The following is a 1,153,433-nucleotide window of genomic DNA, read 5'->3' on the forward strand; positions in this document are numbered from 1 at the left end:
GTAAGCCACATTGAGCCTACAAATCAGGGGCATATCCAGACTTCAGTGGTAGGGGGGGTCCAGAGCCGAGGTGAGGGGGCACATTTTAGCCCCCCCCCCCCCCCCCCCCCCGCCACCATTGCCGACACCTTCAACAAATTTGACCCCCCCCCCCCCCCCCCGCCGCCGACCCTCTCGACCCCCTGCCCACCGTCGCCTACCTTTGCTGGCGGGGATTGGGGTCCCCCGCCAGCTAAGGTAGTTGGCGGCAGTAGGGGGGATAAGAGAGTCACCGGCAGGGGGGTCTAGGGCCAAATCTATGGGGCCCCAGGCCCCCATGGCCCCATAGCAGCTACGCCCCTGCTACAAATAGGTGAGAGAATGTGGGATACAAATGTAACAAATAAATAAATATATACCCATGAGCACTTTGAAGAAATAATCATTGGTTATTCTACAGGTGGTAAATAGAGATAAGGCAGAGCAACATGGATCAATAGTTCCCATTTGTTTTCTACCAGTGATCTTACAAATGCAGAAGAGACAGGGGGTGATGGATGTTCTTTAGGCTTTCCTTTGAGGCAAGATAGCAATCTTTTGCTGTGTTCCATGCATCTGTATTGACAAGAAATGGTTTTGAGAGCTCCTGGTCTCTTCTGTCCAGAGTTGCCAGTGCAACAGCTGTAGTTCAGTACAGCCAGCTTTCAGTTGGCAGCTAAATCCATGCATCAGTCCACTAAACTATCCAGTCCCTCCTCCATCAATAGACTTAATTAAAAGGACATCTTCACTCATTCATATCACTTCCATGCAACCAGCTCAGAATGCATCTCTGCCATGCTTTACCGTATCTCAGATTCTAAAAATGGCGCTCAGATTAGCGCACAAACCTGAGATTTGAATGCAAATAAGCTGTTAATCAGTTTTGTTGTTAATTGGCATCGATTTGGATTTGTACCCAAATCCTCTCATTAGCAACCCAGAAAGGGGCATGGCCATGGGAGATGCGTGGGTGGGTCAGGGGCATTTCACAGGTGATGCGGGCAGCGTGCCAGGATTTACGCCAGGTTTCACTTGGTGTGTAAGCCCTTCTGCCCAGAGTTTGGTGCGCAGATTCCCATGAGGCCCTGTTCTGTAAAGGATGCTCATCCCAAGTCGTCCTGGTGCTGTTTACTGAATCCAGCCCTTAGGACTTTGCTGTGGAGGAGTAGCCTAGTGGTTAGTGCAGTGGACTTTGATCCTGGGGAACTGTGTTCGATTCCCACTTCAGCTCCTTGTGACTCTGGGCAAGTCACTTAACCCTCCATTGCCCCTGGTACAAAACAAGTACCTGAATATATGTAAACCGCTTTGAATGTAGTTGCAAAAACCTCAGAAAGGCAGTATATCAAGTCCCATTTCCCTTTCCCTATTTGAGACTCTACATGGAATGTTGCTACTATTGAGATTCTGTGGCTACTATTGGAGATTCTACATGGAATGTTGCTGTTGTTACTATTTGAGATTCTGGAATGTTGCTACTATTTGAAGATTCTACATGGAATGTTGCTACTATTTCAGATTCTAGATGGAATGTTGCTACTATATGCAGGACTTCAGACTCACAGAAACAGAAGCCTGTGCGGCCGCATTGCTGATCTGCAAGGGCAGGCTTCTACATGGAATGTTGCTAGTGGAGGAGTAGCCTAGTGGTTAGTGCAGTGGACTTTGATCCTGGAGAAGTGAGTTAGATTCCCACTGCTGCTCCTTGTGACTCTGGGCAAGTCACTTAACCCTCCGTTGCCCCAGGTACAAATAAGAACCTGTATATAATATGTAAATCCACTTTGAATGTAGTTGCGAAAACCTCAGAAAGGCAGTATATCAAGTCCCATTTCTCCTTTCCCCTTTTTGTATTTTACTATGTACTGTGTTATTTTAAGCTATAACATAAAACATCAAAAATAAGTTCGGAGTGGATTACAGTTCGAAATAAAAACCAGTCTACAAAACTGGGAACTCGCAATATAATAGTTGGATTAATATAAAGAAAAACATAGCATCAACATTTAGTTAGCACATATTTTCTAAACAAAGTTTCAGAGGCTTGATATGAGACTAGGGCTGTAAAATATTTCTTGGAATGTTAGCCCTGATGTTGGTACAGGCGTCCCTGGCACCTTCAGCGATTCTCACTGCTTATACCGACCCCGCAGGCTTACATCTGCCAGTGTCCCACCCTCACTGACGTCATTACCTGTTTCCTGTGTGATGGAACGCAAGCAGCGAGAATGAATCACAGCTGGGGACTCCTGTACCGACACCAGGGAGAGAAGGGGGTTCAGAAAAAGGAGTGCAGATGCCGTGGAGGAGAAGGGGGGAAGAGAGCAGAATGGCACTACGCCACTGCTTCTTATATCGTTATTCACTGCTGATTACAACTGGGGGGCTGAATTATGCAGGACTGGTGCTAAGGTTTCTGGCACCCCCTTTATCCTATAGATTCATTGCTCTCTCAGCACACCCCCCAATTCAGCATCTCCATTTTATCTTCTCTTCCCTCCCCTCCTCTCCCCTAGTCCAGCATCTCTTTCCTCTTCACCCCCCCCCCCCCCAGTCCAGCATTTTCCCCTCAAGCCTACTTCCCTCCCTTCTGCTGCCATCTCTGGACTTGTGTCAGCAATGCACAAAGCAAAACAATAAGCACTGAGGAGTCTTCGAGCCCTTGTGTTGACAAGGTCCCTGCTGGACCTGCCCCCTCTGATGTAATGGAATGTCAGAGGAGGCGGGACCAGCAGATCTTCGAATGTATAGGCGTGAAGGCTCTTCCCAGTGATTGTAGTTGCTTCATGCATGGCTGCCATGGACTTAGAGGCAGCAGCCAAAGGGGGGAGGGGGATTGACCTATGCCCTGTGATTTTTTTTTTATAGCTTCTCTTATCACCCCTCAGCGCTAGCACAAAAGGTGTGAGTGAGCTTTGCAGCATTTGGCACCGCCAGGCCCGCTCTTACCAGGTAGCACCGGTCATGGAATTATGGGGAAGGAAATTATTTGCTCCCTGTGCTAATGAATGTGTCAGAGATTCTAGGTTCTGACCCTTCAGTCCTTGTCATGTCTCCTAGATTGATCTAGAAAACCCTCTCTTTCCTTCCCCTCCTATTTGGTGAGAGAGCAAATGAGGCATATTTTCAAAGCACTTAGCCTTCCAAAGTTCCATAGGTTTCCATAGGTGCTTTGAAAATATACCTAAATGTAATTCAGAGAGGACATACACTCCTCCTCCTCCCTTAGGAAGCTGTAATCCATGGGGTGGGTGGATGGATACGAAATAATGTCATACACTAAGATAAACAGAATTAACCTCGCACTTAGCTCATCTCAACAAAAAACATATCAACAACCAGGTGAGCATGAGATCATAAAAATGCCTCAGGTTTACAACTCTGTGTTGCACATCAAAGGCTCAGTGGGGGGGGGGGTGGGTTTCTTTGCTTGCACTCTGCACGGTACACCTGGATTCTTATACATTTTTATTTGGATCAAAGCTATTGCTGTACCTGGGCTTTGAAGGCCACACAGATCAGATATGTGTAATCTTGAAGGTCTCTTGTAACATGTCTAAATGAAGTCCTGAAAAAAAAAAAAACATTTGAATCGCTCACACCCCTGCCTACCTACTCATACACACAAATAACCTAACTGAAAAAGTACAGCCTCCGTTCCATACAGTAGCCCTAGTCCTTAATTAGATTTAGCAAGCTGAAGACATTTAAAAGTGAAAACTACTACTACTTAACATTTCTAGAGCGCTACTAGGGTTACGCAGCGCTGTACAATTTAACAAAGAGAGACAGTCCCTGCTCAAAGAGTTTACAATCTAATAGACAAGTGAACGGTCGGTCCAATAGGGGCAGTCAAATTGGGGCAGTCTGGATTCACTGAATGGTAAAGATTAGGTGCCGAATGCAGCATTGAAGAGGAGGGCTTTAAGCAAAGACTTGAAGATGGGCAGGGAGGGGGCTTGGCGTAAGGGCTCAGGAAGGTTGTTCCAGGCATAGGGTGAGGCGAGGCAGAATGAGCGGAGCCTGGAGTTGGCGGTGGTGGAGAAGGGTACTGAGAGGAGGAATTTATCCTGTGAACGGAGGTTACGGGCGGGAACGTAAGGGGAGATGAGGGTAGAAAGATAGTGAGGGGCAGCAGACTGAGTGCATTTGTAGGTAAGAAGGAGAAGCTTGAATTGATATGTGATATGCAATAGTTACTGCTTCACTTTATTGTGGTTAATTACGGTGGTCTTTCTAACATGCAGGAGAGGGTTGGGCTGCACTGGTTCAGACTACCCAGATAATGACCATAAGCGTAGCCATACTGGGTCAGACCAGTGGTCCATCTAGCTCTGTATCCTGTTTCCAACAGTGGCCAATCCAGGTCATAAGTACCTGGCAGAAACCCAACGAGTAGCAAGATTCTAGAATCCCAAACAATAGCAAGATTCCAAAACCCCGAAGAGTGGTAAGATTCCAGAATCCCAAATAGTAACAAGATTCCGGAATCCCAAGGAGTAGCAGCGTTCCATGCTACCAATCCCAGGATAAGCGGTAGCTTCCCCATGTCTATCTCAATAGCAGACATAGTAGATGACGATGACGGCAGAAAAAGACCTGCACGGTCCATCCAGTCTGCCCAACAAGATAAACTCATATGTGCTACTTTTTGTGTATACCTTATCTTGATTTGTACCTGTCCTCTTCAGGGCACAGACTGTATAAGTCTGGCCAGCACTATCCCCGCCTCCCAACCACCAGTCCCGCCTCCCACCACCGGCTCTGGCACAGACTGTATAAGTCTGCCCAGCACTATCCCCGCCTCCCAACCACCAGCCCCACCTCCCACCACCGGCTCTGGCACAGACTGTATAAGTCTGCCCAGCACTATCCCCGCCTCCCAACCACCAGCCCCACCTCCCACCACCGGCTCTGCCACCCAATCTCAGCTAAGCTCCTCAGGATCCATTCCTTCTGAACAGGATTCCTTTATGTTTATCCCACGCATGTTTGAATTCCGTTACCGTTTTCATTTCCACCACCTCCCGCGGGAGGGGCATTCCAAGCATCCACCACTCTCTCCGTGGTTACACCTTTGAGTGTCCAGTATTATCAAGGGTAAGGAAATGAGGGGAGGGAAAGTACTGCATGGACGAGAAGGGGCTCTTTGGGTTGGGGTACTAATAAAGATAATTCATGAGGAGATATGTTACTGGTTGGGATAGAACAGATAGAAAGGGGTTGGGAACCATTCAAGGGAATTTCAATGGAGGGGAGGGTTGGGGGATGGGATGACCCATCCTTAGAACATTGATATTATATTTTATTAGAATGCCTAAAATTGAGTGTCACACACAGTTAAAATCTCAATAGCAGACTATGGACTTGGGAACTTGTCCAAGAGGAAAAGTCCATAGTCTGCTATTCAGATAGACATGAGAAAGCTACCACTTATCCTGGGACTGGTAGCATGGAATGTTGCCACAATTTGGGTTTCTGCCAGGTACTTGTGATCTGGTTTGGCCACTGTTGGAAACAGGATACTGAGCTAGATGGACCATTGGTCTGACCCAGTATGGCTACTCTTATGTTCATTATCTGGGTAGTCTGAACTAGAGTGGCCCAACCCTCTCCTGCAGGCCCCACCTAACCAGCTGAAAACATTTTCAGGATTACCCAAGTGAGTATTCATAAAAGAGGAAATCCAGTGTATGCAACTCTATCTTATGCATTTTCACTGTATGGAGGAAGGGGATTTGGAAACAGTAGTCTAAATAACAGTTGCATGAGGATCTCTTCGCCTCTGTATTAATTAGAAGGGATTTGCTTTTATTCCAGGCTGATTTTGTTTAAGCTTTCACAATACTCGCCTTGCTCGATAATGGGCAGGTTCATCATAGTCTTTGCTTTGCCTCCACCTGCAGAAATGTGGGCTGTGTGAATTTCTATGAGAGACAGGTAACCCTCCTGTATGATATCCAGACCCTCGTATGAAGAGAGACAAGAAATTCCATTTCTAAATCTAATTTTCCTCTTTCAGGTGAGAAGAAAGCTCGGTCCCTTGCAGAAAGCGTGAGAAGCTGTTGCAGGGTAGAGAGATGGGACCACGAGTGGAAGTTGGCCAAGAGGGTCTAAGCGATGGCAAACGCAACTGTATAAAATGTCTACAAGCAAAACGGACATGTTTCTGTATTTATAGCAAATCTTCGCAATGGGCATGTCTTGTATGCACTCTTGTTGGTGCTGCAGAATTGTTCCTGTGATACAGCTGCACTTTGGCAGTGCATTCCGGGAAAGAAAAAGGAGCAATTGGATGTTTTCTGTGTCATACTGTACATGTTTCCTGCAGCAAGTGGGGACTAGGGAATGGGTGGAAACAGCCCTTTAAGCATGAACATCCCTAGAGCTGAAACTCCTACAGATAGTAAGTAATGCCAAACTAGTCCCTGCTTCATTAGAAGTCTGTGGGGTTTCTATTTTCTTAACTGGGGGAAATGTTCAGAAGTCGTCTTAACACACAGCACGATGCTCGTGTGCATGTACATATTGAGGTCATTGATTTATGTATATAGCAAGGGCTCTATGGGATAGCAGTAAGTGACCTATTCTTTCCGCTCTGACATTAATCCATTTTGTCCTCTTTCTGCTCATGGTAGAACTGGACACACGCTGATATCCTACTGGAAGAGAGCTTGATAAGTCTCCTCCCAGTCTGGACCCCTCAGCATTGCAGGGTTTGCGTGTGAAGAACGTGGTCCTACAGATTTAATGTGGAGCCAGAACTTCACTGGCCCTGCAAAGGTCAAAGATCCAAACCAGGTTCTTCTGGACAAACTTTCCGTTCCCATCTAACTGCATACTGCTATATGAACCAGAAAGATTGGGATGGTAACATCCTCCAAAGCCTTGTGAGATGTTCATTTCTGTGGTGCTACATTTTAATATGGACTGGTGCTACAATTTAACAAGATAAAGCTACTCTGTGAAGGGAAAGGAGCATATTTTGTGGAGGGCTAAGAAATTAAAAAAAAAAATGCTCTATTTTCCTTCCTTCCTCTCTTTCCATGAATGAAGAAGCCTTGGCTTGTGCCCGACAATCCTCGTGTCCCAGAGAGCGCTGGAAAGCAATCATAATCACAGTGCAAACATTAAGGAATGAGAGAGAGCATGTAACTGCTTAGAGGTTTGTCCATAAAAGCTCTTTCCAGTGAGTCACTCAGATTTTCCATAAATCTCAGTGCCGGTAGTCTAGGGATAACCATGTTCTCAGTGAATGCTATCCAAGAGGGCGGCCATGTGTGTAGCATCTCAGCCACAGTGTGATGTCATGGTAGGTAAGTGATGTGACGGAGGCTAAGCGTGCATTCCTTATTGTGACGTCCTTTCTGTCTCAAGAATTGGTAGCAAGGTTTTCTGCATACGCTCAGTGTGCACGTTGGAAGCCGGAGGGCTTTTCCTTAGGGAGTCTGTGATATAGGAGTTCTAGATTTAATGCACCCTACAAATGTTTGCTTATAAGAATTCCTCGGGGTGTATTTTTTTCAGACCGGGGATACCTTACTGGGTCTCTGGGTATAGCCGTTTAAAGTAAGTGTTTTGATTAAATCATGTACAGTTTCTTTTAACATTTACCACTTAAGGCCTGGCATTCGCGTGGGTATCTATAAAGGACAAAACTGCAGAAAGCAGGGAGTACCGACCTTGTCATATTTACAGAGCTTTACAGCCTGGACTCTTGCTACGTTATAAGCTATGCGTTTTCCTGCACACCTCCAATTTTGTTTTTTTTGAGCACAGGCATTATTTTGTTTATATGGGCATTAGTAGCCGGGAAAAGAACTGACACTGCTGTGCGTTGCATTCATTCTCGCCACACTACAGCAGCGGTAGGAGCTTGCTTAATCGGACCTGATGAACAACAGCCCCCTTCTGTTTGCAGTCAATGAGAAGGTTTAGAAGAAGCCTAAGCACAGCAGAGTGAGATCAGACCATTACACAATGGCACAGAAAGAAAAGCCCCCTAGTAACCAGTGAGGCAGTTTCTGTGCTTCCAGGAGACCAAATGCTGACCTCCTGTTATTGGGGTTAAAGAAACAATGATTGGAGACCACTGGGAGAAAGTGTTCCCAGGTGGCTTTTGATTTTTTTAAATTTTTTATTTTATATTTTTTTTGTACTATGTTGCCTTCGCTCCCGATGCATGCTTGGATCTGTAGTCCTAACGTTCTGTTGGTCCACAACATCTGCAATTTAGATGGAATGTTAAGCCTAATTTTGAAAGTCACGCCTGAGTAAATGAAGGACTTGACTTTTATAGTATACAGACTCTTTATTTATTATGGGATTAATTTATGATCTAGCCTTGATGTTTAGGGGGATTATTGGTTTTAATTTTATATGCGATGTTGACGCATTTGTTACTGTTGTATTTTAGCTTTGCTGTACTTCAGATTTGGGCCAATAGAAAGGCAGTGTAGAAATGTTCCCAATTCTAATCGAATCAGATTTAAAAAAAAACCCCACAAGATTTAGTTCAGTTCTCTTTAACCTGAATTACCTGATAACCTAAGCATTACAATATCTTCTCTCATTTTATGATTTATTTATTGCATTATAGCTTATAGTTTATTTAAAATTTCCTAGACACGCTTCTAGCTGTCAAGACAGAACAGAGCAGCGTAAAGACCCAGTGGGTTCCTGAGCAAAGTACAACTTAATGGGTCATCTTGAACATCGTCAATTTTTGTACCATTTCGTGGACACATCCATTCAAAATGCTGCACAGCATAATTAAACAAATCAGAAAAATAACAAAATACAGCCAGAAAAATGTCTATTATAAGAGTATTTATCCAATACCTTAGGATTAAAACCTTTAAATAACACTGGGAGGGAGGGAGAGAGTGGGGGCAATGACCCTGGAACTGGGTGGGTGGGAAGGGAGCCGGGCGGACCCTGAAACTGGGAGGGAGGGGGGCCGACCCTGAACTTGGAGGGGGGGCCGGGACCATGAACTGGGTGGGAGGGGGCCCCGGCGCACACTCTCATTCTCACACACATTCACTCTCTGTCACACACACTCACACATTCACTCTGTATCACACACTCACTCTCACACACACTCTGTAAAACACACACTCCGAGGAAAACCTTGCTAGCGCCCGTTTCATTGTGTCCTAGTTAAATAATATCCTTTCTCCAAATGTTAGCGAGAGAGAGAAACCCCTTTCTAAAAGAGGTTTCCATCTTGTGCTAATCTGTCAGTGATTTATTCCACTCAGTGGCGTACCAAGGGTGGGGCAGTGGGGGGCGGACCGCCCCGGGTGCAAACCAGTAAGGGGGTGTCCCATCTTCTGCTCCGTCCATTGGTTCTTCCGCCTGCCTTCCCCAAGTTCCCCTAACTTGTTCCACAGCACCGATGCGCGCCTTCCACCTCCACCCAGTCCTCCGTGTGCCGTTCACTGCATCTCCGCCCAGTGGCTCCTCTCGTCCCGCCCATCTGAACTACATACGTCACGACGCCTTCCTCCCCCTGCGGCACCCTGTGCGCCAGTCACACCAGTTTCGCCTTGAGGCCTTCCTGCAGCTGCTGTACATCTCCGAGTGGCTGCCTGGCTCCTCTGTCCGTCTCGTTCTCACAACCACCCATCCGCCGTCTTCACTCCAAACTGTGAGCCTTTGCCACCTTCTTCCAGCTGCACTATCAGTGCACTCCACCCCCGCAGCACCGGGGGGGGGAAGGGGTGTCACAAAATGTGAAAAGGAAGCACGGGGAGGGGGGGCCAAGAACACTAGCCTGGATGGGAGAGAAAGAGGGTGTGCTGGATGGATGGAGGGGAATGGGGACAGACAAAGGGGCGGACGGCGCTGGAAATGAGAGAAGAAAGGGCAGACCAGACATTAGGTGGAAAGGTCCAGAGAGAGAGGCGGATGCTGGATGGAAAGGGGCAAAAGAGAGAGGGGAGGGGGAGGGGCAACGCTGGATGAAAGGCCAGGGAGAGAGGCAGCAGACTCACATGGGCTGGAAGGAAGGGACAGAGTTTCAATAAAAGAAAATGTTCACTGTCTAATTCTTTTCTGACCATTTATCTCATTTCATGATTACTGCTAAAAAATAATTTTTTCATGGGGGGGGGGGGGGGGGGTTTAAAAAAAAAAAGTCGGCCCTGGGTGTCTAGTATGGTAGGTACGCCACTGATTCCACTAGCCAGGTCCAGTAACACTGCAAACTCTCTTTTCTCCATCTACAAGGGCAGAGGATTTGAGTTTAAAATACTAAAATACACAATCCCTTTAATTAAGCAGAGAAGATGCTCAGCAATATGACTGACTTATTCTCTCCCTGGAGAACTCCAGCTGCTATAGTTTGGATTAATTGCAATTGTTTAAGGTCCCAAATACAAACACTGCAATAATCCAATAAGCTTATCAAGAGTTTCCGCATCATCATCTGTAACGTTCTGTGTCTCCAGAAAAGGTTGCAATTATTAATTTTAAACTTTTAAAAATGCAGCTTTGGTCACATTTTTGTCCCAACCCATCTTTTTCTAACATAATTCCTAACACCAGAACCTCTTCCACTTACGAGAGATTTTTTTTTCCCCATTTCCTGTCTCTAACCTCATCTAAGGTACCCAATCTAAACCTGTAGGGGTCCTTTCACTAAGCTGTGGTTAAAAAAGTGGCCTGCAGTATCAGTAGCGTGGCCTTCCCTGTGTGCTGAGGCCACTTTTAGTGCAGCTGTAAAATGGCCTGCATTTCCTCTTTCTCCATTAATGACCACGTCCTAATTTCCCAGTTAGTGCATAAGGCCATGGTTGGATAAGGACTTGGCAAATGGGGTCATCATTAAGTTGAACAGGATCGGTGATAGCGGTGATCCTTGCGGTACTCCACAGTCTGCATTCCACGGTAATATGTTTGAATTTGATTTTACTTGATATGTTCTTGTGCACAAAGAAATCAGACTATCGTAGGCGGGCTAGTTTCTTTCTCTTGATCCGATGTTTCCAGACCATGAGAAGACACCAGTCGATGATAATGGCTTTCGTGCTACTGATACTAGCTCCAGAAAAACACAATCTGAACTTCCAGTTTCCTTTTGAAATGCAGAAATCATAACATGGGGGTCGAGTAATATAGTAGATGGAAGATTAAAAGACCCGGTGGTCCATTCAGTCTGCCTTACAAGAGCTAACGGTATACTTGATCTTGATCTGTCCTTGCTATTTTCAGGGCACAGACCATAGAAGTCTGCCTGGCGTTGGCTTGATTTTTCAACCTAAAGGAGGTGCTGTTGAAACCTGCTCCAGCTCAACTAGATAGATCTGGCCGTAACTGGGCCACAGACGGTAGAAGTCTGCCTGGTACCTTCCTTACTTCCCAGCTACTGGATTTGACACTTAGAACATGGCTAAAATTGTTTTGATTTCTTTCTCCTCTCATATAGGGTTCCTTTGTGTTTATTCCACACATTCTTGAATTCTGTTACTGTTTTCCCTGTGGGAGGTCATTTCAGGTATTCCCCCACCCTCTTGCTGATATTACAGTGTACTTACATGGCCCTATTTGTATGTATTCTTTCATTTACGTTTTAGACCACTCTTGTAGCAATAGCTCAATGCGGATTACAGTTTCTGCCCTGTGATTTTTCTCGCTGGAAGCCTGGTTAAGCCCCTAAGCTCTCCTTTCCACACTTAACCATACAAATAACTGGCATAGTCACGTGCTTGCTTAGTTTCAGAGCCTTATGTACCTGTACTTTTGGCCATTCCTAGCAGTTGGATTTCTCTGTTGTGTTATAGAAAGGGCAGCAGGAAGAGAATGTAGACTTTTGCCCTCTTAAAAACAGTTTCAAGGGCAATGTTATAAAGTAATTTTCACACAGATGTGGCCTCTTGTAATAGTTGACCGCTGTGGAAGTACAGGCTGTTCCACAGGGCAGAGTTCGCCAGTAAGGTGTGTATTTACACAGGTACTTGAATAATCTAGGAGATGGTCGTTTATATCAATGAAACCTACAAGTGAGGCGGTTTCTGCTGCTTACGCTACTTTTTTTCATAAAGACAGAGTGGTGCCTGTTGTCTTTATTTTCTGTGTAAAAATAGCAGCCAAGTTGATGCGTACTTGCACTCTTCAATAGAGTAACTGTGTAACAGGGAACCTGGTTTTAAGAGGGCATGGACTTAGGTACTATTTTCTAAAGAGACATAACTAAAGAGGCATCTATCTTTATTAAATAGCAGCATGAGCAGCTGAATTAGTGCCTGCCTTGTAGGGGGCAGATATTTAACACCTCTTCTTCGGCCTGACCATGGCTGGATAGATAAGCACATATTTGCAATCTCTGCCCCATGCACACCTACTGCAAGATCTTGCACCATAATGTCTTAGAGCATTTTATAATGGGTTAATAAAGCTGCAGATACGTATGCTCTTCTATTCATAAAGACATCTACAGCTGCAACATTTGTAATAAAGTGCAAGTCCCCCCTCCCCCCCCCCCCCCCCCCCCCCCCCCCCCCCCCCCCCCGGTGAGCCGCACAGACACATCCCTCAAGTACATCTACTTGCATCACGTAATCTTCAACATGACATCATTTCATAAGAAGCACTTTACAAGTAATGTCTTTTTAAATAAATTAGCCCTTAATGACAGTACTAGTCCCTATGGATAGAGCGTTGACTGGCAGGTAATGCCATGGGCCTTTTTTTATACCCTGGCCAGGGCCACTATGGGTTGTGGCTCTGTTACCCAGTATCTGGTGAATAGGTTAGTTTTTTCACTTTGGGTATGCAGTATATATCTGTGGTAAGTACAGAATACAATATCTCTGAACGGTGGGTGCAGAATGCTTTGTAGCATGGGTCCTGTGTACTACAGTGTACAACATGACCTGTCCAATAAGGGAAGGCTGAATACAACTCCTTTTCACATAGGAACCCTTCCAAAGCGTAAGCTAGTGTCTTGCAGAGTCTGCATAAAAAATATTTGCCGTTACACAGCAGTGACTTCGTTAAAAGGAGTGAATGCTTCTGTAACATCTTCCGTTGGGGCCAAGAATGATTTTGTAAAAATAAATAAAGGTCGAGTGCACACACTAGAAAATGTGTAAAGTAAGTAAATGCTTCTGTAACAGATTTGTTAGTCTAGAGCTGCAACTTTATAAACGGAGCAGCCCCCGGCTCTGTGCACCGAGATTACAGGGTCCCCCATCCTTCTTCCCTTTCCCAGCCTCTGCTCCTGCCCCTTGTTGCTGCATACAAGGCTATTTTATAATTTCAGGATATATAGAGCAGTTGATATTTTAACAAATAACTAAAACTGTATCATGAATGTGGTTCATTTTATAATAAAGAACAGGAGCCTCAGGCCTAATGTTCAAAGGATGTATGACAGGAGCTTAAACTATAAGAGTCTTTTGTAAGAAATCTGATCCCAAACATTTTGTATGTTTGAAGATGGAGGGTCTCCCAGTACATACCTGCAACAAAAGTTAGGGAAAGTCTTGTCTTTTGTCATGCTTCCAGCCTTGCATGATCCTCATTCTCACATCAATGAAATACCCTATTTTTAGCTTCCACCCCTAAGGCTAGTAAGCTCCGGTCAGTCATCTCATTTAATAACTGAGGAATGCAGTGCTTTGCAGGCCTGTAAGCGGAGACAAAGGTCTTCCCTGACTCCAGAATACTAGCCATGTACTCCATTATCCCTCTACTGAAACTGCAATAACAAAAACCTGTTGCCTAAAACTGAACCATCATCTCTGCAATGTAGACAAACAGTGCAGTAGCAGGCTGTAGTGGAAGAAAATCCCTAGAATTTAAGAAAGCCTGGCATAAGCACTGAGGATTGGACAGGACATGAGTGTAAATCCAGGGATCAAGTTGGAGGTCTCTTTTTTGAAACTGTCAAATTTTTTTAGTGAAAGCATAGTGTAAATCCTCAACCAGCAAGTGTAAAACGAGACTTACTACGTTCCTGACCAATATCTTTAACAATGTATTGTAATAAGCTATAGCTCCTGTTTTGAACTGAGCATCTGTTTTTTTTTCTGCATATTTTGTAACAGTGTCATACTTTGGAGATTCTCTGTAAATATTATAAAGTTTTATTAAAGAAAATTATCTGCTGTTTACAGGTCAATAAAGTCTTTATTTTTCTGTTCTGTATATTTTTGAGGAGAAGGGTTAGTCTCACTAGCCTCTTCTAACTTCTGAACCTTTCACCCTCGTGGAGCCTACTGCAGCCCCCTTCTTTGATGTTCATAACGAAGGTAGGGGAGAAAAGAGTTCATTAACATCGTCAATTAATCCTATCATCTTAGCATTTTTCCCAGATACATGGATCATGGTTCTAATAAAAGTCTGGTATGTCTGTGCCCTTAAGTTGGTCACCATGTGTTTCCCGTAGTGTCATGTGTAGGAGAACCTTGTTTCCTGAGGTTCTGCATGTTGTCTGCAGTGCTCCCAGTCCTCATGACACACCTACCCTGTCAGGTTTTCAAGATACCCAAGATGAATGTACATGAGACAGATCTGCGTACAACGGAGGTAGTGCATTCAGATTTCTCGCATTCATTTCCAGAGCTGCCAAGTTACCCATTTTAGGAGGGAGACTTTCTGGCCAGTCCTAATTTTAAAATTAACATACCAAAGCAGTGCGGTATTTGTTGTACACGATTCTATTCAGTCCTGCAGGTCCCATAATGCACCAGGATGAGGTTGGCAAAAATCCGGGACTGTCTCAAAATCTCCAGCCTGGAGCTGGTTAACTTGGCATCTCCGATATTCATTGTGGATATCCTTAAAAGCTGACTGGTTGAGTGCAGCCAGAGGACTGGGTTCAGCAACCCTACCTTAGGATACATTTAGATCTTTTAAGTCTGTATTCAGATGCTCTACGATGAAGAAAATCATCAGCCAGTTTATTTGCCATCTTCTAGACAACAGTTTATATCTGTCTTAATTTTTTACATTCAACATTATACACCATATCGAGAATTATTTTAATAAGAACCTGTTGAAAAGTGAACTGTAGTAGCATGGCGTTTCCCCATCCTCCATCTGCAAACAGTTCAGAGGGGGCTATAGGAGGTGCCTTTCTTTGACTTTGTTTAAGTGTTTGGATGTTAGTACCTTTGTGCCACTGCGTACAGACAGATGGAGCCTCTGTCGTAGGAGCTATGGCTTGGATGAAAAGTACCCAAAAAACAGGAATAAGTAAGTAAAATCATGGTTAACACAACCCCATCTGACCTGAAATAGAAAAGAACCCCAAACCAAGCACGAGGGAGCTGATGATACAAACACAATGTATAAATAAATGAAATTATACAACAGGAATCACAGAAGTTGATCATTAATCACTATTTACAATTCTGTCTTAAAATATGAATGTATAATTTTCCCTTTTAAATTGCATACACATTTTTTGTTACATTTGTAATCCCACATTTTCTCACCTATTTGTAGGCTCAATGTGGCTTACATAGTTCGGAGAAGCATTTGCAGACTCCGGTGTAAACAAACACAAAGTGATGTGGTAAGATAAAGTTCATGTGGCACAGCCACACTAGGGAATCATACAACGGAAGAGTTGTGTTATGTCCATTACGTTCTTTTCTTGTGTTGGAGAGATCGGGCATATTATGTTGGATCAGTAGGGTATGCCTTTTTAAACAGGTTAGTTTTTAGTGTTTTCCGGAAGTTTAGGTGGCTCGGTCGTATTTTTCAAGGCTTTTGGTAATGCATTCACAGTTGTGTGCTTATGTAGGAAAAACTGGACGCTTAAGTTGATTTGTATTTGAGTCCTTTGCAACTTGGGTTGTGCAGATTTAGGTAAGTTTGTGTTGATTCGGATGTGTTTCAAGTTGGTAGGTGTTTAATTGGCTCCCTTTTTATAGACCCCTTCTGGACTCCTCCACACGGAGGGGTAAAGAGATTTAGTTCATCCAAAAGTTTCTGAATTGTTTCCCTGACCTCCAGTGGTCACCCAGTCCCATGGGGGTCATGTTCTGGGGAGCCATCAGAAGCCGCAGTGCGAATCTAATTCCCATGACCACAGCTTTCTGTCTTTCGGATCTAGGTGTATCTTGGGCCATTTATGTTCCCACAATATATATGTATAAAATCTACCCTAATTAGTTGGGGGGGAGTGAGTGTCACCTGTGTGTGGATTATTTAGAGCAAATGATAGATAAACAGTAGAAATAAAGGACAAAGATAGTTTTCAGAAATAGGATTTTGTTTATTCTTACCAAAATAAAGTCTTCTATTCAATACATTCATCAGACAGGTTCTGGATTCAATTGCACAGAGCTTCTGCCCTCCGAGACAAGTTGGGGAATGTTCCAACTATCTGCCAAAATCTCATCTCTTTTATAGGCACAGATCTCAATACAAGTCAATGGCAAGACCCTGTTTTTTTCTTAATATTGCCCAACCTCTGAACCATTTCCGGCAGGTGTCCATCTGTACCCTCGCCTTTCCGTTCTAGCTATTGCAAGACATTTTGCAATTTCCATTAATATAAACAAGTTGTTTTTCTTGTTACAAAAATATCTGTTTTAGCTATTGCAGATGATTGTGACATTTCCGCTTTTGTCAACATCTTGCTTTTTTCCTCTTGATACAAAAATATCCTAATTGCCATCTCAGTTTCATATCTACTTTCATATGATCTTATGATCTGTGTGCCATGTTATAGAAACACAAACTTCATTTTAAAAACCAAATTTTATCCATTTTAGTCCATTATTCAATCATCATATGTGCTATATTCAATTTGTAAGTTGTACCAGGTTTTCTTAATACTCATCATGCAGTCCTGCTTTTGCAGGTTCTCAACTATAGGCCATCAGTGGGTTTATCAGGCCTAATCAGGGCTTCTCAAGCTGGTTAAAGCCTTGTAACTTGGCCCATCACCATTCCAGTGGATAGGCCTCAAGCTAAACACATATTAACATTTCCCTCTTTCACCCTATCCCATAGGGTGACACCAGGGTTAACGTACCTGGTACCATCCATTCCAGAAGGTATTTTTATCGGTTTACTGCATTTTGGTGAGTTAATCAAATACCTGTATAGTCCAACTTGTTTGAATTACATTTGCCACGCAGGCACTACTTCCGTTTATTTCAATCCCTGTTGGAACTACTCTTATCTGCAGTTGACTGGAAATTACAATAATTATATTTTTCAACCTTATTATATGCAGGCTCTATCTTACTTTTACCTATACATGTATATACTGCTAACAATCATAAATTCTTTGATTATATACTGATTATATCTTAGATATATATATAGATTATATCTTGAGTATACACTCGCATGGATTACACAATCATATTGATTATTGATTACATCATTTCATAAAGCTATACGTCGTTATATTGTATCCCTGTGGCTGTTTTTGATTATACAGTTGCAGGACATTTCTACAGTGTCTCTAACATTTGCATAGCGATTGGTCCATCTCATAGGGAGATAGTCCAATGTGTTACTCCAGTGGTGTTAGGAAGGAGATTTTCGTACAGGGCATATTGTCCTGCTGGTGTCCTTTTTGTTATTGCTGTTTCAATTAAGCGTTCTACTAAGCCTCTAGCACAAGGGATTATGCAACATCCTACTAATACAAAAATTGCTACCACTATGATTATGGTGGTGGCCGCTGAAATGATAAATGTCTTCCATTTACCAAAAGCTTTATCCATCCAACCATCCAAGATGTGTCGACACCAGAGTTCTCTGCCAATTCTTGTGACAATGAGGTAAGACCTTTCAAAGCTCTGGTGATCGATCCATCTGGAGCGGTGTTGTTGGGGATAAAAGTGCAACACTGTGTACCTATTTTGTGGCACACTCCGCATCTGCTGCCAGAATCTGGTCAAGCACTAATCGATTTTCTAGCGTCATTCTGCTGGTGGCGTCTAATTGTGCTGCAATTCCTTGAACCGCCATCTCTGGTGTAATTTACAACTCTCTGCTGGTTGTAATATATATAGTTTGATCCAGTCTACATTTTTATTATAGTAGCCCACCAAAAGAAGGCGGATTCGAACCCTGCAGCAATCTGGTTTCTTCTGGCTTGAACTCATCAGGTACCCCTCTGGGTACTCCAATTGCATCTATATATACCCGATCATCAAATGATCCAGGCATTGCGTCTCTCTTCACTCGTGAGGAAGAGCTGCCATGAGGAGGGATCAAAGATGCTATAATATTGGGATTACCAATTTGACTAGGGCACATCTGCCTGTCCAACTTCTGTGAAGTGTATGGTGGATGGCGTTGGTCCACAATACCACCATAATCGGCTCTAGCCTGTGAGAAGTCCGTAAGGTTGAGACCCCTCAGGGCTCCCTTTGCTAGGGAACTATTGCAATTGGTCAAGTTTCCCAAAACCGTGAATTTTCACTCCATATCTTTCCAGACATGTATGATATCTGGTACCAGGATCTGGAATCCTGAATGCAGGAGGCACCCTCAGCCGAGGGGGTAAGTAGGGGTGGTGTTTGTCAAGATGCTGACACGACTGGTTAACTTCAGTTGTTACCTGTAGTAACTCTAACATGCACCAACAAACCATCTGGATCATTGTAAAGATCTAGCGGAAAGGGAACTACTGTTGGTTCTGCTCTTGCATGGGCACAAAAATAACAATTAGAAACATTCAACTCTTTGTAGTATATGTACCCATTCGAGCCACAAATTGGTGTCTCCAAATCCTGTTTCTAATACCATTAAATCTTTGGAATTATTAATTGACACAACTTGGTAAGGAATTTTTACTTCTGGGATCAAGTCCAATCATGTATCCCGGGGCTTCACCGTGCATAATTTTGTGAACCAGAATGCAGATTTTGAAAATGCGTTCTTTGATTGGGAGCCAGTGTTTTTTGCAAAGGGGTGTTGCGCTTTCAAATCACATTTTTCCAAAGATAAGCCTAGCTGCTGTGTTTTGAGCGGTCTGAAGTTTCTTTAAGGTTTGTTCTTTGCATCCCACATAGATTCCATTGCAGTAGTCTGCATGGCTTAGTACCATTGATTGTATCAGGTTGCAAAATGTTCCCCTCGGGAAGAATTGTTTCACATGTTTGAGTTTCCACATTGTGTGGAACATTTTCTTTGTTGTTGTCACGTGGCTCTCTAGTGTTAAGTTGCGGTCCATTGTAATGCCGAGGATTTTCAGGTTGTTTGAGATAGGGAGGGTGTAATCTGGGGTATTGATAGTTGTGGGGTGGGCCGTGCTGTGTTCGGATGAGAGAATGAGTGTGTGTTTTTTCTTTATTGAGTTTTATTTGAAATGCATTTGCCCAAGAGTCCATGATGATCAAGCTGATCTTGATTTCGTACGATTTGGAGGTATTTTCCTCCTTAGGCATTATGCAAATTCTTGGTTTAGATACAGCACTTCAGTTATGTTGAGTCAAATATTTTAATGGTGGGTTCTGTATATGTTTTAAGTATAAGTAACATTCCCCTCTCCCTTTTGCACAGTTTCAGTAGCACGTTCATATTCTAGCGCAAAGGAAGCAAAATGCTCTGAATTTCCTCATTCAAGGAGCTTTGTCAAATTTAACCTGTTCACAGACATTTGTTTGCTCTGACCTCTAATGTCTCTGTTATCCCAAACTCGGTCTTCCTTTGATGTAGATAACAAATTCTTGTAATAGGAGTAAGAGATTCTATGGATACCTTTAATACCAACAAAACAAAGAAGCAGGTGGAAAGAAGTGAACACCACCAACCAAAGGCTCCTAGATACGGTTCCAAAGCTTAATTGAAAAAAAAAAGAAAAACACCCAATGTGGCCATATTTCACCTAAATAGGCTGCATCAGGGATGAATAAAGTGGTGAATCATCATCAATAATAATGGAGCAATGACCTTCAAACACAGAAGCTAATCTAAATCACTTTTCCCATGCTCTTCTCGTGGTTTGGAAGAGGAGACATGCAAAGGGACGGTGATTCAGATAGCTTCTGTGTTTGAAGATCATCACTGCAGTCAGTATTATTGTGCCTTACGATTCTCCTGAAGCGGCATGCGCTAAGTAAATAAAAAAAGAAATCCTCTAGCTATAAGAATTATTGCAGTTGTGACAGTAGTGTTGTACTTTTGCACTGGGATTCACTCCGAGGGTGAACTACTGCCATCCAGCACCTACTTTTCTCAGTCTGCACTTTCTAAGAGCACAGACGGCACATTGCATTCCTCTTGCCCAGGGGTTCAATCTCAACCCACTGCTTGGGACACACTTAGCCAGTCAGGTTTTCAGGATACCCACAGTGAATAGGCATGAGATACATTTGCATTCCCTACCTCCACAGTATGCAAATTTATCTCATGTATATTCATTGTGGTATCCTGAAACCCTTAGACTTAGGAAAAGGAACGCTTATTATTGAGTATGTCATTGAATAACTGAGCTCCAACGGCCCAAGGCTGTTTCTCAAGTATATATACTTGAAACACACTCTACAGCTCACATCGGGCTTCTCTCTCAGGCTCCGTGTGATGAAGTGCAAAAACTTCAGTGGAAAACAACTCCTGACAATCAGAAGGAAAAAAAAATGCATTCATTACACGTGCCTGTGGAGAAGCCCGATGTGAGCTGTAACAGCGTGTTCAGTAGATACTCGAGAAGCAGCCTTGGCAGTTGAGGCGCAGTTGTTCAATTACATACTAAATAATAAGTGTCTCTGGTGCAATTTTCAAAAATTTAATTGTGGATATTTGCCATTCAATATTTATCCTGAAACCCTGGCCTGGCGCAGGTATTGTTCCAAGGATGAGGTTTGAGCACCCCTGCTCTAGCCCCAGGGCAAGTGGATGCTGGTACATAAAAAGAGATGCAGCCTGGCTTGAACAGGAAAAAACTAACCATTGCGTCTGACCCTGGATAGTGAGGTTTACCTTGAGTCTGGGAGTGGACTATACGAGGGATATGAGAAATTAGTCAAGTGGCAGGATTCTGAATGTAGGCGATGGGATGGAGACTGGTTCGGTGGGGGGTGTTGGAGTCATGTCCGTGAAGGGGCTGAGGGAGTTTTGGGAGTCATGGCCCGTGGAGGGCTGGGGGAGTTTGGGAGTCATGTCCATGAAGACTTGGGGAGTTTAGGAATCATGTCCGTGAAGGGCTGAGGGAGTTTGGGAGTCATATCCATGAAGATTGAGGGAGTTCAGGAGTCTTATCTGTGGATGGCTGGGGCAGTTTAGGAGGTCATGTCGCATAAGATTGGGGGAGTTTAGAAATCATGTCCATGAAGACTGGGGCAGCTTAGAAATCATGTCCGTGAAGGGCTGAGGGAGTTTGGGAGTCATATCCATGAAGATTGGGAGGAGTTCAGGAGTCATATCCGTGAATGGCTGGGGGAGTTTAGGAGTCATGTCCATGAAGACTGGGGGAGCTTAGGAGTCATGTCCATGAAGACTGGGGGAGCTTAGAAATCATGTCCGTGAAGACTGGGGGTGTTTGGGAGTCATATCCGTGAATGGCTGGGGGAGTTTAGGAGTCATGTCCATGAAGACTTGGGGAGCTTAGAAATCATGTCCGTGAAGGGCTGGGGGAGTTTGGGAGTCATGTCCATGAAGACTGGGGGAGTTCAGGAGTCATATCCGTGAATGGCTGGGGGAGTTTGGGAGTCATATCCATGAAGACTGGGGGAGTTTAGGAATCATGTCCGTGAAGGGCTGAGGGAGTTTGGGAGACATATCCGTGAATGGCTGGGGGTAGTTTAGGAGTCAGGTCCATGAAGATTGGGGGAGTTTAGAAATCATGTCCGTGAAGGGCTGGAGGAGTTTAGGAGTCATGTCCGTGAAAGTTTGGGAGTGACATAAGTCCTGTCCATGCGTTCACAAGACTTGCTGTCTTGGTGTTTCCTGGAATTTTTTGATTGACTTTCCTACTAGTAAATAAATAAAAACCATATACCTACTCCATATGGCATCACTTTATTAAAGGATGATTCTTCAATATAACAGTAGTTATTGGTACAGTTTTCTGTGTATGAAGGCAAAAATCAGAAAAGGAAGCCAAGACATACTTTGCAAAATCAGCTGTGTCTGTCTGAAGTAATAACATTTTTTGCACTGATGAAAGGTGCAACATGCCCAAGGTACGTGAACCACCAAATATCCCTCGTCAGGGGTCCTCTCTCTGTTAACAGTTCAGCTCAGATTCCTTATTTGTCACCGAAAAGCCCATGGCTCAAGTCTTGAAGTGGCGGTGAAAGGGAGGACTATGGCCAGCCCCTCCCTCCTCCAATACTGAGGAAAAAAGAAAGGAATAACTGAAAGGCTTCTTTGACAGCTCGTAACCCGCCCTCTCTCTTCCCTTCACAGCTGTGTGTTTGGGATGCTAATAGATCTGGAAGTGAGCTGAGGTGGTACCATCCCTCCAGAGGCACAATGATCCATAGCGACGGCACGGCAGAGTGGACAGGTCCTCTCCCTGTCGAACCACAGGCATAAGCACTCTTCACAGAACCGTGCTGTGGAGACAAGCAACAGTCTGGTTTATGCCACGAGCAGTTAGCGTAGCTGTGTGTTTAAACAAGGTTTGGACAAGTTCATAACAAGTCGTCCCCAATCCGTCCTGGAGGTCCCCAGCCAGTCAGGTTTCAGGAGATATCGACAATGAATGCTCATGAGAGCGATTTTGCTTGCACTGGCTCCAGGGAATGCAGATCTCGTTATGATTTTTTTTGGTGCATGCTTGTATACGATCTTTCCTGTCTTAAATGCAATACCTTTCTGCTCCTGAGTTCTTGACCGCTTTGACCTTTTATTAGCAAAAAGCGGTATGCATCAGATTCCAAATAGACATAAACATGTAAGGAAATCCACTGCTTGCTCCTGGGGTGAACTATTTATTTAGTAGGATTTATTTACCCGCCTTTTTGAAGGAATTCACTCAAGGCGTTGTATAGTAAGATAGATCAAACATGAGCAATAGACAGTTAAAGCAGTAAAAAGTTCAAAAACAATACAAACTATGGCATATATACTTACAATAGTCAACACAATACGTAATAGAACATTTTAAACTGATCGCGAAGGGTAAAGCAAAGATGTAGAATGGATGGGTCAGCTTCTGGGGATCCTGCCGGGTACTTGGGGAGTTGAATCCCCACTGGAATCTCCTCCATCCCCTTTACTAAAATAACCCGACGGGTAAAAATAGCAAATAACAGTAGCCCACGTTCATACTTCCACTCTCAGTTCTTATGGGGATTTCAATGCTATTAACTATATCTATTCATTTTTTAATGCTATGAGCTACTATAATAATTTGCACCTCCAACGTTCTGAAGCTGACTCCGTGGCAGACTGCAGTGAAGGGTTCGTAACTCTGTAACCAATCTCTCTCTGTCCGCGCCCTCGGCGTCAAAACGTGATGACGTCAAGGGCGGAAACAGTGAGAGGGAAGGGAATGCTGCAGAGCTGCCAGGCAAAGGGAACATGTCACATGCATGAGAGTGTCGTCCGTCCCTCCCTCCCAGTTCCAGGCCCCCTCCCTCCGATTTTTAGAAGTCATCTTCACTTACCAAGTCGGGATTACGGCGGCCGGCAGCAGCGGTAAAAGGTGTGCAGGCTCGGCCCTTCTCTCTCTCTCAGCTCTGGTCCCGCCCTTGCGGAAACAGGAAATAAGGGCGGGACCAGAGCTGAGAGATAGAGAAGGGCCAAGCCTGCACACCTTTTACCGCTGCTGCCGTAACCCCGACGAGGTAAGTCAAGATGACTTCTAAAATTCATAGGGAGGGGTGCTGGAACTGGGAGGAAGGGAGGGACGACGACCCTGGAACTGGGAGAGAGGGGGCACTCTGAACCTGGGAGGGCGGGAGGGAGGGGGGGACCCTGGAACTCGGAGGAGGGAGGGGATGACCCTGGAACTCGGAGAGAGGGGGGACCCCTGGCACACACTCTCATTCTCCCACACACATTCTGTCTCTCACACACACACAGTAGCACACCCAGTCTCACCGCACATTCACTCTCTCTCCTCTCCTATCAAACACACTCTCCAAACTTACACACTCCGAGGAAAACCTTGCTAGCGCCCGTTTCATTTGTGTCAGAACGGGCCTTTTTTACTAGTAATAAAAAATTACCACTGTGAGTGAACGGCCCAAATGACTGAAGTGCAATATTCATCCATTAGTGGTCGTCAGTGACTACCACCATGGGTGTAATACATTTTTAAGGGCGCTCCTCCTTACTATATATATATGGTACTTTCTCCTGGTTTGGATGTTACAATTAATTACCATACACCAAAGTACAATTCCCCCACTGATACTCTGGTAAAATTATTACATTAATTACCATGGCCAAGCAAAGGATAGGTAGGGCTGGGCCTGGTTTCTGCAGAACCCCCCCCCCCCCCCCCCCCCGCAGGACCTGCAATCTATCCCCACAGGAGTGCTGTGAACCTGGAGGGGATTCCCGCCAGAGTTCCACGGGTCAGTGGGAGTTCCTGCTATCCCAGGTCCCTGTGCACTCTCTACGTGGGATCTGGATTAGCCTTATGGAAACAGAACACCGGACTTGGGAGACCTTGCTATGGCCTAGTATATTATTTGTTAATTTTCATATGTTCAACATCAGTAGCAGAACATGGCATATTTCTCCTCTACTTTCCCTGAACAGACAGTACATAAAGCTGCTTCAACTAATAAACCATGATATTTGTTTGCAAAGGTTTTTGAACAGCCACACACAGACCACCAAAGGTTTATCTAGCAAACAGTTTTTCCTTTGCTTAAATTCCTTTTACTTTGAGAAAGCTTCTAATGACCAGAACAAAGGATACTATACTATCGGTACCGAAAAAGTACACTAGATTGCATCCATCCTAATGCAGACACAAGATAAATTCCTCGGGTGCATATATTTGTCCCCTGGTTGGAATTTTAAGTGACAGGCAGACGTTTGTTATGGATACTGTCCGCTCCTGGGGGCTTGTAGGGCCTGAGGCGGAGATTAGCAGAGGGAATGGCAGACATCCTAAACCCACTGCCTCCCTTGTTAAGAAATTCATTTCTGAGCAGCCACACCAGTGTTTTCTTCACAGGTGCAGTGCACACAGTTACAAACCAGAAAGAGCTGATCAGACCATGGCTCAGCAGTGGTTACACCGTATTACAATTTAGATATTTGAGAGATCTCTCCATTCTGTGGATAATTCTATAACAGGTGCCAACATTAGAAAGTGCATATATTATAAGGTCAGTCTATGCAGAAGCCCACTATCAATCTAATCTAGCTGTTTCGATTCCATTTTACCCAAGTAGGCTCTAGGCAAATCACCACGAAATAAAAGAAAAAAAGGACAGATCCCATGAAATTACAAACAATTTACTGTATAAAACAACCAGTAAAAAAAGGCCTGTTTCTGGAAGAAATGAAACGGGCGCTAGCAAGGGTTTCCTCGGAGTGTGTATGTTTGAGAGAATGTGTGTGAGAGTGACTGTGTGAGAGAGAGAGTGGTGAGTGTGTGAGAGAGAAGGAGTGTGGGTGCAAATGTGTCTATGAGAGACAGAGTGTGTGTGTGAGATTGAGAGTGTGTGCCAGGGGGCTACCCCCTTCCCTCCAAGTTCCAGAGTCCCCCCTACCTCCGAGTTTCACGGATCCAGCCCTCCCTCCCGCCGAGTTTCAGGGTCCCCCCCCCTCCGTCTGAGTTCCAGGCCCCCCCTCTGTCTCTCCCTCCCTCCCAGTTTCCAGGGTCCCCCCTCCCCTCCCAGTTCCAGGTTCGTCGTCCCTCCCTTCCTCCCTTTCAGTTCAGGGCCCCTCCCTACGAATTTTAAAAAGTCATCTTCACTTACCTCGTTGGGTTACGTCACCGCCAGCAGCGGTAAAAGGCGTGCAGGCTCTGCCCTTCTCTCTCTCTCAGCTGTGGTCCCACCCTCATGTCCTGTTTCCGCAAGGGCGGGACCACAGCTGAGAGAGAGAGAAGGGCAGAGCCTGCAACGCCTTTTACCGCTGCTAGCCGTCCACCGTACCCTGACTTGTAAGTGAAGATGACTTTTAAAAATCGAGGGAGGGGGCATGGAACTGGAAGGGAGGGGAGGGAGGAAGGGAGGGACGATGACACCCTCATGTGTGTGGCATCGCGTGTGACGACCAGGAAGTCGCTACCATCACAACAGGAGATGGATACAGCGTTACAGGCAGCACGAACCCTACAACCCGTTCACTGCCACGGAGTCAGCTTCAGAACATTGGATGTGCTGTTTCATCATATGTAGATTCCTCCTCACTCCATACTCAAGGGCCCGTCAAATATTGGGGAAACAAGTAAACCTGAACTGCCCTTCTAAATATGGATAACAGGCAATATGTTGTATACCTTTCGGTAAATTTGTTCCAAAGCTCTGGACCTCTTCCTACTAATATCTATGTCCTACTAACAGGCCTTTTGACACCCGAAACTGGAGGTATGTTCACCTCCTTCCTGATAGATGAAGTGTTTCTAGTTGCCGAGAAAGAGAGACCATATTTTGGAGACAGTCCGGAGCCATGCCATGTAAAATGTTTGAAAACAACAACATAGCTTAAACTGGATTCTCTGCTTGGACCAGCATCCAGTGCAATTTAAGCAAAAGTGGGTGGTAAATCAGTAGATTTGCACCCCCCCCCCCCCCCCCAAAAAATAAGTTTAGCCACTGCATTTTCCACATGCTGTAAATGTTCAATGTCTGAGTCAGGTAAACCCAACAAAGAACAATGTTGCAATAGTCTAACTGACTTACAATTACTGCTTGTAGCCAGTTAGACAAACACAGCAAAGGTGACACCAAAAATGAAAGCTAGATAATACGTAAAATCATGCGTTAATAGTATTCAACTTCCAAAGACTCGTCATGAATCGTGTTTCGGGCCTGTCTCAGGAGTCTTTAAATTGGATGGTTTCAAACACACTCCTTAGCTTTCACTTCAAGCACCAGGTAACATGCACCTTAAATCATCATACTATCTCATAGGGCAAAGGTAACGTCTTGCTCACTCGGAGTATTTAAGAGTGTTTTGAGAACATCCAATTTAAAGACTCCTGAGGCAGGCCATCATGACCAAAACACGATTGTGCCGATCGTTGGATGTTGAATAATTTTCCGCATGATTTACACTGATTTTAAAACCGGCGCCCTTGGTATGGAACCTGAAGTGACTGACTGGGTCAAAAACTGTTAAGTGAAAGGAGGCAGAGGGTAGTGGAAAGGGTTGTTATCATGGTGTATCGCAGGGTTCGGGTCCCCGGGCCGGCTCTTTTAACATCTTCATGATGTGATATTACGTGAAGGACTGTCTGGTAGGTTTGTCTCTTTGCGGATGATACCAAACTCTGTAATAGGGTGGACACCCCGGAGGGTGAGGATGGTATGAAGAAGGATCTAGCAAAGTCTGAGAATGGTTCCGATGATTGGCAACTATGATTTAATGCTAAGAAATGCAGGATCCATGCACTTGGTTACAAGAATCCAGGAGAACGATACAATATAGGGGGTGAAGTGCTTCTGTAGAGGAAAGAAGAAAGCATGGGACAGGCATGTTGGGGTCCCTTAGGAAAAGAAGAGTTAGTGGTTACTGAGGATGGGCAGATTGGATGGGCCATTTGGCCCTTATCTGCCATCATGTTTCTATGTTTCTACATGATCTAGCTTCATTTTTGGTGTCAACTTCGCTGTGTTTGTCCAACTTGCATACTGTGAGGGGCTTTGCTCTGTTTTTCGCTGTTGTAGCACAGTTCTCAAATGGGAAATATCCAAAAAAGGCTTTATTCTATGAAGTAGCTTAAGTTTAAAAATGCTTTCCAAACTATTTTATTTGTATGTCTCTCCATACTCAGAGTAGAATCTAAAGTTACGCCTATAATGCTATTTTGAAAAGAGATCTCAGCGGACGCCAACCTTATTGTTGAACATGGCATCACTGTATACTTTCCTCTTACCCATAAGATGTTCGTTTACTAGGATAAGCATTCCAGTGGGAGATTCTATCAATATGAGATAAAATATAAACTGTACTCGTATAAACATATAAACAACTTCGAGCCTTGCAGCTGAGAATGGTCTGACAGAAATAGGATGTGTGGGAGTTGGAGGATACTGGAGTGACTTCAATGTGCTGGATATTTTCAAGTAAATAGCTAAAGTTTAGATAGCTTTTCCATTAAGTGATAATCTGAAGATCTATTTTGAGAAAGGAGTAATGTGGGATTTTTGAGAGTTTTGCTGCTCAAAGATGCAATTTTTCAGACTTTCTTCTGACGGGGTCCTTACTCTTATTTTAGCAGGGCTGGAGGTTGTCATTATGAGTCTATTCAATTATATTTTATAAAGGCAAAACAGGTACTAATGTGCTTTTATAAACTAGCCTCCCAGAACCAGTGACAATAGAATGCACATCCCTTGCTCTGAATACAGGGAAATGTGTCCGACAGTCTTATAAAATAAGCAGGTCGCGTTAAAGTACCTGCCTCCTTGCATACATTTACATGTGTGACCCTAGGGTAATTTCTAAAAAAGCCTTTTTACATGGAAAGACCCAACTGACAAATTACCTCCTCAGTGTCTACAGGAGGAAGATCAGTACAGCACAAAACCGCAGTTGGAAATTTTATGCTAAGTCACCTGGAAGGCAATTCCAGCAGGGGGAAGAGAAGGAAGAGGCCCATCCATCATTATTTTGGCTACTTCAGTAGAAATGGGAGTTCCAGTGGTTCTCCTCTCTTACTGTAGATGATGGAGGATCCCCATGATAAATTGGACATACTGTCTGATTTGTGTAGCTGAATGCATCACTCTGATTACAGGACCAGCCCCTTAGCTCTTTCCCAGTGCCTCGCTAGCTGATGAACTCATTCTGCATCCTGGGCATTACCAGTGCAGGGCTAGCCTAATTGGTGCTTTCTTCTAACGATCCTCTTTTGTGACGACCATTAGGCCGCCTGAGGCGGGGGAGCCGCTTCGTGGCATTTTACCTTTCACGGTGATGTCAAACCCGGCAGCGGCAGAGATTCCCATATGCTGCCCTGCCGCCACCCGCCTCTTTCCTTTACTGCGGCCGACTAAGATAACTTCCTGTTTCACTCAGGCAGGCCGCAGTAAAGGGAAGAGGCAGGTGCCAGCAGCGGCGGGCCAGCGTATGGGAATCTCTGCCGCTGCCGGGTTTGGGAATGTCAATGATGAGGTAAAACACCCCGGGGGTTGTGGGGGGGGCTGCGGCATGCAAGCTCCACCTGAGGCGGCATCTTGCCTTGGGCCAGCCCTGGTGACAACATTAAAGATGATGGGATGGGGCCTCTGCTTTTCATGACCCTGAACACCAACAGAATGCTTTCGAAGAGAGAAGAATATGGACTTTTGGAAACTCTTAGGTATCATCAGCTGTTATCTCAGATCTCAAGTAATTATGTTCACTTAGGCTTCCGTAGCTGGTGTCATGAACATTGCAACTCTCTGGGTTGTGTCATGTTCAGCTAAGGGAAAGCAACAGGGAGGTGTGAAGTCTGCAAGGTTGGCTTTACATACTGGGTCCTCAAACCTGATTGTCTGTGGTTTAAGGTGGGTGGTTTCATTGGAGCACTTTTGATTCTGGAAGGTGGGAAGACTCAGTGATACAGTTTAAACACTGGAAGGTGGGAAAGTTTTGATGGGAAAGTTCTCTGGATACAAATTCAAATTTTGGCAGGAAAATAGAGACACGACAAAGTTCAGGAGTCACAAATTTAAATTTTGCCGGGAGAATTCAGTCTCTAGAGGGAGGGAAATTCTGTAGGTGACATTGTTAAAACTCTGTGAGGTGGGGGGGGGGGGATACATTTATTTATTTTATATTTATTTATTAGATTTTGCTCACAGCTTTTTCAGTAGTAGCTCAAGGTGAGTTACATTCAGGTACTCTGGATATTTACTCTGTCCCAGGAGGGCTCACATCTAAGTTTGTCCCTGAGGCAATGGAGAGTTAAGTGACTTGCCCAAGATCACAAGGAGCAACAGTGGGATTTGAACAGCCGACCACCTCTGGATTGCAAGACCGGTGCTCTAACCAGCAGTCCTGTGTGTGCTAAACTTCCTATGATTGAGTGTGTTGTCACGCTTCCAGAGTTTAAATTGTATCAATGAATCTTCCCACCTTCCAGAATCAAAACTTCTGCAATGAAACTGCCCACTTCCAACAATAGCCAATCAAGCTTGAGGACCCACTGTATAAAACCTTTCTTCCCAAGGGACACTTTTCGCAACCTGGTACAAGCAATGATGCTAAGTCATCTAGATTACTGTAATGAACTTTATGCTGGCTGTAAAAAGCAAATCATCAAGAAACTTCAAACAGCCCAAAACACTGCAGCCAGACTAATATTTGGAAAAACAAAATACGACTGTGCCAATCCCCTAAGAGAAAAGCTACACTGGCTTCCACATAAAGAACGTATCGCGTTCAAGGTCTGCACTCTGGTTCATAAAATCATTCATGGAGATGGTGCTGGGCAGACTTATACGGTCTGTGCCAGAGCCGGTGGTGGGAGACGGGACTGGTGGTTGGGAGGCGGGGAATAGTGCTGGGCAGACTTATACGGTCTGTGCCAGAGCCGGTGGCGGGAGGCGGGGCTGGTGGTTGGGAGGCGGGGATAGTGCAGGCCAGACTTATACGGTCTGTGCCAGAGCCGGTGGTGGGAGGCAGGGATAGTGCTGGCCAGACTTATACGGTCTGTGCCAGAGCCGGTGGCAGCTGGTGGTTGGGAGGCGGGGATAGTGCTGGGCAGACTTATATGGTCTGTGCCAGAGCCGGTGGTGGGAGACAGGGATAGTGCTGGCCAGACTTACACGGTCTGTGCCAGAGCCGGTGGCGGGAGGCGGGGCTGGTGGTTGGGAGGCAGGGATAGTGCTGGCCAGACTTATACGGTCTGTGCCAGAGCCGGTGGCGGCTGGTGGTTGGGAGGCGGGGCAGGTGGTTGGGAGGCGGGGATAGTGCTGGGCAGACTTATACGGTCTGTGCCAGAGCCGGTGGTGGGAGGCAGGGATACTGCTGGCCAGACTTATACGGTCTGTGCCAGAGCCAGTGGTGGGAGACGGAACTGGTGGTTGAGAGGCAGGGATAGTGCTGGGCAGACTTATACGGTCTGTGTCAGAGCTGGTGGTTGGGAGGCGGGGCAGGTGGTTGGGAGGCGGGGATAGTGCTGGGCAGACTTATACGGACTGTGCCCTGAAAAGGACAGGTACAAATCAAGGTAAGGTATACACAAAAAGCAGCACATATGAGTTGTGTTGTTGGGCAGACTGGATGGACCGTGCAGGTCTTTTTCTGCCGTCATCTACTATGTTACTATGCCCCGGCCTACATGCTAGACCTTATTGACTTGCCACCCAGAAATGCTAAAAAATCAGCAGGCACATTCCTAAATCTTCACTTCCCCAGCTATAAAGGTCTAAAATACAGACTAACACATGCGTCCAGCTTTTGCTACATGAGCACACGGCTGTGGAACGCATTGCCACTGGACCTGAAAACAATATATGACCTATTCAACTGAAGACATATTTCTTCAACAAGGCATACCACAATGATCCATAATTAAAAACTGTATCACGTCACCACTCACCAGATGTTCTGCATGTTTTCTCTCTATACCTGATTGTTTAATTCCATTATATCATCCTTGTTCTTTATGTAATACCAACTGTATCTTTTACTCTGGAACGGCAAATGCCATGATGGAGCATTGTAAGCCACATTGAGCCTGCAAATAGGTGGGAAAATGTGGGATACGAATGCAACAAATAAATAAATAAAGACAGCCTTTCGGCCTTCACACTGCCCTGAGGAGAGCCACAGCACGATGGCTGAAATGTCGCTCTCACTTACCTGGATGCAGCACAACCCAGTAAATGTCTCCTGTCGTCCCCCTTCTCCCCCACTGCTAACTCCCGGCTCCGTTCCTTCTATCTCGCTGCTCCCTATGCCTGGAATAGACTCCCTGAGCCAGTACGTCAGGCTCAGTCTCTGGCTGTCTTCAAGTCTAGGCTTAAAGCCCACCTCCTAACCATGACTCTCTTACTCAACACCCTCACTTATCACCCCTACCACGGCAATTTCCCCACCCCTAGCTGTCTGTTCGTCTGTCCAATTTAGATTGTAAGCTCTGTTGAGCAGGGACTGTCTTTTTCATGTTAATTTGTACAGCACTGCGTAAGTCTAGTAGCGCTATAGAAATGTTTAATAGTAGTAGTAGTAACCCAGGAAGTTGTAATGATTAAGTAATTATGTTGCAAACGCATTTTTGTATTTAAAAAAAGGCATGCATGTGCTTCTTCTTGACTACTATTCTCTTAAGTCAAAATTAAAATTTGTGGTAACTGGTAAACTTGCTGCTCTTTATCCCCAGTGACAAGTGTGCGGTTGCGAATTCATTGCAGCACTTTCCTTCTGTCTTCATGTCCTCCCCCTTTGAGATCCATCTTCCAACATAGCTCTTACCTGGCACATCAGGGACAGAGGCTCCTTGAACGCTGCCTGGCATATGGCACAGATGTCACCTGCTTCAGCGCACTGCTGGCTGGTAGCACGGACGCCATAACTCTATCCGGAAGCAGAGGGAAAGATGAAAAAAAAAAAAACATTACAAGCGAATCGAGAATGAGAAACTGCAACAAGTTACAGAGACATTTCCATTCTTATGGTAAAAAACAATGTCTGCATTTCCGCTCCAATTTCATTACGTCCAGAGTTTGATTTTGACAAAAATGCAGTAAGGCTCTTCAAATAATCCAGAAAGCTGCAGCAAGGTTGATAACAGAGCTGACTTAAGTTTGAGCGTATCACTCCATTTTTGAAAAGACCTGCACTGGCTATCAGTGATCTGTACAATTAGATTCAACGCTTTGATTCTTATTCATCAGACAATATATAGAATATCTCCTTTTTATTTCAGCCAGCTGTTGCAATTGTCTTAGTTCGTCAGTTAAGATCAGGTAGTACAAGGCAATTATCGATGATACATTACGTGGAGTTTACGCTTTCCAAAAATACTAGGACTAGGGGGCATGCGATGAAGCTACAATGTAGTAAATTTAAAACAAGTCGGAGAAACTTTTTCTTCACTCAACGTGTAATTCAACTCTGGAATTCGTTGCCAGAAAATGTGGTAAAGGCGGTTAAGCTTAGCAGAGTTTAAAAAAGGTTTGGACGGCTTCCTAAACGAAAAGTCCATAGACCAGTATTAAAATGGACTTGGGGAAAACCCACTGCTTATTTCTGGTATACTAAAATATACTTGCAGGAGAAAATCATTCAAAGTATTCGCAATTGGCAACCAGGTGGAGTCTCATATCTTTTGCACGAATATTCACATCACTCCCTTAAGGGACTGTGTCAAGACACGATTCAGCTAAATGGTGTGGGTTCCCCCAGAAGAAGCATAGCGAAACAGGCACTGTCGGGGCCTCTACACACCCAGTCTGAATAAGGGAGTTTAACTGCTCCGCAAGCTAAGTGTCTTTTGTACATTTTTATATATATTCACATAAGTTTGCATTTTTGGTACGTTATGTTTAAGGCATTATAACATTAGGGTGGAGGTGGTTTCAGTCGATGATTAAAACCTATGCACGGTAATAGAGTCACCAAGGGAGTGATGTGAATATTCGTGCAAAAGATATGAGACTCCACCTGGTTGCCAACTGCGAATACTTTGAATGATTTTCTCCTGCAAGTATATTTTAGTAGCCTAGATTTCATTAGGAGTTAGTCAAGCCATTAAGTTTTTTTTTTTTTTCTGGTATAAGCAGCATAAAATGTTTTGTACTTTTTTGGGATCTTGCCAGGTATTTGTGACCTGGATTGGCCACTGTTGGAAACAGGATGCTGGGCTCGATGGACCTTTGGTCTTTCCCAGTGTGGCAATACTCATGTACTTATGAGACCAGAAAGGCTGCCTTTTCTGTTGCTGGCCTGTTAATGTGGAATAAGTTATCTGTAAACTTATGATTGTGTAGTGATTCTTTCTCAGTTTAGAAAACATCTGAAGACATAGCTCTTTTTTGCAAGCCCTATTGATAGGGGCAGAGATATTAATTTAAGAGGATGTGAGTTATGTAACTATTAGTTTAATATTTTGTATGTTTTTATTGTAATCTGTCTAGAATTTGGGTGGACTGTAACCCCAAGATTCCATATATCACGGACACATTTCAGCACGCGCAAGATTTGTGTTGAAAGATGGGCGTCCTTGTCTTTCGAAAATAAGTCTGACTGTCACCCACTTCCATTCTCCTTCTTCCATTCTCCTTACAATGTTCAGAAAACCAGAGGGAAGATACAGAATGCAGAACCAGTGTGACAGTAACAAAGCACGTTTCATCTCCTGTCAGTCTCCATCCTCTGCTTGCTCGATTCCTGCGTATTCGGGTTGGCTGAGGATTCATGTCCAACTCACCTGAGAACTGCAGAGGATCTTCAGAGCTTTCCTCACACCCCCAATGCGACTACAAATATCGAAGGCCTGCATGAGAAAACAGAATTAATGCGTTCCCATCATCGAAAAGTCACACAAGGGAATCCCAAGGACCATTCATGTAACAGAATTGTCGCTAGTTCTTGAAGTGACAGAGGCTTTGGTGATGTTACACAATACAAGCAATCAGAGGAACCCTTCTGAAAATATTTCTAACATTTATTTAAAAGATTTACATCCAAAATTCTATGCAGAGTATATCATTTTTCAAGTAGGTTTTTTAATGGCTTCTCAGTCTTGGAGACTTTCAGTGCAATAATCAGCCATAAGCTGTCCTTCAGAGAGTCACTTTCTGATGTTTTGTTTTTTTAACAGCCCTTTACCCTTTATAAATGAATTCCATATAACCTGCACACTACAAACGTTGAAGAAAAGTATTCCATATGTGTCTCCTGAACCTCAGTCTGAGAATTGTGACCTAAACATGATATAAACATGGTGTTAACAACCACTTGCTTTGTAAAAGAGGCAATTCAGATGGGGAAGCTGATTTCCGGTCAATTCTTTCTCTTCTCTGTCTTTTTTCAGTTATGGGCCCCAAAAAACATAGCAATAACATATAGTAACATAGTAGATGACGGCAGAAAAAGACCTGCACGGTCCATCCAGTCTGCCCAACAAGACAATTCATGTGTGCTACTTTTTGTGTATACCCTACTTTGATTTGTACCTGTGCTCTTCAGGGCACAGACCGTATAAGTCTGCCCAGCACTATCCCCGCCTCCCAACCACCGGCTCTGGCACAGACCGTATAAGTCTGCCCAGCACTATCCCTGCCTCCCACCACCGGCTCTGGCACAGACCGTATAAGTCTGCCCAGCATTATCCCCGCCTCCCACCACCGGCTCTGGCACAGACCGTATAAGTCTGCCCAGCACTATTCCCGCCTCCCAACTACCAGCCCCGCCTTCCACCACTGGCTCTGGCACAGACCGTATAAGTCTGCCCAGCACTATCCCCGCCTCCGGCACAGACCGTATAAGTCTGCCCAGCACTATCCCCGCCTCCCAACCTCCAGCCCCGCCTCCCACTACCGGCTCTGCTATCCAATCTCGGTTAAGCTCCTGAGGATCCATTCCTTCTGAACAGGATTCCTTTATGTTTATCCCACGCATGTTTGAATTCCGTTACCGTTTTCATCTCCACCACCTCCCATGGAAGGGCATTCCAATGAAAACAAAAAAGTGAGGACAAGTTGTGAAGGAAATCCAAAAAATGATAGCTTTATTGGTGATCAAATAACGACCCGGCAGTGTTTCGGCATCAAAGCCTGCATCAGGGGTCAAATAAATCTTCTTGGGTTGTCGCTTGATAATATTATTGACGTCATTTCTGTGTATTGCCACACAGGCGCTCCATAGTTGGCTTCACAATTCTTGCGTTTTAAGGAAGTTCCTATGCTATATTTTCTTTGTTTTTTTTTATCAAGCGACAACCCAAGAAGATTTATTTGACCCCTGATGCAGGCTTTGATGCCGAAACATGGCCGTGTCGGCTCGTTATTTGATCACCAATAAAGTTATCATTTTTTGGATTTCCTTCACAACTTGTCCTCACTTTTTTGTTTTCATTGCTGTTGTTTTTCGTGAGGACTTTCCTCCCCGCTTTTTGTTTCTTGTTTGATCTTCCCCAAAAAACACAGCCAATATGGAAGGTTAGTCGTAATGTGCAACAGAGGAGCAAAACCTCCAAAATTAAAAGCCAATTTTATTTGAAAAAGACCCAACACAGCCATGTTTCGCCGGCACGCTGCATCAGGCACAAAAATCAATGATACGTAAAATATTAGTTTAACAAACACATACAAAGATCATAAATAATAAATAAAAAACTTACATAATACTGTATTTAACACTATTAATTCTTATTCATATATTAATTTTTATTCACTCCTTTCTGTACCCTTCTCCACCACCGCTAACTCCAGACTCCGCCCCTTCTGCCTCGCATCACCTTATGCCTGGAACAGACTTCCTGAACCCATACGCCATGCGCCCTCCCTGCCCATTTTCAAGTCCTTACTCAAGGCCCATCTCTTCTCCCTTGCTTTTGGTGCCTAACCACCTTCCCATTCCTGATACCTACACTGACTACATAGTTTGTTACCTTTAGATTGTAAGCTCTCTTGAGCAGGGACTGTCCTTCCCCATGTTTAAACTTGTACAGCGCTGCGTAACCCTGGCAGCGCTATAGAAATGCTAAGTAGTAGTAGTAGTAGTAGTAGTATAGGAGGAAATTCTAAAAAAAATCAGCAGCTCATAAATCATATGTAGAATATGGCTTTTAGTTGTGGACTATATTGTAGAAAATGATCCCCTTAAAGGACAAAGGTCATGAAATGAAGTCGGAGGGAGGAAACACTAGGAAAACCATGATAAAAATTCCTTATTTTTTTATGGTTTATGGCAGTGGTTCCCACTGGACCTGTGGTAGGGAAAAGGAAAAGGAAAGAGATGCTGGACCCCAAGGGGGTGATGGAAATTCGCTTCTCACTACGCTATTTTTTTCAGCGTTAAGGTAGCTTTGTTTTGCGCACTGTTCTCTGAGCATTGCAAGGGAATAGGAAATGACCTCAATAATATCCGTTTGACTGCATTAGCATGCTACGGGGTCCTTTTCCTAAGCCGCGTAAGCAACGCACGTCAATTCTGAGTTACCGACCGCTACTGCATATGGCCTGTGGTGGTAATTCATTTTTGGATTTGCGTCCCATATGCGTGTCAGAAAGTATTTTTATTTCTGGCGCGTGGGCAGTAATCGGCATTTTGACACGCGTTCACCGTTACTGCCGGGTTAATGCATGAGATTTTACCACTAAGTCAATGGCTGGATGTAAGGTCTCAGATCCAAAATGGACGAGTGGCAGTTTTCATTTTGCCGCATGTCCATTTTCGGCGCCCCCCCCCCCCCCCCCCCCCCCCCCCCCCCAAAAAGGCATTTTTTACAAGTGTGCTAAAAAAATTAAGGAACCCTCCTATCTGTCCATCCTAATTACATCCTCATGCTGAATATTATATCTTGTCCTGATATCGTTAGTTATGTTGATCTTTCAATCCACTTCCAATCAATATGGTTTACTTCTGCACTCTTATTTGTAATAATTGTAAAATTATTTATCATTAATATGATTGCTTTGATATTCTATTACCCATCTGTATCTATATTTGAAATTCTTATCCTATAATGTGTACATGTTGCTATACCTTTGTAAGCCACATTGGAAGCCTGCCAAATAGGTGGGAAAATGTGGATACAAGTGCAGCAATAATAAATAAATAAAATGATCCTGTGTGCGGCCAAAACCCGCGTCTACACTACCGCAGGACATTTTTCCAGCGCAGCTTAGTAAAAGGACCTCTATTTGCGCTAATCTTAGCGCACATCGTTGTCTCCTGCGCTACAGCCTCTGAGCATTCTACGCTCATGGGGGTTCCTTTTACAAACATGCGCTGAAAAATGGCTTGCGGTAGTGTAGACGCAGGTTTTGGGAGCGCGCAGAATCATTTTTCAGCGCACCTGTAAAAAAAGGCCTTTTTAAAACTTTTTGCCGAAAACCGGACGTGCGGCAAAATCAAATTGCTGTGCGTTCATTTTAGGTCTGAGACATTACCGCCGGTCATTGACCTAGCAGTAAAATATCACGCAGTAACCAGGCGGTAACGACCTATGCGTGCCAAATTGCACTTGGTGTGCATCCAATAATTTATTTTATTTATTTGTTACATTTGTATCCCACATTTTCCCACCTATTTGCAGGCTCAATCGTGGCTTACGTAATACGTAAAGGCCCAGTCGGTTAATAACAAATACGAGGTTATGTTGTGGGTCGAATGAGGTAGTTGGTATCAGGTACCATGAAGGTCGAGGGAGTGAAGATTGTGTATTGTCCAGTACGATCATTGGTTATGCTGTGTTGCTGGGTGTGGGATTTACGTTGGATCGGTGAGATAAGGCCTTTTTGAAGAGGTTGGTTTTAGTGATTTCCTGAGTTTAGATGGTCATGGATTATTTTCACAGCTTTTGGGAGTCCATTCCATAGTTGTGCGCTTACGTAGGAGAAGCTGGATGCGTAAGTTGTTTTGTACTTAAGTCCTTTGCAATTTGGGTGTAATAGGGTGTCGTCCGTCGTCGTCGATGATACGCTGAAACCTTCTGCTCAGTGTGCTGCTGCGGCTAGGAAAGCGAATAGAATGTTGGGTGTTATTAGGAAGGGTATGGAGTCCAGGTGTGCGGATGTTATAATGCCGTTGTATCGCTCCATGGTGCGACCGCACCTGGAGTATTGTGTTCAGTACTGGTCTCCGTATCTCAAAAAAGATATAGTAGAATTGGAAAAGGTACAGCGAAGGGCGACGAAAATGATAGTGGGGATGGGGACGACTTTCCTATGAAGAGGGCTGAGAAGGCTAGGGCTTTTCAGCTTGGAGAAGAGACGGCTGAGGGGAGATATGATAGAAGTGTATAAAATAATGAGTGGAATGGATCGGTGGATGTGAAGCGACTGTTGCACGCTATCCAAAAATACTAGGACTAGAGGGCATGAGTTGAAGCTACAGTGGTGTAAATTTAAAACGAATCGGAGAAAATTTTTCTCTCACCCAACGTGTAATTAGACTCTGGAATTCGTTGCCGGAGAACGTGGTACGGGCGGTTAGCTGACGGAGTTTAAAAAGGGGTTAGATAGATTCCTAAAGGACAAGTCCATAGACCGCTATTAAATAGACTTGGAAAAATTCCGCATTTTTAGGGTATACTTGTCTGGACTGTTTTTACGTTTGGGGAGCGTGCCAGGTGCCCTTGACCTGGATTGGCCATGTCGGTGACAGGATGCTGGGCTAGATGGACCTTTGGTCTTTCCCAGTATGGTCACTACTTATGTACTTATTACTTATGTAGTATGATCGTGATGATCGATTCTGTTTCTGGTTGGTAGATCTATGAGGTCTGTCATGTATTTTCGGATCACACCAAAATGAAATTACCACAAGAGCCACACGGTAGCTGTGCGGTAACCTCCATTTTGGCACGCGTCAGGAGCGCGTAGACGCTTACGCGGCTTAGTAAAAGGCGGCCCTTAATGTGGGGCAGTAATTGCTTCTAGCACCCACGTTTAGATCACCATGATATTAAGGGAAGAAAGCTTAGGGTGGGCTCAACACGGTTCTCACTGTACAAGGTAAATATTGCTATGTTGGTGTCGCCGTGCTTCCTCCACCATCCTGAAGCTGGGTGGCTCACCTTACACAGACTGTAGAGTATGATCAGAATCCCTCCCAGAAAGTAACTGCTGGAGGGGTCGTTGCCCACGATGTACTTATACCACAGCTGAACTGGGACAAGGGTGCGGAACAGCTGGCTCAGCTCTTCAATTATGCAGGTAAAATTTTCCCTGTAAAACACAAAATCACTGTCAGAAACATTTTCCAGTACACAGACTGTTATTTAAAGGAGGTAAAACTGAAGTGCATTCAATATCGAGGCCCAATAACCTTAGTTTCCCTGTCTTTTATTCTGCCCCCGATTTACAACTGTGTGCAATCTTTGTTGTGAGACAAAGTGAACCTGAGAGAGCAATTTTGCAATGATTTTACCCAAGTAACCAGTTTTGTTTTTTTTAACAGAGAACTGTTGATGGGTTATTGGCCCTCCCATTTTGTAGGTAAAAGTACCCATGAACAGAGAAGCACAGCCAAGACATTTCAGGGGTCCTTTTACTACGGTGTGCTGAATGATGGCTTGCAATAGTGTAGGCGTGGGTTTTGGGCGCGCGTCGATCCATTTTTCAGCACGCCTGTAAAAAAAAGGCCTTTTTAAACTTTTTGCTGAAAATGGACATGCGGCAAAATCGAAATGCCGCGAATCCATTTGGGTCTGCGACCTTACCGACAGCCACTGACCTAGCGGTAAAGTCGAATATAAAACTTATTTTTCAGCCGCGCACCAAAAAGGAATCACCGAAAGAGCCCCACGGTAATGAGCGTAATCCATTTTTTGGAATGCGGCGGGCCACGCGTAGATGCGTGCCGTCAATTTGAAATTCCCAGGCATTACTCTACAGCACAGACTTTAGCTGTCTTGTCAAGTCTGTGGTACGATAGCCCAAGAATTTGCCAAAGGAAACTCTGTGCTGGGTTTCCCTTGAAACTCACTGAAGATCACAAGGACAAAGGATCCACTTATAGGCAACATGTATATTTTCAAAAATTACCCCCTCATTATATTGTTTCCAATTTGTCCTGTGCTGAATTGCATTGCACTGCATTTGGTAATGAGGAGTAGCCTAGTGGTTAGTGCACTGGACTTTGATCTTGGGAACTGGGTTCAGTTCCCACTGCCAGCTCCCTTGCTGACTCTGGGGCAATGGTCACTTAACCCTCCTTGCCCCTGGGTACAAAATAAGTACCTGAATATATGTAAACCGCCTTTTGAATGATTTTCCCCAAAACCGCATAGACAGGCAGTATAAAGTACCCATTTCCCTTTCCCTTATGACATCACAATATCAGATGGAGCCCCAGTCTCGGGCAAATCAGCCACATTGTGACATCACTTGATGAGTGTTGGGCTCTATTTGGTGGAATGATGTGCAGGAGTAGCCTAGTGGTTAGTGCGTGGACTTTGATCCTGGGGAACTGAGTTCAATTCCCACTGCAGCTCCTTGTGACTCTGGCAAGTCACTTAACCCTCCATTGCCCTGGTACAAAATAAGTACCTGAATACATGTAAGCCGCTTTGAATGTAGTTGCAAAAAGCTCAGAAAGGCAGTAGATCAAGTCCCATTTCCCTTTCCCCCTTTCCCTTATGACATCACAATATCAGAAGTGAGCCAAGTATTGAGCAATCAAGCCATTGTGACATCACTGATGAGATTGGCTCTTATTGGTGGAATGAGTGTAGGAGTAGCCTAGTGGTTAGTGCAATGGACTTTAAGCCATTGTGACATCACTGATGAGGTTGGCTCTTATTGGTGGAATGAGTGGAGGAGTAGCCTAGTGGTTAGTGCAGTGGACTTTGATCCTGGGGAACAGAGTTCAATTCCCACTGCAGCTCCTTGTGACCTTGGGCAAGTCACTTAACCCTCCATTGCCCCTGGTACAAAATAAGTACCTGAATATATGTAAACCACTGAATGTAGTTGCAAAAACCACAGAAAGGCAGTATATCAAGTCCCATTTCCTTTCCCCCACCTGCTTCTTTATTTATTTTCATTTGTAACCCATTTTCCAAAAACCTGCTAAGGGCAGTGAACAACTTCATAGAACTGTATGTTTACAAAAGTAACAGACAATGCAAAAGAATTTACTTAACCTACCAAATACACAAAAGAAATTAAAAAAAAAAAAAAATTCATCTCAAATCTCCTCTCCTAGATCTCGTCCCACCCACCATCACTGATATACAGAAAAAAAACACCCATCTGCCAAAGGAACACATCCAGCATGATAATGAAAACTGAACTCTCTCTCTCCTGATTACTTAAAATACTCTTATCATCTATGAACATTAACACTTGACCACTCTGTATTTCTCCTACCGGAATTGGCGATCGTCACCACGGTACTATGTAAGCCACATTGAGCCTGCAAATAGGTGGGAAAATGTGGGATACAAATGTAACAAATAAATAAATAAATAAATAATCTACGAACAATCATCTAGCATTCCGAAAAAAAACTCTAAAAACTCACCTGTTCAAGAAGGCAAACCCCACAGTATCTGACATAAACACCGAATAATGAAATGTGGCATTTTAATCAGGAAATGGACAGTTTTCAACCCCGACGCATGATCACACCCTAACATTTTGTCTGAATCACCCCAACCTATTTACAGATACGTCTTTACTGTGCTTGTCACCGTAATAGTAACTCTATACTGTATTTGTCACACCGGAGTCTGTAACCACCTCTCCGGAACGATGTAAGCCACTTTGAGCCTACTAATGAGTGGGAAAAGGTGGGATACAAATGTAATAAATAAATAAATAAAATTACAAATGTGCTGATTTATCAAAGGGTAAATACAGAGGGCTGGGGCTGGTAGTGAGGAAAGAAACTGTTCTCTCTTTTTACTTTGTCTCGGGCAGGTGCGGTTGCTCTCAACATTAAAACCCTTGAAATACAGAAAAAATAAACAGAATTGTGTCCAAGGAATCTTTTTCTCGCAGACTTTCAGCCTGGGAAGGAGATTAATTCTGCCTGAAGCACCCTTAGCCTGGATAAGGAAACCTCTCTATAAGGTCCATTAAAACTGAGCCCCCTGCTCAATAAATTAGCCCTAAGTACAGACGTGTGTGCCCTGAATAATCTGAGAAAACCCTCGATAGTCAAGTAGCGCATTTAACTCGGTAATGTTCAGTGATGCTATCTCAGACCGTGCTCACTAATCGCCTCTGGCCAGGAGTCGGACATGGGCCCTTCTCAGTCACCCAGGACAATCTCTGAGCAGGTGCCTTCCTCCTCCTCCCCCACCCCACATTTCAGCCCTGCGGGGATGAGATCATTCCGCAGGCTCTCGTGCCTCTATTCCGCCTGCCTGATAGGGGAAAAAAAAAAAAAACCTAATCGTTCAGAGCTTTGGCATTCTTATGATCTCATGTTCCCCTTGGGACAGGGAGTGAGGTCACACTTCTTACTGCTAGAAGGCCTGTTTTTCTTTTTTTTTTTTTTTATTTGTATCTCTGTCTCTCCCCTCCCTCCTCCCATTTAATCCCTTGTGGCAGCACATCACAAAAACTGTAGCAGCAAACAATCTAGAAAGCTAAATGCAGGCAATTTACTAAATCAGCATCTCTGCCTCTGAAGCACAGAGCCACGATTCATTACAATAAAAACCTGATTCTAGTATCAGATCCGTAGGTTTAAGGCTTGCTAAAAAATGGGCTGTCACTTATTTTTCTAAAGCAACCCAACCCCCGGTCTCGTACTGCTCTTCATCCCAAAAATGTCTTATATATAAGCAAAAGCTTGACTACAGTTTCTATTAATGTCTGTGGTCAAAAGATTTCTGCAACAAAGAAGCAGACAAACAGGACAGACACCCTGCTCTGTCCCTGCTCGTGGTCATCGCTGTCCCCATTTGTAACCCCCTTCCCTGGCCCAAAAATAACATCTGCTCTCAAATCTGCTGAAAACCTCAAGAATCAAAACCAGGTTTCCTATCCACGATTTTATGACACCCCCCCCCCCCCTTCAGAAATGTATGCCAGCTACATACAAAAATCATGCATGTCACATCCTCTCTGTGCTGCCTGCATATGGCACACACACATTCTACTACTACTACTAATAGCATTTATATAGCGCTACCAGACGCACGCAGCGCTGAACACCTGACACAGAGAGACAGTTCCTGCTCAAAGAGCTTACAATCTAGGTAAAACAGACAGACAAGACATTACGGGCAAGGGAATTACAGGGTAAAGAGGAACAGGGAGGAGGAGGGGCAAATGAGCAGTGGTTAGGAGCCAAAGGCAGTAGTGAAAAGGTGGGTTTTCAGCATAGATTTAAAAACAGGTAGAGATGGAACTAGACGTACAGGCTCAGGAAGTCTAGTCCAGGCATAAGGTGCCGCAAGACAAAAGGAACGAAGTCTGGAGTTAGCGGTGGAGGAGAAGGGGGACGACAAGAGAGATTTGTTCAGAGAGCGGAGTTCACGGGGAGGAATGTAGGCAGAGATGAGAGAGGAGAGGTAGTGAGGGGTCATAGAGTGGATGCATTTAAAGGTCAGCAAGAGGAGTTTGAACTGTATACGGAAGCGGACAGGGAGCCAGTGAAGAGATTTGAGAAGTGGGCTAGTGTAGGCATAGCGATTCTGGCGGAAAATAAGTTGAGCTGCAGAATTCTGGACAGATTGGAGAGGAGAAAGATGATTGAGCGGAAGACCAGTGAGAAGTAAATTGCAATAGTCCAAGCAAGAAGTAACAAGGGTGTGAATAAGGGTTTTGGTGGCGTGTTCAGAAAGGAAGGGGCGAATTTTGCTAATGTTGAAGATAAAAAAGCGACAGGTTTTGGCGATTTGTTGAATATGAGCAGAGAAGGAGAGAGAGGAGTCGAAGATAACTCTTCCCCATTGACTCACAATTGCATAGTCCTCCCATTAAACCCCCTGACTAAGAAAGATGAAGAAGAGAAACCTTGTCCAAGACAGACTCCTCCAACATCTTAGAGGTCAATCACCGGAGGAACGATGGTAGACACAGTCTCAGGCTAGTAACATAGTAACATAGTAGATGACGGCAGATAAAGACCTGCATGGTCCATCCAGTCTGCCCATGACAAACTCATATGTGTATACCTTACCTTGAATTTGTACCTGTCCTTTTCAGGGCACAGACCATATAAGTCTGCCCAGCAGTAATTCTCGCCTCCCAACCACCAGTCCCGCCTCCCATCACCGGCTCTGGTACAGACCGTATGAGTCTGCCCTCCCCTATCCTCGCCTCCCAACCACCACCCCCTCTTCCCCCCAACTGCTCCGCCACCCAATTTCAGCTAAGCTTCTGAGGATCCATTCCTTCTGCACAGGATTCCTCTATGCATATCCCACGCATGTTTGAACTCCGTTACCGTTTTCATCTCCACCACCTCCCGCGGGAGGGCATTCCAAGCGTCCACCACCCTCGTCCGTGAAAAATACTTCCTGACATCTTTCCTGAGTCTGCCCCCTTCAATCTCATTTCATGTCCTCTCGTTCTACCGCCTTCCCATCTCCGGAAAAGGTGCGTTTGCGGATTTATACCTTTCAAATATTTGAACGTCTGTATCATATCACCCCTGTTCCTCCTTTCCTCCAGGGTGTACATGTTCAGGTCAGCAAGCCTTTCTTTATATGTCTTGGAACGTAAATCCCATACCATCCTCGTAGCTTTTCTTTGCACCGCTTCCATTTTTTTAACATCCTTCGCAAGATACGGCCTCCAAAACTGAACACAATACTCCAGGTGGGGCCTCACCAACGTCTTATACAGGGGGATTAAAACCTCCTTTCTTCTGCTGGTCACTCCTCTCTCTATACAGCCTAGCAATCTTCTAGCTACTGCCACCGCCTTGTCGCACTGTTTCGTCGCCTTCAGGTCCTCATATACTATCACCCCAAGATCCCTCTCCCCGTCCGTGCCTATCAGACTCTCCCCGCCTAACACATACGTCTCCCTTGGATTTCTACTCCCCAAGTGCATCACTTTGCATTTCTTCGCATTGAATTTTAATTGCCAAACGTTAGACCATTCTTCTAGCTTCTTCAGATCTTTTTTCATGTTTTCCACACCCTCCGGGGTGTCCACTCTGTTGGAAATCTTGGTGTCATCCGCAAAAAGGCAAACCTTACCTTGTAACCCCTCGGCAATGTCACTCACAAATATATTGAACAGAATCGGCCCCAGCACCGATCCCTGAGGCACTCCACTACTCACCTTTCCCTCCTCCGAGTGAACTCCATTCACCACTACCCTCTGGCGTCTGTCCGTCAACCAGTTCCTAATCCAGTTCACCACTTCGGGTCCTATCTTCAGGCCGTCTAGTTTATTTAAGAGCCTCCTGTGGGGAACCGTGTCAAAAACCTTGCTGAAATCTAAGTAGGCTGCAGTACTCAGAACATCAACAGAATCCCTGTACTCTAGAGCCAAACATAAAATGGTAACATAGGGGGTCCTTTTACCAAGATGAGGTAAAAAGGGGGCCTGCAGCATGTGTTTTTGATGAGTGTTGAGCAGGGGCATAGCCAGACCTTGACGGAGGGGGGGGGGGGGGGGCAGAGCCCAAGGTGGGTGGGCACATTTTGGCATGCCTCCCCGCCACAGCCGCTACCGCCGCCGCTGTGAAAGTATCTTGCCTCTCAGCCATTTTTTTTGGGGGGGGGGGGGCACTTACTGCCACTCATTGAGTGTCCGATTACCGCCGGGTAAACACTGGCACTATAAAAATAAACATTTTTTGTAGCGCCAGAAGTGGCACGTGCTGGGGGGGGGGGGGGGGGGGAAAACTACCACCAGGGTGCTGCGGTAGCCTGGCGGTAGTTCTGGATTAGCGAGTGGTAAGCTCGCGTTGGGCTTACCACCGCTTCGTAAAAGACCCCCCCCCCCCCCCCGAAGTGAATGTCGGCAGAGCACACAGTCCATCCAGTCTGCCCAACAATGAGTGAGTCTGACGTCGGTGCCGGGCAAGATGGTGGAGGCTATTATTAAGAATAAAATTGCAGAGCATATACAAAAACATGGACTGATGAGACAAAGTCAGCACGGATTTAGTGAAGGGAAGTCTTGCCTCACCAATCTAATGCATTTTTTTGAGGGGGTAAGCAAACATGTGGACAATGGGGAGCCGGTTGATATTGTATATCTGGATTTAAAGAAGGCGTTTGACAAAGTGCCGCACGAAAGACTCCTGAAGAAATTGCAGAGTCATGGAATCGGAGGTAGGGTATTATTATGGATTAAGAACTGGTTGAAAGATAGGAAGCAGAGAGTAGGATTGCGTGGCCAGTATTCTCAGTGGAGGAGGGTAGTTAGTGGGGTCCCGCAGGGGTCTGTGCTGGGTCCGTTGCTTTTTAATGTATGTTATAAATGACCTAGAGATGGAAATAACTAGTGAGGTAATTAAATTCGCCGATGACACAAAATTATTCAGGGTCGTCAAGTCGCAGGAGGAAATGTGAACGATTACAGGAGGACCTTGCGAGACTGGGAGAATGGGCGTGCAAGTGGCAGATGAAGTTCAATGTTGACAAGTGCAAAGTGATGCATGTGGGTAAGAGGAACCCGAATTATAGCTACGTCTTGCAAGGTTCCGCGTTAGGAGTTACGGATCAAGAAAGGGATCTGGGTGTCGTCGTCGATGATACGCTGAAACCTTCTGCTCAGTGTGCTGCTGCGGCTAGGAAAGCGAATAGAATGTTGGGTGTTATTAGGAAGGGTATGGAGTCCAGGTGTGCGGATGTTATAATGCCGTTGTATCGCTCCATGGTGCGACCGCACCTGGAGTATTGTGTTCAGTACTGGTCTCCGTATCTCAAAAAAGATATAGTAGAATTGGAAAAGGTACAGCGAAGGGCGACGAAAATGATAGTGGGGATGGGACGACTTTCCTACGAAGAGAGGCTGAGAAGGCTAGGGCTTTTCAGCTTGGAGAAGAGACGGCTGAGGGGAGATATGATAGAAGTGTATAAAATAATGAGTGGAATGGATCGGGTGGATGTGAAGCGACTGTTCACGCTATCCAAAAATACTAGGACTAGAGGGCATGAGTTGAAGCTACAGTGTGGTAAATTTAAAACGAATCGGAGAAAATGTTTCTTCACCCAACGTGTAATTAGACTCTGGAATTCGTTGCCGGAGAACGTGGTACGGGCGGTTAGCTTGACGGAGTTTAAAAAGGGGTTAGATAGATTCCTAAAGGACAAGTCCATAGACCGCTATTAAATGGACTTGGAAAAATTCCGCATTTTTAGGTATAACTTGTCTGGAATGTTTTTACGTTTGGGGAGCGTGCCAGGTGCCCTTGACCTGGATTGGCCACTGTCGGTGACAGGATGCTGGGCTAGATGGACCTTTGGTCTTTCCCAGTATGGCACTACTTATGTACTTATGTACTTATGTACTTATGTACTAATGTGACCGGAGTTGAATCTGGCAACTCTGCACAGGTTCCACTTCTTCAAGATTAAATACTGGTAGACTTTATCTCCGTCTTTCTCTGCCAATTTTGGGGCACAGACCCTAGAAGTCTGCCCGGCACTGGTCCTACTTCCCAATTACTGGCGTTGTTGTTGAAGCCCCAGCTAATCCAGCAATCGAGGTTTTATTCCACCAGCTACAATTTTTAAATTATTCAGATTTCTTTATCGCTTATTCTCACCCATAGCTGGGAAGTTGGGATTTAGCTCACACCATTCTCAGCAGTAACTAAAGACGAGTTACAATCAGGTACTGTATGTATTTCTCTATTACTGGAGGATTTACAATCCAACGCCTATGTTTACTAAAGGTGCATTATGGGCACGCTAGCGTTTTTAACGCGCATTAAACGGTAACACGCCCATAGAAATGTATAGGCGCATTAGCGTTTAATGCGCCTTAAATTTAAGGGTGCGTTAGAAACGCTAACACACCTTAGAGTAAACACACCTCTAAGTTTTATACCCCAAATTATCTTTATCAAACTGACAAAAGCTTAAAAATGAGAAAAGTGGTGGTCAAGTTAGTGCCAATATTCATGACACAGACGCTTAACTTGTTAAATGTTATAAAAACAATGCAAGACCTAACAATCTTCCGAAAACTACTGAAAACCAACCTGTTCAAAAAAGCATACCACAATGACCCATCCTAAATACTAGAAACAAAACTTCACCAAAACTAGACAAACGGAACTCTCTACGCTTGACTGCTTCATTTACGCAGCCACTAATGAACGCTACGAACTACTCAATACCACTCTACTTCTTATGCAGGATATGAACTTTCTATATTTGATTGTCTAACTTACTCTATAATCTACTCTATAATTTATGAACTTTAATGCAAAGCTACTTTGTCATTTACCTTATCATTTATTTATTTATTTATTTATTGCATTTGTATCCCACATTTTCCCACCTCTTTGCAGGCGCAATGTGGCTTACAATACATCATGGATAATGGAAATGAGAAGAGAATAGACAATTGGTGTTACAGAAGGATGTTGGATTGCATGGTAATTGAATACATGATAGTAATATAATAGAGGGCATTATTAACATTCCTGGATATAAGTGGGAGTTTCACATGATTTGATCTTTGTGGTATATCTTGTCGAAGAGATGGGTCTTTAGTAGTTTACGGAAGTTGGTCAGTTCATAGGTCGTTCTTAGGTTGCGTGGCAGTGCGTTCCAGAATTGCGTACTCATATAGGAAAAGGTTGATGCGTGCATTCATTTATATTTTAGACCTTTACAGTTGGGAAAATGAAGATTGAGGAATGTGCGAGATGATCTTCTAGCATTCCTGGGTGGTAGGTCTATCAAGTCTGACATGTAGGCTGGGGCATCGCCATGGATGATTTTATGTACTAGGGTACATATTTTGAACGTGATGCGCTCTTTGAGTGGGAGCCAGTGTAGTTTCTCTCGTAGGGGTCCTGCAATATCTAATGCAATATCACTATGTATTTCTCAACCCGGAAACGGCGATCGCCACTCCGGCACAATGTAAGCCACATTGAGCCTGCAAATAGGTGGGAAAATGTGGGATACAAATGCAACAAATAAATCAATAAACTTAAAGGAGTTTGGCACCTATACATTTCACCTTTTCAAGCACCTCTGGGGGACACTCAACAAAATTACATGGAAATACTTTTAAAACAAATAGGAAGAACATTTTTGTTTTCACTACAGGTAGCCCTATCCAGGTTCATCTACCCAGCCTCTCCCCCTGTTTCTAGCACTGCCCTCCATGTATGCTCCACGGACTGGTCTCCACACTGGTAGGTTATTCCTACATCATCCCAAGCTGTAGAAGCCAGGAAAATACAAGGAACACAGCAGACATGCAATAGACGAGCCCAGAAGTAAAATATATACCTAAGTATATATATAAAAAGTCTTTAAGAACCGTTACATCTGCTCTTTGCATTATAGCCAGGTAAGAAAAAAAATACATTTAAAAATAAACCGGACTCAAAGGATGATATTCCCTGAGTCCCAGTGGAGCAGAAAATGTGGCACAAGTATTTTATATGATAATGAGCGGAATAGAGCGGACAGATGTGAAGCGTTTGTTTACACTTTCAAACAATAATAGAACCAGGGGACACAAGATGAAGCTAGAATGTGGTAGATTTAAAACAAATAGGAGAAAGTTTTTCTTTACTCAGCGTGTAGTTGGACTCTGGAACTCGTTGCCGGAAAATGTAGTGACAGCAGCTGGACTTACGGAGTTTAAGGGGGTTTGGACAGATTTCTGAGGGAAAAGTCCATTGAACATTATTTAAAAAAAAAATTTTTTAATGGGTTTAGCCGGGTTCTTGAAGCCTGGATTGGCCGCTGTCGGAGACAGGATGCTGGGCTTGATGGACCCTTGGTCTTTTCCCAGTATGTACTTATGTACAAGTATTTTATAGTCCGCCAACTCCCAATAAATTTGGTTCAAAATGCATTACAACACTTTTAAAAGATCATATTACAATTCTGTGAGAAAAAAAAAATCAATAAACTTCAGAGAAAAAAAATGAGTTTTCAATTTTTTTTGAAAAAAGAAATATGTGGGCATTATTTTAAGCTCAAGAGATAAGGATTTCCAGTTCTGAACCACTTGAAATAAAAGAAAACCGTAAAGGCTTTTTATATTTTATTCCAGATATAGAGGGAAAGTCAAGGAGGCGTGAATCACCGGCTCTGGAAGTAGATGGAGTTATGTAATCTGGGCATAATCCATCAAATAATTTGTATACCCAGCATGCCAATTTAAACAATATTCGAGCTTGCACAGGCAACCAGTGCAGACTCAAAAGACACAGAGCAGCCTGGTCAGATCTTTTCTTGCCAAATATCAACTTTACCGTAAAATTCTGCACCACCTGTAGACAGGACAGTGCCTGGATTGATAATAAGCAATATAATCCATCGCAATAATCCAAATACAAGAGAACCACAGACTGAACAAGGATAGAAAAATGCTTTTCAGTAAACAAAGAGTGGATACTTGGCGAGGCCCCACCTGGAGTATTGTGTTCAGTTTTGGAGGCCGTATCTTGCTAAGGATGTAAAAAGAATTGAAGCGGTGCAAAGAAAAGCTACAAGAATGGTATGGGATTTGCGTTACAAGACGTATGAGGAGAGACTTGCTGAACTAAACATGTATACCCTGGAGGAAAGGAGAAACAGGGGTGATATGATACAGATGTTCAGATATTTGAAAGGTATTAATCCACAAACAGATCTTTTCCGGAGATGGGAAGGCGGTAGAAGTAGAGGACATGAAATGAGATTGAAGGGGGGCAGACTCAAGAAAAATGTCAGGAAGTATTTTTTCACGGAGAGAGTAGTGGATGCTTGGAATGCCCTCCCGCGGGAGGTGGTGGAGAGGAAAACGGTAACGGAATTCAAACATGCGTGGGATAAGCATAAAGGAATCCTGTGCAGAAGGAATGGATCCTCAGGAGCTTAGTCGAGATCGGGAGGCGGGGCTGGTGGTTGGGAGGCGGGGATAGTGCTGGGCAGACTTCTACGGTCTGTGCCAGAGCCGGTGGTGGGAGGCTGGGATAGTGCTGGGCAGACTTATACGGTCTGTGCCAGAGCCGGTGGTGGGAGGCGGGGCTAGTGGTTTGGAGGCGGGGCTAGTGCTGGGCAGACTTCTACGGTCTATGCCCTGGAAATGGCAGAAAATGGCAGATACAAATCAAAGTCAGGTATACACATAAAGCAACACATATGAGTTTATCTTGTGGGCAGACTGGATGGACCGTACAGGTCTTTCTCTGCCGTCATCTACTATGTTCTAATGTAATTTGAAAAATACTGATTTGCATTGACCTGAGGTGTCAAGGACAGGGTAGTGTCGAAAGAATCCAAGAACTCAATAAATCTCCACTTTCAATACCATATTGTTAGCGAATGGTAATTCCACTGGAGTGGTAGAATTGGTGTGGCTAAACCATAATACTTTGCTTTTATTGTTATTCAATTTAAAGCGATAGGGCTTTGACTAAGGTGCGCTGAAAAATGGCCTGCGCTGGTATAGACGTGTGTATTGGACATACGCAGGTCCATTTTTCAGCGTACCTGCAAAAAATGCCTTTTTTTTTGGCCGGAAATGGACGTGTGGCAAAATAAGTACATAAGTATTGCCATGCTGGGACAGAACAAAGGTCCATCAAGCCCAGCATCCTGTTTCCAACAGTGGCCAATCCAGGTCACAAATACCTGGCAAGATCCCAAAAATGTACAAAACATTCTATACTGCTTATCCCAGAAATAGTGGATTTTCCCCAAGTCTATTTAATAATGGTCTATGGACTTTTCCTTTAGGAAGCCGTCCAAACTTTTTTAAAACTCCGCTAAGCTAACCACCTTTACCACATTCTCTGGCAATGAATTCCAGAGTTTAATTACACGTTCAGTGAAGAAAAATTCTCTCCGATTAGTTTTAAATTTACTACATTGTAGCTTCATCGCATGCCCCCTAGTCCTAGTATTTTTGGAAAGCGTAAACAGACTGTACTCATTATTTTATAGACTTCTATCATATCTCCTCTCAGCCACCTTTTCTCCAAGCTGAAGAGCCCTAGCCGCTTTAGCCTTTCCTCATAGGGAAGTCGTCCCATCCCCTTTATCATTTTCATCGCCCTTCTCTGCACCTTTTTTAATTCCATTATATCTTTTTTTGAGAAACGGTGACCAGAATTGAACACAATATTGGAGGTGCGGTCGCACCATGGAGCGATACAAAGGCATTATAACATCTTCATTTTTGTTTTCCATTCCTTTCCTAATAATACCTAACATTCTATTTGCTTTCTTAGCCGCCGCAGCAGCACACTGAGCAGAAGGTTTCAACGTATCATCAACGACGACACCTAGATCCCTTTCTTGGTCAGTGACTCCTAACGTGGAACCTTGCATGACGTAGCTATAATTCGGGTTCCTCTTTCCCACATGCATCACTTTGCACTTGCTCACACTAAATGTCATCTGCCATTTAGGCGCCTAGTCTCCCAATCTTGTAAGGTCCTCTTGTAATTTTTCACAATCCTCCCGCGATTTAACGGCCTGAGACCGAACGTAGAATGAAGATTACCGCCCCGGTTTCCGCCGCACGCACGCCGGAAAATAAAAATTATTTTCCGGCACACGCAGTGGACACACGTAAAAAATCAAAATTACCACCCAGGCGGTAACTCCAAATTGACGCATGTTGAGCCCACGTAGGTACCTATGCAGCTTAGTAAAAGGGCCCCCATAAACATGAAAGAGAGGGAGAAAGTAGGGAGCCCTGGGGCACCCCAGACTGTGAAATTCACTCAGTGGAGAATTTATTAAGCATTTTAACTTTATAGTGCCTATGAGTCAAAAATTCACTCATCCAATTCAATACCTTGCCTGATAATCTGTGAAGCAGAATCCGATGGTCAACTGTATCAAAGTCTGCAGTAAGATCGAATTCTACAAGAGCAGCTGCTCTACCTCGAGAAATAAAGGCTTTGCCTCCGATACAATTGCCAGCACCTAAACCCAAAGTGTAGTGGATGCAAACACTCAAACCTGATTACATAATGTGACAATATTTACTCACCAATGTAACCTTCCAGCGCTTTACCTAAGAGTGGAATGATTGCTACTGGTCTACAGTTAGATGGTGATATCCAATTTGGCATTTTTAAGGAGGGGGTGTTAGAATTACACCCCCTAGCTGAGACGGAAAAGTACCCGAAAGCAGAAAAATCATTTTAAAAATAAGGACAACTATCTAATATGCAGCTAGATTTAGATTATTTATATAATAGCATTTTAACTTTAAAAAGACATAAGAGGTGAAAATTCAACAGGGCAAACCACAGGATTAAATTGATCCTGAAAGTCCACGACGAAATCTAAAGTGGGTGGAACTGCAGTTCTGATTTTTACATTTTACCTACAAAGCAGGCAGCCAGATGGGCAAATTTTCAAAGAACTCAGACTTACAAAGTTCCATCGGTTTCTAAGTAGCTTTGTCAGTCTAAGTGCTTTGAAAGTGAGCCCCACTGTATCATTATTTGAACTTTAAGTCAGTGGCGTACCAAGGGGGGGGGGGGGGGGGGCGGTCCACCCCGGGTGCACGCTGCTGTGGGGGTGCCGCGTGCCTGTCATCTCCGTGGTTCCCTGCTCTCTCTCTGCCCCGGAACAGGTTACTTCCTGTTCCGGGGCAGAGGGAGCAGGGCCAACGGAGACGACAGACGCGCAGCACCCCCCCCCCCCCCAGCAGCCAAGAAGGCATCTGGGGGGGGGGGGTTGTGCGCCGAGGGGGTGAGTTGATGCGCTGGAAGGGGGGGTTGATTCGCTAGGGGGGGTGTTGATGCGCCGGAAGGGGGAGGGTTGATTCGCCAGGGGGGGGGTGTTGATGCGCTGAGGGGAGGGGGAGTTCATGCACCGGAAGGGGGAGGGTTGATTCGCCGGGGGGAGTTCATGCGCCGGAAGGGGTGGCGTTGATTCACCCGGGGGGTGCGCAGCAGCGATCAGCCCCGGGTGTCAGCCGACCTAGGATCGCCACTGCTTTAAGTTGTCAATTTACAAAATACCTGAAAGAGCTTCTTTTGATCTAAAGCATATTCTTCAATTTGAGCAGAATAATATGCTTGTTTAGCAGACTGTAATGCTATTTTATACTGCTAAAAAGCTGATTTACAGTTTTGCCTTGCAGTTTGATCCCCGTTTCTCCTCCATGAATGTTCTAACCTACAACACAAGTCTCTTTAAATCGGCCAGTTCTTTTATTATAACAGTGTGATCTTCATTTTCTCTTGGTGGGAGGACAGGGGTGGCAGGGGTGAGTTACATTTTCCTCATTCTACTGCACAAACAGAAGAATCCGTTTCCATGGAAAGTGAATCAAGATAAATTAACGCACAGCAGGCATGTGGCACTCCAGAGGCCGTCAGCATCTCCCAGCCCAGCGCTGGCAGGTTCCTATCTTTCCCGAGGTAACAGCTTGGTAGGTGTGGAATTCAAAAGCACAAAAATAAACACATACCCACATTAAGAAACTGCGGCTTGGGAGGTCCTCGGGGGTAAGCTAGGCCACCACGGTGGAACTTGCTAGGGAGAGTAAATGAGAAAAACAAAACAAGGGTAAAAAAAAAAAAAGAAAGAAAGTTCTGCCAGAGCCCTGGGATAAGAGCTAGGGGACTGTGCCAGAGTCTGGAGACAAATGCCAGGCACGAATATTGAAAACAAAAGCTGTGGAGGGAATTCTCTGCTATGCATGAATGTTACTGGCCTGGAGGTCTTGCTAGGATAAGATCCTAATATGGCAGAGGTGTGGTGTATAGCTTAGGACACTGCTTCCCAAACCTGGTCCATGAAGCACCCCAGCCAGTCAGGTTTATGGCTCTCTCCTCTTCAATCAGTCCAAAACTCTGCTGCGCGACTCATTTTCCGCCAGAGTCGCTATGCTCACATTAGTCCTCTCCTCAAGTCACTTCACTGGCTCCCTATCCGTTTCCGCGTTCAATTCAAACTTCTCTTACTGACCTATAAGTGCATTCGCTCTACCGCTCCCCAGTACCTCGCCACTCGTCTCTCCCTATGCCCCCCCTCGGGTACTCTGTTCTGCAGATAAATCTCTCTTCTCTGTCCCCTTCTCCTCTACTGCTAATTCCAGACTCCGTTCCTTTTATCTCGTTGCACCTCACGCCTGGAATAAACTTCCCGAGCCTTTACGTTTAGCCCAGTCTTTGGCCGTTTTCAAATCCAGGCTACAAGCCCACCTCTTTAACGCTGCTTTTGACTCCTAACCACTACTCACTTGCCCTGTACCCTTTTATCCCCCCTCTTTAATTCCCTTACCTCTTAGTTGTTCTGTCTGTTTGTCTGTCCTATTTAGATTGTGAGCTCTTTCAGCAGGGACTGTCTTTTCATGTATGGTGTACAGCGCTGCGTATGCCTAGTAGCGCTACAGAAGTGATAAGTAGTAATAATGTAGAAGCCTGCCCTTGCAAATCAGCAACGCGGCCGCACAGGCTTCTGTTTCTGAGTCTGACAGACGTCAGACTCACAGAAACAGAAGCCTGCGCGGCCGCATTGCTGATCTGCAAGGGCAGGCTTCTACATGGAATGTTGCTAGTGGAGAAGTAGCCTAGTGGTTAGTGCAGTGGAACATGGAATGTTGTTACTATTTGAGATTCTGGAATGTTGCTATTACTTGAGATTCTACATGGAATGTTGCTACTATTGAGATTCTGTTGCTACTATTTGAGATTCTACATGGAATGTTGCTACTATTGAGATTCTGTTGCTACTATTTGTAGATTCAACATGGAATGTTGCTACTATTGAGATTCTGTTGTTACTATTTGAGATTCTACATGGAATGTTGCTACTTTTGAGATTCTGTTGCTACTATTTGTAGATTCAACATGGAATGTTGCTACTATTGAGATTCTGTTGCTACTATTTGTAGATTCAACATGGAATGTTGCTACTATTGAGATTCTGTTGCTACTATTTGAGATTCTACATGGAATGTTGCTACTATTGGAGATTCTACATGGAATGTTGCTATTCCACTAGCAACATTCCATTTTTAGACAGTGAGCTCTTTGAGCAGGGACTGTCTTTTCATGTATGGTGTACAGCGCTGCGTATGCCTTGTAGCACTATAGAAGTGATAAGTAGTAGTAGTAGTTTATGAATATTCATGAGAGAGATGTGCATGCACTGCCTCCACTGCATGCAGATCTCTCTCATGAACATTCATTGTGCGTATCCTGAAAACCTGACTGGCTGAGGTGCCTCCAGGACAGGGTTTGGGAACCACTGGCTTAGGAAACTTATCGGACCCTAATACTGAAGGAGAGCGTTTTCATTTTAGCATATGTGCGGAGGAACAAATACTGTCGCTGCTGCAACCTCTGTGACCCCTGACGCAGGCGCTGTGCGCCGAAACACAGCCCGTGTCGGTTCATTTTTGAAGATTGTACTCCAAAGGTGTATGATTAAAGAAACTGTGTTCCTATTTTGAAGGCTCTTGGTGTTGTCTTTTGCTGGTAGGAAACAGAGAACAATTAGGCAGGAATTAAACGAGGTGCACGACCAGAGGTGAATACGGAAAATACGGCCTACATTTCTCTATGACAATTTATTTATTTAGCACAGCATTTTTTTTTTTGTTCATGCAGGTGAACATATATAAGGGTAAATTCTGTAAATGGCCCTAAAAAAAATCAGCACAGCAAAAACCCCACTTAAACGGTATTCTATAACATAGAGGGGCATAATCGAATGAAAACGTCTATCTCCATGGGCGTTTATCTCCGAGAACATGTCCGTGAAGGGGCGGACCGAACCGTATTTTCAAAAAAAATAGACGTCCATGTTTTATTCGACAATTTGTGAGCTGGGCGTTTTTGTTTTTCAGCGATAATGGAAAATGAAAGCGCCCAGCTCAAAAACGAATAAATCCAAGGCATTTGTTCGTGGGAGGGGCCAGGATTCGTAGTGCACTGGTCCCCCTCACATGCCAGGACACCAACCGGGCACCCTAGGGGGCACTTTTACAAAAACAAAAAAAAAGGTAAAAGAGCTCCCAGGTGCATAGCACCCTTCTCTTGTGTGTTGAGCCCCCCAAATCCCCCTCAAAACCCACTGCCCACAAGTCTACACCATTACTATAGCCCTAAAGGGTGAAGGGGGGCACCTACATGTGGGTACAGTGGGTTTGGGGGGGGGGGGGGGTTGAATGACTAATAAGCATTAAGCAGCACAATTGTAACAGGTAGGGGGGATGGACCTGGGTCCACCTGCCTGAAGTCCACTGCACCCCCTAACAACTGCTCCAGGGACCTGCATACTGCTGCCAGGGAGGTGGGTATGACATTTGAGGGTGAAAATAAAAAGTTGTGAAACATCATGTTTTGTGGTGGGAGGGGGTTAGTGACCACTGGGGGAATCAGGGGAGGTCATCCCCGATTCCCTCTGGTGGTAATCTGGTCATTTAGGGCACTTTTTGGGGCCTTATTCGTGAAAAAACAGGGTCCAGGAAAAGTGCCCTAAATTCTCGCTAAGAACGCATATTTTTTTTTCCATTATCGGCGAAAGGCGCCCATCTCTGATCGGCCGATAACCACGCCCCAGTTCCGCCTTCACCACGCCTTCGATACGCCCCCATCAACTTTGTCCGCATCTGCGACGGAGTGCAGTTGAAAACGTCCAAATTCGGCTTTCGATTATACAGCTTTATTCGCTTTTGTGAGATAAACATCTATCTCCCGATTTGGGTCACAATATAGGCGTTTTTCTATTTCAATTATAAGCAGGATAGTAATATAGTAGATGACGGCAGAGAAAGACCTATACGGTCCATCCAGTCTGCCCAACAAGATAAACTCATATGTGCTACTTTTTGTGTATACCTTACCTTGATTTGTATCTGCCATTTTCAGGTCACAGACCGTAGAAGTCTGCCCAGCACTAGCCCCACCTCCCAACCACCAGCCCCACCTCCCACCACCAGCTCTGCCACTGAATCTCCGCTAAGCTTCTGAGGATCCATTCCTTCTGAACAGGATTCCTTTATGTTTATCCCACGCATGTTTGAATTCCGTTACCGTTTTCCTCCCCACCACCTCCCGCGGGAGGGCATTCCAAGCATCCACTACTCTCTCCGTGAAAAAAATACTTCCTGACATTTTTCTTGAGTCTGCCCCCCTTCAATCTCATTTCATGTCCTCTCGTTCTACCACCTTCCCATCTCCGGAAAAGATTTGTTTGCGGATTAATACCTTTCAAATATTTGAACGTCTGTATCATATCACCCCTGTTTCTCCTTTCCTCCAGAGTATACATGTTCAGGTCATCAAGTCTCTCCTCATATGTCTTGTAACGCAAATCCCTTACCATTCTCGTACCTTTTCTTTGCACCGCTTCAATTCTTTTTACATCCTTAGTAAGATACGGCCTCCAAAACTGTAAGCCGCGCCTAAAGTTGGGCATGGTTTATAGAATACACGCTTAAGTGGAGATATGCTCATAAATTTAGGCATTGCCATTTGCACCAAGAAAAACGAGGCGCCAACGCCTAAATTTACACGCGGAGCACCATTATTCTGTAATTACCAGCACAACACAAAGCCCTGCCTGAAAATTCCCATGACCCCTCCCATTTTCCTGCCACTTTTTTTGGAACGAGCGTAAAGTTTAAGCGCGGATCGTGCACCTAACTGTACTCGCATTGCTCCCATACTAATTAGATTACTATTCAATTAAATTGCATACGGAAATCTGGAATGCACCTAAATTTGTGCGTGCAACTTTTGGCGACCTTTACAGCATGAGGGGGATAGGGTACAATATTCAGTCAACAACAATCACTGTTTTGCTGGTGTTAAACTCACAAATTCAATGTTGGGCCTATGTCCAGGCTCCAGGCATTCAGTTTCCGAGTATGGAGAGACGGCAAAAACAGAGCCAGCTAAGTGTGATATTTGGCATTTAACTGGCCATGAAGAACCACATTAAAAATACTAGGACTAGGGGGCATGTGATGAAACTACAGTGTAGTACATTTAAAACAAATAAGAGAAAAGTTTTCTTCACCCAACGCGTAATTAAACTGAGGAATTTGTTGCCGGAGAACGTGGTGAAGGCGGTTAGCTTAGCAGAGTTTAAAAAGGGGTTAGACGGTTTCCTAAAGGACAAGTCCATAAGCCACTACTAAATGAGAAAAATCCACAATTCCAGGAATAACATGTATAGAATGTTTGTACGTTTGGGAAGCTTGCCAGGTGCCCTTGGCCTGGATTGGCCGCTGTCGTGGACAGGATGCTGGGCTCGATGGACCCTTGGTCTTTTCCCAGTGTGGCATTACTTATGTACTTATTTATGGGCCTCTTTTACTAAGGTATCTATGCAGGCTGCAAAGAACAACTAATCAAGAAACTTCAGAGCGCACAGAACACAGCAGCGAGACTGATCTTTGGAAAATCTAAATTCGAATCTGCCAAGCCCCTTTGAGAAAAATTAGCTTGGCTTCCCATCAAGGAACGTATTGCCTTTAAAATTTGCACCTTGATTCATAGGATCATTTATGGAGAAGTTCCTGAATACATGTTAAATCTTATAGATCTACCACCCAGAAATAGTTCCAGTCTTTCCCGATCCTATTTCATTTTACATTATCCAGATTGCAATGGCCTCAAATACAAAATCTACCTACACATCAAGCTTCTCCTTCATAGGAGCTCAGCTATGGAATGCACTGCCTAAACTCCTAAAATCAACTCAGAATCATCTAAACTTCAGCAAATTATTGAAGACCACCCTGTTCAAGAAGGCCTACCATCCAGACGTTACTTAGTTTCTTTCTTATCTGTTCAGCAAAATTTATGGTCCCTAATGTTTTTCCATTATCTTTTATTATCTTTGCTGTCTTAGACGATACGTTTACGATTAATTTTTTACTATGACATTCTTTAATGATATTATACTGAACTGTAGCCTACCCATTGAGCCACATTGAGCCTGCAACTAGTGGGAAAATGTGGGGTATAAATAAATAAGGTGTGCTAGCGTTTTTAGTGCGTGCTAAACATTAGCGACGTCCACATGGCAGCAATGTTCAGCAAAGTTTAAACAAATCACATGACCCTGTACACCAATGAAAGTACAAAGGTCCAAGAAAACAACAGGGTAACCGATCTGCAAACTCCAAGATGGAACAGACAAAGCAGATACGTATATGAAAAAAAAACACAACAGTATTTAATAGAAATTCGATGAAAATAAAATTAGAAAGCCCGACACAGGCCGTGTTTCACCCAACTGGGCTGCATCAGGGGGCAAAACACGGCCTGTGTCGGGCTTTCTAATTTTATTTTCATCGAAGTTCTATTAAATACTGTGTTTTTTTTCATATACGTATCTGCTTTGTCTGTTTTCCACCAATGAAAGTACTGCAACATAATGGCATAATTCAATCAATTTACATAGCTGCGGTCCAATCTATTTCCAAGTTCAAATCTCCTGGAAATACAGTTTCCCCCTTTGCTGAACATTGATGCGCTGGCAATAGGAATGCGGCAGGCACTGATGCCGTATGTGTGAGCCTTCAAATACAAGGTATGTAAAGTTTATTATATTTAGTCACTTTAGATACACTTATTGTTCTGATTGACGGTTTTAATTTTCAGTTTTAGCAGACCACACCCTGAGGCATCAATTTGCGAAACAATGCCGCATGTCGGTGGAGGCGTTCGTGCACTGCAAAATATGAAAAAAAAGTGTTGTCAGAGGATTACAATCTGGAAAAGTTTTAAAACGTCTTTACATGTTGAAGAATGCTTGCACACAAGTTGAGAATGTGTATTGGATTTTGTAATAATAAATATCTGAATTTTCTAGTGAAGTTATCACGTTGGTTAGAACCGATTTGGAACTGATTTTGGACTTTAAAAGAATTAACAAAGAGAAAGTAACTATTGAGGGCAGCTGGATTTACTTAACTGATAATTTATGTTTTTGGACCATTCAAATTGATTTAACCAGTTTTTTTCCAGGCAGTATTTTCTGAACTGAAACATTTTCTAAGCAGAAATCACCAATAAAATCAAGCTCAGTTTAAACATCATGAACTCATGGGCAAACACTTTCCAACTAAAACTCAACACAGAAAAAACACACAGTCTCATTATCTCATCCCAATACAACGCATACAAACCCACAAACATTAACACCCCAGGATACACCTTCCCTATTTCTGACAGCCTGATAATCCTCGGAGTAACAATCGACCGCAACCTCTAACTAGAGTCCCAAGCTAAACTCATCATAAAGAAAATGTTTCTCTCAATGTGGAAACTAAAACGTGTGAAACCACTCTTCCTGAGGAAAATATTTTGCAACCTTGTACAATCAATGGTGCTAAGCCACGCAGACTACTGTAACGGAATCTATGCGGGATGCAAAGAACAAATCATAAAGAAACTTCAAACCGCCCAAAACACAGCAGCACGGCTTATATATGGAAAAACACGTTTTGACAGCGCCAAACCACTCCGAGAAAAACTGCACTGGCTTCCAATTAAGGAACGTATCACATTCAAAATCTGTACGACAGTTCACAAAATCATCTACGGTGAGGCATTGGGATGCATGACAGACCTCATCGACCTACCACTCAGAAACACCATAAAATCAGCAAGATCATACCTAAATGTCCATTACTCAAGCAGCAAAGGACTCAAATACAAATCCACCTATGCTTCCAGCTTTTCCTACCTGAGCGCACAATTGTGGAACGCACTACCAAAAGTAGTAAAAACTACACTCGACCACATGAATTTCCAGAAAGCACTAAAAACAGAACTGTTCAGAAGGGCATACCCCACCGACCCAACATAAAAAACTTGGACATCTGCGACACAACTTAACCAAAGATCGTAACGGACATATCCTAACTCTTCCTTTCCCTCTCTAAGCTCTCCCCAATTGTCTTTATCTTACATGTCTCTTACTCTACCATATCACCTTGATATTAATCGCAACTTGTATTTGTTCATACCGAAATCGGTTAACGCTGATTACGGTTCCATGTAAGCAACATTGAACCTGCAAAAAGGTGGGAAAACGTGGGATACAAACGCAATAAATAAATAAATAAAGATAACATAGTACTACTACTACTATTTAGCATTTCTATAGCGCTACAAGGCTTACGCAGCGCTGCACAAACATAGAAGAAAGACAGTCCCTGCTCAAAGAGCTTACAATCTAATAGACAAGAAATAAAGTAAGCAAATCAAATCAATTAATGTGTACAGGAAGGAGGAGAGGAGGGTAGGTGGAGGTGAGTGGTTACAAGTCAAAGAGGTGGGCTTTCAGTCTAGATTTAAAGGTGGCCAAGGATGGGGCAAGACATAGGGGCTCAGGAACATAGCTTGCAGAGTTCACCACAATATGGAATATTCAATTTATATAGCAATGAGCTCTTCTGCATGCTTTGCATCTCATCATTATGTATCCCATGGTACCTGCTATTAATGTGCGTTTCGGTAACATAACATACAATATTGCCCTTAATATGTGATAAGGGGCAAACAGTGCGCTTTAAGGATGTAATGCACCTTAATAACTACCCTCCTCCCTTAGCCAGAGGAAAGGTGCTCACTCTCCCCTCCCTCCCTCCTAATCAGCACGTGATGGATGCGCAGAAAAGAACAGACAGACATAGTGAAAGCAGCAGACACATTTGCTTGGTTAGCAAACAGGCCAAAAAAAAACCCCTATAATATATCATTCAATAATCAAATACATTTCTATAGCGGCATTCAAGAAGCCCTGAAACTTCAGCGTTAGATTAGCAGAGGCATACAGGGATTTACAAATTCAATAATTTAATGATTATTAATTCCCAACTTGTATACTGCTCTGTGTATACTACACTTATATTTAGATCAATCATTTTTAATTACAGATATTTTTTTATCCTATTAAACGAGTGCATTGTGATACTATCATTAATCAGTAGTTTATGCTGCTTTGCACAAGGGTAAAACAAATTATTATCAGTAAATGCCTCTCAAAATAAATAATTTTGTATTATATCTGGGGTTTTTTTGTTGTTTATTTTTTTTTTTTAAATACTGCATTTTCCTGGAGCTGGGATAAAAGATGATTTTGCTATGAAATAGTTTCTTCCTACATAACGTAACAACTCACTCATTGGGGCTGTGTTCATTTAGACTTTGAGAAGGTTTTTTTTTATTTTTTTTAATAAGTTTAAAAAAATGTCAAATGTTGCCCCTTCCAACCAGTCCATTGGGATGTGCACATGGCTTGCTAGGACAGAAATAGAGGAGTGTGGTAGCCGTGTTAGTCCACTCTTAAGGTTATCAATAGAAATCAAACAAAATAAAACATGGAAAAGAAAATAAGATGATACCTTTTTTATTGGACATAACTTAATACATTTCTTGATTAGCTTTCGAAGGTTGCCCTTCTTCCTCAGATCGGAAATAAGCAAATGTGCTAGCTGACAGTGTATATAAGTGAAAACATTCAAGCATTACTATGACAGTCTGACAGGGTGGGAGGATGGGGGTGGGTCGGAGGTATGCATGGGGACATCAAATCTGAGGAAGAAGGGCAACCTTCGAAAGCTAATCAAGAAATGTATTAAGTTATGTCCAATAAAAAAAGGTATCATCTTATTTTCTTTTCCATGTTTTATTTTGTTTGATTTCTATTGCTAGGACAGAAATGAAATTCTGATCAGCAGAAAAGCTTTTGTTAGATGTACTTTCCTTTCGTACAATTCGGTAAGAAGAATATTGGACTTCTAGGGGGTCTTTTACTAAAGCTTAGCTCGATTTATCTGCAGCAAGGCCCAAAGGAATAAATGGACCCTGCTGCAGATAACTTAGGGAAAAAAAAACCCTGTATAGTATAGAGGCCATGAAAAGGTGCCAGAAACAGAACGAAGCCTTCACGGGAAGAAGAGGACCTTGGCTGGCAGGGATTGGGGTCCCCCGCCAGCAAAGGTAGCCCACAGCGACAACGACGGCGGCGGGGGAGGGTCGGCGGCGGGGGAGGGTTGGCGGCAGGAGGGGGGTTGAGAGGGTCGTCGGCAGGGGTCATCAAAGTTGCTGGTGGTGGCGGGGGGGGGGGGGTAAAATGTGCCCCCTCACCTCGGGCTCTGGACCCCCCTCCCGCTGAAGTCTGGCTATGCCCCTGGTATCCAGATAAACAATCAGAAGGAGAAGTGAGTGGGTGTGGGTAAAACTATAAGGGTGAAGGGGGCTGGCATGATGACTGGGCATCCCAAGGACATAGGTCAACCCATATCAAATGAAAACTTATGCTTATATGCATGAGAGACCCTTACTGCCAATATAATAAGAGAATAAATGATAGAATTTGATGGATGACTCATAAGAGGAAACAGAATATTCTGGAAAGATGCATATTCATTAGGTAGGAAGAGTAATTATAATTAAGATAATGAAGAAAGGAAGAAAAAAGTATTTAACAGGAAACAGAACTAGGGATGGAGAGCCTCAGATTGTCCACCAGGAGGTGGACATATTGCCAGGTCCCAGGGAAAACTCTGTTTTTATTTGCTACATATTATACTGTATTTGTTACTATTTCAATAATTACTGATTAGCTTCTTTGACAAGTTGAATAAACATTTATTACGTCTAATATTTATTTAGTAGCTAGAGTTTTTCTTGCCTGGAATTCTGTCTGGGGGAGTAAAGATTTACTCCTTCAGAAGGTTACTTCTGTCCCAGAGGCAAGACAGAAGGTGACCCCCCCCCCCCCCCCCCCCCCCCATTTACTATATTGTAGGAGCAAAATTGTGGACTGCACCTGCCTTTGAAATTGAGATCTATGCAAAGTATGGAGAAATTTAACAAAGAGCTAATAACGGTGCTTGTTCTCCCAGGCATTTGAATTTTAGAAGCCTGATAATTAGTGGAGTTCCATGGAAACAAGATGAAAGTGGATTTAGATTATTAATGTAAAAAATGTTATATTGTGTTGTTCTGTATGTCTTAATTTTCTCTATCTAGGTCAATTTTGTAATCCGCTGAGAATGTTAAGATCTTGAGGGTAAGAATTGCTTTTTTTTTTATATATATTTTTTATTCAGAATCTGCCAGTAACAATGTACAAAGACAGTACGAATAACAAAGAATCAGACAGAGAACAGGAACAGTGCAATACACAAACCATCTCAAAACAAGGGCAGATTAAAAAAAAATAGGAATATACTCCCACCCCCTAGGGTAAGACATTTTTAAGAATAACTAAATAGAGAGGATGATGCACTAAAGTACAGAGTGACTTCGCAAAAACACGAGAAATGCAAAAATGCCAACATTTCAGCATTTCATACTACGTTCCACTACGGAGAGCTTTACATTAGTAAACTTTCATGCAAAATCTGCTACGCACAATTATGCAAACTGCCAGTAAAGGAGCCGCTGGGATGCAAATGCAAGGTATACAAAGCAACTTACTAACAAAAACGTTAAAGCCCTTCCCTTACCGATTCCTTAGCAAATCGGTAAGAAACGGGCATGCATCAAGGAAATCGCATGCAAATGAGCTGCTCACTGCTCATTTGCATGCGATTTCCTCCCAGCGGAAAAGCACCCCCGCCCCCGACAGGTACAGGCTCGTTACAAGCACGGTGGAAGAAGGAAGAAGCCGGGTCTGTGCTGTCACCAGCGCGCGCGTGGGAACGGAAGGGCTCGTGGCTGGGGAACTTTTCTTTCTGGAACTCTTAAGCGCTCATGCTCATTTGTCTCCCGTCACCCGTGTCGTCTGTCGTGCCAGGGTAGACCCAGAGCTTGAATCGAAGATGCCGTTGTTGCACAAGGAGCCGTTCACCAGGCTGGAACCTCCCGTGGATTTACGACCTGACGAAGAAGTCTTTTACTGCCGAGTGACCAAAGAGATCTTCAGGGATTATGAGTAAGGACCTATTCATACTTGGGAAAGGAAGGGAGAGAGGGAGGGAGGCGGCGGCAGCCTCCTTTTCACCGGCTCTTCGCCAACCCCCTACAGTCATTGAGCCCTGGGAGTTTTTTTGTTTTTTTTGTTACATTTGTACCCTGCGCTTTCCCACTCATGGCAGGCTCAATGCGGCTTACATGGGGCAATGGAGGGTTAAGTGACTTGCCCAGAGTCACAAGGAGCTGCCTGTGCCGGGAATCGAACAGACCAAATAGCAGTCCCCGGCACCCTCCTTGCCCTTTACTCATTGAAATTAAAAAGTTTATGAGGAAAGCGGCCATGGGGTTTGGTGTGGCAGTTAGATGAGTTTTTAAGTGGGTGTGCAGGGGAACGGTGGTGGGTATATTTGCTGCTCTCTTCTTCCCCGAAGCTCCAGTGCTGCAAAGAGCTTTTCATGAACTGTTAGGCCTAAAACTGGGGAAAGTCTCGCTCAGATTGTCGTCCTTCTCAGACGTTTCTGGAGCTCGCTATAGGTGTTGTTCAGCTCTGCAAGAATTTTTTTTCCTTCCAATTCCCTCACAGCAGCCCAACGAGAGGTGCAGACCTCCCGCTAGGTTTTCCACGGTGAGGGGATCGGAAAACGGTAGTGCATCTCATTACAATACGAATTATACACATTATAATACAAATTTGCTCAGCTGCATTCCGTTTTCGTTAGCTGCTACCCTGATAGGAAAATGCTATTTTGTGCATGTCCTGGTTTACTAAGTGCACGTTAAACTGGCTAGAACCAGTTTAAAACCCACGTTAATGGCTTAATTAGTTTAGTGCATCTAGCCCTATATCTGTGGAAACAGGTACTCCGAAAGGACTTTGTGAGCTTGCTTTTACAAAAAGAAACATGGATGAGATGTAGTTATTGGGGGGGGGGGGGGGTTGTCCTCCCTTTGGATGGCAGTGACATGTGTGTAAAGGGGGTCACTGGCCTTGTGTCAAAGCCCCTCCCCCTCAAACCCCAGATGTATATAAAATCAATAAATCCAATCCATGCCAGCAGCTTGCTAATAGCTCTGGTCTGGGGCTGCAAGTGCCAAAAGTCCACTCCTCTCCAAAAAAACCCTGCCCCTTCAAAGACAACCTACCTCCACTATAGGTCAGGCACCAGGGCAGAAGTGAGTGCTGATCACAGCCCCCTTTAAACACAAAACGTATTTATATACTGCCCAACTCAGGAGATCTGAACAGTTTACAATGACTTAAAAATCATAAAAACAGTAACAATCAACATATTTCTGAAATAACAAAAGTTTTCCAAAGCTTTCAACAGTGCAACAAATCAGTTTGTAAAGCCAAAATGACAAAAGACCAAAGTAATCCCATTGTAAAACCAAATGAGGAAAAACACAACGAAAAGGGGAACAACCAAAGAGAAAACCAAGGGATGTTCATTAAAAATGTCACAAAGATCAACTAAAATGACATACAGTCCTGATATCATTTTTATAGATCCCTATGGACCATATGACTTTTTAGTTGACCTTTGTTTGTGACCATTTTAATAAAATAACCCTTGGTCGGCACTTCTTTGGACATTCCCTTTTCGTTTTGTTTTTTTCCTCAATAGAAATCAAACAAAATAAAACATGGAAAAGAAAATAAGATACCACCTTTTTTATTGGACATAACTTAATACATTTCTTGATTAGCTTTCGAAGGTTGCCCTTCTTCCTCAGATCAGAAATAAGCAAATGTGGTAGCAGATAGTATATATATAAGAGAAACATCAAAGCATTACTTTGACAGTCTGACAGAATGGGTGTTGGTAGGTGAGAGGAGGGTAATAATCAGTTTGTATCATGTCCTCAAATGAAGTTTGGACTCGTAGGCCCTCACAACATAATCGCCTCATAATTCCTTTATTTAGGCAGACCTGCTTTGATAAAAAGAGATAAGTGTGGTAAACCAGCTGAACAAAAATTACGATCCCACAGTCAATCTCTGGTAAAAATCACAATATCAGATATCCAAAGAACCAGAGAGTCATAAAAACGGAGTAAAATATAGACAGAAAAGAGGATCAACCCGACTCACTCACAATTTATAACAAAAGAAATTTTTTTTGTGTGGATGGAGAGTTCTCAGAGTGTAAACTCACCCAAACGAGACCACACCGAAGCGATTTATGTCTCTAAGGGTGGACAAGCTTCTCGATCATAGAACTTCTCCGTGGTTTAATTTTTCGTGTATAAACAAAACCACGTAACTGTGCTCTCTTCAACCAAAAAGTGAATAACTTGATTTGAAAAATGTTTTTAAACATTATCCAAAAGTGTCTAAGTTGATCGATTCCATCTATAACTCCATTTCTCCTCCTATATATTTTTCAAAGATTTGAGGCCACCTTTAAGCCTTCAATGTTTGTAATAGCAATAAGGCACTTATCGTTTTGTAGCAAACCGTTCCCCTTCTGGGTGTTCAATAAATCCAATATGGTCTTCAATATTACACTCCAGTGGGGCAAGATGTAACAGTTGCTTAATCCTTATCCTTTCCGAATACTATAATTCCTTGACTCGTAACCACTTGTATCCACTCGCCTCCACCTACCCTCCTCTCCTCCTTCCTGTACACATTAATTGATTTGCTTACTTTATTTTTTGTCTATTAGATTGTAAGCTCTTTGAGCAGGGACTGTCTTTCTTCTATGTTTGTGCAGCGCTGCGTACGCCTTGTAGTGCTATAGAAGTGATAAATAGTAGGTTAGTAGTCTCTTGTAACCAGAGCTAATGTTGTGATGTCATAATGCCTCAGGCCACCAATAAGAGCCAACCTCATCAGTGATGTCACAATGGCTTGATTGTCCTATACTTGGCTCACTTTTATTACATAGCTCTTTGAGCAGGGACTGTCTTTTTTCTATGTTTGTGCAGCGCTGCGTACGCCTTGTAGCGCTATACAAATGCTAAATAGTAGTAGTAGTAAATGGCCCTTCTCCACTACTGCCAGCTCCAGACTTCGCGCCTTCTGTCTCGCTGCACCCTACGCCTGGAATAAACTTCCTGAGCCGCTACGTCTTGCCCCATCCTTGGCCACCTTTAAATCTAGACTGAAAGCCCACCTCTTTAACATTGCTTTTGACTCGTAACCACTTGTAACCACTCGCCTCCACCTACCCTCCTCTCTTCCTTCCCGTTCACATTAATTGATTTGATTTGCTTACTTTATTTATTTTTTGTCTATTAGATTGTAAGCTCTTTGAGCAGGGACTGTCTTTCTTCTATGTTTGTGCAGCGCTGCGTACGCCTTGTAACACTATAGAAATGCTAAATAGTAGTAGTAGTAGTAGACTCCTCCAAAAATTTAGTTGTCCTCACTTCAAAGCGCTGCCTGCGTTCTGATTAAATCATAGAGAGTCCGACACTGCAGGGTTTCGTGAAAACTTCCTCAGGAACTCAAATATGATATAAACAAGAATATGATATAAATATGATATAAAAAAAGAATAAAGAAAAGGAACGTTGCCTCTGCCACAATGCCAATTTCTACGCAGATGTGGAATGCATTACCAAAGAGAGTGAAAACGATACATGACCATCAAGAACTCAGGCGATCTTTAAAGACCTATTTGTTTCGCAAGGCCTACCCTGCTGATTCTACTTAAAAGTCTCAACTCTACAATGATTCAAAGGACAATTTTATTTCTTCTTTCTTTGTCACTTATTATATCCACTTACCCCTACCTTACCTGACCCTATTTTTAATTGTATTTGTTTAACCCCTACCGTACTTGGCGTTCGCCAATGCGGTTATTGTAAGCCACACTGAACCTGCTAGCGTGTGGGAAAATGTGGGATATAAATGCTGCAAATAAATAAAAAGGAATAAGATGGGCATCATAAAGGTAAATGGGTTTCCCCGTGTTAAAAACATGGTGGGATAACATTAGCATTTACATTTTAGGTGAAAAGGAATAGGATATAGACTTCAATGCCAATCGTTACTGGCACATACATGAAGAAAGTGACTCCTGCCTTGAAGCAGGACTAAACTGTGCGGCAGCTTTCAGAGAGGAAGGTTTATAAAGGTGCATAGGTTTCCTTCGTGAGCTCAGTGCGACATATTCATGTACTTACATATCTTCCCTACTACTACTTAACATTTCTAAAGCGCTACTAGGGTTACGCAGCGCTGTACAATTTAACATAGAGGGACGGTCCCTGCTCAAGGAGCTTACAATCTAAGAGACAAGTGATTCCCTAAGTCACCTCTTACAGAATTATCCTCCACAAGTTTAAAAGCAATCAGAACATTTTAGAAATCTAAAGACTGGGTGAAAGGGTCCCATCAGCCAGGAAAAAATCTCACAGGACAGATTTCCTGCTGTTTAGAGGAATCTTAGTTTAGGGATTCTTCACTCACTCTGCTGCTCCCCAGTATCTCTCCACACTCGTCCTTCCCTACACCCCTTCCTGTGCACTCCGCTCCATGGATAAATCCTTCTTATCTGTTCCCTTCTCCACTACTGCCAACTCCAGACTTCGCGCCTTCTGTCTCGCTGCACCCTACGCCTGGAATAAACTTCCTGAGCCCCTACGTCTTGCCCCATCCTTGGCCACCTTTAAATCTAGACTGAAAGCCCACCTCTTTAATAGTGCTTTTGACTCGTAACCACTCGCCTCCACCTACCCTCCTGTTCACATTAATTGATTTGTTTTGCTTACTTTATTTTTTGTCTATTAGACTGTAAGCTCTTTGAGCAGGGACTGTCTTTCTTCTATGTTTGTGCAGCGCTGCGTAAGCCTTGTAGCGCTATAGAAATGCTAAATAGTAGTAGTAGTTTATAGAAATTGAAATTACTTTGACGTCTGTTAGAAGAAGAGTTACTATTTTTCTTTTAAGATTTCAGCCCCTTCCTTCCATCATTGGGGGGGGGGGGGTCACATACTAAAGGTACGACTCTAATTTAGTATCTTTAGCAGTAATACTCAGTACATTTAACCATATATTTCAGAAGATTTGCTTTATCATCTCCCTAATACACTCACCCCCCCCCCCCAACTAGTTTATTCCCCAGTGTCCTTAATATAAATTTCATCTATCAAGTCTAGTACATCACATGAAAAAAGGGATGGATAAAACCGAGCCCTCATCCAAAAAAAAAAAAAAAGTCAAAGATGATGATGAGATACCCTGCCCTCAAAAGCAGGGAAAACACATCCCTGTGCACCAATGCAGCTACAACAGGAGCCATTACTGTTCCCCCGACAACGCCAAGCCCTACCGCCTCCCACCTACCTAAAAATAAAGATGGATTTTGCCTCCCCTCCTCTTCTTTCCTAACCCAGACAAGGATTAATGACCCACTCCACAGAGCTCCCAGACATGCGGAGAAGGCTAGGCACCTCTTCCACAGCTGCAATTTATCTTGGGAAGACGGTCCCTCTACCTTGGAGTGAGCTGAGTGTGCTCTGCCCCCTGGCAAATTAATCTCCCCAAAGATAAATAAATAAATAAAGTAGATATCAAAGACTTGGAAGTATGCCAGAAAGGAATGAATAACTCTCCCGTGAACGCTCTCTATCTGATGAGGTCCAAATGTGAGAACCAAGCTTTTTTTCAAAGGCAAGTCTTGAGCTTAGTGGCATCAGGCCACCTAATAAATGTAACCAAGAGAGGAAGTTATCAACATGGGCTACTGTTAAGATGGGTTACTTCACCAAACCACTAACTGGTGCTGTTTTAGACGAGGTTCCATTTTATGCAATGAGACCTAATCCTATGTCAGAGGGCGGATCAGTGAGAGGGAAGGGAAGCCAGCACCAGCCAGCCACAGAACGTTGGAGGTGAGGATAGAATCGCAGGAGACTCACCCCCCTCCCTCCCCCTCTCTCCGAGTTCCAGGCCCCCCTCCCTCTGAGTTCCAGGCCCCCCACCCGCCCTCTCCTCCGAGTGCTAGCCCGACCTGCGTTGCCCGCCCTCTTCTCCCAGTCCTCTGCCTGCCCCTCGCCTTCCTGCGTGCCGCCCAGAATTTAAAAGTTCTCACTTCGGGGTCTGGCGGCAGCAGTGAAAGGCGAGCAGGTACAGCGCTTCAGCCTGCCTTTCCTTCTGTCTCAGCTCTGCCTCTGGTCCCGCCCTTCCGGAAACAGGAAATGAGGGCGGGACCAGAGGCAGAGCTGAGACAGAAGGGAAGGCAGGCTGAAGCGCCGTACCTGCTCGCCTTTCACTGCTGCCGCCGGACCCCGAGGTAAGAATTTTTAAATTCTGGGCAGCACGCAGGAAGGCGAGGGGCAAGCGGAGGACTGGGAGAAGAGGGCGGGCAACACAGGTTGGGCTTGCACTCGGAGGGGAGAGAGAAGGAGGGAGAGAGGCGCGGGGGTCTGGAACTCGGAGGAGAGGGGAGGAGAGGGAGGGAGGGGGCCTGGACCTCGGAGGGAGGGAGGGGGCCTGGAACTCGGAGGGGAGGGAGGGAGGGAGGGGAGCCTGGAACTCGGAGGGGAGGGGGCCTGGAACTCGGAGGAGAGAGTGGGAGGGAGGGAGGGGGGCCTGGAACTCAGATGAGAGTGGGGGAGGGAGGGGGCCAAGCTGGAACTTGAAGGATAACCTTGCTAGCGCCCGTTTCATTTGTGTGAGAAACAGGCATGTTTTACTAGTTACTACATAAGTACATAAGTATTGCCTAAGAGCCAACCTCATCAGTGATGTCACAATGGCTTGCTTTGTCCTATACTTGACTCACTTTTATTCCATATAACGATGCTTTTGATTTCTAGAGACTTTTTTTCTCTTTAATTAAAGGAGGAAGTTATCAATGCGGCTACCATTAAGAAGTGTTGTTTTACTGTTAACCCCAGTTATGGAATTCATTGTCAGAGAATGAAGTAAAAGCAGTTAGCTTAGAGGGGTTTAAAAAAGGTTTGGATGACTTCCTAAAGGAAACGTCCATAGACCGTTATTAAAATGGACTTGGGGAAAATCCATTGCTTATTTCTAGGATAAGCAGCATAAAAATGTATTGTACTGTTTTGGGATCATGCCAGGAACTTGTGACCTGGATTGGCCACTGTTAGAAACAGGATGCTGGGCCTGATGGACCTTCGGTCTGCCCCTGTATGGCAATACTTAAGTACTTATGTACTCCATTACAATAGCCCTAATGTCTGCAGGTGTCATCTACATGTGGGTACAGTAAGTATTTTGGTGGGTTTTGGCAGGCTTACACTTTTCACCACAAGTGTAACGGTTAGAGAGGGATATGGGCCTGGGCCCCCTTCTTTACAGTCCACGGCACTTCAAGGACCTGCTTGCTGCTCCGACAGGACTGGCCATAACATCTGAACCGTCACAGAGGCTGGTATGTACTGTTTCTTTCACATCTTTGGGGGGGTGTGAGGGGGTTCAGAGACCACTGGGGGAGTAAGGGTGGTCATGCCTTAATATCTCCAGTGACCATTTAGTCATCTAGGGCACCTTTTTGCGACTTGACTAGTAACTGAAACAGGTCTAGACCAAACCGTCTAACTTTCAGCTCTAGACCTTTTTGTTTTGTTCTATTATGGTAGAAAAATGTCCGCACCCAACACGCCCCCTTGTGATCTGTTACCAATCCCGGGACAACCAATGGCTTCCCCCATGTCCATCTCAGTAACAGACTATGGACTTTTCCTCCAGGAACTTGTCCAAACCTTTTTTAAAACTAGATACACTGACTGTTTTTACCACATCCTCCAGTGGCGAGTTCCACAGCTTAACTATTCTTTGAGTGAAAAATTATTTCCTGCTACTTGTTTTAAAAGTACAACATGTAATTTCATTGAGTGTCCCCTGGTCTTTGTACTTTTTGAAAGAGTAAAAAAAAAAAAAAAATTAACTTTTACCCATTCTACATCACTCAGGATTTTGTAGACCTCAATCTACAAAATCTCCCCTCAGCCATCTCTTTTCCAAGCTGAACAGCCCTAACCTCTTTAGCCTTTCTACTACTACTACTACTTAGCATTTCTATAGCGCTGCCAGGGTTACGCAGCGCTGTACAAGTTTAAACATGGGGAAGGACAGTCCCTGCTCAAGACAGCTTACAATCTAAAGGTAAAAACTATGTAGTCAGTGTAGGTATCAGGAATGGGAAGGTGGTTAGGCACCAAAAGCAAGGGAGAAGAGATGGGCCTTGAGTAAGGACTTGAAAATGGGCAGGGAGGGCGCATGGCATATGGGCTCAGGAAGTCTGTTCCAGGCATAAGGTGATGCGAGACAGAAGGGGCGGAGTCTGGAGTTAGCGGTGGTGGAGAAGGGTACAAAAAGGAGTGATTTGTCCTGAGAGCGGAGGTTACGGGTGGGAACATATGGGGAGAGGAGGGTAGAGAGGTAATGGGGGGCTGCAGATTGAGTGCACTTGAAGGTCAATAGGAGAAGCTTGAACTGTATACGGTAGCGGATCGGGAGCCAGTGAAGCGACTTGAGGAGAGGGGTGATATGAAAATATCGGTTCACGCGGTAGATAAGACGTGCGGCGGAATTTTGGACAGATTGAAGGGGGGATAGGTGGCTAAGCGGGAGGCCAGCGAGGAGAAGGTTGCAATAGTCAAGACGAGAGGTAACGAGCGAGTGGACGAGGGTTCGGGTGGTCTGTTCAGAGAGGAATGGGCGAATTTTGCTAATATTATAGAGGAAGAAGCGACAGGTCATATGAGAGGAGTTCCATCCCCCTTTATCATTTTGGTTGCTCTTCTTTGAACCTTTTCTAATTCCGCTATATCTTTTTTGAGATACGGTGATCAGAACTGAATCCAACACCCAAGGTGAGGTCACACCATGGAGGGATATAGAGGCATTATAATATTCTTGGTCTTATTTTGCATCCTTCTCCTAATAATTCCTAGCATCCTGTTTGCTTTTTTAGCCACTGCTGCACACTGGGCAGAAGATTTCAGTGTACTGTCTACAATGACACCCAGATCTTTTTTTGAGTACCGACTGCTAAGGTGGACCCTAACATCAGGTAACTATGATTTGGATTATTCTTCCCAATGTGCATCACTTTGTATTTGTCCACATTAATTTCATCTGCCATTTGAATGTCCAGTCTTCCAGTTTCCTAAAGCCTTCCTGCAATTTTTCACAATCCGCATGCGTTTTGACAACTTTGAATAGTTTTATATCATTTGCAAATGTAATCACCTCTCTAGTCATTCCAATTTCCAGATCATTTATAAATATGTTAAACAGCACCGGTCCCAGTACAGATCCCTGTGGCACTCCACTGAGAAAAATAGCCATTTAGTTCTAACCTGTGTTTTATATCCCATGACTTTTTAACATATTTATAAATGACCTAGAGATGGGAGTAACTAGTGAGGTAATTAAATTTGCTGTTGACACAAGTTATTCAAAATCGTTAAATCGCAGAAGGATTGTGAAAAATTACAAGAGGACCTTACGAGACTGGGCGTCTAAATGGCAGATGACGTTTAATGTGAGCAAGTGCAAAGTGATGCATGTGGGAAAGAGGAACCCGAATTATAGCTACGTCATGCAAGGTTCCATGTTAGGAGTCACGGACCAAGAAAGGGATCTAGGTGTCATCGTTGATGATACGTTGAAACCTTCTGCTCAGTGTGCTGCTGCGGCTAAGAAAGCAAATAGAATGCTAGGTATTATTAGGAAAGGAATGGAAAACAAAAATCAGAAAAGACCAAGTTTAGGGACGACCACATCTAGGAACGACCACATTTCAAGATTTGGACGTTCCTGACCATATTATTGAAACGAAATAGGAACGTCCATCTAGTTTTGAAAATATGGGTTTCCCCATCCCTGGATCTGGACGTTTTGCGAGGACGTCCTCATCAAAACTTAGACGTCCCTTTCGAAAATGCCTCTCCACGAGGCGTATTTTCAAAGCACTTAGACTTACAAAGTTCCATAAGTTTGTATAATCTGCTTTGTGGAGTAGCCTAGTGGTTAGTGCACCGGACTTTGATCCTGGGGAACTGGGTTCAATTCCCACTGCAGCTCCTTGTGACCTTGGGCAAGTCACTTAACCCTCCATTGCCCCTGGTACAAAATAAGTACCTGAATATATGTAAACCGCTTTGATTGTAGTTGCAAAATACCACAGAAAGGCGGTATATCAAGTCCCAGTTCCCTTTACAGCAGGGCAAGTCCAGGAAATGTTTTACCTTTGATTTGACAGCCAGGACAATCCTAGGCAAGGCAAGGATCAGGCACTTTACTGCCACAGTGATATACTTCAACACAAAGTCTGCAATGCTCACGATCCACATCAGCTGGAAGAAATCCAGGCTCTTCAGTTTGGGTTTCAGGAATATGAGGCTGGAGAAGCACCAGTAGATCAGATAGGAAAGAAAGATAAAATGCAGCATGTAAGAAAACAATTCCCAAGAGCATAAACAAGTGAAGATTCAGCACATCAAGGCAGTCTGTACAAAACGTATCTACAAAGGAAATGAATAATGAAAATGATTTTCAAAACTCCAGGAACACTTAGAACTTGGACAGTATTGCTTTGTCTTTCGGAGGGGACCTCATTTATAATGGTGATGATGGCTGGAATATTCTTTATGGGGAATGTGCAGTGCCAGTTCCCATGTGTCGGGAATCAAGCAAACTTTCAGTTTTAAAGAAAGCCTCGACACTTGTGTCCTCTTTTGGAGCACTGCAGGATGCACAACAGATTGTGAGCTATAAGAACAGTGGAGTGGAGGAGTAGCCTAATGGTTAGTGCAGGGGGCTTTGATCCTGGCAACCGGGGTTCAATTCCCACTGCAGCTCTTTGTGATCTTGGGCAAGTCACTTAACCCTCCAATGCCCCAGGTACAAAAACTTTGATTGTGAGCCCTCTAGGGACAGAGAAAGCAATGTGTATAGCTAGTAGCACTATAGAAATGATTATTATTTTATTTATTTGTTACATTTGTATCCGGTTTATCTTTAATCATCTGTCTTCACCCAACCCAACCTTCTCACTGATGTGGAAAAATATTTTTTTCAAAGAATTTTTTATAGAAATATGCTAAATCCACTTTGTGTACCAAAACTTTAAGGACATCAAGTGCAAAAAAAAAAACCTACTTAGCTGAAAGCAATATCGTGTATGAGCCTTCCCTACCCAACGGACCCGTTTCGCCGGAGGGCTTCTTCAGGGGAAAAGGATGCCCAGCTGAGGATCACTGCTCAAGTGGCTGATCATTAAGTCAAATGGCCCCATTTTTGAGCCTCTAGTCAGGCCGGCCATTTGACTTGTGCTAGTTTAAAATAAAGAGGATTTTTTTAATCAATGTTTTTTTTTCTCTCATTAGTTTTTTTCACATTGATTCTTTCCCCCCCCCCCCCCCCCCCCCCCCGCCATGATAGTGGAACCAATGATAGGAATGGACTCCTGATAATAGTATAGGATTATATACTCAATAAGAATTCCCCTATTGGCAGTTTGAGGTTCCTTTTGTTAAATTTATAATATGCACAGCACTCAGATTGAATGTATGCATTGAACAAACATTGAGGCCCTTTTTCTAAGCTGCGTAGGTGCCCTACGCACGCCAATGCGTGCCAATTCGCATGGCCTGGCCGGTTATTTTGTTTTATACGTGCGTCCACAATGTGTGCCGGAAAATAATTTTTTATTTTATAGTGCGAGGCGGAAACTGGGCGGTAATTGTCATTCTACGTGCCTAGAACATTACCGCGCGGTTACCGCAGGAGACCTTACCGCTAAGTCAATGGGTGGCGGTAAGGTCTCAGACCCAAAATGGATGCGCTCCAATTTTTATTTTGCTGCACATCCATTTTCGGCAAAGATAAAGCCTTTTTTTTTTTTTACAGGTGCGCTGAAAAATTAGAAACATAGAAACATGACAGCAGATAAAGGCCAAATGACCCATCCAGTCTGCCCATCCTCTGTAACCCTCAATTCCCCCTGTTCCTAAGCGATCCCACATGCTTATCCCATGCCTTTTTAAATTCTGGAACAGTCCTCGACTCCACCACCCTTTCTGTGAAATAATACTTCCTTAGGTTACTCCTAAGACTATTCCCTCTTATCTTTGTCATATGCCCCCTCATTCCAGAACTCTCCTTCATTTGAAACAGGCTCTCTTCCTGTACATAAATGCCCTTGAGATATTTAAACGTTTCTATCATGTCTCCTCTCTCCCTCCTCTCTTCCAGCGTATACATATTGAGGTTCATAAGCCTGTCCCTATAATTTTTGCATTCAAGACCGCTTACTAATTTCGTAGCCGCCCTCTGGACCGACTCCATCCTGTTTATATCTTTCCGTAGGTGCGGTCTCCAGAACTGCACACAGTACTCCAAATGGGGCCTCACCAGAGACTTATACAACGGCACTATCACCTCCTTTTTCCTGCTGGTCATGCCTCTCTTTACGCACCCAAGCATCCTTCTGGCTTTGGCCGTCGCTTTTTCTACCTGTTTGAAAGCTTTAAGGTCGTCAGACACAATCACCCCCAAGTCCCGCTCTTCCTTCGCACAATGAAGCACTACACCCCTTATATTGTACCGTTTCCTCGGATTTTTGCGACCCAAGTGCATGATTTGCACGCGCCCAAAACACGCAGCTACCGTGGCGTAGCCCATTTTTCAGCGCACCTTAGTAAAAGGATCCCTTTATTTACTTATAGAATATCCTTATTTCTGTCATTCTAGTTTGAAGTCTGTGCTTACTTTTTTTTTTTGTTTTGTTACATTTGTACCCCGCGCTTTCCCACTCATGGCAGGCTCAATGCGGCTTACATGGGGCAATGGAGGGTTAAGTGACTTGCCCAGAGTCACAAGGAGCTGCCTGTGCCTGAAGTGGGAATCGAACTCAGTTCCTCAGGACCAAAGTTCACTCCTCCACTGTTGCTACTATTGGAGATTCTACATGGAATGTTGCTATTCCACTAGCAACATTCCATGTAGAAGTCGGCCCTTGCAGATCACCAATGTGGCCGCGCAGGCTTCTACATGGAATGTTGCTAGTGGAATAGCAACATTCCATATAGAATCTCCAATAGTAGCAACATTCCATGTAGAATCTCCAATAGTATCTATTTTATTTTTGTTACATTTGTACCCCGCGCTTTCCCACTCATGGCAGGCTCAATGCGGCTTACATGGGGCAATGGAGGGTTAAGTGACTTGCCCAGAGTCACAAGGAGCTGCCTGTGCCTGAAGTGGGAATCGAATTCAGTTCCTCAGTTCCCCAGGACCAAAGTCCACCACCCTAACCACTAGGCCACTCCTCCCCACTTTCTGATGGTCCTTTAAAATTTCAGAGCAGAGCTATCTTATTGCATGTGCCTATAGTTCTGGGGTAATCTGACAGTTCAATATTGCTGACCACATTTAATAAAATGCAAACATTTGTTTTAAATCAATTCAGTATACGCTGGGTGGTTTATAGCAGAAACTTTAATCTTTTACTCCATATCTCATTTTATGTCTGCTTGACATTTGCAGCTTTAGCCTTTTATCTGTAATGACCAGGTACGTCTTTCTCTGATGATACTTTGAATATGTATTTACTCACGTGTATTTTACAATTAATTGCCTTTGAAGGCTTCTTATTGTATTTAGATTATTCTTTCTGGTTATGAAACACGGTGATTTTATATTAATTTATATGATTTTCCATACAGCATTTTACTCAGATAAGTGGATGTTGTTTTAATAATTTTGTTAGCATTTTTAATGCTTGCTGTAGTGAGTTTGTTTTATACATATATACATACTGGAGAGCTCTTCATCTTTGATTCATTCCATTCTGGCTACATTATCTATGGTTATTTTATATGAATTTTACATTTTATAGTATTTTATAGTATTCAAGTCTTTGCTTAAAGCCCACCAATGCTGCGTTCGGCACCTAACCCTTACAGTTCGGTGAATCCAGACTGCTCCAATTTGACTGCCCCTATCGGACCGACCGTTCACTTGTCTATTAGATTGTAAGCTCTTTGAGCAGGGACTGTCTCTCTTTGTTAAATTGTACAGCGCTGCGTAACCCTAGTAGCGCTCTAGAAATGTTAAGTAGAAGTAGAAGAAGAATTTATGTTACCGCCGATAGCTTTGCGAGACATTTCTACACATTAAGGTCCCCGTTTACTAAGATGGGCTAGCTTTTTTAGCGCATGCTCACAGTGTAGACGCCCATAGGAACATTATGAGCGTCTACTTGGTTAGCAACATGCTAAAAACGCTAGTGTGCCTCTAGCACAGCTTAGTAAACAGGGCCTTAAGAGCATGTGTCGCTGTATTCAGTCTGTTAATCACGAAATACATATTTTTTTGTATTAATCTGTGGAATTTTGCTATTCTTTTAGCTACTTTCCTGTACTTATTTGTTCAAACTTGTTTTTTTTTTTTTTGTTCTTGTTCAACTGTGTTTAAATATTGGGACCCCTGAAGCAGGCATCCACGCCAAGATCTCTGGATACAATTGTAATATCCTCTGGCGGACACTGATAGTCTTTTTTACTGCATATTTATTTATTTATTAGTAAAAAAGGCCTGTTTCTGACACAAATGAAACAGGCGCTAGCAAGGTTTTCCTCGGAGTGTGTATGTTTGACAGATTGTATGTGAGAGTGACTGTGTGTGACAGAGAGAGAGAGAGAGAGTGAGTCTGGGTGCGAGTGTGTCTGTGAGAGAGAGAGAGTGTGTGTGTGTGAGAATGAGAGTGTGTGCAAGTGCCTATGTGAGACACAGTGAGAGAGAGAGAGAGAGAGAGTGTGTTTCACACAGATACAGTGTGTGCGAGAGAGTGTGTATGAGACACAGACTCTCTGTGAGACTGAGTGTATGAGACCAAGAGAGTGTGTGACCGTGTGTGAGAGTGAGAGAAAGACATTGACTGTGAGAGAGAGTGTGTGTGTGACAGAGATACCTCCCCCCTCTGGTGTCAGGCCCCCCCTCCCTCCCTCTCTCTGGTGTCAGCCCCCCTCCCCTCTCTCTCTGGTGTCTGAGCGTTACTGTGCAGGATGCTGAGCTCTGGCTGTGCTTCAAGGAACTGACCAATCCTATTTAATAGAATGCACCTCCAACATTCTGAAGCCCAGAAACCTCGTGTGATTGGTCACTTCTGCTTGTGACAAACCCGGAAGTACGTGATGTCAATTCAGGAGATGGATACAGAGAGCAGAAATGCCTCAGCCATGCAGTCAGCTTCAGAATGCTGGAGGTGCCTTTTATTATATAGGAAAGGAACTGACCAATCCTATTTAATAGAATGCACCTCCAACATTCTGAAGCCGAGAAACCTCGTGTGATTGGTCACTTCTGCTTGTGACAAACCCGGAAGTACGTGATGTCAATTCAGGAGATGGATACAGAGAGCAGGAATGCCTCAGCCATGCAGTCAGCTTCAGAATGTTGGAGGTGCGTTTTATTATATAGGATTTGTAGCATTTGTATCCCACATTTTCCCACCTATTTGCAGGCTCAATGTGGCTTACATTGTTCCGTAATGGTGATCACCAATTCCGGAAAGAGAAATACATAGTTATAATGGAGATAACAAGTGAATTAGGTAATCAGGTACAGAGAGTTAATTTTCGTAATAAGAAATAAAAGGTATTGGGTTAAAATACAATCGTGATAGATTAGCTGGACATCAACTCTCACATTTTAATTCTTCCATTTCTCCCTTCCTGGAGCATTTCACTTCAACCCTGAGCAACCCTTCTGACTCTTATGCCTCAAAGCTTCTTGCATTAACCTCATTTGACCTTCATCTATGATCCATCACCCCCACAGGTGGGCCCGAGTACTGTGCCTTTCAACTGCTCTTTGTGGCTTCTCCCTCATCTGATAACCACCTTCCCCTCCGCAGTCTTATTCAGTCATCACCACCACTTTTAGGAAACTCCAGACGAATGGATATCAGACACTGGACTTTTGTTCTTATTATGATTAATTCTATTAAAGATTTATGATTGACTACCTCTAGTTCTCCTCTTTGTGGAAATCCTTGGTCCACCCCTACTTTGCGATTTGGTGTCTGACATAAGAAGCTGTGGAAGAAGTCAGACAGCAAATCATCCCCCTCCACCCTGCTCCTTAATTCCGAGGGGACAACTGGATAGGACGGGCCTGCTGGCTCCTAGATCCAAAGATAACTTGTTATATACATACTGTGATACACACACATGACAGTTACTACAATGCCCTTGCGTGGCAGTGAGATTAGGTTGCAATTAACCACAAAACTATGCCCTGTGCTATTGGTCAGAGACATTATGAGGGACATTTTCAAAAGAAACATCCAAGTCAGGATTTGGACGTCTTTGTGAAAACGTCCAAATCAAGGGGGCGGGGAAAACCGTATTTTTGAAAAAAAGATGGACGTCCATCTTTCATTTCGAAAATACCAAGGACATCCTGGAATTTGGATGTCCTTAGAGATGGACATCCTTAGATTTGGACATCTTTGACTTTCGGCGATTTTCGAAACCAAAGACGTCCATGTCAAAGATGTCCAAATGCAAGCCATTTGGACGTGGGAGGAGCCAGCATTTCTAGTGAACTGGTCCCCCTGACATGCCAGGACAGCAACCGGGCACCCTAGGGGGCACTGTAGTGGACTTCATAAAATGCTCCCTGGAACATAGCTCCCTTACCTTGTGTGCTGAGCCACCCAAAACCCACTACCCACAACTGTATACCACTATCATAGCCCTTATGGGTGAAGGGGGGCACCTTTATATGGGTACAGTTTCCTCCACAAACATAACAGGTAGGGGAGGTGGGCCTGGGTCCACCTGTTTGAAGTGCACTGCACCCACTAAAACTGCTCCAGGGACCTGCATGCGCTGTCATGGACCGGAGTATGACATCTGAGGCTGGCATAGAGGATGGCACAAAATATTTTTGAGGGTGGGAGAGGGTTAGTGACCACTGGGGGAGTAACAGGAAGTCATCCCAGATTCCCTCCGGTGGTCATCTGGTAATTTCGGGCACCTTTTTGTGCCTTATTTGTTAAAAAAAAAAAAACACATCCGGGTGAAAACGCCCGTTTTACTTTAGGACGTTCCTGCTTTTTTCGATTATGGCTCAAAGACATTCAAGTGTTACGCACGCCCAAGTCCCACCTTGACCACACCTCCGACACGCCCCCTTGAAATTTGGACGTCCTTCCTTGCGACGGATTTCAGTTATAGCCATCCAAAATCGGGTTTCGATTATACCGATTTGGACGTCTCTGGGACATGGACGTCCATGTTCCGATTTATGTCGAAAGATGGACATCCATCTCTTTCGAAAATAAGCCTCTATATGACACATACCTCAGTGTGGCTGAGAAGGGGACAACAATAGTCACTGATGTGTTGTAATGAAAAACAGATATGTTGAAATTACAACAAAATCAAAATAATAAATCATGAATGAAAAGAAAAATACTCACACAACATAACTCAAGGAGACAAATCAAAACCTAAAAACAGAAAAAGGAACTTATAAGTTCTATTTATTTAACGACCAGAAATAAATTAAAAAAGTGAAAATAAATTCCAAAATAAACACAATGAATTAATACATTTCTGTTATCCTTGCTTCTTTTGTTGTACCAAACCTTTTCTTTTTCAAAACAGCAAACTGAAACAGTCCTTCACAGTGCAAAGCTTACTGCTGCAGCAAGACATGATGGTACGTGAGCTACAGGGTGTGTTATAGACGAGATCAGATATCCTCAACATTCAGAAGATGAACTGAAAACCTTTATTAAAAAAAAAAAGAGAGCTGGGAAGCTTCCTGACTCTCTCTGCACAATGGAGAAATTATGTCTTACCTGATAATTTTCTTTTCTTTTTAGTCAGTGACTCTGTTCTGAACCAATGGGTGTTCTCTCTTATTACCAGCAGGTGGAGGTAGAAAAAACTGAATTCTGCCAGTGATATCACCAGCATAAGCAGAGGTGGTCCCTGGAATAATCCAGTACGCATCTGCCTAAGCAGCAGAAGGTCCCTTCGTAATGTGCCCATGCCCCATCGACCACTGCAGCTGCAATGATAATCAAGCGAGCAAAACACCACAGACTTAGTCACCTCTCCCCTCTCCAGTCGGTTCAAAACTCTGCTGCCCGTCTCATCTTCCGCCAGGGTCGCTTTACTCATACCACCCCTCTCCTTAAGACCCTTCACTGGCTCCCTATCCGTTTTCGCATCCTGTTCAAACTTCTTCTACTAACCTATAAATGTATTCACTCTGCTGCTCCCCAGTATCTCTCCACACTCGTCCTTCCCTACACCCCTTCCCGTGCACTCCGCTCCATGGATAAATCCTTCTTATCTGTTCCCTTCTCCACTACTGCCAACTCCAGACTTCGCGCCTTCTGTCTCGCTGCACCCTACGCCTGGAATAAACTTCCTGAGCCCCTACGTCTTGCCCCATCCTTGGCCACCTTTAAATCTAGACTGAAAGCCCACCTCTTTAACATTGCTTTTGACTCGTAACCACTTGTAACCACTCGCCTCCACCTACCCTCCTCTCTTCCTTCCCGTTCACATTAATTGATTTGATTTGCTTACTTTATTTATTTTTTGTCTATTAGATTGTAAGCTCTTTGAGCAGGGACTGTCTTTCTTCTATGTTTGTGCAGCGCTGCGTATGCCTTGTAGCGCTATAGAAATGCTAAATAGTAGTAGTAGTAGACTGGCACTCACTCCCCTGCTCGAAGCAGCACTTGTTAGAGCATGTAGCCTAGTGCTTCTGGAACAGTGATTGACAGCTCTCTCTGGCGACTGAACGGATGACAATTGAAGGCCTGTTTGGCTATTACGATTGACAATATTGTTCTGTTAAAGTTTTTGATGTAATGATTTTATATGTTTGCTTGTAATCTGCCCTGGATAAAGGCATAATATACATTTTAATAAATTAAATGACAAAAATGAAAATAAAATATACCAGGATATAGCCATTTCATGGGAACCCGTATGGCTGCCAAACGCAAAATGAATTTCTCTCCTTTTTTTTTTTTTTTTGAAGCACTGAAAGGGCGGGACTTCAGAACAGTGTCGCTTACTAAAGAAAAGAAAATTATCAGGAAATTACATTATTTCTCCTTTCTTAGTGTCAGTTCCACTGTTCTGAACCAATGGGATGTACTGAAGCACATTTATTGGGTGGGGGAAGACAAGGCACCCAAATGACAGCTCTGCCAAAGTCCGAGCGGGCAAGGGCTTAGCAAAGGAATGAAGCAGCGACAAAGTTGCCGCCCTGCAGATCTCAGGGAATATCGTCCAGGCCTCTGCCCAGAAAGCAGCCTGAGCCCTAGTACATGGGGCTTAGGGCCTCCTGAGGCACCTGACGATTCTTGTCGATGTAAGCAGACTCAATAGCCGCCTTAATCCACCTCGTAATGGAGGCCTTTGAGGCCGCCTGGTCCTTCGGATGGCCATGGAAAGGTACAAAGAGTTGGTCCCAGAGACAAAACTCGTTTGTCTCCTTGAGGTACCTGAGCAGTGCCACCGGATGTCCAGTTTGTGAAGCCTCCGATCCTCCGGTGACAGTCCCTGTTCACAAAGGAGGGCAAACAAACCTACACAGTAACACAGTAAGTGACGGCACCTGTACGGTCCATCCAGTCTGCCCAACAAGATACATTCATAAGCACTACTTTATATGTATACCTGACCTTGATATGTATCTACCATTCGTAGAAGTCTGCCCAGTACAAGCCCTGCCTCCCAACCACTAGCCCCACCTCCTAACCACCGGTGCTGCCACCCAATCTCTGCTAAGCTTCTGAGGATCCATTTCTTCTGAACAGGATTCCTTTATGTTTATCCCACACATTTTTTAATTCTGTTACCGTTTTCATCTCCACCACCTCCCTCAGGAGGGCATTCCAAGTATCCACCACCCTCTCCGTGAAAAAATACTTCCTGACATTAGTCCTGAGTCTGCCCACCTTCAACCTCTTCGTGTCCTCTAGTTCTACCGCCTTCCCGTCTCCGGAAAAGGTTCGTTTGAGACACCACCTTCAAAAGAAAGGACGGTATGGTACAATGTACAAGAACAAGGAATCCTCCAAGAAGGAGAAAGAGAGATCCCAACACAATAGGGCCTGCAATTCTGAAACCCTCCCAGCAGAAGTGACAGCCACCAAAAATACCGTCTTGAGGGTAAGATTCTTGATGAAAGCCAAGCGCAGGGGCTCGAACGGAGCCTCACAGTGCCCGGAGGAACAGATTAAGGTCCCAAGAAAGAAAGGAAGAAGTGGGCATATGCGCCACCCCCTTCAGAAACAGAACTACCACTCTATGCAAAACCGGAGAGATGCGCTTCACCTTCCCCTGAAAACCGGACAATACAGCCTCCTGGACTCTCAGAGAGCTCAAGGTCAACTCCTGTTCCTGGCCCTGCTACAGAAAAGCAAAAGTAGAGGCTGACAAATGTGCAAACCAATAGGGAGATAATATCAAAAAACAGTTTATTCAGAATATTCATATCAAGGACCCGACACGGTCCGTGTTTTGGCACCAAAGCGCCTGCCTCAGGGGCACAATCAACCTTCTCTGAGAAGAAGCTGATAGGCTTGAATAATTCCTTTATGTATGCAAGTTAATCCACAGAGAGAACAAAAGAACAGCCAACTGATCAGCAAACACCATGCTTTGGCGCTGAAACACGAACCGTGTCGGGTCCTTGATATGAATATTCTGAATAAACTGGTTTTTGATATTATCTCCCTATTGGTTTGCGCATTTGTCAGCCTCTACATTTGCTGTTTTGCTTTGACTTTCCGTGGAGGCTTCTCCTGTCTTCTTGGGCCTGCTACAGAAAACCCATATCCTCAGGAACCTGAGCCCTCCAGGGAAATAGGACTGCTCCTAGCACCAGGATACAAACACAAGTCAAATCCTGACATATGCCAGGGATGCAGAGGACTTCCTGGAGCGAAGCAAGATTGAAGTCACTGCAGGGGAAAACACCAGGGTCTCTAACCGTCGCCGCTCAATGTCCATACCATAAGCCGAAAGAGTCCAGATCTTCCATCTCTATCGGCTATTGCCAGAGCAGACTCCGACCCTTGGGCAGCAGAAGCGGGTCCTCCACCAGCAGACGCCAGAGATCCGCATACCAAGGGCCGATCTGACACCACCAGCAAGATCAGATGAGAATGACACGCAATCCTGAGCAACAAGCGGCCAATGACAGACCATGGAAGAAAGATATAGGGATGCTGTACTACTGGCCAAGGATGTACCAGAGCATCTATCCCCTGAGAGGCTGGTCCCTCTGGCGACAAAAGGCACTCTGCCTTCGCATTGACTCTGGACGCCATCAAGTCGAACTGAGAAGGCCCCCAGCAGTCCATAATAAGCTGGAAGGCCTAATGCCCCAGCTCCCGTTCTCCTGGATCCAGAAGAGAGCGACTGAGAAAGTCCGCCTGCACATTGCTCGCAATATGGACCACTGAAAGAGCCTGCAGATGCATCTCCACCCACCAACAGACTTGCCACATCCTGGGCTACTGCCAGACTCCTGGTTCTGCCCTGCTTGTTGATGTACACCACCGTCATGGCGATGTCTGACATTATTCTGACTGCTTCCCTTCCAAGAACAGTTGAAACTCCTATACAGTCAGACAGACCGCCTGGGTCTCAAGGCTTGACCAAGGTGCCCTATGCCACGTGCCGAAGACATCAGCCATAGCATTAGCCCCTGACAAAGGTCATAAAGCTAGCCAGGCCAATTGAATTTTTTATTTATTTTTGGTATATGTGTTGCTGAAGCAAGTACTTCTGGAAAGACTGGGAGCTGAAGGGGGAGCACACCCAAACAGGATGAACAGGCAAGAGGAGAAGGGGGGATGGGGACTCGCTCCCCTCAGGCAAGACCCCACAGGACCGACCCAAAACATCACACAGTGGTTCTAAGAAGTGCAACTGGGGGTTTTGGAGCCAAGCTCCTAGCTCAACCAGGTATGGTCCTGAGACTGTGGCCTGGGAGCAGCCATTAGGCTCGACCACGCTGAACTGCCACAGTCAGCAGAGCAGGGAGCTTGGCCAGGGACAGGAACACCATCAGCACGATCTACCACCTGCAGAAGGTACAGAAAAATACTGGATTGTTTCCGGGAGCACCTTAAGCTTATGCTGGTGATGTCACCAGCAGAATTCCGTTCTCTCTACCTCCACCTGCTGGTAGGAAGGGATAAAACCCACTAGTTCAGAACAGTGGAGCTGACGCTAAGAAAAAAAATCATTACATTTAATCACCATTCCATATCATTTACAGCAAATACACACAAATGAGGATGAGAAGTCTGTGGCATCATAATATATGTACTATGATATATGGATTGTGATGTCACAGGTGAAGAACTATGAAATTCCTGAAGGAGACCTGAATAGAAAGGAGCTTCAGTTACACAAATCTGCAGTATACTGGACTCTGACAGAATATCAATCAATCAGAATTTTATTTTAAACTAAGGATGGTTCTGTAACAGGACAACTCACAAGGAAGTGAAGGGGAAAAGGTGAAAGGGACTACCCACCTGTTGTACAGCTGTTGGGAACTGAAGGTGTAAAACAAATACAGTGTGTTCCCAGTCAGGAAAGCCAAAATCCAGAGTACAGCCAGCACAGACCGTTTCTCCTGACAAGAGAAAGAAAAGAAAAGAGATACACAGAATTACAGAGAACAGACGAAAATATGAGATGCCAACGCTGGTTCAGACCAATGGTTCATCAAGCCCAGCAGCCATTTTCCAACGGTAGCCACTTCAAGTCTCCTGGAAGTCCATGGCAGATGCCATTCCCTACTGAGATCCATAAGTTCACTCTTAATGAACCGATCCCCAAGAAAGAGGTCCAAATAGTCAGAAACACCCAGGGCTCTGCCACCTGCCCAAAAAACAGCAACAGCTAATAAAAATCCCCAGGGCACTTAATTTAAGAAGGCAGCAGGTATTTTTTTTTTTTTTTAGTTACATTTGTACCCCGCGCTTTCCCACTCATGGCAGGCTCAATGCGGCAGGCAATGAGGGTTAAGTGACTTGCCCAGAGTCACAAGGAGCTGCCTATGCCGGGAATCGAACTCAGTTCCCCAGGACCAAAGTCCACCACCCTAACCACTAGGCCACTCCTCCACTGTTGCTACTATTTGAGATTCTACATGGAATGTTGCTATTCCACTAGCAACATTCCATGTAGAAGTCGGCCCTTGCAGATCACCAATGTGGCCGCGCAGGCTTCTACATGGAACGTTGCTAGTGGAATAGCAACATTCCATGTAGAATCTCAAATAGTAGCAACATTCCATGTAGAATCTCCAATAGTATCTATTTTATTTTTGTTACATTTGTACCCTGCGCTTTCCCACTCATGGCAGGCTCAATGCGGCTTACATGGGGCAATGGAGGGTTAAGTGACTTGCCCAGAGTCACAAGGAGCTGCCTGTGCCTGAAGTGGGAATCGAACTCAGTTCCCCAGGACCAAAGTCCACCACGCTAACCACTAGGCCCTTGCAGATCACCAATGTGGCCGCGCAGGCTTCTGCTACTGTGAGTCTGACGTCCTGCACGTAACATAGTAACATAGTAGATGACGGCAGAAAAAGACCTGCACGGTCCATCTAGTCTGCCCACGATAAACTCATATGTGTATACCTTACCTTGATTTGTACCTGTCTTTTTCAGGGCACAGACCGTATAAGTCTGTGCAGCAGTATTTCCCGCCTCCCTTCACCGGCTCCGGCACAGACCCCATATAAGTCTGCCCTCCCCCATCCTAGCCTCTCAACCACCAACCCCTCTTCCCCCCGCCACCCAATTTCAGCTAAACTTCTGTGGATCCATTCCTTCTGCACAGGATTCCTTTATGCCTGTCCCACGCATGCTTGAATTCCGTTACCGTTTTCATCTCGGTACGTGCAAGACGTCAGACTCACAGAAACAGAAGCCTGCGCAGCCTTCTACATGGAATGTTGCTAGTGGAATAGCAACATTCCATGTAGAATCTCCAATAGTAGCAACATTCCATGTAGAATCTCCAATAGTATCTATTTTATTTTTGTTACATTTGTACCCTGCGCTTTCCCACTCATGGCAGGCTCAATGTGGCTTACATGGGGCAATGGAGGGTTAAGTGACTTGCCCAGAGTCACAAGGAGCTGCCTGTGCCTGAAGTGGGAATCGAACTCAGTTCCTCAGGACCAAAGTCCACCACCCTAACCACTAGGCCACTCCTCCATTCCTATAAATGTCCATTCCTATAATGTGTAGGCTAGTGTATTTTCTCATTGTGAACTCTGTCCCTGTGCACACCTGTGGGTAAAATGCACACCTTCATTTCATGGCATATACCTTTATATGAGCCAGTAAAAACTTGTAAGAATCCACATACGCACATAAAGGTTCTACAGTTCTGCAATGAAAATCAAAAATATGACGAAAACCTACTAGCAAGTTTTGCATTTTAGAGAAATTAAAGAAATGGAAAAATGCGGGCATGACGTCCAAAGAAAATGCATAAAGAAAACTGCAAGAGCACATCAGCATCTCATTATGGGAACTGAACGTGGTAAAAGGGTACATCTACCACCCCCACACCTGAGAGGGGATGAGCTATTTTGTACATTTTCAGAACTTTCTGCTGTTGCTGAGAACATAACAGAACCTTAAACAGGGAGAGACTCTGCCAAGTCAATGCTGAATGGCAGACTGACCCTGTCCCTTCTCACGGCCTCCTGAGGGATCTGCATAAAAGAAACATTGCAAAGGTCTGGAAGCCCTGTGCTCACCTTCAGAGAAACCTGCTGTTTCAGAGTCGAATTTGCATAGGCAAATGTGGTGGTCAGGCCCAGACAAACAGCAATACCTGCAGGGGAAAAAAAAAAAATCACAAAAACCCTGAAATGAGGCAGCTGGATCCATGAAGAGATTCCCCTGTTGGGAGCATGCAATTCTGCTGAGACTGAAGTTATTACTCATACACGCAAATACCCCACCAGTGCAAAGCCAAGCAAGGAATGCACAATGGACCTGCAAGAGTGGGCTGGCATTGAAACTTCAATGAGAGATCTGACACTGGACATGTTTCAGTGGAATGCCTGCATCAGGAGTCTATTAAAAGCAATATAAAAATATTACACATACAAACTAGTACAATGAAAAAACTGAAATAAAACAGAATACATTTAAATAAAAAATGGCAAACAACATAAAAATTAAAAGCAAACGGATGTGAGTTGGATGCAGAAATAAAATGACATCTTGAGAAAACTTTGGCAAACATATGACTGATGAATAATGTATATACTACCAATCACACCGGCAATTCTCATAAATATTTACTTGTGGAACCACAATATTCTACCCTAGGTTCCCAATTCTTCTGTTTATACACAATCCAAGTTCATACTCTCCTGTATGTTTTAACCAAACTAATAGTGAACTCAGCGGTGCTCATTACTAAATACTGAAGACAGTAATGGATCCAGCACCCACCTCTTCATCGGTTCACTCCGCTACTCTATGTTCTGCCTTATACATTATTTTTACTGCTTCAATTAATAGATACTCATCTCTTAAATGTGTCAGACTGGGGGTTAACGGCGTCCGACATGCATGTTTCGCCCATAAAATGGGCTGTCTCAAGGACTCTCCCCTAGAAAACAAGAAAAATATATCCCCCCCAAACCCACCTCCCCGCTCCCCCCGTTTTCTATTTCTGTTGATGGCTCTCTCATTCTCCCTGTCTCCTCAGCTCGAAACCTTGGGGTCATCTTTGACTCTTCTCTCTCCTTCTCTGCTCATATCCAGCAGATTGCCAAGACCTGTCATTTAGCGAATGCTACATACCTGTAGAAGGTATTCTCCGAGGACAGCAGGCTGATTGTTCTCACTGATGGGTGACGTCCACGGCAGCCCCTCCAATCGGAATCTTCACTAGCAAAGTCCTTTGCTAGCCCTCGCGCGCCCGCGCGCACCGCGCATGCGCGGCCGTCTTCCCGCCCGAAACCGGCTCGAGCCGGCCAGTCCAGTATGTAGCAAGACAATACTCTTAAGGGAAGACACAACTCCAAAGGGGAGGCGGGCGGGTTTGTGAGAACAATCAGCCTGCTGTCCTCGGAGAATACCTTCTACAGGTATGTAGCATTCGCTTTCTCCGAGGACAAGCAGGCTGCTTGTTCTCACTGATGGGGTATCCCTAGCCCCCAGGCTCACTCAAAACAACAACCATGGTCAATTGGGCCTCGCAACGGCGAGGACATAACAGAGATTGACCTAAAAAAATTTTACCAACTAACTGAGAGTGTAGCCTGGAACAGAACAAACAGGGCCCTCGGGGGTGGAGTTGGATCCTAAAGCCCAAACAGGTTCTGAAGAACTGACTGCCCGAACCGACTGTCGCGTCGGGTATCCTGCTGCAGGCAGTAATGGGATGTGAATGTGTGGACAGAAGCCCACGTCGCAGCTTTGCAAATTTCTTCAATGGAGGCTGACTTCAAGTGGGCTACCGACGCAGCCATGGCTCTAACATTATGAGCCGTGACATGACCCTCAAGAGCCAGCCCCGCCTGGGCGTAAGTGAAGGAAATGCAATCTGCTAGCCAATTGGATATGGTGCGTTTCCCTACAGCCACTCCCCTCCTATTGGGATCAAAAGAAACAAACAATTGGGCGGACTGTCTGTGGGGCTGTGTCCGCTCCAAGTAGAAGGCCAATGCTCTCTTGCAGTCCAATGTGTGCAGCTGACGTTCAGCAGGGCAGGAATGAGGACGGGAAAGAATGTTGGCAAGACAATTGACTGGTTCAGATGGAACTCCGACACGACCTTTGGCAAGAACTTAGGGTGAGTGCGGAGGACTACTCTGTTATGATGAAATTTGGTGTAAGGGGCCTGGGCTACCAGGGCCTGAAGCTCACTGACTCTACGAGCTGAAGTAACTGCCACCAAGAAAATGACCTTCCAGGTCAAGTACTTCGGATGGCAGGAATTCAGTGGCTCAAACGGAGGTTTCATCAGCTGGGTGAGAACGACATTGAGATCCCATGACACTGTAGGAGGCTTGACAGGGGGCTTTGACAAAAGCAAACCTCTCATGAAGCGAACAACTAAAGGCTGTCCTGAGATCGGCTTACCTTCCACATGGTAATGGTATGCACTGATTGCACTAAGATGAACTCTTACAGAGTTGGTCTTGAGACCAGACTCAGACAAGTGCAGAAGGTATTCAAGCAGGGTCTGTGTAGGACAAGAGCGAGGATCTAGGGCCTTGCTGTCACACCAGACGGCAAACCTCCGCCAATGAAAGAAGTAACTTCTCTTAGTGGAGTCTTTCCTGGAAGCAAGCAAGATGCGGGAGACACCCTCTGGCAGACCCAAAGAGGCAAAATCTACGCCCTCAACATCCAGGCCGTGAGAGCCAGAGACTGGAGGTTGGGATGCAGAAGAGCCCCTTCGTCCTGCGTGATGAGGGTCGGAAAACACTCCAATCTCCACGGTTCTTCGGAGGATAACTCCAGAAGAAGAGGGAACCAGATCTGACGCGGCCAAAAAGGAGCAATCAGGATCATGGTGCCTCGGTCTTGCTTGAGTTTCAACAAAGTCTTCCCCACCAGAGAATGGGAGGATAAGCATACAGCAGACCCTCCCCCCAGTCCAGGAGGAAGGCATCCGATGCCAGTCTGCCGTGGGCCTGAAGCCTGGAACAGAACTGAGGGACTTTGTGGTTCACTCGAGATGCGAAGAGATCCACCAAGGGGGTGCCCCACGCTTGGAAGATCTGGCGCACCACTTTGGAATTGAGCGACCACTCGTGAGGTTGCATAATCCTGCTCAGTCTGTCGGCCAGACTGTTGTTTACGCCTGCCAGATATGTGGCTTGGAGCACCATGCCGTTCCGGCGAGCCCAGGTCCACATGCTGACGGCTTCCTGACACAGGGGGCGAGATCCGGTGCCCCCCTGCTTGTTTACATAATACATGGCAACCTGGTTGTCTGTCTGAATTTGGATAATTTGGTGGGACAGCCGATCTCTGAAAGCCTTCAGAGCGTTCCAGATCGCTCCTAACTCCAGAAGATTGATCTGTAGATCGCGTTCTTGGAGGGACCAGCTTCCTTGGGTGTGAAGCCCATCGACATGAGCTCCCCATCCCAGGAGAGACGCATCCGTGGTCAGCACTTTTTGTGGCTGAGGAATTTGGAAGGGACGTCCCAGAGTCAAATTGGTCCAAATCGTCCACCAATACAGGGATTCGAGAAAACTCGTGGACAGGTGGATCACGTCCTCTAGTCCCCCAGCGGCCTGATACCACTGGGAGGCTAGGGTCCATTGAGCAGATCTCATGTGAAGGCGGGCCATGGGAGTCACATGAACTGTGGAGGCCATGTGGCCCAGCAATCTCAACATCTGCCGAGCTGTGATCTGCTGGGACGCCCGCACCCGGGAGACGAGGGACAACAAGTTGTTGGCCCTCGTCTCTGGGAGATAGGCGCGAGCCGTCCGAGAATCCAGCAGGGCTCCTATGAATTCGAGGTTCTGCACTGGAAGAAGATGGGACTTTGGGTAATTTATCACAAACCCCAGTAGCTCCAGAAGGCGAATAGTCATCTGCATGGACTGCAGGGCTCCTGCCTCGGATGTGTTCTTCACCAGCCAATCGTCGAGATATGGGAACACGTGCACTCCCAGCCTGCGAAGTGCCGCTGCTACCACAGCTAGGCACTTTGTGAACACCCTGGGCGCAGAGGCGAGCCCAAAGGGTAGCACACAGTACTGGAAGTGGCGGGTGCCCAACTGAAATCGCAGATACTGTCTGTGAGCTGGCAGTATCGGGATGTGTGTATAGGCATCCTTCAAGTCCAGAGAGCATAGCCAATCGTTTTGCTGAATCATGGGGAGAAGGGTGCCCAGGGAAAGCATCCTGAACTTTTCTTTTACGAGATATTTGTTCAGGGCCCTTAGGTCTAGGATGGGACGCATCCCCCCTGTTTTCTTTTCCACAAGGAAGTACCTGGAATAGAATCCCAGCCCTTCTTGCCCGGATGGCACGGGCTCGACCGCATTGGCGCTGAGAAGGGCGGAGAGTTCCTCTGCAAGTACCCTCTTGTGCTGGAAGCTGTAAGACTGAGCTCCCGGTGGACAATTTGGAGGGTTTGATGCCAAATTGAGGGTGTATCCTTGCCGGACTATTTGCAGAACCCACTGATCGGAGGTTATGAGAGGCCACCTTTGGTGAAAAGCTTTCAACCTCCCTCCGACTGGCAGGTCGCCCGGCACGGACACTTGGATATCGGCTATGCTCTGCTGGAGCCAGTCAAAAGCTCGCCCCTTGCTTTTGCTGGGGAGCCGCGGGGCCTTGCTGAGTCGCACGCTGCTGACGAGAGCGAGCGCGCTGGGGCTTAGCCTGGGCCGCAGGCTGTCGGGAAGGAGGATTGTACCTACGCCTGCCAGAAGAGTAGGGAACAGTCTTCCTTCCCCCGAAAATCGTCTACCTGTAGAGGTAGAAGCTGAAGGCTGCCGGCGGGCGAATTTGTCGAATGCGGTGTCCCGCTGGTGGAGAGACTCTACCACCTGTTCGACTTTTTCGCCAAAAATGTTGTCCGCACGGCAAGGCGAGTCCGCAATCCGCTGCTGGATTCTATTCTCCAGGTCGGCGGCGCGCAGCCATGAGAGCCTGCGCATCACCACACCTTGAGCAGCGGCCCTGGACGCAACATCAAAAGTGTCATAAACTCCTCTGGCCAGGAATTTTCTGCACGCCTTCAGCTGCCTGACCACCTCCTGAAAAGGCTTGGCTTGCTCAGGGGGAAGAGCATCAACCAAGCCCGCCAACTGCCGCACATTGTTCCGCATGTGCATGCTCGTGTAGAGCTGGTAAGACTGGATCTTGGACACGAGCATAGAGGAATGGTAGGCCTTCCTCCCAAAGGAGTCTAAGGTTCTAGCGTCCTTGCCCGGGGGCGCCGAAGCATGTTCCCTAGAACTCTTAGCCTTCTTTAGGGCCAAATCCACAACTCCAGAGTCGTGAGGCAACTGAGTGCGCATCAGCTCTGGGTCCCCATGGATCCGGTACTGGGACTCGATCTTCTTGGGAATGTGGGGATTACTTAATGGCTTGGTCCAGTTCGCAAGCAACGTCTTTTTCAGGACATGGTGCAAGGGAACAGTGGACGCTTCCTTAGGTGGAGAAGGATAGTCCAGGAGCTCAAACATTTCAGCCCTGGGCTCGTCCTCCACAACCACCGGGAAGGGGATGGCCGTAGACATCTCCCGGACAAAGGAAGCAAAAGACAGACTCTCGGGAGGAGAAAGCTGTCTTTCAGGAGAGGGAGTGGGATCAGAAGGAAGACCCTCAGACTCCTCGTCAGAGAAATATCGAGGATCTTCCTCTTCCTCCCACGAGGCCTCACCCTCGGTGTCAGACACAAGTTCACGAACCTGTGTCTGCAACCTCGCCCTGCTCAACTCAGTGGAGCCACGTCCACGATGGGGGCGTCGAGAGGTAGACTCCCTCGCCCGCATCGGCGAAGCTCCCTCCGCCGACGTAGTCGGGGAGCCTTCCTGGGAGGTGGCCGCGGTCGGTACCGCACGCGGTACCGACGTCGGGGACCTCAACCTGGGCGATGGGCCAGCCGGCGCCACGCTCGACGGTACCGGAGGCGCAAGCACCGCCGGTACCGGAGGGGTAGGGCGCAACAGCTCTCCCAGAATCTCTGGGAGAACGGCCCGGAGGCTCTCGTTTAGAGCGGCTGTAGAGAAAGGCTGTGAGGTCGATGCAGGCGTCGACGTCAGTACCTGTTCCGGGCGTGGAGGCTGTACCGGGCTGTCCAGAGCGGAGCGCATCGACACCTCCTGAACAGAGGGTGAGCGGTCCTCTCGGTGCCGATGCCTGCTGGGTGCCGAATCCCTCGGCGAACCAGAGCTCTCGGTGCCGACATGGGGAGGAGACCGGTGTCGATGCTTCTTCGATTTCTTCCGAAGCATGTCACCGGAGCTCCCCTGCACCGACGAGGAGGACGTCGAATCCATCCGTCGCTTCCTCGGGGCCGAGACTGAAGAAGGTCGATCTCGGGGGGGCTGTACCGCAGGAGCCCTCAGGGTAGGAGGAGACCCACCCGAGGGCTCACCGCCACCAGCAGGGGAATGGACAGCCCTCACCTGCACTCCACCCGATGCACCACCGTCCGACGACATCAGCAGACGAGGTCCTGGTACCACCAACGTCGATGCAGCTATCCGATGTCTCGGCGCCGATGCAGAGGCCCGATGCCTCGATGCACTCGATGCAGGGGCGGCCGAGGAAGATGGTCTGGACGCTGACGACGTCGATGCACTCGAAGATCCCGGTGCCGATGCCGACGAAGAGCCCGAGAACAACACGTTCCACTGGGCTAGTCTCGCTACCTGAGTCCGCCTTTGAAGAAGGGAACACAGACTACAGTTCTGAGGGCGGTGCTCGGCCCCCAGACACTGAAGACACGACGAGTGTCGATCAGTGAGCGAGATAACCCGGGCGCACTGGGTGCACTTCTTGAAGCCGCTGGAAGGCTTCGATGTCATGGGCGGAAAAATCACGCCGGCGAAATCAAAAGCCGAAATGGCGAAAATGGAAGCACCAAAAATTTAGAGGGAGAAAAAATCTCGACCGAGGCCGAAAAGAGGCCTACCCCGACGACGAAAGAAAACTTACCGGGGCAAAAAGCTGGAAGTACGGGGAGGATTGACACGAAACCCGGTCGAAGGGTTTCCGGAGCACTTCCCGACTAACAAAGCTTTCCCGAAGGAAAAAAAAAAAAAAAACACGCTCAAACAGAATTTGGACGCGCGAGGTCGACTTTCCGGGGCTCGACACGGCGAAAACACGACCGTACCGAGTGCGGACAAAAGAAGACTGGCCGGCTCGAGCCGGTTTCGGGCGGGAAGACGGCCGCGCATGCGCGGTGCTAGCAAAGGACTTTGCTAGTGAAGATTCCGATTGGAGGGGCTGCCGTGGACGTCACCCATCAGTGAGAACAAGCAGCCTGCTTGTCCTCGGAGAACTTTCTTTACAACATCTGTAAAATCCGCCCCTTTCTTTCCGAGCACTCTACCAAAACCCTCATCCACACCCTTGTCACCTCTCGTTTAGACTACTGCAATCTGCTTCTTGCTGGCCTCCCACTTAGTCACCTCTCCCCTCTCCAGTCGGTTCAAAACTCTGCTGCCCGTCTCGTCTTCCGCCAGGGTCGCTTTACTCATACTACCCCTCTCCTCAAGACCCTTCACTGGCTCCCTATCCGTTTTCACATCCTGTTCAAACTTCTTCTACTAACCTATAAATGTACTCACTCTGCTGCTCCCCAGTATCTCTCCACACTCGTCCTTCCCTACACCCCTTCCCGTGCACTCCGCTCCATGGATAAATCCTTCTTATCTGTTCCCTTCTCCACTACTGCCAACTCCAGACTTCGCGCCTTCTGTGTCGCTGCACCCTACGCCTGGAATAAACTTCCTGAGCCCCTACGTCTTGCCCCATCCTTGGCCACCTTTAAATCTAGACTGAAAGCCCACCTCTTTAACATTGCTTTTGACTTGTAACCACTCGCCTCCACCTACCCTCCTCTCTTCCTTCCCGTTCACATTAATTGATTTGATTTGCTTACTTTATTTATTTTTTGTCTATTAGATTGTAAGCTCTTTGAGCAGGGACTGTCTTTCTTCTATGTTTGTGCAGCGCTGCGTACGCCTTGTAGTGCTATAGAAGTGATAAATAGTAGGTTAGTAGTCTCTTGTAACCAGAGCTAATGTTGTGATGTCATAATGCCTCAGGCCACCAATAAGAGCCAACCTCATCAGTGATGTCACAATGGCTTGATTGTCCTATACTTGGCTCACTTTTATTACATAGCTCTTTGAGCAGGGACTGTCTTTCTTCTATGTTTGTGCAGCGCTGCGTACGCCTTGTAGCGCTATAGAAATGCTAAATAGTAGTAGTAGTAAATGGCCCTTCTCCACTACTGCCAGCTCCAGACTTCGCACCTTCTGTCTCGCTGCACCCTACGCCTGGAATAAACTTCCTGAGCCCCTACGTCTTGCCCCATCCTTGGCCACCTTTAAATCTAGACTGAAAGCCCACCTCTTTAACATTGCTTTTGACTCGTAACCACTCGCCTTCACCTACCCTCCCGTTCACATTAATTGATTTGTTTTGCTTACTTTATTTTTTGTCTATTAGACTGTAAGCTCTTTGAGCAGGGACTGTCTTTCTTCTATGTTTGTGCAGCGCTGCGTACGCCTTGTAGCGCTATAGAAATGCTAAATAGTAGTAGTAGTAAATGGCCCTTCTCCACTACTGCCAGCTCCAGACTTCGCGCCTTCTGTCTCGCTGCACCCTACGCCTGGAATAAACTTCCTGAGCCCCTACGTCTTGCCCCATCCTTGGCCACCTTTAAATCTAGACTGAAAGCCCACCTCTTTAACATTGCTTTTGACTCGTAACCACTTGTAACCACTCGCCTCCACCTACCCTCCTCTCTTCCTTCCCGTTCACATTAATTGATTTGATTTGCTTACTTTATTTATTTTTTGTCTATTAGATTGTAAGCTCTTTGAGCAGGGACTGTCTTTCTTCTATGTTTGTGCAGCGCTGCGTACGCCTTGTAGCGCTATAGAAATGCTAAATAGTAGTAGTAGTAGTAGGGTCACTACACAAGCACCAGACTTTCCTAATCTCATGCAGTGATCCATGTCCCCTACCGGACTTGGTGAATGCCATTACGGTACTATGTAAGCCACACTGAGCCTGCAAATAGGTGGGAAAATGTGGGATACAAATGTAACAAATAAATAAATAAAATTATACGTTCAGAACTACTTTTCTTACCCTTAGCCGTCTTCAGCGCCAGCTCTGCTATAGTTTTTATGGGGTAATCCCTTGCAAAGATGGCGGCGGTGGCGTCTCTCTATCTATTTGTAGTTAGTAATGTCGTCATGCTCCCTCCCCCTGGCTCCTATAGGATGAATGGAGTCACTGATTCATATGAGCGACGCCCACTCCAGCTCCGCATTTAAGCCACCTGGTGTCACTGTTTCTACTGTGAATATATACCACTGTTCTCTGAAATTTAATAAACGATTTATTGAGCCCTCTTCCTTGCCCCCACCTGTACATGTTCCACTATTCTCCATCTAGTATCTTCCACAGTATTCTGATTCTGCGTCCAGTGTTCCACTAAAGGGGCCTGGATGTTACTTGTGGTCATACGAGATTTATGCTCCGTTAAACGTGTCTTGATAGAGCGGGTACTCCTCCCCACGTAAGTTAATCTGCAGGGGCACTCTATCGTATAAATCACATTACTAGTGTCACAATTAGTGATATCTCTAGCCCTCAGCGTCCTGCCTACCCCATTCAGGTCCTGTCATTGCTAGTCTACACCACTGACATCTACCGCATACGCGATGTTCCCCATTTCTCTGTTTCTCACGAGGTTTGTAGAATATGTTTAATGCCAACCGCTCTCCTAACGTTTTACCCCTGGTATACGATATCATTGGGGACTCTTGGAAACACGGGTACAGCTGAACTAAGTGCCAGTGGGACTTCATAATTTGAACCACCCTCTGACCGATCTCTGTAAACGGAAGGATACACGTTAATCTATCGTTCTCTTTTTTACAGTCATTGAGTAGCAGAGGGCGTTGGGCAAAATGAGCTCTTAAACAGGCTTTCCTAATAGCTCATTCCATCTTTATAGACCCATATATCCAAAAACTCAATGGCCTGCTTGCTAGCAGTCTTAGTGAAGGTTATGTTGGTATCCATTTCGGGGGGGGGGGGGGGGGGGGGGGGCCCTTACCGCCACCCATTGAGGTGGCAGTCAAGGCTCCTGCATTAACCCTTCGGTAACCAGGCAGCGCTGGTTACCGTCGGCGGTACTTCCTGTATAGCAAGTGGTAAGCCTGCATTGGGCTTACTGCTGCCCAGGGGCGTAGCTATGGGTGGGCCACAGGGGCCTGGGCCCCTGCAAATGTCATCCAGGCTTTTGGTTTGGCTGGCAGGTGTCCCCAACCCCCGCCAGCTAAGTCTTCTTCAGCGCCGGCCCCGGCCTCAGCACGCACAGGAGGAGCAAGAAAGAAGAGCAGGGCAGTGAACGCGGCTGCACCGAGGGCCGGCGCTGAAGAAGGCTTCAACTACAGGGGGTTAGGGACCCCCGCCAGCAAAGGTATTTGTTCCTGCAGGGGGAAGCGGCAAGGAAGCGAGGTGAAGCAGTGGGGGGGGGGGGGGGGGGGGGCGAGGCATGGCAGGCGGCACTCAAAATGTGCTCCCAACCTCGGGTTCTGGCCCCCTCCCGCTATGAGGTCAGGCTACGCCCCTGCCGCTGCCAAGTAAAAGGAGCCCTAAGTTTCTCAGTATTACTGGCGTTAATTGGGAACAGTTTGTATTTGCGCACGCCATCATGCTATGCGCTATTCAATAAAGATGCGCAGCGTGTAACTGAAAAGGTCACGGGAGAGGCACGGGAGGACGGGGCATTCACTAACGTAATGCAGTATTATAGAATTCAGGGGCTTTAAGCCTAATTTAGACCAGGTTTCAGTTGGTGTAAATCCTCAGAACAAAATTTGGGCGCGGATCCCAGCGCTCTAAACGGCGCATAATTCGGAGTGCCGTTTATAGAATAGCACTCAGCGTGCATTTTTTTTGGCATTTGCTGAATCTAGTCCTATATCTTGTCTATTTTCATTCATTTTTCCACAACTAAGCTTTTATATATAACTAGTAAAAAAAGGCCCGTTTCTGCCGCTGATGAAACAGGCCCTAACCGGCACCGGACTCCCTTCCCCTCCCCTTACGCTTGTCTCCCTGGTGGTCTAGAGGTACCTGTTCAGTCGGGGCAGGAAAGAAAGAGCCCCCTCTTTCCTACCCGTAGCCAGGGGTGTGCTGGTAAATTTTTAACAACAGGCTCTCTCTCTCTCTGGGTGTAACTACTACTACTACTACTATTTAGCATTTCTATAGCGCTACAAGGCGTTCGCAGCGCTGCACAAACATAGAAGAAAGACAGTCCCTGCTCAAAGAGCTTACAATCTAATAGCCCTGCAATTGGGGGAGGGGGGCATGTGTGGACTGGGGAGACATTCTCTCCCTCCTCGTGCAAGCACGCTATGCATACCTTTCCTAGCAGGGATGCTGGGCTCCAGCGGCCTATAAATGGACTGCCACCATTCCCACTGCTTGTTTCTGGCTCTGAGCAGCATTCTGGGACTTCTTGCGCATACATGAGAAATCTTAGCCTGCTGCTCAGAGCTGAAAACAAGTAGCAGCAACAGTCTATTTACTTGGCATCTCCACCAGCAAAGTAAAAGAAAATTCAGGAGGGGGCCCAAGTCCACAATTTGGGAGCCAGTTGTTAAAGTAGCCATGAGGGGTCTACTTTAACAACCGGCTCCCCAAATTCTTAAAAAACTTAACAAACGGCTCTCGCAAGCCCATGAGAGCCCGCCCCAGCACACCACTGCCCGTAGCGGTGCTGCTAGCTTCCTTGCTGCATCGTGTGGGAGTCCGGCCGTCGGCGTTTCAAAATGGCTGGCGAGAGTTGAAGTCTCGCGAGGCAGCTTCAACTCTCGGCGGCCATTTTGATTCGCTGAGAGCCGGACTCAGACACGATGCAGCCGGGCAGCTAGCAGCAGCGCTCCGGGCAGGAAAGCGGGGTTTCGTTCGTTCCTGCCCGAGCGAACAGGTACCGCTAGACCACCAAGGATAGTGGCGTAAGGGGATGGGAGGTGACAGGGGGGAGGGAAGGTGATGAGGGGAAGAGTGTGGTACCGGGGGCGGGCCGGTACCTTGAAAGGGGCGTGGCGATGTGGTGAAAGGGGCCGGGGTGATGGGCACGTCGGCGTTTGCGGCTGGGATTTGTTGGAAGGGGAGGAGTAGGTACTGCTCCCCGTGCGTTGATTTGCCTTGTTTTCCTGTTCCGCCCTCGACGTCATCACGTGTGACGCGAGGGCAGGGCATGCCGACATGGTGAGTGTTGTGGCTTCACCACCATGAACTTACGAACCGGTGTGTGAGTGCCTGCAGTGAAGTAAGTCCTCAGAACGTTGAGGGTGCATTTTATTATAGTAGATGTGGATTTCATTATCATCATTCATTATTAAAGTTTCACATAAATTTGATTTATAATTGTTGACATCATTCTTCAACACGCTGAAACCTTCTGCTCAGTGTGCTGCTGCGGCTAGGAAAGCGAATAGAATGTTGGGTATAATTAGGAAAGGTATGGAAAACAGGTGTGAGGATTTTATAATGCCATTGTATCGCTCCATGGTCCGACCGCACCTTGAGTATTGTGTTCAATTCTGATCGCCGCATCTCAAGAAAGATATAGTAGAATTGGAAAAGGTGCAGCGAAGGGCGACTAAAATGATAGCGGGGATGGGACAACTTCCCTATGAAGAAAGACTAAGGAGACTAGGGCTATTCAGCTTGGAGAAGAGACGGCTGAGGGGAGACATGATAGAGGTATATAAAATAATGAGTGGAGTGGAACAGGTGGATGTGAAGCGTCTGTTCACGCTTTCCAAAAATACTAGGACTAGGGGGCATGCGATTAAACTACAGTGTAGTAAATTTAAAACAAATCGGATAAAAGTTTTCTTCACCCAACGTGTAATTAAACTCTGGAATTCATTGCCGGAAAATGTGGTGAAGGCGGTTAGCTTAGCAGAGTTTAAAAAGGGGTTGGACGGTTTCCTAAAGGACAAGTCCATAAACCGCTACTAAACGGACTTGGAAAACTCCAAAATTCCAGGAATAACATGTATAGAATGTTTGTACGTTTGGGAAGCTCGTCAGGTGCCCTTGGCCTGGATTGGCCGCTGTCGTGGACAAGATGCTGGGCTCGATGGACCCTTGGTCTTTTCCCAGTATGGCATTACTTATGTACACTATTATCCCCATTTTCACCAATCAGCTTCCACCTCTCAACTGAAACTTTTCTTCATGTTCGTCAGCAATATATGTGTCGGCAGTGCCTACTGAGATTGAAAGAACCGAGGATATTATCCAGACTGTATTGCCAAGATTTTTTTGACATATGTTCACATGGAGTGGAGCAGTAGCCTAGTGGTTAATGCAGCGGACTCTAATTCTGGGGAACTGGGTTCGATTCCCACTGCAGCTCCTTGTGACTCTGGGCAAGTCACTTGCCCCTGGTACAAAATAAGTACCTGAATATATGTAAACCGCTTTGAATGTAGTTGCAAAAACCTCATAAAGGCGGTATATCAAGTCCCAATTCCCTTTCCCTTATGACATCACAATATCAGAAGTGAGCCAAGTATCGGGCAATCAAGCCATTGTGACATCACTGATGAGGTTGGCTCTTATTGGTGGAATGAGTGGAGGAGTAGCCTAGTGGTTAGTGCAGTGGACTTTGATCCTGGGGAACTGTATTGGGCAATCAAGCCATTGTGACATCACTGATGAGGTTGGCTCTTATTGGTGGAATGAGTGGAGGAGTAGCCTAGTGGTTAGTGCAGTGGACTTTGATCCTGGGGAACTGAGTTCGATTCCCACTGCAGCTCCTTGTGACTCTGGGCAAGTCACTTAACCCTCCATTGCCCCTGGTACAAAATAAGTACCTGTATACTTGTAAACCGCTTTGAATGTAGTTGCAAAAACCTCAGAAAGGCGGTATATCAAGTCCCATTTCCCTTCCCTTTCCCACTGTTTACCAGTTTATCAGTGATTCTTTAAGATGGCCACCGTTATTAATTTTCAGATAGACACAGGGAAGTCACTGCATGCCATGGAATTGGTAGCGTTGAATGATGCTACTATTTGGGTTTCTGCCAGGTACTTGTGACCTGACTTGGCCACTGTTGGAAACAAGATACTGGGCTAGATGGACCATTGTTGGTCTGACCCAGTAAGGCTATTCTTATGTTTCTAATTCACATCCATATGGTTACATTATTCCTCAATCATATGTTTGCCAAAAGTTTTCTCAAGATGTCATTTTATTTCTACATCTAAGCCACATCTGTATGCTTTTAATTTTTATGCTGTTTGACTGCCATTTTTTCCTTAAATGTATTATGCTTATTTCAATTTTTTAGCTATATTACTTCGTATGTGTAACATTATTTTTAATAGACCCTGACAAAGGCGTTTCGCCGAAACATTAAAGTTTGGATGCCAACCCGCTCTCGGAGGCCCATTGTGCTTTCTTCACTTGGCTTGGTTCCCAGTGCTTTGCATTTCCTCTCCTCTGTTACCGTATGGTGGGGCCATCAATGCAAATGTAAAAATTAAATAATTGTGTAATTAAAATGAAAGCATAAGCACAAACTGTAGACCCACGCATTGGTGTTCACTGATGCCCAACAGTTGGCCTGGGTCCACATCTCTATGAAGGGATGTCGAAGGAGAAATTAGATCTTACCTGCTAATTTGCTTTCCTTTAGTCCCTCCGGACCGGACCAGGATTGGACTGATGGGTTGTGCTCGCCTACCAGCAGGTGGAGACTGAGAAAAAACTCTGACTCTAGAGAGCCAATAGGAGCCCTGGCCATGTGACCTTAGCCTCAGTATTTGAATAACAAAGCAGGAAAGAAAGAAAGACCTTCTGTGCCGTATGGAATCCTAGCAGCCACAAAGCACTCGGCAATGCCAAGTATCAGAGCTCACCAGCAACTCTCACCAGAGAAGTGGTATGGCCCAATATGTATTACAGCTCACCAGCAACTCTCACTAGAGAAGTGGTATGGCTCACTTGTACTATAGCTCACCAGCAACTCTCACCAGAGAAGCGATATGGCTCACATGTAATATAGCTCACCAGCAACTCTCCCCAGAGAAGTGGTATGGCTCACGTATAATATAGCTCACCCGCAACTCTCACCAGAGAAGTGGTATGGCTCACTTGTCTTATAGCTCACCAGCAACTCTCACCAGAGAAGTGGTATGGCCCACTTAAGATTTTATATATATTCCATCAACTGAGCTTACCAGCAACTCTCACCAGAAAAGTGGTAAATCATATTTAAGGTTTTATAGATTTTCCAGCAACTGAGCTCAGCCACAACTCTCACCAGAGAAGTGGTATGGCGTATTTAAGGTTTTATAGATAGATTCCAGCAATTGAGCTCACCAGCAACCACCAGAGAAGTGGTATAGACCACGTAAAGTTCTGTATATATATATAGTATTGTTCCACGAATCGTAAAGGAATGAATACACTTCCTACTGAATACACTTCCTACTTAATAAAAGAAGCTAAAGAGTAGAGAGAACATGGGAGGGGCCTGGTCCGGTCCGGAGGGACTAAAGGAAAGCAAATTAGCAGGTAAGATCTAATTTCTCCTTCCTTAGCATCCCTCCGGACCGGACCAGGATTGGACTGATGGGAAGTACCAAAGCAGTAATCTGAAGGGAGGGACCCTATGAAAACTGCAGAGAAATGTTCATGCTGCATAGGCCACCTGGCGACAACTAACATGTAGTGTGTCCCAATGAGCAAAATAAAATGAAACTAGGACTAAGTTGCCAACTTACCAATGTGCACCGAGAGCACCAAAATCGCCATAGTAAGAATAGAGCCCGCTTCTGAAGTTGTGGAATATGTTGTAATACGCTGTGGAACTGCCCTCTCAGCGAGAAGAGAAATAGACATTCTCATTTCCTTGATCCTTCGCGATATAGCGGGTTAGAAACAATGAAAAACTTTTACGCCTACTGGCTAGAAGGACAAAACCAATAAGAAAAAACCGATTGGGAAAGGTGAAAACTTTAAACTACAGCAGACCGAAAAGAAGTTACCAACCGTAGAAGTATTCCACACATAGATCTACTTGCTGCAATGGCTACTGGGAAACACTGCTTGAAGAGGAAAACTTTATAGAAAAAGTTATGGCTACTAGAAAACAGAACTTTAAGAGTCTGTTCACCTAGTTCACCTAGTTCACCTAGCTGGTGGACGAAGCGGGAGGTACAGGTGCAGGACTCCTTTAAGAAACCGCTTTGACAGTGGATGCTGCATAAGCGTGCGGTTGTCAACAGTATCATGCATCACTGATAGAGCTGCCAAATGAACTCTAATGGATGAGTAAGACAGACAAGATTTCGCAAGATGCAGAAGATATTCCAAAACATGCAAAATGGATACTGTTTGTGGAATGAAGTGGCGAGAGGAGTACCACAGAGTGAACCGTCGCCACTTTGATTCATAGGACTTTAATGTAGATTTCTGTCTGGAAGCAATTAAAACTTGAAGTACTTCCTGCGAAAATATCAAAGATGTTGCAGACCCAGTAACCACGCCATAAGTTTGAGTGACTGGGGGTCCGGATGTAGAAGGGTGCCTTGGTTCTGCGTAAACACCTAGTGAGATGATGGAAGAAACGCATAAAGAAGGCTGAAAAACCCCTGCTGGACGTTGGCATCTGTCCCTGTCTCCGTCAAGACTGTTGCTGAACAGAAGAAGCAAGAAATGTTCGTGAGCCTGAAGGCAAAAAGAGATAGCCCTGAAGTGTCGCAGTGAGGAAGTAAGGCTGAAAAAATGAGAGTCCATTCACCTAAATGCAGGGTGACACAACTAAGAAAAAATGAGTACAAACTCAAGAGTATACTCTTAACTCCTCCTTGGCGTATGACATAACCCATTGCCATGGCAAGGACCAACATAGCTCTCTCCGCCTTGTTTGTCAGTAGGGAAAACAAAATTCACCCGAAGGTAAAACGAATTGCTGAGGTCCCCCAGAAAAAAAATATATACAAACAAGCTTCTGCCAAAAAGTGTACTGCACGAAGCATCCCAATGACAGAACTAAGGTTCTTGAGATAACTAGATGACACTTAAATAGTGCGATTGATGACCCTGAGATTCGCAATAGGATGAAGGAAAATTCCTTCTTGGGCATTAGAAAGTAAAATTGCATTCTGCAGAATAGAGCGAGGAAATGGCCGAAGGCCCAAGGTCACCAAGAAAAATATAAACTGGGATGTTTGCAGAGGAGACAAAAGACTGTGCGCCAACCTGACTAAACAAAGAGAAAATCAGAGATATCTGATGAGAGATCAAATGAGAGGCCTGGCTACAATCACCACCCAACCTAGAGACTGTAAGAAATGCAACACCCGGTGCGTGACCTGAGAACTCTGCTGATAAGACTTTCTCCAATTAGGCAGTCGTCTAGGTAAGAATGAAATGACCCTAAGAGCGCAATGAACATCCTCTTAGATCTATAAAAGAACGGAAGAGAGAGTACTGCTGAAAATGACCGGTTAATGCATAAGCAAAAAACTAGCCATTCTCTGGATCCTGAGGAGAAGAGGAAGGGTGACCAAGGACACCAGTTAAATAGGGCTACAAACTCCAACCCTATCTCTATGGCGTTCCATAGTTGGGTAAGTTCTGAATATAGAAAGTTCTGAATATAGGAGTCCACCAGCTATGGTAGTACGCTCCGGAGAGAAAAAAATTGTCCCAGTATGAACGTCTGATTCACTGGCCTGTAATTTCTTGGATCTCCCTAATCCACATACCACTAATCCACGTACCACGGTCATGCGTCCTCCCTCACTGAGAGGTAGATTGTAAGCTCCTTTGAGCAGGGAACGTCCTTCTTTGTTAATTTGTACAGCACTGCGTAACCCTAGTAGCGCTCTAGAAATGTTAAGTAGTAGTAGTAGTACCAGACTCACACCCAATAGATATGAATGTTGAGCTTGTTTCAGGTTAAAACACCGAACCTAGGCCCAGGGTCCCCGGTGTTTCTAGTGGTGAACAGCCATGGCAAATATTGTATGCGTTAGTTTGCAGAATTACTGCAAAGCCTTGCTTTTGGAGCAGAGATTTCTGTTCGATACTCTCGTGAGAGGTTTTTTTTTTTGTTTTTTTGTTTTTTCTTTTCTTTAATGCTGTTCTGGCTGTAGAAAGGTGGACATTTGAGCTTCCCCAGAATGGCAAAACTTATGTACCTATGCCCATTAGATATGAATGCTGGACTTGATGGACTTTAGGCCTTACCCAGCATAACCATACTTATGTACCTATGGTATAAATACACAGGAAGTGAGTGAATCCCCTTCCAATTGAAAGAACACTCTGGAGTGAAGGCGCATAGAATGAAAATGAAAAAGGACAAACTTGGAAATTACCTGTAACGAAAAAAGTGAAGTTGTGCCACAGCCACTTGGTGAAGGCAGTGTAGACAAGACTGTATCTGAATTCAAGAAAGCTTGATATAACATCAGGTCTCTAAGGAAGAGGAAGACATAGCAGATGGTATGTATAGGCATACTGGACCAAACCAGGATGTTTATAATCTGCCAATGCTGAACTGATAGAGTAGTGACAAACACGAGTAGATGGTTTGAGGACCGTCCACTATCTTTAAGTGAAAGGATGACTTTATTCTCTAAGTGACCATATGTCCTGTAAAAACCAGAAGAAAGCTAAAATGAAAAATGAGAGGCTTCAAGGCAGTTGGAAAAGAAGGGAAGACATGAATAAAGCATGCCTGCTAAGGCAGCTGAGTGACTGGGAGCTTGGTAGACAGGACTGTCCCTCAGAGAATATGAAAGAGCTGATATATCCCCATGGCATCTGAACAATATACTGTATGCCTCTAGAGAAGGCTTCTTAAAGTCGGAAAAAGAAAACACTGTGTAACACTACAGCCATTGAGAGTGTCTGTTAAGTTCTTAAAACACTATATAACATCATACGCATGGAGTAAAATGCTTGAAAGGAACTAAGATATTATGGTCAGAATTGCAAAGTACCAATCAATTGACTCTTAGACAATGTAGTCCTATTCACCAGGGAATGAGAAAGACAGAAATTTACTCTATGCCTATAGAGAAAGTTTCTAAAGTTCTTAAAACACTGTATAATACTACAGCTATTGAGGAAAATGCTTGAAATGAATTATGATATTATGATAAGATGCAGATTTTCCACCAGGCAATGAAAAATGACTGAGCACCAGAAAAAACTAGTGTTAACAGCCCCATGATACATAGAAATTTAAAAGAAGAAAAGCTTGTTATATATCCATATATGAAAGGAGCCCCCTTTCAACCAAATATTGCCTGCTGATGTGAAGAGCATTTTAGAATACGCCGTTCAGCACATACAAAAGTGTACACATCTTGGAGCCGAACTGCTCTATGAACTGCAGCCTTACCTTCAGCAGAGAGATCCCCGACTGATAAGATGGAGGGAGAAACAAAATGGCCGCCGTTCGCTCCACTGGCCCTGTGGCGATTGTCGACAGCGCGCCCGACACCTCCGAACAAGCGGAGCCCAGTGGAACGGCGAAGAAACAACAGCCGGCGAAAAAGGCCCCGAAAAAACTGGAGGCAGCACCGGACCCGAAGAAACCTTGAAGGGAGAGCAAAATTTACATGTTCCGGCTGCGTGAACTGCGCGACGCTGACCGACAGCAGCTGTTTGAACTTTTAAGCCATATCGGAAAAAACAGGTGGCCGCGCTTACGCGGTTCGCACCTTTCTTTTTTTTTTTTTTTTCATTTGTTTAAACTGCCGCCACCAAAACGCAAGAAAATGGAGGAAATTAAATCTGACGAGAAAAATCGCAGTTTAAAGTCACAGATACTGAATTATTTTCTTTTGTTTGTTTTTTTTTTTTTGTTTTTTTTTATAACCCCTCAATCATAATAAAACACTGGAGCTGCCTGCTCGTTAGAAGTCTGGGGAAAGAAAGGCTGCTTCTTTGAATTTACTTTTATTTGATTTAATTCTTTTAAAGCAGCTACCTGTTAAAAGTGGCTGCCTCTCCCAAAGACGGTACACCTTTCCAGAGAAAGGGACGGCCCTTCCCTGCTAAGCCAGGGAGATGGGGAGGAAGGGGGGTGGACTCGAGACACCCGAGTTTAACACCCCCGAGGCTGTCAAAGAAAGAAGAGAAAGGAAACCCTGTCAAGCCTCTAAATAAGATTCCAGGCACAGAAGAATTATCACAAATATCTGTAATATCTAAAGAGAAAAGGAGAGAGACTAATGGGCTCACTTCCTACCTGCTGGGAGACTGAGAAAATACTGAGGCTAAGGTCACATGGCCAGGGCTCCTATTGGCTCTCTAGAGTCAGAGTTTTTTCTCAGTCTCCACCTGCTGGTAGGCGAGCACAACCCATCAGTCCAATCCTGGTCCGGTCCGGAGGGATGCTAAGGAAACAGTATTTACCAGCCCTGCAGTGAAGGCACAGCAAACAGTACTCTTACAGTGACACCTAGTGAGTGGAGCAGTAGCCTAGTGGTTAATGCAGCGGACTCTAATTCTGGGGAACTGGGTTCGATTCCCACTGCAGCTCCTTGTGACTCTGGGCAAGTCACTTGCCCCTGGTACAAAATAAGTACCTGAATATATGTAAACCGCTTTGAATGTAGTTGCAAAAACCTCATAAAGGCGGTATATCAAGTCCCAATTCCCTTTCCCTTATGACATCACAATATCAGAAGTGAGCCAAGTATCGGGCAATCAAGCCATTGTGACATCACTGATGAGGTTGGCTCTTATTGGTGGAATGAGTGGAGGAGTAGCCTAGTGGTTAGTGCAGTGGACTTTGATCCTGGGGAACTGTATTGGGCAATCAAGCCATTGTGACATCACTGATGAGGTTGGCTCTTATTGGTGGAATGAGTGGAGGAGTAGCCTAGTGGTTAGTGCAGTGGACTTTGATCCTGGGGAACTGAGTTCGATTCCCACTGCAGCTCCTTGTGACTCTGGGCAAGTCACTTAACCCTCCATTGCCCCTGGTACAAAATAAGTACCTGTATACTTGTAAACCGCTTTGAATGTAGTTGCAAAAACCTCAGAAAGGCGGTATATCAAGTCCCATTTCCCTTCCCTTTCCCACTGTTTACCAGTTTATCAGTGATTCTTTAAGATGGCCACCGTTATTAATTTTCAGATAGACACAGGGAAGTCACTGCATGCCATGGAATTGGTAGCGTTGAATGATGCTACTATTTGGGTTTCTGCCAGGTACTTGTGACCTGACTTGGCCACTGTTGGAAACAAGATACTGGGCTAGATGGACCATTGTTGGTCTGACCCAGTAAGGCTATTCTTATGTTTCTAATTCACATCCATATGGTTACATTATTCCTCAATCATATGTTTGCCAAAAGTTTTCTCAAGATGTCATTTTATTTCTACATCTAAGCCACATCTGTATGCTTTTAATTTTTATGCTGTTTGACTGCCATTTTTTCCTTAAATGTATTATGCTTATTTCAATTTTTTAGCTATATTACTTCGTATGTGTAACATTATTTTTAATAGACCCTGACAAAGGCGTTTCGCCGAAACATTAAAGTTTGGATGCCAACCCGCTCTCGGAGGCCCATTGTGCTTTCTTCACTTGGCTTGGTTCCCAGTGCTTTGCATTTCCTCTCCTCTGTTACCGTATGGTGGGGCCATCAATGCAAATGTAAAAATTAAATAATTGTGTAATTAAAATGAAAGCATAAGCACAAACTGTAGACCCACGCATTGGTGTTCACTGATGCCCAACAGTTGGCCTGGGTCCACATCTCTATGAAGGGATGTCGAAACAGTATTTACCAGCCCTGCAGTGAAGGCACAGCAAACAGTACTCTTACAGTGACACCTAGTGACAGACCTAAGAACAGCAAATATCAACTGGAACTAGAAATGGCTCAAAGATGTTGCATCCTTCTCTCTCTTCCCCCCTCTCTACCTCCCACCAACAGAACCTTACCACAGTGCTTATGGCGGGGGGGGGGGGGGAAGAGATGGGATAAAATAAAGATGTTATTGCAGGCTGCAACTGAGATCCCCTAAGGATGAAGAAGGAAAGAGGAGGTCAGGAAAAACTTACACACATTCTTGAAAGGAAGACGTCCAGCAGCTTCTTACCAAGCTTATGCTGGAAGCATACTTTTGCCAAAAGGATCAGAATGAACGGCAATCCCTTCTGCAGCCAAGTGATGACTGCCCTGAGTTCCGACAGAGCCGGGGCCGGAGTCCCTGGCTCTTCGCTGCTTTCCTCGGTGTGGCTGTGATGCTCCCCAGCCACATGCAGTAGACTTGAGCGATGGTGACCGTGGTGAAAATGCTGGTGCTGTGGCTGCTGCTGCCGATGATTATGGTGATGGTGGTAAGTCCCCCCTTCGGAGCAGTGGGTCCCTTCCTCCCTCGGGGCTGACATCTGAATGAACACCTCTCCAGCAGCGGCTGAGGATCCCAGGACCAAACTGGACTGGAAAGGTATGATGGTGATGGGGCCTGGCTGCAGCCCTGCCAGGCTGGAAAGGATCTGCTGCGGGGAGGGCACGTCAGATTTCAAGACATCAAACACAGCGCCTTCATCAACGCTGGTCTCAGAGCTAAGTGTCTGGCTTCTGCTTCTAAAGCCAAGAAAAACAAAGCCCGGGAACTTACAATACAATAAAGACTCATATTGCCACAAGTACCAAATATGGATCAATGTGGCTCACAATCTATAAAACCTTTTTTTTTTTTTTAAATGGGGACATTTTCCCATAAGTTACAACTTCAATAACCAAAGAAACTAAAAAACAATTATCTTAAAAATTTGTTAAACAGCCAAGTTTTTAAGTTTGTTTATCTAACTTCCTTTATAATTTATTTTAACATTTATGAACTTTAAATGTAATACTACTTTGTATTTCTCTTTCCGGAAATGGCGATCGCCATTACGGCATAATGTAAGTCACATTGAGCCTGCAAAAAGGTGGGAAAATGTGGGAAACAAATGCAACAAATAAATAAACAAGTAAGTTAGTTTGACAGCGAACATTGGAGGGAAGTATATTCCACCATTTGGCTATTTGATAAGAGAAAGTCGATTCCAATTCAGCTTTATAAACCACCCTTATAAGGGGAGGGAAATTGAAACCACAAATAAGATTTTTTTTTCCATGAATTATAATTAACTAGTAAAAAAGGCCCATTTCTGAAGGCAAGGAAACGGGCCCTAGGCAGGCAATTTCTCCCCCCCCCCCCCCGTGCTACGGCCCCCTCGACCCCCCCCCCCCCGTGCCAGCGAAAAACGCCCCCCCCCCCCCCCGCCGCGGCACCGCTGTTGTGGACTACCTGTGCTGACGGGGGACCCAAACCCCTGACAGCTGAAGTGCTGTTGTGTCCGTGTTGTTCATCTTCTCTGGAAGTTCCTCTGCGTGCGTCTGCATGCGTCTGACGTCAGACGCACGCAGAGAAACTTGCAGAGAAGATGAACTATGCGAAGGGCACAACAGCACTTCGGCTGTCGGGGGTTTGGGTCCCCCGTCAGCATAGGTAGTCCACAACGGCGGCGGGGGGTGGTTTTCGGCGGGCCGGGGGGGGTCAAGGGGGCCGTAGCGCGGGGGGGTGACAGATGATTCCGAGGCAGGGGGAGGAGTAGGGAAACATGCTGCGCGTGTTTCCCTACTTCTCCCCTTGCCTTCGAATCAGCTGTCCTGACGTCAGTGCGTGTCTGCCTAGCAGACCACCACCTCCAGGGAGCCACGGTCCCAAGCACAGAATGTTGGAGGTGAGAATTATTATATAGGATGGGGTCAAATATTCTGGAGCCATTGGCAACAGGAAAATCAGATTAAGACAGGATGCTTATTCTGCCACTTTCCCCAAATCACCTGGCAACAAACTTCATCCATAACCTGCCCTAACCCCAACTCCACAGCACACTGAGGAGTCCTTTTACTAAGGTGCGCTAAAAAAAATGGGTGCGCGCCGATCCATTTTTCAGCGCACCTGTAAAAAAAAACCCTTAAAAAAAAAAAAACTTTTGCCGAAAATAGATGGGCAGCAAAATCAAAATTACCTCGCGTCCATTTTGGGTCTGTGACCTTACTACTGCCAGCCATTGACCTAGCGGTAAAGTCTCACGCGATAACCGGGTGGTAATGACCTACGCGTGCCAAATGCCACTTGGCGCGTGTCCGATACGCACGTCCCAAAATAAAATTATTTTTCAGACGTGCGTATCGGACATGCGCCAAAAATGAAACTACCGCAAGAGCCACGCAGCAGCCGGGCAGTAACTCCATTTTGGTGCGTGTAGAGGCTTACGCGGCTTAGTAAAAGGGCCCCTGAGTATGCAAAAAGAATTTCAATTCGCACCTCATGGCTTCCGCCACATTCACAGTTCAAAATTATCTATCAGATCCCATCACACCTGCATCCAGGATCTTCCCAAATAAGATTCAGATTTCAGCAGTTTGTCAGTATAACCCAAAATCTGTGACAAAGCCAGAACTAAAACCCACTCTGTGCTCTAACTCAGTATGAACTCAAGAGATGTTTGCTTCGCTTTTACATAAAGCTGACTTTTACAGGGGAAATCATGAAGAATTACTTAAATTTGTGAGGAATTAAATAAAGGTAACTAGAAACATAGAAACATGACGGCAGATAAAGGCCATATGACCCATCCAGTCTGCCCATCCTCTGTAACCCCTGTTCCTAAACGATCCCACATGCTTATCCCGTGCCTTTTTAAATTCTGGAACAGTCCTCGACTCCACCACCTCCACCGGGAGGCCATTCCACGCCTCCACCACCCTTTCTGTGAAATAATACTTCCTTAGATTACTCCTAAGCCTATTCCCTCTTAACTTCATCGTATGCTCCCTTGTCCCAGTGTTGTCCTTCAGCTGAAAAAGGCTGTCTTCCAGTACATAAATGCCCTTGAGATATTTAAACGTTTCTATCATGTCTCTTCTCTCCCTCCTCTCCCAGCGTATACATGTTGAGGTTCATAAGCCTGTCCCTATAATTTTTGCATTCAAGACCGCTTACTAATTTCGTAGCTGCCCTCTGGAGCGACTCCATCCTGTTTATATCTTTCCGTAGGTGCGGTCTTCACAACTGCACGCAGTACTCCAAATGAGGCGTCACCAGAGAACTTAGAGAACGGCACTATCACCTCCTTTTTCCTGCTGGTCATGCCTCTCTTTATGCAACTGATCACTTAAGAACACTGTGGAAAACAAGGGCAGGGCACACCTCGTGGGAAGCTTACCTTTCAGGGGGAAGGCTGTCTGTGTTGCTACTGTGGCGTCTTTGCATCTTCCTCAAAACCTTAAAGAAATTGAAAAGCAGAATTTCATTAACAGGAATGAGAGAGGCCTAGCAATTAAGGGGAAAGTGTTCGTCCATTACTTTGCTGCCTTCACAGTCCCTTACTGTAACACTAGAGGAGTTCCCATACGTATAACCTCCTGGGTTCTTTATTTCATTAACAGGAACGGGAGAAGCCTAGCAATATCAAAGAACCCAGGAGGTTATACGTATGGGAACTCCTCTAGTGTTACAGTAAGGGACTGTGAAGGCAGCAAAGTAATGGACGAACACTTTCCCCTTCTATAAACTTGTGCACCCATTTTCATGCTTGGGGGGGGGTGTCTTTTACAAAGGTGAGGTAGCATTTTTAGCACACTAATGATTAGGGCACACTAAACACTAGAGACACCTATAGGAATACATGGGCGTCTCTAGCGTTTAGCACATGCTTACTTTTAGAATGTGCTAAAAATGCTACTGCGCCTTTGTAAAAGTCCCACTTACAGGCAGATGATCAAAAGCAAACGCCGGCGCTAGAGGCTGCTAGCACCACACTAGCGCCGGCGTTTGCTACCACCCCATGATGAGAGCCCTCGAGCGCGTGAAACAACGCGCTCGAGGGCTCTTTGCGCAAGTAGCATGCTAATGCATGCTAAACAGGGCTTAGTGCATTTGCCAATGATCAGCAGTCAGCGCGCCAAAATTTGGGTCGCTGGCCGCGGCAAACCCTACACCAGCTCCGAGCTGGCGTTAGGGTTTGCAGATCATTGGGGAGGAATGGTGAGCCCTGTCCAGCATGCAGTTGCATGCTGGCAGGCCCCCGTTCCCCCCCCCCCCACCCAAAGCAAACCTGCCAACAGGGGGCCCCCCCGACAATCCCATCCCCCCAAGTTCAGGGTGGGTCTCCAGCTCCCCCCCCAAACCCCCAGATAATGGTCCCTGGTGGTCCAGTGGCCGTTAAAAAGAACCTACTCTCGGCCCCCCTACCTTAGTTGGAGGAGGGAGGTAGCCTGCCTCCCTCCTCTTCCTTGGGTTGACGCCGTCGCCACAAAATGGTGGCACCCAGCCCCTCCCAGTGCATCCTGGGATGCACTGGGTGGGGCTACAGACCATATAAGGGTTTGGGGGGGCTAGAGACTCACCAGATCTCCAGCCCTCCCTGAACCTGGGGGGATGGGATCGTCAGGGGGACCAGAGGTCCGCCGGACCTCCAGCCCCTGTGTTTGACAGGTTTGGGCTTTTGACAGCCCAGACCTGTCAAAGAAGTGCGAGAGGATTGTGCTGAGCGCATACTCGGCATAATTCGCCCGCACTTCTACCCCATGATCAGAGATAACTGCGCTGCTTAAATCTGCATGCATTATCTCTGATCATAGGTCTAATAGCGCCCCGCGCTGCTCCAGCGCTAGTTTAGAACAGTGCGGGGCTTTTGATCATCTGCCTGTCAGTGCGAAAAATTGAACAAGCAGGTTCTAGAATGCTGCCAGTAATGCGTATAACTTAATTGTTAAATTAGGTGCTAATGGGCTAGAATTGGAGTAAACTGTTGTTAATCGGCTCTAATTTGCAGTTACCCAAGTAACTACACTAGTCAGTATTCTATAACCATTGTGCGTAATTTCTTTAGTTTGCAACTGCTGGGGGGGGGGGGTGAATGTGGGAGGGGCAGCTCAGGGCCATTATAAGGTTATAAATACTGAAAATTATGCACGTAACTGACAGCAGTTAGACACCCTTGAACTAGCGTTAAGTGCTCGCACCTAAAATTAGACATGCAACTCCCGACTTATGCTAGTTCTCTATAACAGCAATTACATATGTAATTGTCATGATAGAATCTGCGCTTAGCACATACGCTTCAGGCGCTTGACTTTTGGAGAATTATCCCCTATTGAGCATTAAATCAATAATTAAGTATTGTTTTAAAAAAAATTAGTCATTAAACTACTGAAATTCAGAAGGTTAGAAGTTTAAATGATAAATACTCTCTTCATCCTAACCTCATTCTTCCCCTCTCTGATATGCTCCCATCCCTTCAGCCTCCCTCCTCATGTCACAATTTCCAGAGCTGCTGGCACCAACCATTGCTCAAACTTCAACTCTTAACTGTCTTTCACACAGACTGTGGAGGAGTAGCCTAGTTCCTTGTGACCTTGGGAAAGTCACTTAACCCGCCATTGCCCAGGTACAAAAACTCAGATTGTGAGCCCTCTAGGGACAGAGAAAATACCTGCATATAATATGTACAACACGGCATACACCTAGTAGCACTATAGAAATGATTAGCAGTAGTAGTAGCACTAAGTTGGCCAACCTGAGCCCTTCTGCCCACATGCTCTCATTCCTACCACATGCTGTATGCTTCCCAGACTGGTCAATAGTGGGCCCTGCAGTTTACCTCAATATGGGTAGCCACAATGCACTACTACTACTACTATTTAGCATTTCTATAGCGCTACAAAGCATATGCAGCGCTGCACACCAGAAGGGGGAAACCAGAAAGTCAGCCTCTAGTTGACATGGGTTTTTTCCTAGCCCTAACACAGTTATCATGTTACCTAAGCATTGCCACACTGGGACAAACCAAAGGTCCATCAAGCCCAATACCCTGTTCCCAACAGTGGACAATCCAGGTCACAAGTACCTGTCAAGATCCCAGAACAGTAAAACAAATTTTATGCTGCTTATTCTAGAAATAAGCAGTGGATTTTCCCAAGTCCATTTTAATAATGGCTTATAGACTTTTCTTTTCGGAAATTATCTAAACCTTTTTTAAACCCTGCTAAGCTAAATGCTTTTACCACATTCTCTGGTAACAAATTCCAGTTTACTTACACATTGAGTAAAGAAATATTTTCCCTGGTTTGTTGTAAATTTACTACTTAGCAGCTTCATTACGTGCCTCCTAGTATTTCTGGAAAGAGTAAACAAGCGATTCACATCTACCCGCTCCACTCCATTCAGTACATTATAGACTTCTATCATATCACCACCAGGTTCCAGGTGGGAGATTTGAGGCCAGTCCTGGATTTTTGATGTTCATACTTTTCATGCACTCTTAATCCTATTAGAATTCCTTTTGCTTTCCTATAGAAAAACAGGTTACTTCAGTTGAAATCTCAGGAATGTCACAGTACATTGTGACCTCACCAACCATTTTTAAAGTTGCCCTGCCATTGGTTGGTGCCTGCAGTCACCAGCTGACTCCATTCTTGCCTACTTTCCTATTAGGAAAAATATTCCCTGTACAAATCCTTCTACTAAATAAAGAAACTAGGTGTCATGAAATACTCATACATTGCCACTGTTTGAGCTACTCAGCTTTTGATGTTTAGTGCGAAGGACAATTAGCTAAGACTACTTTGCCATCAAGATTTTTTGTATGCTGTGCATTACTATAGTAACATAGTAGATGACGGCAGAAAAAGACCTGCACGGTCCATCCAGTCTGCCCAACAAGATAACTCATATTTGCTGCTTTTTGTGTATACCCTACTTTGATTTGTACCTGTGCTCTTTAGGGCACAGACCGTATAAGTCTGCCCAGCACTATCCCCGCCTCCCAACCACCAGCCTCTCCTCCCAACCACCGGCTCTGGCACAGACCGTACAAGTCTGCCCAGCCCTATCCCCGCCTCCCAACCACCAGCCCGCCTCCCAATCTTGACTAAGCTCCTGAGGATCCATTCCTTCGGCACAGGATTCCTTTATGCTTATCCCACGCATGTTTGAAATATGGCAGGTATCGGGAGACCCGAAATTAAACTCCTGGAACTTTTTGCAGGTATGTAGAGAGGAGCCAATTCTGTAGTTCATGGAGGCTGGGAACAGAAATGTATTTAGTGGGATTTCTTAACTGCCTTTATGAAGAGATTCACCTAGAGCAGTGTACAGAAATTAAGGTGAGAAAAGGCTGAAAGGAGAGAGAATGAAGAGGAAGAAAAAGCATTCTTTTTGAGAGTTGAGTTTTTGATTTCCTTTTCCCAACCATTGTGGCAAAAGGATAACTAACCAAAAAAGAAGCCCAAGAATAAAAGAGTGTAAAAAGTATATTTATAAGCAGAAGCATAAATGGCTTTCCTTGATTGGAACTCAAGTTTTCACATACTTTCCAAACCTGCATCCATACATAATCTTATTGTTTATATTTATTATATACTCACATATATACACACATATGTATAAACTCTGTCGTATTATAACACAGTCAGTATAACTTAATATATTGCATGTATGCATATATTTGTAATATAGGGGACCTTTTACCAAACCGGTAAAAAGTGACCTTAACACATCCTTACATGGATCATTCCTGCACACTGGCCATTTTTTCCGCCAGGGTTAAATGGCCGAATTTTTTATTTTCCCACTAATGGTCACATGACCATTAGCTCATGATCCTCTACTGCCACTCATTATGCAGTGGACCTTGATCCTGGGGAACTGGGTTCGATTCCCAGTGCAACTTCTTGTGACTCTAGGCAAGCCACTTAACCCTTGTTTAAATGCCCCCCCTTGTAGACCTCCTTCTGACTCTTTCCCACGGGGGGCTAAAGGTACTTATTTCATATAACAGGTTCTGTATAGTTTCTCTGACCTCCATTGTCACCCAATCACAAGGGGGTCTGTTCTGGGGTGGCATTAGGAGCCGTAATTGAAAACTAATTCCCATAACTACTGCTTTCTGTCTTTCTGGATCTAGGTATACTCTGGGCCATTTATGTTCCCATATAAGACCTATTAAAAATCTGTCTAAGTTTCTCCAAAGACTGAGTGTCACTTGTATGTGATCTGCCTTGTAGGCTAAATGTAAAGTAAAGAAAAGATAGAATCCATAAAAATAAAGACAGAGATAGGTTTAGATAGATAGGTACATTTTATTTCTTACCCAAAGACAAGTCTTCAAGTTGGTACAAATACAGACATCAAACAGATTCTGGGTTCATCTGCACAGGGCCCTGCCGTCTGAGAGAAGACTCCGACACTAAGGCAAAATCTCCCCTCTTTTATACACAAACCTCTCCATAGAAGTAAATGGTGAGATACCTTGCTCTCAATTTCTGAGATGATACTTTCCCACGCGGTCTTATCAGCATGTTTTGGGAACAAGTTCTTTTTCTCATCTCACGGTCGAGATGCCAGTTTCACATCTCCCTGTCGCAATACTTTTCACACCATCTTATGAACTCTGTATGACCTCTGTATTATTTTATACAAAAATTATAAGCTCCATTTTATTCATCTGATCCATCATTCTTTCATTACAAGTGCTGTATTTGATTTAAAAATTATACCAATTTGTGGCAGGACTCATTGTTCAGACCTGCTTTTTGCAGATTCTCAAATATTAAATCATTTACTTGTTGTTTGGCCTAGTCAGTACTTTTTCAGTTGTTTTAGGCTGCATAGCTTTGGCCATCACTATTCCAGTGGTAGCCTTAAAGCTAGGCCATATATTAACACCCTCCATTGCCCCAGGTACAAATATGTACCCATATATAATGGGCTTTTTTGAGGGGGTACTTGGGAGGTACTGAGTACCGGCACCTTTTCCACTGTCTGCTAAAATTGACCCATGGAACCCGTTTTTATGATAGAGCTCAGGCTCTACGCCTTCGTCGACCTTCCTCTCCCACCCTTCTCCGCACTGTCTTGCTCCTTCTCCTGCTATCCGCGGGAGACATCAATCCCAACCCAGGTCCCCCACACTTGTCCTCGCCCTCACCTCATCTAAGCAACCGTTCCCGCGATAGCTCCAATCTCATCTCTATCCCCCTCCTCCCTCCCCTTCTCGTGCGCCCTGTGGAACGCCCACTCCATCTGCAACAAGCTTCCCTTTACCCACGATCTCTTCATCTCCCATTCCCTTCAACTGCTTGCCCTAACTGAAACCTGGCTCACCCCTGACAATTCTGCCTCAATCGCAGCCCTATGCCACGGTGGATATCTTTTCTCCCATTCTCCCCGTCCAGCTGGCCGCGGTGGCGGCGTCGGGCTACTACTTTCGCCCTCCTGCAGTTTTCAACCTCTCCCCCTACCTCAGTCTCACTGCTTCTCATCCTTTGAAGTTCACTCCATCCGTCTATTCCACCCACTGCCACTCAGAGTTGCAGTCATTTACCACCCCCTCGATAAATCCCTCCATTCCTTCCTTACCGACTTCGATGCCTGGCTCACCGTTTTTCTCGAGCCCTCATCCCCATCCCTCATTCTTGGTGACTTCAATATTCACACTGATAACCCATCCAACTCATATGTTTCTCAGTTCCTCACTCTTACCTCCTCCTTCAACCTCCAACTGAGCCCCACCACCCCTACTCATAAATCTGGCCACTGTCTTGATCTCGTCCTCTCTTCCACTTGCTCTCCCTCCAATTTCTGCGTTTCAACTCTTCCTCTCTCTGACCATCACCTACTACTACTACTACTATTTAACATTTCTAGAGCGCTACAAAGTGTACGCAGCGCTGTACAAACACAGAAGAAAGACAGTCCCTGCTCAAAGAGCTTACAATCTAATAGACAAAAAGTAAAGCATTTAAATTTAAAATATTTAAGCAGTCAAGCACAAGAGAACAGTCACAGAAGGACAGAAGATGTTGAAGGGTGGTCAGTGTGATTAGGTGTAACTCTGGTTGGAGTAGTGGGAGAAGGTGATAGGAGATATACTATAGGATGTCATTCTGAGGCCAGGCTAAGTCTAAAGCAGGAGAAGGTATTCTCTGCAGCCTATCTGTGAGATGGAAAATGCTCTCTGAAGCTGCTGCTATAAGTTGTTAGTTTTCTCTCCCTGAAAGAGATCCAAGCCACACCCACGAAGTTCAAACTGTCAGTGGGGAGGGTGAGGGGAGGAAATGGCAGTGCTTGATGAAAAAGAGAGCTCAGTTTGATAGGAGATATACTATAGGATGTCATTCTGAGGCCAGGCTAAGTCTAAAGCAGGAGAAGGTATTCTCTGCAGCCTATCTGTGAGATGGAAAATGCTCTCTGAAGCTGCTGCTATAAGTTGTTAGTTTTCTCTCCCTGAAAGAGATCCAAGCCACACCCACGAAGTTCAAACTGTCAGTGGGGAGGGTGAGGGGAGGAAATGGCACCTAATCACCTAATCACCTAATCACCTAATCACATTCACACTTCAGCACCCTCCCCCTCAATCTCGCCCCACACTAACTACTACGTCCAGAAATCTCCAGGCTGTTGACCCCCCCACCTTATCCTCTTGTATCTCTGACCTCCTCCCTTCCATCTTGTCCTCCAAATCTGTTGGCAAAGCTGTCTCCACTTACAATGCCACTCTCTCCTCTGCTCTTGACACCCTTGCGCTGCCCATCTCCCGTCCCACAAGGCGTACCAATCCCCAGCCCTGGCTGACCCCTTGCACCCGATACCTTCGCTCCTGCGCCCGTTCGGCTGAACGCCACTGGAGGAAATCTCGCGCCCATAATGACTTCATTCATTTCAAATTCATGCTATCCTCCTTCCAATCCTCCCTATTCCTCGCTAAACAGGACTATTACACCCAATTGACTAATTCCCTCAGCTCTAACCCTCGTCGTCTCTTTGCCACCCTCAACTCCCTCCTCAAAGTGCCCTCCGCTCCCACTCCCCCCTCACTTTCTCCGCAATCTCTGGCCGACTACTTCCGTGACAAGGTCCAGAAGATCAACCTTGAATTCACCACTAAACCTTCTCCTCCTCCTATAACCCACTCTCTCAACCAACCTACCCAGGCCTCCTTCTCCTCTTTTCCTGCTATCACCGAAGAGGAAACCGCCCATCTCCTCTCCTCCTCGAAATCCACCACCTGTTCCTCAGACCCCATCCCCACCAACTTACTTAACACCGTCACTCCTACTATCACCCCCACCATCTGTCATATCCTCAACCTCTCTCTCTCCACTGCAACTGTCCCAGACACCTTCAAACATGCCGTGGTTACACCACTCCTCAAAAAACCATCACTTGACCCTACCTGTCCCTCCAACTACCGCCCCATTTCCCTCCTACCCTTCCTCTCCAAGATACTTGAACGCGCCATTCACAGCCGCTGCATTGATTTCCTCTCCTCTCATGCCATCCTCGATCCGCTTCAATCCGGCTTTCGCCCCCTACACTCGACAGAAACAGCACTATCTAAAGTCTGCAATGACCTGTTCCTCGCCAAATCTAAAGGTCACTATTCAATCCTCATCCTCCTCGACCTATCCACCGCTTTTGACACTGTCAATCACAACCTACTTCTCGACACACTGTCCTCCTTTGGGTTCCAGGGCTCTGTCCTCTCCTGGTTCTCCTCTTATCTCTCCCATCGTACCTTCAGAGCGCACTCTCATGGCTCATCCTCCTCCCCTATCCCGCTCTCTGTTGGAGTTCCCCAGGGTTCTGTCCTTGGGCCCCTTCTTTTTTCAATCTACACCTCTTCCTTAGGCTCCCTAATCTCTTCTCATGGTTTCCACTATCATCTTTATGCTGACGACACCCAGCTTTATCTCTCCACACCAGAAATCACTGCGGAAACCCAGGCCAAAGTACTGGCCTGCCTATCCGACATTGCTGCCTGGATGTCCAACCGTCACCTGAAACTAAACATGGCCAAGACGGAACTTATTGTTTTCCCACCCAAACCCACTTCTCCTCTCCCTTCACTCTCTATCTCAATTGATAACACCCTCATCGTCCCTGTCTCATCTGCCCGCAACCTTGGTGTCATCTTCGACTCCTCCCTCTCCTTCTCTGCGCATATCCAGCAGATAGCCAAGACCTGTCGCTTCTTCCTCTATAACATTAGCAAAATTCGCCCCCTCCTCTCCAAGCACACCACTCAAACTCTCATCCACTCTCTCATTACCTCTCGCCTTGACTACTGCAACCTACTCCTCACCGGCCTCCCACTTAGCCATCTATCCCCCCTTCAGTCCATCCAGAACTCGGCCGCATGTCTTATCTTCCGCCTCAACCGATATACTCATATCACCCCTCTCCTCAAGTCACTTCACTGGCTTCCGATCAGATACCGAATACAGTTCAAGCTTCTCCTACTCACCTACAAATGCACTCGATCTGCAGCCCCTCCTTATCTCTCTACTCTCATCTCCCCTTATGTCCCCACCTGTAACCTCCGCTCTCTTGACAAATCCCTCCTTTCAGTACCCTTCTCCACCACCTCCAACTCCAGGCTCCGCCCTTTCTGTCTCGCCTCACCCCATGCCTGGAACAAACTCCATGAGCCCATACGCCATGCCCCCTCCCTACCCATCTTCAAATCAATGCTCAAAGCCCACCTCTTCAATGTCGCCTTCGGCACCTAATCACTACACCTTTTCTCAGGAAATCTTAACTACCCCAACTTGACATTTCGTCCTTTAGATTATAAGCTCTTCTGAGCAGGGACTGTCCTTATTTGTTAATTTGTACAGCGCTGCGTAACCCTAGTAGCGCTCTAGAAATGTTAAGTAGTAGTAGTACACACCAATTCTGCCTCTTCATAGATTCTGTGACTGGTTGCAGGGGGCCTGGCTATTGTGGGGTGGGTCCCTCAGTGATCATCTCACCCCTGAAGGGTGGTCTGGCATTTGAGTACTGGCACCTTTTTCGCTAGAAAAAAAACACACTGCTCTTTAGGATTCCAGAATCTTGCTATTCTTCGGGTTTCTACCTGGAATGTTGCTACTCTTTGAAATTACTACTACTACTACTTAACATTTCTAGAGCGCTACTAGGGTTACGCAGCGCTGTACAAATTAACAATTAAGGACGGTCCCTGCTCAGAAGAGCTTACAATCTAAAGGACGAAATGTCAAATTGGGGTAGTTAAGATTTCCTGAGAAGAGGTGTAGTGATTAGGTGCCGAAGGCGACATTGAAGAGGTGGGCTTTGAGCATTGATTTGAAGATGGGTAGGGAGGGGGCACGGCGTATGGGCTCAGGGAGTTTGTTCCAGGCATGGGGTGAGGCGAGACAGAAAGGGCGGAGCCTGGAGTTGGAGGTGGTGGAGAAGGGTACTGAAAGGAGGGATTTGTCTTGAGAGCGGAGGTTACGGGTAGGGACGTAAGGGGAGATGAGGGTAGAGAGGTAAGGAGGGGCCGCAGATCGAGTGCATGGAATCTTGTCACTTTTTAGCAGGGCTTTTTTTTGAGGGGGTACTTGGGGGTACTGGCACCTTTTCCATTGTCTGCTAAAATTGACACATGGACCCTAAGCTTTAATGAAAGAGCTCAGGCTCTACACACCAATTCTGCCTTGTCATAGATTCTGTGACTGGTTGCAGGGGGCCTGGCTATTGTGGGGTGGGTCCCTCAGTGATCATCTCACCCCTGAAGGGTGGTCTGGCATTTGAGTACCGGCACCTTTTTTGCTAGAAACCGCTATGAATGTAGTTGCAAAAACAAAACAACCCCCCCCCCCCAACAGAAAAGTGGTATATCAAGTGCCATTCCCCCTCCCCTTATATGTATATTACCCATCAAAACAGGTACTATGCATGATGCACGCAATATGGCAATGCACAAACATTCTGCTCTTTGCAACATACGCATTATATTGGTTTGATGGGATTGTCATTTACTATATTACAAGTCCATGGTCAGCACTATAAACACCTCATTCTGTTACAATAAAACTTAAGCGCATTTCTGTGCTTTTTATACGATATATATAAGCAATTCAGTGTTGACCGGTGTTACCACAGTTAAATACCTTCCGTGCAGTCCTTCAAACCAGTGCTTCAGTTCACATCCCCCTCGGTGCTACGTCGAGACGTCATCTCGTTGACCCCGGCGCAGGACGACAGACGTAAGCCGCGTCCTCCCGCGTGACTTCCCTCCGACCAATGGGAGTCACTCCTCCTGCTGTAAGTGGGGCGGGTGCGCGAGCCTAACTTTTTTTTTTTTTTTTTTTGATGGGCAGGGCAGTGTGTATTATTTTCCTTCAACGCTGTTGGCGGCTTTTCTGTTGACTCCTCCCCTCGCCTGGGTCGCGCGCTCATTGCGGCGGCTGTGATTGGGTGGAGAGAGAGAGACAGTTTCCGCGCTGCCGCTCGCTCGCGCTCTTCGAGGAGGAGGTCACGTCACGCGCTGTTGGCGGCTTTTCTCTTTACTCCTCCCCTCGCCTGGGTCGCGCGCCGGTGCGGCGGCTGTGATTGGATTTGGGTGGAGAGAGAGAGAGAGAGAGAGACAGTTTCCGCGCTGCCGCTCGCTCGCGCTTCGAGGAGGAGGAGGTCACGTCACGCGCTGTTGGCGGGCGACTGACTGACTGACTGGGTGGCCTGCACGCGAGGGCCCGCTCTGTTTACAGCCGGCGTTGGGGGCATTGGCGGAGGGGGGAGGGAATGGTGTCTCCTCAGGAAGGACTGACGTAGCGCTGGTGGTGGTGGTGGGGGGGGATAATCCCGGAAGGAAGCGTCGTCGTCTCTGTCGCTGCTCCGGGTATGGCCGACTCCTCCTCCGAGGATCCGCAGCGCGGGCAAAGGACGTTCCGTTGAGTGTCCGCGGAGGAGATGCTGAGCCTCGTGGCCCTGATATGGCGCCGAATTCTCCGGAAACGCTGGGTCCTGGGGGTGGTCTTCGGCTTGTCCCTCATCTACTTTCTCGTCAGTACCTTAAAACAGGTAAAGGGCGGCTCTTCCTCCTCTTGGAAGGGTGGACAGTGACTGGTTGGGGGCTCCCATGACTTCCCTCACCCGTAGCTGTCTTGTCTGTATTATTTTAGATTGTAAGCTCTATTGAGCAGGGACTGTCTCTCTGTGTCAGCTGTTGAGCGCTGTACAAATAATGCTGAAAACAATGGAATTGGCTTAGGAGAGGAAAGAAAAGGGGGGGAGGGGTGTTGGATTCCACTGTTCATGCTATCCAAAAATAATAGGACTAGAGGGCATGAGTTGAAGCTACAGTGTGGTAAATTTAAAACGAATCGGAGAAAATTTTTCTTCACCCAACGTGTAATTAGACTCTGGAATTCGTTGCCGGAGAACGTGGTACGGGCGGTTAGCTTGACGGAGTTTAAAAAGGGGTTAGATAGATTCCTAAAGGACAAGTCCATAGACCGCTATTAAATGGACTTGGAAAAATTCTGCATTTTTAGGTATAACTTGTCTGGAATGTTTTTACGTTTGGGGAGCGTGCCAGGTGCCCTTGACCTGGATTGGCCACTGTCGGTGACAGGATGCTGGGCTAGATGGACCTTTGGTCTTTCCCAGTATGGCACTACCTATGTACTTATGTACTTATGTCATCGTAGTGGTTACTGCAGTGGGCTCAGAACCAGCGTGGGCAGATGGGAAAAATTTTCCCCACCCAAAATCGTCCCTAAACCAGACCAAAATCCACCCAAAAAAACCCCGCCCCCAACGTCACCTCTGCCGTCGTTATCCCCGCCCCGACATTACCTCTGATGTCATTAACCCCGCCCCTGACGTCAACCCTACCCCGGAAAAGCTTCTATTGGACCAATAGAAGACCCGAAAAAAGCGCAAACCCCGCACAGCTGCAATGAAAAAGAAGCCCAATTTCTCGCAGCCTTCGAAAATTTCCAGCATCCTGGCTTAAAAACCAGCCCAATTGGGTGGGAAACCCAACCCATCTGGCAACGCTGCTCAGAACCAGGGTTGCCAGGTGGAAAATTTTTTCCCCACCCAAACCAGCCCAAAACCCGCCCAAAGTCAATCCTCGCCCCTGACACCCCCACCCCGCGTCACCCCCACCGTCATTGGCCCTGCCCAGAACATCACTAACCCTGCCCAAAACGCCACTAGCCCCGCCCCCCGCGGCCGAAAAAAACACTTAAAAAACCGCCCAAAAAACCGCAACCCGCCGCGGGCAAACATTTCCTGTGGCGGGTTGCGGAAAACCGCCCAATTGGGCGGTAAAACCGCCCACTTGGCAACACTGCTCAGAACCTGCACCTCCTGTCTTAACCCTTCATTGCCCCTGGTACAGTACTGAGGTTGTGAGCCCTGATTAGAGTCAGAAAAGGGTACATCAAATCCCCAGTGTTATTTCAGTGGCAGGAGGAACAGTTCAGCTTCTCTACTACCTAAAAGTTAATGCAATGACACAATGTGATAAAATGTGCATGTAGGGGGGGGGAACAGTAAAAAGACACAGTTCAAAAGGACCTCCAGAGAAATGACCCCCCCCTCCCAACACAAATAAACACACACACTATTCTGTGTGGATTATATTTATTTATTGCATTTGTATCCCACATTTTCCCACCTATTTGCAGGCTCAGTGTGGCTTACAATACATTGTGAATGATGGAAATACAATTTGTTGCAGTTCGATTATGGGTTACATTATGAAGAGTTATGGGGAGACAAGGTCAAAAGATCATTAGGGGAATAGAGCAGTGGAATGTAACAATGGGAAAATGATAGGGCGAAAGAACATTCGGGTATAACAATTTCATCTGTGGGTAGAGTTTTAAGTGTGGTGAAAATACAGGGGAAGAGAATTCAGAAGAGAGTGTATTGATGCATTTCTATTAGTGTGTATGGACTTCATGTGTTTTGATCCTTGTGATAAGTTTTATCAAAGAGATGAGTCTTCAATAGTTTGCGGAAGTCGGTTAATTTGTAGATCGTTTTCAGGTAGTCATTCATGCTTAATCACGGGTTGGCAATTTGCCATCATGCCAACCATATATGGACAATTAAGTATGATGGCGTCTTGGGGCAATATATGGTATAACCAAAGTATTGTTAACTTGCTATTTAAGGTGTCTTCTCCTCCCTCTTCAGTTGCACAGCACCTTCACTCACAGCACATGATGATAAAGTGATACACAGTACTGGAGTTGCCAAATGTTCATCTGTTTGTGGGTCACACAACATATAAGTCTGGCATTGGCCTTGGTTCCCCAAGGGTATGTGAGCTTTGGGTGCAGCTATTTTGGTGTTGCCATTTCAGCACCACTGTTAGGGCACAGATTTAAGCAGGCAAGAAATTGGGTCACTGGAATGTTGAATACCAAAACAGCAGAGTCCAAAATTCCTCTACTCCCCCCCCCCCCCCCCCCCCAGCACTGATCTCTGCTAGTGCCAGAAGCAGGGCCAGTGTCTTCTGAAGCCTGGGGTCCTTGAAAACAAAGATGACATAGGCAGTGAGCAGCCTTCACACAAGGTGTGTGTGTTTTGTTAGTTTTTTTTTTTGTTGTTGTTTTTAAACTTTAGGTATCCCCTTTTTTAATCCCACACACTTTTTATTTCCCTCACTTTTAGAAGGGCATCCCAGGCTGCTGTTGTGTCCTCTCATCTGCTCAGTCCTGTCCTATTGAGGACATTCTTCTCATGTCTTTTTTTTTTTTTTTTGTTAGGTATTCGCCTTATGCACCTACTCATTAGGTAAAAACAAAAAAAGGCGGAAGCTGTCCAGAAAGACCAGACTGAATCCACAAGTATAAAAGCCACTTGTGGATTCAGTCTGGTCTTTCTGGACAGCTTCCGCCTTTTTTTGTTTTTACTTGTCTTTTTGCGGGAGACTTTGGACTCTCCTTTGTGTTTGTTCCCTACTCATTAGGTAGCATATTAAATACTCCAAAAACATGCTGGCACAGAGCATGCAAATATTAACCAGTGGAGCCAACATCTGGCCATGACCCAGATGAACTTTCATATATTTTTTTTTCCATCTGGGAGCAGCAGTACTACTGATGTGGTAGTGTAGCATGTTGAGCTGGATTAAAACAAATAGCCAAAAATGTTGAAATTTCATTTTACCAACTTAAGCGTTATTTAGAGCTCATATTAATCCAGGAGCTGGGCATAGTGACAATACTCTCAATATTGCTATGTGGTAGAGAGTTGCACAGGAACAGAAATCTAACCCGTTCCCACCGCAAATAATCTCCATCCCAGCTCCTGCCCCCTGCTTTGCCACAGTCACCTTGCTCCCCACCACCAAGAAAGAGATCTGCATGAAATACATATTTTTATTATTTTGACTTATGAAAACCACTTGTCCTGAAACATGCTCCAAACAAAATCATCCATTTTTATAAAAGAGATAAGGTGAAGATGTGATTCCTTGTACCCCAATGAACGGAAAGTTTAATTTTACTTCCAGTCTTTATAACACCAGGCTTCCCAAGGCAGATTACAACAGTTAAGAAGAACCCATTAGTAAATAGAATATTCTCAGTGAAATTTGGCCATGTATTACCATATTGTATAGAACTGTAGAAAAATGAGCATAAAACACAGCCTTTATTAGTGCTGTTTCTACCAATTGACTATCTGCTCTTCTTCTAACCTCCACAAATGTTTAGCTAGATCACCTCCTCTTTAAAAAAAAAAAAAACACAGAACTTTCACCTCCACAAACTTTAAATCTTCTAATGCATGCTGGTACTGTGTCCAGTGTTTTACTAAGGGCACCTCACTATAACCACTTCATTTACAACTCGGATGTTCAACGATCCGTGTGTGGATCAGTCTTGTTGTGTGCCCTACATAAAGGGCAAGTTACCAAATATACTACACTTTTTAGTGGAACAATCCATTCAATTTAATGTAACACTCAGCTGTAATGTTGGACGGGATACCTCATGAACCTTCATCGCATTAGGATATACATTACACTGGCCACAGGCACTATGGCCACCTATTCTAGTATCAGTGCGCTTAACTTCAAAAAATGTGACCTGGATAGCTCATCTTTCAGGTTTTTCCCTCATGCAAACACAAAACACGGGCACTGTTGAAATACATCATATCTCTGCAATACATTCTAATGTTGCTGAATAATATTCTTGATTTTAAATGCCTTGTCAGAGTACGGGAGCACACAAACTAATCTAAAATCGGATTTCCTGCTTACTGTTTGTAGTAACAGTTCTTTGTTGGCGTACAACTCTCGTTTATAAGCTTTATTTTTTTTAATTGTCCCAAAAGGATATCCTCTTCCACTAAATTGAGAGAACATTTCTTCTGCTATGGAGCACAGTCGCTGCAAATTGTTCCTGAATGTTTAGTTTGGAAACTTTCATAATGATAGGTTTCCTTTCTGTAAAGTGTAGTGATGAAAAGTGATCCTTCCAATTTAATCATAATATCCAAAAAAGGAAGAGTGTAATCAGTAGCAGCAATAACACAGATGGAAAGATTTATTTGTTGGGTACCTTGAAACAGCGGCATGTGAAACATGGTCCATGTCGGGACCCAAGAACAGTTTCAAAGATAATTCACCTGGTATTTTGAACATTTTATATTCATTTTGGAGTGTAAAAATGAGCACACCTACGAAAAAGATAAAGAATATCAATTTGTAAACGGTGTGCAATGATTGGAAGTGTAAGGACTGAAGAAAAAAATACCTTATTGGTTGGTTTTAGTCCTTCAAGTGGTAGGAGTAGGTTATATACACAAATATTTTTTGTTTATTTGTACTGATGTTAGTTGAGTGTTAGCTCTGTGAATATGCATGAGGCATTTACATGCACTACTTCCATTGTATGCAAATCTGTCTCATGCATATTCATTGTGGGTATCCTGAAACCTGACTGGTTGGTTATGTCCAGAGACTGGGTTGAGAATCCCTGTCTTTAGAGGCTTCTTGTACTTTTTTTGGCTCTCCAGCTGGGTATGCTTTGTAGTTTTCATAGAGGAAAGGAAGAACAGGGGAGATAACTATGCAGATGCTTAATACATGAAACATTATACCATCAACTTTTTTCAGAGCTGAAGTGGTAAAACTAGTGGACGTGAATTGAAGTTGGAAGGAGGTCATTTAAGAGTAATATCGATAAATACTTTTTCATGGAAATGATGGTTGATGTTTGAAATGTCTTCCTGGTGGAGATGGTAGGGACAAAAACGGTGACAGTTCAAAAAGGCATGGCATAGAGAATGACACGGGGACAAAGTACCTGTGGATTCTATCTTTCCCCATCTCCGTGGGCTCTGTCCTTTATCTGTAGAAGCCTTGAACACTTGTGATTTTATATTTAAATCTTTTTATTAAAAGTATAAAAAGAAACAATATGCTGTGCAACTGTTTATAAATCACAAATAACAACTATAATACCCCACCACCACCCTCTACCCCTCCAACCCCAATAATAGTTGACTTCTGCTAACCTAAGGAATTCTAATCCGCCCTGTTAAAATGCCCAGGGGTACAAAATACAACCAGTTCTGTATGCCCTAGCAGGAAAGAAATATGCCCTGTTATGAATGTCATCAACAGCCTTAGGATTCAGTCTAGCTCTCCTGTCTTCTATAATCCATAAGATGTCTTCTCAGGAGTGCTGGTAGCAGGAATGTACCGGATCCCCTATGCAAATTTTGCCAGTTGTGGCCAGTATGTTTGCTTGTTTTTCCCCAAAAATGAAAATTATCGTCTGCATCACTCAAACATAAATAAGTCCAGTTCATTAACAGACTTTAAAGAAGAGTAACATGGGGACAAAGTTTGTCTCCGTCCTCGCGGTTACCGTGGGTCCCCGTGTCATTCTCTAGATGGGGATAAACACAGAGGATCTCTATAGAAAGAGGATGCAATCATAAAAGCTTAAATGACTTTTACATTTCAAATAAGGCATAGAGGGGCATAACCTGCATGGAGGAACGGCAGGTACAATTGTAGCCTACCTTACTGAGCAGGACTGTAGCTGCAGTGGCTGGGGAAAAGAGCAAAGTATTGAAAATATATTGCTTGTGTTTCCCTTAATTTCTTTGATAAAACTCCTATAGGTAGGTAGAATTAGGCGTACCGTCAGGAAATAGTTTTTCATGAAGAGAGTGGTAGATGCGTGAAATACCTCTTGGTGGGGGTGGTGCAGACAAAAGCAATGATGGCATTAAAAAAATGTGTTGGATAAACACAGGATCTCTATATAGAAAGAGGTTGGACTCTAAACAAAACTTAAATGACCTTCACTTTTTAAACAAGGCATAGCTGTGTAACATGCATGGATTGGCAAGTAGAATTCTGGCCACCTGTTGGGCATACTGAATGAATCAGACAGGTCAGTCTGCCATAATTTACTATATCACTGTGCTTGTATCATAAAGAAGTCCACAGTGCTGTAGATTGTTTTTTGTCTTTGAATAATTCTCATGTGTCTCTGCATTAATTGGATTGAATTATAAACTGCTTAAATACCATTTTGATAGGCAGGATATAAAAATAAAAGTTGAAAGACATGAAATTTTGGAGTCCAAACACAGGAAGGCTCTTGGTGTGTATTAGTTAAAATAGATGAATCTAAAGTAGGAACCAGATGACCTTGTCAGTTAATTAACACATTTTCTTAAATAGCTAATGTGTTCAGAACCACTTCTGATAATGACCAAAAGGCTGCAGGGTAATAAAAATCTACTTGTATGAGTGGGACAACACCAAGAGCAGGAGGTGATGGTGTATTCTGGCTGGGTGGCCACTGTAGCATTTTCAGCCCCGATTTTGGTCTGTGAGGCAGGGTCTGGAAGGTTTCGGCCTGCTTATCCGACATTGCTGCCTGGATGTCCAACCGCCACCTGAAGCTGAACATGTCCGAAACCGAGCTCCTCGTCTTTCCACCTAAACCCACCTCTCCTCTTCCTCCACTCTCTATCTCAGTTGATAATGCCTGCAACCTCAGAGTCATCTTCGATTCCTCCCTCTCCTTCTCTGCGCATATCCAACAGACTGCCAAGACCTGTCGCTTCTTCCTCTTCAACATCAGCCCTTTCCTATCTGAGCAAACCACACGAACTCTCGTCCACGCTCTCATTACCTCTCGCCTTGACTACTGCAACTTACTCCTCACCGGCCTCCCACTTAGCCATCTATCCCCCCTTCAATCCGTTCAGAACGCTGCCGCACGTCTTATATTCCGCCAGAACCAATATACTCGTATCACCCCTCAAGTCACTTCACTGGCTTCCGATCAGATACCGCATACAATTCAAGATTCTCCTCCTTACCTACAAATGCACCCAGTCTGCGGCTCCTCACTACCTCTCTACCCTCATCTCCCCCTATGTTCCCGCCCGTAACCTCCGCTCAGAGGACAAATCCCTCCTTTCAGTTCCCTTCTCCACCACTGCCAACTCCAGGCTCCGCTCATTCTGCCTTGCCTCACCCTATACTTGGAACAATCTTCCTCAACCCCTACGCCAAGCCCCCTCCCTACCCATCTTCAAATCTCTGCTTAAAACTCACCTCTTCAATGCTGCTTTCGGCACCTAACCTTTTCGTGAAATATAGTATGCCCTATCAGACGGACTCTACACTTGTCTTTAGATTGTTTAGATTGTCTTTAGATTGTACACCTGTCTTTTAGATTGTAAGCTACTTGAGCAGGGACTGTCCTACCATGTTAAATTGTACAGCGCTGCGTAACCCTAGTAGCGCTTTAGAAATGTTAAGTAGTAGTAAGGTGAAGGCATAGGAGGAAGAGTCTAGCACAGCAGTAGAGAGAAGGTTGGGGTGGAAGCATGCACTTCCTAGAGAAAAAGGGAACTCATATTCTTGCTACCTACCCTAAAATAAATTAGAAAATGGGGGGCAGGAGCTAGACTGGAAAAAGAATCCTATTTACCTGATGGAGAAGACACTGGTGGAGTGCTGTAGCAGCAGAAACAGGTATTCACCCAGTTTTTTCCCCCCCTCATAGGAAGAGAGAACAGTGAGAGATCGAACACTTCTTCAGTCCCAGGATCACGAGCAGCCTATCATGTGGAGAGTGCGGTTTAATCTAGGAAACAGCAGCAGGCCCAGCAACCGGTGTCGGAACTCTGTGCAGGGCAAACTCCTGATCACTGATGATCTTGGTAAGGCTGCAAGCTGATGCTTCTACTAGTCTTTAAAAGGAAAAGTTATTACATGTCATCCTATCACAGTCCTGATCCTAGGAGAGAGGAAGGAACTATTAATGGTGGGTAAGGTTCCTAACTTCCAGAAATCAGAAACAGCCACAGCTTGCCAGGGACCATTCAGTGGGAAATCCCTTTGATCAAAATATACCATGGGCTATATGGATGTACTTATTCTATATTTATCCACAGGGCATGAAAACCATTGTGTCCTTTAACCTGTGACTAGTGGTCTGTGGTTTCGGAGGGATATCTGTAGTAGTGGCATAGCCCATTCACACGTAACGTAAGTGAGCTGCTGTCATTCAGTGACTAATGGACCGGTGTGCTTGCATACTCAGTTGCAGAGAGGAGTTGGGGTCACACCATGACATTTCTGGTACTTTGGGTTCATCATTGATTTCAGAAGCCTTTAAAGGACACACTTACTCCCATAGAAAACTACAGGCAGTTGAGGTGTGCTGCTGTTTGAAGAGCCTTTAATGGGAGAAGAGGAAGGGCTGTTTCAGCCAATTTCAAAACTGTGACCCATTCAACGTATAGGATTGAACTTCAGAAATAGTGGGGAGGGAGGGAGAGACAGATATCAGACATTGGGATCATATCCCTAGATGTGCAGGCTTGTCTGTTGAATTGAAATATGTCTATAATTACCGCCCCCCCCCCTCCCCCCAAAGTCATGAATGAGTCTGTGTGGGTAGAGGATGATGGTGCTGGGGAGTGTTGAGAGTGAGCAAGGTTGGGGAAAGATGCTAGTGGCACTCTGTGCAAACACCAGAAAGAAGCATCTGTGTCTGTTGGGGAAAATGCTTAGTAAATAGGGCCCATGTTTATGAAAACAGTTTGTATTCACTTCGTGTTAATTATGTGTACCTGGTAATAATATGCTATTTATACCAGAGTTGAGTGAAGGAAAATGTTCTGTCTGCCAAAATAAACTCCAGTATTTACCTGGAGAAAGTCATTTTTCCCCTCTCATTTTCTCCCAGTTCTGCTGTTCTTGAATAAAGACCAAGATTCTCAGGAAAAGTAAACTAGTATAAAGAGTAAAAATAGTGGTCTCTATAGTGAGCATGATGTCCCCTTAGCCAGATTGGAGTTTTTCATGTTTGGTCATATTGATTCTAGACAAGTCTGTGTTGTAACTTTTTGTTTTCCCATTATTGCTGTATTGGTTACCTTCTAGCTTGTTAGGTTCTTGCGAGAATGTATCTTGTGTTTTGGTTTCTTTTCCCGTTTACTTCATTATAGAGTTGTTTGCTATTTTTCCTTTAGCCTGTAAAGGTGCCTCATCTTGCTTCAAATCAGGTGGAATAACAAGTATAGAAAAATAAAATTAATAAAATATTTTCACACTTTTGTTGGTTATAGTTCCTGTTAGAAGATTTAAAAAAAATAAAACAAAAAGAAACCTTATAGTTGGATGGGCATCAGGCACCTAGAGAAGTGAGGCATTTGCCTTCTTAGTTTAGGCCAGTGATTCCCAAACCTGTTCTGGGGGAACCCCAGTCAATCATGTTTCCAGGATATCCTCAATGAATATTCATGAGAAAGATCCGCATGCAGTAGAGGCAGTGTATGCAAATCTCTCATTGCAAATATTCTGAACACCTGACTGGCTGAGGGGCCCCCAGAGCACGTTTGGGAACCGTTGGGTATTATTGCACGTTTTTCTAGAAGCTTCACACGTTATAAAGGCTGGTGCCACCATGTTTGCATTTGAAACTGATGAAAAGAAATGATCCTGTATTTCAAAGCAAAAAGGATGTTACTTTTCTGACTCTCAAAACACAGGTTGTAGTGCTGTACTCGAATAGATTTCCTTAGCTACTCAGTTTACTTGGGAAGTTTCATGTAAACGTTTTATGTTTCAACGGTTTTTATTAGACATTCCCAAACAAAAATTCTCATCCACATTTTGAATATACAATATCTCAAACGTGTAGGCGAGCAATCAATATATTTCACACAATAACATTACAACAACGAACTATCCCATTTAGAGTCACATAAGTTGTCTATCACCTGCTCTTCTCTGTGGGTATATTTTCAAACTGTCATCAATTTTTATATATAAATCACTTTCTCCCCACCCCCCCCCTCCCCTTACCCTTCCCTCCTCTCCCTACTAGTGTGAGAATGGTCTATTAAAATTCTTAGTTTTAAAAATACCAATCTATATAAATAAAATCCCCCCTCAGAGTTCTGAAGCTCACTCCATCTGTGGCAGTGAAGCCCTGAACTCCTGTCCTCCTGGTAGGCTAGGCAACTATTGGGACTACTCACCCTCAGTACTCAGCCACGCCCATCTGCTCCCTATAAAACTCACCCTCAACGTTCTATTGGCTTCTGACGTCACTGAAGCCAAGGTTCGTATGTTCGAAGCTCTGAAGCCTCGAAAAACACAGTCTCTGGGCCCCGCCCTCGCGTCAAACGTTATGACGTTGAGGGCGGAGGCGGACCAATTCACCAACATCGACGACGGGTCGAAAAACACAGTCTCTGGGCCCCGCCCTCGTGTCAAACGTTATGACGTTGAGGGCGGAGGCGGAGCAATTCACCGCCCTCGCGTCAAACGTTATGACGTTGAGGGCGGAGGTGGACCAATTGACCAACATCGACGACGGGTCGAAAAACACAGTCTCTGGGCCCCGCCCTCGCGTCAAACGTTATGACGTTGAGGGCGGAGGCGGACCAATTCACCAACATCGACGACGGGTGGGGGAGGGCGGGGGGGTCCACAGGAAAGCCTTGCTAGCGCCCGTTTCATTGGCTCCAGAAACGGGCCTTTTTTTCTAGTTCTATATATTTTCCTAAGCCCCATGTAAATGTTTTAAATGTCAGAGGCATAGTTACACGCTCGTAGCCTAGAGCAGTTGGTGGCTTTTGGTCTGCAGTGTAGGGAATTGCAAATATTGCCATCTTGTCATCAGCTTTATTATGTGGATATGTTCCTATTATCCTGATTTAGCAATCTATATATAATTGTTTCAGCCAGTGTTACTCTGTCTTCCTTTTTTTAATATTCTGTTGGATATTTTGTTTATGGACAAACTTTTTTTTTTCTTTTATATCTGATAGTAATTTTTCTTTTCTGTATTATCTCTGAATTTTTGTTTAATTTTTTTGAAATTTTTAAAATAAAACAAAAATACCATCTGGTCTTTTGTCCAATGGGCAAGCAAATTTCTATACTTAAATCACACTATTTCTGATCTTATGCAAGAAGTGGTTCTTTCTATTTATACCTTTTTTTCCCCATTTCCCTGTGAATATGTTCTTGTACCAAAAAGCACAGTAGAGAGTAAGTATTTATGGTTTTGTAACTGGGATGCATTAAAATCCATTTCTGAGCACACAAGCAGACATGCTTGTTCTCATTCATTAAGCAGGCTCTAGTCATGATAATTCTGATGTTAATATTTTGAACTAAAGTGCTTGGTAGACCTAGGATGTGATTCATTTTATAAATGTGCATTTTCTTTTTATTTCAGGCTACATCTGTGAGCGGAAGGAGTTGCTTGCAAATGGTTGCTGTAACACCAATGCAGCCAGTTCAAAGCTATACAGCTGTGAGAGCTGCCTGACAAATGGTTGCTGTAGCATATATGAATATTGTGTCTCCTGCTGCCTGCAGCCAAACAAGGTGCGTGCATGGCACACAGGTGGGAACTGTGCAGGCTGTTGCAGATTTGCATTGCAAGGAAACTTCAAAAGTCTTGGTAAAAAATGCACGCTTGCACAAAAGTACTGGAGCAGGTGGGAGTGCTCTTCTAGGACTTTCAGCTGCGCTGAAGGTTTTGAGAAGATCTCTTGATCTTGCTATGGTCTTTTCCTAATAGATGGATTGTAACATGCTGAATGTGTGCAGGCTGCTAAATTCTGCAATATTTGTTACTATTATGGCATGAGTACATAATGATAATGGACAACTTAACCAGCTTTCGCAAATCTTTGAAGACATATCTCTTCAACAAAGCCTACAAAAGAAATCCTAATGAAACTAACCACTCCTAAACTATCCAAGTGCTTCAAAAACCTCTCACACGACCTTACCCATCACCTTTCCATTTAAATCCTCATCTACCTTCAGCTCATTACCGACTATTTAAAATCATGTAATGACTATATCATAACAACTCTCTGTAAGCCACATTGAGCCTGCAAAAAGGTGGGATAATGTGGGGTACAAATGCAATAAATAATAATGATAATTATATGCCATGTGTACTTTTATGCCCTTGAGGACAAAAATCATTATCATAAAATAGAGGAAGCAGAAGTAAGGAGCATCTTGGGAAGTGCAGGCCAGTTAATCTGACCTCCTTTTTTAATACAGAATAGTGAGGTTTCTGGAATCCAGTGGACTGCAGGACCTAAGGCAGTATGGTTTCACTAGAGGCGGGTCTTGTCAGACACATCTGATTAATTGTTTCAACTAGTGACCAGAGTTGGATCGAGGGAGAGCATTGGATTTAGATTTTAGCAAAGCCTTTGATACAATTCTGCATAGTCTCCTTATAAATAAACTGAGTGTCTTCGGTAGGGGCTCTAAAGGAACTGTTTTAGTGGAAGATAGGGTGCTGATAAATGGAGCTCAGTCTGGGGAACGAGTTGTCACCAGTAGTGTGCTGTTAAGTTTCAGTTCTCTTTAACATAGAGCAAGAAGGACTGTCTGATTAAGGTGTTCCTTTTTTTGCAGATGATACCAAAATCTGCAATAAGGTAGACACCCCTGTTTGGGTTGGATAACATGAGTTAAAAATAATGATCCAGAATTTGGCTGGTAATATTTTAGGGTTCCTCTTACTAAGCTGCTGTAGTGATTCTTGTGCGGCAAATGTGGCAGAGCCCATAGGAATCGAATGGGCTATGTCAAATTTGCCGTTCTGGGAATCACTTACAGCAGCTTAGTAAAAGGAGCCCTTGGTGCTAAAAAATGCAGAATCCTGCCTTTTAGCTACAAAAAGGGAGTAGTACGGTTTAGAGCGGTGAAGTGCTTTTGTGCATGTTGGGGGTAAAGTGGCCACCTGAGGCACAAGGAGACAATGAGGGGCATTTAAGTCTGTCAGACTTTGGACATTTTGCTCAAAATGTCCAGAATCCAAAAAATTGTTCAAAAATGGCCACTTGCTAGATGTTTTTGTGCTTGCATTTCTTTTTGGTCTATTTAAAAAAAAAAAAAAAAAAGTCAAAGGGAAAAACACATAAAATCAAGCCATGGGGGGGGATGTAGGAGAAGTCAGCATTCATAGTAGACTGGCCTCATAGACATCCCAGCAGAGCAGTGGGGCACCCTAGGGACCACTACAGTGGACTTCACCTAAAAGCTCCCAGGTACACATCTCACCGTTGCTGCCTTATATTGTATAATGAGCCCTCCAAAACTCATCAGAAACCTACTGTACACCACAATAGCCCTTAAGGCTGCAGGTGTCACCTACATGTGGGTACAGTAGGTTTTTGATGGGTTTTGGAGGGCTAACACTTTCCACCACAAGTGGAAACAGAATGCTGGGCTCGATGGACCTTTGGTCTTTCCCAGTATGGCAGTACTTTTGTACTTGTGTAACAGTTAGTGGATTATGGGCCTGTACACTGCACAGACCACTAGGCTACTTCAGGGACCTGCTTGCTGTTCTAATAGGACTGGCCATAACATCTGAAGTTGTCATACAGGCTGTTATGTACTGTTTTTCTACATTTGATTTGGGGGGGGGGGGGGGGTCATTCCTTTAATCCTCCAGTGGTCATCTGGGTCGCTTTACTCATACTACCCCTCTCCTCAAGACCCTTCGCTGGCTCCCTATCCGTTTTCGCATCCTGTTCAAACTTCTTCTACTAACCTATAAATGTACTCACTCTGCTGCTCCCCAGTATCTCTCCACACTTGTCCTTCCCTACACCCCTTCCCGTGCACTCCGCTCCATGGATAAATCCTTCTTATCTGTTCCCTTCTCCACTACTGCCAACTCCAGACTTCGCGCCTTCTGTCTCGCTGCACCCTACGCCTGGAATAAACTTCCTGAGCCCCTACGTCTTGCCCCATCCTTGGCCACCTTTAAATCTAGACTGAAAGCCCACCTCTTTAACATTGCTTTTGACTCGTAACCACTCGCCTCCACCTACCCTCCTCTCTTCCTTCCCGTTGATTTGATTTGCTTACTTTATTTATTTTTTGTCTATTAGATTGTAAGCTCTTTGAGCAGGGACTGTCTTTCTTCTATGTTTGTGCAGCACTGCGTACGCCTTGTAGCTCTATAGAAATGCTAAATAGTAGTAGTAGTAATTTAGGACACTTTTTTATGGCTTACTTATTAAAACAGATCTAGCTCAAAACGTCTAGTCCTGGACATTTTCGTTTTGTTCCATTGTGGCTGAAAAAGGTCCAGTAAGCTCTTTGAGCAGGGACCATCCCTCTATGTTAAATTGTACAGGGCTGTGTAACTCTAGTAGCGCTTTAGAAATGTTAAGTAGTAGTAGTAGGTCATAGGAATGCCTGTATCAAGCCCTTAACATGCCCCCTTGAGATTTGGATGAACTGCATAGAAAAATGACTGGAAAATGGGTTTTGAAAATAACTGATTTGGTGAGAAAAACAAATGCTGCTTTGACAATTTTTAGCCAGTGTAACTTATGCAGGGTCACAGAGGAAGGAAGGGGAATTTAAACACAAGATTGGTAATTCCCAGTCTCAGTCTAACCATTAGTCCCTTACATCCCTCTTCTAAAATTCAGCTGCTTTTCTGATTTCTCTTTTTTGCTCTTGGAAATTGTCATTCTGGGAAGTTGCAATGCAAACGTATGACCATGTCTGGGTGCTGCTACAGGTTTTCATGGATCGATATGGCGAACAGAGCTTCAGTACAATTTGGGTCATGGGTAAAAGTTTCTAGAAAACACCTGATTAAACTAAAATTAATATGTGAAAAGGAGAAATTCTCAGAGTGATGACTCATCCAAGCGGAATTCCTCCTTAAGGTCAAAGGCTATTCCTAGAGGGTGGATAAGTTTCTCTATCATTGAAATCTCCAATATGTGAATATGAGCAAACTTTAGCGCTCCCAAACCAATATGAAAGCAATATCAATTCAAGTTTTTCTTTCTTAAGCTGAATCTGGGCTGCCATAAACCAAATACTACAAACTTTGTACCCATGACCTCTTAAATTGTATTGAAACCCTGGTTTTCTGTATCAATTGATGGCTTATGTACCAGTGGTATAGGTGGAAATTACATTTCTAGTATACAGCTTTTCATGGAGCATTTCTTGTTGTGCCTGCAGCAGCTTCTATTGGAACGGTTTCTGAATCGGGCAGCCGCAGGCTTCCAGAATCTCTTCTTGGCAGTGGAGGATCATTTTGAGCTGTGTTTGGCCAAATGCAGAACCTCATCACAGGTCAGGAACTGTGTAACTATATGACCTATATGATATCTGGAGGGCATTCTATATAAGTAGACCTGATTTTTTTTTTTTTTAAACTGTTACTCATTATCTATTAAACACTTTTTTTAATGCCAGAAAAACACCACTTCTCCTAATACTCTCACCCCTTCCCTTCGCTTATCTTGTCTTCCACTCAGTTTTTGTGCATTTTCTGTGCTATTGATTCCTAAGAGACCAAGCAATAGTACCAGTAGTATGAAAACACTGAAACATTTGTCTGTACCATCAAACAATCCTAATTAGCTGGTATATAAATACCTAAAGCCCTAAATGTAAGCAGAGGTAAAGACTGGGGCGATTACTGTTGTAGTTTAATCTTTTTCTACTTTTAATTGTAATTTTATAACTATTTCTGTTAGTTTCAAGTTAACTATATGTCAAATGGCAGTGATCTTCATGATTAATTACTAAAATACCAAATGAGGAAAAAATCTAAGACTGAATATGCACAGTAGAGGAGCCATGATAAACAAAATACGACAATACAAGAACAAAAACAAAATACTGCTGGCATGGAAACCAGTGTGTGATGTAGTCTGTTTGCATTTGCTAGGCATGTTTGTAACCTTTTTTTTTTTTTTTTTTTTTTACTTTTCTAAAATGTGCATTTAATAAAATGGATCAAATGTTCTTCCTCAACACAATTTTTTTTATTCAGAAATTTTTAATAATTACAAAGTAATTATCAGGAAAAATGCTAGCAAATTACAACAACAATAAAGAACCTTTTCACATCACAGGAAATTGTAAGAGCCTTGTGAAGACTAACAGAAATCAAATCTAAAAAAGGAAATTTAAGGATACTGCAGGAGAAGCAAATGCATAGAAAAAAAACCCACTACGTAGAACCTGCCTTTTGGAAAATTATCCAACTGCAGTTAGTCCAAAAATATATAGGAATTGCCACCATGTGTTACCAGGCATTAATAGGGAAATTTAAGGGAAAAAAGTCCTCCCCCCCCCCCCCTAAAGTTTAAACCTTAGGTCTCTGCTTCAGGAAGGCTTTACGCTTTAAATGAGAAGGCCTGGCAACATCAATACAGTCTGACCACAAAATGGTACTAATGTTTTAGGAAAATATGCCTTGATATTTAATTTGTACTCCATAGAGCCCAAAACAACTAACTACTACTAATCATTTCTATAGCGCAGCAGCGCTGTACACTTGAACATGAAGAGACAGTCCCTGCTCAACAGAGCTTACACTCTAATTAGGACAGACAAACAGGACAAATAAGAGATAAGGGAATTACTAAGTTGGGGATGATAAAATAAGGGTACTGAACAAGTGAGTAAGGGTTAGGAGTTAAAAGCAGCATCAAAAAGGTGGGCTTTTAGCTTAGATTTGAAGACGGCCAAAGATGGAGCTTATTTATTTTTTTATTTCTTGCACTTGTATCCCACATTTTCCCACCTTTTTGCAGGCTCAATGTGGCTTACAAAGAACTGTTATGGCATTGCCATACCAGAGTAAAGAATACAATTGGTGTTACCATGAGTGGGAAAGCGCGGGGTACAAATGTAACAAAAAAAAAGAAAAGAGGATCTGGTCAAGCAGTTATTGAAAGATACATTCTGGATACATGTGGAGAGGTTTTGTGTTAGTTAGTTAAGGGTTCTCGAGGTATGCCTTGTTAAAGAGAGAGGTTTTCTGAGATTTACGGAAATTAGTTAATTCTTTGATCATTTTCAAGTGGGTGGGGAGTGCATTCCATAATTGCGTACTCATGTAGGAGAAGCTGGTCGCGTGTGCTAGTTTGTATTTCAATCCTTTACAGCTGGGGAAGTGTAGGTTGATGAACTGGCTCAGGAAGTTTATTCCAGGCATATGATGCAGCAAGATAAAAGGAATGGAGTCTGGAGTTAGCGGTGGAGGAGTTGCTCTCTTAGTTATATTATCTTGAGAAGCCACAGGAAAGGGAATGAGACTTGATATTCTGTACAGGTACTTGTTTTGTACCTGGGGCAACGGAGGGTTGTGACTTGCTAGAGCTGCAGTGGGAATTAAACCCAGTTCACCAGGATCAAAGGCCACTGTACTAACTACTAGGTTATTCCTACACTACTTTGTCAAATCTATACTATCTGGAGAGTTTAACATATCAAATTCACCTTCCTGATTTCCCCCACTAATAATCCTAGGTAAATAATACAACTGCTTAATCTCAAAGGCATCTGGACTAAGCTACAGAACATCCTCTAAGAACATTTTAAAACAGTTTCATAGCTGTCAAATGGTGGGTTACTGGGAAGTCTCCAGTGCCTCCAATTGCATATGTAAAAGCGAATTGTCCTTGGTTGAAGCAGCAATAGCTGATTGTCCCAAAGTAATTTGAGACACCATTCCAGGCTCCCTTCATGAGACAAGCTCAGGTCTTCATATCCTATGAATAGGCTTTACCTTTAAGCTGTATAAGCAGTGCAAGGCACAATAAAAGGTCTCACTTGCTCCAATGTTTTAGAGTTGCAGTGCTTTTTTTTTAGTTTACTTTTTTAATCCTTCTCTCAACAGAGTGTTCAACATGAAAATACTTATCGTAACCCCATTGCCAAGTACTGCTATGGTGAGAATCCTCCGGAACTGCTCCCACTATGAACATTTTTGACAAACTGGGAATATGGGAAAGGACAGCAAGAATACAGAGGACCAGAAATTCAGCTCCACTTCAGACGAGTGATTTGCAGTGCTGTGATCATGTTTTCTTTTTCTTTTTTTAAAGACAGTCATTCACTTTTGTGTTCTTTTCGGTAACAGAATTGAACCCACCTGTTTTATTTATTGACAGTTTTCCATCCCATGTAATTTGTTTTTTATTGGACAGTGATCTACATGAATGTTTTTAAATCAACTAATAAAACTCCTATCATGCTCTATACAGTATTGCTAAAACTACAGAATAGGAATTATTCAGAGAAAGAACAGCCATGTAAAACCCACAAAATTAAAATAAAGGAACCAATATTCTTGCCTACTGACTTTGAACTTGGAGACTACCATCTCTCTGCTCCTTTTGCAGTTAGTAAAAGCTTATGGTGGTTGCCTGTTTTGTACAAGATGTGAAAATGTTTTAATTTATTCAAAGAATTTTGCTATACTGTCTTTAATAACATATTAGATGACGGCAGAGAAAGACATGTACGGTCCATCCAGTCTGCCCAACAAGATAAACTCATATGTGCTACTTTGTGTATACCTGACTTTGATTTGTATCTGCCATTTTCAGGGCACAGACTGCAGAAGTCTGCCCAGCACTAGCCCTGCCTCCCCCCACCGGCTCTGCTACCCAATCTCCGTTAATTATAGCAAGACAGTCTACAATTGAAAAACAAAAGGGAGAGAAGGGTGAGCGGGAAAGAAAGATGATGCTAGAGGCAAAAACTGATAGTGAAAAATTTTTTAGATACATTTAAAAGCAGGAAGCCAGCAAAAGAATCGGTTGGCCCGCTGTATGACTGGGGTGTAAAAGGGGCGATCAAGGAAGACAAAGAAATAGCAGAAAAACTAAATGAGTTCTTTGCCTCGGTCTTCACTGAGGAAGATTTGTTAGGGATACCGGTGCCGGACAAGGTATTCGAGGCTGACGAGTTGGAAAAACTTAATGAAATATCTGTAAACCTGGAAGAAGTAATGGAGCAGTTGTGCAAACTGAAGAGTAGCAAATCTCCTGGACCGGATGGTATTCACCCCAAGGTATTGATGTCTGTCACTGGCTCCTGGATCGTGAGCCCTTGAGCCCAGGCCAAAACCAGGAAGGGAATCTAGGGAAGGCCTGGGATGGACCGAACCACCACTGTAACAGACTATAGGGTACTCACCCTGGACTCCAGGCTCCTGAGAAGAGGTGCAGAACCCCTCAAAGGATAGGGAACTTCAGGACACGTAGGGCCTGCACTCAATGACCAGGCTGCACCCAGCTACCAGCTACACAGTTGATGCAGGAACACAGATACTGGAACAGCTTCGCCAGTCTTCACCTGCACTCAGCCATTGTCCCCCAGAAGTTGAGCCCCTGGGTTAAAGCGGCCGGCAGGACTTGAGGTTAGCAGCAGAAGTATCCGGCAAAGCTGCACCAGACTGACAGGTGGGGCAGGACCCACCCAGCCGGGCAAAGAAGGAGTACAAGCCAGAACACAGACTACTAAGCACAGAAACCCACATACAGCAGACACAGAGACCGAGGGGTTAACACAGCCCACTAACCCCAGAGCAAGAGGAAAACCTCAACAAGCAGAACTAAAACAAATTAACTAAACAAACAAGTTGACATAACACAGAAGGCACGCACTAACCTCAACCAGAGAACACGCTCAGCTGCAGGAGAAAGACAACCACAAACAATGAACACAGAAGAAATGCCGACAGCCAGCACTTCAAGACACAGAGAGAGAACAGATCCCTCCCACACACAGAACAAGTTCACAGGAAAAAAGGCAGGCGAGAAGCTACAGTGGGGAAAAAAAATCCTTAAACGCTAAGCCCTGTTTACCTGAAACTGCAGGTAAAAATAGCTCCTGGATGCTGACGTTAGTAGCTGCAGACTTCAGCTACAATCCAGCTGACCAATAGCAAGCAAGTCCCACCTAGCTATCCTAGCAGGGAGATCCTAGCCCCTCCCTAGCCCTAGCAGAGTGGATACCAGCCTCCCTCAGCCTGCTAGCAAACATAGCAGAAATATAACAATTGATAGAACTAAAAAATGAGCTGGCAGAGCTACTGTTAGAGATTTGTAATTTATCCTTAAGATCGAGCATGGTACTGGAAGATTGGTGGGTGGCCAATGTAACGCCGATATTTAAAAAAGGTTCCAGACAAGATCCGGGAAATTATAGACCGGTGAGTCTGACGTCGGTGCCGGGCAACATGGTAGAGACTATTATCAAGAACAAAATTACAGAGCACATTCAAAAGCATGGACTAATGGGACAAAGTCAATAAGATCCTTCTGTTACACTAAATGTCTATTTTCTAATATATTTCCACCATTCATGATGTATTGTAAGCCACATTGAGCCTGCAAAGATGTGGGAAAATGTGGGATACAAATGCAATAAATAAATAAAACATGGATTTATTATTTATTTATTTGTTGCATTTGTATCCCACATTTTCTCACCTTTTTGCAGGTTCAATGTGGCTTACAGTATGCCATAGTGGCGATCGCCATTTCTGGATTGAGAAATACAAAGTGGTATTGCATTAAGATCATAAATGGTAGAGTAAATTATAGAGTAAATTAGATAATCAGTTCATTTCCAGCGTCCAGCGTGAGAAATAAGGTGGTAATGTGTTAACGTTCGTTAGTGACAGAGTGATTGAGCAGTCAGGTATAGAGAGTTTTGTTTTGTCTAGTTATGGAAGAGTTTCGTTGTCTGGTGTTTAGGATGGATCATTGTGGTATGCCTTTTTGAACAGATTGGTTTTTAGTAATTTTCGGAAGATTGTTAGGTCGTGCGTTGTTTTTATGGCATTTGGTAGTGCGTTCCATAGTTGCGTGCTAATGTAGGAAAATCTGGATGCATATGTTGATTTATATTTAAGTCCTTTGCAACTGGGGTAGTGGAGATTCAGGAATGTGCGTGCTGACCTTTTTGTGTTCCTGGTTGGTAAGTCTATGAGGTCTGACATATATGCTGGGGCCTCACCGTGAATGATTTTATGGACCAGGGTACAGATTTTGAATGCAATTCGTTCTTTTAGTGAGAGCCAGTGTAGTTTTTCTCTTAGGGGTTTGGCGCTTTCGTATTTCTGTTTTCCAAATATGAGTCTGGCTGCTGTGTTTTGGGCGGTTTGGAGTTTCTTAATGATTTGTTCTTTGCAACCAGCGTAGATGGCATTACAGTAATCTAGGTGGCTTAGCACCATTGATTGTACCAGGCTGCGGAATATTTCTCTTGGGAAGAAAGGTTTTACTCTTTTGAGTTTCCACATTGCGTGGAACATTTTCTTTGTTTTTTCGCGTGGCTTTCTAGTGTGAGATTTCTGTCAATTGTAACTCCGAAGGGAAGTCTTGCCTCACCAATCTGCTGCATTTCTTTGAAGAGGTAAACAAACGTGGACAAAGGTGAGCCGGTTGATATTGTGTATCTAGATTTTCAGAAGGCGTTTGATAAAGTCCCTCATGAAAGACTACAGAGGAAATTAGAGGGACAGGGGATCGGAGGTAGTGTCTTACTGTGGATTAAAAACTGGTTGAAAGATAGGAAACCGAGAGTAGGTCAATTAAAAGGTCAATATTCACAATGGAGACGGGTAGTTATTGGGGTCCCTCAGGGATCTGTGCGGGGACCTCTGCTTTTTAACATATTCAAAAATTACCTAGAGATGGGGGTAACTAGTGAGGTAATGAAATTTGCTAGTAACACAAAGTTATTCAAAGTTGTCAAATTGTGGGAAGATTGTGAAAAATTACAAGATGACCTTACGAGACTGGGAGACTGGGTGTCTAAATGGCAGATGACGTTTAATGTGAACAAGTGCAAAGTGATGCATGTGGGAAAGAGGAACCCAAACTATAACTACGTCTTGCAGGGTTCAGCATTAGGAGTCACGGACCAAGAAAGGGATCTAGGTGTCATCGTTGAAACCTTCTTCTCAATGTGCTGCTGCGGCTAGGAAAGCAAATAGAATGCTGGGTATTATTAGGAAAAGGATGGAAAAAAAATTAGGATATTATTCTGACATTGTATTGCTCCATGGTGCGACCACATGTCGAGTATTGTGTTCAATTCTGGTCGCTGCACCTAAAAAAAAAAAAAAAGATAGAGTGGAATTAGAAAAGGTGCAGAGAAGGGTGACAAAGATGATACAGGGGGAAAGGCTGAAGAGGCTGGAGAAAAGGTGACTGAGGGGAGATATGATAGAGGTCTATAATATAATGAGTGGAATGGAACGGGTCGATGTGAAGCGTCTGTTTATGCTTTCCAAAAGTATTAGGACAAGGGCGCATGCGCTGAAGCTGCAGTGTAGTAAATTTAAAACGAATTGGAGGAAATTTAGGATTGGACGGCTTCCTGGAGGAAAAGGCCATAGAATGTTATTAAATGGACGTGGGAATAATCCACTATTTCTGGGATGGGTGGGACAAATTGTTCTTTTGTCCGCTGTCGGAGACAGGGTGCTGGGCTCAATGGACCTTTGGTCTGTCCCGGCATGGCAATGCTTATGTACTTATGCTTAGATGGCAACTCTGGCTGCATCAACTAAGGCCAGTGCCGGCCTAGCTTGTACAGTCTGAGTTCTGCATATGGCGATCCAGTGGGCTGGAGAGAGCTTCGATGGAAACCCCAGTGATATAGAATGTGAAGACAGGACCGGGCAGACTTTTACGGTCTTTGTCCCACAAATGACAAGACAGATTTGGATAGGCTAGAGTGGGCTTTGATGGCAACTCCAGTAGTTGGATTATAAGGACAGAGCTGGGCAGTTTCTACGGTCTATGTCCCAAAAATGCCAAAGCAAGACCATGAACAATTAAATAATATCACGTTCATTGTTGATTTAATCTTGAATTGATAATGAATGTGACTGTTGGGGCAGGTGTTTATCTGCTGTCACTTACTATCTAAAATACACTTTTTTATGTATATGTAACCCAAAAGCAGGCACAGGCCCTCTGAAAACTTGGAATGCTGGCACTCCGGGTTGATCCAGGTTCATAAATCCTGGCAGCACTTAGATGAAGCTCTGTGCAAACAAGAATTCTTGGGGGGGGGGGGGGGGAAGTCTTCTTTTCAATGGGTGATATAAAGAGGATCAAAAAGTAAAATAAAAGCTGCTAAACTGAAATGATGGTGTAAGTATAATTGCCAAACAGCATATTCTAATTCAAAATCAAAAGGTGCCCATCAAAAGGAACACCACAACAGCCAGTTACCCCTTAAAACAACAGGAAAACCCAGATGTGTTTAACAGAAGTGGGGTTATGTTACCAGCCTGCCCAGATCATGCAGTGCATTGGAGCCGTTAACACTGCAGGGATTGCTTTCAGTTGCACCCCTGCATTCTAGAAGTGGCATCAAAACTTGGGCACAATCCTGAGATATGCTTGCATGTTAATTGGTTAATGAGCCAATTAACTGCAATAATTATTGATGTTAATTGGCACCAATTAGCATTTGAACGTGCACAACCCAAAAGAGGAGGTGGCCAGGGTCATTCTGAAAATTTGGTATAATGAAATTTGTTATAGAATACTGGAGATCCATGCCTAAATTGGGTGCCAGGAATTACACCAGTCCTGGCACCCAAATCTGTGCTCGGGAATCGAAGCTCAGCCCGAGCACCATTTACTGAATTTGGTCCAGTGTGTGTATGAATGATCTTTTATAAATTCACAACCAGTGTAAAAGGAATTTACATTGCTCAAGGGTGTGCAAGTGGGTGGAATTTGAGCACAGCAGAGATGAAGCGCATAAGTACTTATTTAAATTATGCTCTAATTTACACACATAGAAACATGATGGCAGATAAGGGCCAAATGGCCTGTCCTCAGCAACCACCATCTCCCTCTTTCCCCAAGAGATCCCACTTGTCTGTCCCACACTTTCTTAAATTCAGACACAGTCCTCATCTCCGGGAGGCTATTCCACATGTCCACCAACATTTCCAGGAAAAAGTATTTACTTCTGAGTCTGTTTCCTCTTAACGTCATTCTATGCCCTCTCATTCCAGAGTTTTCCTTCATTTGAAAAAGGCTCACCTGTATGTTAAACGTCTGTTATCATATCCCCTCTCTTCTGCCTTCCAGAGAATACATATTGAGGTCTATAAGTCTGTCTCCTTACTCTTTACAGCAGAGATCACTGGCCAGTTTTGTAGCCTGCCCTCTGGACCAACTCCATCCTGTTTATATTTTCTTATAGGCGCTGTCTCCAGATTTGCACAAAATATTCTCAACAGAGACTTATATGAGGGCACTATCACCTCTTTTTTTTTTTTTCCTGCAGGCCATTCCTCCCTTTGCACCTGAGCATCCTTCTGGTTTTGACCGTCTCCTTTTCTAACTGGACACCTTGAGATCATCAGGCACAATCATCCCTAAGTCCTGCTCTTCTTTCATGCACAGAAGTACTTCACCCCTTATGTTATACCGTTCCCTTGGATTTTTGTAACCCAAATGCATGACCCTGCATTTTTCTGCATTAAATCTTAGTTGCCAATTTCTGGACCATGCTTCAAGCTTCGCTAGATTTCTCCTCATGCTATCCACACCCTCCAGGGTGTCATCCACAAAGAGATAAACCTTACCGGACAGTCACAAAGATGTTAAAAAGAGCCAGCCCAAGGACAGATCCCTGAGGCACACCACTGATGACATTCTTTTCCTCGGAGCAAACTCCATTTACCACTACCCTCTGTCTCCTATTTAACCAGTTCCTAATCCAGTCAGTCACTTTAGGTCCCATACTGAGGGCACTCAGTTTATTTATCAGTCGCCTGTGTGGAACCGTGCCAAACGCTTTGCTAAAATCCAAGTACAGCACATCTAGCGCCCTAGGCAGAAGTTTTTACACCAGCTTATTGACCTATAAGTGTATTCACTCTGTCGCTCCCCAATACCTCTCCACTCTCGTCTCTCCCTAAGCCCCCCCCCCTCGGGTACTCCGTTCTGTAGATAAATCTCTCTTATCTGTCCCCCCCTTCTCTACTGCTAATTCTAGACTCTGTTCCTTTTATCTTGCTGCATCTCACGCTTGGAATAGACTTTCCGAGCCTGTGCGTCTAGCCCCATCTTTGGTCTTTTTCAAGTCCAAACTTAAAGCCCACTTCTTTACCACTGCTTTTGACTCCTAACCACTACTCACTTGCCCTGTCCTTTTATCCTCACCTCTTTATTCCCTTACCTTATTATTCTGACTGTTTACCTGTCTTATCTAGATTGTAAGCTCTTTGAACAGGGACTGTCTTTTTGTGTTTGGTGTACAGCGCTGCATATGCCTTGTAGCGCTACAGAAATGATAAATAGTAGTAGTAGCTGTAGCACCTTGCTGTGGTTAATACTTTATAAAAGAAATGGAGGTGCTTACTTTATAGAATACTCATATCAAATTACCCTCCACAGAACCAGGGGTCAGTCCCTTTTTTTTTTCCTATGCTTTGCTTTTCCCAGCTGATGGTCCTGATTTCCAAGTACCTTTGAAGACCTCCATGTAATTTGAGGGTCAACCATGTACTCTGGGGTCAGGCACATTTCTAATGTATCATGTTATAATGATACTAGGATCCTGTTTGCATGAAACACAGAATAAATTACTGCTCTGACTTCACATATAGCTTCAGTTTTTAAACATATTTTTACCTGCAAACTCCTTAAGCATCATATTTCCTTTCCTGAAGTTCCCTAGTCAGAAAAGATTGAGTGCTTTTCTGAGCACACATAATTGACTAATTTTTTTCCTTTCTCCTGAGCCCAGCAGGCGTTCTCATTCTGAGCTGATTAATGTTTTAGGCAGATTGTCAGGTTCATCCTGTTTGATCTCTCTCACTATTTCCACCCATTGTTAAAGTAATCTTCCCAGCACACTGGCACTATTCATTATACTTCGGGAATAAGTGGAGCAACCCTCACGCTGACCGACTGCAATTAGTTTAGGAAGGGAAGGGGAGGAGCAGGTGTTCAAATGGGGTTATACTTTTGCAACTTGCAGATGTAATATACAAGATCTTAGCGTTCCCTCCACCCTCTGCCCCTTTTCTCTAACACTTCAAATATGTAACTCTTTTTTTGTATGTGAAGTACCAAAAATAAATCATAAGTTATCATATTGTCAGGTAAGTCCTAAATGAGATTTTTTATTTGGGGGGGGGGGGGGGGGAGCTTCCTCTGCTACAGCAGGTCTGCTTTTAAGCCCCTGTAGAACATATAGAGAGACCCCAATTTTTACATAAGTATTGCCACACTGGGACAGACCAAGGGTCCATCAAGCCCAGCATCCTGTTTCCAACAGTGGCCAATCCAGGTCACAAATACCTGGCAAGATCCTGAGAAGTTCAATACATTTTATGCTGCTTATCCCAGAAATAAGCAGTGGATTTTCCCCAAGTCAGTTTAATAATGGTCTATGGACTTTTCCTTTAGGAATCTGTCCAGACCTTTTTTAAACCCCGCTAAGCTAACTGCCTTTACCACATTCTCTGGCAACAAATTCCAGAGTTTAATTACACGTTGAGTGTCTGGTGAGATCTTCAGAGGTCATTGTGACCAGCAGCTGTTTCATCATGGAAAATTTCAGCCCCTTTCCTTGCTCCTAGGTCTTAGACCTAGTACAAAAAGCCTCTAGAACAGCGATATTCACTGAGGCCCCGATGCTCAAAACTCTGATACTGTACGGAACAGCATCGGAAAATACCACCACAACAGTGCCCAGAAATAACTCCCTAATGCTCAACACTAATAGTAGGCAAATGATATCTGCGCTGTTAGGGTCGAGCATTAGGAAGTTAAGCTGCAGAATTGTGCCAGGGGCATGTGCACAAGAGCTGTGTGTTAGCAAAGCTCTTGTGCTCATGCCCAGTCCAATGGGGCATGAGGCAGAGGGAACTGGGCCGCAGAGTGAGGGGCAGTGGAACAGGAGCTGGAGACTGCAGCAGCCTGCATGTCCTTGCTCCTCTCGCACGGCCCCCCTCACGTTCTTCGGTTGCCATGGGGGAAGACTATTCCCTTGCCTCCTTCAAAAGAAAGGCATGAATGTAAAACCTGAACTGGTTGACGCAAGGAGATTAACTCTGAACAGGGGGCTTCTGACCTTGAAGAATCCAAAGCATTCAAACTCCTTGAAAAGTGAAGAAACTAAAATCTGTACAGAAAAAAGACCAGCTACATGGGAAGGAAGGGGACTTCCACCCTGTCACGTTGCTGAACAAGTGAGTTACGCCATCTCCAAGCTGGCAATGGGTTTTGTGCAGTAAAGACGCCCTTCTTAAGGGTGCTGTTTTCTGTGCATCGGAGAGAATGCGAAACGACTTTATTATAATCTTTTGCCTACCTTCACTGGTGAGCTCTTGTTTGCTGTGTTAAGGGCTTTCTGAACATTATGTGCTGGCAAATGTGGCCGCTAGTCTGGCGCTAATGCCCTCTAGTGCCCTCAATTGCTTCTGTGCATCGGGGCCTGATAGCCTTTGAGGGCCTCTAACAGGTTTTCATGATACCCCTAATGAATATGCATGAGGTAGATTTGCATCAATACTACCTCTATCATATGCAAATCTCTAACACAGCTATAAGATTACTAGACCGAGCCCATCCCCCTTACTAAGACAACATCATTAGCTACCCGTTCAGTATTGGATCACTACAAAATTGCTCTGTTGACATTTAAGACTTTCAGGATGGGTATCTCTGATTACCTCTTGCGTCTTACTATTCCCTATGCACCTGCTAGGGTGCTCCACTCCTTGAATGACCACTACCAAGCCCTAAATTTGCCCACTTAGAAACAACTAGATACTGTGCTTTCTTTCTCCTTGCCCTCCATATCTGGAATAATCCCCCACTTTCCCTTCGCAGTGATCTGTCCAGAATTTCAAAGCCATTTAATTTGGGTTGACCAGGGATCTCTGCCCAAATGTAGGGTCAAATAAAACGTAGCAATTTTTTCTCCCTCTCTCTGTGTATTTCTGCTCCTTCTTTCAGTGACTGCCTTTCTTTCCTATCATTAAATGGCGTTCCTTTTCCCTTTCCATTATATTATTAGTTTTGCACACTGCTCTGCCCTGCCCTGGCAGCTAGCGAGGTTTCGTAAGTCCAATAAACTATACTGCAACTTCACTGGGAATATTTTGAAAACGCATCCTGTTTGCAGCCCTTGAGGACTAGAAGTAAATATCTCTGCTCTAGGGAGAACATGCAGACCACTTTTTAATTCATTCATTTACATATTGCTTAGACCTAAGTGGTTTACAGTTTCATTTTACAGGTACTGGGTCTGTCCCTAGTGGGCTCACAATCTAAATAGTATATTGTACTACTGTTGTACCTGGGACAACGGAGGGTTAAGTGACTTGCCCAGGGTCACATGGAGCTGCAGAGGGAATTGAACTTGGTTCCCCAGGATCTCAACCCACTGCCAACCATCAGGCAGCAGCAGGAACCAAACCCAGTTCCCCAGGTCCACAACCCACTGCATTAGACCATCTTCCCTCAAGCAGTTGCAGCATGCAACATACCTTTAAAGAAAAGTTCTGAACTTTTATGTTAATTGCTGTGACATAGAAGAGAAAATAAAAGACTTTTCACCATGTTATAAAACATTGATCAGCCCAGCCAGCTGTAGTTTCTCCTAGCTTTGAGGTGAGTCTAACCTCTAATATATATCAACCCTGTGAATTGCTACGAAGAAGGCTACTGGACTAGGTGGAATGGGTGACTCAAAAATTTGGAGCTTCACACTCTCGGCCCAATAAAACGGAAATATTTCACTCTTCTCCCAAATATTCACTTGTGCAAATTAAGTTTACTTCAATGTCAGTGTCTATATACCATTAACATGATATTCAAACAAAATTACTGCCACCACTTAGCTTTATAATATCATAGCTCCACTGAAGCAACCCTAAAAATCCAACTTATCTTGAAGTGCTGAAACCAAAACTCCACCATGCCCAACTATGAGACCTTATTTCGTTGAAAACTTCAACTTCCTCAGGAGCTGTACACAAAACCAGTTATCAACTCAGTTTACAAAGGCTTCTTATATATGGAGGAAGACTCTGCCGGAAACATAAATGGAAACGTACTGAGGTCACCTGTGATCCACATATCCAGCTCTCATATTTCATTTTTGTTAAGATCATAAAAAGCTGAACCTACTTAATTTCTTCATTAATATCCTGAGGGCTTAAAATCCATTCTGTTCCAACCGAGCCAGAAGTAAATTTCTATCCCTACTTCTGTCCCCCAGAACATGGTCAAGTGGGCAGGTTGAGGATGAAGTAAAAGGAGTTGTGTTTGGGGAAATAAGGTCTTTGGTTGCCTGCCCCCACCGAGACCCTGAGCACCGAGGGAGAAGTCCTGGAACAATCTGTGATGCCTGGTGGATGGAATCCCCTGCCCAAGAGCAGAGGGTGCATTGATGTGGGGAGCCTTAATGGAAGGACACCACAGGCAGGAGCGGAGGAGCCTCATTCCTAGCGGCATTACTTTACTTTACTTACTTTCACTTTACTTTCTTATTTATTTATTTATTTGGATCTTGCTCACACCTTTTCAGTAGTAGCTCAAGGTGAGTCGCCAATATTCCCATAAGGAGTTCAATGCGACTTACATCAAGACATGAAGTACATCCATCAGAAATACATAGTAAAATTGAGACAAAAAGAAGAGAACTTAAATATCTCTCTATATAAAAAGCAACACCAACGTTCTATGAAGCCTCCAGCCGGAAGTGTGAAGGGGGCGAGATATCCGGTTTCCCTATGAGTGTCTGCCCCGCCCTCTCTGTAACACAGTCAGTGAAGGAAAACAGCAGAGCACGAAATCAAATCGCTGGCTCTGTAACAGTGAAGGACTCAGAGGGGGGAGGGGAGAGAGGCCAGAGGGCAGGGACACACACACTCCCACATACACACAGAAGAAAACATTGCTAGCCCCCGTTTCATTTGCATCAGAAACAGGGCTTTTTTACTAGTTACCTAATAAATAAAATGCCAACGCTCATTGATTCTTATACATTCCATGAGACATATCTTTTAAATAGATAAGCTTTTAAAAGTTTGTGGAACAGAATTGTAGCCCTTACCTGAATCAGTAAATCATTCCAACATTGTGTGGATAAATATAGTAATGTTGGTACATGTAATGACCTGAATCTAATACCTTTGGGGGAAGGGAATGACAGATCCAAAAAATTGCCTGTTAATCTCCTATTCCTAATATTAGGTAATCATATCCCTTGATTTAAATATTCAGGCAAATTTCCATACAAAATCAGGTAAATTATTGCACAAAGTTTTATAATTCCTTTAGCCTCCACTGGGAGCTAATGCAGTGCGTCATACAGTGGGGTAACTCTTTCACATTTAGGCTTAGAATGCTGCCTCTGCATAGTAATGACCCTAAACTGGGATGGCCAAAAGAAAAATGGAACCTTATCTGACGTTGACTTGAGACGTCTATATGCACCTGGATTGTACAGATTAGACTGTGGTTTTTTAATGAAAATGTTTTGAGTTAGTTGTTCAGTAAAGAAAAGTTGAAGTTACTTACCAAGACTCCTGGTCATCTTTTCTGAGAGTGAACTTTTGAATATCTCAGGTGGAAAGAGCCCTTCGGTCTACCGGGATTTAGCCCGGCCACAGCCTGCGCCCAGCTCAAATAGTAACATAGTAGATGAGGGCAGAAAAAGACCTGCACGGTCCATCCAGTCTGCCCAAGAAGATAAATTCATATGTGCTACTTTTTTATTTGTACTGTCCTCTTCAGTGCACAGACCGTATAAGTCTGGCCAGCCCTATCCCCACCTCCCAACCACCAGCCCCGGCACAAACCGTATAAGTCTGCGTTCACAATCTGTTTTGAGAACTCTGGTCCCAGGTACCTGCCCCAGGGAGCTTAGCCAGGAGCTCTGACGGAGGAGCAAGCCAGGGTTACATTAAAAAAAGTACTCTCCATTGAAAGCTGCACCAACAAAGGTAACCAAGTTGCTGTGGTATAGCTGATCTAGATTTATGCTCACCCATAGTTTCACGTATAATTCAGTGGGGTTACGGGGGCCTGGGCCTCCCCAAATTTGCTCTGGGCCCCTGGTTGGCTGGCTACACCAAGTCCCCAAACCCCCACCAGCTGAATGCCCTGTTCTCTCGTCCCCTCACGTCAGGCACGCTCCTTTTAGTGAAATAGCTCAGTTTCACTAAAAAGGAGTGTGCCAGACATGAGGGGAAGAGAGAGCAGGGCAGGCAATGTGGCGGCGCTGGAGACCAGCGCTGGATGAAGTCTTCAGCTAGCGGGAGTTGGGGACCCCTGCAAGTCAAGGTATTTGCGGCAGTAGTGCTTCAGCTGGTGGGGATTGGGGACCCCTGCCAGCCAAGATGTACAGCGGCGGTGGGGCGGCGACCAAAATGTGCCCCCCCACCTCGGGTTCTGGCCCCCTCCCATCTCAGGCTCTGGCTACGCCCCAGGTATAATTTTACACAAGGCCGTTGTATCAGATAAATCAGATATGAAGTCTGACAGCTGGATTGAGGTGGAGCTTGAATGAAGATGTTTGTGAATAATATACACGATTCACATGTCTGATGACTCCCAGCACCCCGAGTATGATTTGCCTGATGTTTAAAATCTGAATGCATCAATTTATCTAATTTATCTAACCCCTAATATAAGCAAAAGTAAATCTGATGAGTCATAGAACTGTCTTCCTGATGAAAAGATGCCCTTCTTTCAGGGACTGTCCCCTATTTCTTAACCCAGTCTCCAAATGAGTCCTGTTTTTAGTCTTGCCCGCAACTCCTATCTCCTCCCTCCTGCTGAGATTCTAGGATCAATGTCCTGCCTTGGAGTCCTTTGCTCTCCTACTTCTTCCTTCTCAGCCCCTCGGGTGATGTGCTTGTCACAACACATGCCAATAAAAAGGACCTGAGTTAAATCATTCTTGCACTGGTATTGCAATCGCTTAGGTCTATCATATTTGTAAAAAAGTAATTCACACATACATCATGATTTTCTTTTGGGCTCAATTCAGTTAACATTTGTGTTAATCCATTATTTTTGATTGTGTGTATGAGTATTTTTATACATATATCTTATTTATTTAGATTTACTCACCTTTTTCAGTAGTAGCTCAAGGTGAGTTACATTCAGGTAGACTGGATATTTCTCTGTCCCAGGAGGGCTCACAATCTAAGTTTGTACCTGAGGCAATGGAGGGTTAAGTGACTTAGCCAAGATCACAAGGAGCAGCAGTGGGATTTGAACCAGCCACCTCTGGATTGCAAGACCAGTGCTCTAACCACTAGGCCACTCCTCCACTCCGTAACTCTCACAATGTAAAATTATATCCACAGTATTGTATAGATTGTATTCAGCAAACAATAAAGTTCAATTAAGTGAATTTACTAATTCTTGGTGACCTCAGCAGTGCCACTTGCCTGTGAAATCACACTAGCAAGATAATCAGCACGCACCTCTTCATTGCTTCTCCTGATTAAACAAATTCTATACGATCCTTATTCTATTTTGAAATAAGATAACTATTTAGTACTCATCTTAAATATTGCTGGACTGGGAGTGCTATGTCCAACATGCATATTTTGCCTCCACGGTCTTTCTCAAGGACTGTCCTCTGAAAAAAAATATATCTATCACTGCGTGAGAATAATCCCTCACTATTCCCAAACAGATATAACGTACAAATCTACAGCTCTTACCATTAGCCATCTGTAGCGAAGTGGCGTAGCCAAGGGTGGGCCTAGGTGGGCCTGGGGCACACCCACTTTGGGCTCAGGCCCACCCAGTAGCAGCACATCTATGATAGGGTTGGCAGGGATTCCGAAGCCCCACTAGCTGAAAACTCCCAACAACTGTCCCTCCTGCATACCTTGCAAATAGCAGATCTTCACCTGCAGCAAGCAGCGACTGATACATACTGCTCTCACCGGCCCCATAGCCTTCCCTCTGACGTATTTCCGCCTATGTGGAAACAGGAAGTTGCAGCAGTGGGAAGCTTGTAGGGCCAACATGACCAGTGTTTATTAGTTGCTTCTCACTGCCAGTGAAAATCTGCTATTTAAAAGGTATGCGGGAGAGGGGGGATGTTTGAGACCATATGGCATGCAGGCGAGAGAAGGAGAGACCAAATCACCTGTAGGACTGGGTGGGGTTCTTCTGCCCACCCATCTTGGGCCCAGGCCCACCCAAAACTGGGTGTCTGGCTATGCCCCTAGCGTCAGCTCAGCTTATACCTGTGGGAAAACCCCTACTAAGATGGCGACAGCGTCTTACTGACAAATTTAAATAGTACTTCCTAGAAATGATGTAATTTCCCCTCCCATTCTATGTGGTCAACCAGAGTGCAATATCTTACTAATGATCTATAGTAATGACATCCATTCTAACTTCAAATAGTTTGGAGCTGATCGATTAATAGTTGTTCTCTATAATTTAACAGTATTTTTTTAATTACAGGTCCCATTTTATGCAGTGGGATCTATTCATTAATGATGCATATTAAGGACAGTAGCAACACTTTAGTAAAACTAGCTCTTCCGGGGACATAACTTTCTTCATAGGGAAGTCGTCCCATCCCCGCTATCATTTTAGTCGCCCTTCCCTACACCTTTTCCAATTCCATTATATCTTTCTTGAGATGCGGTGACCAGAATTGAACACAATACTCAAGGTGCAGTCGCACCATGGAACGATATAACGGCATTATAACTTCCTCACACCTGCTTTCCATACCTTTCCTAATAATACCCAACATTCTATTCGCTTTCCGAGTCGCAGCAGCACACTGAGCAGAAGGTTTCAACGTATCATCAACGACGACACATAGATCCCTTTCTTGGTCCGTGACTCCTAACGTGGAACCTTGCATGACGTAGCTATAATTCGGGTTCTTTTTTCCCACATGCATCACCTTGCGCTTGCTCACGTATGATTTTATATTTAAATATTTTTATTAGAGTAAATAGAAAATAATAAAAACAGTGAGCAACTATAATAACCCTCTCCACCTCTACCCTTCCGACCCCAACAATAGCTGACTTCTACTACCCCAAGGAACTGTAATCCACTTTGTACTTCCACTACTCATGATGTATTGTAAGCCACATTGAGTCTGCAAAGAGGTGGGAAAATGTGGGATACAAATGCAACAAATAAGTAAATAAATAAAACTCACCTTGAACTACTACTGAAAAGGCCTGAGCTAAGTCAAAATACATAAATAAGGCAAACGAATTAGTGATTTAATTCTGTCAAGCAGATCCAGAGTCTTGGTGCCCCATGGGCGCTGGTGAAAGTTGCCACCTCTTTTTCCCTGCATACTGCTTTCTCCTGATAGTGAAATGAGTTGGTTTTCTTTTGAAATTAATTTCCTCCAGATGAGGTGATTAACAATATGGAGCTTGATTTCATGATATGGAAGCAGCTAGTAGAGATCCTGCATCAGCGATTTCACACCAAGACATCCATCACTGTGACAGGGACCCTGTTGCCAAAAGGCAGCCCGATGCCAGTTCAGCCTGGAAACGTCTGGGTAGATGGCAAGGACCCAACTGCTGTGATGATAGACTGATCCTACAAGGTGAAGGGGTAAAAGCACATGGTCTCTTAACAAATTGTGTTTCTTTCAAATCTTGTACAGTAAAGAATTGGCGTTAGAACCTAAAAACATAAGTATAGCCATGCTGGGTCAGACCAATGGTCCATCTAGCCAGGTATCCTGTTTCCAACAGTAGCCAATCCAGGTCACAAGTACCTGGCAGAAACCCAAATAGTAGAAAGATTCCATGCTACCAATCCCAGGGCAAGCAGTGGCTTCCCCCATGTCCAGCTCAATAACAGACTATAGACTTTTCCTCCAGGAACTTGTCCAAACCTTTTTTAAACCCAGACACGCTAACCACTGTTACCATATCCTCCAGCAAAGAGTTCCAGAGCTCAACTATTTTTGAGTGAAAAAAAGTTTCCTCCAATTTATTTTAAAAGTATTTCCATGCAATTTCATTGAGTGTCCCCTGGTCTTTGTACTTTGAGTAAAAAGTCGATTCACCTCCACCTGCTCCACGCCACTCAGGATTTTGTAGACCTCAATTATATCTGCTCCCCCCCCCCCAGCCATCTAAGTTGAAGAGCCCCAACCTCTTTAGCCTTTCCTCATATAGGAGTTCCATTCCTTCTATCATTTTGGTCGCTCTTCTTTGAACCTTTTCTAATTCCACTATATCTTGTTGAGATATGGTGACCAGAATTTAACACAATATTCAACAAATCAAGGTAAGGTATACACAAAAAGTAGCACATGTGAGTTTATCTTGTTGGGCAGACTGGATGGTCCGTGCAGGTCTTTTTCTGCCGTCATCTACTATGTTACTATGTTACTATGTAAGGTTACACCATAGAGCCATACAGAGGCATTATAATATTTTTGGTCTTATTTTGCATCCCTCTCCTAATAATTCCTAGCATCCTGTTTGCTTTTTTGGCTGCCACCGCACATGTGTATTGTCTACAATGACACCTAGGTCTTTTTCTTGAGTGCTAACTCCTAAAATGGATCCTAGCATCAAATGATTCAAATTATTCTTCCCAATGTGCATCACTTTGAATTTGTCTACATTAAATTTAATCTGCCATTTGGATGCCCAGTCTCCCTGTTTCCAAAGATCTTCCTGCAATTTTGCACAATCCACATGTGTTTTGACAACTTTGAATAGCTTTGTGTCACCATCTACTATAATAAAACTCACCCTCAACGTTCTGAAGACAATGTTCTGCAGTCACTCAGTCACTCCCTGAAGGGTTCATGGATTCATGGTGGTGAAGCCACAACACTGACCATGTCTCTCTGCCCCGCCCTCGCATGACGGACCAATCAGAAAAAACACCCTCAACATTCTGAAACACAAAGGACCATCACAACACCGTTCCCAGGCAACACTAGGCAACGTAAGACAGACCAATCAGAGGAAACTACGTGACAATAAGGGAGGAGCATTCCCCAGCAGAATGGCTCATTATCTGTGCAGCACGGAGAGCACAGAAACACCGCAGGAACGAGAGAAGAATATTCCTGCTGTGGGTATGTGCAAAAATAGACCGGGGGGGGGGGGAAGAAATTTTTAAATGCCTAATGCCAGTACTGAAGAGTGCCAGAGGGCCTATAGCACAGACTATATTTGGGATCGCTTGACATGGAGTCGGAGGAGCCGGAAAACAACGTGCCCATCACCATCTGGGACGTGGGCGAACAGGACAAGCTGCGGCCCAGCTGGAAGGATTACCCGCGACCCAGCCAGCGGCAAACAGCGACCAAGGAAGGGGGAGGAGTACTCCTTCCCTGCCTAGGAATCGCTGGAGACTGGCTGCCAAACTAACGAAACAACCGCACACCAACGCACCACCTCCATCATTCGAAAGGCATCCACTCTTTCTTCAACAGAAATGCAAACTAATAATACAAAACAAACAAAGAATACATGGTTTTTCAGGCGGCTGCAGGTAACTCCCCACCCCCTTCCTCTTCCCCTTTTGCCGAAGCGGCCAAGGACGCGCCCAACCATCCCCAGCCTCAGGCAAGCTGTCTCCCACCTTGGGGATTCCCCGAGCACCCGGAAAAAGACGGCGCTGATTCCTGCAGTGCATAAATGTTGCAGCATTCCCCTGCAGCCGGCCTGAAATGAACCAAACATACCGGATCACCCTCCGACGGCCCAAGACCGTGCTCTTCTCCCTTCCGCCAACTTAAAACAACCATCCCCATCCTCAGGCAAGCCGTCACCCACTTCCAGGATGCCCAGAACCCCAGCCCAATGGAAAAAGATGGCGCTGCTTCCAACAGCACATTTCTCTTCCAGCATTCCCCTACAGCAGCCCTGAAACGGCCAAAAAATACCGACAGACAAAGAACGTGCTCCTCTACCTTCCACCCATCTAAAACAACACTGCTGCCTCAGCACAACACAAAAAAAAAAAAAAAACAACACTCAACAAAGGCTGACCCCCCTACAACCACATTTACATTTCACCAACAGAAAGACCCCCCTCCACAAACCTCCTTGACAGACAAAACCACACACACACACAATACAACAGAAACACACCCTCAAAGCCACACACCAATCCAACCCACTTTGCCAGCACAGCACAGCACATCCCCCAACCCTCAAGCAAAAAAACAAAACAAAACAAAAAAAGACACACATCAACAACCTGCACACACACCGCACCCTCACACACTCACAAACACACACACACAAAATAACTCTGTGACACATACACACACACACACACAAAAAAACCACATGCTAGCGCCCGTTTCATTGGTTTCGGAAACGGGCCTTTTTTACTAGTCTTTTATAAACATGTTAAATAGCACCAGTCCCAGTAGAGATCCCTGTGGCACTCCACTATTCACCCTCCTCCATTGAGAAAAATGGCCATTTAACTCTACCCTCTGTTTTTTGTCCAATAACCATATCTTAATCCACAGAAGGACATTGCCTCCTATCCCATGACTCCTTAATTTTCTCAGGAATCAGTCATGCGGTACTTTGTCGAAAGCTTTCAGAAAATCTAGATACACATTAACCAACTCACCATTTTCGACATGTTTATTCATGCCTTCAAAGAAATGAAGGAAATTGGTGAGGCAAGACCTGTCTTGGCTGAATCCATGCTGACTCTGTCCCATTAAACCATGTTTGTCTATGAGTTCTGTAATTTTATTCTTTAAAATAGTTTCCACTATTTTGTCTGGCACTGAAGTCAGGCTTACTAGTCTGTAATTTCCCAGATCACCCCTGGAACCCTTTTTAAAAATCGGTGTCACATTGGCCACCCTCCAGTGTTCAGGTACTACAGATTATTTTAATGACAGATTTCAGATCACTAGCAGCACACCAGCAATTTCATGTTTGAGTTCTTTCAATACCCTGGGGTGTATGCCATCCTGTCCAGGTGATTTATCACTCTCTAACTTGTCAATTTGGCTCAGTACATCATCCAAGTTCACCAAGATTTCTTTAAGTTCCTCCGCACTGTCACCCCTAAAAAAACATTTCTGGTATAGGTAGATCTCTTACATCTTGTTCCTTAAAGACCGAAGCAAAGAATTCATTCAATCTTTCTGGTATGGCCTTGTCCTCCCTGAGTGCTGCTTTTGCTCCTTCCTGATCTAACGGTCCCACAGATTCCCTTGCAGACTTTCTGCTTCTGATCTGATATATCTGAAAAATGTGTTACTATGAGTTTTCGTCTCTGAGGCAAGTTTTCTTCATATTTTCTTTTAGCCTTCTTTATCAATGTTTTACATCTGGCTTGACAATGCTTATGCTGCTTCTTATTTTCTTCATTTCGATACTTTTTCCATTTTTTGAAGGATGTTCTTTTGGCTCTAATAGCCTCTTTTACCTCACCTTTTAACCATGCTGTCTATCGTTTGCTCTTTTTTACACCTTTGTTAATATGTGGAATACATCTAGTCTGGGCTTCCACAATGGTATTTTTAAACAATGTCCATGCTTGATTTAAAGTCCTAACTTTTGTGGCTGATCCTTTCAGCTTCTTTTTAACCATTTTCCTAATTTTGTCATAGTGACCCTTTCGAAAATTAAAAGCTGCTATAGTAGATTTCCTTAGTGACTTCACTCCAGATATCAGCTCAGATTTGATCATGTTATGATCACTGTTTCCCAGCGGATCCAACACCATTACCCCTCATACTATGCCCCGCATTCCACTAAGGATTAGATCCAAAATAGCTCCACCTCTCATTGGTTCTTGGACCAGTTGCTCTAAGAATCAGACATTTATTACATCTAGAAATTTTGCTTCCCTAGCATTCCCTGAAAATATTTGGAAGGCACACTCTTTTACTATAGCTGCACCTCTCTCTCCTGTGCCCTAAATTCACTGTTCTGTTAAATTTGTGCTTTACATGGCTGCATTGGGTTCTGATCTGGTTTAGAAGAGCTGTACCCCTGGTTCTACTCAGACCCGTGATGTTGGGTGTGCTTGAGTAGACGTGCCCGCTTTCAAAACTTTCACATACAAATGTCTCCTTCAGAAATACAGTAAAGTGAAAGCAAGATTAGGGGCGCTTATCTGGATGATCGGAACTATATTATTGTCCTCCAACAACCCAATTACTCATCTGCCACATGGGTTAGATTCTGCAGCTGAGGTTCTGCTTTTTTTGACCAATCATGGTGGGGAAAGTGGGTCTCCAACTTCCAGTCAAAGCACAACAGTGACACCTAGTGGTCAGAGTCAGGTTGCACACAGAGGCAACAACGAGCCAGAGGAGTGTCACTATGGATTAGATAAAATAGGAAGAGAGTTAAAATGGGAGACATCCATTGTGAAAGAAGGTTCATGATGCTTTAACCCTGCTAGGTCTCGTTCCAACTGAGCTTGAAGTCCAGATATGTAGGTGAAAAGTGCTCAGTCAAACATTATAAGAATCAATACAGCAATCTTTTTGTTCTAAAGCAGAATAGCCTAAATAACCTGGGGAAAAGAAATCAAATGCTTCTCAATGTGACTTGATTCTCTTTTGACAGCCTTGGTTATTGAGCCCCCTGGGGGCTTCAGGGCTCTCATTTTCCAAAGAGCTTTTCCTATTACTGTTAGTAGTCATTTTTCATTGCTATTGGGCTGCTAGATGCAGACGGTACCATCCCATTCCCTGCTTAAGGTGATCAGATGGCTTCATGTCAGAAGGAACTGATCGGGCCAGTCTTGGTTTTGCTCACTGCATCTGTGGTACTGTAACCCTGTTCCCCCGCTAAGAAATGAGAATAGTAACTCCTTAGATGCAATGAGGTAAACCTGGGACTCACTCAGCCTGTTCCTTAGGACACTGAGCTTTCCACTCATTTTTATAGCATATGATTGTCAATTCAGTTCAGTTTTCAGAGCTGCCATTTACATTATGTTTAGTATCTGTTTTGATTGTAATAGTAAATTATGGCAGATTAAGACCAACATGGTCCATCCAGACAGCCAGAAAGATGGTCAGAGTTGAACTTGCTGCTCTATGCAGGTTACCCTTCCCTCTTTGTTAGGGTTCTAGTCCCCCTCCCCCAGTGATGTGTGTGTGTGTGTGAGTTATGTGTACTTGAGTGGAAATGCTCTACAATTTTATTCTATTCTTTTGCCATATATGGATCCTCTGTTTATGCCTTTCTTAAAGAAACGTTTTGTTTATATCATATCTTCCCTCTCCTCCAGGATATGTATATTCAATTCTTCAAGTCCCTTCTCATACATGTTCAGGCTTGGACCACATACATTTTGGTCACTTTACTCTGAACTGCTTTGAGTCTTTTATGTCTTTGGCAAAATATGGCCTCCAAAACTGAACAGAGGATTCTAAGTGCGGTTTCACCAATGACTTGTACAGGAACATTATCACCTTTTTTTCTGCTGGTTATGGTCCTCTCTATGCAGCCACACATCCTTCCGGCCTTGGCTGATTTTCAAGGTGGCAAAACAATTACTCCAAGGTCCCTTTCCTGGTCTGTGGACATCGGCCCTCTCAACTACTATCATATAGAGCTCCTTTGGGTTTCTGCACCCCAAATTTTATCAAAGATAATTGAAAAAGTAATTTATGATCAATTGTTGGAATTTCTTGATTTGCACAATAGTTTGGATATTAATCAGTTTGATTTTAGGACACAACACGATACAGAAACTTTTAAAATTTTCATCTTTGACTTGGTAAGAGCAGGTTTCAACAAAGGAAGCACTTGGATAGCTCATCTGCCTTTGACACCTAGATCATAGAATATTCATCAATCATTTATAGTTCATAGGCCCGAATGGCTTAGTCTTCGATTGGCTTTGTCCATTTATATCAGATAGAAAATTCTGTGTGTTGAAGGATTTGGTAAAATCTACAGAAATGGATTGGCCAACTGAGGTCCCGCAGGGATCTTCTTTATCAGATCATGTTACTTAATATCTTTTTGTTACTATTATTCCAACTGCTCAATTGTTGGAATTTGCAATTCAGACTCTTCGCTGATGATATTCAATTTTTGCTTAATATTGATGAGTCAGTTGATGATACTCTCAGTATGTTACATCTTTGCTTCTAATCTGTCAACCAATGGATAAAAGGAAATAAGTTGGAACTGAATATGTCTCTATAGCCAGATCTCAGAGGGGTCGTAGGTGTCCAGCAATGGTCCTTCTAAGCCGCACTGCTGTCCACTACTCATGATCCTAGTGTTATGGAACTTCCTGTGGCCTCACCTGCCCCATGTCATTCAAACCCCAACACTATTACACCATCCTTGATAGCAGGAATACAGGCAACAGACTCCTGCACACTTTAGAGGGACTGTAGGGTCCAGACAGAAATAATACCAAAGAAGACATGATGGAGTATGAGCACAGTGTGGACAACGATAAACCTCAATGGTGTAGGCATGGGGAACCAAGAAGCTGTTGTCAACAAGATTATATCACCATATACTACTGTAGTTACACACAACATGCAATTAATGGTTGACATGAACACGGCCTACTCGCACATGAGACAGGTGGAATTTATCATGGATTGGTTCAGGTATTATTGTGGACAGTGCGATTGCCACACGATGCAAAGAAGAGAATGAAAAGCCTTTATAATGGGGGGGGGGGGGGGGGGAGAGGGTCACCTTTGAGATTGGGGGAGGTGGGAGATTTTTCAAAATGAGCAAGAGATGCCAGAAGCAGATAAAGAGATCTGAGTGATGACAGATAAATCTCCATAGTAACCCTTCTGTCACTTGAAACTCCAAGCAATCCATCAGCGAAGGGGTTGACAACACTTAAAGGGATGGGCTCCTGATTAATGCGTGGGGATTTTATTTCTGAAGCCGCCTGAACTCAACTTAGACAATTAACTTTTTCTCCTTCCTTTTTTTTTTTCTTCACTTCTTTCCACTCTGAATGGACTTTTTTTTTTTTTTTAATTCTATCCATGATGAAAGCTGATTTGCAGTCAGGTGGAGCGAGGCTCTGGGGACAGTACCACAGATTAATTAAATCACTCCAACAGCTAAGTACTGACACTTTGATTTATAGCACTGCAGATCCAGACAAGACAGTGGGGTCCTTTTTCTGTCTAAAAGGGGAAAAACAAACATGATCGGGGGAGGGATGTTCTTTGATTTTTTTTTCTTTTCTTTTTAAATATACTTTACAAATTTTCACTGCACTAGAACTGGATAACTTTAGAAGACAAGCTAAGAGGCAAATGCCATTTATTGAACATTCATGTACGTGAAAACAAAACCAAATCAGACAACCTATAACTGAAGAGTAGAAAGCGAGTAAACTGAAGCCAGGGGAAAGTATTCAGTCAGACAGTGAGAGTCCAGGACCAGCTGCCTCACCCCCCCCAAACAATCCCCTCTCCACCACTATCCATCCAATGTGCCTCTGACCTGCTCTGGAGCTCAGGGACCATATTGAAGAGTGAGTGGATAGTTTGGTTTCTCTGTTCTCTCAATTTTTGGGCTTCTGCTGAGATTAACTGGCAGTGTGGCACACCCGTTTTGCCAATTCCAACTGTGAAAGTCATTTTGGTAATGTGGACACCTGTCTGTCGACTGGGTATTGGTCTGGAAACAGCACGGCATGTCATGGGATGACTCCAAATCCACTCTAGAGGCCTAGAGTTAATACAGCCTGTTACAAGTCACTGATTTATCAAAGCTTATACAGCACTTCATTTTTTATTCAAAAGGAAAGCAATTATTAAATATGAGTATTTATTTTCAGAATAAAGATGAGAGGTCATGTGGTATATTTACATGTGAAACTGGAGGAATGCCTAAAGTGTACCTTAGATAAATGGAGTCATGCATTTGATATAGTATTGTGGTAACATAGTAAATGACGGCAGATAAAGACCTTGTACGGTCCATCCAGTCTGCCCAACAAGATAAGCTCATTTTACATGGTATGTGGTACTTTATATGTATACCTGAGTTTGATTTGTCCTTGCCTTTCTCAGGGCACAGACCATAGAAGTCTGCCCAGCACTGTTCTTGTACTAAGTTCTGAAGCTAACATCGAAACCCCTTAAAATTTACACTCTAGCCCATCCCTATCTATTCAGTCACGATCAGGGCGTAGACTGTAGAAGTCTGCCCAGCACCGGTTTTGTTTCCCAATTACCACCTAATCTCCGCTAAGATTCCGTGGATCCATTCCTTCAAAACCGTATTCTTTTGTGTTTATCCCACGTACATTTGAATTCCATTACTGTTTTCATCTCCACCACCTCCCGTGGAAGGGCATTCCACATATCCACCACCCTCTTTGTGAAAAAATACTTCCTGACATTACTCCTGAGTCTGCCCCCCTTCAACCCAGTGGCGTTCCTAGGCTGCCTGACACCTGGGGCGGGTCGCCAATGCGCCCCCCCCGGGGGGGGGGGGGGGGGAGTCAGAATGATTGAATATTTTAACACCCAACAGAAAGGACTTAACAAGGATCTGGGGTTCCTAGCCCATTATAAACCATAAAGCTGTATTTCTCTGTTGATCACCCTCCCCTCACCTATCCACACCCACCCTGTTAGAATATCAATGATATGCTTTGATGTCCCCATGCATACCTCCGACCCACCCCCCTCCTCCCACCCTGTCAGACTGTCACAGTAATGCTTGAATGTTTTCACTTATATATACTGTCAGCTACCACATTTGCTTATTTCCGATCTGAGGAAGAAGGGCAATCTTTGAAAGCTAATCAAGAAATGTATTAAGTTATGGCCAATAAAAAAGGTATCATCTTATTTTCTTTTCCATGTTTTATTTGGTTTGATTTCTATAGATTCTACATGGAATGTTGCTATTCCACTAACAACATTCCATGTAGAAGTCGGCCCCTGCAGATCACCAATGTGGCCGTGCAGGCTTCTGCTTCTGTGAGTCTGACGTCCTGCACGTACGTGCAGGATGTCAGACTCACAGAAACAGAAGCCTGCGCAGCCTTCTACATGGAATGTTGCTAGTGGAATAGCAACATTCCATCCATGTAGAATCTCCAATAGTAGCAACATTCCATGTAGAATCTCCAGTACTAGCAACATTCCATGTAGAATCTCCAATAGTAGCAACATTCCATGTAGAATTCGGCCCTTGCAGATCACAAATGTGGCCGCGCAGGCTTCTGCTTCTGTGAGTCTGACGTCCTGCACGTACGTGCAGGACGTCAGACTCACAGAAACAGAAGCCTGCGCAGCCTTCTACATGGAATGTTGCTAGTGGAATAGCAACATTCCATCCATGTAGAATCTCCAGTAGTAGCAACATTCCATGTAGAATCGCCAATAGTAGCAACATTCCATGTAGAATCTCCAATGGTAGCAACATTCCATGTAGAATCTCCAATGGTATCTATTTTACTGTCATAGTAATGCTTGAATGTTTTCACTTATATACATTGTCAGCTAGCACATTTGCTTATTTCCGATCTGAGGAAGAAGGGCAACCTTCGAAAGCTAATCAAGAAATGTATTAAGTTATGTCCAATAAAAAAGGTATCATCTTATTTTCTTTTCCATGTTTTATTTGGTTTGATTTCTATAGATTCTACATGGAATGTTGCTATTCCACTAACAACATTCCATGTAGAAGTCGGCCCCTGCAGATCACCAATGTGGCCGTGCAGGCTTCTGCTTCTGTGAGTCTGACGTCCTGCACGTACGTGCAGGATGTCAGACTCACAGAAACAGAAGCCTGCGCAGCCTTCTACATGGAATGTTGCTAGTGGAATAGCAACATTCCATCCATGTAGAATCTCCAATAGTAGCAACATTCCATGTAGAATCTCCAGTACTAGCAACATTCCATGTAGAATCTCCAATAGTAGCAACATTCCATGTAGAATTCGGCCCTTGCAGATCACCAATGTGGCCGCGCAGGCTTCTGCTTCTGTGAGTCTGACGTCCTGCACGTACGTGCAGGACGTCAGACTCACAGAAACAGAAGCCTGCGCAGCCTTCTACATGGAATGTTGCTAGTGGAATAGCAACATTCCATCCATGTAGAATCTCCAGTAGTAGCAACATTCCATGTAGAATCGCCAATAGTAGCAACATTCCATGTAGAATCTCCAATGGTAGCAACATTCCATGTAGAATCTCCAATGGTATCTATTTTACTGTCATAGTAATGCTTGAATGTTTTCACTTATATACATTGTCAGCTAGCACATTTGCTTATTTCCGATCTGAGGAAGAAGGGCAACCTTCGAAAGCTAATCAAGAAATGTATGAAGTTATGTCCAATAAAAAAAGGTATCATCTTATTTTCTTTTCCATGTTTTATTTTGTTTGATTTCTATTGATAACCAAGGAGATGAAAGGTAACTTTAAAACCATACAAGAACGTAAGACCTTTGAAGTCAGAATGATTGAATATTTTAACACCCAACAGAAAGGACTTAACAAGGATCTGGGGTTCCTAGCCCATTATAAACCATAAAGCTGTATGTCTCTGTTGATCACCCCACCCCTCACCTATCCACACCCATCCTGTTAGAATATCAATGATATGCTTTGATGTCCCCATGCATACCTCCGACCCACCCCCATCCTCCCACCCTGTCAGACTGTCATAGTAATGCTTGAATGTTTTCACTTATATACACTGTCAGCTAGCACATTTGCTTATTTCCCATCTGAGGAAGAAGGGCGACCTTCGAAAGCTAATCAAGAAATGTATTAAGTTATGTCCAATAAAAAAGGTATCATCTTATTTTCTTTTCCATGTTTTATTTTGTTTGATTTTTATTGATAATGTTGAGTGAAGAAATATTTTCCTCGATTCATTTTAAAATTTACAACTTTGTAGCTTCATTGCATGCCCCCTAGTCCTAGTACGTTTGGAAAGAGTAAACAAGCGTTTCACGTCTACCTGTTCCACTCGTTATTATTGCACTCATTAGTTTATAGACCTCTATCATATCCACATCATCAGGAGTATCTGCCCTACTGCAGATTTTGGTATCATCCACAAAGAGCAAACCTTAACAGACAGCCCTTCAGCAATATCACTTACAAAAATGTTAAAAAGAACCAGCTCAAGAGCCGAATCTTGCGACACACCACTGGTAACATTCTTTTCCTCAGAATGAGCTCCATTTACCACTACCCTGTGTCGCCTTGCACTCAACCAGTTCCTAATCCAGTTGGTCACTTTATGGCCCATACCAAGGGCACTCAGTTCAGTGGCGTAGCCACAGGTGGGCCTGGGTGGGCAAAGGCCCACCCACTTAGGGCTCAGGCCCACCCAACAGTAGCACACGTTTAGTGGTAGCTGTGGGATCCCAAGCTCGGCCAGCTGAAGACTTCCTCCAGATGGTAACGAAAACGCTACTCTCCATGATACCAGCACCTGCATATGGTCAGTTTTCAGCACATGCCTGCTGCAGACTGCCAAGGTGGAAAGAAGCATTTTCCCACCGGGGCGGGGGGGGGGGGGGGAGAACAATTGGTGCCCACCCACTTCTTCCCTAGGCCCACCCAAAATCTGTTGTCTGGCTATGCCCCTGACTCAGTTTATTAATTAGTCATCTAAGCGGCTTTGCTAAAATCTAAATATACCACATCTAGCGCTCTCCCTTGATTCAACTCTCTGGCCACCCAGTAAAAGAAATTAATCAGATTTGTCTGACAACACCTGCCTCTAGAAAAACCATGTTGCTTTGGGTCCTGTAATCCATTGGATTGCAAGAACTTTACTATTCTCTGTTTTAAAAGTGTTCTATTAATTAATTGACTTACCACAGAAGTCAGTCTTACTGGCCTGTAGTTCCCAACCTCTTTTTCACTTCCGCTTTTGTGGAGAGGGACCACAACTGCTCTTCTCCAGTCCTCCAGGACCACTCCCGACTCTAAAGAAGCATTGAAAAGGGCAGCCAGCAGAGCTGCTAGAACATGCCTAAGTTCCTTCAGTACCTTCAGATGTATGCCATCTGGCCCCATCGCTTTGTCCGCCTTTAGTTTATCCAGCTCCTCATGAACACAGTCCTCTGAAAACCATGCAAGGACTACCACCCCTCTATTCCTATTTGTGTTTGGCTTCTGAAGCCTGCTCCCGGCCCTTCAGCTTGAACATAGAGCAGAAATATTTGTTAAGCAATTCTGCCTTATTTTTTATCAGCCTCTACATATTCCTCCCCTTCACCTATGAGTCTGACAATGCCACTTTTGCACTTCCTCCTACCAATAACATATCTAATAAAATGTATTGTTCCCCTCATTTTACTGTATTGACTATTTTTTTCTTCCATTTGCATCTTTGCTTTCCTGAGTACTCTACCAGCTTCTCTTAGCTTTTCCAGATATTGTCGCCTGTCTTCCTTTTTCTTCCATCTCTTGTCATATATAAAGGCCAACCTCTTTTTCCTTATCTTTACAGCTACTACTTTTGAGAACCACAGTGGCCTCCTTTTCCTCTTACTTTTATTTACTTTCCTTACAAAAGGTTTTGTTGCCCTTATAATAGCTCCTTTTAGTTTTGCTCACTGCTTTCCAACTTTTTCCAGATGTTCCCATCCAGTCTAGGGATGACCATCTCTAAGGAGAACCTAAATGTCAAGATTTGGGCGTCCCCGACCGTATTATTGAAACGAAAGATGGATGTCCATCTTGTTTCGATAATACGGGTTTCCCTGCCCCTCCACCGGGATGTTTTGCGAGGACGTCCTTAGGAAAACTTGGGCGTCCCTTTCGATTATGCCCCTCCGCAGGTCTCAAACGACACTAACACTAGGTGGGTTAGAAGTGGTTTAAATAAATATCATTAGTAAGGTAAGTATCAGATGTAATATGTATTCCCCTTATCCTTAGATCCAAGCCCACTGCACCAAAATAATAGAAAGAACTAACTCCACACCCAAGTATTATAAAAATGCGTTTACTTACAATAGCATCAAATATAAGGAAGACAGGAATAAAGACAATCCCAAATCTTGACATTTAGGTTGTCCTTAGAGATGGTCATCCCTAGACTTGGTCGTTTCTGATTTTCGGCGATAATGGAAACTAAGGACGCCCATCTCAGAAACGACCAAATGCAAGCCCTTTGGCTGTGGGAGGAGCCAGCATTCGTAGTGCACTGGTCCCCCTGACATGCCAGGACACCAACCAGGCACCCTAGGGGGCACTGCAGTGGACTTCATAAATTGCTCCCAGGTACATAGCTCCCTTAATTTGTGTGCTGAGCCCCAACCCCCCCCCCCAAAACCCACTACCCACAAATGTACACCACTACCATAGCCCTTACTGGTGAAGGGAGGCACCTAGATGTGGGTACAGTGGGTTTCTGGTGGGTTTTGGAGGGCTCACATTTACCACCACAAGTGTAACAGGTGGGGGGGGGGGAGGGGGGGATGGGCCTGGGTCCACCTGCCTGAAGTGCACTGCACCCACTAAAACTGCTCCAGGGACCTGCATACTGCTGTGATGGACTTTTGACATTTGAGGCTGGCACAAAATATTTTGAAAGATGTTTTTTGAGGGTGGGAGGGGGTTAGTGATCACAGGGGAAGTAAGGGGAAGTGATCCCCGATTCTCTCCGGTGGTCATCTGGTCAGTTTGGGCACCTTTTTGTGGCTTAGTCATAAGAAAAACAGGACCAGGTAAAGTAGTCCAAGTGCTCGTCAAGGACACCCTTTTTTTTCCATTATGGGTCGAGGACGCCCATGTGTTAAGCATGCCCCTGTCCCGCCTTCGCTACGCCTCCGACACGCCCCCGCGAACTTTGGTCATCCCCGTGACGGAAAGCAGTTGGGGACGTCCAAAATTGGTTTTCGATTATGCCGATTTGGTCGACCCTGTGAGGGCGCCCATCTTCCGATTTGTGTTGAAAGATGGGCGTCCTTCTCTTTGGAAAATGAGCCTGATAGTATACTGTGCCATACTTTGTATTGTTATTTGAATATTTTTACTGTTGTAATTGTCTATTGCTCATGTTTGATTTATTCATACTGTGCACCGCCTTGAGTGCATTCCTTCAAAGAGGTGGTAAATAAATCCTAATAAATAAATAATTTCTTTATGAATTTACAGCAAGTGTCAGGTACTCCAGTAACACCCCAAAAATAGTGTATCTATATTGCGCCCACAAGGAGCAGCTGAGTTCTGGTTAACTTTATGTAGCTGTGCTTGTAAAGTGATGTCAGCTAACACCTCCTTGATGAAAGACGCTACCATAGCCAATAGAACATCTGTCAAAAGAATGGAAAAAGGTTCCACATGAAGAAAACAGGAAACAGCCTAAGCACTGGCAAGCTAGATGGAAAGCAGTGCTAGGGAAGGTGACAAAAGAAAATTATCCACAAGGTTATGAAGAACCCCTGGCCATCTCAAGATCTGCAGGCCTCTCTCGTTGTGGCTGATGTGAGGATTCATTCATCAATCATCAGGAAAAAAGTAAATGAGAGGACAGCTAGGAAGAAACATCTAGAACCCTTATCGAAATATCTTGCCTTGATATATATATATATATTATTTACATTATGAAACTACAAAGACCAGAAAACGTAGCAAAGTTGGAGGTCGATATTCAATGTGATTTATCCGGCTAGAAATGGTTCCTGGCCGCTTAAATTGCCTGTGCAGAGCTATCTGCTGATATTTGGCGGGATTTAACTGGTTAGTTGCCTCTGATTATCTCCACAGAACACTAAAGTGAAAGCCGCTATTTTGTGAGCTGTCCAGGGGCAGAGTCGGCACTTATGCAGTTAACTGATGATATTCAGCATTTCACCGCCTACGATAAGTGGCCATATTGGACCTCACAAAAGTCAGTCCAATCTTTATTCCATGTCTAGTAGGCGGTGAAGTGTTGAATATTGCAGTTAACTGCATAAGAGAGAGCCAGCCAAACAGACCCAAATATTTATTTTATTTTGTTACATTTGTATCCCACATTTTCCCACCTATTTGCAGGCTCAATGTGGCTTACATAGCACAGTTGAGGCGATCGCCAATTCCGGTATGAACAAAATACAGAGTGATGTCGTAGTAGGGTAAAGTTCATGTATGACAAACACATTGGGGATCGTAAGGAGGAGGAAGAGTTTAGTTATGTCCAGTATGGTTTTGGCTTCGTTGTGTTGCAGGGCTCATGCATTTAGGTTGTATCTTTAGGGTATGCCTTTTTGAACAGGTTAGTTTTCAATGGTCCGGCATTGAACATCCAGGAATAACACCGACAGCAGCTATAAAAGTGCTCACCATGGCCGGCTGAATATTTACTCCATTGTTTTATTAAGGTATGTCATTAAACTCGATGGAAGAATCTGATTATACAGCACAGAGCTTTGTTGTCTCTAATGGTTGACCAAGACACTTAAATCTTAGCTTTCACATGGTGGTGACTAGGATTTTTGTGTGCAACCAATACTAAGGGCCCTTTTTTGCATTTTTTTGTTTCATTTTGCACATACTTTGGCTTAGGAGTGAACTTTATTTCTATTTTATTTAAGCTTCACTCATTTTTCAGTAGTAGTTCAAGGTGAGCTACATTCAGGAATTTCCCATTCCATGGAGGGCTCATATCTAAGTTTCTTTGTTTGTTTTTTGTAACAATATATGTTTATTGAAAAGAAAAGACAATGAATTCACAGTGTGCAAAGCAACCGCAATAAAGAACACAGTAACATAGTAAATGACGGCAGATAAAGACCCGTATGGTCCATCCAGTCTGCCCAACAAGATCAACTCATTTTACATGGTATGTGATACTTTATATGTATATCTGAGTTTGATTTGTCCTTGCCTTTCTCAGGGCACAGACCGTAAAAGTCTGCCCAGCACTCTTCTTGTACTAAGTTCTGAAGCTAACGTTGAAACCCCTTAAAATTTAAACTCCAGCCCATCCCTTATCTATTCAGTCACGATCAGGGCGTAGACCGTAGAAGTCTGCCCAGCTCCCATTTTTTTTCCAGTTACCGGCGTCACTAAGATTCCACGGAACCATTCCACGGAACAAGCAGAGACAACTCAACTAGGGTATGAACAATATAGGGAAAAGATTAGTACCCATTATTCACCCTATCCCTCAACACCCCCTACCCAACCAACCCCACCCCTACCCAGCAACACTTCCCCCACTTTCTGCTGAACACCGTGTTGCTCTTCAAGTTCACAAGAAGCCACAGTGGCACAAACTGGGCTTTTGGTTCTCAGCCTGCGGCTCTAATCATTAGGTTACTTATTAATCTCTGAAAGGTTTCGCTAATGCTTACTTTAGTATTTACATTGTGCACACAGAACCCGTCTTTCAAGCCCCACACCCCTGTGCCACTCACTCTCTTTCCCAAGCAGTCTCTATTTCAACCCTTGTCCCCTCCCTATCCTTGAGCAGGACGGGTGTAAAATGGGAGTAGATTTTCTTGCAGAAATTGTGTCAATTGACTGTTCTGACTAAATTATTAATAACATGTCAGGACCCTGATCTGTAGTTCATTAAGATCTGTGAGCGGCTGTACTGTCTCCCACAGTAAGCTACATAAGTATTGCCATACTGGGAAAGACCAAAGGTCCATCAAGCCCAGCATCCTGTTTCCAACAGTGGCCAATCCAGGTCACAAATACCTGGCAAGATCCCAAAAAAGTACAAAACATTTTATACTGCTTATCCCAGAAATAGTGGATTTTTCCCAAGTCCATTTAATAACGGTCTATGGACTTTTCCTTTAGGAAGCCGTCCAAACCTTTTTAAACTCCGCTAAGCTAACCGCCTTTACCACATTCTCTGGCAACGAATTCCAGAGTTTAATTATATATTGAGTGAAGAAAAATTTTCTCCGATTCGTTTTAAATTTACTATATTGTAGCTTCATCACATGCCCCTAGTCCTAGTATTTTTGGAAAACGTGAACAGACGCTTCACATCCACCCGTTCAACTCCACTCATTATTTTATAGACCTCTATCATATCTCCCCTCAGCCGCCTTTTCTCCAAGCTGAAGAGCCCTAGCTGCTTTAGCCTTTCCTCATAGGGAAGTCGTCCTATCCCCTTTATCATTTTCGTCGCCCTTCTCTGCACCTTTTCTAATTCCACCAGATCTTTTTTGAGATACGGTGACCAGAACTGAACACAGTATTCGAGGTGCGGCTGCACCATGGAGCGATACAAAGGCATTATAAAATCCTCATTTTTGTTTTCCATTCCTTTCCTCCCAGAGCAATTTTTCAGTAGGGTCTTGAATCTTTTCTGTTTCTTGCCTAGCCCAATAGATGGCGCTGTGGTATCTTCCTTCTATCTGCAGAAAGGAAAATATTCAAGGCACTGGTTTATTTTAGACACGAGCAGTAGGGGTGAGAATGTCCCTGGAGCAAGCTGCTTACATATACACTGCTCTCCTATGAGTCTGAGCATGGAGGACTTCTGTTACACTCATACAGTGAAAACACAAGCACACAACACTGAAGTAGCAGGGAAGGATTACAACAACCTGAAATTGAAATGTATGAACGAACATATTTAGCTACACACACAGCCTCAGCCATGCAGACATCTTGCACCACCAAATCTTTCACAGCTGGATCTCAGGGCTGAAGTACTTGTCCGGGCCCTCCTCAAGGTACCAGCATGTCCTTCAGTGGAAATGATCCTCTTTCTGCTGTCTCAGAAGGAGGAGATTCCAGAATTTGTCCCAGTTTAGGAGCAGTGTTGTACTTATTTATCTACATTCATAGCTTGCTGATTCCAAACAGGGCAGACAAGACAAATCATAAATAACAATGCAACACAAATTTACAATGTAAGTCAACTTAAAAATGTGGCAAAATAATCAAAAAGTGAAATGTAATACAAAAGATATTCAGAGCAGACCACAGCAAGTGAAATAACACAGACCACAGCTCCTCAAGTCACTTCACTGGCTTCCGATCAGATACCGCATACAGTTCAAGCTTCTCCTACTCACCTACAAATGCACTCGATCTGCAGCCCCTCCTTATCTCTCTACTCTCATCTCCCCTTATGTCCCCACCCGTAACCTCCACTCTCTAGACAAATCCCTCCTTTCAGTACCCTTCTCCACCACCGCCAACTCTAGGCTTCGCCCTTTCTGCCTCGCTTCACCCCATGCTTGGAACAAACTCCCTGAGCCCATACACCGGGCCCCCTCCCTACCCATCTTCAAATCATTGCTCAAAGCCCACCTCTTCAATGTCGCCTTCGGCACCTAATCACTACACTTCGTCTCAGGAAATCTTAACTACCCCAACTTGACATTTCGTCCTTTAGATTGTAAGCTCTTCTGAGCAGGGACTGCCCTTATTTGTTAATTTGTACAGCGCTGCGTAACCCTAGTAGCGCTCTAGAAATGTTAAGTAGTAGTAGTAGTAGTAGTAGTATTACATATAGCAGTGATTTAACCAGAGCTGAGATTGTGATGTCATAATGCCTCATTCCACCAATGCCTAAGAGCCAACCTCATCAGTGATGTCACAATGGCTTGATTGTCCTATATTTGTCTCACTCTTATCTATTAGTTTGTAAGCTCTTCTGAGCAGGGACTGCCCTTATTTGTTAATTTGTACAGCGCTGCGTAACCCTAGTAGCGCTCTAGAAATGTTAAGTAGTAGTAGTAGTATTGCCCAAACTTTTTAATTTAGGCCTGAAGCATAAGCACAGCAAATCAGCAAAGTCTTAAAGGCCCTGCAGAATGATAACTAATGGTACAGCAGGCAGAAGTTCCAGGGCTTTGAATGCCACAGTCTGGGGCCAGCAAACCAGAAGGCCCGTTTCTGATGGGCCGATTGTCAGAACTCCCGAGCTATAGGGAACAGTGCCTGACCCATACCGTGGGAACAGTGCCAAAATGTAGCTCTCCAATGCTCAACACTAATAGTATGCAAATGGTATGTGCACTGTGAGACCAAAAGTGAGCGGGAAGAACGTGCCATATGCACAGAAGGGTTTTGTGGTAAACCCAGGCAAACCAGGAAGTGAAGCAAACATTGGCGCCATTCTTCTGCACTTTTAAACACAAGCTTTTCACTTGAAAGCAGGGGCGTAGCTACGGGTGGGCCTGGCTGGGCCCAGGCCCACCCAATTTCAGCCCAGGCCCGCCCAGCGCCAGCACCCATTGCCGGCCACTGCTGCTTTTCCTGTTGAGCAGCAGGGCCGGCGCTACAAAAAGAAGAAGCGCTAACGGCACTAAGGACGAGAAATGTTTAAAAAAAAAAAGCGCGGCACCGGCAGGCACTGTCTAGGCAGCCTTGAGGCATTGGCTGCTGGCTCGCAGGCTCCTCCCGTCTCCTACGTCACTGCCCCTGGAGCGACGCAGGGGCAGTAACGTAAGAGACGGGAGGAGCCTGCACGAGCCAGCAGCCAATGCCTCAAGGCTGCCTAGACAGTGCCTGCCGGTGCCGCGCTTTTTTTTAAAAAAACATTTCTTGTCCTTAGCGCCGTTAGCGCTTCTTCTTTTTGTAGCGCCGGCCCTGCTGCTCAACAGGAAAAGCAGCAGTGGCCGGCAATGGGAGCTGGGGCTGGCATGCAGGGCGGGCCTCGTCGAAGAAAAGAGGGAAAACATGGAAGGATGGGGAGAAAAGAAGGAAAACAGATGGAAGAATGGGAAGAAAAAAAGAGGGAAAACATGGAAGGATGGGGAGAGAATGAGGGAAAACATGGAAGGATGGGGAGAGAAAGAGGGAAAATGGATGGATGGGGAGAGAGACTCTGGATGGAAGGATGGGGAGAGAAAGGGGAGAGGCTGGAAGGATGTGGAGAGAGAAGGGACACTGAACAGAAAAGGGTAGAGTGATACAGAGACACTGGTTAGAAAGAGGGAGAGAGAGAGACATTAGATGGAAGGATGGGGAGAGAAAGAGGGAAGACGCTGGATGGAAGGGTAGGGAGAAAGAGATGACACTGGACGGAAGGATGCAGAAAGAAAGAGGGGAGACTACTGGAAGGATGGGGAGAGAAAGAGGAGAGCTGCTGGATGGAAAAGGGGAGTAGTGAAAGACTGGAGAATAAGAGGAAGGGGCATGGGGAGAACAAGGGTGAGAAAAAGATGAAAAGCCATAAGTAGATGAAGGAAATTAAAGAATGGATAGTAAGAATGAATTAAATCAGGACAGAGAGAGAGAGAGGCAGAAAAATATTGAAGAAAGCAAAGAAAAAGGAGAGAAAAATGAGAAATGGCCAGGAAACCGTGGCAGAAGAGTTAAGCGAAAACGAAGGAAAGCAGAATCTAGAGACTGGGAGCGACACAATGAGAAAAAGTAAATGGCCATACAACAAAGGTAAAGAAAATAATTTTATTTTTAATTTAGGATAAAGTAATATGGTACCTGTGTTAATGAAGTTTCAGAGACCAATACTTCCTTCCTTAGGTCAGGAGAGGATACCGTAACAGCATTATACTGACCTGAGGCAGGAGGTTTTGGCCTCTGAAATAGAGAGTTGCACGGGGACAGAAATCCTACCCATCCCCGCCCGTCCCTGCTGGAATCTTACCCGTCCCCACCCATCCCCGCTGGAATCTTACCCGTCCCCACCCATCCCCGCAAAAATTAAAACCATCCCAACCCGTCCCCACCCGTCCCCGCAAGAATTTAACCCATCCCCACCCATCCCCGTAAGAATTTAAAAGTTCCAGTCAGCTCCCTTTCTGGATTTGAGCCACAGCACTGTAGGCAAGGAAGGAATAGAAGTTGGAACTTGGAACACTCTGGTGCGCACATGTAAGATTTGTCTCTGATTCACTGGCAGTGTGTGCTGAGGATGAGTCCATTCACGCCACATGCACGCGCCAGTAGGTCAGGTGACATCTGATTCTCGTGCCTGTGTCAGAGCTGAGGTCTGTGCACCAGCCTGGGAGCAAAGAGGATTAACAGTAACATAGTAAGTGACAGCAAATAGACCTGAACGGTCCATCCACTCTGCCCAATAGTCACACTCATGATCAATTCATCATTAAATCAACGAGTGTGATATTATATACTTGATTATGGTCTTTCTTTCGTGTTTCTGGAACAAAGACCACAGGAGTCTATCTGGCCCCATCCTTATGTTCCAACTGCTGGAGTTGCCATCGAAGCCCACTCCAGCCTATTCATGTTCTCATTTGTGGGACACAGACCGTAAAAGTCTGTCCAGCACTGTCCTTATGTTCCAGCCACTGAAGTTGCTGTCTAAGCCCTTTCCAGCCCATCGTACACCAGATTGCCATGTATGAGACACAGACCATACAAGTCTGCCAGGTATCAGCTCTAGTTCACCACAGCCAGAGTCGCCATCTAAGTGTCACTTGACATATCCACACACATGCAGCCATTTAAGGTTAGCTTTTATATAACTTCCATTTTCTAATTAGAGATCCTCTGTGTTCATCCCACGCCTTTTTGAATTCCGTCATCATTTGTGACTCTACCACCTCCTTAATGGAAGACTTTCCACATTTATGCTGTTAAAGCAAGGAAGAAGAGGAGGAAGAGACAACACTCAAATAAATTGGTATTCAGTAGATGAGAGGCTGGTGCAGGTGCAGCTTACACTTCCACGGGAAGCCCACAGAACTGGTTCCATCCCCGCAGGAACCCCGCAGGAACTGCCTCCGTCCCCGCGGGAACCCCGCAGAACTGCTTCCATCCCCGCGGGAACCCCGCAGGAACTGCCTCCGTCCCCGCGGGAATCCCGCGGGTTCCGCGGGATTCCCGCGGGGACGGAAGCCGTGCAGCTCTCTACTCTGAAAGCTCACTGAAAAGGGTGTTAGGCTATTAAATAAATTGTCTGAAATCTGATGCACTGAAAAGCAGCACTTTACCCTGTGTGACAAATGCATCTGATTAGCGTGACTAAATTTTGCTGGGGGAGGGGGGTAGAGAGAAAATTTTGTGCCCACCCACTTTGGGTTCAGGCCCATCCAAAATTGGCAGTCTGGCTACGCCACTGCTTGAAAGTCTTATATTTAAGTGCAGAAAACAGGTGCACTTAAGAGGCTTGCACAGGCTTCCTTCTGCTTCTGAAACAAATCAAAACTGGGAGATTTTAAGCTTGAAAAAAATGAGAAATCCTCTCTTCAAACACCCCAACGCCAGCTCTGAGCTGGCATGGGTTTGTTTGTGGGCTGCTCTCTGAGCATTGGGAGGCCAGAGCAAATGACCTCATTTGCATCTGTTTGACATTTAAATACAAGTTGTGCTAATCTTTGGTGTGGCCCTCAGAACATTCCGCACAAATTAACACCAGCGTTAATTGGCTTTAGCACCAGCCTTAGGTTCTGAGCACAGGCCCATGACTTCTGTAAAAGAAGATTTAGCTTCCTGTGCAGCTCAGAGCTGTGACTAGATACTTCAGACAAGTAAATATATTTACAGCTGATCCCATCCCTAATCTCTGCGCTCCTCTCCTTAATCCCCTCTACTCTGATCCCTATTCCCTTGCCTCCCTCCCTTTCCACTCAGCCTCAGCTCTCTACAACACTGTCTCAAGAATGGCTCCTTCTTAGTAGAGGCCCAGGCTGGGTACAGCAGGCCCTTGGTCCTTCCTCCCAAAATAACCCAACTAGCAGAGACTTTGATCGGTGGAGTGTAAGTGTCCAAACACCCAGGCCCCGATATTCACTGGCACTCACTGGGTGGGAGCAGCTCCTACCCAGATAATACGGAGTTCACTGGGTTTATACCCAGGTGAGGCAGCACTGGCTCATGGCTGGCTGCAGGGCCTCATGAAAATGTGGCACACACACACACAGAGGTTGCAGGTAAAACTCAAAAGTACTTCACTTATCTTCACAAAAGGGGTTACATAGAGGGGCATAATAGAAAGGGGTGCCCAAGTTTTCCTGAGGACGTCCTTGCAGAACGTCCTGGCGAAGGGGCGGGGAAACCCGTATTATTGAAACAAGATGGGCGTCCATCTTTCGTTTCGATAATACGGTCAGGGACGCCCAAATCGTGAAATTTAGGTCGACCTTAGAGATGGTCAACCTAAATGTTGAGATCACCGGCCTTAGAGATGGCCAACCTCGGTTTTCACCGATAATGGAAACAGAGGACGGCCATCTCAAAAACGGCCAAATCCAAGCCATTTGGTCATGGGAGGAGCCAGCATTCGTAGTGCACTGATCCCCCTCACATGCCAGGACACCAACTGGGCACCCTAGGAAGCACTACAGTGGACTTCACAAATTACTCCCAGGTGTTTAGCTCCCTTACCTTGTGTGCTGAGCCCCCCCCCCCCCAAAACCCACTCCCCACAATTGTACACCACTACCATAGCCCTAAGGAGTGAAGGGGGGCACCTACATGTGGGTAAAGTGGGTTTTGGGTGGGTTTTGGAGGGCTCCCATTTACCACCTCAAGTGTAACAGGTAGGGGAGGGATGGGCCTGGGTCCGCCTGCTGAAGTGCACTGCACCCACTAAACCTGCTCCAGGAACCTGCATACTGCTGTCATGAAGCTGGATATCAACAACATGAGGAAGGCTACCGTGGCTCTAACTCAGATAATCCAACAACAACAAGTGAAGAGGCCATTATAAATGCTTAATCAGATAATCAACATATTTAAAAAAAATTTTTTTAGGGTGGGAAGCGGTTGGTGACCACTGGGGGAGTAAGGGGAGGTCATCCCCGATTCCCTCCGGTGGTCATCTGTTCGGGCACCTTTTTGAGGCTTGGTCGTAAAAAAAATGGACCAAGTAAAGTCGCCCAAGTGCTCGTCAGGGACGCCCTTCTTTTTTCCATTATGGGTCGAGGACGCCCATGTGTTAGGCACGCCCCAGTCCCGCCTTCACTATGCTTCCAACACGCCCCCAAGAACTTTGGTCGTCCCCGCGACGGAAAGCAGTTGGGGACCCCCAAAATCTGCTTTCGATTATACCAATTTGGGCGACCCTGGGAGAAGGACGCCCATCTCCCGATTTGTGTCGAAAGATGGGCGCCCTTCTCTTTCGAAAATAAGCCTGATAGTAACATAGTAAATGAGGGCAGATAAAGACCTGTACGGTCCATCCAGTCTGCCCATCAAGATAAACTCATTTTACATGGTATGCGATACCCGAGTTTGATTTGTCCTTCCATTCTCAGGGCACAGACCGTAGAAGTCTGCCCAGCACTGTTCTTGTACTTAAAGTTCTGAATCTAACGTTGAAGCCCCTTAAAATTTACACTCCAGCCCATCCATATCTATTCAGTCATGATCAGGGCACAGACCGTAGAAGTCTACCCAGCATTGGTTTTACTCTCCAATTACCGGCGTTGCCACCCAATCTCCGCTAAGATTCCGTGGATCCATTCCTTCTAAACAGGATTCCTTTGTGTTTATCCCACGCATGTTTGAATTTCATTATCGTTTTCCTCCAGGGCATCAACTCTGCTACTTCACAGGCTTAGTCCTTTTCCTTGGTTGGCTGGCTGGTACCTGGGGCAGATCATCACTGCACACCCTCCCTGATGCAGTGTCATTCCCCCCCCCCCCCCTCCAGGTGCAGCATCACCTCCCCCCCCCCCCCCCCCGGTGCATTGCTCTTACCTCCTGGGGTGCTGGGAGCAGCCGCACAGCTGTTGGCTTCACAGGTCCCCTGCTCCCTCTGCCCCTGATCAGGAACTAACATCAGGGGTGCAGCGGCTGCTACCTTCTGCAGCATGCACCCGGGGAGGACCACCCCCACCACCCCACCCTCGGTATGTCGCTGCTCTCTCTCTCAATACAGTCCCAGTAAATACTCTTCATGGCCCAAACACTCTGACAACTAACGCCACTAATGTCCCTTCTGGACACATATCAAGTTTATACAGTTTAGGAATATTCTGCAAGGTTCTCTGCTACCTTGGCAGTCTTCTGCCATATATCATTAGGGTTACCATATGTCTGGATTTACCTGGACATGTCCTCTTTTTCAGGACATGTCCGGGCGTCCGGACAGGTTTTGCCAGTCCGCCCGTTTGTCCGGATTTCTGGACAAACGGGCGTGCCGGCAGCAGGCCTATCCTAGCCTCCCCTTCCCTTACTTACTATCTACTGCCCTGGCCTCGCGAGACTTCAACTCTCGGCGGCCATTTTGAATCCCGAGACCGACACAGCAACAGGATGCAGGGCAAGGACAGAGCTCCGGGCAGGAAAGAGGGGGCTCTTTCCTTCCCCGAAGAGGTCACTAGACCACCAGGGCAGTAGATAGTAAGTAAGGGGAGGGGAGGTGACGGGGGGCAGGGGAGGGGAATATGTGACCCGGGGGGAGGTGAATATGTGACGGGGGGGGGGGGGCGAGGATGCAAAAGGGGTGGGGTGGGGCGGGGCGGGACATGTGTCCTTTTGTTGAGAGGACAAAATATGGTAACCCTATATATTACTACTACTACTACTATTTAGCATTTCTATAGCGCTACAAGGCATACGCAGCGCTGCACAAACATAGAAGAAAGACAGTCCCTGCTCAAAGAGCTTACAATCTAATAGACAAAAAATAAATAAAGTAAGCAAATCAAATCAATTAATGTGAACGGGAAGGAAGAGAGGAGGGTAGGTGGAGGCGAGTGGTTACAAGTGGTTACGAGTCAAAAGCAATGTTAAAGAGGTGGGCTTTCAGTCTAGATTTAAAGGTGGCCAAGGATGGGGCAAGACGTAGGGGCTCAGGAAGTTTATTCCAGGCGTAGGGTGCAGTGAGACAGAAGGCGCGAAGTCTGGAGTTGGCAGTAGTGGAGAAGGGAACAGATAAGAAGGATTTATCCATGGAGCGGAGTGCACGGGAAGGGGTGTAGGGAAGGACGAGTGTGGAGAGATACTGGGGAGCAGCAGAGTGAGTACATTTATAGGTTAGTAGAAGAAGTTTGAACAGGATGCGAAAACGGATAGGGAGCCAGTGAAGGGTCTTGAGGAGAGGGGTAGTATGAGTAAAGCGACCCTGGCGGAAGATGAGACGGGCAGCAGAGTTTTGAACCGACTGGAGAGGGGAGAGGTGACTAAGTGGGAGGCCAGCAAGAAGCAGATTGCAGTAGTCTAAACGAGAGGTGACAAGGGTGTGGATGAGGGTTTTGGTAGAGTGCTCGGAAAGAAAGGGGCGGATTTTACGGATATTGTAAAGAAAGAAACGACAGGTCTTGGCAATCTGCTAGATATGAGCAGAGAAGGAGAGAGAAGAGTCAAAGATGACCCCAAGGTTTCGAACTGAGGAGACAGGGAGAATGAGAGAGCCATCAACAGAAATAGAAAACGGGGGGAGCGGGGAGGTGGGTTTGGGGGGGAAAATGAGAAGCTCGGTTTTGGTCATATTTAATTTCAGCTGGACTTGACTGCTTACACTTCCCACCCCCAGGGAAACATTCAGCTCTGGCTACTTCTCTTCCCTGGCATTCCCCTCAGGTACTGTAACCTCAGTGGCAACTCCCTAAGAGACCTCTTGCTCCTCCCCAAACAGTTCTGCTTTAGGGCATTTAACCACCTCTCTGCCTGAACCCCGCCCCTCTGACTCAGCAGGTTCAACTTCAGCCTCAGTGGGGAGTGAACCTATGGAAACCCAGCCATGTACCACCCACTCCCTTTCACCAGGTTTTCAAGGGCATTCTCCAGAGAGTGCCAGTGACCGCACTGGCATTACAGGGTTAGAACCAGGGCTTTCCACAGTGGAGTGGGAAGTTATCTGAGTACCTGCAGGGATTTATGCCCGGAGCTAAATGACTATATTTATTTATTAGGATATATTTACCGCCTTTTTGAAGGAATTCACTCAAGGCGGTGTACAGTAAGAATAAATCAAACATGAGCAATAGACAATTACAGCAGTAAAAACATTCAAATAACAATACAAAGTACAGCATAGTATACAACTTACAATGTCAACACAATACTTAAGACTGGACACAATTTATTTTTTATTTATTGGAATTTATTAATCGCCTTTATGAAGAGATTCACCCAAGGCAGGTACAGTTTAACATAAAACTTACAATTTTGTTAACAGAATGACAATAGTAAAATGACCAAATATAAACATCGCTCTATATAAAAGGCAACCCCAACGTTCTGAAGCCTCCACGGAAGTTGAGGCGCCCGAGATATCCAGTGTGCACTGGAGTGTCTGCACCGCCCTCGCGTCAAAACATCATAACGTCGAGGGTGGAGCTATGACACTCGATGAGGGCCGAAACGGAAACGCCACAGCGAACAAGGCAAGTAGCTCCGAGGGACGGAGGGAGGGGGCCCCTTGCTAGCGCCCGTTTCATTCCGCTCAGAAACGGGCATTTTTTCCTAGTAAATACAATAAATCGGGTAAACTTGAAAACAGCAAGATGAAACCTAATAATAGGGCAACCATGAAACAGGATCAAATTCAGACTTTTGGATCATCCAGGACCATAAGAGGGTCCACATATGAAATACTGATGTTCATGTATAAAATGAAAGCATATAAAGTACATAAGTACATAAGATTTGCATACTAGGACAGACCGAAGGTCCATCAAGCCCAGTACCCTGTTTCCAACAGTGGCTAATCCAGGTTACAAATACCTGACAAGATCCTAAAACAGTACAAAATATTTTATGCTGCTTACTCTAGAAATAAGCGGTGGATTTTCCCCAAGTCCATTTTAATAATGGCTTATGGACTTTTATTTTAGGAAGCTATCCAAATCTTTTTAAAACCCTGCTAAGCTAACTGCTTTTACCACATTCTCTGGCAATGAATTCCAGAGTTTAATTACATGTTGAGTGAAGAAATATTTTCTCTGATTTGTTTTAAGTTTGCTACTTTGTAGCTTCATTGCGTAGCCCCTAGACCTAGTATTTTTGGAAAGAGTAAACAAATGATTCACATCTACCCGTTCCACTCCACTCATTATTTTATAGACCTCTATCATATCTCCCCTCAGCCATCATTTCTCCAAGCTGAGGAGCCCTAGCCACTTTAGCCTTTCCTCATAGGGAAGTCATCCCATCACTTTTATCATTTTTGTCGCCCTTCTCTAATTCCACTATATCTTTTTGAGATGCGGTGACCAGAATTGCACAGAGTATTCAAGGTGTGGTCGTACCATGGTGCGATAAAAAGGCATTATAACATCCTCGTTTTTATTTTCCATTCCTTTCCTAATAATACCTAACTTCTATATGCTTTTTTCTGCCGCAGCACACTGAGCACAGGGTTTCAAAGTATTGTCAACGATGACTCCTAGATCCTTTTCCTGGTCGGTGACTCCTAACGCTGAACCTTGCATCACGTAGCTATAGTTCAGGTTCCTCTTTCCTACCTGCATCACTTTGCACTTGCTCACATTAAACATCATCTGCCATTTAAATGCCTAGTCTCCCAGTCTCGTAAGGTTGTCTTGCAATTTTTCACAATCCTCTTGCGATTTAACAACTTTGAATAATTTTGTGTCGTTGGCAAATTTAATTACCTCACTAGTTATTCCCATATCTAGATCATTTATAAATATGTTAAAAACGAGTGATCTCAACACAGACCCCTGCGGAACCCCACTATCTACCTTTCTCTATTGAGAATACTGGCCATTTAACCCTACTCTCTGTTTTCTATCCTTTAACCAGTTTTTAATCCACAATAGTACACTACTTCCTATCCCATGACTTTCCAATTTCCTCTGGAGTCTTTCATGAGGTACTTTGTCAAATACCTTTTGAAAATCCAGATACACAATATCGAACTGGCTCACCTTTATCCAGATGTTTGTTCACCCCTTCAAAGAAATGTAGTAGATTGGTGAGGCAAGACTTCCCTTCACTAAATCCGTGTTGGCTTTGTCTCATTAATCCATGCTTTTGAACGTGCTCTGTAATTTTGTTCTTTATAATAGTTTCTACCATTTTGCCCGGCACTGTCATCAAGCTTACCAGTCTGTAATTTCCCAGATCACCTCTGGAATCCTTATTAAAAATGGGGGTTACATTGGCCATCCTCCAATCTTCTGGTACCATGCTTGATTTTAAAGATAAATTTCATATTATTAACAATAGTTCTGCAAGTTCATTTTCAATTCTATCAATACTCTGGGATGTATACCATCTGGTCCTGGCAATTTACTACTGTTCAATTTATCAAATGTCCCATTACATCTTCCAAGTTTACAGAGATTTAATTCAGTTTCTCTAATTTGTCAGAATTGAATACCATTTCTGGCACTGGAATCCCTCGTGAAGATCGAAGCAAAGAATTCATTTAAACTCTCCGCTATAGTCTTGTCTTTCCTGTGTGCCCCTTTTACCCCTCGGTCATCTAGCGGTCCAACCGATTTTGCCGGCTTTTTGCTTTTAATATACCTAAGAAAGTTTTTACTATATGTTTTTGCCTCCTACACAACCTTCTTTTCAAAGTCTCTCTTTGCCTTCCTTATCAGTGCTTTGCATTTGACTTGCCATTCTTTATGTAGTTTTCTATTATTTTCAGTCTGATCCTTCTTCCATGTTTTGAAGGACTTTATTTTAGCTCTAATAGCTTCCTTCACCTCACTTTTTAACCATGCCGGCTGTCATTTGGTCTTCCTCCCTCCTTTTTTAATACACGGAATATATTTTCCAGGATGGTATTTTTGACCTTCACAGCTGCTCCTCTAAGTTTTTTATTCATAAGTACATAAGTACATAAGTAGTGCCATACTGGGAAAGACCAAAGGTCCATCTAGCCCAGCATCCTGTCACTGACAGTGGCCAATCCAGGTCAAGGGCACCTGGCACGCTCCCCAAACGTAAAAACATTCCAGACAAGTTATACCTAAAAATGCGGAATTTTTCCAAGTCCATTTAATAGCGGTCTATGGACTTGTCCTTTAGGAATCTATCTAACCCCTTTTTAAACTCTGTCAAGCTAACCGCCCGTACCACGTTCTCCGGCAACGAATTCCAGAGTCTAATTACACGTTGGGTGAAGAAAAATTTTCTCCGATTCATTTTAAATTTACCACACTGTAGCTTCAACTCATGCCCTCTAGTCCTAGTATTTTTGGATAGCGTGAACAGTCGCTTCACATCCACCCGATCCATTCCACTCATTATTTTATACACTTCTATCATATCTCCCCTCAGCCGTCTCTTCTCCAAGCTGAAAAGCCCTAGCCTTCTCAGCCTCTCTTCATAGGAAAGTCGTCCCATCCCCACTATCATTTTCGTCGCCCTTCGCTGTACCTTTTCCAATTCTACTATATCTTTTTTGAGATACGGAGACCAGTACTGAACACAATACTCCAGGTGCGGTCGCACCATGGAGCGATACAACGGCATTATAACATCCGCACACCTGGACTCCATACCCTTCCTAATAACACCCAACATTCTATTCGCTTTCCTAGCCGCAGCAGCACACTGAGCAGAAGGTTTCAGCGTATCATCGACGACGACACCCAGATCCCTTTCTTGATCCGTAACTCCTAACGCGGAACCTTGCAAGACGTAGCTATAATTCGGGTTCCTCTTACCCACATGCATCACTTTGCACTTGTCAACATTGAACTTCATCTGCCACTTGCACGCCCATTCTCCCGTTCTCATTTTATTATAGTCTCCTTTTTGAAAGTTAAATGCTAACGCATTGGATTTCCTGTGTGTACTTACTCCAAAGCCAATATCAAATCTGATCATATTATGATCACTGTTATCAAGTGGCCCCAGCTCCATTACCTCCTGTACCAGATCATGTGGTTCACTAAGGGCTAGATCTAAAATTTTTCCTTCTCTTGTCAGAGAGTGGAACAGTGAGAGGGAAGGGAATGCTGGAGGCGTCAGGAGGGATGTTACAAATGGAACAGAAGCCAGCGCTAGCCTGCCAGAGAACATTCAGGTACAAATCGAGGGGAGGAGAGAATCGCGGGACATCGAGGGGAGGGAGGGAGGAAGGGCAGGGCAGAGGAGAATTGATGGACATGGATGGGATGGGAGGACAGTAGAGGAGAGAATCGCGGGACATGGATGGGAGGGCAGGGAAGAGGAGAATCGCTGGACATGGAGGGGAGGGCAGGGGAGAGAGAAAAAAAAGCTTACATGACAGCCTTCCTAGAGCCCATTTCATTGTTGAGGAACCGGGCATGGTTCCACTAGTATAATGTAATGTGTAATTTATTTAGTGTTTGCTTCCCAGAAACTAATTAAATGTAATTAAAACTAATGAAAATGTAATTAAAACTAATGAAAACACTCTTCTTGTTATCCTAATTAGAATAATGACTATAAATAGAGTTGTGCTAGGGGTGGGTGAGAGTTGGGGAGGGGGTGGGAATGAAGAGTGAACTAGGTCCTGCTGTGCCTGTTAGAGGCTATCTGTTAATGCTGAAGTACAACGTTCAAGTTTTAAAACTAGGGGGAAAGGATATAGAGACTAGTTGATAAAGTTTACTTTTTCTTTTTCTTTTTCTTTTTTATTCTGCCTACCAATAACCTACAATTCCTCCTTTAAACCCCAATTTTTAAGTTCCCAAAGCACAGAGCAAAATAATGTTCCCTTACCAGAGAAATGTCTTCTTCTCTCAGAACTTCTCAGAAAGAAAGTAAAGTGGGACTTTTCCTCTCTATATACTTTTGATTCTAAGGGGACTGCTTCAAACAAACCCTTTGAAGATAACTCAGTAATCAGATTTCCCTTAGTAACCTTTGCAGCTATTTTACTTCCGCACACCTTAATTAACACCTAATTCAGGTTAGTAGCAGTGCTACCTCTCCAGCAGCCAAAGAACAGAAAATAACTGTCTTTTAGGACAGAATATGAGCCTTGCTACTATTCTTTTGGCTGTTAAGTTCCTACCTCTAGAAAAGTTTCAGTTTAAAACTATGGGAAAAGTTTCTACCTCTAGAAAAAGTTTCAGTTTAAAACTATAGGAAAAAGGTTGCACATTATGAAAACTAGTTAATAATGCTTGCTTCTATCTCTCTCTCTCTTTTTTTTAATTTCCCTAAGACTGAACTAGGTCCTGCTGTGCCTACTAGAGGCTATCTGTTAATACTGTGGTACAAAGTTCAAGTTTTAAAACTAGGGGGGAAAGGTTATAGACACTAGTTGATAAAGTTTGCTTTTTCTTTATTCTATCAAGTTCCTCCTTTAAACCCCAATTTTTAAGTTCACAAAGCACAGAGCAAAATAATATTCCCTTACCAGAGAAATGTCTTCTTCTCTCAGAACTTCTCAGAAAGAAAGTTAAGTGAGACTTTTCCTCTCTATATACTTTTGATTCTAAGGGGACTGCTTCAAACAAACCCTTTGAAGATAACTCAGTAATCAGATTTCCCTTAGAAACCTTTGCAGCTATTTTACTTCTGCACACCTTGATTAACACCTAATTCAGGTTAGTAGCAGTGCTACCTCTCCAGCAGCCAAAGAACAGAAAATAACTGTCTTTTAGGACAGAATCTGAGCCTTGCTACTATTCTTTTGGCTGTTAAGTTCCTACCTCTAGAAAAGTTTCAGTTTAAAACTATGGGAAAAGTTTCTACCTCTAGAAAAAGTTTCAGTTTAAAACTATAGGAAAAAGGTTGCACATTATGAAAACTAGTTAATAATGCTTGCTTCTCTCTCTCTCTCTCTCTCTCTCTCTCTCTCTCTCTCTCTCTCTTTTTTTTTTTTTAAATTTCCCTAAGACTGAACTAGGTCCTGCTGTGCCTACTAGAGGCTATCTGTTAATACTGTGGTACAAAGTTCAAGTTTTAAAACTAGGGGGGAAAGGTTATAGACACTAGTTGATAAAGTTTGCTTTTTCTTTATTCTATCAAGTTCCTCCTTTAAACCCCAATCTTCAAGTTCCCAAAGCAGAGAGCAAAATAATGTTCTTTTAGCAGAGAAATGTCCTCTTCTCTCAGAACTTCTCAGAAAAGGTGCAAGCCACACACACCTTTATACAGTAAACACACACAGTGGAAGATGGGCTGAGTCATGATTGTATAGAATATGTACAGTCACATAAAATATCTGTGTCCTTAACTGATATGCAATTTCTGCAGGATATGGGGGTGCCCTAAAATAGTCACCTTCCTGCCCTCTTAACCTGGGGGCCTGTTATTAGATGACCCTATAAAGGGAAACTCTATAAACCAGGCGTTAACGTTTACACTCACTGTATATATGAATAGAACTAGCACATATGAACAAAAGAGCACAGTACATGTATATATGCCTGTATGCCACTGAAGCGCTATCCTGCAAATGCCCAAATAACTTGCACACAGCATATCTGCAGGGTGCATTCACAGGGGCGGAGCATGGGCGGGACATAAGTGGAGCTCCCACATATACATGTAACTTGCAGAATAGTATAATTTACGTTGCTCCTGCTGTGTTCAGGCTCCTGCACTTACACCAACATAAATGTTAGCTATGCCAATGCAGGGCTGTGCCCCTACTGCCCACCCCTAAAAGGAGGTGCTCAGTTATACAATTAGCCCCTAATTGTTCAAACTAGACTCTCCGGCTGTGGAACCAGGGCCGGCTTAACCATTGGATCAGGTGAGGCACTGGGTAAGGGTGCCAAAATCCCAGCCTCTGATGCCATCTGGTCTAATGATTAAGCCTTCTCTTCCCCCTCCTCCCTTCTGGTCTGGCATCTCTCCGTCCCTCCCTCCCTCCCTCAGTCCAGCATCTCTCCCCTTTTCTCCCCATCCCCTCAGCCTCATCTCTCTCTCTCTCTCTCTATCCACTCTGCCCACAGGTTTAGCATCACTCCTCTTCTCTTCTCTGTCTCTCTCTTCCTCCCCGCTCCTCCTTCTGAGAACTGTGTGTGACTTACCAGCAGCAGCGGCCTGAAGACAGACCACCTTTCGTCTTTTCTCTACCACATCCCACCTCCTCTGATGCAATTTCTTGTGGGCAAGATGCAGCAGAGGGAAGACCCATGACCTGGCCAAACGGAAAGAAGGGAGAGATGCTGGACTGAGGGAGGGAGAAATGCTGGACTCATAGGAGGATGTACCAAAGCAAGTGGGCTTATAGTGTCATAATTCCTCCAGTTGGCCCTGCGTGGAGTTGAATCCTTTTAATAGTTTCACCAAGAGATTAATCTTGTCCGAGCACAGCCTTATTGTTGTTATAAACAAGACTCTGGCAGGTTATGCAAGATCAGCACAGTGAAAATTTCCAAGTTACAGGCTTGCTTCAGTCAGAAGCACTACCTACTTCAGCTATGCAAACTTTCTTATCGGCTTTCGGAGGTCTTTGGCTCAGGTTCTCCCTCTCTTCCTGGCTTCGTGCCACTAGGAAACCTTTAACCAGTAACCCTGGCTTTTGTCAACCACAGGGAACTCTTAAAATAACATTTCTGGCTTCCCATCATGAGAAAAGGTTTAACAGAAAACAGCCACAGGGAACTATTTACAACCACACTACACACAGACCAGCCTCAAGCGTACAAGCTGAACTGGGGGGGGGGGGGGGGGGGGGGGGAGGACTAACTCCTTAGAGTTCCCAGTCTTTGGCTGGCTTCATCCTGTTCCTGATGTCTGCAGGACTCTGCCCTGCCCTCAGTTCCTTCCTCTCACCATTCTTCTCTGCCTTCCAAGCCATGCCAGGGTGCAGCTCCCTGACTATACACTTTTCCCTGCCCAGGTATGAGTTTTCCAAAGTTTGTTGGATTTTATGTTTCAGATGTCCTAGTCCTGCGGCAGGGCACAAACAAGTTTCCAAGTTTCTTTATTGATAGATGTATATAAAATAATGAGTGGAGTGGAACAGGTGGATGTGAAGCGTCTGTTCACGCTTTCCAAAAATACTAGGACTAGGGGGCATGCGATGAAACTACAGTGTAGTACATTTAAAACAAATCAGAGAAACATTTTCTTCACCCAATGCATAATTAAACTCTGGAATTCATTGCCGGAGAACATGGTGAAGGCGGTTAGCTTGGCAGAGTTTAAAAAGGGTTTGGACGGTTTTCTAAAGAACAAGTCCATAGACTGCTACTAAATGGACTTGGGAAAAATCCACAATTCCGGGAATAACATGTATAGAATGTTTCTACGTTTGGGAAGCTTGCCAGGTGCCCTTGACCTGGATTGGCTGCTGTCAAGGACAGGATGCTGGGCTTGATGGGCCTTTGGTCTTTTCCCAGTATGGCATTACTTATGTACTTATGTTATAGCGCCCATCGAGTTCCATCTGAGCGGTTTACACAGATAAAAATTAAAGTCCACATGGAGTTGTAATTCCATGTGACAATCATTAAAGCTGAGACTTTTTCATCCCCCTAATAAAGATGATTTGACATGAAGCATATGGGAGCATTTCGTTATTCATCAACAGAGTGGGACAAGGAAAAGAGTGAGGTGAAAGGAGGGGTGGTATGACAAGAATCAAAAGGTGTGGCATTCTACTACTACTACTACTACTTAACATTTCTAGAGCACTACTAGGGTTACGCAGCGCTGCACAATTTAACAAAGAGAGACAGTCCCTGCTCAAAGAGCTTACAATCTAATAGACAAGTGAACGGTCGGTCCGATAGGGGCAGTCAAATTGGGGCAGTCTGGATTTACTGAACGGTAAGGGTTAGGTGCCGAACGCAGCATTGAAGAGGTGGGCTTTAAGCAAAGACTTGAGTTAATGTTGAGTTAATGCAGTTAATGTTTCTATAACTCAAATTTTCTTGCTACTAAAAAAGTAGGGACGGGCAGTCAGAGGCTTTTTGTTTTGTGTTGCTTCCGGGAATGTGCATTCAATCATTTCCATTGGTCATTTTTTTCTTCTCGGAAGCAAATTCAATGCGTGTCCACTCTTTTGAAAAGGGCAATAGTGAACATTATTATCAGTACATGAAAAACACATATTTTTATGGGGGGGGGGGGGGTTCTGCTCCTTTTCTGGTTTTAACTACAAGGAACAAGAGGTATTTTGCTGGCATATCCCATGTCATTACAAATGGCAGCCCATCCCTAAAGCTATCTCTAAAGCAGAAACCTATATAATATTAATCAGCGGCATCATATTATCTTTTAATCACAACATTTATGGTAGTCAGGAACAGAAGAGAGAGAGACCATCTGCTTTAATGCAAAATTTGATGCCTCTGATGTTCAGTGATCCAGCTCCTGTTCGCTCACATTCTTGCCATCCTTTTTCTTTTCTTATTCTGACCTGTTTTCCTCCAGCTCTTTTCCCCTTCTCGCCTCTGTGTGTGTGTGTGTCTCTCTCTCCTTCCTTGTATGCGTCTTTCTCCCTTCTGTGAATCAAGCTGAGCTTTCCCTGCTGTGATGGTGTCACCATGATAAATCACTCCTTGGCACTGTTGTACTTTCCCAGACAGAAGCTGCCAGCAAAACGGATTCTCTATTACAGACACAAGTGGCCAAGCACAGCCCAGCTTCCCCAAACAAACACTTTTCCCCTCAAACAGGAGGACAAACTAGAAACATAGAAACATGAGGGCAGATAAGGGCCAAATGGCCCATCCAGTCTACCCTTCCTCAGTAACCGCTAACTCCTCCTTTCCCTAAGAGATCCCACTTGCGTGTCCCGTGCTTTTTAAAATTCTGACAAAGTCTTTGTCTCCATGACCTCAACCGGGAGGCCATTCCATACATCCACCACCCTTTCCATGAAAGAGTATTCTCTTAGATTCCTCCTAAGCCTATTTCCTCCTAACTTCATCCTATGCCCTCTCATTCCAGAGTTATCATTCATTTGAAAAAGGCTCACCTCCTGTACATTAATGCCACGGAGGTATTTAAATGTCTCTATCATATCCCCTCTCTCCCACCTTTCTTCCAGCATATACATATTAAGGTTCATAAGCCTGTCCTTATATGTTTTACGAAGGAGACCACTTACCAATTTTGTAGCCACCCTCTGGACTTACTCCATCCTGTTTATAAGTACATAAGTAATGCCATTCTAGGAAAAGACCAAAGATCCATCAAGCCCAGCATCCTGTCCCCGACAGTGGCCAATCCAGGTCAAGGGCACCTGGCAAGCTTCCCAAACGTACAAACATTTTATACAAGTTATTCCCAAAATTGTGGATTTTTTTCCAAGTCCATTTAGTAGCGGTCTATGGACTTGTCTTTTAGGAAACCGTCCAACCCCTTTTTAAACTCTGCCAAGCTAACTGCCTTTCTGTAGGTGCGGTCTTCAGAATTACACACAGTACTCTACATGGGGCCTCACCAGAGACTTATACAAGGGCACTATCACCTCTTTTTTTCCCAGCAGATCATCCCTCTCCTTATGCACTCAAGCATCCTTCTGGCTTTGACTGTCACCCTTTCTACCTGTTTGGCCACTTTAAGGTCATCAGAAACAATCACAAGTCTCATGCTTCTTCTGTACACAAAAGCATTTCAAGCCCTATATTGTACCTTTCCCTTGGATTCTTGTAACCCACGTGCATGACCCTGCATTTCTTATCATTAAATTGCCATTTATCGAACCATTCTTCAAGCTTCACTAGATTCTTCCTCATGGCAACTACGCCCTCCGGGGTGTCCACCCTATTACAGAGTTTGGTATCATGCGCCAAGAGACAAACCTTACCAGACAACCCTTCTGCAATATTGCTCACAAAGATGTTAAAGAGAGCTGGCCTAAGGATCGATCCCTGCGGTACACCACTGATAACATCCCTTTTCTCAGAGCAAGCTCCATTTACCACTACCCTCTGTTTCCTCCCACTTAATCAGTTTTTGACCCAGTCAGTCACTTTCAGGCTTATTTTCGAAAGAGAAGGACGCCCATCTTTCGACACAAATCGCAAGATAGACGTCCTTCTCACAGGGTTGCCCAAATCAGCATAATCGAAAGCTGATTTTGGGCGTCCCCAACTGCTTTCCGTCGCGAGGATGACCAAAGTTCACGGGGGCGTGTCGGAGGCATAGTGAAGGTGGGACTTGGGTGTGCCTAACACATGGGCGCCATCGACCCATAATGGAAAAAAAAGGGCTTCCCTGATGAGCACTTGGACGACTTTACCTGGTCCTGTTTTTCTTACAAACAAGCCATAAAAAGGTGCCCGAACTGACCAGATGACCACCGGAGAGAATTGGGGATGACCTCCCCTTACTCCCCCAGTGGTCACTAACCCCCTCCCACCCTCAAAAAATATCTTCAAAAATCTTTTGTGCCAGCCTCTATGCCAGCCTCAAATGTCATACTTAGGTCCATTGCAGCAGTGTGCAGGTCCCTGGAGCAGTTTTAGTGGGTGCAGTGCACTTCAGGCAGGCGGACCCAGGCCCATCCCCCCCCTCTACCTGTTACACTTGTGGTGGTAAATGTGAGCCCTCCAAAACCCACCAGAAACCCACTGTACCCACATCTAGGTGCCCCCCTTCACCCATAAGGGCTATGGTAGTGGTGTGCAGTTGTGGGTAGTGGGTTTGGGGGGGGGGGGGGCTCAGCACACAAGGTAAGGGAGCTATGTTACCTCCTGTTGTGCTACTGAGCTTCTGTCAGAACTGTAATTGTAGAATATCTGACTTGTTTTTTCTCTTTATACTGTCTGGGGTGGGGTGGCAGTGAGCAGGTGTGAGGAAGTTTGTGGGGGGGTGGGGGTTTGTTACATTTGTACCCCGCGCTTTCCCACTCATGGCAGGCTCAATGCGGCTTACATGGGGCAATGGAGGGTTAAGTGACTTGCCCAGAGTCACAAGGAGCTGCCTGTGCCTGAAGTGGGAATCGAACTCAGTTCCTCAGGATCAAAGTCCACCACCCTAACCACTAGGCCACTCCTCCACTGTTGCTACTATTTGAGATTCTACATGGAATGTTGCTATTCCACTAGCAACATTCCATGTAGAAGTCGGCCCTTGCAGATCACCAATGTGGCCACGCAGGCATCAGACTCACAGAAACAGAAGCCTGCACAGCCTTCTACATGGAATGTTGCTACTGGAATAGCAACATTCCGTGTAGAATCTCCAAAAGTAGCAACATTCCATGTAGAATCTCCAATAGTATCTATTTTATTTTTGTTACATTTGTACCCTGCGCTTTCCCACTCATGGCAGGCTCAATGCGGCTTACATGGGGCAATGGAGGGTTAAGTGACTTGCCCAGAGTCACAAGGAGCTGCCTGTGCCTGAAGTGGGAATCGAATTCAGTTCCCCAAGACCAAAGTCCACCACCCTAACCACTAGGCCACTCCTCCACACACTTAATCACAGATTGTAGTTGGGGGAGGGGGTATCCTGAATAAAAATGCTCTGGTGCTTCCCATTTTTTCTGTACCTGTCAGTCTTTGAGGTGTTGGGTTGCTTGTGTTTGAGGATGGCTGCAGCTTTTTAGGCCTTCTCAGTACCTTATTCACCTTCCCTTTGGACCAAGAAATCCAACTGCTTCCAGCAAACATAAAGCCGACGCTGAAGGCAGGAGTGAGAGAAAATTTAATTTAATTAAAAAGGGTGATAACAGTTCCTACAGAACCAAGAAGTGGACTGCTGTTCTTGCCTTAAGTGTGATTAAATCAAGTCTTGGTAAAGTAAAAAGTAGGTTATTAATAGAGGTAAACACGTTTATAGAGTTATCTGTTTTTGATGTTGTGTAACAGAGAGGAGGATTATTGCACGCGTTCTATTGCTGGTGAGGTTTGGGAATATTTTTTCATTCAACTAATACTTAAGCTCTGGAACTCTTTGCTGGAGGATGCAGTAACAGCAGTTAGTGTATCTGGGTTTAAAAAAGGTTTGCACCAGTTCCTGGAGGAAAAGTCCATAGTCTGTTATTAAGATGGACATGGGGAAGGCACTGCTTGCCCTGGGATTGGTAGCCTGGAATGTTGCTACTCTTTGGGATTCCACATGGAATGTTGCCACAATTTGGGTTTCTGCCAGGTACTTGTGACCTGGATTGGTCACTGTTGGAAGCAAGATACTGGGCTAGATGGACCATTGGTCTGACCCGGTATGGCTACTCTTATGTTCTTATGAATCACGCGGAGAGAGAGAGAAAATTCTGGAGTCCCAAAGAAATGCAGTCCCAAACTAAGAAAATAAGACAGAAAGATACAAATATTTCCCATCATTTTGGGTGCCACGACTTAATCAAAAAGAATTTCCAAGGACATCTGGATAAGTTGCCTGTACACGTTGACATCTTATGAACTCCAGAGGGAAGCTCTCTTTGGCACAATGCAAGTTTCACCACAAGTGTTAGCAGTACGTTTGAGAGACTGAGATCATAGTCCACATATTTTGGCTTAGGAGTGAGGTTCATCCCTGTCATGGTATGCGTAAAACTCACCCATTTGGAAAAATTGCCCCTAAGAGACGAACTAAGATATAGAGACACATAGATGTGATACAGAGTGCATACACAGTGTCAGCCTTGCTTTTAACGCCCCTCCTATGAAGTTTATGGTCCAGACTTCACATCTCTGCTTATGCAGCCTAAAGCTTTTGAATGCAATCAAATAACAGCTGAAGTGCAGAGCTGCAGGGGAGGGAAAGCCTAATCCAGGGCTGAGCAACCGCGGTCCTCGAGGGTCGTAACCAGGTCAGGTTTTCAGGATTTCCCCAATGAATATGTGCTAGATCTATTTGCATGCACTGCCTTCATTTTATGCAAAAGGATTTCATGCATATTCACTGTCACAACAATTTAACTTAGGTATCACCAAATTCCAATAGAGTTACAAATCAATATAATACCATAATCTAGTAACTATTACACTCAGAAAAAATATATATTTCACTCAATTATACTAAAACACACTGCTCACATTACTCTACATTTCGCACTTAAAACTTGTAATGTTTCTGAACCAAAAGTCTTCTGAGCCCACTAGTGAAAATTACTATCAATGAAAACAAATAGAATGTTAGGTATTATTAGGAAAGGAATGGAAAACAAAAATGAGGATGTTATAATGCCTTTGGATCGCTCCATGGTGCGACCGTACCTCGAATATTGAGTTCAATTCTGATCGCCGCATCTCAAAAAAGATATAGTGGAATTAGAAAAGGTGCAGAGAAGGGTGACAAAAATGATAAAGGGGATGGGACGACTTCCCTATGAGGAAAGGCTAAAGCGGCTAGGGCTCTTCAGCTTGGAGAAAAGGCAGCTGAGGGGAGATATGATAGAGGTTTATAAAATAATGAGTGCAGTTGAATGGGTAGATGTGAAGCGTCGGTTTACGCTTTCCAAAAATACTAGGACTAGGGGCATGCGATGAAGCTACAAAATAGTAAATTTAAAACGAATTGGAGAAAAGTTTTCTTCACTCAACATGTAATTAAACTCTGGAATTCGTTGCCAGAGAATGTGGTAAAGGTGGTTAGCTTAGCGGAGTTTAAGAAAGGTTTGGACGGCTTCCTAAAGAAAAAGTCCATAGACCGTTATTAATGGACTTGGGGAAAATCCACTATTTCTGGGATAAGCAGTATAAAATGTTTTGTACTTTTTTGGGATCTTGCCAAGTATTTGTGACCTAGATTGGCCACTGTTGGAAACAGGATGCTGGGCTCGATGGACCTTTGGTCTTTCCCAGTATGGCAATACTTATGTACTAACTGTAGCACTGGAACACTCTGAACTTGTCAATATTGTAAATGTAGATGTAGGAAAATTTCTGTGGTCTTCAATCTGTTACGTGACATACTCCTTAATTTCCACTACACATAAGAAAGAGACAACTATCAAAGAGCCACTGGAATTAGTTAAATCACGGCATTGTCTACCATTGCGATGCAGCCCAAATCCAGATGTGGGCTCAATCCAGAAACATTTGCACAAATGATCAGTGCTTTCTTGACATAACTTGGCTGTCTTTACATCTATTCATGCCTGTGGGCCCAAGATGGTCCCATGTTTCGCAAACAAGCATTGTCAGGGGTCAAACCATAAGATCTAACAAACACTATAGTACAAACTTAAGAACGTAAGAGTAGCCATACTGGGTCAGACCCAAATTGATCCCAAAAAAAGAAAAAAAAATCTCAGATCTGAGTACATTAACTGTCATTACACACTTATCTGAAGGGCCTGGGTGTATGCAGAAACCTGTAAGAGAAAATTTAGACTTGGGGACAAAGGGTCGGGTCCCTGGGGAACAGAATTGAAGTTACATTAAGGGGAAAGGAGTCACTGGGTATATTTGTCTAATGCTTATTGCTGAGTAACTGTGAATATTTATCTTTAATAATTGGTACCAACTTAAAGAAACATATCCAAGTGTTTCTATTTACTTTACTATTTAATAAAATATTTAATATTTTTCTTGCCAAATCCCTTGGTTGGGTGGAGTTTATTTGGGAACCCTATTTGAAACCGTGTGATTTTTATTAATTTATTTATTTATTTATTTGTTGCAATTACCCACTAGGGGATTTACACTAGTCTTTGTACTTTTGGAATGAGTAAAAAATCGATTTACTTCTACTCGTTCTACACCATTCAGGATTTTGTAGACCTCAATCATATCTCCCTTCATCCGTCTCTTTTCCAAGCTGAAGAGCCCTAACCTCCTTAGCCTTTCCTCATACAAAAAGAGTTCCATCCTCTTTATCATTTTGGTCGTTCTTCTCTGAACCCTTCCAATTCCACAATATCTTTTTTGAGATACGGCGACCAGAACTGAACGCAATACTCAAGATGCAGTCATACCATGGAGTGATACAGAGGCATTATAGTATTTTTGGTCTTATTCACCATCCCTTTCCTAATAATTCCTAGCATCCTGTATGCCCACCAGGGGATGAACTATCCTCTTGCACTGAGGATATGTCTCTAAGAACTTCTGTCCAGGCAGGAAGGGGTAGGACATCTGTTATAGTTGGTGATTCGAACATTAGGCATGTAGATAGCTGGGTGTGGTGGACGTGAAGATCGCCTGGTCACTTGCCTGCCTGGTGTGAAGGTGGTGGACCTCACGCGTCACCTAGATAGGATTTTAGATAGTGCTGGGGCGGAACCAGCTGTCTTGGTAGATGTAGGTACCAATGACATAGGAAAATGTGGGAGGGAGGTTTTGGAAGTCAAATTTAGGCTTTTAGGTAGAAAGCTCAAGTCCAGATCCTCAAGGGTAGCATTTTCATAGATGCTCCCCATTCCACATACAGGACCCAAAAGGCAAGCAGAACTCCAAAGTCTCAATGCGTTGTTGAGACGATGGTGCAGGGATGAGGGATTTAGATTTGTTAGGAACTGGGCAACATTCTGGGAAAGGGGGCGACTGTTCTGAAAGGATGGGCTCCACCTTAACCGGGATGGAACCAGGCTGCTGGCGCTAACTTTAAAAAAGCAGATAGAGCAGCTTTTAATGAGGGGGGAAAGCTGACAGTTGCTCTGGAGCGCATGGTTTGGTGTGGAGTATCCTTGAAGGATACTATTGAAACAAGACATTTAGGGAATCCCAGTAGAGAGGTTTCAACAATGCTGAAAGTAAGCTGGGTGTTCTTAATGAGAGAGCAGGATAAAGGATAAACATTATCCCCTTTAACTTCTAAGCAGCTTGTAGATCAAAGGAAAAAGCACAATTTCAAGTGCCTGGATACAAATGCTAGAAGCCTAAAAAATAAGATGGCAGAGTTAGAATATATAGCACTAAATGATGAGGTAGATATAATGGGCATCTCAGAGACTTGGTGGATCAATGAGACACTGTATTAACCGGGTAAAAATTGCATTGCAATGATAGAGAGGATCAAATTGAAGGGGGTTGCACTATATGTTAAAGAGGGAATTGAGTCAAATAAAATAAACATTCCACATGAAACAGATAGCAGTGTGGAATCATTATGGATAGAAATTCCATGTGTGAAGGAAAGGAATATTCTTGTAGGGCTGAACTACCATTCGCTGGGACAGAACAAACAGACAGATGAAGAAATGTTTAAAGAGATTAGAAAAGCTTGCAAATAGGGCAACGCTATAATAATGGGTGATTTCAATTACCCCAATATTGACTGGATAAATGTTACATCAGGGAGTGCCAGAGAGATAACATTTCTAGACGTAATAAACGACTGCTTCTTGGAGCAACTGGTGCAGGAACACACAAGAAGGGGAGCCATTTTGGAAGATGTAAGAGATCTGCCTGTACCAGAAATGGTTTTCAAGGGTGATGATGCGGAGGAACTGAAAGAAATTTTGGTGAACCTGGAAGATGTACTAAGCCAAATTGACAAATTAAAGAGTAGTAAATTGCCTGCACCAGATGGCATACATCCAAGGGTACTCAAAGAACTCAAGCATGAAATTGCTGATCTGCTGTTAGTAATATGTAACCTGTCATTAAAACTGTCCATAGTACCTGAAGATTGGAGGGTGGCCAATGTGACACCAATTTTTAAAAAGGGTTGTAGAGGTGGTCTGGGAAATTATAGATCGGTAAGTCTGATGTCAGTTCTGGGCAAAATAGTGGAAACTATTATAAAGAATAAAATTACAGAACACGTAGACAAACATGGTTTAATGGGACAGAGTCAGCATGAGTTCTGCCGAGGGAAGTCTTGCCTCACCAATTTGCTTCATTTCTGTATTTGTTCATACCGCAACTGTCGAATGCCGTTGCGGTACCATGTAAGCCACATTGAGCCTGCAAATAGGTGGGAAAATGTGGGATACAAATGAAACAAATAAATAAAATAAATATTGAGCCTGTGATGTAGTATATCTAGATTTTCAGAAAGCTTTTGATAAAGCTCCTCATGAAAGATTCCTGAGAAAACTAAAGAGTCATGTGATAGGAGGAAAGGTTCTGGTGTAGATTAGGAATTGGTTAATTGGACAGAGAACAGAGGGTAGGGTTAAATGGTAATTTCTCTCAGTGGAAGAGAGTGAACAATGGAGTGCCACAGGGATCAGTACTGGGACCGATGCTGTTTAACATAACCAGCTTAAATAAATTAATGATCGCCAAAAGGAGCCCATGCACTAATGACGCTGGAATCCAACATTAGACTCCGGTGCACGTGCAATAAAACACCACAAATATCAATGTTGATTGGTTGAATACTAGAAGAAAAAAGTAGAGGCTGACCAAAGACGATTCACCACTGGAGACTTAAAGCCCACCTCTTTGCTACTGCTTTCGACTCCTAACCATGACTCTCTTACTCAACACCCTCACTTATCACCCCTACCACTGCAATTTCCCCACCCCTAGCTGTCTGTTCGTCTGTCCAATTTAGATTGTAAGCTCTGTTGAGCAGGGACTGTCTTTTCATGTTAATTTGTACAGTGCTGCGTAAGTCTAGTAGCGCTATAGAAATGTTTAATAGTAGTAGTAGTAGTAGTAGAGACTTGAATCCAACAGTCTTGCAAGTTCTGTTCCCGCAGTCGTTGCAAGTGTTGATCCATTTAAGTTTTTAGTGTTAACACGTTTCGAAAGGTGACAGCTTCGCATTCCTGCAGAGCAGTGGCTCCGTGCTTTCATCCGGAGTATATCATTTGAACCCTGATGTAGGCACTTGTAAGCGCTGAAACACGGCCCGTGTCAGGTCCTTCTCTTACTTATATCAATAAAGACTGTTGGATTCAAGTCTCCAGTGGTGAATCGTCTTTGGTCAGCCTCTACTTTTTTCTTCTGTGATTCGTCATCGTAGAGGATTCCCCTGTTATGAACTTTGGATTGGTTGAATACTGTCATGTGAATTAAACACAGGCCCATTCAACTTCCTTATTTAATCCCATAGGAAAAACAGTTTTCCAAGTAAGGCTAAGGATATGAAAAGGAGGTTTATAAAAGGGCATATAACATTCATGGTCTAGTCTACTATCACCTTTCTCTTATCCCCTTCATTCTCTGTCTCCAGGATTTGTTTATTTGGATTTAGCTTGCATCTTTCTCACAAGTTCAAGGTGAATTACATTCAGGTACAGGAGGTATTTTCCTCTCTCTAGAGGGTTTGTAATCTAACCCCCCCCCCCCCCCTGTTTACTAAGCCATGCTAGCAGCTGTCGTGCGCTAATGCCAACACAGTCCGTTCACATTGAATGGGCTCTGTCGTCATTGCCCTGTGGCAGCCGCTAGCATGGCTTAGTAAACAGGGGGGGTAAGTTTGTTCCTGAGGCAATGGAGGGTTAAGTGATTTGCCCAATATCACAAGGAGCCAAAACCGAAACCGAAATTTGGTTGACCTCTACCAAGAATTTTAAACTTGACTCTAGTAAGCCGCAAGCAAATGGTGATGCTCCATCAACAGGGAAGACACGTGATCTGTCCTCTTTGCCTGGTTTACTAATTTTCCAATATCTGACTATTGCCAGACCTCCAAATTTAGTAGAAGTGAGGCCAGATGAAATGATGGCTTGATAATAACTTGCATTAACTATCGTTTGACTGTTTCCTTTTAATAATGGGGCCAGAACTGGTTATCTTGAATAACATAGAGGGGAATAATCGAACGTCGCCGGCGAAATAGGTCGCCAGAGATCTATTTTGGCGGCGGCGCAACAGCTGGCCGGAACCGTATTTTCAAAAAAGATGGCCGGCCATCTTTTTTTTCGATAATACGGTGTGGGCCGGCGAAATGCCTTGGAGTTCACCAGGTATGAGATCGCCAGTTTTGTTTTTCCGCGATAATGGAAAAAACTGCCGGCGATCTCAAACCCGGCGAAATCCAAGGCATTTGGCCGTGGGAGGAGCCAGCATTTGTAGTGCAATGGTCCCCCTCACATGCCAGGACACCAACCGGGCACCCTAGGGGGCACTTCAAACATCTTTTATAAACAACCAAATTAGCTTCCAGGTGCATAGCACCCTTCCCCTTGTGTGCTGAGTCCCCCAAATCTCCCCCAAAACCTACTGCCCACAAGTGTGCACCATTACCCTAGCCGTAAGGGCTGAAGGGGGGCACCTACATGTGGGTACAGTGGGTTTGGGGGGGTTTGGGAGGGCTCAACATTACCCACCACAAGTGGAACAGGTGGGGGGGGGGGGGGGGGGGACGGGCCTGGCTCTGCCTTTCTGCAGTCCTGCAACCAACAACAACTGTTCCAGGGACCTGCATACTGCTGTCTGGGTGCTGGGTATGACATTTGAGGCTGGCATACAGGCTGGCAAAAAAGGTTTGTATTTTAATAATTTTAGTGTGGGAGGGGGTTGGCGACCACTGGGGGAGTAAGGGGAGGTCATCCCCCATTCCCTCCAGTGGTCATCTGGTCAGTTGGGGCACCTTTTTGAGGCTTGGTCGTGAAAATAAAAGGACCAAGTAAACCCGGCGAAATACTGCTTATCGCCGGGTTTTATTTTTCCATTATCCGCGAAAGCCGGCCATCTGGTAGCCACGCCCAAGCCTGCCCATGTCCCGCCTTCGCTTCGCCGCCAACACGCCCCTTTGAACTTTCGCCGGCGAGGCGAAGGGAAAGCGGCGAAGCAATCACAAATGTAGCTTTCCATTATACGCTTTTCGCCACTTTTGCGAAATCGCCGGCCATATCCCGATTTGTGTCGGGAAATAGCCGGCGATTACTTTCGATTATAAGCTGGATGGTAACATAGTAGATGACGGCAGAAAAAGACCTGCACGGTCCATCCAGTCTGCCCAACAAGACAACTCATGTGTGCTACTTTTTGTGTATACCCTACTTTGATTTGTACCGATGCTCTTCAGGGCACAGACCGTATAAGTCAGGTTGGAGAAGAGACGGCTGAGGGGAGACATGATAGAGGTATATAAAATAATGAGTGGAGTGGAACAGGTGGATGTGAAGCGTCTGTTCACGCTTTCCAAAAATACTAGGACTAGGGGGCATGCGATGAAACTACAGTGTAGTAAATTTAAAACAAATCGGAGAAAATTTTTCTTCACCCAACGTGTAATTAAACTCTGGAATTCATTGCCGGAAAATGTGGTGAAGGCGGTTAGCTTAGCAGAGTTTAAAAAGGGGTTGGACGGTTTCCTAAAGGACAAGCCCATAAACCGCTACTAAACGGACTTGGAAAAATCCAAAATCCCAGGAATAACATGTATAGAATGTTTGTACGTTTGGGAAGCTTGCCAGGTGCCCTTGGCCTGGATTGGCCGCTGTCGTGGACAAGATGCTGGGCTCGATGGACCCTTGGTCTTTTCCTAGTATGGCATTACTTATGTACTTATGTACCCAGCACTAGCCCCGCCTCCCAACCACCGGCTCTGGCACAGACCGTATAAGTCTGCCCAGCACTATCCCCCGCCTCCCACCACCGGCTCTGGCACAGACCGTATAAGTCTGCCCAGCACTATCCCTGCCTCCCAACCACCAGTCCCGCCTCCCACCACCGGCTCTGGCACAGACCGTATAAGTCTGCCCAGCACTATCCCCCGCCTCCCACCACCGGCTCTGGCACAGACCGTATAAGTCTGCCCCGCACTATCCCCGCCTCCCAACCTCCAGCCCCGCCTCCCACTACCGGCTCTGCTATCCAATCTCGGTTAAGCTCCTGAGGATCCTTTCCTTCTGAACAGGATTCCTTTATGTTTATTCCACGCATGTTTGAATTCCGTTACCGTTTTCCTCTCCACCACCTCCCGCGGGAGGGCATTCCAAGCATCCACTACTCTCTCTGTGAAAAAATACTTCCACATTTTTCTTGAGTCTGCCCCCCTTCACTCTCATTTCATGTCCTCTCGTTCTACCGCCTTCCCATCTCCGGAAAAGGTTCGTTTGCGGATTAATACCTTTCAAATATTTGAACGTCTGTATCATATCACCCCTGTTTCTCCTTTCCTCCAGGGTATACATGTTCAGGTCAGCAAGTTTCTCCTCATACGTCTTGTAACGCAAATCCCATACCATTCTTGTAGCTTTTCTTTGCACCGCTTCAATTCTTTTTACATCCTTAGCAAGAAAGGCAGAGAAGACCTGATTAAAACCTGACAGGATGGCCAAGTTCATCAGAAGAAACAGCAGGAAGAAGTGAAGCAGGATTATTACATATGATTATATATATAAATATGGAATGGTCCATCTGTGTGTCCAGCATTTGGAGTACTTGCTCCAAATGTTGAAAACCAGCCTCAGTAACAGGACAGCAAATAAAATCTACAGTGAATGGTGGTGAACTGGAATTAGGTGTAGGGCAGAGGTTCTCAACCCAGTCCTCAGCATACACCCAGTCAGTCAAGATTGTAGGATACTCACAATGAACCGATATACTCATATCACCCCTCTCCTCAGGTCACTTCACTGGCTTCCGATCAGATACCGCATTCAATTCAAGCTTCTCCTTCTTACCTACAAATGCACTCAGTCTGCTGCCCCTCACTACCTCTCTACCCTCATCTCCCCTTACGTTCCCGCCCGTAACCTCCGTTCACAGGATAAATCCCTCCTCTCAGTACCCTTCTCCACCACCGCCAACTCCAGGCTCCGCTCATTCTGCCTCGCCTCACCCTATGCTTGGAACAACCTTCCTGAGCCCTTACGCCAAGCCCCCTCCCTGCCCATCTTCAAGTCTTTGCTTAAAGCCCACCTCTTCAATGCTGCGTTCGGCACCTAACCCTTACCGTTCAGTGAATCCAGACTGCCCCAATTTGACTGCCCCGATCGGACCGACCGTTCACTTGTCTATTAGATTGTAAGCTCTTTGAGCAGGGACTGTCTCTCTTTGTTAAATTGTACAGCGCTGCGTAACCCTAGTAGCGCTCTAGAAATGTTAAGTAGTAGTAGTAGTAGTAGTATTAGATAGATTTGCATATAACAGGGAGTTGCATACAATCTCATGCATATTCATTGTGGGCATCCTGAAATCTTGGCTGACTGGGTATACTCTGAGGACATGCAGAGCTGCCAAAGGGTCCCGATTTTTGAGAGGGAGATTTTAGTACATGCCTCAGCCCCACCCACTCTGCTTTGGCTCCGCCGACTCTAAATGGGCTCCACCCACTCTACCTCATGTCATCTTTTTCTTTTGATGTAGGCATTAGAAAAAAAAAAAAGATTTTAAATGTTCCCAGGTTTCAACCCAAATCATGTTTAATGTGGGATATAAATGATATAAATAAGTAAATAAATAAATAAATAGAAACTCTGAATGTTGAGCACCTGATTCTCACACCATGATGTCTGTTTTAGAGGCCCTTTACCTTGAGAAAAATAAAATCTTTGCACAAATATAACAGTGTTACGGTGTCCCCATAACCAGCCCCTGCAAATGACACACTGATTACAATTTCTAACAAATTACTACTCTACCTATGAAAAATTATTCCCTTATTATACTTCCTTTATTTACATCTTATACTGCACAAGCCACCATGTTTGAAAATATAAGTGAGATTAAATTTTAAAATGCTACCAACAATAAAGAATGACAACGTGGATACAGCAGCTCATAGGTTTGCTTGCTTTGTTTTGAAGGGGAAACAGAGAAAAAAAACTAACCTATTGGTTTCAACTTTCATTTTATCTCGTCTCCCTCCTGTTTTCATGCAACTTCTGCAGCAGCTGCGATGAAAAAAAAAAAAGCACGGGGCCGCAGCAGCCTTCAGGCACGCGCTGTCCGCTCTGCTGGTCCTGTGCCCCCACTGACGTCAACTTCGAATTCCGGGGGCAGAGGACCAACGGAACTGACAGCACAATGTCTGAAAACTATTGGAGCCCTGCGCTTGCTTTTTTCTTGTTGTTATTATTCTGTCGCCGCTGCTGCATTGGGAGAAGCAGCAGCGGGGGTGAAAAAAAAACAGCGATTCCTCATCTCAACAGGAGACTGTCCCGCTTTGGCAGGAGATGACCCACCAAAGCGGGAGTCTCCCGCTGAATATGGGAGACTTGGCAGGTCTGGACTTGAGGACTTGTGGCACATCCTGTTTCCTGTAACTCTTATCTCAGGGCATTCTGGAAGTTGTAGTTCTGCAGTTCTGATTGGTACTTCAATGCAGAGAGTACTAGAATGTTCATTAGAAAAGCCAGGACTGGGTTTAGCATCATACAGGAACAATAATATTTACTCCCTTGATTATAGAAATGGTTTCTCTACGAAAATCAGTTAATCTGGTAATGAAGGACAGCCATGTTTCTTGTAAAAAAATTGGAATTTCTGGAGAACCAATTAAGGAAAAATAACTTGAATGATAAATTTTCCTAAAATATCCTATATATAGAGTTATATTATTAGTGACTTTCGGCTTTGATTTAGATAGGAACAATATTTTGAAATTGTATTTCCGACACATGGTTGATAGCTTTTTGGGTTCAAAGATAAATATATTTCCTGACTTATCAAGGGAATCGCAGACTGGGAGGCGTGAATTCTTGGCTTTTAAGCCAGGAATCATTGCTCTAGGTGGGATCTCCCTAGAGCGATTCCCTTGTAAGTTTTTTTATTTCCTTATTACTTATTTGTTGAACCTAAGAAATTACAAGAGTTTGTGGAGTTGAAAGAACAGATGAAGAACCCTCTGCAGTAACTTCCTTTAGTTACCACTGTACTGGCTGAAATTACCGATTAACTTTCCTCCCTCAGAAAATATGAATTGTAAGATTAACCATTCTGTGTTTTTCTTATTTTCTTTGAGATTGCTTTCCTGATCTTGGATCTCCCAATTGTGGACAATTATATAATATATATTGATGAGAGAAAATGTCTTCTTTTTCCTTTATATTAATTTCTGTTTTTCCTTACATTTATGTGATAAATGTGAATGTAATTAAGTAAAATGATAAATTAAAATTTTTTAAAAAAATATTTACTCCCTTTTCGGTATTTCCATCCTTCCTCTACAATGCACCAGTCAAGAAAAACATAACACTTACCCCCTTGTTTAGTAGTGTGCTTATTCCAACACAGCCCATTCACAGAGGGGTTAGAGTTTAAACACAAAGCTTAAGAGGAGATGATTGGAAGAAGTGGCAGGCTGGATCTGCTCTAAGCACCAGAAGATGTAGCAGTCCCTGTAATGCCCAGCAGGTGGCACTATGGGCCCTGCTAAGAGGATGGAAATATTGAAAGTTGAGCAGGCTACACTAGAAAGGGGAAAACATGACATTCCAAGGAGGGCTGTTTGCTCAGAAGCATCTTTCCAGGGATTTCCTGTTTTTTTTTTTTTTTTCAGGGTGCAGCAAAGAATCTGCTCACTGAAATGTAAAGAAAAAAACAGAAAAGAAAGCTCCCTGCAGCTCTTTGCATGGGGCTTTCCAGAGGAAACACTGCCGAACTCCATGTATGTAGTTCACTTCCACAGTCCTTAAATACACTCACCTCACAGGCAGTTGCCATGTGAACAGAGATGATGTCAAAAGTGAATGACTCACCAGAAAATACTTGTACAAGCAAGCAACTCTCAGTGTTACAGGAGCAAAGCACTCCAAGGGTGGGAAGAGGAGTGGCCTAGTGGTTAGTGTGGTGGACCTTGATCCTGGAGAACTGGGTTCGATTCCCACTGCAGGCACAGGCAGCTCCTTGTGACTCTGGGCAAGTCACTTAACCCTCCATTGCCCCAGGTACTAATAAGTACCTGTATATAATATGTAAGCCACATTAAACCTGATATGAGTGGGAAAGTGTGGCATACAAATATAACAACAACAAAAAAGGCACAAGTCTTTTGCCAGTTTACAAGAAAGCAACAGTGGGACTGGGACCCTCCCAGAAACTCCCTTATATGGTGTATAGCCCTGCCCAGCGTATCCCAGGATACACTGGGCAGGGCTGGGCATTCCAGGAAGAGGAGGGAGGCAGGCTACCCTCCCTCCTCCAACCCACAAGGCAGGGGGGACTGGACCACCAGGGACCCTTCACTGGGGGACTAGGGAGGGCTGGAGACCCACCGGATCTCCAGCCCTCCCTGAACCTGGGGAGGGATTGTCGGGGGGACCAGAGGTCCAGCGGACCTCCAGCCCCCCTGTCGCTGGGGGGGGGGTTGGTTGGTTGCCCACTAGGCCACCAGGGTCTGTTTGTTGAGGGGAGGTAGGGGGGGGCTGGAAACCCACCGGATCTCCAGTCCTCCCTGAACCTGGGGGGGGGGGGGGATTGTCAGGGGGACCAGAGGTCCAGCAGACCTCCAGCCCCCCTGTCGCTGGGGGAGGGGGTTGGTTGGTCGCCCACTAGGCCACCAGGGACTGTTTGTTCAGGGGAGGTAGGGGGGGTTGGAAACCCACCGGATCTCCAGCCCTCCCTGAACCTGGGGGGGGGGGGGATTGTCGGGGGGACCAGAGGCCCAGCAGACCTCCAGCCCCCCTGTCGCTGGGGGAGGGGGTTGGTTGGTCGCCCACTAGGCCACCAGGGACTGTTTGTTCAGGGGAGGTAGGGGGGGGTTGGAAACCCACCGGATCTCCAGCCCTCCCTGAACCTGGGGGGGGGGGGGATTGTCGGGGGGACCAGAGGTCCAGCAGACCTCCAGCCCCCCTGTCGCTGGGGGAGGGGGTTGGTTGGTCGCCCACTAGGCCACCAGGGACTGTTTTGTTCAGGGGAGGTAGGGGGGGGGGCTGGAAACCCACCGGATCTCCAGCCCTCCCTGAACCTGGGGGGGGGGGGTTGTCGGGGGGGCCAGAGGTCCAGCAGACCTCCAGCCCCCCCTGTCGCTGGGGGGGGGGGTTGGTTGGTCGCCCACTAGGCCACCAGGGACTGTTTTGTTCAGGGGAGGTAGGGGGGGGGGCTGGAAACCCACCGGATCTCCAGCCCTCCCTGAACCTGGGGGGGGGGGATTGTCGGGGGGACCAGAGGTCCAGCAGACCTCCAGCCCCCCTGTCGCTGGGGGAGGGGGTTGGTTGGTCGCCCACTAGGCCACCAGGGACTGTTTTGTTCAGGGGAGGTAGGGGGGGGCTGGAAACCCACCGGATCTCCAGCCCTCCCTGAACCTGGGGAGGGATTGTCGGGGGGACCAGAGGTCCAGCAGACCTCCAGCCCCCCTGTCGCTGGGGGGGGGTTGGTTGGTCACCCACTAGGCCACCAGGGTCTGTTTGTTGAGGGGAGGTAGGGGGGGCTGGAAACCCACCGGATCTCCAGCCCTCCCTGAACCTGGGGGGGGGGGGGATTGTCGGGGGGACCAGAGGTCCAGCAGACCTCCAGCCCCCCTGTCGCTGGGGGAGGGGGTTGGTTGGTCGCCCACTAGGCCACCAGGGTCTGTTTGTTGAGGGGAGGTAGGGGGGGCTGGAAACCCACCGGATCTCCAGCCCTCCCTGAACCTGGGGGAGGGATCGTCGGGGGGACCAGAGGTCCACTGGACCTCCAGCCCCCTGTCGCTGGCAGGTTTGCTGTTGGGGGGAATGGGAGCCTGCCAGCATGCAAATGCATGGTGGACAGGGCTCGCATTTCCTCCCCAATGATCTGCAAACCCTAACGCCAGCTCGAAGCTGGCGTAGGGTTTGCCACGGCCAGCGACCCAATCTTTGGCACGCTGGCCACTGATCATTGGGGATGAATATGTTTAGCCCTGTTAAGCACACATTTGAATGCTAGTTGCATTCAGAACCCTTGAGCGCATTGTTTTACGTGCTCGAGGGCTCTGATCACGGGGCGGTAGCAACGCCGGTGCTAGTATGGCGCTAAGCCTCTAGCGCCGGCATTTGCTTCTGATCATCCCCCTCTAAGGGAGACTGACTCTGTGACTCATTGGAGAAGGCTGTGGCAACAAGTTAGCAAGGAGCTGGTAGTGCAGTATCTCCATATGTATCCAATGAACGTGTAAATGTTACTCCTGGTCTTCATTGTTGACAATTGCAACCTGTACAAGAATGGAGACTGCAATGCCTTCTGGGCTTTATTTTCTGACTAGGAACCCATGTGGATCACTTTCTGGTGACCCATTCTCTTGGACGACCAACCTTTTGGTGCCCCATCCCCTGTGGGTTCCTGTTGCTTGTAGAAAGGGTACGGAATCAAAGGGGTCTCTTCTGTGCCCTCCTACTCTTTCTGCCCTCAGTGTCAGAAACAGCTGTTTCCTCTATGTCCTTGGGATGAGGACTCCAGACACTGTCTGACCCCCTCTGCTTTCACCATTCTTTCACCTGTGTTAGTGAGCCAGGGGGAATTACAGCATTTTTTTTCTGCCAACTACAACCCCCCCCCCCTCTCCCGGGAGTGAATATATTGCTTTACCTGAGGGCGTGCTACAGATATGTAGGGATCTAGGGTACTGAAGTAGGAATTACCTGGCTGTGTCTCACAGCTCACAGATCCCTTGACTCAGCCAGTATTTGTAATTAATGAATGGTTCTTGGGTTTCACTACTTACAAACAGGCAAAAGGATTTTAGATTTAGCTCATGTTGTTTTTGGTTGTAGATCAAAGCCAGTTTACATTCAGCTACAGTGTGCATTTTCTTGTTTTGAGGGAGCTTACAGTCCTCACCACCAGGTCCTACAAGTAGCAACGAACAATGACAGATAACCAACCTGGACACCGGAGTGTGGAGTTCCTCAGGGATCCCCCCTCTCGCCAACTATTTTCAACCTGATGATGACACCACTGGCCAAATTACTAGCAAATCAGAACCTAAACCCCTATATATATGCGGACGACGTGACGATCTATATCCCATTCAAAAATAACCTAAACGAAATAACCAACGAGATCAATCAGAGCCTCCATATCATGCACTCTTGGGCGGACTCATTCAAGTTAAAACTGAACGCAGAAAAAACTCAATGTCTGGTTCTCACATCCCAATACAACACAAGCAACTATTCTACCATAACCACACCTTACAGCACACTTCCCATCTCAGAAAATCTGAAAATTCTGGGAGTCACTATTGATCGAAACCTCACACTCGATACCCATGTGAAGAACACAACGAAAAAAATGTTCTACTCAATGTGGAAACTCAAAAGAATAAAACCTTTTTTCCCTAGATACGTCTTCCGCACCCTGGTACAATCACTAGTGATAAGTCACCTGGACTATTGCAATGCTCTGTATGTAGGATGTAAAGAACAAACCATTAAAAAACTCCAAACAGCCCAGAACACCGCAGCCCGTCTTATTTTTGGAAAACCCAAATACGAAAGTGCAAAACACCTAAGAGAGAAACTACACTGGCTCCCGCTCAAGGAACGAATTGAGTTCAAGATCTGCACGACCGTATACAAAATCATTCACGCAGAGGCCCCAATCTACATGCTGAACCTAATAGACTTACCACCCAGAAATGCCAGAAGATCAGCCCGTAAGTTCCTCAACTTGAACTTCCCCAGCTGTAAAGGAACCAAATACAAACAGGCATACGTTACTACCTTTGCGTACAAAAGCACACAGCTATGGAACGCACTACCCAAGACCCTGAAAACCACGGACAACTTAACCAACTTTCGCAAATCTTTGAAGACATTTCTCTTCAACAAAGCCTACAAAAATAATCCTCAATGAATCATACCACAAAGCTTTGAAGACATTTCTCTTCAACATAGCCTACAAAAACAATCCTTGATGAATCATACTACTCAGTACATCACCCAAACGCTCTAAAACACTTCGACACGACCTTACCCATTACCTTCTAATTAATTCCTCTTCTACTTCCAATTTATTACCGATTGTATCTAACACTATGTAACGATCATACCAAATTAACACCCTGTAAGCCACATTGAGCCTGCAAAAAGGTGGGATAATGTGGGGTACAAATGCAATAAATAAATAAATAAATAACCCCCCTTGTTTACAAAGCTGTGCTGGCTGCCTGTGCAGTAATGCTGACACATGAATGGGCTGTGGCAGCCACTGGTGCTTTGTAAAAATGGGGGGTAAGTTTCTATTTAAGGTAACAGAGGGTTAAGTCACTTGCCCAGTGTCACAAAGAGCAGCAGTAGGATTTGAACCCTGAGCTTCCCTGGTTCTCAGCCTGCTGTTCTAACCATTACACTATTCTTCCACAGGAAGCCACAAGCATTGAAGCTTAAGGGAGAACTTGGTAAATGCTCTCAGTCTCCTCCCCCTGCTAACATGTCTGTGAAGAGTATGGTGTCAAGAATATGTTTCACCTTACTAAGTACTATGGAGAAACAGTGGCTCATTCGATATTTCCTGGATCTTCTGATTGTAGGAGACACCTCCGTTCCCCAAATCTGGAGAAGAAAACAGTATGTTAGAGTGCTGCCCCAGTGGCGTAGCCAAGGGTGGGCCCAGGCCCACCCACTTTGGGCTCAGGCCCACATAGTAGCAGTACACCTTTGATGTAGCTGGCAGGGATCCCCAAGCCCCACCAGCCAAAAACTCCCTACAACTGCCACTCCTGCATACTAGCCTTCCCTCTGATGTATTCCTGCATCAGAGGGAAGGCTGTGGGGCCAACATGAGCAGTGTGTATTAGTTGCTGCTCGCCACCAGGGAAAATCTGCTATTTAAAAGGTATGTGGGGGAGAGGGATGTTTGAGAGACCATATGGCATGCAGGCAAGAGAGGGAGAGACCAAATCACTTGTAGGACAGGGCAGAGTTCTTCTGCCCACCTGTCTTGGGACCAGGCCCACCCAAAATTGGGTGTCTGGCTACGCCCCTGCCCTCTCCTGCCTCTGTTCAGCTGCTTTTGACATGTTTTTGGGATTAGACATGTGTTTGGAAACTAGATTAATCACAAGTAGGTCCCTTGTTACTGATGCTGAGTGGCAGTCCGTGGGGAAAGGCAGTCCTCAGATTTAAGCCACAATAAAATTAATGGTTTATTGTATTATGTAACATGGTAACGTAGTAGATGACGGCATATAAAGACCTGTGTGCTCCATCCAGTCTGCCCAACAAGATAAACTCATAGCATAAGGAAGGATGTGATACTATATTAACATACTTGATCTTGATTTGCCCCTGCCAATATCAGGGCACAGACCATAGACGTCTGCCCGGCATTGGCCCTGTTCTCCAAAGAATCATGTGGCAGCTCTATACTACTACTACTATAAATCACTTCTATAGCGCTACCAGCTCTATACACAGCTATTTGATAATGGGGACGTAAAATGCATGATCAGTGCCAAAGAGATGTAGAGAAGGAAAGGAAGAAGACAAGAGGCGAGAGAAGAAATGGAAAGGCCAACCTGGAAAAGAATTTGTAAGGCTGACTCATGGAACATGGAAAAAAAGTCTGGGACCAGCCAAATTCCCAGACAACAAAGGTAGAAATTTTTATTCAATACTTTGTAAGGACTGAGATGTACCTGCTTTGTAAAATGAACAGGAGAAAATTGCATTTCAGTCTCTTTTTTACCAGAATTGCACTGTTTATAGAGTCTGGCTTCCTTGGACAAAGAGTTGGGGGGGGGGGTCTCTATTTCAATTCTGTTATTGTTGTTGGGTTTTTTTGTGGCTCCCTATTCTGTATTAGATTGGTAGAATGGAATGTTGTCACAATTTGGGTTTCTGCCAGGTGCTTGTGAACTGGGTTGGTCACTGTTGGAAACAGGATACTGGGCTAGATGGACCATTGGTCTGACCCAGTATGCCTAATCTTATGTATGGCTAATCTTATGTATGGCTAATCTTATGTTTATCTTAGCATTGATTAAGTGGCAACACCAGTAATTGGGAAGCAAAGACAGTGCTGGGCAGACTGCTACAGTCTGTGCCCTGATCCTGGCTGGACAGATTTGGATGGGCTGCTGTGGGGGGTGGGGGGGTGGGGCTTCGATGACAACTTCAGAAGTTGGAAAACAAGGCCACTGCCAGGCACACGTCTATGGTTTGTGCCCTTAAAATGGCAAGGACAAATCAAGGTCAAATATAACATATGTAGTATCATATAATACCTTATGCTATGAGTTTATCTATTTTGGCGGAAGAAGATTTTAGATCAGTGGCTCAAGCTGTCTTGTTGCCCCAATTGGATTATTCTAATTATCTATATATGTGCATAGGAGCCAACTTTTCAAAATTATTGGGGGTGCTAAGCCCAAAGAAAATAACCCCTCCCTGGACACATACAAGGAATTTTCTCAATATTGGGGGTGCTCAAGCACCCACAGCACCCACAGAGTCGGCTCCAATGTATATGTGTATTTCAGCTAAACAAATGAGACGGTTGATGCTAATGCAGAATACAGCTATTAGATTAATTAGTAGGACTCGGCGATTTGATAGCGTTTCTAATATATATTGTACTTTCTATTGGTTAACAGTAATTTCTTAGGACATGGAATCCTAGCTTTCCTTTTTTACAAAATATCTGGTTTAAATCTTTTTTGGAAGTTTCCTTTATTTTTTTCAGGAGTTAGGTTATAGAATAAGCTTCCTCTGAATATAAGGCAAGCATCTTCTTATTTTCTTTTTAGGAAAATCTTAAAAACATATTTGTTTGAAAGAAGCTTTTAATTATATTTACTATTCCTTCATTAATTTTGAAGTTCTATTAAATGTGTTAACTACTTTGCATTCAGTTGGATTAAAGTGGTATAGAAGATCTTGATAGAATAGAATAGAATAATCTTGTTGGGCAGACTAGCAAACAGGTCTTTCTCTGCAGTCATCTACTATATTACTATGTTACAATGTAACTACTGAAGCTTTTGTCAAAGCCCCACTCCAGCCCATCCAGATCTGTCCAACCATGATCAGGGCACAGACCGTAGAAGTCTGCCCAGCACTGGTTCTGCTTCCCAGTTACTGGAGGTAACATCTACACACTAAATTTATTTATTTATTGCATTTGTACCCCACATTTTCCCACCTATTTGCAGACTCAATGTGGCTTACATAGTACCATCAAGGGCATTTTCCTAGTCAGTGGATAACAAATACAAAGTTGCATAGTGATTGTATGAGGCATAAGTGGAGGATCAGGATGGATCAAGATTGCTTGTTGTCCTGTTCGATCATAGTCATGCTGTGTTGGTAGGTGAAGAGGGTTACGTGGAGATGGGAAGGCGGTAGAACGAGAGGACATGAAATGAGATTGAAGGGGGGCAGACTCAAAAAAGATGTCAGGAAGTATTTTTTCACGGAGAGGGTGGTGGATGCTTGGAATGCCCTCCCGCGGGAGGTGGTGGAGATGAAAACGGTAACGGAATTCAAACATGCGTGGGATGTGCATAAAGGAATCCTGTGCAGTAGGAATGGATCCTCAGAAGCTTAGCCAAAATTGGGTGGCGGAGCAGGTGGGGGAAGAGAGGTTGGTAGTTGGGAGGCGAGGATAGTGGAGGGCAGACTTATACGGTCTGCCAGAGCCGGAGATGGGAGGTGGGACTGGTGGTTGGGAGGCGGGAAATACTGCTGGGCAGACTTGTACGGTCTGTGCCCTGAAAAAGGCAGGTACAAATCAAGGTAAGGTATACACATATGAGTTTATCTTGTTGGGCAGACTGGATGGACCGTGCAGGTCTTTTTCTGCCGTCATCTACTATGTTACTATGGAAGGTGGCCAATGTAACGCCCATTTTTAAAAAAGGCTCCAGGGGAGATCCGGGAAATTATAGACCGGTGAGTCTGACGTCGGTGCCGGGGAAAATGGTAGAGGCTATTATTAAAAACAAAATTACAGAGCACATCCGAGGACATGGATTACTGAGACCAAGTCAGCATTGCTTTTGTGTGGGGAAATCTTGCCTGACCAATTTACTTCAATTCTTTGAAGGAGTGAACAAACATGTGGACAAAGGGGAGTCGGTTGATATTGTGTATCTGGATTTTCAAAAGGTGTTTGACAAGGTACCTCATGAAAGGCTACAGAGGAAATTGGAGGGTCATGGGATAGGAGGAAATGTCCTATTGTGGATTAAAAACGTTGAAGGATAGGAAACAGAGAGTGGGGTTAAATGGGCAGTATTCACAATGGAGAAGGGTAGTTAGTGGGGTTCCTCAGGGGTCCGTGCTAGGACCGCTGCTTTTTAATATATTTATAAATGATTTAGAGATGGGAGTAACTAGCGAGGTAATTAAATTTGCTGATGACACAAAGTTATTCAAAGTCGTTAAATCGCGACAGGATTGTGAAAAATTACAAGAGGACCTTACGAGACTAGGAGACTGGGCGGCTAAATGGCAGATGATGTTTAATGTGAGCAAGTGCAAGGTGATGCATGTGGGAAAAAAGAACCCGAATTATAGCTACTTCATGCAAGGTTCCACGTTAGGAGTTACAGACCAAGAAAGGGATCTGGGTGTCGTCGTCGATAACACACTGAAACCTTCTGCTCAGTGTGCTGCTGCGGCTAAGAAAGCGAATAGAATGTTGGGTATTATTAGGAAAGGTATGGAAAACAGGTGTGAGGATGTTATAATGCCGTTGTATCGCTCCATGGTGCGACCGCACCTTGAGTATTGTGTTCAATTCTGGTCGCCGCATCTCAAGAAAGATATAGTAGCTGGAAAAGGTGCAGCGAAGGGCGACTAAAATGATAGCGGGGATGGGACGACTTCCCTATGAAGAAAGACTAAGGAGGCTAGGGCTATACAGCTTGGAGAAGAGACGGCTGAGGGGAGACATGATAGAGGTATATAAAATAATGAGTGGAGTGGAACAGGTGGATGTGAAGCGTCTGTTCACGCTTTCCAAAAATACTAGGACTAGGGGGCATGCGATGAAACTACAGTGTAGTAAATTTAAAACAAATCGGAGAAAATTTTTCTTCACCCAACGTGTAATTAAACTCTGGAATTCGTTGCCGGAGAAAGTGGTGAAGGCGGTTAGCTTAGCAGAGTTTAAAAAGGGGTTGGACGGATTCCTAAAGGACAAGTCCATAAACCGCTACTAAACGGACTTGGAAAAATCCAAAATTCCAGGAATAACATGTATAGAATGTTTGTACGTTTGGGAAGCTTGCCAGGTGCCCTTGGCCTGGATTGGCCGCTGTCGTGGACAGGATGCTGGGCTCGATGGACCCTTGGTCTTTTCCCAGTATGGCATTACTTATGTACTTATGTACTTATGTATGTTACTATGTCATTGGGGTAGGCCTTTTTGAAGAGGTTGTTTTTTAGTGATTTCCTGAAGTTCAAGTGGTCGTGGATTGTTTTCACAGCTTTTGGGAGCCCATTCCATAGTTGTGTGGTTTGGTTCCATTCTTTCCACCGGATTCCTTTGTGTTTATCCCACACATTTTTGATTTCCATTACGTTTTTCATCTCCACCACATCCTGCTGGAGGAGTAGCCTCATGGTTAGAGCAGTGGGCTGAGAACCTGGGGAACTGGGATCAATTCCCACTGCAGCTCCTTGAGACCCTGGACAAGTCACTTAACCCTCCATTGCCCCAGGGACAAATTTAGATTGTGAGTCTACTAGGGACAGGAAAAGGTACCTACATATAACTGCTTTGGTTGTGCCCATAGAATGGCTGTATATCATGACCCTTCACCCTTCACATTCTACCACCCTATCTACGAAAAAGTACTTCCTAACATTATTCCTGAGTCAGCCCCTCTGCAACCTAAATTTGTGTCCTTTAATTCTACCGCCTTCTGTCTCTGCAAAAAGGTTTGTTTGTAGATTAATACCTGTCAAATATTTGAATGTCTGTACCATATCACCTCTGTCTCTCTTTTCCTCCAGGGTAAGATCATCAAATCTCTCCTCATACATCTTGTGACGCAAACCCCATACCATTTTCATCACTTTTCTCTGAACTGCTTCAAGTCTTTTTATGTCCTTAGCAAGATACGGCCTCCAAACCTAAACACAATACTCCAAGTGAAGCCTCACCAATGACTTGTACAGGGGCAGTAAACACCTCCTTTCTTCTGCTGGTTATATCCTTCTCCAAACAGCCCAGCATCCTTCTGGCCATGGCAACTGCCTTGTCACGTTATTTTGTCAACTTGAGATCCTCAGACATCGTCACCAGAAGGACCCTCTCCTGAGCTGAGCTTACCAATCTCTCCCCTCTTATCTGGTACATCTCCTTTGGATTTCTGCACCCCATGCATCACTCTGCACTTATTAAATTTTAACTGCCAGACCTTTGACCATTCTTAGTTTTGGAGCTTTCTTCTCATGGTTTGTACTCCCTCTGGGGTATCCATTCTGTTTGCAATCTTCATGTCATCTTCAAAAAGGTAAACCTTTCCTTCTAACTCTTCAGCAATGTCTCTCACAAATATATTAATCAGATTCGGCCCCAGTACCAACCCCTGAGGCACTCCGCTGCTCACCTTCCTTTATTCTGAGCGAATTTCATTTACCACCACCTTCTGTCACCTGTCGGTCAACCAGTTTCCAAACCAGTTCACCACTTAGGGTCCTAAGTTCAGCCTTCTTACAGTGCTGAGTATGTAGACATGTATTTTTCTGATTTGATTTGATATTGCATTATGATGTATCATTGTTGAATCATTTTTATGTGTATTTATCAACATATAAAAATGCAGAGCAGAGCGGTGTACAGGCTACAACAAAAGAATAGGAAAGGAACTCCATTAAAAATAGTAAAGTATAACATTCATACCAAGAAGTAAACTAAAAGGAGAGGTAAAAAAAAGTGAAAGGATCAGCGCATGGAAATTTTGAGTATCAAATAGATAATGGATTACCCTCTATTGACGGAACACCATAAAACTAACCTGAAGAGTTATGCTAGCCCTTGCTCTCAGTAAAATACAGGCCAATGGCTCATAATAAGAGCTAGGCTTCTTAAAATCAAAACCATCTCTGATATAAAAGAGAGCTAGTTTGTAAAAATCAGAGATCACCTTTGACACAGTTACATTTCACTGTGGCAAGTACTGAGATGAGGTAATTGAGAGCTGGCAAGGGTGGGGGCAATCTACTCTATAAACAACCCTGAGACTGGCACCTGCAAGACGTCATGAGCAAGAGTTGCTATGGTTATGTAGAGAAAATACTGGGCCAGCTGCACCCCAGGTGAGAACATCCAAAGGGGGGGGCTAGAGGAAGGTTTGGGAACATGTGAAGTCATTCTGATCAACTGATAAGAACCAAGAGCCTTGGTGAGAGAGACTGGGGTCCATTGAAACCAATGAAGCCAAAATGGTATATAAGGACCAGTCTGGAGAGTATTAGACCAGACAAGAGGAGAAGAAGAACAGAGAAGGAAGACTCCAGAAGGCTAGAGAGAGAGGACGTGCCATGATATGCTGCTCCATTATGTGAATGCTTAACTTGCCTGTACTACCATTGGTAAGATTGTAATAAACTATCTTATTATATCTACTACATACTGGGTTCCTTTCTAATTACAAGGGTCTATACTGCCTTGATGGTGTAAGCCCATCATGAGCAGATTTAAGGTTGGGCGTAATTAAGGATCTAGAGGGGATATGAAGTTCTTTCCAGGATAGTACAGAGAGCCCATGGCTTCCGTTGCCCAAATGGGTGAGGCAGATCTAATTATTTACAAACCTTAGTTAAGTAAGACACTTGTGATAGAAACGAAAGGGTAGAATCAAGAATTATGCCCAAATATCAAAAACTAGATACTGGAATGACTGATGTCCCAAAGAGAGTGACCGGAGGTGGAGAAGGTAAGGGTGTACCGGAAAACCAACATGCAATGGTTTTTATCAGTGTTGAGTATTAATTGATGTTCCTTGAGCCAGCTAGCAACTGTCTCAAGACAGGCATGAAGCGGAGCAAAAGAGGGTGAAGAGGGGAAATGGGGTACAAAAGTAGGATGTCATCTATGTAGAAATAAGTCGAAACCCTGAAAGATTGGATGAGCGCAGAAAGAGAGCTCAGAAGAAGATTAAAGGGAAGAGGTGAGAGTATTGAACCCTGAGGTACCCCTCTGCACAAAACCTTGTGTTCAGAAACAGAAAACACTACGTGGAAAGAACTGTGAGATAAAAAAAGAGGTGAACCATTGTAAAACTGTACCAGAAATACCAAGAGAAGACAAGAGTGTACGTAAAAGAGAATGTATTATGTTTTTATCATATGTTATATAACATGAGGTGAGTACCGGTTTGCCAGTAGAAAGGTGTGACTCAAACTGAAATTACATTTATATTACAAGCTATTTAGGGTAATAGGCAGGCAGAGATGCCATTCCTGATTCCATGCATTTCTGACTTGATTATTTGAGCACTTATTGTAATCTGACAGGGTGTAGGCCTTTTGCTATTGCATTTTTTGGATTCACTCTACGATTTCGGCTATTGTATATTGTAATAACCAGAGGGGTGACTTCCTGAGTAGGGAGTGCATTACTTTGCCCCAAACACAGGCCAATATGCAAGAAAGATCAGAATACTAGCTTTGCCCTTAGGGAAAGATTCTGGGATAGCAAGACAGGACTCCAAGGAAGCATAGCCGTCAGTCTTCTAGAAGGGGGTGGAGTTCAGATGAGTCCCAGTTTCCCTGGGTTACCAAGCAATATCTGCTAGAACCAAAGTGAGGCTGGAAGGGGGAGGGACGCCCATATGCACCTTGGGAAAAAGCCTTCTAGGGTGTAGAGGGGAAGTCTGGAGCTATCTTCTCTGAACAGCCTGAAGAGAATATGGAAATAGCAATGCTTTGGGGAACCTGGGGATCAGCTGTTGTCTGATTCTGAATACATGGACTGCACTGATGCATGAGCTCTAGTGGAACCACAAGGTAAGGAAATTTGAAGGGACTAGACTGGATAAGGACTTACTAGCTACTTTGTTGGTGACAGTTATGTGAGCAGGGATTAGTGCCTAATGGGTGAGGAAAACTATTCTAAGGGAAGGTGCTGTCAGGGGTCTTAGGACTACTCAGAGTGCGAAAGACCCCAAACCACGATAAGGACTGAGAAGAGTATAATGTGCCCCACCAGAGTAAAACAACAATAAGGACTTTATTTCTTTATGTTGGGATGAGAATGGCAGAGCTCTGGGAAGCCCTGGACTGAGCTGGACACCAGAAGATTGGATTGCATTTTCCCTAATGCCTCATTTGCATATACTATGTGTGTTTCAAGCCCTTAGATTATAAGTATTGTTGAGAGTAATCCAGACCAGAGTTGACATTATAGACTAATGCAAACTTCATCCATGAATCCATAGTGTGTCTGGTACTCTAATTTATATGCCTATCCGTTCACCCTGAGTGAGAAGGGTACCAAGAATCAGAATCTTGCAGGAAAGGAAGTGGGTTTTTGTCATAGGACCAACAAGGCCACCAGTGGTTGAGGACTAATCCTGTAAAAAAGGAGAACTCTCTACTTGTTCCAGAGTACTGAAACAGTGGCGTACCAAGGGGGGGGCGGTCCACCCCGGGTGCACGCCGCTGGGGGGGTGCCCTGCACCAGACAGCTTCATTTGTTTCCATGTTCCCTCTGCCCCGGAACAGGTTACTTCCTGTTCCGGGGCAGAGGGAACATGGAAACAAACGAAGCTGAGCGGCGCGCGGCACCCCCCCCCCCCCCCAGTGGTGGGCACTCGGGGGGGGGGGGTTCTTTTGCCAGTGTGGGGGAGGGGGTGCTCTTTCGCCGGGGGGGGTCGTGCTGCACGGGGGGGGGGGGCGGGGCGCTGCACCCAGGGGGGGCGGGGCGCATCGGCGAGCCGCCCCTGGCGTCAGCCCCCCTAGGAACGCCACTGTGCTGAAACAACCCAAGAGACTACTGTGCAGACCCTTCCTGTTGTGGATGACCCCCAACCTGTATTTTTGTGTTACGTATCCACTTTGAACTAAACTGGTGAAATGAATAATACATATCCCCAATGGTTAGTGCAGTAGCTTGAGAACCAGAAGAACTGGGTTAAATTCCCACTACAGCTCCTTGTAAGTCACTTAACCCTCCCATGTCCCAGGTACAAAATAAGTACCTGTATATAATATGCAAACCGCTTTGATTCTAACCACAGAAAGGCAGCATATCAAATCCCATCCACTTTCCCTATGATTTCAATCCCTAAACCATCACTGCTAGAAATTGGAAGTTTATGACAGCCAATAGACTATCAGAGGACAATGAGTGGGAAATTAACTGTGGACTCCAGAAATGAGATGGACAATCTTGATGGTTTAAAGAAGATTTATTGATAAAAAGACGACACAGCACTGTGTTTCGGCCTATGGCCTGCTTCAGGAATCTAAAAACAAGTATATAATAAAAACATATATTAAAAAAACAATATCTAATCAAATATAAATAATATTTAAAAATTACAATAACATATATATCTCTCTCAAAAAGACATAGTGAAAATGGAAAATATATAAATATGAACAGAACAAAATGTGCATATATAAAGAAGAATGCAAAAATTCAATATAAAACACATAATGAAAGAAATGTATATGGATCAACCTGTTGCTGACAACAAGATGACAAAATCTTCAATATAGTATCTTTTCAATGCAAAAAACACTGAGGAAGGGTCTACAAAAAATACACCATAAAATTCAGGAATACAAATACATGTGCAATGAACAAAGCAGATGAGTAACATAAATAATAGAGACAAAGGCAATAGATCCATATTGTGAAATCTAACCTATGTAACATTTTATATATATATATATATATATATATATATATATATATATATATATATATATTGTAATAACTGTAATCCTGGCAGCAAACCCTCAGGGGAATGGTAGGCTCCCTTCAGCAGTCCAAAAACAAAGTCCCTCCAGACGACACAGTTTTAGTTCAAAGCAGTTTATTTCCCCTCCTCCACAAATTTCAGTTCAAAGGAGTTAGGGTCTCAATCAGTTTCAAAACAAAGCAAAAAAGGAAAAACCCTCCCTTTAAATCCAAGTTCTCCCAAGTCCAACCACCTGGGTTTCAGTTTTAAAAGTCTTTCCGCTTGGGTGGTTGCAGAATGGCAGTACACCTCCCACAACACAGCTACTTGACTCCTGTGACCACCCACTGCCTTCAGTGCCTGCAACTCTGCCCCAGAGTACAATTATAGTCCGTGTCAACCGGTTCCTCCAAACCTGGTGCTGGGCCCTCCAGCCTTTCCTTCCTCCAAGCACTCCATTAATTCTGCTTCTCTGCTAGGCTGTTGGTTAGAGACCTCCTCCCCTTCCCAGGTGGAAGGAATCCTGTACTGATTTCTGACCCAAGGGAATTGAGCTTTGTCATCACGGCTCCCCCTTCTGGCCCTCGTCTGCCATAGCAGCTGCTCTTTCCAGTCCTTTTCCTCCTCCCTTCCCCGTGGTGTTCCTACCGGGTTTTGGGCCCTACCCCACCGATTCCTTCTCCCAGGGCCTTGTGGGGAATATAGTCTGGCCCCATACCTCCTCCTGACCTGCTTAGACCCTCCAACCTCCTTACAATATATATATACACACACACACACACACACACACACACACACACACACGTCAAAGTATATATGTTTGCTATCCTCAATGTAATTAAGCAAATCTGCACTCAAAAATATTAGTAAATATATAATAGAGACATAGATAACCTGGTAGGTTATAAATTTGTTCTCAAAAAATATCAAACCCGGCAACTACTGATACAGATAACTATACCATTATGATTTTAAAAAGGGTGTCCGATTACAAGCTAGGCCACAAACATAAAACTTCGATATTCCCTCTTCTCCAATTCTGTTTAAAGGTTTTAAATACAAGAAATTTCAGGTCTGCAATGGTATGTTTCGCTTCATACCAATGACTAACTAAAGATGTGGAGTGGAGGAGTAGTCTAGTGGTTATTGCAGCAAACTTTGATCCTAGGGAACTGGGTTTAATTCCCACTGCGGCTCCTTGTGACACTGCGCAAGTCACTTAACCCTCCATTGCCCCAAGTACAAATAACTACCTGCATATATTTTGTAAACTGCTTTGAATATAGTTGCAAAAACCACAGAAAGGTGGTATATCAAGTCCCATTTCCCTTTCCCTCTTTCTATTTTTCTGTTGATGCAACTGATGCTTAATGATCCTTGTTTTTATGATTCTTATTGTTTTACCAATATAGAGCAGTGAACAGGGACATTGAATGATGTAAATAACAGAAGAAGTATTACAGTCCGAGGTATGCTGCAAATAATATTTTTTATGTGTCTTGGGATGAATGAAGACAGATGTTTCTAGGCAAAGGCTGCAAACACTGCATCGGACACATCAATGATAGTTTAGAATGGGATCGGAGGATGGTGTGATAGCTTCAGATAATGTAGATGGAACCAAATATTCCTTCAGGTTCTTGTTCCTTGATAGGCAACGACTAATTTCTTATTTTTGAAGCATTCCAAACTTTCTAAGATATGCCAGTGACGCCGAATAGAACATTGTATGTGTTTAGCAAGAAAAGAATATCTCAAAGTGCCTGTAATGGTAGCTTGCTGAAGTAATGTGTCTCTTTCTTCCTCCAAGGCCTTAATATATCCTGCTTGAACATGTTTGGATGGATAACCCCTTGCAAGACATTTTTCACTCATGATCTTACCTTGATCATTGAAGTGATCAAAATTGGAACATATACGGCGTAATCGAAGAAACTGACATAGTGGCAAATTGCTTTTCAAACTCAGATTATGGTAGCTTAAATAATGTAAAAATGCGTTCCTATCTGTTGGTTTTCTGTATATAGTTGTTTTTTAAAAAAATAGTTGTTCTTGGTAATGGTGAGATCCAAAAAATGAACTTTTCTGCGCTATATTCAATCTGAAACTTCAAATTGGAGTCTCTTGTGTTTAGCCACTCATGAAATAGTATAAGAGTGTCAGAAACTCCTTGCCATAAGATGAAAATATCATCACTGTATCTCCGATAGATCTTTATATGGCCAGAAAATGGGTTGCTCAAAATTCCCAACATATAAATTAGCCAGATCTGGAGCCATTGTTGCCCCCATGGCCATACCCTTCACTTGCTGATAATAACTATTTTGGAACCTGAAATGATTTTTTGTTGGAGCAAGTGGATGCACAGATTAAAATCAAGTGGTTTTGAATGTGTCTGTGCATGGTTCGTCCTTGTAATATTTTCTCAAATATGGCGAGAGCCTCCAGTTGAGGGTTATTAGTATACAAAGATCCAGTGTCCAAGGTGACCATAACGGTATCTGATAATAGCCCTTCGTAGTCCTGTAAGATATTGATAATTTGTGTAGTGTCCTGAACATATGATGGAATAAGTGCAACAAAAGGTCTTAGAAAAAAATCAACAAAGATGGACAATGGTTCTAGAATAGACCCATTACCTGAGACAATAGGCTTACCTGGTGTTTTTTTGGAGATTTGTGTATTTTAGGCAACACATAGATGGTAGGGATTACCGAATGTTTCACTTGTAAAATTCTCTTTCTTTGTTGGTTATGAAACCCATCTTGGATCCAATATCAATCAACTCAGTGATATATTTCTGTATTTCTTCTGTGGGATCTTTCGTCAAAGGTATATAAAATTCATGATCGTCCAGTTGTCTATGAATCTCATTGGTAAAATCAGTGCGGTTCATGATGACAATTCCACCGCCTTAATCTGCGGGTTTGATGACTATTTGATGGTTATGGGCCATATCTTTAATTGTGTTGCACTCATACTGGTTATATTGTAGAACCGAAGTAGTTGTTCTTTTCCAATTTCTTCAGGTCTCTCTCAATTCTCTCAATACAAGAGTTGAAAGCTTGTATTAAAGGGTTGACAGGTCCTGGGGGAATCCATGATGAAGGTCTCTTGATGACCGAAATGTCCATATGTGTGGCATCGTTCTTGGAAAAAGCATGTATAATGTTCAATTTGCGATTGAACAAAAAGATCCATTCTGGTTTGGAAGGCATTATATCTTACGGTAGGAACAAAAGATAAACCTTGTAATTCCTCTATATCTTTATTGAGATACGGCGACCAGAACTGAACGCAATACTCAAGGTGCGGACGCACCATGGAGTGATACAGAGGCATTATAGTATTCTAGGTCTTATTTACCATCTCTGTCCCAATAATTCCTAGCATCCTGTTCACTTTTTTGGCCGCTGCCACACACTGAGCAGAAGATTTCAGCATATTATCTACAACTACATCTAGACCTTTTTCTTAGGTGCTGACCCCAAGGGTGGACCCTAGCATCAGTTAACTATGATTTGGATTATTCTTTCCAATGTGCATCACTTTGCATTTGTCCACATTAAATTTCATCTGCCATTTGGATGCCCAATCTTCCAGTTTCCTAGGTCTTCCTGCAATTTTTCACAGTCTGCATGTGTTTTAACAACCTTGAATAGTCTCGTCATCTGCAAATTTAATCACCTCACTTGTCGTTCTGATTTCCATATCATTTATAAATATGTTACACAGCACCTGTGGCACTCCACTATTCACCTTCCTCCATTGAGAAAAATGGCCATTTAACTCTACCCTCTGTTTTCTGTCCAATAACCAATTCCTAATCCACAACAGAACATTGCCTCCTATCCCATGACTCTTTAATTTTCACAGGAGTCTCTCATGAGGAACTTTGTGAAAAGCTTTCTGGAAATCTAGATACACTACATCAACAGGCTCACCTTTATCCACATAGTAAACATTTGGTGTTTGGGAAAGTTTGTGCAGATTCATTAATAATGATCCACTGCGATACAAAAGCATATTGAGCAGCTCATTATTTCTGAATGTTTTCAAAACCAGGGCCTGAAATCATTTTCACATATCTGTTTGAGGTGTCATTAATTTTTTTTTTTTTTTTTTTAGCAAAGTTGACCATAAATTTCTGTGTGTTTTTACTGGGCTCATTGACTTATGAGCTCCAATAATAAACTTACACATGGGAGAGCACAGCTTTTGCCTAAGATTCTGCACTCTTTAATATATCAGCTTGTCCCTCTACTTCCTCTTTAACTCCAGGTGCTTTCTGGAATAGGACAGAAACGTTCCAGCACCTGTTCAATGAATGAATTTATCTCCTGAAGCTCTTTGAGACTTGCCTGTCCTTGTGTCAGTGCTCTCACGAGCTCCTTGATGAAAAAGCAGTGCAGACACCATTTCCACATCACTGTGGTTGTCCTTTACAAAGCTTAGCGTTACCTGGATAAAATCACGTGCAGATCTCTGTGTCTTACTTTGCAAGGGTCTATGAAAATAGCTGAAACTGGTGCCATCATACAGTACCTACCTACATGCTAGATCTCGTGGACCTCCCACCTAGAAATGCCAAACGATCCTCCCGCACCTTTCTCAACCTACACTTCCCCAGCTGTAAAGGGGTCAAATACAAACTAACACACACGTCCAGCTTCTCCTACATGAGCACGAAGATGTGGAACGCACTACCAACTCACTTGAAAACGATTAACGAATTAAATAGCTTCCGCAAAGCTTTGAAAACCTCTCTCTTTAACAAAGCCTATCACGAAAACCCATAATGACTAGAACACAACCCTTACACTCCTTTACTCAGAATGTCTCACTGTATAACTGCATAACCTGATCCTCTTGTCTTCTTTTATCCCTTTGTAACACCAACCACCTTATAATCGAAAGAGAAAAACGCCTAGATTTCGACCCAAATCGGGAGATAGACGTTTATCTCACAAAAACGAATAAATCGGTATAATCGAAAGCCGATTTTGGACGTTTTCAACTGCACTCCATCGCGGATGTGGACAAAGTTGATGGGGGCGTGTCAGAGGTGTGGCGAAGGTGTGGCGAAGGTGGAACTGGGGCGTGGTTATCGGCCGAGGAGAGATGTACGCGTTAGGGCGATAATCGAAAAAATAAAGGCGTTTTTAGCGAACATTTACGCCACTTTTGTTGGACCCTTTTTTCACACGAACAGGTCCCAAAAAAGTGCTCTAAATGACCAGATGACCATCGGAGGGAATCGGGGATGACCTCCCCTGACTCCCCCAGTGGTCACTAACCCCCTCCCACCACAAAAAAATGATGTTTCACAACTTTTTATTTTCACCCTCAAATGTCATACCCACCTCCCTGGCAGCAGTATGCAGGTCCCTGGAGCAGTTGTTAGGGGGTACAGTGGACTTCAGGCAGGTGGACCCAGGCCCATCCCCCCCTACCTGTTACAATTGTGCTGCTTAATGCTTATTAGTCGTCCAACCCCCACAAACCCACTGTACCCACATGTAGGTGCCCCCCTTCACCCCTTAGGGCTATAATAATGGTGTAGACTTGTGGGCAGTGGGTTTTGAGGGGGATTTGGGGGGCTCAACACCCAAGGGAAGGGTGCTATGCACCTGGGAGCTCTTTTACCTTTTTTTTTTGTTATTGTAAAAGTGCCCCCTAGGGTGCCCGGTTGGTGTCCTGGCATGTGAGGGGGGACCAGTGCACTACGAATCCTGGCCCCTCCCATGAACAAATGCCTTGGATTTATTCGTTTTTGAGCTGGGCGCTTTCATTTTCCATTATCGCTGAAAAGCAAAAACGCCCAGCTCACAAATTGTCGAATAAAACATGGACGTCTATTTTTTGTGAAAATACGGTTCGGTCCGCCCCTTCACGGACCCGTTCTCGGAGATAAACGCCCATGGAGATAGACGTTTTCGTTCGATTATGCCCCTCCAAGTGTACTCCTTTTCTGTTACGGCGATGCCATAACAGATCTCTGTAAGCCACATTGAGCCTGCAAATAGGTGGGAAAATGTGGGAGACAAGTGCAATAAATAAAATAATAATAATACCTGATATGGCTTATTTCATCTTGTATGAGATTTAACCATTTCTGTGAAATACTGACAAATTACAGGACCTCACAAACAATTAGGGGCATTCAGATCATTAAAAAAAATTTTTTTGCTTTCTTTTGAAGGCTTTGGATTTTCATTTTGTTATTGTTGTTGTTGTTTGAATTCTGTGATGTCATGCAATAGTATATAAGCTAATAATAGTGAGTTGCTAAATGCATTACAAAACAAAACAAGGGAAACAAAATTACACACCCTTGCAGATGATATGAATCAGTGCTTAATTGAAAGCCTTGTTAACCATCATTGACCTCTTTGTGTTCATGTTGTGATGGGCTGTAAGACTCTTAAGGCCTGATTTATTTGGGATTCTGTCTACAGGGAAAAGCTTAGTGAATTAAACACTTTAATGAAATCATCATACTTGTTACATAAAACACCAGGACCAAGCGTGTTTTCAAGATTCTGGTTCACCTGCATTTCTCAAGCGGCCTTGATAAACAGGTTGTACGAGTTTTCCTATCTAATTACTGTTAGCATAATTTCTACCTAAGTGAGGAGCTGATCATGCCAGGATTTTAGGATGAGTGGCTTCAGTTTACTCAGATCCACTTTGCACTTTGGGCCCATCCCTGTAGTCCACCATCACTATAATAACACAACATCAGAATTGCCAAGTACATAGTCCTGCCCTGAGAATTACAATTCTACCTTCTCTGGAGTATTGTGTTCAGTACTGGTCTCCGTATCTCAAAAAAGATATAGTAGAATTAGAAAAGGTACAGCGAAGGGCGACGAAAATGATAGTGGGGATGGGACGACTTTCCTACGAAGAGAGGCTGAGAAGGCTAGGGCTTTTCAGCTTGGAGAAGAGACGGCTGAGGGGAGATATGATAGAAGTGTATAAAATAATGAGTGGAATGGATCGGGTGGATGTGAAGCGACTGTTCACGCTATCCAAAAATACTAGGACTAGAGGGCATGAGTTGAAGCTACAGTGTGGTAAATTTAAAACGAATCGGAGAAAATTTTTCTTCACCCAACGTGTAATTAGACTCTGGAATTCGTTGCCGGAGAACGTGGTACGGGCGGTTAGCTTGACGGAGTTTAAAAAGGGGTTAGATAGATTCCTAAAGGACAAGTCCATAGACCGCTATTAAATGGACTTGGAAAAATTCCGCATTTTTAGGTATAACTTGTCTGGAATGTTTTTACGTTTGGGGAGCGTGCCAGGTGCCCTTGACCTGGATTGGCCACTGTCGGTGACAGGATGCTGGGCTAGATGGACCTTTGGTCTTTCCCAGTATGGCACTACTTATGTACTTATGTACTTATGTACTGTTTTGGTTATTTATAACTTGCGTAATCTTCATGGATTCGAGGTGCAGTAACAGAAAAGAAGTCAACGTACAAAGCTGAGAATTACAAATAACCGATACAAAGATACAGTAACAATAATCATTACCTATATCCTGATAAAATATACAAAACAGAAAACTTTTCAAATATTTACAAAGAAGCAAATGAGATCTGATCTGTAATGGGAAGTCCATTGCAAATTGTACTCACTAGATGGTGCTGGGCAGACTTATATGGTCTGTGCCAGAGATGGTGGTGGGAGGTGGGACTGGTGGTTGGGAGGCGGGGATAGTGCTGGGCAGACTTATACGGTCTGTGCTAGAGCCGGTGGTGGGAGGCGGGACTGGTGGTTGGGAGGCGGGGATAGTGCTGGGCAGACTTATACGGTCTGTGCCAGAGCCGGTGGTGGGAGGCGTGGCTGGTGGTTGGGAGGAGGGGATAGTGCTGGGCAGACTTACACGGTCTGTGCCCTAAAAAGGACAGGTACAAATCAAGGTAAGGTATACACAAAAAGTAGCACATATGAGTTTATCTTGTTGGGCAGACTGGATGGACCGTGCAGGTCTTTTTCTGCCATCATCTACTATGTTACTATGTTACTATATATGAGCTGTCCAAAATTAATTTAAACATCATGTATATGTTTAATTGAGGGAAAATGCAATGTAAGAGAGACAGGGAAACAGGATGAGCTCCTAGCTGCAAGGTAAGTAATAAAATGAGAAAAATATTCCAAATCAAAACCATTCGAAGTTCTGTGTTGAACTCAATGTGTGCCTAAGATAAGTAGCCAGTTCAACTGAATCAATGTTTTGCAGCAATTGAAGCTTATAATACAATTCGGCTATAATCCCTAAATATAACAAATTGCAATGACCAAGCTGTGATAGATTTTATCTTGATAAAGAACAATAAAATGGTTGGTATCATAAAAAGTCCTAAAAGAAGGCAGTTGTTGAAGTCTAAAAAATCTTCTACCAAGATAGTTCACCTGAGGCTCAAATGATAAACTTGACTCTAGTACCTTAGATCTCTCAATTGAGAAGGATGTACTTGAGTTTAAGGTGGAATTGGAGCTGTTGAATTGCTGAACCATAAAACTTTAGTTTTTAATTTGCTAAGGGGCACTTTTACTAAGCCCTGGTAAAAAGTGGCCTTAGCATGTGTTTATACATGTCATTTCCAGGGGTGTAGCCAGACTTCGGCGGGAGGGGGTCCAGAGCTCGAGGTGAAGGGGCACATTTTAGCCCCCCCCCCCCCCCGCCATTGCCGACCCCCCGCCCCGCCCGCTGCCGCCACCACCAAATACGACGACCCTCTCGACCCGCCTCCCGCCGCCAACCCTCCCCCACCATCGCCTACCTTTGCTGGCGAGGGACCCCAATCCCCGCCAGTCGAAGACCTCTTCTTCCCGCAAAGGCTTCGTTCTGTTTCTTTGAGTCTGACATCCTGCATGTACAACTTGCAGGACATCAGACTCATAGAAACAGAACGAAAACTTGCAGATCAGCCAGCGAGGTCCTCTTCTTCCAGCGCAAGGCTTCGTTCTGCTTCTGTGAGTCTGACGTCCTGCACGTACAACGTGCAGGACATCAGAAACAGAACAAAGCCTTTGCAGGAAGACGAGGACCTCCTCGGGTGGCGGGGATTGGGGTACCCCGCTAGCAAAGGTAGGTGATGGCGGGGGAAGGTTGGCAGTGGGAGGGGGGTCAAGAGGGTCATCGGCAGGGGGGTCCAGGGCCAAATCTATGGGGGCCCAGGCCCCCCTGGCCCCATGTAGCTACACCACTGGTCATTTCCCCACACATGGGTAAAATGGACGATTTTTCTATTTCCAGTATTAATGGCCACGTGTCAATTTTCCCATTAGTGTGTGGTGATTAGCGCGTGAACACTTAAACTACACCTATTTTGTGGGAGGCACTAAGGATGTGTTAACAGGATAATGCACGGCAATGTAGTTGCACTAACCTATTACTCTCTGCCCCCAGCCCACCCCCAATGCTAAAAAATAACATTTATTTTTTTAGTGCTTGGCAAGTGTGCGCACATGCAAAAATGATCATGTGACGTCTGAGCGCACCCTGCTGTAAGCACGTTTTTGCTGTGTTAAGCACGTTATTGCTTTCCGTAGCTTAATAAAAAGGGTCCCTAAGATTCAAAAGATGTCCCCGAGTCAAATGCTCCACTAAATCAAGGCGATTCTTGATTTTATCAAATGACTGGGAAAGAACATCCAATACAGAAATCATCACAAAAATATCTTCTACAGAAGAAAACAGATCCTATTGCTTACCCAGACAAGATAAAAGCTCAATGATCTTAGATAAACTGTTAAACAGCAATGGGGAAAACGGTGACCCCTACGGGACACCACAACTGGGAGTGCCAGAAGAAGGAAAAAGTATCAGGTTTTTGACAACCAGTAAACCAGTTTCGTAAATCCCTGAAATACCCAAGTCACTCAGCCTTGATAATCATAAAAAGAAATCAACTGTGTCAAATGCAGATAACATAGTAACATAGTAGATGATGGCAGAAAAAGACCTGCACGGTCCATCCAGTCTGCCCAACAAGATACACTCATATGTGCTACTTTTTGTGTATACTCTACCTTGATTTGTATCTGCCATTTTCAGGGCACAGACCGTATAAGTCTGCCCAGCACTATCCCCGCCTCCCAACCACCAGTCCCGCCTCCCACCACCAGCTCTGGCATAGACCATATAAGTCTGCCCAGCACTATCCCCGCCTCCCAACCACCAGTCCCGCCTCCCACCACCGGCTCTGGCACAAACCGTATAAGTCTGCCCAGCACTATCCCCACCTCCCAACCACCAGTCCCGCCTCCCACCACCAGTTCTGGCACAGACCATATAAGTCTGCCCAGCACCATCCCCGCCTCCCAACCACCAGTCTCGCCTCCCACCACCGGCTCTGGCACAGACCGTATAAGTCTGCCCAGCACCATCCCCGCCTCCCGCCACCGGCTCTGCCACCCAATCTCGACTAAGCTCCTTAGGATCCATTCCTTCTGAATGGATGAAATATCAAACTGCAGAAGATCACTTGACTACCTCGAGTCAACACTCGCTTAGCTTTGGATACCAAAACATGAAGAAACGATTCTATGCTATTAAGGATCTAAATCCAAACTGAGAAGAATGTGAACTATCAAAAAGATATAAATAATTTGAGATTTGATGAGTCACTATAGTTTTCAACAGATTAGCGTGTCAAGGAATATTTGCTATAGCTCTAAAATTAGTTAGAATGGTCAAAATAGCCCCTTCAGACTTGGAACGAGAATCAGGATAATAACTTGCGTCTAAAGTGCTGTTAGCAAAAAATAAAGGTCTTCAGTCCTTTAAGAAATTATTTTACTTATATTACTATTTCTGAGAATCCTGTAGTTTCTGATAGGAAAGATAGATGTGGTGGACGTTGATCTTAGCAAAGCCTTTCACACAGTTCCACATAGGCAACTGATAAATAAACCGAGAGGTCTCGGTATGAGATCTAAACTGAATGATAGAGATAAGTACATAAGTATTGCCATACTGGGAAAGACCAAAGGTCCATCAAGCCCAGCATCCTGTTCCCAACAGTGGCCAATCCAGGTCACAAATACCTGGCAAGATCCCCAAAAAGTACAGAAAGTATAGAAACTGGTTAAGTGGAAGGAGGCAGAGGGTACTGGTAAATAGGGCTCAGTCTGAGGAAAAGGATGTTATCAGTGGTATACCCAGGGATCGGTCCTTGGCCCAGCTCTTTTTAACATCTTTGTGAGTGATACTGCATAAGGGCTGTCTGGCAAGATTTGTTTCTTTGTGGATGAGGGTCTGGAAAACATGAGGAGACATCTAGTGATGCTTGAAGAACGGTCCAGAAATTGGAAACTCTGGTGTCCTTTAACCAAGCTGCGGCAAAAGGGGGCCTGTGCTGGTGTCAGCATGGGTTTTTGGCATGCGCTGAGAAGGTAGGTCTTTCTTTATTTAAAGAAATGGCCATGCAGCCAATTAAGCACTTGCCGCATGGCCATTTCGGCTGGGAGCCCTTACCGCCACCTCAATCGGTGGCGGTAAGGGCTCCCGCTCTAACCCAGCGGTAACCAGGCAGGACACGGCACTGCCCTATTACCGCCGGGTACACACCGGTGCGCTAGAGGTGAAGAAATCTTGTCTCTGATTCATATTAAATTTACTACTTGTAGCTTCATTGCATGCCCCCTAGTCGTAGTATTTTTGAACAGAGTAAACAAGAGATTCACGTCCACCTGTTCCACTCCACTCAGTAATTTTATACCTCTATCATATCTCCCCTCAGCTGTCTTTTCTCCAATCTTAACAGCCCAAGCCGTTTCAGCCTTTCCTCATAGGGAACTTGTCCCATCCCCTTTATCATTTTCGTCGCCCTTCTCTGCAGCTTTTCTAATTCCACTATATGATTTTTGAGATGCAGTGATCAGAATTGAACACAATATTCGAGGTGCGGTCGCACCATGGAGTGATACAATATAACATCCTCGATTTTATTTTATATTCCTTTCCTAATAATACCTAACTTTCTATTTAATTTCTTTGCTGCCGCAGCACACTGAACAAAGGGTTTCAAAGTATCGTCAGCGATGACAGCTAGATCCTTTTCCTGGTTGATGACTCCTAACGTGGAACCTTGCATGACGTGAGCTATAATTCGGGTTCCTCTTTCCCACATGCATCACTTTGCACTTGCTCACATTAAACGTCATCTGCCATTTAGATGCCCAGTTTCCCAGTCTCTTAAGGTCGTCTTGCAATTTTTCACAATCCTCTTGCAATTTAACAACTTTGAATAACTTTGTGTCGTCAGCAAATTTAATTACGTCACTACTTATTCTCATATCTAGATCATTCATAAATATGTTAAAAAGCAGTGGTCCCAGCAGAGACCCCTGGGGAACTCCACTAACTACCCTTCTCCATTGAGAATACTGACCATTTAACCCTACTCTCTGTTTTCTATCTTTTAACCAGTTTTTAATCCACAATAGGACACCACCTCCTATCCCATGACTCTCCAATTTCCTCTGGAGTCTTTCATGAGATACTTTGTCAAACGCCTTCTGAAAATCCAGATACACAATATCAACCGGCTCACCTTTATCCACATGTTTGTTCACCCCTTCAAACAAATGTAGTAGATTGGAGAGGCAAGATTTCCCTTCACTAAATCCGTGTTGGCTTTGTCTCATTAATCCATGCTTTTGAACGTGCTCTGTAATTTTGTTCTTTATAATAGTCTCCACCATTTTGCCCAGCACTGACATCAGGATCACTGGTCTGTAATTTTCCAGATCATCTCTGGAACCCTTTTTAAAAATCGGGGTTACATTGGCCACCCTCCAACCTTCCAGTACCATGCTTGATTTAAAGATAAATCACATATTATTAACAATAGTTCTGTAAATTAATTTTTGAATTCTATCAGTACTCTGGGATGTATACCATTCGGTCCTGGTGATTTGCTACTCTTCAATTTGTCAGACTGCCCCATTACATCTTCCAGGTTTACAGAGATTTGATTCAGTCTCTCTGATTCATCAGCATTGAATACCATTTCTGGAACCGGTATTTCTCCCACATCTTCCTCGGTGAAGACCGAAGCATGGAATTCATTTAATCTCTCCGCTATGGCCTTGTCTTCCCTGAGTGCCCCTTTTACCCCTCTGTCATCTAACAGTCCAACTGATTCTTTTGCTGGCTTCTCACTTTTAATATACCTAAAAAAGTTTTTACTATGCGTTTTTACCTCCAACGCAATCTTTTTTCAAAGTCTCTCTTTGCATTCCTTATCAGCGCTTTGCATTTGACTTGCCCTTGTTTATGTAATTTTCTATTATTTTCAGCTGGATCCTTCCTCCATTTTCTGAATGATTTTCCTTTAGCTCCAATAGCTTCCTTCACCTCACTTTTTAATCATGCCGACTGTCATTTGGTCTTCCTTCCTCCTTTTTTAATACACAGAATATATTTGGCCTGGGCTCCCAGGAAGGTATTTTTGAACAGCATCCACGCCTGATGTAAATTTTTGACCTTTCCAGCTGCTCCTCTAAATTTTTTTTTTTCATCGTTCTTCTCATTTTATCATAGTCTCCCAAGAAGAAACTCTGAGGGGACTCTGCCATTGTAGCTGAAGCCTGGCTTGTTGCTGTTCATTTGTAAAAAAAAATATTTGCTTTCATTGAACATCAACTCTGTGGTTATTTTGTTTGGTTTTTGCATAATAGCTCTGCTTCCTGCCTGAAACCTTCTTCACTCCGCAGAGCTGCACTAAATGTCAACAGGACAGCAGAGAAAATTATTTTTTTTCTCTACCCTGGAGAGCTCAGTGACACCAGGGAAAGGAAGGGCCAACAGTTTGTGGCCAGATGTATTAAGCAATTTCTCCGTAGACGCAGAATGAGACAAACCCCTCATTAAATCTAACTGTGTACTATTACAGGAATAAGGGTGAGGCCTACATACCTCCACTAAGTGGAATATTTGAGAACCACTTGTGTAAACATTAGAACAGTTCTCCTTAGCTCTAACCTGTCTCTCTTTTCTATTTATTTATTTGTTACATTTGTACCCTGCACTTTCCCACTCATGGCAGGCCAATGCAGCTTACATGGGGCAATGGAGGGTTAAGTGACTTGGCCAGAGTCACAAGGAGCTGCCTGTGCCTGAAGTGGGAATCCAACTCAGTTCCTCAGTTCCCCAGGACTAGAGTCCACCACCCTAACCCCTAGGCCACTCCTCCACTGTTGCTACTATTTGAGATTCTACATGGAATGTTGCTGCTATTCCACTAGCAACATTCCATGTAGAAGTCGGCCCTTGCAGATCACCAATGTGGCCGCGCAGGCTTCTGCTTCTGTGAGTCTGACGTCCTGCACGTACGTGCAGGACGTCAGACTCACAGAAACAGAAGCCTGCGCAGCCTTCTACATGGAATGTTGCTAGTGGAATAGCAACATTCCATGTAGAATCTCCAATAGTATCTATTTTATTTTTGTTACATTTGTACCCCGCGCTTTCCCACTCATGGCAGGCTCAATGCGGCTTACATGGGGCAATGGAGGGTTAAGTGACTTGCCCAGAGTCACAAGGAGCTGCCTGTGTCTGAAGTGGGAATCAAACTCAGTTCCTTCCTCAGTTCCCGAGGACCAAAGTCCACCACCCTAACCACTAGGCCACTCCTCCACTCCTATTCCCCAGAACTCGAAGACTTTTAAATAATGTTGTGCTTGTAACCCTTCTTCTGCCTTTTTGTTATGAAGTGAAGTCCAGGTGTGGTTCTTTCCTGAGCAAGGGGTGAGCTTCATTTCTAGACTCTTAGGGTACGATGAGTTGGACATAAAGGGGTCCTTTTACAAAGCTGCATTAGGTGCTGCTTTACATTTAACACAGCAAAAATAGCTTCACGCAGGACGTGCTCCACACTAAGCATGTAAGAGATTTTTTTTTTTTGGTAATTGTTTTTGAGGGGACGTGCCAGGGGTTGAGCATGCGCTTCTCTGTGTTAACCAATTTAGCACATTACATTTACATTACTGTGTGGTTAGCGCATGGTTAACTCTGGAGCCTTTAGTGCCTACTAAAAAGGTGATGGATCCTGCAATAATTTCTTCAAATGGCCACATGCTAATGATAATTCAAAAGTCAGATTCACTGATAGATACAGTTGTGAAACAAAAGAATGACATGAAGCGGAGCGGGTGGGGGAAGAGGGGTTGGTGGTTGGGAGGCGAGGATAGTGGAGGGCAGACTTATACGGTCTGTGCCAGAGCCGGTGACGGGAGGCGGGACTGGTGGTTGGGAGGCGGGAAATACTGCTGGGCAGACTTGTACGGTCTGTGCCCTGAATAAGGCAGGTACAAATCAAGGTAAGGTATACACATATGAGTATATCTTGTTGGGCAGACTGGATGGACCATGCCGTCATCTACTATGTTACTATCCAGCTTATAATCGAAAGTAATTGCCAGCTATTTCCCGACACAAATCGGGATATGGCCGGCGATTTCGCAAAAGCGGCGAAAAGCGTATAATCGAAAGCTACATTTGTGATAGCTTCGCCGCTTTCCCTTCGCCTCACCGGCGAAAGTTCAAAGGGGCGTGTTGGCGGCGAAGTGAAGGCGGGACATGGGTAGGCTTGGGTGTGACTACCAGATGGCCGGCTTTAGCGGATAATGGAAAAATAAAACCCGGCGATAAGCAGTATTTCGCCGGGTTTACTTGGTCCTTTTATTTTCACGACCAAGTCTCAAAAAGGTGCCCCAACTGACCTATGTTACTATGAATCCTACAAAAACATCGATAGACCACTTCTAAACCTTGTATGAAAAAGAGAGGAAAAGCTTAATTCCACCGTTGCTCAACTCGGTATATTAACCGGAATTCTTTATGAAGGAAGAGCACTACGGCAAAAAAGTAATCGTAAGATGAAAATCCTCTCAAAAGGCTGCCGGTTTTACATGCCGGAAGACTACAGCCCTTAAGGGATAGTAGTGAGGACTCTTGAAGAAGCCTGCGCGAAACGGGTCCGTCGGGACGTCACCCCCGTAAGAGAGCAGCACTACAATTAGCCGGTGCAACACAACTTCACACAGCACAGATGAGTAATTCTTGAACTGTTCTGTGTCTTTGCCAACAACTTTTGAGAGGTTTTTCAGTTTATGATTACTTTTTGGCCATAGTGCTCTTCCTTCATAAAGAATTCCGGTTAATATACTGAGTTGAGCAATGGTGGAATTAAGCTTTTCCTCTCTTTTTTTCATACAAACTTTAGAAGTGGTTTATCAATGGTTTTGTAGGATTCATGTCATTCTTTTGTTTCACATGCTAATGATAACAGCCATGTATTGAAAAAAAAATTGAAAATAGCCCTTTCTCACGTCTTCATTAAAAATGGCATCAGTATGTAGAAAAGACCCACGTAAAGGTGCGTTAAGGCCATTTCTTACCACAGCTTAGTAAAAGGAGCCCCAAAATTGTATCTTATCTCCTCCCCGTTTTAGGGCTCATGTCTTGGGGGAAGTGAAGGAGGCTGAGGTGTGATTGTATGTGATGATCTTAAGGTGGCCAAACAGATAGATAAGGTGAAGGCAAAAGCCAGAAGAATGCTTGGTTGCATAGGGAGAGGAATGGTCAGCGGGAGAAAGAAGTGATGGTGTCTTTGTATAAATCTCTGGTGAGATCTCATTTAGAATATTGTGTACAATTCTGGAGACCCGCACCTTCAAAAAGACATAAACAGGATGTGTCAGTGCAGAGAGTGGCTACTAAAATGGTCAGTGGTCTTAATTATAAAACACATGGGGACCAATGTTCCCTCTAAGGACTGAGCTGATGTGAGCAAAAATGTTTCTTCATGAGCAAAGGACTGAGTTACGATGAGCACAGAAGAAAGCAAGCCTCCGCAATGGGAAATCCAAGAGAAGAGCATGGCGAAGGTGACAAAGTAGATGATGCCCAACAATTATCAATAATTTTTTTAATTTATTTTATTTTTTTTATTTACAATTTTCAAATAATACAAACCATGTATATTTATACAAAGAATGTTAGAAAATAATATTACAGAATATCTCCAAAACTCTAACACAATAAGGTAATAATTCTTCTTACTTTGACCACAATAAATCAGACAAGATACTAGGAATTAAACTAAGGAATTATTTTCTTAATAATTAATTGAGAGGAAAAGACACATAAACCAACTAGCTGATATTACTAGCATATCAAACTGTGTGATGATTCAGGTAGATCCAATACCACCACTTTCCTCTTTGGCAACCACCCATACCTGGAATTTCTCATGGTCAAGAAACACATAGTTAACATCATTTAAAGAAACAAAACATCTACATAAATATTTCAGTACAAAAGATCCACCTAGTGCGAGTACTCGTGGCTTTAACGCCAGAAACTCTCGCCTTCTTTTCTGCGTTTCTTTATTCAGATCAGGAAAAACTTGTATCTTGGCCCCCAGGAATAATGCTTTCATATGTTTAAAATATAAACGAAAAATGTTATTCCTATCCGGCTCCAGTGCAAAGGTCACAAGGAGAGTGGTACGGTGAGTTATCACCTCCAGAGAACTTTCCAGAAATTCTGTAAGGTTAAGTCCAGGTTGAGAGCCTTGGGAAGGAGTTCTGATTCCTGAAATATATTGAGCTCTGGTAATTGGTGGAAAACCCTCTACCGGAACTCCCAAAACTTCACCGAAGTACTTTTTTAACATGTCTCTTGCTGGAATCAATGGAGACTTTGGAAAATTTAAAAATCTTAAATTGTTTCTCCTTCCTCGGTTATCAAGAAATTCTACCTTCCTAGCTAGAATTTCCCTTTCTTTAACCATTACTCCTGTTAAGTTCTGCAGTTTTTGTGTCTCTTCTCCTAGTGTCTCAATTTTTCTCTCATTTTCTTGTAGTCTCCCGGATAGGGCACTTTGTTCATGCTTTAAATCTAGGTATTCTGTTTTAATGGAGTTTGTTACCTGGGTTAGGGTGGTATTAATTCCCTGGATAGCGTCCCACAGTGTCTCCATCGTTATAACAGCTGGTCTTATTTCCACTCGACTTCTCTCAGGAGCAGCCTCCAGAATCAGGGGAGATATCAGGCTTTCAGCCCTTACACTACCAGCAGTGTTCCGTTCTGGGGTTGAGGTAGCGGCAGGGCCCCCTTCTGCAGCTCGAGATCGGAAGGGTCATCGAACTGCTTCCCTGCCGGCACTAAGCTGCTTCCGGGTCGAGGAGGAGCTGTAATCTGAGGCGGGCTTAACGAAGCCGCCTCAATGCTTCGGTCCGTCTGACCAGCATCGGGTCCCGTCAGCGTTGGCGTCTGCGTCTTCAACACCTGGACTCCGAATTGTTCCAGCGTCTTTTGCTGGGAAGCCGGTTTCGCGGGGTCGGAGGAGGCTGAAACCCCAGTCTTGCCCTTCCTCTTCCCCATAATATCAACGGGGAAGAGTGCTGCGTCCCAGGTATGTCCGCTGAGAAATCAGGAGCTCCCAGACGTACGTCCTCTCACAGCGCCATCTTGTCCTTCTCCACAGGGTTCCTATCAATAATTTTTATTCATAACTTTTATTTCATTAGTTTATGTCTTTTATTATTAAACTTTTTAATACATATTTTTTATATATATTCTTTTTTTATTACTATTGATGTTGAGTTATGTTGATCTACTGCATATTATTCATGTTAAGTCATGTTGACTTATTGTATACCATTGTAGGGACTCCTGAGGCAGGCCTGAGTGGCTGAAACACGATTCGTGTCGAGTCCAGGTTTTAATAATAAACTCTTGCTGTGAACTTTTTCTGAGTCCGGTAGAAGTGTGTTGGGCATCATCTACTTTGTCATCTTCGCTGTGCTCTTCTCAAAGGACTGAGTTAGCATGAGCAAAACGTTTCCATTACATTACCTTGTGAGCACTTCTTATGGACACAAATATACACACACACACACATAAAAACAGGGAGGTTGGGAAGAATTCCATGAACCATACTCTGCATGCTTTCTCTACTTGTTCACCTGTAGTTTATAGCTACTCCGAATTTTACTCAGATATTCCCCCAGTATGAGCACCACTCTTTTAAAAAAAGGAAGAGTAGGGACACTTTGGAACACAACAGAGAAGTATTTATTTTATTTCTGCATTTATACCCCACATTTTCCAACCTAATGGTAGGTTCAATGTGGCTTACAGTGAACTTAAAGTATGCTGGTTACAGGGTATGAAACTGTTTGATGTATTGAATGCTTAGTTCCGTTATGATCATGATCTTCATTGAGGAGTTTTGGCCAGTGGTCTGCTTGACTAAGTAGCATTCTCGAGAAGGAATATTGTAAACAAGAGACTTTAATGTGTTTACGAAATGTTAAGTAATTGTTCAAGAATTTTAGATCTTTCGGTAGCAAGTTCTAGAGTTTGGTGCAGATGTATGCGAAACTGGACAAGTATGTAGATTTGTATTTCAGGACTTGACATCTGGGAAAGTGGAGGGTAAAATAGGATCTCACACTTTTGGTGGTGTTGCATATTGGTAGATCTATTAATCCTGTCATATATTCTGGCATGAGGCCAAAGATTACTCTTTAGGCCAATGAGTAGATCTTGACGGATATGCATGCTTTAATGGGTAGCCAATGAAGGTTTTGGAGGTGTTGTGCTATGGAATCAGTTTTTGCCATATATAAGTCTTGTCGATATGTTTTGTGCCGTTTGCATTTTCTTCAAGGTTTGTTCCTTACATCCTGCATAAAGTCTGTTGCAGTAGTCTGCATGGGCAAGGACCAAGTTTTATGCAAGCGGGCAGAATACATCTCTTGGAAAGTAGTTTTTTATACGTTTGAGTTTCCACATTGTGTGGAACATTTTCTTTGTAATGTTTCCTATTTGGGTGGTGACTCCTAGGATTTTTAATTTGTCAGCTATTGGGATGGATGTTCCCATAGCATTGATAGTTGAGAAGCGTTCGGTATTGTGTAGTGATGTAAGTATCAGGCAATGTGTTTTTTACCTATTCAGTTTTAATTTGAGAGCTGTTGCCCATGATTCCATGCTGTTAATGCTGTCTGTGATACTAATAGATTGTTATTGAATGGGATAAACATTGACATTCATTGGCATATAAGGACATAGGTATTGCCATACTGGGACAGTGAAAGATCCATCAAGCCCAGTATCCTGTTTCAAAGAGTGGCCAATCCAGGTTACAAGTACCTGGCAAGATCCCAAAACAGTACAATACATTTTATGCTGCTTATCCTAGAAATAAGCAGCAGATTTTCCCCAAGTCCATTTTAATAATGGCTTATGGACTTTTATTTTAGGAAGCTATCCAAACCTTTTTTAAACCCTGCTAAGCTAACTGCTTGTACTACACTCTCTGGCAACAAATTCCAGAGTTTAATTAGACGTTGAGTGAAGAAATATTTTCTCCGATTCGTTTAAAATTTACATATATGTAGGGGTTGAAGCCTTGTTTGGATAATGACCGGGCTAGGGGGACTATCGTTAAGTTGAATAGTATTGGTGAGAGTGGTGAGCCCTGGGGGCTCCGCATTCTACTTTCCTTGGGGAGGAGATTAATGAGTTTGTGTTCACTTGGTAAGACCTGGTGGTAAGAAATCCACTGAACCATTCAAGCACTTTCCCTCTGATTCCCATATTATCGAGTATTTATTTGTAGAATTTAGTGGTCATGTTGAATGCACTAGACATGTTGAACTAAAGTAGGAGAATGTTTTTTCCAACTGAAATTTCCTGTTTGAATTTAGCCAAAAATGTAATCAGCACTGTTTCTGTGCTGTGATAAGGCCTGAATCCTGATTGGGATCCGTGTAATATAGAGAATTTATTGAGGTAGTTAGTCAGCTGGCTGTCTGCTATTCCTTCCATTATCTTGGTCGTTAGATGTATGGATGCTACTGGTCTGTAATTTGATGTAACTTTGATGTTTTTCTTGGTGTCTTTTGGGATTGGTATGAGTATTATGTTGCCCTTTTCCGATAGAAATCAACCTTCCCGAAACAAAGTTCAGATGGCAGGTGAGTTGGTCAATGAACTGATTAGGAGATGCTTTCATAATGTAATTGGGGCATGTGTCTAGCATACAGTATGCGGTGGAGAATTTCTTATCACTTGTGCTACTATCTCGTTGGTGAGCTGTGTGTAGGTTGTCTATATCCTGTCTGCTGGGGATTCCTCTGGTGGATAGTCAGTTCATCTATGAAAGTTTCAAGGTTGGTGTCGACTTGTGGTAGACTTTTCCTTAGGTGACGATCTTTTCTTTGAAGTATTTGGCCAGTTCGTTTGCTGGTGTGTGGGGGGGGGGGGGGGGGTCTTCATTTGCTGTTAACAATGGTTTGTGGTTTAGTAGGTTGTTTACCAGCTTATTATTCACGTCTTTATACTCTGAGCCTACCTGCTCTTTGTAAAATTTCCTTTTAGCCTGTCTTATTTTGATCTTGTACCTATTTTTTGCTTCCCTCCACGAGCTAATAGTGGTTTCACTTTTGTTTTTCCTCCATATTTGTTTTTAATTCTTTCAGTTCCTCATCGTACCATGGGACTGTTTGGGGTTTTTGTGTGGATTTAGTTACATGGGGGCTATTTCATCTAGTATTTTAGTGCATCTTTTGTCCCACTCTAATTGGAATTCTGGGTAATCTGTTGGTGGTGACCACTGAGTTTCGTAAATGGAGGACCAGAATTTAGTCGCATCCACCTTTCCTCTTGATTTGTATAAAGTTCATATCTGTTGATGTGGTCTCCTGTTCTTACCAGTAGAGGTAATAATACTTATGTGTACTACTAATCTCAATCAGGAGATTTGAATCGAACCAGATATATTATTACCTCCTGTCTATTGTATGTGTAATCACTGGCCTCAAAACTGCTACTTACTGAATAAAATTTCAAATCAGTGAGCTTTACGCATCCACCTCCTCATTGGTCAGCGATGTATTTTCTAAATGTTTTCTTTTCTTTTATATTCTTTCTGTCTTTCTTTTATCTATTTTAGTGGCCACAAAATGTACTTATCACCATTCACAATTATACTTTTAAAATCAAGTACTCACCTTTAGGTGATTGTGAAGGCTCTCTATCAGCGGATTCTGTGATCTGACATAGGTTTTGTTTCGCCATAGGTTGATTCAAGGAACTCCCCCTGAAATAATAAACAGTCAAATTAAGCAATTGTCACCTCCCGATGCTCATAATGTTATCAATTCTATAATGTAAATCTTATTTACTAATACCTAGTTTAGACGGCGTCAACATTTGTAGCCTTCATTGTTTAATGCAGCAAAATGGTGACGGCGTTTGCATTGCTGATTTTATTCCTCCTACTCTCATCATGTGATGGTGTTAGCTGTCCAATCACAGAGTTTAGAACTACACCAATGATATTTAATTGAAATATCCAACTCTGTTCTCGATAGTTGAGCATTCTTTCCATGTTGAAAGAATGCTCAACTATCGAGAACAGAGTTGGATATTTCAGTTAAATACAGTAGCGCCTGAGGGGTTAAATTTGTAATTATGTGTTTAATCCACAATAGGATATTGTTTCCTATCCCATGACTTTCTAATTTCTTCAGGAGTCTTTAATGAGGTGCTTTGTCAAATTTCTTTTTGAAAATCTAGATACGCAATATAGACCGGCTCACTTTTTTAATCAACATATTTATTCAACCCTTCAAAGAAATATGGTAGATTGGTAAGGCAAGATTTCCCTTGACTAAATCCATTTTGCCTTTCACTCATTAATCCATGCTTATGTATATGGTATTTTGCCCAGCACCGAAGTGAGGCTTGCCGGTTTATAATTTTCCAGATAACCTTTGGAACTCTTTTTAAAAATTGGTATTACATTGGCCAATCTCCAATCTTCTGGTACCATGCTTGATTTTAAAGTTCAATTACATATTACTAACAATAGCTCTGTAAGTTCATTTTTCAATTCTATCAGTACTCTGGGATGTATTCAATCTGGTCCAGGTGATTTGCTACTCTCCAATTTATCAAATTGCCCCATTACATCTTCCAGGTTTACAGAGATTTGTTTCAGTTTCTCTGCCTCATTAGCAATGAAAACCAGGAAAAGTCAAGCTTCAGATCCTGCCTCTGTCTTTAACTGACACTTCTTGTGACCTTGAGTAAGTCACTTCACATCTCTCATTGCTTCAGGTAATCATGAATATTGTAAGCTTTTCAGGGAAGGGATATATCTTACAGTATCTGTACACCAGACTACATTTTGGGGCTCATTTTCGAAAAAGGAAGAGTCTAAAAAATAGCATAAAGCAGCATTTGGGCATTTTTCTCACAAAAAAATGTCCAAATCAGTATTTTCAACACCTATTTTTTCAAAAGTTTTTCTATGCTGTTCGTTGTGTCCAAATCTCAATGGGGAGTGTCAGGGGCAGGTTAAGGGTGGGATCTGGATGTTTCTTAGACGTTTTTCAGCAACAATGAAACAAACAAAAAAAAAACCCCATCCAGGACTAAAACTAAGATGTTTTGAGCTAGACCTGTTTTTAGAAGAATAAGGCACCAAAAGATGCCCTGAATGACCAAATGATCACTGGAGGGAATCAGGGATGACCTTCCCCTACTCCCCCAGTGGTCCTCCCCCCCCCCCCCCCATTATTTACCAGCCTCTATCCCACCCTCAGATGTTATACTCAGGTCCATTAGAGCAGCATGCAGGTCCCTGGAGTAATGTAGTTGTGGGTGCAATGCATTGTAGACAGGTGGATCCAGGCCCATACCTCCCCCTACCTGTTACACTTGTGGTGGAAACTGTGAGCCTCCAAAACTCACCCGAACCCTACTGTTCCCATATATAGGTGCTCCCTTCACCCATAAGGGCTATTGTAGTTGTATACAGTTGGGGTAGTGGGCTTTTGGGGGGGAGGGGGCTCAGCAGACAAGATATGGGAGCAACGGTGAGATGTGATCTGGGATCATTTATTTGAAGTCCACAGCAGTGCCCCCAGGGGGGCCCCATTGCAGTCCTGGGATGTCTGGGGGACCAGTCTGCTAAAAATGCTGGCCCCTCTTACATCCCAACGGCTTGATTTTCTGTTTTTCACTTGGATGGTTTTTTTTTTTTTTTTTTTAAATGGTTAAAAAAAACACGTACAAGTCACAAAATCTTGTTCGAAACAGTATTTTTTTTTTTTTTAAGATAGACGTTTTACTTTTTTTTGACCATGACCTTATTTCCTATTCGGGTTTTGGACGTTTTGTGCAAAACGTTCAAAGTGGGACTTGGACGTCATATCGAAAATGCCCCTCTATGTTCATCTAGCAGCACCATTACAATGAGCTTCTCTGCGCTGTCACTTTTGTTAATGTGCACCATATAGCAGGGGCGTAGCCAGACTTTGGCGGGAGGGGGTGCAGAGCCCGAGGTGAGGGGCAAATTTTAGCCCCCCCCCCCAGTGCCACCGACCCCCCCCCCCCCCGGCGCCAACCCTAAAACAGATGAAAGAAAGGTTGAGACCAATATCAAAGGAGGCAAATTTTATTGAGGACCCCCAACACAGCCTGTGTCGGCATATAGCCTGCGACAGGGATCTAAAATATATAAGAACACGTGCAGGACGTCAGACTCACAGAAACAGAAGCCTGCCCTTGCAGATCAGCAACGCGGCCGTGCCAGAGATCAGGACCTCGGCCGGTGGGGGTTGGGGACCCCCGCCAGCAAAGGTACCCGATGGCGGCGGCGACAGGGGAGGGTTGGCGGCGGAAGGGGGGGGTCGAAGGGGTTGGCAGCAGGGGGGCAAGTGCCAAATCTACAGGGGCCCATGTCCCCGTGGCCCCACGTAGCTACGCCCTTGCCATATAGTAATCATTGGAGTTCTCACTGACCATCTACCTGGACATTAGAAACACTTTCTCCATTTGTAAATACCAGGTCTAGTCTTATCCCTTCCTTCGTGGGTTCCAGTAGCCATTTTTCTAAGAGCGATTTCTCAGGCTCAGAGATCCATGTGGGTAAGAGGAACCCGAATTATAGCTACGTCTTGCAAGGTTCCGCGTTAGGAGTTACGGATCAAGAAAGGGATCTGGGTGTCGTCGTCGATGATACGCTGAAACCTTCTGCTCAGTGTGCTGCTGCAGCTAGGAAAGCGAATAGAATGTTGGGTGTTATTAAGAAGGGTATGGAGTCCAGGTGTGCGGATGTTATAATGCCGTTGTATCGCTCCATGGTGCGACCGCACCTGGAGTATTGTGTTCAGTACTGGTCTCCGTATCTCAAAAAAGATATAGTAGAATTGGAAAAGGTACAGCGAAGGGCGACGAAAATGATAGTGGGGATGGGACGACTTTCCTATGAAGAGAGGCTGAGAAGGCTAGGGCTTTTCAGCTTGGAGAAGAGACGGCTGAGGGGAGATATGATAGAAGTGTATAAAATAATGAGTGGAATGGATCGGGTGGATGTGAAGCGACTGTTCACGCTATCCAAAAATACTAGGACTAGAGGGCATGAGTTGAAGCTACAGTGTGGTAAATTTAAAACGAATCGGAGAAAATTTTTCTTCACCCAACGTGTAATTAGACTCTGGAATTCGTTGCCGGAGAACGTGGTACGGGCGGTTAGCTTGACGGAGTTTAAAAAGGGGTTAGATAGATTCCTAAAGGACAAGTCCATAGACCGCTATTAAATGGACTTGGAAAAATTCCGCATTTTTAGGTATAACTTGTCTGGAATGTTTTTACGTTTGGGGAGCGTGCCAGGTGCCCTTGACCTGGATTGGCCACTGTCGGTGACAGGATGCTGGGCTAGATGGACCTTTGGTCTTTCCCAGTATGGCACTACCTATGTACTTATGTAGGACATGAACAGCTGCCTGGATATGTCAGACCCTGTAGTGTATCTTAATCATAGTGAGTATTGTATAACTCCTTTATTTCGTGGCATCATCCTTTAGCAAAGGTGTTTGATTCATCTGGGTTTGATATACATATATCAAATACTTAGCTGGAGCCTGAGGCCTCCTGCTTAAAACATAGTAACTGCAGCTCTTGAGCTAAAAGAGAATCTCCATTTGTGGCAGGAATTACAAGAAACATCAGTTTTCTCTTTTTCAAGGTTCATCTGTTACACGAGGCCAGTTCTGCCAAATCAGGACAGGCATTTTACTGATCAAACCACTGCAATCAAGAAGCGAGCTGAAGGTGGAGGGGGGATGACCACGTGCCTTTGGACGGTACTTTATTCAGAGATTAAGTGAGGAGTATCAAGGACAAGACCAAAAGAACTGGTGTTTTAGTTGGCCCTTAATATCCCGTGCTCTTTGTCCTTTTCAAGCCTGGGCCTCAATAGAACCCAATAAATAATGTATCAGAGCAAAGTGACCCAGGCCTGGCAATAACAGATGACACTGTCACAGGTACCAGAAGAGGAACAAGCACAGAAGTGTAATAAGCTTCTGCAGAAGAGACATTTGCTAAATGAGATTCCATTTTCACATCGGTTTGTGCAGAGCATGTAAATTTCCAGTGGGACAGCGGACATTAGAGATGTGTAATTGATTGTCTGAATTACAATAAACAAGCTGTGACAGGTGATCATCCATCATATTCCCACAGAGCATTCCAGCACAACAGAGAGAGAGATAGGAAGACGCAGGAGGCATGGTGGACGGAGACAGAGGAAGGGAGGGACAAGAGGAAGAGGAGACACTGAGGAAAAGAGACAGACGGAAAAGGAGAACATGAAAGGGAAGAGAACAAAGAGATAAAGGAAAGCAGGGGAAATGAGGGAGAAGGCAGAACAAAAGAGAAGAGGAAAGGAGATGTGGAAGAAAAAAAAGGAATAAAGAAATCAGGATACAGAGAGCAGACAAAATAGACCTTTATTTATGGCAAGGGTTCTCTCAACCCAGTCCTCAGGACACCTTCAGCCAATCAAAGTTTTCAGGATACAGACAATGAATATGCATGAGAGAGAGATTTGCACATAATGGAGGCAGTGCATACAATTTTATCTCATGCATATTCATTGTGGATATCTTGAATAGCTGGGTGTGGCCTGAAGACTGGGATGAGAAACTCCTGGGGAACTGAGTTGGATTCCCACTTCAGGCACAGGCAGCTCCTTGTGACTCTGGGCAAGTCACTTAACTCTCCATTGCCCCATGTAAGCCACATTGAGCCTGCCATGAGTGGGAAAGCGCAGGGTACAAATGTAACAAAAATAAAATAGATACTATTGGAGATTCTACGTGGAATGTTACTATTCCACTAGCAACATTCCATGTAGAAGGCTGCGCAGGCTTCTGTTTCTGTGAGTCTGACGTCCTGCACGTATGTGCAGGACGTCAGACTCACAGAAGCAGAAGCCTGAGCGGCCACATTGGTGATCTGCAAGGGCCGACTTCTACATGGAATGTTGCTAGTGAAATAGCAACATTCCATGTAGAATCTCAAATAGTAGCAACAGTGGAGGAGTGGCCTAGTGGTTAGGGTGGTGGACTTTGGTCCTGGGGAACTGAGTTGGATTCCCACTTCAGGCACAGGCAGCTCCTTGTGACTCTGGGCAAGTCACTTAATCCTCCATTGCCCCATGTAAGCCGCATTGAGCCTGCCATGAGTGGGAAAGCGCGGGGTACAAATGTAACAAAAATAAAATAGATACTATTGGAGATTCTACATGGAATGTTGCTACTGTTGGAGATTCTACGTGGAATGTTGCTACTATTGGAGATTCTACATGGAATGTTGCTATTCCACTAGCAACATTCCATATAGAAGGCTGCGCAGGCTTCTGTTTCTGTGAGTCTGACGTCCTGCACGTACGTGCAGGATGTCAGACTCACAGAAGCAGAAGCCTGTGCGGCCACATTGGTGATCTGCAAGGGCCGACTTCTAGTGGAATAGCAACATTCCATGTAGAATCTCAAATAGTAGCAACAGTGGAGGAGTGGCCTAGTGGCTAGGGTGGTGGACATTGGTCCTGGGGAACTGGGTTTGATTCCCACTGCAGGCACAGGCAGCTCCTTGTGACTCTGGGCAAGTCACCTAACCCTTCATTGCCCCAGGTACAAATAAGCACCTAATCCCTGCCATGAGTGGGAAAGCGTGGGGTACCCTGTTAATACAGGTGAAAATCTAGACAGTAGGGAGATCTCAGAAATGAAGCATACAAAAGTCTGAATTCATACAGAGGAAAGGCCTCAAGAAGCCCCTGTAGCGAATCTAAATAGTGTTATCGATTCAGTTACACCACTTGAAATAACATAATTCACATCGGGTTTTACTTAACTTAATCAGGTATTATATCGTACGAGTTCTTCCTATGCCTTGACCACGACCAACAATGGCCGCCGTTTCGTGGACCTGCCTCAGGGTTCAGTGGTCCGCGTGTGTTCTAGGAAAAATTATAAAGAGAGTGAAAAAACGCCATAGTACCCCCGCATCGATAGTCATTCAAAAGACAAGTGAAGGCAAAAAAATGGCCGAGACGCCATGCTTAGAGATGGCCAATCAACAAGGAAGATTAAAGGGGCAGATACCTACGTCACACAGCTACCTAACGTAGTGGGGTTTTTTGAATAGTTTATAACATGGAGGTTCAATCATCCAACTTTGGCAATGGTTGTGCAGAAATTGTCTCCTCAATGGGATAAGCATAAAGGAATCCTGTGCCGAAGGAATGGATCCTCAGGAGCTTAGTCAAGATCGGGAGGCAGGGCTGGTGGTTGGGAGGCGGGGATAGTGCTGGGCAGACTTATACGGTCTGTGCCAGAGCCGGTGCTGGAAAGCGGGACTGGTGGTTGGGAGGCGGGGATAGTGCTGGACAGACTTGTACGGTCTGTGCCAGAGCCGGTGGTTGGGAGGCAGGGCTGGTGGTTGGGAGGCAGGGATAGTGCTGGGCAGACTTATACGGTCTGTGCCTGTGCCTGTGCCAGAGCCGGTGGTGGGAAGTGGGACTGGTGGTTGGGAGGCAGGGATAGTGCTGGACAGACTTGTACGGTCTGTGCCAGAGCCGGTGGTTGGGAGGCAGGGATGGTGGTTGGGAGGTGGGGATAGTGCTGGGCAGACTTGTACGGTCTGTGCCTGTGCCAGAGCCGGTGGTTGGGAGGTGGGGCTGGTGGTTGGGAGGTGGGGCTGGTGGTTGGGAGGCGGGGCTGGTGGTTGGGAGGCGAGGATAGTGCTGGGCAGACTTATACAGTCTGTGCCTGTGCCAGAGCCGGTGGTGGGAAGTGGGACTGGTGGTTGGGAGGCAGGGATAGTGCTGGACAGACTTGTACGGTCTGTGCCAGAGCCGGTGGTTGGGAGGCAGGGCTGGTGGTTGAGAGGCGGGGATAGTGCTGGGCAGACTTATACGGTCTGTGCCAGAGCCAGTGGTTGGGAGGTGGGGCTGGTGGTTGGGAGGTGGGGCTGGTGGTTGAGAGGTGGGGCTGGTGGTTGGGAGGCGGGGATAGTGCTGGGCAGACTTGTACGGTCTGTGCCAGAGCCAGTGGTTGGGAGGAGGGGCTGGTGGTTGGGAGGTGAGGATAGTGCTGGGCAGACTTATACGGTCTGTGCCAGAGCCAGTGGTTGGGAGGTGGGGCTGGTGGTTGGGAGGTGAGGATAGTGCTGGGCAGACTTATACAGTCTGTGCCAGAGCCGGTGGTTGGGAGGCGGGGCAAGTGCTGGGCAGACTTATACGGTCTGTGCCCTGAAGAGCACAGGTACAAATCAAAGTAGGGTATACACAAAGAGCTGCAAATATGAGTTATCTTGTTGGGCAGACTGGATGGACCGTGCAGGTCTTTTTCTGCCGTCATCTACTATGTTACTATGTTACATTAGGGTTGGCCTGCAGAATATAAATACTCCATAATATAGAGATACTTCATCTCAGTAGAAAGGCCAACAAGATGTAAGCCCTGACCTTTGAGGTCACCCTAGGCAGCTGCCTATTGTGCGCTCTGGAGAATGAGATCTGGTCGGGTACACAATATTTTATTTTTAGGGCTGGGCCTGGAGAAAACCCCAGGAGGCCAAATAAGGCTACTACGTTCCACACAGTTACAGTCACTCCGTTCTGAAAAATAAAAGCAGAAACCACAATAATAAGTTTACTTCAAAAATAAACAGGATGAAACAATCAGAGGCTTAATTCTCCTTTGCACTGTTTCACTTTACTCCCAGTAGAGGAAGCTCCGTGAAGAGTCCCTCTGTCTCTCTCTAAAACTTCTCTTCACAACGAAAGGTCTTTTTCAAGACCACTTTTGTAATACAGCCAATCACATCATGTTTGGTCCGACACACAGACCAATCGCGTTCCAGGCATCTCAGATTTATATTCACTACGTCATAGCTGTAGACTCCTGATGCAGGCTTCTTCAAGAGTCCTCACTACTATCCCTTAAGGGCTGTAGTCTTCCAGCATGTAAAACCGACAGCCTTTTGAGAGGTTCTATGCCGCGCTCCTAGTGACCCGCTATGGACAAGCTTCACAACGAAAGGTCTTTTTCAAGACCACTTTTGTAATACAGCCAATCACATCATGTTTGGTCCGACACACAGACCAATCGCGTTCCAGGCATCTCAGATTTATATTCACTACGTCATAGCTGTAGACTCCTGATGCAGGCTTCTTCAAGAGTCCGCACTACTATCCCTTAAGGGCTGTAGTCTTCCGGCATGTAAAACCGACAGCCTTTTGAGAGGTTCTATGCCGCGCTCCTAGTGACCCGCTATGGACAAGCTTCACAACGAAAGGTCTTTTTCAAGACCACTTTTGTAATACAGCCAATCACATCATATTTGGTCCGACACACAGACCAATCGCGTTCCAGGCATCTCAGATTTATATTCACTACGTCATAGCTGTAGAATCCTGATGCAGGCTTCTTCAAGAGTCCTCACTACTATCCCCTAAGGGCTGTAGTCTTCCGGCATGTAAAACCGACAGCCTTTTGAGAGGTTCTATGCCGCGCTCCTAGTGACCCGCTATGGACAAGCTTCACAACGAAAGGTCTTTTTCAAGACCACTTTTGTAATACAGCCAATCACATCATGTTTGGTCCGACACACAGACCAATCGCGTTCCAGGCATCTCAGATTTATATTCGCTACATCATAGCGGTAGACTCTTGATGCAGGCCTGTTGGCCGAAACACAACAGTTGTGTCAAGTCTTTTCACCAATAAAGACATTTCTAAGATATTGTTTCCAGGATTGGTATTTCTGTGGTCAATCATCCCACTTTGTACCCATATTTGCATTTGTATCCCACATTTTCCCACCTATTTGCAGGCTCAATGTGGCTTACAGAGTTTGTTATGACATAGTCTTTCCATGATATCAGATACACTTAGTATTGTATAGAGATTAAATAAGAGAAGAGAAAAGGAAGGTGTTAGGCAGGATAGTATGGAAGGTGGACTATAATAATTAGAAGGATTGGTGAGGTAGTTTGTGAGGTTATGGGTTCTCTTTGTAGGCCTTGTTGAAGAGATGTGTCTTCAAAGATTTGCGGAAGTTGGTTATTTCGCCAATAGCTTTCAGGGCTGTAGCTAGTGCATTCCACAGCTGCGTGCTCATGTAAGAGAAGGTGGTGGCGTGTATCAGCTTGTATTTTAGTCCTTTACAGCTGGGGAAGTGCAGGTTGAGAAATTTGCGGGATGATCTTATGGCGTTCCTGGGGGGCAAGTCCACGAGGTTTAGCATGTAGATCGCGGCGTCTGCATGAATGATTTTGTGTACAATCGTGCAGATCTTGAACGCAATGCGTTCCTTGAGTGGGAGCCAGTGAAGTTTCTTTCTTAGGGGTTTTGCACTTCTGTATTTGGTTTTTCCAAATATGAGTCTGGCGGCGGTATTCTGGGCTGTTTGGAGTTTTTTGATAGTCTGTTCTTTGCAGCCAGCGTACAGTGCGTTGCAGTAGTCCAGATGACTTATTACCATTGACTGTACTAGGGTACGGAATATGTATCTCGGGAAGAAAGATTTTACTCTTTTGAGTTTCCACATGGAGTGGAACATCTTTTTCATTGTGTTCTTCACGTGAGCATCGAGTGTGAGGTTTCGGTCAATGGTAACTCCAAGAATTTTCAGATTTTGTGCAAAGGGGAGAGAGCAGTATGGTGTGGTTATGGTGGAGTAGTTGTTTTTGTTGTGTTGTGAGGTAAGTACAAGACACTGTGTTTTTCCTGCGTTGAGTTTCAGCTGGAATGCATCCGCCCAGGAATGCATGATTTGGAGGCTTTGGTTGATTTCGTTGGTGATTTCATTTAGATCATGTTTGAACGGGATGTAAATCGTGACATCGTCTATGTATATGTAGGGATTAAGGTTTTGATTGGCTAGAAGTTTGGCTAAAGGTGTCGTCATTAGGTTGAAGAGAGTTGGTGATAGGGGGATCCCTGGGGAACTCCACATTCAGGTATCCATGGGGGTGATATGTCTGCGTTCGTTGTTACTTGGTAAGATCTTGTGGTCAGGAATCCTTTGAACCATTTGAGAACTGTACCTCCTACTCAGAAGTATTCTAGTATATGTAGTAATATTCCATTATTAACCACGTCGAAGGTGCTGGACATGTCGAATTGTAGGAGGAGTATGTTGTTACCAGTTGCAATTGCTTGTTTGAATGAGTTCATTGCAGATACTAGTACAGTTTCGGTGCTGTGATTGGACCGAAATCCTGATTGAGATTCATGTAAAATTGAGTTTTTATTTAGGTAGTCAGAGAGTTGTTTCGTCACTATGCCCTCCATGAGTTTGGTTATGAGCGGGATAGATGCTACTGGGCGATAATTGGTTAGGTCCATTATGCTTTTCTTAGCATCTTTTGGCAGCGGAGTAAGTAAGATGTTTCCTTTCTCCACGGGAAAGAGACCATTTTGAAGCCTGTGGTTTACATGATTCATGAGGTCTTTTTTGAATTGTTTGGGGGTGGATCTTATTAGGCTATTGGGGCAAATATCTAATTTGCATTGTGACGGCGTATTTTCCAAGCCATTGCGAGATTTCATCTGGCGATATCGTGTCAAACTTGGTCCATGATCGATCTGCTGGGCTTTCCTCAGGTTTTGGATTTAGACATTCAAGGATGCTTGTGTACTCAGTTGTGTTGGTGGGTATCATGAGTCGGAGCTTTATAATTTTTTCACTGAAGTAGTTTGCAAGATTGGTTGCGGATGGGGTCTCTATGTTGTTAGAGGTAACCGGTGTAGTATTTAGGAGTTTGTTTACGATAATTCACTGATAAATCACTGGGTCACATTTTTGCAGGAGAAGGTTAAGGATTCTGACCCATTTGCTTTTTTAAATTGCTGGTAGGGAAAGAAAAAAAATAGATTTCTCTCCAACTCACCTTCGCTAACTTCTCCATCACCAGACAAGAGGACCTTTGTCTAGTTCTTGAAATTCAAAGAGGAAAGCCAGCTGCCTCTCTAAATCCTCATCGGAAGGAGCCAGGTGTTCACTGCCTCTCCCCTCAGAGCTCCTTCTAATGACTCTGAGTAAGCGCTTTATAAAACCAGAAAAAAACCCTCCCAGGCTTTTGGAAGTAGCATGCTTTTTTGTGGTTCCCACAATTGTGAGGAATGAAATTTATTTTTATCTTATTCTGCAGAAGATTTAGGGGGAAAATTAATAAGCCGCCATAAAATTTATGCTTTTAGATTGTAAGCTCTTTGAGCAGGGACTGAATTTCTTCTATGTTTGTACAGTGCTGTGTATGCCTTGTAGCGCTATAGAAATGCTAAATAGTAGTAGTAGTAGTAGTTCAATAAGAGTCTCTTCCCTCCCAAAGGCACTTCCTCAATCCATAGAACAGTCTTCCTCACCCTCATCCCCAAAGATATTTCTGGACCTCCCTCCCCCAGAGAACACTCACCCCACAAAAGACACTCTCTCGATGCTCCACCTCCACAGAAGAGATCCCTACCCACGAAGACCCCCCAGTACATATTGGGAATTTCTCTGGTGTTTAGTGGGTGGGCAGGAGCAATCCCCAGTCACTCCTTCCCCATTAAGCATTGAATTTAAAATGGCACCACTGAGCCCTAGCAGAAGTCTCATGGTAGTAATGCTTGAGGTCTAGCTACCAAATAATGGTGCTTTCAGAATGGAAGGGAATGTTCAGGGGGACGGGAGCTTTTCTAGGAGTCAAAAAGTGCCTTCATAGGGGTAGGGGCACCTTGCAAAAGTGAACATTAGGGTCCATTGGGAGGACCTTGCTGGTGATTCCATAGGTGGGGTGCTTTACTGGTTATGGGGGCTCCTTCTGCCAGATAGGGGCAAGGGATCTTATTGATGTGCCAGCCCCTTTTAGAATGGTCCCAGGAACATTGGGCATTGTGTTAACAGCCCTGATGCTAGTCCTGGGGAGAAAATTAGTGCCAGTTCAACCTAACATTATTTTCCACAAATGACATAGTTCGATGCATAATAATGAGGTAATTTGTATGAATTGAATGCTTTACATTTCATTAGATAGCATGTTTTATAGTAAACTCATGCGCCAACACTTCAAAATGATTGGGGGTGCCAAACACAATACAAATGACCCCACCCTGGACATAAGGAAGGAACTTGCTCAATTTGGAGGTGCTCACCTCAACAAAACTGGGAATCTTCCTAATTTCCTAGGAAATTGGTTCCAAACTGAAGAAAAAAGGATGGGGAGGGGAGCCAATATCAGTAAACAGTTCTCCACTGAAGACTCTAGGAAAAAAAGGCTTTAACCCTTTCATGTGCCTTGTTTCCATACAGCAACTGAAATGTTAAGCATTTGTATGCACAGAAATATGTGCATGAAAGGGTTATAACAGGGTCTTAAAACTTCTGACTCCAGGACCTGCTAAAAGAGTAGATGCCTGAGTTCCCACCTTAGCTCTGCCATGAACTCTCTTTCTGACCTTTTGCAAACTCACCTTATAAATACCCACACTCTGCAACACAGAAAAATCAAAGCTTGTAATGGACTCTTTATAACCTTCCCTATCCTCGACCCCCCTCTGTATCTGAAACACAATATCTTACTCGACCACAATATCAACTTATATTTGTTTCTTTACCGGACTGGCGCACGGCCACATTGAGCCTGCAAATAGGTGGGAAAATGTGGGATACAAATGTAACAAATAATAATTATATTGTCTTTCTTCAAATTACTGCAGGAAATGGGGAATTGTGTCTCTACGGAAGAATCTAATCCATCACTGACAGGACAGTCTCAGTTGAACCCAATTCAGCAGCACTCCAGTGCGTTCTGCCAATCTATATTCTATATCCTTTCCACTCTGTACAGCCTTTGCCTGACACCTTCCTTCTGCAATCTCAAGGGAGTAGAACGAGAGGACATGAAATGAGATTGAAGGGGGGCAGACTCAAGAAAAATGTCAGGAAGTATTTTTTCACGGAGAGAGTGGTAGATTCTTGGAATGCCCTCCCGCGGGAGGTGGTGGAGATGAAAACGGTAGCGGAGTTCAAGTATACATGGGATAAACATAAAGGAATCCTGTGCAGAAGGAATGGATCCTCAGAAGCTTAGCCGAGATTGGGAGGCGGGGCTGGTATTTGGGTGGTGGGGCTAGTTCTGGGCAAGACTTCTACGGTCTGTGTCCTGAAAATAGCAGATACAAATCAAGGTAAGGTATACACAAGAAGTAGCACATATGAGTTTATCTTGTTGGGCAGACTAGATGGACCGTGCAGGTCTTTGTCTGCCGTCATCTACTATGTTACTATGTTACTATGAGTGTTTAAACTATTTGAAGGAACAGCTAGCGCCAATGAGGCTACTGTGTTGTTTTAAACGGCCACTAAGGAACCAAATCCAAATATTTTGCAACCATTCAATCCAAAACTCAAAACAAAAAGGAAAATCATTGTCTGTGGTGACTTAACTACAAATGTAATTAAGAAACTAGATTTAATTTCTAAACAGGAGAGTAACCACATATTTTAGGACAATATAGCTTACTACATTATCTTGGAATAGCACAGGAAAGGCTGTGTTAGTGCAATTACAATAAAGGATACAAGAGTTATAAATCTACGTAAGGCTATGTATAATTTTCAGAAGACTATGTTCATGAGGAGTTATACAAACTAACAGTAGACAAAGCCATGGAACTGGATGGAATATATACAATGGTATCAAGGCAACTATTAAAGACATTCACAGGATTGCAATGAGAGGAGAAGTGATATTAATAGGTGATTTCAACATGACAGATGTAGAGTGGGGCGTCTATGTTGTGAGCTCATCTACCTCAAGCCACTAGCCGAGCTGATTAGGTCAATGGACACTCAGTTCTACATCTATGCGGATGATGTGCAGCTACTCATACCCATTGAACCTGACTTACCTACAGCCTTGAATAAACTGATCACTTGTCTAACATCAATTCAAGAATGGGCTAAACACAACAAACTTTGCCTGAACCCAAGTAAAACTGAGCTTCTCTGGGTCCCTAACAGAAGTGGATATATACCTGACATCAAAATCCCTTTTGGGAAATACAAACTCCCCCTCAAATCACAAATCAGGAACCTTGGAATACAGTTTAGATTCAACACTTACTCTAATTCTCTAAATCCAAGCAACCTTCAAGAGCTGCTTCTACTATTTGCGACACCTACGCTGCCTCTCTTCTTACATCGAGAAGGTAAATCTTATCCCAGTTGTGCATGCCATGGTAACATCAAGACTGGACTACTGTAATGTACCCTACAATGGTCTGACTACAAAGGGCCTGCACCAGCTTCAGTTGATACAGAATGCAGTAGCAAGACTCATAGAAGGTTACAAGCGACGTGACCATATCACGCCATTTTTGCAAAACTTTCATTGGCTACCAGTACAATACAGGGCTAAATTTAAAATTCTATATCTGATCTTCAAGGCCCTTAGGGGAAATGGCCCCCAGTACTTGAAGAACAGGATGACCCTCTACACACCTCCAAGGACACCAAAGTCCTCCAAAGGGGTATCCCTAACCACACCCTCTCCAAAAGACATAACACGATGTGATACCCGCAAGCGAGCCTTCTCCGGAGTAGCCCCCACACTCTGCAATGCACTGCCTGAAAGGTTCTGCTTAACTCAAGACTATCTTGTACTTCAGGAAGCAGGTGAAAGGTTGGCTCTTCAACCAAGCCTTTAACGGAAGAAGTAACTAACTTGTTAGTCTCACTCATAAGTACATAAGTATTGCCATACTGGGAAAGACCAAAGGTCCAGCGAGCCCAGCATCCTGTTTCCAACAGTGGCCAATCCAGGTCACAAATACCCGGCAAGATCCCAAAAATGTACAAAATATTTTATACTGCTTATCCCAGAAACAGTGGATTTTCCCCAAGTCCATTTAATAACGGTCTATGGACTTTTCCTTTAGGAAGCCGTCCAAACCTTTTTAAAACTCCGCTAAGCTAACTGCGGGCTGCACATACTGCAGCAGGACATGTTTATCCACTCCTACCCTAGCTGAGATAATATTTAACCGTCTCTCCGACCTCATGTGCAACTTTCTTTAAATTAATCACTTTATTTTCTAACTCCTCTTACTCTCTTACCCATAGGAGCCAACTTTTCAAAATTATTGGGGGTGCTAAGCCCAATGAATATAACCCCTCTCTGGACATATACAAGGAATTTTCTCAATATTGGGGGTGCTCAAGCACCCACAGCACCCACAGAGTCGGCTCCAATGCTCTTACCTATCTATATGTTCTATCTTTGCTTATGCCCTACGCTATTAAAATGTTCCATTACATATTGTGTTGACATTGTAAGTAATATACTATGCCATACTTTGTGTTATTATTTGAATATATTTACTGCTGTAATTGTCTATTGCTCATGTTTGATTTAATCTTACCGTACACCGCCTTGAGTGAATTCCTTCAAAAAGGCAGTAAATAAATCCTAATAAATAAATAAATTTAGAAGAAAAAAGATCTTGGATTCTCTACAGGCAGACCTGTTCCAGCAGTTAGTCATGGAACCCACACAATGTGGGGGCCATACTGGACCTGATGTTCACAAGTGGGGAGAGTGTGTCTGATGTTACAGTGGCTGATAGTTTGGCATGTAGTGATCACCAGATGGTATGGCTCACAATTAAGATATGTGTTGAGAGTAGCCTAGTGGTTAGTGCAGTGGACTTTGATCCTGGGGAACTGAGTTCGATTCCCACTGCAGCTCCTTGTGACTCTGGGCAAGTCACTTAACCCTCCATTGCCCCTGGTACAAAATAAGTACCTGAATATATGTAAACCACTTTGAATATAGTTGCAAAAACCTCAGAAAGGTGGTATATCAAGTTGCATTTCCCTTTCCGTATTTGAGATTCTACAGGGAATGTTGCTACTATTGAGATTCTGTTGCTACTATTTAAGGTTCTACACGGAATGTTAATGTTGCTATTCCACTAGCAACATTCCATGTAGAAGCCTGCCCTTGCAGATCAGCAATGTGGCTGCACAGGCTTCTGTTTCTGTGAGTCTGACGTCCTGCACATAGGTGTCTGATAAATAAACTGAGCGCCCTCAGTCTGGACCAAAAAGTCACTAACTGGGTTAAAAACTGGTTAAGTGGAAGAAGACAGAAGGTGGTGGTAAATGAAATTCACTAAGATGCAAAGGATGTTACCAATGGTAAACCGCAAGGATTGGTCCTTGGCCAGTTCTTTTTAACATCTTTGTGAGTGATATTGCGGAAGGGTTGTCAGGTAAAATTTGCCTCTTTGTGGATGATACAAAACTCTGAAATAGGGTATACACCCCTGCTGTTGTGGATATCATGAGGAGGGATCTAGCTAAGCAAGAAGCATGGTCCAGAAATTGGCAACTAAAATTTAATGCTAAAAAATGTAGAGTCGTGCACTTGGGCTACAGAAGCCCAAGGGAGCAGTACCATTTAGGAGGAGAAGTACTTTTGTGCTCAAAAGAAGAACAAGACTTGGGGGTGATCATCTTAAGGTGGCCAAAACAGGTAGAAAGAGAGACGACCAAAGTCAGAAGAATGCTTGGGTGCATAGGAAGAGGAATGTCCAGCAGGAAAAAGGTGACAGTGCCTCTATATAAGTCTCTGGTGAGGCCTCGTGCAGTTCTGGAGACCACACCTTCAAAAAGATTTAACCAGGGCCGGTGCTAGGGTCTCTGGTGCCCCTCTGCAAACTATCAATTGGCACCTCCCCCTGGGGTCCAACATCTCCTTTCTCTCTTCTCCCTCCTCCCTTCTACCACCCCGCCACCTTTTTCAGCCCAGTGCCTTAAAAGGTGAAGAACAAAAGTTGTTCTTTTTACTCGACAGCCATTTTTAAAATATGTTAGGGCCATCCGCGGCACAGAAGACAAAAGTGGAGAGCGCCGGAGACGGAATAGCAACAGTGGATAGAAAACAGTGGGATTCTTTGCTGCCCCCGCAGCAGCAGAGACCACTACACCACCACGGCGAACAGCAAGGTAGCAGTACACAGGAGGGGGATAGCGGCATAGCTGTGGGGGAAGGGTAAGCAAGGGTAAGCATGGCAGTCTCTGGCACCCCCCAAATGTTGGCACCCCCTGCCATCCATACCCTGCTTACCGCGTTCTGCCGGCCCTGGATATAACCAGGATAAAGTTGGTCCAGAGGGAGGCTACTAAATGGTCAGTGGTCATCATAAAGAGATCCCTCATGCCTGTCCCATGCTTTCTTGAATGCAGATACAGTCCTCATCTCCACCAGGAGTTCGTTCCACGCATCCACCAACTTTCCACTGTGATAAAGTCACATCCAGGATAGTTGGGTTAAGGCAGTGTCAGTTTGAAATACAAGTCCCAGAAAGCATTGCAGGCAAGGAGCCAGGGGGTGAGATGAGGAACCCGGACTGGACTCCTAGCTGCAATGGGGGAAGACATGGGTGTAAGCTGGCAGGACGTGTAGATGGACTGTCACTAGGGGGAAAGAGAGTTAGGAAACCCTGTGTGCAGGAGCTCATCATTAGTTTAATGCTTAACTCAGCTGGTATGGGTGTGGGGGAAGCTAATGGAAGGAGAATGATTGGTTGTGAGAGCAGAAGCCAGGGATTGATTAGGCAGGTAGGAAGGAGTCCCAGGGAATAGAGAAGCAGAAGGAGAGAAGAGGGTAGAGAGAAGCAGATGCAGGGTGAAATCCCTTGGGTAAGAGAGGTCCCTAAAGTACTGAAGAAGGCTGAAATCCCTTGGGTGTGAGGAAGTCCAAAAAGTATTTGCAGGCTGAAAATCCTTGGGTAAGGGAGGTCCCTAAAATATTGAATTTACCAGTGAAGCTGATGCAGGGTGAAATCCCTTGCGTATGAGGAGTCCCTAAAGTCTTGAACTCTCTTGAAGGTAAAGAGAGTAGAAGGTAGAAACTGCTGCTTTGTGATTTAACTGTGATGATGAACTGAAAGAACTGCTTCTATTTGGAATTGAACTACTGTTTATTGTGCACTGGATAAAGAGCCCAGACTGGAGCTGACTGTGAGCCTATATTGAATCCTGGTATGTGCTGATAGCCTATTGCTTAAAGGGGACTATTTGCCACACACTTTCAGGTGACTCATATGTGCTTAAAATTGAAGGTGAATGCTGCAGTTGGAACTGTGTATCAGGTCTACTAGAACCCTGCATGGAATAAAGTCTTTAAGATTGAAGTTGCGAGTGGACATTTATTTCTTGACTGTACTGGCAGCCTGTGGCTGAAGGAGATTGTTCTATCCTTGGCTGCACCTAGAGGTACCTGGTTACACCCCAGCATCTGCCTTTCCTTAATACCATCCCATGGTACATCCCCACCACCACCACCACCACCGCCATGGTATCCAGCATGCCTGTCCTTCCCTACCTCTCAACCCTCCCCTGTGGTGTCCTGTACCCAGGGCCAGCATTAGGGGTGGGAAAACAGGGCAATTGCCCTGGGCCCCCCATGTCACTGGGAACCCCAAACATGCCTGAAGTTGAAAGAGGGACAATCTGCAAGCAATCTCTAGGGTCCCCTCTCTAGAGTCTACCCTGGGCCCCTTCATATCTAGCACCGGCCCTCCCTGTACCTTTCTCCTTCCCTCCCTCCACCACTTCAGCATCTCTCTCTTCCCTTCCACCTCCCCCCTCCCCTGTGAGGTGTTTCGTTTCTTACCCCCTCCCTTGGGGTGGTGATGCTACAATCTGCATAGCAGAACAGGAATCATGGACGGCTGGTGTGGGGCCTTGACCGTCTGTGAAGGCTCAAGCCTGCTGGCTCCCACTGTCTTTCCTAGTTCTTATTTTGGAGGGGGCAGAAGCCGGCAGGCTTTGAGCATGTGCAGAGGATCAAGGTCCCCGCTGGCCAATTGTAGTGTTTGCCACCCTGGGAAAGGAAAGTAAGAAAAGAAACACCTTGAGAGGAGAGAGAGGAAGGAAAAGTTTGGTGGTGCCATGATACCTGGGCTCCCCTGAACCCAGAGGAATGACCAGCAGGAAAAAGCAGGTGATGGTTCTTCTGTGTATAAATCAAAGTCCAAAGCCAGAATCCCTAATAAAGATTACTATGTTGTAACGTTTCTATTGATTCACAGAAAATAAGTTATCAAAACCTTTTCCATAAAATAGGAGAAAGGTGCGCTCATAATTTGGATGTGAATAGCTCCAGGAAGAAATTTCAGGCTACCTCAGATACTTTTCTTCCAAACACTACACAAACCAACAAACCTTTATAGAAAGTCTCAAAAACAGCAGGTCCAAATTGTATGTCAATGTAAACCCATAAATTATACTTCAATAACTTAGCACTCTTTAATCTTAATCAACCTCCTGCAACAATCTCAAGCTAGAACTCATACATAATCCTGGCATGAATCAATATTATATCCACAATAGTATCACTACAAAAAGTAGAAGATTTATCAGCTTATCTTTGACAGAGTCTGTGTTTCACCCTAGAGGGCTGCTTCAGGGAGACTAATTTTTCAAACAGCAGCAGAGGAAGACAACTATAAACAAACTCCAAAAACAGTCAATGAGCAGCTTCTCCTAAAAATACGTTAGAAAAAAATATGTGATAAAATTTGAATGAAATCTACAACTATTTTAATTACAACAGTATTCATTACATGAGGAATATTGGGACTATTTATTTATTTATTGCACTTGTATCCCACATTTTCCCACCTATTTGCAGGCTCAATGTGGCTTACAAAGCCCTGTTATGGCATCGCCATTCCAGGGTATAGAATACAATTGGTGTTATACAGAAGTCAAGGAAAACAAGAGGATCTGGTCAAGTAGTTATAGAAAGATATTTTCTGAATATAGGTAGATAGGTGTAGTGTCATAGTTAGTTATGGGTTCTCCTGGTAAGCCTTGTTAAAGAGGTAAGTTTTCAAAGATTTGTGGAAGTTACTTAGTTCGTTGATCATTTTCAGGGGAGTGCATTCCACAGCTGCGTACTTATGTAAGAAAAGCTGGTCGCGTGCATTAGTTTGTATTTTACTCCTTTGCAGGTGAGGAAGTGTAGATTAAGAAATGTTCGGGCAGATCTTTTAGCATTTCTGGGAGGCAGGTCAACGAGGTCCATCATGTACGATGGGGCATCTCCATAAATGATTTTATGAACAATTGTGCAGATCTTGAATGTGGTCCTTTCTTTAAGTGGTAGCCAGTGTAGTTTCTTTCTTAGTGGTTTTGCACTTTCATATTTTGTTTTTCTGAAAATGAGCCTAGCTGCGGTATTCTGGGCTGTCTGGAGTTTCTTGATGGTCTGTTCTTTACAGCCGGTGTAAAGTGTGTTGCAATAGTCCAGGTGGCTTAGTACCATTGATTGTACTAGTTGGTGAAAAATGGCCCTTGGGAAGAAAGGTTTAACTCTTTTGAGTTTCCACATGGAGTGGAACATCTTCTTAGTTGTGTTTTTCACGTGGTTTTCGAGTGTAAGATTTCGGTCAATGGTGACTCCGAGAATTTTCAGAGTATTTGAAACGGGGAGGGAAAAGTTTGGTGTAGTAATGGTAGTGAATTTATTTGTGTTATGTTGGGAGGTGAGTATAAGGCATTGTGTTTTTTCTGCGTTAAGTTTTAGCTGAAACGCATCCGCCCAGGAGTGCATAGTTTGGAAGCTTTGGTTGATATCATTCTTGAACGGGATGTAGATCGTGACATCATCTGCATATATGTATGGATTAAGATTTTGGTTGGCTAGTAGCTTGGCGAGGGAAATCATCATTTGGTTGAAGAGGGTTGGCGAGAGGGGGGATCCTTGGGGGACTCTACACTCAGGTGTCCACGGGGCTGAAATAGTTGCATTAGCAGTTACTTGGTATGATCTTGTGGTCAGGAATCCTTTAAACCATAAGTACAATTAAGAACATCACCTCCTATTCCAAAGTATTCTAGGATATGTAAAAGTATTCCGTGGTTGACCATGTCAAAGGCACTGGATATGTCAAATTGTAGGAGAAGTATGTTATTGCCGGTTGCGATAGTTTGTTTGAATTTATTCATTAGAGTCACTAATACCGTTTCAGTGCTGTGTTCCGTCCGAAATCCTGATTGAGAATCGTGAAGAATTGAGTGTTTATTTAGGTAATTAGTGAGCTGTTTCGTCACTACGCCTTCCATGAGTTTAGTTATCAGTGGGATGGATGCCACTGAACGGTAATTGGTTATGTCACTTGTAGTTTTCTTTGTGTCTTTAGGTATAGGGGTGAGTAGAATGTTTCCTTTATCCTTTGGGAAGAGACCATTTTGTAGCAAGTGGTTCAGATGGTTCGTGGGGTCTATTTTGAGTTGTTTTGGAGCAAATCTTATAAGATTGTTAGGACAGATGTCTAATTTGCATAATAAACTAAAACCATTCACCAAGTCATGGGTTTAAACTTACCTACTGCCACCCCTCACTCAATCAGAATACAGCACTCAACTGAGTAACCAGTTACAGAGCTAGAATGGAATGGCTCAGTTGACCCTCTAAACTCATAACCCTTTGAGCTTCAGGCTACAAATAAATAACACAATAACACTCAATCAGACGCCAAACGTTTAAAGTCATACCCTGAGCTTTCATTAAGGGTTCCTTTTACTAAGGTGCGCTGAAAAATGGCCTGTGGTAGTGTAGAAGCGTGTTTTGGGTGTGCGCAGAATTATTTTTTAGCACACCTACAAAAAAATATCTCTTTATTTTTTGCCAAAAATGGACGTGCGGCAAAATGAAAATTGCTGCACGTCCATTTCGGGTCTGAGACCTTACCGCAAGCCATTGACCTAGCGATAAGGTCTCTCACGGTAATCGGGCGGTAATGGTCTATGTGCGTCAAATGCCACTTGATGCGCATAGCTGCCATGCGCCAGAAAATAAAAAATATTTTTAGACGCACGTAGAGGATGCACGCCAAAATTTAAATTACTGCAAGGGCCACGCAGTAACCGGGCAGTAACTCCAATTTGGCATGCGTAGGCGCCTATGCAGCTTAGTAAAAGGGCCCCTAAATGAGCACTTACTTACCCAGCCATATTTCAGTCCAAACAATAGTGCAGCGGTTCCCCAATCTGTCCTGGGGGAACCCCAGCTAATCAGATTTTCTGGATATCCACACTGAATATGCACAAGAGAAATTTGCTTGCAATGGAAGTATTGTATACAAATCATCCTATATAATAAAACGCACCTCCAACATTCTGAAGCTGACTGCATGGCTGAGGCATTCCTGCTCTCTGTATCCATCTGCTGAATTGACATCACGTACTTCCGGGTTTGTCACAAGCAGAAGTGACCAACCACACGAGGTTTCTCGGCTTCAGAATGTTGGAGGTGCATTCTATGAAATAGGATTGGTCAGTTCCTTGAAGCACAGCCATAGCTCAGCGTCCTGCACAGTAACGCTCATACACCAGAGAGAGAGAGAGGAGGGGCCTGACACCAGAGGGAGGGAGGGAGGGGGGCCTGACACCAGAGAGGGGGGGAGGTATCTCTGTCACACACACACACTCTCTCTCTCATAGTCAATGTCTTTCTCTCTCTCACTCTCACACACTGTCTCTCACACACTCTATGTCTCACACTAAGTACATAAGTACATAAGTAATGCCATACTGGGAAAAGACCAAGGGTCCATCGAGCCCAGCATCCTGTCCACGACAGCGGCCAATCCAGGCCAAGGGCACCTGACGAGCTTCCCAAACGTACAAACATTCTATACATGTTATTCCTGGAATTTTGGAGTTTTCCAAGTCCGTTTAGTAGCGGTTTATGGACTTGTCCTTTAGGAAACCGTCCAACCCCTTTTTAAACTCTGCTAAGCTAACCGCCTTCACCACTTTCTCCGGCAACGAATTCCAGAGTTTAATTACACGTTGGGTGAAGAAAAATTTTCTCCGATTTGTTTTAAATTTACTACACTGTAGTTTCATCGCATGCCCCCTAGTCCTAGTATTTTTGGAAAGCGTGAACAGATGCTTCACATCCACCTGTTCCACTCCACTCATTATTTTATATACCTCTATCATGTCTCCCCTCAGCTGTCTCTTCTCCAAGCTGTATAGCCCTAGCCTCCTTAGTCTTTCTTCATAGGGAAGTCGTCCCAACCCCGCTATCATTTTAGTCGCCCTTCGCTGCACCTTTTCCAATTCTACTATATCTTTCTTGAGATGCGGTGACCAGAATTGAACACAATACTCAAGGTGCGGTCGCACCATGGAGCGATACAACGGCATTATAACATCCTCACACCTGTTTTCCATACCTTTCCATACCCAACATTCTATTCGCTTTCTTAGCCGCAGCAGCACACTGAGCAGAAGGTTTCAGTGAGTTATCGACGACGACACCCAGATCCCTTTCTTGGTCCGTAACTCCTAACGTGGAACCTTGCATGACGTAGCTATAATTCGGGTTCTTTTTTCCCACATGCATCACCTTGCACTTGCTCACATTAAACATCATCTGCCATTTAGCCGCCCAGTCTCCCAGTCTCGTAAGGTCCTCTTGTAATTTTTCACAATCCTGTCGCGATTTAACGACTTTGAATAACTTTGTGTCATCCGCAAATTTAATTACCTCGCTATGTATCACATTCACTCGCTATGTGTCACAAAGTCACTCACACACTCTCTTGACACTTAGTCTCACAGAGCGTCTGTGTCTCACACACACTCTCTCACTCGCACACACTGTATCTGTGTGAAACACACACTCTCTCTCACACTGTGTCTCACATACGCACTTGCACACACTCTCATTCTCACACACACACACACACTCTCTCTCTCTCACAGACACACTCGCACCCAGACTCACTCTCTCTCTCACACACACACTCGCACATTCACTCTCTCATACACAGTCACTCTCACATACACTCTCTCAAACATACACACTCCAAGGAAAACCTTGCTAGCGCCCATTTCATTTGTGTCAGAAACAGGCCTTTTTTACTAGTAAGTACATAACTGTTGCCATTCTGGGACAGACCAAAGGTCCATCAAGCTCAACATCTTGTTTCCAACAGTGGCCAATCCCAGTTACAAGTACCTGGCAAGATCCCAAAACAGTACAATGCATTTTATGCTGCTTATCCTAGAAATAAGCAGTGGATTTTCCTAAAGTCTTGGCTTATGACACTTTTCTTTTAGGAAGCTATCCAAACCTTTTACCACATTCTCTGGCAATGAATTCCAGAGTTTAATTACAAGATGAGTGAAGAAATATTTTCTCTGATTCGTTTTAAATTTACTACTTTGTAGCGTCATTGTGTGCCCCCTAGTCCTAGTATTTTTGGAAAGAGTAAACGAGCGATTCACATCTACTCCACTCATTATTTTATAGACCTCTAGCAACTGTCTCTTCTCCAAGCTGAAGAGCCCTAGACGCTTCAGCCTTTCCTCATAGGGAAGTCATCTCATCCCCTTGTTCGTAGCCCTTCTCTGTAACTTTTTCTAATTCCACTATATCTTTCTTGAGATGCAGAGACTAGAACTGCACACAGTATTCAAGATGCGGTTGCACCATGAAGCAATACAAAGGCATTACAACGTCCTCATTTTTGTTTTCCATTCCTTTCCTAATAATACCTAACATTCTATTTCCTTTCTTAGCTGCTGTCACACACTAAGCAGAGAGTTTCAATGTAACATCAACGATGACGCCTAGATGCCTTTCCTGGTCGGTGACTCCTAATGTGGAATCTTGCATGATGTAGCTATAATTAGGGTTCCTCTTTCCCACATGCATCACTTTGCACTTCCTCACGTTAAAAGTCATCTACCATTTGAATGCCCAGTCGTCCAGTCGCCCTTTCTCGTAAGGTCCTCTTGTAATTTTTCACAATCCTTTTGCTATTTAACTAATTTGAATAGCGAGTTCTCTGCCTCTGAATGCTAACAAAGGCCATTAATATTCCTCCCCAATGCACAGCGGGCAGTAGGCCAAACAAGGACGCTACTCCCGCAGCTCGGAGCTGGCAACAGGGTCTGCAGGGCATTGGGCAGGAATGGGGAGACCCTGTTTAGCATGCATTGGCATATTTCCATACCCCCTACCCCCTAAACAAGGGCCTGGAGGGCCGGTGGACTTCCAGACCCCCCCCCCCCCAACTGCAAATACAGAACCTGGTAATTCAGTGGGACCGTTGCCTGGCCCAGCCCAGCCTGGCCTCCCCCACTGAAAGCTAGACCTGGGGGGTCTAGTATCCACCTTCAAGCCCCAAGGCCCCCTCATACCTTAAAAAATGTAACCAGCTCAAACAGGAGGAGGGACTAGGGCTCCCTCCCTTCTCCTGCAGGCACCGCCTCAAAGTGGCGTCGCCCTGCCCAGTTCATCTTGGGATACGCTGGACGTGGCTTAAGTACCGTATAAGGGAGAAACTCCCTTGTATGGTAAGCCCCACCCAGCACATCCCAGGATGCACTGGGCAGGACGCTGCCATTTTGAGGTGACAATTACAGGAGGAGGGAGGGAGCCCTAATCACTCCTCCTGTTTGAGCTGGTTACATTTTTTAAGGTATGAGGGGGCTTTGGGGCTTGAAGGGGGATGCTAGACCACCAGGTCTAGCTTTCAGGGGGGTGGGGGTCTGGAGTACATGCCCAGGCACAATCCTCCTGCAGAAGTTCTCCTATGATCAGTGTAATAACGTGCATAAATTTGCATGTTATTAGCATTGATCACTGGGGAGTTAATTCCCCACGCTGTTCGGAGCAGTGCGGGGAATTGATCATCGGTACCTATGTATACATAGCAACCATTTAGGAAAGCTTTCACAGAAAAATTTATAACGAAAACATGAAATATCTGAATTACTGAAAGCCAGCCTAGGAGAGATAAGGAATTGGCAGGACGGGTGGGGATACATGATAGGGACAGTATGCAGAGTATTCCTCATAGAATTATTTCCAGTCCCTGTGCGTGTGTTGTGTATGTATATATATTTTTGCATGCGTTTTTGATTTTTGTGTGTGTATCTGTGCTTTTGTGTATTTGCATGCATGGATGTCTGTTGGTATATCTGTGTGTGTGGTTTTGTTTGCGTGCTTGTGTCTGTTGCCTTTGTGTGTGCCTGCAAACGAGAGAGGAGAGTGCTGGGCAGACTTACACGGTCTGTGCCCTGAAAAGGACAGGTACAAATCAAGGTAAGGTATACACAAAAAGTAGCACTTATGAGTTTATCTTGTTGGGCAGACTGGATGGACCGTGCAGGTCTTTTTCTGCCGTCATCTACTGTGCTACTATGTTACATATCTGGATCTCTAAGAGCCACCCAACAGTGGGGTGAGTCAGCAGTAGGGCACAATGTGGTGAGGAAAAGCATGCAAATCATGCCTCATGGATTTATGTCCAACCCCTCTGAATTCTGGTGTCTATTTGTGTATGTGCATGCAGATGCGTGTGTTATGTGTTGCATGTGCTTCTGACCAGGACAGTAGAGAAGAGGCAGCTCAAAAAAACTGCTGTGTTTTACTGTATCAGGATTTCTATGCTGCAGAAGCTGGAGTTCCTTCTCCCATAGAAATGCTTTGGGTCTATTTGGAGGGGGGGGGGGACTTTAATTCTCTGGAACTTCTAAATTAATCAGCTACAGATGATCAAAAACCCTGCGCTGGAACTGTGAAGGGCTTTATCGCCCCTATGATCACAGATAATAGCATTCAAATTTAAGCACACTGTTATCTCTGATCATAGGTAAAAGCCCAGGCCTGTCAAACATAGGGGCTGGGGCTCGGTGGGACCTCCAGACCAGAACCCTCTAAAATGCAAGGCTCTGGTGGCCTAATGCCCCCCGAACCCCCACCCCAAGACAGCAACATAAGCCAACACAAGTTCAAGGTGGATCTCCAGCCTCTCTAACACCCCCATTTTCAAGGTGGCGCTGGAAGAGAAGGGAGTGTACTACTCCCTTGTCTGCCACTCAGGTACAGGGGCGCAGGGAAGGGGGCCACTAGACCACCAGGTTGGGGGGGCTTCTGTTTGCGGCCCACTGGGCCACAAGGGCTTTCTTTTAATTGGGATGCGAAGGGGGGGTTAGGGGGGCTGGAGATCCAATGGATCTCCAGCCCCCTATGAACTTGTGTCGGGGGGGGGGGATCAGGGGGAATGGAGGTCTGCCGGACCTCCAGCCTTCTTGTCGTTGGCATGGGGTGGGGCTCGGGAGCTCCTACGGGTGGGTTATATACAATTTTCTTTCCGTGGCGTTGGAAAACATAAAAAGGAAGCATCTGAACGATTATTTTGAAACGGAAGTGTGTCACTATGCATACGGTGACAGTGGGATTGACAGAGCTAGCGTGTGGGCCTTGCCAATAAATGACACACAGTGACAGTGAATTCAATTATTTCAATCCACTCCACCCTTGCCTCCAGGCAAATCTTCCCAGAGAAAGTCATTTCATGGAGAGAAAGCTGTTAGTAATAAGCAGAATTAGGGCTTAATGGGAACCTGTACAGACAGAAGAGAAATCAAATCAGAGCTTAATTGGCCTGCAGCAGACAGGGAGGAAAGCAGGAGCCCTTAGCTGGGAGCTTGTGCCAAATTTCAGGCAGTACGTCTCAGGCAGCCGGGCTCCATTAAGCCTTTATCAATAATAAATAAGACTGAGAAACCAAGTGATTTTTCTCCTTGGGGAGGAGGATGTCCAAGGAAATGAGGGCAGGCCGAGGTCTGGAGATTCCAGCACATGACTATTTATAAAGTGACAGAGAAAAGGCTTCTCTGGCAGGATTTTCATAATACACCGAACGGTACAGATATGGGGCAGGTCAGCAGTATTTCAAGAGCTATATAAGGAAGCAAGATGTCACAGAGACAGTGGCAGCTCCCACTGGCAAATAAACCCAGCATCCCACTGTTTTGTTTTGCTTTGCAAAAGGAAAGATTGGCTTATATATTTACCTTGTGCTTGTGATTCCCTGAATTATATTCAACTTACAGCAACCAGATTTTCAGGACACGTATGTAACTGCATGGAGAAGCTGGGTGATAAGCAGCAGTGATGAGGGAGTTTCCCCTGAGGATTACTAAGGTTGAAGCCTGTTGCAGAAGGCAGAGAGGAGGAGATAGAGGGAATGCCAGGCTGCTGGAGGGTAGACCCAGATGACAAGTGCAACCCTACCGTGTGGGTGGAGATGGGTGACTGATACAGTTGTGGATGTTATGAAAAGATGATTGATGGGAGTTTTATGCATTGTGGGCCTGGGTCTCCTTTCCCATTGCACCAACCACTAGGCCACTCTAGGGACCTGCTTGCTGCTCCAATAGTACATAAGTACATAAGTGTTGCCATACTGGGACAGACTAAAGGTCCATCAAGCCCAGCATCCTGTCTCCAACAGTGGCCAATCCAGGTCACAAATACCTGGCAGAAACCCAAAGAGAAGCAACATTCCATGTAGAATTGCAAAGAATAGCAAGATTCTAGAATTCTAAAGAATAACAAGATTCCATGCAGAATTTCAAAGTGTAGCAAGATTCCATTCAGAATCCCAAGTACATAAGTATTGCCATACTGGGAAAGACCAAAGGTCCATCGAGCCCAGCATCCTGTTTCCAATAGTGGCCAATCCAGGTCACAAATACCTGGTAAGATCCCCAAAAAAGTACTAAACATTGTATACTGCTTATCCCAGAGTACTGGCCATAACATCTGAAGCTGTCATAGAGGCCAGTGTGTACTGTTTCATTCACATTTTTTGGGGTGTGAGGGGGGTCGTTTCTTTATTCCTCCAGTGGTCATCTGGTCATTTAGGGCACTTTTTTGTGGCTTAGTCATTAATAAAAGAGGTCTAGATCAAAACATTCAACTTTTAGTCCTGGACGTAACGTCCAAATGTTAGGAATGCCCGAATTCCACTCTTAAACAGCCCTTGTGATTTGGACGTACCGCAGACAAACGACATAGAAAATGTCTAATGGGTTTCAAAAATAAGACTGTGGACATTTTTGTGAGGAAAGACGTCTATCTGCCGGTTTATGCCACTTTCTGGATGTTTTTCTCTTTAAAAATGAGCCCCGTAGCCACCCATCCATTCCATATATTCCATCTGGGCAGCTGCCTTTGCACTATGCTGTTAGGGATAGACGTTCAGAAGGCATTTGATAGGTTTAATTGGGTCTTCATGCTTTCTGTGTTAACCAACATAGGGCTGGGGGTTAAATTTGTACAGTGGATAAAAAGTCTCTATACTTCACCCCAGGCTGCAATCAACATGAATGGGGAATACTCAGAGGCTTTTACTTTACAGCGGGGCACTAGACAGGGGTGCCCTCTCTTACCCCTGCTATTTGCACTAGTCATGGAACCTCTAGCCCAGCGCATTAGGGATAACCCAGACATTGGAAGGGGGTTGTATTTTTTTGAGGGGGGGGGGAGATTACAAAATGTCTTGCTGATGTTATTGCACCCGCTTATCACTATCCCAAATCTTCTTAGGGAGTTAGAGAAATAAGGAGCAATTTCAGAGTTTAAAATTAATCTTTATAATATGAAAGGTTTGAATTACTAATTTAGTGAAGGAAGAACTTGCTCAAATAAAACATGGTAGCCAGGCAGTAGATCCAATTTGATGTGCATTGGACGCACGCAGGCACCCACGTGCCTTAGCAAAAGGGCCCCTCAATGTGTAATTAAACTCTGGAATTTGTTGCCAGAGAATGTGGTAAAAGCAGTTAGCTTAGCAGGGTTTAAAAAAGGGTTGGATTCTTTCCTAAAAGAAAAGTCCATAAGTCATTATTACTACTTACTACTATTTATCATTTCTAAAGCGCTACTAGACGTATGCAGCGCTGTGCACTTGAACATGAAGAGACAGTCCCTGCTCGACAGAGCTTACAATCTAATTAGGACAGACAAACAGGACAAACAAGAGATAAGGGAATATTAAAGTGAGGATGATAAAATAAGGGTTCTGAACAAGTGAATAAGGGTTAGGAGTTAAAAGCAGCATCAAAAAGGTGGGCTTTTAGCTTAGATTTGAAGACGGCCAGAGATGGAGCTTGATGTACTGGCTCAGGAAGTCTATTCCAGGCATATGGTGCAGCAAGATAAAAGGAAGGGAGTCTGGAGTAGAGAGCTGCGCGGGAACGAGGTTCGCGGGAATCCCGTGGAACCCGTGGGATTCCCGCGGGGACGGAAGCAGGTCCTACGGGGTTCCTGCGGGGACGGAAGCAGGTCCTATGGTGTTCCCGCGGGGACGGAAGCAGTTCTGCAGGGTTCCCGCGGGGACGGAAGCAGGTCCTGCAGGGTTCCCGTGGGGATGGAAGCAGTTCTGCGGGGTTCCTGTGGAAGTGTAAGCTGCACTGCATCAGCCTCTCATCTACCGAGTACCTTGAGTGCTGTCTCCTCTTCCTCCTTTTCCTCCTTGCTTTAACAGCACAAATGTGGAAAGTCTTCCGTTAAGGAGGTGGTAGAGACACAAATGATGATGGAATTCAAAAAGGCTTGGGATGAACACAGAGGATCTCTAATTAGAAAATGGAAGTTATAAAAATCCTAACCTTAAATGGCTGCATGTGTGTGGATGTGTCAAGTGACGCTTAGATGGCGACTCTGGCTGTGATTAACTAGGGCCGATACCGGGCAGACTTGTATGGTCTGTGTCTAATATATGGCAGTCTGGTTTAGGATGGGCTAGAAAGGGCTTAGACAGCAACTTCAGTGGCTTGAACATAAGGACAGTGCTGGACAGATTTTTACGGTCTGTATCCCACAAATGAGAAGACGAATAGACTGGAGTGGGCTTCAGTGAGAACTCCAGCAGATGGAACATAGGTATAGGGCCAGATAGACTTCTATGGTCTATGTTCCAGAAACACGAAAGGAAGTATATAATATCACACTCGTTGATTTAATCATGAATTGATAATGAGTGTGATTATTGGGCAGACTGGATGGACCGTTCAGGTCTTTATTTGCTGTCACTTACTATGTTACAATTAATCCTCTTTGCTCCAGGGCTGATGCGCAGACCTCAGCTCTGACACAGGCAAGAGCATCGGATGTCACCTGACCTACTGGCACGTGCATGTGGTGACCTCTCAGCACACAGTGCCAGAAATCAGAGACAAATCTTTCATGTGCACACCAGAGTGTTCTAAGTTTCAGCTTCCATTCCTTCCTTGCCTACAGTGATGTGGCTCAAATCCAGAGAGAGACTGAGGGAGCTGACCAGAATTTTCTTTTATGTACCATTAAATTCTTGCGGGGATGGGTGGGGATGGGTTAAATTATTGCGGGGACGGGTGGGGATGGATTAAATTTTTGTGGGGATGGGTGGGGATGGGTAAGATTCCAGTGGGGACGGGTGGGGATGGGTGAGATTCTAGCAGGGACTGGCGGGGATGGGTAAGATTTCTGTCCCCGTGCAACTCTCTAGTAGTGGAGGAGAAGGGTGCAGATAAAAGAGATTTAACCAGTGAACGGAGTTCCCGGGGAGGTATGTAGGGAGAGATGAGAGTGGAGAGGTACTAAGGAGCTGCAGAGTGAATGCACTTATAGGTCAATAAGAGGAGTTTGAACTGTATGTGGAAATGGATAGGAAGCCAGTGAAGTGACTTGGGGAGAGGGCTAATATGAGCATAACGACACTGGCGGAATATTAGTCGTGCAGCAGAATTTTGAACAGATTGAAGAGGAGAGAGATGGCTAAGTGGGAGACCTGTGAGAAGCAAGTTGCAATAGTCTAAGCGAGAGGTGATAAGAGTGTGGATGAGGGTTCTGGTAGTGTGCTCAGAAAGGAAAGGGCAAATTTTGCTGATATAGAGAAAGAAACGACAGGTTTTAGCAGTCTGCTGAATATGTGCAGAGAAGGAGAGGGAGGAGATGGACTTGGAAAATCCACTGCATAAAATCTGCTTTACTGTTCTGGGTACCTGTTCTTGCCAGATACTTGTGACCTGGATTGGCCACAGATGGAAACTGGATACTGGGCTTGCTGGACCTTTGATCTGTCCCAGTATGGTAATGTTTATATTCTTATTAAGACTGATGCTCAGGGTGTTGCTCCAGCTAGGGGCCTGATCCTACAATGTAAGTTCCGAGAACTTGTGTAGAAAGGGATGGCATTTTAAAGCTAGCTCATCTAAATTCATCTTATTCAGTTCCCTGTAAGACTTTTCCTGAGATAGTACCCTTCAAAGGGAGAATATCTTTCTTGTTCCCCTAGCTTTCTTCATACAGACGATAGGGCTCTCCTTTTTCACGTATGCTGATGACATTCAGCTACTGGTAGCTGTTGACTCATATTCATCTTTCTTCCCTCACTTTTTGCTTCATCTTGTGGTTAACTGAATTGCCAACAATAGCTGGAAGCTAAACCCAGCAAAGAGAGTACGTCGTCTCTTCTCCTGGCACACACCCCAGAAAGGTGTGTTTACATTCACTATTCAAGGGAGCCCTAGACGCCTTAAAGAGTCTATGAAAGTACTGGATGTTATCTAGAATGATCTCCAGTCTCATACAAAAATCTTTTAGTACATTCAAACACAAAGTGGCTCTTTCTCGAGCCACTTTTCTCATTGCCTTCTGCTCCATTCCCTGGTTTTTACCACATCTCGACTACTATAACTCCAGAGTAACTGATTGGGTTAAAAATTGGTAGAATGGAAGGAGACAGAGGGTGGTGGTAAATGGAGCTTGCTCTGAAGAAAAGGATGTCGTCAGTGGAGTACCGCAGGGATCGGCCTTTGGGTCGGCTCTTTTTAACGTCTTTGTGAGCGATATTGCAGAAGGGCTGTCTGGTAAGGTTTGTCTCTTTGCAGATGATACCAAACTCTGCAACAAGGTGGACAACCTGGAGGGTGTGAATGAGATGAGCAAGGACCTAGTGAAGCTGGAGGAATGGACTGATATTTAGCAACTAAGATTTAATCTTAAAAAAATGCAGGGTCATGCATTTGGGTTGCAAGAATCCGAGGGAACGGTACAGTATACGGGGTGTAGTGCTTCAGTGTACGAAGGAAGAGCGGGACTTGAGGGTGATTGTGTCTGATGACCTTCCAAACAGGTAGAAAAAGTGATGGTCAAAGCCAGAAGGATGCTTGGGTGCATAAAGAGGGATGACCAGCAGGAAAAAGGAGGTGTATAAGTCTCTGGTGAGGCCCCATTTGGAGTACTGTGTGCAGTTCTGGAGACCGCACCTAAAAAAAGATATAAACAGGATGGAGTCGGTCCAGAGGGTGGCTACAAAATTAGTAAGCGGGGTTGAACACAAAAAATATAGGGACAGGCTTATGATCCTCAAAATGTATACGCTGGAAGAGAGGAGGGAGAGAGGAGACATGATAGAGACGTTTAAATTTCTCAAGGGCATTTATGTACAGGAAGAGAGCCTTTTTCAACTGAAGGAGCGCTCTGAAATGAGGGGGCATACGAAGAAGTTAAGAGGGAATAGGCTTAGGAGTAACCTAAGAAAGTATTATTTTGCAGAAAAGGTGGTGGAGGCATGGAGTGGCCTCCTGGTGGAGGTTGTGGAGTCGAGGACTGTGTAAAAATTCAAAAAGACATGGGATAAGCATGTGGATCGCTTAGGAAAAAAGAGTTAGGGGCTACAGAGGATGGGCAGACTGGATGGGTCATATGGCCTTTATCTGCTGTCACGTTTCTATATTTCTAAGGCTTACCCCATAGCCAAATCAGGTGGCTTCCATGTATCCAGAATTTCAGCAAAATTTCTCTATGACGCCAAAAAATTCAACAGTCATGCCCCTCCTTACAACTACTACTACTACTACTACTACTTAACATTTCTAAAGCACTACTAGGGTTACGCAGCGCTGTACAATTTAACATAAAAGGACAGGCCCTGCTCAAAGAGCTTACAATCTAAAGGACAAGTGAGTAGTCAAATCTAAAGGACAAGTGAGTAGTCAATTCGATAGGGGCAGTCAAATTGGGGCAGTCTGGATATCCTGAAGGTAAGAGTTAGGTGCCGAAGGCAGCATTGAAGAGGTGGGCTTTAAGCAGAGACTTGAAGATGGGTAGGGAGGGGGGCTTGACGTAAGGGCTCAGGAAGGTTGTTCCAGGCATAGGGTGAGGCGAGGCAGAATGGGCGGAGCCTGGAGTTGGCAGTGGTGGAGAAGGGTACTGAGAGGAGGGATTTGTCCTGTGAACGGAGGTTTCGGGTGGGAACATAAGGGGAGATGAGGGTAGAGAGGTAGTGAGGGGCAGCAGATTGAGAACATTTGTAGGTAAGAAGGAGGAGCTTGAACTGAATGCGGTAACGGATTGGAAGCCAGTGAAGTGACCTGAGAAGAGGGGTGATATGAGTATATCGGTTCTGGCGGAATATAAGACGTGCAGCAGAGTTCTGAACAGATTGAAGGGGGGATAGATGGCTAACTGAACACTGGCTCCCCATTGATTATCTGCCTTTTAAGATTCTTACTTTGTCCAACCAGGTCCTTCTATTCTTGACGCCATCCTTTCTTTTCAATCTGTTGATCTCTTATAAACCTTCTTGTCGTCTTTGCTCTGCTCAACAGAATATTTTGGCTAATCCGTTTCATTTCCAGGTTCATCCCAATGAGGCATGACGACGCTGCTTTAGTGCGGTGGCTCCAACCCTATGGAATGGTCTTCCACTTTATGTCTACGACTATTACTACTACTTATCATTTCTGCAGTGCTACTTGATGTACGCAATGCCGTACACAAAAACATAAGAGATAGTCCCTGTGTGCTCAGTCTCTGCTGAAACCATTTTTCCTTAGTCTTCTCACCTGACTAACTGCTGAGTCATTTTTCTCTCTCTCTCTGCTCTCGCCCTGTTTGTCTTCACTTTATCACTTTCCCTACCCTCCTTTTGTGTCTTATGGTAATTTTACTTCTTGTTTAATAGGAATGTGCTGTAACCTCGGCCTCCTTTTTATTCTTTTATTGTATGTCGCTTGTGTAAACTTTTCTTTTATAGGCAGTAAATCAAATAAATGAACCATAGCATAACCCTAGATTGGATTGTTGATATTTGAGTTTAGGGAAAATTCCACCATCATATTTTACATGAAAAAGGAGAATATGCTATCTGAATATTTAAAAACAGAAAACACAAATAAAAAGAGAAAGTCAAAGAGTAGACGGCAAGGATAGACAGACTTAATAGGCCACATGGTCTTTATCTGCCTACTCTTGCTATCCTGCCAACCAAAACAATTATGCAAAATCCTGGCACTTCATCTTTTAGGTCAGGGGTCCTCAAATCCAGTCCTCGAGGTTCACAACCCAGCTGGTTTTCAGGATGAATATGTATGAAATGATTTGCATTCACATACATATTCATTGTGGAAATCCTGAAAACCAGGCTGGGTTGTGGACCTCATGGACTGGATTGAGGTCCCCTGTTTCCCTGTCCCCTGGAATTTGTTGCCAGAGAATGTGGTAAAGGCAGTTAGCTTAGCAGGGTTTTAAAAGGGTCTGGATGGCTTCCTAAAGGAAAAGTCCATCAACCATTATTAAATTGACTTGGGGAAAATCCACTGCTTATTTCTGGGATAAGCAGCATAAAATGTATTGTACTTTTTTGGGATCTTGCCAGGTATCTGTGACCTGGATTGGCCACTGTTGGAGACAGGATGCTGGGCTTGATGGACCTTTGGTCTGTCCCAGTGTGGCAATACTTACGTACTTATGTACTTATGGTCAAAACTTCTGAAGCTGGCATAGATGCTGGTATGTACTGTTTCTTTCACGTCTTTGGATGGGTGGAAGGGGGTCAGTGACCCCTGGAGGAGTAAGGGGGGATCATGCCTTAATCCATCCAGTGGTCATCTGGTCATTTTGGAAACCTTTTTGTGACTTAGTCAGGACTGAAACAGATCTAGACCAAAACATCTAACTTTTAGCCCTGGACGTTTTTGCTTTGTTCCATTATGGCAGAAAATTGTCCATGTTCTGGGAATGCCCAAATCTGCCCCCTTGTGATTTGGATGCACTGCTGATGAACTGCATAGAAAAACACCTTAAAAACGTGTTTTGAAAATAGTGATTTGGATGTTTTGGACAGAAAAAAAGGTTCATTTGCCACTTTGTGGAGTTTTTCTGTTTCGAAAATGAGCCTCAAATGTGTTAACCTTTTTTTCTGTGTAAAATATTTATTATGAGTCAAAATCAAACATATCATCACCGTGGAAAGCAGACTGCGGAGTACCACAAGGAACACCGTTATCTTTTTTTTTTTAATTTTTAATTTATAAATTTATATTCTTTACAAGCATTACAACTTGAACAGGAAAAAAATCAGACAAGCGTAATATTAAGAAGCAAATCTCAATCTTATATTAGACCACCTTAATGGGAGTGGGCAGCCGTTATAAACTCAAGAGATGAGATTTAAACATACATTTTATATATATAAGAAAAGGCCTAACACATTATCCACCAAAATACATATTTATTTATTGCATTTGTATCCCACATTTTCCCACCTATTTGCAGGCTCAATGTGGCTTACATTATGCCGTAATGGCAATCGCCATATTCGGGATGAGAAATACAACGTGATATTGCTTTAAAGTTCATAAGAGACAGAGTAGAATAAGCATTCAAGTATAAAGAGTTCAATTCCGGAATAAGAAATAAAGTGGAATTGCGTTAAAGATTCCCTGGTGTCAGAGGAAGTGAAGCAGTCAAGTGTAGAGAGTTCAGTTTAGTCCAGTTCCGGTGTAGTTTCGTTGTCTGGTATTTAGGTAGGGTCAGTGTGGTATACCTTTTTGTACAGGTATATATATATATAATTTTATTCCTCTTTCATAGATCATCATCATGTTGTTCCTGTAGGTCTCAAGATTTTTTTTTGATCAATACAAACTGTCATAGTAACATAGTAGATGACGGCAGAAAAAGACCTGCACGGTCCATCCAGTCTGCCCAACAAGATAACTCATATTTGCTGCTTTTTGTGTATATCCTACTTTGATTTGTACCTGTCCTCTTCAGGGCACAGACCGTATAAGTCTGCCCAGCACTATCCCCGCCTCCCAACCACCAGTCCCGTCTCCCACCACTGGCTCTGGCACAGACCGTATAAGTCTGGCCAGCACTATCCCCGCCTCCCAACCACCAGCCCCGCCTCCCGCCACCGGCTCTGGCACAGACTGTATAAGTCTGGCCAGCACTATCTCCGCCTCCCAACCACCAGCCCCGCCTCCCGATCTAAGTGCTCTGGCATAAGAAAAACATACTTTGTTCCCATAAATGTAATATTACATTTACAGGGGTAATTTAAATTAAATAGTGCTCCAAGAGCTATTGTCTCAGTCCTTAATGCCAATAAAGCTTTTCTTCTCTCTTGCGTTTGCTTTGTGACATCAGGAAAGACCCATATTTTCCCTCCATAAAATAATGTTCGTAAATTTTTTAAAGCTAATCTTCTCACAGCCTCTTGGTCTTGTTGAAACATAAATGAAACAAGTAAAGTTTGTCTCTCAGTCACTGAGATGTGAAAGATGTTTCAAGAATATCTGAAATATTTAACTCTCCTTTTTTTTGTGTTAAAGTCTGTAGATTCTCTTTATTAGGCAGATTATATACAGGCATTTGAGGAAAGTTAAGTAGACGGAGATTCAAGGATCACCGTTATCACCGACCCTCTTCAACGTATTGATGATCCCACTAGCCAAGTCCCTTTCCAACAATGGCCTTAACCCTTTCATCTACGCAGATGATGTCATAATTTACATTCCTTACAAAACCAAATTGACAGAAATCGCCAACAAAACTGAGCTAAGTTTGAACATCATGGACTCATGGGCCAACGCATTTCAACTAAAACTCAATAAAGAAAAAAAACACACTGTCTTGTCCTCTCATCCCACTACAACACGGACAACCCCACAAGCATCGACACCCCAGGTCATACTCTCCCTATTTCAGACAGCCTGAAAATCCTCGGCGTCATAATAGACCGCAACCTTACACTGGAGAGCCAAGCAAAATCCACCACAAAGAAAATGTTCCACTCAATGTGGAAGCTCAAATGCGTGAAACAATACTTCTCGAGGGATACCTTTCACAACTTGATTCAATCAATGGTAATAAGCCTCCTTGACTACTGCAATGGAATCTATGCAGGATGCAAAGAACAAACCTTAAAGAAACTGCAGACTGCTCAAAACACGGCAGCCAGGCTCATATTTGGAAAAACGCAATTTGAAAGTGCAAAACCCCTCCACGAAAAACAAGAACGCATTGCCTTTAAAATCTGCGTCATGGTCCACAAAATTCTCTATGGCGAAGCGCCTGGGTACATGACAGACTTAATCGACCTACCAACCAGAAACGCCTCCGATTCAACACGATCATATCTAAACCTACACTACTCAAGCTGTAAAGGTCTAAAATACAAATCTACCTATGCATCCAGCTTTTCCTACATAAGCACACAATTGTGGAACGCACTACCAAAAGTCTTAAAAGCGACCTACAACCACCTAAACTTCCGGAAAATCCTAAAAACCACCCTGTTCAAAAAAGCATACCCTCCCGATCCAACCTAAAGAACTGACCTTGGCTACACAAGAAGACCGAAGCATGTATGAACACAACGCTACTCTCCCACCTTATGACTATTACTGTGACTTTTGCCATTTAAATTACATCTTATCACAACATCACATTGTATTTGTTCACACCGGAAACAGCAAACGCCTTTCCGGTACTATGTACATAAGTACATAAGTAATGCCATACTGGGAAAAGACCAAGGGTCCATCGAGCCCAGCATCTTGTCCACGACAGCGGCCAATCCAGGCCAAGGGCACCTGGCAAGCTTCCCAATCGTACAAACATTCTATACATGTTATTCCTGGGATTTTGGATTTTTCCAAGTCCGTTTAGTAGCGGTTTATGGACTTGTCCTTTAGGAAACCGTCCAACCCCTTTTTAAACTCTGCTAAGCTAACCGCCTTCACCACATTTTCCGGCAATGAATTCCAGAGTTTAATTACACGTTGGGTGAAGAAAAATTTTCTCCGATTTGTTTTAAATTTACTACACTGTAGTTTAATCGCATGCCCCCTAGTCCTAGTATTTTTGGAAAGCGTGAACAGACGCTTCACATCCACCTGTAAGCCACATTGAGCCTGCAAATAGGTGGGGAAAATGTGGGATACAAATGTAACAACTAAATAAATAAATATTCAGTCCAGAGCAGTAAGCGGTCAGCAAGCTGCTTCCGGCTGAACTAACCTGGATATTCAATGCTGGGACATGAGCAGCTCCCAGCACTGAATATTTGGAAATGTCCGCCAAACCAGAAGTTAACCAGGCACCAGCTGCATAAAAGGGATCTTTTACTAAAGCTTAGCCCATTTATTCCTATGGACCCTGCTGCAGATAACTCAAGCTAATCTTTCGTAAAAGACTCCTAAAGTTAGCACAGCATTTGTGAACCGAAAATCACCACTAAGTGACTAAATTGCCACTCTGTCCACCCCTAACCTATCCTAGCCTCTCCTGCCCAGTTCAACCCTTTTGAATATCAAGACCTAAGAGAGCACAAGGACCTTACACTTGGGAGGATAAAAATCTAACTGTGATCTGTCTTATCTTATTTGCCAGCATTGTGTCTTCTAGCCATGCTGCTGTAGATTCCTGGTTTTTGCAAGGCAGAGGTGCTGCACTTATGGGGTCAGAATAGAACATAGTAACACAGTAAATGACAGCAGATAAAGACGTAAGAACATAAGCATTGCCATACTGGGACAGACCATCAAGCCCAGTCTGTTGTTTCCAACAGTGGCCAATCCAGGTCACAAGTACTTGGCAAGATCCCAAAACAGATTTTATGCTGCTTATCCTAGAATATGTGGTGGATTTTCCTAAGTCCATCTTAATAATGGCTTATAGACTTTTCTTTTAGGACATTATCGAAACTTTTTTTAAATCCCGCTAAGCTAACTGCTTTTACCACATTCTCTGGCAACGAATTCCAGAGTTTAATTACTTGTTGAATGAAGAAATATTTTCTCCAATTCATTTTAAATTTGCTACTTAGTAGCTTATTTGTGTGACCCATATGGTCCATCCAGTCTGCCCAACCAGAGGCCAGATATGTACTTAAGGTGGCTGTCTCAGTCAGACCCTTGGTTTTGTTACACAGCAATGTTAAATGTTTGGGACTCTTGCAAACATTTCTGTGATGAATTTAACTGCACAATTATTGTATGCTAAATACCAATGGATATTCTGAGAAAATTACTTAACAACTGTACTCACTATAAACCTCAAATCAATGGTTTGTAGCAATCTCCTTGCAGTTAATTTTGAACAGCAGAGCAGAGTGTGCATTACAGGAGTCGGGAATGAGGCACAAAGTCAAAGGCTGAGAGACTTCCATGGCTAAGAAGTTCCGTACCTGGGAAATGCTTCAGTGTCAGCCATGGAATGTGTTATTGCATTCCACAGATTCCTGCTTTCCAACAGTTTTCCTCCCTTATCTCTTTCTTTAAACTCCCCTCTCTGGACTACTAACCCTAGGCAGCTTTGTCCTTTTAGTGAACAGGTCAACAGAGAAATCTGAATCTCTCTGGGGGCTGCTTATGCAGTAAGAGTTGCCTTTTTCTGTTTCCTTCCCCCACTGCAGTGGAAGCACACAAACCCAGGACACATCACCCAAGACCAGCAATCCTGACTCGAACTTGAATCTTTCAGCCATTTTCCAGCCTTTCACAAATTTAGCTTCAACATAAAATAAGTAGGAAAAGTATGCAAAGGCCAGGCCTCAGGAATGGTTTGTGATATGTGTGTGTGATTGTGGGTATGGAGAAAGTTTGTTGTGGATTTGTACTTGGGAGATGTAGGTGTGCGGTGCATTATTGTGTGAATATTGGATGGGTGGTTTGTGCATTTCTGGCAGGTGTGTAGGAATGAATGAGAGGTTATGCAGAAAGGCATGGCATTTTAAAGTCAGCTCATCTAAACTACTACTACTACTTAGCATTTCTATAGCGCTGCCAGGGTTAAGCAGCGCTGTACAATTTTAGCATGGGGAAGGACAGTCCCTGCTCAAGAGAGCTTACAATCTAAAGGTTACAAACTATGTAGTCCCCTGGAAAACCTGTATACTTTTCCTGAGATAGTGCCCATCAATGGGAGGTAGAGGAGGTGTAGGGATACGCAAATCGTGGTTGGTTTAACCATAAGGGCAGACTAGGCATCACATAGGACAGCAACATCTTTGGGGTGGAAAAGAGCACCTGCAAAGTAAAACAATAACTCAAAGAAGCTGTAGAGAGGGGTGGGATACTTTCAAGCAGGAGAACGAATGCAGAGTGGAAGAAAATCCAATCCAAGAAACCAGTAAAAACTCACAAAATGAAAACTCCAAGCAGACTTTATTAGGACCCTACACGGTCCGTGTTTTGGCTATAGAGCCTTCATCAGGGGTCAATATGCTGATGTTCTGTTGAGCATATGATACTACTGAAGCACTGAAAATAACACAAAGTCAAACTCAGAGACAAAAAAGGTCACTAGCAATCACTGTGAACAAATACTTGCCATGCCTCCGATACGCCCCCTTGAACTTTGGCCGTCCCTGCGACAGAAAGCAGTTGGGGATGCCCAAAATTGGCTTTCGATTATACCAATTTGGACGACCCTGTGAGGAGGACGCCCATCTTCTGATTTTTGTTGAAAGATGGGCGTTCTTCTCTTTCGAAAATGAGCCCATAAGTTATTAGTAATGGAGGAGGAAGGTTGATGTTGTAGGTGCAAATACAGTAACAGAAAATTACTCAGATAGTAATTACTCTGGACTCACTTGCAAGAACTATGACTGTACCTAAGGTGGCCCTTAGGTTCTGGTAGTGATGTCTCCCAAGAAGGTCTGTAGCTTTGGCATCAGCTGAGTGATGAACTGGTTCCTCTTCAGGGCTCCAACTGTCCACAGCAAACCCACTGATCAGTATCAGATGTAGTCCGAGGAGTCCTTGCCTTCTACAGGCAGCTGGATTCTTTGTCTGGTAGAAGCTATAAATAGTCAGCTCCTGAATTCTTCCTTGTACTGAACTTAGCACAGGAAAGATACAGTTCATAGGAATTACGGACAATTCAGTTCCTCTCCTCTGAGAGATGCATACTCCATCAGGTCTTCTTCTCTTCTTCCTCCTAACCAAAACTCTTTCTCCTAACCAAAACTCTTTCTCAAGCCCGGTGTTGGCTCTGCCCCAATGGTCCACAGCTGACAGTCTGGGACCAATCAGAAACCATATACATCTGTGATATACAGTCCAAAATAATGAGGGGCCATTGGGCTTCCAGATGGTCCACCTTATCAGGAGTGGTACAGAATTGCCTTGCTAATGTATTTATTTGGATTTTGCTCCCAGCTTTTTCAGTAGTAGCTGAAGGTGAGTTACATTCAGGTACTCTGGATATTTCTCTGTCCCAGGAGGGCTCACAATCTAAGTTTGTACCTGAGGTAATGGAGGGTTAAGTGACTTGCCCAAGATCACAAGCAGCAGCAGTGGGATTTGAACCGGCCACCTCTGGATTGCAAGAGCAGTGCTCTAACCACTAGGCTACTCCTCCTCCTGAGGTGAGTAACAAGGATTACCTCATTCTCGTGTTTCTGTGAAACTCTCCCCTCCTCAGCTTCACACAAGACAGACTGGAGGGCTAGTGCAGGTGGACAGTATGTCCTTGGATAATATCAGCTAGCACAGTGCATCCAGGAAGTCATGCAGAATCCATGATGGTATTATTTAGAAAAGGTGGTTCATGGCCTACCCAGGCCACAGGCCTACAAAAGGTGAGTTACAGGGGATACCCCTATGGAATAACGTTTTATTAATAAAGCTGTGCACAAAGAATGGGTGCCAAGTGTGGAGATGTGTGAAACACAGCCCTATAGAGTCAGTCTGTGAATCTGCAAATATGCAAGCCTGAATGAAAAGGGGAGGGCAAGGAGCACCCAAAACAATCCTTGCTCTGGGTGCTGTTTTGTTTAGCGACCCGTGCTGGCTTCAAAAGGTTGGGAAACACTGGCTTGGAGGGTGCTCGTTCCAAAAATAGCTGGTATGGAGGCTCCTGCTCACCGATTCAGGCTCTCTGAGCGGTCAAATATCACACATGTAAATCCAAAGACACATCAGATTTCAGACTCCAGCAGCCAGAACTGGGTTTTTTTTAATAAGCAACCAAGCCACAGAGAAGGGAGGCCCCTGATTCCTGCCACAATGCTGTTGCAATGTAACTGCAGGAAAAGAAACACCCAGGCCAAAGTCAGACTGCTTTCTCATTGCGTCATACAAAAGTAGACATTAATGCATTTTATTCATTGTTTATGTTTAAGGTCATGCTCTAAGTTTAAGACAATTCAGATGTATAGCTAGTTCATTCTTAGAGTTATAGATAAAATGGAAAGAGCATACAATTTATAAATATTTGTAGACGATTACAAGAGTTTGTATGGTTAAATCCCATTACATAGTGCTACAACAGAAGCTATTTATAAGACACTGTCTTGCCTATGATTTTATTAATTTATTTATTACATTTATTCCCCGCACTTTCCCACACATTGCAGGCTCAATGCGGCTTACATAGTAAATTACAAATTACAATCACAGTTTTTAAAGAGAATATTATGAACTGTAGTAAATGTAGTGAGAGTGGGGTTTTGGGGAATAAGTGAATTGAGCGTGTCGGGGCAAACAAGGTAGGAAAAGCAAAAGGAGAAGGGAGTTGGGAGGGGTGAAGAGATGGAGGATGGAGAGGAAAGATAAAGGGCAAAGGATGGATAGGAAAAGATAAGGGAAGAAGAGATTGGGAAATATAGTCAAGGTGTAAAAATCATGGACCGAAGTTAGGAGGAAGAGTTTAAAGTTAAGTGGGGTCAGGCGGGTAGGCTGTCTTGAAGAGACGGGTCTTGAGCATTTTCCTAAAGGGTTATGACTTACTAGTTGCCTATTAGCCACATGGAAACTGATATTGTACAGGACATTTGCATTATTAAATAAATACATTTACAAATGAGTACAGGTGCCCTGTTTTTAATACTTACGTTGAGCCCTGAGGCGCCGTCTCACTGCCCTGATTATGTGGTTACTCCAAGGGCTGCAAAATTCAGTCCTTCCCATACAATTTCCCAATTTTCATGGAACCCTGGCAGGCAACTGAGCCTTTGGAGAACTGAAAATGACAACAACATGATCCCTCGTATCTCTCCATCTGCTCCCCATTCTGCATCCCAGCTTCATAAGGAAACAGCAGCTGCTTCAAGCTCATCCTCATCCCTCTGCTCCTAGGTCCTGAGTGTTGCACTTTTAACCACACAACTCTATGGTATCCCCTGAGTCCAAATAGACCACAGCCATCAGCAGTAGAAGGTTAGGCACAGATGCGGCCATTGTCCTCCTAAGCTAGTCAAGCTAGGATGGAAGATGTGAAGGGATCAGCTGAGAGAAAGTAAGAAAGTGAATTAGGGGATGGGGTAAACGAGTGAAGCAGGAATTGGAGGGAATCAGGGGAAAGAGTGAGTCAGTGGTTAAGAGATGCAGATGGGAGGAGGCTGCTCATTAGAGGATTACAGGGGACAGTATGGGGAAAGAGTGAGTGAGGTTTGAAAAAGATGTGAGGCAAAGAGTGACAGGATAAATGTGAGTGTGGGAAGAAAGTGTGTAAGTGGATCATCCCTCATTTTCCTTGATCCCAGATCCACCATTTCTACTTTTCCTCCTTTACGAAGCCATTTTCCTCCTCCACGCAACCCTTTTTACTCTCTCCCTTATGGACTCTAATTCTCCTTATCCTTCCCTTTACCTTCCCCTTAATTTGCCCTCCATTTCTTATTCCTCTATCCCTCCTGCTTGCAAACCATTCTCTCTTTCTCTCTTCTAAAATCTCCCGATTCTCTCCCTTATGTTCTAGCACTCTCCTCCCTCACAGCACTAATGAGTCAATATTCAAAAGCTCTTATCCAAATAACAGCACCTGCTATCTGGATAAGTGTTGCTGACTGGGATGCATACAAGTACTATCCAGACCAGGGGCACAGCTACCGTTGAGCAAGCCCAGAGACATCCAAGGGTAGGGGTTGCCTGCTATTGAACTCAAGTGCTAAGAGATTGACTTCCTTCCAGCTTTCTGTCCCCACCGTACAGCAGGGGCGTAGCCAGACAACAGATTTTGGGTGGGCCTAGGCAAGAATTGGGTGGGCACCAAGTGTTCTCCCTCCCTCCAAAAAAAAAAATTATCTCAGCTAGTGGGAAAACGCTTCTTTCCACCTTGGCAGCAGGAATGCACTGAAAGCTGAGCGTGCGCAGGTGCCGGTGTTGTGGAGAGTAGCGTTTTTGTTACCATCAGGGGGAAATCTTCAGCTGGCGGAGCTTGGGATTTCCACCAGTTACCACTACTGGTGGGTGGGCCTGAGCCATAAATGGGTGGGCCCTGGCCCACCCAAGCCCACCTGTGGCTACGCCACTGCCGTACAGCATCTCTCCCCTCTCCTTTTCTTCCCCCCTCCCCTACGAAATCCAGCAGCTCTCTCTAGCCCTTCTCCCCATGGTCCTTCAAATTTGCAGTGGGTCACTGGCAGCAGCAGTGATAAAAACAGCCAGGGCCTTTCCTCTTCTCTGTCCTGCCTTCTGTTTAAAAATGTCTATTCTGCCTGAAAACTAAGAGGAATACAAATAATACACACAGATAAAACCAGAGTACAAGTAAACTTTCTGTATGCTATTCCAGTTCACACAAAAGGGAGACGACTTTAACAAAACTCCTTAACAAAGAAATTAATTTTCAAACTCTTTCTGAACTGTGTCACTCTATGACATAATCGTAGAGATCCACAACAGAAAAATCTGTTGCATACGTTTGAGGATATCTTGACCTCATCATGCTCTCAGTACAGAGCCTCATAGCTGTTTCAGATCTTAAATGTCTTGCTGTTCCAGATAATGTGTCCAGATAGCAGACTGAATTTTGTGATTATCTGAATAAGTTCCAGCAGTGTCTGACTTATCTGAATATTCTGTACTGGCCGCTATCTGGATGGCGACACTGAATATCTGGATATTTTTTGCCCACTGCTGCTGGTGTTTAAAACATATGTTGAGTGCAGCAATTGAATACTGACCTGTAAAATCCCTTTTTCCGCCTCTGAACAAAAAAATAAAATACAAAATAAATCAACAGGACAAAAATAAGTGGGGAAAACATGGCTCATGGAATCTTTCCAATCCCACTATATATGTATATGTGTGCATGTATGTCCGTGTTGCTTTTAGGCTAGTGGGTATGGGGATATGTATGTGTTTGTTATTTATATGTATGTAAGGGAGATGGGGTAGTTTGGAGATAGTGGGTCAGTTAAAGTAGTTTTGGGGAGTGGGGCAGTTGCAGGGGTAGTTTTGGAGGATGAGGTGATTAGGGATGATGAGGCAGTTGTGGGGATAATTTAGGGGGTGGGGTCAGTTGGGGGTTGGGACAGTTTGGAGGTAGTGGGACAGTTGTGGAGTTTTGGGATGAAGGCAATTTAGGGAGATTGGAAAGTTGTGGGGGTATTTTGGGGGGGTTTGAGTCAGTTGGGGTTGGGACAATTTTGGGGCTGGGGTAATTTGAAGATACAATTGCAGGGAGCTAGATTTGGGGTGGTGTAGCAGGTTAGTTTTGGGGGTGAGGGTAGTTTGGGTGAGTTGAGGCATTTTGCTGAGGGGTATTTTAAGAGGGTGGGAGCAATCTGACATAAGAACCTTACTAACCCCCTTTATGTACAACTTCAGGAATATGTACAAATTTTCATGGCAATAACGTTTCCTGAACCTAAGAAAAGTAGCAGTAGGGGAGGCAGAGGAGAGACAATGAAGAATAGAGCTAGGGTGGGGGGGTGGGGGGGGGGGGTTGAAGGACAGACAGCAAAGCATCCCTGATGCTTTTTTCTCTCTCAACCATCCCCCCATCACTGTAGCTTTCTTTATGTCATAACAATGACAGAGTTGGCACCAACAGATAATACCAGCAGGAGGAAGAATTGGAAAGGAAGAGATTCCACCATGATCGAGCTCTACAGCTGGTTGCAAGGACTGGAAGAACTAGTTCAACTCTTACATGAAGTAGGTAGTCGCCTACAGTGGCGTAGCCAGACCTGACTTTTTGGGTGGGCCCAGAGCTAATATGGGTGGGCACTATGTGTATGCTGGCTGGTAGTGGGCTCTTCACTGCCTAGGACGAAAAAAAGGTATATTTTAATCATTAAATATACCTTTTTTGCTCTAGGCAGTGAAGTGCTTACCCCACCCAGAAGCCCACCACCACCAGCATTTTGAGTACAAAATAGTAAAATTACTACTACATGACGACATGTAAAAAAATTTTTAAAAATATATTTAATTTAATTTATTTTATTTCTTATGAATTGCAACATCCCCAAAGGAGTTCAGTGCGATTTACATAGTAAAAGAAGCTGGACATACCAGTTTCTTAGTTTCAAATACAGTTTGAAACTAAGAAGCAAAAAAAAAACCTCTTCCTCAGACTTTACCCAGAACCTATGTTTCACACAAGTACATTTCCAAAGTCTTACGAAACATCATATAACAAGGGATAATCTTTATCTCAATTGATATAGATGCATTTATTACCTGGCTTCTGAAGCTGAGTGGTGCCACGGGGGAGTGCTACTGTGATTGAACAAACTGACTGAAAACAATCACAGACCCGGCTGGCAGGGAACAAGCAGGCACAGTGTGGATTTGGAGCCGCGCCATGACCTTTCCCATGCGGCACTGCATGCGGCGCAGCCGCAGCGCCATCATGCCGTGCGGGGCGGGATCCAGCCGGACCCGAGGAGGAGGGAGACGGCAGAGAGTGCAGCGTGGTGGGGTGACGCGCGTGTGCAGCAGAGGTTGCTAACAGCAACCGTGAATCTGCGACTCCGCGAAACTGTGTGTTTAGCTGCACACAGCACAAGATAATAAGAGGCCGCACTGACCGACGAGGAGGAGGAGCTCTCGTGCTGCCGATAAAAGCAGGTGGGAGGTGGCTGAGCGGGCCGTGCCGTGCTGCTGACCAACAGAATAAAATAAGTCTGTGACAACACTGTGGCTGGCTACTCAGCTGCTGTAAACTGGGTGGGCCTCAGTCGAGATTGGGTGGGCCTGGGCCCACCCAGGCCCACCCGTAGCTACGCCCCTGGTCGCCTAGGGCTACAGCTTCTAGGAGCTTCAAGATGCTGCTTCATTCAAGACAAAAAAAAAAAAAGCCCAAACAACCACACAAATACAAATAACCAACAGCATGTAATTTTACCCACAAAGAGAGTGGGCTATTTTCAGAAAGTCCATTTACATGGTTAAATTATTACTATTACTACTACTTATCATTTCTATAGTGCTACTAGACATATGCAGCTTTTGAAAATTGTTCTCATTATGTACTTATTAACAAAAAAAGAGCATGTTCCATCTTGTGGTGCTCTAGGCACCTGCCTAGTTCAACTAGTGTCTCCACTCGCCCTTCATATAATAATTTATTAAATATAGATGCACTGGGGTAAAATCAAAACTGGACCACCCCATCCAAGTGATATGAATCCTGTTTTCTACATTTATGACTATTTTTATGTGACTTGTCGTCTCCCATCCACAGATGAATCCTATTGTAAGGTAGCACTATACATCTTTGTTACCTTTCTTAAAGATTGGCGGATTATAAATGGTTTTAAGTAAAACAAATAAAAGCATTTTCTTTATGAAAACTCTGTCTGCTCCTCAAGCCACAAAATTCAGCATTAGAGGGCTAAGTGAAGGAATGCAGTTTTATTACTGCTCGAGGCTGCTCTAAGCCTAATATGGCACCATTTATACTGCTGATAGAATTAATTATGCAAACGGATAAGAAATACTCTTCAGTCATCATTCAGCCTGGGGCATGTAATCTGGGAAAACCCGTTGATCTGCTCTTGATTTCCAGAAGAAGAATTTGGTGCTACCCTTGTGAGCCTTCTCATAAATTGTCCTAATTCATAGATTTGCCTCAGTGTGAACTCCAGTGCTGAGGGCCTGTTCATACTGTTGGAGTAGCAGGAATACCACTCACCACAGCACGGGAGTGGGCAACCACATCCCTCGAGAGCCACAACCCAGCTGGGTTTTCAAGAGCTCCACAATGAAAATGCATGATATTGATTTGCATGTACTGCTTTTCCATTGTATGCAAATCTCATGCATATTTGTTAGGGAAATGTTGGAAGTCCAACTGGTTTGTGGCCTTTAAGGACCATAATTGCTCAGCCCTGCACTAGCATATATGTGAAAGGATAATGAGGGTGTGATTTTTGCAGGCTTTTCTCACTGGTACTGTGCAAGGGAAGGAGTGACATTTTATTTATTTATTAGGATTTATTTATCGCCTTTTTGAAGGAATTCACTCAAGGTGGTGTACGGTAAGAATAGATCAAACATGAGCAACAGATAATTACAACAGTAAAAATATTCAAAAACAACACAAAGTATGGCATGGTATACTAATTACAATGTCAACACAATACGTAATAGAACATTATAACTGATAGCAAAGGGTAATGCAAAGATGTAACATATAGAAAGGTAAGAAAGTAGGAAGAGTTAGAAAGTAAGGCGAATGATTTAAAGAAAGTTGCACATGAGGTTGTGTTTGCCTTCTTTCTACCAAGCTGCCAGCAGCAAACAGAGTTACTGAAGAAGGTGGGCCCTGAGTGCTGGTCTAGGCTCTGGACAAGGGAAAACCTGAAGGCTTATGAAGAAAGTTGATGGGTTCGATGGAGTCCTATGACCAGTGGTGGTTGGAGTCCACTTGGGAAGAGAACATGCACTCAAAGAATTGTATTCCTTCATCACTGGATGGGATGTGCCTTACATACCAGAAGGTGCAATTCCTGGTGCTAAACCAAGAAAACTATTTTGGAGATTGCTCATTCAGCAACAAATTTCTGCCTAAGTGTATTCTATAAGCGGTGACTAGATTTAGGTGTGATATATAGAATACACTTAGTTGATATCCCAGCGCCTAGAACTATGTGCATCTATTTACACCAAAGAAAAACTGGTGTAAATACCAACATGTAGATTTAGACTCTGTCAGACCTGTGAGTTCTTGTACCAAGTAGAGCGTTGCTGAGACTGGTACTCGGACTAGGTTCTGCTTGGTAGCCGGACAACCCCGGGTTTCACCTGCGCTGACCGCCGTTCCCCAGAGGTTGAGCCCCTAGGTGCGGGCGGCCTGCAGGGCTTACAAGATGGAGCAGGACGCGGGGTGATGAACGTGACGGCCAGACTGGCAGCAGACACAAGAGTAATCCAGGTACAGGCGAGGTCAGTAGGCAGGCAGCAGACACAAGAGTAATCCAGGTACAGGCAGAGTCAGTAAGCAGGCAGCAGACATGAGAGTAATCCAGGTACAGGCAAGGTCAGTAGGCAGGCAGCAGACATGAGACTAATCTAGGTACAGGCAGAGTCAGTAGGCAGGCAGCAGACACGAGAGTAATCCAGGTACAGGCAAGGTCAGTAGGCAGGCAGTAGACACCAAGAATAATCCAGGTACAGGCAGAGTCAGTAGAGTACAGGCAGCAGACACGAGAGTAATCCAGGTACAGGCAAGGTCAGTAATGAAGAACAAAGTAGAGGAGAAGCACCCTACTGAGCAAGTAACACCTACCAAAGTAGAAGCCGAAGCAAGAAGTCTAGGGAGAGCTCAGCTGATGGCAGTCTGACATCAACAGGGAGAAGGGGCACAGCCATAGGACAAGAGCATGGGAAGGAGGAACCGGAAAACCAATAGGAGAGAAGCAAGGGAAGCCAGGCAGAGGAAGAGCAGACCCAAGTGGGTGGAAGCAAAGCAATCAAGGAGCCTGGAAGCCAAGCAGAGAGAGAGCAGACACAGGTGAATGGAAGCAAAGCAATCAAGGAGCCTGCAGCCAGAGAAGAACTACACACACATGGCTCAAGGCTGTGCCAGACAAGTGTGTGTGTCGACGGGACCCTGCACAGCCCGAGGACGCCGCTTGCATTGAGATAGGGGACATGACAGGCACAGAAATGATAAGTAGTAGTAGTAGAAAGGAATATTCAATAACAAGTGCGTGTAAATTTTGGAATGCCTACGAAACGACCATTTTCCCACCTATAACCACATCCCTTTTTGGCTGGGCACATTAGAATTTATAGGCTCTATGCTACAGAATATGCTTAGCGAGTTCTGGACGTAAATTCTAATTATTGCCAATTAGTGCTCATTATTGCTTGTTAAGTGCTGTTAAAAATGCTGATTGGCTTGTTAAGTCAATTAAGTTACATGTGTTGTTATAAAATACACGTGGATTTCAGCACAGAACGCTAGATGCAATATATAGAATCTGGCAGTCAGTGTCCTCTTCAGGTTAAAGTAGAAAGATTAGTGGGTTCTTTGATAAAGATTGATTTATCCATAAAACTAAGGGATTAGAGAATGTAATTAGATGCACACTTTGAGATTTATAAATGCTCTCAAGATCTCTTTTCGTTTCACCTTTTGCAATGCTCTGAAGATATTTTTCATATCTTAAACAATCCTTTCCTCCTGTTTCAAAAGCTCGCTATCTTTGCACCTTGGTTACAAAGGGGGCAGAACAAACATTGCAAAGTGAACCATTTTCTTTTGATTCTTTGGATTAAATGCAGACCCTCAAAGGGATAGAGTATGAGAAGTTTTCACCAGCTGCTATGTAAATTTTGTTTTTCATCTGAATAGGGTGGGGGTCTTTAATCTTCATAAGGTCCAGTTCCTAAATTGTAATGTAAGAGTGTTTCCAGATGAAGCTAAGAAAGCACAAGCAGTTTCTTTTGTTAAGACCTCGAGATTTCCAGATTGAGAGTTTATTTTGGCTTCATTTTCCCTGCAAATCTGTGATTAAATATTTGTTTGTAAAGTATATATTCTATGAACCCTCTTAGTTGGTAGCTTATCTTAGTAAGAATTCAGTACCTAGTCTAGATGCTGCCTTGTCTCCTATTCAATCTTCATCTAAGGGTTCTTAAATGTAACATGTTAGTCTGGCCAGATAATCCTTCTTTGCTTACCTTTATTACTATGCCGAAGGCCTGATTTCCTTGAAAAGGCTACTATCCTTCTCAAAACATATGGCCTGGTAGATCCAGTACAGAGAATGACACGGGGATGGGGACAGAGCCCACTAGAACACGGACAACCTTTGTCACTATGTCATTTTCTACTTTGAAGCCTGTTAATGAACTGGACTGTTATTTATGTTTGAGTGATGCAGACAATATTTTGATTTTTTGGAAAAACAAGCAAACATGCTGGCCACAACTAGCAAAATTTGCATGGGGGATGCTGTACATTCTGCTAAGAAGACATCTTCTATTGAAGGAAGGATTGTGGAAAACAGGAGAGCTACAGAGTGCTTCATAGGGCATATTTCTTCCCTCTAGGGCATACAGAATGGGTTGTATTTTGCACCCTTGGACATTTTAACAGGGTGGATTAGGATTACTTGGGGTAGTAGAAATCAGCTATTGCTGGGATTGGGGACGGGTAGAGGGTGGTGGTGAGGAGGGTTATTATAGTTGCTCACTGTTATTATTGTTTTCTATTTGTAATTTATACTCAATAGTTGCACAGCATATTGTTCCTTTTATACGTTAATAAAAAGATATTGTTTGAGGCTTCTGCAGATGAGGGCAGAATATATATATATATATATATATATATATATATACTAGTAAAAAAGGCCCGTGTCCAAAACCAATGAAATGGGCGCTAGCATGTGGTTATTTTTTTGTGTGTGTATGTGTCATAGAGTTATTTTGTGTGAGTGTGTGTGAGGGTGGTGTGTGTGTGCAGGTTGTTGATGTGTGTCTTTTTTTTTGTTTTGTTTTTTGGGTGGGGGGTTGGGGGATGTGCTGTGCTGTGCTGGCAAAGTGGGATGGATTGGTGTGTAGCTGTTGTATTGTGTGTGTGTGGTTTTGTCTGTCAAGGAGGTTTGTGGAGGGGGGTCTTTCTGTTGGTGAAATGTGAATGTGGTTGTAGGGGGGTCAGCCTTTGCTGAGTGGTGGATTGTTTTTTCCGGGGGGTTTTTTGTGTTGCGCTGAGGCAGCAGTGTTGTTTTAGATGGGCGGAAGGTAGAGGAGCACGTTCTTGGTCTGTCAGCATTTTTTGGACGTTTCAGGGCTGCTGTAGGGGAACGCTGGAAGAGAAATGTGCTGTGGGAAGCAGCGCTGTCTTTTTCCGTTGGGCTGGGGTTCTGGGCATCCTGGAGGTGGGAGACGGCTGGCCTGAGGACGGGGATGGTTGTTTTAAGTTGGCGGGACAGGAGCACGGTCTCGGGTCGTCGGGGGGTGATCCGGTATGTTCGGTCCATTTCAGGCCGGCTGCAGGGAAATGCTGGAACATTTATGCGCTGCGGGAAGCAGCGCCATCTTTTTCCGGGTGCTCGGGGAATCCCCGAGTTGGGAGACGGCTTGCTTGAAGCTGGGGATGGTTGGGCACGTCCTTGGCCGCTTCGGCAAAAGGGGAAGAGGAAGGGGGTGGGGAGTTACCTGCAGCCGCCTGAGAAACCATGTATTCTTTGTTTGTTTTGTATTATTAGTTTGCATTTCTGTTGAAGAAAGAGTGGATGCCTTTCGAATGATGGAGGTGGTGCGTCGGTGTGCGGTTGTTTCGTTAGTTTGGCAGCCAGTCTCCAGCGATTCCTAGGCAGGGAAGGAGTAGGGAAACACACTCTGCATGTTTCCCCACTCCTCCCCCTTCCTTGGTCGCTGTTTGCTGCTGGCTGGGTCGCGGGTAGTCCTTCCAGCTGGGCCGCAGCTTCTCCTGTTTGCCCATGTCCCAGATGGTGAGGAGCACGCTGTTCTCCGGCTCCACCGACTCCACGTAAAGCGAACCCAAATATAGTCTGTGCTATAGGCCCTCCGGCACTCTTCAGTACTGGCATTAGGCATTTAAAATTTTCTCCCCCCCCCCCCCCCCCCCCCGGTCTATTTTTGCACATACCCACAGCAAGAATATTCTTCTCTCGTTCCAGCGGTGGTTCTGTGCTCTCTGTGCTGCACAGATAATGAGCCGTTCTGCTGGGGAATGCTCCTCCCTTATTGCCATGTAGTTTCCTCTGATAGGTCCGTTTTACGTCACCTAGCGTTGCCTGGGAACGGTTTTTTGATGGTCCTTTGTGTTTCAGAACGTTGAGGGTGTTTTTTCTGATTGGTCCGTCATGCGAGGGCGGGGCAGAGAGACATAGTCAGTGTTGTGGCTTCACCACCATAAATCCATGAACCCTTCAGTGAGTGACTTCAGAACGTTGTCTTCAGAACGTTGAGGGTGAGTTTTATTATAGTAGAGATATATATATATACCACATTCTCTAAAGTGGTATATATATATTTTTTTTTTCTTCCTTCTATCCTGTTTTGGGAATCTTATTTTCTTAATTGTGATATTTTGCAGATTTTTTCCACAACAGTATGTTCTTGGCTTGTTTATTATGAAAATTTAACAAATCCTATATAATAATTCTCACCACCAACGTTCTGAGTGACTGCCTGTGTCCGTGGCTCCTGGAGTTGCTGAGCTAGGCTCTGTAGCCAGGCTGATGTCACTCACAGCTGATTCCCAGGCACGGGGAGGAGTAGGGAAACACGCGGAGCAAGTGGCAGGGAGCGGCACATCAAACAACAACAAGCACGGCACCGCAGACAGACATCAGACAACCCCCCCCCCCCTCGGCGAATCACCCAAGCCCCCCCGGCACATCAAACACCCCCCTCCCCCTCGAAGCACAAACTGCCTCACCCATATTTCACACACCTTCCCAGTATCTCCCTCCCTCACTCCGAGTGTCAGGGTCTCCCTCCCAGTTCCAGGATCCCCCCTCACTCACAGTTCCAGGGTCATCGTGCCTCCCTTCCTCCCGTCCACTGCCAGCCCCCCTCCTTATGAATTTTTGAAGTCTCAGTTACCTGGTCGGGGTTACAGCGGACGGTGGCAGCAGCATCGGTAAACGGCGTACAGGCTCCGGCAGTCTCTGTCTTTCAGCTCTGGTCCCACCCTTGCGGAAACAGGAAATGAGGGCGGGACCAGAGCTGAGAGACAGAGACGGCCCGAGCCTGTACGCCATTTACCAATGCTGCAGCCGTCCACCGTAACCCTGACTGGGTATGACTTCAAAAATTCATAAGGAGGGGCCTGGCAGTGGACGGGAGGGAGGGAGGGAGGCACGATGACCCTGGAACTGTGAGCGAGGGAGAATCCTGGAACTGGGAGGGAGACCATGACATTCGGAGGGAGGGAGGGAGGGAGATACTGGGAAGGTGTGTGAAATATGCACGAGGCAGTTGGGGGGGGGGGCTGTTGGATCACCTCGGGGGGGGGGGGGTGAAGGGGGGGAGTGGTGGCGACCTCGAGGGTGGTGGAGAAGGAAGCAGCGGCGATCTGGGAGAAAACCTTGCTAGCGCCCGTTTCATTTCTGTCAGAAACGGGCCTTTTTTTTACTAGTATAAAATAAAATACAAATAAAGCTTAAAAGGAAGGGTGAACAAACGTTACCTTGATCACTAGTAGATTGAGAGCAATTCCATCCTCAAGTATTCCAGCTCTTCAGGTGGCTCCAAAGGGGCAGAATCTACCCCTTTGGTCATGCCCCTTCAGGCACGTGTCTGCAGCCTGCGTTCCATAGTGGTAGCACATTTTTAAAAAGCAAGAGCTCTAATTGATGACATCACCCTTGCAATGATTACACTATATATATATAGTTGGTTTTCAGTGTGTGGAGGAGCAGGGAATAAGTTCCTGTACACAATATGTAAGCGCATTGAGCCTGCCATGAGTGGGAAAGCGCGGGGTACAAATGTAACAAAAATAAATAAATATTCTCCAATAAAACTGCACCCTAACCAAGGAAGCATTAGTGGCTTCTAAAGATTTTATCCCTTTCAGATTGATCTCTCAATAATGCACTATGTCCCACTACTTCTGTTTCCAATGTTGTCATTTAACAGTCATTTCCCCATCTTTTGGGCATTTCTGCTGTTAGAAGTTGGATCTTCAGTGTGATTGGTCCCTATTATTTGATGTTCTCTCCAGTAGCTGAAAATTAAGCCAGGGATGGGCAGATTTTTACGGTCTGTGCCCTAAACATGGCAAAGACAGCTCAAGACTAGCATGCATATGTTGGGCAGATTGGATGGACCATGTAGGTCTTTATCTGTCGTCATGTACTCTGTTACTACATTACAACTAGAGGCTGACCAAATTTCAGTTTTGGCACTGAAACTGACCTGAAATTCTGGAGTGGCCCCACCTCCGCAAGACTGCCCCCCCCCCCCCCCCCAAGACAGCCTCCCACTGGTCTGCCCATCATCTTCACCTGTCCTCCCCCTCTTGTTCATGCTATTCTTAATTCAAAATAGCAGTTGTGAGACTGCCATGAGAAGTTGTGACTGCTATTTTGAACATGGAACCACTGGGGTAGGAACAACGAGGGATGCTCCTGCCTTGAAGAAGCCACTAGACTACCAGGGCCTTTAGAAGGCAGGCACAGGGAGGGGGTGGGCAGGTGGAGCTGGTGAGCAGACCGGTGGGGGGAGGGGTGTTTCTCTCAGGGGGAACTTGCAGCAGCGGGAATGGGACTACGTTTTCAGTTTTTGTTTTGGTTCCAGCCAAAATCAAGCCATGAATTCAGTTTCGATCGGCCTCTAGTTACAGCAGAAATATAATAATCTAATATAATAAAACGCACCGTGAACATTCTGAGGACAAAGATTCTGAAGTCACAGCACACGATAAAGGGTTCATGGTTTCATGGTGGTGAAGCCATCCGACATAACACGGACCTATCAGAAGGGACCTATCAGAAGGGGTTTGCCCACTAACAAAGCCGAACTGTTACCAGGCAACAGAATGCAACATAGAACTCACCTATCAGAAGAAAAAAAACAAAAGAAGGGAGGAGCATTCAGCTGTAGAATGCCTCATTGTCTGAGCAGCACAGAGAGCAGACGAACGCCCCTGGAAACAGAGAATATCCCAGCACTGGGTATGTACACAAATATTGTTGTTGGATCCGGGGAAACAGGAGTACAGCGTGCCCCTCGCCATCTGCAACGTGCGCCACCACCTGCAAAAATTAAACCCGACCTAGCCTGCATCACAGACTGACCCAGGCGGGGGGAGGAGTAGGGAAACACGCGGAGCGTGTTTTCCTACTCCTCCCCAGCCTAGGATTCGGTAGAGACTGGCTGGCAAACTGCTTGAATATACAAAACCGCTAACTCCTTCAATATACAAAACCGGAGGCAACAAAGAAAAAAAAAAACATTATCACGCAAGTGCACATAACTGGAACACCTCCCCCCCTTCACCTTCTCACGAACCAAGCAACCCAGGATGTGCAAAACCATCCCCCGCCTCAAAAAACCCGTCACCCACCTCGAGGATGCACACACCGCGCTGCTTCCCGCTGCGCATTCGTCCTGCATTCCTCCTGCATCGTTCCTACACTGCTGCCCTATAATGAACCGAAAAAGTGGCGTACTCTCCCTTCCGCAAACCACACCACCCAAAACAAGATGCCGCTGCTTGCCACAAGGACCAAAAATACCGTTAAAACCGACGGCCACAGACAGTGCTGCTCTCCCGCCAACCAACAAAAAACATCCCCGGCATAAGGCAATCCCTAACCCACCTCAAGGATTCCCCGACCTCAATCACCCCGGGAAAAGACAGCGCCGCTTCATACAGTGCTTTTCTCTTCAAAGGAAAAACTACAGGAGAAAAAAAAAAACTACATGCTAGCGCCCGTTTCATTTGTTTCGGAAACGGGCCTTTTTTAATAGTAATAATAATAAAATATAGATATTAAGTGGATATTCTTCATCTAGATACCTCCTTTCTCTCACAAATTCTTAAATTGCATTATATTTCTTCTGTTAAATATATTGTGTTCAGTACTGGTCTCCGTATCTCAAAAAAGATATAGTAGAATTGGAAAAGGTACAGCGAAGGGCGACGAAAATGATAGTGGGGATGGGACGACTTTCCTATGAAGAGAGGCTGAGAAGGCTAGGGCTTTTCAGCTTGGAGAAGAGACGGCTGAGGGGAGATATGATAGAAGTGTATAAAATAATGAGTGGAATGGATCGGGTGGATGTGAAGCGACTGTTCACGCTATCCAAAAATACTAGGACTAGAGGGCATGAGTTGAAGCTACAGTGTGGTAAATTTAAAACGAATCAGAGAAAATTTTTCTTCACCCAACGTGTAATTAGACTCTGGAATTCGTTGCCGGAGAACGTGGTACGGGCGGTTAGCTTGACGGAGTTTAAAAAGGGGTTGGATAGATTCCTAAAGGACAAGTCCATAGACCGCTATTAAATGGACTTGGAAAAATTCCGCATTTTTAGGTATAACTTGTCTGGAATGTTTTTACGTTTGGGGAGCGTGCCAGGTGCCCTTGACCTGGATTGGCCACTGTCGGTGACAGGATGCTGGGCTAGATGGACCTTTGGTCTTTCCCAGTATGGCACTACTTATGTACTTATGTACTTATCCTTTAGATGTAGATTTGATGACCTTATTGAAGACTTTATTCAAGAATCAGATTTAAGAGGCACCATGGTGACTATGTTTTCAAGTTTCTCTGAGTGGAATTTAGTATTGGTTAATTTCTATAGAAACAGGTTGGTTTCTTTCCATGGTATGTTGATTTGTGCAATTCTTGATGTATCCCTTAGGATGTAAGTAGTCCATAGGGAATTTCTGAAATTAAAACCTAGAGCTTTGTCTCTGCTTATGTCATTCTTGATGAAGCTTCCCAGGCAAAGCCATATGAAACTTCAAGGGAAGGACTATATATTTCTTCTTCCTTTCCAGCTGGAAGAGCCAATTATGGCTCAGGAGGGTTTGGCTAAAGCTCAGAATAATACCACTTGAGAGTTGGGTTGCTGTGATGAATTGCAGTTTTTATATATAACTGGCATTTAGTTGGGGGTTTTATTTATTAATAGGGTCCAATCTAGGCTTTTTAGGATTGCCTGGCTTTTCTTCTTTTAATATTGGTTCTTTGTGATATCCTTCCTTCCTTTTTCATTATTTAAAGTGGTAAAGTTTGTTTATTCCTTTGAATGATCCTGTTTCTTTCTCAAATGTATATTCCCAGTTTATGATTATCAAATATATTTGTTTACATGTTATTATTTAACAAGAAAAAAAAAGACAAAATATAAATAAAACAGTTGTCACACCCCCTTGAGTGTGGCCCTAGGTCAGGAGTTCCCTTCAAGTAAGCTCCATCAGTCCCCGAATGCTTGGCACCTGGTGCCCCCACCTGAGGAAGAAGAGCGTTAGTGGGTGGGATTTCCCTCCCTTCCTTCCTTTCAGGAAAAGCCAAAAACTTGTGATTGTGAACAAGGCTGTTTGATGATATTCAAGATTTTGTTCAAACTTATACAGCTATAAATTCATAAGAAGTAACAACAGGCACTTAAACATTTGCGGTATTAACTCCTTGGAGCATAACCACCCAAAGAACAGCAAGAATCTCTTATGCATCAGATAAGCATTTAGAATAGATAATTTAAGATACTAATCCCAATACAGTAGTATTAGTCAAATAAGAAAAACTTTGAATCTCCCCCGGGTTCCACCGCTAACTATCCTCCTCTTTTTCTTGCGCACTGTTCCCAAAGTCTCAGGGGGCTTCTGGAAGTCCTGGGAGGGACTGTAGTGTCTAGCCTAGCTCTTTTGTTCTGCTGTCTGGACCCAGAATTCCAGCTCTGTGGCTAGCTACACCCTCCTTCCCACCTGGAAAAGTCACTGCCCTGCTGTGAGACCTCCCTGCCGCTGTCCTCCGCCTCCCACTCCTCTTTCTCACAAGATGGATGGATTGGCAGTAGGGTGAGACCGAACCAGGATGACCTCTGTGGCTGTTGCTGATGGTGACTCATGATCTAACTCGCCTTCCATTCTCTGGCCTGTCTCCTGCAGCAGTTCCACAGGGATTGGAGAATTCCATGGAAAGGACTGGATTTTCAGCTCCTTCCACAGCCCTGAAATCATGGGAGAATTGGGCCTTTAATAATATGCAAGTGTGGTATCACAAAGATTGCCTTGATAGGAGATCGGTGGTCAATCACACGGTGTAGTGGATCGTGAGTGGAATATTATTCATCGCAAAGGATAAGAAATTATTTGCAATAACTTATAAACTTCTTTCTCAGACTGTAGGCTATCTGCATGTTTCTGGTGAGGTTGCCAAGTGAGCTGACTTTATGTAAAAGGAAAATTTATGTACAAGCTGCATTCCAAAGGAAACAGTCAGTGTATATAGTTCTTGGTATCTATACAGAGTGGTGAAACTAAAATTCCCAAACTTCAACAGACCATTATTTGCCATGGTCTGTGCCAGTCTCAGATCTCCACAGAAATATCCAAGAAACCCCAGCATGAAACAGAGTCCCTGTCTACATGAACTGATACCCCCACTCCTTTGTAGGTGGATAAAAAGAACTATCTTTACCCCCAGCTTTACCCAACAATTGTATCACTCTATTTTAAATGGTAAAAGAGTTAATTACTCATAAATCTGGGAGCTGTTCCAGCAGAAATCCTCTTGGAGAGAGATTTCAAACATGAGTTCTGCGTGAACCTCCCTAGAACACAGAGTTGCTTAACTAGGAAGCTGGACAGAGGTTATCTATTCCCTGCTATAGCCTGGCTCTATGCAGGGCCAGTGGAAGCATTAGTTGAACTAGGCAGCTGCCTGGAGCACCACTATTTGAGAGGTAGCAGTAGGGAAGGACCTACCTACTGCAGTGCTTCCACTGACTCTTCCTCACATTTCACTGTGACCCAGGACTCAGAACCATAAAACCCATTACTACTACTGCTGCTGCTGCTCTCTCCAAAGTTATGCTGTGTCTCTGGCTGGAAGCCGGATCCCACCGCAGCTACAAAAGTGGAATATAGGAGATGCTCACATCCACTGTGCTGTCTGTGGCTGTGGTTGTTCGTAAGTGGGGTGGCACATGGGGGGGGGGGGTGGAGGCACATGACTGAAGTTTTGCTTACAGTGACCAAATACCTTTGCACTGACCCTGGCTCTAAAATATTCCTATTCCATCAGTTCCTCTCAAAAGCACAGAGGGGTCAATGCAGAAAAACATATGGTACGGTGAAATACTTGAGATAAAAAAGTTTAATAAGGGTTTATCTGAACAAACTCAAGAACAGAACGTGAAAATTATTAAAATGTCAGGAGAAATTGAAGAACTAAAAAACTTAACCACGACTTTGATTAAAGAAAGAGAAATCCAAGAAAGAAAATTGGAATATCTGGAAAACAATGGATGCAGGGACAATTTAAGGTTCCTGAATTTCCCTAAGTCACCTCTTATTTCCTCTCTGGACATGCTTAAGAAATATTTTTCTGATGTACTGGGAATACCCGTTGAGGGATACCCCCCCATAACGAGGGCCCAGTACATAACTGGGATAATCAAGGAGCCTAAAGAACAACCTCAGCCTGCTCCTAGTTCTGATCTAAATTTGACAGAATTCTTGGAGAGTTCTCTTGAATTAATAACCGAAAGAACAACATTACTAGTCACCTTCGCTCTTGAACCTGATAGAAACAATATTCTTCGCTCATACTTTCGCCATATTAACGATTCTTTCTTGGGACAAAAGATACAGGTTTTTCCTGATATGGCGCGAAACACACAAAAAAGGAGAAAAGAATTCTTGATGTATAAATCAAGAGTTCTTAAACTAGGTGGAACTTTCATTTTAAAATTTCCTTGTAAATGTTATGTCTCCTTTGCAAAAGTGAATTTTGTGTTTTTTACACCCAAGAAATTATTGGAGCTCATTGAATTAAAAGAAAAAGATGTGTCACCTGTAGAGACTCCCATAGTTAATGTTGTTTAAGCCGGCTGTGATCATCCGTTTTTCCCTTCCATTTGTAATAGTTATACTATGTTATTGTATTACTCAGTAGACATTTCTTAGTATCTTGATCTGTGAGAGTGGTGGATGCTTGGAATGCCCTCCCGCGGGAGGTGGTGGAGAGGAAAACGGTAACGGAATTCAAACATGCGTGGGATAAACATAAAGGAATCCTGTTCAGAAGGAAAGGATCCTCAGGAGCTTAACCGAGATTGGATAGCAGAGCTGGTAGTGGGAGGCGGGGCTGGAGGTTGGGAGGCGGGGATAGTGCGGGGCAGACTTATACGGTCTGTGCCAGAGCCAGTGGTGGGAGGCAGGACTGGAGGTTGGGAGGCAGGGATAGCGCTGGGCAGACTTATACGGTCTGTGCCAGAGCCGGTGGTGGGAGGCGGGGATAGTGCTGGGCAGACTTATACGGTCTGTGCCAGGGCTGGTGGTTGGGCAGCGGGGATAGTGTTGGGCAGACTTATACAGTCTGTGCCAGAGCTGGTGATGGGAGGCGGGGCTGGTGGTTGGGAGGCGGGGATAGTGCTGGGCAGACTTATACGGTCTGTGCCAGAGCCGGTGGTGGGTGACGGGGATAGTGCTGGGCAGACTTATATACGGTCTGTGCCAGAGCCGGTGGTGGGAGGCGGGGATAGTGCTGGGCAGACTTATAGGGTCTGTGCCAGAGCCATTGGTGGGAGGCGGGGCAGGTGGTTGGGAGGTGGGGATAGTGCTGGCCAGACTTATACGGTCTGTGCCCTGAAGAACACAGGTACAAATCAAAGTAGGGTATACACAAAAGTAGCACACATGAGTTGTCTTGTTGGGCAGACTGGATGGACTGTGCAGGTCTTTTTCTGCCGTCATTTACTATGTTACTATTTCTTCTTATTGTGGACAAATTATAATGTTTATGTCAAAATTATATCAGTTTGATATAATGTATTATACTGCTATTATAATTTCTGATATTTCCAATACATTTATGTTGGTGGATATAAATGTAAAACATTTAATAAATAAAAAATAAAAAAAAAATAAAAACATATGGTAGAGTAGGTAGAGTAGGCTCAGTGCACCGATTCTACTGTACAATTAATGCAAAAAAAAAAAATCCTGCCTCTATAGCAATAAGCATACAAAGATGCAAAGTAATCTGCAACTCATTGTGAAAGGTCAACTTTCCTGTCAGTGGCTGAGCAGTGATTGGCTCAATCAATGACAGGAAGGGTGACTTAAAAAAAAACCTGCAAGCAAAAGAGCATTCCTGTCAGCATTCTGCATCACTTCACAAACTGATGCCCCAACAAACCACTCCCACCCCTAAAAAATATCCCTTGTTACTACTGGCACCTCCCCCTGCCCTGATATGATCAGCTCCCCACCCCCCCCAAGTGCTGATTCCTGAAAAAATATCCCTGGTGTCTAGTGGCACCCCTTTCCACCTCCCCAACCCAAGCTGACTGGACTTAAATTAAAGTCCCTGGTGTCTACTGGGACTCCTTGACCCTATGCCTTAAATGCACACTTGATCCTGCCTCCGATGTTGTTATCTTCAAAAATGGCGACACCCAGCCCTGCACAGGGTATCCTGGGTTACACCAGGAAAGGGTAGTCTGCAATAGACAGACTGCCTCAATTAATGTACTGGGTCTGGAGGACCTGGTGAGGCTGCTAGACACCAGTTATGCTTTTTCAGAGTCAGACAGGGAGATGGGGGGCACTAGAATATCAGGAACAGTAGTCAGGTTCAGGGGAGCCACTAGATTCCTTCTCCTCTCAACCAGCCCTTATACACTGCCCAAGACCTGGCACAATTTCCTGCATTGTAAGCATTTTGTTTTTTGCATGGTCATGGAACTGGTGATGACTGCATTGTTATTAATTTTAATACAGTGTGAAGTTGTGGTTTTTGTACAAGTTAACACCTGCATTAAGTAGATTACGTGTTAGCGGAGACTGGGTGGCAGAGCCGGTGGAGGGAGGCCAGGCTAGTGCTGGGCAGACATCTACGGTCTATGCCCTGAAAATGGCAGATACAAATCAGTCAGCTATACACATAAAGTAGCACATATGAGTTTATCTTGTTGGGCAGACTGGATGGACCGTAGAGGTCTTTCTCTGCCATCATCTACTATGTTACTACGAAACCGTTTCTGCATTTCTCAGCCATGGTAACCACATGGTTAGCCTCCAGATACTTTTCTGCACTGGCCCCTGAGTCAGTGCTTGGGTATTGGATAATTGGATGCCCTAGATAAAATCTTCAGCCATGTGCCCCCACCTCCCCCCCATACATACAAAACAAAAAAGTTTGGGGGAAAAAAACATCTTAAGGGGCCCTTTTACTAAAGTGGTGGTAAGCACCAACATGTGCTTCTGCACGCTAGGGGCATAGCTAGACCTCGTGGTGGAAGGGGGACAGAGCCCGAGGTGGGGGGGCACATTTTAGTCTGCTGCCTCGCCCCCTCCCCCACCTCCTCGCTGCTCCTCCAACCGCACCCCACCATAGCAAATACCTTTGCTGGCAGAAGTCCCCAATCCCTGCCAACTGAAGCCTTCTTCAGCGCCAGTCGCGTTCGCTGCCCTGCTCTTTCTTCTTGCTGATGTCCTGAGCATGCTCAGTTTCACTTAAAGGAACACGCAGGAAGAGGGCAGGGAACGCAGCGTGCCGGAGACCGGTGCTGAAGAAGGCTTCAGCAGGCAGGGGTTGGGGGACCCCCGCCAGCAAAACCGAGGGCCCGGACAAAATTTGCGGGGGCCAAGGCCTCCGTGGCCCGACCTGGCTATGCCATTGCTGCACACTAAAAGCGTGCTCAGGCATCCAGCGGTGGTTCTGGGATCAGCCATGCCAATCTCGGGCTAAAAATATTAAATATTTTTTAACACAGGGGGCGTGTTTGGGAGTGGAGAGTAGGTGTGCCCTGCAATAATCAGCAAATCATCACGTGCTGCCGATTAGTTTGGAAGCCCTTATCGCCTAGTAAATAGGTGGCATTTTAGTAAATCCTAAAAAAATCTTCAGACTGCCCAGAACACGGCGATTAGACTCATTTTTGGTAAATCACGATTTGAGAGTGCAACACCCCTTCGTGAACGGCTTCACTGGCTCCCTATTAGAGAACGAATAAACTTCAAAGTCCACACATTGATTCACAGGATCATCCATCGTGTTTCCCCGAGCTACATGACCGGCTTGATCGACTTACGCACCAGAAACACTTCAGTATCCTCTCGAAACTACCTCGACCTGCACTATCCCAGCTGTAAAGGTCTCAAGTACAAATCTTTCTTTGATTCCAACTTCTCCTTCAAAGGTAGTCAACTCTGGAATGCACTACCCAGACCCATCCGCTCTATCAAAGCCTATCTACCCTTCAGGAAATCTCTGAAAACCCATCTATTCAAGGACGCTTACCCAAACGCCACGACCTAACTCTATTAACCTGTCTATTCATCACATGATCCTGCAACAATGGCTATGACTCAGACCACACCTTCTTTCATTTTCTCTCTATACTCACCCCGACCTTTCCCCTTATTTCTCTATTTAACCTAAAACTAGCACCTCCTCCTACCTCCTTTACCCCTTCTCATAATATTATCTATCTACACATCTCCATTACTCTGCACTCCATCACTCTGCTAAGATTAGCCTGTTTTCTCTACACTTTACTTTGTAATCCTATTACTATGTAAGCCGCATTGAGCCTGCTATGAGTGGGAAAGTGCGGGGTACAAATGTAACAAATAAATAAATAATAGCCATGTGCTAATTGAGAAATTAGCATGTGGCCATTAAAGGGAAAAAAAAAAGAAATTATGGCTATTTTACCGCTGCGCTAAAAGTGGCCTCAGCGCGCAGGAAACCCACGCAATAAAAAACAGCGCAGGCCACTTTATAGCACGGCTTAGTAAAAGGGCCCCTCAATATGAACACAAAATTCTGTATTTTTGTGTAAACAAATTTGTTTGCACTAATTTAACCAGATGGCACTCAATATGATGTTATATAACTTAAAATTTATTCATCTGCCTTCTAGCCATACCCCCTTTTTGTCTGAGTAATTTAGTTCACACAGCAATTTTATATAGCTACAAAGAAGATATTTTTGCAATCCAAAAATTATATGGTGTATAATTATAGTACAGCAAGAGGCCCTCACTGGATGCCCACCGGAAGGGTGGAAGGCCAGATTTTAGGACTCAGGCTGTAAAAATACCAGCTAGGTTTAAAAATCTATGACTGGCTGAGCAAGGACTTGCTTTTCCAGCAAGTTAATATGTGTCCCAGCTTGAGACCCATCCACTGGAATAGTGGTGGGCCGAGTTATATAGCTTAAACTGCTGAAAAGCACTGACTAGGCCTAAAAATCTGATGATGGCCTTGTTGCTGTGCACCTGCAGAAGCAGGGCTGCTTGATAAGCCTTATTAGAATTTAGTGTGACATTCAAAAGCAGTGCAAAAGCCAAGATCAAGGAATTGATGGCTAAAATCCTAAAAAGTTTGGTTCAGAACATGGAGTCTGTTGCAGTTAAAATGGCAGCCAGAGTCACAAGATATGGAACTGATCTCTTCATCTTGCACAAGATGAGGAACAACAGTCCATGTTAGGAGTTGACCATATTTTATATTTGAAGATGTATATATTTATTCATTTCTGTGCTGATTTGAATGTTTTTGAAGGTTTATGATATTATCAGTGTAATGTTTGAAATTTATTGTATATTTTAAAATGTTTTAAAAAATTATTTTTGACCTGTTAGTTTAAGCTTTTATGAATATGAAATTTAGTTATAGCCAGTATTATATAATATGACCTTTTTATAAAATATATTATAAATAATTAAAATAAGCGTTTTAAACATATAATATTAATATATGAAAAATTTTTTGTCCAAAAGTAAGGAATAATATATTGTAGAGGAATATATTCGAGTTATTCCCCAAGTTTTCCACGTCATCACTGTGGTGAGTTACCATTTTTGTTTTGATTAATTATCCATTTATTTTTAAATTACTATATAATAATATATGAGAATGTTAAAATATTAAATGCAATGTTAAAATATTAAATGCTTTAGGTGTTTATATAGGCTTATATATGTATGCTTGATGAGTCTAAATATTAATCTTTGGTTTTACTCATATTTTAAAAAATTTTTAAAAATATATTATTTCTATGTTTTGTATTCTATGTAGACCCCTGACGCAGGTGCTAGTCACCGAAACACGGCCCGTGTCGGGTCTTTTTGTCAAGGCTCATTCATTAAAGAACTGTGTTCCATTTTTAAAGGCCCGTGGTGCTGTTTTTTTTGTTTGGACTTTAGTTTGTACTTTGTTCCCTCTCTTATGCACAAGATTAGGAACAGTCCATATTAGGAGTTGGCCATATTAGGAGTTAGTTGCAAGACAGGAAAAAGATTGAGAAACAGGTGGACACCTGACCTGTGGTTAAGATAAAAAAAAGTCCCTCTCCATAGACTTGTATGGGGACCAAATACTATATAAGAAATGCAAATCTGAGCTAAAATCGGACTCTTTCCCCACCAAATCTCAGAAGGCGAAGCTCTGGCCGGTTGAACCCAGAATCTGACTGATGTATGTACTAACTTGAAGTCCTGATTGGGTGAGAATAAAAGACTTTCTTTCACTAAACTTTTCCAGTCTCAGTTTCAATCTCTTCTCTTTAAACTGTTTCACAGAAATTCTCTCTCACTATTCTCTAGTCTCTGTGTTAATTTCTCTGTTTCATTTCACACCTTATATCACATAAATAGACTATCTTTTAAACTCTAGTACATCATGTGGGAGAATAGATGCCCTAGGATGTCCTTGGAAATTAGGAGCCAGAAAACAGAGGTCATATTTAGGAGACTTATTATGAGCCTTCTGAAACCCTCTCTCCACCTCCGTGGGCAAGGGTCCTGCGGGGGTCTACAGAGGGATAATTAAAAACAATGGGTAAAAGTCAATTTTGCCCACATAAATGTGATCATCAATCGCAATATACAATATCAGCATAAACAGCACATCATAAAATCAAAACAATATAGATATATAAACCCCACTAAATAAGCAAAACACATAAAACTTTATTCAGAAAAGTATGTTCTTGGGTTGTTTATTATGAAAATTTAATATAAAATAAATACAAATAAAGCTTAAAAGAAAGGGTGAACAAACATTACCTTGATTACCAGGCAGCAACTCTAACATATCACGTCCTCCCTGGGTTGTGAAAGTTCTGTCACAGCTCTCATATTCTCTCCCCTCACCTCTCTCTCTCCTCTGTATCCTCTCTCCTCCCACCCCAGAGCCCTAGCAAACCTCTCAGCTCCTCAGCAAACCCCTCTCTCTCTTTCTACCACCTCATCCCCAGCAACTCCTTTCTTTCTTAATCTCTCCACCCACTGAACCAACAACATTTTTCTCTAATCCCTCCCTTTCCATGCCTCTGCCCTGCTAGCTAACTCTTATCTAACGGTTATGCTGGAATCTACCCCTGCTTTTCTGGGGCATAAGCTGCGATGTTGATAGGTGATTTATTCAAGCTGCTCAAACCATAGAGCTAGATTCAGTAAATTGCACCTAAATATGGGTGTAAAAAAAAAGGTCTAGCACTATTCTCTAAAGAGCACTCTGGGATGAATTCTTTAGAGAATAGTGTTGGGCACGGTATTCTATAATAGCACGCACAATTTTCTAGAACTTCTCTCCCATGGGAATGTTCCCTCCGCAGTTCAACATGGATATTTATTTATTTCCATACACTTGATATACCGCAAATAAAGCCCTATATAGGCAATTAGGCAGTTTACAACAATTAAAAACAAATGCATTCTGTGGTTACTATTGGGCTGGAAAAGAAAAAGAAAAAAAAACTCTGAGGAGGTAGGGAAGCTTCAGAAAAAAAGAATTTTTTAAGAAGAGCTTTAAATTTATTTATTTATTGCACTTGTATCCCACATTTTCCCACCTCTTTGCAGGCTCAATGTGGCTTACAATAAATCATGAATGGTGGAAATATATAAGAAAATAGACACATAGTATTACAAAGGATCTTGGGTCACATTATAACGGTGAAACATGACAGTAGTATGACAAGCAGGTATTATAAGGTAATTCTGGATGTATGTGGAGGAGTTCACATTTGTTGATCTTTTTGGTATACCTTGTTAAAGAGATGGGTCTTCACTCTGTTTCAAAAAGTACATAGACCAGGAGACACTCAATGAAATTACATGGAAATATGTTTAAAACAAATAGGAGGAAATATTTTTTCACTTAAAGAATAATTAAGTTCTAGGAACTTAAGCAAGTTATGCACTAATATGTAAAGTAGGCACTAATCATTCTGGAACAACAATACACAACACAACCTCTAACTAAGACATATCTTCTCAAGAAACCCAATGACTATTCCATATGCAGTAATTATCTTGCCAACCACTGTAAATCACAGCATCATACAACCTTGTAAATGTAATTAAATTAATGTAAGTTAAACTATTAAATGTAAGCCACATTGAACCGAAACTCGTTTTTGGATAATTGCAGGATACAAGTATGAATAAATAAATAGTCTTGTTGCCAGAGGATGTGGGAACAGTGGTTAACATATCTGTGTTTAAAAAAAGGTTTGGACAAGTTCCTGGAAGAAAAGTCCATAGTCTGTTAATGAGATGGACATGGGGGGAAAGCCACTGCTTGGCCTGAGATTGGTAGCATGGAATGTTGTTACTAATTGGATTTCTGCCAGGTACATGTGACGTGGATTGGCTACTGTTGTAAGCTAGATAGCCCATTGGTCTGACCCAGTATGGCTATTCTTACGTTCTTAACGAATTCCAGAGTTTAATTAAATTTGCTACTTAGTAACGTCATTGTGTGCTCCCTAGTCCTAGTGTTTTTGGAAAGAGTAAACTAGCTCTACCTGTTACACTCCATTCAATATTTTATAGGCCTCTATCATATTTCTCCTTAGCAGTCTCTGCCAGGCAGACTTCTATGGACTGTCACCTGAAAATGGCAAAGACAAATGAAGATCAATTATACAGATGTAGTATCACATCATTCCTTATGCCATGAGTTATCTTGTTGGGCAGAATGGATGGACTGTACAGGTCTTTATCTGCCATCATCTACTATGCTACTATGTATATTCTGCTCCTTCTTCATCCACCTCCTCCTCCTCTTGTGTTTCCATTTCTTCCTCCTCTTCTCCCTTGCTAGGGGCCGCTGGGCCCAGACCTGGAGCAGCAGGTCCAGTGGGGGGGGGGGGGGGGGGGGGGGGGGGGGGGGGCTGCAGCTGGTTGTTGAGCTACAAAGGTGGGATATATAGACATTGGTTACTTTCATGCTCTCCATCAAATGCACATTTGACCATTATATATTCCAAGGTGAGCATTGTAGTTCAGGACTTAATCATACTATATGAGGGTTAGGGGTCATCCTTTGCGTACAGGTTAGATGTTGCTACCTCCTGTTTACAGCAACCCTGTTAGAGTGTTCAGGTAGGACAACAGCTCATTAAGCAGCAAGTTTCCTCTAGGATGAGCGAGAGGTAAAGAGGGAGCTCATGTTATGTGCATTTGGAACTGCAGTATTTCTTACCTGCCTGCACCTCCAGGTGGCATCTCTCCCCCGGAGGTAGATCTTCTGTCTGTATGGAGACAAGGGGTGGAGAAGGAGAGGAAGACAAAGGGTGGGGAAGGAGAGGGAGATTGAGTGGCAGGTACATGACAGATGTTTTTATAGTGCTACCTTGCAAGTCACAGTGTTACATCACTCCTCCTGTGTCCACCTCCACATGCTACTACTACTATTACTTATCATTTCTATAGCGCTACTAGATGTACACAGCGCTGTACACTTGAATATGAAGAGACAGTCCCTGCTCGACAGAGCTTACAATCTAATTAGGACAGACAAACAGGACAAATAAGGGATAAGGACAAAGAGTAGCAAGATTCCGGAACCCCAAAGACTACTACTACTTATCATTTCTATAGTGCTACTAGATGTATGCAGCGCTGTACACTGAACATGTAAGAGACAGTCCTTGCTTGAAAGATCTTACAATCTAATTAGGACAGACAAACAGAACAAACAAGAGATAAGGTGGCCTAGTGGTTAGGGTGGTCGACTTTGGTCCTGGGGAACTGAGGAACTGAGTTCGATTCCCACTTCAGAAACAGCTCCTTGTGACTCTGGGCAAGTCACTTAACCCTCCATTGCCCCAGGTACAAATAAGTACCTGTATACAATATGTAAGCCGCATTGAGCCTGCCATGAGTGGGGAAGCACGGGGTACAAATGTAACAAAAAAAAATTTAAAGTGAGGATGATAAAATAAGGGTTGTGAATAAGGGTTAGGAGTTGAAAGCAGCATCGAAAAGGTGGATGCCTAATGCTGCAGTGTAGATTACCATGCTGATGTCTGCATATTTGCCTCATGCCATGGAGAGACCATGGAGAAATAGGCTTTTGTATAGGCTTATTTCCAGGACATGAAATATTTGGAAATAGCAATTTTATATTCTGACACGAATATGATAACTTCCAAATTAATCAATACAGATAACTGACAAGTTAGGGAAGAACAGAGGTGAGGTTGTGGAGGAGGCAGGCTAGTGGATAGAACAGATGACTTGATATACAGGGGTGGCCAGTTCAAATCTCACAAGAGGTACCCATCAACTTGAGTTGTTCACATCACCCTCAGTCACCACCAGTATATAATCAGCACGAAAACAGTGCCTGGTGCTGCAGTGAGGAGTTTTACTGTGGACTGAACCCTGCTTGCATTTTGCACTTAAGAGCTGGGACCCTAGCAGTTCACTGTAGCCCTGTTGTTATGCTTGATAGCAATTATTATAATTTCCATTGCCTACAAAGCATTGTGTTTAGTGTTAATAGTATATGAGAAGCTATATTTGAAAGGAAGCCTCTGCACCTCCTTGCATCTCATTACCACATGCTGCCACTCAAAACCTCTCGTAAAAGCCACTACTGACAACTTAGACCACAAGTTCCTGGTCATGTTTACAGCAGAGTTTGTTACTGAACTCTCTTCTGAACTATGGCTATTTTTAGCATCAGAGATGCAAACCAACCACTTCCCTTTGCTTGAAAAACTGAATGGACTGGGAAAAAAAAAAGCCCTCGAGTTTGCCCTGATTAGCAACAGTCACAATACCTGCAGTTCGCATGCCCACACTGTGGCCCTTTGCAAGAAGCTAGTGGTTGCTCACCACAGCAGCTTCTGCAGATGCACTGAACAGAGCCAGAACCACTAGAATGCCAAGGGGCAGGGCGATGCGGTGTGGGACGGTTGCTAAGATCGCAGACATCCAAACAGCTCTGCTTGCCTTCTCCAGAAATGTTATCATCCTGTGGATACAAAGATGTGAGCATTTTCGATTGCTGATCCTTTGCTATGGAATGGTTTGCCTAGGCATTTAAAACATTTTAAACGATTTTTGAAGACTTATAGGGCCAATATTCAGATGGCAGTTGTTAGAACAGCTAACTCCTGCGGTAAGCCTTGGATATTCAATGTCAACCGATAGAATTGACTATCTACTAGCTACTAACTGGGGATATTCAGCGGATAGCCGGTTAAGCGCTATTAAACCGGTCAGCAGCTATTCTGACTGGTTAAATAGTGCTGAATATTGGGGGGGGGGGGGGGAACTATTTTTTGAAGGCCTTTCTAGAAGAATGAAGTATACTAAAATAAACTAACTAGGTTGATATATTAATTGCTGTTGATTTTTGTTGTTTGTAATGTTTTAATGGGTTTTTTTGATTGTATGTATTTTTTTTCTGTCACTCGCTTTGAGGAAAGGCAGGATACAAATAAAATAAATAAATAAATAAGGGAGTGAGCTGGGCAGTCATGTGGCTGTCAATTCTGCTGATCCCCTGCCCCAGAACAGAAAGTTGACATCAGAGGCGGGCAGGGGGCTGGCAGAACCAACAACTGCGTGACTGTCCAGCTCACTTCCTAGTCCAGAGAAGGGAGGGTGGTGGGAAACGCTTGGAGGAGGGAGTGCTCCATCCTGGGTGGCAACCAAGGTATGTACATCACTGACCAGAGCCAATCTGAACAGCAAACAGTGCCTACCACAAACTGCACTCTCCATGCTTCAATTGCTCCCCTCGCAGAAATGCAAGCAGCAGGTATGAGTCGCTGCTCGCTGCCGATGAAGAACTGAATGATTTAAAATGTACCGAGGGTTAGGAAACTGCAGTTAAAAGACCCCTGATCACCTGAGCGGGGAAGGGAGGATGATATGCTGGCAGGGCTTGGGAATCCACCTGGGCCCACTCATGGCTATCCCACTGATAGGGGGACAATATTCATGATGAGTGCTGTTAACTGCATATATGTATCCTGTTACTATTCTAGTGCTCCCCTCCCCCTATATATTCAATAGCATGCCACATATCTAGCTTACGACCAAAGTTATTCAGTTGTATCCCATTAAGCTGAAGCTGTGCCCCCAGAACATCCAGATCACTGTGGATATTCAGTGCCTCCCAAGGAGGTTTTATGACAGGAGACAGCATGACGTGAAAAAGTTGAAGCCGTCTCCCCCGCACAGCCGCCATATTGTGTGACCCCCAAATTCTCAGACGCTATTGAAAATAGGAAACTTGTGAGGTTTATAACATAGTAACATAGTAGATGACGGCAGAAAAAGACCTGCATGGTCCATCCAGTCTGCCCAAGACAAACTCATATGTGTATACCTTACCTTGAATTGAATTTGTACCTGTCCTTTTCAGGGCACAGACCGTACAAGTCTGCCCAGCAGTATTTCCCGCCTCCCAACCACCAGTCCCGCCTCCCATCACCGGCTCTGGTACAGACCGTATAAGTCTGCCCTCCACTATCCTCGCCTCCCAACCACCAACCTCTCTTCCCCCACCTGCTCCGCCACCCAATTTCGGCTAAGCTTCCGAAATTGGGTGGCGGAGCAGGTGTGACCCCCAAATTCTCAGACGCTATTGAAAATAGGAAACTTGTGAGGTTTATGACTGCCTATGTGTGTTTTTATTTTTATTTGAAAGCTTCCCATATGTAACCCAAGGTTTTTTTTTTTTTTACCTCTGGGGGGGGGGGGGCCTTGCTTAAAGCTTCCCCCTACAATAACCAAACCTCCTGCAGCTCCAAAAACAAGTCTACCACTCCAGACCGCCCACACCCGCAGCTCACACTCCTGGACCCCCCCCCCCCCCCAGATAAAAAACCTCCAATATTCAGTGCTGGTGCCCAGATAGATAACTGGGCAAACATAGGACTACTTTTAATGTGCTACATGAGGAACTTGAGAAGGATCAGGTCTTCTTTTGATCCAACGGATTTTAGACTGCTCGTTCAATCACGTATTTTGTCTTAGCATGATTACTGCAAGTGAGAATCTGATTAAAAATTCGAAACGCTGCAAAATTCAGATGCAGTTTCATTTTCAGTTCTTCTAAGTATGTACCTGTTTCTCTACTGATGATGAAATTACATTGGCTTCTGCTCAGTGGGCAGCAGTGGCCAAAAAAGCAAACAGGATGCTAGGAATTATTAGGAAAGAGTTGCTGAAAATACTATAATGCTTTTGTATCGCTCCATGGTGCGACTGCAACTTGAGTACTGTGTTAAGTTCTGGTTGCCGTATCTCAAAAATGATATAGTGGAATTAGAAAAGGTTGAAAGAAGAGCGACCAAATGATAAAGGGGATGAAACTCCTCTCGTATGAGGAAAGGCTAAAGAGGTTAGGGCTCTTCAGCTTGGAAAAGAGACGGATGAGGGGAGATATATGATTGAGGTCTACAAAATCCTCAGTGGTGTAGAATAAGCAAAAGTAAATCGATTTTTTACTCATTCCAAAATACAAAGACTAGGGGACACTCAAGGAAGTTACATGGAAATACTTTTAAAACAAATAGGAGGAAATATTTTTTTCACTCAACAAATAGTTAAGCTCTAAAATTCTTTGCCAGAGGAGGTGGTAACAGTGAGCTGCATGGAACTCATGGGCTCTTGTGGGTTAGAAGTACACACTGTATTGTATTGCCAGGTTAGCTATCCCGGCACTGGCACCAAATATCACCAGTGACTGGATAAATGCCAACTTTGCACAGGCTCCGATCCTGGATTGCTCCAGTACTATTCGGATTAAGTGGAGGCAATTGGTGCTGATATTCAGGGGCACAATCAATGCCACTGAATGATAGATGGGAAGAAGTGATTTAACTGGGAGGGAGTCTCTCCTGTCCAGTAAAATCACTTTAAATATTGGGCAAAGGATTGAAATTAAATACTAGTAAGGCTGTTTTTGTTTTGCCTCTGATTGATCCATCTATTTTGCCACGTTCCCTTATTATCCATTGCGTATTGATTTCTCTAAAAGACAAGAGTAAACTCTTCTTTTACGAAGCTGTACTAGTGGTTCCTGTGTGGCAAGTGAGAGGAAGCCCATGCTTCCTCTCATTTACCGTGCAGGAATTGCTAGCGTGGCTTTGTAAAAGAAGGCCCTAAAATTCTTACTCCCCCCCCCCTCCGTTTACTAAGCTGAGCGGCAATGGCGACACAGTCCATTCAAAGTGAACAGGTGGTGTTGGCATTATCACACAGTTGAGCTCCAATTAACAGTCATCTTACATTTTCAGAACATATTTCATGTCTAGTTATAACATCCCTATTCACATTGAGACAGATTTGAGTAGCTCGCTCATTCTTCGATACCAAATCTTTTCTCCTACTAATTCCTTCTTTAGTCATTTCACAATTGGATTATTATAACTCTGTTCTTTATGGTTTACCACAATATCAAGTTATTCAAAATACTGTAGTTGAACTAATTTATGGGGCACAAAAATATGACCGTGTTACTCCTACCCTTATAACGAAACATTGGCTTCCTCTTCATTGCTTTCAAAATTCTAGCTTTGACTATCAGATTTTTCATTCTGGACTACCATAATTCCTTTATACATCCCTTATTTTGTATTCTCTAATTCACACTCTCAATTTAACCCAGCAGCATCTACCCATCTTGCTTTTGGATAGAATATCTTGCTTTTTGGTTATACCTCCAACCTGGAGGAATAGCCTAGTGGTTAGTGCAGTGGACTTTGATCCTGGGGAACTGGGTTCGATTCCCACTGCAGCTCCTTGTGACTCTGGGCAAGTCACTTAACCCTCCATTGCCCCTGGTACAAAATAAGTACCTGAATATATGTAAACCGCTTTGAATGTAGTTACAAAAACCTTAGAAAGGTGGTATATCAAGTCCCATTTCCTTTCCCTCCTTTCCCTTATGACATCACAATATCAGAAGTGAGCTAAGTATCAGGCAATCAAGCCATTGTGACATCACTGATGAGGTTGGCTCTTATTGGTGGAATGAGTGGAGGAGTAGCCTAGTGATTAGTGCAGTGGAGTTTGATCCTGGGGAACTGAGTTCGATTCCCACTGCAGCTCCTTGTGACTCTGGGCAAGTCACTTAACCCTCCATTGCCCCTAGTACAAAATAAGTACCTGAATTATGTAAACCGCTTTGAATGAAGTTGCAAAAACCTCAGAAAGGCAGTATATCAAGTCCCATTTCCATTTCTGGAATATAATTTCTCTTGAACTTCAATTAGAATTGCCATTTAGAAAGCTCAATTAAACTTATTTCTTTACCAAGGCATTCTTTTCCAGGACTGAATGACATGAATCATTATCTGGACCATTTTGTTGGGATTGAGTGGTTCATAAGCTTTATATTGTATTGTACAGTCCAGTGGTTCCCAAACCTGGCCCTGGAGGTCCCCCTGCCAGTCAGGTTTTCAGGATACCCACAATGAATATTCATGAGATTTCATTCACTGCCTCAAATGCATGCAAATCTCATACATAAATATTCATTGTGGGTATCCTAAAAACCTGACTGGCTGGGGGACCTCCAGGACCAGGTTTGCGAACCACTGGTATAGTTTGCAAACATGGCCCTGAGCAATAAAACATACTTATATCTGTGTCTACTTCTTTGCACAGCCTCCCTTCGTTGTGTCTTCTAGAGTAATTCTGTCCTCTAATCCCTTCCCTACTTACACGATAAAGTTATATTCTATTGTATCCTATTATTTTGTGTAAACCGCTTACACATTCTATTTGTGATATGTTAAATGAATGTGAAATTATCTATCTTTGCTGCTTTCAGGGAAGTTCCACCCTTGGAATAACATAGAAAGAGCATCTCCGATATCAACTGCAGAACTGTTAGCAACACCTGGGTTATATAATGTAGAGGAAGTGAAGAAAGCCCTTGTTAATTTTTGTGGTAGCCTCAGAGATTGATGACATATTTTCTAGGGCAACTTCAGAGATGCTATTATATCTGAAGGCAGAGAGCAGAGTGGGAGTGTTTATGTAAAATAGGTTCCCCATTTAGAATATGGGAGGCAATATTCAGATGTCTTGACAATGTCATCTTGGGAGGGAAAATGTTTAGTTTTTTTTTTTTTTTTTATCTTTCTTGCTTGGGTTCTTTCTGCCCTGGTAGTAGGAGCAGTAGAGGCTCAGTGAATGTTTGCTACACTATGAGTAAGTGGGTTTCTAGACTAGCGACAAAAGAAGTCAATTTATCCTCTTCCATGTGAACTGCAGGTGCTGCTGGAATCCTTTGAGTGTAGTTCTTGGGCCAAGAGGCCTATGATTTGAAGAAAATACCCATTTCATTCTGAGAATATGTTTACCTACCTCTAAACACCTTCCTGTGAAGAGTTAGGGCTCAGAAAAGGAGTGCCTAGACTTACAGGAGAGGGTTCCGAGATCCTAGGGTAGCAAAAAAGGAAGAACGTCAGGGTTCACGCTATCCAAAAATACTAGGACTAGAGGGCATGAGTTGAAGCTACAGTGTGGTAAATTTAAAACGAATCGGAGAAAATTTTTCTTCACCCAACGTGTAATTAGACTCTGGAATTCGTTGCCGGAGAACGTGGTACGGGCGGTTAGCTTGACGGAGTTTAAAAAGGGGTTAGATAGATTCCTAAAGGACAAGTCCATAGACCGCTATTAAATGGACTTGGAAAAATTCCGCATTTTTAGGTATAACTTGTCTGGAATGTTTTTACGTTTAGGGAGCGTGCCAGGTGCCCTTGACCTGGATTGGCCACTGTCGGTGACAGGATGCTGGGCTAGATGGACCTTTGGTCTTTCCCAGTATGGCACTACTTATGTACTTATGTTACTCCCACATCCCAAAGGACTCTGTGAGCCTAGGAAGAGTAGATTGTTTTGGGGGTCTGTCCACATGGATTCCCAATTGACTTTGTGAGTCTAAGGTGAAGAGATTAGAATATGTGTGTTTTGGGAAGCTGCCTTTGCAGGTCCCTGAAAGTTCCAAAAGCCTAGATGTGAAGGATGGATTCAGCAAGGTTTTCTATCATAGGTGGTCATTGATAGGAAAGAGGAAAAGAAGATTCTGCTCTAGAGAAGAGCCAGCAAAGTTGTTCGTTTATGTTAGATCCACTTGCTTAATTGTCTACCTCTGCTCTGCCTGGCATTGGACTTCTTGGCGTGAGTGATGTGCGAGCCTGTGAGAATCCAGCATTCATGGAGACAGGGCCCTGAAGGTAATCTTCCCCCTGCTCCTACACAGCTCCAAAGGTAAAGGAAGAGAGCAGAGATCTTTTCCCATGCAGTGAAAGAGATACCCAAGCTCTACATTAGAATTAAATTCTTAACAAGCATTTTATTTCCCTATTAGCTCACTGAATATCTAGAGCCAGAACATATCATGGGCTTGTTGTTTAGCTTTTCATAGTCTTTGCCATTAGTTTAGGGGTCAGAAGTATTGTTCCCCATTAATCCAGTCCAAGATCATTTTTCACATATGTCCTATCTGACTCACAGCACTTATTATCATTCCCTACTTTGCATCTTTTCAATGCGATTGCTTTCTTGTCAGCCCTGAATGTCAAGGACCTAATTTCTGCACTGTGTGGAAGCCTGGAAAGTGAGGAATTGAAATGCAGATGTGCACCCCTGTGACTGACACAATGATGCTGCCGTAAAGAGCTGGATGTCAGCCAGAGCCTGAGGTGTCTTCTCATCTCCATGTGGAACATTCAGATTGACAGATTCCAGCTTTCCAGAAAAAAATATGTAAAGGGACAATTTGTTTCAGCCTTTCTCCTCCAGAATAACAGGTATATCAGTCATATTTCCTGTAGCAGAGTAGGGTGGAGAAAACACGTGCGAAACAGCAGGGAATTGGAAATTAGCAGTACTTGAACCCTGGAAGAGCTTGGTTTAACTGAGTGGATACTTATAAAGCACTGAGTCTGAACAAATTCCCGGCAGGTGGAGTCATAGAGAGCGTGTGTGTGTGTGTGTGTGGGGGGGGGGGTGACACTCCAGGATGCCGTACCACCTGAATGCAGGTGGGACTAATTGTCAGGACAGTGTAAAACCAACTGAAGACTGAGTGAACTTGTCCGAGCCTAAAAAGAGACAAGCTGTTGGAAGGAAGTTGTCCAGACCTGCAGCATAACCTCTAGAGCTAAGGCAGAGAAAAGTCTGAACTAGATAAGAGGTATTAAGGCAGCAGGGAGAAATACTGCTTAATACTTTATCCTACAGAGGGTTAGAACAAGGATGTATTTGATTTTTTTCATATTTATCATTTATTTAAACTTGCTATACCACCTGGCTTTCAGTGATCACTGTGGTTTAGAACATAATGAGTACTTTAAAAAAACGGAAAGGATTACCACTTAAAAATACAATAGCCTAGAACAAGCACACAAGGAAAAAATACACACACCTTCCCTCTCATCTTAAAGAGACCTGAATAGTGAGCCACCCCCATCAGGTCTCGGGTAAGCCAAAGGCCTGCACAAAGAAGTAAGTCTTCAACAGTCTTTTAAACTTTTTCAAGGACTCTTCAGCATGAAGGAAGCCGATTCCAGAGTGAAGGTACCAACCAAAAAGTGAAGATACTTACCTGAAGCTGGCATGTTCCCGAGGACAGCAGGTCTTATATTCTCACAAGTGGGTAACGCTATCTTGTGCTGCCATCCAGAGCTTTTAACAAGCTTAACAGAGCTTTGTGGAGCGTGAGACATGCTCCACCGCACATGTGCAAGTGCCTTCCTGCCCGCCACGAGAGTGCGGTTACTGCAGTTAAACACTACAGCAAGAAAAAGCAAAAACAGAAGACAACTCCAGGAGGAGGAGGGAGGGATTGTGAGAATATAAGGCCTGCTGTCCTCAGAGAATACCTGCCACAGGTAAGTATCTTTGCCTTCTTCGAGGACAAGCAGGCCATTAATTCTCACAAGTGGGGTATCCCTAACATCCAGGATCACTGAAAACAATAAACATTGGTCAACAAGGCCTCACGACGATGAGTACATAATACAGATTAACCTGAAACTGTATACAAAATGAGTGAGAATGCAGCCTGGAACAGAATAAAACAGGCAGGGGGGGAGGGCGATGACTTGGATTCTAGACTGGAAACAGATTCTGCAGCACTATCTGCCCGAACCAACCGTCATATCGGGTATCCTGGTCCAGGCAGTAATGAGATGTGAATGTGTGGACTGAAGACCACGCCGTAGCCTTGCAAATTTCTTCAATGGAGGCTGACCGCAAGTGGGCTACCAATGCAGCCATGGCTCTGACGTTGTGAGCCTTGACATGACTCTCCAGAGTCAGCCCAGCCTGGGCATAAATGAAAAAAATGCAATCTGCTAGCCAATTAGAGATTGTGCGTTTCACGATGGCGACCCCTATCCTGTTAGGATCAAAAGAAACAAAAACCTGGGCGGACTGTCTGTGGGGCCTGTTCTACTCCATGTAATAGGCCAATAATCGCTTGCAGTCCAAGGTATGCAAGGTGCTCTCACCAGGATGGGCATGAGGTCAGGGGAAGAATGTTGGCAAGACACTCGACTAGTTCAGAAGCAACACGACCTTCGGCAGGAATTAAGGGTGCATGTGAAGGACTACTCTGTTGTAGTGAAACTTAGTATAAGGTGCATCCATTACTAGAGCCAGAAGTTCACCGACTATGAGCTGAAGTAACAGCCACCAAGAAAATGATCTTCCAAGCCAAATGCTTCAGATGGTAAGCAAGTCAGTGGTTTGAAAGGAGTCAGCTGGGTGAGGACGTTGAGGTCCCATGACACAGGCGGAGGTTTGACAGGGGGCTTTGACAAAAGCAAACCTCTCATGAGGTGAGCTTGAGGCTATGCAGATATGGGCTTACCCTCTACAGGTTGAGGATGAGCACTAATTGCACTGAGATGAACCCTTATGGAGTTGGTCTTAAGGCCAGACTCAGAGAGGTATAGATGTTATTCAAGCAGGTCTGTGTAGGGCAGGGAACAGGATCTAGGGCTTTGCCCTCACACCAGACACAAAATCTACTCCATTTGAAAGAATAACACCTCTTAGTGGAATCTTTACTAGAAGCTAGCAAGACCCAGAAGACACCCTCTAACAGACCCAAGGAAGCAAATTCTAGGCTCTCAATATCCAGACTGTGAGGACAGAGACTGAAGGTTGGGATGCAGAAGAGATCCTTTGTTCTGCATGATGAGGGTTGGAAAACAGTCCAATCTCCATGGTTCTTTGGAGGACAACTCCAGAAGAAAAGAGAACCAGATCTGTCGAGGCCAGTAAGGTATGATAACCATGCTCAGCTTGTCAGCCAGACTGTTTCTGCCTGCCAGATAAGTGGCCCAAAGGTACATGCTGTGTTGGAGAGCCCAGCGCCACATCCGAATGACTTCCTGACATAGACGGCGTGATCCGGTGACCCCCTGCTTGTTGGTGCCACATGTTGCAACCTGGTTGTCTGTTTGAATGAGCACAATTTGATGAGACAGCTGATCTGTGAAAGCTTTTAAAGCATTCCAGATCACCCGGCGCTCCAGAAGGTTGATCTGAAGACCTGTTTCCTGGATGGACCAGGCTCCTTCAGTGTGAAGCCCATCCACATGAGCTCCCAAAACAAAGAGAGAGATGCATCCATCAACAGCACCTTTTGAGGCTGAAGAATTTGGAATGGGAGTCCCAGAGTGAACTGGATTGACTGGTCCACCAGAAAAGAGAGTGAACAAGCTCTGAAGACACTTGGATACATCTTCTAGATATTACGTAGCTTGGCACCACTGGGAGGCTAGGGTCCACTGGGTTGATCTCATGTGAAGGCATGTCTTGTGTGTCACAAACTATGGAAGCAATGTGGCCTAACAGCCTCAACATCTGCTGAGCTGTGAACTGCCGAGTGGCTCGAACCTGAAAAGCCAAAGCGAGTAGAGTGTCTGCTCTCAGTTCTTAGAGAAAGGCTTGAACCTTCTGTGTATCAAGCAGGGCTCCAATGAACTCCAATCGCTGGGCAGGGTGGAGATGGGACTTGGGGCAGTTTAAAATAAACCCTAGTATCTCTAGCTCCTGAATAGTCATCCAAATGGAATCCCAAGCACCGTCCTCCGATTTGTTCTTTACCAACCAATCATCGAGGTAGGGGAACATATGCACCCCCAGTCTGCGTAGAAATGCTGCGACTACTGCTAGGCATTTGGTAAAGACCCTGGTGCTGACGCAAGGCCAAAAGGCAACACGTGGCAGTGGAAGTGGTGTGTTCCCAGCTGAAACCAAAGATACTTCCAGTGGGCTGGAATTATTGGGATGCTCCCTGGACTTAAATGACACATCTCAATCATGTTTCTGAATCATGGGGAGGAGGGTGCCCAGCGAAACCATCCTGAACCTTTCTTTGACCAGGAATTTGTTCAGGGCCCTTAGGTCTAGGATGGGACGCATCCCCCCCCCATATTCTTTTGCACAAGGAATCCCTGCCCTTCTTCCCCTGGTGGAACGGGTTCGACTGCATGGGCCTTCATAAAGACGGAGAGCACCTCTGCAAACACTTACTCATGCTGAGACCTTAAGTAATGAGCCCTCGGTGGGCAATAAGTATTGCCATACTGGGAAAGACCAAAGGTCCATCAAGCCTAGCATCCTGTTTCCAACAGTGGCCAATCCAGGTCACAAATACCTGGCAAGATCCCAAAACGTACAAAACATTTTATTCTGTTTATCCCAGAAATAGTGAATTTTCCCCAAGTCCATTTAATAACGGTCTATGGACTTTTCCTTTAGAAAGCCATCCAAACCTTTTTTAAAATCCGCTAAGCTAACCACATTTACCACATTCTCTGGCAACAAATTCCAGAGTTTAATTACACGTTGAGTGAAGAAACATTTTCTCCGATTTGTTTTAAATTTACTACATTGTAGCTTCATCACATGCCCCCTAGTCCTAGTATTTTTGGAAAGCATAAACAGATGCTTCACATCTACCCGTTGCACTCATTATTTTATAGACCTCTATCATATCTCCCCTCAGCCGCCTTTTCTCCAAGCTGAAGAGCCCTAGCCGCTTTAGACTTTCCTCATAGGGAAGTCGTCCCATCCCCTTTATCATTTGGAGGTGTCTGGAGCCAATTTTCCATCTCACAGATAGGCTGCAGAGAATACCTTCTCCTGCTTTAGACTTAGCCTGGCCTCAGAATGACATCCTATAGTATATCTCCTATCAAACTGAGCTCTCTTTTTCATCAAGCACTGCCATTTCCTCCCCTCACCCTCCCCACTGACAGTTTGAACTTCGTGGGTGTGGCTTGGATCTCTTTCAGGGAGAGAAAACTAACAACTTATAGCAGCAGCTTCAGAGAGCATTTTCCATCTCACAGATAGGCTGCAGAGAATACCTTCTCCTGCTTTAGACTTAGCCTGGCCTCAGAATGACATCCTATAGTATATCTCCTATCAAACTGAGCTCTCTTTTTCATCAAGCACTGCCATTTCCTCCCCTCACCCTCCCCACTGCCAGTTTGAACTTCGTGGGTGTGGCTTGGATCTCTTTCAGGGAGAGAAAACTAACAACTTATAGCAGCAGCTTCAGAGAGCATTTTCCATCTCACAGATAGGCTGCAGAGAATACCTTCTCCTGCTTTAGACTTAGCCTGGCCTCAGAATGACATCCTATAGTATATCTCCTATCAAACTGAGCTCTCTTTTTCATCAAGCACTGCCATTTCCTCCCCTCACCCTCCCCACTGACAGTTTGAACTTCGTGGGTGTGGCTTGGATCTCTTTCAGGGAGAGAAAACTAACAACTTATAGCAGCAGCTTCAGAGAGCATTTTCCATCTCACAGATAGGCTGCAGAGAATACCTTCTCCTGCTTTAGACTTAATCCTACCCACCCTACCCCTCTACCCACCCACCCCTAGAGTGAAATGTCTTATATAACCTCCCTATCAACCCACTCATTACTTTACCTCACCCATTTCTATTCTTCTATCACCTTCTCCCACTACTCCAACCAGAGTTACACCTAATCACACTGACCACCCTTCAACATCTTCTGTCCTTCTGTGACTGTTCTCTTGTGCTTGACTGCTTAAATATTTTAAATTTAAATGCTTTACTTTTTGTCTATTAGATTGTAAGCTCTTTGAGCAGGGACTGTCTTTCTTCTGTGTTTGTACAGCGCTGCGTACACTTTGTAGCGCTCTAGAAATGTTAAATAGTAGTAGTAGTAGTAGTAATTTAGGGTGTATCCAAAGCAGACTATCTGAAGAACCCACCGGTCAGAGGTTATAAGGGGCCACCTTTCGTAGAAACACTTCAGCCTCCCCCGACCAGCAAGTCATCCAGTATGGACACTTTGACAGTGAATATGCTCTGCTGGAGCCAGTAAAAAACTCGTTCCTTGCTTTGACTGGGGTGCAGCAAGGGCCTTAGGTGCACATGGTTGACGAGAAAAAGCGAGCTGAGGTTGAGCATAAATAGGCTGGTGAGAACAGGTGGCATACCTATGTCTCTGGGAGTAGTAGGCACTCCTCCTCGACTTGCCAAATGACCTCCTAGCTGAGGAAGCTGATGCAGAAAGCGCCTGGCGGGAGAGAGAAGAGATGGTATCAGTGTGCTTTTTGATTTGGTCAGCGACCTCCTCAACCTTCTCTCCAAAAAGATTATCTCCCTGGCAAGGGGCATCCCCCATCCTCTGCTGAACTGACTGTTTCAAGTCAGAAACACACAGCCATGAGAGTCTGCGCATTGCTATACTTTGAGCAGAGATCCTGGATGCTGAGTCAAAGGTGTCATAGGCGCTCCTGGCCAATAATTTATGGCATGCCTTCTGCTGCTTGGTCAACTGGCGTACAGACTTGGCCTGCTCTGGTGGGAAAGTGTCGGCCAAGTCTAGCAACTTGTGCACATAATCCCGCAAGTACATGCTTGTGAAGAGCTGGTAAGATTGTATATGGACATGAGCATTGAGGCCTGGAATATCTTCCTCCCAAAAAGAGTCCAAGAATCTAGCTTCTCTGCCTGGGGGCATAGAGTCATAGTCCCTAGAAACTCCTGGCTCTCCTGAGAGTGGATTCCACCACCACGGAATTGTGATGCAACTGGGGTCTATCAAATCCAGGTGTACTGTGGATCCAATATATCGTGTCAATCTTCTTGGGACAAGACAGAGACTGACAGAGAGGACTCCCAATTTCTATCGAGGACTTCTTTGATTACCTTATGTTGAAGGACAGTCACAGCCTCCTTAACAGGAGACTCAAAGTACAGGACCTTGAGCATCTTAGCCCTGGGCTTGTCCTCCACCTCCAAACAAAATGGAATAGCCTCAGCCATTTCCTTCATAAAAGAAAGGAAGGAAAGGCTCTCTGGAGGAGACTTTCTTTTTTCCAGTGGTGGGAAGGGTTCAGAGGGGATGCCATAGGACTCATCCTCCGAAAAGTAACTTGGATCCTCCTTTGACTCCCATGAGAGTTCCTCATCGGTGTCAGTCACCAGACAGGTCCTTGAGAGGGGTGTCTAGGAGTCAGCTGCCACCTCGACTCCAGCGAAACTTCCTACACTGATGTTGAGGGCGTACCGGTTCGGATGGCAGTTGACACCTGGGCCGCATGTGGCACAGAAGGCCACACCTCAGGCTGAGGGCCAAGCGGGGCTGCAATGGGTGGCAGGGTAGGCACAAGCACCCCTGATACTGATGCACACCATTGCAGTAGACCATCCAGCAGCTCAGGGAGAGAGGCCTGGATACGCTCATTGAGGGCCGACACTGGGAAAGACTGGGGTGCTGGCTCTGAGGCAGGCTACAGAATTGATGGGGCCGAGACAGGAGTTGGATCTTGGCTGCTAGGGGTCTGACACAGTGGTACCTCCTGAATAGAGGGGGAGTGATCCTCCCAGCACCAACACTTCTCGGGTGCCAAAAACCTTGATGCCCTGGAGCTGCCGGCACCTTGCGTCAAGGATGACCGACGCCGATGCTTCTTGACCTTCGCCTGAAGCTTGGCATCAAGGCTCCTTGGTGCCGAGGAGGATGTTGAAACCTCACGTCGCGTTGTGGTTGGGTCCAACACAGGCTGGTCTCGGGGGCCCTGTCCAGCAGTCAGTGTCAAGACAGGCGGAAACCCACTCAACACACTACTGCTCCCAGTGTCCATGGGCCTCAAAACAGCCATGTGGACCGATGCTCCTGATGCCGATGCAGTCTTCGACATCAATGCCGATGTCAAGAATTCTGGCTCCAAAAATCTTTTCACGTTGAGCCGTGGAGTGTTTCTTGCGCTCCACAAAGCTCTGTTAAGCTTGTTAAAAGCTATGGACCATGCAACATGGGATTGCATTACCCACTTGTGAGAATTAATGACCTGCTTGTCCTCGGAGAAGTAGTCTTCCTCTTGAGTAGATGCCCAATGTGCACAGGATCGGCAGGGGAACATCATCCCATGATGTGGTAATAATTATAATGTTTTGGCTGGAGTATAGGGGATAACCAGTGACCTCAGGTAGGAAGGTACTTTTTCACAAAATGTCCAATGAGCCAAAATCAACACTTTAAATCTAATCTGATAAGAAACTGGCAACCAATGGAAATGTAGAAATAATGGAAGTTGTTTTATCAGAATATTTGAGCCAACTCTGCTGACTTTCCATAGAAACCTCTGGAAAATTGGTAAAAACATAAGAACATAAACATTGCCATACTGAGAAACGATACAGTCCAGTATCCTGTTTCCAACAGTGGCCAATCCAGGTCACACGTACCTGGCAAGATCCCAACAGAGTAAAACAGATTTTATGTTGCATATTCTAGAAATAAACAGTGGATTTTCCCAAGTCCATCTTAATAATGGCTTATGAACCGTTCTTTTAGGAAATTATCCAACCCTTTTTAAAACCCTGCTGTTTTTACCGCATTATTTGGCAATGAATTTCAGTATTTAATTACACATTGAGTGAAGAAATATTTTCTCCAATTTGTTTTAAATGTACTACTTTGTAGCTTCATTGCATGCCCCTCATGTCCTTGTATTTTAGGAAAGAGTAAAGAAGTGAAGGGCGACTAAAATGATAGCGGGGATGGGACGACTTCCCTATGAAGAAAGACTAAGGAGGCTAGGGCTATTCAGCTTGGAGAAGAGACGGCTGAGGGGAGACATGATAGAGGTATATAAAATAATGAGTGGAACAGGTGGATGTGAAGCGTCTGTTCACGCTTTCCAAAAATACTAGGACTAGGGGGCATGCGATTAAACTACAGTGTAGTAAATTTAAAACAAATCGGAGAAAATTTTTCTTCACCCAACGTGTAATTAAACTCTGGAATTCATTGCCGGAATATGTGGTGAAGGCGGTTAGCTTAGCAGAGTTTAAAAAGGGGTTGGACGGTTTCCTAAAGGACAAGTCCATAAACCGCTACTAAACGGACTTGGAAAAATCCAAAATTCCAGGAATAACATGTATAGAATGTTTGTACGTTTGGGAAGCTTGCCAGGTGCCCTTGGCCTGGATTGGCCGCTGTCGTGGACAAGATGCTGGGCTCGATGGACCCTTGGTCTTTTCCCAGTATGGCATTACTTATGTACTTATATATCTACCCGTTCTGCTCCACTCAGTATTTTATATCTCCCCTCAGCCATGTCTTCTCCAAGCTGAAGAGCCCTAGCTGCTTTAGCCTTTCCTCATAGAAAAGTCGTTCTAACCTCTTTATCATTTTTGTCACCCTTCTCTGTACCTTATCTAATTCCCCTATATCTTTTTTGAGATGTGGTGACCAGAATTGCACATAGTATTCGAAGTGCAGTCATACCATGGAGTGATACCAGGGGCGTAGCTACGGGTGGGCCTGGGTGGGCCCAGGCCCGCCCAATCTCAGCTCAGGCCCACCCAGTTTAAAAGCAGCAGCCACTGTCTTTCTGCCTTGCAGCAGCGCCGGCCCACTTAGCCACCTCCCACCTGCGTTTTAGTCTCAGGCGGCACTGGCATCTCTTCTTCTTAGTGTGGACTTCAATTGCCATCCCGCGTTGTCTCGTCCATTGCGTCTGCGCCGCTCTAATTTGTTAAAAAGGGCTACTCGGCCTTCCTCCTATGATGCAACCCGCGGCGCCTCCTCCTCTTGACTGCTTGCTTCGGTTCCGTGAGGGTGGGACGCCGACGTGTCACAGGAAGATGACTTCTGAATCCCCGAGGTAGGCCTGCTGTAATCAGTAAGATGGAGACCGCTACCAGCAGCACTTTATGCTCCAGACTAATCTACATCGTAGAAACGAAGCGAAGCAAGTATCCGGCGAGTCCGATTGCTTCTTTGGGGGAGGGGTTGGGGAGGAGCGGGACAGAGGGAGAGATTGGAGCCAAGGAGGGAGGAAGGAGCAAGGAGTGGGACTGGTAGCATCCCACTTATATTTTTAAACGTGCCAGCCAGCTTGTGTAGCATGAGGATGTACATAGAGGAAGTATTGGTTTTATCTGTAGAGTACGCAATTTGTTCTAAATTTTAATTCATTGTGTCATTTGGAGGTGCTGCTGGCTATAGGGACTCCTTGTATTTATGCAGAGATGTTTTCACTCAATAAAAGGCCTCCGAAACAGATATCATGTTATGAGAATCAGATGCTTAACAGTCAGGCTATTTGAGTATAATTTTAAAAAATATTAACTAGGTTGAAGGTCCCTACATCAAAAGAAAAAGATGGCATTTGGGAACCTGCTCCTTTTGTTTTGTGGATTTTTTTGTTTTGTAGATTGCCATGGTATATTATAAAAATTCACTTGCCTTTTTTATTACTACTGTTTCACAAAGAGGTATTGAATAATGAGGGAAGGGCTTCCGTCATGCGGAACGTCTGTCGAGTCAGTCTAAATGTGCCAACATTGTTCAGTTTAGCACACTATTATTAGCTGCCAAGTTCATTCAAAGTTAATTATGTTCAATGGAAAATAAATCTGTTGGCTCAGGCAGCTTGCTATGTGAATATTCCATCACTGTTTCATTACTGCTATCAAGTATTATATATTAAGGGCATTTGCTTTAAACTTAGTTTTAATTTGTTTATCCAGTCCTTACATGCACATGGTTTTGCTTTTTAAACCTAAAGGTGAAGCCTAAGGTTGGTTAAGCAATGAGGTGTAAACTATGCCATTTCTGATTTTACTTGTTTTGGACTGCTTTGGGTCCTGCTCTGTACATCTGTTGTCTAGAATTTTGGAAGATAGAAATGAGAAAATAAAAATTAGTTATGGATGTAAGCCCCACCTCTGACCCTGCCCCCATTAGCCTCCCCAAACAGCTGGGCTACCGACCGCCTTCTGCCTACTCCCTGCAGTGCGCATGGCACAATGGCGCCACGGCCACATGCAGTGCCGCATGGGAAATGGTGCTGCCGGCCCAGCTGTGCTGAAGGCTCACCTCCTCCACAGTGCCTGCCTGCCGGCCAGTTCTAGATTTAGTCTCTCAGTGCTGGTGCAGTTCTCCAGTTGATCATCACACATCATCACAGCAGCAGCAACAACACTCCCCCGCCCAGTCCCACTCAACACTGGTACAGGACTGGAGCCAGGGTGCTCTGCAGTCGGCACCACGTGCAACTACAAGCAGCTGCCTAGCAGGTAACATATATTTATTTTTAAAAAATTTTTAACGTGTAATTGTACTCAAAATGCTGGCTGATGGTGGTGGGCTTCTGGGTGGAGTAAGCAAGTCACTGCCTACAGGGCAAAAACATGTATATTTATATACAAGAGTAATCAAAATGATGGCTCTGGTGGTGGGTTTCTGGGTGGGGAGTGGACTCTTCATTGCCTAGGGCAAAAAAGAAAAAGATATATTTAATCACTAAATATATCTCTTTTGCTCTAGGCAATGAAGAGCCCATCCCCACCCAGAAATTCACCAACAATAAATGTTAATAGTGCCAAAGCTGTCTATTTCTCATGTTGGTGGGTTTTTGGGTGGGGATGGTCTCTGTAGTGCCTAGGTTAAATTAAAAAAAAAAAAAAAGTGTAGGCAGTTTTCCCTGGGTGGACTGATGCGGTGGAGGTGGGTTCTGCAGTGCCCAGGACATTAAAAAACGTCTTATATTTAATGCCATGGGGGGAGGATAGGGAAGGCTGATGGTAGGCTACAGGGAGGAGTGGGGTGGTAGGATAGAGCTGGTGCTTAGCTATGGGATGGATGGTGGGGAAGGGAAGGATTGATACTGGACTACAGGGATGGATGGGATTGAGGGGGTAAGGCAGGGAAGGGTGTGCCAGGCTGCTGGGATGGATTGGGGGGGGGGTAGGGAAGAGAAGGTCTTTATGTTTTATATGTTTTAAAATTATGTGTGTTGAATTGTGATAGAACTGCAGAGATAGTGTGGCATAGAAATTTAGAAAATCAATAAATTTCTAATTTTTGGTCCTGTATTCTGTAATTGATAGAAAATCAATAAATTTCTAATTTTTGGTCCTGTATTCTGTAATTGATGAGGGTTGGTCTGTGGTCTGCATGTGACTGAGCAGGGGAGAGTTTCTGCTGGCATGTGGTTTGTATGGGGATCTATGAGTCTGACTTGTCTGGCTTTTCCAATGGGATGCGTATTACTGTTGTGTATATTCACTGCTGCCTTTTTAAAGGTACTGTTATTGGAACTGGTGTTATGGTTTGCAATATAGGCTCTAAGAAGCCTCTTTGAAGGACTTAGTGTTACTTCACAAAGTAATAGTGCTGGGCAGACTTATATGGTCTGTGCCAGAGCCAGTGGTGGGAGGAGGGGCTGGTGGTTGGGAGGCGGGGATAGTGCTGGACAGACTTATATGGTCTGTGCCAGAGCCAGTGGTGGGAGGAGGGGCTGGTGGTTGGGCGGTGAGGATAGTGCTGGGCAGACTTATACGGTCTGAGCCGGTGGCGGGAGGCGGAGCTGGTGGTTGGGAGGTGGGGACAGTGCTGGGCAGACTTATACGGTCTGTGCCCTGAAGAGGACAGGTACAAATCAAAGTAGGGTATACACAAAAAGTAGCACATATGAGTTATCTTGTTGGGCAGACTGGATGGACCATGCAGGTCTTTTTATGCCGTCATTTACTATGTTACTATGTTACCTAGCAGTGACAGGATTTTGTTGCTATTAATGAGGTGCTACCAGAATTTGCATACATGGTTATATGTCATTGCTGTAATTATAATGCAGGATCCTGTCATGTGTGTTGAGATGTTTGCCATTATAGTAGACTTATGTCTGGTGAAGTTTGATATGGCATAATGTAGCTATATTTACAAATATCGATTTTTTAAGTATGTATGTGGTTTATATTGATGCACGGCAGCATTCTAAGGCATTATTTTGTAGTATCCCAAGAAACACTACTCATACCTATATACATAGTGCCCACCCATATTAGCTCTGGGCCCACCCAAAAAGTCAGGTCTGGCTACGCCACTAAGTGATATAAAGGCATTATAATATTCTCAGTTTAGTTTTCCATTCCAGCTGGGCCGCATGGTATATTGATTGCGTATCCAGGGGAACTGAGCTTCTTCCCTCCGCCTCCCCCTAGTGGGTGATGAAATCATAGGCTCAACCTGGCCATCCCCCTGGCTCCCTCTGCTGGAGCTGGGAATCCATTCCCTTGTCTCCAGACTACTCTCTGCCTCTGTCCTTGCAATGGCTTCTGGTACTTGTATTTCAGGGTCTAAATGCTTCATCCCAGCCACCCTGGCAGTAGCCTTGTCACACACTATAGAAATGATAAGTAGAATTAGTAGTGTAAGTGCCAATCCTGCCCCCACTCCTCCTATCCTCCACCTCAAGCAGACACCAAATTATCTCAATGCCTAATTTTATGTTATATGAACTGGGGTAAATTTATATGTGCCTACTTGAAAGTGTAAAATGCTATTCTTCTGTGTGACTAGTTCCTCCCCCCATATATAGTTGCACCTTCTCTTGACTCGCTTTTGAAGGACAACACATTCTTCCTCAGGTCTGAACAGAATGAGCAAATCGATGATTATAATGCAATTAAAGTTTCTGGTAATATCTTTCACGCATTCTGTTTTGACCTAAGGAAGGGAATATTGAGCCACACAGAGACTGGAATTCAGACATTCAGGTTGGGACTTGCTCAGTTCCGATGGTATGTTAAAAAAAAAAAAAAAAGATCTGCCAATGTAGAACCTTTTCTAAGATACATGCAGGAGTGTGTGTGTGTATTCGCTGGCACAAGCTACTACTACTACTACTATTTAGCATTTCTATAGCGCTACAAGGCATACGCAGCGCTGCACAAACATAGAAGAAAGACAGTCCCTGCTCAAAGAGCTTACAATCTAATAGACAAAAAATAAATAAAGTAAGCAAATCAAATCAATTAATGTGAACGGGAAGGAAGAGAGGAGGGTAGGTGGAGGCGAGTGGTAACAAGTGGTTACGAGTCAAAAGCAATGTTAAAGAGGTGGGCTTTCAGTCTAGATTTAAAGGTGGCCAAGGATGGGGCAAGACGTAGGGGCTCAGGAAGTTTATTCCAGGCGTAGGGTGCAGCGAGAGAGAAGGCGCGAAGTCTGGAGTTGGCAGTAGTGGAGAAGGGAACAGATAAGAAGGATTTATCCATGGAGCGGAGTGCACGGGAAGGGGTGTAGGGAAGGACGAGTGTGGAGAGATACTGGGGAGCAGCAGAGTGAATACATTTATAGGTTAGTAGAAGAAGTTTGAACAGGATGCGAAAACGGATAGGGAGCCAGTGAAGGGTCTTGAGGAGAGGGGTAGTATGAGTAAAGCGACCCTGGCGGAAGATGAGACGGGCAGCAGAGATTTGAACCAACTGGAGAGGGGAGAGGTGACTAAGTGGGAGGCCAACAAGAAGCAGATTGCAGTAGTCTAAACGAGAGGTGACAAGGGTGTGGATGAGGGTTTTGGTAGAGTGCTCGGAAAGAAAGGGGCGGATTTTACGGATGTTGTAAAGAAAGAAACGACAGGTCTTGGCGGTCTGCTGGATATGAGCAGAGAAGGAGAGAGAAGAGTCAAAGATGACCCCAAGGTTTCGAGCTGAGGAGACAGGGAGAATGAGAGAGCCATCAACAGAAATAGAAAACGGGGGGAGCGGGGAGGTGGGTTTGGGGGGGAAAATGAGAAGCTCGGTTTTGGTCATATTTAATTTCAGGTGGCGTTGAGACATCCAGGCAGCAATGTCAGACAAGCACGCTGAAACTTTGCTTTGGATGCAAGGTGAGATATCAGGGGTAGAAAGGTAGATTTGGGAGTCATCAGCATAGAGATGGTAGGAAAAGCCATGGGATTAGATTAATGAACCAAGGGAAGAAGTGTAGATAGAAAAGAGGAGGGGACCAAGAACAGAACCCTGAGGTACGCCGACAGGCAGAGGGATAGAAGTAGAAGAGGATCCACCAGAGTGAACACTAAAGGTGCGGAGGAGGGAGAGGTAGGAAGAGAACCAGGAAAGGACAGAGCCCTGGAATCCAAGTGAGGACAGGGTATCGAGAAGTATGCTGTGATCGACAGTGTCAAAAGCAGCGGAAAGCTCAAGAAGAATGAGGATGGAATATTGACCTCTGGATTATGCAGTAATAGGTCATTGGAGACTTTAGTAAGCGCAGTTTCGGTTGAGTGGAGAGGGCGAAAACCAGATTGTAATGGGTCAAGAATAGCATGTGAGGAGAGCAGCCCTTTTATAAATATACAGTACGCATTAAAAGAATGAACTGCACAAGCCTGGCAGCATCTACACACGCATGTTACAATGGCGCCACTTACACATGTAGGCAGCCCCAGTTTACAAACCTACATGTGTAGGTGCCACGTTAACTAGGTTTCATTCTGGAGGTGGAAATAAATTACATGGGATAAAATAAATGACTCCCTTAAGCCCTCGTCTAAAGCCCTGGCTAAAACACACGTTTTAAAAAACAATGTGGGCCTTGGAGCTGGTGCAAAATCCAATGTGAATATATTTTTCCTATACATGTGTATTCCCCATTTCAAATAGAAAATGCACAAGTACATTTTAGTCCCACCGAAACCACACCTGAACCATGCCCCCTTCATCTCTGCATAGTGTAGGTCTTCATGTGTTAAATAGCAGCTTTCTGAAAATAATATTTTTATCTTTTTGGTTTTTATTCTTTATTTTTAAGTGAACTGACATGGCAATCACACTGCATTAGCCAAAATGGAAGAAAATGCACACAGTTGCATGGGAAAACAACTGAGCAAATCCACTGAAAAGTAAATGAAACTGAACAGCTATCTTTTCTTTCTCACACACTCAAGAAGATCATCGTCATTCCTAAAGAACTTACAATCAAAAATCCTCTAGCAACAACATAAAACTATGCAGAAAAAAAAATCTGCAGATACACTAGTCAGAAACTGAAGTGTGAACTTATGTCTCAACTACACACGAAGAAACTGGTATAAACCTAGAAGGAAATAAGAACCATGCAGGAGCAAAATCCTGACTGTACAGACCAGCATGAGAAAGAACTGTGAGAAACCCAAGCAAAAAAGACATTATTTATCCATAGTCAAATAGAGAACATCTCGTCAGGCCACCAGCACAACACCTGATGTAGAAGAGTAAACTAACTGGAACAAATCTTTCAGTACTTTGAACTCATTGGATGAATATGAAAATCAAAACGTGAACCCACAGGCAACAGAACATAAAAGTCACCAGATGCCCTACAGGCAAATACTCAATGATCACACTGAAGGAAAGTAGAAATTAAATGGGAATTCTTAACCTCTTTAATTACCACTTATCACAGCATAAGATCTCAGTACTGTCTAAGGAATTTTCATTTTGCCTTCTTGTGAACTAGACAAAATTCAACTATATTCAGATCTAGAATAATTTTTTTTAAATTAGAAAACTCTACCTTAAAGTAAATTTCTGCATGAGAGAGACCATGCCAAATACACTCTATTACGATAAAAACTTATAAATATAAATAAAATAAAACAAAGAAAAGAAAAAGATGCCTTTTTATTTTTGATTAGCTTTCAAAGGCCAGAACTAGGCAATTACCTTTTATTGGGTAAAGAGGGCTGTGAATTAAGCAGAATAAAAGTTCTGCAGGAAACAAAATACATCTTGGAATCCTTATGGATAGAAATTCCATGTGTAAATGAGAAAAGAATAGTGATAGGGGTAGACTACCATCCACTTGGTCAGAATGAACAAATGATATAAGTACATAAGTAATGCCACACGTCTAACCCCTTTTAAAACTCTGCCAAGCTAACCGCCTTCACCACGTTCTCTGGCAACGAATTCCAGAGTTTAATTACGCGTTGGGTGAACAAAAATTTTCTCCAATTTGTTTTAAATTTACTACACTTTAGTTTCATCGCATGCCCCTTAGTCCTAGTATTTTTGGAAAGCGTGAACCAGACGCTTCACATCCACCTGTTCCACTCCACTCATTATTTATTTTTTTTTTCCAATTTAAAGTTTTTATTGAGAGCTTAACAAGCATAACACCTCAAAATACTGAACACGTATTACATTCCTTGTTGAACATTATTCCTCCAAAGTCAACATTTACATATATGAGTGCATAGTTCTCTTTTCAACCTACCCACTCTCCGTTTTTATCCCCCCCTCCTCCCTTCCTTGATCTGTTTATTCCCCTCCCCCCTCCCTCCTTTTCCCACCCAAACTAACTCCCTTCCCTTCCCCTGAACATAGTAACTTAAACTTTACATTTCACCCAGTATGTTATCCAAATGTACCCACTCCTCAGCATCTAATTTTAATCGCCCCAGTCTGCGATCTGTTAATTTCTCCATCTCGATCCACTCATTATTTTATATACGTCTATCATGTCTCCCCTCAGCCGTCTCTTCTCCAAGCTGAAAAGCCCTAGCCTCCTTAGTCTTTCTTCATAAAATGTCAGTAGAAATTACGGAAGCTCCTCATGGAGGAGTGCACTCGTATGTTCCGGCACGTGCAACTGGAGATGCTGAAAAAAATTAATGGCACGAACTTGGCAACTTCCATGTGGAGACGTAAGAAATTTAAAATACAAGACAGTAAAAATCCTCTACGGCAACGAAACACAGAAGGCAAAAGTAGAGGCTGACTAAAGACGAATCACCACTGGAGAAAAGAATCCAACAGTCTTTACTGTTATACTTAAAAGAAGGACCCGACACGGGTCGTGTTTTGATACGCACAAGCGTCTACATCAAGGGTCATACAGTAAACTCGAGAACGAAGCACAGGACCGCAGCCCTGCTAGTGTTTAAAGCTGTAGACCTTACACAAAAACTTGTGTTGTCAAAGCAAACAAAAAAAACTTCTTGCAAGGACTGTAGGAGCAAAACCTTTGGGATTCTTTTCTTCAGTGGTGATTCGTCTTTAGTCAGCCTCTACTTTTGCCTTCCATGTAAGAAATTTTGCATCTTCCATGTGCAGCTGCCTCATGTCACAAATCAAAACAGCAAAAGTAGAGGCTGACAAATGCGCAAACTAATAGGGAGATAATATCAAAAACCAGTTTATTCAGAATATTCATATCAAGGACCCGACACGGTCCGTGTTTCGGCGCCAAAGCACCTGCCTCAGGGGTCACAAACAACTTTCTACAAAAAACACAGGACAAATTGAAAAAAGTTTAAAAAACATAATATTAAGAGATATCATATAAAATATTTCTACCTTAATAAACATGTAGCCAAACATGTATAGACATTCATACATTTGTAAATATATAATGATAAATTATGTTTAAAAAATTATATATTATAATTATGTGAGCAGATATTATGGACAGAGAAACACCAAACAATGAAAAGTGATAACTGTAAAACAATGACTGATAAATGAAAGACATAGGTCAGGCTGATGAAACATCGACATATCGACATATATATTTATCCTGATCTGATGGTAAAAAATACATTTATACAACTTGAACAAGTAAAATACTTTAAGACATCATGATCCGACACATTCCATTAGTTTACTTAGGCATTTGCCTGATTAGACATATCTGTTTTACACCTATGTTTTGTATAAAGATGATGATCTTGCTCTCTCTCTATATGTATATATATATATATATATATATATATATACACATACAGAATGGCCCATTTTAACTGATTCACTTTTTTTATGAAATAACAGGAATTTTATCCCTTTGTAGTATCTTAAAAATGTTTTTATCCTTTTACAGTGGATTAACTTTTTTATAACCACGTGCATACATAAAGGAATTATTCAAGCCAATCAGCTTCTTCTCAGAGGTTTGACATTTCATTGAATTATATTTATAATTAATATGTAAATATAATGTAGTTTTAAATGGTGTCGGATCATGATGTCTTAAAGTATTTTACTTGTTCAAGTTGTATAAATGTATTTTTTACCATCAGATCAGGATAAATATATATGTCGATATGTCGATGTTTCATCAGCCTGACCTATGTCTTTCATTTATCAGTCATTGTTTTACAGTTATCACTTTTCATTGTTTGGTGTTTCTCTGTCCATAATATCTGCTCACATAATTATAATATATAATTTTTTAAACATAATTTATCATTATATATTTACAAATGTATGAATGTCTATACATGTTTGGCTACATGTTTATTAAGGTAGAAATATTTTATATGATATCTCTTAATATTATGTTTTTTAAACTTTTTTCAATTTGTCCTGTGTTTTTTGTAGAAAGTTGTTTGTGACCCCTGAGGCAGGTGCTTTGGCGCCGAAACACGGACCGTGTCGGGTCCTTGATATGAATATTCTGAATAAACTGGTTTTTGACATTATCTCCCTACTAGTTTGCGCATTTGTCAGCCTCTACTTTTGCTGTTTTGCTTTGACTCTGCGTGGAGGCTCCTCCTGTCTTCTTGGATTTGCTCATGTCACATATCTACACATGCAAGTGCTGCCAATTACATAGTAACACAGTACATGACAGCACATGAAGACCAGCATGGTTCTTTTCAGCCTGATTAGAAAGGTAGCCAGGTTATTAGTGACTTTCGCCTTTGATTTAGATAGGAACAATATTTTGAAATTGTATTTCCGACACATGGTTGATAGCTTTTTGGGTTCAAAGATAAATATATTTCCTGACTTATCAAGGGAATCGCAGACTGGGAGGCGTGAATTCTTGGCTTTTAAGCCAGGAATCATTGCCCTAGGTGGGACCTCCCTAGTGCGATTCCCTTGTAAGTTTTATTTCCTTATTACTTATTTGTTGAACCTAAGAAATTACAAGAGTTTGTGGAGTCGAAAGAACAGATGAAGAACCCTCTGCAGCAACTTCCTTTAGTTACCACTGTACCGGCTGCAATTACCGATTAACCTTCCTCCCTCAGAAAATATGAATTGTAAGATTAACCATTCTGTGTTTTTCTTATTTTCTTTGAGATTGCTTTCCTGATCTTGGATCTCCCAATTGTGGACAATTATATAATATATATTGATGAGAGAAAATGTTTTCTTTTTCCTTTATATTAATTTCTGTTTTTCCTTACATTTATGTGATAAATGTGAATGTAATTAAGTAAATGATAAATAAAATAATTTAAAAAAAAAAAGGTAGCCAGGATTGTATCTGCCACTCTCTGTGGGCTACCCCCTCTATGTTCTTCTTTTTTTTTCATTTGTGCGTGATTTATGTTTTGTGTTGAGTGGAAATATTCTATACTTTTCTTCCGTCCTCTGTGCTTATCCCATGCCTTTTTCAATTCTGTCAGTTTGTTCCCCACCACCTCCAGGCATCCACAACCCTGTCTGTAAAAAAGTATTTAACTTGGTTTAATTTGGGAGTCAAAAACAAACAATGAGAGATCAAGGAAAATGACTCTCTTAATCCCTCAAGTAAAGCCCTGGTCAAAATTAGCACTTTAAAAAAATATGCATGCGTTTGAGCTAGTGTAAAGCCCAACCTAGAAATATTTCCCCATAAACACATATTCCCTTTGTACAATGAGTAATACATGTGGAGATTTTAGTCCTGCCCATACCACAGCCCCTTGAAATCTCTGCGTTGTGTGAATCTCCTCATGTAAATAATGATTTTCTGAAACTGGTAGTCGCACTCATGTCTGGGATATACTTATGCAAAATGGTGCTATTTATGTGCGGATATGTTTCTAAAATAATGGCCTTAAACTACATGCTGTTCACTGAGGATATAATCACATAGGTTTTGGAAAGCAACTGCAATAAAGCTATAACTATTTTCCACAACATTTTCATATCTAATCTGGCAGCTAAGAAAACCTCTTTCATAGCAATGCCATTGGTGTCACTTTATGCCCTCTAGTGGCCATACTTGCTCATTAACTTAAGCACACACAATAAGCACCTGAGTTGGCCCTATAAAAGCTTTGCTTTCCATGTGGTAAAAGCAAACAATAACATTTTGTTGTGGCTTTAAATGTAGACTAGAATACGGTTCCCAGATTTTTATTGCAGTGCAGTATCTGTGCGTCTCACGGGTTGTCACTGTGGAACAATCAAGTGACCCATCACCATGCACCCAGGAATATGATTGCTGGCGAGGGAAAAAGGACACAGGTACAAGCAACAGACAAAATAAATAAGGAAAAGGTTGTCTAATCCATTTCAGTAGACATAGAAAATGTCATTAGTGGCTGCTACCTAACCACTACACTACACCTCTATTCAGGAAATCTTGACTGCCCCAACTTGACATTTCGTCCTTTAGATTGTAAGCTCCTTCGAGCAGCGACTGTCCTTTGTTAAACTGTACAGCGCTGCGTAACCCTAGTAGCGCTCTAGAAATGTTAAGTAGTAGTAGTAGTAATTAAGAAGCAAAATTGTTCTGAGCTGTAATTAAAGAATGAATGTAGGAGTTCTTTTACTAAAATGCGTTAAGAGCTAATGCTTGCTTAATGCAAGAAAAAAGGCTTATCACAAGATGCTTTAAAATATTTTGAAGTAATTTGCCTGTCAGCACTACATTTAAAAGTTAACTCTACAATCAAGAAAATGTTCCACTCAATGTGGAAACTCAAACGCCTGAAACCTTTCTTCCCGAGGACAACATTCCGCAACCTTATACAATCAATGGTACTAAGCCATGCCGACTACTGCAACGGAATTTATGCGGGATGCAAAGAGCAACTCATAAAGAAGCTACAGACCGCTCAAAACACAGCAGCCAGACTTATATTTGGAAAATCGAGATTCGAAAGCGCCAAACCCCTTCGAGAAAAACTACACTGGTTCCCAATCAAAGAACGAATTACTTTCAAAATCTGCACCCTGGTCCACAAAATTATCTCTGGTGATGCCCCAGGATATATGATTTACCTCATAGACCTACCAACCAGAAACGCAACCAGATCATCACGAACATACTTAAATCTTCACCACCCTAGCTGCAAAGGAATCAAGTACAAATCAATTTATGGATCCAGCTTCTCCTATATTGTCACACTGTATTAAAAGAAACTGACTTATCATCATCTGATCTTACTCGAGAACCTTCCATATAACAATTTGTTGAAATACTAATGAGCAAAGGTCACATGGCTTCTAATATTTACAAGAAACTCCTTACAACTCATTACTACTACTACTAATAGCATTTATATAGCGCTACCAGATGCGCGCAGCGCTGAACACCTGATATAGACAGTCCCTGCTCAAAGAGCTTACAATCTAGATAAAACAGACAGACAAGACATTACGGGCAAGGGAATTACAGGGTAAAGAGGAACAGGGGAGGAGGAGGGCAAATGAGCAGTGGTTAGGAGCCAAAGGCAGTAGTGAAAAGGTGAGCTTTCAGCATAGATTTAAAAACAGGTAGAGATGGAGCTAGACGTACGGGTTCGGGAAGACGGTTCCAGGCATTAGGTGCAGCAAGACAAAAGGAACGAAGTCTGGAGTTAGCGGTAGAGGAGAAAGTTACAAAGTTACATTCTACACTACAGGAGACATGGAAAATAGATACCAAACACAAACTTTCAAATTCTATACAACCTAAAATTTGGTCATCTTTGACTAGGCCGCTTGCTTTGGCATACAGTGGGGGAAATAAGTATTTGATCCCTTGCTGATTTTGTAAGTTTGCCCACTGACAAAGACATGAGCAGCCCATAATTGAAGGGTAGGTTATTGGTAACAGTGAGAGATAGCACATCACAAATTAAATCCGGAAAATCACATTGTGGAAAGTATATGAATTTATTTGCATTCTGCAGAGGGAAATAAGTATTTGATCCCTCTGGCAAACAAGACCTAATACTTGGTGGCAAAACCCTTGTTGGCAAGCACAGCGGTCAGACGTCTTCTGTAGTTGATGATGAGGTTTGCACACATGTCAGGAGGAATTTTGGTCCACTCCTCTTTGCAGATCATCTCTAAATCATTAAGAGTTCTGGGCTGTCGCTTGGCAACTCGCAGCTTCAGCTCCCTCCATAAGTTTTCAATGGGATTAAGGTCTGGTGACTGGCTAGGCCACTCCATGACCCTAATGTGCTTCTTCCTGAGCCACTCCTTTGTTGCCTTGGCTGTATGTTTTGGGTCATTGTCGTGCTGGAAGACCCAGCCACGACCCATTTTTAAGGCCCTGGCGGAGGGAAGGAGGTTGTCACTCAGAATTGTACGGTACATGGCCCCATCCATTCTCCCATTGATGCGGTGAAGTAGTCCTGTGCCCTTAGCAGAGAAACACCCCCAAAACATAACATTTCCACCTCCATGCTTGACAGTGGGGACGGTGTTCTTTGGGTCATAGGCAGCATTTCTCTTCCTCCAAACACGGCGAGTTGAGTTCATGCCAAAGAGCTCAATTTTTGTCTCATCTGACCACAGCACCTTCTCCCAATCACTCTCGGCATCATCCAGGTGTTCACTGGCAAACTTCAGATGGGCCGTCACATGTGCCTTCCGGAGCAGGGGGACCTTGCGGGCACTGCAGGATTGCAATCCGTTATGTCGTAATGTGTTACCAATGGTTTTCGTGGTGACAGTGGTCCCAGCTGCCTTGAGATCATTGACAAGTTCCCCCCTTGTAGTTGTAGGCTGATTTCTAACCGTCCTCATGATCAAGGATACCCCACGAGGTGAGATTTTGCGTGGAGCCCCAGATCTTTGTCGATTGACAGTCATTTTGTACTTCTTCCATTTTCTTACTATGGCACCAACAGTTGTCTCCTTCTCGCCCAGCGTCTTACTGATGGTTTTGTAGCCCATTCCAGCCTTGTGCAGGTGTATGATCTTGTCCCTGACATCCTTAGACAGCTCCTTGCTCTTGGCCATTTTGTAGAGGTTAGAGTCTGACTGATTCACTGAGTCTGTGGACAGGTGTCTTTCATACAGGTGACCATTGCCGACAGCTGTCTGTCATGCAGGTAACGAGTTGATTTGGAGCATCTACCTGGTCTGTAGGGGCCAGATCTCTTACTGGTTGGTGGGGGATCAAATACTTATTTCCCTCTGCAGAATGCAAATAAATTCATATACTTTCCACAATGTGATTTTCCGGATTTAATTTGTGATGTGCTATCTCTCACTGTTACCAATAACCTACCCTTCAATTATGGGCTGCTCATGTCTTTGTCAGTGGGCAAACTTACAAAATCAGCAAGGGATCAAATACTTATTTCCCCCACTGTATAGTATGCAATCAATGTTTTTCTTATATCACAGAGCTTTATGGACCTCACGTAAAATGCACAATGCAAAACTATTAGCAAATAATTTATGCTAATATTGGTACGTTAGTACATATGTTATATGAACGTGAAAAAATTAAATCTTTTTGGAAATCAATATGGAAAATAACATGTGAGATTTTGAAGCTTAACATAGTAACATAGTAGATGACAGCAGAAAAAGACCTGCACGGTCCATCCACTCTGCCCAACAAGATAACTCACATGTGCCACATTTTGTGTATACCTTACCTTGGTTTGTACCTGTCTTTTTCAGGGCACAGACCGTATAAGTCTGCCCAGCACTAGCCCCGCCTCCCACCACCGGCTCTGGCACAGACCATATAAGTCTGCCCAGCACTATCCCCGCCTCCCACCACTGGCTCTGGCACAGACTGTATAAGTCTGCCCAGCACTATCCCCGCCTCCCAACCACTAGCCCCGCCTCCCACCACCGGCTCTGGCACAGACCATATAAGTCTGCCCAGCACTATCCCCGCCTCCCACCACTGGCTCTGGCACAGACTGTATAAGTCTGCCCAGCACTATCCCCGCCTCCCAACCACCAGCCCCGCCTCCCACCACCGGCTCTGGCACAGACCGTATAAGTCTGCCCAGCACTATCCCCTCCTCCCACCCACCAACCCCTCCTCCCACCACCGGCTCTGGCACAGACCGTATAAGTCTGCCCAGCACTATCCCCGCCTCCCAACCACCAGCCCCGCCTCCCACCACCGGCTCTGGCACAGACCGTATAAGTCTGCCCAGCACTATCCCCGCCTCCCAACCACCAGCCCCGCCTCCCACCACTGGCTCTGGCACAGACCGTATAAGTCTGCCCAGCACTATCCCCGCCTCCCAACCACCAGCCCCGCCTCCCACCACCGGCTCTGGCACAGACCGTATAAGTCTGCCCAGCACTATCCCCGCCTCCCAACCACCAGCCCCGCCTCCCAACCACCGGCTCTGGCACAGACCGTATAAGTCTGCCCAGCACTATCCCCGCCTCCCAACCACCAGCCCCGCCTCCCACCACCTTAATTTCTCACTGATAATATTTAAATCTTGTTCATCTGATATTTGTCTAACAGATCATTGTAGTATGCTATTTGATACATTAATCACAATAGCCAGCAAATGATATTAGCAAATTGGAAAAACTCAGCTTCTCTAAATGAGCATTTCTGGTGGCAATCTGTTTTGTTATACTACAAATACGAACTAGCTTCCGCACATCTAGCAGGAGCCATCAGCAAGAAGAACCTAATATGGTCACCTCTTAAAGACTATATACACACTCTGCAATAATGGACTCGTATGTACTAAATTAGTTTACTTCTCCCTATGCACAATATGTCGATGTAGTTTGCACATTCTACATTACATTGCAGTTTGCAATTTTGTTTTTGTATGAAAATTCAATAAAATTTCTGGGAAAAAAAACGGTTAAAAGATAGAAAACAGAGAGTAGGGTTAAATGGTCAGTATTCTCAGTGGAGAAGGGTAGATAGTGAGGTTTCACGTGGGTCTCTGTTGGGACTGCTGCTTTTTAACATATTTATAAATGATCTAGATATGGGAGTAACTAGTGAGGTAATTAACTTTGCAGACGACACAAAGTTATTCAAAGTTGTTAAATCGCAAAAGGATTGTGAAAAATTGCAAGACGACCTTACGAGACTGGGCATCCAAATGGCAGACGATGTTTAATGTCAGCAAGTGCAAAGCGATACATGTTGGAAAGAGGAACCCAAACTATAGCTACGTGGCAGCAAAGAAAGCAAATAGAATGTTAGGCATTATTAGGAAAGGAATGGAAAATAAAATCGAGGATGTTATAATGCCTTTCTAATCGCTCCATGGTGTGACCACACATTTAATACTGTGTGCAATTCTGGTCGCCACATCTCACAGATATAGTGGAATTAGAAAAGGTACAGAGAAGGGTGACAAAAATGATAAAGGAGGTGGGACAACTTCCTTATGAGGAAAGGCTGAAATGGCTTGGGCTCTTCAGCTTGGAGAAAAGATAGCTGAGGGAAGATATGATAGAGGTATATAAAATACTGAGTAGAGTGGAATGGGTAGACGTGAATCACTTGTTTAGTCTTTCCAAAAATACTAGGAATAGGGCACACAATGAAGCTACAAAGTAATAAATTTAAAACAAATTGGAGAAAATATTTCTTCACTCAACGTGTAATTAAACTCTGGAATTCATTGCCAGAGAATGTGGTAAAAGCAGTTAGCTTAGCGCGGTTTAAAAAAGGTTTGGAGAGCTTCCTAAAAGAAAAGTCCACAAGCCATTATTAAAATGGACTTGAGAAAATCCACTGCTTATTTTTGGGATAAGCAGCATAAAATGTACTGTACTGTTTTGGGATCTTGCCAGGTACTTGTTAGAAACAGGATACTGGGCTTGATGGACCTTCGGTCTGTCCCAGTATGGCAACATTTATGTACTTATGTATGTACTTATGTGAGAATGCTGGCCTCCCATACATCTCAACAGCTTGTTTTTGTGCGTTTTTCCCTTGGACATTTTTTTTTTCAAAAATGGTCCAAAAAGATAGATGCACTGAGCACAAAAACATTTAAATAGCTTTTTTCAAAACAAGTGAGGAGATGGAGACAATTTAAGGAACTAACCAGTATATACAGTTAATAGCTGATGACTTTACATGGTCATGTTTCGGCTGAAAGATTGCCTGTGTCAGGGATCTCGTTTTATGACAGCTGGGAGAAAAAATGGTGTTCACTTAAGGCTCTGCTTCAGATCTGCTACAGATAGCTGCTTTGCAATGTAAAATTCTGCAAAAATGAACACAAAATCACACAGAACCTCAGAAAACTGCAGTAACACCATGGCAAGATTTAAGGGTGATCATTCCTGACCATCTTAAGGTGGCCAAAACAGGTAGAAAGGGTGACAACCAAAGCCAGAAGGACACTTGGGTGCATAGGAAGAGGAATGCCTAGCAGGAAAAAGGAGGTGACAGTGCCTCTGTATAAGTCTCTGGTGAGGCCCCATTTAGAGTACTGTGTGCAGTTCTGGAGTCCACACCTTCAAAACGATATAACCATAATGGAGTCATTTCAGAAGATGGCTACTAAAATGGTCAGTGTCTTGATCATAAAGCATATAGACAAACTTATAGATCTCAATATTTATTTATTACATTTGTATCCCACATTTTCCCACCTATTTGCTGGCTCAATGTGGCTTACATAGTACCGTAAAGGCGGTCGCCAAGTCCGGTAGAGAAACAAATACATGGTGATGTTGTGGTCGATTAAGGTTCAGGCACAACGGGGATCAAAGAGAGGAGAGGTTATATAGTTTCCAATACAAGCTTTGGTTTTGCTGTGTTGCAGAGTATAGGCATTTATGTTGAGTTGGTAGGGTATGCCTTTTTGAACAGGTTGGTTTTTAGTGATTTCCTGAACTTTAGATGGTCGTAGGTTGCTTTCACAGTTTTTGGCAGCGAGTTCCATACTTGTGTGCGTATATAGGAGAAGCTGGATGCGTAGGTTGCTTTGTATTTCAGTCCTTTGCAGTTTGGGTAGTGCAGGTTTAGGTATGTTCGTGATGATCTGGTTGTGTTTCTGGTTGGTAGATCTATGAGGTCTGTCATGTAGCCTGGGACTTCGTTGTACATAATTTTGTGGACCAGGGTGCAGATTTTGAAGGTAATACGCTCTTTGATTGGGAGCCAATGCAGTTTTTCTCAGAGGGGTTTGGTGTTTTACCAAATATCAGCCTGGCTGCTGTGTTTTGAGCGGTCTGGAGTTTCTTTGTGAGTTGTTCTTTACATCCCGCATAGATTCCGTTGCAATAGTCTGCATGGCTTAGTACCGTTGATTGTATTAGGTTACGGAATATTTCCCTCGGGAAGAAAGGTTTTACGCGTTTAAGTTTCCACATTGAGTGTACTTTGTATACTTTGGAAGAAAGACAAGAGAGAGGATTTATGATTGAGATGTTTAAATTTCTCCACGGCATAAATGCACATAGACAAGTAATCGAAGAAAATACTTCTTTATGGAAAGGGTGGTGGATGCGTGGAACGACCTGCCGGTGGTGGTGGAGACGAGGACTGTATTTGGATTCAAGAAAGCGTGGGACAGGCATGTAGGATCACTTTAGGGGAGGAAAAGATAGCGGAGGATATGGATGGGCAGACTTGTTAGGCTACATGGTCTTTATCTGCCATCATTTTATCTGTTTCTGTTTGGTGGTGGTGGTGGTGGTGGGAGGAGGGGGTCAAGCACCCACTACACCCCTAAAGTTGGCACACTCACTACTGTCATTTTTTACTTGTTTTTCTTGGTATTTTCATGTGGCACATTTTGATTATTTTGATTAACTCGTAAGAGCAGAACCATCAAAGAGTGATAGTTACTAAGCTGCAGTAAAATATCACGTAATTCAACAATTTAATTTATTTATTTACTGCCTTTTTGAAGGAATTCACTCAAGGCGGTGTACAGTAAGAATAGATCAATCATGAGCAGGAGGCAATTAGAGCAGTAAAAATATTCGAACAATACAAAGTATGGCATGGCATACTACTTGCAATGACAACACAATATGTATTAGAACAATACAATTCGTAGTGAGGGGTAAGGCAAAGTTGTAACATATAGATGAGTAAGAAAAGTAGGAAGAATTTGAAAGCAAGGTGATTGATTTGAAGAAAGGAGTGGCCTAGTGGTTAGGGTGGTGGACTTTGGTCCTGGGGAACTGAGTTGGATTCCCACTTCAGGCACAGGCAGCTCCTTGTGACTCTGGGCAAGTCACTTAACCCTCCATTGCCCCATGTAAGCCGCATTGAGCCTGCCATGAGTGGGAAAGCGCAGGGTACAAATGTAACAAAAATAAAATAGATACTATTGGAGATTCTACATGGAATGTTGCTACTATTGGAGATTCTACATGGAATGTTGCTATTCCACTAGCTAGCAATAAATCAAAATATAGTCCAGTTTAAAGTTTTTATACAAGCAACGTTTATAACTTGAAACCTTCAGCGGGAGAAATAAACAATATATATATATATTTTCCCTTGAACCTCAGTGATGTTAATCGCCATCCATTCGGATAGAATCGATTCAATGAACATCAAATTCTTCACTGGTTCTTTTATTCTTAATTCACATATCCATTTATTATAGGTTTTTAAATTTTCAATTTAATTTTCAAACTCAAACACTTATCTTTTCAATGTCTGTCGGACCAAGGGGAATAATTGCCCGACATGCACGTTTCGCCCATAGTGGGCTGTCTCAAGGACATTCCCCTGCAATATAAAAAGAAAGTTTCTTAATAATCTCCCCCAATATTGATAGTCAACCTTCATTCAGAGAGAGTACAACAGAACTAAGATTACACTCACCCCGTGCTTCTTTTAGCGTCAGCTCAGCAAAAGTTATAAGCCAAGATGGCGCCAGTGTTTGTTAGAGCTCATTAAATAAGCGTTACGTGATGACATCATTAAAGTTTAAAGATTTTGAAAGCCTTTTTTGTTGCCGGTGGAACGCCTTGGGGGCGGGGCTTTCAAAATCTTTAAACTTTAATGATGTCATCACGTAACGCTTATTTAATGAGCTCTAACAAACACTGGCGCCATCTTGGCTTATAACTTTTGCTGAGCTGACGCTAAAAGAAGCACGGGGTGAGTGTAATCTTAGTTCTGTTGTACTCTCTCTGAATGAAGGTTGACTATCAATATTGGGGGAGATTATTAAGAAACTTTCTTTTTATATTGCAGGGGAATGTCCTTGAGACAGCCCACTATGGGCGAAACGTGCATGTCGGGCAATTATTCCCCTTGGTCCGACAGACATTGAAAAGATAAGTGTTTGAGTTTGAAAATTAAATTGAAAATTTAAAAACCTATAATAAATGGATATGTGAATTAAGAATAAAAGAACCAGTGAAGAATTTGATGTTCATTGAATCGATTCTATCCGAATGGATGGCGATTAACATCACTGAGGTTCAAGGGAAAATATATATATATATTGTTTATTTCTCCCGCTGAAGGTTTCAAGTTATAAACGTTGCTTGTATAAAAACTTTAAACTGGACTATATTTTGATTTATTGCTATCTATTGACAATCCGGTTATAAAGACTAGAAAAATCGTTTTCTGCCTGCTGTGGAGTGCTATTCCACTAGCAACATTCCATGTAGAAGGCTGCGCAGGCTTCTGTTTCTGTGAGTCTGACGTCCTGCACGTACGTGCAGGACATCAGACTCACAGAAGCAGAAGCCTGCGCGGCCACATTGGTGATCTGCAAGGGCCGACCTCTACATGGAATGTTGCTAGTGGAATAGCAACATTCCATGTAGAATCTCAAATAGTAGCAACAGTGGAGGAGTGGCCTAGTGGTTAGGGTGGTGGACTTTGGTCCTGGGGAACTGAGGAACTGAGTTCAATTCCCACTTCAGGCACAGGCAGCTCCTTGTGACTCTGGGCAAGTCACTTAACCCTCCATTGCCCCATGTAAGCCGCATTGAGCCTGCCATGAGTGGGAAAGCGCGGGGTACAAATGTAACAACAAAAAAAAAAAGTTGCAGGAGTCAGTAACCTGGGTACCTGAATATGTCTGAAATGCACTTGTTCCTTTGACTGCCTATTAAGATGTTTCATTGTATTATACTGACATTATGAACATTGTATCAATGTCATTTGATTGTTCCATTGTATGCCTTTTAAGGTGTTTATATTGTACTGAAATTGTGAGTACTATATTCAAGATAAAGATCTTGGTGTCATTGTAGATAATATGCTAGAAATCTTCTGCTCAGTGTGTGGTGGTGGCAGCCAAAAAAACAAACAGGATGTTAGGAATTATTAGGAAAGGGATGGTGAATAAGACTGAAAATACTATAATGCTTCTGTATTACACTCCATGGTACGACCGCACCTTGAGCATTGTGTTCAGTTCTGGTCGTCGTATATGAAAAAAAGATATAGCAGAATTAGAAAAGGTTCAAAGGAGAGCGACCAAAATGATAAAGGGGATGGAACTCCTCTCGTATGAGAAAAGGCTAAGGAGGTTAGGGCTCTTCAGCTTGGAAAAGAGACGGATGAAGGGAGATATGATTGAGGTCTACAAAATCCTGAGTGGTGTAGAAAGAGTAGAAGTAAATCCATTTTTTACTTGCTCCAAAAGTACAAAGACTAGGGAACACTGACGGAACTTACATGGAAATACTTTTAAAACTAATTTTTCACTCAACGAATAGTTAAGCTCTGGAACTCTTTGCCGGAGGATGGGGTAACAGCAGTTAACATATCTGGGTTTGAAAAAGGTTTGGACGGGGGAGTGGCCAAGATGGTGCTGACACGCCGAGAGCAGTGAGACAGACCGACACTAGCTGTACTAAATTTTGTCCTCTAAAATATGCCCCATACTAAAAGAAAAGGGGTGATTAGAACTATACCTTCTCCAGCTCTTGCATCCTCTCCTAAACAGCGAACGTTGGATAGTTTCACACTCCGTCGCCCACCGATAGAGCCCGGAGTTGAGCTTCCGCTAGACGCTGAGGAAGGGAACCCGACGTCTCTTGAACATGAGACCACGCTTTTTTTCCCGATAGCTGGAATTCCATCATGTCTCGCCGTAACTCAAGAAGAGAAGGCAGGCCTACAGGACGCGGAAGGCGTGGAGACTGGGACCTGCAGAGAGGGTTCTCTCTCAGAACTATTAAAGGCGACAACTCGGGCAGGAAGGGATCTTTGAATCCCCCCATGGTGACTCTTGATACTATATGGCAAGCTATGGAAAATATGACAGTTGATAACAAAATCTACTCAAGAAATGATGACTCTGGTATTTACAGTGGACCAACTCTCTAAATCAATGGACAGACTAAAACAGGATTTCAACGACCAGGTACAGAGATCTCAAAATGATATTTCTAATATTAAAGAAAATGTTTCAGTGCTTAGCAGAGATAATTCAAGTATACGTCAAAAACTTTAACAATTAGAAAACTATAACAGATGCTTAGATTTCAGCAAGGCTTTTGACACGGTTCCCCACAGGAGGCTCTTAAATAAACTGGATGGGCTGAAGATAGGACCCAAAGTGGTGAACTGGATTAGGAACTGGTTGACGGACAGGCGCCAGAGGGTGGTGGTGAATGGAGTTCGCTCGGAGGAGGGAAAGGTGAGTAGTGGAGTGCCTCAGGGATCGGTGCTGGGGCCGATTCTGTTTAATATATTTGTGAGTGACATTGCCAAAGGGTTAGAAGGTAAAGTTTGCCTATTTGCAGATGATACTAAGATTTGTAACACAGTGGACACCCCGGAGGGAGTGGAAAACATGAAAAAGGATCTGAAAAAGCTAGAAGAACGGTCTATGGTTTGGCAATTAAAATTCAATGCGAAGAAATGCAAAGTGATGCACTTAGGGAGTAGAAATCCAAGAGAGGCGTATGTGTTAGGCGGTGAGAGTCTTCTAGGTACGGATGGGGAGAGGGAACTTGGGGTGATAGTATCTGAGGATCTGAAGGCGATGAAACAGAGTGACAAGGCAGTGGCCGTAGCTAGAAGGTTACTAGGCTGTATAGAGAGAGGTGTGACCAGCAGAAGAAAAGAGGTGTTGATGCCCCTGTACAAGTCGTTGGTGAGGCCCCACCTGGAGTATTGTGTTCAGTTTTGGAGGCCGTATCTTGCTAAGGATGTAAAAAGAATTGAAGCGGTGCAAAGAAAAGCTACGAGGATGGTATGGGATTTGCGTTACAAGACGTATGAGGAGAGACTTGCGGACCTGAACATGTATACCCTGGAGGAAAGGAGGAACAGGGGTGATATGATAGGAACAGGGGTGATATGATACAGACATTCAAATATTTGAAAGGTATTAATCCGCAAACGAACCTTTTCCGGAGATGGGAAGGCGGTAGAACGAGAGGGCATGAAATGAGATTGAAGGGGGGCAGACCCAAGAAGAATGTCAGGAAGTATTTTTTCACAGAGAGGGTGGTGGATGCTTGGAATGCCCTACCGCGGGAGGTGGTGGAAATGAAAACGGTAACGGAATTCAAACATGCTTGGGATAAACATCAAGGAATCCTGTGCAGAAGGAAGGGATCCTCAGAAGCTTAACCTAGAATGGGTGGCAGAGCTGGTGGTTGGGAGGCGGGGCTAGTGCTGGGAAGACATATACGGTCTGTGCTGGGGCTAGTGGTTGGGAGGCGGGACTAGTGCTGGGCAGACTTATATGGTCTGTGCCAGAGCCGGTGGTGGGAGGCAGGGATAGTGCTGGGCAGACTTATACGGTCTGTGCCAGAGCTGGTGGTTGGGAGGCGGGGTTGGTGGTTGGGAGGCGGGGATAGGGCTGGCCAGACTTATACGGTCTGTGCACTGAAGAGGACAGTACAAATAAAAAAGGTAGCACATATGAATTTATCTTCTTGGGCAGACTGGATGGACCGTGCAGGTCTTTTTCTGCCGTCATCTACTATGTTACTATGCTTGAATATGAGGATTTTGAACTTTCCAAGACCAATAGGAATGCTTCCTCTTGAGCTATTTAAAAAGTATCTTGTTGAAAATTTGAAGATCTCTCCTCAAAATATTCCTCCAATAAATAAATTATACTTTTTACCTGTAAAAAAGAATCAAAAAGGGATTCCTGAAGCGTTGGAACGAGAGAAATCTGAAGAATCAAACGATATATCATTGATCTTAGAGGACTCACTAACTGAAGTAATTAATAGCTACACTTTTGATATCATTTGTTTTTGAGCGAAACTTTAATGTTATATTGAAGTTGTACTTTAAAAATATGCATCAACAGTTTTGTGGTCAAAAATTATGGATTTTTCCTGATGTAACTAAAATTACCCAAGAGCGAAGCAAGAAATTCCTAGATATGAGAGAAGAGACGAGGTCCTTAGGGGGCAACTTTTTTGTTAGCATACCCATGTAAATGTATGGTGAAATATCTAGGTGTTAAATATGTTTTCTTTTCACCAGATCAATTAAGAGTTTTCATAGACCTAAAAAAAAGTATCAAGATCAAAATATTATTATCAATACAGCTTAAGAAAGAGAAGGTGGGTGGGTGTTAAGCCTTTCTTCTTTTTGATCTCCCTGATTTATTTTACACTCCCCCTTACTTTTAGGGTCTAAGGAAGGGACAAAAGAGATGTATTTTGTTTCTTATTTGATTAGTCTCTATGATAAGAGTATATCTGATTTAATTATCTGAACTCTTTTGTTTCCTGTATTGCATGTAACAAGATTATTGCTTGTGAATACAATAAATGCATAATTAATTAAAAAAAGAAAAAGGTTTGGACAAATTCCTGGAGGAAAAGTCCATACTCTGCTATTGAGACAGACATAGGGAAGCAACTTCTTGCCCTGGGATTGGTAGTATGGAATGTTGCTGCTATTTGGGTTTCTGCCAGTTACTTATGACCTGGCGTGGCCTCTGTTTGGAAAACAGGATAGTGGGCCAGATGGACCATTGGTCTGACCCATTACGGCTGTTCTTATATAATTTTTTGTCAGGTCTGGGGCAGTGTTAGAAGAGTTGGTTGAAAGGAATGGTGTCTAGTGACACCCCTTCTCTCCCTCCAACTGACCACCCTGCTACAATGGTCCCAAAAAAATACCCTGGTGGTCTAATGGCCCCCCCCTCCCGACCTGACCCATTTAGAGCATTGCCCACCTTTCCCCAATATAGAAAAAAAAAATATGCCCTGATAGTGCAGTGGCCCTCTGGTTAGGCCAGACCCTGCAGTCACTTGGCCTGGTGGTCTACTGGAAGCACATCCTATCCTCCTCCCAGACCCCCATACCTTGTAGGAGGCAGGAGCATTCCTGCTTCTCCAGGTGCCATCTTCACAATGGTAGCATCCCGCCCCCACATGGTGCATCATGGGATGCACTGGGCAGGACCTTTCTAGCATGGTAGGTAGACCTCGTGTAATGAATCCCAAAATGCACCGCATGGGGTAGGGCACCACCATTTTGAAGATAACATAAAGAGAAGCTTTATCTGAATGTCCAAAAATTTATTTCACTACTAGAGTGTTGTTTGGTAAACTTTATATTAACATCTCTTGTGTCCAAACGATCAAAGCGAATGGCAGGAGGCCCCTTTAAGAATAAAGTCGATAGTGATTGGACAGGCGAGTGGGTGGAAGGCATAAATACCCCGACACCATTTTAACAAATAGGAGTACCATGGAAGAAATGGCAGGACCCTCACAAGGTAGGCTTCTTGAAGCACATTTCTCTAGATGATAGCTCTACCATGGTCCACTCTCTAAAATTGTATATCTACACTTTGATTGTAGGGCAAGGGTAGTGGTCGAGGGTACGAGTCCTGAGGAAGCGATTGAGAAACGGAGGTTCTCTGTTGAGCATTCCCAACTGAGCACACTACAGCCCAGATAAGTGTATAGATATTAAAAATATAAAAACGTATATAAAGTTATCCAAGTTAAGAACAACGGAGGTTTTTTAGTCTTATGACAATTCTGCACCTGATCCCAATTACAGTGGATAATTATCTGCACAGGATAGGTACCAGTCTGCAAGCCGAGTGATACTGGCTAGGGCGTTATGCAGAGAATCTGAAGTCTTTTCCTCCGACAAAAGAAGAGAGAATAAACTTGCATTATATAATTTGAAATAAATAACAAATGCAATAAAAATCAAATTACAATGCATACTCTAGTGTCACCTACTCTCTCAGCAGGATAGTATATCTGTTTATTCACATGCATTAATTATTTTGGTAATGAGATCACCATGAATATAAATACTGAGTTTGCCATCTTTGATATTGCCAACTTTGTATTTATTGTATACTTTGCATGTCAGCTGCCATATTGCCTAGTGCCCACCCACGATAAATTGTGGCCCTATCAAAATAAAATAAAAAAGGTCCTGCTTAACCTATTGTTCTAGGGGCAACAAACAAAAAAGAAGATTATAGCTATGATGTAGTTAAATTCAAATAAATAGCAATTTCCTACATGACTTTGGAAAAAATGATATGGTAGCTATGCTAGTCCATTTGGTAATAAATAGAAAAAAAAAAAGAGGTATTAACTTTGAAAGCTAGTGAAAAATGTATTTTTATTGAATAAAAGTTTTTTTTTGTTTTGCTTTATTTCTATTTAATTACCTTTACGTAACTTTGGACAGCTAATATTACCTTCATCAGAACAAAATAAAAGGGGCAAACGGGAGGTGGTGGAGATGGAAACGGTAACGGAGTTCAAACATGCGTGGGATATGCATAGAGGAATCCTGTGCAGAAGGAATGGATCCTCAGAAGCTTAGCTGAAATTGGATGGCGGAGCAGGTGGGGGGAAGAGGGGGTGGTGGTTGGGAGACGAGGATAGGGGAGGGCAGACTTATACGGTCTGTACTAGAGCCGGTGATGGGAGGCGGGAAATACTGCTGGGCAGACTTATATGGTCTGTGCCCTGAAAAGGACAGGTACAAATTCAAGGTAAGGTATACACATATGAGTTTGCTTGGGCAGACTGGATGGACCGTGCAGGTCTTTTTCTGCCGTCATCTACTATGTTACTATGTAACACATTTCTGTTACCTACTGGTCTAGCGCAGCCTAGTGGCCCAGAGTGGAATTAGAGGAAAGCTACAGCCTGAGCAGCTCCCTAACCTCAGCTTTGAAGAGGAGACTGTAAGCCCCTCCAGGGACTAAAACGATGTCACTCACCACTGAAGCTATGAACTAAATCAGTTAAGGAAACAAACAACTTTTAAACTGGTTAGTCTTTGCCGGAGCAGCGGTGAAACGAGTCGTCGCAGCCGCCGCCGCCGCCAATCTCATCCCGGCAGCGCCCCCCGGCGGCCAAGGCAGCAGCAGCCCCAGCCGGGTCCACTGAAAGCGAACGCGAGACGCCACTGGTGAACGAAGGAAGGAGCGCGCGCCAGCGCATGCACTAACCGCCTCACATCACCACAGTTCCCAGCTGCTGCTGCCGCCGTCGAAGAAGCCCGAGGAGGAGCACGTGACGGGCCGTCGCCCAATCCCGTGGCGAGTTGTTGTAGCAGCGGCAGCCCGACGCCATTGCTGTCAACTGGAGGCGAAGCGCAAGCGTTTTCTCCCCCCCAATCTATTTATTTATTTATTTTTTGGGGGAGCGCGCGAGCGCGTGCTCTGTGTGTCTGTTTGTATATGCGCGCGTGCGCGCTCGAGCCACCACAGAGAGAGAGAGAGAGAGAGAGCGAGACGACTAGAGCCGAGCGAGGAGGAGGAGGAGGAGGCAGGAAGCGGAGAGAGAGAGAGACAGAGAGAGCGCGCGTCAGGCGAAAAGGACGGCCAGCGACACCGACGGCCGCTGCGGCGGGAGCAGAGCAGCGCCCACGTCCGTCCCTCCTCAGGCGACCCGTCAGCCCCCCCCCCCCTTTCTCCCCCTGCCTCCGCTCCGTCTCCTTCCCCCCTCGCGGCCCTCCATTCCTTCCCCCCCCCCTCCTTTTTCCCTGGGAGTCAGAGACTGAAAAGAAACCACCAGAAGGAAGAGGACGAGGCGAGGCCTGAACGACGGCGCTGCTGAGCGAAGGGCATTGGTCGCCCCCAGGAGCAGAGAAGCGTCGAGCGCCCCCCAACGACAGGGAGGAGGAGGTGCCCTTCCCCGGATCCCCCGCCGAGCTGGATTTATTTATTGCTCCGGGAAGAGCAGGAGGAGGACTTGGCTGCCTCGCTCTGCCTTCGCTCCACACGGATTTATCCTAGCTTTGCACTCTTATTTATTTATTCTGCTGGGAGACGCCTTTTTTTCCCTCCTCCTGTTGTTGTTGTTGTTGTTCTTGCTGCAAGGAGAGAGGGGGGGGGGATCGTGGTGCAGCTTTTCTCCTGTCTCTTTAACCATAAAGAGAATTTTCTTGCGATCCTCAGGGGAGAGGCTGGCTGGAGATTTATTTCTTTCGAAGACACTTGGTGATCTCAGGCCGCAGGGAAGAAGAAACTAAAGTGGCAGAGCTTGATCCACTGGCCTTGGATTATTATTATTATTTATTGGATGATCGTCCTTTGCCATTTTGGGCTTCGGCTGTCGTCTCTCCGGGAGTTGCACCCCCCCTGCCCCCCCCTCCTCCTCCTTCCCCGGTGGGTTCGGTTCGGAAGCCCCAGTGAGCCTCTCTCAGACATGCCCAGCTCTGGCGGCCAGGCTCGCCGAGGATCATGACTGCAGCGGCCAACTGGGTGGCGAACGGGGCGAGCCTGGAGGATTGCCACTCCAATCTCTTCTCGCTGGTAAATATCTCTCCTCTTCCTGCTCCTGTGTTGTTTTTTTTTTTTTTTTTTAAATGTTAAACTTCTAGGCTGGTCCTTATCATCGGGGGATGGTCCTCCTTGTAGGATGCATACATTATCTTGGTGCTGTTACGTGTTCCACCTCCTCCTCCTCCTCCTCCTCTTGCTTTTCTGTGGAGTGCATACCTCAGCATCATTTTTGACGGCTCTCTCACCATCTCCTTCTGATGATGTACGCATTGCAATTGGTCATGGGGTGCATGTCACATTTGCTTTACTAGTTTGCTGGCTTTTGATCATCATCATTGGCTGTGCTATACATCTTACTTACCCCCCCCCACCCCTCCCCCCAGCCCTTCGCCTTATGCATGATTTGTATCACGACTCTTTTTTGGTGGTTACCTTATTCCCATGTGCATATAAGTTTGACATTTTTTTTTTTTGCAGGACAGATATGTTTGCTCACCAGGAGAAAATGGGGAATATATCAGATAATAATATCAGCACATCTTTTTCTTATTCAAAGTTCATGCATCTGTTTATATTACAGAGATATATATATTATGTGACCCGTCTTTGCTCTTTTCTTTGCTGATTTTACGAAGGCATGTGGCCCATTTTAAAATCTCCATAGGTTGCATACTAAACCTATGAAATCTGAGATGTACAACTGCTTTCGTGTTTTTAAAGTGAGCCATGCTACATAATATAGAAGTGGAAATTTGGTATGTTTGTGCTCACATGCTTTATGAATCACGCTTTGAAAATATAGCATATAGTAATGGGAAAGTGGGTGGGTGGGGGGGGGGGGGATGTAAATTTGTGTCACCAGTAAGGCAGGCTTCAGATTTTCCACTAAGTGTATTATTAGCAGAAGACAGAGACAAACGGTTTCATTTTTGAATGTTTGTCTCTCTCTGCATCAGGAGGCCACACACACAAGGTAAGAGAGAGGAATGTAAAAGGAGAGTCTGTCGAGCTATAATAGTTTAATAAATTTAATTTTAGCGGTGGGCAGAACTACGGCTGGGTTGTGCCAGAGAGAACTGCAGATTGACTGACTGCTTTTCCCACAACATCCTTTGATACAGTAACAACCTGTGATATTCAGTATGATACAGTTGACATGTAGGTGAGATCGGATGGCAACAGTGGCTTTTGCAGCTCAGAGGGAAGGCTCATGCCGTTTTAATTAGATAGTGTTAGTTCAGAAATTAGAGCATCAGAAGGGAAATAATGATGGAGGCAATGTTGAATGCTTCTGTTTTTTTTTCCCTTCTCAAGTCATTCTTCTCACCCCCCCCCCCCATTTATTTCCCTTGGGCTGATCTTAACGCCTGTGCCACAAAGACAGTGTTTATTTATCTTAGCTCTTTAAATCATTGCGGAAGTGTTTTGTGGAGCATTGATCTGAGCATGAAAGTGACAAGGTAGTAGATAGGGGTGTCACTCTTGACTTTCCAGTAATGTTGTCATTATCTTTTTGTAAGAAAAACATTTTCTGTTATCTTGTACTGGATACTTGGTGTCTTAATTTCTATCTCAAACAGGTGCATTTTTGTTGTTGTTGTTTTTCATGGATGCAGTTGAAAAACCATTCATTGCAAGATGCTTTCTCCCATGACCAGGGTTCCACCTTTTGACTGTAAACATTGGTAGCTGTCTACAGGAATAATGCCCTTTGTTACAGTGTACAGAGTTATAAAACTTCCTCATGGCCAGATGTAGTCTAGCTATGACATGTGTTTATGATAGCTTTACATTTGGACTTAAATTGTGGTCCTTTTTATGATATTGAAAAGAACTAACAAACATATGTGCAACTGAACATACACAATTTTTTTACAAAAAGCTTCAAGGCAACAACTTGGGAAACAATTTGGAATAGATAGCAAAGTTTTTTTATTAAACCCTACTATAGTTATAAGCTGTGACAAAATTGTAATCAAGAAAAACTTGTCAAATATTTTTAAAACTAGCATTTTTTTTACAGTACTGAGCACAGTTCTTGGTTTGACACTAGTTCATTCACTAGTAAATGCAAATCGCAAAAGATAACGCTGCACTAGCCACCAAAGAATCAAACTCACTAGCAATTGGGATAGCTCTTTGGACCTTCATTTGTGCTTATCTGGGGTGCAGGGTGGCTAGAAGAGGAGCATAGATCAGGTAGAAAATGTGGAAGAAAAAACATATATATACTTTCACATTTACCTAGTGTACATCAATCACCTGTTAATGTATTTCGCACGGTTGCAATTTAGAGGCCAAGTCTCAAAGCTGGACACAAAAGCTTATAACGCAACAGCAATGCAAAAAAAATAGTACAGCAATGCACAAAAAAATCATATGCAAATCATATGTGCAGTTAATTTAAGCTAACAAACCGAAAGTAAGTGGAGGACTGTGTTTGGCATTTGTGAACAAATGAGGAATATTTACCATCAAGAAAAAGACTAAGAGGGCCATTAACCGGCCTCATGAATTATTTCAAACTGTCAATTACTTGGTAAATGGTAAGGAGGATAGTGTATCTCAACATTTGTCCTCTGAAATCTTTGGTGATTGGCTCCATAACAGATTGTGTGGAAATGAAGTAGAACCTAGTGTGAGAAAAGTGGAGAATGATAATATTTGTGCTGATGTGATACTGTAAGTTGTCTGTTATCTCTCACCAACTCGCTTTTATGGAGACCCATGTTCTTCTGTTTTATTCCGATTGTTAACAGAATTAGTTGCTACACCATTGGGAAAGATTGTGAATAAGTCTTTTTCAGAAGGGTTATTAACAGAAAGTATGAAAACTGCTACTGCGAAACCCTTACCAAAAAAGGCGTCTTGATTTAATTGCCCCAGGGAATTATAGACCAATCTCTATATTGCCTTTATTTCCAGAGATTATTGAAAAATTGTATTGAGGCAACTGATACATTTTATTGACAAAATTAATCTAATAAATCTAAAACCATATTGAAACTCATTTATCATTGATGAATGAGATTAGCTAAGGATCAAAATGTATGCTTTTGTTTGGTGACTCTTGATGTAACAGCTTGTTTTGATAGGGTAAATCATGCCATTTTGTTACAAGATCTATACAAGCTGGGAATTTGTAATACAGTTCTACGATAGCTGTATTGGCATTACTTTTTAATTTATATATATATCATCTTTGAGCAGTGAATTTCAGGATTTGGGGAGGTCATTCAGAATGTTTGCGGTTTATATCCAGTTTTTCTTTCATATACCAGAAACTCTGCAGAATTTGTTTTATTCTTTGGTTACTTACCTGGACAATATTAATGATTGGATGCAAGATCATAATTTCTGTTTTCAACAAATTCAAAGATAACTTATGTATATTGGCAGAAGTTTAGATCCCGCTTTCCCTGTTTTATTGAATTATCAGGATGTGACTTTTAAGGTTGTCATTTCTTCATAACTTAGGTGTAATGTTGGATTCCAGCTGATCAGTTCAAAACTGACGAAGTTATTTCCACCAGTTTTGTCTTCTTACTAAATTGAGGGGAATGATTGCTGCTTATGATTTTCGGACAGTCTTGCGAAGTCTAGTTTTAACAAACCTGGATTTCTGTAATGCTCTTTATTTGGGTATGTCGTGTATCAGAGCACAGGCCTTGCAAGTTGTCCAAAATGCTGTGCCTGTTTGCTTACTGGTATTCCTAAATTTGAACATGTTTCTCCTGTTACCAGTAAAATTTAAAATTTTGTTTTAAGTTCTTGTTGGTTAATCAATGGGTTTATAATGTAGGACCAAAACATTTTGTTGATGCATTATCCATATATCAATCTACTTGTTCATTGCATTCAGTTAATTCAAAATAGCTCCATGTTCCTACATGTCATTTTGCAGAGACACACAACTGTTCGTTTTCTATCGGTGGGACAAATTTATGGAACAGTTTACCTGGGTATTTAGGACAGTGTTCAAATCAGCAGTTTTAGAGGTCTCTGAAAGCATATTTGTTTACAAAAGCTTTTTTAAATGAATGATTTGTTCCCGATGATATTTTATTTCTGATGTGTATGTCATATTTTATGATTGTTTACTGTAACCCGCTTTGTTAAAAGCAGGTTATAAATAAGAAAATAGATAAAAATATGTGCAAAAAGGTTTTGTGGTAAGCACAGCTCTTATGAGCATGCCCAGACAAAACTGGAAATGCAAGTACACATCGGAGTCTTTCAAAAATTGTTTGCACTTTAAATTTTGAAAGACATATTTAAGCACAGAAAAACATGTGCCGATGTGTGCTTTCACTTTTGGTTTTGCTCGGACTTGTGCACATGTTTGTTTCTCACTTTTGGCAATTAAAACTTGCACGGGCTTCCTTCCACTTGGAAAAGAGGAAAAAATCCTCTGATCATTGTGAAAAATTGACAAGAAATCTCCTGAAAACCTTCAGTGCTGCCTCTGACCTGGCAAAAACTTAGTGGCATTATAGGCCATCATTTCCTTGTTCACATTGCATCGCTTCTCTCTGAGCATTATGAAGGAATGCTTACTGACCTCATTAATGTTGTTTACATACATTACAGTACGATTTGTGGTCATCTTTAGTGCATATGTCGACACCTGCTGTAGAACCTTTTGAGCATTCACCCCAGGTTCTGTATATTGCAGAAATTGAAGCGTATTCCATAACAATGCACATAACCTAATTAGTTAATAAGCCAATCAGCTCTGATAATTGCCAGTTGACAAGCAGTTATTGACACTAATTGGCATTAGAATTTATGTGCAGAAGTTTCTAAGCGTATTCTATAAAGTGCTGTGCGTATATTCTAAGTTGCCTAGTGGAATGGGCAGGTCATGGGTGTTTCTAAAATCTGTGTATGTTGTAGAATACATCCGGTTTTAGGTGTTGGCATTTACACTTGGTGTAACAATCTGTGACTAAATTTAGTTGCGTGGACCCGGTGCTCAGTGTATTCTATAACCTGCGTCGAGATTTAGGCTTATTCTATAAAGTACGCCTGAATTAAGACGTACTTTATAAAATGTGTTTAGGTGAATTTCACTTCAGCACCAAATTTTTAGGCATGATATATAGAATCTAGTCCTCGGCACATAACATGCATGCAAATCCAGTGCTAATTGCTTTTTAACGCTGGCTTTAGTTTTGAGCATTGGCCCCTTAGTCTAAAGAATTGGTAATAGAGCTGGAGAAAGTGAGTCACATCTGAAATCCACTTGAACGCTGTTTTTTAAAAAAATATGGCTTTTGTGGTCAAAGCTGTTACTTAATGTCTGTGGTGCAACTAGATATATGCAACAGACTGTAAAATGAGAACATAGTACTGGTCAATAAAGAGGTTATTTTCAAAACCTGATGTTACTGTTACCAGTTGTCTTAATTCATACATTTATTCAACATAAAAATGTCAATGCACAAATGTGCATGCACTCTTAAAAGGAGTAAATGTGTTCATGTACCTGCAAATTTATAAAACATGCATGTGCTTCACAACTCTGTCTGAACTACGCCCACGGGAATGCTTTCCATGCCACTAAACTAAACTACTTTTTATGTGAGCATGTGGCTGGGCAGTTGTATAAAAGCCTTTTTGTGGATGTAATAAGCCTTTTTTGTAAACAAACTTTCAATTTTGTCCTGTCTGCTTATTAAACTTTTATGTGTAGTCTAGACCTGTTCCAAATAGCATATTTTACTATTCGGCTGTATACAAATAATGTAAAATATTATTTGGCTGAATATGAATAATGGGCATTGGGGTTTAACATACCGAATAATAAAAGAAGCAACATGAAATAGGAGAGAAAGTGTTTTTCACTAGGATTTAGCTTAGTACAAACCCAGATTATTCTTATTTGAATTTAAATCACCATTCAGCTGAATATGAATAACGTATAAATGGGCGTCTAAATGGCAGATGACGTTTAATGTGAGCAAGTGCAAAGTGATGCATGTGGGAAAGAGGAACCCGAATTATAGCTACATCATGCAAGGTTCCACATTAGGAGTCATGGACCAAGAAAGGGGGTGTCGTCGTTGATGATAAGTTGAAACCTTCTGCTCAGTGTGCTGCTGTGGCTAAGAAAGCAAATAGAATGTTAGGTATTATTAGGAAAGGAATGGAAAACAAAAATGAGGATGTTATAATGCCTTTGTATCGCTCCATGGTGCGACCGCACCTCGAATAGTGTGTTCAATTCTGGTCGCCGCATCTCAAAAAAGATATAGTGGAATTAGAAAAGGTGCAGAGAAGGGCGACAAAAATCTTAAAGGGGATGGGACGACTTCCCTATGAGGAAAGGCTAAAGCGGCTAGGGCTCTTCAGCTTGGAGAAAAGGTGGCTGAGGGGAGATGAACGGGTAGATGTGAAGCGTCTGTTCACGCTTTCCAAAAATACCAGGACTAGGGGGCATGCGATGAAGCTACAATGTAGTAAATTTAAAACGAATCGGAGAAAATGTTTCGTCACTCAATGTGTAATTAAACTCTGGAATTCGTTGCCAGAGAATGTGGTAAAGGCGGTTAGCTTAGCGGAGTTTTAAAAAGTTTTGGACGGCTTCCTAAAGGAAAAGTCCATAGACCGTTATTAAATGGACTTGGGGAAAATCCACTATTTCAGGGATAAGCAGTATAAAATGTTTTGTACATTTTGGGGATCTTGCCTAGTATTTGTGACCTGGATTGGCCACTGTTGGAAACAGGATGCTGGGCTCGATGGACCTTTGGTCTTTCCCATTATGGTAATACTTGTGTATTTATGTATTTGGGGCACAATCCAATACGTATAATCCCTAGTGTAATCTATTACATACAAAAGTTTATACAAATTCATAAATAGTGAATTGCTGCAATGCAGAACACATATAGGAGGAGCTCAATAATAATTTTCCTAAAACCACTCAGTCCTTCAGCAACAGTTTGCGGCTTTTGGACTGAGTGAATTTTGTATGGAGTATTCAACACAGTAGACGTAGTGAGTTTCGGCACAAGAATCAGCTACAATAAATGAATCATGCCTTGATGAACAAAATTAATCGCATAGCTCAAAAATGGACTGAATTTTGAATACTGGCATGTAAATATGTTTTCATGCACCAACTTTTGCAAAAAGATTACTACTCCAGCGGTGTAGTTGTTTTCTTTCATTCATCTTGGGAACAGAATTATTCACAGAAATTTTCTGCCCATTTTATTTACAAGGATAGCCAACTTTCACACAAGGAAGGCTGGTAACACACAGGAAATCCTGTGGGTTAGTAGTTCAACTTCTGTGTCAATATATATGGGCACATAGTTTTCTATACATTTTATTGAGAACTGGGTATGGTTAAGTCTTGTTCAGTATTGATTTTCTTTAAGGTTTAACGGTTTTTATTTAGGATCATAAGAACTATACATCAAACAACTGAGCAGCAAGACTAGGCAAAGACATCAATCTGTTAGAGAATAATAAGCAAGCAAAAAGAGAATAGTAAACAAAACACCGTACAGTATAGTACTGAAGAACTCGTCCCAATTTTATGAAAACTCTCCCCTTTTTTTCCATCCTACCCTTTATCCCTTTTCCTTATCCTACATCTAAGATGGCCTGTTGTCTGGACTCTTTATGTATTGATTTTCTTTTGTATTTGTAACAGGGTAGAACGAGGGGATGGATATGAGTTATTTGATTTAAAAATAAACTGAATTAGGTTCAGGTTCAGCTTATTTGATATACTGCAAAAATAAAACAGATATCTAAGTTGTTTGCAAAGTATAAGAGGAGATCAAATAAGACAAGAAACAGGAACAAGGAGTGACAAGAAAGGGAAGTTTACAATATAAATAAGATGGGGGGAGGGAAATTGGAAAAGGAGGGGTATGAAAAAGGTCTTGGCTAAAATTAAGGCTCATGGAAGAGAAAATCAAGGAGGAGAATCCATGTCAAATGCCATTGAGAAATAGTAGGCTTTTACAGTTTGAGAATGATGATTCCAACCTCAGATAAAGTGGAAGCGAGTTCCAAAGGTTTGGAGCCATTATACTAAAACAAGAGCTTCTGTAAATATCAGGAAACACCTGCCGCAAAGAGGGAATAGATAAAAGATGTTGCTGTGAAGAATGGAGTGGTGAGGAAAGAAGAGAAACACAGAATTGAATCTAAAAGGATAGAATATTGAACTTAAAAGGAATCGTGTAGAGATAAGAGGAGTAACATGGTTGAATTTGAAGCAACTGTGCAAAAGTTTCACCACTGTATTCTGTACCACTGGAAGTCTATCTGGGAGACCAATAAGAAGGGAGTTATAATAATCACGTTTAGATAGTACTAATGAATGTAAAAGAATGCGGAAGGAATCAGGTTGAAGAAGAGAGTGACTAAGGGTCAAATGAAGAGGGATACTATCTTGGAGATGTTACCTACAAATGCACTCAGTCTGCTGCCCCTCACTACCTCTCTACCCTCATCTCCCCTTACGTTCCCGCCCGTAACCTCCGTTCACAGGATAAATCCCTCCTCTCAGTACCCTTCTCCACCACCGCCAACTCCAGGCTCCGCTCATTCTGCCTCGCCTCACCCTATGCTTGGAACAACCTTCCTGAACCCTTACGCCAAGCCCCCTCCCTGCCCGTCTTCAAGTCTTTGCTTAAAGCCCACCTCTTCAATGCTGCGTTCGGCACCTAACCCTTACCGTTCAGTGAATTCAGACTGCCCCAATTTGACTGCCCCTATCGGACCGACCGTTCACTTGTCTATTAGATTGTAAGCTCTTTGAGCAGGGACTGTCTCTCTTTGTTAAATTGTACAGCGCTGCGTAACCCTAGTAGCGCTCTAGAAATGTTAAGTAGTAGTAGTAGTAGTAGTATTGTTTGAGTAACACCTAGAATTCTAATTGAGGTATACTAAGGAGCAGGAGTATCCTTAATGGTAAAGTTTGGTGGAGTAGGACAAGTAGACTGCGAAGAGAAAATCATCACAGCTTTTTTAATTTCAGCCTATTAGCAACTAACCAATCAGCAACTGCAGAGACAGACAGATAACTAGAAGGAGAATGAGAATCAAAAGGAAGAAGTTGAATATCATCTGTGTAAATGAAAAAAGAGATCGCAAAAGAAGAGTTTAAAGGCGCCAGAAAGACATTGAAATAGGATAGGACTTAGGATTGATCCTTGAGGGACGCTAGAGAGAAGTGGTATAGAAGAAAAGGAGGAGTCTGAACTGTGTCTTAAGTAGGAGTGAAACTATTGAAGAGGCCAAGCCAGTGATGATAAGGTCTCTTTAAAGGTTCAAAAAGAATGGTATGAACAACAATATCAAAAGCAAAGGACGTATCTAATGAAACTTGTTTGAGGATGAAGGCCATTAGTGTGGTGAAAAAAGTCAGAGAGCTGGGTTGCTACAATTTTTTCCACAATCAGAAATGAATGGAAGATTAGAGATTGGCCTGTAATTATTCACTGAACTGGATTTAGAATCCTTGAAAAGAGGAGTGATGATCTTCTGTTTCCAAGGTGATGGGAACATTGCGGTAGAGAGACTGAACTTAACCAAAGAGAGTAAGGGCAAGATAAGTGGGTCCAGAAATCGTAGCAAGAGAGAAGGTGAAATAGGATTGTTAAAAGATGAATTTTAAGTGACAGCATGATCTTTTTGAGGGAGCTGGGAGAGGGGAGATGAAAAGAAGAGTGGGAAGCTAAAGGGACAATTGGGGGAGAGGTGTCAAAGGCGTAGGAGGGTTGGCAGGTAGAGAGAACCTGAGAAGAGCAATTTTTTCAGAGAACCCAGTTGCAAAATCTTCCGCAGTAAGCAAAGAGGGAGCAGAAGTAGTAGATAGCTCAGTAAGCGAATACAACAGACAGTAGAAGTGAGAGGTGGCTTTAAGAGATACATATGCGTGGCCTCTTTCAGTTTAATTGAATAATTAGGAGATAAACCCTAAGAGAGCTGCTCTTTTAGGTTCTGGTTTGGCATCAGGTGAAAAATAATTGAGGGTGTGCGTGCACAGAGTTCATTGAACCTTAATATTATATAACAGTAGACCTATGGCGAACTTCTGAATTTTTTTGCTTTATATAGGTATATAATAAATGTGAATCGTATGTTTGTAAAACTTTTAATGTTAACCTGTGCCATATACTTAAAATATTAATGCTGTGGTATCTTTTGCAAATGATTTCTTTTAAGCGAGGCATGAGAAACCTAAAATTGAGCTGTTTTCATTTAGTTCACTGTTTTTATCCTGCAAATCTTTTTTTTTTTTTTTTTTAATCTTTTAAATTTGCTTTGTTATATACTGCATGCAAGCCCAAAAGCTATCAAAACAGTGTACATTCAGGTACTGTAGCTATTTTCTGTCCCTGGAGGGCTCACATTCTGTTTGTACCTGAGGCAATGGAGGGTTAAGCGACTTGCCCAAGATCAGAAGGAGCTGTGCTAAAATCTTTTTATGCACCTCCAAATCGCAAGAGGCCTTCTAAAATGACCACCATTATTAGCGACTAGGTCCTTCTATGTTAAAATAACACATGCTGTTGGCATTAGTGTGCCATAAATGGTAGTACATATCAGTAACTTACGCTAATAGTGTCATACGAGATCAAATGCATTGCTATGGATCTTTAAAGAGTTGACAATGGATGCTGGAGATTAGATGGCTGGAAATCACAGAAGAGGATGTATGTTTCAAACCCCCAGAATACAAAGCTTTGTACTCTAAGCAGAATATAATGCCAGTCAATTAGAGAGGAGCCGAACAGATCAAGCCACTGGATTCATTTTTCAGCTAGTGATTAATAACAGTGGCTATACAAAAGCACAGAGAAGGCAGATGCCACCAGATTGCTCCACAGTTTTCAAAGCACCTCTCTATCCACCTGTACATTACTGCAGGCATGTGTCTCCCAAGCTGAGATATTGCCAATCCTAACAAATCACATGCATGTCTAAATACTGATTTTAGAAAACCAGGATATACACATCCAAATCATATGAGAAGGGGTGTGTGGTCTGGGCATGTTTTGGGCAGGACTAAATATATGTTTGTATTTCCCATTTCAGAAGGGGAATGCACTTTTATGTCTCCTGAGATCGACACTGGTATTAACAGCTGTTCCCGGGGACATCTAGGTATTATAAAACTGCTTTTGTTGTGCAGTGCTGCACCGGAGGGACTATGGGATGTTGCCCCATTAATTCCCCAGTGATTTTTGTCCCCTTCCCCCTGAAAGCAATACTAGCAATTGATATCTGGCGCTGTGACAGCTTGGGAGAACATAAGAATTGCCATACTGAGGGGCCCATGCAGAAAGCATTACCACAGGTATAACCTGTTTTAGAATATGGTAGATTTAAAACAAATAGGAGAAAGTTTTTCTTTACTCAGCGTGTAGTTGGACTCTGGAACTCGTTGCCAGAGAATGTAGTGAGAGCAGCTGGCCTTATGGAGTTTAAGGGGGGTTTGGACAGATTCCTGAAGGAAAAATCCATTGAACATTATTTAAAAAATTATTATTATTATTTTTGGGGGGTTTTGCCGGGTTCTTGAAGCCTGGATTGGCCGCTGTCGGAGACAGGATGCTGGGCTTGATGGACCCTTGGTTTTTTCCCAGTATGGCAGTGCTTATGTGCTTATGTACTGTAGGTTTTACTGGCTGAACAGTGCAGAAATATTTTCCATACAGGTGTTAACTCACGCGGAAAACATTACCACACACCGCTGCTGCCATGAAAAAAAAAAGGTTCTGACATGCCTTGCGTGTGGGAAACAACTTCAAATCCAGGGCAGTGAAGGAGGATTGGCTGAGAGGAGCAGGTGTCTAGCAGCACCCTCTTTCTTCCTCCATCCTGACCATCCTGTCCCAGATCCCAGATTGCTTTCTTGCTCCCGCCCCCCCCCCCCCCCCCCCCAGTATTTCAAATTTAAAAATAAAAATGGACCTGATAGTCTTGTGGCAACCCTCCCTCTCTCCCCCACTTCTAAAAAATTCCCAGGTAGTCTAGTGGATCTCCTTTTCCCCCTCCCCCAGACCCCGTATCTTAAATGAGGCAGGAACGATGCCCACTTGTTTCTGCCTCCAGTGCTGTCATCTAATCTAACGTGGACATTTCTATTACGCTTAACTAACTGACCAAATGGCTCAAGGTGGATCACAGATTTAAATTGAAATGGACAAAACATTTTGCACAATAGTTTATTCCATATTTTTGGACCTCTACCCATCAAAGATCTCAATCTAGTAGTAGATTTCCGACTATCAAATATTGAGGGGATTTTTAGTCTAACCTCTTGAGAAGAACTTATTGATTTAGGTACTGAGTAAAAACAAATTGAATTTTGACGGTACTTGGGAGCTAGACCATAGAGTATCTTAAAAACAAACAATAACTTGGAATTCAATTATTGCTTTTACCAGCAACCAATGCAGTTTAATCGACAACAGGGAAGCATGATCAGTAGCTCTGCCCCCCCCCCCCCGAATCAATTTAGCTGCTGCATTTTGGATAATCTGGATTCATCTAAATTGTGAATCGGGTAATCCTATCGATTCATAATTGTTGCTTGAAATACCGTTCTTAAATGAGAAAGATCTAGAAATGGCTTAATTCGTCATAAGAGTTTAAGTTTAGTGAAAGCTTCCTGACTATTTCACCAACATAGACAAAATGGTGGTGCCTTGGGATGCACAGGGCGGGGTCAGTCTGCCATTTAAGGGAGGAGATGTGTGCTGCTAGACACCAGGGATATGTTTTCGGGAGTGGGGTAGGGGCAGGAAGAGGTGTTGGGTTACGGGAATGTTTATCAGGGAATTGGGATGCTTTTCAAATGTCATCCTTCCTGTCAGTACCCAAGCCAATTGCTGCTCAGGCACTGTCAGGAAAGGTGACATTTAGCAATGAGTCGTGGATTAATACCATGATTTTAACGTAGCTCATTGATTATAACATGCCACAGTATTTTTGTAGCACTGATTTTGAGGTAGAGAGTGGGTTCTACTGCAAGGCTTTCAACATGGGTGCCTAGGTCAAACCAAGGGTCCATCTAGCCCAATATCCTGTTTCTAACAGTGGCTAGTCCAGGCCACAGTTAACTGGCAGAATCCCCCCAAAGTAGCAAGATTCTATGCAACTTTAATAACGGTTTATGAACTTTTCCTCCAGGAATTTGTCTAAACCTTTTTTAAACCCAGCTACATTAACTGCTTTCACCACTTGCTCTGGCAATGAGTGAAATTACATGCTGAGTGAATTACATGGTGTGTGCCCTAGCCAGTAAACAATTTATTCATGTCTACACTTTCCACTCCATTCTGGATTTGAGAGATCTGTCTCTTCTCCAAGCTGAAAAGCTTTTCTTTGTATGAATCCTTCCATCCCTTTAATCATTTTTGTCGCTCTTCTCTATAGCTTTACATAGAAATGTAAATGGCAGACACAGACGTGTAGTACCACATTCATATGTCAGTGGCCTTATTTACACTGTTTTTAGCCAGCACGTAAACATCCTTCCTTGCATATATTTTAGAAAAAGTTCCATGTTGGTAGATCTTCTTTTTTTAAAATACTAACTGAAATCTGACCTGGATGTCGCAATTCTGATTTGTATGTTCTTTTGAAAATCCGCCTTAATGTATGTTAATGACATTGGCACATATTAGTGACTCTAGCTGTATGTTTCTTGCCATACAAATAATTCACGTTTTTTTAGTGAATGGCAGTCAAGTAATTTTAGTGCATTTCTGAGAAGAAATCATAGTATGAAAAATGCATGCATTTGAAACCCTGCCTGAAAAATCTACCTAAGCAACTTTACCTCCAGCATCTGAAATGGTACGTGTGCAATGACTGCAGTATTGAATATCTTTGCTGAAGTAGCAGCAGCATGCAGGTTCATGCTTTATTTATGGAATGATTGCTTCTGTAAAGGTTCTTAAAAAAATGTCATTCTTATTAGTCTTAGCTACAGATACTAAAAGGTTTGAGTTTTTTTTTTCTAAACGTTTGATTTGAGAAAGAAGTGCCTTTAGGTGAGATAAAATAGAAACAGAGAAAATGATTGAAACTGAATATCGTATGGCTTATCCAGCCTGCCCATTCATACCAAATACTAATTTGTACTGTCTTTCTCTCCCTTAGAGATTTCGTGTGTTTTTCTAGTGTTTTCAGATACAGTCGTCAGCTCCACCACCTCCATTGGGAGGCTGTTCCACACCTCCACCACCTTTTCAGTAAAGAAGTACTGTGTAGCCTTAGATTACTCCTGAATTTGTCCCCTTTCACTTTCATCCTGTGCCACCTCATTCCAAATTACTTAGTAGCAATGCTGTGCACTGTCAATTGAGAGATGAGGGTTTGATTGCTGAGCCCGGTGGTTCTGTTGCTTAGGCCAACTAGAAATGTTGTGGAAAGGGATCTCTCCAACGTTTTGTCAGTGATTCTGTTTTGAAATTAGAGGCTGACCGAAACCAGTGGTTTTGGTTCTCGCTGAAGCCCAACCGTGACTGGAATTTGTTGCTCGTTTTCAACCAGGACCGGAAACGGCACCTCGCAGGTCGTCCCGGCCTAGCCACCACCAGTGCCCTCTCCAGGCCTACCTTTGCTTTAAATGGCCTAGTGATCTAGTAGTTTCTTCTGGGTAAGAACAATCCCTAGTCACTTTTGCCTCCGCAGGCTTCCCAGCCAAAATGGTTGCTAGGACTTACCGTGGCAGCCTCGCAAGACTGCTGCGGGAGGGCCCAGCAGCCATTTTGGGATTGGAAGCAGCATAAGCAGGAGCGACTGGAGATAGCTCCTGCTTATGCTGTTTCCAATCCCAAAATGGCCACTGAGACCATCTGCGGCAGTCTTGGCGGCCATTTTAGCTGAGGAACCTACGGGGGTAAGAGCAACTGGGGATTCCTTGTCATCAAGCAGATGAATCCATTACGAGTGGGTTGTGTCCATCAACCACCAGGGAGAGATAGAGAGCACTGAAAAACCATAGTGCCTCATGGCCAGCTAGCTCCATCTGCCTCTTCAGTATTCCCTATCTCCCCAGCAGGGTGGTTGCAGCTTGTTCAAGCTCCTTCAGAAAATCTGCCTGGGGTGGCTCCTGTGCTTATGCCAGTTGTAGCAGGGGTGTTGTTGCTGATGGTGCCCACTTTAAAGGCAAATAGGTTAGCCCTTTCCCTGCCTTACCCGGCCCCCGATGTGGAAATAGACAAATAGGCAAGCCCTGTCCCTGTCTTTGGCGCTGCATACGCCTTGTAGCGCTATAGAAATGCCCACGCTGTGGATGCAGGCACATAGGTTCGCCCTTTCCCTACCTTTCCCACGCTACTGATCCTCCGGAGTTGGAAATTTGCCTCTTTTGCTGTTGCCTCAAACTTTCCTCAAAGCATAAAAAAAAAAAAAGTTGCGTCGCGCTTTGGCGCTGCGATCCCAGAAATGAGGTTTTCTTCTGATTGTGCAGCGTGACCGGAGCTCGGAAACTTGGTCTGGTGAGGTAAGAGCATTTTGTAGCTCCTCCGGGGAGGGCCCACATTTGGGACGATTTTGGCACGAATCTGCCATTTTGAATTTCCGCCGCTTTCGGCGATGGCTGCTGAGAAAGTTAAGCACTGTTCGGTTTGTGGCAAGCGCAAATCTGCAGCGGGGCTCTGTAAGGCATGCTTTTCAGACGGTAGAGCCGGCCCGAGTATGGCGAGCGATGTTCCTTCCCACTCCGTGGAGCTGACAGCGGGTGCCATTTTGGAACAGCATGGCGTGACCCCTGCTGAGGCAGAGGGGTTTGAACCTGGAGGGGCGCCTCGTGTGGAGGCTGATAAAAGAGCTGTTTCCCCCGGACTGGAACCGGGAGGCCAGGGGAGCCATTTTCCCCTGAATTTGTTTTATTGCTGCATAATGCATACCTGCTTTCTGTATCCCCTCCAGTGGAGACTGGCCTTGGATTACCGTCAGGCGCGTTTTCCCCTGACAGATGGCCGCAAGACAAGCGCAGAAGGGTGGATTCCCCTTCAGAGAGTGGCGCACCCCCTTTTTCCCCCCGTGATCGGGATGTGAGGACTCTGAGGGGTCTGGCAGACCTTCGTGGTTTGGAGAGCCAGAAGAAGGTGCAGGATTGCCACCGGATCCAGATGATCCTTCCGCGGTGAGGATTTTCCACCGCGATGAGCTGCCAGCACTTATTACTGATGCCTTGCAGGTCCTCTCTATAGAAGACCCTGGGAGTACTGAGACCTCCGGTAATCCGAGGATGGCAATTACTAAGAAGCCTGCTCGAGCCTTTCCTTTGCATGACTCCATCCAAGAGCTTATCACGGCTCAATGGGCTGACCCCGAGGGGCCTTTGAAAGTCGCCAGGGCTATGGGGCAATTATACCCTCTAAGTGAGGAGCATTTGGCGCGCCTAGCAGTGCCTAAAGTGGATGCCCTGGTCACAGCTGTGACAAAGAAAACTACCCTCCCAGTGGAAGGAGGAGTTGCCCTGAAGGACATGCAGGACCGTCGCCTGGAGGCAGCTATGAAACGGTCCTTTGAAATTTCAGGCCTAACTTTACAGGCGTCTTCATGCAGCTGCTACGCTGCCCGAGCCTGTCTCGCTTGGTTACAACAGGCAGTGGAACAGCCCGGAGATGGAGCGGAGCCCCTTTCGGAGGTGGCACCGCGGATGGAGTCGGCCGTGTCATTTTTAGCTGACGCCCTTTATGATCTGGTCAGAGCTTCGGCTAAACAGATGGCTGTAGCAGTGACGGCTCGCCGTCTTCTGTGGCTACGGCATTGGGCACCTGACATGGCCTCTAAGCAAAGGTTGGTGAAGTTGCCCTTTCAAGGCCTTCTCCTGTTGGGTGAGGAGTTGGAGAAAATTGTGAAAGGCCTGGGGGATGCCAAACCCCAGCGCTTACCCAAGGGTCAGGCGGTTCCCTCCTCTTACAGACCTCGCTTCCGTGAAGCTAGAAGGTACCGCCTGGGGCGTTCTGCTGGGTTCACTTCGCGTGCCCGTTTTCAGCAGAGGAACTCCTTTCGCTCGGACAAACGTTCCGCGGCAGCAGGCTCAAAACCTGGAGTTCAAGGGCAACCCTCTTAATGATGGTGCGCCGGCCCCCTCCTCGATTCCTGTGGTAGGAGGACGACTTTCCCTCTTTCTCGAGGAGTGGGCCAAGGTTACCTCCGATCAGTGGGTCTTAGACCTGATCAGAGAAGGCTACAGAACAGAATTCAATGCCCTGATAAGAGACGTGTTTGTGGAGTCCCGATGCGGTTCTGCCGCCAAACGGGCGGCGGTAGTGGAGACCTTGCAAGGCTTGATTCATATAGGGGCGGTTTCCCCCGTGCCTCCCGCCGAATGCGGCTCTGGCTGTTACTCCATTTACGTCGTGGTGCCGCGAAAAGGAGGGTCTTTTTGGCCTATCCTAGACTTAAAAGAAGTCAACAAGTCTTTGAATGTGCGGCATTTTCACATGGAAACCCTGCGCTCCGTCATAGCGGCGGTACAGCCATGAGAGTTTCTCACGTCTCTGGACCTGAAAGAAGCTTACTTGCACATACCAATTTGGCCCCTGCAACAGAGGTTTCTGCATTTTGCGGTGATGGGAAAACTTTTCCAGTTTCCGGCCTTGCCTTTTGGCCTCGCCACAGCTCCCCGAACCTTTTCCAAGGTAATGGTGGTAGTAGCTGCTTTTCTCAGGCAAGAGGGTATCCGGGTTCACCCGTACCTAGACGACTGGCTCATCAGAGCAGACTCTGTAGAAGAGAGTCATCAGGTTACAGCCAGAGTGGTCTCAGTACTGCAATCTCTGGGCTGAGTCGTCAATATACCCAAAAGTCACCTGACCCCCCCCTCAATCTCTAGAATGTTTGGGGGTCCGGTTCGACACAGCCTCAGGGATGGCCTTTCTACCCGAGCAAAGGCGGTGCAAGCTTCAGAACCATGTCCGTCTGCTCCTGAGGATGCTTCGCCCGCGAGCTTGGGACATAGTCTAGCTGTTGAGGTCGATGACGGCCACCTTGGAAGTGGTGTCATGGGCGAGAGCACACCTGAGACCTCTGCAGTGTTCCCTGCTTCATCGATGGTCTCCAATATCTCAGGATTACCAGTGCAGACTCACGTGGCTCCCTGTGGCCTGGCTCAATATGAAGTGGTGGCTCTCAGACAGCATGCTGCGGCGAGGAATGCCGCTAGCACTTCCCGATTAGTGCCTGGTGGTAACAGATGCCATCCGGCAGGGCTGGGGGCACATTGCCAGGGAAGGCATGCCCAGGGTCTCTGGACACCCGAGGAGTCGGAGTGGTCCATCAATTGCTTGGAAAGCAATATTCCAGGCTTTAGGGGCTTCTGGCCTTTCACACGACGCTGGAGGGACTGGCTGTCAGAGTTCTGTCGGACAATACGACAGTAGTGGCCTACATAAATCGACAAGGCGGCACTCAGTGCAGGGCACTGGCTGCGCAGATTTGCCACTGGGCCGAGCTACATCTGCAGTTTCTGTCAGCAGCTCACTTTGCAGGTCAGAGCAACGTGCAAGCCAATTATCTAAGCAGGCATCAAATCGACCCCGCGGAGTGGGAACTGGCAGACGAAGTGTTCCTTCAGATCTGTGCCAAATGGGGGACGCCCATAGCGGATCTTATGGCGTCAAGCGCAAATGCCAAAGTCCCATGCTTTACAGCAGATGGAGAGATCCTCGCTCGGCGGGGTTGGATGCCTTGGCTCAACCCTGGCCTCAGGGCCTCCTGTATGTGTTCCCTCCTTGGCCCTTGTAGGGCGAGTACTCCTGCGGATTCGGCTACGTCAAGGAGAGGTGGTTCTCATTGCCCCGGATTGGCCCAGGCAGCCGTGGTATGCGGACCTCTGGCGGATGCTGGTGGAGGCTCCCCTTTCTTTGCCTCTGGTACCGAACCTGTTGTCACAGGGGCTGCTCTTGAGAAGGCGCAATTGAGAGACAAGGGCTATTCCAACAAGGTCATCTCCACTTCCGTTGCCTGTGCTCGGATTTGGTGCCAGTTTGAGGCTTGGTGTGCTGCTAAAGCGATTACACCTATGCGGGCTTCTGTCTCGCCGATACTTGACTTTTTGCAGCATGGTTTACAAAAAGGCTTGGCCTATAATTCCCTGCATGTTCAAGTTGCAGCCTTAGCATGTTTCGGGGGAAGGTGGCTGGCCTCTCCCTGGCTGCTTATCCGGAGGTGGCACGGTTTCTTAGAGGGGTGCTTCGGTTCCGTCCTCCTGTGCGGGCTCTGTGTCTGGCCTGGAACCTGGGGTTAGTTTTAAAGGCCCTTCAGTGTTCGCCCTTCGAGCCGCTTAGGCGAGCTTCGGAGAAGGATGTGACCCTAAAGACGGTCTTTTTGGTGGCCATTACTTCAGCGAGACGGGTGTCTGAGCTCCAGGCGCTGTCCTGTCAAGACCCATTTCTGCATTTGCACCTTCTAGATGTGCGAAGGGCTCTGTTGCAGGATCTGCGCATGTCAAATGCCTTCAGGACCTCTGATGACCTTTTTGTTTTGTTGTCGGGTCCTCGCAGAGGATCTCCAGCGTCTAAAGCTATTTTTTTCAGCATATCTGCTGTCTGGCCGGCCTCCACCTGAAGCCTGTCTGGCCGGCCTCCACCTGAAGCCTTTAAGGCACATTCCACAAGAGCGATTTCCTCTTCTTGGGCTGAAACTGGAGCACTCTCTTTTCAAGAGATATGCAGTGCAGCGACATGGGCTTCTAAGCTCTCATTTGCCCGACATTACAGGCTGGATGTGGCTGCCAGGAGGGATGCGCATTTTGGAGCACAAGTGCTGGTGCGTGGTGTGGCCTGTTCCCACCCTATCTAGGGATTGCTTTGATACATCCCATTCATAATGGATTCATCTGCTTGATGACAAGGAAGGGAAAATTAGGTTCTTACCTTGGTAATTTTCTTTCCTTTAGTCATAGCAGATGAATCCATGAACCCGCCCTGATTGATTGATTGATGCTGAGTTCAGTTTTTTCTGTAGATATGTTGTTCCCTCATTGGGAGAAGTTGGAAAACAGTCTTCAGGATTTCTGTTCTGTTACATGAGGTTGAGTTCGTCCCTCCTTTGAATTACTGCTCCTGTTCTGGGGCGTTTGTTCGCTGTGAGGAAAGTTCATGTTATTCTACTTTGTGGTGTAACACTGCTTTGGAAGCTTCAAATACTGAAAGGCAGATGGAGGCACTGTGGTTTTTCTGTGCTCTCTATTTCCCCCTGCTGGTAGGTGAACACAACCCATTCGTAATGGATTCATCTGCTATGACTAAAGTAAAGAAAATTACCAAGGTAAGAACCTAATTTTCCCGTATCATTCCAATATTATTTCCATTACGTTACTTCCCACTATTCCAGGACATATGGGATAGTTTTGTCCATTGACCAGCAGGTGGAGATAGAAAACCCAGAATTGGGCTGCTATATATATTGCCAGCCAGCCCATTTCTCCAGTATTTTCTATCTCCAGCAGGTGGATGGACATGCTGTTCTGCTCCTGGTTCTGAGGTCCCTGCTCCTGGCCCAGTTGGTCAGTTGGGCCTCCTAGTCGAGCTTAGTGAGTGACAACCTGTGGAAGTCGTATCTGGTGGTGCCAGATTCTTGTCTCTGGTCCCTGCAGAGCCCTTTGCTTTCTTCTTCCTCCCTTTTGCTCTCTGGTGCTGCCTTGTAACAACTTTGTTATATTTACAAGAAAAAAAAATTACCAGCTGCTATGATTGCAACTGCTTACTGGGGAAAAGAGCGGAGCAGTGCTGGGCTAATTCCGAATGGGTGGGCTGCGAGAGGGAGGGAGAGTTCCTGCCTCAGAACCTTCCAGGTGAGGAGTGCTAGTGGCTGGTGTCTGGAAAAAAAAGAGACTCCCAACTTTCTTTAAATTAGTCGCCTTACTTTTTCTAACTCTTATTCTCTTACCTATCTATATGTTCAATCTTTGCTTATACCCTTCCATGTCAATTAAAATGTTCTACTACCTATTGTGTTGATATTGTAAGAAGGAGGAGAAATTAAGGATTTGGATAGTAAAATATATCTACTAGGAGAGAGCACATTAGAATGAGGTAGCCGGCATGAGCATGGTAGCGGCTTCAGAGGGCTAGCTTGAGACAAAATACAATGTACCAACTAAAGCAATATGTGGCAAACAGAGTCACAGAACATCGAATAAGATAAGCGGACAGCTGGCTGTGAAATGAAAAAGTCTAATGTTAGAGCTTTCAAACTAGTGGTTAATTATTTGACATGTGGACATTTGAAATTATTGGTAAAAAAGAAAGTCGATGGTTGGCACATTTCAATTGATTTAAGAATTGAGCATTGGTGTATAAATGTTATTCAGGACATAAGGTTTGTGGGCCAATGTTTTTTCTCCAAATTTTGGGAGTTTTTTTACATTGGCTTATGAACACTTGGTCCTATTAGGATTGAAAAAAGAAATAGGACCAGTGATAAGACTAGCTCCAGTGATAGCATTGGCGCTCATACAAATATTGAGCAAGTTTTATCTCTTGGAGATTTTCCAAGCTTGGAAGCATTGAGGTCCATTTGGATAAATTAAGCACAAGCTGGGAGGAAAATACTTATGTACCAACTGGTAGGAGTATTAAGAAGTAGTATACTATGCCTTACTTTGTATTGTTGTTTGAATATTTTTACTGCTGAAATTGCCTATTGTTCATGTTTGATTTATTCTTACTGTACACAGCCTTGAGTGAATTCTTTCAAAAAGGCAGTAAATACATCTTAATAAATAGAATTTTCCAAATAGCCAAAAAATGTTGTACTGCAGCAGAAATTTCTGCCTGAAATTTGAGACATTGCATTTCAGTTTTTTATTTTTCAACAAGATGGAGCTCCAGCATATTGAGCTCACAAAACAGTTGCGGTCTTAATGAAACCCCAGAATTCATTGAACCAGCAGCTCAGTGGCGTTGAAGACTTGGTGACTATGTCAAGATTGAAGAAGGACATTTTCAACACAAATTATGACTTAACTAAGAAAAAAACTCATTATACTAATGTATTTTCAAAGGTCATACTAAATATTTAAACAAAGTATTTTTATATTATGTAGGAGGTCCCATTTCTTTTGACACCATATATATATTAAACCTTACTATGAGAGTAGAGAGCTGCACGGGAATGGGGATTGCAGGAATCCATGGAACCTGCAGGATTCCGATGGGTATGGAAGAAGTTATCATGGGATTCCCATGGGATTGTGTAAAAATCTATGGTGACTCCAGACTGAGGCTTGGAATGTGCTGAAAGAGATAATTGGAGCACCAGAATTAGGCTTGGAACGTACGGAGAGAGGCAGATGGCGCGCCAGACTGAGGCTTGGAACACTCATTGGTTGAATAGTGAATACCATCCAAAAAAACATGTGGGGCTGTTGTGGTTGGGAGGAAACAGAGGGCTGCGAGCAAGTAAATAATAGTGTTGACTCCTGCAGGTATGGGTGGGGATGGAACGGATCTTAGTGGGAACAGGTGGGTATTGGTTAGATTCCATTGGGGATGGGCAAAATTTCTGTCCCTGTATAACTATATGAGAGTGAAGAAGTTACCACAAGGATTCTACAAGAGCGCCATTCCACAATCAAAGGGAATTCCAGAAGAGATGAAACTAAAGTTGGTGAAATATATCAATCTGGAAAGGGTTATAAAGCCATTTCTGAAGCTCTGGGACTCCACTGAACCACAGTGAGAACCATTATCTCCAAAAGGAGAGGACTTGGAAGAGTAGTGAATCTTCCCAGGAATGACCAGCCTGCCAAAATTACTTCCAAGGGTGCAGTGACAACTCATCCGGGAAGTCGCAGAACATCCCAGAAGAACATTCAAAGAACTGCAGGCCTCTCTAGCCTCAGCTAAGGCCAGTGTTCATGTCTCCACAATTAGAGACTGGGGGAAAATGGGATTTTGCAGTTATCCAAGAGTAACATGAATGCTTGTCTCATGTTTGCAAAACATTACTTGGATGATCCCCGAGCAGTATGGGATAATGTTCTATTGACAGTTGAATCAAAAGTGGAACTCTTTGGATGCACAGGTAAAGCAAATACAGCATTCTATAGTAAGAACATCATATCAACAGTCAGACATGGTGATGGTAGTTTCATGATGTGGGGATATTTTGCTACCTGAGGACCTGGAAAACTTGCCATTATTGAAGGAACCATGAGTTCTGCACTGTACCAGAAAATTCTTATGGAGAATGTTGTTTTCTGTTTGTTCTGCCATTCTGTGATACAACCAAAACGGTTTACATTTATTTATGTGCAGGTACTTTCTCCGTCTCTAGTGGGCTCACAATCAAGATTTTGTAAGTGGGGCAATAGAGGATTAAGTAACTTGTCCAGAGTCACAAGGAGCCACAGTGGGAATCAAAGCTAAAGCATAATTGGATTATGCAGCAAGACAGTGATCCAAACCACAAAATCAAGTCTACATCTGGATGGCTGCGGAGAAACAGAATGAAAGTTTTGGACTGGCCTAGTCAAAGTCCTGATTTGAACTCAATAGAGATGCAGTTCATGCACAAAAACCTACAAATGTGTCTGAATTAAAGCGGTTCCGCAAAGAAGAGCGGGCTGAGATTCCTCAGCAATGATGTGAAAGACATCAAATTATAGCAAGTATTTGGTTGCAATTATTGCTGATGAAAGGTCATGCAACCAGTTAAGTTTAGGAGCAGTTACTTTTTCACATGGGTAATATGGGTGTTGGATAACTGTGTTCTTTATATGAAACTGTGTTATGTATTTACTCAGATTCCCTTTATCAAATATAGTATTTCATTTTGTTTAAAGATCAGAAACCATTCGATGTGACATATTCAATAGTAGAGTTATTTGGGGGGGGGGGGGGGGGGGGGATTTGCCACATCATTTTGGGCTTTTAATATATTTGTTATTGTAAACCACTGAGACAGTATTCCCAACTTGAAGCCTGAAACTTGGAAGTGGTGAACTGAGCTATGTTGACCTTCAGTAGTTGCTAATGGTTGGGGCTTCAGGGGAAAGGGGGGGGGGGGTTAAAACATAGCCTCATGTTATGACTGGGGAGTGGGGCTATGGGCCTACTAGGACATAGGGAGTAGGGGTCTCCCCAGGGGAGAGGGTTTTGGGGTGATTTGGATGGTTGGTCCTTTAATTTATTGCATTGCTGTATGATGGGGCCTTAAAATAATAAATCTCACATGTTGCCATAGCCAGAAATGTACAATAAATTCTTGTTGAAAAGCCATGCACCCTAGGGTACTGAAAGAATTCAGATATGAAATTGCTGATCTGCTGTTTGTGATTCGTAATCTGTCATTAAAATCGTCCAGAGTACATGAAGATTGGAGGGTGGTCAATCTAAAGCCGACTTTTAAAAAGGGTTCCTGGGTGATCCAGGAAATTACAGACTGGTAAGCCTGATGTCAGTACTGGGCAAAATAGTGAAAACTATTATAAGGAATAAAATTACAGAACATATAGATAAACATGGTTTAATGGGACAGAATCAGCATGGATTCAGACAAGGAAAGTCTTGCCTCACCAATTTGCTTCATTTCTTTGAAGGCATGAATAAACATGTCAATAAAGGTGAAACCTGGTTGATGTAGTGTATCTAGATTCTCAGAAAGCTTTTGATAAAGTTCATCATGAGAGACTCCTGAGAAAATTAAAGTTATGGGATAGGAGGCAATGTTCTGTTGTGGATTAGGAATTGGGTAATTCCATTGGTTCCCAAACCTGGTCCAGGAGGCATCCCAGGCAGTCAGATTTTCAGGATATTCACAATGAATATTCATGAGCAGGATTTACATGAAATTGGAAGACTGGGTATCCAAATAGCAGATGAAATTTAACCCATTAGTGCCCAGTGTTCCCATATTTGTTCCCACATATGGGAACATTGAGCACTAATGGGTTAATGTGGACAAGTGCAAAGTGGTGCACATTGGGAAGAAGAATCTGTTTGTTACTTGATGCAAGGGTCCACCTTGGGGGCCAGCACCCAAGAAAAAGATCTAGGTGTCATTGCCCAGTGTGCGATGGCTGTCAAAAAAGCAAACAGGTTACTAGGAATTATTAGGAAAGGGATGGTAAATAAGACCAAGAATACTGTAACGCCTCTGTATCTCTCCATGGTACGACCTTACCTTGAGTATTGCGTTCAATTCTGGTCACCTTATCTCAAAAGATATATAGCAAAATTAAAAAATATTCAAAGAAGAGTGACCAAAATGGTAAAGGGGATGGAACTTCTCTCATATGAGGAAAGTCTAACGAGTTTTGGGGCTATTCAGCTTGGAAAAGAGATGTTTGAGGGGGAGGTATGATTGAGGTCCACAAAATGGTGTAGAACGAGTAGAAGTGAATCGATTTTTTTTTACTCTTTTAAAAAGTACAAAGACTAGGGGACACTCGAGGAAGTTACTTGGAAATACTTTAAAAACAAATAGGAGGAAATGTTTTTTCACTCAGTGGTTAGTTAAGGTCTGGAACTTGTTGCCATAGGATATGGTAACAGCGTATCTGGGTTTAAAAAAGGTTTGAACAAGTTCCTGGCGGAGAAGTCCCATAGTCTGCTATTGAGACATAGGGAAGGCACTGCTTGCTCCGGGATTGGTAGCATTGAATGATGCTATTAATTGGGTTATTGCCAGGTACTTGTGACCTGGATTGGCCACTGTTGGAAACAGGACACTGGGCTAGTTGGACCATTGGTCTGACCTAGTATGGCTATTCTTATGTGAAATTCCAGTTCAAATACACTCTCTTATCCACTCACATTGACTCCACCACATAGGAGGAGGAAAAGACTTCAGTAACCGAATTGACTTATGGCAATAATTACAGGTAGAATACCTAAAACTAGAAACCTATGGTATTTTATCACCAATATTCATAGATATGCACTCTAAAAAAACTCTTAAAAAAAAAAGTCTAAAAGGTGTAGAGCCAAAAACAGTGAGGACTAAAAATTCAACTAAACCAAATTAATTCTAATTAATGTGAACAGTGCTCAGAACTGGGTACGCAAGTAAAACTGTCAAACAGTACTCTTGCCTCCACAACCAACATCATAGCACCATCAGCCCTCCCTTCTTACCAAAAAGATGTAAATATACAATGCGGTAAGAATGAATGTATATAATGTATCTGTGTAATGATGGTAATACTTTCCTTGGGCTGGCAGGGCAACACTTAGCAAAATGTGGCAGACAGCAATACTTGTCCCAGTAATATATCCCTCATTTTTATGTTTTCTTATGCTGTGCAGTCATAGTGCTGTTAAAATCGTGTGCACACTTCATCCTCACAATTGACACATCCTTAGTCTAGAAAACCTAAGAACATAAGAATAGCCATACTGGGTAAGACCAATGGTCCATCTAGGCCAGTATCCTGTTTCCAACAGTGGCCAATCCAGGTCTCAGGTACCTGGCAGAAAGTCAAATAGCTACTTTTCATGCTACCAGTCCCATGGCAAGCAGTGGCTTCTCCATATCTGTCTCAGTAGCAGACTATGGACTTTTCCTCTGGGAACTTGTCCAAGCCTTAGGCTATGGACTTTTCCTCCGGGAACTTGTCCAAGCCTTTTTTTAAACCCAGATACACTAACCGCTGTTACTACATCCTCTGGCAAAGAGTTCCAGAGCTTAACTATTTAGTGCAAAAATATTTCCTTCTATTTGTTTTAAAAGTGTTTCCATGTAACTTCATTGTGTCCCCTAGTCTTTGTACTTTTTGAAGGAGTAAAAAATCGATACACTTCTTACTCGTTCTACACTACTCAGGATTTTGTAGACATCAATCATATCCCTCCTCAGCCGTCTCTTTTCCAAGATGAAGAGCCCTAATCTATTTAGCCTTTCCTTATATGAAAGGAGTTCATCCCCTTTATTATTTTGGTTACTCTTCTTTGAACCTTTTCTAATTCAGCTTTATTATTTCATTTAAAGGTGAGACTTTTTTGTTCTTTTTATTCTTTACCCTCCCTGTAACATAGAGCTCAGTGACTCATTTGAAACAGTGTCCACAAAACTGCATATTATTAATTCCAGGAGTTTTTCAGTGCAATGCAAATGTTTCTCAACACTTAGCTTTGAAGGTGTTCTTATCTGCTCAATGGAGCTGCCTGTTTCACTGGATGCTTCATCAGGAGCTGTTTCAAAAAAAAAAAAAAAATTGCTGTTTGCACCAGCACTAACCTCTCCAATGGAGCTGATTCTGTGCTTGCCTGAGAGTTAGTAATAAATTCTCATGACATTTAGCTGGGTTAGTATCGGTAGGTCTCTTTATCTTAGTACTTCAGATCTGTAGTGGGTCATTCCATGTCAAGTGGTCTGATTTCAGAGAAGTACCCTGCTTGACCATCACGGATTTCGATGACATTTTTTGTGAACATTCATACATGTCCCCAATGAACATTGGTAAAGTTTTACGTTCGCCGATGCAATACTTGCTGAGATATAGTAATCTGTTTGACCCCATACTGCAGCCTTCTATGGTATGACTCCGAGATTTCGGCAACTTTGAGACACTGTGTCTCCGACAATATTTTGTTGAGAGAAACAAAACTTGGCCATCTTGTACAACTGTTTGTGCTTATTAAACAAAATAATAAAAAAATCTTCATGAGCGATTTCCATGAAGAAAACTTGGAGCAAACTTGGTCTGAAAAATTTGCGGCACAAAAAAATGGTAAAGTTTGGCTTTTTATATCTCTGGAATTAAGGTGTGATTTTTATTTTTGTTACATTTGTACCCCGCGCTTTCCCACTCATGGCAGGCTCAATGCGGCTTACATATACAGGTACTTATTTGTACCCTGGGGCAATGGAGGGTTAAGTGACTTGCCCAGAGTCACAAGGAGCTGCCCGTGCCTGAAGTGGGAATTGAACTCAGTTCCCCAGGACCAGAGTCCACCACCCTAACCACTAGGCCACTCCTCCTTTGCACACAACAACTTATCAACACAAGGTTTTCAAATATAAAATTTCATTCTCCTGATATTTTCCATTAGTTCACAAATTGAGTGTAAAGTTGATGATTTTTGCAAAAACGCCAAAATAGGGTATTTTTAGCCCACTTCTACAAAAAAAGACCTTCTGGAAACTCTTTTTAATCATTTTCATTAGAAAGCATGTTTCAAACCCCTTAAAGTAGGGTTGGTTTTTCATCGCTGGCATATAAGGCCCTAGAAATAGGGACAAAGTTGAGGCCATTGCTATCACACGCTGCTATCGCAACATCACATGCATTCTATTATTTTTGTTTTATACAGACATTATTAGTACCTAAATTGCGTTGGTCCATGGTGACATTGTCACTACCAGTTCAGGAACTTGAACCAGTAACCCCATCGCTATAGGGGTCACGCCTGATAGCTGTGCAATACCAGCCATGGGTGGGTTTCTTGGATGAGGATCCCAAGCCTCTAGTTTGGTTTCTTCATCAAGGTTCCAAAGCCTTGTGTGGGTATTTGTCCGGTTCCCAAGCCAACGATTGGGCAGCTTATCCTAGGTTCCTAAGCCTAAAGTGGGTATCTTAAATGGTTCCCAAGCCGAAGTCCATAATGTTTGTATGAACTGCCAAATTCCAATGATTGCTTATTTATTATTGAATTTACGAGCCACTTTCTTTAGTGTCACTTCTGGGAATTGATACTGGCGGCCTGACGACGTAACTGGTGGCGCTGGAAGCACACAAATAAGATGTTGTGCTGGAACCCAACAAACATCTTTTCTTTTAGGCCAATAAAATGAATGAGCCGGGCCTGGTGGATGCATAAATGTTACCAATGCATCATTTTGTTCGATGGAAATTTCTACAACGTTGCCTACCCACCACTTATTGTCATAAATGCAGGCAACATAACAACCAGACAATAGTTTGGCCAATTTTAAATTAGGATCGATGATATCGGAAATTTTGGCCACAAAGTTAATTGTGTCATTTGAAACTTTGCTGACAGAAATCGAATTCAAATCAACTGGCACAAACTGGTGATGATCTCTTTTGCTAGCTATTGTTCAGCTAGCTTTCCATCTTTCTTCTTGCAGCATCCTGTTTACTTGGATTTCTTCAGTCGGAACATACATATATTTAATTCCATGAATGTTTTTGTCACAAAAGTTAAACAGATCTATTGGCGTCAGTATTTGGTCGGTTAATGGTCGCTGGAGGCTGGCTCGAGCAGCCAAATGTTTAGTCGTGCCACCAACTCCATCACATGGTGACTTGCCATGATTCGTGCCAAAAAAGTTCCATTTGGCCTCAATTTCAAAATCATTCTTGTGATTGCACAGATTGACGAAATTTTTGTAATTTTTGTATTGTGCTGCTGAACCGTCACTAAAGTAGTATTTTCTTGTAATCTTCGTTTTATTCGTAAAAAACTCAATCAACTTCTGAATGGACATGTGCACGGAAACCGTATCATGTTGCATATGATCAGAAATTATGCAGCACGCCATCTTTATTGATATAATAAGTGACGAATGGATGCACTGTGCATTGTGAATTCTCCCAGTGAAAGCCTTGAGCAGCGTCTTGGACAACAAATGAGTAATTCTGCGCAAAATCCATCAGTACGATAAGTTTGGTTTCTTTTAGGCCAGCTTTTAATGACTTCAAATATTCGCTTTGATGTTTTGAAATGAAGTGGTGGCTAGTCAGTTTCCAAATTTTGCTAGCAAGTTTTTCAATAAAATTGTCAACAGTGAGAACGTGTTTCGAGCGTTTCACGGTCAGTATGAACCCATTGTTTGAACTCTATTGATTCTTCTGAGTCCCAGTCCTCAAATATTTCTTCCAAATATGCTATCAGTGCCTCTTCACCAGGACAGTTTTGGCATCGCTGCAACATACAATCTTTGGCATCCAGATTGCAAACTGCCTTTCCCATGAGCATCTTGTAGTCTTCTTTAATGTTGGCACCTTGTAGCATAAGCTTAACATTCTGATGGATGGTGCAGACATAGACGGAATGTGTGCCTGAGGCACCGACAGTAACACACCACTTTGGTCTGAGCTCACAGAATTTGGAAAAACCAATTTCAGCACCATATTTGTTTTGATATGCTACATACAGTTCTTTCAGATTGCACAGTAGCAACCGCTTTTGTTTTTGAACCTTGATGCCATCAAGCCGAACAGAAACAAAATCTTTTTTACCAGGTCACATCCTGCTAAATTCATCATCCTCGTAGAAATCTCGAACTTGGTCGGCGATTGCCTTTGGTAGCAGTTTCCCAACTTTTGCATCCGGTAGTGCACAAATGCTTCCCTCTTGCTTTAATTTTCGTGTTGTTTTAACCATACATTCTGAAACGCTAAACGTTTTTGCTGTCACTGGTATTGACCAACTCTTTGGGGCCAAAGTCAATAATTGAATTTTCATGGATCTATTGGATATTTTAATTTTTGTTTTCACATCTTCGATTAGGTCAGCGTAATCTTGGCATGACAGACATTCGTTAGCAGCCGACTTGCTAATTTGTCCAATATCTTTGGCTGATACTGCAGTGGCTACCATTATTTTTTCTGCTACCACTTTCTGCATGCGTTCAATTTTTCGTTTCACATATCCAGTTTTATCCCTACTGGCCAACCTCCGAATTTTTAATGGAGAAGTCCCCAAATCAGTCAAACTTTGATCAAGAGTGTCTGAAATGTCCATATCGCAATTTTCTGATGACGATGACTCTGCCTTGCTTTCGACCATAGAAACATATTTGGCTTTACACTTGGAACACATTTTTTGGCCCGGCTTCACATTTGTTTTCAAATCATCGGACATGGCTAGATCGACTTTCAACAGTCCATGTTTAACTATGTGATTTTGTTTGTTGAATGGGTTGCAGCACGACTTGTGCTTCATTTCGTACTTTTCCAAATACATCACTTTGTGATGCAGGCAGATTTGGTCGTCATCTGTGAACTCAACCTTTGATCACCGAGTAATGAGCATTTTTTCATTGGTGGACAAGCTATGCACATAATGCAGCCCAATTTCTTTAGAATAAAATGAACCATGGTGGCAAGTTGACGACAGTTTTTTTCCAACAACGCAAATGGGCAAAGTGGGATTGTCAGTTGACTCTTTGACATTCATTTTTCGCATATTAAGCAAAATTGCAATAATTAATAATATGAAGTAAGTGTATTAAATTAATGCGAATCTGAAAAAGAGAAGTTATAAAGATTCTTATGTTATGACAGAAACATACAACTACAGCTGCACACTACAGAATCCTATAGCCAAAACATGCTAATGCGCGGCATCAATAAGGTACTTAGAGAATATTTAACCAATGTCATTAGTGTAGAAGCACCTCTAGTAGACTATAAAAAAATGAATTATACACTTTAAACTTCAGCAGAAATGGAAAGAAAATGACACAATATAGAAAAATGCATGTTGAAGTATATGACGTTACGATAGCAACGTCCTCAACTTTGTCGCTATTTCTAGGACCTTATATGCCAGCGATGAAAAACCAACCGTACTTTTTTAAGGGGTTTGAAACGTGCTCTTTCTGATGAAAATGATTAAAAAGAGTTTCCAGAAGGTCTTTTTTTGTAAAAGAGGGCTAAAAATACCCTATTTTTGGCGTTTTTGCAAAAATCATCAACTCAATTTGTGAACTAATGGAAAATATTAGGAGAATGAAATTTTGTATTCGAAAACCTTGTGTTGATTAAGTTGTTGTGTGCAAAGTTTCACGTTTATCACACCTTAATTCCAGAGATATAAAAAGCCAAACTTTACAATTTTTTCATGCCGCAAATTTTTTGGACCAAGTTTGCTCCAAGTTTTCTTCATGGAAATCGCTCATGAAGATTTTTTATTATTTTGTTTAATAGAGCACAAACAGTTGTACAAGATAGCCAAGTTTTGTTTCTCTCAACAAAATATTGTCGGAGACACAGTGTCTCAAAGTTGCCGAAATCTCGGAGTCATACCATAGAAGGCTGCAGTATGGGGTCAAACAGATTATTATATCTCAGCAAGTATTGCATCGGCGAACGTAAAACTTTACCAATGTTCATTGGGGACATGTATGAATGTTCACAGAAAATTTCATCGAAATCCGTGATGGTCGCGCAGGGACCACCACACCACTTGACATGGAATGACCCTAATGTATCTGAAGCACAGGTCTGGAGAAGGAGGAGACACAATGGGTGTAGCTCCTTTTCTGCTAACTTCTCTTGTTTGTAACTGCTAAAGCTTTTAATCAAAATTTTGGCTTTTATGGAATCATCTCCTGTTCCCAAATTTTTAAATTGTAATTTTAATTTTCCCATAGTTGTGTAAATATAAGTGAACTGTATGCAACATTCACTTGGATGTAGAGGTTTGCTTTAATTTTGTAAAACATGGCTTGCAGTGACTGACATGCATGGAAAACATCTTGATTTGTGCAGTGTTTGATTGTTCTGTAGTAGGTATTCACATCTGTTTGTATTCTGATTTTCTTGAGCTTCTTATACTGAAGTTCTCCCTAAGTGCCAGTGTCGTTTTGTATAAGTGTTAAGGTAGGACCTGGGGGATGCGATAGCTTAAAAAATAAGGACTTATGTACTGATTGAAGAATCCTAGTGGTTTGAATAAGTTTCGAAAGATTCTGGTGGCAGGAATAGCTAGGACTTTGATATGTAATAGCAAAGAAAGGAGTTACAAGACAGTTGTAAGAAAATAACTTGACAGAAATTATATACCGCAGAGCAAACATACCCCCTGAAATTTTCTCAGAGAGAGCAATGGAGCCCTCAATCATTGCAAAGAGAGTAAATTGCTGTCCTTTTCCTGTGCTTTATCAGATGCTTTAGAACTGAAAGATGAAAGAAATATTGTTTTTTTTTGTGCTTAACATTACACTTTTTAATTTTACATTTGCAAAATCTGCTAAATGTTTGTTTGCAGTGTCCAGTGAAAACCTCTTATTGTTTGTTTAATAGCCAAATCATATTGACAGTGTCCTTCTAGAAAAAATGGATCTGCTTACTGAGTTCACCTTTCTGCTTTAAATTTTATATACTGATGCACTACCAGGTCTTCTCTAATTATGAGAGATTGGAAATTAAACTTAACACGTTTGACTCAAAATTACATGATGACTTAAAATAAAACCAAGACAAATATTGCTATCATACTCATGGTATATAGAACTTTACTTACCTTTTATGCCAGAGTCTTCAAACTGTATCATCTCACAAGGCATTTAATATATTATAGACGGTATCAAAGAATAGTCAAGTGGTTTGGTCCATGATATTAGACTCGTGACAATTTCTGATCAATAAGATCGTATCAATATAGTCACGTTAATGTAATCACTGGTCCTCTAACACCAACCTCTTCCTAGATGTTTCATTCATGCGCTTCTAGCATCTAATATCTGTAAATGCCATGTGTCTCAGCTAAATAACAAAAACTACAGCTACTTAGCTTGTTTGCTGCTTTAATTACGGGCCTCCCCAACGGTCCCGTTTCGCCAACTGGGGCTTCATCAGGGAAAGAGGACCCAGCAACACCAAACTGTGGTACAAACCTAAAAACAAACGCAAACAACATCCACTTATTCAAATATCTCACCAATTTTTAATTATCAGACCCCAAGATCTCAACATACCTACTCACCCAGCACCCGAAAACTTACCCTACAAGCTGTTCATGACGTAAAGAAAAACGGATGTAATGTTTCTCTATCCATATTGTTTACCATCAGCTGTTTGTGACGTTTCCGCCATGGTAAGGCTTAAATTACCACTGAATTGTGGGTAGGGTTGTCGCGTTTTTCTTTACGTCATGAACAGCTTGTTGGGTAAGCTTGTTGCACCTTGGAGCGGTGATCCCCGTGCCTCCCACCGAACGCGGCTGCGGTCGTTACTCCATTTATTTTTTGGTGCCTCAAAAAGGCGGGTCTTTTCGGCCCATTCTTGACTTGAAGAAAGTCAACGAGTCACTCAAAGTACGGCATTCCACATGGAAACCCTGCGCTCCGTCATTGCGGCGGTCCAGTCAGGAGAGTTTCTTACGTCTCTGGACCTGAAAGAAGCTTACTTGCACATCCCTATTTAGCCCCTGCACCAACGGTTTCTCCGGTTTGCGGTGTTGGGAAAACACTTTCAGTTTCGGGCCTTGCCTTTTGGCCTCGCCACAGCTCCCCAAACCTTTTCCAAGGTAATGGAAAAGCTGCCTTTCTCAGGCGAGAGGGTATCCGGGTTCTCCCGTACCTCGATGACTGGCTCATCAGAGCGGATTCTGCAGAAGAGAGTCGTCATGTAACAGCCAGAGTGGTCTCAGTACTGCAATCTCTGGGCTGGGTTGTCAATATACCCAAAAGCCACTTGACCCCCTCTCAATCTCTAGAGTATTTGGGGGTTCGGTTCGACACGGCCTCGGGGTTGTTTTTTTTACCCGAGCAAAGGAGGTGCAAGCTTCAGACCCAGGTCCGTCTGCTCCTGAGGATGCCTCGCCCGCAAGCTTGGGATATGGTCCAGCTCTTGGGGTCGATGACGGCCACCCTAGAAGTGGTGCCTTGGACGAGAGTGCACATGAGACCGCTGCAGTGTTCCCTGCTACAACGTTGGTCTCCCATTTCCCAGGATTATCAGTGCAGACTCAGTTGGCTCCTTGTGGCCCGACTCAGCATGGAGTGGGGGCTCTCAGTCAGCAAGCTGCAGCGAGGAATGCCGTTAGCCCTCCCCGACTGGTGCCTGGTGGTAACCGATGCCAGCCTGAAGGGCTGGAGAGCTCATTGCCATGAGAGGCATGCCCAGGGTCTGTGGACACTCGAAGAATCGAAGTGGTCCATCAATCGCTTGAAGTTAAAAGCAGTTTTCCAGGCGTTGCTGGCGTTTCAATCGACCTTGGAGGGATTGCCTGTCAGTGTGCTGTCGGACAATATGACGGCAGTGGCCTACATAAATCGTCAAGGCGGAACGCAGTGCGATTTGCCACTGGGCCGAGCTGCATCTACAGTTCCTGTCAGCAGCTCATATTGCAGGTCAGAGCAACGTGCAAGCCGATTATCTAAGCAGACACCACATCAACCCAGCGGAGTGGGAGTTGGCAGACGAAGTGTTCCTTCAACTCTCTGCCAAATGGGGAACGCCCGTAGCGGATCTGATGGCGTCAAGCACAAATGCCAAAGTCCCGTGCTTTCACAGCAGACGGAGAGATCCTCGCTCGGCGGGGTTGAATGCCTTGGCTCAACCCTGGCCTCAGGGCCTCCTATGTGTGTTCCCGCCTTGGCCCTTGATAGGGCGAGTACTCCTGCGAATTCGGCTGCACTAGGGAGTGGTGGTTCTCATTGCCCCGGATTGGCCCAGGCGGCCGCGGTATGCGGACCTCCGGCGGATGCTGGTGGAGGTTCCTTTTCCTTTGCCTCTGGTACCGAACCTGTTGATGTAGGGCCTGGTAACCATGGAGGATCCCTGCCGCTTTGGTCTTACGGCATGGCTATTGAGAGGGCGCAATTGAGAGACAAGGGCTATTCTAACAAGGTCATTTCCACTCTCTTGCAGGCCCGCAAGTGGTCCACTTCCGTTGTGTATGCCCGGATTTGGCGCCAGTTTGAGGCCTGGTGTGTTCCAAAGGCTATCACACCCATGCGAGCTTCTGTCTACGTCGTAGAAGCAACAAAGAAAGGAGTAGCGTGATCTGGCACCTTCACAAACCAAGGGAGACTTGTGCTCATCAAAGAGTCTTTATTTAAAAACATTACAGCTGCCGTGTTTCCAAATTTTGTCTGCAAAGGTACTAATAAAATCTGTCACTGCAGTCTGAGCAAAGTAAGCAAAAGTCATTGCAGTCTGAGCAAAGTAAGCAGAGGCCCACTGTAGTCTGAGCAAAGTAAGCAAAAGCCTTTGCTCAGACTGCAGTGACAGATTTTAGAAGTACCTTTGTAGAGCTATTTGGAAAGTGCTAACCATTAACATAACCTAGAAAGATTATTTTTCCTTCTTACTAGACTTTTGAGACATCATAAGACTCCTGAAGCAGGCACATAGGTGCCGAAACATGGCAGCTGTGTCGAGTCATTTGATGTTCTTAAATAAAGACTCTTTGAGCATAAGTTTCCTTTGATTTGTGAAGGTGCCAGATCATTCTGCTCCTTTCTCTGGTGCCTCGCAAACATCTTTCCTCCGTTCACCTCTCATCTGTTTCCTGTGGAGCTTTCCTTATCTAGTACAGCAGCTTTAAAAAAAAAAAAAAAAAAAAAGAAATGAGAAGGAAAGCGGTTTGCTGGAGAGCATGGGACAGAGTATCAATCCTGAACCTTTCTCATCTGTGGTAAGACTTTTGGAAACTGTGAGCTTGTGGGGGAGTAGCTGGCAGTGCTAAGTTGGACTAAAGTTTGACTCAGAACCACTTGGAGGCTCTAAGTTCTACTTGGTGCAGGGGAGGGATCTTGCTGCTTGGGACACGTTGCACTTTGTGACAGTCGGGGTGAATGACGACGCTCACGGAGGCAGTTAAGCAATGTTCCCACTATTAGGAATCCGCTGGGAGTCCCACAGGACACGGAGGAAGCGGTTGGCATCAACACATCTTTGATGTGGTGCAGCATCCAAATATGACAGGGTCTTCAGTTTCTCCGGCAGGTACAGTGCGCAGTTTGGTGCAGGAGAGTGTGGGAACAGGCACCATTTTATCAGGACTGAATAGCAGTGAGGAGCAGCATCTGATCATGTGCAGAGCACAGTTGTCATTTTACAGCCTCGGGGCTTAACAGAGCATTTAGCTGCATCGGGACCTTTGTTTATATTGCTCTTACACCAGGCCTATTTACTGAAACAGGGACAATCAGAGTTGCTGCAAGATAATTCCGTTTTTCGCCCCGCTGCCTCTTTGGCTCTTAAGAGATCTCATTTAGACCTCCAGGAGTGGGTCGATGAGGCTGTCTCTGCTTCTGCCTCCTTATCTGATGTGATCTCGATCCATTCAGAGGAGCCATTAAAGGAGGGAGCGCTCGCTCCTGAGGATGATCCTAAAGTACTGAGGTTGTTTCATAAAGAGGAGCTCAGTACTCTTATTTCTGAGGCACTGGTGATGCTTTCCATTGAGGAGCCTTCTGCTTTGGCATCAGGAATTCCATCTTTGTTGATCATGAGGGGGCTTAGAGGTCCTTCTAAGACCTTCCCAATGCATCCAGACATTCAGGACCTGATTACAGCAGAATGGGTCTCACTGGACGTGGGACTGAGAGTGGGAAAATTACCAAGGTTATTGTGGTCATGGTGTCCTTGCTTGGTTCCAGGGAATCAAGAATTCACCCGTATCTCGACGACTGGCTCATTTGTGTTTTACCCTATTCGGATAGTGTGGTGGCGACGGGTAAAGTCACCATCTTATGCAGATGTTGGGTGATCAATTTCAAGTAGAGCAGACTAACTCTATCACAGACACTGGAGTATCTGGGTGTTTTATTCGACACAACACATAGTGCAGGAGATTGAAGCTGGTTCAACAGATTTGTCTTCTTCTCAGTGAAGGCAGGCCTAGGCGGTGATGTAAATGGTGCTATGGGCAGGGGCTCATATGCAGCCATGACAGAAATCTCTTTTCAGCTGCTGGTCTTCGGTATCCTAGAAATACGATCTTAATCTTCCTTGGACATTGGTTGCCAGTTTGAGTATGCAGTGGTGGTTGTCACCCAGGAATTTGACCATTGGAGTTCCCTTTCCAATAACGCAATTGGAAGGTGGTGATATCAGATTCCAGCAATTTGTGTTGGGGAGCTCATTTACAAGTTCCATCTGGCAAAGGACATCTGGATGGAACAGGAATCTCAGTGGTCAGTAAATCCCTTGGCGCTCAGGGCAGTGCGGAATGCCTTACGTGATTTCTCCCTTTCTGTCGGGGGCCCCGGTCCAACTTTTCTCCGACAATGTGATGGTAGTGGCTTATATCAACAAGCAAGTTGGGACCTGCAGTTTTCCAGTTGCGGTAGAGGCAGCTTCCCTTATGAGTTGGGTAGAGAAAGATCTTCTCTGCTTGTCGGCAGCTCACATCGCGGGGTCCTTGAATTTGGATGCAGACTTCTCAGAAGGCACTGCTTGGACATGGGAGAATGGGAACTGTCCAGTCCAGGGGTTTCAGCTTATAGTGGACTGATGTGGTTCTCAACTTCTGGACGATGGCAATGAAATAGAATGCCAAAGTGCCCAAGTTATTCAGCCATTTGAAAGAATTGGGCTCGATAGGGATTGATGCCCTATTGCAGCACTGGTTGGAGATGCATCTTATGTATGTCTTCCCTATGGCCGTATGTTAAAAAGGATCACATTGCACTTCGGTCAAATAATTCTTGTAGCTCTGGATTGGCCGAGGAGTCTGTGGTACTTGGACCCAATTCGACTGCTGGACGGCGGTTCTCTCTGTCTTCCACCCACATAGTTTCTTCCTGTCTCCAAAAGTGGTATCAGCATTTCATCTCAGTGGAGCTTCCATCCTTTTGCAGAGAGGATGAAGAGGCTCATTATTCTTCCTTGAAGCTTTACAGTGTGCATAGAGTCCTCGTTAGATATCTGGAAGGCAGAAATGAGTTTTTCAAATCCAACAGACTGTTTGTGCTTTTTGGTAAACAGATGATTTCCAAGCCCAGAATTGCTAGATGGCTGGTAGAGACTATTGCGCCAGCTTATTTGCTTGTGGGGAAGCAGGCTCATCAGGCCTTGCAAGCTCATTGTATAAGGTAGGGGTGTAGCCAGACACTCAATTTTGGGTGGGCCTGAGACCAGTTTGGGTGAGCAGAAGAATCCAGCTCCCCTCCCTGCTTCCTTTGTAGCTTTAGTTCTTAGAGAGGGCTTTCGAGTACCCACCCTACTTGGACTGATTTGGTACATCCCACAAGTTCTGGATTGATCTATTCCACACTAACGAAGGAGAAATTCTTACCTGCTAATTTTCTTTCCTTTAGTTGCAACAGATGAATCCAAGAGTCCTCTCTTGTCTGATGTTTTTCAGTTATCCCTTAGGGTGAAGACTTCTCTGTTTAGATGTTCATCCGGTTGATTCAGCAGATGGAACAGTTTGAGACTTGTTGCCTCCCAGTTTCATTATTGTACAGGAAGGAGACCTTTCCGGTTGGCTCGTAATGTCTTCGGACTGCATTATTATTGGAATACTGAGTTGTTTCACTGTAGACTGGTTCTTAAGACATGGTGAAATTCTGTGCCCTCTATCGCCACCTGCTGGCTCTCGGGCATAACCCACAAGTCCTGGATTGATCTGTTGCTAATAAAGGAAAGAAAATTAGCAGGTAAGACTCCATATTGCTGCATATGGCTTTTCATTGTTATTCCTGCCCATAGTGCAGTTTTGTGACTAGGTGGGTTATACATTTAAATTTAGAAGGTTAATAAAGACGTATCTGTTTCAGAAATGTTTATTAAATAAGGCTTGTTAAGGATATTAAACTCCTGGTGTAGACTGATAAACTGCCAGTAACTTATGATCCGACTGAATACAATCTAATGTACTGACATGGATTTTAGATAGTTGTGAATGCTGTTTATGATGTGGTTTGCTGTATTGAATATTCAAATATATTGCTTTGCATTTTGAATTAGGCTCTATAATCTATGTAGATGGTTGAGTGTTAACTGAAAATGCTGAAATTTAAAGAGAAAGGAATCCATAAATAATGACTTGTGGAATGCTGAGAACCTTATTACCTTCTAAAATTCTAAAAACTCTATTTCTCTCTGAAAGATTAATCATTTGGTAGGGACAAGTGTTAATCAAAGAGAAAGAGTAATGATATTGCATTTAATAATCCTGTATCTTTCTATTTTTCTGTTTTTCAGGCTGAACTCACAGGCATCAAATGGCGTAGGTACAATTTTCAAGGTCATGGGGACTATGGCCCTATCATCTCAGCTCCGGCCCAGGATGACCCAATCCTGCTGAGCTTCATCCGTTGCCTACAGGCCAATCTTCTGTGTGTATGGCGACGTGATGTGAAACCGGATTGTAAGGAGCTATGGATATTCTGGTGGGGAGAAGAACCGAATCTAATAGATGTGATACATCATGAACTACATAGTAAGTTCAGTTTTTCTTTTTTTCTGTTTTATTGGAATTTAAAAGCTCCAGGTAAAATGCATAGTCTTAAAGTGGTAATCTTTTAATGTAGGATCTCCAATTTTTTCTTGAAACATAATTTATATTGTGTAGCACCCCTGTGTAGTGGTTTCAGAAAAATCTGTACACTTGCTTTAGTAGGAGGAATAAAATGATCTAGTTAAGAACTCATCATTGCTGCTAATTAAAAAAAAAAATCTCTTTGGAATGTTTAGTATTGTGTGACTAAATACATCTGAGCCATGATCTTCCAATGTCCTATAGACTCTATTCATTCTCAATTTAATTTCTTTTAAATATCAGTTTGTAGTTGGTGGTGTTGATATGGTGGCAGTCACCAGGCATAGGGTTTTTAACATGCAGGTTTTCACAACGCATGTAAAATTGTAGATAGTGAACATGTTATAAATGGAAGAACCCAAGCTCTATGGCCTGTACAGCTGGACTGAGGTGTAGCCACCTGCTCTTGCAGACCAGTAAGAGCTTGATTTGCTTGTTTTGAAAGAGGCAGAAACAGCAGCTCACAAATGGAGGAAACCACTGTGATGAATAGAACAATTTGTGTTGGGTGCAGGAGATGATTTGAGAGATGGTTTTGGTAGAAAGAGAGGCCAAACAGTTTTGGGTTTGGGCTTAAGAGGGGAGATAGCTTTGGGTCAAGGTGGGAGGAGGAAGGAGTGAGGACGATGGAGAAAAGGCAAGAGGGCAGGGAGTGGTGAGATGAAGGGATACTCGTTTCACTTCAAATCCTTTGCTGATTTTAGCTAGTTAAATAATGCTAATGGCGTTATTTAGGATTTAGGAGGAGATTCTATATAAGGCGCCGATTGTAGAATACACTCGGTTGATATTTCAGAGCCTAAATCTATGTGTATGCATTTACACCAAGGAAAACATGGCGTAAATCTATGCACGTAGATTTAGGTGCACTGGGCCATATTCCATAACTTGGCACCTAAATTTTGGAACGCCCATGAAATGCCCATAACCACATCCCTTTTGCCTGTGCGCATTACAAGTTCAGCGCACATCATTGCAGAATACGCTTAGCGAGTTGTGCGCCTAAATTCTAATCGGTGCTGTTATCAACGCTCATTAGCTAGTTAAGCTTGTTAAATTGCGCGCATTATAGAATCCATGCTGATTTTGTTGCCGATCTCTAGGCACACTATATAGAATCTGGGGGTTAGCGTCTACCTAGGTAGATAATTCCTTCACTTTTGTATTTGTTTAGCATGCAGGACTTGAGTCTATAATATCCTTAATTTATTTTCTCATTCTGGTGCATATAATGTGGCAGCCATATAAATGGTTATAACAATGCTCATATATTTGATAGTACTATAAAACACAAGTTTTAGAATATGAGATGTTTGAGGACATCCAGGATTCTTTCTGTGTTCTGGTGTTTTGCAGGGAAGAAACACAGGAGAGTTGTATAGACTTTCAGCACCTTTTTAAATGTTTGACTTATTGTATGCTTTACACATGTGAGGAGCCACTGATTTCCATTAGAATGGGCCCAGTTGTGGTTTCTAAAGACCAGGAGTGTGTATGGATGTGGGAACTCACTCAGGCTCTCGCTTTTCTTCAAGAAGTCTCCACTACATTTTTGTCCAGATGGTAGTTCTCTTCTCTGTTGCAGCATGCACCTGTATGCACATTGTAGATGTTATAATGATGTGCAACTGAATTGCAGGCTAGAAGTGAAAGGAAACTTTCAGACTTGTGGCTTGTCTTGTTGCTACTTTAAATTCAGCTGCAAAGTTGCATCTCATAGCAGAATTTATTACAATTTTAAATTTTTGTTTGCACTTTGTGTAACTTGATGTGACAAGCCTTATTAAATTTAAGTGAGCTGGTCCAGCTTTAAAATTTATCACAGTAGGTTTTGCAATTCACTGGATATTTGTTTTCCCCTTAGAATTAAAATTTAATATAAATATCCAGCTGTGCTCTTAATCTGCATTAGTTAGAAAGGATGCAATTTGCATCTGTAATTATACAACTATAAGGTACAGCAGTCAACTTTATACACATGATAGATGATAGATCCCTGTGAATAGTGAATATATCTTAAGGGAATGATGCTAATGGAAGGGTGTGGTGAAAGATGGTTTCATGCATTTGAGGGATGTATTTTATTTATCATATTTATAGAGCTGTACTGAGCAGCATATTTTACTATTTTGCTGAATACAAATAATGAAAAATATTTTTCAGCTGAATATGAATACTGAATACAAATAATAGACATTGAGCTTTAACGTAATGAATAATAAAAGAAGCGACATGAAATCAGAGATCAAGTGTTATTTCAGTAGGATTTATCACAGTACAGCTGTGGATTATTTATATTTGAATTTGAATCACTATTTGGCCGAATACGAGTAATATATTCAGGACACTATTTGGGCCAAATCGAATACGAATATTCGGTACAGCCCTACATATTTATAACCCACTTACACCAAAGTTACATAGAAACAAAACACACATAAATTTAAAACATATAAAACATCATAACAAAACGTGTCATAACAAAAAATGTCATCATTACCATGCCATTACCGCTAGTAAGAGCCCCCTACACTCATGCTCAACCATTTAGTTCATAAAACACATGCAAAAAAGTATGATTTCAACTGTTTCTTTGAAAAAAGACGTGTCATCTATGAAGTGCATGTAACCAGGAAGACAGTTCAATTCTGTAGGACCTGCCATTGAAAAGGCAAACTCTTAAATGAAGGGACATCAGATCTCAATGCTCTACTTGGCTGTTATTTGTCATTTGCTGCTTTTATTCGGGCATGTTTCAAAGATATGATCTCCCACAATCTATGATTTGTTTGGGTTTTTAAATATTGTTTTAATATCTGTTTTTATAGCACTGGGATTTCTCCTAATGCCTCTGGATTTGATTATAACGTTGGTGATGTATGCAAATAGTTCCCTCCCAGGGGTCGTCCCTGCAGTATAGGAGCAGTCTGTACTGTCCACCAAACAGTACTAGTACCGTGTTTCCCCGAATATAAGACACTGTCTTATATTAATTTTCCCTCCCCAAGAACCGCTAGGTCTTATTTTCAGGGGAGGTCTTATTTTTTTTCGGGGAAACATCGGGGTCGCCACCCCCACCCAAGGTCGCCCCCCCAACCGAGGTCGCCGGGCCCCCCCTCCACCCGCCCTCCGTCGCTCCCAACCTGAAATGCCTCCTTTCACCTTCCTTCGCAAGTTCGGAGCAAGCAGCAGCAGGGCAGACCTCTCCTTCCTTCTGTGCCTCGCCTTCGCCTGACGTTACGTTACGCCAGGCGAGGGAGGAACACGGAAGGAAGGAGTGGCCTGCCCTGCCGCTGCTTGCTCCGAACTTGCGAAGGAAGGTGAAAGGAGGCGTTTCAGGTACTGGTAGTTCCGGGAGCGATGGAGGGCGGGTGGCGACCTCGGGGGCGGCGGCGGCAGCAGCAGCCTTTGTCCGGCTCTCAGCGGCACTGCTTCAGGTAGGTCTTACTTTCAGGGGAGGCCTTATAATACAAATTTGTAGCAAAACTCCGGTAGGCCTTATTTTCGGAGTAGGTCTTATTTTCGGGGAAACACGGTAAGAAGAACCTTTGATTTAAATGTTGTTGTCCACCTGGATCCTGGTAGCTTTTAATGCTCACTGACGAGATTTGAACACACACTTCTATTGTTTGTTTCATGGTGTAATAAAGGTTCTAATGTGAGAGTTCTGCCTTCTTTTTCCTGCTCCCATACCACTAGGACAAAAGTTCTTTAAACTCTAAATCTTAATACATTGGAGAAGTTTTCTTTTTGCGTTCATCAAATGCAGCCTTTAACAGGCTTTTGATCCCACTGTGTCCTGCTAATGACAATTGCTACATTTGAGGATGTGGAGGGCAGGTTTTTTTTTGTTTTGTTTTGTTTTAACAGGCTGTGGGAGTGGAGATGTGTGCCAGGAAATGGGGCTGCCATAAAGCACAGCTACGTTTTTATAAATTAGTTGCTTTCAGGCCAGTCAGGTTTTCAGGATATCCACAATATGAGATATTTGTATACAGAGAAGTCATGTATGCGAATACATCTCATGCATGTTCATGTGGATATCCTGAAATATCTGAGTGCCCAAGTACTTGGTTGAGAACCATTGTGGTAAATGGTATGGCAGGAGCCAGACACATTAGTTAAAAAAAACAAACAAAAAAACCCTGATACTCAAAAACATTTAACCTGGTTGGTTAAATGCCGCAAAACTGGCTATCCAGCGATATTCAGCAGGGGATAGCCAACTATCGCCCGCTGAATATCACCAGTTAGTGGCTAGCAGATAGACGGTTATATTGGCTGACATAACCAGCTATCGGCTGATTTTTCAGCCCCACTTTAGTGGCTGTATTTGACCGTATGAATATGTGAGATATTTTTGGCCAGTGAGAAGGAACTGGCTAAGTCTGAATATCAACATAGCCAGTTATTTTGTAACTGGCCAAAACTAAACCAGATATTCAATGCCAGTCACCGGAAATGGCCCAACATTGAATATCTGGGTTTAGCCAGGGTAACTTCTGCATTCTGAATATCGTCCCCACAAAGTTTATCTCTAGACTCCAAGAGAATTTTTTTAGTTGCTTATGATTTTATGCCTGTTTGGTAAACTGCTTAATGCTAGTGAAAAGCAAATGTATCAAATAAGTGGAATCTGAAGTACACATGTATTTGCCAGAAATGCACACGTGCAGTTCATCTGTCAAGAACTGTTTGCTTTGGCCTTTGTTTGACCCCACTCCATACTTGCAGATATACTCTGCACTTGGTAAGATAAGTGTTGGGCCCAGCATGTATTGCGGTCAAGTTAGCACTGAAGCAAACAGGCTTCAAAGTCTGCAGGCTGTAGGTCAAGCAGACATACATACAGCCAGATGGATATGCCTATGACAACAGGCAGCAGACATAATCTTAGGAGAAACAGTTGTAGGTTAGCACTCCATCTGGGAAAAACTAGTTGTCCTGAAGGCTCCACCTCGTAGACATTGAAATGTCAAACACTGCAGCACAAGTAAGGCTCGGACACACAAAAACATAGTAACATAGTAGATGACGGCAGAAAAAGACCTGCACGGTCCATCCAGTCTGCCCAACAAGATAAACTCATATGTGCTACTTTTTGTGTATACCTGACGTTGATTTGTACCTGTCCTTTTCAGGGCACAGACCGTGTAAGTCTGCCCAGCACTATCCCTGCCTCCCAACCACCAGCCCCGCCTCTCACCACCGGCTCTGGCACAGACCGTATAAGTCCGCCCAGCACCATCCCCGCCTCCCACCACCGGCTCTGCCACCCAATCTCGGCTAAGTTCCTTAGGATCCATTCCTTCTGAACAGGATTCCTTTATGTTTATCTCACACATGTTTGAATTCCGTTACCGTTTTCATTTTCACCACCTCTCGCGGGAGGGCATTCCAAGCATCCACTACTCTCTCCATGAAAAAATAGTTCCTGACTTCTTGAGTCTGCCCCCTTCAATCTCATTTCATGTCCTCTAGTTCTACCGCCTTCGCATCTCCGGAAAAGGTTCGTTTGCGGATTAATACCTTTCAAATATTTGAACGTCTATCATATCACCCCTGTTTCTCCTTTCCTCCAGGGTGTACATGTTCAGGTCAGCAAGTCTCTCTTCATACGTCTTGGAACGCAAATCCCATACCATTCTCATAGCTTTTCTTTGCACCGCTTCAATTCTTGTTATACTGCCTTCAGTGGTTACAATCAGAGTGGTTTAAAAACTAATATGAGTAGAATAGAAAAGAACTATAATCAATAAATAGGAAAGGAGAGGTCAGAGCTGAGAGGGCTAAGGTCTTGTTACACCATCCCTGAAAAACTACCATTGCACCACAACCGTGGCTCCTGGAAAGGCCAAGGAGAAAAGATAACATTTTAGGATGGATTTAAATCCTTGGTAAGATAATTTACTATGAAGAGAGAGAGTAAGAGCATTCCAAAGAGAAGATACGAGGTAACGAAAAGCACTTTGCCGCATGGAGGCAAAATAGGAATGTAAAACTGAGAGGATGGAAGGCAATGCTCGGTCATAGGATAGAGGTTTCTGTGAGGAACATAAGGTGAGATGGTTGAGGCCAGGCATGGTGTGCATACTGCATAGCCTTGTGTGTTAATGTAAGTCTTTTGTGTTGGATTCTTAAAGATACTGAGAGTTAGTGGTAAAGATGGAAAAAGGGGGGGTGGGGGGGGGGGTTATGCGATCAAAACTATTGGCATGCAAAGGGAATCTGATGGATGTGTTTTGGATGGTTTGAAGTGTTTATAAGAGAGTAGAATTGATTTCTGCGCAAATAGCGTTCAGATAGTTTAGTTGGGAGGCCACAAATGCATAAAGAAGAGTGGCATGTACAGATTCATCTAAACAATTGTGACCTGAATGAATAAGATGGAGTGCATTAAAACACGTCTACAGTTTTTATGAATATACTAGGAAAAAATGCCCGTTTCTGAGCGGAATGAAACAGGCGCTAGCAAGGGGCCCCCTCCCTCCGTCCCTCGAAGCTACTTGCCTTGTTCGCTGTGGGCCGTTTCGGCCCTCGAGTGTCAATAGCTCCGCCCTCGATGTCATGACGTTTTGACGCGAGGGCGGTGCAGACACTCCAGGGCACACCGGATATCTCGGGCGCCTCAACTTCCGTGGAGGCTTCAGAACGTTGGGGTTGCCTTTTATATATATAGATACCCAGGTATTTGAGGAAGAGAACAGAAAAAAAATCTGCATGTTAATTACACAAGGTTTTTATTTTTTGTTTACATAGGAGCTGTTACCCACTAAAGAGCTGACTTGCTTGTAGTTCTGTGCTGAAGCTTCAGACACCAGTGTTGTCTGAAGGCTTATACAGGTCATTATTAGACATCATTAACAGGGAAAGTAGAGAGAGCTCCAGAAGGCTTTTCAAAAAAGAAGCAGCCTTTGCTTATATATTGTGTTAGGGCATCAGATATTTTAGGCCAGCATGGTGTCTGGTATCAAGACGTCGTCTTTATTTTCCCAACTGTTTCTTTAGAGGTACTTTATGATGCTTAATGACAACCTCGCCAGATTTCAGTGTACAGGTAGTTTAGACATAGTGGCACTGTGTAGAGTAGAATAATGTTCTTTAGCTTCACAGGGCTAAGTTTAGGGACATCTGGCTCAGGGATTTGAGCAATGGAGGCTAGAAAAAGACAAATAATAAAGAGACATAAGATAAGAAAGTCTTACCTTCCCAACCCTGAGGATTAGACTCTCTCCAGAATACTAAGAATTTTGCACAGAGACTTGCTGAGCTGCTTTTTAAAAACCTGGAGTTGGCCAGGTAGATAACAGGTACCTGGCACAAATCATGCTTTTAGTAACAGAGCTAGGTAGAGGAGGCAGACTGGTTCCTAAACGTAAGTAAATAAATAGAATATAAAAGTAAAGAAATGGATCAAGAAGACAGGCAGAGTGAAAATAGGGTCAGAGAGCAGAAGAGAGAGGGGAAATGGATGGTAAGAGGAGGCAGAGGACAGAGGTCATAAAAGAGGAATACAAACTGAAAGCAACTCTCCAGCACCAGTCAATAATCTGTTCACCAGGTTCCAAAGGACAAGTTAGTCTGGTGTTAGGTGGCATTTAGAGCAGTTGTGAAAGTGTGCACGTATGTTTTATATTAACAAGCCAGGCAGGACCCGCAACAGTGTGATGGCAGTGGAGGTGACCTCTGTCATGATTTTGGGCGGAGAAAAATTCTTCTCTGCTTTTCAGTAGCTTACATTGCTGGGTCCTTGAATGTGGAGACAGACTTTCTCAGCAGGCACTCCTGGGAACTCTCCAGCCAAGGTTTTCAGCTGATAGTGGACCAATGGGGTTTTCCGTTTTTGGACTTGATGGTGATGAACCGGAATGCCAGTGTGCCCAATTTCTGCAGCTGTTGGAAAGAACCAGGCGTAATGGAGATCGATGCCTTACTGCAGCCCAGGCCAGAGATACTATATGTCTTCCTTCCCTCGTCCATCACTTCCTTCCTTGGTACATGGTAGGCTTCGTGTTGAAAAGGATCGCATTGCACTGAGGTTGGATAATTCTCGTAGCCCCAGATTGCCTGCAGAGGCTAGGTTGTGGTATACAGACGTGATTTGACTGCTGAAGGGGGTCCTCTCCATCTTCTGCAGGTACACGGCCTTCTGAAACAAGGTCTGGTGCACATGGAGGATCCATACCCCTTTGGTCTTACGGCTTGGCCATTGAAAGGGCATGGTTGAGACGAAAAGGATATTCTGATTCGGTCATTGCTACCTTGCTTCAGGCTTGGAAATGCTCTACATCCATGGCGTATGCAAGGGTGTGGAGGGTTTTTGAGGGCTGGTGTACTGAGCATGGATAGTCTCTGCTCAAATCGCACACATCCTGGCATTTCTTTAGGCAGGCCTTTAGAAAGAATTGGTTTTGGGTTCAGGTTGCTTCTTTGGCCTGTTTCAGGGGCTGACTACAGAAGACATCTCTTGCGGCTCACCTGGATATCGTTCGATTCTTATAGGGAGTGGTTACTTGTGGCATCCCTTTCGTACGCCATATCCAGAGTGGAACCTTAATTTAGTCCTTTGGGCTCTTTAGAGACCTCCTTGAAAGATGTAATGCTAAAGACAGCGTTCTTTGTGGCTGTTGCGTTGGCACGTAGGGTTCGGAGCTTCAGGCTCTGTCTTGTTGGGATTTCTTTCTCCACCTTTCAGAGGTGGGGGGGGGGGGGGGGTCTTGCCTGATAATTTTCTTTCCATTAGTCCTTTCCTCTATTCCAGAGGCCTGCTAGAGGTTTCTGAGATGTTTTGTTGGTGTGAAGTAATGGGCGAAATAATGACTGTCACCTTGCATGGTGCTTCCTGCATATTTCTTGTTCTCTTCAAGCTCTCCAGAGATGAGAGAGGTCCACACATGTTTCTTGTCCATTAGTGTTTGGTTAGCAATTTGTTTAAGGTTGTTGTATTTATTCGGAGTATTATCATTACTTTTTGTCTGCGTAAATACTGAGGAGCTGGACTGGCTGCCAAGAGAGATGTCTCAGCTCAGTTTTCAGTTCTCTGTGTCCACCTGCTGGTTGATGGACACAACTGTTTCACAGGTTCTGGACTAGTAGTGGGAAGGACAAATGGAAAGAAAATGATCGAGTAAGACCTAGTTTCCTCTTTTCATTCATATGAGCAGTGATAACCCCCTTCCCAAAGGAGACTATAAGGAAATTCTGTCCCTTTGCAAGGTTGGAGAGTGCTATCAATTACTGTAATATTTTGCTTTTATAATACTGTTTTAATTTTCCTGAACAGCCGTAGTGTCTTCTGACCAAGTTTATAGTTTATTTATACAGTGAAACCTTGGTTTTCGTTGACTTCGGATTTCGTCGGTTTCGGTTTTCGTTGATATTTTTGGCGAAAATCTTGTCTCTGTTTTCGTTTGTCACCTCGGAATTCGTCGGCGTGCCGACACTGCTAATTTTGCGTGCTCACATGTCGTTCTTCTAGGGTGTCGTTTTGCCAACACTGGTTGTGGGATCACACTGCTGCTTCAAATTTTTCGGACGAATTATCGACGAAAACCGAGGTTTCACTGTGCTTGCTGGGCGGTTTACAAAACTAAAAGTAAAATTCAGAAAAGAACTACAATATATTGCCAGGAAAAGCAGTATCACTCCGTAGTAATAGACACTCGGAAAACTTAAAACGGGTTAGGGGATGGAAAAGGAGGGAGGGAAGAACAGCATAGAATGTGGGATAGAGAAGAAGGGGACAGGAAGGGAAAAAACTTTTCTGTTTGTATGATACCCAGGAATCTCTGCTTACTGTTGAAATGCCTGTTTAAACAGCCAGGCTTTCAGGGCTTTTTTAAAGTTCTTAAAATGTAATTCAGACCTTAGAAATAGAGGAATCAAATTCCATTGTTCTTTCAAGTTATGCAAGTTTTGATGAGGGAGTACAAAATGATCATCTATCGAGAAGTTGTGGCAGTGAATATGGAATTGTGAGGACAGAAAGGTAAACTGGAAAACCAGTGCTATGAGCCTGGAAAACAAGTGTAAGAAGTTTAAACATGATTCGTGTTCTGTTGGGAGCCAATGAAATTTTTGAAACAGGGGAGAGTCGTGGTCAAACATTTGTGCACGACAGGTAAGTTTAATGGCCGTATTTTGTATAGACTGCATCCTCTTTATGTTTGCACGAGATCACCCAAGATAAACAATATTACAATAATCAAGCCTTATTATCAATAAAGACAGTACAAGAGAATGAAAAGTATCTATGTCAAAAAATCTATGGGTTGAGCGTAATTGCTGGAGAACACAATTGAGAGATTGCAAAAAAAAAAAAAAAAAAAAAGACAGAAATTGAATCATTGAACCCAAGAAAGCTTGAAATCCAGGACAGATTGTAACACAAGAATGAGCAAACATTTTAGCTCAAGGGGCTATGTTAGTTCCTTCTGGAGGTGGTGGTGGTGGTGGGGTATATGATCTTTCCACTGAGACTTGTATTGGTGTGAATTTGCAAAAGTGTGAATTCCCTACCGATCCACCACCAAAGTCTTTCAGATCCACCCAGCCACAGGTACTCTTTCAGAACCAAAATCTTTATTGTCATGATTGTACATGTTAGGTTTTTCATTTACTCACTCTGTGTCGCTCCCCCCCCCCCCCCCATATACACACTTAATTTGAGTTTGTCACTGTACCAACTCCTTTTTCCACCTGTGTGAATCAGATATGACCCATAGGCCATAATTTGGCCACCTCCGATTTAACACTTCAGTTTACTGAGGTGGGATTTTTCGGACCAACAGAACACATGTAATGTATAATTAAATTACTCTTCACCAGGATTATTATAGATAGTGGAGAATTAAAGTGACATAGGCAGGAGGTGATTGTTTAATTTGTCCTGCTAATTACAAGGCAGATGGCAAGCTGCTATTTGTCACCCTTGTGTTAGGTGGATTTTTACAAATAATTATGTTCATTAAACTTTATCTGCTGAGAGAGAACAAAGTGAAGTTAGAATTCACATTTCGTAGCTACAGTTGACTTGGTCATCACAAGGATGCTTTCTATGTAAAATGACTTTGTACAGGGTGAGAAAGACAGGGCATCTTTCATTTTTTCTGGCCAATTCAAAGACTCTTGAGAACAAGTCCTTCAGTGTTGCACTTTATCCAGTACATTCTGTGAGATGTGAGTTGAGAACATATTGGGAAGATTTAATGACTGATTATATCACATTGTCAGTTCACACGTGTGAGGGAACCCTTTTTGCTGCCATTCTTCCTGCAAAAGGGGGAGTCCAGATATGTCAAATTTTTGTCAAATACTAAGTTTATTTTAGGTTTAGAATTAATTTTGGAGCATTTATGCACATTATAAATGATTGCCTTATCATACAGAGTCAATTTTTGCAAATGTACATACCTTGCTATTTCTGTGTATTTTATGCTAGACATATTTTATAACTTATAACCTGTTATTCTTACAAGCACAGCAGGTTACAGCATACAGACATGATAGAATATTAAGTATATTAAGCAGCACAGTCGGTGCAGATGCGGTATTGTGATCTACATGGTAGTAGATGGCGGCAGGGAATGCTGTTCTAATCTGGTTGATCATTCCATTAGGAGTAGCCTAATGATTAGAGCAGTGGGCTAAGAACCAGAGAAGCCTGGTTCAGTTCACACTGCACTCCTTGGGATCTTGGACAAGTCACTTAACCTTTCATTGCCTCAGGTACAAAGTTAGATTGTAAGCCTTCCAGGAACAGGGCAATTGTTGTATACCTGAATGTAACACATCTTAAGCTAAAGCTGAAAACGGCATGAGCGAAATTCCTTCCCTTCTACTGTGTACGATGAAAGTCCAGATTGTCATAGTTTATAGTATATATAGATTTTCTATGCCACCTTATCTGATGAGCAGGTCGAGGTAGTGTACAGACTAGTCAAAGAAAGAAAGGAACTCTGATTTTAAATAAGAAAGAGTCATACCCCCCCCACCCCCAAAAAAACAATCAGACTCATCTGAATAATAAAAAACAATATTCTGGTATTTCCAGAAAATGCGCACAAGGCTATATCAACCATTTGAAGTTCCATAAGCCTGTTTGAAAAACCAAGCCTTCACTGCATCTTTAAATTGCTTAAACAACAATTTGCTGCAAAGATTGAGTGGAAGGCTATCCCAAGTGGTCAGTGTCACAAGAAAAGAATGTGCAGTGTCTATTGGATTCTAACTGAGCAATTGCTGGTGTAGGGAGAAATAATCAATGATTGTTTAAAGAGCGATCAAATTGAGTTGGTTTGTAAGGAACAGTAAGAGAAGTCACAGGGGGCATACCCATCTGAAGAGCCCAATTCCATGTAGGCTTCCATTCCTGCTCTTTTCAGCTTCATGTCACCCTGTACAATGATTCTGAGCTCTAACATTAGTTGGCAGTGTTATTTCAGTGATAACCAACTTGTGGCCTTTACTGACACAATTCCTCTTCTCTACCACCAACCTAACAACTTTGAATACCATCACCATCTGGCTCTTGAAAACATAAATAAAAACTAAGGGGCCCTATTACTAAGCCGCGGTAGGCTGTACGCGGATGCAGCGTGCGCCCAAATGAGACTACTGCCAGGCCAGTGCACCCCCCTGGCAGTAATTTCAGGTTTCGTGAATGCCCATAATGCCTGGATGAATTATTTATTTCCTCCCACATGCTCTGTTTCCAGTGGTAATTGGCAGTTGGTGCATGCTGAACCCTTACCGCCAGATCAGTGGGTGACGTTAAGGGCTCAGGCTGGTTTTAGACACACGCTGGTTTCCGTTTCATGGCATGCCCATTTCCTGTCACATAAAACCCCCCAAAAAACCTTTTTTGCAGACGCAGTATAAACTGGCTCAGCGCAAGCCTATTACACGCAACTACACTGATGCAGGCCACTTTTTACCATGGCTTAGTAAAAGGGCCCTAAACCAGCTGAAGTCCGAGGACAATTGGATAAGTAGGAAAAAAATTTCTTAAGAACATAACAGCTGCTCTGCTGGGTCACAGCAAGGTTCCATCTAACCCAGTATCCTGTTCCAACAGTGTCCAGTCCTGGTCATAAGTACCTGGCAGTGTCCCAGAAAGTGAGAAAATTCCATGCTACTGAATCCCAAGGATAAGCAGTAGCTTTCTCCAGGTCTACTTTAATAACAGTTCATGGTATTTTCCTCCAGGAGTTTGTCCAAATCTTTTGTAAATCCAGCTACATTAACTGCTTTTACCATTTGCTCCACCAAAAGGTTCCAGAGCTTAACTATACACTGAGTGAAAAAAAACCTTTTCTCTTATTTTCCCATTTATTTCCACTGTGTAACTTCACGGAGGGGCCCTTTTACTAAGCCATGGAAAAAGTGGCTTGCGACAGTGTGTGTCTTTGGGGCACATGCGCCGGGCCAGTTTTTACTGCGTCCTGGAAAAAGGGCCTTTTTTAAGGGGCCAGAAAATGGACATGTGTCTATTTTCAGCCTGAGACCTTACCTGCCACCCATTGACTTAGTGGTAAGGTTTCACGCGCTACCTGGGTGGTAGGCATGCAACGTGCACCACACAGTAGGCAGTAATGCCGATTTGGTTCGCACCGGACACAAGTAGGCTCTTATGCGCCTTTGTAAAAGGGCCCTAGAATGTCCCCCCTAGTCTTTGTACTTCTTGAAAGAGTAACGAGTAAACAATTGATTCACATTTACATGTTCCACTCCATTCAGGATTTTATATGCCTCAGCTGTTTATTCTCCAGGCTGAAGAGCCCTAACCTCTTTAGCCTTTTTTCATATGAGAGTCCTTCCATCCCCTTAATCATTTTGGTTGCCCTTCTTTGTACTTTTTTCAGTTCCACTATATCTTTTTTTGAGATGCAATTACTAGAATTACACACACACTACTCAGTGTGTTCTCACTATGGAATGATACAGAGGCATTATAATATTTGACTTATTTCCTGTTCTTTTAATTCCTAACATTCTGTTTGCTTTTTTTGGGCTGCTGTCACATATAGAAGATTTTAACATATCATCCACAATGACACTTAAATCCTTTCTTTGATGGTGACTCTTAATGTGGAACGTAGCATCATGTAGTTATAATTTTGGGTTATTCTTCCCAATGTGCTTCTCTTTGGCCTTGTCCACATTAAACTTAATTTTCCATTTGAGTCTTCCAGTCTCCCAAGATCAATCATCCTGCAATTTCATGCAGTCTGCATATGATTTCACAATTTTGAATAAAAAAAACAACCAAAACTAAAAACTTAAAAATAAATAAATAAATATATCAGAAAGACAGTATATCAAATATATCAAATCCATACCCCTTTACAACTTAGAATAGTTTCATGTCATCTGCAAGTTTGATCACCTTGCTCATCGTCCCCATTTCCCCTGCCCTCTATCCCAAGATACTCACCTTATTAAATGGCATGCATATTCCATTATTAGTGAAATAATTTTTAATGATAATTCCTTTCCTTTACCCCCTCTTAGAAAAGAAGGGTTTCCAAACACTTCTGCACACCCTAGTTTGACTACTGCAGTATGTTCTTGGTAACATCTTTTGGAGCTACACTGAAACACCTTCAACAAGTTTAAAATACAGTGGCCAAACTGCTTTATAAGACCCATTAATTTGATTTTGTGACTCCTTTATTAATGGAACTCCATTGACTGTCTGTTGTCTACAGACTCAAATTTAAATTTTGACCACGATGTTCAAGGCCCCACTTATTCACTGACCCAGGTAGTTAGCTAACATTTTGGTATCACACCCACCTGTAAGCTCTTTGAGGTCTCCTCAGCTTCGTCATCTTGTTGTTCTTCCAACTAAGATAACTTGAGTCCCCTTGATGTTCATCATTTAATTACTCTGTGCTTTACCTGTGGAATTTCATTGTTATGGATCTGAGTTAACATCACCTATTCTGCTTTCAAATTTGGTCTAAAGCCTTGACTATTTGAGCAGGCCTTCAATCTGACATCTTGAGAGGGCAGAAACAGACCTGACTTCAGTACCTACAGAGCTATGTTTTTGGAGTTTTGCTGGAGGAACTGTATCAAAGCTTCTGTGTTTGAGCTTTTCCATTCTTCCCTGGTTCTTTCTTATCTAGAATTTTTTTTGCTTTTTAAAATACTATACATTTAATAGAAAATCAAAACTTAATGAAGTCCACAATACATTGTTAGAAATAAATCAAAAATAGTATGATAAGTATTATAAACTACTTAGTTTGATTCCTCTGGGATTATATTTAATCTTTCCCCTGGTTCTTCTTGTTCTGTAACTTTTCCTTTATGATTTCTCTTCCTATTTGTTGTATACATGCTTTTTTGTATGGTTCTAAAAGTAGTCTATCAAGTCTGTTAAACTAAACTAACCTTGATATATGGCTGCATATGACTTGTCATTGTTCCTGTTTAGAGTTGAATTTTGTAATTTGGTGGGGTATAAATTTAAATAAACAGCATAAATGTTGTAGCCCATATTTAACTGAACTTCCACGCTGAACAATTTGCATAATGCTGTACAAGAACACAGGCTGATGATAAACTGAAATAAAGTTTTAAATACTTTTATATATGTTTTGACTAGTCAGCAAGTTTTGCAGCCTATATAATTAATGATGATGTAATAGATGCATCTTGTAAAGTATAATTGACTTTCAGCCCTAAAGAAAAGATGCTTCCAACACGCGCGCACACACACTCACACACACACACACCACCCTCTCTTTCACTCTTGCATAGATGATCAGTATCTTTTTACCAGCCCATTTGTAATTCCCAGATTGTGGTAATGTGTGGGTGCTCTGTCGTTTCACACGTGGGTCATTTTTGCAAACTGCAGTGTCCGCATAATATTTTGTCTATTCAAAATCAGCAACTGGTTTATTGAGGGGCAGCAAATCTAGTCCTGATGTAGTTAGGGTTACATTATGTATCCACAGGATCACCTCCAAGCAGAACGTTTATCACAAGACACTTTCCACACAATGTCGATCTGAGGATTCTGCTCCTTTCTTTTTCAAGGAATTTGGAGTGTAATTATACATGTCAGTTTTGTTTGCTTTCCTTTGTGTATGCGCTTTTAGAATTACCCTTCTTCAGTAGGTTAAATAAACTGAGCAACTGCCTGAGATAGCATATCTCAAATCAGATCCATGTGCTTTCTTACACTCGTATTTCTGAATTAATCTAAAAATCAGACCTTTATTCCGTGCCACTTCCTGTATAATGTTTTTAAAGTCTGTAAAGGATCTGCTACCTTTGACTTTTTATGTTTTTTTTTAAATTGTGCATGTACCTCAGTCAGAATTGTAGATGACACAAGTTAATTCATGTATTTAAAAGCATTTATAAGTTGTAAGTATCCAGAGACCTAATGGAAAATGACACATTTCTAATCTTTATTTTGGAAGCAGATACAAAATTAATAGTGGAGCAGGTGAATTTTCCTTATTCTTTACATTGACTTGGTTCTCATCTGTTTCATTATGTATTGATGTCATTATTGCTCGGATGAAAAGATATCAGTTTTTATGATCTACAGTATTATCTAGGAAACAAGGGATTTATTTTCTAAGACACGACCTGACGCCGATAATCCTTTATACCAGTGGAAAGCTTTAAAAAATAAATTGACATTTTGAACAGTCCCTGGAGGTGATTACGTTAACCTCTTTGAAGTGTTAAGATTACAATCCAAGCTGTGTTCTATTTGGGTGAAACATGCCGTCTTAAAATCGAAATCATGAGTGTTAAAACTGGAGGCTTATCTATACCGTCAAGAATACCAGATAAGCATGCCTGCTTGAAAACATAAGCTGTGAAATGAGCTGATACGCTTTCAACATGTTTAAGGAGCTGCTTTCTACAGGTAGCTGAGACTTCATATATAATTTAGGAGATAAGCTGCACCAAGCCATTTCACCAGTGTTAATTTTTTATGAGGCACCTGTTCTAAGTGGCAGCACTGGTGACATTCCTGTTTACCCAATAAACTTTTCATACTAAATGCTTTTTTTCTTTCATGAAATGTAGTTTATTCCATGTTTCAGATGATATGTGGCTGTGTTAAGGTTTTTTGTTTGGCTTGTTTTAATTGAAGAGGAGGTATAATGGAGACTTGTGGTGGAGATGAAAACGGTAACGGAGTTCAAACATGCGTGGGATATGCATAAAGGAATCCTGTGCATAAGGAATGGATTCTCAGAAGCTTAGCTGAAATTGGGTGGCGGAGCAGGTGGGGGGAAGAGGGGTTGGTGGTTGGGAGGCTAGGATAGGGGAGGGCAGACTTATACGGTCTGTACCAGAGCCGATGATGGGAGGCGGGACTGGTGGTTGGGAGGCGGGAAATACTGCTGGGCAGACTTATACAGTCTGTTCCCTGAAAAGGACAGGTACAAATTCAAGGTAAGGTATACATATAAGAGTTTGTCTTGGGCAGACTGGATGGACCATGCAGGTCTTTTTCTGCCGTCATCTACTATGTTACTATGTTTCCCCATTTTTCATTTTAATCCTAAGGGGATATCTAAAGGAATGGCAGTGGCTGACACATCAGGTGTATTTTCAAAGCACTTAGACTTACAAAGTTCCATAGGTTACTTAGACTTAGACTTACAAAGTTCCATAGGTTACTTAGACTTAGACTTACAAAGTTCCATAGGTTACTGTGGAACTTTGTAAGTCTAAGTGCTTTGAAAATGAGCCCCTTTGTTTAATATTGTGGTACAGCAGCAAAACTAAGCAAGTGAAACGATCACTGACTAACTCTGCGGGATTCCTGAGGCTGCAGCCCACAGTGGGGAGGGAGAAAACAGAATAGGCGATTCAACTAAAACGTAACGTGCAGCAAACATAAAATAAAAAGAACTGTTCTGGAAAGGTCATCCGTTGAAGTGTGCATGGTAGAACCAGGTGAGGTCTATGAGTAACCTGCTGAAATTATTATTACTTTAGCTCATGGGCACAGTCTTTGGTTTAGAAATCCTTGTCCTTCCTCATTGCAGGGAGGGGACAGAGTTTCTGATAGACACTAGTTCATCAAACCTTTTCCTAAAATCATGAAAACTGGTCAAATTGAAAACATCAGAATGATCAAAAATATGATTTATACCAATATGATTTTTGAAAAATTCATTTTTACTGTTATACTGGCCTTATTGATGCCCAGGAAATTACAAATTCTTTTTAGCTGTAATGCATAATGAACTTGTAAGCTGCTGTGCTGGGTGCATATGCTTATGATAAAATGTACATTGCGATATGAAAATGTGAGCAAAGAAGAACACATACAGGTATTTTTTCATTCTTTTTTCTTGAAAGATTTATTCTATTGTCTTCAGCCTACGCTGTGCAATAACTCAATAGGATTTTCTGTTTTGCATACACCTCCAGGTTTCATCTTTTCAAGTAAATAGTAAAAATATTTGATGTTAGAATATTCCAGTAGAAAATTGCTTAACTCCAGATCCCAGTCTCAGAAGTCCGTTCTTTCCCAAAGATAATTGGAGGCAAGCCTAGCTCTACTCCTGACCACTTGACATTTTCATTTTTTCTCCAAAATCTCTCCCATAGTCCATTGGCAGAGTTTAAAGAAGGGTTAGACGGTTTCCTAAAGGACAAGTCCATAAACCGCTACTAAATGGACTTGGGAAAAATCCACAGTTCCGGGAATAATATGTATAGAATGTTCGTTTGGGAAGCTTGCCAGGTGCCCTTGGCCTGGATTGGCCGCTTGACTCGATGGACCCTTGGTCTTTTCCCAGTGTGGCATTACTTATGTACTTATACATATATATATATATTTTTTTTTAACTCAGAGGTCAGTGTCTCATAGTATAAGCCTTCTGTACTCTCTTCAGCTATTGGGGCTACTCAAGCTGCTCTTCCTCTTCTAACAACCTGGAACAAAGCACCTTGCTGCCACCAATGACTACTTGGCTCTGAGGGCTGCCAACCTAGCATATGTCAGTGTTTTGGCATGCTTTATATTGTATCCTGTGTGTCTGCCTTGCTGTTTCGTCAAGCATGTATGAGTCCAGCCCAGTGCAATTTTATTAACATGTGGGAGCGACTCCATAAAACTTCTTGTGCAGCCCTTGTAATTTAAGATATCACCTGTAAACAAGCTTATATTCATTATCCCGAATAGAAGTCCTGCTCGGGTTACTTTAGAGCAGTGATTTTCAACCAAATCCTTGGAACACAGCCAGCCAGGTTTCAACATACTCACAATTAATATATATGAGTGGAGGCAACACATGCAAATGAATCTCGTGCATATTCATAAATTTGTACCCTTTAAATACTTTGGGGGTAATATTCAGCTGGCAGTAGTAAGTGGTTTTGTGTTTTAAATGCTGGCTGCATTGTGCCTGGATATTCAGTGCTGGCACTGCAGGGAATTACTCGAGTACTACTGATATTCCATGGTGGAACATGGGATAGCCTTTTTGCTTTCTTAAGTTAATGAGAGGGTTACCCGGGCACCACCACAGGAGATATTTTTTGGCTCAACCCTGATTCCATCTCTGAACCTCCCCAGTGGATAGTATTTTGGTGGTGCTGTCCAGTGTTATGCTGCTCAGAATCTGGGATTACTGAATATTTGTCCATTTATTCTTTTGCTCGTTGGAGAGCTTAGAAAGTAACCGTCAGGCACAATTTCTCTATGGAGGTTTAAGGTACCTACAGGTTGTGTTTTTTCTTTCTGGTACATGAAAGGAGTAATTTTATAAAGTAGGTGCCAACATTTACATGTCAATAATGCATGTAAATGTTTAGAATGGCAGTATTCTAAACTTTTACATGCAGAATCGGCATGTTCTGTAAATGTTCGCACCCACTTTTGAGAATCATCCCTTCATGACTTTTCTAGATATCGTGACTGACAACACTATTTTACAGAAGTCTCTCTTGTTTATAGTGGAGTCTGGGGATGTATGGTCCCCTCTGCTAACCACCCAGTCTCAGGCTATAATATGTGGTAATTCTATTTCTGGTCTTTCTACTTACCATAAGAAATATACCAATAGGGCTTTCTGCCTCCTTACACTCACCCCAAGATACAGTGGACCAGTCACCCCCAAGATATGGGGTGACAGAGAAAACAGAGGCTATGTTCCTTCCCAGGAGAAAGTCTTTATTCCTTACTAGTAAAAAAGGCCCGTTTCTGACACAAATGAAACGGGCGCTAGCAAGGTTTTCTTCGGAGTATGTATGTTTGGGAGAGTGTATGTGAGAGTGACTGTTTGAGAGTCAGAGTGAAAGTGTGAGTGTGTGAGAGAGAGAGTGAGTCTGGGTGTGAGTGTGTTTGTGAGAGAGTGTGTGCAAGTGTGTATGTGAGACACAGTGTGATAGAGAGTGTGTGTGTGTGGCCATCCATGCTCCTCTGTCCCCTGCCCCCTCCATTCATCCCTTTCCAGCATTTCCCCTCTTTGCCTGAGGCCTGCCCTGCAATCCATATCCATCCATGCCCATCTGTCCCCTCCATTCATCCCTATCCAGCAATTCCCCTTTCCCTGAGCTCTGCCGTCCCAATCCATGGCCATCCATGTTACTCTGTCACCTGCCCCCTCCATTCATCCCTATCCAGCATTTCCCCTCTCTGCCTGAGGCCTGCCCTGCAATCCATGCTCCTCTGTCCCCTGCCCCCTCCATTCATCCCTTTCCAGCATTTCCCCTCTCTGCCTGAGGCCTGTCCTGCAATCCATATCCATCCATGGCCATCTGTCCCCTTCATTCATCCCTATCCAGCAATTCCCCTTTCCCTGAGCCCTGCCCTCCCAATCCATGGCCATCCATGTTACTCTGTCACCTGCCCCCTCCATTCATCCCTATCCAGCATTTCCCCTCTCTGCCTGAGGCCTGCCCTGCAATCCATATCCATCCATGCCCATCTGTCCCCTCCATTCATCCCTATCCAGCAATTCCCCTTTCCCTGAGCTCTGCCGTCCCAATCCATGGCCATCCATGTTACTGTGTCACCTGCCCCCTCCATTCATCCCTATCCAGCATTTCCCCTCTCTGCCTGAGGCCTGCCCTGCAATCCATGCTCCTCTGTCCCCTGCCGCCTCCATTCATCCTTTTCCAGCAAGTCCCCTCTCTCCCTTCCATGACCCCCCCTCGCATCCATGCTCCTCTCTCTCCCATGTCCCAGCCTGGGCCGCCCTCTTCTCCTCCCCCCCTTCGCATCCATCCCCCCCCTTCGCATCCATGCCCCCCCCCCCCTTCGCATCCATGCATCGGGGGTTTTTTTTTTTTTTTTCTTCTTTTAAAATTTACCTCCGTGGCGGTTCCGGCAGTGAAGCGTCAGGGAAGGAGGCGGCGCTCCCGACGTCTAGGTTTCCCTTCGCTGTGTTCCGCCTTCTTTTGACGTCATCCTTGACGTCAGAAGGCGGAACACAGCGAAGGGAAGGCTAGACGCCGAGAGCGCCGCCTCCTTCCCTGACGCTTCGCTGCCGAGCGATGCGATTGGTTGAGTGTCATTGCTCCGCCCTCAACGTCATCACGTTTGACGCGTGGGCGGGGCAGACACAATGGGATCTCACCCCCTTCACTTTTGGCTAAAAGAGGCTTCATAGAACGTTGGAGGTGCGTTTTATATAGAGAGATAATATCAAAGCAATCAGCCAATAACAAATAGCAATTTGTTATGAGAGGAAGAGAGAGAGAGATCACTGCTGTAAAAGAGTTACTCACTGTTGATCATATCTCCGCCTCTGACTAAATATAATACAACAGCCACTTATATACTCTTTTGTACAATGCATTGGTCATCAATTTCCTCCTAAAAATCATGCAGTTTGCAATTTCAGCTAATTTCTGTGTTACATCAGCTAATTTCTGACTTACTTTATTGTTTACATAAAATGGAAAACACTATCTGAATGTTGTGGAACACAGAACACAATATCTAAATGTTTATGAAACACAAGTCCAAGGTTTCTTTTACCGGAGATTATAGTCACCAATTTGCTACAGGAATCTTTCCTAAACCCAGGTCTTTATCATTGTTTTGTCTAATAACCTCAACACAATACTCGGACAAGAGTTGTTTAGTTCCTTCTCAATCCCTGGAATACCTAGTCTCAGATTCACAGTCTTTTGCGGTTAAAAGTGCCCCGGGCTTGGGATTATGTTCAGGTTTTGGGCTCCATGGCGGTCACGCTGGAGGTGGTTCCGTGGGCCAGGAGTCACATGCAGCCTCTTCAGAGGTCCCTACTGAACCATTGGTCATCCTTGTTGGAGAACTTCGCAGTTCGCCTCCCCTGGGAACCGTATGCCAGGCTGGCCATGGGTTGGTGGCTGCGCTTTGACAAACTGGGGCTGGGGATGCCCCTCGCAGTGCTGGAATGGGTAGTTGTGACAACAGATGCCAGCCTCGTGGGCTGGGGAGCCCATTGTCTGGGCCACACAGTGCAAGGTTCTTGGATCCCAGCGGAGGCTTCCTGGTTTATCAACCACTTGGAACTGAGGGCGATTCGGTTGACTTTACAGGCCTTTCACTTGATTCTGGCAGGGAGACCTGTTCGGGTTCTCTCCGACAATGCGACAGCCAGGGGGGCATCTAAAGTGTCGTTGCTTCTCTGCCTTTGGGCGGAGGGGTGCTTATCCCAGCTCTCGGCAGCTCACATAGCAGGGTCGCTAAACATCAAAGTGGACTTTCTGAGTCATCAGGTGCTGGATCCGGGGGAGTGGGAGCTCTCCGATCTGGCGTTCTCGCTGATCACAGTCTGGTGGGGAGTTCCTGCCATAGATCTGATGGCATGGAGAACAAATGCGAAAGTTTTGCAATTTTTCAGCAGGGGCAAGGATCCCCAGTCTCAGGAGATTGATATTTATTTATTTTGTAGCATTTTGTATCCCACATTTTCCCACCAATTTGCAGGCTCAGTGTGGCTTACATTTGCCATAATGGCGGGTAACAGAATTGCAAATGTTATTGCGTTATGGTGCATACATACATGATAACATATGTGGAACATAACATATATGGAATAGATCATGGTGTATGTATATATATATATATATATATATATATATATACACACACACACCATGTGCGTACATGAATAATTTTGGTACTGCTTGAAGGTTTCTGAGTGATAAATTGCATTATAATCTACATTAGGTCATCGACTGTAGAGAGACCCTGTTTTACATAAGGTTTAGGGTGGTGGTTTCTGTCATGTGTCATCTTCTTCAGCTGTGGCCTCTGTCTGACCTCCTGTGTTTCCAGCGTGGCTCATGGTAGGCAGGATAATAGGTTGTGTGGCTCGTCACCCAGTTCAGGTAATTGTGGTGGCTCCGGATTGGCCCAGGCATCCGTGGTACGCAGATCTGGTTCACCTTCAAGTCGACAACCCGTTAACGTCTGCCGGCTCGTCGGGGGTTGTTGTGTTAGGGTCCCATCATGATGGAGGATCCCTCCTTGTTTGGTCTTATGGCCTGGCTATTGAGAAGGCAAGATTGAGGAAAAAGGTTATCCAGACAGAGTGATTGCCACTATGTTGTGAGCTAGGAAGTGTTCTACTTCTATGGCATACGCACGAGTGTGGCGTACTTTTGAGTCTTGGTGTACTGTGGCGGGTCTGTCGACCTTGTCGGCTTTGGTGGCTTCTATCCTGGCCTTTTTACAAGATGGCCTCGATAAATATCTGTCTATGAGTTTCCTGAAGGTTCAGGTGGCATCTTTAGCGTGTTTTAGGGGTTTTCTCTGGTCTCGCGCCTGGACATCATTTGTTTTCTTTGAGGTGTGAATCATTTGTGCCCGCCATATACCTTGGTATTTCCAACCTGGAATCTTAATTTGGTGTTGTGGGCCTTTCAGCGGCCTCCGTTTGAACCTCTGTCTCTTTTGTCGGTGAAGGACTTGACATGGAGGTTGCGAATGATTTTTGTTGCTCGGATCATCCCACATATGGAATTCAAACGTGTGGGATAAATGTAAAGGAATCCTGTTTAGAAGGAATGGTTCTGCGGAATCTTAGTGGAGATTGGGTGGTGACGCCGGTAATTTGGAAACAAAATGGGAGCTGGGCAGACTTCTACGGTCTATGCCCTGATTGTGACTGAATAGATAGGGATGGACTGGAGTGTAAATTTTAAGGGGCTTCGACGTTAGCTCCAGAACTTAGTACAAGAACAGTGCTGGGTAGACTTGTAATGTCTGTGCCCTGAGAAAGGCAAGGGCAAATCAAATTCGGGTATACATATAAAGTATCACATACCATGCAAATGAGTTTATCTTTTTGGGCAGACTGGATGGACTGTACAGGTTTATCTGCCGTCATTTACTATGTTACTTTGTTATGCTGTTTGCGCGTCGTAAAAAAGGGCAGCAAGCTTCTAAAACCACAGTTGCACACTGGTTGAAGGAGGCTATTACTTTGGCTTACATCTCTTCGGGGAAAGATCCGCTATCTCAGTTACAAGCTCATTCCACTAGAGTGTAAGTAACTTCTATAGCGGAGTCGAGGTTGGTTTCCTTAGAGGAAATTTGCAAGTCGGCAACTTGGCTGTCTGTGCGTACTTTTTTCGAAGCACTATCAATTGGATGTAGCAGCACGTGCTGACGCTGCATTTGGGGCTTCGGTTCTGGAAACTGGGATCTCTGTGTCTTGCCCTACTTAAGAACTGCTTGGGTACATCTCACCAGTCTCTGGATTGATCTGTGGGACGCTATGAAAGGTAAAATTAGTTCTTACTTGATAATTTTCTTTCCATTAGTCCAGACAGATCAATCCAGAGGCCTACCCTAAGATATTTTGCTTGTCTTCTTGTTCGTGTGTCGGGTTGCTGTTGTTCATTATTTGTTCGACGGTGGTTGGAGCGAATCTCTTTACTTTCTGTGAGCTGCACAAGTTCCTCCCGTGTTAGCGGTTGCAGGGTATCTTTAATTTTTCTGAAGACAGGAGAGTAAGACTTAAGTTGTGGTTTGAAGGTCCACATTGCTTTGGCATCGACAATACTGAGGTTTGGATGGCTATCCATGACCACATATAGTGAACCTCGGAAGTTCTCTCTATCTCCACCTGCTGGCAGAGGGATATAACCCACCAGTCTCTGGCTTGATCTGTCGGGACTAATGGAAAGAAAATTATCAGGTAAGAACTAATTTTACCTTATTTCTACACCACATATTATATATTATGGGCATTTGCTTTGAACTTTGATTGTTTTAATTTGTCTATCCAACCTTACATGCACATGGTTTTGCTTTTTAAACCCAAAGGTGAATCCTAAGGGTGGTTAAACTGTGTTGTTTCTGATTTTACTTGTTTTGGAGTGCTTTGGGTCTTGCTGATCTGTACATCTGCTGTCTGAAATTTTGGAAGATGGAAATTAAAAAATAAAAATAAAGTTTTGGATGTACTCTGTAGAAGTTGTTGTTTTACTTTAGAAATGTGTGTATCACTAGAGTTATGTGATGTACTGCATGATTTGTGGTTAAAAGACTGATAGAAGTTTAGGGGATTAGAAGGCTTGTATTTATGACATTTAATTGTTCTTTTGGAGGGCAATTTGCCAGCTGACTGCACTGGTGGAAATATTTTGAAGATTGCCCAAAGAAGTTGTACCCACTAGGGCTGTACCGAATATTCGCGAGAAGTCCCGGCATGCTGCTCGGAGCCAGAAATAAGCACTAGGGAGCTGCAGCAGTCCATTTATTTGGCTGGTGGGGCTCTGCATCCCTGCCAGCAAAGGTATACCTAGCATGCCTGCATGGAGGGAAGAGGAGTTAGGAATGCACCCCCCCCCCCTTTCCAAATTGCAGGGCTAGCTATACCCGGAGAAAGATCCTGTTGTTAAAAGGTTCCCACCACTCTACTGGTTCCAACCCCCTGGTCATCCAGACGAAGCAATTAATTAGATTTGTCTGACAGGACCTACATTTAGAAAAAGCGTGCTACATCAGATTGTGCAGTCCATTAGATTTTAGAAACTGCATTGTCCTCTGTTTTACAAGCATTTTGGTCTCTGTGATATGTACATTTGTGTCTGAATGTGTTAAATTCTTGTTTTTACGTTGTGATCTGTTTAACCAGTGTATTGTTTGTTTCTTGTTACATTTGCTGTATTGTACTTTCAACAGATCAGAGTGTAGCATCCTCTTTCAAATGTTTTGCATTGAATAATAATTAGGGCTTTTTATTTTTGGTTATATCCTAAAACCCTGATAAAATACTCCGATGGGGAATTTGGGTTAACGGGCTTTTAACTAAAGCCCCCTGAAAATCATTCATTCTGAGACAATTTGGTGACGTAGTGGCTGGATAGCATCATCAGAGTTGGGTAGGCCTCTCTTTGCAGCAGTTGCACCAGCCTCTCTCCTTTTGTTCATTGCAGCTGCAGCTCAGCTCCATACACCATGAAACAGGAGAGGGTTTTTTTTTCTTTAGGAATTTTGTATCATGTATAGCTTTTTGAATTTTCATGCCCAAATGGCATGATCAGAACTTAATACAAGAACAGTGCTGGGTAGACTTCTTCGGTCTGTGCCCTGAGAAAGGAAAGGACAAATCAAACTCATGTATACATATAAAGTATCTTATTGGGCAGACTAGATGGACCGTACAGGTCTTTATCTGCCGTCATTTACTATGTTACTGTTTTGCATTGTCACTTAGCTGCCAAACAGTTAGCTACTCCTAAAGAGTTCTTTTCATTGTGCTGATTCTCTTTGATTGGCAAAAGGTCAATGAACCCTCCTGATGTTAGCTAGAGTTCGGCCTGCTGCTGGTGTTTTGTCCAGTAGGAATGATGGATTCTTATCCTATCATTCCAGACCATTCTCTTAGACTGTTCACTAGATGCACTGAAGGAGTGGATTGTGCTCAAACTACCAACTTTTGGTGAAGCTGATTTTTTTTTTCATATTATTATGTTTTGTGAGCTAAACTGTGTGTGTTTTTATGTTTGTAATTACCAGGTTTTTTTTTTTTTTTTTTTTTTAAAGGTTGTCACTTGTCATTTTCCCAGGGCAGTTGATACTGCGCTTTGTTTTCAGTATTTTCAGGTGATGGTCTCACAGCTTTCTGATAATGAACAGCAAACAGCACCTTCTAATTTACTGAATATTGGAAATACTAAATAAAAAAATAAAACCTGCTTTGAAAAACAGAAACGAGGAAAGCAAATGGCTCAGTGCTTTACTAACTTTAATTGTAGCACACTATGTTACTGTTTTTAAACTGCATCCGGTTCTCTTAATTCTTCCTCTCTAGGCACATAAGGAACAGCTTTGAAATGGTTTTGGGACTTCAGTGATATTTGTGTTGGCATTGCCAGTACTGTGAGGGGCCTTCTTTTTGCATCTGACAGTTTTTGTCCAGCACAACTGGAACTCGGTCCGACATTTATTTCTTTTCATACCACCTGCAAGCCTGAAAGCTATTGAAGCTGTGTATATTCAGGTCCATTAGCTATTTCCATGTCCCTGGAAGACTCACTCTCTGAGTTTGTACATGTGGCAGTGGGGAGTTAAATGGCTTGATAACCCGACGTGGACACGCTTTGCCAAAGCAGGCTGTATCAAGGGTCTGTTGGACAAACTTAAATGCATTATAGTCAATAACAGTCATACAAAGAAAAAGTCTACCAGCATTTTCACAGTTACGTTAAGTACAAAATCATTATAATTTCCATCAGATTGCGTTATAAGAAATGTTTATGTAATGATTTTATATTTAACATAACTGTGGATGCATTTGTTTGTACAGCAGACGCCTGATACAGCCTGCTTTAGTGAAACGTGACCTTGGCGAGTGGACTTTTTTTATTGGATTTCTTATTGTATGGTGCAAATTTTTTAGCACCAGCCTCTTTCTTTTTTTTTTTTTTTTTTCAGGTTAAGACTGTCCAGATATTTTCCCCCCTATTTTGTATCTCCTCAGTCCCCCAGCATTCCTGATTTGGTCATTGCAGTGGTAGACTTTGGTGCGAAAGCGGTGTTTCAGTGCTGCTGCAGGAATCCTACATTCTTGGGACCAGAATCTAGCCACTGGCTATCGCTTTGCTGTAGTCATGACTCTCTCTTCTCTACAGCATCCCAGATGGCCTGACTGTGAGGGATCAAACCAGGGACTTTCCACATAGAAGTGCACAAAACCACCACTGGGATGGCCCAGGGATTTTTGTTTTTAAATGGTATGTAAAACATTAGTGCATCAGTCACTTATCATGCACTGAAAAAGAGTGCTTGAACTCACACAGCGTAGTTCAGAAGTGTCTTTGGTGTTCACAGATTAAACAGCATGTATGGCCTGTCATAAATTTTCAGTAGTTCTAGGTCAGAGTAATTTGGAGCAAAAACCCATCAAATGCATACAGTGCATTATTCTGACAGCTAGTTTTATATGATGTCTGAGATGTAACTCCTTCAGCTTTTTATTTTTGTGGCACTTTGCTTAAGCATCACAAAAAGGATGTGTTTCAATTTAGCTGCTTTTCAAGGGGCAGCTAGAATTGCTGTTCCTTAAAGGATAATTGAATCTTGCTCCCTCCCAGAGAGAAGGATATATAAATTGTTTATTTTATTTATTTATTTTCCCATTCACTTTACTTTTCATCTGCTGTTTAAAAAATAAACATATATCAGAGAGTACAGTTAGTGGATAGTGGTTAGAATAATAATCATTGCTATTATAAAGTTTTCTTCACCCAACGCATAATTAAACTCTGGAATTCGTTGCCGGAGAACGTGGTGAAGGCGGTTAGCTTGGCAGAGTTTAAAAAGGGTTTAGACGGTTTCCTAAAGGACAAGTCCATAAACCGCTACTAAATGGACTTGGGAAAAATCCACAATTCCAGGAATACCATGTATAGAATGTTTGTACGTTTGGGAAGCTTGCCAGGTGCCCTTGGCCTGGATTGGCTGCTGTCGTGGATAGGATGCTGGGCTTGATGGACCCTTGGTCTTTTCCCAGTGTGGCATTACTTATGTACTTACAATAATAAAAAAAATTATACATGTCTATCTTACTTTCTTGACTTGAAATTCATAGGGCAATTCCATAAATGGGGCCTACTTTTAGTCACTTGGAAGGCATCTATTTGCAGTCTGTTCTATAAAGGACACTAGCTGCCTCCTTATAACTAAAATAAGAACGTAAGAGTAGCCATACTGGGTCAGACCAGTGGTCCATCTAGCCCAGTATCCTGTTTTCCAAACAGTGGCCAAGCCAGGTCACAAGTACCTGGCAGAAACCCAAATTGTGGCAACATTCCATATAGAACCCCAAAGAATAGCAAGATTCTGGAACCCTAAAGAGTCACAAGATTCCATGCAGAATCTCAGAGTAGCAACATTCCATACTACAAATCCCAGGGCAAGCAGTTGCTTCCCATATCTGTCTCAATAGCAGACAGTGAACTTTTCCACCAGGAATTTGTCCAAAAGTTTTTTAAACCCAGATACGCTAACCACTGTTATCACATCCTCTGGCAAAGAGTTGCAGAGCTTAACTAGGTATATACATGTGTATGTGTTTAGGTGCATTTAATGTCAGCCATAGAGCTTGCACCTAGATTTGAGAGACACATGTGGGAACTTATAAGTCATGCGCCTAAGTATGAACCCTTCCCATGCTGTTTGCTCACCTGCAGAGACTGATGTGTAGTTGAATTATTGTCACTTACTAGAATACCAATAATTGCTCACACACATACTACCGAACTGTAGGCTGCATGCATGGAATGGCCTTCCAATGGAGGTCATGGAGACAAGGACTGTGTCTGAATTTAAGAAAGCATGGGGCAGAAACATGGGATCTCTTAGGAAAAGGAGTTAGTGGTTACTGGAGATGAGCAGGCTGGATGGGTCATGTTTCTATATTTCTACTTCCTGATGTTCCAGATTACAAAGTGACTGTCCTCAACCCATAACTCAGGCCTTGTGTTTGATCTAGAGTTGTCAGCTGACTTCAGGTTTATCTGAATGGGTTGATCCTGTCCTGGATGTAGCCCATGACATGCAGGGACTTGTACATCTGTTTTCTCAGTTTCATTCCCCCACCCCCCAAAAAAGCAAGATTACAAGTCTGTGTCCAGACTTGGATAAACCCAGGGCTGCATCTGCCCTGTTTGTATAAATCTGATCCCGATTGACAACCCTCATTAAATCTTAGCTAAAAAGGCTTGGCATCAGGTGATCTTGATCCAAATCTTGCTTCTACCAGTGATCCTAGTTGGAACCCTGTGCAAGTCACTTTCACCCGTTAGATCATTTACTGGAATGAGTGGGGTGAACTGGTTAAATAGGGATTGGTCTTTTATCCTTTCAAGTAGTACAGATAATAGTGAACACTTCATGAAGCTAATAGCACTTATTAAAGCAATCAGAGGAAGTATATTTTTTTCACTTAGTGCACTGTAAAACCGTGGAATTTGTTGTTAAACAGTTAACATATGTGGATTTGAAAAGGTTTTTGACAGGTTTGTGGAGGAAACAGCCATAAACCATTATTAGCCAGGTAGATTTAGAAAGCCACTGTTTATCTCTGGAAATTGCATATGAAGGAATACATCTAATCTTTGGAATCTTACTGGTGACTTGTGCCCTGGGTTGGCCACTGTTATAGCATTTTGAGCTGGATGGATCTTTGCCTGACCCAGTATGGCATTTCTTATTCTCATGAGTGTGTATGGTAATTATTTCTGGTTCAGTTTCAATTATGTGTGGTTGTTTCTGTGGTTTGCAAAATGATTTCAGCACAGCAACATAGCTGCCTGTGCAGTGTTGATGACCTACTTTATTTCGGTAAGATGTAGGTGTGTTCTAGGGATTATTTCTTTTTGCTGCAAACAAAACTACATTTGCCAATTATGTCCGTATATATTTTAGTTGCAAGAAGTTTTATGTAAAGTTTTCTACTTGGTGAACATAACATTTTTGATTGGAAGGATATGACTATCATATTTCACACATTTTTTAAATTTGCATTTCAAAATATTATTCAACCCTTGAAAAAACAGCAATAACACCTTTATCAAGAAATAAAATTCTACCATTAGTCCACAATATACTTGGAGTCGAGCAAGAAAAAGAATGTACTTATGCTAGCCACAGAGCTGGTGTAGATGCACTTAACATAGTGTTCTCTAAGGTACAGGCCTGTGTCCTGCCCACGTGCCACCCAGTCTCTGTCCCTTTGAACGCTCATCTGCAAAGTAGACGTTAGGAAAGATATACATGTACTTACAGCTAGATTTTTGGCATTTATGTGCATGTTTTCCACACATACTGCATTAGTTCCTTCTGTATGGATAATGTGCTTCACTGAAAATACAGACCTATTCTAGACATATATGCATAGATATTGGGCACCACTACGTCTAGTGTATGCATTTGGTCTGTATGAGGGATCGTAGAAGCAGGGTCAGTGAACAAGTGGGAAACGACAGACCTTTAAGCCTTACTTTGGTGGTTCGAAAAATGATGGAGAGGCAGCTGAAGGAAAGAATAGTGAACTTCTGGGAATCCAGGATCCTTGACAACATAGCTTTACCAAGGGTAAATCCTGCCAAATGAATCTGATTGATTTCTTTGATTGGGTGACCAGAGAACTGGATAAAAGGACATTAAGGAGATATAATGTACTTGGATTTCAGCAAAGTCTTTGATACAATTCCTCACAGGAGGCTCCTGAATAAGCTGAGCGGGCTGAAGTTAGGACTCAGCGTGCTGAACTGAATTGGAATTTGGTTCTGTGTCCGCCAACAGGGGGTGGTTTTTGATGAATATTTATCTTTTGAACCTCATATCAATCAAGTGGTAAGAAAAGGGTTTTATACTATCAAAAGATTAAGGAGAATAAGATCGAAGTTGAATTGTAATGCTTTCAGAGTTTTGGCACAATCATTACTCTTACCTCTGATATATTATTGTAATGTAGTACCGGAGGGACTCGAAGAAGTAATGAAGTAAATCTTAAATTTGTAGCTCTCTGGGAATGCCTAGTTTTATAATCTTATTGTAAACCACACGGAGCTCTAAAGGGTTTTTGCGGAGTATAAGTGTCTCGTGTAAATGTAAAATGGATTTTGCTTGGAGGAAAGGTGAGTAGTGGAGTGCTTCAGGGATTAGTACTGGGACTGATTTTATATAATATATTTGCGGGGTGATTGTTTCATCACCTTGAAATCCTCAGACACTATGTGATAAGGCGGTGGCTCTTGCCAGAAGGGTGCTAGGCTTCATAGAGAGCGCTATAACCAGCAGGAGAAAGGAGGTGTTAATGCCCCCTGTACAAGTCAATGGTGAGGCCCTGCTTGGAATACTGTGTTCCATTTTGGAAGCCATATCTAGTTAATGTCATAAAAAGGATTGAAGCAGTCCAGAGAAAAGCAACAAAAATAGCATGGGATTTACACCAAAAGACTTATGAGAATAGACTTGAACTGAGTATGTGTATGGGAAAGGGGTGATAAGATATGGCCTACTAGGAACGCAAAAAGATCAGCACGCACATTCCTCAATCTCCACTACCCTAACTGCAAAGGGCTAAAATATAAATCCACATACACGACCAGTTTCTCATACATCTGTGCGCAGTTATGGAATGCACTACCGAAGGCCATAAAAATAACGCAAGACTTAACTATCTTCCGAAGGCTACTGAAAACAGATTTGTTCAAGAAGGCATACCACAAACATCCATCTTAAATACTAAATAATAAAACTATACACGACCTAGACATAACTGGAATCTTATCACTTGAATGATTAACCTCTTTACTATTAATGACCAAGCACCACCACTTTAATCCATATATCGAATATGGTCTCTCCATAGTTGATGAACTAATGTATGTTACAATCCAATTTAGTACTCGGGAACCTTCATGCAATACCAAATTGTATTCTTCCTTACCATGTATATATGCACATGGTATATATTTATGCCATGATCTATTCCATGTATGTTATTTTCCATGTATGTTACCAAGTATGTATGCACCTTAACGCAATGCCATTTGTAATTCTGCTACCCGGAAATGGCAACAGCCATTACGGCAAATGTAAGCCACATTGAGCCTGCAAATTGGTGGGAAAATGTGGGATACAAATGCTACAAATAAATAAAATATTTAAATATTTGAAAAGTATTAATATACAAGCGCGGACATCCCCACAAGTATCAACACCCCAGATCACACCCTTCCTATCTCAGACAGTTTGAAAATCCTCGGCGTTATAATGGACCGTAACTTAACACTAGAGAGGCCAAGTAGCATCCACAACAAAGAAAATGTTCCACTCAATGTGGAAACTCAAACGAATGAAGCAATTCTTCCCGAGGGAAACATTTCGCAACCTGATACAATCAATGGTACTAAGCCACTTAGATTACTGCAATGGAATTTATGCGGGATGTAAAGAACAAACCTTAAAGAAACTTCAGACCGCTCAAAACATGGCAGGCACCCCTCTGCGAAAAACTACACTGGCTCCCAATCAAAGAACGCATCGCCTTCAAAATCTTCACCCTGGTTCACAAAATCATCTACGGAGAAGCCCCGAGTTACATGACAGACTTGATCGACTTACCAATTAGAAATACATCCAAATCAACATGATCTTATCTAAATCTGCACTACCCAAGCTGCAAAGGACTTAAATACAAAACAAGTTACGCATCTAGTTTTTCCTACATACGCACACAACTGTGGAATGCATTACCAAATGCCTTGAAAACGACATACGACCACCTAAAATTCCGGAAATCACTAAAAACCAACCTGTTTAAAAAGGCATACCCTTCCGATCCAACTTAAATGCCTAATTGCTGCAACACAACCAAACTAAAGCACGTAATGGACATAACACAACTCTTCCGTTCTCTGATTCCCTAATGTGGCTGTGCCACATGAACTTGATCTTACCACAATATCACCCTGTATTTGTTCACACCGGAGTCTGCAAAGGCCTCTCTGGTACTATGTAAGCCACATCGAGCCTACAAATAGGTGGGAAAATGTGGGATACAAATGTAACAAATAAATATGACTTGAAGTTTCAGGGTGGTCGACTTAGAAATAATGGTAGGAAGTACTTTTCACAGAGAGGGTGGTGGATGCCTGGAATTCCATTCTAGGTGAGGTTGTGGAGACAAAAGTGATGATGATAAAATTCAAAAATATGTGTGATAAATGCAGAAGATCCCTATATGGAAAGAGGCTGTCATGAAAACAAAACTTTCATAGTGCCTACATGGCAACTCAGTACTTGGAAAAGTGAGGCCAGTACTGGGCAGCCTTCTATAGTCTGTGATCTTAAAATAACAAGGACGAATCAAGAACAAGTATGTGTATTTTATATCACATTAATGTCATATGCTAGAAGTATAACTCAGGTGGGAGGGAAGACACCTTAAGATTGATAGGTAAAATGTTGTCTATTTTCAACGTTGTTGTTCAACTCTGACTCCTAGTTTGGCAGACTGGATGGACCATATGGGCCTTTATCTGCCGTCATTTACTATTTTACTATGGTCAGTATTATCAGAAGTTTTACAGATGTTTAATACATCTTTCACTAAATGCTGTCAGTTTTCCTTGTTACAGTAATTTAACCAAAGTTGTTTAAATCTCTGAGAACTTGCTAATATAATACTTCTTTTCTCCTTAGCTCTTGAAATATCATGAGCTTCTTTCCTTTTAAGACCTTGTCCAGTATCTGCATACTCTGTATTTATCAATCACCTAGACCAATTAATGACAGAATTGTTAGTCTTAAATATTGAGTTGTTCTATAGTAGCATTTACATTTTTGAAATGCTTTGCAAGTTGATATTAATATTAGTTACTTTCTTGCTTGTGGGACCAGTCCCTGAAATGTCACACAGGGGAAGAGGAAGGATTAATTATTTAATTTTTATTTTTTGTTACATTTGTACCCCGCGCTTCCCCACTCATGGCAGGCTCAATGCGGCTTACATGGGGCAATGGAGGGTTAAGTGACTTGCCCAGAGTCACAAGGAGCTGCCTGTGCCTGAAGTGGGAATCGAACTCAGTTCCTCAGTTCCCCAGGACCAAAGTCCACCACCCTAACCACTAGGCCTCCTCCTCCTCTTTGTACTTCTAGTTAAGGGTTACTTTCTTCCCTCTAGTTTTATAGCCACAGTCCACCTTTTCACAAGCTATATACATGATGGTACAAGCGAAAAATTGTTCCCACTTTTCTCATTGTTCGAATTGTTCTTTGAGGTCTATGCATAGAAATGCTTTCTAATTTCTTCTCAGAAAAAAAATGTCGTTTTTCCTGGGTCTGGAAGCAGCATCTTTGCAGGCTCTCTTTCTTTACTGGTGAATGCTTCGTTGACAGAACCCCTCCCCCCCCCCCCTCCCGCAACCCAGGCTGATTATTTTCTCTATCAGCTATGGAGACCGCTACAATTTCAGTCTCTTTAAATGGAGAATAGTATTTTCACTGCCCAACAATGTACGTTAAAAGGGAAATTAATCAATTAAACATATTGGTTTTAATAATGTCATATACGTTTATATTTGATTTATTATTTCCTATTATTGTATTTAATAGAAATCAAAATAAAACATGGAAAAGAAAATAAGATACCTTTTTTATTGGACATAACTTAATACATTTCTTGATTAGCTTTCGAAGGTTGCCCTTCTTCCTCAGATCGGAAATAAGCAAATGTGCTAGCTGACAGTGTATATAAACCTTCGAAAGCTAATCAAGAAATGTATTAAGTTATGTCCAATAAAAAAGGTATCATCTTATTTTCTTCTCCATGTTTTATTTTGTTTGATTTCTATTGATAACCTTAAGAGTGGACTAACATGGCTACCGCACTCCTCTATTATTGTATTTTAGCTTGATATGTCATGGTACTGTTATTCATATGTTATATTTAATTTTTTTATTATTTTTATTATTTGACTTTGTATTATGTTTGCTTTTAATTTACTTTATTATTTTGTAGCCCCTGATATAGCCCTTTTGGGCGAAACATGGCCAGTGTCAGGCAATATACTGAGTTTGCTATTCAACGAATAAAAGTTTGTGTATCTATTATTGATCTGATCTTGTTATTTCCATCTTGGAATTTGCGGATCTTCTGCCTTGTTGCTTTTTGGTTCCATCCTGTTTAGGATATTTCAAGGTTCTCAAGCTGATTTGAACCAGGAAATTCTGCCATTGAAACAAAATTAGATGTTAAGTTAAAAAAACAAAAAGCATGGTTTCTGAATAGGCATCTTAAATCATAGTGAAAAAATAAAACAGGCAAGACAACCCACAATCTGCCGTACTTGCTTCTTTCTGTTTGAATCTGTTTCAGCAGGGGCAGGAAGTTGAAACAGCTCTCTTAGCTGAGCAGGAGCCATCACTTTATAGATCTATTATTCCAGCGGAAAGGACAAGTCAGTTCTCTCAGCCTGGCAAAATCTATCCTACATAGAAGCATAATTACTGCTTTACAGGTGATAGGTTTGTAGCCCGATATGTCCCCAAACCTACCTGAAATGTGTGCCAAGATCTTTCAAAATTAAAGATCTATAGCAGAACTTCATCTGCTCACAAAGTAATTCTCTACTCCATTCTCTTAGTTGGGGAATTATCATATAATTCCTGCTAAGGGTTTAATGACAAATGCAATCAAAAGCAGCGAAAGTGGGCACCACTGCTTTGTTTTTTGAAATAAAGGGAAACCACTGAAACAACTGTGTACCCTCACCTTTGCCATCAGAGCTCTTTAGCCTTAACCCAGTTTTGAAATTTAGGTCCCAAATTATAATCTCTCTCCCTCAAAACCACAAGTAGAAAGCTTTTTGATAGGATGGAGTGTAGTTTTCTACACATCCAAAGTCAAGATTGGCATAGGCCTGCTGTGCAGCTACCATGATCAGTCCACTTCAGCCTCCCAAGACTATGCTCTTTGCAAAAACTCCATTTTATCCTGTTGATCAGATTCTCTGCTACTACCTGCTGTACCTTGTAGACAAAAATCTTTGCAAAATTTTCCTATCAGTAGTAAAGGAAATTGGGCAGTATGAGGCTTCCTTTCCATAGTCTGCTATTGAGACAGGCATTGGGAAGCCACTGCTTGCCCTGGGATTGGTAGCATGCAATTTTGCTACTATTTGGATTCTGCCCGGTACTTGTGAATTGGCCACTGTTAGAAACAGGATACTGGGCTAGATGGACCATTGGTCTGACCCAGTATAGTTGTTCTTATGTTCTGTTGGTCCCCGGGAAAGGCAGTGTTCCACGTTGCTGTTTGTGACCTGTTGTGAAGCTTTCCCTCTGGCCCATCCCATCTCCTTTGACATCATGTCCTGTTTTTGCATGGGTGGGATGAGTCAGAGGGAAAGCTTCAGACTAGGCCTCAGGCAACATATTTGCATTGCTGCCGGGGACCAACCTTTAAGAGTAGACCTTTTGGGGGGGGGGGGGGGGAGGATGCTGGATTTCACCAAGGACACGGGATGAGAGTGGAAGAGAGCAGAAGAGATTTTTGGAGGAAACAGGAGATGCTGTAATGTGATTAATTTTTTAAAAACCGTGATTTAATAATATTTTAATTGCAGAGTTAACTACGATTAACTTGCAGCCCTAGTTAAGACAGAGCTTTAGAAAGAAGCAGCTGCTGCCAATGTGCTCCCTAGTGCCCCCTGGTCCATTAATTTTTCTGAGTTATTTTGTCTGCAGTCAGATAGATGGACAGATACGTTTTTGTCCCCTAATGTATACTTTCCTTCCCACATTCGATTGGTTTGGTTAAGAATAAAAAGTCTTCCTAACAACTGCTACATATCTGTTGCTCCACTATGAGTCTCAAATCTAAAATGACTTTAACATGAAATCTCTTGTAGCGAAATCTGAATTCCATCAGTTAAAGGACTAACTTATGGCTCCTGGTTGTTTGTACATCTACCTTGCCCCGTCTAGAACTGTTGTCTTGTCAGGGTTAGTTTTCAAGAGGCTCGTTTGCATTGGGAAACATGTCATGCTGCCATAAGTGCTTTCCCAAGTTGTCTTAAGTGAAATAATAAGTGAAAAATCCAAGGCAGAGTGCTAGGTCCTTAGATTTTTTTTTTTTAATTTTTATTTTATTTATTTATTAGTTTAAATCATTATTTCACAACAAATTATGATCATGTAATAGGCATTAACATCAGGAAAACAAAAGGAAAGGAAAAATAAGATTTATAGCCATTTCGTCCACTAATTAAAGAAAAAAAAGAAACATTGGTTCCAAGAATAAAGAAATACATAACAAAAGCAATTGAATATGTCCCACCAGTTGCTACCTAGGGGTTACTGATCCCAGCCTGCTATATTGTGGTGGGCATATAACATTCATATCTACTCTAGCATCGAGAAATTCTTTTAGCTGTTTAGGATCAACAAATTGAAATTGTTTACCCTCTAGCATTAAATTACAGATACAAGGAAATCGTAAAGTGAAATTTATTCCCAAGACCAACACTCTCGGACGCATTTCTAAAAAAGCCCTGCGTCTAACTTGAGTGGGTCTTGAGAGGTCAGGAAAAACACGGACCTTGGATCCCATAAACAGATTTTCTAAGTGTCTTAGGGAAAGTCTTAATATTGCATTACGATCTGGCTCCAAAGCAAAAGTAACAAGCAAAGTAGACCTCTGTGTAACAATCTCCAGTGAGCTCTCTAGAAATGAAGTTAAATTCATTCCATCCCCTTTCCCTGGGAGATGTCCATCACCCCCTTGTGGGTTCCAGATATAATAAGCCCGTGTTATGGGGGGCAATGAATCCTTGTCCATTCCTAGAATGTCCACGTAGATTTTTTTTTTAATTGTAGTTTATGGTAAGTAGAATGAAGTAATACTAATCAGCGTAATTGAGGCATTAAAGTTCCTCTTAAGTCTGTAGTTTTAAGTAGATTTACTAATATGTACTATTAAAGTAGACAGCTCCTGGAGCCAAGGGCATTGAGTCTGAAGTACGTACAGGCACTTTATTTTGCTTTATCTGTTCTTTTTTCAGCTACAATTCTCTTTAAACATGATTTTACAGATACTGTATCAGAGTGTTTCTCCCACTTAGATCTAGATAATACTAAATGTTTTCAGAGTTGTTAAAAAAGATACCTTTCATTTAGGACACCAGTACATTAGCAATTTTGAGCCTGAATTTAGAACTTTGCAACCAATGAGTGTCGCATGACAGTGGGAAGTTAAAATTATGTACCATTTTTTGAATGTATTCTCAAAAATAAAAATGCAAGTTAAAAGTAAACTTAAAAGCAAACTACCCCCTCCCTTTGCTTTCCATAAGTTTATTTTCTTAGCGCCCATCTTTTTTCATTTATTTGTGTTGCAGAATTTATTCTCTGTGACCCTTAGGATTTCGCAGTCTGTTAATTGGTGTCTAATGATTGCTAGTTAGGCTCCAACCTAGCAAAAGGAGACTTCTTTCTAAAGGCATTTTAAATGAAGCTATTGTACCCTGCATTTGGATTAAGAAAGTGCTTCATGGGAAAGTGCCAAATCCTTTACACACATGAAATTGACAAGAGCTTTATTATGTCTGGGCAAGATGTCTTCATTTTTGTTTTGTTTCCCTTTATGAAGTGAAACTTTTTGTAATCTGTGGACAGCAAGCTTCCGATCGGTTTTAAATATATCCATCTGATTTTTAAATTGAAGCTCCACTGAAGGCTGATTTTTTTTCTGGATTTTGGTATAGGTTCTGTGTGTGTTTCTCATTGAGAATGTTTCTGGAAATTACTTATTTACATCAACTTCCAAAAATTAGGCAATTGGTTGAGGGATTCCAAGTCTAATTTTTGTCTCAAATAATTATTGTGCATTAATTGCTTTCTTGTTGAGGATTATCATAATTCATATTAGTTGTTTTATTATTTTGAGTGTACAAAATATTTGTAAATTCATTTGTTTGTGATCTTCAGAAACGATCCTTCCCTCTCCTCTGAACTTACAACTCAGAAGATTGTGACTTCATAAGCATCTGTTTGAACCTATGTTTTTCTAGTACACTGAAACATTTACCACTTTTTAACACTGGGTCTTCTTTCACTGCAGGACTTCTAAAATCCCTGGACTAAACTGATGTGATATGTAACGTGCTTCAGCTTTATTTAGCATCAGAATGAGTAAAAATAAATGTGTTTGAGACTTCATTTGATATATTTGTCAACTACCTCTTTTAGTTGCTGGGGTGTTACAGCAACAACCCTCCAGTTGAGAAATATGGACTGTGGCATCCTTGGCATGTACTCCAAAGAGTGGATTGTAGCGCCACCCAGTGAAATTTTGCCTAACTAGCTTCTGACACAAAAATTTGTCATGCAAGCATCCCAGTGGTGTGTGGGAGAGGAAACCATAACCCCCACAAACCAAAGAGAAGGCAAAAGTGCAAGAGGTCAAACATAACAGTACTTGTACAGTACTTGTAAAGCGCTGCGTAACCCTAGTAGCGCTTTAGAAATGTTAAGTAGTAGTAGTACTTAAAAGATCACTTCATTGTCATACCAAAGCTACTACCCACAGCACCCCCAGACCACCCTTGGGAACTATAGGACTGGTGAATGCCAGATCAGCTGCAAAGAAATCCTCGGCGATCCATGATGCCATAAATGAACAGCATCTTGACATCCTAGGAATAAGTGAAACCTGGCTAGTTGAAAGTGGGGGTTTACCACTGGCTGAACTATGCCCAACAGGTTTAAACATCCAGCATCAACCAAGACCAGGAAGACAGGGTGGAGGGGTAGCAGTATTGATTCAGGACACAATCAAACTGTGCAGAATATCCATCCCCCAGCTACATGGATCAGAATCTCTTTTAATCCAACTTGAAGAGGAGAAGCCAATCTGGCTGCTCATGATTTACAGAACACCTCGTAACAACACATTATCTGTGCAAGAACTCCTAGACCTGATTACTCAAGTGACCCTGAATTACCATAGGCTGGTGAACATGGGAGACTTCAATCTACACATCAAAACCCCAGATACCACCATAGTAGCCTTTCTGGACATGATGACAGCACTAGGATTTACACGGGTGATCAATTCTCCAACTTACAAAAAGAGTATTGAAATAACACCTCTATCATGGCCAGACCATTTTCTAATTAAATTCTCCCTAAGTGACCACCTGAAACAAATGGCACCTCCCAGAGTTTGGAAGGAGATCAGAGACAAAAAAAAAGGTGACCGCTGAGAATTTCCTAGAGGCCTTGGACTATATCCGCATGTAGATGAAAAGACAACAGTGGCAGAACAAGTTGACATCTGGAATACACACCTATCCAAGACCTTAGAGAAAACAGCACCACTAAAAAGGTCTTATGCCCCTCTCACAAACACTCACCTTGGTTTTCTCCAGAACTTCGGATCCTTAAATGCGAAGGACAAAAACTGGAAAGGAGATGGCGCAAATCTCCTGGATGAAGACAGGCTAAACTGCAGGAAGCTCATGGCAAAGTACCGCCGAGCCTTAACAGCAACCAAAAAACAGTATTTCTCTCAATGCATTGCACAGGCTGCCAATTCAACCAAGCAGCTGTTCAGTATAGTAAAGAGCCTACTGCAGCCTCCACAACAAAACCAGCCTGCCCAGTCTAAACTGAACTGCAATGATTTTGCTGCATACTTTGCCAACAAAATTAAAAGTCTCCACCAGGATTTACACGCAATCCCACCCAGTGCCCAACCAGTCAACCAGGGGTGCACAGACTCGCCCCCTCCTAACAGAGACAGATGGAACACTTTTAACGTGATAGAGGAGAGCCTTGACAAAATTCAAAGAGACCTTCGACCAACTACCTGCTCCCTCGATCCCTGCCCATCAAAGATAGTGCAGCAGGCAAGTATGGGCCTTATACAAGGCGCCACAAAAATTGTAAACACCTCTCTTTCTAATGGGCAACTACCAACAGCATTAAAAAGGGCAGTGGTTTGCCCTCTGCTGAAGAAAAACAACCTTGACCAGGACAAACTTGAAAGTTACAGGCCAGTATCCAACATCCTGTTTCTAGGGAAACTCATAGAACAAAGTCTGTTCAACTTAATGAATGGCTAGTGTATAATTATGGTACAGCCAGAGACCGCCCCTCCCCCCCCACCCACTGGAATGGTGGAGGGCCCAGTCATAGAGCTCAGGCCATTACAGACCTTGGCTGAGTCAGAAATCTGATGGCTGACATAACTGGGAGCTTACTGGAAAAGTATGGCCTAGTTGTTAGCACAGATAGAGGCCTGATGGTAAAGCCAAGTGTAGTTGTCAGGCTTAGGAAAAGGCCTGAATGACTTAAATTGAAAAGTTAGGTCAAGGGAAAAAGTGAGACAAAATGGAAGATTAGAGAATTAAAATGGAAACTATCAGTTTCAAAGTGGACTTTTCTCTAATCTTAGTTAGAAAAACAAGTTGAGAAACGAATGCGTCATGCCAGGTGCAAGGAAATGATTGAGAAAAAGGGGTGTCAACTTTCCAGTTAGGCAAGATTGTGGTCAGCCAGTTTGGAATTTACATTAGAGTCAATGGAATGCATTGGTTTTCTATGTACTCGAAATTGTATATAAGAGAGGGCAAAAACTGAGCACTTTAGAAGACCTTCTGACTTGCTACACGAAGTGCTGTCCGGCCGTCCACCTATCTGCTTGTATTCCTGATCCTACTGTGTTATTGTGGTAAGATATATTAAAGGTAATTACCCTTGCTATCTGTCTTCTCTCCTTCTTAACTAATGACTAGCAGGATGCTTAACCTCCTGAGTCTACATTAGTTATGGGTAGGACCCTTACTTATCTATTGATATTCACGGATATCAGGAGTCAGATGAAAGCAGAGGTCATGTTAAACAGAATTATTTCAAGCCTTCTGGAACCCCCTCTTCACCCCCCGTGGACAAGGGTCCAACGGGGGTCTAGAGAGGGGTAATTAAAACAGTGGCTATATCCATGTCGATCTGGATTCAGACCTGGTTATGGAACAGAAACGGTCCTCGTATCCCTGCTAGATGATCTTCACAGAAACCGAGACAAGGGATTTGTCTCGATGTTAGTACTGCTAGATTTCTCAGCAGCTTTTGACACTGTGGATCATGATATCTTGCTAGCATGACTGACAGAAACAGGTATCAATGGCACAGTTCTTGCCTGGTTCAGATCCTATCTATCAGACAGGCAACAATCCATAATGATTGGCAGCAACTCATCACCACCATGGACATTGACCTGTGGGGTACCACAGGGATCGATACTGTCACCTATTCTGTTCAATATCTACCTGAAGCCACTAGCTGAGCTGATTCGGTCAATGGGCACTCAGTTCTACATCTATTCGGATTATGTGCAGCTACTCATACCCATTGAACCTGACTTACCTACAGCCTTGAATAAACTGATCGCTTGTCTAACTTCAATCCAAGAATGGGCTAAGCACAACAAACTTTGCTTGAACCCAAGTAAAACCGAGCTTCTCTGGGTCCCTAACACAAGTGGATACATACGTGACATCAAACTCTCTTTTGAGAAGTAAGAACTCCCCCTCAAATCACAAATCAGGAACCTTGGAATACAGTTTAGATTCAACACTTACTCTGATTCCCCAAATCTAAGCAACCTTCAAGAGCTGCTTCTACTATTTGCGACTGCTACGCTGCCTCTCTCCTTACATCAAGAAGGTAAATCTTATCCCAGTTGTGCATGCCATGGTAACATCAAGACTGGATTACTGCAATGCACTATACAATGGTCTGACTACAAAGGGTCTGCACCAGCTCCAGTTGATTCAGAATGCTGCAGCAAGACACATAGAAGGTTGCAAGCGACGTGACCACATCACACCATTTTTGCAGTACAGGGCTAAATTTAAAACTCTATATCCGATCTTCAAGGCCCTGAAAGGAAATTGCCCTGAGTATCTGAAGAATAGGATGATCCTCCACACACCGCCAAGGACACTAAGGTCCTCCCAAGGACTTTCACTAACTACTCTCTCTCTAAAAGACATTACATGATGTGATACCCGCAAGCGAGCCTTCTCCGGAGTTGCCCCCACACTCTGGAATGCATTGCCTGAAAGGCTCCGCTTAACACAAGACTATTTCAGGAAGCGGGTGAAAGCTTGGCTCTTCAACCAAGCCTTTAATGGAAGAAGTAACTAACTTGTTAGTCTCACTCACACACACAAGGATTGACTCGGGCTGCACATACTGCAGCGAGACATGTTTATCCACTCCTACCCTAGCTGAGATAATATTTAACCATCTCTCTGACCTCACGTGCAACTTTCTTCAAATCAATCACCTTACTTTCTAATTCTTCCTACTTTCTTACTCATCTATATGTTACAACTTTGCCTTACCCCTCTCTACCAGTTATAATGTTCTAGTACATATTGTGTTGTCATTGCAAGTAGTATACCATGTCATACTTTGTATTGTTGTTTGAATATTTTTACTGCTCTCATTGCCTATTCCTTCTTGTTTGATCTATTCCTACTGTACACCGCCTTGAGTGTATTCCTTCAAAAAGGCGGTAAATAAATTCTAATACATAAATCACAACGATGTGACTTTCTCCAGAGTAGTCTCCACACTTTGTGGAATTCACTCCCTGAAAAGTTTTACTCAGCACAAGTCTATCTCTACTTCAGGAAGCAGGTGAAAGCTTAGCTCTTCTCCCAGTCCTTTAATGAAAGAAGCAATTAACTTGCTGGTTGCACACACACAAGTACTAACACCCATTGCACATACTGTAGTAGGACTTGCTTATCCAGTCCTAACCCAGCTGAGGCTATATTTGTGCACTCTTCTGACTTCACATGCAACTTTCTTTAAATTAGTCCCCTTATTTTCGAACTCCTGTTACTCCATCTTATCTATCTATATGTTCCGTCTTTTCTTACACCGTAAGATTATCTATTCCAGTGTCTTATTGTGTTGACATTGGAATGTAGCATAATATGCCATGCTGTGTACTACTGTTTGAATGTTTTTACTGCTGTAATTGTTTATTGCCTATGTTCAACTTATTCTTGCTGTAGACTGCCTTGGGTGAATTTCTTCAAAAAGATGGTAATTCAATCCTAATTAATAAAGTAAAGGGAGGGCCAGCAGCAGGAGGCCTAGGTTTAATTTAAGTGAACTGCTTTAACTATTAGCAGTGTTTTTGACCTTATAAATAAGAATGGAAAAAGTTCCAGGTGTTGCTCAACAGGAATAACTTCCAGCCAGTCCATCTCCAAATTGCCACAGTCTACATTTCTGAACTGGGGGGTTGTTGCTGTGATACCTTTGCAACTGTGAATAAAGTGGCATAGCAGAAACAGGCAGAAGTATATCAAATGAAGGGCCCTCTTTACTAAGGTGCGCTAGTATTTTTAGTGCACGCTAAACACTAGAGACACCTGTATAACGCTAGTGTGGTTTAGTAAACAGGGTTCGAAGTCTGAAATTAATTTTTTTCCAGAGATGTTTGGTTCACTAGTGCACTGATTATTTTTACTTCCGCTGTATAAATGGCTGTTAAGTAACAAAAAAAAAAAAAAGGTAATAATGTCTGTTGCACATAGTGGTTTTAAATGACCCCGCATAGTTGCATAAATAAGATGGGATTTTTAATAGGTAATTATATGTAGAGAAGCAAAAGTGAGTTTGTACTATATTAGGAGTTTGGTAAGCAATAAACATGAATTGTTGTAAGAACGTGAAGGGGTTCTTAACAGCTTGAGAATTTCATATGAGAGGCCAAATGTAAGAGGGCTAATAAATTAGAAGAGACCATTAAAACAAAATGTGCTCAGAATTAACTTGAGTGTTGAGACCATGCAAAAACTTTTGTATGTAAATAAAATCAATGTGTTACCACAGGCTACTTGCTGAGCCATGTAATTAGTTTTTTTTCCATGAAAAATGAGGCTTTAGATTGAGGCCACAGCACAGCAGTATGCAAAAGATTTATACTCTAGTTGTATGAAAATTAAACAAAATCATTAAATGATAACTGCATCTGGAGGGGAAAATGAAGAAATCTAATCAGTAGAATTTTAAATTTTTTGTAAGGTTTTGGATAAATTTAAGCAATATCATCTACAGTATTTGATAGTTTCCCTCCAGGGAACCCCTTTTTTTGTGGAAGTGAAAGAAGTCACTTAGCTGTGTAAAGTAAATTCAGTCCAGCTGCAAGGGAAATGTGCATTAATAGAATTCCTTAGCAATGTCGGCATGTTCATGTACCAAGTCACTGGGTGAACAAAGGCTGTGGGATAGATCCTTGAAAACCACAGTGGCTGTTACTATGACTTGGATAGTTATTCTCAGGGTCTTCTCTTGTGACAGATTAAAGCCAAGCTTATATCCCCCTGTTTTCTGTTGCCCCAGATTTCATTTAAGGTGGCAGTAAAACTTAAGTGCAATTGTAATACTGTAAGTGAGATTGGTTTACCAACAGTGCAGTGTTTAAAAATATGAATCACTTTTAAAAATTAATTTTCCCTCATGCTACTGCAAGGTTGTGCTGGCTTCTCAAGAGAATGGGAGTTTCAGTGGGAGGACAAGACATAACAAGAAGATTCAGTACATAATAATCAGTTTGACGCCCTTTACTGTGAGACTGTATCAAGGATTCAAGTGGTTTTTTTTTAAAAAAATATAAACTATTATTATTTTGACCCAGCACTCTGCAGTTTCCGGTTGCTTCTTTGAATTTTCAGCTCACTGACGAGGGCTGAGAACTGGTGCTGCTGTTCTTCGTTCAGAAACACCTAGATATTTTCCCTTTATTTTGTGTTGGTCATTTTTACTGAAAATAAATGTATAAACATCAGTTAACAAGCAGCTCTGGATACACCCCAAGTCAAGTAAACCCCATACCACCTCCTGAGGGCCAACATCAAAAGCTGGTCTTCCGTAAACTTTGGCCACCCCAATCCCTTGGCCACAAACCTAACTCAACTTAAAATTACATATTGTGGGATAAGCACAGGTGTCCTGCCGCAACTGCCAAATGTGTTCATGCCAACTGCGCTAAAACCGTGCCAGCATGACTATAATCGTACTAGAAAACACGCAATCTTTATTCCTTGCGACCCTGTACTTATAACTCATACGATCACTACACAACCTTGTATCTGTTATCAACTGACTGGGCAAATGCCTTGGCGGTACTATGTAAGCCACATTGAGCCTGCAAATAGGTGGGAAAATATGGGGTACAAATGCAATAAATAAATAAATTCCTGCACTAACCAGTTAGCGCAGCTAAATTACCATTTGCGAGCCCTTACTACCTACAAAATGGGTGAAGGTACATGCAAATGTGGTAATTTGACTAAATGACTGTGCGTTATGGCATGATTAGTGCATGATCATTCCTGCAAGAAGTAGGAATGACATTTTTATGGCTGCAGTAAAACTGGCCTTAATGTGTGGAAAAAACTTATGTAAGGGCATGCTAAGTCCACTTTTTACTGCAACTTAGTAAAAGAACCCCTTATCTCTTTATATCACTTTTGTTTGATTTTAACAGTCTTATACTTATTTTTCAGCAGAAATGAAAGAGAAAGATCTTTTTATGACTCTAGTGCTGCTACAGCTTCTTAATGAATGGCACGTGCCCTGAATCATTTAATGCACATGTTTTGTCTTAGTGCTGCATAAGGAAGAGTGATTCATTTTAGATGACTGGATTATTTTATCAATATTCCTATTTATATTCAGGTGCTTACTGGCAGTTAAAATTCAGGTAACACATTTAAAAGCAGTAAAGCTTGACCAGACGTTTTTTTCATTGTTGTAAATGTGGTTTTGTTAGTACTATATTTGCATTAGATCTGATATATCATTCTGCTTATTCCAGTAGAACTGAATTGGAGTAGCACAGTGTTAGGATTTTCATGGTTAGAAGGTCAAGCGCACAAACACGGGTGTGAAAACTGTTGAGAACCATCTTCCTCAGGGTAGTGGAAAGTCATTAAGGTTCAGATTGAGTAATTATGTGGTGACATGCTCAGAGAACAGATGTCAAGGTGTGAAAATCAGCTTCTTAAGATTGCTTAAAAGATTTGATGCTAGACTTAGATCTACATAAAACTTTATGCAACACGGTACGACGGATTAGAAAGGTTTGTATTTAATAGGCTGTTGTTGAAATCATTCCACAAGCCCCCTCACACCCAAAGCATCCCTATGATAAGGTTTCTGGTTTTGCTGCATCATACTGTTAATGTGGTATAGCTATAATTTTTCTTTCTTCTTTAATTGGTAGCATTGTTTATATGGATAGCTTGTTGTAAAATTCTTTCCAAACAGGCACACCCAAGCTTAGTCATGCAGTATCTTATTCAGTAAAAATGTGTTTCACAAATACAAAGTGAGCTATCCCATTCCAGCTAGAAACCACATAGTAGCTCGTTTATTTTATTTTCTTTTCATTTAATATACCGCCTTTCATAAAATCAAAGTGGTTTACAAATAAAATCAGTAAAAGCACAAGGAAAATGGAATAAGAACTCCAACTGCAAAGGCAATGGAAAAAAGTAATAGAAACAGAGAGCACAAAAACTGACCAGTCAGTCCATTGAAAAGCCTTCGTGAAAAGCAGTTTTAAAATGGTGATAGGATTGTTCATTACAATAGGTTAAAGGGCAGAGAGTTCTGAAGTGGAGGACTGAGCGAGAAGAAAGCAGATCTGCGTGTACTTTGAAGTCTGGTATGTTATAAAGCAGGGGTAGAAAGCTAGTGGGCTGTGGAAGACCGAAGAACATGGATGGGGCTATATGGAATGATGAGAGAGAAAAAAGAACTTTGAGATAACATTAGAATTTTATACTGTATTCAAAAGGTAATGGGGAGCCAGTGATGGGATGTAAGCAAGGGGGTAATGCGGTCAAATTGCCAAACAGCAGAAAGGGTGCGAATGGCAGTATTTTCTTGGTAAGAGTAGAAGGAAGGCCAGCATGGACAATATTGCAATAATTGAGTTTGCTTCGAACTAAAGCGTGAAGGTAAGTAGCACGGTTCATCATCATCGTCCAAAAATGGACGAACATAATGGGTAGAGCGAAGTGAACAAAAACATGACTGTACAACCGATGAAAGGGCCAAATATATTGTGTCTATAGGGAAAATACATAGGGGCTCTTTTACTAAGCTGTAGTAAAAAGTGCCCTGCGCTAGTTTGGATGAGTGAAATTAACACACGCTGGACCATTTTGTTACCACGGCGGGTAAAAAGGCCTTTTTTTAAAGGGGTAGTAAATGACCATACACTAATTTTAAAAGTAGCGCTTGGCTATTTACTACCTGAGCCCTTAATGCCTCCTATTTACTTGGCAGTAAGGGCTCGCGTGCTACTCCTGTGACAATGTGGCTGTGCTGCCGATTACTGAAGGGAACACCCCCTTCTACCGCAGGAAACAGCGCGCGCTAACTTTGAAGCTACCGCAGGATGCCCTCATTACCCTGGCTGTAGTGTCAATTTAGCATTCAGTACCCACATGCTAGTCCTACTGTAGCTTAGTAAAAGGGCCCCTTAGTACCCCTTTAAGTCATAAAATGCAGTATCTTATCTAAATTTGACATAGTACAGTATCATATACCCATAAGTTTCCAAAATAACCTCATTTTTGAATCTCAGCGTTTGCTCTATATTCCTTACTGAGTTGTGATAACAGGATTCCTATTAATTACACATTCCATTACGTCCCACAGATCAGTCCACAGACTCGCAGGTTCTGCCGATCTACTAGCAGGTGGAGATAGAAAGAATGCCAGAACTGAGCTATAGGACATCCTATGTAGCAGCTCCTCCTTCGGTATTCTTTCTCTCTCAGCAAGTGGATGGACATGTCCTGTGCAGCTTTGTTGGGTGCTTGCTCTTGGTCTGGTTTCCAGGTTTATTTGAGTTAAGGAGTATTGCCTTGACTTTGCCAGCTTTTGAGATGTACCTGGTGGTGCCAGGTACCACCCTTCTCTTCCCTGCCATTTGTTACCTGCTCCTGCTGGTGTAAACAAAACAAAAACCCTGATTTGTTTCACCAGAAAATCTCCTGCCTTTTTAAATATTGAAGGAAATACAAGCCCCAAAATAAAATACCATAGTGACAGGAGTGTGTCAGAAATAGCTCAAGCAGTGCGTAGTGGGCTGGGGCTTTGATAAGGTGACTTTTCTTGTTCCATTTGAGAGTCAGATGGGCCTTTGACCCCTTGTTGCTGTGGTCGATCGCGCGTCAATGGGGCCATCTTTGATCTGCTGGCTTTCTCTTTTTTAGCTGCACCTGTGGTAGAGAAGTCACATCTAGAGATGGGGTTTGGCTGGTGTGTGCTCACGAACGGAGAATCTTTCTTCCTTGGGGGAGCTAGGTCAGATGGCACTGGAGACTCCTTTATCTTGTCATGCTCCAGGCTTTTCTGTTAAAGCAGCCACTGCTGCACATAGGGTGGCGGGCGGGCTTTAATCTAGTGACCTGGGTTCGATTCCTACTTGTGACCTTGGGCAAGTCTCTTAACCCTCCATTGCCCAAGGTACATTAACTTAGATTATGAGCCCTCTAGGGACAGAGAAAGTACCTGCATATAATGTGTACAGCACTGCGTACATCTAGTAGCGCGATAGAAATGATTAGTAGTAGTACTGTAAGTCTGCTGCCATTGCTTTATTAAGATCATGGAGGGATGGATGGCAGGTCATTTGGAACAATATTTACATAAATATCTTACATGTTGCGCAATCTGGTTTTTGGAAGTAATTTATTACGGAAACAGGATTGCGGGGTTCCATGTTTTGGTAGCTGCTGCTTATTTTTCTTGCTGAGGCATTTTTCTCCCCTCTGATGTGGGGCAGCTGGTGGCCTGGGTCCGCATGAGTATCTATTGGTGCGATGCTGCAGCAGTCGCCTTCAGGGCACATTGGTCATCCTGGCATGGCCTCCCTAAGGCAGTGATCCCATGTGGAATCAGGAGCTTTAGACTCCTGGCATCTGGCCTGTTTTTCGTTCCATTGTGGCATTACCAGTCTTTGAACTCCTGACTGGATTTGCAGATTTCAAGTTCAGCACATACTACTACTACTACTATAGCATATGGCAGTATTTCCACCTATCTCTACCTGCTGGTAGATGTTCATAACCCACAAGTCTCTGGAGTCATCTGCAGTGACAAAAGGAAAGAAAATTATCAGGTAAGACAGTATTTCTTTCTGCAGGCTATAAGAACTAAGTAAGATAAGATAAGACATAACATTAGGCACCAGCAATTATGCTTGCTCTTTGGCAGGCATAAATATGACAATTACACGTTTAACTGACAGTACTCTAAACTCTCAGCGCACAGGTTCTTGGAATGGCTTGTTCTGCCCATGTCCCTCGCACACTTAGGAGCTAACGTTATAGCATACTACCTAAATGTGCAAATTAGTGGCAGTTAACTGCAGTTATTGCTGATTATTGGTTGCTAGTGCCAGTTTGCATCCAATTAAGTAATTAATTTAGCTTTTAACTGCTACTGTTCTGAATCCTATACACACACACACACACACACGTGTGCCCAAGGCATGTAAATTTGCATATGAGATTATAGAATGAGGGCATTTATGCACATCTAAAATGTGAATAATGCTTCTAAAATATGCACCATAATGTATTGAGATTATCGGAAGGCATTTTGTTGTTCTGTGTATTGTGAGCTAACTAAAAGACGGGATAGGGCTGAATGTCAGTTATCCACATGGAAAAAGTTACTAGTGGAGTGCCCATAAGGATCTGTGCTGTTTAACATATTCATAAATGATCTGGAGATGAGTGCCTAGTGAAGTGATCTAATTTGCAGATGACACAAAATTATTCAAGGTTGTTAAAATAACTTAGGATGGTGAGGATTTGCAGAATGAGCTTGTGAGACTAGGAGATGGGGGCGTTTAAATGGCAGGTAAAATTTGATATGGACTAGTGGAAAGAGATGCAGTTAGGAAAATATAATCCCAACTGCAAATTGTTGGGTTCAGAGTTAGGGGTCGCCACCCGGAGTCATTCTAGATAATAAATACATTTACCCCCCCCTGTTTACTAAGCCGTGTAGCAGTGCCGACATAGCCCATTCAGAGTGAATGGGCTGTGTTGGCATTAGCACAAAGCAGCTGCTAATGTGGCTTAGTAAACAGTGGGTTAAATTTTTAGCCCTATGTTCTATGGCTGCTAAAAAAGCAAATAGAAGGTATTATCTGAAAAGGGATGGCGTGCAAAACCCTTGAATATTACCTAGCTCTCGTTACTCCCATCTTAGAAGGATATAGTGCAAAAGATTTGGAGAAGGGTAATAAAAATGATAAAGGAGATGAAATGCCTCCTTTATGAAGAGAGGCTAAATAGGTTAGGGTTTTTCATCTTGGAGAAAGGCCAGCAGAAGTTTATAAAACTATGAGTGGGGTAGAACAGTTAAATAGGGATCAGTTGTTTAATCTGTCAAATAACACAAAAACGAGAGGAAACTAACTCCATGAAGCAACTGAAACCAAACTGTAGATTTTTTTTCCATACAGTATGTAATTAAGCTTTTGTAATGTGTTCCGAAGGTTGGGGTCAACATGGCTTAGAGCAGGATTCAGACGATTATACAATTTCTTGGTGGATAGGTGCTTAAAAATTATTAACCAGGAGCACTTAAGGGGCCATTGCTCATATGTGGAAAGTAACTATGGGAAATAGATAAATTTTTTGGGATCAGCTGGATATTTGTAACCCTGAGCGGCTGTTGAAAGGTCTGGCTTTTCTTATGTTCATGAACGAAGACATCCCCAAGCCTCATAAAGCATTGCCACTCTGCTATAACTGAGCACAAAAAAAAGTGAATCCAATATAAATTGAAGTCAGAGAACAGGTACACTTACAGAGAAACTCATTCTCACTATGACTGTTAGTTCTGGTTCCACCTTGATTATTTTACATTCAGATTTTGTAGCTGCATTAAAACATTAAACACAATTTATTTCTCACATGTGAGAGTTGGCAATCAGATCCTCTATATGTCTAAATATTAAGATGATGGCACAGGAGTTACACAGACTCCCCCCCCCCCCCACTCATAACATAGTATATGACAGCTGATAAAGACCTGCATGGTCCATCTAGTCCTGCTTTACAAGGTGACCAGGGCCACTCCATACAGGTTACACTGTCATAATCAAATACTGGCACTTTGGCAGTCACACAATCTGGGAAGAATGGTTTTCTCATTTTGGATGCAGCATTGTCAATAAGAACTGCAAGTAAAAAAAACCTAAGAAAATTAGAAGGAAATTTCAACTTCATCTTAGATTCTCTTCTGCTAAGCAGCCAGGAGTGTTTAGATTTTCTGTGACATAAATGTTTGATAATGGCATTAAGGAACTACTCTAATACTACTACAACTACTATCATTTCTATAGCGCTACTGGACGTACGCAGCGCTGTACACTTGAACATGAAGAGACAATCCCTGCTCGAAAGAGCTTACGATCTAATCAGGACGGATAAGGGAATTACTAAGGTGGGAATGATGAGTAAGGGTTAAAAGCAGCATCAAAAAGGTGGGCTTTTAGCCTAGATTTGAAGATGGCCAGAGATGGAGCTTGAGGGACCAGGCATATGGTGCAGAATACTCCATCTGTTACAGGTGGCCAGTCTGTAGAAAAAAAGTATGCACACATACACACACCTTCAGTTCATGCGACCACATGGACAGTTCAATTTTCAATGGCATTTACCTAATTAATTAAGTGAATAAAATGTATTTTTTAACAAAAGAACTGAGCCAGATGTGACTTTCAAATTCTGTACTGAGGAAGCTGCACTGGTGTAATATTAGAAGGAGTTTTAGGTTGCACCTCTAGCAGGAACAGTTTGGCCTTCAGGTGCCCATATACTTTTTTCTTCTTCTGGAAATCCTACAGCTGGTTTGAGTGTTAAGCAAACTTTTCCTGTAAAACCAGAATTGTTTTTTTTTTGCTGTGATTTATGAGGGAGTGACTAATGGCTTTTCTAGTTAGCACATTTAGTGCTTGCAAGTGATAAGTTCCCAAGCACTACCATTTCAAATAATAAAACAAACTAGGTGGAAGCAGCTGATGGTGCAGAAAGAGGAGGTCACAGCTGTGAGATGTAAGAAAAGATAAAAGATGCCATTGGAGCACATTGTTTGGGTTGTTTTTAGGAAGTGGAAGAATTTGGTCTGTTTTAGTTTAATGATGTAGGGAATAAATAAACTGAGCGCCTTTGGGATGGGACTTAGGCCCAGATGCACTAAACTTTAACGACCCTTTAACGAAGAAATTTTCAACCGTAGCATGCATTAAAGGCCATTTTCCGACGACGCTAGCAGCTAACGAAAATGGAATGCAAACGAGTCACTTCCAATTGTAATGTGGACAATTCAGAATGCACTAACCATACCGACGATTGCACCGAATCAGTTACCGCGATATATTTAGACCTGTCGTTAAGACCTGAGCTGTCATACAAACACTGCCCCCCGCTTCTCCCTGCAGCATAAAAATCCAAGCTGGCACGTTTAAAAATATAAATAACCCACACAAACACGTGGCTTCCCGCTTCCCCCTGCTTAAAATATAAAATCAAACCCAAAATAAAAAAAGGATCGGGAGGGGGCAAGGGCGCTCGTCAGGAGCGTCCTTTATGGATGGCCTTGCCCCCCCCCCAAGGTCGCCGCTGTTCCCCGCTTCCCCCTGCTTAAAATATAAAATCAAACCAAAAATAAAAAAAGGATCGGGAGGGGGCAAAGGCGCTCGTCAGGAGCGTCCTGTATGGACGGCCTTGCCCCCCCCCCCCGAGGTCGCTGCTGCTCCCCTCTTTCCCCTGTATTAACAAAAATCAAAAGTTTAGCAGCCCCGGCCCCCCTCCCTTCCTGTCTCTTTCTCCTTCTCCCACAGCCCTGCCCCCCTGAGGTCATCGCTGCCGCTCCCCCCTCCACCGTACCCCCCTCTGCCTTACCGGGCCCGCGCAGCGCCTCTCACCTCTGTGTGAAGGCGCTGCATGGGCAAGATCATCTGATGGCTGCGAGTCTTCAGGACATCTCTTCTTTCCTGACCTGGGCCCGCCCCCTTCTGAAGTAAGTAACCTACTCACACAGAGGTGAGAGGCACTGCGCGGGCCCGGTAAGGTGGAGGGGGGGGGGGAGCGGCGGCGACGACCTCAGGGGGGCGGGGCATGGGGGTGGAGGATGGTGTGACAAGGAGAAAGAGAGAGACAGGAAGGGAGGGGGGCTGGGGCTGCTAAACTTGATTTTTGTTAATTTGGGAGAGGGGGCTGTCCAGGACGCTCCTGACAAGCGCCTTTGCCCCCTCCCGATCCTTTTTTATTTTTGGTTTGATTTTATATTTTAAGCAGGGGGAAGCGGGGAACCACGTGTTTGTGTTTTTTTTTTTTTGGTGGTTGTTTTGACGTTTGTGGCATGCGCAGAGCAGCCAGCATAACGCTTGGCTGCTCTGCGCATGCTTTAGGGTCCGATTACCGACGGGGATTACAACAGTTTAACGAATCTGTAATGCATTGTACTTTACAATACTGCACCGAACATGTGCGACTTGTTTTTTTGGTGCATTCTTCGTTATTTCAAATTCGGTAAGCACTTTTACGTTCTAGATTTTTTTACGTATGGTTGATGCATCTGGGCCTTAAAGTAGTGAGTGGAAGGCGACAAAAAGTATTGATAAATGGAGCTCACTCTGAAGAAAAGGGCGAAGATACTAGTGGGTTCATAGTCAGTGTTTCTTTTGGGATTTTTTAAAAACATTTTTGTAAGCAATATTGTGGAAAGGCTGGTTGGTAAGGTTTGCCTTTTTGTGGATGATACCTGAATGGTGTGGATAAAAAGGGAGTAATCTAGAGAAGCTTGAATGGTGTAGAATTTGGCAGCTAAAATTTAATGGAAAAAAACTACAGGGCCATGTATTTGGGCTGCAAAAACCCAAGGGAGTGGTACAATATGGTTGGTAAAAGTATTTTTGTGGATGAAAAAAAGAGTGGGATTTGGAACTGATTATATCGGAGGCTCCTGGGTCTCTAGGGAGAGTGAATGGTCAAAAGGAAGAATTTCTCTATAAATCTCTGGAGAAACCTCATTTAGGGGTCTTTTTACTAAGTTGCGGTAAAAATTGGCTTTAGTGCATCCTTACGCATATTTTTCTGGCATTCTAATGCAGTTTGTACTGCAACCAGAAAATGGCCGTTTCCAAATGTTACCATTAGTGTGTGGCCATTACCAAAAATTAGCATTTGAACGATCACCGCCACCTATTTTGTAGGCAGTAAGGACTCGCATGCTAAGTCTGTGCTAATCAATGTGTGGTATTGTGGCAGTGCTAACTGATTCTCTGCCCCAGATACAGCCCCTCAGAGAAAAATAAAAACTTTTTCAGCATGTGGTTTGTGTGCGCACATTGGGCTTTTACCGCAGGGATGCCTCAGCACATCCCATGGTAAGTTCTATCGCTTACAGAGGATGGGAAAATAGATGGCATAGCTGGGCAGACTGGATAGGGCCATATGGTCTTTATCTGCCTTCATTTTTCTATGTTTAGTAAAGCAGTCCTTATAGTTCTGTGTACCCCTGCAAATAAATAAACAGATTGAAGTCAATCCAGAGGGTGGCTACTAAAATGGTCAGAGGTTTGTCATAAAGCATTTGTAAACTTTGGAAGAAAGGTGGGTGAAGGGAGAGAGATATGATACAATACCTCTGTGTGTAACTGCATAGGATACAGGCCTCTTTCATTTGAAAGGAAGCTCTAGAATGAAGAGGCATAAGGTGAAGGTGAAAGGAGATAGACTAAGAAATACCTCTTTATGGAAAGTGGTGAATGTATGGGATGGCCTCCCGGTAAAGGAGGTAAAAATGAGGACTGCATCTGAAATTCAAAGGGAGTAATTTTGCGGGTGGATGTACACATGGGGTGTGCCCACGTCACTTATAGAATGCATCTCCAGAATATAGGCACACACATTAAGTCCAGCTCTATGGCAGGCATAAGTGCTCGTGCCTAAGCACATACGTGTGCATACACCCAGTCATGCTATTATTCTACAGAGGGAAGTAGGTGCCTGTATATAAGGGCATGATTCTAGAACTGCTCCCTTTCTTTCCAGGCTTAAGGTGTGCAGACCTATATTATGTGCATAAGCTTGGCTCCAGAGAGATGCCTAACCAGTGAAGCAGCAGATGTGTATGTAGGAGGTGCTCAGATATGAGGAGAAAAAGAGGAGTCAGCTTAAGATGGGACAAGGAGTATGGAAAAGGGGCGGGGGGAGGGAGAATTTCCTGGGCTCATCCTCTGAGGTCAGGCCTCAGGGATGAGGGACTTAAAGAGCCTCTGGGAAATTTGCATGGGGGCGTTTTAGGGAAACATTTTTTTCTGTTTAGTTTCCTGGAATTTTTTTTTTACATTTTTTTTCTTTTAAATCTTTGGGGGTGGTGGGAAGTTGTCAAAGGGGTATCCACATGTTGCAAAGAGTGCACACTTCTAAAACACAGGAAAAAACCAAATATGAAACAAAACAAAACGGCAAATACCATTTGAAATGACTGTAGAACCCTAGTGTGTATGTGTGAATATCTAGTGAATCTCTTTATCAATCTGACTAAAATATATAGAGTTGAGTGAGTGAGCTTTTTGTTTTGCTTGTGTACACTATTCTATATTTTTTCGTTACTATCAGTTTAGGTACTTTGTGAGGTTGGGGCAATTCTCTTTGGATATAAATCCTTTCATTTCATGTTTAAAGTGACAGTGAATCTGGGTTGAAAGAGAGACCTTCTGTAACAGCCAAGTAAACATACAGTCCATGCTTGCTTTTTCTTATGGCAGTTTTGAAATGACTGGATTGTGTTGTGAGAATGCAGTTGATGTTTAGCCAGCCATGTACCAGGCGTTTGAGGAATATCTTTTTCAACATCTTCTGGCTTTGAACAGACAAGTGCTGTTAATTTGGGAAACAGATGTCACATGATGATATCTCCATGTGGGTCTTTATCATGACACTTTAAAAAACCAAACCAAAACTGACTATCCTCCTGCTACCAAACAGTGGCGATGACAAAGGACAACAAAGTCTTTTATTATAAATCTTCCCTTGACACGAGAAGATCTATCTATATAAAACGCACCTCCAACATTCTATTGAAGCCTCACCTGCAAGCCAGAAATGTCTCCCTTTGTGGTGGTGTAGATATCCGGTTTGCCCATGAGTGTCTTCCCCGCCCTCGCGTCAAACGTGATGTCGAGGGCGGAGCACTGACACTCAACGAATCAAGGAAGCCCATTGGTTAATCTCTGCTTCCACTCCACAACACAGCCGTCATTCCCATACACTCAAAACCAAACAAAATTGCCACTGCACCCCGTCCCCCCCGCCCACAGTCCCCCTCACCCACCCTCTCGCAGCCTCTCGCTCACCGTTCCGCCACACCCCCTCTCCTCTCCGACTCTGGCCATGCAGCAGGACGATTACTACACACGAGTGGAAGTGACCTAATCAACTACAATGTAAGCAAGGAATCCCATTGGTTAATCTCTGTTTCCACTCCACAACATAGCCGTCATTCCCATACACTCAAAACCAAGCACACCTAGGAGCTGCTGATCCACATTGTCGTTTTTTTTTCTTCTTCCTTCTGAAACACGTCTAAAGCTGTTTCTACTGGATAAACTGTGCCTTAACAGGTAAAAGACAAAAGGTTTTTGTTTTCTTACTGCACACCTTTTTAATTTATTTGAAAGCTACCCATCTGTACTTATGAATATCATGAAATCTAAATTAAATATCACTAAAACAGCTTTAAAAATTATTCTACCTGGTAGAAACAGCAATTTTAAACTGTATTTTCAGATCATTTGTCAACAATACAAAGTTTATCTAGGTAAGTGCCCGTGGCTGCGTCAGCCCCGCCGTTGCCTGTCAGTGTGTGTCACTGAAAGAGTATGAGGGAGCTCCAGCTGCCTGTGGGTCAGGACAGGACTTAGCTGCTGGACGCCAGAAGCAGTGTCTCCTTGGGTTGACAGCAAATAGCAACCCCCCCCCCCCCCACCAAGCAGGGAGGGGACAGGACCGTGGAACTGGAAGGGAGGGGGAGGGACCCTTGAACTGGTAGGGGGACCCTGGAACTGGGATGGGGACTATGGAACTGGGAGGGAGGGAGGGAAGGTGACCCTGGAACTGGGAGGATGGGGACCCTGAAACTCTGAGGGAGGGTGGGGGGACCCTGAAGCTGGAAGGGGACCCTGGAACTAGGAGGGGGGGATGACCCTGGAACTGGGAGGGATGGAGCGGGGACCCTGGAACTGGGAGGGAGGAGGGAGGGGCCCCTGGCACACACTCTGATTCTCACACACACACTCTCTCTCTCACACACACACACTCGCATATTCACTCTCTCTCACACAGTCAATCTCACAAACACTCTCTCAAACATACACACTCCGAGGAAAACCTTGCTAGCGCCCGTTTCATTTCTGTCAGAAACGGGCCTTTTTCACTAGTATATAATAAAATACTTTGTTGTCCTTTGTCGTCTCCACTGTTTTCCTGGATTTCTCATGGAGGACTTTGCCTACCCTTCTTCTCCCAGCTTGACCATTTGTTCAGATGTGTCCCAAAAGAGGAATCTCAGCAGGCGGAAAAAGAGTGTGTGTTGCAGCAAACCATATCAGGAGCTGATATTCATAACTGATGTTTGCATTGCCTAGGCCCAGATCATGAAATGCTCTCAGTGCCAATTTATGACACACAGTGTAGTCTTTGTGGCTGTGAACAGCAGCAGGAAAGGCTGTCCAGTTCCATTAAGTCCATTCCAGGTGTATCAGCATGGGATGCATTGGCATCAAAGAGACATCAATCTCTTTCAGCATTGGACATGAATAGCCCCCACTGGAATTGGGCTTTAGTATAACATTTTTTTGTTTACTTTTCACATTCTTTGTGTAATATCAACTCTCTATATTTGTTGGTGTTTCTCTGTGTTTGTATCAGTTTTATAAAGCATCACTACTGTTTTTTGTGCAGGGTAGGCAACGCTGGTCCTCGACAGCTCCAGGTAGTTCAGTTTTTCAGGATATCAAAAAATGAATATACATAAGATAGATTTGCATGCACTGCATCCTTGGTATACTTCTGTATCTCCTGCCTATTCATGTGGTTGTCCTGAAACCATACCTGCCTGGGGCTCTCAAGGATTGGAGTTGCCTGCCCCCTACAGTACTGTGCAGTCTGGATTGATGCCTTCATTCACCTCAATATTGGTCTTACCCTTTTTGTTCTTCTATTGTATGTGTGTATGACAGATTTGTGTCTGCTTGAACTTTTCCTTTTGAGATGGTATGTGATACCTGCATTTAAATATCTGGCCCGAACTGAAGGCAGCATGTTCAAATTTTCAATACAAGATAACTTGGCTGTCTCTGTGTTTCAGTGGTACTGATGTGTCAGAAATCATGGCTCAGTTCCTAGATCAGTTTTCTGCTCCCCAACTAGGTCTTGGAGTGTTGTAGAGACTGAGGGTAAATAGCCTCAGGTTTTGTGCATTACCGACACCTAGATGCCAGATTTGTGTCTGGTTTTAACTGAGTTGCAGAGGGAGCTGTAGTTTGTGGCCTCTGTGTGAGACTATTTGCTACGAAGGATAAACTGAGCTGGGAAGAAGATTTAATTTACTACCACTGCTTCTTATTTCTGTAGAACTTCTTGACTTAAGTGCCACACTGTACACAAAACATGAAAGAGACAGTCCCTACTCAACAGAGCTTACAATCTACTCAAGACTGATAAACAGGACAAATAAGGGACATGAGAGTTATTTAAGATGGGAATGATGAAAGCAAACGTGGGTACGGAATAGGTGAATAGGGGGGTTAAGAGTTAAAAACAGCTTAAAACAACTTTGACTTTTAACCTAGATTTGAATAGGACCAGAGATGGAGCATGACATGCTGACTCAGGAAGTCTATTCCCAGGCATATGGTACAGCACGATAAAAGAAACAGAGTTGGAAGTGAAGGGTATAGATCAGAGTGATCTACGAGATGAATGGAGTCCTGGGAGGGGTTTAGGGAGAGAAGAGAGAGATTGAGAAGCTACAGAATGAATTCACTTGTAAGTCAGTAAGAGGATTTTGAACTGTATATGGAAATGGATAGGGAGTTGAAAGAGGGGTTATGTGAGTGTAGCTACACTGGTACAAGACAAGTCGTACAGCACAATTTTTAACAGATTGAAGGGGAGAGAAATGGTTTAGTAGGTGACCTGTGAGGAGCAAGTTGCAGTAATCTATGCCATACTTTGTATTGTTGTTTGAATATTTTTACTGCTGTAATTGTCTATTCCATATCATCAAGCTGATCAATCCATAGACTGGTGGGTTGTGTCCATCTACCAGCAGGTGGAGATAGAGAGCAAACTTTTGCCTCCCTATATGTGGTCATGTGCTGCCGGAAACTCCTCAGTATGTTCTCTATCTCAGCAGGTGGTGGTCACACACAGCAGCAGCAGCTCTGGCTAGGCCTCCAAGCCTAATTTTTAGGTTTTGTTGAGTGCCTGGGGTTGAGGGCTCTTTTGAGCAAGTGCAAACCTGGTGGTGCCAGGTCCCTCCTTTTCTCCCCCCTCCCGCTGGCTCCGTTGAAAAAAAAAAAAAAAAAAAAAATTTTAAACGTCTTTAAAGGCGTTTATTTCGATGTTTATTTAAGCGTCTATTGCAGCTACTCACTGGGACACCAGGTCGTTACAACTCGGAGCGGACAGCAGGTAATTTTACCTTTTTATAGCGGGCGGGGGTTCCCCGATTCTTCTCCTCGTGGCACATGGCGTCGGAGGGCGAGGGCGCAAAGGGTCGCTCCCCGGGTCGCTTGAGCGCTTCTAGAGGGGATGCGGGGGTCTTAAAGCCTGATTCGCCCTTCTTGGGTGGCAGTTTCGTGACCGATGAATGTCCCGGTCCTTCCTCCGGCGTGGCGGTTTTTCCCGCCATAAACGCCCATCCCCCGCTCCTCGCCTCCGCCATTTTGGCCGGCCACGCGGCTCGGACGGCTTCTTCTTGGGCCGCCCTTGAGGTTGGAGACATTAATGCCATGAACGCCCTTAATTTGGGCGACGGCACAGAAGCGGCTAAAGTTAAGAGCCGTTCTTCCCGCGCGGCTCCTTCGCGGAGTTTCGCGCCGGACGCCATTTTGGATGCGCAGCAGGCCTCTCCCCCGCTGTTGCGAGCGCCGGTTGAGAGTACGCCTAGGGCTGTTGCCCAGGCTGCGGAAGTGCACAGTCTGCGGGGTTTCTCCCCCGAGTTTGTTTTGCTGCTGCATCAGGCCTTCCTCATGCACAACGCTGCCCCCGCTCTCTCGTCTGGTAAAGAGGTTGAGGTTCCCAGAGGTAAACGCCCTCGGGTTGATTCCCAGGCCTTGGAGGAATTTGTCTCCTCCGATGTAGATGAGGGCAGCGTGTCTGAGGTCTCCCAACGGTCCTTTGCGGATTCCTTGGAGGAGACGGATCCCCGCTCGGATGGAGCGGATGACCCCTCTGCAGCGCGGCTTTTTCGCCCAGAGGATTTGCCCAACCTGTTGTTACAGGCCATGGACACTTTGAAGATTTCCTCTCCGGAGGACGTCTCTCCCTCAGCCCCTGTTGGCTCTGCCATTATGCTGGGGACGAAGCGCCCGCCTAGAACCTTCCACGTGCATGATGCCATGCACACCTTAATTTCGGCTCAATGGGATGTCCCAGAAGCGAGCCTTAAAGTGGCTAGGGCTATGTCCCGCCTCTATCCTTTGGCTGTGAGTGAACGTGAGGCCTATCTGTGGCCTACCGTGGATTCTTTAATCACTGCGGTGACTAAGAAAACGGCATTGCCGGTGGAAGGTGGCACGGCCCTAAAGGACGCCCAAGACAGGAGATTGGAGGCGGCCTTAAGGTCGTCCTTTGAGGCGGCTGCTTTAAGTTTGCAGGCCTCAGTTTGCGGCTCCTATGTGGCCAGGGCGTGCCTGACTATGGTGCAGCGGGCTTCCCCCTCGGATCATTCCTTGAGGGATGATTGGCCAGCCCTGGAATCGGGCTTAGCCTATTTGGCAGACTTGCTGTATGATGTCTTGAGAGCCTCAGCTAAAGGCATGGCTCAGACAGTCTCTGCGCGGCGGTGGCTTTGGCTGAAACATTGGTCTGCTGACCACGCCTCTAAATCCCGCCTGGCTAGGTTGCCTTTTTAAGGCAAGCTGCTCTTTGGGGTCGAGCTGGACAAAATCGTGACCGATCTCGGCACGTCTAAGGGCAAGAAGTTACCAGAGGTCAGGGCTCGGGCTAGTGCTCGTCCCGGTACCTCCAGAGGACGGTTTCAGGAAGCCCGTCGGTACCGCCCGGGCAGGTCGGGTTCTTCTGCCCCCTCTTCCTTTAAGAGGCATTTCTCCCCCAAGCAGCGTTCCTTTCGCAGAGACCGCCGTCCCGGAGGTGCTCCCTCCGGTCCTCCCCCAGGGTCTCGTACCCAATGACGGGGTCTTGGTCCACGCCCCAGTACAGATTGGAGGACGGCTGTCCTCGTTTCTGGGCGAGTGGACCACAATAACTTCAGACGCTTGGGTGCTGGAAGTCATCAGAGACGGCTACAAGCTAGAGTTCTGCCGACCCTTAAGAGACGGGTTTTGTACTCTCTCCCTGCAAGTCTCCGGTCAAAGCTGTGGCAGTGCAGCAGACTTTGGACAATCTGATCCGCCTGGGTGCGGTCGTTCCGGTGCCAGAAAGTCAGCTTGGCAAGGGGCGTTACTCCATTTACTTTGTGGTACCAAAGAAAGGAGGTTCTGTCCGGCCTATCCTCGACCTCAAAGGGTTCAATCGGGCCTTGAAAGTGCGGCACTTTCGCATGGAGACTCTCCGCTCTGTTATAGCGGCAGTGAAGGCAGGGGAGTACCTGGCATCCTTGGACATCAAGGAAGCGTACCTGCATATTCCCATCTGGCCTCCTCATCAACGCTTTCTGCGTTTTGCAGTCCTGGGCCGACACTTCCAGTTCAGAGCCCTCCCGTTCGGGTTGGCTACTGCTCCGCGGACCTTTTCCAAAGTAATGGTGGTCATAGCGGCCTTCCTGCGAAAGGAAGGAGTACAAGTCCATCCTTATCTGGACGACTGGTTGATCCGAGCCCCCTCTTATGCAGAGTGCGGCATAGCTGTGGACCGGGTAGTTGCTCTTTTGAGCTCCCTGGGATGGATCATCAACTGGGAGAAGAGCCAGCTGCGCCCGACTCAGTCCCTGGAGTATCTGGGAGTTCGATTCGACACCCAAGTGGGCAGAGTGTTCCTGCCAGACAATCGGATTGTCAAGCTTCAGGCTCAGGTGGACCAGTTCCTGGTAGCCTCTCCTCTTCGGGCTTGGGACTATGTGCAGCTGTTGGGCTCTATGACGGCCACGATGGAAGTAGTGCCCTGGGCCAGGGCTCATATGAGACCACTACAACACTCTCTGCTGCAGCGCTGGACTCCGATGTCGGAGGATTATGCGGTGCGTCTTCCCTTGGATCCAGCAGTGCGCAAGGCGCTGAGCTGGTGGATGCAGACAGACAAGTTGTCTGCAGGAATGCCTCTGGTGACCCCAGAGTGGATTGTCGTCACGACGGACGCCTCATTGTCGGGCTGGGGAGCCCACTGCTTGGGAAGGACAGCGCAGGGGCTCTGGTCTCCTGCAGAGGCGAAGTGGTCTATCAACCTCCTGGAACTCAGAGCCATTCGGTTGGCGCTTTTGGAGTTCATCCCGGTACTGGTGCTGAAGCCTGTACGGGTACTGTCGGACAATGCCACGGCTGTGGCCTATGTCAACCGCCAGGGAGGTACCAAGAGCGCCCCTCTAGCCAAGGAGGCTATGAGTCTATGCCAGTGGGCGGAAGCGAACCTGGAACAGCTGTCAGCGGCCCACATTGCCGGAGTCATGAATGTCAAGGCGGACTTTCTCAGTCGCCATACCTTGGAGCCCGGAGAGTGGCAGCTATCTGCTCAGGCGTTCTTGGACATCACGAAGCGCTGGGGCCAGCCGAGCCTAGATCTGATGGCGTCATCGGCCAATTGCCAAGTGCCGCGCTTCTTCAGCAGAGGACGGGACCCTCGATCCCTGGGAGTAGATGCTCTTCTCCAACAATGGCCGACACAAGAGCTTCTCTATGTGTTCCCACCCTGGCCCATGTTGGGCAGGGTCCTAGACCGGGTGGCAAGACATCCCGGCAGGATAATCCTGGTGGGTCCGGATTGGCCCAGACGTCCCTGGTATGCGGACTTGATCAGGCTCTCAGTCGACGATCCTCTGCGGCTGCCAGTGCAGCAGGGCCTGTTACATCAGGGTCCCGTGGTGATGGAGGATCCCTCCCCCTTTGGTCTTACGGCCTGGCTATTGAGCGGCAGCGTCTGAGGAAGAAGGGCTTCTCAGACAAGGTCATCGCCACTATGCTGAGAGCGAGGAAACGCTCTACTTCTACTGCTTACGCCAGGGTTTGGCGTATCTTTGCAGCGTGGTGTGAAGCAGGCTCACTTTCTCCCTTCACTGCTCCAATTTCTTCAGTGTTGGCGTTCCTGCAAGAAGGTCTGGACAAAGGCCTGTCGCTCAGTTCCCTTAAGGTCCAGGTAGCGGCTCTGGCTTGCTTCAGGGGCCGCCTGAAGGGTGCTTCCCTGGCTTCGCAGCCAGATGTGGTGCGCTTTCTCAAGGGAGTTAATCACCTGCGCCCTCCTCTGCACTCAGTGGTGCCTGCGTGGAATCTCAACCTGGTGCTAAGAGCATTGCAGAAGCCGCCGTTTGAACCCTTGTCGAGGGCATCTCTGAAAGACCTGACGTTGAAAGCAGTCTTTTTGGTGGCTATCACTTCAGCCAGAAGAGTTTCCGAGCTCCAGGCGCTCTCATGTCGAGAGCCTTTTCTGCAGTTCACTGAGGCAGGAGTGACTATTCGCACAGTGCCTTCCTTTCTGCCCAAGATTGTTTCTCGCTTCCATGTGAATCAGCAGCTCTGTCTCCCTTCCTTTCGTAGGGAGGACTACCCAGAGGAGTACTCTGCTCTTAAATATCTGGATGTGAGACGAGTCATCATCAGATACTTGGAAGTGACCAATGATTTCCGGAAATCGGATCATCTGTTTGTCCTGTTTGCAGGTCCTCGTAGGGGTCTGCAGGCTGCTAAGCCTGCAGTGGCAAGATGGGTCAAGGAAGCCATTGCAGCGGCTTATGTGGCCGCGGGGAAGGTGCCGCCTATCCAGCTGAAGGCTCACTCCACAAGAGCTCAGGCGGCCTCGATGGCAGAGGCCGGTTCCGTCTCCTTGGAAGAGATATGCAAGGCGGCAACTTGGGCTTCGGCCCATACATTCTCCAAGCATTACCGCTTGACTGGGGCTGCTCGGGCGGAGGCCCGGTTTGGAGCTTCAGTGTTGCGGTCAGGGATTTCTATGTCCCGCCCTGGGTGAGTACTGCTTCGGTACATCCCACCAGTCTATGGATTGATCAGCTTGATGATATGGAAGGTAAAATTATGTATAATCATACCTGATAATTTTCTTTCCATTAATCATAGCTGATCAATCCATAGCCCCTCCCAGATATCTGTATTGTTTTATTCTGGTTGCATTTCAGGTTCAAGTTTAGTCTTCAGTTACTTCAGAAAGACTTCGTGTTCAAGTTTTTTCACTTGGATTCTTCAAGAGTTAAGACGAGTTTGTGTTACAGTGAGCTGCTGCATTCCTCTCCCCTCCGTTTTACGGGGCTGGATTGAGACTTATAATTCTGCCGGCACTCCCTCCCGCTTCGTGCGGCTGTAGGGCAGTTTTGTACCCCTCCCGCTTCGGCGGTGTTCGGGTCAGTCAGCTCCTCCCGCGGTTGCGGTTGCAGGATAAGCCAGATCCCCCCGCATCGGCGGGTGTGGTGTCCCTCCCCCGCTCCGCGGGGATGAGCTGGATGGATTCCCCTCCCCCACTTGTGTGGGGATGAGCTGGGTTAATTCCCCTCCCCCGTTTCGGCGGTGGTGAGCTGGGCAGAGTGTCCCTTCGTGGGTGTAATTCTCTAAGTGCTGAGTCCTGCGGATGGAGCTTTGATATCGACATACTGAGGAGTTTCCGGCAGCACATGACCACATATAGGGAGGCAAAAGTTTGCTCTCTATCTCCACCTGCTGGTAGATGGACACAACCCACCAGTCTATGGATTGATCAGCTATGATTAATGGAAAGAAAATTATCAGGTATGATTATACATAATTTTACCTTTTTCATGTTTGATTTATTCTTACTGTGCACCGCCTTGAGTGAATTCCTTCAAAAAGGTGGTAAATAAATACTAATGAATAAAAAAAATAAACTAGGCATGAGGGGATAAGATTGTAGATAAGTGTTTTGGTAGTGTGCTCAGAAAGGAAGGTACAAATTTTGATGTTAGCGAAAGAAACGATAGGTTTTAGCAGTCTGTTGAATATGTGCAGAGAGAGAGGAGTCAAAGATGACCCCCAAGGTTTTGAGCTGATGAGATAGGAAGAATGAGAGTGTTATCCACATACCATATAAAAGGAGGGGAAAGGAGAGGTGGGTTTAGGGGGAAAGGTAAGTTCAATTTTGGCATATTCTGTTTCAAATGGCGGTGAGACATACAGGCAGCAATGTTGGACAAGCAGGCTGAGACTTGGGCTTGGATTCGTGGTGAAATTTCTGGTGTGGAGAGGTAGATCTTGGAGTCATCAGTGTAAGGATGATACTGAAAACCATGGGAAGAGATCAGAGCACCAAGGGGATAAGTATATACAGAGAATAGAGTATATTCCAAGGCAGAGCCCAAAGGTACACCAACTGATAATGGGATAACAGTGGGGGAGGATCTACCAGAGCATATGCTAAAAGCGCTTTATTTGTATTTTTGTGCAATTAGTAATTCTTTGTTTATAGGGAGAGGAAATGGGAAAATATACTGCCTTTCTGTGGTTTTTTTGCAACTACTTTCAAAGCAGTTTACACAGTATATACAGGTACTTATACCTGGGGCAGTGAAGGGTTAAGTGACTTGCCCAGAGTCACAAGGAGTTGCAGTGAGGATCAAAGTCCGCTTCACTAACCACTAGGCTACTCCTCCACTTATTTCTTGACCTATCTAGGTTGACTCAAAAAAAGGCACCAAGAGTTTCTGGCTCTGCGAACCAGGTCTCTTGTGCTTGGACCTACTTTTTTTCTGCAATTTCTGTGTACATGTATGGTGGGTTTTGAAGCCAAAAGTTACCTATTTTTTGGACTCAAAACAACTGTTAGATTTATTGTGGCAAAGGAAGAACCCAGTATTAATGTATGATATTCCAGTGATCACTGTTATGGCTGGCTGGAGTTAATAACCACAACTAAAGAAGTGGCTGCCTCTCCCAAAGACTAAAACAGTTTTCCTCCGAAAGGGTTGGCCCTTCCCTGACAACCAAGGGAGATGGGGAGGAAGGGGGAAGGGACCCGGGAACCCCTGAGTTTACCATCCTAGAAGCTGGAGTAGAAAAGACCTTTATCTCCTAGCCTCTCAGCAAGATTCCCGAGGTACAGAAGGTAATGATCCCTTTATTTTTCTTTCAAGTAGAGAGAGAGAGAGACGCATAGGGAGGAGGTGATAGAGAGAGGAGGAGAGAGAGAGAGATGCATTGGGAGGAGGTGATAGAGAGAGAGAGAGAGAGAGAGAGAGAGAGAGAAGAGGAGAGAGAGAGACGCATAGGGAGGAGGTGAGAGAGAGAGAGAGTGTGTGTAAAAGTGTAATGGTCTCACCTCCTACGAGAAGTTACTGAGGCTAGGGTCACATGGCCAGGGCTCTTATGGGCTCTGTAGAGTCAGTAGTTTCTCAGTCTCCACCTGCTGGAAGGCGTGCACTAAGGTCTAATTTCTCCTTAGTGTCTCCTCTACAGTTACCCTTTTTCTTTAGTTTTTATTTTCCTAATTTCTTCCCTTCCCTTTTATGGGCTATAGTTTAGTATTTTGATTATCTAGGTCCAAGTGTTTATTGGGGTATAGTTGGAGATATCCTTTTGTTTGCTGTGTTTCTAATATCACAGCGGACTCAAAAGCAACAGATAGGTCAAGAAGGATGAAGATTTAGTCCACTACAGTTAGCTCAGTGTGGCATTAATACCATAAAACAAAATACATATGAAAATCCACAGAAAATAATGGCAGACCACATAGCCTGTACATCCACATCAACTACTGAGCTCTAAAATACCATCTTCTCCCTCAGAGATCCTATTGATATTTTAGACATAAAAATTTGGGGCCCTGTTTATTAAGCTGCGCTGGTGTTTTTAGAGCATGCTAAAATTAGCACGCGCTAAATTCTAGAAATGCCCACATATTCCTATGGGTGTCTCTAGCATGAGCTAAAAACGCTAACGCACTTATAGCACTGTTCGGGACCCTTGATATACTGGTTTGCAAAATATACAGCAAAGCAATTATAGGTTCAAGGAGGCTACAAGAACAGCTATCCGTGATTGCTGTGGCCATCACCTATCAGGTCAGCCAGTCAACAAAAAGGATTTTAAATTACTTATTTAATTCTTATATACTTCCTGCAAGAAAGCCCGAAAGCAATCGAGGCAGAGTACATTCAGGTTCAGTAGATATTTTCTGTCCCTGGAGTGCTCACAAAAACTGTAAAACAGTATAAGATGAAAAAAAATAAGGGAAAACATTTGGGTACATTATTTGCAAAAGAAAACTCATGGTGCATTTGCCCTTTATTTTATAATTTCCTAAAATAAGTTGATTCACAGTTTTGAAAAGTAAAAAAAACAACAACATTGGTTCCTCTTGACAGTAAGATACAATCTTATGAACAGTGGCGTACCAAGGTGGGGGTAGTCCGCCCCGGGTGCACGCCGCTGGGGGGGTGCCTTTCCTGTTCCGGGGCAGAGGGAGCATGAAAACGAAGAGCTGACAGGCACGTGGCACCCCCCCCCCCCAGTGGCGTGCACCGGGGGGGGGTTCTTTCGCCGGAGGGGTCGTGCTGCACCTGGGGGGTTATTTCGCCGGGGGGGGGGGGGTGTCGCGCTGTTCTGGGGCGGGGCGCATTGGCGATCCGCCCCGGGTGTCAGCGCCCCTAGGAACGCCACTGCTTATGAATCTTGCATTCAAATTTAATTTGCAAAAGTTTGAGGGTAAATAGACCTGCCACCATCCAAGAGAGGATCTTTTACAGTCATTGCAGAATGAAATTAGCTTAGTGAAATATTTCTTCTCTTCTTGCATGACAATTGTTTGACAGTCACTGATGAGGTGTATATAATTGTCCTGGGGACCAAGGCTTCCTCCACTTAACCTCAGCCCTAGACAGAAAAGCCTTTCCTTAGTATACTGGAGGACATGACTAAGCCAATGGAAAGCAGTTTGATGGATTACTACAGGAGCACCTACTATATCCTGAATGCTTTCATTCTAATTACAGAAGTAACTAAGTCATGATTTTGATCAGCAAACAGTCTTTTAAGGATTCCCATCATTTAACAAAGGCTTCGGACCATTAAGTTTATCCTAATACAATACAAAAGAATGATCCGAAAGAAGAAGGAAAAAAAAAGCTTGCAACCAAATGGTCAGACCAGGGAATGGGCCATTCAGAAACCATAGAAGACGTTTGCTTTCTAGTCCTATAATATAGTTAAATACTATGATTTGGCCCTACTGCTACTTGTGCAAAACTGGTAGCATTCATGCCATTCAGAAAACCTTAACAGTTGGAGTAGGCTTAGCAAGATCAACAGAAGTATTGATAAGTCACTTGGACTACTGCAACGTACTGTACGGTGGCTGCAAAGAACAGACTATCAAAAAACTCCAAACAGCCCAGAATACTGCCGCCAGACTCATATTTGGCAAAAATAAATATGAAAGTGCAAAACCACTAAGAGAGAAACTTCACTGGCTCCCACTCAAGGAACGTATCGCGTTCAAAATATGCAAGCTTGTACACAAAATCATCCACGCAGACGCCCCAACCTACATGCTAAACCGGATACAAATACAATAAATAATAATATTGCCTATCACTTTTAAATTAAATGGTCAAGATCAGAATAAACCAGACAACAGAATCTTTGCTCTCAATGGACCCCGGGAGTTGATATGGCAGGCACTCAGTAGCAGATTTTTGATTTTAGAGTGAACATCTGAACACCAGGAGGGGATTGAATAGGAATTAGGCTAACGTCAAACTTGAAATAATCATAATTCTTCTCCCCTCCCCCCTTCCAAATGCCTAGGGGAGATAGAACATCACATACAAAGGCAGACAGCCAAATCACTGAATCGTCCGTAGACAGCCATGTTTCATTTGTTCTCAGGATATCGGGTCTGGTCCAATCATAAGTCATGGATTATCATATGCTTATTCCAAAGTGACCTGGCAGGCTCTGTCCATGAGACAAATGACCATATGGGAAGTTATAAATATGCAGTAAGATGAATGACCTTGATGTTATGTTTATGTTAGTGCTCTGAGTTGTATTGCCATGCAGTAGTGATTAAGCAGAGATTTGTCTGAACCAAGTTGCTTTCTGTGGGAAGGCCAGAAATGGCTTTGTTAGGCTGAATGATAGTTCTCTGAGTTGTGGATCCTCCGTTTCCCCTCTCCCTGACATCTTGAATGAATTACTGTCTCTTTTCAGTAATGTGCTTACAGAATAAATGATGAGATGACATTCTTTGGATAACATCTTCAGGGTGATCTCTGATACATTGTTTCAGGAGCTGACAGATGTTTGTTTTCATTGAGCCAGATATCCATATCAGGTTCTCAAGCGGTGCCTTTCTTTTAGCATCAAATATTCAGAGACTTAAATTAAAGTGGTAAAATTTTCATACGGTGTCTGGAAGGGCAGGGCTCACTCAGAACACAGGTGTCTTCCTGGGCAGTGTCCAAGGCAGTTTTGTCAGAAGATATCTGCAGAGCACTGATTTATTTATTTATTTTATTTATTTATTGCATTTGTATCCCACATTTTCCCACTTATTTGCGGGCTCAGTGTGGCTTACAATACATTGTGAATAATCGAGATACAGTTGGTCACAGTACATTTATGGGTACGTTGTGAAGAGTTATAGGAAGACAAATCAAAGTCAAAGATATCTGGGAGTAGAACAATAGAATGTAGCATAGGGGACATGATAGGGCGGTAGAACAGTGGCAAGAGAACATTAGGGTATAACAATTTTATCTATGGTGGAGTGGGTATTCAGAGGAGAGTGTATTGGTGCTTTTCTGTTGGCGTGTATGGGTTCATGTGTTTTGGTCTATGCAGTAGGTCTTCTCAAAGAGGTGAGTCTTCAATAGTCTGCGGAAGTCAGTTAATTCGTAGGTCGTTTTCAGGTTGCGTGGTAGTGTATTCCAGAATTGCGTGCTCATATAAGAGAAGGTTGACGCATGCAGTACTTTATATTTTATTCCTTTGCACTTGGGAAAGTGGAGATTGAGGAAGGTTCGGGATGATCTTTTTGCGTTTCTTGGTGGCAGATCTATTAAGTCAGACATGTATGTAGGGGCTTCACCATGGATGATTTTGTGAACTAATGTACATACTTTAAAGGTGACACATTCCTTGAGTGGGAGCCAGTGTAGTTTCTCACGTAAGGGTTTTGCGCTTTCGTATTTTGGTTTTTCGAAGATGAGTCTGGCTGTTGTATTCTGGGCTGTCTGTAGTTTTCTCAGTATTTGTTCCTTGCAGCCTGCGTATAGTGAGTTGCAGTAGTCCAGATGACTGAGTACGAGTGATTGCACTAGGCTGCGGAAGACAGATCTCGGAAAGAATAGTCTTATTTTTTTCAGTTTCCACATGGAGTAGAACATCTTTTTTGGTAGTGTTGTTCGCATGAGTCTCAAGTGTGAGATGGCGGTCAATAGTGACTCCAAGGATTTTTAAAGTTTCTGAGATTGGCAGATTTAGTTTGGGGGTGTTAATAGCAGTAAATTTATTCATGTTGTATTGAGAGGTCAGTATGAGGCATTGAGTTTTTTCTGCGTTCAGTTTCAATCGGAATGCATCTGCCCAGGTGTTCATGATGTGTAGACTTTGGTTGATTTCGTTGGAGATTTCGTTAATGTCTTGTTTGAAAGGAATATATATTGTTACATCGTCGGCATATATGTATGGGTTTAGGTGTGTTCATTGCTACATTCATTTGTCAAGCATTACCAGTTGGATGTCTGGGCTAGAGAGGTGGGTGCTTTGTCTTCTTCTCAACCAGGACCTTGAAGCTTGGGTACTTCATATTTGTCTAAGACCCACCTAGGAAGACTAGGACTATTCTGGTCATTCTTTTCAGTTTTCTTTTATATGTCAGAGATTGTGGCATGATTATGGTTGCAAAGAGATCCTAGTGTGTATGTGTTTAGTTTTAGAATGTTTGTTTAAAAAGGTTTATGCTATTTGTTTGGACCTCAGCTTTGGCAAAAGTATTGCCCCAGGTATAAAAATAAGTACCTGTATATTATATGCTTTGATCATAACCACAAAAAGCAGTATATCAAATCCCATCCCCTTTCCCTTCCTGACAGTTTCATTGTTGCAACAATCCTTATGTTGATTACACTGGAATTCAGTTTTCTCTTCTTCCATCTTCTAGTTGGGTGGCAAAGCCGACTAGTTTATATTGGTCTAGCAGCAAATCAAGGAACAGAAATTAGCAGGTAACAAGAAATTTCATTCTCTACTCTTTGAAGTTTTGTTTTGAAATTTAAAAAAAGTGGGAAAAATAAGCATAGCATGCGTGGCTCGTGATATTTCTTTCCAACCTCCCTGCACATGTTTCTGTATGTGCATCTCTATTCTGTGTTCTAACATGTGCACTGCATGTGTTTTAGCTAGGGGTGGTGAGGCAATTGTGAAGTCTGCTTGTTGTGGGGAGGGACAGTTAACAGAATGGTGCAGCAGTTTCAGGGCTGTTTTTGGAGGTGGTGCTAACTGTCCCCCATTCGTAAAAACTACCTCCACACAATTGCTGTAGCCTTGCAACTGCCTCAGCCCCGCAATCGCTCCTTTCTGTTTGGGGAGCAAAGCAACTCCCTGAAAATATAATGGATAAAACCTGGCATGTGGGAAAAATAAGTACAAAGAGATACTGAGTTTGAAAATGGGCCAGAATGGACCAAGGGTTTCAGAGAAATGAGCACCCCCAAAATATGGCACACAGTATTTCTATGGGAAAAGGAGTTTCACCTTCTACCTAAAGTCAAATGTAGCAGTTAGAGAACAGAGCAAGAAAGTTTAAAAAGTGGAAACCTCTACTCTTGCTAAACTTCAAACTGCCCCTACCTCCCAAAACTACAACCCCTTGAAACTACTGCAACCCCTCAAGCTGCCCCACCACCCTGCAAACTGCCCCATCTCCAAAAAACTACCTCTTCCACATCACTCCGTATACTGCTCCCTAACCTAAAAGGTATCACCTGCATCTTCCATTCCATTCCACATATTGTCCACACATTTGAAAAGTATCCCCTGCAACTTCCACACCACCACAGAACTGCTGCACCCCTTAAAACTATCTTCCGCAAACTGCCTCACTTCAAAAACTACTACTGTCTGAACTGCCCCACCACTCTGTAAACTGTCCCAACCCTGAAAAATAACCCCTCCCAAAGCTGCCCCCCTGTAACCTTCTCTCCATCCCCAAAACTAATTGCCCATAGCTACCCTACAAAAGGGCCAGATTAAGCAATTGTCAACCTTTCCACCTAATTTGTGTGCACTTGTTTTTTTTTTTTTTTTTTTTTTGGGGGGGGGAGGGCTGTGAAAGGTGCTCAGGTTAGGATTAACAACTCTCTGGCTTTGTTCAGAAGTCAGCAGAATTTTGCATTTATAATTAGAAGGTAGAAGATGGGTAATATGTTTGGATATTTTTCTGCCTGAAGTTCTGTATCTCCCCCCACCCCCCCAGAATGAACCCACTGTGCTTAGGTAGCAGAGACTGTAGATAGGATTCAGCCAGTGGGTATGGAGGCCTTAAGTGCAGCTGTGGTAAAAGGGAGGAGGGATACTGTCATTTCTGCATGTTATGGGGTGCAGAAGAGAAATTAACTCTCTCTAAAAAAAAATAAACAAAAATACCCCAGTACATTTATCTGGGAGAAGTACTTCCAACCAGGGGCGTATCTGGACTCCGGCGGTAGGGGGGGCCAGAGCCAGAGGGAGGGGGCACATTTTAGCCCCCCCCCCGCCGCCGAGCCCCCACCGCCGAGCCCCCACCGCCACCAATGACTCTCTCCACCCCCCTCCCGCCGCCAACCCTCCCCCGCTGCCATTCTTACTTTTGCTGGTGGGGGACCCCAACCCCCGCCAGCCGAGGTCTGCTTCCACCTGCAGCTGCCGTAAAAACGTCTTCTTCAGCCGGCGGGGGACCCCAAACCCCCGCCAGCCGCCCCGCGGTGTTTAAACTTCATCTTCGGCCTCCGTGGCCGTGCTGCTGTGATAGGCGCTGTTGAAATCCACTTCGGAGTCTGATGTCGTTGTACGTGCTGCGACGTCAGACTCCGAAGTGGATTTCAACAGCGCCTATCACAGGCTCACAGCAGCACGGCCACGGAGGCCGAAGATGAAGTTTAAACACCGCGGGGCAGCTGGCGGGGGTTTGGGGTCCCCCGCCGGCTGAAGAAGACGTTTTTACGGCAGCGGCAGGTGGAAGCAGACCTCGGCTGGCGGGGGTTGGGGTCCCCCGCCAGCAAAAGTAAGAACGGCAGCGGGGTAGGGTTGATGGCGGTAGGGGGGTCCAGGGCAAAATCTGCGGGGGCCCAGGCCCCTGAGGCCCCACGCAGATACGCCCCTGCTTCCAACAGCTGCAGTATAAATACACTAGTTCAGTGTAACATAATGATTAAGGAATTGCACCTTTCAGACTTCCTTCCCCTCGCTTTGCCTCACCAGATCACAGATACTAAGAGAGGGCACACACATACAAACATACTAACACAAAAACACATGTGCACAGACACATGCACAGCCACCCACCAACCCCCTCCCCCTCCCCCAACACATACACATATGCATTTGTGCATGCAGAGTGGTTGTAAAGAACTTCACGAGCTATACTGGACATGCACTTGTTGATCTTATAAAACAAAGATGATAAAGGTCAAACAAGTAGTAGATGATACCTTTTTTTTTTTTTTTTTTACTGGACTTGGTTAATATGTTTTTCATTAGCTTACAAGAACTCTGCTCCTTTCATTAAGTCAGTGCAGTGAAGGAAGTATTGCTCTGGAAATCTAAGTCCAATAAAAGTTATCTGCAGCTTGTTTGGTTGGCATGGTAGGAATAAAGGTCAACATTCTACTTCGAGGGTGCTCATTTAGAATATTTTCAAAGCTAAACAATGCATTTGATGTAGTCTGCTTGTTTTTGCAAAATAAATCTGTGCTACTTCTGTTCTTTGGAAAAGGCTTGGTTGCACAGGCAGTAACAGTGCTCTATGCCAGTTGTAATACCAGGGCCTTTGCCAAACACATGTCTCGGATCTCACCCTAGTAATCCCTTGTAACATGTTTCTGTTCCTTTTAAATTCAGAAAAAAAGGCCAGACACATGTATGTTTTGGAGTATAAGATTCTTGTGATGTACTGTATTTGGTTTACTTAGTGGGAAAGTACTAGAACAAAATGTAGTTGTCCTAGGGCATTTGTGCTTGGCTAATAAGTTCCTTTTTTGTGTGTCTGAGTATGAGGTACTGAGAAATGTTCAGCTTTCTCTGTTTTATTAACATTGAAGATGGCAGGACTTCTGAAACTAGGACACCTTTGGAATGACAAGACATGTCCCTTCTTGCTGAGCCTCTTGGCAAACCTTTGGTTTGTGACTTTGCATTAACTTTGTATTGTTACTTGAATATTTTTACGGATGTAATTGCCTGTTGCTCATGTTTGATCTATTCTTACTGTACACCGCCTTGAGTGAATTCCTTCAAAAAGGCGGTAAATAAATCCTAATAAATAAATAAAACTATACTAAGTAATGTTAAAACGAAGTGTAAAAAGGTTGCAGCTGAAAGATAGCATAATATTAGTTGAATTTGAAGTTGATGTTTTCAAAGAAATGTGTTGCATCATTTTAAACTTGTCCGAAGGAACTGCTTTTATGTTTCATTTATTGTTCTTAGCCCTAGAAAGCATTGTTTTTGTATTTTATAAGCTCACTCATACAAATTTTCCCACTGATGCAATACAGTGTTTTGAATTACACAGAATATAAAACTCTGCGGTAGGTTTAAAACAGCCTTAGGTTGAATGTAGAAGAAAAGAGAACAATCAACAAGTTTTCTAATTTGACTATGTCCAGTTGTTGAAGAAGAATGTAAGTTCTTGGACCTGATAAAAGAGAGGGGTAGGTCTGGATCAATGATAGACGCACTGGAAGACATTGCTAAGGAATAGCATGTTTTTCTGATGTAAATCTGAGTTGTATTAGCAGCCAATAGGCAATTTTCACAGTGCTTATGGGATTCACCTGCAAAAGTGTGGCCTTCTGTGACACACTCAGATACCCAAAGCTGAAATATGATGTTAGTGTACTCATTATAAAGAAAAATATTCAATAACAACTTTCTAATCGCAATTAAGTTTTTGTTTTCTTTTTCCAGCAGTGCACTATTAAACTCTGAAATTCGTTGCTGGAGAATATGGTCAAGATGACTAACGCATAGTGTGGACCTCAAAGGAGATTTGGTCAGATTCCTTGAGGAAATGTCATTAAGAAATGCAGATTGTGCAATCCTAGACTTTGAGGGCCGTGAGCAAGTTTCTGCTAAAAGCAAAGTTCAAGAGGGATTTCCCTGGGCACTGTTATTCCCCTTCTAATCCACAAAGACTGGTTCTGTTAGCTGGATCTCAAGTTTGTGTACACCCACTTGCTTTTTACACAAGCTTTTTAGATTTCTATTAGGGAGGTATCTTCTGTATCATATATTGAACTTTGGTCTTATTTGGCTTCATGTTAACACAAAATATCTTTGCACCAATTTTTGATGAGTGAATAAACTTCCCTTTGTGCAAGTGTATTAAAGTAGAAGTTCCGCGAGAGCAGTTCATATGTGTGTGTGCTAGTTGGGGGGGGAGGGGGGGGAGGAGAGGGGAGAAGAGGGATAGGAGAACATGCTTAAAATGTTGCCTTTTCATCTTGCTTGACCAGTCCAAATTCACAGGTTATGTTGCATTAAAAGTAGATGGCGGCAGAGAATATAAGCAGTGATGCAGCCTGGAACTGTTCAGTTTTCACTGCCTTCTTCAGATGGTGTAGGTTGGACTGGGGCAGCAGTTCTTTCCGAGTAGGCTTCTACTCAGCCCTTGAGGTTGAGCTTTTCCTTGGGTTTCACTCATAAGGGTCAGTTCATTGATTTTTCCCTGGTTCAGCACAAAAACCAACCTGTCTAAAATAATCATGGCTACAAACTCTGCTACTGCTCCTTCTGACCCACTCGCAACTTACTTATTCAAGCAAACCCATGCCTCCTTTCTGTAGTACCTCCATTGTATCATCATTACAAGTCTCTAGAATGGGGGTTTCCCTTTTAATTGGAGGACAGCTGTGTTTTTTTTCTTACCTAAAAGATACCTGGGGAACTCTATCAGATCTCTCAATTACTGTTCAGTTTTCGAACTTAATTTTCTATCAAATGAAGCTGAGAAAATAGTTGCTCAGCAGCTTCAGTCATTTCGTGGCTGAGTGAATGTCCTTCATCACTATCAGAATGGATTTAAACAAAGTTACTCTACAGAGCACTTTCTTCTAGTGCTGCTAAATTATGTTCATAGAAGATATGGGGGGGGGGGGATGAGGTCCTTCTTTGGCCTTTAGACCTCACTGCAGCCTTTGACTTGGTCTACCATTCTACTCTTTCACATTGTCTTGAAGATTTAGACATTGCCCTCCTGTCTTCTTCAATGAATTTGCTCACTTGTGTTGCTGCCATCTGCCTGCCTAATTCAGTCTGACTGTTCAGTTCTGTTCTGTGCGTGACATAGGGAGGTGAGAGAAGAAGACTGACAATCGCTGATGACATCACCCACTGGGATTTAAGCATCACTGGTTCCTGAGGTATAAAGAGACCATTACCCTCCTGTGTACTTCAGTGAATTTGCTCACTTGTGTTGCTGCCATCTACCTGCCTAATACAGTCTGACTGTGCAGTTCCGTTCTGTGAGTGACATCGGGTGGTGAAAGGAGGAGACCGGCGATAGTTGTTCATGTCACCTATTGAGATTTAAGTGATGCCGATTTCCTGAGGCTTCGTGCCAAAGGGGCATGTATTGTCCCTTCGTGCCACAATGCTGAGCTTGGTGTTCATTTTAGTTGTATGAGTGATAAATTTTTGAGTATATGTATAAATCTCCAAATCTCATAAATCGATGATGTGATGGCGAGAGGTAGGTATGGGGACTTGATGCCTGCCTCTAGTTGTCAAAGGGGTTTCTCTGGGGAGACTGATGCATAAAAGCAAGTGATGCTAAATAAGAAAGGGCCGTTAGGCTTAGGAAAGATGAAAATAAGATTAATAAATGCTAGCTTAGTACAAAATAACAGTATTGATTTATGATTTGCTTTTACTAGAAAATTATGATGTACTCTATATTACAGAATCTGGCTTCTAAAATCTAATTTAGTGAGTATTAGGCAATGCTGTCCTGTTGGCTATTGTTGGGAGTGGGACCTGTAGGTCATATAAGAGGGTTGGAGGACTGAGTGCTCTTTTATAAGAAGGATTTGGCCTTTAAACTGATCCATTGTAAGTCAACTGAATTTGTGGAGATATTGATTATAGCAAATAAGGAAATTGCTATTTGTGTATTATACTGTTCACCAGGGAAGTAACTTGCCAATTGCTCTCCTTTTTTAGATTTCATATCATCTTTGACTGTTGATTTAGAAAATCTTTTTATTTTGGGAGAGATTTTATGTGCCATTAATCTTTCTTCTTCTTTTTTTTTTCTTTATGGCATCAGGAAAAAAAATTGGTTTGATATGTTAGAAACATGTGGTTTTAAACCAATTGTGAAGGCAGCTACACATCGTTCGGGTCATGTTCTAGATTTAATTTTTGTCTCTGAAAAAGTTTTCCGTGCACTGTTAGCCATGCTGCTGGTACATGAGGTGGGTTATTCTGACTATTGTTTGATTACTTTTGAATTAAAATTGGATGTTTTAGGGCATTTCCAAGTAGATAAACCTTTGGAGTTACTAGTTAGACCACAGTTTTGCAATTTTTGGCAAGGTTAATTGTGAAGGTGGTGTTGAAGCAACTGTTGGTGCATGTAGAGAAATTACTGTTATTTGATTATCTTCAATATGGGTTTAGAAAGAACCATAGTGTAGAATTTTTACTATTGTCAATGATAGATGAATTGCATCGGCCTTTGATATGGTTGATACTAATATCCTGTTGAAGACATTGTTTGAGATGGGTCTGCAAAGCTGAGTGTGGAAATCTCCCATCATAATGTTTAGAGTTAAAACACAAGCTTCTGTTTCTGATCTTTTTTTTATTAAGCTGATGAGGTGTGCTACAGGGTTCGGCATTGTTGGCTCCACTTTTCAGTCTTTTTTTTGGGTCATTTCATTCAGTGTTCTAGGAATTAAAAGTTTCGTACAGAATGTATGCTGATGATTTGTAGCTTTCTTTTCTGAGGACAAGCAGGCCATAATTTTCACAATTGGGTAGCGTGATCTTGGTTAGGAGCTCTTAACAAGCTTCAAAAGAGCTTTTGTGGAGCACAAGTCACGTTCCACTCCATCTGCCTCGACACTGACTGCTGTGCAGGGCCCCTAGGCCGACCAGCGTCGTACCCGACCCCTTGGTGACATGAGGATTTGGCCGGCACCGAGGAGTCTTGATGATTGACTTCGGGCAAAGGCCAATGCGCATTGACATCGTTTGCCCTCGACACACAGGGATTCGGCACCTGAGAAGTGTCGGCACCGGAAGGACTGCTTCCCCTTCATTCAGGAGGTGCCGATATGTCAGTCTCCAAGCAGCTAGGACCAGGCTCCCATCTTGACTCCAGCAGTTCTGCAGCCTGTCTTTGAGCCAGTGCCCCACTTTTCCCGGTGTCGGCCCTCAGTGAATGCATCCAGGCCTTGCTGTCCGAGCTGCTGGATGGCTTATGGTGTATACCTTGCCTCTCGTTGCAGCCCCATTTGGCCCTCAGCCTGCTGTGCGGCCTCTGATGCCAGTGTCAACTGCCACCCAAGCCAGTACCCCCTCGAAATTGGTGAAGGAAGCTTCACCAGAGTCTAGATGGGTGCCGACTCTTCGATGTTCTTCTCGAGGACATGGTTCCTCTAAGTTGAGGCAGGCATGGTCTCAGCTCTCCCATTAGGAGGTTTTGACTGACACTGAAGAGGAGCGCTCATGTTTGTCAGAGGAGAATCCATGGTACTTTCGTAGGATGAGTCATTTGGCGTTCTCTGTGAACCCTTCCCTCCACTTGAAAGGAGAAAATCTCCACCGGAGAGCCTTTCTTTTCCCTCTTTTGTGAAGGAAATGGCTGCTGCTGTTCCATTTCCTTTAGATGTGGAGGATAAGCCCAGGGCCAAAATGCTCGAGATACTGGACTACAAGTCTCTTCGCGAAACTGTGTCTAGGTACTCCAGCAAGTTCTCGTCCAGAATTGGGAGTCCCCTCTGTCTGCCCCAGTACTGCCCAAGAAGATCGATACTATGTACCTGATTCACAGCATGCCAGGTTTTGATAAGCCTCAGTTGCCTCATCATTCCATGGTGGTGAAACCTGCCCTCAAGAGAGCCAGGAGTCCAGGCAGAGAAGCTAGAACCTTGGACTCTTTTGGGAGGAAGATTTTTCCAGGCCTCTATTCTTGTCACACATTCAGTTATACCAGCTCTTCACAAGTGTCTACTTGTGGAACTTAGTGTGTAAGATGCAAGGCTTGGCTGACTCTCTCCAACCTGATCAGGCCGAGTCACTGTGCAAGTTTGCCAAGCAGCAGAAAGTGTGTTGTAAGTTCTTGGCCAGGGGTACATGTGACACTTTTGATGTGGCATCCAGGATCTCTGCCCAAAGTATAGCAATGCACAGACTCTCATGGCTGTGTATTTCTGACTTGCAGCCGGCAGTTAGCAGAGGTTGGCGGATGCCCCATGCCGGGGTGCTAATATTTTTGGAGACAAGGTTGATATGAAGTCACTGACCAAATCAAAAAGCATACTGATACCATCTCTTCTCTCTCCCACCGGGCACCTTCTGCATCCACTTCCTCCTCTAGGAGGTCTTTTGGCAAGTTGAGGAGGGGTGCCTACTATTCTTAGAGGTGTAGGTATGCCACCTCCTCTCGCCAGACTGCTTAGGCTCAGCCCCAGTGTGCTCATTCCTGTCAACAGTATGCACCCAAGGCCCCTGCTGCTCCCCAGGCAAAGCAAGGGACGAGCTTTTGACTGGCTCCAGCAGAGCATAGCCACCCGGTTGAGGGGAGGCTGAAGTTTTTCCACAAAAGGTGGCCTCCTATAATCTTCAATTGGTGGGTTCTCCAAATAGTCTGTCACTGATACACCCTAAATTTGAATCAGAAACCTCAAAATTGCCTACTGAGAGTTCATTATTTCAGGTCTCAGCATGAGCAGGTATGTACAGAGGAACTCTCAGCCCTTCTGAAGGCCCATGTGGTTGAGCCTGTTCGACCAGGGGAAGAAGGGTGGGGAATTCTATTCCAGGTACTTCCTCGTGCAGAAGAAGACAGGGTGGATGCGTCTCATCCTAGACCTAAGGGCCCTGAACAAATTCCTAGTCAAAGAAAAGTTCAGGAAACCATCCTGAACTGTTTCCCTAGGCACCCTTCTTCCGATGATTCAGGTACATGGTTGGCTATACTCTCTGGACTTCTAGCTCACTGGAATTATCTACTATTTTGGCTGGGGACACATCACGTCCAGTGCCACGTGTTGCCCTTTGCCCTCGCATCAACTCCCAGGGTCTTTACCAAATGTCTAGCATAGTCGCAGTGTCACTATGCAGACTGGGAGTTCATGCATTCCCTTTTCTCAGTGATTGGCTTGTTCTGTACAGCCAGTATTGTTCTCTTATATTAAACTTGAGACTGAAAAAGGTATGTGCTCATTTTCATAGATTTACTAAAGGATTACAAGACAAGTTGTGAGTGGAAAAGGGTAGTGGGGCTCATATTTCATTAGCGAATATTAACATGTCAGAAGGGAGGAAACTGCGTTGGTCATTTAACCATTCAGACTTCCTTAATTTAAGCATCCCTAGTTACTTTCTGGGAATCAGTTTGGATTTATAGCTCTCCTAAGTATGTATAATTGAAGATCCATTACTGTATCTTCTGGAGAAATCTGAGGTTATGATGCCTGTCAAGGTAAATCCAGAGTGTAACTGTTTTAGGATAAGATAAGCCAGTAATCTGTTAGAAATGTTTTTGCTTCAAATTTTGTGTAAAATATATTTTCAAGATTGAAGTTATATTTAACTTTGAGGACTCCTGATTTATATAGAGCAAGTCCTCGAAAAAATGAGTTTTGTTATTAATGACCTGTTTATGTCTAAAAAAATGGCTGGATCTTTATTTGATTTGCACTAAAATTTCTCTGAGCCTAGGAATATTATTTGTATAAACTGGGTTATTCTTTTGTGGTATCTGTAATAAATTAGGTTAAATTTAGCTAAAGGTTTTCCACTGCATATTTTTGTATAGTGATATAAAAGAATAATGTTTGTGATCTACATTCAGTCAGATGAATATACAAAGAGTTTTGTAGTCTTAGAGGATAGTTTTGTCATAAGGTGCCTCTCTCAGGGGCAGTTTCTCCAAATGGGTGTGTATACCTTTGGGCAATGTTTTAAGCATCTATTTCTGCATATAAAATACTGGTTTGTCACAAAAGGATTTATAAATTTACAGCTTCACACACCAAACACTAAAGCAAGTGAACCACCGTGAATATGCAAAGTTTCAGGGAAGACATATATAAACTTTAGCTCAGGCACATTTTTACTGAAAACTTTGCAATTGCTGGTTATATTCAGCAAACAAAAATTGTAGCAGTTAAATTGTGTAGCCTGAAACTCTGTTATAAATATTGATGTTGCCTTCTGACCCTGTACAGTGACTACAAAGGTTGCTGTAGACCAGAACTCACGTAACAAGGATGCTACCTAGGAGAAGGCAGCACCGTAAGTATTGCAGTGGGCCTTAGAAAGCCAATACACCTATTGGGAAAACTGAACAGGCAGGATTACTAAAGGATCCCTCTATAGAAATATCGTGCTAACAGAATAACTAGCTTCGGTCACATAGATTATTTATTTATTACATTTGTATCCCACATTTTCCCACCTATTTGTAGGCTCAATGTGGTTTACATAGTACCGGAGAGGCCTTTGCAGGCTCCGATGTGAAAATGTACAGGGTGATGTTGTGGTAAGATCAAGTTCATGTGGCACAGCCAGATTATTACAGATAGACTCTCACCACATATTGAATAAGTTAACACAAGCAAAAATAGAAATGTGTAGATGAAAATTTAAAAAAAGCCAGGCTCAGATGCTTTTCCTCCTGTAATGGATATAGAGATAGCAGATGCACATTCAAAAACTTATATATTCCAGTCATAAAATTGAAAATACAATTTTTTTTCACCTTTGTTGTCTGGCAATTCTATTTTTATAATAGCGTTGGTCCCAGTGTTTGGTTTTCTGCTTTTTTCGATCTGCCTTTTTAACTCTGTTTCCATGGTTTCCTGTCCATTTCATATTTCTTTTCTCTTCATGTTTCTTTTTCACTTCCTTTTCCTACTTTCATTTCTGACGTGGATCTTTTCCTTTCAGCTTTCTTCCATTTATTTTACTGCTTCTCTATTCACATATTTTACCCATCCTTCTTACCATCCGCTCACAAAAACGTAAGAATTGCCATAGTGGGTCAGACCAAAAGTTTATCTAGCCCAGTATCCTATTTCTAACAGTGGCCAGTCCAGGTGACAAGTATCTGGAAGAATGCCAAAATGTAGCAAGGTTCCATGCTACTTACTCCCAGGGATAAGCAGTGGCTTTCCCCAGGTTTATCTTAATAATGTATGTGCTTTACCTCCAGGAATTTGTCTGTCTTGTTTTTAAACACAGCTGCATTAACTGCTTTTATGATATCCTCTGGCAATGAGTCCCAGAGCTTAACTAAACGTTGAATGAAAATTATTACGTCATGTCCTCTGGTCTTTGTACTTTCGTTTTAATAGAGTAAACAATTGATTCAAGAATTTTGTAGATCTTCTCTAAGCTGAAAAGCCCTAACTTCTTTTGCCTTTCTTCATATGAGAGGAGTTCCTTTCCATTAAGCATTTTGGTTACCCTTCTTTACCTTATCTGATTCTGCTCCCTCCAGTACAGATTCCTGTTTTTGAGGGTTATGATGCCTCAGGGCCTTCAGCCTGTGCATTAGCTCAGAGGCTGTGTACTTACCTTTTCTTTTGCAGCTCCTTCAGTGCTTCCTGCCTAGGTGGAGGAGGATAGAAAGTAGCCTGCTTCTACCTGAGGGCAAACTGAGGCCTGGGGGCACTGCCTGTGCCAAATATTTGCCAGGTGAGATGGCTGCCTTACTTTGCGTTGTGATAGAACTGCCCTAGCTTGGAAACAAAGAAACCAACAAAAAAATACACAAGATGACATGAATATATAGTGGATGAAGTGTACCATATGGGTTAGTTTGCACAGAATGAAGCCAATTTGCTGCTACTCAGATTTTCTTTAAGAGCTAATTGAAAGAGCTTAGATGGGTCTTGAGGCTTTCATGAGAAATCTGAGACTACAGATCAGAAAGTGCCTATGAGTTAGTGAATTTCTGTTCCAGAAAGTACCAGTGTGTCATCAGCTGTAAAGGCTGCTGAGTTAGCAAGATTGAATATTTGACGTTTGTGCTGTAAACTACCTGGTGCAGTCGGTAATTGGCTTCACATGGAAATGGCAGGTAGTACTGGTATTGGACTTAGCTTTTAACATTCATGCTGTTGCCCAATAAAAACCTGCACAATGTTTGAATATTTGTAACTGAATAAAAGCCTCCCTCGCTCTTTTAAGCAGCTGAGAGAAGTTATAGGTTTTAAATGAAGTGTTTCAGGATTATTGAGCTGGCAGTGTAACTGATTGCTCAGAGCTTTAAACTTCGTGAGCACAAATCCTGGTTCCACCATGAAGAGTGATTTTGGGGCCCTTTTACTAAACAGTGTTCAGGGCTAACGCATGCTTAACACAGGAAGAAAGGCTCACAGCAAAACACTGCACCATCTGGTTAACGCAGAATTAACGCAGGAGCATTTAGCACCTCTTAAATAGGACGCAGTAAGTTCTCCTGCATTAACTTTTCTCAGGTAATGTGTGTGAACCTTTCCGCAAGACCTCAGAAGAAACAGTAATTGAAAAATGGCTACAATACTGCATTAGAAGTGGGCTTAGCACACAGGAAAGACCCGCGTTAAAACATGCTAAGCCCATAGTTTTACACGGTTTAGTAAAAGGGCCCATTTTTTACTTGAAAATCATTTCCTTTTACAGTCAAGAAAATTGTTCCTTCTACATATGGAAATATAAAATGACCTTTCGTAGCCATCAAACATCTTGATATACTGGAACTGGAAGCAGTACAGTTTGATGCAGAGTCATACAGTGGTGATCAGGATTCAGATACATAGTAACATAGTAGATGATGGCAGAAAAAGACCTGCATGGTCCATCCAGTCTACCCAACAAGATAAACTCATAAGTGCTACTTTTTGTGTAAATATTACCTTGATTTGTACCTGTCCCTTTCAGGGCACAGACCGTATAAGTCTGCCCAGCACTATCCCCACCTCCCAACCACCAGCCCTGCCTCCCACCGCCGGCTAAGCTTCTGGGGATCCCTTCCTTCTGAGGAGGATTCCTTTATGTTTATCCCATGCATGTTTGAATTCCGTTACCGTTTTCATTTCCACCACCTCCCGTGGGAGGTCATTCCAAGCATCCACTACTCTCTCCGTGAAAAAATACTTCCTGACATTTTTCTTGAGTCTGCCCCCCTTCAATCTCATTTCATGTCCTCTCGTTCTACCACCTTCGCATCTCCGGAAAAGGTTCGTTTGCGGATTAATACCTTTCAAATATTTGAACGTCTGTATCATATCACCCCTGTTTCTCCTTTCCTCCAGAGTCTACATGTTCAGGTCAGGATACATTACATCTCTGCTCCAAAAAACTTACAAATGAAGGAACTAGTGTAATAGCTGCACTATCCTTGTGCACAGCAGTTCTCTCTCTCTTTTCTCACACGTTACCTTACTCCAAATGCAGTAAATGGAAAAATCTGAAATCCTTGGGACATACCTATCTAGTCTGGCTCTCAGGATATCACCAGTAAATATGCATGAGACAGATGGTGACTCGGCACAGGGAGACCTTCAACCAGACAGCCTCCATGTTGTGGCTGTGTCCTGGACCAAATACCGTATTTTTCGGACTATAAGACGCACCGGACCATAAGACGCACCTAGGTTTTAGAGGAGGGAAATAGGAAAAAAAAAATTTTCCTCTTTCCCTCCTCTAAAACCTAGGTGCTCCGGTGCGTCTTGTCCGGGTTTTGGACCTCCGTCCCGTACTTACAGGATTCCGTGTTCCCTGGTGGTCTAGTGACGTCGGGGCAGGAAAGAGCCCCCTCTTTCCTGCCCATCGCGCTGCTCTCCGTGCTTCTCAATGCTTTCCGACGGTCTCGCCATTTTGAATATCGCCGAGACCGTCGGAAAGCATTGAGAAGCACGGAGAGCAGCGCGATGGGCAGGAAAGAGGGGGCTCAAAGAGGGGGCTCTTTCCTGCCCCGACGTCACTAGACCACCAGGGAACACGGAATCCTGTAAGTACGGAACGGAGGTAAAAAAAACGCTACCTTCGGACTATAAGACGCACCCCCCATTTTCCTCCCAAATTTTGGGGGGAAAAAGTGCGTCTTATAGTCCGAAAAATACGGTACCTACCTGGTTCAGGGAAGCTGACCAAAGAAGTCAGTGCTTCCCAATAAGGGAAATAGTTTCTTATTTGGCAGACTGGTCCTCAGTGATGTGTCCTGACACTCTGCCAGGAGTCATGCGCTCTCATTTTCCAAATAGTGATGGGAGGGGGGCAGGATGCCTCCCCGGACCAAGTAAATAGTATTGGTTTGGGGGGGGGGGAGGTTTGTGCTGTTTGGAGGCTGCCAGGAAGCTGGGCTAGGATCCCTTACACCAAATATCCTGGGGGGGGGGGGGGGGGGGGAGGGGGCAGGGAGTATAGGGTACAGAGGAAATCTTGACTCGCTAGGCCACCAGGGAATTTTTCTGGAGTGGGGATCAGGGCTTTGATGGTTTCTTTTTCTTTTTTCACCCCATTTGTCTCCCTTCCTGTTAGCAAGTGAACCAGTCCCTGCTCATGCAATGACAGGAAGGGAAATACTGATTATATTGATGCTCACTGCAACAAACCATTGTAGATTATCACAGTTGTGTGTGCTGTGTGTGTTTTTTTAATGTCATATTTTAATGATAAAGTAAGTTGCGTTCTGTTATCTTACTGCATTGGCTACAAAAAATGTTTGAAGCACCTGCGTTAGAATTCTGGGCGTTGAAACTATGTGCACTGTTTTTAAAGCACAGCTTATTACATTAGTGGGTCCCTGAAGCAGTAGGACTTGTCATTGGGGGAAGTAGGATTTGAGCTTTGGCTTTCCAGTGCTCAGCTGATTACTGAACCATTAAGCCATAACTCTTTGTTGGCTTTGTCAGAGCAGTCAGTGTGGTTAATCCACTGTGCTGAAGTACTATGTTCAGAGGGGGGAGAGGGGGAGAAATGGAGCATGCCTTAGTTTGGTAGTCTCCTGTAGGAAGTAGGACCTGTACAAGATTATCTGTTGGGAGGTGCCTGTTTTATTTGTCACTGTTGCTTGACTCTTTAGCCACTGGAGTAGTATCTGCTTCTGTGCTAACGTAAAACTTGAAGGGCTTAACAAGAAAATTCTCTTTTGAATTCCATTGATTTAGCTGCTAAGATGATATCTGAGATATAAATTAAATACCAGTGGCACCAGTTGGGACCTGCCATTCCATTTTCAAATAAAGCTTGGCCAAATTTTGCTCTCCCCAGTACTGGAAAAGAGAAGCTTACTCACCTTTACTTGCAATCACTGAAAACCTGCTTATTTTTGAGCAAAATATAGTTGGACACATAGGAGCCAACTTTTCAAAATTATTGGGGGTGCTAAGCCCAATGGAAATAACCCCTCACTAGACCCCTACAAGCAATTTTCTTAATATTGGGGGTGCTCAAGCACCCACAGAGTCGGCTCCAATGGTTGGACATGAATAGTTAATTTTCGTTATGTACAGTTTACAAAAGTCAGCTTGATGGTATTGGAGTACTTAAAAAGCAGTCTTTTATAATATATTTCCAAAGAACATTTTATATATTTTTTTATGTGTGAAAGTCCAGTGTGATTGCATTTATTTAGTGAAAACCATTAAAAGATTTTGATAATCCATAAACTGTGTTCTAGTTTGCTTTTATGTGTGTGTATGAACAATGTCTTATGGTGGTCAAATTTCCCCTCATTTTATCCAGCAAAACCCAACCCAGCAATTGACTTTGAGGTGTATTTTCAAAGCACTTAGACTTACAAAGTTACATAGTAACCTATGGAACTTTGTGAGTGATTTGAAAATGAGCCACTTAGTGTGTATTTAACCTTGTTTGCACAGTGAGAGCATGCAGGCAGGGTCTGCTCATTCCAAACTGACTGTCACAGCTGCATTTTTCTACACAGCTACTTTGCTAGAGGCTCAGTAACTTCAGCTGATGAACCTTTTCAGAATATTTTCCTCTCCATTTCCCATCTTCCTACCCTACTTCTAGCTAAACCAGATGATTTCTTAGCTTGAAGAGTGAATTTAGTAGCAGAAATACTTAGAGTATATGATTAAACATTTCATTCAGTTTACTACGGTGAAAGCATGATTAACGAGACATGCTAACAGTTTTAGTGAGACTGCACAAAATGAATTGAAATGAGAATACATTTTCAAATGCTGTAAAATATTTATTTTCCTCTGTATTATCATATCGGAAATTGTTGCAAAGATAAAATCTAATTTTTTTTCAGTTTGATTTCTGCATTAAGATGCAAAAATGCCCTTTTTCTGAGATGTTTACAAAGTCGATTCATAACACACCAGTAATGTACATATAACATCTGACTTACACACACACACATACACACAAGTACACATATACTATACTGTATAAACACACTTTTTTAAAAGCATTTTCTGTGGACGATGGATGGCCCAGCTTCATCGTACTCTTGTTTGCTGATCCACATTTGCTGAAAGGTGGACAAGGAAGCTAGAATAGAACCACCAATCCACACAGAGTATTTACGTTCAGGAGGAGCAATAATTTTTATTTTCATGGTGCTGGGAGCTAAAGCTGTGATTTCTTTCTGCATTCGGTCAGCAATACCAGGGTACATGGTGGTTCCACCGGACAGAACGTTGTTAGCATATAGGTCCTTCCTAATGTCAATGTCACACTTCATTATACTGTTGTAAGTTGTCTCGTGGATGCCAGCAGATTCCATGCCGATGAAAGATGGCTGGAAAAGGGTTTCAGGACAGCGGAAACGCTCATTTCCGATCGTTATCACCTGTCCATCAGGTAACTCATAGCTTTTCTCCAGAGAGGATGAAGAAGCTGCTGTGGCCATTTCGTTTTCAAAATCCAAAGCTACGTAGCATAATTTCTCCTTGATGTCACGGACAATCTCCCTTTCTGCAGTGGTGACAAAGGAGTAGCCACGCTCGGTAAGGATCTTCATGAGGTAGTCAGTGAGGTCACGGCCTGCTAGGTCCAAGCGCATAATAGCATGAGGTAGTGCATAGCCTTCATAGATAGGCACATTGTGGGTCACGCCATCACCAGAGTCCAGCACAATACCAGTGGTTCGACCAGAGGCATAGAGAGAAAGCACTGCCTGTATTGCAACATACATAGCTGGCACATTAAAGGTTTCAAACATAATTTGAGTCATCTTTTCACGGTTGGCCTTTGGGTTGAGAGGTGCTTCAGTCAGCAACGTTGGGTGCTCTTCTGGAGCAACACGCAGTTCGTTATAGAAGGTGTGGTGCCAGATCTTCTCCATGTCATCCCAGTTGGTGATGATGCCATGCTCAATAGGGTATTTTAGAGTGAGGATACCCCTCTTGCTTTGGGCTTCATCACCTACATAAGAGTCTTTTTGTCCCATACCAACCATGACACCCTGGTGTCGTGGCCGACCCACAATAGATGGAAAAACTGCTCTGGGAGCATCATCACCAGCAAACCCTGCTTTCACCAGACCGGAGCCATTGTCACAGACCAGAGCAGTAGTTTCTTCGTCATCACACATGATTATTCTTCTGTTAACCTTTTCACTCTTAGCAGGGCTCTGTGTGCTTGGTCGGTTCTTCTTACCAGTGCTGGATGCTGCTGCTTGCCTCTCTCTTAAGCTGACTTTTTTATACTTGTTCCCCTCTCTTCTTCTTCCCAAGTTTAGGAAAGCCTTGCATTTCAGCCGGAATTCCCCACATCTTTTCCCCTATTTGGTTCTCTTGGGGCCTGAGCAGTGGGGGCTCTCTGTTAACTTGTGAAGCCATAAAAGGCAATGTCAGCTTGAGTCCCTGGGACTCTGGTCAGCTCTGAGTATGGAATGAGTGACTGTGACAGATTTCGCTAAGACAGCTGAGAGGAAAGGAACTCGCACTTTACCATATGTGAAGAAAACAAATAGGCAGGCTTGTCCGAATGCCTGCATTCGACTTCTTATGCCCATCCTTGGAAAACTATTTTTTAGGGGTGATAAGATATCGAAGGCACACACAACTGTTCTAACGTTGCAGGCTTACGTGAAGATATGCTTCTTTATTCTCTCTCTTCCACCTCCCTCTTTAGAAAAAAAGTTTTTTATGACCACAAAAGTCCTTCAAATAATTTCTTATGACTGTGTTTCTTCATTAAAATGTTTGATTTACACTACAGCAGTTAAAGAAAAAAGTGAATGAGGTATTGCATATGTGATAAAATGTTCCTGGCAACATAATTAAATAATTTTTATGTGACAGTATTTTGATAATGCCTCATGAATCTTTGATATATCCTGCTGATATGTCCATTTTGCTTAAGATTGTCTGACTGCAATTTTGTAGATCTCATTTATTTAGCAAAATTTATATGCCATTTTTTAGCATAATCAAACTAGCTCACATATTTTACATAGTAATAGTAAATACAGCAAGCATGATAGAGAAATTCCTCCTGTTGTGACATCACCTTCAGGATATGTACCTTATCTTTGTAAGAGCTGAAACAAACCATTTTGGATTTGAATTTGGTCTTAATTACTTGCCTTTCTAAATCTGAGCTTAGAGCAAGTTACTGTGAGATATACATGTTGTTTCCCTCCCTTGAGTTGTACCTGAGGTAGTGCAGGGTAAAATGGCTTGCCCAAAGAGCCTCAGGTTTGGAAAAGCAAGATTTGAGTCCTGTCTTTCCTGGTTTTCAGACTGTTTTTTAACTCCAGGGTTTGCATGAGATATTTGATGAGGCGTATTTATGCGGGGGAAGGCATAATGGGAGGGACACTGTGCAGTGAGCAGAATGAGCAGCAGTTAGGTAAGTGAGATTGGTGTGTGATAGAAAGCAGGTGAGGCAGTGTGGTGTACATGGAGAAAGAAAAAGGGAAGGTCAGAATGGTGAGTAGGTGGGCAGGAGGAGACTGAATTTCAGTGTGTGGCCATGGTAACAGACCATAGAAAGCAATGCAGTTTAATACATTAGTCTGGTAATATTCATCAGTGCATCAAAATTCACTTACCCTCATGCTCATGTGCAGAAAAAAAAAGAAAGAAAGTGTAATTTTGGGCTCGGCTAGCCTGTTTACCTTTTCCTTATCATTAATTAGGCTTGGCCTGAACTATATCCAGCTGAATGAAAAAGCACTGCAGTATTCCTGCTGGTAGATGATTCACCCTGGAGGCTGATTCCAAACTAAGACCATTTAAATTATTTTATAAAAAGGAACAATGTTCTGTACAACTGTTGTTTATAAATTACAAATAGAAAACAATAATAACGAACAACGATAATAACCCCCTCTGCCACTCTCTACCCTTCCAGCCCCAACAATGGTTGGCTTCTACTACCTCAAGGAACTGTTAAAATGTCCAGGGGTACAAAATACAACCTGTTCTGTATGCCCTAGGGGGGGAAAGAAATATGCCCTACGAAGAAGCACAGTTATGATTTTTAATCTGGGAATGAATAATAGGTCATCAACAATCTCAGGATTCAGTCTAGCTCTCCTGTCTTCCACAGTCCTTCCTGTAATAGAAAACATCCTCTCAGAAGAAATTCTGATAGCAGGAATGCACAGGATCCCCCATGCAAGTTTAGACAGTTTTGGCTAGCACTTTTGCTTGGATTTCCAAAAAATTAAATTATCATCATTTGCATCAGATGAACATAAATAACTGCCCAGTTCATTAACAATAGCCTTCAAAGGAGGTTTTGCTTCGTAAAAGTCACTCATAAAACTGCCAACATCCATTTTCATTCTTTTGGAAGGAGCTATTCCACAGATATGACATTTTCTGGGAATGTGAGTGTGGAGGATCCTGAGTTGTTGATGTTGATGGACTCGAGCCTTCCATTTTGGTACAGCCTTCTCAAAGATTTGGGTGCCTGTGTTTTTACATCATCTGGGAAGATAATTGGATTGTCTTTCAAACATGGGTGTAGAGGAGAGCTAACACTGTGTAGTGGATGAACAGGAAAATAAGAGTCAATTAAGTATTGGAAATGCTCCTTGATGCCAGCGATGGTGGATGAATCCGTTGCCGTAACAGTAAGATGCTTGAGCAACTGGGCTTGATTGAAAAGACATTGCATATAGTGGGAATCTGATCAGTAGACAAGACACTTATTGCCACATCAAAGGCAGACAAGATACAAATGATGTAATTTAACAGTGCTTCATTCACAGGCAGATGATCAAAAGCCCCACATTGTTCCAAACAGCGCTCTAAATATAACTCTGGAACAGCATGGGGCTTTCCTGTCCCTATCATCAGAGATAATTTATTTATATATTAGGATTTATTTACTACCTTTTTGAAAGAATTCACTCAAAGTGGTGTACAGTAAGAATAAATCAAACATAAGCAATAGACAATTACAGCAGTAAAAATATTCAAATAACAGTGCAAAGTATGGCACTGTATACTACTTAAAATGTCAACACAGTACGTAATAGAACATTTTAATAGACAGTGTAGGGTATAAGGAAAGTTGGAACATATAGATAGGTAAGAGAGTAAGAAGATTTAGAAAATAAGGTGACTAATTTAAAGAAAGTTGCACATGAGGTCAGAGAGATGATTAAATGTTATCTCAGCTAGGATAAGAGTGGATAAACATGTCCTGCTGCAGCCTGTGTCACGCCTTGTGTATGTGTGAGACTAAGAAGTTAGTTACGTCTTCCATTAAAGGCCTGGTTGAAGAGCCAAGCTTCCACCTGCTTCCTGAAGTAGAGATAGTCTGGTGTTAAGTGGAGTCTTTCAGGGAGTGCATTACAGAGCGTGGGTGCTACTCCACAGAAGGCTCGCTTGTGGGTATCACATCATGTAATGTCTTTTGGAGAGAGTGTGGTTAGGGATACCCCTTGGGAGGACCTTAGTGTCCTTGGAGGTATGTAGAGGATCATCCTGTTCTTGAAGTACTCAGGGCTATTTCCTATAAGGGCCTTGATGATCAGATATAGAGTTTTAAATGTAGCCCTGTATCGTGCTGATAGCCAGTGAAGTTTTTGCAAAAATGGTGTGATGTGGTTATGTCACTTGCAACCTTCCATGAGTCTTGCTGCATCATTCTGAATCAGTTGGAGCTGGTGTAGACCCTCTGTAGTCAGACCATTGTAGAGTGCATTACAGTAATCCAGTCTTGATGTTATCATTTCTTGCACAACTGGGATAAGATTTTCCTTCTCGATGTAAGGAGAGAGGCAACATAGTTGTCGCAGATAGTAAAAGCAGCTCTTGAAGGTTGCTTGGATTTGGATAATAAGAGTAAGTGTTGAATCTAACTGTATTCCAAGGTTCCTGACTTGTGATTTGAGGGGGAATTTGTACTTCTGAAAAGAGATTTTGACATCAGGTACGTGTGTCCACTTGTGTTAGGGACCCAGAGAAGTTCGGTTTTACTTGGGTTCAGGGAAAGTTTGTTGTGCTTAGCCCGTTCTTGAATTGATGTTAGACAGGTAGTCAGTCTATTCAGGGCTGTTGGTAAGTTAGATTCAATGGGTATGAGCAGCTGCACATCGTTCGCGTAGATGTAGAACTGAGTGTCCATTGACCAAATCAGCTTGGCTACTGGATCTCCAGCCCATGAGCTTGTGTCGAGGGTGGGGGGGAACTGGAGGTCTGCTGGACCTCCAGTTCGTCACTGGCTTGGGGTCAAGGCTACTGCGTGGGGGGGAGGGCTTTCACTTTATTGGGGGGGATGATGGTGGAAACTGCGTGTCTGTGTCCCTGTGTCGTTTTCTATGCGCTGGTTGTAGTATTGTTAGGTTCCCCCTCCCCCCATGGAGTTGGATGGCAGGGTATTAACTCTTGATATTGTAAAAACTTAGAGCAAACTTCCCAAACTGTGAGTCGCCACCTGAGTGGGTGCTCCATAGGATTCCATTGTCTTGTGATGACTAGAGCTTGCTTTCTGCAGTTATATGAATTGGGGTCATGGCTGTGTGAGCACTACCCTGAATGGAGAACCCTCAAGAAAGGATGTCCTCGCCTAGTCACTGCACTTGGATCTTAGATCCTCTCTTATTTTATTTATTTATTGCATTTGTATCCCACATTTCCCACCTCTTTGCATGCTCAATGTGGCTAATTCTATGTGTACTGGAAAAAATCGAATGCAAATGTTTTTTGCAAATATCCACAAGGCAAAGCTGTGATTCACCTTGTTAAAGAACCTCAGTTAACCAGTTGTGTTGTTATAGTGGGGCTTGTCTGGAAAGTAAATTCTATGTAGATTTTTGTATTCCTTAAGTGTAATACACTCTTAGTGTAATCCAAACTTCTTTTTGGAAGGTGGAATAAAAATGTAAAACAAATACCTACATTAAAAATCATAGTTTTTATTTTTGTCATTGCCAAATGGCTTGATTAGCTAAGTATTTGGCATCTCTGTCCTTTCAGAACTATGCAGTCTGTGTCTAGAATTCAGAGGTGACTGATAGAACTCTGAGGAAAGCCGCATAAGCCAGGGAAGCAGTTAGATTAGTATTCCAGTGATAGATGCATGGCTCTGGGCATGTTCCCCAGGGAGACTACAGCTTAAATACTGCAGCAACTCAATAACGCAGCATGCTGTAACAACGTTTTAAGTGTGTGAGGAGGGAAGGTGGAGTGCATTTATTATACAAACAATTCACATTTCTTTTGCGATGGCTGTAAAATAGCAAGATAACCATTCTGTGTCTCTTGGATTTGACTTTATATTGACAGTTATTCAGCTTTGATTTTCAATAGTCTCAGAACGTTAAAAGGTGCATTTTTGATATGTTGTCTAAATCTGATTTGGATGTTTTGCTGAAACTATGAAAATGGCCATTTCTTAGACGTTTTGTGCTCAGTGCATTTTACGTTTGTAACCGTTTAAAAAACAACAAACGTCCAAGGGAAAAGCGCTCAAAAACACTCCATTGGGACATTTGGGGGCCAGCATTCTTAGTAGACTGGTACCACAGACATCCCAGCTGAGCATTGGGGCACCCGAGGGGGCACTGCAGTGGACCTCATATAAAAATGTCTCAGGTACACATTTCACCGTTACCCCCTTATATTGTATGGTAAGCTCTCCAAACCTGGAATGGATCCGCAGAATCTTAGTGGAGATTGGGTGGCAACACTGGTAATTAGGACTCAAAACCAGTGCTGGGCAGACTTCTACGGTCTGTGCCCTGATCGTGACTGAATAGATATGGATGTTCTGGAGTGTAAATTTTAAGGGACTTCGACGTTAGCTTCAGAACTTTTAGTATATGAACAGTGCTGGGCAGACTTCTGCGGTCTGTGCCCTGAAAATGGCAAGGACAAATCAAACTCGGGTATATATATATAAAGTATCGCATACCATGTATAATGAGTTTGTCTGGTTGGGCACACTGGGTGGTACAGGTCTTTATTTGTCGTCATAGAGTATGTTACTATGTACATTTCTGCAATAGTCCTCATGTCTGTAGTGTTGCCTATATGTGGGCACAGTAGGTTTTTGCTGGGTTTTTGAGAGCTCACTATTTTTCACCACAAGTGTACTAGTTAGAGTGGGATATGGGCCCGGGTCCCCTTCTGTGTAGTGCACTTCACTAACCTCTAGGCTACTCCAGGGAATCTGCTTGTTGCTCTAATAAGACTGGCCATAACATCTGAAGTTGTCATTGAGACTGGTATGTACTGTTTCTTTCACATTTTTTGGGGGTTGAGATGGAGTCAATGATCAGTGAGGGGAGTGTGTGTGTGTAGGGTCATGCCTTAATCCCTCCAGTGGTCATAGGGCACCGTTTTGTGACTTAGTCGTGGGTCTTCCCTGGTTTGTGTGGGGCCTGGGGTCATTGTCAGGAGTGCTGCGTGTCGGTGCTGAAAAAAAAAGAATTCTGCAGCCTTTTTTTTGGTCCAGTGCTTCAGTTCATAGAAAAGAAAAAAAAGAAAAGAGGCACACTTCTGTGAGCGGGAGTGTCTTGTGCAGCCTGGAGCTTGTATTTGGTGCTCCGGGCAATGCTAGCAGCACCTTTTGAGTCGTCGTGCAGGGCGTCTGATAAAGAGCTTATCCTAAAAGCAGTGTTCTTGGTGACGATGGCATCAGCCTAGCAAACCTCGGAGATTCAGGCTTTGTCATGTGAGGATCCTTTTCTGCAGTTTTCTGAGGCTGGTGTAACCTTGCGTACAGTGCTGTCTTTTCTGCCGAAGGTCGTTTTGGCATTTCATCTTAATCAGCCTCTCTTCCGCACTTTGTTTGGGAGTGCCGATTACCCTATGTAATTTGTGACTCTTCAACTACTGGACGTTTGGAGAGTTCTTTGGTATTTGCAGATGTCCAGTGTTTTGCAATGCTCAGATCATCTCTTTGTGCCCCTCTCAGGCTTACGATGGGGCAACGTGATGTTGCAGCCGACAATTGCTTGCTGGTTTAGGGAGGCGATCGCGTCGATGTACATGTTGACTGGAGAAGCTATGTGCCCATTCTACTCTGGCCCAGTCGACTTCGGGCAGAAATGGGTGTCCTGTTAGATGACATTTATTGTGTGGCTACTTGGGCTTTGTTGCATACCTTTTTAAAGCATTACAGAGTGGATTTGGCTGCGCGGGCAGAAGGCTGGGGGAGGGGGGGGTGCCGCACGCCTGTCCGCTTCGTTCGTTTCCATGCTCCCTCTGCCCCGGAACAGGAAGTAACGAACGTAGCGGACAGGCGCGCGGCATCCCCCCAGCGGCGTGCACCCCCCACCCCAGGTACGCCACTGGCTCATGTTTCTTCCAGACGGGAGTTACAGTTTTGACAATGGGCTTTTCAGGTGATAAAGCTCTTTATTTACAGTATACCATTGCATTATCAAGAGAGAGAATAGATGGAGCAATCAGGCTCAGGTTACTTCTGTATGTTTTTTTAATCATGCCATAGTAAATAGAAGCACTTTTACCATCAGTATGTCTGTTGTCCAAGTTCCAGGCTTCTTAAGCTTATGCTGCACAGCTAATAGAAGAAATTATTAGTTACATTCTTGTGAGAAATAAAGTTCTGGCAAGGTAATGACTGCCTGTGGGATGTAATTGAAGATGCAGGTGAAAATCAGATGTTTATCTGAGATCCTTAAAGAGTGGTTAGGTGACATCTGAGTTTCTCTGGAAGTGAGAAATGTTTTTTAAAAGACAGAAATATCCAGACTGTTTTTGATCACTTTGTCCTTTAGCTCCCTACAAACACTGGATGTGATGAATTCACAGTCTTGTATCTTCTGCACTACTGGTGTGTGTCATGATGACCAGAGCTTAGAAAATGTGCATGAGCAATTTTATTTATTTATTTTTATTATATATATTTTTTTTGAGGGGGGGTGGTGGTGGTGAGGAAAACTGCTCTCCTTCTAGAAACTCAAACAATGACAGAGGCTGGTAAAGCATAAATGGGTTTTAAAAATCTGTTATGAGTTGTTGTATTTGTATTTTTTTAGTCTCACTTGTTTAGGCATCTAGCAGAGTATAGTGGAGTAAATGTTAATGGTTAGGGCACCAGAACCAGTGTTTAATTACCACTGACACTTGTGATCTTGAACAGGTGCTTAAGCCATCATTGTCTCAAGATAAAACATAGATTTATTTACTTATTGAGATTTATTAGCTGCCTTTATGGAAAGATTTGCCCAAGGCAGTGTACAGCAAGTACAGTTTAACATAAAATTTACAATTTTAACAGCATAATAATAGTAAAATAACCAAGAATAAACATAAATACAGTACTTCGGAATAGGATGCGCAGTTCTCAAATGGTTCAAGTAACAACGAACACGGACAGATCACTCCCATGGCTACCTGAATGTGGAGTCCCCCAAGGATCCCCACTCTCGCCAACCTTATTCAACATGATGATGATACCTTTAGCCAAACTGCTAGCCAATCAAAACCTCAACCCCTACATATATGCAGATGACGTCACAATCTACATCCCGTTCAAACATGATCTAAATGAAATCGCCAACGAGATCAACCAAAGTCTCCAAACAATGCACACCTGGGCAGATGCATTCCAACTTAAACGTAACGCACAAAAAACACAATGTCTTGTACTCACCTCATAACATAATACAAAACACTTCTCCACCATAATCACACCATATTGTTCTGTTCCTATCTCACAAAACTTGAAAATTCTTGGAGTCACCATTGACCGAAACCTCATTCTGGATGCCCATGTGAAAAATGCGACGAAAAATATGTTCTACTCCATGTGGAAACTTAAGAGTAAAACCTTTCTTCCCGAGACACATCTTCCGCACCCAGGTACAGTCACTGGTAATAAGTCATCTGGACTACTGCAGCGCACTATACGCGGGTTGCAAAGAGCAGAATATAAAAAAAACTCCAAACTGCCCAGAACACTGCAGCCAGACTCATATTTGGAAAAACTAAATATGAAAGCGCAAAACTCTTAAGAGAAAAACTCCACTGGCTCCCACTTAGGGAACGCATTGCGTTCAAGATCTGCACGATGGTACACAAAATCATTCACGCGGATGCCCCAATCTACATGATAAATCTTGTGGACCTACCTCCAAGAAACGCCACAAGATCATCCCGCAAATTTCTCAACCTACACTTCCCCAGCTGTAAAGGACTAAAATACAAGCAGACGCATGCCACCACCTTCTCCTACATAAGCACGCAATTATGGAATGCATTGCCTACAGACCTGAGAACAATCGACGAAACAACTGTCTTCCGCAAATCTCTGAAGACTTATCTCTTCAACAAGGCCTACAATGAGAACCGATAGCCACACTAGTCCACCTCACCAACCCACTCAATCAAGAAAGCCCACCTCCTATAATTACCCTAACCACTCCCTTCCCTCTTCTTTCTTCCTTCACTTAATTTCTACACAGTACGAAACATATCTGCTATCCTGTAATGACAATGTTTTCAAAACTATGTAAGCCACATTGAGCCTGCAAATAGGTGGGATAATGTGGGATACAAATGCAATAAATAAATAAATAGAGGTAAACTTGAAAATGAGTCATTCCGTGTCAAGTGGACCAGGGGTCCCCACCTCACCATCTCAGATTTTGATGAAATTTGGTACATAGTTTCTTTATGATAAAAAAACTAAGCTGTGCAAAATTTTAGTTCAAAAGACTAAAAATTGGAGGTTCTAGGGGACCTCAAGTAAAGGGTTGCAAAATGTCGCCTGAGCAAAAATGACATTTTGGGCCAACTTCCAGAAGCTGTAAAACTGGAAGTTTTAGTAGTACAAGGGGGATATTTGGAGAACCTGCACTACCTTTAGGGCTTAATGAACTGGCAAAACCCCATGTTCCTAGTCCTCTTACATTTTGAATGGTTTAGGCTCAAACTTTGCCAAAAAAACGGCAAAAATCAATTTACAGCGATGTTGAGGCTGCTGTAGTTTCTAAACTAGTTGGCCTTTCAGGTTGATTTTTGGTAGGTGTACTAAATGCACGGCTGTAATGAGGCATTCCAATTTGCAGCACTCTCCTTCAAGTGGTTGAAAAATTATAAGCGTTCAAAGTTGGTATAAAAAGCATTTTTGCCCATTTTGGGCTATCTTTGATGCCCTTGATCTCCAGTGGGACAGCTTCAATATTCTTTTTTTTAGCACTATTAGAAAGAGCAGATTTCCTTCTATCAGAATATGTAGTTTTCATTTTGGAGTGTCTTCATATAAGGATTGCAAAAATGTCCTCAAATGTTTGCGGGCAGCAGCCTGTGATTTCTTCACTACACCCTTGATACAAGTGTAGTAAAAGTGATTCTTCTTTCAAAAAGCACCAATTTTTTAAAATAAAGAACACATTATGTTATAAAACTGTATTCAAGAAAACTAAAAAACAGGAATGTTTTTTAGGATGTGGAAGGATGAGGCCAGGTTTCATAACAGGTTTAAAGAAAACTGCAGTTAGGATGACCAACTTGGCCAATTATGATTGGTGGACCCTGTTGCAAGGCGTCTGAGTGTCTGTTGCTGGTGTTTCTTCACCCTTGCTACAGTTTGACCTCTTAGTGAACTGTAGGCATCAAAGTAAGCCTAGCAACAGACACTCAGGAGCCAGGAGGTACCAGAAGCATACAATTGGGCAATGAAACAAACAATTCTGCCTTGCAACAGGGTTCACCAATCATAATTGGCCAAGTCTAACTGGCTAAAGAAGTTTTCTTTAAACATTATGTTATAAAACTGTGTTCAAGTAAACTAAAAAACAGGGTGGAAACCATTGTATACATACTTCTTGTTGAAGAAACTCGCACCTGCACCGACAGGCTCATTTATATTGAATTAAATGCCACAAATGAAGATATTAATCACTTTAGACTGAAGTAAAATTTTACCCATTGAAAACCTGATTGCAAGAATAAATGCGTTTGTTGAACTGATGCTAATGGTCATCAATGGATCCAGAAAGATCAGATGAATTTCCACTTTGCTCAGTTGGCTGTTCAAGTACATCAGAGTGTCATTTACTGACATACAATAAAAATAAAGGTTTGAAATTAATTGAAGAGCTTCTGCCTGATCAACAGAAGTTGTTACAAGAGCGTTCTGGTCAACTTTTCGATGCTGGATCAACTATTTGCCTTCATCATGAATCCTTACTGTTGAAAAAGTTTGAATTTTTGCAAAGAACCTGCTGTAACCCATTTTCCAAAGGTGGTCATAATGCAAAAAGGGGCTTAAGAGTGCTGGATGACACACTAGCAGCCCAGCTAAAGGCCTTAACAAGCAAAATATTTGTGCCGGGTCAGAAACTATGTCCATCTTGTCGAAAAGACGTCAGTAACAGAGCTGCTGATTCTTTATCATCATCAACAACAGCAGATGATGAACACAGTGACATTTCTGGCAAGTTGAACACAAGTTTGACATCTCTTGGTATTTCTCCATTAAAGTTCAAAAAAGTCAGCAAGCGTGATGTACGAGGCTACACCAAGCGCAAAATCAGGGGAGTGCAGAATACTTTGAGTCATCATCTTGCAGTTGCTGGTGGCTTAGACCTAAATGAGTTTGAAACTCAACCTTCTACCAGTCAGAAATGTGACAAATGTTCTGATTATGATGACCTGCTAAACTAGTTGAAAAACAAAGTCCAAGTTTCAGCAAATCATGCAGAAAAACTGCAAATACTAACTTTAGCACCAAACAGCTGGTCTATTGAAAGAACTGCCTCAGAATTCATGGTTTCAACTAGAATGGTTAAAAAAGCAAGAAATCTGAAATCAGTTTGTGGAATTCTGGCAAAACCAGACAAGAAGAAAGGTAAAGTTTTACCAGAAGAAACAGAAAAAAAAATTCTTGGCTTTTTTGAAGATGATGAATTCAGTAGACTGTGCCCAGGGAAAAAAGATTTTGTCTCTGTCAGAACTGGCACTGAAAAAATTCAAATGCAAAAGTGCTTGCTGCTTAGCAATCTAAAAGAAATGTATGTTGCATATCATACTCGAAATGGGCCAGAAGTGGGTTTTTCCAAATTTTGTGAGCTAAGGCCAAAATGGTGTGTCACTGTTGGCTCATCTGGTATGCATTCAGTGTGCATCAAAATGTGAAGCTTATGCTTGCTGGAAGCCATCTGCTGAACGAAGATTACAAAGCACTGTGATGGCTAAAACTGTGTGCAATTTGGAATGCAAAGAATGCATGCTTCACAGGTGTGAAATATGTCCAGGTAAAGATGTGCTTGAAAATTACCTGACAGAAGTGTTCAGTGATGATGACCCAGGTGAAACAATCGAGTTTAAACAGTGGGTTCATACAGATCGCACCACACTGGAGACCAAACAGATGTATGTTGATGATTTTGTATCTGAGCTTGCATTGAAAGTTTCAAACCTGTCAATTCACCATTACATTTCCAAACATCAGACACAATACTTAAAAACTGTTAAAGAAAACCTAAATCCTTGTGAAATTGTTGTTCTCTTGGACTTTGCTGAAAACTACTCCTTTATTGTCCAAGATGCTGTTCAAGGTTTCCACTGGGAAAACAGTCAAGCTACACTGCATCCATTTGTTGTGTACTTCCGTGATGCTTCAAGTGAAATTCAGTGCATAAGTGTTTGCATAATAAGTGACAGCTTGCGGCATGATGCAGTTGCTGTACATGCATTCTTGGAAAAATTAATCGCGTTCTTGAAAAGCAAAATTGGAGAAATAAAATATGTAACATACTTTAGTGATGGCTCAGCTGCACAATACAAGAACTTTAAAAACTTTGCCAACTCGTGCTATCATCAATCAGAATTTGGAATAAGTGCACAGTGGAATTTCTTTGACACAAGCCATGGCAAGTCACCATGTGATGCCATAGGTGGTACAACAAAGCGACTAGCTGCTCAGGCTAGTTTGCAACGACCTAAAAATAGCCAAATTCTCACAGCACAAGGCTTGTTTGAATTTTGTGATCAAAAAATAAATAAAATCAAGTTCATTTTTGTTTCCAAGGATGAAATTGAATCTTCAAGATCTGCACAAGAGGAAAGATTCAGTAAAGCTTCCACAGTTGCTGGAACTCGTGAAAATCACCAGTTTAATCCCATTGACTTGAACCAAATTTCAGTCAGTAGAGTGTCAAATGATTCCTCCTCATTTGTTGTCAAACTTTGTCAGTCAGATGACCCAGTGAGTGTACCTGGCATAAATGTGTCTCAACTTCAGCCTGGGCAGTATGTTGCCTGTGTTTATGACAACAAATGGTGGATTGGCAATGTCTGTGACACATCATTTGAAGAACATGATGCCTTGGTCAACTTTATGCATCCATGCGGGCCTGCACGATCATTTCATTGGCCTAGCAGAAGAGATTCTTGTTGGATTTCTGAACAGCATATTCTAGCAGTTCTTCCAGTACCAGCAACTACAGCACTTGGACGACAGTATACATTTCCAGAAACAGCAGTGAAACTTATCAGTGAAAAATTCTTGTCACTTCAGCACTGAGGTTTTACTTGGGAACCATTAAGTCACCCCCATTAGGCTTGAGAAACTAGGCAAAGACAACCAAATGAGGCTTGGGAACCTCAAGTAAGATGCCCACCTTCAGGCTTGGGAACCTGTGCCAAGTGGCTGGACTTGCCTGGCTAGCGGGCGTGACCTCTTGGCGATGAGGTTGCCACTTCCTATTGAATTGGTAGTGGCGTAGCCACCATGGACCAATGCATGCTAAAAGCAACTGAGTGACTTATACAGCAATTAGAAACATCGATGGGCCCTATATCTGTTTCATCTATCATTCAACAATACTGGCCAAAAAACACTTTTTTTGCAATCCTTATATGGAGAGACTCCAAATTGAAAACTACATATTCTGATAGAAGGAAATCTGCTCTTTCTAATGGTGCTAAAAGAAAGAATATTGAAGCTGTCCCACTGGAGATCAAGGGCATCAAAGATAGCCCAAAATGGGCAAAAATGCTTTTTATACCAACTTTGAACGCTTATAAATTTTCAACCACTTGAAGGAAAGTGCTGCAAATTGGAATGCCTCATTACAGCCATGCATTTAGTACACCTACCAAAAATCAACCTGAAAGGCCAACTAGTTTAGAAACTACAGCAGCCTCAACATCGCTGTAAATTGATTTTTGCCGTTTTTTTGGCAAAGTTTGAGCCTAAACCATTTAAAAAGTAAGAGGACTAGGAACATGGGGTTTTGCCAGTTCATTAAGCCCTAAAAGTAGTGCAGGTTCTCCAAATATCCCCCTTGTACTACTAAAACTTCCAGTTTTACAGCTTCTGGAAGTTGGCCCAAAATGTCATTTTTGCTCAGGCGACATTTTGCAACCCTTTACTTGAGGTCCCCTAGAACCTCCAATTTTAGTCTTTTGAACTAAAATTTTGCACAGCTTAGTTTTTTATCATAAAGAAACTATGTACCAAATTTCATCAAAATCTGAGATGGTGAGGTGGGGACGACCTTTAAAATTGGTCCACTTGACACGGAATGACTCAAATAGTAAATTGGAACCTAATAATAGAACTACCGTTTTCAATAGAAATCAAACAAAATAAAACATGGAAAAGAAAATAAGATGATACCTTTTTTTATTGGACATAACAATACATTTCTTGATTAGCTTTCGAAGGTTGCCCTTCTTCGTCAGATCGGAAATAAGCAAATGTGGTAGCAGATAGTATATATAAGAGAAACATCAAAGCATTACTTTGACAGTCTGACAGAGTGGGAGGGTGGGGGTATGCATGGGGACATCAAAGCATTTCATTGATATTCTAACAGAATGGGTGTTGGTAGGTGAGAGGAGGGTAATAAACAGAGAAATACAGCTTATGGTTTATAAGCTACCGAGAAACAGTATAAAAAATATACACATTTAACAGCACTGGAATTCAAATACCAGAGATAAAATAATAATGATACACCTAATAAGCAGCATTAGAAATTCAACTAACATAGATACGATGCTGAAGATTTTCTACAATACGGCTTACCATATAGCTGAGGGCCCAAGATGCGTGGTATGGAGTCAGTTGAGATAATGTGATGGTTAATTAAACTCAAGATAGTGTACCTGAATGTGACTGGCCTTGAGCTCCTGAAAAAGGCTTGAGGTAAATCCAGAATAGGCCTCCTTCCCCTTGGCATATGCTGTGAAAGAAAAAAGGCCTGCTGTTTGCCAGTAGCCCATTTTACATGTACACTAAACATTGTGACATGGTAGAGTGGTGCACAACAAAGGTGTGTGCATATAATTAGGAATCCAAGAGAGCACCAGTATTATTGGTTCAATACAGGTTAAACGAGCTCTGTGAGAAACAGAAGAAAAGTACTGCTGTGCCATTCCAAAATACAGCTGTAACACCGAAGCAGCCAAAATGGGAATTTGACAAAGGGAACAAATCAGTAGCCTTTTCCAGCAGCCAAATTGGAAACTCCCAGAAGTGTCTGTAGCCTTAATGTGCTTTATGGATTGTGTTCTATTAAAGTACCTTGTACAGGTGTGAAAAGATCTGAAACTCTGCAGTGACTTAGGAAACACAACACTATCAAATGACTGTTGATTTTGGTTGTTTGAATTAACATTTTGCATGAGTTATCTGCATTTTCTATGTGTTGCCTTTGGCAACATGACACAGCTTGATCCTTTCTGACATCTGAATTTGCATAGAGTCAAAGTGGAGCAAACCAATCCATCCACTTTAAATTATAGTCAGCTAGTTCTCGCCTAGGATTGGATTAAATTTTATTAAGCCGCTTTTGTGCCAGTGCTGGAATAACAAAGCTGACATAAACCAGCAGTTGAAAAAGCGATTCTAAAGACATTTCAGCTGCTAACCCTGGCTCATTGATACCACCTTCAACTGACATCTTTGATAAATGTTTGTGGGAAATTGTGCTTCTTCAAAAAACTATTTGTGTGATTTTAATTTATAATGTTCAAATACAATAGCTTCTGGCATGTGTGGGAAAGAGGGGCATTTTAAGAGCTGAAAAGCAAGCTCACTTAACACTTTAGCTTGACAACATTTTTTTTGTAGCTATGTTTATTTTCTGAAGTAGAAGAAGAGTAAATTTTTTTTTCAATGTGGACTATACATTGAGTATATAGACTGACATGTTATGGATCCATTTTCCAAGAAACCCTTGGTGACCCAGCTGGGCCATTTTGTCTCTAAAATTGAGTTGTCTGATTTCTCATTGGTCATCTTTTGGTCAAAATGGCCCAGAAGAAGGCCCCACCAGCTTAATAAGAAATGTGAACTGTGGAGCGAGACTGTATCCAAGATGAGTACCCACAACTGGTGCTTATAGTGCCTAGGCCTGGATAATGAAGCATTTAAGTATCTCATTTGGTTTACAGATCACATAAAGAGAAGGTGGAAAGGCTCCTTTGGTGCTTCAAAGTCTAATCCGTGATCACTGGCATCAGAGACAGGACCCTTGAACTGCATTAGATGCTGGGCATGCATCAGTATTGAGGAGACCTCATTCTGCTTCAGTGTTGAGTGCAATTGAAACCTTCAGGATCTGTCATTGACTGATAACCATCCGAAGAACCCAAAGGATTCTGCCTCTTTAGTACTGATATTGAAGGATACTGATTTTTGTGCATCAAGCACAGGTGATGAAGCATTGACCAGGGTCCTCTTAGGAGCATGATGTCAGGAGCACACAAATATTAGCATCAGACATGTCTGCAAAGTGTCCTGAAGGGAAGAATGCTCAGTTTTCTTGATACCAGTGTGGGGTGAGAGTCTCAAAGTATCCAGAACCAGGCAGCGTAATGACTGAGTTTGAAAGTTGTTGGGCCTATGAGTATATTGTTTTTCTCTGGTTACAGTTCCAGGTCCTTGGTAATCTTCGTTCTCTCCATAGATTAGGGACCTATTCACTAAAGGTTCTTACTAAACTGGATTGCACAATAATGTTGTGTTCACTGTTAGGGAATCCAGTTGTGTAGCATAATAACATAGTAGGTGACGGCAGAAAAAGATCTGCACAGTCCATCCAGTCTGCCCAACAAGATAAACTCATATGTGCTACTTTATATGTATACCTGACCTTGATTTGTATCTGCACAGACTGTAGAAGTCTGCCCAGCACTAGCCCCACCTCCCAACCACCGGTGCTACCACCCAGTCTCTGCTAAGCTTCTGAGGCTCCATTCCTTCTGAATACGTGTTAGCATATGAATTGTAAACTGTCACATATAGCAGTATACAAATGAATAATAAGTCCAAACAAGTTATCTCATTCAGCAAATCACACGCTAACACAGGCACTGATTGCAAATGCAGCCACCTGGCTGAAGGCAAGTTATGGAGCAAATGGAGGTGTTTTAGCTGTGACAGAAAGAAAAGAAATAGGAGAGAGTAGGGAAGGAGGGGAGAGTCACTTAACCACCGTGGACTCTGTCCACCCTCCTCTATCCCCATGATCTGAATACTCTGCTGCTCTCTTTTTCCACAGCTCATCTTGGCAATTGGGACTTCTCCCCTTCTGCTTGTCCTGACATTACCACCCAATCTCCTGTGCACTTTCTGGCACTTGCCTTCCCATGTATTCCTACTGTTGCTTGGCACCTGCCATGGACCATGCTTGCCACTTTCAATCAACTGTAGAAAAATTTAAAGTACTCCTTGTGTACTTGATCCGGAGACTGAGAGAGGCTGACCCTCATAAGCACACAAGAAAACTAATATTAAGAAGTACAGGAAATAATAAACAGAAGAGACAGCATGTACAGAAGTGCCTCTTTCACCTCAAAATAAATCCTCTGTTTCCTGGTCTTATTGCTGTTCCCTGTCTGCACATTGCACTGACAGCAAGAGCAAGTGCTAGCTGCCATTTATATGTTGTTGAAGGAGGAGGTTGAGAGAAAAGCAGCATTCCTTTATATCCTGGCAGACCAGTCCAGCTGTGAGTGGGTTGTATCTCTCCTGTCAGCAGATGGAGACAGATCTAAAATGCTTGGCTTCTGCAAATAAACTGGGGCAGATTGAGAAGTCAATTAGCATTCTCTGCCTCCAAATATATAGACTGCTGCAATAATGAAGAATGACTCTTGTATCATAGGCTCTGATGGAGTCTACTTCACCACTGGAATCCAGGGTTTCAGGCCACAGTTGAACAGAAGGTGACAGATGTGGCTGATCTCCTTCCTCGGGGGAACCCATTTTTTGGCCTTGTGTTCCTTCCTGTAGCCCTTCCTGTAGATCCTTACTGCCCTAGAGGGCAAGGGACTTTGAAGAAGTGTTGGCTGCAGCTTGTTCTAACAGCACTTGCTCCATGCAAAAAGGAGAGAGTGCAGCAATAGGACACAAGGTGAGCCTGTCCCTGTCACCAAGCAGGTGAGCACCAGTGCCCAGCATAAAGGTAAGGTGTGCATAGATTACCAGGGGAGGTATGGTAAGTGGCTTTTTTGGGGGCCACTAAGAATAGCCTGGTGAATAAGAGCTGTGGGCTGCAGACAGGAGAAACCGGAATCTTCTACAGCCAATTTTGCTGACATAAGCAGCCCCACCTGAGTCGACTAGGCTTTGGGCTTACTGCAGGAGCTGCAGTTAGAGCCTTCCTCCACCCTACTAAGCGAGACATTCTCTGTCCAAGAAGGAGCCCTGGGAGTCCCCCAAGCCTGCCAGTAGCTGAGATACTCATTTAGCAACCCAGTGCCCAAAATGACTACTCATAGGTGGCAACACTCTCAACATTAATAGAACAGGAGCTTGATAGCCACTCTTTTCACATAAAGTACCCAACTTCAGTACTCAATTCATCATCGATCCCTTCATCAAAAATGCTTTCCCACAAATAATTTATAGTAAAACTTTACATTTTTACTTATAAATAAAATTCAATCAACGCATCTCAAGTATTGCTTTCGTCATCAGGACCCTAGTCAATAGCTCAGATGCAGCAGTAGGGGACATAGAAGTGGGAGCCCAGGGAAGGTGAAAAATACTCAGCAGTATGGTTCTTCAGGAGAAAGGAGCAGAATACTAAGGAAATGGTAATGCTCAATTGTGCAAAATAAATCATTCATGCACTTTTTAGTTACCGTTGTTTTAGGTCTCCCAAACCAGCTAGATTAGTTGCTGTCTAGTTTTTAATGTTCCAGTGCCTTCTATTCATCCCATAGCAGTGCTACTGGGCAGCTGACTGAAGGATAGACCATCTCTAAGTGGTGGTACATAATATACTGCAAGCCAAATGGTTCAAGCTGTGCTGCTTTGTGATCATCATTTCCTCTGCATGTTATTTTCGTAGGAACATAAGAGTAGCCATACTGGGTCAGACCAATGGTCCATCTAGCCCAGTATCCTGTTTCCAACAGTGGCCAATCCACGTCACAAGTACCTGGCAGAAAATGATTTGGATGTTAAATTTTAGCATGAACAATTAAAAAAAAACCCCCCCAAAACAATTAGCAGCTCAACCATAACATTTTAATACGTACTTTTGTGTTTTGGCCCATTAGTATAAAATAGTTATTTGGGACTGACATTTTTACTAGCAGTATCATTCTTGTTGTGTTCACATTTAGCTCTGTTTTTCTTTTGAAATCTGTTTTATTGGTGGTATTAGAATATCCGATGTAATTTGTTCTTTTCTGTTCTGTCAGGGTTATGATCTGAATATTGCTTTGGTATTGCAATGTTGTGGCGTTCATATGGTGAACAGAAGAGCAGCCATACTACATGATCGTGCTTTCTGATCAATGTCTTTTGAGTTCCAGTAACCCTTTGAGAAGGCTATTTAGGATGCAGTTTATATGTGACTTTGAGGTATATTTGCCATTAATATGGGTGTCTCTGAAGTACTAAACTGTGGTGCTTAAGAATGTACTTTGTAGTTAGAAAAAAATAGTGTTCACATTTCATTTGCTTTGATACCCATCTTTCACTTCTAATCGTTTGATTAAAAATGTTAAATTAGAAAGTTGTGTTACAAATTTCATTACATATGAAATTGCAATGCTGGAATTTCTTGGCTATAAAACTAGACTACAGTTTAAAACTAAGAAGCATTTTTGTAGCTTGAAATATTGAATCTAATGCTAAAGTCAGTTTGAAGAGCACTTGTGAAATGTAGTCGAAGACAGGGCTGGACCAATCTCGGGTGCTAATTTGCCATGATGATTAAAGATTATATCATTGCATCTCTGTGGATTGATTTATCCACATATCCTTGCATTCTGCCAGCCATACAGTGCATATTCTTACTATTTGCTTTTTGTGTTGAAATCTGTGCAATTAAGCCTCTGAAGGATTTTTCACATCAGTTCCCAGTTTCAGACATGAGCAGAGCTGAGCGGAATACGATATCAAAAGCATAAACCCAAGAGAATCAAACATATAAATGACAAGTTACCGACTCACCCGCAAATGCACAGTAGAGACCGAACGTTGAGAGTGCAGAAGTCCAAGCTCCACCTCCACCAGCAATACAGTCCAATAGGGAGGAGGGCTTGGACATGGGCATGGAAATCGGAGGAGGAGGGAGAAGGGAGGGAAGGAGGGGGCGGAACTGAGGGAAACGGACGCAGCGATGGAGGAGAACTGACGACACGACAGGAGGAATCACGAGAGGTAATGAAAGCAGTTGAAGGAGGACACGACGACGGCGGAAAGAGGGGGGTGACGCGGTGGGGGGGGGGGATGAAATGGCGGTGGAGGGGACGGCAGGGCAGAGGAGGTCACAATCATGGTACACTTAGGAGATGGGTGGACATGGATGGGAGCCCGAGGATGGAGGGTAGGGGAGAGAACAGTTGATGGACACGGGTGGATGGAGCGGATGTGAGGGGGAGAGGAGGGTTGCTGGACATGGGGAGAGAGCAGGGTTGGTGGACGGGGGGGGTGAGGCCATAGGAAAACAAAAAACTCGCCCGTTGTTACGGGCTTAACGGCTAGTTACTAATAAAGCCATCTTGGTTTACATGACACAGACATCAAGATAAATTTAGGGAGTCTTCACACTAAGGGCCCTGTTTACTAAGCTGCGCTGTAGGTGTGCAAACTTTTTAGCGTGCGCTAATGCTAGAGATATGCATAGGAATATAAAAAATATAAAAAGCATGCCTACAGCACGGCTGTGTTGAATCCTGAGAGTTGAGACAAGTAGTTCTTTCAAGGAAACTTTGAGCAGGAAGTTGGACACTGAATGATGATTGTTGCATTTTTTTTGGACATAGGGAAGGCATCTCAAGAATTTACCGAGCAATGGAATTTGAAGACAAAGAGAGACACAGGTTTCTTTAAGTGACACATTTATGGGTCTCTCTGACTATCCTGGAATTTGGTGACCTGCAATCTTTAAATGGTCCAGATAGGCATGGATTTAACAATGAAAATGCTTGAATTTTCCCGTGCAGTGTGTGCTTAGCAACTTCCACCATAAGGTTATTAAACTCAAAGTGCACTCAGTCTGTGTGGGTTCAAGTAATACCAGGGACTGCATGTTTAATGTATTCTGAAAAGTCCTGTCTTTTTGACTATTCTTGATTTCAGTACGAGGGCTCTTTTGTATAAAAAATGTCCTTGCAAAGGAATACAACATATGTTATGGTATTTATAATGCCTTTGTCATAATTTGATCAACATTACTGTATAATAGTAGGAATTGATATGCAGAATGACGGGTTATAACCTTTAGACACAAATATCACTTCAGGAATGTAGTGTGAGTTGTTACCAAAAAAGGAATCTGAATTACCAAATAAATGTTAGGATTACTTTTTCCACCTGCCTGTCTCACACCTACTCTGAAAAAGTTTACCTTCTGTTGTCCTGTCATGAAGTTTTATTGTCTCATTCTTTCTTGGTATTTTAGAGTAGGAAGTGACTTGGTTTTTAACACAACTGTTTGCAGAAGTTTGTACTGTTTGTCTGGTTCTGTGGTGTCATAATTGTAGGTGCACTGCTTTAATTCTCTCATACTTCAAATGCATAAACTAACTTTTTGAAGCCCGGCCTTTAGTGCTGCCTTTTTAAAGTGCTTCTAAATGCACACAGCACTGTACAGACACACAAAAGACAAAGGCCTTGTTTCGTGGACCTGAACATCTAGTCAAGACAATCAAGAATCTGCAGGGGGGAAAATGTCTTTATTATACAGAAGTGGTTAAGGTTTAAAAGCAGACCAGAGAGCAGCTTGGCATACTAATTCAGGAAGTCTCTTCTAGTCATGCAGCATAGTGAAGTGGAAACCATGTAGTTGGGAGCTGGCGATGGAGAAGAGCACATGCCAGAAGGACTTGCCATTTTCCCTTTTAAAAGTGCTCTTTTGCAAAGTACATCTTAAAGTTGTATGGCATAGTGAACACAAATCTATGACTGTCTTGTTTGTAACTAGTCCTGAGTTGCATTGCTGTCTGCATTTTATTTTATTACATATAGTAACATAGTAGAAGACGGCAGAAAAAGACCTGCACGGTCCATCCAGTTTGCCCAACAAGATAAACTCACATGTGCTACTTTTTGTGAATAACTTACCTTGATTTGTACCTGTCCTTTTCCGGGCACAGACCGTATAAGTTTGCCCAGCACTATCCCCACCTCCCAACCACTGTCCCCGCCTCCCACCACCGGCTCTGGCACAGACCGTATAAGTCTGCCCAGCACTATCCTCACCTCCCAACCACCAGCCCCGCCTCCCACCACCGGCTCTGGCACAGACCGTATAAGTCTGCCCAGCACTATCCCCGCCTCCCAACCACCAGCCCCGCCTCCCAACCACCGGCTCTGGCACAGACCGTATAAGTCTGCCCAGCACTGTCCCCGCCTCCCACCACCGGCTCTGGCACAGACCGTATAAGTCTGCCCAGCACTATCCCCACCTCCCAACCACCAGCCCCGCCTCCCAACCACCGGCTCTGGCACAGACCGTATAAGTCTGCCCAGCACTATCCCCGCCTCCCAACCACCAGCCCTGCCTCCCACCGCCGGCTAAGCTTCTGGGGATCCCTTTCTTCTGAGGAGGATTCCTTTATGTTTATCCCACGCATGTTTGAATTCCGTTACCGTTTTCCTCTCCACCACCTCCCGCCTTGATGTGAGCAAACAGATTTTTCTTTCTCTAGGCATCACAAGGTTAACAAAAAAAGATTGTAATGAAAGCAACTTGAGAAGCAGAGTGTGGAATCTGGAGTTTTTTTTTTAACCTGTCAATATTTCCGGAAGCATGAACTATATGTTTTTTCTTGGGAAGCAATCAATTTTGGTTCATGTATAATATATTTTTGAAATTTGTTAATGCAACAGTCATCAGAATAGAGGAAACACAAGATTAACGTGGTGGAGCTGTATCATTCTAGGGAAGGAGTAGGCCAGGAAAACAAAGGACAAAAGGAAAGATCAAAGTAATAAAATTCTCAGGAATGCTTAGATTCCTCTGAAAAACAGGGCGCTATGGAGACATAAATTATATGAACTGCCATAAAGAATTAGAATCAGGCTCTCAGCTGTTTAAAAATTGATTGTAAAGTATTCTTCTGCTTTTAGCTACAGATCTGTTGTATTTAAATGAGCACAGAGTTTTAACTCTGCTCGCAGTGTATATGCAGTCGCTCTATTGAAACTGAATGATTTAAGCTTTCTTTGAGAGCAAGCAGACTAATATTCTCACATGTGGGTTACACAGTCCACTTTGCTTGGTCCGGAGCTTGTATCTCGCTTTTACAGAGCTCTTTGGTGTGCGAGTTGCGTTTCACTGCGCATTCGCGAGTGCCTTTCTATCCGCCGCAAGAGCATGGAATCCCTGTGGTGAGGAGAGGACGTGTTTTCCTTCTCTCCTCTCAGCTACCAATTCAGTTCATCAGAGCTTCTTTTGTACTGCTTTTAAAAATTTTTCCTTCAGTTTTCCCAACTTTTTGTTTCCTTTCATCCTGACAGAATGGATGTTGCCATCAGAAAATACACACTATCTACTTGGCTATTTTTCTTTTTCTTATACCTAGGCTGGGCTACCTATGAGAGTCCTCTCCAGGCCCACAATGTCAGAGCCATAGCTGCGTCATTAGCCTCCATTGGGAAAAATTTGCTGGCTGCTACGTGGTCTTCATTCCACACATTTACATCTCATTCCTGCTTTAAGTAGCATGCCTTAAGCAGCATATGTGATGTGACAGTCGGTTTGAATACATAGTAATGCAGAATTAGTTTGGGTTGTAGATAGAATCCAGTTCCACCCACCTAGGCCCGTTTTTATTCTGTCCCAGGCTGCACTTTTGAAGATTTGCATGTGGTCTCAGGTTCATCTGTTTTATAACCTCGCCTTTGCGTGGTATGATTTGTCAGTAGTGTTTATTTCCAGTGAGCCTGGTAGTTAGGGATTCCCACATGTGAGCATATTAGTTTGTCATCGGAGAAAGCGAAGATACTTAACCTGTAGCAAGTATTCTCTGAGGACAGCAGGCTATATATTCTCACATAACCCCCCCCCCCCCCCCCCCCCCCCCCCCCCCGGAATTGTTTCTTCTTTGTAGTGTGCTACAGTGTTGTACTGTTGGTCCGGTCTTTCGGCAGACGGGAAGGCACTCGATACAAGATTTTGAGCCCAAAAACATGACTAAATCTTGTTGAGAAAATTTAGACTTGGGACTCTGATTGGGAGCTTGTAAGTATGTAATTTGAAGAACATACATGCTCTGCTTAAATTAATGATAATTGAACTCATCCAGTAGTTATATTATCTTGGATATAGATGAAGTTTGATTTTAGAAAATTCCAGTTTTTATTTTATTCAGTTTTACATTTATAGACCTTTTGCTTATAAACACGCTAGAGTGATTTACAGCATTAAAAATATGATACGAGCATTAAACACTATAATATTGTTTTAAATTATTTTTAAGAACACCATGCTGTGTCAGATCAAAGGTCCATCAAGCCCAGTATCCTATTTGTAACAGTTGCCAATTCAGGTAAAAAAAACAAACCCTAGCAGACAAGGGAAAGGGGATAGGATCTGATATATCACCGTTCTATGGTTACAATCAAAGCGGTTTACATGTTATATACAGGTGCAGGGACAATGGAGGATTTAGTGACTTGCCCGGAGTTACAAGATACTGCAATGGGAATTGAACCCAATTCCCTTGGTTCATAGGCCATTACCACTAGGCTACATGAAATTGCTTGAATTTGGGGAAACTGTGTTCATTCATTGCTGAATGTGGTAATCCATTTGCATGTGAAATTATAACGTGTTTTATTCATTTTGTGCTTTTCATTTTTGGTGCATCACATTGGGATTAAGAGTGCTTTAATCATTTCTGTTTAATGGTTAGAGCAATGGCAGAGAAAGTTATTTATTTATTTATTACATTTGTATCCCACATTTTCCCACCTATTTGCAGGCTTAATGTGGCTTACAGAGTTTGGTTATGACATAATCATTCCATGATATCAGATACAATAGTGATGTACAAAGATTGAGTAAGGGAAGAGAGAAGGAAGGTGTTAGGCAGGATAGAAGGTGGACTTTAATGATTGGGTGGGTTAGTTGTGTAAGGCTATGGGTTCTCTTTGTAGGCCTTGTTGAAGAGATGTGTCTTCAAAGATTTGCGGAAGTTAGTTATTTCATCGATCGCTTTCAGGGCTGTAGGTAATGCATTCCACAACCGTGTGCTCATGTAAGAAAAGGTGGTGGCATGTATCAGCTTGTATTTCAGTCCTTTACAGCTTGCACCTTACAGTCTGTTCAGAACATGGCTATCAAGGTTTTTTTTTGTCATGCTAGTCGGTAAAACCATGTGCATTGCTTCATAAGCACCATTACTGGCTCTCAATTGCAACTAAAATTAAATTCAGAATTCTTCCCTTATCCCATAAGGTATTACATACCAATGTCCTACTTTACCTTTCCTCCCGTACACTCCATCCCATCCTCTGTTTGCTTGAGGATTGTCTGTATTTTCCCTCAGTGTCCCGTTCTCGCTTAGCATCCAGCATTTGTCTGCTCTACTTTGCCTAATGTCTCTTCTTTGGAACACCCTCCCAAAGATATTTATTATTTATTGCACTTGTATCCCACATTATCCCACCTATTTGCAGGCTCAATGTGGCTTACATAGTTTTGTTAACATTGTCATTGCAAGGTGACATATACATTTAATGTTGTGATATCTGTTTGGTGCTCTCTTTCCCTAAGTTCAAAGAGGGACTCAAAACCCATCTGTTTTCTACAGCCTTCGATATTTGACCATACTTGGACCTATTCAGCCTGTAATTCATAAACACATGGAAGATTAGGGTGACCAGTAGTACCTGGTAATAGGTTTACTGTATCTGTTGCTTCCTTTTGCTCCTACTCTTATAGTTCATTCTCTTCTGTGCTCTGCTTTCCTGTCGGAATTTGTAGTTCCTTTAGTTTCTCTCTTGGAGTACTGTAAACCACTTTGCCATTATCCAATGAAAGGCAGTATAGGAAAACCAATAAACCATAATCTTGGGAAAGTTACTTAACCCTCTGCTGTTTAGCTTAGAAACTTAGGTTATAAGCCCTCCAGGGACAGAGAAATACCTACTGTACCTGAGTGTAACTCACTTTCAACTTCTGAGTACAGAGTGAGCTAATTCCAGTTCTCGTTCTCTTTTCCTAAACAGTGTGTGAAGAAAGTATGGGATGAAAGACTGACACTTTTACAGATCCATTATCATTACTAGAAGCCCGAGGCTGATGCAGGCATTGAGTGCTGAAACACAGCCCGTGTCGGGTCTATGATGTACAGCATCTATTCATATGACTGATTAAAGGACCTGTTCTGGACTTGAAGGTTCTTGGTGCCTTTTCTGTTTGTATTTGTGCTTTGATTCCCTCTCTGTAATACTGAGGTTTAAAATTATCACAGAGAAATAGGCCAGCCTTCTTGCTGCTAAGTATTTCAGAGCCACACATACGTGTGGTACAAAGGGTGAAGCCTAAAGAAACTATTAGAGCAGTCTTAATCCCAGTTTGTTGTACCAAAAATTAAAAAGCAGAAAATGAATAAACCGTCTGTCATAATTTGGGATTTTATTATACTCACTCATCTAGTATTACCATGGTGTACTAGTATTAAGGTGCCTGTTCAGTCATTCCACAGGAATTTAGATTTATTAATCCGCCCTTATCCAGGGTGGAAAACAATAAAGCATACATAAAATACACAAAAATATCACATCTAATATAGTCCAACAGAAATAACAATTAGAAGCAGCTGGCACAGTTCAATGTTCAGAGCACAACCTGGCAAATAATAATAGGTCTTATGAAGTGGACGTGTAATAAACTAACACAGCAGATGATCTTTTAACTGATGTTCAAACACAGATAGCTGAGACTCATTTTTAATTCTAAGAAGCAGTTCCACTCAAGTGGTCCAGTGACAGAAAATACTCCCCTTCTTGTTTGATCCAGACGTAAACACTGCAGAGAAGGTACAGCAAGATCACATCCCATCGCTGACCGCAAGGGTCGTGGTGGTATATACCATTGCAAAAAGAAACAGTATCACAGTCGCATGCCCATTGTTTGCTGCAGCAGGCAGACGTTTTTATTCTATCTCCTTTCTAGTCAGTGTGTGAGCCAGTCCCCATTCAGAGGAGAAAAAAAATGACTTCCCTCCCCTGAGGCTGTCTGGGTCATGGCAGCCTGGGTCAAGGAGACCCTTGACCAGAGTGCATCTGATGATGTAACATTACCCAGGGACCAATAATCCCAGAAGAACATCCAAAGAGCTGTAGGCCTCTCTAGCCTCAGCTAAGGTCATTGTTCATAAATTCACAATAAGAAAGAGACTGGGCAAAAGTGGGTTTCATGGGAGAGTTGTAAGGCAGAAATTGCTACTGTTCAAGAGTAACATTCAGGCTTGTCTTACATATCTGCTGATATCCCCCGAAGAAGCCAACATTGGCAAAACCTGGATCCAAGTCGAGATAATCGGGCTCTCTTAATGTCGGATGTTGAATGCACGTTTTGCCTGTGGACCCTGTTTGAAAACTAGAAGAATGGATTTGTGATTGGAATTGTTGATTACATGGATAAATATCACAATGCTAAGGATTTGAAGCAATCTATTAATAAGATACGTGCTGAATGTTCCATTGGTTAAAACATGATATGCAACATATATTAATATGCTACAACAATAAGGGACACAAGCTGCGCGATGATAGATAACTGTGGCCATAATTTTTAATATTCTTTGTATCAGTATAGCCACAATTTGTTTTCTGACCATATCACATAATTTTTAAGTAAGCATTTTTTGATTAGAAATGTTTCACCCAGTCTAAAAGGTGTTGTATTACGCTTGCAAAAACACGCCTGGATGATTCCCAAGCCTTTTGGAATAATGTTCTGTGGACAGATGAATCAAAGGTGGAACTCCGTGGGCAACACATATCCCATGATGTCTGGTAGAAAGCAAATACACCTTTCCACAGAAGAACATCATACCAACAGTCAAACGTGGTGGTGGTAGTGTGGGGATCCTTTGCTGCCTCAGTACCTAAAAAGCGTGCCATTATTGAAGAACCATGAATTCTGCAGTGTACCAGAAAATTCTGTCCGTGAGCTGAAGCTGAAGTTATGTAGCAAGACAGTGATCCAAAACACAAAAGTAAGTCACATCTGAATGGCTGAAGAGAATCAAATGAAAGTTTTGGATTGACCCAAAGTCCTGACTTGAACTCAATACAGATGCTGTGGCAGGACTTGAAATGAGCAGTTTACACTCAAAAACCTATGAATGTATCTGAATTAAAGCAGTTCTGCAAAGAAGAGTGGGTTGACATTTGTCAGTAATGATGCAAAAAACAAACAAACAAAAAACGATATCAAATTATGGTTGCCATTATTGCTGCTAAAAGGTGGTGCAACAATTACTAAGTTTAGGAGGCAGTTACCTTTTCACATCCGATAGTACGGGTGAAATATGCAATAATAGGGGAAATCAGGAGAGAGGGTAAATATTTTGTCACATCACTGTAGAAGCCCTTTTCTGCATGTAAAATTGGCTTTTCACACGGAAAAATCCTTTTTAAAATTATGCTCTGTATCTCCCCAGAAATCATTCCTTTTTCCACCTCTCAGTTATCCAAATGTTGCACATACCATCTGCTTTTGTCTTTTCTGGGACCACCATACAGTTTTTATTTATTAATTTTATTCATGTGTTTAGCCCGCTTTGACGATTACGCCCAGAATGGTTTACAAGAGTTACATACAGCTGAATAGAAGTTTGAGGCTCAGGGAGTGCCTAGCAGGGGAGACTTGAATGCAGATTCTTTTTTTTTTTTTTTTTAAACTCGGGCATCTTAGGCTGCTTGACTGCAAGCCCAGTGGTGAATTCAGCAGGAAGTGAAGCTTCTACCTTACATAAGTACATAAGTATTGCCATACTGGGACAGACCAAGGGTCCTTCAATCCCAGCATCTCGTTTCCAACAGTGGCCAATCCAGGTCACAAATACCTGGCAAGATCCCAAAAAAGTACAAAACATTTTATGCTGTTTATCCCAGTCCACTTTAATAATGGTCTATAGACTTTTCCTTTAGGAAGCCGTCCAAACCTTTTTTTAAACTCCACTAAATTAACTGCCTTTACCACATTCTCTGGCAACGAATTACAGAGTTTAATTACACGTTGAGTGAAGAAAGATTTTCTCTGATTTGTTTCAAATTTACTACATTGTAGCTTCATTGCATGCCCCCTAGTCCTAATATTTTTGGAAAGCGTAAACAGACGCTTCACATCTACCCATTCAACTCCACTCATTATTTTATAGACCTCTATCATATCTCCCCTCAGCCGCCTTTTCTCCAAGCTGAAGAGCCCCAGCCGCTTTAGCCTTTCCTCATAGGGAAGTCGTCCCATCCCCTTTATCATTTTCGTCGCCCTTCTCTGCACCTTTTCTAATTCTACTATATCTTTTTTGGTGACCAGAATTGAATACAATATTCTATTTGCTTTTGTAGCTGCTGCCGCACATAGCAGAAGGTTTCAACATATCTATGTCGAAACCTAGATCTCTTTCATGGTCGGTTACTCCTAACGTGGAACCTTGCATGACATAACTATAATATAAGTCTTGTAAGGTCCTCTTGTAATTTTTCACAATCCTCTCGCGATTTAATGACTTTGAATAACTTTGTGTCACCAGCAAATTTAATTACCTCACTAGTTACTCCTATCTCTAGGTCATTTATAAATATGTTAAACAGTAACTGTCCCAGCAAAGACCCCTGGAGAACCCCACTAACTACCCTTCTCCATTGAGAATACTGACCATTTAACCCTACTCTCTGTTTTCTATCTTTTAACCAGTTTTTAATCCACAATAGAACACTACCTCCTATCCCATGACTCGCCAATTTCCTCCGGAGTCTTTCATGAGGTACTTTGTCAAACGCCTTCTGAAAATCCAGATACACACTATCAACCTGCTCCCCTTTATCCACATGTTTGTTCACCCCTTCAAAGAAATGTATTAGATTGGTGAGGCAAGATTTCCCTTCACTAAATCCATGTTGGCTTTGTCTCATTAATCCATGCTTTTGAATATGCTCTGTAATTTTGTCCTTTATAATAGTCTCTATCATTTTGCCTGGCACCGACGTCAGACTCAGTGGTCTATAATTTTCCAGATCTCCTCTGGAACCTTTTTAAAAATCGGCGTTACATTGGCTGCCCGTCTGGTACCATGCTTGATTTTTGTCTTGTTTCTTGCAAGGGCCCTTTGCTGTGACCTAGCTTCAGAAAGCTCACATGGCTATGTCACTGGAGCAGCCTGAGTAAGGGCCCCTCTTACCAAGGCTGTGGCAAAAGGGGGCCGGTGCTGGTGTCGACATGTGGTTTACACGCATGCCGAGGCCCCCTTTTACTGCAGCTAGTAAAAGGGAAGTCTCGCCTTCCTGCAGGAAATGGCCATACGGCAAGTAAAGCACTTGCCACGCAGCCATTTTGGGGGAGAGCCTTTACCGCCACCCATTAAGGGTTCCTGCTTTAACCCGGTGCTGCAGAAATTATTTTTGTAGTGCCGGAAATGACGGCGCACTAGAGGTGGGAAGTACCGCTGGGCTGCTGCGGTAGCCCTGGCGGTACTTCCTGTATAGTGAGCGGTAAGCCCGTGTTGGGCTTACCACCGCTTAGTAAAAGGAGCCGTAAGAAGTTATTTAACCTTGCCATATTCAAACCAAGACTGGATGTTCTTTGGGGCTCAGTCACTGGTACACTGTGCATGTATACCTTTCTGTATAAATAGCTGTGGTTTTTCTTAATGGAATTCCTCACCTGCTGAACTGACCTGATCTGACGACAATGATCTTGCTGAGGAGTAAAGAAGATGCTTTATTTATAAATAGATTGAGATTCAGTAACTGAGGATAAGCTTGCTTATGGCCAGTGTAAGGAAGGCTGAGATTTGGACCACTAGTACGTATTCAGGGTTTGTTTTGCAAACAATAAACAGATTGATTGAATCCAGTTCTAAGCGAAATAGAACACTGGGCTTGAACGTGTACAGTGTTCTTAGCTGGCACGCCTTCTGGAGAGCTTGAATTTTAACACTACTCAGCTAATTTTTCCCTATTTTTGGTAGATATGTGTTTTTTTATACCATCGTCTCTCTGTAATGGTTGTGGGGATTTTTTTTTCATTACACAAGTGTCAGTATAACTGATGGGAGGCATAGGCTGTTCTCTGATTACCTGAAATGCTTGAATTTTCTATGAAGCATCTGTATTTAGAAAGTGAAAGTTCTTTGAGGTTCCTGTGGAGTACATGGACATATTTTATTTATCACCATGCATGTGTTCTTTTGTAGACATGGATACTGATAATATAGTGACTTAGTTACATTCCTGCTGTTTTTCAGTGAGAAGCAAATGTTGCATCATTGTGAACTGAGTAGAATTGCCATTTGTGATGTTGGTTTTCTAATTTTCAATGACTAAACCTTATAAAATGTCTATTTTTTTTCTGTCTATATACTAGTCTTTTCCCCAATGTGGTAAAGACCATTTCACTAGGCTCCAGATATACAGTTTATCTTTCTTCCAACTTTCTGGGATACCACATGCAGATTCTGTTAAGAAATTAGAAGAGGAATAGACTTGATAGATCTTCATTTTGTTTAAATATCAGTAGTAGGGATATGCATCCATTTTATTTATGCGCCTTAAAATATTTAGTGCATGTTAAGCTGATTTAATCACAATAATTGATTAACATTGCATAGTGTACCATAAATCAATTTAGCATGTGTATTTTATCAGACCTCTGATGCAGGCATAGATGCTGAAACACGGCCTGGCCTATGCCAGTACTCTTAATAAAGATCTACTTGCTATCCCATTCCTGGAGTCTGTTGGTGCTCTCTTGCTGCTTTGTATTGTGTGCTTTGGATTCCTTCTCCCCTGTTTTTGGCAGTGTATGAAGGATGACATTTCTGCTCCAGCAGTGGCTGCAAACAGGGACATGAAAATCCCAGGTGCCAGATGGATATTTCTATTGCAGTTAGCATGCAAATCACTTGCATATCTGCTGAGTTGCTCCTGATGTGAATAGAACACACTGAATTCTGTCATGGATTTTTAATTTAGTGCTGAATCTTTAGTACAGGGATGAAGTAAAAATCCTATATGGGACCTTCAAGATCAGCTGACATGAAGTGCAGCAACTCACTTCAGAAGGCTTCAAGGCCCAGAAGCCACCCCACCCCTGAGGATGTCTAGTCGAGGGCATTCCTGAACTTGGCAGCCAGCTCAGGGAGATCCTGAACCAGAGTGTCTCAGTGCTCAATGTGTTAACTGCTTTAAGCGACTGCTGTGAGACATGTGAACGGTATATAAGAATTTTCAATAAATAAATAAATGCTGCCGGCCCCCACCCTCCCCCCAACCAATAAAGCCCCCATCCTATATAATAATTTGCACCTCCAATGTTCCATGTCTGGCTGCCTGGGTTTGTAACATCTGACGTCAGCCATCCTCTAGCGTTCCATTCCCCCTCACTGTCCCGCCCTCACGTCAAGATGTAATGACTTCAGAGGGCGGAACAGTGAGAGGGAAGGGAACGCTGGAGGTGAGCTGCTGTCAGGAGGGATGTTACGAATGGAATGGAAGCCAGCGCCAGCCAGCCAGAGAATGTTCAGGTACAAATCGAGGGGAGGAGAGAACTGCGGGACATCGGGGGAGGGAGGGAGGAAGGGGAGGGGATGGCAGGGCAGAGGAGAATTGACGGACATGGATGGGATGGGAGGACAGTAGAGGAGTGAATCGTGGGACACTGATGGGAGGGCAGGGAAGAGGAGAATCGCTGGACATGGAGGGGAGGGCAGGGGAGAGAAAAAAAAGCTTACATGACAGCCTTCCTAGGGCCCGTTTTCTTTAACTCTACAGGACAGCACCTGGAGCTCTGACACCGAGGTAATGGCCACTAAAAAGACGGCCTTCAGTGTCAAATCTTTCTCTGAAGCGCGCCGAAGCGGTTCAAAGGGAGCCCTCTGAAGGGCCTTCAATACTAACCCCAGGTTCCAAGCTGGACAAGGTGCCCGCATGGGAGGACGGAGCCGAAGCACCCCTCTAAGAAACCGTGCCACATCTGAATGAGCAGCTACGGACACACCTTCAACCTTGCCACGCAGGGAGGCCAATGCTGCCACTTGCACCCGCAGGGAATTATAGGCCAAGCCTTTGTGTACACCATCCTGCAAAAAGTCCAGAATCGGCGAGACAGGAGCCCGCAACGGAGAAAGCGCTCTTGAAACACACCAGACTTCAAACTGGCGCCAAATCCTGGCATAAGCCACGGAAGTGGAGCGCTTACGGGCCTGCAGGAGAGTGAAAATGACCTTATTTGAATAGCCTTTGTCTCTCAATTGCGCCCTCTCAATCGCCATGCCATAAGACCAAAGCGGCAGGTGTCCTCCATGGCCACCGGACCCTGTGACAACAGGTGCAGAACCATAGGTAACGGAAAGGGAGCCTCCAACAGCATCTGTCAGAGGTCCGCATACCAAGGCCTCCTGGGCCAATCAGGGGTGATGAGCACCACTTCTCCTGGATGCAGCCGATTCCGCAGGAGCACTCGCCCTGGGCCACAGAGGGAAGAAATACAGCAAGCCCAGGGGCCAGGGTTGAGCCAAGGCATCCAACCTGGTAGAGCAAGGATCCCTCCGTCTGCTGAAGAAGCACGGGACTTTGGCATTGGAACTGGTCGCCATAAGATCCATCACTGGCTTGCCCCATTTGGCACATATCTGCAGGAATACATCGTCTGCTAGTTCCCACTCGCTGGATCGATCTGATGCCTGCTTAGATAGTCGGCTTGCACGTTGCTCTGACCTGCAATGTGAGCTGCTGACAGGGACAGTAGATGCAGCTCGGCCCAGTGGCAAATTTGTTCAGCCTGCACGGCTAGAGCTCTGCACTGAGTGCCGCCTTGTCGATTTATGTAGGCCACTGCTGTCGTGTTGTCCGACATCACTCGGACAGCCAATCCTTCCAGGGTCACTTGAAAGGCCAGAAGAGCCAGAAACACCGCTTTCAACTCCAGGCGGTTGATAGACCACTCCGACTTGTCGGGTGTCCACAGACCCTGGGCATGCTTCCCCTGGCAATGTGCGCCCCAGCCCTTCAGGCTGGCATTTGTCACCACTAGGCACCAATCGGGGAGCACCAGCGGCATTCCCCGCTGCAACATACTGTCCGAGAGCCACCACTCCATACTGAGGTGGGCCGCAGGGAGCCAAGAAAGTCTGCACTGATAATCCTGAGATACTGGAGACCATAGTTGAAGTAGAGAATACTGTTGAGGTCTTAGGTGCGCTCTCGCCCATGGCACCACTTCCAAGGTGGCCGTCATCGATCCCAACAGCTGGACAATGTCCCAAGCTCGCGGGTGGGGCGTCCTCAGGATCAGACGGACCTGATTCTGAAGCTTGCACTGCCTTTGCTCGGGAAGAAACACATACCCCGAGGCTGTGTCGAACCTGGCCCCCAAATATTCTAGAGATTGCGAGGGGGTCAGGTAACTTTTGGCCATATTGACGACCCAGCCCAGAGATTGAAGGACTGAAACCACTCTGGCTGTAGTTAGATGACTGTCTTTTTATGAGTCTGCTCTGATGAGCCAGTCATCTAGGTACGGATGAATCCAGATATCCTCTCACCTGAGAAAGGCAGCTACTACCACCATTACCTTGGAGAAGGTTCGGGGAGCTGTGGCGAGGCCAAAAGGCAAGGCCCGAAACTGGAAATGTTTTCCCAACACCGCAAACCGCAGAAACTTCTGGTGCGGGGCCAAATTGTAATGTGCAAGTAAGCTTCTTTCAGGTCCAGAGAAGTGAGAAACTCTCCTGGCTGTTCTGCCGCAATGACGGAGCGCAGGGTTTCCATGTGAAAATGCCACACTCAGAAGGGGAATTAGCCCTTCTGCGTTTATCAGGAGGATAAGAAACAGGCAAAGCCAACTCCTAAAGGCCAGGATCCACCGGGGGGGGGGGGGGGGGGCCGGCAGAGGGTCCGAAGATCCCTGTGGAAGAGCTCTTTTAAGCATGAATGCCTTATGCAGCATTAAAACAAAATCAGGGGAGAAAACCGCTCCCGGATCCTGACCAGGGCTATCAGCTCTATTATATTAGCCTCACTCAGAGGACCCCCCCCCCCCCGGATTCAGGGCTCTCCGTCGCAACGGAGGCTGCGCCATGTGGAAAATCCAAAATGGCGTCTGCTGCCAGCTCAGAGCGTGAAAGATCGCTGCTTGCCATGCTCGGGCCGGCTCTACCGTCTGTACAGCATGATTTACAGAGGCCCGCTGCTGATTTGCGCTTGCCACATTTAGAACAGCGCTTTACAGTCTCCGCAGCCATCACCGAAAACGGCGATAGAATTCAAAATGGTGGTTCGCGCCAAAAACGTCCCGATCGTGGGCCCACCCCGGAGGAGTCAGAAAACACTCTTACCTCACTGGACCGAGTATGACCGCTCCGGTCCTGCAGAAGAATCTCAAGAAAACCTCTTTTCCAAGATTGCTGCGCTAAAGCGCGACACGACTTTTTTTTTTTTTACGCTGTGAGGAAAGCAGATGCAAAAGAGGTAAATAAAATCACTCCGGAGGCTCAGATAAGTGGGAAAGGTAGGGAAAGGCGAACCAATGTGCCTGCATCCACTGAGTGGGAAAGGACAGAGGCTCTTAAATAAACTAGACGGCCTGAAAATAGGACCCGAAGTGGTGAACTGGATTAGGAACTGGTTGACGGACAGACGCCAGAGGGTGGTGGTGAATGGAGTTCGCTCGGAGGAGGGAAAGGTGAGTAGTGGAGTGCCTCAGGGATCGGTGCTGGGGCCGATTCTGTTCAATATATTTGTGAGTGACATTGCCGAAGGGTTACAAGGTAAAGTTTGCCTTTTTGCGGATGACACCAAGATTTCCAACAGAGTGGACACCCCAGAGGGTGTGGAAAACATGAAAAAAGATCTGAAGAAGCTAGAAGAATGGTCTAACGTTTGGCAATTAAAATTCAATGCGAAGAAATGCAAAGTGATGCACTTGGAGTAGAAATCCAAGGGAGACGTATGTGTTAGGCGGGGAGAGTCTGATAGGCACGGACGGGGAGAGGGATCTTGGGGTGATAGTATCTGAGGACCTGAAGGCGATGAAACAGTGCGACAAGGCGGTGGCAGTAGCTAGAAGATTGCTAGGCTGTATAGAGAGAGGAGTGACCAGCAGAAGAAAGGAGGTTTTAATGCCCCTGTATAAGACGTTGGTGAGGCCCCACCTGGAGTATTGTGTTCAGTTTTGGAGGCCGTATCTTGCGAAGGATGTTAAAAAAATGGAAGCGGTGCAAAGAAAAGCTATGAGGATGGTATGGGATTTACGTTCCAAGACGTATGAAGAGAGGCTTGCTGACCTGAACATGTACACCCTGGAGGAAAGGAGGAACAGGGGTGATATGATTCAGACTTTCAAATATTTGAAAGGTATTAATCCGCAAACGAATCTTTTCCGGAGATGGGAAGGCGGTAGAACGAGAGGACATGAAATGAGATTGAAGGGGGGCAGACTCAGGAAAGATGTCAGGAAGTATTTTTTCACGGAGAGGGTGGTGGACGCTTGGAATGCCCTTCCGCGGGAGGTGGTGGAGATGAAAACGATAACGGAGTTCAAACATGCGTGGGATATGCATAGAGGAATCCTGTGCAGAAGGAATGGATCCTCAGAAGCTTAGCTGAAATTGGGTGGCGGAGCAGTTGGGGGGAAGAGGGGGTGGTGGTTGGGAGGCGAGGATAGGGGAGGGCAGACTTATACGGTCTGTAACAGAGCCGGTGATGGGAGGCGGGACTGGTGGTTGGGAGGCGGGAAATACTGCTGGGCAGACTTACATGGTCTGTGCCCTGAAAAGGACAGGTACAAATTCAAGGTAAGGTATACACATATGAGTTTGTCATGGGCAGACTGGATGGACCATGCAGGTCTTTTTCTGCCGTCATCTACTATGTTACTATGTTACTATGACAGGGAAAAGCAAGCTAATATGTCCACATCCACAGGGGCATGGGTAAGGCAGGGAAAGGGCTGACCTATGTGCCTTCAAAGTGAGGCTGCTATAGCCTCTAACACCCTGGCTAACAACTGGCAAGCCAGGAGCCACCCCCAGGCAGATTTTTGATGGATCTCGAAGAAGCTGCAGCCACCCTGCTTGGGGAGAAAGAGAATACTGAAGAGGCAGTGGAGCTAGCTGGCCATGAGGCACTGTGAAAAGTTGAGTGCTCTCTATCTCCCCCTGCTGGTTGATGGACACAACCCATACGTAATGGCTTCATCTGCTTGATGACAAGGAAATGTACATTCTCATTGTAAAATTGGAACTTCGTGTTCAGTTTTTGTTCCTAGTCAGGCTTTATTCCCTTGAATTGTCTGAGACTTCAAGTGTAAATAGCAGCTTTCTGAGGTCACATTTATACATGTATGGCAATCTACATATTCAAATGCATCTATTTTCACGTGTGGATGCTTTTAAAATGACCTATTTAATATATTTATTTACTCTTCTAGTTCAGAGGTATAGTTTTGTCATTCTCTGCAGAATACAGAATCAACACACAAAGCAATAGCTTAATGTATATTTATTTATAGAATGTTCTTTGAGACCACATATATTCAGAAAAAAACATTTGACTGTTTTATAGCATCTTAGAATGAAGAGTGATTTTTTTAAACTACTAAGGAGACAGTAAGTACTTGAGAACACTCTAGATTTGGTACTGTATTTTTAATAGATTCCTCTAAGTGTCAGTTTCCATAGCATGCTATCAGACCAGTCCAGACCAATGGGTTTTGTCCGTCTACCAGCAGATGGAAACAGAGGAAGAAAATTGTTCTTGTGACTCGTCCTTTAAGGGTGTTATTCAGCATAGAATGTTCAGTATGTCCTCCGTCTCCCAAGCTGATGGATGGCAGGCTAACAGTCCTGAACCTGACCTGGTTTAGCTTTAACTACCCTTTTGGGGTTTTCTGTTCCTGAGTCAGTTTTATACTGAGACTTGGTTGAGTTTGGGGGGGGGGAAGGGTGCCTATTTAATAAAAAAAAAAATTATAATAATCACCATCTACCATTTTGGGCGGTTTACAAAATAACATTCACAGTAACATCAACATAGTAACTAAAACAGACATAGCAGCAATACCTGATAAATAAAATCATTTTAGGCCAAAATAAAAACCCATCAAAAGCCTGTTGATAGAAAAAGACTTTTAACTTTCCTAAAGGAGAGTATTGGCTGAATATGACTCAATTTTAGTGATAGCAAATTCCACAGTTTAGGAGCTGCAACCATAAATATCTTTTCCTGTATTCATCAACTCTCACATGCTGAAATGATGGAACCTGAAGCACATTTTGACTCTGTGACCTCAACACATATACAGGTGTATACATTTTCAAAGCAGTTGCAAGCCAAACCGGTTATTTGTCATATAAAACTTTAAAAACCAACATAAGAATCTTAAAATTGAGCTACCAAGCAATGGGAAGCCAATGTAATTGTTTCAGAATAGGAGAAATATGCACATAAATTGACAGCTTGTAGTTAATGGAGCTGTAGCATTCTGAGCTACCTGCAAAGCTTTGAAGGGATTTACTTGGTAATCTCATGAATAGAGCCTTACAATAATCAAAAAAATGGAAATACGTATGCATGGACAGCAATACAGAAGTTCTTGGCATTCAGAAAGTCATGTAAATTTCTTAAACATTTTAATTTAAATAATGTTTTATGACAAACGCTCTTTAGATTGGGCCTCAATATCACAACCATCAAAGGTAAAATACCTGAGGGAAGTCAGCATTGGTCTTTCCTGAAAGAAACAATATCTGTGTTTTACTCGTATTTAGATTAAATTTATTAGCTTTTGACCAAGAATTCACTGAATTCAAACATAGTCCAAGAAAAGCAAATGTGCCAGAGCAATTGTATGTCATCGGCATATAATCTATAATAGGGACCCAAACAAGCAAGAACAAAGTGGAGCAATATAGATATTAAAGAGCAGTGCAGAGAACTTTGTAGTACCCCTGAAGAAATATCTGTCCATGAAGAAACTTCAGAATTCAGTGTAACTCAAAACTGTCTCTCATTCAAAAAGGACTCAAACCAATGAAGAACTAAACCATAGATCCTTAAGGCTTTTATACATAATAATAGTAAACTGATTCACTGTATTAAAGGCAACTGAGATATCCAGAGTCACCTTCAAATAATCCATACCATAATCAAAGCCACGATGAATACAGTCCACAACAGAAAGTTTCGGTATTGTGCTTGTATCAAAATCCATACTGATATTGATCTAAAAACTCATGGACAACAATAATTGCTAAAGTACTAATTTCTTCAAACTCTTTGCCAAGAAGAGTTAGGTCTTGTAGTTCCTTAAAACTGATGGATTCAGGGCAGCACCCTTCAACAAAGGTCTAGCTACAGCTTGTTTAAGACATTTTGGAACCAATCCTTCCACAAATGATCTGTTCACTAGAGAAGCGATGAAAGAAGCAATGTCAGTAAACATATAAGTACATAAATACATAAGTAATGCCACACTGGGAAAAGACCAAGGGTCCATCGAGCCCAGCATCCTGTCCACGACAGCGGCCAATTCAGGCCAAGGGCACCTGGCGAGCTTCCCAAACGTACAAACATTCTATACATGTTATTCCTGAAATTGTGGATTTTTCCCAAGTCCATTTAGTAGTGGTTTATGGACTTGTCCTTTAGGAAACCGTCTAACCCCTTTTTAAACTCTGCCAAGCTAACCGCCTTCACCATGTTCTCCGCCAACGAATTCCAGAGTTTATGCGTTGGGTGATGAAAACTTTTTTCTGATTTGTTTTAAATTTACTACACTGTAGTTTCATTGCATGCCCCCTAGTCCTAGTATTTTTGGAAAGCGTGAACAGACGCTTCACATCCACTCCACTCATTATTTTATATACCTCTATCATGTCTCCCCTCAGCCGTCTCTTCTCCAAGCTAAAAAGTAGAGACGGCTGAGGGGAGACTTTAATTGTTTCAGCAACTTTACCAACAGATACTTGCTCAAACCTCTCCGAAGAAATAGAACCATCAATGCATGGCTCTACTATAAGCAGACTGATATGGTCCAACGATGAAACTATAACCTCAGCCTTCTTCTTAAAACCATCAGCAAACTCTTGACAAGTAGGAGCAGTTACCACAACAGCTAAGCTTGGATGTGAAAGCCATTTAACAATAGAAAAAAAAATTCCTTTGATTCAGAGGAAACAAACAATATTTTGTTATTAAAATAATCCTCCTTACATGCTGACGTTGTCTTATGATATTCAGTAAGGGCATCTAAGTACAATTTCTGTTCAGTGAAATGTAAAGTCTTATGCAAAGAACACTCAAGTCTCTGTTAAAAAAAAAAAAATTGGTTCTCTAAGAAGCCCTTTTACTAAGCTGGGGCAAAAGTGGCCTCCAGCAGTGCAAACACATCTTTTGGGTGTGCACCGGGCCAGTTTCTACCACGTCCTGGAAAAAGAACCTTTTTTAAGGGGCCGGAAAATGGATGTGCGACAAAATAAAAACTAATGTGCCCATTTTGGCCTGAGACCTTACCACCACCCATTGGCTTAGTGGTAAGGTGTCACGCGCTACCCGGGCGGTAGGCATGCAACATGCATCCACTGCCATTTGCTGCCGAGTAAGTGCCATGCGGTAGAAAATAGAAATATTTACAGCATGTTTTCGGCAAATGCCAAATTCAGAATTACTGCTCAGGGCGCACGGTAGCCAGGCGGTAATGCTGATTTCAGGCGTGCTGGATGTGCATAGCCCCTTGATGCAGGTGTAAACCAAGGAGTATAATCTCAATGCTTAACAGCTACAGTCCTAGTCGGAACAATAACATCTAAAGTATCTTGCAATGTAGTATTCAAATGATTCACAGCCTCCACTACAGAGTCAAAATGAAAGTTCTTCATCTGAGGCAACCCTGCCTTCTTCAGCTCTGCAATTTCATAAGAGTCATGTATAATCTTAGTTTTATTTATAGGTAGTTCTTTTTTTTACTGTTTCTAATTTGACTTTGCATGTAATCAGTTTATAGTCTGACCATGCAACTGAGTCCACACTATATATAATTCTCCACAGCAGTGCAATCTGTTTAGGGAGGAAACACCAAATCCAAAAATTTGGCCAAGCAAGTGAGTTGGAATACCTATTATCTGAGACCATCCTAGCGAGGACAAAATTCCTAGGAAATCAGTTACAGTAGAATCAAATGAACCCTCATCTACATGTAAGTTAAAATCGCTCAGCAGAATAGTGTTACTGAGATTGAGTAATAGCTTAAGTAAGGGGGGAGTAGTCTGCAGAAACTAAACTTGGTGGAAAATGACATATCAACACATTCAAATCAGCAGATTCAAAAATTCCTTAACTGAAAAACCCGTGTCCTCTCTAAAGATTATTTATTTGGATTTTGTTATCACCTTTTTTTTTTAGTAGTAGCTCAAGGTGAGTTACATTCAAGTACACTAGGTACAATCTAATTTTGAACCTGAGGCAAGCAATGGGATTTGAACTGGGCACCCCGGGATGTCAAGCCTGGTGCTCTAACTGCTAGGCTACTCCTCCACTCCACTTAATAAACCCCCTCCTGGCTTAGAAAGATGATTCTTTAACAATGCCTGGTAACCCTGCAGACATAGCTGTGATAATACTATAGTATCATAATCTCCTAACCAAGTCTCTGTAATACAAAAAAAAAATTAGGTTTAAAATCTTGAATAAAATCAAATAAAACGGAAACCTTCTGTTTAACAGAATGTGCATTAATTAAAGCAAATAAGAATGTATTTGCCACCCAATCTCCACTAAGCTTCTGAGGATCCATTCCTTCCGAACAGGATTCCTTTATGTTATATCGTATTGCATGCAGCATTGGCAGATATGGCTTCAGAGGCAGCAGCCACCTGTGCATTGCCAGTTACCACAGCTACCTCTATCAGTCTGCTGCATATATGGTAGCAGCTACTGCAGCCGCCGGCATGGATACTGCTGTACAACCATCTCTCCTCCTGTTCTAGCAGTGGCCTGGATAGCTCCAGTATTGGCAGCCACATAAGTAGCTAAAGCTACCATAACATTTCTTGATGCATTTGCATGTAGTTCATGGCTGTTTTAGTAGACTGTCTTTGGTGGCTGACTAGGTGCCTCATATACTCTGCAAAACTATTTAGTACAGTTTCTCTGGTTGCTCAGTCTTTATAAGCCACCACCTTTGTGTGGTTCTACACTGTAGCTGTTTTGCACAGCTAAGTTGATAGCACTGGCATTAGCCACCACCGCTATACAACTGAAGGAAGTCTTTAATATTGTGGGAGTTTTTTCAGATTTATAGGCTCCCATCATGGGTTGTCCTTTCTGAGCGTCTCATGTCTCAGGGCCCTTATGCCCTCTTCTTGTCCTTGCAGTGACATTTGGGGTTTCATGTCTGAATAGAGCACTCTCTGACACCAGGTCAGTCAATAGCTATTCTCATTGGTCTCTCTTTTTTTACTCTCCGCGAAGGGTGCTTCTTTATTTTCCTTCATTGTCATAGATGTAGATAGAGAAGCACAATGGCTTTTCAGCCACTGATAGCTTTTTTCCTATCTTTCCTTCTCTGGATATTCAATCTCTCTCTCTCTCTCTCTCTATCTATCTATCTATCTATCTATCTATCTATCTATCTATCTATCTATCTATCTATCTATGGGCCCTTATGCATATATATATATATATATATATATATATATATATATATATATATATATATATATATATATATATATATATATATATATATATATATATATATGATGATGAATACTCCACTACAACACCAGGATAATCCAAAAGCAAACTGTATGAGGAATCTATACTTAACAGGTTAACAAAATTGCACTGCAATTATACATTTAAACCCACCCAACATTCAAACATAGGTCTCAAAGGATGAAAAGACCTAAGTAGCGATATAAGCTTAACCCACCTTACATCATTCTCATCATTGGTCTAAAAAAACTTCCTTCCTACCTATAAATCATTTATTCAAAGCAACATTTTTATTATATGCCCACACAGTTTTTTATGTATTTTTCTTTTAAATTTTCTAAAATTAAACTCTATACTGTTATAATTACAAAACTTTCAATAAAATCTATTAAAAAAAACCCCTGGGAACATCTTTTAAGGCTCTAGGAGCTTCCCGTTTCAGGTATTTAGCTTTGTCAGGAGCAAGTTCCCAAGCCCAGTCACAGCTATGCTAAGCTGTGCTGATCACTTAACACACTGGTGCCTGTTCTATCCAGTTCTATCAAACATCCCCATAGTCAGACAAGACAGAAGTCTTGAGGGAGGGGTTGCTGGAAACACAATGTGCCAGAGACTGGGCAGGCAGACAATACGCCATATACCTTTTTTTTCTCATGTGTTTTTTTTTTCTGTTTCTGTGACTCAGATCAGAAACATTAGGAGGCTGAGGATATGTTTAAAAGAAATTAGCTCAGACAGCACAGTATAGCGCAGTTGTCAATTATTAACAGTTAGCAGACAGTAATGCCCTTAATTCTTATTGTTTGCCACATGGTTCACACATAAGTCCTGTGGCAAGTATCACACATTAACGGCATTTGCACACGCTGTTGTTCATTTCCCCCATAAAGTCCTGCATTTAGGCATTTGCAAACGGGACCCTATCAGCTCTCTTAAGGATGTTTAAAGCAGGGTTGTTACAATTCAGAGATGTCATAGTGAAGCAGGAAACATTTGATATTTTAGCTAAATTTGGGTTACCTGAGAACATAGCATATTCTTTTGTATTAAAATCCACATTTCTGAAAAACTCTGCAGCTCTTTATTTTCCACTTAGACATTGGAAAGACAGCAATAGCTTATATGTTAGTTACTGGTACAACATACCTACAATGTATCATAAACAGAAAACTATAGCTGATGCCAAACTGGGTGGGTAGGTTCATAAAAACATGAGAACCTTTAGCAGAATAACATAACTACATTAGGTGTTTGTTCTAGTACAACATATATTATTTTGACTTTAATCTCTCTGTAAAAAGAAGTTTGAACTGCAGATAGTAGAATCAAAGTGGCTTTCAATGGAAAGTTGAATCTTACCTGATAACTTTCTTGTATATGTATATATAGTGCCATTTCTCCTGCCTTTCTTCCCATCCTGTCCTTGATTAGATTATAGCAAGACTACCATGAGGTAGTCAGAGCTGCCATTTTAAATCCAAGCCCCTATTTCACCAGGCAATTCTTGGTAGTTTCAGAGTGATTCTCTTTTTGGGGAGTGGGAGGTGAGATGGTGATTGGGGCTGTGGGGAGCTGATACTAATGCAGATTGGGAAGGAAGGGGTGTCACGCTTGGGCATTGGGGCACATGGGGCTGTAAATATACCTACCGTGCTATCTACTGATAAATTTATCATGCAGTATTTATCCTGTTTGGTAAATGCAGCGCAGATGCTGGCCAAATCCCCATCATTTGCTGCACATGCTTTGTACTTACCATGCATTTTTGCAGCTAGCAAGTACAAAACTGTACTGCAGTTTAGTTACACAGGCCCTTAATCTCCAGAGATCCACTATCTCTGACATATCAAAAACTTGTAGTCTAGCAAAAATGGCAGCATGATCTGAAACAACAATCAGAAGAATCTGAGGCTGCTGCACAGATTACATTAATGTTTTGGATATTAAAAAAATAATCAGTGCTGGAACGTGTGTGGTATAGCTATAAAAAGAGAAAAAAAACCCACTGAATTAAGGCAGAAGGAATCAACACTCTTCAGCCAACCCACATTCCCATTGAAAGTTTTTTTTATTTTGTCTTAAGTTTTAAAAGTATTACACAAGCCAAAACTACTTGTTACAGAACATAAATTTGTCTGAAGTAACAGTTTGAAAGTCAAACATTTAGGGCCCTATTTACTAAGCTGTGCTGTAGGTATGCTAACGATTTTAGCATGCACTAGTGTTAGAGACATCCATATATTCATTTGGGGATGTCTAGCGTTAATGCGCGCTAATTTTTAGCGTATGGAAAAAGAGTAGAAATTAGAACAGGAAAGGTTTTACAGATTGCTCTCCAGCAAATATCACTAGTCCACTACAAAGTGTGTGTGGAGGGGGAGAGGAGGAATCCAATTCTTATACCCTAGGAAAACTTCTAAAAGAAGAAAACAGACTTAAAAAAAGTGACAACTTATGAACTCTGTTCACAGATTTTCATACTCTCCTAACCTATAGGAGAGCTAGTCACAGCATCCTGGTCCCGTAAGGGCAACTGGAGGACCAGTAGAAACTTGAGAATTTTAGAATTAGCAAAAGTAGTTAAATACATAGTAACTTTGCAGTTGACGGTAGATAAGTCCATCCAGTCTGCCCAGCAGTCATATAAAATACTTAATCATTGTTTTTCTTTGTCACTTCTGGGACATAGACTGTAGAAGTCCGTCCAGCCCTGCTCTTAGGTTGCAACTACTGAAGTTGACGTCGAAGCCCACTGCAGCCTATGCAAATCCATCTTGTCATTGTGGGACACAGTAAAAGTCTGCCTGACCCTGGAGTTTCCGTTGAAGCCCTTTCCAGCTCATCCTAAACCGGATTGCCATACACGGGACCCAGACCATACAAGCTTGCCTACCACCGGCCTTAGTTCTTCGCAGCCTGGGTTGTTATCTTAAGCGCCACTCGACATGCAAACACACATACAACCATTTAAGTTTTGTTTTAAAAATACCATTCATTTTCTATCTAATTAGAGATCCTTTGTGTTCATCCCACACCTTTTTGAATTTCGTCACCGTTTTTTTTCTCCACCACCTCCCTCAGGTGGGCATTCCAGGCATCAGCCACCCTCTCCATGAAAAAGAATTTCCTGACATTACTCCTAAGTCTACCACCCTTCAACCTCAATTCATGTCCTCTAGTTTTACCGTTTTATGTTCTCTGGAAAATATTGTGGTTCATAGAAAATGTAACAAATGCCCTGATATTTGATCAGACATTTGCAAGGATATTGGGTCCCCCCCTGCCCAAGCTTCCAATTTCAGTACAGTTGCTTTGAGCAAAAGAAATTGTCTCCTGTGTAACCTTGGATACATCAGGGAAGAGACAAACTTTGGCATTCATAAATGTAGTATGTCTAGATGGAAAAACATCTTAAGGAACTGGTTTCTGTCTGGGCCCAAAGCACATGCATTCAGAAGAGTAGAAACCAAAGGATTGGAGTCTGAACATTGAAGAAAGTCTGTTAAAGCCAAACTATTCATATCTAAGGAGGGTGTTTGTACATAATCTTCCCCTTTCTTTGCCTGTGGGAGGTAGTATGCACGAGTTAAAGGAGGTACTGATTCAATAGGAACTTTAAGCACAGTTGTCACAAACTTCTTATACATATCCATCCCTGATATTGTAGGGACACATGGGAAGTTAAAGATTCTTACATTTTTCCACCTGTTAGCATTGTCAAAGGCTTCTAATTTTCGATGAGCAACGTTAAGATCTTTCATTACAGTGGCTTCCATTTGTTGTATTTCTTTTAGTCCCTGCTCTGTCTTCTGAACCATTTTTAAAGTCTAAATCATCAGCTTGAAACATTCTGTTGCTCAGCTACTATCTCCATTTTTTGCTTCAAAGTTCTAATTTGCCCAGACAGTAATTGTTTCAGTCAGAGAATGCCCACCCATAAGACATCTAAAGTAAATATCTTAGGTCTCACCATTGTTGATATCGGGGCTTACTTAACGATAGTTTTGCTGTATTTTCATACTGAGTAGAAGATAGTGCCCACCTTGAGTCCACAGTTGCTGCTTCCTGGCTGTGAGTCAACGGCCATCTCAATGCCATCTTGTTTTCCCGCCAATACAGCTGAGGTAGGAGCAGAAGTAAGAACCACTGAGCCAGAGAATCTTCCTATCCTGATTGTAAACTTAGATGGTTTGTGGGGCTCCTAGCCAGGGGAATCTACTGCTCTGGAATAAGAGAGACTGCCAGCTACGAAGGGGTTGCCAAGCCTCTTTCTGCTGGCAACACCCCATCAAGCCATCTGGACTCTGCATTGCTGCCTCCTTGAGCTGCCGAACAAAAGTATCAATTGGCCTGGTAAGAGCACAGGCATCACGGACACAGTTGGTTTCTTCTGTGAAGCTTTATGTTTCTTCTCCATGTATAAGGTATAAAACGTTTATTGAGGAACAAGAGCAGCACGATGGTACATGAGCAGGTCACCATCTTGGATTCCCCCCTCCCCCCCATTGAAACTTTTCATTGACTATAATTTATATTTAGCAGATTTGCAACTGGATTGTGAAGAATTATATCCAACACATTAAAATCCCTACCAGGGATGGCTGGGATGCTCCTTTGATCTGGCAAATCTTCAAGTTGTTCCTGGGAAAATTTAGGGGAGATAAATGTCAATATGTACAGTGGGGGAAATAAGTATTTGATCCCTTGCTGATTTTGTAAGTTTGCCCACTGACAAAGACATGAGCAGCCCATAATTGAAGGGTAGGTTATTGGTAACAGTGAGAGATAGCACATCACAAATTAAATCCGGAAAATCACATTGTGGAAAGTATATGAATTTATTTGCATTCTGCAGAGGGAAATAAGTATTTAATCCCTCTGGCAAACAAGACCTAATACTTGGTGGCAAAACCCTTGTTGGCAAGCACAGCGGTCAGACGTCTTCTGTAGTTGATGATGAGGTTTGCACACATGTCAGGAGGAATTTTGGTCCACTCCTCTTTGCAGATCATCTCTAAATCATTAAGAGTTCTGGGCTGTCGCTTGGCAACTCGCAGCTTCAGCTCCCTCCATAAGTTTTCAATGGGATTAAGGTCTGGTGACTGGCTAGGCCACTCCATGACCCTAATGTGCTTCTTCCTGAGCCACTCCTTTGTTGCCTTGGCTGTATGTTTTGGGTCATTGTCGTGCTGGAAGACCCAGCCACGACCCATTTTTAAGGCCCTGGCGGAGGGAAGGAGGTTGTCACTCAGAATTGTACGGTACATGGCCCCATCCATTCTCCCATTGATGCGGTGAAGTAGTCCTGTGCCCTTAGCAGAGAAACACCCCCAAAACATAACATTTCCACCTCCATGCTTGACAGTGGGGACGGTGTTCTTTGGGTCATAGGCAGCATTTCTCTTCCTCCAAACACGGCGAGTTGAGTTCATGCCAAAGAGCTCAATTTTTGTCTCATCTGACCACAGCACCTTCTCCCAATCACTCTCGGCATCATCCAGGTGTTCACTGGCAAACTTCAGACGGGCCGTCACATGTGCCTTCCGGAGCAGGGGGACCTTGCGGGCACTGCAGGATTGCAATCCGTTATGTCGTAATGTGTTACCAATGGTTTTCGTGGTGACAGTGGTCCCAGCTGCCTTGAGATCATTGACAAGTTCCCCCCTTGTAGTTGTAGGCTGATTTCTAACCTTCCTCATGATCAAGGATACCCCACGAGGTGAGATTTTGCGTGGAGCCCCAGATCTTTGTCGATTGACAGTCATTTTGTACTTCTTCCATTTTCTTACTATGGCACCAACAGTTGTCTCCTTCTCGCCCAGCGTCTTACTGATGGTTTTGTAGCCCATTCCAGCCTTGTGCAGGTGTATGATCTTGTCCCTGACATCCTTAGACAGCTCCTTGCTCTTGGCCATTTTGTAGAGGTTAGAGTCTGACTGATTCACTGAGTCTGTGGACAGGTGTCTTTCATACAGGTGACCATTGCCGACAGCTGTCTGTCATGCAGGTAACGAGTTGATTTGGAGCATCTACCTGGTCTGTAGGGGCCAGATCTCTTACTGGTTGGTGGGGGATCAAATACTTATTTCCCTCTGCAGAATGCAAATAAATTCATATACTTTCCACAATGTGATTTTCCGGATTTAATTTGTGATGTGCTATCTCTCACTGTTACCAATAACCTACCCTTCAATTATGGGCTGCTCATGTCTTTGTCAGTGGGCACACTTACAAAATCAGCAAGGGATCAAATACTTATTTCCACCACTGTAAGCATGGATTCACCTTCTGAAATGGGGAATACACATTTAATTTTAGGCCTACTGTAGTCCCATCTAGAACATGCCCAGACCATGCCCCCTTGCCATATGCACATTTTAGAGTTTTAGATGTGTATAACGTGGCTTTGTAAAATCAGGATTTAGACGTTTAGGCAATATAAATGTCTGAAAGGTTTATGTGCACCTAAAACCTGAATAGCTCTTCTAAAGCAAGCTCCATAACTTGTAAGGTGGACGTGTTAAAAATATTTTTGATGTAATTATTAAAACTAGTATCTTGCTCATTTGGCTCATTCGTTGTTTTGTCTGAAATTCAAGATTTATGAATTTATGTGCTGAAAAAATATATAATCCTACTACACATGTAGCACAGTTCTTCAAACTCTGCCTGTGGATGCTTTAGCCCCAGAAATCATGAACCCAGGAACCCCCCCCCCCCCCCCAAACTTAATATTTGTAATATTTCCCTGTGTAGACTTTGTTGTTTTGTGTAAATATGAACAACCCATTTCAACTAGTTAAAAATATTTAAAGCAAAAGTCCAGAAACTAACTCTGTGATATAGGACAAAAGAAGAAGATATGTTCATAGGTGTCAAGAATTCTACATAAGTTAAGAAGTCCTCACATTTTCCATATATGGGTCAGGTTCCTAATGCAAGCTTTATCGACTTGTCAAGTCCACTGATGAAAGTACCGCGTTTCCTTGAAAATAAACACTGTCTTATATTTATTTTTCCTCCCCAAAACGCGCTAGGTCTTATTTTCGGGAGATGTCTTATTTTCTGGGAAACATCGGTCGCCCCCCCCCTCCGTCGCTCCCAGAACTAACCTGAAGCTCCTTTCACCTTCGCAAGTTCGGATTTGGATTTGAAGCAGCAGGGCAGACCTCTCCTTCCTTCCGTGTCCCGCCCTCGCCTGACGTTATGTTACGTCAGGCGAGGGCGGGACACGGAAGGAAGGAGAGGTCTGCCCTGTTGCGCTGCTGCTTCGAATCCGAACTTGCAAAGGTGAAAGGAGCTTCAGGTTAATTCCGGGAGTGACGGGTGGGGGGGGGGGGGGGGCGACCTCGGGTGGCTCTCGGCGGCCCTGCTTAAAAAAAAAGTTTGGTAGGTCTTACTTTTGGGGGGATGTCTTATATTTTAAATTTGCAGGAAGACCCTGGTAGGTCTTATTTTTGGGGTAGGTCCTATTTTTGGGGAAACACGGTAAGCCTCTAAAGGCATTTAGCAATTCTGGAGTTTGGATTCAGTGAATGCATTCAGTTCTTTGGGTTCACTGTAAGTATGAGCTTGGTTGTTTGAGAGCTGCATTCTCACAGGGTATAGCAGACCATAGTTATCTCTCAAGCCTTTTAGTTTTGGTCTAAGTGCAAGGAAGTTCCTTCTCTATAAAACAGAATTTTTAGCCAACTCAGCTACAGTCAATAGCTTTGCTTCCTCAGATGTCAGTAGGGTCTTGGTTTTGGTAGTTGTAAGAATTTTAGATACTTGCCAGTGTCTTCAGTAATGTCCTACAGTGCTTGCCAGTATCATAAGATTTTGTGCCCTTGGGTCTTAGAAATCTGGAGCTCCATATTGGCTGAAGTGACTTGCCCAAGATCACAAGGAGCAGCAGTGGGATTTGAACCGGCCACCTCTTGATTACAAGACCAGTGCTCTAACCACTAGGCCACTCCAAGGTCCTTCAAGGTTCTGTAACATTGTATCTATTTTCTTTACAATTTACTAACTCTTCTGCTTTGTCTAATACTGTGTCCAACTACATTGAAAATGCAGCCACTTTAATTGCATTTATTTAGTGGTTATATGATATATGGGTCATCATTTGTTTCACGCATCGTAGCTCAACAAGGAGTGAATCTGGAAGTGATGCTTGTTCTTTTCTGGTATGGATGGGTTGTTTCTCATTCTCGTAATACCCTATGAAAAATGAATAAATTGCTTAATTTTTGTTACGTTTCCCAGCATACATTGTTCAGTCTGCAGTGTTCCTGTACTTTGTAATTCCAATTCCTTAGCGTCCCTCTTGGCTGGCCCAGGGTTGGACTGATGGGTTGTTCCTTAGCATCAGCAGCAGATAAATCCAGACACTTGTGGAATGTAACAAAACAGTCCCTATGTAGAGTGGGAAGTTGCCAATCCCACAGAAAGAATCAATCCTCCAAAAAATGATTTTGTTCGGGCTGTGACATCCAGCTGATAATGGGGTCCTTTTACTAAGGTGCACTGAAAAATGGCCTGCGGTAGTGTAGATGCGCGCGCGCAGAATTATTTTTTTAGTGCACCTACAAAAAAATGCCTTTTTTTTGCCAAAAATGAAAGTGTGGCAAAATGAAAATTGCCGCACATCCATTTTGGGTCTGAGACCCTACTGGAAGCCATTGACCTAGCGGTAAGGTCTCCTGCGGTAACCGGGCGGTAATGGTCTATGTGCATCAAATGCCACTCGCTAGAAAATAATAAATATTTTCCAGACACGCGTAGCGGGTGCGTGCCAAAATTGAAATTACTGTAAGGGCCATTTGGTATCTGGGTGTAACTCCAACTTGGCACGCATAGGCGCCTATGCGGCTTAGTAAAAGGGCCCCAATGTTTGGAAAAGGTATGCAAAGAGGCCCAAGTTGCCGCACTACAGATTTCTTCAAGAGAGGAAATCCTTGACTCTGTCCAAGACATAGCCATAGCTTGAGTAGAATGAGCACGCAAAGAAACTGGGGACTGTCTGTCTGCCTCTTAAATCTAATGAGCAATGGTTGCTTTGGAAGCTACATTACCCCAATTTGGTCATGACAGGAGAACAAATAGATGATCCGAGCACCTAAGCTCATTAGTTACCCATAAATACTGAAGAAGGACTTGACGGTCTAAATACCCACAAGTCTCTGGATTCATCTGCTGCGATTAAAGGAAAGAAGATTATCAGGTAAGAAGTACTTTTTCCTTAATGCTCAGAATCTTAACATTGGGTTCAGTAGGAGCTCTTTTTATAAACTCCCATTCCTGGCAAATGCTCTTGAACTCCCTCATTTTGCCACTTAAATGTCCCTAGTACCACTGAGCAATGACCTCTTGCAGCAGATATTGCAGAAGTTTCTTATTTCTCATTATAATTTATCAAACATACATCAAGAAGAAAAGTTATTAGCTCTCCAGAAAGCACCATACACGCAAAGGGAAAAGTAAAAACACTTGCCTAATCTTTTTATTGGAATTAATAATGGTCTCAGTAATTTTATATATGTACATTAGAATCTAAAAGGTTGGCAATGCGGCGCAGCTTAAACAGCTGTAATGAGATCTGTAAAACAGTATGAAATCTATAACTTATCCTTTTATTAAGGGAATAATTTTCAGTCCTTTTAAAATAGTGGTCAGTTCATGAAGATGGCTTGTTACAGAATTGCTAGCACTCCCTGTGGGTAAAAATATGCAGACAATTCCATTTTGTGCACGTTTTTACCTGTTCCAGGCAAAGGCGTTCCTGGTGTGGAGTTTTCTTAAGGCTTCATCAGTGCTCCCAAATCCTATAAGCATTGCAACCAACAAAGATGCAAAATGATACACAAGGTCCTTGATTTTTGCCTTTCAAGTTGGCAGCATTCCCCTGTATGCACTGCACATTTTTTTCCTAATCAATTTTCTTTTTCATTCTTGTAGATGCTGTCATTTTTTTAGGTTTAGAAAAAAACTGAATTTCTTTATTATTAGAAAAATCACAAGTTACAGTTTAATATGAAAGCTACTTCTAGCTTAATATCTTTAATAGTTTTTTCCTTCCTTTTTCATGGCTTTAAAATTGAATGTTGTAAAGCTGTAGCTCTGGGAGGTTTTTATAGGATGCCACAGTTTGCTTTGTTAAAGTAAAACATCAGTAGATTGCTGTCCTGCTGGTCTTTATATTGTTAATGGTACTTTACTTCACAATGTGCTAGTAATTTTTCTGCTACTCACTGTTTGGGGTCTATTGAACAGAAGTATAGGACTGATATGCTGCATGGCCAGATTATAGCACAAGCTGAGCCACTCGCACTGGCTTTGAGGAGAGAGTGGTGTTTCTGGATCCACAGAATATGGTTGCAGAATGGAGGAGCAGTTTAGTAGCTAAAGAAGCAGGTTGCGATCCAGGAAAGCTAGGGTTTAAATTGTGCTTCTCCCACTAACACGCGTGACCTTTGGCAAGTCACTTCACCCTCCATTCCCTTAGATACAAGTCTTTAGTGGGTTTTAGCAGCGAAATAGCTCATGTACCTAAATGTCTCTCACCATAAGATCAGAGTTTACAACAGTGGTCAGTCCAGGTCAAAAGTACTTGGCAAGATCCCAAAACAGTAAAACAGATTTTATGCTGTTTATCCTAGAAATCAGTGGTGGTTTTCCCAAGCCCATCTTAATAATAGCTCATGGAATTTTCTTTTAGAAAATTATCCAAAACTTTCTAAAACCCTGCTAAGCTTACTGCTTTTCCATAGCGTCCCACAGATCAATCTAGAGACTTGCGGGTTAGGCCCATCTACCAGCAAGTGGAGATAGAGAGAACACGGAGCTCTGCCATACAGGGTACTGTGCAACCAACTCCTCTTCAGTATTCTTTGGTCATAATGTGTGCAGCTCTGGATTGATGGTGGCTCCTAGCCTGTCCCTTAGGCCTAGTTGAGTTACCTTATCACATTCTCTGGTAATGAATTCCAGTTTAATTACACGCTGAGTGAAGAAATATTTTCTCCTGTTTGTTTCAAATTTACTACTTAATAGCTTCATCGCATGCCCCCTAGTCCTAGCATTTTTGGAAAGAGTAAACAAGCGATTTGCGTCTACGTTTTCCACTGCACTCAGTATTTTATAGATCTCTATCATATCTCCCCTCAGCTGTCTCTTGTCCAAGCTGAAGAGTCCTAGCTGGTTTAGCTTTTCCTCACAGGAAAGTCATCCCATCCCCTTAATCATTTTTGTCACCCTTCTCTATACCTTTTCTAATTCCACTGTATCTTTTTTAAGATGCAGTGACCAGAATTGCACACAGTATTAAAGGTGCGGTTGCACCATGGAGCAATAAAAAAGCATTATAACATCCTTATTTTTATTTTACATTCCTTTCCCTTTCCTAACGTTCTATTTTCTTTCTTATCCGCCACTTCACACTGAGCAGAGGGTTTAAATGTATCATCAAGGATGACACCTAGATCCTTTTTCTTGACGGTGACTCCTAATGTGGAACCTTGCATCACGTATCTATAGTTTTTCTCACGTACATCACTTTGTGCTTGCTCACATTAAATGTCATCTTCCATTGGGATTCCCAGTGTTGTAAGGTCCTCTTGCAGTTTTTCACAAACCTCTTGTGATTAAACAACTTTGAATAACTTCGTGTCATCAGCAAATTTAATTACCTCCCTAGTTATTTCCAACTCTAGATCATTTATAAATAAGTTAAAAAGCAGCGGTCCCAGCTCAAACCCCTGGGGAACCCCACTATCTACCCTTCTCTGTTTTCTGTCGTTTAACCAGTTTTTAATCCACAGTAGGACATTACCTCCTGTGCCATGACTTTTTAATTTCCTCAAGAGTCGGTATTTTGCCAAATGCCTTTTGAAAATCCAGATACACAATATTGACCAGCTCACCTTTATCTACAAGTTTATTCACCCCTTCAAAGAAGTGTAGTAGATTGGTGAGGTAAGATTTCCTTTGACTAAATACATGTTAGCGTTGTCTCATTAATCCATGCTTATGTATATAATCTGTAATTTTGTTCTTTGTAATAGTCTCTACCTGGATCATCTGTAGAACCCTTTTAAAAAATTGGCGTTTTGGCCACCTTCCAGTCTTCAACCATGCTTTTTTGTAAAGATAAATTGCATATTACTAACAATAGTGCTGCAAGTTTATTTTTTTCAGTTCTGTCAGTATTGTGTGCAGTTAGTTCTACCTTGTGCACAAGTGCCTTCTCATAAGTCTAATAAATATCCACATAAATTTCTAACTTCTGAATCCAAAATAACAATAACAAGATATCAATTAAATCTTGAGCACCTGTCTGTGCTGTAACTCTTCAGCCAGCCAAATTCATTTCTACTGTGGTCCACAAAATCCCCATTTTTTTGCTATCATTTTTCCTGCAATAATGATCCATTTATCCCTACCCTTTCTATGGAAAAAAAATACTTTTCCACTGTTACTCCTCAGCGTTTTTTCAGGCGTTATGTGCTGGTAGTGAATACTACCTGTTAAGTGTTCCAAAAAGTGGCATTACTGAGGGATAGCAAGTGCGTCCCCTAAAAGATTAATTGCCATACGAGTCTTTGGCTACCACATCTACTCTGTCTACTTTTGGCTTTTGCTGTTTTCTCTCTCTCTCGCCTTCTGTGATTGATACTGTGGAAGCTGGCGCTCTATGTGGTTCAAACATCAGCTGTTTGCTCCGTGTGGTCCTGTGCATTTCAGTGAGGCTCCATACATACAGAGCGGTTCAGACAGTGGGAGTTTCCATGGTACTGGTTCCAGAAGGGAAGGGAGAGGGACATGTTAGAGGTGGCAGCAGCTCAAGGAAAAAGCAAGGTGAAAAAGGAAGAGACGTCAGTTAGAACTTAGTGTGCTTAGGGAGCGGAGGAGTAGCCTAGTGGTTAGTGCAGTGGACTTTGATCCTGGGGAACTGAGTTCGATTCCCACTGCAGCTCCTTGTGACTCTGGGCAAGTCACTTAACCCTCCGTTGCCCCTGGTACAAAATAAGTACCTGAATATATGTAAACCGCTTTGGATGTAGTTGCAAAAACCTCAGAAAGGCGGTATATCAAGTCCCAGTTCCCTTTCCCTATTTGAGATTCTACATGGAATGTTGCTTCTATTGGAGATTCTAGATGGAATGTTGCTACTATTGAGATTCTGTTGGTACTATTTAAAATTCTACATGGAATGTTGCTAGTGGAGGAGTAGCCTAGTGGTTAGTGTGGTGGAACATGAAATGTTGCTACTATTTGAGATTCTATTGCTACTATTTTAGATTCTATGTATATGCAGGATGTCAGACTCACAGAAACAGAAGCCTGCGCGGTCGCATTGCTGATCTGCAAGGGCAGGCTTCTACATGGAATGTTGCTAGTGGAGGAGTAGCCTAGTGGTTAGTGCAGCGGACTCTGATTCTGGGGAACTGGGTTCAGTTCCCACTGCAGCTCCTTGTGACTCTGGGCAAGTCACTTAACCCTCCATTGCCCCTGGTACAAAATAAGTACCTGAATATATGTAAACCGCTTTGAATGTAGTTGCAAAAACCTCAGAAAGGCGGTATATCAAGTCCCATTTCCCTTTCCCTTTTAATCCAGCTGATAAGTGATATTTTTGGTGGTGGTTTTTTACCATGAGTTCGAAAGGCCAAGTTGATTTTCAACACAATAGAGTGGTCCCACATAGGCATCCTTATAAGGTCATGTCAGAATTTCATATGACTGTTAGTCAACATTCTGGCTATGGTAAACAAGCTGTTCACGTTCTGGATTGCATGTGAGCCATTGCTTTGTCTCAGGAGTGGTCTAAAGCATTTAGAAGGTCCTCCTAGCATTTTATTAACTTTTTTCCCACCAAGCCTTGGACTGCTCTGTTGTGGAAAACTCACTTTAACTCGGTATCTATCTGATTGTGTATCCTTCATTATACCCGAGTTGGTCTGACTATAAAACGGCATGTCAGGGCTTATAATTTCAGAGCCATGGTTGTATCAGTGGCCTGCTTAAGACCAATATCAGCAGAATATGCAGTACTGAAGAGTGAAGCTCAGCAACGCTGACTTACAAATATGGCAGGGTCGTTTTGAAAATTAGAGCCCAATACCGGTCTTACCACATCCTGTTATTTTTAGGGTTGTCTTAAAATATAAAAACATTTTAATTCTTTCTAAAATAGTTACACCCGGTTTGTAGTCGTAACTGTGCATGATTGGTTACTCAGTTTGTCTCCAGAGAAGATGAAGTTACTTACAAAACAGGGAAATCACTATCGCCCACACACGCAACCACACACCCTTAGCTTGATAACAGAACTGGGATAACCACGGGTGTTTTGGCACCAACAGTAATGTCCTCCATCAGTATGAAAAACAATCAGCTACAGATAAGTAATGTTACCTTTTCAGTACAGTTTATATGGTTTAACTTCTGCCTGAAGCTCTACAGATCAGTAACACACTGGCATTAGTGTCAACAGATAATTAAACTGCTATTGCATTATGGGTTTGCTTTTATGGGAACTTGAACAACTCCTTAGGGATCTGGGCTTGGAGTGAAACAATGTAGCAAGCTGCTTTTTAGCCCATTCTAGTTCACCAAACTATATTGTTGCACAGTGAAGAGATGCAATAAGACTGCTGTTTAAAGAAATGTTCCTCTATGCAAAATACTAAGTGTCAAGCTAGAAATGACTGCAATGGTACAGTGTGTGAATTCAAAATTCTTATAAGCATACGTTCTGTTGGTGACTCAGTTTTCATGATCCCTCAACCTTTCTTATGGCAAATATGTGCTTCTAATGTCATGATTTTTGGAAGTTCTCTTGTATTCTGTGTTGCCCTCTTTGATATCATAAAACAGCTCAACAGGAAACTCCTAGGATCCTCCCCCAACATATCCGTGGTCTATTTTGTGTGACTGGGGCAAAATGAATATTCAGCTTCTCATTAACTCTGTCTCTTCTTAGATTATACTTTTTCTTGGGCACTTGCATTTTCCACCTTGGAATAGCTTTCTGGAGTTGCAACGTAATGCTTTCTTTTTTTCTGTCTCTCTCTGGCTGTATTACATGCTTTTGAGATTGTATTTAAATTGTGAACACCATGTTTACTGTAATAAGTACATTTCCTGAAATTTGTTTTGACTAGATAGTAAGCGTTATAGAGCAGGAACTGTGTCGTCTGTGCATCTACAAAGACTCCAAGAAAGATGAGTGTTACTAGTAATGGATTCAGTAGGTCAGCAAGAGCTATATATTTTACCCAATTGTCTATGTAGCGCAATAATATATTTAAAAAAAAACATACTTGTGTCAAGATGTCTTCCTTCTCACACACATCCCTCGCTTGCAGCAAATTAAAAATTTTAATCTTCACTCATCAAGCGTACTATACTGGAATTCCTGTGTACCTGCATACTGTTCTTATTGCTTACCAGCCTATGCAGTTGTTACGATTGTCTCAGGCCTATCTGTTGACAATCCCCCTTCATAAGCAACTATGGCTTGAGGAATCCCGTCAAACTGCTTTCATTTGTGGGGCTTTGTTGTTAAGGAACTCCCTTCCCTTAGAGCTTTGACTGGAAACATCTCCAAAAGACATTACATGATGTGGTACCCGCAAGCGAGCCTTCTCCGGAGTAGCCCCCACACTCTGGAATGCACTGCCTGAAAGGTTCCACTTAACACAAGACTATCTCTACTTCAGGAAGCAGGTGAAAGCTTGGTTCTTCAACCAGGCCTTTAATGGAAGAAGTAACTAACTTAGTCTCACATACAGGAGTAACACAGGCTACATATACTGCGGCAGGACATTTATTTGTTTGTGGCATTTATACCCCGCTCTTTCCCGCTCAATAGCAGGTTCAGTGCGGCTTACATGTATGGTACAAAGTATAACAGAGATAATACAAAGTATGGGACAGAGTGTCGCATAAATGATAGAGTTACATAGAGTAGGACAAAAGTGATAGGTGTTGGGAGAGAATTGGAGTGTGGGTGGTGCTAGTGGTGTGACTTAGGATCGGGTTTAGGATTTGTCATTTGGGTAGGCTTGTTTGAAGAGGTAAGTCTTCAGCAGGACATGTTTATCCACTCCTACTCTAGCTAAGATAATATTTAATCATCTCTCTGACCTCGTGTGTAACTTTCTTTAAATTAGTCACCTTACTTTTCTTACTGTCTTACCTATCTATATGTTCCCTCTTTGCTTATACCCTACATATTGTGTTGGCATTGTAATATAGTATACTATGCTGTACTTTGTATTATTATTTTAATATTTTTACTGCTGTAATTGTCTATTGCGTATGTTTGATTTATTCTTACTGTACACTGTCTTGAGTGAATTCTTTCAAAAAGGCGGTAAATAAATCCTAATAAATAAATAAAATGTGATTTTGAAATAGCTCTGAAAACGTGGCTATTCAGTCAGGCTTTTTTCTTTTCTCCTTTTTAGTGGCAGATGCAACTTGGTTTATTTAACAGTGAAATTGGATGATTATTGTTACTTCACCCCCTTTGTCCTGTTTGTATTTTCCATTTATTTAATACTAGTAAAAAAAGGCCCGTTTCTGGAGCCAATGAAACGGGCGCTAGCAAGGCTTTCCTGTGGCCCCCTCCCCCACCGAACGCACCTTGGTTGTTAGTGACGGCATTGTGCCGCCATGGCCGCCGTCGATGTGTGACTGTGGCCCCCCACCCAACACACCTTCGTCGTCAGTGGGTGGCCCATTGCGGCGCCCTGGCCGTCGTCGATGTGAGTGAATTGCTCCGCCTCTGCCCTCAACGTCATAACGTTTGACGCGAGGGCGGGGCCTCGAGGCTGTGAGTTTCTTGGCTTCAGAGCTTCGAACTTACGAACCTTGGCTTCAGTGATGTCATCCGACAATAGAACGTTGAGGGTGAGTTTTATATATATAGAAGATGTGCTATATTATAATTCTGTTTTGTATACTGCCTTGATATAATTTGTTTGAAAGGCAGAATACCAAACAAAGGAAAAAATAAAATTAAAATAAAATAATGCATCTGTAGTGATCCATGGTGCCACTGAACCTTATTTGCAGGACTGGTGGCCACCTCTCAGAAACGACATAGCAGAACTAGTAGTAGGGGACACTTTAGGAAGGTAATACATTTAAAACAAATAATTGAATGCAGTTGATCCTGGCCACCCCAATCTTTTTTTTCCAATGGACCACGACCTCACCCCCGTGACCCCACATAGTTTTTTTTTAAATTCCATGGTCCAGTGGACAGAACCCCTTCCTCTGCGCTTGCACACATACATACACAAACCCCTCCCATACCTGACTCCAACCCTGCCCCTCCCTGTACTTTTACAACAAATTGGGTGCAGGAGCAATGGCTCCTGCCTCGGGCCCGCCCAGAACAAAATGGCAGTTCCCAGGCCCTGCCCTGTGCATTCTGGGATGTACTAGGCAGGGCTAAACACCATATAAGGAGTTTTTTCCCCTTTATATGATGTTTAGCCCTGCCCAGTTCATCCCAGACTATGAATGAGGTCATTAGAATACTAATGAGCTCGTAATACATTTGCATTGGGTTCTCGGTTGCTGCTAACAACACGTTAGAGCCCGGAAAACCCCTTTGTGCATTACTAGCTACATAAACGTTTTGCTTTTGATTGGCTAGAACCAGTCTTAAGCAAATGTTAATAGCACGGTAAGCTTTGTGCATCTGTCCCTTAGGCTGATACCAAGTAGGCCCTGAAGCCTTTGTTAAGCTAACTCTTAAGGTCATACACTGTTTTATTTATTTATTTTTATTTTTTTGTGTCTGGGGGAACCTCTTACAGTCCACACACCATGATAATAGCCCTTTAGGCTTGGGAAAGCAACTACTTATCTGTTGTTACGAGCAAGAAGGATTAGATTTATTCTTTAGGATACTGCCAGATGCTTTTGTGGCCTGGATTATCTACTGTTAGGAACAGAGTGCTGGGTTTAAGGGTCCTTTGGGCTGATCCAATATGACATTTCTTATGTTCTTATCCAATATTTGGCACCCTATGGGTTAATAGCAATAAAAACTGAGTGAATCATGCTTTATTCTAAGCATCAGTTAATGGAATGCTGCATCTCAAAATTGGCATCTCTAATGTGTTCAGATCTGCTAATTGCTGTCAGTAATTTTGCTTTCTTTGACAGCTTGAATAGTCTGTCACTAGAGTTCAAACGGAGGGCTCTTTAGGTGGCTGAAATCAAAAGCTGAAAAATCCCTGCCTATTGCAATTGTAAATGGTTCAGCTGATTCTTTTTCTTTCTTTTCTTTCTGCTACTTTCTAGTTTCCTTCCATTTAACTTAGTGGATTGGTACGATTACAGGTTTCTTCCAGTGATCTGTTATGTCTGTTCAGATACCAGTGAGTCCTTTTATCCAGGAGGCTAATAGGCATTTTAGTGAGCTACTTTTAGATCAGTCTAAAATAAAAACCCTTTATTTAGTCTGCCAGTTATATATTATGTTGCAAAATATATATTTAAAAAATACAGATAAATTGTGACACAAATATGGCAATAATATCTGCCAATTTAGCATCCTCCAGTGCAGGCTTATTTTATTTATTACAAAATATTATATACTGTTTCCCCAATCCAAAGCTCATTTGAGTGGTGTACAATAATAACAATGAACATTTTTTTTATTTTTTATTTTTATTACATTTGTACCCCGCGCTTTCCCACTCATGGCAGGCTCAATGCGGCTTACATGGGGCAATGGAGGGTTAAGTGACTTGTCCAGAGTCACAAGGAGCTGCCTGTGCCTGAAGGGGGAATCGAACTCCGTTAGTTCCCCAGGACCAAAGTCCACCACCCTAACCACTAGACCACTCCTCCACTAATGGCGTAATAAGATTTTGGTGGTCAGAAATAGGGTTAGGGACAGGATAGATCATCATTGGTATTGGGATTATGTTGGTCAGTTATATTGTTTGTACCTTGCTTTCAACTTTTGAGGAGGTGTGTAATCCAAGCAGGGCATTCTGGCACACCCTTACCTGGACAACTGGTTGATTTGGGTAAAATTGTATCAGGAGAGGTGACGACGCAGGTGGTTCAGTTCTAGGAATCCTTAGGTTCAGTGATCAACCCGATCAAAAGCTGGTTGCAGCCATCACAGACCTTGGAGTATTTGTGATTCAGGGAAGAGTGTTTCTTATGGAGGCAAGCATTCTGAAGCTGCAGAGTCAGGTGTGGAACCTCCGGAGTCAGAGAGCCCTGTTTGCTCAGGATTATTTTCAGGTTCTGGGGTCAATGGTGGCAGCCATAGATGTAGTGCAGTGGGCCAGGGCTCACATGCGTAGTCTTCAGCAATCTCTACTCTCCAGGTGGTTGCCCCAGACAGACTCCTTGGGGATCAGGTTGCCTTTGCCAACGGGAGTGTGTCAGGATGTACGCTGGTAGCTCAGGACGAGCAATTTATTATCAGGTCAGCCGCTGGATCCTTCCTGTTGGAAGGAAGTAACCATGGATGCCAGTGGGGAGCTCTCTGTTTGGGTCAACTAGCGCAAAGTCTGTGGTCAGCTGAGTAGTCGAGTTGCTTGTTCACCTCTGTTAAAGACAAGAGCAATTCAGTTTGCATTGAACGCGTTTCGGAACTTCCTTGAGGGCAAGGCAATGCATGTATTGTCAGACAGTGCTACAGCGGTGGCATACATCAGTCGTCAGGGCAGAACGAGGAGCGCCAGGTTGGCACAGGAGAAGGGTACGCTCATTTTGTGGACGGAGATTCACCTTGAGGATCTGTCGGCTTTGCATATAGTGGGAGTTCTCGATATGCAGGTGGATTTTCTCAGTTGGCAGACTCTGGATCTGGGAGAATGGTCTCTTAGCTTGGAGTCGTTCGAGACAGTAGCCCACATGTGGGGCTAGCTGGTAATGGATTTGATGGCAACTCAATGGACGGCCAAGGTGCTGCGGTTCTTCAGTTGCAAAAAGGAGGAGAACTCGGAGGGCATGGATGCCCTGATTTACCCGTGGCTGCTGGTAGGTCAGGTCATTCAAAGGATAGAGAGACATTTGGTTCTGGTAGTCTTGGTGGCTCTGGATTGGCCGAGACATCCTTGGTATGCAGATCTCAGATGTTTTCTCATGGCACCCAAGCTTCGTCTTCCAGAGTCGATCAGTGTGCTGTCTTGGGGGCCAATGGTTATGCTGAATCCAGCTCGATTTTGTCTTACAGTCTGACTCTTTAGAGAGCTCGGTTGAGGAAGCACAAATATTCGGCGGACCCCCTCTGTATCTTGGGACCTCAGCATAGTTTTGACCCAGCCAATAAAAGCTTCATTTGAGCCACTAGACTCTCTGTGATCTAAAGTACATGACCTGGAAGTTCTTGTTTTTGATAGTGGTGACCTCTGCCTGCAGAGTTAATTTATTTATTTATTACATTTGTACCTCGCGCTTTCCCACACATTGCAGGCTCAATGCGGCTTACATAGTAAATATAATTACAATTATAATTACAAAGTCTTGAAGGAGAATATTATAAGCAGTGAGTAGGGTTTTGAGGATAAAAAAAGTTGAACATGTAGAGGCAGTGTACAGAAGTATGGTCATGGATTTTGGAATGAGATTGTGGGTACTTTCTCTAATATGAAAGTCCCCCTGCCTATAAATGTAAAAGGGCCTGCCAAAATTAATGATATAACTAAGGTAGAAGAAATAGTTGTTAGGAAAGGAAAGGATTGGGCTAATCAAGAAAGACTTTTGGCTGGTCTTAAAATATGGGAGGAAATCGCTACAAAGCTGGTGGGACAAGCCGAGGGAGAGGAGGATGAAAACATTATGTGTCCTATATTTACACGTACAGACGCATTGGGTAACGCAACTAGAGTATATAAACCATTTAATCCCATTGATATAAGTACAATGACAAATAAATTACCTAATATCCAGAAAGGTGCAAGGATATGGCTAGAACAAATGGATACGTTAACAGCAGGAACACAGTTGGCAGTAGGAGATTTTAAGGCATTTTGTACGGCTGCTGGAGTAAGTTTGACCCAGTTAGCGGTACAAAGTCAAAACCCAGCTATACTTTCCCATACACAGGATGGTGTTATGTTTTCAGGGAATGCAAGACGAGACTTAAGTACTGCATTACAAATAATGTATCCGACGCAGGTTGATTTCTCTGCGATTACCACAACAAAATGAACAATCAATTGTTCCTGTTCGTATCCTTTCCTCATTATTAATAGTCTGAACCTTTAAAATAACGTTTGTGGGAATTGTCACGCGTTTGTCCTGCTTTTTTCCCTCAAATCCCACCAATGTATCAACTCGTTTACTCAAAGGGACCCCTTTTATTCGTTTACACAAAACCGATCTGGTGGCACCGGTATCAATGAGAAAGGAGACGGGAACATGGTCTGGTCCTATAAACAGAGTAACAGCAGACAAAGGAAAGGATAATTAAAAGGAAGAGAGATTGGGAGAGATGAGGAGAGGAGGGATGGAGAGGAGAAGATAAAGGGTAAAGGATAGAGAGGGAAAGATGAGGGTATAAGGAGATTGGGATATATAAACTAAGGTATAATAATCATTAGGACCGGGATTAAGAGGAAGGGTTTAAAAGTTAAGTAGGGTTATTCGGGTAAGCTGTCTTGAAAAGGTAGGTCTTTAGCATTTTCCTGAATGGTAGATGGTTGTTGATTGTTTGGATGGATCTTGGCAAAGCGTTCCAAAGCTGGCTGCCCAGGAAGGAGAAGCTGGATGCATAGAAGGTCTTGTGTTTAATGCCTTTGCAATTGGGGAGGTGTAAATTGAGGTGGATATGAGATGAAGATGGTGAATGAACACCAGGCTCAAGTTACTGATTTTTCAACAGTAGATTGGTTCTGCGCATCCATCTGAAGTTGATTCTTAATATAGTGTCAGATTTCAACCTTAGTCAATCATTCTGCCAACATTTTCCTATCAACCTCTTGCTCACAAAGGTGAAAGACCTTGTGCATTTTTGATTGCAAATGAGCCTTAGCCTTTTGCTTGGAGTGGACTAAAGCCCTTAGAAAGTCTACCCAGCTTTTAGTTTCTTTTGATCTGGGATTGCTGTTATCAAAGACTTGTTATTCAGTTGGCTAGCAGACTGCATTGGCTTCGCTTATGCTCTGGCAGTCTTCAGGGTCATGTTAAAGCACATAGGAGGTAATTCTGTAGCAGTGCACATATATTTAGGTGCCTGTTCTTTAAAGGAAAGTAGGGTACATATATGCCTATAATTTAGCCATAGAGCTAAGGTAAGTGGTTGTGCAAACTGCCAGAGAGAACCTCCATAGCATAGTATTCTCTGAGTTACATGTGTGAGTCCTGCCTACCTTTCAAATATATGCGTATTTATGGAATAGTGCTTGGATGGATTTTTGCCATTTATGCACATGTATAATGCCATTATTCTAAACATTTACGTGCATAATCGGCATATAAATGTTTACGTTATAGAATTACCCCTTTAATATCGGAGTCATGGCTGTGTTATTAGCCCACATAACATCAGTATCCATTGAGGAAATTTGCAGGGGTGCGACATGGATAGCAGACCATACATTTACATATCACTATCTCTTAGAAAGAGATTTCCCATGTAAGAGTAGATTTGGCCAGTTGGTCCCCCAGACTCCATTTGCAGACTAGACTTCAACACTATCCTCTCAGGCTCATTCTACTTTATTTTCAGACTGCCTTCCAAAAAAAGAGTAAAATTTCAAAAAGCTAGTAGCCACCAGTAGATATTGGATATATGCCTTTTGCAGCTCCTTCATTCTTCCATTTTTTCCCTTTAGACGTTGAATGCAGGCTTTAGCTAGGGACTCACTATCCTGCATTTCCTCAGAGAAACCCAAGTTACTGAACTGCAGCAGAGAGAACCTCCATAGCCTAGTATTCTCTGAGTTACATGTGTGTGAGTCCAGCCTACCATGGGAAGCACAATTGAAGTGTTCAGGTTCTTGCCCACCTTCCACAGGAGTTACCTTCTGCTTCAAAGTTATGGGGGTGTTTTGAACATGGAAATCCCACTCTGATTCTTCTTGCAACTTAGGATGTCAGTTCTCCCTCCATTTCATGAAGTACAAAAATTAGAATGTAAGCCCTCCAGGCCAAAAATTACTACTTTATACCTGTAATTCTCCTTGAGCTCAGGTTTGGAAAGGTAAGAAATCCAATCCTATAATGCTAGAAGAATTAGGAAAAAACATGGTTCTGCAGTGACAGAGTAGTAAAGAAGCACTGGCGTAATGTGCATGGAGTAGAGGTTAGAACATTGAACAGCAGTGGCACGATTGTATCACATCTCCCATGAAAGTATTTGGCTAAACTGCATGCAGTGCCAGCCACAGTCCTGAACCAAGTGGTCCAATAGCACTAGACTTCCTATTGCTATCAGAGGAACCTTTTATGGAGGGAATATAGTTAAAACCCAAACTTCAGTGAGCATGGGTAAGGTTGGATTTTTGTTTTGATGTTTGTGGGGATTATTGCAGAAGTTGGTAATAGACCAGAGAAGAGGTCTTGGGTGCTGACTGAAGTATTGCTGTTGTAAGAAACAAACTTGAGGATGACGACATTTGACGTAGCTTCTCAGCAGAGGTGGGGAACCTAGTAATGCTAAATGTAGGTGAAATGTTGAAAGTGAATTTAGAGACAGGGGATGGTAGGCCTTCAGGACATGGCCAGCCCAACTATTAGGTAAAAAGCTGGTGGTTACCTACGGCAGCAGCTTTAATGGGGCTGCAAAGAGCAGCTGCAGTCAGAGCAAAGCAATAGTCCTGACGACCACTCACATTCAAAGAACTGCTAGCTTCTATTATGCATTTTTACAGGATTGTTCTGGGAGGGTGGCATTTAGGAGCTCATGATTGTTGAATTTATCAGCATCTCAGGGTGGTTCCTAGGGCCCTTGAAATTAATTAAGGAGGTTCAAGGCTGAAGAATCACCTAGGGGCACCCAATACACTTGCAGTGGCCTGCTTGAGGAATGGTGATATTATCCCTGTAATAGAAGCAGCTCTTGAAGTGGGATCTTATCCACCATTAGGCTAAACAAGAAGATTTGAAATGAACTCTCTGGGCTTTTATTTGGAGGCTTTGAAGGTTTATGTCGTAACAAAAAGACCACAATTAAACCTTTGCACATGAAATTCCGTCTGCTACTCCAAGCCTTTGCTACAAATCATAAAACTAAATGGCATGTTTTAATGGAAGCAGTTAAATAATTATTTGCTTTCCAATAAATAGCACCCTTTGCATGCCTTAAAATGTTTTAAATAAAAATGTAAAACTCCTCAGACACTTTGCCTGGTTATCTTGCATCTCATTTTCAGTTTTCATAATGTGACAGGTTTCATGTGGTTTGCATGTTGAAAACTACTGACAGCAGATGTTCCAAGGTCTTAACCTCTTAAAAAAAGAGGTAGCCGATTCAAGATGAACGGCACTATTCAGTCATATATTAGAAATGTATTCTGCCTTTCTCTGTGATTCTCTCCCAGACCCAGAGTGCCTAAGGCTGGGACCTGGCCATTGCTCTCTGAACTTGGGTCACTTTTATGGGAGTCCAGATTAATCTTCTGTTTATGTAGCTTTTTATTAAGCTATCACAAAATCTCTTAACCTTGGTGTCCTGTATTAGTTTTTTTTTCCCATGCTTCGTGCCTCTGTTCCCTGTCAGATTCACAGCAAAACGTCTGATTTCTCAGGGGTTCACATTACAAATGTGTTTTGTGATTCTATTAAAGCAGTAGAATCAGCAAAATGTATATTTAAAATGGTCAGTAGAACAAAGACACACTTTTGTGAATGTTAATTTGGCATCAAGAGAAAATGATGTTGGTTCCCTTTGTATTATTTAAAATAGTGTTGACATTAGACAGGGTCTACAGTGTATGAGAGGTTCAGTAGGTCATGAGGAGCACTGCAAATGCATCCTTTAGAAATGGCATATCACATAATACCCTGGGGAGGGGCCTTGAAGGTCAGTGAAAGAGTAATGGTACATCTAGACTGCTAGCATGCCAGGCAAAACTGAGGGGCAGGACAAGACCAGTTAATCTGGAGAAGTCTTTCAGTCACTGTCTCTCTTGCCTACATAGCTGCTCCATATTTTTGCTTCTAAATAAATTTAGGTAATTCTGTGCTGGTCTTTCATTGACATCACTGAATAGAATCATGATGCGTCATTAGAATAAAAATGAAAGGAAACCAAAGGCAGCTGAGTCCAGAATCAGTCGATATTGATATTTTAAAGACTTGCACCTTATATTGTTGTTCATAACTAAAGCTTCTCCTAGCTGGCTAAGTTCCCTTTCTTGGTTGCTTACCAGAAAAGCTCAGAGGCCAGATTGCCGGGCAGTCTGCTGTTTCTCTACACTCACATCAAAAGCTCCAGCCTCCTTCCTCTTCCTGTTTGTTAGGAATAAATTCAACCCCCAAATTTTTGTTTTTAGTTTCCCACATTGTCATAAATTGCACACATTCTTAGAAAGAGTGCACACTGTTTTTCAGTAGTTGTGCTTCACGAGGAGTGCTCACTCCCATATTATATTGCTACTGAAATGAAACATTACTTTCATGTCTTTACGGCCATTTCCCACGCCATTTCAAACAAATGCACGACTTTATCTTTCAGCATGCTGAGGATCCAGACTGAAAAATATTTCAAAGCCACACACTGTCATAAAACCCTTGATCTGTCACAGACTCAGACAGTAAGTAAAGGTGAACCACTAAGAGAAGTGAAAAAGTACCTCTGAGCAAAAGAGGGGAAGAGAAGGAGGAAGTTCTAATGACAGATTTTGTGCCTCTGCATATCTCACATGTTGGATTTGGTTACTGTTAAATCAACAGCGTGAGGGCAGTGGAATATTTAGTCAGTAACAGATTTATTCTTTTATTATTCATCTATTTCAGAGGAATTCAGAAAAAGGACCTTCTGATCAGCACTGTTATTTTTGATGTATTACCAAATGATTGCATTTTTTTCCGTTGAAGACAAAGGAGCTGCCATATAAAGGGAAGGGAAAGGGAAATGGGACTTGATATACCTCCTTTCTGTGGTTTTTGCAACTACATTCAAAGCAGTTTACATAGTATATACCAGTACCTATTTGTATCTGGAGCAATGAAGGCTTAAGTGACTTCAATTCCGCTGCACTAACCACTAGGCTACTCCTCCACTCATTCCACCAATAAGAGCCAACCTCATCAGTGATGTCACAATGGCTTGATTGCCCAATACAGTTCCCCAGGATCAAAGTCCACTGCACTAACCACTAGGCTACTCCTCCACTCATTCCACCAATAAGAGCCAACCTCATCAGTGATGCCACAATGGCTTGATTGCCTGATACTTGGCTCACTTCTGATATTGTGATGTCATAAGGGAAAGGGAAATGGGACTTGATATACCGCCTTTCTTGGTATTTTACATTCAAAGCGGTTTACATATATTCAGGTACTTATTGTGTACCAGGGGCAATGGAGGGTTAAGTGACTTGCCCAGAGTCACAAGGAGCTGCAGAGGGAATCAAACTCAGTTCCCCAGGATCAAAGTCCACTGCACTAACCACTAGGCTACTCCTCCACTCATTATTCCACCAATAAGAGCCAACCTCATCAGTGATGTCACAATGGCTTGATTGCCCAATACTTGGCTCACTTCTGATATTGTGATGTCATAAGGGAAAGGGGGAAAGGGAAATGGGACTTGATACACCTCCTTTCTGTGGTTTTTGCAACTACATTCAAAGCAGTTTACATAGTATATACCAGTACCTATTTGTATCTGGAGCAATGAAGGCTTAAGTGACTTCAATTCCGCTGCACTAACCACTAGGCTACTCATTCAATCCATGGGAGTTATTGCAGAGAAGATATTGACATTAGAGTTCTAGTGACATTAACCATGAAAGCTTGTGTAGCAGAATGGGAATATTTCTTCTCTTCTCAGCAGTTGACAGTCACATGCGTGGGTCACACGATGATGCTTGTCGCAGAATAGCTAGTTTCTTCCAGAGGCTTCAGAAATATGCCAAAGCCTTTTCCTACTGATCCATGGTAGTTACTCTACTGCTGTGGTCCTGTGGCATCTTTCAGTTCTGTTTTGTCTGTGGCGACCACTTGATGTTATCATCTTCTGTGGTCCAACAGAGCTTTTGAAGATTCTCTCTTCAGATATTCTGCCAAACCTTTCCCCCTCTCCCCCCCCCAAAAAAAATTTTTCCACCTTTATTTTAAAATAATTTTTGACAATTTAGTTTTCTCAAAGATATTCTGTTGAACTGGGCCATGTTTTTTCTTTAGGTCAGTAATTTTGGCTGGCTTCAGTCAAAGGATGACGTCTGTTAAATTACCTCTAGACTGTGTTTAGGAAGAAAAATATTTCATTTGATTTTAGCTTGTCCGTTTTTCCAGGAAGCAGATCAGAGACTTAAGGTCTGTCCGAACTACAAGCAAAGGATTCCCATTACATACTGTTACTTAGTTTGTCTGCATGTGGAGCAAGGCACAAAAGATAGGCATTAAACTTTACTTACTGAGGAGCTGAAGTCCTGCTTTTCAAAGCTGGCAATAAAAGACCCAAGGCTCACAAGCTGCACTGACTGCAGTTAGCTCCTGGAGGAGGAGGGAATAGGTACTGCGTCTAGATGAAAATGTGGAGGGAGAGGGCCGGTCATGATGAGGAGAGTGAGTGGGCTGTATTGGCAATGCAATGCAATGCATGAGCTAAATCATAGAAGAAAATATTTAAAAGGATGACCTGAAGAAGATATTGTCTTCGAAAGCTAGTCCAAAAATGTATTAAGTTAGTCCAATAAAAATTTTGTCTTTAGTTTTAATTTATTTATTATTCCTCAGGGAAAAAATACAATCCCTTTGTATTTCCACTATTTCCCTTCCCACTTATAACAAATCTTTGGTATGTGTGTTGGTAGAGGGGGTTGAGAGAATACATAGTAAGTGCAGTTTATTTTAGGCAGATAAATCCTAGAAAAAACAGATCCCTGTAAATCTGTTTAAGAAGGCTAAAATATGAAAGTAATTGTATTAGAGATTTTTTTTTTCTATTTTTGTCAGTTATATATCTATCTGTATTATAACTAAATTATGTTCTGGCAGCTTTGCAATTGTATATTACTGAATCTGGTCTACAAAGAGGAAGGCCTGAGACTGGTAAATTTTACTTAACCTGATAATTTGATTTCTTAATCATTGCCTAATAATGACACAGATACATTGCTGAGAATTAATATGTGTAGGAACTCAGATATGTATTCCTTACTAGTTGTGTTTAACGCTTCAACTTTTTGTCTTCGAGAGACAGTCTCTTTGAAAAAGCCCAAGAGTTGACTTTTAGCGCTTGCTGGGGGGGGGGGGGGGGGGGGCATCTGTGAAATTGGTTGTACAAAGACACCAGTGTCATCTCTGCCAGTATAGAGGAGATCATCACCTTGCAGTATAGAGAGTGGTAAAGTGCTGTACTATAATAACTTACAAAAGAATTTCTAAATTGATCGTTTGTCAATTGCAGGGAAAATATTGGGCAGAACTCGGCCAGTTGTCAGTTACTTTGCTGGCCCTCAGCTCCAATTATCCTCTGTCATTTTCCAGAGGAAAATGGGAAGAAAAGGCAGACTACTTGAAACCGAAGCCAAACACGACTAAGATTGATGGTCAGTGGAGCCCTGTTACTCAACAGTCTTTAAAAGGAAATCAATTTAAAAGTGATTTTATGATCTATTATTCTGCAACAAACAGCTGCACAGTAATTTATTTATTAAATTTCAAGTCTGCTTTCCTAATCTCACGAGAGTACTCTAAGTGAGTACAAAGTCATAATTAAAAACTCTAAATACAGTAAACCTTATAGGGGAAAAAAACCCTTCTGTTGGGTACATTTTATAGAAAGGAGCACTCCACCATAAATTCTCCTCTTACATTAACAGACACCATCTTGTCTAATCCTAACAGTACTGTAATTAAACTGAATTGTAGTGGTTTAATGTGAACAAACACATTTTTGCAATGAATCTGATTTATTTTTATAAACAATTATACCATAAATATATGTTAAAGCTTCAACTAAATAAGAAGATATGTTTTGCAGGTATACACATTCCCATTTACATATGTTCCCTATGTATATTTCATACAATATAGTTGAAATTCCGTGTTTTCTGTATGCAGGTTAGCAGATAGAAATTCTTGTTCCTTAGTAGATCAATGCAAAGTGTTATCTGTTACAACAGTTAATCTCAATGGAGATTACTTGCAGAAGTGCAGCAGAAATAAACAGGATTTCAGTATTGCTTTTTTAATTCATTTGTTATGCATAGATAGCTTTGCTTATTTGTTCATATATATTTGGTGTGAATATTTCAAGCTGTGGAGTTGCTGGTACTACTGGCTGCTTGTAGGTTTTGCATTTTGCATTTTTCTGCCATTTTAAAATCTATAATAAATGGAAATGAGAGATTTAAAAAAATATAAGAATGCTATTATGCGCGTGATAAAAGATTATTTTGAGAAGGTAATAGGTGAGTCAGAAAATTCATCTAAGCATCTTTTCCATATATTTAAATCCTTGCCTAAAACTGAGCCAGTACAAAAAAAAAATCAGCTGATTTACAACCTACATCAGTTTATTTTCATAATAAGATTGATGCTATCAGACAAAGCCTTGCTGTGTCTACACAAGATTATTCACTGGGGGTTGTAGTAAAAAAGTGTTGCCAGGCCAATGTATGGTATGAGAAGACATGATAGGGTGTCATATACGTTGAGGGAGCTGCATTGGCTTCCAAATGATTTGAGAATTCAGTTTAAAATAATTTATATGGTGTTGAAATCTCTATATGGCGAGTGTTCTGATAAGTTGATTTACTATTTAGATTTCCCATCTTTTACATCAGCATGATCTGATCATTGTTTGAAATTAAATTATCCTTCTTTTAAGGGTGTCTTTAAAAAAATCGATATTAGAATCATCTTTCTCATACCAGGGTGTAAAATTATGGAATAATTTACCTTTATTAGAAGATTAGCAACTTACTATACATTTAGAAGAATATTGAAAATACTGCTGTTTAGTGAGATGGATTAAGGTCAATGAGATTATGATATTAGATTTCATTTTATAAGATTTATAGTTTTCATTGACTGGAGGAATTAATATTGTTATCTGCTTAGAATCGTTTTGGAAAGTTTACGGAATATAAAGCTATGTATAATATAGTATACAGTGGTGGAAATAAGTATTTGATCCCTTGCTGATTTTGTAAGTTTGCCCACTGACAAAGACATGAGCAGCCCATAATTGAAGGGTAGGTTATTGGTAACAGTGAGAGATAGCATATCACAAATTAAATCCGGAAAATCACATTGTGGAAAGTATATGAATTTATTTGCATTCTGCAGAGGGAAATAAGTATTTAATCCCTCTGGCAAACAAGACCTAATACTTGGTGGCAAAACCCTTGTTGGCAAGCACAGCGGTCAGACGTCTTCTGTAGTTGATGATGAGGTTTGCACACATGTCAGGAGGAATTTTGGTCCACTCCTCTTTGCAGATCATCTCTAAATCATTAAGAGTTCTGGGCTGTCGCTTGGCAACTCGCAGCTTCAGCTCCCTCCATAAGTTTTCAATGGGATTAAGGTCTGGTGACTGGCTAGGCCACTCCATGACCCTAATGTGCTTCTTCCTGAGCCACTCCTTTGTTGCCTTGGCTGTATGTTTTGGGTCATTGTCGTGCTGGAAGACCCAGCCACGACCCATTTTTAAGGCCCTGGCGGAGGGAAGGAGGTTGTCACTCAGAATTGTACGGTACATGGCCCCATCCATTCTCCCATTGATGCGGTGAAGTAGTCCTGTGCCCTTAGCAGAGAAACACCCCCAAAACATAACATTTCCACCTCCATGCTTGACAGTGGGGACGGTGTTCTTTGGGTCATAGGCAGCATTTCTCTTCCTCCAAACACGGCGAGTTGAGTTCATGCCAAAGAGCTCAATTTTTGTCTCATCTGACCACAGCACCTTCTCCCAATCACTCTCGGCATCATCCAGGTGTTCACTGGCAAACTTCAGACGGGCCGTCACATGTGCCTTCCGGAGCAGGGGGACCTTGCGGGCACTGCAGGATTGCAATCCGTTATGTCGTAATGTGTTACCAATGGTTTTCGTGGTGACAGTGGTCCCAGCTGCCTTGAGATCATTGACAAGTTCCCCCCTTGTAGTTGTAGGCTGATTTCTAACCTTCCTCATGATCAAGGATACCCCACGAGGTGAGATTTTGCGTGGAGCCCCAGATCTTTGTCGATTGACAGTCATTTTGTACTTCTTCCATTTTCTTACTATGGCACCAACAGTTGTCTCCTTCTCGCCCAGCGTCTTACTGATGGTTTTGTAGCCCATTCCAGCCTTGTGCAGGTGTATGATCTTGTCCCTGACATCCTTAGACAGCTCCTTGCTCTTGGCCATTTTGTAGAGGTTAGAGTCTGACTGATTCACTGAGTCTGTGGACAGGTGTCTTTCATACAGGTGACCATTGCCGACAGCTGTCTGTCATGCAGGTAACGAGTTGATTTGGAGCATCTCCTGGTCTGTAGGGGCCAGATCTCTTACTGGTTGGTGGGGGATCAAATACTTATTTCCCTCTGCAGAATGCAAATAAATTCATATACTTTCCACAATGTGATTTTCCGGATTTAATTTGTGATGTGCTATCTCTCACTGTTACCAATAACCTACCCTTCAATTATGGGCTGCTCATGTCTTTGTCAGTGGGCAAACTTACAAAATCAGCAAGGGATCAAATACTTATTTCCACCACTGTAGTTCATAGCACTATGTTTGAACTGTGGCATCTTATTATTATTTATGAAATTTTCTTTTGTTTCTTTTCATCCTGCTAGCCCAGTCCAGACCAATGGGTTGTGAACCTGTACCAGTAGATAGATGTAAAGATACTGAAGTCTTTCTGTGACATCACCAGCCTTGAAAGTCTCTAGTATTTTTTTACCTTCGCAGACAGCGTAGTTTGGATACTGCAGCAGGTTTACTTTTGCTAGGCTTGACTCCTTAGGGTGCTGATCCTTGTGGTTCAATCCTTTGAATTGTATTGCTCCTGGGGTTTGGGCCATGGTTGAGCCCAGAGGCCCTGAGCATTAGCCCACAGACCTCTGCTTGGTGAGGTGTACTGGTACAATCTCTGTGAGACCCTTGCCAGTGGAGATGAGGAATGGGGTTTCTTCCCCTTCTCCCTGGTGCACCCCTACAGAGCAACATAAAAAAAATTAATTGACCTGTCAGGCTGCATTGTGCAGAGGGCAGGCATCAGTAGGACTGCTTCACAGCGTTAGGACCCCAGAAGCAAGGGACACAGTCCGTGTGGACTGTGCCCCTGAGAGTCAGGACTAGCAAAGGCAAACCTGCTGCACTAGTCCAACCTACAATGGCTATTGGAGGTAGAGAGATACTGAAGGGTTCCAGACAGCACCAGCCCTTATACTGGTGATGTCACTGAAAAACACTTCAGTTTCTCTACCTTCGTCTTCTGGTAGGAGGACTGAACCCGTTGGTCTGGACTGGTCTATCAGGATTCAAGGAAAGGAAATTAATAGGTATGAATAAATTTCACCATACCTTCCTCTGTAGCAAACAGTGGTTTACAAGCTAGCAAGAGCAATTACAAAATCTAAGGGGTTGATATTTAAAACTAGTTGTCCAGGTAGTAGTACCTAGTGCTCACCAGGCCCAGACAGTGATTTTCAGCAGCATTATCTGGATAATGCCACTGAATATCAAATCTGACCACCTTGGTGTTTTTCAGGTAATACTGGGACAGTCCAGGGATGGAGCTAAGGCAGAGCTGGAAATTATTCAGCACTACTACCTGTATATCTGTCTGGACACGTTAGATAGCTGTCTGGGTACCGGCAGTGAATGTCTGTGGTACCTGGATAACTTCTGGTGGCTACTGAATACCTGGATATTCAGCGCCGGTCCATACCTGGATGGAGGCAATAATAGTCATGGCGGGTAGCATTTTTAAAAACACCGACCACTGTGGATTAATATTTCTCTGTAAGATTTCAAACTAAAGTCAGAGAGGGTATTTTTATACTGCACCAAATATCCAGCCACTCTGTGAAGCCAATCCAAATTTACTGACAATTGTCTTGCACTTAAAAGCAGATGTATCAGAGATCCAGGCTCATGTAACTAATAACTTACTCATACAATTGTTAACAAAGAAGCCTTTCTTGCCTTCCTAAAGGCCATAAGATTGAGTTTTTTTCTGTAAAGATGCAAGAATTGTAAGTGTGAGACTGCTCTTGGTATAATAGAGGTATAGTGTGTAAGGAGTTTGGGGGTGGGGTGGGGGGGGGGGGGGGGAGAAGAAGTCATGTCCCATAGATAAGTGTAAGCATGAACCCTCGCTCTATTGAACCCAGTGACTGAATTGTTGAAGCCTGGCTATTCTGCAGGAGGCTGCTTCTGCTTGCTGTGCTTAAGAGGCCATTCATCCAGTTCTGCGGAAGGAATGGCTTTCTTTATTTTCCTAAGCAGAGCTCTCCAGAAACTGTGGATTATTCATATCTGCTAGAGGCCAGTTGCTCTTTCATTGGGTAATTTGCCTGTTAGAGCTTGAGAAGAGACTTCTAATAGTTGACTGGAATAGCTAAATCAGTAGCAAATTTTAGATTTCACATGGTAGAAGTTCACTTTTGAATTACCTTGCTGAATAATTACATTTTTTTAATGTGTGGGTGGGTGGTAGAACAGAATGAGGGGGTTTGGAAGAAGAAACAAAACTATTAATATTTCTGGAGCATAGTACCAGTCAAATACTTGTAAAATGATTGTTAAAGAAACATCCAGGATAGAACTAGATTCCTTTCGCTCTTTATCCTCTAAACACCTTGATCATTCTCTCAGGCCCTGATGCTCAAAATTCCGGCACTGTTCTGAATAGTACCCTAAAAGTACTTCTGGAACAGCACAGAAGAACAACGCCCTAATGCTCAATGCTAATGAGATGCAAATATAGGCCCGCTCCTAGCATTGAGCATTAGGGAGTTTGGCAGGAGGGTTGCAATTTGGTGCGAGAGGATTGCCTGGCACATGCGCAGAAGACTTCTGTGGTAAGCTCGGCACCTGTTTGCATGCATAAAACCTGAACATGAAGCACACATTGGCATCTGTTGCTTGTGGCCTAAATATAAGCGTTAATTTTTTTTTTTTTTTAAAGCATGGACGTTTATATTTAGATGCAGGAAACAGACGCCAGTGTGTGCTTTCACTTGGATCTGCTGTTTCTTATGATTAGTGCTTAAGGGCTTGCATGGACTTTCTTCTGCTTCCAAATGCAGTCAGAACCAGCAGATTTTGCAGAAACCCTAATGCTTGCTCCGACCTGGCGTTTTTTATTGCAGTAGTAAGGCAGTTTTGTTTCGGGCCCTCTTTTCTGAGTATCGGGAAGGAATACAGAATGACCTCATTTACCTGTGCTTGACTACATTTACATGTTATCTGCTCTAGTGCCTGGTTTGCTCGTTTCCCGCTCTAGACCCCTCTGAACATTCTGCACAGGTAAATGCGGGCGCTAGTATGTCACCAATGGCCTCTAGCGCCCACGTTCGATTTTGAGCATCAGGACCCATATCTCATGCTTCTTGCCTAGCTTTTCCTGTGCTCTAACATTCTAGGTGGGCTACAGATGAACATCTAGAATCAAATATACAAGACTTCACAAAACACAAATCTAAATTAATTTGACTGCTTTAAAGGTATATGTTTTAACCTCAGATATTTTTATGTAACCAGTTGTGCTCTAATGATATGGCCCTCATCACATAGACAGGTTTAGCCTAGTTACATTAATTACTTGGCTGAAGCCAAGTAGAGGCAATTGGGAGAGTTCAGGTGAGCAGTAGGGGCATCATTAGAAAAGAGCACTGCATTTGAAAACTGTTCTCTCTGTTATTAAGAGCTTTTATTTCCTCAGTGTTTCTGATCTAGATCTTGCTTCTGCCCTTCCCCCACTGGTCTCTAGTAGTCAGGATTGAAAGGCTGAGATGTGGCTGGCATCCTAAAATAGGGGAGCTAAGGGCAAACACACAGTCATTCTTTAAGAACTGCCTTTTGGATTGAAACCTCAAAGTCTGAGATAAGCCACATTTTCTGGGTTGCCCCCCCCCCCCCCCCCCCCCCAATTTCTGCCTGGGCTTATCCTTTCTTACCTTGTCTGTTCGGATTGCACTGTATTTTTAAAAACCTAGTATATTTGATATTGTTTTCTGGGCACTGTATTTCAAAACCATTGTAGTTTCACAGCTAGCAAACCCACAGATCTTGCTTCCTAGGCTCTACCCCTTATCCCAAACAGAGGTGTAGTAAGGTTGTTTAATGCAGCTTTGGAGAAGATAGGTTTCACAACTAACACATTCTACAGGTACTTGGTTGTTTAGGCCCTCCTACCCTACCCCTCATCCCACCCACCCCAAGGGTAATACTTACTATATAGTTTGCCTAATCCACTGTTTATCTCCAGAAATATTAATTCTATCCTATTTTTTGAAAGCAAATCATTTCTGACTGAAGTAACTCTCCAGCCTTTTGTTTTGGATCAGGTGCCTTTCCTGTGTCTACATTGCTACTCTTTTATATACCTCTAATAGAAGGATATTCATCTAACTTCTCCTTCCCTTAAAATTGTTCCCAATAATTGGCAAGGAGGTATATTGAACTACACCCACAGAGTAATCTGAGCAAGTTCCTAGATCTCCCACAATAAATCTGTCTGCTTCCTGTATCCCTCAGAACAGGGTAAGGAAAACAATTGAGTTGGGACTTCGCAGTCCTTTCATTTCCCATGAACCACATCCACAACAAGCTCCTGCACTTGAAAAATGGCAAAACAACACTGTGCCCCTAAAGCTGTAGTTCCTATTACACTTGTTGCCTCTGTCCAGACTGAATGCTTGGTCCAAGGCAAGATTCTGGTTTCATGTCATAAATGTATGCACACTGAATCCCTTATGAAAGAAGTACAAAATCTAAGAGAGGAGATGGCAAAACTAAGAAGCATCTGTGTCAACCAGAAATTCATCCCAGAGATACATGGTGAAACATTGGGGATCTTCAGCAAAGGGAGAGAAAATTTGTGCAGAAAGAGGACAGCAGGACAAAGGTCACAAGATCCTGCAAAATCAACTCCCCAACTCCATCTTCGTTCGGACTTGAGAATTGGTTCGCAGCCCTAGAGGCAGAAGAGCTCAAAACTTCTCAAGAAACAAGAGGATATGATGATCGAGAATCCCAAAGCCACTGGATTGGTGGCCAACAAGAAATGAAAGGTAGTGGTTGTTGGTGGTTCTCTTCAGAGTGGTACTGAGGCACCCAGTTGTAGACCAGACATGTTGTCCAGGGAGGTATGCTGTCTGCCTGGTGCCAAGATTTGAGATGTAGTAGAAAGATTGCCTGGACTCATCAAACCTGCTAACCACTATCCTATGCTGCTCATCATAAGTACATAAATATTGCCATACTGGGTTAGACCAAAGTTCCATCATGTCCATCATCCTGTTTCCAATAGTGGCCAATCCAGGTCACTAGTATCTGGCAAGATCCCAAAGCAATACAATACATTTTATGTTGCTTATCCTAGAAATAAGCAATGGATTTTCCCCAAGACATTTTAATAATGGCTTATGGACTTTTCTTTTAGGAAGCTATCCAAACCTTTTTTTTTAAACCCCACTAAGCTAACTGCTTTACTACATTCTCTGGCAACAAATTCAATTATTTCTGTCAAAAAATTCAAAAAATCTGCTTAGAGCAATAATAATAGAAACTAAACAAAACAGCTCTAAGTAGCTCTATAGAGTGACCACATTAATGTCCATATAATTAAATTTAAATAAAGAAGGCCTCAATAGCCCAGGGTACCAACTCAGTGGACACACCCGAAATGGCTTTTATCACGGGCCAACAATTCTCAATTACACATTGAGTGAAGAAATATGTTCTCCGATTCATTTTAATTTACTACTTTGTAGCTTCATTGCGTGCCCCCTAGTCCTAGTATTTTTTGAAAGAGTAAACAAGCGATTCACGTCTACCCATTCCACGCCACTCATTATTTTATAGCTCTCTATCATATCTCCCCTTAGCCATCTCTTCTCCAAGCTGAAGATCCCTAGCCGCTTTAGCCTTTCCTCAGAGGGAAGTCGTCCCATCCCCTTTATCATTTTCGTCACCCTTCTCTGTGCCTTTTCTAATTCCACTATTTCTTTTTTTAGATGTGGTGACCAGAATTGCACACAGTATTCAAGATGCAGTCGCATCATGGAGAGATACAAAGGCATTATAACGTCCTCATTTTTGTTTTCCATTCATTTCCTAATAATACCTAACATTCTATTTTCTTTCTTAGTCACCGCTGCACACTGAACAGAGGGGTTTCAACGTATCATCAACGATAACACCTAGATCCCCTTCCTGATCGGTGACTCCTAATGTGGAACCTTGCATTATATAGCTATAGTTCGGTTTCCTCTTTCCCACATGCATTACTTTGCACTTGCTCACATTAAACATCATCTGCCATTTGGATGCCCAGTCTCGCAGTCTCATAAGGTCCTCTTGTAATTTTTCAAAAATCCTCTTGCACAAATGATACTGCCAGGTATTATAATGAACATACCAAACGTGACTTCATGGCTCAGGGTCAGAGGGTAAAGCACTTAGGTATGTAGACAATGTTCTCATCGATCTTCTGGTTGAAGGTAAAGGCCGAATGAGGGAAGCTCGCATCCAGGAGTTAAATGTTTGGCTGCATGAATGGTGCCAACGCGAGCGCTTTGATTTCCAGGACCATGGGATGATTTTCCAAGAGCTACTGAGCGGTGATGATGTCCATCTTTCAAGGAAGGGACAAAGTTTCTTCAGTAACAGACTAGCTAAAGTACTAAAGAGTGCTTTTAAATTTGCTGGGGATGGGTGAGAAAAGGCCTAAAGTCATAAATAACCCTCAGGAAAGTAAGACATCAAATACCCTTATAGAAAAGGGAAGAAAGTACTGGAGAGCCTTGTATACCAATGCCTGTAGTATGGGAAACAAATTTCTAGATCTAGAGGCTGCAATGATAGAAGCTGACTTGGATTTAGTGTTGGTCGCAGAGACGTGGTTCACGGAAAGCCATGACCGGGATATAGTTATACCTGACTATAATCTATTCAGGAAGAACAGGGTAGGAAAAAGAGGTGGAGGAGTGGCATTATACGTTAAAAATAATATTAAAGTGACAGAACTGCAGGACATATGGGGTAAGGAAGAAGCACTGTGGGTTAAACTAGTAACAGGGAAAGGAAAATGTGTTTATGTTGGTATAATATATAGGTCACCTTCACAGTCAGAAGAAGTGGACAGAGACCTAATTGAAGACATCCATAGAATAACTAGGAAAGGGGAAATATTACTAATAGGCGATTTTAACATGCCGGATGTCGATTGGGGCTTCCCTGCTGTGCGGTCGTCTACAGGTAGAATTGTTTCAGCTGTGGGTAAAGAAACCTATGTGGGATGGAGCTATCCTAGACCTGGTGGTCACAAAATGGGAGAATGTCCTATGATTCCCAATGTATCTGTCATACGTGAACTTTACCATAACCTCACTCTGTATTTTTTCATACCGGTATTGGCGATCACCTCTACGGTACTATGTAAGCCACATTGAGCCTGCAAATAGGTGGGAAAATGTGGGCTACAAATGCAACAAATAAATAAATAAAATGTTACGGTGGGAGATCTGGCATCTAGCGATCACTGAATGGTGTGGTTCAATATTAAAAGAAAGGAGGAGAGGGCTTACTCAAGATTGAAGGTCCTAGATTTCAAAAGAACTAACTTTGCCGAGATGGGGGAATTTCTCAGGAAAGAGTTAGTTGGATGGGAACAGCTGAAGGAAGTGGAACAGCAGTTGGCGAAACTGAAAGGAGCTATTTTAAAGGCACAAACCTTTTATGTTAGAAAATTACATAAAAGTAAGAGGAAAAGAAGGCCGCTCTGGTTCTCGAATGCAGTAGCTGAAAAGGTAAGGGAAAGAAGGTTAGCCTTCATACATTACAAGGTGACTCAGAACGAGGAGGACAGACAAAAATACAGAGAAAAGCTAAGGGAAGCTGGAAAAGCTGTCAGGAATGCGAAGAGGCGAATGGAAGAAAAGATAGCCGATACGGTAAAATTGGGGGAAAAGACGTTTTTCAGATATATAAGCAACAGGAGGAAGTGCCGTAATAGCATTGTGAGGCTCAAAGCTGAGGGGGAGGTATATGTAGAAGCTGATAAGAATAAAGCTGAACTGCTTAACAATTATTTCTGTTCTGTGTTCAAGGATGAAAGGCCGGGGGTAGGACTGCAAAGAGATGATAGGGCCCTTGTATAAATCTCTGGTGAGGCCCCATAATACTGTGTGCAATTCTGGAGACCGCACCTATAGAAAGATATAAACAGGATGGAGTTGGTCCAGAGGGAGGCTATGAAATTGGTAAGCCGTCTCGGTCATAAAACATATAGGGACAGGCTTAGCAACCTCAACATATATACGCTGGAAGAGAGGCAGGAAAGACGGGATATGATAGAGATGTTTAAATACCTCAGTGGCATCAGTGTACAGGAAGTGAGCCATTTTCAAATGAAGGAAAACTCTGGAATGAGAGGGCATAGGAAGAAGTTAAGAGGAAATAGGGCTCAGGAAGAATCTAATAAAATACTGTTTCGTGGAAGGGGAGGTGGATGCTTGGAATGGCCTCCTGGTGGAGGTCGTGGAGACGGGGACTGTGCCGGAGTTTAAGAAAGCATGGGACAGGCATGTGGGATCCCTTAGGAAAAGAAAGAGTTGGTGGTTACTGAGGATGGGCAGACTGGATAGGTCTTTTGGCCCTTATCTGCCATCATGTTTCTATGTTTTTCTAAATGCTTCATTTATTTAAACTGGGTTAGTAAATAAACTCTTGTTTTTAGCTAGATCAAAGATGGCATGTAGCAGCCACAAACCAAGTACTGGTGAACATGAAATCTTTCTTAATGTGTGCTGTGCTAACCACATGGGTCTAAATCTTTATTTCCTTTACAAAGTTCTTATGTACTGTGAGTTTAAGCCAGGTCAGATTGCACTGATGGGCTGGTGAATGGTGTAAAGAGGGCTAACATGATTTCTACAATCAGTTTAACCCTGTGAGGGGAGGAGTGGAGAAATAAGTACTTTACTCATCTTATTCTAGTATAATGGTCTGATCTGATTCAGAGAAGCATGTGGATAAAGGTGAATTGGTTGAAATTAGTGTATCTGGATTTTCAGAGAGTGTTTGAGAAAGTCTCAGAAAATTTAAATCACTGAATAGGAGGCGATTTCCTACTGTAGATTAGTAACTGGTTAAAAGGTAGGACTAAGTGGTCAGTTTTCCCAGATGGCTAAGGGGCAATATGATAGAAGTCTATAAAATCCTTAATGGAGTGGAATGGGTAAACATGAATCGATTGTTTTTTTCTATCAAAAAGTAGAAAGACTAGGAGACACTCCACGAAGAACATGTTTTTCACTGAATGTGTAGTTAAACCCTGGAACTTATTTGCTGAAGTAAACAATAAAAGCAGTTAATGTAGCTGGGTTTTAAAAAGGTTTGCACAAATTCCTGGAGGAGAAGTCCATAAACAGTTGTTAAGTTAGACCTGGGCAAAGCCACTGCTTATCCTTGGGGTTAAATAGTATGGAATTGGGCTACTTTTTGGGACTCTAGCAGGTACTTGTGATCAGGACTGGCCCTTGTTCTGGACTAGATTGAGCCCTTGGTCTGTAACTGTTATATTCTTAAGGGACTTGCACAAAGTCTCAAGGAGTTTCAGCAGGATTTGAACCCTCTCTTCCTTGGCTCTCAGGCTGGTGCTCTAACCACTCGGCTGCTATGCCTACATCAAAGAAGTTAAAACAAAACTGGATTGTGAGGAATATCAGAAGTATCTTGCCAGGTTGGAGAACTGCAGTTTTTTCCTTAAGTTAGTCATGCTTATCAAATGTTTCATCCCTATGCTGTTGTAGTGAAAACAGATATAAAAAGCAAAGCAAACCACCTTCATATTTTACTAAGTCCAGACAAATGGACTACACATGTTTTGCTGTCTTTGTCTTTGAGAGACATTTCACCATTTTAATGTGGTGCTTATACTGCTGTTTTGATTTAAAAAAAATTCTTAAGCAGTGCTTTGTTGTAACTGCATTTAACATTTTATCCATAATCTTGCAGTAGCAACAGTAATTGTGATAACTACCACTCAGGATAGTCAGCCAAACTTCTAAACAAGAAGAGACTTGAAAGTCAGCAGGAGAGGAAAGATACAGAGCTGCAGGTGTGTAGAGTCCCCTGCTGGTGATTAGAGGGTTTGCGATTACAGAAAGATTTTGATTTAGTGTATGACTGATGGCTGAAGCACCCAATATTGCTGGCGACCACAGACATCATGTGGTAAATACTTTTCAGATGAGAGCTGTGATGCAGTACAGTAGATCTGTAGGCAGATACAGGATACGAAATATAATTGAATTGCTTAAAAGCTGTGGTGATGAAGAAGGAGCCCTTTTCTCCTCAAAGTGTGGTTTGTATAATTCATGCTCAAGTGGAACTAATGAAGTGTGTTCAAATTGCATGCTGTGTCAAGGTACAGCAAAACCAAGTAAGAAATAATGTTTAAGGTAAAAATAAAATGCGAGTTAAAACGGTAACTTTGTTCCCTCCTGTGATCAGTTTTGGAGGCCGTATCTTGCTAAGGACATAAAAAGACTCGCAGTGATTCAGAGAAAAGTGACAAAAATGGTATGAGGTTTGTGCCACAAGATGTATGAGGAGAAACTTGTGGACCTGAACATGTATACCCTGGAGAGAGACACGGGTGATATGATACATGCATTCAAATATTTGAAAGATATTTATATACAATCAAACCTTTTCCAGAGACAGGAAGGCAGTAGAACTAGAGGACATGAAGTGAGGTTGAAGTGGAGCAGACTCAGGAAAAATGTCAGGAAGTATTTTTTCACGGAGAGAGTGGTGGATACTTGGAATGCCCTCCCGCGGGAGGTGGTGGAGATGAAAACAGTAACACAATTCAAAAATGTGTGGGATAAACACAAAGGAAACCTGTTCAGAAGGAATGGATTCACAGAAGCTTAGCAGAGATTGGGTGGCAACACTGATAACTGGAAGCAAAGCTAGTGCTGGGCAGACTTCTTCGGTCTGTGCCCTGAAAATGGCAAGGACAAACCAAGATCTGAATTAGAAAACATGAATTTAGATTGCAGGGAGGCCAACTCAGGAATAACGCCAGGAAGTGCTTTTTCACGGAGAGGGTGGTAGATGCCTGGAATTCAAAAATGCGTGGGATAAACACAAAGGAATCCTGTCGGGAAGATGTGAAACCAAACAAGCTTAGCAGTGATCAGATGGCAACACCAGTAATTGAGAAGCAAAGCCAGTGCTGGTCAGACTTCTACGGTCTATGCCCTGAAAATGGCAAGGACAAATCTGCATCAAGTATGTATATGTAGTATCACATCATACCTTATGATGTGAGTTTATCTTGTTGGACAGACTGGATGGACTGTACAGGTCTTTATCTGCCATTAACTAGTATGTTAACATGTTAAATAAGTACATATAAGTACATAAGTAATGCATACTGGGAAAAGACCAAGGGTCCATCGAGTCCAGCATCTTGTCCACGACAGCGGCCAATCCAGGCCAAGAGCACCTGGCAAGCTTCCCAAACGTAGAAACATTCTATACATGTTATTCCTGGGATTTTGGATTTTTCCAAGTCCGTTTAGTAGCGGTTTATGGGAGTTGTCCTTTAGGAAACCGTCCAACTCCTTTTTAAACTCTGCTAAGCTAACCGCCTTCACCACATTTTCCGGCAATGAATTCCAGAGTTTAATTACACGTTGGGTGAAGAAAAAAGTTTCTCAGATTTATTTTAAATTTGCTACACTGTAGTTTAATCACATGCCCCCTAGTCCTAGTATTTTTGGAAAGCATGAACAGACGCTTCACATCCACCTGTTCCACTCCACTCATTATTTTATATACCTCTATCATGTCTCCCCTCAGCCGTCTCTTCTCTAAGCTGAATAGCCCTAGCCTCCTTAGTCTTTCTTCATAGGGAAGTCGTCCCATCCCCGCTATCATTTTAGTCGCCCTTCGCTGCACCTTTTCCAATTCTACTATATCTTTCTTGAGATGCGGCGACCAGAATTGAACACAATACTCAAGGTGCGGTTGCACCATGGAGCGATACAACGGCATTATAACATCCTCACACCTGTTTTCTATACCTTTCCTAATAATACCCAACATTCTATTCGCTTTCCTAGCCGCAGCAGCACACTGAGCAGAAGGTTTCAGTGTGTTATCGACGACGACACCCAGATCCCTTTCTTGGTCCGTAACTCCTAACGTGGAACCTTGCATGATGTAGCTATAATTCGGGTTCTTTTTTCCCACATGCATCACCTTGCACTTACTCACATTAAACATCATCTGCCATTTAGCCGCCCAATCTCCCAGTCTCGTAAGGTCCTCTTGTAATTTTTCACAATCCTGTCGCGAGTTAACGACTTTGAATAACTTTGTGTCATCAGCAAATTTAATTACCTCGCTAGTTACTCCCATCTCTAAATCATTTATAAATATATTAAAAAGCAGCGGTCCTAGCACAGACCCCTGAGGAACCCCACTAACTACCCTTTTGAGCGACTGTCGGCCTTCCCCCCCATTTCTAGTTTAAAAGCTGCTCTATCTCCTTTTTAAATGCCGATGCCAGCAGCTTGGTCCCACCCTGGTTAAGGTGGAGCCCATCCTTTCGGAATAGGCTCCCCCTTCCCCAGAATGTTGCCCAGTTCCTAACAAATCTAAAACTCTCCTCCCTGCACCATCGTCTCATCCACGCATTGAGACTCTGGAGCTCTTGGGCCCTGCACGTGGAACAGGTAGCATTTCAGAAAATACTACCCTAGAGGATCTGGATTTGAGCTTTCTACCTAAGAGCCTAAATTTGGCTTCCAGAACCTCTCTCCCATATCTTTTCTTGCTGTCTGGCGTTTCTGTTCTCTGTAAGGTATATGTGTGTCATCTTAGAAACAGGGAAACATCTTGTCAAGTTCAAGATACTATCTGTGTAACAGGAAAGAATGAAGATCTGTTGTGTATTGATTCTGTATTGTGCACCAATCTATAAGTTTCCTTTCCAATAAAATAGGATGGAAAACATAGGGGTTGATTTTTGGCTGCATCATTTATTTATTAGTTGCATTTGTTTGCTGCACACAGAAAATGTCTGTAGAGTTTAGGGTGTTCGCTTTATTGAGTTGACATCATTGGACAGCAAGTGTGTGGTTGTCTTATACTTTTTTTGGAAGGACACACTTGACCCATTCTCTCCTAATAGTTCATTCCAAGCTTTAAACTAACTGAGGAATGGATTGCACATGCTCCGTGCATTACACTAATTGTAAGCTCTAGGAGAGTTGTTTCATCCTGGCATCATTGGGTGTCACTCACTTGTATGCTTGATTAATCCTGCTGTCTATGGAGAACGCTTGATACAAATAAGAACTTTTGTTTCCTGCCCTATAGCTTCTTATATTTTTAATTAGCCTTTTTTAATTTGTATATTCTTTTCATTTTGATCACTTTTGTTCTTTCTGCTTTCCTTTTATCTCACCCTGCTAGTCTTCCTTCTCTCTTCTTCACCAGCTCCTTCTGCATTCTCCCAGGCTGATCGCAACAGAAATGGTGATCTCTGCCTCTCTCCAACTTGGACTGGTAGCAGTAGTAATATTGGTCTTTGTCTCTGGTCTGGTGGTGGCAGCCTCTCTTCTCGACCTGAGCCTGTGAAACTAAAGCGATGGGTGCTGTCCCTAGCCTGGACTGGTGATGACAGGAGTGGCAACATCTTGTCCACGTCATTGGTGGCAGTTTTTGTCAGACTCAGGCTGATCAGGCGCCAGTTCCTGGAAGTTTTCCACCTTTGCCCTGGCTTCTTGAATCGTTTAGAGGTGTGAGTCCATGAGAGAGGATTTGGCGCTGCTATATGGTTGCACCTTGTGATACAGTGGTGCAGGATGTTTCAGAAAGGGATTCAAGCTCATGGCAAGTAGCTAAATTATACAAGGATTGAATGTTTAATCCAGTTTCTACTGGGTAAGACTATATTATGCATGGAGATTATCAGAAACACATGTAAAGAATTCAGTGGTTTCTAATTTAGATGTCAAAAAATACTTCAGGTATTGTAGTCATCTGCTTTCAGCAGTTGTGAATTTATTTATTTTACACATTTATAGACCACTTAAATCAAAGCAGTTTACAAAAAAAAAAAAAAAAAAGAAAAAAAGCATACAAAGCAGAATACATAAAACATCAACAGTAAAATACATCGAAAGCATATGCTACCATTGATGCCTCATATCCATGACTTGCATCAGAACTGCATCACTGTAACAGCCATCTTTACATAAATGCTTCAACATTTTGTCCAGAAGTGGTAGTGTGGTGGAAATTTGATACTTGTTTGAGGATTAATCAACTTCTGAAATGTAACTTAACCCTTGAAATCTGCTTTCTGGTTTCTGTAACTTGATACAGACCCCTTTCTTAAAACAAACATCCTGAATGTTTGTTGAATCCAGATTTGATAACCATGATTTTAGACTTAACACATCACTTTCAAGTTTAACCTAGATGGTCATCAGTTAGATTGACTTAAAAGATTATTTCATATTTCACTTTTAGATTCATTTAAATATAAGAAACAGCTTTGGAGTATGAGTAAATATCTATTATGTGGTTGTGCATTTTTGAGTCCCGTAGTTTCTTTAATCTGATTCCTTGGAATGGATACAGAAGCAGTGCTTGTAGTGAGCTTCCAAATGAAGCCCTTTAATACTATTTCTGTTTTTCTAAAAAATTGATGCTCTGAATCTTTGAAAACTTTCTTCCCTTTAAGACTATTTAACAAGTGCAGTCTTTATATTCTTACAGATTATTTATATGCCAAAAGTTTGCCTATGCATTATTGCAACTAATTGAAGACCAACAGAAGAGCAGTTATGTTGCAGATATAAAAGTGTGGTGAAATATATCCATGGTTTTAGAGCAGTCTGTTTTTTTTGCACATCTTTTGATTTCACTCCTTCAGCTGACAAAAAGCTTTTCTTGATTTTACAGCAGTGAATGGAGTAAGGGATCTGAAAAGAAATGTTATTTCTTAAAATGAAACACTTTAGAACTGATGACTGTATTAAATCAATTTTTGTGTCTGCATTCTTTTGGCCAACATTCATGCATAGATAATGCACTGCTGCTATTATTGTTCTACCTTGCAGTCAGCACTAGTGAATGCTGGTGCCCAGTGCCAGTATACAGAAACAGTATGAAAGTATTTTTAAATTCAACTGCATTCCCCTTAGATTCTTCTGGAAGTGGCTTATTATTTCCAAGTGACTTACAATTTTTGTTCAGACCTTGAAACAAAAATACTAAAGTCATGTGTGAATGAGATGATTACCTTGGCTGATGAACTATGTACTGCTGGGATTTTTTTCAAAACTAATAATAAAAAAAAGCTCTTTTCTGATACTTTATTTATCATGGAACACTGGATAAATGCCAAAATATTTTTGTAATTTATTTATTAGTCATAGTCAGGATCTGGCATGAAGGGAAAGTTATCTGAAGGTTACTAGTGAAGTGGGCCCAATCAAACACTACACGAATACTAATGTTGTGAAAAATGATGCTCTTGTGTCACAAACAATACGTACCCCAGTAGCTGCTATTAATGGAGACTCCTCATTTAGCTATATGTAATTAAGATAAAATGCCATTCTGCTGAAAAAGTAGCAACGCCTCATGGTCATTATGCTATAAGAGTTATAGAGTTCCATGCAGTCCCATATGAGAGAAAGAGGGCTTGGACCACGATGAGACAGGAAGTATTTCACACCTCAAGAAGGCTATCCTAGAAAAGCAAGAATCAGCTGAAATTTGAAACACCACAACAGAAGTAAGAATCTGAAGGAAATCTAGCTGATTTGTTTTTTAAAACTCAAGGTTGTTTCAGGCTACTCTCTCTCAATCCTGTTTATTGCCAGAAAGAGAAGATGCTGATAGTGATCCCAGACTGTTACACTGTGTCGTCATTTAACTCTATTTGTAAAAGAAGTGGTATTTGTACATCATACAGTGTTGTAGAGTTAAATCGAATGCCAATATTTTTGCCATTCTTAAAGCAACCACACTTGATCTTTGAGAGCCAACCCCATTGTCATGAACTTCACAAACTATGTACTTCACAGGGTTGGACTAATTATAATGTCAAAATGGCTGCATGAACTAATTGCATTCTTTGAACAGTTATGATCCTTGAAACTTAGGGATGCTGCCCTAGGTGCAACTTGAAGTATTTTGAAAGTAATGACCCCAGGGTGAGTTTCACAGTCTATAACAAGAAGCAGCATAAGGAGTGTCAAAGCAAATGCAAGGCGCAGATAAAGAAGGCCAAGAGAGATTACGAAAAAAAGATAGCATTAGAGGCTAAAAAAACACAGTAAAATTTTTTTCCGCTATATTAAAAGCAGGAAGCCGGCAAAAGAATCGGTTGGGCCACTGGATGACCGAGGGGTAAAAGGGGCGATCAAGGAAGACAAAGACGTAGCGGAGAGATTGAATGAATTCTTTGCTTCGGTCTTCACCGAGGAAGATTTGGGTGGGATACCGGTGTCGGAAATGATATTTCAAGCGGACGAGTCGGAGAAACTTACTGACTTCACGGTAAACCTGGAGGACGTAATGGGGCAGCTTGGCAAACTGAAGAGTAGCAAATCTCCTGGACCGGATGGTATTCATCCAAGAGTACTGATAGAACTGAAACATGACCTTGCGGAGCTACTGCTAGTGATATTCAATTTATCCTTAAAATCGAGCATGGTACCGGAAGATTGGAGGGTGGCCAATGTAACGCCCATTTTTAAAAAAGGTTCCAGGGGAAAATGGTAGAGGCTATTATTAAAAACAAAATTACAGAGCACATCCAAGGACATGGATTACTGACTCCGAGTCAGCATGGGTTTTGTGTGGGGAAATCTTGCTTGACCAATTTACTTCAATTCTTTGAAGGAGTGAACAAACATGTGGACAAAGGGGAGCCGGTTGATATTGTATATCTGGATTTTCAAAAGGCATTTGACAAGGTACCTCATGAAAGGCTACAGAGGAAATTGGAGGGTTATGGGATAGGAGGAAAAGTCCTATTGTGGATTAAAAACTGGTTGAAGGATAGGAAATAGAGAGTGGGGTTAAATGGTCAGTACTCACAATGGAGAAGGGTGGTTAGTGGAGTTCCTCAGGAGGGGTCTGTGCTAGGACCGCTGCATTTTAATATATTTATAAATGATTTAGAGATGGGAGTAACTAACGAGGTAATTAAATTTGCTGACGACACAAAGTTATTCAAAGTCGTTAACTCGCGACAGGATTGTGAAGAATTACAGAAGGACCTTGCGAGACTGGGAGACTGGGCGGCTAGATGGCAGATGATGTTTAATGTGAGCAAGTGCAAGGTGATGCATGTGGGAAAAAAGAACCCGAATTATAGCTACGTCATGCAAGGTTCCACGTTAGGAGTTACGGACCAAGAAAGGGATCTGGGTGTCGTCGTCGATAATACACTGAAACCTTCTGCTCAGTGTGCTGCTGCGGCTCGGAAAGCGAATAGAATGTTGGGTATTATTAGGAAAGGTATGGAAAACAGGTGTGAGGATGTTATAATGCCGTTGTATCGCTCCATGGTGCAACCACACCTTGAGTATTGTGTTCAATTCTGGTCGCCGCATCTCAAGAAATATATAGTGGAATTGGAAAAGGTGCAGCGAAGGGCGACTAAAATGATAGCGGGGATGGGACGACTTTCCTATAAAGAAAGACTAAGGAGGCTAGGGCTTTTCAGCTTGGAGAAGAGACGGCTGAGGGGAGACATGATGGAGGTGTATAAAATAATGAGTGGAGTGGAACAGGTGGATGTGAAGCGTCTGTTCACGCTTTCCAAAAATACTAGGACTAGGGGGCATGCGATGAAACTACAGTGTAGTAAATTTAAAACAAATTGGAGAAAATTCTTCTTCACCCAACGCGTAATTAAACTCTGGAATTCGCTGACGGAGAACGTGGTGAAGGCGGTTAGCTTGGCAGAGTTTAAAAAGGGGTTAGATGGTTTCCTAAAGGACAAGTACTAAATGGACTTGGGAAAAATCCACAATTCCAGGAATAACATATATAGAATGTTTGTACGTTTGAGAAGCTTGCCAGGTGCCCTTAGCCTGGATTGGCCGCTGTCGTGGACAGGATGCTGGGCTCGATGGACCCTTGGTTTTTCCCCAGTGTGGCATTACTTATGTACTTAAAGTGTAGATAGTACCTTCTCTTTAAATCTCCTGATGATAGCTGTCTGTCGTGTTTTTCTAAACCACTCAAATAAAGAACTGGGAGGGATGGGGAGAAAAAAAGTTGTCATCTCTGACTTCAGCTTGTTTTTCAAGGAAAAAATTGCTGTTGTGTACACTGTCGGATAGCTGAAAAAACACTGACTAATGCATACTACTACTTTAACTAGAAGCAGTCCTGCAGTATTATAATTAGTGCCATGTGTCTGAGGATGCTGTTAGCCAAAAAAACAAACATTTCCCAATTTGCTCTAAGAGAACATTTGTGCCACTCTTTGGTAAGGTGGTTCAGCTCCACCTTCATAAGCATTCCCCTTATTGAACTGGAAGTTGTGCATTCATTTACTTTGGAGAAATGTCATTGTTTTGCAGCTCAATTTGTGGCTGTTACTGGATTGCTGTTTGTGTTTGCTGTCTTGTCAGTCTGCCAGAATCTGATTTGGTCTTGGCCCATGTACAAAGGAATCCAGTCTCCACCTAGTTTGCTTGCGTGTGCTGGAAAGTAGAAGAGAAAACATCCTGCTAGGGTAGGGAGGCTCTTTGCTAGAGTTACTAATCATGTGGCATGCTGCAGATATGATTTTTTTTTTAGCATCAGCTCCACCAGTGGATGTTATCCTTTCCTACCAGCAGGTGGAGGTAGAGAAAACTGAATTCTGCCAGTGACATCACCAGCATAAGCAGAGGTGTTCCATGGAACAATCCAGTATTTTTCTCTACCTTCAGCAGGTGGTAGGTTGTGCTGACGATGCTCTTGTTGTTGGTCTAGCTCTCCGATCTTCTGTTCGTTGCTGCACAGCATGGTCAAGTCTAACGGCCACTCCCATGTCACAGCCTCAGGACCGTACCTGGTTGAGCTTGGAGCTTTGCTCCATAGCCCCCAGTTACACTTCTTTGTGCTACTGTGTGAGGCTTTGACTCTACTACTACTATTACTTATCATTTCTATAGTGCTACTAGATGTATGCAGTGCTGTACACTTGAACATGAAGAGACAGTCCCTGCTCGACAGAGCTTACAATCTAATTAGGACAGACAAACAGGACAAATAAGAGATAAGGGAATATTAAAGTGATGATTTTAAAATAAGGGTTCTGAACAAGTGAATAAGGGTTAGGAGTTAAAAGCAGCATCAAAAAGGTGGGCTTTTAACTTAGAGTTGAAGACGGCCAGAGATGGAGCTTGACGTACCAGCTCAGGAAGTCTGTTCCAGGCATATGGTGCAGCAAGATAAAAGGAACGGAATCTGCAGTTAGCGGTGGAGGAGAAGGGTGCAGATAAGAGAGATTTACCCAGTAAATGCAGTTCCCAGGGAGGAGTGTAGGGAGAGATAAGAGTGGAGGGGTGTTGAGGCGCTGCAGAGTGAATGCACTTGTAAGTCAATAAGAGGAGTTTGAACTGTATGCGGAAATGGATAGGGAGCCAATGAAGTGACTTGAGGAGATGGCTAATATGAGCATAGTGACACTGGCAGAATATAAGTCGTGCAGCAGAATTTTGAACAGATTGAAGAGGAGAGAGATGGCTAAGTGGGAGACCTGTGAGAAGCAAGTTGCAATAGTCGAAGCGAGAGGTGATAAAGAGTGTGGATTTTAGGAGGGATGGAACATTTGATAGATGAGTTATACCATAGAGAGGTGTCACAGGAATCAGACCAAGAGAATTTGAATATATTCATAACTTGATTAATTATGTGAGAGTTGCCCTTTAGAACATATATAGGTTGTAGTAGTAGTAGTAGTAACTTGTATCACTACCCAGGATCACAATTTATATCAAGGTCTTTGTAGAGTAGATAGCTGTCCATCAAGAACTAAATGGAGACTGCCTGATTTCCCATAATCTCATTGTTGCTACAAATTGACCTAAATGAAAGATAGAGTAGGTAAGAACTTACAAATTGGGGGGGGGGGGGGGGGGGGTATGGAAAGCATTTTATTTCTAAAACATTGGTCTTAGTCTGGAGTAACAGTGACTGAAATCACTTTATGGGATGACTTGGTGAGTTCTGATAAGTTGTATATCTTCCCAGTATGCTGAATAAGTGACCTCATCATACACAAATCCATAATAGCAGCACAAAGATTCAAAGGGTAGAGAGAGAACTAATTAGCATTGTATCCTTAGCAGCTAACTAGAGTTGAGGCACATTAATGAGACAGCTTTGACTGAGTTTGCCAGTTACATGTATAAATGCAGAGTTAAAAAAAAAAAATACTCCTATTGTACTTGATTCAATCAGGAAGAAGCACCGGAGCAGTCATATTGCTTGGATATTTTTCGGATATGCATACAACAGCACAAGGGAGAAGCACAAGGGAGAAGCCCAAATAGACTTGCAGCTACATGCTGTTGTCAAGCAGGCTTGCAGTCAGCATAAGTTAGAAGGATAAAAAGAAATACTATAAAGAAATAAGTTGGCAAATGTGCCAGGAGCAAAAGGTTTTAATTACTTTGTCATTGAAATTAACTTCTTAAAAAGACACACAACAAGTTTGAGCATTATTGCTGCAGTCTGTCAGCTGAGCCCCTTTCAAATGCATTATTATATTGAGCCTAGTGTTAAAGTACACCCACAGTCTGACTGGGCTCACAAAAGACAATTAAGTTAAGTTCTTATTTCACTGTCTGCGGCGGCGGCATGTGAAAGTACAAATATATTCAGCACCATTTTGTAGATAGGCAGTGGAACTGAATATAGTTATATGGTGGTTTCTACCATTAGCTAAATGGTGTTCTGTATTGGGCATTCAGAAATCAGCAGCCATTAGAATAGCATTGAGTGCCAGTTTGGGCGCCAGGACTTGTGTCTGCTGAAACCAGGTGTAATTCCCAGTGTTCCATTTCGAAACATATCCCTGGTATTCTGTAACACTGTGTTCAAATTTCAGGAACCCATGGCCACACCCCCTTTTGAGTTGTACGCTACGGGATTTTGTCATAGCCCATAACAAGATATGCACGCTAATTTAAATCAGTGCCAATTAGCATCCAGTTATTGGCACTAATTGGCTCATTCCTTAGTGTCCCTCCAGACCAGCCCAGTAGCATGTCAAGCTGTGGTAGAGTGTTGGGCTTTCCAACGACTGCTCAATTTTACCAGGTCTCCTCTTATTTCACCTGTAGGTATAGTTAAGAAATATTTAGTTGAGGTTCTGGGGATGTCTGGTGATTCATTGCCCCCTATCACGCGAGCCCAGTATATACTGGCCTCGGGGAAATCTGTTGGTGAGACCCTTCGAGGTCAAGGTGGAGATAGTATGAATCTCACATCCTTCCTGGAATCCTCATTGGAAGTAATTAAACAGAGAACTACAACGGTGGTATCCCTTGCTCTGGAGCCGGATCACAATGCTGTTTTGAAGCTTTCTTTTAGATATTTGGTCACACAGTTCTTGGGTTCAAAAGTTTGAGTATTTCCTGATCTTTCAAGAGAGATGCAGATAAGGCGTGAGGCATTCCTGGCCTTTTGGCCAAGGATTTTGGCTCTGGGCGCCAATTTTGTGCTTAAATATCCCAGTTTATGTTTTGTGATATTTCAGGATGAACAATTTCATTTCTTTGAACCCAATCAACTAGAAGAATTTCTTGTTGCTAAAGAGGAAATAAATGTCATTGTATAGTCCCATATTGCATGCTATAGGGGCAGGCCGGGGAGAACTCTATGGGTATTCGATAGTCTTGTGAAATTATTTTGTAATTTTACTTTGTTAATTTAATTTCTACTTCCTTAGATCTTGTTGTATTTATTGTGGACGAATGTTTACTACTTTTTTTTTAGGTTTATCTCATTGTTGGGATATATTGTAAAATTAATAAAGATAAAATTTTTTAAAAGTGTATCAGGCTGAAAAAGACGAGATCCAAGATGGCTGCGCCCTGCTAGGACGCCCTAGACCTCGCTCCTACGATGCCTAAACGTCGAGGGAAAATCGCGGGCAGAGCTTCCCCGCATTTATCCCCATTACCTGGTCCTTTGGATCGATTCATGAGGCCACGGGAATTTATACAAGAAGGCGGAACGCCTCCGATCGGGAACGCCGGCGAACGGGAGATATTGGCTTCCCCCGGATTGGAAACAACCTTAAGCCCCGCTGCACGCACTCCTCCTCCTCAACCGCTTGGCGCCAGTTCCTTCCTCTTTGACCCGACGGGGTCTCCCTCGGAAGGAGTAGGGGACCCGAAAGAACCTCGGGGAGAAGCGTCTCTACCATCGGGGGAAGGAATGGAGGGAAGTTTGCCCATATCATCACCACTTATTGAGGAGAGAGAAACTGAGGGTCGAAGTGCAGCAGATTTACAGTCTTCAGTAAGGTTTGAACTTCCTAAAGAGTTAGTAGCCAAGCCAAAGAATGTGACTTTAGACACTCTGTGGGATTTAATGTCCAACCTGGGACAATGTTTTCTTAAGCAAACTGAAGAGTTTTTGCCTAGAGTAAAGACTATTGAAAGTGACCTGAAAAAAAAAGAGGAAGAGTTTAAAGTTTTAAATGAAAAAATGGAAAAAATTGACCAAAGGGTTATGAAGATGGAAACGTTACAAACTTTGATGGTAAAAGATGTAACTAATCTCAGGCGTAAATCAGAGGCTTTTGACAATTATACTAAAAATCATAACCTGAGATTCGTTAACTTCCCTAGGATTCCAAATGTTTTTCCTCTTGATATGTTGAAACGTTATTTTCGTGAAAATTTGAATGTTCAGGAAAAGGACTTTCCACCCTTTTCCCAAGTTTATTATGTCCCAGAAAGGAACTTGAATCAAGAGACTGAAAAACCTATTGACGTTTCTCTTTTGCTTGAGACTTCTGACTCTGAATTGGTCACAGCCGCTACTTTGGTAGCGACTGTCGCCCTACTACCTGATAAGAATTGGATCTTCCGCCTTTTTTTCCGTAATAAAGAGAACCCCTTTTTGGGTCTCAAAATATTGTTATTTCCTGATGTCTCCAAGGAGACACGTCGACGGAGGAAACAATTCTTACTCCTTAAGCCAGAAATTCTGCACTTGGGGGGTGTCTTCTTTTTAAGGTACCCCTGCAAGTGCATAGTAAGGCTGGGGGGGAAGAAATATGTATTTACTGAACCTGAACATCTGTCAGCATTAGTAGCCTCAGTTAAAATGGAGAATGCTTTAAAGAATAATGTATAATTTCTTAGCAGAGAAGGATTTACCTAGCAACTTTTTTCCTATATTATTTCTCCCCTTAGATTACCTGAAATCTTGGATCTCCCATTATGGACTTGAGTGTCGTATAAATTTGAAAGTGTATAGATTTATATGCTTGTTTTTGAGAGTATTTTCCTTTTATAATAGTTCCTAGTTATATGACACTTTCCTAAGCAAGATGTTTCTTGTAAATATTGTTTAAATGAATAAATGAATAAAAAAAAAAAAAAAAAAAGTGTATCAGGCTTCTGATCAGTGTTGGAAGAACTGTGAGGAAAGAGGTACATTCTTACATATCTAGTGGGCATGCACTGTGGTTCAGTCTTACTGTATGTCTGTTATGGATTTGGTACAAGTACTACAAAAGCCATATCTGCGGCAGGCAGAGTTCTGCCTGTTGCATTTTAAGCCATTGGAAGTCACTGTTGAACAACATAAGTTGGAGATACATTTTTTTTTACAGCAACTGAACGGGCTTTGGCACGCAACGGGCAACAACAGACAATGCCGCCTATGCTGCATATTGTTCAAAAAGTGGATTTTCTTTTTCAAATGCAGTCATTTGTTGTCTTTTTCTAAAATCTGACAACCATATGAGCATTGGAGATTTGTCGGGTCTGCGCTCCCGGTGACTGTGGCACCATGACTCCCTGGGGGAGGGGCTTAGGGTTTATTCATCTGGTGTGTATGCAGTTGTATATGTTACTGTTCTGAAAAAGTTGATAAAAAAAATAAAAGCAAAAAACAATTGCAATGAGTGTAACAGTAAACTAACTGCATAAAGGTTTGAAATCTGTCAGCCATTTAAAATAATATTAGTAAACATGACACAATAGTAAGGATTCATGAACTGTCTTAGCCTCCAGCAGCAAGCATATGCAAAGGAGTACATAAGCAGATTTAGTAGAGAGATACAGCTGAAATGTTTATTGAATTTGCTTGCTGGAGGTGTTAGCAGAGGTTGTAAAAGGGGCTTTCAGATTGGAAATAGTCAAATGGTTTTCTTGAACTTTTAAGAAAATAATAACCTAACTGCTTGTGTTGGAAAAGATGCTTTTAATGTTTAACTTTCACAGCTGCCTCATATCATCGATGGTCTTCAATCAAATAGATTGAAAATTCTGCAGGAAAAAAAACCCCACATCTTGGAATCCCTATGGATTGAAGTTCCATGTGTAAAGGGGAAAAGGATAATGATAGGAGTGTACTACCGTCCACCTGGCCAGGATGAACAGACAGATGTAGAAATGTTATCCGAAATTAGGGAGACTAGCAAACTGGGGAGCACAATAACAATGGGTGATTTCAATTACCCCAATATTGACTGGGCAAATGTAATATCAGAGCATGCTAGGGAGGTAAAATTCCTTGATGAAATCAAGGACTGCTTTATGGATCAGCTGTTACAGGAACCAACAAGAGGAGGAAAAATTCTAGACTTAGGCCTTAGTGGAGAGCATGATCTGGTGCAGAAGGTATTTTTTGCTGGGGCTGCTTGATAATAGTGATCATAATACGATCAGATTTGATATCTGCTTTGGAGTAAGCACGCACAGGAAATCCAATACATTAGCATTTAACTTTCAAAAAGAAGACTATGATAAAATGAGAAGAACGGTGGGAAAAAGAGGAGCAGCTGCGAAGGTCAAAAATTTACATCAGGTGTGGATGCTGTTCAAAATACCATCCTGGAAGCCCAAATATATTCTGTGTATTAAAAAATGAGGAAGGAAGACCAAACGACAGCAGGCATGGTTACAAAGTGAGGTGAAGGAAGCTATTAGAGCTAAAAGAAAATCCTTCAGAAAATGGAAGAAGGAGAAACAGCATAAGGAATGGCAAGTCAATTGCAAAGCACTGATAAGGAAGGCAAAGAGGGACTTTGATAACAAAAAAACGATTGCATTGGAGGTAAAATTACATAGTAAACATTTTTTTTTAGGTATATTAAATCAAGAAGCCTGCAAAAGAATCCGTTGGACCACTAGTTGACCAAGGGGTAAAAGGAGCACTCAGGGAACACAAAAGCCATAGTGGAGAGATTAAGTGAATTCTTTGCTTCAGTCTTCACTGAGGAAGAAGATTTGGGAGAGATACTGGTGCCAGAAATGGTATTCAGAACTGATGAGTCAGAGAAACTGAATGAAATGTCAATAAACCTGGAAGATGTACTGGCGTAATTTGACAAATTGAAGAGTAGGAAATCGCCTGGACCAAGATGATATTCATCCTAGAGTACTAATAGAATTGAAAAATGAACTTGCAGAACTATTGTTAATAATATGTAATTTATTTTTAAAATCAAGCATGGTACCAGAAGATTGGAGGGTGGCCAATGTAATGCCGATTTTTAAAAAAAGGTTCCAGAGGTGATTCAGGAAATTATAGACCGGTAAGTCTGACGTTGATGCTGGGCAAAATGGTAGAGACTTTTATAAAGAACAAAATTACAGAGCATATTAAAAAACATGGATTAATGAGACAAAACCAACATGAATTTAGTGAAGGGAAATCTTGCCTCACCAATCTATTACATTTCTTTGAAGTGGGAAACAAATATGTGGATAAAGGTGAGCCGATCGATTATTTTGTATCTGAATTTTCAAAAGGCATTTAACAAAATACCTCATGAAAGACTCCAGAGGAAATTGGAGAGTCATGGGATAGGAGGTGGTGTTCTATTGTGAATTAAAAACTGGTTAAAGGATTGAAAACAGAGAGTAGGGTTAAATGGTCAGTATTCTCAATGGAGAAGGGCTGATAGTGGGGTTCCTCAGGGGTCTATGCTGGGACAGTTGCTATTTAACATATTTATAAATGATGTAGAAATGGGAGTAATTAGTGAGGTGATTAAGTTTGCTATGACAGAAAGTTATTCAAAGTAGTTAAATCGTGAGAGGATTGTGAAAATTTCAAGAGGACCGTACGAGACTGGGAAACTGGGCATCCAAATGGTAGATGAATTTTAATGTGAACAAGAGGAACCTGAACTATATCTGTATAATGCAAGGTTCCACATTAGGAGTCACTGACCAGGACAAGGATCTAGGTGTCATCATTGATAATATGTTGAAACCCTCTGCTCAGTGTTTGGCAGCGACTAAGAAAGCAAATAGTATGTTAGGTATTATTAGGAAAGGAATGGAAAACAATAATGAGGATGTTATAATGGCTTTGTATCGCTCCATGGTGTGACCACATCTCGAATATTGTGTTCAGTTCTGGTCATCGCATCTCAAAAAAGATATTGTGGAATTAGCATAGGTATAGAGAAGGGTGATGAAAATGATAAAGGGGATGGGATGACGTCCCTATGAGGAAAGGCTAAAGCAATTAGGGCTCTTCAGCTTGGAGAAAAGACAGCTGAGGGGAGATATAATAGAGGTCTATAAAATGATGAGTGGAGTAGACGTGAATCACTTGTTTACTCTTTTCAAAAATATTAGAACTAGGGGGCACGCAATGAACCTACAAAGCAGTAAATTTAAAACTAATCGGAGAAAATATTTCTTCACTCAACATGTAGGTTGCCCCAATCTGTCTGACCTATCTGATTGTCTGTACATTGTCTTAGATTGTAAGCTCTTCGAGCAGGGACTGTCCTTCCATGTTAAATTGTACAGCGCTGTGTAACCCTAGTAGCGCTTTAGAAATGTTAAGTAGTAGTAGTAGTAAACTCTGGAATTCGTTGCCAGAGAATGTGGTAAAAGCAGTTAGCTTAGTGGGGTATTAAAAAAGTTTGGATGGCTTCCTAAAGGTAAAGTCCATAGATCATTATTAAAATGGACTTGGGGAAAATCCACTGCTTTTAAGCAGCATAAAATGTAGTGTTTAGGGATCTTGCCAGGTACTTGCAACTTGGATTGAAAACGGGATGCTGGGCTAGAGGGATCTTCAGTCTGTCCCAATATGGCAATACTTATGTTCTTATGATAATATCTTCATTGTGGATGAGATTAGTGTCTTCTGTTGCAAAGTTCTGCTGTATACAATCCATTGCTTTATAAGTAAGTGTCTTTGTGGAAAATGTGTAAAAGATTGACTGACAAGCTGCCGGCTTCATAGTGAGAAACTATCATCACTGTCAACCCTCATCCACACCCTTGTCACCTCTTGTTTAGACTACTGCAGTCTGCTTGTTGCTGGCCTCCCACTTAGTCACCTCTCCCCTCTCCAATCGGTTCAAAACTCTGCTGCCCGTCTCGTCTTCCGCCAGGGTCGCTTTACTCATACTACCCCTCTCCTCAAGTCGCTTCACTGGCTCCCTATCTGTTTTCGTATCCTGTTCAAATTTCCTCTACTAACCTATAAATGTACTCACTCTGCTGCTCCCCAGTATCTCTCCACACTCATCCTTCCCTACACCCCTTCCCGTGCACTCCGCTCCATGGATAAATCCTTCTTATCTGTTCCCTTCTCCACTACTGCCAACTCCAGACTTCGCACCTTCTGTCTTGCTGCGCCCTATGCCTGGAATAAACTTCCTGAGCCCATACGTCTTGCCCCATCCTTGGCCACCTTTAAATCTAGACTGAAAGCCCACCTCTTTAACATTGCTTTTGACTCGTAACCACTTGTAACCACTCGCCTCCACCTACCCTCCTCTCCTCCTTCCTGTACACATTAATTGATTTGTTTTGCTTACTTTATTTTTTGTCTATTAGATTGTAAGCTCTTTGAGCAGGGACTGTCTTTCTTCTATGTTTGTGCAGCGCTGCGTATGCCTCGTAGCGCTATAGAAATGCTAAATAGTAGTAGTAGTAGTAGTAGTCATGAAAGCATAGAATCTACCTTAGTTCAAAAAATAAGACTTCCAGTGATTTAAAAGGCAAACAAGCTTGTCTGAATGACAGAGTATTTCTTGAAAGAATGGACTGTCGCATTGGACACCACCACACAAGAGATTAAGAGTACTTTTCTGGATAACTGTCCTTCACATGTTGATATTAGCAGTTTGGCAACAGCACTGGATTTTGACATGAAATTTAATTATTCACCTTTCCAAAAGCCAAGCTCAAGTCAAGTTACATTCTTGGTGTAGTGGGTATTTTCCTGCCTCAGTGTTGATTAGATTCTCTTTAGTTGTGAAGGACAGGGATCTGTGGTTAAAGGCCGCACTCTTTCAAACCACTATTAGCACAAGTCATCTCTAGCAACTTGGATGAGCTTGCCAAGTGCGTGTTTTTGAGGTGCCAGAAAACTGAATGCATAGGCCAGTTTGTGTTTCAGGACTACTAGATGTTCAATTAGTGCTCCTTTATGAGGAGTAAATTCTTCTAAGCAATTTACAAGTGGGTTAATTTTATTACAAAAACATAATTTTGTTTGGTATGTTGATAAAAATATACCTAGTAGGGGAATAAAAAAACAAAAACAAATCTAAAAACAAGACCAGCATTATGCATCATTTCTGAGAATGGAATAACATAGAACACTCTGTAATAAGCAATAAACACATGAAAACATCAGCTTTCTTATGGGGTTTGCAAGGTTATTTTCTTCTAGTAGTTGTTCAATTATAATCGTCTTTATAGAACGTTTTAATGTGCTACTGGCAATTAGCGATTGTGATGCAATCTACGTGAGCTAATTAGACACGATAATGGATATGTGTTGTCACTGGTGCTTTTGTTGCTTCAACTAATATTAGAAATTGGCATCTTCAGTTATTATGACATCAGAATGATTGTGTCCTCACAGCAGCTGAATACAGAAAACAACTTTACTGTAAAGCAAAAATAGAGAGAAGCTAGCACACATAGAGGTGTATTTTCAAAGCACTTAGACTTACAAAGTTCCATAATAGCCTATGGAACTTTGTAAGTCTAAGTGCTTTGAAAATGAGCCCCATAGTAGTTTATCTCCTTTAGTCACAAAAGTACTTAATTTGAATTCCTCTGCTTTTAAAGTACTTTTAGCAGACTTTTTTTTAAATAATAAAAAAGGGGAGTCCAAGGTCTTTAACCCCCCCCCCCCCCCATTATGATCTATATCTAGTATATAAATGCATCTAGTATGCTAAAAAAAAAAAAAAACTACTGAAAACCTTTGCAATCCCCTAAGACCAAACAAAAAGGAAGAGTGCTAACAGTGATTTTCAACCAGAGGAATTCAAATTGAATACTTTTTCTGTTTATCAGTGTGGGAATATGGATGGTGGTAGCTAGAAAGGAAGGTACTGTATTCGGCTGTTTATCTCAATTGTGACATTTTACTGAGAAGATAGCTGTCAAAATTTGTGTTTTGGAGAGGAAGGTGGTGAAGTGTGGGAAGAATGTGAATGAATGGTAGGCTGAGATGGAAGAATTGGATGTGTCTTGCAAAGTATTGATTAAAGGTAATTTATAATGGAACATAAATTAGAGAGGATGGAAAATGCATTTAGATATAATAATTTATGTTTTCTTAAATTTCCAGTTTACGCATTGATTTCTACTGAAGAAATGTTGAAGAGAGACTTTCATTGATATTTTGTGTATGGCTCTTGCTTTCTTGTCAGTTCTTTCCAGAATTTATGATATTCCTAAATCATTGCAGTGTATGAAGGAGGCAGGAGGTTTTGATTAATTGGAGTCAAGCAATTTACCTACCTTTCTGGAGATGTCAACTGAAGAAGCCATCAATAGGGCTATCTTGGTGGCCATCTTCATACAGACTAAGAAAGGCACCTGAGCTGTGGCATTCACTACCACATTACTTGAGATTAGGAAGGGCTTAAGAAGCTATTTTTCTTCTTCTTGAGCATTTAATGATTTGCAGTTCTTTTATCAGTTTGAGGTGGGGGGAATAGACGTGGGACCTAGGCTGCAGTCCAGGAGATCTGCTATCTTTATATGTTGTGTTCTTTTCTTTTTCATGTTTTAAGAACTGTGAGCTTTTATTTTTTATGTAAAGTTTCCAGTTTGTTTTATTGTAAACCACAATAAACAATGATACTTCAGTTATGTTTTAGGAATAGGACATCTTTATTGCATGGTCACAGTATTCAAGTGTCTCCAGATGTTTCTGCTATGATGGCAGTAAATTACAAAAAAATGTTTTTCTTTGGAAACCCAGGGTTCTTGCCCTTGGAATGGGATATTCCAGAAAGTGTCTGATCAAAGTTAATGATCAGATGTATATCTTTACAGAGGCAGGAAGTCTCACCTTAGCTTCTTCCACTGTTATAGAAACATAGTAAAATGAAGGCAGATAAAGACCTTATGGCCATCCGTGCCATCTACTATCCCTTTCTCTCCCTTAGAGATCCATTGTACTTGTCCCAAGTTTTCTTGAATTCAGATAACGTTTCTGTCTCCACCACCTCCACGAATTCACCATCCTTTCTGTGAAGAAGTGCTTCCTCAGGTTACTTCTAAGTCTGTCTCTTTCATCTTCATCCTGTGCCCCTTCGTTCCAGAAGCTTCCTTTCAATTGAAAGAGACTTGCCCCTTATGCATTTGTGCTACTTAGGTATTTAAACATTTAGTGCATCTGGCCCTCAGTCAGTCAGGCTTTCAGGATACTCACAATGAATCTGTATGAGATAGACAATGTTATGATTACTTCATGTTACTGGTGGCTGGGGACGGCAGCATTTTTCCTTTATTCTGAGCCTGCACGATTCCTGTGGGAGTGTACATGGTCCAGTGTCCTCCAAGATGTCCAAGTACCGCCTCCTCCACCCTTCAATAATTTAGTGCAGCCGCACTTGCTTTCTGCCCATGTTGACACAGCAAGGCTCACACTGACACATGCACAGGCCGGTGACCTGTGATGTCACTGGCCTGTGCGGCTGCTATTGAGACAGACATGGGGAAGCCGCTGCTTGCCCCAGGATTGATAGCAAGGAATGTTGCTACTAGTTTGGGTTTCTACCAGGTGATTATGACCTGGATTGGCCACTGTTGGAAACAGGCTACTGGGCTAGATGGACCATTGTCTGACCTACTGTGGCTATTCTTAAGTTCTTATTTGTGGGAGAACTGCTGGGTCATTAACAAAGAGCAGAGCTTCCCAGACTGTGGGTTGGGACCCTAAATAGGGTCATGAAACCTGTTTTGGGGTTGTGACTTGGGTGGTTGCAACATAGGACATCATTGTCCTTCACCACCCAGGTGTCTAGCGCTTTCCATGGCCATGTGATTTGAGGTTGCAGCCGCTGAAATATTGGTGAGCACTGACATATAATTTAGTTAACTGAGTTAACTGTACCTTTTAAGGTGTAGCTATCTGCAGTGTGTTATCTGCTGCCTATTTGCTGGTCTCTAATTGTGATTCCCATGCTTAGCCAAGATTGGGTGGCAGAGCCGGTGGTGGGAGGCGGGGCTGGTGGTTGGGAGGAGGGGATAGTGCTGGGCAGACTTATACGGTCTGTGCCCTGAAGAGCACAGGTACAAATCAAAGTAGGGTATACACAAAAAGTAGCACATATGAGTTCTCTTGTTGGGCAGACTGGATGGACCGTGCAGGTCTTTTTCTGCCGTCATCTACTATGTTACTGTGTTAGCTTTTAATATACATTAATTTCTGCGTTAAACACAGCTTATAGGCCCTACACAATGCACAGGAACGTCTCCAAGTCTTACCTGTGACCCTTCTGTCTTAAACATGTAGAAACATATACGTAATTATTCCAAAATTAAGGAAAAGCCTTAGAGGGGATATTAGAACTGATGTTCCACTTACTTGATATAAAGTAATTAAAAAAAATCAAGCAAAACACATTATTCTGTTACTTGTATTTGATGAAAAACACATGGTGCTTTAGTTATGTTTTCCCTTTTGACATGCAACATTGCATTTCTCCCACATAAACATATGTCTGTTTAATTTTTGGTTGTTGCTTTCTCCAAATTTTCTGTATAAAGTTTCATAAAAAAGGGGTTGAAACTTGTGAGCATTAGTACCAATTGGCAAGGCTTCAACTCTGGCTACTGTCCATTTGCACATCTTTTTTTTTATATATGCATGATTAAGTCATTGTAAGAAAAAAAAGCAATCTATGTAAAGGGGAGTTTACCTCTCACATTTGTTTGCCTCATACTTGGATCTGAAATGGCTGAGTAGCTGCATGTTGGCTGCACACTTAATTTACTTGGGAAATTTTAAATATCAGTAGATTGGTAGGTTTGTAGGTAGATGTGATTGTTCAGGGAGGGGAGAAGGGGAATTGTTTCAGTAAAGAGAGGCATTGCCATTTTGTCAAGTAGCTGGGAATTGAGGATTGAAAATAATGAGCGGGAAGCAGGAATCCTACCTTGCCACTGATACTGCCAGTCTGGAAATGAACCCTTCCTGTTACTCGGCTGTGAAAGCACCAGGAGTACTTTTAATTCAATTTTCCAGTCTAAAACCTTAAAAAGAATTAAACAAGCTTTGAAATGTGTAAAGAAAGATTATGGTATCATGGCAGGATCAGTGGCAATGCAGGATTCTTACTGTATTTGATTTTAGCCTCAGTCCGTAGGACAGCATACCTGCTATTTTGAAAAGATATACCGTATTTTTCTACCAGCACCCTTCCTCTTTTCTCTCCCTGGGCAATCACATCTACCTATAAACTAGTACTGCACATTTAACATGTTTTTTTTTTTTTTTGCAGTGCTAGTAGATATGATTAACATGTTAAAAATTTAACTCTCATTAAGCTCCCTTTTGCTTGCCCCACTACTTTCATCTGTCTGTGTCTCTCCATTTTATACTTTCCCATGGTCTGGGATCTCTCATCTTCCTCCTGGTATCTTTCTTTCCTGCTGTCCCCTCCCCCACATGAAGGCATGTGCTCTGGCATTTCTCTTTCTCCCTCTCCTCCTCCTCCCTGATAACCCTCTGACCTTGCCTTTACAGTTAGCAGCCCTAAACCAGGAGCCTCCCTCCCCTGCTCCATAGCATCCCACCTCCTCTGATGGAATTTCCTGTTTCCTATGGGCAGGGCGCTAAAGAAGGAGGGATCCTAGCCAGGGCCGGTCTTAGCAAGTGCGGGGCCCTATGCAGGCCAATTTGGTGTGGCCCCACCGTAGCCCCGCCCCCACCCTAGCGCCACCCCCACCCTAACTCCACCCCATTGATAAAATTATTCCATTTTTAGAAAATTTTTTTAGTTATGAAATTTCAAATAAAGACAAATGAAGCTAAACTTGTACAAAAAAAACTGATAGCCACGTGGTAGTCGGGCAGTAACTCCATTTTGGAGTGCGTTGGGCACGTATAGACGCTTACGCGGCTTAGTAAAAGGGCCCCTTTGTTAGTCACCTTGACCACATTCTGCAGCAACAGATTCCACAGCTTAATTATTCTATTCTATTCCAGCTTTTTTATCCCACTAAATTTCCCCTCAAAGAATCAAAGCAGGTTACAGCAAATCAAGCTATACATGGACATTGTATCATACTTCTAGATATTTTTTGAATAAGAAAGTTTTCAATGACTTCCTAACAGATAGTAATCTGAATTACCCCTAAGTTGAGTGGGAAGCTAAATCTAAAGAACAGTGTCTGCAGGTAGATCAACTTAGTGATGTATAATGTACCAGAGTGATATGATCCAATGGACTGTTACCATAAAAGATCTTATAAACTAGGCAAATAGTCTTAAAATCAACTCTAATGTGAAAAAAACAACTTTGTATGATTTTTTTTTCATTTTGCTGGTTATTAGTTTCATGGGATGTCCTCTTGTCTTTGTGCTGTTTGATAGGTTAAACAATCATTTTCATATTTAACTGTCCCACCACATTCATGATTTTATGAATTATCCCATACCCTCTTTTGTCTTTTCTCCAAGCTGAAGAGCCATACTCTGTGTAGCCTTTCTTCATAGAGGAGGTTTTCCACACCCTTTATCATTGTCGTTACCCTTTCCTGAACTATTTCTAGTTCTACTATATCCTTTCAGATGGGGTGACCAAAATTGCACTCAGTTCTCCATTTCCTTTTCGGATAATCCTTAACATTTTGCTTGCTTTTTTAACAGCTGCAGCATACTGGGATGTGTATTGGGGGTAAATCTATAAGCAGCCACCAAGCTTTAGGGGGTGAGAACATGTGCAAATTTTAGTCATTTAGATGCGTAAGTGGCCACTCACATGTGTAAATGTCCTCTTAGAGATTACCAACCAGCAGAAAAATACACGTCATGTTTTGATTATGTGTGCTATGCTGGCAAATGTGTGTATAGGTAGAATTTGAATCGCGCATTGAAGAATCGTGCAAATACATTTATAAATTATAGTATTCTATCATTTACATGTGTTGTGGCTAACATCTAGGTGTGGCTGTTTACACCACCTATATAAGGCTGGTGTAAGCAATCATGTTATAAATATAAGCACATTTTCTTCCACTTTTGCCAGTATTCTGTAGAGAAAAGAAGGCACCTAATTTCCTTCATTGAATAGGTTAAAAATTGCATCTCCTTATCCTCTTATCCTAGACATCCTGTTACAGAATTACCCTCATTGACCACAGTGACTCCAAGGTCATTTTCTTGGGTGGTGACTCCTAACGCAGAACCCTTGTACCTCTAGTTGGGTTTATTTTTCCCTCTGTAAATCACTTTGCACTTGTCTACGTTAACTTTCTTCTGCCAGGTAGATTCTCAATATCTTAACATCCTGTTTATTTTATTCATTTGCCCTTCTGCCACAGTATGGTAGGTAACTAAATGCATTTTCCAAATGATTTACATATCCTTGTTCTACTTCTAGCACACATCTTTTACAAATGATAAGTACTCTTTATGCCATGCAACAGTAAGTGGCACAAAATAGAATAAACTCATCGCTCACCTCCATCCACGATGATCCAGCTCCTTTTCCCTTGGATGGCTGGCTTTGACTGCTCACCAGCTCGCTCCGACCACGACGCTCCAGCTCCTTCCTGATGGCTGCTCACCTCCGACCACGCTCTCCAGCTCCTTTTCTCTTCCCGCTCATGACTCCCGCCCGCCCTCGCGGAAACAGGAAGTACCTCATCATCAGAAGGCAGGCGGGAAGGCTGGGGTGAGTGAAGCCGTCGTGCCTGTGACTGCTGCAACTGTCTGTCGGGGCGGGCCGTCGCTACGCTGCAAGTTGCTTGCAACTGTCGTCGTCGTCCTGGCCTCCTGGGAGTGGGACTGGGAGGCGGGAGCTGTCAGCGGGCTCAGCGCGGGGGGGGGGGGGGGGGGGGAGGGAAGAGGAAGGTAGGCACAGATGCCAGGACCCGAAATAGGGGTTGGTGCCTGAGTAGGAGAAGGGAAGGGGAGGAGAGAGGAGATAATGCCCATGGAAGGAAGGGAATAGAGAAGATTGTGCCCATGGAAGTGAGGGGAAGAGATGGAAACTAGACAGATCTGAGGAGGAAGAAAAATGAAAAAAACAAACAAACCCCAAAACAGTTGAATGTGAAAGGAAGTGAAGCAGAGAGGAGGAGAGAGAAGAAATAATGATTCTCCGAGGACAAGCAGGCTGCTTGTTCTCACATGTGGGTCGACGTCTGCGTCGGCCTAGCAAACGGCAAATTTTTCACCAGCAAAAATAAAAAGTTTTGCCAGAGCCTTCTGTGGATAAATGCAAGGTGATGCACATTGGAAAGAATAATCCGAATCATAGTTACCTAATGCTAGGGTTCACCTTGGGGGTCATCGCTCAAGAAATAGATCTGGGTATACTTGTAGATAATACCCTGAAATCTTCTGTTCAGTGTACAGCAGCAGACAAAAAAACAAACAGGATGCTAGGAATTATTAGGAAAGGGATGATGAATAAGACTGAAAATACTATAATGCCAGAGGGGCTATGTAAGACATAAGACATAAGCATCACCACACTGGGACAGACCAAAGGTCCATCTAGCCCAGCACCCTGTCTCCGAAAGTGGCCAAACCAGGTCACAATCACCCGACAAGATCCACGGAGCAAAGCATTTTGTACTGCTTGTCCCAGGAATAGTGGATTTTTCCCTATGTTCCTTTAATAATATTCTATGGCCTTTTCCTTCAGGAAGCCGTCCAAACCTTTCTTAAACTCTGCTAAGCTAATCACCTTAACCACATTCTCCAGCAACGAATTCCAGAGTCGAATTACGCGCTGAATAAAGAAAAATTTTCTCTTATTTGTTTTAAACTTACTGCACTCCAGCTTCATCACATGCCCCCTTGTCCTAGTATTTTTAGAAAGCATAAACAGACGCTCCATATCTATCTTTTCCACTCTACTCATTATTTTATATACCTCTATCATATCACCCCTCAGCCGCCTTTTCTCCAAGCTGAAGAGCCCCAGCTGCTCTAGCCTTTCCTCATAGGAAAGTCATCCCATCCCCTTAATCATGTTTGTTGCCCTTCTCTGCACCTTTTCCAATTCCACTATATCTTTTTTGAGGTGTGGCGACCAAAATTGAACACAATACTCTAGGTGCGGTCGCACCATGGACCGATAAAGTGGCATGATAATATCCTCATTTTTGTTTTCCATCCCTTTCCTAATAATACCTAACATTCTATTTGCTTTCTTAGCCGCAGCAGCAGACTGAGCAGAAGATTTCAACGTATCATCAATAATGACTCCCAGGTCCCTTTCTCGTTCAGTGATCCCTAACGCTGAACCTTGCATGACATAGCTACAGTTCGGGTTCCTCTTTCCCACATGCATCACTTTGCACTTGCTCACATTGAACGTCATCTGCCATTTAGACACCCAGTCTCCTAGTCTCGCGATATCTTCTTGCAGCTTTTCACAATCTTCCCGCGATTTGACGACCTTAAACAACTTTGTGTCATCAGCAAATTTGATAACCTTGCTAGCTACCCCCACCTCCAGGTCATTTATGAAAATGTTAAAAAGCAATGGTCCCAGCACAGATCCCTGAGGGACCTCACTAACTACCCTTCTCCATTGCGAATAGTGACCATTTAACCCTACTCTCTATTTCCTATCTTTCAACCAGTTTTTAATCCATAACAATACACTACCTCTGATCCCATGACTCTCTAACTTCCTCTGGAGCCTTTCATGAGGGACTTTGTCAAATGCTTTCTGAAAATCCAGATATACAATATCCACCACTTTGTCCACATGTTTGTTTACCCCTTCAAAGAAATGCAGTAGATTGGTGAGGCAAGACTTCCCTTCACTAAGTCCATGCTGACTTTGTCTCATCAGTCCATGCTTTACAATGTGCTCTGCTATTTTGTTCTTAATGATAGTCTCTACCATTTTGCCCGGCACCGACGTCAGAATCACTGGTCTATAATTCCCCGGATATCCCCTGGAACCTTTCTTAAAAATCGGCGTTACATTAGCGACCTTCCAATCTTCCGGTACCACGCTTGATTTTAAGGATAAATTACATATCAACAATAGTATCTCCGCAAGATCATTTTTTAGTTCCATCAGTACCCTGGGATGAATGCAATCTGGCCCAGGAGATTTGCTACTCTTTAGTATGCAGAACTGCCCCATTACATCCTCCAGGTTTACAGAGATTTCATTAAGTTTCTCCGGCTCGTCAGCTTCGAATACCCTGTCCGGCACTGGTATCCCAACCAAATCTTCCTCGGTGAAGACCGAGGCAAAGAACTCATTTAATCTTTCTGCTATTTCTTTATCTTCCCTGAGTGCCCCTTTTACTCCCCGGTCATCCAGTGGCCTAACCGGTTCTTTTGCCGGTTTCCTGCTTTTTATATACCTGAAAAATTTTTTACTATGTGTTTTTGTCTCTAGCCTTTCTTATCAGCGCTTTGCATCTGATTTGACATTCCTTATGCCACTTTTTATTATCTTCAGTCGGTTCTTCCTTCCATTTTCTGAAGGATTCTCTTTTTGTTCCAATGGCCTCCTTCACCTCTCTTTTTAACCACGCTGGTTGTCATTTGGTCTTCTGCCCTCCTTTACTGATACATGGAATATATTTGGCCTGGGCCTCCAGGACGGTGTTTTTCAACAGCATCCATGCCTGTTGTAGGTTTTTTACCCTATCCTTCGCTCTAAGTTCTTTTTTTACCATTCTCCTCAGTTTATCATAGCTCCCTTTTTTGAAGTTAAACACCAACATATTTGACTTCCATTGTCTACTTTTTTGAAAGCAGATTTCAAAGCTGATCATATTATGATCACTGTTACCGCACCGTTACCTCCCGTACCAGATCATGTGCTCCACAAATGACTAGATCTAGAATTTTTCCTTCTCTCGTTGGCTCCTGTACCAGCCGCTCCATGAAGCAGTCCTTGATTTCATCAAGGAATTTTACCTCCTTGGCGTGCCACAATGCTTCATTAACCCAGTCTATATTGGGGTAATTGAAATCACCCATTATTATCGCGTTGCCCATTTTATTATCGTCCCTAATTTCCTTTAACATGACTGCGTCCGTCTTCTCATCCTGGTCGGGTGGACGGTAGTACACTCCTACCACCGTCCTTTTCCCCTTGACACATGGAATTTCGATTCATAATGATTCCAAAAGGTTGTTTGTTTCCTATAAAAATTTCAGTCTATTTGATTCAATGCCCTCGTTAATATACAATGCTACTCCTCCCCCAATCCGTTCCACTCTATCACTGCAATACAATTTGTATCCCGGTATGACAGTGTCCCACTGGTTATCCTCTTTCTTTTTTTCATTTAGCGCAATATATTCCAATTCTCCCATTTTATGTCTTAGGCTCCTAGCAGTTGCATAAAGACACTTAAAGTTATTCCTAGTCACATTATGTTGATTACTTGACAGTATTAGTTTACTATCTTCTACCTGATTTTTATTATTTTTGTTTACAGTCGTATCTATTACGGTCGCCTTTGCAACCTCACCATCAGGGACCCCCATCTTCCCTGTTTGGGCAATATCTTTGCAAGATACCTCATTCCGAACCATACGCTGTTGTGCGACTGTCGGCCTACCATCTACTTCAGAAAGCAGGTGAAAGCCTGGCTCTTCTCTCAAGCCTTTAATACGTAGAGTGATTTTTGAGGGGGTAAGCAAACATGTGGACAATGGGGAGCCGGTTGATATTGTATATCTGGATTTTCAGAAGGCGTTTGACAAAGTGCCGCACGAAAGACTCCTGAAGAAATTGCAGAGTCATGGAATCGGAGGTAGGGTACTATTATGTATTAAGAACTGGTTGAAAGATAGGAAGCAGAGAGTAGGATTGCGTGGCCAGTATTCTCAGTGGAGGAGGGTAGTTAGTGGGGTCCCGCAGGGGTCTGTGCTGGGTCCGTTGCTTTTTAATGTATTTATAAATGACCTAGAGATGGGAATAACTAGTGAGGTAATTAAATTCGCCGATGACACAAAATTATTCAGGGTCGTCAAGTCACAGGAGGAATGTGAACGATTACAGGAGGACCTTGCGAGACTGGGAGAATGGGCGTGCAAGTGGCAGATGAAGTTCAATGTTGACAAGTGCAAAGTGATGCATGTGGGTAAGAGGAACCCGAATTATAGCTACGTCTTGCAAGGTTCCACGTTAGGAGTTACGGATCAAGAAAGGGATCTGGGTGTCGTCGTCGATGATACGCTGAAACCTTCTGCTCAGTGTGCTGCTGCGGCTAGGAAAGCGAATAGAATGTTGGGTGTTATTAGGAAGGGTATGGAGTCCAGGTGTGCGGATGTTATAATGCCGTTGTATCGCTCCATGGTGCGACCGCACCTGGAGTATTGTGTTCAGTACTGGTCTCCGTATCTCAAAAAAGATATAGTAGAATTGGAAAAGGTACAGCGAAGGGCGACGAAAATGATAGTGGGGATGGGACGACTTTCCTATGAAGAGAGGCTGAGAAGGCTAGGGCTTTTCAGCGTGGAGAAGAGACGGCTGAGGGGAGATATGATAGAAGTGTATAAAATAATGAGTGGAATGGATCGGGTGGATGTGAAGCGACTGTTCACGCTATCCCAAAATACTAGGACTAGAGGGCATGAGTTGAAGCTACAGTGTGGTAAATTTAAAACGAATCGGAGAAAATTTTTTCTTCACCCAACGTGTAATTAGACTCTGGAATTCGTTGCCGGAGAACGTGGTACGGGCGGTTAGCTTGACGGAGTTTAAAAAGGGGCTAGATAGATTTCTAAAGGACAAGTCCATAGACCGCTATTAAATGGACTTGGAAAAATTCCGCATTTTTAGGTATAACTTGTCTGGAATGTTTTTACGTTTAGGGAGCGTGCCAGGTGCCCTTGACCTGGATTGGCCACTGTCGGTGACAGGATGCTGGGCTAGATGGACCTTTGGTCTTTCCCAGTATGGCACTACTTATGTACTTATGTACTTATGTACTTATTGACTATACACTCATTCTGCACCTGGACTAGGTTGCTACACATACTGTAACGTAGATCAGTTCCTTATCTCTAGCTTAAGTATACAAAGAACTTGCTTGATTTTAGCTAACCATCAAATTATCCCAACTGACTCTGTACCATGCATCTTGTTCCCATCATATATCTGCTCTTGGTCCCTCAGCTGTATGGTGAGCCATATTGTAGAAAATCATTAGCATCATATCTATGTTAGTTGAATGTTCTAATGTTTATTAGATGTATCATTAGTATTATGCTAACATTGTATTATATCTCTGGTATTTGAATTCCAGTGCTGTTAAATGTGTATATTTTTAATACAGTTTCTTGGTAATTGTATTATTAGGTTTCAATTTACTGTTTTCAAGTTTACCGCTTTTATTGTATTTATGTTTATTCTTGGTTATTTTACTATTGTTATGCTGTTAACAAAATTGTAAGTTTTATGTTAAACTGTACCTGCTGTACAGTGTCTTGGGCGAATCTCTTCATAAAGGCGGTTAATAAATCCCAATAAATAAATGCTACAATGTATGTGAAAATACAGGGACTAGATAGTAATGTTAGATAAAGGCAAAGGGTAAAAACCAGAAACATTCAAGTTATATAGAGGGCCTCTCTGAAGGGACACCACCTTGTAGTGGTGGAGGGGCTTCTGTGTTTCAGTGACTCAGAGGGCTATGCTGAAGGGTTACCCATATCAGACATGCCTCTGAGGAGAAACTAGACAAAGAGTGTCCCAAACTGGGAGAGTGGTAAGATGGCGAACTGAAGTTCGTATGCCCAACGGCCCAGCAGCCCTCTGAAGTTTCGTCTTTTTTACGTAAATTTCCTCTCTGCAATTGCAGATACCTTTATTAATTAAATAGTCGGATTCCCCCGGTCCGCACTAGTTCTAAGTCAGCTGCTAGGCACCGGCCGAGGTGGGACGCCGGCCTGCCCGCCGTCCCTCCCCCCACGGGGGGGAGGCCAGGATGAGGCAGGGGGAGAGGCACCCACCGCAGCTGGGGCGATCCACGGGAAGGGCCCGGCTCGCGTCGCCTTAACTGAGAGGAAGGGGACAACTGGCAGTCAGCTGCCGATGGCCAGTGTTTTGTCCCCTGAGCAACAAGTGCGGGACCGCACTTGAAAGGGTTGGCAAGTCCTTTGATTAGCGCCGGCGAAGGAGCATCGACGCTCTTGGACCTGGAAAAAACAACTCCATCGCTCCCGAATTATTCAACCACCATGTCCAAAGGAGTGGAGGAGTGAGTTAGAGGCAAATGCTGAAACGGAGGACGTTTACAGCAGAAACCGAATCAGCGGAACCACTCCTAAACACCTAAGAGAAATCAACTTGGAGTTTGTGGCTCCCGTGGACGTTACATTGAATACCATCTGGAAGGCACTTCGGGACCTAACGGTGGCAGTAAATAATTTTGTTTCAGATATAATTTTATTAGAGAGTTACATGGACAATTTAACTGAACCCTTTGAGAGTGAAAAATTGATATAACAAATGATTCTACATGAGCAAGAAGTGGTTATGATTTTGAAAATGATAATAGACCAGAAACTTAGAATAATAAAATGAATATTATTATAGATGATTAATATCGAGATTATTGTTTTTCCCAGAGTTCATGGTATGACTCCTAAAGTTTTCCTCGGAAATATTTCCTCAATTATTTCTTTAAAAGGAGTGAAGCCTGTGAAAACTGGGATTACTTTAATCAGTGGGATTTGAAATAGAGACTTAAGTATATGTATTGTTAAATAACTTTTGGTTTTTAAAAGAGAGAGAATGTAATCAGATGTATTATTTCTAACTAATATTGGACAATAAGTATGTTTTCAATGAAATGATTTGACTATACACCGTATTGGCCTTGAAGAAGCCAACCAGATGATCAATGTGGAATAATGAATTAGACGAGTAATATCTGGGGATAATCAGGTTAATACCACGGGGTTTTTTTTCCGTTTGCTGTTTAATTGATCTCCTTGTCGTGTTTCACTCTCCCTATTTAGTGGTCTAGAAGAGAATAGAATTACCTGACTGAAATAATTCCTATATATTACTTTCTCTGTATTTCCGGCAAGTTGTTTTATCGCTTGTAAAAATTTAAATGGTTATAAATAAAAAAATTTTTTTTAAGTTATATAGAGGGGATCAAATATGTACCAGCATGGCATTATGTGTTAACATTAGCTTCACTAAAACAATTTCAATATAAATGTTTTCAAATATTTTTAATCTATGATTTATAACAGTATACCGTCTGAGAGGGCTGTCCTGAGGAGCACTAACCTACTTCTCGTGGAATGTGTCTTAGCTAACAGGAGACACATGTAACAGGATGTAATTTATAAAATTAGTTCTGATTTGCTGAATATTCCAGGATGACTTCTGATTTGTTCTTTTGTGGGTATTATGTTATTTCTTAGGCCTGCTTTCTTTTTCTTCTTTTTTTTATTTTTTTTGTAAAGGAAAATGCAAACGTGCTGGATGGAAGGGAGTTGTCAGTGTGTATTAGTGTCTTCTTTAACGGTTGGCATGAGAGTGGTTCTGAGAGTCCTCAGCTTGTGGTTTTTCATCTTGAAAGCTCATTTTTCCTTGGTAAATTTATGATGTGCGCAGCAGGATCAGAACCTTGATGTGCCTCTGTGGTAAGCGTTACAGTTCTATAGAGCATTAAGGGGATCATTACATCTAAAAAGAGGAACAGGCCAGTATGCCAGTGGTTGTTTGTGATATTTGGAGTTACTGTACTGTGAAAGCAAGTACCCAAAGAATAAACTGTGGACTAATCACATGTGCCTTTCTGTATTTGTATGTCTTTGATCGTTCTATTTACACAGTGCAGGATATTTTTCAACATCTTACATATCTATAAGTATTAGCAGGGCTGGCTCAAGTGTATCTAATATCTTTCAGCCATGATCCCTCCCTCCCGAGGTGGCTCAAGGCTCTAGTCCAGCATCTCTCCTTCCCTAATCCCCCACCCCTGTCGTCTAGCATCTTCTCTACCCTACGTAGGTAGCCAGCAATCCCCCTTTACCACCCTACCCCCATTCCAAGGTAGAAAGCATGCTCTTCCCCCACCCCACCCCCATGGCCAGCATCCTCCTTTCCACTCTAACCCACATTCAGCATCTTCTCTCCCCTTCCCTATCCTGTCCCATGTCCAATACCTTTCCTATCTTCCCTTTCCCTGCTGCCACTGCTCTACTTTTACCAGACCCAGGCAGAAGTTGCAATCAAACTCAGTGCTGGTGTGTGGCCTTGAAACACAGGCCCACACTCAAATGCTGTCATATCTGCCCTCCCCATGACACAGGAGTTCCTGTGGGGGGAGGGTAAAATGAGACAGCACTTGAGTGCAGGCTTGTATTTAATGTCCCCTCACTGATGCTGAGTCAATTAAAATTTTGGCCTATGTCCCTTGAGAAGTAGGGCAGTGGAGACAGAGGTAGGAAAGAAGGGCGAGATGCTGGACACGGAATGGGAGGAAGGGAAGAGGAGAGGAGATGCTGCTCTTTTTTGCCGCCCTAATGGTAGGGATGGGCCTGGGAATGAGATGTTTACATATCAGGAGATGCAGCTGAAATAAAATATAAGTAAAGAGTAAAGTTAAAATAATAAGTAGATTAAGTTAACAAGATAAGCTTCAGTGAGCTCAGAATAGAGATGTGAATCAGGCAAGCTGATATCTTGAGTAGCTAAATAGTAACACTTCTCATATTGTGACTCTGTTATGATTTTCACTGGTATTTTTTGTTTTATCCCAGTCATCAGTAATTAATGTACAAGTATTGTGCTTCTGGTCACCCCAGCACTCTCTCCCATATGTATTTACAATTTTACATTCCACCTCTTATTTCTCTTTCTGTTATGAATAAAACAAATCAAAGAAAATAAAAAGGGCACCAGTAGGACTGCAATAAACCAAATCCCTAGTGGTACCTGGTTGTCTTGGATAGAACAAATCGACATAGAAATCAATAATTAACTTGGAGCATGATGTCTGTTTTAGTTGATGCGTTTGGAAATGTAAAGATGTTCATGTTTTCAGTTACAGATGCTCTTTCCAAAGTCATTGACTTAAGAGAATAAATCTAAACATTATTTATGGCTTATATTACTACTACTACTACTACTATTTAGCATTTCTATAGCGCTACAAGGCGTACGCAGCGCTGCACAAACATAGAAGAAAGACAGTCCCTGCTCAAAGAGCTTACAAATGTGTTAGATTGAATGCCGCTTAGACGTTTACTTGATGAGTGGGATAGAAGTCCTAAAATAAACTTGAAATTTAGTTCCTTAGTGTCAGCTCCACTGTTCTGCACAGATGGGTGTTATCCCCTCCCACCAGCAGATGGAGGTAGAGAAACATGTGAATTCTACCAGGGACCTCATAAGTATTAGCTGGTGGTGCTCCCTGGAAAGATCCAGTATTTTTTCTACCTCAACAGATGATAGGTTGTGCTGTGTGGTACACTTGGTCACTGGCCTAGCTCCCTGCTCTGTTGTCCGAAACCATGCAGCAAGGTCTGCTCCCAGGTTATCCAGTCTTTGCATTGGTCCTGGTCGAGTGCATAACTTGGTTCTGCTGTTCCCCAGGCACGCTTTTTAGCGCCCCCGGGTGAGGCTTGTGACTCGGTCGTGCGGGACTCTACTTGAGGGATGCAGGTCCCCATCCCCACACTCTCTGTGCCCAGTCACCCTGTTTGGGTGTAATCCCACTTGGGTTCCCCTGCAGCTCCCAGGCTTTTTAATATATATATATATATAGCTTGCCTGGTTTACCTTTTATAACTTTTGTAAAGATTAAAGTTTATGCTGACAGAAAAAAGTTCACTTTGCCTTAAAGAAAAATTCTCTTAGTGTACCTGAGAAAGCTAGAGACGCTGGGCCTGAGTGGCTCAAGTGGCAGAGCAGGTTCGCTTGCACCGGCCACATGGCCAGGTAAGACTGGCTGGGAGATGCTGCAGTGCTTGTCAGTACTTCTGTTGGCTCTGACTGCCCTTCCTATGAAGAGCTGTTTCTGAAAGGGTAAGGGAACAGCAGCCAATCTTCCTTGAGCTCTTTTTTTTTTTTTCTTCTGCTGTGGGTTTATAGCAGCAGGATACCTGTCAGCCCCCATCAGGATTTGGAGAGGGTGGGAGGGTCTTCTCTTTCTACCTGCCTTGGGCCCCCTGATTTTGACCTCAAAGCTTGACCCAGATGGCCAAGCATATCCTTCAGGAGGATGCTGGCTCCTCAACAAGTGGTGGGGCCCCTGGAGGCCTGAAGATCTCCTGTCAAGGCCCTGTTGTGGGGGCCAAATATCGAAGGGCGGATGCGCTGGTCAGCTCTGGGGCTTCTGGGGAGGACCTGGATGTTGCCTCTGACCCCCCAGTCCCCCTCGGATTTTGATTTTGAGGGTTCTCTTTGAGAGAAAGAGGATGAGCGGTCCCATGTGATCTGGCTCTAACGTCGTCAGGAGCTCTTGGCTTATTGATGAGGTTATGAACGGTCTCCCTATGTGGACCATTTCTGATGGGGGCTCCCTTTTGGAGGACCTGCCTGGGCACCCAAAACATTTCTCACTGCATAATGCACTTACCTGCATGATGCTGACAGAGTGGGAATCTCTGGATGGGGCCCTAAAAGGGGTGAGAGCTCCTGACCACTTTTATTCCTTTGCCCCTGAGGATGGACGCCCTTGTCACGACTATTATCAAAGAGACAGTTGTCCCTGTTCAGGGTGGTTCAGCCCTTTAGGAACTCTACTACTACTACTATTTAGCATTTCTATAGCGCTACAAAGCGTACGCAGTGCTGCACAAACATAGAAGAAAGACAGTCCCTGATCAAAGAGCTTACAATCTAGTAGACAAAAAATAAAGCAAACAAATCAATTAATGTGCAGAGGAAAGAGGAGAGGAGGGTAGGTGGAGGCGAGTGGATACAAGTGGTTACGAGTCAAAAGCAATGTTAAAGAGGTGGGCTTTCAATCTAGATTTAAAGATGGTCAAGGATGGGGCAAGACGTAGGGGCTCAGGAAGTCTATTCCAGGCATAGGGCGCAGCAAGACAGAAGGCGCGAAGTCTGGAGTTGACAGTAGTGGAGAAGGGAACAGATAAGAAGGATTTATCCATGGAGCGGAGTGCACGGGAAGGGGTGTAGGGAAGGACGAGTGTGGAGAGATACTGGGGAGCAGCAGAGTGAGTACATTTATAGGTTAGTAGAAGAAGTTTGAACAGGATGCGAAAACGGATAGGGAGCCAGTGAAGCGACTTGAGGAGAGGGGTAGTATGAGTAAAGTGACCCTGGCGGAAGACGAGACGGGCAGCAGAGTTTTGAACCGACTGGAGAGGGGAGAAGTGACTAAGTGGGAGGCCAGCAAGAAGCAGATTGCAGTAGTCCAAATAAAAACAGGCATACTATGTCAGACCTATGATTCGTCTGGCACAGTATCCTGTTTCCAACAGTGGAAAATAAAGGTCTCAAGTACCTGGCAGAAACCCAGATTTTTTTGCAGCATTCCATGCTACAAATTCCAAGAGAAGCAGCTGCTTCCTCATGTCTGATTTTTCCTCCAAGAACTTCTCCAAACCTTATTTAAGCCCAGATACACTTACCGCTGTTACCACACCCTCCGGCAAAGAGTTCCAGAGCTTAACTATTGTTTTAGTGAAAATATATTTCCTCCTATTTGTTTTAAAAGTATTTCCATGTAACTTCCTTGAGTGTTCCCTAGTCTGTACTTTTGGAACGAGCAAAAATCGATTTACAAGTACTCGTTCTACACCACTCGGGATTTTGTAGACCGTAATCATATCGTCCCTCATCTGTCTCTTTTCCAAGCTGAAGAGCCCTAACCTCTTTGGCCTTTCCTCATACGAGAGGCGTTTCATCCACTTTATCATTTTGGTTGCTCTTCTTTGAACCTTTAATTCTGCTATATCTTTTTTGAGATACAGCAACCAGAACTGAATGCAATACTCAAAGTGTGGTTGCACCATGGAGTGATACAGAGCCATTACAGTATTTTCTGACTTATTCACCATCCCTTTCCTAATAATTCCTAGCATTCTTGTTTGTATTTTCGCTGCTGCAGACTAAGAATAAGATTTCAACGTATTATCTACAATGACACCTAGATCTTTTTCTCCCTAAAATCAGGTAACTATGATTTGGATTATTCTTTCCAACGTGCATCACCTTGCATTTGTCCACATTAAATTTCATCTGCCATTTGGATACCCAGTCTTCCAGTTTCCTAAGGTCTTCCTGCAATGTTTCACAGTCTGCACTTGTTAAACAACCTTGAATAGTGTTGTGTCATCTGCAAATTTAATCACCTCACTTGTTCCGATTTCCATATCATTTATAAATATGTTTAATATCACCGGTCCCAGTACAGATCCCTGCGGCACTCCAGTGTTCACCCTCCTCCATTGAGAGAAATGGTCATTTAATCCTACCCTCTGTCAAATAACCAATTTCTAATCCATACCACAACCTTGCCTCCTATTCCATGACTCTTTAATTTTCTCGGGTGGAGCAGCAGTATTCAGGCTGCCATCTGTGATGTCTGTGCCTTGTTCCACTGACTGCAGCATCTTCCAGAGTCCGCAGAAATTTCCCACCTGGAATCGGAGACTGCTTTCCTGGCAAATGTCGTCTATGATTTGGACTGCCTAGCTTCCTAGTCATTGTGCTTGGCTGTGGTGGGACATCAGTGGCTGTGGCGCTGCCACTGTATGGTGGATGTGGCCTCCAAAAAGCTCTAGTCATTTGCTGATTCGAGGATGCTTACTTTTTGTGAAGGGCATGGGTGAGGCCAGGCCCCTTCGGCTTTCTGAACTGAAGCAGAAAGGTTCTCAGCAATCCCTGGCTTCCAGGGGTCATTCTAGGGGTGCAAGTCATCCAGCCCAATGAGGCTATGCCAGGCCCCTCACTGCTGCAAGTGGAGGGGCAGCTAGTCCCTATTCCTCCTCAAGTGGGCCCTATGGGTCCTGGAGGTGGTCGAGAAAGGTTACTCACTAGAGCTCACCCTACCAGTTCCTGACACCTTTATGGCTTCCCCTTGAACTTGGAGCAAATGTGTCTTCCTTACTGTCACACACCTCCTAGATCTTGGAGTGCTGAAACTGATGTCTTGTGAGGAGCAAGGCCGGAGATGTTATTCCATCTACTTTGTGGTACCAAAGACGGGAGGCTGCCCCCGCCCTATCCTGGATTTGAAAGGGGTAAATGCCTGCCTAAGAGTGCAGCATTTTCGCCTGGACATCCTCAGATCGGTATTCTCTTTGGTTTGACTGAGCGAGTTCTTGATGTCCCTTGATCTTATGGAGACCTAGTACAGCTCTTCACAAGTTTTACGTTCACATCTTTGTTCTTGGGCGCCATTGCCAGTTTTGTGTCTTGTCTTTTGGTCTGGCTACAGCCTCCTGCACCTACTCTAAATTATGGTGGTATGGGCAACTTATCTGTGTCGTCAGGGGATAAGAGTGCATTCTTACCTGGGTGACTAGCTGATCAGGGTGGATTTGGCCGAGGAGACCAGCCTGGCCACCCCTCAAGTCATTTCCTGGGTTGGATAGTGAACTAAGGCAAGAATCAGCTGGTCCTGTCCGAGGTCCTGGAGTACCTTGGAGTCCAATTCAACAGTGCCTGGGGTATGGTTTTCCTCCCGAAGAACCAGACAGAGAAACTGCACTTGCAGAGGCACAGGTTGTGCGAGCTTCCAGTTTCCATGGTCTGGGACCATTTGCAGCAACGCTCAAGCTGTGGTGCCGTGAGCAAAGGCTCACATGTGGCCTCTAAAGCAGGTCCTGTTATCTTGGTGGTCTTTGATCTCTCAGGTGTTCCACCGCCCTCTGCCTCTTTCACCCAAAGCCTGGCTCACCTCCGGAGGGGGGTTCTGCTTGATCACCCACAGTGTGTGCTCGTCACCATAGATGTAAGCCTCTTTGGATGGGGAACTCATTTCCTGGGTTGTATGGTGCAGGGGATGTGGACCCAGCAAGAGGTGGTTTGGTCCGTCTGGAGACGTGGACAGTCTGCCTGACTGTTGGAAGTTTTGCTATTCTTTCGGGGGAAGGCAGTCAGAGTAATGCTGGAGAATGCCACGACAACAAGCAGGGAGGGACCAGGAGTCAGTTTATTACAGATGTAGAATAAAATCTACTGATTTGCTCTGTCATATATTTATGCACTCCATTAAAACTACTGGCAAGTGTCTATTGCTGTGGGTGTATCTCTTTGTGGTGTCTTTCCCATTGCTTGAGCAGCCAAGTTCATCCTGATACCTTCATCAGTAATAGAGGAAACAGCTGGCTTGGGAGGCAGACACTCATCTTATGATATGAACCCTTAATTTAATCAGGGGATGATACAAGTCTGTGGAGGCATTTCACAACCCCAAAAAAGAACAGTGCTGCTTTTCAGTGGTATTGCCACGGTAGGTAATCTTCCTTTAAAAAAAATATCTGTCACCTTGTCCTGCAGAATTTCCTTATTTGAAAGTGTAATGATGTCCCTGGGTGCTCTGTGCAACTGGGAGGTGAACATTGAATTGAACATAGAGCAGTATATAACTGACCTAGTTGCCATGAAAGCAGAATATTTAATCTGCTTGGAAAATAAGGCACTATAAACTGATATTTATTTTAGCAATAATACATGTCAAACCAGGCATTTCCTTGCAGTCACAGGCTTGTATCTCAACATGGAATTTCAGTCCCAATGTTCTGATTTTATTACTTTAGGCTAGAATTAAACAGTAGGGAAGTGCATTTTTGTCATTTAAATTAGGAAAAGGAATTTGTTGCCCAGACTGATGAGCTCATGCAGTCATCAGTAGATAGAAACTGCATGACCCTGTCATTGTTACTATGACAAAATATTCAAAGTATTTAACATCCTTAGAAAAAAATATGTAATTTATGGTGCCTGAAAAGAAGATTTCCATGGTAACCACTTCTCTGTTTACTGTACCAGTCTTTCCTGGCACACAAATACCAGTCCTGTAACCACTCAAGAAATGGCATTTCCAGACATGTTGCATTCTGTTTTAATAATCACAATAATCTGTCTTGTAGGACTGCTTTTTACAAAATCTGGCTAACAGAATGCTCTTGTGTCCTCCTCCTGACCCTGACTTGTGAACACTTTGTGATGGTCCCCACTTAAGTAACTCCATCTGGCCAGGAGCGTCTTGTCATTCCCGCTTCGAGAAGAGCCACAGGAGTGAGCTGGAAGCAGAATGAAATACGCAGCAACTGTCATGACTGTTTGCACATCACATTATTTCATGTTGCTTATCCGAAATAAAGGACAGGATGTGGGATATTGTTTAGACTCTGCCCCTTTGAGAATTAGTCACTGAAAAGTTGAAGATTTCATTTAAAAGGCAGTAGAAGCTGTTATTATGGAATTACGGCTGTGGGTGCTGCCTGGCTGATCTATAAATAATCAGGCTGCACAGACAGTATCACGTGTAATTGTTTCCACATAGATTCATGGACACCTTTACAGTAATGAAAACATAAATAAATAAAATGTCAAGAAAGGTAACATCTGTTCTGGTTCTCTTTTCTAGACCCCTTAGCTCCATACAAAGAGCAAGGGGTGTACTACATAGACGAAAGGGGATGGGATTTGATGTATCACCTTTCTGTGGTTACAGTAAAAGTGGCTTAAATATTACATACATGCACTTATTTTGAACTTGGGGCGATGGAGGTTAAAGTGACTTCCCAGAGTCACAAGGAGCAGTTCTCTAGGTTCTGCTTTGTATGACGGGCAGTTTTACACAGAAGGTTGAGATTGGACTTGAGAAGGCCAGGTCAGGATGTGCTCCATTCTGGAGTGCATGAATATATACATGGAAACAATGATTGGCATGAGCCCAGTTCCTGTCACGTGGAAGAGTCTGTTCACAACTTCCCTGTGTAAAGTGGCACCAATTCCACATGAAGCCATCCAGTCAGTGCTGCTAATTATGTAATGAGGCTGGATTTCTTTTCTTTTTTTCATTTTACAGGTGGAAACAAATAATGGGAGATTAAGAAGAATTATTCCCTTAATCCCTCATATAAAGCCTTGGCCAAAACAAGCACTTTAAAAAAATTACTGTGTGCTTGTGAGCTGGTGCAAACCCCAGTGAGGAATTGTTTTTCTCATATTTGTGTATTCCCATTGTAAACTGGAGAAATATACATGTGGATAGTTGGTTTGCATCAACCATACCCCACCACACCCCCTTGAAATCTGTGTGCTGTGGATATCCATTATCCACATTTAAGTAGTGGCTTTCTGAAGTCTCTGTTGACACATGTATGTGATCTATACATGTAGATGTGGGGATGCTTCTAAAATAACCACCTTAATATTTAATTAGATATTTCAAAAGAAAAAGCAAACATTGGAACAAAATGAAATGATTTTAAGAGATTAAAAAAAATGTTCCGGCCAGTCTGTCTGCCAGACTAGCTAAGGTGTGCCTGTTGTGTGACTTAGCTAAATCATTTCAGAATATGACAGCATAATGTCTGATCCCTGCAACAGCTACGACTGCACATTCTGCATAATGAAGAAGTTAAAAAACATCTTTAGGATTTTAAGCAGATGCCCAACATGGTTTGCAGATGCTGGTCTTAATTTCAGTCAGAATCAAGTATTACTACACTGGCAGTGTTTTGACTCAGATTTAAGACTACATTTCTTTTCCTTTCAACTTCTTTGAGGGCTTTTTTTTTTGTCTCAAGGCTTAAAATGGGCAGAAAGCCAATGTTAAATTAACAGCTTCTATGGAAATCATTTTGCAGTGTTGCCTATAAAGGAAAAGGTCCTGACGGAGTAGAGAAGGCCTTACGCAAAGAGGGGGATGACACTAGGTACAAGGCAAAGGAAGTAGCAGAGGGGGAAAGGATGTGGAAGAGAAACGGGGGGGGGGGGGGGGGGGGGAGAAAGGGAATGGGCTAGGATACAGGGCAAGGGGGAGGGTAGTCAGGAGATAAGGTGTGCAAGATATTTAAATCCATCGCCATTTGGATATCAGTATTCTATATTTACATAAGCTTTATTGTAGAGAGGGAACCGGAGCTAAGCCCTTACCTCATAAGGTATCTGATTACAATTAGAAGGGCTTACAATCAATACGGGGGGTGGGCTTTGCTTGACATAAAATTTAGAGAGAGCATGGAATCATAGAGTGGTAGATCTATGGTTGGATGCAATTACATCATCCAGGCCATTTAGCCCAGACAGGTTCCTTCTCTCTAACTCGGCTTCTGACAGGTTCCCATCTCCAAACCTTGCCTCCGGACCGAGACCATACCCACACCCCAGCAAGAGAATATGTAGACAGTTCAATAATCATCGCTGTACATAGAAACCATATAGGTTTCAGCACGCCTGCTCCTAGTGTGGAGCACCCCATTCAGCAACCCAATGTAGACCTGCCAAGGAAAGATGCACACAGCCGCAACATTCCTACTGTCAACACGAGCCCCCTAGCACCATCACCGATAGCACAATAATCTGAGCAGGAACAGGCAGAGAGCATAAGATACGGTTTTTCAGAGGGTTTCCCTATCCCCTTGCACTGGCCCCATACTCGCTGAGGCTTCTTTGCTCCAGAATGCCAAATCTATCTATGCCCACTGGGAAACTGCAATTTGAGAAAATAGATAAAGAAATCACCCTACTACCATCCCCATACCGAACCCGGTAGATTCGCCCCTGGATATTGTCCCAAAGAAGGAACCAGGCAAATATAATCTAATCCACAATCTGTCATAACTTGAGGGGTCATCAGTAAAAGACTTCATTGATTCACTGCTGTGCACTATGCAATCCATTTAATTTAACAGCAGGGCTCAAGAGCCCAACTGGCAAAAGCCAACATAGAATTTGCTTTTAGACTTTTGCTTGTTCACCCCAAATCCACTTGTTGGGCTTGGGGGGGGGGGGGGGGGACTTGCTTTTATTACGACAAGTGCCTACCAGTGGGGTGCTCCATATCTTGTAGATATTTTGAGCAATTCAGCACCCTTATACATTGGGTAACCGAGCAAGTAATAGGTTTGCTATGCATCCTTAAGTACTGAGATGACTTTCCATTTGTTGGTAGTGGAAACAGGGATGGTGCAGCAGCCTTAGGCACATTCCAAAGAATACCCAGCATTTTGGTATACCTCTAGCCAGCAAGAAAACAGTAGGTTCTGTCTCCTCTTTGACATTCTTGGGCATAGAGCTAGATGCTGCCAAGCAGGTTTCCAGGCTGCCAGGAAACAAGTTAATTAAGCTGAGGAAGAAGATTCAGCGTTCCCACCAAGTGAAGAAGGCCACACTGATACAGTTTCAGTCACTGCTAGGTCTGCTTGTCTTTGCAACAAGAATTGTCCCTGTGGGCTGGATTTTTTCCCCAGAGCCCCTGGAGCCTGGCTCTGACACCTGTAGGCACTAAAAAGAGCCATCATTTCATCTGTATTACTGAATCTCTTATGGAAGATCTGCGGGTCTGGGACTCCTTTTTGAGTTCTTTTAACAGGAAGACCTTTTGGCAGAGCACCCCCGTGAACAACGCAGAATTACAGTTGTTCACAGATGCCTCCGGAGGTACAGGTTCAGTATCTACTTCTGAGGGTCCTGGTATTCTGAACATTGGTCTGAGAGTCATGATGTGGGTGTAACGAGATACATTACCTTCTTGGAGCTTTTTCCTATTCTAGTGTTGGCCCCCAGCTTTGCTGACAAGCACATAGTGTTCAGGACTGATAACATTACAGTAATGGAGGTCATAAACGAGCTATCTCCCAGAAATAACAGATTTATTGCACTGCTTAGGGAGATAGTTTTAACCTGCATACATTTTAACATAACTTTGAAGGCTGTATACGTTCTCGGGGAGCATAATAATATTGCAGATGTACTTTCTCGTTCAACGCTCACAGAATTCCAGCTCCTCGCTCCAAAGGGCCAGCATCACGGGAACCTCTAAACCTGGGACAGTCTGGCAGTTTAGCCCCTGAGGTTTGGCAGCTGATCCCTCCCTACCCATCTTCAAATCTCTACTTAAAACTCACCTCTTCAAGGCTGCTTTCAGCACCTAACCTTTCGTGAAATATAGTATGCCCTATCAGACGGACTCTACACTTGTCTTTTGACTGTACACTTGTCTTTAAATTGTTTAGATTGTCTTTAGATTGTACACCTGTCTTTTAGATTGTAAGCTCCTTGAGCAGGGACTGTCCTTCCATGTTAAATTGTACAGCGCTGCGTAACCCTAGTAGCGCTTTAGAAATGTTAAGTAGTAGTAGTAAGTTCCTAGACTCCTGCGAGGAAGAGCAGTTACACCCGGAGGCATGGTTCTAGGTCAGCACTCTTGTGTATTTTTTTGCTTCACGTTAAGGCCAGATGGATGAGCCATGGATGATGTGCGCATCTGATGGATATCAGTTTGTTCTTGAAGGCATTAGGCGTGGAAAATCCCACAAATCACTTTACCATCCGGCGATTCATGAAAGGCTGGGCAGGTAGAACTGTGCCCTATTACACATGATGCACTTTGCACACTTTTAACTTCCTTTGACACAGTATGTACCATTCAATTCCAAACCATACTGTACAGGTGCACTTATGCATTGGCATTCTTTGGCACCCTGTTCATAAGCGAACTGGTCTTCCCCCCACAATACCACGCAGTTTGAATTGTTTTGAATTACTGCATTGAATTAATGTTGTTAGTGCTGCGGCCTTCTAATAAACTTTCCATTTTGCAAGAATATAATGGATTGGTATATTTAATTGAAACATAACAAGGTAAAGCGAAAGGGTTAAGGAAGGGGGGGGGAGGGGGGAATCAAACACAGTAGTCTGTCGCCGGCTACCATATTTTTATATTCTTAGGTTTAGATCCATGTCTGTCTTCTCACAGTTTGGGAAGAAGAGTCTATACCGTGCCTGAATACAACAGCTTATGAAATACAGTACAGAAGTCTCTTAATTCACAGTTGTAACACCATAGGTAAATTCTCAGAATTCAATTTCTGAATGGAAATCTGTGTAAATTTTTAAAGTTTAGGTGTAAATGGAAGAAGTGTGTTAATGGCTAAAATCAAGTGTAATAGCAAAACTGTTCTGATTTCTTGGTATATTAAATGCGTATCTCTATATATAAAACACACCTCCAACGTTCTAATGAAGCCTCAAGCCGGAAACTTGAAGTGGCATAGATATCCGGTTTGCCCATGAGTGTCTGCCCTGCTCTCGCGTCAAACGTGATGACGTCGAGGGCGGAGCACTGACACTCAACAAATCAAGGAAGCCCATTGGTTAATCTCTGTTTCCACTCCACAACGCAGCCGTCATTCACATACACTCAAAAACCAAACAAAATCGCCGCTGCACCCCATCCCCCCGCCCACAGTCCGCCGCACCCCCTCTCCTCTCTGACTCTGGCCATGCAGCAGGACGATTACTACACACGAGTGGAAGTGACCCAATCAGCTACAATGTGTGATGAGTTATCTTGTTGGAGAGACTGGATGGATTGTACATCTACTATGTTACTATGTTACCGTGTTTCCCCGAATATAAGACACTGTCTTATATTAATTTTTGCGCCCAAAAAGGCGCTAGGTCTTATTTTCAGGGGATGTCTTAGTATTTCGGGGAAACACGGTTGGCCCGCCCACCTTCTCTCCGTCGCTCCTGCAACTACCGGTAACCCCCCACCTGAGGTCGCCCCCCCCACCCGAGATGGCGCTCCCACCCGAAGTCGCCGGACCCCACCCCCCTCCGTCGCTCCAAAACTAACCTGAACTTAAGTCTCCTTTCACTTTCCTTCTAGTTCGCAGGAGCAGCAGGGCAGGCCTCTCCTTCCTTCCGTGCCCCACCCTCGCCTGACGTTACGTTACGTTACGTCAGGCGAGGGCGGGACACGGAAGGAAGGAGTGGCCTGCCCTCCTGCTGCTGCTGCTTGCTGCGAACTGGAAGGAAAGTGAAAGGAGGCTTAAGTTCAGGTTAGTTTCGGAGCGACGGAGGGGGGTGGGGTCCGGCGAAATCGGGTGGGGGCGCCATCTCGGGTGGGGGGGTTAGTTTCGGAGCGATGGAGGGGGGGGCTCCGGCAATCTCGGGTGGGGGGGGGGGGGGGGGGAGCGACCCTACTTACCGGTAAAAGAAAAACTTTGCTAGGCCTTACTTTCGGGGGAGGCCTTATATTTTTCAAGGGCACCAAAAACCTCGGTAGGTCTTATTTTATGGGGATGCCCTATTTTCGGGGAAACACGGTACTATGTAAGCACGGAAGCCCATTGGTTAATCTCTGTTTCCACTCCCCAACACAGCTGTCATTCCCATACACTCAAAACCAAGCACACCTAGGAGCTGCTAATCCACATTGTCGTTTTTTTTTCTCTTCTTCCATCTGAATCACGTTTAAAGCTGTTTCTACTGGATAAACTGTGCCTTAACAGGTAAAAGACAAAAGGTTTTTGTTTTCTTACTGCACACCCTTTTAATTTATTTGAAAGCTACCCATCTGTACATATGAATATCATGAAATCTAAATTAAATATCACTAAAACAGCTTTAAAAATTATTCTACCTGGTAGAAACAGCAATTTTAAACTGTATTTTCAGATCATTTGTCAACAATACAAAGTTTATCCAGGTAAGTGCCCCGCCGTTGCCTGTCAGTGTGTGTCACTGAAAGAGTATGAGGGAGCTCCAGCTGCCTGGGTCAGGACAGGACTTAGCTGCTGGATGCCAGAAGCAGTGTCTCCTTAGGTTGACAGCAAATAGCAACCCCCCCCCCCCCCACCAAGCAGGGAGGGGACAGGACTGTGGAACTGGGAGGGAGGGACCCTTGAACTGGGAGGGGGACTATGGAACTGGGAGGGAGGGAGGGAGGGAAGGTGACCCGGGGACCCTGAAACTCTGAGGGAGGGTGGGGGGGGACCCTGAAACTGGAAGGGACCCTGGAACTCGGAAGGAGCGGGGGATGACCCTGGAACTGGGAGGGGGGGGGGGGATGACCCTGGAACTCGGAGGGATGGAGGGGGGACCCTGGAACTGGGAGAGAGGAGGGAGGGGCCCCTTGCACACACTCTGATTCTCACACACACACTCTCTCTCTCACGGACACATTCGCACCCAGTCTCACTCTCTCTCTCTCTCTCTCTCACACACACACACTCGCACATTCACTCTCTCTCACACAGTCAATCTCACAAACACTCTCTCAAGCATACACACTCCGAGGAAAACCTTGCTAGCGCCTGTTTCATTTCTGTCAGAAACTGGCCTTTCTCACTAGTACATAAATAAATGTTTGCAGTGCACATATTGATAGCAAGTAAATCATAATCCTCCCCCCTCTTACAAAGCTGCGCTAGCAGCTGCTGCAGCGGTGGCAATGTCCATTGCTGCGTGACTTAGTAAAATGGGGGGGGGGGGGGGGGGAGGGAATGATTTAGTCAAGAGGATTTCTAATGTAAAATTCTAAAACAGCTAATGAACATTTTTAAGATTTAGAGTGAAGACTGGAAGTTTATTAATCAAAATCACAATTTCTGAAATCTGGAATTTTTTCCACATTAGCTGAAAATCAAAAATACTGAATGAAATTGCCCTGCATGACTCTTCATGGCATAACTGTTTTTATAAAACACATTACAATAACGTACTGCACTGTGATCTAAAAATATCCTGAATAACTTTGTGGTTCCCAAATAATGTTCCTTAACTTCAAATAAGATAAATATTTACAGACTGAGAACAAATGCACTTTAGATGATGATAAATGTCATTACTGGCCTACAGTCCGCAGACAGTGGAACTATTTCTAGCAGATTCCGTCTTTTAGCCAAGATTACTGATAAGCTTTCTGGAGTAGATCTTTGGGAGAGAAGTTGGTTATGTATGGGTTTGGAGACATTTGAAAGTCCTGTTTTTAGATAGCGTTTTGAGCTAGATGCATAAGAAGAGAGGAGGTTAGTTTTAAAATTGTTTTCTAAGTTTTAATGTGTATGTATTGTTTTATTGTTGTGGACTGCTTAGATGGCGTGATGGGCGGTATACAGTGGTGGAAATAAGTATTTGATCCCTTGCTGATTTTGTAAGTTTGCCCACTGACAAAGACATGAGCAGCCCATAATTGAAGGGTAGGTTATTGGTAACAGTGAGAGATAGCACATCACAAATTAAATCCGGAAAATCACATTGTGGAAAGTATATGAATTTATTTGCATTCTGCAGAGGGAAATAAGTATTTAATCCCTCTGGCAAACAAGACCTAATACTTGGTGGCAAAACCCTTGTTGGCAAGCACAGCGGTCAGACGTCTTCTGTAGTTGATGATGAGGTTTGCACACATGTCAGGAGGAATTTTGGTCCACTCCTCTTTGCAGATCATCTCTAAATCATTAAGAGTTCTGGGCTGTCGCTTGGCAACTCGCAGCTTCAGCTCCCTCCATAAGTTTTCAATGGGATTAAGGTCTGGTGACTGGCTAGGCCACTCCATGACCCTAATGTGCTTCTTCCTGAGCCACTCCTTTGTTGCCTTGGCTGTATGTTTTGGGTCATTGTCGTGCTGGAAGACCCAGCCACGACCCATTTTTAAGGCTCTGGCGGAGGGAAGGAGGTTGTCAGTCAGAATTGTACGGTACATGGCCCCATCCATTCTCCCATTGATGCGGTGAAGTAGTCCTGTGCCCTTAGCAGAGAAACACCCCCAAAACATAACATTTCCACCTCCATGCTTGACAGTGGGGACGGTGTTCTTTGGGTCATAGGCAGCATTTCTCTTCCTCCAAACACGGCGAGTTGAGTTCATGCCAAAGAGCTCAATTTTTGTCTCATCTGACCACAGCACCTTCTCCCAATCACTCTCGGCATCATCCAGGTGTTCACTGGCAAACTTCAGACGGGCCGTCACATGTGCCTTCCGGAGCAGGGGGACCTTGCGGGCACTGCAGGATTGCAATCCGTTATGTCGTAATGTGTTACCAATGGTTTTCGTGGTGACAGTGGTCCCAGCTGCCTTGAGATCATTGACAAGTTCCCCCCTTGTAGTTGTAGGCTAATTTCTAACCTTCCTCATGATCAAGGATACCCCACGAGGTGAGATTTTGCGTGGAGCCCCAGATCTTTGTCGATTGACAGTCATTTTGTACTTCTTCCATTTTCTTACTATGGCACCAACAGTTGTCTCCTTCTCGCCCAGCGTCTTACTGATGGTTTTGTAGCCCATTCCAGCCTTGTGCAGGTGTATGATCTTGTCCCTGACATCCTTAGACAGCTCCTTGCTCTTGGCTATTTTGTACAGGTTAGAGTCTGACTGATTCACTGAGTCTGTGGACAGGTGTCTTTCATACAGGTGACCATTGCCGACAGCTGTCTGTCATGCAGGTAACGAGTTGATTTGGAGCATCTACCTGGTCTGTAGGGGCCAGATCTCTTACTGGTTGGTGGGGGATCAAATACTTATTTCCCTCTGCAGAATGCAAATAAATTCATATACTTTCCACAATGTGATTTTCCGGATTTAATTTGTGATGTGCTATCTCTCACTGTTACCAATAACCTACCCTTCAATTATGGGCTGCTCATGTCTTTGTCAGTGGGCAAACTTACAAAATCAGCAAGGGATCAAATACTTATTTCCACCACTGTATCAGGTTAATAGATGAAATATATTACTCAGTTAAAAAAAAATGCAGAATCAGCTTGTTACATTAGTACAGATGGTGGATCATTAAAGTTGCAGAGGAGAGAAGTTCCAGTCCATATCAGTTTTACTTCTGTTCTGAACCAGAAAAGCTGCGATGGAGAAAAATTAGATAGAACTTCAAAACGTCAAAATACTAGTGTTTGGTATTCTTTTCAACCCAATTTGTTGGAAAGAATTATATAGAATGGGTTGTGGATGTCTTTCTTGAGACAAAACAGCTTTCCAAAAATTTAATGCCATGGAACCAAATTTAGTATGGGGGGAAAAACCATTGAAAAGACACACAAAGTTAGAAAATGGGCCAAATCAGTCTGGAGATTACAAGCTGTTCATATAATTTGCACAGTGAATTTCTGTGGGAGAAGCAATTTCAGCTTCTGCAGCAAAGGATCTTCGAGAAGAACATAACTGCATCTTCACCTTCTGTACTCTCCTAGTCACACCCTCATCTCTACATGCAGCAGCATGCATGCCCCACCCATCCACCCCCAAAAGCTGCCCCTTCCCCTATCTGCATACTTCCTCAACTTGTTTTTATGTTGAACAAAGGTCCTCCTATTCCTTAGCACGTCACCAGCCATTTGTAAAGTTTGGAAATTAACATTAGAATTTAAAAGTGCTTTATTTTATTTATGAAATTGGACATACCCCTGTTATTGAAACACATAACATTTAAAGTCATTTAAAATTGAATTAAAACATACCAATCAAATAATCTAACATAAATCAGACATAAATGATGCACACTAACCTAAATTCATCAATGAGATGCTCTCACTCTAACTCTTTATCTTAAATCATCAGAAACACGAAAGCTTTCAATTCTATGCCCCCCCTTGAAAATCATAAACTCATGTTCTTAGACAATGCTGGATTGTATCTAGGCAATAGTATTAATGTACTGTAAGTGCACTAACATAGTCAAAACCAAAGATGTAGGAAATGTGGCTGGAAAGTCAGGTGGTTGTTACCTGAACCAATGTGGATTGCATACAATGCATGTGGTTTTCCATAAAGTTTGGCTAAAAGAAGCTATGCTTAAATTCTTTAGAATGTTGATATGTTAATCCCTGCTTTACTTAGATGTGAAACCTCAAAGATAATAGAGTGTATTGTACCCTCTAAGGGCCATGCAAGCACCAACACTACCAAAATCATTTTAATTAAATCAGGCAAGAATAAGAACAAAGAACATCAAATTATCACTTTTCATATTTTCATTTAATTCCTGAGGAGTAATGAGATTATCTCCCTTTCATACTGTAATATCAAAGTATTTTAATTCTGTTTCTCGATTCATAAATAGAAAACCTGTGTTTGTGCTGGGCTTACACATAAGGATATAAGGACAATATAAGGAACTTGGTAAACTCCCGGTTCCAGGTCTTAGGGCACATGTGAATCAATCCCTGAAAGATGATATTACAGTTCTACTTCCCATATCACAATCTGTAGAGAAATCACTAAGAAATAGCAATGATTGTTTAAATTATTGGATCACTCGATACAGGGGCATTTTTTGAGTTTAAACAAAGACAAAATCAAGTTCTTACAAATAGGCCAATCTGATAATATTTGGAATGACAATACACTAGGGTTAGTCAAATTTGAGTCGGGCTTAAAAATTCTAGGGGTACTTTTAAGTTGTACTTTAACACCTGATCTTCAAGTGAATGCAGTGATTAAAAGATCATTCATATTACTAAGAAAATTATGGAGGACAAGGAGCTCTTTAGATTCAGTTTTTCGGATAGTAGTTCATTCTTGTCTCAACTGGACTATTGTAATGCTGTTTATGTAGGCTGTTCTAAACATCTTAAAAAGCTGCAAACAATTCAAATATGGCAGCTCAATTGATTATATTTTGCTCAAAGATATGATAAAATTACACTTCTGTTTATAGATCTTCATTGGCTCTCTGTGAAGGGATTAATTCAGTTCAAATTATATACAGTGGTATTCAGTATAACATACGGGAGGGCCCCATTTAGAGAATGACACGGGGATGGGGAACCGCAGTAACCGTGGGCATGGGGACGGGGACAGAGCTCACGGGGATGGGGTTGGGACGGGGACAGATCCCACGGAGATGGGGCGGGGATGGGGACAGAGCCCACAGGGACAGGGAGAAACTTTGTCCCCGTGTCATTTTCTAGTTGGAAGGGTAGTGGGGTGGTGGTGGGAAGGTTACTATAGCTGCTCATTGTTATTATTGTTTTCTATTTGTAATTTATACACAACAGTTGCACAGCATATTGTTCCTTTTTATACTTTAATAAAATGATTTAAATATAAAATCTTAAGTGTTCAAGGCTTCTGTAGATGAGGACATAGCCCACGGGGATGGAGACAGGGCCTGTGGGGATGGGGCGGGGACGGAGACAGAACCTGCGAGGATGGGGTGGTGACAGAGACAGAACCTATGGGGACGGGGTGGGAACAAACTTTGTCCCCATGTCATTCTCTAGCCCCCTTATATATGCTGACTCTGATGTGCGTTCCAAGCGGTGATAAGATTGGTATGTACTTATTGTAAACCACCAAGAGCTCTATGGATTTATATGGGTTACAAATGCTGTAAATAAATACTAAGAAATTTACTGTTACATATCCCAGACCCTAAGCAATTACATTGTAAAACAGCCTTCATGGTTTCAGTATTAGGTGACAATTATTTGGAATTTACTACCTCCCCAAATAAGAATGTTAACAGACTGCTTAATCAGTGACCTGGACTCATCTCCTGGTGAATACCCAGCGGACCGAATCTGGTCAAATTTCACTCTCCTCACCACCGATACAGTTACCCAGGTGATCAAGAGGTACTCCAACAGTCACTGTCAACTGGACACCTGCCCCAGCTACCTAATAAAATCCGCCCCTCACCGTTTCATAACAGACCTCACATCCCACTTAAACTTCATGTTTCAACAAGGTACCTTCCCTAAAGAAAAAGGCAACATCCTACTTACCCCAATACCAAAAGACACCAAGAAAAAAACAAATGACATTACCAACTACCGTCCAGTAGCATCTATCCCACTGGTAGTCAAATTAATGGAAGGCTTGGTAACCAAACAGCTAAATGATTACATAGACAAATTCACAATACTACACAAATCACAATCAGGATTCCGCCCCCAACACAGCACCGAAACAGTATTACTTACTCTGTTAACTAAATTCAAGCAGGAAATAGCAATAGGTAAAAGTATACTTCTCCTACAATTTGACATGTCCAGTGCATTCGACATGGTCAATCATAGCATATTACTAAGACTCCTATATTACTTCGGAATCAGCGGAAATACACTCAAATGGATCAAGGGCTTCCTATCCACAAGAACATATCAATTGAAAGCTAGCACAAACATATCATCACCTTGGAAACCTGACTGCGGAGTACCGCAAGGATCACCACTAGCACCGATCCTTTTCAACCTCATGATGACCCCTCTAGCCAAGTCCTTATCCATTCAAGGCCTTAACCCATTAATATATGCTGATGATGTCACAATATATATCCTCTACAAACACGATCTGGCAGAAATCACCAATGAAATCAAGCTCAGTCTGAACATCGTGGACTCATGGGCAAACACATTCCAATTAAAACTCAACCCAGAAAAAACACACTGTCTCATCATCTCATCCCAACACAACACATACAAACCCACAAACATAAATACCCCAGGTTATACCCTTCCTATCGCAGAGAGCCTGAAAATTCTCGGAAGAATAATCGACCGAAACCTCTCACTAGAGAACCAAGCGAAATCTACCATAAAGAAAATGTTTCACTCAATGTGGAAACTTAAACGTGTGAAGCCATTCTTCCTGAGGGAAATGTTCCGCAACTTGATACAATCAATGATACTGAGCCATGTAGACTACTGCAACGGAATCTATACAGGCTGCAAAGAACAAATTATAAAGAAACTTCAGACTGCTCAAAATACAGCAGCCAGGCTTATATTTGGAAAAACACGTTTTGACAGCTCCAAACCCCTCCAAGAAAAACTGCACTGGCTCCCAATCAAAGAACATATTGCTTTTAAAATCTGCACCCTGGTTCATAAAATTATCTACGGCGAAGCCCCTGGATACATGACAGACCTCTTAGACCTGCCAACCAGAAACGCAACAAGATCAGCACAAACATACCTAAATCTTCACTACTCAAGCAGCAAAGGACTCAAATACAAATCAACGTATGCATCCAGCTTTTCCTATTTAAGCGCACAACTATGAAACACACTGCCAAAAATAGTAAAAACAACGTATGAATACCTAAATTTTCGGAAAGAACTAAAAACAAACTTGTTCAGAAAGGCATATTCCACCGACCCAACATAAAAGCCTGAGCACCTGCAACACAACAAAAACAAAATCGTTATGGACACACCCCAACTTTCCTCTTCCTCCTTAAGTTCCCTAACATACCTACCTTACACGAACCTATTCTACTACAATAATTCTCTAGATCACAATGCCACCTTGACCCCTGCCCCAACTACCTTCTGAAAAGCGCCCTTTCATGCTTTACCTCCGATCTCACCTCCCATTTAAACTTTTTACTTCAAAAAGGCTCTTTCCCCACCAAGCACGGTAACATATTACTAACACCTATCCCAAAGAATACAAAGAAACCTGTGAATGACGTTACCAACTACCGTACAATTGCATCCATTTCTCTAATCACCAAATTATTGGAAAACAGAGTGACCTCACAACTTAATTAATATATTCAGAAATTCACCATCCTCCACGAGTCCCAGTCGGCCTTCCGACCTGCCCACAGCACTGAAACGGTTCTTCTAACCTTAATATTTAAATTCAAACTTGAAATAGCAAACGGATACAACATCATCCTCTTACAATTTGACTTATCCAGCGCTTTTGACATGGTTGACCATTCAATCCTTACCAAACTCTTGGACAAACTTGGGATCGGTGGAAACATTATCAACTGGATTAATAACTTCATTACTACCAGATCCTATCAAGTCAAAGGAGCTACAAATCTATCATCCCCATGGTCATCAGAATGTGGAGTACCACAGGGATCTCCACTCTCCCCGATGCTTTTCAACCTTATGATGATCCCCTTGGCCAGAATACTAACCAAACATGGTCTAAATCCTTTCATTTATGCCGATGACTCACCATATGTATCCCCTTTAAATTCAATCTATCTGAAATCCACGACAAAATCAATACTGCCATTACCACTCTAACCTCCTGGGCTAATGCTTTTAAAATGAAATTAAATAAAGAAAAAACGCAGTGCCTGGTTCTCTCTTCCCAATACTCCCCTTATCTTCCGACTGCTCTCAACACCCCTGATGTCAAACTCCCCATATCTGACTACTTAAAGATACTGGGAGTAACGATAGACAGCCATTTATCTTTTGATAACCACGCTAAACTCACCACGAAGAAAATGTTTAATATGATGTGGATATTGAAACGAGTGAAGCCTTATCTCCCACTCAATACTTTCCGGAACCTGATGCAGTCTACTGTTATTACCCACGCCAACTACTGCAACAGTGTCTTTTGGATGCAAAACACAAATACTGAAGAGACTCCAAACTGCCCAAAACACGGCTGCCAGACTTATTTTTGGCAAATCAGAATTTGAAAATGCATCACCTCTTCGAGCAAAGCTTCACTGGCTCCCCATCAAAGAAAGAATAAATTTTAAGATCAACACAATGACCCACAAGATCATCCACGATGAATCTCCAGGCTACATGAATGAATTGATCGACCTCCCTGCTAGAAACAAATCTATTTCTTCACGATCGTATCTTAACCTACACCTTCCCAATTGTAGAGGAATTAAATACAAGACCTACTACGCATCCAGTTTCTCCTTTTTGGGCAGCCAGCTTTGGAACGCTATACCCAGACCAATCCGATTAATAAACGACTTCTTGCCCTTTAGAAAAATGCTGAATGCTCATCTCTTTAAGCAAGCCTATCCAAATGCCCCAACCTAATCTCGCCAACTTCCACTCCCAATTATGTTCTAACTTAAATACCAACCTCCCATCCTTCTCTTTCCATCTCTCCTTAATTTTATCCCTCCTTACCCTTTCTCCCAAGTTACACTATCCTATCCTGTCTACCCTCTTTTATCCTAGTCATATATTATCTAGCTCAACTTATCATACACTACTAAGCCCAACTTTACATTGTTTTACTACTGTTTTATTAAAATTCTATTAACTTTGTATTTCAAATTACTATGTAAGCCGCATTGAGCGTGCATTGTGTGGGGAAAGCGCGGGGTACAAATGTAATAATAATAATAACACCTGTATTTGTTCATTCTGGAACTGGCGGACGCCACTACGGTACTACATAAGCCACATTGAGCCTGCAAATAGGTGGGAAAATATGGGATACAAATGTAACAAATAAATAGTTCATAAAACTTTGAAATCATTTTATTTTAAGAAATATTTTGAGGTGCAATGTTGAAAGACTGTTTGCTGTGTTTTAATATGGAATCCGCATAGAACGTTTTGGTATTTGCAGGAATGGAATGCGATGGAAAAAGAAATTCTACAACCAGAAGTGATATGAAACTCAAAAGAGGATTGACTCGAGTAGCCAAAGCTCTTTTTACAGATACTTTCCAGAGGAAAGTTGAATGTATTAGTTCTAGTTTGATTTCTAAGCAGTTAATGAACACAGCTGAGAGTGAACTGTTTGTTGTAAAATTAGATGAGTGTTTCTTAATCACTGTGCAGCCTTGAACAATTGTGGAGTTCATTGAGCTTTTTACTCTACAAATATTTTTAAATCATTGTGTGAGGATATTGGAGATTTGTTAATAAATCCTTGGCTGGTGGATGTTACTTTCTCAACTAAAGAAAGCAAGTGCTTGAATATTAGCAGTAAAGTCAAATCTCTTGAAATCAGAGCCGCTGCAGCTACTATAGCTTTTAAGTCTGCTTTGTTGGAGCATGTGCAGATTAACCACTTGGTCTTTGTTTTATGCTTACACTTCTCACTACTGTTTAGGTCAGTCCTCAGTCAGAGATATGATGTATGTAGCCAGTACTACTGACCAACCTGTCTTTCTGAGATAAACACCTCTTGCAATCTCATCTGTAGGATAGGTTGATTCTGCACAATGGACAAATTATAACTTTGAGAGTCGCCCACTTGCGACTGCACATTGAATATTGTGTTCAATTCTGGTCGCCGCATCTCAAAAAAGATATAGTGGAATTAGAAAAGGTGCAGAGTAGGGCGACGAAAATGGTAAAGGAGATGGGACGACTTCTCTATGAGGAAAGGCTAAAGCGGCTAGGGCTCTTCAGCTTGGAGAAAAGGCGGCTGAGGGGAGATATGATAGAGGTCTATAAAATAATGAGTGGAGTTGAACAGGTAGAAGTGAGGGGTCTGTTTATGCTTTCCAAAAATACTAGGACTAGGGGGCATGCGAGGAAGCTACAATGTAGTAAATTTAAAATGAATCAGAGAATTCGTTGCTAGAGAATGTGGTAAATGCGGTTAGCTTAGCGGAGTTTAAAAAAAAAAAGGTTTGGACGGCTTCCTAAAGGAAAAGTCCTGGACTTGGGGAAAATCCACTATATCTTGGATAAGCAGTATAAAATGTTTTGTACTTTTTGGGTTCTTGCCAGGTATTTGTGACCTGGATTGGCCACTGTTGGAAACAGGATGCTGGGCTTGATGGAATTGTGGTCTTTCCCAGTATGGCGATACTTATGTACCTATGTATGTACTTAAGTATATGTGTGCCTGATTATATGCAGACTGTCAGTGGGTAAAGCAAAGTTGCTGACCTGCAACAGGTGGTTTCCATAGACATCAGAATTAATCAGGCACACAATCCCTACCAACTCCCTGAATGAAACATTACTTCTGGAGCTAAGGAGTTCACTGATCAGACCGTTGCATGCATGCAGAAAGGGCTGTATGTACTCGTAACTTTACATGCAGTTCTGAGAGAGCTATTGAGATGACGACATCCACTTATATGTTGTCTGCAGAAACCCCAATTACAGGTGAACAACCTTGATTTATCTTAACTGCTTAAAATTGATGCCTCAGTCTTTTCTGTATATATATATGGGTGTCCTGTGCAGTAATAATCCTGTAACATTTTTTTATTGTGTATCAGCTATTTGCATATGAATTTAAGCTTTACAGCAAGCATTTTGTTGCCTATGGTTAGGTTTTCTACGCCAATCTATTTCCTCCTGATTTCCCTCAATTGGCTTACATTCAACTGTGTGAAGAAGAGTTTCATTTTGACTGACTGTTTTGATTTTGACTTAAGATATTAAGCTAATGGAGGTAAAAGATCATTTGTAAAATTAATGATTTGTCAGAACTGTGCTTATGACCTGGGTTTTATGGTCTCTTCTCCTTTTTCTGATGTTCAGAAGTCACTTCACCACCTTGGTTAAAGCATTCCAGCAATCCTGATGGTAGCAGCATTGCTGGAGCGAGTTGATGTGACTTGTGAATACCACTTGGTATTACTTAGCCCCTGACGCAGCTGTTGTGTGGGCAAAACATGGCCAGTGTTAGTGTTCATTTTATCTGTTAGCATTAAGGCAGTAGTTAGAATCTTGTTAAACCTTTCCATTTGCAACTTACCTGCTTCATTGGCAATTTAAGTTGTTTATGAAGAATAAAAGATGTGCATATACAAGAAATCCTTTAAGATTTTGCAATCCAGACGTTGTTCCATATTTATTATTCTGCACAGTGCTAGAAGCCAGCTTTGTTGACTGCTTGCTTAATTTGGCTTCTGAATAGCTTTAAAATTATATATTACTTGGGACCAATAATTAATTAATCCATAAAAATATGGGGGTAGTGGTAACCACCACTCCCCTGGTAGTGTATGTTACAAAAAAAGCTTGGTAGTTCGAAGGTTAATTTAACACACATGCTCTCTTCCATGTTTTACTTCATAGTCACCAGAACTAGTTTAAGTGGCTGTTATTTAAAAATGTCTATCACATCTCCCTTCTCCTGGCTAAAGCATACATATTGAAATCTTTAAGGCTGTCCCCGTATGCTTTTAGAAGAATGAGAAAAACCCTTGCCTTAAATCTTTGGATAGAAATGGGAGGGACTGTCTGAATATGCCCAAATGAAAAGAAGCTTGAAACCCGGAAAGAGGCAATCTGATGTTTTGGGGACTTATAGGAACCAGTAGTAACCATGATAGTATTGTTACACAGCAAGTGTAGCAAAGTACTGTAAAGATTAAGAAAGTACAAAGCATTTATTTTGATTCATTGTACAAGAAACTGCATCATAACTCTCTGTAGGAGTGGATGATGCACGTAGCATATAGCAGTTATAGTAACGGAAGTTTCTTTGGAGAATGCTGTGATAGTGAAACACCATGAATAGCTGTTTTTCTACTTGATAAGTAGCTGACACCAGATGAAAAGTCAAAGAGGACAACCTTGACTAAACAGGAGTGTAGCTGCTGCTTTCCTGACCCTTTCATACTTCTTAGTCTGCAGGTGTTCATTGTCTTGGAAGCCACCAGGCCTCTTGCCTACTTCTCCCACTGCCTTCTGGAGTCTAGCACTGGAGAGCAGCCTGTTGGGTTCCTCTGACAAAGTGGCTTTGCAGAGAGTGCATTAGCATGTGTGGTTTGTAAAGTATGGTTGTATTGCAGAGAATACCTCAGCAGACAGATGATATCAACCACTTGCCTATTGTGGAGGGCAGCATTTGAGGTGATAAGTAGGTCACAGCTGGAGTTAAACAAAAGGAAGCTGAAGCATCAACTGCACAAGCCAGCATTACTGGTATTATACATGAAATCAGGGTGAGATCATGAATAGTTAGTTCTTAATTGTCATCTAATGTGCTATTAGTAGTCATAAAAGCTTTGTAACTTCCATTTTCCTGGTTTTCTTGGGTGCATAGTGGTAGGGATATGCTTAGGGTAAGTGAACATAAAGGCTTCAATAATCAAGCTTAGTTGTTTTTTTTTTCCTTCATTTTTTGAAGATAAATAATTGTATGAAAGTGAGGTTTGAATGTGAAATTGTGCACCGGAGATGGGACATTTGGAGGTAAATAATGGGACACAGGTGGTGTTTGAATGCTAAGTATTTGAACAAGAGTATTTCCTGACTTCCTGAGTGACTGATGGATTTAATTCAACTTATAAAAATAAAAACGTATTGCTGCAGTTCACTGCCAGAATGTGCCATATGTGTATTGTAAGCCAATACCTGAGCTTTTTTTTTTTTTTAATCTGTAGCCACTCAGTACAGGACTTTGGCAGCCATAGGAAAATTGTCACCTTTGTGCATTTTTCACAATTTGCTGTCTAAAAAAATAAAAATAAAATTTGTTTCACTGATCTATGCAACATATTCTACATTTTCAACATGAAAGAAAGTGTAGAACTAGTCAACAAATTAAGAATAAGAAACCAAAAAGTCTTGATATCAGGGTTCACAGGGATCAAACATGAGACCTACAGCAGATCATGGAGGCTACTGATTCATAAAAAAGTCTGGAAATACTTATTTGATGAACCTGAGGGCTCCTTATGGGCCAGCACAGGGTGTGACCAAAATTGAGACCAGGATATAAAGAAGTCCAGGAAGAAACACCTCTACTGCTCTACTTCGGCCACTGTAAACTGCTTCTGACCAACAGCTAGCTGCACAATACCGACCCCTGGGCCTTACACTATCCAGGTTAGGCTGCCCCCTGTAGCGCATGAGCCAGGGTGATTTCCGATACTTGATTGCTTAACTTTTCACACACTTCGTCATTGCAAGCTGAAATGAGATCGAAGTCACAAGGAAGTATGTGGTATTTCCTTGTCATCAGCAGCAGATGAATCCATTAACTGATGGGTTGTATCTGCCTACCAGCAGGTAGAGATAGAGAGCACTGAAAGACCATAGTGCCTCTAGGACGGCTAGCCCCAACTGCCTTCAGTATTTTGCTATCTCCCAGCATGTGTGGACGTAGCTTGATCAGCTCCTGGATTTCAGACTGCCTGGGGTGGCTCCTGTGCTTTGCCAGTTGCGCAGGGGTGTTATGGCTGGTGGTGCCCACTTTAAAGGCATATAGGTTCGCCCTTTCCCTGCCTTACCCATTCCTCCCTCCTCCCGGAGTCCCTCTGTTGTTGCCTGCCTCCAACTTTCCTCACAGCGTTAAAAAAAAAAAAAAGAGCGCGCTTTTACTGCATGGCTGTTCTGAGGCTTTTTCCAGTCATCCTGGTTCTGTGCAGCTTGACTGGAGCTCGTTGACTCGGTCTTCTGAGGTGAGAGTGGTGCCCAGCTCCTCCGGGGTGGTCCCGCGGACGCCATTCTGATTGGGGTAAGTTTTGGTGTGAAGCCACCATTTTATTGCTATATTCCCGTCCTGTGAAAAAAACGGACGATGGCTGCTGAAGGAGTTAAGCACTGCTCCCATTGTGGTAAATGCAGATCAGCAGTGGGGCTGTGTAAAACGTGCTCCTTAGACGCTCACGCTAGTTTGAGCATGGCGAGCGATGTTTCTTCCCGCTCGATGGAGCTGGCAGCGGGTGCCTTTTTGGAAGCACCGCATGCCTCGACCCTCGCGGTTGCGGAGGAGTCTGAGTGCAGGGGGACGCCTCATTTAGAGGCTGCCAGAGGAGCTCCTACATCCGTTTCTCCTAATTCGGAGGCGGAGGGTCAGGGTGAGTTTTTCTCCTCTGAGTTTGTGCTTTTAATGCATAAGGCTTTTATGCTGAAAAGAGCTCTGCTGCAGGTGTCTGACACTGCGTTGCTTCCTGGCTTCCCTCCGGGTGTTGATGCCCCGGGGATGACTTGAGAGGTTATTTCCTCCCCCGAGCATTGGAAACACGCTAAACATAGACGGGTAAATTCCCCGTCTGAAAGGTGCGCATATCCTCCCCCCCCCCCCCTCGCCGTGGTCGGGCTGTGGAGAGTCTGAGGGATCTGGCAGACCCTCAGGGACGGATGATCCAGAGGAGTGTGCCTGTTTGCCACTGGATTTGGATGATCCCAATGCGGTCTGGATTTTCCACCACGACGAGCTGCCAGCCCTCATTACTGACGCCTTGCAGGCCCTCTCGATTGATGATCCTGCTGAAGGCAAGGCCTCCTCTGTTAATCTTAGGATGGCGAGTACTAAGAAGCCTACTCGGGCCTTTCCTGTGCATGACTCCATCCAAGAGCTTATTTCTGCTCAATGGTCTGACCCCGATGGGCCTTTAAAAGTGGCCAGGGCTATGGGTCAGCTTTACCCTCTGCGTGAGGAGCACTTGGCCCCTTTGGGGATGCCTAAAGTGGATGCATTGGTCACGGCAGTGACAAAAAAAGACCACTCTCCCAGTAGAGGGAGGAGTCGCTTTGAAAGACATGCAGGACTGGCGGCTTGAGTCCGCGCTGAAGTGGTCCTTTGAAATTGTGGGCCTTGCCTTGAGGGCGTCTATTTGCAGTTCCTATGCAGCCCAGGCATGTCTTTCCTGGCTACAGCAGGCAGTGGAACAGCCCGCCGATGGTGTGGGCCCCTTTTCTGAGGTTGCCCCGCAGATGGAGTCGGCCCTGTCATTTTTGGCTGATGCCCTGTATGATCTGGTCAGAGCTTTGGCTAAACAGATGTCTGTGGCGTTGTCCGCCCGCCGCCTTCTTTGGCTGCGGCATTGGGCGGCTGACATGGCTTCTAAGCAAAGACTGGTGAGGCTACCCTTTCGGGGCCTCCTGCTATTTGGAGAGGAATTGGAGAAGATTGTGAAAGACCTGGGGGAATCTAAACCCCAGAGATTACCTGAGGATAGACCGCGGCCTTCTTCCAAGGGTTCTGTGTTTCCCTCCTCTTCCAGACCTCGCTTCCGTGAAGCTCGAAGGTATCGCTCGGGGCGCTCTGCCCGTTTTCAGCAGAGAAACTCCTTTTGCTCGGACAAACGTTCCGCAGGGGCCGGTTTAAGGCCAGGAGTTCAGGGGCGTCCTCCACAATGATGGGACGCCAGTCCACTCCTCCTTGCCTGCAATAGGAGGATGTCTTTCCCTTTTTCTAGAGGAGTGGACCTGGAACCTGGGGCTAGTGTTGAAAGCTCTTCAGTGTTCGCCCTTCAAGACGCTTAGGCGAGCTTCGGAGAAGGATGTGACTCTTTTTGGTGGCCATCACATCGGCTAGACTCGTGTCTGAGCTGCAGGCATCCGGAGTAACGGTACGTACAGTGCCTTCCTTCCTGCCTAAGGTGGTTTCAGCGTTTCACCTGAACCAGCCCATATTTCTTCCTTCCTTTTCTAGGGAAGAGTTTCCGGACTCCTTTGGGCAGTTACATCTTCTGGATGTCCGCAGGGCGCTGTTGCAGTATCTTCAGATGTCAAATGACTTCAGGACTTCTGATCACCTTTTTGTCTTGTTGTCAGGTCCTCGGCGTGGAGGTCCAGCGTCTAACACCACTATAGCCCGTTGGCTCAAGGAAGTCATTTTTGTTGCATATCTGCTTTCAGGTTGGTCTCCACCTGAAGTTTTTAAGGCGCATTCCACGAGAGTCATCTCCTCCTCGTGGGCTGAAACGGGTGCACTCTCTCTTCAAGAGATCTGTAGTGCGGCTACTTGGGCTTCTCAGCTCTCTTTTGCTCGGCATTACAGGCTGGATGTTGCAGCGAAGCAGGATGCTGTTTTTGGAGCTCAAGTATTGGCTCGTGGTGTGGTCTGTTCCCACCTTAAATAGAGATTGCTTTTGTACATCCCATCAATTAATGGATTCATCTGCTGCTGATGACAAGGAAGAGAAAATTAGGTTATTACCTTGGTAATTGTCTTTCCTTTAGTCACAGCAGATGAATCCATGATCCCTCCCTGTCTGACTTTGTTTTTTGTTCAGATCTTTTATGCAGATATAAATCTCATTGGGAGAAGTTGGAAAACAGTTATCAGAATTTCTACATGATGTTCTACTACAGGAGGTTGAGATTGTCCCTCCTTTAATGCTCCTGTTATGGGGCGATTGTTCACTGTGAGGAAAGTTTATGTTATTATACCTTTATGGTTCACTTTGCTTTGGAAATCTCAAATACTGAAGGCAGTTGGGGCTAGCCGTCCTAGAGGCACTATGGTCTTTCAGTGTTCTCTATCTCCACCTGCTGTTAGGCGGATACAACCCATCAGTTAATGGATTCACCTGCTGTGACTAAAGGAAAGAAAATTACCAAGGTAAGAACCTAATTTTCCCATTTTATTTATTTATTTATTTTATTGCATTTGTATCCCACGTTTTTCCACCTCTTTGCAGGCTCAATGTGGCTTACAATACATCATGATTAACAGAAATACATGAAAAAGTATACATGTAGTGATAACTGCCGGATTTTAAAGAACAGATCCATTTTCTGGTAGTGTTGGAGGCTTTAATTGTTTAATAATTATTTGTGGGCATACACACTTAGAACACCGGCCAAAAAGAGCATGTGCAATTTTTCCCCGTGTGCATGCAGGTATTCCTAGAAGCCTAATTTGGATTTGGTCAGGGTTGCAGTGTGATATTAGGATGAATTCAAAGAGTATATTTAGGCACTTATGTTGCTTTTATAACATAAGTAACTTTTGGACATTTCACGTGGGTGTCCTGTTATGAAATTTACCCCTGAAGTTGGTTTTCAGATACCATTTGGAGAAAACCTAGTTGCAGATATCTTTGGTTATGTTGTATTTTTGGCAAGTTTTAGATGTTTTGAAACATGAGGTAAAGTCCCTGGGTTAGAAGCTTGTAGACGATGGGGCTCATTTTCAAAGCACTTAGACTTACAAAGTTCTATAGGTTCCTATGGAATTTTGTAAGTTAAGTGCTTTGAAAATACACACGTTTGTGCAGTTTGAAAATTCCCTCCGTTATGCATAGAGTTCTTCTATGCGCAAGCTTTTCTGTTGATTTTTCAGAGCCATAGTAAGGTTAGCAATATTGAGTAGTACAACACTGGCCAGGTCTGTGGTTGTCAGCTCTGGTCCTTCAGATGCACAGACAGGAACCAGTGATGCAGAAATATTTTCCTATTGTATTGGGAGCTACAGGCTTGATTAAAAATAATTTTCAAATACACCTGGATAGATTTCCTATACAACTTACATCTTATGAACTCCTCCAGAAGGAAGCTCTTTTTGGCACAATGCAAGTACTAAGATGATAGCAGTAAATTTGAGAGACCAAGATCATATGCCACACACCCTGGCCTAGTAGTGAAGTTCATTACTGCCACGGTATGTACGAAACTAGCCCATCTAGAGACATTTACCCTAAGAATAGCCAAGTCATGTAAATTAGTGCAATCAGATAAATGATATCCTGAAGACTGAATCTATTTGCAGCTCTGGAGATTTGAAGCTGAAAACACCTGAACTATGTAATTTATAAGGGGTAGTGTGTTGTACAAAACATTTTCCAAAATGGTGGTGTTAAACTCAACACAGATAACACTGTCACTGTTTCTAGAATAGATATACTTAATATTGGGGGTGCTCAATCCCCACTGAACCACCTATGGGCTATCTAGTATTTTGTAGGAAGGTTATGCAAGGTTCCACATTAGGAGTCACCGATCAGGAAAAGGATCTTGGCATCATCGTTGATGATACATTGAAAACCTCTGCTCAGTGTGTGGCGGCGGCTAAGAAAGTAAATAGAATGTTAAGTATTATTAGGAAAGGAATGAAAAACAAAAATGAGGACGTTATAATGCCTTTGTATCGCTCCATGGTGCGACCGCACCTCAAATATTGGTTCAATTCTGGTCACCACATCTCAAAAAAGATATAGTAGAATTAGAAAAGGTACAGAGAAGGGTGACGAAAATGATAAAGGGGATGGGACGACTTGCCTATGAGGAAAGACTGAAGCGGCTAGGGCTCTTCAGCTTGAAGAAGAGGCGACTGAGGGGAGATATGATAGAGGTGTATAAAATAATGAGTGGAGTGGAACAGGTAGACGTGAATCACTTGTTTACTGTTTCCAAAAATACTAGGACTAGGGGGCACATGATGAAGCTACAAAGTAGTAAATTTAAAATGAATCTGAGAAAATATTTCTTCAGTCAACGTGTAACTAAACTCTGGAATTTGTTGCCAGAGAATGTAGTAAAAGCAGTTAGCGGGGTTTAAAAAGGTTTGGATTGCTTCCTAAAGGAAAAGTCCATAGACCATTATTAAAATGGACTTGGAGAAAATCCACTGCTTAAGCAGCATAAAATGTATTGTACTGTTTTGGGATCTTGCCAGGTACTTGTAACCTGGATTGGCCACTGTTGGAAACAGGATGCTGGGCTTGATGGACCTTTGGCCTGTCCCAGTATGGCAACGCTTACATTCTTATGTGCCCACCCCTGCCCTCACATATTTGCACCAAAATTTTGACAATTATAAGCATCATATGTCCAACACCACTTCTCCCAGAGCAATCCTACAAAAATGCCAAATTTTTTGTTTTTGTTTTTTGTTACATTTGTACCCCGCGCTTTCCCACTCATGGCAGGCTCAATGCGGCTTACATATACAGGTACTTATTTGTACCTGGGGCAATGGAGGGTTAAGTGACTTGCCCAGAGTCACAGGGAGCTGCCTGTGCCGGGAATCAAACTCAGTTCCTCAGTTCCCCAGGACCAAAGTCCAGCACCCTAACCACTAGGCCACTCCTCCACTCCAAGATCCTTTTCCTGGTCGGTGACTCCTAATGTGGAACCTTGCATAACCTTCCTACAAAATACTAGATAGCCCATAGGTGGTTCAATGGGGATTGAGCATCGAGGGCCCCTTTTACAAAGTAGTGGTAAGTCCAGGCCCTCCCTCCCACCCACTCGGCGTCAAGCATTCCTTCCTCCCTCCCTCCCACCCGGCACCAGCCCGCCCGGCCTCCATCCCTCCCTCCGAGCACGAAATTTAAAAGTCTTCCCTTAAGGTGGCGTCAGCAGTAGCAGCGAAAAGCGTGCTGCTGGTTCGGTGCGCCTTCAGCCTTCCGTCTTGCAAGCTGTGGTCCCGCCCTAACAGGAAATGAGGGCGGGACCAGAGCTTGAGAGACGGAAGGCTGAAGGTGTGCCGAACCAGCAGCATGCTTTTCACTGCTACTGCTGATGCCGCCTTAAGGAAAGACTTTTAAATTTTGTGCTCGGAGGGAGGGATGGAGGCCGTGCGGGCTGGTGCCGGGTGGGAGGGAGGGAGGGAGGAAGGAATGCTTGACGCCGGGTGGGAGGGAGGGTGGCCTGCTGCCGGGTGGGTGGGAGTGAGGGAGGCCTGGTAGGAGTGAGGCAGGCCTGGTGCTTGGGTGGGAGGGAGGCCTGGAGGCCTGGTGCTGGGTGGGAGGCCTGGTGCTGGGTGGGAGGGAGTGCTGGGTGAGTGGAAGGCCTGGTGCTGGGTGACAGGCCTGGTGCTTGGTGCCAGGTGGCCTGGTGCTTGGGTGGGAGTGCTGGGTAGGTGGATGGCCTGGTGCTGGGTGGGAGGGGAAGCCTGTTGCCAGGTGCTGGGTGGCAGGCTTGGTGCTGGGCGGGTGGCCTGGTGCTGGGTGGGAGGGAGGGAAAGAGGCTTGGTGCTGAGTGGGTGGGAGTGCTGGGTGGCCTGGTGCTGGGAGGGAGGCCGGCCTGGTGCTGGGTGGGAGGGAGGCCTGCCACTGGGAGAGCAAGGGGGAGAGGAGGGTGGCTGGACATGGGTGGCCGGAGGGGAGGGCAGGGGAGTGAGGAGGGTGGCTGAACATGGGTGGCTGGAGGGGAGGGCAAGGGGGAGAGGAGGGTGGCTGGAGGGGAGGGCAGGGGAGAGAGGAGGGTGGCTGGACATGGGTGGCTGGAGGGGAGAGGAGAGTGGCTGGACATTTGTGGCTGGAGGGAAGAGGAGGGTTCCTGGACATGGATGGAGGGCAAGAAATGGAGAAGAAAGGAGGAAAGTAAAGAAATAAATGGAAAGGAAGCCCTGGAAACTGAGTTAAGAGAACTGATAGAGAGCAGCAGAATCAGCGACTAGGACCAATATGGATAGAAAAACAAAATCACCAGACAACAAAGGTAGAAAAAATCATTTTATTTTCATTTTAGTGTTTGGAATATGTCCAATTTGAGAATTTACATCTGCTGTCTTATTTTGCACTGGGTATACTGGAGCTGTAACAACTTACAGAAATGATTTATAATGAAAGAAAATCATGTTATTTTTTCCTCCTATACTAGTATAATATTTTCAATGATGTCTGTTTGTATGTGCCATGGCTGGTGTAAGGGGGTGTGGCTATCAGGGGTGGAGTCATATGTGGTGACCCCGCCCATAATGAGTACCGGCACTTCGCGATAAATAATTAGATTTTGGGTTGCTGTTTGGGCACTCGGTCTCTGAAAGGTTCACCATCACTGACTTATAGCATTTTTGCTCCTTTATGCCAGGATTTCTGCCTTGTCATCTTCCCCCTTCCCAACCATAGAAAAATTAATTCTTACCTGATAATTTTCTTTCCATTAGTCCCAACAGATCAATCCAGAGACTTGTGGGTTGTGTCCCTCTACCAGCAGATGGAGATAGAGAGAACCCCCGAGGTTTGCTATATGTGGACCTGTGCAGCCAAGTAAACCTCAGTATGAACGATACCAAAGCAGTGGAATGGAAACAATAGAAAACTCTCCTGACATTGTCAGACCAAATCCCGCTAAGCAAACTGCTTTTACCACATTCTCTGGTAACAAATTCCAGAAACAGGGGTATAGCCATGGGAGAGCCTGGGCAGACCAGGGCCTATCCACTTATGGCTCATTCCCACTCAGCAGCGCTGCACCCTTTGTGTAGTTGGGAGAGATCCCCAAGCCTCTCCAGGTGAAGACATTTGAAAGCTGCCAGAACTTTAAAGCTGGCCAAAAATGTGTGAAATCAAAATATAAAGTTGTTACCTAAAACTTATTTTGTCTTTATTCCTGTGGTGTATGATAATGAAGGATTTGGTTCTGAAGCCAGGAAAATAAAGGAACCATTCAATTGATTTGCTGAAAGGTTATGAAAAGAATGGTCAAAATCAGTAATAATCTCTTTTTTTTATTATTATTTATTACACTTGTATCCCGCACTTTCCCACTAAAAGCAGGTTCAATGCGGCTTACACAGTAGTAGATAATACAGAAATTTTAGATAAGGTAAGAAATTAAGTATAACATAGTGATAGTATGGATGGATAGGTACTACTACTACTACTACTTAACATTTCTACAGCGCTACTAGGGTTACACAGCGCTGTACAATTTAACAAAGAGAGACAGTCCCTGCTCAAAGAGCTTACAATCTAATAGACAAGTGAACGGTCGGTCCGATAGGGGCAGTCAAATTGGGGCAGTCTGGATTCACTGAACGGTAAGGGTTAGGTGCCGAACGCAGCATTGAAGAGGTGGGCTTTAAGCAAAGACTTGAAGACGGGCAGGGAGGGGTCTTGGCGTAAGGGTTCAGGAAGGTTGTTCCAAGCATAGGGTGAGGCGAGGCAAAATGAGCGGAGCCTGGAGTTGGCGGTGGTGGAGAAGGGTACTGAGAGGAGGGATTTATCCTGTGAACGGAGGTTACGGGCGGGAACGTAAGGGGAGATGAGGGTAGAAAGATAGTGAGGGGCAGCAGACTGAGTGCATTTGTAGGTAAGAAGGAGAAGCTTGAATTGAATGTGGTATCTGATCGGAAGCCAGTGAAGTGACCTGAGGAGAGGGGTGATATGAGTATATTGGTTCTGGCGGAATATGAGACGTGCAGCAGAGTTCTGAACAGACTGAAGGTAGAGATAGGCGATAGAGAGGGGGAGTAAGGTGGGAGATAAAGTCTGGGTCAATGTTCTGTACCTGAACCAGTCAGAAGGGTTGGCGTCCCAGTGAACATTATCTACTGGGGCTGTGGATTTCCCCAGCAGATGCAGCTGTAAGCTTACTTTTGCATACACAATAGCTATTGAACAGTTTAAAGATGAAGGTCTAAATAAGTAAGTGGAAAAGTGAAGCTAAAAACGTGTTTTAGGGATATAGATTGAAGTGGCTGTTAAGGAAATGGAATGATGATATTGTTAGGCGAAAGAAATACTTGCTGCTTTCCATAGAGCTAACAGGTCTGTTTAAGTTACGTTAAGACTGTGTAGCTCTAATAGCTTTGCTTGGAAGCTGTCAGTAATGCAATTACTTGACAACAAGAGGTATAAGGCAACCAGAACTGTAAAAGTGGCAGAATGTAATAGAAGTAATAAGTCTGGGTAGTCACTAATGACTTCAAACAAAAATTTCATAAAGTGGTATGACAGCCGGACTGTTATCGATCAATAGCATTATATTAAATTGGATATTTAATTTTGAAATACTGTGTTATACCAATAAATATAGTGTTATGGAACTTTTCATTCTTTCGGTGACCAGGTTAGTTTCTTATTATGGATTAGAGTGCCATGTTCAAACTGTGCTGTAGCCCAGCACTGCTGTTAGTGTTTTCACACACATCTGATGCCTACGGAGTGGAGGAGTAGCCTAGTGGTTAGTGCAGCAGACTTTGATCCTGGGGAACTGGGTTCGATTCCCACTGCAGCTCCTTGTGACTCTGGGCAAGTCACTTAACCCTCCATTGCCCCAGGTACAAAATAAGTACCTGAATATATGTAAACCGCTTTGAATGTAGTTGCAAAAACCTCAGAAAGGCGGTATATCAAGTCCCAATTCCCTTCCCCTTTCCCCTTAATAGAGTGAAGGAGTAGCCTAAAGGTTAGAGCAGCAGACTGAGAACTAGGGAAGCCAGGCTCAAACCCCACTGCCTTATGATCTTAAGCAAATCACTTAACCCTCCATAGCTTCTAGTACAAACTTAGATTATAAGCCTTCCAGGGCTGGAAGCTACCAACTGTACCCGAGTATAATGAGCTGCTACGGAGAAAGGTGTGAGCTAAATGCAAATTCAAATATGCTATTTCTTTGTATTAAGTGCTACTTGTATGCACACTAGAAGACCAGAAGGCTTGTTGAACATGAAGGCAGTTTCAAGCCTCTATAACTTGCTCTAGGGGTAGCTAATACTGCCTCGCCTCACCCCACGCGTGGAACAAACTCCCCGAGCCCATACACCAGGCCCCCCTCCCTGCCCATCTTCAAATCACTGCTTAAAGCCCACCTCTTCTATGTCGCCTTCGGCACCTAACCACTACACCTCTACCCAGGAAATCTAGACTGCCCCAACTTGACATTTCGTTCTTTAGATTGTAAGCTCCTTTGAGCAGGGACCGTCCTTCTTTGTTTAATTTGTACAGCGCTGCGTAACCCTAGTAGTGCTCTAGAAATGTTAAGTAGTAGTAGTGGATTGCATGTGTATCAGTGGAGTTTAGGACAGAAGGAACTAATCCACGTTACCTTCAGCAATTTACCAGTGTAAATAGGATAGGCCAGCGTTTCCCAAACTGTGCGCCGCGGCAAACTCACAGGGGTGCCGTGGCGGACAGTTGCGGACAGGGCCGGCGGTGGGGCACTGTAGTGGTTGCTGCTGTGGCAGGAAAGAATCCTACTCTGATTTTTTCCTTCCCTCTGCCGCTCCTCTGTCTCCCTTTCCTCTACTGTGCTGTATTGCTGCTGCTGAGTTTTCAAACTGGCTGCTGAGACTTCGGCGGCACAAGACTGCTGCCGGAAGCCTCGGCAGCCATTCTGAAAACCCGGCCGGCAGCGAGCAGTGCAGCACAGAAGAGGAAAGGGAGACAGAGGAGTGGCAGAGGGCAGGAAAAAATTCAGAGTAGGATTCTTTCCTGCCCTCGCAGCAGCCACTAAGGATCAAGGTAGGTCCTCTTGGGGGGTGGCAGCGGCGGCGGCATTGGCATCCATGTTGTCATTCTTTATTGTTGGTAGCATTTTTAATTTAATCTCACATTTTCAAACATGCTGGCTTATGCAGCATACGGATGTACACAGAGGAAGTATAATAATGGAATAACTTTTCATAGGTAGAGTAGTAAATTGTAATCACTGTGTCATTTGGAGAGGCTGGTTAAGGGGACACCCTAGCTCTGGTATATTTGTGCAGAGGAAAAAAAAAGAGATCGGTGTGACTGGGTGGGGAGGGCGTGCAGTGAAAAATTGCTTGTACACGAAGGGTGCCGTGAACTGAAAAAGTTTGGGAACCCCTGGGAAAGGCAATGAAAGCAGATTAAATCTAGAACTGGATTTTGGACTTGTATGTGGAAACAGTACCGGTAACTCCTGGGGATGCCAAAGGAGACCAATGAATCAACAAACAAGCTGTAGTTTATACATTTTTTGGACTAATTTAATACATTTCTGACTAGCACCTCCTTCCTCAGGTTCAAGTGAGAATATTGCAAAGGATGCTGAAGACAATAGGCTGTGATTGATGGTTTCCTGATGGGTTCTTCTTGAAGGATATATAGAAAATGATGCGAAAAAGACAGCATTACCCCTATACCCACTCCTTCCTTGAAAGTGATCTTTTGATGTTATTATCTGCCTTTGTATTTCAGTGATTTCCAGGCCTTATAATGCTACTTCTGAATGTGTGTGCTAATTCATATTTCTAGTGGCCAGCTTGGCTACTGATGTAGTCATTGTTCTGGATAATGTATTTCATTATGTTTGATGTCCGTGGTATTTAAAAAAAACAAAAAACCCAAATAACCCCCCCCCGCCCCCCAAAAAACCACCTTTCAGTAGGCGGGAGAAATGAGAAATTGTGCTGTCTAGACATTCTTTTTTTAGCATTTGTTTCAACCTGATAACATGAAAAGTAAATATATAGCACAGCTCGGGGCACATGTATATTCTTTGAAAGTCATTTCACTTTTAGACTGTAGAAAACGGAGTGACCTGAATTCTAAAGACCTGTAGCAATGAAGTCCTTAAAATTATGGCTGCATCTCTCTCTCTGTCTCTCTCTTATATTTATTCAGTATAAAGTGTGTCAGATTAGTTTCTTGAAACAGAACAGATCTGTACTCACAATGTCTGCGTGTCTACTGGGAAACCAGATATTGAACTGCTGAAGCGTTGGCTGCTTTGATACTTGAATTCACCATGTTGGCCTTTTTTTAAAAAATTCTTCCTAAAGCTTTCACATCTTTATTTAGCCCTGTGTTAAAACAGTCATAGTGCTAACATTTAAAGAAAAATATCTCCCTGTACTAGCGTCAGCTTTTGCTAACATTTCCATGGAATTAGTAGTTCCCAAATTTTTTATTAAGATATATTTGTGTATGTCTTAACTACCAAGGATGCCAAGCACTTCATTACAAATTTCTACTTCTGTTTTGAGATCCATAGTAATTATTTTATTTATTTATTACATTTGTATCCCACATTTTCCCACCTTTTTGCAGGCTCAATGTGGCTTACAATGTATCGTGCTTGTTGGAGAATAGATTAGAAAATATATCATTAGTGTTACATAAAGACAGACATTTTGCACAAATCTATCCCAGTCCAAATATTAAACTAAACAGAAACCTAAGAATCTGTGTATAGCTTGCATCTTGCTTCAGCCAGCCATGTTCCTGTGTGTTAAATGCAACTTTTGAACATTGTATGATCTCTTTAGTTGCTTTGGAATGATTTCACTGATGGCCTTTGCTCATTGTATTTTTTCCAGTGGTAGAAGAAGGACTGTGGGAGAATGGCCTTTCTTATGAGTGTAGAACCCTGCTCTTCAAGGCAATCCACAATTTACTGGAAAGGTAAGCCAAGCTCATTCTAAAGCATGTGTAGCATAGAGATCAGCTGAACTTCACCTTCTGTTACTCCATAGTCTGAATTTGTATTATTTAATGCTCTGCATGATTAAGTGAGTGAGAAGCAGCCTTGTGGTTCGGGCAGCCGGCTGAAAACCAGGGAAGCTCTTTCTGACCTCCGTTGGGTCAGGGACAAAGTTGGGCCCTGTTTGCAGTGTTTAAAGAATTAGTGAATCAGCAGTTGTTAGAACAGGTAGCCTAGTGCTAGGGGTTACAGTGACTGTTCACTTTCTGGCTTGATTGAATGTTGAGTAATAGGAGATTGTCTTTGTTTGCCTTTATGGCACTTATAGTTGCTTATTGTATATTTTTTTCTGTTTTTATTATTAGATATAAGGGTTGGATTTTAAATTATAATAAATGAAATGAAAATAACCCATGATAAAATAGCATACTTGTGCATTATATTACCACAGGAAAATGTATTGCAGGATTTAATAATCCTGTAGTAACTTTTTATATGTGGTACTATATTGGGGAATGTCGTGTATTCCTAGCTGTGGCAATGGAAAGATCGTGGGTCCATTCTGATGTAAAGAGGCAGTATTCATTCAAAAATACTCCCCTCCCTTATCATCCCTGATCTATGATTCCTTTTTTCAAAATCCAAAATGCAACCACCAGGTCAGAAAGGACTATGGATTGTTCCTGCCACCCTACTGCCCACCAAGGGTACCACGATGGATAAAAAGCAGGGGGATAGGACTGGGGAGGGGTTGATTCTGCATTTTCTTAAGGGGCAAGGGGAGTAGGTCTGGGGAGAGGTAATCTGTATTTTAAAAAGAGATCAAGTACCTGAGTTAGTTTATGAGAGGCCATATTTTTTTTTTTTTTTTTAAAGGAATCAGGAAATGGGGGAGGGCTCTTTGTAAACCTTCACTGGCTCATTTGATAGAATCTTGAAGAATGTCGGGTTCATATATTGATGGGCCAATGCTTCTGGGAGAAGTTAACAACCTTTATTTCTCTCTCTCTATGTTTCTCTCTGTACCTATCTATCTTTCTTGAATTTTGTTATAGACATTGTCATGTCAGTCCCTAATTAGCATTCCCACAGAGCCCTCAGAATGCAAAACCTTTTGAGTTAACAACGTGGATACTTTCTCATAACCTATTTTACCTCTAGACTTGAATCTAATTTTACATTTTCCTGGTCCAAAACCAAAAACGAAAAAAAAAAAATGATCCGACCAAATCACTCTTCTGGCACCTAAAATACTAATGAAACCCCTTTGCCTTCATTCTTTTGAAACAGCTTATTCAAGTGATAGTAGATTTCAATGAATTGGGTTTGGTGATGGGTTTATGTCAGGAAAGGGAAAGGGGATGTGATCTGATACTCTGCCTTTCTATGGTTACAGCCAAAGCACTTTACATATTACACAGCTTATGAAGTTTAACCCAAGCTATAGTGCATGCATTTCTATGCTTTATAGCTCATTTATTCCAGTAAAAATTCTTGTGTTGAGCTATATTATTGCTAACTAGCAAACATTAATTAGCAAATAACGCACCTTATTGCCATAAAGCACTTGGTAAATAGGGAAGTCAGGTTAATTGCTGAAGAATCAAGTTGTCCTCCCACACTGGCGAGGGATTTCATCTCAGTGGATTGCATTCGTGAATCCTGTCATGAAACATTTTGTAGCTGGTTGTTTGGATATTTGTGTATCATTTATAAATTCGTGATATACTGCCAGTGCATCTAAATGTGATCCTCACTACCTCTCTACCCTCATCTCCCCCTACGTTCCTGCCTGTAACCTCCACTCACATGACAAATCCCTCCTCTCAGTACCCTTCTCCACTACTGCCAACTCCAGGCTCCGCCCGTTTTGCCTTGCCTCAGCCTTTGCCTGGAACAATCTTCCTGAACCCCTACGCCAAGCCCCCTCCCTACCCATCTTCAAATCCTTGCTTAAAGCTCACCTCTTCAGTGCTGCTTTTGGAACCTAACCTTTCGAACATATAGGCTGCCCCAATCTGTCTGACCTATCAGATTGACTGTACATTTGTCTTTTAGATTGTAAGCTCCTTGAGCAGGGACTGTCCTTCCATGTTAAATTGTACAGCGCTGCGTAACCCTAGTAGCGCTTTAGAAATGTTAAGTAGTAGTAGTAGTAATCTTACCAAAGAAATTGCAAAGCCAGTATTAGAAAGGTAAAATTTCCCAGTATTGTAGATATTGAATAATACTCAAGATGTAAATGGAAGAGAACTCCTCTTTTTATTTTCATAGATAGGCTTTCCTTGTAGAATCCTTTTTGGAAGGTGATGAGACATGTAAAACTCCCAGAAAAAAATATCATTATATATTGGGGTCTCAGAAATAAGTTGTGAGTACACATGAGGATGTAGACTCAAGTGGCTGAAATATACAGGTTGTCCATGTTATGCCCTTTCTTCCCAGGAACCAGGCTCTTAATAGGAAGTGAATTCAGGCCTTTACCTATCTCCTGTACTGCCACTGGTCTTAGCCTTATGATGATCTGCTACCTGATTGGCCCTTCTGAATAACCTGTGGGCTGATTGGACCCTGTATGGACCCTGTAGAAGGCACCCTCTGATCAGCTCCTTCTGCCTATATAACCTTGGAACTTCCAACCCTTTCTGTCCTCAGATAAGTCTCTTGTGGGAGCTCCGAGTGCTTTATTTTCTGACTTTTGGTGTCTGATTTCCACTCGTTTTCCTATAAACCTGTTCTGACCATGTATGCTGTCTTTGCCTGCTGTTTGGATTTTGTTCTGTACCTGGTTCTTCTCCTGCCTCATCTTGTGTCCTCTCTGTTGGAATACCTGTGCTTCAAGTCCCGGCAGTTGTTGCATCCTGAAGGGCTCAACCTGAAGGAAGGAGGAGCTGTTACAGGTGAAGGTGCACTTTCTAAGACCTTGATGTTCTGTAAGAGTGGACCTAGCTGTAACATTATGTATTAAAGTGGCATTTAAAGTTCATGATTTTTGCAGTCTGAAATTCATGAGCTAACTGGTTCTTTCACTTTGGACCAGTTTGAGGTAGTCCTGCTCTCTTTAAACATTTAATCCCAGTGCTGGAGATTTACTACCATAGTGCTGGAGGTTGGACGGCCTATGAGTGAGGTTTTTCTCACAAGCCCCAGCCATGTCTAAAACTTTTGTTGTCTGGGCATTTTATTTTTCTTATTGTGTTGGTCCTAGTCTCTGGTTTCTGCTTTCTTCTTTCTTCTCTTAACTGTCATCCCAGAGTCTCCTTATCCATTTCACTCTTCTTTTCTCTCCATGTCCACCATCCATCTTCTCTGAGAATCCCTATCTGACCCAGCATCACCCCTGGCTTCCCACCATGTTGAGCATCTCCCATCTCTGTGTCCCTAATCACCACCTCCATGTACCAGCATCTCTCTTCCTTCCCTCCTGTCTCTCTCTCCTGGCCAGTGTCTCCCCTTTACAGGACCAGCAGCTCTCCCACTTCCTTCTTTCCCCTCATGTCCTCCCCCCACCAAAGTCCAGCCCTTCTTTCTGTCTCTGCGCCCTCTGTCTTCCTCACCCCTACTCATTGGATCTCTCTCTTCCATACCTGACGACCTGTCCAGCAGCTCTCTCCCTCATTGCCTCCCTCCCAATGTAGCACCTCTCTCCCTTCTTGCCCACTCTGATGCAGCACCTCTTTCCCTCCTTGCCCCCCCTCCCAGATTCAGCTAGCATCTCTCTCCCTCCTTGCCCCCCACCCAAATGCACCTAGCACCTTTATCCTTCCTTGCCCCCCCAGATGCAGCTAGCACCTCTCTCTCCTTGCTCCCCCCATGCAGCTAGTACCTCTCTCTCTCTCCTTGCCCCCTTCTCAATGCAGGTAGCACCTGTCGCTCATCTTGTTCCCTGATGCACCTAGCACCTCTCTCCCTCCTTGCCCTGGTGGGCAGCAGCAATCCCTATTCACTGCTGCTCATGCTGGCTCCGAGGTTCAAGATTTCGGCTGTGACCTCTTGCGGGATTCTTGTCAGAGTTTGCAGCCACCATTTAGAACCCTGAAGATGACACAGAAAGCAGCAATTGGGGGATCGCTGCTGCCTGACCTCCCCTAGACCACCAGGGTATCATTCAGGCAGGTCCAGGGACTCGGTGTTCCCCAAAGTGTGAGAGGAGGGAGCTTTGGTGTATAAGCTGGAGTCCGGGCCTGAATGTGTGTGACATAGAATGTCTGTAAGAAATATCTTTCTCTTCCCATATAGCAGATATAATCCCCGCCCTCCCCATTCTTCTAGAAACAGGTCCTACCAATTTGGAGGGATAGGATCTTCATAGACAGGAGAAATGTCAGAACCCATCTGTCTGCACTAACAACCCCAGTTAATGATATTAATAAGGGGCACCTTTCCACTTTTTCATGATATTGATGAAGTATCTCTTGAGTGCTTTCACTGATGGTTTCAAATCGGTTTATATGGTATGTACAGGTACTTATTTGTACCTGGGCCAATGGAGGGTTAAGTAATTTGTTCAGAGTCACAAGGAGCTGCAGTGGGAATCAAACCCAGTTCCCCAGGATCAAAGTCCACTGCACTAACCACTAGGTTACTCCTCCACACTCAAGGGAGAGAGGTGCTAGCTGCTTTTGGGAAGGGAGGGAGTATGAGAAGATAATAGGAACCACTTACTCTTCCCTGGATTCAGGTGGAGAACGAAAGGGCCAGTTAACATGATAAGGTTCTGGCCACAGTCTGCATGGAAATAATTTAACACCTGGTATAAGACAGGTTTTAAATGTTTGCATATACTGGGCTCAAAAGGAAATGGTGGGAAGAGGCTGCATACCACCCTGTTTCCTAGGGACCTGCTGAAGTCTCTCTCATTAACATGTGGTTTAGCACTGACACGTAAGCTTGCTGAGGGATCATCTCGATGTGCATGTGCAGCCAATACTGTGATCCCTACTATTTTTTAAATGTGTACAGATGGTCTGTACAGGAACGTTAGCACTTTGCAGCTTATGTAGTAAGTTTAAGTTTATTAGTTGCTTCTCTGTTGCATCCATTAGCTGAAATGGAAATGCTCCATGTTGTCAAACTGGTTTGCCAGGTCTGAAGCTAGGGCACTTAAGACAAATATTTTCATCCCTGACAAGAATATTAGTCTGACTGTGGGGCTATTGTATTCATTTGCAAAGGTCTGAGAATTTATGCTTACAGTTCAGATTTAAAGCTTTGGAAGTCTGTGTTTCACATATCAAAATATGAAATTATTTTCCTATTTTCAAACTAATAATCCCATCCCTTTGATCCAAGATAAACTTGTCCTGGAAATTCACATAGCCCTGTGGGTTGTTGTCCATCTTGGGCACTAATTTGTCAATGGCCTGATTACTCTTATTAGTGAGAAGGGATGTTGCCATTATTCAGAGCCATAGCCAGGCACCTATGGCCAATGGAAAAACTACGCTTCCACTATCCAAATGATGACATTTGCCTCCACAATCCCCCCCAGTCCTATTATATTAACCACAATTGAAAATTACTTTTAAACACATGTCCATATTCAGAACCGTGGACATTTTAAGAATGCGTGTGGTACAAACATCACAAAGAAAATTAAGTTATAGATACATTTTTTTGAATCTGAGAATTCATTTTCTTAAAAGTCAGATATTATTGTTTGCTTATTGTTTATTGCTTAAATGATACAAAGAAGTGTACAAACGCCAAAATAAGAAACTAGCAGAAAGGAATGCCATACTCAAATAGCACAGGAAAAGACCAGACCAAGAGAGCACCAAAGAATGGCAAAAGTCGGCTTCCTTAGAGCCATAAAGAGAAGGTAGACTGGTGTACATTTCTGATCTGATGTAGCCAGCTGCAGCAAACACCTAGACTGAAAATGCATGGCTAAACAAATAAGATCTGCTGTGTACTTGTGGAATGAGGGTTTTGCATTCGAGGCCAGCAGCAAAACAAATCTACGAAGATGAAAACTGACTGGCAGATAGAGACCAGAAAAGCCGAAGGTAACGATGGGAGTGAAAGAAGACGTTGTTTAGGGGAAAGGGTCATAGATTTCATTTAGCGCCTTTCTGTGGGTACAACCAAAGCGGTTTACATATACTATATACAGGTACTTTCTGTCCTTAGTGGGCTCACAATCTTGTGATTGTAGCAATGGAGGGTTAAGTGACTTGCCCAGAGTCACAAGGAACTGCAGTAGGAATTGAACCCAGTTCCCCAAGTTCTCAGCCCACTGCACTAACCATTAGGCTACTCCAGTTTGTAAGGCATAAGCAAAGTGAAACTGCTTCATTGTTGTAAGGGAATCTTGCAAGCTGCGACACCTTCTAAAGGACCTACAGGCACATATAGCTGAAACATGGTGCTGTGTCAAGTCTTTAATATGTGCAAGTTTAGGCACACCTTTTCTGATTGTATTTTTCAATAGATCCCTCAGGAACAGAAGTTGACATAAAGTCTGCATTATACAAAGTTAAACTTGTTTCTGCAAGTTTGAACACATAAGTACTATTTATTTTCTGGGTTTTAACAGATTGAACATAATAAAAAGGTTAAAATGGCAGGTTTAAAAGTATGGTTGACTGGACAAAGGGAATAACCACCACAGAAGACACAAGTCAAACAATGGTGTAGCTAGCCATAGGACACGGATAACATAGTAAATCACGGCAGATAAAGACCTGTACGGTCCATCCAGTCTGCCCAACAAGAAGCACTATTTATTGATGGACCTGACATTTTGGCAAGGTGGCCTGCATCAGGGGGTCAATAAAATATACATACACACACATATTAAAATGGATAAAAACATCACACACAAGAGTGCTAAACCTCACCCCCAACAAAACTACATAGCATATATCATTATAAAATTAATAAAAATGAAAATCAAGTTAAATAAGGTATAACAGACAAAGCGAACATTGGTATGTGCCTTTTATTACAATGTACTTTTGTGAATTTTAATGTTTTAGTAAGCTGTTTAAATTTACAGCTGTTTTCTTTATACCTTTCTGTTTGCTTAGTCTCTTTGACCCTCAGGGGGAGGAATGCTGGCTTTGGCCTAACCCCTGGTAAGCCTTTCCTCAGCTGAGAGGTGCTCAGCTCTACCACCGGCTGCCTTTCAGATGCTGTGGAGGACTTGTAGCTCATCTGCATATCCTTACAGCCTTCTGCATTTCCTCACAGCTGTATCCGGGGTGACTCCAGTTCCACCCCGATCTTTCCAGGGCCTTCGCTCCAAGTGCACAGAGTTTCCAGGTGCTTTTTGGCTAGGATCAGGCGACCCTCAGGGGGAGGAATGCTGGCTTCGGCCTAACCCCTGGTAAGCCTTTCCTCAGCTGAGAGGTGCCCAGCTCTACCACCGGCTGCCTTTCAGGTGCTGTGGAGGACTTGCAGCTCATCTACATATCCTTACAGCCTTCTCCGGGGTGACACCCAGGTCCACTCCGATCCACTCAGGGCCTCCGCTCTAGGTGCATTTTTCTCTTTACATCTTATCTTCTTCCCAGTTGCTAAAGTACCTCAGTCATTTATGGCCCCTATTCACATTCTCTTCCTAGCCCTGTCCCTTCCTAATCTTTTCCCTCACCCCCTACCTCTCTCCGCTACAGGAACTCACTGCCCATCCATCGACTTCATCACCTCACCTTCTCTCCTACCCTCTTCCTCCCTCTTGGCTTTTAATCTCCGCCTCTTTCTTCCGTCCATTTTGCCTTCCCCATTCCACCTAAATACTTCTCGCCTTCGACGCCTTCGTGGCCACACCTCTCCTACTCTCCTCCGCTCTCTTTTACTCCTTCTCTTACTCTCAGCCGGTGACATCAATCCCAATCCTGGCCCCCCTCACCAACTATTATCCCAGCTCTACAGATCTCACCGCGACCTCTCTAACCTCATCTCTATTTCTCTACTCCCCTCCTCTTCTCTGCCCTTCTCTTGCGCCCTATGGAATGCCCGCTCTATCTGTAACAAACTCGCCTATATCCAGGACCTCTTTATCTCGCGTCACCTCCATCTGCTCGCCATAACAGAAACCTGGCTCTGCCCTGATGACTCTGCTTCAGTCGCAGCCCTGTGCCATGGCGGTTATCTATTTTCACATACTCCTCGCCCTGCTGGCCGTGGGGGCGGTGTTGGACTACTTCTCTCTCCCTCCTCCAGATTTCAACCCCTTCTTCCACCTCCTTTCAGTATTATTGGTGGCCACGCATGGCTCAAGATATCTTGTGTCTACCTGTCCCACCTGCGCCTGAAACAAGTCTTCCCCGGGCAAGCCGTGGGGACTCCTGCAGCCTCTACCGATTTCAGAGGTCCCCCTAGCAGGAGATATCCATGGATTTTGTTACAGATCTTCCCAACTCCCAAGGTCACACTGTCATTTTGGTGGTGGCGGATCGATTTTCCCGAATGGCCCATTTTATTCCCATGAAATCCCTTCCTTCTGCTGCCACCCTTGCCACAGCTTTCATCCCAACACATCGTCCGCTTACATGGACTTCCGCTATGAATCATAAGCGATCGGGGCTCCCAAATCACCTCGAGGTTCTGGAGAGCGCTGTGTTCTTCTTTTAAGATCACCATCCACTTCTCATCTCATCCGCAGACCAATGGACTCGTGGAACGGGTCATTCAAACTCTCAAGACCTTTCTGCGGATGTACACTAACAGTCGTCAGGACGACTGGTCTACATTACTTCCCTGGGCAGAATTCGCCTAGAGCAACAATCTTCATATCGCCTCGCAAACCTCACTATTCTTAACTGTGTATGGACGCCACCCTCGTGTGCCGCTTCCGATTCCTCAGACCAAGCCTCGCCTCTACTTCAGCGGATTCTCACTGATATCCAGCAACATCTCCAGCAGGCCTCGGATAGGTACAAGCGCTTTGCAGATCGGAAGAGACGAATGGCACCAGTGTTCCAACCTGGACAGAAGGTATGGCTCAACACCAGATATTTGAGGTTGCGCTTACCTTCCTTCAAATTCGCGCCTTGATATATAGGTCCTTTTGCGGTGCAGTCCCGGGTGGGGGCTGTCACTTATCGTGTCCAGTTACCAGTTAACCTTTAGGTTCCCAATGCCTTCCATGTGGCCCTGCTTAAGCCATTTCTTACCTCCAAATGGCACCCAGAGCCTAAGAAGATTATAGTCCCTGATTCTGAGCCTGATCCTGAGTTCGAAGTGGAGGAGATTCTGGACTCCAAATGTCAGAAAGGACGGCTGTTCTACCTGTTGTCTTGGAAACACTTTGGTCCTGAGGACAATTCTTGGGAGCCCGCAACCAATGTCCACGCTCCTGATCTGGTCTGAGAGTTTCATACCCGCTTCCCATCTAAACCCGGACCGGGGGGGGGGGGGGGGGTACTGTCACGCCCCTCACTTTAACGGTAATGGCACTCCCTCTGTCAGTGTAGGGCCAGGGTTCCCTTCACAGCATCTCTGCCCTGCTTCCTTGCTCCATGGGGGTTGGATCCCCGTGACTGGTGTTCTGGTTGTCCATCTCTCAGCCCTTAACCTATGGGCTCTCTGTCCTGCCTCCTTGCTCCATGGGGATTGGATCCCCTTGACTGGTGTCCTGGCTGTCCATCTCTCAGCCCTTAACCTATGGGCTCTCACTTGCCTCCTCTGCTTTTTCCCTATTGGATGCCTGGCTGCTTCCCTTACTCTCCTTCTCAGCTGTTTCCAGTGAATGCCTGATGCCAGCACTATTTCTGTGGAACCCTTCCCTGCCTCAATGCTTCGGCTTCTACTTTGGTAGGTGTTACTTGCTCTGTAGTTTGCTTCTTCTCTGCTTTGTCCCTCGTTGCTGACTTTGCCTGTACCTGGATTACTCTCTTGTCTGCTGCCCGCCTATTGATATTGCCTGCACCTGGATTACTCTCTTGCCTGCTACCTGCCTACTGACTTTGCCTGTACCTGGATTACTCTCTTGTCTGCTGCCCGCCTATTGATATTGCCTGCACCTGGATTACTCTCTTGCCTGCTGCCTGCCTACTGACTTTGCCTGTACCTGGATTACTCTCTTGACCTGCTGCCTGCCTATTGACTTTACCTGTGCCTGGATTACTCTCTTGCCTGTTGTTTGCCTATTGACATTGCCTGTTCCTGGATTACTCCCCTGCCTGCCTATTGACTTTGCCTGTACCTGGATCACTCTCTTGCCTGCTGCCTGCCTGGCCGATACGTTCACCACCCCGCTTCCAGCTCTGTCTCGTAAGTCCTGCAGGCCGCCCTCACCTAGGGGCTCAATCTCTGTGGAACAGTGGTCAGTGCAGGTGAACCTGATCCGAGTACGGGGCTCAGCAGCGCTCTGCTTGGTACAAGAACTCACAAGTCTGACAGACACACATGTATAGAAGGGAAGGGAGAGGGGAAAATGCATGTGGATGGAAAAGGAGGGCAAAAATGCTGCAAATGGATAGCAGGGAAGGGAAGTAGGGAATGCACATGGAAGGGATGGAGAAACACACAAGGATGGAAAGGAAGGGAGAGGGGGAAGTGCACATAGATTGAAAAGAAGGGAGAGGGGAAAATGATGCACATGGATGGAAGGGAAGTGAAGAGGAAATGCACATGGATGGAAGGGGAGAGAATGAAGGTGGAATGCTGCACATGGATGGAAGAGATGGAAAACTAAATTTGAGAAGGAGGCAGAAAATGGAAGAAAGCTGAATGTGATAGATCAGTGCTAAAGATGGATGTAGGGCAGGAAACGAAGAAGAAAGGAGGAGAGAAAAAATAGCAAATTGGCAGGAGGTCCTGAAAACAGAGCTAAGCTCACAGACAAGGGGAAGCAGAACCAGATGATTAGAAAAAAAATTTCAGACAACAAAGTTATGAAAAATGATATTATTTTGTTTAGTGATTTAATTCTGACATGTTTGAGAAATTGCATCTGCCAGTGTTATTTTGCACTGTACAGGAGGAATGCATTTCCTTCTATTTCTCTGGTTGTTTGCTTCTGAAACCCTCAGTTTGGGAGAGCCCATGTATCTGGCTGATTGATTCTGCTTGTTGGTGATGAAAGAAAGTTGCTTACTTATAGCAGGTGGTTTCTGTAGACTACAAGATAAATTGGGCATACAAATCCTCTCATCTCCTTAAGAGACCTTGTCCCAGGACTTTGTATTCTGTTCACTTTCTTTCTTGTTCTTCATAACCACAGATCACACACTTGTTACAGGTAAGCAACTTTGCTTTATTATGGAACACCAAATATTGTATGCAGTGTCTCTTTGTAACTGTTTCCAGATGAATACCTTGGGCTCTGAAGGTAAATCTTCACCCCTGTCAGGGAATCCAGGAGTGCCCAAAAGGGTCTTAGCCTTTGCATACAATGCTGATCTCCTGCTCTTAGTGGTATGCTCAGAGGGGAGTGCTACAGGCTTTCTTTTACAAAACAAGAAAACAAATGGGGGTTCTTTCTATATTTGTTTTTCTTTTATGTAAATAATGGACATGTTAGAAAAGAAGTTTGTGGCATTGATTACTGATCCTTGGAGGCTGTTAGTTTTCTGACAGTAATAGTAGTTTTCCTGGTAGAAGATCAAAGCAAATTAGACAACATGGATTTTGGGCAACAGCGATTGCCTTGGAAAAATATACAGTAGCTTGCTACCTGTTAATTCAGTAAAACTGTAGACTTGAATATTTCTCTAAATCATTCTGGAAGATGCTGTTTGCTAAGAATTTTTGTAGTTTTTAAATAAAATATTTCAAAAGTTGTTAGCAATTCCTATTTCTTTCTTTTTTTCCCTCCCTGTTTCTGTATTCCCTTCATAGTATTTATCTTGAAATTTCTCATTGGTTTTCTTTCTCTGCTTTTTTAATTCAATAAGGTTCAATTTTCAAAATTAGTCTCATATACCTGTATGTGTTTTAAAACACGTCAAATCACACAGGTGCTTAAATCTCTATTTTAATAACACTGGACCCTGAAATTTCTCTGTTTATATCGCAAACCTCATTCCTTTTAAAATAGAAGAAAAAGATCGTATGTGATGATCTTAAGGTGGCCGAAAAGGTGATGGCAAAAGCACCCTATACTTGGAATAAACTCCCTGAGCTCATACGCCAAGCCCCCTCCCTGCCCATCTTCAAATCCTTGCTCAAAGCCCACCTCTTCAATGTCGCTTTCGGCACCTAACCATTATCCCTCATTCAGGAAATCTAGACTGCTCCAATTTGATTGACTGCACTTTTTGTCCTTTAGATTGTAAGCTCCTTTGAGCAGAGACTGTTCCTTCTTTGTTAAATTGTACAGCGCTGCGTAACCCTGGTAGCACTTTAGAAATGTTAAGTAGTAGTAGCAGTACAAGGAGGGGAATGGCTAGTAGGAAAAAGGAGGTGATAATGCCCCTGTATAAGACTCTGGTGAGACCTCATTTAGAATATTTCAACCACACCTATAATTCAGGAATCCTTCCATAACCCATTTACACAATTTTCTGCAAGTTATCTGTCAAGAAAGCAAAATTTGAAGAACTTGTCAAGGCTGCAGAGGCAGATGTGATTGCGTTAAAGCGATAAAGGAGGTCAGATGGCTATCCAGATATTTTGTGATAAATGCTGTGATTAGGAACTATGATGTGTTAGTGGAATGCTGCAGAAAAATCGTTGACGCAAATGATCCTATTGAAGCTTTTCAGTTTGCCAAAGCAAAAATCAAGAAACTTAGGACACAGTATCTGGGAGACACATCACATTTCCAGGAAGAAACATGTAATCTGCTCTTTTCATTTCAGTTTCCAGTTAAAGCAAAGTCAATAATCACTTTTATCCAGCGGATATGTGACCATATGGACAATCGGTTTCTAGATGAAGAATTGAAAGATTGGTTTGTCTTTGATAAGAAATGTTTCTCTAGACCCGTAAACCTTGAAAATGTTTCATTCGGATTTGAGCAGAGGGATAGGCTTGCCATCAAATACTGTGCACTATTGAGTAAAGACTATAATTTTCTTCAAAAGGATCTTTGTAACCAATATCCAGAGTTCAAGATATTGATCACAGAAAAATTAGAAACTGGAACTGTAAAGACATTTGCAGATATGGTCACATTTGCTAAACAACAGGATCACTTCAAGGTGTTATTTTCACTTCTGGATATTTGTGGTACGTTCCAGGCATCAAGTGCTGACTGTGTGAGAGGATTTAGTCTAATAAAATCAAAATTTAGAAGAACATTTGGAAAACTTAATGGGAATTAAATTGTTTTTAACTTCTTGGACAAACTGTGAATGTTAGAGTTTATGGAAGACAGAAAATGTCAGAAGAGCGACTGTTTGAATATTCATTGAAATTACAATTAAAAAAAAATAATTAACACTAAATTTGCTCCTTAGCATAGGGGGACCCCCCATCCCACTCCGCAGATAGCTCGGGGGGGGGGGGGGGGGCGCTCTTTTTTTTTTTTGTCTTTTGGGCTATTTTCAGCGCTTATTTGAAACAAAAATTGCACGCAGCAGGTCACTCCTTAGAGGGAACACTGGTCTCAAAACCAATTCATTAAGGGTTCATCTTAGTTCAACTGGAGTTTATCACCATTAAACCCATCTCTGTACAGCCTTGAGCGTTTTGCTTTATGTGAGGTGTGGTGCTTATGAAACCTTCCATCAAGCCTCCCACAATGTAATGGGGCCTAAGTGTTGCTGTTACCCAATTGATAAAAGCTCTGTTTGGGCCACTACATGCCTACCACTTGACATACCCGACCTGGAAGGTTTTGGTGGTAGTTACTTATGAGCTTCAGGCCCTAGTAACTAGTCCATTATGCTGAGTTCTTTAATAGCAGAGTGGTTTTGTGAACTCATTCAAAGCTCCTTTCAAAGTCTGTGTTGGCATGCCATCTTAATCAGCCAATAGTTCTTCCAATTTTTTTTTTAATCACCTGCCCATAAAGGGGAAAGCATACACCACATTTTGGACTGCAAGAGAGCCTTGCTTGACCTTCTATCTGGAGCAGACTAAAACACACAGAAAGTCTACTCAGCTTTTTGTTTCTTTTGACTGTAACAGAATGGGGGCTGCCATTGACAGATGCACACTTTCTGATTAGCTGGCAGACTTCATTTCCTTCACTTAATTTCAGACTGGGCTGACTCTAGAAAGTTACGTCATAGCTTATAATATTCGAGCTGTGACTGTGTTGATAGCCCACTTGAAGACAGCCTCCATAGAAGAGATTTGCAAGGCACTTTCACATCGCATTACTGCCTAAACCAAGACTCACGTTGCAACAGTAAATTTTGCCAGTAAGTTCTCCGGAGTCTATTTGGGGTTTAGAATACAACTCTACCCCCCCCCCCCCCCCCACCCTCAGGCCGCCCTATAAATAAATTAATTAATTAATTAATAACAGACAAAACGTTTAAATGGCCAGTTTCCACAAAAAAAAAAAAATGTGTGTCTGCCTGTTACAATGCCAAAGGAGTCCAAACGTAAATGAAGATTCATAGTCCTGCTTGTCTTTGGAGAAAACCAAGTTACGTACCTGTAGCAGGTGTTCTTTGAGGACAGTTGGTTTGGAATCCTCGGAACCCTCCCATCTCACCAATGAGTTGTATTCCTTTAGCTGGTAGTAGACTGTAGAGTTCCTACATGACAGTGGGAGATGAGTAGGGGTGTGCATGCATGATGAAATGGCCCAAAACTTGCTAGTAAAATTTCCTGGGATACTGTTTCCTGTGCCTCACTCCATCAGTGAAATTACCCATACATGAGGATTCGAGTTCTGCTGTCCTTGGAAAACATCGGCTACAGCACCCCATATTAATACCTCAGATGTACAGCTGAGTTTCAAAGGAGTCGGAATTGAGAATATTAGGGATCGTAGTGGACAAGCACTTACACATGGAAAAACAATGTCAAATGATAGTAAAAAAAGGCGTTTTTTGTGTGCTTAGAAAATTAAGACAAATACAACACTGTTTAAGTGTTGACAGTTTCAAACTGATGGTGCAATCTCTCATCTTATCACAAATTGACTACAGTAAAGTGCGTTATATGTAGGATGCAATAGGCTCATAAAAAAGAGACTACAATCGATGCAAAATGTAGGGGCTGAACTGATTACCAGATCCAAATATGAGAGAGTTGCTCCACCATATATCACATTGCATTGGCTCCCAGTCAAAGCAAGAGGGATATTCAAACTATGTACAGTGAAATTCACCTGAATATGTACTTCAGTGGATATTGTTACCTAAACATAGAAATAGGAGCCTGGCGGGCAACTTATTGAATCTAGCCTACTCTTCACCCCAGAACGTCAGATACAAGTCTCTCCGTGTACTGACTCTACCTTATCTAGCGGCAAAGTTCTGGAATGAACTACCGATTCACATAAGAACCTGATGCGCCCTGAGGCCTTCTTGTACCGCAGCGGGTAAAAGGTTTTTTTTTTTTTTTTTTTTTAAAGAAATGGCCGTGTGGCAAGTGAAGCACTTGCTGCGTGACCATTTTGGAGGGAGCACTTACCATCACCCATCGAGGTGGCGGTATTGGTTCCTTTGCTAACCCAGCGGGGTAACCAGGCAGAGCTCAACCCCTGGGTAAACACCGATGCTACAAAAATAGCAGGAAATGGTGCTCGCTGAGGGTGGGAACTACCGTGGGGCTGCTGCGGTAGCCCAGCGGTATTTCCAGTTGAGCAAGCGGTAAGCCTCCATTTAGTAAAAGACCCCCTTTGCTTTTCATTCCATTTTTTTGTTGGGAGACAGTTGTAGCTAGGGATTACCATGCGTGAGCACTGCTATCTTGGCTGTCCTTGGAGAAAGCAGAACTGTTTAGCAGTAATAGGTGGTTCTTCTAGAACAGCAGGCTACCAGTCCACACAAACTCTCTCTCTCCCTGACCAAGTAGTTGTGGGGGGCCCTGCATGACTATGAGGACATGAGACATCCTATACATGCTCAGTCAAGTATCTGAAAAAGTTCTAAAACCTCTCTCCAGGCTCCGTTTGATGATGTCACCCACATGTGGACTGGTATCCTGCTGTCCTCAGTGAACACAGCTCCTCTTTTCTATTTATCCTCTTGTTAAAATTGTATCTTTTCCTCTTGTATTTTCCTTTCATTATCATGTCTTTTTATGTATAGCAATAAAACGGGCCCTGCTGCAGATAGCTTGAGCTAAGCTTTAGTAAGCTTTCGTAAACTGCTTAGATACTTTACTTATAGGAAGTATATAAAACAAAATTGCATATTACAGGTAAGTAATTCTTATGTTTTCCTTAGTGTAGTTGAGGCATCTTGACGTAGGACAGTAACCACTATGAACTCTCCTTCCTGGATGTCATTACGTAGGCTGCATTTGGTAATACCTGCATTCTTAATATTGCACCAAGCATATCACAAATAATTACTGTGGATTAATTATAGATGTTATATGATATAGTTTCTATCATTTCTAATTTCTTGCCTAGTAATTTGATACTCTTCAATAGGAGCTAAGTATGGGGGGTGGGAGGTTGGGGAAAACTAGTCAATAAACTGACATTTCCATTACAACCATGCAGAGGATAACCTGAGGAGGTCATTTTAGCAAAGTGGCTTTTATCTGCACAGGTTTCCTTTAATGTACAGCAGACTTCTGCCCTCCCTCCATCCATCGCACACTGCTGTACCCTGTCAAATTAAAAGGAGAGCCCAAGGTGAAAGCACTGACTACGCTATTAGCAGGCTGTGATTAATGACATGACAGGAAATGGACTGGCTGTTTTTGTTGGTATTCTGATGAAGAAGTTAGTAATGAAATGAGAATGATTAGTGATGCTATGGCATGTGGTATTCTGTCAAATTTGAAAACATCGAAGTCTAGAGAAAGGGAAGCACCAGAGAACCATTGTTGGTCGCTTTGTCAACTTTTGTCCCCTTTAGAGTACTACAAGTATTTATGCTCAATTACTTTTAAACAGAGGCAAATAGAACAGATTTCACATGCAGCGGTTGAGCAGCTTTTAACTGTAGACCGCACATACCAGAATAAATAGACAATCCATAATCATCCATTTGTGCTGTTTGAAGTGTATATTTGGACAACACTAGAAAAATTTAGAATCTCCCTAAGGCATCAGAAATTTCAAGGAGCCAGACACAGATTCTAAACTGTAGTTCCTGAGTGCTGAAACAGGCCTGTTTTTCATAATAGGCAGCTTGGCCCGATTGTTGAGAGCAAGTGTATCCAAATATATTTAGGGGCTTCTTTATTAAGCCACACAAAACAGATAGCTCAGGTTTTAGCAAGGCCTGTGCTATCAACTACTGCATATTAAAACCGGACAGTACTGTAAAAATCCTACTTAGCCTCGATAGGGATGAATTCTGGTTAGAGGGCGACTGAAGCTGATTTTTGTTGTTGTTGTTTCAGCCAAAACCAAAACTGAAAATGTCTGCTACTGCCCCGAATCATCGCTATGGTCCACTTTGACACGGATTCCCCCCAGTCAGGCTTAAAAAAAAAAAATTTCAACAGACGTCTTTATTAAACTTAGTGAAAGGTGCACAAGTTACAAAAAACAAAACAAAACCCAAAAACCCACACAATGATTGTACATATCAACCAGGAAAAGCAATGCCTAGACAGTCTTATAATCCCCCCCAAAAAGGACTTTCTATTTTTAAATATATATATTTTTTGTTACATTTGTACCCCGCGCTTTCCCACTCATGGCAGGCTCAATGCGGCTTACATGGGGCAATGGAGGGTTAAGTGACTTGCCCAGAGTCACAAGGAGCTGCCTGTGCCTGAAGTGGGAATCTAACTCAGTTCCTCAGTTCCCCAGGACCATAGGTTCCATTCCTATATTTCCTTTCCACAAAATCCCCCAGTTCCTTCTCTCCTATTCTGAGTCCTTGTTCTTCCCAGGGCTTCCCTCTGTCTCTCTCCCGTTCTACTCATCTCCATAGTCCTTGCTCCAAGTTTTCATTCAGTCTTCTCAGTCCTTGCTTGCTTGCCTGCCCTCATTCCTTAAACGAGTCCAAATCCTTACTCTCCTCACAAAACATCTTTCTCCTCCTATTCTATTCCTGTCAGTTTCTGTGTTCTACTCTTTCATACAATTCTCTTTCCTCTAACACAATCCCCAAATTCCCACTCTTCCATTCCCAGGCCTTTTTTTGTCCCCATCAGCCCCTCTTCTATCTCCCCAGAGGCTACTCTTTTAACTTTCTGCTTGCCTCTAAAATCCCTACACACCCTCTTTCGATCTGAATCCCTGTTCATGCCTCCCACCCAATCCCTGAGTTTTATGCTGTTTTCTTCCCAAGCCTCTCTCCATTTTCCAAGCCCTGTTAATTCCCCTCTAAATCTAAGTCTCTACTGTCTGTCTCTCCCAAAGTTCCTGCTTTTCCAGTTCTCAGTCTATCAAACTTCCTTTCCCCTTTCTTCCTGGATGTGTTTCCTTCCTTTCTCGTTTTTCTTCCTTTTCAACACATATCTGATCCCTCTCTCTGTCTCTCCTCCTCTTTTCCTTTCTTTCTTTCTCCTGCCTGAGGTCCTCTGCTTCAGTTGTACTGTTGCTGCTGCTCAAACCTATTCCCTCCCTGCACAGCAAGCATGCTCAGTACTTGTGGGCAGACACATCCCTGAGGCTGATCTCAGGTGAATGAAATTGGCATTGGAAACTGCCTGCCTTTGAGTTATGAGCATGCTCACAGCGCAGGCAGGGAATGGGTTGAGTGGCAGCAACAGCATCCTCATAGATTGGTGTAGCGCATGCGTGTTGAGGCACAAATTGCACACATGCGCTCACCTTAGAGGAAACATTACTCCATTCACTTCCTGTTTAGAAGTATACACTATTCAAAATATCTGGCTCTTTGAAAGAGGAGAGTTTATATCCCTGCGATTTTCACCTAAGACAATAAGCAGAGCTGACTAGGGATGAGCTTCCTATAGTAGGTTTATTCTAACATTTTGAATTGATTGGATACTTTTGCTAATTTTGTAATTCAGATTTACAGATGCACTAAATATTTGTTGCTTTAATTGCTTTGTAGGTGTCTGATGGATAAAAGATTTGTAAGGATAGGAAAATGGTTTGTTAAGCCATATGACAAGGATGAGAAGGCTGTCAACAAAAGGTAAGGAAGTTGAATCTAATTCTGTCAGATATGACAGTGTGATAATTTTAAACGCCATTGCAGACTAACCGTCAGGGATGGTTCTTGCGGACTGTCCCTTTCAAATAAAATGTATTACAGATGCTGGAGAACCATTTGTAGTGGATTGCCATTTAGTAAAACGCAGCATTGTCTATCACCATTTAGAACAAAGATGAGTGATTATCTTATAAGGCAGATGCTTAGATCATGCAGAAGCTGTCCAGCCATCCATGTAGAATATATTCTGTGTACAGGTGGCTAGAAACTCTGTGGGCACCTGGGGTCATTCTACTTGGGCTTGAATAGAAGTCATTTATTGCAACAATGCTGTTCCTCATTTGTAGTGTAGTAAAAATGGTTTACAGTCAGGTAGTCGAGTTTGACAGTTTATTTTAGATGAAGGCATAAGTTTGCTAACAGTGCTGGGATGATCCATTCTGTAAGACAGTTGAGGTAATGAGAAATGAGCTGATGTCACTGACCGCTTTTCTGCATCTGCTGGTGCAAAACAGATGCAGTGTGTCTTGTGGGTGGTAAGAGCATCATATAGGATATCTGTGGATAAGATGAGACTTAAATGCATTTTCCGACAGGATAGTTGCTTTCTTGTGACTGTCATGAAATGCCTAGCCACCCGCCTGGGGTCTGCCTGCACCTGCTGCTTGTGCTCTACATTAGCACCCTCCTCCCACCACCTGGGTCACAACTGCCTGTGGACAAGTCTCCCGCTCTCAAATTATTCCCCATTGGTTTCTAGGTAACTGGAGCTACACTCCCAGTGGTTCCACAATTTCCAGAAATCACTCACAGGCCCAAAACACAAACCACTAGGATTCTTTATCAGTCCAGACATTAGAGTCAAACAAAATTGTTTATTGTCTTAAAAATTAACAGTGAACAAAAAAAAATGTGCCATCAGCAAACAATAGGTAACTGAAATATGGCTCAATTATAACACTAACTAAACATTTGCTTACATCCTAGAAAAGTACCTGGAGAGATCAGGCTAAGACTAAAATAACAACCAGCAACAACTGCTGGGTAATTTCAAACTCCTGGCCAATCAGAGCCCAGTCAACAAGTTTTAAAAGTATACTGCTCACAGTACTGTAGATTCACTTCTTGACAAAGTGAAACTAAAAGAGGGCAACCACTTTTCTATAACAGGTTTATCATAAATATGCACCACCTGCTGGCCAAAGTAGAGAATGCATTTCAGAGTTAATAAAGGCAATTTTACAGGTTTAAACACACTGGGGGTCTTTTACTAAGCCGCGGTAGCATTTTTAGCTCGCGGTAGAAATCAGCTGGCGGTGAACGCCGAGATGCCTGTAGGAATCTCGGCTTTTACCGCCAGTTGATTTCTACTGCGAGCTAAAAACACTACTGCAGCTTAGTAAAAAAAAACCCACTGTTTCTTCACAGTGACCAAGCAGTAGCCTCTACTTTTAGTCATGAAAGCACAAGCTCACTCACCCTCGCACATACTCTCTCTCTTTCTCATTATTTTATTTTGAATCTTAACCTCTTTTATAAATTTGGCAATAATGCTCAGCATATTTTTGATGTACATGGTTGTCCTCTAAGCAAGATTAGTTTGGAAGGGTTAGGTGCTGCTGCCACATCTGGCTCTGAATAGCATCAAATCTCACCCTCCGGTGCTTCCCAAATGTGCCTCTTCAAGTGGGAGTTTGTATGACTTCTTTGTTGTTAAGCTGTGGAGTTGCTGTGGATATGAACCACAATATCTTGATTACAGCAGCTAAGCACACTAATTTCCAAACCTTTTCGGATCTTATGCTCATAAGAGAGAAATCTGCCTAATTCTGAGTCATCATTCACTCTATGCAGGGACCACGTTAAATGCTTAGTCAGTGAAGCCCTCTGTAGAGTGGGCAATCAGTTTTGTGAAACTTTGGTTTACCGTATTACTACTACTACTACTACTACTTATTTCTATAGACTACTAGAAGTACGCAGCACTGTACACAAACACATAAGGGACAGTCCTTACTCGACAGAGCTTTCAGTCTGTTCAAAACAGAGAAACAAGACCAATAAGGGTTACGAAATTTATCCTAGATTTATCCAGAGTGGAGAATAAGCAAAACATACATAATCATATATCTTAATAAAAACCAGTTCTGTAAGTACATTAAAGCTAAAGCAGTCAGGTTTCTGTCATGCCAAATCTCCAATAGCAATGTATTCCACTCCAAAAGACCAGCAACGGTAAAAATGTTCTTTCTCGTACTATCAAGAAAACGCAAAAGTCCAGTACCACAAGTCTACAGGTAGTTGCAGGGCACAGTGCATGAGGTGGAACATATTGCTACAATCTAGAATGCAAACACATATGGAACAACCAACAATAATTTATATTATTATTATTTGCTGCATTTGTATCCCATATTTTCCCACCTCATTGCAGGCTCAGTGTGGCTTACAATATGCCGAAATGGCGGTAGCCATTTCTGGAACGAGAAGTACATAGTAGATGACGGCAGAAAAAGACCTGCATGGTCCATCCAGTCTGCCCAACAAGATAAACTCATATGTGTATACCTTACCTTGATTTGTACCTGCCTTTTTCAGGGCACAGACAGTACAAGTCTGCCCAGCAGTATTTCCCGCCTCCCAACCACCAGTCCCGCCTCCCATCTCCGGCTCTGGCACGGACCGTATAAGTCTGCCCTCCACTATCCTCGCCTCCCAACCACCAACCCCTCTTCCCCCACCTGCTCCGACACCCAATTTTGGCTAAGCTTCTGAGGATCCATTCCTACTGCACAGGATTCCTTTACATATTATTATTACAATTAAAGTACAGAAATATGAAGTACATTAAAAGTAAAATGGATATTTTTCAGGAATTAGCAATCAAGGATGATGTATAACATTTGATAAATAAAGAAATTAGAGTAATCGAATGGAAGAGTAAATTGTTAAACTTGTTCTGGATAATTTTTGAGGTCAGATCATTTATGACGGATCATTTGGATAAGATGTTTTGAACAATTGAGTCTTTAGTAATTTCTGGAAGGAAGTCAGGTCGTGCGTTATTTTAATGGTAATCGGTAGTGCATTCCAAAGTTGTGTACAAGCATAAGAGACTCTAGATGCATATACTGATTTATATTTAAGTCCTTTACAATTGGGGTAGTGGAGGTTTAAGAATGTACATGATGAACCTTTTGTTAACGTTATAGGCTACAGGTAGCCAAAGTAATAGAATCAAATAAGGTGTAACATGTTCAAATTTTGACAAACCATTCAACAACTGTACAGCTGAATTTTGGACTGTCTGCAGGGATATGAGAGGCTGGCAAACCCAGGTATAATATCGCAGTATTCCAAACCGCTCAAAATCATGGCCCCGTAAAACAGTCTGAAAGTCCAAACGCGCCAACAAAGGGCACAGCTGGCTTATCAAATGTAGTTGACGTAAGAATTTCTGACCACAGACTGCACTTTTGAGTTGTAATAGAATCCAAGAACATCCCCAAATTATGCACCCAATGCAGAATTGTGGGAATGATTAAAAGAGACTCGAGTACTGAACAGGTGAATAAGGGCAGTAAAATTTTGGATCACTCTATTAGAATTATTACAGAAATTAGTTGGAGGTTAATTTTATAACAAGTTGCTTAACTTCATGTAATGCTTGTAGTTTCCCTTTGAAAATTATCATACAGAAAGTATCTGTACACATTTATTAGGAACAAATTTCACAGCTTAAATTAAGTACATATGCACATATGGAAGTCTTGGAGTTGCCTGAGGCTGAGTCTGTTTTGATTTCTAACATATATTGTATTTCTTCTGCTAAAATTGTTTTCAAAGATAAAGAAGGGGTCAGTTGATTTAACAGCTTTTTTAGAGATGTCTCATGATGTGATTTCTGGTTTCTTTTGTTGAGGAGGAAGGTAAAATAGCTGTATTAAAACTCTTTTTTTCAACATAAGGATGCACTTTTTTGTGGTCAAAAAGTTAACATTTTCCCTGATGTGTCCAGGGCCTCATGGGCGATAGGAGACAGTTTTTGACTCTGAAGTGTTGCAGCTGGGTGCCACTTTTTTCTTAGGTTTCCTTGCAAGTGTGTTATTACTTATCAGGGGATTACGTATACATGTTTTGACCCATTGCAATTGGAATCTTCTTTTTAATGGGGAAATGAAGTAGTCAGGTAGTCATGTGCTATGATTTAACTTTCCTGTACTTCCCTTGATTCATTGGGGTTTAAATATAGATTGAAGACTAGATATTACTATTTTTTAGATCACTTTCTTCTGCTTTCTTCATTCCTAAGTGTGGACTTTGGTAACTGTTGTATTCTTTGCTTATTGCTTGTAATATTGCACACTTTTCTTTAATTGTACTTTGACAATTGAACAATAAAGTGGAAAAATAATTTTAAAAAATTTTTCCATTGACATGCAGGATGTTACCATTTAATGGTACCAGGGACAGAGTAGCTATCCTAGAACTGAGAAATAACTAAAAAACAAAAAACCGTCTGAGCATTCATACCTCTTTCCATGTGTCTTGCCCTCATGGAGAAATATGAATTTCTCTTTTACTCAGCTGTGCCTAATGCAGTGGTTTCCAAACCTGTCCGGGGGGGGGAGGGGTGGCAGCCAGCTAGGAAGGTTTTCAGGATTTCCAGAATGACTATTCATGAGATTTGCATGCAGTGGAATAATTCTGTGTCATTAATATTCATTGTGGAAATCCCCAGTACAGGTTTGAGAGCCGCTGGCCTAATGGATGGCAGCTGTCAAAACTTTTATTTTTACTTCTCATTTATGTTTTTCGATAACCATTGATTTCAACTGCCTCCCAGCTTTTCAACATACCTAAGTTATCTGACCTGAAATTTTGTTATGAAATTTGCCTTTACTGCTTTGGGTCAACTCATGATGAGGAATGTTGCTGAAGGACTGTTTAATCCACATATAATTAGTTTGTGGAACCTTTAGCATTACAGGGGAGACCCATCATTTGTAGTCCAAGGTGACTGGCTGAGGTGGCCAGTAACTTCCTCCAGATTGCGGGTCACTGGGCCCCTTCTTGGCTGGCCCCCACCTAGAGAATGACACGGGGACAAAGTTTGTCCCCGTCAACAACAGTTGCCTCCCACAACATAAAACTAGGAAATAGGTCTATAGGATCAGTAGTAGCTCTGTTGATCTGAGCACCTTGAGGCTTTTTCCTCCCATTTACCTTAGAATATTTGATTTTGAACTTTCCTAGTTTTTTGTTGTGGGAGGCACTGTTGTTGGTATTCGATACAATCTAGAAAAACAAGAGAAATTTCCCTCAAGAACATTTTTGGTAGATATTCACTCGACCCACGCAACATCCAATAATTTCAGTCTTTCTCATGAGAGCTGTAGCAGTTTCCCCCAGGGATTTCTCTTAATACACAAACTGAGTTGATTTGGTGGTACCTGCATGTAATATATGTAAACCACTTTGGTTGTACCCACAGACAGGCGGTATATCAAATCCATGACTCTTTACCCTTTAGTTCTGTTCCTTTATTTCATTTCATCCAAAACAACTCAGTTGTCAAAGCCTTTGTGCTGGCTTATTCTCTTCCTGGCAGGGCTTCTTTCCTTCTGTGCTATTTATTCACTTGACTTCTCTTTAGGGGAAACCATTGTGATTAACTCAGCAAGAAAAGGCTGTGATCTTGCTGGCTTGCATTGACAACAAAAATTTGGTTTACACTTTGGTTTAGAGAAGATTGTCCTTGGGACAGATCCAGCCATAGACTATGGTAGTATTTCTTCTCGCTGCTTATCTTAAAATGAACATACACTGCAAGCACTTCTATTTCAAACATTACAATACAAGAGATACTTGATATATCTTACTATGCTACTAACGTGGCAATATATCTTGAAATAATGAAACCTCTCATGTTAATAATGTTTTCAGGCAAACATGGTTCGCATTGTATGCTTTCCTTTATTTAATATATTTTGGAGTAGTTTAAAAGTTGGAGTGTTTTTATATATGCCAAATGTGGTAACATGCTGTGTAAGCAGTCTAGTACAGGATTTTGCCTTTGGTAACTGCAAGAGGATGGAATTGGTCTTTTGTCAGTACGTGTTTTGGTTATATTAATTTGCAGTAAACGTACATTCATTTGCTTTGTCTTTATAAAACACATCTTGATTAGCGATCAAGTCACTTAACTCTTTATTGCCCTGGTACAAACTAGGCAAGTCAGTAAGGGGATAATTTCTATACAGTACCGTCTAGCTTTAACCAGATAGATAGGACAAAATCCTTTTGATGTGCAGGGACCTTAAAACATGCCCAAGATTATTTCCAGCATCATACACAACACACATATCTCTAACTACTTTGCAAAACATATCATTTTAATAATATGGATCTTCAGATATAACAACAAAGGTACTGCTGAATCAACTTATCTCAAGCAAGCTGAGTGTAAATCATCATTGATCCAAATAAGTTTTCAAGAATTTTTTTGTTTAAATAACATTGCAGGAAAAAATAAAGCTACTTAGCTTCAAATTTCAAAAACAGTCAGAACCTCTGCCCACATGGCCAGGTTTCGTTTTTCTTCTTCAGGGAAGAGGTTTTTTTTGTGTGTTTTTTTTGTTACATTTGTACCCCGCGCTTTCCCACTCATGGCAGGCTCAATGTGGCTTACATATACAGGTACTTATTTGTACCTGGGGCAATGGAGGGTTAAGTGACTTGCCCAGAGTCACAAGGAGCTGCCTGTGCCTGAAGTGGGAATCGAACTCAGTTCCCCAGGACCAGAGTCCACCACCATAACCACTAGGCCACTCCTCCACTCACTAAAACAAAAACATAGTATTAATATACATCTTCATAAAGAATATTGCAAGCAAAATATACAGCAGCAACTCACATTCAATTCTTCTCGCTCTATACCAAGCATCAGGGAAGATGGCCGCGTCTTTTGCAGCTGCTAAAATAGCAATCAGCTGATTAGACAGACACAGCAATGATTGGCTTAACTAGCAAACAGCTGATTAGATAAACATAATAATGATAGGCTGTAAGCAAACAGCCTCAGCCAATCAGGTTAGCAAATAGCTGATAGACAGATACAGCAACCATAAGCTGTAATAGCAACCACCTGATTAGACAACCACAGTAGTAATTGGCTGGAACCAAACAGCCTCAGCCAATCAAATAAATGACCACCAGTCCAACTCAGCATTCAGTCCTTTAGGCTGCACAGTTTGTAAAAGAAAAATCCAACGTTGTTCTCTGTAATTTAAAAATTGTTCAACGTTCCCACCCTCCCTCCCTAGTTGAACTTCTTCCAGAATACGTCAGTTAATTGGTGTTGATGATCAAACCACTGTTTCACTAGTGTGGCTGGAAAGTTCATATTCTTTATGCGGGATTTGTCTTCAGTTAATCTAGTTTTTATTTATGAGACAGCTGGAATGTCCAATATATAGCAATGAACGTTGCGCCCTTAGACTACTCAAACTCTGAAATAATCTTTACAAGTTTCACTGAAGTTTTCATAGTTCAACAGTTATTTTGCTTAGAGATATTCTAATAAGTAATTTTAAACATTTAAAAACATCATTTAATCTTTTAAAATATTTTCTCAGTTCATTCATGTAATTCTAGATATACACACACAAACATATATGCACAGAGGAAAGTCTCCAAGCCTGCCTTCTGCTTGCTACTGATGCTGCATTCACCTTTCAAACGTGGAGAAGTGTGTGTGTGTGGGGGGGGGGAGGGGGGGCAGCAGACGGAGCAAAACAGTATACGGGGGGGGGGGGGGGGGGGGACAAGGCGATACTAAATGGTTGGGGATGGGGTCGAAAGGCAGAGTTATGGGACAGTGGGAAACGAGGCCACCACTTGAAGGCTCGGCAGCCATTTTTAACCATCGGCGGAGCGGGCAGGAAAGAGTGGGATATTTCCTGCCCTGAAGCAAGCCACTAGATCACCAGGGTGACTTCAAGTATGTGCGAGGAGGGCACCCAGGGCTGGAGGGGAGGTGGATGCAGAGTTTGGGGGCAAGGAGGTTAGATTGAGAACAGGAAATGGTACGAGGCTATCTAGCCCAATAGGTTGAAGCCAGTAGGCGGAGATTGCCGCCACATTGGTTCACCCAAAACAATAGCAAACTGTAGTGAAAACAATAGCAAAAGATTTTTAGAAATAAAGAACTGCCTATGCATGGTCCATCTGTAAAAAGTCAAAATCTGTTCCAGTTGGTAGACAGTGCCTTAAAAGGTGGAGGACAAAAGATTTTTTTTTTTAACTTATTTGACAGCTTTTGAATTTATTTGAAAGCTTCCCATATGCTAATATAAATATCCTGAAAGAAAAACTTAATATCACTAAAACAGCTTCAAAAATTATTGATGGTAGAAACAGCACCAATAAAGACTGTGTTTTGTTCTCATTTTTATGCAGTGTTCTGTACAGTAATATATGGCTACATTTCAGTGAGGATATCCTATTTACTGATGGGTTCATCTTAACTGTTGTAATTTGCCTTGAGAAGCCTGGTGTTATAATAAAGACTGGAAGTAAGATTCAACTCTGCTTTCACTGGGGCACATGGAATCACATCTTCACCTCATCTCTTTAGTACTGATGGATTATTCTGTTTTGAGCATGTTTCAGGGACAAGTGGTTTTCATAAGTCAAAATAATAAAAATAAATATTTTATGTAGATCTCTTTCTTTGGGGGGGGGGGGGCAAGGTAACTGCAGTGCGGCAGGGGCTAGGTGGGCTTACTCTCTACTTCTCGGTCCAGTGCACAACTGGGAGCCTTCTTCAGTCGCCAGAGGGAGATGGTTCTTCCGCTTGCGCTTTCGCCAGATGTATCTCTCTCTCTTGACTCCTTTCAGTTTCATCTGGTATTCCTCTCCGTGTTCCTCTTCTTGAGTTTTTCTGTATTTCTGGAACGCCAACTCTTTAGCCTTTATTTTCTCAACCACTTGCTTGGAGAACCATATCGGTTTCCTTTTTCTCTTGCTTTTATTTACTTTCCTTACATAAAGGTTTGTGGCCCTATTTATAGTTTCTTTCATCCTGGACCACTGCCCTTCCACTTCTCGTACGTCCTCCCAGCCCATCAGTTCCTTCCTTTCTACTAAAGTCAGCATGCTTGAAATCCAGGAGTTTGAGTTTTGAGTGGCTGCCCTCCACTTCAGCCATCATATAAAACCAAACCGTTTGATGGTCACTGCTGCCCAGGTGGGCACCCACTCGGACATTTGACACACTATCCCCACTTGTGAGCACCAGATGACTGTGACTGTTAGGCAGACTGGATTGACCATTCAGGTCTTTATCTTTCATCATTTACTATGTTACATACAGAGTGACGTTTCCAAAAGCGATATACCCGAATCCATGGAGTATTTAAATACTCTCCACCCTCCCTGCAGGTAAACATACAATGAGATGGTTCTGTGAGTTTGTGTGCCTGTCAGCTATTCTGTGCCACCCCCTCCTGAAGCTTCCGCTGCCCCTACCCCAGGTGACTGCCTGGTCTGCTTTCGAGTTAAGCCTGCTCTGTGTAAAATAAATGACAAATCTAAGAGCAGAATAAAGAAAAAGCCAAGTTTCTCATTTTACATTCCCATGTTGGAAACTGTTTCCTAGATGTGAACCTCACAGATTTTGCCTAAAGGTCAGTTTAATCGTGACTTGGCGAACCATTAGTGAAGTCCCACTATGGTTAAGCTCCTTTTCTGCTTCTATACTCATTATTGGCACACTTATATAAAGGATAATCTAAGCGCCCCTGATGTGTTGTTAATTAGATTTGTCAAGACTCCCAGTCTTACTGCCTGCCAAAATACATGATTGCCACATACTGTCTCTGTAATAAATTGATTTAAGGGGACTGTTGTACAGCTTAGCATGTCTATAATGTTAAAAGGCATACCCAGCATTGTGCAGGTACTCTTAAGAGTGATTTCCTGTTCTTTTGGGCTTAAAATCGAGTTGTGTCTTAAATGAATAAGAGTTTCAGGCAAGGTATTTGTAACAGTAAACACAGTTAAAATTGAGAAGGCTGAAATCTGGCAGAGCTTTAGTAAATATTCTGTTGTCCCTGTGGTGCTGAAACATTCAGTGGGATATATATCTTTGTATTTTTTTTCTAAAATAAGCAGGGAGCTCAGAGAGGCAGCTATTCCGAGCTCATAAATCCTGTTCTGTTTAAAGTACCTGCTTGTTTGTGAGAAACCACCAGGGCTTAATTTCTAAGGGAACAGTATGGAACACAGTTTTCAGACTCCAGGGCCACAGTAGCAGGTGTACTGTGCTACAGTCAGCCTGCAGGAAGAGTAGGGGAGGGGATGAGCCTGGAGCAGGGCAGAGAACAGTCACCCTGTTCCTAATCTTCTCCTGTTGCTTGTACCTCTATCTCCCCCCCCCACCTTCTTTTTGTTTCCAGATCAAGCCCTAGATGTGCCATAATATTCTTATTCACCTCATCTGCTATCTATATTCTGATTTTCTTATTCCATCAGTGTGATTGTCGTCGTATTATATTGTATGCCACATTGAACCTGCAAATAGATGGGAAAATGTGGGATATAAATGCAGCAAATAAATAAATAAATAAAATCCCTGCTCATCTCCGTGGCTGTCCTCTTCAGGGAGCTAACACTTTGATTTGCAGGCTTAACTCTGGCAATTTAGGGATCCAGGTCAGGAGTAGTAAAACTGGGAAGGCCGTTGGCAACAGAATCCACTCACTGCACCTCCTCACTTCCAGTAATTCAGTCCAGGCTAAGAATTTTATGTTGAACCAAGAAATTTGCTAAAGTCTCTGAGTCAGATCATTAGGTTAAAAAATAGATGATGGAGTACAAAAATATAAACTGAAACAAGCAGGCTAATATTCTCACAATTGGTTAATGCGGCACCGTGTTGCCCCTGTCCGGAGCTTGTATCAAGCTTTTAAACAGAGGTCTTTTGGAGCGAGATATGCTCTGGTGCGCATGCATGAGTGCGGGACCAACAGTCTCATTTTTTTTTTCGACAGTGAGGAGAGAGCGTGGTTTTTTTTTCCCCCCTCTCTTCTCACAGCTGCCGGTTCGGTTCCTTACAGTTTCTTTTTGTGCCTTTTTCATTTCTTTTCTTCTTCTCTTGTTCGGGTTCTTTTGCTTCCCATTTGATTTTTTTTCTTTTTGTTCTTCATTTTTTTCACCTTTACTGAGGATGTAGGCCTGAGCTCTGATGGGGTTTTTCCCTTTATTTTTCTTTTGTGCTTTGATTTGTTCTGGGACTCCATCAAGGCCCTCTCTTTTTTTCGGTTTTAATCCGCTTTTGGGTATGGTACCATACCCCTTTTAACTGAGTTCTGTGTCTTCAGATTCTAGCCAGAACTCAGTCAGAATGGCTCGCATGGGACTCTTTTTGGTGCCTTGAGAGGCCTTGATGTCAACGTCGGCATTGGCACCTTCCTTGCCGTCGGACACTATGTGAGGCCCATGGACTGTTCATGCTTGGCATTGAATGGGAGTTTGCGGCTTCACCTTGTCATTGTCTTTACTGGGGGGTCTCAGTGCCGATACCAGGCATTGCATCAGTGCCGAAGGACGCTGGTATGGACTTGACAACCAGTACTGAGGGTAGTCGGCATCGAGGGCAGACACCGGTACCAAGGATATTTTTATCTGCCACGTCGGGGATCAGCATCGGTCCTTTTTAGTACCTCCAGGGCACTGCAGCATTTGGTTCTCGTGACCTCGCCTTCTTCGGAGTGCATCGGTGTGAAGGATGCTTGTACAAGCCATGCTTCTCTGCAGCACTCCGTATGGTCCTTAGCTATAGTGAGACTTACCTGCTTCAGCAGTTTGTCTCTGCACTAAGGCTACACCTGTTTTGAGGTTGCTCCAATCTGGTTTCCTCATAGGGCATCAACGTTGATGGTGCTTGTGCCTGCCATGCCTTTGCACCAGGGCCTCGATCCCTGGACTCTTGGCTGATTTCTTCACTTCGGTGAAGGTGCTTGCACCTGAGATGCTTCTGCATCGGGGACGCTTGTCTTCCTTCGGTGTGGCCTCTGCCACCGGTGCTGCATGCAGCATTAATGGCCATCATCGATGCAAACAGTCTCTACAACTCGAGCCTGGAGTCCTCAATGCCGTATCAGGTCCTGCTCCTTTTTGTTTGGCGAGGGCTTGGTCTCAGCCCACCCATAAGAGGTTCCTGGCTGACACCGGTGCAGAGCATAAGCAGATCAGTGGCCCATCCCCAGACTTTCTGGGAGAGAGGGCTCTTTGGAATGCCGTCTGCACCAGCTCCCCTCAGCCATTCTCTCTATTGATGAGCTTGTCCGTCCCTTCTTTTCTGAGGACCTGGTATCATCTTCTCACTGCCTTCGCAGGTAGTGGATGGTTTGTCCCTTTTGAGTTTCTGGGCTCAGAGTCTCCTCTTAGGAGATCTGACCTGGTCCTGCTCCATCAGTTTTTCCTTGATGTTGTCAGAATGCACCAGAAGGGCAGGGTGCTGCCATTTTGAGGTGGCGCCTGGAGAGGAGGGGAGGGAGTGCTAGTCCCTCCTCCTATTTTAAGGTATTGGGGGGCACATCAAGGGTCCCGCTGGACCACCAGAGTATTTTCGGTGAATGGTAGGGAGGGGGTGACGCATCGAGGGTCCTGCTGGACCACCAGGGTATTTTTGGTGGATGGGGGGGGGGGGGTTATATGCTTGGGGGTGTGAGGGGTCTGGGGGTCCACTTGACCTCCATGCCCTTACGTGTGGTGGGTCCACTGGACCACCAGGGCTGTGTTGACCGGTCTCCCCCATTCCTCCCCTGCTCGTCAAACCTAAAGCCAACTCCGAGCTGGCATAGGGTTTGCCGTGGTATTAGTGCCCTTGTTTGGTATGCTGCCCACTGAGTATTATTAGGGAGGAATACTGGAGACCCTCTTTTGCAAACAGTTAGATTTCAGAGCCAGCAAGCTCATTGTTTTATGTGCTCGCCAGCTCTGAAGATCCCGCGGGTGCTAGTCCAGTGCTAATGCCCTCTAGCACCTGCATTTGCTTCAGAGCATCTGTACCTAAGAATGGGGATGTTTTGGTTTAATTGCCAAGAGCAGACTTTCACAGAAGTGCAGATGCCTAAGTGAGGACTCGCTGCCCCTTGTGGTGCAATGGCTTAGCTAACCAAAGATCCAGATTACCATGGGCGCTGGTGTTTCATACCAGCCTTGGTTTCCCTCCAAAATAGCTCTCCAGAGATCTCACAGGCCAGGAGGGTCCCTGTTTGGAATCTGCAAGGGTAGAAACAGGTCATCATAGACAGTACTAGGAGAGGAACTAGAGATGTCTGTCAGCTAAGCAAGGCAGAAGCCTAGGAAATCTGTCATATGCATATTCATGAATGCTAACCTGAAACTGGTATCCATGAGAATCAGAGGTTCCTTTCCCCTGGAAATAAGCCTGTCCTCTTTCGGAAGAAAGTAGCTTTTGGTGATTGTTTGAATGAACCCCCCTGCACATTGTTCACCCTTTTACATCAGCTGAGAATGTAACTTCAACATCTCAAGGCTTTGCTGTGCGTTTATAGGACCTTAGGGGGTAATATCTTTGTTTTATATAGGCTGAACAGGATAGTGTAAAGATCTGACATTTCTATTATAAACTTTTCTGTGTTTCAAGGGCAGCATGAGCAAACAGAGCAGTGCTGAACAAACACTTTGAACCGCTGTTATCTTGCAGTTAGTACCCTGAGGAGTCCAAATTCTTTTTTGCCTGTGGAGTGTGAAAAGATTAGCTAGTGCTACACAGAGCCCTCCTGTGCCCAGCAGTAAGTAGATCTAAACCCTCAATCCCCTATTACTAATTTGTTTCTTTTTTTTTTTCCCACTTCTCCAAACACCAGTGCCCGAACATATTCTGAGTTTGAGTTATTACAATGCAAATACATTCACCACTGTTTACAGTGTTCTTTCCATATCATTGCATCACAAAGATGGGACTGACAACCAGGGAAGCCTAGTTCAAATCCCACTGCTGTTCCTTGTGATCTTGTTCAACTCATTTAACTCTCTATTGCCTGAGGTACAAACATAGGGAATCTTTTACTAAGTGGTGGTAAAGCTTACTAAACTTTGACCCCCCCATTAAGGCCCCATGTTGTAGCGGGACCTGCTAGACTTGCTCAGATCAAATTTCTTGGAGGTTAATGCAGAAATCACCTGCAGGCTTAGCGATAGGGTAAATGCTTTGAGCAATGCAGAGAGGACTTGTGCATACAGGGAAGACACAGCTGCAAATTGTATTAAAATATATGCTAATGAGGTCATTTAGGTTTTCTGTGGTTTGCGTAGAGTAAGGTGCCCACTTCTAACGGATGCACAACGTGAGAATATTTCTATGAGGGTCTGGAGTAGTGCAGAAGGTTTTGCAGAGAGGATTTCTTCTCTTATCTTTTCACATTAAGGTGATGATTTTGTCTTGCTGTGCAAGCGGGAAGGAAGCCCATGCAAGTTTTAAAGACAGATAGTAAGTAACAAACAAACAAACAAACATGTGGCTTATCCAAACAAAAGTGAAAGCTTATGTCCTGTTCTTTTGCCCCTAAACATGAGCTTCTCAATTCGTGTGGAAACAATTTTTGCAAGTCTGATATGTAGGCACAGCAAAACAAGTGCCGATTGTGCTGACACTTTTGTTTTTGGTTTGGACTGTGCACAAGAAGCTACGCTTACCAGGAAACCTTGTGTGCATGTGTCGGGCATACTCCCCCCACATTTGCTGCCAGTTTTCTGTGCATAAAAGTTTATATGTGCTCAGACATCCACACATTGTTCTATTTTTTTTTGTTACATTTGTACCCTGCGCTTTCCCACTCATGGCAGGCTCAATGCGGCTTACATGGGGCAATGGAGGGTTAAGTGAGTTGGCCAGAGTCACAAGGAGCTGCCTGTGCCTGAAGTGGGAATCGAACTCAGTTCCTCAGTTCCCCAGGACCAGAGTCGGCCCTTGCAGATCACCAATGTGGCTGCGCAGGCTTCTGCTTCTGTGAGTCTGACGTCTTGCACGTACGTGCAGGATGTCAGACTCACAGAAACAGAAGCCTGCGCAGCCTTCTACATGGAATGTTGCTAGTGGAATAGCAACATTCCATGTAGAATCTCCAATAGTAGCAACATTCCATGTAGAATCTCCAATAGTAGCAACAGAATCTCAATAGTAGCAACATTCCATGTAGAATGTCCAATAGTAGCAACATTCCATGTAGAATCTCCAATAGTATCTATTTTATTTTTGTTACATTTCTACCCTGCGCTTTCCCACTCATGGCAGGCTCAATGCGGCTTACATGGGGCAATGGAGGGTTAAGTGACTTGCCCAGAGTCACAAGGAGCTGCCTGTGCCTGAAGTGGGAATCAATCAGTTCCTCAGTTCCCCAGAACCAAAGTCCACCACCCTAACCACTAGGCCACTCCTCCACTGTTGCTACTATTGGAGATTCTACATGGAATGTTGCTATTCCACTAGCAACATTCCATGTAGAAGTTGGCCCTTGCAGATCACCAATGTGGCCGCGCAGGCTTCTGCTTCTGTGAGTCTGACGTCCTGCATATACGTGCAGGACGTCAGACTCACAGAAACAGAAGCCTGCGTAGCCTTCTACATGGAATGTTGCTAGTGGAATAGCAACATTCCATGTAGAATCTCCAATAGCAGCAACATTCCATGTAGAATCTCCAATAGTATCTATTTTATTTTTGTTACATTTCTACCCTGCGCTTTCCCACTCATGGCAGGCTCAGTGTGGCTTACATGGGACAATGGAGGGTTAAGTGACTTGCCCAGAGTCACAAGGAGCTGCCTGTGCCTGAAGTGGGAATTGAACTCAGTTCCCCACGATCAAAGTCCACTGCACTAACCACTAGGCCACTCCTCTATTATGAGCCTTTCTGCATCTCCCCCTTATTATGCTGGTGAAGGAGAAAGCAAACATTCACCAATATGAAGCACTGTACTTGGTTTCTTCCTGATGTAAGAGAATGAGTAAGGAGTCTTGGGGGGAGATAGTGTAATTAGAATGTTCCAGCACCACAGTTAGCAGTGAACCTCCCACAGAAGCCAATTCAAAATTAAATTCCATTTCTTATTTTCCTTCAGCTCAGGTTTAGTTTGGCCAGGATGGCAGCACTCTTTGCTAGTTGGGCTACTGGTGGTGAGGGTCCCTACTGGCCAAGTCAAAACTTGTGTCAAAATGCTGCAGCACAACCACTAACCTCATGGTTACTCTTCTGACATTACTGAATATTCCAAGTGGCTACCTTCAATGATATACAAATATTGGCATGATAACACTGTAAGAGTGACTACAGAGTTAATATTGATGGGCCAAAAAGAGAGTGGTATCCTAATGCTAAATTATTATTATTATTATTATTATTAACATTTGTATAGCGCTACCAGACGCATGCAGCGCTGAACACCTGACATAGAGAGACGGTCCCTGCTCAATAGAGCTTACAATCTAAAAATAATACAGACAGACAAGACAATTAAGGGCGAGGGACGTACTGGGTGAAAAGGAACAAGGAGAGGCAATTGAGTAGTATCTAGGAGCCAAAAGCAGTGGACCAGAAAAATGAGTCAGTGGGTCAGTTTTGGTCTATGGGCCATAGTTTGCCCACCTCTCTGTAGAGCCTTCCTGCAGTTGCTTAGGATATGTTCGGAAAGGGAGTGAGCGTCCTCTGGTTGCATCCTAAACTTCTAATTGTGCCCTGTGGTGTATAATACTTTATTTTTGTCAATTATAATTTCATAAATCAGCTTCTAGGGGATTATTTGTATTACCTTTAAACAAAGTAAAATAAAGAGGTCAGGAAGGTCAATAAAATGATTGAAAACCTTTTCATTTTGCTCATATCCTGATCTTTTAGAAGAAGCTCTTTTTCACTTCATTGAAGACTAATGTGCAATGGGAGGACCAGCTTGGGAGTATTTTGTTGGTTGTGCATTTATAAACCAGACCTTTCTGATCTTCCCATCCATTGTCTCTCCCTTCCCTTCCCCCTCCCCCCCCCCAAAATAAAAAAAAATATATATATATTCTTGTTACACTTAATAAAGCTGGTGTATGTAATCAGGTTTACTTTTTTAAGGAGCCATTAAAGCATGGAATAAAAATAAGCCACACACTGACTGAATCTTCTTCTATTTGTTTGTGATAATGTTAAATTCCTGCAAGTTAATTGCCTGAAGTAAGGAGTGATTTATGCAGGTGATAAGAACACTGGATTGCAAGCAAGATTGCAGTGCTTTGGCTGATTTGATTTGCAGGCTTGCAGTAATAGCAGTGCAATATATTTAAGATAAAAAAGGCATGTCCTTGGTATTAAACATTAATTGTGTCGTGTTTATAAGGCAAGACAGAATGAGCGGGCTACCTCATAAATTAGTGTTAAGTAACAATGTAATATAGTCCTTCAGTGTGGCATTAACAAATAAAATAAAGCATATCTTTCTTTTAATAAGCACTTAGCTGGAGATGGCATCTAATGATTTCACTTGCCATGCACTAGGCAGCATTGCTGAGCAATTTCATGAAGAATAGACCTTTTCATGTGCTTATACAGGATTCAGTAAAAATGGTAGCCAGCAACTTGTTCTCACTTAAGCTGTAGAGCAGGACACTTGCCAATTATTACACACCTATTTTTAAATGAAAAGTGTCCAGAAAAATGTGATAGTTTAATTCTACAATGTCAGATATTCCAGTAAGCATCTCAAAAGTACTTTTTTTTCCTGCTTTTATTTTATGGGAGCATTTTTCTCTTTATATAATTTGCAGTCTTTCTTCTTATCTGACTTTTAAATCCTTTCCCTCATTTTATTTACATTTTTTGCCTGCCTTTGTGTGTTGTCTTCTATATTCATTGCTCCTTCCCCTTTCTTACTCATCTCACTCCTCATTTTAAACTTCTCCAGCTCTCTTTCTTCCCTTTAGTACTACTCCACTTCTCCTTATTTCATAGTCTCCCGCATCCACTCACAATTTGTAACCATGCCTCTCTACAGTTTTCCTCTCTTGACTTCTAGCTAGCTTAGCACACATTTCCCCATTTTGCATTCCTGTTTCTTCCAGCAATTCCTTCACATCTGAGCTGCATCTATGCTCTGTTCCTTCCTTAACCTTACATTTTCTCACTGTCTGAGCAAACCAGCCCTACTACTACTTACTACTACTTATCATTTCTAAAGCGCTACTAGACGTACGCAGCGCTGCAAACTTGAACATGAAGAGACAGTCCCTGCTCGACAGAGCTTACAATCTAATTAGGCCAGACAAACAGGACAAACAAGAGATAAGGGAATATTAAAGTGAGGATGATAAAATAAGGGTTCTGAACAAGTGAATAAGGGTTAGGAGTTAAAAGCAGCATCAAAGAGGTGGGCTTTTAGCTTAGATTTGAAGACGGCCAGAGATGGAGCTTGACGTACCGGCTCAGGACGTCTATTCCAGGCATATGGTGCAGCAAGATAAATGGAACGGAGTCTGGAGTTGGCAGTGGAGGAGAAGGGTACAGATAAGAGAGATTTACCCAGTGAACGGAGTTCCCAGGGAGGAATGTAGGGAGAGATGAGAGTGGAGAGGTACTGAGGAGCTGCAGAGTGAATGCACTTATAGGTCAATAAGAGGAGTTTGAACTGTATGCGGAAACAGATAGGAAGCCAGTGAAGTGACTTGAGGAGAGGGCTAATATGAGCATAATGACACTGGCGAAATATTAGTCGTGCAGCAGAATTTTGAACAGATTGAAGAGGAGAGAGATGGCTAAGTAGGAGACCTGTAAGAAGCAAGTTGCAATAGTCTAAGCGAGAGGTGACAAGAGTGTGGATGAGGGTTCTGGTAGTGTGCTCAGAAAGGAAAGGGCGGATTTTGGTGATGTTATAGAGAAAGAAATGACAGGTTTTAGCAGTCTGTTGAATATGTGCAGAGAAGGAGAGGGAGGAGTCGAAGATGACCCCAAGGTTACGAGCTGATGCGACAGGAAGGATGAGAGTGTTATCCACAGAAATAGAGAATGGGGAGGAGGAGAGGTTGGTTTAGGGGGAAAGATGAGAAGCTCAGTCTTGGTCATGTTTAGTTTCAGATGGTGCTGAGACATCCAGGCAGCAATGTTAGACAGGCAGGCTGATACTTTGGCCTGGATTCCTGCTGAGATTTCTGGTGTGGAGAGGTAGATCTGGGAGTCATCAGCATAAAGATGATACTGAAAACCATGGGATGAGATCAGAGTAGCAAGGGAAGAAGTATAGATGGAGAAAAGAAGAGGTCTCAGGACAGATCCCTGAGGTACACCAACTGACAGTGGGATAGAAGTAGAAGAGGATCCACTAGAGTATACACTAAAGGTACGCTGGGAGAGATAAGAAGAAAACCAGGAAAGAACAGAGCCCTGAAATCCAAGTGAGGGCAGCGTATCAAGGAGTAGTCTGTGATCAGCAGTGTCAAAAGCAGCAGATAGATCGAGAAGGATGAGGATAGAGTAAAGACCTTTGGATCTGGCCAGGAACAGATCATTGGGGACTTTAGCAAGCGCTGTTTCAGTTGAATGAAGGGGGCGAAAGCCAGATTGAAGTGGATCAAGAATAGCTTGAGATGAAAGAAAGTCAAGGCAACGGCGGTGAACAAGCACGTTCAAGTATCTTGGATAGGAGAGGGAGGAGGGAGATGGGGCAATAGTTGGAAGGACAGGTAGGGTCCAGTGAAGGTTTTTTAAGGAGTGGTGTGACTACGGCATGTTTGAAGGCATCAGGAACAGTCGCAGTGGACAGTAAAAGATTGAGGATATGGCAGGTAAAAGGGATGACAGTAGGAGAGATAGTGTTAAGTAGATGGGTGGGAATAGGATCAGAGGAATAGGTAGTTAGTTTCGAGGAGGAAAGAAGATGTGTAGTTTCTTCTTCAGTGATTTCAGAAAAGGAAGAAAAGGAGGCAGGGGTTGGAGGGTTGAGAGAATGGACTAAGGGAAGGAGAGGTGGAGGTGACCTGGTTAAGAATTCAAGTTTAATCTTGTGAACCTTATCATGAAAGAATTCAGCCAGAGTCTGGGGAGAAAGTGAAGGGGGAGTTGGAGGTGAAGCCCTCCATATTTCCTTTTCACTTTCTGTCTATTTATTGATAGCATCATTTATATCCCACAATTTTCCAATGTGCTTTGGTTCAATGTGGCTTACAAAACTAAAACAGGACATCAACAATCCATTTAATTCTAATACAACACAGTCTAATTAAAAATAATATCAGATCTAGAATGAATAAACTTCAGTTATTCTCATAATAAAATTAAAAAAAAAACCTTTTAAATGTTTATGAAAGCTTAAATAACTGATTCATACATCTTAAGTCTTTAGATAATGAATTCCACAGACTCGTACTTTGATATGAAATGCTTGAAAACTCTGCTGAATATACTTACTTATGTGGAGGGGCATTTTTGAAAGGGACATCCAAGTTTTGATGAGGACATCCTCGCAAAACGTCTCGATCCAGGGGCAGGGAAACCTGTATTTTCGAAACAAGATGGGCATCCATCTTTTGTTTCGATAATATGGTCAGGGACGTGCAAATCCTGAAATTTGGTCGTCCCTGGACTTTTTGACGATAATCGAAACCAAGGATATCCATGTCATAACGACCAAATTCAAGCCCTTTGGTCGTGGGAGGAGCCAGCATTCATAGTGCACTGGTCCCCCTGACATGCCAGGACACCAGCCGGGCACCCTAGGGGGCACTGCAGTGGACTTATAAAATGCATCCAGGAACATAGCTCCCTTACCTTGTGTGTTGAGCCCCCCAAACCCACTACCCACAACTGTACACCACTACCATAGCCCTTACGGGTGAAGAGGAGCACCTAGATGTGGGTACAGTGGGTTTGTGGTGGGGTTTGAAGGGCTCGCTGTTTCCTACACAAAGTAACGTGGGGGGGGGGGGGGGTATGAGCCTGGGTCCGCCTGCCTGAAGTGCACTGCACCCACTAAAACTGCTCCAGGGACCTGCATACTGCTGTGATGGAGCTGAGTATGACATCTGAGGCTGGCACGACTTATTTTGAAAGATATTTTTGGAGGGTTAGTGACCACTGGGGGGGAGTAAGGGGAGGTCATCCCCGATTCTCTCTGGTGGTCATTTTGGGCACCTTTTTGTGCCTTGGTCATAAGAAAAACATGACCAGGTAAAGTCGTCCAAGTGTTCGTCAGGGATGTCCTTCTTTCTTTCGATTATGGGTTGAGGACGTCCAAGTGTTAGGCATACTCAAGTCCCGCCTTCACTACAGCTCTGATACACCCCCTTGAACTTTGGCCATCCCTGCAACAGAAAGCAGTTGGGGACGTCCAAAATCGGCTTTCGATTATTCCCGATTTGGACGACCCTGTGAGAAGGACGTCCATCTTCCGATTTATGTCAAAAGATGGGCATTCTTCTCTTTCAAAAATGAGCCCAATAATGTTCTATTACAATTTGGGTAGTGAAGAGTCAAATAATTTCTCACTCCTGTTGTTGCATTTCTCATTGGTAAATTATCAATTCTCTCATATATACTGGGGCAGATCCAAAAATGATACACCAGGGTGCATAGTTTGAAATCAATGCACACCCTGATTGGAAGCCAATGCAGAGCTTGTAATAACAGGCTGGCGCCATCAAAACGTGATTTCTTGAAAATTAACCTTGCTGCTATAACCTGTGCCGTTTGCAGTTTTTTCAGAATTTGCTCCTGGTATCCAGCATTAATCCGCATGAATCAAAACCGTTGACTGTCCCAGCATACGAAACACTTCTCTGGGAAAGTAACTCCTAATTCTTCTCAGTTTCCACATCATTAGAAACATTCTAGATGTCACATTTTTAGTCTGTTTTTCAAAGGTTAGTTTATGGTTTAAGATAACCCCTAGGATCGTCAGATTATTTAAAATTGGGTACATAATCCCATCTATATCGATACTGGAAAAAGTGGCATTACAGTATGGAGAAGTGAGCACTAAAAACTGAGCTTTTTCTCTGTTAAATTTTAACTTGAAAGCTGTTGCCCAAGACTCCATAATACTGACCCCCAATTTAATCAGATCCATTATTTCACTCAATTCTTTTTCAAAAGAAATTTATATAGACACATCATAAAAACCGTGAGAGAGAGAATCTGAAGCACAAACAAACAAAAGCACAAAGAAAATCCACTTCTTATTTCTGGGGTAAGCAGCATAAAATGTATTGAGTTTTCTGGTATCTTGCCAGGTATTTGTGACATGGATTGGCCACTGTTGGAAACAAGATGCTAGGCTTGATGGACCTTTGGTCTGTCCCAGTGTTGCAATACTTATGTACTTATGAGCCTTCAGGTCTCAGGGAAACTGCCTCCGATTGAATAGTCTCTCAAGCATGTACCTTAGTAATTCCCTTGTCTCTTATTTGTCCTGTTTGTCTGTCCTAATTAGATTGTAAGCTCTGTCGAGGAGGGACTGTCTCTTAATATTTAAGTGTACAGTTCTGCATATGTCTAGTAGCGCTATAGAAATGATAAGTAGTAGTAGTATCTGAGGGCTGTGAACACAGTGCCCCACCTTCTTGCTGTCAATCTCGTACGTAACACAGCCCATCCTCCGTTATTCTCCAACATAGCCTTCAGATAGCAGTTTGAGACACTAGAGAGTTAGCGGCAGCTTCCCTGATAGCCTGAGTTCTGGACTGCAAGACCCCTGACTATGTCGGGTCTGATTAATAAAATACTGAGTTGACGATCCCACTCTTGAAGGCTCCTTGTGCTTTTGATGGTTTGTTACACATCATTCACATACATAAAGGGATGAAAGCCCTTTTTACTAATATCCTTGCCAAGTGGTAATGTCATTATATTAAACAATATAGGCGCGATGAGGGATCCTTGTGTGACTCCACAGACAGCTTTCCAGGAAGATGATAACTATTTTACCCATCTTCACTTGGTATGAACTAGATGTTAAAAAGCTCTCAAACCAGCGATCCGATTTCCATCAAACAACGTAACATAGCCCTGTTCTCCACCTCACACACTCAAATCCCTCTTGCCTCACGTTTTCTGCTCAGTTTCTGCCGCAGTCTTCTCCTTCAGCCTCACCCCTTCAGCCTTAATCTCTCTCCGACTTCCCCTTCCCCCACATTTAGCAAGACAGAAGAATATAGGCCAACAGAGCCTGAGGATGCAAAAGTGCGTTCAAACACCCACAGTCCCTCTAGCAGTTATGCTCGAGCCTCTGTTTGCTGTGCCAGTTTCTGATGGTCAGCATAGGTGCTGTGAACAGACACAGCTACAGGTCCACCATTAAACTTCCCCATGGTTCATTCTGTTGACCTGCATTCGTCTGTTCATAGTGACTAGTTGTAGGTTTTTGGTACCCCTGGCAACTTAGCAATTTGGAGCATGCAGTAGAAATTAAAGGTTGTGGGCCATACCTAGTTCTCTGTCCTTTAATTTGATGGAAACGCTTCTGAAAGTGCACAGTGATCTTTGGATGAGTATTCACTGTACTTTAAAAATACATACATAGGTTGCACCAATGACAGACTGCCAGGGACTGTTTGCTAATACTTTGATGGTATAAGAGCTCTGGGCAACAGATCATCAAAAACACATGCCATAAAAATATATAGGCAGCAAAGAAGTTCAACAACCAGTGAAACTAGAGTTGACATGTTACGGAAAATATGTTGGTGGTATATGCTGAAGTGCTATCTGTGCTGTTCAAATTCAGCACATTGTACATGATGTAATTGTTTAATCTAATCTAATATGGTAATTTCTATTCTGCTTAACTAAAATACAGCTCAAGATGGATTGCAACTAAAAATATAAAAATGGGACAAATCCCATTTGAGTACAATAAATTTTAAAACCAACAAAAACATTCTAATTTAAATTCCTGTCAGACATTGAACAAATAAGTACGTTTTAAGAGGTCTCCTTAATGTGTTGTAAGAAGTAATTTCTCAAGTATCACATGGTAATTTGTTCCATAAATCAGGACATCTACCTATCAAGGATCTCATCTAGTAGTAGCTTTCTGACATGGAGACTGAGGGTATTTTTAATCTAACCTCCTGAAATGAACATAGCGATCTAGGAGCTGAATAAAGAGAAGTTGAATTTTGAAGGTACTCTACAGCTAATCCATGCAATATCTTGAAGACCAATATTAGTAACTTAAATTCCTTAGCATCCCTCCGGACCGGCCCAGGATTGGACTGATGGGTTGTGTACGCCTTCCAGCAGGTGGAGACAGAGAAAATACTAATGCCTGGGCCGGTCCGGAGGGACTAAAGGAAAGCAAATTAGCAGGCAAGGTCTAATTTCTCCTTCAACTCCCAAAATCAATTAAGTTCGTGTGCTTTGAACAATTTGTATTCATCAAAGTTGTAAGTTTGGTAATCCTACCAGAACGATGTTGAAATTTCCTGAAAAATACTTCATTAAAATCATCAGTAGCATGCCTAGTTTTGGGGTCCTTTAGGAAAGCAACATTTTGTAAAGTTGATGGAACATCTTAGACTCAAGTGTACCTGAGAGCTAAACTGCAGTTGGAGCTCATCCTGCATCAGTTCAGTTCTTGTAATGAAGTGATTCAGTTTGATATGACATATGTTGTTAACTGTGTGACATTTTTAGATATAATGCTCTATAAAAATAGAAACTGATTTGTGACATCAGTATTTTTCAAACCTGTGGACAGGTATACTTTCTTACAGTATACCAGTTTTCTTCCTAGATGACTTCCTTTCTCTCCATTCCTTCATTTTAGACAAATTTGTTCTATGGTGAATGAGTATAAAGAACAGGTTGATATTCTAAGGAAGAAGCTGCTTGAAGGAGGTGATCCATATCATTTGGTTAAGGAAGCTTACAAGCTTTGCATTGAGGGGCCTCTTCTGTTGAGCAGAATGGTGATACAATGAAGAAAAGATAATGTGTGTTTCAACATATTCTCCTTTGTCTTCTAAAATTACACCTGTTTTTTTGAAAGCATTGGAGTATTTTTTTTCTATTTATGAATGTTTTGAAAGAAAGAATTAACTTTTGCTTCCTGCTGGTATAAAAATTTGAAGGATTTATTATATCCCACAGATTTGAGAACTTTACAGACGGGTACAGTAGAAGACATTCCAGGTCATTTTCAATGCATCCAGTGGATTAAGTGATATTACTGTGCAGGGAGCCATGATGGACGACATTATAAATTAAAGTATAGCAACTTTGCACAGGAAAGACTGAATTTCGTGCAGTCTGCAGAGGGGGAAATTCTGTGTTGAGCAGTAGCGTAGAATTCCCCCAGGAGTAGTGATTAGAGCACAGCCTTTGCAATTAAGGCACATTAATTTGTGCTGCTAAGACATGCTAAATGCAAAAACTTAGCACACTTTAGTAGAAGGACCCCTGAGTGTCAATACTGTGATCAGTCACTATTTTGAGAAGAGTTTTTTTGGACCAATGATGACTGTTAGCCTCTGTAAGAAAGACTTAAGACATAGAAAGGAATAAGATTTATTTGAGGTCCTTTTTCTCCTAATTTTTCTGCATTATACAGCAAAGATTTATTGTTTTGGGAGTCTTTCCCTTGCACACCTGTGGCTGGAAATTGTCAGATGTGCAAAACTAACCTATTTGAAGATGCTGCACTCGAAGAGACACGTTGTTTAAGACCAAACTGGAAACAATTACACATCTTATTGCTGGCTGTGGTGTGTTGATGTCAGAAGGTCTGTATACAGAAAGGCATTGCTTATCCACTGGAAACTGTCAACACTAGAACACCTTTCTGCCCGAAAACATTGGCCTCATGACCCTATGAGAATTGTGGAGAATAAATTGATTGTAATCACCTGGGACATTCCAATTTCAGCTCACAAAATCCTCAAAGCAAGAGAACCATACATAGTGGTAAAACAACAACAACAACATTGCAAATGTGTCAGTACTCAACAGCTGTTCTTTATAACATGGGGAAAAACAAAAGATCCTCAAATACCAAGAAATGCAATCAGAGACCAAGAAAATGTATCAGAAAGACACAGGAATAGTCCCAGTTGTTTTGGATGTCCCTGGCTTAACCATAAAGAATATTCAAGTACACTGTGTATTCCAAAAGGGCTGGTGAGGGCACAGTCAGGATCTGAAGCCAAGAAGAACAGTGACCCTTGGGAGGGTGCTCAAGGCAGTCGGCTCGGGAGTACTCGGGGGGGGGGGGGGGGAAGTGGCAGCCTCTGGGACCCAGTTGGGCCCAAGGTCCAGCACCAGAGGCCCAGCTACAGAGCGCAGTTGGCTCAGGGAGCTCAGCAAAGGAAGCAGCTTCCGAGAGCACACTTGGCATGTGGTAGGTTTAAAACAAATCGGAGAAAGATTTTCTTTACTCAGCGCGTAGTTAGACTCTGGCACTCGTTGCCGGAGAAGGTAGTGACGGCAGCTGGCCTTGCTGAGTTTAAAGGGGGTCTGGACAGATTTCTGAAGGAAAAGTCCATTGATCGTTATTAAATTTTGGTTTTTTTGCCAGGTTCTTGGGGCCTGGATTGGCCGCTGTTGGAGACAAGAGTGCTGGGCTTGATGGACCTTTGGTCTTTTCCCAGCGTGGCAGTGCTTATGTGCTTATATGGCATTTGGAGCTCAGTAGCAGAGGAACTGGCCTGGCCAGCCTGCCTAGGCTCTCATCATCCAGCAGTCACCACCCCAGTGAGTTTCAGCAGGAGGGTGAGATTTGAAGACTTGGTGGAGAAGGACAAGGGTTGAGACTTAGGCTACACTGCCATGCCCACATAAAGACTCAACACAGAGATAGGAAGATATCAGGAGTTGCTACCTTGGCAAAAATACTAACTGGTTAAAAGAGTGTTGATTATGGACTATTTGCAGAATTGCTTATTGAACTCTTTGTATTTCAGTGTTTTATTCAATATGGTCCTACTCATTACTTACCATTTAATGTTGATATATAATAATATAAATATACTTGTACATAGTTCAATAAATGGTTGAGCCTGTTTGTTTATAGCCGTATTCACATAGCTCATTTTTTTTGGTTTTCCTAGAGGGAAAAGAGGGTAAACCCATCCACTAACCCTTTTCTTCCTCAGGTGGAGGCACTAGCACCTTAAGGGACCAATGGAGCTTGCCTTAGGGGGACATCCAGGTTGGGCCCTGGACTTGGGGATGCCCACAAGGGGGCATTACATATATGGAACTTATGTAGCCTCTGTTGGTGCTGTACTAAAATACATTCATAATCTCCTCCCTAAGGAGGGCGTGCATCCTCATTTGCAACTTATTGGCGTTCAGAACTGAGTTTGTTCAAGACAGCACTTTATTGTTGGTGCTCAGACTCTTATGGTATATACACAGTTATGTCTTCATTTTCCTTATATATCGATGATCACGGACGTTTGGTTGGAAATACTCACACGAATGACCAGAATACTGGCATATATTTGTGTTTATTCACGTAAATACCAGAAATTTGGCTACAAACTATTCTGTAACTGCATGCATATCTTCTATTGCTCATAATTTGCAGGTGGGTGATCACATGGGCATACTCTTGGTGGAGTGCAGGCTTACACACATAACTTACAGAATATTATAAGTTACCCACATATCTTCAGAATATTGCCACAAACATTTAGTGCCTGCGGTTAAATGCATATGCCCGTATATATCCAGTTATCCTAGTATTATATAAAGGACGGTAGGTTCCCTACCTTCCTTTATCGAATAGGCTCCAATTAGGTGCCCCGTGATAGAATAACCTTCAAAGCATGTTATAATATTGTTATATTAACTGAATACCTAATATATAAGGAACCAAGACAACAAAAAGCTTAACGTTCTGACCCCTCGGAAGAATTAAAAATGAAAATTGACAGAACATTGTTTTAGGGCATGGAAAGAAAATTACGTCTTAGAAAATGAGTTAGATTTTGTGCAGTTCATGTATCTTACGGTTTTGGTGTTGTATATACACATTCCTCCCAAAATACACAAAACAGTTGGTGGATACCTCCAAGGAAACACATTTTCTCAGTACATGGATTGTTAAAACGTTCATCAATATTTATTGATACATTTTTGAGACCTTTTGTTCCCTGAGCTGCATCATATATTTGTTAGCAAGGCACTGAAGCTAGGTGCAGCTGACAGCACTTCGATATGATATCATTCTAACTTAATTTGCCATAGCTACTTGTTATCTGTAGAGTTACCTGGCTGTTGAATTTGGTGCTGCTTTACATATAATTTTTGTTGGCTAAGAGCTGTGGGGTTTGTTTACCGGGCTATTATCTGATGGAAAGTAAACTTCCAGTCAGTCATTTTACTCAGATCCTAAACTGAACTAGTGCAAAGGCTAATTGATGAAGAGTAATAAGTGACATTACAATAGGCACAATACACAGTTGTCTTTGGGTTGGTTCCTGCTGAGTGTGTATTCTCTATCAGCTTCTCCTGCAGGGCTCAGCATACTTCATAGAAGGAGGACACCCTCTCTAGGCCTCTTAAGACATCAGCAGAATACAACCCCCCCCCCCCCCCCTCCTCCCCATTCCCTCTCCCATGACTGGCAGCAACTTCAAGGTGTAAGCTGGGAATATGTATCTGCTGCTGAGGGTAACCATTGGAAACTTAATAGGGTATTTACTAAGCTGCGGTAAAATAGCGTATTATATTTAAGTGATATTATCATGGGAGTCACTAATCCTCATTACTTACCTTAGTACCACAGGTTTGTAACTTCTGCAGTAACTAGAAATTTGTTTTGCTTCTCCCAGAAAGGTTGCGCAATCCTGCCTGCATTAACACAGACAGTGGGCTCAAAGTCAGGCCCACTGCCTTTTTTAAAAGGGTGGATGTAATCTCATTCCTGTGCCCACTCCAGATCTGAGAACAGAAAGTGGGAGAGCGACCAAGGATATCAGAGACTGGAGGATGTTCTTAAAATGAAAGTTTATTAAGAGTTTCGAAGACTCCAGATCTCCCACCCACTAGAGGACCCCCATCAGCCATGATCGCTTTAAACATATCCCCAATACCTCTGTCCCCTGAACCTACCTGGGTTATCCAAGGTGTATAACTGGTAGGGGAAGAGCAATACCCAATCTCTTCTTCCTTATATGTTGCCATCATCAATGTGGCACCTGTGTCCCCCTAGTGGCAGTTTCATGGTAATACTGCTAGGGTCAAGTTGCCAAATGAGTTACTTCTATTAGGGCTGAGAGGTGCCGTTTTAGTGCTGGCAGCCTACAAAGGAAGAACAACTGGGAGTTGCTTCTGCCTCCTGTTGCTAGACAACCAGGTATAGTCTTGCTAAATTCCTGGGGACTCTCTGGTTATGAAGAGTTTTGCTGTAGAAATCATGGGGTGGGCACAGGAATTAGATTAACACTGGTTCCTTTGGCCTCCCAGATTATTGGGCTGCGAGTTAGCAGTCTGATAGTCCTGTGGAGGAAAAATAATGCAGCTTGCATAATAGTAAGGTGCTTTGCATGCCATTATTATGTTTGTGTTGTGCTACCAAAGCATGCATTAAGACAAATCATGAACACTTGCCATTTAGCTTATGTTCCATGGTTCTTCCCTTAGTGCCCTTTAGTAGCTACTCCTCTTAAGTGCTTAACGTTCCCTAGTAAGGGCCCTGTTGGTATCTATCTAACTGTAGGCTTTTTAAAATACAGAGGAAAACAGAATCTTGAATCCACAAATATTAAAATGCCTTTTATTTAGAAAGGGAAATGGGACTTGATATACCGCCTTTCTGTGGTTTTTGCAACTACATTCAAAGTAGGTTTACATAGTATATACAGGTCCTAATTTGTACCTTGTAACTTGTATTTGAGCCTGCAAATAGGTGGGAAAATGTGGGATACAAATGCAATAAATAAATAAAATACCTGGGGCAATGGAGGGTTAAGTGACTTGCCCAGAGTCACAAGGAACTGTAGTGGGAATTCTACCCAGTTCCTCAGGATCAAAGTCCGCTGCACTAACCACTAGACTACTCCATTTAATTTACAATTTTATTTTACACCCTTGCAAGGTCAGTATGGGCAGCTTTAAATCCTGCCCTTTTGCAATTTCTCTTTGTTAATCCTATAACTTACTTTACTTGATCACACACAACTTCTTTAGGATCTACTTGCTCTGCTGCTCTTTTATTTAAAAATGCCAGTTGAATAGCTCTCTCAATCCCAGACAGCCTTGGAAGAAAAAGCCTGAGCAACTGATGATTAAAATGAAGACTGGGGTTCCTTTAAGATAGCTGAATGGACTCGGGATAGAAAATAAAGGCAAACTAACAAGCACAGGTAGACAGGATACTACTGCTTCTCCTTAAATAATTGATGGTTCTAGAATGATGTCAAGTAAGAATAGATCACAAGTACATTTTCCAGTTTGCCCGTGGTGAGGGTTGCTCTTCCCTGCTATGCAAAGAACCTTTGAAGGGCTACAAGAACATTGGTTTGCAGTTTATTTTAGCTCAATGCCTTGTTTAACCTGTCTACCAAAGCATACTCATTTCCTGTCATTACTGTGTTGGCATTATCGCCAAGCAAACCGACGTTGTACTTTGTAAGAAAGGCGAGAGAGAGGAGATATAATAGAGACATTTAAATAACTCCGTGGCATAGTCTTTCAATTGAAAGGAAGCTCTAGAATGAGGGGGCATAGGATGAAGGTGAAAGTGGCCAGACTCAGGAGTAACTTAAGGAAATATTTTACAGAAAGGGTGGTGAATTCATGGAACAGCCTCTTGATGGAGGTGTTGGAGACAAAGACTGTATCTGAATTCAAGCAAATGTGGCATAAACATATAGAATCTCTAAAGGAAAGGAAGGGAAAGTAAATGTTATGGTTGGGCAGACTTGATAGGCCAGATGGTCTTTATCTGCTGTCATATTTCTCTGTTTTTATTAAAGAAGCCGGTCTCTGAGTCAGCAGGACACAGAAAATGAAGGGCTTGATTTTCTGGGTTTATTCTGAGCTGTGCCATTACCCATGTTGCCAAACTTAGCCACAAATGATTCTGGTTCTTGTCATGTTTTCTTTTGTAGGAAAAGTTCCCAAAATGCCACAGAGGAGAGTTTCACATATAGAAACACTAGTGAGTGCCACAGCTAGTTTGAATAAAATTCCAGCATTAGTGAAATGTGTTTTCTCCGAGGACAATATCAGATCGGGAAGCCCTCTTCAATGCAGGGCTTTGTTCTAGTAGGCTTTTTTCTCTATAGACAGTAATAGGGGACCTGACCCTTAGTCTTTTTGTACAGGGACATCCTGCATTTATATATAGAAAGGTGTCTGACAACTGGAAGAAATGTGGATTCCTTGGCTGACAATTTCTTCCCATGTTTAGCTAATCATAATCTGACTGCAACAGATACAATAACAATTTACAGGTCAATATTTAAACTCCCAGTCAGCCTTCAGTGCCACTATCTATAATGGTAGCATAGTGCAGTTTAATTGAGGACAGCCTGAATTAAAACATTTAGCTGTACGGATAGTGGAAGGATAGCAGTAACAATCTGTCTAGTTGGGTGGAATTCCTAGGCTTCACTTCCACATGATCTGGATCTTGACCGAGTGGACAGTAAGAATTTTCAGTGGCTTGATAAATGCTTTTGAATATCGTTAATTTTCAGTCAAGTGTTGTCCATGTGATTCAGCATGCAAGCATTTAGTCAGAATAGAGGGTTATGCAGACCATTGCTTCTGTTAATATTCTGTATATTCTTCTTACGAGTTTCTAATTATTTATATTGTTACTACGTAAGCCGCATTGAGCCTGCCATGTGTGGGAAAGCGTGGGGTACAAATGTAATAAATAAATAAATAAATAAATTTACTCTGTGGATTTTTAGCAGTGCACTGAATGTGAATACCAAATTCCTTAATGTCCCTCTGGCCCGGCCCAGGGTTGGACTGATGGGTTGTGCATTCCTTCCAGCAGGTGGAGACTGAGAAACTTCTGACTCTAGAGAGCCAATAAGAGCCCTGGCCTCAGTATTTTTTCTGTCTCCAGCAGGCAGCAGAAGATGAGCCCATTAGTCTCTCTCTTTCTCTACTTAAAAAAAAAATTACCCTTCTATGCCTAAGGAATCCAGTTATAGAGGCTAGGTAGATAGAAATTTTTTCCTCTACAGCCTCTGGGGTCCTAAACTCAGGGTCCTGGGTCCCACCCCATCTCCCTTTGGTGCAGGGAAGGGCTAACTCTTTCGGGGGAAAGGTGTTTAGCCTTTGGGAGAGGCAGCCACTTTCTTTTTCTATTGTTAAAAAAAAAACAACAATTTATTACCTTTCCTCTCCCCCAGGCACAAACGAGCAAGCAGCTCCGTCGCGCTACACTAATTTTTGAGCCTGTTTAAAAAAAAAGCTCCTCCGTGGCATGAACGAGCAAGCAGTTCCGTCGTGATTTGTTGTTTCTTTTGTGCTGTCTCTCTTCCTCGTGTTCAGCAGCGGTTGCGTTTGTGAAAAAAAACCCAAAAAGGATTTACAGGGACGCGGAGCGAACGGCGCTATGGCAGAGAAGTTAAAGCGATGTACTGTGTGCCAGCGCAGGGGAGTAGGTTCGCTTGGGGCTTGTAAAGTTTGCACCGCAATTGCTGTACCAGATCCGCCCCTTCCGAACGCTTCGCAGGCTGCGCCTGCCTCAGCATCCTCCCGTTCATCTGCGGAGGTGGCTGGCCTGTCGGATGTGGCAGGGAAGTCAGCCATCTTGCCTGCAACTTCAGCCTCTGCAGCTCCTGAGCTTTCATCTGCTGAGCAGCCTTCTGTTCAGCCTGAGGCAGTGTGTGGAGGGCCTCAGGAGGAGGGTTTTCCCCCTGAGTTTGTCCTCCAGATGTGCCAGGCTTTCCTCATGAAAAAGGCAGGGATGGGAGTCACAGGGATTATGTTTAGTAAATTCAAGGAGAAATTAAAAATGAATCATTCAGGCAGAGGATGGAAGGTATACTATGTGCGGCTACATTGCACATTTTAGTTTTGAACACTATGGAAATTCTAAATAATTGTTCTTACAGACTTTATTATGTAGGAGCCAGATCATTGTATATTTTAATCTGGTGCTCTTGTACTTGTTGTGTATAATAAACGGAAAGCCTTCTGTCATCAACTTGAGGACACTATAATGTCTGGGAGCCATAATATCATCTGTTGACAAATGCTCCAAGCAGCTTCAAACTGAAGTACTGTCATTGACTAAAGTTTATTAGCCCATCTGCTTAGCAGGTTGTGGAGGATTGTGGCTCATGTAACACTCATGAGAGTAGTGTAGGTAGATTAAAAAACAAATGAGCAAGTGATTGTTGAGAGAGAACTGCCAGCGTGCTGCAGACAGGCATAATTCTTGTAGCATTCCTCTCCATGACTTTCTTTACAGTGGTCATGGTAAACTGTTTAGTGGGGTCATTGACATTCGTGGGCTTTTTGTTTTGTTTTTACTGTCCTAGTGTGTTGGGTGCGGCTTGACTGCCATTTTGTTCTCTGCTCTTCCCTTTCACATGGAGATACTCTTTCAGTTTGTGCTTGTTAATTATGCCTCCTTGTGTTTCTTAACAAATAAAGTAAAAAATGTTAAGGAGAGAGAGAAGGGGGTTCAGCTGCTGGCTTGTAAGCAGTAAATTTGAAGATGACAAGGCCTGAATTGACTTAATAGCGGAGGTGATGGGTGTCTTCACGTTGACAGATGTGGATATGCATGGAACAGATGTGAAGGATAGTAGTGGAAAAGCTGAGAGGTCAGGAAGAAGACATGGAGGAAAGGGGAGTTGGTATCTAGTTGCATATGGGAATTTATATATTATAATCATTTGTATAAGTCAGCGTTTGTCAACTGTGTACTGTAGCACATTGGTATGCTGCGGTTGCTCCCCAAGTGTGCTGTGGAATCAGGTCATAAGTGTCTATAGGGTGGCAAGTACCACCCAAAAAAATGCCTTGCCACCCCAGACAGAATCGGCACACTTCCACTTCAGGTCTGGATTCGCCTCACTATCTTCCTCCTCCCACCCCTCGGGTCTTTCTCCTCTCTGCCGAAATTCTACAAACTTTGCGATTGCCGGCTGCTAGTAGAACAGGCCTTCCTCTGGCCAACTCTAGGGTACTTCCTTCTGATGCGACTTCTTTTTGCCACATAGGAGGGGGGTTAAGCAGAGTGATAACCTGCAGGTGGCTAGAAGAATGCCTGTTCTATTAGCTGCCGGCAATCACAAAGTTTATAGAATTGTGGCGGAGATGAAAGAGAGGCCTGGGAGGTGGGAGGAGGAATGTAGGAAAAGATATTGGACCCATGTGAGGGAATGGGGGTGGGGTGGAGGAGAGACAGTATCACAGAGGAAAATGAGTGAAATGTTGCATATATAGGAAAGGGAAAAGGGGAGACGGCTACACATGTAGGGAAAGGAATAGGGGAGACAAGGAAGATAGGTTGCACATGAAGGGAAGAGAGAGGGAAAACAAGATAGATTTGAAAAGGAGGCAGAGAAATTGAAGAAATTTGAACTTGAAAGATCAGTGCTAAACAGACATAGGGCAGGAAGTGAGAAAAGAAATAGCAAATGGAAAGGAGGACATGGAAACAGAGTTGTGAACACTGACAGAGAGAAGCAGAACCAAAGATTAGGAACAAGATGATTGGAGTAATAAAATCACCAGACTACAAATTTAGGAAAAATTATTTTATTTTCAGTTTAGTAATTGAATTATATCAGTGTCAAGAATTTACATCTGTCTGCTTTATTTTGCACTGTACAGGAAAACATCCAATTCTTTCTGTTTTTCTGGTGTTGCACGACATACAGAGTCCGGTATCTCTGCTTTCAGTTTTTGTTTGCTTACATTTTGCGGTTCCCTATTTTGTATCGGGTGAGAGTCATGTTCTGCATCTGCAACTGAGGTAAAGGATTCTGCTGGCACGTGGTATCTGTGTAGGAATCTGTAACAGTCTATCTTGTTCCATTTTCCAAGTAGCAGGTATATTGGTGCTGTAATGTATTTCAGTAGCATAATTCAATGAAATAACTACTTCTGAAGGTTACACATATGGGTGGGGATGGAGGAGATTACTTGCAGGGATGAAATGGATCTTAGCAGGGACAGACAGGTATGGGTTAGATTCCAGTGGTGTGCCTTGACAATGTTTGTGCCTTGTAAGTGTGCTGTGAGATGAAAAAAGGTTGAAAATGGCTGCACTAGGCAGTCAGTTCTATGCTACATGTAATCGACCATAATGTCTTTGTGTTGATTCTAGACTTAGCTAGTTTACAAAACTTGAATTATTTTTTTATAATAGAAAAGATAAAGAAATGTATGAATGTGGAAAGTCAGCAGTATTTTATTCAAATGGAGCTCTTTTAGCATGATCTCTTCTGCTTGGATTCCCTGTTCTTGTCTCTCTTATGTTCCTTTTCCACAGTGAACTTGTCATCTTCATTAACGAGAGCACTGTTGGCATTTTTGTGGCCTGCAGAATGCATGGGAGGTGACACATAGGGGCATTTTCGAAAGAAACGTCTAAATCAGAATTTGGACGTTTTACAAAGACGTCCAAATTCCGAACAGGAAAGAAGGTAATTTTTGGAAAAGATGGACGTCTATCTTTTGTGTTCAAAAATACTATGGTTGTCCTGTGATTTGGACGTCCTTTTTTTTTGGTCCATTTTCGAATAAAAGACGTCCAAAACAGGAGGAGTGGCTTAATGGTTAGTGCAGCAGGCTTTGATCCTGGCAACATGGGTTCAATTCCCACTATTGTTCCTTGTGACTTTGGGCAAGTCAAATGCACAAAGGGCATTTTTGGATAGGACATCTAAGTCTGAATTTGCTCATTTTTTGTAAAAGGTCCAAAATCAGAACAGGAAAGGTAATTTACTACAAAAAAAGGCTGTCTTTTCCTTTTGAAACAAATACATCCAAATTCAAAACGTACAAAATCCACAAAATCCACAATAAAGTGAAACCACTCACATGTTCTAAGTGTGGTAAAAGCTTTGGTTGTAATGTAAATCTCAAAGTGCATCAGAAAGTCCACATGGGAGAGAAACCATTTGCATGTATAGAGTCTAGTAACAGCTTTGGTCAGAAAGTAAACCTCACAATGCACCAGAGAATACACATAGGAGTGAAACCATTTATATGTCCTGAGTGTGGTAAAAGCTTTGGTTGGAAAGAAAGCCTCACAAGGCATCAGAGAATCTACACAGGGATGAAACCATTTACATGCACTGAGGAGGTAAAAGCTTCAGTTGCATTGGGACAGGTAATTAGGGAATGTACACTCTTGCTGTGAAGTATGGAGATTAGCACTCTGGTATTTAGATATATGTAATGAGACTTCCCAAGTCTACTGATAAACAATAGACACAAGGCTCAGATGTTATAAAAAAATAGAAAGCTTGGCCTCAGGTAGAATAGTGGAAAAGTGACATCCCAGGAAAGCAATAGGGCATCCTTGGGGGCACTGCAGTGGACTTTATAAAATGCTTCCAGGTACACATCTCATCATTGCTCCCTTACCTTGTCTGCTGAGCCCCCTAAAACCCACTATCCCCAACTGTACACCACTACCGTAGCCCTTACAGGTGAAGGGAGTACCAATATGTGGGTACAGTGGGTTTCTGGTGGGTTTTGGAAGGCTCACAGTTTCCTCCACAAGTGTAACAAGTAGGGGGGGGGGGGTAGAAGCCTGGGTCCACCTGTCTGCAGTACACTGCACCACTATTAGACTACTCCAGGGACCTGCATGCTATTCTAGTGGACCTGAGTATAACATCTGAGGATGGCATCAAGGTTGGCAAGTAATATTTTTAATCACATTATTTTGAGATGGGAGGGGGATAGTGACCACTGGGGGGAGTAAGGGGAGGTGATCCCCGAGTCCCTCCAGTGGTCATCTGGTCATTTGGGGCACCTCTTATGTGGAATAGAGGAGTAGCCTAGTGGTTAGTGCAGCAGACTTTTATCCTGGGGAAGTGGGTTTAATTCCCACTGCAGCTGTTTGCTATAAAAACAGGTCTAGCTGAAAACATCTAAGTTTTAGTCTTGGACGTCTTTGTTTTGTTCCATTATAGCTGAAAGACGTCCATTTCTTAGGAACACCCAAGTTCTGCCTTGAACATGCCCCTGGCACGCCCCCTTGAGATTTGGACATCCTTCTGACGGACTTCAGAGAAAGCCGTCCAAAAACAGGTTTCGATATTACTGATTTTGGACGTTTCTGTGAGATAAATGTCCAAATGCTGACTTATGTCACTTTTTGCACATCTGTCTCTTTTGAAATTGAGCCTGATGGTGTAGGAGGTGATGGCATGCCTACCCTTACCGCCAGAATCCTGACTGACAGATCCTGGTAATTGTCATTTGTATGCTTTGGAGTTCATGTCTGGTATAAATAAAATAATACATGACTTAATAATTCTCTAGTAAAGTGATCAACATTTTTTGAGAAGGGGGCTTCTTTGGCAAAAACTGCTCAGTGTGAAAACCAAGACCATCCGGAGTAAGTGATGCTGCAGACTGAGCTGCCAAGACATACTTGGGGTGGCTGGAGAAACTAAAATAGTCTACTCCACCACACTGTCTCCTTCAGTCTGGCTCTCTCCCTTAAACCGTCTCTCCCTTTTCTCTCCTCGTCCCGTCTTCCCCAACTTATTCTCCCCCCAGCTCTTCACCTCTGAATATACCCTCTCCCCCAATCCCCATCTCGGCCAGCCTCCTCTCACATTTGCTGTCCTTTCCCTCATCTCCACCCCCTCCAAATTAGTTCTTCCTCTATATTAAACTTCCTCCAGGTTCTCTGGAGGCTTATGGTTGATGCAGGTTTCGGCACTGTGCACCGCACAATTCAAACTCTTGCACTGTTCTCACAATCTTATGAGAGGCTAGCAGTTGAGTATGGGCACAGTGCAGCTCACACTCACTGAACCATATGGTGCCAGAAGATAACAGAACAGCTCTTCTAAAGAAGGGTGGAGCTGTGTATTGGAAGAAGAGTCAGAGATACACTATGGTCAGTGGAAACTGTTGGCCCTGGGTCTTACAATGTTCTAGCACTGTTTTTAATGCACTCTACTGAAACACTTTTTAAAGTGTTGCTATCAGTTGAATATACACAAATTGCAATTTAATCAAACTAGTGATTGCACAGCAGGAATAGAAGCAGCACAGGAACTGGAAATGTGTTTGGTTAAAAAATATAGATAAATTTCCTTCCTGGCGGTGCCATTCAGGTTCCCACCCCGGTGGGCCAGCATTTTACAAGACCAGGACACTGCACCAGTGATTTCATAGTTAGAATCCTGAAAGGTAACTTTAAAACAATACAGGAATGTAAGACCTTTGAAGTCAGAATGATTGAATATTTTGACACCCAACAGATAGGACTTAACAAGGATCTGGGGGTTCTAGCCCATTATAAACCATAAAATTGTATTTCTCTGTTTACCACCCTCCTCTCACCTACCCACACCCATCCTGTTAGAATATCAATGAAATGCTTTGATGACCCAATGCATACCTCCTGCCCACCCCCACCCTCCCACCCTGTCAGACTGTCAAAGTAATGCTTGGATGTTTCACTTATATACAGTGGTGGAAATAAGTATTTGATCCCTTGCTGATTTTGTAAGTGTGCCCACTGACAAAGACATGAGCAGCCCATAATTGAAGGGTAGGTTATTGGTAACAGTGAGAGATAGCACATCACAAATTAAATCCGGAAAATCACATTGTGGAAAGTATATGAATTTATTTGCATTCTGCAGAGGGAAATAAGTATTTAATCCCTCTGGCAAACAAGACCTAATACTTGGTGGCAAAACCCTTGTTGGCAAGCACAGCGGTCAGACGTCTTCTGTAGTTGATGATGAGGTTTGCACACATGTCAGGAGGAATTTTGGTCCACTCCTCTTTGCAGATCATCTCTAAATCATTAAGAGTTCTGGGCTGTCGCTTGGCAACTCGCAGCTTCAGCTCCCTCCATAAGTTTTCAATGGGATTAAGGTCTGGTGACTGGCTGGGCCACTCCATGACCCTAATGTGCTTCTTCCTGAGCCACTCCTTTGTTGCCTTGGCTGTATGTTTTGGGTCATTGTCGTGCTGGAAGACCCAGCCACGACCCATTTTTAAGGCCCTGGCGGAGGGAAGGAGGTTGTCACTCAGAATTGTACGGTACATGGCCCCATCCATTCTCCCATTGATGCGGTGAAGTAGTCCTGTGCCCTTAGCAGAGAAACACCCCCAAAACATAACATTTCCACCTCCATGCTTGACAGTGGGGACGGTGTTCTTTGGGTCATAGGCAGCATTTCTCTTCCTCCAAACACGCGAGTTGAGTTCATGCCAAAGAGCTCAATTTTTGTCTCATCTGACCACAGCACCTTCTCCCAATCACTCTTGGCATCATCCAGGTCTTCACTGGCAAACTTCAGACGGGCCGTCACATGTGCCTTCCGGAGCAGGGGGACCTTGCGGGCACTGCAGGATTGCAATCCGTTATGTCGTAATGTGTTACCAATGGTTTTCGTGGTGACAGTGGCCCCAGCTGCCTTGAGATCATTGACAAGTTCCCCCCTTGTAGTTGTAGGCTGATTTCTAACCTTCCTCATGATCAAGGATACCCCACGAGGTGAGATTTTGCGTGGAGCCCCAGATCTTTGTCGATTGACAGTCATTTTGTACTTCTTCCATTTTCTTACTATGGCACCAACAGTTGTCTCCTTCTCGCCCAGCGTCTTACTGATGGTTTTGTAGCCCATTCCAGCCTTGTGCAGGTGTATGATCTTGTCCCTGACATCCTTAGACAGCTCCTTGCTCTTGGCCATTTTGTAGAGGTTAGAGTCTGACTGATTCACTGAGTCTGTGGACAGGTGTCTTTCATACAGGTGACCATTGCCGACAGCTGTCTGTCATGCAGGTAACGAGTTGATTTGGAGCATCTACCTGGTCTGTAGGGGCCAGATCTCTTACTGGTTGGTGGGGGATCAAATACTTATTTCCCTCTGCAGAATGCAAATAAATTCATATACTTTCCACAATGTGATTTTCCGGATTTAATTTGTGATGTGCTATCTCTCACTGTTACCAATAACCTACCCTTCAATTATGGGCTGCTCATGTCTTTGTCAGTGGGCACACTTACAAAATCAGCAAGGGATCAAATACTTATTTCCACCACTGTATACTATCTGCTACCACATTTGCTTATTTCCGATCTGACGAAGAAGGGCAACCTTCGAAAGCTAATCAAGAAATGTATTAAGTTATGCCCAATAAAAAAAGGTATCATCTTATTTTCTTTTCCATGTTTTATTTTGTTTGATTTCTATTGATAATTTTAAAATTTATAAATCTTTATTGGAACAATCAAGCATACTACAAACACAGCATAACATGTTCCAGAAGTTTTGTTATTCTATTCCGCCTCCCAACAACCACCAGTTACAACTCAACAATTCAGAAGCCAGCTGCGAACCCTATGTGACATAGCTAACCAAAAAGGCTCCCAGGTTCCAGAGGAGATCCGGGAAATTATAGACCGGTGAGTCTGATGTCGGTACCGGGCAAAATGGTAGAGACTATTATAAAGAACAAAATTACAGAGCATAATCAAAAGCATGGATCAATGAGACAAAGCCAACATGGATTTAGTGAAGGGAAATCGTGCCTCACCAATCTATTACATTTCTTTGAAGGGGTAAACAAACATGTGGATAAAGGCGAGCCGGTTGACATTGTGTATCTGGATTTTCAAAAGGCGTTTGACAGAGTACCTCATGAAAGACTCCAGAGGAAATTGGAGAGTCATGGGATAGGAGGTAGTGTCCTATTGTGGATTAACAACTGGTTAAAAGAAAATAGAGAGTAGGGTTAAATGGTCAGTGTTCTCAATGGAGAAGGGTAGATAGTGAGGTTCGCCAGGAGTCTGTGCTGGGACCAGTGCCAGAAATGGTATTCAAAGCTGACGAGTCAGAGAAACTGAATTAAATCTCTATAAACCTTGAAGATGTACTGGCATAATTTGACAAACTGAAGAGTAGCAAATTGCCTGGACTGGATGGTATTCTTCCCAGAGTACTGATAGAATTGAAAAATGAACTTGCGGAAATATTGTTAGTAATATGTAATTTATCTTCAAAATCAAGCATGGTACTGGAAGATTGGAGGGTAGCCCATGTAATGCCGAAATTATAAAAAAGGTTCCAGAGGTATCCGGGAAATTATAGACCAGTAAGCCTGACGTCAGTGCCGGACAAACAGAATTACAGAGCATATTGAAAAGCATGGATTGGTGAGGCAAGATTTCCCTTCATTGAATCTATGTTGGTTTTGTCTCACTAATCTATTACATTTCTTTGAAAGGGTGAACAAACGTGGATAAAGGTGAGCTGGTCAACAATTTGTATCTGGATTTTCAAAAGGCATTTTACAGAGTACCTTATGAAAGACTCCAGATGAAATTGGAGAGTCATGGGATAGGTGGTGTAGTGTTCCATTGTGAATTAAAACTAGTTAAAAGATAGAGAGCAGAGTAGGTTTAAATGGTCAGTATTCTCAATGGAGAAGGGTAGAAAGTGGGATTCCCCAGGGATCTGTGCTGGGACCTCTGTTTTTTAACATATTTATAAATGATCTAGAGCGGAGAGTAACTAGTTTAATGCATCACAAAGTTATTCAAAGTTGTTAAATCACAAGAGGATTGTGAAAAATTACAAGAGGACATTATGAGGCTGGGCATCCAAATGGCAGATGTTTAGTGTGAGCAAATGCAATGTGATGCATGTGGTAAAGAGGAACCTGAACTCTTGCTACGTAATGCAAGGTTCCACATTAGGAGCCACTGACCAGGAAATGGATCTAGGTGCCACTATGGGTGATACGTTGAAGCCCTCTGCTCAGTGTGTGGCGACACCTAAGAAAGCAGATAGAATGTTAGGTATTATTAGGATAGGAATGAAAAGAAAAATTGGGATGTTATAATTCCTTTGAGTATCAGTCCATGGTGCGACCTCACCTCAAATATTGTGTACAGTTCTGATCACTACATCTCAAAAGAGATATAGTGGAATTTTAAAAGGTTCAGGGAATGGTGACGAAAATGATAAAGGGGATGGGACCACTTCTCTGTGAGGAAAGGCTAAAGCAGCTAGGGCTCTTCAGCTTGGAGAAAAGACGGCTGAGGGGAGATATGATAGAGGTCTATAAAATAATGAGTGGAGTGGAATGGGTAGACATGATTTGCTTGTTTACTGTTTCCAGAAATACTAGTACTAGGGGGCACACAATGAAGCTACAAAGTAGTAAATTTAAAACGAGTCAGAGAAAATATTTCTTCGCTCAATGTGGTAAAAGCAGTTAGCTTAGAGGGGTTTAAAAAAGTTTTGGTTTAAGATTTTGTAAGTGATCCAAGATGGCGACGGTCTGACCTAGCGCTAACGGACGCGATCTAAGTTGCGCTCAGCTGATCTGGAGAGAGCTTCCTTATCCGTTGTTGAGATGGGCAAGCGACGAGGGAAAGTCAGGGATGTTCCCTCGGACCCTGGCGGTAGACCTCCGCTCTCCCAGTCGACGCTTGAACGCTTTGGAATAGCGTCTGGTGCCGGGTTGACTTCCACTCCTGCAGCTGGTGTCAGCGCTTCTGCGCTGACCGACAGTGGCGACGGGGCTTCTCTTAGCCCTGTCTTTCGTGCAGCACCTCCTCAACCAGGAAGTGAGAGCTTCCAGTCAAGTCCTGCAGCGTCCGCCCGAAGAGGTGAAGGGAACGAGCAGGGAGGGAACCTGACGGAGGCAGAAAGAACATCTCCTGAACAACCCGATGAGCCAGAGCAGAAACCAGCTCCTGTGGCAGATTCTGCACTTGTGAGTACCCTGGAACGAGTTGTTCAAGCGTCTCCCCTGGTATTTAATGAGAGGAATTTTGAAAAACCTGCTGTAGTGACCCTAGAGTCACTTTGGGACTTAAATTCCACAACTCTCTTAACTTTACAATCAGCTATTTCAAAGAATACAGAAACTATTAAAGTTTTAGCTGAAGCTGCATTAAAACAAATTCAAATTAATGAGGTTCATGCGACTGAAGTAAAAAGTCTCTCTCAAAAAGTTGAAAAAATGGAACTTGTGGAACAATCTTTAATTAAAGAAAGGAACTTTGCTTCTAAGCGCATGGAATATTTGGAAAATCAATCCAAGAGACTTAACCTACGTATCATAAACTTTCCAAAATCACCTCTTATATCACCTGTACAAATGGTTAAGAAATATCTAGTTGATATTCTGGGAATGCCTGAGACTTCATTGCCACCGATTACAAGGGCATATTATATTTAAGGCACTGGGCCAGTCCCAGAAAATTTAAACCCTCAAAATCCAATGAACTTAACGGCCTTCCTGGAATCTTCTTTGGAGGTGGTCACCCAAAGAATCACTTTGTTGGTGACCTTTGCACTAGAATTAGATAGAGATGCAGTTCTCAGACTTTCCCTAAGACATTTGAATTCTTTATTTCTAGGTTCAAAAGTACGGGTTTTCCTGGATTTATCCAGGGAAACCCAAAAGTGACGTAAGTCATTTTTTGCTTTGCGGCCAAGGGCAATAGCCCTGGGAGCAAATTTTCTTTTGAAATTTCCTTGTGTGTGTAGGATTTTACTCCACACTAAGCAATACCAATTTTTTGAACCTAATCAGTTGGATAATTTTCTTAAAAGTAAAGACAGTGTTGTTGTGAAACTTTAGACCTGAATGTAACACTGTATAGCAACTTGGAGTGAGTCCACAAGGCAAGGCGCAGTCTTTAATTTAAATAGATTTGTTTAAAAGCATGGGATTTTCATTCATAGCTTGATAATTTTCTAAATTCTTGGATCATTTCTTGTAAAATTGTGGACGATGGAAATGTCTTAATTTTTCTTTTTTTTTTTTCTTTTCCTTATGATATTTCATAATTGTGTATTATTATTCTTGTTTGAATATTATGTATATTAAACTATCTTTAAAAAAAAAAAAAAGTTTTGGTTTGCTTCCTAAAAGAAAAGTCCATAGATCATTATTAAAATGGACTTGGGGAAAATCTACTTCTTATTTCTAGGTTAAACCACTTAAAGTGTGTTGTACTGTTTTGGGATCTTGCCGGATATTTGTAACCTAGATTGGCCACTGTTGGAAACAGGATGCTGGGCTTGATGGACATTCGATCTGTCCCAGTATGGCAATGTTCTCATGTTCTTTTGTACCTTCAGGTTGGAAAAGCATCTAGTCGTAGACAACTGATATTGAGCACACAGGGAATGGAGCAGTAGCCTAGTGGTTAATGCAGTGGACTTTGATCCGGGGGAACTGAATTCGATTCCTACTGCAGCTCCTTGTGACCTTGGGCAACCCTCCATTGCCCCGGGTACCGAAAACTTAGATTGTGAGCCCTCTACTACTTAACATTTCTAGAGCGCTACAAGGGTTACGCAGCACTGTACAGTTTAACAAAGAAGGACAGTCCCTGCTTGAAGGAGCTTACAATCTAAAGGACGAAATGTCAAGTTGGGACAGTCAAGATTTCCTGAATAGAAGTAAAGTGGTTAGGTGCCGAAGGCGACATTGAAGAGGTGGGCTTTGAGCAAGGATTTGAAGATGGGCAGGGACAGAGAAAGTACCTGCATATAATGTGTACAGCGCTGCATATGTCTAGTAGCACTATAGAAATGATTAGTAGTAGTAGATGGTTAAAAGAGACTGTTGACCCATTCTCCACAATGCAGTGCTTAAGCAAAGAAATCCCACACACTTCCCAGTGCAGATAAGATTTGTTAGTCATACCAACTGGGAAGTCTTAATCTTCAGCTGTTTATTTCTGCATCCAAAATGGAACAGGGAATTTGCCACTGCCCTGCTAGAGGAGGAGGAGAAAGATCAAGCCAGAAAGAATAAGCAGGGACCATTGAAGGGTTCCAGGAAGGAGTACAGGACAGAGAACCTCTGTAGCTTTGTTATTGTCAAAGAAGGGGACCTCTTACAAGTACTTTGTACCAGCAGACTCAAAGAGCCTTAATACAGAGAAAAAGAGTGGATTCGGAGAGAATAGAGCTACTAAACACATTTTTCCTGAACCTCTACCAAGGCAGAAGGTTCAATGAGAAACACTAGTAAAGACAGTAAGGGTTTGAAACTATTTTATTCTACTACTGATTGTATAGAGTTAATTATGAGAAGTTGTCCAAGTTTAAATAAACAGAGTTGAAATTTCTGGTCTGGACTGACTAACCGGGTGGGAGGAGAGCACTGAGTGCGTGGGTTACTGTGCCCTTCAGCCTCCCAGCTCTGGTTGTTCTTGGTCCTGATCTCACCAACAAACCTCCTTTCCTTTATAGGATTCTAGAATAGCAGAGCAAATACACGACCGCTTACACCAACCATAGAGCTGGCAAAGACGCTCATGCCAATTATAGCGTTCTGTAATTTACGTACAGAACTGTGCTTCTCGTCTGTGCTCTGCCCATCTTCAAACTATGCACCATTACATTTAGGAGCCATAATTTATAATAGCACGTAGATGCAATATTAGCATTTTCATGCGTATATTTGCCACCTCCTTATAAATTACCCCCTATGTGCATAGACACCTCCAGCCAGTTTTATAAGCTCTACGAGCTCAAGCGCTTAATAAAATTGCCACTGAAGTGGCTGGATGAGAATGAGAATGCTTTTTTTCTACACATTTTTACCTGCCATGATACACACACAAAATTGCTTTTTGTGAGAAAATCATTTCTTAAATTTTATTTTCATTAAAGGTTATTAGGGTGCAGTTTGAATACTGAAAGTACTCCTTTAGGAAACAAGACCAATAATTAGCTTCATTTAAATGGCTTAGAACTGCATTATCCACAATTAACAGTTGTATAAAACCACGAACTCCACAACACTTAAATCAATATAAAATATAATGGGGATAATGTAATAAACTGCACTGTCCTTTAGCACAGTGGTTTACTTTTGATTTTTTCACAGTAACTTTAATCCCAATCTGGCAAGGGTTTTATTTCAGAGAAATCTCAATCAGGCTTGATGTGCTCCTGATTTTAAAAGCTATGCTAAATTTTGACAGGGTTTTTTCTTTTCCCTTTAATGCAGACAAAGCCATACTGGAGAGACTGAATTATGTCTTTCCTTCGGTCTTTACTGAAGAGGATCTAAGAGATCTGCCTGATGATACGTCCTTCTCACCCACGAGACACAGCAGCACCTAGGTAGTTCATCCTATATTGCTTCCCTGGTTATTCCATGTACCCCGTCTCTGCGCTTCCATCTCTTGATGTTAAGCATTTGGGGGTATGTTTACTAAGGTGCGTTAACGCGCCAATACATTCCTATAGGTACACTAGCGTTTAATGCGCGTTAAAAATGCTAATATAGCGCACCTTTGTAAACAGGCATTGGTACTGCCTTCTCCTAAACATGCGTATTACGAATCTTTTTGGCCCCTAGTTTCTGGAATAGTTTACCCCCTGACATTAGGTCTGAACTCTCATTAGGCAGGTTTAAGACAAAATTAAAAGCCTGTTATTTCCAGATGTTGGGGCTGTTTCTAATTAAGGGGCCCTTTTAATAAGCTACGATAAAAAGTGGCCAGCACTAGTTTGCACATGTGAAATTAGCACACGCTGGGCCATTTTTTACATCGCGGTTAAAAAGACCTTTTTTTAATGGGACAGTAAATGGCCATGCAATAATATTAAAAGTAACATACGGCTATTTATTGCCTGAGCCATTAACGCCACCTATTTATTTGGCAGTAAAGGCTCACATGCTACTCCTGCGGTATTCAGACAGCACGCAGCAATGTGGCTGAGCTGCCGATTACTGCCAGGAACGCCCTCCTTGACAGAAAATTATTTTCTACAGTGGGAAACAATGAGTGCTAACTTCAAAACTACCGCAGGGCAACCGTGCTACCATGGCGGTGGTGTCGATTTAGCACATGCTACCTGTGCATTAACCCTACCGCAGCCCCTAAGTGCTGATCCTGTAAGCGAGTATTCACTGAAAACCACGTTCTTCACTAACCCCTCCCTCTCCCTTCCCTTCTTCTCCTCTTCCTTGGTTTATATGTTTGTAAGAATGTATTCTTTCCTATTTTTAGTTGGCGTTCTGTTTCTCAAGATTTTATGTGGAATTGTATGTATTCACCACTTTGACCTTCTTTGAGATAAGGCGATATATCAAGAACTGAAACAAATCTTAAGTGAACCTGGAAGACGAATTGAGCCAAATCAAAAAGTAAATCACCTGTACTGGATGCTATACACATAGGAACATAAGAATAGACATACCAGTGGTCCATCTTAGGCCAGTAACCTGCTTCCAGCAGTGGCCAATCCAGGTCATATGTACCTGGCTGAAACCCAATTAGCAGCAACATTCCATGCTACCAATCCCAGGGCAAGCACAGGCTTCCCTCAAGTCCATTTCAATAGCAGACTATGGGCTTTTTCTCCAGGAACTTGTCCAAACCTTTTTTTTAAATCCAGATATGCTAATTACGTTTACTACATCCTCCAACAATGAGTTCCACAGCTTAAATATTTTTTGAGTGAAAAAATATTTCCTCCTATTTGTTTTAAAAATATTTCCATGTAATTTCATTGAGTGTCCCCTGGTCTTTGTACTTTTTGAAAGAATGAAAAATCGATTCACTTCCACCCGTTCTACACCACTCAGGATTTTAGAAACCTCAATCATATCTCCCCTCAGCCGTCAATTTTCTAAGCTGAAGAGCCCTGACCTCTTTAGCCTTTCCTCATATGGGAAGAGTTCCATCCCCTTTATCCTTTTGTTTGCTCTTCTTTGAACCTTTTCTAATTCCGCTATATCTTTTTTGCGATATAGCGACCAGAATTGAACACAATACCCAAGGTGAGGTCAAACCATGAAGCGATACAGAGGCATTATAATATTCTTGGTCTTATTTTGCATCCCTTTCCTAATAATTTGTAGCATCCTGTTTGCTTTTTGGCTGCCACTGCACATTGGGCAGAAGATTTCAGCGTATTGTCTACAATAACACCTAGATCTTTTTCTTGAGTGCAGACTCCTTATGTGGCCCCTAGTGTCAGGTAACTATGATTTGAACTATTCTTCCCAATGTGTTTCACTTTACATTTGTCCACATTTAAGTTTCATCTGCCATTTGAATGGCCAGTCTTCTAGTTTTCTAAGGTCTTCCTGCAATTTTTCACAATCCGCATATTGTTCTAATATTAGTGGTCTGTAAACTGTCATTAAAATCATCTCTGGCACCTGAAGATTTGGAGGAAGGCCAATGTAATGCCAGTTTTTATGTTCAAAATATGTTTGTTGTCACACAGAATTCAACCAAGTAATGCAGTTTGAACATGTAAAACAATGTAAAGCCAATGTAATGTAAAACAATGTAAAGAAGAGTCAAGAGGTGATCCAGGAAATAACAGACTGGTAAGCTTGATGTTTCCGCCGGGCAAAATGATACAAACTATTATAAAGAATACAATTACCGAACACACAGACAAACATGATTTAATGTGGCAGATTCAGCCAAGGGAAATCTTGCCTTGCCAATTTGCTTTATTTCTTTGATGAAGTGAACAAACATCTGGATAATGTGAACAGGTGAGCAGAAGACTGAAGATGAGTGCCTTATGGTTAAAGGGAATGTTTATGCGGGGAAAAGGTGCAGCGAAGGGCGACGAAAATGATAGCGGGGATGGGACGACTTCCCTATGAAGAAAGACTAAGGAGGCTAGGGCTTTTCAGCTTGGAGAAGAGACGGCTGAGGGGAGACATGATAGAGGTATATAAAATAATGAGTGGAGTGGAACAGGTGGATGTGAAGCGTCTGTTCACGCTTTCCAAAAATACTAGGACTAGGGGGCATGCGATGAAACTACAGTGTAGTAAATTTAAAACAAATAAGAGAAACATTTTCTTCACCCAACGCGTAATTAAACTGTGGAATTCATTGCCGGAGAACATAGTGAAGGCAGTTAGCTTAGCAGAGTTTAAAAAGGGGTTGGACGGCTTCCGAAAGGACAAGTCCATAGACCGCTACTAAATGGACTTGGGAAAAATTCACTATTTCAGGAATAACATGTATAAAATGTTCGTACGTTTAGGTAGCTTGCCAGGTGCCCTTGACCTGGATTGGCTCGATGGACCTTTGGTCTTTTCCCAGTGTGGCATTACTTATGTATTTATGACTTATATACCGCCTTTCTGTGGTTTTTCCAACTACATTCAAAGCGGTTTACATATTATATACAGGTACTTATTTTGCACCTGGAGCAATGGAGGGTTCAGTGACCTACCCAGAGTCACAAAGAGCTGCAGTGGAAATTGAACCCAGTTCCCCAAGATCAAAGTCCGCTGCACTAACCACTAGGCTACTCCTCCACAAAGAGCTAGATTCTGTATATGGCGCCTGAAAAGTCTGTGCATATTCTATAAAGTATGCCTGTATTTTATAGAATAGGCTTAAATTTCCATGCGGTTTATAGAGTATGCCAAGCGCTTTTCCATGCGATCAAATTTAGTCACGGTCATTTACGCCATGTAAATCCCGATGCCTAAATTAAGCGCAGTACGGGTGTATTCTGTAGCAAAGCACATAGATCTTAGAAACGCCCACTCCCTGCCTATGGCCACGCCCCCTTCATCTATGCGACTTAGAATTTAAGCGCACCACATTACAGAATACGCTTCTTGAGTTGTGTGTGTAAATCTTAATGCCAATTAGTGCTGATAATTACTTGTTAACATCCAGTTAACAGCTCTGGACCTCTAGTTTTCTGTGTGGAAATTAAGGCACCATATATGAAATCCCAAGGATTGTCTTTAATCCTTGAAGCAACTAGAAGCAAAATGGCGACCACTGTTGGTGGTACCATTGTGTATTTGTTTTAAAGAACACATTCTTTAGAAAGAAAAAAAAAAAGATTCTGTGCACATTACTGTAATAAACTAACATTTGAAGTTATGTATGGAAGGTTTTTTTTTTAACCCATTACATAATTGTCCCTTAAGTCACTGCGATATTAATATTGACTGAGGCTTTTTCCTTCCATTTTTTGTAAGGGTGAGAGAAAAGAATACAGGAGCATCATATATAGATATTCAGTGGGGTTTTTTATTTTTTTGAATAAATAATGGCTCTCCCAGGTCCATTTGGCTGCTAATTTTTTTTATGGACTTACTGTCGAGGAACGTGGCCAAACCTCTCTTAGATCTCACTATACTAGCCACCTTGACCACATAATTCATTTATAATTGAAGTAGAGATTTAAAGTGAAGTGGAGAGCTCTGCCGCCAGGCTTTCTCTGTTACAAGTAACATTTGCTTTCTTTGTTCACTGCAAACATTTTTGCTGCTTCAGTGTCTTGAATAATTCTGATTTACAGAAAGATAATAATAGAGGAGGTTCAAATTGGTTCCGTTGCTTTGTAATGAAGTAGGAAGAATCCTATGGGATCCAGATTTTCTATTCCATCTTTTCTCCTCCATATCATCTCTCTTGCACAAATACATGTACACACGCTGCTTCCAAGAAAACAGGGGAGGCTGCTGACTGCAGACAGTAATGTCATTATTGACACACTGCTCGGCTTGCCAGTGCTTGCACTGAAGCAGCTGTCATTCTTTGCATCCTTTCCTTTTCCCTGTAAAACTGTCTGTACCATGAAGACTCCGTCTTTATTACTTTGGGGATCACGCATGTATTAGATTATATATCTGAACTGCACAATGTTTAATAACCTAATATACGTCTCTCCTGAGAGAGGCAGCCTAGAGAGAACTCCCTTCATTTTCTCCATTGCTGTCTTTCTTGCAGAGCTTGCAGACTTTGTTTTATTAAGAGAGTTCTTTTAACGGAGAGTTGCATAGCTAGGTTTTTTTGAATTTAAAGGATCAAGTTTTTCAATTACTATTTTATTTATTTAGATTTTGCTCACACTTTTTCAGTAGTAGCTCAAGGTGAGTTACATTCAGGTACACGGGGCATTTCCCTGTCCCTGGAGGGCTTGCAATCTGTTTGTACCTGAGGCAGTGGGGGGGGGGGGGGGGGGGGGGGGAATTAAGTGACTTGCCCAAGATAAGGAGCAGCAGTGGGATTTTAGGTAATATTAGGTATTTTTTCCCCTTTCCTGGCAAAATTCTGAAAATCCCACAGTTAGTGACATTTGCACTATTACAGTTCTGATGAAAGTTTTACACAGCAGATCCATATAAGCCCTCAACTTCTGGAGTGACACACGCTGTTCTAATGCACATTTTGTAATATACCTCTATGAGGCTGTATGTCATTATCCTTTCTGTTACAATCAGTTGGTTATTTATCTCATCTGTTGTTATACATTAGTAATAGGCTCTACTGTCATACAAATACTACCTTTTTATTGACTCACAACCATGGCAATGTTTTTAATGCTTGCATTTCTATATTCCTGCTTGGTTGTGTTAGGTAGAAGTATAATCAACAGGAAGAAGGTTGCTAGTGAGATCCACAGCTTGGGTATTTTATTTCCCTCAGACTATACCTTTGTAAGAACATTCAGAGAATGGCATCCATTCAGAAAAAAAATTACTAAAATGACCTGAGTCCTGCAACACAAGCCTTACAGAGAGAGGCCTAAAATACTCAAACTGTATTTGTTGAGGAAAGAAGAGATGAAGGATAAAATAGGCAAATTCAAAATGGTTTCATTAAAATACTAGATGAAATTTTCCATAGAAAAGGAAATGGAAGGATATAGGGTCAGGAAGATAGGAAGTGTGTAATTTAATAGACTATGAGGGGCATTTTTGATATGACTTCCAAATCTGATTTTGGACATATTGCAAAAAAGTCCAAAAATTTAGGCCAAATACGGTCATTTTCAAACCAGAAAAACATCTACTTCAAAAATCACCCAATTTTAGATGTTTTTGTGCTCAGTGCATCCTCCTTTAAGGGCCATTTTCAAACAAAAAATGTCCATGGAAAAATGCACAAAAACAAGCCATTGGGATATTGTGGGCCAGCAGTCTTATTATTTATTTATTTATTGCATTTGTATCCCACCTTTTCCCAGGCTCAAAGTGGCTTACAGAGTGTGGTTATGACATAATCATTTCGTGTTAACAGGTACATTTCTTATAGTTTGAATGTTGGTAAGAGAAGATAAGCATAGTCGTTTCATGATGACAGGTACAATTCTTGCTGTTTAAAGAATGGGTAAGGGAGGATAGACGGGAAGTGTTAGGTAAGTTAGAGGTGAGCTGTGGTAATTGTGTGATTTGTTGAAGTAGTTTGTAGGCTATGTATTTTCCTTGTAGGCCTTTTGGAAGAGATGAGTTTTCAGAGATTTGCGGAAGTTGGTTAATTCGTCAATAGCTTTCAAGTCTGTAGGTAGATCATTCCACAGCTGCGTGCTCAAGTAGGAGAAGGTGGTGGCGTGTGTCAGTTTGTATTTCAGTCCTTTGCAGCTGATTATTAGACTTTTTTTTTATTATTGCAGCTTATTAGTTTAGTGCAGCTTATTAGGCTGGCCACACAAACATCCCAGCAGATCAGTGGGGCAGCCTAGCGGGCACTGCAATCAATTTCACATAAAAGGTCCCAGTTACACTTCAGCTCGTAACCCCCTTTATATTGTATGTTCAACCTGCTATGGCTATTATATCTGCAGCTGTCATAGAGCATGGTATGTACTATCACTTTTACCTCTTAGGGGGGTGGGAGGGGGGCCAGTGAGTGACCACTGGAGGATTAAGGAGAGGTCATGCCTTTATCCCTCCAGTGATCATCTGGTCAAGTTTGGGCACCTTATTGGCATTTAGCTGTCATTTAAACAGGTCTAGCCAAAAACGTATTTTTTACCCTAAACTTTTTTTTTTTTTTTTTTTTTTACAATGTTCCACTATTGAAAAACGTCCAAATTATAAGCCCACCCAAAACGTGCCTGTAACACGACCCCTTGAGATTTAGACAAACTGCATAGAAAAAGTCTTAAAAATGAATTTTGAAAATAGTGACGTGTATGTTTTGGTAGACATTTTTCTGAGCCCCTTGGCAAATGGCTGGATGTTGTGGCGTGCTCAAAAGCCAGTTTTACGGCTTCAGTCGTTAGGATGGCGGTACCAGGATCCCACCCATTCTAGAGATTGCTTTTGAACATTGCACAGGTTTTGGAATAGTGGGAATATACTTAAGGGAAGAAGAAAATTAGGTCTTACCTAATAACTTTTTCCCATTAGCCCTTCCCACTATTCTAGAGGCCTGCCCCAGGTTTCTGAGATATTTAGTCAGTATGAAGTAATGGGTCAAATAATGAGTGTCACCTTGTATGGTTCTTCTTGCTTATCTCTTGTTCTTTACAAGTTGTCCAGAGATGAGAGGGATCCATACATATTTGTTTGTCTGCTTAGTATTAGGTTAGTGATTTGTGGGGTTTTTTCTGAGTTTCACCTTACTGCTTGTCTACATAAATACTGAGGAGGTGGACTGGATGCCAAGAGAGAAATGTGTCAGCTTAGTTTTCAGTTCTCTATGTCCAGCTGCTGGTTGATGGACACAGCTGTTCCACAGGTTCTAGAATAGTGGGAAGGACTAATGGAAAGAAAATGATCAGCTAAGACCTAATTTCTCCTTTGAACCTAAGCAGTTGGTAGACTTGATTCGTTCAAAGGAGGAATTCAGGATAACTGTATAGATTGGCTTGATGATTTTTGGTGGATCTTGTGATTATTCATTATTTCTTTTTTTTACCTAATAGTTTCTTTTTCTTTCTTGGACTTACTATTTTCCCTTATAGTGAGCAAAGTGTTAATTTTTTTAGTATGATATTTCTTTGTAATTGTTATTTCTAAGACTGGTTGTCACAGTCTGTTTTTCCTATGATTGATATTGTAAAAGTTCAGTAAATAAAAAAAAAATTTAATCTTATTTTATTGTAATGTTTTATTTATAGATAAATTTATTTTGACTTTTAGTTGTTAATTTGTTTTAAATATTTACAAGTCGTTAGTGAGGCCCCACTTGGAGTATTGTGTTCAGTTTTGGAGGCCGTATCTTGCTAAAGATGGAAAAAGACTGGAAGCGGTGCAAAGAAAAGCTACAAAAATGGTATGGGATTTGCGTTGCAAACCGTACAAGGAGAGACTTGCTGACCTGAACCTCCACCCCCATCCCGCTCTCTGTTGGAGTTCCTCAGGGATCTGTCCTTGGACCCCTTCTTTTTTCAATCTACACCTCTTCCCTGGGCTCCCTGATCTCTTCTCATGGTTTCCAATATCATTTTTATGCCGCTGACAACCAGCTTTATCTCTCCACACCAGACATCACTGCGGAAACCCAGGCCAAGGTATCGGCCTGCTTATCCGACATTGCTGCCTGGATGTCCAACCGCCACCTGAAACTGAACATGGCCAAGACCGAGCTTATTATCTTCCCACCCAAACCCACTTCTCTTCTCCCTCCATTCTCTATCTCAGTTGATAACACCCTCATCCTCCCCGTCTCATCTGCCCGCAACCTCGGAGTCATCTACGACTCCTTCCTCTCCTTCTCTGCGCATTTCCAGCAGATAGCCAAGACCTGTCGCTTCTTCCTCTATAACATTAGCAAAATTCGCCCTTTCCTCTCTGAGCACACCACCCGAACTCTAATCCACTCTCTCATTACCTCTCGCCTTGACTACTGCAACCTACTCCTCACTGGCCTCCCACTTAGCCATCTATCCCCCCTTCATTCCGTTCAGAACTCTGCTGCACGTGTTATCTTCCGCCTGGACCGATATACTCATATCACCCCTCTCCTCAAGTCACTTCACTGGCTTCCGATTAGGTACCGCATACAGTTCTAGCTTCTCCTACTAACCTACAAATGCACTCGATCTGCAGCTCCTCCCTACCTCTCTACCCTCATGTCCCCCTTCGTTCCTACCCCTAACCTCCGCTCTCAGGACAAATCCCTCCTTTCAGTACCCTTCTCCACCACCGCCAACTCCAGGCTCCGCCCTTTCTGCTTCGCCTCACCCCATGCTTGAAATAAACTCCCTAAGCCCATTCGCCAGGCCCCCTCCCTGCCCATCTTCAAATCCTTGCTCAAAGCTCACCTCTTCAATGTCGCCTTCGGCACCTAACCACCATACCTCTATTCAGGAAATCTAGACTGCCCCAACTTGACATTTCGTCCTTTAGATTGTAAGCTCCTTTGAGCAGGGACTGGCCTTCTTTGTTAAATTGTACAGCGCTGCATAACCCTAGTAGCGCTCTAGAAATGTTTAGTAGTAGTAGTAGTAGTATACCCTGGAGGAAAGGAGAGAAAGGGGTGATATGATACAGACGTTCAAATATTTGAAAGGTACTAATCCGAAAAAGGAGACGGGAAGCCGGTAGAACTAGAGAACGTGAATTGAGGTTGAAGGGGGGCAGACTCAGGACTAATGTCAGGAAGTATTTTTTTACGGAGGTGGTGGTGGATATGTGGAATGCCCTCCTGCGGGAGGTGGTGGAGTTGAAAATGGTAATGGAATTCAAACATGAATGGGATAAACACGAAGGAATCCTGTTTAGAAGGAATGGTTCCGCGGTCTATGCCCTGATTGTGAGTGGATAGGGATGGGCTGGAGTGTAAATTTTAAGGGGCTTCGATGTTAGCTTCAGAACTTAGTACAAGAACAGTGCTGGGTGGACTTCTAAGGTCTGTGCCCTGAGAAGGGCAAGGACAAATCAAACTCGGGTATACATATAAAGAAACTCATGGTATGTGATAATCTTGTTGGGTAAACTGGATGAACTATAAGGTCTTTATCTGCCGTCATTTACTATGTTACTATGTTAATTGATAATGTATATTTGTTTTGTAATCCGCTTAGAATTTTAGTATAGGGTGGAATAGAAATGTTTTAAATAAATGTCTAAATAAGTTCATTCACATTTCATGTAAGAGTAAAGAAAAACATGCGATTAAGGGGATGATATGCAGAGGCCCCCCTCAGGTGTGTATTATGACTGAACATATGCTTCCAAGCTGTTAGTAGATGGTATGGATGGGCAGACTGCATAGGCCATATGGTTTTTATATGTCTTAATTTTCATTTTCTAGACCTTTGATGTCGTAGTGCATATAAACTACCCATCAAAACTAGAAGTGTAAATTTCCCAGACATTTTGAATAGAGGGAAACAAAATGGGGAAATAATTTAAAATATATATCTATATTTGAGTAGCAGCTGTGACTTCTCAAGAGCACAGAGTGGCCAAAACATACCAGTGAAAGGAGCAGCCTGACTGTTGTTGAAGTATATCTTCTGAAACAACATAGATAACTTTCAGGAATGTTCAGAACATGTTAGGACTCTTAAAGCTGTGCTACTGACTTTAAGAAATGTGTGCTAGGTATTTTGATCTTTGCTTAGTTTTAAACATACAGTACATTTATCAAAATTTTCATCCATATTTTCCCTCCCCAAACTGTATTTCCTCCCACTTGCATCTTTAGTAAAGTTTTGGATTTTAGGCTAGCTTAGAATTTTAGTATGTGTGCTCTTCTTGTACATTAGTTATGATTTCTTGGGATTTTCTGTGAGGCTCCTGGACAAGAGATGTAGGATATATGTGATGTTGCAGTGGGAGTTTCCAGATTATCATCTTCAGAGGCACAGCTACTGTGACACAGGGCTTTAATATCTGAATTTGTACCTAGTACAACTGCAGAATGTTCCTTAAATTTTATCCTTATTGACTATCCCTAACCACGTTGCTATCCTCCTTCAGGCAAAGTTCTGAAGCCATTTCAATATTGTAGTGGTGGCTTTGAAATGACCATCAGCATAAACTGTGAATTAGCATTAGAGGCTGACCAAATTTCAGTTTTGGCGCCAAAACCATCCCGAAATCCCTGTTTGGCCTTGTTTTGGTTTCATTTTCAGCTGGAACAGAAGCTGTGTGCAGCCCCTACTCCCTCCCTTCTACCCCAAACCCTGTCCTGATTCCAATCTCAAAATGGCTGCCACGACCTCCAGCAACAGTTTCACGAGACTGCTGCTGGAAATCTCAGAAGCCATTTTGAAGCAGTAGCCAGCCATGCACAGGAATGAATGGGGATCACTCCTGTACTCTTTACCCACCAATGACACAGCAGGCCCAGGAGGGGGCTGCCGCTGTGGTTTCAAGAGAGGGCTGCCACCAGCAGATGAGTCTGAGAGGGCAAGGCCAGTTTCATTTTTGTCTTTGGTTTCGGCTGAAACTGAGCGGCCGATTTCGTTTGCAGATTTGGCTTCGGCTGAAGATCCTTGTGTCGGTTGGGCTCTAACTAGTGTCGACAGATAATAAATACCCAGACCAAAGTAGTCTAAAATTGTTCTAAAATTATCTGTAGAGTGCATTGTACTGTGTTAGAAATATTAAGTGCCATGTCTGTCTGTTGAGAGCAGTTATGGCATCACTCACATTTTTATATTTGATCTATAGAACACAATTAATTTTTAAAAATATTTCTTAATTTTCAAATAGTGATTGAAGTAACACACTTGAGCAGAAAATATATACTTGAAATGTCTTAATGCACAAGAAGTGATCATTTTCCAAAGCAAGGGAAGCTGTTCAACAAGGAGATATGATAAGAAGCTGCAGGGAGTTAGATTCAAGAGCAACATCAGTCAATAGAATAAAATAAAACAGAGAAAATAAGATAATACCTTTTTTATTGGACTAACAATACATTTTTTGATTAGCTTTCGAAGGTAGCCCTTCTTTGTCAGATCAGAAATTAGCAAATTTTGATAAGTAACAGCATATATAAATGAAACATCAAAGTACCACATCTCACTAGAGAAACATCAGGAAGCATTTTTTTTTACAGGGGCAGGAGAGGGTTGAATGTCCTCCCAGAAAGGGAATGATGGAATTCCAAAGGGAATGGGATATATACACAAAAGATGCAGAGCTTCTGTTATAAGACTCTAGGTCTACTTAACTGCATCAACAGATTTAAATGCACAAAAAGCATTGAAGCATGAAATTGAACGTCTAGAGTCCATCTCGAACCTTAAACTTGGACAAGAATTCTAATGAATAGAAGGAATGAGAATCCACCAGTAGATGCAGGGAAAAAGCAACACAATGTGGAAAACAAGAAAGCAAAATTCTTTCAGGAATTAGATCAGTAAATGGGGAAAAACTAGTAGCAAATTCACAAATACTGTAAGAAATACAAAATAGTACTCCAGGAATCATATGTCAAGCAAAACTGGAGAGATGAACTGAAACCTAAGGATGAGAAAATGATAGATGCAGCCCAGGACAGTGGATTACAGATGAGATTAGTTGAAGCAAGCATAGAAAAAAACTGGTAAAACAGATTTTCTGAGGACAAGCAGGCCAGTTGTATTCTTAACAGCTTAATGACATCATCCAACAGAGCCCAGTGCAGATGCTGACTAGCGAGATGAATGTAGAAATGTTTAGCAGCATCTCACATGCATGCGCTGGTGAATTCCTGCCCGACGTGCAAGCGCGGGCCCCTTAGTCTTCATTTTTTCACGGAGTAAGGAGGCGGCTTCATCATGTGGTTTTTTTTCCGTCTGTTTTAACAATGCCTTCCCATGTGAATATTTTTGTCCCTTTCTCAATTATTATATACTTCCTATTTATTTTATTCTGTTAACCTTTAATTTTTAAAAAAATATTTTCAGATCTTCGAGTTTTCTTTCTTTTTCACGAGTTGCTAGGACTGCTTAGACCGGAGCACCAACCTCAATTTGAGTGCTGCCCCTTTTTACAGTGCACAGTTGAGGAGTTTAATATGGCCGCTATTCTTTTCTTGATGTCCAAGAAGAACCCCCCCCAGTGGCTTCAAAAGTGCACCCAGTGTAATCAGGAGATTTCTGTAATGGACCCACACCGTTGGTGCATTGGGTGCCTTGGGCCTGACCATGAGCCTAACCATTGCTACTGTTTGGGTTTCTGCTAGGTTCTTGTGACCTGGATTGGCCAATGTTGGAAGCAGAATACTGGGCTGGATGGACCATTGGTTTGATCCAATATGGTTGTTCTTATGTTATGTTCTTATTTTTTCACGGAGAGAGTGTTAGATACTTGGAATGCCCTCCCGCGGGAGGTGGTGGAGATGAAAACGGTAACGGAATTCAAAAATGCATGGGATAAACATAAAGGAATCCTGTTCAGAAGGAATGGATGCTCAGAAGCTTAGCGGAGATTGGGTGGCAGAGCTGGCGGTGGGAGGCGGGCCTAGTGCTGGGCGGACTTGTACGGTCTGTGCCTTGAAAATGGCAGATACAAATCAAGGTCAGGTATACACATAAAGTAGCACATATGAGTTTATCTTGTTGGGCAGACTGGATGGACCGTGCAGGTCTTTCTCTGCTGTCATCTAGTATGTTACTATGTTCTTTCTGTTTACAAATGCACTTGAGGACACACAGAGCACGGCAAATTCAGCAGGAGAGCCTTTTTGGCTCCTTGAAGGCTGATCTATTGGCATTGACACTGGAAGTATCAACCTTGATGGCTGCTAAGACTTCGACTACCATTGGGAGTGCACTGGCATTGAGGAGGTCTCCATCTCTTTCGACATCGGGCGCTATAAGTAGGCCCTGGGACTGGTTAGTATTGGACCAGACACTGAGGGGTGCGTACGGGTTTGACGTCATCTTCGTCAGCACCAAAGGACCAAGATGCACCCCAGTGTACTGAAAGAACCCAAACATGAAATTCCTGATCTGTTGTTAGTGATCTGTAAACTGTTGTTGAAATCATCCTTAGTACCTGAAGATTGGAGGGTGGCCAATGTAACACCAGTTTTTAAAAATTGTTCCGGGGTGATCCTGGAAAATTACAGACCAGTAAGCCTGACTTCAGTTCCAGGGAAAATAGTGGAAACTGTTATAAAGAATAAAATTATGAAACAAGGGAAGTGTTGCCTCACCAATTTGTTTCATTTCTTTGAAGGTGTAAATAAACGTGGATAAAGCTGAGCCAGTTGATGTAGTGTATCTGGATTTTCAGAAAGCTTTTGTCAAAGTTCCACATGAGAAACTCCTGAGAAAATTAAAAAGTCATGGGATGGAAAGCAATGTCCTTCTGTGGATTAGGAATTGGTTATTGGACAGAAAAAGGAGGGTAGGGAAGGGTTAAATGGCCATTTTTCTCAATGGAGGAGGGTGAATAGTGGAGTGTTCCAGGGATCTGTACTGAGACCGGTGCTATTTATCATATTTATAAATGATGATCTGGAAAACGGAACGACAAATGAGGTGATCAGATTTGCAGATGACACAAAACTAATCAAATTTGTCAAAACACATGCGGGTTCTGAAAAATTGCAGGAAGACTTTAGGAAATTGGAAGACTGAGCATAAAAATGGCAGCTGAAATTTAATGTGTACAAATGCAAAGTGATGCACATTGGGAAGAATAATCCGAATCATAGTTACCAAATGCTAGAGTCCACCTTAGGGGTCAGCACTCAAGAAAAAGATCTAGGTGTCACTGTAGGCAATACGCTGAAATCTTCTCAATGTGTGGCGATGGCCAAAAAAGCAAACAGGATGCTAGGAATTATTAGGAGATGGATGCAAAATAAGACCAAGAATATTATAATGCCTCTGCATCGCTCCATGATGCACCCTCACCTTGAGTATTGCATTCAGTTCTGGTTGCGATATCTCAAAAAAGATATAGCAGAATTAGAAAAGGTTCAAAGGAGAGTGACCAAAATGACAAAGGGAGTGGAACTCCTCCATTATAAGGAAAGGCTAAAGAGATTAGGGCTCTTCAAGTTCGAAAAGGGACAGCTGAGGGGGGGGGGGCTATATGATTGAGGTCTATAAAATCCTGAGTGGTTAGAACGGGTAGAGGTGAATCAATTTTTCACTCTTTCAAAAAGTACAATTACATAAAAATACTTTTAGAACAAATAAATGGAAATATTTTTTCACTGAAAGAATAGTTAAGCTGTGGAACTGTGGTTGCTGGAGGATGTGTTAACAGCAGTTAGCGTATCTGGATTTTAAAAAAGGTTTCGAAAAGTCCACACTCACTCACTGTCTCACATACACTCTCTCTGACACACTCCCTGTCTATCACACTCTATCTCTCTGTCTCACACACACAGACACTCTGTCTCTCACACAAACACACACACACACTCTGTGTCTCTCTCTCATTCTCTCTCACACAAACACACACTCCATCTCTCACACACACTCTCTCTCAAACATACACACTCCGAGGAAAACCTTGCTAGCGCCCGTTTCATTTGTGTCAGAAACGGGCCTTTTTTACTAGTAAACTATAAAATAGTACTGCTTTGTCACCATCCTATCTCCATGCATATCTCCCTGTCTCTCACCTATCCACCCCCATCCTGTTAGACTGTCACTGAAATGCTTGGATGTTTCACTTATATATACTGTCATCTACCAACATTTGCTTATTTCCGATCTGACATAGAAGGGCAACCTTCGAAAGCTAATCAAAAAATGTATTAAGTTATGTCCAATAAAAAAGGTATCATCTTATTTTCTTTTCCATGTTTTATTTTCTTTTATTTCTATTGATTACCTTTAAAAGTGGACTAACACGGCTACCACACCTCCCTACTAAAAGAAACCCTAAATGATCAGTGCACGGTACCAATATCAATCACAGGGGGAGGAAAAAGCCTCAGAATTATTTGATTCCATCACAGGCATAAAATACCTTCACATCCTGTTATCATTGTCAGCTTCAAAATTAAAGTATGTATAAATTCAATATTGGATTTTTTAAATCAGGCTTAATTATAAAATGTCCAAAATTATACACCCCACTGAAAATTCATGAAAATCAAATTAATATCAACACTTATCTTTTCTGGTGTATCATGATGGCAGAACTGGATCATGAGATGTTTACTCTGTGTATAGAAAATTATGTTTAAAGTGCCCGAATGAAGTGGAGATCATGATATACCAGAAAACATAAGTGTTCACATTAAGTTTGATATTCATGATTTTCAGTGAACTGTATCATTTTGGAGATTTTATAATTAGCCTGAATAGTGAATTGTGATTTTAAAAAATCCAATATTGAAATTATAAAAGCTTTAATTTTGAAGCTGACATTGAGGGGCATAATCGAAAGTGGGTGCCCATCGCCGTGGGTGGCCATGCGAAGGGGCGGGACAAACCGTATTTTTGAAAAAAGATGGGCACCCATCTTTTTTTTGATAATACGGGTTGTGCGGGGCAAATGCCTAGGATTTGGGCGTTTTTAAGCTGGGCCAGGATTCGTAGTGCACTGGCCTCCCTCACATGTCAGGACACCAACTGGGCACCCTAGGGGGCACTTTTACAAATTAAAAAAAAAAAAAATAGCTCCCAGGTGCATAGCACCCTTCCCTTGTATGCTGAGTCCCCCAAAACCCACTGCCCACAAGTCTACACCATTACCATAGCCCTAAGGGGTGCAGGGGGGCACCTACATGTGGGTACAGTGGGTTTTGGGGGGTTTTGGAGGGCTCAACATTAACCAGCACAAGTGGAACAAGTAGGGGGGGATGGGCCTGGGTCCGCCTGCCTGACATCCACTGCACCCACTAACAACTGCTCCAAGGGACCTGCATACTGCTGTCAGGGAGCTGGGCATGACATTTGAGGCTTGCATGCAGGCTGTCAAAAAAACTTTTTAAAGTTCTTTTTTTGTGGTGGGAGGGGGTTAGTGACCACTGGGGGAGTCAGGGGAGGTCATCCCCGATTCCCTCCGGTGGTCATCTGGCCAGTTGGGGCACTTATTTGGGACTTGGGTCGTGAAAAAAAAAAGGGTCCAGCAAAAGCGACCCAAATTCTTGCTTCTGCTGCCCTTTTTTTTCGATTATCGGCCGAAGGCACCCATCTCTACTCTGCCGATAAACACGCCCCAGTCCCGCCTTCACCATGCCTCCGACACGCCCTCGTCAACTTTGTTCGTTACAGCGACGGAGTGCAGTTGAAGACGCCCAAAATCGGCTTTCGATTATACCGATTTGGGCGCCTTTGCGAGATGGGCGCCCATCTCCCGATTTGGGTCGAAGTATGGGCGCCCATCACTTTCGAAAATAAGGCCAATTGTTAACCAGTGGTGGAAGGTTTTTATGTCTGTGATAGAATCGGAAGCACATGGATTGTGCTCAAATAATTCTGAGGTTTTTTCCTCCCCTGTTGTTGATATTGGTACCATGCACTGAGGGGGTTATTTTACCAAACGGCGGTAAAAGGTGGCGTGCGGTGTCATTCGTGGGATCGCTCTGCACTGTGGCCACCTTTTACAGCCATCGGTAAAGGGGCTTGTTTTTTAAAGGGCCAGTAAAAGGCTGTACAGTAATAATAATTTTAAAAATCGCTGCACAGCCATTTACTACTGGACTCCTATTTAGGAGGCGGTGAGGGCTCCGGTGGTAACCGGGCAGTATGCGGCGTTGTCTGATTACCACTGGGTACCCTAGAAAATAAAAATAAATTTCCTAGCACTGGAAAAAGCACGTGCTGGGGGCTGAAACTGCCGCCAGGCTCCAGAGCAAGGTGGTAGAGCCGATTTCCCATGCATAAACCCGGCAGTAGCCCTACCGCCAGGTAGTATAAGGACTCCTTAGTGATTATTTAGTGTTGTATTATTTTGAGATTGTATTGTCGCTCATGCAACAGTTTCTTTGCTTTTGTCCAAGGCATGTTTGGCCTCCTTCCAGAGGCTATGAAGATATTCATTTCAGTTATTTTTTTCTTGACTTTCTGGTCAGTGAATGTAGTGCACAGGAAGTCTGGTTTTTAAACTGATTCTTGTTATCTGGTCTCCTTATGCATGTGTACTGTCTGCCCCTTTCCTCTAAAACCATCAGAACACTTGCATTACTTCACATACGGATCTGGCAAACATGTATTTGGATTTCAGAAACATCTGTTTGCTAAAGTTTAACTTTAAACGCCATGAAAAGAAAAGGTATGTGATCATACTGAATGTAGGGCTTTAAAACTATAAAGGACATAGGAGTGAATGGTCAGATATGGGGCAGTAAATCCATTAAGACTTTACCTGGTCTTATGATAGAAGGCTTGATCAATCTTTTCATTATTGGGCTAGTATCAGATGTACAACTTTGTACAGCAGTATATAGAGCATGAATCAAATTTCAAACTGTTTGCAAAAAGTGCTCAAAGCAGAAGTAATGGAAGAAATGTTATCTTCCGGGAAAGGACATAATGACAGGAAATGGCAGGCCCCGTCAGGAATGCAGCAAAAGCTTCTGTAGTTTGGCACTGTGAAAGACCCATGCTGTTTTAGCATTCAGTGCTATCACCTCTGAATTCACTGGCAGAGTAGACCGGGTTAAAAATACTACCACGAAATTCAAATACAGATTAGTCTCATGAGTGACTAGGGAAATTGTTATTGCTGGAGAGAGAAAATGATTCCTCTCTTTGTTTAGAAAGAGCAGTGTGGCTTCAAAGTTCCCTTCTAGCCCATCTCGTTTAGAGGTTACAGCACCACCTGCTGGCTCAGCAAAGCATTTTACTGGGTCTTGTAAAAGTGTTCACATTCTTCTCTCTAAAAAAGGAAATATAGTTCAAAATGCATAAGTAGACGTTTGTTTTCCTGGTTTACGTAACATTTATTTATTTATTGCATTTGCATCCCACATTTTCCCACCTCTTTGCAGGCTCAATGTGACTTACAATACATCATGAATAGTGGAAATATATTAGAAAATACATATTGTAAGACATCTAAAAAGTAATGATTCAGTACTGGGTGGAAGCCTGCTTTTAAGGACAGATCTGTTTTGACCATTTAAGTCATTTTGATCACCAGTAGCCCACTAGACCTTTGGGGTCAGGAGCTCCTTGAGGCTTTTCCTTCTTTTAAAGTAAGACCTGTACTGTTCTTCACATTAATAGATTGAGTGGATCATTTAGTAGATGTGGTTTGGTTGTCAGTTTTGTGATTCCACTACCACCCAGTGAGATTTAGAGAAGATTTTATTTAAGCAGTAACAGCCATGAGTTGTGTGTGATGCATGTCTACCAACTTTGTACAGGGGGATGGTGCATGCTGTGACCATTCTTCTTGGCAGGGAATCATTTCTGGATTTTCTGCCACAGATTTTCAGTTGGATTCAGATCTGGGCTGTGACTGCTCCTCTCAAGGACATTTCCTTTTGTATTTGCTGAGCCATGCTATTGTTCCTCTTGGCTTCTGCTTGGCAATATATTACTTCTGAATGGTCATCTATGCAAAAATTCCTGGATCTAGCTACAGAGCTTTCTAGGTTGCTTCTGTGGCTGTTTTCATAGTATTTTGTGGACGCTACGAGTATCATGTTCCTGTTATATGAATGCCTATTAAGATATTTCATTCGTGCTGTGCTACCATTGTATGCAGTTTTAACAGAAACCAAGTTTTCCTCACTTTCCAATTGTGTATTTTACTGATATTGTCGTACTTTCATTTTGCTGTTATTACAATGTACCTATGTCAAACTTTACTTGCGTACACACACTACCTTGGAGAATCCCTTTATAAAGGCAGTTAATAAATGTCAAATAAACAAATATGCTTTTTCCTCAGTTTGAGGTCTGTGGCAGATTGAAACAGCTTTGGGATCTGCCTGTATGTTGCACCATCCATTTTTTCTCGATTTTCATAGATTTCCCTATCCCCACAACATATTTTTGCCACCATGTTTTACAGTAGGGGGTGTTAACAATGTGATATGTTTGCTGTATGCTACACATGTTGCTTAGCATTGAGAACCCCGAAAATTCCACTTTGGCCTCATCAGACCACAAAACCACCTCCTACATGCATGCAAGTTTCAAGTTTTAAACTTTATTTGATATACCTAATAGCATTAACATATCTAAGTAGTATACAATGCCAAAATAAAAAAAAGTACAGAATACACAACACATGCAGGTTAGTAGGTTTCTGTGGTCCCCTGTGCACCAGTCTATACAAAGGCAAGACCAAAGAAAAATGTCTTTAAGCCTGTTTTGAATCTAGCAGGTGGAGGTATCCAACCTTAGGTCATAAGTACATAAGTAATGCCACACTGGGAAAAGACCAAGGGTCCATCGAGCCCAGCATCCTGTCCACGACAGCGGCCAATCCAGGCCAAGGGCACCTGGCGAGCTTCCCAAACATACAAACATTCTATACACTTTTAAAGTATGCACATTAGTCCACAAAATCATTCACGGCGAAGCCCCAGCCTACATGTCTGAGTTAATAGACTTACCACCCAGAAACGCCAAAAGATCATCCCGAACCTTCCTTAACCTCCACTTCCCCAATTGCAAGGGCTTGAAATACAAGGCGCTACACGCGTCAACCTTTTCTCACATGAGCACGCAGTTTTGGAATACACTGCCGCGCAACTTAAGAACGATCCACGAGCAAGCTTCCTTCCGCAGATTATTGAAGACCCATCTTTTTGAAAAAATTTACGGAAAGAACCAAAACACATAAAGTCCATACTTACTGTTCATTAATGCATCATACATCCACTTCTGAACTCTCATTCCCGTAATATCACATCACTCATACCTTTACTCACAGAAAGATATATACCATATGTCTTCATGCCTTATTATCGCCCTCTAAGCTCCCATTGTCTCCTTCCAACGTTTCAATGTTTGTGTTCCATTGTTCCATTCCTTAACGACACCTCGATTGTCTCGCATAACTCTGCACAATGTAATCCATAACCAATCTGTAACAAATTGTATTTCCATCATTTAACTCATATTGTAAGCCACACTGAACGCGCAAAAAGGTGGGAAAATGTGGGATACAAATGCAATAAATAAATAAATTCTTGCAGTGATTTCCATAAGGAAGGATACTAAAGACAATGCCGATGATAACTTGGATTTTAGTACTGGGGGGAAGGTTGCGTCCTGTAAGACTTCTTTGCAAATGCTATGTGGCACATCATTTGGCTTTTCTTCTTGCTACCATCATGTTTGTGGAGTGATCTTAACAGTCAACATTTTCCCCAGTCTTAGCTAGAGACTCTCTGTAGTTCATTCAACGTAATCTTAAGTTCAAGTTCAAATGTATTTGATGTAGTGCAAATAGAGTGAAAAACTGACCATCCCCAACAGTTTCCTTAACTCACAACTACTGACTTTGGAGCATGACGTGATTGAGAGAGAGTGTTAGTGATTCCAAACTGTTTCTGCTGTTCAGTGATGGCTTTGACAGTTCTCCAAGAGGAAACAAATTGTAGTTTTCTCATAGCCTCTCCCTAATCTGTGTGTTTATAACTTTATCCTGAAGTTCTCATGTTTAGCCTTTTTCTTCATATTCACTTCATACGACAGATACAGCCTGATTCTTTACCCTGAGTTATTCAAATCAGTTCAACTTCTGTGATTGGACACAGATGGGGACTCTTTAACTTATTATGGATCTTGTGTGATAAAGATTGCAAAGGCGTAAAAGAAATGCCTATTTTAATGCATGTGAACTGTATTTTTTAGACTGCAGAATAGGCATTTATTTTATTTATTAGGATTTATTTACTGCCTTTTTGAATGAATTCACTCAAGGCAGTGTACAGTAAGAATAAGTCAAGCATACGCAATTACAATTTTCATGGTATACTACATTAAAATGCCAACACAATAAAACATTTTAGTAGACAGCATAGTGTGTAAGCAAAGATGGAACTTATATAGATAAGTTAGAGTAACAGGAGTAAGAAAATAAAGGACTTGGAGGGTACCTGATAGGACCATATTTTGTCAAGGAAAGTAGATGCCATAGTGTTTGCTCCTCATTGCTGTAAAAGTACAAAAGTTTAAAAAATTGAAATGTTTTCTGAGGATGATAAAGAAGGATACTAGAATACATTTTATTGGGAGGTTTTTTTTTTTTGTTCCATTTGTACCCTGCACTTTCCCACTCATGGCAGGCTCAATGCGGCTTACATGGGGCAATGGAGGGTTAAGTGACTTGCCCAGAGTCACAAGGAGCTGCCTGTGCCTGAAGTGGGAATCAAACTCAGTTCCTCAGTTCCCCAGGACCAAAGTCCACCACCCTAACCAGTTGAAGAGTAAGGTGAATAAAAAAAAAAAGAATTAACAAATAGGTGCTGCTAATATGAAAATAAATGATGAGCTTAATATTCAGAATGTCCACAGTAACAGCAAATTCAGCGGCTCTTCCCTCACTATGTGTGGGTGTAGCTCTGTTAAAGTATGGCCTCCCTGTGACAGTCTAGCAAGGATTCTTTTGACCAGTAACCAAACTGAATGGCAGCACCAGAGAAGTGTCTTTAAGCATAAGGCCTTCTTGTGTTACATCAGTCTGTTCACCCTCACAGATCCCCGTGTCTCTGTTGAACTGAGTAGTCCGTGGCTGTGACGTACCTAGCTGGGTTGCCACCCTCCTCTAGGTGCATCACCCACCCCCTCCTCCAAGCAGTAAGGGGGTGGGTGTAACGCCGCAGTTTACAGGCGTGTGGCTGTCGGCTCTGCCAGTCCTCTACCCCAGGACAGGACGTAGATGTCAGAGGGGGCAGAGTACCGTCAAAGCCAACAGCCATGCGCATGTAAACTATGGCTCTCTGCCTTCTCAGTGCACCCCCTTACTGCCTGTACCTGGGGCAGTCTGTACCCACCTCTCTGTCCTTGGTATTCAACTGGGCAATGGCTTTCTCTGGTGTCTGTGCCTTGAACACAAGTGGCTCCCAAAATACCCTAAGCACTGACCAGCGTATGCATGGGTGCATGCACCAGTCTCACCTTAGGTCATCTTATGTTCTGCACCTGGATGCAGCTCAGCTCCATTAGGTCCTGCAACGCCTTCGGATGAGGGAGTCCCACAGTTCACGATACCAAGCCTTCTGGTCCCACTTGGTTACACCTACCTATAAAGTTAAATGAAACCTCAGTACTGAAGCTACCCAGCCACCAGAGTTCAGGCGTGTGCGTACTGCTCTCGAGCTGTGGCTAATCTAGAAATAGCATTACATTTCAGATTTGTATTCACGATAACAGAAACAATTCATCCGTGAATTACAAAATCCAGCATCATATCCCCAAATTGTAAGTCAACCCACATATTTCCTAAGCAAAATTGTTTTAGTTAGTTTTCGAATCTGTTGAAGAACGAACTGAAGCAGGAAGAGAGTTCCAAGCTGAGGCTGTCTGATAGGGCAAAGATAAAAATAACTGTCTAACGGTTGTAACCAAACTCACTGAATAAAACCTGCCTCCGCAATAGTTGTCTATTTAAAGGTATGATGGGGCATTCCCATAAAAATAAAGCACACTGTCTGGCTAGTCATAGGCTAGAATCCTTCCTTTCCTGGCTGGCTGTTTGTCTGGCTTCACAGTCCCTTTGGAGCTGATGTTTTTCTCTCTGTGATAATGGGGCCACAGACATGAACAATGGATTTTAAGGCAAGTACAAAGCGAGAAATTCACCCCCGGGTCCAAGGCAGCGTAGAAGGGTTAGTCAAGAGGATTTACTACCAGTTTTATTCCGCAAGTACCTGCAACTTCAAAAGACAGAGCAGGAGGTAACAGCTCTGTGCATATATGTCTGAAGAACAGAAAAGTACCAGGACATATCTGCACATGAACCGGAATGTTATTCTGTGAGGCTGATATTTGTGTGCACAACACCGTTCCGGTTCATGCACAGATGTGTGCTGGCACTTTCGTTTTCTTTGGACTTGCACACAATAAAGTTGCCCTTACAGCAGAGTCTTTAGGCACATGTATCCAGCAGGCTTTTCCTGATTCGCATGCAACTTCTATGTGCTTTGAATTTGTGTCTCATTAGTTTTCGGCATCATTTAATCACATGGTAGAAGCTGCATGCGCTGCTATCGGCTTATGACTCTACTGCGTGGCTTTCTGGATTGACCTCTGGCTCTGTGTCCGCTCCCTACTTGGGTTCCTCTGGGCTGTACTTGCTGACTTAACTCCAGGGCTCTGCTTCTTCTGAGGAGGGCGAGGTGAAGGGGTCTTTTATCTGTTGCTATACTGCTCCTCTTGTGTCACTTCCTGTGGCCCCTGGGCATGGAGGCTCTTCCTGTTTTGTCCCAGAGCTGCTCTGCTCCTCAAAGGTGCTGCAGCCGTTGCTCCAGATCCTTTCCCCTGCTGTCACTCTTCCTGTTCAGGGAAGGTGGGTAGCTTCCTTCTACTGCAGCTTTCCCTAGGGGGTCGTCTTCCATCCTTCACTTTAGAGGTGCTAGTGCTGTCTTTCTCTCTCTCTGAGTTACAGTGCTGCTCAGTGGGGGTGCGAGGGCGGCTTCTGTCCAGCACTCCTCTGCCTTCCACTGCTGCTTTTCCCCTCGCTCTACCGCTACAGTCATGGTCTCATAATTCCTTACTGCAGCTATTGTTGCTGCTGCTTCTTCTTCCCTTGGCAGTTGGCTGGTCCACTTATGGGTTCATAGCAAGGCCGCTGCTGCAGGAACGCTCCTGCTAAGTCTGCATCAGGAGGCCTTGGGATAGCCCCTGGAGAGGGAATCCTATCTTTCTTTCTACTGTTTAGAATGAGAACTGCCATACTGGGTCAATAAAACCTAGCATCTTGATTCCTGTGTAAAGAATTTAGGGTGTGGTAAGTTTTCTTGGGCTAAACTGCTCAAATGTTGCTATTTTACCCTGAGTTAGTAAATAGGGATCTTGGATTCTAAGCCCTTATACAATAAGTGTTTTCCCCAGAAATGTTTGGCAGTCAGGTGGCATGAAGGGGATGAGTACTGGTCAGCACTATAACATTTTCTATTGAGTTAGCCTTATGGTCAGTAAACACAACTGGGCGGGGTGCTCATCCAATTGGACCTCAAGAGAACACTGACTGTGTAACACTTTGAGCTACCAAATGAAGAGTTGAGAGCGAAATCCAAATGAGTGAACTTTTTATCCTGTTTGGCCTCTAATAGTCCGCAATAATGGGTATCTTGTACATAAGTACATAAGTAATGCCATACTGGGAAAAGACCAAGGGTCCATCGAGCCCAGCATCCTGTCCACGACAGCGGCCAATCCAGGCCAAGGGCACCTGGCAAGCTTCCCAAACGTACAAACATTCTATACATGTTATTCCTGGAATTTTGGATTTTTCCAAGTCCGTTTAGTAGCGGTTTATGGACTTGTCCTTTAGGAAACCGTCCAACCCCTTTTTAAACTCTGCTAAGCTAACCGCCTTCACCACTTTCTCCGGCAACGAATTCCAGAGTTTAATTACACGTTGGGTGAAGAAAAATTTTCTCCGATTTGTTTTAAATTTACTACACTGTAGTTTCATCGCATGCCCCCTAGTCCTAGTATTTTTGGAAAGCGTGAACAGACGCTTCACATCCACCTGTTCCACTCCACTCATTATTTTATATACCTCTATCATGTCTCCCCTCAGCCGTCTCTTCTCCAAGCTGTATAGCCCTAGCCTCCTTAGTCTTTCTTCATAGGGAAGTCGTCCCATCCCCGCTATCATTTTAGTCGCCCTTCGCTGCACCTTTTCCAATTCTACTATATCTTTCTTGAGATGCGGCGACCAGAATTGAACACAATACTCAAGGTGCGGTCGCACCATGGAGCGATACAATGGCATTAAAACATCCTCACACCTGTTTTCCATACCTTTCCTAATAATACCCAACATTCTATTTGCTTTCTTAGCCGCAGCAGCACACTGAGCAGAAGGTTTCAGTGTGTTATCGACGACGACACCCAGATCCCTTTCTTGGTCCGTAACTCCTAACGTGGAACCTTGCATGACGTAGCTATAATTCGGGTTCTTTTTCCCACATGCATCACCTTGCACTTGCTCACATTAAACATCATCTGCCATTTAGCCGCCCAGTCTCCCAGTCTCGTAAGGTCCTCTTGTAATTTTTCACAATCCTGTCGCGATTTAACGACTTTGAATAACTTTGTGTCATCAGCAAATTTAATTACCTCGCTAGTTACTCCCATCTCTAAATCATTTATAAATATATTAAAAAGCAGCGGTCCTAGCACAGACCCCTGAGGAACCCCACTAACTACCCTTCTCCATTGTGAATACTGCCCATTTAACCCCACTCTCTGTTTCCTATCCTTCAACCAGTTTTTAATCCACAATAGGACATTTCCTCCTATCCCATGACCCTCCAATTTCCTCTGTAGCCTTTCATGAGGTACCTTGTCAAACGCCTTTTGAAAATCCAGATACACAATATCAACCGACTCCCCTTTGTCCACATGTTTGTTCACTCCTTCAAAGAATTGAAGTAAATTGGTCAGGCAAGATTTCCCCACACAAAAGCCATGCTGACTTGGTCTCAGTAATCCATGTCCTCGGATGTGCTCTGTAATTTTGTTTTTAATAATAGCCTCTACCATTTTCCCCGGCACCGACGTCAGACTCACCGGTCTATAATTTCCCGGATCTCCCCTGGAGCCTTTTTTAAAAATGGGCGTTACATTGGCCAGCCTCCAATCTTCCGGTACCACGCTCGATTTTAAGGATAAGTTGCATATCAATAGCAGTAGCTCCGCAAGCTCGTTTTTCAGTTCTATCAGTACTCTAGGATGAATACCATCCGGTCCAGGAGATTTGCTACTCTTCAGTTTGCCGAACTGCCCCATTACGTCCTCCAGGTTTACCGTGAAGTCAGTAAGTTTCTCCGACTCGTCCGCTTGAAATACCATTTCCGACACCGGTATCCCACCCAAATCTTCCTCGGTGAAGACCGAAGCAAAGAATTCATTCAGTCTCTCCGCTACGTCTTTGTCTTCCTTGATCGCCCCTTTTACCCCTCGGTCATCCAGCGGCCCAACCGATTCTTTTGCCGGCTTCCTGCTTTTAATATACCGAAAAAAATTTTTACTATGTTTTTTTGCCTCTAATGCTATCTTTTTTTCATACTCCCTCTTGGCCTTCTTAATCTGCGCCTTGCATTTGCTTTGACACTCCTTATGCTGTTTCTTGTTATTTTCAGACGGTTCCTTCTTCCATTTTCTGAAGGCGTTTCTTTTAGCCCTAATAGCTTCCTTCACCTCACTTTTCAACCAGGCCGGGTGTCTTTTGGACTTCCGTCTTTCTTTTCTAATTTGCGGAATATGTATGGCCTGGGCCTCCAGGATGGTATTTTTGAACAGCGTCCACGCCTGTTGTACAGTTTTTACTCTCTCAGTTGCCCCCCTAAGTTTTTTTTTTACCGTTCTTCTCATTTTATCATAGTCTCCTTTTTTAAAGTTAGACGCTAACGTATTTGACTTTCTGTGTACAGTTACTTCAAGGTCGATGTCTTGGATAGTTTCTTGCTTTCTACTCCAAATTGTCAGTTCTAAGCCTGATTCTATTAGCTTAGCGGGGTTTAAAAAGGTTTGGATAGCTTCCTAAAAGAAAAGTCCATAAGCCATTATTAAAATGGACTTGGAGAAAATCCATGCTTAAGCAGCATAAAATGTATTGTACTGTTTTGGGATCTTGCCAGGTACTTGTAACCTGAATTGGCCACTGTTGGAAACAAGATGCTGGGCTTGATGGGCCTTTGGTCTGTCCCAGTATGGCAACACTTATGTACTTATATAAACATAACGCGTTTCATTACCTGCATTTCAGTTATAAACAAAAGAAGCCCCTAATTTGTGCCCAAGGTGTTCAGTAATACAGAGAGTTTTATCTTGTCTCTTTCTTTTTTACAGTGATGTAAAAGAAACTGGTGTAATCTGTCTCCTCATTTTGCGGCACGGTTCATTTTCAGGTCATAATTATGCATGTGATGACATTGAGACATTAACTGTTGTCATGGTAACAGGGTTGAAGTAGAGAAGATTCAGGCATCTTGTCTATAGGACATTGTTACCTCCTTTCCTTGAGTCGCAGACTGACTTAACAGATTATATTTTTTTCCCAAGAAGAGCCCGATTTTCCTTTTCTTGTCTCTCTCTCTCTCTCTACTGTCTCGGAGCCTTTGTCCTTCTAGTGGGGATTGTGAAGATGTTAATTAGAAGGCTGTGGTGCACAAGAATGCTTTGGTTAAACTGTAAAAACTGTCGCAGTTTCCAAAGAAGCAATGAAATCCTGATTCTTGGGGTTTGGCAGGTTTTTATTTTGTATTTTTACAATACTGTTTTCATTTTTAATAATCATGATTTTGGAATAATATTGATGGAGGCAGTACAGTACGGTTTCCTGTGAAGTGACACCGTATTGTGTTGCATGAAATATTTTACCTTGGGATCTTGCTTATTTTCTCTACCTCAGGCATTTAATGGATGATTTTGAATCTGCATTGAATAAAGGTTCAATGAGCAATAAATAAATAAATAAACAAACCTGTTTTAAGATTCAGATAACCACATAGCTGCCAGTGTGAATAAACTTGAAATGTTAGCTGTTCTCTAGAAACATTGTAATGCTGTATATTATTTTGAACTTATGAAGAAATGCTGAACAAATTAAGCCCCCCCCCCCCCCCACTGTTTACAAAGCCGTGCGATAATGCCGACACAAACCATTCACTTTGAATGGGCTGTGTCGGCATTGCTGCGTTGCAGTCGCTAATTCGACTTTGTAAATGGGGGAGGCGGGTAGGTTTCTTCAGCTTGGAGAAGGGTTGCTGAGCTGGGGTGGATCAAGTAGATACAGAAGTGTTATATTCACCCTTTCACTCTTTGGAACTAATAGGTGGCAGATTTAAACCAAAGTTGAAAATAATTGTGTGTTAATCTCTCAGGCTGTTGCTGGAGAATATGTTCAAGTTTAGTAGTACAGCTGGTTTAAAAAAGGTTTTGGTAGTGGGTGGATTGGGAGGGAAGAGGAAATTAGAGAAAAATATCTTTTATGTACCTTTGTGCCTACTTACATAAACGTAACAGAGGTCACTCTGTTATGTTATTCATAAGGAGGAGTGGCCTAGTGGTTAGAGTGGTGGACTTTGGTCCTGGGGAACTGAGTCCGATTCCCACTTCAGGCACAGGCAGCTCCTTCTGACTCTGGGCAAGTCACTTAACCCTCCATTGCCCCAGGTACAAATAAGTACCTAAGCCGCATTGAGCCTGCCATGAGTGGGAAAGCGCGGGGTACAAATTAAAAAAAATGTTTGATCATTAAAAAGATTTTCTGTTTAAAAAAAGAAATGTGCGCATAATCGTGTAATTCACCGAAGTGTAACTTGCAGCTGCCAAGCATTTTCTCTACCTGGTTTCCTGCTCTGTAGGACAGGCCATCTAGCACTGTTTGGGCAAGCCTAGGGATCACCACTTCCTACTGCTGAGTACTTCCAAGTGACCTTGAGTGGTCATTTTTGGAAACAGGATGAAAGTTAATACCTCTTGGCATCATCAGCCTACAGTCTGAAAATGTTCTTATTTATGACGTTTATATGCCAAACAAACATGATTTCAGTGTGGCTTACAATATACAATAAATGTTAACATCATGAGAAATGTTACAGCAATCCAGGCATGTTATGCAATTGAGAAAAGTAAGAGAGAAAGAGGTGCTTTGTGATATTTGAAATAGGAGGAGAGAGTACCTGGTTAGGAATTCCAAAATGCAATGTGGAAAATGTATATACAACCTATTTAAAATCAACATCTCTGGCCATCTCCAAATCTAGGCTAAAAACCCACCTCTTCAATGCTGCTTTTAACTCCTAAACCTTCAACTGTCCCCTATCCCTGATATGTCCTGTCTGTCCTAACCCTTATCCCTTACTTGTCCTGTCTGTCTGTCATAATTAGATTGTAAGCTCTATTGAGCAGGGACTGTCTCTCCATGTTCAAGTGTGAAGCACTGCGTACGTCCGGTAGCGCTATAGAAATGATAAGTAGTAGTAGTAACATTTGAGATCATATCAAGAGGCGGTTATGCATGTGTCAGGAAGGAAGGTCAAGAATGTTTAACACCGCTAAGACGATCAGACATTAGGTGGATTGTTCTTTCGGAGGAATTTATTGAAAAGGAATGTTTTTAGGATCTCTCGGAATCTGTTGTGCTGCTTATTTTGGAAGTTAGAGAGAGCCACCATTTGGTCCCTAAGTATGTGAAGTCAGCAGAATTACTGATTTATAGATCACTTTTTTATATAATTTGGGAAAAGTAGTCTCTCACTTCATAACTAGTATTGCGCAGGGGTAGATTACATATAATCTGGGGCAGAGCCATTCAAGCTTTGAAAGATGAAAGCACGTAATTTGAAAGTGATTCTCGCTTTGATGGAAAACCAGTATAGTTTAATTAGTAAAGGGGAGGCAGTTTCAAAGCGAGAAACTCTACATACATATCTGGCTGCAATGTGTTAGAGCTTTTTTTAACAGGTGGCATATATGGCATTACTATAGTCAAATTGAGTCAAAATTGTCTGAAGGTTCAAACATGCATGGGATAAACACAAAGGAATCCTGTTTAGAAGGAATGGATCTACAGAATCTTAGCGGAGATTGAGTGGCAATGCCGGTAATTGAGAAGCTAAACCAGTGCTGGGCAGACTTCTACGGGGAAATGCCCTGATCGTGACTGAATAGATATGGATGGGTTGGAGTGTAAATTTTAAGGCTCTTCAACGTTAGCTTCCGAACATTTAGTACAAGAACATTGCTGGTCAAACTTCTACGGTCTGTGCCCTGAAAATGGCAAGGACAAATCAAACTCAGGTATACAAATAAAGTATCGCATACCATGTAAAATGGGTTTATCTTGTTGGGCAGCCTGGATGGACCGTTCAGGTCTTTATCTGCCATCATTTACTATGTTACTATGGTTTCTGATGAGAAATAGGGTCTGATCCTTTTCAGCTTCTAGAGAGGCCTGAAGGATTTTGTGACTACTGATGGTACTTGAGAATCAAAGGTTAAATGTTTGTCTATGATTACTTCTATTTCAAAGTGTTGTCAGTGGGGTACGATCTGTTATAATCAATTTGATCAAATGGATTGCTGATAACCGTGAATTTAAGTTTGTTTAAATTCTGAGGCCCATGTTTCCTTCAAATCAAGGCCGATTTTTGCCTTGCGTATGATTCCTTATATGCACTTGGTTTTTCTAATATTATAAAATTTCTGTTATATTTAAAATGCTATCATTTTCAATTTCTGTTTCATCTAAAATATGTGTGAAATTAGGAATATAGACATTTTTGCCAAAAGGTCTAGAACCTGTGACATATCTTACAAATGCAGGGCTGTATGTTTAAGACCAAAGTAAAATTGCCATATCTCTGTGCCCCCCGACCAAGTCATCTAAAAGCCATGAAAAACATCTAGGAGATCAGTGGTGGTCTCTGAAAATGATAGCATGTGAAACTCCCACATATATCCAGAAATGTTAATAATGCCTTCTGTTATATTACTATCATGTAATCCATTACCATGCAACCCAACATCCTTCTGTAACACCAAATGTCTATTCGCTTCTCATTTCCACTATCCAGGATGTATTATAAGCCACATTGAGCCTGCAAAGAGGTGGGAAAATGTGGGATACAAATGCAATAAATAAATAATAATAGTAATCCAGAAGTGTTCTCAAAGGTGGCTCTGACGCTGAAAATGGCCCCAGTGGCGTAGGAAAGGGGGGCGGTGGGGAGGTCCACCTCGGGTGCAGGCCACTGGGGGGGGGTGTCGGCTCCGCTGGTTCCATGCTCTCTCTGCCTCGGAACAGGTTACTTCCTGTTCCGGGGCAGAGAGAGCAGGGAACCAGCAGAGCCGACGCAGCTCCCAGCGACGTGCACTCCAGGTGGAATGGCCCTCCCGCCCACCTGCCCCGTTTTCTATGGTAGTGGTAAGCGCTCTGGGGGGGGGGGAGGGGGTGCGCAGTGGCGACCCGCCACGGGTGTCAGCCGCCCTCGCTACGGCACTGAATGGCCCACAGGGGGTTATACTAGCATGGCCAGCCCTATAGGATATATAAATTACATCTTTGAGGTCCCTCATGGTGTGGAAACGTTTAGCTTGGCATCTGGCAGTGGCAGCACGGACGTGTGCAGTGCCATTTCAGATGGGTCATCCAGGTAGGAACTGAGATATACAGGTCAGTGCATCTCAATTTTCACCTGTAGTTTAGAACAGAATGCTGCATGTTTAGTTTTATCATGGAATCAGTGTAGCTAAAAATTGCAAAATCCAGGGAAATGGTGTGTGCAGCATAAAAATCCCCTAATCCCTTCAAGTGGAGTGCTGCTCAGTAGCAGCTGTTTACCAAATCCTAACTGTGCTTGGGAGCAAATGTAGTTCCCGACGTCGATGTTTGAGTACATAGACATTTAACCTCTAATTCTGTAAAAGTTGCCAAAAATAGTGCATGCAGTTTAAGTGGGTCACGGAAATGGGAGGATCATGGGTGTGGGTGTGGATTTGAGTTACGTGCACAATTATAGAATGTGGGGGGTTCTGTGTGTAAATTTAGCCGGGGCACTTGCAACACGTTTTCATTGGTGCAAATGCCCCCACCTGAATTTACGCACAACCCTTACATCTAAGCATGTTTTTCTGTTCTGATGTTTTAGGTGCAATTTATAGAATTCACCCCTTAGTCCCCTTCTGAAATGGTGACTAAATGTCTATGAACTTGCCACAACCTTGTCTCTCCCACCTTGCCATTTGCATGCACTTGAGTATAATGCTTGGTAAAATGGGGACTTAGATGTTTATGCAAGGTAAATGTTGGCGTGCCGTTTTATATACGTGTTAAACCCAGATAGGGCTTGTAAAATAAGGACCATAGTAGTTTTATCAGTCTGCACTGATTTTTGACAAAATTTGGCATGAGAGGATAGCAGTCTTAGTTGCAATTTTCTACTTGTCAAGAGCTGCCTTTTTTTTTACTTTTGTTCCCGTGTTATGGGTTAAGGCTTATGGTTTGCTAACTTACTATACTGCTTTTCCTGAAAACATAACAAAGCGGTCCACAGAACAAATATGATATGGAAAAGAACACCAGTTGAGAGCAGGAAAGCAAAAAGATCAGAGAACTGATGGAAAGTAATAGTTATATCACTCAGCAAACCTGAAAATCTTTTCCAGCTTCCTTGATTTTAGTGCATGATTCAGAAGCATTTTGCTTCCCAATGGTAGATTTGGGACATTGAAAACTACCATTGAAATTGTGCATTTTATTTACTGCACTGCTTTATATTCTGTAACTTGTACTTATGTCTGTTTGAAGTTCAAAGGAAGCCATATGAGAGAGAGTGAAATGAATGAAAAACAGTTCCATTGGGCTGATACTGAAGTGGTGTGCTAAGTGTCATTGATGAGATCACTGTTTAACCAAAAGACTCTCTTTATGTCAGGTGAATAGGATTACACAGACTATCACAACATTCTGAAAATGAAAAATAATTGTGCTTTGATTGCATAGTGGGCTGCTTTAGCATTATACACATAATTACAAGCTGTGTAGAAGGCTGCACCGTGTGTGCTGTATCAGTCTTCCTCTTAAACTTACCTTTAAACACACGTACATTTATGTATGTGCACATATGACCTTGTTAATTTCTCACTTTTGAGTAGCTGGAAGCTGAAGCCAAGGTCAAGACCCTTGATTTTGACTGACTTAAAATGGGCAGTGCCAGGGGCGTAGGCAGACTTCAGCGGGAGGGGGTTCCAGATCCGCACCCCTCCCCGTCCCTTTCGTCCCGCTGCCGCCAACTCTCCCCCGCCACCGCAAGGTACCTTTGCTGGTGGGGGTCCCCAACCCCCGCCAGCCGAAATGCCCTTCAGCGCCGGTCTCCGAGCCCAGTGCGTTGCAATGCTTCAGATACCGGCGCTGAAGAGGAATTCGGCTGGCGGGGGTTGGGGACCCCCGCCAGCAGAGGTACCTGACAGCGACGGCAGGGGAGGGTTGGCGGCAGCGGGAGGGGGGTGAAAACAGAGGGGCTAGGACTAAATCTGTGGGGGCCCATGACCCTCTGGCCCTACCTAGCTACGCCCCTGGGCAGTGCTAGTTTTGTTTTTGTTTAATTTTCTTATATACCACCTGTAAGCCCAAAAGCTTTCAGAGCAGTGTACATTCAGGTACAGTAAGTATTTTTCTGTCCCCAGAGGGCTCACAATCTAAGTTTGTACCTGAGGCAATGCAGCATTAAGTGACTTGTCCAAGATCACAAGTGCAGTGGGATTTGAACCAGACTGCCCTGGTCCTCAGCCTGTTGCTCTAGCCATTAGGCTACTCCTCCACTTCACTGTCACCACTAGATAACATTTTAGGCCATCCTGCAGCTGCAAAAGACAGCACAGGACCTTGCAGCACATACTTGGGACCTGTGTGCCCCGCCCCCTTTGATGTAAACTTCCTGATTCATAATGGACATACCACTCACATGCACCAAAGCACCATGCTAACTCTGTGGAGTTCCAGGCTCCGCTGCTGAACCCTCCAGTAAGTATCTCCATAGGTGGGTATCTAATTCACCTTAAGCTAGGGCCAGCCCAGCCAAAACTCGAAGCACAAATCAAAGTAACTGGAATCTTATGCAACCCAAGGGGTCATTTTACTAAGCTGCAGTAGCTAGTGCATGTTTACTACGGCTTAAGAGGGTTAACTACAGCACGTACTCGGGTGTCCTTCGGTACATTCCCAATCGGCACGCTTTACCTATGCGCTAAAAGATACTTTCCATTTTTGCGTGGAGGGGCATATCTGGAGGCAGAGATTAGGTGTTCCAGAGCAGCATGATAACTGATTAGCCCAGGATTAGTGTGAGAGCTCTTACTGCTTACAAAATAGGTGTCTGTAAATGCGCTCGTGGCATTTTTTTTTTTCTGACTGTAGTAAAAATGGCCTTTCAGCATGGGAAAAACCTGTGTAAAAGCATTCTAAAGCCAACTTTTGCTGCTGCGTCTCAACCTTCTCCTGGAGACTCATCGCAAGTCAGGTTTTCAGGATTGCCAGGATGAATATACATGAAATGCATTTGCCTATAATTGCATATTAATTGCAGTGATCCACTGTTCCAGAGTACTTAATACATGTGCTTTTCAACTGTTGCTCCATGCGTATGAACATGTACACGCCAGAGCTACTAATCCTTGAGCTGTAAAAAACTCATTGCAGACAGCCTGAGAAGTTGGGTCCATGGCCAGTTTGGGTGCTGTCTAATGTCAGTTTGTATTGTTTCATTACTTAATGAGCTAAGTACCAAAGATGGGGAATGGAAAATGTAATGAAGTGCAGACTTTTCTCTAGTTAAGATTCCATTACATGAGTTATTCTCCTTAACAGAGAGAGCTGTGTTGTGTATACCTCCTTTTTTAATGTTTTTGAGTCTCATCCCATTCTGCAAGGAGTCCCATAAATGAAGAACAGCATTTTACAGGGAGCTAATAAGTAAATCCAAAGGCAACCTGCTGGGAAAAAGTCAACCAACTGCATTTGTAAACACAAACACATGAAGGATAAATAAGTTGTATTAAAGTTTGGCTGCTGCATGAGTTGTTCTGGTTTACAGGAAGGTCTAACACTGAGAGACTAAACATTGCAGTGATCCAGTGGTTAAGATGAGCTGTGCTTGGAAACTTACAGTAAGGCTCCTCCTCTTTGGGCCACCTCTAATGTTTTGGGGAGTGGGGGGGGGGGGGGGGGTGGTTAGGGAACGTCTTAACAAGCCATCACTGTTGCTGTAAGTTTAGTTTCATCATAGAATCTAAAGCCGAAGGAATCATAGAATCCTGTGCCGAGGGAATGGATCCTCAGGAGCTTAGTCGATTGGGAGGCGGGGATAGTGCTGGGCAGACTTATACGGTCTGTGCCAGAGCCGGTGGTTGGGAGGCAGGGCTGGTGGTTGGGAGGTGAGGATAGTGCTGGGCAGACTTATACGGTCTGTGCCAGAGACGGTGGTTGGGAGGAGGGGCTGGTGTTTGGGAGGCGGGGATAGTGCTGGGCAGACTTATACGGTCTGTGCCCTGAAGAGCACAGGTACAAATCAAAGTAGGGTATACACAAAATGCAGCAAATATGAGTTATCTTGTTGGGCAGACTGGATGGAACGTGCAGGTCTTTTTCTGCCGTCATCTACTATGTTACTAAAGCACAATAACCTCAGTGAATCTACTCAATCTATGAAAAAAAAAAAAAAAAGGAAAACCCATGGAAACGGCATCCGTTGTGTTCCCTCAGCCCAGTATTGAACACCCCGGTAGCAGCCATTGTTATCCGCTGATATCCAGATAGTTCACCCGAGTACTGTTGTTGCACATCGCCCTGGCAGAGTGAAGGCGGAGCTGGAAGTTCTTCAGTAAGTGGTGATATTCAGTCCACTAACCAGATCATTATCCAGGTAAAGTTAGGGCAGCACTGGGGCAGTCCTCGTTTTATCTGATTAGCTATTCCTTAGCGTCCCTCCGGAGCAGCCCAGAATGTGACTGATGGGTTATGCATGCCTTCCAGCAGGTGGAGACTGAGAAAAAAACTGTGACTCTACAGAGAGCCAATAAGAGCCCTTGCCAGGTACAGAAAGATCCAGTAATCTCAGTCTCCAGCAGGTGGAAGATGGTGAGCCCTTCTTCTCATTCTTTATATTATATTTATGTTATATTATATTCTTTATATTTTTCTGTTTCTTGCTGTAATTCTTTTAGTTAGTTTTAATATCTTGGTTTGGGTGAATTTATTTCTTCTGTGCATCCGGATATATATATATATATATATATATATATATATACAGTGGTGGAAATAAGTATTTGATCCCTTGCTGATTTTGTAAGTTTGCCCACTGACAAAGACATGAGCAGCCCATAATTGAAGGGTAGGTTATTGGTAACAGTGAGAGATAGCACATCACAAATTAAATCCGGAAAATCACATTGTGGAAAGTATATGAATTTATTTGCATTCTGCAGAGGGAAATAAGTATTTGATCCCCCACCAACCAGTAAGAGATCTGGCCCCTACAGACCAGGTAGATGCTCCAAATCAACTCGTTACCTGCATGACAGACAGCTGTCGGCAATGGTCACCTGTATGAAAGACACCTGTCCACAGACTCAGTGAATCAGTCAGACTCTAACCTCTACAAAATGGCCAAGAGCAAGGAGCTGTCTAAGGATGTCAGGGACAAGATCATACACCTGCACAAGGCTGGAATGGGCTACAAAACCATCAGTAAGACGCTGGGCGAGAAGGAGACAACTGTTGGTGCCATAGTAAGAAAATGGAAGAAGTACAAAATGACTGTCAATCGACAAAGATCTGGGGCTCCACGCAAAATCTCACTTCGTGGGGTATCCTTGATCATGAGGAAGGTTAGAAATCAGCCTACAACTACAAGGGGGGAACTTGTCAATGATCTCAAGGCAGCTGGGACCACTGTCACCACGAAACCCATTGGTAACACATTACGACATAACGGATTGCAATCCTGCAGTGCCCGCAAGGTCCCCCTGCTCCGGAAGGCACATGTGACGGCCCGTCTGAAGTTTGCCAGTGAACACCTGGATGATGCCGAGAGTGATTGGGAGAAGGTGCTGTGGTCAGATGAGACAAAAATTGAGCTCTTTGGCATGAACTCAACTCGCCGTGTTTGGAGGAAGAGAAATGCTGCCTATGACCCAAAGAACACCGTCCCCACTGTCAAGCATGGAGGTGGAAATGTTATGTTTTGGGGGTGTTTCTCTGCTAAGGGCACAGGACTACTTCACCGCATCAATGGGAGAATGGATGGGGCCATGTACCGTACAATTCTGAGTGACAACCTCCTTCCCTCCGCCAGGGCCTTAAAAATGGGTCGTGGCTGGGTCTTCCAGCACGACAATGACCCAAAACATACAGCCAAGGCAACAAAGGAGTGGCTCAGGAAGAAGCACATTAGGGTCATGGAGTGGCCTAGCCAGTCACCAGACCTTAATCCCATTGAAAACTTATGGAGGGAGCTGAAGCTGCGAGTTGCCAAGCGACAGCCCAGAACTCTTAATGATTTAGAGATGATCTGCAAAGAGGAGTGGACCAAAATTCCTCCTGACATGTGTGCAAACCTCATCATCAACTACAGAAGACGTCTGACCGCTGTGCTTGCCAACAAGGGTTTTGCCACCAAGTATTAGGTCTTGTTTGCCAGAGGGATTAAATACTTATTTCCCTCTGCAGAATGCAAATAAATTCATATACTTTCCACAATGTGATTTTCCGGATTTAATTTGTGATGTGCTATCTCTCACTGTTACCAATAACCTACCCTTCAATTATGGGCTGCTCATGTCTTTGTCAGTGGGCAAACTTACAAAATCAGCAAGGGATCAAATACTTATTTCCGCCACTGTATATATATATTTTTTTAAAAGCCTGTTATTTAGAGGCAGAGGCCCGTGGGGGTCTCTTAGCGCCTCGTGGGTGTCAAACTCAGGTGGCCGGGTCCCTCTCCCCATATCCTCCCTGGTATTCTTTTAAGCTGTGCTTGAGTAAAAAAAAAAAAGAAATTTCAGCACAGAAAGGCAGTTTCCTCAAGCTCTTCAGGGGAAGAGCTTTTGAGGCAGGGAGAGGCAGCCATGAGGAAAAAAAAAAGATGAGCTTTGATTTTGGTTCTCTGCCCTTTACTTTCTCTTTAAACGAGCAAGACAGCTTCTGTTTTCTCTCTGTGACGGTTTGGTGTTGTTTTTTCTGGCTCCTGTTTTGGTTCGCAGTTGACTTAGGCAGACACGATGGCAGAGAAGCTCCGCTGCTGTTCAGTCTGTCAGCGCAGGGAGTCGGCTCGAGCGGTGCTTGTAAGTTTTGCACCTTGGTAGATGCTTCGTCGGAGCTGGGAGTAGGGGCTGTAAAAATGTTGGCGCCATTAGTGGGGAGGTCCGATTCAGCAGTTTTAATTGCGGTCGGGTCAGCCTCGCTGGCAGCGCCGATTTCAGCGGGAAACACTGTCATTTTGTCTTCCCCTCTAAATGCTGCATCCCTGCCTGCTTTACCGGCCTCTCTACCGGCTCTGCCTCAGACTCCTGTTTCTTCAGCGGGTGAAAGTGGCTTCCCGCCTGACTTTGTGGTACAAATGTACTAAGCTTTTTTATTTTACAAAGCTGCTTCAGGAGAGGCTTCAGTGAAGAGGTCTCAGGAGGGGCAAGCAGCGGCTGCTAAGCGGCCCAGGCAGTTTTGAGATTTAGAAGAGGATTTTCCTTCTGATTTGGACCAGGAAATGCCGTCCTTGGAGGAGACATAGGTGTTTCCGAAAGGTCATTTTCCTGAGGACCTCGGTCAGCTGGAAGGTGGTGCGGAGCCTTTCTCTGCGGGGGAGGATCCTTCAGTGGTGAGAATTTTTCATAAAGATGGCCTGCAGGAGCTTATTTCTCAGGTTTCCACTACCTTACGATTTGAGGAGCAGGAGACTCCAGTGGCGGAGTCCAGAAAGGTGGATTTACTGGTGAAAGGTATTTGTAGGCCAGGTAAGACTTTTCCAGTGCATCAGGATATTAGGGACATCATTCAGGCACAATGGGAGGTTCCGGATTCTTCCTTTTGTCTTGCTAGATCCATGCTCACGCTTTATCTCTGCAGTTACTAAACAAAATACGGTTCCCGTGGATGGCGGAACAGCTTTGAGGGATGTCCAAGATCACCGTATAGAATCCTTGTTAAAGAATAGTTTTGATGTTTCTGCTCTAGCAGTGCAGGCTTCTATCTGTGCTTTTTTAGTAGCGAGAACCTGTTTTCTTTGGTCTGAAAAGGTCTTGGACCGTTCTTCTGATGATTTTTCAGTGATAGATGCCGAAGTGGAGAAGTTGGAAATGGTTTGGCAGATGCTCTTTATGACTTGCTTCAGGCCTCTTCTAAATCTATGGCTCTTTGCGTGGCAGCCCATCGCTCTCTTTGGCTTCGTGGCTGATATGCTGAATGCGGCCTCTAAGTCCAAGCTTAGTACATTTCCTTTTAAGGGTTCTTTTCTCTTTGGTGATGAGTTGGATAAGCTGCTGCGTAACCTGGGTGAGGCTAAAGTTCCGAGGCTTCCTGAGGATTGTCCCAGGGGGCCTGGTCATGGTGTTTTTTCCAGCCGTGGTAGGGGCTGTGATTTTCGGTATAGACCGGGCAGAGTAGTTCCGTTTCAATGATCCAAGTTTTTTTCAGAGGACCTACTCCTTTTGGGGTGGTCATAGAGGCGGTCGGGAAAATGGAAATTCTTTCTCGTCTTCCTCCTGTCCTCACTAATGAAGATTTGCAGGCCCAGCCTCTGGTTCAGGTAGGATCTCGGTTGGCACAGTTTTATGGGAGTTGGGCCAAAATTACTTCAGACCAGTGGGTTCTAGAGGTTATTCGCGATGGGGTTCGCCTTAGAGTTTGCTCGTCCTTTGTCAGATGCTTTTCGTGGCAGAGCAGCGTCTAGGACGTTATTCCATATACTTTCTGGTTCCCAAGCAAGAGGGTTCCTTCAGGCCAATTTTAGATTTCCAGACGGTCAGTCGAGCCCTCAGGGTGCCCTTGTTTCGTATAGAGACTTTGCGGTCGATCATTGTGGCGGTGCAGACCGGGTAGTTTCTGACGTCGCTCGACCTCACAGAAACCTACTTGCATATCCCTATTTGACCGGCACACCAACATTTCCTTTGGTTTGCGGTGCTCAGCCAGCATTTTCATTTTCGAGCTCTTCCCTTCGGGCTTGTGACTGCTCCTTGGACGTTTACCAAAGTCATGGTAGTAGTAGCCGCAGCACTCAGAATGGAAGGCATTATAGTCCATCCTTATTTAGATGATTGGTTGATCAGAGCAAAGTCTTACCAGGAGAGCGTTCAGGTGACAGCTCGAGTAGTAGACTTCTTGAAGTCCTTAGGTTGGGTAGTCAGTGCACAAAAGATCCATCTGCAGCCATTTCAGTTGTTGGAGTACCTGGGAGTCTGTTTCGACACGTTGCAGGACCGTGTTTTTCTTCCGCCGGCTCGTGTCCTCAAACTACAGTCTCAGATTCGTCACTTATTGCAGTCACTGAGGCCAGCGGCCAAGGATTATCTTCAGTTCCTGGGTTCCATGGTGGCGGCGATTGAGGCAGTGCCCTGGGCCAGGGCTCACATGAGGCTGCTTCAGAGGTTGCTTCTTTCTCGGTGGTCGTCACAGAAAGACTCTCTACATCAGAAATGGTCACTTCCGGTTCAGGTGAAGAGCAGCCTACGTTGGTGGCTGCGAGATGCCAGTATGACCAAGGAAATGACTCTGGATCAGCCCAACTGGAGGGTGGTTACAACAGATGCCAGTTTCCAGGGTTGGGGAGCTCACTGTCAGGGACAGTATGTGCAAGGCCTGTGGTCTCCTCAGAAGAGATCTTGCTCAATAAATCTATTAGAGACTAGGGCAGTTAGACTAGCAATCCAGACCTTTGTCCATCTGTTGAGGGGTGAGGCAGTCCACATGATGTCAGAAAATGCCACCGCGGTGGCTTACATCAATCAGCAAGGAGGGACGAGGAGTCGGCAGTTGGAGCAAGAAGCGTCACAGCTGTTACAGTGCTCATCTGGTGACGCTGTCAGCGGCTCATGTGGCAGGAGTTCAAAATGTTCAGGCAGACTTTCTCAGTTGAAACATGCTAGATCCCGGGGACTACTACTACTACTACTATTTAGCATTTCTATAGCGCTACAAGGCGTATGCAGCGCTGCACAAACATAGAAGAAAGACAATCCCTGCTCAAAGAGCTTACAATCTAATAGACAAAAAATAAAGTAATCAAATCAATTAATGTGTACAGGAAGGAGGAGAGGAGGGTAGGTGGAGGCGAGTGGTTACGAGTCAAAAGCAATGTTCAAGAGGTGGGCTTTCAGTCTAGATTTAAAGGTGGCCAAGGATGGGGCAAGACGTAGGGGCTCAGGAAGTTTATTCCAGGCATAGGGTGCAGCGAGACAGAAGACGCGAAGTCTGGAGTTGGCAGTAGTGGAGAAGGGAACAGATAAGAAGGATTTATCCATGGAGCGGAGTGCACGGGAAGGGGTGTAGGGAAGGACGAGTGTGGAGAGATACTGGGGAGCAGCAGAGTGAGTACATTTATAGGTTAGTAGAAGAAGTTTGAACAGGATGCGAAAACGGATAGGGAGCTAGTGAAGCGACTTGAGGAGAGGGGTAGTATGAGTAAAGCGACCCTGGCGGAAGACGAGACGGGCAGCAGAGTTTTGAACCGATTGGAGAGGGAAGAGGTGACTAAGTGGGAGGCCAGCAAGAAGCAGATTGCAGTAGTCTAAACGAGAGTTGACAAGGGTGTGGATGAGGGTTTTGGTAGAGTGCTCGGAAAGAAAGGGGCGGATTTTACGGATTTTAAGCGATGTGTCGTATCGGGCAGTGGTGAACCGTTGGGGGTTCCCCAAGATGGATCTGTTTGCTCTCTGGCTTACCGGTCTTCTTTATGCCTTTCCTCCCTGGCCATTGATAGGGCGTTTACTTCAGAGAGTCGAGATGCACAGGGGCCGTCTGAAATTGGTGGCGCCGGATTGGCCTCGCAGACCGCAGTACGCTGATCTTCAGCGGCTTCTAGTAGAGGATCCGTTCAAGCTCCCGGTCAGGCAGGATCTTTTGGCTCAGGGCCCGGTGTTTCATCTGGTTCTGGGCCAATTCTGTCTCACGGCCTGGCTCTTGAGCAGGCGAGACTGACAAGAAGGGATATTCCGCTAACATAATTTCTACTATGCTTCGCTCTCGTCGGCGTTCTACATCTTTGAATTATGTTCGGACCTGGAGGATTTTTGAGGCCTGGTGTGAGGAGCTCGGGATAGCTCCCTTTGCCGTGTCCATCTTGCAAATTTTGGATTTTCTGCAGCGTGGTTTCGATAGAGGCCTTGTTTTGGCTTCTCTTAAAGTGCACATTGCAGCTCTGTCGTGTTTTCAAGGTCATGTTCAAGGAAGATCGCTGGCTAGCCATATGGATGTGTTCCATTTTTTAATAGGGGTTAGCCTCCTGCGCCCTCCGTCTCGCTGTTCTTTTCCCCACTGGGATCTTAATTTGGTACTCTCGGTTCTTACCAAGCCTCCCTTTGAGCCTTTATCTTCATCTACTTTGAAGGACTTAACCCTGAAGGCATTGTTTTTAGTGGCTATTGCCTCAGCCAGGAGAGTTTCAGAGTTGCGGGCTCTTTCGTGTAGGTCTCCGTTTTTGGAATTTAGCTCGGATCGAGTGGTTTTAAGACCAGTTCCTTCTTTTCTGCCCAAGGTATTGACTCGTTTTCATTCATCTCAATTGGTGGTGTTGCCTGTTCTAGGTTCTTTCTCCGGGTCGGAGGAGCAGCGTCTCTTGAAGCTTTTGGATGTCAAAAGAGTTCTGAAGCATTATGTCAAGTCTACGGAGGACATTTGTCAGTCCGATCGGAGGTTCACACAAAGGGCTTGTGGCTTTTAAGCCCACTATTTCTCGTTGGCGTAAGAAAATTATTGCATCAGCTTACCTTCTTTCTGGGAAAGCTCTTCAGGAAGGAGTTAATGCTCACTGTACCAGAGATCAGGCTACTTCTTGGGCAGAGCGTTGTCTGGTGCCTCCGGAGGACATTTGTATGGCGGCGACTTGGTCTTCTTTGCATTCCTTTTCTAAGCACTATCGATTGGACCTCCTGAATCATCAGCAAGTTGTTTTCGGGGCACACGTTTTGACGGCGGGGCTGTTAGGGTACCTCCCATAATCTTACTGCTTTGTTACTTCCCATCAGTCACATTCTGGGCCGGTCCGGAGGGACGCTAAGGAAGGAGAAATTAGACCTTACCTGCTAATTTGCTTTCCATTAGTCCCTCCCGACCGGCCTGGATCCCTCCCTTTAGGTATTACGTGTCTTCAAGTGATATTGTTTTCTTGAGAGCTGTGTTGCTGGTTTCTGGTTTCATTGTTAAAAAAAAAAGAAAACACAAATTCTATAGTTCAGTATGTAACCTTTTGTACATGATATGCAGGGGCATGTCATTGGTCACATTATTGTGCCTGTGTTGTCAATGTTCTGGTTGCTGCTCAGGCTTTCGTATGCACAGACCATTTACTTATTGTTTTACTTCCTTCTGCTTTGGTGCTTTGTTACTGGATCTTTCTCTTGTTGCCAAGGGCTCTTATTGGCTCTCTCTAGAGTCACTGTTTTTTTTCTCAGTCTCCACCTACTGGAAGGCGTACACAACCCATCAGTCACGTTCTGGGCCGGTCCGGAGGGACTAAAGGAAAGCAAATTAGCAGGTAAGGTCTAATTTCTCCTTTAGATAGCAGACTGAATATCGGCACTAAGCAGATAGCAGTGCTGGGCACTGCTGAATCTAGATATTTAGCACCAGCCACCATCTGGGTACTGAATATTTGAAGAGTTTATAGTTGCGGCAGCTGGTGCTTAAAATACACCCACCACCAAGGCTGAATATTAGCTTGTCTGTTTTTTAGTTGGTCCTATCACTTGGTTCTGAAAATAGTCTGTTATGATTTAGGTTATGCAACCTTACGTTGGTTGAGTAAGAGGATGTCACGCACTCCCCCCCCCCCCCCTCCAGGAATGCTTATACTGTTTCTGGTCTCAGCATTATGATGCTGTGCTACCTAATTGGTCCATCTGTATATCCCATGGGGTCGCTTGGGCCCTGTAGAGGACACCTTCTGAATAGCTCCCTGTTCCTATATAAACCTGCAGCTGCTGACCTCTCAGATAGGCCTCTTGTGGGAGCTCTGCTGATTGTTCGTTTCCTGACTATGACCCTGTTCTACCTGTTCCTGAACACTGTCTCTGCCTGCTGCTTACTTTTTTTTCTAGCCCTAATTTTCTCCTGCCTATGTCTTCCCAACATCCGGTGTCCATTTCTCTCTACTGGAACCCCTGTAGCGTCTAAGTACCAGAAGGCTCAAGCTGAAGGAAAAGAGAACAGTTATAAGTGAAGGTGCAGTTGCTAAGACCCTACTGTTCCCCTAGACTAATTGTGACAGAGGCTCAGGTCCAGAAGGAGGAGATTCATGAGATGGTTATGGTCACTTTCCAAACTGCTAGGGAACTGTACTTTGCATAGAGGCAGATCTCAGTGGGAAAATCTGACCTTTGTGCCCTTCAAAATTAGTGATTGGTTTTGGTGAGAAGACAGGCAAAGTCAGTGGTGTGCTCATAAGATCTGAATGTGGAGAATTTCTAGTGAAACTTGATATATGGGCATAAGGAGGAGTGGCCTAGTGGTTAGGGTGGTGGACTTTGGTCCTGGGGAACTGAGGAACTGAGTTCGATTCCCACTTCAGGCACAGGCAGCTCCTTGTGACTCTTGGTAAGTCACTTAACCCTCCATTGCCCCATGTAAGCCACATTGAGCCTGCCATGAGTGGGAAAGCGCAGGGTACAAATGGAACAAAAATAAAATAGATACTATTGGAGATTCTACTTGGAATGTTGCTATTCCACTAGCAACATTCCATGTAGAAGGCTGCACAGGCTTCTGTTTCTGTGAGTCTGACGTCCTGCAACATTCCATGCAGGACGTCAGACTCACAGAAGCAGAAGCCTGCGCGGCCACATTGGTGATCTGCAAGGGCCGACTTCTACATGTAGAATCTCCAATAGTAGCAACAGTGGGGGAGTGGCCTAGTGGTTACGGTGGTGGACTTTGGTCCTGGGGAACTGAGGAACTGAGTTTGATTCCCGGCACGGGCAGCTCCTTGTGACTCTGGGCAAGTCACCTAACCCTCCATTGCCCGCCACATTGAGCCTGCCATGAGTGGGAAAGCGCGGGGTACAAATGTAACAAAATAAATAAAAAAGGTACTATGGTTGGGTGGACTGAAATTTTAATCATGTTTAGGGATGGTCATCTATGGGGAAATGGCAACCCTGCAGCAAGTGCAAAAGCTGACATGGAAATTGCTTAAAGTTCACATGTTCTTAGTATAAAATATGAACTATATGCGTACTTTTCTGGCCCACCCAGACCTTGTCTAAACCATACCCATGGGAAATAGGGTCATCTCTGTGACCTGGCCATCTACCTGTATAAATGCCCACATATGTATTCAGTCTACATATGCAAATGCTCTGATTTATGAAGGCAAACTCTCACTATCCCTCCGTACTAAATATAAATACCTATAAAATTGTGATTAAATGAACATAGATCTTGTTTGTGTATTCAGTTTAGATATGCAAATGCTGTGATTTATGCATGTAGATGCTTCCAAAATGACCTCCTTTATTTATTTGTATATATACATTTTATAAGTTCTCAGTTACAAAATAGCCATAAGCGATCCCTAAACAACACTCATTCAATTCATATATTTATCCTTCCTAATTTAAAAACAAACTTGTTATCCAGAAACACATTTGCAAATGCCTATTACACCCATACAAACTGTCTGTAATAGTTCTTCAACATCCATACATACAGGAAAGGAAAAATTCAAATAACTAAATTTCTAAGGATGTAAAAAGACTCGAAGCGGTTCAGAGAAAAGTGACAAAAATGATGTGGGGTTTGTGCCAAAAGACATATGAGGAGAGACTTCAAGATCTGAAGATGTATGCCCTGTTGGAAAGGAGAGATGGGGTGATATGATGCAGACATTCAAATATTTGAAAGGTATTAATATACAAACAAACCTTTTCCAAAGACAGGAAGGCGGTAAAACTAGAGGACATGAATTTAGGTTGCAGGAGAGCTGACTCAGGAATAACGTCAGGAAGTACTTTTCCACGGAGAGGGAGGTGGACACCTGGAATGTCCTCCCATGGTAGGCGGTGGAGATGAAAACAGTAGTGGAATTCAAAAATGCGTGGGATAATCAGAAAGGAATTCTGTGTGGAAAGAAATGGCAGCTCCAGTAATAAGGAAGCAAAGACAGCGCTAGGCAGACTTCTACAGTCTGTGTCCTGAAAATGGCAAGAACAGATCAAGATCAAGTATGTATATGTAGTAACAAATTATACCTTATGCTATGAGTTTATCTTGTTCAGACTGGACAGACCATACAGGTCTTTATCTGCTGTCATCTACTATGTTATTATATTTAGTCTCCTATACACTGGCTTATATCACATATATCCAGTGCATTTTTTGTAGGAAAAAAAGGTGCTGGTACTCATTATGAGCGGGGTCACCACATATGGCTCCACCCCTATGATAGCCACACCCACATTATCCATACCCCTTATACCAGCCATGGCGCAATTAAACAGACATCATTGAAACTATTATACTAGTATAGGAGAAAGAAATAATGTGATTTTTTTCCATTATAAATAATTTCTGTAAACTGTTACCGCTCCAGTATACCCAGTGCAAACTAAGACAGCAGATGTAAATTCTCAAAATGGACATATTCCAAACACTAAAATAAAATGATTTTTTCTACCTTTGTTTTCTGGTGACTTTCTTTTTCCTGACCATGTCGGTCCCAGTCTCTGATTCTGCTGCTCTCTATCTGTTCCCTTAACTCTGTTTCCAGGGATTAGTTTCCATTTATTTCTTTTCTGTCCTTCTTTCTTCATTTCTTGTTCTACGTCCATAGGTAAAAGCTGGGTCCTCCACAGACTTGACTGGAGGAGGTATAGAGTGGATCCAGTTTTTGCCTATTTTCTCCATCCATGTGCAGTTTTTCTCCTCTTTTCCCTATCCCTCATCTCCGTCAGTATGCATCTCCTTCCTATTCTCCCCTATGTGCATCTCCTCCCTCTGTCTTCCCTCTCCTCCATCCATGTCCAGCATTTCTCCTCTCTCCCCTCCATCCATGTGCATCTCCTTCCTGTCTTTCCTCTCCTCCATTTATGTCCAGCATTTCTCCTGCCCTCCCCTCCATCAATCCATGTCCAGCAACTCTCCTCTCTCCCCTGCCCTCCCATCCATTTCCAGGGTAAACTTCTACAAAACAGATGAAGATGTGATTCCGTGTGCCCCAATGAAAGGAGAGTTTAATTCTGCTGCCATTTAATTTTAATATATTCCATCGTCTTTATAAACACCAGACTTTCCAAGGCAGATTACAACCAGTTAAGATGAACCCATCAGGAAACAGAATATTCTCACTGACATCTGGCCATCTGAATTGTTTAGAAGCACAAACTACAGAATTTATAATTGCTGTTTCTACTAGCTACAATAATTTTTGAAGTTGTTTTAGTGATATTCCATTATGTTTTTTCTCCTCCACCTCATAAGGCACTGCCTATCCAACAAAAACAATGTTAGACTTGTTACAGATGGACCAACAATAAAGAATGACAACGTGGATGCAGCAGCTCATAGGTTTGCTTGCTGTGTTTTGAGTGAACGGCGACGGCTGAGCGGAAACAGGGATTAATCAAATGTCTTCCTTACTTACAGTGGACTAGATAGGCTCACTTCCACTCCACTCTCTACCAAAATCACAGCGGCAAACCGGCGGGCGGCAGCAAGCAGGCAGGCTCGCCTCCGTCCTTCGCTTCCCTGCCCTCTCAGCGTCCCGCCGTCATGGAAAGGAAATGCCTTTACTGCCGCCGCCCACCGGTTCGCCGCTGCGATTTTGGTAAATAGAGAGTGGAGTGGAAGTGAGCCTATCTAGTCCACTGTAAGTAAGGAAGTCATTTGATTAATCCCTGTTTCCGCTCAGCCGTCGCCGTTCACTCAAAACACAGTAAGCAAACCTGTGAGCTGCTGCATCCACATTGTCATTCTTTATTGTCGGTCCATCTGTAACAAGTAGGGGAGCTGCCGAACCTCAGAAAAAGAAGGTGCCGGTACACTGTACCGGGGCAAAAAAGCACTGCATAAATCCAAATTGCATGGATTTGAAAGTAATTAATGAATATAAATCTGAAGGTGCTAAAAAAGAAAAAGAGAAATGTGTGTGTGTGTATATATATATATATATATATACATGCACACATATAAATATTGCTCAAGTATGTCCATATAGAAATGCGCACAGCCCAGTAAACAGGTGAAACAACACTGCGGTTAGAGTATCAATATTTTATTATATTTTTTATTTTATTTCAATTTTGCTCACACCTTTTCAGTAGCATTTCAAGGCGAGTTACATTCAGATACACTGGGTATTTCCCTGAGGCAACGGAGGAGGGTTAAGTGACTTGCCCAAGATCACAAGGAGCAGCAGTGGGGTTTGAACCAGCCACCGCTGGAGGTCAAGAGCGGTGCTCTAACCACTAGACCACTCCTCCACTTGTTATTGCTAGCAGCCCCACATTGCCTCACTAAAACAACAGTCCCAACAAAGCTGATAGTTTCTTCCATTCATTTGTATATGTAGAGTTAGAACAGGTTCAGATGTCCATTTCCTGCAACCCCCCCCCCCCCCCCAAAAAAAAAAATGTTGTTTTTATGTAGCCACAGTTTAGCTCAGATTTCTGAAACCTCTTGTTGCAGCAAGGTTAAACACGTTTATACAGCTGTTCCTCTCTTCTGTTCTGTATTTTGATTGCTGTCCTGTGAAATAGTTGAAATCTCCAGCCTGTCGAGGTGCATGTGACACAAGGCCTGTTGCTCAAATATGCGCCGACTTGGTTTATATCACATCCAGATTGTCAGGTGCACATACACTTTCCCAGACCCACAACCTACCCCAGCAGAGGCTCATGGGTTGACCCTACACATGAAGCATCCCATTTCTTGGTCTGTGAAAGAGAAGTCAACACAAGCTAACATTCACATCTCATTATTTTCTATGAACTGGCCCAGGTCCTATGTCAGCAATGAGCAGGGGATGCTGCCAAGGTATAGACCTTGTTCTTTCTTCAAGTTCTGTTGCTGAGGGATGAAGAGGAATCCCTGACATATTTAGTGCAATTGCAGAGTGCTTCCATTTACCAATATATATAGTTTTACAATGAAATCAGCTACATAGTTTTAAGTAAAAATACTGTAGTCTGTGGTGTCATCTTTTCCCTTTTCTTCTTCCAATATATTCTGAGCACAACAGTGAAATGTTACCATTCATACAGAGGAGAACTATCACAGTGGTCATTGTTGCAGTTAGAGCTTTTACAAGCTCCATTTCTTCATGTATTACCCTCTGCTCAGTGGCTAAGAAAGCAAACAGAATGTTAGGTATTATTAGGAAAGGAATAGAAAACAAAAATGAGGACGTTATAATTCCTTTGTATTGCTCCATGGTGCGACAGCACCTCGAATATTGTGTTCAATTTTGTTAAAAGGGATGGGACGACTTCCCTATGAGGAAAGACTAAATTGGCTAGGGCTCTTCAGCTTGGAGAAAAGACTGCTGAGGGGAATTATGATAGAGGTCTATAAAATACTGAGTGGAGTGGAAAAGGGAGACGTGAATCGCTTGTTTATACTTTCCAAAAATATTAGTACTAAGGGGCACACAATAAAGCTACAAAGTAGTAAATTTAAAACAAATCGGAGAAAATATTTCTTCACTCAACGTGTAATTAAATTCTGGAATTTGTTGCCAGAGAATGTGGTAAAAGCAATTAGCAGGGTTTGGATAACTTCCTACAAAAAAAAAGTCCATAAGCCATTATTAAGATGGGAAAAAAACCAATGCTTATTTCTAGGATAAGCAGTATAAAATATATTGTACTGATTTGGGATCTTGCCAGGTACTTGTAACCTGGATTGGCTACTGTTGGAAACAAGATGCTGGGCTTGATGGACCTAAGGCTAAAGAGGTTAGGGCTTTTCAGCTTGGAAAAGAAATGGATGAGGGACGATGTGATTGAGGTCTACAAAATCCTGAGTGGTGTACAACGAGCAGAAGAAAATCAATTTTTTTTTACTCTTTCCAAAAGTACAAAGACTAGGGGACTCTGAAGGAAGTTACATAGAAATACTTTAAAAACAAATAGGAAGAAATAATTTTTCACTCAACGAATAGTTAAGTTGTGGAACTCTTTGCTGGAGGATGTAACATAGTAAATGACGGCAGATAAAGACCTGTACGGCCCATCCAGTCTGCCCAACAAGATAAACTCATGGTATGTGATACTTTATATGTAGTAACAGCGATTAGCGTATCTGGGTTTGAAAAAGGTTTGGACAAGTTCCTGGAGAGTCCATAGTCTGCTATTGAGACAGACATGGGAAGCAACTGCTTGCCCTGGGATTTGTAGTATGTAATGTTGCTACTCTGAGATTCTGCATGGAATCTTGTCACTCTTTAGGATTCCAGAATCTTGCTATTCTTTGGGGTTCTATGTGGAATGTTGCCACAATTTGGGTTTCTGCCAGGTACTTGTGACCTGGCTTGGCCACTGTTGGAAACAGGATACTAAGCTAGATGGACCATTGGTCTTACTCAGTATGGCTACTCTTATGTTCTTTGGTCTGTCCCTGTATGACAACACTTATGTTCTTATGTATAGAGTCTCCTGAGGTTTGTTATTATTATGTTTATGTTTGATTATTATTTTCCTTATCCTGCTAGACCAGACCAGACATATGGGTTATGACACCTCCCCCCCCCCCCCCTCCATCCAGCAGATTGATAGAGACAGTCACTCTCAGTGATGATATCACTTTATAAGGAGTGGTGCAGCCCTGGAACTTGCAGTGTCCTCTGTCTCCAGCAGATAGTGGTATTCTGGAATGGTGCAGCATGATAGCAGAATGTTACTAGGAACCTGGTCTCTGTGGCCAAGTTTTCTGGATGATTGTGTCATGAGTTCCCTGGGCAGTTGTCTGAGGACCTGGTCCTGTGGTTGAGCAGCTCACTAGGAGGACTGGACTCTTGACACATAAATGTGTAATTCCCCAAGGTATACTTATTTCATGTGTAGAGGAATGGCCACTGCGTGTGTTGTAACCTGGTCCCAGTGCAGGATAGCTTGCACTCTGGAATATATGAACTGATACAAGGGAAAAATCCACAAAAGCTCAGAAAATGTCTTTGTATAGCTCTTTTTCTCTTTAAGCAGAGGTATCTGGCCTGTATAAATATTATACCATATTTTTCAGACTATAAGACGCACTAGACCATAAGACGCACCTAGGTTTTCCTCCCAAATTTGGAGGAAAAAAAAGTGCATCTTATAGTCCGAAAAATAGTTACAGGCCCCCCTCCCTGTTCCAGGCATGCACTCCCTCCGTTACAGGCACGCACTCCCTCCATTACAGGCAGGCACGCACTCCCTCCATTACAGGCATCTCCCTCCGTTACAGGCTCCCTCCCTCCCTCCCTCCCTCGGAATTTTAAAACTCCTCACCTCGTCAGTGTGACTCACGGTAGCAGCAGCACTTCAGCATGCACGTCGCTCTTCACTCAGCCAGCGTTCTCTCTCTAAGCTCTCTGGTCCCGCCCACAAGGGCGGGACCAGAGAGCTGAGAGAGAGAAGGCTGAGTGAAGAGCGACGTGCACGCTGAAGCGCTGCTGCTACCGCGAGTCACACCGACGAGGTGAAGAGTTTTAAAATTCCAACGGAGGGAGGGAGCCTGTAACAGGGAGGGGGGCTACATTCGGACTATTAAGATGCACCAACATTTTCCTCCCAAATTTGGGAGGAAAAAAGTGCGTCTTATAGTCCGAAAAATACAGTACTTCTAAATGCACTGGGAGAATTATTCTGGATAAGCTTACTTATGAACTATTTCTGACTCTTTGCATTACTCAAGAAAAAGACTGTCTTAATTTTTGGCTCTTTTTTTAAACTGCTGTGAAAAATCTGCTTAATAGTCTGCACTTTGAAAGATTCCCTAACATAGTAAATGATGGCAGATGAAGACTGGCATGGGCCTTCCAGTCTGCCCAGAAATGCTGCCAAGGTTGTACCTACAAATCTGTGGGCAATATCGCCCCCTACCCCCATTGTCTTTAGGGTTGTAACTGGTGCCCATCACTGATTTAGATCCCAACACTTCCCATGGAAGAGTATTCCAGGCATCCACCACCCTCTCTGTGAGAAAGTATTTCCAGATGATCCTTTTTTGTTTCCCTTCTTGACACTTCATTTCATTTTCTCTAGTTTTTGGAAAATGTTGTTTATTTTCTTACCATCTTTCAGTAATTTCAATGTCATTATCAGATCTCTCCTGCCTCTCCTCTCTTCCAGGGTAAACATGTTTAGGACTTCAAATCTCATATATCTTCTGCCACAGACCCCATAATGTTTTAGTCGCGTTTTCTCTGAACGCTTTGTATTTTTATGTCCTTAACATGATGTGGCCTAAGTCTGAATACAGTACCCCAAATGCAGTCTCAGCAACAATTTGTACAGGGGATTTTTACACAGATCAATCCAGAAACTTGTGGGTTATGTTCCTCTGCCAGCAGGTGGAGATAGAGAGGTTTGCTATATGCGGTCATGTGCAGCCAGGTTAACCTCAGTATTCTGTCTATCTAGCAGGTGGAGGGTCATAACTGTGCTGCTGTGGTTTGATCTGGCTCCTGGCCTTTCCCCCGGGTTCAGTTGGGGTTGAGGTTCCCTGCCTTGGGATGTTTGGGTAAACCTGGTGGGGCCAAGTCCCTCCCTTCCTCCCCCTGACAACCCCCTTGGTCTCCCTAGACATTGTGTCTCTGATTGCCTGACTCCAGCTCTCTCTCCTGCCTCCTTGTAAAAAAAAAAAAAACAACAAAGTGGATCAAGCAGAGAAGCGCTGTACGGTATTAGGACCAGCGCAAGGGGGGGGGGGGGTCGGTCTCACACATCTGCTGTCTTCATGTTTGCGCCGTATTACACCACAAAGCACTGCTCCCGGTGTGGGAACTGGAGAGCAGCAAAAAAAACAACAACAAAAAAACCCAGTGCTGAATTTTATATGCATAATCAAACTGTACTAGCCACGATGTCTCACAGTGCGATAGCATTCTAATACCAGAACATTGCAAATATAAATATAAAGTGATTAATCTGTAGAGCCATACTAGTCAATCTCACTAGAAAATAGGTGGATTTATCTGCTTCAAACCACGGACCCTGATGGGTTAAATGCCCCCCCCCCCCCCCCTTGAATGGGAAGCTTTTTTTTTTTATCTGTGTGCCTGGTCTTCGAATAATTTGTGCCTTTACATTTTTACTTTATGTTGAATAGATGTTGAGAGTTTCAACATCTTTTTAGGCTGGGTGCCATCTTGAAGAGGGTACGGTCATAGTGAAAGTGAAGTTCCTTGCTCCTGACGCAGCTCTGCGAAACAAGTGGCCCTTGTCGGGGGTTTTGGAATGGATTGAGATAGTCATTGACTGAAAATAAGTGAAAGTATGTTTTGTTTTTCCTGTGCACAGTTTTTTTGTAGGGAACTTGCACTGTGAGACACTGTGGCTAGTTTGTTTTTGTATATAATATTCAGCAGTTTTTTGTCTAGCTAAGAATTTTTCCCCCTGCTCTTTTTCCCCCAGTGTTTATTAAGACCAATAATAGTGGACTCCTTGTAGGGGGCGGTTCCAGTTGTTTTGTGGTGCCCATGGAGATTTGAGGTCTTGTTTGTTCAAGTTATTTCTTTCTTGCTTACTAGCCTCAATCTCCCATAAGTGGTATTTAGGAAAAATGTGATTATTTGGATTATACGTTTGGGGTTTTTGCCTTCCCTCTGGTGTGGTGGTTATAAGAAGAACCAGCCTTTTTGTGGGGTCCTCAAGATCCCAGATTGAGTTAGATCCTCCCCCACTGGTAGCGTGTGGGATTAGACAGTGGCAACCGATCCACCCCCAAGGTCCAGGTGGGGAAGAGCGGGGTCACAATCCACCCTTATGTGTGTACACTCCATGCATGTTCACAAAATATGCGCATACATCTCAAAGTCTCCCAAACTACACCCATGAAAATTCTAACGTACCGATTGCATAAAAGTATGTATGTATTTATTTATTTTTACATTTATGTCCAAATTAACTTACATAATAAAACCATAAAAACTTTCAATTTTCACACCAAAATTCAGAAACTGCAAATGGCAGTGAGTAACGCTTACTGCCAGCATTCCAAAAATGCTTTCATAAAATAGTGAGCCTTCAAGTACCTGCTAAACTGGGAAGTATTTGCATTTTGCACATAGTCTCAGAGTACCTGTAGGTTTATTCCACAGTAAAGGCCCAGCGATCAAAAACGCACGGGCATGAGTTTCTGCAGAACGATACAAGTGCAGCAGTCTTGCATTGTACCTACTTTCTACATGTATGTAACACCTATGTGTAATTTTATCGGCGCCATTTTATATACATGTAAAACATCCTTTGCATGTAACGCTTCATAAAAAGACCCTGTTTGTGTTGTAATTCATTGTTATATTAGTTGGAAGAATGAAGGACACTAAAATGTGAAACATAATCCTGTTGTAACTATGCTACTTATTTTTTGGGTCTGCACATAGTAACACTGGAGTTTTTCTTCAAGGCTCTGGGAATTCTCCCTCGGACCTAAATGTTTTTCTGTTGAGCAAAATCTCTGTGGTGCTTCTATAAACCAGTAGTATCACATTTCACAATCCTGGAGGAAAATTTCCTTCTTGATGGCACCTTGCCTGATACAATGTGCTCAACAAAAAAGAATTTTTTGTTGGTAAGGTTTATGTTAATAAAAATTTCTGGTATTTCCTTGCTACAGAATTCAGTGTTTCTTCCTTCCAGGGTTTATGTTCATGCAGCACACCATCACATATTCTTGGAATTCCTTTCTCCTTATATTTCTTTTTGCAGAAAGGAAGCCAGATTACATATGCTTAATTTATTAGTTAAAAATAATTTTTTCATGCTCTCAATTATTGCACCATAAAAATACTTTCACTGGGCTAGAATTCGTATTTATCCTGCTGATGACATTAATAGTGCAGCGGTTTGCTCTCCACATTTGCTAGGTGAGATTTAGGTTTGATATTTCAGTCTGCCTCCTTTTTGTTGGGAATCCAGCCAGACAATCACTTAATTTGCCTCTAGGGCAAGTGGGGGACATGCACAGCTCTTGGCAGCAAAGTGGTGGGCCTCAGAGCTGTTTTGGAAGTAGCTTGTGCAAGATATATCTTAACCTCTTGACCTCAGAAGATCTCTGTAGTTCTGTGGAGGTTGCACACCAGAGATCCACAAATATTTTTTCAGGCTATCTACAATGAATATTTATTGGACATATTTGCATACAAATTGTTTAGGAATAAGGTTAATCTGCATGATTTGGTTAGCCCTGACCTAGGCCAGAGATTTGCATGCATTGCTTTCTTGGTATGTAAATCTTTCTCACGTGTATTCATAGTGGATATCCTGAAAACCCACTGGCCATATGGTCCCTGAGGACTGAGTTGAAAACCACTGGGGGGTCGTAGGCACCCACATTGATATGGCAAGGGAAAAAGTATGGGTACCGAGCCAACTTCCATTTTCAATTTCAGGCCAGTCTGATTTTCTATCAAAGCTGTCACAAAGTTTCTGGGTCTGTCTGCCGGTCTTTAAATATGTGAATGTAGTAAGGAAGAGGGGATGCTGAAAGCAGTCTGGGCTTTGGCCATTTGCACTGTTTTCTAATCAGTATCATCTTGTTGTTCTGTGCAAAATAATGTGTCGACATTAGCGCACAGCAGCCACTAGGTGGCTTAGTAAAGAGGGGGTTTGAGAGTTAAGCTCTGGAATTGGCCTCTTTGAAAATTTGCTAGGGCTGACTTTACCAGTGCTAATTTCATGAGGCCCCTAAGGAAAAATAGAAAACGTGGATAACAAGCCCTTGTGGAGGAGTGGCCTAGTGGTTAGGGTGGTGGACTTTGGTCCTGGGGAAACCGAGGCACAGGCAGCTCCTTGTGACTCTGGGCAAGTCACTTAACCCTCCATTGCCCCATGTAAGCCGCATTGAGCCTGCCATGAGTGGAAAAGCGCGGGGTACAAATGTAATAAAAATAAACAGCGATGGATTTAAGGCAGGAAAACCAAATTAGGTGCTTAGCAGTGGTGTTCAACATTTTCTCTTTCGTGATTAGAATATGTCAGTTTTTGGAATATCCTTCTCAAAATCTCTGTTGATTGGAACTCGGGGGTACTCGGTTGAAATTTGTTCAACTTAGGGGCTTCTTAACTGAAAGTTGAGAGACACTGCTTTGGAACATACGAGTTGCTGTACTGAGTCAGACCAAAGGTCCATCTAGCCCAGTATCCTGGTTATACAGGTACCTGGCAGGATCCCAAAGGGTAACCAGATTCATACTACTGACCCCAAGGATAGACAGTGGCTTTTTGTTTTGTTACATTTGTACCCCATGCTTTCCCACTCATGGCAAGCTTACATGGGGCAATGGAGGGTTAAGTGACTTGCCCAGAGTCACAAGGAGCTGCCTGTGCCTGAAGTGGGAATCGAACTCAGTTCCTCAGTTCCCCAGGACCAAAGTCCACCACCCTAACCACTAGGCCACTCCTCCACTGTTGCTACTGTTTGAGATTCTACATGGAATGTTGCTATTCCACTAGCAATATTCCATGTAGAAGTCGGCCCTTGCAGATCACCAATGTGGCCGCGCAGGCTTCTACATGGAACGTTGCTAGTGGAATAGCAACATTCCATGTAGAATCTCCAATAGTAGCAATATTCCATGTAGAATCTCCAATAGTATCTATTTTATTTTTGTTACATTTGTACCCTGCGCTTTCCCACTCATGGCAGGCTCAATGCGGCTTACATGGGGCAATGGAGGGTTAAGTGACTTGCCCAGAGTCACAAGGAGCTGCCTGTGCCTCAGTTCCCCAGGACCAAAGTCCACCACCCTAACCACTAGGCCACTCCTCCACTTTCCCCCGAGTCTGCCTTACTAACAGTTTATGGACTTTGCCTCCAGGAATTTAGCCGGACCTTTTTTTAACACAGCTACACTAACTGCTTTTGCCACGTCCTCTGGCAATGAATTTCAGAGCTTAACTATGAGTTGTGAGAAAGTATTTTCTCCTATTTGTTTTCAAAGTACTACTATGGTGTGTACCCTAGTTTTTGTGCTTTTTGAAAAAGTAAACAATAGATTCACATTCATCTGTTCCACTTGAATCAGGATTTTGTAGACCTCTATCACCTCTTCTCCTTCCCACCTCAGCCATCTCTCTTTTTTTTTTCCTTCAAGCAGTAGATCCCTAACCTCTCTAGCCATTCTGATAGACAATTACTAAAATTTTATTAGCAAAAGAAATAGAAAACAACAAACTCTTAAAATAATACCTGCAGAGATTTTTGCAGATAATTTCTCTAACCCCTACCCCCCCCCCCCCCCCCCCCACACACACATACTCTGAATCAGGAGGAGTTATGACATTTTGGCAAAATAAGACATTTTTGAAATGCACTAACGTTCCCTGCTAGAGGCTTACAAATGTGTATAATAAGACTTCATTTATGTTGAAGGGGTCAAAGCAAACCATTGTCCTCAGAAAATCTCCTCTCTTCCAACAAAGTCTTCAACAAACAGTAGATTTAGAGCTATCCATTGCATGCAGTCAGAACGGTGTCAAGTAAGTCCTTAATATTCTGTACTGTTAAACGTATTGATGTCTTCCAGATTTACAGCCATATCACAGGCCGCACCACATCTGCTGTTAGACATCCCTCATCACTCTAGCTCACACCTAAGACTTTATAGAATTCACTTATATCTGTCAACATGAAACATAGTTTTACCCAAAAGAAAGGGGTCCTAATTTATGGCCCTTATTATGTCTTCTTTGATTACAATATATCTCAGCTGAAAACAGGCAAAAATTATAAAATTCTCCAGATAAATTTCCTTCACAAAGCAGTCCAGAAGAAGAGCACCTTTTTTGAAACACTTGGGAGAAAGTTTTCAAATAATATCGCCCACTGTTTGAGGCCACTCATGTGCATATAGAGTTCATTAGATGTAGAGTCAATTGGATTGTATTTTGGTAGTGAATCTTCTTTTTCCAGAGGGGATTGGAAGTCAAAATAGGGTCACTTATGAGTATGGGTCATGCACCAGTGATAGCACAATAAGGATTTTCCAGATAGGAGCAAATATTCTAGCACAAATGCATGCACTCCAAGGGGGTCCATTTCTTTTGCACCCAATTTTCCTTTTTTCAATTTTTATTCAGTGCTGTTTGCTACTTGTGTTGCTCCATTAAGTTAGGCGCCCAACAAGAGATGTCTTATATGTCCAAAAATCAGATTAATGCCCCCTTCTTCCTTTCTACTTTGGAGAGTTCACAGCTGGATTTTGATCTGCTTGCCAAGCCAAAATAAACATCATTTAACCCATTTAGAGAAACAAAGCAAAGAGGAGGCAGCTATGAGTAGCAGAGTAATCAAATAAAGCACCCGGGGCAACTAGTTCATCTAAATTAGGCTGGCTCTACCCAGCCAACTTGTATATGTTCTCTTCTAGATATTCAACAAAGCACTGCAGTTCAGGTGATACCCTTGCTCTGAATCTGCTGGTAGTCTAATAACCAGGTGTATTATTGTCTGTTCCTTTTAAAAGGCACTGCACTTAGAACGCAAAGAGGGGCATAATTGAACGGGAACTACCATCTCTAAGGGCGTCCATCTCTAAGGACGTTCCGGCGAAGGGACGGGGAAACCCGTATTATCGAAATAAGATGGACGTCCATCTTTCGTTTCGATAAAACGGTCGGGGATGCCCAAATCTCAACATTTAGGTCGACCTTAGAGATGGTCGTCCCCAGTTTTCAGCCATAATGGAAACCGAGGACGACCATCTGAAAAACGACCAAATCCAAGCCCTTTCGTCGTGGGAGGAGCCAACATTTGTAGTGCACTGGTCCTCGCATGCCAGGACACCAACCTGGCACCCTAGGGGGCCTCCAGTGGACTTCACAAATTGCTCCCAGGTGCATAGCTCCCTTACCTTGGGTGCTGAGCCCCCCAACCCCCCCTAAAACCCACTCCCCACAACTGTACACCACTACTATAGCCCGTAGGGATGAAGGGGGCACCTACATGTGGATACAGTGGGTTTTGGAGGGCTCACATTTACCACCACAAGTGTAACAGGTATGGGGGGGGGGGGCCTGGGTCCGCCTGCCTGAAGTGCGCTGCACCCACTAAAAACTGCTCCAGGGACCTGCATACTGCTGTGATGGAGCTGGGTATGACATTTGAGGCTGACGTAGAGGCTGGCAAAAAATGTTTTTTTTTAAATTTTTTTTTAGGGTGGGAGGGGGTTGGTGACCACTGGGGGAGTAAGGGGGGTCATCTCCGATTCCCTCTGGTGGTCATCTGGTCAGTTCGGGCACCAAGTAAAAAAGGACCAAGTAAAGTCGACCAAATACTCGTGAGGGACGCCCTTCTTTTTTCCATTATCGGCCGAGGACGCCCATCTCTTAACCATGCCCCCGTCCCGTGTTTGGTACACTGCCGACACACCCCCGGGAACTTTGGTCGTCCCCGCGACAGAAAGCAGTTGAGGACGCAAAAGATGGGCTTTCGATTATGCCGATTTGGGCGACCTTGGGAGAAGGACACCCATCTCCCGATTTGTGTTGAAAGATGGGCGTCCTTCCCTTTTGAAAATAAGCTAGTTAGTCTCTGGCAGCTTCTTATACCCAGAGACCTAATTTCAGATTTGTTCATTGTAACTACTTTCAGAGCTCTGTCTGATTATAGTCAAAGAAGTAACAACTGAACTAGATAAATACATTAGTGAGAGTTTATTTTTCCGTATTTATATACCACCTAAACCTAAGAGGTTTACAATTTCTTTACAGGTATTGGCACTGTCCCTAATGGGCTCACAACCTAAGTAGTATACTGGACTCAATAAAGCACTATTTTTGGGTCTAATCCCTTTTCCTTAAAACCCCTGATACCCCTTACCTTGTGTGCTGAGTCCCCCAAAACCCACACCCCACAACTGTACACCACTACCATAGCCCTTAGGGATGAAGGGGGGCACCTAGATGTGGGTACAGTGGGTTTGTGGTGGGTTTTGGAGGGCTCACATTTACCAGCACAAGTGTAACAGGTATGGGGGGGGGATGGGCCTGGGTCCGCCTGCCTGAAGTGCACTGCACCCACTAAAGACTGCTCCAGGGACCTGCATACTGCTATGATGGACCTGGGTATGACATTTGAGGCTGGAAAAAATGTTTTTTTAATTTTTATTTTTTTAGGGTGGGAGGGGGTTACTACTGGGGGGAGTAAGGGGAGGTCATCCCCGATTCCCTCTGGTGGTCATTTGGTCAGTTCGGGCACCTTTTCGAGGCTTGGTTGTGGAAAAAAAATGGACCAAGTAAAGTCAGCCAAATGCTCGTGAGGGACGCCCTTCTTTTTTCCATTATCGGCCGAGGACGCCCATGTGTTAAGCACGCCCCTGTCCCGCCTTCAGTACGCTGCTGGCACGCCCCCGGGAACTTTGGTTGTCCCCGCGACGGAAAGCAGTTGAGGGCACAAAAAATCGGCTTTTGATTATGCCGATTTGGGCGACCTTGGGAGAAGGACGCCCATCTCCCGATTTGTGTCGAAAGATGGGCGCCCTTTTCTTTCGATTATGCCCATACTAGTATTTTTATACCTCAGTGACTGGCTTCTGACACCGTCCTCCAAAGACCTAGCTGTAACTCTCCAAGAACTTCTGAAATATAGTCCAGTGCTATCTACAAACATTAGATCAGTCCTTCTCCTGCTCTGGGCTGTAGCTTTATGCTATGCCTTAGCTTTCACATGTCATGCAAAATTCTTCTCTGCTTTTCATTAATGAAGTGTACAGATTTGCTAAGAAGCTGAACATTCCCACAGGCACTCTGCAGACACCCACAGGAAATTCCTTGGTTCTATGTAAAGCTGCAGTTGCTACAGCTGTCCATGGATTACTTTTAGATTTAAGCAACTTTTTATGGTCTGTGTTAGCTGAGGAGGGATATGATAGAGGTCTACAAAATCTAGAATCTGTAAAAGTGAATCAATTTTATGCTGTTTCAAAAAGTACAAAGTCTAGGGGACACTCAGTGAAGTTACATGGTAATATTTTTAAAACAAATAGGATGATATATTTTTTTACTCAAAGAATAGTTAAGCTCTGGAGCTTGTTGCTGTAGGATGTGGTAACAGCAGTTAGCGTATCTGGATTTAAAAAAGGTTTGGGCAAGTTTCTGGAGGAAAAGTCCGTAATCTTCTATTGAGATAGACATGGGGGAAGCCACAGCTTACCCTGGGATTGGTAGCGTGAAATATAGCTACTATTTTGGGTTCTGTCAGGTACTTGTGACCTGGATGGAAAACAGGATACTGGACTAGATGGACCTTTGGTCTGACCCAGTATGGCTATTCTTATGTTCTTATGTTATGTTGAGTACTCATGAGATAACTGCATGCATGTTCATTGTGGATATCCTGAAAACCTGACTGACTAGGGTCCTCCAGGACAAGTTTGGGAATCAGTGACCTATACTACAGTCATATTGATGTTTGCAGTAGAGTTATTTTTTTGTTTGCATATAAATATTAGTTTGCATTCAAATTCTGCTGCCGAATGAGCAAGAACTGAAAATGAGTGGGCTGAGTAACTTAGGCAAATGCTTTCCTTTAGGAGAACCTGGAACTCACCATAATTCATTGTGACCCCTAACACTAATTCATAATTCAGATTTATCAACATGGTGACATTGGACCATCTAAGAGTTTCACCTGTTAAACTGGTAGGGGGAGGGGGGGGGGGGAGAAGGTATCCCTCAGCATTTGTCTTTTTCTAGCCAAGTGAATAATAACAGTTGAAACACAGCAGAAAGCAGTTGTGCTTACTATTATAGAATCAACACACATGTATGATCTGCTTTTTTTTTTTTTTTACCCAGACCTTGGAAGCAGCTCTCTGACAAAAGTGTAGCAGCGGGGAACCTGCAGCTTTCAGGCTTCTAGTGAGCACATTATTTTCTTTGATGACGTTTTCTCACGGCATAAAAGACCTGAACCTTTGCAGTTCCTATGCTGACATCATTTCCTGTAGCAGCACGGACGGACGGACGGGCCAGATCAGCAGGCCCTCCAGCAGCACAGGAACACCAAGGCCCGGTGGTGCTTATACTGGTTTTAAATCTGCTGTGCTGGAGAAAAGGAGCCGCGCTGGGTTGTGGGGCAAGCAGGAGACTTTTTATTTGATAAAACCTGCAGCATGTTAACGTTTTACTGCTTATATATTCAGTATCTGAATTATATTCAACAGCAGTGCCAACTATATTTCTATAGATCTTTTTAAGTTTCAATTACAAAATATGTAATTAAATATGAGAGCAACTTGCAATTATAAATCCTTTCTTGCTGCACATTATAAAAAATAGCATTTTTTTTCTTTTTTAAAGAATTTTTATTATATTGCATTTAGTATGTATATTGCTCAGTCGCTCATGGTGTGCTTTTTAATTTGGTCTTAATTCCGACCCATCGTTCAGTCTTGACTTTGTTTAAAGCAATTTAATGACTTATTTCTTCCTTTCGTTAATTTTGAGTTATTAAAGTATGTTTTAAATTCTTCTGTTATTCAATGAAGACATCTATCTGATACTTATATATATACTTTTTGTGCATATTGCAGAATGTATAAACTTATTCAAGCTGCAGTACAACATGCAGCCTTATGAGATCCCTCTGAAATGGAATGTGGCCTTCCGTTTGAAAAACGTTCTTTACCTCTGTAGCATCTTATGAGGATTTGGCTGGCAGACTCTGCAGTTTTTGCAAAACTATATGTTGAACTGCTTTTGGAATACATGACAAAGCTGTACAAACATTTCCTCCTCACGGTGAAGAGAGTACAGTGAAAGTGAAAATGCTGTTACAAACCAGTCAGAATAAAAGAACATAATGTTGCCATTAAACCCAGTGTCCTGACAGTATCTTTGAGAGTGGCCAATCCAAGTCGTAAGTGTCTGGCAAGATCCCATTTAAGAAGCAATTTTACCTGCATCTGAGTCACTATTGGAACACTAATATGAATCAAAGCTGCTGTTTCCCATGTGTGATACTTATATAGTTAAAAGCTAGTTAAGAGCAATGACTGATGAATAAGATGCCAGATGAAATAAGTCATCAGTTAAATGCTAAGCAAGTATGCTGCCATCCATCAAGTGAAACTATACACAGATTTAACATATTGCGAGGTAGAGATGCTGGTTAGGATTGAGGACCATGGATAAGCCACACCTCAGTTCATATTTCTTTGATGGGCAGATGATCAAAACCCCGCACTGTTCCAAACAGCACTCTAAAAATAGTGCTGGAACAGCATGGGGCTTTACCGCCCCTATGATCAGAGATAATAGCTTGCATATTTATGTACGCTATTATCTCTGATCATAGGGTAAAGTGCGGGAGGATTGTGCATAAACATGAGCTATCAAAAGCCCAGACCTGTCAAACACAGGGGCTGGAGGTCTGTGGGACCCCCAGACCCCCCTGAAACTACAAGGCCCTGGTGGCCTAGTGCTCCCCCCCTGAACCCCTACACCACCATCCCAAGCCACCTCCAGTCCCCTCGACCCCCCCAACACAGATTCGCTCCCCCCCCCCCCCCCAAAAAAAGCCTTGGTGGCCCAGTGGCCGCAAACCAAGCACCCCCCCCCCCCCAAAAAAAAACCAAACCCTGGTGGTCTAGCGGCCTGCCTCCAATACCTTAATGGTGGAGGAGAGAGTAGTACACACCCTCTTCTTCCAGCGCTGCCTTGAAAATGGTGGCGCTCAGCCCTGCCCAGTGCATCCAGGGATGCACTAGGTGCGGCTTCACCACAACTTGTACACCTTTGGCGCTGTTGTAACTTTGTGTCAGAATTTCTGGGCTAGTAGGGCTGCTTCTGGATCCCTAGTTATATGGTACAAAGGAAAAGTAAGCAAAATGATTAAGGGGACGGAATGGCTCTTATAATGAGGAAAGGCTAAAGAGGTTAGGGCTCTTCAACTTGGAGAAGACAGCTGTGAAGGGGATATGATAGAGGTCTAAAAATGTTTGAGCGGAGAGGAACAGGTAAATGTGAATCGATTGTTTACTCTTTCAAAAAGTACAAGGACTAGGAGACACACTATGGAATTCATAATAATACTATTAATTAGAAAATATTTTTTTCACTCAGTACATTGTTAAGCTCTGGAACTCATTGCCAGAGGATGTGGTAACAGCATTTAGCGTATCTCAGTTTAAAAAAGGTTTAGACAAGTTCCTGAAGGAAAAGTCCATAAACTGCTATTAAGGTAGACACGGGGAAAGCTATTACTTATCTGGAGGTTGATAGCATGGAATGTTGCTGCTGTTTGGGATTCTGCCAGGTACTTCGCCACTGTTGGAAGCAGGATACTGGGCTAAAAAGATTTTTGCTCTGACCCATTATGGAAATTCTTATCCCCCTCATTCTATAACTTGGCGCCTGCATTTACATGCTGACTGAGTGCATAAGCTATAGAATACTAGTTCCTCCAGGAACTTGTCTAAACCCTTTTCTGACCCAGCTGTACTAACTCTTTTGATCACATCTTCCTGCAAGAAATTCCGCTTCATATTTGTACACTGAATGGAAAAATATTTAAAACAAATCTGAGAAAATATATTACCTATTGCAGTAGCTTAATGGAGTGTCTCCTCATCTTAGTACTATTGAAAGTGTAAACAGCCATTCGCTATTTACTCATTCCATCCCCACTCATAATTTTATAGACCTCAATCATATCTCCTCTCATCTGTGTCTCTTCCAAGCTGAAGATCATAAATAAATTTAGCCTTTCTTCCTAGAGGAGCCTTTCTATCCTCATTATCATGTTATTTTATTTTTTGCTGTTTTCTGTACTTTTCTAGTTCTACAAGGACAACCAGGATAGCAAGTGTTCACAGCATAGGAACGCTTCTCCAGCTTCACACAGAGAGAGCTTTTGAAGAAGCTTACTGCATATGCACATATTTTCTCACCTGTTACTGTCGCATGTGACCACCTCACTGGACAGTGAGCTCCCTGTCAAGACTATTTTTGGTGGGATTTGACATTTTTTTTTGCAAATTTTCTTCATTTTTCTGTTAAGCATTGTGCAGTTCAAAGTCCTTGAAGCACCTTAGGTAGGTTGTTGGCCAAATTCAATCATTTATTTTTTCAAGCTTGCCCAGTACAGACCTCATGTAGGCCTTTGGCTCCCCAGATGTGTGATTTTTCAAAATCGAGTTGTTTCATTTCACTGTGGCTGTGATCCCTCTTCCCATTCTCTCTCCCCCCCCCCCCCCCCCCCCCGAACACTTGCCTAAGTGCTGTCCTCCTGGCTTAAAGAAAATTGCCTTTTCCTTAACCCCTGTAAATATGAAGCCATCGCCTTTATATCGCCTTCTTCTCCTCTGCCCCCAGCACCCTTACTTGGCTTCAGCTCTTCCACCCAGATCCTAGGTGTAATATTTGACTCTGACTTAATCTTTAAGCCCCAAATCGACTCTGTTATTCGTTCCTCCTTCTTTGCCATCCACTGAATCTGCGCCGTGTGCCCTTTTTTGTCTTCTCATTCTATTCGCTCGCTCATCCTGGCCTTAGTCATCTCTCACATTGGCTGCTGTAATTCCCTTTATGCTGGTCTACCCCTCTATTCATTCAGCGTCTTCAGATTATCCAATCAACCTCATTCAAACTTCTCCACCATGCCTATCATTTTGACCACGTCGCCCCGCTCCTCCGTCTTGAGCTTTGGCTCCCAGTTTCTTCCCACATCTACTTTCAGCTCCTCATGCTCTTCAAAAACCATTCTCTTTCTTCTCCTTCTTACCCGATCCCCTATTCTCCTGCCCGTACTCTTCGCTCCTCCTCTGATAACCTTCTTTACATCCCTGCCTCTTCTGTTTTTCATCTCTCCCTCACTCAAGAGACTGCTTTTAGTTATCTCGTCCCCAAACTTTGGAGCTCCACAAATTTAAAGCCCTGTTAAAGACCTTTCTTCTCTCCTCAGTCTTTGAGGCTTTCTCCACCTAGTCCCTTATACTGCTTCGTCCTGCAGCGGCTCGACTCTCTTCCCTTTTGTTTCCTGTCCTCTTGTCCATGCCCCATCCACCATCCGATTGCTAATTTTTACTTTTAAACCACTTAGCCGCCAATATTGGCCGTATTTTACAGTATATCAAGTTCTGAAAATAATTAAAATAAATATAACTCTAGGTTGATAAACATACTTGAACCGTGGACGTGCTATAGACGTAATCTACTTAGATTTCAGCAAGGCTTTTGACACGGTTCCCCACAGGAGGCTCTTAAATAAACTGGATGGGCTGAAGATAGGACCCAAAGTGGTGAACTGGATTAGGAACTGGTTGACGGACAGGCGCCAGAGGGTGGTGGTGAATGGAGTTCGCTCGGAGGAGGGAAAGGTGATAGTGGAGTGCCTCAGGTATCGGGGCTGGGGCCGATTCTGTTCAATATATTTGTGAGTGACATTGCCGAAGGGTTAGAAGGTAAAGTTTGCCTATTTGCGGATGATACTAAGATTTGTAACACAGTGGACACCTCGGAGGGAGTGGAAAACATGAAAAAGGATCTGAAAAAGCTAGAAGAATGGTCTAAGGTTTGGCAATTAAAATTCAATGCGAAGAAATGCAAAGTGATGCACTTAGGGAGTAGAAATCCAAGAGAGGCGTATGTGTTAGGCGGTGAGAGTCTGCTAGGTACGGATGGGGAGAGAGATCTTGGGGTGATAGTATCTGAGGATCTGAAGGCGACGAAACAGTGTGACAAGGCGGTGGCCGTAGCTAGAATGTTACTAGGCTGTATAGAGAGAGGTGTGACCAGCAGAAGAAAAGAGGTGTTGATGCCCCTGTACAAGTCGTTGGTGAGGCCCCACCTGGAGTATTGTGTTCAGTTTTGGAGGCCGTATCTTGCTAAGGATGTAAAAAGAATTGAAGCGGTGCAAAGAAAAGCTACGAGGACGGTATGGGATTTGCGTTACAAGACGTATGAGGAGAGACTTGCGGACCTGAACATGTATACCCTGGAGGAAAGGAGGAACAGGGGTGATATGATACAGACGTTCAAATATTTGAAAGGTATTAATCCGCAAACAAACCTTTTCCGGAGATGTGAAGGCGGTAGAACGAGAGGGCATGAAATGAGATTGAAGGGGGGCAGCCTCAAGAAGAATGTCAGGAAGTATTTTTTCACGGAGAGGGTGGTGGATGCTTGGAATGCCCTCCCGCGGGAGGTGGTGGAGATGAAAACGGTAACGGAATTCAAACATGCGTGGGATAAACATAAAGGAATCCTGTGCAGAAGGAAGGGATCCTCAGGAGCTTAGCCTAGAATGGGTGGCAGAACTGGTGGTTGGGAGGCGGGGCTAGTGCTGGGCAGACTTATACGATCTGTGCCAGAGCTGGTGGTTGGGAGGCGGGGATAGTGCTGGGCAGACTTATACGGTCTGTGCCAGGGCCGGTGGTGGGAGACGGGGCTGTGCCAGAGCTGGTGGTTGGGAGGCGGGGATAGGGCTGGGCAGACTTATACGGTCTGTGCCAGAGCCGGTGGTTGCGAGGCAGGGATAGTGCTGGGCAGACTTATAAGATCTGTGCCAGAGCTGGTGGTGGGAGGTGAACTGGTGGTTGGGAGGTGAGGATAGGGCTGGCCAGACTTATACGGTCTGTGCCCTGAAGAGGACAGTACAAATAAAAAAGTAGCACATATGAATTTATCTTCTTGGGCAGACTGGATGAACCGTGTAGGTCTTTTTCTGCCGTCATCTACTATGTTACTATGTTACTTCACATACGTAAGATCTGCATCATCCTTTCCCGGGCTTAAATTTAGAGGAAGTTATGGGACTCTGTGGTGCTCAGTTTTCTCCAGGGACAAACTGTTTCTCCTTGTTTATTAAACAACTTGCATACGTGTACTTGATTCATTTTGATCATACCAGTATGAAAACGTATACGATGTAGTTGCAACAAACTCTGTTTTTTGTTGTTGTTGAAACCGTAATAAAATAGCACACGAGTAGCTGTAAAACTGAGCACACCTTCATGAAGGTTATTGAAACTTTTCTTTACAATTTATGCACTAGTGTTTCCAACAGTGGGGCTGTAACAGAGAGAGGAAATAACACATGACATACATGTAACTCCCTGATACCTTACTTGTCCTGGTTGTCTTGAATAGATTGCAAGCTCTGTGTCTAATAGTGCTGTAGAAGTGTTTAGTAATATTAGGCATCAGTTCATCAAAGTCTGCTCTTGCTTGCTCTTCCATCTTTATTTTATTAAGTTCCCTATTGACTGGTCTGTTGAAAATGTCGTGCATAAAAGAGGAGACCAGTACATTTCTCAGAAATTTGCTACTAGAACGTTTGTACCTGCTGAGTTGTTGCTGCTGCATTTTTTTTCCCTTCACAATTGCACCTTTGTGGCCAAACCACTGATTGTTGGCATCCAGGATGGGCTGGAGCATGCACAGGTTTTCACCCAATAAATAAGCTTACAAATAATTAAAATTGGAGAAATGGAGTGGGTGGGTCATGTGTTCCTTTCTTTGTATGATCCGTGTATGGGTATCTGCACTTTGCTAACGTCAGGAATGATGCGCTTCGATCTCTGTTACTTTACAGACATTTTAAAGGCAGGAATTCTAGTATGTGCCTGGCTCTGCTTATGTGTGTGAGACATATCATAGAGCTCATAATGATCAGGGCCCTTAAAATAGCACTAATGTTCCTCGTTACTGACATAAATATTTTATAGGCAGTCTGCTAAAAGCTGGTGGGAGCATAGGGTGGTGAGATTCTCTCAGCCTAGATCTGCAGTGGTTTTGGTCATGAAAACTGTACTGGAAACCAGCAAGCAGTGTGCTGTACTGGAGGGAAGAGACTATTTGTAACTCTCCCAAACCACTGCAAGAGTGCCCCCTCAAGGCAAGTAGAGAAATTAATTCACAGATTATTCACAGTCAAAGCAGGTGGCAGGATCATAACAATCCTGCTGTCACACGTTTGGAAATTTCATTTGACCTAGGATTCATGTCATTTCAACTTAAAAGTGACCGATGTACAGAGAGAGAAAGCAAAACTGAAAAGGCCTTCACACTTTAAACAGGGCATAGTGAATGGACCTTTATCTGCCATCTTTTTACTAACTTACTGTGTTATGATCTTGTTTAAATCAATTCTGTTAGTTTCTTGAGGCTGGATGGTTTTGTTATATATTTCAATAATCCTGCAGTGTTTGACAAAACTTGGCTAGAGTCGATGAGTTGGCATTGTATTTTGTGGTACACAAAATCTGGCACCAAAGCCGGCGTTTATGGGACAAGCATATTCAGTCTGCACAGTGGCCAAAGGAATGTTTTCTTTCAGAAAACAAATTAGCCGCAGTCCATATCCTAGAATGAATGAGGTAGAATGCTGGATCTGCTTGTCACAGAGAATAGTGAGATTGTGTAAGGAAATGAAATGCTAGCCTGTGCTTAGATTAACGCCACTGTGACCTTGTGCAGCCCTCATTGACGTCTGATGCCACAAGCATGGTTTCTTCACACTAACTGAGACTGCAGCAGGCTTGCATAATGATCAGCTGCGATTAACCTTCCTTTTCTCCCTGTAAACCACTTCAGTTAGTCACATACAGTATTACCATAATTGACAGCAGACACTGTCTTGCTTGGAATAAAATTACTATTTGCCCATATTGTTAGGTCATGTTCATAATAATTTGAGAAGGAAAAAAATGTCTAGTCTGGTTCCAGAACTAACACTTGGAAAATAATATGCCCTTGCCATTGCACATCCCTAAAAATGTAAATAAACTCATGAACCTTAATTTTTATAAAATCTTACGTAGTGCATAAAAGGTAGCAGCACTGTGGCGCTGGAGGCTTGAAACTTTTATCCGGGCAGGCCTCTCACAAATGGTTTCAGCTGACTTAGAGGAGAAGATGTAAGATGAGAATGTAAAAAATATTTAATACATTACTATCTTACCAGGCAGCAATTTGTTGGAATAAATTATCTCCTTCCTTATGAGCCACTGTGAGCTATAATCAATTGAGGGGTAGAACTGAAGACATTTTTTATTTCGGAAATCCCTTCTAAATCATTAAAATCATTTGCTGTTTCGGGGGCCCTTTTACTAAGCTGCCTAAGGCTGTATGCGCGCCCAAGGCATACAGCCCGGTTACCACATGGCTCTTGTGGTAATTTCATTTTTGGCGCGCGTCTGAAAAATAATTATTATTTTTGGCCACGCATAACAGACGCACGCCAAGTGGCTGACATACATAGAGGCATATTTTCAAAGCACTTAGCCTCCCAAAGTTCCATAGAAACCTATGGAACTTAGCCTCCCAAAGTGCTTTGAAAATATGCCTCATAGGTTATTACTACCCGGTTACCATGTGAGACTTTATCGCTAGGTCAGTTGCTGGCTGTTAGGTTGCAGGCCCAAAATGGATGCGCAGCAATTTTGATTTTGCCGCACATCCATTTTCTGCAAAAATTTTAAAATGGCATTTTTTTACAGTTGCGCTGAAAAATGATACTGCATACGCCCAAAACTCATGCCTACACAACCGCAAGCCATTTTTCAGTGCACATTAGTAAAAGAACCCCTTAGACTATTGTATTGTATTTTGTATGGTTGATTATAATTCTTGGTTTCGTAAACTGTCTCCTTGACTGTAATCCACATAGAATTTCAATGAGTTATTCCTTGTCATTAGCAGCAGATGAATCCGTTATGAATGGGTTGTGTCCACCTACCAGCAGGGGGAGATAGAGAACACTGAAAACCATAGTTCCTCTAGGACGGCTAGCTCCATCTGCCTCTCAGTATTTCTCTGTCTCCCAGCAGGGTTGACGTAACTTGTTCTGCTCCTTCAAGTTTCTGCCTGGGGTGGCTCTGTGCTTTTGCCAGTAGTAGCAGGGGTGTTATGGCTAAGTGGAGCCCACTTTAAAGGCACATAGTTTCGCCCTTTCCCTGCCTTACCCTCCCCCCGGGGTGGATCCAGGCATATAGGTTCGCCCTTTCCCTGCCTTTCCCACCCCCCCTGGGGGGGATGCAGGCATATAGGTTCACCCTTTCCCTGCCTTTCCCACCCTCTTCTGCCTCTGGAGTGCCTCTGTAGCTGTTTGCCTCCAACTTTCCTCACAGCGTAAAAAAAAACGCGCTTTTCAGCGCTGCTATTTCTGAGGCTTTTCCTGACTGTGCAGAGTGACCGGAGCTCGTGGACTCGGTCCTTTGAGGTAAGAGCGGTACTCAGCTCCTCCGGGGAGGGCCCCACAGACGGCATTCCGATGGGGGTGATTTTGGTGTGAAGCCGCCATTTTGAATTTTATTCCGCCGCTTTTCGGCGATGGCTGCTGAGGGAGTTAAGCGCTGTTCCCGTTGTGGCAAGCGCAGATCAGCAGCGGAGCTCTATAAAACGTGCTGTTTAGACGGTAGAACCAGTACGAGCATGGCGAGCGATGATTCTTCCCGCTCGATGGAGCTGGCAGTGGGCGCCATCTTGGAAGCGCCGCAAGGCTCGACCCCCACGGTTGTGGAGAAGTCTGAGAGCAGAGGAGCGCCTCGGACAGAGGCTACCAGAGGAGCTCCGTTCCCCCTGGCTCCTAATTCGGAAATGGGAGGTCAGGGTGAGTTTTTCTCCCCTGAGTTTGTGCTTATTTTACATAAAGCCTTCATACTGAAAAGAACTCTGCCGCAGGTGTCTGACACTGTGTTGCTACCTGGTTCCCCTCCGACTGATGATGGCCCGGGGCTGATATCAGACGTGGATGCCCCTGAGCGTTGGATGCACGCTAAGCATAGCCGGGTAAATTCCCCGTCGGGGAGTGGTGCAAAGTGATGCACTTAGGGAGTAGAAATTCCCGGGAGACGTATGTGTTAGGCGGTGAGAGTCTGATATGTATAGACAGGGAGAGGGATCTTGGGGTGATAGTATCTGAGGATCTTAAGGCGACGAAACAGTGTGACAAGCCGGTAGCTATAGCCAAAAGACTGCTAGGCTGTATAGAGAGAGGTGTGACCAGCAGAAGAAAGGAGGTGTTGATGCCCCTGTATAAGTCGTTGGTGAGGCCCCACCTGGAGTATTGTGTTCAGTTTTGGAGGCCATATCTTGCTAAGGATGTAAAAAGAATTGAAGCAGTGCAAAGAAAAGCTATGAGAATGGTATGGGATTTGCGTTACAAGACGTATGAGGAGAGACTTGCTGACCTGAACATGTATACCCTGGAGGAAAGGAGAAACAGGGGTGATATGATACAGATGTTCAGATATTTGAAAGGTATTAATCCACAAACAGATCTTTTCCGGAGATGGGAAGGCGGTAGAAGTAGAGGACATGAAATGAGATTGAAGGGGGCAGACTCAAGAAAAGTGTCAGGAAGTATTTTTTCACGGAGAGAGTGGTGGATACTTGGAATGCTCTCCCGAGGTAGGTGGTGGAGATGAAAACGGTTATGGAATTCAAAAATGCGTGGGATAAACATAAGGGAATCCTGTTCAGAAGGAATGGATCCTCAGAAACTTAGCAGAGATTGGGTGGCAGCACCAGTGGTGGGAAGCGGGGCCATTGGTTGGGAGGCGGGGCTAGTGCTGGGCAGACTTCTACGTTCTGTGCTTGAAAATGGCAGATACAAATCAAGGTCAGGTATACATATAAAGTAGCACATATGAGTTTATCTTGGAAATCTTCCATTGCCCCCACCCCTCTTCCCTCTGTATAGTTCCTAATCATAGGCCTTGTTTTTAAGATTTATACAAATTATCTTTGTTCACGAAATGCATGCAGATATCTTATGCTTATTTCATTGAGAATTTGCCTTAAAAACAAGAATGGCAAAGGCCTATGAGGACTTGAGTTGAGATCCCACTGATCAGTTGCTTGAAACCTTTGAAGCTGCCTATAGGCCTTGCACCCATGAGACTGAAGGATCGGTGTACAACATGGGTACATAGTACTGATGGATAACTGATAGATAACAGCAGAGACATATGCACGCTTCTTTCTTCAACCTGACCCCACCCACGGCTTCCCACAGCAAAAACACTGGATGAACTTTTACCCACACTGAAGGGAGAGACACTGTTTTTAGGCATTAAACACCTATTTACTCATATAAAGCTGTCAGATTCATTTCCGCTATATGTAGTTACAAGTAACTATTGAGCTTAGCAGAGCCAACTGTGGCTTCCTGTGTTAGCTTTGTTACATTTGAATGAAAAAGTCCATTGTGTTGTCTAAGTTAAATAGATCACATCTGGAATCTCAAAATTGCACATGGGAAATTGTTTTGCATTAGTTTCATCAAAATCTACCAGATGATTGGTTTATAAGGCCGCATATGAATTAAAGAGCTGTGATTATTCTGTTATTTGTCTGACCTCCAGTGGGGTTGTGATATTATTTTTTAATTTTGTAAAGAATAAAATGGCTTCAGATGAACAATGAACCTCACCAAAAACAAACTGTAGTATTTTAGAAGTTTGCCAGAATTTTGCTTAAATGTATGAAAGCGTGACGAAAAGAAAACTGTGGTATGTCATTGGTCACTGTACATACTCATCTGATTATTAGAAGTAACCAACTATTTTGGACATTTGGGACTGATAGACTATTTTTTATGATTCACGCTACAAAGTCACAAATTATTAAGCAATGCCTATATGATGGTCCACTGTTTAATAATTTGTGACTTTATAGCATGGATCATCTTTTAATTGTGTCCCCCATTCTTTATATGACTGTTTACAACGGGTCTGATCATTAGATGGGAATAAGTATTTTATGTGTAGAAAAAAAGTGGTGAACTTTAAAATAGTAACCAGAAAGTTCTCTAACCGGTTGTCTCCTGGCATGATTTCCACCAGTGTCCTGGGACTTGGACACTCCGTAATGGATTGAGGAGATGCTGCCGAGCTGGTAGACTTTAGGGAGCTCATACAGAGACAGCTTACAAGTAGGGCAGGGGTTCTCAACCTAGTCCTCGGATCACACCTAGCCAGTCAGGTTTTCAGAATATTGCCTCAATTGTATGCCAGTCTATCACATGCCTATTCCTGTGAATATCCTGAAAACATGACTGCTAGTTGTCCCAAGGACTGGGTTGAGAATCACTGGGGTAGGGTGATGAGATTTTGTGGTCAAGGATGTGTTCCACAGCTCTTTTAATCTGTTCTACTTCAGATGAGGTCAAAGTAACCGAAGTCTTTCTCTTCTTTTGCAGTGAGCACTTGTCTTGTTCCTTTACATTCTTCCTTCATGGTGAGAGTAATGTTTGTACAAGTGTGGAGATCGCCCAGCACCAACCAATTTATCTCATCAATGAGGAACATCTCCACATGGCCCAATCCTCACCCACACCATTCCAAGGTAAGCAAGTGGTTCCAGTAACCAGGCAATTCAAAGCCACGTTTTGCCCTTCATGTCGAGGTAGGAATTGGAATGTCCAGATCAGGATGTTCACCATTCCCCTGGTATTTTATAAAAGGCTCTGTCAGTTGCAGAGCCTTTTGTAAAATATGTATAAGGATACCAGCAAATATATGCACATTTGGTGACACAGCAGGAGCAGCTATTTCATAAATTTACGTATACCCAAATAAGCAGCATCAATTGGTATTTTCCAAGAAGGTAAAATTTAACATTTTGAACTAAAAAAAAAAACAACCTAGCTGAAATGAATATTTTGATGCAACCTATGTGTACCTCAAAGCTAGTGTAAATAGTAAATATCTACAGTGGGGGAAATAAGTATTTGATCCCTTGCTGATTTTGTGAGTTTGCCCACTGACAAAGACATGAGCAGCCCATAATTGAAGGGTAGGTTATTGGTAACAGTGAGAGATAGCACATCACAAATTAAATCCGGAAAATCACATTGTGGAAAGTATATGAATTTATTTGCATTCTGCAGAGGGAAATAAGTATTTGATCCCCCACCAACCAGTAAGAGATCTGGCCCCTACAGACCAGGTAGATGCTCCAAATCAACTCGTTACCTGCATGACAGACAGCTGTCGGCAATGGTCACCTGTATGAAAGACACCTGTCCACAGACTCAGTGAATCAGTCAGACTCTAACCTCTACAAAATGGCCAAGAGCAAGGAGCTGTCTAAGGATGTCAGGGACAAGATCATACATCTGCACAAGGCTGGAATGGGCTACAAAACCATCAGTAAGACGCTGGGCGAGAAGGAGACAACTGTTGGTGCCATAGTAAGAAAATGGAAGAAGTACAAAATGACTGTCAATCGACAAAGATCTGGGGCTCCACGCAAAATCTCACCTCGTGGGGTATCCTTGATCATGAGGAAGGTTAGAAATCAGCCTACAACTACAAGGGGGGAACTTGTCAATGATCTCAAGGCAGCTGGGACCACTGTCACCACGAAAACCATTGGTAACACATTACGACATAACGGATTGCAATCCTGCAGTGCCCGCAAGGTCCCCCTGCTCCGGAAGGCACATGTGACGGCCCGTCTGAAGTTTGCCAGTGAACACCTGGATGATGCCGAGAGTGATTGGGAGAAGGTGCTGTGGTCAGATGAGACAAAAATTGAGCTCTTTGGCATGAACTCAACTCGCCGTGTTTGGAGGAAGAGAAATGCTGCCTATGACCCAAAGAACACCGTCCCCACTGTCAAGCATGGAGGTGGAAATGTTATGTTTTGGGGGTGTTTCTCTGCTAAGGGCACAGGACTACTTCACCGCATCAATGGGAGAATGGATGGGGCCATGTACCGTACAATTCTGAGTGACAACCTCCTTCCCTCCGCCAGGGCCTTAAAAATGGGTCGTGGCTGGGTCTTCCAGCACGACAATGACCCAAAACATACAGCCAAGGCAACAAAGGAGTGGCTCAGGAAGAAGCACATTAGGGTCATGGAGTGGCCTAGCCAGTCACCAGACCTTAATCCCATTGAAAACTTATGGAGGGAGCTGAAGCTGCGAGTTGCCAAGCGACAGCCCAGAACTCTTAATGATTTAGAGATGATCTGCAAAGAGGAGTGGACCAAAATTCCTCCTGACATGTGTGCAAACCTCATCATCAACTACAGAAGACGTCTGACCGCTGTGCTTGCCAACAAGGGTTTTGCCACCAAGTATTAGGTCTTGTTTGCCAGAGGGATTAAATACTTATTTCCCTCTGCAGAATGCAAATAAATTCATATACTTTCCACAATGTGATTTTCCGGATTTAATTTGTGATGTGCTATCTCTCACTGTTACCAATAACCTACCCTTCAATTATGGGCTGCTCATGTCTTTGTCAGTGGGCAAACTTACAAAATCAGCAAGGGATCAAATACTTATTTCCCCCACTGTATGTAATAGGAAATATGTGTATATATTTATTTATTTATTAGGATTTATTTACTGCCTTTTTGAAGGAATTCACTCAAAGCGGTGTACAGTAAGAACAGATCAAACATGAGCAATAGGCAATTACAGCAGTAAAAATATTCAAATAACAATACAAAGTATGGCATAGTCTACTACTTACAATGTCAACATCTCTCTATATAAAACGCACCTCCAACGTTCTAATGAAGTCTCACTTTCCCAACGTTCTAAAGTGAGGCGGCAGAGATCGCTTTTCCTCCATGAGTGTCTGCCCCACCCTTGCGTCACAATGTGATGACGTCGAGGGCGGAGCAATGACAATCAACGAATCACATTTCTCACCCGCTGATTCCAAGGGAAGGGGAGGAGTAGGGAAATGGGAGGAGCGTGTTTCCCTACTCCTCCCCCTGCCTGAGAATCAGCTGTCAGTGCACCGACGATTCCAAAATGGCGCCCGAAATGAGCGACGAAACACGGGAAACAACTGCTTCAGACGCTGCCGGCAGATGAACAGAGCCCGCTTCCTCTAGGCAGCCTGCGCTACAACTCCCTGCCGCGCTGCGTCTCTTCACACAGCTTAAGCCGCTTCGGAGCCCATAACCGCACTCGGACTGACAGGGAGGGGGGGAAAGGGGTGAAAACGGTGCTAAGCCACTCAGACTCACCCTGCTCATGCAGCAATGTCCAGTACAACCACTCCCCCAGGAGCCAGAAATAAAACGGCGTACCAGAGACCCAGTCCACAGAGCTCGAGTGTGGAAACGTGCTGTTTTTTTGTTTTCTATTGTGAGCCAAGTCAGATGGAAAAAAATAACTCACTGAAGACAGCACAGAGCACCCTACTGGGAAGGAGGGAGAAAAGGGTAAGGCAGGGACCCAAAACTCAAGTATGCCTTCAAAGTGGCCACCACCAGCAACACACCCACAGCTCAACTGGGAATCCCAGGAGTTCCCTCAAGCACAGAGCCTCAGACAGATTCAGTTCTCAGGAGCTATTCCTGCAGCCCGTAAGGGAAGGGATGCTACTTTACCTATCATAAGAGGGGGGGAGGAGAAGGGAGAGGGGGGAAGGGTATAGGAGGGAGGAAGAGGAGGGGGGGCAAAGGTGAAGAGAGGAGTACGAGGGGGGGGGGGGGAAACACACGCTCTCACACTCACTGTGTCTCACATACACACTCGCACACAGTCATTCTGAAACACACACACACTCACAGATACACAAGCACACAGACACAATCTCTCTCTGACACACAATCACACAGTCACTCTCACACACACACTCACTCAAACATACACACTACGAGCAAAACCTGGCTAGCGCCCGTTTCATTTGTTTCAGAAACGGGCCTTTTTTCCTAGTAGTACATAATAGAACATTTTAATTGATAGTGAAGGATAAAGCAAAGATGGAACATATAGATAGGTAAGAGAGTAAAGAAGAGTTAGAAAGTAAGGTGACTAATTTAAGTAGGTTTCTCATGAGGTCAGAGAGATGGTTAAATATTGTCTCAGCTAGAGTAGGAGTGGATTAACATGTCCTGCTGCAGTGTGTGCAGCCTGAGTCATTCCTTGTGTGTGTAAGACTAACAAGTTAGTTTTTTAGCCTGTCCAAACCATGCCCAAACTACGTCTGAGAAAGCACCATTTATAAAGAGATAAGAACTATAAGAATAGCCATACTGATTCAGACCAATGGTGCATGTACCCCAGTACCCTGCTTCGAACAGTGACCAGTTCAGGTCACAAGAATACCAAGTAGAAGCAAGATTCATGTTAGTGTATCTGGGTTTAAAAAAGGTTTGGACAAGTTCCTTTTTTAAACCCAGATACACTAACCACTGATTCCACATCCTCTGGCAATGAGTTCTAGTGATTAATTTTTCACTCAATAAAATTATTTCCTCCTGTTCGTTTTTAAGGTAGCACCATGTAACTTCCTTGAGTGTCCCCTAGTCTTTGTACTTTTTGAAAGAGTAAACAACCCATTCTACACCAGGATTTTGTAGACCTCAATCATATCCCCCCTCAGCCGTCTCTTTTCCAAGCTGAAGAGAGTCCTAACCTCTTAAGCCTTTCCTCATTTGAGAGGAGTTCTATCCACTTAATCATTTGGTCACCCTTCTTTGAACCTTTTCTAATTCTGTTATATTTTTTTTAAAGTACAACGACCAGAGTTGCACACAAAGCTCAAAATGTGATCACACCATGGAGCAATACAGAGGCATTATAATATTCTAGGTCATATTTACTATCCTCCTAATAGTCTGTTTGCTTTTTTGGCTGCCACCACACACTGGGCAGAAGATTTCAGCGTATTGTCTACAATGACACTTAGAGCTTTTTCTTGAATGCTGACTCCTAGGGTGGAACCTAGCATCAAATAATTATGATTCGGATTATTCTTCCCAATGTGCATCACTTAGCACTTGTCCACCTTAAATCTCATCTGCCATTTGGATACCCAGTCTTCCAATTTCCTAAGGTCTTCCTACAATTTTTCACAATCCGCATGTTTTTTTAACTACTTTGAATAGTTTTCTGTCTGCAAATTTAATCACCTCACTTACCATTCCCATTTCCAGATCATTAACAACTATGTTAAATAGCCCTGGTCCCCAGTACAGATCCCTGCGACACTCCACTATTCATGCTGCTCCACTGAGATAATTGACCATTTAACCTACCCTCACTTTTCTATCCATCAACTGATTCCTCATTCATAACGGAACATTTCCCCCTATCTACTACTACTACTACTATTTGACATTTATAGAGCGCTACTAGGGTTATGCAGCGCTGTACAATAAACAAAGAATGACGGTCCCTGCTCGAAGGAGCTTACAATCTAGAGGACAAGACGGACAAGGAGAGCAGACAATTCCATGGGTTTTTAATTTTCTCAGGAGTCTATTATGAGGGACTTTGTCAAATGCTTTCTGAAAATCTAGATACACTAGATTATCTGGCTTATCTTTATCCACATGTTCACACATTCAAAGAAATGAAGCAAATTGGTGAGGCAGGACTTCCCTTGTCTGAATCCATGTTGACTCTGTCCCATTAAACCATGTTACATAAGTAACCATACTGGGACAGACTGAATGTCCATCACGCCCAGCATCCTTTTTCCAACAGTGGCCAATCCAGGTCACAAGTACTTGGCAAGATCCCAAAACAGTACAATATATTTAATGCTAATTATCCTAGAAATAAGCAGTGGATTTTCCCTAAGTCCATTCCAATAATGGCTTTTGAAGTTTTCTTTTAGGATGCTATCCAAACCTTTTTTAAACCCCACTAAGCTAACTGCTTTATCTACATTGTTTAGCAATGAATTCCAGAGTTTAATTACACATAGAGTGGAGGAGTGGCCTAGTGGTTAGGGTGGTGGACTTTGGTCCTGGGGAACTGAGGAACTGAGTTGGATTCCCACTTCAGGCACAGGCAGCTCCTTGTGACTCTGGGCAAGTCACTTAACCCTCCATTGCCCCATGTAAGCCGCATTGAGCCTGCCATGAGTGGGAAAGCGCGGGGTACAAATGTAACAAAAAAAAAATTTTTACAATTCGTTTTAAATGTACTACTTTGTAGCTTCATTGCGTTCCCCCTAGTTCTTGTATTCTTGAAAAGAGTAAACAATCGATTCATGTCTACGTGTTCCATTCCATTCATTATTCTATAAACCTCTATCATATCTTCCCCAGCCTTCTCTTCTCCAGGCTGAAGAGCCCTAACCGCTTTAGCCTTTCCTCATAGGGAAGCCATCCCATCCCCTTTATCATTTTCGGCGCCCTTCTCTGTACCTTTCTAATTCTACCATATCTTCTTAGCACACAATATTCAAGGTGCAGTCACACCATGGAGCAATACAAAGGCATTATAACATCCTCATTTTTATTTTCCATTCCTTTCCTAATAATATCTAACATTCTATTTCCTTTCTTAGCCACCATCTCACACTGAGCAGAGGGTTTCAATGTATCTTCAACGATACCTTTCCTGGTCATTGACTCCTAATGTGGAACCTTGCATTACGTAGCTATAGTTCCGGTTCCTGTTTCCCACATGCATCACTTTGCCCTTCCTCACATTAAACGTCATCTGCCAATTGGATGCCCAGTCTCGTAAGATCCTCTTGTAATTTTTGGCGCACGCTAAACGTTAGAGACGCCAATGCATTTCTGTGGGCGCATCTAACGTTTAGTGCGCCCACAATTTTAGCGCGCACTAAAAACATGAGCGCGCCTTAATAAAGAATTCCCTTAATTTCTCCACTATAGCTTTGTCTTCCCTGAGTGCTCCCTTTACCCCTTGGTCATCTAGCAGTCAAACTGATTCTTTTACTGGCTTTCTTTTAATATACCTAAACAATTTTCACTATATGTTTTTGCCTCCAACGCAATATTTTTTTCAAAGTTCCTCTTTGCTTTCCTTATCAGTGCTAGTCTATGTGTTTAGTGATTTGTCTATGTGTTCAATAATTTTGTTGTTTATAATAGTTTCTATTATTTGGCCCAGCACTAAAGTCAGGCTTACTACTCTGTAATTTCCTGGATCATCCCTGGATCCTTTTATAAAAATAGGCATTATCTTGACCACCCTATGGATGATTTTAATGACAGGCTACAAATCACTAACAGCAGATCTTCAGTTTCATAGTTCTGTCAGTACCCTGGGGTGTATACCCATCTGGTCCAGGTGATTTACTACTCTTTAATTTGTCATTTTCGTTGAGCAAATGTTCTCGGTTCACTTAGAGATTTCTTTCACTTCCTCTGCATCGTCACTCATGAAAACCATCTGTGGTACAGGTAGATCTCTTGCATCTTCTTCAGTAAAGACCAAGGCAAAGAATTCGAATTCATTCAGTCTCTCTGCTATGGTCCTGTCCTCCCTGAGTGCACCTTTTACTCCTTGATGATTTAACAGTCCTACTGATTCCCTCACAGGCTTTTTTGCTTCTGATTTACCTGATAAAGTTATTACAATGAGTTTTTTCCTCTGAGGCAAGTTCCTTTTCATATTACTATGTTACTATCCAGCTTATAATCGAAAGTAATCGCCGGCTATTTCCCGACACAAATCGGGATATGGCCGGCTATTTTGCAAAAGCGTCGAAAAGTGTATAATCGAAAGCTACATTTGTGATAGCTTTGCCGCTTTCCCTTCGCCTCGCCGGCGAAAGTTCAAAGGGGCGTGTTGGCGGCGAAGGCGGGACATGGGCAGGCTTGGGCGTGGCTACCAGATGGCCAGCTTTCGCAGATAATGGAAAAATAAAACCCGTCGATAAGCAGTATTTCGCTGGGTTTACTTGGTCCTTTTATTTTCACGACCAAGCCTCAAAAAGGTGCCCCAACTGATCAGATGACCACCGGAGGGAATGGGGTATGACCTCCCCTTACTCCCCCAGTGGTTGCCAACCCCGTCCCACACTAAAATTATTAAAATACAAACCTTTTTTGCCAGCCTGTATGCCAGCCTCAAATGTCATATCCAGCACCCTGACAGCAGTATGCAGGTCCCTGGAACAGTTGTTGTTGGTTGCAGTGGACTGCAGAAAGGCAGAGCCAGGCCCATCCCCCCCCTACCTGTTCCACTTGTGGTGGGTAATGTTGAGCCCTCCCAAACCCCCCAAAACCCACTGTACCCACATGTAGGTGCCCCCCTTCAGCCCTTAGGGCTAGGGTAATGGTGCACACTTGTGGGCAGTGGGTTTTGGGGGGATTTGGGGGACTCAGCACACAAGGGAAGGGTGCTATGCACCTGGAAGCTAATTTGGTTGTTTATAAAAGATGTTTGAAGTGCCCCCTAGGGTGCCCGGTTGGTGTCCTGGCATTTGAGGGGGACCATTGCACTACAAATGCTGGCTCCTCCCACGGCCAAATGCCTTGGATTTCGCCGGGTTTGAGATTGCCGGCAGTTTTTTTCCATTATCGCGGAAAAACAAAACTGGCGATCTCAAACCCGGCGAAATCCAAGGCATTTCGCCGGGCCACAACGTATTATCGAAAAAAAAAGATGGCCGGCCATCTTTTTTGAAAATACGGTTCCGGCCAGCTGTTGCGCCGCCGCCAAAATAGATCGCCGGCGACCTTCGATTATTCCCCTCTATGTTACTATTCTCTTTTGGCCTTCTTTATCAATGCTTTGCATCTGACTTGCCAGTATTTATGTTTCTTCTTGTTTTCTTCATTCAGATCTTTTTCCATATTCTTTTTTTTTTCTTTTTTTCTATTTTCCTGTTTGAAAATTTATATAAGATACAATAGTAAAATTTAAGAAATTTTACAGATTGCAGGTACCAACATAATGGCAAAAGGCCAAAGTTAACAGAAACAAAAATAATAATAGTAAGCAATTAGAACATTATTAAGGAGGATGCTGATGCTATGGTGGGAGCAAGAGATGTAGATATTAGGAGAGAAGAGTATCCTAGAGGCCTATGTAGATGGAGACATTTGACAATAATTATCTAGGAGTGACCAACGTTGTGTTTGGTTTCTTCATTACATGAGAAGGAGGATAATGGATAATTCTTTTGGCTCTAATAGACTCTCTTACTTCTCCCTTTAATCATACTGGCTGTCATTTGCTCTTCTTTCCACCTTTATTAATACGTAGAGTACATGTAGTCTGAGCTTCCAAAATGGTACTTTTAAACAACATCCATGCCTAATTTAAAGTCCTAACCTTTGCAGCTGAGCCTTTCAGATTTTTATTTTACAGTTTTCCTCATTTTATTATTGTTACCGTTTTGAAAATTGAATACTGCTATAGTAGATTTCCTTAGTGACTGCACTCCAGTTAAGTCAAATTTGATCATGTTATGATCAGTTTTTCCCAGCTGGTCCAACACAGTTACCTCTTGTACCAAGTTTTGTATTCCACTAAGGACCGGATCTAAAATAGGTCTCCCTCTCGTTGACACCTATACCAGTTACTCCAAGAAGCAGTCATTTATTACACCTAGGAATTTAACCACTCTAGCACTCCCTGATGTGGCATTTAACCAGTCAGCATTGAGGTAATTGCAATCGCCCTTTATTATACTGTTGCCAAATGTGCTGTATTTTCTAATTTCTGTTAACATATCTTCCTCTTTTATTTTGGCTTGTGGGACGGTAGTATAGCCCTAATCATATATTCGTTCCCTTCACACATAGACTTTCTAGCTATTTATTCCATGTTGCTGTCTGTTTCATGCAGAATTTCTACTTTGTTTGACTCCATTCCCTCTTTAATATACAGCACAACTCCCTCCTCCAATTTGATTCACCCTATTATACCCTAGTAACACAGTATCCCATTGATTGCTTCTGAGATACCTGTTATATCTACATTTAGTGCTATATACTCTAACTCTCCTATCTTATTTTTTAGGGTTCTAGCATAAGCAGCTTAAATGTTGTCAGGGATAATTTGCAACCTTTTCTGTTCTAAACATTCCTGTCTTTCTTTCACCTTTGATGAAACCTCTCTATTGGGATTCCCTAAATGTCCTGTTATAATAGTGTCTTTGAAGGATACCTCGCTCCAAACTATGGTATCCTGATCGACTGTCAGCTCCCCCCCCCCCCCCAATTCTAAAAGCTACGCTGTATCTTTCTTAAATGTTTGTGCCAGCAGCCAGGTTTCATCCCAGGTAAGGTGGAGTCTGCCCTTTCAAAATAGGCTCCCCATTCCCCAAAATGTTGCCCAGTTCCTAAGAAATCCAAATTTCTCCTCCCTACACCATTGTCTCATCCACGCATTGAGACTTTGAAGCTTTGCCTGTCTCTTGGATACGTCATGTGGAACAGGGAGCACGTCTGAAAATGCTCCCCTGGAGGTTCTGGATTTTAGCTTTCTACGTAAGAGCCTAAATTTGACTTCCAGAATCCCCCACCCACACTTTTCTTATGTCATTGACACCTATGTGTATAGCAGTCTCTCCATAAAGTGACCTTGGGGTGACTTTTAAAACTTTTTAAGGAAAGAAATACTTGTGTTGTGCAGTTCACATTCTGTATTGCGACTTGCAAGGGCAAAGTAGAATCTGCCAATAAAATATTCACACCCACAGAAGCAAGCCATGTACCTGCATGCTTCAGTTAATACACCTTCTTAAAATCCAGCAATGTGAGACACGTGACCAGGCAGGTAGAAAGGGAGTAACCTAAATGCACCTCAATGGTATTTTGGACTGAATAGTGTTTTCTCAAGGGAGCCCAGGAATGATGCCAAGCAGGTATTGTTTTTGGCTATGAGGATGCATTTAAAACATTGCCTGGTGAAAGGGTGTTCTCATCCTTTATATGTTCAGCATCATCACTTAAGTTGTACTGGCAGCACAACTCCATGAGCACAATTTTCAAGTGCCCCTGCTTAGAAAGGACAGTCTGCTCCAGAGCTTTCAAGAAATGTTTCTGGTCCTAGTGAAAACAAAAGCCCATCAAACATCAATAACCTCGAGCAAATTTAGAATGGTTAGAATTAGAAAAGGAGTCATTTCTTTACTTGCCTTCAGTCCTTTCTGGGAAACTACACCTGCAGACTTTGTTTATAACGCCAAATCCTGCTAATCAGATTTCAGAGGACATGACGTCTTGCTTTCTTGTGTACGTGGAGCATAATTTTATAACAGGTTGCCTAGGTTTAGCCTCTTTCATAAAGACACATAGGCATCTCTATGTAATAAGGATAAACTGACAGCAATTGCAGCTAGATTGAAGCCGTGGACATTTTTGTCTGCTTATTTTATAGAATACACTAGTAAAAGAGGCCCGTTTCTGAGCAAATGAAACGGGCGCTAGCAAGGTTTTTGTCGCCAACACCCCCCCCTGCCCAACCCCTTTGTTGTTCTGCCATTGCTCCGCCCTCAACGTCATGACGTTTGACGCAAGGGCGGGGCCCGGAGTGATTTCCCAACACCCCCCCCGCCTCCCTCCCTGTCAACCCCTTCGTTGTTCTGCCATCAAGGTTTTCGTCGCCAACACCCCCCCTCCCTGCCTCCCTCCCTCCCTGCCAACCCCTTCGTTGTTCTGCCATTGCTCCGCCCTCAACGTCATGACGTTTGACGCAAGGGCGGGGCCCAGAGCGATTTCCCAACACCCCCTCCCTCCCTGCCAACCCCTTCGTTGTCCCGCCATTGCTCCGCCCTCAAGGGCGGGGCCCGGAGCGATTTTGGTGGCTTCACCACCACGAACCGTCGAACCCTGTTTGAAGGAAGTCAGTGGCTTGGCTTCACTGACGTCACTGTCTTCAGAACGTTGAGGGTGAGTTTTATATATATAGATGTGTAAATTGCAGTTCCATTTGCATGCTACCCAAACGCTGCCTCATATAAGAATAAATAAGTAAATGTACACACCACCTTGTCACTGTGCCTACTTTTACGCACGTAGGCATCATGCATGAAAATCTGATGAAAATTACTCCATCAGAAAGCCTTTTTAAAGCACATAAACTTACAAAGTTACATAATAAGCTATGTAACTTTGTAAGTCTGTGCTTTGAAAATGAGCCTCTAAATGCATTTCAGTCATGCAACACTCAGAGCAGTCCATTGGTTGCATAATAATTGGAAGAGCATTACAGTTGTTAGTTTCAGCTTTCTATCTTCATCATGTTTCTTCTGATTTACGGGCAGTTCGGAAGAGTGCGCAAGATCTTGTATCGTGTGAGAAACCCATTCTTTACAGTCTAGACCGAAGAACTGAGATTAACCCTCACCTTTTCTTTCTCATATTGCCTTAGTAACATCACTTACAGTATCGTACACTTAATTGATGTAATTACAGTTTTAACATTAGTGCTTCACCCCTGTTTACAAACTAAACCACTCAAGTGTTGGCAGGATGAAACTAAGTATATATAACTGATAATGATCAGAAGAGGACACTTTGCTGACGCTGCTGATGGTTCTCCACCTTAATATTTCATACATATGTAAGGCTCCCTTGTTCTTTCCTGTACTTTGTATCCAGAGGATTATTTAGATATAGGGTATACGCAGGTCAGTAGTCAGTGAGTACTGCAAGACTGCTGCTAAAGGTGATGGTAGCTATTCTGAGACTGGTGCCCTGAGGGACAGGAGTGAGTGGACATTCTTTCTGCCTATAGCCCCCCCCCCCCCCAGACCACCACCTCTTTTTGTAGTCTTTTTATCTTCTTGAATTGATGAATCCTTGTGGTTTACTAACGTTTTTGGGAATCTGAAGGGAACAGACTCCAAATGCACATTAATTTCTTTCCAAAACACGGGGTTTGTTTGTTGTTAAAACATATTTTATATATGAAATGCAGGTCCTAAAGTGGATTTCAATAAATCGCAAAACCCCATACAATTACACAATAAAACCTGACTCAGTAAAGCACTCCATCTGATAAAATATTCCGATACCATCATACAGGCTAACCAGGTTCAATATTTAAGATCTGGAAATGGGTGAAAGCCTAGTTGTTTGGTAATGAATTTCCTCTTGTACCTCTTTAGGGAGAGAATTCCACAGCATAGGAGCATAACACAAAAACACACGCCATTTAGTAACCAATTGCGAGTACTATGCAAAGGTCCTGTTGCAAAGACCGTAAAAGGTGGAGTTTATCAAACTCCAATAAATAAATTTATCCGATATTATACAAGCATGTGAAAACTATAAACATGATTCTAAATGCACCCTACATGCAAAAGATACTGTTCCCTGTAAGCTGAGCAGAAGTCCTCCAACTGATTTGCCACCAGTGGGAGGTGGGGCTTCAAACTATTGTTTTCAATCGCTAGGGACAGATAGGTTCCCTGGAGTCCTGCAGAGCTTGCCTGTCGCTCACTATTGAACTATTGAAAATATAATGGTGAAATAGCACCACCCTCCTCCCCCCCCCCCCCCCACCCCACTGGCATGACTGTAGGTGGAGGACTCCTGCTTAGCTTAGAGGGAACAAGTGGGCACAGGTAGCTAGTGGAGATCTTTCAATAAGATCTCTGTTTCTTCAGAATTCCCTTAGCAGCAGTATTTTGCTCTAGTTGTAACTGTTTCTTCTAGAGACACAAGATACTCTGCTACTTTGAGTTACAGTAGCTAATGGCTCGTAAGTAAAGAGAGAACAATATTCAGAAGATTCTGCTGCTCCAAAATGTTCTCAAACATCTTAACTGCCTCAAAACCATAAATGAGCTTTTTAACAAGAGGTTATGTCTAATGTTCTATAGAAAGCTGCCTATCTAAAGAGACATTTAAGGATGTAACCATCAACTTTGTTGAAGAGACATGCCTCACATCATAGGAAAACTATGTAGCTCATTGTTAGCCATAGTAAATCAGTTTTTAAAAAATTAAGTTTCAACTTATGCTGTTTTAACCATCCAGCAACCGCCTGGATTATTCACTTGATATACCACCTTTCTGATAACGTCCTTTTTCTCAGAGCAAACTCCATTTACCACTACCCTCTGTCTCCTTCCGTTTAACCAGTTTTTAACCCAGTCAGTCACTTTAGTGCCCATACCGAGGGCACTCAGTTTATTTATCAGTCAGCTGTGTGGAACCAGTGTCAAAGGCTTCGCTAAAATCCAAGTCCACCACATCTAGCGCCTCTCCCATGTCCAACTGTTTGGTCACCTGGTCAAAGAAATCGATCAGATTTGTCCGACATGACCTGCCTCCACTGAAAGCAATGCTGCCTTGGGTCCTGCAGGCCATCGATTCAAGAAACCTTACAATCCTCTGCTTTAGAAGCGTTTCCATTAGTTTACTCACCACTGAGGTCAGACTGGCGTGTCTGTAATTCCTAACCTCCTTCTTACTTCTACCATACATTTACTTTTACTTTTACTTTTTTGACCTAGTACTTTGAACAACACTGTGTGTAGGTTTGTAAAATAGGGCAGCTACCTGTGGAAATAGGAAATTGCCACTTCCACATTTATGTGCCTGACACCTCCATGTGGAAATAACAAGGTTTTTGGTGGTCTTTTTTTTTTTTCAATGTGTTTATTTGTTAAATTTATTTATTTTTTGTTACATTTGTACCCTGCACTTTCCCACTCATGGCAGGCTCAATGCAGCTTACATGGGGCAATGGAGGGTTAAGTGACTTGTCCAGAGTCCCACTAGCAACATTCCATGTAGAAGTCGGCCCTTGCAGATCACCAATGTGGCCGCGCAGGCTTCTGCTTCTGTGAGTCTGACGTACATGCAGGACGTCAAACTCACAGAAACAGAAGCCTGCGCAGCCTTCTACATGGAATGTTGCTAGTGGAATAGCAACATTCCATGTACAATCTCCAATAGTATCTGATTTGTTTTTGTTACATTTGTACCCCGCGCTTTCCCACTCATGGCAGGCTCAATGCGGCTTACATGGGGCAATGGAGGGTTAAGTGACTTGCCCAGAGTCCCACTAGCAACATTCCATGTAGAAGTCGGCCCTTGCAGATCACCAATGTGGCCGCGCAGGCTTCTGCTTCTGTGAGTCTGACATCAGACTCACAGAAACAGAAGCCTGCGCAGCCTTCTACATGGAATGTTGCTAGTGGAATAGCAACATTCCATGTGGAATCTCCAATAGTAGCAACATTCCATGTAGAATCTCCAATAGTATCTCTTTTATTTTTGTTACATTTGTACTCTGCGCTTTCCCACTCATGGCAGGCTCAATGCAGCTTACATGGGGCAATGGAGGGTTAAGTGACTTGCCCAGAGTCACACTAGCAACATTCCATGTAGAAGTCGGCCCTTGCAGATCACCAGTGTGGCCGCGCAGCCTTCTACATGGAATATTGCTAGTGGAATAGCAACATTCCATGTAGAATCTCCAATAGTAGCAACATTCCATGTAGAATCTCCAATAGTATCTATTTTATTTTTGTTACATTTGTACCCAGCGCTTTCCCACTCATGGCAGGCTCAATGCGGCTTACATGGGGCAGTGGAGGGTTAAGTGACTTGCCCAGAGTCACAAGGAGCTGCCTGTGCCTGAAGTGGGAATCGAACTCAGTTCCTCAGTTCCCCAGGACCAAAGTCCACCACCCTAACCACCCTAAATGGATGCTCTTGTTGTACATGCAGGTAAATACACACCCAGTCCTGCAGGTACCTGTACATGGCAGATCCTTTTGTAAAATACCACTGGAATTATCTCGTTTCGGTCTCTACATTCCTCGTATAATGGGTCTCATAGTCATGTCCATTTTTTTTTTTGTTTCCTGAATATAAACTATTTTGCTTTCTGCAGTTCTGGTGAGTCCTTATGGCTTGAGCGGCACACTGACAGGACAGGCCTACAAACTGTCTGACCCAGCCACTCGGAAGCTGATAGAAGAATGGCAGTACTTTTATCCCATGGTACTGAAGAAGAAAGAGGGGCTGAAGGAGGAAGAGGACCTGGGATATGATGATGACTTTCCTGTGGCTGTCGAAGTCATTGTTGGTGAGATTTCCTTTTCTGGAGCATTTTCTCTGACCTGGTTTACAATATAGATAATAATTATATTTCATGCTAAACAATCTTTGTAATGGCTTCATTTTGTTTTGTGGGTCCCTTGACTGTACTGCATTTTGAGGGTAAACGCTTTTCTGCTCTGCAGCATCTGTAGTCTCAGGATCCCACATGCTATTAGCAGAATATGAAGCTATTCTGGGGAGCAAGCTGGTAGTGTTTTATTCTGGGTACAACCAGAGGCGTAGCTAGACCTCGGTTTTAGGAGGGGGCAGACACACTTTGTCTTGCCTCCCTGCCGCTCTCCACCCTCTCTGCAGCCCCACCAGCAGAAACCTTCCTGTAGCGATACTCTGTGCTGCCCTGCTTTCCTGCCCTGGTGCGCGTGCTCAGTTTTAGTGAAATTGAGCCAAATTTTGACAATGACCAAGGGCGATGAATTCATGTAATCAGTGCAAACTGCCTCCCTATTCCTAGCACAATTCAGCTCGCACCTTCTCAGTAGTAGCTCAAAACAAGTTACATTTAAGCACAATAGCTGTTTTCCTGTCCTTGGAGGGTTTATAGACTATGTTGTATATAGTAGCATGGAGGCATATTTTCAAAGCACTTAGCCTTCCAAAGTTCCATAGAAACCTATGGAACTTTGGAAGGCTAAGTGCTTTGAAAATATGCCTCATAGTAACATAGTAGATGGCGGCAGAAAGAGACCTGCACGGTCCATCCAGTCTGCCCAACAAGATAAACTCATATGTGCTACTTTTTGTGTATACCTTACCTTGATTTGTATCTGCCATTTTCAGGGCACAGACCCTAGAAGTCTGCCCAGCACTAGCCCCGCCTCCCCCCACCGGCTCTGCCACCCAATCTCAGCTAATCTTGGTTAAGCTTCTCTATTACCTTCTCTATATAAGGCAATAGAGAAGCGCTTTTCAACCGGTGTGCCACGTTGTCCTTGGGGATCCAGTGAGAGTCCCCTCCAGGACTTAGGCGTCGTTTGACTACCTTCCTCCTCCCACCCCTTAGGTCTCTCTCCTGTCTGCCACAGTTCTACAAACTTTGTGGTTGCCACCAGCTGTTAGAACAGGCCTTCCTCTGACCGTTCGGAGGCTTTCCCTCTGCCGTGTCCCTCCCACGTGGTAAAAGGAAGTTGCATCAGATGAAAGGACCCCAGGGTTGGCCAGAGGAAGGCCTGTTCTAGTAGTAGCAAAGTTTGTAGAATTGCAGCAGAGAGGAGAGAGACCTGATGGGTGGGAGGAGTAAGGTAGTGAGGCGACGCCTAAGACCTGGAGGAGATTCTCACGGGTTCACCATGGACAAAGTGACACACTGGTTGAAAAACACCACTCTATTGCCTTATTTACAACGTAGATTATAAACCCTCCAAGGATAGGAAAACAGCTACTGCATTTGAATGTAACTTGTTTTGAGCTGCTGCTGAGAAGGTGCGAGCTGAATTGTGCTAGGACTAGGGAGGCAGTTTGCATTGATTTTATGAATTCGTCAAACTTTGGCTCATATGGTTATCATCCAACAGTGAAATCTGTTGGGCAGACTCAGCTAAACTTGCATCAGGTTCCAGAGGGAGCTGCAGCCTCTTAACCTTGTTTGTTACTGAAATATCTGAACTGAAATTCAAGGGGTAAAAAGTGGGTGGAAAATCCCTATTTTCAGATGAAAGCTCCATGGCACTGTAACCCCCCCCCCCCCCCCCCCCCCCCCCCGTGGATGCCCATCCCAATTCACGCAGAAACCCAAAAATTGGGAGGAGATTGGTGCAGACAAATTATATCTGAGAGAATTCTGAGCCAAAAAGTAAACATTTCAAATTCTACATTGTTTATGCATTAAAGTTCAGAGCTTTCCCAGTAAGTAAATGATAATGTGAAGTTAAGACAGCGGATAGAACTGAACAGACTTTAACTTGGTCTCCTGACTCCTTCCTTGTAGGTGGCGTGCGGATGGTCTATCCTTCGGCCTTTGTTCTTATTGCCCAAAGCGATATACCTGTTTCTCCAAGTGCTGCCAATGCTGGGGGAACTAACGTTGGTTCAGGACAACAAGGACTCGGAAGTCTGAAAGATCCCAGCAGCTGTGGGATGCCGCTCACACCACCCACCTCTCCAGAGCATACGATGATAGGTAAGCTTTGGTATTTCAATTATTGATTGATTAACCACCTTTATGAAGAGATTCACCCAAGGTGGTGTACAACAGGCACGGTTTAACATAAAATAAGTAGTAAAATAACCAAGAATAAACTAAATACAATAAATGAGGTAAACTTGAAAACAGTAAACTGAAACCTAATAATAGAACTACCGTGAAACAGTATCAAAAATATACACATTTAACAGCACTGGAATTCTAATACCAGAGATATAAAATAGTAATGATACACCTAATAAGCAGCATTAGAAACTCAACTAACATAGATTTATACTGACTGCCCAGTATTGCATATAATGATGGCAGTATGTAAATATTGCTATTAGAGTTTCTATACAAAGGTACTGAGAAAAGAGGGCTAGCTGAAGACAGTCTCATAAAGGAAAAAAAATATGCAACAACTCAAGAGAATAGACCTGCCCTACCAGCTAGGTTAATTGAAAGGCTCTTCCAATTAAGCATTTTTGACATTCTTTAATCCTTTTTTGACCACGTCCACTGGATCATCATTGTGTGACACTTGAATATGTTTGCTTACCATGCTAGTAGGTGAACGCAAATGTTTCACAGCTTATTTTACCAACCTAAATGAAATGGTGCTTCTACAGTGAGCAGTATCAGGAATGTACTGTTCTTGGTCCAGTTGTTCCAGAATGTATGTCAGCAACCGCAAATGGGTGAACAGGATTTGATGGACGGATACAGTCAGTCAGTTATAGTGCAGATCTGGTTTCAGTTCCCAAGCCTGGTTCTGCTCTTTGCACTGTTGAAGCCGTGTTCAGAGCCCTTGAGGTGAAGAGAAGGAACTGTGCCATTGCTGAACAACAAACATCTGGTGGCCAGATTTAGATTCCAGAGAGAAAAAGCCAAGAATTATCAGAGCATTGAATATTCTTGGTGGAAGGAGGAATTTAAATGAAAGGAAGGCTCAGGGCACTGTGCACTCCAGTTGAAGATGGTTGAAAATTCAACTGGGAAAAAGCTCCCGAGTCCCCCTAAAACTCGTTGATGGCATCACAATATACTTTATGTAAAATAGTCACTTAGTAACCACCAGACATGTGGAGACCAATATTCAACAGATTTGTCCAGTTAACTTCGGAGGAACAGAGAAAAATCTTTTAGGCCTTTGCATTGGAATTTTCTCTCCTGCTTCCCCTCTCCACACTGACTCGTTAAATTTAGCATGGCAAACTTACCTGCCCAGAAGATGGAGTTTGAAGCATGTTATTCCAAATTATAAAATGATGATGATATAGGCACTTGACAGTTTAGCTGGACAGTACTGATAATTCAGCTCTGTCTGGTTTATCTTTACTAAAATGCGTTAAGTTTTTGCACTTGGCTCTCCCTAACAGCAGATATCAGTAGAAAGGCTGCTAATTGAATCTGGTCGCAGTTAATGCGGCTGCTCATAGTTCCTCCTATTGAAGAGCAGCTAAGTAGAACCGTGCTAACTGTACAAATGAAAGTTAAGATGTTAAATAGTGTGTACTCACCACATTATGCCGTCCACATCTATTCTCCGCCCAAGACCCACCTAGTTCCTGCCCCCTAACACAAACCGTCCAGGAATGGCTCCTGATCAGTTAAATGTCACTTAATCGGCCGTCCGGCAGTATTCATTGGGAGGTAGCTGCCTGTCTACCACTGAATATTGCCGATTAGCACTTAGCAGATAACTGGTTATATCGCGAGATCTAACTGGCTATGTATGCATCGATATTCAGCATATCGCTGGCAAAGTTTGGTGGCCATATTAGGCCACAGGACTACCTGGAATGTCTTAGGCCAGTTTAAACTTCTGACCGGTGCTGAATATCGGCTTGGCCGGTTAAATTTAAACCTGCCAAAAAAACCTCCTGGATATGGATATTCAGTGCTGGACACCGGAAAAGGCTTGACATTGAATATCCAGGATGATCTCTGACCGGCTCCCTCCCACAGTCTGAATGTTAGGCCCAATTTGTTTATGTATATGTTTATTATCAACTTTTATATACTGCCTAATCTGTCCAGTAGGCTAAGGCAGTTAACAAATAAAAACATGTTAAAGAGAACAAAACTCTATATTCAATGATAGGATAAGTACAACCATTCATACCAAAATAGATGAACAATATATTAATACATTAACATTGTAAAAAAAAAAAAAAAATAGAATTAGCACATGCAAACCATCATACCACTGCATTAGCCATTAATTTGCTTCTACGGTAGCTATTAAAATGCCTTAATTCATGCATTAACGGTCTAACGTACTTTAGTAAAATACCCCCTAAGACACACCACACACAACTTTAACAAGTTAACTTGAGACTGAATATTTAGCTGGTACCATTTTTTGCTTACTATACAGATAAAGTTAACTAGACAAGGTTTTCTGGTTAACTTTACGCAGATGTGGCCAGGTGAGTATCGGTCTTTCAGGGCAGACTGTATTCCAGACTATAAACTACTGCTCACGCAAGTGTGAATTTCATTACAGCATCCATTTTTGTCCCATTGGTGGTAGTGAATGCAGTTATTAATCAATTTAGCCATCCATTAACCAACCACAGAGCAACATGCTCACACCTTTAATGAAGGTAAATAAACATCCTTTGTTTAATGTTTAAAAACACTTAATATACTGCCTTTCTGTAGGCTCTAAATAAGGGGAGTGCTGAACAAAAATTCAGACATATAACCAAAATAATAGAACAGGGTGTATTAAGTTAGGAATTTACTGTGACGATTGTGACTGATCATCTTCTGTGATTTTCTTCTAAAAGTTCTACAGATAAATGAGTTAGATGTTAGAATAAAAAAGAAGATTTTTATATATTTTATTGGTGAGGCAGTAGTATTTATTAAATACTCTTTTCCTCAGAGTGAACCTCATTTGCCAACTAATGTGTACTATATCACTTTTTGTACTGTTAATTACAATAAATTGTTAGCCACGTTGAACCTGATCTATTGGGGTAGTGTGGGATATAAATGAAATACATAAATAAATAAACTATCTTTTGTTGCCTCTCACTGAACTAGTTTCTAACCCAGTCAGTCACCTATGAGTCAATATCGTGAGTGCTCAGTTTATTAGTTCTCTGTGTGGAGCCATGTCAAAAGTATTACTAAAATCCAAGTACACCACGTATAGTACTCTCCCCTGATCCAACTCTTTTGTCACCCATTGAAAGAAATTGATTCAATTTATCTAATAAAACCTACCTCTGGTAAAATCACACTGCCTCAGATTCTGTAATCCACTGGGTTCCAGAAATTGCACTCTTTTATCAGGACCTCCACTAATTTACTTACGACCAAGGTCAGACAAACTAGCTTAAAGTTCCCAGCCTCCTCCTGACAAACTACGTCTACCCATCTGCAATCCTCTGTAACTACTTCGTGCTGTAAAGAAGGGTCTCGTGAGACTGAAAGGCTGGGCATCTAAATGGCAGATGAAATTTATTTATTTCACATTCTTGTTATACCGCATGGGGTCTAACAAAGGCTTCAATGTGGTTTACAAAAACAAATTAAAAACTAAAAGCATGAGAGAGCAAAAAAAGAAAAATGAAAGAGAGAAGAAAGGAGAAGGGATGGAGGGCACACCACAGAGTGAGGAGGGGGAAAGAGGGGAGACAGAGAAGAGAAAGGCAGGGCAAATGCAATTCTGAAAAGGTGAGTTTTTAATGCTAGTTTGAAAGATGCATTGAAGGGTTGATCTTGAACCTGATGCGGAAGCTAATTCCAGAGTTTAGGACCTAAATAGCTAAGGCAGAATCTTGAGTACTAGTGAGATGGATAAGAGAAGGTAGTGGTAAGGAAAGAAGATTATTATTGGCCAATCTAAGGCAACGCAAGGGAGAATAAGGAACAAGAACTACTACTACTTATCATTTCTATAGTGCTACTAGACGTAAGCAGCGCTGTATAAAGAGGGGCAGAAGGGGACCTAGATTTACAGGACAACAGTAGAATCTTGAATTTTATATGGGATGAAATAGGAAGCCAGTGTTCAGATATCAGAATAGTGGTATGATCAAAGTGTTGTGTATTGTGAAGTAGTAACTGCTGTCGATTGAATGAGTTGTAAGCGTGTTATACTCTGTAATGGTAGACCTACAAAAAGAGAGTTACAATAGTCCAGATGTGATATAACCATTGCACGCATAAGTGATGTAAAGTGTGGCAGGAAAAATGGAGCGGATAGACCAAAGACGATGAAGAGCAAAAAAGGAAGCATGAAGAACCAAATCAATGTGAGGTTTAAAGGTTAGAGCAGAGTCAAATGTGGCACCCAGAATCTTGATTGAATTCTTGAAATATAAGGGGCTGGTACTGGTAAATGGTGAGAGGGAGAGAAAAAAAATCATTTCACACTTAGATTTGAATATCACCTGCATAACAAAATGGAATGCAATAACAGTTCTGAATAACAATGTGGGGGGGGGGGGGGGGCTAGAAAAATATTAAAGACAGCTGGTGACAATATAGAGCCTTGAACTACAGAGAGAAGAGGAAGAGAATCTATGGATTCATCGTGAAAAGAGAGATGGACGAGTGAATCGTGACTGCCATAATTAGTCCACTTGAGTGGCACCGAGGGATCCCGTTGTACATTGAATGAAGGTGAAGAAGCATAGACATTACTCCTCCTCATAGTACAGTGCTAGAAGCACCGGGACATTGGCAATTGTCAGTACCAGAGAAGTGGCTGCTTTGTGAAGACCGCCTCTGTGGAAGCAGTGCTGTTGAGCAGGGATCCTGCCTCTGATTCAGCTCCTACATCTTCCACACTGGCACCAGCCCCACCTTTACTGATACCTGCCCTCAAGGAGTGGCTCTGGGTCATGTTATAGGAGGAGCTGTGGTGCATCCTGGATTGGTGCAATGCTGAGGCATCAGGGACGCCAGCACATCAAGGGAGCCGTCGCCGACTATGGTGCTACTCCAGTCCATCCTGGAGATCCATGCCCTACCAGCTGATGCAGTGTTCTTTTCCAGCCCATCAGGGAAGGAATCAACCCCAGAGTCCAGGAAGAGACCAGTACCTCAGCACTTTCGCCCAGAATATGGGCTTCACACTCAGGGTCACTGGTCAGCTTCACATCAATCACCTGGAGCTGCAGGCAATATGGAACATTCTAAAGGCTTTCAGAGATCAGCTGTTGAATCAAATTGTTTTAATCCAAGCAGACAATCAAATTGCCATGTACTGTCTCAACAAGTGTCAGGATGCAGTCGGGATGTGACAGAGGTATTCAGAGCCAAGCATACCACATACCTGGCGGGAAAAGGCAACAGTCTAGCAGACAGACTGGGCAGGGTCTGTACTCTGCTTGAAGTAAGCCTCTGTTGAGGAGATTTGGAGAGCTTCAGTCCACACATTCACGTCTTACTACTGTCTTGAGCAGAATAGCTGGTTTGGTCAGATAGAATAGAATTTGTTTGGAGTCTAGAATCCAACCCCCACCCTCCTAGGCCCATTCTTTTCTGTTCCATGCTGCACCTTCACTTTGTCATTAGTGTTGTGGTTCACGTTAGCCTTGTCTTTGCAAGTTCCTATTGACTATTATTTGTTGTTTTCGGTGAGCCTGGTAGCTAGGAATTGCCAGATGTGAGGATATACTCTACTGCTTGAAATCAGAGAAAGCAGAGTTAACACACCTTGTAGCAGTTGTTCTCAGAGCGCACAGAAGGACATATGTTGTCACATACACTCCCAGCTTCCCTAGGAGTTGAATTTTGATGCTTTTTTATCCAACTCTGGCAGGAAGGCACGCATGCATGCGTGGTTAGGCCTGCCAAAAAAATTCAAGAATCTTCTGAACGCTGGGTAACGTTCACGCTGGAGCTCCATTGATGATGTCACCTAGATATGAGAACATATGTCCTACTGAGAAGACCTGCTACAACTCAGTAACTTTACTTTAAAAGATAGGGGATCGATAGAAGTGATACGACACCAACACTTTATAGTTCAAAGGCCCTTCGGAAGCTCAGTTTCAAAGCACATAGACTTACAAAGTAAACTGTGTAACTTTGTAAGTCTGTGTGCTTTGAAAATGAGCACCACAATGTTTTACTGTCATATTGCTTCTGTCTGTCTCCCACCCCGTTTCACTGAGCTATAACAACACATGCAGGCAGCCTAAGACCTAGATGAATTTGTACTGTTTAAACCCAGTGTACCTGTATTGCTTATTCAGTGGCCTGATGAAGAGAGGATAACTCTCAAAGGCTTGTCAAAGAAACATTGAATTAGTCCCAAAAAAAAAAGTGTCACCTAATTGTTGAGCCTTATTTCCATGTGTGGACAAGTGCAAAGTGATACCTGTAGGGAAAAATAATTGTAACTATAGCTACAGGATGTTGTAACAGCGGTTAGCGTATCTGGTTTTAAAAAAAGGTTTGGACAAGTTCCTGGAGGAAAAGTCCATAGTCTGTTATTGAGATGGACATGGGGGAAGCCACTGCTTGCCCTGGGATTGGTAGCATGGAATCTTTCTACTATTTGGGTTTCTGCCAGGTACTTGTGACCTGGATTGGCCACTGTTGTAAGCAGGATACTGGGCTAGATGGACCATTGGTCTGACCCAGCATGGCTATTCTTATGTTTCTATAATGCAGGGGTCCGAGTTAACAGACCCTACCTGACATTGTGGACATTACATTGAAATTTTCAGCCCAGGTGCCACAGGTGCCAAAAAAGCAAACAAAATGTCAAGGATTATCCAAAAGGGAATGGAGAACAAACCTGAAAATTTCATTATGTACCTGTTTAACAGAATTAGAAAAGGTTCAGAGAAGGGCAACAGAACCGATAAAAAAGATAAACCCCTTATGCAGAGAGAAAAGATAACAGGGGACGTATGCTGGAAGTTTATAAAATTGTGAGTGGGTGGAACAATATAAAAACAAGAGCATATTCCATGAAACTAATGACCAGCAGACTGAAAATAAATCATAGAAAGTATTTCCCCCCTAGGACATAATTAAACTGTGGAATCTGTTACAGCAGCATATTGTCATTAAACTAACAGTGGAATTTTAAAGAGGTTTGGACAAATTCCTGGAGGAAAAGGCCATTAAAAATTATTAGCTAGATAGAATTAGGAGAGTCATTGCTTATCCGCTGAAAATGAACTGTGATCTGCTGGGTACTTGTGACCCAAACTGGCCACCGTCAGAGACACAGTTCTGGGATTGAAATGGACATTGGTCTGATCTACCTCCGCTTTTCTTATGTTCTTATTAAGAACAACCCAGATAAGCTTTGAAAATGATGTACCTTTAAGCATTTTAGTCCTCTGACTCCCTAAATAGTGGCAGAGATGGATCAGGACAAGTAGTACTATACAGACAGATGACCTTGTTACAGTTTCTGTACTCTGCAGTGTTTTCCAAGCCCAAGTACACAGTCTTGCGTCACCACTCTGGTAAGTGAGCAGAGATCGCCCTCTGCTGTTCTACCCTCCATGTCCATGTAGGTTTGATTCTGGTTGAATTTCCTGCGTAGAGAAAGCAGTTCATTTTTCTTTTGTTTGGGAGGATTGTTCAAAGGATTAAATCTGATGGGTGTTGCTGCAGAGATTAGGAAAATGTGTAAATGAGGGGAGACTAGTGATCTAGACTGTTTGGCACAATATTTGCAGCAGGACCTGTGGGGAAAATGGGAAGTATGGGTAGCATAACAGCACTTCTCGTAAATGAACACTGGCTTCCAGTCTTTTATTGTGTAATGTTTCGAATCCTATCTTTGTCCTTACCAGCCTGCCTTCCTTCTTGTATGGATTCTGTCTATGCAAACCTGTGTCCTTCGCTCAGTTCATCCTACTCATCTTCAGATGCCGTCACATTCTGCTTCAGCACTGTGAAACTCGAGCCCTCTGAATCTCCTCTCAGAAATTTAAAGCCATTCTTAAAACTCCTTATTTTACTCAAACTTCTTCCTCTCTTAAATGGGAGAGTTAAGATAAAATCATCAGGTTTGTGCCAGTTGTTACTCCTTTACAGCAATTTTACATTTGTCGGCCTCCCTCTTCACATCTCCTCCCTTCCTGCTGTGTCTTAGAATTTAGTTATCCTGTGCTCTTTTGCTTCCTCATTTTATAAGCATTTTTGTAACCTAGGCTGCCTTGTGTGACCTTCCTTATTTCATAGTAAACCACTTCAATATTTTTATTACTTGTGGTATAATAAATAAAATTGAAATGTGACATAGGTGAGTGAGGGATTTCTTGTTGGCTGTATTCTATGATTACTGTAATTTTGGAATCTGCTTTCATTGTGTACAGTAGTTTAGATAAATACAATTTCCTAGTGTGGATGCTGTGTTAGTCCACTTGGATGCACAGAAATAAAGGTTAAAAATAGAAAAGAAAACCCATCGAAATGTAAGGTGATCTTATAGTCATTAGTCCCAGTAGAAAAGTATCACCTTATATTTTCTTATCTCCTTTGCCTATCTGTCCTGTTGTTCAGTCTGACGCTTACCCGAAGAGTCTCCTGCCGTGCTTTTATTCTCCTTTGCAGTGCTGACACACTTGTGGCTAGAACAGCTTTCTTGGATATTTTCTACAGTTGTTCACATTGTTAATGTGTCATTAGCTATTGCACTAGGGGGCCAATGCTCAAAACAGCACTGCTAAAGAACTCCCCAATGCTCAATGATAATGACATGCAAATTTTATGTGCGCTATAGAATTAAGGAGGGGGGACATGCCCTGCACATGCGCACAAGAGGGAGCCCTGCATGGCCAGGGAGAGGAGGCACCTGATGCAAGAGTAACTGCCTCAAGGCAGCTGCGGGAACGAAAGAGGGCAAGTAAGGCTCTCCTGGCTTCAAGGAAACCTTCTTGCCTTCCCTTCGCTTGTGATGATCCTCAGTGGAGGAAAGGCAGCAACAGTGCAGAATTCTGACCTCTCTAGAAGTGGTTTCATTGTCTCTCTCTTTCTTTGTTTTCTCCTATCTTGGTAAAATTCAACTTTTCCCACAAGGAAGCTTCCAAAGGCTAAGATTTCTTGCAATCATTCTTCATGGGAACATTGCTGTTATTGGGTTTTTCTTGTCTGTGATATAAATGTGCAAAATCGCCTCTTCAAAGGAATTTGCCAAGCTGCTTACCTAACGTCAGCTCCGAGCTGGTATGAGGGTCTCTGCGGTAAGAGCACCCTTGTTCAGGGCACTGTTCTTTGAGCATCATGGTGAATCAAAAAGGACCTAATTTAAATGGGATTAGAATGGCGCTTGTGCTAACCTTGGCCGCATTCGTTGTTCCCCATACTAGAGCCCTCTGAGCATTCAGCACTAGCAAATGCGGATGCTATACCAGGGCTTAGGGCCTCTAGCACCTGCATTTGCTTCTGACCATCGGGGTCTCAGTAGACAACAGCAAAATGACACGTTCTGTATAAGGCTGGAAGCCTTCCAGCTTGTAAAATAGGACAACCCCTCAAAGCTAGGTTTAGTAGTGTAACACCAATTTTTAAAGAAGGTTCCAGAGGTGCTCTGTGAAATTATAGACTGGTGAGCCTGACATCAGTGCCGGGCAAACATTATAAAGAACAAAATTACAGAGCATATTCAAAAGCATGGATTAATGAGACATGGATTTAGTGGAGGGAAAAATCGCTTCACCAATCTACATTTCTTTGAAGGGGTGAGCAAAAATGTGGATAAAGGTTGATATTGTGTATTTGGATTTTCAAAAGGCATTTCACAAAGTACCTGATGAAAGACTCCAGAGGAAATTGCACTTGCCCCAAGACCCTCTCTTAGCCAGTCTCAGGCATCTGTCATCCCATCCCCTCTCTCTCCAAGCCCAGTTTCCATCCTGTTCCTCTTGTGTTCTGCTTGTAAGTTATTGTGCAATGCATTCTCTCATTTTGCAGCAATCCCTTGTTTATTTGTACAGACAATGTTTTATATGTTTCATCATATTTTGTACACGGCTTCGATATTGATTTTGAAAAGTGGTGTAAGAAGTGATAGGAAATAAATAAAAGCTGTTGCCCTTTAAACAGCATCAAGAGTATGTTGTTTTGATCTCATTACTGTGCTCTCTTTCCTGCATGCCAGTCAGCACTGCCACTGGTTTAAACACAAGAATAAAAAGTGCCTGGGTGGTGCCAACGGCTCTGCATGGTGGCAAGAGCAAAACTTGCTCTCACCAATGAAGGACGATCCGGTGAAGCAGGCTTTTGCGTCCAGTGCTACTGCCTAACTTAACTGGATGGCCCCAATTTTATTGCTTATTTTAAATTCTGCAGTTTCCTCCTGCTGTTCTCTCTTCCCTCTCTGGCTTCATCTTTTTCTTTCCACCATCTCTGCTCTGTTATCTATTCCATAACTCCCATGCTTGGTGCCCCACTGCCCATATTCCCCATGAGTAAACACCTGTTCAGCCTTTTATCTCGGCCTCTGAAACAGTGTGCATGTCAAAGAACTAACGCTTGGGTCAGTGGCAGTATTGTGCACTGTTGTATGGAGGGCCTGGGATTTATTCTACTACTACTACTACTTAACATTTCTAAAGCGCTACCAGGGTCACGCAGCGCTGTACAGTTTAACAAGGAAGGACAGTCCCTGCTCAAAGGAGCTGACAATCTAAAGGACAAAGTATGCAGTCAGTCAAATTGGGGCAGTCTAGGTTTCCTCAGATCTACTGCTGCTTATCATTTCTGTAGCACTAATAGACATACACAGCGCTGTACACTGGATATGAAGAGACAGTCCCTGCTCGACAGAGCTTACAATCTAATTAAGGCAGACAAACAGGACAAATAAGGGAAAAGGACAAAGAGTAGCAAGATTACGGAATCCCAAAGAGTAGCAACATTCTGTGCGGAATCCCAAAGAGTAGCAAGATTACGGAATCCCAAAGACTACTACTTACCATTCCTGTAGCACTACTAGATGTAGGCAGCGCAGTACACTAAACATGTAAGAGATGATCCCTTCTCGACAGAGTTTACAGTCTAATTAAGACAAATGGAACAGATAAGGGAATTACTTTTGGTGAGAATGATTAAAACAGACATGGGTACTGAACATGTGAATAGGAGTTAGGAGTTAAAAGCAATCTCAAAAATGTGGGACTTGAACACGGCCAGAGACAGAACTTGATGTACTGACTCGGGAAGTCTTTTTCAGGCATCAGCAAGATCAGAGGAACGGAGTCTGCCGTTGGCAGTGGAGGAGAAGGGTACAGATAAGAGAGATTTACCTGATGAACGGAGTTCCTGAGGAGGAGTGTAGGGAGATATAAGAATGGAGAGGTACTGAGGAACTGCTGAGTTGAATGCACTTGTAAGTCAGTAAGAGGAGTTTGAACTGTATGTGTAAATGGACAGGGAGCCAATGAAGTGAGGAGAGGGCTAAAATGAGCCTAGCGACACTGGTGGAATATAAGTTGTGCAGCAGAATTTTAAAGGGGAGACAGATGGTTTAGTGGAAGACCTGGGAGAAGCAAGTTACAGTAATCTAAGCGTGAGGTGATAAGGGTTTTGGTAGTGTGCTCAGAAAGGAAGGGACGGATTTTGGTGGTGATATAGGGAAAGAAATGGCAGATTTTAGCAGTCTGTTGGATTTATGCAGAGAAAGAGAGAGAGGAGTCAATGTTATGAGCTGATTAGACAGAGGATGAGAATTATCCACAGAGACAGAGAATGGAGGAAGAGGAGTGGTGGGTTTAGGGTGAGGCAGGGCATGCAGCAGAGGGGGGCGTTCACTGTACCTGGAGGGTGAAAGGGAGGCACCTAGTGACTGTGCTTAGTATCTATGATTGAAGTAAGTATACATATGAAATCAAATACGTTAGCATTTAACTTTAAAAAAGGACACTATGATAAAATGAGAAGAACGGTGAAAAAAAAGAGGAGTGGCTGCGAGGGTCAAAATTTTACATCAGGCGTGGATGCTGTTTAAAAACACCATCCTGGAAGCCCAGGCCAAATATACTCCACGTATTAGAAAAGGAGGACGGAAGGCCAAACGACAGCTGGCATGGTTAAAAAGTGAGGTGAAGGAAGCTATTAGAGCTAAAAGAAAATCCTTCAGAAAATGGAAGAAGGAACCAACTGAAAATAATAAGAAACAGCATAAGGAATGTCAAGTCAAATGCAAAGCGCTGATAAGGAAAGCTAAGAGGGACTTTGAAAAAAAGATTGCGTTGGAGGCAAAAACACATAGTAAAAATTTTTTTTAGGTATATTAAAAGCAGGAAGCCAGCAAAAGAATCGGTTGGACTGCTAGATGACCGAGGAGTAAAAGGGGCGATCAGGGAAGACAAAGCCATAGTGGAGAGATTGAATGAATTCTTTGCTTCGGTCTTCACCGAGGAAGATTTGGGTGGGATACCGGTGCCGGAAATGGTATTCAAAGCTGACGAGTTGGAGAAACTTAATGAATTCTCTGTAAACCAGGAGGATGTAATGGGGCGGGTCTACAAACTGAAGAGTAGCAAATCTCCTGGACCAGATGGTGTTCATCCCAGACTACTGATAGAACTGAAAAATGAGCTTGCGGAGCTATTGTTAGTAATATGTAATTTATCCTTAAAATTGAGCGTGGTACCGGAAGATTGGAGGGTGGCCAATGTAACGCCGATTTTTAAAAAAGGTTCCAGAGGAGATCCGGGAAATTATAGACCGATGAGTCTGACGTCGGTGCTGGGCAAAATGGTAGAGACTATTATAAAGAACAAAATTACAGAGCATATTCAAAAGCTTGGATTAATGAGACAAAGAGGCATATTTTCAAAGCACTTAGCCTCCCAAAGTTCCATAGAAACCTATGGAACTTAGCCTCCCAAAGTGCTTTGAAAATATGCCTCAAAGTCAACATGGATTTAGTGAAGGGAAATCTGGCCTCACCAATCTACTACATGTCTTTGAAGGGGTGAACAAACACGTAGATAAAGGTGAGCCGGTTGATATTGTGTATCTGGATTTCCAGAAGGCGTTTGACAAAGTATCTCATGAAAGACTCCAGATGAAATTGGAGAGTCATGGGATTGGAGGTAGTATAACAAGTTTTTTTTCTCATTCCACTACTAATATGATTAACAATTTTGATGCACTTTTTTGTAGAGTGAAGTATGTGGCCCATGTCAAGACCATTAAGTTCCTGTACATCTATTTCAACTTCAAAATTATTAAAGGACTGGTTCTTCTTCACTACTCTGTATGCTGTATGAAAGATTTTGGCAGTTAACCCCTTTCTCACAACCAAGGGATTTTGTACCTACATTCACTAATCAAGCTTTCGATATTTTCATTCCCATCTTTTTCTGGACACCAAGCATTCCGACTTTTTGACATGGCTTATATAACCAAGTTGTTTTATTTTGTATAGAGAGACAGTCGTAACCAGAAAAATTCCTCCCCATCCCTGTTCAACCCCTCATCCATTGCCATTCCCTCAATCTCACCCAGGCCCATTCTTGTTACTTTGCTTGCACTGCAGTCTTTGAAGAAGGGCTGGCAGTGCTGGGGGGAGGGGGGCACTGTAGCAGAGTGTGTACAGCACTACCCAGAAGGATCCTCAGGGCTGGCTGTCTGGCTCTGCTGCCTAGATCCTTGTGGAGGGGGGGGGGGAGGAGTGGCACAGCAGTCTTGTCCTCTCAGCCCTGGTGCTGAGCTCCTCTTAGGGCTGGTAGTGGCTGTACTGTGAGGAGGGGGAGGGGCACAGGCAGCTTCAGCAGGATGCTGTGCAGTGCCAGTGGTCAGTTGTTGCAGACTTTGGAGCCAGACTCGGAGGGGAGTGGTCAGGTGGTGAGCACTCCTGACCTTTTCTCTCTATCTCTCGTGATATCGCTTGGTGTGTAGTGAAAGAGGCAGGATGCGAGCATCACAACACGCACGCACCATTGATCAGATGACCTCTTCGTTGCTGGCGTGTGCATGCGCGCCTGCAACTCTGAGGGGGTGAAAAAAAATCTGCTGCTTGTCTGTGGAGCCATTCAGCAGGAGACTATCCGACTTTGGGGGGAGTTGACTCACCAAAGCAGGAGTCTCCTGCTGAAAGCAGGTAAAAAACAAAAATTGGCAGTACACTGTACCAGCACGCATCGACACAACAAAAGCCCTGATTAGAAGGATATCAAATCCAGCAGAAAGGAAACCTTCTTCAATATCTTAAGAATAATGCTCAAGTGGTACTCGTATCTGTCTTGATTTGAACATGAAAAGCTGAAGTCTGGCTGGAGCAGGACAATCATATTTATCTTCATATATCACCAACCACAGGGGAATATGCATTTTTATGTAAAAATCAATAGCTACTCAAACCCTTAGGTAGAAGAAGAGATCTGTTATTTTTCACTGCTCCTTGGATTCTGCCAAGTTCACAACTATAAATGGATATGGCACCAGTAATAAGCATAACACATGTCATAATTTGAAGAAACTATCAAGGATAATGACAGAAAACTAGAAAATCTCCCTGAATCCTCTGTAAGACAAATCCAACTCATAAAAGCTCAAAATCAAAGCATTCCTAACACATTAACTTTGTTGGTATGCATGTTAAATCTTGAAGATATAAGGAGATCAAAACACCCATGGCCTAGGGACTATGTTATGCTTCCCATGGCATAATTTGTACGGTTATATAGATATTTTATCTGTTCCATAAACTAATGACAAATATTTTACATTATGATCTTATTAACCCCACCCATTAGCTTTAATGACGATCGGGGAACATATACCTAAACCTTATGTACACGGAGACTGAATCTATCCTCGTAGGGGAGGAGTGAATTTCTAGATTTCATCAGAGCAGCAACTGAAAAATCCAATAAACACCAGAACCCAGAGAGTAAAGCCTAGCCCTGCACTGGAAAACCTTACAGGTGGTTTCTCAGGGGAAAATCATTGATTCCCTTTAAGTGACTGGCATAACTAATCAGAAGTGTAATCACTACAAAAATAGGTTATTACAAATTTCTTTATTACAAAAATATGTTGTGATTCATAATAGATCAAAAATTAAAACCACTTTAATGTATCACAATCCAGATATATCACACAAAATACCGCTAAACCAAAGCTCTCTAACTTACATATACATTCAGAAACAACACTGAAATGTATGTTCATCAATAGGTAAACGTAGGAAGACTACATGCCAATCTTGATTAAAGCTGTCATCTGGAGAATAAATCCAAATTCTCCTGTATTGTTTAAGTCCAATCATCGACTGTGGGAAAGACCTTGGTTATTTAAAGAGTCCTTTAAATGAATTAATGCAATGCAGTCCACATAATCTTGATGTAACCCAACGTCATCACTGAACTGAAGATCCAAATGCAACTTGAAATTTGTTCTGTTGAAGAACAGAGAAAGGCTGGAGGGATAATCTGCAGGTACGATGGGCTTGGAGGTAAGATTGGCACTCCTATGGTCAAAGCTGTCAGGAAAAAGTAGTGAGCACTATTATATAAAAGCTCTGAAACAAGGAAGCCCAAACATCTTGGAACTGGCAGAAATGGAAAAGCCTATGGAATTCCAATTTTCAGAAATCTGTAACCTTAAAAACAGTGATAGAAACAGAGAAAAATGAAGACAGATAGAAGACTATGAGGCCTATCTGCTCTGCCTATCCATGCCAACTAATCTCCCTCTCACTCCCTTAGAGATCCTATGTACTTGTCCCATACTTGTCCCAAGCTCTCCTGAATGCAGATACAGTCTTTGTCTTTGCCACCTCCACCAGGAGGCTGTTTAACAAATTCACCACCCCTTCCATGAAGAAGTATTTCCTCAGGTTACTCTTGAGTCTGTCCCCTGTCACCGTCATCCAATGCCCATTCATTCCAGAGTTTCCTTTCAATTGAAAGAGACTCACCTCCTGCGCATTTATGCCACAAATGTATTTAGATGTCTCTATTATATTTCCCCTCTCCGAGCTTCCTGCCAAAGTACACATATTGAGATCTTTAAGTCTGTACCCATACACTTTATGACAGACATCAGTGACCATTTTAGTAGCCGTCCTCTGGACCAATTCCATCCTGTTTATATTTTTTGAAGGTGCAGTCTCCAGAATTTATTTATTTAGATTTTGATCACACCTTTTTCAGTAGCAGCTCAAGGTGAGTTACATTCAGGTACTCTGGATATTTCTCTGTCCCAGGAGGGCTCACAATCTCCTGAGGCAATGGAGGGTTAAGTGACTTGCCCAAGATCACAAGGAGCAGTGGTGGGATTTGAACCGGCCACCTTTGGATTGCAAGACCAGTGCTCTAACCACTAGGCCACTCCTCCAATTGTATACAGTACTCTGAATGTAGTCTCACCAAAGATTTATACAGAAGCATTATCACCTCCTTTTTTCTGCTTTTGCTGTTGCCTTTTCTACCTGTCTGGCCACCTTTAGGTCATCACATATCACACCCAAGTCCTGCTTCTCTTTCATGCACAAAAGCATTGTACTGCTCCCTGTTTTTTTTTTTTTGCTGTTTTTAGTATTATTGTAGCTTCTAAATTCTGGACCATTCTTCAAGTTTCACTAGGTCTCTCCTCATGTTATCCTCACCATCAACTTTTGATATCATCCTCAAAGAGGCAAAGCTGACCAGATGGCCCTTCAGAAATACCGCTTACAAAAATGTTAGAACCGGTCCAAGAACCGAATCTTGCTGCACACCACTGGTATCATTCTTTTCCTCAGAGTGAGCTGCTTTTACCACTACTCTCTGTTGCATTCCATTCAACCAGTTCTTGACCCAGTCAGTCACTTTAGGGCCCATTCCAAGGGCACTCAGTTTATTTATAAGTTTTCTATGCGGAACCATGTCAGAGGCTTTGCTAAAATCTAAGTACTGCATATCTAGCGCTTGAACCAATTCTCTGGTAACAGTGAAAGCAATTCATCAGATTTGTCTGATGGAGACAAAAGTGAATCTTCCCACATTTCAGAGGAAACGGTGAGAGGTTTGCAGGCTCTTTTTTCAGTACTGAAGATGCAGAAAGCTATTGGATGCAGGAAGCTATTGGCAGCCTGCCCTTTGGAAAGAGTCCATGTCCAGACAGATATCATCTGAACTTTTATGAGAAATACATGACTGAATCGGTTTCACTATTTCAGAAAGTATTTAATTACCTGCTAATGAGTTAGAAGACCACAGTACAATCCTTATTCACATTAAAAAAAAATACAGAAGTGAAAGATGACAACATATATTGCCTTATCTCATTGATTAACATTGATTTTAAAATCTTAGGCAAAGATCTTACAGCAGCGGTTGGAGAATCTTATGCGCTATAGAGATCAGTCAGGGTTTATCAAGGGCAGACTCTCAGCAAATACTATGTATGGGCTTTCTAATATCCTACCTGAAGACTAGAGTCAGTGCTTGCATTGGCTAAGGCATTTCATAGAATACAATGATCTTTATTTTATTATTTATTTATTAGGATTTATTTACCGCCTTTTTGAAGGAATTCATTCCAGGCGGTGTACAGTAAGAATAGATCAAACATGAGCAATAGGCAATTACAGCAGTAAAAATATTCAAATAACAATACAAAGTACAGCATAGTATACTATTTACTATGTCAACACAATAAGTAATAGAACATTTTAATTGATAGTGAAGGGTATAAGCAAAGATGTAGCCTATAGATCTAGGTGAGAGAGTACGAAGAGTTAGAAAGTAAAGTGACTGGTTTAAAGAAAGTTGCACACGAGGTCAGAGAGATGGTTAAATATTATCTCAGCTAGGGTAGGAGTGGATAAACATGTCCTGCTGCAGTATATGCAGCCCGAGTCACTCCTTGAACAGTGCTAGAAAAATGTGGATTCCCTAGTGGGAATATAAAAAGGATAAAAGTAGATAGAATCTGAATGGTCTGAACCTATTTCTGTGAGCGAGGTCAGTCAATTATTGTGAAAGTATGCAAAGTCATCTTGTATTTTGGATAGTTGCCCGATTTATCTAATGCGTTCGTTCTCTTTCTGTCACATTCATTCATGCCTTTACAATCTGGTTGAATACAATGATGAATTCAGGCTGTTTTCCTGTATCAGGGATATTGTAGAACAGTAAGGGCGATGCTTCTGATATTACAAACTATAGATCTGTTGTTTCTACCCATCTTTTACTAAAATAATAATCAGGGTACCTTAATTAGACAGTTGGATACTTATTTGGATAAATAAGATAATTTTAGATTCTCTATAAGTTTCAGTCTGGTTTTCAAGCAAGGTTTAGTAACGAGACAGTGGTGATAAAACTTGGAAAGAGCTATTTATCGCTCGGGCATAAACTGATTATTCTGTTTGATTTATCAAGCACATTTGGAGTTGTTGATCACAGACTGCTTTTGAACATTTTGGAGGGGATAGGTATTCGTGGACTTGTTTTAGTCTGGTTTCAAAGTTTTCTAACCAATAGTATATGTAAACCGCTTTGACTGTATCTACAAAAGGGCGGTATATCAAGTGTGGAATAAACATCTAATGGGGGGTTATACAGAGAAAGGGCATAGCTAAATTCTGGAAGCCTCTTGTGATGTGTCACAGGGTTCACTGCTTTCTTCAACCCTGTTTAATTTACTGTTGCAACTTGAACCATCAGTGGAGGCCCTTGATAAAATTAATATAAAAGTGTTCATGTTTGCAGGTGATGTAATGGTGTTTTTTTCTGTTATTATCAAGTGGCAGCAATGATACTGACACTCTAGTTAATTGTTTGAACTTGACTGAGTCTTGGGTCTCTTCCCAATGGTTAAAATTGACCAAAACCAACTTCTTATGGATGAGAGCACCAACTATTCTGCAGAGCTTCCTGATTTTTTGAGCTAGGCGATGTTAAACTTAAGCTCAAGGAATCATTTCAAATACTGGGAGTTAAGGTAGATAGTCAGCTTACTATAACATTTCAGGTGAATAAGGTACTAAGAAACTTTCTGTTGCTTAAGAAGCTTAGAATTAAATTGTTCACAAGTATTTTGATCAGTCTACTTTAGATTCTTTGCTCAATCTCTAGTATTATCACAGCTAAACTATTGCAATGCGGTCTACACTGGCTGCATGAAATCTTTGTGGTACAGAATGCAGCCGCTGGGATGATTTATTCTGCACCTAAATATGACTCATTAACACCACTGTTTTTAGAACCACATTGGCTTCCTACAGGTGCTAGATTACATTTTAAGATCTGCACTTCAACTCATAAGGTGTTGCATGGTGATTTACCAGCATATATACAGACTTATTTTCAATGTTTAACTGGAAATATAGTGCATGGTCTTAGGAATCAGTTGTTATATGCTTTTCCATTAGTTAGGCTTTTGAAGTCTAGGAAACAATTTAATACATCTTTGTCATATCCGGCTGCTTTGTTATGGAATGCATTACTGTACATAAGTACATAAGTATTGCCATACTGGGAAAGACCAAAGGTACATCAAGCCCAGCATCCTGTTTCCAACAGTGGCCAACCCAGGTCACAAATACCTGGCAAGATCCCCAAAAACTAAGAAACATTTTATACTGCTTATCCCAGAAATAGTGGATTTTCCCCGTCCATTTAATAATGGTCTATGCACTTTTCCTTTAGGAAGCCGTCCAAACCTTTTTTTAAACTCCGCTAACCTAACCGCCTTTACCATATTCTCTGGCAGCGAATTCCAGAGTTTAGTTACACGTTGAGTGAAGAAACATTTTCTACGATTCGTTTTAAATTTACTACCTTGTAGCTTCATCGCATGCCCCCTAGTCCTAGTATTTTTGGAAAGCGTAAACAGACACTTCACATCTGCCCGTTCAACTCCACTCATTATTTTATAGACCTCTATCATATCTCCCCTCAGCCGCCTTTTCTCCAAGCTGAAGAGCCCTAACCGCTTTAGCCTTTCCTCATAGGGAACTTGTCCCAACCCCTTTATCATTTTCGTCGCCCTTCTCTGCACCTTTTCTAATTCCACTATATCTTTTTTGAGATGCGGTGACCAGAATTGAACACAATATTCGAGGTGCGGTCGCACCATGGAGCGATACAAAGGCATTATAATATCCTCATTTTTGTTTTCTATTCCTTTCCTGATAATACCTAACATTCTATTTGCTTTCTTAGCCGCAGCAGCACATTGAGCATAAGGTTTCAACGTATCTTCAACGATGACACCTAGATCCCTTTCTTGGTCTGTGACTTCTAACGTGGAACCTTGCATGATGTAGCTATAATTCGGGTTCCTCTTTCCCACATGCATCACTTTGCACTTGCTCACATTAACGTCATCTGCTATTTAGACGCCCAGTCTCGTAAGGTCCTCTTGTAATTTTTCACATTCCTCCCGCGATTTAACGACTTTGAATAACTTTGTGTCATCAGCAAATTTAATTACCTCACTAGTTACTTCCATCTCTAGGTCATTTATAAATATGTTAAGCAGCGGTCCCAGCAGGATTATTTGGTTTCTGTTGCTTGTGATGGAGCAAATGTAATGTTGGGGGCTGATGGTGGAGTTAAGAAATTGCTAAAAGACAAATTTTCTTTAATTCTTGTATGGCACTGTGCTAATCAGATTAGAATTGTCAGACCATGATGCTGTAAAAGCTGTTTCAGGAATAAATAGAAAATAATTCATTGATAAGATGTATGTGTTGTACCATGCTTGACTGAAAAATGGTAGAGAGTTACAATTGTGTGCAAATACACTAGAAATTCAGCTTTTGAAAATTGGGTGGATTTTAAGCACTTTCTGGGTAGCATCTAATTTTCGATATGTTTCTGAAGCATTGGTACTTAATTTTGAAGAAGGTAAGAAGAGATTGTACCAGAGACAGGAAAGACAGAAGCATGTATGAAGGTCTGCAAAGGAAAATTACATGTGTAGAATTTGTTAGATTTAAGATTAATGTGTGATCTCTTCAAGAACTATCTGAACCAAGCCTAGATCTACGAGAACGTAATATGGATCTATACATAACAAACAACAGAATTAAAAGTCTCTCTCAAATTTTTGAAGAGAGAAAACAAAATCCTGGACCTTACTATAAAACATTCATTATTGCTGCCAGTAGTCTCCTATTCAGAGGGATTGCCCTCCACCGAAAAGATAGGAAATACGACCCTTCAATCTGTCCAGATGCATTTTATGGAAACCTGAAAATCTGTATAGCAAAGAGACTGCTTGACGATGAAGAAGCTGATCTACCTAAATGGACCAAAGTGCTTGATCCCAAACAGTGGCCAGAGAACATCCAGAAGCATTTAACATTTGATGAACAGAAATAAGAAATGTATCCAAAAGGTTCCACCTGAATGAAAGGGAGATGATTCACGGACTCAGAGAATATCTGTGAACGTGAAAGAGGTTTTTCACAGACGAACCTTATTGTGACTCCATCAAGATCTTCTTTGTTGGTAACCACAGTATCAGCACTGATGTTCATCAGAATAGTTGGGCCTCCTCTTACTCATGATCCAACAAAATACCTTCAGTCTTGGATGCTTCGTGGACATTGTTCTGCAATAGACACTGAACCTATTCTTTGCATGACTCAGATTTGGAGCTTCATGTGAAAAGGCAATTAATATTTTAATTTTAGAATTTACAGTTTTAAAAATACATGGTTGATATAATATTCAATAACATGAGTAGTGGACAAAATTACACATACTCTAACTTTTTTAAACAAGAAGAATTTCTCACAACCTCAGGAGAGTATCAGAATGCCAACATGTACTTTAAACAGGTTATTAAGCCTCTTATGGGACATCCAATTCCATGGCAAAACTTACAGTCTCACACTCTTCAGTCATTTGCTCCCCTGGGTATTCCATCAGGGCTGGATTAACACTATATTAGGCCCTAGGCAAACATATATTTGTCAGCTCCCCTACTGGGATTTACCCTTCCTCCTCTCCCCAATTTACTTCTTTTCTCACCCCCCCCCCCCCCATGCAGAGCCTATCTGTGGGCATGGTGGCAGTATTCATTTGTGAGTGAGCAGGAAGACCTTGCAAGCACATGCCTCAAATGAATGTATTGGTATTCTAGGGACTAGTGTAATATTTTCAAAGATGCCTTTTTATATTCTTCATGACTGGTAAAAGGGATGTGGTTACTGTAAGGGTGGAGCCATATATATAGTGGCCCCACCCCTAAGGTTGCCCTGTATGAGTACCGGTATCTTTTTTTTTTTTTTTTCTCACAAAAAAAGCATTGCTTCTATTGCTCAATGAGATAATAGTAACCTTTGCTCCTGTAATTTCACTCTCAAAGGGCTGATTCAGAAAGCTTGCATTAGGGCTGTTCGCGGATGGCTTGGCGTACAACTTCTAACACAAGCATACAATTTTTGCCCCATACTGCAGTAAACTAATGGCAGGCAAATAGCCACTGCTTTAAAAGCACACATTCTCAGAAAAACAGCACACACCGCAACAATAGTATGCAGCCGTTTGCATCTGTAGAGTGCAAAATTGTCTCCCTTGCTGTTAGTGCATGAACGGCAATTGTCTCACAAACTGACAGGAAGGAGACTGCTGTCTGAGGGGTTGCCTTCATCCCTTCCTCTCTTAAAAAAAAAAAAGAACAAAACCCTGATCTCCCCACCCCAGAAACGACTCCCCCATGCTCTGATCCCCTCCCATCCCCTATCCCCTCCGGCACTACCTAAAAAATCTCCAGTAGTATAGTGGAACCGTCGTCACTCCCTGATAACCCCCTAAAAATATCCCTAGTAGTGTAGTGGACCCCCTCCCCAGGCCCCTCCCCTTTTATGAGAGGCAGGAACTATGCCCACTCACACCTGCCTCTGCACCACCATCTTACAAAATTACGGTGCCTGATCCCATGCAGTGCATCCCTTATTTGGTAGTCTGAAGACTACCATGAATTTATTTTGGAGATGAGGAGTCCACTAGACCACCACGGATGTTTGGGTACTTTTGGGGGAGGGAGGGATTGAGAGGACAACTCTGGGGGATGGATCTGGGGTTGGGGGATCAGGACATTGGGGGACCGTGGGGTCTAAGAGAAGCCCAGGAAGCTGTTAGCTGTTGTACCTCAATGCACGCCTTAAGAAAATGAGCCAACCCTTCTTATGGCACCTCAGACCTAGTGTCCAGCTTCCTGTGTTGTGCCTATCAAAGTGTCCTGCAGCATCTGGGTGAAATAGTTAACAGCCTCCATTTTAACATGCTTTGCATTGGCATCTTAACAGAAGATTTTCCTTCTACACAAAACCATTTTCTGCTTTGGGCACCCAGAAAGTTGAATGTAAACATTGTGCTAACCAAGCACTTGTGTCTGCTCTAGCTCTGCATCGGCCCCTCACCTTGTTCTCTTTAAAGCACCAGTATACACCTGGGGGTTGCTTTCAGTTTTCTCTTAACTATACTCTCTCAGTAAGCCTGTAGCTACCGTCTGAAAGATTGATTGTCCTCTCTATCTGCCACCTAAATTAACATCCCTAGTTATCATTTGAACAAAGTACTCTGCATTTTCAAGAATTCCAGCTGTTCCCCATATACTTCTGCTTCATATTGATTTAATTTCAAAGTACTGTATTGCTATACTAATTGCAGCTGCTTAGTTATTTATTAATATCCACGTGCAGATTGCAAATGAGCGCTGTTATGGAGTCTGTTCGCTAAAAGAAATCACCATCGATATAAAATCTGAATAGCCACAGAACACACAACATAGTTTAAGGACTGTTCTAGAACAAAATATTAACTGTGTACTTCAGATGCATTTTAAAAAGTCTCCTTTTATTCATTGAATGTTTTAAGATCAAATTCAGTGCTAATTTTTTCTTGCAGCTGACAGTGGAAGTACTCCAATGGTTATCAGCCATTTAACTGTACAGGAAGGGATGGTCGCCATGCACAGTCCAAAGAGATCGGAGAAGAACTCACAAAAGCTCCACAATCGTATGGTTCATGGAGTTTGGAAAGAATGCATCCTCAACAGAACCCAGTCCAAGTAAGGGGTTCCTGCTTATGCTCAGACTGTGATGGCAATGATTTCATTTATTTATTTTTATTTATTTACCCTGGATATATCACAGGATTACAATAAAAATTAAAAGTTAAACAGACAAGATCGACATACAATAAATATTTTAAAATGGGACAGACATGTAGCAGGTGGTTAAAAAAAAAAGATTAAATAGAAAGGAAGAGGGGTGAGGTGGAGAAGAAGAGAGGATGACTAATGAGAAGGGAGATTGAATGTCTCGTTGAAGAGATGAGTCTTTAATAGCGTTTTGAAGGCCCTAGGACAGGGGGTGTCCATCCTCGGTCTTCGAAGGCCGCAGTCCAGTCAGGTTTTCAAGATTTCCCCAATGAATATGCATGATATCTGTTTGCATGCACTGCCTCCATTGTATGCAGACAGATCTCTTGAATATTTATTGTGGAAATTCTGTAAGTCCGACCTGGCAAGGGCCAACTTTGGACACCCCTGCCCTAGTGTGTATAGGGTTGTCCTACTGTAAACATATACTTGAGTCGTACATGTTACCATCAAATTGAAGAATTCTGTTCCTAGATAAGAATAATCTTTTTGCAAAAATATTTAGTTTCCAGGCCTCATTTCAGTACTTGGTTGTAAGAAAACTTTAATAAGAACAATCACCAATTAGTAAGTGTTCTGTTTTCTTTCTACTTCTTTCATTCCTGAAGGATGAATACTCCAAGTCTTGAAGAGGAAAGCCCAAACAGCACTGTATCTTGGGATTTTGTGAATCCTGTCCAAAGAGTCAGCTGTTCCTGTTCCAGGTAGGCACATGCAGCAATTGGCTTGGTAGCTGCCTATTCAAATAGCAGGGAAGGGATTTCGGCCTCTTTCTAGAGTAACCCAGGGAGACTTACATTCAAATATAGTAAATGTTTCCCCTTCCCCATTGGGTTTGCAATCTAAGTTTCTGCTGGAAGCAATAGAGGATTAAATGCTTTGCCCAAGGCTGCAAGGAGCTGCAGTGCAATTTGAACCCTGGCTTCCCTGTGTTTCGGCCTGCTACTCCCTCTCAAGCCCAGTTTAATGCTGCATGTGCTTTGAAGGGTTAACACATGGGGGACCCTGTTTCTTTTATCTGACATTGTTGAACGATCAGTGTACCGGCATGCCCATTAAAATCCATGCAGATGCTAAAAACCCTGGAATGTGCATTGTGCAGAATGCAACATCTGAAAAACCTAGATGTTTGCTTTAGAATCCATATGATGACTAGTCTTTTATATTTATTTCAGACACAAGCTTTCCAAACCGCGCTGTACTGTTGGCACCAATCGGCCACCATCTATCTCGCAGCCTGGCTTCAATGTGGGTTCTTCATCTTCTTCCTCCCTACCACCTCCTGCTCCTTCAAAGCACAAACCCACCGAACGACAGGAAAAAGGGGAGAAACTTCAGAAGAGGCCAATGACACCCTTTCACCATAGGCCTTCTGTTAGTGAAGAGCTGTGCCTAGAGCAAGACTTATCAGGGCAGAAGTTGGGATTGGTGGGGATGGACTCATCTTTGGAAGTACCGACTAGCAGAAAGTATGGCAAACAACTGTCCATAACATGTACAAGCCAGAGTAAGCCACTGAATCTGAATCCTATGGATTCTCCTCACTCCCCAATTTCCCCTCTCCCTCCTACACTCAGTCCACAACCCAGAGGGCAGGAAGCAGAAAGCATAGACCCTGCATCCATGCCTGTGAACCCAGCACTCTTTGCTAATGGACTGGAGCTGCAGCCATTGCCAAATCTTGACGACAGGACTCTTCTTGTGGGTCAACGGCTTCCCCTGCTGTCAGAAGTCAGTGAGACAGCCTTGTACTCTGGAATCATGCCACAGAGCCACGAGTCATCAAACAAGTGGCAAAGTTACAATCTTCTAACAATCGAGGACCTAGAGTTTAGGCTGCCAGAGATCCAGAATGACCGGTATGACTCCAAGTTGGAGCTTACATCGGAGAGTACTGCACTGAAAAGGTAATAGATGCTGATTGGTAAGGTGGGTCTTTGTAATGTTGAGCTGTGTTCAGTAGAAATGACGTTCATACACAGACTCTACAAATGTAGATCCGATATATTTGTGATTATACTTTGGGTTTAGGCCACTAGAACTCTGATCCTTCCTCCACACATTCATGAGGAAACATTATTACATTGACTTTCAACACTCTTAACACAGCCATATTTAGATAATTAAAATGAGAAATGAATAAAATATTATAATACTTTCATGCTTATGGTAATTCAACCCCTTTGATATCTTTGACCATGTATTTAATAAGGAAGTGCATTACTAATAGTTTGTGCATTTTGATCCCGTGGGCTTATGACAAAATAGTGTGCGATAACCCTTAGTAAATGACTCCTTATCTGCTAAAGTAATCAGTGTGTTCGCTAGACCCGGTTAGAAACCTAGATTCAAGGAGACCCACAGCATTCTAGGTAGTATTTTGCACATGAATTTACAGAACAAATCATTCTGTTTTAAAAACATCATGATCCCTGCAGTAGGGTCACCAGTAGCTTCTGAGGAAACGGGTCTTGGAGGCTTGCATACTTTGAATTTCATACAAATTTTGGTTGATATGTTCCATCAGTTTCTCATTGCTATAGACTTAAAGATTAATTTGAATTTTCAACCTCTTTTCTAATGCTGTAAGGTTGTCCTTTTTAAAATTAAAAAAATATATACTTTTTCAAGTGCCACATTATTCAAACACATTATAGTCATTGTCTCTCTATGTGCTGGAAAGTAAACACAGTTTCTTATCAAAAAGTCCATTAAGAATTTTTTTTTTTAAATTTTACTTTATTTGTCCGTATCCTTAAGTAATTTTTCCACATCTTTAATCAAAATATTTTTCCGAATTTCTAAGCACATACTTAAAGCTTATAAGATGATGTCTCTTCTTTATCTTAAAAGTCAGTTGAAAGGACAGAATTTTTTTCTACGCATTCATCAGCTAACCAGTTACACATCACCTTTAAAGGTAATTTTGCTGTTTCATGCAGAAGATTGAGCACAGTTAATAAAAAGCCTGCCTGGATCCCTATTTCTGGAGCATCAGTCTGTGGAACTTTGAGTCTGGCGCTTTTCTTAAGCAATAGTCACTTCCATATCATCAAGCTGATCAATCCATAGACTGGTGGGTTGTGTCCATCTACCAGCAGGTGGAGATAGAGAGCAAACTTTTGCCTCCCTATATGTGGTCATGTGCTGCCGGAAACTCCCCAGTATGTTCTCTATCTCAGCAGGTGGTGGTCACACACAGCAGCAGCTCTGGCTAGGCCTCCAAGCCTAATTTTTAGGTTTTGTTGAGTGCCTGGGGTTGAGGGCTCTTTTGAGCAAGTGCAAACCTGGTGGTGCCAGGTCCCTCCTTTTCTCCCCCCTCCCGCTGGCTCCGTTTAAAAAAAAAAAAAAATTTTAAACGTCCTTAAAGGCGTTTATTTCGACGTTTATTTAAACGTTCATTGCAGCTACTCACTGGGACACCAGTTCGTTACAGCTCGGAGTGGACAGCAGGTAATTTTTACCTTTTTATAGCGGGCAGGGGGTTCCCCGATTCTTCTCCTCGTGGCATATGGCGTCGGAGGGCGAGGGCGCAAAGGGTCGCTCCCCGGATCGCTTGAGCGCTTCTAGAGGGGATGCGGGGGTCTTACAGCCTGATTCGCCCTTGTTGGGTGACAGTTTTGTGACCGATGAATGTCCCGGTCCTTCCTCCGGCGTGGCGGTTTTTCCCGCCATAAACGCCCATCCCCCGCTCCTCGCCTCCGCCATCTTGGCCGGCCACGCGGCTCGGACGGCTTCTTCGTGGGCCGCCCTTGAGGTTGGAGACATTAATGCCATGAACGCCCTTAATTTGGGCGACGGCACAAAGCGGCTAAAGTTAAGCGCCGTTCTTCCCGCGCGGCTCCTTCGCGGAGTGTCGCGCCGGATGCCATTTTGGATGCGCAGCATGTCTCTCCTCCGCTCTTGCGAGCGCCGGTTGAGGGTGCGTCTAGGGCTGTTGCCCAGGCTGCGGAAGTGCACAGCTGGGGGGTTTCTCCCCCGAGTTTGTTTTGCTGCTGCATCAGGCTTTCCTCATGCAAAACGCTGCCCCTGCTCCCTCGTCTGGTAAAGAGGTTGAGGTTCCCAGAGGTAAACACCCTCGGGTTGAATCCCAGGCCTTGGAGGACTTTGTCTCCTCCGATGTAGATGAGGGCAGCGTGTCTGAGGTCTCCCAACGGTCCTTTGCGGATTCCTTGGAGGAGACGGATCCCCGCTCGGATGGAGCGGATGACCCCTCTGCAGCGGCTCTTTAGCTCAGAGGATTTGCCCAACCTGTTTGTGCAGGCCATGGGCATTTTGAAGATTTCCTCTCCGGAGGACGTCTCTCCCTCAGCCCCTGTTGGCTCCGCCATTATGCTGGGGACGAAGCGCCCGCCTAGAACCTTCCACATGCATGATGCCATGCACTCCTTAATTTCGGCTCAATGGGATGTCCCGGAAGCGAGCCTTAAAGTGGCTAGGGCTATGTCCCGCTGCTATCCTTTGCCTGAAGGTGAACGTGAGGCCTTTCTGTGGCCTACCGTGGATTCTTTAATCACTGCGGTGACTAAGAAAACGGCGTTACCAGTGGAAGGTGGCACGGCCCTAAAGGACGCCCAAGACAGAGGATTGGAGGCGGCCTTAAGGTCGTCCTTTAAGGCGGCTGCTTTAAGTTTGCAGGCCTCAGTTTGCGGCTCCTATGTGGCCAGGGCGTGCCTGACTATGGTGCAGCGGGCTTCCCCCTCGGATCATTCCTTGAGGGCTGTTTGGCCGGCCCTGGAATCGGGCTTAGCCTATTTGGCAGACTTGCTGTATGATGTCTTGAGAGCCTCAGCTAAAGGCATGGCTCAGACAATCTCTGCGCGGCGGTGGCTTTGGCTGAAACATTGGTCTGCTGACCATGCCTCTAAATCCCGCCTGGCTAGATTGCCTTTTAAAGGCAAGCTGCTCTTTGGGGTCGAGTTGGACAAAATCGTGACCGATCTCGGCACGTCTAAGGGCAAGAAGTTACCAGAGGTCAGGGCTCGGGCTAGTACTCGCCCTGGCACCTCCAGAGGACGGGCTCAGGAAGCCCGTCGGTACCGCCCGGGCAGGTCGGGCTCCTCTGCCCTCTCTTCCTTCAAGAGGAACTTCTCCCCCAAGCAGCATTCCTTTCGCAGAGACCGCCGTCCCGGAGGTGCTCCCTCCGGTCCTCCCCCAGGGTCTCGTACCCAATGACGGGGCCTTGGTCCACGTCTCAGTGCAGATTGGAGGACGGCTGTCCTCGTTTATGGGCGAGTGGACCACAATAACTTCAGACGCTTGAGTGCTGGAAGTCATCAGAGACGGCTACAAGCTAGAGTTCTGCCGACCCTTAAAAGACGGGTTTGTACTCTCTCCCTGCAAGTCTCCGGTCAAAGCTGTGGCAGTGCAGCAGACCTTGGACAATCTGTTCCGCCTGGGGGCGGTCGTTCCGGTGCCAGAGAATCAGCCTGGCAAGGGACGTTACTCCTTTTTCTTTGTGATTCCTAAGAAAGGAGGTTCTGTACGGCCTATCCTCGACCTCAAGGGGTCCATTGGGCCTTGAAAGTTCGGCACTTTCGCATGGAGACCCTCCGCTCTGTTATAGCGGCAGTGAAGGCAGGAGAGTTCCTGGCATCCTTGGACTTCACGGACGCGTATTTGCATATTCCCATCTGGCCTCCTCATCAACGCTTTTTGCGTTTTGCAGTACTGGCCGACACTTCCAGTTCAGAGCCCTCCCGTTCGGGTTGGCTACTGCTCCGCGGACCTTCTCCAAAGTAATGGTGGTCATCGCGGCCTTCCTGTGGAAGGAAGGAGTTCAAGTCCATTCTTATCTGGACGACTGGTTGATCCAAGCCCCTCTTATGCAGAGTGCGGCAAAGCTGTGAACCGGGTGGTTGCTCTTCGAGCTCCCTGAGGTGGATCATCAACTGGGAGAAAAGCCAGCTGCGCCCGACTCAGTCCCTGGAGCATCTGGGAGTTCGATTCGACACCCAAGTGGGCAGAGTGTTCCTGCCAGACAATTGAATTGTCAAGCTCAGGCTCAGGTGGACTAGTTCCTAGTAGCCTCTCCTATTCGGACTTGGGACTATGTGCAGCTGTTGGGCTCTATGTCGGCCACGATGGATGTAGTGCCCTGGGCCAGGGCTCATATGAGACCACTTCGACAATCTCTGCTGCTGCGCTGGACTCCGATGTCGGAGGATTATGCTGTGCGCCTTCCCTTGGACCCAGCAGTGCGCAAGGCGCTGAGCTGGTGGACGCAGACAGACAAGTTGTCTGCAGGAATGCCTCTGGTGACCCCGGAGTGGATTGTCGTCACGACGGACGCCTCTTTGTCGGGCTGGGGAGCCCACTTCTTGGGAAGGACAGCGCAGGGGCTCTGGTCTCCTGCAGAGGCAAAGTGGTCTATCAACCTCCTGGAACTCAGAGCCATTCGGTTGGCGTTTTTGGAGTTCATCCCGGTACTGGCGTTGAAGCCAGTACGGGCCCTGTTGGACAATGCCACGGCTGTGGTCTATGTCAACCGCCAGGGAGGTATCAAGAGCGCCCCTCTAGCCAAGGCAGCCATGAATCTATGCCAGTGGGCGGTAGCGAGCCTAGAGCAGCTGTCAGCAGCCCACATTGCCGGAGTCATGAATGTCAAGGCGGACTTCTCAGTCGCCATACCTTGGATCCCGGAGAGTGGCAGTTATCGGCTCAGGCGTTCTTGGATATCACGAAGCGCTGGGGCCAGCCGAGCCTAGATCTATTGGCGTCTTCGGCCAGTTGCCAAGTGCCGCGCTTTTTCAGCAGAGGACGGGACCCTCGATCTCTGGGAGTAGATGCTCTCCTCTAACAGTGGCCAACACAAGAGCTTCTCTATGTGTTCCCGCCCTGGCCCATGTTGGGCAGGGTGCTAGACCGATTGGCAAAGCATCCGGGCCGGATAATCCTGGTGGGGCTGCCAGTGGAGCAGGGTCTGTTACATCAGGGTCCCGTGGTGATGGAGGATCCCTCCCCCTTTGGGCTTACGGCCTGGCTATTGAGCGGCAGCGTCTGAGGAAGAAGGACTTCTCAGACAAGGTCATCGCCACTATGCTGAGAGCGAGGAAGCGCTCTACTTTTACTGCTTACGCCAGGGTTTGGCGTACCTTTGCAGCGTGGCGAAGCAGGCTCATTTTCTTCATTCACTGCTCCAATTTCTCCAGTGTTGGCATTCCTGCAAGAAGGTCTGGAGAAAGGCCTGTCGCTCAGTTCCCTTTAAGTCCAGGTAGCGGCCCTGGCTTGCTTCAGGGGCCGCCTGAAGGGTGCTTCCCTGGCTTCGTAGCCAGATGTGGTGCGTTTTCTCAAGGGAGGTAAGCACCTGCGCCCTCCTCTGCACTCAATGGTGCCTGCGTGGAATTTTAACCTGGTGCTCAGTGCATTACAGAAGCCGCCTTTTGAACCCTTGTTGAGGGCATCTCTGAAAGACCTGACGTTGAAAGCAGTCTTTTTGGTGGCTATCACTTCAGCCAGAAGAGTTTCCGAGCTCCAGGCACTCTCATGTCGAGAGTCTTTTCTGCAGTTCACTGAGGCAGGAGTGACTATTCGCACAGTGCCTTCCTTCCTGCCCAAGATTGTTTCTCGCTTCCATGTGAATCAGCAGCTCTGTCTCCCTTCCTTTCGTAGGGAGGACTACCCAGAGGAGTACTCTGCTCTTAGATATCTGGATGTGAGACGAGTCATCATCAGATACTTGGAAGTGACCAATGATTTCCGGAAATCGGATCATTTGTTTGTCCTGTTGGCAGGTCCTCGTAAGGGTCTGCAGGCTGCTAAGCCTCCAGTGGCAAGATGGGTCAAGGAAGTCATTGCCGCGGCTTATGTGGCCGCGGGGAAGGTGCCGCCTATCCAGCTGAAGGCTCACTCCACTAGAGCTCAGGCGGCCTCGATGGCAGAGGCCGGGTCCGTCTCCTTGGAAGAGATATGCAAGGCGGCAACTTGGGCATCGGCCCATACATTCTCCAAGCATTACCGCTTGACTGTGGCGGCACGGGCGGAGGCCCAGTGTGGAGCTTCAGTGTTGAGTTTAGGGATTTCTATGTCCCGCCCTGGGTGAGTACTGCTTCGGTACATCCCACCAGTCTATGGATTGATCAGCTTGATGATATGGAAGGTAAAATTATGTATAATCATACCTGATAATTTTCTTTCCATTAATCATAGCTGATCAATCCATAGCCCCGCCCAGATATCTGTATGGTTTCTATTCTGGTTGCATTTCAGGTTCAAGTTTAGTCTTCAGTTACTTCAGGAGGACTTCGGGTTCAAGTTTTTTTTTTCACTTGGATTCTTCAAGAGTTGAGACGAGTTTGTGTTACAGTGAGCTGCTGCATTCCTCTCCCCTCCGTTTTACGGGGCTGGATTGAGACATAAATTCTGCCGGCACTCCCTCCCGCTTCGTGCGGTTGTAGGGCAGTTTTGTACCCCTCCCGCTTCGGCGGTGCTAGGGTCAGTCAGCTCCTCCCGCGGTTGCGGTTGCAGGATAAGCCAGATCCCCCCGCATCGGCGGGTGTGGTGTCCCTCCCCCGCTCCACGGGGATGAGCTGGACGGATTCCCCTCCCCCACTTGTGTGGGGATGAGCTGGGTTAATTCCCCTCCCCCACTTGTGTGGGGATGAGCTGGGTTAATTCCCCTCCCCCGTTTCGGCGGTGGTGAGCTGGGCAGAGTGTCCTTTTGTGGGTGTAATTCTCTAAGTGCTGAGTCCTGCAGATGGAGCTTTGATATCGACATACTGAGGAGTTTCCGGCAGCACATGACCACATATAGGGAGGCAAAAGTTTGCTCTCTATCTCCACCTGCTGGTAGATGGACACAACCCACCAGTCTATGGATTGATCAGCTATGATTAATGGAAAGAAAATTATCAGGTATGATTATACATAATTTTACCTTGAGCAAGAGGTGTGACAGTCTGATGGCTTCTTTTAGGGATTCCAAATATATAAAATGAAAATCAAATTTTAGCATGGAAATGCCCTAATCTATATTGTGTGCAGGGCTGGTCTATGGGGGATATTGAAGGATGCAGGGAGCATGTAGAGAGATGCATAAGTTGGGGCTGAAACAGTTTAACTGATTGGTAGGGCTGGCCCTGAGCGTGTCAAGAAAGCATTTCTCAATTGATCTGTCTCTTTTACTTCATTTTTGTATTTTTCAGATTTTTAGCACAACCTAATAAAAGGTTTAAGATACTGGACGAGAAACGACAGGCCCAGTTGGAGTCCCTAAACTTCTCCGATTCCTTACCTGTGCTGCAGCAGCCTGGGGAGGGTTTGGGTGATGCAAGCGATCCGTACACCTTTGAGGATGGAGATATAAAGTACAGCTTCACAGGCAGCAAGAAATATAAACTTGGAGCCGAAAGAGAGATGCTGAAAAAGATAAAGGTAAGCTCCCTTGGATGATGTCCCCACAGTGCTGCTGGGTTCTATTTATTTATTTTTATGTTATTTCTTAGGATTTATTTACTGGCTTTTTGAAGAAATTCACCCAAGTTGTAAGAGTAAGCCAGACATAGGCAATAGACAATTACTACAGTAAAAATATATAACCGTGCACAGTATGGTATAATATGCTATTGACAATGTCAGCATAATCTGTTATGTTTTGTACTTCACTCGGACCACCTTGGCGGATCCCAGAAGTATATCGAGTGATTTTAGATTTTCAACATTAACGTTGTTTCTTGCATTAATAACCTGAAACAAGGAAACATCATCTCATTACATCACAAGACTTCTGAGGTAGGTGCTTTGGTGCTGAAACACAGCAGCTGTGTCAAGTCGTTTGGTATTTTTCGATAAAGATCTGGAACTGTATGTCTCCCTCGTTCATTGGAAAGAGCCAGCTTACCCTACTCCTCCTTGACTAACTTAAGGAAAAATTGCAAGTGGAGTTGTAGAAGCTGCTTGAATATGATCTCAGCTAGGGTAGGAGTGGATAAGCAACAGTGTGTGCAGCTGGCATTAGTCCTTGTGTGTCTGTGACTCATCTTCCATTAAAGGCTTGGGAGAAGAGTCGGGCATTCGCCTGCCTCTTGAAGTAGAACTAGTCTTGTGTTAAGCAAAGCCTTTCAGGGCGTGCTTTCCAGAGTGGTGGGGGCTACTCTGAAGAAGGCATTACTTCACATGATTTCCTTTGAAGAGGGTGTGGTTAGGGATGTTCCTTGGGATGACTTAGCGACTTTGGAAACTTCTGTGGTAGATATGTGGTATAATTTTTATGAATTCTTGTGGTATGTTAATACAGTTGAATGATGATTATTATATTTTGTCCGTGGTGATGTGCTGTGAGATTTGGTTATCTCCATTGCCAGTCAGTGTTATTGGTCAAGCTGCATTTTAATATACAAAATCTCCATATTAACTTTTGGTATTTGGACCTTATTTTAGCGTATGCACGTTTTCAGCAACCTATTGTAGGTCAGCTTTATGAAGATAACTAGGAAAAAAGGCCCTGACACATATGAAACAGGCACTAGCAAGGTTTTCCTCGGAGTGTGTGTTTTACAGAGTGTGTGTGAGAGTGATAGAGCGAGAGTGAATGTGTGAGTGTGTGTGACAGAGAGAGTGAGACTGGGTGCGAGAGTGTGTGTGTGAGAATGAGAGTGTGTGCCAGGGGCCCTCCCTCCCTCCCAGTTGCAGGTTCACCCTCCCTCCCAGTTCCTGGGTCCGCCCGCCCCCCTCCCAGTTCCAGTGTTGTTGCCCCCCTCTCTCTCCCCCCCCCCCCCCCCTCTCCAGTCAGCCTGCGATGTTTAAATGCAAAATTAGGGAGCTGTTTAGTGTAATAAAATGCACCTGCAACATTGTGAAGCTGACTCAGTAGCTTCACTGAAGTGAAGGGTTTGTAAGGTTCATCAGATTCGTCAGTCTGTCAACATCTCTCTCAGCCCCACCCTCGCACCTCTGATAGGCCCGCCGCCCTCGGCGTCATCACGTTTTGACACAAGGGCGGGGCCGAGAGAGATGGTGACAGACTGACAAACCTTACGAACCCTTCACTTCAGTGAAGCCACGGAGTCAGCTTCAGAACGTTGGAGGTGCTTTTTATTATAGTAGAGACTAGATGTCTGCTTGTTTTTACAGAGATACTAGTGTAATTTGCAGAAATTGCACTTGCATTACAGGCAGGGATGTTTACATTCCCATGGATCATAAATGAATGTTCGTGCATTATAGTTTTTAAGTGCACACTTAAAATAACAAATTTATAATTACACATACATGCACACTTCATCCAAATTTCACCTCTGTACATACCTACCAGCAAAGAATGCTTCATCATGTCAAAGCGTTTACCTTTTCACCAGTTGCTGTTTCATAAGAGGCCATTTTCTCATGAATGTAGCTGTATATGCACGGAAATTACTTTATAAAATTTGAAAATATTAAATGAAAATTCTGGGAGCTGTTGATATGAAGAGCCACTTTTTATAAAATAACCCTTGTGGTTTGCTGTGCTGTGGCTGTCTTAAATATTTGGTTGGAAAAGGGAGTTAGTACCAATAGTATAATTGGTGCTGCCAATTTCACTTCTAGTCTTCATCATTAGATTATCAGATGACCCACAAGATGTGAGAGTTTTTTTCCCACTCTCTAGTTATAGCTAATATTTAAAGGTTGGGGTAGTTAATTTTTATTTATTTATGTAAAGTATTTAATAGAAAAGTATCAAAGTGGAGTACAATTTCCAGTGGGAACTGCATGAGACATAAGAAAAACAGTAAAACAATAGAAACAACAAGAAAGCAAATCAAATCACTGCAGTTTAAAATGGCACATTTCTTTCTTGTGTTAAGTCTGCATTTAGGGCTGAGAGATAGCTTAAGATAGAAATCAAATTAGATTTCTGGTAACAGATACTGCTCTTAGCATGTGTTCATTTGCAACATGCTAATTCTATAACGCCTCTCCTGATTAGCCAAGTTTTTTCATGAATCTCATTCACTAATACCAGTGACGAACATTGTATGGTTTGTAAATAATTCCAAGCTCTTCTTAGGGAAGACGTTATCAACATGAGCTACTGTTAAGATGGGTTATTTTACCACAAGCCGTGCTGTTTAGCTCAGGTCTCATTACACAAAATGGGATTAAGTGCTAAAATAGTACAACGTAGTAAAATAACCTACTTTAATGGTAGGCCACGTTGATAACGTCTCCCTTTAGAGTGAAGAATGCTTCCTTACTTTCCTCTGTCTTCCTTCTTTGCACGGAAACCTATATCTAACCCGCAGAGAGACTATTTAACATATTAGAGCAGAGGATGTAGCTAACCCTGGTATCGACTTTTTCCTATGTCATTAGGTGTATGAAGGGTACGTAAATAACTCGTGGTACCTGCACTCCATCATGCCACTTAGCAAACTGTAATCTAAAGGATTCTTGTTTCAACAGGTTCATTTGACACAACCATTGTATTATTCTGATGGTCTCTGTTAGTTTTTATTGTTGCTGTATTACATAGTAACATAGTAGATGACAGCAGAGAAAGACCTGTACGGTCCATCCAGTCTGCCCAACCAGATAAACTCATATGTGCTACTTTGTGTATACATGACCTTGTTTTGTGTCTGCCATTTTCAGGGCACAGACCGTAGAAGTCTGCCCAGCACTAGCTTCGCCTCCCACCACTGGCGCTGCCACCCAATCTCCGCTAGGCTTCTGAGGATCCATTCTTTCTGAACAGGATTCCTTTATAGAAACATAGAAACATGACGGCAGATAAAGGCCATATGACACATCCAGTCTGCCCATCCTCTGTAACCCCAAATTCTTCCTGTTCCTAAGTGATCCCACATGCTTATCCCTTTTTAAATTCTGGAACAGTCCTCAACTCCACCACCTCCACCGGGAGGCCATTCCACGCCTCCATCACCCTTTCTGTGAAATAATACTTCCTTAGGTTACTCCTAAGCCTATTCCCTCTTAACTTTGTCATATGCCCCCTCATTCCAGAACTCTCCTTCATTTGAAAAAGGCTGTCTTCCAGTACATAAATGCCCTTGAGATATTTAAACGTTTCTATCATGTCTCCTCTCTCCCTCCTCTCTTCCAGCGTATACATGTTGAGGTTCATAAGCCTATCCCTATAATTTTTGCATTCAAGACCGCTTGCTAATTTCGTAGCTGCCCTCTGGACCGACTCCATCCTGTTTATATCTTTCCGTAGGTGCGGTCTCCAGAACTGCACACAGTACTCCAAATGGGGCCTCACTAGAGACTTATACAACGCTATCACTTCCTTTTTCCTGCTGGTCATGCCTGTCTTTATGCACCCAAGCATCCTTCTGGCTTTGACCGTCGCTTTTTCTACCTGTTTAGAAGCTTTAAGGTCATCAGACACAATCACCCCCAAGTCCCGCTCTTCCTTCGCACAGTGAAGCACTTCACCCCTATACTGTACCATTCCCTTGGATATTTGCGACCCAAGTGCATGACCCTGTATTTTTTGGGATTAAACCTTAGTTGCCAATTATCGGTCCATTCCTCCAGCTTCACTAGGTCCTTCCTCATGTCATTCACACCCTCCTTGTTGCAGAGTTTGGTATCATCCGCAAAGAGACAAACCTTACCAGGCAGCCCTTCCGCAATATAACTCACAAAGACATTAAAAAGAGCTGGCCCTAGGACCGATCCCTGCGGTACTCCACTGACTACATCCTTTTCTTCAGAGCAAGCTCCATTTACAACTACCCTTTGTCGCCTACCATTCAACCAATTTTTAACCCAATCAGTTACTCTAGGTCCCATACCGAGGGCACTCATTTATTTATCAGTCGCCTGTGCGGAACTGTGTCAAAGGCTTTGCTGAAATCCAAGTATACCACATCAAGCGCCTCTCCCACATCCAACTGTTTAGTCACCCAGTCGAAGAAGACAGTCAGATTCGTCTAACACGACCTGCCACTAGAGAAGCCATGCTGTTTCGAGTCCCGCATTCCAAGTAGTTCAAAAAATCTCACAATCCTCCTCTTTAGAAGCGTTTCCATTAGCTTACTCACCACCGAGTCAGACTGACAGGTCTGTAATTCCTAACCTCCTCCTTACTTGCACTCTTGTGCAAAGGAACCACATACGCCACATTTTTATCCCACACATTTTTGAATCTCATTTCATGTCTTCTAGTTCTACCGCCTTCCCATCTCCGGAAAATGTTCATTTGCGGATTAATACCTTTCAAATATTTGAACATCTGTATCATATCACCCCTGTTTCTCCATTCCTCCAGGGTATACATGTTCAGGTCAGCAAGTTTCTCCTCATACGTCTTGAAACGCAAATCCCATACCATTTTTGTAGCTTTTCTTTGCACCGCTTCAATTCTTTTTACATCCTTAGCAAGATACGGCCTCCAAAACTGAACACAATACTCCAGGTGGGGCCTCACCAATGACTTGTACAGGAGCATCAACACCTCCTTTCTTCTGCTGGTCACACCTCTCTCTATACAGCCTAGCAATCTTCTGGCTATGGCCGTCACCTTGTCACACTGTTTCATCGCCTTCAGATCCTCAGTAACTATCACCTCAAGATCCCTCTTCCCATCTGTACATATTAGACTCTCACCGCCTAACACATATGTCTCCCGTGAATTTCTACTCCCTAAGTGCATCACTTTGCATTTCTTCGCATTGAATTTTAATTGCCAAACCTTAGACCATTCTTCTAGTTTCTCCAGATTCTTTTTCATGTTTTCCACTCGCTCCGGGGTGTTCACTCTGTTACAAATCTTGGTATCATCCGCAAAAAGGCAAACTTTACCTTGTAAGCCTTCGGCAATGTCACTCACAAATATATTGAACAGAATCGTTCCCAGCACCGATCCCTGAGGCACTCCACTACTCACCTTTCCCTCATTCGAGCGAATTCCATTAACCACCACCACCCTCTGTGTCTGTCCGTCAACCAGTCCCTAATCCAGTTCACCACATCGGGTCCTATCTTCAGCCTGTCAAGTTTTTTCAAGAGCCTCCTGTGGGGAACCGTGTCAAAAGCTTTGCTGAAATCTAAGTAGATTACGTCTATAGCACGTCCATGATTCAATTCTCCGGTCACCCAGTCAAAGAATTCAATGAGATTCGTTTGGCACGATTTACCTTTGGTAAAACCATGTTGTCTCGGATCTTGCAACTTATTGGTTTCCAGGAAATTCACTATCCTTTCCTTCAGCGTCGCTTCCATTACTTTTCCAATAACCGAAGTGAGGCTTATCGGCCTGTAGTTTCCAGCTTCTTCCCTATCACCACTTTTGTGAAGAGGGACCACATCCACTCTTCTCCAATCCCACGGAACCTCTGCCATCTCCAAGGATTTATTAAACAAATCTTTAAGAGGACCCCCCAGAACCTCTCTGAGCTCCCTCAATATCCTGGGGTGGATCCCATCCGGTCCCATGGCTTTGTCCACCTTTAGGTTTTCAAGTTGTTCATACATACTCTCTTCTGTGAACGGTGCTATATCCACTCCATTCTCATATGTACTTTTGCCAGTCAATTGTTGTCCTTCTCCAGGATTTTCTTCTGTGAAAATCGAACAAAAGTATCTGTTTAGCAAATTTGCTTTTTCTTCATCATTGTCTATATAGCAGTTCGCAGCATCTTTCAGTCTCACCCTTTTTAGTCTTCCTCCTTTCACTAATATATCTGAAGAAATTTTTGTCGCCCCTCTTTACATTTCTAAACATTTGTTCTTCCACTTGCACTTTCACCAGACGTATCTCTCTCTTGGCTTCTTTCAGTTTCATCCTGTTTTCCTCTCCATGTTCCTCTTCTTGAGTTTTTCTGTATTTCATGAACGCCAATTCTTTAGCCTTTATTTTCTCAGCCATTTGTACATAAGTACATAAGTAGTGCCATACTGGGAAAGACCAAAGGTCCATCTAGCCCAGCATCCTGTCACCGACAGTGGCCAATCCAGGTCAAGGGCACCTGGCACGCTCCCCAAACGTAAAAACATTCCAGACAAGTTATACCTAAAAATGAGGAATTTTTCCAGTCCATTTAATAGCGGTCTATGGACTTGTCCTTTAGGAATCTATCTAACCCCTTTTTAAACTCCGTCAAGCTAACCGCCCGTACCACGTTCTCCGGCAATGAATTCCAGAGTCTAATTACACGTTGGGTGAAGAAAAATTTTCTCCGATTCGTTTTAAATTTACCACACTGTAGCTTCAACTCATGCCCTCTAGTCCTAGTATTTTTGGATAGCGTGAACAGTCGCTTCACATCCACCCGATCCATTCCACTCATTATTTTATACACTTCTATCATATCAGTTTGTTTTTTCTCTTGCTTTTATTTACTTTCCTTACATAAAGGTTTCTGGCCATAGTTATAGCTTCTTTCAGCCTGGATCACTGGCCTTCCACTTCTCATATGTCCTCCCAGCCCATCAGCTTTTTCCTCAGATATTCCCCCATTTTACTAAAGTCAGCATGCTTGAAATCCAGGACTTTGAGTTTTGAGTGGCCGCCCTCCACTTCAGCTGTTATATCTAACTAAACTGTTTGGTGGTCACCCACTCGGACATTTGACACACTATCCCCATTTGTGAGCACCAGATTCAGTGTCACTCCCTCCATCATGGGTTCCGTCACCATTTGTCTGAGCAGAGCACTTTGAAAAGCATCCTCGATCTCTCTACTTATTTCCTATTCCGCAGATGGAACCTTCCAATCTACATCTGGCAGATTGAAATCTCCCAGCAACAGCACCTCTCTCTTCTTTCCCAACTTTTGAATATCTGTGATCAGATCTTTATCCGATTGTTTCGGAAGTCTATAGGAAACACCCACGTGGACAGAGGTTCTATCATCTCTTCTTAAGGTGATCCATATCGCTGCGTTTCCGCAGGCCCCTGTCATTTCAATCGCTGCGATATCATTTCTCACATACAGAGCTACTCCTCCACCCTTACGACCATCTCTATCCTTCCTAAATAGATTATAGCCTGGTATGTTTGCATTGAGCCATGTCTCCGTGACTGCAACAACACCTAAGTCTACCTCTAACATCAGGGCTTGCAGGTCATGAATTTTATTGCTTAATAATTGCTTAATTGTATTATTATATGTGCTTTGTTGGCTTCTTTTCTTGCAGTTGGAGGATGGATATGGTGCCAAGGAAATCTCCCCAACGGCGCATGTGCCATCAGTGCCCGATGGAAAGGATGCCATGTCCATCTTCAGCCCTACCGCTAAAGCAGGTGTGTAGCAGTATTCAGTGGATACGATGCCTGCTCTTTGTCTGTGGCCTCTGTGAGCTGATTTGTGTTACTTCTAGCCGGTTTCTGTATGCTTATGGATTCAGCTCCCAGAGCTTCAAATCCATGCGAGAAAAGGTTTTTGATATGTCTGTTAGAAATATATATATAGCAACACGTCATGTGTGAGCTGTAACACGTGGAAAAAATTTGTTTTGCCTCAGTTTTTTGCTAATTTGAAAAGGACCTGCAAAGCTTGATATTTTCTTTGTAGAAAGAAAAAGAAAAACAACACTGAATGCACTGGTGACAATTGGATTTTGCACGTGTTGCATTGTGGAATTAGTTGCTTCAAACCCGGAGTTTCAAGCCCTGCTTTTCTAGTCCTGTAACTGGGTGTTACAATCATTTGGCACATGTGGTTTAAGCTGAAATCAGAGGTTATCACATAGTTCCAGTGATCACCAGTTGTTAGGGAATTGACCTATGACACTGTCTCACAGGTTTTCATTTTGGAGTACTGTCTTCATCCATGTGCACCAAAAGAATAAAGCAGAAAAAGAATGGTGTTCCCAATATTGGGCAGTAGCACAGAGGCTAAGACATTGTAAATAGGTTTATTACATAATAGACATTGACTGCCATGATAATTTAAAAGTTAGGGAACTGTGAGTGATATGATTCACTTTTTTATAACCAACCTTGGTTAAAATGAGCAAAATACTTTCAAGAAAAGGTGTTACAAGTTGTGAAGCACAAAATTACAATCCCTTATATTACAAACCCTTATATTTTACTTCTCTGGTACTTTGAGAGTTTCCTGATGCCTTGCATGACAAAATATATTAGGATTTAAAGAGTAACAGAAAGGAGACTGGATAGACCGTTCAGGTCTTTATGTGCCATCATTTACTATGAGACTGGTCCTGTTCTACTTTCTGCTATTTTAGGCCTACATCACACCTTACTCAGAAGGGGTCCCGATGCTTAGCATTTTCTGGTTTTAAAGCCTCAGACCCCTCTGATACATAGACACTGAAGATGTCGCCCAGCAGGGTCTTACATGCTAATTACTTTATAGCAGGAACCGAAAATAGAAAGGAGTGATATTTTGGATATGGACAGCTTTGGTGCCTTCTAAGTGAGGAATTAGTCTTCAGAAGTGAACTGTACTGTGATACTCAAATGATTCCTCTGTTCCTCTGTCAGTAATAGAAATGTTTTTGTATGCGGTGACAAAGGCCATCATTCAGGGAGCCTGTTCAAAAAAGAAAGGATGGTCAGCTGCTAAGCCAGAGTAAAAATAACTGCTTTAAATAAAAGTTAAGAATTAACAAAAGGGGTGCTTGTTTTTTTTGTTTGTTTTAAGAAAACTCATAAGTCCAGCTTTAAGGATTGAAGCTAATTATTACTACAGTAATGATGCATTGTGAGTGGTAATAAGCCTGTGTGAGTACAGAGGACAGTATGTAACATACTAAAAATGCTACAGTACTTGAGTTTATTTGTGGTCACCTGTCTAGGAGTGAGAAGTGAACCATCCTCATTCCTTTCTACTTGAAATGTTTCTGGTAGATACACGGCAGGACAACACTGCAGGACGAGCTGGCACGGGCAGCCTGACGCAGGTCAAAGACTTGGCACCATCGTTGCGTGACTTGGACAACATCTTCGATAATTCTGACGATGATGAGCTGGGGGTGAGTTCAGAGGATTACGAGGAGAAACCAGAGTGGTATCTGTTCATAGCCTGCTCTGAAAAGGGTCATGAGGGCTGTCCTCTGTTTTATATCTTCACACAATAAGAAAGTAAGACTGTCAGTAACACTATCTTCATCATTTTCCTCTTTTTTCAAAACACGTTCTTTACTTCATTTTACACTGGAAAATTGTATAGTCCTGTGTATCTTCTATAAATTGGTCAAACAGTGCACTGACAGATAGGCCTGACTGTAGATCAATATTCAGCAGCATATATCCAGATAAATTCTGCCGATGGTGTTGTACCCAGATATCTGAATATCATTACAGACCGCATTGGCATTATACAAAGGCGATCTAGGGGTAAAGTCAAGGAAGAGTCTCATGTTATCAGGTTAGTGGTGATATTCAATCAACTAACCTGATAAAGTTAGGACAGCAAAAAAATAAAAACAAAAATAACTCACTGCTGTACCCAGGTATTTGGTGCCAGTTATAGAGAACCTATGGCAGTCGGTATTTTAATCCAATGCTGTCCACTGGGGCTGAATAACAGGCAGTCATTATTCTCCTCTATAACTTACAACATGAGGATGGAAAAGCAGTTGTGCATTGGTTAACTTCTTCAGTTGACCCTTTTTTTGGCATGTGCAAGACCTATTAGCCCCCTAGAATATCATTAATGAAAGCTTCCAATTTTTTAAAAGAGAGGGCAGTGAACAACACAGCACGCTCCCCTCACTGCCCCCAGCCACCCAACCCTCTTCTTCCATAAGAATATTCATCCTGATATTAAGCCACCGCAGTCAGTGGTTTTTTAAATACCAACCGTGGTGGTTCAAACAAAAATCTGGATATTCAGCGCCGGTATCCAGAGAGCAATCCTGAGAACTTAGGACAGGCTTTTTGCTGCCCTAAATTATCAAGATTATTATCTGGCTACTGGCACAGTATATCGCCATAAACTGGATAATTCACTGCTCTGCCCACAGACTGCTTCAGTGTGGTCTGTGAAACATTCAGTGGCATTAGATCTCTCTTTCCCTCCCCTCTCAGAACCCCTCATGCCATTTTGTACCCTTTTTCTCCCCCCAGCAGTCCTTTGAATTCCTGAACACAGCATCCACCCTTTTCTAAAGGATACCACAAACTGTTTGAAATAGTCCCCCCCCCCCCCCCTAATATATTAGATCAGAGCGTCTCCTGACAAATTCAAGTCCTTGCTCTTTGGTCTTTTCCAGTTCTTTCCCAACTTAGTGGACTAAGTCATGGTCTGCATATAACTGCCTCCTCTATTTTTACCCTTTCTTCTCATTCTTTCCTTTTTTTATTGTCTTTTATGTGTGTTCTGGATATTATTATGTTCCTACCCGTAACCTCCGCTCTCAAGACAAATCCCTCCTTTCAGTACCCTTCTCCACCACCGCCAACTCCAGGCTCCGCCCTTTCTGCCTCGCCTCACCCCACGCGTGGAACAAACTCCCCGAGCCCATATGCCAGGCCCCCTCCCTGCCCATCTTCAAATCTCTGCTTAAAGCCCACCTCTTCAATGTTGCATTTGGCAACTAACCTCTACACCTCTACCCAGGAAAGCTAGACTGCCCCAACTTGACATTTCGTTCTTTAGATTGTAAGCTCCTTTGAGCAGGGACCGTCCTTTGTTTATTTTGTACAGCGCTGCGTAACCCTAGTAGCGCTCTAGAAATGTTAAGTAGTAGTAGTAGTAATTTCTGTCTCTCACCCATTATTTCATGAATTATAGGTGGCATATCAAATAAAATTGAACTTGAACTAAGAACAGCATTTGTCCCTCTTTTACTCCCCCATTCTCTTAGCAGTCAGATTAAATCCACACTGTTTCTTTTCCCAGGGCCCAGCATCATCCCTCTTTTCTCTCTGAGGAAAGGGAAGCATTTCAGACTGCTTCTTGGAGGAACAGTCAAGGAGGCAGTTATTCATTTCTAAATCTGACTACAGTGAAACTTCTGTAACACCCCTTAATTTTTTGAATCTGTATGCAACTTGCCTTGAGCTACCAATGAAAAGGCACAAACTAAATATAAAAATATAGATATAAATATACAAAAAATGAAAAGAGCATACAAGAATTCATTGGTAGTTGGGTCTGTCTGGCAGGCTGCAGGTGACTAGAAGTTCTTACAGAAACCTAGGCAGTTATGTAGCTGGGTCTGTCTGGCGTCAGTACTGCAGATCAGTGTGACAAGGCTTTGGGAACCTAAAAGGCCAGATGTTCAGGAAACAGGCTCACTGCTGATTATTGAGAGGCATTTTATAACTCTGTGTATCTGTCTTACTAGGCTGGGTCGCCAGCAGTACGATCCTCAAAGCTGCCTGCACTGGGACCTGAGGACCGCTCTCTGAGTAAAGATGGAAGGACAGCTGTACCCTATCCTCCAAGTAAGTAATGGGGAGTAGCATGTTTTTCTACAATAAAAATCCGGAATTATTTTACATTGGGAGGGGACAGCTACCATCTGAAAACTAAAAGATAAAAGGTGCGTTATTGAAGACGCACCTGTTCGAAGAGACTTACAATAAAAATCCTCCTTAATGACTTGATTCCATTCTATATCTAAACCAACTAATACTGATCCCTTCTAATTTGATTATGTTAATCACATTATCACTATTGGTCTTTATATCTTACCTGTTTTATTTTGTGTTATGTAAATAATTCTACTGACCTCTCTACCTAATTTCTTACACAGTAATATGTTAAATTAGACCATACCTCTTACTCTGTTTATGATTATACCTTTTGCAACATAGTGTAAGCCACATTGAGCCTGCAAATAGGTGGGAAAATGTGGGGTACAAATGCAGCAAATAAATAAAAAAGGGGAATCTTGCATTCTCAGCTGCTCAGGAGAGTGGAATACAATGCAGAAAGGTGGCAAAACCTGTTTGGAATATTCAGTGATATCCTACAGTTAGTCATGCTGTATGGCAAACAGCTGGAACTTGGTAACGTGGAGAGAATGGATGGGCAAGATGGGTGGATTGATTAGTCTTTTTCTGCCATCATCAACTCTCTATGCTCTGTATCTGTGCTGAGACCACTACTTTTTAACTTATTTATAAATGATCTAAAGATGGGAATAGCTAAGGAGGTAATTAAATTTGCTGATGACAAGAAGTTTTTCAAAGTTGTTAAATCACAAGAGGATTGTGAAAAATTGCAAGAGGAACTTAAAAAGACTAGGAGACGGGGCATCCCAATGGCAGATGACGTTTAATGTGAGCAAGAGCAAAGTGATGCATGTGGGAAAGAGGAACCTGAATTACAGCTACGTAATGCAAGGTTCCACGTTAGGAGTCACCACCCAGGAAAAGGATCTGACTGTCATCATTGGTGATACATTGAAACCCTCTGCTCGTGCAGCGACAGCTAAGAAAGGAAATAGAATGTTAGGAATTGTTAGGAAAGGAATGAAAAGCAAAAATAAGAATGCTATAATGCCTTTGTATTGCTCACCGCATCTCAAAAAATATATAACAGAATTTGAAAAGGTATAGAGAAGGGTGACGAAAATGATAAAGGGGATGGGACGTCTTCCCTACGAGGAAAGGCTAAAAGGGTCGCTACCTTGGAGAAGAGACGGCTGAGGGGAGATATGATAGAGGTCTGTAAAATACTGAGTGGAGTGGAATAGGTAGACATGACTTGCTTGTTTACTCTTTCCAAAAATACTAGGACTAAGGGGCACACAATGAAGCTACTAAATAATACATTTAAAACAAACCAGAGAAAATATTTCTTCACCGAAAATGTAATTAATCTCTGGAATTTGTTGCCACAAAGGTTTGGATAATTTCCTAAAAGAAAAGTCCATAACACATTATTAATATGGACTTAAGGAAAATCCACTTCATATTTCTAGGATACGCAACATCAAATGTTTTGTACTGTTTTGGGATCTTGTCTGGTATTTGTGACCTGGATTGGCCACTGTTGGAAACAGGATACTGGTTCTGTCCTAGTATGGCAACCCTTTATGTTCTTATTAATGCTTTGCTTTCTGTAAGTTTGTTTTATATTGACAGAGTTTCTTTTTCCTCCCTGATGTCTACAGCTGTGGCAGACCTGCAAAGGATGTTTCCCACACCTCCCTCCTTGGAGCAGCACCCAGCCTTCTCCCCTGTGATGAGTTACAAGGATGGAATCAGTTCCGAGACAGTGACCACTCTTGGTATGATGGAGAGTCCCATGATCACTGTGGCCAGCACTCAAATTATGGAGTTTAAAATGGAGGTGGAAGAAGGATTGTGCAGTCCCAAACCAGAGGAGATCAAGGTAAGAAAGACCATCACTTCTCCCTTCTCATGGCACAATAGTAGGACAGGTAATTATAGGGCACTTTAACATTTGATCTTGTATTCCAAAGCACCTTTCTGCATAGTGACAGCTGCTGTACAGGTAAGTGTCCCTATCTGTGAATTTGCAGCAGTGCTATCCATATAATGTGGCTGAAAATACTTACAGACTGCCCTAGCACGATCCGGATAATGCCTGGGCAGGATGTTCTGTCTAACTACTACTACTACTACTACTAATAGCATTTATATAGCACTACCAGACGCATGCAGCACTGGACACTTGACATAGAGAGACAGTCCCTGCTCAAAGAGCTTACAGTCTAGGTAAAACAGACAGACAAGACATTACGGGCAAGGGAATTACAGGGTAAAGAGGAACAGGGGAGGAGGAGGAGGGCAAATGAGTAGCGGTTAGGAGCAAGGGAATTACAGGGTAAAGAGGAACAGGGAGGAGGAGGGCAAATGAGCAGTGGTTAGGAGCCAAAGGCAATAGTGAAAAGGTGAGCTTTCAGCATAGATTTAAAAACAGGTAGAGATGGAGCTAGACGTACAGGCTCAGGAAGTCTATTCCAGGCATAAGGTGCCGGAAGACAAAAGGAACAAAGTCTGGAGTTAGCGGTGGAGGAGAAGGGGGACAACAAGAGAGATCTATTCAGAGAGCGGAGTTCACGGGGAGGAATGTAGGCAGAGATGAGAGAGGAGAGGTAGTGAGGGGTCATAGAGTGGATGCATTTAAAGGTCAGCAAGAGGAGTTTGAACTGTATACGGAAGCGGACAGGGAGCCAGTGAAGAGATTTGAGAAGTGGGCTAGTGTAGGCATAGCGATTCTGGCGGAAAATAAGTTGAGCTGCAGAATTCTGGACAGATTGGAGAGGAGAAAGATGATTGAGCGGAAGACCAGTGAGAAGTAAATTGCAATAGTCCAAGCAAGAAGCAACAAGGGTGTGAATAAGGGTTTTGGTGGCGTGTTCAGAAAGGAAGGGGCGAATTTTGCTAATGTTGAAGATAAAAAAGTGACAGGATTTGGCGATTTGTTGAATATGAGCAGAGAAGGAGAGAGAGATTTATTTATTTATTTGTTACATTTGTATCCCACATTTTCCCACCTATTTGCAGGCTCAATGTGGCTTACATTGTACCGTAGAGGCATTCGCCATCTCCAGTAGAGAAACAAATACAAGGAGTTGATGTAGTCGGATAAGGTTCATGTGTTATATACACATTGGGGAATTATAGAGAGGAAAAGTTAAGTAGAGTCTGTTACAAGCTTTGGTTTCGTTGTGTTGCAGAGCTACTGTCTCTGTAGTTATGCAAAAAGGTTGTCCTAAATTAAACCACATAGATGTAGGGACAGCGGCTGAATATTATTGCTAACCGTGAAGCCTATATTGAATTCCCAAGTAGTCAGTCATGAGGGACTTTGTCAAATGTCTTCTCTAAATCCAAATACAATATATTAAGTGGCTCATCTCTATCCATTTGTTTGTTTGTACCTTCAAAACAAATGTAATAAATTGGTTCGGCAAAACTTCCTGTTGTTAAGTCCATGGTGACTTTTCAAACATATAAATGGCGAGTGACTGTACTCACTCGCAAATGCGCAGTAGAGACTTCCTTCTCTGTCCCGCCCCCGCTTCAATACGTGATGATGGGGGCGGGACAGAGAGGGAAGTCTCTACTGGCATGCTGCAGGCGTTGGAACTGCTCCCCCCCCTCCCCCGGAGTCGCCGCCGCCCCTCCATCTGGCCCGAGCACTGTGAACTTACATCACCACGCAGCAGCAGGCACATCAGCAAAGCTGCCGTCGGGCTTCCTTCTTTGCCTTTGTCCCACCCTTGCCGACGTTATGTTACACGAGGACGGGACACAGGCAGAGAAGGAAGCCCGCCCCGACGGCAGCAGCTTTGCTGATGTGCCTGCTGCTGCGTGCTGATGTAAGTTTACAGTGCTGCTCGGGCCGGGTGGAGGGGCGGCGGCGGCGACTCTGTGGGGGGGCTCGGAACCCCCCCCCCCCCCCCATTCCAAAAGTAGCCCATTTTCACGGGCTCAACGGCTAGTGTATATTAAGTTGTATCTGTCTTTATGGATAGTAATTTTTGTTTGGGTTTTTTCTTTTTTGAAATAGTTTCAACTGTTTTGCTGAGCTCTGATATGAAGCTCACCGGTCTGTAGTTCCCCAGATCATGCCTGGTGCCTTTTTAAAAACTTGATATTACCTTGCACCCTGCAGTCCTCATGTACTGTGGGTGTTTTAAAAAGAGGTTACAGATTATTAGTAATGGGTGATCAGTTTGATGTTTAAGTTCTTTTAGAGCTCTGTAGTGAATACTGTCCTGTCCTGGTGATTTGTTGCTCTTTAGTTTAAAAACATCAAAAGGGAGGAGGACCCCTAAAGGCAACAAAAGCAAAGAGTAGGTGTGAACCGAAAGAGACCTTCCTGCCAAATGAAGAGCAAAATGTCGCTTTATTAAACACCACCACACAGGACCGTGTTTCAGCGGGGATTACCGCCTGCTTCAGGGGTCAACAACTTTACAGAATGCAAAAAGTCTTCAGCGGTGCTAAGACAAGCATAAAACAGCTGGTAAAACACACCAACAAGCAAGCAAAAGCGTCACTAGAATCACTTCAGCGTTCCTCACAGCACAACATGTCAGGTGTGGTACTTAACAAAGTGACGTTTTGCTCTTCGTTTGGCTGGAAGGTCTCTTTTGGTTCACCCATACACTTTGCTTTTGTTTACTCTTTAGTTTGCCATTTTATTCTGTTACATCTTCTAAATTTACAATGATATGCTTTATTTGCTCCAAATCATACTGTCAAAGAATGTTTCCAGTGTGGGTATAACTCTACCATCCTGTTCTCTAAAATACAGGGGCAAAGAATTTAGTAGTTTTCTTTAATTAACTTTTCTTCCTTGACTAAGGAGTAAAGGAAATGCTCATCTAGCAATCCAGCAGGCTCCCTCTCAGACATTTCGCTACAAACGTATTTGTTTGTTCTTCATGACCTCTTTGAGAAGTAGAGCCTAACATCGTGTCCCCCTAGGGCTCATTAAATTAATTTGGATAGTGATAGTCTTCCTTTTGTGAACTTAAAAAAGCAAACAAGCAAACAAGCTTGACATTGGGAATGTTTTTCAGCATAGATTTCTAGAAGAGGTACATTGGAGTTTGTAGTGGGGACTCGTTTGGGGGAGTGAGAGTTACAAATAGAGTATGTGAAGGAGTGTACAATGTATGAGCTTTGATGGAGTTGTATGAGAAATCTAAATGGCAGATGAGTTTAATATGAGCAAGTGCAAAGTGATGCATGTGGCAAAGAGGAACCCGAATTATAGCTACGTCATGCAAGGTTCCACGTAAGGAGTCACAGACCAAGAAAGGGGTCTAGGTGTCGTCGTTGATGATACGTTGAAACCTTCTGCTCAGTGTGCTGCGGCGGCTAAGAAAGCAAATAGAATGTTAGGTATTATTAGGAAAGGAATGGAAAACAGAAATGAGGGTGTTATAATGCCTTTGTATCCTCCATAGTGCGACCGCACCTCGAATATTGTGTTCAATTCTGGTCACCACATCTCAAAAAAGATATAGTGGAATTAGAAAAGGTGCAGAGAAGGGCGACGAAAGTGATAAAGGGGATGGGACGACTTCCCTATGAGGAAAGGCTAAAGCGGCTAGGGCTCTTCAGCTTGGAGAAAAGGTGACTGAGGGGAGATATGATAGAGGTCATTTAAATAATGAGTGGAGTGGAACGGGTAGATGTGAAGCGTCTGTTTACGCTTTCCAAAAATACTAGGACTAGGGGACGTGATGAAGCTGCAATGTAGTAAATTTAAAATGAATCGGAGAAAGTTTTTCTTCACTCAATGTGTAATTAAACTCTGGAATTCGTTGCCAGAGAGTATGGTAAAGGCGGTTAGCTTAGTGGAGTTTAAAAAAGGTTTGGACGGCTTCCTAAAGGAAAAGTCCATAGACCATTATTAAATGGACTTGGGGAAAATCCACTGTTTCTGGGATAGGCAGTATAAAATGTTTTGTACATTTTTGGGATCTTGCCAGGTATTTGTGACCTGGATTGGCTACTGTTGGAAACAGGATGCTGGGGTTGATGGACCTTTGGTCTTTCCCAGTATGGTAATACTTATATGTATTTATGTACTGTGCCATATCTCAAAAAAGATACAGTGGAATTAGAAAAGGTTCAAAGAAGAATAACCAAAGTGGTAAAGGAGATGGAACTCCTCTCATATGAGGAAAGGCTAAAGAGGTTACAGCTCCAGCTTGGAAAAGAGACGGCTGGGGAGGGGTGGGGGTATGATTGAGGGCTACAAAATCATGAGTGGTGTAGATCAGGTCAAAGTGAATTGATTTTTCACTCTTTCAAAAAGTACAAAGTCTAGGGGACACTCAAGGAAATTACATGGAAATTCTTTTAAAACAAATAGGAGGAAATATTTTTTCACTCAAAGAATAGTTAAACCATTGAACTCATTGCTGGTAACAGCTGTTAGCGTATCTGAGTTTTAAAAAGTTTTCGAAAAGCTCCTGGAGGAAAAGTTCATAGTCTGCTATTGAGATAGACATGGGGGAAGCCACTGCTAGCCCCGGTATTGGTATCATGGAATTCGGTTTCTACCAGGTACTTGTGACTTGGTTTGGCCACTGTTGGAAACAGGATACTGGGCTAGATGGATTGGTCTGACCCAATGTGGGTATTCTTATGTTCTGTGTGTGTATCTATGTGACAGGGAATGTGCAGAGGTGTATTCTTATGGGGGTATGTGTGTTGATGGAGGAGTAGGTGTGACTGGGAGAATATGTGGAGGTGTGTGTTCATGGGGGTATGTATGTGGATTATGGGTTTAAGGAAGTGAAGTGATAGGCTTTTGTAGTATATTATAAGGGAGTGTGGGTGGCAGGTGGATGTAGATGTGTGTGTGGAAGATTTTAGGGGGGGGAGTGTAGGAGTCAGTAGGTTATCTGTTCTTATGTAGGGTGTGTTGGGGGGGGGGGTGAGTATTAGAATGCGTTTGCGTGAGTTCATAGATTTGTGTGCATGTGTGTGAGACCTTGGAGTTGTGAGGGAAGGTGTCTTGGTAGGTGCCTTTTGGTGCCATCCTTCTTCAGCTACTTTAATAATTTTTCCTGTCTCTGTCCACGTGTGTTGCTATATATCAGAATGCTAGGAGAGGGGCAGTGGTAGGAGATTGTTGAACAGTGCATGTACAATTTGGAGGATTTGGTTTCTGTTTCCTTCTGCCTTCTTAACTCACTCGCCAGGGTCTCCTGCGCATTTGACATTTCTTCTTTCCTCATCTCACCATTCATCTTCCATGTACCTATCTCTTTCCCCATGTTCAGTATCTCTCTTCTCTGTGTCCTCTATACTTCCCTGTCCAGCTTCTCCCCTGTGACCATCTCCCTGCATTCAACATCACCGCTCTATGTCCCTATCTCCTCCCCCTACGTCCAGCCATCACTCCTCTGTGTCCCTATGCCCCCCAAGTCCAGCATCTGCCTTCTGTGTTCCTATTCTCCGCCATGTCTAGCATTGTCCCTCTGTGTCAATATACCCCCTCCCATGTCTGGCATTGCCCCCTCTTTATCCATATACCATCTGCATGCAGCATCTCACCCTCCAGCACTGCCTCTGATCCCTTCAGCTCCAGCCTGCCCTCCCTCCAGCGCTGCCTCTGTCCCGTTCAGCTCCAGCTCTCCCTCTTCAGTTCCAGCCCTCCCTCTGTCCCCTTCAGCTCCAGCCCTCCGTCCAGCACTGCCCTCCTCAGTTCCAGCCCTCCCTCCAGCACTGCCCCCTCTCTGCTCCAGTCCTCCTTCCAGCACTGCCCCCCTTAGTTCCATCCCTCCCTCTCTCTAGCACGCCCCCCCCCCCCTCAGTTCCATTCTTCCCTCCCTCCAGCACTTCCCCCCTCTCAGTTCCATTTCTCCCTCCCTCCAGCACTGCCTCCTACCCCTTTGCAGGTCCATCACTGCCACCCTTTCCCTCGTGTGGGTCTGCCATTTTTTTCACCACAAAGATCCCTCACTGGCCTTCTTCGTGGCCTTTTCTCCTCTGCAAATGAGGAAGTTACAGCAGAAGGCAGGAGAAAGCAGAGGGGGGAAGGCCCCAGAGCAGGCCTGTGGGGGATCTTCAAGGAAGAAGGGAGGTAAGAAGAAGGGAATGAGGAGACGCTGGACTTGCAGTAATAGTGTGTGTGTGTGTGTGTGGGGGGGGGGGAGGGGTTACCACGGGAGCAAGACTTTTTACCACTCCTGCGGTGCGGTAAAAGGTCTTGCTCCCGCACTTATAATAAATGTGGCCTTGGGGGGGGGGCAAGTTGGGACTCTGTAGAGATCAGTGGCGTAGCTACATGGGGCCTGAGGGGGCCGTGGCCCCCCGCAGATTCACCCCAGGACCCCCCTCCCGGCGAACCCGCCCCCGCCGCCGCCTACCTTTACTTTTGCTGGCGGGGGATCCCACTCCCCGCCAGCCGACGTCTTCTCAGTCCTTCCTGCTCTTCAATTTGTTTGCTGACGTCCTGCACGTAATTGTACGTGCAGGACGTCAGACTCAGAGAACAGTTCTGTTCTCTGAGTCTGACGTCCTGCACGTACAATTATGTGCAGGACGTCAGCAAACAAATTGAAGAGCAGGAAGCGACTTAGAAGAAGACGTCGGCTGGCGGGGAGTGGGATCCCCCGCCAGCAAAAGTAAAAGGTAGGCTGCAGCGGCGGCGGGTTCGCGGCGGGAGGGGGGCGGCAATGTCGGCGGTGGGGGGGCGCCGCCGGGGGGAGGGCTAAAATGTGCCCCCTCCCCCCCGGGCTCTGGACCCCTCTCCCACGGAAGGCTGGCTACGCCCCTGGTAGAGATGTTAGAGGGGTGGCAGTAAATTCAGCCAATCACTGGTTAGATGCTCCCTTATGAAGAAGAACATATGCCATGCTAGAGCATAAGTGTTTGATGAGAATCGTGGAATAAATGTACCCCCAGGGCAAAGGAGAGATGTTTTTGTGGAAATAACATCAGGCTGTCTCCTGTAGGACATTTTTGTTTGATGAGCTTTTCTTTGGCTTCACAGGACTTTTCATTCGTGTACAGAGTTCCAGCACTGCAGCCAGTTGTGGGTTGCTCTATGTTTGCTCCTCTGAAGATACTACCAAGCCAGTGTATACTGCCTTTGAAGATACCAGAGACCTGCATCTACAGGCCTTCATGGGCTGTTCCTCCAAAGATAGAGCAGCTCTCCTTGCCACCTGCTCCCCCCTTCATCCGAGATGGATATATGTAAGTCTAGGAGCTGTGCTAAAGAAAGAAATGTTATGCTAAAAAGAAATGCCATTTGTGGTTCAGTGAGAAGACATGTAAATTAACAAATAAGCAACCAACTAGCCATGATGCAGTTAGAAAGAAGCAGGCCAATGATGATCTCTCTGTACTGTCCTGCAAAGAACTCGGGTTTGGTTCCTGGCTGTCTTTCTTGTTCTTCTGTCAGGGTACAGTAAATTCATCTCACAGCTGCAGGGGGGGGGGGGGGGGGGGGGGAACATGACAGAATCATACTATTTTGCATCAGTACTTTACGTACACAAGGGAGCTGAAAATTGCCACATCAAGGGAATTCTGGGTGATGAGGTCTTTGATAAGGAAATGCTTTCCTCACAGAGAACGGACATTAAGCAGACCAATTGTAACAGTTGAGCCCTCTGAAATACTGCTGGAGGGCAGAGAAGAGGAGCGTGAGATTGGGAGAAACTCTCTTACATGAGAGCGTTGCCCCGAAAACACGCCAAGACATCAGCCCCAATTTCACTGGGATGGGCCAGGGGAAAGTCATGGAGAGACTAAAATCCAGAAAAAACAGGCATAGCATAAAAATCGAACACTGAGGAGCACATCCTGCTCTTCGTGCCTGCTGTCTACGCACAAGGCCACAGTGTTCACCTCAGTGGAGGGTTGCTCTTAGCTTGGTATTAACTAGAGGGGTGGTTGGCGGGGCCACAGTCGCTGTGTTTGTGGCCTTCTCAGAGCCAGGGGAAGGCACAACAGCGACAACAGCCTGTTCTGCTAATTTAGATACAAAGACCAGGTGAATGATGGGGCTGTAGACACTGAAAGCAGCACCTGTTTCCTGTTCCTTTAGTCTCAGGATGACATAGGCTAACCCCTGGAACAATACCTTGGAGTTGAGAGGCATTTCTCAAAATGTCTAATCACTGGTGTTCACAAAACCGACTTTATTTCTCCTCCACTTCTTGGGACCTGGCATGAGCTAATGTCAATGTGTGTTCACAGAAACAGAATGTAGAGAAAGTAGATCCCAGTGCTTCCTCATTTAATTTAATTTATTTCTAGTCCAGCATTACCAGCCTGGAAGGTCACCTGGAAATGAAACAGCTTATCTAAGGTGCTCTTATATTTGTAATATTTAGAGGAGCAGTTAGCCAGTACAATAAGTACATAAGCATCGCCATGCTGGGACAGACCAAGGGTCAATCGAGCCCAGCACCCTGTCACCGACAACGGCCAAAAGAACAAACAATTTGTCCCGCCCATCCTAGAAATACTGTATTATTCCCTCGTCCATTCAATAACATTCTATGGCTTTTTCCTCCAGGAAGCCGTCCAACCCTTTTTTGAAGTCCGCTAAGTTATCCGCCTTAACCACCTTTTCCGGCAGCAAATTCCAGAGTTTAACTCCAAATGTAAAGACCTGACAGACCCCTAAGTTCCAGCATTTTAACCATGTTCACTGGCCCCAAACCCTTCCTTTTCCTATGAACAAAGCATAGGAGCCTGAATTTCTAACACAGATAGGGAGCCTGTGAATCTTCAGAAGGAATGGACGCTAATGCTCCTATTGATCACCGTAGGATGACCTTTGGCTGTGGTGTTAATGCACTACTTGCAAATGGGACATATGTTTCTGTGATAGCCCAGATACAAAGTGTTGCAATAGTCCTGATGTGAAATAATGGATGTTTGAACAATTGTTTTCAAATAGTCTTCAGACAGGTAAGGCCAGATTTGTCTTCCCAATCTCAATTTACAAAAGTCTTTACGAGTCACATTTCATAATTGATCTTCGGTAATTGGAAACAAAACGTGAGCTGGGCAGACTTCTACAGTCTATGCCCTGATCGCGACTGAATAGACAGGGATGGGCTGGAGTGTAAATTTTAAGGGGCTTCAATGTTAGCTTCAGAACTTAGTACAAGAACAGTACTGGGCAGACTTCTACGGTCTGTGCCCTGAGAAAGGCAAGGACAAATCAAACTCAGGTATACATATAAAATATCACATACCATGTAAATGAGTTTATCTTGTTGGGCAGACTGGATGGACTGCCATCATTTACTATGTTCCATTGACAACACTGAGTCCAGAACTTGTAAGGTTTTAACAAGACCTAGAATATTACCAGCCAAAACTGGGCTACTCTCTAGAAATGTATCCAAGGATCCCACAATCCAAAGCAAATTTGTCTTTTTGGTATTCAGTTTCAAATGATGATCAAGAATCTACACAGTAGCATGTTGAGAACAGTGTTCCAGCACAACATTTATAGATTGCAGCATATCTTAAATCAGTATCAGTAAAACAGTGTCACTGGCATAAAAATAATAGGAAACGTGTAGATCCAGTTATTCTTGTCATGATCCTATCAATCTCCGATGACTAATATGAAAATTTCAAAACACATGTAATGCTGCAGGACATTCATTGATCACCTTTTGTTTTTCAAACATTTGCTTATGATCAGACTATAAAGTCATTTTATATGCTTTCTTGCTGATACTAAACAGGATTCCTCAGTATCATCTTTTGCAGTCTTACTTTAAAATCCTTGCTATCAGAAGATAAACTCTAATAATTAAAAAAAAATTGTGAATATGGAAGGTTATACGTCAGAGACTTTGGATGGAAACCTAAATAGTGCAAAACTGTATTCTGATCTGACCACTGAATCTGAGACTTTAACTTAAAACTCAGCATGGTTTTGGGAAATGGGAAATAGGGTAACCTTAGGGGAAAAAAATAGCCTTTTACTCTTGTCCCAAGATGCCATGAATTATTGAGCTCAGTGAACCATCCCATTGGATTGGCAGTAAAAAGAGTGCAAGAAAGGCAGATTTTCCTCAGCAACACTCCTACTTACAATCTCCATGACATCACAACTCTTTCTCTAGCTTTCCATGAAGGGAACCATCTAGAAAAATCCTTACAAGTGAAACTTGTATATTGTTTCTGGGGCAATAATGACTCCTGCATGCTACTGTTGTACACACCATTTCACAAACAAGAAAGAGTGGAGGCTTCAACCTGGAACATTTTGAGGTAATTATTTGAAACCATTTATATCCCACCAATCCACAAATGTTCTCACTTGGTTTCAATATTAAAGAAAACATATAGTGGACAAAAAAACAATCGAATAGAAGACAAGACAAATTACTCAGTATTTAGAATAAATATCCAGTTGCACTAAAAAGAACAAATAAGACTTTTCAATTCTCTACAACACTTGGATAGAGTGAAGGCCTTGTGTCAAAAGCCTGACAAAACTAGAAGGCCTGTAACCTCTTATGAAAGGTCATAGCATTGATTTTATTTTGAATATATATTAGGCTGTAGGATGCTGCTGTCCATAGAGAACCTCCGTTACAGTTATGGCTGTCTAAGGACAACAAGTATTCATACAGCCAAATAGATGGTTACTTTCCAGCTGTGGGTTGCAGAAAATTGTCTATATCCTTAAACCATACCACAACCCTCAAGGATATTCTGGCAGAGGAGGATTGTTGTTGAAGCACCATATGTTCAGATTTTCTAGCACTGTTAACCAGAGGCGCTTTCTAACTTTGTGGCTAGATCAAGATAATAGTTCTTGATAAAAGTATGGACAGAAATCGACATCAAAGCGTTACACATGTCTGTCACTGAAGAGAGACGGTCTCCGATGTCACAGAAGTAGGATCTTCATCTTCCTTGGATACTGGTTTCCAGATGGCGTATAACCATCAGAGCACAATGGAAAGTGGTGACAGTGGATACCAGCAAGTCGAGTTGGGGGGGCTCATCAAAGTTCCATGTGACACAGGGCACTTGGACGGAACAGGGGTCTCGGTAGTCAATAAATCACTTGGAGCTTGGGACAGTTCGGAATGCCTTGTGTGACTTTGCTCCCTTTCTGGCGGGGGCCCTGGTCCAAGTTTTCTTCAACAATGCAGCAAGCAAGGTGGGACGTACAGTCATCCGATAGCCATGGAAGAGGCATTTCTTATGAGCTGGGTGAAGAAAAATCTTCTCGTTCTTGTCGGCAGCTCACATCACGGGGTCCTTGAATGTGGAGGTGAACTTTCTCACAGGCACTCCTTGGACCCAGGAGAATGGAAACTATCTAGCCAGTAGTTTCAGCTGATAGTGAATCGATGAGGCTGTCCACTTCTGGTTTTGATGGTGACAAAAAGGAAATGCCAAAGTGCCCAAGTTCTTCAGCCATTGAAAAGAACCGGGCTTGCTGGGGGTTGATGCCCTACTGCAACCCTGACCAGAGACACATCTACTATATGTCTTCCCTCCTTGGTCCATGGTAGGCCGTGTCTTGAAAAAATTGCATTGCACCAGGGTTGAATAATTCTCATAGCCTTGGATTGGCAGCAGAGACTGTGGTACGCAAACCTGATTCCACTCCGTCTTCCGCAGGTACATGGCCTACTGAAGCAAGGTCTAGTAGACATGGAGAATCCATGCTCATTTGGTCTTTTGGCTTGGTCATTCGGCAGTGCTCGATTACAAAATGTTATTCGGATTTGGTCATTGCTACCTTGCTTCAGGCTCAGAAACACTCTACATCCATGGCATAATCGTGGGTGTGGAGGACGGAGCATGGAGGTATGATGTACCTGTTAGCCTGGGATCATGCAAGATTCTGTACTCTCACCAATTCTATTCAATTTGTTTCTTAGTCCCATGGCTTTCTTGATCCAGTCCTTAGGAATTTACCTAGCAGGACCAGAGCAGGTGAAGGTGAAGAACATGGCAGGGATTATATTGCTTCAGGAGATAGTTTCAGGTTGTCTTTTTAGAGCCTTCCCAGGGTAGTAATCCAGCTCTTTTTACTTTGCTAGTTTTGCTTCAGTCTGTGACAGAAAAGAAGGCTATCCTGAAATTGTTTTTTTGATAAGAAACACATCCTTTTTTTGTGGCCAGAAAATGAACAGTTTCACAAATGTCACTAAACCAACTCGTCTGCACTGGAAGGCGTTTCTAGAGCTGAGGCCTAGAATTTTAACTTCAGGTGCATTATTTTTCCTTTTCCTTGTAAGTGTCTAGTCACATTTAAAAGGAATCGTCATGTTTTCCTGGTCCCTATTCAGAGAATTTTCTTTCCGAAATATGTTACTTGATGTCTGTGGGATTATGATAAAGAAGATTAAGTTTTTTTTTGTTGTTTGATTGGTTTACCATCTGAAGAGCTACTCCTATAGAGTAATTGGCTCTTTTTTCTCTTCTTACAATGCATTTTTCCTGTCATTTTCTTGAATTTCTAAATATAAATCTATTTAAATTTATAAGAAAGGTACACAGATGAGCAGGAGCACATGCCAAGAAGAGGAATGAGAGGTACCAGCCCGTTCCTAGCACATCTGCAGTAAAAACTGCAGCTGCCGGACTCTGTGGCCTTTATTAATTTCCAGGTATTCATAGGAGAAAGAACCTTTGATTCATCAGTGTAATCCAATTAGAGCTAAGGATCATCACTGCTCGCTTATTACCACTGCAGCTGTGATTGCTAATCAGGATTTCTAGGTCACCTTTCATTATGCCACTCCGTATCATCTGATCTCTATAGAGAAAAATTAGCTCTTGTGGAAACGTGCAGAATTGTTTTCTGGTCATCGAGAATGATGTAGAATAGAAACTCATGACAAAAGAAGATCTGAAAATGGTTCAGCAACCACCCTTACACCACTCCTACCCCTACATCCCCTGCCCATTTCACCTATCTCAACCTATTTCCTAACAACCACATCTTACCTCTACTATTGCTACAGCTGTGTTCTTTCTGTGATACTATGTAGTTCCATACTATGTAAGCCGCACTGAGCCTGCTACCGAGCGGGAAAGAGCGGGGTATAAATGCAATAAATAAATTAGTTCACAGACTTACACAGCAGTAGAAATTTCATTTAAAAGTAGAGAGAGGATCATCCTCATACCAGGATAAACTATAAAACAGCAAGTCAGACGGGACAGCTTTACATTTTGCGCGTTGAATTCTGGGGCTTGTAGTCCTTCTGTTCCTTTACTTTTGGAAGCAGTTCTACGCAATGCATAATTTGTATAGGATTTTTCTCCTGTTTAGAATATGGCTGAGAGCTGTAGATCACAGCATGTTGCCTACATGGCTGGAAGGAGACAGTAGCAGTGGAAGCAACAGCCTGCATTGGCTGGAAGGAGGGTAGCGACAGTGTTAGGAGGGGGTGACAGCAGGAACAGCTTTCGTCACGTGTGCCCTGACATGCCTATATTGTCATGTGTGACTGCTTTGTGTGGGATGTTTTAAGCAGTGCTTTTTTTGTAGAAAAAAAGGTGCTGGTACTCATTATGGGCGGGGTCACCACATATGGCTCCACCCCTATGATAGCCACACCCACATTAACCACACCCCCTATACCAGCCATGGCGCATATAAACAGACATCATTGAAAATATTATAGTACTATAGGAGAAAAAAATAACGTGATTTTTTTCATGATAAATAATCTCTGTAAGCTCTTACAGCTCCAGTATACCCAGTTCAAAATAAGACAGCCAATGTAAATTCTCAAATTGGACATATTACACACACTAAAATGAAAATAAAATGATTTTTTTCTACCTTTGTTGTCTGGTGACTGTTTTCTTTCCATATTGGTCCCAGTCTGTGATTCTGCTTTCCTTTGTTTTCGCTTAACTCTTCTGTGCCATTTGTCATTTTTGTCTCCTTTTTCATTGTTTTCTTCAATATTTTTCAGGCTCTCTCTCTGTCCAGATTTAATTCATTCTTACTACCCATTCTTTAATTTCCTTCATTACCTGTGGCTTTTCATCTTTTCCTCACCCTTGTTCTCCCCATGCCCCTTCCTCTTATTCTCCTGTCTTTCTCTATTCCCCTTTTCCATCCAGCAGCTCTGCTTTCTCTCCCCATCCTTCCAGTGTCTCCCCTATTTCTTTCTGCATTCTTCCATCCAGCGTCTTCCCTCTTTCTCTTCCCATCCTTCCATTTTCCCTCTCTCTCTCCCCATCCTTCCATCTGTTTTCCCTCTCTCTCTCCCCATCCTTCCATCTGTTTTTCCCCCTCTCTCTCCCCATCCTTCCATCTGTTTTCCCTCTCTCTCCCCATCCTTCCATCTGTTTTTCCCCTCTCTCCCCAATCCTTCCATCTGTTTTTCCCCTCTCTCCCCAATCCTTCCATCTGTTTTTCCCTCTCTCTCCCCATCCTTCCCTCTGTTGGTTTCCCTCTCTCTCCCCAATCCTTCCCTCTGTTGGTTTCCCTCTCTCCCCAATCCTTCCCTCTGTTGGTTTCCCTCTTTCTCTCTCTCCCCAATCCGTCCCTCTGTTGGTTTCCCTCTTTCCCTTTCTCCCCAATCCTTCCCTCTGTTGGTTTCCCTCTCTTCCCAATCCTTCCCTCTGTTGGTTTCCCTCTTTCCCTCTCTCCCCAATCCTTCCCTCTGTTGGTTTCCCTCTTTCCCTCTCTCCCCAATCCTTCCCTCTGTTGGTTTCCCTCTTTCCCTCTCTCCCCAATCCTTCCCTCTGTTGGTTTCCCTCTTTCTCTCTCTCCCCAATCCTCCCCCCCCCCCCCCAGCGACACTCCGGGCGAGTCCTGCACTTAGGTTTTTTTTTTTTAAGACTCAGAACGTGCGAACGATGCAGCCGGCAGCGATTGAAAGAGGCTGTCTGGGCTGGCGTCTGCGTCGGAGCTTCCCTCACCCTCTGCGAGTCCCACCTTCGTTGTTACAACTTCCTGTTTCGCGGGACTCGCAGAGGGTGAGGGAAGCTCCGACTAAGTGCAGGACTCGCCCGGAGTGTCGCGGGGGGGGGGGGGGGGCGAGGCGGGCAAAAAAAGGTGCCGGTACGCTGTACCGTTGCGTACCGGCACAAAAAAAGCACTGGTTTTAAGTAGCTATGTATTATTATTACATGTATTTATATGATTATGAATGCTTTTTTGTAAACCGCCTAGGCTCTGGCGAGGTATAAATATGCAAATAAACTGTAACCTCTCACTTTAGAAGACTCAAGGGATTCCCAGTGTATATGAATCTAAAGTACCAGTAGTCCATTCTAAAGTTCAGCACTGTCTGTCTAATTCTGCCATTACCTAGTACACAGCAGCCTGTCAGGTTCTTCCTGTTCCTTTTCGTTTGCAGCTCAGTTGGGAGATTGAGGACCGCTAGCCTTCATTCACAGCCACTCAGGGATTTCTTCCTTATCTTTACGTTCTCTCGCAACTGACTTAGACCAGTCATTGCATGGACAGTGTTCAGGACTCCATTAAGAACCCCTGCAATCATGAGCCCTCACTTCAGCCACTAGGCATCACTGTTGTGCGATGAGTTGGACTCTCTTCCGACAAGGACATCCCCAGCCAGTCTAGGAGTAAAGTTTTGGCCCAGGAATCAAACTCATGTCTTCCAGACTAGACTAGCATTAGCAGCAGCCCTTTCTAACGAATTGTGAAAAGGTAGTATGAGTGTGGGTCAAAACCTTTTATAGTATGAACCTAGAGAACTGATTTGATCACTTCAATGGATTTCAGTTCAGCCCTTGTCTCAACTTAAAAAAAATATTATAATAATTGCATAATGTAGTACCTACTTTAATGTTCTTATTTATATTTTGTCTGCTTTTCTTGCAGTAACGTACCGAGTGTTGGCAGCCTAACCGATCAAGATTATATTCAGATGAACACTCCCCAGATGAACACACCAGTGGCGACAAACAGCACTGCCCCAGCCAGCAATAGTGGGGCTGGAGTTTTGCCGTCTCCAGCAACCCCTCGTTTCTCTGTCCCTACTCCCCGCACTCCCAGGACACCAAGGACTCCCAGGGGTGGGGGCACAGCTAGTGGGCAAGGATCTGTCAAATATGATAGCACAGATTTGTGCTCACCAGCTTCTACGCCTTCCACCACACGACCGCTAAATTCTGTGGAGCCTGCCACCATCCAGTCAATCCCTGAGGCTCACAGCCTTTACGTCACATTGATCCTTTCCGATTCTGTGCTCAACATCTTTAAAGATCGCAACTTTGACAGCTGCTGTATCTGTGCCTGTAATATGAACATCAAAGGGGCAGATGTAGGGCTATATATCCCCGACTCTTCTAACGAAGACCAGTACCGCTGTACCTGTGGGTTTAGTGCCATCATGAACCGCAAGCTGGGCTACAATTCTGGGCTCTTCATTGAGGATGAACTGGATATTTTTGGGAAGACATCTGACATTGGCCAGGCAGCCGAGAGGCGACTAATGATGTGCCAGACCTCATTACTTCCTCAGGTTGGGGAAGGTGCCAAAAGAGACCAAGAACCAGCCTCAAATCTCTTACTTTTGCTCCAGAACCAGTGTGCACAGCCCTTCACCTCACTGAGCTGCCTGGATTACATCTCCAACAGCAACAGAGACACTTTCCCCTCTGTCAGCTGGAGCTATGACAAGGTGCAAGCAGAAAGCAGCGACTCCTGGATTGAGTGTTTTAATGCTCTGGAACAGGGTCGGCATTATGTGGATAATCCCACAGGAGGCAAAGTAGATGAAGCTCTTGTAAGAAGTGCAACTGTCCACCTCTGGCCTCACACTAATGGTAGGAATCCTGATACAGGGCTTTTCAATCTTTTATTTTGCTTTGAAATCTCTGCGTAAATTTGATATAATAAGATACATATTCAAAGTTCAACAAATCTAGTGTTTCTTGAATTTTACTCCTCATGTTCCAAAATGTTTTTAAAGCATTAGGTTGGTGCTTGCTTGTTAATATGTCAACTGAACGAGCTCTTAGAAGTTGAAAAGAAATTGCCTGGGGTCATTTGTACTAGTTGTATACCTGGCGTTATTGCTGAACGAAGGCTTTTATGCACAATCATACTAAAATTTGTGGATTGTAATCCTAAAAGACAACTTGGCACACCTGGTTTGCTGATATGGTGTCATGCATCATGTTTGACGTATCACCTACGGCATAACTTTCCTCTTTCATTCCCATTATATTGATTTTGAGATTGACCATAGGCAGTGGTGTGCTGGTAAATTTTTAACAACAGACTCTCTCCGCACCCTGCAATTTGGGGAGGAGGGCACAGAGGTGGACTGGGGGGCAATGCATTACTCTCTCTCCATGCCCCCTCATGTTAGAGCTCCCATTAAATCATAAGACCCCCATTAAACAACAAATCTTTATAGCCCAAATCAAATGCCGTGTTCATAAATAACTTTGTATGAATTTGGCTGCTAATAGTGTGCTGAACTGGACAATGTTGGCACATTTAGACTGACTCTGGACAGTTCTGCTGAAGGAAACCCTTCCCTCATTAATCAATATCTTCTCAGTGAAATAATAGTAATAAAAAAAATAGGCAAGTGCATTTTTATACTATAGCACTGCATTCCACAAAGCAAAAGGAGCAAGTTCCCACATGCAATCTTTTTTTCTTTTGATGTAGGCACAGGAAAAATAAAAGATTTTAAATGCTCCCAGATTCCAATCTAATTCATGTGGGATAAAATGCCATAAATAAGTAGATAGAAACTCTGAATGTTGAGCACCTGATTCTCTTAACATGATGTCTGTTTAGTGGCCCTTTACCAAGAGAAAAAGAAATCTCTGCACGTTTTACAGTATCCTCCCCACCCCACCTACTTATTCCAGACCTCCTCCCTTGTCTCCTGAGCTTCAGGGTACCGGCACATAGCTGAACTAAAGCCTCCCTACCCTGGTGATCTAGTGGATTCTTCGAGGCAGGAAAGATCCCCAGACTTTGCTGCTGGTGCTGACCCTCTTGTTGCAGCATCTTCTTTAAAATGGCTGCCGAGACTTACAGCGGCAGCCTCACAAGACTTCAGCGGAAGCCTCGGCAGCCATTTTTAAATAGCGATGCAGTAGCAAGATGGTCAACACCGGCAGTGGGCAGGAAAGACTGGGGATCTTTCCTGCCCTGAAGAGTCCATTAGACTATCAGGGTGGCTTCAGCCAGGTACGTGCCGGGACCCTGCGGCTTGGGGGAGGAGAGGCAAACTGGGAGCGGGCGGGAGCCCTGCATTCAGTGTTGTGCTGAAGGGAGCAGCCCTGCTGCATTTAACAACCAGCTCGCAAAATCTTTAAAACCGGCTCCAGCACACCACTAACCATAGGTAACTTTTTCTTTCTTTTGTTTTTTGAAATATCACTTGTATATCATCGCTTATATGTGTGACACAAATGGCTTTGTTTTTAAGTCTTTACGTTCTGGATATTATCCGAAACATTACAAGGAGAAAGGTGACAAGAAAGAATAGTGATGAATGGAAATTAGTCTGAGGAAAGGGGTGTTTGTTAGCAGAAGGTCTTTTGGGAAAAGTTTTTTTTTTTGCAGATGATCCCACAAAAGTGAGGTAGGGGGAGCCAAGGGAGATGGATTATTACTGAAAGAAATGAAAAACCGAAACATTGAAACATATATTTGTAAAATAGCCAATGAAAATGTCTTAAAATCAAAATAAATGAACCTGTTTTGGTTAATTATCTGCTTCAGGAATACCCTAAAGTTTCACAAATTCAGTAACATATCACAGGTTCAAATAAAGCATCGCCACTTCTGTACAGCAAACAACTCTTCTTTAGCTGTACGTATAGCCCAGTGGCATAGCAATGGGGGGGGGGGGGCCTCACCCCATCTGGGTTTGAGCTCCCCCAAATCTGCTGGTTTGGCTGGCAGAGTTCCCCAAGTCTGCACTGCCTGCCCTGCTTCCCACTTCCTCATGTCCATGCTAAATTTCACTAAAACAAAGCATGCGTGCCAGGGTGGGAAAGCAGGACAGGCAGCGCAGCGCCAAGTATCGCCACAGGAAGGCTTCTGCTGTCGGCTTGGGGACCCCCGCCAGCTAAGGTATGTGGGGTTGTGGCTCAAGCCCCACCCCACCCCCAAAATCGGGACCTGACTACGCCTCTGATATAGCCTTATAAATATTATAGAGTCCATTTAGTAAGCTGTGGTAAAAATTGGTCTTAATGTGCCCTTACGTGGGTCTTTCCTGCATGCTGAGGCCGTTTTTACCATGGCCATAAAACCTCCAATTTTCTATTTTTTTTCACTAATGTTGCCATTAGCACGCAGCCATTTAAAAAAATTGCGGTGAGAGCACTTGCCACCTCCTATCTGTGTGTTAACCACACTATGCCCCTGACATTCCTCCTTCCCCCCCCTCCCCGCAGTTGGTGTGTGCACATGGCAAAACTAACGTGGAATATAGCGGATCCCAAGTTAGGTCATTTATGTTGTATTAGGCACATTAACACCTAGTGCAGCTTTGTGAAAGGGCTTCAATGTCAGCTAGGAAAGAGTTTGCTCTATTAGAAACTCATTTGGCACCATTGGGACAATACAAGAAACAATTAACTTCTTTCAATCAAGAAGGGATTGTTCTCAAGGTTCCAAAAGCATAAAAATATTTTAATAAATAATTGTAGCAAAACAGTCTAATTACAAATACACTTATCAAACGTATTCTTTGTATTAAGACGGACTTGGGGAAAATCCACTACTGTTTAGGGATCTTGCTAGGTATTTGTGACCTGGATTGGCCAAACATTTGATTGAAGTATGCCGCTAACATGCTCTGCAGCATGACTTCAATGCTCTCTTGCTTGAGTTTCTGAGGTTTCCTCATTTAGGAACTGCATTGCTATAGGTAACTGTTGGAACTTTTCACATAGACACCCTATTATAGATAACCCGTTCACCCCAACCACCCCCCGTCTCAATGAACTAGTGTATTTTAGGCATTCTTTGAGGATTGCGACACAATGTAACCAGAGACCGTAATGGACATTACCTGACTCTTCTTCCCCCTCTCCCTCTCTAGGTTCCCCCCAATTGTACCTACTATACATGTACCTCATTCTACCACAATATCACTTTGGATTCATTCATACCATGTATTTGTTCAGACCAGAATCGGCTAACGCCGTTAACGGTAATATGTAAGCCACATTGAGCCTGCAAAAAGGTGGGAAAATGTGGGATACAAATAATAATAATAATAATAATATTGAGAAGAAAAAAACAATTGCAAGATAAAATGAACAAATAGGCTGAAAAGGAAAATATTTAGAATAATGAATATAGGGAAATGATTTAGAAATAGACAAACCAGGAAATAAATGAGCCCGATTACAGAAAGGTTGGAAAGAATTTACACATGCTCACTTGTTTAGAGGCCAATTTTCAAAGTCATTTATGAGCACTTTATTCATGTCTGAAATTGCCCTCCCTTACTGTGGCTAAAAGTCTGTGTGTTACTGCGTTGTGCGCATACTGTCCCGGAATGCACACAGTGAAAGGGTCGAGGTGCCTGTCATAAGGAGCTGAGCATAGATCTGGGGCCAGGTAAGAGGAACAAATTTCCAACATCAGGGACCTAATTTGGGAGAGTGAATAGCAGGCCGTATGTTAGGTACCTATTTTCAGCACACTTTGGCACTTAAGTGCTTCGCCTAAATTTAGGCATACAAGTTTTTCTGAATCTTGTCTTTGTTTTTAAAGCTTGTATATTGATTGATTGCTTTCATTGTCACCTGTTTTATTTGGTCAAAAGAGAGAGCCCAGAAATTTGTGTAAGTAAGTAACCCTGCCTCCTTTGTGTTCTAGATGCACTGCACAGTCCAGGCGTTTGCTGCAGCCGGTGGTTTGGTTGCCGAGCTTTTCTAAGATGAGGTTTTCGTGCAGATGCTGTTCTCTGAACTTGTTCTCTTTTCTTGGTCTCTCTTTAGTCCTGGACATCAGCATGTTGTCGTCTCAAGACGTGGTGCGCATGTTGCTGTCCTTACAGCCCTTTCTGCAGGATGCTATCCAGAAGAAACGGACAGGCAGGACCTGGGAGAATATTCAGCACGTCCAGGGACCACTCACCTGGCAGCAGTTCCACAAAATGGCAGGACGAGGATCCTACGGTACGTTCTCTGATCTATCGGTATTAACCACTGGTGCTGCTTTTCCAGAGTAAAATTATTGTTCAGAGCTAGTTCTGTAATAATTATTGGTAGTTTTTAATTTGTTATGGATCTAACTCAGCTAAACTGTGCTGTGATGTTGAACACCTGAATTAAAATATTAGTTCATTCTGTAAATGCAGTATAAGCCACTATTATTACCAAGTGGGAGAATCCCAACTGGCCGGAATGGATGGGACAATTTGTTCATCATCTTCCATTATTTACTATATTGCCTTGTTTTAAATTATGCTCATTCGTCAGTCAAATTAGGAACAGTTTACATAGTGCTGCCATCTGATTAGGCTGTCCGTGCCCTGAAGAGCTTACGGTCTATGTTTGAGCCTAGGAAGGTTGACTAAGTATGGTAGATACAGTGTAGGACCAGAGTGTCCAGGTTACAGCTCCATTCCTAAGGTATGCTGCCGGCCATCCAAATGGAGTGGTGGAACGGGCAAGGAATAAGGTGAGCAAAATGGCCAATGCCATCAAAACTAAGCTTTGTTTGTTTATTGGGATTTATTAACCGCCTTTATGAAGAGATACACCCAAGACGGTGTACAGCAGATGCAGTTTAATATAAAACTTACAATTTTGGTAACAGCATAACATTACTAAAATAACCAAGAATAAACTAAATACAATAAATGAGGTAAATTTGAATTTTGTTGAGCAGCCAGAATCAGGAGTGTTCTCTCCTTTCTGAAAGCAGATGCTGGGCCAGGCATATTCCCTAGAATCCAGTGTCAACCTCTGTTTATTGGATGAGATCAATGTCAGCCCAAGAAGAATTTAAAATGAAAACTATTATTTGTTCTGTTTAGTGCAGAAACTATACTAATATATTAACCCAAGTGCCAAGGACATATGAATAAGATAATCGTACATATCTTGGCTTGCTTTTCTTTTAGTATCCCTTCTAATTTTAAACTAAACTGATTACCGAGCTGGTGGCCTGAACACCCCCTGGTTACCACTTATGCGCTGCTTATATGGCCTGTCTCTTCCTTAGCTTCTATTACCCTGTGTTGCAGGCTTAGAGTTTGTTCTGTCTGGGGGTAGGAAGACACCTATTGAACAGTCCTGATCTACCAATGAATAGTTGTCAGCTCATTCTAAATAAATACATTCATTAAACTGCCTGTCTGGTGCTTGTATTTTTTTTTCTCATCTAGGCTCTGAAGAATCTCCTGAGCCCCTTCCTATCCCCACTCTGCTTGTGGGTAACGACAAGGATTTCTTGACTATCTCCCCATTCTCCTTACCATTCTGGGAACGGCTGCTGCTGGATCCCTACGGGGGCCACCGTGATGTTGCTTACATCGTGGTATGTCCAGAAAACGAGGCCTTGCTTGATGGAGCGAAAACTTTCTTCAGGGATTTGAGTGCTGTATATGAGGTGAGCACTCGAGCTGGTCCATGTCAGTATTGTCTCTTTTTGATATAATTCTGCTCGTAAAAGGAAATGATTTGCTTTGTCGTCATTGCTCATTTTGGGCACATTGCAGGCAGGAGTCTCGTATCTCTGGGGAGTGGCATGGAGGATAATTCTATAACTGTGTGCCCATATATAGGTGCTTAGAGAGTGCCTGATTGGCGCATATTCTGGAAAGGAGCCTACTTAAGACATAAGCATCACCACACTGGGACAGACCAAAGGTCCATCTAGCCCAGCACCCTGTCTCCGACAGTGGCCAATCCAGGTCACAATCACCCAACAAGATCCACGGAGCAAAGCATTTTGTACTGCTTGTCCCAGTAATAGTGGATTTTTCCCTACGTCCATTTAATAACATTCTATGGCCTTTTCCTTCAGGAAGCCGTCCAAACCTTTCTTAAACTCTGCTAAGCTAACCACCTTAACCACATTCATAGAGTACATTGTAACTGGGTAGATACTCATGTTCGCGCTTAGGCGTGAGTACTTTTAAGTGTGTGCACCTGTGTTCCAGAGACATACGCAGAACTTTGCACCCTGCCGCGGCTCTGCCCATGTGTACGCCCACCTGCAAATCGTGGCATGTAAATGTTAGCACATAGAGCCTGATATTCAGCCGACGGCTCTTTTGCTGTCTTCCAACAACAACAAACAACAACAACAACAACCATTTCTAAAGCGCTACTAGGGTTACGCAGCGCTGTACAATTCAAACATAGAAGGACAGTCCCTGCTCAAAGAGCTTACAATCTAAAAGACAAGAGAACAATCTAAAGACAAGTGTACAATCAATCTGATAGGGTGGAAAGATTGGAGCATTCTATATTTCTCAAGCGGTTAGGCGCCGAAGGCAGCATTGAAGAGGTGAGTTTTAAGCAGAGATTTGAAGATGGGTAGGGAGGGGGCATGGTGTATGGGTAAAGGAAGATTGTTCCAGGCATAGGGTGAGGCAAGGCAGAATGAGCGGAGCCTGGAGTTGGCAGTGGTGGAGAAGAGTACTGAGAGAAGGGCTTTGTCCTGTGAGCGGAGGTTACGGGCGGGAACATAGGGGGAGATGAGGGTGGAGAGGTAGTGAGGAGCTGCAGACTGAGTGCATTTGTAGGTAAGAAAGGAGGAGCTTGAATTGTATGCGATATCTGATCGGAAGCCAATGAAGTGATTTGAGGAGAGGGGTGATATGAGTATATCGGTTCTGGCGGAATATAAGACGTGCAGCAGCGTTCTGAACGGATTGAAGGGGGGATAGATGGCCGAGTGGGAGGCCGGTGAGGAGTAAGTCTCGATATTCAGTACCAGGCCATTTCTGGCGACTGGCATTGAATATCCGGGGAATTTTTTAATGGCTAAAAAGTTAACCGGTTAATCCAGTATTCAGCGCTAACCAGTTAACTTTTTAGCAGTTGAAGATAGGCCTGTTATTTATGCGGCCTATTTTAACTGCTGAACCTAGTCGGTTAAGCGCTAAGTATCTGCATCTAATCGGCTATGTCGCATAACCGTGAATATTTACTGGAAGATAACCAGTTATCTCCCGCTGAATCTCCTCAGTTAGGTGCCAGTATGCTATTTAACAAGTCAGTGACTGTGTCCGGCCAGTTAAATAGCTTTAAATATCGCAGGGATACTTTATAGAATTCCCACCCCATTCCCTCCAGTATCCAGCCAAAGACTGCCACGGTCTTCATGCTTTAATGGTATCTATTCATCTTTTATGATGCTATAAATTGGTGAAGTTATTTTCATCTGACTTTACATTACAAATTTGATAACATGATGTGATTACGTTCGCTATCTTACAGTACACAAAGTCATAAGTGTAACAATTTTGTATATAAAACTATATTCTGATGCAAGGATCAGCAAAATTTATTTGGGAAATTCCTGGTCCACGATGGAGTAGGAATCCTTCATCTTCTGGGTAGACCAATCAAACAGTACATAGATTAGGTGGTAGCTAGGTTTAGGCTGCAGAAATGGGCTGGGCCACTAGGGCCATGGCTCCAACCGTGTTTTCCCTAGTGGGGATAGAGACTGGCTTTTAACTCCTAACTCCTGTTCACCTGTTTTAATACCCATGTTTGTTTCAGTCATTCCCACAATAAATAATTCTGTTATCCCTTACTTGTCATATTTGTCTGTCCTTGACTCAATATACCACAAGATCAACCCATTCACTGGCAACTAAGTGGTTAACAAAAACTAGTTCTCACAAATAAACAATCTGCAAGGAGTGTGTAGTTATAACAAAGAAACTATCAAACACATCACTTCAATATAGTGTCACACTGGGGATTCAGATCTGAAGGATAAAATATTTTAAATTTTAAAAATTAGCCTCAGTATAACAGGGAGCCTGACTTTTATGCTCCACTGTAGATATTACCATCACAGGCTTCCACCACCTTCCGAGAAAAAAAACACAGAGAAAAACTCCCAGAATATTTCAAAAATTGTAAAGAAGTGGGAGAAAAGTCTGTGTTTAAAAAACAGAAGGGAGGGTAACACAATTTAACACAATACAGATCCAAATACCCACAACACTAAATCTCACTATGAATATAAATCACCCAAATAGACACTAATTAGCAATCCCTCACTAGACTAAAATCCTCATTCAAACAGAGAAGCCTTCCTGCAAGTAAAGAAAACTCAAAATAGAGCAAAAACTCTTATAACATTACTAGAATTGCTTAAACTTCCATCCTTACTAATGAATGGATTCTAATTCTAACAAAAAGTAAACTTCACTTAGCTCAGAACATCCAAATTGACAGAGGTACAGCCTCATAAGATTCTCACAGTCTGTGGGGTTTCTCCAAAATTAAACAAGGAAATTGGACATTTTTGTCAGAAGGGTAATATAAATTGGACACTTTAATTTTGAAGAAACCTTGGTAGACTTCACGAAACGGAAAAGAGTATGTCGATAGGGTACCATATAAAACATTGTGAAGAAAACAAAGAAACTTAAAAATAATTCTCCCCTCCATAGGTAATCAATGCAATTTCTGATAAGAGGTAGTGATTCTAACAGCTTTCATCTTTGTTCTGACCAGCATAGTTGACATCTGCTGTTAGTTGCAAGAATGATATCTGATCTCTCAATATGTTAATAGTGTGTGTACAATAATGAATCACATCCTGTACGTACAATGCACCGTCAAGGAGGTGACCGCTGGTGCAGTCCCATCCGTTAAATTTGTCTTATAAGTCTGTGAACACACAAGGGAAGGGAACCGTGGTACCTTGCTTAGGTGCTGTTTTGTCTAGAGACTGCCATGATCTTTGGTACTACAGAATTTCATTATTCCTGCTTCCTCCCCCCCCTCCCCCGCCACACATGTACAAGCGTACGCACACACTTTCTTCCCTTCACATCTGCTAATTGTTTTCAGTGTTTTTAAGGTTAGGGAAGGGGGCCTTGTTGATAATGCATATACTGTTCATGCTTCTCTGAATATTCTTTGGCTGTGAGTAGGTGCGTGCAGTGTATCTGTCGTAACTGGCCGTTCACTATTCTCTTGCCAGATGTGCAGGCTCGGCCAGCACAAGCCTGTTTGTAAAGTGCTTCGGGATGGAATCATGCGCGTTGGCAAGACCATTGCACAGAAACTGAGTGAGGAACCAGTGAGTGAGTGGTTTAACCAGCCGTGGAATAATGAGGAGACCGACAATCATTCCCGACTCAAGCTCTACGCTCAAGTTTGCCGCTATCACCTAGGTATGTAGATTATCAGGAGAGAATCCAGTTATGTGATGTATCAGGAAAGGGTTGGAAAGGGTTGCTACTGTGTGTGATTCTTGTGTAAAGGTACAACTTTTATTTGTAAATGTTTTAAAAGTCACAATTCAAGGGGGATTTTTAATTAGCTTTATAGATCTCAGAAGCTGCCAAACTGACGAAGCTGAGAGTTGCCTCCAGCTCCACATCTTGCCATAACATGTTCTACTTTTTCTATTTTCTTTTTTTTTTACATTTTAACAAATCAAACAAGTAATAAGTACATAAGTAATGCCACACTGGGAAAAGACCAAGGGTCCATCGAGCCCAGCATCCTGTCCACGACAGCGGCCAATCCAGGCCAAGGGCACCTGGCAAGCTTCCCAAACGTACAAACATTCTAATGCAACACATAGTTGAGTCAATCAAAATAGGAAAAGGGTCCATAGAAATAAAATAGTGAACCATATTTATAGCACCAAGAAGGAAAAACATAAATCAAATATATATCTCCAACCAGTCAAAAATTCCCTAGCAGTAAACACAAAAGGAAAGGAATTCATATACTGTAACAAAGCAAGTTATCAGAGGGTTGAGAAGTTACTGATGTATTACTCTGACTAGCAGCCGGTGCTTCCTGACTCTGAACTGGTGTTTTTAGATGTGATAGGTTAGGAAAAATATAATCCTTCCATGATACTTGATCAAATAGTTCCTCAAAAAGAAATAGATCTAGACACAAATCTCTACTCAGTTATAGAAATTCTCTCCTGGTCTCTTGGGTCCTAAGCAAGACGTCTGGATAAACATGGATATTATGACCTTGAAAAGGTGTTATTTGCTGTTTCTTTTTCTAAAGTACATCATCTATCAGCAGTTTTTCTTCTCGTTTCCGATAGTTTTCAAAGACCATATGCAGCCACTATAAAATCATGTTATCTACTGTGGCTCCTCTTATTCCATTAGCGTAACCGCACAGTTCACCAGATCTCCCAATTTGGGTTTTTTTTTTCCCCCAGTGGAGCTGAAGCAGTTGAACGCAAACGATTTTGTACAATGTAAACCTCTAAACTGGAGGAGCAGAGATGTGTCCATGTGCTTCTAGGTTATTCTTTATTGGTGTACAGGAAACTCTAGCCCTCCACTCTACTTTTTCTGTTGGTTTTCCAAATACCATGGAGTTTATCAGAGGCATAGTTGAACTTTGTATGTCATCATTTCCCCAACAAAGAGACCTTTTTTTATTTTCACTGATTCAGCATCTGTGGCACTAAAAAGCTTTCCAAGGATGAATAACATCATATACCCTCAAAATTAAAACGATTTCACATTTGCTTCTGGAGGACTATGTACGTTTTTGTAAATGCAAATTAATTTTCATATGTTATTACATATTTTCATATGCAGCACCTTACTTGGCCACTCTGCAACTTGACAACAGCTTATTGATTCCACCAAAATACCAGACTCCAGCACCACCAAGCCAGGGACAGACCTCGGTGGGGAGCACTGGTCCCATACCTTCCAGTTCAGGATGCCTTCCAGGTCCTGGGACACTGCCAAACAGCAGTGCCTTTAATTCCACACCCAGCAGTGGGAGTACCAACCTTGCAACCAGCAACAGCTCTGGAACCTCCGTACCACCATCATCTTCATCCTCCACTCCCATCCTAAACCAGATGTGCAACAGCTCAACCACAGGGTTCAGTGGGAGCATGGGTCCCGGTCAGAACTCTGTCACTTCTGGCAACTCAGGGGACAGACTGCAAGGGAGCACCCCAGCCTCAGGAGGAGATGCCGAGTCTGGACAGAACACGTCGCAACAGCAGCAAGAAGGACAAGAAGGGTAAGTTACTGACTGTGAAATACCATATGAATATTTAATTAATAGCGACTTACAAGTTGGTTTTAGGTACTTTGCCTGGACTGTGCTGGCAAAGCTGCTTCATAAACCTACAACACTTTTGAGGCCTGTTTTACATGCAGAAAAGGCCTTTTCTAAAATTGCATAATTGTATAGACATGCATGTGTCTGCGTTTATATTTATGTTGTGGATAAGCCATCATGGGAGCTTAGTTTGGGTGTGCAAAATGGTAGAAACTATTATAAAGAACAAAATTACAGAACATGTAGACAAACAAACATATTTTAATGGGACAGAGTCAACATGGATTTTGCTAAGGAATATCTTGCCTCATCAGTTTACTATATATTTTTTGAAAACTTGAATAAGCGTGTGAATAAAGGGGAGCCACTTGATGTAGTGTATCTAGATTTTCAGAAAACGTTTGATAAGGTCCCTTATGTGAGACTCTTGAGATAATTAAAAAGCCATGGGGGTAGGTGGCAATGTTCTATTGTGGATTAGGAACTGGTTAAAAGTTAAAAAAACAGAGAGTAGGGTTAAAAGGCTGGCTCTCTAAATGGAGAACGGTGCATAGAGCAGTACCATAGGGGTCTGTACTGGAACTGGTGATTTTGAATATATTTATGAGTAAAGTGGTGTGGTAGCTGTGTTATTCCACTTGCAAAGGTAATAAATATAAATAAATCAAAACAGAGAAAAGAAAATAAGATGATACCTTTTTTATTGGACTTCTGATCTGAAGAAGAAGGGTTACCTTCGAAAGCTAATCAAAAAATGTTAGTCCAATAAAAAAAAGGTATTGTCTTATTTTTTTTCTGTGTTTTGATTTCTGTCTATTTATTAAAATATTCCTAAATGATCTGGAAATGGAAACGATGAATGAGGTAATCACATTTACTGATGACACAAAACTATTAAAAGTTGTTAAATTGCAGGAAGACCTTATGATACGGGAAGACTGGGCATCTAAATGGCAGATTAAATTTAATGTGAACAACTGCAAAATGATGCACATTGGGAAGAATAATCCAAATTATAGCTACATCATACTAGGTTCCACATTAGGAGTTATCGCCAAGGAAAAAGATGTAAGTGGTTTTATGGACAGTAATGCGATAATAGCATGCCCAGCCTGTCCTGATTCAGAAGGCCTTGCTGTTATCAGTAAGAATATGAGGCCACCAGAAACCAAAGAGAATGGGAGGATAGCATTAATTCCTCCCCCTCCCCAGCCAAAACACTCTAACCTTTCATGCCTTCTGCAAGCAACCATTGACACTTACCTCTGAATTGGGTCTAATCAGCCTGACACCCAATTAGGGCTGGTTTCCAGTGTCCCTTGTGTGGGCAAACACCCCTACCACCATGACCTTTGAAATGATAAGATCATAGGCAAGCCAAATGGGAGGACCCTGAACTTAAGGCAATGCCAGGCACACGGAAGCAAGATGATTCTCACCAAACAGAATGACAAGACCTGAGTTGAGAGAAGTTCACTTTCCCAGTCTGCCATTACCACAGACTGCAAGGTTCACATGTAGACCCAAGAAACCAATTGGCAAGGCTGACTCTCTGGAGATACAGGAGAAGGCCCCCATAACTGGGACCTAGCAAGAAATTGATTGATTCCACCCATAAGCTTCCATTGTACTGAAGCAGTTACCAGTTGCTTCCTCAAGTAGACACCATAAAGACACTGACAGATTTGTATCTCAAGCCTCCACTGATCTGGGATGACATGGACCTACTTCAGATAACACCAACAGAGATGGCCCACACCTGCCAAAAGCTGGGATGGTGCCACCATAACTCACGTACTCAGATAGGACTGATCTTTCTCAAGGATCAAAGAAGAAGAGGGGATAACCTGGGCACCCACTTAAAGCCTCTCTGTTTCTAGTGCTGAGGCTAAGCTGACAACTCTCTACAGATGGAGCAAGAATGCCCCTGGTGAGCTTATGAAACCTTGCTTCACCCAAGTTTTAGACCAGCTTTGAAAGATCCCCCCCCCCAACCGGAGTCTGCCTCTGATGGAAACTCACCAAGTCACTCCATGGAGGCCAGGACAGCCAACTGCTACCATCAACTCTGTGCCCATTACCAAGGAAGGAGTTCTAAAACTGACCTGAATAGGCCATTTTATGGAGCTGCCAAAAAAAAAAAAAAAATTGTCACCCTGAATTCCAGCATGTTACCCCGGGGCTTCCTAGAGGCTGGTTGGTCCCTTCATAATGCTACTTTTTTTTTTTTTTGTTACATTTGTACCCCACACTTTCCTACTCATGGCAGGCTCAATGCGGCTTACATGGGGCAATGGAGGGTTAAGTGACTTGCCCAGAGTCACAAGGAGCTGCCTGTGCCTGAAGTGGGAATCAAACTCAGTTCCTCAGGACCAAAGTCCACCACCCTAACCACTAGGCCACTCCTCCACTCACTTCAAACTTAGGGCTCAAACCCAAAAAGAAAACAAAACCTCACTCCTTCCTAACCTACAAGTGCTTCAAGACCAGACCCGTTCGCACACAAATGAGGCTGTAGCTAGCCATCACCTCCTCAAGGGCAGCCATCCTGGGAAGGTTAGAGGCTCCAGCTCCCTCTGTGGCAGCGTACAACACCTGTTCAAGACTCCTCTGCCTTTCAGGTCAGCTACCATAAACTCCTAGTCCTTCTGACACTATTGAGGGCTGTATGGAGAGAGGGAGGTCATGCAAGGTTTAACAAAGTGCCCTTTCCAGTCAAAGTCTACATCAGCTGCCACTTATACAGCATCCACCTTATGGGAGGAGGGGGAAACACACTGAAAAGATGGGAGAAGAAACCTTAAAGCCTTAGAAGAGGAGGATACCCCTTCTTGGGACTTTCCTCTCTGTAAAGAGACAGGAAGCATTCTGGGGGGGTCTTTTTCCCCTACCACTGGCAGCAGGCAATCCATATGTCCGTCCGTCCCCCCCCCCCCCCCCCCCCCCCCCAGCATGCTGACTAGAAACTGCAAGCGTAGCTGCTATGAAACCTGAAACAATTACCAGTAGTTAAGAGTGCTCACTAGTCGCTGGGCTGGGCAGGAAAAAGAAGACAGCAAGCAGTATCCCTGCAGCAACCTCTTTGCTCTAAATGCCCAGCCAGGGGCAAGCTCAGTTCCAGCATAAGCATCCTATTTATATAAACTGTGCAAGAAACATGCACCCCACCAGTGCGAGCTGCAGGCCTTTCTGAGTGTCCTTCCTTGCAGCTCGAGAGGCTTTCTCCTCCTTCCATGGATGGCTCTGCCACAGCCCCAATACAGGCAACAGCTGTATAGCTCCTGAGGCACTCAACCACTTGCCACATCTGAAAGAGCATGCGCTTCAATTTCCTCTCCCTGTCTCCGGTGCTTGCCACCAAACAACTGGGATCCTGCCAGGGTTTCCCCATCACTCCCAAGCCCAAACCATCCTTCCAAAGATTCAGCAAAGAGGAGGGAAGAAAAAAAGGGAGCATAGAGAAGTTGATTTCAGTGGGTCCTAAGGGGCCCCTAATCACCATCACCAGCCAAGGTTCTATGGGATCACACTGCCACCTATGATATGACTTGCTGGGACTGGGACCCAGAGGTCGAAGTCCTGGACAGTGGGCTCTCTTCTACCTTGGATAGAGTAAAGGTCCACAGACCAATCCCAAAGAGCCCATACCAAAACACTGAAGCTCGATATGAAGGCCTCAGACCTTAGTCTCCAGAGAACCAGGCCATATACGAGAATTCTGCTGCATAAGACCAAGCTGCAGCCATACACTGGAGGCAGAGATTGTTGGTGAGTTCTAGGGCTGCCCTACACTTTATACTGCTGATCATATCACTGGAAATCAGTGTTCTCTGCCTCCCTCTGCTGGCTGGGGAGCATAATCCACTTTTCTGAGACTGCTGTAGTAGGATGATAAGGATTTGGGGTTTGCTATGACAATGGAATCAGGACTTTTTTGGTTTCTTATTCTTAATTACAAGGCATTAATTGTTACCAATATCGTGATACATTAAATATAAGGTGTACTGACAGCATAATAGAGGCATGTTCTATGCTATATTTTAGAGCAGTAAACTTTATTGCTTTCCCTTTCCTATTCCTTGGTTCACTTGCTGGCATAGTTAATTGTTTCTCTCACCATCTTCAGGACCTCGTATGTAGTGTTCTGCTAAAAAAGGCAGGATGAGTGACTGTTGAAGAATTTAGGCATGCATAGTCATGTCACACCTCTTTGCCTTGACTTCCAGTTGAGAAACGCTGTACTTTTAAAATGCCAATATTGGCATTTAAAGTTTTTCAAGGAATGGTACCAAAATACGTTTCCAATAAGTTGCTGATCAGTGCTACTAAGCGACTCTTATGTTTTCAGAGTGAGAGGCATTTTCTTTTGCATTTGTTCTCGAGCTTACTCTTTTCGATGACCTGGCTGTGGAATAAGGTTCTTCTCTCTGTGAGATCCATTGATAACCTGTTGGGATTTCATACAGCTGTTAAAACTTATTTGTTAGTATTTTGATGAGTTGTAGTGGAATCAAGATGGGCTGGACTTGTTATTTAGTTTTATAGTAACTTCCCCCCCCCCCCCCCCCCAGTATTCAGAGTTCAATAACCGGCCAGAACTGCTGTTGACCAGTTAAATAGCACTTAACCGGCTATCTCCTACTAAATATCCCTGGTTAGCAGCTAGCAGAGAGCCGTGTATATCACCCAATATAGCTATCCACCAATTTTTAAAGCCAGTTTAACGACCATATTTGGCCATACGAAAACGTGGGTTATCTTTGGCCAGTTTAAAGATAACTGGCTAAGTCTGAATATCAAGTTAGCTGGTTATCTTTAAACTGGCCAAAAATAAAGTAGATATTCAATGCCGGTCACCGGAAATGGCCTAGCATTGCATTTCCAGGCTCAGCCGGTCTAACTCCTGCAGTCTGAAATTCGGCTCCATGTCCTGTTTTTATGTTGTATTGTTTTAATATATTATGTATATAATGTTGTGACCTGTTATTGGGAGGACGGGCTAAATAATGGAATAAATATATAAATAAATTTGAAGAGTCAGTGAATAAATAAAGTATGACGAGACATTTAAATACCTGCAGACCTCTTTCAGCAGAAAGGAAGCTCTGGAACCAGAGGTCATAGGAAGAGGGTGAAATATGTCTTTAAAGAATTAGTGGTAGACGCATAGGACAGCTTCCCAGAGGTGGGATAAGGACAGTATTCGAATTCAAGAAAGGATGGACAAGCAGAGATCACTCAGGGGGAGGAGGGGATTGTAGCGATCTGAGCACTTATGAATGGGTAGGCCAGACAGGCCTCGTCTGTTTCTGTTACCATTTTCCATGGTTTAGTTGGTTAAACTCTTTCTACAATACAGATCCTTTCCTGATAGGACCATTTTAACTTTTTGAAATCTACGAGTAGGGTTTGATTTGCTGCTATTAACATACATTTTAACAACTGCTACATGTACTGGTCTTGTAACTTTTTAGACAAGTTAAAATAGTTTTGAGCAGATGTTTGGCACAGTATAGATCAAATACTGCTGTGCCAACACGTCCAAAGTACCGATATTTATCCAACCTATTTCCCATTGTCAAAACCATCAACCAACTCCCTTAATAGCTTGAAATTTCCTGCAATCGTATTGAGCTCTATAATTTTCCTGTGATGGTTGGTGTTAGTGCTGTTGCTTAATTTTGCCATCAGGGGGCGCAGTGTGAACAGGGAAAAATTGCCAGAAAAGTACATTGAATGCTGCTGTAGTACCCTTTGCTTTCAAAGCTCTGACCAGCTGTAAAACAGATGGATTTGGGTGGGGGGGGGGATGGGGGACACGGGAGCCGATGTAATTGCTAAGATATGAAATATATAAAAACAAGGGGTTGAATAGCACATGTTACAAACTTGTAGGCAGTAGAACCAATCGTCAAGGCTTCAACCCTAGGTCCTCTCTCTCTCTGTATCTCTTATCCTCAGAAGTCAAGTCATTCATCGTATTATAATCATGGCACTGACATGCACATGATTTTCAGAGCTTTTGGTTTTGCCCTGAGAAATGGGGTTGTTAACTCACAAAAGCATTATAAAACGTATATTTAGGGGTGGGTTTTGTTTTGGTTTTTTTTTGTCATATTGACCTTTTGATTCCAGAGCTTTCTGAATAATTCTTTCTGATCTTTTTAAACACGTGCTGCAGTTTGTTTTCCACAGTAAATGTCAGGCATCTTTTTACTTCGGCAGCTGCTATTTCTGGTTTCTTTTTGTACAGAATGTTTTCAGTTTGCTTTTACTTTTCCCCTTAGGAGTAGCCTAATGGTTAGTGCTTGGATCCTGGTGCCCTGGGTTCAGTTCCCACTGCAGTTCCTTAGATTGTGAACTATCTAAAGTTAGATTGTGAGTCCTGTAGGGACAGAGATATTACCTGCATATAACGTGTACAGTGCTTTGTACATCTAGTAGTTCTATGGAAATCATTAATAGTAGTAGGGAGTACAAGGCCGTTAGGTATCAGACCATTGCCTAGAATGTCTGCATTTGAAGATCATCTAAAGCACTGCCATCATCCCTAAATTCAAAGCACTGCTGACAGGTCCAGCATTGAGCACTTCCCCAGACATTCCCCATGGCTGCGTCCCTACCAGGAAGACCCACCTACGGCTGTGAGCAACTTACCAGGCCAGCAGCACCTTTCAGGAGCTGTCAAAATTATCCTCCTCCTCCCCCAGCCTCCTTGCCTGAATGTCTGCCTGCTCTCATTGCAGTCAGTTATAGATGTCCCCCACTCCAATCTGCTCCTCAAAGGTTTATGTTTTTTAACCTTTGCCAAGCGTCTGCCATTGTGAGGGACGGCAATCCACCAAAAATCTATTCTCTGGTTAATATTCAGAAGGCAGTTATTCAGTAGCAGCTCCTATCGGCAGCACTGAATATTTGAGACTGGAGTGAGGCCCCGGCCGGGTACTGCCACTATTCAGTGAGTTGCTATCCAGATACTGCTGCTTGAGGAAGCCTAAGGACAGGCCTAAAGCCCAAAATATAGGTCCTGATTTCCCGGCTTATGCTGAGCATCGTGATATTATTATGTCAGGAACCACTGTGGTCAGACTCGTCTTTTCAATATATGGAGAGAGATTTTGTAGCTGCCGTAGGTAAAGACAATTTTTAAAGGTTGCTTGAATTTGTGGGATTAGAGTGATTCTTGACTTGTGATTTTACGGGTTGTTCATACTTCCCAAAAGTCAGGTATTTGTCCACTTTTGTTAGGTACCAAAGAATCTCTGTTTTGCTTGGGTTCAGGCAGAGTTTGTTGTTGTTTGCCCATTGCTGAGTTGCGGTTAGGCAGGCAGTCAGTTTACTCAGAGCTGTGGGTAGATCTGGTTGAGTGGGTATGAGTAGTTAGTTGCATATCATCGACATACAGTGGGGGAAATAAGTATTTGATCCCTTGCTGATTTTGTAAGTGTGCCCACTGACAAAGACATGAGCAGCCCATAATTGAAGGGTAGGTTATTGGTAACAGTGAGAGATAGCACATCACAAATTAAATCCGGAAAATCACATTGTGGAAAGTATATAAATTTATTTGCATTCTGCAGAGGGAAATAAGTATTTGATCCCCCACCAACCAGTAAGAGATCTGGCCCCTACAGACCAGGTAGATGCTCCAAATCAACTCGTTACCTGCATGACAGACAGCTGTCGGCAATGGTCACCTGTATGAAAGACACCTGTCCACAGACTCAGTGAATCAGTCAGACTCTAACCTCTACAAAATGGCCAAGAGCAAGGAGCTGTCTAAGGATGTCAGGGACAAGATCATACACCTGCACAAGGCTGGAATGGGCTACAAAACCATCAGTAAGACGCTGGGCGAGAAGGAGACAACTGTTGGTGCCATAGTAAGAAAATGGAAGAAGTACAAAATGACTGTCAATCGACAAAGATCTGTGGCTCCACGCAAAATCTCACCTCGTGGGGTATCCTTGATCATGAGGAAGGTTAGAAATCAGCCTACAACTACAAGGGGGGAACTTGTCAATGATCTCAAGGCAGCTGGGACCACTGTCACCACGAAAACCATTGGTAACACATTACGACATAACGGATTGCAATCCTGCAGTGCCCGCAAGGTCCCCCTGCTCCGGAAGGCACATGTGACGGCCCGTCTGAAGTTTGCCAGTGAACACCTGGATGATGCCGAGAGTGATTGGGAGAAGGTGCTGTGGTCAGATGAGACAAAAATTGAGCTCTTTGGCATGAACTCAACTCGCCATGTTTGGAGGAAGAGAAATGCTGCCTATGACCCAAAGAACACCGTCCCCACTGTCAAGCATGGAGGTGGAAATGTTATGTTTTGGGGGTGTTTCTCTGCTAAGGGCACAGGACTACTTCACCGCATCAATGGGAGAATGGATGGGGCCATGTACCGTACAATTCTGAGTGACAACCTCCTTCCCTCCGCCAGGGCCTTAAAAATGGGTCGTGGCTGGGTCTTCCAGCACGACAATGACCCAAAACATACAGCCAAGGCAACAAAGGAGTGGCTCAGGAAGAAGCACATTAGGGTCATGGAGTGGCCTAGCCAGTCACCAGACCTTAATCCCATTGAAAACTTATGGAGGGAGCTGAAGCTGCGAGTTGCCAAGCGACAGCCCAGAACTCTTAATGATTTAGAGATGATCTGCAAAGAGGAGTGGACCAAAATTCCTCCTGACATGTGTGCAAACCTCATCATCAACTACAGAAGACGTCTGACCGCTGTGCTTGCCAACAAGGGTTTTGCCACCAAGTATTAGGTCTTGTTTGCCAGAGGGATCAAATACTTATTTCCCTCTGCAGAATGCAAATAAATTCATATACTTTCCACAATGTGATTTTCCGGATTTAATTTGTGATGTGCTATCTCTCACTGTTACCAATAACCTACCCTTCAATTATGGGCTGCTCATGTCTTTGTCAGTGGGCACACTTACAAAATCAGCAAGGGATCAAATACTTATTTCCCCCACTGTAGATGTAGAATTTGGTGTCCATTGACCAAAGCAGCTCAGCCAGAGGCTTGAGGTAGATATTAAATAAAATGGGAGAGATTATGGATCCCTGTGGCATCCCACAGTCCAGTGCCCAAGGTAATGATGTGCTGTTGCTGAACAGAACTGATTGTTGTGATACACAGTGTTGAAGGCAGCTGAGAAATTCAGCAACACTGGTATCGAGGCAGATCCCCTGTCACGGTTTCTGTGCAGATCATCAAGAAGGGACAAAAGAACTCTCTCTATTCCGTACCCAGTTGACATGGTTCTAGCCAGTTACTTTCAATTAGCCAGTCGTTGAGTTGAGTGCAGACGGTCTGTTCTGTAAGTTTTGCCTAGGAAACGAATGTTAGAGACTCCAACTCCCGGGCCATGCCTCTCATAGTAATTCTGTAAAAATTGGACTCATACTTTTAAATATTACATTTTCCCTCCTTATGTAGATACATATGTCTGAGTGTGCATTAGAAGTTTGCTGTGTTGAAGTGGCTGCCACTATGTTGCTTTATGAAGTCTTTCCTGTCGTTTTCTTAGCTCAGGTATGATTTCAGTTGCTAATGCTAATTGGGACTCTTTTAGACATCTGTAAGGTGACTGGAGATAGCCTGTGCTCTGTACACACTCAGGCCTTATGTGAACCTGGAGGAGCTTCCTTGCCCCCCCCCCCCCCCCCCCCCGATCTGGGTTCATAAGCACAGATTTGAGGGCAATTTAGCAGTCAGACACAAATTACTTGCAGCTTTACTCAGTAAATGCTGTCCTCCACCCCCACCCCCACCCCCACACCATTAATCCTACCTGCTTAGTGTCTTGTCACTGTTTTTTTCACTTAAAGAAATAATAAAGAATTCTTCTGCAGCACAAATCCCTATGTGATGTTTATTCAGTATAACTGTCACTGGCTTCTCTAAAATCTTTGAGCAGACAAACAATAGTGCAAGAATCAACATTAAATTATTTGCCTGCTGCAGCCACTCCCACCCTTGAGATCTGCAGGGATGTCCCTTATACCTCAACATAGTCTCCTCCTCCTTTGCTCTAGCTTCTTCTCTCAGTGACTCTGGGTCAAATCATCAGTCAATGAGATTGTTCTTTTCCTGTGATGATATGTTTCCTGTAAATGTTGCTAGATGCGTCCTTTTTCTAGTTCAAAGTTATTTTGAATCTACTTTTGTTGAAATGCTAATAAAAATAAAGAAATACAAAAAATGTATGGCAGGTCTAAATTCATAGCTTCGATGCCGAATATAGATAGTTTTTGTCTGATTCTGCTGACTGTTCAGTTGGGCTTTGCCTGTTATTTGAGCTGTCTGAGAGTCTGATGCTGTCTCTGTAGCTGACCCCACTGGTTTAATGCAGAATGTCTCTGTTAGTTGTCGGTCTTGTTAGATTATACGTTTCAAGAAACTGGAACTGGCTACTGTATATTTGTCTGTAAAGAATTGCGTTTGTTTGGAAGTGCACCACCCCAGAGATAGGTTTCTCCAAACCTCCACCACAAATTACTATCTCTGCCACCCCAAATCTTAGCAGTCACTGTCACCATACCCCTTGGTTTCAGCAAACACTTTTTCCAACAATCCCACCTATCCCCTCCTCTCCTCATTCCCAACAGTCATTCTCTCCAGTCCCTCCCCAGGTCTCTGCAGTCAATTTTTCAATCCTCCCCTTGCCTCATCAACGAAAGCTGCCTTTTACCTCTAAGAGCCCCTTCCCCAACCCCACAATCCCACAAACATGACCTACAAAAGATAGGGCTTTGTTTATTTGTGGCCAAAAGTTGCTCCAGTGTCCTTCCCCTGTGGCCACTCTACTCTAGACTAGCCCTTGGCAGCTCATGCCTCCTCATTCCTACACATCTAATGCCCAAGCATTGCCAATACTCACATGGATATACCACTTCCCGTGACAGAGCTGCACTCCATACTGCCATTATTCTTTTTAGATTAATGGAAATTAGAAGTATACAAGAGGGGTAGAGAAATCTCTGTCTGTCTGTCTGTCTGGGAGCAAAATTACTCTCTGAAAAGGTAGCAGAATGGGAAGAAATTTCGGTGTGGGAAACAGCAGTAAAAGTAATCATTGAAAGAGGAAGAACTGCTGACAGAAGGATGAGGTGAAGAGGGTGACTGGAAGGGCAGAACTGGAAAGAGAAGGAGTGGGACATGGTGTGGAGAAGCAAGGATGGAAGGGTAGAGGTAGAGCTGAAGGAGACCTGAAGAATGAGGGAAGTATGGAGAGGTTGAGACTTACTTGCAGGCTCATTTTTGAAAGAGATAGACGTCCAAAAAGTGACATATCAGCATTTGGATGTCCATCTCACAGAAACGTCCAAATCGGTATAATTGAAACCACATTTTGGACGTCTTTCTCCGAAGTCCGTCAGAAGGATGTCCAAATCTCAAGGGGGCGTGCCAGGGGCGTGTTCAAGGCGGGACTTGGGCATTCCTAAGACTTGGACGTCTTTCAGCCAAAATGGAACAAAGCAAAAACATCCAGGACTAAAACTTAAGACGTTTTGAGCTAGACCTGTTTTTATAACAAATAAGGCACATAAAGGTGTCCCAAATGACCACTGGAGGGAATCAGGGATGACCTCCCCTTACTCCCCCAGCGGTCACTAACCCCCTCCCACCCCCAAAAAGTGTGTTGAAGAACATTACCTGCCAGCCTCAGATGTCATACTCAGGTCCACTACAGCAGCATGCAGGTCCCTGGAGTAGTTTAGTAGTAGGTGCAGTGCACTTCAGACAGGTAGACCCAGGCCCATACCCCCACTACCTGTTACACTTGTGGAGGAAACAGCGAGCCCTCCAAAACTCACCAGAAACCCACTGTACCCACATATAGGTGCCCCATTCACCCGTAAGGGCTATGGTAGTGGTGTACAGTTGGGGGTAGTGGGTTCTGGGGGGCTTAGCTCACAAGGTAAGGGAGCAATGGTCAGATGTGTACCTGGGAGCATTTTATAAAGTCCACTGCAGTGCCCCCTAGGGTGCCCTGTTGCTGTCCTGGCATGTCAGGTGAACCAGTCTACTAAAAATGCTGGCTCCTCCTACGACCCAATGGCTTGAATTTGGACGTGTTTGTTTTTTTTTTTTTTTTTCAAAAATGGCCAAAAAACAAAGACGTCCAAATCACAGGACGTCCGTAATATTTTCGAACACAAAAGATAGACGTCCATCTTTTTCAAAAATGACCTTCTTCCCTGTTCAGAATTTGGACGTTTTTGTAAAACATCTAAATTCTGATTTAGATGTTTCTTTCGAAAATGCCCCTCTTGGTGTGGGGAGCAGAGAAGCAAGAGGTGTTTGTGAACGACAGGAGAGAGGGAAAAGAAAATTGAAGAGTTCAGGTGGGATAAAGAAAAACATAAAGAAAAGAAAAAAATAAAATAAATGGAATCTAGGAGTGACAAGGAAAAGGAAGATGATGACGGGGTAGAAAAATCTATGCTGAGAGAATACAGTGAATAACAAGAAGAAAACAGAAGTCAGAGGGGAGAGGAAATGTAGACAAAGAAAAAAATACATTAGTAAGGAAAAGCTAGATACATGAAAATAAATGAGGAATAACAGAGAAATACATAGGTAAATATTTTATTGGATCAGCCTCCTGCAGCTACAAATGGTTGAGGTGGTTGTAGTGAGCCTGGGATGAAGGAATGGAGTTGAGAGAGTGGTAGTGTGTGTATGAGGTGGGGGGGAAAGAAAGCTAATTGATGCCAGTCTGAGGGGAGGAGGGAAGTTCACCTTTTCCCCTTACCACTAATCTGATTTTTCTACCCCTTGCTCCCCCCAGAAAGGCAAACTGTGCCTCTAATCTTGGACTCTAAATCTAGCCACTAGGTGTCAGCCTAGTGTTAGCCATCTCCTACCAGGGGTTGTGAATGCTTTTTCTGCAGCATCCCCATCAACTTTGAAAATAGAGTACAAAATATTCCTGGGAAATGTTTTAAAATTGAAAACTGAAAATATAGTGTGTTTCTTATTCTGCATTGACTTGATGAAGGGAGCTTAGCACTTAGAAGCTAGTCTCAAATGTATTGACAACTTAGTCCTAAGTAAACTAATAACAACCAAAGAGATTTTTGAGAAAAAACCATGTAGATGATCAGTCAGTCAGAGGCATGACTTGTAGCAAAATTTAGATCTACCTTCTATTGAGGTTTCTTTGTGCAAGGCCAAAAAAATTACAGATGCAAATGTGATTCCTTCTCTAGGACTTTACAAATCCTTGCTTTTCTCCTTTTCCTGCAGCTCTGTGATTTTACCCGCCTGTCTGAGTCAGACCCCTAGTTCTCATGTGAATCTTCCGGTGCTGTAAACAATCTTTATTTTTGATGTTAAACCAGCAGATGTTTGTTTTTAAATGTGTAAAGAGGTGAAACTGTGTTCTATACGTAAGGTGGTCTTCACCCTTCCAGAAAAATAATTTTATATATATATTTGATTTTGCAAGTGTTTCTGCTGCTAATAACAATCATTCATACTTTTAGTGCAACAGAGAGAGAGAAAATTGGGACCCCTACAGAGCCTGAGTCTGCAGATAGCAATGCCTACCCTCCAGCTGTTGTGATCTATGTGGTGGATCCATTCACTTATACTGCAGAGGAGGACTCACCGTCGGCCAACTTCTGGCTCTTGAGCTTGATGCGATGCTACACAGATATGCTGGACAGTTTACCTGAGCACATGAGGAATTCCTTCATTCTGCAGGTAGGCATTATTGCTCCTACTCTACCCCTTCTTCCTTTTCCCTGTTTCTTGCTTTCTCCTACCATAAGTACATAAGTATTGCCATGCTGGGACAGACCAAAGGTCCATCAAGCCAAGCATCCTGTTTCCAACAGTGGCCAATCCAGGTCACAAATACCTGGCAAGATCCCAAAAAAGTACAAAACATTTTATACTGCTTATCCCAGAAATAGTGGCTTTTCCCCAAGTCCAATTTAATAATGGTCTATGGACTTTACCTTTAGGAAGCCGTCCAAAACTTTCTGCTAAGCCTTTACCACATTCTCTGGCAACGAATTCCAGAGTTTAATTACATGTTGAGTGAAGAAATCTTTTCTCCGATTCGTTTTAAATTTACTACTTTGTAGCTTCAACGCATGCCCCCTAGTCCTAGTATTTTTGGCAAGCGTAAACAGATGCTTCACGTCTACCCATTGAACTCCATCTGTCTCTAACTCATTGCGTAGAACATAAAAACATAAGAGCAGCCATACTGGGTCAGACCAATGGTCCATCTAGCCCAGTATCCTGTTTTCCAAACAGTGGCGAAGCCAGGTCAGGTCACAAGTACCTGGCAGAAACCCAAATCGTGGCAACATTCCATGTAGAACCCCAAAGAATAGCAAAATTCTGGAATCCTAAAGAGTGACAAGATTCCATGCAGAATCTCAAAGAGTAGCAACATTCCATGTAGAACCCTAAAGAATAGCAAGATTCTGGAATCCTAAAGAGTAACAACATTCCATGTAGAACCCCAAAGAATAGCAAGGTTCTGGAATCCTAGAGTGACAAGATTCCATGCAGAATCTCAAAGAGTAGCAACATTCCATACTACAAATCCCAGGACAAGCAGTTGCTTCCCATGTCTGTCTCAATAACAGACTATGGACTTTTCCTCCAGGAATTTGTTCAAAGCTTTTTTAGTCCCAGATACTCTTAACTGCTTTTACCACATCCTCCGGCAAAGAGTTCCAGAGCCCAACCACTCGTTCAGTGAAAAAATATTTCCATAATATTTGTTTTAAAATACCCTTTTAAAATATTTGTTTTAAAAGTATTTCCATGTAACATTAAGTCTCTCTTCTACTTCCTATAATTTTTCAGTACTATGAGCATTAATCCAGTGTAAATAAATAGCACATCAAAGCAAGGGTTGGACCTAATGTGGTTCAGATCCTAAATACTAGCTTCTGTCTAGCAATTAGACTTAGGGATGGTGCCTGCTGTACTGTGATGTTCCAAAACAAATACAGCACCCTTTCACATTGCCTTTCCCTGTGTCACTTTTGTTTATTGGAGACAGATGATACTGGCGCAGTGTGGAAGCCATCTCTCGGCTCATAACTCTGTTGAAATCTCCCCTTACAGATTGTGCCTTGCCAGTATATGCTGCAGACCATGAAGGATGAGCAGGTCTTCTACATCCAGCACCTGAAGTCCTTGGCGTTCTCGGTGTACTGCCAGTGCAGGCGGCCTCTGCCCACGCAGATCCACATTAAGTCTCTCACTGGTTTTGGACCTGCTGCCAGCATCGAAGTCACACTGAAAAACCCAGAGGTTAGTGCTAGTGTGGAGAACGTTCCAGGCCTGGTCTGTAGTTTCACAGAAAAACGAACATGGAGAGAGAAGATAGGGAGACTGGGAAGTGTTTATGTATACTGTTGGAAGGCTACAGTGTCATGGCCAAAGAATAAGAAGTGGAAACTCGATCATGCTCTTCGAAAACAGACTCAGGACACCCAGTGTAAAACTAAAGCTGTTTATTTGAAATAACTTGACACGGTACCATGTTTCAGCACATCTGTGCCTGCCTCTGGAGTCTTGATGCGTTTACTTGACTATCACATCTATCCTTGCTTATGAAATAAAAATAGGCTGGTTTTTAGAAAGACCGTTGATGAAAGAAATCCCACTCTTGGGACTTTTGTGTTCTTTCCACTTTCTGTGGTATTGTTTTGCTACAGTGACAGACGGAGTTTAACATCTTAAACTATACTGCACTGATATAGAGTGAAGATGGATGGATATGTATAAGGGATTTCTCGCTGTCTTACTGGTCCTTGACACACCTGAAAAGCTACTGAAATATGAAACAAAAAACTAAATGCTGATTTATCCCAGGAAAACAAAGTTTGGGGATAGGGAACGATGTAATGCTATTTAGGAAATCCATAGAAAGCTTGACGTAGTAACTAGTTTCTGATCCAGGAAGCCACATTACTTTCAGGTTTTGTATTGTAGTACAGACCTGCAGTGGACTGGCCATTTTCTGGAAGGGCATTTTGTGTCCCCGTCCTTTTACTTGATATTTTTATAAATCCATGATGAGAGGTTTGGAGAGTAAGAGAACATATGTAGAATTGTTCCTTCAGAGGGGACCTGAAAGGAAGGAAGGATGACAGGATTAGCTCATAGTGATAGGGGATGTGATTTGATATACCGCCTTTCTGTGGTTACAGTCAAAGCAGTTTACATGTTATATACAGGTGCCTATTTTCTACCTGGGGCAATGGAGCGTTAAGTGACTTGCTGAGAGTCACAAGGAGCTGCAGTGGGAATCAGTCCCAGTTCCCCAGATTCTCAGGCCACTGCACTAACCATTAGGCTATTCTTCCACTCCATTGGATCCAAAAAAAAATTAATTGGTCTTAAATGTGGAGAGAGCAGAGATGCTGTTGGTAGGGACCAAGGAGATGATATGCCTGAGATTTGGCAGGTAGTGAACAACCTGTTTGCCACAGTGAAGAATTTGGGGTAAAATCTAATGAGAACTGAGACTTAGACGGCCATATTTCTCAGCCATGTCCATGTCTGTGCTTACAGGATAAGATTAGTCAGGAGGTTATGTTCTTGCCTGGACATAAAGAGGGTAATTTTAGACAGGGCAGCTACTGAGGCGAAAATTTATAAAGACAAGTCTTTATAAAATATTATTGTACCTTTCCAGTGCAGAAATTTACACCTGAAAATGGCAAGGACAGAGCAAGAACAAGTATGCGTACAGTGTGTTTCGTGGCATTATGCCATATGCAATAAGTTTATCTTGTTGGGTAGACTGGATGGACCATGCAGGTCTTTATCTGCTTATGTAGATTAGCATATTTTATGATCTATGTGTGTACTTGCAAACTCCACCCCCTACATACCAACTAGCAAAGAATGTGCTATTATGTCATGCCAAGTACTTTTATACCAGCTGGTATTTTATAAGAAGACGCGTACACATGAAAATGACTTGGTAAAATTACTTTTTGTCTTACATAAAACCCAGTTTCCCATGAGAGAGTGCCAGAGGTTATTCACGTAAAAGTACACACAGCCTGGCTTGGCCTATGAGGAAGGCAATTGAAGTCCAGCTCTCCTCCTTTTATGCTGTTTGACCCTTCTTTCCCTGCCCCTTTTCCTTCTGCTCTGTGTGATTGGTGCGGTGTCCTATAGATCTTGTACGTTCTTTCTTTTCCATTTATTGTTTTTTTTTTTTAATATATTTGGTCTGTACACCGCTCTACTCTGTTGTCCAGATAGAGCAGTATAGTAAGTTCAATAAAACTATAAACATTACTACGAAGGAGCATACTTTGACGCAGCCTGCGTGTAGGCATGTTTGACTTAGTATGGGTGGAATGTGAGCAAAGGGGTGATGTAAATGCAGCTGCGGTTCATACCAGCGCATGCCTAGTGTATTATAAAGATAAATAGGGTGAAAAAAGGGCAACTTCCTGCCCTGTTATAAAATGACCCTCAGAATCATTTAGAACAGTGGTTCGTTCTCTAGTAATCTCCCAGTTCGACTTCTACACTGGTCTGTGGTGGAGGGAGGGGGACTGCCTCAAAATGCAGCCATAGATTGCAGGTGATCCAAAATGCTGGAGAACGATGATACACATAGTGCTTCCAGGTGGGCGCCATCTATGCATTTGTTACAGGACTTGCACTGGGTTCACCTAAAATAGGAAGAATACCAAAAATCCCTTCTTTTTAAAATTACATGCCTTGAGTGTTATAGGGCCCAGTTATCTAGGGGGAAAAACTGGGCAGTATCAACCTAGGTGAAATTTAAGATTGAGTCAGTATTGCCTGGTACAAACCCTCTCATTTAGAGAGGTGAGGAAGGTAAGAATCCAGCTGGAGATATTGTCAGTGGTGGGCCCTGACATGTGTAATTCCCTCCAAGTAGAATTGAGATTGGAACACCTAAGGTTTATAAAGAAAGAAGGTAAAGGTTTTCTTTTGCCCAGTAGAAGAATAAACGTATGGAAACCATTTGCTGCATGAAGTTCACGGGGAGGGTATTATTTGCATTGTATTTTATCATTTGTAATGTGCTATTGATTGCAAAAAAACATTGTCTCAGAATAGTAATGCAGTATAGAACTAATGTAGATAAATGCATCATTAATTAATTGTTGACTATTTAAACTGTTTTCCCCTAATTCTATACATTTGCACAAGTTAAAGAATAAGGTCACTTTCGTGCATAACTTAATTCAATAATTGACTGTTGATTGCATATTCACACAAGTATTGGCTATAATCGGCCTTAATTTGTGCCAATTCATGCCAGTTAGCAGTTACATGTGTAACTGACCTTAGTCATTATTCCATAAGTTGCACACTCAAATTCCAGAGCATGGTACTCGAAGAGGAACATGGACCTGGGAGGCGGCATGGGTGGGTTACAGGCATCTACATATATGTATAAAAAAGACAAGGAGATATATAATATAATAATAAAACGTAATGTAAATGAAAAATGACATAATATACATAATAAAAATATGATGAAATCATGGTGTACATAATGATAAATGTGCAGTGGAGAAATGGTTTATAAATCTCTTAATACAAATAAAGGATGTTACATATAATTGCATCTGGATCTGAACAAAAAGTGTTCACCTTGGTAAAAGGGAAAACAGAAGGATGCAATAATACTCTTATCAACCTTGGAAAAAAATCACAAAGGGTTTGTAAACCACTAGAATATATCAAAGGTGCATCAGTCTGTAAACAAGAAAATGTATTAATCTATAAAAGAGGAAAGTAGGGTAATTTGAACAAGAAAAAAAAAAGAAGAAAAACTATGGAAACTAATCAAGGATCCTTAAAGTGCATGCTGTGGTGGATGGTGCTGTGTTAAAAAGAAAGACTAAAAGAACAGCAAATAGCAAGTGAGCAAACAGCACTACACTATAAAGTGAGTTAAACCTTAAAAAGGGGGTCAAATGAGAATAAATGCTTCCTTGTCATCTATACCAGACCAGTCCAGAATAATGGGTTGTGTCCATCTACCAGCAGAGGGAGACAGAGAAAATAGTTCCAAGTAAACCGCCCCTTAAGGGTATTGTGCAGCCTGGAATGCTCAGTATTTTTGCTGTCTCCTAGCGGATGGTGGACGGATCGTGCAGCTGCTCTGGATTGCTGGCTGGTAGCTCCTGTCCCAGATTCTTCTTTTCAGGAAAGAACATAATTTTTCCATTAGTATGCTCCAAGTAAATATGCACGTGTCACAAAGTTTCAAAACTATTTGTCAGGTCTGTTCTTCAGATATACAACAGAGCAAAAAAAAAGTAATGATACAAAAATACGGTGGGCATATAAAGTGAATAAGTAGAGCAAAGTGTAAAAATAGAAAATGGAAGAACACTGTACATGCTCTTTGCAGTGATGGAAGTTAAAGGAGAAATATATAACACTGTCCTCTTCGTAAGAGAAATAGGGATAAACAAAGCGGGACAGAGTGAACCGGAGGCGCGGAGAAAGGTCACAAGTTTCATCTAAAAAACAGTGGTCTGCAAGTAAAAAGGCAATACTGACATCCAGAATCAAAGCTACGTCAGTAATGTATAATAACTCAGAAAACAATATATAAATAACTACATACCTTTAAAAAGTCTGAAGTGCACATTGGATACAGCAAGACATAAGATCGCGGTAGAAACAGGAAAGTGGTTCTGACCGGGGTTCAAATACTCAAAAAAGGCACGAAGGAGGACAAATGCCATGCATGCACTCCATAGCGGTAAAATAAATAAACAAAAGCAATGTATGTGGCGATGCTGAAAAGCAGTTCCCACTCATGGTAAAAGGAGAAGAGGCATAAATAATAACAAAATGATAAGATGATAAAAGTTGAGATACGTGAAAAAAAAAGTTAAAATGTACAACGTCACTTTCTCATATTTTTATTATGTATGTTATGTCGTTTATCATTTACATTTCATTTTATTATTATATATCTCCTTGTCTTTTTTTTTATATATGTAGTTGCAGCCTAGATGCTATTTTTATAAGGTATAATTGCTTTATTTTAGACTCCTGAGGCAGGCATCTGGCCAAAACATGGTGCCATGTCGAGTCCCTTTACTCTTCAAATAAAGACGACTGCTGTGTGAAATTTCTGGACTGCATCGTCATTCTTCCTTGAGTGTGGAAGTGTCCTGTTGCGTACACTATTCCTTTGCTCTTCCTTGGAGACTAAATGCTACCATATGTTCTCTGAAGTGATATTGATTCTGATGTTCTTTGCTTGCAGCGGCCTTGTCCAATCCAGCTCTACACCCCTCCATTCATACTGGCACCGATCAAAGACAAGCAGACAGAGCTGGGAGAGACATTCGGAGAGGCCAGTCAGAAGTACAATGTCCTCTTTGTGGGGTATTGTTTGTCTCATGACCAGCGCTGGCTCCTGGCCTCCTGCACAGACCTCCATGGAGAGCTGCTGGAAACCTGCATTGTGAACATAGACCTGCCCAACAGGTAGAAACTATGACATTCAAGTGCTTAGGAGATTAGTGCATCATGTTTGTAATATCTTACGGTGGTACTCTGCTTCATTAGCTCAATTATATTCAAAAACTTAGGCTTCCCTGTTCAAATCATCTGTTTGAAAGAATATCTAAGCAAAGAAAAATTGACATTTCCTCTGTGTGGTACTAAGTTAAAGAAGACATCTTTCTACAAATTTTAATACATCATTTTATTTTAAATTCTGAAACAAAATATGGCAAAAATAGCAAACAGTGAATACATGAAGTGCAAATGTTTGGACACCCTTTCGGTCAGTGCTTTGTAACACCTTCTGTATCAGAAATAGTAGCTTCCAAAATTACATGTAACCAGTAAAGAGACTTTTTGTTCTTGCTTTTTGCAATTTTTTTCTCACTCTTCTTGCTTGAATAGCTATTTAGGTCTCTTTTCATACACTGCATGTTTCAGATCTTCCCACAAATTTTCAATAATAATCAAGTCTGGAGTCTGGAAGACCATTCCAAAACCACCACCTTCCCTGGCTGTTAGACATTATCTTTTAGAATATTTTGATAATTAGTTGAATCCATTTTTCTGTCCACCCACACAATAGTTCCTGTGCTGGCTGTCACAGTCAATACCAAATCATAATGTAAGTAGAGCCACTCTTTTGCCTAACAGTTGACTAGGAATTATTTTCTAAACATGCTTCACCCTTTTGTCCCCAAATGTAACTTGCTTGATTTTGATTATTTGTTCTTTGATCCAAAGGACTTTGTTCTAAAAGGTTTTCCCACCCTTGCGAATCATTCTTAATGTAAGCAGTTCTATCTGTGGATCAGTGGATAACTATCCCAGTGTCGGCTAAACTCTTTGGCAGGTCTAATGCTGGCTTAACTAGTAGGTGAACTAGGCTGTCCATCACTGGATACCCCAGTGATACCTGGGCAGAACCAAGGTAGTCACAGCCTATATTCAGCGGTTTTCTCGCTCAGCGTATCGAGCCATCATGTTTAACTTCGAACAATGCATAAGTTGTGTGAAAGGAAATACTGTCTGGCATGGCAACTCCAGAAGGGATAGTGGAAAGACTCCAGCAAACGCTCATATGGCAAACAAGAGAACATTTATTTGCAAAACAACCCAACATGGCAATGTTTTGGCATCAGCCTGCATCAGGACAATAGCACAGTGCACCGCTGACTACACAAGACTTGCTGACTGAAATTCTTCTGATTTTAAGCAGTGCTGTACAAATTCACGAAGTGTATGGCTCCTATACTTGAGATCGTCAGCAAGTTTTGTGTACTGTGATCTTGTCCAATAATATTTATCACCCCTGATCAGTCTGATGCCAAAAATGTGGCTACATTGGGTTTTTTTGTAAATATATTTTATCCTTTTTGCCATACTGATGTATGCTGGCGTCTTTACCATTAGCCCTCCTGGAGCCGCCATTCCAGACGGTTTCCTTTGATTGTTCTTTTCACTGCCTCTTCGACATCTTCCGGGTATATAAGTTGTGGCAACTACTGTTCATGTAGGGATTTATTGACACATAAAATTTGACCAGCGGTGCCTAAACTTTTGCAAACTTAGCTCACAGCCCACTCCTCATGGCAGCTGAGTTGGGATACTCGGTGATGGAAGAAGACTTAGGCACAATATCATCATTTCCTTAGATGCTCAGTTACAGGGCCTCATGTGATACCACCGTTAGTGCATAGAGAAAATGGCCTATTTTGTTAGTCCATGGTGCTCTGAATCACCTGAGTGAAATGCTGGCCATCATCAGACATGGACAAGATATAAAACAACATCTTGAAGCCCTGTGTAGTCTAAGATAAGTTAATGAAACATTAAAGATAGAGTATATTATAACTCTAATCATAGGTCTGCTTGGCAGTGAATTCTGTGAGAACTAATGCAGTCTTCTCGCTGTTTGGTATATACACCAACCCCAGGGTGATCATGTGGTCTGATATTTGCCCTTTGATAAAAATGAATCTACACCTTATGTACCAAGAAGGCAGTTCCTTTTTCAGATTAATATCTCCATTCTCTCTTTCTTTCCTATGAATTGAGGTCCGATTATTCCCCATTTTGCTGACATTGTATGAGAAGTAAAATCTCTCTCTATGACTTGGCTTATTTTTCCTCTTTATGTAGGTCCCGACGGAGCAAAATGTCTGCAAGGAAGATTGGTCTGCAGAAGCTATGGGATTGGTGCATAGGAATTGTGCAGATGACATCACTGCCATGGAGATTAGTAATTGGTCGTCTTGGACGGGTTGGCCATGGAGAGCTAAAAGGTGAGATTCCTCTGAAGCAGGCTAACAGCGTGAGGATATATTTCGATGGTGCAGTATGGGATAGAAATATTCCCTTTGCCTGTAATGACCAGGAAAGAGCAGGCTTCTTCTTAGTTGTCATAACCTACCTATGATTAAATTTTATGGTATGGGAAGTGAGCACCTAGAAGTAAACACACGTAGAATTTAGGATCATCAAGGCTGACTCCACAGAAGAAACGTTTAATTTAGTTTACTGATACCAGATTACAAGTCTGTGAAAAGGTAGGATGGAGGAGAGACCTTCTACTTATGGTATCAGTTCTAGAAAATCTATTCACAGGTCATAGCCCTGGATTGTTAGCTGTAAACATGCCCGATATTACTTTTGGTGGTTAAGCTTTGGGGCACTGGCTAGCACCGGACACCTCTATGGAGAAAAATAGAGAAGCTTTTCATTGTTTTTCAAAGGGAAGGGAAATGTTTTTGATAGAACAGAGCAGGGTGAAAGAATTAGTCTGTGGGTACTGTCTCCAAATAGGTTCGTTTTATGCAAACAATAACAGTAGTGAACCTCATCCTAAGCTGGGGTGTGTGCAGTATGATCTCAGTTTCCAAATTTACTGTTAACATTCACCATGGTACTTGCATCATAGCAGAGAGAGCTTCTTTCTAAAGATCGTAGGATGTAATATGTATCGACAGCCTATCCAGTTGGGTTTGGAAATTGCTTCTAATTAAGGCTGTGACACCAGGAATGATGGGAAATATTTCTGTATCTTTCTGCAACATTTTCTTGGTCTGTAACTGCACTGATTGGTACTTGAGAATCTTCTTTCTCTTCTCTTGATTCACAAAATAATCAGTTATCACTGGCACCTCTATTATCAGTGTCATTCTCATCTTATTTTCTTTACTGCTATGCCAGGTTCAGGCTCTGTTTATTTGATATACTGTCTATATAATTAAAGCAGTTTACAAGTTTAGTGACACGATAATAAAACAATCTAAAATGGAAATAAGAACAAAGACAAAAGAGAAAAACAGCAAAGACAAAACATTGATACCAGAGGAAAGATTACAAAATAGAACAAAGGGGAGTCAGGGGAAGGTAACACAAGAGGGAGGTAAGACATAAGTACATAAGTACATAAGTAATGCCACACTGGGAAAAGACCAAGGGTCCATCGAGCCCAGCATCCTGTCCACGACAGCGGCCAATCCAGGCCAAGGGCACCTGGCAAGCTTCCCAAACGTACAAACATTCTATACATGTTATTCCTGGAATTTTGGATTTTTCCAAGTCCGTTTAGTAGCGGTTTATGGACTTGTCCTTTAGGAAACCGTCCAACCCCTTTTTAAACTCTGCTAAGCTAACCGCCTTCACCACTTTCTCCGGCAACGAATTCCAGAGTTTAATTACACGTTGGGTGAAGAAAAATTTTCTCCGATTTGTTTTAAATTTACTACACTGTAGTTTAATCGCATGCCCCCTAGTCCTAGTATTTTTGGAAAGCGTGAACAGACGCTTCACATCCACCTGTTCCACTCCACTCATTATTTTATATACCTCTATCATGTCTCCCCTCAGCCGTCTCTTCTCCAAGCTGTATAGCCCTAGCCTCCTTAGTCTTTCTTCATAGGGAAGTCGTCCCATCCCCGCTATCATTTTAGTCGCCCTTCGCTGCACCTTTTCCAATTCTACTATATCTTTCTTGAGATGCGGCGACCAGAATTGAACACAATACTCAAGGTGCGGTCGCACCATGGAGCGATACAACGGCATTATAACATCCTCACACCTGTTTTCCATACCTTTCCTAATAATACCCAACATTCTATTCGCTTTCTTAGCCGCAGCAGCACACTGAGCAGAAGGTTTCAGTGTGTTATCGACGACGACACCCAGATCCCTTTCTTGGTCTGTAACTCCTAACGTGGAACCTTACATGACGTAGCTATAATTCGGGTTCTTTTTTCCCACATGCATCACCTTGCACTTGCTCACATTAAACATCATCTGCCATTTAGCCGCCCAGTCTCCCAGTCTCGTAAGGTCCTCTTGTAATTTTTCACAATCCTGTCGCGATTTAACGACTTTGAATAACTTTGTGTCATCAGCAAATTTAATTACCTCGCTAGTTACTCATCCTTTGAGTGATTGCAAGCCAACTGGTAAAAAGTAAAATTGTCAAATCAAAAGAGGAAAACTATCAATGCCTGAAAGCAGTTTGGACTTGAATTTGCTGAGAGATGTCTCTAGTCATAGGTAAAAGGGTAAAGAGTTTCAAAGAGATGGTGCCGTGGCACTAAAATAGGAGAGGAGTATGGTATGAGGTGATTTGCCCAAAATGCAGGAGAGCCAGAGGACTGAATGTGGTAGATTAGATCTAGAATTTTATAGGGCATTTTGTCTGGTTTCCTTGCATCAGGCTTTTTTTTTTTAACTGTTGGAAAGGGAATGTCCCAGGCCATCTCAAACCTCTTCATTCTCCATAATGCTCTTAGGGTCATGATCTTGTGCTTTTTCAGTACAGCAGCATTGTAGTGTAGATGAAGTTTCCAGTGCATCTTTCTGAATAGAAATTTATACTCACAACTTTGCAGCCAGCTATGAGATGGGTAACTGTTTTTAGTTCTTCCTTAAAGAATCCACATATGTCTGTTGTACCGTTTTTTTCTAGACTTGCTATGAGCCATAACCTGTTCTTCTTCTCTTTCAGACTGGAGTATCCTCCTTGGAGAATGTTCTCTTCAAACCATCAGCAAACAGCTGAAAGAGGCATGCCGCATGTGTGGGATCTCCTCTGCTGACTCCCCCTCCATCCTCAGTGCTTGTCTGGTTGCCATGGAACCTCAGGGGTCATTTGTTGTTATGCCAGGTATATATTATTGACCCAGCCCCTCCTAGACTTCTGACAGACCCCCAGGTCTTTCCCTCCTGCCTTTTCCCCATACTGTCTTCTTTGATCATTTTCCCTCATCTACAAATCTCCCTTTCCCTGGGGTTTGGGGCCTGGCAGCGGCAGCCAGATGAGAGAAAGACAGCTTGGGGCCTGTCGGGTGTTCATTGTGTAGATTCTGCAGTGATCCTGGTCCTTGAACCATTTTTCTTGTTAACAGAGAGGTGTGGTAGCCGTGTTAGTCCACTCTTAAAGGTTATCAATAGAAATCAAACAAAATAAAACATGGAAAAGAAAATAAGATGATACCTTTTTTATTGGACATAACTTAATACATTTCTTGATTAGCTTTCGAAGGTTGCCCTTCTTCCTCAGATTTCACAAGACCCCACAGTCATTCACAAAGGAAAAATATTAAATATAAAGGACTATTTTACATGCTCATCTTCCAATGTGGTATATATCATTCAGTGTAAGAAATGTAACGAAGGATACTGTATTGGAGAAACAGGCCAGATGCTTAAGACAAGATTCAATTTACATAGACATCACATGAACAATACTGGTGCCAGTAGGGCTCCCACCCCTGTTGGTCAGCATTTTACAGGACCAGGACACTGTACCAGTGATTTCACAGTAAGAATACTGAAAGGTAATTTTAAAACAATACAGGATCGTAAGACCTTTGAAATAAGAATGATTGAATATTTTGATACCCAGCAAACAGGACTTAATAAGGATCTGGGTTTTCTAACTCATTATAAAACATAAGCTGTATTTCTCCGTTTATTTCTCTGTTTATTACCCTCCTCTCACCTACCAACACCCATTCTGTTAGAATATCAATGAAATGCTTTGATGTCCCCATGCATACCCCCACCCTCCCACTCTGTCAGACAGTCAAAGTAATGCTTTGATGTTTCTCTCATATATACTATCTGCTACCTCATTTGCTTATTTCCGATCTGAGGAAGAAGGGCAACCTTCGAAAGCTAATCAAGAAATGTATTAAGTTATGTCCAATAAAAAAGGTATCATCTTATTTTCTTTTCCATGTTTTATTTTGTTTGATTTCTATTGATAACCTTCTTGTTAACAGAAAGGGGGTGAGGTCACCTCAAAACCTGAAAATGCTTAATATGTGATATATAGATAGATATGCTGTAATACATATTAAGATATAGAGATCAGTTAGGGTTACATTGGGATTTTGTATATGTGTATAATTGATAGATTGGAAAAAGGATATATAAATAAAAGTGTAGATGTAAAAGTGGAGAATAAATGATCACTAAATATAACTTAATATTAGAAAAATATTGAATATCAAAATCAAAAAGTAAGATGGTCAAAGTAATAAGTAAACCTATCTAAGAGAAAATAAACCATCACATATAGATTTCTTAGAAAAGAGAAATGAAAATAAAAATTAGATTAATGGAACAAATAAGAAAAATAAAAACAATATAAAAATAATAAAATTACAGCCCCATTTTAGATAGAATGTAATCAATAGAAATAAAATAAAACATTGAAAAGAAAATAAGATGATACTTTTTTATTGGACTAACTTAATACATTTTTTGATTAGCTTTCGAAGGTAACCATTCTTCATCATCTATGTACTCAAGATAGAATGTAGAAATTGGAATTAAGATGTCCAGGTCGGGACATGTCAAATTACGGTAGTATTTTAGGAAAGGCTTTGCTTTTTCTATGCTGCATGCAGGAATGCATGTGTGTGCACCGATTATGGGGTCCTTTTACTAAGCTGCAGTAAAAAAAATGGCCTTAGCTTGCCCTTACTCAGGACTTTCTCATACACAAAGGGCATTTCTACTGCAGCTTGAAAATGGCTGATTTTCCCAATTAATGGCCATGTACTAGTGGCAACATTTTGTAGGCAGTAAGGGCCCCTGCGTTAATCAGTGCACAGTAATGTGGCTGAGCTAACTGATTCATGCTGTCATGCCCGCTTTCTGCCCCCTGTGATGAAACAGTGGATTTCTGAGCCTAAAAACTGTATTTATTTCATGAAGTGGATTTCTCCTAATTGGCCAGCAGATGGCACTTATTTTGAGTTTTAAAGCTGTTGCAGAAAAAGACTTTCTCTCTCCCAGTTTCAGCTTATGGAAAGGCAATCTGCAGTACCATTGGGCAGCTACTTTCAAAATTGATGCCCTGGGCTCTGATTGGCCCTGGATTTCAAATCTAGCCTGGAGGTACTGGATTTTCCCCAGTCTCAGCCAGGGAGCGGAGAGAGAAAGATCTCTTTACTGAGGCCCTGTGAGCAGCTAGATTTCCTGAACTCCCCAGGTACTACCAAGTAGTAAACAAATGTTTAGATAGTTTTATAATTGATCCATATTCAGTTACCTGTTATTGCTTGCTGATTTCACCTTTTTCTGTTCAACGTTCAGGTTCTGTGACATTAAATCTTATTTAGTTTATTGGCTCTGCTGTCCTGGACTGACTAAGAATCCTGATTCATGTTTTTGGGTCTGTGGGTGCTTTCTGGGAACTGTGGGACCCCTGGAGTGTGGCCCCAGTGTCCTAGAAATCACTGGGGAATAACCTGAGAGGGGCAACCTAGCCCATATTCAAGCAGGACCCAGTCGGTGGGTGGAGGGTGCTAGTATAGAGCATGAGCCCAAGTGCAAGCAGTGCTGGGCAAACCCTTCAGGTGGCCATGGGTTAGCCGCAGCTGGGTGCTAGGCATTTTATGACACCCCCTTTGAGAAAAATATAGAGTTTTTCTTTTTATAGCACATGGTTTGCACTCACACTGCAGGCTTCCTCAGCAAGCCCCATTTTAAGCCCTTTTAAGCTCTGGTAAGTGCGCAGTAGCACTTACTACAGCTTAGTAAAAGGGCCCCTATGTGCAACCATTTTACAACTGTCAATATCTAAAACCTCAACGGAGACAACTCAGAATCACACACCTCTTAAGTGTCAGCATTGACATGTGTGAAGTTGGTATTACAGAAACTAGACACACAGTTGTGTTTGTGTGCCAGTTTGGAAACCTGCACATCTAAATGCTCCCAGCTACGTACAGAGCTACAGTCATTCAGCACAGTCGATACTGGAGGATTATGAGGGTATCTATCTCCAGCCCAAAACGAGCACTTCTACAAAACCTTTTATTTTTCTTGGAGCAGCTGCTAATCCCAACATTGAAATGAGGAATGCATTTGCATTTTGTTGGTCCCACCCAAACCACACCCCCATGCCCTGTGCATGAATTGAAGATTTTCCTGAGTAAATCCCAGCTATCTAAGATTCAGGTTTCAACTTTTATTTGATATGCACTTGTAAGTGCCAGTATTTATACATGTATATTGCGAGTAGAGCTTGTACAATAAGGGTCTCGATGTAAAATTGTTAATCTCAAGTGTGAAAATCCAAAGGAAATAGTCCTGGTATTTAAAAATGGGTAATAGAATGGATTAAAAAATCAGGAAATGCTAAACGCCTGAGATACCTGATATTTCTGAAACATCTATAGACGTGATAAGGGGGTAACTTTATAAAGCTTTTCCTAAGTCTAAAACTTGCTTTATTTTTTATTTTTGTTACATTTGTACCCCGCGCTTTTCCACTCATGGCAGGCTCAATGCGGCTGGCAATGGAGGGTTAAGTGACTTGCCCAGAGTCACAAGGAGCTGCCTGTGCCGGGAATCATAGTAACATAGTAACATAGTTAGATGACGGCAGAAAAAGACCTGCACGGTCCATGTAGTCTGCCCACGATAAACTCATATGTGTATACCTTACCTTGATTTGTACCTGTCTTTTTCAGGGCACAGACCGTATAAGTCTGTCCAGCAGTATTTCCCGCCTCTCAACCACCAACCCCTCTTCCCCCCGCCACCCAATTTCAGCTAAGCTTCTGTGGATCCATTCCTTCTGCACAGGATTCCTTTATGCCTATCCCACGCATGTTTGAATTCCGTTACCGTTTTCATGTTCCTCAGTTCCCCAGGACCAAAGTCCACCACCCTAACCACTAGGCCACTCCTCACTTTTACTTGCAGAAGAATGCTTTTATGTAGTTGCATGACCACATATGCACACAAAAAGGATCACATGTGGAATAATGCACTTGCTTTTCTGGACTGAGGTGGAGTTATGATATGTGCATATTTTAAAAATATGGGGGGGGGCATGCTTAGGGTGAACACATAAATTTACAGCTTTTCAGGTTTGTCTGTGGGTGCTATTGGGGCTGGACCCAGATGCCTATGTGGCCTTTATAAGAGGCACCATTTCGGACTTCTCACATTGGTGTCCCATTATAAACATCTGCATGATGGTGAGGGTCATCTCTAAATATTAATAAGCGAGTAGAGAGTATTTAGTATTTCAGAATTAACATATATACCACAAGTTGCTGTTTATTCAGTCATGATATTACCTCATCATGTCCTTAATAAAGAGGCTTATTTAACAAGACTTGATTTACCAAAACCTTTCACTCACAGAAACTGGATTATTTTTTTTTTCCATAAAGCAGACCAAAAGACCTTGAACAGATCAATTTGGTTTTAATCACTGTTCTGGAAGGTCTTATTTGAGTAGTTTCCTTGTACAGATCAGCCCAGGGCATGTGGTTTCAAAGGTTGCGGATGTTAATGTTTTTCTCATCTCTGTTGTGACAGATGCTGTTACCATGGGCTCTGTGTTTGGACGCAGTACTGTTCTGAACCTGCAAACATCTCAGCTGAACACACCCCAGGACGCTTCCTGCACACATATCCTGGTATTTCCCACCTCTGCAACAATCCAGGTGGCACCATCCAATTATCCCAATGAAGATGGTTTCAGTCCCACCAACGGTGAGCAAGTTCTACTCAACCTGAAATTAATGAGTTAGTTGGTTCTTGTAATGCACATTCTAGGAAGGACCCAGATAGACTGTTCAGGAGCAGGGCTGGTCTTAGTAATTGCAGGGCCCTGTGCAGAACAGTTCAGTGGGCCCCCTGCCTGCGCCCTCCCCCTTGCCCAAGCCCACCACCATAAGCCATAATGTATCAGTTTAAAAAGAGATTTAGAGCTCTCGGAACCCCACCTCACCCCATACCTTGATATGCATCCACCATGTTTCAGTAGAGAGCGGCAGACAGTGACAGCAATTTTCATATCCTATCAGCTGCTGAGCCCAGAGCCTCCTCGCTGGGAATCCTTGCGGAAGCAGGAAGTGATATCAAAAGGGGGCGGGATGCAACAGCAAGGAGACTGCAGGCTTGGCAGCTGGCAGGATATGAAAATCGCTGCCTGATGCTTTCTACCAATGTGGATGCACATTATGGTAGTGAGCAGGGAGGTGTGTTCCGAGACAGGACAGACATGCCAGAGATTCCGTGGCCTCTAGGAGCGCGAGGCCTGTGCTACCACCCCTGTCGACCCTGTTGAAGAGTCTTGATTAACTTTGCACCATGTTTGCTGATCACCACTATCAAGTCCCTCCTTGCATCTCCCTCCTCTTTCCTTTGCTTGGACCAAATTTTCCTACCTTGAGGTATAGGCATAGAAAAGACCAGATGTAGGACTATATTTACTTTAAAAATAATATATTTATATCCCGCACCATCTCCTAATCTAGACAGGTTACAAGAAAACATACACATTAAAATAATATATCACAACAAGAATTCTTAAAATAATAGTAGCAAATCCAGCCAGGTTCAACTCAAATGAAATGTAGCATTCAAATGTACAATTTATATGTGCTGTTGGACATGGCGGCCATCATCTCTTTTACCTGAATGGGTGGTAGGTGGTAAGAGCAGCAGCATTGCAACACGCAGCTTTGTGATCTAGGCCCATTTCTGCAGATCACGCTGGATGGCACGGGGGGGGGGGGGGGGGGGGTACAAAGGTTTGGAGCAAAACAAGGAGGAGGGAATTTAAAAGAAAAGGGCAGGCTGGCTCTTCTCTGATAGATTTCTATATACATACGATTCTGACAGTTCTTCAGATACTGTAGCAGCACAGAGGCATCAAGGAAAGGCCCTGGCAATTAGGAACTACAGTAATACCTCGGTTTTCGTTGACTTCGGTTATTGTGGGTTTCGGTTTTCATCTATTTTTTCCGCGAAACATTTGTCTTGGATTTCGTCGGTGTGCCCATGTGACCTCGCCGCTAATTTTGCAAAAACAAAGGGCGACCCACGCGTTCTTCTGCTCAGTGTGGCATTGCCTCGGTTTTCGTCGGTTTTGGATTTCGCCGATTGTTTTCGGACAGATTATCGACGAAAACCGAGGTATCACTGTATTTCTGTAACCATCCACCTGTACATAGACACCGAGAGGGCACCTGATTGGCCCATATTCTACAAAGGAAAGCCGGCACTACTTTCCTTTTAACAAAAATACTAACATAACCAGGTATAAACATGCGTACGTGCTTGGATTTAACTAACACACACAAATCACAACTCTGCCCATGCTTCATCCAAACTCCATCCCCAGATATGCCTGCACTTAAAATGTATGTGTGTTCTTGTCATTACACCTGCTTTCTGTGAAGGTAATCTTTTAAGAGATATTTTAAATGCATATACACATGAAAATTTCTATTCTGCTCAGTCTAATACTCATGATCATTTAAAGCAGACTTAGACAATACCAAGTGAAATAACTTCAGGCTAAAACAATGTTATTGGAGCAGTAACCTCACCATCTGGCACCACTTCAACTAACAGTCAATATGAGTTATCCATTATGGAGGCTTCAAGAGAAGACCTTCCTCAATAAACTAAGTGTTTACATAGGAATTTAAGAAAAAAAAAAAAAAAAAGAGAGCGCCTAATTGCAGTACCCCAGGCTTAAAAAAAGAAATTGCTTTCTCTTTTGAGTTTCTCTGCACGTACCTGGATATATTCTTGCGTAATATTCATCAAAGAAACCCAACACCTTCATGGGATTCTCCCTCACTGATATCCCATTTGTTGGCATTTTTAGAAGTGCTTTATGTACTGCTGTGCCATGTTTGTGTGGATGGGAGGTGGGCATCAAGATTATATACGTTGTCCTAAAAATCATTTTCAGGTTTCCTGTTGATGTCTGCAGAATACATAGTTCATCTTCCCAGTTAGCATTCAGTATCCCCACCTAAAATCTTCTTTATGTTTATTTCTTAATATACAACTCTTCAAGCAAATAATCAGAACAGTTTACAGTAATAATCATAAAAAATCAGAATCATAAATTCAGAAAGTAAAGAACTACAGAGAAATAATAGGAAGAGAGAGGGGCAAATACAGGAAAAGGGAAACGGGGGGAGTGGGAATGAGTTATGGGGCAATGCTGTACTCAGCCCTCTACTGCATGGTGCCTGCTAGGCCTGGGAAAGCTAATGAGCAGAGATATGTTTTCAATATGGCCTTGAACCTTATGTATGATAATTCAGTATGAAGGGAGCGCATTCCATAGGGTGGGAGAGAGGTTTAAAAAAAAAGCGCTATTTGTTGTGTGCAACACCTTGTACCAGGTATAGAGAGCTGAGAATTGCAGACCTGAATGTGTTGGATAAATTGAAGAACACTGCTTACACTTTCCTCCACTTCTTTACTCCTGTTAAGGGCTCACTACCAACACAGTAGAATAGTGCTGGCCAAGCATTATACAACATAGAAAAATAACTCTTCCTTAATAATCTTACAACCCAGTATTGAAAAGCACGTATCCTACTATATGGATAAGTGCCTTCTCTGCGAATTTTCAGCTGCATTGTTTGGATACTTCTGCTGAAATTTCTTACAGACTGCCCCAGAAAGTGCCAGAATAGAGCAAGAGTAGATCGTGGGTATTTGTCCAACTATCGGGGGAGATTATCAAGCTGCATTAGGGCACTTATCTGCTTTATCTGCCCATTCATAGTTTATTAAAACTAGCTATACCACCCAAAACAATAAGGAAAAGAACTCGAAGCGGGAGTTATTTTTCTACCCAAAGCATCGGACCACTGAGGTGCACTCCGATGCTTCCAAGCTCTCTTACGGGGATTGGCAAAGAGAAAACTGTTGGCTACACCCAACCTGAATGCCCCCCCCCCCCCCCCAATGTGTGAAAACATGTGCGGAAGCCTGCTTCCCCTGAGGTCCTCCCTTCACCGTCCTGAAGGTGCTCCGTTCCTTGCTCTTATATGGAAACATGAAACCTAGCAATAGAACTGCAAGACTACCACTAGGGTCACTGACACCATTTTGGGGCTACTGGGGTTTGCTTCTGCCTTTCCAAGGAATATGTAAGGTACGCCTTGAAGGAGAGGCCTTTAGGAGGGTTGGGATGGCCTTCTGGACTTGGAGGGTGGAGCTTTCGGCTGGGGGTTCACACTTTCAGGGGACCCTTCAGGTTGGATGGGGGGTTTGGTTGGGAGGAGCCTTGATTGTGGGGGTCAAGGGGGGAGGGGAGTTGCTGTGGAGACAACAGCCTGGAAGCAGCACTGTTCTTTTCCCATGGGAGTCAGAAACTTGTGGTACTGAGATACACCAGGTTGGCGACTCCTGTGAAAATTCAAGTTTGCCTTTTCTCGCATCTTGATAACTTCCCCCCTATATAGCCAGTGATATTCAGCTGTTATCGACGTAGATAAGGCTTCACATTATAGCGTGTGCTTTCCATAAGCAGAAAAGGCTGCATATCTTTGTTATATGTATAGCTCAGTGGACATTCATATATTCAGCTCCGATCTAAACATGTCAGTGTTTAAAAAACAAGCTGACTACGGGGTTACATTTTGGAGTAAGAGAAATAAACTGTATTTTCTTGAAGGCTTTCTGATGAATAAGATAGGAAAAGTTAAGACGTTGCCTTTAGCATAGAGCTATTTATTCTAGTCCTCTATTGACACTTTAACCTTTCAACATTTTTCATTCTTTGTTGAATATTGGTTTGCAAAACTGTCTCATTTTATTCAACAAAAAGTATGTTAAGGGGAAGAAGTTATCAGTATGGGTTACTGATGAGACATTTTAATTTACTGTTAATGTCAGTTACTAGTAACTAGATTTCTCTATATTAAATGGGACTTCTGCTGAAATAGAACATATAGAAACATCTTACCTGACAGCCCGTCCACAATATCACTCACAAAGGGATTTTGCTGGCCGTATTATTCCTGGATATTCAAAGCCGCGCCATGTCTGGGCATTGGTATTGAATATCTGGTTTATGCGGAGCTGGCTAATGCATAGCCACTTAAATCAATATTCAGAACTTAACCAGCCATGGGTCCTGCATAAAGATAGGACTGTGTTTTATGCGGTCCCATTTATGCAGTTACCCTGGCCGGTTAAGTACTGAGTATCAGAACTTCCTTTCTGTCCATACCAGACCAGTCCAGACCAATGGATTATATTCATCTACCAGCGGATGGCGACAGAGAACAAAGTAGTTTAAGACTATAGTGCAGCCTGGAGTGTTCAGTTTTTCTCTGTCTCCTAGCGGATGGTGTAGCTTCTTCCTGGTGCTTCCTGTCAGCTCCTGACCTGGTTTCTCTAAGGTATCGGTTTATGTTGGATGATTTGGCACTTTTTCTAGTCTAGAATTCCTCATTGAGCTATGATGAAACTCGGTGGTCTGGGTCCCTCATCTCCCAGCCAGGTTGATTCATTTTCTATGAGACAAATGAAGGGAGTGAAATGAGGCTAAAGATTATCATCTTATTCAACCCCATAAGGGTGGCAGTCTGCAGTCCGGCAAGTGTATAATATATTTTCACTTCCTGCATACAAGTTTTATGGTGGCTGAGGTAAGTGGACTTTTATTTCGCTTTAGCAGCATTTTTGTCTGGCAAACTAAAGCTGCTACGCTATTTTGAAAGAGAGGAAAACGGTAACAGAATTCAAACATGCGTGGGATAAACATAAAGGAATCCTCCGCAGAAGGAAGGGATCCTCAGAAGCTTAGCCGGTGGTGGGAGGCAGGGCTGGTGGTTGGGAGGCGGGGATAGTGCTGGGCAGACTTATACGGTCTGTGCCAGAGCCGGTGGTGGGAGGCGGGACTGGTGGTTGGGAGGCGGGGATAGTGCTGGGCAGACTTATATGGTCTGTGCCAGAGCCGGTGGTGGGAAGTGGGACTGGTGGTTGGGAGGCGGGGATAGTGCTGGGCAGACTTATACGGTCTGTGCCAGAGCCGGTGGTGGGAGGCGGGACTGGTGGTTGGGAGGCGGGGATAGTGCTGGGCAGACTTTTACGGTCTGTGCCAGAGCCGGTGGTGGGAGGCGGGACTGGTGGTTGGGAGGCGGGGATAGTGTTGGGCAGACTTATACGGTCTGTGCCAGAGCCGGTGGTGGGAGGCGGGGCTGGTGGTTGGGAGGAGGGGATAGTGCTGGGCAGACTTATACGGTCTGTGCCAGAGCCGGTGGTGGGAGGCGGGACTGGTGGTTGGGAGGCGGGGATAGTGCTGGGCAGACTTATACGGTCTGTGCCAGAGCCGGTGGTGGGAGGCGGGGCTGGTGGTTGGGAGGAGGGGATAGTGCTGGGCAGACTTACACGGTCTGTGCCCTGAAAAGGACAGGTACAAATCAAGGTAAGGTATACACAAAAAATGGCACATGTTGGGCAGACTGGGTGGACCGTGCAGGTCTTTTTCTGCCATCATCTACTATGTTACTATATTACTATATTGTGGCCATCTTCAGTAGTTGTTCATGGCAGGAATTTCCCTCGCGTGCAACCCCGTTTCCAGCTCTGGTGGAGGTGTTCCCTGAGTTTATTTTTTCCTGCAGGTTTAAAATCAAAAGGCGATATATCATTGCTGAAACACAACTTCTTTTCCTCCAGCTGGTTTGTTTCAGGGCAGCTGTTTTCCTTTCCCACCAGTGTAGTTTTCAGGTGCATCAGCCACCCTTTATTCTTCTGGTGAGCGGCCTATCTGTTCCTGAGCTGCGATAGGAGTGGAATGGAAAATTCTGCCAAGACTTTTCATAATTTCAGTCTCTGCTGTGTTTTGTCTGGGGCTTATTCTCCGGAATTAGGCTTCTGGTCACCAGAGTCTCTGTTGGGACCTCGGTTCTTGTTGTAGCCTGGAAATGAGTTTTCTTTAAGGTCTTCTTTAACACTGATTCCCTTCTTAAGCCAGTTCTCTTGCTACTGTGTTTTATGCATGCTGCATTAAGTACAAAGACTAGGGGACAGTCAATGAAATTACATGGAAATACTTTTAAAACAAAGAATAGTTAAGCTCTGGAACTCGCTGGTTAATGTATCTGGGTTTATGAAAGGTTTGGACATGTTGCTGGAGGAAAAGTCCATAGACCGCTGGGTTTGGTAGCATGGAATTTCTGTTGTTTGGGTTTCTGCCAGGTGCTTGTGACCTGGATTGGTCACTGCTGGAAGTAGGATAACTAGGCTAGATGGACCTTTGGTCTGACCCAGTATGGTTATTCATATGTACTTCTCTCTCTTGCCTTTATGGACCACTGATTTGCCTGCCTTTGGATTGCCAGAGGTCTCATGCACCTTCTTGATGTCACATGAAGCTGTCATGATTCAGATCAGAGAGTGGCCTAATGGTTAGTGCAATGGCCTGACAACTTGAGGAACTGGGTCAATTCCCACTGCAAACTAAACTAAAACAGTACTTTTATATCGCGCATCCTTATTGGTTCTGTGCGGTTTACAAAGAAGAGAAACCAGGCATACCTGGGAAGTAACAATCCAAAAATGGAGCAGTAGATTAAAAAGAAAATGTCTACATAAAACGTCACCTTTTTTTTTACTTCAAAATGTCTCAAAAAGACACGTTTTAAGTGTTTTTCTGAATTGCAAAAAATTATTAAAAGATCTAAGAATTACCAGAAGTTCATTCCATAACTTTGTTCCTATAAAAACAAATGAGAACTGGAAAAATTTTTTATATCTAACAAATTTGGTAGACTGGAAATGTAGAAGTAAAGTACTCTGTAGTAGCATAGTATTTCCTCGACTGGGAAGAGTGAATAATGACAGCATATATTCTGGGGCAAGAACATGCAGTGTTTTGAAAATGATTGTATAAGCCTTGAAGTCTACTCTAGCTTGAACAGGAAGCCAGTAGACTTTAACCAACAAGGGAGTAACCCTCTAAAATATTTTGGCAGAATAGATTAAGCTTATTGCCATATTTTGTACACTTTGCAACTTCTTCAAAATTAATTGTGTACTTCTAATGAAGAGCACGTCACAGTAATCTAACAGATACAAGGCCTGATCAACTTAAATTGTAAAGGTTCAAAGCAGTGTGTAATCTTTCTTAACCTTCTCTGGGCAAGTCACTTAACCCTCCATTGCTCCAGGTACACAATAAGTGCCTGTATATAATATGTAAACCACTTTGACTGTAACCACATCCCCTTTCTCTTTCCCTATGGCTACACCTACTGCAACCACTTCTATAACACTGGCTACGGCAGCCACCTCTAGGGCATTGGCTTAAGCAGTTGCTTATATAGCTCCAGCTCATACAGTCACTGACTTAGTTCCAGCTACATTCCGTCACTCTGTGGTACCTCAGTCTATGGCTACCTGTGACTTCTGATGCAGATCCTGATTTTGTAACTGTGACTGTTCTATCGTAGTTCTCCCAGGGCAACTGGAAACTCTGGTGTATTGTTTCTTGGTAGACTTTGTCTTATACGTTGACTCACTTCCTCTAGTCACCCGTTTAGTGGCTTCACAGGTCTGCTATATGACTCAGACTTCATTGATTTCGTGTTTGTACGGTTGACTGTTTCCAGGGCGCCTTCTGTACCTCATAAACATTAGTATTCCCTGTTTCATGTCTTCAGAGTCCACAAATGGGCAAATGTCAGTCAATCCTGAACCTCATGAGATAGTTATCTCTTATATATCAAGGTTTTATTAGCCATCTCTCTCCTCTTCAATCTGTTCAAAATTCTGCTGCACGACTAATATTCCGCCAATGTCACTATGCTCATATTAGCCCTCTCCTCAAGTCACTTCACTGGCTCCCTATCCATTTCCGCTTACAGTTCAAATTCCTTTTATTGACTTATAAGTGCATTCACTCTGCAGCTCCTCAGTATCTCTCCACTCTCATCTCTCCCTACATTCCTCCCCGGGAACTCCATTCACTGGGTAAATCTCTCTTATCTGCACCCTTCTCCACCGCTAACTCCAGACTCCGTTCCTTTTATCTTGCTGCACCATATGCTGTCAAGCTCCATCCCTGGCTGCCTTCAAATCCGGGCTAAAGGCCTACCTGTTTGATGCTTTTAATTCCTAACTTGTCACCTGCTCGTAACCTTTATCTTGTCTTCCTCTCTTCAGTAGTCCCTTTTCCCATATGTCCTATCTGTCTGTCCTACCCTTTCCCTTATTTGTCCTGTCTGTCTGTCTTGATTTAGATTGTAAGCTCTTTTGAGCAGGGACTGTCTTTTCTTCATGTTAAATTGTGAAGCGCTGCGTACGACTGGTAGCACTAAAGAAATTATTTATAGTAGTAGTAGTAATAGACTTCCTGAGCTGGTACGTCAAGCTCCATCTCTGGTCGTCTTCAAATCTAAGCTAAAAGCCCACCATTTTGATGCTGCTTTTAACTCCTAACCCTTATTCACGTGTTCAGAACCCTTATTTTATCATCCTCACTTTAATATTCCCTTATCTCTTACTTGTCCTGTTTGTCTGTTCTAATTAGATTGTAAGCTCTGTCGAGCAGGGACTGTCTCTTCATGTTAAAGTGTACAGCGCTGCGTACGTCAAGTAGCGCTATAGAAATAAGTAGTAGTAAGTATAGTGCTTTCTTAAGGATTTCCTCACTTTCTGCTTGTGTGCATTTGGAAGGCTTTACACATACATGAGGCCTTTCAAACTTTTAGCTAGTTCGCTCATGTCTTCCTGTGTGTTCGTTCTTTGCTTAATTTATTTCTCTAGATTTTTGGTTCCACTCTGCTGGGGACACTGCTTTGCTATATCCCATAGGTCTGCACTGGTCTGGTATGGATGCAAAGTAAAGTAAAATTATGTCTTACCTGATAATTTTCTTTCCTTTAGACCTACCAGACCAGTCCAGAAACCCTTTCGGTTTTGTTTCCTATATATTTTTGTGTTTTTGCAGATATCATTTCTTCAGCTTTACATCTCCTTACCTTCGGTGTTCCACATCTATTGACTCAGTGAAATATTTGTATGTCAGTTGACTATAAGCCTCACTACAGGTTACAGTTAATGCCATATGACCTCATTGGCTGTTGAGTTTTCAGAGTTCTTTGCTACAGATGTATTGAGCACCATTGTTTTGCTATTCAAAATACTGAACATTCCGGGCTGCATGATACTCTTAAGGAATGAATTACTTGGAGCTACTTTGTTCTCTGTCTCCTTCCACTGGTAGAGGGATATAACCTTTTGGTCTGGTCTGGTCTGGTAGGACTAAAGGAAAGAAAATTATCAGGTAAGACATAATTTTTCCTTAACTGGTCAAGGGCTGACTCAGCTCCCAGAATGCCCCCAAAATAGGCAACTAACTGTTAATTTTCAGTGGCGATAACCATTAAGTGCCACTGAAAGTTAGCAGATAATTAGCCCCGAACAAGTGATTTAACCAGTCAGCGGCCATTTCTGGCTAGTTAAATCCGTTTGAATATGGACAAGAAAGATGTTAGAAAGAGCCGGGCCAAGGTCCAACCCTTCGGTACACCACTGGTAGCATCCTTTTCCTCTGAATGAGCTACATTTACCACCACCCTCTGTCTTCCTCCACTAAACCAGTTTCTAACCCAGTTAGTGACTTTTTGGTCTAGACCAAAGACATGTGGAACCATGTCAAAGGCTTTAGTGGAATCTAAGTCCATCACATCTAGCGCTCCCCTTAAATCCAACTGTTTGGTCACCCAATCAAAGAAGTTAATCAGATTAGTCTGACAAGACCTCCCTGTAGTAAAACCATGAGAAAGATTAACTTCTTTGACTGGGTGACCAAACATAGGTGAAGAAAGTAGTAAAACTGCACGTCTTTACCGTATCCCACATCGATATCTACGCCCCTAAGTCAAGTTTTTATTTATGTATTTGGATTTAGTTCACACCTTTTTCAGTAGCGCTCAAGACGAGTAACATTTAGGTACATTAGATGTTTCCCTGTCCCTAGCAGGCTCACAATCTAAGTTTATCCCTGGGTCAATGGAGGGTTAAGTGACTTGCCCAAGATCACAAAGAGCTGCAGTGGGATTTGATCCCTGGCTTCCCTGGTTGTCAGCATAGTGTTCTAACCACTAGGCTTCTCCAGTAAATGATACAACAGTGTTTGAGTTTGCTGCACGAAGATATCATTTTTGTAAATGGCAATATCGGCTTTGATGCGGTGCTACAATCACACAGGCCTTCTGGAGGGGGTTTGGAAAGCAGTGTGGAATGCTTCTACAGCTACACCACCTGTCTCCTGCCCCCTTTTATTATGAAGAGAGTTTTTGTATACATGGTACAAATCTGTAATTAGCAGTAACCTAGCTCTTAGTATTTCTTGTGCTAATTAGAATCATGCCCACACACCAGCCCTTTACTCAAATGGTGTTAAATTTAATTTTCCTAACCTCATTACCTGTTTAATAATTAACCCACCTCCTAAGTTATTAACCACCTCGTTTGTTCCTTCAGAGGCCTAGCAGAGCATAAAATTGTGTTTTTAAATGAAGGGGAGATGAGAGACGTAAGAGATGTGGATTTAGCCTTTTTTTTTTCAGTTGTAGCTCAAGGCAAGTTACATTTACTGTAGGTGTTTCCCTGTCCCTGAGGTGCTTGCAGTCTTTTACCTAAGCCAGTGGAAGGTTAAGTGACTTGCCCAACATTACCAGGCGTGTCAGTGGGATTTGTATCCCTGCTTCCTTGGTTCTCAGTCTGCTGCTCTTAACATGTAGGTGGCCTACTCCTCAGTACAGCTAATCCATTAGGTTAATCACTGCTTTTCCTTCAACAAAAGAATGTAAGCATCATTTTATTTCAGAAGAGGGAATGAACAGAGAGGATCTTACTGATGAATTTGTACCATTTTTCCAGTGCCTGTGTCTGTTCTGAGGCTGGACAGCAATGAATACAAAAGAACATCACTCTTAGTTTAGATCCTTCCTTATATGCAATAATTGCCTTAGTTCCATGATTTCAAACAAAATGTTGCACAGGAATCTATGAAGCTCTATCACTAGCCTTCAAAATACTTGGAGGGCAAAGACCAGTCAAATGATGTCATCATAAAGAGAAGGCCTATTTTCCAGTTAATCCCAGATGAGTGAATGTGACTAAAAGATTTGGAGAAGCAGAATGTAGGAGACAGTTTGTTCCACTAGCTGATTACCTCACAATGGAGCCGATATAGAAAGCCATGGAGTAGAGGCACATACTGACGGCTGATCGTGCGGCTTCTACTGTAGTGATGGAAGTGAACTAATGAGATGCAAAAGTTTAGTGAGGCTAATGTTTATGTGCAGAATAGAGACTTGCACGGGAACGGGGTTTGCGGGGAAACCCGCGGGGACGGAAGCAGTTCCTGTGGGGTTCCCGTGGGGACAGAAGCAGTTCCTGTGGGGTTCCCGTGGGGACGGAAGCAGTTCCTGAGGGGTTCTTGTGGAAGTGTATGCTGCACTTGCGCCAGCCTCTCACCTACCGAGTACCAAATTCTTTGAGTGCTGTCTCCTCCTCCTCGCTTTAACAGCACAGATGTGGAAAGCCTCCATTAAGGAGGTGGCAGAGATACAAATGGTGGCGAAATTCAAAAAGGCATGGGATGAACACAGAGGATTGCTAATTACAAAACGGAAGTTATAAAAAACCTAAACTTAAATGGATGCATGTGTGTGGATGTGTTACATAACACTTACATGGTGACTCTGGCTGTGATGAACTAGGGCCGATACTGGGAGACCTGTTAGGTCTGTGTCTCATCTATGACAGTCTGGTTTTGGATGGGCTGGAAAGGGTTTAGACAACAACTTTAGTGGCTGGAACATGAGGACAGTTCTGGACAGACTTTTATGGTCTGTGTCCTTCAAATGAGAAGATGAATAGGCTGGAGTGGGCTTTGAGGGCAACTCCAGCATTTGGAACATAAGGATAGGGCCAGGCAGACTTCTATGGTCTGTGTCTCAGAAACGCCACAGAAAGACCATAATCAAGTATATAATATCACATTCATTGTTGATTTAATCATGAATTGATAATGATTGTGACTATTGGGCAGACTAGATGGACCAATCCGGTTTTTATCTGCTGTCATTTACTATTACTATTAATCCTCTCTGCTTCCGGGCTGATGCGCAGACCTCAGCTCTGACATAGGCACGAGCATCAGACCTACTGACATACTGGCGCGTGCATGTTGTGATCTCTTAGCACACAGTGCCAGTGAATCAGAGAAGTCTTATATGTGCGCACCAGAGTGTTCCAACTTCTGTTCCTTCCTTGCCTGCAGTGCTGCGGCTCAAACCCAGAGACTGAGAGAGCTGACAGGAATTTTTTTTAATGTACCATTAAATTCTTGTGGGTGAGGACAGATTAAATTCTTGCAGGGACGGGTAAGATTCCCCGTGGGGACGGGCGAGGACGGGTTAGATTTCCTACGGGGACGGGTGAGGACGGGTTGGATTCCAGTGGGGACGGGTTGGATTTCTGTCCCCGTGCAACTCTCTAGTGCAGAACAACATTAGACTTATGTACAGATGTGTCCTGGTACTTTCAGTTTCTTCAGACAAGCAAACAAAGCTGTTGTCTTTTAAAGTTGCAGGTACTTGATGTGGTCACAGAAAAAAAGATAAAACTGGCATTAAAACCTCTTGAATTACCCTTCTACACTGCCTTGGAACTGACAGTGAATTTTTCAAGTTGTGTGCCTGTTAAAATCCTCTGTTTACGTCTGTGCATTGAAGAGGAATACCTGATGGCCTCATTCCCATTCATTTTAATATACTGCGTGCCCATGTGTACCCCCATCTTGTGTATATACCTCACAATATTATTATTATTAGCATTTGTATAGCGCTACCAGACGCACGCAGTGCTGAACACCTGACACAGACAGTCCCTGCTCAAAAGAGCTTACAATCTAAATAATACAGACAGACAAGACAGTTACGGATGCGGGAATAACCACATGCTTCTGCTCACGCTAACTTTCTGCATCAGCTGCAGTGTTTCTAGAGTGGTTTGATAAATCTCAAGTGATCTTTCATTAATGGGCAGCATTTATTTCCTTCTTTAAGAGTCTAGACAAGGTAGGATGTCCGGCTTTATTATTTTCATCTTTAAAATAAGATTTTAAAACAGCGTTAGGGATGTGGCAGGAGTGAGTGAGAAAGCTAGAGAAAGGGATCCCATTGGCTCAGCTGGGAGAGCTGCCTCTAGCTTCGTTATAGAGTCTCCTAGCTAGAGTCAGAATAATGCAGGTCCAATTTCAAGGGCGTCTTTTGGAGAATGAACTGTGACGTTGCAGAATTTACAGTATTTGCCGAACTTTCTTGTGGGGGAGTTGTCAGAAAATATTTTATGGACAATAATTGGGTGATTTTTGACACACTTTTTCACTTTCCTTTTCAGATGACATGTTTGACCTTCCTTTTCCGGATGACATGGATAATGACATTGGAATTTTAATCACTGGGAATCTTCATTCTTCTCCAAATTCGTCTCCTGTTCCTTCCCCGGGTTCTCCATCTGGCATCGGGGTGGGATCCCACTTCCAGCATAGCAGGGTAAGGAGCACTTAAGAGTTGGCATTGCTTTGAGGCCGTATGTCTGGGTAACTGTCTCAGCATGCTTAGAACAACGACATCAAGCAAAAGAAATTTTGAAATGGGCACTTCTCTGTAATATACAGTTAATAATTGTACCCTGGTCCAATAGCATGTAAAAAAAAAAACCATAACAAATAAAGGTAAAACCCAGTGTTTTAATGATTAGGTTCTAAATGTATATATTGAAATTAAATTATCTTTTTGATAATTTGGTATATGGATTTATTTTTAATTTGTTATGGTTTTTGTATCTTGTTTGGTTTTTATACTTGTTACTGGACCAGCATAAGAACTTTCCAAAGATGAATTTGTGATTCATAACAATGTGCTTTGAGAAAGCACTGAGTATATGAGAGTGTCACCCAGGGGGTACTTAGCTTATATCAGCAGTCTTCCCTCCAGAGGACTTGGAATAACTTCTTAGAGTAAGGCTGTCTTGCTCTGATTTTTATATTTTGTGTAGGTTTATTTTAATTTTTTTTACTAGAAAGCATCCATTGCTCTTATAGCTTTTCCATCACTGATTTTATTAAGCTCACTATAAACAGCCAGCATACCTAGTAAAGGCTTGATTGAAAACATCTACAGCAGACCAATTAAGCTAGAGGAGCCTGGAGACCTGCCCTTGCCCCCTTTCTGGGGCGAACGTGTCTGTGTAATTCAGATTAACCATTAACATAGGCTCTGATAATTGAGGTGTAATTTTTGTTGTTAAAAAAGCAGTAGCGTGTGATCATTACGTCCCAGGTCATGGAAGGTCAAATCACATTTCATGTAAGAATGTAATTGATTGTTATGCCTAGCTAGGCTGTTCTCTTAGTTCTTTTCGGGTGTGAGGAAAGGAGAGGTGAAAAGGGAGACTTGAAACAGGGTTGCCCACAGCCAGGTGAGTGTCGCCAGTAATACCTCTCTATATGGGCCATTAAACTTTCTTTGATGTCCATTTATGGTTTCTTGAGAAGGAGATGGGAGAGGTGCTCAGAAAGAATTCAGGCTGAACTGAATGTAGCAATCAGAATTTCTAGCTTCTTCTGGGGAAGTGGAGAAGAGCAGGTCATGTAAGCATTTCTAGATCCCCAGGTCACTGAAACTGAACTCGGAAGAGATTGTTATGATAAAACTATCAGATTTAAGGGTTAGGACAGCACTCATAAAATTACAATTTTCACAGAAATGTAGTAGATGATGGCACAGTCTGCCCAACAGTCACATTCATTATCAATTTGAGATTAAACCAACAATTCAATAATGTTATTAAGTAACAGCATTTTACTCGCTAAATTCAACTTTAAGATGTCCTCCCTTCCCACACAGCACCTGCACTCATAGCATATGATATAAAGCACAGATACTTGATCTTGATTTGTTTCTGTCATTTTAGGGCACAGGCCTTAGAAGTTCTGGCTATCGTTGAACAGTTTGTCTCTTTTTGTACTTGAATAAGTCAATTTTGAACAAATTTTTAACCAAATTTCTTGCACTAGTATGGGTTATTCCTCAAATATTTGTTAATTTCTGGGAAATTTGGATTAAAAATCTTATTCTTTGCATACATTTTGTTTCATTATAAATAGCTGTAGAAAGGCTACCAATAATTAATGTTAATAAACGTAGTGATACAGTATAGAAACCAGCACGAATCCTACCACTGCAAGCACATATAGTGATTCATATAACAGAGTTAAAGAAATTGATAGGAAGCCAAGCCCAGCAGGCCTGTTTCAGTCTGCTCTTCCCCTACCTATCACAGTACAGAAGAGACTACGTGGTTTCCAGTGGCTAAGGATTTTCTGCATTCATCCCATATCACCTTCTAACATTACTTTTGCCCTCATGACTTGGCCGTCCCCTGGATCATTGTGTGCTGCGTTTTGTGTATGCAGGATGTGGAGTGGAAGAGTAGATGGAAGCCACTCAGATTTTCTGCATATTGGGCGGGATAGTAAGTTCCTAATAAACTTAGAAACTAATGGTTAATGCAGTGGCCTGAGAATCTGGGGAACTGGACTTGATTTTCACTGCAGCTCCTTCTGACTCTGGGCAGATCACTAAGGGGTCCTTTTACTAATCCACGGTAAAAGCAGCCTGCGGTAGTGTAGGCGCGTGTTTTAGGTCTTCGCCAGGCCACTCTTTACTGCGTATGCAAAAAAGGGCATGTGGTAAAAGAGAAACCAGCATGCACCTAAAACTGGCCAGAGCCCTTAATGCCACCCATTTATGTAGTGGTAAGGGCTCATGTGCTACGCATGCAGTGACCAGTCGGCACACGCTAACTGCCGATTACCACTGGAAACACCGTGCATGTGAGGAAATAAATAAATCAGGCATTACAGGCACCGGCAAATCTGAAATTACCACCGGGGGGGGGGGGGGGGGTGCGGTAGTCTCATTTTGGTGTGCGCTGCACGCGTGTAGAGCCTAACCCTCCTTTGTAAAAGGGCTCCTTAACCCTCCATTGCCCCAGGTACAAAATAAATACCTGTATATAACATGTAAACCACTTTGATTTGTAACCACAGAGAGGCGGTGTATCAAATTCCTTTCACTTCCTTTCGACTACTAAATGCTTGTCTCTTATATTTACTTATATTCTCTTAGTACAAGAATTTGTCAACATTAGCAAAGTCATTAACAGTAACAGTAGGACATTAAGATCAAAACTTTCTATGGCTATAAAAGTTCTCTCTCTCAGATACCCAGTAAAACAGTTTATAGGCACATACACCTCTCTGAACCCAAAATCCAGACAATGGGTCCAGGTCTGGGACAAGTAGTATTGCAGCTCACTGAAAAGAAAAGAAAAGATAGTGGTGCTGTTTAAAGTTAAAACCACAGGCTGCAACAACCTTTCAAGATTAGGAGGGCATTAGAGTAGCAGAAAAAAAACAAATGGGGAGAACAATGCATATCATGCATTTAAAACAAATAGCAGAAAATACTTTCACTTAACGCCTAGTTAGGCTATAGAATTTGTTGCCAGATGATATGGTAAAAGCAACGTAGATATCCTAGTGTTACTAAGTTAGACCAAGGAAAAGCCACATGGAAACTGCCTTTTCCATTATGTGGCTTCTCAGTATTCCTGAACCTATGGGATAGTTGTGTCCATCAACTAGCAGGTGGAGCTAGAGAACTGAAAATGCCCTAGTACATTTATATGGGAGAAACAGTTCCAATGACTGCAGTATAATTCACTGATTCACTGTTAACATAGTGATGTAAGAAATTCAACCTTTCAAACTCCCTCCCCTTCCCTTCCCTTCTCATCTCATCTCCTGATCACAAATATACAGAAAGCACACACACATCTCAATATACAAACACACACAAACATATACTCAACCATCCAACAACCCATCCCTTCACCCCCATCAGGGCCGCCAAGAGGGGGAGGGGCAGGGTGGACAAAATTCCCTGGGCCCGGGCCTCCAAGGGGGGCCCGGTGCCGGGGTCAGGCCACCGGCACTGCAGTTCGCAGTCTCACCTGCCTGCCTCTTCGGCTCCGGGCCCCTGCATTCGAAGCGGCAGTCACAGATCGCCTCCCTTCGGGCTTTCCCTCCCTGTGTCCTGCCCTTGCGGAAACCAGAAGTTACATCAGACGAGGGTGGGGCACAAGGAGGGAAGGCCAGAAGAGAGGCGATCTGCGACTGCCGCTTTGAATGCAGGGGGCCCGGAGCCGTGGAGGCAGGCAGGTGAGACTGCGGACTGCAGGGGGGGGCGGGGAGGCCTTGCCCGGGCCCAGCCTACTGTCTCAGCGGCCCTGACTCCCACATATATGCATCCACACCCACTTGCATGCAGAAGGTTTGGAAAGAATCCCATGAACCATGCTCTGCATGCTTTCCCCACTTGTTCATATGCAGTGCTAATGTGCGTCAGCACTAGAAAGTAACAACTGTAAAAAGCGGAAGTGGGAGAAGTCAGCTTGGCACTTAGTACAAAGCTATGGACTGAGACTCAAGGCAAGGAGTACAAATCCCTATTGACTTCTGTGCTTGTTTTCTGTTCTTTCAGAGCCAGGGTGAACGTCTGCTCTCTCGAGAAGCTCCTGAGGAGTTGAAGCAGCAGCCTCTTGCTCTGGGCTACTATGTTTCCACTGCCAAAGCTGAGAATCTTCCACAGTCGTTTTGGTCATCTTGTCCACAGGCACAAAACCAATGTCCTCTTTTCCTGAAGGTACGTCAATGATTTTGTGCGCCATGGCTACTGGAAAGATGAAGAGAGAACGGTTAATAAGCAAACAGCATGGAAAGGGTACAATTTTAGTCTGGGTGTCTGAAGGAGCTTCAGGTGCCCCAGATTCATTAGTAAGCAGAACCAAAAAGTTAGTCCAATTTGGTAACTGCATCAGTATTGGTAAATGCATAATATTTATTTTATTTTATTTGGATTTCATTCATGCTTTTTCAGTAAACCTTGCGGGGAAAAGCAAGAGGAATGTGATAGGGAATTTCAAAATGATGTTCCCGTGTATACTTCTGTCCCTTTGCTGTGCAGAGAGCCCAGGGAAATTTTCAAAAGGGACATTTGCATGGTTAACACCTGGTTTACCCTCAAAAATAACCTTTCTGTCCTGATCTGGTCCAGTGACTGAGTGGCAGTATTGTGAGCTACCAGGCAGAGGGGCTTTGCTTTTATACTCAGGTAAGGTTGTGCATTCTCTAAATGGCTCAAGGCTGAGGATGCTTCGAAATTCGGCCACCTAAATTAAGATCTTAATTCTAGGCTCCTATCTTAAGCACATTGTGATAAAAATCAGGGCAAAGCTCTTAACTTTGTTCCTCACCTTAAATTGGCCCGTGTTGTCATCCAGTTTTTAGGCTTCTAAATTTAGGAGTTCAGTGAAAGTTTGAGCATAGATTTAGGGACCAAAGTTGCCAATTTAAGAGCCTGTCTCTCAAAGTTAGAAGCCTATACACTGTGTGGCTACTGGGTTCTAAATGGAGCTGTGGATTGTGTTCCTGGCCAAGAATTGCTGCTGTCATCCTGGATTATAAATTATGGGAAACCCCTGGATAATGCTGCATGAAGGCCTGTGACCCTTGTAGCCCATTGTGGGCTGGTTCTCACAGGTGCAAGAAGGAGCTTTGGGCTCAAAATAATAAAAAATGTAATAGCACATTTCTGAAACTAAGCACTAAGAAGTCTTAACTAAGAGCATTATTTTACTATTTGGTTTACATATGTTGGATTATAGTGCTAAGACCCACTGCAGCCTACTCAGGATTGGGTTTTGTTGGGTTGGGGTCCACGATTAAGAAGGACAAGCACTAGGTGGTGGATGTTGACACCACCTCCAAAATCTCCTTTTACTGAGCTGAGGTGCTGCTACTGACTGAGTGGGCCTGACTCCAAAGTTGAGGGGATGACAGACCACAAAGCCCACCCTTAGCTACAACTTGCTCTTGTACAAGTCCATTTTATTGCAGTAAGCTAGAAGCATGAAAGGGAATACATGTGTTTTCTTTTGACTGGATTGTGTGTTATTGGAAAGCTTGGTCTGATATAGTGATACATTTTCTCTTTCCTCAGGCTTCACTACATCACCATATTTCAGTAGCGCAGACTGATGAATTTCTCTCTGTCAGGAACTCCCAACGGGTCCCACACCCTCTCGACTCAAAAACCACATCAGATGTTTTAAGGTAACCATTCAGCATTACGAGTCCTCAGTGCAGCTTTACTGTACTTGAGTAAGGGACGAGCGAACTAGCCTGCAAATTACCTACAGGTCTGGCTCCAACTTTTGCCTGGCTTTCCAAAGCAGGTATGACTGAGAGGGAATCTCTATTTCAGTTAACAAAAGATTCAGGTTTGCCCAGCCTGATGCAGTTAACGGTTTTGCCAAGAGTACCTGCAAGCTGACTGCTACATTCATCTTGCCTGGTATAGAAAGATTTCTTTCAGCTATCAATCTAGTATTCAAATGTAAACCATTCCGATCCCTTGTTTGATGACCTTTATTTTATTTTTCATATATTTAAATGGCTTCGGCTAGGGAAGTATTACCAAATAAACAATTCCTCATTAAAGCTGTGATCTCAGTTGTGAATAATGGTGAGAAGCTCCTGCACTAACGAAACACCTTTACTTTCTTCCTCAGGTTTGTCTTGGAGCATTACAATGCCCTATCCTGGCTTACTTGTAACCCTGCCACACAAGATCGCAATTCCTGCCTCCCCGTCCACTTCATGGTGCTCAGCCAAATGTACAACGCAATCATGAACATTTTATAATGCATCAGCAATTCTTAGTCTGAGAAAGGTGTCCAGTCTCCTGCAGCAGTTGAACTTGCTTTGAGAACACGAAGTAACCTAGAGTTTTTCCAGTGGTATTGCATCTCTTTTAAAGACACTTGAAGGATTCCTGCCGTGATCTCTGTAGATGTGTTCTGCCACAGGTGCTGAGAACACACAGAAGCAATGAGCATCCTTTCAGCAATGTTGTTCCTTCTGAAATAAAAGAACGAATGAGGGTGAAAGAGGCTGATGCATCAGAGGAAACAGATGTCCAAGTCATATGTGGAACCTAGCAGTTACAGGTTTCCAAGCAGCCCTTCAGTCCCTGTGAGTAAGAAAACCCAGCTGAGGAATGGGACATGCACTTATCTGATCAGAAGCAGCAAGAAAGACTTGCATGAAAAGACAAAGCATTACCTTGCTTATGCTAAATCTCCAAACGGCAGATTTTTAAGTTGATCTGATTTTTATTGCGTGACAAGAGATATTATTTATTTTTAATTCAAAACTACCCTTTGGTCTGTGAAAACCCAGCTGCCCTCCATGTTAGGCTTAGATAATATTTCATAGCTTTGGAAGAAGCTGAGAAATCACAACTCAGCAAGATAAGTAGGGTCCTTCCGTGGCTTGCTAGCAATTGAGTAGTTTTATAGAGAGTACAGTAGGTGCAAAACCTTGACATATATCTAGCCTTGTGAAAACACTGACAGGTTCAACACTATCTTACAGAACAAAAGAAGCTCCAAAGGCCACAATACAGGTAGCTGAGGGATATATATTAATAAGAGACCACAGTCTGCTTTCCAGTGAATTTCGTGCTAGAAAACATTGGGTTTAAAAGTAGAGGACAATTATAGGTAGGCCTCAACTAGCCCCACTGAAAATTCTAAGACCACTTGACCCTACTACTTTTGCCTTGCTATTTATCCTATGGATGCGTCCAAGGTGGATCAATCTGCAGTGTAGAATAGTGTGACATCAAATGGCTTTTGAAATTAACAAATCTCAAAACATCCTTTCAATGGCAAATCTTTAGGCTGGAGGGAAGGACTAGCCTAATGGCTAGAAAAGTGTCCTGAGAACCAGGAACACCTGCTTCAAATCCCACTGCAGCTCCTTGTGATGTTGGGCAAGTCACTTAACCCTTCATCGCCTCAGGTACAAACTTAGATTGTAAGCCCTGAAAAAGGAATCCAAAATCCCTATAATATGCTGTATGACTGCCAAATCATCTTTTGCATTTTCTTGGTAAATTTACCCTTCTCTGCATTGCTTATTGCAAAGAAAAATTGAAATATTTCTCTGCTCATATCCTGATTGTGACTAGGAAACAGCATATTGATACAACAATCAAAAACACATAAAATCAACTTTGAGATTTTATTTTCAAATATTGGCTTTTATTAGCAGTGAGACACTTCTCCTGTGTTACATACATTAGACCTACCTCACATAGACACAGAATGGCTAAAATAAGGTCTTAGATAATTAGTCTCATTGTGTGCATATGAAATCCGTATATTAGGTACATTTCCATGCAAGCAGAGGTGACCCTGCATTATACTGTAGTTCAGCAAATCATTCAGCAGTATTTTATCTCCTTTTCAGGGTAACAGGATCCGCAGAGGCTGTCACTTCAACCTGGGTAATGGGAGGGGCTGAAAAGCACCTACAAATGTCACATTTACACGGTAACTGAAAAGCGGTGCAGTATACAGGATCTGATCACATTAATTGGGTGACAGCCATACCACCACAAAATTAAAATGAATGCATATTGCTAACCCAGCCCAGTGATCAGGTAAAAGTGTACGGACCGCAAAGATTTCCCTTGTGTTAGGCGATATAAGAACATGCTGTGCACAGAATAAGGCAGAAAACGTCAGAGAAATCGTGTGATTGTGGGGCTTTCTGATGCTGTTCCACTTAGTCTTTGCATCCCAGCAGACCGTGAGTTTTATTTTAAATGGCAACACATAACATACAGTTTTAAAAAGCTGATAATCGTGAAAATAGTGGCAGTGAGAGGGTCTTGCCTAATTTATAAAATTTGCATGATTAACTGAAATTCAGTCGGGCTTTGTGATTGGCAGTGATGGGATGCAGGAGCACAGTGTAAAGTCCCTTTTAATTTATGAATAGAAATTACCTGTTAATGTGAAATTGTAGGTGCTTTTTCATATGCTCATTTACATCCTAAGGGTAGCTACAGTTACATAGGGTGAAATTTACCTAGTGAAGTTTTTTTTTTTTTAACCTTTCACTGATAGTTTCTCTCTGTGTATTTTGTATTTAATATGCAGATGGTAACTACCTTTCTAAACGCCCTTTACCAACTAGTTTTTAAAATCTACAGAGACAGTGATAAAATGCAAGCAGTCCACAGCCAGGGCATTATTTCTTAAGAGCAGTAACCTGCAAACTTGTGTATGTTGGGTACTAACCAGGGCTTGCATTTAGAGGGTGGCAACCAAGGGAATTGCTACGGGTCCCCATGCTACAGTGGGCTCAATGCCTGCCTCAAACTGAAAGAAGCATAGCCTGAAAGGAGGGGGGGGGACTTTGGGTCCTCCTCCCTAGTTTCAGCCCTGAGCCCCTACATATGAAACACTGGCCTTGCTGCCTACACATACACAAAAAGTAAAATTGACAGTCACTGTGTTTTGTAATTCTGTATCTGTTTTCCATTGGAAGATTGGGGCAGTTATTCAGTGTTCCATTCCTGGTTTGAATTGGTTCTTGCTCTGGTACCACCTTTGTACCCTTCCTTTAGTAAGCAGCCACTAATGAGTAGCATGTGAGTTGACGATCAAGGAGCAGAAAGCATCATGAGGTTTGAAGAATAATTTTAAGAGGCACCTACTGTCAGATGACAGGTGCTGCAAGGCATTTTGTATTAGGAGGCCAATGTCAAGAGAGTAGCAGCATTTGGCCAGATAATCTACAAAGCTATAAAATCCATCACATAAATGAAAGCAAAGAATATTACATACTGATGTACACTGTATTATATGACTGTCTCCAAGGGCTACCAAATATGACAGGGTTAGGATTCTGTATATCTACATGGACAAATTGAGGCTTCACCACAATGCATGTAAATTAGAAATTTTGGATTACATTTTCAGTAGGGCACCTAAACCTCAATGTACATGGATAGCTTTCAATCCAGACAGACAACGTTGGTTTTCAAAGACAAGGTATTGGCGTTTGGATATTGGCTTGTCATACAGCTAAAAGTACATGTCTACACTCACACCGTTTTAAACAATGGTGTAAAGAACATTCACCTCGGATTCATGCCTGCTACGTCTGTCCTTTCCAAACGTGCCCTAGAATGCCTCTGAACATTGTGAAAATATATACGTTCTAGTGGTTAAGAATTCAAAAAGCCAAATACAGCTGATTAAGTGTTAACCCATTTAAAAGGTGCCTAAACCTTTGAAAATGTAAACCCTATATTTTTAACTGTTCATGGTGCTGAGCAGGAAACAGTAATGAAAAGAGGTGCTCATAGATTTTTTTTCATTGGCAGCGAGATCTGGTTAGTTATCGAGAGGAGAAACTTGCTTACAACTCTTTCAAGCAAGTTAACCTTCTGATTAGAAAAAAAAATAATTTGTGGCATGGCCTACAAATGAAATAAAAGTATTTTTGATCAAATCCCAAAGTTTTAGAAAAAAAATTATATAATAAAAGGAAAAAAATTCATGCTAAAAATAATTGGTTCTGTGGCAGGAGTTGGAAGAGAGCTGTGTAAATGTTTGCATTTTACAATCCACCGGTGTTGGTGAACTGTTTGCAATGTATAGGTACAGTATAAATCAGATTATATGAAAAGCTTTTGTTTGTAATATGTACAGTGTAAAGCGGACTTTAAAAAAAGATGATTGCATTACTATTTTTTCTTAATCAGAAAAGGAACTCTTACACGGCCTTTTGAAGAGAATAAAAAAATTAAGACTGTAAAACTTGTATAAAAAATTTAACATAATGGTAAAAAAAAAATTGTAAAATAAAATATTTGTAATCTTTTACCACACTGGGGTTTTTGATGCCCCAAACTTCATCAAAACTTTTTGAGGTTTTCATTTTTTCTTTTGTTTTTGGTGGGGGGGGGGGCACAGCAGGGGTTGTATTTCTATTCAAAAGGGGCAGGTCTTTATTTGAAAGCCTCCAAAAACAGAAAAGTGACTGAAAAATGCAGCTTTTATCTGGGACTCTTTTTAATTTAACTTTTTTTTTATTTAAAAAAAAATAAATATCCAGTGACATATTTATAGCTTTTTGGAGCAAAAACAAAAAAAAAAAAAAAAAAAAAGAAATGAATGGTAATAGATTTAACAGAAACAAAAATATGCTATCTTATCTACTCGTGTGATAAAGTTTAATATTTCCCTTTAAAATATGCATTTTACTTGTGATTTTTTTTAAAGAAGCAAACCTGAAACCTACTAATCCTGGATTTGTTACAGAGTTGAGTTTTCATTTATCTTTTTTTAAATCTCTAATTTTGGAAATCATTGGAAAACAAATGTATTGCTGTTTGGAGGGGAGGAAACAGAGGATGGGGTGGGTGGGGTTTGGGACACCCCAGCATGCTTTTATGTATATTTCAGAATCTTTTTAAAAAAATGATAAAAAGTAAAAGTTGTACATTTTGGAATAAGTCCCGATTTTTCTCCTGTTTCTTTTTCCTCCCAAACATTTTCTTCTTGAGTTGTTTCTGTATGTATGTGTGTGTGTGTGTATATATATATATATATTCACATGACTACATATTTATGTAGACATACATATATATATATATATGTATATACATATATATGTATACTATCAATAATTGCAGAGAATTTGAAAGAAAACAAAATTGACACATTCATTTTAATTCTGTATCACTGGTACATTACACTAAAAAGAGAATTTGATGATAAGGAAGAAAGAGACTAATTAAAATAAATGGTGTCCATTTTAAATGTCATTCACAAATACTGTGTGAATGAGACCTATATACTTTTACACACTTTTTTAGCTAAATAAATTATTGAATTATTGAAACTGAAGACTTGTTGTAACATATTCATTCTTTCCTCTGGGGGGAAACTTGTTCCCTGTTTGGTCTTAGAAAGGGTAGGGTATTTCATTTCACATATTAAATTTTATACCATTTCCTACCGGTAGCATCAAGACAGTTTACAATTCACATAATACCTACAGGGCCCTGTTTACAAAGGCACGCTAATGGGGTTTTGTTTTGTTTTGCATGCTAACCGTATAGATGCCCATAATGGGCATCTATATGGTTAGCCTACTTTTATAAACAGAGCCCACAGTGTACAATAAAACTATAATTACAAAATACATGTAAAATTACAAGAATTCTCCAATCCTTCCAACCAACCCATATTTTCTCTTCGACCATTAATCATCCTCACAACCCTGTATTCTCTGCCCCCCTGCCAAGCATGTCTCTACACAAGAAGGCAAAATGTTTCTGAAAAGGTCAGGTTTTATCTTTACGAAAAGTTAATTAATTGGACTTAGTCTTGACTTCCCATGGTAATGAATTTCATAAATGAGGAGCTGCAGAACTAGTGCAGCCCTGGTTATTTGCAAGTGAATCTCACGTCAAGGAGTAATTTCAATAAAAACAGAGCATCTGACCACAGAGGACTACCTAGCTTATATCTTTGCAATAAATCCATGAAAATGTATGGACTGCAAACAGTAATTTGTGTTCCCCGTTTTTGAATAAAATGTTTAACACTACAGAGAAGGCAGGTGGGGGGGGGGGGGGGGGGAGGGGTTCCTATGATTACATACAGGATTGTATTTCCTGTGCTGGAACTGTTAGAATATGGAATTGGCGATTTCTCACAGAAATTTCTCAGGGTCACATATCTGGCAGGTGCAAACAATGTCCTGGTAGAGAAGCGGTCGAGTCCACCAACCTCACAAGTGAACACTGGATGTCATATCATTCATGCAATCTTTCAGGATTGGAGCACTCCTTTGATCTCTTTGCTACTCTATTCAACAAAAACGTTCCTCAGTTTTGCTTCAGGAAAGGACTGCATAACGAACCAGCCTTGGATGCCTGCCTTCTGCTTTGGGAGGATGTTCTTTCTGTACACATATTTTCCATCCCCCTCATAACAAAGACCATTCTGAAACTCAGAGAAGATTGCAAAAAACCATGATTTTCATAGCCCCTTATTGGCCAAGACAGGTATGTTCCTACTTCTGTTGGATCTTTCCATCCAAAGTCCTATGAGATGGCGTGTTTTCCAATGCTGACCATTCAAGAGTGGGTACACTGTTGGATCCCATCAAGTCCCTAGCCCTCACAACTTGGATGTTGAGAGGCTGACATTGGCTCTCCTAATTAGCCTGACGTGTCTCTCAGGTCTTGCTGGCTGCCAGAAAGGAATCTGCTATGAGAACTTATGGATTTAAATGGAAGAGATTTTCCATCTGGTGTGAGGGCAAGTCCATAGATCCTTTTACCACTTTCGGGGCAGTATACAATGCTAAAAATTCAAATAATAGAGATAACAGAACACCATTTCTTTGATAGGACAGAAAAAGGAAAAAGAGATGAGACTGGAAAGAAAATGGACATTTCCTAGATAGTTATAAGTAACTCTGAAGTAGAAACTATAGCAGAAAAGGTGCCTACATATCCGGCACAGTCAGCATCAGAAAGGAGAGAACTAGGTTCCAAAGGCATCGTTGAACAAGAAAGCTTTTAATTGGTTCTTAAAAATAGGGATATCTCCAATTGTAAAGATGATGCACCAACTCTGTTAAGATACACCGTGGTGCAATTGGAGATTATCATCGTGTAGTAGGTAAACCAATCTCTGTACAGCCTTTAATTGTTTGCTTTATGCAGGGCTTTCTTCTCACCAAGCTTCCAACAGTGTCATATGACCTTAACATTGTAGTTACCCAGCTGAGAAAACTCCTCTTGAGCCACTAGATACCTGCCATTGGAGGTACCTGAACCAAAAGGTCTTATTTTTCATGGTGGTTAGTTGACCTTACAGAGTTAATGAGCTCCAGGCCGTAGTAACTGATCCACCTTGCATTTACTTCACTTATGCCAAGGCTGGGTTGACTCTAGAGTGTCATATTACAGATAATAATAGAGCTATGGCTGTATCAGAGGCCCATTTGAGATCAGCCTCCACCAGGAGAGATTTGTAGAGCTGCAACATGGACATCTGTCCATAGATTTACATCACACTATTGCCTAGAGCAGGATTCTTGACATGACAGGTTTGGCCAGACTGTCCTCCAGAATCTTTTTGTGGTTTGGAATTCCAATTCCACCCCCCAAGCACTTCTGTCATTTACAGGCTGCCTTCTGGGGGAAAAAAAAAGATAAATACAGCATATTGCCACCAACAAAATATTTGGTGTCTGTCTGTTGTGATGCCACTTGTTATATTTTTTTTTCCTTTTTTGTGTGTTGGAGGAACCTGTAACAGGAAGTCCTATAGATGAGGATTTTGCAATCCTGCATGTTCTCGGAGAAGACAGTTACTTATCTGTAGCAGGTGTTTTCTGTAAATCCTCACAACCCTCCCATCTCACCAGGAATTGCATTCCTTTAGCTTGTAATAGACTGAGGAAGTGCCACATAATATCTGCATGCGGAAACAGTGAACCTATGCAAAGGCTTCTCGAACAGTTGTTGGGTAGTGCTTCCACGCTGGGCTTCATTGGTGATGTTACCTGTATATGAAAATTTAAATCCTTCTGCCCTCAGGGAACATTTGCTGTACTGCTATAGGTAAGTTCCCTGTATATGAGAATTTAAATCCTGCTGTCCTCAGAGAACACCTGCTATAGGTAAGTAACGTCATTTTTTTAAAATAATACAATGACAAGTATTTAAAAAGCCCATTGACTGCTTTGTTGAATACTGACTTAGAAGTTAAAGATCAAAATTTAAACCTTGATGGCCAGGACAGTCCAACTTAGCCTATAAGACCTTCTAGCCTGCAAGCACACAGGAAATAGTGAAGGTGACTCAAAAAAGAAGGCTGGACAATGCTCTCGAACTCAAGGTTTATTGTACAATCTAACAGACTCAACATGACCATGTTTCGGCCAACAGGTCTACCTCATGAGTCTCTTGATGGTGTTGATGTTGCACTTTTCATTTTCCAGACCTGAGACAGTGCGCCAGTCTTAAGAATTGTTAGAAATTTTGTGGTGAGGATTGGTGGTTAATTTGTCTTCTCGCCAAGATTCACATTAGTCATCATTTGATTCCACAGTTTCCTCCTGAGTTGATGGATACACATCAACAGCATCGCAACACTCCTGCGGCTAGCCCGTTGGCCGAAACACGGCTGTGTCATCTTTTAGATTATACAATAGACCTTGAGTTCGAGAGCATTGTCTAGCTTTTTATTTTGAGTTGCCTTCACTGTTTCCTGTGTGATTGCAAGCCTGCGAGGGTTTTTGTTCTTCTGTATGTACATCATCTAGCCTACAAGACATTCCACTGAATTATACTGCCCCCTTAAAAGGGACAAAAATATTCCAAACACCCATTAAAAACTCCCTTTGTTTATTATGGGCTTTTAGCCTAGATTTGAAGATGGCTTGATGTATTGACTCAGGAAGACTATATTCCACCCTTACTCCAGTGGCAGCAGTGTGGTTTACAAAACTAACAAAGGTAATAGAAAGGAACTACAGCCTTGACAGGACAGTGATTAGGATATAGAAAGGGACATAGGGGGAGGAGAAAATCAATGTGGAGGTAGATTAATCCTTCACTAGGCATTTCAGTAACTGTCAGTGAGGCAGACTCTTCATCATCTCATAGGGTGCCACCCCTTTATGGCAGCTCAGAATGATGTTGGGAAGAAGGGTGAAGCCTTAGCTTCATCAGGATAGAAACCATTTGAAACTGTGCTAGCAACAGATGGAATTAGGGTTGCTACAGGACTTGAGCTGCAGCAGTGGTCCTCAGGCAACAATAAGGATTACATGATCTTATGCTTTTTGCGGTATGCCAATGACTTGTTGATATGTAATTTAATAGGAAGAATCTGTTCTCCTTCCTTTAATGTTCCATCCCTGTATTTTATACTGGATTTGTGAACGTCTTGCACAAATGTCCCCAAATGTTCTCTGTTTTCACTCGTCAAGCCCACAGCACTAAGCCTGAAGCCACTAGCTGGAGGAGCTACTTATCTGTTCTCATTGGAACGCAGGGCCCTGTGCAAAGGTAATTGTGATAGACCTGCTTGGCAACGATGATCATAGTACTATCAAATTTGACATAATCAATAGATGTTGGATAACAAATAGCACTAGTAGCATTTAACTTTTAAAAGAGAGAGACTACTTGGGTGGAGTCTCGAGACAGAGACCTGAGTGGTGGCTTGTGGATTGTGCTCTTGAGACTAATCTCTTATACTTTGCTTATTTGGACTCTCCTTTGAGGGTGGTGAAAAAGAAACATAGGATGAGGATTTTCCTCTCGGAGCTTTCTGAGCCCTTCTCTAGTCAACTGCTGCCAATTCGGAAGGGGCAACCCTTTTTGAGATTGTGTGGAGAAGGACCCCAGCCAGCACACGAGGTTTCCCTCAATCCTGTGTAATTTCCTGTAGCCCCACCAGCAGGGAGTGATGAATCAACAAAGCAATTTCTAGCTTGGCTTGATAATGTGGCAAGTCCTTGGGCTCAGCCAAGGAACTGGTGGTCAGTTCACTGCCCTCCCAGTGCCATTAACACTTGCTGCAGCAGTGGAAGAACTGGTAGTGGGAAAATTTACAAACATTATTGCCTGGAGCTGTTAATATTTATTTATTTATTTGTTACATTTGTATTTATTTATTTATTTGTTACATTTGTACCCCGCACTTTCCCACAGAAGCAGGTACAAAGCGGCTTACATAGTTAACAGAATTACAATTATTAGATTCATTAAGAAGAATATTAAGAACTATAATGTAACATAATAATAGAATACTTTAGCTATATGTTAATTAACATGGGAAGGAGTAATGAAGATAGATAAGGAAATGGGGATGAGTGTGAGTTGTGGAGCTCAGCATGTCCTTCAAAAACATCCATCACATTGCCAGACAGATGTAGTTACATCAGACAGAGGGGGAATGCTCATCAGAAATTCCAACAGAGCAGGCTAGCATAAAATGGGTTATAATCAGTCATGCCGAAGATTCCGAAATCAAACGTTCCACATATTTAGAAGAATCTGATACAGTGTCAAATTGTTTTGTAACTCCATTTTGCATCAGCTTTAGTCTCGCCGGATATGCTAAGGAAAATCGTACCTTGTGCTGCACCAACATTGTACACAGCAGTGCAAACGCTTTCCTAGCCACCGACACCGCAGCCGAGTAATCTTGAAAGCACAACACTGTAAGTCCTTCATATTGAAGTTTATTTCCTTGACTAATTGCTGATAGGAGTTTTTGCTAGTTTAGCAGTTTAATAACTATCCTGGGCTTCTGAGTAGTCCCACATTTTCCCACATATTTGTAGGCTCAATGTGGCTTACATAGTATCCTAGAGGCGATCGCCAATACTGGTTTGAACAAATACAGAGTTGAGGTTCATGTGTGACAGACACATTGGGGAATCGTAAGGAGGAAGAGTTAAGTTATGTCCAGTACCAGCTTTGGTTTTGTTGTGCTGCAGGGTTAAGGCATTTAAGTTGGGTCGGTTGAACAAGTTAGTTTTTAGTAGTTTCCAGACGTTTAGGTGGTCATTTGTTATTTTCACGGCGCTTGGTAATAATGCGTTCCATAGTTGTGTGCTTATATAGGAGAAACTGGATACATAGGTTGATATGTATTTGAGTCCTTTGCAGCTTGGGTGATGGAGATTTAGGTATGATCGTGTTGATAGTGTCAAATTCTAAGCTGTGGAATCGAGCAGGTGAGATCTGATTGTAGACACAATGGATCCTGTACTAAAGCCAAGGGTGTTGTCTGCAGTTGCTTCTGCTTTGGGAGGTTACATCCAAAATGGGCTGCTCATACATCTCAACGTGGCTCACAGTGGTCACTCGGAACTCTATCTGGGCAGCCCTGGGTTAGACTAGATGAATCTTATATTTCTCTGTTTTCTTTGGAGTTCCATATGTTGACGTATAAGCAGAATGCCCATGCCACATCCCACAAGAGAGGGTTCGGAGTAACAGATGAGAGTATGGTAGATCTTAAACTATTAATGTAGATTTATTTAAAGATCAGATTATCTTTAAATGCTGGAGAATTACACCTGGCACATGAATTTCGAATTTTCCTAAAATTGTCATGTTGGTGATTTTAAGAAAGTCACTACTTACGTATATATGCCAGCGGTGTACACAGATTCAAAGGAGACATTTACTGGACATGGTTTGGGTGCTCTTTTCAAGATATACGTATATTCTAATGCCGATATCCTGTAAAATGCCCCTCTTGGCATTTGCACCTGCTTCCAGTCAGTCATAACTGGGGGTCCTTAATTGTTCATTTGTACAGCGCTGCGGAACCCTAGTAGCGCTCTAGAAATGTTAAGTAGTAGTAGTAGACTAGTTGCTGCTTTGAGCTGGGACTTGGGAAGAGAGCTTGAGAGGAGAAATATTTTTATCTCTTTGATGTTGAAATCAATGGTGATAACCCAACAATTAGTCTCTGGGCAGCACTTAACACATGTAGGTAACAAAATCCACCACCTACATTTGTAAATACTATGTACATTTACAAAGCCCTGAGCAGTGGCGTAGCCACAGGTGGGCTAGGGCCCACCCATTTATGGCTCAAGTCCACCCAACAGTAGCACATGTTTAGTGGTAACTGGTGGGAATCCCAAGCTCCGCCAGCTGAAGATTTCCCCTGATGGTAACAAAAACGCTACTCTCCACGACACCAGCACCTGCGCATGCTCAGTTTTCAGTGCATTCCTGCTTCCAAGGTGGAAAGAAGCGTTTTCCCACCAGCTGAGATTTTTTTTATTTTTTGGAGGGGGGGTGGGGGGAGAACACTTGGTGCCCACCCAATTCTTGCCTAGGCCCACCCAAAATCTGTTGTCTGGCTACGCCCCTGGCCCTGAGTGGTGCTTCTTATTTTTTGAACATGTATTGTAAAATGCTGTTCCCACTGTATGTACAGCCAAATACATTTATTTTTCTCCCTCAGCTAGGATCAGCCACCTAGTAAAACTAGGAAGAGGTGCTGAAAACAACAGAGCATCTTTCAGAAACTGGAAAGCAGACCCTAATGAAGAAAACAAAGATGAGCAAAACCACCTGAAGAAGTAGGGAAGGGAGGCAGGGCTATCAAACCAAACAAATCTCCAGAGGTTGATTGTATATTTATTGAACAACCAGATACCATGGACTCGACACAGTCTGTGTTTCGGCAAGAGTATGCCTGCTTCAGGATTCACAACATCTACATATACAAACACAAAAAACTATAAAACATGTATAAATATAAAATGCCAAAAGGCTATGTAAAGAAAGTTATATATTACAAGTAATAAATACATACATCAGTACTAAGAAAATGGAGATGAGGAAACACAAAATCCAAATAAAAAGGTAAACCTCAATAAACATGGAGGTAAAACTTGGGGCCCTGTTTACTAGGTGCGCTAGTGTTTTTAATGCACGCTAAATGCTAGAGACACCCATGTATAACACCTTGAGTATTGTGTTCAATTCTGGTCGCCGCATCTCAAGAAAGATATAGTAGAATTGGAAAAGGTGCAGCGAAGGGCGACTAAAATGATAGCGGGGATGGGACAACTTCCCTATGAAGAAAGACTAAGGAGGCTAGGACTTTTCAGCTTGGAGAAGAGACGGCTGAGGGGAGACATGATAGAGGTATATAAAATAATGAGTGGAGTGGAACAGGTGGATGTGAAGCGTCTGTTCACGCTTTCCAAAAATACTAGGACTAGGGGGCATCCAATGAAACTACAGTGTAGTAAATTTAAAACAAATCGGAGAAACTTTTTCTTCACCCAACGCGTAATTAAACGCTGGAATTCGTTGCCGCAGAACGTGGTGAAGGCAGTTAGCTGGCAGAGTTTAAAAAGGGGTTAGACGATTTCCTAAAGGACAAGTCCATAAACCACTACTAAATGGACTTGGGAAAAATCCACAATTCCAGGAATAACATGTATAGAATGTTTGTACGTTTGGGAAGCTCACCAGGTGCCCTTGGCCTGGATTGGCTGCTGTCGTGGACAGGATGCTGGGCTCGATGGACCCTTGGTCTTTTCCCAGTGTGGCATTACTTATATACTTATGTAGTATTAGCGTGTGCTAAAAACGCTAGAAATTTGGAACGTGAGGACAGTGCTAGGCAGACTTTTATGGTCTTTGTCCTGCAAATGACAAGACATATTTGGATAGGCTGGAGTGGGCTTGGAACACAAGGACAGAACCGGACAGACTTCTATGGTCTATGTCCAAGAAACACCAAAGAAAGATCATGATCAAGTATATAATAACACGTTCATTGTTGATTTAAATCTTGAATTGATCATGAATGTGACTGTTGGGCAGACTGGATGGACAATTCAGGTCTTTATCTGCCATCTATTACTATGTTACTATGATTTTCCCCTTTTTAGTCCATGGACTACTCCGATCTGCCTTTGTTCCCTGACTCTCAGCACATTGCTCTAACCACTAGTCTAATCTGTTTAAAATGCTTTACATATAACATAAATGTGTAATTGCATTCTTTCCTGATGTAAAATCATTGCTAGTTGTTCCCCACTCACTTCTCCCTAAATGTATGAGATCCTCTATGACATAAGAACATAGGAATAGCCATACTGGGTCAGACCAATGGTCCATCTAGCCCAGTATCCTGCTTCCAACAGTGGCCAATCCAGGTCACAAGTACTTGACAGAAACCAAATTAATAGCAACATTCCATGTTACCAATCCCGGGGCAGACAGTGGTTTACCCCATGTCCATCTCATTTTTTACACTTCCGCAGAGTGGCATGTCTCAGTCTCACCCTGCTGAAAAAGGAGCCTCTCCTTTGCCCTTAAACATTATCTCACAGGACTGAAGAAGGACTCAATGCTTCTTTGCTTTTTCCTGGGCTTATCTTCTACAATCTACAAAACCTGCTTTCAGAATTTTGGTGCTATGGCTCTTTCTTCTCTACTAAGGTTCACTCCTTTCCTGAAAAGTGAGACACTCTGCTTTATGTTGATGCTTGTTCTCTTTTGCCCACCTCACTAATCAAAGGTCAACTACAGGGGCCCACCATTGGCTCCGGCACTAGGATCTCTTGCTTAGTGCCTGGGGACAGGCAGAGGGGGACTGTGTGTGCCAAAGCTGTTAATAATCGCAGAGGATTAATGATGCGTTAAAGTATTAGTACGAAGGTGTTTCGGAATGAAAGGCCGGTCTTTTCATTTTTCTCTCAGTAATAATTTAACAATTACTTTAATGAAAAACCAAGTTCAGTTTGGTTTTAGACCTTTTAAGTTCTCTAGTCCTGAGGGCATAGGAAGGATTTTTTCATGGCTCAGGTATGCTTGGGTTTGAGAAATCAATTCACTCCAAGTCTTCACCTTCTGTGCAACACGGACATCAGATTCTGGTCCCTCAAGGTCTGGACATCAGCAGAATGAGAAAGATGACTATGATCTAGGGGCTGTGTGGGCAAATCAATCTCATGGAGGAGACCATGGAAATCTGATTTGCTTGTGATCATAAGTAGAGGAGTGTGGTAGCCGTGTTAGTCCACTCTTAAGGTTATCAATAGAAATCAAACAAAATAAAATATGGATAAGATGATACCTTTTTTATTGGACATAACTTAATACATTTCTTGATTAGCTTTCGAAGGTTGCCCTTCTTCGTCAGATCAGAAATAAGCAAATGTGGTAGCAGATAGACTGTCAAAGTAATGCTTTGATGTTTCTCTTATATATACTATCTGCTACCACATTTGCTCATTTCCGATCTGACGAAGAAGGGCAACCTTCGAAAGCTAATCAAGAAATGTATTAAGTTATGTCTAATAAAAAAAGGTATCATCTTATTTTCTTTTCCATGTTTTATTTTGTTTGATTTCTATTGATCATCTTAACTAGGAAAGAGGGACCTTCGGCACCCAGGCTAGAATCTCTCACCATCTCTGGTCACCTGCTGCTGTTGTTATACCTACAGAACACCTGAACACAATCCAAAAGAGATGTTATCGTCTTCTGGGGGATTACAGGATCACTAGTCCAGGAGCTTTCCACAAAAGCACAGAATGTATCCAATGAGCTGGTGCCCCAGTAATCCACATGTTTCTGTGAACAGCTCCATAAATGCAAAGCTGAGAGGCGCAGGGTAAGAAAAATCTACAACTAAGCATGTGCATCTATTTCAACAACAGTGCTTTGGGACAAACTCCACAGCCCAGGCAGATTAATTACAGTAAATCTCTCTCCAGAGGTGGGTAAAGGGCACACCTGCTGATGGGAAGCAGATGCCCCACTGCCTCTGCAGGGTGGGTGGGGGCAGGAGGCATAGATTACAACAATGCATGGAAAGGGGAAATGGGACTTGATATACCGCCTTTCTGTGGTATTTTGCAACTACATTCAAAGTGGTTTATATATATTCAGGTACTTATTTTGTACCTGGGGCAATGGAGGGTTAAGTGACTTGCCCAGAGTCACAAGGAGCTGCAGTGGGAATCGAACCCAGTTCCCCAGGATCAGAGTCTGCTGCACTAGCCACTAGGCTACTCCTCCACTAGCAACATTCCATGTAGGATCTCAAATAGGGAAAGGGAAATGATATACTGCCTTTCTGTGGTTTTTGCAGCCATATTCAAAGCGGTTTACAAAGTATATACAGGTACTTATTTGTACCTGAGGCAATGGAGGGTTAAGTGACTTGCCCAGAGTCACAAGGAGCTGCAGTGGGAATCAAACCCAGTTCCCCAGGATCAAAGTCCACTGCACTAACCACTAGGCTACTCCTCCACGAATGCCATCCCTACCTGCCTGACTCCAGAGTAAAATAGCGTTTTGGCCTAGGTCCTGCATTTTGAAATCTTTTTTGCATTTAAAAAATTAAAACTATTTCACTTAATATATACATTAAAGTTACATAAAATAAACAATCTCTTGACAGATAAAGGTTGTCAATTGACCATTGTTGCACTTAACAGCACAGATGTGAATAGGATAGGATGCTATGGAAGAAAACGTTATCTTACCTGATAACTTCCGCCAGTAATTGGAAACAAAACGGGAGCTAGGCAGACTTCTACGGTCTACGCCCTGATTGTCACTGAATAGATATGGATGGTCTTGTGTGTAAATTTTAAGGGGTTTTGATGTTAGCTTCAGAACTTAGTACAAGAACAGTGCTGGGCAGACTTCTACGGTCTGTGCCCTGAGAATGGCAAGGACAAATCAAACTCGGGTATATATATAAAGTATCACATACCATGTAAAATGAGTTTATCTTGTTGGGCAGACTGGATGGACCATACAGGTCTTTATCTGTCATCATTTACTATGTTACTCTTTGGGGTTCTACATGGAATGTTGCTACTAATTGGGATTCCGGAATCTTGTAACTCTTTAGGATTCCAGAATGTTCAGAACTTAGTACAAGAACAGTGCTGGGTAGACTTTTACGGTCTGTGCCCTGAGAAAGGCAAGGACAAATCAAACTCTGGTATACATATAAAGTATCACATACCATGTAAAATGAGTTTATCTTGTTGAGTAGACTGGATGGACCGTACAGGTCTTTATCTGCTGTCATTTACTATATTACTATGTTACCATGACCCAATCTCCGGCTTTACCTTTGAATCCCTGCAAACAGTGATCCTCTGTGTTTACCCCAGGCTTTCTTTGATTCTGTTACTACTTTAGAGCTTCTGGTCTTCCCTAGGATACTATTCCTCACGTCATATCTAAGTCTTCTTCCTTTCAGCCTCATGTCATAACACCTTTTTTCTGGAACTTTTTTGCCTCCGGAAAATACTTGTCTCTTGGAACTATTTATAACTTTCAAGCATTTGAACCAGTCTGTCATATCCACCCCCCCCCCCCCCCCCCCGTCACCTTTCCTCTAACATTTGCATATTTAGATTCTCTTAATGTAATCGTGACCATAACAAACACATTCAGAAAATGTACTAGAGGAATGGAGTCATTCATAGTCTCAGAAACTTTAAGAAGAAGTTAAAAATAAGTAAACAACAACAACAACAAAAATGACAGTAAGAGCAGGCATGAAAGAAAGGACCCCCCCCCCCCCCAGCCTTAACAAAAAAAATACTGAACTGTTTGCACACCAATGACACACGCAAGACAGGAAAACCAGGGGAGTTAAAAATCAATTCTACGTCAACGGAACTGCATATGCTTTTTGTTCAGGCAGAATCAATGGAGGTAGGGCGCGGAGAGGAGGAAGGCGAAACCAGTCAACCCATTTTTAAAACCAGGAACAACGTAGTAAGTGATGGCAGATAAAGACCTGAGCGGGTCCATCCAGTCTGCCCACCAGTCACATTCCTTATCAATTCAAGATTAAATCGACAATGATCGTGATAATATTTACTTGATCATGGTCTTTCTTTGTTGTTTCTGGGACATAGACCTTAGAAGTCCACCCGAGGAGTGGCCTAGTGGTTAGAGTGGTGGACTTTTGTCCTGGGGAACTGGGTTCGATTCCCACTGCAGGCACAGGCAGCTCCTTGTGACTCTGGGCAAGTCACTTAACCCTCCATTGCCCCAGGTATAAATAAGTACCTGTATATAATATGTATGCCGCATTGAGCCTGCCATGAGTGGGAAAGCGCAGGGTACAAATGTAATAAAAATTTTTATGTTCCAACTACTGGAGTTGCCGTCAAAGCCCACTCCAGGCTATCCAAATCTGTCAAGTCTTTTGTGGGACACAGACCGTAAAAGTCTGCCCAGCTCTGTCCTCACATTCCAAATTATTGGAGTCTCCGTCAAAGCCCTCTCCAGCCCATCCTAAACTGGATTGCTATATGCGGGACGTAGATCGTACAAGCCAGCCCAGCAGCGGCCTTAGATTTTACAGCTGGAGTTGCCATCTAAGCTCTACTTGATGGCAAACACATAATCAACTCGTTAAGTCTTGTTTATCATACCATTCATTTTCTAATTAGAGACCCTCTGTGTGCATCCCACACCTTTTTGAATTCCGCCACTGATTCTTTCTCCACCACCTGTCTCAGGAGAGCATTCCAGGCATCAACAACCATCCTCTCTGTGAAAAAGAATTTTCTGACATAGGCTTTCTGATATGACAAAGCCTTGGAATATTTTAGAGGAAGCCAGGGATTTCAGGGGAAATGACGAAGTGCAAAATGTTTTTTCCTAATCCACTAATAGCAAAAACTCAGAAGTCATTGCTGGCTATGGGTGGGGTTGGTCACCAGCACCCTACAAGCACAGAAGCACAGCACATGATGTCAGATAAAGATGTTCCGGTCGGTCCCGTTGCATTTCCTGCTCAGATATACACTCCCCCCCCCTTCTCCATCAGAAATCCTTGTTGCTTACTCCATGCATAGACAATTTTATTTTCACTTCATTGTGATTTTTGTTCTTAATATTTTCAGTTTTTCCATGTTGCTTGATTTATGCAATTAAAATGGACCCCCCCCCCTGCCAATTAAACTTTTAAAACAGAAATAAACCCCACCCCAAATTTAAAAAATATCAAGTCCCTGCTACCCCTAGGACATCTTTCCATCAATGCTGGTTCCTCCAACCCTTTTAGCTCATTTATGGACCCTGTGAACTTTTCACAGGCAAGGAGCGATTCCTGTATGTTTCTGTTCTGTCGATACAGGAATACGATTTTGTTGTACAGCGAGAAGATTCAAAACCTCACGGATGTGTAGACATCAATGAAGCAGTGAGGCAAATACAACAAGAATGTTTAAAGATCATGGACCTTTATTTAAGTCACAAATACGACACATGTAGGACCCGACACAGCCGTGTTTTGGCATGTAAGCCTGCCTCAGGCGTCATCAAACCTGTAAGCATATGTCGGTGGAAATGCATGTGACAAATGTTCAAGAGAAACCAGTGCACTATGTCACTGGTTCACCCGAGCTGTTAACACATAGCAGAGAAGGAGGGTCAAAGGCATTGCAATTGATTTAATAGTGGACTGGTTTCTCTTAAAAATTTGTCTCTTGCATTTCCACCGACATATGCTTTTACAGGTTTGATGACGCCTGAGGCAGGCTTGCATGACGAAACACGGCTGTGTCGGGTCCTACATGTGTCGTATTTGTGACTTAAATAAAGGTCCTTGATCTTTAAACATTCTTGTTGTATTTGCCTCACTGCTTCATTGATGTCTACACATCCGTGAGGTTTTGAATCTTCTCGTTTTTTCTTCGTAGACCTTGGGTCAGCCGTCAATATCTGTAATACTACTACTACTTAACATTTCTAGAGCGCTACTAGGGTTATGCAGCGCTGTACAATTTAACAAAGAGAGACAGTCCCTGCTCAAAGGGCTTACAATCTAATAGACAAGTGAACGGTCGGTCCGATAGGGGCAGTCAAATTGGGGCAGTCTGGATTCACTGAACGGTAAGGGTTAGGTGCCGAACGCAGCATTGAAGAGGTGGGCTTTAAGCAAAGACTTGAAGACGGGCAGGGAGGGGGCTTGGCGTAAGGGCTCAGGAAGGTTGTTCCAAGCATAGGGTGAGGCGAGGCAGAATGAGCGGAGCCTGGAGTTGGCGGTGGTGGAGAAGGGTACTGAGAGGAGGGATTTATCCTGTGAACGGAGGTTACGGGCGGGAACGTAAGGGGAGATGAGGGTAGAGAGATAGTGAGGGGCAGCAGACTGAGTGCATTTGTAGGTAAGAAGAAGAAGCTTGAATTGAATGCGGTATCTGATCGGAAGCCAGTGAAGTGACTTGAGGAGAGGGGTGATATGAGTATATCGGTTCTGGCGGAATATGAGACGTGCAGCAGAGTTCTGAACAGATTGAAGGGGGGGATAAATGGCTAAGTGGGAGGCCGGTGAGGAGTAAGTTGCAGTAGTCCAGGCGAGAGGTAATGAGAGCGTGGACGAGAGTTCGGGTGGTGTGTTCAGGGAGGAAAGGGCGAATTTTGCTGATGTTAAAGAGGAAGAAGCAACAGGTCTTGGCTATCTGCTGGATATGCGCAGAGAAGGAGAGAGAGGAGTCAAAGATGACTCCGAGGTTGCGGGCACAGTGATACTGTGTTGATGTGGAAAGAATGACTGAAGATTATGCCTGCACTGCAATGAGTTTCCAGGGTCCACAGATATGGTAGGAGGATAAGGGAGACGTGTCACAAAAACGCAGGTGTACTGTACACCGGAGCAAAGACAGAAGCGGGGTGGACCTCATAGCCCAACCAATTAATTAAGGCCTAAGCTTCCAACAGCAGAATAAACCTCTCAGGAAACTGCAGTATTTATCTGTCTTTGTCTGTAAAATGGACAATTTAATCCCCTTCTCTCTGCCTGTCTTTTATCCCAGTTACAAAAGAGCAGTGCTGCTTCGCCCACGGCCTTTTAATTTCCCAAATGTTAAAAAAAAAAAAAATTCCTGATGGATATATGTATAACTTCCTGAAGGCCCAGTGGGTCATTAAAGAATTACATTTCTCTCTATCCTGAAGGCCCAGAGTTTGCTTTTCTTGTGTTTCTGTTAAACTGCTTTGCAACACATGTCATTTTAGTAGCTTGGATCTTCAGAAATAACAACACAAATGCCACAGAATCAACTTACCTTAAGCAGCAACATTGATCCAAAATGAGTTTTCAAGAAGTTTTTGTTTGAATTTGCAGTAACAAAGGGGCCTACATGCGTACAACGTGCTTAAAATTAGAACTAACGCCCAGCTACCACTTGCCCCAGGCGGTAATTTTAATTTTTATACGTGTCCGATACACGTGGCAGGAAATATTTTTTATTTTCTACCGTGTGGCGCTAACAGGGTGGTAATCGGCAGAGTACACACACTGATGATTACTGCCCGTTAACACGTGAGACCTTACCACTAAGTCAATGGGTGGCGATAAGGTCTCAGGCCCAAAATCGATGCACGCCAGTTTTTATTTTGCCAAACGTCCATTTTCTGCTAGTGGAGGAGTAGCCTAGTGTGAGTTGTAACAAACTGTACTTCCAGCTTTCATAACGTATTGTAAGCCACACTGAACCCGCAAAAAGGTGGGAAAATGTGGGATACAAATGCAATAAATAAAATAAATAAGTTAGTGCAGTGGCCTTTGATCTTGGGGAACTGGGTTCAATTCCCTCTGCAGGTCCTTGTAACTCCATGTAAGACACTTAACTCTCCATTGCCCCTGGTACAAAATAAGTACCTGAATATATGTAAACCACTTTGAATGTAGTTGCAAAATACCACAGAAAGGCGGTATATCGTCCCATTTCCCTTTCCCTGTTTGAGATTCTACATGGAATGTTGCTACTATTGGAGATTCTGTTGCTACTATTTGAGATCCTACATGGAATGTTGCTACTATTGAGATTCTGTTGCTACTATTTGAGATTCTAGATGGAATGTTGCTACAATTGAGATTCTGTTGCTACTATTTGAGATTCTACATGGAATGTTGCTACTATTTGAGATCCTACATGGAATGTTGCTACTATTGGAGATTCTGTTACTACTATTGGAGATTCTGTTACTACTATTTGAGATCCTACATGGAATGTTGCTACTATTGAGATTCTGTTGCTACTATTTGAGATTCTAGATGGAATGTTGCTACTATTTGAGATTCTGTTGCTACTATTTGAGATTCTAGATAGAATGTTGCTAGTGGAGGAGTAGCCTAGTGGTTAGTGCAGTGTACTTTGATTCTGGGGAACTGGGTTCGATTTCCATTGCAGCTCCTTGTGACTCTGGGCAAGCAAATTAAGCATCCATTGCAACTTAGGGCCCAGTTTACTAAGCCATGATATAGGTGTGCTAATCATAGAGACAGCCATTATATTCCTATGGGTGTCTCTAGCATTAGCGCGCGCTAAAAGGTTTGTGTGCCTACAGTGTGGCTTAGTAAACATGGCCTTTAGATTGTGAGCCCCAGAGAAAGTACCTGCATATAATAACTGTAAACTACTTTGGTTGTACCACAGAAAGGCAGGATATCAAATCCACAACTCTTTACTTTGTCATTTCTTTTGAAATGCCCCTATTTGTAAACCAAACATAATAGCGTAAAGATGATCCGAGTAGCCACAGGCAGGCAAAGCAACTGGTGCAGCACTGGACTTACACGATTAAATCTCTTACTTTTCTCCATCTATACTTCTTCCCTTGGTACTCTGATCTCATCCCATGGTTTTCAGTATCATCTTTACACTGATGACTCCCAGATCTATCTCTCCACACCAGAAATCTCAGCAGGAATCCAGGCCAAAGTATCAGCCTGCCTGTCTGACATTGCTGCCTGGATGTCTCAGCGCCATCTGAAAATAAACATGACCAAGACTGAGCTTCTCATCTTTCCCGCTAAACCAACCTCTCCTCCTCCCCCATTCTCTATTTCTGTGGATAACACTCTCATCCTTCCTGTCTCATCAGCTCGTAACCTTGGGGTCATCTTCTACTCCTCCCTCTCTTTCTCTGCACATATTCAAAGGACTGCTAAAATCTGTCATTTCTTTCTCTATAATATCAGCAAAATTCGCCCTTTCCTTTCTGAGCACACTACCAGAACCCTCATCCACGCTCTTATCACCTCTCGCTTAGACTATTGCAACTTGCTTCTCACAGGTCTCCCACTTAGCCATCTCTCTCCTCTTCAATCTGTTCAAAATTCTGCTGCACGACTAATATTCCGCCAGGGTCGTTACGCTCATATTAGCCCTCTCCTCAAGTCACTTCGTTGGCTTCCAATCCGTTTCCGCATAAAGTTCAAACTCCTCTTATTGACCTATAAGTGCATTCACTCTGCAGCTCCTCAGTACCTCTCCACTCTCATCTCTCCCTACATCCCTCCCCGGGAACTCCGTTCACTGGGTAAATGTCTCTTATCTGCACCATTCTCCTCCACTGCTAACTCCAGACTCCATTCCTTTTATCTTGCTGCACCATATGCCTGGAATAGACTTCCTGAGCTGGTACGTCAAGCTCCATCTCTGGCCGTCTTCAAATCTAAGCTAAAAGCCCACCTTTTTGATGCTGCTTTTAAATCCTAACCCTTATTCACTTGTCCAGAACCCTTATTTTATCATCCTCACCTTAATATTCCCTTATCTCTTGTTTGTCCTGTTTGTCTGTCCTAATTAGATTGTAAGCTCTGTCGAGCAGGGACTGTCTCTTCATGTTCAAGTGTACAGCTCTGCATATGTCTAGTGGCGCTTTAGAAATGATTAGTAGTAGTAGTAGTCTTTGGGATTCCGGAATCTTGCTACTCTTTGGGATTCCGGAATCTTGCTACCCTTTGTCCTTATCCCTTATTTGTCCTGTTTGTCTGTCCTAATTAGATTGTAAGCTCTGTCGAGCAGGGACTGTCTCTTCATGTTCAAGTGTACAGCGCTGCGTACGTCTAGTAGTGCTATGATAAATAATAGTAGTAGTACTTCCTGTCACCACTCAAGTGCAGTGTTTTGCACTAGTTGCAAATGTTGTAGACTGTATTCGCTAAATCCAATCAAAAGAGAATTTGCAGTAATCCAGCCTGCTAATGACTAGAGCATGCACTGAGTTTACCAAATTGCCTTGTGTGTTTTTAGATATTATATCATTAAGCTTTGATATATATGTTTTAAGCTGCCTTGCAGTTTGAATGTAATTTTTATACTTGCAACCCACCATTTTAAATGTATCCGAATGTTTTAATGTTTGATTTTCCAGTAATTTTGCCCTGATGCAGCCGGATTTTGGCAAAACATGGCCATGTCAGGCAACTGTGCTTGATTTCCTGGGAGTTTTTATGTATTAATAATGACAGTTTGTCCTTCAGAAGGTCTACTTCTCTTTTGTATGTTCCACGTTGCATCTAGCGGACCACCTTGCAGCTTTCTCACGGAGAATAGCGTTGGCTAAGATGAAATGAAAAAGAAATAAAATGGAATTGGGTGCATTAAGCTGAGGGGACGGACGGGGGTACATTTTCTCACCCTTGTCTTAGCTACAGAACAGACCCTGTGTTATTACACGTCTGCTTCTGCCTCTGGACAGCAACACAACAAGAACTAATCCCCAGCCTGAGATAAGAATCGTTAACCTCCCAGGTTTGAAGCTGTATTTCAATTTCTTTAAAATGCTTAGTTCTATGGAGGACTTAAAGAGGTTTTGAACATGCACACACACATCATTTATCTTGTGGGTCAAAGGCTTTATTCTGCTGCTACTTTTCATTCAGTCATTGTGAGTAAAGTTTCACATCGGTTTATCCCACAGCTTGCGTATAAATACATATATTAATATTCAAAGCAATTTAACTGCTGGTCAAATCCCTGTTTTGGGGTTAACCTCTAATTTTCAGAAGCACTTAACTGGTTAGCATCAAACTGAAAACTGGCTATTTTGGGGGTGTTCCGGGGGTGGAGACGGCACAGCTGATATTCAGTACTTAACTGGTCAAGGTCACCTATCTTATGACAAGATGATCAAAAGCCCTGCGCTGTTCCAAACAGCGCTCTAAAAATAGCGCTGAAACAGCGCGGGGCTTTACAGTACCTATGATCAGAGATAATAGAACGCAAATTTATCTGCGCTATTATCTCTGATCATAGGGTAAAGTATTTAACAGGTCTGGGCTGTGAAAAGCCCAGACGTGTCTAACATAGGGGCTGGAGGTCCGTGGGACCACCAGACCCCAAACAACATGGCCCTGGTGGCAGTGACACGGGGACTGGAGGTCTGGCAGACCTCCAGTCCCCCCAACCCCCCCGACACAAGTTCAGGGGGGCGCTGGACATCCGGTGGGTCTCCAGCCCCCTTAACCTCCCATAGCACCCCCCCCCAAGTAAAGCCCTGGTGGCCCAGTGGGCTGCGAATCAACCCCCCCCCTGACCTGATGGTCTAGCGGCAGTCACGGCTCTCTTCTCCACCCTCGTACCTTTGTTGGAGGAGGTTGATAGACTCCCTCCTCTTCAAGCAGCGCTGATTTGAAAATGGCGGTACTCAGCCCTGCGCAGTGCATCCTGGGATGCACTGATTGGGGCTTCACACCATATAAGGGATACACTGGGCAGGGCTAGGTGCCACCAATTTTGAAGCAACGCTGCTGGAAGAGGAGGGAGTCTACCTCCCTCCTCCAACAAAGTTAGGGGGCAGGGAAGAGGGCCGCGGCTGCTGCTAGACCACCAGGTCGGGGGGGGGGGGGGGGGTTGATTCGCAGCCCACTGGGCCACCAGGGCTTTACTTGGGGGGATGCTAGGGGAGGTTAGGGGGTCTGGAGACCCACCGGATCTCCAGCCTCCCTGAACTTATGTCAGGGGGATCGGGGGGACTGGAGGTCCGCTGGACCTCCAGCCCCTGTGTCGCTGGGAGGGATCGGGGTTCCTGCTCCTGCAGGAGGGGACTGCATTGGGGGGAATGCAAATGCATGCTGGACAGGGCTCACCATTCCTCCCCAATAATCTGCAAACCCTAACACCAGCTCCGAGCTGGCGTAGGGTTTGCCGCGGACAACATGCCAATGTGTGGCATGCTGCTCATTGGTTGTTGCGGAGGAATAGGTTTAGCACGTATTTGCATGTTACTTACGTTAAGGGCCCCGTTTTGCAAGCATTTGCATGCTAGTTGTGTTCAGAGCCCGTGAGCACATTGTTTCACGTGCTCGGAGGCTCTGATCATGGGGCGGTAGCAAATGCAGGCGGTAGTATGGCGCTAATAGTCTTTAGCGCCTGCGTTTGCTTCTAATCATCGGCACATTAATGCAGTGCCCCATAGCTGGTTAAGTACTGAATATTGCACTTAATTGGCTATGGTGTAGCTTAATGCCGAAGCCCAGACATAGTGCAAAATTTCCAGGCGTAATCCCGGCAGCAGTCAGCAAAACAGAGCACCACTGGCTAAATATTGTGCCAGAGCCGGTGGTGGGAGGCGGGGCTGGTGGTTGGGAGGCGGGGATAGTGCTGGGCTGACTTATACGGTCTGTGCCCTGAAGAGGACAGGTACAAATCAAAGTAGGGTATACACAAAATTAGCACATATGAGTTATCTTGTTGGGCAGACTGGATGGACCGTGCAGGTCTTTTTCTGCCATCATCTACTATGTTACTATGTTACAAAGGGTAATGTTATAACTTAGAAGTGACTTCAAGGGGAGCTGATCCAAGATGGCGCTTAAAGCTGAAGTGCGCGAACTATCCTCTGATAACCTCTAAACTCCGCCAAAGTAGAGGTTCCTTAAACCCGAAATGGGAAAACGGAAAGGAAAGTCTAATCTGCCTACCTCCACAGGCAGGACAGTTCCACCTCTTCTGCGACAGATGACATTAGAGGAATCGGGGATGCGAGCGCCGGGAGCCCAGCTGTTCGCTTCGGGAGGTCCGGGAGATCTTTTAGACCAGAGCGCTGAGGGAGTATCGCTTAGTCCGCCTCCCGCCACAGTTCCTCCACGACCTGGGGACGAATTGAGAGCAGCGAGTGAGCAGAGTCTGGAGCCCGGAAGTCGGACTCCTGCGACTGTGAGTGGAGACCCCGCAGCCTCGTCGACGCCGATAGGAACAGCGTCTCAGGCAAGATTGACGCCTGAGAGAGAAAACGGCGATTCGTCCCTCGGTAGTGGTACAATGATAAAACCAGCAACTGTAACGTTGGATAAACTTTGGGAAGCAATTCAAGGACTGAACTCCAGCCTACAACAGATTTCAGGTATTCTACGGGGAGATGTGGCTGAATTAAAGCAGGCCCAAGAAACGACTACAATTAAAATAGCAGAGCAAACTGTAAAAATGGAAATATTTGAAAAGGATTTAAAAGCAGTCAATTCCTCAGCTGCTTTTTTGATAAAAAGTAATAACCTCCATCAGCGTAAGATGGAATATTTGGAGAATCAGATTAGGAGAAACAATTTACGTTTTTTAAATTTTCCCAAATCTCCTTTGATTCCAGCACTAGAGATGTTAAAAAAATACTTCAGAGAAATATTGGGTATCCTTCCTGAGGGTTTCCCACCTATTACTAAAATGCAATACATCTCTGGGGCAGGAACGGGAGCTTTACCTAATCCTCCTCAGTCTGATCTTAATTTAACAGAATTTCTGGAGAGCTCAATGGAGGTTATAACCGAAAGAACTACACTGCTGGTCACTTTTGCTCTGGAATTAGACCGCAATAATATATTCAAACTTTATTTTCGCCACATGAACTCAAATTTCCTTGGAGCAAAGATACAGATTTTTCCTGACTTTGCTAGAGAAACACAAAAAAGAAGAAAAGAATTTTTGCTGTTGAAGGAGAGAGTTCTCCGAATAGGAGGAACTTTCCTACTTAGGTTTCCTTGCAAATGTTGTGTTTCCTTAAATTTAATTAATTACATGTTTTTTGACCCAGGGAAACTATTAGAATTTATTACTTCTAAAGAATAATTGTTGTAGTAGTCCTTGATTGTTAAGTGCTTGATCTCGGCTGCGACATCTAGGTTCTCTCAGCTTTAATTATCAAACATTTGAGTTAATTCATTTGAAATTAAGAATTTTCCTAGATCTTGGATCACCCAATTGTGGACTAAATGTATTAAGATAGTATGCCTAATTTTCTTTTTTACTGGCTTTGTTTATTTCTAATATGTGAATTTATGAGTTAATTTCATAAATGTAATTATAAAATTTATAAATAAAAAAAAAAATAAAAAAAAAAAAAAAGAAGTGACTTCAAGAACAACATTTGACATGGCCAAGTAGGTGCATCAAACTAGATGATAGAAAACCTTATTCTTATGTGATAGACACCGAAGATCTGATATAACGTGGAGTAGCTTATAACAAGATCAAGGGTTGGACTCTCGTTGTTGTTGCATATAACAATGTAGACCTGATATAGGGAGTCCTTTTACTAAGCTTCTTTATAAGGGGGCCTGCGCTAGAATCAGTGCGTGTATTTGTTGCGCTCTGAGCCCCCCTTTTAACCACAGTGGGTAAAAGGCTGCCCATTTTTTTGGAAAAAGAAATGGCCATGCAGTAAGTGAAAGTAGTGAACAAAAAACAAACAAACCCAGGAGCCTTCAGAATTGGGACACAATTTCTTTAATCATATAATTTGAACATCAGTTCTCCTTTGATGACCCGACACAGGCTGTGTTTCGGTGCCCAGCGCCTATATCAGGGGTCGATTAAGTTGTGATGTCTTAAAAAAACAATGGAACTTTCTCCTTAGCAGATAACAAGAATTGTCAGCAAAATTGGAGCAAAGTTCGAATTCTGTTTAGGTTTGACACTAAACCGGTGGTGGGAGGCGGGGGCTGGTGGTTGGGAGGCGGGAATAGTGCTGGGCAGACTTATACGGTCTGTGCCAGAGCCGGTGGTGGGAGGCAGGGCTGGTGGTTGGGAGGCGGGGATAGTGCTGGGCAGACTTATACGGTCTGTGCCAGAGCCAGTGGTGGGAGGTGGGGCTGGTGGTTGGGAGGCGGGAATAGTGCTGGGCAGACTTATACGGTCTGTGCCAGAGCCGGTGGTGGGAGGCGGGGCTGGTGGTTGGGAGGCGGGGATAGTGCTGGGCAGACTTATACGGTCTGTGCCAGAGCCGGTGGTGGGAGGCGGGGCTGGTGATTGGGAGGCGGGGATAGTGCTGGGCAGACTTATACGGTCTGTGCCAGAGCCGGTGGTGGGAGGCGGAGCTGGTTGTTGGGAGGCGGGGATAGTGCTGGGCAGACATACGGTCTGTGCCAGAGCCAGTGGTGGGAGGCGGGGCGGGTGGTTGGGAGGCGGGGATAGTGCTGGGCAGACTTATACGGTCTGTGCCCGGAAAAGGACAGGTACAAATCAAGGTAAGGTGTACACAAAAAGTAGCACATATGAGTTTATCTTGTTGGGCAGACTGGATGGACCGTGCAGGTCTTTTTCTGCCGTCATCTACTATGTTACTATATGTTACTATGTTAATCAAACATACAGTATTTTCAAAAACTGCTGCTGTTTATTGCATTGTATTTTCTGAGATCATTAGAATAAAATAGGTTTGAAATAATTACGATGCAGAGATCCTCGCTATCTTGTGGGGTTTCTTAAACATTATTATTTACGGCTTAATAAATATATTTCTTTTGTGCAGTATAATGAGAGCTTCTTCATCATTTTGTATTTAACAGACTCTCATGCAGTTTGTGCTCAAAGAAGATTATTTAGCTGAATGTTTTGCTTGCAGGGAAAAAGATTTACCCGTTTTTACCTTAGAAACTGTGCAGCTTACAATGAGGTTCAAGGGCACATCATGAACATGAAGGAAAACTGCAGAGGAATTATTCCAAAGTGTTTTGCTTCTGTTCTTTTATTTAGAGCATTAGTGATCTTTATTTTGCAATGAAATACTTATGTGCAGATTGAGGGGGTCTTTTACAAAGCGGCGGAAGCCCAACACGGGCTTACCACACGCTAAATCTGAACTACTGCCAGTCCAAAGCGGCCGACAGCAGTAGTTGCAGGCAGGGGCGCAGCCAGACCTCATGGTGGGAGGGGGTGAGAGCCCGAGGTTTGGGACACATTTTGAGTGCTGCCACGCCAGTCCCCCCACCACCACCATGCCTTGCCTCGCCGCCTCCTCGTCGCTCCCCCTCACCGCCTCGTCGCTCCCCCCACAAAAACAAATGCCTTTGCTGGCGGGGGTCCCCAACCCCTTCCAGCTGAAGCCTTCTTCAGCGCCGGTCTCCGGCGCAGCCACGTTCGCTGCTCTGCTCTTCTTACTTCTTGCTTCTCCTGTGCAAGCTGACGCTCCTTTACATGAAACTGAGAAGGAGTGTCAAACCAGGGGCCCGGATGAAACGTTGCAAAGTGCTTTAGCTCAATGTTAGAACAGGCAATGCTTAACAACCATCAAAAACCAAACCATTTCACAGTGTGTAGAGTCAATCTCTTGTAGAGTATAATGATGATAAAATTGCTGAACTCACTGTTGACTTCTCTTGAGGCCGTACTGGCTTGCCGGTAGGTTGAGCAGCACAAAAGACTGAAAGAAAAAGGGGGATAGTACGGGTCTCTTTCCTGTGCCCCTTGTTCTTTCTACTTTTATGCCACATTACTATCCCAGTTCCTCCGTCTATTATTAAACTACTAGTAAAAGAGGCCCGTTTCTGGAGCAAATGAAACGGGCGCTAGCAAGGTTTTCCTCCCCAACACCCCCCCCCCTTCTCCCTCCCTACCTACCTGCCGACCCCTTCGTCATTCTAACGCCATTGCTTCGCACCTCCTGAACGCACCGTACGCCATTACTCCGCCCTCGGTGTGACGCCATTGCTCTGCCCTCGACGTCATCACATTTGACGCGAGGGCGGGGCCCCGAGACTTGGCGATTTCGGTGGCTTCACCACCACGAACCCTTCGAACCCGTCTTGAAGGAAGTGACGTCAGTGTCTTCAGAACGTTGAGGGTGAGTTTTATTATATAGGATATTTTTCTGGGTCTTCCTTTCACTGCTTCCTCTCTTTGCATTGATTATTACACTTGCATCCTCTTATCTGGTCTTTTTTTGACACACATGGTTACATCTGGGTTTAATCATTTTTCTTCCTTTTATTTCCCTTTGTTCATCCATATCTTTTTTTTTTGTATTTGATTCACAGACTGTTATCCTGACAACTTTATTTTCATCAGTGTTTTCTGGTACAGGTTTGTGGTTATGTTGTTACCTTTAGTTTGTTTTTAATATGTCTCATTATCCATATTGTTTACCTGGAATGTCTTATTTACAAATATTCCATTATTACTACTACTACTACTACTACTTAACATTTCTAAAGCGCTACTAGGGTTACGCAGCGCTGTACAATTTAACATAGAAGGACAGTCCCTGCTCAAAGAGCTTACAATCTAAAGGACACGTGAACAGTAAGTCTGATAGGGGCGGTCAAATTGGGGCAGTCTGGATTTACTGAAAGAGTTAGGTGCCGAACGCAGCATTGAAGAGGTGGGCTTTAAGCAAAGACTTGAAGATAGGCAGGGAGGGGGCTTGGCGTAAGGGCTCGGGAAGGTTGTTCCAAGCATAGGGTGAGGTGAGGCAGAATGAGCGGAGCCTGGAGTTGGCGGTGTTGGAGAAGGGTACAGAGAGGAGGGATTTGTCCTGTGAACGGAGGTTACGGGCGGGAACGTAGGGGGAGATGAGGGTAGAGAGGTAATGAGGGGCAGCAGACAATGCATTTGTAGGTAAGAAGGAGAAGCTTGAATTGAATGCGGTATCTGATCGGAAGTGACCTGAGGAGAGGGGTGATATGAGTATATCGGTTCTGGCGCAATATGAGACGTGCAGCAGAGTTCTGAACAGATTGAAGGGGGGATAGATGGCTAAGTGGGAATATTCCATTATCATCTTTTGATTATCACCTTTTACCTTTTGTTTGAAAATGTTTTTATGTAAGTTTTTTCACTACAACCTTGTATATTAACATATTTAGTCTTGTAAATATGTTTTCTGTTCATCTGACACGTTACATATTATTTCATTATTTTATTATGTTGTGTTACCATTTTATGTCATTTGGTTTTATACATTCATATGTATTTTTAGATATATGTTTATTTTTTTTCTATGTTGCATTTTAATATATATCTTTTATGCATGTCCATTGATTTTTGGCTCCTGAAGTAGGCTTTATGCCGAAACACAGTATTGTGTCAGGTAGAATAAAGGTTTTAAATTCATTAAAAGATCATTAAATTCTTCGTCCTTCTTGTTCCTTTGTGGAAGAGCCCTGCTGATTACACTACTCCTTTGGCTGGTTTCTTCTGACGTAGTGATTCCCAGTCCTCTGCTTCTGCGGCATTTCCTCCCCAATAAACGAGAAACCTAATGCTGGACCAAAGTTCAAAAATAACCTCGCTTATGCAGCAGTATTAAATGTATTTCTGGACTGTGTTTTGTGCTTTGATCCCCAGGGCCGGTCTTAGCAAGTGCGGGGCCCTGTGCAGACCAATTTGATGGGGCTCCGCCCAAGCTCCGCCCCCACCCTAGCTCCACCCTCACCCTAGCTCCAGGGCCAGCCATCCCCTCCGAGCTCAAGGCCCCCCCTGCCCTCCCTCTGAGCTCTAGGGCCTGGCCCCCCTCCGGGCTCCAGGGGTCTTTCCTCCCTGCCAGCTCCAAGGCTGGCCTCCCTCCCTCCCTGCCAGCTCCAAGGCCTCCCTCCCTGCCAGCTCCACAAGGGCGGGGCCAGAGCTGAGAGAGGGAATGGAAGGCTCCTGAAGCGCCGGCAAGCAGCTCGCACGCTTTTCACTCCTGCCGCTGCCTGTAACCCGACGAGGTAACTTTTATAATTCAGAGGGAGGAGGACTGGAACTCGGGCGGTCGGGGGCGGGGCCCCCTTGAGCGTTATGCCCTATGCGGTCGCCTTGCCCTAAGACCGGCCCTGTTGATCCCTCTCTGTGTTGCTTTGACAGACAGACGGAAAAATGCCATTTGCTCCCCTGGCACAGGAAGCAGTTTACAGAGGGTTCAGGAGAGTCTCCCTGATTGGCTGTGCAGAAAACCCCCTCCCCCTCCACACATAGATCATCTGCTGCTTAGGAAGATTGTAGCATTTTAGATACTATTGTTTTGATCTACCTTATTAGTAGAGATTCTGATTATTTTGTTGTCTGAATTGTACTCCATGAATTGCATTTCCTAGATGTATTGTATCTTGAGATGAAAGAAAGTCAAGGCAACGGTGGTGAACAGCACGTTCAAGTATCTTGGATAGGAAAGGGAGGAGGGAGATGGGGCGATAGTTGGAAGGACAGGTAGGGTCCAATGAAGGTTTTTTAAGGAGTGGTGTGACTACGGCATGTTTGAAGGCATCAGGAACAGTCGCAGTGGAAAGTGAAAGATTGAGGATATGACAGATAAAAGGGATGACAGTGGGAGAGAGTGTGTTAAGTAGATGGGTGGGAATAGGATCAGAGGGAACAGGTAGTCATTTTGGAGGAGGAAAGAAAATGTGCAGTTTCCTCTTCAGTTATTTCAGAAAAGGAAGAAAAGGAGGCAGGGGTTGGAGGGTTGAGAGAATGGACTTTCGCCCCCTTCATTCAACTGAAACAGTGCTTGCTAAAGTCTCCAATGATCTGTTCCTGGCCAGATCCAAAGGTCTCTATTCTATCCTCATCCTTCTCGATCTATCTGCTGCTTTTGACACTGTTGATCACGGCCTACTCCTTGATACGCTGTCCTCACTTGGATTTCAGGGCTCTGTTCTTTCCTGGTTTTCTTCTTATCTCTCCCAGCATACTTTTAGTGTATACTCTGGTGGATCCTCTTCTACTTCTATCCCACTGTCAGTTGGTGTACCTCAGGGATCTGTCCTGGGACCTCTTCTCTTCTCCATCTATACTTCTTCCCTTGGTACTCTGATCTCATCCCATGGTTTTCAGTATCATCTTTACGCTGATGACTCCCAGATCCACCTCTCCACACCAGAAATCTCAGTAGGAATCCAGGCCAAAGTATCAGCCTGCCTGTCTGACATTGCTGCCTGGATGTCTCAGCGCTATCTGAAACTACTAAACATGACCAAGACTGAGCTTCTCAACTTTCCCCCTAAACCAACCTCTCCTCCTCCCCCATTCTCTATTTCTGAGGATAACAGTCTCATCCTTCCTGTCTCATCAGCTCGTAACCTTGGGGTCATCTTCGACTCCTCCCTCTCCTTCTCTGCACATATTCAGCAGACTGCTAAAATGTTGTTTCTTTCTCTATAATATCAGCAAAATTCGCCCTTTCCTTTCTGAGCACACTACCAGAACCCTCATCCACACTCTTATCACCTCTCGCTTAGACTATTGCAACTTGCTTCATACAGGTCTCCCACTTAGCCATCTCTCTCCTCTTCAATCTGTTCAAAATTCTGCTGCACGACTAATATTCCGCCAGGGTCGTTATGCTCATATTAGCCCTCTCCTCAAGTCAGTTCACTGGCTTCCTATCCGTTTCCGCATACAGTTCAAACTCCTGTTATTGACCTATAAGTGCATTCACTCTGCAGCTCCTCAGTACCTCTCCACTCTCATCTCTCCCTACATTCCTCCCTGGGAACTCCGTTCACTGGGTAAATCTCTCTTATCTGCACCCTTCTCCTCCACCACTAACTCCGTTCCTTTGATCTTGCTGCACCATATGCCTGGAATAGACTTCCTGAGCTGGTACGTCAAGCTCCATCTCTGGCCGTCTTCAAATCTAAGCTAAAAGCCCACCTTTTTGATGCTGCTTTTAACTCCTAACCCTTATTCACTTTGTTCAGAACCCTTATTTTATCATCCTCACTTTAATATTCCCTTATCTCTTGTTTGTTCTGTCTGTCTGTCCTAATTAGATTGTAAGCTCTGTCGAGCAGGGACTGTCTGTTCAAGTTCAAGTGTACAGCGCTGCATACGTCTAGTAGCGCTTTAGAAATGATAAGTAGTAGTATTGTATCTGGTTTCTTATTAACGTTATCCACCTTGAACTTGAGGTGTTGGCAGGCTACAAGACTTGATGTAACATAGCAGAATGTACAGCGCTGTGTAACCCTAGTAGCGCTCTAGAAATGTTAAGTAGTAGTAGAATGTAGCAAAAGTGAGCTGGACAATTCAGCACACCACGGGCAGCCTACAATTTAAATAACATCGGAGAAATAATGTAAATATCATTTTGTATTGTTACATTCATTAATATTGTAATTTGCAAAGTAATACAATACTCGCACCTTTGCATTATACCCTAGACAGACAGCCTGAAAAGTCTCATTCGTGGGGATGGTAAATCTCGCTCTTTGGGTTGGGCCACCTCTTGGCATCTCTACAAAACCATGGCATGAAATAGAACGCAGATGGGTACAAGTGCATCAGCCCCCCCCCCCCCCCTCCTCAATTTCTGCTTTACATCCTGATCCGCTGAAGCCTTTACAGAATGGGAGTAAATTAGACCTTTACAGTCTCTGATGACAGACGCTGGCAGCAAAAGAAACGTGACCCATCCAGTTTCTGCTGGTCCCTGCGACCTCAGGTGTACTGCAGGCATTCGTGTAATTTATTCCTGGACCCTGATGAGAAAACGGAGAAAACGAGAGGAAATTAATTCTCCCTGTCTCCTCTCATATGCCACAAGAGCTTTTCAAAATGTTATTCACCTGATGACCTACTGTGTACAGAGTTTTTAAGAAGCTCATATGAATAAAGGCAGCTCTGCTCCCTTCCCTTCCCTTGGTCTCTGTTACCTTGTTAATTTTTTCTTTTCATTCACAGTATAAAAGCTACAGTTCTGTTCCTCTTCTCAGCATAATGCTCTCCATCTTCATTTCGTTTCCTTTTCAGCCGCAAGAAAATGAACAACTGGTATAATGAATATTATTGTCTGTCCTCATTTACCCTCATTCCCTGATCCTGAGTAGAAGATGTCTGCGCAGCTTGTATCTGGAATATAACTTATGAATCATCTCAAAAACTGATATAGTAACGTGGAGGGACATAATCGAACGCAAACGCCTATCTCCATGGGCGTTTATCTCCGAGAACGGGTCCGTGAAGGGGCGGGCCAAACCGTATTTTTGAAAAAATGGACGTTTTTGAGCTGGGCGTTTGTTTGTTTTTTTAGCGATAATGGAAACTAAAAACGCCCAGCTCAAAAACGACCTAATCCGAGCCATTTGGTCGTGGGAGGGGCTACGATTGGTAGTACACTGGCCCCCCTGATATGCCAGGACACCAACTGGGCACCCTAGGTCAGTGCGGTGGACTTCAGAAAAAGCTCCCACATGCATAGCTCCCTTACCACGGGTGCTGAGCTCCCAACCCCCCTCCCCCAAAACCCACTACCCACAAATGTACAACACTACCATAGCTCTTAGGGGTGAAGGGGGCACCTACATGTGGGTACAGTGGGTTTTGGAGGCCTCCCATTTACCAGCACAAGTGTTACAGGTGGGGGGGGGGATGGGCCTGGGGCCACCTGGCTGAAGTGCACTGTGGTACCCACTAAAAGTGCTCCAGGGACCTGCATACACACAGGCCTCTAGGACTTGTTGCTGCTGTGTAACCTTGGCACACCAGTTGACACCTGAAGACTAATCTCTCCGAAAATGTCCTTTATTGGAATAAACACGTTTACTCACAGTTAACTGCAGAGGTTGTGCCCCACTGGCAACGAGTCTCCCTGGTACTGAGATTAGCTGTAGGTCAGAGCTGGCAGAATGCTGTACAATGCCCTCTTTCAGCCACATTCAAGGTAAGAACTAAGTTGTCTAACGTGGCTAACACAGGAAAGGGAACTAAAACTGGCTTACAAAAATGGGAGAAGAGCCTACCAACTACCAACATCGTGAGACTGTAACACAGGCTAATGAAATCACGGAGCCCAATACCTTACACCCACACAATGCAATGCTGATGTGACCCTGTAGTGCACCCGAGAGCCACATCTGACCCAGGGAAAGGCTGTGACAGGATCGAACATATTCTGCTGTCATGGAGGTGGGTACGGCATTTGAGACTGGCATACAGGCTGGGAAAAAAGTTTGTAAAGTGGAGGGTTTTTAGTGGGAGGGGGTTAGTGACCACTGGGGGAGTCCGGGGAGGTCATCCCCGATTCCCTCCAGTGGTCATCTGGGCAGTTGGAGCACTTTTTTGGGACTTGTTCGTGAAAAAAAAGGGTCCAAAAAAAGTGACCCAAAATCGCGGTAAAAACGCCTTTTTTTTCGATTATCAGCTAAAGACGCCCATCTCTCCTCGGATGATAACCACACCCCAGTTCCGCCTCCACCACGCCTCCGACATGCCCCTGCCAACTTTATTCATTTCCGCGATGGAGTGCAGTTGGAAACGCCCAAAATCGGCTTTCGATTATACCGATTTGGGCGCCTTTGCGAGAAAAACGCCCATCTCCCGATTTGGGCTGAAATATAGGCGTTTTTCTCTTTCGATTATAAGCTGGATAGTAGATGACAGCAGATAAAGATCTGAACGATCCATCCAGTCTGCCCAACTGTTACACTTATTATCAATCCTTGACATCAGTAATTGGGAAGTACAGCCAGTGCCGGGCAAACTTCTACGGTCTGTGCCCTGAAAATGGCAAGGAGAAATCAAGAATAGATTATTAATAATGTTTTATTACAACCTCATTATAATATTTCTTCTGTGTAATCATATAAAATATAAAACCACGTGGAGGGGCATAATCAAACGGGGCCGGCCATCTTTCGTTTCGATAATACGGTCGGAGCCGGCCAAATCTCAACATTTGGGCTGGCTTTAGAGATGGCCGGCATTGGTTTTCAGCGATAATGGAAACTAATGGCGGCGATCTCAAAGCCGGCGAATTCCAAGGCATTTGGTCATGGGAGGAGCCAGAATTTGTAGTGCACTGGTCCCCCTCACATGCCAGGACACCAACCGGGCACCCTAGGGGGCACTGCAGTGGACTTCAAAAATTGCTCCCAGGTGCATACCTCCCTTACCTTGTGTACAGAGCCCCCCCAAAACCCACTCCCCACAACTGAACACCACTACCATAGCCCTTAGAGATGAAGGGGGGCACCTACATGTGGGTACAGTGGGTTTTGCGGGGGTTTGGAGGGCTCCCATTTACCACCACAAGTGTAACAGGTAGGGGGGATGGGCCTGGGTCCACCTGCCTGAAGTGCACTGCACCCACTAAAACTGCTCCAGGGACCTGCATACTGCTGTGATGGACCTGAGTATGACATTTGAGGCTGGCATAGAGGCTGGCAAAAAAATGATTTTTACATTTTTTTGGGTGGGAGTGGGTTGGTGACCACTGGGGGAGTAAGGGGAGGTGATCCACAATTCCCTCCGGTGGTCATCTGGTCAGTTGGGGCACTTTTTGGAGGCTTGGTCTTAAAAATAAATGGTCCAAGTGAAGCTGACTAAGTGCTCGTCAGAGCCGGCCTTCTTTTTTCCATTATTGGCCGAAGCCGGCCATCTCGTAACCACACCCCCGTCCCGCCTTCCGTACCCTGCTGAAACACCCCCTTGAACTTTGGCCGGCCCTGCGACGGAATGCAGTTGGAGCTGGCCAAAATCGGCTTTCGACTATACCAATTTGGCCGGGTTTAGGAAATAGCCGGCCATCTCCCGATTTGTGTCAGAAGGTTGTCGGCCATCTCCTTCAAAAATAAGCAGGATAGATATTAAAAATGTTCTCCGACAATATTACTAATTTTCCTTCCTAAATCAATTCAATATATGAAATAAATAATAAAACATTTGTAATAATCTATTCTTTTGTGGTATAGACAAATTGTATATTGAAGAATAATTATAATATAAGTTCCTGAATATTTTTTGCAAAGGAGAAATCAAGATTAATTATACGTATGTAGTATCACATCATACCTTATGCTCTGAGTTTATCTTGTTGGGCAGACTGGATGGACAGTACAGGTCTTTATCTGCCGTCTTTTACTATGTTACTATGATTAAACCTACAATGAATGTGGAATAAAATACTTGGTCCTTGTCTTCCTTTGCCATTTCTGGGACATAGACCTTAGAAGTCCACCCAGCACTGTCCTTACGTTCTGATTACTGCAGTTGCTATCGAAGCTCAGTCCAACTTATCTCAGTCTGTCTTGTCATATGGGGAGAAGTCCACCTGGTACTGTCCTCATGTTCTAACTACTGGAGTTGCTGTAAAAGCTTTCTCCAACCCATCCTAAACTGTCTTGCCATATGTGGGACACAGACCGTAGAAATCTGCCTGGCATGGGCCTTAATTCTTCACAGCTGGATTCACCATCTGAAGCCCATCTAAGTACTTATATTTTTCATTAATTTATGAGCCATTAATCTTCAGGGAGACTTTTCTTCCTGACCTGAATTTATGTTTCGTTAGCAGCTGTATCAAGGAAGATCTCCTAGGAGAATAAAAATTGATCTCAAATATCATGCCTTCAAGCTAAATTTATCAGTTATATTCACCTTTCATAGTAGCCAACCCACCTCCTTTCTCAAACATATCCAACAGACTGCCAAGACCTGTCGCTTCTTCCTCTTCAACATCAGCAAAATTCGCCCTTTCCTATCTGAGCAAACCACACGAACTCTCGTCCACGCTCTCATTACCTCTCGCCTTGACTACTGCAACTTGCTCCTCACCGGCCTCCCACTTAGCCATCTATCCCCCCTTCAATCCGTTCAGAACGCTGCCGCACGTCTTATATTCCGCCAGAACCGATATATTCATATCACCCCTCTCCTCAGGTCACTTCACTGGCTTCCAATCAGATACTGCATACAATTCAAGATTCTCCTCCTTACCTACAAATGCACCCGGTCTGCGGCTCCTCACTACCTCTCTACCCTCATCTCCCCCTATGTTCCCGCCCGTAACCTCCGCTCACAGGACAAATCCCTCCTTTCAGTTCCCTTCTCCACCACTGCCAACTCCAGGCTCCGCTCATTCTGCCTTGCCTCACCCTATGCCTGGAACAATCTTCCTCAACCCCTACGCCAAGCCCCCTCCCTACCCATTTTCAAATCTCTGCTTAAAACTCACCTCTTCAATGCTCCTTTCGGCACCTAACCTTTCGAGAAATATAGTATGCCCTATCAGATTGACTCTACACTTGTCTTTTAGATTGTACACTTGTCTCTAGATTGTACACCTGTCTTTTAGATTGTACACTTGTCTTTAGATTGTACACCTGTCTTTTAGATTGTAAGCTCCTTGAGCAGGGACTGTCCTTCCATGTGAAATTGTACAGCGCTGCGTAACCCTAGTAGCGCTTTAGAAATGTTAAGTAGTAGTAGTAGTATCTCTCAAGCAGCTCTATCAAAGATAGCCAGCCACGGCATTTTTGTTTTACTCATATAACCACACCTCATCAGCTACACAGCCAATCACAGAGCCAGGCTAGATCAACATCATCCATTCCACTTCCTTGTTCAACCCCTTCCGTGCAATAGTGTTCAGACTGTATATCATTGCTGTTCTTTATCATTTAAAACTCCTTCAAGATTACCTTCCTCCTACCAGATCTGTACAGAATCAATTACTCTCCATCGAGTATCAGTTGTTTGATGTTTATAATCCAGCCAATGCTGCACTAACAGTGCTTGAATGTTACCAGTCATAATCCTGGAAATATGGTCATCTAAAAGTATTTTAATCTGCCGCATGCTTCTTCCAACGTAAATACGTTTGCAATCCTAGAGCCTGTTTGTGGATCTCCCAAATTATGTCACAAATTGAAAAAGGACACCATTGACAGTTACCACAAATACGATGTTCAGCTTCCGATGAATGTGGTATATAGTCCAACGTCTTATGTGACAGAAATTCCAAAATAATGTTACCTCTATGACAAGTTAAAAACAGAGTAGAGTTGTACCATATGCCAATGTCGACGAATAATAGCTGCAATTGACCCTGCCAATGTTGAAAATGGTGATTCACAGACCAACACATCATCCTTAGAGTGACTGTGAGATTGAAGCAAAAGATCTCTTTGTGTAAAACGGGCCAACAACTAAGCTTTACGAACCACTGCGGGTAGATGTGAAGCGTCTGTTCACACTTTCTAAAAATTCTAGGACTAGGGGGCGTGCAAATTTGAAAAGAATTGGAGAGACGTTTTCTTCACTCAACGTGTAATTAAACTCTGGAATTAGTTGCCAGAGAATGTGGTAAAGGCGGTTAGCTTAGCGGAGTTTTAAAAAAGGTTTGGACGGCTTCCTAAAGGAAAAGTCCATAGACCGATATTAAGTGGGTTTGGGGAAAATCCACTATTTCTGGGATAAGCAGTATAAAATATTTTGTACTTTTTTGGGTTCTTGCCGGGTATTTGTGACCTGGATTGGCCACGGTTGGAAACAGGATGCTGGGCTCGATGGACCTTTGGTCTCGCCCAGTATGCCAATACTTATGTAATACCCAGCCTAAAAAACGCTGTTGCATCTGTTTGGCTTGGATTTTAACGTTAGCCAAAGAGAAGCATATACGCCTAACTTGAGGAAAAGTCTCCCTGAAGATTAATAGCTCCTAAATTAATGAAAAATATAAGATAAGCACTTAAGGGTCCTTTTACTAAGCCACGGTAAAAAGAGGCCCGTGGTAGTGCGAGTGCGTCTTTTGGGTATGCGCTGGGCCATTTTTTACCGCATCTAGGAAAAAAAAGCCTTTTTTTAAGGGGCCGGAGAATGGATGTGCGCACATCCGTTTTTGGCCTGAGACCTTACTGCCATCCTTTGACCTAGTGGCAAGGTCTCATGCGCTACCTGCATGGTAAGCAAGCAATACAGTTCATTGGGAATGGAGGTCTTATAAGGAGATCACTAATGATAGAGGGAAGGGTTATTTTGAGACCTGTGCTGATCATAATTCTCCTGGTTTTATTGATGTGATATTTGGTAGAGGAAGATGGAATGAACAGTTTAAGGTTAAGATGCAAAAGAAAGGCAAAAACGAATAGGTATTGCAAAGGTTAAAGAGAGTAGAGTTAAGAGGGAGAGGTGAGAATCTTCTCCCCCATCCCTGCATTTTATCTCAATCCCAGATTGGTGAGATCAAAAACTGATATTATAAGAGATCTGATATGGGATTGATTTCTATTTATTTATTTATAGCATTTATACCCCGATCTTTCCCGCTTGATAGCAGGTTCAGTGCGGCTTTGACTCTTCTCTCTCCTTCTCTGCTCATATCCAGCAGACCGCCAAGACCTGTCGTTTCTTTCTTTACAACATCCGTAAAATCCGCCCCTTTCTTTCCGAGCACTCTACCAAAACCCTCATCCACACCCTTGTCACCTCTCGTTTAGACTACTGCAATCTGCTTCTTGCTGGCCTCCCACTTAGTCACCTCTCCCCTCTCCAGTCGGTTCAAAACTCTGCTGCCCGTCTCGTCTTCCGCCAGGGTCGCTTTACTCATACTACCCCTCTCCTCAAGTCGCTTCACTGGCTCCCTATCCGTTTTCGCATCCTGTTCAAACTTCTTCTATAAATGTACTCACTCTGCTGCTCCCCAGTATCTCTCCACACTCATCCTTCCCTACACCCCTTCCCGTGCACTCCGCTCCACGGATAAATCCTTCTTATCTGTTCCCTTCTCCACTACTGCCAACTCCAGACTTCGCACCTTCTGTCTCGCTGCACCCTACGCCTGGAATAAACTTCCTGAGCCCCTATGTCTTGTCCCATCCTTGGCCACCTTTAAATCTAGACTGAAAGCCCACCTCTTTAACATTGCTTTTGACTCCTAACCACTTGTAACCACTCGCCTCCACCTACCCTCCTCTCCTCCTTCCTGTACACATTAATTGATTTGATTTGCTTACTTTATTTTTTGTCTATTAGATTGTAAGCTCTTTGAGCAGGGACTGTCTTTCTTCTATGTTTGTTCAGCGCTGCGTACGCCTTGTAGCGCTATAGAAATGCTAAATAGTAGTAGTAGTAGTAGTGGTACAAAGTGTCACAGAGATAATAACATGGTTGTGTGGAGTAGGACAGGAGGGAGGGGTGTATCGAAGTATTGGTAGTGTTAGTGGTGTGGATTAAGTTCGTGAGTTAAGTTGGGTCCTTTGGAAAGTTTTCAGCAGCTTTCGGAAGGGTAGGTGTTCGTTGGTTGTAGGATTGGCATTTGAAACAGAGACATGGCCGACTAATTTAGATACCCCCGTGTTACAAGAGGTTTCTCTACAGGGTTATAGTATAGTACTGCATAGTTGTAGAAGAGAAGATGGATTTGTAATTTTATATAATTAAGTCTTAGAAGTTTCTCTGATTGATAAGGTTTCAAATCAGTAGATACATGGATTGATCTTGAGCTTAAAGAGTGGTGATGGGGCGGACAGGAAGTAGGAATTATTATACTCTATTGCCCTCAAGGAAATATGATGACAAGAAGAGTTACAATCCTTTATCTCACACGATACATGATTAGTTTCTCAAAGATGTTGATTTTAGGCAATATAAACCCCCACTTGGATGTTCCATCATCTCGAGAGGCAGCAAGAATTTTTGTAGTCTGTGGGTTTTAATATTATAAATGAAGGTAAATCACATTAGGCAGGACATAATTGGATATTTTAGCTGAATGGAAAAAAGGGAACTACAGATTGTTTAGTAGGAAATTGGTTGAGTGCCCAGTTCCTTGGTCAGATCACTTTGCATTTAATTTTACAATATATTTAAATCAAAAGGAGAATAAGAATAGGAACTGAAGAAAGGACTCAAAGAAATGTAGGGTTAACGTACAGAGAGAGCAGTTTTGGGGAATGGGTATAACGAGTTGATTGCTCGTCATATATGACTTATTATCAATGAAGCCAAACTCTGGGACTATACAAGGGGCAGAGAATAGATTTAGCCACAATCAGATTATGGAGATGTATAAAATCTTTATATACAGTGGATAAAAGTTATGGAGCAAAGATGTAGGTATTTAGATAGACAATGGCAGATAGTAAGTTCAGATGACTGTAAAAAAGAAAAGCGAACTCATAATATAAGAAAAGAATTATTACATTAGAAAAAATGTTATATGAGTAGAAATTCCAGACAGAACCATAACCCTAGGGAATTATTTAAATTGGTGAATGAATTAGTGGTAACCCGGGTACCTGTTATGTTATGTTACATGACTTTTTTATTCTGCAATAACCAAAAATAATTCTATGCGGATCATGTAACTGAGGTAACCAGATCAATAATCCTGGAATCTCAGTGAGTCATTGAATCCAGTACTAACTTCTGATAATTTTACAGAATACTTTGAGGAAAAGGTTATTAAAATGGCAGCGAGTTCACAGAAATGCATCATAGGCAATTCAGTAATATTGATTAAGAGGCCTATTTTCAAAGCACTTAGATTTACAAAGTTACATAGAGGGGCATTTTCGAAAGGGACGTCCAGGTTTTGATGAGGACATCCTCGCAAAGCGTCCCGATCCAGGGGCGGGGAAACCCGTATTTTCAAAACAAGATGGATGTCCATCTTTTGTTTCGATAATACGATCAGGAACGTCCAAATCCTGAAATTTGGTCATCCCTAGACTTGGTCGTTTCTGATTTTCAGCGATAATCGAAACCAAGGACGTCCATTAATTTTATTATTTTTTATTTTATTATTTAGATTTTGCTCCCACCTTTTTCAGTAGTAGCTCAAGGTGAGTTACATTCAGGTACTCTGGATATTTCTCTGTCCCAGGAGGATTCACAATCTGTTTGTACCTGAGGCACTGGAGGGTTAAGTGACTTGCCCAAGATCACAAGGAGCAGCAGTGGGATTTGAACCGGCCACCTCTGGATTGCAAGACCAGTACTCTAACCACTAGGCCACTCCATGTCAGAAACGACCAAATGCAAGCCATTTGGTCATGGGAGGAGCCAGCATTTGTAGTGCACTGGTCCCCCTGACATGCCAGGACACCAACCGGGCACCCTAGGGGGCACTGCAGTGGACTTCATAAATTGCTCCCAGGTACATAGCTCCCTTACCTTGTGTGCTGAGCCCCCCAAACCCCACTACTCACAACTGTACACCACTACCATAGCCCTTACGGGTGAAGGGGGCACCTAGATGTGGGTACAGTGGATTTGTGGTGAGTTCTAGAGGGCTCGCTGTTTCCTCCACAAACATAACATGTATGGGAGGATGGGCCTGGGTCTGCCTGCCTGAAGTGCACTGCACCCACTAAATCTGCTCCAGGGACCTGCATACTGCTGAGATGGAGCTGAGTATGACATCTGAGGCTGGCATAAAGGCTGGCACAAAATATTTTTAAGGATATTTTTTGAGGGTGGGAGGGGGTTAGTGACCACTGGGGAAGTAAGGGGAGGTCATCTGGTCATTTCGGGCACCTTTTTGTGCCTTGGTCGTAAGAAAAACAAGACCAGGTAAAGTCGTCCAAGTGTTCATCAGGGACATCCTTGTTTCATTTGATTATAGGTCGAGGACGTCCAAGTGTTAGGCACGCCCAAGTCACGCCTCCGATATGCCCCCTTGAACTTTGGCCATCCCTGTGACTGAAAGCAGTTGAGGATGTCCAAAATCGACTTTTAATTATACTGATTTGGACGACCCTGGGAGAAGGAAGTCCATCTTCTAATTTATGTCGAAAGATGGGCGTCCTTTTTCGAAAATGAGCCCAATAGTAACCTATGAAAGTGCTTTGAAAATGAGCCTCTGAATGTACTAATAATGCTTACAGAAGAGCAGGGTTTTTTAGTGGACTGTATTTGCAAGGGCTTTCCGTTGATTAGAAGAAGTCGAACGATTGCTAGGAAAGTTTGTAAAAGAAAATTGTGAATTAAATCATTGTCTGGGTACTGTAAATAAAGATATTCCTTCACAAATTTGGTTATAGTAACACAGTAAATGATGGCTGATAAAGGCCTGTGTGGTCTATCCAGTCTGCCCAACAAGTCATTCATGCATAAATACTGGTTAGCAATTTACCATCATGCCAACCCCATATAGGTAGTTAAACATGATGCAGTCTTGGGAAAATGTTTTATATCCAAAAGTATTGTTAACAGTATTTAACTTCCTAATCTCGACATTAAGATGTTTTCCCCTCCCCCTTGAGATGCACAGCACCCTCACTCGTAGCATATGATAATAAAACGATAAGCAAGAGACATACTTGATCTTCATCTGTCTTTGCCATTTGCGGGACACGGACCGTAGAGGTCTGTCTGGCATTGGCCTTAGTTCCCCGATTCACACCGGCCTTTTGCCATTTGTAGGATGTTGACCGTAAACGTCCATCCGACATACTTGTCTTTTGCCATTTGCAGGACACAGACTGTAAAAGTCCATTCGGCACTGGCCTTAGTTCCCAACTACTCTTGTCCAACACAATACCAACTGTAATACCTGCCATGGCTCGCTAACATGCTTAATCATCTTTTTGAAGTGGGTGATTACCCTAGTGTTTTTGGTACATAAGCATAAGTACATAAGCACTGCCACGCTGGGAAAAGACCAAAGGTCCATTAAGCCCAGCACTCCGTCTCCGACAGCGGCCAATCTGATTATCCCTCTGTTGAAATCAGTAGAGAATGATCCTGTTAATTGTGCAAGTTTTAGGCCAGTGGCACACATCTCTATTATTACAAATGCCATCAAAGCTATAGTTGCAAAGAAAATTACAGGAACAGGGCAACCTTCGAAAGCTAATCAAGAAATGTATTAAGTTATGTCCAATAAAAAAGGTATCATTTTATTTTATTTTCCATGTTTTATTTTGTTTGATTTCTATTGATAACCAAGGAGATGAAAGGTAACTTTAAAACCATACAAGAACGTAAGACCTTTGAAGTCAGAATGATTGAACATTTTAACACCCAACAGAAAGGACTTAACAAGGATCTGGGGTTCCTAGCCCATTATAAACCATAAAGCTGTATGTCTCTGTTGATCACCCCACCCCTCACCTATCCACACCCATCCTGTTAGAATATCAATGATATGCTTTGATGTCCCCATGCATACCTCCGACCCACCCCCATCCTCCCACCCTGTCAGACTGTCATAGCAATGCTTGAATGTTTTCACTTATATACACTGTCAGCTAGCACATTTGCTTATTTCCGATCTGACGAAGAAGGGCAACCTTCGAAAGCTAATCAAGAAATGTATTAAGTTATGTCCAATAAAAAAGGTATCATTTTATTTTCTTTTCCATGTTTTATTTTGTTTGATTTCTATTGATAACCAGGAACATCTATGACTTAATGGATTACAAACAATCAGGTTTTATATCGCAGTATAGTATGGAAACTTTGCTTCTCGCAATGAAGACAGATTTAGCAATGTGATTGGAGAGAAATAACCAAGGTTTTGAGAGGCAGCTAGATCTAACAGCTGCTTTCGATCTGGTTAATAGTGATAATCTTGTTAACAGAACTGAGTGCAATAAGAATTATGAGAAAAGGTATTAAGATGGTTGGAAGACTTTATGAAGTCCTGCACAATGCAAGTAACATGGAATGAGGAGCTTTCCAGGGGACGGAGGATGTAACTGTAGGGTTCCACAAGGTTCCTCACTGTCCCCTATTTTATTTAATGTTTATATGAGGTCATTAGGGCAATATTCCTATGCATATGATGTGTCCTTTTTCCCCCAGTTAATACCTCTATTATGGAAATAGAAGAAGAGGTGAATAGATTGTTTTCTCTGGTGCAGGTATGGATGAGTGAGAAGGGGTTGAAGATTAACCCTGAAAAGACTAAGATACTCTGGGTAGGAGGTGCTCAAGAGATAAAACCAGTTGAAACCCTGAGTACAGCAGGATTACAATTGATTAAGGGGATGGAACTCCTCTCAAATGCGGAAAGGCTTAAGAGGTTACTTAAGTACATAAGTAATGCCACACTGGGAAAAGACCAATGGTCCATCGAGCCCAGCATCCTGTCCACGACAGCGGCCAATCCAGGCCAAGGGCACCTGGCGAGCTTCCCAAACGTACAAACATTCTATACAATCAAGCCATTGTGACATCACTAATGAGGTTGGCTCTTATTGGTGGAATGAGCCACTATGACATCACAATAGGTTAAATCACTGCTCTATGTAATAAAAGTGAGCCAAGTAGAGGACATAAGTACATAAGTAATGCCACACTGGGAAAAGACCAAGGGTCCATCGAGCCCAGTATCCTGTCCACGACAGCGGCCAATCCAGGCCAAGGGCACCTGGCAAGCTTCCCAAATGTACAAACATTCTATACAATCAAGCCATTGTGACATCACTAATGAGGTTGGCTCTTATTGGTGGAATGAGCCACTATGACATCACAATAGGTTAAATCACTGCTCTATGTAATAAAAGTGAGCCACGTAGAGGACATAAGTACATAAGTAATGCCACACTGGGAAAAGACCAAGGGTCCATCGAGCCCAGCATCCTGTCCACGACAGCGGCCAATCCAGGCCAAGGGCACCTGGCGAGCTTCCCAAACGTACAAACATTCTATACATGTTATTCCTGGAATTGTGGATTTTTCCCAAGTCCATTTAGTAGCGGTTTATGGACTTGGCCTTTAGGAAACCGTCTAACCCCTTTTAAAACTCTGCCAAGCTAACCGCCTTCACATTCTCCGGCAACGTTCTCTTCAGTTTGGAAAAGAGATGGCTGAGGGAAGATATGATAGAGATCTACAAAATAGTGAGTGGTGAACGGGTAAATGTATATCTATTTTTTCAAAATGTGCATGGACTAGGGGACACTCTTTTAACTTGAACAGGAGGACATTTTTTTTTCATTCAACAAATAGTTAACCTCTGGAACTCATTGCCAGAGGATGTGGATATCGACGGTTAGAGTAACCGGGTTTAAAAAAAGGTTTGGACAAGTTCCTGGAGGAAAAGTCCATAGTTTGCTATTGAGATAGACGTGGGAAAAGCCACTGCTTGTTCCTGAGATCAGTAGCATAAACCTTGCTACTATTTAGGATTCTGTCAGGTACTTGTGAGCTGAATTGGCCACTGTTGGAAGCAGGATACTGGGCTGGATGGACCACTGGTCTGACCCAGTATAGCTATTCTTATGTACAATTGCCCTTCTGTTGGGAAATTATACTATTAGGAGATAACTTTGATTCTAATCAAACTTTGTATAAAAAGATATTTTTAATCATTTGATTATTGGAATTCTTCTTGGATTACTAAAGAAACTTCACTGGCTACCCATAAGGGCAAAAATAGATTTTAAGGTTGATTTATTTATATTCCAAATTCTGCATAGCATGTCCCAAAGTAGACAGAGAACTGGGTGACACGGTGTGTTCCAACTAGAAGTTTAAGATCAGAAGATGAATCCTGTGAATTGATACTTTCTGCTAGTTTTTTTTAGATTGAAAGCTTGGTATAAGAGACTCTGGTATTGGCCCAGAGTTATGGAATTCATTTCCTTTTGATCTATATATGTAAGTGACTTATACACGATTTTAAAAAACAGTTTAAAACCTTATTATTTGAGAAATATTATTTTATTTATTTCTGTCTCACATTTTGCAGTTATGTAGTCGGTTCAATGTGGCTTGCAAGTTACTTCAGTTACATACATAGTAACATAGTAGATGACGGCAGAGAAAGACCTGCATGGTCCATTCAGTCTGCCCAACAAGATAAACTCATATGTGCTACTTCATGTGTATACCTGACCTTGATTTGTATCTGTCATTTTCAGGGCACAGACCATAGAAGTCTGCCCAGCACTAGCCCCGCCTCCCAACCACCAGCCCCGCCTCCCACCACCAGCTCTACTACTACTACTACTTAACATTTCTAGAGCGCTACTAGGGTTACACAGCGCTGTACAATTTAACAAAGAGAGACAGTCCCTGCTCAAAGAGCTTACAATCTAATAGACAAGTGAACGGTCGGTCCGATAGGGGCAGTCAAATTGGGGCAGTCTGGATTCACCGAACGGTAAGAGTTAGGTGCCGAACGCAGCATTGAAGAGGTGGGCTTTAAGCAAAGACTTGAAGACGGGCAGGGAGGGGACTTGGCATAAGGGCTCAGGAAGGTTGTTCCAAGCATAGGGTGAGGCGAGGCAGAATGAGCGGAGCCTGGAGTTGGCGGTGGTGGAGAAGGGTACTGAGAGGAGGGATTTATCCTGTGAACGGAGGTTACGGGCGGGAACATAAGGGGAGATGAGGGTAGAAAGATAGTGAGGGGCAGCAGACTGAGTGCATTTGTAGGTAAGAAGGAGAAGCTTGAATTGAATGCGGTATGTGATTGGAAGCCAGTGAAGTGACCTGAGGAGAGGGGTGATATGAGTATATCGGTTCTGGCGGAATATGAGACGTGCAGCAGAGTTCTGAACAGATTGAAGGGGGGATAGATGGCTAAGTGGGAGTCCAGTGAGGAGTAAGTTGCAGTAGTCCAGGCGAGAGGTAATGAGAGCGTGGACGAGAGTTCGGGTGGTGTGTTCTGAGAGGAAAGGGCAAATTTTGCTGATGTTAAAGAGGAAGAAGCGACAGGTCTTGGCTATCTGCTGGATTTGCACAGAGAAGGAGAGAGAGGAGTCAAAGATGACTCCGAGGTTGCGGGCAGATGAGACGGGGAGGATGAGGGTGTTATCAACTGAGACAGAAAGTGGAGGAAGAGGAGAAGTGGGTTTTGGTGGAAAGACGATAAGCTCGGTCTTGGACATGTTCAGTTTCAGGTGGCAGTTGGACATCCAGGCAGCAATGTCGGATAAGCAGGCCGATACCTTTGCCTGGGTCTCCGCGGTGATGTCTGGTGTGGAGAGATACAGTTGGGTGTCATCAGCATAGAGATGATACTGGAAACCATGAGATAAGATCAGGGAGCCTAGGGAAGAGGTGTAGATTGAGAAGAGAAGGGGTCCAAGGACAGATCCCTGCCACCCAATCTCCACTAAGCTTCTGAGGATCCATTCCTTCTGAACAGGATTCCTTTATGTTTATCCCACGCATGTTACAAAGTTGTTATAAGTTGGCATTTGTCTTGTTCAGTTTCTGTTCATGATCCGGTATCATCGTGTGTTGATCGTTAGTCAGTTTGATTATGTGGGTTCATCTAAGAAGCGTTGTTTAAAGAAGTGGGCTTTCGTGCGTTTTCAGAATGTTAAGTAGTTCGAGCATTTCTGGGCTTTTGGTAATGTGTTCCACGTTAGAAGTCACTGACCAGGAAAGGAATCTAGGCGTCATTGTTGATGATATGTTGAAACCCTCTGCTCAGTGTGCAGCGGCGGCTAAGAAAGCAAATAGAATGTTAGTTATTATTAGGAAAGGAATGGAAAACAAAAATGAGGACGTATCGGTCCATGGTGCGACCGCACTTTGAATATTGTGTCACCGCATCTCAAAAAATATATAGTGGAATTAGAAAAGGTACAGAGAAGAGTGACGAAAATGATTAAGGGGATGGGACAACTTCTCTATGAGGAAAGACTGAAATGGCTTGGGCTCTTCAGCTTGGAGAGAAGATTTACTGAGGGGAGATATGATAGAGGTCTATAAGATAATGAGTGGAGTGGAACAGGTAGATGTGAATTGCTTGTTTACAATTTCAAAAAATACTAGGACTAGGGTGCACGAGATGAAGCTACAAAGTAGTAAATTTAAAACAAATCGGAGAAAATATTTCTTCACTCAACGTGTAATTAAACTCTGGAATTCGCTGCCAGAGAATGTAGTAAAAGCAGTTAGCTTAGCGGATTTTAAAAAAGGTTTGGATAGCTTCCTAAAAGAAAAGGCCAGACCATTATTAAAATGGACTTGGGGAGAATCCACTGCTTATTTCTAGGATAAGCAGCATAAAATCTGTTTTACTGTTTTGGGATCTTGCCAGGTATTTGTGACCTGAATTGGCCACTGTTGGAAACAGGATGCTGGGCTTGATGGACCTTTGGTCTGTCCCAGTGTGGCAAATACTTATGTACTTATGGGACAAATGTATCTGAAGTTGGTTGAGTATGAAGATTTGTATATTATGCCTTGACATTTGGGGAAGTGAAGGGCGAGATAACTTTTACTGCCCCCGAATGAGGTTTTAAATTGACAAGCTTGTAACATTTTTGACTGCGTAGGGAAAATTATGATATTGCTGTGAGAATTTGGGTATTCTTTGCCAATTATTTGTTGGCTATGCGGAATATAAATATGCTATTAAATTAAATTAGATGAACAAATATTCACACGCAATGTGAATGACTTTATAAAAGTTACCTCTCTATTCAAATGCTCAAGAAGCAGAAAGCATCTTTCTTTGTAACAGCCCCCTCCCAAATTAAGAGCTCTCCCCCAGGTTCTGTATTCTGTGCTGAAATCTAGGCGTAGTCCATAACAATGCGCGTGACTTAATTGGCTTTAACAAGCTAATCAGCGTTGGTAACAGCACTTAACGAGCAATGATGAGCACTAGTTGGCGATAATTAGAATGTACACGCACAACTTGCTAAGCATATTCTGTAACCAGGGGCGTAGCCAGACTTCGGCGGGAGGGGGGTCCAGAGCCCGAGGTGAAGGGGCACATTTTAACTCCCCCCGGCGCCGCCGAACCCCCCACCATTGCAGACCCCCCCTCCCACCGCCAACCCACTGTCGCCTACCTTTGCTGGCAGGGGACCCTGACCCCCGCCAGCCGAGGTCCTCTTCTTCTCATAAAAGGCTTCCTTCTGTTTCTGACACCTTTTGTGAGAAGAAGAGGACCTCGGCTGGCGGGAGTTGGGGTCCCCCGCCAGCAAAGGCAGGTGTTGGCGGGTTAGCGGCGGGAGGGGGGTCAAGAAGGTCATCGGCAGGGGGGTCCAGGGCCAAATCTACTGGGGCCCAGGCCCCCCTGGCCCCACGTAGCTATGCCACTGTCTGTAACGAACTGCACCTAAATTCTAATATGTGCACTGAGCCCGCAAATAGGTGGGAAAATGTGGGATACAAATGCAATAAATAAAAAAGGGGTGTGGCTATGGGTGGGGAATTGGGCATTTTGTGGGCATTCCAGAATTTACGTGCGCAGTTATGGAATATGGCCCTGGGCACGTAAATCTGCCTGCAGGGATTTAGGTCACGTTTTCAATGGCCTAAATAGACGAGCATTGTTTTGCCCCTCATAGAATACTCTTAGGTTGGAAAATCTTTACCACGCAGATTTTTAGGCGCTGTATATAGAATCTGTCCCTTTGTACAGAACACTTACAATTTTGAGGTAAGGAGTTTTGATCCTACAAACCAACTACTTGCCAGTACCAGAGCTCAATACAGGAATTTTCCACCTTTGCGGCAGGGAGCTTCATATATTTTAGAGTTGCCCATTAACTCCAGATTTTCAAGACGGGCTGATCCAGTTCTGGTTTTGCTTTTTCTTACGGAAATCACTAAGGATGCCAGAACTAAAACCCTATGCATGGCATGAGGTAAAAGCAGGACTAGATGAGCCTGTCCGGAACATAAGGAGCCATATCCATCGCTGAGCATAGAATGAAGTATGCCTGTAACCTTCAGACACAAGAAGTATAAATTGATTTCCATCTCTAATCATCCTGGGAGTGGAAGTCCTTTCTCTGATAAGAATAGGGGATCGATCTTCCCCCAAATATTTTTGACATGAGTGTAAAAAAAAAAAAATAATGATGATTATGAAAAAGTTATTCTGGTGACCTGAAACGCAGCCAGCTTGCATCTCACTTTTTCCACAAATTGAGGCTTTAAAACCTGAGAACATTTCACCCCTAGGCACAGTCTTGCTGTCAGGTGAAGGCAGTGAGTGCAGGACTCGTAAAACAAATATTTGAAATACAAAAGACTGCTATTAGCTGCAGAACAAACCTTTTTAAGCACTGTGTATGACAGGGAACAGCACTAAGTCTGATAGTAAATTATGACCCATGGCAGATCCTTCTCTGAGATAAGAGAGGAAAGGAAAGACCGAATGGGTGACAGACTCCAGCTGAGGAACATGGACCAATTTCATCCTGCTCCCAGCAACCCCCCTCTCCACAATTCCCCTCTGTCCTTAACCCTTTCGTTTGCGCCCTGAGGGTTTTTCTTTCACTCTCAGATTTTTACTTTATTTTTCATGTGGAGGAGTGGCCTAGTGGTTAGAGTGGTGGACTTTGGTCCTGGGGATCTGAGTTCGATTCCCACTTCAGGCACAGGCAGCTCCTTGTGACTCTGGGCAAGTCACTTAACCCTCCATTGCCCCATGTAAGCTGCATTGAGCCTGCCATGAGTGGGAAAGCGCAGGGTACAAATGTAACAAAAATAAAATAGATACTATTGGAGATTCTACATGGAATGTTGCTATTCCACTAGCAACATTCCATGTAGAAGGCTGCGCAGGCTTCTGTGAGTCTGACGTCCTGCAACATTCCATGTAGAATCTCCAATAGTAGCAACATTCCATGTAGAATCTCCAATAGTATCTATTTGATTTTTGTTACATTTGTACCCTGCGCTTTCCCACTCGTGGCAGGCTCAATGCGGCTTACATGGGGCAATGGAGGGTTAAGTGACTTGCCCAGAGTCACAAGGAGCTGCCTGTGCCTGAAGTGGGAATCCAACTCAGTTCCCCAGGACCAAAGTCCACCACCCTAACCACTAGGCCACTCCTTCACTTGGGGGGGACTTGGGAAAAGCCACTGTTTGGACCTGGGATATGGAGTCCATCCACCTTTTTGGGGTTCTGCCAGGGTTACTTGTGACCTGGATTGGCCACTGTTCAATACAGGATGCTGGACTTGATGGACCTTTGGTCTGACCCACTTTGGCATCTTCTCGCGTGCTTATTTATTTATTTATTTTATTAGGATTTATTTACTGCCTTTTTGAAGGACCAAATAGGAAGAGTTGAAGTGTCAGTGGTAAGCCCTTCCATCGTTTGGAGGAAGCTGGAATATTAAGAAAGGACAAACTAGTGGGTTACGGAAGAGATAAGGGGGACAAGGTTTCATCCACAGACATTTTTATAATGTGAGAAGAGTGAGGAGATTTGTAAGGCTGGCATTTAAGGGGAAAGTTGATTATCCTTTCTGGTCACTAGAGGGTGCTGTTGACTTACCCATGCAAGGTACACAAAGCATCTCAGGCCCCAAATGTGACCTGCCTGGTTGCTGTGTTAAAGAGCTGATATCAAAATTTATGTTATTAAGGAAATGCTCTAAAGCCTCTAGTCCTGTTGTGTTGTAAGGGGAAAATGGGGTCAGGCAGAATAAATGAAACATTCGATCCCTTACATTTTAGAATGTCTTATCTTAATATTTCTAACAAAGATAAGTGTGACAGGACTAACTTTGGCTTAAGAAGCTCTGAAATCCCTGTATCACCTAGAAATAAAACAAAATAAAACATGGAAAAGAAAATAAGATGATACCTTTTTTTATTGGACATAACTTAATACATTTCTTGATTAGCTTTCGAAGGTTGCCCTTCTTCCTCAGATCGGAAATAAGCAAATGTGCTAGCTGACAGTGTATATAAGTGAAAACATTCAAGCATTACTATGACAGTAAAATAGATACTATTGGAGATTCTACATGGAATGTTGCTACTATTGGAGATTCTACATGGAATGTTGCTATTCCACTAGCAACATTGCATGTAGAAGGCTGCGCAGGCTTCTGTTTCTGTGAGTCTGACGTCCTGCACGTACGTGCAGGACGTCAGACTCACAGAAGCAGAAGCCTGCGCGGCCACATTGGTGATCTACAAGGGCCGACTTCTACATGGAATGTTGCTAGTGGAATAGCAACATTCCATGTAGAATCTATAGAAATCAAACAAAATAAAACATGGAAAAGAAAATAAGATGATACCTTTTTTTTATTGGACATAACTTAATACATTTCTTGATTAGCTTTCGAAGGTTGCCCTTCTTCGTCAGATCGGAAATAAGCAAATGTATCACCTAGAAATCTCAGAATGTCTTGTGACACGACAAGCATTAAAGGAATTGATTGAAGCATTTTAATCTTAGTGACCCGGGGCTAAGACCATCCCAAAGACTTGTGCATGTTACCGTAGGACCAAAGTTGTCTTTACAGGTAGGGTCAGGGACTGAATGTGACTGGGCCTCCTCTCCTCCATGAATCTTTCTCTCCCCTTGCCCCTCCCAGCGGCTCTTCCACCCCTCAGCGTATGGCAGATTTTGTTCTTCTGACAAAGCCTGGCTGTTTATCACTGACATAAAAGCCGTCACAAGTGATACTTTGCAGGCTTCGGAAGGCAGGTGAACTCTGAAGGCAGACATTACTCCAGGGCAGAGACTGGGGCCAGAGATGAAGGGTGAGGCCATGGGGAATAATTATTTAGCATCTCTGTAAAACCTTGGTCTCAGGCACCCTGTCCTAAAGTTCACCTGATGGTGTCATTGACCGGACATGGCAGGAGGCTTGTGGAGTGAGCTTGCCGTTTTCCACGCACGCTGTGAGGGTTCCAGTCTTGTCTGAGTCAAGCTGATGAGACAGGGGCAATAATGACTGGAAAGAATGCATTGCGTTAATGAGGACGTTGTATCGGTCCATGGTGCGACCGCACTTTGAATATTGTGTTTAATTCTGGTCACCGCATCTCAAAAAATTATAGTGGAATTAGAAAACGTGCAGAGAAGAGTGACGAAAATGATTAAGGGGATGGGACAACTTCTCTATGAGGAAAGACTGAAATGACTTGGGCTCTTCAGCTTGGAGAGAAGATGACTGAGGGGAGATATGATAGAGGTCTATAAGATAATGAGTGGAGTGGAACAGGTAGATGTCAATTGCTTGTTTACAATTTCCGAAAATATTAGGACTAGGGTGCACGAGATGAAGATACAAAGTAGTAAATTTAAAACAAATCAGAGAAAATATCAGACTCACAGAAACAGAAGCCTGTGCGGCTGCGTTGCTGGTCTGCAAGGGCAGGCTTCTGTTTCTGTGTTCTCTTCTCCGGCGCGGCCGCGTTGCTGATCTGCAAGGGCAGGCTTCTGTTTCTGTGTTCTCCGGCGCGGCTGCGTTGCTGATCTGCAAGGGCAGGCTTCTGTTTCTGTGTTCTCTTCTCCGGCGCGGCCGCGTTGCTGATCTGCAAGGGCAGGCTTCTGTTTCTGTGTTCTCTTCTCCGGCGCGGCCGCGTTGCTGATCTGCAAGGGCAGGCTTCTGTTTCTGTGTTCTCCGGCGCGGCCGCGTTGCTGATCTGCAAGGGCAGGCTTCTGTTTCTGTGTTCTCTTCTCTGGCGCGGCCGCGTTGCTGATCTGCAAGGGCAGGCTTCTGTTTCTGTGAGTCTGACGTCCATTTTCCACGCACGCTGAGGGTTCCAATCTTGTCTGAGTCAAGCTGATGAGACAGGGGCAATAATGACTGGAAAGAATGCATTGAGTTAATGGACTGGGACTGTCTTGAAACCTGATTTGGATCACTTACAAGTAAAATGATTTTTATTGGCTCAGTCTAGCCCAAGATAAACATGTCGACATCAAAGAAGCCTCTGTCTAATTTTAACTAGCGAATAGGACAGAAAAAGCTGTAGGTGAGAAATGAAGAAAATCACAGTGTGGCCTAGTGCCGGGAGGTCATTTCTAGCCATCGGAATTACTTGCACAGATTAAATATTAACCAAATAGTCATTATAATTCTGACTACCTCAGGATCTTTTCATGATTACTACTTGGATGGGAGACAACCAGGCAAACAGGGCAATGCAGGAATCAATGACAGGAGGCATCACCTTGCTGCAGAGTAAATTGTTCAGATGATAGGGATTGAGACAATTCATAATTAAAGGGTGCTTTAGCCCTAACAGAGGGGCCCTGTTACAAAGGCACGAGAGGGCCTACGTACGTACAGCGTGCGCCAAATCAACACTACCGTCCGGCTATTGCGTGAGCCGGGTGGTAATTCCAAATTCGGAATGCACTGAATCCCATGGTAGGAAATAATTTTCTATTTTCTACCATGCTTCGCTTACCCGGTGGTAAACAGCAGTCGGTGTGTGCGCGGCGCGTGAGACCTTACTGCTAGGTCAATGGGTGGCGGTAAGGTCTCAGGCTGAAAATGGGTGCGTGCTTATTTAAATTTTACGACCCCTTAAAAAAGGTCCTTTTTCCTGGATGCGGTTAAAAAATGGCCCAGAGAGAGCCCAAAAGACGCGCTCGCACTACCACAGGTCACTTTTTACCGTGGCTTAGAAAAACGACCCCAGAATGCCGTAGAGAAATGTTTCTATTTTACCCAGCCTTGGAAGCTTCAGCCTTTCCCATCGTGTCACTGATATAATAGGCTTATCTGTTCTTTGTAGGGAAATGTCTTATGCTAAATCTAGTCATGCCTCTCTTTACAGATGCATGTGAAACATTCGACCTAATGTGATAGGACTCCAGACTGTCAGTAGCCTAGTGGTTAGTGCAGCGGACTTTGATCCTGGGGGAAGTGGATTTGATTCCCATTGCAGCTCACCCTCTGTTGCCCCCAGGTACAAATAACTACTGGTATATACAGTACTATAAATGTGGTTGCAAAAACCACGGAAAGATGGTATATCAAGTCCCATTTCCCTTTCCCAAGTTGAGGTTCTACATGGAACGTTGATACTATTGGAGATTCTACATGGAATGTTGCTACTATTTGAGATTCTGTTGCTACTATTGGAGATTCTACAAGGCATGTTGCTACTGTTTCAGATTCTACATGGAATGTTGCTAGTGGAGGAGTAGTCTAGTGGTTAATGAAGCAGACTCTGAGCCTGGGGAACTGGATTCTATTCCTACTCCAGCTCCTTGTGGTCTTGGGTAAGTCACTTAACCCTCCATTGCCCCAAGTACAAATGAGTACCTGTACATACTATGTAAACCGCTTTGAATGTAGTTGCAAAAACCACAGAAAGATGGTATATCAAGTCCCATTTCCCTTTCCCTTAAATAATGCAATAGACACTACTAGGGAGACCTGAAAAGAATACAGTCATACAGAATAGCTGGACAGAGATGATACCTTTCAACTGCTCGTAAGATAGTACTTATTTGTACAGTGAAACAGGATCCTTGAGGTCCATCTAAGGCAGGGCCTCGCAAGCCTGTCCTGGGGACCTCACAGGAAGGCCATAGCCACGGATGGGCCAGGGCCCCTCTGCTTTTGCCTCAGGTCCACCCAGCAGCTGGATTCCTCTAGCTACAAGAGATCCTCAGGCCTCAGCAGCTGAAAATATTTGGCGCCCGCCCCAGTTCAGAAAATTGCAGAAGTAAGCAGCAGCACTGTGAGCATGCTCAGTTCTCATCCATCATCTCCTCCTATGGGGTATTTCCATTGAGGTCCTTAAATCTCACATCTTAGGTTACACGCTAGGGAGTTCATGCATCAATGCACATAATGTTTATTATTTATTTATTTATTGGGATTTATTAATCGCCTTTATGAAGAGATTCACCCAAGGCGGTCTGTGTACAGCAGCTACAGTTTAACATAAAACATACAATAATACAATAACCAAGAATAAACATAAATACAATAAATGAGGAAAAGGAAATGGGACTTGATGTACTGCCTTTCTGAGTTTTTTTGCAACTACATTCAAAGCAGTTGACATATATTCAGGTACTTATTTTGTACCAGGGGCAATGGAGGGTTAAGTGACTTGTTGCCCAGAGTCACAAGGAGCTGCAGTGGGAATTGAACTCAGTTCCCCAGGACCAAAGTCCACTGCACTAACCAATAGGCTACTCCTCCACTCATTCCACCAATAAGAGCCAACCTCATCAGTGATGTCACAATGGCTTGATTGCCCCATACTTGGCTCACTTCTGATATTGTGATGTCATAAGGGAAAGGGAAATGGGACTTGATATACTGTCTTTCTGAGGTTTTTGCAACTACATTCAAAGCGGTTTACATATATTCAGGTACTTATTTTGTACCTGGGGCAATGGAGGGTTAAGTGACTTGCCCAGAGTCATAAGGAGCTGCAGTGGGAATCGAACCCAGTTCCCCAGGATCAAAGTCCGCTGCACTAACCACTAGGCTACTCCTCCACTCATTCCACCAATAAGAGCCAACCTCATCAGTGATGTCACAATGGCTTGATTGCCCAATACAGTTCCCCAGGATCAAAGTCCACTGCACTAACCACTAGGCTACTCCTCCACTCATTATTCCACCAATAAGAGCCAACCTCATCAGTGATGTCACAATGGCTTGATTGCCCAATACAGTTCCCCAGGATCAAAGTCCACTGCACTAACCACTAGGCTACTCCTCCACTCCTGCTGATGCTGCTGTGCTGCCTCCTCTAATTCAACTTCTTGTGGGTGGGGCAGCAGGAAATAGTGTGTCTTCCTGGATGCCACTGCTTTTGGAGAACTGTAAGCAGGAGCAGGAGAGGGGAAGGGTGCTAGACAGACATTAGGGGAGACAGAGATAGCAGATGTGTGGGGAGGGGGGAAGGAGAGATGCCACACAGGTATGGGGGGGGGAGAGAGGAAGAGATGCCATATGTGTGTGTGGGGGGGGGGGGGGGAAGAAATCAGAGATTTGAAGGGGAGAGGGGAAGAAACCACACATGTGGAAGGAGAGAGACTAGGAGGGGGCAAAAAAAGGAAATGCCAGACTTGAAGGGGAGGGGGGGGGGAGTGTGTGAGAGTAAGGGGTAGAGATATTGGACCAGGGTGTGAAGGAGGAAGAAAGGGAGAGAGGTGTTGGATTCAAGGAAGGGGGACTAGAGGAAAGAAAAGCATCAGGGAAGAGAGAAAGAGAGAGAGTTGCCAAACTAGGGGAGGGGAGGCGGGGAGAGAGAAGGAGAGATGCTGGCCCATGGTTGGAGGGTGTGAGATAAGGGGACGAAAGGGGATAAACTGGACAAGGGATGGGACAGGGCCATACAGAAAGATGTTAGGCATGGAGGAAACACAGGGACAGGGATATAGAGGGACAATGCTGGATGAAGAGGGAGGGACAGGGACGTTGTTGAGACCCGATGCTCTAAATTCTGGTGCTATACAGAACAGCAGATTAAGAGTGAGATGCACATGGTATCTGTGAAAGAGAAGGAAGAGCTACAGATTATTTTTTTATTTTTGTTACATTTGTACCCCGCGCTTTCCCACTCATGGCAGGCTCAATGCGGCTTACATGGGGCAATGGAGGGTTAAGTGACTTGCCCAGAGTCACAAGGAGCTGCCTGTGCCTGAAGTGGGAATCGAACTCAGTTCCTCAGTTCCCCAGGACCAAAGTCCACCACCCTAACCACTAGGCCACTCCTCTACTGTTGCTACTATTTGAGATTCTACATGGAATGTTGCTATTCCATTAGCAAAGTCGGCCCTTGCAGATCACCAATGTGACCGTGCAGGCTTCTGCTTCTGTGAGTCTGACGTACGTGCAGGACGTCAGACTCACAGAAACAGAAGCCTGCGCAGCCTTCTACATGGAATGTTGCTAGTGGAATAGCAACATTCCATGTAGAATCTCCAATAGTAGCAACATTCCATGTAGAATCTCCAATAGTATCTATTTTATTTTTGTTACATTTGTACCCTGCGCTTTCCCACTCATGGCAGGCTCAATGCGGCTTACATGGGGCAATGGAGGGTTAAGTGACTTGCCCAGAGTCACAAGGAGCTGCCTGTGCCTGCAGTGGGAATCCAACTCAGTTCTTCAGTTTCCCAGGACCAAAGTCCACCACCCTAACCACTAGGCCACTCCTCTACTGTTGCTACTATTTGAGATTCTACATGGAATGTTGCTATTCCATTAGCAAAGTCGGCCCTTGCAGATCACCAATGTGACCGTGCAGGCTTCTGCTTCTGTGAGTCTGACGTACGTGCAGGACGTCAGACTCACAGAAACAGAAGCCTGCGCAGCCTTCTACATGGAATGTTGCTAGTGGAATAGCAACATTCCATGTAGAATCTCCAATAGCAGCAACATTCCATGTAGAATCTCCAATAGTATCTATTTTATTTTTGTTACATTTGTACCCTGCGCTTTCCCACTCATGGCAGGCTCAATGCGGCTTACGTGGGGCAATGGAGGGTTAAGTGACTTGCCCAGAGTCACAAGGAGCTGCCTGTGCCTGCAGTGGGAATCGAACTCAGTTCTTCAGTTCCCCAGGACCAAAGTCCACCACCCTAACCACTAGGCCACTCCTCTACTGTTGCTACTATTTGAGATTCTACATGGAATGTTGCTATTCCATTAGCAAAGTCGGCCCTTGCAGATCACCAATGTGGCCGCGCAGGCTTCTGCTTCTGTGAGTCTGACGTACGTGCAGGACGTCAGACTCACAGAAACAGAAGCCTGCGCAGCCTTCTACATGGAATGTTGCTAGTGGAATAGCAACATTCCATGTAGAATCTCCAATAGTATCTATTTTATTTTTGTTACATTTGTACCCTGCGCTTTCCCACTCATGGCAGGCTCAATGCGGCTTACGTGGGGCAATGGAGGGTTAAGTGACTTGCCCAGAGTCACAAGGAGCTGCCTGTGCCGGGAAGATTCAGGGGCACATGATAACTGTGAAATAGCAGGAAGTGCTGTAGATTGAGTGAGGTGCAGATGGTATCTGTGAAAGAGCTGATGGTCCTACAAGTCAGGACTCAGGATTATACTAGCAGAGCTGTATAAAAATCTCTCTTGTCTTCTATTTTTTGGAAGGAAAATGTCATGTTCCTGCAGTGTCCCATTGACTGACTGGATACTCTAGAGTTTCACCTAATAAGAATGCGTGGGAGGGGGATGGGGGATGGGGAGAAGGGTTTAAGCTTATAAACTGTTGATGGAGTTGACTTGTCACATAATCTTAATGTCAGAAGAAACAGGAAAATGACTTTCTCGTGCACAGAGAGGGTTATTAGGCAATTATGAACTTTATAGTGCAGATATAGGAGAAACCCTTGGGTCAGCTGCCTTTGATGATACAAGACAGACTCCCAATAAAGATCCTTTGACAGAAAGGTGAAAAGGGGATTGGGCTGGGGACAGATGTAAACTTGCCGTGGGGGTCTACTGTTGGCGAAGAAACCAGATGGCCTGATCCAGATGTACCTAGGCAGCCCAGCATGACTTGGTATCGGTGTGGCAGGTATCCACACTGGCTACTGTTCTTTTAGAAGAGACCTAGAACTCCATTTGAAAGGTCAAGAGTGGGGGATAATAGAATTGTCAAGGAAGGGCTGGGCAGAGGGTTTCATTCTTTCGGTGTGTGACCAGATAAGCAAGAGTTCATCCTGGTCCTGTGCATTTTCTTGATTGCTGGTTACTAATGATTCCACGGGGAAATCCTGACTGACACTGAAGGTGTTATGTTATGGAGTTGCCTCTGATAAAATGCAAACTAATGTAACAATGTGTGTCATGACGTAATGGCACCGACTTTGCTAGTAGGCGTTTTGGGCAGATCATGGGTAGAATTTGCAAGTATGGAATTCGTTGCTAGAGAATGTGGTAAAGGCGGTTAGCTTAGCGGGGTTTAAAAAAGGTCTGGACGACTTCCTAAAGTAAAAGTCCATAGACCATTATTAAATTGACAGGGGGAAAATCCACTGCTTATTTCAGGGATAAGCAGCATAAAATTGTATTGAACTTTGGGGGGGGGGGGGGGGGGGGATCTTGCCAGGTATTTGTGACCTGGATTGGCCACTGTTGGAAACAGGATGCTGGGCTTGATAGACCTTTGGTCTGTCCCAGTGTGGCAATACTTATGTACTTACTAGTAAAAAAGGCCCGTTTCTGTTTTAAAGGAAACGGGCGCTAGCAAGGTTTTCCTCGGAGTGTGTATGTTTGAGGGAGTGTGTGTGAGAGTGACTGTGTGAGAGAGAGTGAATGTGCAAGTGTGTGTGTGACAGAGTGAGACTCGGTGCGAGTGTGTGTGTGAGAATGAGAGTATGTGCCAGGGTCTCCCCCCCCCCCACGGTCTGTCTCCCAGTTGCAGGGTCCCCCCTCCCTCCCCCCCAGTTGCAGGGGGGCCCCCTCTCTTCCCTTTTTCCCAGTTGCAGGGTCCTCCCTCGCTCCCTCCATTTTTTCCAGTTGCAAGGTCCCCCCCTCCCTCCCACCCACCCAATTGCAGGGTCCTCAGCCCTCACCTTTAGCTGTTCTCCTTTCGTTACACTCCAAGTGCAGCATATATTTCTTGGTTTTATGGCTCTGTTGCTCTTTTAGCCCCTCCGCTCCCCTGAGAGTTGTGATCCTGAAGTCCAATGAAAGAGGGCTTCCTGCTCACCTGCAGTGCTTTTTTTTCTTCCTAGGACCTTGAATCTTTCTTTCTTAGAGAAACATTGGAAAGAAAAGTTTTTCAGGTGTTCCGCCCTCCCTCTTCGTCTGCTTGCTTTGTTTTGAGTGAACGGGGACGAGGGCTGCGACTCCTCCCCCTGCCTGGGCTGCTGTTTGCTGCTGGCTGGGTCACGGTTTGTTGCTGTGCGTCGGGCTGGTGAGTTCACCCGAGGCGCAGCCAATCAGTGGGATGCATAACGTCACTGATCTACAGCACCTAGCAGACCACTGTTCCAGGCAGCCTCAGAACATTGGAGGTGAGAATTATTATATAGGATGAGTATAAAATACAGTATTCTAAGCATGTAGTTAAAATTATAGGTGCAAACATTTACACCTGCTCCCGGGCAGGCACAATTTCTGCCTCTTCCACTTGTATTTATAAAATAAGGCCTAAGTAGGAGTCTATTTACCCCCCTAAACCAAACACCTTGTTATAAAATTAGCTTCTAGGAGGCTATTTTTTTTAATAGGTCACTGTGATCCAGTATATAGGAATACTAGCCGTTAAGCCCGTAAAAACGGGCGGGTATTGGAATGTTTTTTTCCCCAAGGCCCCCCTCCTGTTGCAGCTGCAAAGCCCCCTGCCATCCTCCTTCCCTGCCAGCTCCAAGGCCCCCTCTGTCCCTCCCTCCCAGCTCCAAGGCTCCAGTCCTCCCCCCTTCCCAGCTGCAAGGCCCCCTGTCCTCCCTCCCTCCCTCCCAGTTCCAAGGCCCCAGGCCCTCCCCCCCAGCTCCCAAGGCCCCCTTCCCTCCCTCCCAGTTCCAAGGCCCCTGCTCTCCCTCACAACTGTAAGGGGCCCCATTCCCTCACAACTGTAAGGGGCCCCCTGCCCTCCCTCCCAGCTCCAAGGCTCCAGTCCTCCCCCCTTCCCAGCTGCAAGGCCCCCTGCCTGCCCGCCCTCCCTCCCAGTTCCAAGGCCCCAGGCCCTCCCCCCAGCTCCCAAGGCCCCCGGCCCTCCCTCCCTCCCAGTTCCAAGGCCCCAGGCCCCCCCAGCTCCCACGGCCCCCCCAGCTCCCAAGGCCCCCTTCCCTCCCTCCCTCCCAGTTCCAAGGCCCCCCCTTCTTCCCAGCCAGCTGGAAGGCCCCCTTCAGTCCAGCCCTCCCAGTTCCAAGGCCCCCCTCCTTCTGAGACCTCCCATGTCCCCTCCCCTCCCCCCCCCAAGGTAGCCGCTACCGCCCCCCCCCCCACGCCGGAGTCGCCACCACCCCCCCCTTCACCCGGCCCGGGCCCTCTCTTCGTTATTCAACTTACAGCAGCGCCGAAACAGCAGCAAGCAGCAGCTCCCATTGGCCTTCCTTCACTGCCTGTGCCTCGCCCTCGTGTGACGTCACGTCGGCGAGGGCGGGGCACAGGCAGTGAAGGAAGGCCAATGGGAGCTGCTGCTTGCTGCTGTTTCGGCGCTGCTGTAAGTTGAATAACGAAGAGAGGGCCCGGGCCGGGTGAAGGGGGGGTGGTGGCGACTCCGGTGGGGGGGGGGGGGCGGTAGTGGCTACCTTGGGGGGGGGGGGGAGCGGTAGCGACGTCAGCGGTTCCCTTCAGCGCAGTTTCCCTCTCTGTCCCGCCCCCCTCCTCCCGTCATCACGTCTTGACGCGGGGGCGGGACAGAGAGGGAAGTCTCTACTGCGCATTTGCAGGTGAGTCGGTCACTTGCCATTTATAGGTTTGATACCAGTCCTCCCTTAAGCACATTTCCTCACTTTAAGAGGCCTAGGCCTGGGGAGCTCAGCCAGGCGGATGTGGTTCAACCGGGGGAATTAAAGCCCAGGGCTGGGCAAAGACAGAAAGACCCAGATCAGGAAGAAGCAGACCTGTAGAGTACTCCCACCAAATAAACCTGTGAAGGACCAGAAGGGTAGCGTGAAGCAGCAAAAGCTTTTACTGTCCAAATTCTGCACACACTGTGATTCTTCTGTGGTCTAGTAGGAACTAGACTCTTTGTTTTGTTTGCTGAGGGGGGGGGGGGGGGTAGGAGACCGGAAAAGGAGAGAGACAAAAGGAGGGGGCAATGGGAGGGAGATGGGAAAAGCCAGTAGGTAGATGAAACATGAAAAGGAGACTAAGGACTAAAAGGTGAGAGAAAGGGATAATGAGAGTAAAATCAAATGGACAGACATAAAAGCAGAGAAGGAAAAAGTGGGGGGGAAAGAAAGAAAATGAAAGATCAGTGCCAGACAGATGTAGAGAAAGGAAAGAAGAAGGCAAGAGGCGAGAGAAGAAATGGAAAGGCCAATCCAGAAAAGAATGTAGGCGAAGACTGACACATGGGAAGTGGAAAAGTGACTGAGACCAGCCTAATTACAAAGGTAGAAAAGAAAACAATTATTTTATGTGATAATTTTTAAGGACTGAGATGTGCCTGCTTTGTAAAATGTACATTTTTTGCAAAGTACAGGAGAAAAAACATTTCTGTTTCTCTGTTTCTAGTATTGCACTGCTTATAAACTCTGACTTTTGGCTTTCTGGGACGAGGTAGGGGAGGGGGTGTCTCCATTTCAGCTTTTGTCTGCATGTTTTCTTTGTGGTTGCCTATTCTGAATCAGGTGAGTGTGTGCCCATGTTATGCATGGGCAACTGAGGTGAAGGATTCTGCTAACATGTAGTGTCTATGTAGGAATCTGTGACAGTCTATATTGTTCCAGTTTCTCAGTAGCCGGTATAGTGGTGCTCCAGGGCCCACTGTCTTTTCACTGATGGGGTAGGGCTGTTACAGTGTGGTAAGTTTCCTCTGTAGGTTCAAAGTGTCTTTTTGCAGGGTTTTGTGTTATTTTGCAGTGTCTGGCCCTATTTGAAAGTAGGCTCTGGGGCAAGGGCCACTTTTGGTGGCCTTCATCACCCAAAATAAAAATGCTCAGGACTAGTGGTCTCCACATCCTGTAGAGTCACCACACAAACAAAAGCCCTTCTGATTTAATCAAAGTGTCTAGAGGTGGAAGGAGTGTGTAGGCTGTTTCTGAGTTGATGGTCACAATTTGAATATTTTTGCTTGCAGTTAAGAAGACAGGCTGCCTGCTCCAGCCAGTCACGGGGCCGCTGCTGGATCCCGCCTCCTGATGTAACTTCCTGTTTCCTCCTAGGCAGGATGCAGCAGAGGCAGGCCTATGTTAATCATTGCTGGCCACAGCCATCGTACCTGAGCAACAACACTGGCACCGCTGACTGCCGTCTATTTTACAAAAGCCTGCTCCTCCTGATGTCAAAGCCTGGCTAATGCCTCTGATTGGAACGCTGCAACAGGCAGATATCCAAACCTCATACGATTCCTTAATAAATAGCTCATTTTGTTGGAAAACCTGAAAAGAGACACTGGGACAAATATAATTAAAAAAAATTGAAAAATGTGCATAGAAAAAGGTAAATAAAAGGACATTTTATTTTTAGTTTTTAGTGATTTGCTTGGTAGTTTGCATTTCTTATACTGCTATCTGTGCTCTATATTTCTAGTTATTCATTCAGTACTAGATATGGTATTTAACTAACTGTTTAGCTGTCTGGCTTGTTTTTCTTTCCCCAAGAGAAGATGTATTGGACTTCTAGGAAATGTAGTAATATTTACATCATTGTCCTGGTAACTGGTGCAGTTGTGGTATAGTAATTTATTGTTTGGAATATCTGTTTTTTTTTTTTTTGTTACTTTGCAAAGTATCTGTCAGTGCTGTGAGCTTGTGTTGCTGTTACTGAAGTATATTTAGTTTTTGAATGGTGAGTAAAAACATCCTAATTCTACTTTGCATCAATGGGGTATTTTCTGTGGCTACAGAGCATGTAAATAAATCCTAATAAATAAAATAAATAAATAATAAAATATATCCACAGAAATGACCCCATTGTAATTTCTTGGAGGAACAAGGCTTTCTTTTATTGAAGTTTTGCCCAATCCTGTATAGAATCCAGAATTCATTCCTCTAGAGAAGAGTTGGTTTAACAAATAATTTTAATGGCGGTTTTACTGTGCCAGAGCCGGTGGTTGGGAGGCAGGGATAGTGCTGGGTAGACTTATACGGTCTGTGCCAGAGCCGGTGGTTGGGAGGCAGGGATAGTGCTGGGCAGATTTATACGGTCTGTGCCAGAGCCGGTGGTTGGGAGGCAGGGATAGTGCTGGGAAGACTTATACGGTCTGTGCCAGAGCCAGTGGTGGGAGGCAGGGATAGTGCTGGGCAGACTTATACGGTCTGTGCCAGAGCCGGTGGTTGGGAGGCAGGGATAGTGCTGGGAAGACTTATACGGTCTGTGCCAGAGCCAGTGGTGGGAGGCAGGGATAGTGCTGGGCAGACTTATACGGTCTGTGCCAGAGCCGGTGGTGGGAGGCGGGGCTGGTGGTTGGGAGGCGGGGATAGTGCTGGACAGACTTATACGGTCTGTGCCAGAGCCGGTGGTGGGAGGCAGGGATAGTGCTGGGCAGACTTATACGGTCTGTGCCAGAGCCGGTGGTGGGAGGCAGGGATAGTGCTGGGCAGACTTATATGGTCTGTGCCAGAGCCGATGGTGGGAAGTGGGGCTGGTGGTTGGGAGGCGGGGATAGTGCTGGGCAGACTTATACGGTCTGTGCCCTGAAGAGCATAGGTACAAATCAAAGTAGGGTATACACAAAAAGTAGCACACATGCGTTGTCTTGTTGGGCAGACTGGATGGACCGTGCAGGTCTTTTTTATGCCGTCATCTACTATGTTACTATGTTACTATGTTATATATGTTACTGAATGGTTTATTGCATAGAAGGGCCTTCAAACTTTTTCCTGTAGTATCTTTTATAGTTCAGTTTAAAGGCAGGATGCCATGCTGTGTAGCTGGAGGAGAAAATAAGGAGTGGGAAACAGAGTCAGGCTCTTCAGAACAGATCAGAGACACTTGATATCAATCAGAATCTTTACAGGAGGACAGAGTCATCCTCCAGTAAAGATTCTGATTGATATCCAGTAACTCTGGTCTGTTCTGAAGAGCCTGACTCTATTTCCCACTCCTTATTTATTTTTATTTATTTATTTGTAGCATTTGTATCCCACATTTTCCCACCTATTTGCAGGCTCAATGTGGCTTACATTTGCCGTAATGGCGATTGCCATTCCAGACTACAGATATGCACATGGTTTTGCAATCAAGTGCGTACAAACATGGTGAATGAATGCATTGTGATCTTGTGTAGGTGTCGGCATTATGTAATTGTTTAGGTGAGGACATTATGGTGAGAGTTTTAGTGTTTGGCGGTGAGGTTAGTCGGCATTTTGTGGTTGCACAGTAGACGATATTAGATTAGAAGTGGTATTATTTGTTCATTGAGTTTGCTCGGTCGTGTGATTGGTTCAGGCCAATCTTAATCTTCATTCTTATTGTTCGGTGATTAGGACGATTGTTTGTTGTTTGTCGAAGTGCGGTCGCACCATGGACCGATAGAATGTTTTCCATTCCTTCCCTAATAATTCCTAACATTCTATTTGCTTTCTTAGCCGCCCAGCACACTGACTCTTCCTGGGATAATTGTGCTCTTACCACTTTTCGTGGTTCTGATCGCACATTCCCTGTAGCTGGGCATGATGTGTGGAAATATCACTTTGGCTTAACCCTTTCCATACCAAGATTGCCTCTGCCTCGGTCCCGCTTTCCTCCCCCTATTAAAAACTTCTGTCTAGAGATGCAACTGCGCCTTCTCCACAATCTACCACGGGACAGGAAGGACTTCTTTCATACGCGAATGAATATCTTTAACAGGAGCAATAAATTGACGGGTTGCGACCTACTGCTTGCCTTGTTAATACTGCACAGAACAGAGATTACAGTGTTCCTTTAAGAATGTTGCTTTAAAAAGAATAGGATGGCAGGACGGGATCTAGCCATTCAGTTTCACTCAGGAAACAGTGTGGGAACGAAAGCCGACTTCTGTACTGTGAGCCTACTAAGCAAAGTTGAACAATTCAAAAGTGAAATCTAACGTAATGCAAGGTTCCACGTTAGGAGTCACCGACCAAGAAAGGGATCTAGGCGTCGTCGTTGATGATACGCTGAAACTCTCTGCTCCGTGTGCTGGGCGGCTAAGAAAGCAAATAGTAACATAGTAACATACATAGTAACATAGTAGATGACGGCAGAAAAAGACCTGCACGGTCCATCCAGTCTGCCCAACAAGATAGCTCATATTTGCTGCTTTTTGTGTATACCCTACTTTGATTTGTACCTGTGCTCTTCAGGGCACAGACCGTATAAGTCTGCCCAGCACTATCCCACCTCCCAACCACCAGCCCCACCTCCCAACCACCGGCTCTGGCACAGACCGTATAAGTCTGCCCAGCACTATCCTCACCTCCCAACCACCGGCTGTGGCACAGACCATACAAGTCTGCCCAGCACTATCCCCGCCTCCCAACCATCAGCCCCGCCTCCCGATCTCGACTAAGATCCTGAGGATCCATTCCTTCGGCACAGGATTGCTTTATGCTTATCCCACGCTTGTTTGAATTCCGTTACCGTTTTCATTTCCACCACCTCCCGCGGGAGGGCATTCCAAGCATCCACTACTCTCTCCGTGAAAAAATACTTCCTGACATTTTTCTTGAGTCTGCCCCCCCCTTCAATCTCATTTCATGTCCTCTAGTTCTACCACCTTCCCATCTCCGGAAAAGGTTCGTTTGCGGATTAATACCTTTCAAATATTTGAACGTCTGTATCATATCACCCCTGTTTCTCCTTTCCTCCAGAGTATACATGTTTAGTTCAGCAAGTCTCTCCTCATACGTCTTGTAACGCAAATCCCATACCATTCTCGTAGAATGTTAGGTATTATTAGGGAAGGAATGGAAAACATTCTATCGGTCCATGGTGCGACCGCACCTCGAGTATTGTGTTCCGTTTTGGTCACTGCATCTTATAAAAGATGTGGTGGAATTAAAAAGGGTATAGACAAGGGTGAGAAAAATGATAAAAGGGATAGGATGACTTCGCTATGAGGAAAGGCTGAAGCACATTTATATCACAATGCCAGGCACCAAATGGGTACATGGCAGTCAGCGATTTCAAAAAGACATCCCAAATGTTGTTGTTTGTTTGTTACATTTGTACCCTGCGCTTTCCCACTCATGGCAGGCTCAATGTGGCTTACATGGGGCAATGGAGGGGTAAGTGACTTGCCCAGAGTCACAAGGAGCTGCCTGTGCCGGGAATCGAACTCAGTTCCTCAGTTCCCCAAGACCAAAGTCCACCACCCTAACCACTAGGCCACTAACTTCTCTCCCCCAAACTAATTTCACCCATTTTCCCAGCATGCATACTTTTGTGTACACAGTGGGGCAGTAACCAGATTGCATTAAAATTGTGCTTTTTATTCAGAGACAGGGTTAAACAGTTCATTTAGTGGTTGTGGGGTGAAAGGCTGGTGCAGCACAGAAGGAGGATAGTGGACCTTGAAGGTTTGACCTCACCCCTACTCAACACGATGCCAGAGTTCAGGAACCTGGAGATTTGCCTCTGCCGTCCAATCATCTGATGAACTTCTAGAAAACCTCTGAACTGGCCTTTCTCGAGGGGTGGGGGGGGGGGGGGGGTGCTGGTTAGGAATAAAAAGTAACTGATCTCTGGAGCCAAAGACCTCCCAGCACGTGCTGCTCCCACCCCAAATTACTAATTCTAGATATTGCAGAATCGAATAGGTGCTGCAGGCTCTGAAGCTGTACCTCCTTGCCTTAATCTCTGCCCCACCAAGAGAAAAATGGGAAGGGGGGGGGGGGAGGGAAGATGCTGCACACACGTAAAAACAAAACTTTAGACCCCAGAACACTTTGAAATGAGTCTATAAATCAAAACCCCTGAGCCGTCTGATCGCCTTTCGGTTCCGCCTCCCACTCTGCACTTACTTCATAACATTTTAAAGTTTTAAGCAGAGTCATAAAGAGCAAAATCTCTAATTATTTACATTATGAGTTGCCTTGAAGTGCTGGTCTCTCTCTCATTCCCAGCAGCAAAGTTTGTTTTCAGTTACTCAAAAAGTATTTTAATTACTTTGTGATGTTTACTTGACCAGTTACGTCCAAGAATAACAAAGGAGACATTTAAAGAGCCGAAAGAAAGAGGAGGGAAGGGGCTCGTTTTCGAAAGAGAAAAAACATCTCAAAAATGGCATAAGGCGGCATTTGGACGTAGTTCTTTGAAAAACTTCCAAATTGCTATTTTGAAAACTCGGATTAGAGATGGTTTTTCTATGCAGTGCGTGCAAATCACAAGCGGTATGTTGGGGGTGGGGTATTTGGGCATTTCCCGATATTTTTCTGCCAAAATGGAAGAAAGCAAAAGCATCCGGGGCTAAAAGTTAGACTTTTTGGTCTACATCTGTTTCAATCCTGACTAAATGAGCAGATGACCAATGGAGGGACTAAGGCACGGTCCCACCTTACTTCTCCAGTGGTCACTGATCCTCTTCCCCAGCCCCCAAAGTTGTGAAAGAAACAGTACATACCAGCATCTATGATAACTTCAGAAGTTTTGACCATAAGTGCGTAAGTATTGTCACACTGGGACGGACCAAAGGTCCATCAAACCCAGCATCCTGTCTCCAACAGTGGCCAACCCATCCTTGGGAGCAGTTATAGTAGTGTCAAATGACATCACACAAACTGCATGGACCAATCAGATAACAGCATATGATAGCTTATGAAATGTCACAGTTGCTCCTAGAGCTCCAGAGGCCTGCTGCTTAAAAGAATGTAAAAAAAAAAAGCTTAAAAGATGGGGGAAACCAAGATGACCGACAACCAACTCCTACAGTTCACGTGCACGTAACGGACGCACGTAGGTCATTACCACCCAGATTCTTTACCGCTAGGTCTATGGCTGGTGGTAAGGTCGCAGACCCAAAACGGACGCGCTGCAATTTTGATTTTGCCGCACGTCCATTTTCGGCAAAGAAAAAAAAAAGGGTCCTTTTTTACAGGCGGGCTAAAAAAATGGATCGGTGCACACCCAAAACCCGCACCTACACTACAGCAGGCCATTTTTCAGTGTGCCTTTGTAAAAGGACCCCTAAGATTACTTCTGAACCTATAACCTGTTAACTTCATTCTATGCTCTCTTATTCCGGAGTTTTCCTTCATTTGAAAAATGCTCACCTCCTGTACATTAATGCCATGGAGATATTTAAACATCTCTATCATATCCCCTCTCTCCCGCCCTTCTTCCAGAGTATACATATTGAGGTCAATGTTGGTAAATGAGACCTAAGTTTACTCCTGAACGTTGAGAATTACCCAACAAAACATGTTAGTCTCGCTCACACACACAAGGATTGACTCGGGCTGCACATACTGCAGAGGGACAATGTTTGTCCACTCCTACCCTAGCTGAGATAATATTTAACCATCTCTCTGACCTCACGTGCAACTTTCTTCAAATCAATCACCTTACTTTCTAATTCTTCCTACTTTCTTACTCATCGATATGTTACAACTTTGCCTTACCCTTCACTACCAATTATAATGTTCTAGTACATATTGAGGGGCACAATTGAACGAAAACGTCTATCTCCATGGGTTTTTATCTCCGAGAACGGGTCCGTGAAGGGGTGGACCGAACCGTATGTTCGAAAAAAAATAGACGTCCATGTTTTATTCGACAATTTGTGAGCTGGGCGTTTTTGTTTTTCAGTGATAATGGAAAATGAAAGCGCCCAGCTCAAAAACGAATAAATCCAAGGCATTTGTTCGTGGGAGGGGCCAGGAGTCGTAGTGCACTGGTCCCCCCTCACATGCCAGGACACCAACCGGGCACCCTAGGGGGCACTTTTACAAAAACAAAAAAAAAGGTAAAAGAGCTCCCAGGTGCATAGCACCCTTCCCTTGGGTGTTGAGCCCCCCAAATCCCCCTCAAAACCCACTGCCCACAAGTCTACACCATTACTATAGCCCTAAGGGGTGAAGGGGGGGCACCTACATGTGGGTACAGTGGGTTTGGGGGGGTTGGACGACTAAGCATTAAGCAGCACAATTGTAACAGGTAGGGGGGGGATGGGCCTGGGTCCACCTGCCTGAAGTCCACTGCACCCCCTAACAACTGCTCCAGGGACCTGCATACTGCTGCCAGGGAGGTGGGTATGACATTTGAGGGTGAAAATAAAAAGTTGTGAAACATCATTTTTTTGTGGTGGGAGGGGGTTAGTGACCACTGGGGGAGTCAGGGGAGGTCAACCCCGATTCCCTCTGGGGGTAATCTGGTCATTTAGGGCACTTTTTGGGGCCTTATTCGTGGAAAAAACAGGGTCCAGGAAAAGTGCCCTAAATTCTAGCTACAAACGCATACTTTTTTTCCATTATCGGCGAAAGGCATCCATGTCTCCTCGGCTGATAACCACGCCCCAGTTCCACCTTCGCCACGCCTCCGACACGCCCCCGTCAACTTTGTACGCTTCCGCGACAGAGTGCAGTTGAAAACATCCAAATTCGGCTTTCGATTATACCGCTTTATTTGTTTTTGTGAGATAAACATCTATCTCCCGATTTGGGTCGCAATATAGGCGCTTTTCTTTTTCAATTATAAGCTGGATTGTGTTGACATCGCAAATAGTGTACCATGCCATACTTTGTATTGTTGTTTGAATATTTTTACTGCTCTAATTCCCTATTGCTCATGTTTGATCTATTCCTACTGTACACCGCCTTGAGTGAATTCCTTCAAAAAGGTGGTAAATAAATCCTAATAAATTAATCAATCAATCAATAAATGTTAGGGTGTAAGCAAAGATGGAAGATATAGACAGATAAGATAGAGTAACAGGAGTTAGACAGAAAATGAAGGAGACTTTCCTTTCTTCGGCTTCCTAACATTTTTTCCTCGCTGCTCCACCCCCCCCCCCCCTTTTCCTTTGCTTTTACCTTTGTTGTTTTAGCTGATTAAGATGTATCATCTATAAATTGACTAATGCTTTCCAGGCATCCCCTAATGAGCCTTCCTATAATGGGCTGGCTTCTACTTTGTGAAATAACTTTTCTTAATTTGACCCATATGAAAATAAAAGATATCTATTTTCTCTTGTTCACTAGCTCATGGTTCGGGAGCTGAAGGATAATTATGTCAAAAACATTATTCGGCCAAGTGCCAGGACTCAGCCATGAAACTCCGGTTTAAGTGCGTATACGGAGAGGGTAAATCCAGTTCCACAACAGTCGCCTATGGTTAAGCACCAAGAATGCACAAAAATTAATAACGCTTAGCGCCAGGAACATTTGCACCAACAAAACCTTGGTGCAAATCCCCGTTTCCTAAATTAGAAGCAGATCCCCTTTATTCTATAACAACACTACAAAATCCATTCTGCACCTGGACTAGGTTGCTACACATACAGTAACTTAGATCAGTTCCTTATCTCTTGCTTAACTATATAACGAACTTGCCTTGGGTTTAACTAACCATCAAATTATCCCAACTGACTCTGTACCAGGCATCTTGTTCCCATCATATATCTGCTCTTGGTCCCTCGGCTATATGGCTAGCATCATATCTATGTTAGTTGAATTTAAAATGCTGCTTATTAGGTGTATCATTATCTCTGGTATTGAGTAGAGAGGTGTGGTAGCAGTGTTAGTCCTTTCTAGCCCATTGTAAGCCATAACATTGTAAATTGTACTGCTTTGTTTGTCACTCTCCTGTCTCCATGCATTCCTGCTTCACCCATCCACCTCCATCCCCACCCCGTTAGATTATCACTGAAATGCTTTGATGTCTCACTTATATATACTGTCATTTATTTTATTTATTTATTTATTGCATTTGTATCCCACATTTTTCCACCTCTTTGCAGGCTCAATGTGGCTTACAATATATCATGGATACTGGAAATAGAAAAGGATATACATTTGGTTTAACAGAACGATTTTGGGTTACATGGTCATGAAGTGCAAGATAGTGGCATCTACCAAAATTTGCTTATTTCCGATCTGACGAAGAAGGGCAACCTTCGAAAGCTAATCAAGAAATGTACTAAGTTATGTCCACTGTAAGTTTTATATAGAGAGGTGTGGTAGCTGTGTTAGTCCACTTTTAAAGTTAATCAATAGAAATAAAACATGGAAAAGAAAATAAGATGATACCTTTTTTATTGGACATAACTCAAGAAATGTATTAAGTTATGTCCAATAAAAAAGGTATCAATCTTATTTTCTTTTCCATGTTTTATTTTGTTTTATTTCTATTGATTAAGTTTTATATTAAACTGTACCTACTGTACCTGCTGTACACCACCTTGGGTGAATCTTTTCATAAAGGCTCCCTGTCCGCTTCCGCATACAGTTTAAACTTCTCGTACTGACCTTTAAATGCATCCACTCTGCAGCCCCCCATTACCTCTCCACTCTCATCTCTCCCTACATACCTCTCCGTGAACTCTGCTCACTGGACAAGTCTCTCTTGTCGTCCTCCTTCTCCTCCACTGCTAACTCCAGGCTTCGCTCCTTTTCTCTCGCGGCACCTTATGCCTGGAATAGACTTCCTGGACCTATACGTCTAGCTCCATCTCTACCTGTTTTCAAATCTATGCTGAAAACCCACCTTTTCACTGCTGCTTTTTAGCTCCCATTTGAAAGAGATGGGAAGATGCTTGATTGCAGATGGGAATTTGTTGCCAAAGAATGTAGTAAAAGTGGTTAGCTTAGCGGGGTTTTAAAAAAAAAGGTTTGGATGGCTTCCTAAAAGAAAAGTCCATAGACCATTATTAAAACGGACTTGGGGGAAATCCACTGCTTATTTCCATGATATGTAGCTTAAAATGTATTGTACTATTTTGGGATCCTGTCAGGTACTTGTGACCTGGATTGGCCACTGTTGGAAACAAGATGCTGGGCTTGATGGACCTTCGGTCTGTCCCAGTATGGCAATACTTATGCACATATGAAGGGAATGCAGGGAGAGATTCTGGACCATGGATGGGAGGGGGAGGAAAGTGGAAGAAAGGGGTAGAAGTTGGACTGTGGAGGACACACTCTGAATGTATGTGAAGAGGGGTGCTTGGCGTGTGAAAGCAGCCAAATGTGTGTGACTTGGCATCTTTGGTTTTTTTTTTACCATTACCTAATCACCACCACCGCCCTGCCACTCCTAGAAGGCTAAATAATTCTCAAACCATGTGACTGGACAAGCATACTAAAATCTTTATTATGCACTAGACTAGGGAATGGGTCAATGAAGTTCATCTTTGGTAGAGACAACAAAGAACTTGGTCTGGCCGTGACCCACGCCCACAGCGTTTCCCTCCCACTAGCCCCAGTTCCCACATGAAGTGGATGCGTGACGGGTTTATAATAAGCAACGTCACTTGTAATAAAGTATTCAAAAACAAGAATCCACCATGTGAGAGGAAAAAAAACCCCTCAAAAATCACTAAAACAATCTGCCCATTGCAATTTCTCAAAATTTCATAGTATAGTTCAGTCTATTAGTGGAGTGGAGGAGTGGTCTAGTGGCTAGAGCAACAGTCTAGAAATCCAGAGGTGTAGCCCTTGAAATCCACAGGTGGCCAGTTCAAATCCCACTGCTGCCCCTTGTGATCTTGGGCAAGTCACTTAACCCTCCATTGCTTCAGATACAAACTTAGATTGTGAGCCCTCCTGGGACAGAGAAATATCCAGAGTACCTGAATGTAACTCACCTTGAACTACTACTGAAAAAGGTGTGAGCAAAATCTAAATAAAGATTCTAGAATTCGAAAGAATAACAAGATTCCATGCAGAATTTGAAAGTGTAGCAACATTCCATGTGGAACCCCAAAGAATAGAAGTGGCCTAGTGGTTAGAGCACCAGTCTTGCAATCCAGAGGTGGCAGGTTCAAATCCCACTGCTGCTCCTTGTGATCTTGGGTAAGTCACTTAACCCTCCATTGCCTCAGGTACAGACTTAGATTGTGAGCCCTCCTGGGACAGAGAAATATCCAGAGTACCTGAATGTAACTCACCTTGAGCTACTACTGAAAAAGGTGTGAGCAAAATCTAAATAAATAATAAAAGTAGAACCCCAAAGCGTAGCATCCTTTCTCTTGAGGGATCTTTTACCAAGATGCGCTGGCGTTTTTAGTGTGCGCTAAAAATAGGCACGCGGTAAACGCTAGAGACACCCATAGGAATACATTGGCGTCTCTACCCTTTAGCGCACGCCTATTTTTAGCATGCGCTAAAAAAACCAGCGCGCCTTAGTAAAGGACCCCCTCAGTTTTTTAATTATCGGTCCTTATTATTATTTTTATTTCTAGTCACTGAATATTGGGGACCATTTTAGCCTGGCGTAGTCAATGGTTAAAAAAACCCACTGACCGTTGCAGACTGAATGTCGGGGGCTGAATGTCTAGGGTCCGATCTGACTAGTACACTGAGAATCGGAGGACAAAAAGCTTTTCCTCTCAGAGAGATCTGCTTTCAGTCACAGGGTTTTTGTGGGGGGGGGGGGGAAGAGGGGCTTTATTGGACACAGGTGGACGGCATTCAGGTGGGGGAGGTGCGCCATATTCGCCCGTAATTACAGCTCTTTTTCATGTGAAGCACTAGCTTGGAAGCAGTGAGGGGCCAATATCCAGCTGAGGTAGTTGAACAGCTGGGGGGGGGGGGGGGGTCAGGTTAAATAGAAAGATACGAGATGTATATAATATATAATTTATAAAATATAATTCAAAGCCATTTGAGGGATGAAAAAGGTTTATTTATTTCCTGATTTACCAAAGCAATGACTGCAATGTTTTTTAAAAAATTACTCGCTTTTCAGAAATGACCCAATATCTTTGGGGGCAATTATGACTGTCTCTGTGGAAATGGCAATTAACTTATTTCAGCAATTAATGCTATCATTGGAGCAGGAAAGGTACTACACAAAGATACTTTTGTTCAGTAAACCTAGCAGTGTGCGGCTTCCTTTTCCCAGCAAGAATGGCTGCATGAGTGCTGTGGACAGAGGTGAAGGCAGGAAGTAGTTGAAATAGATGATTGACCCTAGGGTGTCAGTTAAATGCAGCAATCTGGGCAGAGAAAGACTGTGCCAGTAAGGGACTTTGATTTGCTCGGATATACTTTGCAGAATTTCATTGCATACAGTATGAAAGCATAAATGGGTAAAGCTTATGGGGTCCTTTTACTAAGGCGTGCTGAAAAATGGCCTGCGCTGGTGTAGACGTGTGTATTGGACGCACGCAGGTCCATTTTTCAGCGCACCTGCAAAAAAAGGCCTTTCTTTGCTGAAAATGGATGTGCGGCAAAATAAAAATCAGCGCAAGGTCTCGCGCGTTAACTGAGCAGTAATCGTCAGCGCGCGTACATTGCCGATTACCGCCTGGTTAGCACCACACAGTCAAAAATAGAAATTATTTTCTGCCGTGCATATTGGATGCCCTGTTTGCCCCTCCCCCCCCCCAACGCCGGCCCTGAGTCCTCCAACTACATTGTTGCCAGTAGGGGGCAATGCTTCAATATTGTGTTTTCAGTTGCTAGGGACAGGCACATTCCCTGGAGTCCTGCAGGGCTTGCCTGTTCCTCACATAGTAACATATAGTAACATAGTAGATGACGGCAGAGAAAGACCTGCATGGTCCATCCAGTCTGCCCAACAAGATAAACTCATATGTGCTACTTTATGTGTATACCTGACCTTGATTTGTATCTGCCATTTCAGGGCACAGACCGTAGAAGTCTGTCCAGCACTAGCCCCGCCTTCCAACCACTAGCCCCGCCTCTCACCACCAGCTCTGCCACCCAATCTCCGCTAAGCATCTGAGGATCCATTCCTTCTGAACAGGATTCCTTTATGTTTATCCCACGCATGTTTGAATTCCGTTACTGTTTTTATCTCCACCACCTCCTGCGGGAGGGCATTCCAAGCATCCACCACTCTCTCCGTGAAGAAATACTTCCTGACATTTTTCTTGAGTCTGCCCCCCTTCAATCTCATTTCATGTCCTCTTGTTCTACTGTCTTCCCATTTACGGAAAAGGTTTGTTTGCTGATTAATACCTTTCAAATATTTGAACGTCTGTATCATATCACCCCGTTTCTCCTTTCCTCCAGGGTATACATGTTCAGGTCAGCAAGTCTCTCCTCATATGTTTTGTAACGTAAATCCCATACCATTCTCGTAGCTTTTCTTTGCACCGCTTCCATTTTTACATTCTTAGCAAGGTGCAGCCTCCAGAACTGAACACAATACTCCAGGTGGGGCCTCACCAACGACTTATACAGGGGCATCAACACCCCCTTTCTTCTGCAGGTCACACCTCTCTCTATACAGCCTAGCAACCTTCTACCTGTGGCCACTGCCTTGTCACACTGTTTCGTTGCCTTCAGATCCTCAGATACTATCACCCCAAGATCCCTCTCCACATCTGTACATATCAGACTCTCCCCGCCTAACACATACGTCTCCCGTGGATTTCTACTCCCTAAGTGCATCACTTTGCATTCTTCGCATTGAATTTTAATTGCCAAACCTTCTTAGACCATTCTTCTAGTTTCTACAGATCCTTTTTCATGTTTTCCACTCCCAAGTGTCCACTCTGTTACAAATCTTAGTATCGTCCGCAAAACGGCAATGTCACTCACAAATATATTGAACAGAATCGGCCTCAGCACCGATCCCTGAGGCATTCCACTACTCACCTTTCCCTCATCCTAGCGAATTCCATTAACCACCACCCTCTGGCTTCTGTCTGTCAACCAGTTCCTAATCCAGTTCACCAGGTCAGGTCCTATCTTCAGCCTGTCCAGTTTATATAAGAGCCTCCTGTGGGGAACCGTGTCAAAAGCTTTGCTGAAATCTAAGTAGTGAAAATGTGAGAGTGAAACAGCACCTCCCACTGGCAGGACTGTAGGTAGAGAACTCCGGATCTGCTTTCATAATGGCGGTTAATAAATCCCAATAAATAAATAGTTCTATCTGGTTAAGCCTTCCTACCCTGGTTAAATCGAACTGAATATTGACCCTTGGAAGTCATTAAATGCAGTGGTGTTCCTAGGGGGGCTGGCACCTGGGGTGGATCGCCAATTTGCCCCGCCCCCCGGGTGCAGCGCCCCCCCGATGCAGCGCGGACCCCCCCCCCCCCGGTGAAAGGACACTCCCGTGAAGGAAACCCCGGGGGGGGGGTGCCGCGCACGCCTGTCCTCCGTTGTTCCATGCTTCTTCTCTGCCCCGGAACAGGAAGTAACCTGTTCTGGGGCAGAGAAGAAGCATGGAACAACGGAGGGCAGGCGCGCACGGCACCCCCCCCCCCCGGCGGCGTGCACCCGGGGCGGACCGCCCCCATCGCCCCCCCTCGTAACGCCCCTGATTAAATGTAATGTAATGCTGTGGTCACTTATATGCCTTGAGCAAAGTAATAGGCTGAGCAAGATACACTACCTCAGGAAGGCCAATCCCGTCACTCACAGGCGGATGACCACAAGCACAAACCATGTGCAGCTACCTCCAGCATGGGAGGACTCGTGGGCATATAGGAGGATACAGTCTCTTCCTCATATTTCCCACTGAGACAGCAATACTGAACCCAAGACCAGTCCATGACTATTGGGTGCCCTATGCAAACCGTTAGCCTTGTACCCTTCTCAATGAACTTTGAGGACCCTCCCCCCCCCCCCAAAAAAAGAAGCCATTATTTATTTATTTTAAGGACTTGATATACCACCTTTCTGTGATACAACCAAAGTGGTTTACATATTCTTTGTAGGAACTTCATAGAATTGGTGCTGAAAATGGCCCATTGTGGTGTCTACATCTTGGCGACAGTTCGTAGACTTGGCTTGAATGGTTGCACCTATGCATTGGCTTGAGAACACCTTTTACTTTCTATAATACCTTATATACTAAGGAAGAGCTGACTCTGAGTTTTTGCAGCACCTGGATAAATTCCAGTGGCTTCCGAAAAGCCAGATTCAGCACTGGTTTCTGTTTTGGGATGACGGCCAGTGATTAAAAAAAATGTTCATCCCTGCAGGCTGAATATTGACCGATACTCGAGGAAGTTACATGGAAGAAGTTTTAAAACAAATAGGAGGAAATATTTTTTCATTCAACGAACAGTTAAGCTCTGGAACTCTTTGCCAGTGGAGGTGGAAACAGCGGTTAGCATATCTGGGTTTAAAAAGAGGTTGATAAATTCCTGGAGGAAAAGTACATAGTCTGCTATTGAGACAGAGATGGGGAACATCTGCCTGCCCTGGGATTTGTAGTGTGGAATGTTGCTACTCTGAGATTCTGCATGGAATCTTGTCACTTTTTAGGATTCCAGAATCTTGCTATTCTTTGGGGTTCTAAATGGAATGTTGCTAGTCTTTGAGATTCTACATGGAATCTTGTCACACTTTAGGATTCCAGAATCTTGCTATTCTTTGGGGTTCTAAATGGAATGTTGCTAGTCTTTGAGATTCTACATGGAATCTTGTCACACTTTAGGATTCCAGAATCTTGCTATTCTTTGGAGTTCTACACGGAATATTGCCATGATTTGGGTTTCTGGCAGGTACTTGTGACCTGGCTTGACCACTGTTTGGAAAACAAGATACTAGGCTAGATGAACCATTGGTCTGACCCAGTATGGCATGTTCTTATGATAAGTTAATACCTGAAGCAGGTTGGTCCTGATTTTGAACATTGGCCCCACTGGCTGCAAAGAACATAAGTGTCAAATATTAAAGAGAACTAAATCCTAAAATGAAATCTGCAGTTTACCTATGAAGCCTTTCAGAAAAGGATTCACTAGCCAAATATTTTCACTGTGATTGAAGGCTATATAGACGACCTGTATTGCAAACATCTTTCGTTTGTGGAGAAGTGTTGAAAAGATCCATAAACTGGGGGTTGTATAGCAAATTTTTGACTTTTCCTCTTTGATTCCTTTTTCTTCATCAACACTTGTGTCAAATTTGTCCAATCTTTACGTTAACTAAAAGACGAAGCAGACGCTAACAAAAGGAACCCAGCTGCAACTATCCAACTTCCTATCAGTGATTTCTTCCTGTTACTGTCTGAATGCATTTTTGATGACTGGGTTTTGCCAACCCAGCTCTGCTTTCACAACCTTTTCCTTTATTCATTCTTTCTTTCATTCATTCTTGCTTGCTGTGTCACTTGTCTGCTGTAAATTGAACATCATTGCTTTGGATAATCTCATGCTTCCATGCTCTCTCACTCTGCTCCCTCCTTTTAAAAATAATGCTGCCTTAAAATGATTTCCAGCTGGCACAATCAGCAGGATAACTGGAGAGAGATGGGGACAAAGACCGGGCGTTGGCTTGGGATTGGAGACCTGCATGGATTCATCCGTGAACTTAAAAAAAAAAAGGTTGTTTGTGTGTTCTTACTTTTCAAACTCATTTAGATTATGAAAGTGCGCAGCTGCTCTCTCAATCTAATAACCTCATATACGGAAAGTTAATTTTAGACATAAATGATGAGTCTGAATTGGTCATGATTCAATGGCAGAATGAAGGGAGGTTAAAGGAACCCAACTCTGGCCAGCGACAGCACATATGAGCATTCATGAGAACGCAGAGCATAATCTATACGTCAAATCGATATTTAAAGGTTATAAGGAGAGATGTTTCTGGTAGAGTCTTTTCCAGCTCACATGTTTCTCTATATTTGATTGCCCACCCCCCACCCTCCATAGGTATTTAACTCTTCTGAGATTTAACCTTTTATTTTTTTTTACTAAGATTCCCTCGTTTCGTTGTGTGAAGGCAAAGAGGATTTTTCAATCTACTTTTTCCTATCAGGTTGCAGAGTTTGGGAATTCTCTTCCTTCTTTTCTTTTAAGGATTTGTGGTTATCTTCAGTTTAGAAAAGCTCTTAAGACATTTCTTTTCAGGAAATGTTACTAATTTGTGGTAATGGTGTATTTTTCGAACATTATTGTATAATTTGGTTTAAAATATTGTAATTCCTGATGTTTGTTCAGCTTTTGTCTGTTGTTCCCCGCACTGAACTTTTGGTATTTTGCGTTTTATAAGACTATAGTAATAATAATTTTAGGGTGTAATGCTGAGCCTGGATATTCAACGCTGGACTATGTCCAGGAACTGGGGTTACCATATGGCTCCAAAAAAAGGAGGACAGATTGAGCCAGTCTGGGATTTATTTCTATTGCTTTCAATGGAGGCAAAACCTGGACTGGATCAATGTGTCCTCCTTTTTCTGGAGCCATATGTAGGGTTACCATATTTGGTCCCCCCAAAAAGAGGACACATGTCCCGCCCGCCCGACCACACCCCACCCCCTTTACACCCCACCCCATCCCCTTTCACCCCCTTGCTCCTCCCCCTTTCACACCCTTGCACTGCCCCTGTCACATATTCCCCTCCCCCCTGTCACACACCCTGTCACCCCCCCTCCACTTCCCTCCCCGTCACCCTCCTTCCCTTACTTTACTTTACTGCCCTGGTGGTCTAGTGACCTCTTCGGGGCAGGAAAGAGCCCCCTCTTTGCTGCCCTGCATCCTGTTGCTGATCTCAGCGCTGATTCAAAATGGCCATCGAGAGTTGAAGTCTTGTGAGGTCGCTTCAACTCTCGGTGGCCATTTTGAAGCAGCGCCGAGATCAGCAACAGAGAATGCAGGGCAGCGCTCCTGGCAGGAAATAGGGGCCTTTTTGCTGTCTTAATTTTATCCAGTTAGGTGCAGCGAAGGGCGACTAAAATGATAGCGGGGATGGGATGACTTCCCTATGAAGAAAGACTAAGGAGGCTAGGGCTATTCAGCTTGGAGAAGAGACGGCTGAGGGGAGACATGATAGAGGTATATAAAATAATGAGTGAAACAGGTGGATGTGACGCGTCTGTTCACGCTTTCCAAAAATACTAGGACTAGGGGGCATACGATTAAACTACAGTGTAGTAAATTTAAAACAAATCGGAGAAAATTTTTCTTCACCCAATGTGTAATTAAACTCTGGAATTCATTGCCGGAAAATGTGGTGAAGGCGGTTAGCTTAGCAGAGTTTAAAAAGGGGTTGGACGGTTTCCTAAAGGACAAGTCCATAAACCGCTACTAAACGGACTTGGAAAAATCCAAAATCCCAGGAATAACATGTATAGAATGTTTGTACGTTTGGGAAGCTTGCCAGGTGCCCTTGGCCTGGATTGGCCGCTGTCGTGGACAAGATGCTGGGCTCGATGGACCCTTGGTCTTTTCCCAGTATGGCATTACTTATGTACTTATGTACTTATGGTTAGCAGGCTGAATATCACTGCTAACCAGTTAAGTACAGTAATGAAATTCAAACATGCGTGGGATAAACACAAAGGAATCCTGTTTAGAAGGAATGGATCCACGGAATCTTAGCAGAGATTGGGTGGCAACATCGGTAATTGGGAAACAAAACCGGGCTGGGCAAACTTCTACGGACTACGCCCTGATCATGACTGAATAGATATGGATGGGCTGGAGTATAAATTTTAAGGGGCTTCGACGTTGGCTTCAGAACTTAGTACAGGAACAGTGCTGGGCAGACGTCTACGGTCTACGCCCTGAGAAAAGCAAGGACAAATCAAATTCAGGTATACATATAAAGTATTGCATACCATACTGGATGGAGGTTCAGGTCTTTATCTGCCGTCATTTACTATGTTACTCTTTGGGGTTCTACATGGAATGTTGCTACTAATTGGGATTCCGGAATCTTGTAACTCTTTAAGATTCCAGAATCTTCAGAACTTTTAGTACAAGAAGAGTGCTGGGTAGACTTCTACGGTCTGTGCCCTGAGAATGGCAAGGACAATTCAAACTCGGGTATACATATAAAGTACCACATACCGTGTAAAATGAGTTTATCTTGTTGGGCAGACTGGATGGACCATACAGGTCTTTATCGGCCGTCATTTACTGTGTTACTATCAGAGGAATTTTCGAAAGAGAAAGGCGCCCATCTTCTGACACAAATCAGGAGATGGGCATCCTTCTCTCAGGGTCACCCAAATCGGCATAATCAAAAGCCGATTTTGGGTGCCCTCAACTGCTTTCCGACGCGGGGATGACCAAAGTTTACGGGAGCGTGTCGGCACCGTACCGAAGGTGAGACTGGGGTGTGATTAAGAGATGAGCGTCCTCGGCCGATAATGGAAAAAAGAAGGACGTCCCTGATGAGCATTTGGCCGACTTTACTTGGTCCATTTTTTTTCACAACCAAGCCTTGAAAAGGTGTCCGAACTGACCAGATGACCACCGGAGGGAATCGGGGATGACTTCCCCTTACTCCCCCAGTGGTCACCAACCCCCTCTCACCCCCCCAAAAAAATTTAAAAAACATTTTTTCCAGCCTCAAATGTCATACCCAGCTCCATCACAGCAGTATGCAGGTCCCTGGAGCAGTTTTTAGTGGGTGCAGTGCACTTCAGGCAGGCGGACCCAGGCCCATCCCCCCAACATGTTACACTTGTGGTGGTAAATGTGAGCCCTTCAAAACCTACCTGAAAGCCACTGTACCCACATGTACAGTGCCCTCCTTCACCCCTTAGGGCTATGGTAGTGTTGTACAGTTGTGGGGAGTGGGTTTTGGGGGGGGGGGGTTGGGGGGCTCAGCACACAAGGGAAGGGAGCTATGTACCTGGGAGCAATTTCTGAAGTCCACTGCAGTGCCCCCTAGGGTGCTCGGTTGGTGTCCTGGCATGTGAGGGGGACCAGTGCACTACGAATGCTGGCTCCTCCCATGACCATAGGGCTTGGATTTGATCATTTTTGAGATGGGCGTCCTCGGTTTCCATTGCGGCCGAAAACCAGGGACGACCATCTCTAAGGTCGACCATCTCAACAGTTAGGTCGACCATCTCTAAGGTCGACCTAAATGTTGAGATTTGGGCGTCCCCGACCGTATTATCGAAACGAAAGATGGACGCCCATCTTGTTTTGATAATATGAGTTTCCCCGCCCCTTCGCCGGGACGTCCTTAGAGATGGTCGCCCTTAGAGATGGTCATCCCCGTTCGATTATGCCCCTCCACGTTACCATGTAAAGGGACAAGTGCAAAAGGTTACATTAAGATCTATGACATTTGATTGGTGTAGACTGATGCAAGAGGTACCTTAGGATTATTGCTATTCAGTATTTACGTTCAATGTTCCTGGATCGCTGCCACACTAGCTGGATAAAGATTGCCCATAAAGAGCTCGCAGAATTCTTCCCTAGAATTGTCCATCTATCCTTGTCTACAGGTATACTGCCCTCTAAACCTAAAAGGCAAGTGTCCGGTCTGTCTTGGACACCTTATATCTTACCTCTTGCTGGCCAGTCTCTAGCTTTCCTTTCCTTTGCAAAGCTTCTTGAGTATGTTGTCCTTCACCAACTTCAGGCTTATTTCGATAAACATTCTCTTGTTGATTTTCAACAGCTTGGCTTTTGTCCATTTCATGGTGTTGAAACCTGTCTGATTGTGTTGTTGGATACCTTATTTAAGGACTTAGTATAGCATTTTTTGATGTCACTACAGCCTTTGATTCAGTTAATCCTGATATATTGTCACATCAACTTAGCTATATGGGACTGGGTGGGACTGTTTGCCATTAGGTTTCTTCTTACTTGAGCGATTGCCAACAGCAGGTTCGTATAGGGACATCAGTGTCTTTGTGGTGTCCTATCAAATGTGGCCTACTTCAGGGCTCAGCCCTCTCAACATTGCTTTCTAATCTTTACTTATGTCCTTCATTTGATGTTATTAGGGTCCATGGTCTTTTTTTATTATATGCTCCTGTTGCCCTGGGGGAGGGTTCTAATAGTGACCAGCTTCCTGACGGTTTTGGCGCTGTTTCTTGGCTGGCCAGTCATGGTCTGAGGTAAGACTTTTCTTCCTCCTACTTTGTTCACATGGCTGACATGGACATTTCTGGGTGTACAGAATTTTACGTGGTGTTTTGTTTAATACATACTTAACTTGAGATCTGCATGTTATCACTGCAGCTGTGGTGTACCAAGGGCGGGGCAGTGGGGGCAGTCGGCCCTGGGTGCACGCTGCAAGGGGGTGCAAGAAGCAGCCATGTTGGCTGTCAGCTCCACCGGTTCCCTGCTCCCTCTGACTTTACTTCCTGTTGTAGGCTGGGAACCGCTAGAGCCGCGTGACTGTTCCCTGCACCCCCAGGAGGTAAGAGCAATGTGCGGGGGGGGGGGGGGGGGGGGGGGAGGTGTTTTGATTTGCAGGGGGTGTGTGATTCACCGGGGGGGGGGAGGGGGGACACAGTGGCGATCTGCCCCGGGTGGCAGCCAACCTGCCCTATGGATACTTATATCCTGCAGAAGACAGGCCCCATAAATCAGGTTTCTAGGCTTGTGTGGATGGTTGAGAATGTTATGCCTTGAGTCGTATGATAAACCCTTGTTGCACCTCAGAATTTATAAACAACAATCATCTTTACTGGCACATACTCACGAACTGCACTGTTCAAGATAGAATATAATGGTATTCACAAGAAACAAAACCATCAGGTTAAACAAAGGAACGACACCTCATTGGTGTCACATTGGATGGAGATGCAACACACAGAGCAGGATTTAAGATTTTTGATACTGTTACGACTGGACAAGGGTAGGGGAGGCAACTTTTCGCAACAACTATTGAGAACAGAGCAACGTATAATATTTACGTGGCAGACCTATCACCCTTATGGCCTTAATAAGCAAGTGGAATAGGTTGAACTGGTGTAATGGATTAATTAGAGAAACATTGTAAGCTAGTAATGATGTAGGTCCGGTAGGGGCGGAATCCTTTTATTTAAGGAGCTCCCTGTGGTATAGTCGTCAATAGAAGTGGCGGAAGGTCCGCTTGTTCCAATCCGAAAGTGCTGTGCTAGGCGTAGCTTTGAGACTGAAACTACTGATGAAATGTAGGTGTTGAAAGGAATTGTTTGAGAAAAAGGTTTGTATATGTATAGACTGTTTGATCTCTTTATTGTCACTTATGATAACGTTTTCATTGAAATTGATAGAATAACCGAAATGATATGAAGGTATGAGTGAATGGCTCCTGAAGAAGCCAGTGGCAAAACACAAGCTATGTGTAGAGCTGTTTGTAGCAGTTTGAAGAGTTATCTGTAGCAGGAAGAAAGACACAAGACGAAACAGTATTTAAGATTGCAAGATTACATTTGGAAGAGACAGAAGATTTGGAATGCTGGTATTATAACAATGGATATCATAACATCATAACACCAGGGACAGTGGATCCCCACATTTTGAGAACTTACAGTTATTGAAGGAAGATTAAAAGGACTTTGATGAACATAGCAGTTGCCAATCCAGAGACTGATTGGGAAGGGCTGTTGGTTGATCAGAGACATCTGATCAATGATATGTTAATTGGTTACTTAGAGGGGCATGATCGAACGGCACTGGCCATCTATATGGGTGGCCATCTGTATAGCCGGCACTGCAAAGAGCGGTCCCGAACCGTATTATCGAAAAAGATGGCTGGCCACCTTCCGTTTCGATAATACGGTTGGGGCCGGCCAAATGTCAGAGATGGCTGGGTTTGAGATGGCCGGCATCGGTTTTCACCGATAATGGAAACCAATGCCGGCCATCTCAAACCCGGCCAAATCCAAGGCATTTGGTCGTGGGAGGGGCTAGCATTTGTAGTGCACTGGTCCCCTTGACATGCTAGGACACCAACCGGGCACCCTAGGGGGCACTGCAGTGGACTTGAAAAATTGTTCCCAGGTGCATACCTACCTTACCTGAGCCCCCCAAAACCCACTCCCCACAACTCTACACCATTACCATAGCCCTTATGGGTGAAGGGGGGCACCTACATGTGGGTACAGTGGGTTTGGGGGGGTGGAGGGCTCCCATTTACCACCACAAGTGTAACAGGTAGGGGGGATGGGCCTGGGTCCACCTGCCTGAAGTGCACTGCACCCACAAAAAACTGCTCCAGGGACCTGCATACTGCTGTCAGGGAGCTGGGTATGACATTTCAGGCTGGCATAGAGGCTGGCAAAAAAAAATGTTTTGTTTTTTTTGGGTGGGAGGGGGTTGGTGACCACTGGGGGAGTAAGGGGAGGTGATCCCCGATTCCCTCCGGTGGTCATCTGGTCATTTGGGGCACTTTTTCGAGGCTTGGTCCTAAAAATAAATGGACCAAGTGAAGCCAACGAAGTGCTCGTCAGAGTCGGCCTTCTTTTTTCCATTATCGGCCGAAGCTGGCCATCTCATAACCCCACCCCCGTCCGGCTTTCCTTACCCTGCGGAAACACCCCCTTTAACTTTGGCCGGCTTTGCGACGGAAAGCAGTTGGAGCCGGCCCAAATCGGCTTTCCATTATACCGATTTGGCCAGGTTCAGATGATGGCCGGCCATCTTCCAATTTGTGTCGGAAGATGGCCAGCGATCTCCTTAGAAAATAAGCAGGTTAGTTGTTTAAGAGTGTTTGTATAATACATAATAAAATTTTTAAAAAAATCTATTCTTAGTAAGTTTTTGGTACAATTCATAGAAGAATAGTGACAGGAATTATCCCAAAGTGTTATTGAGTGTCCTGAGGGAACCTCAGCCAGTCAATGGAGGCAGAGCATGCAAATCAAACTTGAGATTTGCATATATCCTACATATATCACTGCATATATCCTGCAAAGCTTCCTGGCTGGCGTGTCCCCCCCCCCCCCCCCCCCGACAGGTTTGGGAACCACTGACATAAATTATCCAAAGTAGTGTGATGCAGGAGGCACTTCTGATCTTGCAGCACTGAGATAGGGCTGCATCGTAGCCCCAGGTCAAATTCACCCAAAACCAAAAAAAACCCAAAACAAAACACTGAGAAGCTGTGGAGACAGCTGCAGGCGGAAAGCGCTGTACACGCTCAGGACTTTACACTGAGAGAGCAGTTCTGTCCCAGCGCCGTTGAATGATGTCACTCATTCGTGGGCCCTGGGGCTGGTGTTAGTGTATGATACTGCGCCAAGGTAATTCCTGACACATGTGTTTCTACCTGCATTCAGCTGAGGAAGTCCCAGGTTGGAGCAGGGTGGAGATTGCAATCGAATGCATGGTTTTCTATTTTGTAAACTACACAATTGTAAAAAGTACCAGGCCAAAAGTGGGTAAAGGTTTCTGCAAGTAATTTCACTTTGAAAATCAAGTTCTAAGTTCCAACTTCCAAATGTATTTAATATACCACCTATTAGTCAACTATCTGGGTGATTTACATAGAAACAGTTTCAATGTGGACTACATAAAAGGAAAACAATAGACAAATAGAAAATAAAATATGGTTTAAAAAAAAACAAACATAAGTACATAAGCATCGTTATGCTGGGACAGACCAAGGGTCCATCGAGCCCAGCACCCTGTCACCGACAGCGGCCAAAAGAACAAGCAATTTGTCCCACCCATCCTAGAAATACTGGATTCCCTCGTCCATTCAATAACATTCTATGGCTTTTTCCTCCAGGAAGCCGTCCAACCCTTTTTTGAAGTCCGCTAAGTTAACCGCCTTAACCACCTTTTCCGGTAGCGAATTCCAGAGTTTAACTAAGCATTGAGTGAAGAAAAATTTCCTCCGATTCGTTTTAAATTTACCACACTGCAGCTTCATCGCATGCTCCCTTGTCCTAGTATTTTTGGAAAGCGTAAATAGATGCTCCACATCGACCTGTTCCATTCCACTCATTAGCTTATAGACCTCTCTCCCCTCAGCCGCCTTTTCTCCAAGCTGAAGAGCCTCAGCTTCTTCAGCCTATCCTGATAGGGAAGTCATCCCATCCCGTGTATCATCTTTGTCGCCTTTCTCTGCACCTTTTCCAATTCCACTATGTCTTTTTTGAGGTGCGGCGACCAGAATTGAACACAATACTCGAGGTGCGGGAATTCCAATCAATGAGAGGAAAGATGGGAGCACTTAAATATTAGCTTTGCATTTTATGCACAGAACAACTGGAACGGACAGGTGCTGACACTTTCGTTTTTATTTGGACACTCGCACATGAGCTGTTATGTCCTGCCTGTCTTTTAAAGTTACAGGTACCTTTTTTTGGTCACTGTGAAAAAAGATAAAAGTGTTTTTGAAAAAACTGGCATTAAATCCTCTTGACCAATGCTTCTGTGCTGCCCTGGACCTGGCCAAACATTTGTAGTGTTATGTGCCCATGAAAAGACCACGGCTCTCTTTCTGTGCATTCCAGAGGAATTCTTAATAGCCTCATTAGCATACATGTTAATGCGGTGGGCAGCCACATCCCACACTCAAACTCTTTCTGCATTGTAAAGCCAGTAGTGCGCTCACACACCCCGCGGTAACTATGTGCCTTGGCCCCTCAACCCAGGGGCGTACCCAGATCTTGTGGTGGTAGGGGGCCAGAGCCTGAGGTGGAGGAGCACATTTTGGTCTGCTGCCCCACCCCCCGCCGCCTCACCACAGCAAATACCTTGGCTGGTGGGGGGTCCCCAACCCCCACCAGCTCAAGCGTTGTCCAGCGCTGATCTCTGGCGCTGCCACGTTACCTGCCCTGCTCTGTCTTCCCCTCACGTCATGCACGCTCCTTTTAGTGAAATTGAGCATGCTTAGTTTCACTGAGTTCCAGACGTGAGGCGAAGACAGGTCAGGGCAAGCAACGCGGTGGCACCGTAGACCGGCGTTGGACAATACTTCAGCTGGCGGGGGTTGGGGACCCCCGCCACTGCCTCAGCCCCTTTTTGATGATATTGGTGCAGTGTATGGAACCTTGCTGAATTCCTGTCTCAGCAGCCCTGCCTAACTTAAGGCGTGAGAATTTAAGCTAGATCAAAAGTGTCCAACTGCTGCCAGCATTATAGCCTTAGCCTGTGTTAGGCACGGCCTTGAGCTACCCCTCCTATGTCCCCACCCCCCAGCAGGGGGAGGAATGCCAAATCCGTGGGGGGAGGGGTGATGATAGAGGGAGAGATGCCAGATCCATGGGGGGGGGGGGGGGAAGGGGGAAACAGATGCTGGACCAGCAGTGGAGGGAGGGGGAAGAGAGAGAGTTGCTAGACCCACAAGAAAGGGGAGAGAGGAAGAAATGCCAGACCCATCAATGGGGAGGGGGGGGGGGCAGAGGGAGGGAGAGATGCCAGATCCACAGAAGGATGGTTTGGAAGGAACAAAGCAGGAGAGATGCTGGATTGGTGTGGGGGGGGGGGGGGGGGGAGTGAGAGACCAGACTGTAGTAAGAGAGAGATCCCGGACCCATGGTGGGGGAAGTGGGGAGTCAAGGAAAAAGACAGAGAGAGCTACAAGATCTGAGGCAACATGGTTTTACCAAAGGTAAATTGTGCCAAACGAATTTGATTGGGCGACCAGAGAATTGGATCAAGGACGACATGCGCTAGATATAATCTACTTGGATTTCAGCAAAACCTTTGATATGGTCCCTCATAGAAGGCTCTTAAATAAACTTGAAAGGCTGGAGTCAGGACCCAAAGTGGTGAATTGGATTAGAAACTGGTTGACAGACAGATGTCAGAGGGTGATGGTCAATGGAATTCACTCAGAGGAAGGAAAGGTGAGTAGCGGAGGGCCTCAGGGATCGGCGCTGGGACTGATTCTGTTCAATATATTTGTGAGTGACGTTGCCAAAGGTTTAAAAGGTAAGGTTTGCATTTTTGCGGAGGTTACCAAGATTTGTAACAGAGTGGACACCCCGGAGGGAGTGAATAACATGAAACGGGTTCTGCAAAAGAAGAATTATCTAACATTTGGCAATTAAACTTTCATGCAAAAAAGTGAAATGTGATGCATTTGGGGAGTAGAAACCCAAGGGAGCTGTATGCCCTAGGAGGTGAGAGGCTGATATGCACAGACAGGGGGAGGGACTTTTGGGTGATGGTTAATGTCCCCTAGCGGAATTGACCAAAAACTAGCTGCTTGATAAGAGAACAGGGTTTGAAATAATTTCCAATATCTTATACTCTTAGGACTTATGTCGTACAACATGATTTCTCATAGATGCAGACCTACAAATCAGGGGCTGCTTATAAGATGGAATCAGTCCATATAAAAGCTTGACTACCAAGCAACTGAGTCAGAAGGAGCCACAATGCAAACTGAACCTGATTTTCAGCCTACTGCTCTAACCATGAGGAGACCCTTCCTACAAAGGCAAAGTGGAACGGAGACTCCAAAAGTCAGCAGCTTGTCTTCACCCCCCCTCTTCCTCCAGAAGTCTGTGGCTACAGCTGCTGAGAATTTGGCTCTTGAATTTCCCAGACTTATCTTGGCAATGAGAAAAAGTAGGAGGGTGAGCAGACAGAAAGCTTAGCTTGGTAGGCTATAAATCCCCCATCTTTTATCGTCTGTCACTGAAAAACACAATCCAATATAAAGCAGGGCCGTAAAATCTGAGCAGAGCAGGAGAGTCCAGTGTTGTGAAGAATTGTGTTATGGGCATTCCAACAAAATGATGTCAGCCTGCAATAAAGGGCCTGAAATCTGTCAGAGAATATCATGCTACAGTGGGCCCCTGGCCTCCACCCCCTCCCATGCACACCTCACTATCCCTCACCGACATCCATCTGGATAGAACCAGCCATTCCCAAAGAACGGGTCACCTTGCTTATATTTCATGTTGTCACTCTCAGCTGTAGATTTCCCTTTCATAGTGATGCAAGCCATTAAGAGATCCTTCCTAGAACTGGAACAAGGCACTCGTATCTCTCCAGAGGGGCTTAAGCTCCAACAAAATTCAAACCACTACTTGAAAACCTGCAGGATATAACAGCCAAGTTCCCTGGCAGGAAGCTTGATACATTCTGGTTACCTGTATGCGATTGCTCTAGGTTTCAGCCCACAGTATATGTGTGGCCTCTAGAAACTATAAAGCTATAGTTTGCATCCATGACAATCTTTAGAATAAGAGTTTGTATTCTCAGTCAAGGCAACATGGTTTCCCACAACGGATTGTGAAAAATTACAAGAGGACCTCACGAGACTGGGAGACTGGGCGTCTACATGGCAGATGACGTTTAATGTGAGCAAGTACAAAGTGATGCATGTGGGAAAGAGGAACCCAAATTATAGCTACGTCATGCAAGATTCCACGTTAGGAGTCACCGACCAAGAAAGGGATCTAGGTATCGTTGTTGATGATATGTTGAAACGTTCTGCTCAGTGTGAGGCAGCGGCTAAGAAAGCAAATAGAATGTTAGATATTATAAGGAAATGAATGGAAAACAAAAGTGAGGATGTTATAATGCCTTTGTATCGCTCCATGGTGCCGACCGCACCTTGACTATTGTGTTCAATTCTGGTCGCCACATCTCAAAAAAGATATAGTGGAATTAGAAAAGGTACAGAGAAGGGAGACGAAAAAGGGGATGGGACGACTTCCCTATGAGGAAAGGCTGAAGCGTCTAGGGGTCTTCAGCTTGGAGAAGAGACACTTGAGGAGAGATATGATAGAGGTCTATAAAATAATGAGTGGAGCGGAACGGATAGATGTGAATTGTTTGTTTACTCTTTCCAAAAATACTAGGACCAGGGGGCATGCAATGAAGTTACAAAGTAGTAAATTTAATACGAATCAGTGAAACTTTTTCTTCACTCAACATATAATTAAACTCTGGAATTCGTTGCCAGAGAATGTGGTAAAGGCGGTTAGCTTAGCGGGGTTTTAAAAGGGTCTGGACAACTTCCTAAAGGAAAAGTCCATAGAGCATTATTAAATCCACTGCTTATTTCTGGGATAAGAAGCATAAAATGTATTGAGCTTTTTTGGGATCTTGCCAGGTATTTGTGACCTGGATTGGCCACTGTTGGAAACAGGATGCCGGGCTTGATGGACCTTTGGTCTGTCCCAGTGTGGCAATACTTATGTACTTAAGTACCTATCTAGGAGCAATGTGAAGCTAAATATCAGTGGTAACTGCTTTCTTTCCCACACACCTCTGTATCTATTAACATTCTTCCCCTCTATGAATCTCTAGAGCTGCCTTTTCCACAAGTATCCACTCGTGAACTCATGTTGATGTCTACCTCCCAATCCTGTAAATCTTACAGCAGTTGTGGGGTTAAACTGAAATTTTCTTTCACTAGTTTAATTGGCCCTCAGATACGTTCCTGTGAGCATAAATCCCCCCCCCCCCCTTGCTTTTCAGTTTCCTCAAATCTACCTCATCCCTCTGTCATTTGCTTCATAGTGAGGTAGACAATTTCTTGGGAAATCAGGACCCTTGTCTATGTCCACAGCTGCCTTCGGATTTGGTATCCCTTCTCAAAAACAGAGGAAAGGAATGTCCAGCTGAGGGATAACCAAATAGAGGATAAATTTCATAACAGGCCACCAGTGGGAAATCCCCAAAATGGCATCTACAGTATTCTCTCTAATAATCGCCCCGACTATTATTAGAAACACTGGGGTTTTTGAAGTCTAGGGTGGGCTATTAATGGAGGCACCATTTCTCTCCTTCAGCCCTCCTTCCTACGTTATCACCATTGATCAAACTTGATGACCTACCAACCAGAAATACATCCGAATCAACACATTTGTACCTAAATCTACACTACTCACGATGCAAAGGACTCAAATATAAATCAACTTACGCATCCAGTTTTTCCTACATCAGCGCACAACTGTGGAACGCATTACCAAAAGCCATGAAAACTACATACGACCACTTACACTTCAGAAAAACACTAAAGACTCACTTGTTTAAAAAGGCATACCCTACCGATCCAACATAAATGACTGATCCCTGCGACAAAACATCACTAAAGATCGTAATGGACATTACACAACTCTTATGCTGAACGAGTCTTTTTTGGGGTCCTACCACATAAACCTATCCTAACACAACATCATCCTGTATTTGCTTACCCCAGAGCCTGTAAACACCTCTCCGGTGCTATGTAAGCCACATTGAGCCTGCAAATATGGGATACAAATGTAACGAATAAATACATTTCTCACCTCCATCCCTCCAACCTACGATGACCATTTTTGTCCTCCAGACCTCCTCCCTGCGAAGACCTTTTCTCTCTTCCAGCCCTCCTCCATGCAATTACCATTTATTTCCCCCAGTCCTCCTCCCTGCGATGACCTTTTCTCTCCTCCAGCCCTCCTCCATGCAGGGAACATTTCTCTCCTCCAGTCTTCCTCCCTGTGACGACCTTTTCTGTCCTCCAGCCCTCCTCCATGCAATTACCATTTATTTCCCCCAGTCCTCCTCCCTGCGATGACCTTTTCTCTCCTCCAGCCCTCCTCCATGCAGGGAACATTTCTCTCCTCCAGTCTTCCTCCCTGCGATGACCTTTTCTGCCCTCCAGCCCTCCTCCATGCAATGACCATTTCTCTCCTGCAGTCTTCCTTCCATGCAGGTTGCACTCCTTCATGACCAGATACTGGCATCACAAACAGGGCAGTCTGCAATTTACCATAATACCAATCACATATAGGCAGTTATATTTGATGTAATCCTGGAAGATAGGTTTTATAATTTTGACTGCTGTATAGTTACATTCATTATCAATACTTGATTAAATCTAATACAACAATGTTGTCAATTGGTAACATTTTATTTATTTATTTTTATTTGTATTTATTTGTTACATTTGTATCCCACATTTTCCCACCTATTTGCAGGCTCAATATGGCTTACAGTGGGGGAAATAAGTATTTGATCCCTTGCTGATTTTGTAAGTTTGCCCACTGACAAAGACATGAGCAGCCCATAATTGAAGGGTAGGTTATTGGTAACAGTGAGAGATAGCACATCACAAATTAAATCCGGAAAATCACATTGTGGAAAGTATATGAATTTATTTGCATTCTGCAGAGGGAAATAAGTATTTGATCCCCCACCAACCAGTAAGAGATCTGGCCCCTACAGACCAGGTAGATGCTCCAAATCAACTCGTTACCTGCATGACAGACAGCTGTCGGCAATGGTCACCTGTATGAAAGACACCTGTCCACAGACTCAGTGAATCAGTCAGACTCTAACCTCTACAAAATGGCCAAGAGCAAGGAGCTGTCTAAGGATGTCAGGGACAAGATCATACACCTGCACAAGGCTGGAATGGGCTACAAAACCATCAGTAAGACGCTGGGCGAGAAGGAGACAACTGTTGGTGCCATAGTAAGAAAATGGAAGAAGTACAAAATGACTGTCAATCGACAAAGATCTGGGGCTCCACGCAAAATCTCACCTCGTGGGGTATCCTTGATCATGAGGAAGGTTAGAAATCAGCCTACAACTACAAGGGGGGAACTTGTCAATGATCTCAAGGCAGCTGGGACCACTGTCACCACGAAAACTATTGGTAACACATTACGACATAACGGATTGCAATCCTGCAGTGCCCGCAAGGTCCCCCTGCTCCGGAAGGCACATGTGACGGCCCGTCTGAAGTTTGCCAGTGAACACCTGGATGATGCCGAGAGTGATTGGGAGAAGGTGCTGTGGTCAGATGAGACAAAAATTGAGCTCTTTGGCATGAACTCAACTCGCCGTGTTTGGAGGAAGAGAAATGCTGCCTATGACCCAAAGAACACCGTCCCCACTGTCAAGCATGGAGGTGGAAATGTTATGTTTTGGGGGTGTTTCTCTGCTAAGGGCACAGGACTACTTCACCGCATCAATGGGAGAATGGATGGGGCCATGTACCGTACAATTCTGAGTGACAACCTCCTTCCCTCCGCCAGGGCCTTAAAAATGGGTCGTGGCTGGGTCTTCCAGCACGACAATGACCCAAAACATACAGCCAAGGCAACAAAGGAGTGGCTCAGGAAGAAGCACATTAGGGTCATGGAGTGGCCTAGCCAGTCACCAGACCTTAATCCCATTGAAAACTTATGGAGGGAGCTGAAGCTGCGAGTTGCCAAGCGACAGCCCAGAACTCTTAATGATTTAGAGATGATCTGCAAAGAGGAGTGGACCAAAATTCCTCCTGACATGTGTGCAAACCTCATCATCAACTACAGAAGACGTCTGACCGCTGTGCTTGCCAACAAGGGTTTTGCCACCAAGTATTAGGTCTTGTTTGCCAGAGGGATCAAATACTTATTTCCCTCTGCAGAATGCAAATAAATTCATATACTTTCCACAATGTGATTTTCCGGATTTAATTTGTGATGTGCTATCTCTCACTGTTACCAATAACCTACCCTTCAATTATGGGCTGCTCATGTCTTTGTCAGTGGGCAAACTTACAAAATCAGCAAGGGATCAAATACTTATTTCCCCCACTGTACATAGTACCGTAAAGGCGATCGCCAGTTCGGTATGAACAAATACAAAGTGATGTAGTGGTAGGCTAAAGTTAATGTGTAACAGACACATTAGGGAATCGTATAGGGGAGGAGTTAATTTATGTCCAGTACGAGCTTTGGTTTCGTTGTATTGCAGTGATTCAAACATTTAAGTTGGATCGGTGGGGTATGCCTTTTTGAACAAGTTGGTTTTTAGTGATTTCAGGAAGTTTAGGTGGTCATACGTTGTTTTCACGGCTTTTGGTAGTGCGTTCCACAGTTGTGTGCTTATGTAGGAGAAGCTGGATGCAGGTTGATTTGTATTTGAGTGCTTTGCAGCTTGGGTAATGAAGATTTAAGGTATGTTCATGTTGATCCTGTTGTGTTTCTAGGTACTCAGTATCAGCCTCTGAGATACACTCATATCATACGATACGATGTGAAATAAAATACGCATATTGATCTTCACCTGCCCTTGCAATTTTTGGGACACAGACTAGCACTGGCCTTACTTCCCAACTGCTGGAATTGTTGACTAAGCACTGCTAAGGGTTGATTTGCTTTTGTTTGGATTTCATCCTCTTTCTATTTAGGGATCCTTTGTGTTTGTCCTACGCATTTTTTAATTCTATCACTGTATTTGTCTCCGCCATCTCTCACCCGGGAGGACATTCCAGGCATCCACCACCCTCTCTGTGAAAAAGTACTTCCTGATGTTACTCCTAAGTCGACCTCCCCCCTGCAATCTCAATTCACGTCCTCTAGTTCTACCACTTCCACTTCTCTGGAAAGGATTTGTTTGAGTAATTTATAAGAAGGTGCATATTTTTATGCATGAAGTAGGTGCCCAACCGGAGGTTATTTTAGTCGTTAACAGTGCAAAAGTCTGCGCAAGGCTTGTTGATGAGTGCATATGGACGTAATGTTGACGGCATGTAGACAGAGCTCACAAATACGTGAGTAAATTATAGGGGTCTTTTACCAAGGTGCACTCACGTTTTTGGCGCGCTAAAATTGTAGGTGAGCTAAACGTTAGAGATGCCAATGCAGAACGTTTGGCGCAGTATGTGTTTATTTTCAGTAGCAGGCAGAAAAAATACGGGTCCCTGACGAAGATCGTCTCGAAACCCTGCAGAGTTGGACACAGACGGTATACTGCCAATATTGAAAAAATTTGCGGTGTCAGCGGGGTTGGCGGAGAAAGTATTAATCAACGCTGGATTCAACAGCAGCTGCTGGGCGTTGTGCACATGCCTAGCAGCGCAGAGATTAGCGTGCCTTTTTCTTTTTTCTTTAGGATGTACTATTTATGAACTTAGGGACTTTTGTTAAGGATTTATGTCCTATTCAGATTACATCATATGTTTCCTTACTATGTTCGTGGTTAGGTATTGATATGACCAAAGGAAAAAGTCACAGCGAAGGAGACAGAAAAGATGATGGCAAAAAACTTCTACTGGACTCTACAAAGAAAACCACGCGAAGAATACAACGAAGAAGATGTTTCACTCCGTGTGGAAACTCAAAAGACTAAAACCGTTCTTCCCAAGCTCCTTCGACAGCGTACCACAGAGGTAGGAAGTTCATCTTTCCACAGCCAAGTCTGGGGACTCCTGAGGCAGGCCTGAGCGGCCGAAACACGACTCGTGTCGAGTCTACATTTTAAGGATTAAACTTATGCTGTGAACTTTGTAGAGTCCAGTAGAAGTCTTTTGCCATCATCTTTTCTGTCTCCTTCGCTGTGACTTTTTCCTTTGGCTTGACCAGTGCGGAGGATTGTTTTCTTCCGTAGGCATTGATATGGACATATGAAGCCTAGTCTAAGGTTAGAGAGCCAACCGTGCACGTTTCACTACTGGATACAGAGCATTTAGTGCTGATATGTATTACTTAGCAAGATAAAAACAAAAAACATAAATTGATAAAATTGGATGCAGTTAACGTGTGTGAGGTTAAAGCAAGTAGGGAACTTAGTTACAGTGGGGGAAATAAGTATTTGATCCCTTGCTGATTTTGTAAGTTTGCCCACTGACAAAGACATGAGCAGCCCATAATTGAAGGGTAGGTTATTGGTAACAGTGAGAGATAGCACATCACAAATTAAATCCGGAAAATCACATTGTGGAAAGTATATGAATTTATTTGCATTCTGCAGAGGGAAATAAGTATTTGATCCCCCACCAACCAGTAAGAGATCTGGCCCCTACAGACCAGGTAGATGCTCCAAATCAACTCGTTACCTGCATGACAGACAGCTGTCGGCAATGGTCACCTGTATGAAAGACACCTGTCCACAGACTCAGTGAATCAGTCAGACTCTAACCTCTACAAAATGGCCAAGAGCAAGGAGCTGTCTAAGGATGTCAGGGACAAGATCATACACCTGCACAAGGCTGGAATGGGCTACAAAACCATCAGTAAGACGCTGGGCGAGAAGGAGACAACTGTTGGTGCCATAGTAAGAAAATGGAAGAAGTACAAAATGACTGTCAATCGACAAAGATCTGGGGCTCCACGCAAAATCTCACCTCGTGGGGTATCCTTGATCATGAGGAAGGTTAGAAATCAGCCTACAACTACAAGGGGGGAACTTGTCAATGATCTCAAGGCAGCTGGGACCACTGTCACCACGAAAACCATTGGTAACACATTACGACATAACGGATTGCAATCCTGCAGTGCCCGCAAGGTCCCCCTGCTCCGGAAGGCACATGTGACGGCCCGTCTGAAGTTTGCCAGTGAACACCTTGATGATGCCGAGAGTGATTGGGAGAAGGTGCTGTGGTCAGATGAGACAAAAATTGAGCTCTTTGGCATGAACTCAACTCGCCGTGTTTGGAGGAAGAGAAATGCTGCCTATGACCCAAAGAACACCGTCCCCACTGTCAAGCATGGAGGTGGAAATGTTATGTTTTGGGGGTGTTTCTCTGCTAAGGGCACAGGACTACTTCACCGCATCAATGGGAGAATGGATGGGGCCATGTACCGTACAATTCTGAGTGACAACCTCCTTCCCTCCGCCAGGGCCTTAAAAATGGGTCGTGGCTGGGTCTTCCAGCACGACAATGACCCAAACATACAGCCAAGGCAACAAAGGAGTGGCTCAGGAAGAAGCACATTAGGGTCATGGAGTGGCCTAGCCAGTCACCAGACCTTAATCCCATTGAAAACTTATGGAGGGAGCTGAAGCTGCGAGTTGCCAAGCGACAGCCCAGAACTCTTAATGATTTAGAGATGACCTGCAAAGAGGAGTGGACCAAAATTCCTCCTGACATGTGTGCAAACCTCATCATCAACTACAGAAGACGTCTGACCGCTGTGCTTGCCAACAAGGGTTTTGCCACCAAGTATTAGGTCTTGTTTGCCAGAGGGATTAAATACTTATTTCCCTCTGCAGAATGCAAATAAATTCATATACTTTCCACAATGTGATTTTCCGGATTTAATTTGTGATGTGCTATCTCTCACTGTTACCAATAACCTACCCTTCAATTATGGGCTGCTCATGTCTTTGTCAGTGGGCAAACTTACAAAATCAGCAAGGGATCAAATACTTATTTCCCCCACTGTAGGTAGGATTCACACTAGGATATGGTTCGAGAGTTTAAGACTGCTTAGTCTAAATGAGGAAGCATTATTGTGCTTGTTTGTAGAGCTTAAGGGCGCTAATAGTTGCTCACGGGTGCACTTGTTAATCATTGGGAGAGACTCTATGATAGAGAAACCCATCCACCCATTAGGATAAGTCTACGTTCAGTGGGCTGTCTACCTGGGTGAGTTCAGCCTTTGAGAATCTCTCCTTTTCACCCAAGATATTTTCTTCAAAAATTGTTCTCAGATTTATATTATTTATTAAAAATTGTTATTTAATTTTTTTTGAACTGAGTAGGTTCATCGAGCCCTCCATCCATATCCTGGATATTTACAATGGTTAAAGTAGAACACAGAGTTCCAGCATTGCCCTGGTATATTTATTGTTCGAATGCGTTCCTATGGGCATCTCTAACGTTTAGCGCAGTCACAATGAGCATGCCTTAGTAAAAGACACCCTTTCAGTGGAATTTTCGGAAGAGAAGGGCGCCCATCTTCCGACACAAATCGGGAGATGGGCGTCCATTTCTCAGGGTCGCCCAAACCGGCATAATCGAAAGCCGATTTTGGGCGCCCTCAACTGCTTTCCGTCGCAGGGATGACCAAAGTTCACGGGGGCGTGTCGGCACCGTAGCGAAGGCGGGACTGAGGCATGATTAAGAGATGAGCGTCCTCGGCCGATAATGGAAGCCTTGAAAAGGTGCCCGAACTGACCAGATGACCACCTGAGGGAATCAACATGCAAGCTTACAAGATAAGTGGATTCATGCACTTTATCAAATATTGCTATTTAAAGCGGATAGTGCATTAATTGACGAAAGAGCAATAGCGAAATAAAAATGTTACAACTTTAAAAAAATTAACTACTACTACTACTTATTATTTCTATAGCGCTACTAGATGTACGCAGCGCTGTAGACTTGAACATGAAGAGACAGTCCCTGCTCAACAGAGCTTACAATCTAATTAGGACAGACAAACAGAACAAATAAGGGATAAGGACAAAGAGTAGCAAGATTCCGGAACCCCAAAGAGTACCAAGATTCTGGAATCCCAAAGACTACTACTACTACTTATCATTTCTATAGCGCTACTAGACGTACGCAGCGCTGTACACTTGAACATGAAGAGACAGTCCCTGCTCGACAGAGCTTACAATCTAATTTGGACAGACAAACAGGACAAGTAAGAGATAAGGGAATATTAAAGTGAGGATGATAAAATAAGGGTTCTGAACAAGTGAATAAGGGTTAGCAGTTAAAAGCAGAATAAAAAAGGTGGGCTTTTAGCCTAGATTTGAAGATGGCCACAGATGGAGCTTGACGTACCGGCTCAGGAAGTCTATTCTAGGCATATGGTGCAGCAAGGTAAAAGGAACGGAGTCTGGAGTTAGCAGTGGAGGAGAAGGGTGCAGATAAGAGAGATTTACCCAGTGAACGGAGTTCCCGGGGAGGAATGTAGGGAGAGATGAGAGTGGAGAGGTACTGAGGAGCTGCAGAGTGAATGCACTTGTAGGTCAATAAGAGAAGTTTGAACTGTATACGGAAACGGATAGGGAGCCAGTGAAGTGATTTGGGGAGAGGGCTAATATGAGCATAACGACACTGGCGGAATATTGGTCGTGCAGCAGAATTTTGAACAGATTGAAGAGGAGAGAGATGGCTAAGTGGGAGACCTGTGAGAAGCAAGTTGCAATAGTCTAAGCGAGAGGTGATAAGAGTGTGGATGAGGGTTCTGGTAGTGTGCTTAGAAGGGAAAGGGCGAATTTTGCTGATATTATAGAGAAAGAAACGGGGGGGAGGGGGTTTCAGTCGATGATGACTTTTTTGCGAGCAACTTATTATTTTAAGGTGTTGCTGCAACTGTTGAGACTCCCCCCCCCCCCTATTTTCAATATAGGCACTACAGTACTGCTAGTTTGGGTTGTTGTATTACCTTTAGGTCATCACATACAATCACACCCAAATCCCCCATGGGCATAATTGAGTATGCATGTAAATGCTGCTATTCTAGTCATTTATGTAAGCACTAGCCGTTAAGCCCGTTAAAACGGGTGAGATTTCCAGCTACCCTCCTCACTGCCGCTCCCTCCCCCCTCCGTGCCAGGCCCCCTGCACTGACCTGACAGCGCCTCTCACCTCCGTGTGGAAGCACTGCAGGCAGCAGCAGATCTGCTTCTGCCTGCAGCGCTTTCACACGGAGGTGAGAGGCGCTGTCAGGTCAGTGCAGGGGGCCCGATACCGAGGGGGGCAGGAGCGGCAGCGGGGATAGGGGGGAGGGTGGAGGTAGGTGCGCGCGATGTTCGTTTCCAGGCTCCAGCGGCAGCGTCCGACAGTCCGACTCCGTTTCCCTCTCTGTTCCGCCCTCTGACGTCATCACGTCTTGATGCGAGGGCGGGACAGAGAGGGAAGTCTCTACTGCGCATTTGCAGGTGAGTCGGTCACTTGCCATTTATATGTTTGATGTGAACACATGTGTGTATTAATGGCAATAATCCAACACACTAGTTCGTTACTATGCACTTGTCTTCAGTGCTGCATGCTTTACAGGTGGGCGTTCACATGGGTGTAGTTTGGGCAGGAAATGTGCGACTCACCCCCTCCCCCATAAATATACAATATTATGGTTGCTATTTTGAAAGTTCTAGTCCTGTTTTGGATGTCTGAAAACTGGAATTAAGAGATTCATGTTGCATGGACGTCCAAATCCTGATTGTATCAAGCCAGAATATGCTTTATAAACTGACAAGGGAGTGTGGGGGCCAAAAGATGGGCATCTAACTCATATTGCAGAAGGGAAGGAACAGCCATCTTCAAAAACATGGACTTCCATATATATATTTATTTATTTGTTGCATTTGTATCCCACATTTTCCCACCTATTTGCAGGCTCAATGTGGCTTACAATGTTCCGTTATGGCATTCGCCATTCCAGAGTAAGAGGTAACAATTGGTGTTACATAGAGAAATTGGATGACATAATAGAATTAGGCAAACAGATATAGGAAGAGAACAATTCAGAATATAAGGTAAAAGTGGTGATGTGTTACATTTACAATTATTGATCGTTGTGGTTTGCCTCGTTGAAGAGATGGGTCTTCAGAGATTTACGAAAGGTAATTAGTTCGTAAATTGTTTTTAGGTTAAGTGGCAATGCATTCCACAACTGCGTACTCATGTAGGAAAAGCTGGACGCATGTGTTAGTTTGTATTTTAGTCCTTTACAGCTGGGGAAGTGAAGATTTAGGAATGTGCGGGATGATCTTTTAGCGTTCCTGGGTGGTAAGTCAACCAGGTCTAACGTGTAGGCCGGGGCATCTCCGTGAATGATTTTATGGACTAGAGTGCATACCTTGAATGCGATACGTTCTTTAAGTGGAAGCCAGTGTAGACAGACCTGGTACATAAAGGTGCTCCAATTGAGCAGTTCTGCATTGCAAGGAGAAATGGAAGACACAGTAGGTATTTTTCTGCCCCTGGAGGGCTGACAATTAAAAAAAGAAAAGTACAAACACCTCTAGTGGGATTTGAGCCTATAACCTCTGCATTTCTGTTCTGATTCTCAGCTGGTAACTCTAGGCTGCTTCTCCACATGGAGGCCTGTATGACCATTTTTCAATCTGGACGTACCTTTTTCAAATGATTTTCCCTTTGTCCAGTGGTTCTCAAACCCGCTCCTGGAGGCACCCCGGCCAGTCAGGTTTTCAGGGATACCCTCAATGAATATTCATGAGAGAGATTTGCATACTCTGCTTCCACTGCATGCAAATCTCTCTCATGAATATTCATTGTGGCTATCCTGAAAACCTGGCTGGAGTGCCTCCAGGACCAGGTCTGGGAACCACTGCACTAGTGTTTTTTTTTTTTTTTTTAATTTATTATAGTTAATGCCTTTCTAATGCCCCCTAGATGCTAAATGTCCTTGCACGGTCCCTAGAAACTGCTCCCCTGGGTGCAGGGCCGGGTTTCCCCTCTCAAAGACTGCCAAACCCTCTGATAAACACAAAGATAGGGCTGAGTGAATGCCAGAACTTCCTTTTCCTCAATGCAGTCACAGCTAAGGTTGGCAATGGCTGGCATTCCTGACATGGCATGACAATGGGGGCATAGGGAGCTGGTCCTGTGTTCCCGATAAGCTCAGATTTATGAGAGAGCGTCATTGTAACAGGGCGACCCTTTCCCTGAGCTCAACAACTAACAGGGAAGGAGGGTTCTTTCTAGTTCCTCCTGTTATTCTTGGTTGAGCAGTAAACACTGAGTTTGTGTTTTCTAGAAAGATTGATAATGAGATATAGTAAGAGGTGCTACAGGTTTTGTCTCACAGTAAAACATGTCTTCTCATGTCGGTTGCATGATCTGAGTGCTCTGTCTTAGTTTGGCAGAAGCTAAAGTTGTGGACTGGATTAGGAAGTATCTGTGTGAAAGAAAAGAGAATGTAATGGTTAATAAAGGGAAGGGGACTTGATATACTGCCTTTCTGTGGTTTTTGCAACTACACTCAAAGTGGTTTACATATATTCAGGTACTTAGTTGGTACCAGGGGCAATGGAGGGTTAAGTGACTTGCCCAGAGTCACAAGGAGCTGCAGTGGGAATTGAACCCAGTTCCCCAGAATCAGAGTCTGCTGCACTAACCACTAGGCTACTCCTCCACTCATTCCACCAATAAGAGCCAACCTCATCAGTGATGTCACAATGGCTTGATTGCCCGATACTTGGCTCACTTCTGATATTGTGATGTCATAAGGGAAAGGGACATGGGACTTGATATACTGCCTTTCTGAGGTTTTTGCAACTACATTCAAAGCGGTTTACATATATTCAGGTACTTACTTTGTACCAGGGGCAATGGAGGGTTAAGTGACTTGCCCAGAGTCACAAGGAGCTGCAGTGGGAATTGAACCCAGTTCCCCAGAATCAGAGTCTGCTGCTCTAACCACTAGGCTACTCCTCCACTAACAACATTCCATGTAGAAAATCCAATAATAGCAACTGACCACTGGGCTACTCCTCGGGATTCTAGAATCTTGCTATTCTTTGGGGTTCTACATGGAATGTTGCTACTCTTTGAGATTGTGCCTGGAATCTTGTTAATGGGATTTGATATACTGCCTTTCTGTGCTTTTTCCAACTACATTCAAATTCGGTCTATATAGTTTATACAGGACTTATTTGTACCAGGGGCAATGGAGGGTTAAGTGACTTGCCCAGAGTCACAAGGAGCTGCAGTGGGAACTGAACCCAGTTCCCCAGAATCAAGGACCACTGCACTAACCACTAGGCTACTCCTCCACTCATTCCACCAATAAGAGCCAACCTCATCAGTGATGTCACAATGGCTTGATTGCCCGATACTTGGCTCACTTCTGATATTGTGATGTCATAAGGGAAAGGGAAATGGGACTTGATATACCGCCTTTCTGAGGTTTTTGCAACTACATTCAAAGTGGTTTACATATATTCAGGTATTTATTTTGTACCAGGGGCAATGAAGGGGTTAAGTGACTTGCCCAGAGTCACAAGGAGCTGCAGTGGGAATCGAACTCAGTTCCCCGGGATCAAAGTCCACTGCACTAACCACTAGGCTACTCCTCCACTCCAATTTATGTGGAGTTGAAATGGGAAAGTGGAGTGCCTCCGGGTCTGGGGGTTGATTCTTTTTTTTTTTTTTTTTTAATCTCTTTGTGAACAATATTGCAGAGGGATAAAGAAAAGACTTCCCTTTTGTCAATAACACTAAGATCTGCACCAGAGTGAGACATCGTTGAGAGAGAACAGCCTGGCTCAGAAGTTATCTAAGAAAGCTTAGAAGTGATCATCTGATTGCTAGTTAAGATTTAATGCAAAAAAATATGCAGTTTAATACATTTGGAGTACATGAATCCAAGGCTTCTCCTTCTCTTTTCAATTAATTTGCAAAGAAAATTCAGAGACAGACTAATCCATCAGCATAAGTTGCGAAGTGTTAATGGACAATTTTAGTCATAAGACTAATGGTTACATAAAGAGACGACTGCAGACTGGAAAGCATGGTGGTGGACAGGAGCCAGGAGCGTCACAGAGCTGCAGTAGCTAAGGCACTGTAAGTAAAATTAGAAAAAGTATATAACAGAAGTGATGAAATTGAACTTTATGCTTGCAAAGAAAGTTTACTAAATATTGATTTAACTGAGCGTTTAATACGAGTATCTCAGTTTAGTTTGGAATCGATCCAAACGACTAAATTGCAAACGGCTGTTTAGCGTTTAATTGTTTTGCCCTCCAACATAGGAAGAAAAGTTGAGTTTAAGCATAAGTGAACTCATCCAATGGGATATCTTAGTAAAACATTCATTCATTCTGTCAATTTTGGATGTTAATGGCATTTCCTTCTATAATAAGTAGAAACATAGAAAGATGACGGCAGATAAAGGCCATATGACCCATCCAGTCTGCCCATCCTCTGTAACTCCTAATTCTTCCTGTTCCTAAGTGATCCCACATGCTTATCCCATGCCTTTTTAAATTCTGGAACAGTCCTCGACTCCACCACCTCCACCGGGAGGCCATTCCACGCCTCCACCACCCTTTCTGTGAAATAATACTTCCTTAGGTTATTCCTAAGCCTATTCCCTCTTAACTTTGTCATATGCCCCCTCATTCCAGAGCTCTCCTTCATTTGGAAAAGGCTCTTCTTCCTGTACATAAATGCCCTTGAGATATTTAAACGTTTCTATCATGTCTCCTCTCTCCCTCCTCTCTTTCAGCGTATACATGTTGAGGTTCATAAGCCTGTCCCTATCATTTTTGCATTCAAGACCGCTTACTAATTTTGTAGCCGCCCTCTGGACCGACTCCATCCTGTTTATATTTTTCTGTAGGTGCACTCTCCAGAACTGCACGCAGTTCTCCAAATGAGGCCTCACCAGAGACTTATACAATGGCACTATCACCTCCTTTCTCCTGCTGGTCATGCCTCTCTTAATGCACCCAAGCATCCTTCTGGCTTTGACCACTCTTTTTCTACCTGTTTGAAAGCTTTAAGGTCGTCAGACACAATCACCCCCAAGTCCCGCTCTTCCTTCACACACTGAAGCACCACACCCCTTATACTGTACCGTTCCCTCAGATTTTTGCGACCCAAGTGCATGACCCTGCATTTTTTGGGATTAAACCTTAGTTGCCAAATATCGGTCCATTCCTCTAGCTTCGCTAGGTCCTTCCTCATGTCATTCACACTCTCCAGGGTGTCCACCCTGTTGCAGAGTTTAGTATCATCTGCAAAGAGACAAACCTTACCAGACAGCCCTTCCGCAATATCGCTCACAAAGACATTAAAAAGAGGCGGCCCTAGGACCGATCCCTGCGGTACTCCACTGACGACCTCCTTTTCAGTGTTTTGAGGAAAAGGCCGCAGTGAGACCTGCTGATGAAAAATCAGACTTTGAATCGGAATCTTGTTGAAAACTATAGCCTAATATCATCCCTTCCATTTTTGACTACAGTCATAGAAAAGGTGGTACATGACAAATTGGTAGATTTCATGGAACTGTGTACTATACCTGACCCTAATCAATTCGGATTCAGATCTAACCATGACACTGAGACTTTGTTAATTAATTAATTTATAGACCGCTTAAATCAAAGCAGTTTACAATAAAAACATATAAAATTAAATCACCAACAACAAAATACATGCCATCACCTCCCCGCTCCCCCCGTTTTCTATTTCTGTTGATGGCTCTCTCATTCTCCCTGTCTCCTCAGCTCAAAACCTTGGGGTCATCTTTGACTCTTCTCTCTCCTTCTCTGCTCATATCCAGCAGACCGCCAAGACCTGTCGTTTCTTCCTTTACAACATTCGTAAAATCCGCCCCTTTCTTTCCGAACACTCTACCAAAACCCTCGTCCACACCCTTGTCACCTCTCGTTTAGACTACTGCAATCTGCTTCTTGCTGGCCTCCCACTTAGTCACCTCTCCCCTCTCCAGTCGGTTCAAAACTCTGCTGCCCGTCTCATCTTCCGCCAGGGTCGCTTTACTCATACTACCCCTCTCCTCAAGACCCTTCACTGGCTCCCTATCCATTTTCGCATCCTGTTCAAACTTCTTCTACTAACCTATAAATGTACTCACTCTGCTGCTCCCCAGTATCTCTCCACACTCGTCCTTCCCTACACCCCTTCCCGTGCACTCCGCTCCATGGATAAATCCTTCTTATCTGTTCCCTTCTCCACTACTGCCAACTCCAGACTTTGCGCCTTCTGTCTCGCTGCACCCTACGCCTGGAATAAACTTCCTGAGCCCCTACGTCTTGCCTCATCCTTGACCACCTTTAAATCTAGACTGAAAGCCCACCTCTTTAACATTGCTTTTGGCTCGTAACCACTTGTAACCACTCGCCTCCACCTACCCTCCTCTCTTCCTTCCCGTTCACATTAATTGATTTGATTTGCTTACTTTATTTATTTTTTGTCTATTAGATTGTAAGCTCTTTGAGCAGGGACTGTCTTTCTTCTATGTTTGTGCAGCGCTGTGTATGCCTTGTAGCGCTATAGAAATGCTAAATAGTAGTAGTAGTAAGGGTGACGAAAATGATAAAGGTGAGGGGGACGACTTCCCTAGGAGGAAAGGCTAAAGCGGCTGGGGCTCTTCAGCTTGGAGAAAAGGCGGCTGAGGGGAGATATGATAGAGGTCTATAAAATAATGAGTAGAGCTGAACGGGTAGATGTGAAGTGTCTGTTCAAGCTTTCCAAAAATACTAGGACTAGGGGGCAGGCGATAAAGCTACAATGTAGTAAATTTAAAATAAATCGGAGAAATTGTTTTTTACTCAACGTGTAATTAAACTCTCGAATTCGTTGCCAGAGAATGTGGTAAAGGCGGTTAGCTTAGCAGAGTTTAAGTAAGAAAGGTTTGGACGGCTTCCTAAAGGAAAAGTCCATAGACCATTATTAAATTGGACTTGGGGAAAATCCACTCTTTCTGGGATAAGCAGTATAAAATTTTTGTACTTTTTGGGGATCTTGCCAAGTATTTGTAACCTGGATTGTCCACTGTTGGAAACAGAATGCTGGGCTTGATGGACCTTTGGTCTGTCCCAGTATGGCAATACTTATGTACTTATGTAAAACTTACAGCAAAACTGTGCCGTTATAACGACCAGCTTTACATAAATGCTTCCACAAACAATTAAGTTTTCCATAGCCGCTAAGTGTGAAATTTCCGTGCATAATCTCAATTGACCTTTTAATGCATTCCACAGCTGCACTCCAGACACAGAAAAAGCAACAAATCTAGTCTCACAGTATCTAATATGAGACACTGCATCAGATGACAGATGCATTGTTGTCTCTGACCTCAAACTCCTGGCAGGACGGTACACACAATAGGTATCTTTGACATATCTTGGTGCAGATCTATAGATAGCCTCATGAAAGAACCTTAAGTTGTGGTAACCAGTGCAGCTGCCTCAAAATTGGAGTAATATGTAGCTCGAGATACACCTATTACCATCTTAGCAGCAGCATTTTGCACTAACTGCAATGCTCTAACCCTGGTCTTTGCCATGCCAAGATAAAGAGCATTGCAGTAGTCCAAACGCGATAACACAATACTCTGGATGACCCCACAAAACCTCTGTTTGACATTGTTGGAACTGGTTTTGATTCGGGGAGCTGTATCGGCTGCTTTCGACACAGTAGATCATTCTATATCGATTAACCGTCTAAGGTCCCATAGGCTTGACTGGTTAAGTCTTGATTGGTTTTCATCTTTTCTTTCAGATAGACAGTATTGTGTAATGACAGATCTTGACTATTCTGCTGATTTCATCAACTTTACTGGGGTTCCTCAGGGATCCTTCCTTTCTGCTGTGTTATTTAACATCTTCCTTTTACCACTGTGTAGACTGTTAAACTGTTCATGAAGAGTAAGCGGAATTGGGAAATAGTGTATACATGCATGAAAAATGGGCACTTATGTGCACTGTCGTGAAAGAGTGCACACTCTTCTAAAGCACGTGCACTGTTCATAAAGAGTGTGCACTATTGGGAAATAGTGTATACATGCATGAATAATGCACACGTGTGCACTATCATGAAAAAGTGTGCACATTTCCAAAGTGTGTGCACTGTTCATGAAGAGTGTGCACTATTGGGAAATAGTGTGCACTTGTGGAAGAGTTCATACTCTTTCCCAATAGTGTATACATGCATGAATAATGCACAAGTGTGCACTTTTGTAAAAGAGTGCGCACTCTCCCAAAACATGTGCACTGTTCGTAAAGAATGTGCACTTTTGTGGAAGAGTACATACTCTTTCCCAATACTGTGTATATGCATAAATAATGCGCATATGTGTGCACTATCGTGAAAGAGTGTGCACTCTTTCAAAGCGTGTGCACTATTCATGAAGAGTATGTACTATTCAGAAATAGTGTGCACTCTTCTGGAATAGTACGTACTCTTTCCCAATAGTGTGTATACGCATAGATAATGTGCACATGTGTGCACTATCATAAAAGAGTATGCATTCTTCCAAAGTGTGTGCACTATTGCTACTCTGGAAGAGTTTTTCTGCCGTCATCTACTATGTATGTTACTATTTCCCAGTAGTGCACATTCTTCACAAATAGTACACATTCTTTCCCAATAATGAATATTCTTTTGGAAGAGTGTGCACACTAGTAATGACACTGTGTTCAAGACAAAAAATGCTAAAAAAACAAACAAACAAAAAACCCCTTGAACAAAATGAAAATTCTCATCAATGACCAAGAAAACAAAATGAAGCAAAACTGGGGTTGCACACTGATCTTGGGTTTACTGCATTGCCTGTGTGAAATTGTAGTCCTGCTTTTCTTAGGCAGCTAGAAGATTAGCACTACCAGTCCCTGCATGCAGGGGGGTAAGCCCAGGACTGAATCAACTCCATCAGGGAAATCTAGAGCCTGCTGGCAACCCTAGGGGGGGAGCGTAAATCTTTCTCCAAAAACAATCTGTCAGAAAAGTGGCTGTTGAGCAGTAAAGATAGAGCAGAGCCTACACCACTGAGAAAGCTGGTGATCTCAGTTTTAGGGATTGACCATTGCCGAGATCATTTTAAGATCTGAGCCCGGTTCCTCCCTCCTCCAGGCCTTGTCCACAAGCACACCTTTGATTTGGGTTTTACCGGACAATTCAAGGAATCATTTACTAGTCAGGAGCCAGGCCGAGACAGTGGAATGTGGCTAAATTGGTTTCAGGTCCAACTGCTTTTGGAAAATAAGTTTTTGAAAATGCTTTCTTTACTGATCCCCCAAAGCGTTTTGTTACTAATAGTGGAGGAGTGGCCTAGTGGTTAGGGTGGTGGACTTTGGTCCTGGGGAACTGAGGAACTGAGTTTGATTCCCACTTTAGGCACAGGCAGCTCCTTGTGACTCTGGGCAAGTCACTTAACCCTCCATTGCCCCATGTAAGCTGCATTGAGCCTGCCATGAGTGGGAAAGCGCAGGGTACAAATAGATACTATTGGAGATTCTACATGGAATGTTGCTACTATTGGAGATTCTACATGGAATGTTGCTATTCCACTAGCAACATTCCATGTAGAAGGCTGTGCAGGCTTCAGTTTCTGTGAGTCTGACGTCCTGCACGTGCAGGACGTCAGACTCACAGAAGCAGAAGCCTGCGCGGCCACATTAGTGATCTGCAAGGGCCGACTCAAATAGTAGCAACAGTGGAGGAGTGGCCTAGTGGTTAGGGTGATGGACTTTGGTCCTGGGGAACTGAGGAACTGAGTTCGATTCCCACTTCAGGCACAGGCAGCTCCTTGTGACTCTGGGCAAGTCACTTAACCCTCCATTGCCCCAGGTACAAATAAGTACCTGTATATGTAAGCCGCATTGAGCCTGCCATGAGTGGGAAAGCGCAGGGTACAAATAGATACTATTGGAGATTCTACATGGAATGTTGCTACTATTGGAGATTCTACATGGAATGTTGCTATTCCACTAGCAACATTCCATGTAGAAGGCTGTGCAGGCTTCAGTTTCTGTGAGTCTGACGTCCTGCACGTGCAGGACGTCAGACTCACAGAAGCAGAAGCCTGCGCGGCCACATTAGTGATCTGCAAGGGCCGACTCAAATAGTAGCAACAGTGGAGGAGTGGCCTAGTGGTTAGGGTGATGGACTTTGGTCCTGGGGAACTGAGGAACTGAGTTCGATTCCCACTTCAGGCACAGGCAGCTCCTTGTGACTCTGGGCAAGTCACTTAACCCTCCATTGCCCCAGGTACAAATAAGTACCTGTATATGTAAGCCGCATTGAGCCTGCCATGAGTGGGAAAGCGCAGGGTACAAATAGATACTATTGGAGATTCTACATGGAATGTTGCTACTATTGGAGATTCTACATGGAATGTTGCTATTCCACTAGCAACATTCCATGTAGAAGGCTGTGCAGGCTTCTGTTTCTGTGAGTATGACGTCCTGCACAGAAGCAGAAGCCTGCGCGGCCACATTGGGCAAGTCACCTAACCCTCCATTGCCCCATGTAAGCTGCATTGAGCCTGCCATGAGTGGGAAAGCGCAGGGTACAAATGTAACAAAAATAAAAATATTCCTAAATCTATCTTAGACCTGCAAAAAACAGCAACAACAACAAAAACCTTCAAGAAAAAGTACCTACAATAACAGACTCAGAAGTGGACATTCTGCAAAAGTTCCAGTCAAATGAGTAAAAAAAACCTAAAAAGAAACCCTTTCTTGCACGTTGAAAAGCCACGCATAAAACACTGATTTACATGGTTCGGGATAAGGTATCTTTCAAAGATATCACCATAACAGGGAAGATAGAGTATCCTGATAGTGAGGTTGCAAAAGAGATTGTAGTAGATCGGGTATCTTTAAATAACAATAAAAATCAGACAAAAGATTGCCAATTAATACTGTCAAGTACTAAGCATGATGTACTTAGGAACAACAAACATAGTTTGAAATGTCTATATGCGAATGCCAGGAGCCTAAGAAATAAGATGGGGGAGTTGGAATATATTGCACTAAATGAAAAATTAGATATAATAGGCATCTCTGAGACCTGGTGGAAGGAGGATAACCAGTGGGACACTGTCATACCCGGGTACAAATTATATCGTAGTGATAGGGTGAATCGGATTGGTGGAGGGGTAGCATTGTATATTAACGAGAGCCTTGAATCAAATAGATTGAAAATTCTGCAGGAAACAAAACACTCCTTGGAATCACTGTGGATTGAAATTCCATGTGCAAAGGGGAAAAGGATAGTGATAGGAGTGTACTACCGTCCGCCTGGCCAGGACGAACAGACGGATGCGGAAATGTTAAAGGAAATCAGGGATGCAAACAAACTGGGCAACACAATAATAATGGGGGATTTCAATTACCCGCATATAGACTGGGTTAATGTAACATCTGTACACGCAAGGGACGTAAGATTTCTTGATGAAATCAAGGACAGCTTCATGGAACAGCTAGTTCAGGAGCCGACAAGAGAAGGAAAAATACTAGACTTAGTCCTTAGTGGTGCTCATGATCTAGTGCAGGGGGTAACGATACGAGGGCCGCTTGATAACAGTGATCATAATATGATCGGTTTTGATATTGGCATTGAAGGAAGTGAAACTAGGAAATCAAGTACGCTAGCGTTTAACTATAGAAAAGGTGATTACGACTAAATGAGAAAAATGGTGAAAAAAAGACTGAAAGGAGCAGCTCGCAGAGTAAAAAACTTGCATCAGGCGTGGATGCTGTTTAAAAACACCATCCTGGAGGTTCAGGACAAATATATTCCACGTATTAGAAAAAAGGGAAAAAAGACTAAACGTCAGCCGGCGTGGCTAAACAGTAAGATAAAGGAAGTCATTAGAGCCAAAAAACAATCCTTCAGAAAGTGGAGAAGAGAACCAACTGAAAGTAACAGGATAGATCATAAGGAATGCCAAGCCAAATGCAAAGCGGAGATAAGGAGGGCAAAAAAGGACTTTGAGAAGAAATTAGCGTTGGAAGCAAAAATACATAGTAAAAATTTTTTTAGATACATTAAAAGCAGGAAACCGGCCAAAGAGTCGGTTGGGCCGCTGGACGAAAATGGTGTTAAAGGGGCGATCAAGGAGGACAAAGCCGTAGCGGAGAAATTAAATGAATTCTTTGCTTCGGTCTTCACCGAGGAGGATTTGGGGGGGACACCGGTGCCGGAAAGAATATTTGAAGCGGGGGAGTCGGAGAAACTAAACAAATTCTCTGTAACCTTGGAGGATGTAATGGGTCAGTTCAGCAAGCTGAAGAGTAGTAAATCACCGGGACCTGATGGTATTCATCCCAGAGTATTAATAGAACTAAAAAATGAACTTGCGGAGCTACTGTTAGAAATATGCAATCTGTCCCTAAAATCGAGTGTAGTACCGGAAGACTGGAGGGTAGCCAATGTTACTCCGATTTTTAAGAAGGGTTCCAGAGGAGATCCGGGAAATTATAGACCGGTGAGTCTGACGTCGGTGCCGGGCAAGATGGTGGAGGCTATTATTAAGAATAAAATTGCAGAGCATATACAAAAACATGGACTGATGAGACAAAGTCAGCACGGATTTAGTGAAGGGAAGTCTTGCCTCACCAATCTAATGCATTTTTTTGAGGGGGTAAGCAAACATGTGGACAATGGGGAGCCGGTTGATATTGTATATCTGGATTTTCAGAAGGCGTTTGACAAAGTGCCGCACGAAAGACTCCTGAAGAAATTGCAGAGTCATGGAATCGGAGGTAGGGTATTATTATGGATTAAGAACTGGTTGAAAGATAGGAAGCAGAGAGTAGGATTGCGTGGCCAGTATTCTCAGTGGAGGAGGGTAGTTAGTGGGGTCCCACAGGGGTCTGTGCTGGGTCCGTTGCTTTTTAATGTATTTATAAATGACCTAGAGATGGGAATAACTAGTGAGGTAATTAAATTCGCCGATGACACAAAATTATTCAGGGACGTCAAGTCGCAGGAGGAATGTGAACGATTACAGGAGGACCTTGCGAGACTGGGAGAATGGGCGTGCAAGTGGCAGATGAAGTTCAATGTTGACAAGTGCAAAGTGATGCATGTGGGTAAGAGGAACCTGAATTATAGCTACGTCTTGCAAGGTTCCGCGTTAGGAGTTACGGATCAAGAAAGGGATCTGGGTGTCGTCGTCGATGATACGCTGAAACCTTCTGCTCAGTGTGCTGCTGCGGCTAGGAAAGCGAATAGAATGTTGGGTGTTATTAGGAAGGGTATGGAGTCCAGGTGTGCGGATGTTATAATGCTGTTGTATCGCTCCATGGTGCGACCGCACCTGGAGTATTGTGTTCAGTACTGGTCTCCGTATCTCAAAAAAGATATAGTAGAATTGGAAAAGGTACAGCGAAGGGCGACGAAAATGATAGTGGGGATGGGACGACTTTCCTATGAAGAGAGGCTGAGAAGGCTAGGGCTTTTCAGCTTGGAGAAGAGACGGCTGAGGGGAGATATGATAGAAGTGTATAAAATAATGAGTGGAATGGATCGGGTGGATGTGAAGCGACTGTTCACGCTATCCAAAAATACTAGGACTAGAGGGCATGAGTTGAAGCTACAGTGTGGTAAATTTAAAACGAATCGGAGAAAATTTTTCTTCACCCAACGTGTAATTAGACTCTGGAATTCGTTGCCGGAGAACGTGGTATGGGCGGTTAGCTTGACGGAGTTTAAAAAGGGGTTAGATAGATTCCTAAAGGACAAGTCCATAGACCGCTATTAAATGGACTTGGAAAAATTCCGCATTTTTAGGTATAACTTGTCTGGAATGTTTTTACGTTTGGGGAGCGTGCCAGGTGCCCTTGACCTGGATTGGCCACTGTCGGTGACAGGATGCTGGGCTAGATGGACCTTTGGTCTTTCCCAGTATGGCACTACTTATGTACTTATGTACTTATGTACATATAAGTACATTAGCATTGCCATACTGGGAAAGACCAAAGGTCCATCGAGCCCAGCATCCTGTTTCCAACAGTGGCCAATCCAGGTCACAAATACCTGGCAAGATCCCAAAACAGTACAAAACATAAAATACTGAGCGTGAAAAAGTATCCACCATTCATTTATTAAAACTTGCTCTACTGCTATAACTAACAAGCAGGATTAAGCGGTTTACAGACTAAATCACATGATACGATGGGGGGGGGGGGGGGGGGGGGTTGAGCAGGTGGGGGCAAAGTGTGTGTGTAGATTATAACAAAGTACAAGTCCAAGTGGACAAAAAAAAAGTTCACACTGATGAAAGGCCTCAGACCTCACCAAATATTTTATGGGTCAGAGTAATAATTGTACAGTGACCATCCTTATTATCTAAATAAACGTTTTATCCAATTTTTATGAAAAAATTTTTTTTCAAAAAGGTACAGGTCTCTAATTTCTTTTGGTAACGCTGCTTAATTCATCCGTTAATTGAGTCATTACAATGGCAACTAACAATATATTGTTGCAGTGACACTTATCTGAAACCACTGAATCCCAGTAACTGGGGGAGCAAAACCGGTGCTGGGCAGACTTCTACAGTCTACGCCCTGATCGTGACTGAATAGATAAGGGATGGGCTGGAGTATAAATTTTAAGGGGTTTCGACTTAGCTACAGAACCAGAGCTGGTGGTTGGGAGGCGGGGCTAGTGCTGGGCAGACTTCTACGGTCTGTGCCCTGAAAATGACAGATACACATCAAGGTAAGGTATACACAAAAAGTAGCACATATGAGTTATCTTGTTGGGCAGACTGGATGGACCATGCAGGTCTTTTTCTGCCGTCATCTACTATGTTATTATGTCACTTAGTACAGGAACAGTGCTGGGCAGACTTCTACGGTCTGTGCCCTGAGAATGGGAAGGGCAAATCAAACTCAGGTATAAAGTATCACATACCATGTAAAATGAGTTTATCTTGTTGGGCAGCCTGGCTGGATGGACTGTTCAGGTCTTTATCTGCCGTCATTTACTATGTTACTACGTTACTCTTTGGGGTTCTACATGGAATGTTGCTACTAATTGGGATTCCGGAATCTTGTAACTCTTTAGGATTCCAGAATCTTCAGAACTTTTAGTACAAGAAGAGTGCTGGGCAGACTTCTACGGTCTGTGCCCTGAGAAAGGCAAGGACAAATCAAACTCAGGTATACATATAAAGTATTGCATATCAAGTAAAATGAGTTTACCTTGTTGGGCAGACTGGATGGACCATACAGGTCTTTATCTGCCGTCATTTACTATGTTACTATGTTTTTGGAGAGAAGGTTGATGAGGTTGCTGACCACCTTCTGCATCAACCTCCTCATCTAGGAGGTCTTTTGGAAAGTCGAGGAGGGGTGCCAACTACTCTGGGCAAGTCACTTAACCCTCCATTGCCCCAGGTACAAATAAGTACCTGTATATGTAAGCCGCATTGAGCCTGCCATGAGTGGGAAAGCGCAGGGTACAAATAGATACTATTGGAGATTCTACATGGAATGTTGCTACTATTGGAGATTCTACATGGAATGTTGCTATTCCACTAGCAACATTCCATGTAGAAGGCTGCGCAGGCTTCTGTTTCTGTGAGTATGACGTCCTGCACAGAAGCAGAAGCCTGCGCGGCCACATTGGTGATCTGCAAGGGCCGACTTCTACATGGAATGTTGCTAGTGGAATAGCAACATTCCATGTAGAATCTCAAATAGTAGCAACAGTGGAGGAGTGGCCTAGTGGTTAGGGTGGTGGACTTTGATCCTGGGGAACTGAGGAACTGAGTTCGATTCCCACTTCAGGCACAGGCAGCTCCTTGTGACTCTGGGCAAGTCACTTAACCCTCCATTGCCCCATGTAAGCCGCATTGAGCCTGCCATGAGTGGGAAAGCGCGGGGTACAAATGTAACAAAAAAAAAAAGAGGTGATTTATATATTAGCTGGCACAGCAAATGAAAATGACTGTTCTTAGGTAGATTTTATGATCATATTATATATTTCCTGGAAAATAATCAAAGCAAAACATTTTGTACGTCTGTAATGACTTAATTCAAAGTCTTAAGAAAGTCCAAATTGATGCTAAATATATGTAAACCATTTTTAAAAGCTTAACTATCTGAAATGCTTTATATGGAGCTGTGGATTTAGCTCACATCAGTAGTGGCTCAAGGTGAGTTATATTTAGGTACACTAAGAGGGGCATAATCGAAAGGGACGTCCAAGTTTTACTGAGGACGTCCTTGCAGGACGTCCCCGTGAAGGGGTGGGGAAACCTGTATTATCAAGATGGATGACCATCTTTCGTTTCGATAATATGGTCGGGGACGCCCAAATCTTGAAATTTAGGTCGTCCTTAGAGATGGTCATCCTTAGACTTGGTCATTTCTGATTTTTGGCGATAATGGAAACCGAGGACGCCCATCTCAGAAACGACCAAATGCAAGCCCTTTAGTCATGGGAGGAGCCAGCATTCGTAGTGCACTGGTCCTCCTCACATGCCAGGACACCAACTGGGCACCCTAGGGGGCACTGTAGTGGACTTCCTGAATTGCTGCCAGGTACATAGCTCCCTTACTTTGTGTGCTGAGCCCCCAAAACCCATTATCCAAAACTGTACACCATTACCATAGCCTTTACGGGTGAAGGGGGGCACCTAGATGTGGGTTCAGTGGATTTATGGTGGGTTTTGGAGGGCTCACATTTACCACCACAAGTGTAACAGGTGGGGGGGATGGGCCTGGGTCCGCCTGCCTGAAGTGCACTGCACCCACTAAAAACTGCTCCAGGGACCTGCATACTGCTGCGATGGACCTGAGTATGACATTTGAGGCTGGAAAAAAATGTTTTTTAAAGAATTTTTTTGAGGGTGGGAGGGGGTTAGTGACCACTGGGGGAGTAAAGGGAGGTCATCCTCGATTCCCTCCGGTGGTCATCTGGTCAGTTCGGGCACCTTTTTAGGGGCTTGGTCATAACAAAAAAAGGACCAAGTAAAGTTGTCCAAGTGCTCGTCGAGTACGCCCGTGTGTTAGGCACGCCCAAGTCCCGCCTTCGCTATGCCTCCGACACGCCCCCTTGAACTTTGGTCATCCCCGCGACGGAAAGAAGTTGGGGACGCCCAAAATTCGATTATGCCGACACAGCTTATGCCGACACAAAGTTATTCAAAGTTGTTAAATTGCAAGAGGATTGTGAAAAATTGCAAGACGACCTTACGAGACTGGGAGACTGGGCATCTAAATGGCAGATGACATTTAATGTGAGCATGTGGGAAAGAGGAACCCGAGTTATAGCTACGTCATGCAAGGTTCCACGTTAGGAGTCACCGGCCAAGAAAGGGATCTCGGCGTCATTCCTGATGATACGTTGAAATCCTGTGCTCAGTGTGCTGCAGCTGCTAAGAAAGCAAATATAGTCTTAGGTATTATTATGAAAGGAATGGAAAACAAACGTGAGGACGTTATAATGCCCTTGTATTCTGGTCACCGCATCTCAAAAAAGTTATAGTGGAATTAGAAAAAGTACAGAGAAGGGACGACTTCCCTATGAGAAAGTGCTAAAGCGTCTAGGGCTCTTCAGCTTGGAGAAGAGACGGTTGAGGGGAGATATGATAGAAGTCTATAAAATAATGAGTGGAGTGGAATGGGTAGATATGAATCGTTTGTTTACGCTTTCCAAAAATACTAGGGCTAGGGGGCATGCGATGAAGCTACAATGTAGTAAATTTAATACGAATCAGAGAAAATGTTTTTTCACTCAATGTGTAATTAAACTCTGGAATTCGTTGCCAGAGAATGTGGTAAAGGCAGTTAGCTTAGCGGGGTTTAAAATGGGTCTGGCCGGCTTCCTAAAGGAAAAGTCCATCGACTATTATTAAATTGACTTGGGGAAAATCCACCATTTATCTCTGAGATATAAGTACCATAAAATGAGCTTTTTTTGGATCTTGCCAGGTATTTGTGACCTGGATTGGCCACTGTTAGAAAGAGGATGCAGGGCTTGATGGATCTTTGGTCTGTCCCAGTGTGGCAATACTTATGAACTACCACTGGGCTCCTGCGGGTTTCAGATCAGCATGCGGCAAGCCTGATTGTCTGCCTGCTGCTCTAACCCTTAGGCTGTCCATAAATTTATAGACACTGTGGATTTTGGATCAAAAGTAGGTATAAGAAGCATACACACGGGCACACACTTTTCCTTAGTCCTTGGAAATCAGACCTTTTATAATGGGATAAAGGTGGAAAAGCTGTGATTTGTGTGTGTAATTGTGAACTAATTCAGAACTTGTAATTTGCAGTTTCCAGGCCAGGGCTCAGTGCCCAGATGCTTAAGACTGCTTGAGATTACCTTCAAATGCTAGTATAGTAAACATGTTTAGGCAAAGGGAGAAGGCGGGAGGAGGAACAGGTTAAGAAGTCTCCTTGGCTTCTTTTTAAATGATTGAACACCAGGGGGCGCTGCTACCCTACAAAGGCCTCAAACTTTTATTAGCCCAGAAATAAAAGCAGCACTTGTGATGAAGTATGAGGGGCTGATATCCGTGTTTCACAGAAAAGCTATATTAAAGTAGGGAGCTGTGGGTTTTTGAAGTAAGTTTTAGCTATTTGTTGAATGTTGAAGCATAGACCATATTGCATAAGTGTGACCAAAATCCAAGAACAAGCTGAACAACGATAATAGTAATATTATCACACTTTTTATAGCACTAACTAGATGTACAGAAACACGTGGGGAAGTGATTCTATAAACTGGTTCGTAGATGTGCCAGTCACATCCATCATATATGGTGCTATTTTGCCGTGTAGCTCCTTATAGCGCATAACTGCAGGGTGGCATATACGCAGGGCCGCAGAGAGACTGAGCCAGGCATGGGGCAGGGCTGCTGCCTCCCCACGATCATTGTCACTGCTGCCCCCCCCCCCCCAGATCGCAGCCGCTGCCGCAACTGCAATTCAAATACCTTGGCTGGCGGGGATCTCAAGGCTCCACCAGCAGAAGACGTCTTTTTCCAGCGCTGCTCTTCTCTCTGCCGATTGCCTGCTCCTGCGGCTGCTTTTTCTCTCAGCGCATGCTTGGTTTTATAAGTACATAAGTAATGCCACACTGGGAAAAGACCAAGGGTCCATCAAGCCCAGCATCCTGTCCTCGACAGCGGCCAATCCAGGCCAAGGGAACCTGACAAGCTTCCCAAACGTACAAACATTCTATACATGTTATTCCTGGAATTGTGGATTTTTCCCAAGTCCATTTAGTAGCGGTTTATGGACTTGTCCTTTAGGAAACTGTCTAACTCCTTTTTAAACTCTGCCAAGCTAACCGCCTTCACCACGTTCTCCGGCAACGAATTCCAGAGTTTAATTACGCGTTGGGTGAAGAAACATTTTCTCCGATTTGTTTTAAATTTACTACACTGTAGTTTCATCGCATGCCCCCTAGTCCTAGTATTTTTGGAAAGCGTGAACAGACGCTTCACATCCACCTGTTCCACTCCACTCATTATTTTATATACCTCTATCATGTCTCCCCTCAGCCGTCTCTTCTCCAAGCTGAATAGCCCTAGCCTCCTTAGTCTTACTTCATAGGGAAGTCGTCCCATCCCCGCTATCATTTTAGTCGCCCTTCGCTGCACCTTTTCCAATTCTACTATATCTTTCTTGAGATGCGGCGACCAGAATTGAACACAATACTCAAGGTGAGGTCACACCATGGAGCGATACAACGGCATTATAACATCCTCACACCTGTTTTCCATACCTTTCCTAATAATACCCAACATTCTATTCGTTTTCCTAGCCGCAGCAGTACACTGAGCAGAAGGTTTCAGTGTATTATTATCGACGACGACACCCAGATCCCTTTTGTAGAGAAATGTTTTTGAGTTCTAATATAAAGGCATCAGGAAGAAATCTTTTTATCATTCACCATGAAATATCACACTTATTCTGAAAAAAATCACTAAGGAGATTAAAACATCATTTAAAGTTATTGACTCTTCCTCCGTGTTTTCAAAATGTTCAAATTCTTTTTTCCTTCGGGAGACATGATAATCTGAGGGACAGCTTGTGTGAATCGGATGTCTGGTCATCTAGTTATGCCAAGCACTGAAACTGGTGGTCAGAGCTGTGGTTAGATTCAGTTAATGGCCATCTGGGTTTGGTCTTGAATTCCATGGGAAGACTTAGACCAGTTTAGACCAGGTGTAAGTCCATTAGTTCAACTAACTCCCTCACGGGCTCTTTGATTTGTATTACTTGAGTGAAGAAAAATTTCTCCGATATGTTTTATGTTTCAATGTTTTTATTAATGACAACAGAGAAAAAAAATTTATACATGTGCCCTACAAAGATGTGTACAATATAATAGCGTCAACTTCTTACAATAAACATTCCAATATATTCAGTCATCATTCTTTTATCTTTTCGTCCCCCCCACCTCATTATATTATCCCCCCCTTCAACTTTATTATTGGTGATATCTCATTTTGAATAATATCAGTAACATCAAACATGTGGCTTATATTCTATATGGCATTATGTTTATCTATATCTAAATGATATCTACCATCATCAGCATTAATCTAATTCCCCCTTCTCTTTTAGTCCCCTTTGCTCCCTCCCCCCTCCCCCCCTCCCTCCTCCCCCCTTTTCTTTCTATCCAATCTCCTTACAGTAACATCCAGGCTATAATATTTCATATTTCATCACATCCGTAATTATCTCAAATCTATCCATGTGTATTATTTATCACTAAACTTCGTATTCGATAATGAAGGGTTTGAATATAAGGTTCCCATATTGCCCAAAACTCCTTGGTCCGTCGAAGCGAACCTCTGCTATCTTTCGCTTCCCATAGGACCAACATATGTAGACCATTTCGCCATTGCCAATAGGATGGAGCCTCCGTTGCCAACCAACGTTGCATGATACAATGTTTCCCTATTATACAAGCCTTATATAGGAATTTACGCTCCCAACATCGAAGCGCAGGCTCATATCCTCTATTTCCCAATAAACTACCTGAAGGTGTCAATCGTATCTGCTTATTCAATAAGTATGCACAATAGTTCTGTATATGTCGCCAAAATCGTTCCACCTCCTCACATTCCCATAGCATGTGAATTAAAGACGGATCTATATGATCACACTTAGGACATTTACATTCCGAGATCAGTCCTGCATGAAATGCTTGTTTAGGCGAGAAGTATGCTCTTGTAATTATTCTATATTGGGTCTCTCTATGTCGTGCACTTTGTATATGATCTTTAATTGTTCTTATATTTGCTAAAATCTCTGTTGTACTAATTGTTGTTCCCAAATCCCGTGTCCATCTTTGCGCCACCTCCTCATACTGTTTAGGCGGCAGCACCTTAGTGAGTTCCCTATATATTCCAGAAACTGTTACTCTTTGGTATCCTGGGGGTAGGAAGAATTGCTCTAAAATCTGATACATTTCCTTAGTGTATCCTCTTGTAGTTAGTCTAGTTGTGTATGTCTTCACCTGTAAATATAAGTACCAATCAATGTTTTGCTCCCCCACTATCCTCCTCAATTCCTCACATGTTCTGAACTCTCCTGTATCTTGATATAGGTCTGCCACCACTATTATCCCCGCTGTGGCCCAGTTATCATATCTGCTCAATGTAAGTCCCTGTGCAAATTCTGCATTCCCTATCAAGGGTAAGAGGTCAGTGTATCTGGGGTTACCTCCCAGCAATTTTACCAAATATTGCCAGGTTCGTTTCATCGGTTCTAATAATATATGTTTCCTCCATTGGGACGGGATTTCCTTGGTGGCCGCATGTAGCAAATAGTATGGATGATATGGTTTAAATAGAGTTCGTTCCAGCTGCCACGAAGTGTAGTCATCCGATGCTAATATCCAGTCTGCCAAATGTCTCATCAAACACGCCCAGTTATACCCTCTAAGGTTTGGCACTCCCAATCCTCCCAGTCTCAAATTTCCCATTAATTTCTCTAATGCAATTTTAGGTTTTTTCCCCCCCCAGCAGAAGTAGGATAGCATCTTTCGTAATTGTCTCAAATCCCTATTTTGTATATATAATGGCAATTGCCGCAACACATATAGCCACCGAGGAAAGATCACCATACCATACAAGCTGATTCTACCGCTCAGCGTTAGCGGCAAATTCTGCCATTGAGTCAATGTATATTTAGTATGTTGTAGTAATTTATCTATATTCTCCCGATATATTTTTAGTGGGTTCGCAGTTAATATAATTCCTAAATATTTAAGACGTCCCATAGTCCACCTTAACGGAAACTCCCCTTCCCACCGCTCTGGGATCGTTGCATTAGTAGGCATACTTTCTGATTTTGTCATGTTCAGCAAGAATCCCGAAAAGGATCCGTATTCTTTGATTCTGTCCAATAGTACTGGTAGTACCTCCCTCGGCCTGGCCACATGTACTAATAGATCATCCGCAAAAGCGGAGATTTTAAATTCTCGATCTCCAATGTTTATTCCTGTGATCTCAGTATCTGTTAGGATTGTCCGGATCAGGGGGTCTAATGTTAAAGCAAAAAGTAAAGGAGATAATGGGCATCCCTGCCTTGTTCCCCTATGAATCTCTATTGCCGGTGTATAATCTCCATTGATAAATAGCCTAGCTGATGGTGTGTTATATAACGTGGCTATAGCTTGTACAAAATGTCCTTCAAATCCATATGCTCCCAATGTGCTAAACATAAACCCCCAATCCACTCTATCAAACGCCTTTTCGGCGTCAAAATTTATAACCAGTGAATCTACCTTCTGTGTTTTAACCGCTTCTAGCGAAGCTAATATTTGCCTTATGTTCTTAACTACTTGCCTCCCTTTTATAAATCCTCCCTGTGGTGTTGCTATCAAGTCTGGTAATATCCTAGCTAATCTATTGGCATAAATCCCTGCGAATAATTTTGCTTCATAATTGATTAGAGAGATCGGTCTATAGGATTCCGGTCTGTTAGGGTCTTTCCCTGGCTTTGGGAATACCACTATATCTGCCAACTTCAGTGTCTCTGGGAGTTCTTCCTGTTCCACTGCCCTATTGAATGAACGCGTAAGTGGTTGTGCTATTTCTGGTTCGAGTAGTTTATAAAATTCGGCTCGATATCCATCAGGTCCTGGGGCTCTATGGTGGGCGCTTTGTTTAATTGCTGTAGTAATTTCATCTATTTCAATGGGCTTATTAATCCTCACCTTTTGAGTCTCTGTTATCTGAGGCATGGTTACGTTACTTAGGTACATTGCCGGATCTAGCAGCTCATCACTATTTGGATTATATAGTTTAGTATAATATGTTAAAAATATCTGTCTAATTTCTTCATCTGAGTGAACTACTTTCCCCGAAGATTGTTGTAACGCCAAAACTTTCTGTGGTCCTTTCTTTCTCCTAATTAATCCCGCTAAAAATTTTCCTTGTTTATTGCCAAATTTATAGAGATGGTATTGATAATAAGTAGCAGACTTTGTCGCCCTTTGATGTATTAGTGTGTTCAGTTGTATCTGTGTAGTCATCAGTTGTTCTCTAATCGCTCTCTGATCTATGGATCTATATGTCCTTCTTAACTTGACTAATTGTTTCCCTAGGCGGATTATTTCTTTTTCTCTACTTTGTTTCTTGTGACTACTATAGGAAATTATGAATCCCCTAAGCACCGCCTTAGCTGCTTCCCAGTATAATATGGGGTTCAAGATATGTTCCTCATTATGTTTCTTGTATTCATTCCATTTTCTCCTAATATAAGGAAGAAAATTTCTGTCATAATATAAGTCTAAGGGGAACATCCATTTGCGTGTTTGATTTTGTGTTCCTATGTTATGAAACCTTATATATATTGGTGCATGATCAGATATGATAGTGGGATCTATTCCCACTTCTCGAATTTCAGTAACCCCATTTTCATCTACCAGTATATAGTCAATCCTAGATTGTGTTTGGTGTGCTCGGGAGTAATGAGTGTAGTCTCGAATGTCTGGATTTAAAATTCGCCAGATATCGACTACTGCAAGTGTGTCACATATAAGTGGTATCCCCTTCGTGTGATCCCCTTGTTTGGTACCCAAATTCCCCGTTCTATCCATCCCTGGCTCCGCTACTGTATTAAAATCTCCTCCTATAATTATTCGAGCCTGTTGATCTTGTAGTTTGATCCATTGTATATTTTTAAGTAATTTCCCAAAAAATGTTTTATTATATACATTAGGGGCATAGACATTGACCATTATCATCCTCACTCCATTAACCTTTACCTTAGCTATGATATATCTACCCTCAGGATCACAGTATATATATTCTTGTTCCACCTGCAGTGATTTGTGAAATAATATTACCACCCCCGCTCTTTTCCCCACTGCTGACGCCTCTATCACTGTACCAACCCACCAGGACTTAAGTTTTTGATGTTCCTGTGTTGTGAGATGTGTTTCTTGTAGCATAGCAATTGACGCTCCTTTTTTTTTCAATGCTCCTAATATTTTCTTTCTCTTTATCGGAGAATTAATTCCTCCCACATTCCATGAATATAATGTTAACCCCTTCATGTTTCTCCATTAAGCTGAGTTCCTACTCGCATACTTTTCCCTCTAAACATTACGGGTCGCTGTCCCAGCTGCAGCCAGCCCGTGTATTTCCTTCCTCCATCATTATATAAATTTCTTACAGCACATATATGTATATATTTCTTAGATGTCACATTATAACAAACATTTTTCCCTCTGATCTGATCTATACAATAGCCCCTCCACCCTTCTTTCCCTCCCCTATCCCCCCCCCCTTTCTCCCCCCCCCCACCCTCCAAACCATATCCCATCCATCCTATTCATTAGAGGATCACTTCTTATCACCATCATGCCCCCCCATCTTGGTTCTGCCTCCTGTATTTCCCCCTGGTAATATCCTCATCTCTTTATTTCTCAGTCCCCTTTCTATAATTGTTCATATGCTGTTACTTCTCACAGTTCTTCACAAGTACAGTCTTAGCACACATGTCCTGCAGGTCTTACTACTGTACAAGTGTACAAACCATTGGAAGTCTCAGGTAGCTTCTCCGCTGTTCTCTCCCATCTGGCCCGCCAGTATCTTCTGCACGTACTCCTTCGCTGCTGGCACCTGCTCAAAGATCTTAGTAACCCCATTCTCATTAATTTTAAGTTTGGCGGGGTAGAGCAGCGCAAATCTAATTTTTTTCTGGTACAGTTCCGTACATAGCGGGGAAAATGCCTTCCGCAGTTGTTGTACATTTTGGGAGTAGTCCTGGAAACACAATATTTTTTTGCCTTGATATTGGAGTTGACCTCCTTTCCTTAGTTCGTTCACTATTTGTTGTTTATGACAAAAATTCAAGCTTTTGAAGATTACTATTCGCGGTCTTGAGCCAGCATTCCTTTGTGGGCCGATTCTGTGTGCCCTCTCCACCGCAAAGGTAGTGAAACTGCTTTCTAGTTGGAGTTCCCTGGGTATCCATTCCTCCAGGAAGCGGGGCAGATCTTTGTCCAAAATGTCTTCCGGCAGTCCCACCAGCCTCAGATTATTCCGGCGGCTGCGGTTTTCGAGATCATCTATATGAGACTCCAAGTCCTGCACTTTCCGTACCAGGGCTGTATTGTCTGTTCGCAGCGTCGCCACCTGATCTTTTAGGTCGGAGGTACGTTGTAGGCCCGCATCCAGCTCGAGACTGACCGAGTCTAGTCTTTCATGCGCTTCCTCCGTTCGATCGTATATTTGTTGTAGTTTGCTATCCAGAGCCGCTTCCACCGCCGCTTTGACTTCGGCAGTGATTTCAGCAACCCATGCCGATCCCGCCGATGCCTCTCCTGGACTGCTGGGCTCCGCCATTTTGTTCGTCGGTAGTTTCGTTCTCTCCCGATCCTTACGGACTGTTTTTGTCGCCATCCTCTCAAACTGATGACCCAAATTTCAGAGAATATCTCCAGGGCTAGTTACCCTATCTCCCTGTAATTTCCCTGTATCTTGGGAGGCGTTTTAAAGATCGTTTGCTGGGCTTTTGAGGGAATGAGCACGGAGCTTAGCTTTTCAGCGTCTGCCCCGCAGCATAGCGACACGTGACCTCCTCTCCGATATGTTTTAAATTTACTACTTTGTAGGTTCATCGTGTGCCCCCTAGTTCTAGTATTTTTGGAAAGAGTAAACAAATGTTTCACGTCATATTCCATTCCACTCCACTCGTTATTTTATAGACCTCTATCATATCTTCCCTCAGCTATCTTTTCTCCAAGCTGAAGAGCCCTAGCCACTTTAGCCTTTCCTTATAGGGAAGTCATCCCATCCCCTTTATCATTTTCTTTTCCTTCTCTGCACCTTTTCTAATTCCACTATATCTTTTTTGAGATGCGGCGACCAGAATTGAACACAATATTCGAGGTGTGGTTGCACCATGGAGCGACACAAAGGCATTATAACATCCTCATTTTTGTTTTCCATTCCTTTCCTAATAATTCCTAACATTCTATTTGCTTTCTTAGCCGCAGCAGCACACTGAGCAGAAGGTTTCAACGTATCATCAACGACGACACCTAGATCCCTTTCTTGGTCCGTGACTCCTCACTTGGAACCTTGCATGACGTAGCTATAATTCGGGTTCCTCTTTCCCACATGCATCACTTTGCACTTGCTCACATTAAACGTCATCTGTCATTTAGACAGCCGATCTCCCAGTCTCGTAAGGTCCTCTTGTAATTTTTCATAATCCTCCCGTGATATAACTACTTTGAATAACTTTGTGTCGTCAGCAAATTTAATTACCTCACTAGTTACCCCCATCTCTAGGTCATTTATAAGTACGTACGTGTGCATTCCTGCATGTATTGAAGAAAAGATTCTACACTGGCAGATCATCCTCTAAAACACGACCGAACTGGACACGTCCCAAGCTGAATGCTTCATTAATGATTTCTACATTGTACCTAAAGTGGGCCTTACAGTGGATTGGATGTAATCAGAGTCTGGTGTGTAAAGTTCCCTCGATATTTTATGGTGATGATCTCGTGCCTCGGTGAGGTACCAGCCTGCAGGCATTTGGGCAAAAATATGCCGATGATAAGTTAAGAAAAAACAAACTCTCTTGGCTGTACTTTACATCAGGATTTTATAAGCATAACAAACTGAAAATTAAGGAGGTGCACGTGAGACACTGAGATAGCAAGATAGTGAGGTCCAGCTGTGGACTTTATATGGCACAGCTGTTCAAGGTGTGCGAAACCTAGGCTAAGGATAAATCACTTTTGATTCTATTTATCACGTTGGGCCGTATGTTATCATTTGGTATTTGAACTGATGTGAAAGGAATAAACACCCATGGGGGGCTGTAGCAGTGCAATCAAGTAATATTCACAGAGGATTGAACGGCATGGAAAAATGATATTCAGAGTGGGCACGACAGTCCGGGGGGGGGGGGGGGGGGGGTCAGAGCACAGAGGTAAAGAAAGGTAACGGGTCCTTCACATATGGAGAAATTCCTTCTAGACCATGCATGGTCAGTACAGATTTGGATTTCGATTTGGGGCATTTGAGTGGGGCCATTAAGTAAATGTGGGCGGGGCTGGTGCTGAGGGTGTGCAAACAAGGCAGCTGCTCTAGGCACACATGATACAGGGGGCAGTGGGTGCGGTCCACCCCGGGTGCACACTGCTGGGGGGGTGCCGCGCACACCTGTCCTCCGTTGTTCCATGCTTCTTCTCTGCCCCGGAACAGAGGCAGAGAAGAAGCATGGAACAACGGAGGACAGGCACGCGTGGCACCCCCCCCAGCGGCGTGCACCCGGCGGGGGGGGGGGGTTCCTTTGCGGGGGTGTCTGCGCTGCATCGGGGGGGCGGGGCGCATCGGCGATCCGCCCCGGGTGCCAGCCCCCCCAGGAACGCCATTGCAGGGGTGCCCCAAGACTATCTGGCCCTGAATGTTGATCAGGGTTTTGAGAAAAAAACTTCTCTTCATTTGCTGTCTTTTATTTTTAATAGTTCCTTTCTTTAGCTGACGTCCCTCTAAATGTGGGCTAATGGGTGTCTGTTTCTTCCTTTTTGTGAGACTTTCTTTGTTTATTTTTCTACATTGTTTTCTTGATGGTTTTCTTTTGGAATATTGGAGGGGGGGGGGGGTTCTATATTCAGAATAGTAGCCACTATTATCTGGATAAACGGCTTAGCCGCTGCTGTCTGTGGATATTCAGAAAATAAAAATGCAGAGAACGGGGAACCCCACAGAATGGACAAATCAAAGCAAACAAGTGGGGCTGTGTTAAGTGGTTACTTCTGTCAAGAAACCAATTTACAGTCAATGCAGAATAACTCTTAATATACTATAAATCAAAAGAATTTAAGCCATACACAATAACTAACTAACCAAGGGGCCCTTTTACAAAGGTGCATAAGGGGCCTACGTGCGTCAAATCAGCATTACTGCCCGGTTAACGCCTGCGCCTGCTAGTAATTCTGTTTACTCTTTCCAAAAATACTAGGACTAGGGGGCACACGATGAATCTACAAAGTAGTAAATTTAAAACAAATCGGAGAAAAGATTTCTTCACTCAACGTGTAATTAAACTCTGGAATTCGTTGCCAGAGAATGTAGTAAAAGCAGTTAGTTTAGTGGGGTTTAAAAAAGGTTTGGCTGGCTTCCTAAAGGAAAAGTCCATAGACATTATTAAAATGGACTTGGGGGGAGACCACGTGATGCCCTGAGAGAGCAGGACGTGTTTAACTGCTCTCCGAGGCTCCCGCACCCCTTTCTTATTTTATGATACCTACAGCGCATATTAAAAACGCTCTTATACTTAGCGTGAAACTCAGCAGATGGACAAATATTTAAAATCACTAGTGAGCGGCATGGCGACTAAAGGAACACGGAGAGAGAAAGATAAATCCCGTGCAGCGGAGAGCAAAATGGGGGTGAAGCCCTTACTGAATGGCGGAACAACTTTCGCAGCTAACCATGGCGGTAGAAAAAGCCCTGGAACCCAGGCTAGAACAGCTGTCGGAGAGATTTACCACTTTTGAAACGTTACTTGCAGAATCCAGCAAAAGAACTGGGGAATTGGAAAGACGAATGTCAGCTCTAGAGGATGACCTCTCCCCTACCCAGGCCATCATAGGCAAACTACAAAGACTAGTAGATGACCTAACAGAAAGTGGACGATTTGCAAAACCGTTCCCGCAGAGATAATTTAAGAATAGTTGGGTTACCAGAAACTTTGGGGGAGAAAGTCCTGTCTTCGATCCTGGAGTGATGGTTAATGGCAGAGTTTGCCCTATCGGACCATGTGGGACCCCTGTGTTTAGAGAGAGAGTGCACCGCCTGGGCAGATTCCAAGATGGCCACCAGACACCATGCACAGTGATAATAAAGGTGGATAATTACATCCATAAAGTCGAGATATTAAGTGGATATTGCCAGAAGCAAGAGAACTTGGAATATGATGGACACAAAATATGAATTTTTCAGGATTATTCAGTCGCACTGCAAGAACGTCGGAGACAATTTGGACCAGTTTGTCGTCAGCTACAAGAGCAGAAGACTAAATTTATGTTACTCTATCCTGCAATCTTGAAAGTGCAGGTAAACGGACGGTGGAAATCGTTTGACAAGCTGGAAGATGCAAAAGTGTGAGTAACAGAAATAAGCAAAGATCAAAACACGGACTCCTAAAGGATTGGCAAATTTAACGTGGACGGCAGTGGTAATGTTATTTTGACAAAAATGATGTCAATTTAGTTTTCTGTAAACTTCAGAGGTTGTTCCTGTGAATAAGCAGAATAATTTGAGCGTTTGTTGGAGGGGGGGCGGGGGGGGGGGGGGCGCGAGGCCTCAAGCATATAAGTGTGAACTCTCTATCCACCTGATTGCAGGATGGATGGCCTAGATAGAAAGGGTTTGGGAAGGGGGGGAGAGGGAGGGGACAGAGGCGGGAAGGAAGCGGGGATGGGAAAAGAGGGAACGGAAGGATATATTAGGATATATGAATTGGTTAGAACATGCTGTGTCTGTGGTGTGCGAATGTGCTGATAACCCTGGGGTAAGAAAACGATATTGGCGTGCTGGTGGGAGCCTTCAGCCCCTACAGTTGGAATGTGGCGCATACAAATGATAGGATTGTTACAGATTGATCGTTGTGGGGTTGGGGGCGCTTCCCTTTCGTCTGAGAGGGGAAGGCGCTTTCGACAGACCTGGCAACGTTTTTGGGACACATTGCAGCCTCAAGCAAGAAGCAGAATTTTGAACCAGCTGTAGATAATATCTATCTATCTCTTCCGGAGATACAAGGAGAAATGGGTGGAAGAGGGAGGGGATGGGAAGGGAGTGGGATTGGGAAGGAAGGGGGGGGGGGAGAACAGAGAGAGGGGTTGTGCGGTAAACTGGATACGTTGTAAAATGTATGGCCATAAAAATAGCTTGTTCCTGTGAAATAGGAGTGGCCTAGTGGTGGTGGACTTTGGTCCTGGGGAACTGAGGAACTGAGTTGGATTCCCACTTCAGGCACAGGCAGCTCCTTGTGACTCTGGGCAAGTCACTTAACCCTCCATTGCCCCATGTAAGCCGCATTGAGCCTGCCATGAGTGGGAAAGCGCAGGGTACAAATGTAACAAAAATAAAATAGATACTATTGGAGATTCTACATGGAATGTTGCTACTATTGGAGATTCCACATGGAATGTTGCTATTCCACTAGCAACATTCCATGTAGAAGGCTGCGCAGGCTTCTGTTTCTGTGAGTCTGACGTCCTGCACGTACGTGCAGGACGTCAGACTCACAGAAGCAGAAGCCTGCGCGACCACATTGGTGATCTGCAAAGGCCAACTTCTCCATGGAATGTTGCTACTATTGGAGATTCTACATGGAATGTTGCTACTATTGGAGATTCTACATGGAATGTTGCTATTCCACTAGCAACATTCCATGTAGAAGGCTGCGCAGGCTTCTGTTTCTGTGAGTCTGACGTCCTGCATGTATGTGCAGGACGTCAGACTCACAGAAGCAGAAGCCTGCGCAGCCACATTGGTGACCTGCAAGGGCCGACTTCTACGTGGAATGTTGCTAGTGGAATAGCAACATTCCATGTAGAATCTCAAATAGTAGCAACAGTGGAGAAGTGGCCTAGTGGTTAGGGTGGTGGACTTTGGTCCTGGGGAACTGAGGAACTGAGTTCGATTCCCACTTCAGGCACAGGCAGCTCCTTGTGACTTTGGGCAAGTCACTTAACCCTCCATTGCCCCATGTAAGCTGCATTGAGTCTGCCATGAGTGGGAAAGTGCGGGGTATAAATGTAACAAAAAAAAAATATCTTGTTTGAATGGCTTAATATAGATAAGTTAAACATAAAATGGACTTGGGGAAAATCCACTGCTTATTTCTAGGATAAGCAGCATAAAATGTATTGTACTTTTCTGGGATCTTGCCAGGTACTTGTGACCTGAATTGACCACTGTTAGAAACAGGACGCTGGGCTTCATGGACCTTCGGTCTGTCCCAGTATGGCAACACTTATGTACTTAAGACTTTGCTCCCTATGATTGGCCCTTTCTTCCTTTTCTCTTTTAATTATATCCACACCATATACATGTTCTCTTCCTGCCTCCTAGGTTTTCAGGTATTTGGCTCCGAGCCTGAAATCTGAAAAAGCTCAGAGATTTTTTTTTTTTAATTACCAATAAACCCTTTGAAAGCCCAGTTTTACACACTGTTAATTTAGGAACAAGATGCAGTGACCACAAAGCAGACTTTATGGGACTCTGTATGCTTAATGTATACCCAGCACCTTTGGGCAAAAGCCAGAAAAATACTTTTTGTCTTACCAAGTTTGGGATTAAAGGGACAGAAGCAGAATGCAATCACATAGCACACCTGTGAAAAACATTCCTGTATTTTTCTTCAGCTGGAGAACTTTCTGCTATGTGAAGCCCGTCCCAAGGGTGGGAGTTCAGGAAAAAAAGATGACCCCTGAATCACAGAGTGTACACAGGGAGGTTGGAGTTCAAAGGAGTTGGGGATGCAATATCTCAGGGCAGTAGGGGGCTGAGCCTTTGGGTCCCCACTGTGGAAGCGAAGTGCTTCTTTCCAAACCGCTGAGAAAAGCTGAAGGAGTTCTCTGTTCTCTATGATCTGGAAGGCAGGTATCCACAAATTTGCAACTAGTCTTCAATTTAGCATTGTCTATATAGTACTGCAAGATATACACAACATTGCACACAGACATAAGGTGGGGCTGGTGGTAGGGAGGCGGGGATAGTGCTGGGCAGACTTATACGGTCTGTGCCAGAGCCAGTGGTGGGAGACGGGACTGGTGGTTGAGAGGCAGGGATAGTGCTGGGCAGACTTATACGGTCTGTGCCAGAGCCGGTGGTTGGGAGGCAGGGCTGGGAAGGTGAGGATAGTGCTGGGCAGACTTATACGGTCAGTGCCAGAGCCGGTGGTTGGGAGGCGGGGCTGATGGTTGGGAGGTGAGGATAGTGCTGGGCAGACTTATACGGTCTGTGCCCTGAAGAGCAAAGGTACAAATCAAAGTAGGGTATACACAAAAAACAGCAAATATGAGTTATCTTGTTGGGCAGACTGGATGGACCGTGCAGGTCTTTTTCTGCCGTCATCTACTATGTTACTATGTATAAGATAAAGACAGCACAAATAAGAGAAATAGAGAATTTCTTCCATGATTATGAAGAGGAGAATAAAGGGTTAAGAATTAAAAGAAGCCTCTAAAAGGTGGTCTTTAAGGCAGGCTAGGAATAGGACCCAAGAGGGAGCATGATGTACCAATGTAGGAAGGTTATTCCAGGCATACAGCACAGCAAGGTGAGACCCTAGGCAAATCTTCAGCCTCAATTAACTTCCAGGCCATGAGGTCCTCCTGAGAATTTAATAATTAAACTCTAGCATTAGCCTTCCCAGAATGAGTCTGTATATTAGGACATCATACTTTAGCTTATAAACATTTTTATATATAGTGATATGTAGGGACCCCTCAGGTGGACCCCAGTTCAAATGTGTCGTCTGGGGCTACACAAACAATAAGATGATGGGTCCTTTGGGGTTGGGGGGGGGGGGGTAAGAATTCTCTTGAAGGCCTTGGTCCTGGTTACCATGCCTTGTCCTACTCCGTAGGGTGCTCCCAAATATACATTCACTTTATAGAAGGTCAAGTAACCGAGGCTCCAAATTTGATAGTAACCCAACGGGCTGAAACCTCTGGAAGAGTCATTAATCAAGATGAATAGTCGAAGAACAACACTTGAAGTAGGTAGAGCCGGGTTCTTCTACAGAAGTTCACTTGTATATACAACAGCTTTACTCTCCTCTTTCCTGCCAAGATGACTTGATTCTTTCTTGCACGCCTCCATTCATTTCTCTCTGGGCCCTACAGGCAGGTTTCCAAGACTCTGGCTGTGTTAGATGGAATAGGATTCCCTTCCCTTGTGGGCTGCAGGAGTTTCTTCTGGGAATTGAGTCCGCCACCCCTGCCATGATCTGACATCTCCCCCAACCCCCTTCTCCAAATTTACTGTTTCTTTTCTTGTTTTTCAAAAGGCAGACGCTGCGGCAGCGATTCCCGTAGGTTGCCCAGCCGCTGGTCCTGGCCCCTTCTCTCTACTATTCTGTAATGCAGAGCGCCTAAATTTTAATAAACACAGACAAAAGGGGTGTGGTTATGGGTGGGGGAAATGGGCGTTTCACGGGTGTCCCAAAATGTATGCACATAATTATAGAATATGGCCCAGTGCGCCTAACTCTACGTGCTAGGATTTACGCCATGTTTTCGTTGGTGTAAATGGATGCATCTAGCTTTTGGCGCTAAGATGCCAACTAAGCATATTCTATATACAGCGCTTAAATCTAGGCACCACTTATAGAATATGATTTCCGTGTGGATCTTTTAGACACTTTATATAGAATTCCCCTTTTGCGACTCGCCTGGTCACTGCTATGTCATGCAACGTGGAGGGGAATAATCGAACAGTGCTGGCGATCTATTTTGGCGGCGCCGCAAACAGCTGGCCGGAACCGTATTATCGAAAAAAATGGCCGGCCATCTTTTGTTTCAATAATGCGGTTTTGACCGGCCAAATGCCAGAGTTCGCCAGGTTTGAGATGGCTGCTTTTGTTTTTCAGCGATAATGGAAACAAAAAGCGGCCATCTCAACCCCGGCTAAATCCAAGGCATTTGGTCGTGGGAGGAGCCAGCATTTGTAGTGCACTGGTCCCCCTGACATGCCAGGACACCAACGGGGCACCCTAGGGGGCACTGCAGTGGACTTCACAAATTGCTCCCAGGTGCATAGCTCCTTTACCTTGGGTGCTGAGCCCCCCAAACCCACTCCCCACAACTCTACACCATTACCATAGCTCTTTAGGGTGACGAGGGGCACCTACATGTGGGTACAGTGGATTTTGGGGGGGTTTGGAGGGCTCAACACTTACCACCACAAGTGTAATAGGTGGGGGGGATGGGCCTGGGTTCGCCTGCCTGAAGTCCACTGCGGTTCTTTATAGCTGGTTAAGTGCCGTTAAGTGGCTGTGTTTTCGCTGGCTTCGTATACCCAGAAATTCCATGTAGAAGCTCCTTCCCCCTCCTCAGTCTGCATGCAAAGAATTGAACATAGATTTTATTCTATTGACATCTGATCTCCTTGCTCATATTCCCCATTTAAAAATCCCTTTTACGAAGTGGCAGTAATGCAGGTTTACCGCTCACTAAAAGGGAAGTACCGCTGGGCTACTGCAGTAGTCTAGCGGTAGGTCCCTCCCCCAGCGTACGTCATTTCTGGCACTGCAAAAACATTTCGATTTTTTGTAGCACCAGTGTGTACCCGGCAGTAATCAGGCAGTGCTGCACGCTGCCTGGTTACCGCTGGGTTAGCACGGGAGCCCTTACTGCCAACTCAAAAGGGCTCCCCACGAAATGGCCACGTGGCAAGTGCTTCACTTGCCACATAGCCATTTCTTGAAAAAAAAAAAAAAACTAGCCTTTTAGCCGCTGCGGTAAAAGGGGGCCTCGGCGCATGTTAAAAACACACGCTTATGCCAGCGCAGGCCCCCTTTTGCCTCAGCTTCATAAAAGAACCTCTGAAAGATTCCAAAGTATTTAAACATTGCTTTGGGAATTAGTTGCTATGGCAGGAGGCCAAGGACAGATATATATATATATATATATATATATATATATATATAAACTATATATAAAAAAGCAGTATCGATATACAATGCCAAAGAAGAAGAATAAACATAAAAATACAATTGTAATTATAAAATGAGAGGTACATATGAATAAAAAGATATCTATAAGAAACTGTATGTATAAAATAATATGTATATATAAAACATGTAAAAAATGTGAAGGACAAAAAAAGTTTTTGTATATATACACATCTCTCATGACAATATTTGTGTACAAAGGGAAAGGGAAATGGGACTTGATATACCACCTTTCTGAGGTTTTTGCAACTACCTCGATTGTCTCACATAACTCCGCACAATGTAATCCATAAACAATTTATAACAAACTGTATTTCCATCATTCATCTCATATTGTAAGCCACACTGATCCCGCAAAAAGGTGGGAAAATGTGGGATACAAATGCAATAAATAAATACCTCCAAAGTGGTTTACATATATTCAGGTACTTATTTTGTACCAGGGGCAATGGAGGGTTAAGTGACTTGTCCAGAGTCACGAGGAGCTGCAGTGGGAATCGAACTCAGTTCCCCAGGATCAAAGTCCACTGCACTAACCACTAGGCTACTCCTCCACTCATTCCACCAATAAGAGCCAACCTCATCAGTGATGTCACAATGGCTTGATTGCCCAATACAGTTCCCCAGGATCAAAGTCCACTGCACTAACCACTAGGCTACTCCTCCACTCATTCCACCAATAAGAGCCAACCTCATCAGTGATGTCACAATGGCTTGATTGCCCAATACAGTTCCCCAGGATCAAAGTCCACTGCACTAACCACTAGGCTACTCCTCCACTCATTCCACCAATAAGAGCCAACCTCATCAGTGATGTCACAATGGCTTGATTGCCCGATACTTGGCTCACTTCTGATATTGTGATGTCATAAGGGAAAGGGGGAAAGGGAAATGGGACTTGATATACTGCCTTTCTGAGGTTTTTGCAACTACATTCAAAGCGGTTTACATATATTCAGGTACTTATTTTGTACCAGAGGCAATGGAGGGTTAAGTGACTTGCCCAGAGTCACAAGGAGCTGCAGTGGGAATTGAACTCAGTTTCCCAGGATCAAAGTCCACTGCACTAACCACTAGGCTACTACTCCACAAAAATGAAGGATAATCACAATATCACATGTATATGCTTCTAAAACATAAAACTAAATTAAAAAATATTACATTTTAAATTTAAAAAACATATACAAAATGGCATGATCCGAGTATGTAATGAACATTTACTATAATAAAAATACAATAAAAATAAAAATGCTTTGTATATCTGTGATCTTTTTGTAGACTCCTGATACAGGCCTAGTGGCCGAAACACAACGTTTGTGTCGAGTCTTTTTATCCAATAAACGTTTGTTTCTTAAAGAATCCATCTCTCCAGCCTTTGTTTTCCGTGGTCCAACATCTCACTTTTTCTCTTACCTTGTGTTCTTCCGTGGGACGTTTGAGTTCTCCACCTCAGGCGGATTTTCCAGGAGCCAAGGACCACATTTCGGTAAAAATGTTTACAGCTATGAAAGTTGTTTGCGCAATGTGCGCTAAGTAGCTGTTTAAATTGAATCAAAAAAGCCAGCTGCATTGTGTCTTCAATAGAACAAATGATATACTAAAAGCTTAAGCTGCCTTTCCTTTATTGCTCTTAATTCGCGAGAAGTCACATCTGCCCTGGTGGATTTTTGTCTTCTGATAGCCATTGCCATGTCTTTGTCCCAGCTGCTGTCGAGTGTAGTGGTTCTACATGCATCGGAGTATGAATCACCGTAAACCGCCAGAAATCAGAAATAATAAAAACATTCTCTTTCATCTCAAGTGCAGGTATTTCAAAGGATCCAGACGGAGAAGGGCTCCATTGGGACGATGCTGGTTTATTTATACAGTGACTCCCATCACATCCACAGATCATCTCTATCCTGCAATGACTGAGAAGACGTTGACCGACAGACATGACACTTTTTGAAAGCAATTCTTAAGAGAGATTTCATAGACGCAAAGGTATGCAAAGCTTAAGTTAGCTGCATTGCTCCAGAAGAAAACCAAAACCTTTGCAAATTTTAATACTTTTCATCGACCCTATGACAAAACTAACAAGAGGGTTTAGAACATGAGGTTTTTGGAGGCATCCTCTGGTAGCCAATACAGTTGCAGTATTGCCCTGCAGAAGCGAACCTAGTAATTTACAAAATACATGCATGAATTGTAGATCCGTCCATGCTCTGTTCAAACTCCCCCCCCCCCCCCGAACATACCTACTGTACCGATACACACCGGTCTCTGTACTTTTGAGGCATGACCTAACTTTATAAGAGACATAGCAAGCGGCTCAGAGGGAAAACGCCGACACAAAAGTCATGAAATGAAAGGAAGTGTAAGCGGCCACAGACATAACCACAAAATGGAGCCAGTTTATAGAGGAAGCAATCTTTATTGAAGGACCCACTCAAGGACCTGACGTGACCCGTGATTCAGCAAAATGCCTCAGTGGAGTGGCCTAATGGTTAGTGTAGTGGGTTGCGGACCTGGGGAACTGGATTTGATTCCCGCCGCTGCCTGATGGTTGGCAGTAGGTTGAGATCCTGAGGAACTGGGTTTAATTCCCTCTGTAGCTCCGTGTGACCCTGTGCGACTCACTTAACCCTCCGTTGCCCAAGGAACATCAGTAGTACAATGTACTACTTAGATTGTGAGCCCACTAGGGACAGACCCAGTACCTGTATAATGAAACTGTAAACCGCTTAGGTCTAAGCAGTATATAAATACTCCAATGAATCGGGGGTCAATAGTAAATAGTGTGGTCCTTTAAAACTCTTCACAGTAAAATGCAGCAGGTACTGATACGAGAAAAGGGACAACGAGAGCAGTGATGGTACTTGTTGCTATGACGAGTTTTAAAGGACCACACTATAGCTTCTATATCAGAACGCAACTATGGAATACACTACCAAAGGCCTTAAAAGCAATGCACGACTTAAAAGCATTCCGGAAGGTACTAAAGACCAACCTGTTGAAGAAGACATACCATAATGACCCATCATCAATGACCTAACATCTAAACTCTGTCAGAACCAGATGAAACTGTATTCATCTTCACCTGATTGTTTCAATCAATTTGCCACCAATGAACATTAACGATTTACCCCCTTATCTCTTATGCTGAAATGAACTGTTTATCTAATTTACTTTATATTGTACAGTACTTTGTATTTCTCATTCCGTAAATGGCGATCGCCATTACGGGATAATGTAAGTCACATTGAGCCTGCAAAAAAGTGGGAAAATGTGGGATACAAATGCAACAAATAAATAAATATGCAGTATTTATTATTGATGCTTAACACAGGCATTTTGCCGAAACACAGACCGTGTTGGGTCCTTGAGTAAAGATTGCGTCTTCTATAATTTGGCTCCATCTTGTGGTTCCGTCTGTGGCTGATCACACTTCCTTTTATTTATCTATTTGGATTTATTTCCTGCCTTTTTGAAGGAATTCACTCAAGGCGGTGTGCAGTAAGAATAAATCAAACATAAGCAATAGACAATTACAGCAGTAAAAATCTCTCTATATAAAAGGCACCACCAACGTTCTAAATGAAGCCTCCAGCCGGAAGTGTGAAGGGGGAGAGAGATCCGGTTTCCCCATGAGTGTCTGCCCCGCCCTCGCTCTCTCTGTAACACAAACAGTGAAGGAAAACACAGCAAAGCAGGAAATCAAATCGCTCTCTCTGTAACAGTGAAGGACTCAGAGGGGGGAGGGGAGAGAGGGCAGAAGCCCTCACTATCTCTGTAACACAAACACAGCACAGCAAGAAACTTAACACTGAAGGACTCAACTCCGAGGGGGGAGGGGACAGACAGCACAGGGGAAGGGAGAGAGGGCAGAGGGCAGGGACACACACACTCCCACATGCACACAGAAGAAAACCTTGCTAGCCCCCATTTCATTTGCATCAGAAACGGGGCTTTTTTACTAGTATTCAAATAACAATACAAAGTATGGCACAGTAGACTACCTACAATGTCAACACAATACGTAATAGAACATTGTAATTGATAGTGAAGGGTAAAGCAAAGATGGAACATATAGGTAAGAGAGTAAGAGGAGTTAGAAAGTAAGGAAGTTTCACATGAGGTCAGAGAGATGGTTAAATATTATCTCAGCTAGGGTAGGAGTGAATTACAGCTGTGGCCCCAGCTCCTTCCCTGCAGCCCCAGCTCCTCCTCCACCGCCCCCAGCCATGATCTGACATCTCTCCCTTCCTTCTCCAACCCCTTCCCCTGAATTTACCTTTTCTTTTCTTGTTTTTCAAAAAGTGGAGGCGGCGCCAGTGATTCCCATAGGCTGCCCTGCCGCCAGTCCCAGCCCCTTCTCTCTACTGCCATGACCAGTCTCTGAGGAAACAGGAAGTTACATCAGAGAGGTGGGTCGCGGCGGAGACAGAGAACGAGGAAATCACGATGCAGAGCATTATGCGTGAACTTCTTTCTCACAGAGGAATTCTTGAAGGTACCCAACTCTCTATCTCTCAATTCAGAGAAGATATCAATGAAATAAAAACTCATAAGTATATAAGTGCATAAGTATGGCCATACTGGGAAAGACTAAAGGTCCATTAAGCCCAGCATCCTGTTTCCAGCAGTGGCCAATCCAGGTCACAAATACCTGGCAAGATCCCAAAAAAGTACAAAATATTTTATACTATCCCAGAAATAGTGGATTTTCCCCAAGTCCAATTTAATAATAGTCTATGGACTTTTCCTTTAGGAAGCCGTCCAAGCCTTTTTTAAACTCTGCTAAGCTAACCACCTAACTCAGCTCTTGCAAACACAAGCGTGTATGAATTCTCTTTTTCTGAAATGTGAAACTAATTCCAATGCCATCTCCTCTCTTCGGTCCAAAAGAAATTGACACTCTCAAAAAAGACCTAGAAGATCTTTATAACAGAGCAAGAAGAAATAATCTAAGAATTCTTGGAATTAAAGAAGGAGCAGAGGGTCCGGATCCTATCAGGTTCATGGAAAATCTCCTACCCACACTCCTGGGCATAAACTTCAAGCCGCCTTTAGAAACTGAATGGGCCCACAAAGTCCCCTCCGTTAAGCCAGCCCAACAATGATTTCCGCGCCTAATTGTGCTGAAAATTTTACACTACCCTCAAACATTAGCGATTCTACAAAAAGCTAAACTGAAATCTTCCAGTTATCTATGAGGGCATGAAAGTTCTAATTTTCCCCGATCTCAGCAAAACCACAGTTCATCGGAGGAAACAGCCTCTCGCAATGCGGGTACCAATTCATAATTCAACCCGCTCTTTCGATGACCCTGAAGCTCTGAAACTCTTTTTGGACACCTTGTAAAATCTGGGAATCATAAACTCTGAGTATCATAAGGTTTGGAAAACTAATTTACAATGTTTCCATCAGTTATCTTAGACTCTGAATATTCTCTCACCTTTGTTATTTGCAAATTTATGTTTTAAGGGGTCCTTTTACTAAGGTGCATCAAAATATGGCCTGCGCTGGTGTAGACGCGTGAATTGGACACGCAAAGGTCCATTTTTCAACACACCTGCAAAAAAGGGGTTTTTTTTTTGGCCGAAATTGGACATGTGGCAAAATTAAAATTGGCACGCATCCATTTTGGGCCTGAGACCTTACTACCACCCATTGATCGGTAAAGTCTCACAGGTTAATTGGGCGGTAATGGTCTACGCAAGTATATAAAATAATGAGTGGAGTGGAACAGGTGGATGTGAAGCGTCTGTTCACGCTTTCCAAAAATACTAGGACTAGGGGGCATACGATGAAACTACAGTGTAGTAAATTTAAAACAAATCAGAGAAAGGTTTTCTTCACCCAACGCGTAATTAAACTCTGGAATTCGTTGCCGGAGAATGTGGTGAAGGCAGTTAGCTTGGCAGAGTTTAAAAAGGGGTTAGACGGTTTCCTAAAGGACAAGTCCATAAACCGCTACTAAATGGACTTGGGAAAAATCCACAATTCCAGGAATAACATGTATAGAATGTTTGTACGTTTGGGAAGCTCGCCAGGTGCCCTTGGCCTGGATTGGCCGCTGTCATGGACAGGATGCTGGGCTCGATGGACCCTTGGTCTTTTCCCAGTGTGGCATTACTTATGTACTTATGTACAATGCCGATTACTGCCTGGTTAGCAGTGCACACCGGAAATTTTCCGGCACACCTGGTGGACACACATAAAAAATGAAATTACCACCTGGGCCACATTTTGCCGCATGTCCATTTTGGGCAAAAATTTTAAAAAGGCCTTTTTTTACAGGTGTGCTGAAAAATGATTCTGAATGCACCAAAAAGCCACGCCTGCACTAGCACAGACCATTTTTCAACGCACCTTAGTAAAAGGAACTCCTTATTGTCCCCCTTCCTCTTCTCTTTAAGTTTTCTTTCTGTTCTCTTATTCTCTCAAAAAAATCTATGCCCTTTCTCCTTTTACTCTTGCAATTTACAGTTTTCCAAGTACAGATCCAAGATTTCTTGTACGATATTGTCATTCCAACAGTGGGTTTCTCTTTAACGGTTCTTTCCTTTTAATTGTAGACTGCTTTGAAAACTTATTAATAAATTTTTTAAAAAAAAATCTTAGATACCCCCTAATCTGATTCCTCCTCAAGACCCCCTGGAATGATTCCTCATACCCCTCCCATCTCCCTGGGACTGACCTGCTTTTGTGTTCCCCCTCCGCTACTGTCCTGGAACTGCCCTGGGGACAAAATGGTACTGATGACCTGAGTAACTGTGTCAGGGTACTACCACCAGGGCTTATCCTTCTATATAAGAAGTGTAACCTCTTTATGGGGGGGGGGGGGGGGGGGGGTCGGGGATTAAGCTCTTTGGGGGCATCATATCATTGGGAAGAAACTCAGGCACTTTGGTACAGCACAGGAACATCCATGCGATCTGCCAATGCATGCAACACACTGCTTGTGAACTAAGCACAGGGCACGTGCATGGCATCTTTTTGCATGTTCAACACCAGTTTTGCACTTATCATTCCTTAACTTACAAAACTTTAGTGAAAGAGCCACACTATGCGTTCACCAATTTCCTCTCCTTTAACTTGCCTAAACATACAGCACTAATGGAAACCTGTGTGCAGTTTTAACTGGAGAAAGAACGATAGTCTGCAGAGGCAATATCTTACTAGGAAAGGAATGGAAAACAAAAACGAGGACGTTATAATGCCTTTGGATCGCTCCATGGTGCGACCTCACCTCGAATATTGTGTTCAATTCTGGTCGCCGCACCTCAAAAAAAGATATAGTGGAATTGGAAAAGGTGCAGAGAAGGGCGACAAAAATGATAAAGAGGATGGGACGACTTCCCTAAGAGGAAAGGCTAAAGCGGCTAGGGCTCTTCAGCTTGGAGAAAAGGCGGCTGAGGGGAGATATGATAGAGGTCTATAAAATAATGAGAGGAGTTGAATGGGTAGATGTGAAGCGTCTGTTCACGCTTTCCAAAAATACTAGGACTAGGGGGCATGCGATGAAGCTACAAAGTAGTAAATTTAAAACGAATCGGAGAAAATGTTTCTTTACTCAATGTATAATTAAACTCTGGAAATCGTTGCCAGAGAATGTGGTAAACATATATCAAAAGGGAATAAAAGGTCCTCTGATGTGAGAAAAGAGGAAAGAAAGGAGGAGAAAAGGAACTGGGGGGCATCGGATATATATCACTAGAGTTGTTTTCTTAGCACTGAATCTGCAAATGCAGGATAAGTAGTTGCCATTTATCTTTCCTCTTTATTTGCTCAGATTTTGTTGTGTCATTTTTCATTTTGAAGATATTAAGGTGTGTGTAATATTTTATTTATTTGTAGCATTTGTATCCCACATTTTCCCACTGATTTGCAGGCTCAATGTGGCTTACATTATGCCGTAATGGCGATCGCCATTCCGGGTTGAAGATTACAAATGGTATTACATTAAAGCAGATACATATATGGTACCAACTAGAAACGCCAAAAGATCATCCCGAACCTTCCTTAACCTCCACTTCCCCAATTGCAAAGGCGTGAAATACAGACTTACCAACTAGAAACGCCAAAAGATCATCCCGAACCTTCCTTAACCTCCACTTCCCCAATTGCAAAGGCGTGAAATACAAAGCGCTACACTCGTCAACCTTTTCTCACATGAGCACGCAGTTTTGGAATACACTGCCGCGCAACTTAAGAACAATCAACGAGCAAGATTCCATCCGCAGGTTATTGAAGACCCATCTTTTCGAAAAAATTTACGGAAAGAAACAAAACACATAAAGGCCACACCTAATGTTCACCCCTGAATTCTCATTCCAGTAATATCACATCTCTCATACCTTTACTCACAGAAAGATATATACCATATGTCCTCATGCCTTTCTATCGCCCCCCAAGCTCCCAGTGCTTCCTTCCAAAGTTTCAATGTTTATGTTCCATTGTTATATTCCCTAACGATACCTCAACTGTTTCGCATAACTCTGCATAATGTAATCCATTACCAATCTGTAACAAAATGTATTTCTAACATTCAACTCTTATTGTAAGCCACACTGAACCCGCAAAAAGGTGGGAAAATGTGGGATACAAATGCAATAAATAATAATAATAAATAGTAAAGTAGAGTACATTAGGGTATTGCATAGAGGTTCATGAGTGATAGAGTAAGTTATAACATATATTGGATTGTCGACTGTAGAGAGTTCATTTTCAGCGTAAGGGGTAAAGTGGTAGTGCATATTGCGTAACTTTCGTTAGTATCAATGAGGTTAACTAGTCAAGTGAAGAGAGTTTGGTTTTGTCTAGATGATGTAGAGTCTGATTGTTTCGTATCTACGATGGATTGTTATGGTATGCCTTCTTGAACAGGTCAGTTTTCAGTAGCTTTCGGAAGGTTGTTAGGTCGTGCATTGTTCTGTTTGCCCAGCTAGTATTCAGCTGGGTTCCACATAAGAAAGTTATGTGGGTCTTGGCTGAATACTGGCCGGAAACCACATAACTTTTTAAATCTATTTTACTGTCGTCATTCCCTTCAAAAAGCTCCACTTCTTCCTTCCCACCCTTCTCCAGGCCACACCACCTATGACTCCCACCCTTCCTGCAACATTGCCCCTAACCCCCTCCTGATGGTCTAGATATGCCCCCATCAGCCTACCTCGGCTTCCTAGTGGTCCAGTGGGTCATTGGGTGCAGGAACACAGCCCCCTCACTCCTGTCCCTGGTGACTGGCCTCAGGAAATGGGTACCGTGACCTGTCAAGGAGGGAGAGCATTTCCAAATGCATTCTGTTTTGTCTGTTGAGAAATGCCTTGTTCTTCAAGCAAGCGGCTCTTCCCCCATCCACTTTCCCCTTTGTATCCTGAGCTTTGGTGCAGAAGCAGAGTAGCAGACCTCCCCCCCCCCCCAGATGACTCTCAGATCTACATCTCCACCCCTGAAATCTCAACCTTAATCCAGGACAAAATCTCTGCCTGATTGTCTGACATTGCTGACTGGATGTCTCAACACCATCTCAAATTAAATATGGCTAAAACTGAACTTCTCATTTTGCCCCCTAAACCCTCCTCCCCCATTCTCTATCTCTGTTAATGGCTCTCATATCCTCCCTGTCTCCTTGGCTCGTAACCTTGGTGTCATCTTCGACTCCTCTCTCTCCTTCTCTGCTCATATTCAACAAATCGCCAAAACCTGTCGCTTTTTTATCTTCAATATTAGCAAAATTTGCCCCTTCCTTTCTGAACACGCCACCAAAACCCTTATTCACACCCTTGTTACTTCTCGCCTAGACTATTGCAATTTGCTTCTCAGTGGTCTTCCACTCAATCATCTTTCTCCTCTCCAATCTGTCCAGAATTCTGCAGCTCGACTTATTTTCCACCAGAATCGTTATGCCTACACTAGCCCTCTCCTCAAGTCACTTCACTGGCTCCCTGTCCGCTTCCGTATACAGTTCAAACTCCTCTTGCTGACCTTTAAATGCATCCACTCTATGACCCCTCACTACCTCTCCTCTCTGCCTACATTCCTCCCGTGAACTCCGCTCTCTGAACAACTCTCTCTTGTCGTCCCCCTTCTCCTCCACCGCTAACTCCAGACTTCATTCCTTTTATCTTGCGGCACCTTATGCCTGGAACCGTCTTCCCGAACCCATATGTCTAGCTCCATCTCTACCTGTTTTTAAATCTATGCTGAAAGCTCACCTTTTCACTACTGCCTTTGGCTCCTACTCATTTGCCCTCCTCCTCCCCTGTTCCTCTTTACCCTGTAATTCCCTTGCCCGTAATGTCTTGTCTGTCTGTTTTATCTAGATTGTAAGCTCTTTGAGCAGGGACTGTCTCTCTATGTCAAGTGTTCAGCGCTGCATGCGTCTGGTAGCGCTATATAAATGCTATTAGTAGTAGTAGTAGTAGTCTCTATATTAGTAAAAATTAAGCACACTGAATTCCCTAAACACCATGACAATAGAGCATGAAACTCAATCCTTGTAAAATCTATACTGTGATCCGGTGTGTGTTTCCTCAATTTTTTGTTTTATTTCCTGTCCATAACTCAGCACGGAGCCTCTAAAAGGTCACATCACAGCATCAGACACCTAAGCAAAGAGAAAAAGGAGACATTAGGATAAGTAAACCTCAACCATTTGCCATTTTACACGATGTAGCCACTTTGGCTAATATCCAATCAGACATGAAAATGACTTACAAAGACAAAGGAAACGTGGTGATGTATCAAATTGTGACAGCCAACAATATTGATAGCACGGAAAACTTCTGAAGCAGTGACGGCCAAATAGTATGAAGAGCTGATTTGATGCTTTGTACGCTCCGTTGCTCCTCACATGTGCCAGGCATTTTTCTAAGTTTATTTATGGCCTGTTTTTACTGTGCTTAGATGTTTCCTCATGGCGACTGGTTGGACTCTGAGCAGCTTGTTGCTTTGGCCTCCTGTAGACGCTCCTTCAGGAAAGCAATTATCATAGTAATATAGTAAATGTCAGCAGATAAAGACCAAATGCTCCTTCCTGTCTGTTCAGTAAAGATTCATCCTATTTAGGTTAGATGCTTCATTCATTTTCATTTAACTTCATTTAACTGGCTTTTCTATGGGTCTTCCTTCATTCAAAGCAGTAAACTATCGATGACAAAAATACACAGACTAAAGTTAAAATCAAGTCATCAATAAAATTATACAGTAAGCAGGAAAAGAGTAAACTATAACATACAATTTATTCCAATAACATACACCAATAACATTGAATTCCTCAGCACAATCCTTAAGTCATGAACAATCAAGATGAATAAATAACCAGATTTTCAATTTCCTGCGAAATATGGAATATTTCAATTCCAGTGGGAGATCCTGAAGAAGGCTATTGGAGGGGGGGGGGGGGGGGGAGGGGGAGCCAAAACCTTTTGATCAGCAGCTTGAAAAATTCATCTCCTTTGCAATTGGATGGGCCAAGTAACAAACCCAACTAGATCTTAGGGATTCGTAAAGATTTGTAAAGAGCTTTTGGCTCCCCCCCCTTGTTCCTTCTCACCCAGTACTTCCCTCGCCCTTAATTGTCTTGTCTGTCTGTATTGTTTTAGATTGTAAGCTCTATTGAGCAGGGACTGTCTCTCTGTGTCAGGTGTTCAGCGCTGCGTGTGTCTGGTACCGCTATACAAATGCTAATAATAATAATAATAATAAGTGCACTGCACAATCGACTGGATTATGTTTTTTGAGTCTTTGCAACTTGAGAAGTTTTGCAGGAGCATGGAGCTTGAAATAGGCTGAGTTATGGGGCCCTTTTATTAAACCGCGTAAGCGTCTACGTGTACACAACGTAAGCCAAAATGGAATTACTGCCTGGCTACCGCATGGCTCTTGCGGTATTTTCATTTTTGGCATGCATCCAATACACGCATCCAAAAAATAATTTTTATTTGCAGACGCACGTATCGGACACGCTCCAAGTGGCATTTGACGTTCGTAGGTCAATATCGCCCGGTTACTTCGTGAGACTTCCCCACTAGATCAATGGCTGGTGGTAAGGTCTCAGACCCAAAATGGACGCATGCCAATTTAAATTTTGCCGCACATCCATTTTTGGCAAAAATTTTTAAAAAGCATTTTTTTGCAGGCACGCTGAAAAAGGGATCTGCGCGTGTCCAAAACCTGCGCCTACACTACCGCAGGCCATTTTTCAGCGCACCTTAGTAAAAGGATCCCTATATGAATAGTTAAAGCCTGGAGTATGTCAAGATATTATCTTGTTTGTTTTCTTATAGTTTTTTTTTATTTTTGTTACATTTGTACCCTGCGCTTTCCCACTCATGGCAGGCTCAATGCGGCTTACATGGGGCAGTGGAGGGTTAAGTGACTTGCCCAGAGTCACAAGGAGCTGCCTGTGCCTGAAGTGGGAATCAAACTCAGTTCCTCAGTTCCCCAGGACCAAAGTCCACCACCCTAACCACTAGGCCACTCCTCCACTGTTGCTACTATTTGAGTCGGCCCTTGCAGATCACTAATGTGGCCGCGCAGGCTTCTGCTTCTGTGAGTCTGACGTACGTGCAGGACGTCAGACTCACAGAAACAGAAGCCTGCGCAGCCTTCTACATGGAATGTTGCTAGTGGAATAGCAACATTCCATGTAGAATCTCCAATAGTAGCAACATTCCATGTAGAATCTCCAATAATAGCAACATTCCATGTAGAATCTCCAATAGTATCTATTTGTACCCTGCGCTTTCCCACTCATGGCAGGCTCAATGCAGCTTACATGGGGCAATGGAGGGTTAAGTGACTTGCCCAGAGTCACAAGGAGCTGCCTGTGCTGGGAATCGAACTCAGTTCCTCAGTTCCCCAGGACCAAAGTCCACCACCCTAGTTACTTTTCTTATTCCTTTGTTCTTCTTTTCCCCTGATGTGGGCCTAAGATTTCTGTTGATTATATTTATGTATTTTTACTTGCTGTATTTCAGCAATCTTGATATATTTCTATTATTTTCCTATTTTGATTATGGGAGATGTAAATTTCATAAAAGCAAATTAAAAGAAAAACTCTACTGGATTAAATGCAAGGGGCCCATCCACCCCAACTGCTTAAAACCCCTAACTTCTCCTGTCCTCTCAACCATGTGCTCATTTATGTTTAAGTAATGTTTCTTAAAAGCAATAACAGTCAAAGATAATACAATAGACTGCACACGATCATGGCCAAGTACATTTTCAAAACAATTTTACAACCCTCCCCCCCTTTCCTTGTTGCTGAACACAGTGAAACCAGGTCCGCTAAGATCTTCAAAAGAAAGCTGTGGGTCCCCCAAAATGGCTTCCAAATAGCCTGAAACCACTGGCATGTGAAAGGTCCCGGACCATCATGCGTTCCATTTGCATCTGAGTGATCATTAGCGCACACCAGTGTTGAAACTGAGGGCCAGTAGAGTCAAATCATAAGAACATAAGAATATAAGTATTGCCGAAGTGGGACAGACCGAAGGTCCATCAAGCCCAGCATCCTGTTTTCAACAGTAGCCAATCCAGGTTACAAGTACCTGGCAAGATCCCAAAACAGTACATTACATTTTATGCTGCTTATCCCAGAAATAGTAGTTTTTCCCAAGTCCGTTTAATAATGGTCTATGGACTTTTCCTTTAGGAAGCCGTCCAAACCTTTTTTAAACTCTGCTAAGCTAACCGCCCCTACCACATTCTCTGGCAACGAATTCCAGAGCCCAATTACATGTTGAGTGAAGACAAATTTTCTCCATTCGTGAAAGCAGTCATTTAGGGGGTCCTTTGCTAAGCCTCAGTAGCATTTTTAGCTTGCGTAGAAATCAGCTGGAGGTAAACGCCGAGACGCCCATAGGAATATAATGGGTGTCTCAGTGTTTATTGCCAGCTGATTTCTACTGAGAGCTAAAAACGCTACCATGACTTAGAGTTGTTTTTTTTTACTAAAGATTAGCTTGAGTTAACTGCAACAAGGCCCATAGGAATAAAATGGGCCCTACTGCAGATAACTCGAGCTAATCTTTCTTAAAAGACCCTCTTAAAGCAGAACAGGTATTTAGTAATACTGCTTAAATAACCAAGCTTTAGCTGACTACCTAGAGTTAATATAATCCTTTCCCAGGTGTATATGATCAAAGTCTTGGGGCTATAATTGAAAATGCCTAGTCCTTCCTAAATGGGCCATTGCCATAAGTACATAAGTAATGCCACACTGAAAAAAGACCAAGGGTCCATCGAGCCCAGCATCCTGTCCACGACAGCAGCCAATCCAGGCCAAGGGCACCTGGCAAGCTTCCCAAACGTACAAACATTCTATACATGTTATTCCTGAAATTGTGGATTTTTCCCAAGTTCATTTAGTAGTGGTTTATGGACTTGTCCTTTAGGAAACCGTCTAACCCCTTTTTAAACTCTGCTAAGCTAACCACCTTCATCACGTTCTCCGGCAACGAATTCCAGAGTTTAATTACGCGTTGGGTGAAGAAAACTTTTCTCCAATTTGTTTTAAATTTACTACACTGTAGTTTCATCGCATGCCCCCTAGTCCTAGTATTTTTGGAAAGCGTGAACAGACGCTTCACATCCACCTGTTCCACTCCACTCATTATTTTATATACCTCTATCATGTCTCCCCTCAGCCGTCTCTTCTCTAAGCTGAAAAGCCCTAGCCTCCTTAGTCTTTCTTCATAGGGGAGTCGTCCCATCCCCGCTATCATTTTAATCGCCCTTCGCTGCACCTTTTCCAATTCTACTATATCTTTCTTGAGATGCGGCGACCAGAATTGAACACAATACTCAAGGTCCTCCACATCTGTCTTGGGAATGTTCAAAATCTGCCAAAGTGACGACCTCTGCCTCCCTCACCAGTAGGCCATTTCAGGCCACGCCATCTTCAGAGTTGCTTCCCACAAAACCAATCCCCCAGCCAACAGCCAACCCCTTTGCCAATATCAAGTTTTGCAAAAATGCCCACAGACACCACAGACATGGCTTACATAGTACCGTCAAGGCAATCGCCAGGTCGGTTGATAACAAATACATGTATGCATAGTGATTGAATGAGGTAATTATAGAGGGTCGAAGGTAATGAAGATTGTATATTGTCCAGTACGATCATTGGTCATACTGTGTTGCTGGGTGAAGGGTTTACGTTGGATCATTGGGGTAGGCCTTTTTGAAGAGGGTGGTTTAATCACAGTCCCCCTTGCAGGCATCATTACCATGTATTTACTGGACTGTCATTTTGATTGATATACAACTAGATTTGTGTTGACTTCATTTGATATTACATAATCCAACAGTTTAGACTCCATCCTAACACTGGCGTATTTCGTTTACCAGCTATATCCAAGTCTCATTTCTTTTGTTCTAGTTACACAGGGCAATGAGTTCTATGCAAATAAAGGTATGAGCTTCCAGACTTCCATAAACAAACTTGTAAGCCAATAAATACATACGTTGCCAAGGGTGGTACAATGTAGAACCAGGTGTGTAGCCTCTCAGGAGAGCCCTAAGGCCAACAAAGCAATGCCCAGAGCTTGGGACAGCTTAGATTCTTTAATTACACCAGAGATTATGAAATCCATGGCACCAGCTACTGCCTGTGTCCTGGTGGAAAGAGGTATATATATATATTTTTTTTTATTTGTACCCCACACTTTCCCAGTCATGGCAGGCTCAATGCGGCTTAGGTACTTATTTGTACCTGGGGCAATGGAGGGTTAAGTGACTTGCCCAGAGTCACAAGGAGCTGCCTGTGCCTGAAGTGGGAATCGAACTCAGTTCCCCAGGACCAAAGTCCACCACCCTAACCACTAGGCCACTCCTCCACTGTTGCTACTATTTGAGTCGGCCCTTGCAGATCACTAATGTGGCCGCGCAGGCTTCTGCTTCTGTGAGTCTGACGTCCTGCACGTACGTGCAGGACGTCAGACTCACAGAAACAGAAGCCTGCGCAGCCTTCTACATGGAATGTTGCTAGTGGAATAGCAACATTCTATGTAGAATCTCCAATAGTAGCAACATTCCATGTAGAATCTCCAATAGTATCTATTTTATTTTTGTTACATTTGTACCCTGCGCTTTCCCACTCATGGCAGGCTCAATGCGGCTTACATGGGGCAATGGAGGGTTAAGTGACTTGCCCAGAGTCACAAGGAGCTGCCTGTGCCTGAAGTGGGAATCCAACTCAGTTCCCCAGAACCAAAGTCCACCACCCTAACCACTAGGCCACTCCTCCACTGTTGCTATTATTTGAGATTCTACATGGCATGTTGCTATTCAAGTAGCAACATTCCATGTAGAAGTCGGCCCTTGCAGATCACCAATGTGGCCGCGCAGGCTTCTGCTTCTGTGAGTCTGACGTCCTGCACGTACGTGCAACATTCCATCCAGCAACATTCCATGTAGAAGTCGGCCCTTGCAGATCACCAATGTGGCCGTGCAGCCTTCTACATGGAATGTTGCTAGTGGAATAGCAACATTCCATGTAGATTCTCCAATAGTAGCAACATTCCATGTAGAATCTCCAATAGTATCTATTTTATTTTTGTTACATTTGTACCCCGTGCTTTCCCACTCATGGCAGGCTCAATGCGGCTCACATGGGGCAATGGAGGGTTAAGTGACTTGCCAAGAGTCACAAGGAGCTGCCTGTGCCTGCAGTGGGAATCGAACCCAGTTCTCCAAGACCAAAGTCCACCAGAGTGACAAGTGGTCTATTAGTGTGGATGTAACAGAACAACTCAAGTACTGAAAGCATGCTCGACAAATCACACTCGATATTATTGAGGCGATGTTCACAAAGCTAGTTGGGTGCAAGATAGGCAAATATTTTTGTAACCACATCCTGCAGTGACTTTTCAAAAAGCTACAAAAGCAAACATTTATTTGTGTTTGTGGACTAACAAGTGAAAATGGGAAAAAAACACTGAAGGTGTATTTTCAAATCACTTAGAATTACAAAGTTACGTGGAGGGGCATTTTCGGTATGACATCTAAGTCGGACTTTGGACTTTTCGCTAGAAACGTCCAGAATTCAAGTGGGGAATATAGTCATTTTCAAAACAGAAGCACGTCTATCTTTTTTTTTTTTTTTAATGTGTATTGCTAGATGTTTTTGTGCTTTGTGCATTTATCTTTTTTGGTCCACTTTTGAAAAAAAAAAAAAAAAAAAAGTCCAAATGAAAAACACATAAAATCAAGCCATTGCGATGTAACAGTAGCAGGTGTACTGTGCTGCAGTCAGCCTGCAGGAAGAGTAGGGGAGGGGATGAGCCTGGAGCAGGGCAGAGAACAGTCACCCTGTTCCTAATCTTCTCCTGTTGCTTGTACCTCTATCTCCCCCCCCCACCACCTTCTTTTTGTTTCCAGATCAAGCCCTAGATGTGCCATAATATTCTTATGCACCTCATCTGCTATCTGTATTCTGATTTTCTTATTCCATCAATGTGATTGTCGTCGTACTATATTGTAAGCCACATTAAGCCTGCAAATAGGTGGGAAAATGTGGGATATAAATGCAGGAAATAAATACTACTACTACTACTATTAAACATTTCTATAGCGCTACTAGACTTACGCAGCGCTGTACAAATGAACATGAAAAGACAGTCCCTGCTCAACAGAGCTTACAGTCTAAATTGGACAGACGAACAGACAGCTAGGGGTGGGGAAATTGCAGTGGTAGGGGTGATAAGTGAGGGTGTTGAGTAAGAGAGTCATGGTTAGGAGTCGAAAGCAGTAGCAAAGAGGTGGGCTTTAAGCCTAGACTTGAAGACAGCCAGAGACTGAGCCTGACGTACTGGCTCAGGGAGTCTATTCCAGGCATAGGGAGCAGCGAGATAGAAGGAACGGAGCCGGGAGTTAGCAGTGGGGGAGAAGGGGGGCGACAGGAGACATTTACCCAGTGAACGGAGTTCACGGGGAGGAGTGTAGGGAGAGATGAGAGTGGAAAGGTACTGAGGAGCTGCGGTGATTTAACCAGAGCTGACATTGTGATGTCATAATGCCTCAGTCCACCAATGCCTAAGAGCCAACCTCATCAGTGATGTCACAATGGCTTGACTGTCCTATACTTGGCTCAATGCAGTGATTTAACCAGAGCTGACATTGTGATGTCATAATGCCTCAGTCCACCAATGCCTAAGAGCCAACCTCATCAGTGATGTCACAATGGCTTGACTGTCCTATACTTGGCTCAATGCAGTGATTTAACCAGAGCTGACATTGTGATGTCATAATGCCTCAGTCCACCAATGCCTAAGAGCCAACCTCATCAGTGATGTCACAATGGCTTGACTGTCCTATACTTGGCTCATACTACTACTACTACTACTATTAAACATTTCTATAGCGCTACTAGACTTATGCAGCGCTGTACAAATCAACATGAAAAAGACAGTCCCTGCTCAACAGAGCTTACAATCTAAATTGGACAGACGAACAGACAGCTAGGGGTGGGGAAATTGCAGTGGTAGGGGTGATAAGTGAGGGTGTTGAGTAAGAGAGTCATGGTTAGGAGTCGAAAGCAGTAGCAAAGAGGTGGGCTTTAAGCCTAGACTTGAAGACAGCCAGAGACTGAGCCTGACGTACTGGCTCAGGGAGTCTATTCCAGGCATAGGGAGCAGCGAGATAGAAGGAACGGAGCCGGGAGTTAGCAGTGGGGGAGAAGGGGGGCGACAGGAGACATTTACCCAGCGAACGGAGTTCACGGGGAGGAATGTAGGGAGAGATGAGAGCGGAAAGGTACTGAGGAGTTGCGGTGATTTAACCAGAGCTGACATTGTGATGTCATAATGCCTCAGTCCACCAATGCCTAAGAGCCAACCTCATCAGTGATGTCACAATGGCTTGACTGTCCTATACTTGGCTCAAAGCAGTGATTTAACCAGAGCTGACATTGTGATGTCATAATGCCTCAGTCCACCAATGCCTAAGAGCCAGTGATGTCACAATGGCTTGACTGTCCTATACTTGGCTCATACTACTACTACTACTACTATTAAACATTTCTATAGCGCTACTAGACTTACGCAGCGCTGTACAAATGAACATGAAAAGACAGTCCCTGCTCAACAGAGCTTACAATCTAAATTGGACAGACGAACAGACAGCTAGGGGTGGGGAAATTGCAGTGGTAGGGGTGATAAGTGAGGGTGTTGAGTAAGAGAGTCATGGTTAGGAGTCGAAAGCAGTAGCAAAGAGGTGGGCTTTAAGCCTAGACTTGAAGACAGCCAGAGAGAGACTGAGCCTGACGTACTGGCTCAGGGAGTCTATTCCAGGCATAGGGAGCAGCGAGATAGAAGGAACGGAGCCGGGAGTTAGCAGTGGGGGAGAAGGGGGACGACAGGAGACATTTACCCAGCGAACGGAGTTCCCGGGGAGGAGTGTAGGGAGAGATGAGAGCGGAAAGGTACTGAGGAGCTGCGGAGTGGATGCACTTGTAGGTCAAAAGGAGAAGTTTGAACCGTATGCGGATAGGGAGCCAGTGAAGCGACATTGAGCCTGCAAATAGGTGGGAAAATGTGGGATATAAATGCAGCAAATAAATACATCAATAAATAAGAGGAACCAGCATTCTTAGTAAACTGGCCACTCAGACATCCCAGGAGAGCAATGGGGCACTCTAGAGGGCACTGCAGTGGACTTCAGATAAAAGCTCCCAGGTACACATCTCACCATTGCTCCCTTATCTTGTCTGCTGAGCCCCCCCAAACCCGCTTCCACCAATTAGCCCTTACAGGTGAAGGGGGCACCTATATGTGGGTATAGTTGGTTTCTGGTGAATTTTGGAGGGCTCACAGTTTCCACCACAAGTGTAACAGGTTGGGGGAGGTATGGACCTGGGTCCACCTGTCTGCAGTGCACTGCACCCACCGCTAGACTATTCTAGGGATCTACATGCTGTTCTAATGGACCTGAGTATAACATCTGAGGCTGGCGTAGAGGCTGGTAAGTAATGGTTTTAGTCACATTTTGGTGGGGTGGGAGGGGGTTAGTGACCACTGGGGGTGTAAGGAGAGGTCATCCCTGATTTCCTGCAGTGGGTCATCTAGGACACTTTTTTGGGGAGGTTTATTCGTTAAAATAGGTCTAGACCAAAATGCAAATTATAGCCCTGGATGTTTTTTTTAATGTTCCATTATGGCAGAAAAAAGTCCAAGTGTTAGGAATGCCCAGACCCTGCCCTTAACATGACCCTGACATGCGTTGTGATTTGAACGCGCTTCTGACGGACTTCATAGAAAAACATCTAAAAATTGGTTTCTAAAAACCAATTTGGATGTTTTTGTGAAAAAAAAAAAATTACATCCAAATGCGGGTTTATGCCACTTTTTGGACATTTTTCTCTTTTGAAAATGAGCCCCAGAGTAACCTATGGAACTTTGTAAGTCTAAGTACTTTGACAATGAGCCCCATTTTATCCTAGTTATTAGACTAATCACTAGAAGCAATTTTAGTTAAAGACCTTGGTCCACTGTGGACTTGGCTAAAGGTAGAGAGATGCTAAACTCCCATCAAGGATCCTTCCTCAGATAACTGAAAATAAAACTCATCAAGGAAAAGGCAATGCTGAACCTGATACATATTGAATGTAGAACATAGTAACATAGTAAATGATGGCAGATAAAGACCTGTACAGTCCATTCAGTCTGCCCAACAAGATAAACTCCCAGGATATTGGGGGAGCTCAGAGGTGGGTCTCCACACCAGAAATCACTGCGGATACCCAGGCCAAAGTCTCGGCCTGCTTATCCGACATTGCTGCCTGGATGTCCAACCGCCACCTGAAACTGAATATGTCTAAGACTGAACTTATTGTCTTCCCACCCAAACCCACTTCCCCTCTCCCTTCACTCTCTATCTCAGTTGATAACACCCTCATCGTCCCCGTCTCATCTGCCCGCAACCTCGGTGTCATCTTCGACTCCTCCCTCTCCTTTTCCGCGCATATCCAGCAGATAGCCAAGACCTGTCGCTTCTTCCTCTATAACGTTAGCAAAATTCGCCCCTTCCTCTCCGAGCACACCACCTGAACTCTCATCCACTCTCTCATTACCTCTCGCCTTGACTACTGCAACCTACTCCTCACTGGTCTCCCACTTAGCCATCTATCCCCCCTTCAGTCCATCCAGAACTCTGCCGCACGTCTTATCTTCCGCCTTAACCAATATACTCATATCACCCCTCTCCTCAAGTCACTCCACTGGCTCCCAATCAGATACCGCATACAGTTCAAGCTTCTCTTACTCACCTACAAATGCACTCGATCTGCGGCCCCTCCGTACCTCTCTACCCTCATCTCCCCTTACGTCCCTACCCGTAACCTCCGCTCTCAAGACAAATCCCTCCTTTCAGTACCCTTCTCCACCACCTCCAACTCCAGGCTCCGCCCCTTCTGTCTCGCCTCACCCCATGCCTGGAACAAACTCCCTGAGCCTATATGCCGTGCCCCCTCCTTACCCATCTTCAAATCAATGCTCAAAGCCCACCTCTTCAATGTCGCCTTCGGCACCTAATCAGGAAAACTTAACTACCCCAACTTGACATTTCGTCCTTTAGATTGTAAGCTCTTCTGAGCAGGGACCGTCCTTAATTGTTAATTTGTACAGCGCTGCGTAACCCTAGTAGCGCTCTAGAAATGTTAAGTAGTAGTAGTAGTAGTAGGTTCTGGCAGGTCCTCTTAAAGATTTGTTTAATAACTCCTTGGAGTTGGGAATGATTCCGCGGGATTGGAGAACAGCGGATGTGGTCCCTCTTCACAAAAGTGGTGATAGGGAAGAAGCTGGAAACTACAGGCTGGTAAGCCTCAGTTCGGTTATTGGAAAAGTACTGGAAACGATGCTGAAGGAAAGGATAATGAATTTCCTGGAAGCCAATAAGTTGCAAGATCCGAGACAACATGGTTTTACCAAAGGTAAATTGTGCCAAACGAATCTCATTGAATTCTTTGACTGACTGACCAGAGAATTGAATCAGGAACGTGCTATAGACGTAATCTACTTAGATTTCAGCATAGCTTTTGACACGGTTCCCCACAGAAGGCTCTTGAATAAACTTGACAGGCTGAAGATAGGACCCGACGTGGTGAAATGGATTAGGAACTGGTTGACGGACAGACGCCAGAGGGTGGTGGTAAATGGAATTCGCTTGGATGAGGGAAAGGTGAGTAGTGGAGTGCCTCAGGGATCGGTTCTGGGGCCGATTCTGTTCAATATATTTGTGGGTGACATTGCCGAAGGGTTAGAAGGTAATGTTTGCCATTTTGCGGATGACACCAAGATTTGCAACAGAGTGGACACCCCGGAGGGAGTGGAAAATATGAAAAAAGATCTGCAGAAGCTAGAAGAATGGTCTAATGTTTGGCAATTAAAATTCAATGTGAAGAAATGCAAAGTGATGCACTTAGGGAGTTGAAATCCACTGGAAATGTATGTGTTAGGCGTTGAGAGTCTGATATATACAGACAGGGAGAGGGATATTGGGGTCATAGTATCTGGGGATCTGAAGGCGACGAAACAGTGTGACAAGGCGGTAGCTGAAGCCAGAAGGTTGCTAGGCTGTATAGAGAGAGGTGTGACCAGCAGAAGAAAAGAGGTTTTAATGCCCCTGTATAAGTCGTTGGTGAGGCCCCACCTGGAGTACTGTGTTCAGTTTTGGAGGCCGTATCTTGCTAAGGATGTAAAAAGAATTGAAGCGGTGCAAAGAAAAGCTACAAAAATGGTATGGGATTTGCGTTACAAAACATATGAGGACAGACTTGCTGACCTGAACATGTATACCCTGGAGGAAAGGAGAAACAGGGGTGATATGATACAGACGTTCAAATATCTGAAAGGTATTAATCCACAAACAAACCTGTCCCGCGGACGGGAAGGCAGTAGAACTAGAGGACATGAAATGAGGTTGAAAGGGGGCTTGGAATGCCCTCCCGCGGGAGGTGGTGGAGATGAAAACGGTAACGGAATTCAAAAATGCATGGGATAAACATAAAGGAATCCTGTTCAGAAGAAATGGATCCTAAGAAGCTTAGCAGTTCGTCAGACTCACAGAAACAGAAGCGTGCGAGGCCGCATTGCTGATCTGCAAGGGCAGGCTTCTACATGGAATGTTGCTAGTGGAGGAGTAGCCTAGTGGTTAGTGCAGCAACTCTGATTCTGGGGAACTGGGTTCAATTCCCACTTTAGCTCCTTGTGACTCTGGGCAAGTCACTTAACCCTCCATTGCCCCAGGTACAAAATAAGTACCTGAATATATGTAAACCACTTTGAATTTAGTTGCAAAAACCTCAGAAAGGCGGTATATCAAGTCTCATTTCCTTATTAATTAGAATTTACGTGCACAACTTTCTAGGCGTATTCTATAACGCGGTGCACATAAATTCTAATGCGACAATCGAAAAAGGGGCGTGGAATGGGCGGGTTGTCGGCATTTCAAAAGACTATGCAGATTATTATAGAATGCACCCGACCTGCGCCTAACTTAGGTGTGGGTATTTAGGCCTGGTTTTAAGTGGCCTAAATCAGTGCACCTAAATTTTAGTCACAAGAGCAGTGCATGAACATAGTCTACAAACTACACCTAACTTTAGGTATAGTCTATAGAATCACGCTAACTGCATGGTTTTATGGCGCCAATTTTTATATATAGAATGTCCCCACCCCCATGTTTACAGAATAGCGCCTAGCATTTAACAATTAAGGGGCCCCGATCTGAGGTGTAAGTGGAAGCATTCCGTAAACATTGGCGCACAATTATCTTTAAAGTGTCGTTCACAATTCCTTCCAAATTTACTGATTCTTAGTATAGTCGTCCAGGACAATCTGATACTTCTACTTCTGGAACTGCTAATAAGCTTGATTTAGTCATTCAGATCCACATTCCTTTGTTTTATGGATTTTTTTCTGGATTCAGTTTCAAATGATTTTGATGTAACTGCATCACAATAATTTCCAGGGCTGGTCCGTCAAGCTCCATCTCTGGCTGTCTTCAAATCTAGGCTAAAAGTCCACCTTTTTGATGCTGCTTTTAACTCCTAACCCTTACTCACTCATTCAGTACCCTTATTTTATCATCATCATGGCGTGGCCTAGTGGTTCGAGCACCGGTCTTGTAATCCAGAAGTGGCCAGTTCAAATCCCACTGCTGCTCCTTGTGATCTTGAACAAGTCACTTAACCCTCCATTGCCTCAGGTACAAACTTAGATTGTGAGCCCTCCTGGGACAGAGAACTATCCAGAGTACCTGAATGTAACTCACCTTGAGCTACTACTGAAAAAGGTGTGAGCAAAAAAATCTAAATAATTCCTAAAATCCCCACCTTAGTGTAATTTCCTTATCTCTTATTTGTCCTGTTTGTCTGTCCTAATTAGATTGTAAGCTCTGTCGAGCAGGGACTGTCTCTTCATGTTCAAGTGTACAGCGCTGCGTACGTCTAGTAATGCTATAGAAATGATAAGTAGTAGTAGTCTTTGGGGTTCTGGAATCTTGATACTCTTTGTCCTTATCCCTTATTTGTCCTGTTTGTCTGTCCTAATTAGATTGTAAGCTCTGTCGAGCAGGGACTGTCTCGTCATGTTCAAGTGTACAGCGCTGCGTACGTCTAGCAGCGCTATAGAAATGATAAGTAGTAGTAATATTGTTTGGGATTCCGGAATCTTGCTACTCTTTGGTGTTCCGGAATCTTGCTACTCTTTGTCCTCATCCCTTATTTGTCCTGTTTGTCTGTCCTAATTAGATTGTAAGCTCTGTCGAGCAGGGACTGTCTCTTCATGTTCAAGTGTACAGCGCTGCATATGTCTAGTAGCGCTATAGAAATGATAAGTAGTAGTAGTAGTCTTTGGGATTCCTGAATCTTGCTACTCTCTGGGATTCTGCACAGAATGTTGCTAGTCTTTGGGGTTCCGGAATCTTGCTACTCTTTGGGGTTCCGGAATCTTGCTACCCTTTGTCCTTATCCCTTATTTGTCCTGTTTGTCTGTCCTAATTGGATTGTAAGCTCTGTCGAGCAGGGACTGTCTCTTCATTTTCAGGTGTACAGCGCTGCGTACGTCTAGTAGCGCTATAGAAATGATAAGTAGTAGTAGTAGTCTTCGGGATTCCGGAATCTTGCTACTCTCTGGGATTCTGCACAGAATCTTGCTAGTCTTTGGGGTTCCGGAATCTTGCTACTCTTTGGGGTTCCGGAATCTTGCTACTCTTTGAGATTCCGGAATCTTGCTACTCTTTGTCCTAATCCCTTATTTGTCCTGTTTGTCTGTCCTAATTAGATTGTAAGCTCTGTCGAGCAGGGACTGTTTCTTCATGTTCAAGTGTACAGCGCTGCGTACGTCTAGTAGCGCTACAGAAATGATAAGTAGTAGTAGTAGTCTTTGGGATTCCGGAATCTTGCTACTCTCTGGGATTCTACACAGAATGTTGCTACTCTTTGGGGTTCCGGAATCTTGTTACTCTTTGTCCTTATCCCTTATTTGTCCTGTTTGTCCTAATTAGATTGTAAGCTCTGTTGAGCAGGGACTGACTCTTCATGTTCAAGTGTACAGCGCTGCATACGTCTAGTAGCGCTATAGAAATGATAAGTAGTAGTAGTAGTAGTCTTTGGGATTCTAGAATCTTGCTACTCTCTGGGGTTCCGGAATCTTGCTACTCTTTGACCTTATCCCTTATTTGTTCTGTTTGTCTGTCCTAATTAGATTGTAAGCTCTGTCGAGCAGGGACTGTCTCTTCATGTTCAAGTGTACAGCGCTGCGTACGTCTAGTAATGCTATAGAAATGATAAGTAGTAGTAGTCTTTGGGGTTCTGGAATCTTGATACTCTTTGTCCTTATCCCTTATTTGTTCTGTTTGTCTGTCCTAATTAGATTGTAAGCTCTGTCGAGCAGGGACTTTCTCGTCATGTTCAAGTGTACAGCGCTGCGTACGTCTAGCAGCGCTATAGAAATGATAAGTAGTAGTAGTATTGTTTGGGATTCTGGAGTCTTGCTACTCTTTGGGGTTCCGGAATCTTGCTACTCTTTGTCCTTACCCCTTATTCGTCCTGTTTGTCTGTCCTAATTAGATTGTAAGCTCCGTCGAGCAGGGACTGTCTCTTCATGTTCAAGTGTACAGCGCTGCATATGTCTAGTAGCGCTATAGAAATGATAAGTAGTAGTAGTAGTCTTTGGGATTCCTGAATCTTGCTACTCTCTGGGATTCTGCACAGAATGCTGCTAGTCTTTGGGGTTCCGGAATCTTGCTACTCTTTGGGGTTCCGGAATCTTGCTACTCTTTGTCCTTATCCCTTATTTGTCCTGTTTGTCTGTCCTAATTAGATTGTAAGCTCTGTCGAGCAGGGACTGTCTCTTCATGTTCAAGTGTACAGCGCTGCGTACGTCTAGCAGCGCTATAGAAATGATAAGTAGTAGTAGTATTGTTTGGGATTCTGGAATCTTGCTACTCTTTGGTGTTCCGGAATCTTGCTACTCTTTGGGGTTCCGGAATCTTGCTACTCTTTGTCCTTACCCCTTATTCGTCCTGTTTGTCTGTCCTAATTAGATTGTAAGCTCTGTCGAGCAGGGACTGTCTCTTCATGTTCAAGTGTACAACGCTGCATACGTCTAGTAGCGCTATAGAAATGATAAGTAGTAGTAGTAGTCTTTGGGATTCCTGAATCTTGCTACTCTCTGGGATTCTGCACAGAATGCTGCTAGTCTTTGGGGTTCCGGAATCTTGCTACTCTTTGGGGTTCCGGAATCTTGCTACTCTCTGGGGTTCCGGAATCTTGCTACTCTTTGACCTTATCCCTTATTTGTTCTGTTTGTCTGTCCTAATTAGATTGTAAGCTCTGTCGAGCAGGGACTGTCTCTTCATGTTCAAGTGTACAGTGCTGCGTACGTCTAGCAGCGCTATAGAAATGATAAGTAGTAGTAGTATTGTTTGGGATTCTGGAATCTTGCTACTCTTTGGTGTTCCGGAATCTTGCTACTCTTTGGGATTCCAGAATCTTGCTACTCTTTGTCCTTATCTTTTATTTGTCCTGTTTGTCTGTCCTAATTAGATTGTAAGCTCTGTCGAGCAGGGACTGTCTCTTCATGTTCAAGTGTACAGCACTGTGTACATCTAGTAGTGCTATAGAAATGATAAGTAATAATAGTAGATTCAATTGTCTTATACCCAGCTTTTGTTTCTGAGACATATGAATCAGCAAATATTTATCATCTGCAAAAACATAAACTTCCAGCCTAAAGTTCTTCATCTCGCTCATCAAAGGAACTAAATATAAATTAAAAACAGTGAGAGACAATATGAACCCTTATGGGACAAGACACTTAAGCAGCCCAAACTGCAAATACTCCCTCCCCCTCCACCCAATAAATCATTTTCAAGCACTGCAAGGGCTCATTCCACAGACCAGATAGGCACACAGTGTGATCAGCTGTATGCAAAGCTGATTTTAGATCCATCCAGAGGGCATCAAAACCTGATCCACAAGTATTCTCACACTATCCAATTCTGCTGCAGCCCTGACAGAGATACAAGCTGAGCTGGATGCAATGCTTGGATTAGGGATGGGCAGCCAGAAATTGTTCATTTTCTTCCTTTTATTTTGTTTGTTTGGAGTGGCATATCACATTTATACAGACGACATTCGACTGTTTTTCCCACTGACAGAGCCGGTGCCTGATATGGCTACTCGGTTACGAGCAGTTTTAGAAGGGGTACATCACAGTAGATTAGCTACTGGGGGGGGGGGGGGGCTATGAGGGCCTAGACCTCCACAAATTGGCTCTGGGCACCTAGTTTGGCTGGCAGGGGTCCCCAACCCCCTCCAGCTGAAGCGTTTGTCCAGCCTGCCCTGCTCTTCCCCTTACATCACTGCATGCTTGAGAGCATGTACGACACTTCGCGAATGCTAAATTTCATTAAAACGAGCGTGCGGGACGTGAGGGGAAGAGAGAGCAGGGCAGGCAATGTGGTGGAGACCAGCGCTGGACAAAATTCAGCTGGTAGGGATTGGGAACCCATGCCAGCCAAGGTATTTGCAGCAGTGAGTGGAGAGTGGCAGCACTGTGGTGGTGGGGGGGGGGGGGGGGGAGGTGGACCAAAATGTGCTCCCCAACTTTGGCCTCTGGCTCTCTCCCACCTCAAGGTCTGGCTATGCTCCTGGTACATCAAAGGATGTATCAGAATAGTTTATCCCTTAATATTTCAAAAACTGAATTATTGTTGATTGTTACTGAATCAACAGTGTCTTTTCCATCTGAGGGTGTCATATCTGATGTAGTGATTCCTGTGTCTTCTCGTGTAAAAAAAAAATTGGGGAGTACTGATTGATACTACACCATCCTTTTCATCTCAGGTACGTTCTGTGGTGAAAAGATCATTTTATAAGTTACATTTACTACTACTACTACTTATCATTTCTATAGCGCTACTAGACGTACGCAGCGCTGTGCACTTGAACATGAAGAGACAGTCCCTGCTCCACAGAGCTTACAATCTAATTAGGACAGACAGGACAAACAAGAGATAAGGGAATATTAAAGTCAGGATGATAAAATAAGGGTTCTGAACAAGTGAACAAGAGTTAGGAGTTAAAAGCAGCATCAAAAAGGTGGGCTTTTAGCTTAGATTTGAAGATGGCCAGAGATGGAGCTTGATGTACCGGCTCAGGAAGTCTATTCCAGGCATATGGTGCAGCAAGATAAAAGGAACGGAGTCTGGAGTTAGCGGTGGAGGAGAAGGGTGCAGAAGCTGGGCAGACTTATACGGTCTGTGCCCTGAAGAGCACAGGTACAAATCAAAGTAGGGTATACACAAAAAGCAGCAAATATGAGTTATCTTGTTGGGCAGACTGGATGGACCGTGCAGGTCTTTTTCTGCCGTCATCTACTATGTTACTATAAGAGAGATTTACCCAGTGAACGGAGTTCCCGGGGAGGAATGTATGGAGAGTTGAGAGTGGAGAGGTACTGAGGAGCTACAGAGTGAATGCACTTATAGGTCAATAAGAGGAGTTTGAACTGTATGCGGAAACGGATAGGAAACCAGTGAAGTGACCTGAGGAGAGGGCTAATATGAGCGTAACGACACTGGCGGAATATTAGTCGTGCAGCAAAATTTTGAACAGATTGAAGAGGAGAGAGATGGCTAAGTGGGAGACCTGTGAGAAGCAAGTTGCGATAGTCTAAGCGAGAGGTGATAAGAGTGTGGATGACGGTTCTGGTAGTGTGCTCAGTAATTTACTAAGTAAATTACGTCTGCTGATTTCTCAAATTGATTTTCGTAAGGTACTACAGAGTTTAGTTGTGATAGGCTTGGATTACTGCAGTTGGACTGCCTGCTGTACGTATACAGGCATTGCAGGTAGCGATGAATTCGACAGTACGTTTCTTATATGGGCTGTGAAAATATGAACGTCACATCCTGTTACCGGTTAACCATGCACGATAGAATTAAGTACAAGTTGTTGTTGATGGTTCATTACTGTGTGCATCATGATTCATCCCAGTATTTATCAGATTGTCTTCATCTACATCGCCCACAGCAGATGCCTAATTCGGACAATGCATGTTTTGTTAACAGTTCCGGACTTCCGACTGTTTCGTTTAGAAAAGACAAGGAGGCGCATTTTTTCTGTCGCTGGACCAAAAGAGTGGAATAAGTTACCTGGAACAGAAGAATTCAGGGTTGTTTAATAGAAATCAAACAAAATAAAACATGGAAAAGAAAATAAGATGATACCTTTTTTATTGGACATAACTTAATACATTTCTTGAATAGCTTTTGAAGGTTGCCCTTCTTCGTCAGATCGGAAATAAGCAAATGTGCTATTATTTTGGTTGTCCTCTTTGAACCTTTTCTAATTCCGCTATCTTTTTTTGAGATATAGGGACCAGAACTGCATGCAATATTCAAGGTGAGATTGCATCATGGAGTGATAGGTGGCACCAACATGAATATCTGGGTCTTTGTTGGCTCCCCGTAAGTTACGCAGGTACCATCAATATTGAGTGCTGGTACCCCCCCAAAAAAACTGGCCAGGTGAGGGGGTGGTAGGGAGGTTGTCCACTGGACCACCAGGGATTGTTGTTGGTTTGGGGAGGGCACCATGGGGATTGCTGGGGGGGGGGGGGGGTTGGGTCAGGAGGCGGTCCAATGGACCACCAAGGACTTATGTTGGTTCGGGGGGGGCACTGTGGGGGGTTGGGAGGCGGTCCACTGGACCACCAGGGATTTAAATCAGGCCTTAAACCTCCTCTTTTTACTCTTGCATTCAATTGGCCATAGTTGCCAGCTGGAGGACTCTGTGGTAAGCCCATGATCCTCTATCTAATAACCTCTTTACCCTCACCCATTATTGAGACAGACATGGGGAAGTACTGCTTGTCTGGGATTGGTTGCATGGAATGTTGCCACTATTTGGGTTTCTGCCAGGTACTTGTGACCTGGCTTGACCACTGTTGGAAAGTAAATACTGGACTAGATGGACCACTGGTCTGACCCAGTATGGCTATTTTTTTTTAATGTTTATGGATTTTCTGCATATGTAGGGGAGGAGGTCACTAGACTAACAGGGAGTTTTTCGAGTTTTGCATCAGCTTTAGGAAATGTGCAACTCTGATACCTTGCATTTCAGTTTCTATTTCTATTACAATGACAGGTTTTTGATACAGGTCTAGAATGTGTTTGCTTTTTGAAGGTTTTTTTTTTTTTTTTAATTGCAGCTTTGAAGGAATTCTTCTTCCTCTACCCCCCACCCCAGTCCCCATTACCTTGTGATAAGATGGGCCTCCCCCTATAACACCATCTATTTTTCCACCCCGGGGCCCATTCAGTCCTTGCTACCCCACTGAATGTTGTTATTTTCTTTCCTCAAAAGCTGCCACCCTAGGCGACAGCCTATCTTACTCAATAGTTACTCCGACCTTGATGGTGATATAGTTGACTTTGAAGCGCACTCAAAACTCAAGGTCTCTCTCAGAAAATTACAAAGATTGCATGAAAAAATCAAGAAAAGAACAGAGTATTTACTTATTTTGTAGCATTTGTATCCCACATTTTCCCACCAATTTGCAGGCTCAATGTGGCTTACATTTGCCGTAATGGCGATTGTCATTTCCGGTTAACAGAATTACAAATGGTATTGCATTAATGTGCGGTAAGGTAAAGATTCCAACATACCACTTGGTTCTGTCATGTACGCAGACAATACAGCCAATCTAATGTGTCTCATTGATGCACTGTAGTTTAACGTGGCTGGGCTTTACTGTTCCCTGTGAGAACAAGGACTTCGGAAGACTGCTAATTAACATGATGCGTGTGCAGCTTGTCTTGATGATTTTTTTTTTCAATGTTCCTTTTGGCAGAAAATTCGATGCTTGAAGCAAGGCCTGCCTGCGGACAAGTGGAGACTGGTTAAAAGAAAATGATATACGTTGTGGGTTGGTAGGTTTTGCTTTCTTTTGCCTCTTACATTTTCGTTTTAATCTCTCTGCATCAAAGCAGACACCTGCCCCTCCCCAGCTCCCAGCACTATGTACTGTATTCTGCAAATAGCCCCATTAGGAGTGCAGGAAAATGGTCATTTGTATGGGGTTGAAAGCCCTTCAAAATAGTTTTGTTAGGTAAAGCACACTGCGGATTTCCTGTTCTGAAGGGTTTGGTAAAACATGCAAAACCCCCTAAGAAGTCCTTTCTAGGGTGCTTGGTTGCTACACAGCAGGCCCTAACCGACATCCTGGATTCCAGTGAGGTGACGGGAAGTGAAGGAAGGCGCTGCCCTTTCATCTTGCTGAAGAAGAGAGCTAAATGTTGGCCTAAGCAGTGAAGCACTTAACTCACTTGTTCACTCCCCCCATTTCCCCTCAGCAAAGTGTCATCCCCTAACATCACACTCCATAAATAATAGGCAGGAAAACACACAGCTGTTGGCTACCACAGTTCTTTGGAAGTAGGGTTTATTTTATTTCTCACGTGTGGTGCATTTTAGGCCCAGTTCTGAGAACTGCTAAGCTTTTGAAAAAGATAGATTGAGCGTGGGAGCACCTACCCTGCATGGAGAGGCATGAACAGAATGTGGATTATTGCCCGATAACAGCAACGTAATTGTATGCCAACGCTCAATGTTGCCAACTACTGCAATGTCATGGGATAGTTAAATACTAGATAATGGAGTGAGAAGCTTCAGTCCTTCAGAGTGCTTAACAATCACAAAACTATAATTTTTTTATTTCATTTTATTTGTTGCATTTGTACCCCACATTTTCCCACCTATTTGCAGGCTCAATGTGGCTTACATAGTACCATCAAAGGTGTTTGCCCAGTTGGTGGATAACAAATACAAAGTTGTATAGTGATCGTATGAGGTATAAGTGGAGGGTTGGAATGGATGAAGATTGCGTGATGTCCTGTTCGATCATAGTCATGCTGTGTTGGTAGGTTAAGAGGGTTACGTGGGGTCGTTGGGGTAGGCCTTTTTGAAGAGGTAGGTTTTTAGTGATTTCCTGAAGTTCAAGTGGTCGTGTATTGTTTTCACAGCTTTTGGGAGCCCATTCCATAGTTGTGCGCTTATGTAGGAGAAGCCGGCTGCGTAAGTTGTTTTGTATCTCAGTCCTTTGCAATTTGGGTAGTGTAGGTTTAGGTAGGATCTTGACGATCTGACTTTGTTTCTTATTGGTAAGTCTATAAGTCTATAATTATCGCTGACAAGGATGGTGCAGCGGTATGAGCTATAAAACAGAAAACAGATACCTGATTTTGCATGCTGATTCCATCATTATTCTACTTATTAAAATACCTGAATACCTTTGAAAAGATGTGTCTTTCTTCACAAAAGTGGTGACGGACAAGAAGTGGGAAACTATGGGCTGGTAAGCATCACTTCGGTCATCGGAAAGTAATGGAAGTGCTGCTGAAGGAAAGGAGAGTGACTTTCCTGGAATCCAATGGGTTACCTCAGTCCAAGCTAAATCATGCCAAATGAATCGATTGAATTCTTTGACTGGGTGACCAGAGAACTGGATTGAAGACATGTGCTAGATTTAATCTACTTGGATTTTAGCAAAACTTTTGACATGGTTTGTCAAGCTCCATCTTTGGCCATCTTCAAATCTAAGCTAAAAGCCCACCTTTTTGATGCTGCTTTTAACTCCTAATCCTTATTCACTTGTTCAGAACCCTTATTTTATCATCCCCACCTTAGTAATTCCCTTATCTCTTGTTTGTCCTGTTTGTCTGTCCTAATTAGATTGTAAGCTCTGTCGAGCAGGGACTTTCTCTTCATGTTCAAGTGTACAGCGCTGCGTACATCTAGTAGCGCTATAGAAATGATAAGTAGTAGTAGTAGTCTTTGGGATTCTGGAATCTTGCTACTCTCTGGGATTCTGCACAGAATGTTGCTACTCTTTAGGATTCCGGAATCTTGAAACTCTTTGTCCTTATCCCTTATTTGTCCTGTTTGTCTGTCCTAATTAGATTGTAAGCTCTGTCAAGAAGGGACTGTCTCTTCATGTTCAAGTGTACAGCGCTGCATACGTCTAGCAGCGCTTTAGAAATGATAAGTAGTAGTAGTAGGTTCCTCATTGGAGGCTCTTGGATACACTTAACAGGCTGAAGTTAGGATCCTAAGTGATGAACTGGATCAGAACTTGGTTGACAGAGATTGGAGGGTAGTGGTTAATGAAATTCAGTTGAAGGAAGGAAAAATGAGTAGTGGAGTGCCTCAAGGATCAGTTCTGGGGATGATTTTATTGAATATATTTCTGCACGTGATGTCAAAGGGTTAGAAGGTAAAGTTTGTCTTTTTGTGGATGATACCAAGATTTGCGGCAGAGTGGAAAACATGAAAAAGGGATTTGCAAAAGTTAGAAGAATGGTCTAATATTTGGCAGATAAAATTTAATACGTGCGGAGAGATTGCACTTGGGGAATACAAATCCAAGGGAGCCGTATTTGCTAGGAGGCGAGAGGCTGATATGCACAGACAGGGAGGGAGACCTTGGGGTGATAATATCTGAGGATCTCAAGACAACAAAACAGTGTGACAAGGCAGTGGCCATTTTCAGAAGGATGCTAGGTTTTATAGAGAAAGACATAACCAGCAGAAGAAAGGAGGTGTTGACGTCCCCGTATAAGTCATTAATGAGGCCCCACTTGGAGTATTGTGTTCAGTTTTGGAGACTATCTTGCTAAGGATTTAAAACAAGAAGCGATCCAGAGAAAAGTGATGAAATGAAAATGGTATGGGGCTTGTGCCACCAGAAATGAAGAAAGACTGGAAGACCTAAATGTATAACCTAGAGGAAAGGAGAGATGGGGAGATATGATGCCGATGTTCAAAGGTATGATTATTTATTTGTTCTTACTAACCCCACGCACTCCCGTAGTTAGGGAGGAACAAATTGGACGCCACAAGATATGAGAAAATGTGGACATTTTTCTTTTTATTCACTTACCAGGTACAGTCTATAAGGATTTTTCTCATGGGAGAGTACCCGGCTGCACACGTCTCAGAGTATTTTCTCCGTAGATATAGGATATACTTTCACTTATATATGGAAAGCTTAACATTATGTCTATGGAAGGCGTGTCACTAAGCCTACCTCTTTCTTGTTCCCCTTTTCCGTAAAAACTGATCAAGATTATTTAGGGTGGTCCACGGAAACATAAGGCTGATAAGTTTGATTATTATATTGCTTCACAGTCCTTTTCTCCAGCAACCTGATATCTCATGTTTCCATCACCTGCATACCCAGATAAGTACATAAGTACATAAGTACATAAGTAGTGCCATACTGGGAAAGACCAAAGGTCCATCTAGCCCAGCATCCTGTCACCGACAGTGGCCAATCCAGGTCAAGGGCACCTGGCACGCTCCCCAAACGTAAAAACATTCCAGACAAGTTATACCTAAAAATGCGGAATTTTTCCAAGTCCATTTAATAGCGGTCTATGGACTTGTCCTTTAGGAATCTATCTAACCCCTTTTTAAACTCCGTCAAGCTAACCGCCAGTACCACGTTCTCCGGCAACGAATTCCAGAGTCTAATTACACGTTGGGTGAAGAAAAATTTTCTCCGATTCATTTTAAATTTACCACACTGTAGCTTCAACTCATGCCCTCTAGTCCTAGTATTTTTGGATAGCGTGAACAGTCGCTTCACATCCACCCGATCCATTCCACTCATTATTTTATACACTTCTATCATATCTCCCCTCAGCCGTCTCTTCTCCAAGCTGAAAAGCCCTAGCCTTCTCAGCCTCTCTTCATAGGAAAGTCGTCCCATCCCCACTATCATTTTCGTTACTTCGCTGTACCTTTTCCAATTCTACTATATCTTTTTTGAGATACGGAGACCAGTACTGAACACAATACTCCGGGTTCGGTCGCACCATGGAGCGATACAACGGCATTATAACATCCGCACACCTGGACTCCATACCCTTCCTAATAACACCCAACATTCTATTCGCTTTCCTAGCCGCAGCAGCATACTGAGCAGAAGGTTTCAGCGTATCATCGACGACGACACCCAGATCCCTTTCTTGATCCGTAACTCCTAACGCGGAACCTTGCAAGACGTAGCTATAATTCAGGTTCCTCCTACCCACATGCATCACTTTGCACTTGTCAACATTGAACTTCATCTGCCACTTGCACGCCCATTCTCCCAGTCTCGCAAGGTCCTCCTGTAATCGTTCACATTCCTCCTGCGACTTGACGACCCTGAATAATTTTGTGTCATCGGCGAATTTAATTACCTCACTAGTTATTCCCATCTCTAGGTCATTTATAAATACATTAAAAAGCAACGGACCCAGCACAGACCCCTGCGGGACCCCACTAACTACCCTCCTCCACTGAGAATACTGGCCACGCAATCCTACTCTCTGCTTCCTATCTTTCAACCAGTTCTTAATCCATAATAATAATTTGCAAAGAGCTCCTACACACATTCTGTCCAATGCCCTGTATGAAACATTTTGAGCTCTTGGTTCCTCTTTCTGCAAGCTGCAGGTCCAGCTTGTCACGTAAACACATTTCTAGGTCAGGGAGAGTTTATGGTCTTAGTATCAGATGTTAGCCTGGCTCATAGGCCTCTGGTTCAGAGTAGGCCCAACTTTGGTTCAAGGAAGGCACAAACAGGTTCATTATTATCAGGTATTAGTATACAAACAAATCTTTTCCAGAGACAGGGAAATGGTAAAACTAGAGGACATGAATTGAGGTTCCTTGGTAGTAGACTTAGGAGTACAGTCCGTTCTTGGTATTCGCGATGGTATGGTTCTCCAAAAACATCGCAAACTGCGTATTCTCAAAAATGTACTTATGGGAAATAGGGATTAGGTTTCTGCTATATGAAAACATATCCCTATAGGCAGTGCCGTAGCGAGGGCGGCTGACACCCGGGGCGGGTCGCCGCTGCGCACCCCCCCGGGTGCAGCACGGCGCCCCCCCTTCGGCGTGCACCCTCCCCCCCCCCGGAGTGCACCCTCCCCCCCGAAGCGCATTCTTACTTGAATTAGGAAGCGAGGGGCGGGCGAGAGGGCCGATCCGCCCCCGAGTGCACGTCGCTGGGAGCTGCGTCGGCTCCGCTGGTTCCCTGCTCTCTCTGCCCTGGAACAGGAAGTAACCTGTTCCGTGACAGACGGAGCAGAGAACCAGTGGAGCCGACACCCCCCCAGTGGTGTGCACCCAGGGCGGACCGCCCCACCACCCCCCCTTCCTACGCCACTGCCTATAGGAAATAGAGGGTTTTATTCCTGCATAACAAAAACCAGAGAAACATGCCTCCCTGTTTACTAAGCTGGGCTAGCAGCTGCCGTGCGCTAATGCTGACACAGCCCATCCACTTTGAATGGGCTGTGTTGGCTTTGCCACGGGGCTTATTCAACGGGGGATAATGTGTTGCAAAAAAAAAAAAAATTTACTGAACCACTTACAGTACTGTAGTAACACTCTCAAAAAATAAATACTATACAGCATTGCAGAACAGTAATCAAGTACAGTGCTGTACCTTGGTTTTGGCACCATATTTTACAGCCCTTGCAGCTGGTAACACTTTAAGAAAAAAGTGCTTGACATCATTGCTACATAACCAGAAGGCTACAGAAATGAGACTGTACCATATGAAAACATTGCTTGAAAAAACCAGCTATTAAACCACCAACATTATGAAAACAGATTTGCTTGAGGGGGACAGGGACAGAGAGATTTGCTCTTCTTGCACAGATGGAGGCGATGAGGGCGTCAAATCAGGCAGGTCGACCTCTGGAGAGTGACAGCCTTGTAGAACCATAGTAGATGATGAAGACGGTGGCCCTGGGGGGGGGGGGGGGGGGTCGACTTCAGCCTGATCTACCTCAGGTGCCTGGATCTCACGCCTTGTTGACTGAAAAAGCTGTGTCAGCCTTGTCTACCCGGCTTTTCTTCTCAAGTCCTTAAGTGTTTCATTGTAAGAGGCAAATGCAGAACATCACCATGGAAAGCAGATTGCGGAGTACCACAAGGCTCACCGCTATCCCCAATCCTTTTCAACCTAATGATGACCCCACTAGCCAAGGCCTTATTCAACCAAGGTCTTAACCCTTTCATCTATGCAGACGATGTCACTATATACATCCCTTACAGATCCACACTGACAGAAATCGCTAATGAAATCAAGACTGGCTTGAACACCATGGACTCTTGGGCAAATGCATTTCAACAAAAACTCAATAAAGGAAAAACCCACTGTCTTATCCTTTCATCCCAACACACCACGCACAATCCCGCAACTATCAACACCCCAGACCACACCCTCCCTGTCTCAGACAGCCTGAAAATCCTCGGCGTTACACTGGACCGCAACATTACACTAGAAAGCCAAGTAAAATCCACAACAAAGAAAATGTTCTACTCAATGTGGAAACTCAAACACGTGAAACAATACTTCCTGAGGGAAACATTTCACAAGCTGATACAATCGATGGTACTGAGCCATGCCGACTACTGCAATGGAATCTACGCGGGATGCAAAGAACAAATCCTAAAGAAACGTCAGACCACACAAAACATGGCTGCAAGACTCATCTTCAGAAAAACACGATTTGAAAGCGCAAAACCCCTGCGCGAAAAACTACACTGGCTCCCAATCAAAGAACGCATTGCCTTCAAAATCTGTACTATGGTTCACAAAATTATATACGGTGAAGCACCGGATTACATGTCAGACTTAATCGACCTACCAGCCAGAAACTCATCCGTATCAACATAAATGTACCTAAATCTACAGTACCCAAGCTGCAAAGGACTCAAATACAAATCAACTTACGCATCCAGTTTTTCCTGCATCAGCACACAACTGTGGAACGCACTACCAAAAGATTTGAAAACCATATATGACCATCTACTTCAGAAAGACACTCAAGACCCACCTGTTTAAAAAGGCATACCCTACAGATCCAATGTAAATGCCTGATCTCTGCGACACAACACCACTAAAGTTCGTAATGGCCATCACCAAACTCTCCCGTCGAACGATTCTTCTATGTGGTCCTACCACATGAACCTTACCCTATCACAACTTCACCTTGTATTTGTATACAACGGAGTCTGCAACTGCTCTCTGGCACTATGTAAGCCACATTGAACCTACAAAGAGGTGGGAAAATGTGGGGTACAAATGTAACAAATAAATAAATAAACTTCTGAGATGCATAAATTTTAGACTATGCTCCAGCATGGGATCACTTTCCTCCAACACTGGCCAGTGTTGTTAGCAGACATGAGAGGCACGAGTTTTGGAGTATCAGCCATCTCTTTTTCATTATCACTGCCCCTGAGGCTTTGCTGCATCATTTGCACCATCTCGTCCAGGTCTTCGTTGCTGGGCTCTGTTGCAGTCGCTGCCAAGATTCCCTCAACATCTTCTTATGTCATGTCTTTGAAGCCTTCTCCAGGGATTTTTCATGCAAAGCGTGTGATGTTTTCCACATTTCTACTTATGTTTTCCAACAATCGTTTTCAGTAGCCTGTGTGACGCCATTTCAGGCTATCCTGACATAGTTGATTACATTGCGTATTGTCACTGTCTTCCAGTAGTCCAGCATGGTGGTTTCCTTGTCGCCATCTAGAGCTTCACAGGCCTTGCTGTAAAGCTACCTCATGTAGTGGCACTTTATTATTCCCTGATCGAGGGACTGGACGATGGACATTGTGTTTGGGGGAATGAAGAGAACCTCAATTTCAGGGTGTGCATTTTTGAGGTCTGCATGACAGTGTATTGGTGCATCATCCAACATGCTAGGACCGCTGCTTTTAATATATTTATAAATGATTTAGAGATGGGAGTAACTAGCGAGGTAATTAAATTTGCTGATGACACAAAGTTATTCAAAGTCGTTAACTCGCGACAGGATTGTGAAAAATTACAAGAGGACCTTACGAGACTGGGAGACTGGGTGGCTAAATGGCAGATGACGTTTAATGTGAGCAAGTGCAAGGTGATGCATGTGGGAAAAAAGAACCCAAATTATAGCTACGTCATGCAAGGTTCCACGTTAGGAGTTACAGACCAAGAAAGGGATCTGGGTGTCGTCGTCGATAACACGCTGAAACCTTCTGCTCAGTGTGCTGCTGTGGCTAGGAAAGCGAATAGAATGTTGGGTATTATTAGGAAAGGTATGGAAAACAGGTGTGAAGATGTTATAATGCCGTTGTATCGCTCCATGGTGCGACCGCACCTTGAGGATTGTGTTCAATTCTGGTCGCCGCATCTCAAGAAAGATATAGTAGAATTGGAAAAGGTGAAGCGAAGGGCGACTAAAATGATAGCGGGGATGGGACGACTTCCCTATGAAGAAAGACTAAGGAGGCTAGGGCTATTCAGCTTGGAGAAGAGACGGCTGAGGGGAGACATGATAGAGGTATATAAAATAATGAGTGGAGTGGAACAGGTGGATGTGAAGCGTCTGTTCACGCTTTCCAAAAATACTAGGACTAGGGGGCATGCGATGAAACTACAGTGTAGCAAATTTAAAACAAATTGGAGAAAATATTTCTTCACCCAACACATAATTAAACTCTGGAATTTGTTGCCAGAGAACGTGGTGAAGGCGGTTAGCTTAGCAGAGTTTAAAAAGGGGTTAGACGGTTTCCTAAAGGACAACAAGTCCATAAACCACTACTAAATGGACTTGGGAAAAATCCACAATTCCAGGAATAACATGTATAGAATGTTTGTACGTTTGGGAAGCTTGCCAGGTGCCCTTGGCCTGGATTGGCCGCTGTCGTGGACAGGATGCTGGGCTCGATGGACCCTTGGTCTTTCCCAGTGTGGCATTACTTTTGTACTTATCAGCAGGCAAGGTTCTTACGGTGGAGATACCATTCAACGTCTGGAACAAAACAGCTGTTGAACCAATCCCAGAATAAATTGGACGTCATCCAAGCTTTGGACTGGCATGCAGTTCAGGTTCTTTCCTTTAAGAGCACAAGGATTTTGGGCTCTCTACACCATAAGAGGCTTGCATTTGAAATCACCCTTGGCATTGGTGCATAATAACAGGGTGGCACAATCTTTAAATGCCTCAAAACCAGGGGCTTTGGCTGCCATTTTCGTTATATATGTCCGTTTCCCAGCCTGTTTGTAAAACAAGCCAGTCTCATCAACACTGAAGACCAGCTCTGGCACATAACCCTTTTCTTCTATCACACTTAGCAGGTATGTTTTAAATTCTTCTTTAAAAAGTTTAAGCGCATATCACCTTTTAAAACGCGCAATCCAGCCAGAAATAGCAGAAAAGGGTTTCACATTTTCTTGACCCTGGATGACATGTTTATAAATCTTTGCCTTTCTTTGTCATCCACCATTTGCATTTTCCACAAATTTGGATAATGCAATGTTGCTTTCCATCGACTCATCACGAACCACATCATGTTGTTTTGGAACTTTCTGATGCGGCTTCACGAACAGACCACCGAATCTCTTCTTCTTTTTGCCGGACGGATCAAACTGTTGATTCGTTAACCTTTAACTCACGGCCAACAGCAGAAACAGACATACCAGAACGAAGCTTATTTAATGCACCTATTTTGTCATTAAGACACATCTCATGTTTCTTTCTCTCACGATTGGTACATGTAGCTTGTAACTCACCCCCTGGATGCTTGGTGGCCATTTAAAGAAGCAAAGAGTGCTGAATCATTCAGATGGAAACAGTTCTACTCTTAATTTGGTCATCAGATTAAAGTGTTTACTGTACAGCATTCCATTTTGCAAGCACTGTAGTTTTTGGAGGCAATGATTAAAAACCATGTATCCCTCTTGGCTGCTGTACATAAGTTCATAAGTACATAAGTATTGCCATACTGGGAAAGACCAAAGGTCCAATCGAGCCCAGCTTCCTGTTTCCAACAGTGGCCAATCCAGGTCACAAATACCTGGCAAGATCCCCCAAAAAGTACAAAACATTTTATGCTGCTTATCCCAGAAATAAGCAGTGGATTTTCCTCAAGTCCATTTTAATAATGGTCTATAGACTTTTCCTTTAGGAAGCCATCCAAACCTGTTTTAAACCCCGCTAAGCTAACCGCCTTTACCACATTGTCTGGCAACGAATTCCAGAGTTTAATTACATGTTGAGTGAAGAAAAATTTTCTCTGATTTGTTTTAAATTTACTACTTTGTAGCTTCATCGCATGCCCCCTAGTCCTAGTATTTTTGGATGCTTGGTGGCTGTTTCCAGAAGCAAACTGTACAGTATTATTCGGTGAAAAGTCCTGGGACTGTGCCAGACTCTCTGTGATCCCTGTGGCAAATCCCTTTTTCTCACTGTGCCTCTCTATCATTCAGATGGAAACAGTTCATGTCTTAACCTGGCTATCAGATTAAATATGTTTATTTCCATTTTGCAAGTAGATTTTGGAGGCAATGGTTAAAAGCAATTTACTGTATCCTTCTTGGATGCTTGGTGGCAGTTTCTAGAAGCAAACAAGCAAACACCAAAAATGCGAAAACGAAAGGCACATGTTCGCGAATACGCAAACACAGTACCGCGAATGGCAAACGGCTGCCTCTATTTGCACCTCCGTCGATAAGTGAAATCATGAATGCCAAACGTGCAAATAACGAGAACGGACTGTAATGTCAGGAATTTCTTTTTCATGGAGAGGGTGGTCAATGCCCGGAATGTTCTCCCAAGGGAGGTGGTGGCGACAAAAACGATGATGGAGGAGTGGCCTAGTGGTTAGGGTGGTGGACTTTGGTCCTGAGGAACTGAGTTCGATTCCCGGCACAGGCAGCTCCTTGTGACTCTGGGCAAGTCACTTAACCCTCCATTGTCCCCATGTAAGCCGCATTGAGCCTGCCATGAGTGGGAAAGCGCAGGGTACAAATGTAACAAAAATAAAATAGATACTATTGGAGAATCTACATGGAATGTTGCTACTATTGGAGATTCTACATGGAATGTTGCTATTCCACTACATTCCCATGTAGAAGGTTGCGCAGGCTTCTGTTTCTGTGAGTCTGACGTCCTGCGTCAGACTCACAAAAGCAGAAGCCTGCGCGGCCATATTGGTGATCTGCAAGGGCCGACTTCTACATGGAATGTTGCTAGTGGAATAGCAACATTCCATGTAGAATCTCAAATAGTAGCAACAGTGGAGGAGTGGCCTAGTGGTTAGGGTGGTGGACTTTGGTCCTGGGGAACTGAGGAACTGAGTTCGATTCCCGGCACAGGCAGCTCCTTGTGACTCTGGGCAAGTCACTTCCATTGCCCCATGTAAGCCGCATTGAGCCTGCCATGAGTGGGAAAGTGCAGGGTACAAATGTAACCAAAAAAAAAAAAAAGTATGGAATGAACATAGAGGATTTCTAATTAGAAAATGGATAGTATAAAAAACAACACTTAAATAGAAACATAGAAACATGACGGCAGATAAAGGCCACATGACCCATCCAGTCTGCCCATCCTCTATAACCCCTAACGCTTCCTGTTCCTAAGCGATCCCACATGCTTATCCCATGCCTTTTTAAATTCTGCAACAGTCCTCGACTCCACCACCTCCACCGGGAGGCCATTCCACGCCTCCACCACCCTTTCTGTGAAATAATACTTCCTTAGGTTACTCCTAAGCCTATTCCTTCTTAACTTTGTCATATGCCCCCTCATTCCAGAGCTCTCCTTCATTTGAAACAGGCTCTCTTCCTGTACATAAATGCCCTTGAGATATTTAAACGTCTCTATCATGTCTCCTCTCTCCCTCCTCTCTTCCAGCATATACATGTTGAGGTTCATAAGCCTGTCCCTATAATTTTTGCATTCAAGAACACTTACTGAATTCGTAGCCGCCCTCTGGACCGACTCCATCCTGTTTATATCTTTCCGTAGGTGCGGTCTCCAGAACTGCAGGCAGTACTCCAAATGAGGCCTCACCAGAGACTTATACAACGGCACTATCGCCTCCTTTTTCCTGCTGGTCATGCCTCTCTTTATGCACCCAAGCATCCTTCTGGCTTTGGCCGTTGCTTTTTCTACCTATTTGAAAGCTTTAAGGTCATCAGACACGTGGTGCTTAGACATTGGCTTTGGCTTTGAAGAACTAAGGCCAATGTGGGGCAGATATTTACGGTCTGTGTCCCGTATATGACAACACAGATTGGGATAGGCTGGATTGGGCTTTGACAACAACTCCAATAGTTGGAACGTAAAGACAGTGCCAGGCAGACTTCTGTGGTCTATGTCCCAGAGAGACCAGGATCAACAGAATTCAGGAAAATGATGAGGTTATTATGGTAACATAGCAAATATCAACAGATTATAGACCTGCATGGTCCATCCACTTGGCCCATCAAGGTGGATAGAGTTGAATCTGGTATACGTAGCGGCTCATTTTAGAAACCAACGTTTTTTGTACTATGTCAAAAATCACTATTTTCCGAACACATTAGACATTTTTCTATGCAGTTTGTTTGTAGTGTGTTCAAATCACAAGGGGCCATGTCCGGGGTGTTCTGGGGACAGGATCTGGGCATTCCCAAAACTTGGACGTTTTTGTGACCCAATGGAACAAAGCAAAAATGTCCAGGGCTAAAAGTTAGATGTTTTGGTCTACACCTGTTTCAATCATGACTAAAGTCACAGAAAGGTGCCCTAAATGACCACATGACCGCTGAAGGGATTAAGGCATGACCCCCTTACTCCCCCAGTGTGGTCACTGACTCCCTCTCAACTCCTAAAGATGTGAAAAGAAACAGTACATACCCAGTCCTAATAGAGCAGCAAGCAGGTCCCCGGAGTAGCCTAGTGGTCAGTGCAGTGTAATGCAGAGAAGGGGACCCAGGCCCATAGTTTACTCTGTTACATTTGTGGTGGAAAGTATGAGCCCTTCAAAACCCACCAAAAACCTACTGTACCCACATATAGGTGACACCTGCAGCCGTAAGTGCTATTCTTGCAGTGTACAGTTTGCGAGGATTCCAGGATAATAGGTGAGGAAGTTGCCAGGGAACGGAGCAGGAAGGGAAGATTTCCCCCTGAAAATTTAAACTACAAGTCCCAGATTCCTCAGCATAGAAGGCCCACCTCTTCTCAGGGATACAAGCATCTTATTTCCTCTGAGATGGAGGAAGACTACAGTTCCCATGAGCCTCTGTATAAAACTTCAGCTCCTATTAGGGAGGAGAGTAAGAACTACAGGTCTGAGGCTCCAGGTGAGGAGGGTGTGGACTGGTTCAGAGAGGCTAATCAGGATGATTTGGAACAGCTAGGGATCTTACCCGCCACCCATTGACACAAAATGGACACACATAAAACAGCAGAGGACCTACAGCTCCACAAAATGATACTCAATTGACACCTAATCTACAGCACATGTAAGAACATAAGAGTTGCCCTACTGGGTGTCATCAAGGGTCCATCTAGCTCAGTATCCTGTTTCCAGTGGTGGCCAGTCGAGGTCACAGTACATGGCTGAGTCCCACGGTGACAGGATTCCATGCTACTTAATCCCAAGTTTAAGCAGTGTCTTTCCCCAGATGTACTCCAATAACAATTTATGGATTATACTTCCAGGAATTTATCCAAAACGTTTATTACTTGTTCTGGCAGAGTTCCAGAGCTTAACTATAAGCTGAGTGAAAAAAATATTTCTATTATTTGTTTTAAATGTAGCACTGTGTAACTTCATGGCGTGTTCCCTAGTCTTTGTACTTTTTGAAAGACTAAACAGTTGATTCACGTTTACCAACTCCACTCCAATTGTGATGTTAAAGACCTCAATTATATCTCCCTTTAGCCATTTTTTCTCCAAGTTGAAGAGCCTCAACCCCTTTAGCCTTTCCTCAAATGAGAGGAAAAAGTACAGAGGAGAGTGATTAAGGGGATGGAAGGACTTTCATTTGAGGAAAGGTTGAAGAGGTTAGGGATCTTCAACGGAGAAAAAATGGCTGAGGAGAGATATGATTGAGGTCTTTAACATCATGATTGAACACCCCCTGATCTAAACCAATCAAGTGCTGTACTGCACTATAAAATTCAGCAAGCTGATGTAAAAGTAGGGCGTGGTCTACTACTACTAATATTTAGCATTTCTATAGTGCTACAAGGCGTACGCAGCGCTGCACAAACATAGAAGAGCTTACAATCTAACAGACAAAAATTAAAGCAAGCAGATCAATTAATGTGTAGAGGGAAGAGGAGAGGAGGGTAGGTGGAGGCGAGTGGTTACAAGTCAAAAGCAATGTTAAAGAGGTGGGCTTTCAATCTAGATTTAAAGATGGTCAAGGATGGGGCAAGACGTAGGGGCTCAGGAAGTCTATTCCAGGCGTAGGGTGCAGCAAGACAGAAGGAGCGAAGTCTGGAGTTGGCAGTGGTCTAAAGATAGTATTACTACTTGGTGTCCCCAATCTAAAGAGGTGTGAATGAAGTCAAGTAGATGAAGAACAGAGCATTCCATAGAATGATTTGAACAGAACCTTGTTTGTCTGGGATTTAAAGCATTGACCTTATCTAGACAGAAGACAAGCTGAGCAGCTACCACGTTCTCCGTGACTTTAGAAATAAATATATATATCCTTTCCTCTCCTCTCCTCGATCCCCATTACACCAGAAACACATGTACCTTTATTCGATCACAATATCATCATGTGTTTGTTTCACTACCGGAATTGGCAAACACTTTTACGGTACTATGTAAGCCACATTGAGCCAGCAAAAAGGTGGGAAAATGTGGGATACAAATGTAACAAATAAATAAATAAATGGTAAACTAGATACTGGGAAGTAGTTTGTAGCTTCATCAGGATCAAGCTTAGTACCTTGAAGTTGAGGAAAGACAGAAGACAGTTTTCACTGTTGAGGGAAAGTGGCAGAACATAGGCTAGATGTCAGAATGTAAAAGGAGACGAAAAAGTCAAGACATTGCTTCAAATTATAAAACAAACAAAAAAACATACCATACAGATATTATTTAACATATTTATATTCTGCATTATCAATAAAATCAAGTGCTCTTCCTTAGATCTTACAAATAGCCGATAACAGTAAAAAGACTATTTTTAAATGCGTTTGTGATAGGTGGAAGTATAAAAATGGCATTGTGAGACTTAAAGGTAAAAAGGATGAATTGTATTTTATTATATTATTATTATTATTATTTATTGCATTTGTATCCCACATTATCCCACCTCTTTGCAGGCTCAATGTGGCTTACAATTCATCGTGGATACTGGAAATAGAAAAGAATGTACATTTGGTTTTACAGCAAGTTTTGGGTACATGATGGTGAAATACATTATATTGGAAATAGAAAAGAGTATACATTTGGTTTTACAGAGGGTTATGTGTTACATGGTGGTGAAATACATGACAGTGTTAAAGCAAAAGACATTATAAGACAATTCTGGAAGTTTTAGAGATTGTACAGTTACACATGTTGATCTTTGTGATATATCTTGTCGAAGAGATAGGTTTTCAGTAGTTTACGTAGAGGAGTGTGGTAGCCGTGTTAGTCCACTCTTAAGGTTATCAATAAAAATCAAACAAAATAAAACATGGAAAAGAAAGTAAGATGATACCTTTTTTATTGGACATAACTTAATACATTTCTTGATTAGCTTTCGAAGGTTGCCCTTCTTCGTCAGATCGAAAATAAGCAAATGTGCTAGCTGACAGTGTATATAAGTGAAAACATTCAAGCATTACTATGACAGTCTGACAGGGTGGGAGGATGGGGGTGGGTCGGAGGTATGCATGGGGACATCAAAGCATTTCATTGATATTCTAACAGGATGGGTGTGGATAGGTGAGGGGTGGGGTGATCAACAGAGACATACAGCTTTATGGTTTATAATGGGCTAGGAACCCCAGATCCTTGTTAAGTCCTTTCTGTTGGGTGTTAAAATATTCAATCATTCTGACTTCAAAGGTCTTACGTTCTTGTATGGTTTTAAAGTTACCTTTCAGGATTCTCACTGTGAAGTCACTGGTACAGTGTCCTGGTCCTGTAAAATGTTGACCAACAGGTGTGGGAACCCTACTGGCACCAGCATCTGGGGTTCCTAGCCCATTATAAACCATAAAGCTGTATTTCTCTGTTGATCACCCCACCCCTCACCTATCCACACCCATCCTGTTAGAATATCAATGATATGCTTTGATATCCCCATGCATACCTCCTACCCACCCCCATCCTCCCACCCTGTCAGACTGTCATAGTAATGCTTGAAGGTTTTCACTTATATACACTGTCAGCTAGCACATTTGCTTATTTCCGATCTGAGGAAGAAGGGCAACCTTCGAAAGCTAATCAAGAAATGTATTAAGTTATGTCCAATAAAAAAGGTATCATCTTATTTTCTTTTCCATGTTTTATTTTGTTTGATTTCTATTGATTCTACATGGAATGTTACTATTCCACCAGCAACATTCCATGTAGAAGTCGGCCCTTGCGGATCACCTATGTGGCCGCGCAGGCTTCTGCTTCTGTGAGTCTGACGTCCTGCACGTACGTGCAGGACGTCAGACTCACAGAAACAGAAGCCTGCGCAGCCTTCTACATGGAATGTTGCTAGTGGAATAGCAACATTCCATTCCATGTAGAATCTCCAATAGTAGCAACATTCCATGTAGAATCTCCAATGGTATCTATTTTACTGTCATAGTAATGCTTGAATGTTTTCACTTATATACACTGTCAGCTAGCACATTTGCTTATTTCCGATCTGACGAAGAAGGGCAACCTTCGAAAGCTAATCAAGAAATGTATTAAGTTATGTCCAATAAAAAAGGTATCATCTTATTTTCTTTTCCATGTTTTATTTTGTTTGATTTCTATAGATTCTACATGGAATGTTGCTATTCCACTAACAACATTCCATGTAGAAGTCGGCCCTTGCGGATCACCTATGTGGCCGCGCAGGCTTCTGCTTCTGTGAGTCTGACGTCCTGCATCTTACTTTCTTTTCCATGTTTTATTTTGTTTGATTTCTATTGATAACCAGTAGTTTACGGAAATTGGTCAGTTCATAGACTGTTTTCATTATTTTTTATTAAATTTATGTTTTATTAAATTTGTTTTTAGATGTTGTATATAATTTATGCATATTATTTTGTACTCCGCTTAGATATAAGTGGAACATAAGTCACCTAGTACAGGCTGATGAGGATGAAATGGAACTGAATAACAGATATTTTTGCTTTGTTTTTACAGATGAAGGGCTTGGAGTAGGATCACGGAAAACAAACACCAGAAGGAATGGAAACTTTGAGGTCCTTTTACTAAGGTGCGCTGAAAAATGGCCTGTGTATTGGACGCGCGCAGGTCCATTTTTCAGTGCACCTGCAAAAAAAAGGCCTCTTTTTTTTTTTGGCCGAAAACGGACGTGCGGCAAAATAAAAATTGGTGTGCCTCCATTTTGGGCCTAAGACCTTACCGCCACCTATTGACTTAGCTGTAAGATCTCACAGGTTAACCAGGCGGTAATCGTCAGTGCGCATAGAATGCCGATTATTGCCCGGTTAGAGCCGGAAATTTTCTGGCGCGTGTAGTGGCCTCGCGTAAAAAAAAGAAATTACCACCCGGACCTTGTGTCTACAAGGCTTAGTAAAAGGACCCCTTTGTGAGGAGTTAGCTAAACTAAAGGTAGGCAAAGCGATGGTGCCAGATAGGATACATCCAGGTGACTAAGGGAATGAAGGGAAGTCCTGGTGACTCTGCTGTCTGACCTTTTCAATGCTTCTTTAGAGTTTATTTATTTCTTACATTTGTATCCCACATTTTCCCACCTTTTTGCAGGCTCAATGTGGCTTACATATTACCGTTAACGGCGTTAGCCGATTCCGGTCTGAACAAATACATGGTACGAATGAACCCAAGGTGATATTGTGGTAGAATGAGGTACATGTATGGTAGGTACGGGAACTCAGAGAGGGAAAGGGGGGAAGAAGAGTCAGGCAATGTTCGTTACGGTCTTTGGTTGCATTGTGTCGCAAGTGAACAGTCATTTTTATGTTGGGTCGGTGGGGTATGCTCTTGTCTTTAGTGCTTTCTGAAAATGTAGGTGGTCGAGCGTAGTTAGGAGTGATCCTGGAGAAGTGGCAAAGAAGAAATATGATTCCTCTCTGCAAAAGCAGAGGTAAGGCGGAGGTGAGTAAATTAATGGAAACATTACTAAAACAGAGGACAGTAAAGTTTCTGGAATGCAATAGATTACAAGATCCAAGGCAGCATGGATGATGTGGGGGAGATGCTGGACAGGGAGGTGATGGTGGAGAAAAGGGGAGATGTGGACACATGGGGGAGGGGGAGTAGGCAAGGATTCTGGCATACAGATGCTGGGGGTGGGCACACACATCTAAACGTTTGCCTAGGGTCTCAGATACCCTCAGGTCAGCTCTGCCCATCCCCCACCCCCTACACTCCGTATACTTAAAGCCACATCTCCGCATTTCCTGCCTCCTTGTGGCTGCTGCGCTCCTTACTGGTGAATAAACCTCAAAGAAAGAGGGAACTGTATGTCTATATATATTTTTTACCTTCCTACTAGCGACACCCCTGTGGTTCTACATCAGCCATGTACCGTCCATACATCTGCATATACTTAGTGGTTGGTAATGTACAGCACACAAATGCCCTTGTATCCCCATAGATCCATGCACTGGTTCACACATACAGAGAGCAGTGGGGTCAGCGGGAATCAAAGCCCAGCTCGGAGATTTATAACCTCTGCAGACTTGCTTTCTGGCGGCACCTCTCAAAGCTCCACATTATCTCTATTAATACCAGCTACGAGGTCATTTCTCAGGCAGTCTCTTCTCTCAGAATAAATATTTATCCAAGGCTGCCCTGTAGCTTCTGCCTTTGCTTTTTATTTGATTCCCACCACCGCCTTTCGCCTTTCGTGTCATGGTAGTCTGTCAGATCACTGCGTTTGGGCTCCCCTGTCTGGGGACATGTTAGCAGGAGGAAGAGGAAGGTTTAGGGAAGAATAGTTCTTTCTTTCTTTCTTTCTTAAATGAAACCTCTGAGGTTTTGATGGATGAACATGTGCTTTGGATAAAGGACGAGCCTTTTAATGTAATATGGCTGGCCGTTTTCCCTCTGTAGTATTTAAGAACATAAGAACAGCCATACTGGGTCAGAACAATAGTCTATCTAGCCCAGTGTCCTGCTTCCAGCAGTGGCCAATCCAGGTACCTGGCAGAAACCCAATTAGTAGCAACATTCCATGCTATTAATCTCTGGGCAAGCAGTGGCTTCCCCCATGTCTGTCTCAATAGCGGTCTATGAACTTTTCCTCCAGGAACTTGTCCAAACTTTTTAAAACCCAGATACGCTAACCACTGTTACCACATCCTCCAGCAGCGAGTTCCAGAACTTAACTAGTCTTTGAATGAAAAAATATTTCCTCCTATTTGTTTTTAAAACATTACCATGTAGTTTCATCCACTGTTCCCTGGTCTTTGTACTTTCTGAAAGAGTGAAAAATCAATTCACTTCTACCCGTTCTACTACACCACTCAGGATTTTGTAGACCTTAATCATATCCCCCCTCAGTTGTCTCTTTTCCAAGCTGAACAGCCCTAACCTCTTCAGCTTTTTCTTATATGGGAGGAGTTCCATCCCCTTTATAGGACCGGTCCCAGTACAGATCCCTGCGTCACTCCACTATTTACCCTCTTCCATCGAGAAAAATGGCCATTTAGACCTGTCCAATAACCAATTCCTAATCCACAGAAGGACATTGCCTCCTATCTGGTGACTTTTTTAATTTTCTCAGGAGTCTCTCATGAGGTACTTTGTCAAAATCTTTCTGAAAATCTAGATACACTACATCAACCAGCTTTCTTTTATCCACATGTTTATTTATGTCTTCAAAGAAATGAAGCAAATTGGCCAGGCAAGGCTTTCTTTGGCTGAACTCATGCTGACTCTGTTCCATGTAACCATGTATGTCTATCCAGCTTATAATCGAAAGAGAAAAATGCCTAGATTTCGACCCAAATCGGGAGATAGACGTTTATCTCACAAAAACGAATAAATCAGTATAATGGAAAGCCGATTTTGGACGTTTTCAACTGCACTCCGTCACGGATGCGGACAAAGTTGATGGGGGTGTGTCAGAGGTGTGGCGAAGGTGGAACTGGGGCGTGGTTATTGGCCAAGGAGAGATGTACGTGTTAGGGCGATAATCGAAAAAATAAAGGTGTTTTTAGCGAACATTTAGGCCACTTTTGTTGGACCCGTTTTTCACACGAACAGGTCCCAAAAAAGTGCTCTAAATGACCAGATGACCATCGGAGGGAATCGGGGATGACCTCCCCTGACTCCCCCAGTGGTCACTAACCCCCTCCCACCACAAAACATGATGTTTCACAACTTTTTATTTTCACCCTCAAATGTCATACCCACCTCCCTGGAGCAGTTGTTAGGGGGTGCAGTGGACTTCAGGCAGGTGGACCCAGGCCCATCCCCCCCAACCTGTTACAATTGTGCTGCTTAATGCTTATTAGTCGTCCAACCCCCCCAAACCCACTGTACCCACATGTAGGTGCCCCCCTTCACCCCTTAGGGCTATAGTAATGGTGTAGACTTGTGGGCAGTGGGTTTTGAGGGGGATTTGGGGGGCTCAACACACAAGGGAAGGGTGCTATGCACCTGGGAGCTCTTTTACCTTTTTTTTTGTTTTTGTAAAAGTGCCCCCTAGGGTGCCCGGTTGGTGTCCTGGCCCCTCCCACGAACAAATGCCTTGGATTTATTCGTTTTTCAGCTGGGCGCTTTCATTTTCCATTATCGCTGAAAGACAAAAACGCCCAGCTCACAAATTGTCGAATAAAACATGGACGTCTATTTTTTTCGAAAATACGGTTCGGTCCGCACCTTCACGGACCCGTTCTCGGAGATAAACGCCCATGGAGATAGACGTTTTCGTTCAATTATGCCCCTCCATGTGTTCCGTAATTTTATTCTTCATAATAGTTTGCACTATTTTACCCGGCGCAGACGTCAGGCTTACCGGTCTGTAATTTCCCAGATCGCCCCTGGAACCCTTTTTAAAAATCAGAGTTAGATTGGCCACCCTCCAATCTAGAGTTTTGTGACTGTTAAAGCCTCTCTCTGTATTTGTATTGGATTCAATTGTATTTGCAATTCTGCTCTGTCTCAGTGCATTGACTATCATCCTTTTTAAGCTTGGTTACTTTTACTACAAAGTGAAAATGACACAGGAAGCACTGAAACGCAAAAATATCCGATCTTATTGTCAGTGATGCACCTAGGGTATTTGACACCCGGGGCTGGTCATTCTTTAACACCCCCCTCCAAAATCCAGTACTAGGCATACCGAGAATACAAAACACTCAGGACCTATAGAGCAATTCTACCAAACCATAAGCAGTAATTTCTACGAGTTGCACAAGGAAAAGGAAAGCATCTTAAACACTACAGTGAGCACTAGAACATCAATTCACCTATTGTAAAACGAAACCAGACAAAATAATACAGATCGTCGATGCCGCACAGTCAATGCCAACTGAAAGCCATGTCTTTTTCACAAACACAGATACACCCTAATCCACTATAGAATAAGTAATCATAAACTTTATTATTTAGACAAAAATTAAACTGAACCCCCAAGATGCTAGATTCTGCATACAATGCAACACCACAGAAACAGAAAATGTCCCCTAGTACTGTGCAAAATATAAAGACAGCAGATGTAAATTTGAAAAAAACTAACAAATACCAATCACCACTTTACAAATCAACAAATAGAAATAAAACAAATATAGAAAATAAAATAATACCATTTTATTGGACTGATACATTTAGCTTTCAGAGGCCAAAACCTCCGTCCTCGGGTCAGTACAGTATAGTGCTGTTACAGTATCCTATCCTGACCTGAGGAAGGGGGTTTTGTTTTCCAAAAATTCATCAAAATGTATTAAAATTAGTCCAATAAAAAGATTACCTTATTTCCATGTTCTATTTATAAACATTTATTAACACAACTACAATACTACTTTATCGTAAAGCAAAAAAAAAAGAAAAAAATATTTTATTTACAGTTTGTTGTCTCTGGTTTCTGCTTTCCTCATCTTCTTTTCACTGTCTCCCTTCCATCCAGCATGGTAGGTAGAGGCTGCACTGCTCATCCCAGCAGGGGAGTAGCCAGACCTCGGCAGGAGGGGGGGTCCAGAGCCCGAGGTGGGGGGCACATTTTAGCCGGCCTCCCCAGCAGCTGACCCTTCTCCACCACTTTCATCCCCCCCCCTCCGCCATCGCCGCTGGTGGGGGTCCCCAACCCCCGCCAGTTGAAGTCTTCTTCGTTGATCTGTTTCTCTCAGTCCTGACACCTGAAGTCCTGCACAGGGCTACATACAGGACATGCATGCAGGATGTCAGGAGTCAGGACTGACAACTAAAATTCAATGCGAAGAAATGCAAAGTGATGCACTTAGGGAGTAGAAATCCAAGGGAGGCGTATGTGTTAGGTGGGGAGAGCCTGATAGACACGGACGGGGAGAGGGATCTTGGGGTGATAGTATCTGAGGACCTGAAGGCGATGAAACAGTGCGACAAGGCGGTGGCCGTAGCGAGAAGGTTGCTAGGCTGTATAGAGAGAGGTGTGACCAGCAGAAAAAAGGAGGTTTTAATGCCCCTGTATAAGACGTTGGTGAGGCCCCACCTGGTGTATTGTGTTCAGTTTTGGAGACCGTACCTTGCGAAGGATGTTAAAAAAATGGAAGCGGTACAAAGAAAAGCTATGAGGATGGTATGGGAGTTGCGTTCCAAGACGTATGAAGAGAGACTTGCTGACCTGAACATGTATACCCTGGAGGAAAGGAGGAACAGGGGTAATATGATACAGACGTTCAAATATTTGAAAGGTATTAATCCGCAAACAAATCTTTTCCGGAGATGGGAAGGCGGTAGAACGAGAGGACATGAAATGAGATTGAAGGGGGGCAGACTCAGGAAAGATGTCAGGAAGTATTTCTTCACGGAGAGGGTGGTGAACGCTTGGAATGCCCTCCCGCGGGAGGTGGTGGAGATGAAAACGGTAACGGAATTCAAACATGCGTGGGATAGGCATAAAGGAATCCTGTGCAGAAGGAATGGATCCACAGAAGCTTAGCTGAAATTGGGTGGCGGGGGGAAGAGGGATTGGTGGATGAGAGGCTAGGATGGGGGAGGGCAGACTTATACGGGGTCTGTGCCGGAGCCGGTGATGGGAGGCGGGACTGGTGGTTGGGAGGCGGGAAATACTGCTGCACAGACTTATACGGTCTGTGCCCTGAAAAAGACAGGTACAAATCAAGGTAAAGTATACACATATGAGTTTATCGTGGGCAGACTAGATGGACCGTGCAGGTCTTTTTCTGCCGTCATCTACTATATTACTATGTTACTATCCAGCTTATAATCGAACGAGAAAAACGCCCAAGTTCCGACCTAAATCGGGAGATGGGCGTTTATCTCACAAAAACGAATAACGCGGTATAATCAAAAGCCGAATTTGGGACGCTTTCAACTGCACTCCGTCGCGGATGCGGACAAAGTGGACGGGGGCGTGTCGAAGGCGTGTCGAAGGCGGAACTGGGGCGTGGTTATCACCCGAACAGAGATGGGCGCCCTTCGCCGATAATGGATGCGTTTGTAGCTAGAATTTAGGGCACTTTTCCTGGACCCTGTTTTTTCACGAATAAGGCCCCAAAAAGTGCCCTAAATGACCAGATTACCCCCAGAGGGAATCGGGGATGACCTCCCCTGACTCCCCCAGTGGTCACTAACCCCCTCCCACCACAAAAAAATGATGTTTCACAACTTTTTTTTTCACCCTCAAATGTCATACCCTCCTCCCAGGCAGCAGTATGCAGGTCCCTGGAGCAGTTGTTAGGGGGTGCAGTGGACGTCAGGCAGGTGGACCCAGGCCCATCCCCCCTACCTGTTACAATTGTGCTGCTTAATGCTTATTAGTCGTCCAACCCCCCCAAACCCACTGTACCCACATGTAGGTGCCCCTCTTCACCCCTTAGGGCTATAGTAATGGTGTAGACTTGTGGGCAGTGGGTTTTGAGGGGCATTTGGGGGGCTCAACACACAAGGGAAGGGTGCTATGCACCTGGGAGCTCTTTTACCTTTTTTATTGTTTTTGTAAAAGTGCCCCTAGGGTGCCCGGTTGGTGTCCTGGCATGTGAGGGGGACCAGTGCACTACGAATCCTGGCCCCTCCCACGAACAAATGCCTTGGATTTATTCGTTTTTGAGCTGGGCACTTTCCTTTTCCATTATCGCTGAAAAGCAAAAACGCCCAGCTCACACATTGGCGAATAAAACATGGGCGTCTATTTTTTATCGATAATACGGTTCGGTCCGCCCCTTCACAGACCCGTTCTCGGAGATTAACGCCCATGGAGATAGGCGTTTCTGTTCCATTATGCCCCTCCACGTATGTTACTATGACAGAAACAGATCAGCAATGTCCTAAGTGGGTCCTAGGTAAATCTCACAGCATTACTCCCTTCTTCCTTTTCCAGTATCTCCAACATCCTAATATTGCAGCTGCATGATCTATCATCTCTGCCATCATCCCTTAGAGGGCCTGAACACTTCTCAGTTCAGCAAGGGAAGTCGCCACCTCCAACTTCTGTTCCTCTAGAGCAGACATTCAGCCTTCAACTCCTCAACTTGTGGTCCCAGGCCATCCAGCACATCACAGATTTCAGTAACTGCTGATTTTGGTCGTTGTCTTTTGCAATTCTGCTCTCATATTCTGCGTTTCTCTTGGCAAGCGTTCACTCACATCACTCTGCTTGCAGGGGGATTGGCCTTTTCCAGTACCTGCTCACCAGTCTCTTTGGACTTTGTCTCTCATCTTTCCAGACTTCTCTTGCTGACATTTCGCATTTGCGTAGAACATATCTCAATTAGAGGCTAGGGTACACCTACTGGACCTGGATGGAATCAGATGGATAGCAACAGAATCAGGTTTTTTGTTAAGGCCGTTCACTAGTGGCCCAGAAGTTTAATCTTATTTCATGAATTTAATATCAGTCAACTAAACATGGTTTGGACGTCAGGTGGAATCTATTTACTTGGCATTGAGGCTACATCTATAATTTTAGTTCTATATTTATTCATTTGTTTATTGGGATTTATTAACCACCTTTTGTAATGGAATCGAATTTTAAAAGATTGTTTTTCAACTCTGTCTTTGACCGAAAGTAACTTTTCTTGTAAATATAAAAAACAAGTTGGGATGCAGAAGATAAGACACAGCTCTAATTAATTTAGTATGCAAAGGGGAGGATGGAACTTATTTCCCAGGCCCAGCCTGGCCACCTGGACTTGGGAACCCAGACGTCCCACAGACGTAAGCAGAGAAGCATTCTTTAATTTTCCATAGAAGCATTCTGTAACTTTCCTTAGCCCTGGACATGGGCTCAGAGCCTAATAAAAGGGAGGGCTTGTCACAGCGGAGTTGGGGTTCATCTGTGAGTAACGTACGGACTGCGCAGAGGGTTTGTTCCTGGTCCCAAGCTCCTAGCTCTCGCTGTGAACTGGGCCCCCCCCAGCTGTTGATAAGAGCCTGGATGATGGAGACCAGTGATGATTGTATGTATAGTGTAATTAGTGTTTCTTTCCTGGTCTAAGAACTCTTTGCATTGCTTAGATGTAGAGACCAGTGATGTTAATTATTGTTTATACAGCTAACCATTGTGTTTATAGAGCTAACCATTGTATATATCATTGTGGTATTTAGCTTCCCTAATAAAGGTTTAATTTACTTATTACGAATCCAAAAGAATCCACGGTACTTATTGGATAGTCTGTGTCAGTGAGACAGGCTGTAAATCCATAGCAGTACACCTTTATGAAAAGATTTACTCAAGATGGTGCCACAGACAGGTGCAGAAATATTAAGAAAACCCTCCCAGGCTTTCTCTGCACCTGCTCCTGTCCCCACAGGTCTCTTATCCCAGCCATCTGTATTATCTTTATGGTGCAAGAGTAATTTCGAGTTACTCCTGTACTGTAAGTGCTGTGTTCCAAAATGATGATAGTCACAGGTCACCGAAACAGAATTCGAAATGTGACTCAGATTACTAGTGATAACTTTTCTTTTATGTAAAGCATTTCAAGGGTTTCAGATCATATAAGCAAGAAACAATCAAAGGTCGCCAGCCCCATGGACTCCCCTGGACAGGTACCATCCAACTTTGGCTCTTTCCCTGGAGAGCTGCAGTGAGTGAACCCCAGTCTGCCTCTGCTGAGAATTAAATGAGGCTCCACAGTGACAAATTCCAAAATCGGAAGCTACAGTTAACCAGTCTGCTGGTGTCCACCACACAAGGTCAAGGGCATATACTAATGCTTCAGAAAAAGGAAGTGGCTTACAATGAGAGATGACCTTTGACCTGCCGGGAGTCTAATGGCTTCCTGGATTTGGGGATATAGGCTGGAGCCAGAACAGTTAAAATTAGAACACAATAAGTCTCTGCATTTCAATGCATCTGTGTGGGAGGGATTGTTTTATATCATTTGCATTGCTAACGTCCTTACTGCTCATCCTGGACTCAATTTATCCAACTTCAGAATGACAAAAAAACCCCCAAAAACTCAGCAGATAAAAATGTAGTGACTTTTGACAGAAATAACCACATTAGGGTTTATTCGCTAACCCATGTAATCAGCATTAATGTTAAGACAACCCACATAACTAACTTTCGCAAATCTCTGAAGACACATCTCTTCAACAAAGCCTACAAAGAGAACCTATAACCAGTGGCATACCAAGGGGGGGGGGGCGGTTTGCCCCGGGTGCATGCTGCTGGGGGGTGCCGCGGCGTGCGCCTGCTCCTCCGAGTTCACTAAACTTCGTTCGTTCGCTGCAGCTCCCTCTGCCCCGGAACAGGTTACTTCCTGTTCCGGGGCAGAGGGAGCTGCAGCGAACGAACAAAGTTTAGTGAACTCGGAGGAGCAGGCGCACGCCGCGGCACCCCCCCCCCAGCGGTGTGCACCCGGGGGGGTGTCATTTCACCGGAGGGGGGAGGTGTCATCTAGCGGGAAGGGGCGGGCGCTGCACCCGGGGGGGGGGGGGGGGGGGCGCATCGGCGCTCCGCCCTGGGTGCCATCCAGGCCAGGAACGCCACTGCCCATAACCTTACAAAACTACCTCACCAACCCACTCAACTATTAATGTCCACCTTCTATACTATCCTGCCTACAACCTTCTTCTCTCTTCCCATACTTAATCTTTGTATATTACTAATCATATCTGATATCCTGTAATGACTATGACATAACAAAACTCTGTAAGCCACATTGAGCCTGCAAATAGGTGGGAAAATGTGGGATACAAATGCAATAAATAAATAAATAAATAAATATTATTTACAATGGGGTCCTTTCTTTTCATGGAGGTCTATTCACTATATAATGTATGCTACTAAATGGGGTTCTAAGTTTTGAAAATACATGACTCGGCATTGCTCAGGAAAAGTGAATGAACCCTTTTATATGGACAGTTAGGATAGCTCCAGTTTTGCATCACCCGTGACCAGCTATACGACTCCCGCCCACCCCAGCACAGCTCTTCATTTATAGCCAGTTATTCTAATTAGGATAACAAGGGAGGAGTGCTTTTACAGAGTTTTAATTACATTTCATTACTTTCTAAGGCGAAAACACTAAATAAATCACACAATCAAACGTATAAACGGCGAGTGACCGTACTCACTCGCAAATGCGCAGCAGAGACCTTCTCTGCCCCGCCCCCGCATCAATACGTGATGATGGAGGGGGCGGAACACAGAGGGTCTGTACTGCGCATTTCTGAGGGAGGGACACCGCCGTCTAACGCTCCCCCCACCCGAGTCGCCGCCACCACCCACCTTCTACCCGGTCGGGCCCTCGCTCCGCTATTGAAACAGCGAGGGTCCGGGAACGCAGCACTGAGCTCTGCTGAGCTGCCGACATCGCCCTTCCTTCTTCTTCTCTGCCTCTGTCCCGCCCTTGACGACATTATATCACACGAGGGCGGGACAGGCAGAGAAGAAGAACGAAGGCCGATGTCGGCAGCTCAGCAGAGCTCAGTGCTGCGTTCCCGGACCCTCGCTGTTTCAATAGTGGAGCGAGGGCCCGGCCGGGTGGAAGGTGGGTGGTGACGGCTCGTGGGGGGGGGGGGGGCGCGAATTCGTAGGGGGAGGGGCAGCGAACTCGGCGGCGGCGCTGGGCCTTTCAACCCCCCCTTCCTATAATAGCCCGTTTTTACAGGCTCAAAGGCTAGTATAACATATAAGCTTAAAGACTTTTTTTTAAATTTTAGACTAACATCCTTAATACTTTAGCAAAAGGGGCACTCGGGGAGGACAAGGCCATAGCGGAGAAACTGAATGAATTCTTTGCTTCGTTCTTTAAGGAAGAAGATGTAAGAAATCTGCCCGTGCTGGAAATGGTTTTCAAGGGTGATGATGCGGAGGAACTGAAAGAAATCTCGCTGAACCTGGAGGATGTAGTCAGCCAAATTGACAAATTAAAAAGTGGTAAATCACCTGGACTGGATGGCATGCATCCAACTCAAGCATGAAATTGCTGATCTGCTGTTAGTAGTATGTAACCTGTCGTTAAAATTGTCCATAGTACCTGAAGATTGGAGGGTGGCCAATGTGATGCCGATTTTTAAAAAGGGTTCCGGGAAATTACAGACTGGTAAGCCAGACGTCAGTGCTGGGCAAAATAGTGGAAACTATTATAAAGAATAAAATTACAGAACACATAGACAAACAAGAGATGGGAATAACTAGTGAGGTAATTAAATTCGCCGATGACACAAAATTATTCAGGGTCGTCAAGTCGCAGGAGGAATGTGAACGATTACAGGAGGACCTTGCGAGACTGGGAGAATGGGCGTGCAAGTGGCAGATGAAGTTCAATGTTGACAAGTGCAAAGTGATGCATGTGGGTAAGAGGAACCCGAATTATAGCTACGTCTTGCAAGGTTCCGCGTTAGGAGTTACGGATCAAGAAAGGGATCTGGGTGTCGTCGTCGATGATACGCTGAAACCTTCTGCTCAGTGTGCTGCTGCGGCTAGGAAAGCGAATAGAATGTTGGGTGTTATTAAGAAGGGTATGGAGTCCAGGTGTGCGGATGTTATAATGCCGTTGTATCGCTCCATGGTGCGACCGCACCTGGAGTATTGTGTTCAGTACTGGTCTCCGTATCTCAAAAAAGATATAGTAGAATTGGAAAAGGTACAGCGAAGGGCGACGAAAATGATAGTGGGGATGGGACGACTTTCCTATGAAGAGAGGCTGAGAAGGCTAGGGCTTTTCAGCTTGGAGAAGAGACGACTGAGGGGAGATATGATAGAAGTGTATAAAATAATGAGTGGAATGGATCGGGTGGATGTGAAGCGACTGTTCACGCTATCCAAAAATACTAGGACTAGAGGGCATGAGTTGAAGCTACAGTGTGGTAAATTTAAAACGAATCGGAGAAAATTTTTCTTCACCCAACGTGTAATTAGACTCTGGAATTCATTGCCGGAGAACGTGGTACGGGCGGTTAGCTTGACGGAGTTTAAAAAGGGGTTAGATAGATTCCTAAAGGACAAGTCCATAGACCGCTATTAAATGGACTTGGAAAAATTCCGCATTTTTAGGTATAACTTGTCTGGAATGTTTTTACGTTTGGGGAGCGTGCCAGGTGCCCTTGACCTGGATTGGCCACTGTCGGTGACAGGATGCTGGGCTAGATGGACCTTTGGTCTTTCCCAGTATGGCACTACTTATGTACTTATGTACTTATGGTTTAATGGGACAGAATCAGAAAGGGTTCAGCCAAGGGAAGTCTTGCTTCACAGTTTACTTAATTTCTTTGAAGGCATGAATAAACATGTAGATAAAGGTGAGCTGGTTGATGTAGTGTATCTAGATTTTAAGAAAGCTTTTGATAAAGTTCCTCATGAGAGACTCCTGAGAAAATTAAAGAGTCATGGGATAGGAGGCAAGGTTCTGGTGTGGATTAGGAATTGGTTATTAGACAGAAAACAGAGGGTAGGGTTAAATGGTTATTTCTCTCAATGGAGGAGGGTGATCAGTGGAGTGCCACAGGGATCAGTACAGGGACCAGTGCTATTTAACATATTTATAAATGATCTGGAAATCAGAATGACGACTGAGGTGATTAAATTTGCAGATGACACAAAACTATTCAAGGTTGTTAAAACACGTGCAGACTGTGAAATATTACAGGAAGACCTTAGGAAATAAGAAAACTGGGCATCTAAATTGGTAGATTAAATTTAATGTGGACAAATGCAACGGATCATCTTCAAAATCTGCACCTTAGTCCACAAAAATCATATACGGCGTAGTCCCAGAATACATGACAGACCTCATAGACTTACCAATAAGAAACAAATTACTACTACTACTACTACTTAACATTTCTAGAGCGCTACTAGGGTTACGCAGCGCTGTACAAATTAACAATTAAGGACGGTCCCTGCTCAGAAGAGCTTACAATCTAAAGGACGAAATGTCAAGTTGGGGTAGTTAAGATTTCCTGAGAAGAGGTGTAGTGATTAGGTGCCGAAGGCGACATTGAAGAGGTGGGCTTTGAGCATTGATTTGAAGATGGGTATGGAGGGGGCACGGCGTATGGGCTCAGGGAGTTTGTTCCAGGCATGGGGTGAGGCGAGACAGAAGGGGCGGAGCCTGGAGTTGGAGGTGGTGGAGAAGTGTACTGAAAGGAGGGATTTGTCTTGAGAGCGGAGGTTACGGGTAGGGACGTAGGGGGAGATGAGGGTAGAGATGCTACCTAAACCTACACTACCCAAATCTCATTTTTTTCTGTTTTTGTATCACCGGTGGGAGCTGTGGTTACTGCTGATATTTTTAGCAGCTTTTTTCAATGCATTAGATGTCAGAAAATTCTCTTCTTATAATATTAAAGTTTAGTTAGGGTGTTTCCCTAGACGGTGTTATCATGTAATGGACTTCCCATGTGTCCCTTACTATCTGGAACTGAGGTTTGTTTTGAACCACCCAGGTTTTCTCCCTGAAGTGGAGATTTTCCTGGTGTTTCTTTTTTCCTCTTATCCTGTATTATTAAGAACCAATGATATTATCCTGTTCCCCTTGAAAGGTAGTGGACTCGCTTGTGCCTTTGGTACTTTCCCTACTGGGAAGTTTGAGGTTCTGTGTGCAAGTATTTACCTACTATTTTCATCTTGAAAGTAGTGGGAGTGTTTGGGAAATCCATTACATAGTATATCAGATCCAAACTGTTTTTTGATTAGTATAGTATATTACTTACAATGTCAACACAATACTTAGTCAAAAAATTAACAAATCTGCATAGAGCAAGAACGAATAAGTAAACAATATGCTCTAAATGGCTCTATGAGTTAATTGTGTCATTATCAATAGATATATATGAAATGATTTTAGCAAAGAGGCCTCAATAGCCAAGAGTACCAACTCAGTGGACATACCTGATAAGGCTTTTATCATGGGCCGACAACCTCCTCCGAAAAACCTACAGAGTGAAATTGCTCAAACAATCTGTAGTAAAAAAACAGAGGAGGTGTAGTACTAAATCCGTAGTAAACAAGATTATGAACACAGTTAACCTCAATAGAGCTTGTTGATATAATAATTTCTTTTTTGTTACATTTGTACCCCGCGCTTTCCCCACTCATGGCAGGCTCAATGCAGCGGGCAATGGAGGGTTAAGTGACTTGCCCAGAGTCACAAGGAGCTGCCTGTGCCAGGAATCGAACTCAGTTCTTCAGTTCCCCAGGACCAAAGTCCAACATCCTAACCACTAGGCCACTCCTCCACTGTTGCTACTATTTGAGATTCTACATGGAATGTTGCAACCACTAGGCCACTCCTCCACTGTTGCTACTATTTGAGATTCTACATGGAATGTTGCTATTCCACTAGCAACATTCCATGTAGAAGTCGGCCCTTGCAGATCACCAATGTAGCCGCGCAGGCTTCTGCTTGTCTGACGACCTGCACGTACGTGCAGGACGTCAGACTCACAGAAACAGAAGCCTGCGCAGCCTTCTACATGGAATGTTGCTAGTGGAATAGCAACATTCCATCTAGAATCTCCAATAGTAGCAACATTCCATGTAGAATCTCCGATAGTATCTATTTTATTTTTGTTACATTTGTACCCCGCGCTTTCCCACTCATGGCAGGTGCAATGCGGCTTGCATGGGGCAATGGAGGTGGGAATTGAACTCAGTTGCTCAGTTCCCCAGGACCAAAGTCCACCACCCTAACCACTAGGCCACTCCTCCTCCAACTGTATGTCGGAAGAGAATAGAAAAATTAGCTTGAGAAAAAGGTGACTAAATATATTTGTAAACGCTCAACAATAGCTGGAGTACTTAGCTTCAAACCCGAGAAAGAAAAAATCCACATCCGGGAGGCGCCTCCGGTAGAGTAATTTTACTAGCAGTCAATTTCTTGATCTCTTTCAATCTCTCACAATACATAGAACATTTTAACTGATAGTGTAGGGTATAAGCAAAGATGGAACATACAGATAGGTAAGAGAGTAAGAGGAGTTAGAAAGTAAGGTGACTAATTTAAAGAAAGTTGCACATGGGGTCACAGAGATGGTTAAATATTATCTCAGCTAGGGTAGGAGTGGATAAGCATGTCCTGCTGCAGTATGTGCAGCCCGTGTCACTCCTCGTGTGTGTGAGAGAGACTAACAAGTTAGTTACTTCTTCCATTAAAGGCCTGGTTGAAGAGCCAAGCTTTCACCTGGAAATACGCTTTGATTTCCACGCAGAAATCGAGGCGCGATATAGAATAAAGCCCTTTGCGTATAAAGTTAAGCACTCAGCCCTAGAAAATTTTCAAACAGACCAATTTAGTGTCATAACTTTCCAAGTTAGGCCATAAATCTTTGACTATCAGGCCCATAGTCTCTTGAACAATGAGTATTTAACCTGTAACAGTGCCAAGTGGCCTTTGCCAATTCAATAATGCTTCAGGAGCTTCCATGAAAGAAACAGAAACAAAAACGGGCACTCAGAAAAATATTCTCTTCTTTTCAAACTGAGCTCTCCTTCCCCTCCCCCCCTCTCCTTCCATTTACCACTTAGCCTCTTTTGAGCTGCTCGTAACAATACAGAAAATGGCTTTTTCTCATTTCTATCCAGAAAACCTTTTTCTCTTCAAGCTGCTCCTGCATTATAAGAGCGTTTTGCAAGGTCTCTGCTTCTCCATCTGCTACAGGGCCCTAAACCTTCAAGAAGCTATTTACTGGAAGCTGCTTATGGACTGTAAATGCCGAGTGTGTATCAATCGAATACACCAAAATAAAATAAAATAAAATCCTGCTGCATGCAGCATCCAGAGTTTTCCTTGCTTCCCACCACCACCTGCGTTATGTATTATGATTGTATATTGTCTTCATTTTCAGCCTTTACTTTAGATGATGGCACCCGGAGGCGGGATTGCTGCTTAAGATCTATACCAGTTTTCAGCAAGGTGACAGCGGGGCTGATTTTGAAAGCACTTAGACTTTCAAAGTTCCCTAGTAACCTGTGGAACTTTGTAAGTCTAAGTGCTTTGAAAATAGGCCTCAGTGCAATGGAAGGAGGGTAGGAATGAAAAGGATACACACTGGTCGCATGTCGCTTAGAGTTTGCTAAGGCATTAAGGACCCCTTTTACTGAGCCGCGTTGGCACCTACACGTGCCAAAATGGACTTACCGCCTGACTACCGCATGGCTCTTGTGGTAACTTCATTTTTGGCGGGCAACCGATACGCGCGTCTGAAAAATATTGTTTTTATTTTCTGGCGCGCATTTGCTATGAGGGCCAAGTGGCATCTGACGCGCGTAGGTCATTACTGCCCAAATTCTTTACCGTTAGGTCTATGGCTGGCGGTAAGAAAAGAGACCCAAAATTGGACGCGCGGCACTTTTGATTTCGCCGCACGTCCATTTTCGGGGGGAAAAAAGAGGCCTTTTTAAAGGTGCACTGAAAAATGATTCTGCGCATGCCCAAAACCCGCGCCTACACTACCGCAGGCCATTTTTCAGTGTGCCTTTATAAAAGGACCCCTAACATAGTAACATAGTAAATGACGGCAGATAAAGATCTGTACGGTCCATCCAGTCTGCCCAACAAGATAAACTCATTTTACATGGTATGTGATACTTTATACCCGAGTTTGATTTGTCCTTGCCTTTCTCAGGGCACAGACCGTAGAAGTCTGCCCAGCACTGTTCTTGTACTAAAAGTTCTGAAGATTCTGGAATCCTCAAGAGTTACAAGATTCTGGAATCCCAATTAGTAGCAACATTCCACATAGAACCCAAAAGAGTAACATAGTAACAGTAAATGACGGCAGATAAAGACCTGAACGGTCCATCCAGTCTGCCCAGCACTGTTCTTGTACTAAAACTTCTGAAGATTCTGGAATCCTAAAGAGTTACAAGATTCCGGAATCCCAATTAGTAGCAACATTCCATGTAGAACCCCAAAGAGTAACATAGTAACATAGTAAATGACGGTCCATCCAGTCTGACGAACAAGATAAACCCAAGTTTGATTTGTCCTTGCCTTTCTCAGGGCACAGACCGTAGAAGTCTGCCCAGCACTCTTCTTGTACTAAAAGTTCTGAAGCTAACGTCGAAGCACCTTAAAATTCACACTCCAGCCCATCCACTAATTGAGTTTTAGCGCCCAGTTATTGGCGCTAACAGGCTTGTTACTCAATTCAATTGTGCACGCAATTTTAAGCGCCATTTATAGAACTACCCTGATTATGTAGAAATGGCAAGGTGGGGGGGGGGGGGGAATGTTGGGGGTGTAGTTTGGGTGTGGGTTGGGCAGGTTATAATTCTGCAGTGTACTTCCTGTTTCAGAAAGGAAATGCATGGGATTTACAGCCGGTCACTGGCATGTACGAGTTTTTAAAAGGTGAGTGTTTTGGCCAGCCCTGAACAGGCGGGCATACAGCCAGATGAAAAAAATAAGCAAATCGACACAACACTTTCAGAAAAAGTTCTAATTATTCACCACAAAAATCTTACTTGTATAAATAGTTAGAAGCCCAACACGGCTGTGTTTCACCCTCTTAAAGGGCTGCGTCAGGGGCTTGAAAATACAACCCAGTGGTGCAGTCTAAGCAATCCCACCTACTAGACTTAAAACAGCTTCTCTCCTTTAAAGAGGGCGAAACGCAGCCGTGTCGGGTTTCTAACTATTTATTCATTTAAGATTTTTGTGGTGAATAAATTGAACTTTTTCTGAACGTTTTGTGTCGATTTGCTTATTTTTTCACTCCGTGCTGGATTTTGTAAGTTTCCTGCCTACTTATTGTTTATCGCTTATTTGGTTTGATATACCGATTCTTATCGACTCACCATCGAAACAGTTTACAACATACAATTTGGATATAGGAAAGGAATGCAATAATATAAAAGGGAAGCAGTCAGTCCCAAGGCACAGGTAGAACAATCAGTGCACAGAGGGACTAAAGAAAGTAAATCTCCTGAATTGCCTGTCATTTATTTCCCCCTGCAAATTGAAAATAAATCAAGTTTGCAGTTTCTGTGTTTAAATAGCAGCGGTCACTCGCATAGGTTTGCTAATTGGCTGAGGTACCTGTGTAAACTGCTGACTTTCCTTTCCATTTTTTCTGACCTGTCTCCTTGTAAAATAGCTGCTCCTGCTGGGCATGTTTGCTGCAGGCATTTCAGAAAAGGGTGTTTCAGCAGATCCTTTTCTAAAATGTCATCAGAATTGAGCAAGTTTCCACCTGTACCTCTCAATTCTGATTTCAAGGTTCTGTGTAAAATGAGCTCAGGCTGTGTAAAGTGTACATAAGTAATGCCACACTGGGAAAAGACCAAGGGTCCATCGAGCCCAGCATCCTGTCCACGACAGCGGCCAATCCAGGCCAAGGGCACCTGGCAAGCTTCCCAAACGTACAAACATTCTATACATGTTATTCCTGGAATTGTGGATTTTTCCCAAGTCCATTTAGTAGTGGTTTATGGACTTGTCCTTTAGGAAACCGTCTAACCCCTTTTTAAACTCTGCCAAGCTAACCGCCTTCACCACGTTCTCCGGCAACAAATTCCAGAGTTTAATTACGCGTTGGGTGAAGAAAGGTTTCTCCAATTTGTTTTAAATTTACTACACTGTAGTTTCATCGCATGCCCCCTAGTCCTAGTATTTTTGGAAAGCGTGAACAGACGCTTCACATCCACCTGTTCCACTCCACTCATTATTTTATATACCTCTATCATGTCTCCCCTCAGCCGTCTCTTCTCCAAGCTGAAAAGCCCTAGCCTCCTTAGTCTTTCTTCATAGGGAAGTCGTCCCATCCCCACTATCATTTTTGTCGCCCTTCACTGCACCTTTTCCAATTCTACTATATCTTTCTTGAGATGCGGTGATCAGAATTGAACACAATACTCAAGGTGCGGTCGCACCATGGAGCGATATAACGGCATTATAACATCCTCACACCTGTTTTCCATTCTTTTCCTAATAATACCCAACATTCTATTCACTCTGTGCGTCTACTTTTTACATACATATGGGGTGGTGTGATTTACAAGTGCAAAAGCTCTTTAATTTTAATTTTATTTATTTATTTGTTACATTTGTATCCCACATTTTCCCACCTATTTGCAGGCTCAATGTGGCTTACATATCACTGTTACCGGCGAAAGCCGATTCCAGTACGAACAAATACATGGTGTGAATAATACAAAGTGATATTGTGGTGGGGTAAAGTACATGTATGGTAGGGATTGGGGGGTCTTAGAGAGGGAGAGGGGAGGAAGATTCAGGTAATGTTCATTAAGGTCTTTGGTTTCATTGTGACGTAGGTGTCCAGGTATTTTATATTGAGACGGTGGGGTATGCTCTTCTGAACAGGTCTGTCTTTACTGCTTTCCGGAAGTCTAGGTGGTCGAGCGTAGTTTTTACTGCTTTTGGTAGTGCGTTCCATAGTTGTGCGCTTAAATAGGAAAAGCTGGTTGCGTAGATGGATTTGAATTTGAGTCCTTTGTTGCTTGGGTAGTGAAGGTTTAGGTATGATCGTGTAGATTTTGTGGTGTTTCTGACTGGCAGGTCGATGAGGTCTGTCATGTATCCCGGTGCCAGCTCCGAGTGCAAAGAGTGCCCTTGTTTGGTGTGGAGGAATAGCAAAATCCCTCATTGCACTGTGAGCCGGTGAGCTAACTGGTTCATGCATTCGTCGGCTCTCAGCATTCTGCGCTAGCAAACGCACTGGATGGACCGTACAGGTCTTTATCTGCCGTCATTTACTATGTTACTATATTTCCTTCTGATCATTGTGGCCTAGGTCCCTTAAGCAGTTCAGATTTAGACTTGTGCTTTTCTAAAAAAGGTGTGGGTGGAAGGTGAAAGAGCAAGCATTTGCATCTCCCAGACCGGACCTTTCGCTTTCAGGTCTCTGTTTGACATGTGAGGAAGAATCATGAGGTGTGGAGTATGATTAACTTCCAAACACCTTCCAAATCTGCAGGAAATCACAAACATTTTTCACCCTTCACTGGTCCCCAGAATGACCCTCTCCTTCAAGAGATGGAAACGCTAAAAACAAAGAAAGGGCAGATTTCTTTTGGGGTAGGGGAAGCCAACCAGTTAAATGAAGAAGAAATATGCTCCCCCTGGCTCAGCCCTGCAGCTGGTTCTGGGTATTTAATAAACAGGTTGACAACTCTTCCCCATATCAGCTGATCACTAGGGCTCAGTGATTATAAATCACAAGACCTGGGTTATCAAGGCCTCTGATCTTGAACTGTACCAGGGCGCCCAGCTGTCTGCTATAATGAGGTCTAAAAAGAGCAAAGCTGTGAAGAATTATGTGAC

General features: G+C 43.4%; 5 protein-coding genes across 5 annotated transcripts in view; 3 read left to right on the plus strand and 2 right to left on the minus strand.

Moving 5' to 3' along the window:
- Nucleotides 1-22,284: 22,284 nt before the first annotated feature.
- RNFT2 (ring finger protein, transmembrane 2) lies at nt 22,285-116,703 on the minus strand. The gene is given in 12 exon segments (XM_030219810.1): nt 22,285-22,422; nt 22,425-22,502; nt 28,363-28,369; nt 32,488-32,589; nt 34,445-34,510; nt 39,761-39,895; nt 39,897-39,911; nt 76,825-76,978; nt 89,172-89,272; nt 91,418-91,494; nt 113,518-114,008; nt 116,645-116,703. Coding segments are annotated over 12 exon segments (1,326 nt in total). The 5' UTR covers nt 116,692-116,703; the 3' UTR covers nt 22,285-22,369.
- An 11,333-nt stretch (nt 116,704-128,036) lies between these two features.
- On the plus strand, nt 128,037-146,912 carry C11H12orf49 (chromosome 11 C12orf49 homolog). Its single transcript, XM_030219706.1, has 5 exons — nt 128,037-128,289; nt 136,278-136,434; nt 139,971-140,122; nt 143,762-143,875; nt 146,436-146,912. The coding sequence occupies exons 1-5, from the start codon at nt 128,179-128,181 to the stop codon at nt 146,517-146,519; spliced, it is 618 nt and encodes a 205-aa protein (XP_030075566.1). The 5' UTR covers nt 128,037-128,178; the 3' UTR covers nt 146,520-146,912.
- Nucleotides 146,913-369,545: 222,633 nt separating this feature from the next.
- MED13L (mediator complex subunit 13L) lies at nt 369,546-948,510 on the plus strand. Its single transcript, XM_030217813.1, has 31 exons — nt 369,546-370,282; nt 410,055-410,292; nt 660,333-660,417; nt 679,444-679,527; nt 800,494-800,639; nt 815,833-816,027; nt 817,987-818,178; nt 841,983-842,145; nt 842,847-842,942; nt 843,414-844,145; nt 851,382-851,610; nt 859,323-859,428; nt 861,001-861,125; nt 863,445-863,544; nt 865,221-865,441; nt 872,543-872,748; nt 881,366-882,312; nt 886,474-886,653; nt 887,868-888,091; nt 891,659-891,851; nt 893,259-893,697; nt 907,255-907,474; nt 908,861-909,049; nt 914,028-914,251; nt 916,412-916,554; nt 919,257-919,415; nt 924,098-924,274; nt 937,967-938,121; nt 942,178-942,339; nt 943,696-943,808; nt 944,267-948,510. The coding sequence occupies exons 1-31, from the start codon at nt 370,211-370,213 to the stop codon at nt 944,397-944,399; spliced, it is 6,648 nt and encodes a 2,215-aa protein (XP_030073673.1). The 5' UTR covers nt 369,546-370,210; the 3' UTR covers nt 944,400-948,510.
- On the minus strand, nt 500,438-501,961 carry LOC115479706 (actin, alpha cardiac muscle 1). The gene has a single exon (XM_030217814.1). The coding sequence runs from the start codon at nt 501,823-501,825 to the stop codon at nt 500,692-500,694; it is 1,134 nt and encodes a 377-aa protein (XP_030073674.1). The 5' UTR covers nt 501,826-501,961; the 3' UTR covers nt 500,438-500,691.
- Nucleotides 948,511-1,128,660: 180,150 nt separating the features above from the next.
- The window catches only part of LOC115479887 (mediator of RNA polymerase II transcription subunit 13-like), a 130,286-nt gene continuing 105,513 nt past the window's right edge, over nt 1,128,661-1,153,433 (plus strand). Inside the window, 3 exon segments of the mRNA XM_030218194.1 lie at nt 1,128,661-1,128,751; nt 1,132,750-1,132,822; nt 1,133,600-1,133,674. Of these exon segments, the coding sequence (XP_030074054.1) occupies nt 1,128,661-1,128,751; nt 1,132,750-1,132,822; nt 1,133,600-1,133,674 (239 nt within the window).

The sequence above is a fragment of the Microcaecilia unicolor genome, chromosome 11, assembly GCF_901765095.1.
Source record: "Microcaecilia unicolor chromosome 11, aMicUni1.1, whole genome shotgun sequence".
Taxonomy (NCBI): domain Eukaryota; kingdom Metazoa; phylum Chordata; class Amphibia; order Gymnophiona; family Siphonopidae; genus Microcaecilia; species Microcaecilia unicolor.

Coding starts and splice junctions, on each gene's coding strand:
- C11H12orf49 (XM_030219706.1), top strand. CDS start 128,179: ATGCTGAGCCTCGTGGCCCTGATATGGCGCCGAATTCTCCGGAAACGC. Junction 140,123..143,761: donor GCTGCCTGCAGCCAAACAAG/GTGCGTGCATGG, acceptor TTGTGCCTGCAG/CAGCTTCTATTGGAACGGTT. Junction 143,876..146,435: donor AATGCAGAACCTCATCACAG/GTCAGGAACTGT, acceptor TTCTCTCAACAG/AGTGTTCAACATGAAAATAC.
- MED13L (XM_030217813.1), top strand. CDS start 370,211: ATGACTGCAGCGGCCAACTGGGTGGCGAACGGGGCGAGCCTGGAGGAT. Junction 818,179..841,982: donor TCCAGAGCATACGATGATAG/GTAAGCTTTGGT, acceptor TTTTTCTTGCAG/CTGACAGTGGAAGTACTCCA. Junction 916,555..919,256: donor TGGCCATGGAGAGCTAAAAG/GTGAGATTCCTC, acceptor CTTCTCTTTCAG/ACTGGAGTATCCTCCTTGGA.
- LOC115479706 (XM_030217814.1), bottom strand. CDS start 501,825: ATGTGTGATGACGAAGAAACTACTGCTCTGGTCTGTGACAATGGCTCC.